Below are 1,133,081 nucleotides of genomic sequence, written 5' to 3' on the forward strand. Positions count from 1 at the left end.
AAATTTGAAAAGTTCACAAGGCTATATCCTTGCAATTTTTTAGTCAAAATTTGAAAAGTTCACAAGGCTATAGCCTTGCGACTTTTTTGACAAAATTTGAAAAGTTCACGCCAAAATTTGTAAAGTTCACAAGTGTCTTTGTCATCAAAATTTGAAAAGTTCACAAGGCTATAGCCTTGCGACTTTTTCGTTAAAATTTGAAAAGTTCACAAGGCTATAGCCTTGTGACTTTTTTGACAAAATTTGAAAAGATCACAAGGCTATAGCCTTGTGACTTTTGTGAAAAATTTGAAAAGTTCACAAGGCTTGTGTCTTTGTCGTCAAAATTTGAAAAGTTCACAAGGCTATGGCCTTGTGACTTTTGTGAAAAATTTGAAAAGTTCACAAGGCTATAGCCTTGTGTCTTTTTTGAAAAATTTGAAAAGTTCATAAGGCTGAAAAATTTGAAAAGTTCACAAGGCTATAGCCTTGTGACTTTTTCGACAAAATTTGAAAAGTTTACAAGGCTATAGCCTCGTAAAAATTTGAAAAGTTCACAAGGCTATAGCCTTGTGACTTTTGTGAAAAATTTGAAAAGTTCACAAGGCTATAGCCTTGTGTCTTTTGTGAACAATTTGAAAAGTTCACAAGGCGACTTTTTCGTGAAAATTTGAAAAGTTCACAAGGCTATAGCCTTGTGACTTTTTTGTAAATATTTGAAAAGTTCGCAAGGCTATAGCCTTGTGACTTTTGTGAAAAATTTGAAAAGTTCAAAAGGCTATAGCCTTATGACTTTTTCGTCAATATTTGAAAAGTTCACAAGGCTATAGCCTTGTGACTTTGTCGTCAAAATTTGAAAAGTTCACAAGGCTATAGCCTTGTGACTTTGTCGTCAAAATTTGAAAAGTTCACAAGGCTATATCCTTGTGATTTTTTAGTCAAAATTTGAAAAGTTCACAAGGCTATAGCCTTGCGACTTTTTCGTCAAAATTTGAAAAGTTCACAAGGCTATAGCCTTGCGACTTTTTCGTCAAAATTTGAAAAGTTCACAAGGCTATAGCCTTGCGACTTTTTCGTCAAAATTTGAAAAGTTCATAAGGCTATAGCCTTGTGACTTTTTCGTCAAAATTTGAAAAGTTCACAAGGCTATAGCCTTGTGACTTTTTTGTAAATATTTGAAAAGTTCACAAGGCTATAGCCTTGTGACTTTTGTGAAAAATTTGAAAAGTTCACAAGGCTATAGCCTTGTGACTTTTGTGAAAAATTTGAAAAGTTCACAAGGCTATAGCCTTGTGTCTTTTGTGAACAATTTGAAAAGTTCACAAGGCGACTTTTTCGTGAAAATTTGAAAAGTTCACAAGGCTATAGCCTTGTGACTTTTTTGTAAATATTTGAAAAGTTCGCAAGGCTATAGCCTTGTGACTTTTGTGAAAAATTTGAAAAGTTCAAAAGGCTATAGCCTTATGACTTTTTCGTCAATATTTGAAAAGTTCACAAGGCTATAGCCTTGTGACTTTGTCGTCAAAATTTGAAAAGTTCACAAGGCTATAGCCTTGTGACTTTGTCGTCAAAATTTGAAAAGTTCACAAGGCTATATCCTTGCAATTTTTTAGTCAAAATTTGAAAAGTTCACAAGGCTATACTTTTGCGACTTTTTTGACAAAATTTGAAAAGTTCACGCCAAAATTTGTAAAGTTCACAAGTGTCTTTGTCATCAAAATTTGAAAAGTTCACAAGGCTATAGCCTTGCGACTTTTTCGTTAAAATTTGAAAAGTTCACAAGGCTATAGCCTTGTGACTTTTTTGACAAAATTTGAAAAGATCACAAGGCTATAGCCTTGTGACTCTTGTGAAAAATTTGAAAAGTTCACAAGGCTTGTGTCTTTGTCGTCAAAATTTGAAAAGTTCACAAGGCTATGGCCTTGTGACTTTTGTGAAAAATTTGAAAAGTTCACAAGGCTATAGCCTTGTGTCTTTTTTGAAAAATTTGAAAAGTTCATAAGGCTGAAAAATTTGAAAAGTTCACAAGGCTATAGCCTTGTGACTTTTTCGACAAAATTTGAAAAGTTTACAAGGCTATAGCCTCGTAAAAATTTGAAAAGTTCACAAGGCTATAGCCTTGTGACTTTTGTGAAAAATTTGAAAAGTTCACAAGGCTATAGCCTTGTGTCTTTTGTGAACAATTTGAAAAGTTCACAAGGCGACTTTTTCGTGAAAATTTGAAAAGTTCACAAGGCTATAGCCTTATGACTTTTTCGTCAATATTTGAAAAGTTCACAAGGCTATAGCCTTGTGACTTTGTCGTCAAAATTTGAAAAGTTCACAAGGCTATAGCCTTGTGACTTTGTCGTCAAAATTTGAAAAGTTCACAAGGCTATATCCTTGTGATTTTTTAGTCAAAATTTGAAAAGTTCACAAGGCTATAGCCTTGCGACTTTTTTGACAAAATTTGAAAAGTTCACGTCAAAATTTGTAAAGTTCACAAGTGTCTTTGTCATCAAAATTTGAAAAGTTCACAAGGCTATAGCCTTGCGACTTTTTCGTTAAAATTTGAAAAGTTCACAAGGCTATAGCCTTGCGACTTTTTTGACAAAATTTGAAAAGTTCACGTCAAAATTTGTAAAGTTCACAAGTGTCTTTGTCATCAAAATTTGAAAAGTTCACAAGGCTATAGCCTTGCGACTTTTTCGTTAAAATTTGAAAAGTTCACAAGGCTATAGCCTTGTGACTTTTTTGACAAAATTTGAAAAGATCACAAGGCTATAGCCTTGTGACTTTTGTGAAAAATTTGAAAAGTTCACAAGGCTTGTGTCTTTGTCGTCAAAATTTGAAAAGTTCACAAGGCTATGGCCTTGTGACTTTTGTGAAAAATTTGAAAAGTTCACAAGGCTATAGCCTTGTGTCTTTTTTGAAAAATTTGAAAAGTTCACAAGGCTATAGCCTTGCGACTTTTTCGTCAAAATTTGAAAAGTTCACAAGGCTATAGCCTTGCGACTTTTTCGTCAAAATTTTAAAAGTTCATAAGGCTATAGCCTTGTGACTTTTTTGTAAATATTTGAAAAGTTCACAAGGCCTTGTGCCTTTTGTGAAAAATTTGAAAAGTTCACAAGGCTATATAGCCTTGTGACTTCACAAGGCTATATAGCCTTGTGACTTTTGTAAAAAATTTGAAAAGTCCACAAGGCTAGCCTTGTGTCTTTGTCGTCAAAATTTGAAAAGTTGAAGTATAGTTTTTGAGAAAGAAATAATTTCTCACTTAAATATTTGAATTTGATTATGAGACCTCAGAATTAGATATTGAGGTCATGAAATCAAGCATCTGAAAGCACACAATTTAGTGTGACAACGGTATTTTTTCTTCCATTATTATCTCGCAACTTCGACTCCCAATTAAGTTCAAATTCTTACAACTTTGTTACTTTGTGCGTATGTTGAGATACACAAAGTGAGAACACTGGTCTTTGACAGTTACCAAAGGTGTCCAGTGTGTTTAAACTGCTTATCCCGCTTACCTTACTAGGCAGACCTTCTGCAGTGACAATAAACAAATCAAGTACATTATAACAAATAATTGCAAGTTATGTCATCATAATTAATGAGAAATATTTTGACTATTGTAAGATTACATAATGTAATCCAGCAATGGTCAAATTATTTCCGAATTATCGTAAGATTACATGAATAATGTAATTTGACATTGGTTAAATTATTTCACACTAATTATGATTGCGTAACTTGCACAAATACATACAAAGGGGAGTGCAGCTCCAATATCTCAGGCAAGTCTTGGACACGTCTTGAAGGTTAAATCTGTTTGAGATAGAAGGCTCTCTGCAAAACAGTCAAACAAACAAACTTCAAAGTTAAACTTTGTCTAAACTTTCAAAATAAAAAATATCTTTGTGAACAATTAAGTTTGTTTGAAGAACTCAAGCACATCATATTTTGAAAATGAGAATGGTATCTTGGCAAAGGCAGTGAGTTGAAATCCAGTCTAAATATGGCTTTAAGAGTTTTTCTCACAGGTTTCAGGGAAAGCACAGAGTAAAGTTAACCCACCTTGTTGAGCTGTTAATGGGGAGTTCAGACAACTCGTCTGTCGGACAACTCGACCTTTCAGACAACTCGAAGGTTGAGACCGCTCAACTGTTCAGACAACTTGACAGATGTTTTTTTGTCAGACAACTCTACTTAGGACCTACTGTAGACAAGTCGACGGCCGGATGGCAGTGATGGGGGCCTTGGCACGGGCGCCTACAGGGCCGGGAAAGGTGGGGGGAATAGGGTAAGGGTTAGGGTTTATTTACATGAAAATTGAGTAAACATGTCAGTGACAAGTCGATCGTTCAACTGTCGACTTGTCTCGGCCATTTGTCGAGTTGTCTCAAAGTCGAGTTGTCTGAACCGCTGAGTTGTCCAAACGCTCGAGCTGTCTCAACCGTCGAGTTGTCCAATGGACGAGTTGTCCGACTTCTGTTAATGGCTCTCTTTTCTTCCATCAGTCTCATCACAGTCGCTGAGACCGATGTTAAAACTATAATAAAAGAGAGCCATTAACAGCTCAACTAAGTGGGCTAAGAGTATAGTATACAGTGCAAAAGCCATAATACACATTATTATTATTATTATTAAGAGCAAATCAAAATCTTACCATGCTAGAGCAGGTGGCTATAGTGACAGCTAAAGTATCTTATTTAATCATCATTTTTCCAAAACATACCACTAGCCTATACGTTGAAAAATGAACCCCATCCCCGCAGTTTGGACTGCGTGAGGGTGCTATCAATAATATTTGTATCACTTCCAGGAGTATAGGCGATTCGTGTGCACAGTTTTATCAATTTGGCACTTCTGTCACTTCTGTGCGCCGCAGTTTTACATTGAAAGAGGTTATATTTATAAAGGTTCCTTTAAAAAATTTATTGTCCATGGATATGATGCCTGGGGTGGTATCGTGTTCCTGTCTTCAATACATTTTGTTGTGTTGAATGAAATTACCCTGGAAGTGACAACGATATGTTTTGAGAGCGCCCTCACACAGTAAAAATTACAGGGCATTGAGCTGAACTCGCCATGATGTTCCTTGGACCGCCAATCCAAATGTGGGGCATACAACTACAAACTTAAGAAACCCAAAGAATCTTAACCCAGTGTTGCTGTTAATTCCCGCATTAAAAAGTATAATAATTTACTACTAGAGATTAAATTATATTGTTTTATCTGCAATTGCCTTTCAAACATATGTAAGGGATGGATATAAAGTACAAATCGAGGCAAGCCACCATATAACTAGCCCTGGTAGGACGCCCAGTCGGTGCCAAGGCATTGCATGCAACCATCGAACGAGAGTCCAACCTGAGCTATAGCGGATACACGTGTGTTCAAAATGACCGCCAGCCAACCTACAAAAACCCATAAATTGTTAATTTCGACTCTTTTAAATCATCACATTCACGAGAAGAGGTCTTCACCAGAAGGTATATGTATAAATGTCAACTCACCTTGTGTTTGAAGAGATCTTGGCCGATGAATTACACATAAAGTGTAAAAGAATTGCCGAGTAAACAAACATTTCCGGGGGTCAGCCATTTTCTTTCTTGAGGGCGCTCAAGTGATCACACTAGACTCGTTCCCAGTCCTTACGTAATTTATGAGCCTCGAAGTGTGACGTCAGAATATTCAGGCTAGATCACACACCTATGTATAATTTGCATATAGAAAAAGAACCGTCCTTGCAAAGAAAAAATGGTATTTTTTATTTCTCAAATGTTTTAAAAATGTAGGACTCAAACCCCTTGTGATTTCTTTCAGTAGGCCAATTTGACAAAAATTGATAAAATTGCTGGATTTATTTTGATTTTTAGGTTTTTTTTACCATTTTTTTGGATTAAAATGCAAGACTTACCAATTGTGATTTTTCATTTTTTTTTTAAATAAATTGTATTACAATTTTAGGCAAAGCATTCATCAAATTTGGGTAATATTTTTTTTTAAAGGGGGATAAGTCTAGCAATTTTTATCACTTATGCCAATTCTTTTGCACCTTTTAAAAAGTTCTCACTCCAAATGTGTTCCTTTTGCATGCAGTGAAGTTGGTTGCCTTTAAAGTGCCTGGGAAAAGAGTCTGGTGCGGCATTGCCCTATAAGAAAGACACATGAAAACAATTATGTAGTTTTGATTTGTGTTGTACAGATCGTGTATTAAAAACATACTTTCCTCTAAAAGACAAACAAGTAAATGACGATGAGTGTCTTCATTATCATTCACACAATTGTTACAAGTGCAGCATTTTCCAAAAATTGGCTGCGAGTGTTTACACGTATAAACCAAGTCTCTGTCAAAATACCTTAGAGATATTCAGCATATCTTTGTCTTGTCCCTGGTACCTAGAACCAATCTTGCATACTGAATATCAGTTTATCCAAAAGAGAGCCAGACTATTTTCCCACCCAGCCTCGGTTTAGCTACATTGGTTTAAATAGGACAGGACCAAGATGGCTGACACTGTTCAAAGTCTTTTACATTTAGAAGAACACTTTTTTGAGTCTGCTCCAGTCACTATCCACCAAGCCCACCATCCCCAACACTTTATAACAAGCTAGTTTGTTTCCATTTTTGTGGTATGACAGTCCTGGAATTTCATCTTTTAGAGGGCTATAAAGCCATTTTCATTTTGCAAAGGGCACATCTAGAGTCTCTTGGAAACTATTTAAGGGACACCAAGTCCAGGGCCACCATTGCCCCCATAACAATTGTGTAATTACAGGCTTGGTGTCATATCAAAACACATCAAGTCGAACTCCATACATAACAAATAACCAGATTAAAGTTACCTTTTATACAACCATTTGTAGTAGTACATGAAACGTGTCAATTGTACATCTTAAAAATTTTGTTTGGCCTGAAAAATATCAACCCCTTTTTACATACACATAAAATCATTTATTAAACACGTACAAGAATAACAATGATCACTTCATAAAGTGCATGTATCTGTTAAAAATTATGCTCCCGGTGCATAAAATACAAAAAACAAAATTGACATACAAAAATGATGGAAAAACAGAAGGCTTCTTAAAGTACTATTCAAAACATCACACTGCAGACAAATGCACAAAAATCTGTGTTTTTCTTCATTTGCAGACAACAAAAGCTATTAGCGTTGATTTGAAAGTAAATATAACTAATAAAACTGGATTTACATACAGATTATAAAACTGGGGTGAAATATGTAGTTTGTATCCTCTCTTTGAAGTTTGAAAGACCTTTCTTTATATTTACCTGTAAATATTTGATTAACACTTAAACAATCTGAATATTCACACTTCATACAGTTACATGTAAAGATATACACTCAATAACAGTAATCATTGTTGTCTGAATAGAACATGGCGATGGGTTTAGAGTAAGTTGTCTTCTTCAGATGTTGTCTGTCTTCTTCGATTGTTGCTAAAAAAATAACTTCTTAAAATAAGCGAGTTAAAGAAAGTCAAGGTATTAATAAATGATGTGCTGGTTATGAAATTATCAGATCTTAAATTTGATTCTCGTGAAAATACTGAAATACAAAACAAATTTGAAAATATGTAAAACCTTTTGTTACTTCCCTCACCACATGATTCGTTTTTTCTTTTAAATTCCTCGTCTCTGAGACGAGACGTTGCTATAAAATATTTCCATCTATCATTGGGCAGCGATTTTGAATTTTGTCCATATAAACCCATGCATCAAAAATCACAAAAAACAGGCTGGTCCCTTTTGGTGTATAACTATCAGCACTATTACTACATAACGTAATTCAGGGAACCGAACAGAGATACCTAAAGCATGGAGAAGAATTCACATTTCAGAATGTAGCCACGACCTACATATTAGATTAGAACTCAAATGAGGATTATATTATTGAGAATTGAATTGAAACACACTTCCATCTCAATAAACAGTGATATTATTTCACACTAAAATTGTGCACCTTTTTGAAATATCATTAAATAGAAAATCCACTGATTACTCACTTGAAATATATATATATATTTATAATCCTTTGGATTTGGGTATATTAGTGCATTCCATACACTGGAATACTTAGTTATATATACAACGACAACAGGTGGAAGGTAGCGTGGTACCAGCCCACCACAGATATAACAAATGAATAGTGGTTAGGAAGGATGATAAGTGAGTAAGACACCAGTGATAACATCAAGACTCAAGAAGCACCCCCATCCCCAAACACACCAACTTTCACTGTCTAAACTTTTTAGTAATTGATCCCAATCCTTAAAATATGTTACAAGGTTTGGCTTATTATAAAGTACATTGATTAAATTGAATTCAAATTCCTCTGAGGGGGCTACTTGGTGTGAAGTTGTACTTATAGTGACAGGTGCATATAATGGTAAAGAAAGTCACTCAAGGTGTTCGTCTTTAGTTAGGTCTTCAACTCTTATCTTCCACCCCACACCCAAAAAACCCATTACTGAATAAAAAAAAACATACTTCTATTTTTTCAATGATTAAACCATGCGGATATGTGGCAGAGTGATTCCTCCGTGTTCTTCCCCTCTGGTAACAGAAGTGTCCCCCACTGACATTCTCCAAAGATTTCCTTAGATTCTCGGCACACAATGAAACACAATGGGAGGAGGGCACACACCCTGTCACATATCAAACACCAAATGAACGACCCAGTCTTACAGTAAACCTTTGAGACCATAACCCACACGTTAATATATATAGTCTATAACCATAAAATACAAGTTCTATGAGCAATGCAATTTAAACATCTTTGTAATACTTTTCCAACACTTAGTGGCAAGAAGTGGCATCTCTAAGAAACGGACACAATAAGTGATTTTATGATCATGATCACACATATTGTAGTCAAAAGATGCTTTTGCATTGAAAAACACGTTTTAGAAAATTTACAGTTTTGGGCAAAGTATTTTATAGCATTGCCAATATGAGCTACTCAAAATCCAAATGAAAGAATTGGTGGATTGGAGAAACTTGCATTAAAACATAAAAAAAAATTGAGCTGCTATATACAACAGAAATGACTGCAATAAAAATATCTTTGATTGACAGACTAAATTTGCATTGCAAATAATTTGCACAAAATCGAGGGCCACCATGCAATGATGTGAGTGATTTTTTAAAATATAAAACAAAAAATATTATTTTACAAAATTTGGTGAACAGGGAAACTCAACTTGCATTGCACATACAAATAAAATAAATAATCAGTTGCATTAATAATAATTGAAATGTTTCACATAAATGGGCAAGATTATTTGTTTTAATAGAGGGCAAAGTTTTGTCTTCAATGATTTGTGTTTCGACACAATCAAGTTAATGTAAACGAAACACCAACTCCATTGTCAACTGGTACTTAAAACAAGGTTGATATTGTCAGTACAGTCAAATCAAATGGTAGAAGCGTTTAAATTTTGTATTGTCTGTTAAAAACTTTGAAGCTTAATTTGGCAAGAGATAGTCAAGTAACAATTACAAGGTGTTGCAGACCAGCAGAGACTGATGTCTGGCTAAAGAGAGGTTTCAAAGTGGTTTTGTGAAACCACTGGGGGTTCCTAACGCCTATGCTTCACACAAATCACATTGTACTTGTAATTCCGATTCAATTTGTTCTTAACTTGTGAAAAGTAGGGAGAACTTTAAACATGGCAAGTGTTATGACAAAAATTCTCCTCAAAGTAAAACAAATTCATTGCACTTTAAAAGAAAAAAAACCAAAACAAAAAACAGCTGCAGCTGGTAGCTAATTCTCTATCACAAATCAGCCTTTCTATATGTTTTTATGGCAGTACAGGGAAAGTTTTCTTCCAACTGTAAGATCGCTCTCATTTAAAATCATTTTGACTGGTCCAAAACCACGTAGATTTCTATACAAGACTTTCTTTAGTTTGTGCTTTACATGTGTTGTGCTTGATATTGTTTTTAAAAAATGAATTTAAAAAAAAATGAATTTTTTATAGGAAATCTCTTCCACAAGAGATATAGGTAATTGTGCCTCGTGAGGTAATAAACAAAAAATAGTGTTTTTTTTATGCATCTATGGTTTCCTACGTCTACTCTATCAAGGACCAGCCCTGTCCTAATACTAGTCGACACGTTATCATCATATCACAGTGCTTCAGCCATTGTTATTATTTATCATTATACACTTTGAGCAAGGTGCAGAAAGCGTGCAACAACCGACCAGTTCATCTCGAACATGGTTCTAACATTTTGACCCTCAGACTCGGTACTTCTTAGGTCTCAACATAACCAAAGTTATGTTCTCAGCACACGCTTCCAAGGGTTGTCCAATTTGTTGTTTATTTACTTGTATAAATAAGTTTTATAACTTAGTTACACCAGTGACAATTGGTGTACCAATTTTGTACACAAAGGATTTTAGCAGAGTTACATTTTCTGCCCCTCCTAACCAGATCAATGACCCTGTTGATCGAAACCCCCTCTAGGACATGTGGCATGGTCCAGCTTAGGGTATCACGGCATATGCGCTGACTAGTGTGTACAATGTGGTCAACACAATACAAATAATCAAACATGTCAGAAAGTACTGACCGTGGCCCTCGTTTGAGGATCTCGTTTTAGCTTTGGAACATTCCAGTTCTTGTCCCAGTGAATGTCAGCTACCTTCTTGTCCTTCTGACCATTTCAACATCATATCTATTTTACCTTACATGTGTGTAAAATCAACCAGATCCAAAACGCCAGCCTGTCTCGTTCTCCATCTTTATTCAACTTAATTCAAGTTGATTTCCCTGGAACATTTTTCTTTTGCCAGTAAATACAGTCCTACATAGTGAATAATAATTATCATTACTCAACCTTCTGATGTGTTGCCAACCGGAATTCTTTCAGCTACTAAACATTTCCATTTATTCTTCAATGGCAGTACCAAATCCCTTTTTTGACGACCTTTCCTCCTAATCACCCTAGAAAATCTCATCGTAGGCTCTCCGAGTCGAGTCTTCCTACAAAAGTTTCTTTAAGTTGATGGACCATTCGTCAGATCTTGGACATGATAAATTCGTCAAGATTTTATCACCTTGTCTGCAGCGACTTGCTTATAGCTTGGTGTCGACGTTGCTTCCCTGTGGTTCTACCCTAGGCTCAGCCTTCCTTGGCTTTCTTCGGCTGCTGAATTTACGGCGTGGTGGCATCGGGGACGGTGTCTTAGGACCTCCTGCAGGCTTGATGATGAAGCTGGGGTAGAATAAGAGGGGAATAATCAAACATTGCTCCATACTGACCCATTGCACATTTGTGGGTTGGTATACTGCTTTATAATCAATATATAGTTCATTCCTATTTCAAATTGTTTTTGACAATTTTTTAAAAGAATTTGAATGAAAATTTTGAAGAGAAAAAAAAATGTAAGGGGAAAAAAAAAAAAAAATAAATAAATAATAATAATACAAATTTTGATGTAAACAAGGGTTGGTCGGTCGCTCAGGAGAAAAAGGAAAACAATTTTTTCCCACCTTATCAATTCAGAGTAGTAGCTGCATGCAGAGTAGTAGCAGCCAGTTTACCCCCAGTGTTTCAAATCCCACTAAATCTTGTATTTCTACTTACATGATATCATCCATCTCTAGTTTGAGATCAAAGCTGGGGTTGATCAAGACGTAGGATAGTTTGTGTCTCTTATCGCTTACTTCACTGTCTGTATGGGGGAGCAGAATAAACAAAATGATTATTATAGATGTTAAATTTGCATGGGGATAAAAAATATTAAATTTGGTTTTTACCCATACACCGATGTGTGTTAGCACTGTATACTCATGATAAAATGATTATTTTAAATAAGAAAGCTCAGTCACAAACATCGCAGGGAGTTTATGTCATCTGATTAGTCCAAGAATGATACCAAGGTAATGCCAAGCAAACATCTTAAACAATCAACCAAAATTTTGGTGGTCTAATTTGCAAAGCGCATAGTCTGGTTCTTCAAAGTATGAACAAATTATGTGTAAGAATCTAAAACAAATATATACATAGGGGCCTATATTATATCTAATTTTTAGGGCCACACAGGCAAAACATCTGACCTAGCATCTTTAAATTAAGTAATTTTTTTGTGTTAAAGGAACACGTTGCCTTGGATCGGACGAGTTGGTCTATGAAAAGCGTTTGAAACCGTTTGTTATGAAATGCATATGGTTAGAAAGATGTTTTAAAAGTAGAATACAATGATCCACACAAGTAGCACTCAACATTGTACGGTTTTCATTTTACACCGCGGACTAACACGGTCGGCCATTTATGGGAGTCAAGTTTTTGACCCCCATAAATGGCCGACCGTGTTTGTCGACGAGGTAACACGAAAACCACGCAATTTTGAGGCATATTTGTGTAGATCATTGTATTCTACTTTTACAACATCTTTCTAACCATACCGATTTTATAACAAACGGTTATAGAACGCTTTTCAAAGACCAACTCGACCGATCCAAGGCAACGTGTTCCTTTAAATAACAAATATTCGTTCTTATTTATTTCTTACCATATTCTTCTGGGGGGAGGTCTATTTTCTTCATCTTCATTCTGATGATGCTGGCGATCTCTTTCCTCTCATCAGACTGACCCAAGGAAGAATTATCGTCATCTTCTATGGTCACAGACAACTATAGAAAACAACAAACCACAATAATAGTAAGCATTTCTATGGCGCTCTACCATTAACAAAGCAAGAAGAAAAGGAAAAGAAAAACAACTTTACTCCTTAAAGTTAAATAGCTCTGACTTCCAATGTGAGTGCACACTTAAAACACTACATTTCCCAACACTTATACAAATGTCAATGTTCCATACCTCTGACTTGTTATCGGCGTGGCTGTGTGTCCTGTAAACACCAATGGGTATTTCATGCGTGGTAGAGCAGAGTTTTTGGTAGAGGCGGCCGTAGGTTCGAATCCACATGTCCTCGGCTATTATTCTCAGCTCACAGAGGTACCCTGAGCCAGGAGCTTGGTCCAACCCCAGGAGCAGACGGGTGAAACTGATCATGTAACTCTTTACATATGACTGAATGACAGAAAAGATTAACAATTAATTCATATAATAATAACAATTCTGCATCTGTACTCAGCGATTATTCACAATATTTTTTGGAGCAATTTGATTTTTAATTTTTTTTTTTTAAGCTGGATTTATTCACAAATTGTTGTTATAAATGATAGGTAGGCAGATAGATAAAATGGCTCATAGTCAAAAGAAAAGGCTCAAGATTGAGTTTGGTAAAACAAACTAAAGAAAGATTGTGTCAAATGACCACTGCAGGTACCCTTTTACTCCTGGGTGATTAGTAGACTTACCTGATAGAGTAGTGTATCCAACATGCTTGCACTGAACACATTGCCAGCAGAGAAAGGCAATCTGAACATGTAGGCAATATTAGAACCCTTCTGTTTCTCAATCTGTAATCAGAAAATAACAATAATGTTAATCAACTCGTTACTTAAATGTTTTAACACAAACAACCGTTGCTAGTGACCAACTTGTTTGACCACTCTTAGTGTGAAGCACATATTCTTACACAACAGAACTTTTTGTTCAAAGGCCAATTTTGCACATTCTGTTTTCATGTTCGTTGACAGCAGAATAAAGGCTGGTTCATGCTTCACAGAAAAGCAAAAGCAAAGCGTTTTTTTGTGTCACGGTTCGCAAAAAAATCAAAAGTTCGCATTTGCTTTAAAAAAAAAAATTTGACCCAGGAGATTTTATAATGTGACTTTTTCCCTGTTTTCTTGTACAATTCTTGTTGGTATTAGGGCGTGAGACGAATCTAGTTTACCTTTTGTTTGTCGGCCATTTTGAGTGCGTAGGTGTCCTTTGCTCTAAACTGCATGAATCTCATGTTTGATGGATGTGTTAGCTCGGTGATGATGCTCACATGTGGGAACAACCTTGAAGAAAATCATCAGAAACTATTGCATCTTTTTCTACTGATATAAACACAATCGTGCTAAGTAATATTTGGACCTGATTTCGTAGAGCTGCTTAAGCACAAAAACAGCTAAGCACAACAAATTAATGCGTACCAGAATAAGGTTACCGGCCAAACTACCATGTCAGATGAGCCATCTATTACTGGAATCCTGCTCAAGTCTGCTCAGCAACATAATTTAGGCAACATTTTATGCTTTACGTATGAGTTTAGGCACAGCTTTATAGAACTGGGGTTGATTTTACGAAGCGCTAAGATTCATCTTAAGATAAGTTCTCAGTGTTACCGTAGTGATACGTATTGTGACATAACACTTTGAGACACCTAGGCCCAATTTCATAGCGCTGCTAAGCACAAAAATTTGCTAAGCATGACATCTCTTCCTTGATAAAAAAAACAGGATTACCAACCAAGTTTACATTTGTTGCATATTGCTTGTTACCGTTCTTAGCTGTTGTTTGCTTATCCTGAAAATCATGTGGAAATTTTGATGGTAATCTTGTTTATCAAGAAAGAAATTTCATGCTTAGCAGATTTTTGTGCTTAGCAGCGCTATGAAATTTGGCCCTGTGTATCTGTAGACAAATCTAAGTTCCTTGTGCAATTCACCTCTAGGTTGTCACTTACTTGAAGAGTGTTTGTACAGCAACAATTTGATTAGCGTCGGCCATGTAGTCTTCATCCGCTAGTTTGGAACTCTCCTTGTCAACAACGACCACTGTATCAGCTTGAAGGATACCAGCCCTCAAGACATCATCGTAACTATAGGCAACCAAATAAATAAATCAAATTATTCAATGTGTCCTTCTCTTCTAGCAGTCAGCTCAAAAATAATTGTTGATGGAAGTTTTTTATTGACTTACTTTTCAATTGTTCCAATCATGTAGTAGACCATGGGGAAGGATAAGATGCAGTCCAAGAATGAAGAATCTGGCCTGAAAGACAGGAAAGGTACACAATGATATTAACAATAATATCAAAGTTGAAATTGTATGTATGTTTATCAAATTAATATCAACTGAGTGTCATTACACGACTGACTGTAAATGTACAATCAAATTAACTCCATTTATTGTGATTTGGGATTGAACAAGGACAAATATAGGAAAGCGGGATTTGAACCAACGACCTCCAAATTAAAATGCCGGTGCTCTACCAACCAATAAGGCCTATAGAGTTGCAACGAAAAATTCACAAGGTAGAGGTTGATAGATTCTCTACATCATTTCAAATAGACATCTGAAGGATTGGTCACTTCAAGGGTTGAATCTATCTCTGTGATTGCAAGTTTGCCTCTTAAAGAAAGTCTAGAGATCAATGAAAAATCCAGAATCAGTAAAAATCCTAATTAATCACTTGCCTGCTTCAAAAAAAGATTTGTTTGGGCTACAATTATTTTTTCCCAGAGGCCGTTGCCACCAACTCCTAGGGCTGAATCAGGGTTACCCCTTTTACAGTTCATATGGATGTAGGCTTGGGTATCATCAATAGATTGTCAAAACATCACTAAGTAGGCCTTCTATCACAATATGTCTGCATGAAACGTCTAAACGAACGACCACAACCTCGGCAAAAACATTGCCCAAAATACGAGAAGATTGTTACCTCTTTTCTAGAAGTACAACAATTGGCTTGAGGGTGTGTTTGGGTCGCCAGTGAGCCCTCAATGGTACTACAAAGTTGATCATAGCTAATGCAGCATACTCCGCAGCGATGATAATGTTATTATTTGGCCAGTTATACTCCGCTGCATGTCGGTAGCTGCAGTGTTCACACGGCTGGAAAGATAAAACAATACAAAATAAAATTTAAAAGTGAAATATTGTCTGGCAAACAAACTTTTTAAGCTTAGATAAATTACTGGAGAAAGGGCATAAGCACTGATGTGCAAAATTGTGTTTCAAGACAACTCAGTGTGAAAGTTTGACCAGTTTGTTTGCAATTCATTTAAAACCGGTTCATACTTTCTGCAAATGCGAATGCCAAGCGAATTATGGACACAGAAAAATCGATACACGCTCAACTTCCTTTTGAGACTCAATGAAACTTCGCTCCGCTCGAAGTATTCGCAGGAAGTATGAACTGGGCTTACACGTAAGTCATCACAGGAAAGTTAAACTCTGCATGAAATTGGGAAAACATCTCTTCAGGGTAATTCTAGCAACAAAAATGTAACAGTAGTGCCACATGATTTTTTTGTCAAGAGCCATTTTATAGCAATATATCGATATATCATTCTGTTTTAGAACATTGCACTCCCATTTGACCGAGTAATAATAAATATTATTTTTGCGAAAACAAATAGTTTACCTGATCCAGCTCCAAGCAGCAGAACTGTTTAGGTTTGGTGAGCAGGTGGCAGAGGGCGGGGGTGTAACCGATGTAAGGTAAGAAGGGCGGAGTTCCTTTAGTCCACCTGAGTCAATAACGTCACATCCGTTTTAATTAAAATGTCAACAAGGTCGAATTCAAGAAATAAAAGCAAAGACAATATTAAGTTATGATAAAAAAAATGAATCAAGTTGTAACACTAGTGATGTATGTTTGATGTTTACGTATGAGTTGAAGTTTTGCATGGTATGACATGGTTTTAACGCGTCAATTAGAAATAATTTTGAAAGACAGATTAAATTAACTACCAGTGCACTACAGCATGGCATAAGCAATTTCTGACAATTTTATTTCTAGCCTAAATGTTAAGTCTTAAATACACCAACAAGAGCCATTAGAAATAAAACAAATACAAATTTTGAAAACAGACAAAATTTTGTTTCAGTGAAGACTGTGAATATATTTGATAAAACAAAATGTGCGCTCAATGTGAGAGAAGGTGAGTAAACAATAGGACGTGAAGATGTTTGGTGCATAGTGGAATAAAATGTGTGCGTCTTTATTTCAAATATTGAGCATGGATGACAATGAATCAGGAAACACTGTTATTAAAAATATGTTTAAATGACACTGATTTGACATCTTGGGTCAGAAATAACCTAAGTTGCAAGAATTTGCTCTTATTGCAGCCAACTTTGATTTCTTCAATTCAAATTGATGTAACCAGAGAGAGGCTGGGTGGCAAAATAGTCTGGTATCTTGTAATGTAATACTTGTTTTAGTCATTGTTGTTTACAGGAAACAACTCAAAGGTGGAACCGTCACATAAAAAGATCTTGCGGTCAAATTTCAGCACGGTTTGTGCTGGAGGAAGAATTTGGCAAAATGCATACATGCTACATGCATACTTCATGTTATTTAATTATTGCAAAAATTGTTCTATCTAATCCTGTTTTACCCAACAACCCAAAGGGAAGGTATATAAGGAAAGGGTTGTTAAAAAAGCCTGTAAAATAATGCAATGATACTTGACCAGACGCAAACATTAGCTAGATACATTTTAACAGTTATACAGTGTTCAGCATTAGTTATTCAACAAAATGAAAGTAACTGGGCTTATCATGAGCAGCATTAAAACAGTTGGAAAGGTTTGACTTTTGCTGAAAAATCATGGCTGCTGCCAACAGCAATAACTGACATTAACTTCAAGATATCAAAAAGGATGATCCAATAAGATCCAATACAACTCTGATCCCAATTACTTCAAGCGAGGAAAAGGTATTTTTTACCACATTGGAAGAGTAAAAGTGCCTCAATTTGCTCTCAAGTTATCTTGCACAAATGTTTAAGTGAATTTTGATAGGTTACCAGCCCAGTTACTGACATGTTTATCTGCTAAAGCAGTCTAGGTCCCATCCAGAATGTGCCAGCCATTGAAACATTAGTCACGTCTTGCATTCGAGACAAAGAACTAAATGGCAAATTTTGACCTTTAAAACAAATGCTTTTCAACTGTTTCTACAGTCAATCACCAATTTGAAAAACAAAATTTGGAAAACTTGCGGCTGGCACATTTCTTTAGGGTCAAGCTTACCAAAAATATGAATAAAAAACAAGTGACATTGCGATGATATTAACTCCTTACGCTTTTGCTTGGATCATGCTGGCATCCAGGGTTTGGCTGGAAATGGGTATGCATGGGAATGGGAAATGGAACAGCCAAGGGGAATATATGAATGTATGAATATTAATGAACACAGAGCAATCCAAAATGCAAAATGTCTGATTAGTAGTGTGTGCCTCAAGCAAAATGTTAAACCCTTACATTCTGACTCCACTCATGCTAGCTGCCAGCTGGTCGCTGATTAAGTATGCACAGAAAATGGAATAGCCCAGAAAATATGAATATTTAATTTAGCAGAAGTTTCTAAAATCCCAACTTTCTCATGCGGGTTTCGTGTTTATGAATTACACAAATCAACATAAAAAATCCACAAATTTTATTTCCCACAGAATCCATTCTGACAGTGGATGGAATCATGCTTTCTAAAATTTAGAAACTGCCACAAAATTAAAGGCAGTGGACACTATTGGTAATTACTCAAAATAATTATTGACATAAAACCTTTCTTGGTGACGAGTAATGGGGAGAGGTTGGAAGTATAAACATTGTGAGAAACGGCTCCCTCTGAAGTGCCATAGTTTTTCGAGAAAGAAGTAATTTTCCATGAATTTGATTTCTAGACCCCAGATTTAGAACTTGAGGTTTCGGAATCAACCATCTAAACGCACACAACTTCGTGTGACAAGGGTTATTTTTCTTTCATTACTATCTCGCAACTTCGATGACCGATTGAGCTCAAATTTTCACAGGTTTGTTATTTTATGCATAAGCTGAGATACATTAACTGTGAAGGCTAGTCTTTGACAATTACCAATAGTGTCCACTCCCTTTAAGAGGAAGTTTATTTTTTTCTCCCAAATGACAAGTGCCCAAATTCAATTTACACACCAAGTGATGATGCAGGACAAAACAATGTTCATCCGATGCAAAGTATTATGTGATCTTTAAGAGAATTATTTACATTAAGGTAATATAACACTAACAAAATATATTTGCATGAGTTTTTAAAGCATTAATAGTATTAACTGTGCAACAAAAATGTTTCAAATCAAAGAAAGCTATTTGTTGGTTAATGTCATACAATTTTTTAAAAAGCAAATTACTGAAAACACTCAACCAAAATTATTACCCAGTCAAGCAAATATAAAGCGGTGGAGACTGGAGAATAGTTGGTTGATTAGTGTGGAAATACAGTTATTAAAATGGACGGGTTTGTAAAGAAAATCAGGAAATGCTATCTCAAGAGAAATAAAACTGAAAATAGGTTGCAACCAGTGACTGATACTCTTAAATAAATATTGCGTTAAAAATGTATTGGTCTTTGTGGGTATGGGGAGGTGAAAGGGTCAGAGGTTAGGGTAACCTTGTTCATTATTAAATACGTACAATTTGATAACAATAAAAATAATTAAAAATGATCTCACTACAGAGTGCGAGAGGACCCGGAAGGGGGCACTGCAGGTAAATTAAAAACGCTTGCGCAAAAATAAATTCAAGGTTTATCAACTGGACTTTCCATGGGACAGGCCTTCGTGAAGAATATGACTGTTTCCAAATTGGTCGCTACAGCCTCTGATTAGCCACCAATTTGGTCACAACCTAACTATCCACAACATGAGCAACATTGCCTCTAAAGTGTCTCCAGAAATAAAACCTCCAATAATGGATCAGGAAATAAAAGTACTTACGGATCCTCCTCATCCCACAGTTGTACGTCTTCAGTGTCAACAAGATCAACTTGCTTCTGAGCATGAAGCAACTTCTCATCTCGTGGCTGCTCATCCTCTGGATCCGATGACATCATCTCCAACACTGGCATGATGGATGGCCGGCGCCCTCTGTTGGCAGCAGCGGGCATCAGGAAGCCGTTATCGCCGTCCTCGCCCGCTGGGGGCATGAGGTGGTTGCGATCCATGGAGGAGGTGCCTGCCATCATTTCCAGGGAGGTACCTGAGGGGGAATGGAGTGGAGAGGAACGAAGGAGATATGGGTACTCTAAAGGGAGGCGGAGGAAGATGTGATGTTTGAGACGGAGAGAAACAAATATAAAGACGTTTCACGAGGAAGGACAACTGGACTTACAAAGACTGTACACTACACTACGGTCCACTACACAAACTACTCTGAGCTGAAAACACGTTCACAAATAAGTAAGCCTTACACGGTGAAGGAAAATAACAAGCTATTTAATTTAGCAAGAAAGAACTAAGAATTTCAAACAACAAGAGATTTTGAAGCAACATTTTCACTGACCGGTTATTGTGACCGGTTATGCTATAGGGAAAGCTAGAAGATTTAAGTAAAAATCGTAACATGTCTATGCAGGGCGACTCATGGACTAAATTGTGAGGTTACGACGTCTGTCCTTGTCCACGATGGTTGGGTCAGGTGCATAAATTCTGAACCAATATATCCCCTCTCTTTGGACACAGCCATAAATAAGATGATTGATGTACGTTAACTACCACAAACCAAAATGACAGGTGTTTAGTAAACAGGTGTTAATTAATACCTGATGATTCTCTACCTTCAGGGGACATGTAACTCTCTCTTGCTTTGGCTGGACTGGTGGTAGCTGATGCTGCAGGAGATCCTGGTTTCCCACCGATGTGATGTAACTCCAGTGCCAATGTCCCTACGCTAGCGATGGCACTCTCAACCTTGGTCATCCCGCCGTTCTCAGGCGGCACATAATTCGTCGTCTTGCTGCTGTCTGTCTTCTCCTTTTGTTGATCCTCACGAGGATGGCGTAAGATGAAGGCGGAGTTCTCCTCCTTAGAAATGTTCATGTAGAAGCAGATGTCTGTACTGCGCATGATGTGACGGGGGCCGGGATTGAGCTGGATGGTGGCTCCCTCGTCAGTCTTCTGGATACCTATAAGGGCCACTCCGAATCTGAAACATGTACATAACAAACTTAGTGTGTGAGAAGCGCTTAAGTTATGATGGGCTGTGTGTGTGGGCAAGTTTAAGATAAGATTTCAGGCTATGTATGGTGGAAACAAACTAAATATTAAGTTAGGTTTGTAGTGACACTATGTAAAATCTACTTTGTGAGTAGTGGTGGCTCTGAGAAGAGCCGGTTTGTACTGCTTTAACAGACAAACTTGTTCTGGAGCACAACCAACTGGGTCTTTGCATAATGATGTACTTACTTTTTGTGAGCGTGGAATGATGCATAAGTAAAGCTCTTGCTCTCATACTCTCCAAAGAATCTACTGTCACCAAGCTTGATGTGGTACACCTCGTTGCCTGAACATCGTCCGTATGTACGCTGCCACTGTGAATTGGAATCACTGCCTTCCCTGGGTAGCAGAAAATCATAAAATTGTTATCTTCACAAATTTGTTTGTTATGAAATTAACAACTTCAATTTTGAGACTTCAAATATCAACAAGAGGATTAGATTGAATTATAGTAGCACAGGACACCCTGAAGCAAACTCAGGGGGTGAGATTTGCGTTCTTAAAGTTTAAACCAAAGATGTAGAGGGAGAGGAGCTTTTTATCTCGGTGAAATGTCAAAAACTGTACAGCTGGATGGGCCTTGGAACATTTTTCAGCAGATTGGTACATTTTTCTTCTTCTTCAACTCAGTGAATAAGGGACCTACATATAGTGTTGACATTTAGATGTTTAAAAACAATTATCTGATAACTATCTGAAGACTTCTAGTGGCAACAAATGAGATTAAAAGGCAGAATATCGTGGCTGTACTTACTGTCCCCTTGAAGTGTGTATGAGTAGGGTGACGAATGTTGAGGTGGCAGGACACAGACAGTTGTTGGCCAATAAAGCATACTTGAATTCATCCTCACACACCACATGGTCTGCAAAAAAAAAATTAAACAATAACACCTAATTAAGGTATATTTAAGGGCATATCAGAATTGGCAGCTACATCTATAAATACTGCTAAAGGTGGTTGCTAAGGTAGTCCTATAGACGATGTGACCTATGTTTACATTCAAATCGCCCTCTGTTGACAAAACACTATTATACGTCATGTTTCGCCGGGCAAAGAACTGCGTAGTCGAAGTAAGATTGCGTACACTTTCTCGCTGGCTGCCAAAACACAAAGGTTTTGCCCGGCGGTATGTGCGCGACCATCATGTTATGGTTTTCGTGTGACGTCAGAGGTCACATCAGCTATACTTCATAAATGATGGCATGGCAATGCATTCAGAGCCATAGCTGTAGTCACAAATTCCTACAGATAACAAAAGATAAGTGTTTCTAAAATTATTAAAATGTAAATGCGGAGTGAATTTACTAAGAGTTCAAAGTTACCTGCAAACTGCACATGGAATCTATTCTCAGGCTTGAGGATCTGGACATACAACGACACATTGGGGGCAAAATCCTTGACTGACCATGTTCTTAGAATTGTCTGCTGATCCTGCGAAAATAAAGAGCCAAGAAAGCTTATTCACCTCTTAACTTACAACTTCTCCGAACAAGATTTTAAAACATTGGTTTCTCTCCCTGACTTTCACCTCTGTTCAAATCCCAGCTCAAACTAGAGCTTTCCTTATGGCTTAAATCGGAGATGAATTTGGGAAAAGGAACATGAATTCTGCGTTTCTAATTTAAGAATAAGTTGAAAAGTGATTTGGAAATAACAGGGTGCTTCTTTGAAGGTTGCCTGTAAAAAGCTAAATTACTGCAATTGGAAATACTAAACAAAAGTTTTAATAGTTTTCCTACAAATTATACCAATCTGTAACAGTTACCTTCATATTGTGTGAGTAATTAAGGTTTAGTAGAAATGAAAATGAAATCAATCTGCATGCAGACCACAGTTCAACTTATAACACTGATTGTTTTAAACCCTATTTTAGAAGAAAGAGTTTATCAAGCCCTTCTAAAACACTCTTAAAAAAAATAACATGAATGCATTCAGTACAGTCCACGTTTAGATAGCAGACAGATAATCTTTTAGGTATTACGTACATGTACCGCAACTTTTATTCTACACGCATGCAAATCATCAGTGTTTCATTTCTGGATATATGTTTTCCAAAGTTTATTAAAAAAACGCCATAAATTTTCAGGATAAAAAGGAAAAAAAGGTTACAATGCATATGCCTGACACTAACTTGCTACTGAATAAGTTCAGAGTATAATGTTGAATGACTCAACAAGCAACATTTTAAAAATTAAAATGGGTGCAATTCATACAATTTTGCACTTTGAGTCAAAGAGTTAAAAACCCTTGTTGGTTAAGATTAGGTAAAAACAAAACCGAGAAAAAAAAATAAAAAAAATAAAATAAATAAACAGAAGATGCAGATAGAGAAACCATGCATGTAAAAATGAGCACGTTGCCTTAGATTGGTCAAGTTGGTCTTTGAAAAGCGTTTCTAACCATTTGTTAAAAAATGCATATGGTTAGAAAGATAATTTAAAAGTAGAATACAATGATCCACACAAATTTGCCTCGAAATTGTGTGGTTTTCCTTTTACTTTGCTAACTTACATGGTCGGCCATTTATGGGAGGCAAAAATTTGACTCCCCAAAATGGACGACAGTGTTAGTCGACGAGGTAAAAGGAAAACTACACAATTTTGAGTGATACTTGTGTGGATCATTATATTCTACTTTTAAAATATCTTTCTAACCATATGCATTTGATAACAAACGGTTACAAACGCTTTTCAAAGACCAACTCGATCGATCAGAGGCAACGTGTTCCTTTAACTTCAAAAGATATACTATTGTTTGAAACACATTTACAAATTATTCATTCAAATATTTCAGGATTTGGTGTAAGATGCACTTATTGAACAGTGAGGGTACTCAAAAGATTGTGTACTTTCAATGGCAAGCAGCTCAACTCTCAAAGCCAAATATTACTGTTAATTTTCGGCATATTCTTAAAAAAAACAACCAATTCAAAATGTGAACATTTTCATGGGGGAATATAAGCTGTAACTACTTGGTGAAGTGTACCATTGTATTAATCAATTATTGTCAAATCATAAACACCTTTAATTAGTTTCCCACTTTGCTACAAATTTGTCCCAAAACACCATTGCAAATTGTGCAGAAAAATTAATTGTTGTAAATGAAAAATATGTCATTTATGATAGTAAAAAACATTTGATCCGCTCTAACAAAATAGTTCCAAAGTCATCTTAAGTCGTATTGTGTCAGTAAGGGAGTTATGATTGTTTAAGAAGCCAGAACTAAGAAAGTATGAACTTTGGACCTTAAAAAGTGAGAGTGCATTGACTGATCACATTTCACCCGAGTGTACAAGTATTGTGATTGTATCAAATCAAACAAAAATAATAGAACAAAAATTAAAAGAAAAGATCTGAGATTCATCTTCCTCCTTGCTCTCTCCTGACCAGAGAAGGAATCAACCTTGAGCCTAGCAACCAAACTTAACACATGAAGAGAAAAGAGATTTTGGAAGGGGAGTCAGAATAAAGAGTGGATGAATACTATAACCAATGTCGCAGTCATGAAAAACACTACCAAAATTGAGTACCCCCCTAAGAATGCACACCAAGATAGAAAGAAAGACACAGGGGCCCATTTCATAGAGCTGCTAACGACAAGGAAGGATGGTTAAGCGACATAACCCAGGGGTTAACACAAGTGTCCATTTTACCTGGCAGATCTTAGCAAAGTTTTTGAAAGCAATGAATTGGGCAATGGTTAGACAGCTGTCCATGGCTCAATTTGTTATAAAGCTGTTCAGCAAAAAATTATGCTTTGTAGGGAACCAGTCACAAACAATGTACATAAGATATTTTGGCTGGTTACCTGTTTCTGCCCAACGGCATTTTTCCTGCTCAAAAACCACATATGAAATTGGGACCGGGGGTTATATGGATCAAGCAACCAAGTATTGCTATGAAGGGGAAATGCTAAGCAAACCCAAGGTACCAGTTGCTGGGAATAACAGGTAGTCTCGCACTGAAAGTAGGTAACTAGGGACCACCGTGTTTAATAAAACACCACAATCCAATTTCATATAGCTGTTTGAGCAGAGAACAATAGCCCAAGAGTAGTAAAATTTCCTCTTTTTTTACTAGTATAACTACTTCTAACCAGCTTTTGGAAATTGGACCTGTATGCGGCCAGGATGATCCCAAATCAGGTCAAGTTGACTTTACTGGTTAACTGAAACGCTTTAAGCAGGAATATTTGTCTTAGCAGCTCTATGCAATATGGCTCCAATCACAAGGCACACAGAGTGCTTACTATTCTGTCTCTGATCGTATTGGTAGTGGACGCGCCAAGACTTGGGTGTGGGGGTTTGCTAGGCTCCTGGTGGAAGAGAGAGAGCAGGGAACGAGAAAAATCAACACAGGACAGAGAGCATGCTTATAGTCAATCTTACAAATAGATTTGAAAAGTGTTTTAAATGCATGTTACTTGTGCAACTATGCCCCCCACTTGCCCCCCTGCTCCCGCACAAACGACTAGTTTGATACATTGATTATCCCAGAGTATATGTCTTTGCCCCCCGCTTGTCCGTTCCCCTCCCCAAAAGAAAATTTCTGCATGGTTACACCACTGAAATGCATTGTATGACACAAAACTATTTCACACATTAAAACACATGCATGTAAGTAATGCATCTACGGCTGTACTACTAAAATGACAATTCTACAGCTACATGACAATGTTGTCCTTTCTGAGTCCTGTGAAAAACTCCACAGGCATATCACTCAACATACATCTGTGATTTTGTTCCACAAGACTCACAAAAGCACCAGCCGTCGATTTCACAAAGAGTTGGGACTAGTCTTATCTCGAGTTAGGACGAGTCACCCTTCCTAACTTAAGGATTAATCTTAAGGTCTGCATGCTACAGTGCAGGGTTGGGACTCGTCCTAAGTCCTAAGATTAATCTTAAGTTAGGAAGAGTTTTGTGAAATCGACAGCAGGTATATAGTGCTTGATACAGGTAAAACACAAATATTATTCTTTATCCCCATGCAAATGTAATATGTATTAAAAGTATAAGTCACATCTCTTGGACCCCCTGCTAGACATGCTTACAACAGTTATCTCAACATTTAGCAGATGGTTGTTTAAATAATATGATGTGACCAGTATTCTCATATCATGCTTTCTCGCTTTAAATCTCTTAAATTAAGAATTAACAATAATTGAAAAACAACCAAACCCTCTAACTTCTCAAAACATTTTCATTACATGGTTTGCTGAAACATTTAACTTCAAAAATGTTTAAATTTTGAAAAATTAGGTCTACGTCAAGAAAGGGAAAAGGGCAATGGAGGGAAAAAGCCTAGGCCTAATTTTTTTTTTGAAATGAACAAGACAGGTGTGAATATAAATCCTGGAGTTTTACCCAAAAGGGGAAAATAATGTGAAATTAATTCCTCTCTGGGTAGAAAAGTGCACATCAACCCTAGGCCAGCACGTAGACCATAATGGACCATAAAAAAACATAAACCGAGAAAGAAAGAAAAATGTGAGGAGGAAAGGTGGGTAAGTAAATACCGATTTATCCACTCCACAGACTAACCAATTTTCTGTCGGAAGAACTCTTTGCAACAAGTGGGACATTTATTGGACATTTCCACCCCCGAAGGACGGATTGAAACAAATTAAGTCAAAGAAGAGTGGCAGTTCATATTGACTTCATAAGATGGACATAGCCCCCTCTTTCTACGTTCAAATTAAAGAGAAAGAGCTGTCTTTGATTTCAAATTGTCTAGTTTTTAAATTAGTTTTTTTTTTTTTTTTTTTTTTCAGTGACAACTTTTGGATGAAAATTGGATGAAATCACAAATTTGAGCATCAGAATCTATCTTAAGGGTTGATTTGTCACTCAATTACACCCTTTGATAACATACAACTCAAAAAACATCAAAGACACCCATCACCCCTGCCTACAGAAGGTAAGGGTGATATTTTCAAAAACAAACAGACACACCGTCAAACATTTTGGGTTGTAGCTTGGAGCTACTAATGAAGTTTCTTTTTTCACAGAATGAGGGCAGAATTGAAGCACAGCAAACATTGAGCAAAGTGCTGCCCCAGATTCACTCCCTTTTGTCTGTTAATTTCTCGTCCCAGATCTCGCAGGGTTGGGGTGCCTCAAGCACCAAACACGGAATTGATTGCGACGGCATCTCAAAGTCTACAATGAAGGCTGTGAAAACCTTCCCTGTGAATTCTGGATGGTCTTGCTCTTTCAGGACAAAAGTGACCACAATTGTTGTTTTGATCAAGATGACACTTTTCACCTAAAAATTGAACAATTTATGTCTGTCACCAACAGACCAAATTACATCTAAACACTCTCCTTTTGAGAGTCAAACTTTGAATGAAGATAACAAAAAACAAGCTGTGTTCAAAGGTTTTTGCTTCGCAAACAAATGTACAGTTTTAGTTGTTTTTTAAATATTTGGCATGGAATCCATACCATTTAAATCATGCTTATCATTGTTAGGAAAACAAAGATAGTGAATGAGGATCTACATGGTGATTGATCAGAAACTAAAAATACGATTGAAACTGTCAACTTACAGTCAGCTAAAGTGAACTATTGTAAGTTACAAACCGAATGAATTTTGAAAATAACAAGCCTCAAAGCCGGCTGCTTGAGTCCTCAAGATTCAGGCATTATTCATGAGCAATAGTTTCACAATGCTGAGGGCCGAGATGGTTCTTGAGATCGATTAAGCTTGATGCGCTACATATTTATACGCACAGGCTGTATAAACTCTCACTGGAGCTGAGATGGTTTAAGGAATGAAGTAAATGACCCAGTGACCAGGGGTGATAATGTCGGAGCGCCATAAGCCGTCACTGAGTGACAGATAAGAAGCAGCTAGTCCTGTCATTATTATCATGACTGCCTTTCATACCGAAAAATACTAATTATCTACGCTTAGCAGAAATATTTTAAGCAATTCTTTTTTGCAAAAAGCAGCTCTATGAAATTGGGCCCTGCTAATAAGCATGCAAAATTTCAAAAAGGTATCCAACAAAAATAGCATATGGAATATTCCCCTGCAACAAATTCTGCACTAAACCATTTTCTTAATTTCTTAGCACATAAAAGTTCTTCTAATTTTCTGCTCATTTGTAGCAATCTATCCAAGACTGAGTAAGTAGAAGTCTGTAAGTAGAAATTTGTAAGTTAAATTTAAAGGTATAAATGTTTACTTACTGCATCAGATCTATCCATGACATTCCGCGGTGACAAAATAAAACAAGCCTGAGCAACATTGATCCTGTGAAAATACAAAATTACCAAAATGCATGAAAGAAAGATCAACTTAAATACTTCAAAGATGGAGCAAATACCTGTAGATATTTGTTTTTATTAGGATTGGAGCAGGCAATCAGCAGGCTGCAAACAATCTTCACTGCAACCAAACTGAAATTGTTTTGTTTTGTTGTGTTTTCGTCTTTTGAAATTTGTCTTCCTTTTTCAGTATTGTTTTATATGAATATGTTTGTTGTGTTCAAGGCATTCCGTTTATAACATTTGGCTTCTTGTGTAATGCTTCCACTAAGTAGTTTTCTTAGAGGAAAACAATTGTTTTGTTTTTCTAAAGTAGGTTATTCATGTGGAAACAAACAGTTCTGAGAAGTGGAAAGGAAAACAAAAAAACCCATTCCAATCTCTCTCAGAACAAGCTGGCAACTGGTAAACACCCTAGCAGCATAAACACAAACCACACATGAAATTGCAGCCCACCCTCTCCCGAAACAGCCTTTTAGGAGAGTTCAAGATTTGAAATATAAAACAGGATTTTGAAAACGTTCGTCACCTGCATCTGATGAGGTCTTGATCTTTAAGGACCGATCCTTGGATGTAGACGACCCTCTGGGCCCAAAGAGGAACCTGGAGGAGGGCTCTAAGGGCATTGTCAAGCTCACATGGGGACACCAAGACGACTGAGTAACCCTGAAACACACAAAACACATTACAAAAGTCGTCATAGCGGATGAAAATAATGGTGCTCTTGATAATCCAGCATTAGAGTCAACCTTGATTTTAATTGTTCAAATTAAAAGTATTCTTTTAAATAATTTAAATTTTACCCAGTCAGTTTACCTTTAGGTTTAAGAATTCTCATAAGTCTTCCTGTAACAGCACAATGCATTTTTTATATTTTTTTTATCATCTATTTTTGTTGCGGGGTGGGGGGGGTACAGTCATCCCGATCTTCAGGTTTTAAATAAGTCACAATTCCGCCCAACCTGTGTCAATATTTTCAAGAAAAGCTGAAAACATGTTTTGATAATCAACAAGATTTCTTTGTAGGTCGCAGTAGTATAAACCTTTTGCCACTTTCTTATTGAAAAGCCATCATAAATTGGTTGATAGTAGCCTTATGAAAACATTTAATTGTATTATGTCTGACAGCACACATCCTCTACATTTATTGGCTGTATTATTAGTTTGCGTGGGCGAACTTGCTCCATTTTCAGTAAACAAAATTTGTACAAATTTAATCTGTAAAAGCGTTAATTTTTTTGTGATAGATCATTTAGCCGACACAAAAAGCCCACTTCCAATAACATGTTATTATCACAAAGAAATAAAATTCAATACAGAACGATAAAAAATAAAGGCAAATTGCAACAACCACATAAGTAATAAGTAGAAATTCAAAGGCTGCAGAAATAGTTCATTAAATAAACGCACACAAAAACCAGCCCCCTCGTAATTTGTCATCGTTTTCACAAAAGGGGCGAGTATGGTTTTTTAATGCCTGTCCCTTTGTATAAATTTTGACGAATTTAACCGTCATAAAAGTATTCATTGCCTTTTCCAAATTATTTCGAATATTTTCTAGGAGTAGTTAAAGGCAGTGGACACTATTGGTAATTACTCAAAATAATTATTGCCATAAAACCTTTTTTGATGACGGGTAATGGGGAGAGGTTGATGGTATAAAACATTGTGAGAAACGGCTCCCTCTGAAGTGCCATAGTTTTCAAGAAAGAAGTAATTTTCCACGAATTTGATTTCGAGACCTCAGATTCAGAACTTGAGGTCTCGAAATCAACCATCTAAACGCACACAACTTTGTGTGACAAGGGTTTGTTATTTTATGCATATGTTGAGATACACCAACTGTGAAGGCTAGTCTTTGACAATTACCAAGAGTGTCCACTGCCTTTAAGGAAAAATGATTACAAATTGATTTTCTTTGTATGGTTGACTTACATTCAGAAGGTTGTGTGCGTAGAACTCATTGAGGAAATCTGTTATGAGATCATACTGCAGGATTGTAGCACAGACTACAACGTGTTTCCCGGACTCTGCTCGATGCTGGCTGTATGTACCTCCTTGTTTCTGGCGCTCAACCAGTAAGAACCCAAACCTCTCCAGCTAGTCAAGGATAAATAACAAGTTTTAGAATAGGTTTGAATCGTGGGTTCGAATTCCACCCAAGAAATAAGCCTGTGATTTTTTTTTTTTCACAAAGCTCGGGAAAGTACCGAGTATACATGTACAGTGCTAAACACACATCAGTGTATATGGGTAAAACCAAAATTAGTATTAGTTTTAGAATGTTGCCTTTCAGCTTGGGCATTTTGGAGCATCATTTTAACATCATTTGTTCTAAAATGAACATGGGTTAGAAAAATCTTTTAGAGTTAGAATATTATCTGGTTCATATGAGGCATTGCTTTGTTCTTCAGTGTATAATTTAGCCTATATTATGAAACCATTCAAAATTAAAAAACTGAAATTTAAGGTGGGCAGGTGGGTAAACAAACATTGACTTTTCTTAATGGCCCTTGTGACGTCTTCTTTTTTAGTTTTAGAGATGATCAATCATTGTCAGCACCTGCATATAGAATCCTTGCTGGAACTGTTTACTTAATAAGTGTTCAGTCATTCTGTTTTTAGTGTACATCTCTTTTTAAAATTGTTCAAACATTGACTTTTCTAATTGGCCCCTGTGCTGTCTTAGAGGGGTATACAGCCTACACTCACAGGAACATGGTCAGGTTTTAAACTTTTTTTTCTTTTTTTTTCTTCTTTTTTTTTCCTGGAGGAGGAATGTTTTATTCAAGCTACTCTAATGTACAAAGCTACACAAACAACTGGTAAAACCAACTACTTTTAGAACGATACGTAAAGAGAATTGGCAAACGGCAAAAACAGGGAATTTTAAACTTACTTGAACTGGCAAGACAACCAGAGCAGCGGAGATCATGATCATAATATAAAGCTGTGACGGCCAAATATCAACTTGAATATCACCATAGCCCACCGTAGAGAATGTTACAAAAGTAAAGTACAACGCGTGGAATACTGACATTCCTTTTTCGGCTGCTCTCTCCAAATGTTGAATTCCCATCCAGCTGTGGGATTGTGATTTGAAAACATTTAACAATCAACTACAAGTCATGTTTAAGAGATTAGTAAATAAAATATAAATTATTGGTAACCAGTTAATCCGAAACATGGCTTCTATGCACTTCCCTGTAGCAAATGGCAATTGTTACAGCCCTGGGGTAGAGTCATTTTGTAAAACACTTTTCTTTTACATAACACAACAACCCAAAACACCCCTTCAAGAGCCCAAATTCATAGAGTTAAGCAGAAAATTTGGCTAAATAACCTTCTGCAAAGTAATAAATTAGCAGGATACCAGTCACAGGTGCATGTCAAACGATACATTGGCTGGTAACCTCATTCTGGAAAGGTAATTTTGCTCTATGAAATTTGGCTCTGATCTCTAACAAACTATTTACAATGTCCTATAACAAGAAAATCCACAAATTAACTTCCTGTGCAAAACCTGCAAAGACAAAACAGCTTTCACATGTTGTCAGAGATAGCACCTACCCCTTGTCACTTCATTATATAAATTTTTGTTTAAAGAAACTGTTTAGAGCACACGTAAAAATAATAAATTAGACGCAGCATCAATGGAGAGAATATAAGTGACAAGAAAGATGCTGTCACATAAGGCGCTTTAAAGAAAATAACTAAGTGTCTAATATTAACAGAATCGTCTGACTGATGAGGATGTAAGATTGTTTGTACAGGTGGACAGACAGTTTGAAGTTTCTTGATATTGTTATTTGAGATGGATTGGTTGAGGATGGAGATGAAATGTGAGAGGAGAACGTGTTGGCAAGCGGGATGGGTAGTTTGGAAAGAAAAGGAAAGTGTCTGCGCAACTTCAAGACATAAATGTCGATAGGCTGATTGGTATGCATGGTGCTTATTTTCATTCCACACATATTTAGAGGTGAGGACATACTTTGGTTATGACGGAAATAAAAGGTGTAATTTCTGAAACCATCCCAACTCCCTAGGAGTATGCAGCACCGGCAGCCAAATTGGCGACAGGTTGCTAATCATTGACATCAACAATCTCTACCCTAACAGGTACCTGATATATTATACTCTTGGGTGATGAGAGGCAATTAAAGTTATGTGTCTTGCCCACGAACACAAGTGTAACGGGCAGGGTTCAAACCCACATTCCGATAACTCAGCCATCAGAACATGAATTTGACGCTCTAGACTGCTTGGCCAACAAAACTCATTTCATTTAGAATTTCAAAACCTGCCCACAAACTGTGCCCCAGGTGGAATGTATGCTCCGTGTGTTATTGGCAACATCAATAAACAATTTCAAACAATGGAGGAAAGATGGGGAGATTTATCGAGCGTAATTAAAAAGCTGCAATCAAGCACAATCAAATGCCAGTTTGTGTGGACCACTGCTTCAGGAAATTAATGATTTATTGGTTACAGAAATTCAGTTCAGTTACTTTTCCAGAGTTTATGCATCACTCACTGACTACATGAAAATATTTTCAGAAGTTGAGGCTGAATAATTCAATAGAAGTTACATGTCGATATCTCTGCTGTAAAATTCAACAGAAATGATTGGGAAAAAAACTCAACATTATGTTTTTTTTAAACTGATTTCTAAAACACTACAAAACTACAAAAAGTATCTTAACAAGAGATCATCAACATAGATCTAACCATCCTTACTGTGTAGGTATGTGCAAATCTATAACATTAGTTCAAATTGATGCATGTTTATATTTCAATCTTCAAACATTGGGAGGGGGAGGGGGAGGGGTGTTCAGAATAAGGGAGAAGTGTGACAGACTCTTAGGAGATGAAATGAAGCTCTGCAAAAACAGTGCATGCCTGCTAGTGAATATACACCACGATACACCACAATCATTTGATAACCAGTGCTTTGATACAGAACATACAATGCATACAAACACAATACATCCACCACCAGAAGCAAACACTGAGCTCCACCAATACAGTACTATGTACATGCTCTCTAGCTATATAGTGTGCAGTAACATTGACTTCATGCTCATGAGAACCGTCTGCTGGAAAAAAGGAGAAAAATATACAAATCACAAGATTGGAAAAGCAATTCGAGACAGCAGCAACATAATTAAGTATTTCAGGGTTGTCATTGCTCTTCACTATACAGATTTTAGGGCCTTTGAAAGATCAAATGAATCCGACTGATTCTATTGTTCTTTGGACCTAGATCGTTCTGGTGGTATCTCAGAGTTGTAACAACGACGATGTGCATCTGTGAAGGTGTGGTTTCCATTTGTATAATAACCAAAGCCTCTTTTAGCTCTCTTATTATACCATTAACTTTTTGTTTAAAGTTAAACTCATATGAATTAAAATAAATCCATTGTCTGCCTTAAAAATATTATTTATCACATTTTTATTCTAAAGATTATTTTTAATAATTGGTGAATTATTTTTAATAATTGGTGAAGAGACTTTCGTCCTGCAATGGAGTGAAAGAGGCTAGACATGATGACATAATAATCTCAAAGGTTACAGCGAAGAAAAGGGGGCATTGACATCAAATGGGGCGCACATCCCCCCACCCCCACCCTTGTCCCCTTAATTAAGCCATATTGTAATTACTACTTGATTAGCCATGGGTAAAGTCATTCCATGAAACACTTTTTATTTATTAAAAAACCCACCATTGACTAACCTCCTTTTTGGGATGGGTTTTTCAGGATGTAACTTACAATCAAATCTAACAATTGAACTATATGCTTAATTAATTCTATTATATTGGCTCGCTGAATGCAATTAAAATGGTCCCGCTTCAGAATCTAGAATATTGTCCGAGCTCGTTATTGGGTTTAATTGAACATACCTGACACAATGTACAATGAGACAATATGCTTTTGTTAGAAGCAGACTTTGTAACAACAGCAACTCTTATTAACAATTAAATCATCCAATGACAGGTGGTTGGCCTGCATTTCATTATGGGACAATAGGTTGTTTGAGTTGTATCTGTCTTCGCTGAGCACCTCTAGGACCCCAGTTTGAATTACGCCATGGATTGGGTTCTCAAACCCTACCTGATTGCATGGGCTTTCATTGGAATAATCTGGGTCCCAAGGCAGCCAGTCACACTGGCCCATAACGACCCTGGAGCACACCTAGAGTTCAAAGGTGGTTTTTTTTTTGGGGGGGGGGGGGGAGGGAGGGAAAAACTGATCGGCCCAGAGAGAAATTATTTTTCTGGCAAAGGAGGCACAACCCTATTCACATATGGCCCTTAGGTGGATATCCCCTAGGCAGGAATCAAACCAGGGTAACATTGGTGAGCACATCTCTCACTAGCCACCCATGACACCCTTCACAACTGAAGAGAAACTTGTCATCAAAAGGAGAATTTAAGTTCTTGAAGGAGGGATATTAGCGCAAACCTCCCATTTTGGTAGCCTCTCATTTTGCGCTCAACTTGCTTGAGCACCTCTCTGTATAAAAAATATAACAAACAATTTTGCAAAGACGCTTTGTGACCGTTTTAAACTCGAGGATTGGAATGAATGCAAATGCAAGTGATAGCGAATCTTCCCTTCTTCAACCTCGGTGCCTGACTTACACAACCTCAGGGAAGATGTGTGATTGTCAAGAATAGAGGCACAGGGCAGATATATTGATTAGAAAGATGAATCAGTAATGCAGAACAACCCTGTGCACTTACAGCCAAACCACAATCAAAGCAAAGCTGGCACATCTACTAAAAAAAGCATCCTGTGTGTTTGCCTGCGGACCATGGATAGGGTCTTGCAGTTGGGCTATCTGGAACAGTGACCCACTTAAGTCACTGATAGCTGAATCACTACAACTCATCGGTCTTCTGGTCTTGTTTGAATAAAGGCAGAGACGACATGGCTATTACACTCATACACAATTCTGAATGAATGTTCACGACAAAATGGCACCAGGGTTTTGCCCATTTGTTGGTAAACACCCGTACACAATTCTGAATGAATGTGTACGGCAAAATGGTACCAGAAATTACCCATCTGGAGATTTTTTTTTTTTACAGTTGGCAAATCCTTAAAATGTAACCGAGTCCAAAACAATCAAATAATATGACATGTAAAACCAAGTAAAGTAACTTAATCACAAATAACAACTCAAAAGGATGATAAAAGTGGCTGAAACATAAAAACTTCACCGACAATCTAATTTTGGCCTGGATTGTAGATGTAGCTTACCTTGTGAATATGAGGCACAGGAGAGTACAGAGTAAGATCATTAACTGCTGTGATAAGGCTGAATGAGGCTTTTGCATCACTCGATGAAGGTCATTCTGGAAATAAAAAAACAATCACAGTTTGCCATTAAAGGCACTGGACACATTTGGTAATAATTGTCAAAGACCAGTAATCTCACCTGGAGTATTCCAACAAATGCATAAAATAACAAACCTGTGAACATTTAGGAACTCAATTGGTTGTCGAAGTTGCAAGAGAACAGTAAGATTTCAGAGTTTTGAGAATTTCTGAAGAAAATCTTAGATTTATCTACTATGTTATAAAGCTTGTAGTTTATGCTAATGCAGTAAGCTTCCAGAGTTTTGGGAATTTCTGAAGGAAAATCTACTAGATTATTAACATTGGAGTAAACAAGATACGGAAAGGCAGAATCAAACAAAAAAACTAAAATTATGCATAAATAAACATTGATTAAAAATATAATAAAAAGATTGTACTTACAAACAAATTTTCCAGGAGCATTTTGGCAAGCCAGCAGTTGAAAAAGACCGGGATGAAGAGGCGCCGTAAATCCTCTGAAAATATCTGCAAAAAAAATGATTGAACGGGTCAGTTATGGATTCCTAAAGTTTGTGCAGCTCTTTCGATCATGCCTTTTTAGTCATAGCTCCAACACTTTGGAACAAGCTACCCACCAACATTCAAGCAGCTCCTTCATTGGACATTTTTAAATCTCTACCTAAAACTCATCTGTTTTATCAATCTGTTTACAGCGCTTAGAATCGTCCGTAATTAGCTCTCAATAAATGTTGTAATTATTATTATTTTATTTATAGAAACACAGCAACAACAATTATGGTGGTATCTGTGGCTTGTGCGTAAAGCACTCACCTCTCACCACTGGGTTCGATTCCTGGCTAAGTCAACTGCGAGTAGAGAGATGTTTCATTGTCATTTGATTGGGTTGATAATTTAATTTTACTACAGTTCTAACAAGTTTTTTAAAAAGAATTCCCGACTTACTGTGATTAAAAACGGCACTGTGGTAATAAGTTCCAAGAAAAAGTAGATGTTTAGAATTTGTTGCAGAATGTTCCCCTGGAACAAAAAAGAGAAACAAAATGTGAGATAATTACATGCCAGAAATGGGGGAAGAAACAACACTTTACTCAATGCTAGGCACTTCCAGCTCAAACTAAAAACTGGGTATGTTTCTCATCAAATAGATGAGAATAACATATTGGAAGTATCATTTATTTAAAGCATTTAAAGTGTTTCTCTTGTTCATAACATATTGAAATAATGAGCCATGTTTTGGTTGTCTTCATTTCACTATTTCTAAAAAGATTCTGTTTTGGGGCATGGGGCGTCATACAAGATGTCAAAATCAACAATGTTTCAAAAGAATTCCAATGTATTAAACAGAAAAACAACAACATTTTCTTGTTGTTCTTGTTCTTTATTCCCTGGATCACAATAAGTTATTAAGTAAGTTTGTGGTGACACCTTTGCTAGTCAGTGGTGGCTCTGAGAAGAGCCGGTTTCTCCTCATTTATTTATTCTTCTCTGCATTCTGAGAAAACCAATCCACACAGGTCACTCAATGCAGTACCTGCAATACAGCTGAACCCGACGAACATAGGCATTCAACTTGCCAGCATAATTCAACCTTAGGTAATTCCAAACTAATTCCTGTCGCAGGGTTTACAGCGAGGACTGTCCATGAACGCAGTCAGTCAAAGACTAGGTGTCTAATTTCATTAAAGATGGAAGCAGAGAAGTTCCCCCGTCAGCAACCCGTAAGACCTGAACCGCAGCACTCAGTGAAATTCAATCTTGACTGTACAGCGGATAGTGCAGACTCCCTTTTAAATCGCTCAGGCTTTCTTTATTTCCTGTTACATTTTCAAGACGGGATTCCTAGTGTTTTGGAATATGTTGCAAACTGTGGACATACTTTCTTCAAGCAGGGCGGCATGATCAAACAGTAAGACTTGTATCATTGGAAACACTTTAGCTGAGAGGTATTCGAAATGAAGCAAAATGGAATCTCTTCAAGAAGGAAGAGTGTTTTTGAACAAAACAGCATCTTAGGATATAGGTCCCAGTTTAGATCCACAACGAGAAATCTGATTAAATTATTTTCATGGGGGGGATGAATAATGATATGATCTGTGCTCTATAATTTACAATAACAATACACTAATGTACTAAAACAGGTACTGCCCTTGACAAAACACAAAACTTGACCTATTTGCTCATGATACAGAAGAGATGAAGAGGTTTCAAAGTACACCCAATATAGGCTTGTAAGGTTAAGAACTTATCAACAAATACATGTAGAATGTTACAAACTAAATATCATAGATGCAGTTTTGGTTGTCTTCATTAACACAGAGTAATGCTTGAATTTTGCTGGGGGCTTCACATTAACAATTATAATTGTTTTTGGTTTTCTGCTTTTGCATGATATTTTCTAAAATTATTACAAATCGGAAATTAAAAGCTTACAAACGTTTTTGTAAAAATAAAAACAAGAACCCATAAGGGACATTAGAGTAGAGTGACCCTCACAAGCACACAGATGTACCCAAACCATCTTCGGTAAAAGCTGTCATTGACATCTCCATCACAGAGCGATGCGACGGCAGGGAGGGGGGGGGGGGGATGAGACTAAATTCGATAAATCTGACACTTCTTATCGGGATGCCCTCAGCAGGTGCATCCTTGGCTCCATACCACATGACCACATCTTAACCTTCTCCTTAATATTGATTGGATGTGACCCGATGCGGAGGCGTTCATTATACATGTACATCCATAGATAATGAACTCTCCCTGACTTCGAACCCATGCTTAGAATTGGTAGTGCAGTTAATATAACGTTCCTATAGCTTAAGTAGAAGTACCTGCCGATTTGTCTATGTTCTGCCAAGCTCGTAGTTAAAAAGCAGCATAGTTCATTTCAGAACTGAGAAGTCTCCAAAAAAATCTGAAAAATTTACTCCGCGGTAGTAGCATATAATCGCAAGACAGTTCTCTAAAGAAAAAAACTCTACCTGGCAAGTTGATACATACATGGTGTTTACCACAAACCAAATGTATAATCCTTGAACTTTTTATCAAAATCAAATTCCATGATGCACAGTGAACGATTTCCCTTGTGTAGAGCAGAGCAAAACACAATGCAAAATACATCAGTTGCTCCTCAAAAATCAGCATTTGCTTCTCAAAATCGGCATTCACTGTGCACAAAATCTGTTCAGTCGAATAGAGGAAATCGCTCCCTGGTGCATATAAATAGAGGAGAAAAGTCTACGATGCACATTGAGAGAAAAAATGTAAAGGCTAACAAGGTGCTGTACCAATGGGTCTCATAACTCAAACATAGCTCGGCATTCTAAAAATAACAGCGCCTTGATGCCCCTCAGGGCATCCAAGGCCCCATAAGACTGGCATAATCATTCTTATTATTAACATTTAGATGAGATGGTAAATCACAGCAGGAAGAGGTGAATGACATGAGAGATAAACTCATCTACTGGCAACATCTTTTACCTTTTAGTTTAAGGAGATGGTTTAGATTGATTTTAGGACAAGTCGAGTTTCGATCTTTCCGACTGCCTAGCTTTGATTTAAACCCATGAGATTCCAACATGCTTGGGTTGAAATTCCCATTGGACCACTGGCCAGAGGTAATTCATTTGTAGCATTTAGCCAGTTGTCTTATAACCAAACCAAACCTAGTGGTTTTAAATCATGCCTCAATAAGCCAGCATGCAGTGAACGTACAGGTACAAGCCTAGTTTGGCATTTCCCTGAAAAACTCATGATAATTGGCTCATGATAATTGGTTCTTGGAAAAAAAGTGGGAATTTTCATTTTGAGTACAAGGGCTTGGATACATAAATATGTGCATTACATGTTCATGTAAATATGGAAAAGCCTTTAATAGAATATGCTACTCGAATAACATTTTTCCAGACACTTCTGAGAGAAAAACAAATATAAAAAAATACTGGAAATCAGAAGATTAGTTTAGCAGCTATGAAAATAAAAAGAAATATTTTGAGTCTTGTAAAACTATTTCTAGTTTAGTGGATGTTTTGAGCTGCAAAGTCTGTGATCAAGTGGAGGTTTTCTTGAAATTTGAGCACTGGCAATCTTTTAAAATTGTGTCTTGAGAAAAGAAGTTGGATGTCCAGTGAAATTTTTTTAACTACAAGAACCGTGACCAAGTGGAGATGTTCTCTCATTTGGAGTCCCTCGATTAAAATTTGTTCTCTTATTTGCATCAAACTTTTCCAAAAGCCAATAGAAAACATGGTTTGCCTAACTTGAGGTCTAATTCTTATTTATTTTTACACGGTATTTCATGAAGGGCAAACCACTTGCGATCAACATTCTTTAAAAAAAATTGATAAACTATTCCTGAACGCAATCAGCATTTGCAGAGCTTTAGAAAGCAAACCTTGTGTTGTATTTGTCGTCCTTGCCACATCCAGGAATTTCTACATAATGCGCAATTTCTAGAGGATTAAATTTCAAGCTTCATTAAGGCTTGGGATTAGTTACAATGGATCGTTTTTCGCATGATGCTTCATATCCGAGACTTTGCGTCGCTTTGCATTGTGTTTCTCAAGGTTTCAAATTTTTCTTTAAAAAAAACCAACAACAAACGGTGATATTAAGCCACAAGTGAAGGAAGTATACATGAGTCTTCATGCAAACATTTGACAATTAAATGCAAAGCTCCATGAAGTTGTATTGTGTTGTTCTTAGTATTTGTCTGCAAAAAAAAAAAAAAAATGAATATTACTCATTATTTATTTTTAAGCCGTCCAAAACAATGAATCAAATACAAACAAAAGGTTCTAGCTACGGAAATTCCTCCAAGATTAAAAATGCATTGCCTGATTTTGTAAAAAATTGATGGTAAAACAAATATTGCAGAGATGTATCTTTCTGTAATCAAGGAAGTTAAAAACTTTAATTTGAGACAATGTACAACAAAAAACAGAACCTGTCGTTTATTAAAAGGAGCAATGAGTTTGTTGGCTGCACATAAGTTTGCATGTTGAAGGTATTTTGTGAAATGTGAACAGCAAACCCCAAACAGTTGTTGCTTTTTGCACATTATGTAGAAATTCCTTCTTGTGCCATTTACAACTAAAAACCCAAAGCCTGTGATATGCTGATTGGACTACGTACAGGAGCATCTTGTTGAAACTCGTTTGGGAAAAAAGAGCATATTTTCATCTCCAGATGCAAAATTAGGCCACACAATGGTTAATGCCTGCTCTTTTAATTTGCCCCTCTTTACAGCTTAGTTCTGATGGTTGCATTTGCAAAATATTAAAGAAATCAATAAAAAATATAAGAAAAAACTATCCAGAACACAGTATACAGCTTGCAATTACAGTCCCTTAAGCCACATTATAGAAATATTAGATGCAGTGGATAATCCCAGTAGATTGTTTTAACAAGACTTAAAATGTCCGCTCCTTTAATTTGTCCCTGTTTACAGCTTAGTTCTGATGGGTGCATTAGTAAAAATTATAAAAATTAAGAAAAACCCCAAAGCCATCAAGAACACAGTAATACATGTACAGTCCCTACTCCCTAATTAACAACAATTAGATGCACTAGTAATTCCCTTTGGTCAGACATAGTTAAATGCTTGCTTCTTTGATGGAGATTGGACAATGTCATAACTAATTGAGGAAAGGTTGATGTTGTAGTGCACATCCACAACTGTGGGTACATATATTTGTTATTTATTTATTTTAATTTTATTTTATTTATTCATTTTCCTTTTTTTTTTTTTTTTTTTTTTTTTGGGGGGGGGGGTAAATTTAATGGAAAAAAAAAACCAGTTTGAAGCATGTTACCACTGATGTAACAATGTTATTTATATGTCAGTTAACAATCGCTGTAACCAATTATGAACAACAAAAGTGAATGAGTTTACCCAATTCAAGATCTGCAAAAAGTAACTCAATATTTATAATATATGATTTGAGGAATTGCATAGCAATATATATTTGTATCTACTTGCCAGGTAGAAACTCTTAAGAAAAGAAGAAAAAAAACTCACAAGAACAAGCTCTACCTGGCAAGTAGATACACACATGGTGTTACCGCAAACCAAACATATACTAATATTTATAATAAGATTAACTATAAATACACATATGAATAGTAATCTTGCGGGTACAACCATGAGTAAAATCTCTTTTTTATAATGTTGTTCATTTGGTGTCTTTGCATCAAATGTGTAAAGAAAGTCTAAACATGCACACAGTTTTAAACCTCTGTGGCTGTGCACTTTAACTTTGGTTCTCACCTTGTACTGCAGGAAAAGGAGCAGCAGTGCCTGAATTAAAGAGATGACTGCTATAGTGAGTTGTATAACCCACAGAACAGGGCTCCTCTCTACCCAAAGCAAAGCTTCCCTGCAAATGCAAAAAAAACACACACAAAAATTGCCAATATTATTCGTCAGCATCATTCATTTCTGCACCGTCCCTGACTGGTGAGAAGCTTCCAAATAGACCAATCCTTAAACTAAACATGACCTAATTGAGCAACCCCGAAACAACAAAGACTGTTAAGCAGAACAAAAGAAACAGACAAGAGAGTAGGGGTGGATTTCACAAAGAGTTAAGACTAGTCTTATCTCCAGTAAGGATGAGTTACTCGTCCTAACTTATGACAAGCCTTAAGTTTTTACTATCTTCTAGGACTAGTCCTAAGTTAGGACTTAGTTAGGACTAAGTTAGGACGTGTCTTAAAGGAACACGTTGCCTTGGATCGGTCGAGTTGGTCTTTGGAAAGCGTTTGCAACCGTTTTTTATAAAATGCATATGGCTGGAAAGATCTTGTAAAAGTAGAATACAATGATCCACACAAACATGCCTCAAAATTGCGTGGTTTTCCCTTTACCTCGTCGACTAACACGTCGGCCATTTATGGGGGTCAAAATTTTGACTCCCATAAATGGCCGAACGTGTTAGTTCGCACAGTAGAAGGAAAACCACGCAATTTCGAGGCAAACTTGTGTAGATCATTGTATTCTACTTTTAAAACATCTTTCCAACCATATGCATTATATAAAAAACGGTTACAAACGCTTTTGTTTTGACCAACTCGTCCGATCCAAGGCAACGTGTTCCTTTAATCCTTTGTGAAATCGACCCCTGGAAATCGACCCTTGGATTTGAACCAATGTGATTAACCAATGTGATAAACTTGACTGGCTTCTGAATGCACAGTATTCCTCAGACAACTCATGGAGGAAGAAAATTGTCTTCCTCCATGGACAACTATGCACTTTATTACTGTCAAACAATAATAGATTCTGAGAGGGCAAAATAATACTTTTGGTCCTCTCAGGTATGGGGTCGGGTTGACTACAGAATGTCTTCCTTCATATGACAAATAATGACAGATACAATTTCCCTGTACCATGATGTGGCTGAATGGTCAAGAGCACTAGATTCTTGGTGTTTCTGATCAGCAGAGTGTGGGTTCGAGTCCCGGTCAGGGCAGTGTTGTCCTTCAAAAAGATACTTTACCATATTACTTGCGTTGTCCTTCGAGGTTTGGAAGTGCACGTTAAAGAACACATAACAATGATTCCGGAAGGGTAGGTGTCAAACCCTGTGTTTCTGATCACAAAGCAAGTACCCTTGTGTACAGGTTTCTTCACGCTTGCCAGCTACTTAAATTCACTTGTGAGCTTCCTTGGGTTATTTTAACGAAAATTCTCTGAAATCAGCTATTGTTGTTTATTGACCTTTAATCGATCGCGATGCGTGGGTTAATAAGAGAAAGAACCTGCGTGTCAGTACTCATTTGCTAACACAATGCAAGGCATCAAATCACATTACTAGCCATCCAATGAAGCAAGGGACCATGTTTGAGCAATTCGTTTGCCGAGTGAGGATTGGGGAGGAGGGTGTTGGATAAGTGTATTGTTGACTTAAGATGATGACATTTGACCAAGCACTACCCTCATCATGTCTCTGCTTTCAAGCATACCGTCTTGACGTGAAAGTAATCGCATGCAAATCAAGATCTTACAGTTTTCAAAAATTTGTTTTTAAAAGGCTTTATGACTTTTAGAAATAATTTTGGTCTCTAAGAAAATTCTACCAGGACTCTAACCCCACCCTCTGCTGATCAGAAACACCAGAGCGAATCCAGTATTTATCTTGAATGCAGTCCCATTTCTTGATTAACATTTTTAATGACAGGCAGAAAGGTTACTTACCATCTGATCGACGGCTCGGCGTTTTCTTTAGTACAGCTGGGAGGAAAAAACAAAATTGGTATCAGTTAATATATATTTAAAGTTATAATAAAAGACAGCACCAGTTTAGACAGCACTGGCTTTATATCAGAAGAATGACAATTAAGACACCCCTAAACTCAATTTTGGATAGAGCTCTGCTTAGGCAGAAAATATTGTTTTAAAATGTTCTGCTAAGCAGAAATGAGCAGGATACCAGTCACAAAATGTACGTAAGTGGCATTGGTAGTTTGGCTGGTAACCTTTGTAAGCGTAATTTTGTTATGCTTAGCTACTTTTTGTGCTTAGCAGCTCTAGGTAATTTGGCCCTGGATCTACCCATGTACATCGGACAGACCCTTTTACTTACCACTGTTTAGGCATAGGGGTTGCTGCCATTGTCGTGACACCAGTCCCTGAGCTGTAACTACCAGAACTATAACAAAAAACCAAATATTTTCATAAATTCGTTTTTGCAATGCTCCCCAAAACAGATGGTTGTTATAATATAACATTAACAGATTGTTGTTTGTACATTTGGTAGATCAAGTCTTGCGGTTCCTGACAAACCTTTTATAGATACAACAGCGGCCAAAAAAACAACTTGTGCCAAAATGGCAGCCAGAAATAGCAGCAACAAATAGCAGTCAGAAACAACAGCCAGGTTATGGCCGTCAAAAGCGGCAGCCAGAAACGGTTGCCAGAACTGGCAGCCAGAAGCGGCAGCAAGAAAATACACTCCGATATTTCACCTATTTCTATTACAAGAAACTTAATGCCCTGAACTGACAATTTCCAAGAAAAATGTATGACACCAGTTATTTGCAAGACATTTAACTAAAACAGGGTGTTCTCAAACCTGTAATAACTATGAGGGAGCCGTTCTGGTTGTGGAAACAAACCTCTAATGGTGATTGCTTTTGAAAGAGGAAACTATAAAAAGATTCATAAAGAACAAGAGACTTTCTCTCCATTTATTTACTAAGAACGATGGTTGTATTCTATGGGATTGCACAGTCTAGTTCCTGCACTCTCGACTGCATGACAATCCAAGCAGTGAAATCACTATGGAGACCTCTAGGTGTTATTGACTTTTGTAAAAAAGGTGCTGCTTAAAGTTATAGAGTCTTCGTTTGTTTCTATTAATCATCTTTAAGAACAACTAATTTTATTTCACTACAATGCAAACCTCTTACAATGCAAACTAATATTGCGTTGCATTTGTCAAGAAACAATTTTTTAATCAAGGTAAAATAATTACGCCTTCAGGTCATCCCATGTGCCATGTAAGGCAGAGAAGAATTCATGTAAAAATGATGATAAAATTCCTCTACCCAACAAAGTATTCTTGAAATGTCTCATTGTGAGTTTCTCTACTTTTGTATTTCTAAAAATAAGAAAAGAAGAAGACAATGTTAGGAACAGAGGTGTTTTATAAACGAATGATGTGCAATTCCGTTAATGCATTTTGCCGCTTGATGATAGAGTCAAGGTTATGAAATTGCATTAGGTCAGCATGGGTGATTACAATGGACATGATGGAGAGAACAGACAAGGGCATGCAATCCTCTGTAGTTCCAGGGTCATTATGCAGAACAGTTGAGTAGAATGTCGGTCTATTTCATCAGGAAACAGGTTAAAACAAGCTTCTTGAGATGTTCTCAAGGATTGGTTGAGGCAGAAGGATGATGCCTCTGTTTGGAAGAGGTACATGATTAACATCTGAGACAAAACATGGTTTTATAAAATACAAAAAAAATCAAATATCGTCGCCAAAAATTGATGTAGGAAATAAACTCATCAAGATAGCCTTCTCTAACTTCTAGTAGAAAATTGTTAGGACAATTGTCTGCTTAAGCAGCTCTATAAAATTGGGCTCATATCTACAAAATAAACAAGAAAGATTTGTAATCAAACAAATTCCCTATAGAGCAAATCTAAAATAATTTATGAATACACCGAGAAATAGCTATGCAATTTATCAAGAGATATCATGGCTTGAATTTTTGTTAACTCCTCAAGACCACAGGGCTTGTAGTTGACAATATTTACTGGACCAGGAATTGATTTTACAAGACCATAACCCAACTTTAAAAAAATAAATTCTACAAAGTTGTTAACATATAAACTGCTTTATTTGACCCAATACTGAGGGAAAATTTATCTTAGTCTTATAGGTGAGTGTACTTTGATACTCGGCAGAATCGAACGATTTTTAACAGACTCAAAGTCAACACTTGAACATCAGGGGAGGTTAATATTATTCAATAAAAGAGCACATGACAGTCCAACTTGTTCGATATTGAGTTTACTGGCCCAAAGGTAAAATCACGGGGCTCAGGTTCGCAGTCTCGTGTAACATTCAAGCGCTGGATAGTATGATTGAGTTTATTTCAACCGTGCACATCTTCTCATTTGTTGAAAGTGTTTACACTGAAATATTATTCTTAGGGCTTTCCAGGGATATTCCCCCTCAATCATTCTATTCATTGAAATGGAATTAGTTTAAGATATGAAAGCCTTGAAGAAATCAGGGACAGGTTTGCCATTGTATTCTTAAGATCAGCACCACGCTCTCCCTCGGCCTGACGGTAAAATCGTTTCAGACTCTACTAAGATTGAAAGCTTGTTATTGGCTCGGCTTGGCAAGATCGTGTTACGCACTACTCGGTTTAATACCCTACATGATCAGGAACTCGAGTAAAGTGGAACTTGGGAACATAATCGGAAGAGTTCACATCATCGTCAAGATGTTCTCATTTCTTATACATGTAGCTGATTATAGTTTATCTCCAGGACCTAGTTCACAAATATATTTCTTATAGAAATTTAAGTTCCAAACTGTAGAGTTGATCCTGTTTAAATTTAAAACGAGTACAGTAACTATTTGGAATTAATCAACCTTTGTAACTGCTTTTGCCGACTCATAGAGCATCTTGGATTTTGTCCACAGAACTTTGAAAAGCAACGAGTATACATGTACAGTGTTCATCACAGATTGGTGTAGTAATTAGTTGATCTCTGGACCAATTCCTTCTAGAAATTTATGCTCCAAATTAAAGTCACTTCTTGTCATATCCAACCCTCTTACAAAATCGCATCTGGGTCATTCACATTAGCTGCAGCTGAACTGTGGAATGGCATACCTATTAAGGAAACAGTCACAGTTGAGCAATTCAAAAATCGCTTTAAAACTCATCTTTTCACCATTTATCAGTAGTTGTTTCATCTGTTATTTATTTGTATCTTGTTGGGTTTTTTTTCCTTATAAAGAGCATAGAGACTTGATATGCACTAAACAAATGTGGTTGATTATTATAATAATTATTAACTATTATTCTAATGTTGAAGACATATGTTTTCAGATAATTAATATTTAAGTACTGGTTGTCGACGAAAATGAATTACTCTGTTGCAAATACTTGTTACAAACAGTCTCCTTGTTCATGTAGAATTATATGATAGAAGTGTAAAAACAAATATTGACAACACACATTACTGACTGGAAAAAAGTGAACCTATCCGATATCCTGTCCCGGTTATCCAGGGGCTTTCAATCCCTTGGACAGTTGGCTATACTGCGTGCGTAAAAAACAAAACAAAACAAAAACGCTTCAGAGGTCACCTTCCGATGGTCCACTTGTTGGAGTCAATATTTGTATAATATGCCTCTATGAATTATGTGTACATAATGCAAACCTGTGATTTTTTTAGCCTGGAGGTGCTTGGTGCTAGATAACACACACGCCGGCTTGTGCCAATATTATGAAAGTTGTGTAGCACTGAATTCAACATTGATTTTTCAAAATGTATTATAATTTATGGTAGTCAGAATTAATCTTGTGATTTAATGTGCATGTTCAAACGGTAAGGGATATTCAAGCACGACCGTTGCTGAAAACCTGAGAGCGCTGCAGCATCCTCGACTGTTTCAAGAGGCCTAAATGCAACAAGGATAAGAAGCTGATTAACCCCTTTATTGTCTATAGCGGCCACCAGCAGCTTGTACAAAAATGTCGCAAATGGCTGCAAGGCTTGATCTACTTCCATTCACATAAAGAGATCTAAAAGGTCATATCCAGATATGACATTTTTAAAATGAAGTATTTTAACTTTGTTTCACAATTTCTAAGCAAAAAACAAATTTTTACTGACAAAATTTGCTAAAAAGAAATGAACAATGAACAATGTCTGGGCTTTTTGTGATGATTATACAAAATTGAATGGCCTCTTAAAGGTTAAATCATTTCTCAGTAAAACCCCGACACAAATTCTTCGCGAAATATGTCACCAATATCATCTCATGAAACATACTTTCCAAACTGAATATCAATTTATTTCTTTGGAGATTGCTAAAGCCCAACCATGCCTTTAAACCTGCATGAATATAATATGCAGAGTGCCTAGTTGTCAATAGTCTTATTTATTACTGCTGCGTAGTAAGTGGTTGTCAACACTTGAGGCACGTTGTTAGGCAGGTGAACAAATTTGAAGATGTAAATGAGATCCTTGCGAGGGGAATTTATTATTTTCGGATAAGAATGAAGAAAATCTCCTGGGGTGAAAATCACCATTTAGATGTACTTGTTATTGGGACTGCAAAAGGGCAAATGGAGAGAATAAAATTTGTGTGCAAATCTTTTAAATTTGTATTGGTCTATCATCAATCCTTCAATTTTGCCCAACTGCATGTCCAAGTGAGATTTTGATATTGTGCAACAAAAATAAATAATAATTTTCCAAAAGCGTTTCAGAATTATTCTTTTTCTGTGATAATCTATAGAAATGCTGAACAGGGTGAAATGAACATTTTAAATTGAGATAAATTTGTTTTAACCTTTCATGGCTGTTGAATATGAGAAATTCAAAAGATAAATAAATGAAACAAAGCGAGCGGTAAACAATGCATTGATCAACAGCTGGAAACAAGCTGTGACATTCATCATAAAAAGGCTGATAATTGAAACTTCATTTCAATATCAATGCATAATTCATTTTTTTCAATCAGTCGAACCGGCCTTCACCCTCAGTCTATATTTATTTTTCCCCCATAAATAACGAGACTTAAATAAGATCAGGATTAACATACGGGTATAAAGAAAGCTTGGTGAAGAAGAACCTTTTAGGGATATGTTACGACTGATAATTGTCAAAGTGCATTTTAGATGAGTGATACATGATCTCTCTCTCTGCCTTATGAAATTATGAAAATTACATCGGTTCTTGCTTCCGTGCTCAAATTTAGTTTGATGTTTCATCCAAACTCTTCAATATTTCATTGAATTGTGAAATGTAATATACTATAAATGTAACACAAATCTGCATCTACTTGTAGAAGTTGACATCAGCCCCATATACATGGTGTTAACATAAATCATTTATGAATCTATGTAATAGTCAGAACTCGACATCTGCGATAAAATGCAACATGACACGATGGCTCAGGCTGTACATATATCATCAACATATCAAGTATTTTTGGACACAGCGCAGCCTGCACGCAGTTTCCTTGGCTCATATGACAAAAGAGGGGAACAACAGCAAGTACTGAAAGCTCAGGTTGTGTGTACCACCAGACACGCAACTAAAAAATATAAACATTTAAAATGAAAAAAGCAAAAGAGAGAAATGCCAGCCATGCTCACAAAACTGTGTTGTGTTTTCTAGTTTTCTATGACTCTAGTCGATTTAAAAAAAATTGAGTTTAGTCATAATTTGCGATGAGAATAACCAACAAACAATGTTTGAGGAATGCCCTTTTCAATAATTATTTAAAAAGAAAAAAAGAGTTCGGTGAGATGTTGAGGTCGAAAATAAATGTTGACGATATTTGTTCTTCCCACAGACTCACCTGATTTGCTCCTCTGCTCCCGGAAGGTCATTGTTGTCTAAAGAAACGCGAATGACGTAAAGAACACAGGATAAGAACTTGATCAAAAGATTGAAGAGCCGAATACGGACACCTGGTGTTTAGGAGACAAAAGAGAAACAATTGTTAAACCACTGTTAATGATTAAAAAAACAATACAGAGGCACAAGGTACAATCAAGTTGCATGGACCATTGGACAACAAGCCTTCATGTACTACCCCCATTTCCCCAAGCTACCCACCCTCCATCCCCAAGGTGTAATTGCCTCAGGTATTTCAGGGAAGTCTAATAGGGATATAAAATGCATTTTCATCTTGGATTGGACCAAACGGTCGCATGACACTTCTTAAGTCAATAAGTCGAATCCATTCCTCACCAAAATGGCCAATAAAAATAATTTTCTCCTGTACTTTCAGTCTGTTATCATTTATTGGACAATTGGTGTCCTGACCATCTCAAATAGTTGCCCAGAAATAAATCTGTCTGACAACTAGTGCTTAATTTGATTTTGGAGATGAAGAGAGGCAACATGTATAGCTCATACAACCTGCTTTCTGGTTGCAGAGCTCAAAGGAAATCTACCAGAAGTACGAACGTGTTTATACGCAGGATCCTGGAGATAACTCGTCTAGCTTTCAAACCCAAAGGGAGACTCTTTGGGGATTTCAAGTCTTACTCAAAATATTTGAGTTTATTCAATACTAAGAGTGTTTGCCTGTTTAGAATAAGGTCTGCAATTGGTGATTTCCTCTACTCATACAAACAAACAAGATTTAACAAGGAACAAAACAGCATTTGTGCATTATTTAAACAATTGACACATATGATTTTGGCCAGAGTAAATTGCATGATGTGCTAAGTCTATAATAAATTAAATTTGAATCGGTTCATCAGACCAAGGAAACACTGACTGCCTTTGATCACTTTAAATTCTACGCATTCTATAAACGGATGGGGTTAGTCAGGCTAGGTCTAGTAAAATAGGCACGTCTCAAGTGCATAAATACAGACTTCGCTAGGGAATCGATGCACTTACATAAACTGACTCGTAAGTCTGTTCGCTAAAGATTCATTGTGTAAGTCAAACAATATGAGTCGAGGGAACAGTGGCTTAAAAGCATCGTTGTCTCTAAAGTGGTTTTCATTGTTAGAATTTTATGAAAGACTTTCTGAGAAACTGATTTTCTATTTTTAAACAGGTTTTGAAATTGGTATGATAGGATTTTAAGACATGGTTTTAAATATTTCTTACTGAACCTCTGAAATATGCATATATAGAAGAGAGTTGATGTTACAGATAGTTCAAGCTTAAATTTGTCCATTTATGGTAGAGCTATGGCACGTTAATCCGGAGGTCACAAACCCCAAAAATCAAGAAATATCCAAACCACAGAAAGGGTTTGGATTCAACATTGATGAAATGATACCACCACTTTATCTCCTCTCCCCTGCACTTCATAAGCATCTACAAGATGCATCCTTTTTCACTACACATGAGCAAATAACAATCTTAAGCCAAGATGATTGACAATCAGAACACTGTGCTAGCATTCATAATTTCAACCAAGGAAATGTGCTCATAATTGCGGTAAACCATTCGCGCGACATGAACCAAATGATCAATGATAAACATCTGGAGACAGCATGGGTGGAGAGTGAAATAAATCAAAACAACAAACAGGCAATTGGAATCCAATTTCACTCCAAAACCCCAAGAGACAATTTATTTAATTGCAGTAGAAGGCAATAAGCATTTCCTTCCGTGTATTAGAACAACTAACGGTGATGACTCTAGGTGCATATTATAACAAGTTACAGGGCCAGTTGAGCAATGTGGATGATTGTTATCAAACGTTTGGTATTCATTGCTTTCAAAAGGCACTGCACACTTTTGATTATTGTCAAAGACCAGTCTTCTCACTTGGTGTATCTCAACATATGCATAAAATAACAAACCTCTGAAAATTTGAGCTCAATCAATCGTCAAAGTTGTGAGATGATAATAAAAGAAAAAACACCCTTGTCACACGAAGTTGTGTGCTTTTAGATGGTTGATTTCAAGACCTCAAATTCTAAACTTGAGGTCTCACAATCAAATTCGTAGAAAAACTAAGTCACTTCAGAGGGAGCCGTTTCTCACAATGTTTTATACCATCAACCTCTCCCCATTACTCATTACCAAGTAAGGTTTTATGTTTATTTGGAGTAATTACCAATAGTGTCCACTGCCTTTAGCAGGATTCATCCAAATGCAAGTGGGACTGCATGCTTTGAAAAAAATCAAGAAAACAAATTGTTTTTGCAGGTCGATGTTGTTGGCTCCATGACGAGCCCTGCAGGGCATACACATAATGCAAAGCTGTGGTTCGATGGCTCACATGTACATCTACAATGCGACTCGTCTGTTTCTACATTATTAATTGTGTTTTATTGACATGGCCAGTATATTCTGTGCTCATAGTGAAGGTCTTACACGGCGATGAAAATACGCTGACTGAGTATTTTGAACATCAGATATTTCTTGATTCTATCAAATCTTGAAGTTCGTTTGATAAATTTATTGCTATGTTGAATCGAAAGGGGGCTACATGTAGGTGCAAGATGGCAAGATGACATTTTGGTTTTTGTCATAAATTTTGTTGCTGAAACCTTTATTGATTGACATATTTTTACATTCTATTTTAGGTTAGTGTTTCTTTTGGTGTAGTTAGTTTAGTGTCTGACTAGGAGGTGACCATAGAATTTTTGCTAGGGGCCGCTGGTCATCTTCTTTAAGTTTTTCTATCAGATCCCTGAATCCAAGTTTAACAAAGAAACAAATTATTAAAAGAATAAAGTTTGTAAATCTATGAATGGTGACTTACTTGATCGTTTATTCTTGATGAAGTAAAGCTGTAGGCGCTCCTTGAAAGACTGCTCATCCACAAAGAATTCCACACGCACTCTGTGTCAACAAAAGGGTAAAATAAAAAGGAGAATTTAAGAAATGGTAACTAGTATCCATAGGACAGAAAGAAATTTCAAAATTGATAAATTATTAAGTTTTGTTTTTAAGATTGTGGTTAGCAGATTATCAAACGTGATTGCAACAATCAGTTAATGGCCTGACGTTTTCGAGAAAGGATCAGGCCATCGAGTATTTTTTGCATTTGTACAGAATGTCCTTTTGGTTGGAAGCAGTATGCAAAAGCTAATCGTATTTTCTCAACATTTTGAGAATTTTAAAAATTGTTCAGTGAAATATGCATGGAAACCAATCTTCTGACTGAAAACTCTGCAGATAAAGATTAATGAAATGGAGCATTCATTTTTGACTATTGAGCAGGGTATTACTAACTTGAATGAATATTTGTTGAATGGGAAATTTTTTTAAAGTTTATAATATGCCATGTAAGACTCAATGCCAATCCACGTGCCAAACCACGTACAAGTATTTAAAGTCACACTCTAGGTTGTACATAATTCATGTCGGCCTCAAAATCTTCATATTATCTTCTAAAGATAATTTATTTCAAAATTTGTAATGTTGTTGAATAAAACAAAACCATCAAAGCAGAAAGGTAAAGTCAACCTGTTATGTGCATTATAATTTTTCCATGAACACCATACACACACTCCCTGCATGTAATTGCTTCCACTGTACTCAAGATCTGTCATTTGAATGAGTCACTGCCAAGATCTTAACATTACATCCAAGCTTAAATTCATCAAGAGTTCATCTTTAAGTAGGCTCAGAATCACTCCTTAATTTTCAGCCAGACATGCTATACTTTAAATTTAAAATAAAAGGAAATGGCCAATCTTACTTAAAGGAACACATTGCCTTGGATCGGTCGAGTTGGTCTTTGAAAAGCGTTTGTAACCGTTTTTTATAAAATGCATATGGGTAGAAAGATGTTGTAAAAGTAGAATACAATGATCCACACAAACATGCCTCAAAATTGCGTGGTTTTCCTTTTACCTCGTCGACTAACACGTCGGCCATTTATGGGGGTCAAAATTTTGACTCCCATAAATGGCCGACCGTGTTAGTTCGCACAGTAGAAGGAAAACCACGCAATTTCGAGGCAAACTTGTGTGGACCATTGTATTCTACTTTTAAAACATCTTTCCAACCATATGCAGTATATAAAAAACGGTTACAAACGCTTTTGTTTTGACCAACTCGTCCGATCCAAGGCAACGTGTTCCTTTAACTGTTTTTTTTGGTTGTCTATGTCTCTGTAAATTAAAGTAAGGCAATCAGCTAATCAGCTGAAAAGATAAATGTCTGTGATACAGATTGCTGACAAAATTCCAATTGTACAAATAAAGGGAGTTTGTAAAGAGATAAACAAAGTATAACTCTGTTCATAAATGAAAACTAATCTGGCATGTTGTGGTTGAGTGGTCTAGAACACCACACTCAAGCTCTTGTGTTTCCAATCAAGGTATGGGTTTGAATCCCGGTCACAGTGATTATAGGTTTACTAATGAGGCATCCTATAGACAAAGCTGTAAGTGGAATGGCCTCCGATATTCTGGCAATTTTGTCATTTTTTCAGAGGGATCCAAGTTGCTGAGATGAATACATCAGCTTCTGTCTGAAAACTTGCGCATCAAAACAACTTCACTTCTCAGTGCTCAATGAAGCACGTAAATCTAGCTAACAATGTAGTAGTAATCAGTCTACGGTAATGGTTATATTCACCCTACTATATGCGGTAACGGGTATATTCACCCTATTACATGTGGACATCTAGTTTCAGCCTTCAGAGTTGCTCCCTGTTTTAGACGAGAACATTTTCCTCCTAAGAAATCAATAATTCCTGTATGAGCAGTCTTCATACGCAAACAAAGTCACCTTGTTTCTGTTTCATTAAGGAGAATGTCAATATTTGTCCGTAGCAAGTACCTTATATAGTGGCACAGCTTGGAACTGCAGGTTGAATCTGTTGGTTGACACTAAAGTTACATGCTTAGAGAGGAGGCGGGGAGTAAGAAAGTGAATGGGGATGGTGGGTTCTGATCCCACCTGTGTATGTAGCCAATGTCTAACCACTACAACATCGAGCTAACCCAGTGTCACATATAGAGCACCGTTTTTGCAGTTGACCTATGACCTGTGTGTCAGTGTTGTCAGTTTATTACATGGTGTCAGAAGTGGGATTTAACAGCAACGATTTAATAGATTTTGCATTCTTTATCCCCGATGCAAAAATAACATATTATGTGCGATGTTTCGGGTACAGCGGTTAGATCTAATCACTGCTGCTACTGAAACCTCAGTGTTGGTGTGTAGTAAATCACACATTCCTAACAGTTCATAAACTGCATGTGAGGTTTTGATTATTTTAGGTCAACATCTGCGAATGTCATTGAAGCGATTCTCTCATATCGCTGAAAAGAAGCTGCTGCTTTAAAGCCGAAGGTCATACATGTATGATCTATTTTATGTATTCCGAAGGCATCATTATCGTACATGTACAGCCTTTTGTATGAAATCACTAAAGATTTGTTTTATATATATTTCTTGAAAGGAGTTTTTTTACAACTTTTTTTCTTTAAAAACTCAAACGGAATTATCAACACACTGATGAAAAAAAATAAAATAAAACAATGTCCAAACTAAAAGAATTACTTCTTCAGGCAAACAAAACTTAACTACAGTAATTTAATTGTGGTTTCGTTTGCAAACATTTCTACATCAGAAGCTTTCAACTTACAGGCATATGGCTAGCAGATGTCATCATAAGATACTTTTGTCTACAGTCATATAAATAAAGACTTTCGAAGCTAGACCTCAAGGGGCAGACTATTTCTTAAAGTTCAATCACGGCAGAGTGGATACAAGAATTCTAACAGACTCCTTTCAAATCTTGAGAAATAAGTAGGTATTACGGAGACAGGTTTACCATTTCATCCCCTGTGGTTTGATCATGCATAAAATGACAGGTTCGCAAAGGGGTTTATCCGGATTATGCGCTGGCTGTAAAAACAATGTTTGTTCAGCTCCTGTCAACATGTGCCGAGTTCATCATGGGCAAGAAAAATAACAAAATCTGAACGGAAAGTACATCTCAAAGGCCATCAAGTTTAAAAAAGCAACAGGGCAAATTCCACCACTTTTTAGGGGGAAGGGGCATTGCCTTGCTGCTTCATTTATCATTGTCCGACTGGGATAATGGTCCTAAATGTTTTGACTCAGTGAACCACACATTTTGTTACCCATTTAAAGTGAGACAACGATAGACACTAAAACGCATAGTATGCAACAAGGTCTTTAGGTATCATTTACAATTTATTATCAATCCAACTGTTACAAGCTAAACAGCCAACAAATCAAAGCATCCCTACATACATAATTATCCTTTTATCTTCGGATTTCAGTAATCAATGGATCCTGAAAATGTCCACAACAACTCATTATACTACTCACCTAGATAACGTTGATGGTGCACGTTCTCTGCTCATTTTGCTGCCATTTACAAAAAACAACGATAACGAGGTAATTAAATTGCCTGTAAAATGCTGTAAGTTTCAGTCAATGCAATGGACAGCAGCTGCAGGTCGATAGACTGAAGAGAAATATTCCAATAATGTTTTCCTATGTGAAGTAAAGTAGGCCTACAGTGGCAGCATCAACCTATGGCTCTCAACATTTATGTGCGTCTCAATGTCAGTGAAGTCTGAAGTAAATATACTGGTACCATCCGTCTCTTTTGATGTCCACATTGTTTCTGTTACCGAACTGTATTTCCATTTTACAGTATGTCACATAATTCAGGACTAATCATTCGCTATTACCTTGCAGGCAGGCATGGTTGACTTTCCAATGAGGAGACTTCTCTGAATTTTAATGAGCCATAACTGCAAAGAAATTGCGTGACGACAACACCAGGGATTAAAGAAAGAGAAGTGCGACCGACCTCATTATTAAACCAGGTTTGATGATAGAAAGATCAGACAATGGTGGCTGCCGAGCGAGGTTTTAGGTTTCTGCCTCGTAGAATGCATCCTCCCAGCACACATCTTTGTTGGATTCCCTGTATCTACATTGATATTAAATAGTGCTAGATCTTGGTGTGTTGAAAAGGGTGGCAGACTAAATTTCCCTGGGGCCTCAATATGATAACAGTACTCCCTTGAATGGTAGAAACAAAACTTGATGTACCTGACCAAGAAATTTGCCTACTGTGTAATCTTGAGTGAAGATCTACCATGCCCTGAAGAAGAGGTCTTAAGAAATGTATAAATACGGGCTCTATAGCGTCAGCTTCGCTATGACTCTGAGGTAGCTATTGCTAAAACCTTACTCACTGAAACCAACTTTACATAATGTCACTTGTACATCTGCCAATCAGAAAACCAAGACATTTTCCCTTCCCTAATACAATTAACCTATAAACTTAACAAGATTACAAAGACAATTTCTGCATTGAAGAATTTTTCGAAGACACGTGTAAGGAAGAATCCTTGTACAACTATCAAGAAGAAGAATCAGAAAATGTTCTTAGATTCTTCGGATTATCATCAGCACTCTGTTCTTAGTATAGCGCTATATAATGGCTCCGTGTTTTTTATTATCACAGTTTCAAAACATTGTTTTTATCAGCAATTACATTGCAATTATAAATACTGCAACTGTAGTAGAAAGCTTTCATCATAACGCTCATTTCACACCTCTTAACCTCATCCCAAGGTGAACTGAATGAAAATACACCTGCCCACTTAGTAAATTAATCTTTTACTGTTAAGTTCTTACAGAGGCAAACCACCAAGGCTAGTCTCTGTATACATGTACATTAATTATCATATAACTGTTTTTGGAAGGCTGGATCCAGCCACACCCACAAAATTACCTATAACCGACATAGTATGAAATATAAGCAGCAGACGCTGTTAGTAAAAAAAACCTCTCCAACAACCCTCCTAAGTCCAAGTGGAAAGTACGCAAACAAGTAGGCTTGTTGGTAATTTCTACACCAATGAGCAAGAAAATCAACAATCACTAGCCTCCATACTGCAAGGTGCACAAAGCACTTGTCAACAACCTTAGCATGACACTGACAGGGCCAATCTATCATGAGATTTTGCTTCAGTACACTGAGCAGAGACAATCAATGCAAATTCCGACAGTCCACAAATTTCTCTGCATGAAACTGCCAGGCTTCACACTCGTCAGTCGCACTGAAATTCGTCAGCATTCTTCTCAGAACTTTTTCACTTGACTGAACATGCTCCAGCGAACAGAGGATCTGTGTTGTTACACTTCAGTGCATTAGACCAATCACATCATGCCGTCCACCCAAGCAGGATCTTGGAGAATTTCCAAACAACCAACCAGTCAAAGAAATAATAGAAATAACACCCGTGGTTCTTAGAAAGAAGTCAGTTCGTCCCGCCAAAAAATAATGAAAAATTTGTAAGGCAGTAGGAAATTACCCTGTAGATTATTACCGGTATTGCTCGAACCACGTCATAGCAACTGTCACTATATGTATAGTCTGAAGAATTCAAACTTGAGCGTGATTAAGCAAGTTACTATACCAGACATTATTAAAATCTAATGGCATATTCGTTGGTTCACAAGTTATTTGAATCATGGTTGAACGATGTATCAAATGAAAACTAAAGGATGGAAACGAAGTTCATTCTTTCCCAAAACTAATGATGTATAAAATGCTAAATCAACTCCAAATTTACAATTGCATTTTTACTGATCAAATTCATGGTTGATATAAAACAATAACACCATTTGTACACATCTCAATTATCTCAATTAAGTCGTATAAATTATGAAGATCACGTAATTTTTTTTCACACAATTGTTTTTATTTGAAGAAAGGGTCATATCACATCTCAAAACAAGTTTAGCTTTTACTTTAAAACTCTTGAGGGTAACATGGTCTAGGCCAGTGTGCCTCGTTTTTTTTTTTGAAAGGGCAATGGCACGGAGGCATTTTCTCCTTGGTAAAGGGCATGCTGAGGTAATTGTTGATTTCTACTGGAGCATTTCAAGGCACCAAAGTAAAGTCCAGGGGGCATGGATGCAATTGCCTTCATTGCCTCCGTGAAGTACCAGGCCTGGGGTCGATTTCACAAAGAACTTAGGACTATAGTCCTAACTTAGGACGAGTAACTCATCCTAACTCGAGATAAGACTAGTCTTAACTCTTTGTGGAATCCACCCCTGATGGTCTTAACGTTTAAGCCCATCCAATCTTGCAAGGACTCATCACATTAGTCACACGTTTGAAGAACGTCTTGACATTGACCACTTAAGTGCTTTGCAATGCCAGCTTCTCAGACAGCGGAATACATTAAGACAAGTTTGTCTCCCTACCTACACATCAGATCCTGGGTCACAGCTGGAGGTTGTCACGGTACTGAGAGCAGATCAAATCAAGGTGAACCCTAAATGCAGCCATCCAACTCCTTTGATTATTAAATATTTTATAACTTTTATCTCAGTTGAATTTGGGTTATTCACTCTTTTTGTGTGTGATTCTGATGAATTAAGCTTAAACTTTTTTTATTTCATGCACAAAATTTGATGCTCACTATTTAAAAAGAGAAAGCAATTTTGTGCATCCCTTCTTTGCCTGTTGTGAAAACTAGTTCTGGGCATGCATGTGAGCTATTGTACAGAGGTGACTTGCAAACAAAATGAACTAAACCATTCAGAAATGTTTCCTTTCCAAAATTAAAAAGGGTGGATACATTTAAATGTAGGCCTAGTTATTTAATTATGTTTGCATACATTTTTTAGAAAATAATTTTACAAATATAATACCATTCCTAGAAACACTCAGGAATCCACATAATGGATTGGTCACCCTCATAAAATATGGTTTTATATACATAAATATAAATAAATAAATAAATAAATAAATAAATATATCAGTTGCTTTTATAGACAAAAAGCTTTACTGGTTATGTGGATAGATTTTTAAATTATTTTCAAATATTTTTCCATGAAAAAGATCAAGAATGTAACTATGGAGTAAAGCAAAAGTAACATTAAGTAGCAGTACGAATGTAATAAATAAGAGTATGGTGCTGTTTTGATAAGCAGAAGCTTGTAAAAAAAAACAGCCAGACGGAAAACCCACAAAAAAAAACAAAAACAGACAGACATTGAAACTAAAGGACAGACGATGTATAAAGTCTACCCACAGCATCATAGTGTGAGCCTTGGAAACATAATCCCACAAGTCATGCCTGACAAACAACAAGGCTCACTGTAAACACATCGTTAATAGCTAAAAACAAAAGCCATGTCTGATGACCTGACCTGCAATAACCGATTAATAATTAGAATTCTGACTTACTCCTGCTCCGACTTCTGGCGGTTATAGTCAGCAGAGCCTTTATGCAGCGGAGATACTTCCTTCATCATCTTGGCGTACCTAGAATCTGTAGCCATTGTGTTGTTTTTGACGCTGTAGCTACCTGTTTATACGCTGTATCCTTGGTGATGGACAATAATATGCTAATGAGTCTCTACGTTTTTTTTTTCTTTTCAAAAAGCACTTCAGGCACACTTAATCACCTGACCTTCCAATGTTGCAGAAAATTTCCCGATGACAAATAGTGGTCGATGGTGGAGACTCCCTCTATCATAGCCATTTATTATTTCCTGTGCAAAGGTTTAATAATGTAGCGTTGAAGTCTTCATCCATAACCGTTTTCCTCTCACTTTGTCAATCCCCTGACACCTTTAATCACAAAGTCATGAATAAGAAATTCGGGTCAAGACTTTTCTCAACAGGCAATGACATTGTTTCTTGATAGCGTAATTGCTTTTAATGCAATCCCCCAATGGATGCCAAAAATGCATCTGACAAGATACCTACAAAATGAATGAAAATAATCTCGGACTGGCAAGACACGACAATGATCCAAAGGTTGAAGTATTTTCCAGAGCTATCTGATGATCATCTTGAATACGTAAAGAAGAAAAGTCCAATGCATAAGGAGTTTCAAAACTCTCTCCCAGTTGTTACATAACAGTTCTATCAAAATGGCTCCTCCTGTCCCTAAATATTCATTAATCAGCAAGAATCATGAAGAAGAACAAGTGTGACGGTACAGGTGCAGGCAACTTATCTTGCAAGTTCTTCGGACCGGCGTTTTACAAAACCTCATCGGTGCTACTTATTTATCATCCAGGTAGACATTCATTGTGAAAGCTCTTGTCAGTATCACCTGTGCCTTCACATCATCTCTCATCCCCGTTATCGATCATTAATGAGTGAATGCAAGCGTGTTTTCATGTGAACTGCCTCCTGCTCCAACAGACATAACGACACCTCTCCCTCCTTCAAACCTCTAACGGGGGAGAAATATTCTCGAATGGCACATCACAGCTGAAACCACATTGGTATATAAAGAAACTTTCTGCTGTGCTTACAACTAAGCTCTGTACATGTGTTCAAGTTTAGGGCAAGATGAGCTGTCAAAGTATCCAACCATAAGAAAAAAGGTTGTGAAAGCCAATTCAAAAAAGGTGTGCGTAGAATGATAACTGTTTTCCATGGAGATGTTATATTTCCATACTATGAGCGGTATGAATCACAGCGAAGCTAAGGGTCTCATGCCTTGAGACAGATCACCTGTAGTCCTTCTGCCTTAAGACGGTAGACTAGTTTACATCCAGATCACGCACACAGCCATCCACAAGTGAGTAATAGTGTTAAATGCAAATGTGTAAGCCCCATCTTCCCATTGTGTGTCTGTCAGTGCCCGTGAGGCACTGAGCGTCGTCACTGCAGCACCGTGGTTAGCTGCTGTTGTCAGGCTCAGAAATTGGCAGGAAATCAGAACACACCTCATTGCCAATTTTATCTTCCAGAGGTGAGGGGATAGCGAGAAAATAGCACGAGGCACTTGTAGAATTGTTCTCGGACAAGCCCTGTAGGGAGGCTACCATGAAGGGGGAAAATGTCCTTAAATTTGTTTGATGATGAGTATACTGACAGTCTAGCATTACTTACCCACTGGCAAAACAACTGTCTTTATGTCCCAGCAGTTATATTGATTGACAAATGCTAATCTATCATTCATTAACAAAAAATTATTCTGTTTTATTAGCAGTTTAAAATATTTATGCATTCAGTATATGGAAGGGCTGGTTTTCAACTTTTTTTTTATTGCATTGCATTTATTTTTTTATTTTTTTTTACTGGTACATAAAGCTTATAGACATTTTTTTATGGATGGTAAGTTAATATATAACAATATCGCGATGTGCAATAAATTATTCTAGGCAGTTAACCGACTGTTTGTTTTAGTAGGAGGTCGATAATACACTACAGAAAGTACAAATGGTGAACAAGTCAGCATGTAACCTTTAGGTGAAGAATACCTAAAATGACAATAAAATACTATTTTATAAAGAATACTTCTTTATAAAGAATACTACTCTTTAAAGATAAAGAATACTACTCTCTAAAGATAAATAATAATATTCTTTTTAAAGATAAAGCATAGGCCTACTACTACCTTTATAAAGATAAAGAATACTACTCTATAAAGATAAAGAATACTACACTATAAAGATAAAGAATACTACGTTATATAGATAAAGAATATTATTCTTTTTAAAGATAAAGCCTGCTACCTTTATAAAGATAAAGAATACTACTCTATAAAGATAAAGATTACTACACTATAAAGATAAAGAATACTACGTTATATAGATAAAGAATACTATTCTTTTTAAAGATAAAGCCTGCTACCTTTATAAAGATGAAGAATACTACACTATAAAGATAAAGAATACTACGTTATATAGATAAAGAATACTATTCTTTTTAAAGATAAAGCCTGCTACCTTTACAAAGATAAAGAATACTACTCTATAAAGATAAAGAATAATACTTAAGATAATGTGGGTTCCCCCCCCCCCCCAAAAAAAAAAAAAAAATCTAAGTGCATTTCGCACATCAATAATTTTACAATTTTATCATAATTTTATATTTTGTTTGATTCCATATTCAACATCACAATTAGCGCCACTGACAGGATGACAGAAAAGAAGAAGAAATGTTCAGATTTAGATGTGGGAGGAAAAACCCCAATGGGGAAAACCTGACTGAAAACCCAATGCACATGCAAGGCTTTAGTCTGAGGTGGGATTTGAACAGGGTCCATCCAGGTGAAAGGCAGGGATAAAGAGCAGTCACTGGCTGATGAACTGAGTGAACTTTCAAAAAACACATTCAAATTGTGAGTTCTGGGGTCGATTTCACATATAGAGAAGATATTAAAAATCTAAAGCAAGTCCTAAGTTAGGATGAGTAACCCGTCCTAACTCGAGATAAGACCAGTCTTTACTCTTTTTGAAATCACCCCTGGATGCATATAGCTTTCAAGGAAAAAAGTCATTTTAAAATATATATATATTTTTTTTTACTATCCTCCATGGCAAATCTTCACAGGTGGTGATATTAGCAAAAATAAATGGCAGGGAAATAAAAAAATACTGCTTCAAATAAAATCCTACAGCAGATGATGCAGATTGTGGGCGTCCTTGAGCAGTCTTTGTTTACAATATTAAGGATGTTACATCGATTTCTACCCAGTATGCCAACAACTACTCTCGTTGTTTGATGTCAATTATTTCAGTTCAGCGGAGCCTTGACAGATGCTGACTGTTTTATTGTCAGAATATTTGTATTGATTTATGATAATGATGAACATGTTTCCTGAAAATGACAGTCTCTAGTCTATAATTACATATTGTAGAACTAAACAAAAAGCATGTATTTATTTTTGAATTGGCATAAATCTCACCTTTAAGTTTTCAGGAAATACACCATTATACTGTAAACAACCTATGAGAATATATCATAAAATTTTATGGAAAATTTACAAGACAAACCATTTTATGTTTTGTCTGGGATATTGTGTATGATACAATCAGGCTTATGTTAACTGCAGCAACTGACAAGTTATGGTTACCATATACTTTTACCTAAATTTTAACAGTATCTTAGATACTATTTCTTTGAAGAATTGATACTGATATGAACATCTAGAGCTTTCAGATGAAGACATTTTTCAAATTCAGATTCTTGTGGCTCCTCATACAAACTAATCACAAATCAGTATGCCTTTCATTTCACAATTCATGGAAAATCTCATCAATATTTTTTTCTTTGTTTCATTCAGAGAACTTTTTTGTTGGATAAACTAATCATGTATCCTATTCCTGAGCTAAATGAATGAAAGAAGTTAGGCCTACTTGTTAACTGAACAGGGAAAAAACGAAGGCTCTTTTCAAGAATGTAGACAGGAATCTTCTAAGCCTTTTGTATTAATCAGCCATGGAAAAAAAGTCCTTTGAAACTGGAGATGACCAAGTCTTAATTCTGTCTCCCTTAATTAAATTACTGCAAGTTACCATGCGATGTGACAAGGTCTACCAATCAGCTACTTGGCAACAACGAGCTAAAAAAAGGTAAATTGACAAGTTGACCTGTACAAGGATTACCGGTTACAAATCTTTACAAATTGTCAAAGTGGTCAGTTTTTTGTTTATGAGCTTCAAACCTTTCCCCAAGGCCTCTTAAGTAATTTAACATTTGCCTCCTCTAGAAAATGGCGTGTCATGGCCAAGTGGTTAAGCACAAAAGACTCAATCTCTGGTGTTTATGATCAGATGCCTCCATGCCCCCTGGTCATTGCCTTGGTGCCCTTGAAATGCTACAGTAGAAATTTATAGTTTCCTCATAGGGTGCCCTTTACCAAAGAGAAAATACCTTGGTGCCCTTGCCCTTTCAAAACGAAGCATACAGGCCTGAATATGCTTTAGACACAAACCAACCTTATATATTTTGAAATGGGAAGCCTCGAACCCTCTATTTTTATAACTACCTTATTGGAAGATATGTGCTCTATTTAAGACTCCGGTTTTGTACATGAGATTAAACAAAACCTTGATTAATAATTACTTATCATTTAAACATTTTGCTCTCCACACATTTATAAGTAATTCAAAATGAGCAACCATAATAAAACATATGGCTCATGTTATGAAAAACTACATTAAGTAAAGAGATATCAGGTTCTCTCGATGCAATCTCCCAAGGTGTTGTAATCAAAGACACTCCATTAAGTATAATAAGGAGATGACGAATATCTCCGCCCCATCCAGCATAGTTTTAATTGACACCTGGTTCTCAGTGGTGTCCTTCAAGGAAGAGCGAGTAGGACGCTCAAACCACAAATGCACCCAAAGCTATTGATTTGTGGGAGCTAATTTAGTTACTACATTGTAGGTTTAGGGACAGGAGATTGCAAGGACGACGTACGAGCAATCTTCAAATTATAATTTATTTTGTTTGTAGCAGCTCTTAGATTTTGGATTAAAACAAACTTACTCAGCTGGAGGCCTGAGGCTGTATTTATGGACACATTTAAGTCAAAGAAACATCTCAGATGTGTAGATATTGTTTATTACTTTTGAAATTTTCCTTTAGCCATCTTCTTTCTGCAGCAAGATGGGCATGGAAAGCACAGCTGTAACCCAATCTTGTGAAACAATTTCATTAAGAGTGAGTCTTTTCAAGTAAAATGAAACCTGAATAGAAATTGTTGCATTAAAGGTAAGACGCATCATAACCGTCTATGTGACAGAAACCTTAAAGGTTCATGGATGATTTGGGCGTTGGCTCTTGCTCACGCAATCCACCTGTTTGAAGTAACGTATCGAAAGCCCCCCTTTTCAAAACATAAACAGACCCCAAGCCAATACCTGTGCAGAATCCGTTGTTTGGAAAACAGCCTTTGTTAGTTGCACACATTGTCAAACATGAAATTAGAACCAAGCATTTTGGAAAATTTTCTCACAATTTGAGGCAGTAATTTTAATGAGACAAGATTCTATCTCAGGACATTTTCAGTGCTAAAATTAGAAAAAGTAAGTTCTCGGGATTTAAACTTGTTAATTTGTTTTCTTTATCAATAGTAGAAGTCATGTATGCATGCCTTCAACCATAAAGCATTTTGAAGCTAGAGAAGTAAAAGGAAAAGAACCAACATCACAAATTACTTTCACGAGTCAGACATCCGAGGGCAAAGAATGAACCTAGAAAAATAAAAGTACGTTGTGCTTGTTCATTCAAGGCCAACAAACCAAAAAGAATGAAGTACAATGTGCACTTCATGAATTATTCTTCAGGGAAAACTATAAAAAATAATATTCCATGGAAAAGAACGATTCAGAGAAAAAATAAAGTACACAATAATGCTCTTCATAAATTATTCAAAAATTACAAAACAGATAATCCAGCCCTAGCAATGGCAGACAGTTGAATAACTCTGCCTTTGTATACATCCTGTTTTCCAACCGCACAAGGAATAATCTAAATTACAAATGACCTTATAATAATCCATCTAAAAACTCATATGGGAGACAAATAAAAGAAATACAGAAATGAATATGAATAATGCACTCAATCCCAAGACAGTCATACAACTATGCCCACTCAGAAAATATAAATAACAAAAAGAAACTCAAGTCGCATCTTGGTAATTTCAGACGTTGATGATTCTGAAGTTTGTTATATCATGTAACTTTATCCCTTGACAAGAGCATGGTCTGAGATCAAGCTTGTTCAAATTATTAATTATTAATTTGACAGTGATTTAGGAAAGCAGATGGGGATGTTATAGGTTAGTTCCCTAGAAAGATTGGTCAATGGCCGATGTGAATTTAACTGTGAATGTAAAATCAGCGACAATTACATCATTCCAAAATCTGAAGTTTGGTTAAGCTTCTTATAAGGAGATTTTGATTATTTTGGAAAGAAATTTTTCTTAAGGGACAAGGAGTATTTAGTCAAAAGATTTTCATTTCTTGAAAAGCTGAAAAGTAAAAAATATTGCTGAGAAAATCTTGTTGCTAAATAGATCATTATCACGCTGCTACTATCTTGGTCATGTACTCTGTATCCACTCAGTAATGAATGCTTTTGTATATTGAGTCGCCTACAACTCAGATAAGAATAGTAGGACTATCTTGAAGTACTTGTGTTAAAGCCATTGGACCCTTTCAGTACAGAAAAATCCCCAAAAGTTTTTACAAATAATTTACAGGGTTTGCAGAAGGTTGTGGTGAAAGACTTCCCTTGAAATATTATTCCATGAAATGCTTTACTTTTTGAGAAAACAGTAAAACAATATCAATTCTCGTTAGCGAGAATTACGGATTTATTTTAAACACATGTCATGACACGGCGAAACGCGCGGATACACAAGTGGGTTTTCCCATTATTTTCTCCAGACTCCGATGACCGATTGAGCCTAAATTTTCACAGGTTTGTTATTTGATATAGAAGTTGTGATACACGGAAGTGTGGGCCTTGGACAATAGTGTTTACCGAAAGGGTCCAATGGCTTTAAGAGCCTGAAATAACAGCTCAAAACAGCTCAAAATAACATGATCAGAAAAATTATTGACATTAAGGTATGAACACCACGACGTGAAATATATACCTTTTCTGAAAAAGCCATTACTAAGTCAGATACTTTAGCTCCCAGGTGTACATTAGCATTTTTGGAAGTTTTTCAAATCCAATCACAAATTTCATAATAAGATAACTGTTGCCCCTGAGGCAAGGTGTGGGCGAATGCTGGATCAAAAATCAAGAAACCAATTTCTGAGACAATTTCTGAGACATCCTGAGGGGCTGAGCGTCTTACAATGTGACTTGGACATGACGCTGGATGTTGACTCGTCTTGCATGTTGATGCACTTTCACAACAAGAGAGAACTGTGCCATGCATTACTTATAGCTTAAGGCATAGGTCAAACCATAGAGCTTGTTTGTTAACATTTGCAACTGTAAAATTGGAGCAGTAAAAATGCCAGTCAAGGAGTTTAGAATTAAATTTCTTTTGAGACTTTTCTACTTTCAGCCTTGTCTTGACTTGAAAGATTATGCCCACCATGCAAGAAACAACAGGGCAAACTCTTTCCCTAAAAGTGTAGGTTCTTTTAAATGCATCTTACACAACACATTGGACCTATGGATTTATGTTCCATCCAAGGTGTCTTGCTGTAAGGAGACAAGTGTCAAGACCCGGGCTCGAACCCACACCCAGTCTTTGAGAAAGACTGCATTTATACCGTCAGTCATTCTGATTGGTGAGGTTGTAAACAGCTGAATCCATTGTTTTCTATAAATTAGCTAAAGGCAAAGTACTATGTCTTTGACTAATCAATCACTTCCCCTGAAAGTGTACACTCCATTTCCCTTGACTGGTTCTAGAACCCAAAAATAATAAGAGCCAATTATATGATAAATTTTTTCTGTACAGCATGCTGTACCAATTATAAGAGGTAAACTACAATTATAATTGCAAATTTAAAAGTAACAGACGATTATAACGACTAGACAGTCAATAAAAAACCCATTAAATTATGAAATATAACATCATTGTCCTTTAACAACAGTGCAGGTAATTACATGTAACTGCTGCGAGAGCAGCGAGACGCTAATGTAACCAACAAGGTTCAATAAATGAATTATTTAGACTCTTCAAATGTCTATACATCCAAGCACATTATTTTTGGCTTCGTCGCGTCTTATTTGCGATGAGACGCATGTATGGATATTAAAGGAACACGTTGCCTTGGATCGGACGAGTTGGTCTATAAAAAGCGTTTATAACCGTTTGTTATAAAATGCATATGGCTGGAAAGATGTTTTAAAACTAGAATACAATGATCCACACAAGTTTGCCTCGAAATTGCGTGGTTGTCCTTATACTTTGCATACAAACACGGTCAGCCATTTATGGGAGTCAAACATTTGACCCCCAATAAATGGCCGGTCATGTTAGTCGATGAGGTAAAAAGAAAACCGTGCAACTTCGAGGCATGTTTGTGTGGATCATTGTATTCTACTTTTACAACATCTTTCTTACCATATGCATTTTATAACAAACGGTTACAAACGCTTTACAAAGACCAACTCGACCGATCCAAGGCAACGTGTTCCTTTAAAGCTGGAGTTGTTGCATGCATGTAACACTACAAGATGCAGTCACTCCAACATGAAAGTGCAGTGTGTGCGGTCAAGTAGGAGGGTTGACTGTATACTAAGTCGATGCATTCAACTCAGAACATCATATTGCAATCTAGCATATAGTTATTTATATTACAAAAGCTCAGTGGAGAATGGTCAGACAGTAGGAGGGTTAAGTGTGCACTGCATTGATGCATTCAACACATGATATATTGCAGGCTAGCTAAGGTTTGCAGTGACGCCATGTTAAGATCTCTTAAATAAGTAGTGGTGGCTCTGAGAAGAGGCGGTTTTATGTAATTTCAGCCAGGTACCCAATATCTTTCTACCTCAGATGAACTTCTTAATCCCGGGACTCCTTGAGATGCCAGCCATACAGTCATTCATAGTTTACTGTGAGACTCACACACACACACACTGAATAAATTATTTAATAACTGCCAAGGAAGGCAAGCCAATTATGTGACAGAAACAAATGAAAACAGAATTAATGACATGCCAAAACAGTAATGCAGTTCCAGACTGTACCCGAATACTACATTGATATTTAATGGTGCTACAATAATTAGGTTGTCAAAGACACAGGCGAGCTGTGCTCATTAGGAGCAGAAAAATAGACACTTTGGTTTTTACAGGTTGTTAAAAAAGCAAAAATGGCTCTCCCCATCATTAATTCAAGTATTGCATTCTGGAAAAACATGGATTTATAACAGTTGTGTTACCATGGTTATTGATTTTAACAACTTACAGAAGTAAGTCAAGAATGCTTGTTTGACCGACTGAAGAGAAGAAAACCTCTGGAAGGTTAGTAATCATATACAATTGAACATTGCATCAAACCCACCATCAAGTATAATCTTATGTTCAAAATGCTCAGAAGAAGAAACTCCCATTCCATTTTTACAAATTGAATCCTTGCAACAATTGATACATCTCTGCACATAGAGTGGGTAATTTGTGAATATCTCGCTGAAACTCTCTTCTGAAGGCCCCCCACTAGATGATTAAGACAGGTGTGTCTTCTATCATGGCTCTATGTCAACAGAAGTAGAGCTAGAACACATCTTATTATTCAGAATAAAGTGTATAGCTGTTTATGTTAATCTACAGTGAAGTTGCCGGGGTTACTTATTCTCTGTCAAGTACTATCTCCTGGGAAAGAGGTAGCCTGTTATTTGGTACCCTGGTAATGCAGTAGCCCCTGGCCCATAAAAGTATAAATTTTTATTATCTTGATACTTTATGCAGCTGAAACTCCTCTTCAAAATTGATATTCAACAAATATTTTGTGTGATAGAGAAACTTCTGTACAGCTTTTAATCTAGGCCTTTCTAGGCCCCTGACATACATGTACATCCAGCAAACGGCTGAAAGAAAATGGGTCAAGAAAGACGGTCAGAATTCACAAACGGGTCATTTCCGTGTACAGTCAACTTTCAAAGAACACTTGAAGACTTTCTATATGAATGCGTGCTCAAGATGTAAGGATATGGAGTAAAGAATTTTTGACAATTTAATTAAAGTGCAAGACCTACCGGTGTACCTGTCAAGTGAGTTAAAAGGATGAGGTTTAAGGTTGAGGGACTATATATCATCATGGGTTGGCTTTCTCGACCAATGCCTATAAAAGATCAATTAAAATGTCCAAGCTAAAGATGAGTTGTCATTCGTGATTTGTTGTGACATCACACTTTGCTAATAGCACTTAAGATTGATACACAGGATTGACAGTTAAGATAAGATCAATCTTAGCCGTTTGTGAAATCGACTGGGTTACAATTCTATCACAACTGTGTACAAGAATTGTAAGGAAAACTCTGACAGTTACATTATTACAGGAATACCTAGCCCCTATTGCTATTGGAAGAAAACTGTGCCGCCAACTGATGATGATGATTGATAAAGAATAATAACCTTAACACACCCAAATGAATCTCAGTGCTTTGAAAACCTCCATAATGAAATCCAGCCCTGTACTTTAAGTACAGATTTAATCCTGTTTTGAGTATTTTTTAATCCATCTAATTGGATTAAGAGTGGCTGTGGTTAGATTGGTACAGTTATATGCTAATCTCCTTGAGCACCAGGAGATTAACTTAATCTCTCTGTGCCCCAGTAGATTAACATAAAGCTGTACCAATCTAACCATGGAGCTACATGATGTACAATCCAGGTATATAAACCTTAGGCCAAATCTTATCAAAGCTGGATGATGAGTGGGGTAAAGATTAATCTCTTTACTCCAGGAAAACAAAACAAACATCTCCTGTGAAATGCATGTATTTCTCATCAGGTTGCTCTGAACTTAACCTCATACTAATATTCTTTGAGTTTGTTTTTTATATAGAGGACAAAATACAGAATAAGATTAGGAATAAACAAAAAGGAGACTACCAATTATTTTTATAAACATAACTAATGTAGACAATTAGAGTTAGCAAATCTTCTAATGAAATTAAAAATCTTCCTCCTTTGACCTTTTTTCAAAATCTTCATAATAAAAGTGGACATGAATGATTCAGTGTAACAACATAATAATATATCTTTGTCTTGAATAGCTAGAAGCAGAGTGTTCAAGTTAAAGACGCAACAATTATTATTAAGCTGGCCAACTTCTGTTGTTTGAGGGCGCTAGACAGAAAGTGTGAAGAAGCACATTGAAGGTTAACTCTTACTAACTAGCTAACACCATCAGGTGAGACCAGAGTACCCCCTCTATGACACACATCAGAGAAACAAGCCTCTTACAAGTACTCAAAGTGAGCCCTCTTGTGGAACAATGCCATCAGTCCACAAATTACCATCAGCTTAAAGGGCCCTTTTTGATCTGAAGATCTTGTATCATTGGTCTGCTAGGGATGGTTGATGTACAGTGAATGAGATGTTGATTTGATGCATTGCTGTATAATGCATTGATGATGCAGTTAATGCATAACCAATGACGTTGTTTATCGTTGGATGAACGAATTGTTATTTGTACAAGCCATCTCCGCATGCACTTATGTCTGTCTTATCAAACAATGATCATTTGTCATTGACTAGTGGGAAAGTACACCATAATGTTGCATGCGCAAAGTGAAGATAGTGTCTACTTGACCTTATTTTGGACTGTTTCCTTACAATGGTTACTTCTAACTTATTTTGACTGCATGTAAGTTGTTTTCTTGCGTCAATGGCCACATAAATAACAATAATAACAGTGACAACAATGAAACAAAAATGTTTGTTACACTTGTTCTACATCAAAAATGTTTCAAATTACCAATATCATCAATGGCAAAAATGGCTATAATGATAATAAATAGCGAATCATATTTTGAGAAAAATGCAAACAGAGGTAGAAAGAATTTGAAACAAAGATCTCAGATCTATAATAAAATTCCCTTTAAACAAAACGAAAAAGTTTTACTATAATTTAGTACAAATTTAGGACAAAAAAAATTACTAGTATTTCTATCTTATACCATTGCCAAACAAAGGGACATTGACAAAAAACCCATAGTTAACAGATGGCTTTCCACTCACTGTTCTTCAATGAACCAGTGGACACTATTGGTAATACTCAAAATAATTATTATCATAAAACCCTTCTTGATTACGAGTAATGGGGAGAGGTTGATAGTATAAAACATTGTGAGAAACAGCTCCCTCTGAAGTGACGTAGTTTTTGAGAAAGAAGTAATTTTCCACGAATTTGATTTTGAGACCTCAGATTTAGAATTTGAGGTCTCGAAATCACGCATCTGAAAGCACAAAACTTCATGTGAATATGGTGCAACAAGGGTGGTGTTTCTTTCAATACTATCTCGACAACCGATTGTAATCTATTGCCATCTTACCAGCACTTAAATTATTCCAAATAAAAAATTGAGGCCTAATTTTAGATTTAATCCTTAAAACAAATCAAGGCCTTATTTTATATTTATTCCTAAACAAAAGTCATGGCCTATTTGTTTTGCTTTCAAGACGCAGGAAAAAGATGTTGTCAGTCGGCAGCCCAGAGATTTACACCTTATAAATATAAATCAGAAATTCAACCTGCCAATAAACAACTTTTGTGATAAAAGAAATACCACATATCTATTTTGCCAGCTGCCAAAAAATGTGGGTTAAAAGAAACTCCAGGTGGAGGCGGATTCTTAATATTACGTGTCAGTCTACATTACATACTCCCCTTCCCCTATACAGTCTTGCAGGTGTCTGGCCTGCTATAATATCCAAGGCTGGAACAAATAAAGATTGAATCAAAAATGAGAAGTGACTAGCAGTTCTAGTTTTTGGAATAAAGAGGTATGGTCAACAAGAAAATAACAAAAATTCCATAATAGTACGAGGTTTTCAAAGCATCATCAAGCTTAAAGATCATTCATTTCTGTGTAATCATGACTTATTCCGAATGTTTGGGGTTTTTTTTTTTGGGGGGGGGGTTTGGAAAAAAAATCTTTAGAGTTTCTGGGAAATCAATATAAAGATGAAATTTTGTTAAAACGGGAAGCATTGGAAATTAAAATTCAAGTCGTGACATTTACTATGACCTTTTTGATAAATGGTTAATAAAATTAACAATGTCTATAGGGCCTACATGTATTATGTAAAGATCAGGAGAGTTGATTGACAAACTACTTTTTACTCAAATACAAAACTGTAATTAAAAAGTTTTCTAATTTTAATGCAGTCGCAAAGTCTTTGGAGAAATGTCCGGTATTTAGTAATTAAATTCACCAGACACTCTTACTGCTGCACTACTAGACATCTTCATAATGCTTTCATTAAAGCACACGATCCACCCAACACCTTACCTATGAATGTAGTTTAATGAAAAGACATTTGCAAAGTCATATTCAATCTGTATTATCCCATCCTCCAGGGTGACACCAAGTTATTAAATTCTGTTTTTATTAAATTCTTCCATGATTAGATTATAAAGAAGTTAAACCCATTAAAAGCAGAGTGTAATGATTATTCCAAACATCTCAGTGTCACTTCTTTCCAGATTGTTTCTGATGTAAACTTCACTTGTAACTTATCAAGGTTCTGTTACAGAAGTTTGACATGATACAGCACTTCTTAAAATAAAAACTGTTTACAGTTATTTTCACAAATTACCTTTACATGTATCTTTGGGAATTAGTCCAAAAAAGAATGACCATAAAAACTACTTGGTAAAGAGCACCGCAGAGCTGTTGATGTCAAAAACATTACTAGAATTTAAACCTTTTGAAGTAATGTAATTATACAGAAAGAGGTACTGCAACCCAAAGATTTCAATCTGAGAAAAGCTTCAGGCATGAAGCCTTTCTCAAGTATCTGAAAGCACATACAGCAGCAAGAGTGTGTTTTCCTTTCTTCTTTTCTGCAGCTTCGATGTCCAATTGAGCCAAAGAGTTTCACATGTTTGTTATTTTATGGACTTTGACAATTACCAAAAGTATACCATGCCTTTAAAGACAGAACGATCAGCCTTGAAAACATGGCCTAATTCCATAAATCAGTAAAATGACAAGCAAAATTCTATGGATAGTTCTTGATATGCCGTACCAGCAACTTGGGTTCTGGCTTGGGCGGGACCTGCATTAAGTGTTCTTGGTTCACCGACCAATCATGCCTCAAGGAATTTGATAAAATTCCCAGGTGCCTCTCGCAAGATTTACGCATAACGCACAGTTGTGCGCTCCAACATATGATTTATACTTGCCTGTAAAAAATAACAGAATAAACGGTGTCTAATACCAAGTGAGAACTATATCTGAAAAAAAAAAAAGTGCAAATATCATCAGAGAGGATACTGTTTTGCAAATCGTCTTTGAAAAAATGCTTCCAACTCGGTTAAGATCTATACAAGGTCTGGCAAAATAAATCCATGAAAAAGCTAATCACATCCTATATTAAACATGGTGGCGCTGTAGATGTCCAGGGGTCGATTTCACAAAGATAATTCTATAACTTAGTACGACTCGTTAGAAGTTATTAAAAACTTGAGGCTAGTCCTAAGTTAGGACGAGTAACTAGTTCTAAGACAAAACTAGTCTTAACTCTTTGTAAAAGCCACCCCTGTACTTGTTCAAACTTCATTGACAAGGTGGCTGGAAGAGTAATTTATCACTAGTTCTTTCATCACGCTGGCATTTGGTAGTTTTCTCAACATTACTGGTTGAAGATTCATGTGATTGTTTCAGCAATAAATTAGTGCATGGTGCATCTGATGGAATAATGCCCATGATTTGTACTTCAATTTGTCTCATTAGAGCTTTAGCTCTATGATTTTTTTTTGTATCTACACTAGTACTACCATCTCTCTGAATGTCTCACGTCTCATAAAATAAATCTTCCCTCCCCAAAGCATCGTTTATCACCATAAAATGGAAATGTTTCTATAAATGGACACTTCCGACAACTTGGCAAGACTTTCTGGTGCCATGGCAAACTTAAGGAACAACGAAGAAAATGAAAGTGCGATTCACAGGTCAACACTGCTAATCTCACTCGAAAAAAAAACACAAGGGACACGTTCTAATGTCTTGTGCGTGTACACACTTAACTGTCAAGTGGCAACGTGTGTGTAATCGCTAATAGTTTTCCTTTTCCTGCTTTGAAATAAAACAAAACAAGGTTTACTTAATTGGTTATTATCACCGTCTGTGTGGGGTGCTTTCAAATATAAATGGGAGCCATAATGTTAATCTAGTGTTTGGTGAAGAGTTTCATGCTACAATTTAAACAAAAAAGGTATGATAAGTGATTGGGAAAAAAACCTTAATACAGCTTGACCACAAGTTGTTTTTTGTTTACTGACAACAAAAGGTTATAAAGGAATGAAGTCTTTAACAACAACCCACCAGGTGATGATGATGTCACACCTTATCAGTGAGATGTTCATCAGTGACAGACACATTTAGCTCTACAATTCTTTCCTAACGGTACAACTGCGTCAATAAAGGCGGTGCTTTTGCATAGGGTTTTACATGCGGAAAAAGACAATCACCATACCCACAACTCTACTCAATCAAGCTAGTACAAATTGCATGATTTAATTGCACAATAAATGATTGAAGATGATCTAGTTCACTGTACAAAAAGTAGATAATATACTTTCGATCGCTGACATACTAAACTGTTGTCATACAATACGACTCTCTTAATATTTATGCATGACGTCATAATTCTTACCCAAAATGAGGCTATGGGCGCACGTCCCCCATCGCTTGCAGTGGCTGCGCCCATCGCCTCGTTTTGAGTTAGCATTGTGCCGTACCTCATGCATAAATATTAAGAGAGGTGTATGGCTGTCTATATCATGGGTGAGAGTCATTGCTGACAAAAAGGTCTAAAACTAGTATCAAAATTTTAGGATAAAATTTGAAATGATGGCATTTCCACCTTTAGATAACCCTGGAGTACAGATTTCACAGAGCGCTAAGGAACAGTATCCGATCATCACATGAAAGGTAGATCAAAGAGCAGGTTTTGTTCACAAGTGGACAACTAACAGCTGATTTTCTTGACTACAGGCTGATGACAGATGAAAGACTGATATTTTTCTTCCCTGCTATGTACAGTCTAAATTGATTCTCAGTACCTCCAGCCTCTTTTCTTGATCTGCCCAAGTCAAGACGTTTGGCTGTCAGGAGGAGGGTTACATTATCGCAACCAGACCTTTGGAGGATAATCCCCATCTGACACCATTCACTCATTAAAAAGGTAACCTTTAGATGCTTCAGGTACATTAGTTAGCTATGTCCGGTACATGACATATTCAAACAGCTGCCTCTTCTAGCCATCCATGATGGTACAACACATCAAAACAGGCTGCATGATAGTTGCTGACAGCACGCCATTAATATCCATGCACTTGCAATTTTACGCCGCTAATAATGCTTCATCACGATCCCAACGACCAAAGTGCATTCCCAACATGGCATCAACTCACTAATTTCCTGTCAAAATAATCATGGGTGAGCTTAACTGCCATTTTTGTTTGGGTCCTGAAATGTCACGAGACAGTTCAAAAAGAAAGGAGACAAATAGACAAATTAATGGGATTAATGAGCCATAGACAAATTAATGGGATCACTTCTTGGTATCTCAGAGACTAAAGCCCCTTTCACACGAGAGCGCTTTAGCAAGGATCCCTTGCTACATTGTAGCTTGGTTGTAAAATTTTACAAAATGTTCCTCGTGTCAAAGGACAACATTGTTTCTACTGTCCAAGTTCTCTTGTGAAACATTGCTACATTTTCAGCCATGCTCAAATAAAGCAAGGGACTCCGGATAAACTTCTGTCGTATGAATAGCACTCAAAACTCAATAGCAACTGTAATAATAATAATAACAATTTATTGAACTTGCGCTCTCTCCTGGACCAGCCTGTTCGAGAGCCCATAACAATTTAACACAATTCCAGTATAATAAAAAAAATTATGAAAAATTAATTAACTGTAGAGCAAACGCTGTAAGTAAATCCACAAGTTTACCGAGCGAGATCAAAAATTGACCTTTAATCATCAAGAGAATTGTGCAAAGATACAGTAAAAATACATCAACAATTTTTGGGGAAAAAAGAAAAAAGGAGGCAGATTTGAAAAAAAAATCATGAAGGTGGGACGATCAACTTGTTTTTTGCCTGGCCTTAAGAATATGAAGAAGATTGCTTTATGAGCTTTATGTCATTAATGCAAAAATGTGGTTTGATTGTGTAGTACTGTTGTATCCTACACAAGAGACTGAGGCTCTTTGATCCATTGGAAAACAACTGCTTGAGCAAACCCTGGATAAATCTACTTTATCGAGCTAGATCCAACATTGTTAAAGTTTCAAATCACGAATATCGTGTATTGCCGCTGTTTGGGTTAAACCAAATTTTCAATTGCACTTCAGTGCTTAGTAATTTGGTTATCCAATAAACCTCAGACTGATTGATGACAAGGAAGGTCTCCTCATTCTATGTATGCACACTCCATCTCAACTTAAAGGCACTGGACACGTTTGGTAATTGTCAAAGACCAGTTCTTTCACTTGATGTATCCAAACATATGCATATATATAACAAATCTGTAAAATGTTTGTTCAATTGGTCATCGAATTGCCAGACAATAATGAAAGAAAAACACTCTTGTTGCATTACTTTGTGTGATTTAAGATGCATTTATATAAAAGGCTTCAGCTGAAGTCTCTTGTTACTTGAGTGAGAAATTACATTTTTCTCAAATACTACGTTAGCCGTTTCTTACAATGTTTTATACTATCAGCAGCTCTCCATTGCTCCTTACTAAGTAAGCTTTTCTGTTCAAAATTATTTTGAGTGATTACCAATAGTGTCCAGCTCCTTTAAAGGTACAGTAACATAATGCCTTAGGTAATAAATTAGTTCACTGTTGACATCAGGTCAGTACAACAACAGACAATCAGAGCAATTCCATTTAGCAATTAAAACTAAGAGGACAGACAAAGTCACAATCTGGTTATGCAACACAAGGTTTCTCTAACAGTCTCCATAGCAGCAAACAATAGCTGACCCTGTTTGTATGAGGTCACTTTCCTGACCACTTTCAGGAAAGAATATTAAAATAACCTGCATTCAAATTCACTTGTTTGCCTCTAATCCAGTCAAACTAGGGCGTATCTTTAGATTTTATGCATTAATTCCGTTGTCGAGCTTGCATGATTTATCATTCTTCTCATTCAGGTTCATTTCAGTCCCTCTATTTCATTTATAGCCATTCACCAGTTCAAAAAGAAAACAAATGTTAAATACCATCAGTTATGTTTAACTTTATTTGCCCACCAAAATGTACAATTTTTGTGCCTGCCATTATTTCCAATCAATGGTCCTACAAAGATATCATGAGTCAGACCACCTTACGGGAAAAAAAAAAGAATTTAGTCAACACCTTATTTTTGAAATGGAAAATCTGACTGGACTGAAGTTGGAATGGAAAAGTCCACTTCTACTATCATTTTTTCCATGGTGGGCCGTTCTTAAGTATCCTACGCAGATTGCAGTTGAGTCATCCTGCTGTTGCCCCTAACAACAACCTGACAATTGTTCCCCAATGAGCAAATGTTATGCATGGGTTATGATGAAGAGATGGTAAGGTCCGATAGGCAGTAACACCTACAATGATGGAGTCTGGTTTGTCACTACGCCTACACTGGGTGGCTGATGGAAGCACCATGGAAACCACCATACACACAACCAGACTATTTGTTCTGCATTGATCTCTGCATGCACAGAGATCACTAGAATCTTCTGTGTAGAGAGGAGAAGGTGACATAAAAGTGCCATCTGGGTGATGAGACCTTACACCTCGGGATAGTGTATGAACCTTTTGTAGCTAAAAAATAAACCAAGGAAAATGACAGCAAAGATCCACAAAGGTTTTACTTAGCAAGAGACGTGTTTCTTTAAAAATCTCCCAAGAAATAATTTGGATTTTGTCAAATCATGCAAGATGTCAGTTGAAACAATTATAATTTTGTAACAGTGCGTAGGCAAATTACCACATGACCCTTTGTGTTTGCACCTTATAAAGCCCGGTTCATACTTCCTGCGAATGCGAATGCGAAGCGAATCTTGACATCACAAATTCGCAACGAACAATTCGCAGCAGTTGAACTTTGCTCTACTCCCTTGCGAATACTCTGCAAAAGGAGGGTGTGACGTCAAATTCACTTCGCATTCGCGTTCGCATGAAGTATGAACCAGGCTTTAATGTTATGTAATTATTTTTATTACATACACACACAAAATCAAGGCAATTGTTAACAATAACAGGATGATTGATAACCTAGAAACAGGCAATTACGCAGAGCAATCAATACAATGTACAGAGTGTACATGTGATGTACTGCAACCTAAGAAGGAGTCACTCATGGCACTCACCACCAAGAGCCAAACAGCCAGGACTTCCTGAAGCCACAATTTGTAGCAGCGCCCAAAGAAAGAAAACATAAAAACTTATTTTTTATTGAATTGGATCCCTTCCAAAAGCAAGCCTCTATAGACCATGTTACCTTTGTTTATAGAAAGAGCAAGTTTGTACATTCCAGGGCATCTCTGGTAGGCAAGATACTACACTGGTCAAGTGGGATTCTTAAATCTTGTGTAACAATTTCCAAATATTTTCAAGCACTACAAAAAAAACTGAACAAGTTCTGAGAGGTGCCCCTTTCTTCATATCGAAAGTTGATACATAAAATATAAGACTGATGTTTTCTTCCATTTTGGCTGTGTACAAATCATGCCTGCAGAAGTCCAGGCTCTGTAGTTCTTTTTTAAACATGTGATGACACAAGCTCCATCGTCAAAGGGTTGGTGTGAGACTTCCTTCCTGAGCACTTGAGCAATTTGATTCCCATTCCTTTCAACCCATCATCTCCTAATTTCTGTGAGGCCACGTGGAAATAAACGGAAAGGTTTTTCCCAATGAAACTATTAGCTATCACCACAAAAAAAATAACCCACTAATTTTTAAAGTAATTTTTTTTGGGTCGACTTAATTGCGAATTGCTGTCGATTATCAGGGACAATGCGTAGGCTTAAACTATCCTGTGTACATGAACAGGTAGATAATTTGAGCGATGGAATTTTTTAGAGATGCAATACGGGGGCGGGGGGTGGGAGGGGACCACTTCTCTTAAAATGTCAGCCTTGATAACCTTCCATAAACAAACCAGCCCTGGGATGCAGTTCCAGAATACAAATGAAAGTAGTTTTGTTAATACTTGAGGTTTGAGATGCATCTGCCTATGCGGCTGGGGAATACAGGACTTCAACCCACAATCATACATCATATACACCTGCAAGGTTAGAGCTGAAGTCACAAAATGGTACTCAAGTATCTGCCTTTTAAACAAGACAGGTCTTCATAAAATGTCATGTGAGAGAAAATGAATAAGTGCTATAAATCTACAAGGCATGGGGTTCACATTTTATTTAGATTCTTAGTTCTTCCAAGTACGGAGTGACTTTTATCTTTTATGAAAACTCATCATGGATGTCAATTATGCTCAAGTGCCTACTTGCTTATTGTCCCATGTGTCAGGATGTTTGCAGAAGTTTCTCCACCCCCCCCCCTCCCCCATCTCCAGAACAAATTGCCAATGTCTCCTGAAACACAACTTGACATTGCTTCCTTCCGATCACATCTCAAAACGTACGTTTTCAATCAGCAATAAAATCAACTCTACTGAGGTCTCAGCACAATGAAAAAAATCTGTAGATAACAGAGTTTTAAAAATCTTATTATGTGCTTCTTTGGACACTCCAAACAAAGATAATGACAAAATAGGGAAATCGCCATTATAGGGCTAGATAGTTCAGTTGATAGAGTGGGAGCTCATCAATGTGGAGGTCGTTGGTTCGAGTCTCACTCTAGTCAATTTTTTTTTGTTCAACCCAAAATCATTTTGAAAATATTCCAACATATTTCACCTTGTAGTGCAGCGTAACAGCATGTACTGATAGATGTATACTGTTTGTCGAAAGGACATGCAAACAAACTCCAGGAATCCCTCGGGAATACCAGAATCAAGAAATTTCCATATTTGCATTCCTTTGGGAGGGTCCTTCTGTCATACATTTACATGTATGCACGTCACATTGCATTTAGCATAATTCTCCCTGGTATGCCAGAGATTTGAAGGCATAGGCCGACTGACTACATGCACGTTTCTCATGTCAATATGTAAGATGTTGTTTCGAAATTCAAAGACTTTTGGACAATAAGACAGTTAAAACTGTTTGTTTTGGTTCATTTATTACCGCAGGGCACTTTTTAGGCCTGACATGCAAACTGATTTTTGCAAAATTATTTGTGCATACACGTACGTAAGAAGCCCGACAAAGGAAATACGACCAAAACTTTAGCACAAATATTTTAGCAAGAACAGTTTCACCTACATTTCAAGTTATGTTATTTATTCATCTGTTATAAACCGCATCTTCATTATCTGCTGGTAGGCCTTTATCAGGTATCTTTCTGTAATCATAAGTCTTACACACAACATTGCAGTGCGTGAAGAATCTATAAATATTTGATCTTCTTTAAGAATGTTCTTGAATCTGACTGGAGTATAAGTTAAGGTTCGTCTGAAGACATACAGATGGAAAGTACGTTTGAAATCCAATTACTTTGCTACACTCCATGAGGTAATAATTAATAATGGTCGGACTATGATTTTATCTTCATGTGCATTTTCCAATCACAGCAAGGTCATTGATGCAGCCATGCTCGTTATATACAAAACATATTGCGCATTGAAATAAGTAATGTTGTTTAAAGTATCAAGTAATGTATACATTTAAACATATTTTTTAGGTTGGGAGGGGAGGGTAGGGGGGATCAGTGAAGTGGGCCTACATGTTCATCAAATCCTCCCATTGTTGACCTTTCGGGACAGTTTGTTTATGAGTATTGAAGAATGCTACAAAATGAAGCTGATGACCTGCCATCATTTTACTTTCTTATACTTTCTCTCCTTTGCATGAGAAGTAACTAATTTGCAAATTTTGTTATAATTGTTTTAATTTAAATTGTAGCCTTGGAAAAAAGCTATGTGAGGGTTAAAATTGTGAGGTACTTCATAAATAGGAATTTTATTTATTTTTGTTCACAACAATGATTGCTCACATGACTCACAAGTACATGTACTTGATCTAAGACAATGCTTTTCTTGGAAAGACGCCTTCTAAGTTATCTTTCCCCTTCTCAAATATCAGATGAAGTAGAGCCATGTCACAGATGGCATCCATCCGTACAGGCATCACCCATGTATGAAATGACCAACATTTACCTATAAATTGTGGACCCAACTGTAATCACGGACCTTTGCTAGTTGTAAGTGCAGAGGCTGCCTGCTGCAGGATGTCTGCAGACTAACTAATGATCGACCTCATTGATTATTAGGGATACGGACATGTAGGATGGGCCTTATAATGCACTGAAGATGCATTCAAGACACGTACAAAAAATTATTGCTTTTTACATCTTGCTAGTAGTATGAAGGGTGATTCAATATTGAGATATTATTTTAAGGTAAAACATTGGGGGGAAAAAAATGATTACGTGTATAAAAAAAAAAAAAAACAAGGAAACAATGGTAGCTATCTAAAAATATTCTAGATTTGTTGTGGACTTACTAATGATTGACCTCAACCATCATTGGGCATAGTATGGGCCTCAGAATACATGTACTCTGAAGATGCATTCAAGACACGTACAAGCAGCACAAATCAATGCCTTTACATCTTGCTAATATTATGAAGGGCAATTCAAGATTGAGATATCATTTTAAAATAAAACATCGGACTTCAGAAGAAAAAAAAGGGATTTCTTTAAAAAAGAAAAGAAACAAGTACTGCTTGTTCTACATTTTTTGTGTAAAAATTGTGTACAAAATTATTTTTGACTTTTGTGATTTGCAAAATATTTCAATATCAATTTATCTGAATTTATCTGAAATGGGAGACTTTAAATTTTGAAATAATAATGTTCATTTTATAAGCAATCATTTATTTGATAACATTAATGTCAAAATAATAACTAATAACCAGATAACTATTTGGAAATGGATGTTGAAAAAAGCCCACAACGTATGCATTCCCATCACTTTCACTTTCAAACAAATTCAATGAAAATATCCCATTTTGCGATAGCTCACAGGTTGGAAATACCTCAGCGGAAGACATAATGCAATAAAACCACACGCAGCAAGTGTATTTCAAGTAAAACGATTTTGATGGAGGTGCGCTTAATCTAGAAAGACAAGGATCAAAGACAACTGCACTATGTCCATCCCCGCAGTCTGGTAGTATGCAAGACTTCCTCTCGATGCATCATATTATATGCAAACACCACCTCAGGGCATGAATCGACCACCAAGATGCGACGAGGAAGAACTAAGATGCAACTCAAGCATGAGCAAAATCGGATAACATCTTCACAGGCATTTTAGCAAGTTTATAAATGTACGTACAAAAATACACGCAAGTGAAAAGATGCGGATAAAACAAATCTTACAAATGAAATAAAGATGTATTTTTCAGCACTCTTCTAAATGCCATTTACTACTTTTGTACAAGATAAACCCAGGAGAGGTAAAACAAGTACTTTGTATGCGTGTAAACGTAAACTAAGTGTAAAAGCATTGAAATAATCACACAAAAAGGTCATAAAATGAAGAATATTTAAGTCACCTGGAACTATAATTTTTTTTCTTTCAAACATAAGAGTATATGCTTACGAACAATAAAACCATTGTTTGTCCCAAATTTATATATATGTTTAAAAAATATATAAAGTTGTTTGGGGGGCTGACTCCGCCTACCCCTTTTGTGACGTCAATCGAGGCAGACTTTGCCTGCAATGCGTATAGTAAACACACGTGCAAAGTACATGTACGTCCAAGTCGTGAGTTGGTACATTTCAAAAAGTGTTTTTCTGTGTTTAGCAGCAATACACCCGGTCGGCATTGCTGGAAAAAAAAAATTTTTTTTTTTTTTGAAACGTACAATATCACGATTTGGTCCGTACATGTACTTTGCAATTGTGTTTACTCTATGCATTAAACGCAAAGTCTGCCTCGATTGACGTCACAAACAGTGCCCTCTCGGGTCGGGGTCTACTCTTAAATTTGTAAATAACATAAGAACTGATTTTTTTAAACCTTAGTTAACTGTTTATTCACATTCCACTCATCAAAACACATATATTAGTGACAAAAGCTTTATTTTGAAAAAAATACCACTTCCAGGTGACTTTAAGTTCTGAGTATGACTGGGTATTGAGGCACAGACATCCCTTCCCTCATGTGATGCCCCTGGACAAGAAGAAGTCTGATGATGTACAATGGAGGCAACAACACTACCACTCAGCATGTAATATTATACCATAACAACAACTGCGGCTGTATTACTTAAGTGCATCTTAGGGCAGGCAGTCACTTCAAGAACATGGCAAAAAGAGTCTTAGTAATATTTGTGTACTGTATTACCCTGTGGTCCAAGATTGTAAAGGGCCTATCCAACTGATGTGTGTTAGCATTAGTTGAAATAAAACACTTGAAGAACTCTTACTGACAGAAACCTAATCTGATATACTACACTACGGGGTGGGCATCCTTCACAATCAAGTCAGGCGCACAAGTGTTTCCGTTTTATATTTCCAATTTCAGTCTCACGTGGTCGTTCCTTCGACACAGCAAACCAATGAACTTTCATCTCTTACCACTTCTGGGATAAGACAATTTTATACAATGCTATGATTTATGAATATGTGAAGCTGATGACAAGAGTATGTTACTGGATTTGTTTTGTTCCGGTAAGTGGAAAGTTAAGGAAATTTAGACCCTTGCTTTGTTATTGCCATCACATTTCACAATGCTCCTTGCAAGGAGGAAATTCCATGAATTATTCGGATGCACAAGCTAGAGTACATGTTTCTGGCAAATAGGCACAAATAAAGGCGCATTTATTTATTCATTTTTTAAATTAAAGATCAATATACAAAATTAAAATAATAAAACCATAATAATCAAGATTTCACAGTAGAGCAATATGGGTTATTTCAATAAGGGCGGTGAAATGGAATGTCCCAGATGATTTATCACAACATTTTACTCAAACTCGAACTCAGAGTCCCAATTTGTTTTACAGGTAAGCTTTAAGATTTTAAAAGTTACACAACTCAAAAAGATGACTTCAGAAACTAATATCTACCGCGTAAGACAAACACCACAGAAAAACTTCTCAAGTCAAACCTCGCACTATAATAGAAGTGTGATGTACAGGTACATGTAGATGTCAAAGATCATACTCGTATTTGTTAGACTAATGCATTTCCAACACACATGAACCCATTTACTATTCCCCAATGTGCCCAATAGTCTTTAAATATTCATAACATAACAATTTTATCAAGAGTACAACTGCCTCCCTGAACACAAATTAGTGAGAAACTACACACTAGAGAATGTCATTACAATAATTCATTCCCAGTAATTACCATATTTATAATTCTCCCGCTTCGTATTTGCGCCCCAAGAGGGTAATTAAGTCATTTATTTTGAAGACCACATGTACCTCTGACAAGAAAGGTAATCATAACAATCACATTACGCATGCAGCTATAGGTAAAGGTGTGGAGCAAGGCTCTTTGGTGTAGGGCCTAGGGCCTAGTCATAACAAGAGCAGAATAGTTGAAACATTGAGACCAATTATAGAACTCACTCCACATTGGCAGTGAAGATAATAACGAGAAGTTCAGTTGATCCACTAAGCGAAAGTACATTGTAGGTCCCGGCCAATTTCCTACTGTCCACCTTACACAGTTCTTTTCAGACTAAGAAGTCTCTTGAATTCTACTCCCCGGCAGAAAATGATTGGCAAGACAAGTTATGAAAGAACAAATCTACAACATTTCTCATAAATGTTTGATCTTGTGACTTTGATGCAGCCCGCCTGACATAGTCTCCAGCTCTCCCCTAGCTGAATCAAATGTCATAATCATTGAATTAATAGCCACTGAACTACAAGGTGCACTTCAGTTTCCTGGCCAGTTACGAATCCATGATCCTACAAAATATCGGAAGCACAAAAGTACAAGTGCAAAAGTCAAGTACAGCATCAGTACAGGGACATGCCAAGCTTATTTACAAAAGCCTCACAATCTTCCAAGAACATAATTTCGTTCTTTCCTTTCCTCGAATGAGATATAAAATGAAAAGTACGGTCCATAAAAGATGACCTCTTTGACTGCCACCATGGTGGACTTTTTATTGTATACCATAAAACACACGAGTGCTATGAAATAATTACACTGCATAGAGTGGTGCTGTAATAAATGCAGGGTAAAAGGGGTGTTGTCTGTTATGTTAAAATGTTTTCCATTAGTCTATAGCTTATTGGGGTCAGTAAAAAACCTAGTAAATTCCCCATGCTCTTCAAAAAATGAAATGCCTAGTTACTTAGCTTAATGGAGGTTGTATAAAGAGATCAATTCACTCTCATTAAAAGTTAGGAGATGGAAACTAAAATATTTATAATTAAGTCCAGCCTCTAACTACTTGTTTATTTGTTAATTACTCTTACATTTTTTAGTAGTATGCTTTTAACTTTTCCTGATGAAGTGGAAGAGGGTGGGTAAGAGAGGGACCTGGCTTCCGAAGGGAGGAAGATGTAGTGGCAATAGTAATGGCTGTACTTCGCAACAAACCCCAAAGGTCTTATAAATTAACCTAATAGAAAGATGAGGGACCAAAATATGCAAATTGAATCTTCAGGATGGGTGGTCATGCATGCAATCCAGGTACCAGTTGCAACCTCCTACGCCCCTGGCAAATGGTTACTTGGGATTCGCCCCACAAATTCTCAAATATTGCGTTTAACCACAAGGGAAAGTTTTCAATTATCTAGGGTTGAACAAAGAATAATTGACTGGGGCAGGATTTGAACCAACAACCTGCCAGCATTCTACCAACTATCTTATCTATAGCTCTATGTCGGTGGTCTCCCTATTTTGTCAAAACCTTTGTTCAGGGGTGCCAGTCAGAAGCCGGAGGTTTTTGGTTCAAATCCCACTCTAGTAAATTTTTCTTTGTTCACCCCCAAATTATGAAGAAAAAAATTCACCAGCACCTTTAAACTTTTCTAGATTGCAGGATTGCAGGTGTTGAGGGAGGAGACAAGGTCTTTGTACAGACTGGCCTTTACCCTTTAATTGAAAAGGATTTCAAATGATAAAACATCAAGGACTATTGCCTAGATTTATCCGTATAAGATTAAATAGATTAAGTGCACAAGTAAGTACGAGTGCTTGGTGACATTATTATAATAGACAGCCTATCGATTCAACCATCTTACCAGCACTCCAAACGCTCTAGATAATATTCACACAAACTCCTTTTGTACTCAAGAAAAAATTGGTACTGGCTCTTCAGGATTCCATATGAAGTCTGAAGGATCATGATAAAAAGATCGGTATTACGTGAGGCGTTAGTGGCTTGTCACTGTCATTTTCCCTTTTGTTTTAACAACCTGTTCAGGGCTTGAATTTAGGGGCAGAAATCAACAAGACGGGGGCTCGTTGTTTACAACTGTTACTAGACCAAGACCTGTTACAAAAACCAGAATCACAATCACAATACAAAATACACTATCACATTGATAGTGTCGCAATTAAGCTAATATAATTGTGATATACCCCAAGAAACAATTTATTTCACTTGGGTGATACTTTTTATGGGTAATACAGAACTATAAAAGATTATGCTCTACCTGATTCCGAAGACATTGTTTTGAAAAATTAAAAAATATTACTATTTTATTCCTTAACATACCGTTGCATAAGAGCTGTGCATGACATTCTGTCTAGTAAGGACTAAGGTCATTTATAAGTGTAATTTACATGATTTCATAAAAATGCTTATGTCATACTTTGTAATATGAAATTTCAACTAATGACCTTACAGAGCACTGAGCCGATGATTATTGGGTCACTTTATAAGATGTTTGCCTCCAGACATTATACATCCTTGGAAGGGTCAGTTACTAAGTGGACTGGAGAGGTTGAGATTAGCAAAGCTAAGTTGAGTCTCTGAAACACATAGCCCAAAATTGATTTATTATGTTGAATATCATGCACAAAGATGCACACTTAAGGCCATCATGTACATCACTTTAGGCTTTTATGCATCAAATAAATTCAATAACAGATTTACAGGAAGAACAGTGCCTCGCCCTCCCTGCCTGAGGGGGAGGGAGGTCTAGGTTTTCTCTCGCTCTGCATTTTTCCCATCTTTACCACCGTGGACGCCCCTTGACATGCTTGATCACTACGCCGCCACTGGGCTACAAGAAGGTACATGTATCCCTAGAGTAAGGTATCATGATCAGCAACCGATCAATATGTGTTACTCCAGCTGTTTAATTTGCGTGTTCAGACCTCTAGTTCTTGAACATCCTTGGTAGATTACATCCTGTTTGTTTAGTTTGTCTCGTCTGGATCTTAACTTGCCGCTTTAGATAAAGACAGGGAGTACTCAGACACAAATTTTGATGATGGAAACTTATTTCAACCGTCCTCTGTCTGGACTGCACGACCAGAAACATTTTGCTGATATAAATTAACACACCAAATCTTATTAGGAAACCGTTTGAAAAATATGTACTCACAACAAGATACAATATGTCATTGTGGTGAAGACCAAACGAAAATGTATTCTTAAGGAATTAGCTTGTCATTTTCCCCCAACATAGTGAACATTTTGTTCCGGTTGGCAGATTTGTCCAAACAATTTGATTGAGTTAGGTCTACATGTACATGTACATCCACTGAGGATGCCCATTTTCCACTGATGGAAGAAAATACTGACCTAGATCCTACTCAGAGACTACACCAACACCTCCTCCGATAAAATATTACCTCAAGAACCCAAAGATTTGTTACAAGGAGAAGCAAATATAAACATGAACAAACACCGTGTGGGAAGATTGACTCTGCATTATTATAAAACCCTGAGAGATGTGCATTTAAAAATTCAAGTCACTCGATATATATAGTGGGTATTAACATGGGAATAACAAGTTGATATACCCTTTTTTAAATATAGCTAGAATCAACAATCATCCTTGCCATGTTTCTAAAACAGATCTTATATTGGCCTGTCATGTAGGACTGACGTAAAAGGCAGGATACCTTAGGTGAATACTCAAAAGAGTTGACCATAAAAACTTACTTGGTAAAAAGCACTGGGGAGGTGTTATTATAACATTTTTACAACTCCCCTTAAAATTATGAAGCAATATATAGTTTTGGAGAAAGGAGTCATTTTCAATGACCAACAAATTCTGAGAACATGCATCTGAAAGCACACATGCTACAAGGGTGTAACAAGGGTGTGTTTTTTTTCCAGTTATTTTGTTGCATTTTCTATGACCAAGGGAGCCAAAAAATTTCACCGTTTAAAAAAATGTTTCATGCATGTATTAGGAGACTCCAAGTGATGATGCTGGGCTTCGAAAATGACCAACAGGATACCAGGCCTTAAAGGAAAACAACTTCATGTAAAAATCGTACAACAATATACTCATCCATGAAAATATTGAAACATGGGGAGGACTTGTGGCTGATACACAATCACCACAAACCCACCAAAGATAATTGCATTGATATCTGATCCAAGTTGAAAGCCAATTAGTAGACCAATGTTCAAGGCCTGTGTAATAAAATATACATAGTGCCCCAGATTCAAGAACCTAATGACTACAGGAGAAAGAGTTTGTGAGCAAGGAAAGATGACTAGAGGAGAAAGAGTTTGTGAGCAAGGAAAGATCTCACCATGAGTCCACCACAAGGGAATTAATATCCAGCATTTAGCCTGATTAGAATTCTGATCTTGTAGGAGATATGCACAATATATTTAATATGAGTATGATAATTATGGGCTACAGTGCTGTGGCAGTCCTGGAGGAATAAATTGATTTATTTTTACCTCATTAAAAAGAACAAGTTCTGAGAAAAGAATACTCCCATATGGAACATTGGCAGGGCTAGAAAAAGATTTTGAACACCTGGAAATTGATGTTGCTTAGTTCTATTTTATTCATTCATTCATTCATTCATTCATTCATTTATATTAAAAAATAAATAATTATTCTGCAAGTAGAGTGACCTGCACATGTTTATATTTTAGGGCTTTTCCTGGCAGGCATGCTTTATCCTGCTCATTTCTGCTTTAAAAAAAGCAAGTCTATAAAATTGGACCCAGATTATGCAAGTTTAAGTTACTAACTGTGTCAGTCAATAACTCTCAGTACACATGTACTGTAAAAAGTGGAGCATCCACATAATTACAGAAATATTGAGCCAAGAACATGATATTTTCTTCAGTTTCCTACAGTGAACTTTTTGCATGAAACAATCAACAGATATTTTACAAAATGAGAGGATTTTTTTTCAAAAACCTTGAATTACAAACATGAACCTATTTTAATGACAAACATTTTACAGCAAATATAAAACAACATGTACATGTAGGATGAAAAGAATGGATGCATTTAGCCATTAACACCAGATGTCATGGCTCAACACAGAGAGTCACCATCATCCATTTATTATACATGCACATGTTAAAAATATGCTGCTGTGTGTGAGTACAGCGCACTATTGCAATAGGTTCAGACAAATGCATTTTCAAACGAATCTCTCGACCTACCAATTAATCTACGATATTCGTTGATTATTACACACACAGAACATTGAAATTTGATTGGTACATAGAACACAATCAAGATCCTTTATTGTTGCCACGTATTGTATACTGCCACGGCGCTCAAAACAAATTAACATCAGAGTCAATAGATAATTACACATGTAGGTCAGTCTGAATTTCCAACAGCGTTGTTTCCAAAAATAAAAACTAGCCATTTCCCACACAGTTTTCATTATGAGGCAAGGTTGTGCCATGGTATAGTGCAGGTCTAGTGTCATTAAGTCCCTAATGTTGTTTAGAATTGGGGGGTTTTCAAAGTAGGCCCTTAGTCTTGGTTCCAAGACCATTGGTGTTGCGCGGTCACACACAATCAACGTTCCGATCTATGCACGGCAAAACCTGTACACGCATTGTAATGACCGAACGCTAGCGGGCGCTCTGTTTCTCTGATTTTTCGGATCACTCTCACCATGATCTCACCATGCCGAAAAACAATAAAAAAGTTAAGACCCGTCGTCGCAAATATTCTAGACCATGGTGAGATCATAATCAGAGAAACAGAGCGCCCGCTAGCGTTCGGTTATTACAAAGCGTGTACAGTTTTTGCCGTGCAGAGATCGGAATGTTGATCGTGTGTGACCGCGCAACACTAATGGTCTTGGAACAAGACTAGTAGGCCCTAGGCTATAGTGTGGATGATTTGTTGTCTTTTTGTGTTTATTGTGAGGAAAAAGGCAAGGTCTATATCAATGCAGTAGGGCGCCTATCATGTGTGAATTAAATAAACAAATATTTGATGCATTTTGTTTGTTAATTGTCACAGAATATGGTCACAATGTGTGGACACTGGCTTTACCGTTTTCACCAGGCGAGGCCAATACTCCACGTTGTGATTATATTCTGTGACTTGCACTCAAATACTTCCAAAATTTTGTAGTATTTCCTCTTCAATGCTGAAGTAGTAATCTCAAAGCTAGGCAGTCTCTTTTATAAATGCATTAAAATAAAACTCACATGTCCTGGGGTGACTGACTAGAATAAATGAAAATAGCAGTGGATAAAGAATGCATCCTCACACTAAATACAAATGATATATCAAGTGGACCTACAGGCAGATATTAAAAATGTTATTTGTCGCCAGGAACAAATGAGCCTTTATTAGTACAACAGACTCAATCATTACAGGCGCCTGGATCCTTCACACGTACACATCTGTCGCTTGACAGGCCATGGCAATATTTTACAGAATATTTCTTGGCGTTTGGGATGAATGCTTTTTTGAGGGGCAAGCCTGATGATGAATGTCTTTGTTTGAGCACCATTTTTTATTGCACACACAATGTCATGTCCCATTTGGACCATCTGTCAAGACAGGGCATCAAATCTAATTCCTCAAAATGATGGCATGACTTCAAATTCATGACCGAAGATGGGAAATTGTTTCATGGGATTGATTTTCACTGATATATTTCATGACAAGGTCATTTATCAGTAAGCTAAAACAGTTGCTGGTATTACATGTAACTTGCAACGACAGAAAAATGCAAAACATAACCTATAAAATAGTACCATTAAATGCTAGCACTGCATGTTTGCTGCATACATTCTATTCCTACACAAGAAAACCAAGATGTCTAAAGACATAATTTTAAGCAATTTATTTTTATATTTTTATAATGTTATTTTTCCAAAAGTAATTCTGTCTACGGGTAACCACGGAGGTGACGAGTACTGGGAGAGGTTGATGGTATAAAACACTGTGAGAAACGGCTCCCTCTGAAGTGCCATAGTTTTCGAGAAAGAAGTAATTTTCCACGAATTTGATTTCGTGACCTCAAGTTTAGAACTTGAGGTCTCAAAATCAACCATCTAAACGCACACAACTTCGTGTGACAAGGGTTATTTTTCTTTCATTATTATCTCCCAACTTCGTGACCGATTGAGCTCAAATTTTCACATGTTTGTAATGTTATATGTTGAGATACACCAACTGTGAAGGCTAATCTTTGACAATTAATCCATGGAGGTAGATGCATCTAATCATTCCATGGAGGTTCTACCTCCATGATTCTTCTATGCACATTTAAGAGAAACCACGGAGAAAGAACCTTCTACCTGAGGAAGGACGATACAACATTATTTGGGGAACTGGACTAGTGCAGTGCAGATCAGATTGGACCTGTTTGCCTCCATTTTTATTGTGTTTCTAGCCCTTTTGGTGTCATACGTACGTACCTCAACTCAGACTATGTACTAAATGTATGTATGTTAATCATTCTACGGAGGTTCTACCTCCATGAAAACATTCTATGCAAGTTTTTAGGGAAACCATGGAGGAAGATACTTCTACCTGAGGAAGGACGATACAACATTATTTGGGGAACTGGACTAGTGCAGTGCAGATCAGATTGACCTGTATGCCTCCATTTTTATTGTGTTTCAGAAAAGTTTCCGTATGGCGCCACCACTCTTTCATTCGATATGAAATAATATACTAGTATCTAATTTACCTCAATGAGAATGAGATAACACTTTTTGTAAAAATTAGTAAAAAAGTGGTGGCGCCTTACGGAAAGTTATCCAAAGAAGGTGTAAAGTAAATTTGTTTTCAGTTAAATATTACCAAAAATATTACCACAAACAGGCATAATTCTATACTATAGTATTAACTCATGCCATGCAACACGCAGCTTGCCTGCCTGCCGCAGGGTATCACGCGTTCACTGTATACGTTTTCAGAGCACAATTTTACAGTCGATACCAAAACTATAGATGACACAAGATGTAAACCCAAAATGTCACACAAAACTCGACAGAAATATCTTCTCAAATCTTACCTTCCGTCTTCTTCGCCATAATGTTCCCCAAGCACAAGGTCCCTGAAGCGATATCTTGGGGGTAGTGGGGGAACAATGTCGTATCCATCTGCCATTTCGGTCATTCGAAGTAAAGCCGTTCTACGGTATCACTGCCATGTTGAATTGAAAAAATTGACGTTTGGTTTGCACATAATCCAATATCTGTTGAGCTTATGGGATGTGTTTATCCATTGCGCGCATGCAAAGCAGTCTGATTGGACTTTAATTCATGTGAGAGGGCGCTATTACTCTTCATTCTTTGAGGAGACGTGTGAGCAGACGACAATTTATTTCGTCACCCCCTAAGTTGGTAAAAAAATATCTTGGGGGGGGGGGGTGGAAAATTCATAATTGCAAAAAAGGAGTTGATTTTTTAAGTGTTTTCCTGCCTACATTTTAATGGTTTAAAAAGGGCAGCAATTAAAATGTTAAGTACCAGTAGAAAAAAGCTCCATTTATGTTTTAACATGACTTTTTATTCAAATTAAACTCATAAGCCTTTTTGAGGTATGGTGGACACAATGCTACAACACTGTAAAGTTGTGGTAAATTTGTGCGTATTGACCATAGAAATAGAACGTTTGTTATTCAGTGAAGTGCGCATTTTTGGGCGACGCGGCGTTTACACGTAAACCTAATGACCACCAACATGGTGAGTGTGGCATCAGTCGCGACGTGTTATGCGTGCGTATCACGTCCGCCATACCTCAAAAAGGCTTATTCACTCCTCTATGTGATGTTTATTTCCAGGTACTATCAATTTATTTAATAGACCTTATTACCTCAAATAAATCTAAATAAGTCCTGTTCTGGAAATCGTAATTTATTTTTTATTACATTTTATTACAATTTTTGATACATTTTGTATTGTTCATATAAATTAATTATCTATTATGATGTATGAAAGTTTGAATGAAAGTAAAACAAAACAAACAAAAACAAACAAACATACAAACAAACAAACATAAAACAAACAAAAAAACAAAAAAACAAACAGACAGACAAACAGACAGACAGACAGACAGACAGACAGACAGACAGACAGACAGACAGACAGACAGACAGACAGACAGACAGACAGACAGACAGACAGACAGACAGACAGACAGACAGACAGACAGACAGACAGACAGACAGACAGACAGACAGACAGACAGACAGACAGACAGACAGACAGACAGACAGACAGACAGACAGACAGACAGACAGACAGACAGACAGACAGACAGACAGACAGACAGACAGACAGACAGACAAACAAACAAACAAACAACAGAAGAAAAAAAAACAAAAAACAAACAAACAATAACAAAAATACTACATGATTGATTTCCCCTATTGGTTGAAAGCAAATGTGGGAAGAGAAAAGAGAGTTCCCATTTTATTTCCTTCCTACACCAACCATGGCCTTTTGACCATCATTTGAAATCGACCAGTTGCAACAATAACAATACCAGTACATGTATTGTGACATGGAATGTAATAACAGAGAATCAAAATGAGGTAATAATTTTAGTGGCCAATTCATAATACATGATTGAAATATATTTAATTTATTTATCATAATTTGTCTTTTTAGTTCATTACTTCTAAAGCACAACACAAAAAGAAGGTTTTTGGTATACTGGTGATGGCAACATTTGGTAAAATATATTTTGATTGAAATCTCTTCTGCGTCCCGTATCCAACTCGGCTAAAGGCATAGTGGGATATGGGATATTTGGTATTCCACAAGCACGTGTAACAACAAATTTTCTCCTCCAGCAAACTTGATGGACAGCCTAAAATCATGCGTTATGCAGAGTTGGAACAGCGCATTACAAAGGTTACTGATAAGGGCTGGGCATTATGTGTAAACATCACACTCTTGTTGCTATGGATTGACCAATCATAATCGAGAATTAAGTTTGCCTGTTGAGTAATTTTTGCAATAAATCTTAATACTACCGTCTGAATAAATATTTTTTACTTGATAGAATCAAAAACCGACAGTAAAATTTTCCCAAAACAATGATAAAAAGCTTCACTACATTTAAACTATTCATCTTAATAAAGTACTATAGATATTTCTAAAAATAAAAAACATTATTCTCAAATAATCTCACAAAATTAAAAGGCACCAAAGAATGTCTAACAAAATAATGAAGGTGTCGGAAAAATCTCTGATAATAACTATGCAGTCAAAGGCAATTTGAATATTTAAAAAAAAATTGGTTGTCATTGTTTTAGGTTGATAAAAAAGGCCCATTCCAAACAGTTTCTTCAACATATTTCGTAGTTCCTACTTTTCTAAAACTTGTCATACAACTCTTAGGTAAACATATTTCATCCCAATTTTGAGAGTGCTTTGTTTTAACTTGTGTCCAAGTTTTTGTCCAAAACTATCACGTTTTTCTTCAAAACATTGGGGAAGAACCTTGATGCTTTTGGTTTTCATTGGAAGTCAGTTTAGATTTAACCACCACCCCCTGTAATGTACATCGACTGTTTGCACCATAAAACAGAATAATTTCAAAGTTGCATTCTCAAGATGTTCTTAACTTCTTGAAGAAACTCATCACAGAAACTTGATCTCTTCACAAACGAGAATTTGGGACTCGACGGAGGGCGGCTCTGATAATCCCATGAGGGTCGACTGTTGGCATCATGATCTACAGCAAGCATAAACATAATTGTAAGCGGCGCCACAAACTGACACAATAGTAAAAACTAGCAACCAAAGAAAACTAAAGCTTATTGCTTATTTTAAAACACCGCAATCCTTCAAAATGTCAGAGCATTTTCAACTACATGTAGTTTTCTACAGTGAACACTTGATAAATGCACTGTTTTTGAATGTTTTACATCCTAAATTTAAAGGAACACAATGACTTGGATCTGTCGAGTTGGTCTTTGAAAAGCGTTCTGTAACCGTTTATTATAAAATGCATATGGGTAGAAAGATACTGTAAAAGTAGAATACAATGATCTACACAAATATGCCTCGAAATTGCGTGGTTTTCTTTTTACCCTGTCGACTAACACGGTCGGCCATTTATGGGAGTCAAATTTTTGACTCCCATAAAATGGCCGACCGTGTTAGTTCGCGACGTAAAAGAAAAACCGTGCAGTTTTGAGTGATACTTGTGTGGATCATTATATTCTACTTTTAAAACATCTTTCTAACCATATGCATTTCATAACAAACTGTTTCAAACGATTTTTATAGACCAACTCGTCCGATCCAAGGCACTGTGTTCCTTTAAGAGAACTAAAGTAATAAAGTGTGTGCTATAAAGCATCAAAAATCTTATAAAAATGTTTTTATCTTTGAGTATGTAAGAAAGTAGACCCCTTACATATGACATCACACTTTCAAAAATCGCCCTCACTGAGGTCAAAAAGTACACTCACTGAGGCCGAAGGAGGCAAATCATTGGACGATAGCTGTTCGCTGTGCGTACAAACGTGCGCGGGAACTCAGTGTCCCAGTAGCAATACGCAATATGCAAGGGTCTCTAGATGGATTGCAATACGCATCATCGACTGCCACCTTTGATGTATTAACAAGGGAAAAATACACGCACAGCGAGTACACGCGTGCACTTGTGCCTTGTTAATACATCAAAGATGGCGGTCCATGATGCGTATTGCAATCCATCAATTGATCCAATGCTGTTCTTGGCACCTACCTCGTCATTATTCTCCATTCCAATCTTCTTGAGGTCCGCAAGGAAGTAATGAACATTCGGCATCTCAAGCTCCACTTGATCAATCTGAATAAAGAGAAAAAAATTTCATTTCATATATTTTGGGTGAAAAGCAAACTTAGTCACTGTACAAGTCAAGAACCTAACGGAGAGAAGACATGGACTGAAGGACGTTTCAGTTTTGGTTAAACAATTGGGCAAGATTTTCTTGAATGTTCTTTTAAACCTCAGTAAAAGATGTTAATTTTACCTGATTAATTTTGGCCATCATCTTCTGAGCCGACAGATACAGAGTTTGTTGAACAGATGGGGAGAAGACACCAGTGCGCGGGGGACCGGCAAAAACATCTAGGATCGTGTTCTTACATGTCTCCCTGAAAACACAACACAACAAGATTAATTAGGATTTGAGTTTGTGCGTGGTGGAAAGAGAGGTTTGCAGTAACACAATGTGAATATCTCTTTTAAGTTGGGTTGGTTTTGAAGAGAAAAGAACCCGTGGTTAACAATTTCATAACCAAAACTACTCAAAAGAGATATATTTCAGCTTTCTTACCAGGCCCGGTCAAAGTTAATCCCAGAGATGTCTTTGTAACACCACTTGCCAGAGACGATGGTTGAAAAGATTCGATCCCAAGACTCGGGTAAGCTTGTGAATTTGTCTCTCACAAATCCAGCAAAACCTGACTTGGTTGTTTTGAGGATCTTCATACCCTTCAGACCTGCCCAGACAGTTGGAAGTCCTGCACAAAACAAATAGGGGGAAAAGTAGCTTAAAATCAATTGCAAAGGTGATCAATGAAACCGTAATCATAAAGCTAGATGCCTCAGTTGGTAGAGAGCTGGCACAAACATTTGGAGGTCGCAGGTTCAAATCTCGTTCTTGTAAAAAATGTTTGTTTACAAAACTGTGTAATTAAACTACCACTTTCCCTTGCAATTTTTTCTTTTTTTCTTAAGACTTTCTTTGCAAAGATCTGTGAAACCCTGGCTGGTCTACTCATTTGCAAATATCTAACCATCATGAGTCAGATGTTCTATTATTATTGCATTTTTCTTACCGTGCCGCTCCTGCCTGACCACACAGTAACGTGTAGCCTCTTGAGTCTGGATGAATGCATGGGCGTGCTGTTCACCAGACTGATCCATCCTTCTCCATGGAGCTTGTTCTACGTATATCTCTGCCCTGACGACTTGGCTGTACGTCTTCAAGTAGTGCTGGCAAAGATCCATCGCAAACTGTTCTGGAGTTGTAATCTTGAGAGGAAAATTCAAACACATTTCACCAAAATGAGTTAACCACAAAATAATTAAATTTGATGAATGTTATTAGTTTTACATAAAATGAGTTTACAAATGTTTATAATATGTTATCAAGTATCACAAGCCTTAAACTGTTCTCTTGAATGAAGGGGCACAGCAATTTCCCTCTGGTAAGTGGCACTTCCAGAGGAAAATGTAAACTTGCCAATGCACAGGGCACCACAGCAAAAGCACAGGGCACCACGGCAATCGTTGTGGGTGCTAATAATAATAATAATTAACGAGGTCTTATAGAGCGCACAAATCCACAAAAGTGCTCAGGGCGCTATTACAGAGAAAATTCAAACAAAAATAAGAACAAATTAAATACAAAAGAATGGATCTATTGAAATGAGGTGTGTTTTGAGAGATGTTTTGAAAGAGTCCTGTGTGTTTTTTCGACGCCAGATATCCTTTAAAATAGTGAAAATTTGTTAAGTCTGAGACTTTGTTTAATTTCTTACCCCTTTCATCTTAGCCAGTGCATAGATAGTATTTTTCTGCGAGTCTGTAGCAATAGTATCACTGTTGTCACCATAAATAAAGCCCTTGTGTGTGGATAAGGACAAGTGTGAGTTAACAGAGAGCTCCTTAATCTCATGGGAATCACCAAGACGTCGGTGCTGCAACAGACGAACACAGTTCTTGCCGTAGTATGTGCCTTCAGAGACAAACTCCATTCTTGGTCCTCCACTTGCCATAATTTGTTTTTAATCTGAAATAAAAGTGCAAGTGGTTTGAATAAGAAAATCAGGAGTATCGACATGATGGCTGAACGACAGAAATAACACTTTTTGTTTTTACTTTGTTGCGTGATGGAATTATCGTTTGAGTCGCACTTGAAATTTTAAAACAGTTGCACGAAGGAAATCACGTCACACAAGAGAGACAACAGTCACAACCTAAAAAAAATTTATAAAATTACTAACTCCATCTCACATCTGGTTTAAAACTACTCATGCTTGTTTGGAAAGAATTGTTTGCAATAACCTAACCCTCCTCCCGACGGCCGCCAGGAGGAGGGTTGCGTTATCGCAACTAATGGACATGATGAATGAAGGAAGAACTAGCAATGTCATTTATTCAGTGTTATGTGTTTGTAAGCCCACCTGGAAAAGTTTCTGAATTGTTATGAAGTGTTTGTGCTTCAAGGGGGGGTCGGGTGTTTTACTTTCATGCCTTGCGATATCTCTGGATTCTATTATAGTAGCCACATGCCTTAGGACAAAAATGTATTTAAATTTGCTTATTTTTAGTAGTAATTGAATATTTTTGATTTATTTTGCACGCCATACTAGCTTCTGAATATTCAATAAAATACCAACCAAAAAAGCATTTTGATAAATTGAACTCCTGTGTTATTAAACAGGCTAAGTACTCCCTGGCTAAGCCGCTAACTGACATCTTTAATAAATCTATAACAGCTGGACCTTTTTCCAGATGGGTTAAAAAAGGCTCAGGTTATACCAATATATAAACTAGACAGCGAAGCTGCCATGGCGAGCTGCCGATCGCTCAGTTTGTGTCAACTGAACAGCCTATTGAACAGCCTATAAATCAACTGAACAGCCTATTACTTGCGGTGTACCTCAAGGCTCCGTTCTGGGTCCCTTATTATTTATCTTGTACATGAATGACATCTGCAATACATCAGAAAAAATTACATTTTGTTTGTTTGCAGATGACACAAGTTTGTTGTATTCAGATAAAAATGTAGACTTAGCTGTGCAGAACCTTAATATTGAGCTCAGGGTAATCACTTCTTGGCTTTTAGCAAATAAATTATGTATAAACGTTCTCAAATCAAATTATATTATATTTTGTGCTAGCCAGTTCAAGTACACTGAGTCTGTTCCTTTAATTCTAAATAATGCCAATCGTGAGCAGGTTAAGGGTACTAAATTTCTGGGAATTCATATTGATGAAAATTTAACTTGGAAGAAGCATATATTGGCACTATAAAAGTTAAAATATCAAGAAATATAGGTGTAATGAATCGGCTAAAAAAATTCCTTCCCTGTGGCATTTTTTAATGACCTTGTACAACTCTTTTATTTTACCTTATCTTTATTACGCAATTTTGACATGGGGAAGTCCAACTCCTAAATGTAATAAACTTCTCACTCTCCAGAAACGTGCAGTTCGGGTTATTTCCAAAGCTGGGCCTCTCTTTTTGTAATTTAAAACTGTTAAAATTTGTCGACCTTTATCATCTTAACTTAGGTCTTAGGAAAGTTTATGTATAAATATTTGAATAATCTTTTACCTGCTTGTTTCAACTCCAGTTTTACACTAACCTCAAACATCCACTCCTATTATACCCGAAGCGCTGCTATGGAAAATCTGTATGTTAACTATTCTTAGAACCTCGTTGTCTAAAAATGGTGTTGTCCAGCGTGTCACTTTATTTTGGAATAGTCTAGATGACTCTTTTAAATCATTGCGTACTCTCTCAACTTTTACCAAAAAACTTAAAAAACTCGTTTTCTTAATGAGTACTAAGATTCCGATGTTATTTTTGTATGTAGAAATTGTAACGGCTTTATTTTCTGTCTTACACCTGTCAGTATTGTCCTCCACGATGAAGTGCAAGTGGTGTACTGTTATTGTTAAAAAAAAATATAAAAAAAGGATAGATTATTTTTTTTTTATAACATTTAGTTTTTGATTGTGAACAATTTTCCTGTTATCCAACTGAAAACACATGGCACCAGGATACTTTAGATAAATTCATTAAAAATAATCACTCTGTTTAAATGATTGTTTCAGTTGTCTTACGTTCTTTTCGCTTCAAAATCCAATCACCTTCTTTGCAAACTACTCATCAACCTCCGTCGTCAGCAATGCAATGGTTCACAGTCACGTAAGCGCGACAACATTTTAACACGGGTACCATACCACAGTTGCCTATGAAATTTCTTTCGAAATAGTCGGGTGCCCCCACGTCTGTTCTGTTGTATATCTCCACCACACTGAAGTTTGGGTAACCGTGGGCGGGGCTATCAGGGGAGGGGCGGGGCTATCGAGGGGGAGGGGGAGGGGGTTGAAATTAACTTGTTTTAATTTCCTCCCAGAAGTTTTAATCAGAAATCATTTCAACATGCGAGGGAATACAGGCACCAATACTCATTCGTTACCCAACACAGTTCCATCACAACTGTGTTAATGACAGCAGTCACTTCTACATGTATGATATAGGAACTTCTGAAATCAATTCCAAAATGAGAAGCTCAACAAACTACCCATCACAACCAACAAACACAATAAGATGAGCAACCAACTCAAACGAAAACTTATTACTTATTTATTTATTTAAGTTAACCAAAAAAATACTCTTCTGAAAAATTAAACAAAAATGTACCAAACCTTTATTTCAAATTTTAAAGTTGAAAAAGTCCCACACTGCTACCACCCAAAGTGACCAACAAATTACAGAAATGTTTGATTTCCTGATGTTTCAACCCTAGGGGTATCACTCACACCTTTTAGAAAGAATCTACTAGGGTTGAAATGTGAGACAATTTTTAATTGTTGTATATATAATAGTAGTATAGTTTTTGAAACCATTTATAGTTTTCTATATTTTGATAAAACACAAAATGTACTTAGTTGAAAAGTACAGTTCCAACTGTTCAACCCAATAACCCCTCAAAACCAACTTAGCAGTAACACAGCTCTACTTTTTAGCTGTAAACACCTACCTTTTAAAATAGCAAATACAAATACAAATTCTGAAAATACTAATGACTGTAGCCCAAAGGCATACAGAAATTCAATTAAATTTGTTCATTCAAATTTTCACTAAAATTTGACTAAATCTGAAGAAAAATATGAGGTTTTTTTTAACAGGCAGGCAAAAAGATTTCAGAGTTCAGGGATTTAAAATTAAAGAATTCAGATTAAAGTCTGTAAAATTGATGCATCAATGAGAGTTGCCGTGACATTGTGGCAAAAGAGAAATGGTTGCACCACTTTGCAAACATTATTTAATCCAAGCCGTAATTCGGTCTTTTTCAAACTGCCGAGCGAGCTTCACAGACTCTGGATCAGCTGGGTTCGCTCCCCTTGGAAGAAAATAATCAAAAGACAAATTTGAATTAGACATCCAAGTACTCAAGTCTCTCTCACCAAATATGCAGTACAAAATCCACTCCGAATACATGGCGAATCCCCCCACCCCTTGCAAGAAATATTATTCGGAAGCTTTAAAGTCAGTCATGCAACACTTGAATGGTACTTTGTTCAAACATGCTTTTAATGTTGTGTATTGAAAATCTTTATATTTCTCTGTATCTGATGGGAAAAAATATTTTATTCTTACAGATTCTGCATACTATCAATAAAAAGTTTCAAGGAATGAATTTTCAAGTACCTGAGGTCTAAATGATGAGCACCATCTGCAATTAAATAAGCATCTAAGGATCCTCGTTTGGGACTTCGGAGTACCCCTCCATCTCGCCATGGATCCAAGGCACCGTTGCAGAAAACGATATTTGAAGCACTTTTTATATCTGTGAACATCAAGAACATCAAATCAAGAAAAGGGATTATTTGCTCATTGATTAGATGAGTGCAAGAGCTTTCAAATAACACCAATTATTTATTTCTCATGATACAGATTTTTTAAGACACCGCGTCACATTGATATACATTGATATAATTTGGAATTGAACAGAGTCTACAGTTTAACATGCCAGCGCTCAACAAACTGAGCTCTCTAGCCCTACGTTAATAGCAGTCTCCCATTTTGTAAATATCTTTGTTCAGGGGTGCCAGTTAGAAGTCATACAACCGTTAGCAGCCATATAGCTCAGATGGTAGAGTGCTGGCGCATTAAACTGGAGCTGGTTGGTTCAAACCACACTTCGGTCAATTTTTTTATCAACCCCAAATTATTTCAAATTTACCCAGACAATTTCCCTTGTGATGTTCATGAATAACTTCACATAGTTATTAGAGCAGTGCCTCAAAAGGGGTTGTCACATTTATCATGATCAAGATCAACACTGACTAACCTTCACCCCACATGATGACATTGAGCCATGTTGGTTTAGGTACAACGTTCCATTTTGCCTTGCAGTATGTCTCTCTCATCTCTAGTGTGAATGGTAACACGGGGAACATATCCGTCACATTGTTGGTGCCTCCAGGCAACGTAACCTCAGTGCAACCCTAAATGAACATAAACAATAAATGAAAGTTACACAAACAGCCTTGTTCCTCTTTATGTTATGTTTGTCTGCCCACAGGCATCCCAAAATAAGCCTCTGCTTCTAGAGGATTTTCATTCATTCATTCATTCATTCATTTTGATTAAAAAACCAACTGGCAACACGAAGCTGAATAATGTGGCATTACAAGATAACAATATTGATAAAAATTGCAGAGATAAAATACACAAAAATTGCACCACCACTTATATAAGAAGTCGACAATAAGTAAAAATAAAGGATGCCTCCATACTTAATTTATTCCAGCCAGTGTAACCAAATCCCTTTTTCATGGAATGAAAATAACACCAGCCAAAGCGTCTATGCCTACAGAGCACTGATTAATTCGATTAAAGATTAATGCACCCTACCTGCCAGTCCCATGCTTTAGCGCTGTTGCCCAGTCCACAACCAGTAGGATCAGTGCATTCAACATACTGGCTGTCCACATCCATGCACTTCAGGGACCCTTTCGTACCATTGTAGAATAACCCTGCACATGAGGCATTTTGGGAAAGATATTTGTTTCAAGGGACGTTAGGACAAGGTAGATTTTTAACATGCTATAGGGCATGTCAATGTGAAATCTGATCTTTTAACCCATGTATGTAGAAAGAGCATGAGACATGACAGAGGGCCACTAGTTTACTTTTCTACCCTCAAAGTTCAAAAGAATAGGAGACATACGCCTTTTGGCGACAGTTATTTTTTGAACTTTTATGCTCTCCTGGGCACCCCACTGTTGTTTTTCTTTGTTTTCTTAAATATTTTTAATGTATGTATATGTGCTTGTAAATGTGATTGCCCGAATAAATATTAAATATTATAAGAATATATTCAATATTCATTTCTTTGTGTTTGTTTTCTTTATTTTATTTTATTTGAAAAGCAGATTGAAGGGAAGCTTTGGCGTCCTCTCAATTCAGTACCGGTACGTGTCTGCAGTAAGGCCGGATGGCACTGCAAGATGATGGCTCAAGTTTAGCCATCAACCCAAATCAACTGCCACCAGGGGATGAAACAGGGTTACCTCCTTTAGTGTGTAAGGATGTAGGCATGGGTATCATCCACTAGAAGCCTAGCTGGTAGAGCAGAGAATACTCTACCTTCCCAATTGAAAATGACAGGCTTATAGGTTGCTTCAAAAAGCATGATGCAAGAAATGGACAAAGTCATCTATAAGCCATCTAACAAACTGGGGAAAGTCTGACGCTCAACTTACCAGCTCCTGCTGCCAAACCTTTCAGTGGATCTTTTGCACTTGTTATCAAATCACACGAAGCCTGGATGAGAAAAATTTAAAATCCATGTCAAAGGCCAACAGTCATGTTTTTTTAGCATTCATTTAGATAGATCTTCCTCAAAACAAAAAAGTAAGAGATAAATATTTTGGTGGTACTTTTCTTGTTTGTGTTCTTTCCTTTCCTTTTCAAAAGCTTGCCGTATGAAGTTACAATACCTTGTGAACTTGATGGTACAATGTGTAAACTCATTTGGGATGAGTCTTGGCTCTAAAAAGAGTCATTAGTGTGGTCTTGGCGGGTCGAACAGTGTACTCTTCTGCTCTTCAGAAGAATAACAAGCTTGGGTTTCAGCACACACTTGACTCATGTTCTCCACCCCACCCCACCTTCTACACATTTCATTTGTTTGTCCTTACCAAAGCAGGCCTAACTACATTTGTATACATAACTTATAAACTTGCATGTCAAGTAAAACTCTTTTGGGAGACATGTTGGCTCCAAAAGAATAGTTGCCAGCACTGTATTTACTCTGCTCATCTTCAGGAGACTGAAAATCTTGGCACTCTGCACATCCATGCTGGCTTAGCTTGCCACCCATACGCCTTTCTTCTCAACCACCCTTCCGCAATACATCTCTTGTTTTTTATCAACTGAAAAGAAAACATAGAATCTTACGCTGACAGGCCAAGCTGGTAGCTGCCCCATGAATGATGCAGGATATGGGTAATTCACCATTGCCATACTAGTAAAGGCATTCCGGACCCAGCCTTGTAGATGAGCTATTTGTGTCTTGTCTTGTAGAGGTTTGCAAAGTTTGAATGCTGATGAGACCTCATTGAGACCTGGAGTAACAAAAGAGTTAACCCTTTGTGAAGTCTTTGCGCTGAATGTCACATCAAATAATAATAATAGTTGCTTCTTGAAAAAGATTCAAGTTAATCAAGCAGTGAGGTTCATGGCACTCAAATTTACTTTCCCTTTCACTTGGCCATTCATTTTGTTCCTTGAACAATCTCAGCACCCTAGGGAGTATGGCCTGTGCTGCTAAGTATGTTGCACAATCAATCAGAAAAGTCACCTCAGCCTACCCAGGTACCCATAAACTCCTAGGTGAAGAGAAGCAATTGCATTTAAGTATAACCCACGCCCTGATGACTCAGTGCACTAGCCCACTCGGCTACAACACACCATTGTTTCAGAGAAGCTTTGAAACTATGGAAAGAATTGCAAAATTATGACAGAATCTCTTCACATTTTAATCTCTCTTCATCATCAACTCTTTACAGAACCAACACAAATTTTGTGAGTTCTGCATGATATTTCCATAGGCCTACCTTTTATTCCCTGATCAGCGAGCTCATTTAATGTGATGAATGCTTGTCTGATGGTAGAGACACAAGCTTTCCCAGTTGTGCCACTTCCGAATGACTGAAACAAATAAAAAATTACCTTGATTTTAATATCATTTCAACCTGTCAGATAGATGATATGCAGACATTTAAATAAGTTTGTCGCAGTAATTGCCAATAATGTCAATTGATCTTGTCATCGTTAACATCCAATAGAAAAGTTTTAACTTCCAGAACTTGGAGAGGTTTACAGTATTGCCATGTGAAAATCTCTTTTGACTAGTTTTGGTTCTGAATAACAACTCAACGTTTCGATCAGTATGCTCTGATTGTCTATAGCGAAGGTTCAAATCCTACTCTTGATAATAAACCCCATTTACCAGGAGCTCCAAATATGCAAATTAAGCAGTTTTACGAAATCCATACGAATGGCACCAAGTTTTCTCTTACTTTGGTGACATCTTCAAAGAAGTAACTCTGAGATCCTTGTCCAGCAACTGAATAAATGGGTGCACTGGACGCTATAGCACCATCAACAGTGTTAGGGTACTTGAATCGCATGTATGCACTCAACATGCCTCCATAACTGCAGTCAAAATTATACAAAACATTATGAGAGAGTTATCACCCATTAAGTGAAATGTTTCGGGGTTTGTAAAATATACACTAAACTTTGAAACCTACCATGGTTCATGATGAATAACTTTAAATTTTAGTGATCTTTTCTTTGATGCGTGGGTGTCTTAAAGCCATTGGACCCTTTCGGTAAACAGTATTGTCCAAGGCCCACACTTCGTTTATCACAACTTCTATATCAAATAAAAAACCTGTGAAAATTTGGGCTTAATCGGTCATCGGAGTCGGGATAAAATAACGGGAAAACCCACCTTTGTATCCGCGCGTTTCGCCGTGTCATGACATGTGTTTAAAATAAATCCGTAATTCTCGTTAACGAGAATTGATATTGTTTTACAGTTTTCTCAAAAAGTAAAGCATTTCATGCAATAATATTTCAAGAGAAGTATTTCACCACTACCTTCTGTAAACCCTGTAAGTTATTTGTAAATCTGTGAACTTTTTTTTTGTTTTCTGTACCGAAAGGGTCCAATGGCTTTAACGATCTTTTCTGTTCTGGTAAATTTTCAGATTTTACTTGAAAAGTAACCCTTTTTTAAGTTTTTAATATCTCCTAGGACTAGTCCAAAGTTAGTTAGGACTAGTCCTAACTCTTTGTGAAATCGACCCCAGTACTTTTAGCTGATAATAAAACCTTTCAGGTGAACAAAAGACAACTTAACTGTGTTTATACCTTCCTCCAAATGTGACTACTTTGCACTCTGGACACTTGAGCTCTTGTTTCAAGAATAAGATGAGTTCAGCATAATCTGCCAGTGCCTGCTCGATGGTTAGTAGACCAAGATTCTCAGGGATGAATGAATCATTACCAAAGGGTAGAGTCTCTCCGTAGAAACGCTGAATTGAGAGGCGAGGTACACAAGAAATAAAACGGATAGTGATGTTGTGATGATTTAGTTATGCATAAGGGGGGTTGTTAAAGCCTGGTTCATACTTCCTACGAATGCAAATTTTAATGTCACAAATTCGCAAGGGAATAATTTGGAAGAGTTGAGTTGTGTTTAACTGCTGGGAAATATTACGGAGCCGTGACATCAAAATTTGTGTTGCAAACACATTCACATGAAGTATGAACAAGGCTTTATGGCATGCTGCCGATTGGAACATGGCTAAAGCATTCAATTAGTGTCCCATACAGTACAGTATCTGACTCTGAGAATTCAGAGAATCTATTAAAAAAAGTTTGATTTTTGGGGTTGAACAAAGAATTGACTAGAGTGGGATTCGAACCAACGACCTCCGGATTAACGTGCCAGCGCTCTACCAGCTATCTAGCCCTATATTGGCGGTGTCCCTATTTTGTCAATATCTTTGTTCGGGGGTGCCAGTCAGAAGCCATACAACCGTTAACTGCCGTGTAGCCAGGGATCACACCCAAATTACGATACAACCTGGGAAGCGGCAGCTAGGGGATCACCTTAAGGGGATGCGACTTTTTGTTTCAGATATCAATATAAACCACAAGGGAAACTGACTGTGTAAATTTGTAAATGATTTTTGGTGTTGAACAAAGAGTTGACTAGAGTGGGTGTCGAACCAACGACCTCCGGATTAACGTTCAACAAATTTGTTTGACCGGCCTTACGACAACAAAATCAAGCAGGGAACTTTTAATTTCCCTTGTGACTCATTGATATTTTAAGTACATTCTAAAAAAGTATGATACTACTAGGGGCGGGTGGCGTTTAATAGTTTACTTACATGCTCAGCAAATACCAGGAGAGCCCTGAACTCCGGAGCAATGTCAAACATCAAACCTGTGTTTTCAAGAAAGCTTGTGATTGGCCCTTCATTACCAGTGTAGAAGAAAATTGGACCTTTGCCAATACTCCAGTGTTGATCTACACAAACAGAAGAAAACAGGTGGAAACATCAATATATAATTAAAAAGGTGTTGGAGGAAAAATAATATTTTATGATAAAGAAAATCCACCACGCAGTCAAACAAATCCACACGCAAGGGCTGTCCGGGAATCGACCGGGGTCCAACACAGCCATGACAGAGGTGAAATGCAGGAAGTACCACTATGAGCCATGGTTTAGATAGACATTTATTCCAATATTGGCAACAACAAACAATTTTTTAAATTTAAGCACAACATGTAAAGTGACAGACAGGACTTGGTTGACGATCGGAAAACAGAAATATATTATTATTATTATGAGACTCACCCGAAACCAAATATCGTTGTTTGAACGTGTTGTTGCCATGGCTTGCAAAGTTAAAGTGGTCGATTATCTGGTCAAAGTATTGTGTCTTATATGGATAAACTGCTGTACAAGAACTTAACAACGAAATAAGCAAACATGCCAGCAAAGAAACTGCAAAAAGACGAAACATTTTGGATCGTGCACTTCACTCGACTGCTGAGAGCGAGCTGCAAGATTTCAATGTCACATGATTTTGTCAGGTGATTGCGTGGAATATTTTTAAACGTACTACGGAAGTGGCCGACCCTGTTTTTTCTATTACAATCAAGGACTCAGTTCGACAGAGGGCGCAGAGAGGTGCGCCCTCTGTCGAACAATAATAATGGCACAGTGACCTGTCATAGGGTTCTAATCCAACCCAAGTAAATGCCAGTAATTTCTTCACAGAAGTCATGACAGTATAAGAGTGCTAATGTAATGTTATTTAGCCATATATGGTGTAAGGAAACAACCAAGTATTTATTAATATTCTTTATCCCCGATGCAAATTTAACATAATGGTAATAAAGACAAAATAATTATATTATACATGTGGTATTGTCAAAGACCTGTATTTTTATTCTCACTTGGTGTATCCAATGCCCATGCATAAAATAATGCCAATTTTATGCGATGGGGGTTTCGATTTGTTTTAGACATGAGGAATGATGCTCACAATTAAATCAATTAAATCAATAGTTTTCGAGCAGAATATTGTATAAAAATATCAAAGGGCATCACAGATCAATTATCTGTAATTTCACGCAATTCAAGTATCACTTTGTTTTTATAATAATTATTGAGCTACTGCACACATCTGTGACATATACCACTCGGTTAGACGCCATAGTACTGTGGGTCAACCGCGGTAAGGGACTCGATCATGGCGGTTTTCAGTATCCTCTTTTGGGGTAGGAGAGTTAACTGACACTATGTTCTAAGCCTTAGCCCAATTTCACAACGTTGTAGGCAGAAAATCCTGCTTGAAAAAATACTTTGTTAAGCAAACGTTGACTGGGGCACCAGTTGCAACAGTGTAAACGTTAATGATGTTTTGCTGGTGTCGGTTACTGCTTAGCAATGTTGTTCTGTGCTTATCACATATATTGCTTACAGGCTTTATGAAATTGGGCCAAAAAACTGGAACGATTGGCATGTCGGGTGCAATACAGCATCGGTTTTCATGTAAACGAATTTTGTACATTACATGTATATTGTTCATTTTGCATGTCGTTGCCGGGCAGCTTATTAGAGCAGGCCTCAGTTTCACAGAGAGTTAGGACTGGTCCTAACTTAGGACTAGTCCTAGGAGATATTAAAAATGTACGGCTAGTCCTAATAGGACGAGTAACTCGTCCTAACTTGAGATAAGACTAGTCTTAACTCTCTGTGAAATCCACCCGACTCAAGCTCTGTGTCTATACTTATCAACAGAGTATGGGTTCGAGTCCCGGTCATGACAATGTTACCCTTGAGCAAGATACTTTTTTAAAATTACCATTATTTTCTTTGTCCTTTATATGGACACCCATAGGGTTAATACACGAACATGAGCCTAGGACCCTAATTAGGAAGAGTAACCCCTGGTGTTTATGTGCACCAAGCAATCGCCCGCGTTTGCGGGTTGGTTTCCTAAGTTCACTTATGTTTTATAAGACATCATGTTTACCAGAAAGAAGAAAACAAATTTGAAACTGCACTTCCTGTTCCAATACATCATACTTATAAAACAGGATACCGATCGAAATGTTCTGTTCCACACTGGGTTTGGTCGCAATAAAGGAAACTCATTATTTGAAAAACAGTATACATGTAGATGGTTATGTTGCCACAATAAGATCTCTAAATGTAAATTATTAAACTTCTAGAAATGCCTATACCCAGCGGCGGTGCCGCCCACTGCACCGGGATCCACCCAAAAGACAAAACAAGATCCCTCAATAAAAAATAATATAAACTGATGTTAATTAATTTCATAGATCGAGTGTCCTCGGATTTTTAGCCGGTATAACCCACAGTTAAATATATTGCTTAAAATTCAGAAAGTAGACCGAAACTAATTAAGCGTGATACCGTCAATCAATTTTAGACCATTTTTTCTAATTTTTAATTAGTTTAATTTTCTAAGAAATAGGTTTCCTCACGTTGGCGTTCAATTCGAAGGTCAGGGTTCTCCAGTTTGTGATGATGTCCAGTCCTTAGCGGTGTTGAGAGCAACAACCATCTGGTGTTTGCGCCTCTGCCGACTGGTCCTTTTCATAGCGGTCACTGCCCCGTTAGAGGGATGGAGCCTCGTCATGATGAGGTATTGTTATAAAAGAGTTACCAAACGTGCGCTGATCAACAGATGTATGGATACGTTTCTCTGTTGTCATTCGTTGCATTTGGCTGTTCAGGAGAACTCTGTATTGCTTTTCACTCTGATCATCTTGGTACCTGCGTGATCTGTGCGCTATCACAGGTGAGTTTTGGTTTGGTTTGGATTATTAGAACTGCGTTATTTTATCCTGAAGACGATCAGAGCAAAGTGCTCGAAAAGTCTTGTAAAACATATAAGGTGCTACATAATTTTGGTCTCATAATTTTAAACATGAAAATGTACAAACCTCTCTTTGAATGTTTGTGTGTGTTCAAGCGCCTTGCGTATACGTTTTGGTTACTTACTTACGCTGCATCAATTATTTCCTATACAGTGTTTTTTTCTTCTATTGCCAAAGTTAAGAGAGAGTTTCATACGGTGTTATTGCAAACCTGACTAGATTGAGTAAGAACGATTCATCACTGAAATTTAAAGTAAATACATACGAATTTTTAAGTGTGAAGTTGGTATTAACCATCCTAGCAATAGGCCATAAAACAAAAATTAATATTCATTATCCCCGATGCAAATTTTAGCATTATGAGATGATACATGTTACGACGTTTTGCACGCCGATGGTCGAACTTGTTTGGTCTTGGCAAAACTTGAAAATGTTAAAAACTTTGGACGACAGAACATTGTCAGCAATTTAGATAATTAAGTTCAGTCCTTGGTGAAAGATGTCTCCTGATATAATAATAATGACGACAAGTGGCAGGCAACATTTCATAACACACTCAATCATATAATCAACAGCAGATGGTGTGAAGGGAGTTCGGTACTTCTCAACTCACTATTGTTTAAAAACAATAAAGTGAAGGTCTACATCATTTGGAATTGTTACAGTTTGATCAAAGACACTGGACACATTCGGTAATTGTCAAATAACAGTATTTCTCACTTGGTGTATCCCAACATATGCTCAAAACAATAAATCTGTAATTTTTTTTGACTCAATTGGTTATCGGAGTTGCAGAAAAAACATTTGTGTGTGTTTTTTTTGTGTGAAATTTCTTGACAGACCACCTTGTGCTTTTTTTCGACTCCGCTGATGCTCCGCTGGTAGTACAGGAGGCAAATTCATCATTACTTAAGAATTAAAACACATTGTGTATAGAGGTTGTTCTGTGCATGAATAAGGATGAAGGAGTAATTCCAAACAGCAAAGTGTTGATAGATTTGAAAGGAATTGTAAATATCAAAGAAAGTTAAATTTGCTGTACTGGATGAGTGTGTTTGGCAACTCTTGTGTATCATTGGTCGTACTTAATCTAAGCCGACCAAGGTGTGTCAAATTTAACATGTAATCCCTTAAACCCACACTGCAACCATTGGATACCAATTCACAGGAATGGAACGAAAATCTACAAAATTACCAAATGGCTCTTTTCCAAACCACGACTCTTGTTTTGACAACAATACTGCGCGTGCTTTGCGTAGGCCTACGTACTCTGATGACGAATCCAAAGCCGAAACCGTGGGTTCGGAAAGGGCATTACAATTAGCTGTTGGTTGTGACGTCATGAGGTCTTTACGTAAGGCAGACCATTGACATAAACAAAACAAAAATTCCATACGTTTTTTTTCAGAGTTGTAACATATTCGTCAAGCCTCCGCTACCAGCTTAGAATGGCCAACGGTCATTTTACAGATGTGGACTACGTCTTAGACGGGACTAACGTGGGCAAGACGCACGTTCGTCTACTCCAGCATCGACGTCTTGGTGCCCACAAACACGAGATTCAAGAACTGCTGGTCAACACAAGCTTATCTTGGGACACACACAAGGAGTTCGAGCACAGCGATAATTCTGACGTCATACCAACGGACTCACAGAAAAACACCGTGTATGCACAGGCCAAGATCATAGGGGTGGGTTTCCTTGGTGATTACTCAAAACTAATTAAGTATACAAACTAACTTCGAAGGGATTTTATTGAATTTTGGAGATAATTCCCTTTTAAGGAATGCAGTTTTTGAGAAGAGGATTTTTAAAAAATTTCAATAAAAAACGTTTCGTGCATGAAATTTTTCTCATTAATTACTGTGTTTTCCAATTACGATTTATCCGAACCATCATCACTCCATCAAAGAGATTTATCTACATGGAGTCACTGCAATGATATTTATTAGTATCCTTCTATCATGCAAACTTTGATGCCTTATATTGAACTTCATCAAAGTTAATTAATTTTAGATTTTACTTATTTTGATGAAATGTGTTTGAAACATTCTCCAAAGATTACATCTCCGGAACAGTTTGCGATGGCTCTCTGTGAGCACTTCTTGAAGACGTACAGCCAAGTCGTCAGGGCAGAGATATACGTAGAACAAGCTCCATGGAGAAGGATGGATCAGTCTGGTGAACAGCACGCCCATGCATTCATCCAGACTCAAGAGGCTACACGTTACTGTGTGGTCAGGCAGGAGAGAGACGGTAAGGGAGTGGGGATCGATGGTAGACATTGCACAATGAAGTTAAAGGAACACGTTGCCTTGGATCGGACGAGTTGGTCTATAAAAAGCGTTTATAACCGTTTGTTATGAAATGCATATGGTTAGAAAGATGTTTTAAAAGTAGAATATAATGATCCACACAAGTATCACTCAAAATTGCACGGTTTTCCTTTTACGTCGCGAACTATCACGGTCGGCCATTTATGGGAGTCAAATGTTGACTCCCATAAATGGCCGACCGTGTAAAATGGTCGACAGGGTAAAAGGAAAACCGTGCAATTTCGAGGCATGTTTGTGTGGATCATTGTATTCTACTTTTACAACATCTTTCTACCCATATGCATTTTATAATAAACGGTTGAAAACGCTTGTCAAAGACCAACTCGACCGGTCCAAGGCAACGTGTTCCTTTAATCAAATCGAAGTCATTAGAGACGTCGAGACTCACGACTTGGCATATACACTGCAAACACGTTATATAGTGTTATTGACATCATGGGTGTTGCCACATTGTAGATACCAACCATTTTCAGAAGGTTTCCTTAAGACCCTCTGAAAATTATTGGTATCAACAATTCCTGTCCAATCATCACAACAATCTCTCTTATTATTATCTTATATATTAATTTAGCTACCGGGCAACCTTGGTAGTCTAGTTGGTAAGACACTGCTCTAGAATTGCAAGGGTAATGGGTTCGAATCCCACCGAGTAACATGCCTGTGATATTCTTTTCACAGGACTTGGGAAAGTACTAAGTATACAGTGCTAACACACATCGGTGTATGGGTAAAAACCAAAATTGATGTTATTTTTGATTCCCTCTTCGGTGTACATGTATGTGACAATACTCAATGGTGTCAATTTTAACACATTATGCTTTGCACTGTACATATCGTTGGTGACTGGGTAAATAAACTAAACCTCACATTAATTCTTCCACAGAACTTCCCACAGTGTGGGGAGGTTTAAAGAACATGAAAATCATGAAAACCACACAGTCTGGCTTTGCTGGTTTTGTCCGAGATGAGTTTACAAGTCTACCAGACACAACTGATCGTATATTTTGCACGGATGTCTGGACAAAATGGCGATACTCGGTCAGCTCAGGAATCGACTTTGACGAAACTTGGTAAGGTTTATTTATTTATTTTTTGTTTTACCTCCTGCCCCCTTGATCCGCCTGAGAGTAACGCTTATCGGATTCAAAACTGTGTACATAAAAACTGATATCTTTTTCCGTAACTACAGTACTTCAAAGTGAAATGTTTTTCAAAATGCTTTTTTCTGTCGAAAGCTGCTGTATAGGCTTTTTTATCAAACAAAAATGTGCATTGTCTGTTTTAAAGCCATTGGACCCTTTCGGTAAAGGAAAAAAAAAAAAGTTCACAGATTTACGAATAACTTACAGGGTTTACAAAAGGTAGTGGTGAAATACTTCTCTTGAAATATTATTCCATGAAATGCTTTACTTTTCGAGAAAACAGTTAATTCTTAACGAGAATTACGGATTTATTTTAAACACATGTCATGACACGGCGAAACGCGCGGATACAAGGGTGGGTTTTCCCGTTATTTTCTCCCGACTCCGATGACCGATTAAGCCCAAATTTTCACAGGTTTGTTATTTGATATAGAAGTTGTGATACACGAAGTGTGGGCCTTGGACAATACTGTTTACCGAAAGGGTCCAATGGCTTTAAGAGTGATTACCAACGGCCCTCGAAGCTTCCATTGAAGTATGACTCTTGGAATCTGATTGAGGAGTATTTGCTTTGCTTTTGATTTGCAGGAAAACATGTAAGGAAAGTATTTTGAACGTCTTCGCTGGATCTCCAGACACTGGCGACTATTCTCCTTCGATCCAAAGAACCATGTATCTATCGGTGCATAAAATGCTAGAGATGGTATCCCAGGTATGTTGGTAGTGTCATGACACACTATCGGAACTTTTTTCGAAAATGGCGCTGCTTTTCGTAATTTTCTTTGAATGATTTGGTTATGAACTTTAAATACATGTGTCTCTTAATTGCAGATTGGCAAGGTAAGGCCGCTAGGCGTACATCTTTGGTTGGACTTTGGTAATGCCTTCTGGCTTCAGGCCGTCTTTGAATCCGTAAAAATATCGCATATTCTTGTTTTCACTTTTCATTTTTCCTCATCTAGATTGATGAAATTGAGCTGGAAATGCCGAATGTTCATTACTTTTTAGCCGACATCATGAAACTGGGAATGAAAAATGACGGAGAGGTAAGTTTATAGGCGGCAAATATATATATATAACAAGGGAAAAGTCTGCTGCCACCTAGCGTCAAAAAAGTCCCCTAATTAATGGTTTTGATTGTTTTTGTGTTTGTAGGTAATGATGCCAACAGGTTATCCACACGGGATGATCCGATTGGCTGTCCGTCGACCAACTGGTGACAAAGTGTGAGTGCCTCGATGGGGGTCTCAGACGACACCCCGACTTGGATTGCGCACCATTAGCCTTTTGAGGTGTGGAGGACACCACTGTGCCCAATTTTTTTAAAGCCTTGACAAATCTTGCTTAACAGCAACTTTACATTATTGCAATTGGTGCCACACTCATTTTTTGCCTAGCGAAGAAACTTGCTAAGCAGAAGATCTGCTTAACAGCTGTATGAAATTGAGTACACTGTTTGGTTTGGGTCTTAATACCCAAACCTATTAGTATTTTTATCTCAAAATGTATTTTATGGAATTTGTAAGAAGGGTGTTTGCGTGGCGTTGTAAGGAGCTTTCACGGTGTTTGCGTGGCGTTGTAAGGAGCTTTCACGGTGTTTGCGTGGCGTTGTAAGGAGCTTTCACAGTGTTTGCGTGGCGTTGTAAGGAGCTTTCACGGTGTTTGCGTGGCGTTGTAAGGAGCTTTCACGGTGTTTGCGTGGCGTTGTAAGGAGCTTTCACTGGATCAGGGGTTTCGAGTGTTGGGCAATTCTGGCTGAAATTTCATCTGAGATATTTCATTAAAACAAACTCATTTTGAAAGCCTTATGGACATGAAAATAAAATCAATTAGGCTCTGCACAGATTGTGAAGCACAACCTTCAAAACAACAGTTAATACATTGAAACAGAGGCCTTTTCTAAACCAAGGCGTGGGCTTGGGCCCCAGTCGTTGTTTGGATAATGTGCTATTATCGGAGCCCCAGTCTCAAGTGGTTTCGAAAAGACCCTATTTCGTCAGAAGGATGTCGGTGTACGAACTACTTAAATTAGTGGGCATGTCAAGTTCTTAATTATTAGATGTTATGCAAGTTAACCATTCTACATATCGTAGTCTTCAAAGACCTGTTTTATTAATTTAGAAATGAAACACCAATGAGATATTTTTCAGAACGTCGGTGTCAATTCATTTTATTTTACTTTAGTACATTAACATTCTTCAAATTAGCTGTAACATTTTAATGCATCAATCTTTCAGTCCAACTTTAAAAAAAGGTATAATTTGAGTTTACTCAGAAAACAATTTCACCTTTTAAATTCTGCTCTATTATATTTGTTTTCATAAAAACGTTCCTACTCCTAGTTTAGTTCAAGTTTTAGTTCAACAGAAGTTTCAATGTGGGAGCTAAGAATCCATTTCGAGAATGTTGTTTTCTTAAAGGCAGTGGACACTATTGGTAATTACTCAAAATAATTATTAGCATAAAACCTTTCTTGATTACGAGTAATGGGGAGAGGTTGATAGTATAAAACATTGTGAGAAACGGCTCCCTCTGAAATGACGTAGTTTTCGAGAAAGAAGTAATTTTCCACATATTTGATTTCGAGACCTCAAGTTTAGAAATTGAGGTCTCGAAATCAACCATCTAAACGCACACAACTTCGTGTGACAAGGGTGTTTTTTCTTTCATTAATATCTCGCAACTTCGACGACCAATTGAGTTCAAATTTTCACAGGTTTTTTTTATGCTTATGATAGGATACACCAACTGAGAAGACTGATCTTTGTCAATTACCAATAGTGCCCTCTGCCTTTAAATTAAATAATTTTTTCTCCAATGGTTCCGAGTAGGAGGGCTCACCAATGATAAAAAGAGCAATAATTTCCCACTTATTATCTCACTGATTTGATGATTACTTTGAATTTTCTTAAAGGCAGTGGACACTATTGGTAATTGTAAAAGACTAGCCTTCACAGTTGGTGTATCTCAATATATGCATAAAATAACAAACCTGTGAAAATTTGAGCTCAATCGGTCGTCGAAGTTGCGAGATAATAATGAAAGAAAAAACGCCCCCGTCACACGAAGTTGTGTGCTTTCAGATGCTTGATTTCGAGACCTCAAGTTCTAAATCTGAGGTCTCGAAATCAGATTCGTGGAAAATTACTTCTTCCTCGAAAACTATATCACTTCAGAGGGAGTCGTTTCTCACAATGTTTTATACCATCAACCTCTCCCCATTACTCGTCACCAAGAAAGGTTTTATGCTAATAATTATTTTGAGTAATAACCAACAGTGTCCACTGCCTTTAAAAAGTAATATCTGTATTTATAATGAAATGTTCAATGCAAACATAACCCATCATTTTACAATCTAGTACATATTGTACATACTAGTAGGAAGTCCAAAACTCTGAGTCAACCAGGCCTGGAATTACAAAGAGCGCCACTGACTCTGTTGCCCCTTGTATTGGCCTTGGTGCCCCTCCAAATATTTCTCTTAAACTTTCCTTTCAAGTATGAACTTTCCAGGCCTGACCCATGGGTAAATGTTATCCTAATAATTGGGTCTATGAATTCATCACTGCAAAAGCCTATATTTCTGAAAGTTTTGTATACTCAGCGCCTTGAGTCTAGATACATGCGCTATAATTATAAGACTTCGATAGTATCATCTCAGTACACAATGCTGAACCATATCTTTAACAATAATTATAATTTATTTACAATTTTTACATATGCGGAATGATAAAGCATTCTTAAACAAATTAAGGTTTCCATTTTCAGCTATCGTATTACCCAGGAAAAACAAGTAAAAAACTAAACAGAATAGTAGGCCTTTAACTGCATTATTGATTAGGCTTTTAAAGAAAAAAAGGGAGGAAAGAATAGTATCACCAATCAGATTAGAGTACAAAGATATCATAATTGACCCTAGGTGTGTAGCTTACCAAGTTTGAAACTTTTCTTTAAACATTTGTAACACCTGTTAGTTGGTCAATTCTGAAAGCATATTAAAGTGCGATTACAAAAAGAAATCCCACTTGCAACGGCAAGGAATTGTTGGCCTAATAACACACAGGGAAACCATGGCAGCTTACAGACCAGGCCCCAAATTAATTTAGAGCCGCATTTAAGCATTTAAGCAAGAAAAGTAACTAAGCACGACTCAAAATGTTCCAGGCCCATTTTCATAAAGGTTATTAGCAGATAATTCAGCTTGACAGCATTCTCTGCTAAGCAAAAGATGAGTGGGGCACCAGTCACAACATTGTAAATTTAATGGAATGTTGGCTGGTAACCTGTTTTTGCTTAGTAAGATTTCCCTGTGCTTAGCAGGTTTTTGTGTTTACAGACTTTGCTAAGCAGAACATTGCTTCCTGCTTACAGCAGCTGTATCAAAAACTTGGGTCTTGTCTAGGCCATGGTGCCAGATAACAGGTTTCTATAGGAAATCTGTTTTTTTTTAACATTTAAAAAAAACTGTTGATTCTTTACAAGTTACATTCCAGGATAGACATCATTTTTATCAAAAAGTAATTTTCTTAAGCAATTTCATGTAGATTTAATTAAAGATATTGCACCATACTATCTGTGTATTGGTTGTTGTGGCATTGTTATTGTCTTGAGTATAGTATTAAAGGCAGTGGACACTATTGGTAATTACTCAAAATAATTATTAGCATAAAACCTTTCTTGGTGACGAGTAATGGGGAGAGGTTGATGGTATAAAACATTGTGAGAAACGGCTCCCTCTGAAGTGCTATAATTTTCGAGAAAGAGGTAGTTTTCCACAAATTTGATTTCGAGACCTCGCATTTAGAACCTTGAGGTCTCGAAATCAACCATCTAAACGAACACAACTTCGTGTGACAAGGGTGTTTTTTTCTTTCATTATTATCTCGCAAGTTCGATAACCGATTAAGCTCAAATTTTCACAGGTTTGTTATTTTATGTATATGTTGAGATACACCAAGTGAGAAGACTGGTCTTTGACAATTACCAATAGTGTCCACTGCCTTTAAAGCAAGATGGGGGTAATAAGCCGACCTAGAAATCAAACCTGTGGTGTTATGATCTTGTTTGGCTCCATTTCATAGAGCTGCTTAAGTACAAACATGTTGCTAAGCACAAAACAATTATGCTTGCAATTATAAGTCTGCCTGCCGAAATACTATATAACATGTATCATCTGTGACTGGTATCCAGTCAATGGCACATATGAAATTGTATTTTGGTTGGTGACCCTATTTTAGGTAAGCATAATTTTACCCTGCTTAGCTATTTTATGTGCTTAAGCAGCTCTATGAAATCAAGCCATGAGGTGTTCTTGTCTTATCATAATCTACATACCAACTACCAAGTGTTGAGTTATTACACGTGTAGGCTGAAGGGTTTTGATATAGGTCAACTCCTAGCCCAAGTACATAGAAACTTTGAAGCAGATTTCAGCCAGTTTCTTTAAAAAAGAAATTATGCAAATCGCCAGTCACACAAGGCCTGAAGGCCACTTCAAGGTGTGGGCTACAATTATTTTATTCCAGAGGCCGTTGCAACCTACACCTAGGGCTGAAACAGGGTTACCCCTTTTACAGTCCATACAGATGTAGGCTTGGGTATCATCAGTCCAAAGCCTGGCCGGTAGACTTGTATGACAAATTAAAACACACCAGCAACTATTAGTTTTACGAGGAGCTCGAGGCAGGATCTGCGAACGAATGTGGTGATGTTGGTGTCACAGGAGTAGTAACAGCTTCTTTACTGGGTGGGTACAAATGGCTGAGGAGTTTCCCAGATTCTTTTCCAACACGTTGCTGGAGTTTACGTACTCTTTCCTGCAGATCAAAAGAAAGAAAAAAAAAACATTGAAAATATTTTGATTATAAAGACAATATTGTTTATAAACCTGTCACAAAAATAATAACAATGAAAAAAGAAACTTCCAACATTGCTTTTTTGCTTTATGCTTTTTAACAAAAAGTCTTATACGGCCGTTTAAAACCTTGCCGGGTCATGGGCATTGACCTCACTGGTTTCAAACAGCCATTCAAGACTCTGTAAGCCACTCTTTTCTTCCCTTTTCCATAGCTGCATGAATTGAGCAAACTAAGCCTCCAGATTGTAAAGCCAGGAACATGCATACTTTCAATTCTACACGACACGGACTGCAAAACAGCATGCAAATTACTGATACATGTACAAGAAAGCATGACATGGGATAACGGGTTTCATCAAGAGGTCTTAAACTACTCTCAAATAATTCTGGCCATTAGTACTTAATTAAAAGTTTTACTAAAAAAGTATTTTAAAAATTAACTCTTGTGTCTGTAATCTATCTACATGTGCACATATACTTCGTGCCTGTTTACCAACTACATATTGTTCACAATAATGTGAAACACAAATGCAAAAATCAAATACTAAATACTCAGATTATTCTTATAAAAAGTAGCATCCCCATTGTGCAGGTACAATGTACACACAAAGCATCACTGGGTTTAAGTGAGGTATTGGGTAAGGGCTTCTTGGTCTACCTAAAACAAATTACAAACAAATTTACAAAGCAAAGAGTGATGCACTGAAACTGATGACATATTGTTTAACACTGGAATTCTTCATATCATGAAAGTAAAAGAACAAAACTTCAGTCTAAAATTACGTGGAAACTGGAAACATCTACAGACATGCAGTGCTCAGCATTTAAATATGGTACATGCACTGATGCAGCTGTAGAATTCACACACAGTCTTTACAAAGCATGCCAAGCCAATATATTTCACAGACAGTTTTCCAAAACCATGCAGTGTTTGCTCACTGCTGCATGCTGCTTAAAGACAGTGGACATCATTGGTAATTGTCGAAGACCAGTCTTCTCACTTGGTGCATCCCAACATAAGCATAAAATAACAAACCTGTGAAAATTTGAACTCAATTGGTCGTCAAAGTTGCAAGATAATAATGAAAGAAAAAACACCCTTGTCACGCAAAGTTGTGTGCTTTCAGATGCTTGATTTTGAGACCTTAAATTCTAATTCTGAGGTCAAGAAATCAAATTCGTGGAAAATTACTTCTTATCTTTCTCAAAAACAACATCACTTCAGAGGGAGCCTTTTCTCACAATGTTTTAAACTATCAACCTCTCCCCATTACTCATTATCATATAAGGTTTTGTACTAATAATTAGTTTGAGTTATTACCAATAGTGTCCTCTGCCCTTATTAGGCATGATGGTCTTTAGAAATAAGTAGGAATGCTTTATTGAGTACATGGAGTCAAGGACTGACCATAATGGTGTAGGCTCCAGACTTTTTAATTACAATTTTTCTGATTTTTCTCAAGGGCAAAAACACACAGAATAAAGTAGGAAGAATATCATGCCTGCTCAATGAAACAAAACATGCGAAACAAACTTGGCATTTTACTTGCAATGAGCGTTGAGCAACACCCAAATAACATTCAGTTGTACCTACACAATGGGGTGAATATAGAAATGATTGAGAGAATGGGTTGTTCACAGAATGGAACCCCCAGGAAAGTCAACCAGGGACTTCCGTTTGGCGGATGTCTTGGCGATATGCAAATGAAGTCGGCTTAGCCGATCCTGCAATAATCAGAGAGATTACAGTTAAGGGTGGAGTACCTCATAAATTAATTACTCAGTCGCAACACAAATGGCTCTGTTTATTTACATCTTCACATCCAATATAAGATCTTGGTACCTTGTTTGCAATAAGCCTCATAACTTTTTTTAAATTTCGCCAAACTCACAAAACTACTACTACTACTTTAAATAACCAACACTGAATAAACTTCTGAAGAATTACCTTTTAAAATGAACAACAGGGCACCCATGCAATGGTAAATTCCTACTGGAGCATTTCAAGGGCATGGAGGCAATTGCCGTTTTTGCCTCGTGAAGCATCAGGCCTCTGCTTAGAGCAATAGATTGTACAAATCTTCACCTCTACTGAATCAGGGATGGGTTAGGAATTCCTTCAGTAGAATAAAAGGAATGCAAACCTACCTGAGCATTCTGGATGATATTACTTATAACAGCAATCTTTCGCTTGGAATTCATCAGCTTCTTGACGTAAGGGTCTAGCTCTATGGGTGGTTCCCGAGACTGACCTAGCTGTTTCAAAACTAAATTGGAATAAAAAGAAAAAAATAATAATAATAATAATAATTTATTTTTAATATAGCGTCTTATATAAAAAATTTCAAAACGCTGTACAGTGTTTTACAAACATTAAGCTAAAAAGAGTAAGCAAAATACAGCAAAATTACATTGTACAATAAGAACAACAAAAACAAACAATGACAAACACCAAAACGAGACAATCAACAAAATCTATGCAAATAAGAGGGCAATGGCACTGGATATGTATGGGGAAAAAAAGGTTCACAAATAAAATGTTAAAGTTCGTATTGTATTATTCTTAAATTAATCAAAAGTACCTTCATCAAGTTCTTCAATTTGATGTCTAAGTTCTAGTTGGCTTTCTCTGAAATAAAAAGTACAAAGTGGATTACAAATATCAATACAATTCCAACACAAGGTTCTTAATACTGGGCCCCCTAACACTTTATTTAAAAAAGAGTATGCACGGAGTGTTATTTACAAAGCCCCTTTTCCCATCCCACAGTGCATTTCGACCATTCAGCAAAATCAGTCAGGGGTAATTGCAATAAACCTTATGCCACTTTTTAGTGTCAGTCACTCAGTGTCAACACTCAACACTGTGGTTAGCGCAAAGCAAAATGAAATGGCTGATGGTAAGTACAAACTATTGTAAAAAATATTATGGGCATAATAATTAAAATAGTCGTGGTGCTTAACACTTCAAATTAAGATTCAAATCAAATTCAAAGGGTGTTTACAAAAATACAAGTTTTTAAACGCATACCCTGGAATTTGGAAAATAACTCAGGAAAACACACCAAAAACACCAGAAATTACTTGAAAACTACTTAAATACTTAGATTAGATCAAATATGGTACTGCTCCTGAGGACTGTCTAGAGAACAGTTACCGTGTCCGTATTGTTAGTTTGTCAATTAATTCTCAATACAATAATATTATTAGTCAATTCAACAAACAAGGTATTCATTTTCGTAAAATAAAAATTAGGGGAAAGTTGTGGCAGGAATCAGACATGTAATTATAGCAGAATACGTACCTCACAAGTCGCACCCTCTCGTCAACTTCTTGCACAGCTGGTTTGAAGAGTTCTAAGATTCCAGCTGCCATGGCTTCACGGTTTTCAGTCGGAGTTATTGCCGTATGCTTAGCATTTTCTCCTCCTCCTCCGGATCCTGCGATGGTGGCCGCCATCTTGAAAACATCTAATTTGCACGAGTAAAACAAGAGAGGGCGCTGTAGCGGTTATTAAGACTGGACGGTGTCGCATGCATAGGTTCAGTGCATGCACGCTCGCTTACGCGCGCACACGTTCATAAATGTACATGTCCACCGGTCTGTTTTTGCACAGCCCGGACACGATTGCATATGCAAAAGTGTCCGGAACAGACAGTATTGCATGGCGGACACAATTGCATCCGACAACGGAGCGCCCCGGGCGTGGGCCGCCGACCACTGCTGACCGATGCGCATGTTACAGATTAAAAAAAAAAAAAAAACATCTCCCCCCCCCCTTGGGGGATTCTGTTCTGTTATAATTTGAGGCATATACATATCAGAATAACTGTATGTTTTAAAAGCTTATGTACAGTGATTGAATGGAATGGGAATTCTTTTAGGCATCCTTCGTTTTTTCAGAAACATTTCTTGACGACGGAAGCAGAGCTGTTGACAAAGTTGTTTAATGTTTAGAGCTAGTGATTGGTTGGAAAGTTAAGTTTGGGCCGGCTTGCAAATTCCCTAGGTCAGGACTTTTCAGGTGAACTAAAACTACCGAAAGTGGGCCAAACGGAAAGACAAAGTCAAGCTTTACCCGGAGTGGGTTGTTTGGAAGGAAGCCTGAGCTTCTAAAGATAACACGATAAACATTGTCCTTGGCACACAATGCACGGACAATGGGATATACCTGGACAAGAATTCTCTGAGTAAACATAAGACCCTTGTTAACACAGAATATTGCTAAGTGCAAAGACAATTTTGCTAAGTGGTAACTGATTTTCCAGATCAATTGTCGTGCCATTTGTTCCACTTCTGGTAAGCAAAGTTGTTTCCTGATGGCGAGGGTTGTACCGTGCCCTTTCTACCTGGTACCATCCTGCCCTGGTCTTCCTGTACCGTCCATCCGCTATCCACCCACTCTAAGGAATTCTGGAATGTATAAAAGAGGCAAGAAGCTGCGTCCAGGGATTGTTTCGCTGGAGCCGATCGAAGGAGCGTCTCGAATTCAGGGTAAGTTTAGGCATAATAGGCCTACTTTTGCATTTTTCTTCACTGCTGGTTTTCACTCTCATTGGAATACTTCCTAGCAGTTAGGTGGATTTTTTACTTTGAATGTGCATAACTTTTCTATCCTTGTATGCCAATCGGAACTAAATTGATGCTTTGATGAACTAAACCATCCTAAATTGCAGGCATTGTTTTTTTCATCAGCGTTCCACGTCAATATAATTTTTTTTCGTAATTTACAGTATACTGTTAAACCTTCCTGTGTGTAGCTGAAAACTTGCTAAGGGCAAACTGTTTTGTCCCCTTATTCTTTTTTTTCTATCAGAGAGTGGACATTGTTATAGTGTACGAACCCAAGATGATGTTGGTCATGATGAGCTTGTGTCTGCTGGCGTTAGCCAGCAGTGTTCAAGCTAAAAGTTCAAACAAGGTCCAAAAAGGTGTTGGGCAGTGTATAGACAACGATGCATTGACGACTGAGACGTTTGCTGCCATTGAGAACGCCATCAAGGTAAGCTGACCCTATTTCACGATGCGGAATATTATTATTTTAAGATCAGGTTGGATCAGCGGTTATCTTCCCTGCTTTTCAACTTTGTGGACATCGGTTCGAATCCGACCTCAGACCCGAGCCTTGCATGTTGATAAGGAAAACATGGGAACAGGAATTACTAGTAAAAAACAAAACAATTTGAAATGTTACCAATAACCATGGAGTACAGGCATACCTAAATTAAAAGGCTTGCAATATCCAGGGTGGACACCTGTTTAGCACGCAGAAGAGCAAAGTCTAATATTTCCAGGAATACCAACAAGGAAACTTCACATACAGTTTTATTTTGATGGGGCAATCAATGTGCTTTTGCAATATTTTAAATTTGGAAGTTCTATAATTTGATTTAGGTCTCACAGTACGGTCAGCAGACGGAGAAGCTCAAAGCCCTGAACAGATTGGAGAAGCATGTTAGCAACATGAGACCTATAATCATGGCTGAAGAGAAACCGAAAGTGAAAACGTTTGCTGGTAAGCCCCGACCAACCTTTAGATTGATTGCACGTGACGTCATTGACCGCCATCTTTGATATAAAACAATAAAGAAGTGCACGTGTGTACGCGCTGCCAGCCATTGATTGGATACAAAAATACATCAGCATCACATTGGGTTGCTAATACATTTAAATTTATATCTTCCACGATGAAATATTGAATGTCACTACATTATTATAAATCTTTTCAGACTGCCTTGAACTGTTGGAGTCCGGAAGCACTCAATCCGGAGTGTACACCATAACCCCGAACGGTACGTCAGTAGCAGTGCAGGTGTATTGTGACATGATCACTGATGGAGGAGGATGGACAGTAAGTTATGGATCATGAGTCCATGTTTGTCTAGTATTGTACCATTGTCAAACTTGAGTAGAATGACAGCATTTTGAGTAGAGCGCCCTCAGATCGACGTTACAAGATTGGCTAGGGTTGCATCCCTCTAAATGAAGGGGTGCAGGTGCAAATTATTGTATTTTGCCGAATGCTCGTCCTTTATTCATTAGAGGACCGGCTCTCTTTCCCGTGTCTCTACACAAGTCCTTGAATATTTAGCATTTACACTATGTGAATACTTTGGGTGCACCCTTGGTTGATTTATAGCCCACCGCACCCGAGCGCCCTCTATCCTGTCTTTCCATTGTTTTGTTTTTAAATATCGCGTTACCTTAAAGTTGGCACCATGATGACGTCATTGCATAATATTTCAAAATGTCTCTTGCTTTTCTTAAAACTAAAACAGGTTTTCCAACGAAGACAAGACGGATCCGAAAACTTCGATCGCGACTTCATGGACTACAGCCAGGGTTTCGGTAACACGGACGGGGAGTTCTGGCTCGGCAACGATGCTCTACGGAACATGACCGCTAACGGAAACTACGAACTCCGCATCGATATGTGGGACTGGGAGAATTCTTATAAGTACGCTGCTTACGAAGGCTTTGCGGTCACTGGAGAAGATTATCAGTTGTCGTTCACTGAAGGGAGCTACGATGGAACTGCAGGTTAGAATAAGGGATTTTTTATTCAAATATTGAAAAGTCTTTAACAGACTTGCAGGTTTTTGGATGTTTTGTATCTAGCTTATTTGAAAATGAGTGGCCGTACTTTTCACAGTCACACAAGCTCCCTCTGCTTGAATCTGAAAAAGAAAAGTTAGTGTAATACCTCACCGTTTCACCACTGACCATAAATAAAAATGGCATTCAAAAGTGAGGATTCTTCTGCAAACCCGGTAAGTTTGGTAACGAGTTCCTGCACACTTTTTGTATTCGGTGAACGAGATAACAATTGGACTTAATGCATTGCATGGTGAGGTATCAATGTGTGTGTGGTTGGAGGTTGCACTATGTGTATATCTTGCTAGGTAGAACTATGTTCTTTTGAGAACTTGTCTTACTGTCATACCGCGGAGCAGATTGTCCCTTGAGTTCTAGGGCTACGGGACGTAGACCAACTCGATGAGTTATCGGCACAGAGGAAAATATATCTTTCTTTTGCCAGCTGTGATAAGATGGAATAAAAATTTGTTCTACCAAAGGTGACTCTTTGGCCTTCCACAATGGTTGGGGCTTTACGACTAAAGACCATGACGTCGATGGGGCTCTTGGTACTGGCAACTGTGCTGTGTGGCTGTACAGCGGGTGGTGGTTCAACTTCTGCCACCGGGCCAACCTTAACGGCCGCTACAAGAACCGATTAGATGCAGTTGGAGCTCAGCGGGACCAAGGAATCCAGTGGACTGACTGGAAGGGTTTCGAATATTCACTGAAGAAGGCAGAGATGAAGTTGAGACGTGCAATGACTACGGACACAGCTGGTAAGTTAAAAGACACAACTTTTCTTAAACTTGTATTACTTCTCAGTCAGCATTCCCAACATGAGCTTTTAAATGCATTACCTATATAAGTGTTTTCAGGGAAACGGTGATTTATTTATTTTTATTGGAGGAGGGACACATTTTTATTTATTTTTTGATAATAGAGGATAGTTTTGAAAAAAATAATAATATAACATTCAAATGATTTCATAGATTCTGCACTTAGGTAACAACGCATGCATATTGAGCTTGAGAAAGCCTGAACTCTGTGTTGATCTTCTTTTCAGTAACAGTGGTTGCTACAAACTGCGCTGAGGTAGAAGGTGTGACAAGTGGCGTGTACACCGTAAACCCTACTGGTATGGAGCCGATTGATGTCTACTGTGACATGGACACCAGCGACGGTGGATGGACAGTAAGTGACATTTCGGGGCCCATTATTTCACAGAGCTGCTTCAACACAAAGAAGCTAAGCATCACATAATTATGCTTACCAGAATACGGTTACCTGCAAAAATTAAGACGCTCGTGCTGTTCCCTTTAAGGTGTTCCAGAGACGTGAAAATGGCGCAACGGATTTCGAAAGAAACTTCAACGATTATGCAGAGGGATTCGGCGGGCTTGTTGAAGACTTCTGGCTCGGCAACAACGCCCTAAAGAGCATGACTGACCCCTCGGTTGGGTCATACAAGCTTCGTATTGATATGTGGGATTGGGCAGGGAACCATAGCTACGCGGAGTACTCGGACTTCTCCATCACTGGGGATAACTTCGTACTTGGGATCGGAGAATATAGTGGAGACGCTGGTATGTAGGATAAGTTAAAAATTACCCTGTCAAAACCACGCCTATGGCTCCAAATTCGGCCGGGCTAGCTTGGCCCCGCGGTTGTTTTGGCAATTGCGCGTGCTTTGCGTACGCGCACAGGGCTTCAGACGAGAGGACGGATGGCTGAAGTCAAATCCAAAGCCGAAGCTGGGGATTCGAAAATTGCATATGTGATACTGTGATACTATCCGACGTAGTATCACGACGTTTGATTTCATTTCTCTGGTATCGAACCCATGGATATTAAAGAAACACATTGCCTTGGATCGGTCGAGTTGGTCTTTGAAAAGCGTTTGTAACCGTTTGTTTTAAAGACCAGCTCGACTGATCCAAGGCAAAATGTTCCTTGAAATTGACAAAATAGGGATACCGCAAGCATTCGGGATAATTATGGTTGTTGGTAGATCGCCAGTCGCAGGTTCAGCAAGTGCCGCTCTAGTAAATTTGTCTTGTTCAACCCTCATATCAAATGATTAAAAACAAATGGTTTACACATTTTCTCCAAAAACATTTTGACAAATTTGATAAGCATGCGTTACTAATTCCCTCTTTATTTCCAGGTGATTCACTGACCTTCCATAATGGCATGGGTTTTACGACCATAGACCATGACGTGGACGAAGCTACCGGCGGTAATTGTGCAGAGTGGCTGCACGGTGGTTGGTGGTACAACTACTGCCACCGGGCCAACCTCAACGGTCGCTACCGTGAAATAGACGCAGTTGACGGGGAGAGGGACCAAGGTATCCAGTGGGTAGCTTGGAAGGGGTTTAACTACTCACTCAAGAAGGTTGAAATGAAATTCAAGCCTTTTTACAACGACTACTGATGAATAATAGATACAAATACTAGCCCTTGTATTATGAGACACGTAGCATACTTTTAAAAGGATATTCCCTTTTGTTTTAGCTTTGTATGGGCTTATACTGTTGTTTTGAGAAAGACTCGACTAGGATCGAAACGTCGAACCCCTAACAAATGTTTGCACCAATAAATAATACTAAGGGGAAGTCGAGGTACTTAATTTTTTCTCTAATGTATCAATTGAACGCAATTCTGATACACCATTTGATTCTTCATACGTAGAGTATAAGAACATTGCGTTTGTTGTCATTTTTGTCGGTTTCCCCTGCTTCACAATTCTCATCACGCTCTCTTGCATCCACCCCTGCTTCATTTTAATGGGAGACTTTGGAACGCTAGGTGGCAGCAGACTTACCGGGTAAATTTCACAGACTCTGTGTGCGTTCGTTTACCTTCCCCGGGTCGACCCCGATGTGGGCGTTTTTTTTTCCCAGGACGAACGTGTGCAGATAATTACCCACATTCGTCCTGGAAAAAAAACCGCCACACACCGGGGTCGACCCAGGGAAGCTAAACGAACGCACCCATAAAGAACCCACGTCTGTGGTAAATTTCCATTGTTTATGTTGCTCTGAGCATGCGGAAATGTCCAAGACCCATAGACCTTTTCGCAAATACCATTGCGCAAGCACAGACTGTTGAATGAGGTGCATTGTGGGATAGATATGGATCAAATTCGATCAAATTTGATCACCAGCTAGACCACAATGTACCTAATTCCAAGCTTTACGCGCGTGCCCCAGTAATAATTGCGAAAAGGTCTATGGACCGGATATACATGTTAAGTCTGCTGCCACCTCTTGTCACAAAAGTACCCCATTGTGCCAATGAGATGTAGGTGCCAAATGGTTCTATCTGAATAATTGCCAGACATGGGACTTAATTGTGTTATTACTTTGTTTTCGTATAATTACGTTTTGAACTGTGATATTTTGTCAAAAACATTTGGAACAATAATAAAGAACAGAAAATAAATAATATATAATAATGTTTGGTCTGATTCATCTTGTCAATTTTTTTTTTTAAGGCAAAGGTAAAAATAAATTACTTGTAATTGATTTATTCAATAGAGCTTAACAACACAAATAGTCAAATCTTCATAAATATGATAATAAGACCAGGGTTTATTAGGTATGCGGTGGGGGTCGGGGTGGGGGGTGTCAACGCGCATTATGTCAGCCCATCCCTTCGCCTTCGGATGACGGCCTTGGACCACGCAATGGAAATTGCCTGTCCGGGGTAAACGGTTGGGGGCGCCCTGCAGGGTAAATCATCAACATTTCTACTGATAACTCAAAACAAAACGGAGGCGAGATCGTAATAATATTTTGCTATCAAACCGATAAGGTTAGTTTACTGCCTCAAGTTTAAATTTTAAATCTTTAAGATTATGAAATTAATATCCGATTGCCGAAAAGAAGTAGTCACCAGTAGTCTTAAAACCACCATCTCCATAATGAACAACCACTGGAAACTGCCTTTTTGACATGAGATGCTGTTCTCCGGAGATTCTGGTCGCCCCCCCCCTATCCCCAACCCTTACGGCAAATAATGTGATACAAACCCTTTTCTGATAGCGCCCTCTTTTGAGTCCTCCTCCTTCAGCTCATGTTAATTTCCCATGTTAATCGGCTACACTCATTCTCAGTCAATGGAAAACAAACATTATTTTGTTTCAATTATCAATCATGTAAAATAATTGTTCACTTGAATTATTGAAATAATTTGCATGTGCTTAAATTGAGATGAATCCATCAAATACATCTTGTACTTATTGAAGAATCTCCGGCTCTCTGCGCAGTTTCATCTCTGTTCCCTTGAGGGAATACTGCCTTGGTTCCCTACCATGCCCGGTGTACGTAGTCCAGGACACCCCCTGGTCAGTCCCTGGTGTGAAGGCCCCGTAGGGTCCGCCTCGCTGGAGATATGGGCCGTTAGGGTTGGCTGTGTGGCAGTAGTTGAACCAGAAGCCACCCCTCATCCATTCAGCACAGTTACCGCCTGATGCCTCGTCGTTGTCCCGGTCGATAGTGGTGAAGTCCATGCCTGTTTGATATGCCAATCCATCCCCTATGTAAAATACAGATGGAAGATAATTTATAGTTACGGTCGGCCATTGAGTTCTTGTTTTCGATTGGCACCCTGAGTTCTTGCTGCATCGGCTGATAGACCATCGGCCACCAAGCTCCTAGCCCTTTTCGAAACCACGGCTTCAGCTTTGGATTCAACGCGCCAAGCCATCCTGAGCCGAATGTTGAGCCGAAATCGTGGTTTCGAAAAGGGCCTACATACTGAAAATAATTTACCTGCTGTCGATGACTCGTCAAAGTCCTCAGCGGTCAGAGTGTAAAGATTTCCAGTTACGGTGAATGTGTTATACTTTGAGAATGCTTTCAAATCAGCCCAGTCGGTGATTTCAGCCCGCAGCACAACGTTCCCGCCCATACTTTCAAGAGACTTCTTAGGCTTAGTAAGGATTCGCAGGTTGTTGTTACCCAGCCAGAACTCATTGCTTAGATTACCGAAGCCCTGGGCATACTCGTCCCATGTTTTCTCGAATGATTGAAGCCCATCCCGACGACGCTGAAAAACCTTGAGAAGAAAGCACAGAAATAAATACATTTCCCTTGTAAGAATAACATAGAAGACGAAACCATCATCAGTAGGGTAGATGTTTAGACACGGTTTTAAAAATGATCTAGAATAAGGACACTTCAAAAATTGTTGTCTTTTCACACAAGTCATATTATTGTAAACATTTTAACAAACTTGCTACAGTTTTAGCAAGCTTGTGGCCAGTGCTTTTAAATTGCTCTGGCGTGAGTAGGGGGCTTTGGTCTCAATATCTTACAACCATCTCTGCTGCTACATATTAAAGACTTTTTCTAACGGCGAGCCGTTCTTCTACTCTTTGAAAGTCCATAAAACAATGTTTCCCCTCTTCTAATTCGTAAAACAAAAAACCAGACCAGAACATTCTGAATATTGTAAACACTAGGTCACATTGACCCTGATTCGCTCACAGGGAAACTGAACCATTTCAAAGTCAGGCTGACCCCGGAAGTGGTTAAAAAAAAAACTCGGATTTTGCGTCAGTGTGACAAACTTCTGGGTCATATTGACACAGATTATGGGTTGTACTGACGCAGATGTCAGCTGAGCCTGACGGGACCCAGATCTGATCAGTATGACCTCTAAGTTTTTTTTTAAGGAGGTAGTTGATGGGGGGGGGGGGCAGTGAAGGGGGAGATGATGGGTAGATGTCTATACATACAATCCAGCCTCCACCATCTGTGACTTGGTCGCAGTACACCTTCATTGGTTCCATTACTTCGGGATATTCTGGGTAGATGTCGTACACGCCACTCTCTCTGAAGCCCTCGCTCAATAGAGATTGACAATCTGGGGGAAAACAGTTTCCATTTTGTAATAATCTGTCCGGGGATAAAGTATTTTACAATGTATTTTATTTGTAAATATTCATAAATTACTGTTAACATAACATGCATTTGTTATTATTGAAAGTAATGCAATTTGAACATATATTTATGAAACTTGCGCACAAAAAATTAACTTGTGCTCAACCCCTGCGAAACATTCACTGCGAGGGCAGGCCTGTGACGTCAATATTCGCGTCGTATCGCAATCGCATTCGCAAAAAGTATGAACCGGGCTTTAAGGAAACCAGAAACTGACCAAATCGGACACTTAACTTATCAAAACAAAACAATGACTGTAGAGATAATAAAATGTTGTATACTTTTGTAGTAAACGGTAGTTGCGGGTTCGGGTTCGGGTTCGAGTTCCTCTGATTCGGACCCGGACTCTGATTCCAGTAGCTCCACAATAGCCTCCAGTTTGACTTGCACGCGACTCAGTGCCTTCTGTCTCTCTTCAGCCTTGGTGTACTGGGCAACCTTCACGGCATTCTCAATCAGACTTAGCACTCCCTGTGATATCTTATTCTCCTTCAACTGATGCTCGTGGGAAGAGCCGCCCTTCTCTTGTTCATGTCCACCGTGAAGGCCGACGACGCATGCAAACAATACCAGCAGTGCGTACTTCATACTGTGTTCGTACACTTTGATTTGTTGAGAAAATCTGTAAACAAATCTGCAGTGGAGAAATAACCGATAAGTTATAAAACAATGGAAAGAAAGAAATATTTTGTAAAACTGAAATTAGGGAGGTTTAGCTGCACGTTCCGCGTCAAAAAATGTCGTTAAAATCTCGCATTTTTAGCATACGTGAAGTTACTATTAATTTTCACGTCAGGTACGGACGTGTGTGCGCGCGCAGACGTCATACGTGAGAGCATAAAGTAAGCCCAAAGTGGCGACGTCACGCGAAACAACATGACTTTTTGACGTTCACATCAAAGAGTTATATAACTCTATGTGTTCACGTTCACGTATTTGCTCGCGTGACGTCACGTTCAGCTACAACTCGCTTTTATATAAATTTTACACCGTGATTTCCACTGCGAAACGCAAACAGGTGCAGCAGGGTATTGCTGATAACAGGCACGGTGCCTACATGCTCTTTTAGAGTTTTGAAACATTCATTATAGATTTTCAAACTAAGGGAAGTGCAAAATGTTTGCAGAAAAAACCCTGTTGCGTCTTAAATTCATTTCAACTCGATTCACTTCAATTCAATTCAATTCAGACGCATATTTAAACAGTTCTATGACAAATAACGACAAGTGCGCATGTAATTATCTTCATTGTCCTATGTTTATTTTTACAAGACGAGAGCGAAGACCGTCAACTTACCTTGTCAGAGTACCTAACTGCGAATGTGGATTTCAGACTGTATCATGTTCCCATGATGAATATTCCTTATCTTTTAACAACGTGATCTCGAAAACACAGAGTCAATATTGTAAGAGTCAAAGTGTAATTGTTGCTGTTTTATCTTGTTTTTTGGCAAATAGCTCTTGATCCTTGAATCTGTACTTAATATAATTATATGTTATCTCCACCAAACGGGCTACCGCAAAAGACCTTGTTCTCTGCTGAAACTATGCACTAATACAAGCATTCACTTTAGCGCAGTGTTATCTAAAAATGCTGCAGATTGATCTTTGTAAGAGAAATGTATACGTTTATAATAGACATTGACATGCATCACTCTCCAACCAGCGACCTCATTTCCTTCATTTAAAAATGGACACTCAATAAGTGACCAAAGGCTGCATGCAAGATTTAAAGATCCACAGTTTAGTTAAAGCATGTCAATTGTTTCTGTTATTGTTTTCCTTGAATGTTTTAATCTTTAAATCAGCTCTAGACTAGTGCCCTTCTGGACTTTATCTCCAAAGCGACAGCCGCAAAAGACCCGTCCCTGATCCATTGTTTACATAGTAATGTTAGACAGAATGGTACAAACTCTCCATATTTCAGTGTGGTGTTGTCCCCTGGCTGGCATAGTTACCCCCCCCCCCCCCCAAAAAAAAAAAACACCCCGCCCGCCCCGCCCCTACCCTCGAAGAGCGCCCCCAAGCGGCAAAAAGTATGTGTAAATAATTCATTGGAAATCATGGCCGCTTCCCTTCGACGGTGTATTTTTGGTCCTCAGCTGTATAGATTGCACACTTACGGCGAAACCCAGGTGAGAAATAACAAGAAATCTGCAGCATTGTGATTAGATTTTATACGTTTGTATGTCTGTATTGAAAATCCGATGATCGGTGCAATGCGATCTCTCCCTCCCGCCCTTTTTTTACCATCACAAAAAGTCAACACAGGTAGACAGGGACAGTCACAAATGATGCCATTTATTTCATGATTTTGTTTGTTTGTTATTTGTTTAGATTATTTTCCGTCAATAAATACTTTATGAAATCAGTGGTGGGCAGGATTCGAACCTACAGCCTTGTGATTGCAAATCATGCAGTCTAACATCAGGACCATGATGGGCAATTGGGCTAACAATACATCAATTCAATACACAAAATAAATGATGAATGTTTATGTATTTTTGTATGGTTGATCAATTGCTTCCTCCGGCTCCGCCCATCGTAGAAACAGGTCCGAGTAACTGACAGTGAATAGACTTTTCTTATTCTGTTCCTTTGCAGGGTCATGAATACCAACCCAACATTTTGGAGCGGCAGGGCAACAATGTTGTCAGGATTGTAAGTACATTAGTTTTGGAGGTCTTGAGGCTGGCCTCAGCCTCGAGACTGACTTCTGGCACCCAAGGCCTCAGCCGTGTTGTGTAATGCCTCGGCCCTGGCCTAAGCACCCTCTGGACTCGAAGAATAAGCCGAGGCCCGTCTCAGGCCACCAGTTTTGCTCAATATTTTCCCACTATTTTTGCTTTAAAAACTGAAGTGAACACTGCAGTGTTGTTTACAAATCTATCGCCACTGGAACTGTTTATCATAATATTGTTGGACAATGACAACAGATCCCCCACAATCAATTAAGATGGTGTAACAAAACTATTGTTACATGCTGTTTAGAGATCATTATTTTATAATCAATTTATTGTTTTTTTTTCAACAGATAACATTCTGCTGGTCATTTTCATACTACAGCTCCCCGGTATTGCTGGCATATCTGTACCGAAGAAGTAAGTTCTCAAATTATCAGACCAATCAGTTGAAACCCCTTGCAATATTCACTACCGGGTAGACCTATCCGCAAAAAAAATATTACCTATTGGAAGTCGCCTAACCCATTCATCAATTGAGAGGGCAAGGCCATTTTCATTTGACAAAGACACTTCCATTGGAAAATCTTAAGGACTGTGGGAAACTTTTAAAGTGGGAACCAAGTCCAAGACAAGGGGCAACAGAAGCCATCTTATAATTCAAGGCCTGGAACATGATTTCTTATCCTGGGTTATAGACAGTTCAATATAAAACATTTGTTTGCAGATTATTTCACCTATGAGGGACTAACTGGTATCGGCAAGCTGATAGGATTCGCACTTCCTGCATTGGCTTTGGCCATGTGCATGCGAGGTAAGTCAGTTGGATTGTTTTCATTTTTTTTGCCAAACACACAAGACCTGAAAGCCCACTTCAAGGTGTGCGCTACAATATTTCCAGGGGCCGTTACCACCTACTCCTGGGGCTGAAACAGGGTTACCCCCTTTACAGTCCATATACGGATGTAGGCTTGGGTATCGTCCATCAGAAGCCTGTCTTTTAGAGCAGAAAGCATTACCTCCCCAACTTTATGAAGCAATCATGGTTAAGTGTCTTGCTCAAGGAAACAAGTGTCATGACTGGGACACAAACCCACACTCTACTGATCAAACATCAGAGCTTGAATCTGATGCTCTTAACCGCTAGGCCATAACAGGCCACGGATTACTGTATTAACTGTGTGTTCACCAATTCACCAATGTGTGTCACTCAGTTCTTTCCCCCGAGTCCTGCGAAACCATTTTACAGGCTTTTTACTTGGGTGGGATTCGAACCCATGAGCTTAGCCATTCTTGAGCATCAGGGCCCAATTTCATGCCTCTGCTTACCATGTAATTCTGAGCTTACACCCCATAGAATGATGTGCACTACAGAGCTCTGTCAGTACAGAATTCTATGCTAAGCAGAGCTAGAAATTGGACCAAGATGCTTTACCATTAGGCCTCCGAGTTTGCTTGTTAGCTTCAATCCAATTTAATTGATTTTCGTTATGTCTTATATTTTATAAGGATTTGGCAGATACACGAATAGTGAGTACTGCTCCTTCTTGGCGATACTTGAAGATGCTAAAGAAAAGAACAGCAATGAACTGAAGGTAGGTTTAAGAAGGCAATAAATGCTGAAATATTTACTTTTTCCTACTGTCTGACTATTTAGTATCACTCACTTCAGTTTTGAATGATATAAACTACGTCAGCCTCCAATATACATCTGTCTTGCACCTGTTGTTGAATGTATTTGTCGGATCTGCCACAATGCTCATCTGTTCTTCTTTTTTTAATCTCGGATATTTGTTTTGTAGAATAAGCTTCAGTACTATGACTTTGAGTTCAGTCACTGGCCACCAGATTTCAAATGGAGCGACGTCAACAGGTATTCATTCATTTCATTTCATTTTATTAGTATCGCATTTCGTGGCCCACAGGCCAAAGTGGACGAGATTTACATGTTTATAACCAAGCCTTGATTTCAACTTTGCGGTACTTACTGGTGCTCCACAAACAATGATTTGAGAAATTGGGAGACCGCCATCACAGGGCTTGAAATTGTTGTGTTAGTGCCAAAACGTGTTGCCCAAAGTAGTACCACATTACACGCAAGTTTGAAGTTCTCAAAACATTGTATCTCCCTTAAATTGATGGATGAACAGACAAAACTAGGCATACAACCTTTTTTTGCATGGAGACTTTTCTTGCAAAATTTAAAAAAATTGAAAAATGAGAGACAACTATTTTACACTGACCAACGTAATTTACCTTTAACTGTCTTATTGCCTTATTATATTTGTAGTGATTCAAGTAAAGTGAAACCATCGGTTGGTAGCTTCACCTCATCAAAAATCAATCGCCCTGTGGAGTATACTAGTCTCCTCTCAAGGCTAGCAGACTTGCCTCTTCAGTTCCTTAGTTATATGGTTGTACACACAGTGGGAAGGATGATCATCTACCCTGGACATACACCTGTGTTCAACACATTAGTATGTGAGTTAAGTACAAATAACTGCTTGAGATGAGGCTATGGCTAGACAGGGAAACTCATGGTGGTTATGCCAGCAGAGGGCGCTATTATATCATTTAGCACAGAGCTTACCATTTTCAAAAATGCATTTGCATGTACAGGTTGCCAGACTGGATTGCACATTGGGTTGTACTACATTTTGACCCAAAATGGCATCCAGGAACCACAAGACCAAAACTGGTCTTTCTTAGCCGCAGCTCGTCCTATACAAAACTCTCATTCAACCAATCAAAAAACAGTAAACAAAAAACCCAATGATGCCTCAAAACCTCGTAGCTTGGTACCTTCGGTAATGTGTGAGTGGAATGGACTAGAACCACGGATGTGAACCTGTAACCGTCTAAGATGATGGTTCTTTATAGATCTTCTTTGTCTTATTGCAGTCCTAATACAAAGTATCTCTGGTTAAGTTTTTAAGAAGAAAAGGAAATAAAAGGATACAAGTGTATATTAAATATTGAGCAGCAGAGATTGAGTATCAAGTTTGTGCATTGAATAAGACACTTTAATTGAGCTCCATAAGAGCTTTTATATATATACTCTTTTTTAACCCAAAGGGCCAGCACTAATTGAAGGAAGAGCCAAACTGTTTGAGAAAAACGGCGCTGTTCGCTCCAAGCTCATAGCAAGGGATGGCAATGAGATTGATGTAGTTGTCGTTGATAGAAGGAACAAGGTGGAGTCATCGCGCAACAACAAACTGGTATGTAACTCTTTACCAGCTCAGTTGGCCTGATTTTATGGTGTTTGTTACTTCGGAATTCTACGCTTACCACACATAAAATCAGTGCACTTTACAGGGTGGCATCAGCTTTATAGTTTTTTCCGCATTGCTTCTGCGCGCTGTGGTAGTTTCTCAACTTTGCTTTGGTTTGGATTTCACTCAGAATCCGTTGCGCGCCGATCATGCACATTGGAGATACCTATGGGTTATTAATTGGTCTTACCTTTGCTGTTGTAGGTAATATGCTGTGAAGGTAATGCAGGATTTTATGAAGTTGGCTGTCTGGTATCACCGTTGCAAGGTTAGTACACGTTTGCTCTTTCTTAATGTTTTTAAAGTGGTAGCAGAGTCATCTGAGTGTGACTGGAAGACCGGATTGAGAAACTTGTAAATAATTTGTTATGTGTTTCAAAACTGGCATTCTCAAAATGATTTTGTTATTACATTTCAGCGAGGTATTCGGTGTTGGGCTGGAATCATCCTGGGTTCGGAGGAAGTACTGTAAGTAATCTATCTAAATTAAAGACTTGACTAGTAATTATCCAAAATATCTGAAAGCTGACTGATTATCAATCCTCCATTGTCTTTCACAACTGCCTTATGTGGTATTACAGTGTGAGCGGCATGCAGTAAATCTTTGATGTTCCTTTAATGATTTGTCCTCATCATCTGAAAATCTAAGAGCTGATTGATTCTAAAATCAATGAAATAAAGCCAATATAAATGTGCACCCAAACCCTTTCTTCCCTTCCTTCTCTATGGCGAATCCTAAATTTTATTAGCAGTGTCTTCTGCAACAATTGCAATATTTTATTGTACTTTCAGGGTAAACCGTATCCAGAGAACGAAGCTAATGCTATAGACGTTGTTATCCAGTTCGCAATCCATCATCTAGGTTTTGAGCTTAAAGATATCGTGCTGTTTGCTTGGTCTATAGGAGGCTTTACAGCTAGTCTGGCTGCTGAGGAATACCCAGACATAGGAGCAGTAGTAAGTATTAACCCTCCTACTATGTGACCATTTAATATCATCCACTGTGGTCTTTAATATTGCATAATCTAGGCCAGCAAGCAATATCATATGATATGTAGTAAATGCATCTACATGGTACAAAGTCAACCCTCCTACCATCTGACCATTTAATGTCACCTACTGTGGTCTTGAATGAAAAATTAACTATGCCAGCCAGCAATATGATATCATGTAGTAAATGCATCTACATAGTACAAAGTCAACCCTCCTACCATCTGACCATTTAATGTCACCCACTGTGGTCTTGAATGAATCATTAACTATGCCAGCCAGCAATATGATATCATGTGGGAAATGCATCTACATAGTACAAAGTCAACCCTCCTACCATCTGACCATTTAATGTCACCCACTGTGGTCTTGAATGAAACATTAACTTTGCCAGCCAGCAATATGATGTCATGTGGGAAATGCATCTACATAGTACACAGTCAACCCTCCTACTCGCTGACCTTATAATGTTATATATAAATTGCTGTACTCGCATATTTTGACAGTTGCGTATAAAATTCCTTTTCCCCCTAGATATTAGATGCAACATTTGATGATCTACTACCTCTAGGCATAACCAAGATGCCTGAATTTATGGGTAGGTGTTGCTCTGAGTGGACAGTTTACGTGCTCTTTTGTTTCATCATAGTGTTTCATCTTGTAAGCATTTTGACATGAAGTTGTAATATTGCAGGTGATATCACAAACCCATGACGTATTTAACAATTTATTCTCTGCTCTCCATGGAGGAACTCAGTACAAATACAGAACAAGTAAAAAACATTACACCATCAAAACTGTTAGAGACGTAAGAAGGTGCCATCAAGATTTATTACGGGTGATGACGTCTTTTGGAGTGGATTAATAAGCTGATATTACTTTTGTGTTTCAGGAGGTTTAGTTGAGCGCTCAATACGTACATACATGAACCTGAATGTAGTGGAGCACCTTTGCAAGTAAGTGATTTATTTGACTAAAGATGAGTTTCAAAAGCTAGTTTTATAAACTGTTTTAGCAGAGCAGTTACCAAAGCATGATGTCAAGACATGAGTGCATCTAATAAGTATGAACAATTGTAAAATTAATGCAAAGTAAAAGATGGTGTGCATTTTTTTAATGTAACTGAAATCTGAAACTTTATCAGTAAGACTTTCACTATGTTTACATGCTTTGAACTTCACCCTTGAAGGGACCACGACAATTTCCCTATGGTAACGAGCACTTCTAAAAGGAAAATGGAAATTTGTATTTGAATTTTGCAGAGGGCACCTTGGCAATTACTGTGGGTGAAAGGGGTAAATCCTTTGCATGTGTCTTTTGATGTTGTACAATGGTGCTCTGTGGTTTATACATGCGCATCTAATCTTTATTTCTGTTTTTTTTAAATCTAGTTATCCTGGGCCTATTAGGTTAATACGTCGGTCTCGAGATGAGGTGATCACTACATCGTAAGTACAATGAATTGTTTATAAACCTTTATCGAGTAGAAGTTTAGCCTTATCTCCGAGGTGGATTTCACAAAGAGAATAGACTTGTCTTATCTTGAGTTAGGACGAGTTACTCGTTCTATAGGACTAGCCTTAAGTTTTTTTAATAAGCACATACAAATGAAATCATCCAAAAGGAATTCTGAGCGCTAATTTTACTTGTGACTGTTTTATTTTTATTTTCAGAGTAATACCTGACATAGCCACAAATAGAGCCAATGATCTGTTAGAGATCCTACTAAAGCATAGGTGAGTATTCAGAGCTCTGTTTTTCTGTACATTTGTATGGTTTGTGGGTTTGTTTTAAATGTGGTTTTTGAAAATCGTCGACGAGGTGACATGGCTACCATCAACAAATAAATTTATTTTTAGTTCTTATTATTTGGGGTTTTCTTCTCATTTTAAACCGAACAATTTATCATCATCCTCGTTGATAATCATATTGTTGATAATTGGTATAAAATAAATAGATGATATTTTGTTTCTTGTCAGGTATCCCAATCTGATGAATGAAGAAGCAGTAAAGGCCTTGAAGCAGTACCTGAGTCAAAGTAAGTTATAGCCATTGTTGTTATCTTGTGCTTTACACATTGACATCATCCCCCTACCTTGTCAGAGTTAAAGGGAAAGTATACCCATGGTTGTTGGAACAATTTGGAAGTTATGATCCTCAATCTAAAATCGATCGACCAGCGTTAAGTTCTTAAGAAATGTTTGTATCAGTGGCTCTGTCAAGAAAATCTCACTGAAGAAATTAATTTAATAATAATAATAGTAATAATAATAATAATAATAATAATAGTGGCTTCTTATATAGAGCTCAGGTTCGTCACGCAGTGACGCTCATGGCCCTTCAACATTATTACCCCTGGTCCCTGGGCCTTAAATCATTCCTTAAACCATCTCAGCTCCCTGGGGAGTATACAGCCTGTGCTGCCAAATATGTAGCGCAATCAAGGCCAATCTATCATAAGAACCAACTCTGCCCTCACAGGTATCCATGTACCCCTGGGTGGAGAGAAGCAATTATAGTTAAGTGTCTTGCTCAGGGACACACACTCCGCTGAACAGAATCACCAGAGCTTGAATTCGGTGCTCTTATCCGCTCGGCCATGACACCCCATCAAGGGAGTGCCAGCCTCCTCCGCCCCTTCCTCCTACCCTTTCTTAATGCTCCTTTTGGTAAACACTTTTTTGTTCTCTTTTTGTAATTTCAGTGTCAGTTTACTCTACCTTTGAGGTGGATGACGCTACTTGCCAACATGTCCTACAGAGCTATGTACTCAAGAACTCCAGTAAATTCCCTATCTTAATAGGTGAGTAAATCATCACATCTGCACAAGAACGTCATAACTCGGTTTAGTCTAAAGGTTGTATCTTGCACACTTGGAAGTACACAGTTTAGTCCATACAGCCAAGTTGTAATCTCACGCCTGTGGATTTGCATCCAAGAAGTTATAACAAAGATTCAATTTAATATCTCAATCACAACATAGTGTGTGTGTTCACATTGTTTGTGGGAATTGCTTGAATATGAGCAGATGCTACATTAACATAGGCAAGTGTTTTGAGTGTTTTTGTCTGGACTTTCTAAGAATGTTTGTTTGACAAACCATTAAGTGTCTGGATAAGTGGTTTATCAGAGATAATGGTTTTCCAGATAACATGATTTGGCCTTAAGGTTTAAACTGGACCCAATGTTGCAGAGCTGCTCAAGCAGCAAGTATCGCTCAATAATTTTCCTCTAAGCAAAATTGAGGAAGCTACCGCTCACAGACGGTACAGCATAAGTTTGAAATGGCCCAGCGAGATCATACGTCGCTGGGAGTGAGAGACATATCTCTATAAGGTCAAAAAACAAGGCCTGTGTTTGTATTTTGTTTTTACACTGCCTTGTCTTGAACTTTCTTTCGGTTAATACCTTATTGACATACTTACAACATGAACCAAATGGCTCAGTGAATATTATTGACTATTTACACTTGAATGGCTTGAGGGCATTAGCCATGTCAATCAGTGAAGCTGCCAAAAGTAACGTATTTTTTTGATTTGTTCATTTTTTTTTTTTAATCATGAAGTATTTGGCCTTTGCATGTTACCAGTGTTCTCCGAATATGCCTGAAGCAAAAAATGTTGTGTTGATATATTGAAAAATATAATCACATACATTAAAGAAGTCTCCACAAAAAAATTTCAAACAAATTTTAAAAAGAAGTTGTTTTGTTTTTAGCATTTGATTTAATAAATAGACAAACAATTTTGCTTATTCTAGCAAATTAAGTCTGAGCTCGGCAGTATAAATCCACAATGGAACCCTCCCCCATATCTTTGTCCAGACATTTTGAAGTTGAAATGCCCCATACAATCGCTTCCTAGAATCTGGTGGTCATGTAACTAACAAAACCTCTTTCTAGAGCCATTATCAATTACTCTCTCTCTCTATATGTAAACATTCCCAGCTTCTAAAGTAGTAAAACCCTGCAGTGAAAATAAACGGTAACCAACGCCACATCCTCATCTGCAAATTATTTCCCGCTATCACCATCGCATCCTGAGTACAGCCCCTAAAATATCAGCCTAGTAATTATGGCTTCTTGACCCCCAGGCAAGAAATTGGAGAATTTTTTTCCCCTCGTTCCCATGAAGCAGATAGCAGATATAGGTGTGAAAGTAGAGCACAAGGGGGTTAGACTGGCCAAGTCCATCCCTCTGGGGATGGCAGGGTTTTTGTCATAATGATTATTCTAATATGGGTGACAATGTGTCAGATGGCTTCAAGCAGTTCTACCAAGATCAATAAGGAAAGTGTCATCTAAGTACAGTGAAATATTGTCATATGTGTCCGGATTTCTATTTTTAGTCAAAGTATGGACGTGTACTTAATGAATTGTAGCGGTCAAAGTTATTGAGTACCATTCTACTATACATGATTGGTAATCTGAACAGAAAATGATAAGTCTCAATCTGAAAGCTAACTGAATATAAATTTCATATTATTAGTAATAATCCAGAAGATGTATATTTCTGCATAAAACACAGTATAAGTAAAACGAAAATGGGTGGGGTGGGGGGGCATTTGACCCCCAACCGAAAGCCATTCAACATTTAGGTGAATTTCCCTAGTTTTTCTTTCTTCTTTAATATTACGGGCACAGAATTACTAAGTGTGGTTGGTCATTTCCTCTTTTTATGCAATTATAGTTGCATGTCTCAAAATGTAAGTTCCCAATGAAAACAACCATTGACTTAAATTAAAATAGAGAAAGACGTCTCTGAAACACACCTATCAAGTCCCACTTAGCCCCCTACTGTCCCACTCTCCCAATTCTACACCCACCTCACAAGTAAACCCCTAGTTGCTCATCAATCGCGCCCATTGCCGTGATATCATGGGCATGACAGCCAATAGGTCCAAGCTATCAAGTCTGTACCTCCCAATTAACAACCTCTATTTCACTTCACACCTGACTAATGGACATAATTACATTCCCAATACTGCCCATCAATTAGCAACTTGTTTAATTAAGGGTTTAATTGGTTTGATTTATTTACACAGGCGAGGAGGACTTGGAGTTTGTGACCTCAGCACAGCTTGTCATCTTTCTGGTGAGTGTGATGAGTTTCAGTGTTTTTCATGTTAAAACTAAATGGGGATTGTGTGGTTAGTTGAGTATTGTGTGATTTCATATTCAATACTTTATGGTGACAAAGAACAAAACCGAAAAGTGAAAACAAAGGGTAATTTTTTCACAAAAGGAAAATTTTAAAGACTTGGATGCTCCACATTGAAATGTGTGCATAAAGTCTATGGGAAACCGTTAATTAGGGGACAAAGGATATAACATAATATGTCTCCACAGGAATGCAAAAATAGAATCTGTGTACTATACTAGTAAAATAAATGAAATTTCTTTAGTATTCTTTTTTCTTTTAGACAACAAAATCATCAGGATTCTCTTGACAAACCGCTTCCGTCTGCATTATTTTGTAGTTCTCATACAATAAACTAAAGTTGTGTCTTTGTGTGCGTAACTGTGACCCCCTTGTGTATACAATTACACATCAGTCATGTGGGTAACTTAGTAAATAAAATCAATAGAAATTGAGGCAATTGTTGTTGACAATGCGTCTTGGATTGATGTTAATTTACTAGAATTGTCTTTCATTTGACATTCCTTCACAATGCAACCTGGCTTCAAGGTGAGCTGGTTTTTATGAACCAGTTCTACTTTTATTAAAGGATGATCAGTCAAACTGTACAGATGTATTGGTGTACCTTAATTTTTAATTACTATATGACCTATTAATTGAGTTGTTGACTGGTAGGTTGTTTATATGTGGGTCAGTGTGAGCAGCTGTAGAGAAGACGGGGTTACTTAAGAAAAAATGGTTTGACAAACGTAAATGTTGTTTTTGAAGAGATTTTGTTTCAAGGTGTTACATAAACAAGTCGGAGATTTTGTTTTGAAGCAGCAAATTAGCCTTCCAGAAAGATACAAATAAAACAATCTTAATCTCTGTCTTGTCTTTATAATCACTACGTGTGTCCCATCACTAAGCCAAGTGTGCTTTCAAGACCATGCATTGTTTTTCCAAACATTCCAGGGCACTACTCATATGTGAAATCCAACTGTTGAAAAAATACATTGTACGGTTACATTTAGCCTACAGTTTAATAAAGTCCCTTCCAGGGCCTGCAAGCAGCTCTAGCTTGTAAAAAAAGAAGACTTCAATACTCAAAAACTGCCATCTGAACTTCTTACTGATCTTTGAAACCTTTTAAAACCTTGCACCTGTCCATTTTCTTATATTTCCTCAGACAAAATATAATGTATTACTGTTGAAGATAATTAATTGCCTGTGGGTGTTCATATGAAGGACTCTACTCAGTTGATTGGCAATTTGTCATCATGGTGTTTGGAATTGCCAATAATTTTATTGAGTCTGTGATCTGCCAACATAAGTCAGTTTATATGACATGTTGGAAATGACAGCTTGTTAAGAAGGTCCAATCTTCAAAACATTACCACTAAGCAGCCAATAGCCATAGTCTAAGACGCTTTAGTCAGACGCAGCTTTCGTACAGAGTGAAACATGAACAGCTATTGCAAAGGAATGATGGTTGAAAACTGTATAAATACTAAACTCAAGTGCTATCAAATAAAGTCATCAGGGTCTACAAGCTTTGTATTTTTTTTAATTATATCTCATTTACTTAATTCTCATCTCGATAATTTCATTTACATCTGTAATTTTGTGATTCACTTTTTTTGGTTTAATACTGGGGAATAATTACACCTGAAGCTGAATGTGAATGAGTTTTCAACTTGCATTCTCATTTGGGATGTTCTATGCACTTTAATGTTCAACTTGGTTAAGTTTTTACAAGGAATGACGTGCATTTCACACGACTTGATTTGTTGAGAAGTGTCATCAAGGTTTATCCCGCCGTAAAAATAATAACATTACTGAGTTTGAGGTAAACTGCCACATGATGTGAAGAATAAACACTGTTTTACAGTCAGATGAACTCCGCCATATGGAGCATCATGTGATTAAATACCTCACTCATGCAACCATAGAGTCATGCAACCATAGAGAAATGCAACACTATCCACGAACTGACCTTAGAAATTACAAGAGAAATTTGGTTCCCTCATACTCCATTTGGCTCTGGCTTAGTGTAAATTAAAAGTAGAGTGGAAATACAAGAATCAGTTCAATTGTCAAGCTGCACTTAACTTCCCTGGTGGTTTATTAGAGGTGACTTTTTTTTTACCGGGATAAAATGTACCAGTAGTGTTGAAGTGGTATGGAGTGTTACGAACGTTTGGACATTGTGGTGCCATGAGGCTATTCAATGATGCATCTAAGCATAGGTAACTTTGTTATACAGTAATGGATCCAGGGTATCCTAATGTCCATCCAGGTTATTTTTTTCTGATATGTCAGAAGCGAGTGTTAAGATTTCTCACATTCTGACACAAACTGGAAATGTATCTGGCAAGACCTTGATTTAAAAAAGCTGAGAATTGTTGTTGAATATGAGTTGTCCCATGCAAATGACATGATATTGTTAACTCATTTAAAAAGTTTCCGACTGCGAAGTAGAGCTTTTCAAACCACACATAAAAAACATTTTCAATTAATAGCGTGCTTTGTTGCCATGCAAATTGTGGGTTTTTCAGAAAGCCACACAGTATTTTTTAAAACCCTTGGGATTACCCGGCACTGATATATTCCTACCTCCCCTTTAACCATCTTAGAAGTGGCACTATACTTTGACATTTGATGTTGTGCTCATCATGACCTTCTATACACCCATGGCCCAGCTATCTTACGCCTTTAAGACGCAACACACGTACACAATAGAGCAGTAAACATTTATTCAATCCCTCTGGTGCAAAGGCCAAGCTCCCGGAATTCAGTTTTTGTCTTTTTAGTTTCCAGGCAGTTGAATTTGCAGACTCTTAACTCCAAGGGTCCCCAGTCGGGTCGACTATTCACCTCTTATATCTGCCTGGGATTGAATTTCTTACGGAGAAACATACATAGGGGAGAGGTTGTAAGACACAAATGCACGCACATCACCCCGAGGTGGTTTTAACTAACCTGGATTACCTTCTATAACGTGGCTAGTTTCTTTGGTAAGACGGTAGACCTAAGCTCTTGAAGATCAGTATGGAGAAGACTTATTAATACCCCACCCTCTAAGTCCCCTGTAGCGTATACCCGTAGGAGATGTTCCCTGTAATCTTTCTCATCGCGTCTCTTCCTCGCCCGTCGAGGGGGGCTAGGATTATGTGAGAAATAGGCATTGATCTGATGTTGGGTTCTAATGATTAAAGTAAGAGTATACTTTGAATCAAATAGGTAACCATCCCATATTAGAATGTAAAATAAAAATACTTTTAGATACCTACACAATGGGTGCATTTGCCTCAAATGGGTAACTATTTCATGATGTCTTTAAGACACACCTTCCGAGTCCTGTGAAAGAAAATCCACAGGTATATTTACTCGGATGGGATTTGAACCCTCGACAGAGCAGATGTCTAACCACTTGACCATCAAGATTGCCCTGCAGGGGGAGACTGTTCAAATCCTAATATTGTAGCTTCGTACCCGAACGATATAAATAGGTGTTTCACAGGACTAGGGGATCATGTACTGAGTATAGGTTGTCAGTGTATTGTAATTCACCCATGTGCGAGTATACTACAGAGGAGGTTTCTGCACAGTATAGGAAGATGAGTTGAGAAAGTTGAAAGATATAAGAAGTTGACAAGATTTTAAAGTCTTCAAGACGCTGTATAGCTTAGAGGCAGGCAGGTGGTTTTATCGCATTGAGGAACTCACTTCTGATCACTGCTCTAATTGGCTTTATCTTGTTATGACTGGAGGCTCCTACTTGGTTATACCTAGTATTACTGTTGAACTCGTCATCATTGTGTATTAGACGGTGGGATCAATATTGTAAATTTACCATAAAAATAGGAAACCAGTGGCTGATGTTTGAAGCTTGAGGCAGCTTGATTTGGAATTGCAATTTCTGATACCTGCTCATGTGAACTTCCAGGATTTGTCTCATCTTTGTGGTATTTTCTTCGTAATAATCCAGTATGGTGGCTCTCTTTTTTTAAAGGGTGGTGGGGAAGTCATGAATATTTAAATATTTTATGGAGTTATTCGTCGCTTTGATTTGTTCTTTCTCCAAAAGTGCATTTAACATTGATTCATAATAGACTGAAGATATGGGATAGATGATGATTCAAACATGTGCAATTTATGTCCAGGATATTCCAGCATTAAAACTGATCAGTGATGAGTAAGCTTTTTTTAGGCTACATGTACCATTCAATTCAATCTGTGCATTATTTGACCCTAGTGGAACACACGGTCTTCATGATTATGGTTTCATCAATACGGTGGTGACTTACCGTCAGACTCAACGTCAGAACAAATATAGCCAGAGAGAATTACTCTCAGAGATTACCACAAACAATCAAGCGGGCATTTAAGTGCTCTAAAAACGACAAATAGCTAGCTGTGGGCATGCACTGCCATCCGCTGCCTATTTGCCAGGCCACTTTAGTTCAAAACGATATAGGGTACCTACCTGTTTAGTCAAATCTTGAATAGGACTTGGAGATCTCTGTTTATGCAGTCTGGGCAAGGCCTTAAGGTTAGGGGACACTAGTATGGCCAGGAAATGTCAACCGGTCATTTTCAGTAGCTTTTATTTTGCTGTTTTTATTCCGATAATGGTGAGTGCAAAAGAATGGAATGCTGGGGGTTATTTGACTGTTTGAGTAGCAAAGAAAATAGACATAGGTCGAGGAACGGGAAATGATAATTGTTGATGTCAGTAAAGGAGTTGACTTCCTGCTTGTGTCTTGGGGCAGAAAGTGTGAAGTAATGTTATCTCTCTCATCTTAAGAAAGATTGTGTAGTGTTAGCTCTTTCAAGTGTTTTACCTGGAATTTAAGAAACAGGAAAAACAGTTCCTTGAAACAGTGCGATTGGGGTTTAATGGCCTTGATGTTCTTGAAGTGGGATTTGGGGTATTATCAAGTTTTTTTTAAACGATCCAAGCTGATTAGAATAAAACAGATCGGACATTGATAGTTTTATCTTATTGACCATTTGTGGAAAAAAAGAACACTAAGATTTCAATTTAAAGAGTCTTAAATTTTTTCAAATTGACTGGAAATCAACAGTGCGTTGAGTTTTGTAAGCCCGATGGTCTTCGAGGAATATTCAATTGTTTTTGCAAGGGCTTTGGTTTTTGATAAAAGTCCCTGGCATTTGACGTTGGTGCGGAAATCAATGCTCGGTCAATATCTCCTTCTGGAACTGACGGCTTGACAGAAACAAGACGGTCTTGACAGGGTTCATGACCCACTCAAGCCGAAAACTTGCCTCGCTGTAGAGTCAATGGGCTTCCTTTTATATAATAACGACGTCAATACACATACTCCGGATGTACATGTACGGCATGCCTCCGGTCATTTTCATGAAGTTGTTAGAGAAGTACTGTATATACTTAAGCACCCTTGTCATCCAACCTCCATCTGACAGGTTTTTGTAGTGTGGGCGGATCATTGGCTGATGCACTCTGTACTTTAAAATGAAATGAAATTGAGTTAATTCTTATTAGTTATGGATACCTTTAATATATTCGGAATGTGATTATATCATTGATTTTATTCATTAAGATATGCATTTATTGGCAGGTAGATCTGACTATCATATACATTTCAATCGTAAAGGGTCATGTACTTTTTAAAGAAGCTGTTGGCGATACCACCAGGGATTTGCATTTTGTGATAAATTCTGATCGAAATCATGCATAAATGATGTGAGTATTGCACTAGCAGCCCTTGTTGCAGCCATCACAATTTTATTTATTTTTTTTTTTTTTTGACAATATTTTTCTTTTTTTTAAAGCCATTGGCCCCTTTCGGTACAGAAAAAAAAAAAAAAGTTCACAGATTTACAAATAATTTACAGGGTTTACAGAAGGTAATGGTGAAAGACTTCTCTTGAAATATTAGTCCATGAAATGCTTTACTTTTTGAGAAAACAGTAAAACAATATAAATTCTCGTTAACGAGAATTACGGATTTGTTATAAACACATGTCATGACACGGCGAAACGCGCGAAAACAGGAGTGGGTTTTCCCGTTATTTTCTCCCGACTCCGATGTCCGATTGAGCCTAAATTTCCACAGGATTGTTATTTTATATATAAGTTGTGATACACGAAGTGTGGGACTTGGACAATACTGTTTACCGAAAGTGTATAATGGCTTTAAGCATGAAAGATAGTGTACACCTGAGATTTTCAATTAGGACACTAGACTTTATAATGGGGCAGCCATAGTGTGTGTTTCTTTTTAAATTGCTGTAACCAAAGTGAGGCTTGGAAGAGTTATTAGTCTGGCCCATTGTTGGTATAGAATTGAAATAGTGTGCATTGTTAATACTGCAACAGACAAAGATTGTTTTTAGCATGATAAAGGTCTAATACATGTAGATGTTAATTTTTAAAGTGTGCATCATGGATAAAGAATATAATTTGGTTGACGAAAATAAAAAAGACAGGAAAATAAGTTTTCACCAATGCATATCATATAGAGGATAGCAAGAGACAAATATTGTTTTTAAAGTTTGCAACATTCTGAATAGCAGAATTCAGAGCATGTAGTTCTATATTTCGTTTTCCAATTAAAAAAGAAAGAGTGTCCTCAGTAAAGGTTCACAATGTTCCACAAATTAGAGATATTTTTTCAACTTTGGCCTAATCAGCCCAAATTAGTGTTCAGTGTAGTCACTGTGCAAGGTATGTGAGATATTAATTGAAGTTCAATTGTACGGCATATAGATTGGAAACCACAAGGTTCTCAATTGGCAATCAGTGGACGGCGTAGTTCAGTTTCCAAATATAGAAACCAGAATTAGTTTCCTTCGAATTGCAATCATGTATTTCAGTCAACAGACCAAGTCGGTTATTATTTCCACATAGTTCTCATGTGGTACATTGTTTGACTTGTCAAGCAGTATGACACACTAAACTCTGCTAGTTGGTTGTTAAGACACTGCTCTGGAATTGTAGAGGTCGTGGGATCGAATCCCACCCAAGTAATATGCCTGTGATTTTGTTCACAGGACTCGGGAAAGTACTTAGTACACAGTGTATGTGGGTGAAACCAAAATGAATGTTAGTCCATTTGTGTTTGTGTTCGTCTGGGCATACCTACTACAAGCTTTGGCTTTTCTGGTTATGGCCTCATTTCAAACTCTCCTCTAATTGTTCTTTGTTATTGTTATTCTCTATTGGAGTGGACATAAATGTCTTGAAATGAAAACCAATTACAAAACCAACTTGTGTCCATCAACGAATGTCATTATGTCATATTGCACAAGAAATCCTGAGGCCAGAGTGGATCCTATATGAATTATTTAGCCTAGATTGGTTGAGTTGTCTCAGTACATCAAGTACAATCAAATCCATGCAAAGTCTTGTGTTTCACCACTGGCTTGTTATTACAGTTCTATTGAGCAGGATTGACATGAGCAACATGAACTGGAAAAAAAAGTCATTAATCTCAAATTTCTAAATTGATGCAATTAGATGAGGGAAGTAGGCAGCAATCGATCAGTAACAATACCTACATGTACAATGCCATTCATACATGAATCCAGCTTGAAAGCCAAGTTAGAGTCTGTTCAGCATCAATTCTAAGAGTCTTAAATATACCAGTAAAGTACTCAATTTGCATGAACATAGAGAAACATTTTAAGACGGGTTTTGAAATTGTTTAATAATGATACCTTTTTATGTAGCCAGTGTAAGGGTTTACAATGCGTTGCGATATCACTCTTCATCCACTGCCAGAAACACTGGGGTAAACTCTTCTCATAGCAGTAAGAACAAAGCTAGATAAAAAGACAAATGTCATTAGCAGAAATTTAAAACAAAAAGTAAAGGAAACCCCAAAACATTTGATTGAACCAGTTTATGGGTCAGCCGACCCTGACCTGGTTCACCCTGATCCTGGGTCAGGCCCTCTTATAAAACAATGTAGGATTCATGAGGGCTATTCAAAAGATCTTTGTAAATATTGTTTCTCATTAGGTTTAATTTTTCTTCACTTAAATACCACCAGCACACCTTGTATCTTGAAACACCTGCATTGTTTGAATGGTGCTTATACACTTGTTATTCTTAATCAATTTGTCATGTCAAGGTGCAAATATTTGAATGTTTGGTTGAAGCTTGATTTGAAGGAGCATCTTGTCGTGTTTGGAGTTGTTGAACTTCCCTTTGCAAAGAAAACTGGAACACGTTAAGTACCCTGAGGCAGGTCGGCGAAGCGGGTCTCTCAAACTTTCTCAAGACAGAAAGCCAGAGATATTTACTCACAGATAAAAAAACATCATGAAAATCTTCAAATTACATGCGTGTAATTTTCATCCCTTGAGGGCATTGTGCAAATCCATTTTTGTTCAGCAGACTCATCGACTGTACTTATTGCATTTTGAATCCATCATCAGGACCCAACACAGAACATGTGACAACTTCAAATCAAGAATACAGAAATTAGAAAATTCCGCTGCAGGTTAAAGCCTCCAATCCTTCGTTGAAGCACGGACCCTTCTAAATTGAAGATCCATCGTGGTGAAGTAAAATCAATGGCACAATTTAAACTAGGCTGTAGAAAATTCCCAAGACACCCGGAAGCAATGTCCTACAGACTGGTGGTCCGTATTTTGCAGAGGTTTGACCAATCAGCATGTATAGTAAACACTGGGCAACTCTTGTCAGTTTGCCATCGCCTAACAACAATCAGCAGAAACTGCTTTGTCTATTTTGCCATAGGGTCTACTAAAATAATCTGGCCCACATTTATTTGTAACTCTTCACATACCCCTTGGACAAACGAGACAATCCTGTGACAGTAATTTAATATTTTACAAATTCTGGCAAAAAATTCCTGACTCAAAATGTACATTTGTAAGTGACGGACCTGGAACATTTTTAAGGTTATAAAAAGATAAATATTGTAGGCCTGGAGTTTTTCATTGTCAAGGGCTGACGCAATAAAACAGCAAATTTTGTTTAAGTTTCGCAACAAACGGAGGATAGCTTCTTATATTTAAAAATACCATAGCCTTCTCTATAAAACAACACTCAATGTGCTTGGACAAAGGGAAACATTTTAAGACAGGTTCAAATTTTGTAAATTATGATACCTATTTATGTAGCACCTTACAAGGAGCTGCGGAACACTCAGCAGCCCCTGACAGAAACCAAGCGATCTTTTCATTTTGATTCAAGTAACCTTTGCTACTTCATCTGAAGTGCAGATTGTCCAACATGATTGGCAACTTCAATACAGTTGGCTCCCAGGTACTATTAGAAATTCCTGACAACAGGTGTAAAGTATTGTTTATTCATTTATGCCTGAGAGCAAACTTGATGTTCGAAGAAGCAGCTTATTGATTGGTTGTCTCCGTTTGCCAAGCATGGAGGAAGACTGCTGGAACATCAACAAATTCTTCCTTTTTGTGGAACGATGAGGTGGCTAACTCATCGTTTTTGTCATCTAGAAAACGATATGAACACAAAGCTCTCCTTAAACATGTACTGACAAACTTATGTATCATTGCTGAGCTTAATTTCATCTGATTGCCACTAAATTATCACTTAAAACATAATTTGAATGCCACCATTGAGGGGCACAATTTCATGCTTAAGTAGAAAAAGTAGCTTAGCACAACAAAATGATGTTTACCAGAATAAGGTTACCAGCCAAACTATCATTCCACATGTACAATCTGTGACTGATATCCTGCTCATTTCTGTGTTGCAGATAGTTGTTAAGCATTATTTTCTGGTTAAAGGCAACGGACACTATTGGTAATTACTCAAAATAATTATTTGCATAAAACCTTTCTTCGTGACGAGTAATGGGGAGAGGTTGATGCTATAAAACATGTGGGGAAACTGCACCCTCTGAAGTGCCATAGTTAGCGAGAAAGAAGTAATTTTCCATGAATTTGTATTTCGAGACCTCAGATTTAGAACTTGAGGTCTCGAAATCAACCATCTAAACACACACAACTTCGTGTGACAAGGGTGTTTTTTTCTTTCATTATTTCGCAAGTTCGATGACCGATTGAGCTCAAATTTTCACAGGTTCATTATTTTATTCATACATGTATGTTGAGATACACCCACTGTGAAGGCTAGTCTTTGACAATTACCAATAGTGTCCACTGCCTTTAAGCAGCTCTATGATATTGGGCCCTGGAGTTAATCCACTAGGCAATCCGTGAATGAACAAAGAGACACAGACTCCTTAGGTAAACAGGCGCGCCTAGACCTTCAAGCCTTATATTCTTGTCTCCTTTTACCATGCTTTTACCCAATCTGTCATATTGTTTTCCCACAGGATGCCAAAGGCTTTTTGACCCTGGTTTCCCTTTTTGTACAAGTGCGTCTCATAGCCTTTGTTTTCCTTTTTAGCTGGTAACTGTTCAATTCCTTCACAGTGATTAGAATTTTCTATTATCTTCAAGTTGCTTAGGCTGCAACATCATCTTCTTCTGCTGACAACTCTTCAATTCATCTCATATTTGTCCTGCCCCCATCTTCGCTGAGCTCTCGTTTATGTTTCTCCTTTCCTCCATCCCCTGGTAATCACAACCACCTTCAGAAGAAACAAGATGGAAATATTCTGAACACTTTAAGTTTAAGTCTAAGACTATTTCACCTTCCGATCGCCCTTTAAGTGCTAAAAAGCAAGGGGAGTGCAAATTTCCTATCTGCATTACAGGAATGATCGTTGGAGCATGGAGGATAAAGCAATTTATCCCCTGATTCACCAGGTACTCATGCAATCATAAGTACCTCTCCAGTAGGACTGTACAGAGTGCAAGTTCATATACCTTTTAAGTCTTCTATAAGTCGATGCAATCCTTCTCTGTCTTCCAACGGAGCAGACTGAAATGATAAGAGAATCATCAGATTAGCCTGAGTATTTGTCTGCCATCATTCAGCCATGCTTCAGCTGGTTACTCTCTGGCTGCTTTTGCTTTTCTTCGAGTCATGGAAGGTCTTGCTGTAGCTTTTCCTACAATCTGTTTTATTCAAAATGTTTGGCTCTTTTATTTGCCTAAGATAAATAGTCTTAACTAATTAAAGTGCTTGTGATGGTGTTGGAAAGTACTCTATGCCATTGTGTAACCGAAACAAATAGATTTAGATTTCAAAAATGTATTCTTCTGATCTTTGTTTCACCCAAATATAACATTATTGTCAAAAATAATTTCAATTACCTTGTGTGTAATGTAGAAGGTTCCTGCTTCATGGAACCATTTTCAGTGTCCTTGTCTTTTGTGGTTTTGAATTATTTATCTCATCTTTTCAAACTTGAAACAATTCCAGGGACATTTATGTCAGTAATTATTGTTTACAGTTGTTGTACAGATGTTGTGTACATTTGATGGGGGATTCGTTGATTTGTTTGCATTTGTGCATATGTTTCCACTCTTCCATCAGTAGTTACTGCCTTCCTACAAATGCACCAATTCTCAATCCTCAAGCGATTGATTTGCACATGTTATCTACAGCGAGTTCTCACCACATTGCTTTCTGCCACTCAGCACTAGCTACAAGCAGAGATGCCAATCTATTAAAGTAACTCATCTTGCGGCTGTTTAAGCTACACAATCTTATTAGACGTCTTGGCTTAAATATCAAATGGTGTAGGAAGTAATATGTGTTTTCTGTGTTCATATCGGACAAACTTGCCCCAGAGCTGTGCACACTATGTGAGAATACTGAATGCCAACCCAAATGCAGTTTGTGTCATTTAGAATATCGGATGTTGTTCTTAAAGAAAAGCTGTTTCTAAAAGGTGTTTCAGGCACTAAGGTGTCAACTAAAAGCTCCGAACAGAATGAGTGAAACTCTGAAAGGAATTTGGATTGCGCCCAAGTCATTATCTACCATGTCTACATGGGAATCCATGTTTCTTACACATAGCGTATAACAAAACCCATCATATACTCACTTCTCCCAAAAGGAACTGAATAGGGAAAAAAATTCCGTACGAAAAGTTAATCTGCGTATTCCAATACAACACAGGACCAGCAAAATGCATATCACTGACTATAGTGTGTTCATAAATGTTGCACATAAATGAAGTGAGCCAATAAATAGTGCCCATAAAAAGTGTGTCAATAAATATCACACATAGAGGGCCAGATGTCTATAATTTGCCAGAAGTCTTTCTCTCTTATCTTGTACCGGTCAATCTCCTGACAAACAGCTCAAATGTCTGGTTCACCTAGAAAACTCAATCAACTGCTTTAATCCAGTTACTAGTTGACAATTCTAAAAAAAGAAAAATTCTAGAAAAATTTGCTCAGCCCCCCCCCCCAAAAAATGTTAGAAGTATTTGTGGACTGGCAAAACAGTTGTCACAATTTTGTACTGGTTCGTAATCCATACAACATCACTACAAGATCACTACACACGTTAAGCACTTAACACATTTCATATAGGCCAAGAGATTTGACAATAATATATGAGCCACAACATAGAGAACATCATGCGGTTTGATCTGTTACTTATACATATTATTTCAGCTTTCTTGAGACATTTTTATCAGAAGTGCACCCCATGCCTTAAGCTGGAAAGGAAATCTTGACTTCTGACTGTTTACTGCTTGAATAACATGGGCTTACTGGTTTCCTTAAAACATCACAATAAGCCATGTTTTTCTGACCTTTGTTTTCTCTCTTTGTATGTATTTCTCCTTAATTAAATTACTTCAGATAGTCTTGCCCAGACTTCAAGTGTCATTTGAAATTGACAATTCGATTACAGGGATATCAAAGGACTGCAACATCCCATTTCTGAATTTACCTTTTTTCATTTCCCCTTTTTCAGCGAACTCTCCTTATAAATTCAGTTCTTTCCATTTCTGAATTTACCTTTTTTTCCATTTTCTTCACAGCCAGCTCTTTTTTTCTGTTTAGCATTTTCAATGTTGTTGTCACTTGTATTTACTCCAGCAATACATACCTATTACCAATAGGTTTTAAGGGCTTTAAAATCTTAAGAAAGGGCGCCCTGAGCGTTATCTTTTTGATGAATATTGATTGCTCAGAGTGGTAAAGTGTAAACCTCAATGCAACACTACCTTACCAAGTAGAAAGCACCCATATTTTCTTCAATAAATTAGTATATATATACTGCAATATTTTATGTTTGTCAACCTGCTTCCTTTATATTAAGCGCACCCTGCGGGAAATCTTCTTATGTTGATAAAATAGTCTGTGCTGGCACTGTAAGGGCCATGATTGGATTTCAGAACAGGTTCCTTCCGATCTAGTTTTCAAAAGGTTTTCAAACGGCAAATGTTTTCAGGACAGCTGCCTTTTTTTGTATTTGGATACCTTACTATGTGAGACACTAAAAGCATTATTACTAATACTGTTTTCATTATTCATTTACTTTGTTTGTAATTTCTTATTTTTTTACAATGTTAATCTTGAATCATGCACAGCTCTTGAAGGAATCATTTCTGCGTCTTGATTCTTAAGGTGGTTCCCTAATTCTTAGATACCTTACAATGTAATAGAGCCTTCTTTGGAACTTTGGCCTAATTCGCAAACATATCTTGTATCACTATGTTTAAATAATCACGTTAAAGAATGTGTAACTGGTTTGTCTGAAATATAAACCTGGAATCTTTTGTGTCCGGAGAGGAAAATTCAATTTGACCGACTTTCGTTTCATTTACGATGTTTTTTTTTTAGCAATGTTTGGTTTTTGTTGTATAGTGTTGTAAGCCTGGCCTCTGGGAAGCCAGGATGCATATGGTGTGAATATCGTATTGTTGGGCAATAATCGTCATCTGTATAAAAGTAAAGATGTATTTCATTTTTGCTGTTTTTGATGGTTATTTTGTGCAGATTGTAATGTTTGATCAGTGGAAATGGCATAACATAGCTGATGAAACGTGCATGTGTGAAAGACTGTCATTGGTTGAGATTTGTGCGCAGCATGACGCGCAAGCATTTTGCTATTGTTTGTCATAAAAAATGGTGGTCAATGACGTCATGTGCGGTCATCTATTGTGAAATATCATGCTGTGTAATAGCGATGGTTATAAAGAAATGCACCAACTATTAATATTGTTTTGTTCACCAAACAGTTTGACTTGATTCAGACAAAATTGTCCAAAATCAAATTAGCAGCAAATCTCAGCAGACATCGTGTTAAGACGATTTTGTGTGTGTTTGTTTCACACTATGTGATTCAAGTAACCATGGTAACTTGACAGAGTCAGCATGCAAATTGACAGTAAATTGCTGCAATTAATTGCTTTCTGAAGATGTATGTGCAGTAGATGTTACTTTTGGTTATTTTGCTATGTAATATTCTTGACAAACTAAATTTGATAAAAACCAAGCTACAAACCCACCTGTCATGAAATGTATCACTTATGATCACATTATCTTATGTCAGTGAATGTCACCATGTTTGTTTTTGTGTGTACTCCAATCCAGGCTGGCAAGTACATGATTGACTTTGATGCAACTCACTGCACTCCTCTACCTCCAATGCTTTTCATGATGCCCTGGTCAGTCGAGGACGATACCTTCAATGCTGGACTGGATTGAGTAAAGAGTAGACACACGCTAAGGATTGGGTTAAGGGTGACTGTCAAACGCACCAAAAAATAAATAAATACTTGCAAAAAACTTCAATGTCCTGTTACTATTGCTAACGTTGTCTAGGCACTGATCAACCTGTTTAAACCATTTAGCTGGAAAGATTGTGTAAGGTGTCGCAAATGTGCACATGAGTATCTGTGTACTGTTTACAGTCTGTAGGTGAATTCAGCGCAATGCTGCAGGCTGATATACAGTAGATTATCATTCAAAACCATAGTGGATGATAAGGAATGGTCAGACAGTAGGAGGGTTGACTGTGTACTGTGTAAATTTATTCACCACATGTTATCATACTGCAGGCTGGCATAGTTTACATAACCTTAGTGGATGATATTGAATGGTCATACAGTAGGAGGGTTGACTGTACGGTGTAGATCCATTTACCACATTATATATTGCTGGCTTGCATAGTTTATCTATCATTAAGAAACCACAGTGCATAACATCGGATGGCCCAATAGTAAAAGGGTTAATACTTGTTTGGATATAAGCAAAAAAGGTTGTGGTATGTAATAGATGTATCAGCTAAAAGCTTCCTGTATGTTTATGCTTTTGGTAATAACTGATGGTGTAAAAAAATATGGAAGCTAAAAAAAATGTCCAGCTGAATAGGGTATCATACATCACATTATATAAGATTTAAGGCATTGGGCCATAATTGTGATATATTTTTGTTTGTAAATATTCATGGTAAAACCAAAATAATAATTTTCTGGGAAGGTAGTGTAATGATCTTGTTTGATGTTAGAGGTTCAGTGTATATACTGTACGAGACTTAAAATAATGTGTTTAAATTCACAGATTGAGCATGCTTGTGATAATATGATTGTACATTACTGTTGACATTAGGGTATGTTGCCTCAGGATTGCACCAGTTTTCAAATATAATGTGAAAAGTGTTGTCTTCACAAAGAGTTAGGACTAGTCCTAGGAGATATTACAAACGTATGGATAGTCCTAAGTCCTAACTCAAGATAAGACTAGTCTTTACTCCTTGTGAAATCCACCCCAGGGTTTTAAGCAGTGTTTGCATGTGAGTTAAACACATACAGAAGGCTGAAGTTGGCTCAGTGCTTTCCCCACCTTTCACTTCTTTGGACCCCGGTTCGAATCCCTCATCAGACTGGAGCCTCGTGGATGTGTATTAGGCTTTTATTCACTCAACAAGGTGTACCAATCGGGTTGTTATTGATATACAAACCAATACGGGTAGAATCTCACTTGTTTTAATAAGCTATGACGACTTTGTTCGTCTGTATGACACTAATCTATTTCAAAATGATAACTATAAATAGCTGTATTTAGACCACCGTGTGAATGTGTCAGGTGATTCAAATCACAAAATGCGTAACTAATTTACAATTTAATTGCTTAAACTCCCATTGTCAAGAACAGAATGGCGGAGACTTATAATATCCACAGATGGTTGGGGTAGTTTTGCATAAGTTTTTGAGGATCATTCATCCGGATCACAATATGAACGTAAAAGTTAATTGATTCGCCCATAATTACTCTTTGGTGATCACTTTTCAATTTGAATGAAATTGTTAGCATAAATATTGGCTTAATAAGGTCCGATTGGTCTTTTCTGATTGTTAAACTTAAAATATACCATTTTTCGCAAATCATAATTACAGATCGCAACTTCAAATTAATCCCTTCAAAGAAACAATTGGCAATTAAATAAGTTGTATGCATGAATCACGCGGTGATACAAACTTACACATATTAAAATATTTGGGAAAAAGCAGTTTTTTTTCTGATAAATCCTAGATAATTCTGAATAAAAAGAAATAAGCCTTTTGAAAGAAGAAAACAAATTGCTATGGATGTGAATGTGAACCTTAGGGCAATCTCAGTGTTATTGTATTTCTCAAGCCTTATTGCTCATCTCAAAGATATTTGAAAGATAATATTGTGACATTTAAGAAAGTCGCACCTTTTGGCTTTACCAGCTTTGCATATTTCCTATTGTCATCATTATTTGGATTTTGTATCATTTTATGAACATGTTTCTTCATTCCTGGTTCCTAGAATTGTAATGAAAAAAAAGCAGATTTCGAAAGATTACAAGAAATAACATGGAGTGTTAGATTTCACAAACCTGTGGGGATGGCATGTAGTGATTGCTGTACCGAGTTGTTTTTAGGAACTAACTCTACAATTTTTAAAATTATAAAATAGGCATGATGTGCGTTAAAACTCATTTGGAAATAAATAAAGATCAAATTTCTGTCTCGTGGGAATTTGAGCACGTGGACTTGTTGCAGTCGGGCTTCATTTATTGAACAATTTCCCCTCTCATATTATGTCCTTCAAGCTATCAGTTAGCCATTCACAATGTTCTACTTCTGCTTATTGACTTCGCCAGAACGTGTTTAATATCACGAGATAATTCGGGGAAGACAATTTTCCAATAGACGTCGCAGACAACTTAAGACGGTTAGCTTTCCTCATACTACCGAAGGTGTTGAGTGGGGAGCATTAAGCGTTTAGCTTCAAAGATAAACCTCCCATTCGTGTTTCCGATAATGAGCCTCGCTATAAGAACAACAGCTGGCCGGTTGTATAATGCAGAGGCAATGGTACGGAAATATGTGCGCAAATCATGATGTTTTTCAAACAAGTAATTTTGTTTCATAGTTCCTGCCATGGCATTTATAATTTGAGTTTGAAATATTCTTTGAATGTATTACTGCTGTAAAATGAACACTTTAAGATGAAGAAACCCAAGCAAGTTACGTCTCGTTTGGTTTACAAAGAAAACATATAATGCCCGTAGCTCGACGATCATCTCATTCAAAAGATGTTTTGGAAGACGTCAGTTCCAGATGATAGGCCTCAATACCAAACTCATTAATCCGTCAGTGAGATGAGAGATGAGGCTAGAGGAAGATTCACCGTAAACCAACACAAGATCGGACTTCCGTCTGATTTATCTTAGACCGACTCGCCTCTTCAAGACCTACAGGCTACCCACGTCGGCTGCGCTAAATTAATCGTTTTAATTTCAAGTCAGTGCTTGCGGATGTTTTCATGCATTTTTCTCTCTTCTCCGATGTCACAAAATGATATTGACGATGAGACGAACAAAAAAATGCGGTTCCGTTTATTGTAATAAATTGAGGGTTATGTGACTGCGATAGCAAGCAATTAGCACGGTAGCAGTACCATTGGAATTCTCAACCAATCTCGGCTTGACTAGCTGTATACGTAAATCATAACCCTGCCATAAATGTCGCTCAACAACCCAATTATAGCGTGATAATGATCGCTGTAAAACAAAGTCCAGGATCAATGATTGGACAACTATTTGATAACACAACATCTCGCCTGCTGACAAATTAAACGCACGGAGGAACTGTTTGATGGATGGGAAGCATCTCCCGAAGTTGGACCAGACGGAGTAACATTTAACATTAATTTAAGTTCCGAGACATACTTCTTCCTAGGTTCACAACATATTGCGATGTGAATCCTTTGGTCACGTTGATATTCAGGCCAAAGATTCACAAAGGGCTGAGTACAGTTTGCACAAGATGTACCAAATTATTCAAATTAAAAGGATGATGTCATACCATTATTGCTCCATGGTCATACCTAGCTTGGGTTTGAAATTATTTCTTGTTATGAATGTTATGTTTTCTAAGGGTCTGTGAGGGGTTTATTGCTAATTGATATTTCCCACAGTTTGTTTGTTTGTGTAACAATATCTTAAATAACACTAAGAGACGCAACACAGACCCAATGTAGATCTTATGCACATGACGTCATTAAAGTAGGGCACCCTCGGCTGAAGGTCAAAAGAAGGTTGCTCATTGGTCCATGATGTGCGCTGTGCGTCTGTGCGGTTTCCATCGGCGTAAAGACGTCAATGCAAGGTCTACCCATCACTTTACATTGGGTTTTCCTCAGGGGTTGTACTTGGTCCATTGAGTTGGTTATGTCGAATGTGCATGCATTTTGGCATGGGTATCGTTGCAGTATAGCACTTCGTTTAATTGTGTAATGTGATTCTCGTGATGAACCGAATCGAGTAATGTAAGCCGATGCATTTACTGAGATGGGTTTACCGTTCGTCATAATCTATCCTTGGACAGTGTGGACCACCATTCGTAGAGATCAAATGCAGTCGTACAGATGAGACGCACATTCTCAAGCAACATTTTAGAAAATAAACATAATCAGAGAACATACACTCCAATGAATGCAATTTCGTGGTGTCCCACTCAACGTAGTTATTGAATTACCTCTAGTTGTTGCGTTACATCTTTCTGGGGCACAAAGAACTGCCGAAGCGGTGGTATTGACTGACCTTGCCCGTAATCAACTCGCTTCTTGTGCTGAGTGATGATTCGGCAACCTACGAGTTCTTTTTGGATGCATCCATGAGTTTTCCCGTACATTCCATTGAGAGAATTATTACATAGTTCTTACAACACAGTGCAAATTATTGCTCTGTTTGGACATCAGTTTATTGGAAAAACAGAACCTTCAAAGTTATGCTTACAAACAAGTGACAATAGCACACATAAACTAGTCCCAACTGCATGGGCTTTCCCAAGGGTTTTCCTTCACGTCTAAAACAAAAAGTTGGTGTGATGTTTCCACTAGGGTGCTTTACCGGCTGTAGATTTAATGAAGACTCTTCTGACGCCCCGTTGAGCGGTAACACAAGGCCATTTTTATGGTTTAATCATTTCACATATGCTTTTATTTCCCCCTGCGGATCTAATCAAATCAAACTGAATGATATTTTGTCATTTCTGTCGGCACTCCAAAACAAATAAAACCAAGTGATATTTCGCGGAACGTCCTCATATTTCTCTTGAATTGTCCATCTTAATAAATGCAAGCCCCTTTCCGCAGCGTGATTCGTGTGTTAATAATAACGGCAATGACCGACCGACATAACCATATCTGTCATCAATATCCGGGCATAAAACTACGGAAATAGTTCTGTCGTCCTAATGCTGTCCGTTTCTTGTCAGTTGTTGATGCTCCGTGGGGTAGCGGCCCCACGGCGTGCTGTGGTGTGGTCAGTCAGTCACCTTTGATTTGTCTTATCACTGAGTGTGAGATGGTCGAGTGGACTGGGTCAGCAACACGCGCCAATAATATTCCCAAGGTGTAGAAATCGATCTGGCTTCGACGTCTAGGTACAAGACAAGTCAATCCCATTGGACTTGTAATAGTTTTAATTTGCATAATTATTGAATTTGCAGCTAAGCTTTTAAGAAGGTGTGCTACTAAAATGAAGGAGATCGATAAGAGTCAATGGCGTAGCGTTCGGGACTACCCGAAGCTGCGTGCTTCTTGACCATAAACTATACGCAACATAAAACAAATGGTTTAACCGTTTATGGTCAACTAAAGTAATTCAATTATTCGACTCTGCAGGTGTTTTCTTGACCAAGTTATTAATACACTTGGGTTACTCTTTGAGGCTTAACAGATCCCCATGTGGGTGTATAATTCGAAGCTGGGTGCTTCTTGACAGCGGAATGTTCTTGGCTATGCACTATATACACAACGTGGAACACTTTAGTGTAAACTGCCTTAACCGTTTATTTTCAACTAAAATAATTCAAACTCCGATTATGCCCACGTGTTTTTCCTGATGGATTACTCTTTGAGCTTTAGCAGATCCCCAGGTGCGCGGGTATAATTCGATCTGCGTCCATCATTGATTCCCTCTCCAATCTGAAAGGCCTTCTACTACTCCTCGAGTACTACTAAACCTGCTCTTATTAAAACAATAGAAGCGACACAAAGTCAATAGCCAGGAGACCGTCATGCGTTTTCCTTCCCCTTTGTGACTCAGTTTGTGTGTTTAAGCTACTGAAGTAGGACAAGCACAACAATATTTAAAGGTTCCGATCGAAATCACAACCCATGATTGGGTATTGGAAGGAAATGGTCGCTGAAAAGAAAATTGACAGTACATTTCAATAATTGCATTAGGGCAACAGATAATTGGATGCCTTGCGATTACCCCAACAGCGTCCTATACCAGAACACACTATTTTTATTTCAACGGTTTTTAGTTATTATTGCTCACATAAATCTATGTATAGTATGCAAATTTTAATTTCAAGAGGTTATTTATTTTTTGCAACCATGGTTTTCCACATGACCTCATCTCAAACAAAATGCAAATTAATCAGGGCTATTTTTAAAGCATTTTATCACTAAGATATTTTAAGGGGGTGTCTATTTTGTTTCATGTGATAAACAAAGTTGACACCTGCACCTGCTATGTGAGTTCTCGGAAAATGAGACATAAATGTGCCTATATTCAAATAGACGAGTGATGTTTCGTTTATTTTTATGGACAAATCATGCCTCAGTCCAGACTGTGCCAACAATCGTGTTTGATTTCAGTTGCAGGATTCGTTTATACAAAGACAAACACACGAACTAGAAATAATTCAGTTGGTTTACATCAAGTGAGTATATTTAGCTTTCATTCAAGTCACGAGGATCGGTGAATAATGTTGATTGGAATCACTGTGTTAATTTGGCTCGCACGCTGAACAGGTGTTTAAAGTCAATTATCAGAATGCAGTGACCAGAAGACATCAGCATAAATAACTACTTTGGTAATTGCAAATTATAAAACTGATATATGGGGATTGAAAACGAAATGAAAAGCATAAACCATGGTTTCATTTTATATATATAAGCTGATTAAAAAATGCAAAACATGCCTATGTTTGAAATATTTCTGCTAAGCAAAACTAAACAGGATATCATCTATACCTTGTTTACATGTTAAATGATATTAAAGCTGCTAACCTTATTCTGGCAAGCATCGTTTTGTTGTGCTTAGCAACTCTTTGTGTTGAAGCAGCTCTATAAAATGAGGCCAAGTTATCGGGAAACACCATTATTTGTAGGAATGAACAAAGACACAGTGTGTATAAAACGTGTGAAATATTGTAGTGGCTAATAGCTGAGTATTGGGCAGTTACTACATGTACCTGGCCTGTAAAAATGGTAAAGACCACAGGAAATTTAGAGCCATGGGATACTGGCATTAACAGCTATACCGCCCTTTCGGCCACACATCACATCCGACGCAGCATCCAACGCCCGAAAGATTAAAGCCTCAAATCGACCTGTTCTGCTTCTTTCTTGTTTGTTATTTTTACAACCCGCACTGGGATCGGGTGATTTCTTATTATTGAGTTCTGAACGTGTACAATATTGTTTTTGTTTATACTCTACATGCGACCTGAAGGCATTCCGGAAGCATTTTTGGACAGTGAACCTATTTCCCTGAAGGAGCAAAATTTAGCATGTAGATATATGCACATAATAGTTATCATTGCAGGAGGCATTATTTCTTGATCGTCTCGTGGTTTGGACAACCCGACCTATATATCTGTCTAGCATAAGACCTATCATTTGGCAGACTTGGTTTGACTTACCAAGTACTTTTTGTGATGCATTCATCTATTTACCCATAGCACAACTCGCAAACCAATATAGAGTTACATCTCACCTATCCTGTTGGCCATTGTAAGCCAAAATGGCGCAAAGTATGATTGACTCCCCAAAAGTGGAAATCGCTGGCGCTAATGATTGTCCACACAACCACAACAAACAAAATAGTCAATACTTAAAGGCAGTGGACACTATTGGTAATTACTCAAAATATTTATTGGCATAAAACCTTTCTTGGGGACGAGTAATGGGGAAAGGTTGATGGTATAAAACATTGTGAGAAACGGCTCCCTCTGAAGTGCCATAGTTTTCGAGAAAGAAGTTATTTTCCACGAGTTTGATTTCGAGACCTCAGGTTTAAAACTTGACGTCTCGAAATCAACCATCTAAACGCACACATCGTGTGACAAGGGTGTTTTTTCCTCAAATTTTCACAGGTTTGTTATTTTATGCATATGTTGAGATACACCAAGTGAAGGCTAGTCTTTGACAATTACCAATAGTGTCCACTGTCTTTAAACCATGAAATTTGTAACAGTATTGAAGTACATGTTTGACTTGATGTGATGATAAACTATTTGATTCATTATTTATCTTTCATTCGTATTGTGCATGGAGTAGTATGCCCTATACGCCTATATATCATTTCATTTAATTTCATTTCAAAAGCAGAGTGAAGTGCTCTCTTTGGATGAAAGCATAATGCTCAAATTGATTCCACACCTTGAAAGCTAGCTGCGCCTCGCTTGGGTTGCACCACGAACTATAACGATCGATGTATAATTAAATAGGTAAGACTGTGTAAGTCTCGCGTGTGTTGAACGTCGAGCCGCGTTAAAGTGCGTGAGTTTGTTTCCTTCACACATTTAAGAAATGTAAGTGGGAACCCAAGATATCCAAAAATGTTGGACGTGCTATGATTTTATGGTCCATTTAACTTTTCTAGAATTACCAAGCTATGGTTTGAAACAGCGGTATGTGTTCAAGAAGTACCTATTGTAGCGATATCTTTGATCCGCACCGGCAATTAACTACGGCACCTGTCGGTTTTCCCTGCGAATTAGGCGAGGTGTGAAGTATTCACAGTGTACATCACTTGGCATTTTCAATTACGTCGCCTACAATTATTATGCTAGACACATTTCACAAACATTTTCTTCTTACCTTGCATTATGTATTGTGAGACAGTCAATAGTTTGGGTGTGTTTGATTTGTATTGCCAGTGTGTTCAAACAAGGTCTTTATTGTTTTAACTATTTATAAATGTTTGCGGTTCACAGACTGTCCATTTAGAAAATGATTTGCTACACCGAGCTAGCTCTCGAGTCCAAGGTGAAACGCATCCATACGGGGGCCTTGGATGGGTTCGAACATCCACGAACCCGACTGTGTCCTTGTTCCAAAGTATCTTGGTGCGCCAAACTCAGGAAGGGAGAGCCGGAAAAGTATAAACAAAGTCAAATTAATTTGCATAATTTACGATTATGAAATTCAGCGGCTACATGGTGCTATCACGTTAACATTTAAAATTCGAAAATAAATCCGCTGTGAAATATTAAAAAAATGTGGTACTCGTTTGTTGCAGTAAGTTTAATAACAAAGACATCATAAACAACAGCCGGCATTCAGTACTAATGGAAAACATACCTTCGGGCTGCTCAGTATGCACAGATTCTGAAGCAAACAATAATGAAATACAGTTACTATGTACAACTTGGTATAATGTGGTTCTGTTTTGCAATGCCCAGAAGTTCATCCATTCTGGCGAAAAATTAGCATTAGTTTAATACCATCCCTAGAATTAGGTGGCATAATGTGATTAACTAAAACAATTTCTTGTTTTATTGGATTACGCAGTGCTGGAGTACTGAGGGGTTTGCACGCAATAAAATGGAGTTCTTGCTGTTAATGGTCTGCCTTTATATTAATATTCTAAGCAAGTATTTATAACTTTATTTATTTATGTCTTAAAAACCGATGGTGAATCAAAAGTGCATGGCACTGTTACCCGCCGGCTTGAAGATGTAGGCTTAGGTATCTTAAAGAGAAGAGGACGAGGACAATGTTTAGCTGTGTGAGGAAACCAATAAGATGTGGTGAAGGAAAGGAAAGAAAACAAATTTACTTGCACCGTGGCACAACCAGAGGGAGCTTTAACTGAACATTCATAACAGCGATGTTTTGCAGCCAAAGGCATTACTTTAAAGGTAAGCTCATACATTGGTAACCTACTTTAATTTTTTTTACCAAAAACAAGTTGCTTTGGTAAAAAGCACTGCAGTTATTCCTCCATGATTGTATTAACTATTTTGTGAAATGATTCCATTTGAAGTAATATGGTTTTGATATTTTTGTCCCTAAACCATAATGGGTTTCGGGGGATTAATGTCCTTTCGTAAATGCCGCGACCAGATAGCCAGATATGCATACCACTTTGCTAATTGTGGAGGGATTCGATGTTCTTGTCAAAATTCCGTTCAGTCTGCTGTAGACAATGTATTCAGATGAAACTTTCACATGTTAATTTTATTGTATATTTTTATAAAATTGTATCTATAAAGCAGCATAACGCTGACAACAAAACTCATTCCCTTAAATTGATTTTCTTCTTCAAATGCCGTTGGGTTTAATTTGTGACATTCGCATCATCCCTGTCCGTCACTTGTACGAGTATTATTCCATGCGCGCACACCAATCCTTCAATAGGGACATGACCACTGCGTTCCCTAGTGGTGACGATTGCACATTGTGTGCGGTTTATCAGAGGCGGGCAGTCCTAGCAAGGAATGAACTCACCCATATCGGTGATCACTTCAGCGTCGGAAGGCAGGATGAGTGCTACGGGCAGAACAGATCATGAAGTATAGGAGACACGGTGGATGCTATACTGGTACCACTCAAGACTCTAACCCACAAGAATGCGAATAACTAATGCTGGTACATTTTGATTCCCTTTACTGTATTTTTTAAGGGGACCTAAATCTTTGGTTCGGATGAGTTTGGTTGGACTCAAGAATTGAGATGCTGATGTTGAAAGACAGGACCGGATAACAACTAGTACTTCTAACTTAAGCTTGATTTCGCGAATAACTACGAGTTGTACGAGTTAGCTGTGCTTCAAGCGTGCAGTTTAATAATAAATAAACCCAGTTTTTTAAGCTGTTGGAAGAAGTAGATCAGTTGACTTTACTGTTTGACTTTAACCATTGAAGTTTGTTGCAGCGGTGAGGCGTAACCTTTATTGGTAAGTGAACAAATGTTTTTAGCGAGTAAAAATGTCCATGTACAACGCAGAACTTTCATCCGAACGATTTTTCACCGGTGGTATAATTTCAAAACGGCAAAAAATACAACTAGAATGTTTCGCATAATGCAACGGACCGTAAACAAAATTACGATACAAACTGCAAAATCGTTGTTTGTATTATATTGTATCCCGACAATATCCCTTTTTTTTTGGGGGGGGGGGGGGGGGGTCATCACTAATCTGCATCAAGTGAATTTATTTTACCTTTCACAGGACATCCTCTCTTTATTTCCAGCGTAGCTTACTAATTAAAGGGAGCATAAAACAAATTCGTAAAACAGTGTCAGAAATCTTATACTTTCAATTGTTCAAGCAGTCAGTAAATGAGGTATTCGCAGATATCTGATGCAATAAAAATCTGAACAGATCTTAATCTGATGAACTTCTTAAATAGGAAAAATAGGAAAATGCACTTGTCTCTTTATCTCAAGAAAAACACAGCAGATTAAGCACGTTCCTAGAATAGCCTACATTAGTTTTACTCTTCTTCAAAGCACTTTGCTTTTTTTTTTAATCCCTTGGGAAAAGTTCTCCAGGAAAGTTCAGCGATAGCCTACATACAGGTTGGATGCGACCTTCCATAAGTACTTGCATTTAGCGGTTGTCTGATAGAGCAGATGTCTAAACCAGCAAGCCACTGTGCTTGTAGGGTGACGAGTTATCTTGCCCCAAATCCCCCGAAGCGGACGGTATAAATTGAACGGGGAAAAGTGCATTGGTAAATGGCAAACGAACCAAAAACCTCAATGTTTGATGCAAGAATTAAATAATCTAATAATCATTTTTCCAAGTAAGGAATATGACCGGTAATTCATAATTTGTGTGCTTGGCATATATTTGCAAGATAGGTAGACAGTAAAGATATAGTTTAGCGAAGGGAAGAAAACAGATGGAACACATCTTCAGGTTCAAGATCCAGTCTTGTTTAACTCGACGTTTCGCTGGGAAAACTTTAATCGTCTTCAGGAAATAAATACTGGCTAAAACATGATTATATCTCGTATTTATTTAGTGATGGGTACATACATTATTCTCAAAATAAGTTGCATTTACATACTTTCAACTGGTGTTAAAACCTTGTTATATCGTCAACAATGAAAGGAAATCGAGAAGTCTGCTTTGTACCAGATAAAAGAGTTGTAGCTCTTTACAAAAGGCTAAACTGCGTAAAGCAAACGAAACCACGAAAAATGTGCTCCAATATAATGGGGCCTTTTTGTCTCTACAGAGGGCTGAAGCTTTGCATTGATGTAAAACAGGATTCAATACCCTCTTCTTCTGTCCTGTATTGGATTCGTCTTAGATGATTCTCCCTTCATTATCATGTCTAAGATCATTTCGCTCAATCTACTCCAAGGCTACGTGAAGGGAACCCAATCGTATAAAGGGAAAGTCTTTTTAGCCTAAAGGATATCATATCCAATGAAAGTATATAGGTTGCACCATGTCTATGGACGGGGCTGAGCAAATACTTCAAGGAGGGAGCCAAGGAGGATGACTTTCAAGACCCAAGACACAAAATAAGACGCTATCAGCAGGCTGTACATCAATAACATTATATTGAAGCGTAATCATAATGAAAAACGGCAGGGGTTGCTGGTGTAATATAATATTTATATCAAGACATGGTTTTATTAACAAATAATTGTATCGTGAAGGAATATTATTATTTATTCTTTCCGTTTCCTTTTTAAATACATCAACCAACTAACCAACCAACATCTTTTTTAGGTTACATTTTAGAAAAGAACGTTATCAGTTAATGTTTGTAATTTGGGTATTTCTGTACTTCACATGCTCGTTTATAGCCAAGAAATAACTTGAACTTTTAATTTTGATTTCGTTTTCTCGAAACCATGCCGTGCTCTCGAATCGTTTCGTCCGCTCGAAATAAAAAGATTATGAGTTTGTGCACTCGAAATTATTTCGTGCGCTCGAAGAACATATTTTTACGAGCGCTTGGCTTGGAAATATTTTCAAGCGCTCGAAATAAATTCGTTTTTATTATTTTCAGTGCATGAAATGATTTCGTGTGTAAGAAACAATGAACTTAAATTATTTCTTGGAAAGTGATTTGGTTTTTATCTCTGTAGGGCTCCGTAGGGAACACCTTTCTCTCACATGGCAAATGTTTAAAGTGGTAGTAATCCCGTATAGTTGGTTCCTTAACTACCGATACCCTGTTTGTAAACAGAATAATAATCTGCTATAATAAGTTTATAAGTGTGGCGGTAAAAGAGAGCGGCCAGAAAGAATTCCAAGTTCAATAAGTCAACAGCATCTTGTGTTTTTAACACCGCCAGTGGATCCTTGTCCAGAGCAGTTTATTATCATGCATTTCTTAACGAAAGAACCGATATAATTAAAAAAAACCACTGCGTTATTAAACCCTATAAGCATATTGATTTTAATACTCATTGCGTTAATCCACAGTATAGGCGTAGGTAAGCCTTTTACAAGGTATCACAAATGAAATGGATATCTAATTTTTACATTGGATATTTTAATTATAGGCATGTTGGTCGATATAAACACATGGCCCTCTCCCAGACCGGGGGGGGGGGGCAGGTCCAGCACTCCTTAGCCGAATTCTGCCGGCATCGATCCGCACGATAGTGGCCTCTTTAACTCAAGAGTCTCCGGAAACAAAGTTATTCCAAGTCGACTGAAGGCAGGCTGCGATGGTTGAAGTATAGCGCATAATAAGGCATAGTGACTGATCCAAAACTAATTAAATAGTAAGGAGAGGGATGGATTGTCTCATACTTAAGGACAGGTGTTTACGGAAGACTCGTTCCAACATCAAAGAATCATTAGAAGATGGAAACGTAGAACTGTCGATCCAATATTGTGTGTTTATCGTAAAAGTGCAAAACGCAACACTCTCTTTTGTTTTGTACTCGGGTACTCTGGATATAATTTTTCTTTTGGTAATTTTTACATAGTGATTTCGCAATAAATAAATACAAAATTTAAAAAAATATTTGAAGTGCAGTCAACTCTTAAGAAACAAATACGTCCAGACTACTTACAAGACTTCACTATTTTCTGGGTTTATTTTGACTTGTATCCTTCAATCCTGTATTTTATTATATTCGACAAATAAATTGCCCCGTGTTGAAATCACATAATCCTTTCACTTTGAATTCTGCATACAAATGTGACGCTAAGCAACAAAAATGGAGGGTTCCGGTCACAAATGGTGACATGGTATTTTGTTGGTACCAATAATTATAATTCTGGTAAGCATAAATTGGGCTTAGCCAGCTACTTTTTGCTTTCAAGCAATTCTTTGAAATCGGGTCTCTGTCTCAGTTGCGTATAATATTTGGATGCATCTTATTCTTGTGTGGAATTTCATTCGGTAATAGAGCACCCGGATTGTCTGGCCACCGACACTTATAAAGGCTGTCAAGCGAAAACGAATCTTCTTGATACCATTCTTAACCCTAAATTCTGCCGTGTTATAAGAGTATATTCGAATGGTATTATGAGCTTCTCATAAAGGTACCTTGTCTTATCGAGTAGAGTGCATGAACAACCAAGGTAGTCAAGTACTCAACATTTCATTTTAAAGGCATTGACACCTTTGGTAATTGGAAAAGACCGGTAATCTTACTTGTTATATCCCAACATGTGCATAAAATAACAAACCTGTGAAAATTTGGACCCAATTGGTCATCGAAGTTGCAAGAGAAAATGAAGAAATAAAAAACATTGTTGCAAATTTGTGTGTGCTTTCAGATGCCTGAATATTTGAGTGAGAAAATAACTTCTAACTGCGTTACTTCAGAGGTAGCCGTTTCGCACAATGTTTTATACTATAAACAGTTTTCCATTGCTCGTTATACCAAGTAAGTTGTCATGCTAACAGTTGTATTTACCAATAGTGTCCAGTGCCTTTAAAACAACATAGTGTTCCTTTTCACAACTTCATTTTGCCGCGGGTCACCAAATGATTATTGCATCTTCTTGCGCTGTTAGGGATCGCAGTGAGAAAATTAATTTTCCGTTCACGTTCATTCATACACGAATGGGGTGACATACGTAGATATCGTTATACGAAAAAGGAAAAAAACGACATATGTTTTATAGTCTGCTATTTATATTTCTTTGTTTTATTTTATCATCCACTATGTTATAAACGCAATTATTCAACTAACATATGGTTCGGGCTGACTTTATTGTCCGTTGTACTCTAGCTGCTTGTCCGGTTTGAAAATCAGATGAGTGCAGTTTGAAAATCACATGGGAGGATTACCACCTATAGATTCCTTACCATAACAGTTGTAATGTGAGATTTATTTGATATATGTTTTATAAATACTTTTTTTTTCAAAGCATAAAAAAGAAATTATTAAGGCCCCTGCAGATCATTTGATGCCGTTAATCCAGGCTTGGATTGGCGCAAAGTCTCCAGATCAATTCAAAGGGTTAGACAGGGCTCAAGTATCTTTCTAAGGTATTCTGGTTAAACACTGAACATGATATTTCCTTGGAGGAATCGATAAATACATAATCTGAGGAAAAAAATTAGAGAAGGGATCTGATTAATACTTTCATCCAGGAAACATTTTGTGTCATCATCGAGATAAGATCAGAAAGAAATAGAACTGAGAAGTTTGAATGATTACGAAGATGCTTCTGGGGGCTGCAGATGATCGAATCCCGCATGAAATGATGACCAACAATGATCCCCATGTTCTGGTCGTTTAGGTCCAGTTGGATTAATATATTACATGATCTTGGTCATATCAATTAACCCCCACTTGTCAATTAATGTAGGTCTACTATAATTATAACGGCCCATTAATACTTTTGTTTTGTGATGTGACGTTCAACGCGCGCGCGTGTAGAACTTGGTGAGAGTTCATGGTTCCCGGTCCCATGTCTGGCAACAAGAAGCAGACCGTGATCTCAACGGCTGCACCCCTTTAAACCATGGGCTGCCTTCACACTCGAAGGTCTACTGTTAATTCTAGAGCAGTATAAATAACTGAACGGCAATCACATTGATTACACATCACATCACAGTAGCTCATCTTGCTATGGTAACGCGCACGTATCACTCATCCTCAATAGCTGATTAGTGCGCGACTTAAGGCATTTTACGTCGTTACAACTTTAACATAAACAAGATTCGTTTCATTTGTGAGATTTTGTAAACACCATTTTTCACTTTGGCGTTTTAATTGGGATCCCTGTGTGTAGCGTCCGTGACTAGTCTCCTCTCACCTCGTTTACTCACGCTTCAACTCTACACCACGATTAAAATATGTTGTCGTAGTCATACCATGTCGCCAGTGAGTCAATGATCAGAATAGATAAAGAAGTCTTTATTCAAGAGAAAGCAGACAACAACCGTCATTTATTGTCACTGACTTTTTCTCTCGTGCGTGTTGACAGGAAACGGAATGCCAGAACCTGTTTCAACAATCGCAGATATAGCTCAATTTTCCAGTTCTTTATTGTCAATGAAGATTTGTGTCGTGTTGTGGCCGAGCAGTCTAGTTCAAGTGACCGAAGCTCTGGGGTTGTTACTAGTAGGGTACTGGGTTCGATCGAAACCCGGACACTATTTGTGCCCCGAGCAAGGCACTTGTTTCGTAAAAAGTTGGGAAGGAGTACATGTTGTTCTACCATGAAATGCTCCTATATAGTGGATGATACCCATGCCTCCTTACGAACTGTAAAATGGGTAACCCTATATCAACTGAGCTAGGTAGCCTGTAGATGGTCTTTATTTCTCAATGTTCTTGTTTGGGATGCCAACCGGTCATGGATTTTGTCAACATTTCTTCACAAACAAGTATGGTGTCTGATGCACACTTAAAATCCTACAACAAAACAAAGGCTTCCGATTGCCCTTTGAGGTGATGAAACATTAGAAAAGCCCCCAGCATTGCAAAACTTACAACAGAAACTTGTCTCGGCAGAAACATCTCCCTTCATGGCCCTCTAAAGAAACTCAAACTTTCTACTCCATTTTCATCTTCTAAAAACAAAAAAGCAAACCTCAATAAGTGCACCGGGTTGCATCCGGACCCAAAACGTGAACGCGTGACAGAGACACGGTTTTAAAAGCACCGCTCCTCCCCTCTCTCTTTCCACAGGCTGTATCCCAACAACCGTGACCGTTATTAAGACACGGTTTATGTTTGACTATTCAATATTGATTATGGAGTGTAATGGGGCGTCGCAATGTGGATTCAATCGATATCAACACATCATTTCTGTCGCCGCATTTCACCGCAGTTAAGATTGCAGTCGAACCGGTAATTTGTCACGGCCAGACATTGTGATCTACTTGCATGTTGCTACTAATGTACCTTTGACGTGTATGCTGTGATGCTGTAAAGGAACACTTAAAGCTGACGGGGTCGAATTTTTGGGTACAAGGGTGAGACCTTCACACCAGACGATGGTAGTTCGAGTGAAATGTTTGATCTGTTTTAAAGGATCAGTTTAAATGACCTCTTTAAAATATAAAATAAAAACTACTTTATTAATGTATTTAAAGCGGTAGTAGAATATATAGCAAGACAGTTCTCTAAAGAAAAAAATCTCTCTGGCAAGTTGTTACGGCAAACCAATTATATATTTGTTGATAATTTCTCCTGAAATTATTTGGACAATGCTTCTCAAACGTGGTTTATACCGAGACCCACTGATTCCAGATGACCATTAAATTCCCTAAATAAAAATATCATTTTTATAATCGATAAGTAGATGATAACAAACCAGTTCACGTTTGGGCAGCTTCATACCCACATTCAACTCACAAAGTGAATGATAGGGTTTACTTATCTGCTTCCGCACTAACCCTTCACACCGAAGTCTTCAGTCGAAGTCTGGAATGCCTTAAGACGTCTTTAGACGAGCAGTCTCAGCACATATTATCTGGAAGCAACTTGAACATTGTCGACTTGCCAACTCAAAGGTTTTGTGGAGCGTTTCAGTAAACACATGGATGCATATTTCCAATCGCTGCTGGCTGAATTTAGAGTCTGTTCAGGACAAACACGAACTGAATGTTGGATGAAGAGCACATGTCTGGCTTCGTCATTTCATAGATCACAATATTGGTATCCTCCATGTGGTTTTTGTTATCATTTATCTGAGAGAATAAAAGCAACCACTCCCATAAAAAATTTAATAATAACTATTTCCGACTTACGATTACAAAATGCAAAATTGAGAGAGCCAACACTCCCCTAAAAAGGAGATTTACACATGGATGTGCCAGTAAGTTTACTATATATTTATTAGTTTCTTCATATTTATTCAAACCATGCAAATCTTCAAACAGTACTTAAAAATGCAGATTCATTATACAAGAAAAGCTAAGAGTGTACCGGTACGTGACCATTGACAATTATAGGAACCTGCTTAGCGGAGGCCAGTATAGGGGACACCCATTTAGGCACACTACAAAAACAAACATACATGATCAGGATAGCATGTGAACCTTGTCAATCCTTGGAGACGCTACATAAATTTGGTCTCATTATAGTTAAACAAAAAGGCATTATGTACAATGCATATCCTATTATGCATAAACCAATGAGCTAATAAAAATAACCATCGCCATTATATTAGTTGCATTATCGTTTTATGAAGAGTTGATTTTTTTTTTTGATTTTTTTTTCGACACGTTATCTCCCCCCTCTTTGCTACATACTGTTGTATTTATTTCAGAAGTGAAGTTTGAGTGTACATGTATACTGTGCACAGTTCATTGTATAGCAAAAGACTAACAATGATGCGGGGTATAAAAACTAATAATGAGAAAAAATAGCAAAAGGAATTATTAAGGCATTCTATATCTAGGTCGTGTCCATGGGGCAATTAAGGATTATATTGCCTCTGATCTGGGAATGGCGATCTTTCTATGTGATCTAGGTTTGGAGAAACTAAATACACAAACGATACCTGATCCACGTGGGTGTCGGCCTTAACACCACACTTGTGTAGCCTGTAGGCATTTTTCATTCGGTGAAAACAATACAAGTTTGATAAAAATGGTATCGCTCCGATATTTTGCTCTGAGGTTTAAGTCATTCGAGGAAATTAAACTCGCGTAATTTGTTTTTGTAGAGAAAATACGAGATAAGTACAAAGTTATTATTTATTTATTTGGTGGATTCATTTTGAAACCAAAATCTTAGCCTTTGTCGGGAAATGTGATTAAATTAAGTCTTGACCGACGCCAACTGGGTTACGGCATATGGGATCATCAGTTGTCTTGATGCCATTATGTCATAAGGTAACATGAGTAATCACATTGCTAGATTACCTGGTCTCATATGCACAGATGAAGATAATTGCTGAGTGGGAGACGTGAAGACGTTCTGGTGATCCCTAACTTCCTTCTTGACCGAATTCCAGACTCTTCAGCGATCTCTCTTGAGTCTGCACTCCAGGCGTTTCTTCATCTACCTTCCCTCATGTCTTCTCGTTTCTTCATCATGCATCTTCAAGTCGTGCTTGACGGATCTTACCTAATTACTAAGTCAGGTGGAAAATGGAAAAAAATACACCAAAAACACCTGCATGGGTTGCTCATGGTAGATAATATTTTAGTCTATAACAGCGATATGACTACAAGCATTTCAAACAAAATGTTCCGGTTACCTTAAGAGTGCGATGCATGCTCTTGCCTGGAGTTTATTAACTGACGGTACATCCCATAACGCGTAGATTATGTTACAACCCACTTTAGCTAACCAAAAATAGTCATTTTACTTCTGTGGTGGCTAAAAACCATGAACTGGGCCAAGGGCCAGGGCCCAGTTTTCATTTATCTGAATGGACTTTCCTGAGACTCTTATACCTCGAAGCTGAATACAATCGTCCAACTTAGCAGAGCGGATAAGTTTATCTTGAGAAGTGTATCCATAGAGCTTGACGAAACCAAAATAGTGGTCTTGGTCCAAACTTGCATTCAACTTATGTTTGTATTTATCTTCAAACCCTGGGAGAGAATCATTTTCAAGAACGTTTATTTGATAGCAACTATATAATCAATCTAGACGTCTCGATTGTCTTTGTGGGCTTGGAAGTTATGCTGGACTACCGCCGTCAGTTTATCGAATTTGTGCTAATTTAGCTCTTATACTTGGCGCCAATTTGTTGATGTGTTTTCTTCGCATTTTTACTTAGCGATATCAAGTTTCATGTTAATGAAGGTTTTTTCCCCGCCTTTGACAACTGTGGCCCGTTTTGAATCCACGGCTTTGGCTTTGGATTCGGCTCAGGCTAGCCAGGCCCCTCATTTGTTTTGACTTTATCGCGTGCTATGCGTTCAGGGAATCAGACCTGCCCAGAGAACGGAGCCTGAAGCCGACTCCAAAGCCAAAGCCGTGGATTCAAAAAGGCCCTGTGTTACAAAGGAGAAACATAATTGATCAATTCGAGACTGAAGGTGGTCCTGGAGCGTAAACAATTGGGTTTCACAGAGCGATTAATGTTTAATTACATCGTTGACCTGTTTCTAACTGCATGTTAATGATTCTAACGATTATGTTCGCCCAAATGTAATTGATTTGAAGCAAATTGTCTCAGACATCAATGTTGAGGCTTACACAATTAATTATGAGTACGTTGTCGCTGAATATAAACACGATGTGAAATTCTGAACTACTTATAATAAGTCAAGGTCGTCTAAACAGACACGGGAATTCGCCCATCTCATACTGGAAATCTGTCTTTTTTCAAACCCTTTCAACGTGGAGGAATCTGAGGAACCCTTGTCCGCGGTTACTACAAGACCTTGCCTTGTTTAGATAGGAACAACCAGATTTCACTGAGCCTGTTATTCTCATTTGCTGAATATTAAACAAATTAATAATATCAAATATAATATCAAATATTCGACCACAAGGCAAACTGACTGGGTAAATTTTTAATGGTTTTTGGGTTAAAAAGAAAATTAATTTCTTCAACACCAAGTCAAATTCAATGGTATTTGGATACCTGTGTAATCTGACTGTTTTAATGCCTAATGAATTGCCTTGCATCTGTCTGACAACAATATTATAATTCAAAATGCTTATGTTTTCCTGTGCAGCTTTTTCCAGAGACAGGGAGACGATGCGCAGTTCCGACTGGCACGTGACCAGACTCTCACTTCTTCATAATTCTTGAGAGAAGACTACACATTATCTTGACGCACGATGGATCGTTGGCTTTCGATGTCGTTTGGTATTAGGTATATGCTAATATGTCTGCTGGAGCTAACCTTCCTGCAGTCGGTCCTTACAGGTAATACTCTTTGACTATTGTTTAAACGTTTATCTTTAAAATAATGTGTATAATCTGAAGACCATATGTTTTTATTTTTTGTTATACTTTCTCTTTCAGAAAATGTTAACGAAATCACATGCAGTATTATAGATTGACATATTGAAACAAAAACTTTGACTTATTTCATCAGAAGTTTCAAGGAGCACTGCTAGCGCTTAAAAGGCTGTAATATAGCCAACACCAATTAATCAGTCAAATGTCAATTAAAGAGCGCAAAATCAAAAGTTTGCTGCAAGGGGCTGAAGCACAAGTGAATCAGTAAGTTAAGTATATGAGGTTGATTCCAAGTGGAGGGCTACAGTCCCAATCTTATAACTTTGTTTGAGGGTGGTAGACGTTCGCATCACTCTCAAGATTAAATCAAAGATTTCACTCACACCTGAGTACCACACACCGGTAATTTAAATCTGTACGCAACTTATAATGGAGACGCGGCTGTTGTTCGTGTAATTCTCCACGAAATCCTGCACCTAGAAATCCTTTCTAAAACCTTTTACGCTTGTATCAGGACCATCTAAATGTCGACATCAAAATAAACAGGTCTTGCAGTAATGTATCTATAGATAGGGTTTTCTACAGCGCCCTAAAAAGTTTCACACCGCATGTGGGGGAAGCTTCCTCGTGTAAATTGCCATTAGTATTTTAAGTTGGGAACTAAAAACGTGATCAAAATTCGGTAATAAAATAATCCATAACACCTCAAAAACACTGTATGTGCCTTCAGCAAGTGTACACAATCTTGTCGTCAAGCTGTGTTGTAAATTGGCAATAACGCAGGTAACAGGGGGCCTACTACTAAATGGATTGACCACACTTCACAATTTTCAATACGCTTTCAAACGGAATTTAATTTCTTGTTTTGCCAGAGAATCACATGTGAAATGGGGTGGGGTTGGACTGGGATGGTGTAGGACGAAAGAGTTGCTTACTATGTCACGTTTATAAAGTGCCGGAATTGTAAGTTCATCATCTTCGGCTGTTTGGTGTATAAGTCGAGCTTCCGTATAGCGGCGTAGTTTTATGAGGGCAATCCAAATTCTCACCTGAGCATAATAAAACTCGCCAATCTAAAGATAATCAAAACCCTGGATTCCCGTTAATGCCTGTTTGATCATAGTATAGCCAGTTGTGCCAACCGATTTCCAATACTTTCTCGTAATGATTGCGTATGAAGTTTCTTCAGGATGACTCTTGCCTCCGGGTCGCATTTTTTCTATGCACATGAGGTTTGCCATCATCAAAATATTTCCTGAATTTCTTTTTAAAGGATTCCCTTTTTTGAATCGATTTAGAAGAACAAAAATTCCCATTTGTGGAAAGCACTACGACAGTGGCAGTTCTAATGTGCAGGGGGAAAAATGCCTCCGGGTGGGTAGAAGAATCGCCTCTTGGACATGACAACTGTGACTGCACGTACCTGACGTCCGCTGTGGATCGATAACGGAACGGCGAAGACGTTGTATTTAAGATGCACATCACAGGGCGTCGCTAAGGGGAGACCCTTTTCAACACTGTATTTTTCTTTGATAATTATTTTAACAGAGTAAAGAGAAAATGTTGCTTTCATTGGATTTGCTAAAGAAGTTGCTTGAAATATTCCATGGAAAAGAAAGCGAAGCTTTTGCCAGATACTTTCCGAAGTAAAGCTATTGTATGACAATCTTAGAGGTGTCATACAGAATTGATAGAGCTAACAAAATGTCACAGACAGTGCTCATGTTTTGTGTAATCAATCTGAATGAAATAACAAACCTGTGGAAACTTTGACTAAATCCGACGCCAGAGTCAGGAGAAAATGGTTTCCAAAAACATGCATGATCCCTTCTTCTCTTGTACATTATTTTTTATGTTTGATTCTGTTTTATGAATAATGCGTCATGTTGTTTTATAACTGTGTATTTTAAACGAGCAGGGGTGTTTAAAAGAATAAAAATGCTATTTTCTCATCAATGATCACACTTCCCTCGTTTCAGTTTTACATGGTGGTCTGCTCGATGGTTTTGCACTTCCTCGCCCAATGTCAGGATGTTCAGGTAACTAACTCGATATGAAGACTTTTATCTCATGATCTGCCTATAGAAATTAAATATAACAACACAAAGGAGAAGAAACAGACAAACAAACACACCAACACCCCCAACAAACGAACGGGCAATAAAAACACAACACAAAACAAATTTATAAACAGCCTTCGAGAAAGACTCTGCTAGGGTCGACATGTCAGGCAATTAACTAATTTTTACATAAGCAGTTTGTAACAGCTAATTCTCTATGTTCTTTGAATTTAAAAAAAAAACACCCAACACCCAACACCACACTTCCCCAAACACCAATATACAAACTCATTTATTCCATATTCTTATGCGTCTTTCTTTTCACAATATTTTCAGAGCATTGGATGGACTTCACAGTGGGTCTTAAGTACTCAAACCTCACCCACAATACAAATATTTCAGAAGAGTTCAAACTCGGTCTTGAGGTCATCGATGACGACAGAGTGCTATTTGAATTCTGTGTACAAAATAAAAGCGCGATATCATCAGAAGGCTTGATATCAGAACCACTGTTGGACTGGCCTAAGGGACAATACTGTATTTACAGTGTAGGGAGAGCAGTGAGGAGGGACTCAGGGAAATATGCATGGTCTTATGGTGATTGTCCTTCCCGATTTAAATCTGGTGAGTATAGATGAATTGCACGTGACGTCGACCGCCATCTTTGATGGAAAACAATGGGGAAAGTGTACGCGTGTACGCGCTGCGCACGATTCTCAGCCAATGATAGCTCTTCATGATTCATCAACGACGGCAGCCATAGACCTTTTCGCAAATACTGGGGCGCGCGCGTAAAGCGTGGATTTAGATGCATTGTGGTCTAGCTGGTAGCAAAATTTGATTCATGTCTATCCCACAATGCAACTCATTCAACAGTCTGCGCTTGCGCATTGGTATTTGCGATAAGGTCTATTGCAAGGGGTTCTATCATGTGGATGGTTTTGGAATAGAATCCTTGCATATGACGTCACAAGACCAACCTAAAACAGTTACTTGATGATTTCCTAAACCTGAAACTGTTTGCATTTTCTTGTGAGATAAACCTACACACGGTTTTAACCTCATGGTTACACCCGTGGACACCATAGGAGTGCATTTTTGGTTTGGGTGTATACAGAAAATGTTACCCAGACACAAGGGGTCACATGGGGCAATTTTCAGGCAACCTGGGGCCAATTTCGTAGAGCTGCTTAAGCAAAAAATTTGCTTAAGCACGAAAATAGCTCGCTTATTTTACACAATGTTACTGGCCAAAATTTCATGCCATATACATTGCTTATGACTAGTATTTAGATGTTGTTTACTTAGCATAACAATTGAGTGGAGTCTTGGCCGGTAGTCTGATTTTACTAAGCAATGAATTTTTTGCTTAAGCAAAGATTAAGCAGCTCTATGAAATTGGGCCCTGTTCCAGGCAATCTCAAAGAAGAATCCATTCACATTTGAATGTTCATCATATATTTCTTTGGGATCGTAAACCATTGTTTGGAAAATGACTCTTATGTGCTACCAAAGTGTTCCTGTAGCATGCACTGCAGTTGGTTGCCTCCAAGTTGCCTGTAAACGTTGCCTCGTGTGACAAGGGCCTAATAGTACAAATGTCCACAATAATCTTTATTTTAACAAAAAAAGTAAACCAGCAACACTTATTTCTCAATGTTCTTGCTAATTTCAGGTGTAACAGCATTACCGTTCAAGCCTTTCGTTCGGGAGCGTCCAGTGGACCCATTTTCCCCCTTATCTCTCACCTATGAGAACATGACTGTATTTCACTACTGCTGCTCCACGGACGGTAACGTCAATACAACCATAGATCTTGGTATGGTTGGGCCATTTTTCCTCATGCCGTATGGTCAACCTCAGTGCCAGAAGGTCTTGAATATGGAGTCAAATTTGCAATATGTGGAGTGGCCGGTTGATGAGCAGCGTCGGAGTGGTTCACATCCCTACTCAGACACAGGGCGAAGATTTTATTACTGTTATTATCAACCAATGGGTGAGTTGTGACGAGAAATCAAATTTGTAAATTTGTTTCGTTCTAACTCTGCAGTTATTTCCCCCCTCGTGTGATGAATGAAGGGGTTGTGATGGCCGAGAGAGGTGGTTGAGTATTCATTTCTTTTGGATTTTTTAAGTCTAAGTGTCAATGTTCTCACGTAAAGAGCTATCATTGGCTGAGAGCCATTGTTGTACATCAAAGATGGTGGCCAATGACGTCATGGGCAACCCACCTATAGGAAAAGTAAGGGAACATCGCGCTTCGTTGTGGGTTGATGGTGGTGTGACGCAAAAGCGCTCGTGCATCCCTATGGCCTTTGCCAACCAAAACTAAGGTATCTTTAGGCATACGTGAATATAATTAGATATCCCATAGGGGCTAATTACTGTATACGTCAGATGTTGCCACTGTGGTAGGTGCTGGGTTTTTCCGTTTTGTATAAATGCAGTTTCTGTTCCCTGGAGAGATAATTAGGCTATGTAAAAATAAGTGGGTTGTTGGGCGGTGAAGACGAAAGAAGAAACGTAAAGCTGGTTGTTCTTTATTATGATGGCAAATTATACAAACTAGAATGCATTTCCATAATGAATCAATTGCTACTAGCTGTGTTCAATTTGTAGGCAAGGTTACCGTTTAACAAATTGTTGTATTTCCTATCAACACCACAGGTCTGGGAATGGAGCATGACATTGTCATAGCAACCTTTTGTGTAGCAGTAGGAACACCCACTGTTACAATGATAGTGATTTGCTTGTGCAAGCTGAGAGCTAAACTTACATCCAAAAGAAAACAGTTTAAAAGGTTAGAAAGGTCAGTATGTTGGCATTTAAAGAGTTGAAGAGTATACAGTTTATCTCAGTTGCGTCAACAATTTTACCAAGTCAACAAACAAGTTACTGTTTTTGTATAAAAAATGAAATCCCAATAACCATTTCCATATCTCTATACTCTTATATAGGAAAACCTTACTGCTGCTAAAAGTTGTTATAATGGTTTTCATTTTCAGGTTCCAATCAGTCATGTGACCAAGTTAACACCGTGACTGTTCTAGAATGTAAGTTTATTTCAAATCCAGTATTTTGATTTAACCGTAAATTGTATGTGAAAATTCTCATTCTTCTCATTCTGTCACAATACTTGTTTAGAATTGTTAAAATTTGTTCAAATAATTATGCTGATTTAGGTCTCAACAAAAATATGCAAGTTTCAAGTTAGTCAGAAGCGTTTACACACACAGCATTTCTTAAGGACACTGTTGCCATAACGACAGCATTAGCTGATCATGCTTATGTAATAAACTTCAACCTGCCTGTGCTTCATGTCTTGAATAGTTTATAATTAATTAAGTTGATACTTTACGTGAGGTATGCATACACGCTAATAGTAAAAACATAAGACCTAGGTTTTCAAGGTTTCTTTAAATGTCTTATAGATAAATGGTTGACTACATTAGGAGAAAATTCATAAAAGAAGATGCAGGAGAAAGTCACGTTTTGCAGACTAGTTTAAGTCTCCCTCTCTCACTGCTTCTCCGGGCAGAAATGTTAAATTTAACATGACATTAAAGTTAGTTTGATATTGGGTATATATTGGAATCCGCGGTTAAATCCCAGTTTTGTAACCAGTTTCCGTGTCAGACCTACCCATAATTGGTTCATGACCTCTGATTCCCGAGATGCGAGTCAACCCAGAATGAGGGTCAATCCTGACCCAGGAGCTTTGGAGTGCTTACCTACTATTACTCGTATGATGTCATCATTTGTTTCTTTTGGTGTTTTTCATACTCATATAGGAAACCACGATGACCATCTTCGAACCAGGTCATCTATAATAGCGGACGACACTATGGACTGAGAGTTACAAATCTTGCCGTCGATTTCACAAAACTCTTCCTATTTTAAGACTAATCTTAGGACTTAGGACGAGTCCCAACCTTGCACTGTAGCATGCAGACCTTAAGATTAATCCTAAGTTAGGGCGAGTTACTCGTCCTTACTCGAGATAAGACGAGTCCTAACTCTTTGTGAAATCGACGGCTGGGGCACTTTTCGAATCCACGGCTTCGGCTGAAGATTCTGATCAGGCTAGCTTGGCCCTGCGGTTGTTTTGACAATTACGCGTGCTTTGCGTACGCGCTCAGGGCTCCAGACGAGAGGACGAAGCCTGAAGCCGAATCCAAAGCCGAAACCGTGGTTATGAAAAGGGTCATCGTTCAGTGGTTGCTGTGCCGTGTATGTCCATTCGTGAATTAAAAACAGGCAAAATCTGTTAATTTCCTTCAATCATGAAAATTGTTATCTATTAAATCGTTGCGGTACCCGCTGGTAAACTATTGAATTCGAACTGCCTCTAGCTACCGGCCAATCTCGGTGGTCTAATTGGTATGATACTGCTCTAGAATTACAAAGGTGGTTCGAATTCAACCCGAGTAATTTGCCTGCGATTTTCATTTTCACAGAGCTCGGGAAAATACTGAGTATACAGTGCTAACACACATCGGTGTATATGGGTAAAACGAAAATGTATATTCCGTCAATCTCACTAAACCAACATATTATAAATAGGCACAAAATGTTAGTTTCCTCAAATCTCACTTACCAACAAATTATAGTAGGCACAAAATGTTAATTTCCTGCAGTCTCATTGACCAAATATAAACAGTTTAAACACGTTTATTTGTTGTCAATCCCACTTACTATCATCAAGTAAACGTTAACTTAAAAGGTGTTTGGTTTAAACGATTGCTTACAATAGTTATAGGCCTAGGTGAACGGAATCTTCCCGGTAGTTCTTTGAAACGAACTATCGGCTCTAAATTTAACGCTACATGTTTTATCTTGGAATTTTTAGGCTACACAACCTTAACATTGAATAATGTAAAAAGTACAATTTATTGTTTTAAGTAGAATAAAATCTCAAAATCACTGAGTCACCACAGTTTGTTTGTTATACCAATTTTAGCCTGTAACTATCTTACCTAAGCCTGATAAATCATCTTGGGCCTAAAGGCTTACAGAAGAAAGTACTGTTTTGTATTTATAAAAAAAGGCTTCAGAAGCTATTCATCAAAATCTTGAAATTTTAATGCTGGCGATTGAGGGTCCATTTACTTAACTTTTTTGTATGTGTATTGCAGTTTGAAAATCAAGACTAGATTTCGGTTTAAATTGTTTTTCTCTTCTCTAATTTTGTTTTGTTTTGTGAGGAACTTGAGATTTACTTGACCTGTAGTTTTTATATAAAATTAACTGTATCAAATACTATTTTTTAGAATAAAACATGGCGTGTCAATTAATATTGTATAAGGTTGCTATCGTTTCAAAAGGTGATACAATTCTGTAAAATACCCGAGTATACAGAACGACAAAGAGACTTTTCACACATCTATGGCGAACATATTTTGGTGTTCCATTCTTTTGAGGAGGAGTTTAGGAGACGGTGTGGATATTTAGGGCACACCCTCTGGAACATAATCGAGCAGAGAACATTTGGGAAACACCCTCTGGTATATACCCGTACAAGGACAATTTCGGGGGCACACCTCTGGCACATACTTTGGCATGTTTTTTTTGCTTTCTTTTGAGTGTAGCTCTAAGACTCCTTTTATTCATCATTAGTGAAAACAAAGTACAAACATCTTCAATGGAACACCAACGCATATACCGTTAGACCAATACATTAAGTACATTTAGAATAAAAGAGGGTAATTAAAAGACAATGAACAAAAGTGATATTACATATCAAACAACAAGAACATGGTTTACTGTTACATTAAAAGGTATCTCGGCCATGACCATAAAAGGGTATTAGTCCAATCACATGACGTCAACGTTACAATTATCTTGAGTGCGCCTTTTTTGAAGTAAGTGACCCGTGTGGTTTACAGCGCAGTGTGTACCAATGTTTTCTCAAATGTTCCAAATTGGTGATAACAGTCACCACGTGTGAATGGGTCAATACCTTTCAAGTACAATGATCTAAGAGTGGAGACCAAAATAGAGGAGTTTCGTGCATTTGTCAATGCTTTGAATGCAAATAAATGTAAATAGATATCTTTCTTATAGATACGTACAATGATAAACTATCTTAAATAATATATCTCCGTGTGATGCAATGCATTCTTGTAAATATGTAATATTATTATTTAACATAACTTACATAATAATGACACAAATCTGTTCATGATATATTATTATTATATAGCATTAAAATAATTACTCTATAAGTACTTGGTGATAATGTAAAACATTTGATTGAACGAATTTATTATACCGACTGGACCCTCTGTACAGGTTTAGTGTGTATTATGTTCCGACCCAACTTTGAATTTGTCCCAACTATGGTACCGAGCCCATCTTGAGTGTATACAACGCTTGACTGCTGGTCATTATCAAGTTCCCCTTGCTGCATTGAACCTTCATGGAACCCCGGTTCTATTCTTCCAATGGGCTAGTATTGTCAAACAAACCATTGTAAGAAGGCATCCCCGTGTTTTTGTCTGTTACTACGTTTTTGTTTCATTCAATTCTGAGGAAATAAATTTCATGAAGTAATCCCATAAGATTTTCATAAGGTTTCAGTCATTTTTTAGAATTAATGTAAGCTACAAGAAAAAACAATTGGTCAATGTATTTCATTTCTAGTGTTACGAGACCATATGGGAGGGCACAGCGTGAAATGACAACAAGTTCGAACTTGTATTAAGACAACAAAAATCACAGCTCTAATTATAACTAGTTCAAACGATTGACTAATCCGCAGTTTGCACAGTGAGTTATTAAACCGTTTGGTTCAAAAGGATTTGAATTGAAGTGAACTTTTGTATTCATTGTCCCTTCCCAGGCTTTGTGTTGTCTTTCTTTCTTTGTTCAACGGTGAGTCCATGCTCCATTTTAATCAGTAAATCGTGATAAAATAGCTTCAAGTTCAAGCTTCAATTGTAGAGTATTGTGCAAGCTGTTGACACTTTGTTAATTATTACTCAACAATGGCGTTCCCCTAAACGATAGCGGACGATGTTGAGAAAACTAACAGATCAAATGCCGTCATGTGTCTAAGTCTTGGATCAACTTTAAAGCCTAGTTTTATCCAGTCTTCTCAAAAAGGAGAAGCAACCGAACCCCAATGTTTGGCTAGATTGTCATATCGCTGCTGGGTTCACGGCTTCCATAAACGCCCTCTATCGGCGGAATAGTCACATGAACTTTGGGCCTGTTGTTCGTCACCAACTCATTAATAACGTCTCATGTACCAAGATCGGCTTCAATACATACGTTTAGTCAGAGAGGTAAAAGAAAACCCGTGTTAACCAAGAGACACACCTGAACCAGTCAATTGTCCAAAATTATTTTCGTCGAAGGTGACCTCTTTCAGTGTTTTAATTTGTCGACGTAAGCTTTGAACGGTAAGTTCTGACACTATTTGTGATACTAGGATGAAAATTCGTACCACTCTGAGCCTGGAAAAACTTGTTATTGTTTGTTCTGGGTTTTTTTGTGTGTCTAATCTTTTTTCCAAAAATTTTCATGCAAATACTTGCGCACCCAGCAATGCAAATTCAGATTTTACGTTCATTATAGAGGACGAAAAGTGACCATCTGAATATAGGTAGAATAGCAGAAAAGTAGACTTTTATTGCGTTTTTTGTATGAATTGTTCTATTTTTCTACTTTTCTGCTATATACCTGAAAATCAGATTGAACTTCTTGTGAAAATGCATTTTCTACTTTTGTACTTTTCTGTTACCAGCAAGGAGGGGGGGGGGGGGGGGGGGGGCAGGTTTTACTTTCTATATTATGTTCACTGAACCGAAAACGTTCACAGGCGGTCCTTTGAAATCAAAACAGCAAATGGCCGTTGTCGCATGCAATTATGTCCTCTATGCAATAGTATCCGGATGACATTATTGCATATGCAATAATGTCTGCCGGACATTTTTGCATATGCAGTTGTGTGCGCCCCGTGCAAAACCGTCCTTGCAGTAAATTAAACGCCCTTGGTCGACGGAACACGTTCGCCTTTTTTTACAAGCTAAGTGCACGTCATGAATGCCATGGAAAATGTTCGGAAATGTTCAGTCATGTACATGTCCACCGGACGGTTTTTGCATAGCCCCGGACACGATTGCATATGCAAAAGTGTCCGGAGCGCACAGAATGGCATTTGCCACTGACAATTAGGGTGATCTAGTCAGTGTCGTTTCATACTGTCGCTGCACACAAACAAATCTTCCCATAAACCTAACATGTGACCTTTATCTATCGTCTTTGTTACTGGGGTCCATGCCGTCACCCCCTTCACATTATCTGAAAAGCACTCAGGTCGGGGTCCAATCAACCACCTGAAAACGAACGATTTCAAAGTCCTCGTTTTAATGGGAGGCGGGGTTTCTTCATTATGAGAACCACATAAACCATGTGGAAATTTGCATTGTATTTTATTTATCTTCTAACCATTGTTGGCTGATACAATAATTTAAACGAAATAACATCAACAAACAAACAAACAAGTGGATAAGTTTACATCATTTGTATTTGAAGAGCCTTTTTCGTTATATATTATTTGGTTTGCGGTATCAATATGTGTATATTTACTTGCCAGGTAGAGTGTATTCTCTAGAGAACTGTCTTGCTATATATTCTATTACCGCGGAGTAGATTTCTAAAGAACAAACAAGTAGGCAAGTAGATATACTTACTCACCATGCAATGCCTACATTAATCAGTCTTCTTCGTGTTAAGCAAGAATAAACAAAACATATTGTAGGCAAGTACACTTCCCTCTCGTATCGATCAATCCGATTCACTGTCTGCGCTGGATGAGAGACACCATGATCATCAGATGACCCTCAAGACTGAGGGTCATGACCCACCTCCTTAAAAGGAGTTAATTATGCCTCACATGCTGTTGAGATTCAAAACATCAGCTTAAAATAACAACAATAACTTTTTTTAAATGACACGGCGAATAATTACTTTCCTATCGATTGAGGTAAAACTATTATTACGTTTTTGTCGTTTTTTTTGTTTTTGTTTTTTTCATTTTTGCATTCATTTGTTGTCTCTGTATGTTTGTTTTATTCTAATGTGTGATCAAGTGTCTCTACTTAGTAAGCCTGCGTGCTTGTTTGGGTATCCCTGTTGCCGCTGTTTTCTGATGATTGTGCAATATGATTACGGTAATGAACTAAACTTAACTATTTCCACAAGTTTGCTTACCATGAAATTTCTGCCTCGATAAACAGGATTTCCAACCAAATGTTCACGTGATTTTTAGGATATTAGCGAACAACAGATGAATACCAGTAACAAGCAAATGCAACAAGTGGAAATCTGTTTGGTAATCTTGTTTTCATCAAGGAAGAAAGTTCATGCTAAGCAAATTTTTGTGCTTAGCAGCTCTATGTAATTGGGCCCTAAAAGAACACCCTAAATATTCTCTCCATAGATTAAGATGTTATTTCTTTTATATCAGGAGACGGCTATAGCGATGTCTGATAACATAAATCGAATCTTTTTGTGGTCCGTACCTCGAACAGTCTCCACTGCGTTGGTTAAATGTCTCAGCTTTGTTGACGGCCTCCAGGTGGTTATGGAGCCGTATTCCAGTGCCTTCTATGCAGGACCAGAGAGTAAGGTGAAAGAACAGTATGTGAACTCGTTGGCCCCAACAGAGAGGGAAATGTTTGAAAAAGCTTGGAGAAACGGAGAGCAAGACATCCATGGTTACGATGAGTCAATCTGCACTTATGGCTACGTTAGAGACGAAATCTTACAAGTACCTTATGAAGATACCAAGTTCTTATTTTGTAAAGATATGGCTTTCCATCTGGTTGCAAAGTACCACATGCTTCCAATGGGCTTTAAATACAGCTTTCTGATACGGCATCCTGCCAAGGTTTTCGTATCATGGAAGAAATTACTTACCAAAGCTTTGGGGGAATCCTTTAATCAGCCAGGAGGCGACTTACTGTCCTTGCCTTCCTGCATGTTTCCTGCCGGGTATGGTTTCAAGGAGCTTTACGAGTTGACGAAGTACGTGGAGAAGGAGCTACATCAAGAGCCTGTCATTCTTGACATTGATGACCTCTTAGCTGACCCGCCCAGAATCTTGTCTGCCTACTGTCACAAGATCGGCATCCCATACAACCCAGAGCTTCTGTCTTGGGCAGAGGGGAGTGAAGTTACAAACAAATGGGTAATATCAAAGGCCTTAATGCATGCTAGCAATTATGCTGGTCCATTCGGAGAAGCCTTAAAGAGCACCGGGTTTCATAGCCCTGAACCTGCCCCTGACCTTGAGAGTCTACCTGCAGATGTCGAGGCTTGTGTGAAAGCGTCAATGGAATACTACGAGAAACTTTACGCAAAAAGAATCAAGCCTGTGACCGAGTCTGTGTCTCAGTAGACTTATTCAAGGGGCACGCGGAGGCGGCGACACACCCCAAAGTTTCGCACAAAAAAAAGACCAGCGCTGTGGCCTTTTTTCGTGCCACGTGGTCGTGCGTGAAAATCTGGAGGTGCCGCGTGTGCCTTGACTAAAGGCTACAGTAGACTTGGTTCCAAGTCTGTGATCATGGCTTTAAGTCATACCCGAAAGCCAATACAGTATTGCCTGAAATAGCACCCCTCTCAGACTTGAGATCAAGTCTAGGGTCTCAGATTAATTGTAGGCACGCTTTAAATGAATATGTTTGCTCGTTGTCGTATCGAAAATAGAATTTGTGTAATTATAGTGTAAGTTAATTTGTTTAATAATGTTCTTTTTGTATTAAATGTGTACCTTCTAAAGATTAATTCTCTATAATCACCGACCGAAAATGTTCCCAAAGTCAAGAACGGAAGGCGAGGTCCTTCGTCGCACAGCCACATGTGTATAACTCGGTTTAGTCATTTACTTAGGTTATCTCCATGTATATTATGAATTGATATTATTTGTTGTATGAGTGGACATAAACAAACAAAGAAACAAACGACCCCGTATAAATAAGGTAAAATGGTCGTTGAAGATATATAGCCACTATACTCCTTTAGTCCATTTGGTTAGAAACCGTCAAAATAAAGGAAACCTATGTCGATTTAGCTTGACCCCCCCCCCCCCCCCCGTTCACACCTGCTGCAATTGCATACACTATGCTTGCCATGCAGGATACACTTTACATACAGATAGATGTTTCCAAACAGAGAAGGGTGTTCCTTTACATCTCAAAGGTGACTGTAGTTACAAAACAGTGGCGTCACGGTGGGCAGGGGTTTCCCCTTGCTCCCTCTTGCCACATCTCCAAATGACGTCTCAAAAAGCACTTGAATGGTTCGATATGTATAGCTCCCAGAAAATTATGTTTTTTAACCCCGCTTATATATAGTTACCCCCCCCCCCCACAAAAAAAGGTGGAGGTATAGAATGAGGGCGCAAATCGACATTGCAGTCATTGAAACTCATCAATTATAATAGCTGTTGATACACTCATAAACTGGATTTATTCAGCATGTTCTTTCACTTTTGCAGTATAAAACTTTAATACATTTTTTAATTAAAGGCAGTGGACACAGTGGTAATTATCAAAGACTAGCCTTCGCAGTTGGTGTATCTCAACATATGCATCAAATAACAAACCTGCGAAAATTTGAGCTCAATCGGTCATCGAACTTGCGAGATAATAATGAAAGAAAAAAACACCCTTGTCACAGGAAGTTGTGTGCGTATGGATGGTTGATTTCGAGACCTCAAGTTCTAAATCTGAGGTCTCGAAATCAAATTCGTGGAAAGTTACTTCTGTCTCGAAAACTATGGCACTTCAGAGGGTGCCGTTTCTCACAATGTTTTATACCATCAACCTCTCTCCATTACTCGTCACCAAGAAAGGTTTTATGCTAATAATTATTTTGAGTAATTACCAATAGTGTCCACTGCCTTTAACTGTTTTTATCATGTACAATCAAGTGTCAAAAAATTCCCTAAAATACCGAACAGAATCAACTTCTAGAATATATAAATTCATCCGTATAAGACGTATCCGTCTACCTAACTATATAGCTCAAAGTGTTTGAAATAATTTTAATATTGATCTTTGTGGTTTATCTAATAACATCGTTATTTTTTACCTTGTTTTTACAACTAAGGTATACATGATAGTACTGTTTAACTGTCGCTTTGTCTTACTGTCTTTATTTGATATAGTCTGTGTAAACAATACATTTTGAATTGTTTTGATATGTCATGCATAAAACAACGGTGGTCCACTCTTAAGACCAGATTGTTCGCATTGTTATGGAATTTAAATTACACTTTGAAGTGATTAAAATCATTAGTTGATAATAGTTCAACCTGAAACCGCACGTTTTTACCTTATTTGACACCCAGTGAGGGCGCTTCTCAAGCGTGTGACGTCACATGCAGGGGGGGTATTGGGGATGTATTGAGGATGAAGGTCTACAGTGGTGTCTCGGTGTAGTCTACTTGCAGATTGAAGCTTTGGGTTCCCTTGAACGTCCCGATCTCCTTCCAGGTTCGGTTCCCCTTCTTCAACGTCGCAGTGAAAGGGACTTCGATCTTCCCTTCCTGCATGTTCACCTGAACTCTCAGCAAGGTTTTCGCCATGACCTTAGCCGGCAGATCAAAGCTCCACTCATCAGACTGGGTGTTGGAACTTCCCTTGTTTTCACCGACTGAGAAAGAGTTACTCACACTCATCTTGATTTCCCCATCGACGATAAATGGCACGCCCGTTGAGAATGTTGTGTCGACGCTTACAGCAGTTGTGTTCTTCCAGTGCCATTGGTAAGTCTTAGTTGTCGTGACTGTTCGCCTGGCTCTCCAAGATGCGTGTTGGTCCGCACTGGAGTCATTACGCTGAGACAGGTTGACAAGAGAGTAAGGGGTTGAAGCCATTGACCCCGCTGGGATGTCAAACTCCATGTTCAATATCTCGGTTGGGTAGAAAGGCTGAAGATTAGTAAAAAGAAAGGTTGAAGAAGTCAATTAGTTTAAAAGAACTGCATGACTGCCTTACAATAGGGAGCTAAAATATTATAATTCGATGACTTTACTTTGGGTCATTGCCGTGAGTACAGGGAAAGGTCATATCCTACAGAAGGGTCACCTGGAGGGAGTCCTCAGACAATGTGGGAGTGTACTTGATCTGAGAGCCATGGTGTGAAACAAATATCAATATCACTTACTTCCTTAACTGGTCGCAGTGATGAAACCTGGTCGTCTCTGCCCCTCCATTTCTCTGCATTTGAGTAAAAACCTTCAGTTACGATGAACTGCTTGCCTCGGTATTTAGGATATTGATACAAAATCCAGCTGTAGAGACATGTTAAAGGGAAGGTACCCATTTGGTAATTACTCAAAACAAATATTAACTTAAAAACTGACTTGGTAATGAACATTGGGGAGCTGTTGATAGAATAAAACATTGTGGGAAACGACTCCCTCTGAAGTAACGTAGTTTTTGAGAAAGAGGTAATTTCTCACTAAAATAATAAAAGATGTCTAGCTAGAAGTCTTTTATTCTTATCTGAAAGCACACAAATTCGTCAAACAAGGGTGTTTTTTCTGTCATCATTTTTTTTTGCAACTCCGATGACCAGTTGAGCTCAAATTTTCACAGGCTTGTTATTTTATGGATGATGGGATACACCAAGTGAGGACACTGTCTTTGACTATTACCATACGTGTACCTTCCCTTTAAGTATGTACATAGTGGAATATTATTGGCACAAAGTGGCACAGAAAGTCGCTGCACAGAATCGTTGCGACAACAATGCATTTCTGTTTGTATTCATGCACGTTTTGCTCTTTGGCAAGTAAGAGTGCAAATTGGCAAAGGGGGCGACTTCACGAAAATCTTAGGACTACCGAGGGGTTATTAACAACTTAAGGCCATAGTCCTAAGTTAGGACAAACTCGTCCTACAACTCAAGATAATAGTCCTAACTCTTTGTGACACCCACCTCAGGATCGGAGTTGGTGTCGTTCCGTTTGAACCTTCATTTCACAAACTAGAGAGTGTGATACAAACATCCCATGAAAAAAAAAACAAGAACAAGAAAGTGGTTGGTTTAAAGAAAAAGAGTTCTGAACTCACGTTCCACTTTTAACTCTCAGGGAGGAAGTCTTATTGTTGAAGTGGTAGTAGCTAAGGATCTCTATCCCATAGGTGAAGTTAACAGCATTGCCACCATAGTTGTCGTGTTCATACAGGGTGATCTGTGGGGTCTCGCCAATATCCTGTATTTTTATGAAAACGAAACAAAGAATTCGAGTGCCATTATTCGACAATCTGTGCCCAATTTCATAAAGCAGAATATACTGCTTAACAAATGTTTTTCTCTTAATTATAAGCAAAACTTTAGTCGTGCATCAGCCAGAACAATGAGAACTTAGTGTAATTTGGGCTGGTAACCTGTTTTTCTTTAGTAATACTATTCTGTGCTTAGCCATTTTGGGGCTTAGGTTTTAATAAATTGGGCCCTGACTAACATTGACCGACCTATAGTTTCTTGTGTAACAAAAACACGAATTCGTGTATACATATAATGAGTTTTACAGAACTGACTTACAATGTTCAGTTTCTTGAGTGAAGAAAGCTGATTATTTGATCCATCCCAGTCCCTCCTGTTAGCATAGTCACCTTCTTCTAAGATGTACTGTTTCCCTTGGTAGTCCTCGTGTTCATACCCGACCCACCTAGAGTAAAACAATGACAACAAAGTTTTAACTTTTAAAACTGCAAAAGGAGGAGGGTAGTAGCCTTTAATCAAGGCGCACGCGCTGGCGGCACACCCCAAGTGTAATGCATGAAAAAATAACAGCGCTCACGCTGCTCTTTTTTCGTGCGTGATATCTGGGGTTGTGCTTGACATGGGGGTGCCGCGTGAGCCTTCACTAAAGACTAGTGGGCTACTGCCCCTGATTATAATGACACTTTCTCTTGAAAAAGATTTTATTTTAAATAAGCTGTTTCTTTAATTCAAAACAGCGACGCCATCACCTTGGTATGTTTCCTGAAACTTCGAGTAATTACTCTTTCAATCGTCAAAGAAGCACCGTCCCTTTGTATCTGAAAACTACATAGATTTTGTATATACTCTTGAGTATGTTGGAATAAGATTCAAAACAAGTGTGAATACTTAATGACAAACGAGTATATGATCTAAGAAGCACCAACATCTGGAAACTAGATTATGCTAACCAATACGCATGTTGATACCCGATGACATTATTTATAAGTAAATTCAAACCCTATTTCTTTAGAAAATGCAGTTGTAGGAGCAGATTAAGTTTTACTTACACACTTCCAAGAACCTTAATGGACGATATCCTATCATTGAATCCAATTGAAGTAAGATTTGAAACGTTTTCAGTCACTTCACGGAAACGCCTCAAAGTTGTCGTCTTGATAGATGATTATCTAAGACAATTAAATGAAACATTTATTAAACTTCATTTATTATTTCACAAGGTACGCAGATAAAACAAAATACGCAGATTAATCAAATCATGTGAACCGAATCAAACTCGAGTGGATTTCCCAAAAAAGTAATTCAAACGAACAAATAAACGAAATGATTACAACAATTTGAACAATAAAACTTTAAATGTTTGAAAACATTTGGCCCTAACAGTTGTATCGAAATAAAAACTATGCAAATTAATCGGAAAAGGGAAAAACTGTTTCCAGAAAGAGTACGCACATTTAGTTTATTAATAAATATCTACTAAACGCCCAACGCCCATTAAGTATGTTTGAATTTTTTTTAAGAATTTCAACTACTATTAAATAATAACCTGAACTTCAAAGTATGTGATCAAAAAGTGAGAGTCACAAACAAACTATAGTTTGAGTTATTAAATAAATTTATATTTTTTATGCAGTTTTGTTTGACTCTATGGTTATACAGTCACAACAAACCAGTATTTCTTGTGTTCCGCGACTATTTATTCCAAGTATGAATTTTCGTGATAATTAAAAAACCATTCCGAAAGACGAAAGCTTACTTTTGCAGCCATCTTGAAGACGTCAACGTTTTAAAGCTGAGAGGAAAATAATAAGATGAAGGGATTTCAATTATATTTCAAAAAATATGAAAGCGATTGTATTACTTAAAACAAAAGACAGCAGGATTTGTGTGCAGGAAAAAGTAAAGAACAGATCCAGCACATATTTTTATTCATTTTCGAAGAAAATACTGCTCAGCAAGTTTCATTGCTAAGCAAAATCAAGAATGGGGCACCAGTCACACCAACAAAATAGTTTTGTCTGATAAACTATTTTCGAACAATAATGTTATTAATATAGCCTACTTACGATGCACGAGATGTAGAGAAGAACGGCTGAACTGGAGACCAGCAGCAGGTTATCGCTGTCTTGGAAGCAGAAAAGGATGTGAATAAAAAGAGCCCAGAGATGGTGTTTAAATAGAATCAGGCTAACTGGTTCCCTTTTTGCTATACGTCAAACGGGAAATGTAAAAGAAAACCACGGTACCAGTTAAGTCAAGGACAATTCTATAGCCCCGAGTATTTCCTGAACACCGAAGTCAACAACATGAAAGAGCTTAAAGTGATAGCGATTGACAAATTTGTACAATTTCAAATAAAACATGTAAACATTTCAAATCAATATACCATTTAAGTCTAGCGCGTGACAAACATTTTATTTTGGGACATTATTTTGGTTCCCATGTGAATGTTTTTACTTGTGAAGGGAACAGGTTTTCGTAACAAACTGACAGGAAACAAGTCCTAAGTTGTGACCACCCCTATCGGCAAACTAATAAGTACACAAAAACAAAACAAAATACTATCACGTTACTGGTGACCCATGTGGTTTATATTGATATCCTGGTGAAAAACTTATTATTTAGTCCACACTTGTGAAATTTACCCCAACCTGTGTTTTTCTAACTTTAGAATACAAACTTATCCCCTTTAAAAGATGTATTCAAATCGCTTGGAATTCCATTTTACCGCGAGGTGATAAAGTTCATGTTCGTTTGCGTATAGTACAAAGAAATCCGAAGCCATGGCAATGGTTTTGTTTACGGTGGCCGTGCAATACGTGAACAAGCAACACTGGTTCCTGGTGTGGTTTTCTCTGGTGTTCGTGCACATTGCACGTACACCTCTTGTTAGTTATTCGGCCTCCAGTTGAAACGAGTGTTTTTGTCCCTGCTTTTGGAGACTTTCTTCTAATTCTGGAACTCTTCTCTGCAGCTAAACTTATAAGATTGAAACTGAACTGAACCTTGGAAGTTGACAAACACTTGAACCTTGACATGAACAATGACGCGTGTGATGTTGTCAATAGATGTAGGATTTGTTTAAAAAGAAGCTAAGGCCTACTATCAAACTTCATTACTTCTGAACCACACTTTGGATGTGTACAATCTATAATGAGTTATCTGAAATATCAAAAGTCAAACACAAATTTTTTTAATTGGACCCAATCTTCCGGTTCAAATGGGAATTTAAAAACAACATTTCAACTGTTGGAGTACGACCGCGGAAAACACAAAACCACAAACCACTCTAAAACACCTCTAGGTCAGAATTGACCTGGATTCCAATTCGCGTTGAGCCTGGCCCAATTCCGGATTAAGTTGACCCGGAAACTGGCTAAAATAAAGTAGTAAGTGATTTTGCGTTATATTTGATTCTGTAAGTTTGAACTATTTTTTGGTAGTTTTGAAACAGTCTCCGGGTCAGACTGACAAAGAAAACATGCTTATAGAATATTATAGAAAAGGTACATCGGTGGCGCGTGCGTGACATTCTGTCCCCGGGTATTCTGTTGCCCCCCCCCCCCCCCCACCCATACGGCAAACTGTGTACAAAATTCGTTCTGCCTGCGCCCACTTTTGAGTCAACCTCCTTCAGCCCATATTTATTTCCAATGGTGGGGGGGGGGGGGGGGGGGGGGGGGGAGGGGCACAGAGTCTCCGGAGGACAAACTTCCCTATGACAGCGGCACTCTGCAAACTGAGTTATCTATGGCCCTGTGTTGGCGGTCTCCCTGTTAAAAAAAATTGTTCTCGGGGTTGCAGTCAGAAACCAAAAGCCTGTGAATTGCCGTATATATCCAGAGATCACAATCAATTTTACGTTGCAACCTTGGAAGCGGCAGCAAGGGGATCACACTCTTTTATTGGGGGGGGGGGGGTTGACTGGACTTTGGAGGTTTCCCAAAAGCTGCCAACTTACTTATGAGTTCACAACTATTGGTCTTATATCTGTGTTTACGGGATGCTAACCTCCAAATCATTGTTTGCTTCACATCAGCATATTGCGTCATTGATCACCACGTCCCGTGACGTTTACAAAATGATACAATTAAAATTCCTCAATTGCACTCAAAAACTAGATTTATTCAGCATTCTCTTTGAACTGTTTTGCAATATAAAACTTTACTACATTTTCGTCATTAACTGTTAATCATGTCAAATCAAGACGTGTTAAAGAATTAACACCAGGGCCCAATTTCATAAAGCCTGTAAGCACAACAATTTGCTTAGCGTTAAATTTCTTCCTTGATAAAAACAAGATTACCAAACCTTTTAATTTAATTGTAATTTTAATTTGTTGCATATTGCTGTTACTGGCATTCAGCTGTTGTTTGCTTATCCAGAAAATCAGGTGCAAATTTGGTTGGTAATCATGTTTTAATTAAGAAATAAGGACGAATATTCATGCTATTTATGATGTTTGTGCTTACAGGCTTAATGAAATTGGGCCCTGGTTTAGAAAGGTGCCCCAGAGTCACGCCGAACCAAATATGAGAAGCGGCTCTATGTCGACCCAAATAAGTGTTGTATTTAGACATGCTGACAACATAATCGGCTCATGACAAGATCGACGTCTGGATCCAAGACGCTCCAGAGTCGTTTCAAAGGACTGCAACAGTCGATCTTTTGACCTGAAGTGCTTCAAGTCGCCCCAACTTTTTCTGACGTCGAATTTCATGAACTTAACTTGGTTCGGCACGACGCAAAAGCGTCTGTCTAAACTTGGTCAGAATTCTGTTCTACTCCTACCCCCCCCCCCCTTTAACAAAGGTATACATGATGTTATTGTCTTTATTTACTGTCTTTATTTGATAGTCTTCAATGTTGTAAACATTTGGTTTCGAACAATTATGTTGCTTATTTGCGTAAAACAAAGAATTTTTACAAAAATAGTAAACTCTGGAGACGAAACTGTTCTCATTTTTATGAAATAAAAATTATACTTATTCATAAAAGTCGATAAAAGGACGTTTTTTAACGTTTATCTGTAATTGTAAACGTGTCTCATTGATGTGACATAATTCTTGCGGTCACTATTTTAACATTCTAAAGCGTACCAGCAGCGATACAAGTTATGCAAGGGACTCGACTTCAGTCAATTTCCTGCCATTTTGTGAGCTATGGTCTGCAGCAAGTTTGGAGCTATAATGTGTGCTGGCGCAAATTTAAAAGTAAAAACAAAAGTCGCCGAGGGCAAAGAGGGATCCGGACCGCTGGACCTACCCCCATGGATCCACGTCTTAAGCCCGGTTCATACTTCTTGCGAAATGCAAATGTGATGTTTGCAGCGAATGTTTCGCAGGAGTTGTCCACAAGTCAACTGACGTGAGTTATTCGTTGCGAATTTATGATGTCAAAATTCATATCGCATTCGCATTCGTAGGAAGAATTAACCGGGCTTTAGCCGTGAAGGTCTACAGTGGTGTCTCTGTGTAGTCTACTTGCAGATTGAAGCTTTGGGTTCCCTTGAATGTCCCGATCTCCTTCCAGGTTCGGTTCCCCTTCCTCAACATCGCAGTGAAAGGAACATCAATCTTCCCCTGCTGGATGTTCACCTGAACTCTCAGCATGGTTTGAGCTTTGACTGTAGCCGGCAGATTAAAGCTCCACTCATCAGATTGGGTGTTGGAACTTCCCTTGTTTTCACCGACTGAGAAAGAGTTACTCACACTCATTTTGATTTCCCCATCGGCAATGAACGGCACGCCCGTTGAGAAAGTCGTCTCGACGCTGACAGCAGTTGTGTTCTGCCAGTGCCACTCGTAAGTCTTAGTTGTCGTGACTGAGCGCTTTGCTCCCCAGATGCTTGTTGGTCCACACTGGAGTCATTACGCTGAGACAGGTTGACAAGAGAGTAAGGGGTTGCCGATATTAACCCAGCTGCAATGTCAAACTCCATGCTCAGTATCTCGGTCGGATGAAAAGGCTAAAGATGAGGTAAAAGAAAAGGTGAAGTCATTTAGTTTAAGAGAACTGCATGACAACATCATAATGGGAGCTAATTGTCATTCGATGACTAGGTCAAAAATGGAAACTTTTTTTATTAGTGAGGAAAGGTCAATGACCTCCGGTAGGGTCACCTGGGTAGAGTCACCAGACAAAGTGAGGAGTAGTTCTTGATCTGAGAGTCACTGACTTGTGAGAGTCACTGACTTGACTTGTGCGACAATTTGCGATTAGGAGCCATTTTGTTCCCCAAGAAACGAATGGGCGAACATGGGGTGCCAGACTAGTCTGCCCATTGGGTTGTGCTGCGTTTGGAGACGACACGGCGTCCAGCAACCACGTGATTAAAGAAAACCGGTCCCTCGATGTCGCCACTCTCTAAATACACCGCTCTGATTCACGTACTTCCACAGCGCCCTCATGATTCACTTACTTCCTTAATCGGCCTCAATGATGAGATTTGATCGTTGCCACCCCTCCAGTTCCCTGCACTTGGGTACCACCCTTCAGTTACGATGTTCTGCTTGCCTTTGTATCCATTATCTTGGTACAAAATCCAGCTGTAGAAAAATGCCAAGTTTAGTGAAATATTATTGGCACAGAACTGGTACTAAAAATCGTAAAACACAAAACCGTTCCGACCAGTTGCTGTGGGTATCAATGAGCCATAACTGTATTATCTTATCATTTTTTTGCACTCTTTCCCACGTGTTTAGAGTTCAAGTTAGGCCAGGGTTGGTGTCATTCCGTTTGAACTTATTCATTTAACCAGTTTTAAGAAGCATCACAATGCTGCGGGAAAAAAAACATGATAGTGATACCATTGTATACTCTGTATTTTCCCGAGTTCTGTGAAACAATTCACAGGCAAACTACTCGAGTGGATTTGAACCCACGACCGTTTTGCAATTCTAGAGCAAGTTTCATTAGACCACCGAGATTGCCCGGTAACTAGGGCTCGAGGCATGGAGTTCGAACCCTATGTTTTAGCAGCGGGTACTGCAAACGATTTACGATAGTAATATTGTTTATCAAAAAGAGGTCTGAACTTACATTCCATTTTTGACTTTCAGTGAGGAAGCTTCGTCGTTGAAGTGGTAGTAGCGAAGGTTATCAATCCCATAGGAGAAGTTGACAGCATTGCCACCATAGTTGTCGTGTTGATAAAGGGTGATCTGAGGGGTCTCTCCAATATCCTGTATTTCATTTTTTTAAATAAAAACGAAACAAAGAATGTTATTGTCTTTTTTCGGCCAACTGGGTCCATTTTTATAAAGCACGCATAACCACACAACATTGCTAAGCACAGAAGCACAGTCAAAATTACATTACGTTTACATTAAATGTGACTGGTGCCCTGCTCCATTTTAATAAGCAAAGAAATTTATAAAGCATAATTTCTGCTTAACAGGTTTACGAAATTGGGCCCAGGCTAACAACCACTGACCTTTAAAACAGCGATAAGAAAATCAAATATTTATGGAAATGTGTAAAACATCGATAATGTTTTTTACATTTTTGTTGTTGTAACTAATCAAGTTTCGTCAATTACGTCAGAAGGAAATTTAAGAGAAATAACTTACAGGATTCAGTTTCTTAAATGAAGAGAGCTGATCGTTTGATCCTTGCCATTCTCCAGCGTTAGCATAGTCACCTTCTTCTAAGATGTACTGTCTACCCTGATGATTTGCGTGTTCATATCCAATCCACCTAATGAAAATAATGACAAAGGAGCCCACAATTATTGTAAAAAAAATCTTTTCAAACCAACGATATGGCATCACTTTTTAACACGTTTCCGAAAACTAGAGACTGTACGAGTAATTATATATTGCTTTCAAACACTTAAAACTAGGAATACCTTACTCTTCTAAACATTTATGTTGTTTCGCCATGATTCAATACAATTGTGTATACTTGATGACACGATGATAAGTAAAATTCAAACCAAACTTATTTTTAAAAATGAAAGTATTTTTAGGAGCAGATTAAGTTTTACTTACACACTTCCAAGAACCTTAATGGATGATATCCTATCATTGAATCCAATGGAAGTAAGATCTGAAACGTCTCCAGTCACTTCTCGGGAAGCGCCTCCAAAGTTGTCGTCTTGGTAGATGATAATCTATAAGACAAGATGAATAAATTATCTCCTGTGAATGTATTTTTTGTAGTTAAATGATTTTACAAAACAACCAGTTTTAAAAGACTCGTTTGAAGCATAGATTCAATACAACTTGTGAAGTTCAAAATAGTCCAGATCATAATCAAAATGTTATGATTTTTCAAGACTGTTTATTCCAAGTTTTAATCTTAATGAAAATTTACAAAACATCGGAATGACACCAACTTACCTTTCCTGTCATCTTGAAGACGTAAAGGTTTAATAGGCTGAAAGAAAAATAACAAAACGAAGGAAGTTAGAAGGTATTTTTTCAATGATCTGTAAGCGATTGTATTACTTAAATCAGATCAGATCCATCATATTGTAATCGATATGTTCACTTTTTGATTGCTTGTTTTATGTTTTATATTTGATATATTTTCTTTAGATAGTGATTTGGTCCACTTTAGGGCAATCCCTAGGCAAATGTTTGTTCTTTTCATTTTGGTATGTCTCTATAATGTTTCGTATTTTTTAAATACATTTCAAGTATTTTGTTGCTGTGTGTTGTTTTTGATGTATTTCCAGAGTATAGGACAGTCGGTGAGTGTAAAAAAAAAAGCAAAAACCAAAACGCTTTAAATACTTACAATGTGCGAGATGTAAAGAACAACGGCTGAAATGGAGACCAGCAGCAGGTTATCGCTGTCTTGGAGCAGAACAGGGTGTGAATGAAAAGAGTCAAGAGATGGAGTTTAAATAGAATCAGCTTGACTGGTCCCCTTTTTGCTCAATACGTATATAAAAGGGGAAATGAAAGACGGGTACCAGTATATAAATACAAGGCCGATTCGAAAGTGTCAAGGTGTTTCCTGACTATTGAGGTCAACAAACATGTAAGCCTTGACTACTGAGTTCAACGAAATGCAAGAATTTAAAGTGACTATTAGTAAATATGCACAATTTCAAATAAATAGACCGTCCAAATCTTGCACGTAATCAACGTTTTGTTTTGAAACTTTCAAGGTAAAACGTGTTATTAAAGGTACATTACAAACTGACAGAAAACAAGTACACGGACACCCCAGTATTACAGTAAACAATAATCACACAATTAACATTTATTTTGTCCACTTAAATTTGCCCGCTGATGCTTTTTATTTTATTACAACAAATTAAAACAAAATTTGAAAGCTACCTGCACCCTCATTAAAGGCAGTGGACACTATTGGTAATTACTCAAAAAAAGTAATTTTCCACTAAAATATTTGAATTTGATTTCGAGACATGGGAATTAGATTTTGAGGTCCCGAAATCAAGTATCTGAAAGCACACAACTTCGTGTGACAATGGTGTTTTTTCTTCCATTATTATCTCACAACTTCGACGACCAATTGAGTTCATATTTTCACAGGATTGTTATTTTGTGCATTATGTTGAGATAAACCAAGTGAGAAGACTGGTCTTTGACAATTACCAAAGGTGTCCGGTACAAGGTGGTTCGTTTGTGTAAAGATAACAGCTGAAATATACATCCTTTTAAAATATGCCTACAAGGAAATCCGAACCTGTGATATTTTACATTTGTTTCAAGTACCCGAACGTATAGGCATTTAGACGTTGAACCCCATTTATGGTACCCTCTCGCGGAACATTGTGTATAATTTAGAGGAAAAATACCCTGAACCTTTTCAAGTTCCATTTTAAAGTTGTATAGAGAACTGGGCCCAAATTCATAGAGCTGCTTAAGCAGAAAATGTCGGTAAACGATTATCTGCTAAGCAGAAATGATCAGTTTACCATTCACTGTACGTCTGGCATGGTAGTTTGACTGGTAACCTTAATCTGAAATGCATAACTTTGGTGTGTGCTTAGCCTGCTACTTGTTGTGGTAAGGAGTTCTATGAACTTTGGCAACGATGTTAACGTGTTACAAATTAAATATTTAGAGAACATGAAATAAATTGTGTTTTAACATAAATCATCCTATATCAGGTGATTGTTTATGTTCAATTAATCGAGGTCCATCGGTCACGTTTTGATGTTATCTGTTTAAGAACATCTTTCCGGACTTTTTGTTTGAACCACAATGGTAGCCAATAGTCAAGGTGAGAGTCAGTATAACCTGTACCAAAGGGCCTTTCGGGTTCAGGATGTGGTTATACACTTTGCTCTGATGGATTGAACATTTTGTTTTTTACCTTCTGGAAAATGAAATTGACAGTTTAAAATTTATCCTGCAATGAATAGTGAAAGTAAAAGCCGTATATTTGATAGCCCGGACTATTAATTACTATCACCTGCAACCTATACATCTCAAAGTGGAAAGATTGCTTGCAGTATTGATCCAGATGTGTAAACAAAACAAAACAGACCAAACGGGTTTGCTCCATTATAGTAAACAAACACATGTATAGACTAGTGAGTTAGACCTAGCCTGTTAAAACGTGAAGCAACTTAACTGCATCGGAAAATGATCACGTGTAATGCACTGATCTGAGAATGTTGCTCATATAAACAGTAAGAAGGTGATTCGGGAGGAAATGGGTCAGCACAAAAAGTATTTCTCAGCTGTTCCTTTATTGACCTTCTTTCAGTTCAAAGGGGTGACAACTTATAAAGACATATGATTAATCTTCTTCGGTCGTATAGATGTTGTCACTACATAACCATGGTACATTAGGACAGCCGATTCAACACCTTACCGAGCGGCCATTCCCTCTAGGGACCAATTTCATTAAAGCAGTGGACACTATTGGTAATTGTCAAGAACTTGCCTTCACAGTCGGTGTATCTCAATATATGCATTAAAAAAATAAACCTGTGAGAATTTGAGCTCAATCGGTCATCGAAGTTGCGAGATAATAATGAAAGAAAAATTACCCTTGTCACACGAAGTTGTGTGCGTTTAGATGGTTGATTTCGAGACCTCAAGTTCTAAATCTAAGGTCTCGAAATCAAATTCGTGGAAAATTACTTGTTTCTCGAAAACTATGGCACTTCAGAGGGAGCCGTTTCTCACAATGTTTTATACCATCAACCTCTCCCCATTACTCGTCACCTAGAAAGGTTGTATGCCAATAATTATTTTGAGTAAGTACCAATAGCGTCCACTGCCTTTAAGCATGTGTCATCACAAAAGCTTGCTATAAGCACAAAAAACTATTCCTAACCAAAAATAGGTTATCAGCCTAAATACCGTACATGTACCAATGGTGTGACTGGTATCTCATTTTACTTGCCTATAGAAAATGCTTAGCAAATATTGCTAAGCAGAATTTGCTGCTAAACAGCTCTATGAAATTGGGTCCAGGCTGTGTATAAATGCTGAAAACGGGTTGAATCTCAGACTTCAAACTGCAGTTTGTCAACCCAGTGAGCCATGCACCCCGAAGTTTCTGGCTAAGAACCTTAGCCCTAGCCCCATCTCTGCCCATAAACCACCTCAAGAGATCGAACAAATCTCAAATGAATGGTTGTACAATAATATCACCCCTAAGTTGTGTCTTTTTGTATCTGATTCCCCCCCCCCCCCCTCACCAAATGTTTTCTTAGGCGCCAGGGGTCCATGCACCCCGATTCCAAGACCCCTCCCCTCCCAAGCAATCCATTTGCAATCATAATGTTGTTTTAAGATTAAAAATTAACCCAATAAAATGTTCAATTTCACGAGGTTTTTGGTAGTAATTTCAATGTTTTTAAAACTCTTTCTATTTACGTCAGGTTATCTTAACCCAACGCAAAAGAAAAATTTAATTTTAATTGGCAAGAGGTGTCCACTAGAAGAAAAAATTGCACCCGGGCACTTCCTTAAAAATTAATCTATTTTGCTAAAATCTATGTTTGTTAAAATAAAATAAAAATGTTTTTAAATACTAGTAAGCTTTTATACCTAGACAAGTACAAATGGGCTGTTGCATTGGTCACAGTTTAGAATTGTAAGTGCTGTTTACAAGAATATTTTGGTGCTAGTTTAAATCACCCAACTTAAAACAACATGAAAGCACTTCTGACCAATGCGCTATACGCTTCTCATGCTCCAAGTTTCACGGACAACATTGACGCGACCGTAGAACACTAAAATCCTTCCGCGCACCGGTGACAGTAGTGCGCCTTTGCTGTGTTAACATTGGGAAACGAAGGACAAACACAATTAAGTTTTCCCTAATTGTTTTATTTTGGTCACTTTTCAAGAAATTAATGTTCACTTTTATTTAAAATGTACTTTTGCTTACATTTTTCAACAAGTAAAAGCCTCGCGTAGAAATATAATCATGGTAAACGGTCCAGCAATGCAATTTTGTTGTTTTTTCACTTGGCGTAATTAACACATGTAAAACGGATGTAATTACCATGCGACTCCTTCGTATTTCGCTAACTAATTTACGGCAATTTTTCACAATTTTGCAAAATTTGGTCTAGCTATGGATTCAAGTGAACGCCTTAAATGGTATAGACCAAGTGAAAACTGTTTGAAGCTGGAACTGGACGAGTAAAAATGCTGAATTTTGGAAGTGAAAATGTTGCACCATCTCGCCCTTTCGCCCGTCATGCCCGTGTGCCGTCCGCCCGCGGCCGTGTAAAGGCACGGGGGCTAGCGCTTCTTGGAGACGGCGAGACCGTACAGCTGCGAGCAAAAGGACTCTGGGTGTTGCTTGACGGCGAGTGTTGTGTTGGAGCTTGAAACAAGAGAGACAGTTTTAATAACTCCTAGCAGAATGAGGAATATTGTCGCCCTGGTGTGTTTCGAGTTCAAGGACAAGGTCAAGCCTGACCAGGAGGGGGTGAGTCAATGAGTCAAGACAAAAAAAAAGGTTCTTTTTAGAACCACCATTCTGACCAGTATTTACTAGGGACTACAATACAACTCTCATGAATTTTAGAGATATTGTTTCAATGGTTTCTTACTGCAAATAAAGAGAACGAAATGTTCAAGCTCTGTGTTGAAAACGCCAGTTTATTATGTGAAAACACTTGCACGTGCAAAGTGAAGGTTAGGGTATAATTTGTGTTTATATGAATGTGTACCCACAGAGTCACAAGCAAATTCCTCTCAAACAGTAGTTTTTCTTCATGCTCAAGTTTCTGTGGGTAAAACGAACACATGAAGCAATTTGAACAAATACTGTGGACGATGCTTGTTTATCAATAAGATTAGAATTAAAGCAATACGTACTGCAAATAAAGAAGGATGTTTTAACAGATAAACAATAAACATGAATGGTAAACAGAGACTTGTTTTAAAAGGGTATATTGTTAAAAGAAAAAAAACGGTGTTGTGAAAATTGTGTTGATCTTTTAATACCATTACTACAATATATGATATTGTGCACAAATTTGTGTAGCCACATGCTAAAGACATGTAAGAATTACTTTAGTCGTGTCATAATTTTTAAAACACATGCTCATTGTAGATAATTCAAACACAAATTGTAGCTATATATAGCCTGAATTGGAATGTGGTGTCCCTACTCAGCTATTGTTGAACTCGCACTGCACACACCTGTTCACTCACGAACTGAACAATGAGACGGAAAGCTTCCAACAGACGCGACCACTTCGCTTGGAACTGATGTCATTCATTGCATCTTCAAAAGAAATAGTAATACAATTTTCAAAGGAGATGAGAAAAAAGAGGAAAATTATGCAACGCACCTAACAGGATTATAGGGTCTATTGAATTGCATAACTTTAAATGACTGTAGGATCTAGAAAGCTGACTTTTGAACATTTCGGTTTGTTTATGCGCAATGCGATGCTAAGGCAAAACTCAACACCAACATTACTGACCTAAACAATCCACCAAACGACACAGGTACACTAGAATTTAATACTACAAATATATGTCACTATAGGGGGAGTTTTACGAACTGACAAATTTAGTCTTTTTGAAAATTAAAATAACATTAGGAAGGAACAAGTTGGGTGCTTAGCCCAATTCGTATTTACTTTTATTTTTAAACTCAAGTTCCAAGAGAGTGAATGATTGAAATAATGGATGAATAAAGCCTCCTGGAGAGGGAATGAATGTTTGACAAAAGAGTGGATAGGCCTACAAAAATTATTTTGAAATAAACAACGAAATAGAAATCACTTGAGAAGAGTAGTTATTAAGTAATTTCTTTTTTAGGCTTACAGTTTTTAGTCTATTCACTAATAGTAATACCTTTTCTTTTTTCTCACCAGTATAATTTTTTCAATTTTTTACATTTCAAAGTCTTGCTTTGAAGCTCTTTTCCTTTATTTTGATGTCCTTACTCATGTTCATGCTGCCTTTTGTGGATTCATAAAAACCACTTTATCTTTCTTGGTTCTGAGATCATGAATGCACAGTATTTTCTTGCTGTGGTCTCTATCATGTCTCATGATCACTCACCAAAGGTAATCTGCGTGAATCAGGTATATTCACCTGTTTGCAATCAGGATGTGAGGTAATTAAGTGTTTTGTATTTGTCAATTGATGAAGTAGTGGTGGCAGACTGTATAAGGTGGTCTGCCATTGTTGTCTTGAGGCTCTGTAAGGAAAAACTATTCTTCTCTTCAGATGTGAGAATTTTCTATCTTTCAACGACATTCGTCTTGTCTTGATTCTTCCTTTAAGATTTCTTAATATGTGTATTTGACACCATCTACCATCTCCTGTTTAAAGAAACTTTAGTGGTCTGTCATTGATGTCTTGAGGTCATAAAGGCTCGGCTGACATTTCCTCTTTCTTAGCCCTTTGTCTTAATCAAGAAACATAACATTCATCTTGTGTTGGTTTTTACATTGAAATTTCTTAATGTAGTATTTGCCACAAAGTCTCTTGTTTTAAGAGAATGACTGATACCACCACCTATGTCAGTGCCCCCACCCATATATCTTATAAAGTCCACATTGAAGGGATTTAGATATAATTCTAAAAAAGGTGAGTAAACACTTGAATCTGGTTAAAATAAAAAGTAATTTACCATACGTCCTGCTTGTTGCATCTGTGAGGTTATATTTTTAGGAAATTGTGGTACAAGTTTTACAAGTAAAAAAAACCAATTGTTTATGATTGTAAATCAGAGCAATCTATTCAATTGTTTTTATTACTCTGTGACACTTCAAAAAGCTTTTTAGGGTTTTCTTTTTCAACTGGGAAATTCTTACCCACAGTCCCCCTCCAAAAACTTCTTCTTATTTCCCCATCTCAGAGAATATCTCTTTATGACCCTCAATCACTTCTTCTGAGACACACTCGATCCTCATCCCAGAACAATTGTTTTGACAAAAACAACTCTTGTTGACTTAAGGTAAGTGTCTGGTCTGTATGTATGGGTATATTTACAGTGTCAAAAATACTGACAACTTCGTATGTCTTTAGTATTTAATATGTTTGTAAGTAGTTAATAATGTACAATAGTAAGCATAAGCTAAGTTGGTATAGTCTTTGGTACAAAATATTAGGCCCTGTTTGTATTTATGTATTTATTTATTCATTTATTGTTGTTTTGAACATTCCAGTCTCATCCTACATGTCGACTCTAGTTGTATTTATGTGAGACAGTTTCTTTGGGGTGTCTTCACTCCTTGGTTTTCCTTACTTCTTATATAATTTCTCTTCTTTATCTCTGGAATTGAACCTTTTTCTATAGGCACTTTCATGACAATCTTTTTTGTCAGAATAAAACAGCTCAAGGTAAGATTCTGTACATTCATGGTTACAGTAAGTGTCAGAAATATTTACAACTTGTTATGTCTTACTGGAAATATCAAAAGTGTGTGTTCTGTGTTTAAGTTTAGTAGGTAATATTTTTGTAAGTAGAAGTAGAAGTAGATGTAGAAGTATATAATCAGTAAACATGGTAAATGAATAAGTGTAGACTATGATACAATTTTTTAATATTTTTGTTTATATCCCCTGGACTCTTTCCCCTCCTTTCTCATCCCATATGTATTCTGTCCTTAACCTATTGATGTGCAATAGTTACGAGACAGTTTCTTTGGGATGTCATCTCATCTTGGAAATTCTTTCTTTTGTCTTATCTTTTAAAAATTGTTCTTCTCTATCTATGGACTCGGTATTTCTTTTTCCAAGATGCGGTCCCCATCCCATGACATTTTGTTTTTGTCAGAGATAACCCAAAGGTAAGTTTATGTATGGTTGTCTCCTCACACTCTGGTCATATTGTATGTAGTGTATATTATACAGTACAAGTTCAATTCTTAATATTTTGTAAGGTAAATAATTGCGCGGTAATAATTGTAGTCTATGGTACAAGTGGTTTGTTTATTTATTTATTATTTTGCTTTGGGAAAATTCACTTGTTCGTCCATGTCCCTTGTCCCCAACGGTCGATGTGAGATACAACATGACAGTTTCTCTGTACTGTCATCTCACTGCATCCTCAGCGTAATATCCACCATCTATTTTCATAATTCCTGTTTGATGTCAACAAAAGTTTCTGCTCTTTTTGACTCCTACCATCCCTATAACTTCCATGACCTAGTACCCATTGGTATAGAAATAAGTACCTGACTCACAAAGGTAAGTGTGTGCACCTGTCAGTTGCCATTAGTAACGGTAACAATGACAGTGTTATTCACTCTGGTGATACTGTTAGGGTACATTGTGTAAAGGTCATTATGTAATAGTTATGTATGTACGTATGTATGTATGTAAAACGTTAGTAATTAGAAGAACTATGTACAGTGTCAAGATTACATTTGTTTATCTACCTCTAATTTCTCTGGTCATCTTTCAACCCAAGGTATCAGTGACCTTCCTTTCACTTCATAAGAAGTTTCCTTTGGGATGTCAAAAAGCACCCCCCCCCCCATGCTTGTAAAACCCATCTTGATGGATGAGAATTAAGAAAGAAAATAGATGGTGCACAATCTATTTTCATTCTCAATTTAGATTCCTTTTCTCTCCCTTTTTCTTCCAATCATTTCCGAATCCTTGGCATTGTCATGAATAAGGTGAGTGTGTGCGAAATATTTGAATAAAGGGTACCGTATACATTGGATGATAGGCTTTAGAAAAGACAACGGGGATAAAGTAAACATTTTTAAACATGCTCGGTCATCAAAGAGAAAAATGGTTGGATAAAACAATAATATTTTGTACGTGAGCCAGGGAGATACATGGAAACAGCATTGACAAAGGACGTGATAAACTCTGTCACTACAGGACCACTAATTTGGAAGAGACCTGCATTGCACTTTTTCCTTTCAAAAGTTAAATAGAGTCATACATTATGTATTGTAGGTATAACTAAATAAGATAGCAAGTAAATAACTAGTTGATTAATAGTTAGGTAATACATAAATGAGGAGTGAATTAAAGAGCGTGTGTATTAATGGATGTGAGATGGATGCATAGGTTGCAAATTATAAAATGGAACTTGAGTTAATTAATTTGCCTATAAATACTGAAATAAAATCTAGATAAATAAAAAAAAAAAGGCCACCAAACATAAAACTCAAAAACAAACATTCATGCAAGTTACAACAGCAAATGCATCGCATTGCTAATGCGCAGCTTTGGACAATATGAATCCTTGCATATTCAAATATGCAAAATGAGACGCGGTTATCATTTCTGAATGATGTAAACATTAAATGACTCAGACTACAATGTCAGAAATCTTCACGCTATGACACCACGCCCAACAAAGATATCTTCAATATCAGTGTGAATCGACCACGCCCATGTATGGGTTTTTCGTCACACCCACCGAAAAATCATCAATGTGAGTTCTTCTGTACCACGCTCATCAAAGACAGACAACACATCATCGAAGTGGACGCAACATTCGACCACGCCCATATACAAGTTAACCAAGGAATCATCAATGTGAATATGTCATTATCAACGCCCTGAAGTGATTGTGTGGATGCATCTTTAACCACACCCTGAAGGGATAGGACGATCAAAAAACATTATTGTGACTTTATCAATTGCTTATCCAAATTTTTAGTAAAGTAAAACAACCGAAACAAAAGTAATGTTGCTTGTATGTCAAAACTAGAGCAGACATACTGTTCGTGTACACTTTTTTTCACTCTGGTATTAAATTTTAGTTGGTGTTACATAAACTAGTATGCAATTTTGCAATAACGTAAGCTTCAACTTTCTGGTCACAACCAAGAAGTGAATAATTATTGTGCTATTGTTGCCAAAGGCCAAAAGAGGACATTATGTGTAATGTTTACAACTCTTCAGAGGCATCGAGCCACCACAATCACAATGTTTGTGAGATCCACAGAACGTAACGTCGAGGGCGCACTTGTCACATGGAAACAGCTGGATTTTCAAAGGAGAAAATATTTGTATGTGTACAAATAGTGAACAACTTTAGGAAATCAAAAGGAACGTTTTGAACAATGAGGGCAGCATAACTATCGTCGCGCTACGAAACTAATATCCAATCACAACACATCATACAATACCCAAAACCACTGACACGAATAAAACACTAAATTTATACAAATTCATTATTTTTGTTTAACTAAATTGATAACTAAATATTATTATGTATGAAGTGAAGGATGAGAATGAGGATGTGGCATTGTAATCAGTAAAACAGTAAAAAATAATCATTATTTTATAAACGAATAAATAAATACTTTGAGCTCATAAATAGTTCTTGGTAAGTAAAATTTGTACCGTAGGATAGTTAGAATAATGTAGTATTATTAACTGGGTTGGAATGGACTCTGTGGTGCCGAAACACAGGCTAAGGAAGAGATCTTCAAAAGCGTCTTTGCTTTTCAGTCTACCAGCCTGAGGAGAAGACGAGAAGGGGTGGTATCTATCGTCGTCTTCCACCTCATAGGACCCCTGTTCAAATCCCACTGTGGCACTACGTGGATGAGGTTATCAGTCCCTTCCTGACTGCTTGGGTATTCCGTCGATTCATTTTCTGGGGTTTTCCTCTCGCATAAAACTGAAACTTCCTTCCTCGTCTTTTTTCCATGGGTGATTAAGTTCACTTCTCTGAGAGGTCTTGAAAAGAAAATGAAAGTCTGGGGAATGGATGGAGATAACTTCAAGTGTTTCTTGTCTACTCAACTGTTTACATTGCGTGGTGTCTATCATTAAATATATATCTTTTTTTATGTAACAGTAAACAAGCAAAATAGGCCTATTAATCTCAAATCAGTTTCAAATAATAATTTACTTTTTAGAAACATTCATCAATGTTAAAAAAGGCAAAAATTACTTTAGGGAGAAGTGTGAAGTGTGAATGTTTGGTTGATGGGTGGGTAATATTTACTAATTCAATAAATTGTTTATTAATAATTATTTTAAATCAATACTAAGATCACTCAGTCAAACATAATTTCATGTAAACACAACTCATCGTCAACACGCGTGCCAAGCGATCATTACAGGGTGAAGGAACAATGAAGATCTATCAATAACTTTTTGTCTTACGGACCAATATTTGTCAATGAGGAGTTATTCGATGGATTTGAACTTCAAGAAAATCACCAAGATGCGCAAATGGAAAACCTGCAATTTGCTTCAGATTCAAGACAATGATACATTTGAATCGTACTGGATACTTCTGTGAACAACTCAATGGAATGGATATCTAACTGGTTAAATCTCACTGGAATAAAGGGCTCACCTTTGCAAGTACTGTAAGAAGCCAACAAGTCTTCGTTAAGAAGCAAATCATGACAAGACAATGTATTACGTAAAACATTACATATTTGAAAATGTAAAAAAAAAACTTATTTTAACTTGTGTATTTCTTATAGTTTGTTTAATTACTTCAAGGAAAGGCTGTTTCTGAACAAGAAACAAGTGAACCACTAGTTAGGACATTTTACATCAAAACTTGTGCCATTTTAAAGGAGGTAAAAACAGCAAGCAAATCTTCAAACGAGAAGCTGGAAGTGACAGTCACATGAGGACACTATTGAAGTGAACAGTTTTCTATGGATATTGATAGCAGTCGACAAGGACATTGTCAAGGGCAATAAACCTTTTTAATTGTCCACCCTTCGAACATTTTGAACTTTAGCTAGACGATCAAGCGCATTGCAAAGCATATACACTTTTAAATTTGAAACAGTCATGAAAACGCTAAGAAATACAAAATACAACATCTCAAATTGTAGTTGATTAATTTAATATAAATTTAATAAAAACGTATGCGAGACATTAGATGAGTGGAAAGAGGTGGGTTTCGTGTGTTAGTGGATACAAAACATTTAAATAAACTGACGTAGGTAATTAAAATAATGAGAAATGTAAACTTAAAATTCGTTCAAAGGAAACCATGTAATTGTTTGGAACCGCTCAAGGAGGAAGTTGTATGTCACATTCGCTCCTATTGCCAAAGATAATTTTACTCATCCTCAAGAATGGGTGGTCTGACTAATTTTTCATGCAGACAACTTTGTCCAGGAATGTCAACGTTCTATAAATCTTTTCTATCTTCTGATTCCTTTATACTTCAATGCTCCTCATCTTGAGAAAAAATCCCAAGAGGTAATTTCTATCTTAGGAATCTATCAAGCCTTTTTTTTCTTTCTCCTGTCATCTTTATCTCGAAAGGGAAGATACCTCGGCAAAAGTCGAGAAAAGGTAAGTGTGTAGAAGAGGGACACTCTTCGCGCGAACTGCGGGACTATAAACCGGTCATAACTTTATCATCTTACAATTTCCTTCGTTCCTGGCTTTGAAATCAAGCATTTTCTTTCATCTTTGAAAGTTGTTTAAGATTACACTTCCGCTTATCTAAAGGGTTTAAAGGTAGAGGACATCTTCGAGATGAACAGGGATGCGAGCTTACTTTTGGGATAACAGGGGAACTCATCTTATTGCACCATTTTGTCTAGCTTGGAAAAAATATCGACTTGAACATGGCTGATGACGATACAGGCCTCTGTAACAAAAAGGCAACAGAGGAACCAACTTGCAAAAGAAGGAGATCAACTTTGGTAGTGGCACAGAGCCTAGAGGATGATCCATACACTAACAAGGAGTACAAGGATACATTATTGACACGTCATGGCGGTATAAGAAGTATAAGTCTCGACATCAGCACCTGTAAATACCACTGTGAGCTAGGAGGAAACTTTTTTCTTTTTTTTTCTTCTTCTTTTTTCTTTTTTCTTTTTTATGTACATTTTTTCTAATAAGGCCTAGTTTTAACGTAACAAATCTGGGTGTGATATTTTTGGTACAAGTACGTGAGTGAGTGAGTGAGAGATGAAGCGATGGCTGAATCAACTGAACGAATGAAGTTTGATAAGTTCCAACACATTGGGGGGGGGGGGGGGTACTTACTACTTAATAAATTGAAACAATTAAAATAACAACAACCTTAACAAACAGCAAACATTACTCACTCAGTCAAACAGTTAACAAAGTCTAACGTTTACACGTGACGTCACTGAGCGTTTGTGCGAACGGGGATGAAAAAACATTACGTCATCGCGAGTGACTCAATGGATGCACCAATCAGGATCGCGATTGAGAGGATTCAGCGTCAACTCATGAATAACCATCACCTACTCTGGAAACTGGAATTAAAAATGCGTCATCGCTTGCCCCAAAGGATGCACCAATCAGGATCGCGATTGAGAGGGTTCAGTGTCAACTCATGAATACACGCTCTTGAAGTTAACAATGTCTGTGGATATTTATCAGGATTGAAAAAACCATGGAAGAAAAGACGAACTTTTTGTAGAGTTTTATAACTGCCCCAAACTGTAGGTAACAACTGTTAATTTCTTAAGAAAGTTATTATCTGTGCATGCAATGTGCACGAAAACTGGTCACCAATCAGTGAACACTGAGATATTGGTATCATTATTTTAAAGGTATTGATTGAATAGATGGAACTGTTTAGTTGATTTATAATAATGTGTGCTCATCAAAAGTCGACAATAAAGTCACTGACAAAAATAATGTTTTCTTCCTTCGATGGGTAGCTTTTTATGGATGCTCTTTGGAGCCAAATATTGGGTTACTTTTGTTTTGCTTTATTATGTTGTTTGTGAAAATTCGTGTCATCGAGTGACTCCGCATAATCTTTGAGTGACATTATAGTGTGAAAGTCATCAATAAATATTAAGTTTTTCTTTAGAAATTGTTTCACTTTGATTCACGGAAGTTGAAAAGAGACGAGGTGTCTACGAACAAGTTAGGAGTTCTGCAGCTGCCACGAGAACGAGCGATATCTCATAATATTCGCATAGCGTAGAGTTTGGACCGTGACGACGTCATTCATGCTGCCGAATAACGATGACGCAAAAATGGCAAACGCAAGTGCACGCGCGGGGCAGGATGGGCCCAAATGCCGATGGACGACCCTTCCTTTGATCTCTAGTCGATGGTGCCCTACTCGAATGACGTCATGCACACGAATGATCGGTGTCTTCATCGGAATTCAAGGTAATTAAGTCTACGTTTATTGAGTTATCATTATGTCTAATTTAAGTCTTTTAATTTTCCAAGCGTAGGCCTAGATTATTTCCAGAAGGCCTAGGCTACATGCTGTATTTTTATGTGTAGGAACATGGTGCCTAGCATAGGCTAATAATCGATTTAATGTTTTTTTCTCTTAAATAATCACAAATTTATTCACTTCAAAAAGGAAAGAATAATCGTTCAGGACATCACTGTTTCTGGTGAGGCACGGGCGGCTGTGTGGGGAAGGAGGAGGCCGTTTTACAAAAAAAAATCTCCAAATTATTTTTTTCTGTAGAAGCTCCAATCAGAAGTGTTTATTTTTGTGTTATTAATTCTTGAAAAGGGTTTTGGTAGCAATTGCAACCGAAAAGTTGTTGTTTGTTTACAATAGGGCTTTAAGTACACTTGCTGCTAATCAGCTGACGGTTTATTTTTCTCGTGATCCGTAATCATTTTTTATTTGTATAATGTAATGTCATTGACGTGTTGTTGGCGCTAGAGGGCGCACTCAACATCACAAAGATTATTTTGGCTTGGTATAGCACCCAAATCATGTAGGCCAATTTATGTGCAATTTTGTTATGCACCACCCTATGTTTATAATGTCAATGTCAAAGTTCGCAAACGTCCACTTGATCGTTTAGAATTCCAAAAATCTGCGGTTGCTGTTGTTAATGAATGGTCGAAAACAACAAAGGTTAGAGATTCTTTTCAAACAGGTATTTATCATAAGATATTTATTAATCTTAGATCTTTCATATAAAGACGAATAACAGTAACATTCAGATTTTGAAACGGGTTTAGTTTTACCATCACTGTCAACTCAATGTCAATGTATTGTAATTTGTATTGTAATTCTTGGCGGTTTATTTAATTGTTGTTGCGTCCACAGGCCTAATTTTAAGCACAATACTTCGTCTCGTTTTGTAAATATAACATTCTTCGACCTTGCATTTTCATTTAAGTATTTACTAGTCGTTCTACTTTTGAACTGAATCACAAAATACAACTAAATAGTTAAAATACAGTTTGTTGTACACGTACACTACATTACATTGTCCTTTCAAAATCAAATTATGTTGTTGTGTATGGTCATAATGATGACTAGAAAGAAAGGGGATACATTTTAATAATAAAATTAAAACAATATGAAAGTAACATACAATTTCTATGTTATTTTCTTCTTTCAAATTCAACTATTTCATTTATGAACTGAACTGAACTCTTGTCTACTTCTAGTCTGAACTGAAGTCTAGGTCTACATAGCTATTTTATTAAATAATTTTCAGCTCGATTGAAATTAAATACTTTTAAATCTGAAATTAAGATTTTAAACTAGGCCACATGCTTGCAATTGCATTTGTTTTAATCTAATGAGATTCAAATAGGCCTACATTGTGGATTGTTATGATCCATTGTTACTTCAGTTGATGATGTTATTGTAGTTTAGAATTTATTTATCTTATTTATAAGTTTATTTTATATATTTACATTGCCCCAAACCAACATTTTTTAACACTAAACTGATTATAATTTTTTTCAGTGGTTTGAAAATTTAATGTCCCAGCCGGTAAATTAATGAGGTAGGCCTACATTGTGGATGATACGATCCATTGTTACTTCTGTTGATGTGATGTTATTGTAGTTTAGAATTTATTTAAGGTTATTTTAAGGTTATTTTATGATACATTGCCCTGGACCAAAATATTTTGAATACTAATGGTGTTATCATTTTTTTTCAGTGGTTTGAACATATCCCAGCCGGTAGAATACGGCTCAAGACATCAACTCAACGTACAACTCAAAACAAATCATGGCACAGCCAATTCCAACTCTACCATTGTTCACCTCTACGCTAAAGAGACCGCTTGTGTCAGATTCATCTGAGCTGGTCATTGAACCAAGGATAAAAAGGCCAAGGGTCAAAGGTCATGAAGGGGGTCAAAACGATGAATCAATGAGATCTACAAGGAGGGTAGAGGAGATAGATTGGACAAGAAAAGTTACAAGAGGTAAATTCCCGAGCATCAATTGTTTGTCCATAAAAAAAACTGTCACAGTAATTTCAAACGCATTGAATCAGTCTATTTCTAGCAAAAACTGAGCAACAATTCATGCATGAAACATTTAGCCATGTACAAATGGGTGAAAAATGGGTGAAAAAAAAAACTAAAACCAATTAATTCAAAAGGAATCCTTTCTCTAAACAGTTTATTCTATCAACAGCTGCACAGTGCTTCTCACCAAGTAAGTGTTAATTAATGGTCATTAATTTTTGGTACTGTACCAATCTATGACATGACTGTACCAAGTTTACGCAAAAGATTAAAAAGTTGTTTTACAAATTTGAAGTCCATTGTATTTGTATTTATAGAGATACATGTACATGGGAAATGTTCCATGGGCAATGCAATTTCTAAAACCCAACCCCAAAACTTTCTTGACATAGGCCTGTAGTCCTGAAATAACAGCTAAGGTTTTCAGCGTTGTATCAGATTTTCCAAAAAATTCAAGCCAATCATTAAACCTGTTCTTTTTTTGTTGTTGAAGGTCTATTAAAACTTGCTGTATATTGGAGTCAGACACATCTCCTAGTTCATGGTAAGCTCATTTTATGTTCTTAGTTAATCGCTCCATTTTCCAATTAAGATCTCAATTGGCTGCCAATCCAGTGTGGCAGGAGATTCTGTACCCTCAGCGAGGGTACTGAAAACATCCTCTTTTGAAACATCCTCCTCCAGCGGACAGATTTTCCTGAGACAGGGAAATTTAACCCTGATTTTTTGGTGGTTTTTGATTATTAGTTTGTTATACTTCCTATTTCTGCGTCCAATGTATTAATTGTTTTATGATTTCTTCTCACTTGTAGTTTTTGGTGCAAGGAATTTGTCTGTAAGAAAGAGCCAAGATTACAGCTCGTACATCCAGGTGAGCACAACATTTTTAACCCCCTCCCCCCATCCCAAATTATGGTGGGTTTTTCTTAAATTAATCGTGTAATCTCTTGTAAAAAATAGCTTGTCACCTTCAAAGAATTCAAACTAGGTGTGCCGGGCTCCATTTCTAGAACCAAAATGTGTCATCTTGGAAGGAAATTTTGTTAGAATCTCATCGTTTTTCATTTGCCAGTTCTCTTGGCTCGCAAAACATGTCCAAAATATACAAAACTCAGATTTGTTATTACTTTTGTTTGTTTCAGGTCTCAATAATTTCCTCCAACGGAGTAGAATCCAACAAACAAAGAACAAGGAAGATTGCAAATGACCCAAAGCCAGACTTTAATGACACGCTGACATTGTAAGTTTTTAGATCAGATGTAAAACACTACGGTACTTTAATTAAAAGCCGTTGGTTTTGATGCATGCTTGATTTCACTACGGCCATGGCAGGCCTCGAACTACGCTCTCTTGATTATGGGGGAAATGTAAGTTTGTACATGGGAACCATGCAGAGGGCACTACGGCAAAAGCACAGGGCACCATAACAATTAATAATAATAATAATAATAATAATAATGGCTTCTTGTATCGCGCTCAGGTCCGTCACGCAGTGACGCTCATGGCGCTCCAACATTATTACCCCTGGTCACTGGGCCTTAAATCAATTTCCTTAAGCCATCTCAGCTCCCTGGGGAGTGTACAGCCTTGTGCAACAATAGCGCTACTCGGCTAAATCAATCACAAGAACCATCTCTGCCCTCACAGGTACCCATTTACCCCTGGGTGGAGAGAAGCAATTATAGTGAAGTGTCTTGCTCAGGGACACAATTGTCACGACCGGGATTCGAACCCACACTCTGCTGAACAGAATCACCAGATCTTGAATGCGGCGCTCTTATCTGCTCGGCCATGACACCCCAATTGCCTCAGTTCTTGTTCCTCATTCCCCCTTCAGAATATCCCAAAACCAGTAGATGTATGTTTTCATGAAACTGTCTTTTGCAAAATGAAAACAGCAGTTTGCTTCAGCCAAATCCTGTAAAGACAAGTAATCTCTGAATTTTCGCTCAGAAATCAGAAGATTTGATTGTCAATATTGATCCTAAATAATTTTTTTGATTTTGATTACAGTCACAAAGATGTCATGAGATCTATCAAGTCGCGCCTTTTTATTGTTGCAGTATTCCAGAAACCTGACAGGTATGTTTTGATAATTAAATCTGATTTGTTTTTGTACACAAAATGGGAAAATGGTTATTAAATAGCATATAAAGTATATAAAAAGCCTGTACACCTTAAAGACACAGGACACTATTGGTAAATGTCAAAACCAGTCTTCTCACGATAGTGTATCTCAACATATGCATAAAATAACAAACCTGTGAAAATTTGAGCTCAGCTGGTTGTCCAAGTTGCGAGATAATAATGAAAGAAAAAAACACACTCATCACAAGAAGTTGTGTGCTTTCACATGCTTGATTCTGAGGTCTCTAAATCAAATTCGTGGAAAATTATTTCTTCCTCGAAACCTACGAGACTTTAGAGGGAAGCCATTTCTCACAATATTTTATACTATCAGCTAAGTAATCATCTTTAATACAGGTCTTCTATCTTTAAAGATTTTGGTGAACATTAACTGTGATGTTCTTTTCCTCTTGTTTTTCAGAACTTGTGTCCTTGGTAGTATGTCTTTTGGGACTGCTAGCTTGCTCAATGGCAGTAAGGTAAGACAGAATTCTGTAATTTGTTGTCTATTTACATTCTCTTTTTTGATTAAAACTCCTTTTTCAGATTGCAATATTTTGTATTTATTTAAAAAAATCGTCCAATGTCCAAAATTAAGACCAAAAATGGCGTCCAGCACCACTGTGACTAAAGAAAACTGGTCTCTCTTTGTTGAACTCTCTCAATACAAAGCTCTCCTTTGCATATACAAATACCGCCCTCTATTGAGCAGCTGTTGTCAAGCTGAACTCCCTGGAAGTGTGTCATTACTCAATGAAGTTCATGAAGTTAATTTAGCAGAAATTACTAAGCAATATGGATTCAGACAGCCAGTCTATCAATTTAAACTGATACCCCGTTAAAAATAAATGTTAGCCAGATTAATCTGCTTATGATATGCCACCATGTCATTACACTTGGTACAGTTTCACTAATGACATTTAACTCAACTTACTTTAAAGAACAATTTGGTGAGCAGAACAGGTCAACAGCCAAAAAAGCCATTGAAATACATTGCTTATTACTGGTTCTCTGTCAAGTTTTTACAAAACCACTCACTAAACCATAAGACGACACAAGACCCAAACAGCGCCCTCACTGAGGTCAATGAAGACCTTTCATTGGTTGAGAATTGTGCGCGTTGTGTACACACATGCACGTTTCCATTGTTTGAACTCGGCGGTTAATGCAAGGGGTCCATTCAACACAAGAGATGGACTGTTGTGTCAAATTGATTCACCCACCCTACTTTAACTATGATTCATTCCAACAGTCACATGACAGGAACAAACCATGCAAAGAAAGTGTGACTCACATACCCTGACTATGCCCTGGTACTAAGCTACACCATGCACTATACAATAAGGTCTAGCTAAGTGTCAATCAACCACTCATGGAATATTACAGAATCAAATTATGAATTAGTCCGAAACGTGCCGGATTTATCACAAGCGACGCCTTTCGGATTGTCAAAACAAGTAGGTGGTTATGACAGACTCTTGAGGTGACGACTAATCATTTGTTTTGTGTTTTTCCGGTTGGGCAGGAGGTGAACGGTTGGTACTATCTTCTAGATGAAAAGCTCGGACAAGAGAAACACTTACATGTAGGGTTAAAGGTCAACAGGAAGGAGGGAACCCCTGGAGATAGCAGTATGGTCAGGCCGAATAGCATCCTCCCTTGGATTTCTCTGCATTCTGTGAGTCATTAATAATAATAATAATAACAGGTATTTAGAAAGACTCCCCATAGAAAACTATATCACAGCGCTTACAGAAACTGAAAAATAGAAGCACAATTAAACAATTACAAAAACTTATCGAAAAAGCTACATACACTATGTTTGAAAAGCATGAGAAAAAGAGAAAAGCCTAAACAGGGAAGAGATGTGTTTTCAGAAGTTTTTTGAATTCTTTAGGAAATCAAGGAAAGTTATAATCTTATGATAGTTTTGCAACCAGGATATATAACTTGTTTTCACGGATGTGTACTATCAGCCCTGTTTGCTCAGTACTTTCTGAATCCCACCCGAGTGATTTGCCTGTGGATTTTGTCTTCACAGAACTCTAGAAAGTTACACATCGTTGTAAGGGTTGAAACAAATTATAAACTTTATGATCTTAACAGATGTTAGTTTTGCACCGGGGATAAATAATATAAAGTGCTTCAAACACATTATAAGTTATGAAAATAAACAAATTACAAAAGTGGTAATGTTTTTAACTTTTCTGTTTAGCTGCATGATTATATCTCAGATTCTACTTGAAAACCATAAACAAATCTAGGATTTATTCTTGTTCTTTGTCTTGTAAATTTGTGTAATATTTATGCAAGCGCAATAACCTGTTTTATTATATTTTCAGATATCAAATCGCAGATTGTGTAAATTTATCTATTTGGTTTTGTCATATTGAGTGGATTTTTTACTCTGGCAGAAACATAAGTGGCAATATTTAGTCAATGTTTTGGGTTAATTATTTTCCACAGTTTGATATAAGGAAGGATTCCGATGATAAATATGGCTTCACGATCCTGGACACTTTACCGGTGAAGATAGGCACAGTCCACAAAGGTAGGTTCTGACAATGGACACAGTATTCTGTCCGAAACTTTGAGTTTATTTCGAAGCCACACATACGCAGAAGAGAGTTTTACGTGCATGGTGTCACCGCAAACTCTAATGTTATTTTTTTTAAGGATTATCTTAAAAGTCGGGGTACCTTCTAACTGCATTGATTCCTAGGGGCACAGGACCCTAATCCATTGGACTTTATTTTTATTTTTGTTTTCGGGAATTGTAGGATGACATTTGTCTTCTGTTTTTGAAATTGACAGGAAGTGTTGCTGAGATGTTGGGGCTGAAACCAGGAGATGTATTCCTTGAGGTCGGAGGTCATAGTGTGGCAGGTGTTCGGAGTATGGTCATAATTGATTTACTCAAGTAAGTTTCTTGAGGTGCAGACACAAAGTTAAATTAGACTTTTTGAGTTGTGACAACACCTGTTATTTTTAAGACTGACACAACTCAAAGGGGAACTTTTGGGTCTGGTGTCAGTGAAAACCTTTGTAGACATTTTAGAAGGTTGTACATGTGCAGCAGAAGTTATTTATAACACACACTCTTATAGTTATTTAAGGTAAATATTGGGTGCTTCAGCCCATCATCCAGACAATTCTGCACCTATGGCAGAAGCACTCAAAACCAGCAATGGTTTTCTTTTTGTACGCGTCGCTTGCTTGGTTTGTTTACTTTGTATACCCACTATGACTTGCGTGACTCTTGTCGCCGGTCGTTTCTATTAACTGACAAATTTCGTAAGTCTATCCAAAACTGAGTTTCTTTCTTTTATAGTATCTTCTGAGAGAGGTTTTGACAAGACGATGTGAATATCTCTTTGAGTAGGGGCGGTTCTGAACAGAACCAGTTGTTTCAGAACCAACACCCCTCAAAAGAGATATTCACATGGTGCTATCGCAAACCTCTCTGAGTTGTACTTCTACCATGCAAAGTTTCAAATCTTACTTAAGTACCTACTAATAATAACTTTTCTTGTTTAAAATGAAGGAAAGCGACCGGCTCCATGCGTGTTCTGCTTCAGCGTATGAACAACGTACATCAACTGCGCAACCCGCTCCTGCAGAAGTCGATGAATGGGAAGCCTCCTCTTGCTTCCAAGCAGAGTCCCAAACTGAAGAGGAAAGCTCCTCGTGTTGAAGCTTTAATGTATAAGTAAGTACTTTCTTTTTTTCTTTAAACGGTTGCGATATTGTAAACTTTATGGAATTTGGGGCTAGTAACCAGTTTCTGTTAAGCTAGATTTTTCTGTGCTTGCAATTGTATATGCTTACAGACTTTATGAAATAGGGCCTTGAACGGGGTAAGGATTTGGGGTTTAAAAATATCAAAAACAGACGGCTTCTTAAGATTATGCTTTGTCTTCTGTAGGAGTAAACCAATTGTTGATAGGAGACTTCAGAGGGAGCTCATAGCAAAAGTAGCAATGCGTAATAAAGCTCGTCAAACTGCAGCAAGTGGAGCACATTGTAGTTCCACCTACTCAAATGCATCCACCATAACCTTGGAGTCAAGAAGGTAAGTTTGGGCTTTTCGATGACAAGCAGTAGCCTATTTCACGAAACTTTACGCAACTGTGGAAGACCACTTGCGCAACAATTATGCTGCAAGTTTTGCGCCATTAACATTGCGCAAGTGGACTGGTTCTCATGTGTTTTACCTCGCATTTGGTCAGTGGGATTAGGCTGGAGATTGACATCTTGACAAGAATTATTTGTTTGAAACTTTGTGTCTTCAATATAAAACAGTAAGAACACTTTAGGCTTCAGTTGTACTGCCTCAAATGAATGAAAACAAGCATGTTATTCTTTCTGTTTAAGTCTGTTTTATGTTTTTGTTTATTTTAGTCCTGGAAAAAATCAGACAAATTGTGATTAAAATGCCTGAAAAGCCTATGTCAGCCCTTACCAAATATTATGCCTGTAGAAAACAAGGTGTCAACGAAAAATTGAATTTTGTGTATGTCAGTAAAATTAGTCGTTCTTTATATTTTAGGCATTCTGCAACTGGCAGGAGAAGAAGCGGGAATCCTACACGGAGAAGCAGCGAGTTCAGTAGCAACAGTCTAGATTGGAGGCCTCTCAGTCGAAATAGTCAAGAAATCATTGAGACTGACGTGGCTGAGGGCAGAGGTGATCAGGCTTATCGTCAATCAGCAGACGATCACATCTATGAGACCGTGCCGAGGGAATCATTTTTTGATAATCAAGATGATACAGTGATCTCTGAGATAAGGCTTGGAGAGGAAACAGTTGCCAATAGGAACAGCACCTCCTCATGGGAGTCGGATGTCATGGCAACTATCACTCTTGACGATCTTAACGCCTTGGAAAGTGTCTTAGATGACGACGCCTCAGCACCCAGTACTAATGAGGAGGTCTTTCCACCAGAAGCACCTGACCTTATTACATTTGACATCGTGACATCTGACCTCTTGTCTACGAGTCAGCCTGCAAATCATACTGCCACTAGCAAGGATGGTTTCTTCTGTGTACCTACTACAAGTCAAAGTGTTAAGTTCTCTCGACCAAGCAAAAAAGAGAACAGAACTGGAAAAGGAAAAAAATGCAGAGCCAAAAGTGTTCCAAGAAGGAGAAGGTTGCGGGAAACCCGTGACCTTGATCTAGATGGAAAGACTGCAGACACAATGGAACCACCTTCCACACACTTGAAGCAAACTGTTGTCTGGGCTCGGAGCTTGAAGGTAAATGTTCAGTTTTGATAAGTCTTAATTTCTGAAATCCCAATTTTTGAAATAGAACATAATGTGTACTTGAGAAATTAAACAAACATTTTGCCATGATCAACATTGTGTACAGGGGAAGTGTCCACCAATGAGCTAACAGGAACCAAACTCACAACCCTCAAAGCTTTTTAAGCCTTTCCTTACTAAAGTTGACTTTAGTTGACTGCACTCGTACCCCCTCTTCCTTACCATTGGTAACTTAAGTCGACCAAGTTAACAAACAAAATAAACAATTCTAAGCACAAAGACCATTTTTAATAAAGCTGTAGTTTCGTCCATGTTAACCCTTCATACCCTAGCTTACTCATTATTGGAAAGAGAAAGATTGGATCAAACCGATGATGGTAAAATGATGTCCACATTTTTTAGACAGTAGACAGAATGCTGGGGTGCGTTTTGGCGGTCGTAACCAATAACTGTTTCAGTCACTGGCCAGTGGTTAACCGATGGCAAGTTCAACCGAAACAGGAATTGGTTACAACCGCCAAAACGCACCTCTGCTTTCAACTAAAATTTAATAGCTCTATGGAGCACCTCTGCTTTCAACAAAAATTGAAAGCTCGACCTCTGCTTTCAACAAAAATTGATAGCTCTATAGAAGATCTGAATGTCACATACTATTTTCAATTGTAGCCTATTCCTTTGGATGATCCCTGGAGGAAGCTTATCTACACAGGACCTGTTTCAGTCCAGAATAAGACGAAGAAACTCAAGGATGTAAGTTGACTTTGTGTACATCTCTTAAAGGCTGTGGACACTATTGGTAATTACTCAAAATAATTATCATCATAAAACCTTTCTTGATTACGAGTAATGGGGAGAGGTTGATAGCATAAAACATTGTGAAAAACAGCTCCCTCTGAAGTGACGTAGTTTTCGAGACAGAAGTAATTTTCCACAAAGTTGATGTCAAGACCTCAAGTTAAGTTAAGAACTTGAGGTCTCGAAATCAAGCATCAGAAAGCACACAACTTTGTGTGAAAAGTGTCTTTTTTCTTTCATTATTATCTCTCAACTTCTACGACCAATTGAGCTCAAATTTTCACAGGTTTGTTATTTTATGCATATGTTGAGATACGTTAAGTGAGACAACTGGTCTTTGACATTTACCAATAGTGTCCAGTGTCTTTAAAGGTTGTGGGTTCGAGCCCCACCCGAGTAGTATACCTGTGATTTTTCACAGAAGTCGTAGAGTAATGAGTAACAATTAATTTCTATAATTTTTGGAGTCAAATCTTTTGTGTTGACTCCCAAAATGACAGGCAAGATAGTGCGTGTGAGTGCGCTGTGTGTGTTTGGGTCTAAACAAGATATATATCACTGCATTTAAATTTTACAATGTACCTTTTACATTTTTTTTTATTTCAGATGCTGTTACTTCTGTACAATGATGTATTAATTTTCGCCAAGGTGGTTGACAGATCTTACCTGAAAATAGTCTGTCGCCCTCTTGTGGTCAACAATATCAGCATCATAAACTTCAATTCCGAAGGTAAGTCACTTTGAAAAAGTCAATAAATCACTAGCCTGAACATCTGGCATTGCATCTGACGTCACACGAGGCTCAGAATAACTTCAGAGAGTGACCTCAAGACTAGGTCAATCCCTGTCCCTAATCACCTTTCACCTAGATTCATATGCAGACGACTGAAAGTACAGCTTCAAAACATCATCCTCGACCAAACAAGGCACATATGCAACGAAATAAGCCTTTTGCGCAAAAAAAAATGATATTTCCTTGGAAAAAAAAAGGAGTTTATTAATCTCTAAAGTAAGAACATGGTTATTATAATTCTGTTCTTGAGGTCGGGATTTAAAAGGTCGCAGTGAGTAATTGTATCCTACACATTTATTTATTTTTCCTCGTTGAATAATGGGAATATTTATGATGTAGAAAGTCAATGGACTTTACTGCATATTCAATGTGGACAAAAATTGTGTGTAGTCATGGTGTGTTGAGTAATTCTCTAAGGACAGTGATATATTTGTTTTTGACTCGCACCGACAAATCTTTTGTTTGTCCTCACCTGTTTACATAAAAAATGAATCCATAGACAGTGATATTGTAGGCTGATTAAACGTCAACATAGGCTGGGTGTTGAGTCTTGGAGAAATGTATTTGATAAGTTCATCTCGGGAGAGTTGAAGAACATTGTGCCGATATTGCAGACGGGAATATTTTTTTTATTTTATGAAATACAGATTCAAAATTTGTCATAATGGAGACAAAAAAAGAAAAAGGAAGCGGAAATTCCTTGTTTTATAAAGAAGGTTTGCACATCTTGAAGAAGGAGAGCTTTGCCATGATTTAAAAAACAAGTCTTCTCGATTATAATTCATGCCACCCGAATAACACTGAAACAAAAATAGTCTGATAGTGATACTCCTTTATTGTATTTCAGCATGCTCTCTGTTAATACTGCAGTTAAGGAACCTGCCCAAGATGGCCCCAACATAGTATGTGGATGCACCTGTTCATTTATATATCCCTCGATGGGTTAATTGATCCACTATAATTGAAGAAAAGGTATTCCAAATCGGGATAAAGTATACCTCAAACAGGGTATTGACATCAGCCCTATTATAAGCTTGCGTTGAAGAGTTTTAACTTTCACATGCCTCCGATATGTTACACTCTATTGAAATCAATCAAATGCCACTGGCTTGCAGAGCTGCTTGATTTACAAAAATACTTAGCAGATTGTGTCGGGTATCCATGTGAGCTTGAATTCAAAATAAATAGACTATGACTGTTTGTCTGTTTTATTAATGCTAAGTCGAATTCTGATAGGAACAGCTGTGTGGAATACTTTACCCCGGTCTCATGACTGACAATTTATTGCTTCGTCTTTAGGTCGTGAGTTTTCTATTACGTCTGTCTCCAGTACAGAACCACATCCTCTTGCCAACCATGGTCATACTGTCTCCCTCCGTGCTCCTACCTTCAAACTCAAGGCGACTTGGTGTAAGCTTCTTCAAGACAGGGTGATGGCTGTCAAGTGCGGCTTGGAAAGTACCAGGGTGAGTTACATAAATTTTTAAAATCTTAGATTTATTACTAGTCTGAAACCAATTTGCTCCCAGAGTAATGATGGCATTATGAAATCATAAATTCTTTTTTAATTCATTTTGGGTTGAACAAAGACAAATTGACTGGAGCGTGAATTGAACTTTTGACCTACAGATTTACAAATGCAAACTTGATTTCAGTCATTTTGAGTTCAAGGAATACGTCCACGGAAAGGAAGCATTCTGTAACACCAAGCAGAACAAAATAGCAATAGAACAATGGTTAATATCCGGTGCTAGTTACCCCTTGACAAAGCAATTAATTAGCTGGTGATTGAAATGATTACAGGTGCAGCAACCTGCACACCAGATTGAAACAAGTACTCAAACAAAGCACTTCCTGCTAAGACCGCTTTAATACTGGTGTCCATTCTGTAAGCGACACAAAGCCATAAGTTCTCAGTCAACTGGAACTCCACAAACCCTTAAAGACTCTGGACAACGAACATTTTGTAAATACCTTGGAAAATGACTTAAAATATCATTTATTCCGGAAGAATACCTACAGTAGCAATTGGTAAGCAGTTTTTATTTTGTTTCTACACTTGGACATGATTAAGGATTTGAGGTATTGTGTTCAGGAAGTCTTGTTGGGCATGTAATAAATGTAAAAAAAAGAAGACATCTCAAACAGAGATATAATACACTTACCAACATTTATTTTGAGAAGCACTGTACTGATTATACTACAAAATAATTTGAATTGCTGCTAAAATATAGGGTCGTACTGCCTCTTGCTGCCGGGCAAGCTAAGTGACTTAGTGGTAAGACTTCTGCTCTAGCGTGGCAAAGGTGGTGAGTTCGAATCTCACCCGAGTGATATGCCTAAGTTTGATATTTTGGTTCACAGCGCTTGGGGAAAAATACTGAGCAAACAGAGCTCAGTACACATCAACATGTGACCCAAAATTACAAAAATATTGGTAAATTAATGAATTTTAAAATAACAATTCTAAGAACGAGTTCATTGACTTGTCTTGTTATCCACCAAGACCCTTCTCAAAATATTTATGCTGCAGCTTTGTTTCCCTTCAGGCAGAAAATATCGCATATTAATTTATCTGCTTGAAAAACAGCAGGACATCAGTCTCAAACAATGTATGACATGATAAGTTGGCTCGTAACCTGTTTCTGCTAAGCACAGTCTTTCTACATTTAGCAAATTTGTAAATTAATTAACTCTATCATGTGGTTTTTGCTGACAGTGTCTTGCGGTAGTAGACCTTTAGGTGTACTCTAATTTCATTGCCCATGAAACAGGAAATTGTTTCAAGTGCATGTTTCCTCTAGTTCCCGTTCGTTTCAAAATGTTATCACAATAGACTCCTCACCCACTATGAAGATACTGAGCATTGTATTGAAGAAGCTGTTTCAAACTCGTTTATATAGGTTTCTGTTTTTTGCTGTTTCTTGCTGTTGGCTGCGGTTTTTGTTTTATTACTTTTTTCATTTTTTTCTATTTTTTTTTCTCGTGGACTCGTCATCAGATAGTCTTTGAACAGAAAAATTATATCAAGATTTATATTCTTTTTGTATGTCTCTTTGTAATACTTCGTACATAGGTACCATATTCTCCCAACATGTACGTCCGATTTCCAATTTGTTGTGCCTCAAAAAATCGGCAAAATATTTATGAAATAGCCTAAAAAGTCTACTAAAAACTTATGTACGTCTGTAAACTTTTCCAAGGACTCAAATATCATGTCTGATACAACATTGTTTTCACAGGAATAATTCATAGAGAGAATACATATAGTATGACCTTCTCACAAGGTCCAATTCCAAGAAATGTTCCCAGGGAATTATAATCCCAACTCCACCCCATGTTTTTATTAAATACTAGATGCATATTTCCTTGGAAAAAAAATAACACTTGATATGCTAACCTCAGGGTTGTCTGTCTCCCTTACCCTACTCCCAAAAGGAAGGGTAGATATTTCCCAGGAGTTAGTCAGGGGTAGCAATCCAAATGTAAAAAGGTCGACTAAATTTTCTTGGGAAATCTAGTGCGACAGCGTTGTAAGACTCAGAGGTTTTTATGATTGGGGAGGCTTTTAAGACTATGTGGTAACCGGATATGTTCCAGGAGCCTGGTGTTTTAGACCAAGAGGAAATCTAAGATGCTCAGAGGCCCTTATTTCCTGGGAAAATGGGAAATGGGAAAAGGGTTGTAAATGTAAGACTCAGAGGGTTTTTGTGATTAGGGTGACTTTTTAGATAACCTGAGAAGCAGAAACCTTAAAGAAGAAGAGGAAATCTAAGATGATCAGAGGCTGGTTTTTCCTGGGCAAATGAGAAACCCTGTAGGTTTGGGGTGCTTCACTCCAAGACGCTTCACTCTTTTTCCTCTTTCTTTGACTTGTCACGCCCGTTATTCAAATCAAACCCCTTCTTCATACATCAGGGCCCAATTTCGTGAAACAAAAAATATTGCTCAAGAAATTGCTATGCTTAGTAAAAGAAGTGGGGCACCAGTCATAATAGTGTCAACTTTATGAAATTTTTGCTGGTAACCAGCTTCTGCTAAGCAATTTTTGTTTATGCTTAGCAAATTATTGTGCAATACACATGCTTTATGAAATTGGGCCCAGGAATCAAGTAAATAAAGCATTACAAGTGGGCGTACATTATGGAGTAGTCCTCGAAAAAGGCAATCAGAATTGTGTGACCTCCTTGGCACCAATGTTACACCCCTCCTTTCTCTTTGTTCCACCCGACTCTGGGATCATATCCTGCCATGGGGGAGTGGGAAGGGGGCGGGTTATTCCTAGTGGATTCTCCCCTTATTGTTTATTCAGCCTCTAGATTAATGACATAGCTTCTAGCAAACAGATTCTGAAGCTAGATTCGTTAATTAAAACTGATATGCAGGTCTCACACTTTCCTGGCTGGATCTTTGCGTGGGTGGGGTTATATACCCTATGTACCTAGGTTTTTTCACTAAAGCCAAATTGTCAAATATTTATGTGTCGAGTTAACAAACACTACCTCAGGCTTGAGTCAGGCTTGAATGAGGTTTAATTTAATGTGTTTGCTGATGCAGCTCAGAACATTGTCTTCTTTGCTTCAAGCTTCCATTTGTTTGTGTTAGTTTTTTATGTTACTATAGTTTTTTTACATTTTGGAAGGGTTTATGTGAATTTAATAACCATTTTTCAGTTTAATGATTAAACAAGGAATTTTCTGCCGAACTGCTAAGGATGGCCAGGTTGCAGGTGTTTTTTTGCCTTACCTACCACCTTTAATTAATTTTTAAGAAAAAAAAGTAAGACTTGAACTTGAACGTTCCTTTAAAACCGTCAGGGTCGTGACCTGGCTCAGTTCTGTATCGCACAGACACGACCAGTGACCCTGCAAGGTTTTAAACAGATTAGCGCCAAGTGCAACCTTGTGTGTTTATATCGCACATTGCCACATGATGCTTCGCTCGACCAATCAGAATGGATAAACTGAGTATTAATGAATAATCCTTAAAAGATGTATGTTTTAGGGAGAATTTTTGTGACGGATGTAATCATTGACCATTGGAGAGAGAGAGGCCAGGAGAGAGCATGTCAGGTTTTTGATGAAACATTTTCAGTGAACAACATTGTACTTTCAACAGGTCCTCAAAACAATGGGTGCATTCGTTTAGCTTCCCTGGGTCGACCCCGGTGTGTGACATTTTTTTTTCCAGGACTAACGTGTGCAGATAATTACCCACGTTCGTCCTGGAAAAAAAAAACGCCACACACCGGGGTCGACCCAGGGAAGCTAAACGAACGCGCCCATTGTTTTGAGGACCTGTTGAAAGTACAATGTTGTTCATTGAAAATGTTTCATCAAAAACCTGACATGCTCTCTCCTGGCCTCTCTCTCTCCAATGGTCAATGATTACATCCGTCGCAAAAATTCTCCCTAAAACATACAACACATTCTCCCAATGTTATTATGCAGGCTACTGAATGATCGTATATTTTCTATGTACACACAAAATAAAGTGGGTATATGTACTCATGGGGTGGAGCTCGTTTACTTGCCCTGAGATATTGATATGAACAGAGTAATTAATATGACATGTCTCTGCATATTAATTGTAATGGTCGCAGGAAAACCATGGGCTTGTAAGATTGAAAGTTTAGGAGTAGCCACTGGATGCTTTTTTTTTTTTCAAAGGGGGGGGGGTACGATGGGATTGCTATGGTTTGAACATAAATAATTTTTTGAGAAAGGATGTTAAAAAAGAAAAAGGGTTATACCAGTGCATTACCAATCCTCAAGAGATGTATTTTCTGGCTGAACAAATTTATGTGATTCTCTATTGTCACCACTCCGCACCTGTCATGATTGCCCACAGTCAACTTACCATTATAATAAATGTTTTCAATTATAAACAATGACACCATTGTAGTCTGTCAACCCATCCAGCCTGGTACCCGTATCCTGCCTGGTATCCCAATAGATTCTTTAGGGAAACTCAAAAGAGTTTGTGGCATATGTCAATGAACTTACAATCAAATTACTTTAGAAGTCAGTTCCATAATGATTCCATTAACTAGTCCATGGATCACCTTGCATATATAATTGATTGATTTTTGTGGCCGGCACAACAGGTGGCGAGGGAGTAAAGTGCTGAACCTCTCACCACTGTGGCCTGGTTCAATTCCGAGCTAAGGCCATGTGAGTAGACTTGTGTGTTGTTTCGTTCCCTTGCCATGAGGGTTTTTCTCTGGGATCTGCGGTTTTCCTACCTCTGGAAAAATCAAACACTTTCGATCTCTGACAGTGCTCCTTGGTCATGGGTCGATGTGGCTGGCTGCCAAAGTCATCTTAGCAATGCGTGCCTGAAGCTTGACCATTTGTAAGTTGTAGCCACGTCCTTCAAATGTCCGATTCTCAGCTGCTGAGTAAGGATGATTAGCCCCCCAAATTGGAATCATTCTGCAAGGTGTTTTTTATCCGGAGGCCTACTTGTTGTAAAGATGGTCATGGTAGTAAGAATCCTGCGAAATTATTTTGTGCCACCGCGGATTAGAAACTAATTAAAGTATGTCACAAAATTAGAATTTCCAAAAATCACCTGCAGGCATATTTTGGAAATTTTCATGGTGTTCATTTGAATGATGCCCTCATTATGGCCAGAGATGATACCCGCTATAAAACTAGACAGAATCAACCTACTTGATGAAAAAGTTAGCATTGTGTATGCACTATAATTCAACTGAAACCTTCACAGGTGACTTATATGGTTTCTTTCTTGATAATCTTGCCCATAAATGAACAGTACTAGTAAGAAACTAGTTAAAATTTTCAAACAGCCATCTCTCTTTTTAAAGCATGTTTCACATTTGGATTCTTTTAGCTTGTATCTTTATGTTTTAAGACAAGCCAAATTTGCCTACAATTATTTTAATAATAGAAAATCCAGGGCTCAAAGTTAACTCTAAGGCCAAAGTTTTTATGCCTCAGGCCAGAAACTTAAGATCAGAAGTCTTGAAGTCTTGTATTTTTCAATTGAATAATTAAACATGTACCTCACTGTGTGATATCTTTAAAAACAAAAACTTATGTCTGTTGTGTTTTTCAATTGATTAACAACAACAAGTTCAAACCAAAAATAGTTATGCCCAGACCTTAACTTGTTCAAATGAAAACAGTTTATATGTTTAAAATTGTGTAGTTCACTTTTTGTCAATTAGATTCAGACGTTATAACCATCAGTCTTGTCCAGTAGAAATTTTGAAGGTACATGTACAAGTCCTGCACCCCTGTGGATTTCCCCATAAATTCCTGTCCTGAAATTGATGTTTAATAATAAAGACATCTTAATAAACCCATTTGTGTAAGTTTATGAAGTCACCAGAGTAAAGGAGAGGTTGCAAGGAGGTCAAGTCAAATGAAGATGCCCATTTGCTAATTCTGTGCACAGTGTTATAAATCTGCACGTTTCCATTTTATCATCATTTTGTTAAACTGTTGACGACGAGATGACGTCAATGGATGCAGTTTACTCGGTGCAAAACATGTTTATAAACTTGCTCAAGGTAGTGTCTACAGTGCGTGTTGTGTTCATAATACTTTTAGTTTATTCAAGATCCCTGTGAGAGGAGTCCTTCCTGTAATCACTTGGGACAAGATCCTTGGAATAAGAGATAACAAGTCTTGAGTTTTGTAAATTTATGTTTAGAAAAACCATACATAGAATGAAAAGCATATTACTAACAAAATATATGGCTTTGCTCTATTGGCAGTCATGTGTTGCATTACCAAAGGAAATAATTTTAAGCATTTGTTAAAAAGGCATGGAACAGGCGTGCGTCGGGATGTATTTTTCCTACTTTAATCAGATTTCTGAATTTTTTTGTTTTTGTCTTTAGAACAAAATAGCAAAATTGTTATTCGATAACTCTTCCAATGTGCCAGATATCATGTATTCGATAACTCTTCCAATGTGCCAGATATCATGCCTTTAAGAAAGTTATTGAAAAAAAAATCTATTTGATATCTCTGCTGAAATATTGAAAACAAGCAAAAAGCTGTAGCAGTAGAACAAGTGCGTAATGTGGAGCCTTGCATTGTGCATGCACCAAGTAGATACTGTATGTTGTTCATTGACGGAAGAATATTCATCATGACCTCATTACTAAATGAGAACATGCCGGGATAAGTATAGTATCCGCAGGTGTCTGTGTGGCTATTTTTGAAGGACAAAAACTTAATTTGTCTTGATCTCCCAGTTTGTCGATTTACCTTTTGAAACCAAGCAGTGTTAAAGGATATGAAAACGAGGAAAATATTTACACACAAAATTTTTTGGATACACGGAACAAACAAGTTACATTTGTTGTTATATAATTGTCAAGGGAGTGGCCAACATTGTGTAAAGTAATGATGTTTTGAGCGGTTTTGTTGGTCATGTGTTTGTTGCTCTGAATGGATAAAAGGAGTTAAGAAGAACAAATTAATATTTAATGTATGTGGATTCCCTTCTCTCTTCTGGAGTGTGTATAATAATTAGCGGTGAGAAAAATAAATCTCATTTTTGAAACACTGTATTGGATTTTTGAGACAAATGAAAACTTTCTGCGCAGCGGTTTTAATATTAATTTATTTTATCTGTGCGGAACCCCCTTCAGTCCATTAGAATCTTCCATTTCCACCTACACAGCAGCGGCAGCTTACACAACCGAGTCTCGGAGCAATATTTGATAAGTTAGTCCATCATAGAATCAGCAGAAAGAATCTGTTGCTGTGTTTGATTCACTGTTTGACGGCTCCCTGATGGGCACTGCAGTACACTGGCATTTATCACTGGCTCCCTGAGTCTTCACTCCCTACGGCTTGTCTTGCTTCGGTCGGTGTATGCTCCAATGCCGTTTAGCTTCCTAATGGCTTGACAGCATCAGGGCAATTACATACTTGACTCACTAGGCCGACAGCAGCATCGCCTACGATGTCTCCATAGCTAGATACTTTAGGGAACTCTCATCATTTGAAATGGGTCTCTCATGGATGAGGGAAAGTGGAATTTAAGACAAGTCTGGTGTTTTTCTTTTTTTTCTCAAGTTGGGAGAAAGGAGTAAATCTTCTGAGTGGATACCGCTGGACTTGAGGAGTTATTTCTTTTCGCTATTAAGTGGGACACTCACCTTAATGACTATCTTTAGATCAACTGTAGAGGGAGCTTTACTTTGATCATCGTTGCGTTGATGATTTTCGCGGTGACTCTTATCTTGATGAGTGAGTGATGTGAGGTTGACAGCATTTATTCAAAGTCATTGCGAGTGGGTTCTTCAAATCAATGTAGTCACTCCCTTTTGTCACACAATTCAAAGTAAAAATTATTAGAGAAAAATACAGTCATTCTTTTTCTTGGGTCAGATTTTGAGTTGTAGTGCAAACTTTCATCGATTACTTTGCTTCTTTATGTCTTAATTACATAATGAAGATGACCTTCTGAAGAATTGAAACCAAATTGCAAGAGGCATATCTTAGATCAATGGGGACAAACTGTCAGAACCGGAGGAATTTGTCAAATTTTGTTGTTGCTACTTTCTTAAAAGGAAATTGGAAATGGTTAGCAGATCCCAGAATTAGTTGTCTTTTATATGAAAGAGAGACGTACAGTTGAATTTGAATTGGGTAATGCATCGGTTGTGATGACTCAAGTTGCCCGGATAAACTCAAACCACATCCATCACCACAAATTTGAATGTTTTTCTCCACACCTTGACGGCTTCTCAACAATTAAATCAGCTGTTTAATTAACTTGTCTTAGTTTTGGCTATCTCTGTCTTCAACAACTCTCCTAAATGAGTATTTGTTGACATTTTTTCATCTGTTCTGCTTTAATGAGCAAGAGGCATCTGAAGCGGCCATTAAATTTCTTCAAGCAAAAAACATCCATGGATTCCAAGTGACGTCAAATAAACTAATGCGAGTTGTTTGGTGTAGAAGTTCAGATGCATATTTGGTGATTTTTCATCTCCATTCTTAAGGAGGACACTTCTTCAAGATGAATCAGGAGAGTGAAGCTTGTCTTTATTCAAGAGAACAGTGGGATGATTGGGATGATTTCCTTGAGGTGAGGTGTTTTTTTAAGATTCTGTGTTTTCTGAAACCACTCAAACATCTCCACAAAAGTTTTGAGAAATCTGACATACATGTAGGACCTAGCCAAGAAACAAGTCAAGTTGAAGAAGAATTTAGGCTCTGAGATCAATCTACGGGAAGCTTGTCATGACAACCATTCAAACAAATTATCAATTTGAACATTTGTTTTATGTAATAGAAAAATGATGTAAAGTTTTCTACTGTGCTGATACTTTCCTTGTTTTTTTCTTTTTCTTCTTTTCCCCCCTTTTAAAATATTTTTATCTCTGTTCCTTGCCTTTTTATATATGATAATTATATCATATTATGCGCATCATTGTATTACTGATTTACCTGATTGGTTGAAGGTGATAATTGGCAGCTGTCTATTGGTTAGAAGTGTGGGTGGCAGTCCTGGGGTGTATTTATATTCTCCTCATGGATGTCTTCACTCTTTGTTATCTATTACCTCCTTACAAACACATACAATGACAACTTGTGTACCGGTAGATAGCAACATTCCAGTTCTTAACCTCTGACTCTTCATGGAGGTAGAAGAGATCTACCGCCAGAGTCCTATTCACACTGCATCTCTCTCTTGATTAAAACCAACCTTGAATAATTACCTTGAGTTGTTCTCTGTGATTTGTTAGAATTATTTATAAAGACGCAAAGTTGTTGTTTAGTTTATGCACTTTTATGCATTTAATCTTTCAGTGCATGTTAAGCATGCCTGTCAAAATCAGGACTCTTTATGTTGTGTTTTTTTATGTACAAAAAAGTGCATGATCTTATTTTGTCCTGTTTTTTTTTTTGTAAAATAAACTCATTTAAATCCATACTTGTCCGAGAATATTTCAGAGGTTATAGATTTAATAAATAAGAGTGATTGATACAAAGGATAGCAACCTTAATACAGAGTTAGGCCCTGTCCGTAACGACAACTTCGGCTACAGCTACGGCTAGATCAGCGCGTCTGTCAGTGTTGAAGAATAGGCAGACGCGCGCGCCCTAGCCATAGCTGTAGCCGAAGTCGCCGTTTCGGACACGGCCTAAGCCTCAGTAGTCGTCAACAGTTTTCTGAAAGTCTCCGTGGTCGTACCTTTAATTCTTCATACATTCAATGTTTGCTGGGAGCCTATAACCGCCTCAAAGTGACAAGAGACCGATTTCGCTCTTATTAATGAAAGTAAACAATGCAATTTTGAATATCTTTGATAAATTGCATCTGACAACTATATTTCTCACATTTGAGGGATCATAAATAAACAGATCTTGACTTGCTGGGCTAGATTTGGGTCTTAATGGACTGAGGCGGTTGTCTTTAGAACCGACCAGTGTTGACTCTAGACTCATCTGCAGGCATGATGCGTCGAAATGAGTTGCTTATTAACGTGTTTTGGAGATTTAAGATGAATTTCTGTCAGATTGAAAAGGAAAATAATAAAAGCCTGAGTATGTACATGTAGGAAGACTAACCTCAGACTTGAGATGAAGCTGTGTTTAAGCATACAGTCACAATACTGTCATTGTGTTTCCTGTGAATTTGCTTGAAAACCTGAGAACCTGAGCCCAATTTCATAGAGCTGCTTTCATAAAGCACAAAAGTAGCTAAGCACAACAAAATTATGCTTACCAGAATAAGGTTACCAGCCAAAATACCATGTCACATAGTACAATTTGTGACTGGGTATCCTGCTCATTTCTGCTTAGCAGACAATTGTTTAAGTTTTATTTTCTGCTTTTGAAGCAGCTCTATGAAACTGTGCCCTGGGCCTAATTTCTGTGATCTGCTTACCGCCGGGTCGCTTACCTTCTACTTACCGGCCCTGGTCATTGCCTTGAACGATACCCATCATAGGGTTGACCTTTACTATAAGACAATTGCCTTGCCCTAATACAAGAGTGAAACACGTATAAGCCTGAAACCCTTTGCAGACTTTTTTCTGTGAAAAAAAAAATAAGACTTGATGTTGCCAACCCTTTGCAGACTTTTTTTTTTTTTTTTTTGCAAAAAAAGAAACAAACAAAATTGATGTTGCTTGGCAAACTTCAGGCAGCGTACTTCATGGAGATATGCCCCCTGGTCTTTGCCTTGTTGGGCCTTGAGCGGTACTATCATAAAGTTGACCTTTACTATAAGAAAATTGTCTTGCCCTTACAAGTGTGGAGTACTTATTGGCCTGAAACCCCGTGCAGGCCTTAAATAAGACTTGATGTTGCTGGGCAAACGGTTCGTACTAAAAACTACTCCTTGAAATCTCTCACTTAGTGATGTGTCTTGATTGGCCCAGGTTGGACTCCTCCGTTACAGGCTACAGTATGTCTTCATCATCTTATTAAGTTTTCCTTATCGAGTATTAAGGTGGCTTAGTTGACGATTGATTGGATATGATGTTGGCAACACTAGACAACAAAAGATATTTAAATATTTTTTGTTCACACACAATTTAATCATTAACGTCATCACTTCATTAGCACAAAATAATTACCAACGTTGTTACGTCAATTAACATGCGACACTAATTAAGTACAGGCTTGATGTCACATTCATTGTATGTGGAGTGGTTGCTCTTTAGTTGTGTTTGTTACAATGAAAATTGAGTGCTGTCTTAGTACATTTTTGTTTTGAAAAAAATAACAAAGTGCGTTTTATATCCTCTAACCAAATACCAGAGTCTCTGGCAAAATAAATAGTTTAGTCTTATCCCCCTTGAGAAGTAGCCACCCCTCAGCGTGTAGTGGAACATTCCAAATCACCCAGATAGGGGCTCCTGATTGTATTAACCTTGAGGTGTAGGGTTACTGCACTTCACCATGGGGGAAACCAACTGACCATAACTGAAGCTGTTGTGAAACTGAAACTTTGTAGTTAACGGGATCATGGAGGTAGAAATGGGATCAAACAATGTGTCCACTAGTCAAACAGCAACCTTGTTTCACTGTGTGAGCTTGAGACAGAATCTCAGAATCTTAAAGACTGTAAATCAGAGGCAATTTGATCCTCCTCAGGAGTCTTTAGGAGATGGTTGAGTTTGAGATGGTAAGAAACAGCTGTTTGTGTCTTGGGATGAATGCAAGGAGCGTGTCTTGGCTCATCCATGGAGGAAAGACCTGTCTCTTTTGAATTTCATTCCTCTAATTGATGACGTGTAGACTGACTGTGTGTTATTGAATTTCATTCTCGTCTTCAAGTAAGTACAGAACCTCTTTTAAGGAGATGGTCGGGATTATCTTTGGTAAGATGTGGCGTATTATTTTTTTCTTTTTCATTTTTAATAATTTATGTTTGTTGATGTTACAGAATTATAAGAAACTACAGAGACTCTTTTATGGATTGAAGTTCTCCCTTGATGTTTATCTCAGGTTGCATGTTTACATTGGAAAAGGATAGCAATACTTTGTACATGAGAAAATGCAAAATGAAGAGATAAAATAGACAAACAAATATGCAGACCATGCAGTGATTGCCATTCTGGAATATGATATTAAGACCAGGGCCCAATTTTATAGAACTGCTTAGCATAAAAATTATCTAAGCTCAACAAAATTATGCTTACCAGAATAAGGTTTCCAGCCAAAATAACATTCAGCGTACAGTTTCTGACTGGTATCCTGGGGCAATTCTGTTGGGTGACCCAAAAAAGGGAAATTGACCTACATGTAAATAGAAGAATCCCATTTATGTCTCGCAGAAATTTGTTACTGCTATAAAAAGCACTATAACATTGGGCCATTGTCATGGCTATGGCACTTGAAAATGCTGGCCACTATTTTAAAAACTTTTTGCAGCTGATTATAGCTAGGGTCTCTAGCTCTAGCTAGCTTGTGGATACAGCTATGGCTAGAAACCACAAGAGTTAAGCCACAAGCCACTCAGTGCAAATACAATTATCACAGAAGGCCAGACATTTCCCTGGAGGGGTTGATTGTTTGATAAGCTTGTTCCCATGTCACACACCTTGCTTGGAATCAAACACTTCCTGTTCAGGATCTTGGGGATACCACCCTCAGGTTCCTTGACCCTGATCCAAACCACTGGGACACTATGGGCTTTGTTTTAAAGCTGTTGTCTGCTCATTCCTCGAGTTGGATCATGGTCCTTTCGTTGATTGTCCTTGCTCTATGGTCTGACAATGGAGTAAGACAATTGGTTTGACTAGGTTTCTTTGAGGACTCTGACCTTTTGGCACATACTCTGCATGGACTCCATTTCTGTCTTAAAGCAAGTATTTGGAAGTAAGTGAATACATTTGATTGCTGTTAACTGTAAAGTGGAGGTTTAATTTTCTCAGCTGGCCAGTCTTTTTTGGTTCTGTTATGAAATCTAAACCTAAAACAGACTGCCATTTTGACAAGGACGTTGCCCTCTAATTGGACCAATCTTTTGCACAAAGTGTCCATTGTCCGATTAAAATGATCCTTTAAAACAATCCAGATCTTCTTTATCCTATCTTCTTTATCTCATTTCATTAACTCTTAATTTTTTCAAAACCAAACGCACGTTTTGAGTTTAAGGAGATTTTGAAGACATAAAAAAATCGAGTTTTATTCCTTCAGATTGATGATGATCAAATAATTTTTTCAACACTACATGAACATCTTTAAGAAGTGTAGCGAGATGGACAGAATTCCAAGCCTCAGAATATTCCAAGCCTTAGGATATTCATCTCAACTTAATTGTCAATTTATATTCATTGACAATATTATTATCTCGTCAAAACATGGAATATAATTTGGTCGACCGTTATACAAAATTTATTTGAACTTTACAATTTAAATGCTAACTCAGTTCGTGCACAGTCGGTACTTGCGCTGAAATCTTCCTTGTCTGTATTTTTTTCTCTCTTTCTGTTTCAAACAAAAGAAAGTCTGCGACAGGATGTTCTCTTGAACACAGATGGTTTTAATGAATTACTCATCAAAAAGCCAATTTAGTAAGAGACAGGCCAAGCTTCATGACACAATTCCAAGATGCAGCTCTAAAAAATTAAAAAATAAAGATCTATACAGTGAATGAATCAATCATATTAATTAATCATATACAGAGTTATTCAAGTAAGTCTTCAGAAGTTCTTAAGTAACTGCTTGAAGATTTTGCTTAAGGAAATTACTAAGGCAATCAATTTCTTTCCATCCAATTTCCCCATGCAGGGATCATCCTAATATTGTATTCTTAGAAAAGTCTTAACCTAAAGGTCACACTTCCTGTGGTTTATTTTCAATTTAAATTTACCACAACGCCAACCCTGCAAATTTTATTAACTTTTGTGGTCACTTTTTTAAATAGAAATAGTAAGAAACTGCTAAGGCTTTTTCAGGGATTCCTTGTAACCGTTAATCAGACTTTATTTCCGTTGTGGGGATCACTAGGAATAATTAGGGTCTTCAAATGGCAAATGCTACAATGTGTTTTTCAACTTGGACCGTGTTTCAGACTGAAACGTTTCTTTGGAAATTTTGTAGTGGGTTGATCTGCAAATGGAAAGCGATGGGCATGTTGTAGGATTTACAATTACCAATTCAGTATTTTTTTCTTGAACTGATATTAGTGAGCAAAAAAGCTGAAAAATTGTGTAAAGATGACGGATTTTCCCCAGGATTTGTCAAAACGGGGAGGATTCTGGAGTGAATTTTTTTCAAATTTTTCTGATTTGGCCGAACCACACTGAATTGTAACTAGGTCCTCGAATGATTTTCTTGTATGTTTGAGTTTAAAAGATCTGCTGTGCAATCTAGAGCATTTTTATAGTTTAATATGTATTTTAATGAATTTTGTGATTTTATCTTAAAATGTAAACAGAAAACATAACCAAATAATAAGCCTGCAGTTCGCTAGCTTGTACAACCCTATGCTATATCAACCTGTGCGTGTGTTAGAGGTACACCTTTATCCAAACGGGAACATTTTTGAATCAACATAAATCTTACAGCTGAAGAGAGTAGACTCAGTGGCTACTCCTTCTTTGGATAATTTGCTCTTTTTTCCTCTCACTGGAGTGAAAGCCTGCATTTTTCCATCAAAAATCTCTGCAAAAAGGGTGGTTCTTTGACTGCCTCATTCACAGATTGTTTGCCTCTTCCGAGGAGATCTATGGTAAAAATCAATTACAAGCACTTTGATTCTTGGCAATGTGTTGACTTCATGACTTTGCATTGGAATCGTACGGACACAGCTGTCTTCAGTGGTCTAGTCAGTGTGGATAGCGGGGAGAATTGATCGGCTGGCCTACCTACAGGCCAACTCAAATTGTCAACATTTTCACAGTGATCCAAAGAGTAGGCTGCCTCTGGGGGGATGGAGGTAGTTGGAGAAGATCTGTAAGGTTAAGAATGTGACACAAGATGTTAGACAGGGTGGAAAAACAACCTTGTGACACAAGATGTTAGACAGGGTTGAAAGATAACTTTCTTAGAACAATTAGAGGATCAACATTAGGTGTTTATTTTATGGATGGGGTTTGGGTGTTTGTTTTTTTAACTATGTGATTGTTTTGTTGGGTTTTCTTCTAACTTAACACTTGAAGTCACTGTTTGCCCTTTTAAGGGAAAAAAGTTTGCACTGTTAGAGAGGTTGACTCTGTGTCTGTTTTTAACACCTCCTCAAGACACTCTCGTTCCAAGATGCAGCATAGTTTCGAATTATTTTTCTTGTAAGTGCTCTCTATTATTATCATCAGGTTCTCTTTGCCAGACCAGTTCAGGTTGCTGTACTCTCTTCATCACAGTAGTTCATCACCTTGTAGACATACTATCACCTCCAGCTGTCTCAACAGTTCATATCACAAGATTAGTCCACTCCTACTGTACTGGTATCGGTGTAGAATTCCTCCTTCGGCTTCTTCTGGCGGCGGTTATCTTATTCATGATTGAGGGGTGGGGATACCCATATAGATGAAAGAAAGTTAATTTCTGACAAAAGATCTTGTAATTTTATCTGGCGTGGGTTGAAACTGAGTGAATTAAGCGGGGTTCATCAGTGCAATTTTTGTTTTCCAATCCAGGAAGCATCACCCACTGGGTAAGGACTGCACTTATGTTTTTGAGCCAATATAAAAATAAGTCACAGTTACCATGGCAACTCTTCATCCCTAATTCGTTGTTTATGCTGTTGTTGTAATTAAAAGAATAGAGGTGTTTTTGACACGGTGTACTCTAGGAGAAATATTGTTTTTTCCTTTTTGCGAGTTTACCCGAAGGGATTCTCGATCTATCAAAGTGATAGCTATCCGCTCCTCTGACGTCATTAATTATTCAAAATCGTATCACTTCCTGCTGCCATGATTTCAACCCGAAGAAACAGTCACTGGCAACATCAAAGGCTGTTCTCTCTGAGGGGTCTTTAAGCTGTAGAGGCAAGGATGAACGAGTCCCAGGGTGTTTTCGGACTTTATTCTATCCAGAACAAAAATAACCGTTGAATCTGTTCAAGCCTAAATTGCTGAATTATGGAGTCGGCCTGACATTCAAGAGTACAATCCTACTACTTTCATCTTGTCAGGTTTCCTGTTTTTATAATGAAAGTTGTAACTATTTTCCCTCCAGCCGCGGTTAAATTAACATTGGAAATAAAAACGATATGGAATAAACAAGGCCTTTTAAAATTGGGATTCAGTTGCCGCTATGCATTGCATTTTTTTAAAGCTGGAGTTTCAGCCATACTCGCTCAAATTAGATTTGTTTGTTGGGATATGGCTTAGGCTTAAACGCAGAAGTGTGTACATTTGGCCTGAGACGTACTCCAGAGACAAAAAGTAGTTAAAAAGCCGTAACGTAATATTAACAATAACGTACAGAAATGGTTTGAAAAAATGTTCAAAAGAACACAGAGTTTCACACTCTTTGGATAGACTATTGGTTATCTGAAGAAACATTTCTGTGAATGAAACTCATTCATGGCCTGAGACTCCACACTGGTTGATTAGCCAGAGCCAAAAAGTAGTTTAAAGCCAGACCCATAGATACAAAAAAAAATTGTTTTAGTTCAAAGGGACACAGTTGAAGAGTTTCACACTCTTGGGATAGGCCATTTGTAACCCGAAGAACCTTTGTGAATGAAACCCATGTGTGTAATACAATAACCTGATGATGTCTTTCCCTTGATGCCACCCACATATTCTTCAATCAGCTAAAAAGTTTATCGTTATCTTCATTTTAAAAATTAAAAGGCTATTCAGAATATTCAATGTTAACAAAAACAAATTATTCATTATTCGTTAAAACAAATTGTTGTGTATACCAATTAAGAAATAGAACCAGCTGTTGCAAACTACTTACCAAAACAATGGCCTGTTGTTTCAACCCATAGCAGAGTCTTTCTCGAAGGCTAGTATTTCTCAAAGATAGGCCAATAGGAATTACCGAAAGAAAAAGAGGAACTAGAATTTATTCCGATGTCTAAAAAAGTAGCCAGGATGAGAGTATCCTTACTCCTGTTTCTATATCCTGAATCATTATACAGTGCAGTAGCTGCTGTCATTGTGTATTGGAAGTCTACCTGACTGTACTGCTAGACATAGCTATCGGTCAACCAGGGTAATCTTTCGTCAGAATGTGCATGTTTACCCATCACAACAAAGTAATGAAACCCTACCATCGATACCCTCTCTACTAGGATTGCTTCTCCAGCTACTTGTAGGCTATAGTGTGTGTCTGCAGTCTATCCTGCATTACACTCTAGCCCAGATATGTCCAGAGTGGGTATCCTTTTTAGTTAGATTGCTTTGCCCTATATACATATGAAAGGCCTAAAGTACAGAATATGCATGTGCACACCCCCTACTATGCTGGAGCCTAGTTGTCTGGATTGGGTAGTTCTTCATACCCACTCTACTGGGATTGCTTTAGCCTAGATATCCCTGGGTATGTAATGCCTTGTCCTGCTGTAACCTAGAGTGGGCGTGTGTAGATATCCTGCTTTACCCTATGGATGCCTTTTAGAGAAGATGACAGCTGATATCCTCTGGGGTACCAATGGTGTTGCCATGGACTTCCATGGTGTAGCCTAGCCCTATAAAGGACTCTTCCTATGTACACAGATACAGAGTCCTAGCTATTAAGGCCTGTTTCTGGGGCGGAAAATTTGTAAAGCTTCATAACTCACAACAAGCCACTAATTTCAACAGATTCACATTCCATGGCGGCATACAATTTTCTGCGGTAGGTTTTGGTCGTCATATATTCTTCACATATGTAGCGGTACCCTAGCCTAGCCTAGCCATACCCAGTTTGTGCCTGGGTATACAGATACCCACAATGGGGATGTCTTGTCTTCCCTGCATAATAATATGAACATTAACATAAATATGAGGATCTACATGTACATGGATGTATGGTGAGGAGACTGGTCATAGTGTCTATGCTGCACACTTAAAGGCAAGGTGTACTTTTGGTACATACTCCACAAGTTAATGACCATAAAAAGTCACTTGTTAAAGAGCACTGGAGAGCTGTTGATAATATTATAAAACACTGTTAGATACAACCCTCTTTGAAGTAAAAGGGTTTTAGAGAGAAAGGTAATTTTTCACCCAAACAATTTTAATCTGAAAAAGGCTTCAGCTCAGACCTCTAAGCACACAATTCATTCTATATTTTATTTCAAATTTGATAACCAATTGAGCTCAAATCTTCATAGTTGTTATTTCATGCATAAAATGGAATACACCAATTGAGGATATCCCGCCTTTAACACCTGTCAACCTGTTGTGACATCAGACCAACCAACCAATTAATCTTCACCCAATTCACCTGACGTCATCATCACACCATCCCTGGTTGTGACATTTTGGGAGTCAATGTCTCTGTGTGTTGAGCGTATCAAAGGCAACTCCTTCACACGCTTACCATACTTTTACTTGGAATTTGACTTCCAGAGTGATAGAGTGTGGTGGACGACAGTAGCCACATGTGACAGTAGAGTTCAATTCTTCCTGTGAACTAATTATGTGCAAATGTGAGGATTGGAACAGAGATGACAGACTGTGGAAACAATACTAGTCTATTTTATTTATAAATTTGTTATTTTATACTGGGTGAAAATCTATAGAGATTTGAGTAGAAGAAAGTGCAACCAAGCAAACATACATAGAAAAAAAAGGTGTTTTCTTTTTTGTATATTTTATTTTTATTTAATTTTTTTTCTGTAATTTTTTTTTTTTTCACTTTTAATTTGTAACTGTAGGCTTTTCTGAATTTTCTGCTTTCATTTGCATGATAGTTTGCTTAAAATGATTGTTGGATGCAGATTTTCTTTTTCATTGGTCCAGCTGTTTTTTTTTTCTTGCTGTCCTGTAAATTTCTTACCGAACATTTGTTGTCATTCCCATTTCCTCCTCAAGTGTCTTGTAAATATACTCAACCTGACTAAGAAAGCCAGAAAGTGATCTTTTAAAGGGGTGCGCCCACTCTCAGTTGTAATCAAACTCTCTAAGAAGTCAAACCAGAACCTACCTCCTCTACCCACCTCATCTCCGTTTCTGCAGTCTAAGAATCTGGGGCTTTCTACAGCTTTATAACTGTGGTAGATTGTATTAAGTCCCTACCACCACAGCTCATTACTATGACCCGTTACAAACACAGTGATTACCAAACCTCCTCCATAGGCCAGCCTCACATCTGATGTGTCCTGGTTGTATAATCAAGCAGTGACAATCAATAAATTACACTTCGTGATCATTGGCCGAATGGTTGTGTGGATCGCTTGTTATGAACGAGCACTGAGATGATAGATCGGGTTGCCGCCGCCACAGCCGTCGTAGCGATGGCGTTTTTTTTTTCTCTTCTCAAAATGCTGCCGTTATGAATCGGAAGCTTGGTGGTGTATGCTTCAGTTGCAAATCGGGGAGTGAACGGATGAGGCAATGGTTTATTCAGAGCATGGAGGTAGAATTTTTTCAGAGCAAGAGCTGTAGTATACGGATTGAGGACTTTATTAATTGTGTTATGGTATGATTGGTCTGCTAGTAATCATGTTGTCTACTATTAGTGATATATGGCAGCCTATAGAAGAGGTAAGTCTGAAAATATTGTTGAAAAAGTATCTCTTAAACTTGTTTACACCATGTGCATAATGTGTATAACAGACATGTGGGAGACTTGGATCTCGGTTTTCCCTTAGGAAGCTTTTATAAATTTCTAGTAGGGATATTTTCATCCCAATTTTCACATTGTTTCACCTGATCAGGAATTACTTTAAAGGAGAAAGTAAATAGACAAATAGGATGTATTTATTATTCCTGTAATTCAGTTGTTGCTTGGTGTTGTATTGGGTCAAGGCAAGTTATTGTTGAATGACTTAGTCGGCCTCAAGGTGGAAAATTGACTCTGTACAAACATCACACGTTGTGCTCGGTATTCCTACAGTTGATGGAGGAAACTGATTGTCTTAATGAGGAATAACTATCCATCTGGGGTGTGTATTAATTGCAGGCCTTGAGCTTCGCACTTGAAGGGGCACAGCAATTTTCCTCTTGTAAGGGGATATCGGGAAAATGTAAGTTTGTGTTGGAACTTTGTAAAGGGCACCACAGCAAGAGCAAAGGGCACCTTGACAATTGCTGTGGGTGTTGTGGGTTATTTGAAGGTCTGACTTTGTATTTAGGAGAATGTCTACCTGTTGACAATAGTTTTGTCTTTTGAACAAAAACAAATTTACTAGAGTAGAATTTGAACCAACGACCTCCGGATTAATGTGTCAGCGCTCTTCAAACTGAGCTATCTAGCGCTATGATGGTGTCTCCCTAAGCCTTTTTGAGGTATGGCGGACCTGATAGGAGTGTATTGTGTGGTTTTCGGTGTATATACACAAATTTTCCCAAACCTTATAGTGTTGCAGCATTGTGTCTGCCATATCTCAAAAAGGCTTATGGGGACATTGCTAACGGAAACCAAATGCAAATAATGGAAAAACAAAGGGAATTCCTGTGTCATAAATTGGATGAAGTGATGTAAAGATATTTAATTACACATTAAAGCGTTTTTTTATTTATGCTTTATAATTGTTTATCTAGTTAAAATGTATGCATAATTATAACTATGTGATACAAAAAACTTTTTTTTTTAATAAAAGTAATTGTTCTTTTTTGAAAATAGGAAACCCTTACTTTCGTATATTTCTGGTACTCATTCATTACCAAGGAATAAGTTAATTTTGGATAACAAAGTCAAAAACACAGTTTGCATTTTTAACTTAAACATTAAAATTAGGACAACAATAGATCACTTGAAGAGAACAAACACTACAGGGTATTTTATTTACAGTACACTTCTCAAGCCTGTTATGTATGAGGAAGAAGGTCAGTCCAGATTTGTAAAGCTACTTGTATTAACATGATCCTTGTCAAATGGACATATTTTTGTCATCATAACGATTGTTGTAAATGGAAAGACTATGTTCAGAATGCATGGCCAATTATAAAAGGTTTGGTCGTTATTATTTGTAAATATAGCAATGTGGCCTTTGCAGTAGTGGAGACAGGTTAAGGCCTTTGGGTGGGAACAACCTTAGAATAGCCATACTGCATTGGTGGCTGCGGCTGCGGCTTCTGCTGCGGCTGCGACTGGATCACCATGGTGACATTAACATGCGTTAAAGCATAGATTCAAGAAGTTTTTGTATCAGTAAAAGACATTCTGTACATGAGCGATGAATTTGAACTTGCACCCCGATAAAAAATATACAATAAGTAGAAAGTAATCGATAAAGTACGATTATGGATAGGAACTTAAACAAAAAAAGAAGGAAACAAACCCATAAAACCTTGACCTAAAAGGATTAGGAAACTACTAATATTCCCACCCATTTAGAGCTAGGTCGATATCAATAAAATACAGTCAAAAACAATAAAGTCAAATTTGCAGTAAGCCTCTCATAAATGTTGGGTCTGTAGCCCCGACTTAAAATTACTGACAAAGTAGTCCATTTATCAAGTAAAGCTTTGAAGAACCCAGAAAATAAACGAGACACAAAACGACCATAAAACCCTAGAGCATCAACGGTTTAAGCGGTTTGAGTTACGTATCTTGAAATCGGATGAGTTTAGAGTATTGTAGTTGTCTGTGTGGCACCTCTTATCTGAAGTTGAATAGTTTCCTGTGAGGTATTACTTGATTAGATTAGATCTACATGGATTTGTTACAGAGGAAAATGTGTTTGCCTGCAATCAAGGCTTTTATTAGATTTAAAATTCAATGTATGCAGCAATGTGAGCTTATTTTTCCATCACGCACCTGTAATTGTAAACATTTATCACATCTGAAATGTAAATTGAAATATTTGCAAATCATGTTTACAGCTTGATGTATTTCTGTCCTGTTTGGATTGATGGATTCTTGGTAAATGCTATACAACATATATGCCTAGAGGGGAAGCTCAACATTTTATTTTACTTTCTACGTTCATCTTTTGTTGTGTTTAATTACACATTCGAAAGCACAATTAATGCCAATTACAGGATAAACAGGAAACATAAAGAATGTTTTCAGTTTTAAATCTGACAGGTGGAAAAAAACCACGCAATCAGTTAGCTACTGAAAACACAATCTACATGCAAGGCTCTGGTCTGATGAGGTGAGATTCACAGAAGTGAAAGGCAGGGAAAGAAACCACTGAGCCAACCTGATCCCCATTAACAACCTCATTATTTAAACTTTTTACAAACTTCTCAACAAAGAAGCAACTAAGTTATTTCTAAGGTCGCTGTCTTACTTTGTCTTGATATCAGTGCTCCTTATGGCCCTTTATCTCATGATCTTGTCTATCTCCAGAGGAATGTCAATTCCTATCTTCAGAGTATTTTCTGAGTCTTTTCAATTTGTTGCTTTCTTGTTTTACCTTGGGAGGTTTTTAGCCTTGTTCAGGGCAAATTTGTAATAAGAGAGTTTTTAAAAAGAAACATTTTCATTATTCTCCAAGGATAAAAGTCATCCTTTATGCTGTCCTTGCAATCTAAAAAGAAAACAGACTTCAATTGAAAATGATCAAATGTTTTCTTTAAAAAAAAATGTTCTTCATCTAAATGTACAAGTTTGTTTCTTATTGAAGAATGAAAAATGCCCAGCATCCTGCCATCATTAAAGATATGACGCCATAATGTCTATCTGACTTTATCCACTGTCGGAATTTCAGTCCCGTAAGAATAGCTGGCATTTCTGAGAATGATCGTCAAGATTGGACTCATATTTGGTCTTATGATGCCCGAGGGAGTATGTACACCACTATTAATATTCCATCTTTGTCAGAGTTTAGTCATCTCCACACCCTTCGATGTTAATAACCGCGATTCCCCCGGGGCCACGTGTGAAAGGATCAATTTCTAAACCTCACACTAAGGATTTAGAGGCACGCAAGCCACCATTTTAAACATGACCATAGCCACGTAGCACCAATGTTTAGTTTTTTAATGTGGTAGACAGTGCCGACATCACGCTATGGAGTTTCTATGATTGGATGGAATTGCCAGATTGTAATTCAATCAGTGATAATTCAGTGCATCAAATAAGAAAACCTTGTTCGAGTCCGGTAAAAAGAAATGGTAATAATACCAATATTTTTATTTCCCCGAATGTTGACCATTAAAGCATTTAAAGAGTAACCTAAAAGTGTACAAGAACATTTTGTAATGCACTTTTTGCTAAACAGAGCTTAGAGAAAAACCTGTTAAAAACAACATACTCATTATGGGTTTTAAAATTATTTTTGTTAACCTCTCAATTACATTCGCGGAAAAACGCTAAGTTTAAAAAAAATCATATTTTTGTCTGACATCAATAAGTAAAATTGTGTATCTGGAATAAGTGTGTAAGGCTCTACCCCCTTCTTTCAGGCGCACATAGTACTTTAAAATGGCTCACTGACAAAAATATGGCTTAACTGTTTCGTTTGTGTTGCTAGAATTACCCAAAAGACATGTTTTCCCATTCACATGCAGCACTCAAACTCCCTACAGTGGCTTATAATGGGCAGAAAACCGATCAAACATTCATGCTCAGTTTTCTTGAAACACAATTTTGGCAGTTAATTGCTTGCGCCCTTTCTCCGGTAGCCTTTCATTACGCCCTTCTTCCGGGCACGTGTCTACATAATGCCTGTGAACAATTTCCCTTGTATAGCAAAGCAAAATGTCTTGGTTGCTACTTGAAAGTCATCATTTACTACTCAATTATAACCATTCAATGTGTACAAAACATGTCAAGTCAAGATTTTTTGCTACGCACGCAAAATTGCCGGATGAAATCATTCCTTGAACGGGGTGTAGTAAAAATTAGCATCAACCAGTCGCAAAGTGTACATCTCTTTGTAGGGCGACCTGTTTCTGCCAAACTAGCCCTTTTGTGCTCATCAGAGTGTTGTGCCTTGAAGGTAAATTTTCAACATCACAACTGCAATATTGGTGGAATGGTCCACGGAATGAAGAGAACTAGTTTACCAGTGAGTTTAATAATTAGCAATTTTCTTCTAAATTTTTAAAGTGAGGTTATACTTTTGCTTTAATTGGTAAAAAAAAATCTCCCCAAAATCTCGCTAGGTAACGAGCACTACTGGAAGGCTGTTATTAAGAATCATCGTGTTGTACAGTGTTGGTTCATTCAGTGACTTTTTTTTTTTTGACTTTTTATTTTTTGAAACTGACACCTCAATCTCCCCAAAATCTCGCTAGGTAACGAGCACTACTGGAAAGCTGTTATTAAGAATCATCGTGTTGTACAGTGTTGGTTCATTCAGTGACTTTTTTTTTTTTGACTTTTTATTTTTTGAAACTGACACCTCAATCAAGATCAAATATGTTTAGATATTGATTATTCTGAATGGTTCCTACAAGCATGTAGCTGTAATGGCAACACAACGACTGAATTGCAACATTTTTAGATTTATTAACAGTAAAAACATCCGAACCAGCAGGCCCAAGATATTTGATCGAACAGATGAACAGACAAAAAAATAAACAATTTAATAAACACCCTCGCATTCCTGGTGGTGCCACGTTTTAAAAGGGCAAGGTTGCAAAGGTATTTTCTGATTGGTATAAAGGGCGACTGTATGGACAATTTTACATTTTTATTTCAATATATCAAGGGGCACTAAGGCAAATTACATGGGGCAGTTAAATCATTAATTGACAAAACATGATAGGCTCTGCATGGCATCACTATGTTGCAAAGGAAACTTCTGTTTTGCTTTAATTTCCGAGGTGTTTTAAGAATCTCTGTACAAAAAAAAAAAAAAAAAAAAAAAATGGTGCGTCACCCACTAGGTCAAGGCGTAACCCAGATTTGATACAATATTCAAGGCATTCTAGTTGCCTCTAATCACACCCCCATTAGCGTGGACGCAGTCTGAACTTGATCCATTTATTAACTGAGAGGTTTTCATCAAACCATTCTCATGTCGTGCATTAGCATCCATCTTTTCTGGCTGATGTAGACAATTAATGGACCCATCAGTTTGTTAATTAGCGGAGTGCATTTGCACACCAGTCATGCGTCATGAAAGTGAACAAGTGTAATGCTAAATTATGTGGAAGCTTCCTATATGAGTAGTTCGACAACACTAATGGATTCATGTCCATATCCTTGTCAGGTCTGTTTGTGATTGTTTTGATTGCCTGCCGTTATTTTCCAGTTGTACAAGTTAAGGCTTTACCATGGATTTATAGCGCTTTTAAAGTTCGTTTTAAAGAGAAACAGATGTGTTTATTTCCCTGGCGTTGTGTGATTATTATGCTTGGTGTTTGATACTCTCTGCTTGTGTTAGGTCCATAACCAAAGAACTACATTATATATATATATATATAATGTTGGCTGTTTTGTAACATTGTATTAGTTACAAAGAAGTATCTTTTGGGGCATAAAACTGTAAGTGTTTTACATTTGTTTAGACTGTTGTTGTTTGTTGAATGTTTAGTGAGAAGCAGATTGACTCAGAGTGTACATTGTAGCTCTTTGTGTTAATAAACACTACTCAAAACCTTCCATACAGCTACAAAAAAAGAATAATAATTTCGGTATTCTGCAAGGAATACATTTACAATTTTATCCTGGTAAAGTTGCCATGGTTATGCGCTGAGTGATACTACTGAATTCAGGATTGAAGACAGCTGGTGCATTCTCAGATTTTTTCAGGTTGCTGTTATTAGGGCTCTGAAATATTTTTACGACTTCAATTTTGAAACGGGTCTTTTATTCTCTCGTAAAGAGACCGCAAAGTGAACGTTTCATTTCTAAGATACCTGAAACCATCCCAGGTCTAAATCACATTCTGGCAGACGTCTTGCCCTGAGACTGTGTGACTCGGAACCGACCTTACATCTTCAATAATATGTTATTGGATAACGTCAAGGCCATCTGTCTTGAATCAAATTCAGGCCAATATTAATTTAATTAAACCAGAGGTCATTGAATCAAATCAAATCAATTAGGCTACATTTATATCTATAAAGTATCAATGGGTAATTTCTTGTAGCTCTAATGACAAGTTGGTGTCTAGCCTATTTACAGGTTATTAATTGATATGATTCTTTACAGAATGTAATGCATTATCTTGTGCTATTATTCCTTAGAAAACATTCCCATTAAAAAAGGAATGAGTTGAAAATTTCAGTTGTATAATGAGAGAACCTTTTTCAGTGAACTCACAAAGTTTGATATATGATCTTTGTAAAAAAAAAAAAAAAAAAAAACTTGAATAATAATTGGATTAATTTTGTACTCTTCAAAAACGAGCGATGTGCCATCCCTGTGTTTCAGAAACATTTGTGGCTTTTTACTTTATCTAAAAGAGTGGATGCAGCCACGCAATAAATCCTTGCACTCATAGATCATTTTCAACCGCTCTGTAATCATATTTTCTATTTATTTCCACTGTGCGATGACGCTGTTCAACATGTGGTAAAAGAAAAGAAATTGGGTGAGGGACATTTAGCCGCTGTTTTGTTGTATATTTATAGAACAAACGTAGCATTCAGAGGTTCAGCTTAGAAACTGGGTTATTCTTGGAGCATCCTCGTCCGGAAATGTCAGTGTCTCATTTTTTTTGTTATAAAAGGTTGTACATTGTTGTCCGTGATTGTTCGGTAACACTGTCTGGATGTTGTCTAATGTAATTTTCAGTAAATGAGTATGCCATACAAGGACGTATATAAATTGTCATACATCCCTGTCTTATTCCATTACTGGTAAGTGAAGATATGAGATTGTTATTCAGCGCATGCTTTTAAATGGTTCCTCCTTCTTGGCGACACAGGTTTTAGTTTTGAGCGTGAGACAAGAAAAGATTTTATTAAAAAGTATTTGTAACAGATGTGCTAAAGGCCATGCATACTTTTATATTATTTATTTATTTATTTATTTATTCATAGTTAATTTATTCATTTATTCCTTTTTGGGGACTAACACTTCATTTGAAAAATAAACAAATATTATTTTTATAACAAAACTTTGGCAAGTGTCAGAGGCAGGGGTAGTAAAATAAATAATCAACTAACTATAACAAACTCCTTTTGAATTTAGAATGAACTCATGTCTAGAAATGGTTTTTGTTCTTGTTTGGTTCATCTTATTTTTGTTTGTGGGTAGTGTTTTATTAGGTACATTTAATTCATTTGGAGAGTGTATGGGATGTTTTATTATTTGTTTTCATCCAATCTTTCCATTTAGTGGTTTGCAGATAAAAGGTTGGCTTGTTAAACTCTTGCATTGTGCTGATTTTCTTCTCTGATTCAGCCCAGTTTATCCTTCATGCGAAAGTGAAGTGATTTTCCTTCACCCTCTTGTTAAAGATCTTAATTTAGAACCGAGATAAAATTGAATGTGAAGTCTTAGTCCCATTAATCCAGTGTCTTCGCATGCAATCACTCACTGTCTGGCCTTGATCCACTTGCATTTATAATACAGACGCTAATAAATCTATAACTTTTATAGATCTTCTTTGAAGGTACCTCCCATTAGTGCTATCAGATATTCATTTTTAAAACCATGTCAATCGGCTTATGAATTAATATAGAACCTAATCCACTTAAGTTTCATCTGAACTGAAAAGTGCATATTCTCTCTCATGCCATGTCTCATGAATTCCTCACTCAAGCCCAAAGTGGATGTGATAAGTCAATGTGTAATTCACAACGCAGTTTCTGTTACCTACGGTAAGCGCAATTTAATTATTGTGCATATTGGCTGTGCTTTTCCCCCCATAGCGTGTGGAGGAAACTCTAGGGCGTGTAGCGTTGTTCAGCATTCCCTTCGTGTGTTTTATTCGCCACTATAACATTGTCTCAGTCGTGATGTAGCTAAATCTAAACCACGTGTGATGGGCGATGAAAGTACGTTCACATCTACCCAGCTTTTTGTAGCTGCTCTGGGGATATGAAAACAGCCGCGAGGTTTCCAGGGAGGGTTCCTCAGAATTCTGATCATTGACTTGGGAATCACAATATTTTCTTTACTGGTGATGCATAGTGCACCAGTCTTTGGAAGCAAGATACCTTTTGATGCGATAGGAGGATTAGTTTTAGTGCGATTCAGTCCATCTTATCTTGGGAAGGTGTTTTACTGGAGGCATTTTCTCACTTCCTCGTCGCCATGAAAATTTGTATGACACTTCTGCGAATTTGTCTTGCATACTTAATGAAGGCATTGCATATTCAATTATGAGGAAGACACAGTTGATAAAACACAGTAATCTCTGCTTAAAGATAGAAGTATTTTTTTATTTTTTTGTCTGCTGAGGAGCAATTTAAAGAGTTTTCTTGAATTACATGAATCATTTCACATGAAGTGTAGGCTTCAGTTGCATTTCATATTTTTCTTCTGAAGCGCAAGGCTGTGGCAAAACCTCATTACAGGACCTGACAACACAATTCCGTAGATTTAATCACAAATCCTTGCCTACAGCATTTTAAATTATGATTGATATTGTGTCAACGTGTCAAATCAACTTGGATAATACAGGGTCATTAAGTGCAGTACATAGTATATTGATTTTCGTAAGAAGTTCCTATATCAAGAATTCCGGCTTAGTCAAAATTAGTCAAAATAATTATTAGCATAAAACCTTACTTGGTAATGAGTAATATTTGGGAGAGTTTGAGAGTATAAAAAGGTGTGAGAATTGGCTCCCTCTGAAATGATGTAGTATTCGAGAAAGAAGTAATTTTCCCTGAATTTGATTTTGAGACCTCAGAATAAGAATTTGAGGTCAAGAAATCAAATATCTGAATGCACACAACTTCGTGTGACAAGGGTGCTTTTTCTTTCATTATTATCTCGCAACTTTAGACTACCAATTGATCTCAAATTTTCACAGGTTTGTTATTTTATGCATATGTTGAGATACACCAAGTGAAAAGACTGGTCTTTGACAATTACCAATAGTGTCCAGTGTCTTTAACCAAGGTATAAGCCACCTCTTGGACCCTGGTTCGAAGCCCACTAGGGGAACATGAGTGAATCAGGTTTCAGTCCCTACCTGAACGCGTGGGTTTCCCTGGAATACCTCACTGAGGTTTTTCCTCCCACATTTAAGACTGAAACTTCCTTCCTTGTCTTCTCTCCATGGAGTTCTTGTCTAGTAGTGTGAATCCTTGGCTCGATAACCAGAATTCATAAATAAATAAATAGCTCTAGAAAGATCTAGACTGTGCAAGTATCACACAAATATTATTCAAACTTGGGGACCTGTTAGATTTTGTCTCTCATGTGTATGTAAAACATTGTAGAGAAAACCCAATGTTCCTAAAAAAGAATTGTCTACTGTATGTCCCACCTTTTGGAAAACTTTGTGTCCTAAAATTATACATTCGGTCGATACTTATAAAATAACAGTTGTATCCAGATCTTCAATAAATTTTGTCCATTAAAGTTAGGTAACTTAAAGTTAGGTTTTATCTTATTTTCAACCAAAAATATTCAGAGGTGGTGTGTATTTTCTGTAAAAAAAAACCTACTCTATTAGCTTGACACCCCCAGTTTTTTTCTGCTGTTGGATGGGGTGGGCAGTTCACCTGATTGAAATTTACAAGTGACTCCTTGGTTTATTGGATCAGCACAAAAATTTGCTTAGCATAAATTTGTTGCTTTGATAAAAACAAGATTACCAACCAAATTTCCTTGTGATTTTCAGGATGAGTAAACAACAGCTTAATACCTGTAACAAGCAATATGCAACACATGGAAATATGGTTGGTAATCCTGTTTTTATCAAGGAAGAAATGTCATGCTAAGCAAATTGTCGTGCTTAGCAGCTCTTTGAAATTGGGCCCAGTTGGGAAAGGTTTATTCTATGTGTGGGTTGTTGTGGCAGGGTTTGTTTAGAGGTGAGTCGGTGTTTGTTAAGATGTACGCCCACGTTATGCTGCGGGTGTGGGGTAGTTTACATGATTTTCCTCTGAAGATACTTGTTGTTATCTTGGTGAAATATATCTGGATTATGTTATATATTGTTGGATTCATTTGTTGGTTAAAAAAACAGAGATCCAAGTAGTATTACCGACAAGATTTAGGAAATGAAGTTAAGAAAACACTCAATGTCTGTGTCTTGGTTTTTTTGTGATTTTTTTTTTCCATTGAAACATATAGCGAGTTCAAAGATTAAACTAGACAAGTCATATCCTATTTGACGCAACAGGTTTTCATCAATATCTACTAGACAAGTTGTTGTGACCAGGCTACCTCTAAGTACCAGCAAGGCAATCCAGACTGACCAGTCCCTTGGCAATACATTTGCATTGTGCTATTTACCATGCTGGGTCAAAATTCTGGTGCTTTATTAGTCTGGGAACAAGGCGTTGTTATTCACTATCACTCAACTATCGTGATCCATTGCCCCACTCGCCGCATATTATTACTGTCGAACGATAATGGGTGCTTTTGTAAAATTTTCCAGATTACCACCACAACATTACACTAGAGGGGGTCGCGGCTTTAAGAAATGCCCTCTATTGGTGGAATAGTCGTGACATGTGTAGCGTTCGTAGGGTCTATGGTTTTACCATAGAGGTTTTACCAACTCGACAAGAACGTCTTGCAACAAGACTAGTGCTTTATGTAGGTCGTACCTCCTTTCATACACAGCTGTGACTAGTCCATTATCTCAGCATGGTTACCAGGTAACACTGCCTAAACATCTCAATGACAACACTTGCTGGTACCCTCTCTAATGATCGCTAAAAAATGTAGATTATAAAATCTGTCCATCACCTGTGACATAAACTGACACCTCAATGATGAAACCAAATCACAGTTTACATTGCTGCAGGGCTGACCACACTGGTCTTACTGTCCTGACACTTGGGCCTGCTGTGGCTGACCATCAGGTGACTGGACAACAGGCTTTGATTAGAAACTTTGAATCTATGATGAGATATTTTGAATCTGTGATGAGAGACCATGGAGGAAAGTGGGGATGGTGTCAAATGTCATGAAAAGTAATCTTTTTTGGAGGACACTGCGCTTCTGGGTTCATCATAATGTTTGATTTGTGAGGATGTTGTATTGTGTTTCATAAGTGGAAATATTGTTGTACATGTAGCTGCAGTAGTTGGTGACTTCTTAATACACGTACTGTGTACATGTACATGTAGGTCAGTTGCCTTTCATCCGCATCCTTTAGTGTTTTTTTTGGGGTTGGAGCGGGTGGAGAGAGGGGCTTTGCTCAAGTTTCTTTTCAGATTTGGGGGTTTGGGTAAGTAATTTTTATAGATTTCTAGTCTTTATGCTTCAGTTTTGTGCAAATTCCTGCTTTTGTTCTTCATTTAAATTGCCCATCAACAAAATTATCGGGTGTTTAAACAACTTTTTTTTCTCTGAGTTTCTTTTGAAATGCTGCTTTAGCTCATCTCGGGTCTTACAAGTTTCTTACAAGCAATCATATGATTTCTTCAGCTGACCAGAGTATCAGATTTCTGTTTAAATTTTCAAAAGTCAAGATTGGCTTTGGTCAGATCAAAATTTAAGTTGTTCAACAACCCTGTCTCATACTCAGTGTAAGTCACACTTGGTCATTTGCATCTTAGAGCAGCATCTCACATCCTTCACTTCCCCAGCTTAAGGATTATCCCACTCAGAAGATCTTCTTTCTTTGTAGCCGAACCCTCTTGAGAAATTACCCATCTTTCCGGAAGAAGAATTGTTATTTCTGCTTGAATATTGAACCATACAGAGTGTCGGGTGGGCACACTCTCCTACAATAATTTGTGCAAGATTGGAAAAGTGTGAGTTCGGCATTTGGAAATGTTCCTTGTGGAGAACCTGTTATTATGATGGAGCAGCGAAATTCATTAATACCATCGGTCGTTCGCACTTGGGTTTCTAAGGTAGAAATGTTTTTGTTTACCTACACAAAATACAAGGAAAGCTTATATTTTATTAAACTTTTATTTAAGCTTCGCATCGGGATAAAAGATTTGTTTTTTACCCTTACTGAGTACATGTATATAGTGCTAAAAACACATATTGTGTAAGGGTAAAAACAGATTATAATTTTTTATTTAGTTTTTATGAATTCAGTAGGAAAAGACACTTCAAACGACTTGGAGAATGTAAAAATTACAATCATTGTTGATATGCATGTCAAACACAAACCGGGTAAGCAACTTTACTTGTATGCTGTGGCTGATAGGCTTCGAGATCATGAAAACAATGAAAGTGGAAATACGGCAAATATAGCGCGTCTGCGTCCCAGTGGAAATACGGCAAATATATCCCATATCCAACTCGCCATTCGGCCTCGTTGGATATGGGACGCAGAAGCGCTATATTTTTCCGTATTCCACTCGCGCTTGTGTGATAACTTATATTGGTGTTTATCTTTTTTAACATTACATCACAGATGGAGTCACTCTTCTGCCTCAAATGTCCTCAAGTAATTTAAAAAAAAAAAAAAAACCTGATTCATAAAAATCAAGGGGTGCAGTGACATATCAAGGGAGAGTTTAAAGGAATTATTATTCAGTCTAGAGTAGTCTGGAGGTCTCATATAATATGTAATATATCACTGGCCTCATTGCTTCTATTTTGACAGATTAATAATTTTTGTTTTGCACTTACAATTCCAGAACACCTGCTGTTTAGAATATGCAACATCAATAATGACTACACCTGTCACTCCAAGCTTTATTAATGATTAAGCTGTTATTAATAAAGACCTTGTACAAACGAATAGCATCTCTTATTAAAACCGCCTGTCTTAGGATCCTTCTTGTGTTTTATTAATTTGCAATTTGAGCCAATCAAAAAGATCCTGTGAATGAAAAGAAACCCCTTGCATATAAAAACATCACTTGCGAGATTCTTCCCATGCACAACCACAAGCTAGCATATCGGTCCGATACCGTTTGCGTTCCGATCACGATACATGCACATGCAACAATATTATTATTGTTATTATTCAAGAACACCGGTTGTTTTCAGGACTAACACTGTCTAACAAGCTTCCTCCAAATGGTGAAAGTTGTTTTGCGGAACAAACATCACAAAATATTGTTCACAATGAAGGATATTTCTTACTCCAATGATTGACTCTGCATGATGCTGCACATAGACCTAGTCTCTTTCTCCTAGTTCGACTCTTTCTCCTAGTCTGCATGCCAGAGAGCTCATCCCTGGTTCTTGTATGTCAAATAATTTCATCACGGTAGTGAAATTGGATCCAACAAGCAACAGTGAACGAACAGGCGAACAAACACATTCATGTGTCAATAAAGAGAAGTTATCATCAACGGAGATGATAAATGTTTATCCGTAGACAGACGCCCCCTAATGAAACTGGTCCAAGGCGCCCCAAGCTCAATCTTGTTTGTCAGATCAATTGTTGTTTCGTAGTGTGTGCAATCTTCACTGATTGAAGAGTATTTACAGCTGTAGGCCTGTGTCATTCCGAGAGTAGCCATCTTGGTGTGGGGATTTTGGTTAGTTTCTTTGTACCATTGAAAGCCAACCCATGGTCTATAACAATGGCTCTTGTTGTTACTAGGACGCTTCAGCAATAAGCCAATTCCATAAAGAACAGAAACTTGCTAAGCACAGTAAAATCTTGCTAAGTAGTAACAGCTTACCGGCGACCTAGACCCTAAAAAAGTTAACACTGTTGCAACTGGTGCCCTACTCATTGTTTTGCTTAGCAAAGAAATTTTCAGTATTTTCTACTAAATAAATTTGTGGTATTGGGTCCATGTCATATCCAAAGAAAGCTAAGTCAGCTAAAACTGCCTATGCAACTGAGGCTCGTAAGATAATAGGTCGGCTCCTTGACTGTGGATCTAAACATGTGATTAAACCACATGGTAGACAGGGAATATTTCGAACATGGTCACACTCTGATAAACACTATGCTATTCCACAGTTAGAATGACTTTGTAAAACTATCACATTGTGTTTTTATTACTGTTTAAGTGTTGTTTTTTGTGGTTTATTTTTAATTAATATATTTTTATTAAAGGATTTTTATGCAGTAACATTAAAAACTAAAATACAGGAAACCCAATAGAAACTTGTTTTTAATTTAATTGTAGTTCATCCCATCTGTAGTAATCTGTATGATCATATGCATGATACGCAGTAAAGATTCCTAGTGACACATTTACACATGGGTATGGAGTTTTCCTACACTGACACTGACAGTGTAGCAAATCCCAGCCCTAATACCTGAATTTTCTCAAGATTTACTGGTATCCTCAAACAGCATCTTGTGCTTCAGCTTGATCAATTTAAATTGGGCATACAATGAGCATTGAAACGTAGCTGGAAAATCCCTCTTTGTATACTTAGGATTAAACTTGAATTCTCAGCACTTTGAAATTTGTCTAGTGTAATGGTTTGCAAACTATGCATATTGGACCCTTAGGGGTATCGTAGTTGTGTACTACACCAACTGCCTGTTAATGTGAGTGAGATGGAAATGCGTCATAGCTGGGGTCTTATTACTGCTTGTTATGGCTCCCGCTGTGTCTTAGACGCTGCGGAGAGGGAGATAGCTGGTGGGCCTTGATGATGTCAACATTGACCTGGGCTCTACGGTTTCGAGGAGAGACTCCGTAAATAGACTTTTATTCACAGCGCATCTTTGCTGTGTTTGTCTGTATACAACATGTTGTGATCTCTATCTATTTATAGGAGAAGGAGATTGCTTGCTTGTTGAGTTCCCGTCGAATCTGTTTTTTTATTTTCTTACAGTTATTGGATTTTCTTTTTATAAACTTATTTTGGGTTTTGGAAGAGTATATGCAGGCAAGTTTATTCACTGACCTTGGTTTGTTTCATCAAAGAAGGTGTTTTTAGAGAGACAGTCTAAGGAGCTACAGATTTTGTCTTAATAAATGTTTGATACCCAACACCAAAATCAGGCACTTCTTGTAAATTGTGAAATGTTGTACACAACCATCAGCCATGAAATCAATGTTCTATGTGGAGAAAGACTTACTTCATATGCCTAGATCGGGTGGGATAACTTTCCGTTTGGCGCCACCACTTTTTCACTAATTTTTTACAAAAAGGGATATCTCATTGAGGTAAATTAGATTCTATATTTTTTCATATCGAATGAAAAAGTGGTGGCGCCATACGAAAACTTTGGGTGTTTGTTGTTTGTTAGAATAATCCCCTCGCAGCCATATTTGGGATTTTTTTTCTCATCTCTTTTTTTTTTTTTTTTTTTTTGGGGGGGGGGACTAGTCCAACCTACATGTATTACCCTTCTCTTCCAACTATTCTGAGTCCACAATTCCAGCCGATTCAGAGTTCTCTTTCTCTCACAGTCTCTTTGTCCTTGCTTCTTTGTCCCAGCACTTTACCTTACCTGTTTCACCAAGCACACTTCAGAACCCTTTATCATCTTTCTCAAAATAATAAAACATGAACACAAATAAGTAGGGACACTTCTTCCTTACTGTTCAGATCTTTAAGGACCTATTGACTTTTCATATGATATAAGAGAGGGTGGCATTCTGCCTCGTGACATTATGCCAGTGCGTTTCAGTTTGCTATCTTAGATGCTTCAGTAGTGCTTCATCATCGAAGGCTAGATCTTAGGGTTGAACGACCCCTTGTAGAATTTAAGAACTTGGATGATTAGTGTGGTGTAGAAATCACATTTACAAGGAAATGACTTGTCCTTTTCTTTTTTTATGTTTTATTTATGTTTGGTGTTTTTTTGTTTTTTGTTTTTAATGTAATTAATTTTATTTATGCATTGTGCATATACAACAGCATGAACCTGTCATAACTACTATGCTATGGTAACTAAATAATCCAACTCTCAAAGGAATCAAGATGATTTTGTCATATGGCAGAAAATTGTTTCTCTCAAACAGGAAGAAGGACGATTGTAAATATTCTTAACGGCATTGCTGTACTCCGCATTGACCATCACGGGTGTCGTAACCCTCATCCAAATGCAGATACAGGACTGCGATCGATTTGACATCTTGGCTGCAGGGTGCCGACTATTTAAGCATCTCTCCCTCAAACAATCTCAAATTACTGGCAACACGGCCATCGATAATGTATCTCGTAAACTATGCAGGACGGCAGCTTTGCGCTAGGATATGTAGGGAGATATACCTCATGGTGTCTATCATGAGAGCTGTTGTTGAGGTTGGATTTGTTAATCTGCAGCTAAACGTAAAGTGACACAGTAAAAGTATCCCACGTTCCAACGTGATGGATTTTTTTTATTGGAATTTGATCCTAAATGAGACTTAGGAGCAGCTTAAGATTTATGTCTTTAGAAATCTTTCTACAAAGTCATCATATTGTCTTCCTTGAAAGAGAGTTTCAGATTTCTTGTCTTCTCTCTTTATCGCTGATGAAAACACCAATAGCATTATTAAGAAGCTCAAAGGGGGGAGGGGGGGTATACCTTCAGTAATTACTCCAAAAAGATAGAAGCACTGCAGTTGTTGATAATGTATAACACTTTGAAAAACAATTCTCTACAAAGAAATATGGTTGTATGATGTTGTACAATATATATCTTGAAGAAAAAGACACTGCACCATTTACACAGACATTATAAGTTATCACACAAGCGCGAGTCCCACATCCAACGAGGCCGAAGGCCGAGTTGGATATGGGGACGCAGACGCGCTATATTTTCCGTATTTCCACGAGCGCGCGTGTGATAACGTATTTATCTTCAAGCAAACTTGGCGCGTGACATAGAACACACAATACGCATGGTAGTGATATTAGCCGTGCAATATAGGTTTTTATCACCACTCCATTCTGCGAATCTGATTGGAGGATTAGCGCGTACTTGAAGATAAGTGTTGTTATTGTCAATGTGGTCATTGGTCCAGTCAATCAAACCTATCCAGTTTTGCTTTTTGTAAATGTCATATAAGTTTTAAGTCTCCTAGAAGGATTGTGAATTTATCTTCATTGTAGTGACAGGTTGAAATTAAGAAATATTAAAAGGAATGGATTTGAAAGCTTTGGCCAACGCTCTTGAGTGCACTTCTTGTAATCAACTGTAGATGCATTAAAAGGGTTAATATTACATACGGCAAAAAATATATTATTGTTTTTGTTTTAGAGAATTTGATTCTTTACAAAAGAAGACTGATGCACTTAAGTGATTACAATCAACCCTTTTTCTTAATGTACGAGAGGCAACCAAAATCTCCTTGTACAGTTCCCCTACTTAGCATGTCGCTGACCCATTGATCATTTGCATCATTACTATCTCAAGATGATTTCTTATTTGGGCTAAGACAATTTGAAGCCATCTTACGAACCTAGAGTGCAATCAACTGCAGTTTTTCCAGACATGTCTCATTAAAGTTATGAAGAGAGAAAAGTGTCAGTGTTCGTCAAGAAGTTATTTGTATTACTTTAAACTTTGCTTGAAATTGTTCTCAGTGTGACTAATTGTAGGTGCATTAAGATTGTGAAAAGTTGGAAGTTTAAGATCTGAGTATCCAACTAGAATGATGTCTTAGCAATATCTAATGTCAAGGTTTTGTCTCGAAGTAAATTGGTGTTGTGAAAAGGTCTTTTATACAGCCTCAAGGCTTTCATCAGTTTAAAAATAAAACAAAAATAGGAAACAGTATTTCTTGGAACACTAAGTTCGCACTTGGACAATGTGTCAATTAGCAGTTGATTGATATACTCGTGCTCAAAAACATGTGTTGGTTACCAGGCAATCCTCCAGCCTACAGTCCTTGTATTTACTTGGCTTAAGCTGTCAGATTATAAATCAAACAAATATCAAATCAAAGTTGATTTATGATACAGCTATAATCTCCATGTGTATACTACAACTCTATGAAGTCAATCTACAGAATAAAATTAACAGCAGAGCGGCAAACTCTCTCTGATTCTGCAGAAATTTTCTTTAAAATAGACCAATTCTTCCATGTTCTGATGAACAAATTTGAAAATGTATGGAAACGTTGTTTCTATTACGTTGAGTGTAATTCTAAATATCTCCCTGATTTTTGTACAACATCTTTCCGATTGCAAGAGGCAAATATTGGCAGCTCTATAGTGTAACAGGTGTCATTTATGCTATCAATTAAGATAATATATTACAGGTGTCGCCATGAAAGTAGTAGATTCAATTTGTATCACAGACTATACAGGTACACAATGAGTGTCATAGCCATATACAGCACACCACAGCGTCAAAACATTACAATCATGGTACCTTATTACATTTTTCATGACCATGTCTCGTTCAGAGGAGTAGGCTAATGGTTACAGGGACATCCCGTAATGTAGTTTGGCCCTGAAAAGTTCAAAGGAGCACAATTAAACTTAAAGATACTGTAGTTTGTTGATTATTTGGAAAAAAAATTATGGTATTCAATCTTAATCTGTGCAAAGTTTGTATACTCACACCATCACACCAACTTTGATTTTAAGGGAGTTGTTGTATTTGGTTGTCTTGAGAGGTGAATTAAGAAAAAATAATACTTGAAGCCCCACCCCAAAATCAGGCACTTTGAAAAAGTGAAATGACATTTAAAAAATGGACGGCCACTTCAAGGTGAGGGCAACACTTTATTATTTGGTATGTTGACCAAACCAACTGTCTCCAGGCTAGGGGCACATTGCCACGCAGCTACTAATGGGGCTGAAACAGCAAGGGTTACCCCCTTTCACAGTCCTCAAGGATGTAGGCATGGGGGTATCAGCCTCTAGGAGCCTGGCTGGTTGAGCAGAAAGCACTTACTTCCAATCTTAAATTTTAGTTACTTAGCTCAAGAACACAAAATTCGCAAGCAATCTACTCCAATGAATGAAATGACCATTGGATATATCTTTATGGTATCTTCATTGAAAGTATTTTATTGGAATGAATAAAGGCACCATACTCTGCCTTTAAAAGTTTACAGAGTTGTTACTTTAGTGTCTGCACAAATGCCAGATGGTTAATGATTTTATAGGGTTCATATGTGTGAGAGCATGGTGCCTATATTAGCTCTTCATGCATGGAGGACGCTTTGTGTGAGTTTAGGCAAGTTTCAGTCCTGCTAAAGGTTGAGGTAAGGGGACCATTCAAGTGGTGGAGTAGTGGAAGGGAAAGCATGTTTCTTTGTCGCCTTATTCAAAGATTATTTTGGAGGAGAGTTGAATTTGATGATTCCGAGGTAAGACAATTGTTGCTGGGGAAGTCTTTAATTGTTGTGTTCAGTTCAAGGATGGATGTTTGTTGGTAAATGAGGGTTAGTGGGTGATCAAAGATGTGCTGTGAATCAGATGGCAATGTGGGACATAAATATTAAGTACAACTACTACTGGTTGTTCACAACCGGTATATTTAGGCTTATCGTGTAACACAAATCTTGAACCATTTAACTAACTCCTGACCATATTCATAAACTTCTGTGTAGGCATATTTTATTTTCACATAATAAACTCACCTGAATACAAATTACATATTTCCCTTTAAATTATTCCTTTAAGCTTATTTTAGCAAAACCTTTTTTTATGTGTCTTCCTTTGAAAAGTACACAGAGCAGTGCAAAATGCATTTGCCATACATGTACATGTACATGTACATGTACTACTACTCACGTGTCACCCACATGAGGATGGACAGTTGTTTAGGTGGGTGGGGCTTAGGGGGTGGTCTTGCAATGTTTTCCCAAGGCGACCCGACTTTAATGTGCATCATCAAATTGAATTGTTAGTATTGCCTTTAGGCCTTTGCCAATTACAGAGGTAAATATGTGGTTTTGTTTTGGTGAATATTATAACGATGATGAATTTATCTTTGTTTTTAGTCCTGTCTATTTTAAGAAAGCATGAATGTTGTGTTTGCAAATATTTTTGAGAAAATATAATTAGCTTTTGTAAACTGCTTACAAACCAGAATGATCTATGGTTTATATGCAACCAATATAGTAAATGGCCTGACGCTCCGGCTAGCAGAAAGGGTCTGTATATAAGTGTAACAGAAAAATATTTTCCTTACGGATTATTTTACCAAGGTTTTATTTAATACGGCCTTTCTCACGTAACCATTCTCAATATTAACGCAGCTGAGAGTCCAATTTCCTCCCGTCCACTGGTCTCTCCCCATGTGACTTCCGCTGACTTATCCTTCTCTTCAACCCAAAGTATCTCATGCAACTCTGAAGCCTTCAAAATCACCTGTTATTTGTTGTTAAAACCTGTCCCCAGGGATCAGTACCCTTAGAAACCTCCGTTTATCCGAGACTGATCCCCCCCACGCCTCCCCCCCCCCCCTCTTACCGTTTTACACCACAGTACACTAAGCATCTCACTGACTTGACATTTGGTGGAAATGTCATTTCAACCCCGGTCATCCCAGGCCGTTGGGCATCCTCTTTAAAATCGACTGATCTTCCATAGGTGTCTTCCGATGAACCCATCAACCTTTTCATCTCCTGTATCCATCTTCTCCGCTTCCGATTCTCTTTTTCGTCAACCCCTCTGAGACTGATGAAAGAGCAATTGCGAAAAGATTACACAATCATGATCAGTATCTGGTTTCATGTACAGCTGCTTGTGTAACGAAACTGCCGCTTAGTAAAAAATTATCTTAAAGTGTTTCAAAGCCTTGGAAAAAGCCCTGGAACTGTACGAGCTTTACAGGCTACTTCTAAAATCAAACCTGTAAAGTGTAAATGTTTGAAGTTATTTTGTCCACATTTGTCTACTTCTTGTAAAACAAAACGAAGACAATTCAACAATTTAGAGTGTACATAAGTTACTGTTTCTTGGCAACACTTTTTTTAAAGAATTACAAAAAAAATCATGAGACAAATTATTTTTCAGTATTTTAAAAATTGAAAATGATTTTGTATAATTTCTCCTTCAACCCATTGCAATCTCCTATCTTTTGTTCTCCTCAAACCTGCCTTTTTTATTTATTCATCATAAAAAGTGAGTGAAAATGAGTTTCCTTTGATGGCAAATTGCCGATAGCTGTTACAGAAAACCTACACATTCATCGTGACTCTTTGCAGTTTCCCACCACCCCTGATTCATCTCACTTGTCAAAAGTATCTTTAAGAGGATGAAATGATGGAGAAACATCTCCTCCTCCTACTCGATACTTTAAAGTTGTCTTATTAGATTGCTTAAAGAGGCCTAGTATGACTTATCCTCCTACAAACCACCTACATTGATTGATTGCTCCTTAAGCTTTCATCCAAGATTCTGGCCAAGACGTCATGGAGTGGGCTCCTTTCTCAAGCAGTGCCAAATGACGTCTGTTTTTCTAAGGCCTACTGCCAATTTCATAGACGTATACAATTTTTTTCTTGAGTAGGGATACATAGTTGTTTGAAGAATCTTGTAAAACTTATCAAAATACAAATAAAATATGAAGACTTGTTTATGTCTGTTAAGACAATGTTCACGCTTCAAGAGGTGTTTGCACCATCTTATTCAGTACTTCTTTATTGATGTGACTACTTATGTATGTCAGTAGACTGTATTGTTATTTACAAGGAATGATAGTACAAGTTCTGCACCAGTAATTTGATTTATTTGCAGAACATTCTATAAAAATTTGTACTTAACTGTCGGATTATTTTCCAATGATCAGAGAGATCTAAGTTTTTAGTCTTGTCTATGAAAACAATTGATTGTATTATGTGGGCATTGTTCTGAAAGGACTTTGCCATGACCTCAAAGATCCTTGTCCATCAATGCCTTCTTGCTTTTAATGACCAGTTCAAGGTGATGTGTTTCCAAGGAGGTTTTTTTTTAACATTTTAGAAGTACTCAATCGTAGCTTGGATATCATTGTCTTTAATGGGATTGCCTTGAACAAATTATCCAGTAAAGCGCAGCATCTTGCAAGCGGCATTCTTGTTGGGGTATCTAATTTATTCCTCCATGGTTGACTCTGTGGATTGCTTTTAATGCTTCATGTAACACTGATATGTTTAAGCGTTACGTACGAAGTGTGAACCTGAGAACAAATGAGGTCCACACAAGGCAAGGTTTTGAAACACTTTGTGGACTTGCATATGTCCACGCAGTGTTTTATACAGTGTTGAAGAATAGGTTTTATAAGTGCTAAGAAGATGTGTTGCACTTTGACAATGGTTAACACTCAATCATCTCGGTTATTCAAGACTTAGATCATGATCATCTTACAGATTAACATCTAACAATCCTCCAGATGTTTCGATAACCTCTATATCTCTTTGAGAGTTGAAGAAAGCATTCTATGAAGAAAGTATTTAGCCAGAAACAGTTAGAGCATGTCTTGACATTATCTTTCTCTAATTGAAAAAATCACGGCCGTGCAATCATCCCTTAATAGCAGGTGGTCTTACCTGACTGTCTCAGAAGGAGGAAGGAACCTGTCTATCACCAAGGTGGATACCTTCATGGGAGGAATCATCAGTCTGTAATAACCTTTCTGTCTCTCTTCAAATCAAATGAGGGAAGGAATTAAGACATCTGTCATGTCGTTCATTCACAGATTCTTGTAGTGTGTGAAAAAGACTTCCATGGATTGCTCATTTGAACTTTATGAGAGCACTGGGATGGAGAGCCTTTATTCCTTGGTACTGGTCTTAACGTTTGTTGGAGGGGGTGTAAAAAAGATTTTGTCATATTCCTACCTCCATAGTCGTACTCACTTTGCCAATTCAATGACCTGTTTTGTTTTATATCCATTTCAACTTTTATCAATATAAACCACAAGGGAAACTGACTGGATAAATTTTGAAATGATTTTTGGGGTTGAACAAAGAATTGACTAGAGTGGGATTCGAACCAATGACCTCCGGACTAACGTGCCGGCGCTCTACCAACTGAGCTATCTAGCCCTATATTGGCGGTGTCAATATAGGGCCAATATAGGGCTAGATAGCTCAGTTGGTAGAGCGCCGGCACGTTAATCCGGAGGTGTTGGTTCGAATCCCACTCTAGTCAATTCTTTGTTCAACCCCAAAAATCATTTCAACTTTTGTCACATTTTTTTATAATTTTTTTGTTTTTTGACAGATGAATTTAACTTAAAATTAAGTTAAGTTTATCACAGTGTTTTTTTACTATTTACATAATATCTACTGATTTTTAAAATTTAAATCCTCTTCTTTTTCTGAGCAAAATAAAATTCCCCTTTGTGTGCCCCCTGATCACTTCTGTTTACATTGATTCAGTAATCTTAGCGTTCAGCCGAGTCAAGAATTATTATTCCTATGAACCTCAGAACTAAAGAGATTTGTACACTGCACACTGACCTCCTTTTGTGGCTTTTTTTCTAGGGTACGTACAAGCTGATAATCTAAAAGCTTTTCTTCTAATAAGAAAAGAGACCCTATTTTTTCCATAGCCCAAAGGATAGCTTTAAGACAATTGTTTACACAAGAAGTAAATTCAATAGGGCCACATTGACAAACCCTCATTTTATTTAAGGCAATCAATTTTGTAACTAAACCATACCCATCTTAATTAATCATTTTTATTATAAGGGTTGACGTTTTTTTATTATGTAGGGTTTTTCCTGTGAGCTTTGCATAATAATTTTTTATTAAGCATCAAACAAAATTTTGATACGGGTTTACGAGGTTCCTGCATATATTAAAAAATAAGCATAATGTTGGGAAACACAGAGGCTGTGTCTGAATTGGCGGCTATGGCTGCGGCTGTTGCCAAGGCTGTTGCTGTGAGCCTCCTATTCTTCAATGCATGTTAAATTGCTGATCAAGCTGCAGCCATAGTTCAGCTATAATTTGGGCATGGCCTAAGTTCAGTTTGTATCTAGGTTGCACAACTCTTTGCTAACCCTCATAAGCTCTCGATAGTTCATCTCTCTTCGACCATCCACATCTTGACCTCCCGTCTCGCACATCCTCCACTGTTGTCATTTTGTAATTTCAGCAGAGTGCTCCCCCCTACACTAAGCATGGAATTAGATCCCATGTTGAACAACCGACTGTATGTTTTGAAATTTCACAAGCAGCCCTGGCACGGATAGTAGTGTACTTTCTTTGGGTAAATTATTTTTAAAGATGTGGCCTGAGTCGCTCTGATAACACAGGGGTTGGAACATTTTTATTCTAGAGACAGTTTTAGATTAGCCCAAATGGAAGTAGAGGTATATTATTTGTGAGGCAATTTTGAAGAAGTGCTTGGCAGTTTCTCATCTTGCAAGCTGGTCAGCCATCCATTGGGTGGCATGAGAATGATTTTGGACTGCTCTAGATGGCCTGTGGTCAATTCAGCAGGATGACCAAATGCCAGCCAAATGTCATCTGCCCAGCTAAATCTGGCCTCACATTCTGAATTCAAAGAGCCTGCCACTTTTACACAACAAAGAGAATAAATATTGGGTGAAAAAAAAAACGTTTAATGCTATTTTCGAGAGGGAGGGTTTGGAGGTTTTAGAGGACTTTCCCCTTAATCGTATGACATTAAAGGTTTTCTTGGTAGCAAAAATTAGCATGGCCACTTTTTCAATCTTATGTAAGGTAGATGAGCACCGGCAAATAGACCTTTAAGCATGGTGCAGCCATCTTGAACTTGTTTTCCATTGGTGTCAATGTAACCAAACCGAGGCTGGAAGAACAAAATAGTCTGGTTCCTATTTGCAAAATGGTTATTAGTATTCATTATTGTTGTTCGATACAAGGAATGTGACCAAGATGGAGACAGCATGATAAAGGTCTAAAACATTCTCAGACTTGAAATGTCAGGGTATGATATAATGGCTCATCGTGCTCACTTGAATTGTTTTACTTTGAATGGTCCATGGAGATTTTCCACCTCTATGATTGGTTGATATGCAGTCCTTGACAGACCAACACTCACAATGACATTTTGACACACACAAACTCCAAACAAGTCGGTCAGTTTTTTGTAAGTTTTTGCTTGTTGTTTCATTTCTTCTTCCCGCGGGATGTTTTTTTACATGTAAATTGATTCACTGTTGCAAACTACTTTAAAACCAAAAAGGACTTATTGCAGACCTATAGGCCTATGCAAAAAAATAGTTAATGGCCTGACATTTCAACTGACCTTTCCAGAGAAAGACTCTGCTAGGGTCGGAAACATTAGGCCATTAACTATATTTTGCATGTATATTGATTCATTAGACAATGGAGATCAATCATGCATGAGTTGAAAGTATGTGATTTTACTTATTTAAATGGTACAAACTGAGTTAATCTGGTCTCAAGTCTGACAGAAATGGATTGAAATGACTGAAACTGCAGGCAGAAATGAAGGGAGGAAATAAGGTGACAATTATCGCAGCTCTGTTCTAGGTATTTGACGTAATTCCACTCTAAGCCGCGCCTACTTTACAGAAAATGGATCAGCTGATTACCGGCTAAGCCCATAGGGACGATCTAGCTTACTCAGAAATAAGAAATGCCTTTGAGCGGTGAAATAGGTGATTTTTTTGAAAAATTACACACTCAAAAAGAAACGTTTCTCAGCTTTGGATCCAGAAGTACAAAAAAGATGTTTTGACTGTGCAGCTGATACGAATGCGTGTGGCACAATAAAGTATTAAAAGGACTAACATTACATAGTCTTGAGGGACTTGGACTTGGACCAAAGGAGTCAGACTTGAACTCGGACTGAATGCAATTCGGACTCAGTGGGAAGGACTCAGTTTGAACTCAGACTCAATGGACTTTGACATCAGGGACTTGACTACAGCACATCGAGAGACCGATACCATGATGTTTTTGTTTGTGCAATTGGTAACATGCTCCAAATTCAGTTAAAATATTTTTAAAAATCAGACACAAAGAACTGTTGGTAAGAATGAAATACAATCCACATCTTTGTCCTTTGTGAGGTCCGGGTATTACCATATTTGGAGATGTAGTGAGTCTTTAACATCTGGTATTCAATACGAACGGTTTGTCATCGAAATTTGATAAGTACATAACCACAACCACATGTTTTCACTAAAAACCTCTCTTTAACCTAATCCTGTCTGCTGTTGTGGTACTACGCAGTGATGATGTCATTAGGTATTCATGAGCTCATTGTAACTTCTTTCTCTTTTCCCTTTAATACTAGCTAATTTGATTCTTCTCATTAAATTTCAGTCCCTAGGCAGTCCAACAAATCCCTCAGCTAAAACAAAGTCTCTAAGAAAACAAATTGAAATTCAACGGTTCATGATTTTGACTGGATTTGTTAAAAAAACTGCGGTTTGAGATTGTTTACCAATAATTGTTCACTCTTGCCGTCATTTATTGAGTGTTCTTCAGATGGAGTCTCCACTGACGTCATTGCAACGTGAGTGTTTTTTGATGTCTGGCCCCCTAACTGTGGACTGACTTTTGTTTGCACAAAGCTACAATTTTTTTTGCCTTGCCAGGGTTTAGTAATTCAATGCTAGTTTGGAGACATGAGTTTCTAATTAATTGTAGGGTACACCTGTTGTTGTTTTGTAATTAGTCTAGAGTGATGAATATATAATTATATTATTGTCTCAGGTATCATTTATATTGGTACCAACTGGTGTCAATTACGTACCGATTTCTTTGAGATTAAAAATCAAACCTTTGTTTTCTGTTAAAACTCTTGGCTTTAAAATCTCATGTTTGTTTCCTTTTTATTTCATTTTTTGTTCACTACTGATCATTGAAAGATCTTTTAAAATCAAGAACTATGAATGCTTTGATTTGATTTTTTTTATTTATTAAATTATTAGTGTTACCATAAAAGGGATTTACTTTACACTTACAGTCATATTTTTGTCTGTAAACATATTCAGCCTATTTTTACCCGATGTTTTTTTTTTTATAGTTTGGGATCGTTGCTAGATCAAAGGTCATTATCAGAGAATTGAGTTATTCCGATCAAGTTCAGCCGTCCATATGGAAAAGCTATCTATCATTACACACTGCAATCACTTTGCTAGCTAGAGATGGCAAGTCATCCATTTCATATAGATGGATGGCTTTTGCCGCTTTCAGAGTTTGATATTATTTAACAATTGGATTATGCTAGCTGCTCGGTCATACAATCCAGAAATTCTGATCAGGAGAAAAGATGCTGTATGCGAGTACCATCTTTATTTTAATACCAATAAGATGTAAGATTGTGCGTTTCTTAAGTTGTGAAATCTGCCCAAACAGTGTAAAAAACACTAATGGAATGGAGTCCCAAAAAAAAGATATGTAACAAATTTATTTTCTACTCGTGTACTAAAGAGCATAACAATCCAGAAATGCTGATCAGGAAAAAGACTGCTGTGCAAGTACCGATGTGATTTCCAACCATCTTAATGATGATGCAAATAATAAATGTTTCTCAAGTTGTGAAATCTGCCCAAACACTCGAGGAAGAGAGTTTTAAAAACATCTGCTCAACAAATTTTGTCACTACTGGTGCTTGGATAGTGATGGGAAATTTTGTTTAACACTTGATTGAAATGTTTCTGTGCACTCGGATGAGACATGGAGTTCTTTAACCTTGTTTTTGAAATGAAAGGGGGAAGAAAAATGGTTGCAGGATTTTAAACCTTGTCTTTGTGAGTTAATAGAAAGATAACAGTGAGGCACGGAAAGGAAGGAGGAAGGGAAGACTGGGAAATCACTGAGGCAAGATGAGGACGATTTGATGGAGCATGTGTTGTCGGGTGGTGAGCACATCATCTATCATCATTTATTGCTGAGAAGAATATCGCAAGAGGAAGTGATCGTCCGTTTTAATGTTTTCATTTGCCACATGGCGGTGGACGGGGTAAGGAGCGTGCGGGTTGTAAGACGTTCAGTCTGTGGATGAGTGTCAGACGGTGAGCACCTTCGTTGGAGCTTTGTCTGTGATAAGTCCCCAGATGGACACTTTGTGGGTTAATAAGTGATTAGCTTTACTGGATTCTAGCGGTGGGATCTGAGGGGATCTGAAACTCTCAAGGCGGCTTGTGGAAACGTTTGTGAATGTCTGCGATGCATGGCACTGACGTTATGTTCATGGTAAGTCGCTTTGGGGTCCTTTAGGAGATGAAGTGTGACTGGATCTTGGCTTGTGGATGTTGAGGATAATATCAATTGTGTCGCACGCACGCAGGGTACTTTGAGTATGACAAAATCTGAACTGTAGACTAGGGGTGTTAGGTCTTCAATTTTTTTCCATTGTCTGTTTTGTAATGTTGTGGGTAGTGGGGATATTATCAATTTTGTCATAATGCAGGGTACATTGAATATTGCAAAATCTGAACTGTAAACTAGGGGTGTTTGGTCTATAATTTTTTCCATTGTTTAGTTGTATTATTGTAGATAGTGAGGGCGGAGGATAATATCAGTTGTGTCATCACCAAGGGTTCTTTGAGTATGACAAAATCTTAAGTGTAAACTAATGGTGTTAACTCTTCATTTTTTCTATTGTTTGTTGGTGTAATATATTGCTTCAATGCATTAGAGTAGAATGTTTACACTGTGGCGAGCTCTAAAACCTGAGAGGTATTACTCATCAGTCTATAGAGCCATTGGACTGTTTGTGCTATGTCCATCCCTGGTAAAGTTGTTTTCTTGAAATATTTTATAAAATGAGCAAGGGCTTCGTTGAAACAATAGCTTGTAAGTATGAGAGATGCTTGTTTTATAAACCCGATAAAGATAGTTACAAGTATATTTTATTTTTGTTGATCAGTTGGCACTGATTGTCTTTAAGGGAAGATTCTGTTTCTTTTTTTTTTTTTTTTTTTTTTTCTTCTTTTTTTTTCTCCCCCAAATTCAATTCTGAGATATTTCACTGGTTCACAATCAACATGGACGTAATGACAACACAGTTTTACCTTGATAAAGGGTATTAAAACATACCATAATGATGATTGAAACCTTGTCTAAATGTCACCAGGATAAGGTTCTCAGTTTGATTCCGTTCATAACATGACATTGAATCTGTAGCACATTGTAAGCGAACACCACCAGAACTGCGTTATGTTTTGTCAACACCGTAATGTCATCAAATTGAGCTTCTGAAGCATCGGTACTTAACACCTCTAACAAGGTTATCAACAGTATTTACCACTCAAACTTGTCAGGTAATGAAGGATAGTCGGACTGTTGAGGAATGGATTCCAACCCTGGCCTGCATGGGTCTGAAATTTCACTCCTGAAGGGGCTTGGACTTTGACTTATATTTGGCGGTTAACTTGACTCAACGACTGCTTCAAGTCAGAAGAATAGGTCTGCTCTGTTACATGAATCTATCCCTGGAACAAGAATAGATCTGCTCTGTTACATGAATCTATCCCTGGAACAAGAATAGATCTGCTCTGTTACATGAATCTATCACTGGAACAATTCAATCTTATTAGACTTTCTTGAAGACACATTTGTGTTTCCAGCTACATGTAAGTCTTTCTTCTATCTTGCTTGTTGGGTCGCTAGGGTTTGTAGTTTTCTTTCTTTCTTTTGTTTACAAACCGCATTGTTATTATTATTATTATTTATTTGATCTTGGCAAACCATACACAAATTAGAAAGAAACAAGCACATGAAGCTGAAATTAAAAATAATCCAGACAAGGAAATAAAATGGTAATCAATCAATTAAGTAAGTAATAATCATTTAGATCTACGCCTAAATCAACCTGATACCTCTGGTATTTGTATTTACTACAACCACTTCTCTAAAGTGAAAGAACCTATTATTAGAATATCAGACTTGGGTATCATTTTTTTTTTTTTTTTTTTTTAATAGTGGAGCTCTAAGACTCCGTTTATTCATCACCAGTGAAAACAAAGTACAAACATCTTCAATGGAACATTAACACATACTGTTAGATCAATACATTAAGGATACAAGGGGCTAGTTAAAAGACAATGACTTGGGTATCATTTACTCTAAGATCAAACCAGTTTATTCAATGCCATAGCCTCTGTGATAACCAGTTAAGGTTTTAGTTGGAATTTTCAAATAACGTGTTGTACTTTAAATTGCAAAACAAGATACCCTTAAAAATCTTTTCTTGGTTTCGGCTGATTTTGATGGATTTAGTGCTGCACAGCCTTTGAATGAGACAAAGTGCGAGTCTTTTTCATTCAAAGGTGTTTAGAATTACGCGTTGGGATTGGTTAAGTTTGGGTTTGATTTTAAAAGAAATAAAGTATAATATAATGCAGCAAGACTTGGTTTGCATAAGTTGCTTTGCACCTGTCTTAGGATTTGTCATGCCTTGGTAAATGCAGTGATTTTCTTTAATTGTCTACAAAAATTAACATCTCAAAGTGGAATATCATATCCCTTAAAGCCATATCAGGAAACGGTGCCTCATTAATAAACTAAATCCATAATCAGCATTCAAACGTTTTCTACATCCACTTAAAAATCATGAAAGAAACGGCCATGGGGATTGAGAAGTCATACTCAAGTCCCTCCTGTCTATTCCCTAGGGTGATAAAGACGAGAAGCACCAAGTGTTCTACATACCCTGTATGACGCCCGGCGTCTAAATACTTCAAATCATCTCAAGACATGGTCCTTAGTTCCTAATCCAGGGAGTTCTTGTGTTTGTTCACAGAATACCCTCTTTACATGACAAAACATTAGTTTAAGGCCTCGTTTCACTTCGTAGGCCAGGCATGGTATTCTTCCTATTTAATCTGATTTCTGGGGGGTTTTCTCTAGATAAAATCCAGATTATCAGGGAAATTATTATTAATGAGCCTGAAAAACATATACCCTGTGTAAATGTAGGTCAGCTCTTGTACATGTACTCAATAAAATGTCATTCTTCCAAGGGGTCAAAAGTTGTTTGTACTGGGATCTCGACAATAATACATAATTCGATTTTTATTTAAAAACTAATTATCATTGCCAGATTTTTTTCAGGCAATACCTTAACTGCAAACTTATGATTTCTCAAATCTATAAAAAAATACCTATCTAAAATTTAAATTCTAAATTTGGGGGTAAAAATTTCTCTGAAATTGCACCTAACATCATTACATTTTTGTTGGCCCTTTCACCAACAGCCAGGTACCTCAATGCTGACCGCTGTATCACCTCTAATTCTCATGGTTATGAAACAAAATTTTCCGGCCAAATATGCTACCATTGTACTTACCAACCCCAGGTTGTTACTTAGGGGCTCCTAGCTACCACTAATTGTTCTGACCCTGGGTTTTCTTAGACTTATGGCCATCCATTTCAATTGCTATGGTAACGTTTAGACCATGGGATACTGATTCCTTTATATGTAAAAAGCCAAGGTGAGAATTAAGATATTTTATTCTCCTTTCTCAATATACACTCAGGAAATTTGCAGAGCATGTTCCTAATACTTCTTCCTGATCCTTTTTGATTAGTGGATTACATTTCATTAAAAGCATTTCAGAAACCTCTTAAACAAGACTCTGAAAGTGTCAAACAGCAGGTGTTTCTGGCAGGTGCATACATCTTTGAATGTGTTTGGAGGAGGAGAAAATCATTGTACTTTATTTAAATACCTTTTGAGGTGTTAGATTGTGCAACCTTTAAATTTTGTATTATCAAGTTATAACCCAAAAGGGAAACTAACTGGGTAAATTTTTAGAAGATTTGGGTTTGAACAAAGAAACATTTACAAGGGAGGGAATTAAACTAACACCCTCTGGTTTGAGGTGCCGGCGATCTACCAACTGAGCTATCCAGCTCTAAAAGTAAAAATAGCTATTTTATTCGTATGGAAACTGACTGGGTACAAAATTAAAAGATTTGGGGTTGAACAGAAGTCATGAAATGCTTTAGGAAGTATTCAGAAGCAGTAGCTTTTTGTGGGTTGTTGGTTGGTCCCTGTTGGGTTGTGGGCTGGCCCTGAAGCTACCCCTTCACACCCACATGTTCACCCACTCCAACTTGGTGTTGACTTTGTCTAGATGATCCACTGCCCACTAAGGTGAACTGTGACAAACCATTTAACCGACCCTTTAAATAACAGGTGGAAAAACTACTGTTCTCTGTATTATGCGTGCTCATAATTTCAGATAAGAGAAAATTGCTCTCTGCTGGATTGTTCTCAAACCTATTACTCTTGTCTCTGTAAACAATGCTAGGCTTAACCAGGGTTTGTTAAGTCCCAGTGATGGGTTTTATGAATGATAAATTGCCATTTTGTTATGGCTTTTCTTCAGTGAAATTAATACATCCATTAAAATGCTCTGACCTTTTTAAAAATGTTTCAGCAGCGTATTGCTTGTGATGCTTAAACAAAAATTAAATGTCTAGGGGCCTATAGACAGTTGTTATGCAAAAGGGATAATTTAGGTTTTGGGGTTTTGTTTTGGGTTTTTGATATAGTGATGTTTGAAACTTTGCATGGTGTGGTAAGCAAGTTAAGTAATAATATTAAGTAAACTTGCGGGCACAACCATGTGCAAATCGCTTTTGGAGGGAGATGTGGCTCTGAAATAAACAAACAAACACACACAAGTATTGATGTATTGAAAATGAGTAAAAAAGTGACAAATCAGTCACAAAAAGTGCGGACTGGTCTTTGACAATACCAATGATGGCCACGTGCTTTAGGAATCGGGTTGACTTTTGTGGGCCCTCATGAGAAGCTACACCCAACAAAATGTGTTATGGTTTGAGGAATCCGAAAGGACAGCCTGCTCAATGAAAGGGTGTCCTCCACTTGAGTGAATAACACATCAACAACTTCACAACCAGCTACAGGAAACAGTTACAACAACATTAATGTACCCCATGGCTCCCTACCCCCTGCTACCTCCTGACACCACATCCTTGTAAGACGAGCCATCTGTCTTGACTTGAAAAGATTGAAAGTCTTCTCAATGATGAACGTTTCTTATTATCGAACCCCTTGTATGCCAGCCTTCCTTGTAATTGCTGTACGAGGCCGTCTCTAATGAAAATCCCTCCTGAGCTACACTGTTAGATTCATCAACTTTATCTCTTTCTGACGTTGTTATTTATTAAACTTGAAACCTATAATATTGTTAATGCATAGCATGGCTTCTGCCTGACACCCATGCTAAGGGGATAGTATATCAAAGGGATGAAATGGGGATTTAGAGGTTCACTTACTATCTGGTTGCACTTGTTATGAAGAACAAATTGGTGCCGCTAACCTTGACCTGGTCAGAGATGCTTGTAGGCAAAAAGTAGCTAAGCAAGAATTAGGATGACCAGAAAGGTTACCTGCCAAAATACTGTGTCACATGTTCTACTGTGACTGGTATCGTGTTTATCTTTGCTTAAATATTTTTTAAGCACTGGTGCTCGAATAAACACTCTATGAAATTGGGCCCGTTTGTGGCTTCAAGATGAAAAGCCAAAGCTATTGAATGCCTAGTCTTGGCTCAAGGCTGGTCAAGCCAGGTCTTGTTCTTGATGTGTAAATAAAAGACATGTACATGTTTCGATGAGCTTCTTGTAACGACTTGAGTCAAGTCTGGGAACAACATGCTAATGTATCAGATATGGGCATGTATGAATGTTTGAAGACCTGATTGTGGTTAGAAAAAGCGCAACCAGATAGCATCTTAAAACTTAAAAGCAACAATTACTTGAGGAAAAGAAAATGTGTTTGTGTAGGTCTCATCTTTGAGAAAATGTTGAGTTTACCCAATTGGATAAAAATCCTCTATTGTTTAAAAGAAATAGAATAATGGAGTTACCTTGTATGAAATGTTATTGGTACTTATTAATAAATTTTATACTCAGGTTATTCCATTTCCAATCAATGAACAGTATCTTGAAGTACGAAAGTGTTCTGAGCTTTCACAAATTAGACAGTTACTCCAAAGATTGTTTTTGTTGGTAGTTAATTGAGTGGTGTTGTGCAACAGGTGCGACTTCTCAGCAGTTGGGAAGGGCCCTATTTCATGGCGCTGCTTACTGAAGAATTCTGCCCTTACGGCGCTCTATAAAGTGCTTACTTCTATTGGCCATAGGGCTTTAGCGTAGAAATCCATGTTAAGCAGAGCCATCAAAAATGAAACCAAAAAACCCCATAGTTACTGGCAAAAGCAGTTTCCATGTTTTGGAAAAATGCAAATTGCAGGAAAAAATCTGGAGTCTGATTATAAGGAGAAATCCCTGTGGCCGATCTGTCATTCAATCGTTGAAGCTCATATTGTCCAATTAACCTTGGTTTATAGCAATAATTGCTCCCCTGCTGTTATGTTTAGTAAATTATCACAATTTTTGTTAAAGTTGTTTGTTTCGTTCTGTCTCTTTCCAGACTCTAGGGGTTGGCGAAAACTCAAGAGCAGTGACAACATCGTCATCATGCACTATGGAAAATAACAATGATGGTCGGATAAAAACAGTAAATCATATGATGACTGCAGATCGACCTAAGACCCTACGAATGCCAGACATGACTAAGGATTCAAACGATTGTCAAGCAGCAAACAGTTATTGTCCGGATGAAACGGGTGATCAAGAAGGGCAGAACTGGGAAGATGCTAAGACGTTTGACGAGGAGGACAATTCTCCGGAATCCCAAGACGGAAGTGAATCTGATGGTGCAAAAGACTGTCTTATCAAAAAGGAAAAGGAGAATGCAGGAAGAACGAATCAGAAAGAGGAGAGGGAACCAAGGGAACCAAGGTGCACCAGGGAAAAGAGCAAAGAGGCTGAAGACGTTGTCTTAACTTGTGATCGAGCGAGAGGCGGGTATTACTTAGAGGATGCTCCTTATCAAGGTCTTATCCGCTCTGCCTATGAGCAAGATGATGCTGGACGAGGTCAGACACATATGAAGAATAACTCCTCGAACACTAATTATAGCCAGAGTCATTTGGATTACTCAACCAGCTCTTGTAACTCCTCCCCTGGCTTTTTAAGACATCATTACAGCTACGACCATCTCAAGTCGTCAACCGCCTTCTCCGCCCCAAGTTCACCCTCCTCTAAGTACCCCCAGCGTATGTCTGAGAAGAAACTGCTCCACAGGGCAGAGCACTCGTCCCCTGACTTAGTGAACTCACCAGGGGGTAAGGGTCAGGGGAGGTTACGCAAAAGCCTTTTTAAGAGATTCTCAGGAAACAACAAGGATGACCTCTCGGGAGAGACCAGGGCGGGGTCGATGAGGGAGAAGAAGAATCCCAAGAAAGTTGTAGAATCCAAGAAGGTAAGGTCTCATATTATTGTTTTCAAAGAGGGCACTGTCATGTAGCATTTTGTGTCCGTTGTTTGTATTAGCTTGTATCATCTTTGTCAAATTTTAAGTGCGTTCAACTTTAGTTGAGGAGACTATTGCTTGGCAAATGACAAAGGCAGTAGCCTAAATTTGATAATTTGATTAACCGTGATAAAATGTACCATGCAATTAATGAAAGAAGTTTTCTACATTCACTCTGAAATGTTTTGAATGTATCACATAAAAGTACACTTTCACAAAGTAGTAGCTTATGTCATTAAAACACCACTGAGAAAAATCCATAGGGATTTATTTTAGGAGCAGTGCTGAGTGTACCTAGATTCTGCATCATGCATGTTAATGCTGCCCTCTGTTGGTGAAATACAGTAAATGGTTTATGGCTTGGAGAAATTTGTGTCTTTCACTTTTTTATTCTGTTTCTCTTGTTAGATTTACCTTGTTTTCAAATGTTGGTTTTTGTTTGTCAACGTTGTCTGAGCAGGTTAGAAATAATTGTTACTGTTCTCAGTAATTTCTCTTAAAAATTGGCATCATCAGCGATTATTGTGCAATTTGTGGGGTCTGATTGCCATGGTATTTGATGTCTGCTTCAACCAAAAGGCACTAAACCATGTCATATCGTTAGTGTAATTAGACCCCTTGGAAAGTGAAGTATTGGGTATCTGTGTGATGCGTGGGGTCCGTACGTGTTCCTTGAGTAGCAGCCAGCCCTTCGTGGTGTGTGGTGATTATCGGACTTCCATCGAACCGTTTCCCTGGTTTTCATCTCTCCCACACACTGACAGCCTATCTTCAGCTCAGCACCATCAACTTGGAAATTAACACTTGGCACTTACATATCACATCTTCGCTGCAAAATGTCAAACGTTCAAGGTGGAAGGACACTGGGCTGGGCATTCAATCTTCTATGACCAGATATCTCTCCTCCTGATGAGTTATCTACTGTGACGTTAATTGTTGGTGACTGGGGCCTCATTTTTATAAAACATGTTAGCAGAATTTGTTCTGCTTATGGGAAGCCCATATTTTGTGCTTTGTTTTGTATTGTGTGATTTTGTGTTCACTTGAGCACTATTCACACGACAGCAATTTAACTGGGGTCCCTTGCTTAATTTTAGCATGGTTGCAAAATGTAGCAATGTTTGATAAGATTTTGCAAGAGACAAAAAATGTTGTCCTTTCACACGAAACACATTTTGTAAAATTGAACAACCATGCTACAATCTAGCAAGGGACCTTTGCTAGATTGCTCTCGTGTGAAAGGAGCTTTATTACTGGGTTTCCATTTCATAGCCTGCTGACCTAAGCACACAAAAAGGTATGCTAACCTTCCGGTGCTTACTGTATGGAAATGAAGGAAATAACAATGCAAATCAATGGTAAGCGTGCAAGCTGGCTGCCTAATTTTCTTGCTAACCAGTGAAATAGTTAACAGAAGCAAATTTGTTTGCTAAAATTAGAAAGAAAATTTGCTTGTAATTAAGCCAGCGTTGTCTGCATAGCAGTTGTACAGGTCCACTGTTACTTCTAGAAGTATTTAGTAATGTAGGCGGTGAACTGGAATGCTATGTATCACTTTTTGTTTTATCATGTGGTTTAAAGATTAGGGAAATTGGAGTTGATTAATTGGTGTGGGTGTTATATTCACACCATGGAGCGTGCTCTATGTGCAATTCAATTCAGGTACAAAATGTTCACACAGATGGTGTTATGTTCACAGCTTGTCATGCTGTTCCTGTTGGATGAATAGCGCCCTCTTCTGGTCATGTTATGTTGTTGATTTTGTGTGAAGATTTTTTGTCACGATTGGTAATGGAATACACAAGAGTTTGTCTTTGTAATGAAAGTATGTGATCGGACAGAGTGCTGCTAACTCTCCCTGATTCTGCAGAAAGTTTCCTGAAAATAAACCAATTTACTCGTGTTCTGATGATCAAATTTGAAAATCTCACTGATTATCTGGAAACTTTTCGCCCCATTATGTATTCTAAACATCTTTCTGATTGTGGGATAAAATCTCCCTGATTACAGCATGCAAATGTTGGCGGCTCTGCGTACATATTTCTCAAACACATGAAAGTGTTTTGAATGATTTGAATGATTTGTAAAATATAGCAACGCCCAGGTTTCCCTCTGGTCAAGTTTTCACAGGTTTTATTCCAACCCTGATCCATGAGCCTCCCAAAAGTACAAGTCAGTTTCCCAATGTAGTATACAAATAATTTTCAACTCTTGTTTTTTCAGTGACATTCTGTCATTTCGAGTCGCCCACTCCCTTCTCTAAATATTGTTTAACGTAGCCAGAGCTGGTGGATGAACTGTTTTAAGAACTGATGAACCAACCTTGATACATTGTAGGGTGCATTGCATGCCAATCACTTAGTAAGAAGAGAATGTCATACAATATCACATGTTTGCAAACCCCTCATTCAATCTAATGTAGTTTACTGGTAGCACTTAAATCATTTTATGAGACGTCCCAATGGGCAGACAAAACATAGACAAAAAATGTAGCAAGGCGTTCGAGGAGAGTTGAATGCTCACAGTTGGCGAAGATTCGAAGGTGGTCTGTTGAAGGTTTGGACTTGGGGGAATCAGTGATGCTTAAATGATCTCATCCTTGTGAGTAGAGAAGCACCTCGTTGAATCCTGACTACATTTTTAAAATGAAGAAAAGAACATCTGCACCAATTATTGAGAGTCGTCTTTTAACCACTTTTAAAATTAACGACAAAAAAAGTTACTGGGTTACAATTACAGCAGCTTTCAATAGTATAAAACATATTGAGAATCATATAGAAGTGTAGATGTTTTGTCCATGTTGTCCCGCAGACTTTCTTATCTTATTATTATTCGATGTCAATGCACTCCACTCTCTTTATCAAATAAGAGGCAAATTAGTTTAATTGGGCAACCGCAGCAACATTGTTTGTAAGTCAACTGTACTGTTGTTTAGTTGTTTTGGGGGAGGAGTTTGTAACAAATAGTTTCTTTGAACATTCACTTTCATCTTAGTGAAATAAAAAAATTAAGGTAAGAATGTAATGAGCCAGTTTATGTAGACTGCCCTCTGTTGATTTAATTGTGATCATTTCTGTCAGTACCTTGGTAGTTCTGAGGTTGTAAAAAGGGCGTCTGTAGATGTCATGAATGCACTTAAGATGAGGCCATAGGCAAGTCGATGCATAAAAGGCTTCTTGCAAGGCTTCTGAAAATTAAACACACTTCACGTTTTAGCAAGAATGGGTACAGTCGACAGACTTGCAGGTTTTATAAATGTGGAATAAAATAATGAATAATTAATTTCAACACTTGAATAGAGGGTTGTTTATTTCAAGACTTTTCAAGACTTTTTTTTTTTTAATTGATTGGTTGGGGTTTAAAGCATTGATTCTCAGAATCTTCTACACCCAAGAGAAATTAAATAATGAAAATATAGCAGAACGTGCAACTGTTATTACAAAATATTGAATGAATATAAGAATGAATGTTTGTTTGCTGTAATGATTTTGTCTTAGGCCTACATCAATTACATTATTTTTTCAGTAGTTTATTTCTTTTGTTTTCCTGATGTTCCCTCTTCCTTCTGTTGATTTGTTTCTGTTTTCTTTGTTTCATGCGCTTTGAGCACCTTTTTAGGTGGATACATGCGCAATATAAATTGTCCTTATTACTATTATTATTGTTATCAACACTTCCTTTACAATGCTGTCATTCCATTCTAGAAGAAAATTAATTAAATTGTTACCATCTCTGGAATTCCTTTATATATTTTGGTTGATCTTAAATGACCTCAAATAGGCTGTGTTGACAAGAATGACACAATAAAAGAAGAATCGTGTTTAATGGGGAAGGGTAATTCTCAGAAGTGTTATTCATGCTTCATGGACTTGGAGTCAAATTATTGACCAGATTAAAAAAAAAAAAAATTGTTATTTGTTACAGAATACTATATAATGCTTGGGTGGACTTTTTTCTCTTTTTTTTTTTAAGATCATGTTTTAAAAAAATGTTTGTGGTTATTATGACACATTTTCATATGATTCTTTATACATAATAAGGCCGCACTGTGCTTTTTATTTCTGGATTTCTTTTGAGAAAGTGCATTTTAATCCTTCACCTTTTAGTTAAAGCTGCAAAAATAGATTCAAAGAGGGATTAATTTCTTTCCTTAAATTTATTTTGACTACTTACCTGTCTGTTTTATTAAGAAAAGTCTCTCGAGGGCGACCTACTTCTTTCTGAGACTTCAACTCCGTTCCATTCTTACCCATCATTTTGTTTTCCTTCTTCAATCTGACAATATTAAAAAAGAGGGAGTAGGAACCTCTGTCTAGCAGGAGACGGTTAGACGGGTTTCTTCTCGGGGAAGGGTTTTGATCCAGTAGGGAACTCATGCAGGGTAATCACATGTGGACGTGATGTCCAAAATGTCAAAGTCAATACCTTCACGGTAGGTTTTGCGATTTGCAGCGGATGCGATTTAAAGGTGGCTTGTATGCTTATGGTTCAAACTGGCTGCTACCATCTTGCTTGAGAAGCCTTATTCTTGCAAAGGATTAAGATTTGTTCCTTCACGAAAGTGTGAGAAAAGTTATAAGCATAATCTAGAAATAATGTTTTCAATTCACCATGAACAAATTTCACACAAAACTTGTGATGCAAAACAAGTAAACAAACATGTTGATTGTTTTCACTGTTGGAAATTATGTTTATGAGTTTTTGTCAATGACGCAAGAAATGTACATAAAGGAAATAAAAATAAGATAAAATTTTAATTGTGATGCAAGACATTCACTGACAGAAGTACCCTAATGCGGTCAAAATCATTGTCAATTTTTCTGAAGATTAAAGAAAAGGTGAACAAAAAATCCCATTCACACTTGAACTGCTATTGCTAACTCCGGCAAACTACCTGAAAATAGTTAATTACCTGAAAATAGTTAATTACCTTGAAATAACTACCCCTGCATGGGAGTAGAATTAAACCATTTTAGGTTGGTTCAATTCTTCTGCTTGTATGACATGAACATGGGGTGACAATGGGTTTTAAAATTATCCAGAAATTTCCTCAAATCATGAAGAAAGGGCCACGCTTGGATTAAATTTTCCGGGAAACTGGTGGGTAGTTTGAAAAGGGCTTCAGGGAATGGGAAAAGAATAAAGTAGTTACCGCTATCGTGTTTATGGTTCATTAGAGAAAATGTCGGGCAACAGTTATGCATGATTTGTTCTTATAGCTCTTTGGACTGGTCAGTAGTTTGTAACAAAGTGACATGTCTGAATTGCTGCAGCAACCGGAGGGTTTCTCAGTTTAAAGGGAAGGTACATGTTTGGTAATTACTCAAAACAAATATTAACTTAAAAACTGGCTCGGTAACGAGCATTGGAGAGCTGTCGATAGTATAAAACATTGTGGGAAACGACTCCATCTGAAGTAACATAGTTTTTGAGAAAGAGGTAATTTCTCACTAAAATAATAAAAGACTTCTTTTAATTCTGTCTGAAAGCACACAAATTCGTCCAACAAGGGTGTTGTTTCTTTTATCATTTTCTCGCAACTTCGATGACCGATTGAGCTCAAATTTTCACAGGCTTGTTATTTTATGCTTATGATGGAATACACCAAGTGAGAAAACTGGTCTTTGACAATTACCAATAGTGTCCAGTGCCTTTAAGGGAAGCTCAAATCCAGTCATTCATGTTATTTCTCCCTGAAATCGTTTCATGATGGGTTGTGGCTAAGCAGTTTTTCTTTTTTTATTAAACCCCAAATTATTTTTTAATTATGAGGACAACATACCTTTAAGTGCATATGCCCAAAGATGTTGTAAAGTCTGCTAGATCTTTTAAACACAGTGGAGACCCAGCGTTTGGAAAATTGTCAGGCATGTGACAATTTTTGATAAAAATACCTTCACCCACAAAACATCTAGTTCTCCCACTTTGGTTCTTATCGTTCAAATTAGTGGATGGGCAATCAAGCTGTAATGGGATACCGTGGTCTTATCTAAACAAAGAATTCAAGTGCAAAGTTGTGAAAGATAAATATTTTATGTTTATTTAGTGCAGCCCCTCTAATTTGAGTTTCTGGGACTTTCTCATCAATCACTTCAATGTACACGTTGGACTTTAGATTGTACTCTGTAAATAAGATAATTAAAGGTCCCTGTTTTATTTGTGGAATGTTCCTTGATTGGTATTGTGTTCACAGATTAATAGTTGAAACCATTTTGCCAAATAGGGGTATATGGATTGTAATCGTGTCTGGGTAGATTGTTTGATGAGGACGATAACAACATATTGGAATGTATTTAAGATCTTATCAAGAGAAAGTATGTCATTCACTGTTGTTATTAATAGCTTGTCTGACCTTTGACCCTGTTCAGTTGAATTGCACTCTTGATTACCATCAGCGACACTGCCAATGTATCAGTTGACGTGATACCGTTTCCTAATTCTAAAGTGCACACAACAGTGTAGCCAAGCTTGTCTTTAACCCTCTCATGCACCAATTATTTTAGTGATAAAGTGATCATTTAGACACATTAATTGCTTATTCATCTTTTGCAAACGCCCCTCCCCCCCAAAAAAAAAACAGGTCCCAGTAGCCTTCCCATTCTGAAAACTGTGCGGTCGTGCGATCTAAATGTTCCAGAATACAATTCTGAAGGGAATGAAACAAGTCGCTAGCAACCGGATGCACAGGAAAGAGTTAAGACAATTACACTCATTTTGGTTATCATGTGGGAATATATCACACACAAAATTTTTTTTATGAAATTAACCTTTAAAAATGTCATCACATTGGTTGGGCACAATTTTCAAACCATTTACAGTGGTAACAATAAAGGCAATTTTCACTTCTATGTTTATCATGTTCTCAAAGAAAAGTCAGTACAAAAGAGAAAGTGTTTTCAAATTTACTCTTGAAGCTTTCCTAGAAACACTCTTTGAAAAAAAAAAATGTAAATTCTCGTCAAATTAATTTATCCTCCGCCTCCTCACTTCCTACATCCTACTAATTCTAAGTTGTTTCCCTCGTTACCTGTCAGCCCATCCTTTTGGAGGGATCTTAGAAAAAAATATTTCCGCCATTTACAACGGAAAGGAAATAGATTGACATGCTTTTAACAGCTGACCCGAATGTGACATGGCAATATTGTAAATTTTCCTCGTAAAAATTTAATATTGTAAAAAGTGCACTGAGGCAAGTCAAACATTAATTTATACCATGGAGTGACTAGAAATTTTATTGCTGTTTTATTAAATTGAAATAAATAAATAACTTTGTATCCCTCAAAGATATAAATTAATTATGTCATTGGGTGATCACTATGTCAGCGTTCTTGCTGTTTTTATGCAGTGCCTTTGCAGATATCATCAATCAAGATCATAATGAATATTTTAATATTTCATATTTTATCTAGTTTCTCTTGATGTAGCACTGAACAAGAGTTAAAAACGAAATGTTCATTTTGGTTTTACCATTAATATACAACGATGTGTGTTAGCACTGTATACTCGGTACTTTCCCGAGTTTTGTGAAAACAAATCACCCAAACATTCTTTAACCCTGATGCAAATGTTCATCTATGGAATGATTCAGTTGTGTTTTGCAGTTGTGGATTTAGCGTGTATGTAATGCACACAATAATGTAATCAAAGCAAAAAATAACAAACATGATAATTTTATCTGAGCGAATGTTTTTCTAAATTCCAACGTCGATCAAGACGTGTAACAACACGTCTATCTAAAATATCCTCCACATGCCATAATGAAAACCAATGGTTGTGTAGCCCTACATGTATTCAAATCAAAGATCATAATAAGTATTATTTTAATATTTTGTACTTTAGCTAGCTTCTCTTCTTGTAACAATGTACAAACGTGAGAATTTTATCTGAACGACTGCCTCCTATGTCGATCAAGACATGTAACAACAAGTCGCCTCTGCCTAAAATATCCACATGCCATGATGAGAACCAAGGGTTGTGTAGCCCTACATGTATCCAATGCAGCGCCACTACAGCAACCTTTCTACTGCTGTGACTGTATGCCCCAGGGTGACGGCATTAATATATGAAACAGCAATGCAAACATACCTCCCATAGGGCTTCCAGCTGATCAATTTCTGATTGAATCTACTGGAGATCTATCATCATATGCATACCATCCTCGATGGCTCACTTGCATCCATGTATCATCGTTCTCCTCTTCCTTATATCTTAGACATACAGCCAGTCTTAAGGTGTGTGCGTGGTTACTTCAAGAAATTTATGTTTTTGTCCTCCCGTTTTCGTGGAATTCAGAGTGTGATGTTTGCTTGCAGCCTCAAATGGTTTGACGCCCCGTTTCGAATTAGTTTGGTTATTTTGGGTAGAATTCAATGCGACTGCAATTAGCTGCTACTTTACAGTTATTCACTGCCTGTATGAAGCAGGTTGTGGTTTTGTACCTACAACACCTAGTTCATCGAGCCACATTTCTTTAAATGCAGATCAAACTTAAACAAAATACACAACAAAAATGCAAAATAAAATTATGAATAGAGACTAAAATTTACAAATCTGAAAAGAAAAAAAAATACTTTTGTAATTAATAAGTGTTTTATTAAAATAATTACAATTAAAAAAAAAATTTATTTTATAAATTCCAGTCACATGAAACTAATTTGGAAATTTTTGGAAAGAGCAGATTGCCTCTCCTCAAGACAAATTAAAATAGTATAATATTATAATCAGATGATTTCACAAAATAATTGTGTCTAAATCACTTTTAAAAATATTATGATATTTCATGGCTTTGTGCATTTTTATTTGAAAAACATGTACAGAATATAATTCTGTCATTCATTTGTGTGAATAGTGGTCCAAAATGAATGACAAAACACATTACAGAAACTCCAAAGCTGATGAAACCAAATAACAGTGCAAATGTTTTTACAAGCGCATTGAGAAACGTCTTCCATTTACCAATGCCCAGAGTCCTTCTTCAATTTGTCTTGCGTAGGCAGTAACCTATACGTGTGTTACCCAAGGCAAGCATAAGGTTGCTTAGTACGACCGAAAGAAAAGAAACGCTCCTCTGTATCCAATATAAAGGCCGGGACTTTACAAGGGAAGGAGCGGGGCAGTGATTTCATCATGCAGATAGGCAAATCTTAATTGTCAGAGAAAAATGCTTCTCTTGACTGGAGGCAGTGAGGATGTTTTCGGAATAAATGATTCAAAAATGGATTGAGCAGAAAAAGGCAATAATGCTATATCTGTGAATTCAGAGGCTAATATCTAGAGTAGTATGGGGATTAAAGTGCAAGGAAAATGCTAGAGGTTACGATGCAAGTTTTAGGATAATTTGATTGAAGAGTCGGAGTGGCTAGCTTAAGCTTGCTCTATTCTAGCCCTATATAGGACTCTTTCTCTGTACACAGGAACAGAGTCCTAACTATTGAGGCCCGTTTCTGGGGCGGAAAAATTTCACAGCTTCATAACTTAAATCTTACCTGCAAGAAAGCACCAATTTCAACAGATTCACATTCCATGGCAAAATATGTTTTTCTGCGGTGGGTTTTGATCGTAAGTTATTCTTCACAAATCCGTCAATTTCATGAAATAATGCAGCTCCCAACGTTAAGGATTCCCATTTTTGTTCGTACTCCTCTCACAGTCTGCCGTGTGTACGCAAGATGCACGCACGACGCGCAAATTTTGAATTGTGTTGCGTCAAGATACGGTGACCGAGAACTCATGCTTCTAAGCTTGCATCATGCGTCTGGCACGCGAATGTATACGCGTACGCACGACAACAGACAACACTGTGAGAAAACGATCGAAACGGGAATTTTTTAACGTTGGAGCTGCATTATTTCATGAAAATGACAGATTTGTGAGGAATATATGAGGACCAAAACCCACCGCAGAAAAATGTATGCCGCCATAGAATGTGAATCTGTTGAAACTAGTGGTTTCTTGCAGGTAAGATTTGAGTTATGAAGCTGTGAAAATTTTCCGCCCCAGAAATATACCCTGATGTCCAGGACGTCACTGTAGTACAAAACGAATGTGTAAGGCCGCCAGGGCTAGCTCTATTCCGAGGGACGATTTGAAAACAGAACACCCCTGTATTCTTCAGAGTGTCCTATTGTTTCTGTACTAGTATGGATACTTCCATTAGTCATATAGGGTAGAACTTAATAAAGCACCTATGTTTTTGACGTGAAGTGTGTGATTGTGAAGCAAAGCACACATTTTTTCTGATCACTTTGATGGCATCCACTTAACATCAGCGGTAGCTATTACGAATGATTAACCTGCTTCGCCGAAAATATGGTTATTATATCTCACGAGGGAGTAGGGTTGTGTCAGATGAGAGAGAGACAGAACTCAACATCAACTCACACTCCAGTTGCTTACCAACCATGAACTAGTATGGACGCCCTCTAATAAATATTCTGATATGCCAATAATACCCAAGCTCATGAATTAATTCCCGGTGTATGGTTACCCTCTCAATATGATTGATTAGACTAGCCATATTAGTCTGCTGGTTTCTCCATGACATCCTAACAAATTGAGTCGATGGTCAAGGTACAGTCTCTCTGTGGATGGTTTGATGCAGTGTGCTGCATCGCTGTTCCCGTCTGACCGGTACATCTTCTGAGATGATATGAAACAAGGAAGTTAGTTCTTCATTGTGACAATCAGTGTGATTGGGTGAACGTAGATCTTGGGTTTCATCTCAAAGCCACCTTCACAGCCTCCAAGGGACTTTATCTTGAGTTTGCCATCACTATGCAGAAAGCATCTGCAAACAAGCATACAGCGTCATTCACACGGATTTAGTAATTGCTGTTTATAGGCAACTCTCGGTTCACGTTCAGGATATTGGGACTGGTTTATGGAAAGGTAAGGGGTTTTCTGTTTGCTTTTTGTTATTATCCCGCACAATCTCCGTCTGATAATCATTTAATTGATTCATCCTAGATGGATTTTTCATGACTTTTTCGCACTGTTGTTGCAGCTAATTCTTTGGAAAATTTGTTTGGGAAATTTTGTCAGTTTGCTTTGAGGTAATATATTTTGCCATGAATTTCACAATGTTAAACAATGACATAAGTAACATTTCCAAGTGTATGCTTTTAAACTCCAAGCTTGCACAATTCTTAAGATGAATTAATTTTAAACTCATTTATATTTTTCTCTTCTTCAAAATATTAGTTTTCTGCCAGGAAATTGATGAGTTGAGCAGTGAATAAAATCCTTTTAAATCCTGTAGCTATTAAGAGTTAATAAATCGTACACAGCAGAAATAAATTGATTGTTCCAGGACGATTTTTCATTATTCATGTGCCTCGACTCCACAAGGGAGTTGTACTCAACACATTTTTTCGTTCGGGAAAATGAGATTGGTTTTGCTGGTGATTTTTATTATTGATGCTTGCCTTAAAGGATTGGTTGGGCTTTGGTTATGGGAAGTTGAGCTTTCAATGGAACTGTCTCAATTTAAAAGAAATTGAATCGAGATTGTAGGCACATTTTCAGGAATCATGTTGCAATTTGCCTTAAATATGGGATTTGAGGCATTGCATGGTGAGGTATCAACATAAATTTGGTGTGCGGTAACACCATGTGTATATCTATTTGCCAGGTTGAGTTTGTTCTTAAGAGAACTGTCTTGCCACAGAGTAGATTTTTCAGATTTTTTTCAATTTGCCTAGTTTTACATTGCCATGTGTCACTTTTTGGGATATTACTTTAAAAACTCATTTCTTTACCTTGTTAATTTTGTTTTTAAATACAATTATCTCCATCTCCAAAACTACAGCATTTCAGAGTGAAATATTTATCAGAAAGATTGGTCATTTTGTTATACTTTGTAAGCTTTAAATTAAGATATGAAATAATTTTAAAACTGAGTGTCAGTTTAATTGATAGTCATGTATAAGGTTAAGAAAAATTGTCCCTACCCTTGCAACATTTACATCTATTAAATCAGATGCAGTTCCCATTGCTAATTTGTCAGGTGCCTGGAAGATCAGGCACCCAAATTACTTCTTTTTTTAATAAAATAGCTCCAGACAAAAAAAAACAATGTGGCATTACCATTTTTGTTGCTAGAATTGTCTAAAAGAGTCGATTCCCAATCCAATGCCGAAGTTCCTATGGTGACTATTGAATTGCAGAAAACCAATCAAGCTATCATTTCACACTCAGTTGTATTGAAACACAATTTTGCACATTTTTTGGTTACGCCCTTTCTCCAGTTACCTTTAATTGCGTCGTCCTTCCACGCACACAACAACTTGGAGTGTTCAACTTTGTCTCTAATCATCTTACACTCTCTAAATGTAAAAGAGTGAAAAACACCACTCTTTACATTTCGAGTTGTCCCTCATATTGCTCTTCAAAAAGAGTGGTGGTAATATCACTCTTTTAGAGGGGTTTCACTCCAGGACAGAGTGAAAAATCACTCAACAAGATGCAAACTTCAATCTAATAGAGTTTGAAGACCACTCAAAAAAGAGTTATCCGTCATATGGCTCTTCAAAGAGTGTTTCACTCTTTTGCATGATGGTTAAGCAGTACATTGTAAGACATTGGCTAGAATACAAGGGTTGTAGGTTCGAATCCCACCTGAGTATGTCTACGGATTTATTCCTGCAAAACTCAGAAAGCACTGACTAGCAATCATGAAATTAAAAAAAACAAGTAGCAAATTAATTCCTTGACATAGTTGAAGCCTGTGACATGTTTAGCATAACACATTTCTTTATCACAGGGCAAACATTCTCATCATCTGTGTTGTTTCATGTCAGAAACAAATAGTTTTTGTTTGCTCTCTGTTCAACTAAGTTCAGCTCATTGTTACATTTTAATGCATGCAATTTTTAAAACATGATTCATGTGTATACTATGCGTAATCAAAACCATCAACTTTTTAATGTAATATTGTGGTTTTCTTATATTGTCAGATATTTTTGAAATGCAAACTGTAAAAATGTGAAATAATTTTGAGGTTTTGGTTTTGGGTTTTTTAATTAGTTTTTTTTTGCAGATGGGAGATGAGGATTGAATTAAAATTTCAATTAGTTTTAATATCAGATTGTATCAGTATTGTTGAGGGATTTCAAAGCATTTGTAAAAACCATAATTTCAACATCCTCTGCATCGGAATTAGAAGCCAATGCGTAAGTTGAAATTAATACAAGTGACCAAGCGTCTCTCTTCTTCACCGCAGGCATTTCTCTCTCAAACTAATGAAATCGCTTCTGGTTTAGCTTGAGACATGAAAGCTAAGCGAGCGCGGAAGAAATTATAATAATGAAATGGCAATCCCCTTTAAGCTTTTCATTGAGGTATATAAAAATAAATGTGAACTTGGATTAGATTGAATTCACAGTGGGGCATATCATTCATAAAGATGATGTAAATGTCACTGGCCTTACTTCACAAATGTCACATTCATTAGAAGTAATACCGAACAGCAAGAGTGTTTTATTAATAATGCTCAATCGATGGGATTGTTATTTTCCATGCGAGGAAAATTGCAGATGGTATGGTCAACAAAGGATACACAGCGCAAACCAATGAATAATTAAAAAATTAAAATTAAATATTTATATACGGTCTGTCCCCTTGAACGCTTGTTGTCAAAATTGCAGGGGGGGGGGAGCTTCTAGGTATGGTGGAGAGAGAAAAACAACAGAGGCTAAATAATAATTGGCATGGCTTGTGGGACTATTGAATGTCAAGGAAAATGCTATTTCTTTGCAAGATTTTCTCAATTATTTAATTGTCAAATTGCAAACAGGTTGACTGATTCGAGTACATTGTACTGCATTTCAATTTATGAGGATTTACAATTGTGTATTCATTTCTGACATGTGAGCTGAAACCTCAAGGTTAACATTGTATCACATTTTAGTTGGGCACTACTTCTAAACTGCCTTCTGAAATGTCTTTCATCTTCTTGAGAAATTTGCTCAAAGACATGTATGTTTGTTTTACTGCCTTGCCATGAAATAAGAACTAAGCAATAAGTTAATGTGTGGGGGAAAAAGTATAACCTTTTCACCTTCATTCTTTTAAAAAACAAAGATTTGTTATATTTGCTCCTACAAGATAATACAATAAAATAGCTTAAGTAATTTTCATTATGTAAGTTGGGTCTCTGATGGTTATACTCAGAGTACAAAGTCTGCTGTCAATAACTGGCGTCAGTGTCTGTCCCCTAAAGACTTATCCAAAAGCAAATGTTGACCACAATTTCCTGTTACATCCAAGTAAATATGCTTAAGACTGGTAACATCTTCTTGGCCCTCATTTGTGCAAATGTCACACGTTCTCGTCTTTTCATATGCACCATGATGAGTGAGAGATGAAGTGTAACATTTTGAACACAATGCTGAATTCTTAAACAGTGTTTGTCAGGCGCGACTTTCATTATGCTCCTTTTTGTGCTTACTCTTGAAATTGATCAGAAAATTCTCAGTGCAGCATTTATCATAAAACTTAGACATGATGACATGATGATAAGTTAATAAAATAAGACTAAACACTGCGATCCCCCCCCCCTACTTATTTTTCAAAATTGATCTGAAAATTCTTAGTGCAGCATTTTATCAATCAAACTTGTACATGTATACTTTAGATGAAAAAGATACAAAACTGAGATACAATTAGAGTAGACATTGCTGAGAAATTGTTTTCTTGTTAGAGCAGATGTATGTTATTACCTCCCGGTGAGAAGGCAGTTATCGGCTAGAGATAGATGCTGCAATTATGGACGTAATTATTTCTCATTGGTCCCTCATCTTGTTCACAGCAAGATTTGATGGATGTATACCACATGTGGCAAATGTCATCACTGTTCTTATTTTGGTTTTGGTTCATAGAGAGGACATTCCAACCACAAGCCTGCTCTGTTTGATCAGGGTTTGATAGAGAGAGGCTGGGGAAATGAAATAAAATCCCCGAAGATGCAGTGTCAGACATCTTTAAGACGAGTTTCCTGGAATGACACCATCATGCATGTTAAAACCTGATCAGATTGTGGTCAGTTCGGCTGAGTCTAAATCATCTTAACACTTCTCTGGTTATTACTTGATAGGGACACTTCCGATGAGTCCATATTCCTTGAAGGAAAGCGTTTAGGTTATTGACTCGACATGCCGGACGCTAAGGGGTGTCATAATGGATAAATTGGAACTAGATGGTAAAATTGGGAATCGATTACCAAGATGTAATGTGAAGCAAGCAAAGCGACTCATCCTAAATTCATATCTTAATATCCTGAAGGTTTAAAGAGGTTTGGTTTATAAGAATTTTATTGAATAGTCCATTATGATTGGCTTTAAATGATGCAGAGATCATTCTTTTTCCTGGTATTTCGTCTATAATAAAGAACTGTTTGCTTCAAGTATTTCCTCTTCTTAAATTTAGTGGCAGTACAAGTTTGGTAACCAAGGTTGTTTCTCAGTTGTTAAAGGTTGTTTCTTGATACTAAGGAGCTTTATTTGTTGGCGCATCGTCTTCACAAACATCGTGCCACATCACTTTTCTCATCGGTTTGCGATTTGGGTCAAACTCGTTTTTGATTTGTTTTCTTACATTCTCTACTTCCATTATCCAAAGCGTGTCTTTGCCTGCTGGGAATGAACTCAATACAGCTGCTCAAAAAACACAATCTTCAAAAAAAGAAAAACCAACAATCCCTTTGAACGCCTTGTGACGTCAATTGCAAAAAGGTCATAGCGTCTATATAAACATCTAAGATGAGAATTATACATTGATTATGTGAGCCTATTTTTTTCAGGGTTGGTCTGTTTTTCTGGGCAGCAATTGCCAAGGGACATCTTCTTCGGATCGTGAATAAGAAAACAACTTAAGATGGATCAGTTTGAGTCTGTCAATAACTCCTCCAATGTTGTAATTTTGCCTAAACCTCATCACCTGTCCTCCTTATTGTGATGGTGCTATTTAAGATTTGGGATGAGTCACTGTTCAATTATCGCTTACATCATTTGCATCTAAGGAATGGCAATGCCGGTTAAGGGCGTCGGCTGTACATATATCGAAGAAACTATTGAAAATAAGTGGTGGGTAGTTGTGTGAGTCAAGTAGTTGCAAGCGAAAAAAAAAATTAGTACTGACTAAGTAATAAATAAATATCTGCATGAGCTTTCATCTGTCTAGAAACAGTCTAGCACAGTCTAAACAAAGGATTGTAAGTCAATGCTGTAGTGTGATGACCTTGGTTGAAGTTGTTTTTCTTTGTTGCATCTGATGAAGAAGTTGTTGCTTTGAAAGCTTTTGCGGATATTTATTTGTTACTAGTTAGTTATTAAAATGCTTTTTTTTTTTTCTTTTTTTCTCCCATTTGCGAAACTAATATATTTTTATATTTTTCTTTTATTTTGAAATTTCTAATGTGAAATATTTAAGTAGCTGGTTCCTTTTTTCTTGTTCTTTTCTTTGTCACATGCTGGTAACTTTAAAATATCATCAATATGGAAGTGTTTGAGTGCTGAACATGTGCAAATGTGTCTGAAATCGTCATGTATGTTGTGTATGCGTATAAATTGCGTAAATGCGCACATAGTGGGTGAAAAGCCAATAGGATTGGTCGGTTTTAATTGACAGCTGCAGGGTAGCCAATTAGAACTAGAAGAGCGTTATCTTTGAAGGTGCTCATCGGAGCTTAGCTTTGACGTCCTTTTCTGGGCGCCGAAGGGGATGCTCGACTCTTCCGTAATGGCTTCCTCAATCTAAAGACTATTGGTTAATGCATCCACGTGTATTCCATGAAAATATCGGCACCAGGTTCCAGCCTTGGTTTTGTTTACAGAAACAACTTCTTCCTACTGTGGATACATTTGTGACGGTCAGAGCAAAGTGAACCGTAGACTTCTTAGAATACAGTCTTGCCGGACCTGGATGAATCAAATCAGTGTTTTGGAGATTCTGTCCAGTCATTGTAACTTCAGCATTTTTGTTTTTAGTGTAAACATTGATTTTCCTTATTTACCGGAAACTCTTGTCCTAGAATTTTGCATGTATGACCTAGCTTCATTGCCATGGTCTTACTTGGTACATCCCTGATTACAAGTTGGCAATGGGGTTCTGAGTCTCAAATGGAAGTGGGTTTTCTTTGTATTGTAGAAAACATTACCAATCCTTTGCCACTTGGAGAGTGCTGTTGTTTCAAGTGATCAAATTCAGAGAATTCATTGCTGCTTTGTAAATGTGCCCATCAGTACTAAGAAAGTAGCCTACATGTACAGTATAATAATTGGCAATTGGTCTTTGTAATTTTTGTAGTTTAAATCTTGAGACACCTGTCCCTGTCTGTCTTCACCTGTCATACGAATTGAAACAGTAGTAAATGCTAAATCTATGGCATATCAAATTACTCCCTAGGCAAAACTATGCAAATTTAGCGATACTTAGATTTCCAGTAGATCATGTAGGATGTGCAAGTAAGATGTCATCATCAGTTACTTATGCTCATTCATCTTCAACCAAACTAATCCATTGGGGTGTGCTTTACCCCAATTAAATCCTAACGATATCAGTCCCAAGTAGAAATTGTCTTACCGATATTTATTTATTTATTTATTATTATTATTTTTTTTTTTCTCTCACAGAGTTAGGATGTTTTGACTGCACTTCCACAAAGTTTATTTGTTTATGAATATGTGTTGGGAATTCTTAACTAAAAACAGTCATGACAATGTGGTGGAGGCCAGCTGAGAAGGTTGGCTTTACTGAAACACTTAGCTCCAGTTCACTGACCGTTCTGTAAATGACCAAACTGGACAGAGACTTTCCCCATGGCTGTTATTGTCTAAATACACAGAACGAGCTGCTCAACATAAGCTCTAATGCTGTTTTAAAGGTCATTATTTAAATATTGACATTTTGTCAAGTGGTATATGTGTGGGGATACCGAAGGCTGTTGACGGCAAAGACACGTATGAAATTAAACAATCATGAAAAACGTGCAAAGTCTTCTCTCCTAGTATCAGTTTCATAAAGCAACTATAAGCACATACAACAAAATTGCTGAGCAGACATGTTATCACCCAAAACACCATGTAATGCATAGACCTAGTGTTCATGACTCTTAACTGCTAATTTCTGCTATAGCAGACAAATTTGGTGCATAATGAAACTTAATTGTGTGTTTTTTTATTAACTTTTGATACAAAGAAAGGGGGCTCATTTCGAAAAACTGTTTTACATTTCTTCCTTTGAAATATGTCCTTCATTAAAATTTCACTGACTAAATTTGATTAAATTTATCAGTCGTTCTTTTTAGGAAAATGGGAGAGAGCTATAAACTGCTCTCCTTAAATTATAGAGAGCTCTTTGCACTCCTCAAAACCGAACTTCACACATTAGTCTAAAAAGCGAGATGAAACACTTTTTTTTCTGTTCTTGACGATGTATAGTTCTAAAGGGTTGTACGTGTACATTACATTCTCTGATGATTCATAATAATATGGGCGTGTACCCATTTGCGGGATTGGATCCCGTTAATATATGAGTGTTTCATAATAAATCTAAGCTTCTCTTTGCGTTGCCACCTACACATAGCTGCAAACTCTCCAAGATTCTGCAGAAAGTTCCCTGAAAAAGCACCAATCCTTTCCTGTTCTGATGAACAAATTTGGAAAATCTCCTTGATTATGGAAACTTTTTTCCTATATTGTTGTCCAAAATATCCCTAATTGTAAGATGCAAATGTTGGCAGGTCTGCCTACAAACAGTTCAAATTATCACCACTAAATGTGGTTTGTAAACTTGAACCTCTTTGTCTTATTGATTGGTTTATAAGATGTCATGAAAACCACCTCATTTTGTAGACACGTCAAAGGAATGCGATGGATGATAGGCCAAGTAACACAGCCCCCACCCACACGTCCATAGATTCTCATGACTCCTACACACACACGCATACTCTTGCCGTAGCAACTGTCGGTCATGTCGACAAAGGGAACTCCAATTAATTAAATTTGCCCAGAGATAAGGCGACATTCTGGACAATGTCTGTATTTTCCCACTCTGACGTAATCTTTAAAACGAGCCAATTGAAGCATTATTGAGTTAGATGTTTATAGATTCTGTTCACATCACGTATGCACTGACATTCCCGTATGCACTGACAATTCCCAGTGCAATACCACACTTATAAATGCAGACTTCTTGTAATTTTGAGAAAGGGATAAGTGTGGCACCAGTTTAACCTGAAGTGACCAAAATGAATTTAATAGTTAACATGAATGTTGAACTGATGAGAATCAGAAATTGTTGTGCCTCTTTTGAGATTTGAGTGGTCGAGTGCGCTTTCAAGAATGAAAGACAAGTTGTGCATCAATCAAAGCACAACCTTAAATATATTTTGTTTCTGGAATTTTTGTTAAGTACAGATACCTTTACACAAATTTTTCTGAAAAACTGTGACAGAATTACATTTTTTTCTTCTTTTTCTTTATTGATTATGGAAACCTCATTTGGAGCTGAATCGTCCGTGCCTTGAGTTCAGGAGTACAAAATCTTTGAGCGATAACGGACCTGGGGGTACAACCGTTTGCTCACATAATTAACCTGTTTCTTGTTTTTCTGCTGGCGTACTGTTTCTAACATTAGTCTGTAGATGTGTGATTTTTAACTTGCGATGTAAATGCATATAGGGATGTGCATGCATTAAAGGTAAAATTTAAAGTTGTCGTATTTTTGGTTATCGTAATGATCTATAGACACATTTTTATCTTAATCAGTTTTACCCTACACAGATTTAGATTCTGATCTAATGCTCTCGAGTGATCAAGATTATACCTCATAAAAACTTCATCCTTAGAGAGCTTTTCAAGCTAGAAATTTAAAGATAATGTATATGTCTGGTCATCAGAACAGACAATCTTAATTTTTTCTCAAACATGTTAAATATCGTCTTACCCTAAGATGCAGGTCTATATTAAGATCTAGATTCCCTGACCATGGTTAAACTTCATATAGTCAGCAAGATTTTTCAGCTGGAATGTAAAAGGTAGCGTAAGATGGAATTTTTAAGAAATAGTACATTTCTAGTCTTCAGAATAGTGAATAGTCTTAGTTTTGTCTTCAACTTTTTATATATCAGTCTTACCATACACAGATCTATATTAAGATATAGATTCTCTAAAGCCCAAGTAAAACTTCACTTAGTTAGCAAGATTTTAGAAGCTGGAATTTTAAAGATATCTTTTGATGGAATTTTAACGATCTACATTTTTCGGTTGGCAGAATAATGAATAATCTTAGTTTTCTATTAAACTTGTTTTATATTAGTCTTACCTGGCACAGATCTATAGTAATTAGATTACTCTTGAGTATTGCCTCTGATTAAACCCATTACAAACCTTGCAAAGTTAACAAGATTTTGAAAGCTGGGTGTTAAAGATATCAAAAGATGGCATTTTAAACATATCGGTTACATTCCTGGTTCTGTCAGAACAATGATTAATTTTAGTTTTCTATTAAAATTGTTTTATATCAATCTTACCATACACAGATCTATATCTGAAGTACTGCCCCTGATTAAATACATAACACACTTCATATTATATTCATCAAGATTTTTAAATTAGGATTTTTAAAGACTTTGAAGGGTAGAATTTAAAGATACTTACATCTCTGGTTGTCAAAATAATGAATATTCATATTTTATCTTAAACTTTTTTAAACTATGCAGATCTATTGGTTATACCTAGTGGTATAAACTTTATAGTCCATGAACATTTAGATTAAACAACCGAACCCCTCCCCACCCCCAATAATTCTAGACAAGTACTTTGTCTTTTAACAAATACATTTGGGGTTGAGTTACTACAAAGATTTATAAGGCAGGACTCGATCGATTCAATGATCTTAAGATTCACAGTCCCTTTAATTGTCTTCAAGATGATCTGAAAGCCTGGGCTTGTACTTTCATATTGATTAATGCCGTCCAGGTCTTTTTTATCTTTATCTGAAGTCAAACGTCAATCTTTAGTAATATCATCGTCAGATTGAGATAAGAACCTTTGTATTAAAATGGTGTCAAGGAAATAAGAAGTGATATTCTTTAAGAAGTGCAGCATCCCCCTGTATGAGGTTGCAGTCCTTTACTTCAAGGAAAAGTGCAAGGTTTGGGCAGTAGTGATAGTTTATTTCTCATTGATCTACTCCTTATTAAGGTTGGGTTTAGGTCTAGTCACATTAGAATTAAATTCTAAAACAAAATATTGCAAGGAGTATTTAGCTGAGTTAACAACAAAACATTTTCAGAAAATATAACACAACCTAGATGAAGTTTTGAAGTTTTCTTTTATGATATTGTGACCCTGTCTTTAAGTTTATTTAAAAACATTTATAGACTGGATTCTAAAAATATCAAAAAACATATGTTTTTTTTACCTTTTTGTTTTTACTTAAAAGTTTTTTAAAGGTTTTTTACCCTGCCTTTAAGTTTTATGTAAAAAATATTTCTAGCCTGGCTTCTGTGGAGAACAATCCTGAAGGATGATGCATAAAATACATGTAGTTATTTCCATGATAAAGCACACCTGGCCGGATATTGCTGGATAAAGTCAGATTAAGATGGGGTGGTGAATACAGATTATTCAAGAATTTCTTTCAGAATATTTCTCAGTGGAATCTTTCATTAATATTTCAGTATTTGTCACACCAAATGTTGGTTGGTTCTGGCTGCACGGTCTGTGTGATATTTGGGGTGAACTAATATAAAAGAAAAATATCTAGATGTAGATATTTGAAGTTTATGACTGATCAATCAATCATTCAGAATTTTTTTTATATAGCATCAAAATCACCAGAAATTGTTCAAATGTGCTCAAGACAGTTACATGAAATTAGTTTTGTCTCCAGAAGACGTTCAGAGCATACTGATCGAAATGTTGAGTTGAAACCAACGGTTCTTTTCAGAACCACCCCAACTCATTTTTATTTGAACAGGGTTTTTTTGATATATGAATAGTCTGAACATCCTTGATGCTTTTTGGAAGAATGTTTCATTCTTTTGATCTTCAAAAAATGTTTGTTATCAATCTGATAAAAAGAGACTATTTTTGATATAGTAATTCCATTTAAATTCAACTTTAGATTTAATTTGCAGTCCAGTGCAAATGCAAATCAGAGACTTGATGAGAATTCATAAGGTCAGTCCGAGACTTCAGGGGAAATTTTTGTCATGAATACGTGCATTGCTAAACTATGTCAGAGAAGCATGTAGGAAAAGTAGGTCTATTTAATATAAAGGGCACCTTGTTCTACTCAATCAGTCAGTAGAAGGAGCATATATTATGCATTGATTTTATTTATTTATTTTTAAAAGAGAATGGCATAAATTGTATGCATTATAAATAATTAAAATCCCACTTGCCCACTGTGCCTCCCCTGACCCACTGAGCTCACTAGTCAACCCCAGATCTCATGTACTTTTACCCTTCGTTTTGTTTCTTTTTATCTTGCTGATGTGCTGTATCTTTTGTTTTTATTGGAGTTTTTTTAATGTAGTATTTTGATGTTAATTGTACTTCCCGTACATATTGTATTTTCATGTTTTATTGCTAGTCTTTTACTGGTCGTTTTACTCTATGCCTGCCCATTTTAAAATATACACCCTTAGTTTGTTAACCTTTTCGCTAGCAGTGTAAATTTCCATATATTTTAAATGTGGACAATAAAATGCTATTTATCTATTTTAAATCAAAACATTTTTAAATGAATCCAAACAAAATATCTTCCTTTACACCATCAAAAGCCAAAGCACTTGGGGAAACCTTGGGGGTTTTAGGGTTTTTGTTGTTGCACGCATCAGTAAAATAAGAATCTAGCTACCTCTTGCTGTCCGTAGAAACTGGCAGTTCCATTAAAAAACCTTCTCTGGTGCATGGGTTTTATTCATGCCCTAAAGGAAAATCAGGAGAAATGCATTCTAATTACTGGCTTTCATGGCCTTTCCATGTATGTATTTAGAATGGTTACCATGGGAACATGTCTAAAGGTACATGTTTATGTCTCAGATTTTATAGCAAGTTGGGAAGAAATCTGGTTTGATACAAATTTTCATAGAAATTTCATCCAATTTATCACGTGAGATTAAAGTGATAGTCATGGATTGCTTTGATTGTCAGGGTTAGGAGATCTTCCAAACCAAATACTGTTTATATGGGAAATTTTCATGGAAAATTTATCAGACTGTTTTTCCATTTGTATTTGGACCGTATCCCATGAGGGTTTTTTCCTTCAAGAAACTCATTTTCCTCACGTTGAAAGACAAAATAACTAGAGAAATATTCTTGAATCCATCCACCATGCGACTCTTTATAATAAATCCTCGTCCAATTTTGACCAAGTCTATTGAATGATATCTGTGAGTATTGTATTGTGCTTTGGGGACTCTGTTGCCATGTAGCTTGTGGCTACATAAAGGCCACAACGCCAGGGATACGTAGGCATTGAAGGAACTAGAAAATCCGCTCTTTCATTTTGGTCATCGTTGGCTTGGATGATAGTGTGAGATGTAGTCTTGGGGTTGTGTAGTGCTAGGTTATGGCTAACGGTACAGGTATGCTTCTTGATGTGAATCTGTTGGACCATCATCATCATCATCATCATCAAGAATATGCTGTGGTCATGTGCTGCTTTGCTGGGTTGAGCAAGACATCTAAGCAAGTAAATGTCTTGTTTGTTTGTCATCTTTAAGATGATTTCATCTGTTTGTTTGGTGTCTTGTTGACTTGAGATTAATTGGAAGTATGTTTGTGTTTCTTTGTGTGTTTAATTGAAGGGTGTATTGATGAATGGTAGCTTCATCAGCTGGGTTTTTATGACAATTTTAGTTATTTAAATGGTATTAATATTTTAGTAGTATGACACCACTGGCCACATTTGCCAATCTGTAGTGTGCCAGTTGTGCATCATTTGTATTGTACTTAGCGGGTGCATATATTGGACTTTAGCATTTTATTTCAACCTAATATCTGAGATATCACATTTTTAATATTTTCATAAGTCCACTAAGCTCAAATTGTAGCTTAGATTACGGCTATGTCTACAGGGCCAAATTTCATTACTCTGCTCATCGTTAAATTCTTCCCTTCCTGAATTTCTGCGCTAGCTGTTTAAGCGAAGAATATCTAGTAATATGGAGTATGCATGCACTTAAACAACAATTCTCAACAACACCCTTAGCAACAGTCGTTGAGGTAGTCACAACCGCTTACTCGGACATGGCCTTACTAGTGAATTTATTTGCTTTATAGTAAGTCAATAACGGAGCAGGGCCCAACTTCATTTCATAAAGGATGTATGCACAAAAACTTGCTTAGCACAGACAAAAACAATTGCTTAGCAGAAACAGAGTACCAGCCAACATTCCATAAAGTCAACATTGTTGCAACTGGTGCCCCATTCATTTTTTGCTTAGCAAAACAAATTGCCATGCAATATTTTGCTAAGTAAACAGTTTCTGCATAGAAAAATATTTCTCTGGTAAAACAAATTTCTTGTGCTCCTGACTAAATAACCAAGGGTTCAATCAATACAGAAACGCTTGTAAGGTTATGTACTTACCAAAGCAAAGATACCAGAGCTATTTCTAGAAGTTAAGGTGACTGGAGGTGGTTCTTACTTGAAGCAGCTGTATAAATATTGTCTTTATGATTCCATACAATAACATCTTTAACTGCAACAACATCAACTGGTCGTCACGGTTACATATGACGTCATAAAGAAAGTGGTAGTGATTTGTTTGGTGGGGGCCTAATGTGACTGAATGATTGTAGAAGGGACTTTTTGCTTTGGTTGTACCTGTCGAAAAAAACATCATGAAGCAAAAATAAGTGTGAGATATGTCTTATTAAGTTTTGACTTGTTATGCTGTAGTTAACTTCTGCAAAATGAAAAAAAATCGTCCATGCTTCGAAATGTTCGGATCAGGAAATATCCCTGTTGATTACAAATCATTAATAACATTTGTTTCTGAGAAAAGGTTCATACATGAATCATTTCTTAGGTTGTTGAGGGTTGCTGCCGTTATTTTTTCTGACACAGAGCTGACAACTATCTCTGATAAACCAATCTTTCAGTATTCTGATAAACAAATTTGAAAAACTCCCTGCTTTTTGTACAAAATCTCCCTGTTTGTGGAAACTTTTTCCTTATTATGTTGAATTTGTATCTAAATATCTCCCTGCTCTTTGTAAAAGAAATCTCCCCGATTGTTTATGCAAATGTTGGCAGCTCTGCTGACGCATTCAAGGAGGTAATGAGATCTCTACCAGACGGTGGGGGTTGCATTCCTTCTCACTCGGAGATCAAATTTAATATTTTAATTCAACCCAATCTAATAATCAAACGATTAAAACATATTTTTCACGTATTTTCTTCCCACATCATGTCGCATGTTCAGCAGCAAATGTAATTACGAGGAATTTTATTACGTGTGTGACGTGCTAGTCCTGTAGAACAAAGCGATGTTTTTGACAGCACCTGCCCTCCCGTTAGTGTAGAACGAGTTCCCAGTAGATACCAGAATGAAGGCTCTGTTGATGGCTGTTAGGAAGAGTGCCTAACACTTTTGGGAATGCATTGCAAGATAGTTCAGTTGGTTATTGGGCCCAATTAATGTGGCCGAGGAGTAGAAGAGGAAATAGGGTAAGATGATACCGGTGGCTGTTTTGTAAGATTGAGAGCCATCTCTACGAAGGAGGAGGGGGGTTTTGGGAAGAGGATTGTGTGGTTATTAGGAGTCATCTTACAGAGAAGAGGGAGCTTGGGAGATGTGAAGATGGTGGAGATTGAAATGCTAAAGGAAGATGAGTGCTTGCATCTGTCTGACCCAGGGATTTAAAATGAATTGTTTTGTCTGTCTTTAAAATAAATAAAAAAGGGTCATGGAGGAACAACCATGTGTAAATCTCTTTAGTTAGGAGTGTGGGCTCTGAAAAGAGTCGTTGTGGAATGTAAATATGGTAGGGTTAATAGGATATCATCTTATGAATTGTACCCACTTCTAATGAAGGTATCAAGGGTACTCAGTCTGCACAATCTGTCAGCGTGAAGACAAATTTGGGTCACACTGTGACCTTATGAGGCCCGTTACAGTCATCCAATCTGCTCTCCTTTTTCTACCTCCATGTTTTAACCAGGCATTGGTAGGGTTTAATTCAAACTATAATCATTTTTTTTAAGCCGTAGGCAAGTAGGTCTAGAAGATTGGTAGTGTGACCAAACGATGCAAATAAACATCCACCGCATATAGATTCAGTTCTACCATAACAGGATGATATACTGAAGTGCAAAGGCAACCACTTGCTATTTTCAACGTTGCTGAATGATGAGCAGTGCCACAAGGTGTTGCTTTCATTTTCGTGGATATCCCGATCGGGAACTTCTTATACCTTCAATAGGGGGTATGGTTCCAATTGGGATAGAGGGATATCATTATTTGAGTAGTAACTTCAGCCATATGGAGAGCTATTTTGAGACGCGGAAACGGTTCAGAAAAATCTAGTTTGCTGGATTTCCTTTAGTATATTGATTCTTCCCCGTGGCAGTACTACTTGTTTTTCATCGTCTGCGTTAGACGAAGGCTGTGTATATTGGACGGTACGAAAGGTAGGCAATCATTTTTTGTAAAAGAAATTGTTTGTGAAAAACATCAGCTGGGTTCATCACCTTTGTGAATAAACCTTCGGTAGATTGCTTGGCAAGACATCTTGAGATCGGATTTCCAACACGTGATCATTCCTTTAAGAAGTTGACCAAGGACTTGAAGGGTGCTTGCCTAAGCAGCAGCCGTTGAAGCGGTGGGCATCCTCCCACGTAATTTATGTCCAGTGAAGAAGCAGGAAGAAAATAAGATGGAGGGTTGAGAAGAGGAAGGAGATTTATTTGGTTTATGCGTGGGAAAGAATGTGACATCAGTGGAGCCTGCTTGCTTGACACACGACTTAAGAGTAGGACCACAGTCATAACGGAGACATTTATATCAGGCAACGGTTTAATAAACTGTTTGTGATGATTATGATGAGGGAAGACTCAGTGATTAGTGTTTTTTTGATTGACAGAAAGAAGAGAAGAAAGGGTTGACAAACTGACTGAGAGATGAAAGGCAGAGGGGAAAAAATGATAAGACACACATGAAAACCTTGTAAGAGTTATTTGACTCTGACAGACAATATACACACAAGCACTCTTTGCTTTGACGATTGGTTGGGATGCGGCAACATTGATCTTGGTTTTAGCGTGACACTCTAACCAGTGTGCTCTAGTCATCCTCTTAACTTGAAAGGGTAGATGCTTGTGTTGTCATGGTAACAGGAAATTCTTGAAAAACCGTCGTCAAGTCTGCTCGGACAAGTGGCTTAAATTAACGGTCGGTGATAAGAAGTCAGGAGTGTATTGGTAATCAAAATACTCACTGATTTAAATTTTAGTTTCATGGATTGTCTTTTTCAATATTTAATTACGGAAATTATGAGTCAATCATTCGCATATTGTGGGTCATAAATCCAGTATATTTAGTTCGGTTTTTAATCCGCACTATCAAAAGCGACACCACTTATTTTATAATACTCATTAGTCACCTGCTCATTAATTAATATTTACAAAATTAATTTTAATAAATCTCAAAGACTTATTTTGAAGGAAATCCTCACTTTTTGTACATGTGTATTGTGAAATGAAGTAAGAAAGCTAGTAGCAACAATTCTGCAGCTTTCAAAATGCAAAATTTGATGGATTCTTTAAAGAGACTATAATATTTAAACATAATTGATACATGAATGTATTTTCCTTTGCTCTAGTCTGAGTCTTGTTTACTTCTATTTATCTTGAAGTACATTAACTTGAAATGAGATGGTGACTACATTATTCCTTCATATCAAGTCTCCTGTCATTGTTTTTACAACTGCCTGCATGTCCCATCATGTCTTGCTTCATGTCTTGTTTCATGTCTCCGTCCGTGTCTGCAATAAGTTTGACTTATGCAAGCTGAGATTTTATGTGGGTGGACTACACATGAGAAGGAAGCGGATGCGGAGGACAAGAGAAAGAGATCAAAAACAGACATTAGAATTTGGTAGAGTTTTAGAGAGGGAAATTTAAGAGAGGGTAATGTACTTTTGAAGGACAGTGGTTTTTGGAGGATGTTCATGTAGACCAATATATATCTCAGATCTTGCTTGTCAAATTCCATTAGCCTTTTTTGAGGTATGGTGGACACCTCGGAGTGTACTGTTTGGTTTGGGTGTGTACAGACAAATTTACCCAAACCCAATACTGTCATGTGATCACCATATCTCAAAATTGCTTATTTTTAAGAAAATGTGCAGTTTTTTAACGGAATCTTTTTACGTCTTAAATGCTTTGGTTCTTTATTGCCTTCCCTGCACTGGATCTTCAGTGCTATGGGTTACATTTCCTGCCACTTGGTTTCACTGTAACCAGAAAGATTTGAACATAATTAAGTATAAAATGCTTTTTGTACTTCTTCCAAATGAGCTTAAATATTTGGTGTACCACTTGACAAAATATAAATCCTTTAAAATACACCTGTTATATTGGTACTCAGACTTTGAAGGATATACCAATTCAATCAATTACACATGCCCTATCTGCTTAAAAGCAGGTACATTGAAGGTAACCAATATCTTAGACTTTATTGCTGGCTCAAAAAAGAGACTGAACATTCCTGATTGATCCTCATATCAACATTTATTTTTTTCTGCTGTAATTTTTCCTCCTTTCAGAGGATAAGACAACCCCTCCCTGAAATCGAGGACAATTTCACTCTTAAATCTCTTCCATCATAAAGAAGGCAAGATGGACTCTAAATTGGATACCTTTCCTCTTTTGCGAAAGATAAGATGAACTCTTGATATCAAAAATGCCTTTTTATAATCCAATAATTTAATTCTCTTTTACGTGCGTCTTCCTTCTTGCAGACCTTTCTATATAAGATTCTTTCCCTTGCAATCTAGTGTTATTTCTTAATGCTCATAATGCAGAATGCAAGGAGAATCTTGTTATCACTTTTTGTTTAATCCAATACTTTTGTCTTCTTGTACTTCATATTGCTTGCAGAATTCATGGTGGACCCTTTTGTCACGTTTTGCTTAATCTAATATTTTGGTCTTTTGTACTTCATCTTTCTTGCAGAAGGCAAGACGGACCCTTTCCATGGGAGACGATCACCTCCTCTGTGTACCAGGGGAGCCCAATTCCATCGATGCAGTGAAGGAAGAGGATGAGCAGCCAAGTGACTTGCCGTCAGAGAACAACTCTGTCAACAACAGGCAAATGGGAGGCCGTAAACCCAGGAATATGTAAGTTGAGATTTTAGTCTTTCTGGGCTTGAAGACCTTCAGGGAAGGGAGTTTATCCGTTTAGTGATGGAATAAACCATTAGTGATTGTAGAAATTTGACATGATGAAGTGGTGATTATACCCACCTAATAAAACCTGCCTCAATATAGCGTCCATCTTTTTCATAGATTGTTTTCTCTAGAGACAGATATACTATATCAAATGCAATAAAACGCATAAGAGTCATGATCATTTATTGCAAGATATGATTTGCACAAATTGCTCTGAAATACGATCCTTTTCTGGAGGTGGCAGTTCCTTAGATTGATGGGTGTGGATCTTGATTGCCTTTTTGCATGCAGAACCTGTATTTATTCTGAATGTTTAGCCCTTTCAGATGTCATAAATATTTTTGTCTGTTTATGTGTGAAGTATGTGTGTTCACGTTTGGGGCGTATCCATTGCAAGAGTGAAGAGGGCGCATCATCAAAACTTATAGAGGGTGCATTTTTTCCTCCCCAGGGAATATTATTTTGCTAGCATCAATCAGTGAAAGTGCAAGGAACACTGGCGTGAAGCTGTGATACACTGTTTGTTATTCGAAGATGAATCTCTTTCTACTATTTGGATTACATCAATCATGAATTGTTATCATTTGCTACAAAAATAAAAATATAAGTATGAAATAGCCTATGGAATGAAATTGTAGATATTGCACACCCTCTCTCCTTCATTATTGCTGAGCCTTTGTCGAAAAAGAGCTGGATAAATGATTTGTTTGTAAAAAGGCTGTTACATCTTTGGGTTTTTATCTGCTTTAATCACATTGCTCTTGCCACATCAGCTGCTGATTTTGACGTTAACACAAATTTGTGCAACATGGCAGATTTTAGAATTTTGAAAAATTCATGAGAATTCATAAAGCCAAAGCGATGGAATCAAGAAATAAAAATCACTCGGCGAGATAGCAGGGAGGTTTTCTATTCAGCGAAATGAGTACGCCCTCGTCATTGTCTCTGCATCAGACCTCTCAATTCACCGACACAGTTCCGCCCTTTGAAGAAAACACTTGCTCATTCTAACCACTAGAGGGCTCTTTACAGGATAGCGTTTCATTACCAGCGGTGAAATTGTATATTCCTCATTCAGAAGGTTGACCTTTACAATGCATTGATCTCGATGACAAAAGTAGAAATAAACCCTTTGTCTTTGACTGAATGTACGTACAGGCAACCCCTTCTTCCTTAAAAACAGGGCACCTCGAGAAACTGATGCTATCTGATGTCATGAATTTATATATAGAAGAAGGTGTTCGTGAGAATCGTGTGTTGGTATTGGTGACTAATCGATAAGAATCATTCATGTCTGGTTTCCTGTGCGTGGCGATGATGATAATGCAGATTCTGAGAGAGGGTCCAGACTATAAAGACTGCAAGCCTCAGTTTGGTGTTAAGGATTGGGGTCAATATCAGGATGCTGAAATAATTTTTTATTTTTTCTTGTTTTAAGAATACCTCTTTTAGCACTGTGTGGTTCTATGGTACCTTGTTCATGTCAGGGCAAGGTGTATTTTCTATCGTAAATGGTGTCTTTAGGAAGGAAGGTTATTTCCTCTGGAACGTTTCAAGGGGCATCAATGCAATTATTGATGCCCTAGGCATGGAGTGGACGATTGCACACAGACTTCCCCCAATGTTCATACCATTTCTAACAAGCCCATTTATCAACCTTTTCAAGACATGATACCTTGTTCCTATATTAGGGCAAGGTGTTTTTTCTTTTGTAAAGGGTGTTAAAGTTATTTCCTCTGGAACATTTCAAGGGGCATCAATGCAATTATGGCCCGAGGCATGGAGGAGGTGATTGCCTCCATTGCCTCATTGATCAGGCCTCAATGAACATTACAACTACGGGGTCTGTGTGCAGTTTTTTACCTTTACCGTAATCTATGTACATGTGGGTGCAAATAGCTGGAAGGGGATTATGTATAGCACTTGTTGAACGACAATATGCAGCTGACTCCAATACCTAATAATCGCAAACGGAGAAATCGCCCGTTGGCAATGCATTATGGATCAAAACACATTTCTATTTTTTCTAACCTTGTATCATCTCCTTGAGGTTTTTAAAGAATAGTTCAAAAACAAATTGTTGTTTAAAAAACTACACTTTGGGATCGATTTTAGTCCTTCCTATACTGGAACTAAATAATGCCAATTTTTATAATTTTTTTTATAATTATCTACTTTGGGGTGAACACAAATTAGCAGAGATAAAACACAATTTATAAGGTTCAATTTGTAACTATAGCGAATTCAGCCAAGGGTGCTTGTCATGCCTTCGAGGTAATTTCCATCATGCATTTCTCTATAATATATGACAGGTAACTCACCGTCCTTGGATTTATTTCATAATTCAGAGCGTTAACAAGAAGTGACCGATAACGTAATTAGGAAAAGTGGAATTGTTTGGCGTTTTGCGGTGACACGTCTTTGGGGTCAGCACTGCACTTAGCAGCTGAGTGTATATATCACATCCAAATAGAGTTGAGGACTGCCATCAGGAAGTTGTTGGTTGGTTTCTTAGAGAGAACTCAGCGAGGCTAGGGTTAAGGGGGAAAATTCACAAGACTTGCAGCTCAAAATGTTTACTGGACATGAAATTATTTTACAAGACCTGAAACAAGAACAAAAATATAGATTGATGTAGTAATTTCACTGAAGTAAAACCATAAATGGCATTTTATCATCCATAAAAAACCATCACCCAGGGACTCTCAAACCCTCGTTGAGCCAAACTCCATCACCTTCTTGGAGTATCAATAGACCATTGCACAGGCAACTATTGCTGAGGTAAACCAATAGAAGCGTGCACGCATGTATGTGCCGCACAACTCTCAGCCAACGAGGGCGCTGAATAATCTTGTGACATATGCAAGACGGAAGACGGGAGAAAAGCTATGAGAGAAAAAAAGCAAAGCACACGAAGCAATGACATAACTGTAAAAGTAATTTGTTATTAGCTTAACCCTAATTAACCACCCCGTATTCTTCAAAACCTATAGTTGTGTTTGATTCCTTTAGACTGAGGACTGCACTAGTAAACTGATTATGCATAATACCCTAACCATAATCAGGTCAATTCAACAGTTTGCGTGTTGTGATACCATATGGTGTCAGGTTTTGTGTTTTTTCGAGTAAGAAAGGTTCCTAGAAATTCACTTTAGGGAGATAGATTTTTTAATACTTTTGATAAGTGCAAGTGCAGTACAACTGTAACATAATCTCTTATGTCAGGAAATTGGGTTATTTGACTGATATTCGGACAGCCATTTGATATATTTCAATATAAAATGTACTTTTCCCAAAACCAGGGTTTACAAAACATATTTAAGAAGTAACACCAAAGTAAAAAGTACAATACCTAGAACAGAAAGGTAGGGTCTAAATAAGACTTGATGGTTAGAAGAAAGGTAGAAAGACAATAAAATAAGTAATTTGCAGTGACACAGTGTAGATTTATCTCTTTTGTATCATCTTTAGTTCTGAGAAAGACTGAAATGTTTCAGACAGTGTACGCCTCTCTTAATATTTATGCATGACGTCATAATTCTTACCCAAAATGAGGCATGCACGTCCCCCACCACTTGTAGTGGCTGCGCCCATCGCCTCGATTTGGGTTAGCATTGTGACGTACCTCATGCATAAATTTAAAGAGAGGCGTATACTCTGTCTGTTGCCATTTCTCCTGACGATGATCAGAATATACTGGCTGAAACGTTTGTTCCTTGGTTCTTCTTAGAACCACATTACTCAAACAAATTAAGCAAGAGTACCAACCACCTTTTGATTTCTGATTGCTGAATCTTTCAGCCAGTGATTATTTTTCAAAAGCTGTCTTTGTGTTCATTGTTTTATATAAAAAAAAGTCTTTCGAGGAAAAAATTTGACCTAATTCTTACAACTACAGGAAGTACAAATGACATATGTAACCAGCATTATAAATAGAATTGATATAAATTAAATATTAGCAAGCACTAGCTGACGTAGTAAAAGTAGCCTATCAGTGAGCGGTTACTAAGGGGGAGGCATGGTAACCACCCTCTTCAACTATTTCTTCCTTGATTCCGGTGTATGTCTATCCTCTACAGCAAACTCAATCAAGGACCCATTTCCTCGCGACGTGTTTTTCATGTTTTCCTGTGAAATCATTTCCTGTGTTGGATATTGCAGAGGGATATTATCCTCATCAGTTGGCAACCTGTCTCTTTTAATGTGGTATGATTTGTGTTCAATCAGTGCTGATAGCTTTAGTTGAATGTAAATTATGCTCTTCACAACCACCTCGATTTGAGTTTTTAATGGGTTTTTCCTATTCTTTGAAGATAATGTGAAAAGAAAAGGCTGATATGTGCAATTTTAGGTGTTTTTGTTTTAACTTATTGCTGGTTTTTCATTGTGCATTCTCAAATTTTTATAAAGATTTTATTGAAAACTTACTTGCAATTCGGCTGATGCCAGGACTTGTAAATTTTGTAATAAACCATTCATTTATTCATTCATTGATGATTTATTCATGAAAAATGTTCCATGGCAGCCAAATGCTGAATTGCAGACACTTTGTACACCGAAATGAGTAGAGAAATGCTATAATCTTGGCGATGGGGATTTAAATATAGGTCACGCATGTTTATAACAAAAGTTTTATAAGGGTTATCAGAGTGCCTCGTTGTACATTCTGTACTGAAGTTTCTGACTAATAATAACAAAAGTATAAATTTATTATGAGCCAGCCGTCGATTTCACAAAGAGTTAGGACACGTCTTATCTGGAGTTAGGATGAGACTTACGTAGGATTAATCTTGCGGTCTGCATGCTATAGTGCATGGTTGGTACTCGTCCTAAGTCCTAAGATTAGTCTTAAGTTAGGAAGAGTTTTGTGAAATCGGCGGCTGGTCTTCATAAATGACACTCTTGGTGCTGAGTTTACAAATAAGGTGAAAGTTGTTAAGGATGATTTCACGGATGAGGCAACTTGGTGAGGTAGAACTTATTGTCTACGTTTTCACAAAGAGCCACATATCTTTAAATGACAAAATATTGTCTACAGGAGGAAGAGGTCTTTATCTCCTTGCAATTTGCATTTTACGTTTCACTAAGAGCCACAAGCCCCCAAAATGCTTTGCAAAACATAGCAACAGAAGAGCGCATATGTTAATACTTGCATTTTGCATTTTCAAGAAAAGCCACAGGGCCCTGAAATGAGTTGTCAAACATTGTAACAGAAGAGAGAAGAGCGTAGGCCTAAATAAAGGTCAATTTGTTTTTCAGGTCCTAGAAGACCGACTGATTTCAGTGTGCACGTGATCGCGTGACATGTGCGCCCCTTTCCCATGTAAAAACACATTTTTCAGTTGGGTATTTAAGTAGGTCATCTCACTTTTGAGGTTTCACAAAGAGATGCTTCTTTGACTAGTAATATGGCAATCAGCCAATTTATTCAAACAAATTAGTGAGTCAATGGAGAGGTTAAACTTATACAGAATCATATGAGAGGTCTTTAATTGTAAACTGTAGTTTTTAGATTGCAGATGTAGTTTTGATCCAATAGTTTGAACAATTGAACATAATTGTTTGAATTATTGTTATTCAAAAACACAAGCCTGCTGAACTCGTCCAGTCATAAGTTAATTGTCCAGACACTAAAATCACTAGTGTCAGGCTTGTGGTCCAGTTAAAATTTCTAGCCCTGATGAAGTCTGGTTTTCTTTGTATAAAGCTGGAGCAGTCAGGCCTGTATAATAGGCCTATTAAAAGGGAACCAAGACATTTTCCTGTTGGTAAAGGGCACCCTACGGTGTATAAGGAAATTGTAAATTTCTACTGAAGCATTTCAAGGGCACCAAGGCAGGAGGGCATGGAGGCAACGTGGAGTATTAGGCCTGAGCAGTTATGACATCATTGTCGTTTAGCAGCAATCTTGATGAAAATCTGGAACGAGATGGAGGGGAGGCGAGTTGTAATCATGATGGAAATCAACAATATCTGATGAACCATTCAGTGATTTGACTTTCATAGTTGACTTGGCATTTCTGTGACCCACTGATTAAATTTCATTTTGTGTATCTTAGTGAGGAGAATCCCAGCTAGCTTCTTGAAATTAAAAACGCAATAAGTGACTTTTCCTTTTTCTTTTCTTTTTTTCAGCGGTTTTATTCAGTGCACTCACCTATTGTATTATTTTGCTTTCTATTGCGTTGAATATACAGCTTCACTCATTCAGTATAGGCCTACTGAAGCAATTAAACAACATAATAATAACTGTGGATTTGAAAGCTACTTCTCAAATCTGCGCAATATGTTAAATCTGGACAAGCAAACAAAGATGGCCGAAGGGGTTGTCATTGTCTTTCAAGAAAAAATGAAATTATTTGGTTGTTGCTATAGCAACAGCGTAATATAGCCGCTACTAGTAAAGTAGATTCTCTAGCCAGTGGGTTCTACTATACATGGGGTCATCAAGTTTGAAAATTTTCCTTTTCAGAAAAAGATCACCAGCCTTAATTTCAGGTTTTGTTTTGGGTTTTCCCCTTTTTGTCAAGGAACTAAATTTTGAAAACAATATTTTATCTGCTTAAGTGGTTCAAATGAAGGATTTGTAAGCCAAACCCGTATTTTTATCCAAAACATGCTTGTTTAGTGGTTATATATATGTTGTTATTAAACCTTATATCACAAGGGACACTTAAAAGCACCTGAAGATGTTTAGAGAAGACAATTGAGAAAGGTTTTAGATGTGGGAGGAAAACCCACTCAATCCGGTTGGGACTACAAACCTAATCCACATGCTAGGCTCTGATCCGGGATTTCAAACTGGGAGTCTTAGAGGTGAAAGGGAAAGAAAGAAACCACTGAGCCAACCTGAAATTGAACGATTCAATTTAATACAGTATTGAAACAAACAAACTATCATTTATTGTTTTAGAGTTGGAAATATACAGCGCTCTTATTACATAAAAGTCTTTACAGGAGAGAATAAAAGGCCCAATATTACTCTTTACCAGTAATCACCTACGTCATTGTAGGCAGTTTAAATAAGGCATAAAATTCATAAACGAATAGAGTGGCTTATGAAACAGGTTTTTTTTTTTTTTTTTTTTTCAGTCTTGAAGATCCTGTAGAAAAGTTAATGCAGATTGCTTTAGTTATTTGCCCCTATACTGGTAATTGATCATTTATCTCTGCCCTGCTCAGATGACAGAAACCTTTTTTCATCATTTATAAAATAAAATAAAAATTGTGAAGACCCTTGGCAGAATACAATTTTCTGGAGTGAAAGACCTTTTTTACATAAGTAATAAATTCATAGCCTCTGGGGTAGTTCTGAGTCAGTTAAACCTGAACCATGGAGGAAGGTTTCTTCCTTCTTGCCTAAACGACTCTTTTCTTCTCATTGAGGATATCGGTGGCGCCTAACTGAGAAGCCTGTGACAATGATACCGTTTTTACTGTGTTGATATCCACAGGGATGTATTGACCATAACACCTTAATTGGGCTTAAGTTTTACCCAGATTGGAACCTGTTTCTCTTAATGAAGATGCCCAATTGGGAAATCCTTTCGATGAAATCTGCTTCATTATGAAGTTAATAGGAATGCACTACTTATAATAGCCCAATTGGGAAAGATTGACCTTTACCCAGATTGGGACACGTTTTTACCTTCACAGACTCTTTGAGTTTCCCAATTTGTATTTTCCAGAAATTCAATTCTATTTTTAAAGTAATGTCCTTAGAATCGGACAAACACCATCAAGTAGAAAAATGTCCGTCCCTTTCAAACGGGTCTTCCTGTAATAAGGTTTTTATTCACCAACCTTAATTAATTACTTAATCTTCATCCTCAATGACTCTTTTCTGTTATAGTTTTGTTTCTTCTGGTTTTGTAACCTTTTATTAATTGAGGGACAAAAATGCAGTAACTTCTAAACAACCACACATTTGTATTCAGAACCCAATTGTGTTGTCTACCTGAGATATTATGTTTAAGACTTTGTTTGTGCTTGTGGAGTAATCACTTTACTTTGAAGATACCATCGCCACAATGAAACCTTGACTTGACTAAGGAAAGATAACAAAAGTTCTCATAATGTTTTCTTGTGAGGAACTATGAGTAGGCAACTCAACGTGATTGGCAGAACCTCAGCAGTTAATCTGCCATGAATCTGGAAACACTGGTACTTGCACTTTACACTGTCCCTTATATTGAACCACATTTTTGTTTGCATTTTTTTTTTTTTTTTTTTTTTTTCCGCAAAAACAATTGTTGAAAGTGATTGAATACTCATAAAAATAAAATTCATAAAAGATCAATTGCTCTCATTCCAAGAAACAGAAAAAGATGTATTTGTGATACTAAAACATGAAAATTAACAACTCATTAAACACAAGTGAAGATGATTACGATTTAAATGAATTCAAGACGTTGTTAGACCACCGCCAAGCCCTGCCGTAGAGTTTCTAAATTGAGGCCATCCGGTCAAAAATACATTTTGGTTGTGTACCGGCAAAGTGCCATCTCATTACGTAAGGTAATGAAAGCGGAGTGGTGTATGGCGAGGGTCAGATGGACTCCTTATAAGGTTTTGTGTAAAGGGACCTGACAGACTTGGCTGATCTGAATTTCTCATCTCAAAGAGGCCACTCAGCAGAATACTAACGAGAGGAGCTCCTTAGTGTGTGGGGAGAAAATCAGTCCAATTGGGTCTTCATTCTCATAACTCTTGTAATGGGACCTCAGGACGGTCAAGAGATGCTGTACCGTCTTGATTTGAGAGGAGACGTAATCTAAGCTTTGCCAAGCAAAGCGTGACCAGACCTGATGTCCCTGGGGAAAATAAACTCTGAGCAAACTTAGACAGGGGGATACGACACCGTGAAAAAACCCTGGCCTAGATGTGGGAAAAACAGTATTTTCTGAAATCGGACGAGAGGGACTGGGGTGAGATTGTTTCTTCACCCGTTCCCCCCTTGGAATTACAACGGCATCATGATCAGGTGATATGCGATAACGTCTGCAGACACGGTTACAAATTAGCTTTTGTATTGTATTTGTTATTCAGAGTGAGAAGAATGTGGTGAAGAAAAAAAATCATGTCGGAGGAGGAGGGTGCGAAGTTTCAGGTGAATTCAAGAAAGGTGTGAAAAGGGTTGTGAAGGGAGAATAATGAGTGTTTTTTTATGTTGAGAGACGGCAGGATAAAGCGGACTGATGCCATTGATTTGCCCATCACATACAGACTATGGTTCAGTGGTGAGTCGTGTAACCTAATGGATTCACACGGCCCGGTGTAGCATAGCACGTGCCCTTCCTAGCATCGGTGACGTCTACTCATGGATTGATTATAAGGTGGTCCATAGTCTCGGGTTGCAGCATTTGAAACAAACATGCTGGGATGTGTGGGCATGTACAGTAGTGTCTCCTAGCAAAGTTGTGATTTCGCTAAACCTGCCTCCGAGAACCTCGGGTCACTCCCAAACTCTTTTCATTTTGACAAGAGAGGATGCTATTGATCAACCTGCTTTAAGACTTTTAAAGACAGTTTCTTTTTCTTTTTTGCATAAGTAGCTGTGCTTTATGTTTTGTCCTGCTTTGTTGTCCGACAGTGCCCGGGATTTAAAGGACAAGATGCGTTTCTTGAGGAGGCGTCATACAGACAGCTCGCTACGAGACACGGCGGATAAACTGGACTGCGAGAAATCATCCCTAGTACAAGATTCAACAGAGTCCGACGTCAGAAAATGGTCAGACTGTTTTGAAAATCTTCTCCATGATAAAAGTGAGTATCAGATATTTTTCTTTAATAAGTGCTTTTCAAATAACTTTAACTTAAATATTTGTCCGCGCTTATCTGGAACGCTTTGAGAAACATACAAATAGATGAGTTCATCTGAGGATTTTTTTTTTTTTTTTTAACACACAAAAAAAACAAAAATATTATCAAAAGGTACATACATCTGTGTAAAAGCATTACATTGAACAGTCAAGCTATCTAGGCACATGCAATGTTTTGTAACAGATTTTTTAAAACATGTTTGATGGAAATTACTACTCTTTTTCAAAATATCCTTTCAAGATATCTTTTCATAGGAACCAACAGTTGCTTGTTTTGTAGTTTTTTAATCATGCTTTTATCTCATGAGCCGTGACTGCAGCGTTAAAAGCAAACACAACTTTGTAAAAACAATAACACCAATTCCTTTTCTTTTTCTTTTCTTTTTGTCATTCAAAGGACTTTTATTTAGTACAAGTACAAACTTGATTCAAAGGAAACTTTAAGATTAGAAGATTTTTTCTTATTCATCATACAGGTCTTAAGTGACAGCCACGCCCTTTCTACTTTTTTTCTATCAAACGATACATTATTATTATGATAGAGAGCATATTTTTCATCTTTTTTTGTCCAAATGTTACCAAAATGTGGATGGGTTTAAGAATAATCCCCTGGCTTTGGTCAACTGGGAATTGATTTTTGTTATTTCTGTTGCATACAGCGTTCATGTGATGTAGACATTAAGCCTCTTATCTGCATGTCCATTGAGCTTGAGTGACATTCAGCCGATTGGATAATCTTGTGCTCACAAAGCTGGTTTTCTTCCAAAAATACATCCTTGCTAAAACTTCCCTTTCCGATACATCAAATCACTATTTTTTGTCGTGGTGAACAGTACAGTGCACTGACTTCAATCATATTGTGAGTTCTTTTGTCTGAGCTATGCAAAAGTGTCTTCAATTTTAAATGAATTTGGGTTGAATAAAGAAATGTGACTACAAACGGATTTGAACCAATGGTCTCTGGACCAACTAAGCGTTGTTACCCTATGTTGGCGGTCTCCCTATTTTGTTTGGGGTGGCAGTAAGAAGCTATACATGTACAACCTTTAGCAGACATGTAGCAAGAGGTCTCACCCAAGCATCAATACAACTTTAGGAAACAGCAGCCAGGGGAACACCTTCAGGGAACTTAACTTTTTTTGTTTGAGATATCAGATAATAAACCCCTCAAGGGAAACTGACTGGTTAATTTTGTCTTTTGAGGATTGTGGGATGAACAAAGAAAAAATTGACTAGAGCAGGATTTGAACCAAATACCTCTGGATTATTGTGTCGGCGGTCAACTAATTTTTCCTCTTTAACCCCAGATCAACATTGGTATTGCATTCGGGCACTGTGACAAAAACTATTCAAGGAAAGTCTTGACAACAACATCTTTCCAACCATAAAAACACCTCCCACCCTGAGATAATGTTTGTGTCAACTGAGTAAAAAAAAACATGTTTGTCTTAAAAATAAACATCTCAAAGTCATTGTCAGAATTTAAAGTATTTTCATAAAGTTGTTTTTCTTTTTACTTCTCGGTGTCATAAGGGAAGTGCAACGTCAGCGTTTAAGTCTCTTCTATAAAAAAAAAACTCTCACTCTGATTTGAAAAGGAGATAGCAACGTTAACAAAAAATATTTGTGTGCATAATTTCAGCCAAAACTGTCTTGAGTAATCATCCATGGATGAGAAAACAACAATTGAGGGGGAAGAAAATCTTTTTGCGAGTAAAAACTGAAGGAGTGAATTTTAATCTTCAAGTGCCTCGGGTGGATGAAATTTCAGTCAGACTTGGACATGAAAAGAGTTTTACCTGGTGAGGGAAGAGTCTTGATCGGGTATCATTGACTCAGCAGAAAGGTCTTTGTGCTGAATTATTTGATTTTATTTCTGCTGAAAAGAATTGGTTTAAATCTACTTGAAATAGGCAAGGAGAGGAAATAAGGTATTTCTGCAATTTTAGGTGTAGTCTTGACATTTGCAGTTACCTACATGTATTACCTCTTCTGTAAATGTTTTGTATGTAAGTTAATCGCAAAGAGAACAATAATTACTTTAAAATTACATATTTATGGCGATTTACAGGAAACAGTGTTCTGAGAAATGTTTTCTGTTATTAGTTATTGTGCCCTGTGGTCCTGAGGAAATAATTCAGTTTAATCGCTTTACTCATTATTTAGGCTTGGCTTCCTTTAAAAGAAAAAAAAGGAAAAAAGGAATTGGACTTGATAGGTTCAGTTGTGATATACAAATGTGGAGACGATCGATTGATAGTTCCGAATCAAACTAGCCAGACACAGGAAGAGAGTTTAGCGAGCCGTTACTTTATATCCTCAGAATTCTCAGCCAGAGAAAACCTTAGCTCGAGCCCCACACTGTCGCTCTTGTTGTATAGATGGTCACATGATCAAACGGAATTGAGTTAGGTATAAATCAATAAACCTAATTCTATTTAGGGAGGCTGTTCCGTCTGTTTTTAACGCATTTAGGTTTGTTTTCCCTTAAAACGAGAGGACAAAAGGAATTCGAAGGGCATATAAAACTCTCTTGGTGTTCAGAATATCTTGGGTTGGATAACTTAATAAACATACCGGAGTCACCATAACCTACAGTGGTAGATCACTGCCCACTTAATAAGTCGCACACAAGGAGCAGTCACTGTGTGGACATTACCATGTTCTGTACATTTAAGGAAAGTCCAATTCTTCAACACTGTAAATAACACTGTGTGGACGTAGGTAAGTCCACATAGTGTTTCAAGTCTCTTCATTCTGAAAAAATATGCATAATTTGAAGAAAAATAATATAAATCAAGAAATAAAGGTTTTACTTAGAATTTTTTTTTTTATCAAACAAATACTTTACATACCACTGTCGATCAACGAACTTGTTTAACCAGGAGCTTTTAAAAATGCAAAAAAAAAAAATAATTAAAAATAATGAAATACATACAAATTACATTATTATTGACCTTACAGTTCTGGGTCGAAGATTTCAGGGTTAGCAATTCAAGTGTGAATGCATGCACATGTAGTTCAACCACATATTCCCAGGGGTTTCCTTGGAAATTCCCAGGGATTTGCAAGGAATTTCCCAGGGATTTCCCAGGAAATTCTTCCAGTGTGAAAGGGGCTCATTATTGCCTATCGAAAGACAAGGTGTAATGAGATTATAAATAGATGCATTTACCTCTTAATGAGATTGAGAGAACAGACCCATGTGACTCCTAATTAAATTAACAGTATTCAGTAAGATACCATTGCTGGTGTATGGCTGCTCAGTTTAGCATGCTAAATATAAGCTGACCTTCTCCCAAATTGATTATGCTGTGTGTTCATAACCAAGAATTTTAACAGGAAAAATAGAAACCATCTGCTTGTCTCGTAGGATATTTTGTTTTCTTTTCTCTCGATGGGTTGAAGGGATGGATTCATGCGGAGAAGTAAATAATTGTTTTTAAAACATCCCGAAGGTCCAGATGTGATTTATGGTTTTGCCCTATCACCATGCCCTGCAATATTCCGTACACTTTAATCTTGGAGAGAGCATTCAAATCTCTATAAATATAAGAAAACACACAGACATTGCTGATTTTGTTCATTTCTTTAATCAATTTTTATCAGTAAAATGTCAACTGAAATGACATGAAATAGACAATTTAGTTTTGTGTTTAGAAATTGAGATCCTATGTTAACACACTACATTGGTAAATTTCATGGCTGGTATTTGGTACATTTCTATGCCTAACTAGTGCTTGTAGGGGTGAGATGGAATGAGCTCGGACAATTTTTAATTTCATCATCAACGGTTTAACTTGGCATCCTAAATGTTTTTCTGAGTTTAGCTGGGGAAAAACAAAGTCCAGACAATATTGAACTGACCCACATTTTTTACACAAGGAAGAACATGTTTTGAACATCAGGCTGAGCTTTTCCATATTTTTGAAAATAAAAATAATAATAATAATAAGACTTGTAATGCGCACGTAATCCACCCTGCTGGGTGTTCAAGGCGCAGTAAAACCTGATGGAGTACTAACCCAAGTAAAATGTATTTATTCATGGTGTTAGATCTGTCTGGAGAACATCCTTCTTCAGTTGTTGGTTTTGAATAAGATGAGGAATAATGTTTTTATATTGTCGTTTAGTTTGACATTAAAGGTAGAGTCATACTGTCTCCTGACGATGACTAGAGCAAGCTAGTCGAAACGTTGAGACCAATTTAAGAACTGACTCCGCGGTAGTGCAGTTAATTACAATCCTATAAGCTAAAGTAGTAGTCCCAGCCTATTTTCTATACCTTCTGCCCGGGTAGTAGTTAACCATCAGCAAGCTTTAGACATAAACAAAACTTACTATTTATTTCCTTTATACAGAGTAAATGTCTCTATTTCTAAGGTTGGTACAAGACAACTCTAAACAAACTTCTTAATTTCACTCTTCATGAAAATTCACGCAGCATATTGTGAGTTCATCTTTGTGGGTGTCTGTATCTGGATAGAACGGTGAGGGTTGAGAATGAGTCGTTTGAGTGTCAATCTGTTTGAGTTTTGAGTGTCATGCCGAGTTGCACATTTGTCTTAGTGAGTTCTTGAAGTTAGATTGACTTTAAATAGCGGAAGGTTTTCTTAGATTGAAATGACCCACTGTTTGAGTAGCACAGTTCATGTTTTGGGTTGCACATTTGAAGTGGTCACCATTGAGTTTTACAGAGTAGTTGACAAGGGACTTGTCCTTTCCCCACCCCCTTCTTTCAAAACAAGGTGTCTAGACATGTCGTGATGTTTGTCAAGGAGTTACACATTAGGTTTTAAGTGTGATGCCACATACAATGTCAGATGTACTATTGCAAAAAATGGTATAAACATTTTTTTAAATTTTTTATGGGGTTGAGGGGGGTTATAGATTGAGCTTTTCTTTTTTCCAACCCTTGGTCTCGTGTTAGGGTTTTGTTTTGTATCAGAAGTAGACTACTTGCCGATACTGTTTTTTTCCTCCAAGATGAAGTTGGAGCATTTGAAATTCAAAAAGAATTCCCTGAATGTCAGAATGAAGCCCGACTCGATGGTCAGAAGTTTCCTCCTAGTTTCCCAGATTCTAGTAGCGCGATTGTCCACTAGCGGTGTTGTCAATGCCACCAGGTGAATCTAAGCATCTTAAGTTATTCATGTGTCACTTGCTAGGTCGATTTTCTTCAAGATACACCCCCCCCCCTTCCCCCCAACCTAAGACTTAATTCAGGCCGACCTTGCTTGGAGTCAATATATCGGTCGAGCTAGATGTTAATGAATATTCACTGAAATTTTTTGCCGGCGGCTTAGGTAAACCGGAAACAACTCAACCTAAGAGTGTATAAGGTGTCGTGTATAATTATTAACGAGAGTCAAGGTTATACCGGAAATATTTTATCTGCTTGTAGAATTAAGTTAATTAGCTCAAATAAGTCACTTTGTACGATGGAGGCAAATGTAAAATTGGTAATTTAGTATACATGGTGTCTTGAAGGAGCGAGCAGCATCTCATAATAATCTAGCTTTATTCTGAAGACAGTAAGAACATACTAATTGAAAAGTATTTTAACATGAATCTGGGTTCTTTGTGAAATCGGCCTTGGGTCAGTGAAACTCAGCAACTTCACTATGGAGGTAGCTTTCGATCATGGTCATAGCCACTTCCACATCTTTCAAGATACATACTGGCTTTGTGAAAATTGTAAGAAGAAATTCTCTCCACGCTCGTCTTCAAGTCTCATTTTCATGAAGAGAAGGAGAGTTGGAGGTCAGGCTTTCCTAGTGCCCTAGCCAAGCCTCCCAGTGTGGCCGGCATCAACACAATAATCACTGAAGCATTTGATAATATTAAGGTGTCGCCATGTACTGAATTATTGATAGGCAATGGGGTGCAGGATATGACAAGCTACTAGTACAACACTTGTATTCAGCAGAGAGGCACAGAATGACGTGAGCAACGGTAATTAAGCGAAAAGCGTTAATTACGATGAGTGTCTACCTGTCATGTCTTTAGCGATTACTTGCGTGGCGGCGTCCCAGACGGACAATGCAGTAAGATGACATACAGAGTACTCAGTATTACTGTCTCTCGAGGCTTTCCTGATTGGGGATCATAAATATCTTCATTGGGAGAAAATATTCTGTTTAACCCGTTTGGGTTAGTTTCTTGTCACTCCAAGGTTCCCTGATGGGGACCAGGAATATCTTCATTAAGAGAAAATGTTCAGTTTATCCCGGTTCAGATAGTTTGTCAGAATTTACTGTCACTCCAAGGTTCCTTGATCGGGACCAGGAATAATCAGTTTATCCCAACCAGGATAAACTATTCCAGTAAATAATATAAGAGCTTGATTCTTGCATCACTAGATCTTCCTTAAGAAAAGAATCTGAGGGGCCCCTTCACCTTCCTCTTCAAACAAACTCTTTATTTTAAATTTATGGACATAAAGCTTCTAAATTTACTCCATTACTATAAGTCACAAGTGTTTATAAATGTCTACCATATTTCATTATTTTTGGAATAATTTTAGCGGTACCTTTCCAGTAGATGATCCTATGATTATTTACACAGGTCTTGAGATATTTTAAAAGAGTATAAGTCTTGGTTTAAATGATAAGCTTAGACACATAGCTATTTCTTATATGATCCATGCAGTCTACTTAGGGATGTTTTTATAACCTTTACGTGCCAGGTTTTGGTTTGAGACCGGAGAGAGATAGATGTATGAAGAGGTTGATTATGAAGTGAAGGGACTGTTTGTTTTTAGGCTACGGTATGGTAGCTTGAGACGTAGACTTTGTTTGTCTCTGAAAGATTGATTTGAGGTTCGGATAAGTGCTTCTTCTGGAGGAGTGTACGGTTAGGAATAGAATATGATTTGAATTAATGGTTAAAAAGTTCAGTTGACGTAGTTGTTTAGGAATAGAATATGATTTGAATTAATGGTTAAAAAGTTCAGTTGACGTAGTTGTTTTTGTTGGAATTTTAGATGGGGTCAAATTGAAATCAAATTAAACAAGAAAATAGAATTAGCTAACTAAAAGGACCTATGGTATAAATGCAAGAAATAATTAATTTAAGAGAAGAAGTCAAGTGGAAAAACGTTAATAGAGAGAGAGATGCAGAAAGTACACAGAAAAAACCCATAATAATAACAGAGAAGGGGTTTGGAGAGAAGGGGCTGTTTTGGCCACAATTAGTTGGAAACACAAAAGACATTTAATCAAAACTGCCAAAAAAATGAATGGCCTGACGTTTTGCCCTAGCAGAGTCTTTCTTGAAGGTAAAAAGATGTACAAAATATGTGAGTGTTTTGTGTTGCTGTGACGTAAGGACGTCTTCATACTCCCCTGTATTGTTATAGGGTTTCAATCTTCAATTGTAACATTTGACTCCTCTGGGAGGGAATCTTCACGCAGCTTTCTCGCAAGATAAGCCAGTCTTCAACCATGGTCAAATTAATCTAGACCCTGTGTCCCTGGACAGTGATTAGTGTTTGGGAAAAGATTAAACAGGAAGGTTTCAAGATTCATTAGTAGGGGCACTTTAATAATTATTTATTCTAAACCCAAATTACCTTTCCATGGCTATGTTAATAAAAGTAATTATTATGAAACTCATTAAGTGTATAATAGATGTTAATTTTGCATCGGGGATGCATAATGATAATTAAAATCCAATCGTTACCCGCTGCCAAAACATAGGATTCGAACTGCCTCTAGCTACCGGGCAACCTCGGTAGTCTAGTTGGTAAGACACTGCTCTAGGATTGCAAGGGTTGTGGGTTCGAATCCCACCCGAGTAACATGCCTATGATATTTTTTCACAGGACTCAGGAAAATACTGAGTATACAGTGCTAACACACAATGGTGTATCGTTAAGAACTAAAATTAATATTCTTTATCCCCGATGCAAATTTAACATCTATTATAAAAATAAAATCGTTGCGGTTGCTTACACATTGGAATCTAGCTGCCTCTAGCCACTGAGCCAGCTCGCTGGTCTAGTGGTGAGATATCTGCTCTAGCAATGCAAAGGTGATTAGTTCGAAGCCCTCCTGAGTGATTTGCCTGTGGATTTACTCACGGAAGTCGGGGAAAAAATAGCTCCTATTCTTCGCTGTACATTTTTTCTAAATTTTTCATTGATCTACTCATTTTAGCACCGAGAATAGTTCCCAAAAGCTCGTTGAAATCTACAGGGGTTTGAATATTTAAAAATTTCATTTCGTATCTACTTAAATTCGGTGCCTAGTTACGACGTTTCTGTCAGAATGCCTCTTACCCTCTCTTATTGGGGGTTGACTCGGATATATGAGGCGGCCATTGGCATTGATGATGATTAGCCGAGTGTTCTTCAGACTAATAGATAATGTCTTATTATAAAGATAATGAGAGTTCTTCGACGCCATCTCAAAAGGTGAAAGTACATAGGAGCAGGCAAGACGCATTGCTGGCTAATACATTTAGCCTTGCACTGTGCAACTGGAATAATTTTGAAATCAATGATGTGCGTAATGTTATCAATTAAGCCATGCATCTCAAAGATTAATTAACCTTAATTAGTTTCTGTTATCATTAGTAAAGGTCAATAACGTACAGGTGTACTCAGGGTCCTCCGCCAGGTTTTTTTGTCAAAACTGGGGGGCATTCTGGACCGGAAATCTTTGGATGTTTGGCCAAAGCACGCTGAATTGAAATAGTGTTGTCAAAATAATTTCTACTTGGTGTCTTCAAATGTTTTCTACTTTATTTTTTTGCCTGTGTCCGCATGCAATTTGTACATAGCAGCATTGATAGCAGCCAATGTGGAGAACCTTTGTGTTTATCATATTATTTTTGTTATCCTACATATCAATTGTGATGTGTAGCCTTCTTTGTTGGATATCCCGTATACTAGTATGTACATAGCACTGATAATCTTAAAAGAGACCAATCTATTTTCCCACAAACCACATTTTGGTGCCCTTTTCATAACCATGTATTCAGGTTGGGTTCAGGTTTACACTGGTTTGCCTCTTTGCAGCCAAGTACTCGATATTAAAATAAAGGTGCCTGAAGCTGAAGCTCAAGCCATGATTTTGAAAAAAGCTTTGGAGTACAATCAATTGGATCAATAGATACTGCCATGAGTATCTTGTTGAGGTTGTCCCTGAATGTGGGGGTGGAAAGAAAGCTTCAGGGATCAACAAGAGATGATAGATTGCCTTTTTAATGAGTGATTGTGCGAAATATTTCAATATTTCAATATACCAGTTATATAAATAATCTAGACAAATTTTTCAATGCCATTCAAACTGATAGACTCAAGTTTACAGAGTTAAGCACAAAAATGAGCAAAGCACCAAATGTACTCCTGGTAAGCACATTTTGTTTGCTTATCAGTAGTTTGTAACCTGCCAGGGTAAACACCAGGGCCCAATTTCATGGCTCTGCTTACTGCCAAATTCTGCGCTTACGCTCACGATTCAGGCTCCATCTGATGTTCAAACCACCATCGCATGCAAAATATACGCTGCTCTAAAAATTCACAAGCTTGAAGGCCAGTTCCACTGCATACCCAGCGCCTGGAGCCCAAGTCATTGACAGAGCCCAACTCACGTTTTGATTAAGGCCCTCTGGTCCTTGTTTAATGGTTAGTTTGAGCATGTCTACGCCATGACATAAATGTGGCGGCCATCATCACATGACCTGCTCTCAACCAATAACGACACAGGATCTATGCGCAACGTGTCATTTGACCATAGACTGATGGCGACTTCAAGTAGGTTAAAGTCGTCAGTATGACACAAGCTTCAGTCGTTGTTAATGACATGCATATATCTCCTGGGCTAACCGTTGATGAAGCCAGTTAGGCAAAGTCACGTCTACAGTGCCTACCATGCCTACCGGCAGACACGCTACTTCTTACAAAGCATCTATCCCTAGACGTAAGGTCCTAATTCATTCAGACCCAATAAATTCTACTCAATATCCTATTCCTTATTCAGCTCTTGTCATACCTCGGGGGAGGGGGGAGTTCTACTTCCCCCACCCCCTTCACTGAGATGGCTTGCTAATGAAGTCAAGTCTGGCAATCACTTTCTTATAAGAAGAATCATGTGCAGTTTACTGTATGTAGTATGAGAATGACGAGGTGAAGGAGAGGGGGCACTCATTTTTACTTTTTTTTTTCCTTTTTTTTCTCTTCGTCCTTCACCTTCCAAAGATTTTTTCAAGCCAGATGTCACGATCCACCTTGAATTACAATTTTTACCACAATTTTTACCACAATTTAAATATAGATTATAAGAATATGAGAGTGATGTGCTAATATTTCTCTTGGGAGCAGAATTAAGAGATGGAGAGGATCTTTTGTATCTTCCAGTCATTTTGTCTCCTTATCAAGTCTTAAATCAAGTCAGGTTACAGAGATGAATAACAAATTAACTAAAGGGAGGGTCCAACAGGAAGCATATTGATGGAGAAAGAAGGTTCTGAGATGCCCTAGTTTTTAAATGAATAAGGAGGGGAGAGAGTCTTGACAAAGCATCTAAGATGCAAACAAGTCAATATTTCCATGGCAATCCACTTAAGTCATCTTCAGTGGTGTTCTCATCTTCACTAAATCCTTGTTGTGACTTCTTTCATGAATGTATGATGAAGGAAATCATATAGTCATTATGATTCCTTCCATTAGACCAACTTTCATGAAAGTTTAATTATCATTGCAAAACACAAATGCACTGGTGAAGCTATTATCTATAAGTAGAACTTCATTACGCAATATTAATGAATACTTAGAACCTTCCATTCAGATCAAAATTACATCCGCAGCAACAAGCCTATAGTCATATCTCAAGCTGTTTCTAATTATAGTCATAAACTGAAAACCTGAAATATTCATTCCAGAGTTGTTTTTCAAGAGCCATATAAACCATTCTTAGTAATAGGAATAGTAATAAAGACTTATAATGCGCACATATCTTAGTTATTTTGGGATTTTTATGAGCAGAAATATCTGTTGAGTCTCTTCGCAAGCTTGCATATCATATCTTTGGAAGGGCAAATCCATTTTTGTTTTGCCAAGGCACTTCTGTTTCTTAAAGTTTCTGAAATCTTAAAGTTTATGGAGACATTTTGAAGAGGCACCAAGGAAGGCATGGGGCAACAGAGGTCATGGCCCCTGGCTGCCCTGTAATTTCAGGTCTGCCTCTCTGCAATGCTTCAAGTGAATAATTGTACTATAGCAAAGTAATCATGAACATTTATATAGCACTTCATACACAAGGTTTCTAAACGCTTCACAATTAATTACAAAAACAAAGTCTTAATGAACATCAAAGAAAGAGCAATCTTAAAGCAATCCGATCTCAAAATCCGAGCAATGTAGCCATTTCGAGTTTACATAAATTTCTCATTTTCAATGAACCATTTTTTTCTTTTGCTCTCTATATCTCTATAACCACCCCCATCTTCTCCTTCTCCTACCCCCACCCCTTCTACAGCTGGCTTAGAGGCATTCAGAAAGTTCCTACAGACAGAGTTCAGCGATGAAAACATAGAATTCTGGCTGGCTTGTGAGGAATACAAGACTTTGAACACTGAGGTGCTGACAAGTAGAGCTCAGAAAATATTTGAAGATTATGTGACAATACAGGCCCCTAGAGAGGTAGGTTGCTATGGTTACTCGGTTTGGGTTTTAAAGTTTGTATTATTTAGTGACCAGACCCCAACGCATGGCACTGCTAAGCACAGAATTCTACACTTACAGGGCACTGTGTAGCGTGTGATTCTATGAAGCGTAAGCGCAGAATTCTGTGGTAAGCAGTGTGATGATATTTGCCCCAGTGCGGCCCCAGTTTCCACTCCACCCCAGTTAATGTGTGATGGGGGTAGTCATATGGAATGAGGCACACTGCCCCAAACCTTGGCTGCACATTCAAGTAAAAAGGGACACAAGAAACAAAAAATAAACACTCCTTTGATAACATTTCCAAAAATAGTCAGTATCTCCCACTAAAATGAGTGGACTATAAAAGTGTTGTGTCCGTGGTTAAATACAAGTGCGCCCTCTAGTGTTAAGGGTTTTGGGGTTACGCCATCTTGGATGGTAGAGTTGTTTTACATGACATGAAGTGAACATGATAGCATACTGTTAACTGACTTCTCTGCGTCCTTGTGAATTCCTATCTGACTACACTACAAAAAGGAATGCAATTCTGTTTCCTTTTCAATTTATAATAATACACGCAACTGACAAGCACTATACAAGCCTATGTCAGGTCTTGAACTTCACTCTTGATGGGGCATGAACATTTCATAAAGAAAATGTTAATTTTTTATTGGAACTTTGCAGAGGGCCAACATTTAAAAGCACAGGACACCGCAGCAATTGCTGTGGATGCTGTGGGTTGTTTCGAGGCCTGTTAGGTAATGTATTTTATTTTTGATATTTTCAGGTAAACCTTGATTCTAGAACGCGGCTTGAAACAACGGCCAATGTGAACCATCCAGATGAAAACACCTTCGATCATGCCCAGAAACGGATAGAAGCTCTTATGGAAAAGGACTCTTACCCACGATTCTTGCGCTCGGAAATCTACCAAAAACTTCTAAAGGAGTTCCTCAAGAAATCCAAATGAAGCTTACTCGTCTTATTCTTCGTAGACTTTAAAATGTTAAACGGTGCAACTGGAATTATGTGCAACTACATTTCAACTATTGGTTTAGTAGGAGGGGTGATTTTACAACTGTCTGATGTCACCAGCAATTTAGCTGGAAAGTTTTATGGATCAAGGATGCACTACTCGAGAATCGTTGCAATCCAAGGACTGCATCTTCAGTCTTAAGGCTGACTTCTCCAAGTAATCTTAGAAGATAAAGGGGACAGTACTCGCTGTGTGCAAAGTTCCGAATGAAATCTTCTTGTCATTAATGCAACCCTGGATCGAAGGAGATATGAGAACTACCTCTAGCATCGCCAGATTGTCAGCAGTTGCCATGGTAATGACTATACATTCAAAGCCATGACAACTGAGAATTGTGATCTGAATAGAATAAGGATGGTGATATCGCTTACCCCTTTAGACAGCCCCCACCCCCCTTCCCTTGTAGAAACCTTGGTTGACAACAGTTGCACTGTCACTGAAAACAAGACTAAAGATTGAGTCGAGGAAGATGAGACCTCTACTCATCTGTGTTTTAGCATTCAGAATTGTCTGCTTCGGCGTGTATCCCCAGAACAACAAGTAACTAGATAATCGCAGCAGGCAGGTTGATAGGATAAACACAGTGGTTGTTATCATCAGAATGGATGAAGCGGAGAATTAAACGTAATACACAGACCTGAAATTTCATCTCTGAGAGAACATTCTGTTTTTTTTTCTTTCTTTTTCAAAGGGCACATTCATTGGAAAATATTAAAGTCTAGTGGGAACTCTTGTTAGGACACTAAGACCAAGGCAACAGAAGCAGTGTTGTCTTATTCAAGGCCTTGGAGTACAAAATTAAAGTTGCCTTCATGTCGACCACAAGAACCTCGTTAAGAGCTGGTAACCTTCAAGATGTCAGGCAAGGACGACTCCATCCTTTGACAAGATTGGGTTTATTCCAACCATTCTACTTAAATTAAAACAAGAATTAACTAGAAGACAGGTACCACTCTGAAGACAGGTACCACTCCAAATCAATTGATGTAATTCCAGGATGGCTTCAGATTTTCATTTGTAGTTTTGTCTTTGACATTCAGCAGTCAAAGGAATTGCATCAGTGAAAAACTTCAAGAAACATTAAATCTTAATTTCATTGTAAGAGAAATAAGCATGTACAGCACAGTGACAACACTCATACACAGTTTCCATACTGTGTTTCTTACCAATCTTATGAGTTATGAACATGCCGATAAGGCACCCCTTTAAGATAAAGCAATTCTCGCTGACTAAGTCGCCAAACGAACACCGAACAACTTGATAATCAGACAAATTCACTCAACACTCTGACTGGACCGGGAGGAGTGTCTTAAGATCCTCTCACCACCGCCAGGAGACTTCTTAAAGATTTTCCTCAGATTTACAGTCAATTTATGGACTTAAAACGACTGATTTCAGCTAAATCTGCCTTCATCCTTGTCTTAGAGCGGCTTTGTCTCCATCATCTTAAAGCCATCCTGAGCTAACTCTTGATGAGCACTTGTAAGCTTTAAATGAACAAATCTTAAAGATTTTTTTTAAAAGAGAAGTTAAAGTATGTTTTGCATGCGATAAACCTGTCATACCTCCAAGAAAAAATATTAAGATAGGCCTTCTTGGTCTGAAATATATTTAAAGTCTTTGGTAAAATAAGATACTGATTGTTTCAGGGTGTGAAATGGGTACATTTGCCAGCTATAAATCTGTTATAATGTGTGAAAAATAGAGGTTATTAGTTCCACAGGGAGCGTATTTGACAGACAGTGTAGTGCTCGAAATACTGCCCAGCACAAGTTGATAAGAGGGATTCGCTTAGCAAAAATTTATTCCAGCTAAACAGTTTTCGTTTTCAGTATAACAATTTTTAGCAGACGAGGAGGGAAAATAGTATCTGCCCTGTTTTAAAAAGCGTATGCAGCATCAATTGTTAAACCGCATCAGGAAGCTCTCTGACCTTTTCCATGGTCCTTCACCATGACTAGGATCCAGGCAAGTTGTTTGGGAAAGTCCCCCCCCCCTCCTCTGTAAAGCTCAGAATAAATCAACTTGGTAACCATAGTGATATGCTAATTGGAAGGCCTGCGTCATCTCAGAGAGGATTACTTGTTTATATTTCAATCAATGTTGTGTACTCCCTTGGATCTTTTTACCCAATACAACACTGTCTCATCAGAAGTCTGTCTATTTCTTTTGTAGGGGTAGGTGAGAAAAACGTTTTCAGTTGAATAATAGCTCGGCAGTGCGGTGTCACCTCTCTTAAATGGGGTATGAATATTAATAGATGTATAAACCTTAATATTGTGTTGATTTTCCAAGGGTACAAGCTGTGCTTGTATGACATCCTGCTGCGTTATTTTTGAAAAAGGGAACGTGTAACTTTGTTTTTTGTTGGAACCAGTCGATTGTTTTAACCCTTTGTAAAATCAGAATCAAAAACTAACCTGTGAAAATTGGTCCGTTTTTAAGATTACGATTTTTACAGAATCATTGGCCACTGTCATTTTTCAAAGAGCGCTTCACTGTTGAATGAGGTCTAACCATGGAGGGAGGAATGGTCTAACTAAGCAGTTACCTCTCAAGATATTTTAGGCAAGAGACTGTTTTTCTTTGAAATGAAACATATATTCAAACTTCCATAGGTTTGATTTGTGATCTTTGGTTAAATGTTTCTTTAAATCTTTTAAAATTCAATAGATCAAAAAAATAATAGTCATACTATTTTCAAAGAACAAATTATGCACCACTTTAAGAGACGGTTTTCTAAAACAACAAGATTAATACAAACTGTGTTCTCTTTTTTGAAATCCACCATTATGTCTTGACACTTTGTGGTTCTGCAGTTATGTGATCAATGGACACCAATTAATTAGCAGGTGACTTTAATGAATATGCGTTCGTAGAGAGCAGGTGATTCTTTTGCTGAGTGTCAGTAAACATCCACAAGAGACCTCGGTCCGCTCTGAATTTATCTGCTCTCAAATTTAAAAACATATTTTTTTCTTTATTAGCGAAGGATTTTGTTTCTGAAATTTTGAAAAGGTAATTTCAAATTCAGATTGTTTAATCTTTATCTCGCAATGTACTTGTTTTGTTTTGTTTTGAATGGTTTTTATTTATCTTCAGCCTACATGATTGCCAGTATTACGTAATAATTATTAACTTAACTCTTAATTTTATTTATTATTGCGATTTGGAAAGCTGGGATTTATAATAGTTGGTGCCATTTGATGACAGTAAAAGAAGTATCTACATAAAAGGGGGTAATTTTATTCCTCCACGCAAAAAAAAGTTATTCACGAAAATTCAAAATCTTAATTGCATTTTTGTCTGTACTTGACATCCAATTATGAGGTAATTAATAAAGATCAATTTCAAGAGCTTTGAACTCGGTAATTAAATTTAGTATTCTTATGTAATGAACCATGAACGGATGGTTGCAGCTGTAGTTGATATCTTATGAATAATTAGTGACACATTTAAGAGAGGGAGCGAATAAGGCTCCTTCTAAATTATTCAATTTTTTAAACAAGATTTTTAAATGTGTTGTTGCACCTGTGTTTTCTGCATGGTCAAATGCAGGCCAGGGTGTCATGCAGAACGGAAAGTATTTGCCCAAGCTTCAGTCGGGTTAAAGGTCAAGCTTTGGCTCATTTGGCTGCGGCTATCATTGTGGCTTTCTATACTTGAATTACCTAAAGATAGCCATTGGCCACAGCCATTTATCCAAGATAGAGCTTGGATACAAGTTAAAGACTGCTTTGTTGTTGTGGTGTGTTAGCATCAATGCAGGGTATCCATCTACCTTAAAGGCAGTGGACACTATTGGTAATTGTCAAAGACTAGCCTTCACAGTTGGTGTATCTCAACATATGCATAAAATAACAAACCTGTGAAAATTTGAGCTCAATCGGTCATCGAAGTTGCGAGATAATAATGAAAGAAAAATAACACTTGTCACACGAAGTTGTGTGCGTTTAGATGGTTGATTTCGAGACCTCAAGTTCTAAATCTGAGGTCTCGAAATCAAATTGGTGGAAAATTACTTCTTTCTCGAAAATTATGGCACTTCAGAGGGAGCCGTTTCTCACAATGTTTTATACCATCAACCTCGTCACCAAGAAAGGTTTTATGCCAATAATTATTTTGAGTAATTACCAATAGTGTCAACTGCCTTTAACTCACCGTTATATGTGTCGTCTTTTTTCTTTTGCAGTGAGAAAAGTTGTATAATAATTCCAGACAGTTGAGACACTTTTAACCTTAAAGTATTTTTAGATTTCCTTGTACCTGTATATAATGCGAATAGATAAAATATTATATGAAAGGGTAATAGTGTACAGAGATGATATTGACGTGAATGTTTTCACCTTTTTTATTTCTTGTTTGCAAAGTGTTTGCACCGTGTTCGTTGATTGATGGTTTTAGTGTGGTAAATCCAAGTATCTTTAAGAGATGATGTAATTTCAAACACAAACGATGTTATTCTTAAGAGTTATCAGCTGTTTCCTGAATATTGTTTTTTTCTCTCTCTTTCTCTTCCCGATCTTCCCTTCTTCAAAATCTTGTTGGTATCCCTGCCATAGTGCAGTGTTTCAGGAATTGGTTTTTCGTTGGTGACTTCTGTAAATGACGTCATATCCGCCATTTTGAATTAAGACACATTGTGCATGAAACATTTGTGGAGGAACCATCAAAACGATCGGATTAAATTGTGCTCCCCACCCCATTCCTACCACAGGAACTTCGTCTGCTGGAGGATGTTGATAATTGTGTCTGATAGCTGTTGTTGTTTGGGTTTTCTTTTTTGGTTATTCACCAATTCTGCTCTCCAAGTTAAATATTCAAAATTATCTTCACCGTTTCGCAACTTCAGTTCCTATTATACTATGCAGCTTAATTTAGACTTGCATATATTTTCTTAAATACTACACAATGGAAGAGAGTGTTCATCTTTAATAGAGTGACGGCCATTGTTGTTTTTCTGTCCAGTTGAAAATGGCACCAACAGAGGGCCAAATAGTTTTACACGTCTTCGATATTAGCAGTTGGCATACTGCTAATGGAGACAGGGGACACGACCAAGAATGTAGCAGTTTGTTTAAGAAGATCCTTTGAAACACTGCTTTAATGAGGTTTTTGTGTTAGATTTTAAACGTTCATGTTTTAAATGTGATTTACCCAAAAGTATCAGGAAAACCAAATATGAATCCATATCAGCTTAAACTTTGGGGTAGAACATTGACATGAATAAACATTGTATTCGTATGAAAAGAGAATTGTCATAACCCACAGTCAAAGTTGTGGTACAGTTTTGGTTATTGCCAGGAAAACAAAGCAACAGTTTTTATGCTGAAGTTACTTGTGACGACTTTCACAAACCGTTCGGAGAAAATAATGGTTCTCTCTGATCTGCTATCGGGACTTTTTGCTTCAATCCCGTACAAGACAAGATAGGTAAAAGCTCAAACAACTATTTTCCTGAAAACATGACTTTTAAAATGGAAGGAAGTTCAACAAAGTGTTCCACTTTCTACCGTCACATTAGCAGTTATACTTTAGATGTTACCTGAACGCTAAACAGTTTTAAAGAAAACGTTTCTCTTACAAATCAATGCTGTACCATATTGTTTACACTATAGTGTGTTTACTTGATGTGATCAGTTGAGACAATAGATTTTCAAATCAACTCAGTTAAGTATTCAAAAACTATTTAAAATTCTTAAATAAAAATTGTTTTATGCTCACATGTAACTGATAATTATTAGTATAAATAATATACATACAAAGAACAGGTGTAAATTCTATTTAATTAGATTGATAAACTAATTGCTATGTACGCAAACATTTGTTTTCCTTATTTTGTTTAAAATTAACACGCTTTTAAAAACTTTCCTACACAAAATCGGAAAGAGAACAAATTTATGGTAATTGCCTTTTGTTCAAATTCTCAAGCGACAAAAAGAATAAACAAGAGCTGTTTCGCTGCGCTGCGCTACGAAACAGCTAAAAACAAACAACTCTTCTGTATATTATTTCATGTATTCATTTAATTTAACTGTTTTAATTTTCAAAAGATATCCCAACCAATGTAAAACGCTATTTGCTTAAAACAAATTCATAAAATAATTCAAGACGCTGCATTCTAAGTCAAAACACCTGTTTAAGAAAAAGATGTTTTAGATGATTTCTGCAACCTTGTCATTGTAGATTATGTAATAATTTTTGTATATTTGTATGTGCATATTAATTTCCCTGTTCAATTCAGGTTTGTTCATAACATTATGTACAGTTATACATAAGGTCCATGCATTATTAAAACATACATGCAAGGACAAAGTTAGAATTGGAAATCATTTCTCATGAAGTTGTAATAAACCATTTCTCACATAAAACTTTTTGTGTGTGTTGGCAAGTTTTTTGATTTTATTGTTCTTGTGTATACTCTTCCGCAGTTTCCCATTATTAGGATAGGCGCCGTTTGCAGTTTGGCTTTGAGATCCGTGAAACGTTCTTTTATAGCTCCATGCTTCCATAAGTAGTTCACATTTTAATGTGGTGAAATCGTTGAAGTGGGAGGGGGAGGTGATGAAATTTACAACATTAACCCAAATGGTTTAAATTGAAGTTTGAATCAAAGCACCACGACTCGGATTTCGAGTCAAAACAGCTTAATGTATACGCGTAATTATTCACAACCACAAAAACACTCAGTGGGAGATGGAGGGTCGGTTTGGAAATTTACAACGTTAAAATGTTTTGAATTGCAATTAGAATCAGAAAACATCATACACTACTCTGATTTTGAGTCAACAAAACAACTTTATTTACAACAGAAACACATTAGACACAATGAGAATATTTTTGTTGAAAGAACATGCAGTGTAGTAGATGTTATGTTTATTTGTTAAGTGGATCACATCCATTGTACTCGGTTGTTATACAGAGGTAAACTTAGTGAGACATGGAAGCGGTTGCCCCCCCCCCCTCCCCCAACCATTCACAGAGGCATTTGACATTTCAAGCAATTGCACGTACACATTGTGGTCGCTTTGTCACTTGTAATTCTGGGAAATTTTTCACCGAGAATACAAGACGATAAAAACGTCTGAAAGTACTTCCCCTGTTTCTTTGTCACTGCAGTCTTGAAGTCTACCTCCTTGCGGTGACATAACCTTTCCCGGGTGTCTTAAAACAGCACTCTGATACATTTTGTGTTGTTTTCCTTGTTATTTTGTAACGGTACAAAACAGTAACGAGCCGAAAGCAACAACAGCAAAGCAACCTACTGTGATCTTAAGAACGGCTGCCTCACATTTTATTGTAAAACAAATAGAGTAAAAAAAATGTGTTTGAATTATTGTAAATGAAAATTTTAAAAAGTTAATAAATAAAAAATTTACTAAAAAAAATGTACTTCAAGGTTTTTACATTTTTAGATATGTTTAGGCCTATATGCGAGAACTGTTTCCCTTAAGGTAAATGTTTAAGTGCGTCATGGAAGATAAAACTTGGTTCATGTTGAACGGGGTGAACTATACGCATTGATTTTTACCTATGCGATGTATTAGGGTGAAAATAACATTACTCCACATTAATGTGAACTACTAAATTATCTTGGCTGGCGCCTTCCTGTAAAAGACTGTCGATTTATGACGTCGCGATATCTCAAATAACAGTTAGATTGTCTAATGAGTCTATAAATTCACGAAGAGAAGGATTCGTAAAGGGCAGGGTCAGTAAACCCGTCATTTAAAGGCAGTGGACACTATTGGTAAATGTCAAAGACCAGCCTTTACAGTTGGTGTATCTCAACATATGCATAAAATAACAAACCTGTGAAAATTTGAGCCAATCGGTCATCGAACTTGCGAGATAGTAATGAAAGAAAAAACACCCTTGTTACACGAATTGTGTGCGTTTAGATGGTTGATTTCGAGACCTCAAGTTCTAAATCTGAGGTCTCGAAATCAAATTCGTGGAAAATTACTTCTTTCTCGAAAACTATGGCACTTCAGAGGAAGCCGTTTCTCATGATGTTTTATACCATAAACCTCTCCCCATTACTCGTCACCAAGAAAGGTTTTGATGCTAATAAATATTTTGAGTAATTACCAATAGTGTCCACTGCCTTTAACATTACCAGGTAGGGAAATACTCTAGCCCTAGATAGGACTCTTCCTCTGTAGTACAATACGAAAGTGGAAGACCACCAGGGGCCAATTTCTTAGAGCACGAAAATAGTTCGCTTATTTTACACATGTTACTGGCAAAAATTTCATGCCATATACATTGCTTGTGACTGGTATTTAGCTGGTGTTTACTTAGCATAACAATTGAGTGGAGTCTTGGCCGGTAATCTGATTTTACTAAGCAAGGATTTTTTTGCTTAAGCAAAATTTTGTGCTTAAGCAGCTCTATGAAATTGGGCCCTGGGCTAGGCAATACTCTATTCGATTCAACTTGGAAGCAGTTCGGCGTAATCCGTTTTCGATTCATCATTTAAATGTTATGCTTGTAGCTAAATTAAGCAGGAAACTATAGTTCCAAACGGTGAGTGATATAGTATTTTGATTACTTTATTATGGTTAGCATATGTTTGAGTTTAAGAAAATGCTTGTGCTTTTATGCGTGAAATTTTGCCCTTCAGATCTATACGCACGATCCCAGAAGGTTAAGTGCATAGTTATATAAAACAAAGCCTCAGATAAATACATATAAGATGCTTTTTGTGTAGTAGTCGACCCATCACCCTCTGCTGATAAAATCCAATTTGGGACCGCTCTGTGAAAATGAGTCAGATGTAGGCAATTGCAGGACTTGAGTTATATGCATGGCTAGAAAGAACACATCACCAGCAGTAATTTGGTACGTGTCTAAGCTTTGGGGTGTATCGCGTTGCTGAGTTACTCCCGGTTGAAATTAGCCACTACACCATTTTTTGTGAAAAACGAATTACAAGTAAAATGATATTTTAAACTACCATTGTGTGCAAAAAAGATACAAATTAGACATAAGTATGATCACAAAATTGTTGTATTCATAGCTTTATTGCATAAAAGTAAGTGTTCTAAAGGTTAACCATGCAACTAAAGATCTTTTCTTTCTTTTTTACATTTTCCACATTAAACTGTCCATAACTTAATATTGCATTGGGCGACATGTGACTCATTTTCACAGAGTGGGTCACATTTTTCATCGACAAACTATTTGTGAAGTCTTCAATATCCTGAAAAACAACAATCCAATTTTGTGAGATGTAAATTAAAATGACATGTTTTTCCTGCAGACTATTGGGGCAGGCAGATCAAGATTGCCAGAGATCTATGGTCTGATCGTGAATTGAAAGCTTTGTATGAGAGGACATGTTCCTCAAAGCCAATATTAAAAACAACCCCGTGTGTCTATAAAAACACCCTCCAGTATTTTAGTAACGTAAACTTCAACGGTGGAAACCCTGTCACTATGGAGACAGTGATGTCACGAGTTACTGATCGAAAAACGAGAGGAAACCTTGTGCCCGAGTAGGAGCAATTCTTGCATTGCCTCCCCGCATCATCTGTAACCAGGCATGCTCCGCCGCACCGTAAAGGTTCCAATTGACACTCCCGGCTAAAATTAAACAATATTATGGCGTCTTGGAGTTACCAGATCGGAATAGTGAAAAGCAAACAACAACAACTCCAATGCTACACATCATAATTATTTGCATTCATTACGATTCGGATGCTTTTTAAAGACATCGATGACATCATCATTGCCATGGCAATACCGGGTAGTCATTCCATTGTTGATAAACCAATTAGCCATGACTTAGTTTTTTAGGTCGGTTGTTTTGGTGCAACCTTAAACAAACAACGAATCGCCGAAGGGCATGTTTGTCCCAATACAATGTCTATATTTGGAATGAAACTAACGGAAATATCTTATTTTCACCTCCTTAATGCTAGAACGTCTTCAGAGATAATGAAGATTAATGAGGTGGAACACAAACAGAAATCCCAAACTGAGCTTCTTAAATCAAGCATCTTGACATCGAGCTAGTATATACAGGGATAATGTTCAGAGAGCGTCTTTGGCAAAATGACAAGTTTAATTTCTGAAGATGAGATTCAGAATTATATACCGAGAATCATAGTTAAAAAGGAAGCATACACTTGAAGTTGAAGTATCTCATCACTTTGTTGGAGAACTGCAGGCCCTATATAAGGTAAATATTCACCGTGCATATTGTGAAAGGGGACACTATTTTTATCGAAGGCTCATATTGAGCCGTAGGTTCGGACTAAAACAAACTCTGTCTCATTTTTTTTTAAACAGAAAAATGGCACACAGAATGATGACGACTTTCTCAAAAAAGACGAATACAATTATCGTTTGAGTTATTTGTCGAGTTGGATGGTTCATTGGCTTGGCGACCAAACCGCAAAAAAACACCAAAAAACAGAACGCAGCTTTGTGTTAACTTTTTTGACTTTTTTACCATTAAACTAATTCTGAGAACACTCACGTTACGTATCAATAATGTTATAAAATCTATACATCCGGAAAGTAAACAAATGCAATTGAATTGATGTTTTCGTAATGTACCATTAAAACTAAAATTCGGAGAATACTTTTGTTTCCATCATGAACGCTTCCTCCGCAAGTGCATCTTGACGGACAACCAAAACAGAATTCGTAAAATGCCTTTCCCTGAAAAAATGCATTCACTTTATCATACCATTCAATCAATATTGAGAGAAAAATGATGTGTACACAAGCACTTTTGTGTAAATACTTCATAATATTTCCAAAAGGGCATGCACCAAAGTGTGACGGGCTCCCGGACTTTGAACAACTCCTGAGATGCAAATTGAAAAATGTCACATTTTTTGTTCACATTCCATTTTTCACCACTGCTTGTTTAGTTGACTCACAACAGGGTATGAACTGAACAACTACTTTTGCAATGTGACTTGAGGATAGATATTGTCGTCTAATTACTGAATCATAATTTCTTGATTTGTGCAATTCATAATCATAGGCGATAAACCAATGTGTGAATGGGAGAGATTTGCTGTTGCTATAGCTTGTCGTTAGTGGGAGTTTGCTGAATTCCCTTTACGGGAATTTAAACAAACAAACAAACAAACAAACAAACAAATAAACAAACAAACAAACAAACAAATAAACAAAAAAAGCCTCCGGAAATTTTAATCCACGTAGTAACTGAAATAAAACACAAATGTTGGCCATATTTCAAGTTTCAGGCTGAGACCCTGGCCAAAATTCCCAAGACAGCACTCTCTTCCTTGGAGCTACATCTTGTGTTTTCATAATGTTAGACATCTTGGGGTCGGTTATTTAAATGAAGTCTGTTATTTCTTTTGAAATAACACTCAATGAACGGACAGGAGGGGAAGGAAACTTTAGTGTGGTAAAAACATAGGTTTTCTCGGTCAAATTCAGAAAATGAGCAGCCAATTTCATTTTCATGCGTTCGAGTTAAAGCTGTTTTGCCTCTCCAGTTGTTACTGCGTTTCAAATTCAGAATTCGGCCATTCAATTTCGTTTTGAGTAGATTCAAATTCTTTAGCACTCTGTTCAATTTAGCGTATCGTCATTCTTGTTCAAGACACGCACGCCTCTAGAAGCGTCTGCGAATTTGAATGCTGCTTTGATGAATTGTTAAATTGAAATACTACTTTGATAAATTCGAATGACGTAACATTACATTTTTGACTAATCATAAAACGAAATCGAATGACCATTTTCAGCAGTATTCGATTTCGCGCGAAATAGAATAGCTTGGTGGTTAAATTGGCTGCTCATTTGCCGAAATTAACAGAGAAAACTTATAGTATATTACAGAAGTTAGTGCTTGAAATCATCTTGACTACAAAATATGCAGTCATGTTGGTTACTATTTTATTGTTTTTGTATAATTTTTATTGTATCGAATTATATTTATTCTATCGAATTTTATTCCCCCCCCCCCAAAAAAAAAAAAAAAAAAAAAAAACTTATGATAAAGAAGGAGAGGTAAGCAAAACAAAACATGAAATTACTTGTGCAAGTTTTGTTTCATGTATTCCCCCATTCACTTATATAATGTCAAGAATGCATCTGGCAGAAGACATTATAAAAAATACTAGAAATTTGTCGCCTAGTTACTGAATCACAATTGATTTGTGAACTTCATTATCATAGATTTAAACCAAGGTTTGTTCGAGAGTGATTGGCTGTCTTCAGCTTGGTGTTTATAATTATTATTCCCTTATGTGACCTTTGCCGCGAGTTCCCTTGTTGGAAATGTTCATCTAAACAACCGTTTAAAATATTGTTAGAGGTACCTTGTTGTGGATAGTGGATTGGGTAGAAGTTGCATTGCCACTTGATGGCGCTATGCAACCTGAACGGTTCGTTGGAGTGATCATCCTTAATCAGGAATACCTCCCTCTAGAGACGTGAACAAATTGTACATTCTTTTTTTCTGGTAAATCGGAATAGCGCCATCTTTGTTGATGCGGAAGTACACGAGTTTTCAACGAGACTCGCACTGTGTCGAGACTCTAATTTCACAATATTATTTCAAAGTTGTTTTCGTGAAAGTATGTGAAAATATCTCTTTCCTACTTGGTCGAGTGGTTTGTTTTTACTTATTTGCAAACTCAACACAGCACCCACAACCCACATTATGTTGTAATTATCAATAATTCATGGCAATAACTGAGACAGAGAACACTAATCATTTATATGCATTAGTTAACTTATTTATTTTAAAACACATTAAAACTTTACTTGAGAATTTTAGTCAATTCAAGACAAGGAGCCCACACACTCTTTGTCTTGAACTAAGAAGCTGTGACCATAAATGAAAAAATACATTTAATATACAAATTAATGTCATTGTGAAAAATACATTGATGACAAGCCCAAAATCTTATTATTCATTTTTAAACAATACCCTGCCAAAGTGTTAGACATTTTTACACACTCCCACATTTAAAAACTTTGCTAACGATAAGGGCAACTAGAGACCAAACATTTCTGCAAATTTTCTGTTAAATAATTCCCAACATTCTGATCGTAAAATAAACGACTTGGCCTTGGATCTAAAAGACAAGTTAATGATGCGGTCCCATTTTAAAAATAAATATGTTTCGCCCAACCTCACCACATTCAAATACATGTAGAAACAAAATACGGTGATTAAACAAATAAAATTTAATTTAAAGCCCCCAACAAAATCAGTGGAAATGTTTATTTCAAATCAATTTTGATTGTCGCCCAGTCAGAAAATTCTTACACTATTTCATTCCAATAAGAGTTTCCAAAACAATACGATAAGGAGTTGGGTTTTAAACGTGACCTACATCTCTTTTAAACTGTTGAGTTCATGTAAAACTTACTAAAAAGTGTTAAAACAAAAGATAAGAGACTGATTTTTTCTCCTTTTAACTTTGTACATGGAAGCAATAAGGGTCCACCTGTTTTAATTTGTGATGTGAAATGATAAATGAACCAGAAATAAACAAAGGTAACACTTTAAGGAGGTATGTTGAAATGATGAAATTGCATCATTTTTAAAAACGCTCCAGTAGAAAGCAATAGCTATATTTTAACCAGGCAGACTTTGACGCTAACTAGAGTCGGAACTCTGATTCAAGTCTTCAATTCTTTCATAGCTAACCATGTTTTTTCCACTCATTATGAGCGAGTATCTGTTATCAGAAACAGGACAATTTGTAAATGTACATGTACCAGGGGGAGATTGCGATTCATTAGTGGAGTGCTGAGTGTATATTTAGAAGGTGGATTCCCAATCGTCAAGTACTGTCGATCGCACGATTGCTTCAGTCACTCGGTATGGGTCACAGTTAGAAGATGGCCGACGATCTTCCAAGTATCCCATTCGTTCTTCACCAACCTGAATAAAACAAAATTAAAAAACCCCATTAACATCCAACTTCAACTTGTCTTGCATTATATTCTACTACCAAAGAGTGAATTTTTGCAACTCAGGAGACTTCTCAGTTCAACTTCTACCTGGCTTGAAGAATGGAAATCGGCCAGGATTACGTCAACTTCTCAGCAAGTAGATAGATAAACACATTGTGTAACTGCAAACCAAACAAAACTACATGAACGATGGCAACAAAAAACCTCCTTCTCATTGTCATAGGTCCATGGCTAAATAAACAGCACGAGCCTGGAACGTGAAAATAACCGACATTTCATTGCCATATCTAGATCTTTTGGAGTATATCAACCCTTGGAAAGACCGACAGCTTTGACCTTTGCCTTTTTCTTATCATCTTTCTTGTTTAATTTGTTGAATGTCTACATGCTTTATTTAGTCCATTGTTCTGTGAGTGCGTCACACACCAAAAGCATGCAAGAACATGGTTCCTTTATCATTTGAAGTGGATGTCGAAGTCAAACTCAAACTATGTTGGACTCGTTGACCTGATGAAATTTTTCTGAAGTTCAAGTCAATGAACTGTAGGCTATTTCTCAATTAAAGAATAGTTTGGTTCCATTATGGTATATTGTGAACTTGTGTCCATAAACCCATTCATAACTGACAATAAGTCAAGGTGACATACCTGGCGGGGTATTCTGATGCTGCAGCCACGGTTGGCCACACCAGAGGAGAAATCATGGATGCTTGATGTTTCATGTCTCCCAGTTAACCGACGAGCGTTGTCACTTCCATCTTTAGGGTCATACGCTCTAATGTGCTCGTCATGATGCTTGGCGAGAAGCTCGATGGCTTTCTGGATTGGGCTGAGGGAAAAAGAAATACAATAGACATCTTCAATGCACGATTGAACATCAAAATATTTGACATCTTCAAGCGTTAGTTCGAGTGTAGAAGTTCTCAAGACAGACAAATTTACTTTGCAAACAGATAATGTGTATTTTAGCACCTTTCAGAGTCAAAACTAAATTGTGTCCAACAAATATCAAACCACAAGGGAAACTGATTGAATGTTCAAGCGTCAAGTGAATTTTTTGTGCAAACAAATTTTACAACATTTATTTTTTTTCTTGCATTTTCAGAATTGATTGAAGGTTACTTACACAATGCCTTCTGGTTCTCTCATCTCTTTTGTGCTGTAGTTACAGTGGGCACCAGCTCCATTCCAATCTCCTTCCATTGGCTTAGGGTCTAGGGAGCATACTACGCCAAAGTCTTCACAGACACGGTGAAGGATGAAGCGAGCAATCCATAAATGGTCTCCCATTTTGATTCCTTCACAGGGCCCAACTTGGAACTCCCACTGGGCGGGCATCACTTCAGCGTTTGTTCCAGCGATTTCTACTCCGGCGTAGAGACAAGCTTTATAGTGAGCTTCAACGATGGCGCGACCAAAGACTTTGTTGGCTCCGACACCACAGTAATAAGGTCCTGCATACAAATAATTTTAAGACACAATTATTGAAGGCAGAGTGGGGAAACCACCAAGAGGTTTGAAACAAAATTTTGTTTATCAAGGTTAGTGCCCGTTACATTAACTTTTTATATAAATGCAGCCTCTTTAAACAAAACCAAAACTACCTCCGAGTCTTTTATGTATGGGAATCAACACATGCATGATATTTGGCTCTTGTGGGAAAAAAGTAGGACAACTTTAAAAGTTTAAGGTCTAACCTTCGGCTACTTAATAAGAATTCTGCCGATTTTTCCGAGGGCCACCAATAACGGAAAGCAGACGTAAGTAGGCAGAATATTGTGCTCGCTTTAACATTGGACACTCAAGAGAACTAAAAAATGATAGCAACACAATTTACCTTGTGGTCCAGGGAATCCCAGCTTGGGCCAGCCGAATGGATGACCATCCTGAGCTAGAAGTGTGTATTCTTGCTCAATGCCGAACCATGGTACTGATGCCTTCGCCTTCTCCATCACCTTGTTACATGAATATCTGTAGTTGGTCTCTGTAAATTAATGAAGGAAACACACTGGGTTCAACCCAAGGAACTCGAGAAACTTTTATTTCCCACATCTATGAAAATGACAAGTTGTGTAATGCACGTAAAAGAACCCAGTGCACTAATTGTAAAGTTAAAAACGGTTCACTTTGGTTTTCCTGGCTCGGCAGCATGTTGCGCTACAGCATGGTAAAGGAAAGGTAGTGTACTTTATAAAAAAGGGATACCTTCCAAGGACAAAATACTAAGCAATTGATACGCACCTAGGGGTGTGACAAAGAGCTATATAAGAACCTAGAACTATTACTATCTCTCTTCGAATGAAATTGTAGAAATGGGTTGCACAGATGCATCTCAGCAAATGATAACTTTGACTATTGACTATTGAATCATGTTTTGATAGCACTTTCACATTTTGGAGTTTTTTTGTTTTTTTTGGGGGGAGGGGGAATTCCATAAACAATTGGTAGAACTTACCGGCTGGTCTTTTGTCGTACTTCAACACCTCACACATAACAAGTTTGTTGTCTCCTCTACGGAAGGGATCTTTAAATAGCGCCCTCGGGACGATGTACATGTCGCTGTTAGATCCTTCCGATTGAGCTGTGCTGGACCCATCGTAGTTCCAAATGGGCAAATCTGAAGCAGAACAATATCGTTTTTAGAATATTTATATTTTATTTAACCAACTTGCTTCTACAGAAAGATAAGGTCTCTTTTGCTCCAGTAGTGGCATTTTAATAAGGAACTCAAAATAAGCCCAGTGCTTACTTCCTGCACGAATGCAAATCAAATTTTGACACATGGCTGTTTTCGCTCTGAATGTTTCACAGTTAAACATGTCTGAGTTTTTAAGACACCAATTTATTTCATAACAAATGAAAAATTGGTGGCAGTATTTTGAAATGTTCCCATTTTTAATTTGTTTTGTATACTAACCTTCAGGTCTTTCTGGTACTTTGGCGCAGGTTTTTGTCTTACACCGGACATTTTCTCCAGATCCATCAATCCATATATACATGCATTGTACTCTACCATCTGATGGCAGGTCCATATAGCTATCCAGGACTGTTCTGTCGAGGCCTGCTGAGTAGTCGGCCATTTTGTCTGCAAAGTAAGAAAAAAGTTGCTCAGAAAACAGTTTGAAGATTTTACCATGGTACGTTTATTAAACATTTTTGAGTTGCTGAACTACGAGACCTTATAAGTTTAGTTTATTTGTTTGTTACTTTTTTGGGGATGAGGTTCCCAAACCCCAATCGCAATAAATTATTTTACTGTTTTTAGATAGAACACACAGGAATGAGGATATAACATTAGCAAGTATTTTTCCTCAAGACAACCTTCCTTGGGAACAAAATAGTCATTTGTCGAGTGTATGATCATAAAATAAAACTTTCGTTTTTACAGTTTGTGTTTACTCCAGATGGAACAGCACTACATTTCCAACTCTTCATAAACTACACTACACAGCAGTTCACTTTCCATACATTATTGTCTTCAATTTCAACAAAAACAAGCAATTTAACTTAGTTTAGATCTTATTTATCTCTTTACTTTCAATCATGGGCAATACACCAATGCAACTGCGTTTGCTTTCTGTAGTAAAAAAAAAGTGGTTCCCCACCCATCATTCAGGGAAATTACTCATCCAAAACTGTATACAATTTACATTGAAGTAGTTTTCACTCGTTCATGCACGTATTTTTGTCAACCTTCCAAAACCCTTTGACTGCATGGTGATGACGTCAATGAATGCGATTGTAAACAATGACCAACTGAACACACACACCCAGCATACAGAGGGGGCGCCGTGGCGTAATCCATCCACATGGTCGCTCAAATGACCCGGCCTTGCCCTCGCTCTTCAATTACAGTTTTCACCCATCGCTTTAAATTGTCAGGAATCAATATCAAGTTAAATACACGGTTTTTACTGTTTCAAAAACCCTACGACTAAAATATTACTTCTAGATTTAATTGAAAAGATAATATTTAGCGTGCATGAACTCGTGGCGCGGTAGATTTCCAACAACAAAACAAAACTACACGATATAGACATCATTATTTCTTAACAAAATGTGTCTGAGAAAACAATCTTATCATAAAAACATACAAATATCAATGATAAATTTCATCAAATAGTTTTCCCTTACCTTTTGAGTTGAAGTTGGTGAATACACGGAGAAAAAAAGCAAGATTTTTTAGCAGTAACAGTGTAGGCGGCAGTACCAGTGTCAAAACACGTTCTGAATACCGCGAAACCTTGCCGCGAGAGTATACTAGAAATCCTGCTGAATGGGCTCGTCGTGATTGGTTGATCGTCTAAGTAGCACGCGAGTACCTCATTCTGATTGGCTATTACTACCAGTGAATAGTGGGACGTGAATGTTATTATTATGGTTGAACATGTGCTGTAAAGATGACGGGGCTTTGCAGACACGCACGCCGCGAATGCTTGCTGCGGTAATGTAATAGGAATTAACGTGGTAAAATTATTACAATGGCAATCCATCCACGTGCTTCTCCAAGTGTCCGAATTATTTCCGAAAAAAGACAAAGGAGAAATTCTTTCTTCTCATTAACATTAGCGCGTGTATTTTTAAGTGAGATTTCGCGCCATGCAGCATAGAGAGGTGGGTATGCAACGGTCACGACTGAGCACCATCCGGACAGTAAGGCCCTATTTCTACCTCCATCTATTTCTACTCCCTATGGTAGAGCTATATGTGTCATAAGAAGAAACTATAACTTAATAAATAGTAAACTTGCGGGTACAACCATGTGAAAGTTCATCATTTGGGGTCTATGACTTAAAATTGCAAACTAGTTCGTGTTGGCATTTTGATCACCAGTGTTCCCCTTGGCCCAAGATAATACTGTTCTATAATTATGTTGATGCCACTATAGGTCAGTGACCTTTCATGACCCTGAGTTTTCAGACTTCAAACACCCTATTCACCCGCAGTGCCCGTAACATGTGGGGCTTTTTCGCCATCTCAAAACTAATTTACATTTTTGTAACTTTCTGCAGATAATATTCAGGCGAGAAGCAGAACCTTATCATAAATGTATGATAGGGTCTGTCTTAAAAACAAAATCTATACAATGATGATAATTCATAGCAACTTCTTGCCCAGCTAATTTGTTCACAATTTGTTCATGTCATGTCAGTTCACTCTGAAGAGAGGCCCTTATATTCCCATCTTAGTTCTGCCACGAGCAGAGTTTGCTCTACGGTCGGCTTCTTTGCCTCCTTCCAGGCGCTTACCTCACATTTTGGTCCCAAATTGCTATGCTTTTAACACAATCAACAAATCACAGACGACGATCAATCTGAACATTATTCAATAAGGAAACAATGACGTCATATGATGAAAGACAACGTGAAGTGCACTGCCACCCTAGGGAGTTCGTGTATGTAGAGTATATTGAGTGACGTCACAACTTTATCACCGTCTCCTAAGAAAACAGCCTAATTAACGGGGATGAAGCTTTATAGCCGTGTGGTTGCCATGGGAATGATCCCATCATGGATCCCATGACTTGTGTTGACTAACAATAACACCCTTGCTTTTACAAATCCGAGATCGATCGGACAACGGGAGAATAGAAGATTGCCCCTATGCCGAATGCAGGAAGTAGGCCGACTATGCGGGGGCCTATTCATTTTATTCAATTCAATTCATGGACATATTTTGCTTTTAAGTAGAGCAGGGGCAACTAAAACTTAAACATTATAAGAACGCTCAACCAGTAGAAATTATTGTACCTCCAAGTTATAAAATATTTGATGTGGCAAACAATGGGGATATGTTCCAGATAACATGCACCGTGAATATTACGAATTGTTTTTTTTCTGTAACAAAAACAATTTTGACACTTTAGTACAACACAGACTACTAATAATATGGTCGTTCCAAGAGAGATTTTCATCAATAAGAATGCCAAGGAGTTTTGTGAATTTCACTTTGCTTAAAATAGTATTATTTAAAATAAGTGGAGCATCTTGATAATGTGTGCTGTTTTGCAGGACAAATAATATAATTGGTCTTATATCAAAGTAGTGACGTGTTGTTAATGAATTGACGACATCCACGGTGAATATAAGACCCAGATAAGCTTGTGTGTCCCTGGGGAGCTCATCAAGTAAAAGGAGTTGCGTGAAGTGAATCGATAGATTCCACACACTAATAACACTATAGATAGACCAGTGGATTATTGAACGTCTCATCCTTATTATTGCATGCGGGGATAGCTCAGGGGTGGCTGTCCCTTGTCTGTTATTCATGGTTGGACATGGCTTCTTTTCCCCTCATTTCATCCATGGATTGATTTCCTTCCATTTGATACAGTCTTGGTTTGTCTAGTCTCTAATCATGGAGGTATAGACATTTCGTATTTCTACTGCCTACTCTTTCGGAATGAAAAAACATATTTCGAAGCACACGGCCACCCACTTGAATGAACCAAGCATTTTTTAAATTGAGCCTATTATAATTTATAGAAACGATTGAATTGTTTAAAATTGGAGCAAGTGTTTTTCACATAACATTTCACAATAATTTCATACTTCACGAGTATCCAAAAATACGACCTCTTCCCAACAAAATAAGTTAAGCACGAACTCATAATCTGTTAAAATTATAAAGCCTACAAAAATAGGCCTCAATAATGTTATTCTCCTGTGAAATTGAACCTTGTTTGACTTGCAACATGCATCGCGCGAGTGGCTGTCACGGGACCCAAAACAATGAGTATAATTACCATAGAAACTACCAAAAGGTCCCTCATGGGGTGAACCGAGGACACCACCAGCCTGAATTACGAAATAAAAACAAAAAACTACGACATATTTATTGCAAAGTCGGTCAATTTTTGACTGTTCAAACTATCAAGGACTATATATCGTTAGGAAACGGCTGCAGAAAAAAACTTAACTCGCGAAAAATAATCAACCTTTGGGAAGCTGTACAATGAAAACATTTTGCTTATATCCTTTCGACCTTTCGCATTGTTTGATCCTCACATTGTTGCTGTGGATACCATATTTCCTCCATGCTCTGACGAACCCAAACATCTTAGCCTATAGGTGAATTTTCCCAGGTTTTTGGGGAACATTGTTCCAAATTTCATTATGTTTTTGTGACAAAAACAATAAAATAAGTAAAATACAAAACTGACATCAAAGTTTTAAAAGTTTAGTACCGAAAACGTTGTCCTGTTTTCGCATTGTCAATTTAATTGCATCAACAATCAATAATTAGTGAACAAACAATATACATTTTTACACAAAATTAGCATTGACGCATAATGTAGGCCAGTTTTACGTCACACGTCATGATCACGCCAGATGGCATCTCACCACAACAGACAGCGGGGTTTCTTACAGATCACGATTCTTACGGATCACGGTCAACCTTTCGATTGTTAATAACAAAAACACTTCAAGTTTGCCTAAAGGAAGTCCTTCTAAACTCCACATGAATAATGGCTATTGCTCAAGGACACACAGTTACACAACACAATCATGTGATATCACTCCATCTTCCGAGACAATGAAACGGGAAATTTGATTTGATACAATAATAAAGCAACTCCCATAACCTTTTAGGGAACAATCAAGTCTGTAAGGTCAAATTGTTTTGCTCATTACAATAGTTTACTCATGGTCAGATTTCAAAATGCACATACTATTTTCTACGTACATTATTCATATCTCTAAGCAGAAACTTACACAATGTATTTTATTTTTAATTGTGATGGCAAAAAAGTAATGTTTGTTTTGTGATAATAATTACTCCGAAATACAAATAAACAGTTTGTAACATGTCTCGCAGGGCCCAACTTCATAGAGCTGAAAAAGCAAAACAAATATTATTGCTAAACAATTATCTGTTTTAGCAGAAACTAGCAGGGTACCAGTCACAATTAGTACATCACACTTTGTAGTTTGACTGGTAACCTTTTTATGGAAGCATAATTTTGTTGTACTTAGCTCCTTGTGCTTTAAGCTGCTCCAAGAAACTGGGCCCCTGGTATTGAATTTATTCTGTAATTTTGAGCTATTTCATATTTCATTGCTTTTATTTTATTATATTATTTCCATTTGTTTCACTAAGCGTGGGAACTTTGGTAAAAGCTTCAATGTAATGATCAGAGATATAAAACTTGTCTATCAGGTGATGAATTAGGGTCAGGGACTATAAGCAGATCTGAAACAGCTGTTCACAATAACAACTGATTTCCAGGTCTAAGGAGAAATGTAAATATTAATATTGATTAATACCTGACCAGATGTCAGTGTATTACTAAACCTTGTGTTTGATTACAATATTTTAAAAATGGTGTACAAATATTGTTGTGCATTTTTAGACGTAAACTTGTCCACTTCTTTCAAAAAAGAAAATCCATACAGGACACAAATCAACTCTCCAAAAATTATGTAATTGTGCATAAATATTCTCAACAAATGTTTTTTAAACCCGTCTGTTTTGCAAAAAGTAATAGGCAATGACAAAACCAGAGCCTAATTAAATATTATACAGCTGCTGAAGCAAAAGATGTGCTTAACAAATTACTGCCAAGCAGAGTTGAGGATAACAGCACAATGGTACATGTGACATAGTGTATAAGAATATATGTTTTGGAGCTGAGCTACTTTTAGTGCTTAAAAGCAGCTCTGTATAAAATTGGGACCTGGGCAATAAGGTCTACATTACACACACACAGTGTAAGCAATTATTTATATAAATACTTAACTTTGTTTTGAGTAGACTTAGGCTGTCTCAAAGTTTTGTCCAAATAAACTCAAAGTGTTTTATCTATCGGCCTAAACAACTGGCCAGAAGAAATATTTCAAAACAAAAGGTATTTGTTAGGCAGAAATTAACAGGGAACCAACCCTAAAATTATATTTTACTTATATTTTGGTTGGTAACCTGTTTTGCTTCGCAATATTTTACTGTCATTTACATTGAAATTGGCCCCTGATGAAATTCTATATTTGTTTAAATGAGATCAATAACGTTGGCTGATAGGATAGGTTATAATGTTGATGTGGGTGGAAATACAGATGTGGGATACTGCTGATCAAGCTGGCGGAACTTAAGGGCACACTTGTTGCGTTCAGATGTATAACCCAATTCATTGTACAGATGAGCCTGGAAGATAATCAAGAGAAAAAAACCAAGAAGTTAATGTAGCCCTCTTTAAGTGTCAAGACAACCTGACATTTTTGGGGGAAATAAAATGGGAAAACAAGGTGCGAAATAGGTTCAAACAATTTAAAATTTACAATGCAGGCAATGTATTTCTCAGCAAACACAAATAGTGAAATCAATGGCAGGGTAAATAGTCATATTATTCACATATTAACAACCTGTCTTCCTCATTAACTTAATTGATTATGTAGGAAACAGTGATTACCACAAAGCTGTATCCTTGAGACAGAAAGACAGGTGTATCTAAATCATCAGACACCAAATTATTCTGAGAGACTCCATCAGCATCAACTAAGGGTAAAAAGATGCAACCCTGCATTATTGAAGTAACAAGTTTACAGAAATAAGCCCACATAAACATTTTGATACAAAGTCAACCCCTACCCTTCCCCCGACCCCTGAGAAAAGGAAGTGAGAGGGCAAGAAGGGGATACTTTACTTGAAGATAGATGACATCTTTGACTCGATACTCTGCCTCCATAGAGTGGTATCCATCCGCAGTGTCTTGAAGAAGTTGCACCACCGATAGTAAGACTGCATAAAAAAAAAGAAACATAAGAATTCATTTCCAACTTATAATGTCACCCATGTCACATTTTAGTGCAATGTATTTGTTACAGTTAAATGGTTGTTTAGAAATGGAATATAAGTTTTCAAAGTTTGCCTCTATCAATACACAGATTCTGAAATCTTCAGTTGTTTATTCTTTTCTTAGAGAACTTGACATTAAAAGGTTTTGTTTTGAGTATGCATGTGAAGACTGGACTCTCCTTCATGCAGACGAAATTCTACATTTTGCAATATATGTATCATTTGAAGTGGTAATAGGGTTTAAATTTTCCAAATAGAAAAGTTTTATATCTTGTTTTGACAGCACAATCACTGCAGGTTGTTGAGTTTTGATAAAATTGTTCCGATTCAGAAAGTTGAAAGGTTTAATTGAGTCAAGGTTGTGACTTGCCAGCCGTATACTATTAACAAAGCTTGGTATCCCAAGGCCATATCATCACCAATATTCTACGAGTACAACGACAAGTTCAATTCACAGAGTCTGTCTGTGGATAACTATTTTTTGATAAAGGATTGTACTTTGAAAGGACATATGAAAATATGATACAAGGGCACTTTAAAGCATATTGACTTAATGGTAAACAATTCATCCATTCCCATCTGTTGGGTAAAAACAGATGCATTTAATCAAATAAGGTTTTTAAGAGTTAAATAAAAATAGTTCAAAACTTGGTAAAGGATATTCTGCCTCTTCCCAAAATATCACAGGTTGACTGCCCGGCTTGATCCCAAAATACATATACAAAGAGTACAAGTAGTTCTTGTGTAAAATTCCTTCTAAACAGCATACCTGTAAACTAATACCTATTAATTTGGGTGGTTTTTTTCCTCGATTTGTTTATATTCCCGATGCAAATTTAACATCTCTTGTATCTTTGCGGTACCCGCTGCCAAAACATGGGATTTTAACTGCTTCTAGCTACCGGGCAACCTCGGTAGTCTAGTTGGTAAGACATTGCTCTAGAATTGCAAGGGTCGAGGGTTAGAATCCCACCCGAGTAACATGCCTGTGATATTTTTTCACAGAACTTGGGAAAGTACTGAGTATACAGTGCTAACACACATCTGTGTATGGGTAAAACAAAATGTTTAATAAATTAATACCTGTTTTTCTATTGCCAGCATCTGTGGAAGATGAAGAGCAGGCGACTTGGCATTTTGCATACAGGAACTTGACACAGCATTGGTCATATAAAGTACCTATCAAAGAATTAAAAGGACAAGCTATAACTTCTTATTTCATAGAAAAACCTGACACAATAATATTGTCTGATTCCATCGAAATCCAACACTGTGCCTGAGCTTATGAACACTGAGGAAATTGGCGTGGATGCTCATAAGCCACATTTTGTGGTGTGTCATGGCCGAGCGGTTAAGCCTTTGCAACTGTCTGGAAACACAACACAAGGGAGTTTGTCAATAAGGCTGGGTTTATAACATCAAATCCTAAAAAATGCAAAGTTGCAAAATAGTTGTGAAAAGGGGCATTTACAGGGCACTGGTGAAATGAAGAACTAGGTCTATGCTAAGTGTCAAAGTCAGCTTTCTGAACAGGACATAAGTGTTTACATGAATATAGACAATTCAGCCCAATATTCAGACAAATAATGTTATGGTTGCATCAGGGGGCGAAGGGGCGAAGGTAAGAAGGGGCGAGTACATAGGGTTAGGTACAAAGAGAGTCAACAATCCCTGCATTATCTAAAAGATACAAGCTCCTCACATACTATTATATGGTAATGTTGCTATACAAAACAAGTTAAACATTAAATGATGTGTTTGTTAGTTTCACACGCGTAGACAACATGTTCCGGGCTTCAACTGAACTCGATCTATATCCGTCTGTATCGTATTGACTCAATAGGTAATACACCTGTGCTGGAGACTAATGATGTTAACAGGTATAGGCCTAGCTGACTGGGGTTACAGAAGGGGCACAAGCCCCTCCCCTCTCCCGGAATAGATGTGTAATCTGTTTAGTAGTAACTACTCTTACGGATTGTTTATGTTTGTCTTTAGTACATTTCTGTATATTTGTCTCAGATCCTCTGAGTTTAACAATACAAAATATAAATATTGTAAGCTCAGTTGTGATTGTGTTTTTTTAGATAGAATAACCAATACCATAGCCAAAAAACGGTGCACCAAATGGCTTGAAATATGCCTTTGGCTGCAATGTTTTTTTTTTCCAATAAACCAATTTATAATAAGCAACGGGTAAAAAGTATTAATAGACATTAAATGTATATTTTTTGCTTCATCAGTGCCAACGAGTTAACAGTACAATAGACCATAATTATTGCATAGGCCTTCATATTCACACAGATGCAGGGGCATTTTGTATGTATTGGGCGTCCACTGAGGAAGTACTATTGTATTCCTGTGATGAGGTGGAAAATCAGGACTTCTATGCCATTTCTTTTCTTGCTTTAGAAAAAAAAAAAAAAAAAAAAAAAACTTGCCCACACAAATCCCATTTACTATTCTCTGTGGGTGGTTATAAGTCCGCAAATAACTGCACTGAGACAGGAAACATAAGGCATAGATAATTTTACAGCCAACTACTTTAATGCAGTACTTTGTGACCAAACCCATGATTCTGCAAACAAAATAACAAGACTTGTCTTGACTCTTGAGGCATTATTAATATTTTTTCTGATCTTTAACATGAAATTGAATTTTTGTCTGAGTTGCTTTAAGGGCACATATCCCCATGAAACCCTCTTCCTTTTTTTCTGAATGTAATTTATTTTCTATTGCAAAATGGAGGAGAGAATTGTTTTCCAAAATCATGTGGAAACCTTGGAATGTTTTATAACCATACCTATTGTTTTAATTATTTTTGGTTTTCATTATCCATATGAAGTAAGTAAAACCACAGCAGTAATATCAACTTCAGAATGAAGACAAATTTCATTGCATTGCAAAACCTGTTAAAAAATTGAGTAATCTAATAAGTTTCTGTTTTACAATTGGGTGAGGTAACTTCTCTAGTTATAAACAGGCAACCTAAAGGGAGTCAATGAATAATGTGGTTATCATAAAGATGTCAAACAATGGGATAATAATCACCCTGTATAAATAAGTATGTGTACTATAACCATTGGGTTACCCTGGTTAGTCAACACGTCCATTGTTCAACCCAAAGTCTAAACTTCTTTTATAATACTCCGAAGCTCAGGTTTTTGGTGTCTATTTTGAGCAGGAAAAGGTTGCCAACAAAATGACAATTTTTTTTCTTTCTAGTGTTCTGCAGGATTATACTTTACAAAAAAGGTGTTACTAATTATTCCCTGCCTAACCTCTCTTTGCAAGGTGAGCACAGGACAAAGTTAATTTTTTTTTGGTCAAGAAAACAAAACTTGAACAGGGGCAAGATTTGTTAGGTCTTACAGCAATGTGCCGGCCTGACGAGGCCAGTGATGTAAGCATCAGGCCAGTGATTTAAGCATCAGGCCAGTAAACTCATGAGCAGACAAGTCCAGTGTCTTTTGTTTTTCAATTGAACACTAATACCTCACCCTGTAATATCTTGAACAAAAACAAAATTGTTCAAATGTTGACTTTTGAGTCTTATAAATATCTTTCAATACTCAATGAGATAAATGTTCTCATTTATGCGCCTGTTCAAACAAAAACAGTTTTAAAGTTTAAAATGTATACAACAGGGTTTTTCTCCTTTTCTGAAAACAATTCTGGTTATGTAAAAAGTTTGAGCGACACACATGGATTTCAACACAAATTCAAGCCTTGGACACTAATCATACGATAATTAAAGTAACCTTTTATGGCATTCGATTGTGGTGACTGTGTCCACTTATGGTGCATAAAAGAGTTAAAGTTTGGAGAGTGACTAGATGTTGAAATGATAACAAGAATCAGCTGATCTTTGTTTACCCAAAGGCCAGTCTGGTAAACACTCAGCAGAAATCAAGATCAGGGTTTGACATAAGGGGTTAACAACCAGGGCTAAATTTAACGTTTTTTTTGTAATAATTTCATAGAGCTGCTTAGGCAGACAATTTCTCTTAACAATTTTCTGCTAATACAAATTAGCAAGATACCAGTCAATGATAATTCATATGACATGGTAACCTTATTGTGGTAAGCAGTTTTATTGTGCTTAGCTACTTTTTATGGGGTTGAGCACCTCTATGCAGTTAGGCCCAGTACCCATTTCTGAACATTTCACTTACAAATTTTCTGCAAATAAAAAAATTAGCCAGATACCACTCAAATGTGGTGCATCTGACATGGTATAAATTGGCTGGTAGTCTTGTTCTGGTAAGCAAACTTTTAATGTGCTTAGCTACTTTTCGTGACTAAGCAGCTCCATGAACTTTGGGCCCAGTTGCAAAGGTTATTAGTTCCTACCCACCAATGTCAGACTTTGGCTATTGGTCAGAACCTTTCCATACAATTAGGTCACGTTGATATGGAGCATATGAACTTTTTCTGAACTTTTTCTGAACTTTTTCTGACTTGCCAAATTAACCTACAAACGGCAGAACTTTTGTACATAATTTTTACTTGAATACTGTGTACGTATTTATGGTAAATTATAATAATGCCTACTTCTACTATTTACAAAAATAAATATCTTTTAGTGTGAATATGGTGGGATGGTGCAACGTTTGTATGTTTGGAAAAGTAGTTTAATTAAACTGTAATTTTTTCCAAACTAAAGGAGCTTAAGATGCTCCCCGAGGATAAGAAGCAGTTGATCAAAATAAAGACGGACTGATTGCAAATGTATGATGTTTCTAATACTACAGTGGCAGAACAAACACCATACAGTATAAATTTGAGCAATTAACATTATTTGCAAACATTTTCAGACAATCCCCAAACAATCTACTTAATCCTTTAATACTTTACGGGGTCATCCCTGAGGAAATTAGGCAAGTATGTCAACATTTTAAATACTGATTAGGGGGTGGTAACTCGGCAAAGTAAACAGAGCTGCCTCTTCAGAGCTGACGTAGGAAACACGTTATAGGAAACACGTTTTGAGTGACGAACAATGCTTTTATATTACTGCTTGATAATGTGGCCGTATATGTCAGAAAAAAATCAGTTTTAGTCCCATTTTGAGGATTTTACGGTATGCAGGTAAAATTCTACATAATTTTATTGTTTTTGGTCGCTCGAAGATGGGGGGTGCACTGAAGTTTTCTTGGTTATATTGAAATTGCTCTCGTACAAATCTTGTTTTTCTTGGGCCCCCAATTCCATTTTTTCTGTTCCGCTGCCTATGTATTGGTTCTTTACTTATTGGAGTGCTAGTGATTTGTTTTTTCTTTTTACGTTTGATGTTAATTTCTGTAACATATTTCAATGTTTTTAAACTTGTACAAAACATGAAATTCAGCCTACTGGCTATGAGAATGGTTTTTATTTTAATAAACCATTTCAAATCAAATCTAATCAAAATCCTTCTTGTGTGAAAGGAGTGAGTTCCAACAGATATTCAATGACCCTTGGGTCATAGCCTCAATCAGCTGTAGAATATCCAGCCATAACTAACAACAATACAACGTGTGAGCTTGGCTGATTGCCAGCCTTGTAGTTCACAACTTCACAGTGACGTACATTCTAAACAGTGCATTCAGATGAATTCTTGCATGAAATATAAATATTGGATCCTAAGAATAACAATTACCCAAACTACTCTTGTAAACGCTTGTCGTCAGTGAGTTCAAACCATTTGGCCCCATGTGGGTGTAGTGCCACCCACAACTAAACACACAATTGTCTATGCGTTATGCATATGTATTCACCATATGATATCATACTGCAGAATACTTTGGGCAGGCATAGCATAAGGGTGGCACCACAAGGCATGGTTTTGAAACACTATGTGGACTTAAGTCCACAGAGTATTTTTTTAACATTTGTTTTCTTCTAAAAAGTGCACAGAACAAAAACAGTCCCACAAAGGGTATGCAATACAGTGGTTTGTGTGTATCTATCACTAAAAGATCTGTATGACATTAAACGGTCACATAGTAGGAGGGTTAATGATAAACATTCCAGATTTTGACTCACCATTTGCAAGAACTTGGGGCATGATTCCATCCACTAGGCTCATAGCATGTTTGTGCATCTTCATCATTAGCTATAACAAAACATACAGGATTATCAAACTAAATTCTTTATTTAGGAATGCAATTCACAGAATAATTTTTACAAACTAGAATCCATGCCTTCTTTATAAACAAAAAACTTTTCATTTAAAACAAAATAAAATTGACAAGAAGATAATGTCCATTCTCCCCAGAGTTGACCTGTGTACAAATTATTAAATATTAATAATTGTTGCAACTGATATAATATAGACAAAGAATAAACTTTACCTGGACTTGTGCTAGACATGCCATTGCCTTGGTATACAGCGATGAGAGATGGTGAGTCTTACACAGTGCCAAGGCCTGCAACAGGTGCGGGATTGCTTGAGTGTGATTGGAGGTGGATGAATGCAGCTCTGATAACTCAATAAGAGTCCTAAAGAGAATAGAAAACAATGCTTAATCATTTACTTCTCAAATATTCCTCCCTACGTCAAATTTATACACTAGTCTTGAGCACTTTATGATTTGGGTCCACTTTAAACAATTTGTTTACAAATTTGCTTAGCATCAAACAAAGTCAAGCTTAGCAGAACTAGGTTACTAGACAAAATGTAATGTATGTTACTTGTTGGTATGGGAAGTCTGAGAGTAAGACGTCTGAAACTAACGAAATCTCAAGATCCTAGACTATGGCAATGTGTTGGCTGTGGCTATTGCTAAGGGTGTTGCTATGGGCAGCCTATACTTCAACGCATGTTACCATGGTGATCAAGCCATAGCCACTAATTTGGAAATGGCTTAAGTTTGAAGATATAAGACTGAGATGACTGTACCATACATGAAGCTCTGTGGTGTACCCGTCTATTTTGTCTCTGCATTCACCGAGGATGTCATTGATGATGTCAAAAGCAGCAGATGTCTGCCCTTGTTTCTTTAACAGAATTGCTCGTCTGAAACAAAAGGATTTAACCCTTAAAAGGTGCAACATAAATTGGTCTCATAACTTCACACATAAAAGTTATATATCAAAATTTATATCATAATTTGTTATTGATAATGGGAATAGAATTTAAGATAAAAGCTATCTTTCAAGAAAATGTATTGCCAAAACTTTCATTTTGTTAATTGAGCGCCAAGAACGTGAAACATTATTTCAGAAAAGAGGGAAAATAGTTTGGTCATGGTTGGTTAGGCCTACTTGGTGAAGTAGTAAACCTCCAAGAGTAAACATTTGCCACCACAAGAGGGCGCTAATTCATTAATCCAATAATGCCAAATGAAATCATCTCCAGAACTCACCTAAAGAGGGCGTCAGTCTCATTCAAAGGTGACAAGTTCAAAATGGCTTGTTCAGCTTGAGGCCATTTCCCTTGTAGTATGGCTTTGTCAAATAACAACTTCTGTTCACATTCCATCCATAACTGGGCAGACAAAAACAAACAAACAAACAAATCAAGGAGGATTATTTTTTTTTTTAAAACTCATAGAAACAAAAAAGAAAACAAATAGTAGAATCAGTTATAAAATAAATGAAACAAAATATGACAAATGAAGTAAAACATTTTATCTGAACACAGTTTATTTCCTTACCTTTGCATGTCTTGAGAGGAATGGAAATCTGTCTTTAGCCAGCTTCAGGATGTCTTGAGCGGCAGCATACATTCCTTGTTCAGCATGGAGACGAGCTTGGTTATACATAGCAAGACATATAACCTCGCTGTCTTTAGTGATCAAGCAGTTATTGGACGCTCCACCGGGGAGATCTTGATGACTGAGATGAAGAAGTAGCTGGTCACAGTGGGAGGACATTGTCCTTCGGAAAAGAAAAAAAGAACGACAAATGAGGAATGGTTAGTTACAGATCGAGAGATCTCTTAAAGAATGAATAGCTTTTAACCAAGAATCTGCCAGGCCTGATCTCACGGAGGCAACAAAGGCGATTGCCTCCATGCCCCCTGGTCATTGCCTCAGTGCCCTTCAAATGCTCCGGTAAAAAATTTAAACTTCCTCACAGGGTGCCCTTTTAATGAGGAGAAAATGCCTTGGTGCCCTTGCCCTTTCCAAAAACGTAGCATACAGGCGGCGGCCTGATTTGCTTTTAATGTTTTATTTGAACTTATTTTATAAGTATAACACATCCAACAGCATTAGCGCTAATAACAGGATCACTAGGAAACAAAAAGAAAAATGTTTAGTTTCAGATGTGGGAGGAAAGCCCAAAGTAGAAAACACAAGCATTCAGGTAGGGACTGAAAACCCAAACCCAAATGCAAGGCTCCAGTCTGAGGTAGGATTTTAACCGGGGTCCACAGAGGTGAAAGGCAAGGACATAAAACACTGAGCCAACCTGATCCTCTAGTTGATCTTTATTAGCAAGACACTTTATTTTCTCAAATGCAAAGCTTTTAATTAGCAGGAAAATTGTTGGACCGTAGTCAGATTCCTGGTTTATGATGACACAGGCCTGGGATTAGACAGCCTCTGTTGCCCCTTGTCTTGACCTTGGAGCTCGTTCAAAAGTTGTCCATATACTTCAACATTCTGCAACGAAACTGACCTTTGCAAACTAAAAATGGCCTTGCCCTCTCTAAGATGAAATTCCTGGTTTATGATGTCATGAGTGATCACTCACCTGTGTCCGTACATCTGCCAGAGGGCGCTTTGCTGGGCCAAACTGGTTTGAACCAGTTGTGGCTGGTTGTGTTTGCAGTTCAGGACATCACTTTTAGTCAGGTATTCAAAGACACTAAAAGGAAAGTAGGAGGATAACATTTTGATTATGAAGAGGTTTATCTTTACTTTGTGATGTTTGTAAACAAAGGAAAGGTGTCATTTCAAACAGGGTCCAATTACATGGCTCTGCAGAGTTCTGTGATTTAGGGCCCAACAAAATTTGATCAGGCAACTTGCACAAATGCTGAAAAAATCAGTCTGTGAAATACAATAGAAAGGTGTATTATTACATGCTTTTAGGGTGCCTAGAGTGTAGAATTCTGTGGCACCATGATTTAGGCTATGATTGATTTACTATTTAAATTACCTGGCAGGATCGACAGAGCTGAGACCTTTGTGTTGAGAAAAATGCTGAATACCCAGAGATGTCAGATACTGTTGGAAATACAAACAAATTGAGATCATTCGCAATGAATTCATTACTTAACACAAAAATATGTCTTGAGTTAGACTTGATTTCAAGTCTGAGATCACAGTTATTCCTCATCATCAGCCAGGCAAAACACAACACCAGATTAGCTATCACACACCCCAACTAGCAATAGGTAAATGGTAGAATTTAATCTAGTCATGAATTTACAGGTGCCAAGCTAAAGTCAGAGGCCCAGGACCTGCAGCCAAGTGTGATTTTTTCGAGCCTTACAAATCATCTCTCTTTTCCCCCTACTTACCGGCAGATTCAAAGCATCTGAACGTGTGATGGAGCGATCTAGAAGATGAGAAACATCATCCCCTTTCATCTTTTGAAGTCTGTATAACCAACTCTGCAAAGATAAGGCTTACATCATTAAGATTTACTCATTTACTCGTTTTTCTAAACAGACCTGTGCTTGCTAATTGAACAGAAACATATACAGGAAATGTACAGAGAAGACAAAAAAGAAACTTTCAGTTTTAGTTGTTTGAGGAAAACCCGAGAAATTATTGCAAAGAAAACCCACACAATCGCCTAAGCTTGGATGTAAGTACATGTACTTACCAGTGCATGTTGAAGGCAGATATTGTCGTTACTCTCATGTGCAATCCGGATTGCTTCTTTCAGCGCTAACAACGCTTCCTCCCTTTAAGAAGAAAAACAATCTCAACATTACCAAAACAAGTTTATGGAAATAACCAATCTTTCAAGATGACAACAGCTGAACCATTCGTATAATTGGACAATATTGAAAGTAAAATCAACTCTAGCCTAAACATCTGCTGTTACACTTTGAGGCTCATGAATAACGCCAGATAGCTTTCAAACAGATGCTGCCAGATGTTCCTTTGGCCTTGCATTCATTTCAAAAGGAGATTTGCAGTCAATTCAGTGAATTCACTTGTACATGTACATATATGCAAGCTGAAAAACTACATCACCTTGGACCAATCATAACACAGATATGGAAAGCTCACTGCCATTTCTGCAATGAAATCATTGTATCAAATGAAATCATTGGGCCTGTTAGACCAGTGCCTGTCACCAGACTAAATCCCTTCTTACCTATGACCAAAAGTGCAGTGTAGACCTGCCAGATTGAGGGCAGCATAGCGGAAGCTTCTACTTGTTCCTTCATCTCTGTTGCTGTTTGTATCATTGGTTTTGGGCAACAGATGATCAAAGTAGCTATGGAGACTGCGTGTAGCACCACAGAACTCACTCAACCGCAGAGAGTTTAAATAGGAGAGAAAATGCTGTGGATTTTGAAGAGAATTAAGCAGTAACTTAGTTTACACTTTTAAAAGAAGTACATTATAAGGTTCAGCTTTAAAAACAGGAAATGTGTAATGAATACATGTGTCTAGTGCAACAACAATAGAGAATGTGGTAGTGTCATTTCCATGATTACATTATCTTCAGAAACAAAACACAAAAACAAAAAGTTGAAATATAGCACTCAAAAACATAATATTATAACTAACTGTTTCCGGCAGATCAGGGTTGGTCTCTTTTAAAGCCGTTATCTCATATTGTAGCCTGCTTGGACTAAGAGCCCCTGGCTCTTCGTTTTGAAGTAGACGAGCCTGCTGTGCAATGAACACCTCTGCCTGCTGGTGTGTGAAGGTTTGTTCTGATGGCAGGTGCAATGTACCCTCCCTTGAAAAAGAGACATGAAAATAAGAGTTACATCTGTTAAGAATCTTTAGTCCTTCTTCTGGCCATTGTAAAGTTCCAATACAAATGTTTACTTTCCTCATACTTCTTCTTCTTCTTCTTCCTATACAAGTACAAGCCTCAAACCTCAAGGTATGCTAGACTATGTAAGTCTTACTGGTATTCAACAATTTGGAGATTAAAGTTTGTTTCCTTCAGATTTCCAGAGGTTCAATTATGTGCGAGTTGAAGGCAATGGACACTATTGGTAATTACTCAAAATAATTATTAGCATAAAACCTTTCTTGGTGACAAGTAATGGGGAGAGGTTGGTGGTATAAAACATTGTGAGAAACAGCTCCCTCTGAAGTGCCATAAATTTGGAGAAAGAAGTAATTTCCACGAATTTGATTTCGAGACCTCAAGTTTAGCATTTGAGGTCCCGAAATCAAGCATCTAAAAGCACACAACTTCGTTTGACAAGGGTGTTTTTTCTTTCATAGTTATCTCGCAACTCCGACGACCAATCGACCTCAAATTTTCACAGGTTTGTTATTTTATGCATTATGTTGAGATACAGCAAGTGAGAAGACTGGTCTTTGACAATTACCAATAGTGTCCATTGGCTTTCAGTCTTGCATAGTCTATTCTCAACATGTGTTATGAAGAAACTGAATACCTTTTTGTTTGTCGATTTGCAGGTCTGGTCCTTTCCAACTCCTCTGTAGTCATTGTTCCTCCATCGTCCACTACACTGATGTCCATCATAGCTTTGCTTCTCTCATCTTCGGTCAAGTGTCCATCAAGACCACTAAGGTATACCTTGAGACCTTTAAACAAACTGGACACCTGGTCAAAGGAGAGTTTGTCATAGGAGAGCACCATACGCCGAATGAAAATACCTGTCCAGAAAGCAGCAACATTTATTACATCATAAATCCTTACAATTTGTTAAATCAATGATGAAAGTGGAATCTTAGATGCATAACAAAACTTGCAGCAACAACTACTTATCATTAACAGTTGTTGGTACGAAAGTCATTGTCTTTTTGCCTTGTACACTGCCACACTGTGATTTGTTATTGTGTGCCTGTAAAGACGTGGTTACAGTGTTTAATTCTTATTCCTTGAATGGTTGTTGACATCTGTTTCTTTTATAGACGAACGCATAATTAACTTCTGATTGGAATCTGTTGGAACGATTAAACAGAAGTCACTTTTCCCGCCTAAATAACGGTTTAGGAAAGTAAATGTAAGTTATGCACAACTCTAATTTTATTATTGATCTCATAATCCTTGTGGACTATAACTACTCCTAGAACTATTTCGGTTACGTCCGGCTATCGTCTCCCATGGGAGAGTTCTAGGAGTAGCCTTTAACTAGATCTCATAATTATCCTTACCAAGCACACTGTGTCGATGGACAGGGGATTGACCATTATTACTATCAAGTAGTTTATCCAGAGATTGGATAAAATCAGCCAGTGCAGAAAGTCCTGAAGTGTTGATAGAACTCAACCTGGTAGAGTAAAAAATGTAAGATCAAGTTTTAAAATGTTGTTTCTTCACATACAAGCAAAATAGTGTGTTATTGATTTGGGGTTCAACTACTTCTATAAACTATACGGAGCCTTATAATATATAGTTTCTAGAAGTAGAGTTCAACAAAGAAATATTGACAAGAGTGGGATTTGAATGAGGATTTGAATGATTTATTTTGCTGTTTAACAAATGCAAACTTACATTTCTACCAAATCTTTGCTCAGTTCTTCATCGATTTCCTTCACTCCCATCAGCAGATCTTGAAATTCCATATCAGAGCTCTGAAGTAAAATCAATGAAATAAAGTGTAATTTAATAATAAACCTAATGTCGGTCAAAATTGTGAATCAAAACACTCAACTCAATCACATTCAAAAACAAATTTCAAAATGGAAGTAATGCCTATTAATAAAAGTAAGGGATAACTTTCCGTATGGCGCCACCACTTTTTCACTCATTTTTACAAAAAGGGATATATCAATCAGGTAAATAAGTTCCTAGATTATTTTATATCGAATGAAAAAGTGGTGGCGCCATACGGAAACTTTTCCAAAGTAAGATCCTGAAAATGAACAATATATAAAGTTTATATTATTATTAAAATAAAAGTAAACATGATAAAACATACCAATAATACCATGAATCATGATTAATTATTAAGACATAATTGTGAAGAGAGGCTTACCTGGATCCATTTTAACATCGAGAGTGCGAAATTTCGGCTGACCATAACACTCCAGCCTGTTGCAGCAGTTGCACCCGGTCTTACACTACTTGCACTGAGCTCACCTCCACCCTCAACCGGTGATTCCTTCGCATCCGACCCACCAGTTGAAGCTGCCGGCCACGGTGCAAACGACTCCTCGTCCGTACCCGTAATTTGGCCCGATCCGGTCACCAAGACCGGTGACATTGCAACAGGACATTTCTCGTTAAACTCCTTCTCAGCAAACACAGTAACTAAGACAGCAAGGGACACTTTATGAGGTGTGACCCATTCTTTCCCTGAGCCAACATGAGACGGATTCATCAGGGAAATTAAGGTGAATTTCACCTAAAGAAGTTCGCGCTGTTTCGTTTGTATTCCTTACATGCATATCATAGGGTGCAAAAATCAAGACTCTTACCGCATCAAACCAATAACTTATGGATAGGGAACCTGACTATACAATTGAAGGTCGACTCGTCCAACGAACGTGTGGCGCGTGCACCAATCCATCTCAGTTTGTTGTGAATATTTCACACAGGTCCCCCTCCCCCCCCCCAACCTCAATTTTCACCTGTCCTCTCATATAAATGGTCGAAAAGGACTTTTTATTGTTACACTATGAAACACCATTGTTTACAGAAGGGGTTGACAGGATAACACGGAGTGTGACACTCGTAAATTGTTTAGTTTGTATGAATTTTCGTTTATTATTGTTTTTTTTGTTTTTGTTTTTTTTACCGAAAATCATAAATCACGTTCACACATTGCCCCAAAATGCTTGTTAGTTTTTATCATTATACACACAAATTATGCCTTGATTGACAGATGGCGCCCCATATTGCCCCACACACCTGTGAATGTGATGTAAAATAGCACTTTATCAATAGTGATTTTTCTCTTCTTACAGTAAATTAAAATAAACTGACATTTCAGTATCCGGCAAAATAAAAAAAGGCACGAAAACATCACTCAATCATCACACCCACGTATTTTGTTTTTCTCCAATAATTTTATTTTAACGATGACGACATCATCATACGTCGACGACCTGTACTGTGTCTGGTCGAATTTACTCAGCTATATTACGCCCAAATGGGCTTATAACTGTACAGCTGTCATTACCCCTTTGATAAAGCGCACATTTATATGCTTTTGAGAGCCAATTGTTAACAAATAGCGCAATTTCTTCTGCAATGGAGTCCATACAGCAAGATGGCGGGCAGGGGTTCGAATGTCTCAACGAAAAGCTCTACCTCAAACGGGCAGCACAAACGTCCATTTCTAATTGGCGTCGCTGGAGGGACGGCATCCGGAAAGGTAAGAATATCAAAAGAGCTCTTGTGGACTTTCATCAAATATGTCTGCTTTTATATTGAGAAAAAAAGGGATTTTCGACTTGGTATTGTTTCGCGGTCATGACGTCGTGAACAAAGAATTACGGTTAACATGCGTTCCATATGCATGATGCAACGTGATGGCAACACGTGTTAGCTATATGTCTGGCTTCTGCCGCGCACACCACACACATTGGGTTTTTCAATAGGATTGACTGGAGAACGACCCAAACAACTTGTTTACAAAACAAAAAGTGACCCGTGGCCATCAATTTTTATTTTTAGCATATTTTCAAACAAGGGAAATGAGGCGCTTTCGCAACACAGTTTTTGGGGATTCCCTTGTAAATAATTACGCCTTACTTTACAAACTGATGACAATGACATTCCAATGGCCTTGCTCACAGTAAAATATTTTAATGTAGTCGAACAATGTCACTCTATACTCTATTACTAAAAAACTAATAAAGACCGTATTTTAAAAAGTGTTTCTACCTCTCCGTTTAGATTTCTTCCTCCACTAGAGAGGAGTGAAAACAATTCTTTCTTTTTTGTGGGGGGGGGGGGGGGGGGCTTTTTATAACTTTATTAAGGGGGTTCCCAGTCGAGTCGTCCCCATCAAAAACTGAGCTGAAGGTGTTGGGGGAGCTAAAGTTTTCTGTTTTTATAAAAATCCTAACTAAACCATCACCATGCATGTGTGCCAATTAGTTTTGATTTTATTTGAACCATTGAGAGATTCCTTCCTCAACATTTCTTATAAATATAAGTTATATTAGCAATGACAACATTTTAAATAGCTCTTTAAAATGTTAGTTTCATTGCCAATAAAAAAAACAGATTTTTGTTAAAATAAACCTAAGAATGTTTACCCCCCCCCCAAAAAAAAATAATAATAATAAAATGAATTACCATAACAATTTAATTTTAAGCTGTATCCTATATTAATTTTGCTAATAATTATTGAATAAGTGTACACATATTCCACTCCACCCAATTTTTTTTTTTTTTTAAAGTGTTTCTGTTCTTTTATTTTCGTTTAACAAACTATCCAACCAACCCAACAGCAACACAGTTTTTATATATATTTGTCAATGTCAGAGATTTGATGCATGCTCATGAACATTTTGGTACCTAAAAGTAGTTGGAATACAGCACTCGCAGTATGCTTCCAATGTTATTATGGCTAAGGGTTCGGGCTAGGGGGTTTGAGAGCTGTTGATGGCTAAGATCGTTGGATGGGGGTTTAAGGGGCTAAGAAATTATGCCGACTTTGACAGAATTTCATCAGAGTGCTATTTCATTTATGTAGCATGGAAAGATTTTACAAATCAGTATTTTGTTTACTTTGATAGCATCAAAAATGCATTACGAAAGGAACATTCCCCCCCCCATACTTAAACCATGGAGGTAGAAGGAAGACAGCTTGATTAAAACAATTGGTACAATATGATCACAGAGTAAGGGTATGAGGTGTTTTTAACTTGACTTTCTAGCGATTATAAGATGAGAGGGTTAATTAATTTGAACACTTCTCTTTCACAAGGTTGTGGGTTCAAATCCCCCAGCTAACCACCGATTTCACACTGACTCTAGAATAAATATTGTTATCTAGTTACTGAATTACAATTTCTTGATTTGTGTAATTCACAATCTAAACCAATGTTTGTATGAGAAAGATTGGCTGTTGCCAGCTTGGTATGTATATCCCTTTCTTATTCTTATTCTTATTCTTTATTTGGCCAATAAACAAATACAAATACAAGCAGACAGTATGTCAAATAGATAATTATAAGTACATGTTCAAAAGTAAATACAAAGCAAGAAAAACAATAAGGGCACAGGAAATTATAAAACAACCCTAATGTGATGGCCAGGATCAACAAAAGTATAATTAAACACTGTAGCTCGAAAGCCTGTTAATCCAGTCACATAGGGAAGCAAACACACTATATAAAATACTCTCTTTGGAAAATAATAATAAATAGAAATAAATATTAATATAAATATTCTGTTTACACAAAGTACAAATTAAAATAACAAAACCAAAACCAGAAATTAGACAAGCAAATAGCAAATAAATAAATAAACAAATAAATAGTTAATTAAAACAAATAAATAAAAAGTATTAACAAATGAATGAATAAATAATTAGAAAAGTACATGTAAAAAAGAGATTAAGCAACAAATAATTCAATGAAGGGATGGATTTAACAAAAAATAGGTCAATCAGTTCCCTTGATGGGAGATCATTCAAACAAACAAACAAACAAACAAACAAACAACTCATCAACATTACATCGAGTATGGCTAGGGCAATATAGGTCATGGCATTTGTGGCCTTGGTGTGGTAATCTTCTAGTCTAGGTTTAACGTTTAACCTTCTATTCTAGGCTAACTGTTCATTGTAACTTGTTATTGTTTGGATTTCTATAAACATACACTTTTATACATTGTTTATTTTAAAGTGGTTTTGAAAATAGTTATTCAACATTGCGCTTTAGTAATGTTTGTTGAAGGGACAGGATGTCGCAAAGGTAACGTTTGTTTTGTTTTGTAGGAACACTTGGTGCCCTTTTGTCACTTGATTGGAGCGTCTTCCTTCCTACACATATTCTGTTGCTGAATTTAGAATAAACTTGTTTCCTGCATGACCCCTTTTGGCAAGCGGCGACTAACGCCAAGGTCTCACTTTAAACCTTTTTCTTTTTGTTATTGTTTTTGTTTGTTTAGATGAAGCCCTGGCCTTGTTTACTTTTTTGTCTAGTAATATGTTAATAAATACCATGTTTTATTAAATGTCTGAAGAAAACACATTTTTCTAGGTGCTTAAACATTGTCCTATTGTCCAATTTGTTGTCTTTATTCTGTCATTTCTTGTTTGCGTTATAAATTTATCATTAAAAATTGGTCTTGTTTATATGTTTTATATGATGAGAATTGCTCAAACAAACAAATATTACAAAACACTTCTCTGAATATGTAAAAAAAAAAAAAAAAAAAAACTCTTATCAATATCTTTGTCTAATGTTCTTTTATTTAAGAAATATGTTTGTGTTGAGTGTTTATTCTCCCTTGTACTTTGTTCCCTTTTATCGGTTCAGCAAATGTAGGTGCCAAAAATAAGATTTCAATTCGCTGATGTGCAGCTCGGCACACCATCATGCACAATATCTCCAAGGAGCCTTCAACCTTTTATTGGCACAATAGATATGGAGCTTCAAGGGGTTCTATGGCAGACCTCAGAGACTTTACCGGATACTCAATCCATTTTCTAAAAGCTGTTTACTGAAATGAAATCGAAAAGTATCCAGTTGCATTTATTCAGTAATAAAGAAATCTATGTACATGTACATTATTTGTGCAAAGACTTTTTGTACCTCGTCATCTTTGTATGACCAGGAATATTTTGTTAGTTAATTTTGTTATTGTGAATTTCTGGCTTGTCATTTGTCAGATTATGCTAGATCTTAAACAAAAATTCTTGCTCAATGCAACAACTTGTTTGCATCAATTTTTTGTTAAGTTAAGTAGCCAAAGAAGGGATAAAGAACTGTCTCATTTTCTCTGCTACTTCAACATTCTCAAAGGAGTTTTATTTGCTATGAACAAGGTGAAGGGAAAGTCGAAAAATTCCTCTGAAAATGAAATAGACACCCAATGGGGACAAAAGGCTCCTTAAAGAATAGGCTGCATGAGCCATTTGGTCAAAACATACTTCTAGTTGGGGCATTAAGCCCCTTTAGATAAATGTCAAATTTGTTACATTTTAGATGCAAGAAAATATTTTACAACCATCATGACCATCAAGCAATGTTATATCAAAAGGGTGGTTTCACATCATCTGTATACACAAGACCACGATGGGTGCTTGACTAGTTAAGTGACTTTATCATCAGCAGCCGTCTTGTTTTTCTTCTATGAAAATGAAATGAAACTGCAGGATGTCCAACTTGGCAGCTTTGGCTGTGGCTGTTGCCAAGGGTGTTGATAAGGGCAACCTGTGCTGTGCTTAAATAGATGTAAAAAAGGCCAAGGCTATTTATAAGAAAGTAGTCTGGCCCTTTTATTGCATACAGAGTACAAGACCAGGACATTAATGAAGCAGCCTAATGAAGGTTTTGAAACCTCAATAAAGCTCCCTTAAGATTGAAATGAAACTCAACCTTTTTACTCAACCAATCAATTTTGGTTTGTCTTTTTAGTCATCAGTATGTAGCAAGATAGTTGAGCGTCTTGGTCAACGAAACCTGGACTGCAGGAAGCGACAGGTCACAGTCATTGGTCAGGACAGCTTCTATCGAGACTTAACTAATGGAGAACAGGCTCGAGCACTCAAGGGACAGTTTAACTTTGACCACCCAGGTACACATTTAACTCTTGATAATAACTCTAGACACAAAATAATTTTCCAAAATCCTTCCCCAACTTGTGTTCTTTTTTTCTTTCTCAAAACTTGTTTTCCTTTAAGTTGGTTCTGATTAATTTTTTTCTACAGACGCGTTTGATTTTGATCTGATCAAGCAAACGCTAGAAGACATAATGGAAGGAAAGGTTGTCAAGATCCCCATGTATGACTTCACAACAAATTCAAGGTGAATTGATCTTACTGTAAATCTTACCCAATTATACCTGAACTTCCTTAGCAATTCTGTTCTATATTTATTCCTAAGATGCCATTATTGCCTTTGTATGATTTCATGAACGTTTGAAGGTTGATGTATTTAACCTGAATTTTAAAAGTTAATCACTCCCCAGTTTCGGTTGAGCTGTTTACATTCAATATGCAGGCTTCTGTTTGTTTTCTTTTATTCTAAGGTTATGTATGCTCAATTTGCTTGTTATGTAACTATATATTTATGTATAATTAGTAATTTATGTGTGTTTCATAGTACTGTTAGTTCCTAGATTTGAATGATTGAGACTGATGGATTTTGAAGTATTTGCGATAACAGTTCTCAGAGGTTAAGGGTTAACCCTTGCCAACCACACCCCATCAAAATCCAACCGCAGGTTTTTTTTTTCATTCTGGCGGAATGAGGTAAACTAGTAAACTAGTAAACATGGGATCTGGCAAAACCACCATAATCAGAGCCCAGCTCGTTCTAGTAAAGGCAGGTCTGTGTGGGTGGTAGAGTAATAATTTTTCCTGGTTTTTGGCCTGGATAAGGGCACCTGTATGAGAGAAATTTAAATTTCTATAGGAACATTTCAAAGGACTAAGACGATGACAAAGGGCATGGAGGTGATTTCCTTTGTTGCCTCCATCAAGTTTCAGATGTGAGTAGGGAAGGATTCTAGTATACCACTCAAGGAAGTTCAATTTGTCAAAATGTTCTGCTTTCAGGAAAGTGGACGAGTACACAGAGGTGTATCCAGCCGACGTGGTGCTCTTTGAGGGAATCCTGGTGTTTTATATGAAAGAAGTCCGGGATATGTTTCACATGAAACTATTTGTTGACACTGATGCTGATACCAGACTATCCAGAAGAGGTAGGTGTAGTATTTTTAAGGATTATTTGTCAGTTTGCTAAGCATAGAAATAGTTTACTTAGTTGAAATAGCTTACAGGCTCCTACACTATGTTGGCTGTTTCAGGCCAATTGTCATATAACAGCTTATTATATAAAAATTGCCCAAAGATAAAAATCTTCTTAGCAAACTTTGAGTACCTGTCAAGTCGAGATCTCATGAAACATCAGTCATGGCCGAGTGCTACTGTTAAAATGTTCCACAGCTTAGCTTTAAAATATGTTTCTTGAGACGGCAATGGTTCTTCCCAAATCCAGATTGTTTGTCTTAATCATAATGAATGAACTTGGTTTGTTTATTTTCTTCAGTTGTTCGAGACACAAAAGATAGAGGACGTGAGTTGGAACAAGTCTTGGTTCAATATGTCAAGTTTGTCAAACCTGCCTTTGAAGAATTCTGTCTACCAACCAAGAAGTACGCTGATATCATCATTCCAAGAGGTTCTGAAAACACAGGTCAGTTGTGAGAAAGGATGCGGGTTCATCGATGCTTTTTATGAAGAGAGGAGAAAGGGAAATGTTTGTATATTTTGAAGATATTCAATATGAATGTTGATATGTACATTTGTAGTGAATATTGTACTTAACAAGTACAATGACTGACACAACTGGTATATTGTAGAAACAAGCTTTGTGTTCCTTGTTTATTTAACTGTGATGCAAGTTTTTCGTAAAATGTGTTTGTTCTTTGTTTCCATAGTTGCAATCGGTCTCATCGTCCAACACATCAAAGATATTCTCAATGGAGGTATTAAGAAACACTACACCAACGGCAATACATTTCCAGATGAGGGTCTTGGAGTTGTTGAGAAACCAACCAGACAACGAAACCCATCAGAGTCAGGTGCAGGTGGGAGACCTCATTGAAATAAGTGGCTCGTCAATTAGGACTTTAGTAGTAACAGGTGTTTCCAGATGGATCCCAGATTGATCTTAAGTTGGATTTATTTTAATGATTCAGAAAGGGTTGCTTTTTAGTTGCAGTTTTTACTTTAACTCTGGACTTTCTGAATCCATTAGAATGCACAGCAGATGTTGTAGTCCACACCATGGGTGGAATTGCATCAGATGTATTGGTCCCGTTGCCATGTTGTCTGAAGTGCACTTTACAGTCGGGTGATTTGTCACAATTTTTACTGATTGAAGGAATTTGTACAGTCTCCCTCTGCATTGTTAGACAATAAATGAATTAAGGGAAGAAAGATGATAATTAATGGGAAGAGAGATGTAGCCCTAATGTAGAAGACCTCCAGGATGTACATTTGTGGTGATAGAGAGTCCGTTATCGTCGCAAATGTGACACCCTGGGAGCTCAGGGATTTTATCCCAACAGACTAAATGGTACAACTTCCCATTTCAAGATTACAATACATAGTAGTTTTGAACAATCGCACTCCTGGCTTTATGACTTTCTTTCTTGAATATCAAGTCCATCAGATGCTGGTTTTTGATAGTTTAGGATGGTTAGCTTTATTGAAAACAACAACCAATCATAGCTGTTGTTCCAAAGATCCATAGGTTTTTCATGATTGACTGACCAATGATTGGAGGTGAGGCATCAGAGATTTAATGTTTGGGGGACCTCATTGGATAGTTCAACATTATTTAAATAAAATCCTTGAAGAATTGAAAATGCTTTCAGTTATAGATGGTATTCCTGTTTATGATTTTTTAATTATTTGTTTATTGAGAGTTGGTACATAAAACATTTATTGGACAAACCAAAAAATTTATTTTTGACAACTTCCATGTGTCAAGTTAATCGGAGTCTAGATTTTGACAGCAAATTCAGGTATCTCGAGGTGATAAAAAGATTGTTCTCCATTTCCTTTTTTTCCTTCTCTTTATTAAAAAGGTTTCTGGTGTGAGACTTTGCCCAGTCAAAGTTGACGATCCAATTTTGTTATTTATTACTTTTCGTTAAATAAAAAAAACATGGTGTGGGTTCATGTTGGTCTGACCTACATGTCAAAACAGCCTAACTTAAAAAAAAATGGTTCTTATATAAGATCATTTCTGAGTAAATTTTGAGATTTTTTTCAAATTTCAAAGCTTCAAATATTTACTACGTATGGATTTGAATGTAACATGTCCTATCTCGGGCTCTTTGTCGTGGAAGGGTCAAGTTGTCAAAAACATGTTTTTCATATTGTGTAATGAATTTGATTTATTTGTTGATTCTGTAACTTAACTATTCAGTGGCTTCGGTGAACAATGAAGCCCCGTCATTGGTGGCCTTTGACATTTGAAAGCGTGTTTTATAATTGCTGCTCAGGGACTTGTAGCGACGTATTGATTGTGTCACTAGGTAACAATTTCATTAGTTTGTGGCTTCCTGTCTTAAACGAAGGGCCACCAAATAAACGTCATTCTTTTTAGTGTAGCTTATCTTGTAAGTTCATTTCCAAATGTGAACTGTAGATTGAAGAGATCTTTTTTGTACAAACATTGGTGCTAAGATGTGAAAGAGTGGCTCGTGTTTGGTTTGAGATAGTGTCATGAAGTACATGTAGCGTAGAAAAAACAAAAATGTGTTTGTAATATAAACTCACTTTAAATTGGGGCTTCCAGGTATGGCTGATCTTAAATCCATACGGTTTATTCAAATGAATTTTATGACGGTGTAGGTAACGTTTTATGAGGGGACACAATTTTTTTTGAATGAGAATATCAATATTGGATTGTGCAAATTGTATCGTGAAAATGTTGTGTAAAAATTTAACACTTATTGTAACTTGACTTGAATTTACTCGGAATGAGTTTTCCGTTTTCATGAAGTAGTGTTTGATTACCACAACCATGTAGTTGAATGTTGTAGGTTCAATTCCTACATGAGTAATTTCTGCTTGATAATGAGAACAGCTGACTCATCAGTCCCAGATTAGCCTTTAGTCAAGGTGTACACAGCACCTTCAGATGTCAGGCGCGACCCATCACGCATGAAAAAAGACCAGCCACTTACTTATAAATGGCTTGAAGTTTGAACTGAGATGAAGCTCCATGGTGTATCCACCTATTTTGAAATGGTTTGAGGATTAAACATAAGACTGAGATGACTGTATCCAGTACACGAAGATCCTTGGTGTACACTTCTATTTTGTCTCTGCATTTTCTGATGATGTCATTGAAGATATCAAATACGGCAGTCGGCACCGGTCTTTTCTCGTGCATGATATCTGGGGTGCCGTGTGCACCGTGACTAAAGACTAGTCCCAGATAAGCTTGGGGTCACAGTGGCTTATTAAACAAGAGAACAGTGGTTTTACTTCTGTCCAATTCAATTGTGGAGTTTTGATGGTGAAGAGGGAAGTTAAATTTAATTATGTTTTTCAAAAGCTGACAGTAGAACAAAGTTGTGCCATGTTGAATTATGTAACAAAATAATAAAAAAACAACAAGTGAAACTGATGAGGGTAATTTTAAAATAATTTGTGGGTGAACAAAGAAATTTACGTTTATCTTATTTTCATGATACATTTTGGGTTTTTAGGATGTGCCAAACCATTTTTATGGATCGGAGTGTTTTATTTGTAAGATTGGCAAAACTGTCAACAGTGCAAACCATTTCCTGTTTGTAGATAATTTGTCAAATTTAGTTACTTTGTTTGCCACACATGTTTTTGTCCTTCCTAGGAGGCCTAGTAAAAAAAACTGATTTGTTTTACCTTGCCACAAGCATCAGTCTTTGTTAGAAAGCATGCGTCAAAGAAAGCAAAAGTTGCAATGAAGTTTGGTTTGTTGAGACAAGTTTATTTTTGTATGTTCATTACAACTATCCAATAACCGTTCTCAATTATTTTCTCAGTATACACAAAGTACTTGAATCAAGTTTTTTTTGTCTTATGGCCTAAAGAAAACTCAGCGTTGGCTTGGTAATTTGCTTAAATTCTTAGGGTAGAAAACCTCTAGACAGTCTGGCTTTGTTATTAAAAATACTGTTCTTTATTTGATTGACAATCTGTAAAAACCCGAGTATGCTAGAGGTACTCTTGTGTAAAGTAAGTTTTGTTAGTTGCGAAAAAGCTTCTAGTTTGCTTGTTTTTGTTAATTGTGATTTAAGCCTAAGGCGATGTTTAAGAAGTTGTGTCAGAATTTTATTCACAATATTTTGAGGATGTCTGTCAAAGTCTTGAGAGGAAAGTGTAAAATTACTTTTGTCTTGGTAATTAGTAAAATTCTTAAGAAATAAAAGTAAAAGCTCGGAAAGCTAGAGTATTTAAACATTTAGTAAAAAACACTTATTTAAACAGTACAAGCATGCTTGCATAAATTTATGTCATTCCATTTATTTCTTTTTAATGTTTATTTTATTTAAAACTTTTGTACATGTATTCAAATAATTACAGTAAACATTTTTCTTTGTTTTTCAAAGGAAAAAAATAAACTGCGTTCCTTTTTTTAGCACGGCAAGTAGCACTGTGACGAAAGTTACGAGTATAAGATTTACTTGTGTATAAGGGTATTATAATAAATATTATTTAAATACGGCAAGTCCCCAAAAACCTATAAGGATCACATTGAGGAGACGCAAGGCAGGGTTTCACTAAGACCCAAGATGTGAATCTTAAGATGTGAATCGATCTTGATTGCAAAGCAAAGTGATGTCACAATACAAATCACTATGGTAAAACTGACAACACATCCTAAAATGAGTGATCTTAGTGTTTTGTTAAATCAAGTCTAGGATCTCCTGATACACTAGGTAATGTTTTCATAAAGCCTGTAAGCAAACAAACATGCTAAGCACAGACGAATCTTGCCTAGCAGAAACTGGGATTTTAACAATTTTGATCTGTTCAAGATCTTGGGTAGCTTAACCGTCCACAATAATGAGCCATTGCTCAAATTAATTTGTATGATACATAGTCTACCGATGTAAAGACTATATTATATTTTCATCAATTTCTCTCAGCTATTCTGTGTCAAGGGTTCATAATCTACTTGAATAATAGCTTCTTGCTTTGCATTTTGCTGGTAAACTTCTGCAACACAAAAGGTGCTTGAAAATATGTATGTGCACTTCAAATCGCTTTTGTAAAAATCTCTTTTTAAATCATTTATTTACCTCACTGTTGTTTATGTTTTGTGTTTAGGAAAAACGCTTTGAATAGGCATTCTAAATAATCGCTTAAATTCCATTAGCAGTAGTTGTGTACTGGCTCTAAGCATTTCAACAAAAAACTTGTCACTGAACTATTCAGTTTTTGTAAAAAAAAATATTAAAAAAAATACAACTTTAAAAAAATCATAAACATAACATGCATTGTTGCCATGTAAATATTGAATAAAACAGTGTTAAAAAAGCCTTTGATGTAGTTATGAAGTCTTGTGGTATTTTATTGTAGATTCCACTTCTTACTGAATGGCAGGGCTATGTTGGAATGGCAGGGGGTCGTCATGTTTCAACCACACCAGGAAGAGTTTTGCATCTGTTGGATGCGATGTGTTCCTTAAGGTAGTCTCCTCCTTTCTCAAGATATTCCTCCCTCGTCACAAACCCATCATTGGCTGAAGGAGTGGTGGACCATTTCTTAGCTCCGTGCCACGCATCCAGAACTGGGTCTCCTATAAATGGGAATATATTCAATAGTTAACTTTATTTCCACTCAACAAATGCTTTATAGTAGACATAAGGTGCATGAGGCATACAAATCTTACCTGCTGGAATGACTTGGAATGTTGATTGGAACGGCCGCATTGCCATCAGTTCAGTCTCTATCCTATCCTTCATGTTAGGATACATCATGTTACCTCCAGTCAGAAAAACCCTCTGGATCAAACAAAATATAATACTCATTACACTTTAGAAGGTAACCGCTAGAAGCGACCTCACTGACCTCGTCAATGAGCATCAATATTGATACCTCACACCAAATGCTCACCTGTGCCAGTCTATCTTGCGTCTTACTGTCATAACTCCTTAAGACTTGATCCAAGGTTTCAGCCAGTCCAGCCTGATCATGACCAATGATGGACGGTTGGAACAAGACCTCTGGGATGCGAATTCTCTCTACTCCGAGTTGAAGCTGGTAGTATTCGGCAAGGTCAAAGGTCATCCTTGGAGTAGGTTGGGGACTGGTTTCTTTGCTGTTGTGAACAGGGAGAACGATTAGTTCAGAAACGGGACCCCTTTAATGTAGATAAGATGATCGAGGAAAGTTTTGGAGGAAACTTTACAAACGTAATAATCCACCTGTTAATTGGAACTCAAACAAGAATCAGAAGGGACTTAGAGACCATGGGCGTAACACTCAGGAAACATGTTGGAGACTTCAAACCTGACTGGACAGGCTTTGTACTTAAGATTTTTGTAAAGTAGCCCACCGGGATAATTTACCAGGAACCCAGACACAAATACTACACATGGAGTTTCCTTTTGGTGACCTATTCTGATCAGCAAAATTGTTTTGTGCTTTTTGTCATTTAAGAAGGCCTGTGGCTGTATGGAATTATGAACCCTGGCAAATTATGAAACCATTTGAATGTTTTTACCTGTCATAGTCCTGATCAACGTCTCTCAGAAGCAGATCAAGATCGCATAACTTCCCCTTCTCAGACTCGTTATCGCCTCCTTCACCGTCTGGGATCTGTGTGTAAAGTTACCGTGGTAATACATAAATGTACGTAACCTTCACAACAATAATTCAAAAAGCCTTCAGTATTTTCTCTAGAAAGATTGTACTTCAAATTACCAATACTTCTGTTCCACTCTGCACCCACCTTTGATCGAGTCTCTTGTGATAGGTCAATCTGGGAAAGCTCTTGCTGTGATTGGCTGCTCACCCCCGATATCTTGTCTTTGATCTTCTGAATGGTTGCTGTAAGCTTGTCAATCATAGACTGTAGCTCCGCCCCTGAAGAGTATCCCAGCTCCAGTAGAGCTCTCTGATGTCAAGACATTGAACAATTACAAGAATGATGAAAGTCATTTGAGATTTAAAAATGTGAAAATAGAATTAGCTGTTCTACAACAACTTACAAATCAAAAGGACCTATGGCATGAATGCAAAGAAAGAAACGGTAAATGGCCAGGCGTTTCGACCCTAGCAGAGTCTTTCTTAGATACACACTCACCTGATAACCTTCTTCATCTTCGTCTTCAAGGAGTTCTTGAACACTCTTCAATTGCTGCATCCTATCCTCTTCAGCAGCAAGCTACATCAACAAAAACAATAAAGCTCTCCTTTAAACTCAGTTTCATCAAATACAAGTTTCAAGCAATAAACCATAAGGGAAACTGACAGTTGATTTGGGTTTTTTGTAATTTGGGGTTGACAAAGACAAATTTATTTAGAGCAGGACAATTGAGCCTGCTGCAACCTCTAGATTAACATGCTGGCGCTCAAACAACTAAACCATATATACAGATCTAGCCCTAAAGTTGGCAGTCTCCCACATACTGATTTATCAATTTCTTCAATTCAAGTAATCACCCTTCATCCCGTATGATGAGTAGCAATTTTTTCACCTTTTTTTTCGAGCATCTGCAAAGTTTAACTCTTGGATGCATCATTGCTCTGTACTTTCTTCATTCTTTGTAAAAGTAAATAATTCACAAAAACTTAGACTTATGTTTCTTACTCTTTCTTCTCTCCTCTTAGCATTGATCTCCTGAAGGCGTTTTATCTGCTGTTGTTTCTTGTCTTGTTTCTTATCTTCGGAGGACCATCCAGGCAACTAAGAAAGAGAAGTAAAGTACGCTTGAAATCTCCTCCTTCAAGTTCTTCATGATACTCATTTCCTCTCAGATACAGATTGGTTTTTTTTGGTGAACATTATGAGCATGGAAACACTTCTAAAGACAACACATCATTGGCATTAACTAAACTACAACCTTATCAACAAGACATCTCTTGAGACAGTTTTTCTTTACAATTTATTTAAACTTACCGGTGTAAATGGTAGTTGTATTCTATGCATGTGTTTATCACAGTAGGGTATTGACTGCCAGTCATTCACCTCTGCATTGTAATCCACTGATACATATGTGTGCTCATTCACCAGCTCCTGAAACACAAATAAGTTTTAAAGACATGGACACCTTTGGTAATTGTCAAAGACCTGTCTTCTCACTTTGTGTTTCTCAACATATGCACAAAATAAAAACCTGTGAAAATTTTGAACTCAATTGGTTGTTGAAGTTGCGAGATAATAATGGAATACACACCCCTGTCAAACGAAGTTGTGTGCTTTCAGATGCTTGATTTTGGAACCTGAAAATCTAATTCAGAGGTCTCGAAAATAAAATTTGTGGAAAAACGCTTCTTTTCTCGTAAACTATTTTACTTCAGAGGGAGCCGTTTCTCACAATGCTTTATACTATCAACAGGTCTCCATTGCTTGTTACCAAGTAAGTTTTTATGCTAACAATTATTTTGAGTAATTACCAATAGTGTCCACTGCCTTTAAGGGTGTGAAGTTATTGTGAAATGTGCTATATAAGACTTAGTTATTATTATTTTTTTTATTTAGAAGCAATTCAATGACACGGCAATTTAAAAAATGCTAACCTTTTTCTGCTAAGCAAAATGTTCTGTGCTAAGCAGAATAAGTTCATGTTTGACAAACTTTCCTTACCTCGGCTCTACTCAAATTAATAGCAGCAAAATGTGCTGGATATTTCAGTTGCAGCAACTTATGCATGAATGTTGCTGAATGCAGACCACCGATGTTGACTCGTCGACTATGTGTGACGTCTATTTTGCCTTGAATCATGGGAAGAATATGGGTAGTCTGGTAACCAGAGGAGAGTACCAGACCATCAGAGGTTCCTGTAATCAAATGAGAGTTGTGGTAATAGTGGTCATCTTATTAAGCCTATAACTCTGTGACGCTTAACACACTCAACAATATAAAAAAGTGAAGAGCAGAAATACTAACTTTGTATAGTATAAAAAAGAGCAACACATAGTTATACTTTTTTTCAACATTACCTGAGTCCGGGGAGTTTTGATAAAAGCTGAATAGACTGGCCACACCAAAAGCCAGTTTAGGAACATGGTAGCACTCAAACAAAAGCTCCGACATCACTGAAAAGAAAATATTATCATAATTATGTCCTCACATGATTCAACATTTTCATTTTCTTTGGATACCTGCTAAGAATAACTGAACATGGAATGTTTTTTGTTTTTGGCTGGTAACCTGTTTTTACTAAGCAAGATGTTCATGTGCTTTACAAGTTTTTGTGCTTACAGGCTTTATGAAACTTGGCCCTGATTGACTTACACTGCCGGCAGTAACTCGGATTACAAACTGTCTCTGTCAGTACTAAAGGGTGTGTGACAGCGCCCTCTGTGTCCAGACCAAGATGCGTAAAGATGTGATCAAATACAAGCTCTTGTGAGTCGTAATTTGTGACCACATCACGGTCGAACTGTGTCTTCAGCAACCAGCGTATCGTCTCCACATTAGGAATGTCGTTTCCGATCTGAGACTCATAGTCTTTCTTGCCTCGTTGGCGAGCGATTAAGCTACGGAAGACAAGACGGGGGGAAGGATCACTGGCCCAGCCCACTCTGCAGTAACAAGATCCTTCGGGCAAATACAAAAAGAAGACCATAATTCAGTAATAAACAGCATACATAGGAAAACTTTAACTCTAATATTAAATATGGTGGTACGTAACAGCTTTATAAAATTGGGCCCAGCACAGTGAAAAGAAGACAGGGAGTCTAACTTTGGCTAAGCTGTGTACTGTTTGATTCAACAACCACGACAGCACCGCCTCCTCAGCAGTCAGAGCCTCCTGTCTCATAATCCTAGAATTATGAGGTTCCTTCCTCTATTGAGGTTGTTGTCAATTACTCCTAGAAGAATGGGGTACCTTCTTGGAGACGATAGCGAAACGAATCTCATAGCTCTAGGAGTAGCAGAACGAACGTCATAATTCTAGGATTTTGGAGGCGATAGCAGAGCGTACCTCATAGTTCTAGGAAGTACCTGTCTCATTAGTTGCGATAACGTAACCCTCCTCCAGAGGAGGGTTATGTTATCGCAACTACTGTTCATATAATTAAATACTTACCGTTATCAATAATGAGTGGAGTGTCACTCCCTCTAACAGCTTCCGGGTACTTATGATATTTATCAGGAGTGCGGTTAAGATGACCATCTCGGAACCTGAAGGTATCACTTGATTCTGCAACATGATTTATCAAAAATAAATAACTATATAAGAACAAAGGACTGGTTCGTTATTCGGAAAAGTTTCCCTATGGCGCCACCACTTTTTCATTCGATATAAATAATAATTATAATAGTATCTAATTTACCTCAATGAGATAGCCGTTTTTGTGAAAATGAGTGAAAAAGTGGTGGCGACATACAGAAAGTTATCCTACTTAAGTTGTTCTTCCACCCAGTACTATGAGGCAGCCGTACTATGATGATGACTAATTCAAGTTTTGGGATCTCGTTCCAAAATTGAGAAAACAGACTGGAAAGTGGAAGTTCTTTCGATTGATCTTCTTTGTTGCAAATTAAATTGTATTGTTATTTAGTTAGGCCATGGTTAGGCCATCGAGTGGAGGTAGTAGTAGACTTCCCTTCGTGGTTAGGCGGAATCAATAATATGCTAGGGCCATGCTTGGGCTGGCTGGAGACACCGGGGAGACACCGGGGGAGGAGGGGGGGGGGGGGCAGAATCTGAGATCTCCCGTGGTGGTCACACAACACAGGGTGACAAACAAAAGACAAGGTCGAAAAGGGGAAGGAGTTCTTCTCCAAGTCAATACCTGAATATTCTTCAGCTGCCATTCTGCATTCCTGTAGAGCTATAAGACTCTTGAAAAATGTAAAAACCTCCACCAAAGTCGCTTTCAATTATAAATTAAAAAAAAACTAAAGAAAAGAATCACTTTTGATTGAAGCAGTCGACATCAGAGGACGCTGACATATTGAAACAGCGCCACCTCGCGGCGAGATATTCGTATGACGCATGCGTAAAAAGGAAAATATTGCTAGACTTGATCTCAAGCATGTTGTAGAGAAACAAAATGGAACTTCTTCTGCGAAGCACTGCCTAATAAAAATGCACAAAATGTTGTAAATAAGGTGTGTCGTATAAGACAAGGTAAGAAGTTAACATAACAGCTTTATTAGCCAGTGTGTCGGATGAACATTAAGCAATTTTCAGTGTAGGTAGCAGTCAAACAATGCAGTTATTTCGAGCATTTTACAATAATTTAGCATGAATTTTATGTCATGTCAATATTAAGTGTTTCAATGTTAGTTCATTGAGTTGTTTAATGATGCGGTCTGTCAACAAAAAAGGTCCCAAGTCGTCCCATTATCAACGTTGACTGTCATTCATAATGACATTAACGTAAGTCCCACACTCCAGTATCACTGCCACACTTAATAAGCATAGTACTGCGTGGATAGCACTGAAATTGGGCCCCGATTGCATGATGTGAGACTGAGATTTAAAATAGAAAAAACGTGTAGTTTTCATCCCCATTTTTGACATGTCCCAACATTATTGCCTACTCGACCTGTGAATATGAGGTTCATTCCGCTACGCGCTAGCCAACATTACTCTTAGAACTATGATTCGTTACGCTATTGTCTCCATGAACCTTGAGACGATAGCGGAACGAACCTCTAGTTCTAGGAGTAAGCCAAGAATCAAGATGACCAGTGACTGAGTGAGTAAGTTTTTTGTTATTTCATTGGTCCATCAGCTTATTGTTTTGTACTTGTTTGTAATTAATAATATTAAATAAGGAAACCTTTTTTATAAACGCCAAACTAGCCAGCCGGGACCACTTGAAGTGATTTTTGGTCCTCTGATGTTTTTACTGGCATTTGGGCAGTGGACCGCACTGTTAAAGGGGTAACCCTGCTACTACACCCATCCCTAGTGTAGTTGCGATGATCGTAACCCTCCATCCCTCCGACTGTCGATCCCGTTTTTACACGTTGTGCGCGCACATTTATACTGCAATACATAACATTGGTTTATTTTCGTCAAATTTTGTACTTTATTAGTGTTTTGTTTTTCACTCTGGAATTGTGTTGAGTGTAAAAATCTCAAAGCTTTTGGAATTGGGTATGGTAAATATGGGGGAAAATCAGTTCAAAAATTCAGATTTTAAATTGTCTTCTCAATTTGTTTTTCCTTCCAGGATGTAACTGTTGCCTCTGCGGGATTGGTTAAAATTTGCCAATTACCTGCAAAGGGCTCACTCGGCACATTCTCCACCCCGTAAAAACAGGGGTAACTTCATTTTAACGACATCGCTATTTAAAGAGCATCCATGGAAGACAAGGTTAGTCGCAGTTCTGCTGACTCTTTGTCTGTCACAGAAGAGTTTGTAGTCGTCACGCCCAACTCGGAGAAAACACCAGAGCCTAGTCAGGACAATGTATCAACAACGTCAGCGGAGAGCACTGGACTGAAGATTGTTGGCAACGGAAATATGGAAGATCTTAAGCAACATCTGGATGAGGTCCTCGGAGGGGATCAACATGATGGTAAAGCGCCCTCGGATGGTCACGATGAAGGAGTAAGCGGTTGGGAGACACCGACTAATAACGATAAATCACGCTTTAGGAGTGTCAGCGAGCCAGTCTACTCTGCCAATAACCCATCTCACCGTGTTGGTGGTGATAGTCCAACTTCATTCCAGCAGATTTCATCACAAGATCTCGGTGAGCGAATTCTCTCGGGTCATGTGGAAAGTTGGAAGGTTAGGGATCAAGGGTCATCTAGGGATGAGGGTAGCCTTGACCCTTGGGAGCCGAGGTCAAGTCAAAATGATTTGGAAAGTAAGTAAATATTAAGTTTCTTGGGCACGGCATGTAGGAGAGGTTCCACTACTACCACTCTCACTCCTGCACAACGGTCATGGTATGGTAATCATTTTAATTCTTAATTCATACCCAAAGGTTTTAAACTGTTTTACTAAAAAAAACGTCATGTAGGAATACAAAGAGAATGATAACTCAAGTTTAATTCACTACTTCATGAACATTTCCAAATAATTCATAGCCAAAATATTACTTTTTATAAGAAATAACCATCAACTTCTGACTATCCCGAATACTCTTTTTTATCATTGATGTTTTTTGCAAACTTCAAAAACTTGTTTTGACTAGAATGAAAACAAAAATGTATTTCTAATAAAATTGTTTGTGCCTTCGGGGATCTGAGCCAGAAAATTCAAAATATAAAGAATTGGTTTTTCACTTTCAAAGTTAATGAGAAACTGACTGTTATGTTAAAACTATAGAGTATACTTAAAAATGAAAATTATAAATTTGTGTATTTAACAGTTGTTTGTCTGTTAATGTTGCATGTTGTAACTTAAATAAACGTTTGTAGATTTTTACACCACTTGGTATCATGAAAAGTATAACTTACTAAACTTTAATTTGTTTTAAACATTTTACCACATCTTCACATGGGTTTCATTAACTTCTAACACCACAAATCAATATTGAGAGTTTAGGAATGGTGTGCACTTAACAAAACTCTAACTTTCTTAATCCAAATCTTGTTTAAATGACTCATACTAAGTAATCAGTGCTATATGAGCAAATGTTGATAACGTTTAAAGAAACAATGCAATATCAGAGAAATCTGGAGTGATTTTTTACAGATTTTGCTGATGCTACTAGTTTCCATGGAGGTAGAAATAGCTCTTTCTACATCCATGCTACTATACACACACATGTCCAGTACACTGGATGTAGGCCTAATTTACCAAAATGTCCCATAGTTCACAAACGTCTGCACATTCCTATTGTTGAATCCCAGGCCATGTATTTCAAATTCTAAGGGAAATACCACATTCCTGGACTAAAGGGCAATTCAGTAAGAAAAACAACAACAATACAAGTACACTGAGGGGTCTGAGGCTACATGATATTCCTCCCATGGGACAGTGGAAGCTTGTCCCATGTGAACTCTAGGAATTTCAGGCCTGTGGTGTCTATTTTACAATATCCAGAATCAGAATTGAGCTGAAAATCATGTTAAAAGCAATTGCTTCCGTTTCCTTGCCTTTACCTTAGGCATGCCTGGAATTTCATCTTTGAACATAGCAAAGGGCACTTCCATTGGAAAATCTTATAAAATCAATGGGAGACTTGTGACGGGCACCAAGGCCAAGACAAGGGGCAACGAAGGCCATGCCCTTCATGGCCTGCATGTAATTCCTGCGTGGCATGCCATGGTGCCCTAAAAATTATCCCAAGTGGAGGTGTTGGAGTATGGTAAAGATCCATCCATTGGACTCCCATACACTGTGCTGCCCGGATGCTTTGTTTTTGAAAGAGCAAGGGCACCAAGGCGTTTTCTCTGCAAATTTCTGTTTGAACATTTTGAAGAGTCAATTGCCTCCATGAAATAGTAGGCCTCACTGCATGTTTGAAATTGCATATATACAAACTGCAAAGATTGGGACCTGACTATTTTTAATCCCATCTGCAGTTTGGTTTAGTACATCAATAAACATGATAACTGCATTCACACTGAAAACAAAACATGGTTTATAATACCTTGTTATCAAGCAAGTAAATGTGGTGTACCATGTAGCACTGAAGTGTCAGACAAAACAATCAAAAGTTGTACTTAATCATTGTGTAATATTGCGTCAGTCAAGAATGTCCCAGCCACAGCAGTCTGAATAATCTATTTATTGACATAAGTCATTTCCTTAAAAATTGTACTCAATGAACTCTGTTGGGCGCTTCATTGGTCACACACGGCTAATTTAGAATCAGTTTCATTGTATGAACAAACCAGTGTATAAGGGAAGGAATGAAACCATGCGTAGTCATAAACTGCCTATCATAAGTCATACTTCCACGTTCTAGCAAAAGACTGGATTCACTCCTCTACTCAACAACAAGAACAGTAGCCCCACTAAGTTTGGGCGTACACTCTTCATAGGTGCACAACCTACATGAAGGAGCTCTCCCTCATGACCTGACCTCATAAGAGTGTTATTGCTAGAAAGGAGCTGTTCAATTATTACATCAAGATCAAGTCAACAGTCCTTGATGGACAAATGTAGCTGCTCTGGCTATGGCTCAGGCTGTGACTGATGGTTATTGCTAAGGACATCCTACAGTACATCATGATGACGCTGCGATCCAGCCATAGCTGTAGTACTAGTACAACTAGTCATAGCCGCAAATTCGGTCACTGTCTTAAATTTGCACATTTTGTACAAGACTTTACAAAATTTAATGTTTTTTTGCGGAAGAGTACATGTACTCGCTCAACCTAGATCCAGATTCAGCGGGTGTCAAATAAATTTCAATATTTTAATTGAAATAAATAGTTGAGAAAACATTGTGTAAACTTTTTCAAAATCTTAAATGCTATATAATTATGGGGAAAAAATCTTGTAAAAGTTCCTTCAATATAGCCATCATCTGTAAGATCAGGCGCTTCAATGTGCGCTATTTTCTTACTCAACTATGTACCAAAAAACCTGTTAGAGTTTGGACTAATGAACATTAGTGATGATGTCTTAGTGTAAGACTTCATTCAACCAATTTTGTGTCTCATTAACAATAATTCTTTATCTTATAGATCGGCTGAGCCCATCTCGAGTCGGCATGGTCCCTTTGGATAAGATCTGTACCCTGTTCTCCCGCATCATCTATCTTGGAGCAGCTTCGGTCAATGCTCCTAAGAGCGAGATGGAGGCCACTAAGAAAATGACCATCTTGAAGCAACAACAATCTCAGAATGCTATTGAGATTGTTCTGTCAGTGCCGAGGACATCTGAAGGATCTGTGAGGTGAGTTTTACTTCTTTACCTCGTTTCGATCTTCTGGATTTGGTTCTTAAGGAATATGTGTTTTGTTTGTCGTTAATTGTCGTGATGTACACAGGCCTGATACTTCACGGAGGCAACGGAGGCAACGGAGGCAATCACCTCTGTTGCCCCTTGTCATTGCCTTGGTGCCCTTGAAATGCTCCAGTAGAAATTTGCAATTTCCTCATAGGGTGCCCTTTAGAAAATGCCTTGGTGCCCTTGCTCTTTCAAAAACGAAGCATACAGCCCTGTGTACATATCCTACGAAGGATGATAGTACATGGCTCGAACTTGGGGGAAAATCCACAGAACTGAAGGGGGTTGTACCATGAAGCTCTGAAATTTTGACTGGACCAGAAATTATTTTCCAAGACCAGAATCGAAATGAGTTGAGCAAGCACTCGGAGAAGGTCTACAGTACTTCATTTTGTGTTTACAAATGCCTTTAGTGTACTTCTTGAAAGAAAAATATCCCATTCACGGTCAACATTTTTTGACAAAGCTATTACACAATGAGGTGTTTGATTCAAACAAATAACACAAGACCACCGGGGATGTCCCAGTTTGAGTTTACTAGCCAGACACTAACATCACAGGCCCTGTTCTGCTCAAGTAACTTTAAATAAAAGACTTCAGTGATTTACAGGAAGTGTTTCTCAGTAATTATCCATGTATTTGTTATTTCCTCCCTTGGCACTGGAGTTGCTATGTCAAGGATAAAACCATGGAAACATTTTCATTGATGAGAGAGTAGAGTACTTTTTGTTTCTCCTGAAGAAAAGCAGAGTACACATAAACTGTTTAAAACATCAAGACCACCAAACGGACGATGTTAATATTTGGTTATTTCCTCCCGTGGCACTGAAGTTCCTTTGTCAAGTACAAATTCAAGGAAACATTTTCGTTGTTAAGAGAGTATGATACACTATATATACTTCTCCTGAAGACGAGCAGAGTACTGTTCGAAACATCAAGACCACATCGGAAAATGTTTATATTTTTTCACATCAGTCTGTCCTTCTCCACCATACAGGGACTTACGTTTTTTGTGGGTTTGTTAAACAATATTTCACAAATTATTTTCTATTTCGTGTGCATTCTCAATTTTGTTAAAAGAAATATTGGTAATATTTTAAAGTAATAGTACACTGGTAAGCAGTAGTGCATACATTGTACAAGTACTTGATCCACATAATACTTCAGGTAAACATTGTACATACCCAAGGTTGCTCTGTGTACTTAATCTCATCCATTACATTAAAGCAAGAGGAGTGCATACATGTAGATTGGAAACGCCAATGTTTCCCGAGGTCCTGAAATTTAATTCACAGGAAATTAGCAATATTGATGAACAAAAGCAATGTGTGCTTTCATTAGATGCAGAAGAATTCATAATGTTTTACAAGGATATACTGAACATACATTTACCAGAGTGGATATTATGGTGGCCCTACAGGGACATCTCATCTCATCTCAAATAATGTGCACATTGTACGCATGCGATGTTGTGAAATTATTCACGAACATGTTCGCACATGCACTCGTATATTTCCAGAGATGCCAAGTCCAGAGGCCAGCTATGCGTGAGATTTTTTAAAGCTTAACCCCCCCATTAGTCTCACGCCTAATGCGTGAGACTTGGTAGGTCTGTATTTCCAATATACACTATTGTATACTTTGTTTTCTACCTCCATGGTTTCATAATGTATCTTTGAGATAATGTCATACATGTAGTTGTGGGAAATTTGTTAGTGACCTTTTAGCAGGAAAGTAGTCAGGCCCCTGTAAGCATCACTATGCAATATATGTACCCAGGAACTTGGTACCAGGCTAAGTCTTCCCATTTGGAAGACCACCTCAACTTACTTGCCTCACAACATAACTACCACTAAAACTGCAACATTGGTGAGCAACATTTGCTACTTTTAAAAGCAGCTCTTAGAAACTATGTGCCTTGGGCCGAATTTCATAGAGCTGCTTTTAAAGCCATTGGACACTTTCGGTAAACGGTATCGTCCAAGTCCCACACTTCGTGTATCACAACTTAATATAAAACAACAAACCTGTGAAAATTTAGGCTTACTCGGTCATTGGAGTCGGGAGAAAATAACGGGAAACCCACCCTTGTTTCCGCACGTTTCGCCGTGTCATGACATGTGTTTAAAATAAATCCGTAATTCTCGCTATCGAGAATTTATATTGTTTTACTGTTTTCTCAAAAAGTCAAGCATTTCATGGAATAATATTTCAAGAGAAGTCTTTCACCATTACCTTCTATAAACCCTGTAAATTATTTGTAAATCTGTGAACTTTTTTTTTTTCTTTCTGTACCGAAAGTGTATTATGGCTTTAAAAACACAAGAAGTAGCTATAAGCACAAAATAATTTATGTACAAGATTAAGGTTACCAGCCAAACTACAATGTAACATGTACAATTTGCGGCTGGTATCCTGCTAATTTCTGCTACAATTTGTAATATTTTGTGCGGAAGCAGCTGTATGAAACTTGGCCTAGTGGTGTTCCCTGATGTTACTGTACTGTGCAAATTTATTATGCAGTCCAACTCATCATTCGATGAGTCATTTATCTACAATTTCATTGTCATGTTATTCCTATGACTATCAGCTTTCATTCTGACGACTCTTTCTTCCTCAAATTAATTGTTTGAAGGACAAAGTTGGAGTGGAATTATCTCTGAAAAAAATTATGTTTTATTTCTTTTTGAAATGGATTGGATTTTAAATACTGTATAATAATAATTATAATATTGTTTTGATTTATAAATTGCACCCATTCCATAAAATGTACACAAGCGCATAACAAAATAAATAGACAATGATTAAAAAGATAACTACTGGTAACAGCAAGAAAATACCACAATCCCTCAAAAATAAAAACACAAGACCCTTACAGTACTTCCCAAACAGTAAAAATGCATTAACATAAAGACTGTATGCAAGGATTATGCAAATATTTTCTTAATCTTTATTTAATCAGTTTAATCTATTGGAGATTATGGGATATTTCTGTCAGTTTTCAAATGCTTCTGTATGATTGCAGTTCACTGTAGATTGTTGGTATGAACAGTAATAAAAATAATTTATATCTAGGTCTATTTATTAAGACCCTCCTGCTGATCAAAATCAGTCACACTGCATGGGGTTTTTCCTTTAAATTTCCTCAATTAATCATAACAAAAATTGTTCAAAGGCACTCAAGACATTTATGTGAAATTAATTACAATACACTTTTTGAAAAAGTTGAGCAGTTTCTTAAAAGTAAGAATATTGTAAGCATCCTTTAATAGCGAGTTGCAAATGGCAGAGCATGTGTTCTTGGCACAGAAGATGTCCTCTCCCTGTCAGTTTCAAATTACCAGTTCACAGTATTAAACATTCATGCAGTTCGTCCTTTGAACGAAAACAAATGTCAGCATAATACAAAAAAGCAATATGTAACTTTCCATTTATAAACAACGGAGGGTTTAGCCAGTATTCCCTGTCTCAATATTTTGCCACTCTAAATATGTCACATTTTGTAAATAGCTGTGGGCGCTACACGCACTCGATCAGTATGAGCAAGACATGCCTCAGTGTCCCCCCTTCATTACCCCTTCCAGTCCTGCTCTAATCAGACTAGCTGTGAATCACGCTGTACAAATAATTACCTCACAATCACCGCGTCTCCAAGGGGGTGTAGATGTGACGTCATCGGTCCCCTCTGACGACACCACAATTGACCTCTGACCCCGGTGTCTTATTTCATATCAGCTGAGAGCTGTCGGCAGCATCTTCTCTTCTCTGCCTCTCTGAGTTCATTTCTTTGTGGATTCTTGTCTCAAGTGTCTATGGATGATGTCTTGGATGGGGAAAATTGTCTCGGAAGATGATCTGGATTGATGTTAAATATCTCAAACAGGACAAGATGTTTTGCCAATTTTACTGACCTCTGGAGGCATGGGATCGTAATTTCATCACTTGGTATTGAACTTCTTCATTGTTTTAAGTGATGTTTGCTTTCAAAAGCCTTTTTGTATGTATTTGATTTTGTCTCTTCTTTTTCAGTTTACTGTCATCTGAGAAGATTCTTGTAATGTTTTTGTGAGATATTTGTCATGATTATTGAATATTCCAAAGTATGAAGTACCACAGAACTGTACTGTGTCCGTCTGGCAAACGGACACCAGACCTAAGAAATCTGAGAAATGATTCACGCATTAAATTATTTCTTAGATTCTAATGTTTTGGGGTGAAGAGTTATTTAAACCATATAACTAATACTTCAGAATACTTTCTTAAAATAGTTTATACTATCAACAGCTGCAGTGCTTCTCACCAAGCTAGTTTTGTGGTAAATAATTTACCGATCTCTGACCTTATCTTAAAGTTGAACACTATCTTGCATAAAGTTGTTTTATTGCTCTTTATAAATATAGGGTATAAAGCACCACTCTACATAAAGTAGCTCATATAATTTTGGAAACACTTTTTGAATTGGTTTGTTGTCCATCATTGTGTTTGTAGTGCGTGTTTACATGTGGATGTCATTGGTGCTTTGTATTATCGAATATTATACATAATGTAAATATTTTATACTAGAGATTACATTTTGATAATTTAAACTGAAAGGTTCTGGCAAGGTTCGATGTTCAACCATAGTGAAACCACAAATCTTATTTTTAACACACAGTAGTATCATGGGGCTCCATGGAATTACTACAGAGAAATGTACCCTGTGTTTGTGTACAGAGAAATTGATAACTGGTCCTTTCGCTATGCAGGATACTTATCAATTTATTTAATATTGTATCATAAAGCTTGGTAGGTAAAAGGGAGTTACAAGGTTTGATGCTCTCTGACCATAGCTCTATGCTCTATCTATGCTCTCTAACCTCTTCAATATCAATCCTGGCTGTAGCTTGGTCCTTTTTATAGCTCCGTGGAAGTATCACTATGGATGTAACATGATACATTTACATGTATGTGTATACATTAGCTTTTCTTTAAAGGGATGAGAAACACCTGTATTACCAATTAATTACAACCTCATTAGTCTCTATCTAATATCCATCATTACACCTTAGATGTATTGACCTCTTTCACTGATGTCAAACATGTCTGCTGTCTGTCCACGATCGGCCATTTTGGCAGATATGGTGAGCAGGTTATTTTGCACATGATACAGTATTTCCCCCAACAAAATTCTGCAGTCAGGAACACTTGAGAAATTAAACTCCCTTAATGGTAACCCAGATTTATTGTGATGATTATGTCAGGTGAGGTGAACTTAGTGCCTTTTGCAAAATAAAAATCCCTTTTAAAGATGAAATTCTAGTCCGGAACGGGGATAATGGTTTCCTTTAAACCAAACCCCGGGGCTGAATTTCCTTCTTCACATTATCGGTACACCATGATACAGCAAGGATACATCCATGTTACTGTACATGCACATTGTTTTTCCCAACGTCTATATCTGCCTTCTTACCGTTCGACACTTGACATGTAAGTTGCGAAAAAAATCAATTCGGTCAAAATTCAATTCAGCTGAATGAAGGTTACGATAAGGTCAAATAATTTAAAGCTTGTGTCGTCAGTAAGTGATAACGGTGCTCATTTATGCCGTTATTGTTTCATGAGATTAACTCAATATTAGTTTAGTTTATTTCTTTTTGAATCCATCGGGGGTGCTACTTTTTGTTGTTGTCTCTCCTATGTGTAGATATGTTTTCTTTATCGTTCTTTTTTGTACAATTTGCTTTTTTTCTCTCTGTGTAATTAACAGATGAATAGATGAATTTGCAGTGCAGAGTGTACTTGTGAACACTCCAAAGATGGCATTATGGGTATCAAATGTGCATTATGCACACAATTTGAAATAGAATTTGTAACCTTTTGATCCAATCTCGAGACTCATCTGGAGTATGTAGACACAAGGCATGGATACAGAAATAGATTGCATCCATGGCGAGAGGAGACCCACTTGCCAATATGGGTCGCCATGATGAACCTTGTTTGTCAAAGGGGGTGTATGAAAATTACAATGCATCGACTGCACTCAAAATGTTGATTAACTTTAAAGCAAGTGTCACGTAGAGTGTGTTTGTTCATTAATGTGCATACTATAGACCGGTTTAATAACAGCCTGTTTAATTTTCTCAATCTATCGCACAGAAGTACTCATTGTACGCACAGTCCCGATGGATGGAGATAAACCATGGTTGGTTGGGCACTATGCATCCAGGGAAATATGTGTAACCAAAGCTGTTTGTCTAATTAAAATTCATGGGTGCGATATGATTGTATCTAACATGAACAAAACCTTTTGAATGGCTGATATATCGTAACACTAAGCATGTACATGTATGAGATAACCTTGTGGTTTAAAGGTAACGTACCATTGGTTTTTGAACTGGTTTAATTGTTTTAATCCTATACAATGAAACTAACCTACGAAAGTTCATTTCAAAAAGTCGAGACACGTGTTTTTGAGATATGTCCATGCAGGAAGAATAATTTGTAATTGAAGTGGAATACACACTCTGAGAAATGATTCATGCTTGAAATGTTTCTCAGAATGATTGTAAAATCTTTTAAGTCTTTAGGTAACTTTTGAAGAGACCTTACCAATCAAAGGAGTACCATGGCCAAGACCAGGGCAACACAGGTCATGGCCTCTTTGGCATCCATGTCATTTCATGTTGGGTCCAGGAATTTTGTTCCATCACACTCAGGAACCCAAGGTTCTTACAATATTGCAGGCCTGATATTTCTGTGCCCTATGGTCATCTTGGCCATAGGGAAAAAAATTCATTACTACGCTCGGCAGTGAAAATTTAAAATTTCCTCACAGGGTGCTCTTTACCAAGATGCCTTGGTGCCCTTGCTCTTCCATAAAACAAAACATACAGGCCTGATATTGAAGTAAATTTCAGAGTTAGACAGTCTATACATGTACGCTAACTCATTGTAATGCAGGTAGTGTGCTATAGTACAGCATACTGCCACCATCGTGTTGTCACTATAGAGTACATGTAGTGTGATTTATCTCACAGGCTCAATATAGAAACTGTTATCAGAATTGATTTTTCAGGAATTACTGAGTGTGAGCCTTTGTTCTTCTCTAGTCTTATGGAAACTGTCAGTTTGACTGTGTTGATTTTAACACCCTGCTGCCTGATGCCAGGGATTGCGCCAGTAACAAAATCTGTCACCTCATCAATCTTTTATGATTAATGGTTTGAAAGCAAATTATGTAAACAACTTCACAAGTATTTCTATAATAATTATCCAGTTATTTCTGATACCTCTGAAGTTTCATTTTATTTTGTCTAATTTCGTGGCCAACAGGCCAAATTGGATGTGATGCGTTTCAAGCAATAATTAGTCAAAACAAAAATCTAAATCAAAGTAAAATTGCGTTGATAATCCTAGAACAAAAAATGTAATTGAGTATGAAATATGAGTATGAGTATGAAATTGTTAAGACTTGTCTGATGGCAAATGGAATCTAAAGTCTAAGACTTCGCCTCCTTGGCCGTACCATCCTTCCTCCTTGGCCGTACATGTCCCGTCCCTCAAAGATTGACTCAACCAGGAAATTGGGATTACATAACGGTAATTTGGGAATCTTATTACTTTGTCAGGACTATCAGTCATAGGGAATTTAGTCTTGATGGGAAACGTTCATGTTGTAAAGCGTTGCCGATGTCGTAATGCGCATTACTGGAGGAGAGATTCTCATCAAACCATAGAGCAAAGAAACGTCAGGATCAATACCTGGTCCAGATTTACAGACATGCCCTCTGTACCTCTGTCCCATATCGGCTTATAAATTTTACTGCACCAGGCATCGAAATAACCCACGGCGCCCACATCAACTGCAGTGGTGCCCTGTGCTTTTGAGGTTGTACTACACGTACATGTACCATCTGCAAGGTTCCAATAAGAGGAACATTTCTGTGCCCCTTTAAGAGCGAAGTTCAAGACCTGCTGCATAATAAATCACAGGAGATTTTCCTGAGATTACAGAAATTTTTTCTCTCATTGTGACTTTTTTTCATTTTTTAGTCCACAAAACATTAATTGAATGCACCCTGCCTGGTACCTTACCCCAAGGTGTAATTACAATCCATGTACTGACTCAATGCTACTTAATTACTGTGTGTTATTGATTTTAAATACTGTTGATATTGATCATTCCAAATTGAAGTGGACCTTGACACTATCTATTTGCTGTGACCTCTGACACAGCTTGTTTACATCAATATTTTCATTGCTTGGAAAATAAACAAGTAATATTCTTTTTGATGTAAAAATTTAAAAAATGTACATCCATTAAATAGTTGTTAAGACGCTGCTAAACATAAAGGATTCCTACTGCCTCTAGCCACCGGGCAAACTCTGTGATCTAGTGCTCTACCATGGCAAATGTCAGGGTTTGATTCCCATCTGAGTGATTTGCTTAGATTGATTTTTTTACAGGACTCGGAAAAAGTACCACAGCTGGATTTTGAAGGGTCGGGATTGGGAGTTGAGGGACCCGTAGTTTCATCAAGAGTCTTAAAATAGATTCAAGCGTGATACTTCATTTTTGAAAAGGCAAGGGCACCAAGGCGCTTTCTCCTTGGTAAAGGGCACCTCCAAGCGGAAATTGTCGGTACATGTAGCAAGGCAATAACCAGGGGCAACAGAGACAATTGCCTCCTTGAAGTATCGGGCTTTTAGATTCAACTCCTCAGAAGAATCTTTTTGTTAAGTCAAGATGTGTAAGACACTCCACTCTGAAGGTTAAACCCCCTCTAGCTGTCACAGTCGTAAACTCATTGCGTAGAACTTGCTTCAGATTTAGTAATTAAGCGTCCCTAGTTTCCCAAGACTTAAGGTTTTTTGGTCTTGGCCTGAAGTGATGATTTGATGATAATTTGGATTCATCCATACCTGAAGGGCTCATTCGTTTCTAAAATTTTAAAAACTGCCGTTACACTTACAGCTTTGACATGTTGTGTTCGTTTATGGTTTACATGTGAAATTGTGTGCGTATAGACGCATGCAACCTTACAATACAGTTGTACAAGTTTGGTTTGCGGGGTCCTCTTATTGTTATATTATTCCTTTTTAAAGGAATTCTTCTGTGGATCCAAGTTGGAACAAGAAAGAATCTTGTGGAGGTCTTTAGTAAACCCCCTGCAGTGGTCGCCATCTCTAGTGAAACGTATGCAAAAGGCTTTCATTGGTTGTAAGTCATGCGCAGCGCGTACACAATTGCACCTTTCCATTGATGACCTCAGCGATGGTGTCATATACACAAAGGAGTCTAAATCCATAAGTTTTAATAAATAAATAAAAATTAAAATTTCAAGGGAAAAAATTCAGAAATAAATTTCTAATCATTGTGTCAAAATTTTGATTGATCCAAAACAGTAATTAGTGCAAAGACGTAATCGACCAATCATACCTCGTTTCCTGGTCTCTGCTGCGTTTTTTGTTGTACAAACATAATACACATTGTTACTTGTATGTATAATAACCACTGTTTGTTAGTCACTTAATTAGTGGACCAGACTGGCGGCACTGGAAGATTGTTTGCCAAGCAGGGCCTGATTACCTCCCCTGGAATTCTGTGCAAGCTCTGATTGTTGGGCTAGCGCTAAAGGCACATGCTCCTTGCTTTTCCTGTGAATAACGCTTTTATTAAGCATTGAATGTTTTTCTACCGTATAAGCACATCAAGCAGAACCATAAAGTTTGGCCTAAGTACCAGCAGATGATGTACAGTTTGATACATTTAGGCTGGTAACTATTTTGGGTTTTGTAATATGTGTACATTTTTAGTGGGAGAGAAGAGGTATAAAATTTGGGATTTTTTTGGTCAACAAATTGACCTCTTCACCAACTGATTAACTGTAGACGTGAAACAAAACACAACCATATCCCATCAAATACCAATTGTGCTGGATGTTAGTTCATGCTAAGCTATTTTCTTCCTGCTCGTCAACTTGTTGGCTCAGTTATCAGGATCATGATATCCAGCCCTAAGCTAAGGAAACTTGTGAGAGTAGGTAGAGGGCTTTAGGAAGCTAGATCCTGTAGTTAGTGCACTCAATCATGGGGCTCATTATTAGCACTTATCCAGACACCTGCAGCATCTATCCCCCTCTTGAGAAACCTAAAGTCTTCCATTCAATCCCTGCCTGATACATCAGCATCTTGACTCTACTGTTCTATTCAACATACTTAATTGAATCACACCGATTGCTTTCTCTTATCTTGCCAGATTACTGGAGCCTGATGGGAAATCAGAGATTTCGGCCTATCGGATTACGACCATTCTCTTCTGTTGCCGAGGCCGAGAGGGTACGGGTATCAGTGACTGCTTCGCATTCACCTGTGGCCATGGCAACCGTGACAGTCAGCTGTTCCAGTGTCACATCTTCAGATGTGAGGTTCCTGAAGCAGTAAGTTAAGATTCTTATTTTCAAATATGGTTGATTTTTAGCAAAAACAAGTTTTTATCTGAAAGGCCGTAAAATATTGTTTTAAAAGTTGTTGAAGCATAGTTTTCTATAAAGAGCTTAAGGGCCTTGTCACACAAGGTAACTTTTACAGGCAACTTGGAGGCAACCAACTAAAATGGTAAGTTTTTTGAATTCAGTATTCACTGTGCTATTTTCTATTACAGGTGCAGCGAATCTTAACGTGTTTTGGCCAGGCATTCCATCGTGTACCCCGTAGCCCTGGTCTAGTGGACAGCGTCCACGGTGCCATGCCAGCACCCAGGGAGACTCTAATGAGCTTCACCATCCCAGTCTTAGTTGACATCAGAGAGGAGGATGGTAAAGGAAACTTTGGAGCTGTGCCCAGAGATAAACGATGTTTCAAACTGAGACAAGGGGTAAAGAAAGAGGTGTTGGTGACGGTTCAACAAACTCACCATCAAGTACTCAATATTGAAAGGTTGGTGTGGCATGGTTCTCCTCATGCACAAGAGTAACGGGCCAGTACCAGCAAATTTAAAGACAAATGATATCTTTTTTTTACAAAACCACTGAGAATGCTGCATATTGCGTTTGGGTTTCTAGAGACTTCAGATAGAAATTATTCCGAAAATCTCATTTCACTTCAGTGTCCTTTGGTCAAAATTCAAATTTGGGTCCAGAATGGCACACAGTTTTGAAAACACCTGGGGAGAACCTTAGCTGGTGTTTTAAAGATGCTCTAAATAACTTTGGTAATAGTCAAAGACAGTATCCACATGTGTGTGACCCAACATATAAATCAAAAATTAAAAACTGTGAAAGTTGAAGTCGGGGTCGCAAGAAATTAGTTAAAATCACTATTTTTTATTTTTACCTTCAAACAAATTTTGGACTTTTGGGATAAAAACTAAGTATTTTATTAATTTTTGTTTAGGTGTTTTGGTCTTCTGATCAGCCCGGGAAGGGAGGTTCCAGACAGAGAGATGCACCTCTTAGATGTGGTAAGTCTTGTTTTACCTTTACGTTTTGGTATTGCTCATTGTGTCACATACATGCGTATCCGCTGCATGCCCAAAGTTTTCACTACTTTCAGCTCCAAAGATGGTCAACTTTACACTGAGTGACGTCAAATGCAAACAATCTAAACTTCATGGATGCGTCCTTGCAATATAGGCAGAGCAGAAGAGTCAGTATCCTCTTTGCTTGTCACCTACAAAAGAGGATTATATCGTCGCATTAGTGCAAAAAAAGTTTATCTTCATTTTGCAAAAACCCTGTATCTCGGCGCATTCTTGCTTTGCGTGTGCAACCGGGCTATTTTAAGCGAGGTGGGACATTGCGGCAATTGCAAACTTGTGTGTATGTGCTATGTTTGGAGATGCGACACTTTTGCTTTGACACAGCAATATTGCCCTTTAGTTTCAAAACTTACCTCTATGCTTTTAAGAATGATATCCTTTCAGTAGAATATTGTGATATTTTGTTTGCAGGTGAATCTTGAGACAAGCTCTGATTGTAAGAACTACACAGTCACTAGTATGTGGGATCCTAATAAGGCAGACCTTGAAGTACTCAACACTGAATCTCCTCCAGGATTAGGTAGGTCAACCACACCCACACCAACACATAAGCCCCTCTTCTCACAATGCCTACCTTTGATCTGTGTAATTGGTGACTTTTGTAAAAGGTCTGCTACATGGATTAAAACTAAATAAGAGATTCCTTACACCCAACAATGTCTAACCCAGAGAAAAGTTCAACCAGTTCCATACTAACACTGAAAATGGTGGTTTAACCCTGGGCAGGGTTAAATTTTACTCGGATTAAGCCAGTTTTGGGTTTGTTAATCGGGATAATTTTTAGCCCTGACAAATCTTGTGTGAGCACTCCACTTATTTCAGAGAATCGCTGGGTTAAACTTTTCCTGTGAAAGGGGCTATACAATTATTTCTTACGTTTCATGAGTTTTCACCCATTTAAAGCTTCTAAGATTTGATTCTTCATGTTTATGATTTTTGACCATGCCATTTTCAAATATTTACTTCTGGAAATTGTTTGTGTTAACAAACCTCTTGCATTATCACTTGCAATTATGGTGAAGTAGTTGGTGCTACAAAGAAAGCTCATGCAGTTTTGTATGTAATTAGTTAGTAACTGCTACTACTACCTACCTTGTTTCCGGCAATTATGTGTACGACTTACAAAATCTTCTCCAGTCCCAGTCAGCAATTGCATTCGCTAGTATAAAAGCAAACGCTGAAAGACAATGGAAGGACTTGCAACCAGTTTATTAAACTAAGTGCAAGCACCCAGTGATAACCGGTGCAAGCTGGATAGCGTAGTGAATTTCATTTGTTACTTTACCTTTGAGGCATCTTTACAAACACTGTCCCTTTCTTGGAAGGACGTTCTGTTCATGGAGTTTATGACCTGAAAGCTCATATTCTACAAAATTAGAACTGTTGGCAACATTTCAAAATCTGACCTAGAAGAAAAAAACGTGAACTTTTCTTTTTGGATCACTATTGGCAATCCAGTTCCGGCAGGATTTGACAGTAGCTTTACCTGTGTACATGGTAAGTGATTCACCGCACGATGATTTACTTGGTGAAAAGTACGTTGTCTGAAACATGAATGTTGGGAGCTGATCACACCCCCCTCCCCTGCATCCCCCGCTCTCCTGCTTTACCCTTCCTGTTCCCCAGGGCATGGTGCTGGGCCCTTCATTGTCAATCCTCCATCCTCCCACCCACACCTTCATTGCATCATTGTTCACATTTTCTTGTTCTCTTAAGCATGTTCAATATGTTTGGGATTAGGTATGCAGATCTGTTAATCCCTCAATTGTCTTTAAACCACCTCCAGTTATAATATTTCAGTAAATACTCAAATAATTCTCGTCTGGTTCCCTTCGCAGATAAAGGCATGTTTATGACCATAGCTGTGGATCTTGTCATCACTGGTATCCAGGAGCCAGTTCGTTTTGTGGTTGAGACCAAAGTGCGTATTTTCCCACCCACGGAGAAATTCTGGTATTTCAACAAGAAGCCTGTTCAGGAATTCTTCTATCTCATGCTGGAAGAGGTAGGTTGAGAAAGGAACGTTGTCGGCACTCATCAAGAAAATAAAAATTGACTAAAATGTGTCATTCCAGGCCTGAGAAGAGAACAATATCGTATTTCACTGTCACATATTCTGATTTGTTTTTAGCATTTAAGCATTCAAATAAATTGATTTCTAGCAAATATTGATTTCTATATTTTCTTGTTAACATTCTCCTGAAGACGATCAGAACATCCTGATCAAAACAGCGAGTCTTTAACCATCGGTTCTTGTCAGAACCAACACTACTTAAAAGAGATATTCACATGGTGTTACCGCAAACCTCTCTTAAACACCTTGTTTTTAAGCAGCTTCAAATCACAGTAAGACCAAACTAACAAATCACAAACATTTCACTCCAATGTGCGTTTATCTTGTACCAGATTGAGGCTGCTGTTGAGAATGAGCCAGCGTATGCCGTACTGACTCTAGAGAGTGAATCCCAACGAGAGAGGAGACGGATACCAACACGCTCACCAAGCACTAACCTTGTACAAACACCTGACAGTATGACATCAGTCGCAGAGGAAGAAAGTGGTAACTAATTTATTCATTAAATATTATTATCAGAATAAATAGTAAGTCTGGGCCCAATTTTATGGCTCTGCTTACCTCAGAATTCTGCACTTACAATCACTATTCGCTGCTTACCTGCAAGCGCCGAATTTCTGCGCTAGCCTTGTAAGCGTAGAATGCCTATAGTAACGTTTAGTACGCATGTGCAGAAGCCAAAATTCGCCGCTTACCCGTGAACTACGCTTGCCGTAAGCACAGAATTCCCTGCTTCCATAAGCGCCGATTCTGTGCTTACGGTAAGCAGAGCCATGAAACAGTACCCAGTTGTCTTTATTATAATAATACCAATATTCTTGCCAAAGTATTCCTTAACTCTTCTTTCACCAGAGGTTTTCTTTAACGATTTCCTTACAATACTGTTTCTCTTCCCTTACAAAAATTTGTCTTCAACTCTTCCCTTACCAAAGTTTCAATAACTCTCTAATTTGCAAGGTATTCCCTTTCTCTATCCTTATTTAAGTACTAATTACCTCTTTGTTGACCAAAGTTTATCCCAAATGCTGCCCTCACCAGACATTTTCTCTGGTAAGGGACTAAGGGGCACCTATATGAGGAATAATTCAATTTGCTTTGGAACTTTGCAAAGGGCACCAGAGTAAAATCACAGTACCACAGCAATTCTTGGGGTGCTATTTGTCATTTCCAGGCCTGGCTTTGTTCGTTGGGAATGTCTACCTGTAGACACTGAGGATTTTTACAAAATATTTTTGTCTTTTGAACAAAGAGAAGATGACCTGACATGCTAGAGCGGGATTTACGATTACTTTTGATTTTTTTACTCCAGATGATGATGAGCCTCTGCAGAGTGGATCCGGCAACGTTGACAAAGACTGTGAGGAAAGTATCCTATTGAATTGGGGAGACCTCCTGGCTAAATGGCGTTCCAATCTCAGTGTCCGCCCCAAACATCTCCGCTCGATGGTCCGCAAGGGTATTCCTGAAGCCCTACGGGGTGAGGTTTGGCAGCTCCTGGCTGGGGTTAAAGAGTGTGAGGACCTGATGGAAGAATACCGTGTTCTTATCACAAAGGTAAGTTCTTTCAAGTTATTTATGGACCCAATTTCGTAGAGTTGCTCAAGCACAAAAAGTTGCTCAACACAAGTAAGGTTTGCGGTGACACCTTGTAAAATCTGTCAGTGTGTTGTGGTGGCTCTGAGAGAATTATTCTTACCAGAATTAGGTTCCCAGCCAAAATACAATGTCTCATGTACAACTTGTGACTGGTATCCTGCTAAAGTTCTGCTAAGCAGAATATTTTTAGGCAGCATTTTCTGATTCAGTAGCTCTATGAAATTGGCCCAGGTCATGTTTAATTTCCCCACATCAATTTTGAAATTATATGCCATATGGTTCGTCAAAGTTATCTTTGCAATAGGTGACACAACACAGCAGGTGGAGTTGGCTTAAATTGACCCCTTCCCTGCACCCTATCCCTCTTGCTGTTCCTGTTCCCCTTCTGTCCTCCTACCCCACCCACCCATCATCTTGCCCCCTATACACTCCACTTCATCCCTTGTACAGATCAACAAGCAGACCATTCAACTTTGACTCTTAACAATTTTTCAAATAAGTTCACATAATATTAACGATCTACTTCTCAAAAATGTATAATTTCTAAAATTGAAATCCAAAGACTTTCTGTCTTTTTGACCTAGTAAGAACTGTGTCATGGTTAGCCTCCATTGAACAATTCAATGTGTTGTACAACTCAAGTAAAAAGAGCCCTCTATTGATCATTGGTTCAAGATTTAATGAGAAGTGACAGTTAATTGAGTGTGGCGCCCTCTGTTGAATGAGACTGTTGTGAGAATTTTCTATGGCTGTGTGTATTACTCTGAGGTTCTAGATTTTTGAACTCTGAATTGACAGTTTCAATACTGCATTTAAAATGTATGAACAGCGTTAGTGCAATGAAATACTTTCATTGAAGAAAGTCACCGTCACACAAAATTCTGATGAAAAGAAAATGTAGCAAACTTGAAGACAGATTCTTTGACCATCACATCCACAGACAATTCATAAATCAATTTGGATATTTGCCATGATAATTTATTTTTAAATAGACAGTGATTATGTACATTTATACATAATAATATAATTAAAAGTGTCCCACAAAATCTTAACAATTACTTTCGTTTTTAACAACATACTGTTTATGTAGTCATCAATTTAATATTAACAATCTTGGTTGCATATTATCAAACTCTCATCTTTGTAAAAACAAATTTAAGCTCACCAAAATACAATGTCATGCTTAGCACATATGTTTTTAGGCAAACTGTTACAGGTTTATTTTGCCAACAGTTCTATGCAATATGGCCCTGGATTTGGCTTGGGTTTTACAAGAAGAAAGTTGTGATTTGGGACTGTCTAATTCCTTTCAAACTTTTTACTATGTACTTTTTTTTTGAATAGGAATGTTTTTTAAATGTGTCAAGTGATAATTTACAAGCAACCAGGTTTGGGTCATCTCCAAGAAAAGAACAAATCCCATAGTGTCAAAACAAATTCCCATGGATAGTACGTCACTTTCAGATAATTTGCTTTTGCCATCCAAGTGAAACAAATTTGTGTACTACACACCTTTTATAGACCAAGTTACAGGATAAATAATGTCAAGTGTGACATGGCCCCAATAATACATTAATAACATTATATTCAGGTCAATAATCTCCAAGGTTTTTCTTCAATTCTCCCAATTCTCCATTTGCCTTAAAATTCCAGCACGTAAGAACTAAAGAAGCCATTAGGGAAAGCTGGGAGCTCTTGAAATATCTCGTGGCTGAGTCCAAGATTTTGTTTTCTATATTTGTGATGATTCAGAGAGTTTGATAACCATGGAAACGTAACCCACAAGATGATTGTGAACCTTTTCCCATAAGTCCATGAGACTAAAGGGACACCTGTGTCAAGTTTATTTACTTTGTTCAGTTTGCCTCTTTTTTGTACAAACAACATTAATCGTGCCAGATTTACTTGTAAACAAGGGCCAAAGTTTTTGTTAATTTTTTTTTTAAAGATTTGTTGTTTTATGTCTAACCACAAATATCAACAAAAAGTTCACAACACTTTTTCAAAAAATTGTTTTTTTTAAATTCTTTTGTGGTCAATGACACTTGATATGAAAAAAAAATCAGTTGTAATAAATGCAATCTGTCAATGCATTTTTCCTGCTAATTCCTTGATCATGTCTTTTTGCCATCAAAATCCATTTTGACTTAAAAAAATAAAAGAAAAATCTTATTTTGTGAAAAAAATACATCTTTCAATAAACATGCCTGTAGTACTTAGTAAAATATTTTATCTCAGTACTTAATAAATCCATCTCTGTTACAGTTTCATAACCAAGTTTGTTACATAAATTTGTTAAATTTCAAACCAAAAATACTTCAGAACTAGATCTCTTTTATTAGGTAGTCTAAGATTAACAGTTCGTCACAGAAAATTCCTGTAGCTGCATCACCTGACTTTGTGAACGTTCCCTGCTCTTAGAGAAGCAAAGATCCTTACATGTTTTACATACTGAGGTTATACCACGCCAACATGACCTGAGCATCAAGTAGAACCCCTCACGGAATGATCGATGTCCGATGATATAGATGATGCAGTTAAGAAAACTATTTAAGAATCCCAGCCATGCGGTCAAGAAGCTGACCACTGGATTCACCTGGACTTGACATGTGACTTCGATGATCTTCTGAATCACAAAGGGTATCCAGGAGAAGTAGAAAGCACTGATTACGATAAGGAACATCTTAGCTAGCATCCGCTCGTAGATTCTTGTGGTTGTATCTTGAGTGTCTGGCTCGTGAAACAGCGTCTCTAATCGCTCAATGTGTCTAGTTTGTGCCAGGCAAGCATGTAGGATGTGATAGTAGCAGAAAATAGATATAATGAGTGAAGGAATAATGAGGATGCAAATCACGCAAAATGACACTTGTAAACTTTTGTCGAAAGTTACCTTGCAGTCATTGCTTTGAGCGAATCCACCCCAACCAAACATGGCTGGTAGAAATATGAGTAAAACTAAAATCCATACAATCAAAGCGTAGATGCGAGCTCGGCGTTTAGTCACGATGGATTTATATTTCAGTGGTTTAATGATTGCGATGTAACGATCGATGCTTACACATGTTAAGCTCAATATAGATACAGCGACCATAACAGCTAGGAGGTACCCCATGAGCTTACATGACCACATCTCATGTGGCCAATCGGTAGCCCACTGGGATTGCGTCGCGATCAAGACACAAACACCAACCCCCAGATCGGCCACAGCTAACGAGCGAACAAATACACCCGTCATGTTCTCCAATGTCTTCATATATTGGAACACTATCAAGACAATGATGTTTGCTGATATAGTTAAGATGGAGGTGAGAAGTAATGTTACTCTAGCCAACTCAGCATTCAAACCAACACTGTCCGTGATTCTCGTTGCATTTGTAACATTATCATAGTACATGTAGGAGTACAGTGTCTCGGCCATTGTTACTAGTTTTTTAAATTTATTTTTAGGACAATTTCACTTGATTTTCCTTTCTGAGATATGCCGGTTCTCAGCTGTTATGTTGTGCTTCATTGATGTCAAAATGAGAATTAGTCGAGTTGTTTTCATGAGAGTGACCAAACCAGTATATTGTTGTGTATCCCTTACTATGTTCATCTCTAGCGGGACGTCAAACCCAAGATCTAAATGCTCATTTGTTTCATGTAGATTAAGTCCAACTGAGTGGTTCTATCAGAGTCAATACACTTGTCATCTCATCGATCGATAAATGACTAGAGTTATTTGAACGGATGCTCCCTGTAGGGAAGGCTGCTGTGATGTCAGCCTGCCACACTCATCCAGGATATGTAGTTCCACAGATCAAACAAAAATTAATTTAGTTTCTGAAAGATGCAAAGGGGAGGGAGTTTGTTCATTTAAAGAGGTTAGTGTGAATGAAGGCGTAATACGGTTCGCTGGTAATAATAGCTTGTGATGGATGACTTGTTTGCACTGACAAATTGCCTTCCATCTGTTTACATCAGAAACAATTTATAAAATTCTCTTCATTCTGGCTTGATCATTATTTGAAACAAACTTCTATAGTTTCAGAGGTTTTTTTATTATTTCAACATTCAATGGACGGCAAAAGATTTCCAGATCAGAGCTCAGAGCTTTAATTGACAAGTGAATTGCTCAGCGGTGATTTGATTGAACAATAATCACATTTGTTTGATGATTTTCATTTCAAGAGGTTCAAATGATAACAAGAAATTGTCAAAATGATTTCTGAGACACGGAATGGTTCAGGGTATCAAATATATTCCTTCTGTTCAAATACTGCTTCAAGTGTTGCTTATTTAACGTTATTCCACTGTGCTAGTCCACGCTCCTTATAATAGCATTTCAACCAATAATCACTTTTGTTTGGTGATTTTCATTTTAAAAAGTTCCAACAAGAAATCCTTGTAATGATTTCTGAGACACGAAGCTGTTCAGGATTTTCTTTCTGCCTCTACTGCTTCCACTGTTGCTTATTTAGAGATATATTTCATCCTATACAATCATGACTACATCAACAGAGCTGTTATGCGATCCGGAAAGGAGGTTTCCTCCAATAATTGCCCTATTATCTCCTCTGTATTTACATTCCTTGTTTTCTTTACCTTCTGCTGATTTCCTGAGTGTTTTTGTTGTTGGTAAATTAGATTACTGTACATCCAGAGATGAGGAGTTGAGTTATTACCCTTCGTCCTCCTCTCTCCTCCTCTTTGTGGTAAACAACACTCGTCCTACACTACTTTAATTCTAACTTTATATCTGTTTGTTCCCCGAGACGTGACTTTCTAACAAGAACTGCGCAATAATGATAGCATCTGCACATCTACCCGATGGTCATCTTTGACCTATCCTCAGGACCTGTAAGATAAAGTTTCACAGTGGTCAGCCTTTGGGTGAAAAACACAACAAGCTCCAAGGCTGTACTGTATTCCGCTGTTATTGAATTAAAGCTTCTGGACGGAGATGGTTGAAACAACATGGGCATCTTACTCATAGGGGTCGACTTGTTGTTCCATTTGTCCTATAGTGTTTGTCGTTTCTGATTGTTTCTAGTGGGCATGGCTCAACAGCTTTCCATTAGTGCTCCTTCTATTGGTTTACAGTGATTTCACCCACTTCCGTTGAAAGACTGAGTCTAAAAGTAGGAACAATGTTTGATCACTTAATTGTTTGTAACTCCAAGGCAAATCATTCACACCTCATTATGAAAGCTCAATTGTCACCTGATGGGCGTTGCTGAAGTCGGACATGCGGTGAGATCTTGTATCTACTGCAGTCAGTGTGGATTTCACACAGAAGTATTGACGTATTTCCTATTGTGCGGGTAACTTTACCTCAATTGAGTTTGTTATTCAGGTTTATTCTTTCAGGTAGCATCATTTAGGTCATGTTTGTCTAGTTGATTTGTTCTGTAACTGCTCTGTATGAAGAGGAATTTGGAATCCCATTTCGAGAGTCGTAGCTGATTATTCTGATAAAACAGCGACTTGCAAAAGTAGAAGTCTTTCAGATTTGCAGCATTTTTTCCCAAATTATTTATTGTTTCATGTGTAACATTCACTCTGTTTTTTTCTTCACCTATGTATATCGCTTCTTGTTGCCATTTAATATTTGGGTGAACAAGTCATCTTTCAATATGATAGAGTAGACTAGTAATCCTTTTGACATCCAGTTCCAAAAATTGTCGAAGAAATGAGGTTCTCTTCAAAAATGCTGCACATTTTCCTTTTAGCGGTTGAAATTTTCACACTTGTCCCAATTCTTATACGTCACAGTTGTTGCCGGCAATCTGATCGTTCAGATGGAAAAATAATCTACGTTCCACATGAGTGTTTGTTTTATTGCCGTGTCCGAGCTACTTTACAAGCAGTCGTCTGTCGCGCATAAATCAACCGAAAGTCAAAGCGTAGCAGGGCTGGTTTGTCCGATGATCCTCACGATTCTTGCAATTAGTACTCCCTCTCTCTTGTAATACTTAGCAATCACTCCGCAACGTGGTGTAACCATGGTAACTCATCAGGGAGTTCTTGGCAACGTAACAGTGCAATTTCTCCAATTGAAGTGTGGTGAGGCTGGTTCCCTGTGTTGTTGTGATAGATGCTGTGCTGTACATGTGATATTCAGTCTCATCAGGGATTGGCACCAGTCTGATCAGTCATCACTTCTGCATTATGGTAGAAATCAACAAAGATATGGAATAATTAGGGTTTCATGTCAAATGAATCAATATAACATTTGTAATGACTCAGACGGCTACTAGAATCAAAAGTTGTTGAAATCTTATTGACATATTGATTTTAAAACCACAGCCGAACTGCTTCTTTCCCCAAATGTCATGCATAATCTCTGTATTTCTAACTCAATTCAGCTTGTAGCTACGATGTTTGAATTTTTTTTTTTAAACAAAACCGATAATAATAATAATTAGTTCCAAATAAAGCGCTCAAACAGAAAGTCCTTGGCTAATCCGTACTTAAAAAAATAAATAATGGTGATTTATTTAGCAAGGTTAATGCATAGAATTATACTGGTCATAATAGTTTCTGGGGTTGACTTGAGAGCAACGATAATTCTTGAATTAATTTAAGCAATTTTTTTTATCAACGATTGACTTGCGAGCAACAATAATTCATGAATTAATTTAAACAATTTTTTTATCTTGGATCGACTCGCGAGCAACGATAATTCATGAATTAATTCAACACTATTATATTATGTATCATTTGACCAGCATAATGAAGTTTCTGCTTGCGGGATTACCCAAACAATTGTTTTCTGCTGTTGGAATAAGAATCTGAATAGTTTTGCTTAAACACAGTCAAATAAGCGTTTTAACCGCTAGAAAACAAGGAATGCACACTTTTAAATGAAAATATTTTTTTTTACATTTATTGTCCAAAAAGCTGTTGGATATTTTTATTTAGAAAAAAATACATTATTTGGTACTGCCACAGTATCACTTTAGGATAGACTCAACTTCAAATGTTGGCCTTATTACGTATTCACCTTGGATAATTTCCATGCCATTCGATACATCACTATATTCACGAACATTTCCATTTCCACTTACTTATAAATCCATCAATCAGAAACAAAAAGAACGACATGAATTCATAGAAAAACAAAATAACTGATCATGGCCGGAATCAAACATGCTTACTTTGCTTTTACTTAGAGCAGTGAAATAAAACCATTCAGTTCATGTTCACCTGTCATCTTTAATTGATAGTAATTCCACAAACCCCTTCAGTAAATGCTTTTGAAGCAGGTTGTTTATTTCCATAGCTTTTTCAGGTGGGGACAGAGATGCATTATAGATCCTGCTTGCTACATGTAAACTCTCTACTGATAATGAGTAGGGTAGATGGCCTTAGCTTTCGATCCAAACCGGACCTTCTTTATGTAAACCGCAGGGGAAACTGACTCCGTACATTTAATATTATTTGGGATGTAACCCTAAGTGATTGTATGATTAAATTTGAACAATTACACTTAAGGCAGTTCTTTATAATATAGCACATCGCCAAGAGGCCCCTATGCATTAGAGAAGAGAAATCAATGAACGAAAACTATAGTTTAAATATATATGTTTAGTTGGTCAGTAGTTTCAATTTCAGCCAGTTCAACTTGTGAAGGTTAGTCATTGCAGAACTTCATAACAGAACCTTGAAAGAACTCCCCTTGAAAAGAGCAAGACCCATTCAATGAAGTTGCCCTAAACAACTGATTCTACTACCAGTATTTATTTTTACACCTTATTAATTAACCATTTTATCATCATGATTTATTGAGCATAAATTTTCATCTGTCACGATCTCAGATGTTCTTTTGGTGACTTCTTCCGAAGTTATTTGCAACATCTTTGTTTGTGTTTCACAAGAGGCAGTTTACAATGCAATAAATATGTCATTGGTAATTGAATAAGGAAACAGATGCTCTGGTTTTCTTGTAAGTGGGTCCCTTGAGAACGGTTGGTTGAGAGACTCTTAAGAATTCCTAACTCAATATTATAATTGAGGATTTTCTGTGAAATTCTTGAATGGTCCTTCAGCCAAATATGACTGCTTATTATTTGCGATGAAAACAGATCAGTAGACTGAGCAAAAACAAGATTTAATTGAGAACCTCAGGATGGGATGGAGTCCCATTATCTGTGGGAATGCTGAAGATGAATTAGATTTGGGATAGGGAGAGTTTATCAAATTCTTGTTGTTACATTTTGAAGATTGATCTGAAAAGGAGCTCAACATTTACCTTAAGAGAATGGCCTGCGTGTGTCGTAGTTTTCATATTGATGGCTTTTTAAAGGATTTGGATACCTTTTGTAGATCAAGTTGTTGGCCATGACATGAATCCCTACTCACTGTGAATGAAGATATATGTAAATTACCACAAGTATGTTGTATATTTTTAGATTTCTATGAAATCCCTTTCGTCTGTTTTCTTTTCGAACAATATTTAACTTTTGTTTTTTTGAGAGCATTTCAAGTACAGTTTTGGTTTCAGGCACCATTTTATTTTTTATAAAGTTAGCTCAAGTGATGTGTTTTATATTTTACTCCAAAATCAGGTTGTTAAAAAAATGTCATTGTCTCAAATACTTTAATAATTAAATTACTACAGTAACCTGTTAGTAACATTTCACAGTTTTTAAATTAATTCAGCTATTCAAGAAAAGAGTACAAAATTAAGAACTTTAATTTTTGTTAATACCCCCTCCCTCCCCAAAAAAGGAAAAAAAATAATAAATACAAAATTTGTTAACTTAATCAGTTTTGTTATTTCACCATGGTCTTGGCAAGCAATTTATTTCAAAGTGAATTAAATTTCTATTCACCTGTGAAGGCAGTGTCGTTTAGTACTAGTGTGTCATAACTGTGAGTCATGGTCGCTCTAAATTAATTTGAAATAACGGTCGACAATGGGTGGCAGGAAACCCTGTTCACCAAGCTGTGTCCATAATTCATCTTAATTGTCAGTCCTTATTGTGGACTTGACTGCTTCTATTGAAGATCTTGAAGAAACAATTCCCTTCTGAGGTCATTTTATTTGATTGAATAAGAACATTTTACCAACTGAACATCTCCAGGTCTAGAAATAATGATCAGCATCTGGAGTTATGAGTATTATATCAATATTTTTATATGCACAATAATAATATATGCACAGTATACTATAAAACTGCCTTTTATGAGATACTTACCATGTACATTTGCATGTTATGTTTATGTAATTCAAAATCCAGCACAGTAATGCCAGCATGACTTTACGATTTTCCTAGAGATGCCTCAATCTTAGGCTGACCTGATCTTATCGGACGCAACGTGATTCAAAGAGATTTGAGCATCAATAAGACACTAAAGAGAAAGGCTGAACCATCTTAATTATCATCTTACTCAGACTGATTTTACTGTTGACCTTATCAGACGTACTTTTTGGAGGATTGTTAATGCAAGAAGTTTGTTGGGAGGTGCTGTAAAAATCTGTTTGTCCAGACCTCGAATTAACCCACAGCACCCACAGCAATTGCTGCCAAGGTGCCCTGTGCTTTTGATCCAGTGCCATCTTCAAAATTCTAACACAATTTAAATTTTCCTCATGGAAGGGTGCCTTGCCAGAGGAAAATCTACTTCAAGAGCAAACTCTAAGGCCTTATTGTGTTTTGTGTATAGACGGTGATGGTGACATCTTAGATGTTTTTCTCAGGATGACGTTATTGAAGTTTATAGAGTTGTCTGTTGGCTATAAACTATAACTTATATTCCCATGAGGTCATCAATAAGTCCCATGCGAAGGGAGTAATAAACGCCTTTCCTATCAACACACGGTTGTCTCACTTTAGTTGACACATGACTGCAAGCAATCATCATTGCATATGTTGTCATTTATCACTGCTTTTCACTTTGGAGTTCCTGTGATGGGAATTCACTTTGATTATTGCTCTATGAACCGTAGTGATCTGTTAATGCACAATTGTTGAGAGAAATCTTACTTGTCTGAAATAGGCGGTTTAAGATGCTGTTTCTGTGAGAGGTGTAAGTGATCTATTGAATTTTTTGTGTCTTACTTTCTTAATTCCTTCAAGGGCTCGATAACAATAAAATATACACATATCAACTCAGATATTCCAGATGAAATTGCCCAAGACTAAATTCCTAACAATTATTAAGGAATTTCAGTTATTAACATATTCGGACATCTTTGAAACAAAAATTGTTCAAAACAAAAATTGAAAAGAATAAATCTTGTAAGAAGTGTGGTTGATATTTGAAGTAGAGTTCAAGAATCCTCCAGGGTGTTATCCAGCTTGGTGGTAGTGTGAAGGGTTGTTTCAAGACGTCATCTCGGGAGCCTCCAATGGGTCGCTTTCCAGCTTTGAAAAATCTAGTCTGAAAAATAGTTCACCTCCTAGGGACAAACATCGGCCTAGTAGTGTCAGCTTGGAATGTCAGAGAATTATTGGTGCTTTTTTCTGACATGTTTCAGTAAACAGCTTTTTTCACTTAGTTGATTGGAAAGGTGATTATGATGGGGGGGGGGGGTCCCCCAAGCTACACTCAAGTAAATATAACAGTCTATTTTAGTTGTTCACAAAGTGAAAACTTTGCAGCATGAAAAAGAAGGATCAAGTTATTGTACTAATCAGATAGAAGAAATAAATCAGGTTTTTTTCCTGGAGCAGGATGTAAAAACTCACAAAAGTTGTCAAAGCCTGTTTGTCATGAAGTAAACTTTTTTAAATCTTAAAAAATCAGATTTCTTTATATTCCCTGTTTCATCTGTGAATATAACATCATATCTGTCCTTCCATCAACTGCATATCAAAAATGTTAACATATGTTAAGATTGTAGCCACTGTTATAGTTCACGATCCTAATCATCCGGTCGCAGTCTTTCATTTAAGTGTTTTCTGCCAGCTAACATTTTAACGAGGAGTCATTGGACGTTGCTTCGGTATGGACGGACGCTATGCTGATGTATAAAATGATTTATGTTGAGTCTGCTGCTGTTAGATAATTGGGAGGTGGCAGTGCCTGGCTTGTGGTAAAACCTTCCTAAGTTGCTATGCACAGTTTGTCAGGAAAGCAATCAAACCTAAGATTCTTTGTTTTTATCGTCCGAGAGTGTATGTGTAGGGACAATTACACCCAAAGAGAATGGGATAGACAGAAAACCACAGAATATCTACTAAAGATATGGAAAGGTTTCCGGTAACACCATGTACTAGTGTAACATCTTTTGGTCGTGCGGTCTTGATCATGGAACTCAAGGTTTAATGGTTTAGTCATTAGAGTGTTGGTTTGAATTGAATGCCTATCTTGACACTTCCGTTCTTGGGCAAAACACTTAACTATAATTACTTCCCATCGCCCAGGAGTACAAAATAATTTATCGGGTATCTGTGAGGGTAGAGATTGTTGACATGAATGATTAGCAACCTGTCACCATTTTGGTTGCTGGTGCTGCATACTCCTAAGGAGTTGGGATGGTTTCAGAAATGCTTAAGGCCCAACGAACAGTGAAAATAATAAATACAAAATTTAAAAGCACATAATAGACATTTTATATTTTTTCCACAAAATAATTGCTGAAGGCCTCACATTTTGAACATCAGAGTCTTTCTTATTTTTATGTAAGATTCTTTTCTCTGTGATAACCCAGATATTTTTTACCAAAATGCCTTTATAGACACCAGCCTCTACTTACACTTAATTTGGGTAGTGAGAAAAGGTTATTAAGAGTTGAAGATACCAATCTCTAGTTGTGTGCCTATAGAAACTGAGAAATGTGACTTGAAGCACAGTAGGGTAAGTAGGGTAAGGTCTGTATTTGAATGAAGAAACTGCTTGCATTAATCGTTCCTTAAGATCAGAGGCCAAGATATAATGGTTGTCTTAATCAGTGTAGCTGGAGGAAAACCCTAGTGACCTACATACATGAAATATCAAATATAATACTTCAACGTTAGGCAGAGTACAGAAAGCCAACAACTGCTCAGTGACAATCTGTGTGCCGCTTTTAATTATTAGCTGCACGTCATCGCTTAATGAGGAGGTAGAGGTGACAATACTACTGCAACTAACTGACAATCTTACTTTCCCTAAATCAGCATGGTTTCGTTTTCTCTGTGGTATGCAAATATCCTCTTTGAATCCAAATATGGTGAAGGTTGCATAATATTGTTTGCTGCTCCCAGTATTTTTGAGGCCTGGAATTTCATGTTTGAGAGGGCAAGGCCATTTTCATTTTGCAAAGGGCAGTTCCACTGACCAGGGCAACGGAGGCCTTTGCCTCCATGGCCTCTGTGTTGACTCACTTTGAATCAAGGTACTTGACTCACTTTGAATCAAGGTACTTGACTCACTTTGAATCGAGGTAAAGCATTGGTAATAGTAGCCTTGTCCAAACCTGCTTGTACGAGGTTGAAAAACCTCAAAAAACCATGCTTCGACCCCATGGTATCAAGTACTGTTATATACCGTGTGCAGTACATGACTGTATCTATGCAGTTCGTCTTCCCAACGCGCTATACAGGGTGAATTCAGAGTTGGCCGTGCTTTGCGTAAAGAGCCTTGGACAAGGCTATGGTAATAATATTGGTAGGTTTGAACACCAACCAGGCATGTTTACGATATGTTTTTACGATGTCCCCGTTATAAGTTCAACTACTCATGCAAGCATGCCATGTGCATTCATGTGTAAACACCAATCAACCTCTCATTGACTACCGCACATTATATTCATTATTTCAAGCAACCGTACCGTACTGAACAGGAAATTAAACAGTACCACAAACACACACGCACTGTAAATGCACCCTTGCCTTAAGCCAACATTTCCACACTACATACCAATATCGATCGATTCAACCATTGGTCTTATTTCAGAGGCGGAATTAAACCAGGTCAAGATTGCACATGAGTTTGTCGTGAATTCGGAAACTTTTAAAGCTCCTATTATTCCAATGTCTATTTGAAGGTTCTTAAAGTTGTCTGTAGTCTCTGATTGTTATGGCATGAAATATTGGCAGCTGACTCCACACCTCCAAGCGCCTACTATTTTAAACACAACTGGAAACATCCAGCCTTAAAGCCAGTGGACACTATTGGTAATTGTCAAAGACCAGTCTTCTCACTTGGTGTATCTCAACATATGCATAAAATAACAAACCTGTGAAAATTTGAGCTCGATTGGTCGTCGGAGTTGCGAGATAACTAAGAAAGAAAAAAACACCCTTGTCACACGAAGTTGTGTGCTTTCAGATGCTTGATTTCGAGACCTCAAATCCTAAACTTGAGGTATCGAAATCAAATTCGTGGAAAAAAAATTCTTTCTCGAAAACTACTCCACTTCAGAGGGAGCCGTTTCGCACAATGTTTTATACTACCAACCTCTCCCCATTACTCGTTACCAGATAAGGTTTTATGCTAATAATAATTAGTTTGAGTAATTACCAATAGTGTCCACTGCCTTTAACCAACCCGTAGAATTAAAACAACTTCAAAATAGCTGTTGCTCTGGAAAACACTTCTTCCTGAACCAACAACTGTCATTATTGATTCTGTTGGTTATTCATTGAAGTGGTGCGTGCTGTACTTGGACTTTAAAATATTGTAGCACATTGATCGTAGTGTGTTCCATTTTAATTTCATGTGTCACTCTGAAATTCTAGACGGCAACAGAATGCTAGGATGTTCGATTATAGAGTAATAATTAGTTTGGAAAGGTATCACTTTTCAAAAACTTGGGGAAAATTATTCGTGTACTGGCTTGTCGTATTGAAGTAAGACTTTTCCAGCCAGCAATATGATATCATGTGGTACATCTATACAGCACACATGTGCTAAGTGGTTAGACTGCAGGACTTGCATTCACAAAGTTGTGGGTTCGAATCTGACCAGGCTAACCGCTGATTTCACCATGACTATAATAAACATTGTTTCTCTCTGCTTTTCTCACATTGAACCCACATCGAAGTATGTTATATGTATTCACAACTTTTCCCCCAAAATTCTCCAGTAGTGTACAAACATAATTTCAACAACCCAGAGGAAATAAGTACAGTTATTTTGTAAGAAGGCCCAGAGGAAATTAGTACAGTTATTTTGTAAGAAATAAACTCTTTCAGTCAGAAAATGTTAAGAAATAAATTTATACTTTACCCTGTAAATGTTCACGTCTCATCAGATGTCTAACCAGTCAGAACAAATTTGTCCGCATATATTGTTGAGTATAAGCTTCCGATTAATGATGTGCAGCCGGTCAGAGCAATTTATATTTACAACAAACTGTCAGTTGAAATAAATAGAGTAGCTGTGCAGTAGAGACCTGTCTCTTGACTCAAAGGCTGCTCGCAAAATGTCAATATCGCTCTCGCCTCACAGCTGATAGTCCAGAATAGGAGAAATCCAGCCTCTAACTGCAAATGGAACAACCCGGCTGAAACTTATCAGTTAAACAGTGCCATATAGCAGATTGTTCCATTTCTAAATAGGGATATGTTGTCTGGAGGGGAATTTTGTAATGTCAGAAGTGGGTAAGCCAAATTCATACTTCCCGCTAAAGCAAATGCTAAGCAATATTTTTTATCGCAAACAATCAACTGCTAACCAACTGTGACATTAACCTATTATATTAACCCATATCCTTATAATCTGTTTGGATGTAAGACTCTGATTTTAAAATAGCAGTTAAATCCATCAAACTGTTTGTCTTAAACGAGTAAACATATTGACACAGTTGTTGAAAATGAAATTGAATTTGAAGTTTTACGTTAAAGGGAAGGTACACTTTGGTAATTACTCAAAACTGACCAGGAAACGAGCATTGGAGAGCTGTTGATAGTATAAAACATTGTGAGAAACGGCTCCCTCTGAAGTAACGTAGTTTTTGATAAAGAAGTAGTTTCTCACTAAAATATTAATAGACGTCTTTTATTCTTATCTGAAAGCACACAAATTCGTCCAACATGGGTGTTTTTACTTTCATAATTTTCTCGCAACTTCGATGACCAATTGAGCCCAAATTTTCACAGGCTCGTTATTTTATGCTTTAAATGTTGGGATACACCAAGTGAGAAGACTGGTCTTTGACAATTACCAAACATGTACCTTCCCTTTAAGTACACTGCACCTGGAGCGTTTTTTTTTTGTCTCTTTCGGACTATGTGTATTTGTTTTGATGTAAACATATTGGACTATTTACATTTGATTTTCCTTGCCTATGACGTTTATGTTAATCTGTCTACGGTCCACAATTGAGACCACATTAGCATTTTAATGGATTATTAATATATACATGTTTGGTACCTTATTTGATACCTGATTGTAAGAGGGTTGATACATTCCAATTATACACCTGTTTTGGGTTTCTTATATATTTATGAGAAAAAGTTTCTTTGTTAAATTAAAGTTCCCAGATCAAGTGTCTTCATTCTGAGTTAATAGAATCAATAATGAAGTCATAAAGGCCTACATGTTTAAGTCACATCCAAATCATCTTTAGCTTTGACATTGGCTGCAGCAATAACATTTCTAGAATCGGACTTTTCAATGTTCTGGCAACAGTCACTGCCATAGTAAGGCCTTTGTTACCTTAATTTCTGAATTCACTAAAATCAAAGTTCATAGTTACTGAAGGTGAACCCAAGTTTTGTTAAATTGTTAAGCACACATCTATGCTTGGCACAGGGGGAAAATCTGCTAAGAACAAAAAAACATTGAGCTGTTTATGATCAGTTTCCCAGAAAAGGTTGCAGGCAGATTTTCTTGGCAAAACAAAATTTGCTCAGCTGAGCGATCAGATAAAAACAATTTATAGGAAGTAAGCAGATTTGAATTGAGACTTGCTCAAGACCACTGGCTCCTAAGAACCATATTGATTGCTTGTGTTGACTGAGAGATATTCATTCTGGACTATATATAAATCAATTTTCCTTCTCTTGGCAGATAATTAAATTAAAATTGATTTAGTTTATACATGTTGGGATCAGCTGCTTCAAATAAATTAATTTACATATATTTGGAACTTTTGCTCCCATACATTTTTTTTTAAAAGGCTTAGATTCCTACGTGTTTTGCATAAATTTGCAAAGGAAACTAAATTGCCCACTTAAACAGATCGATACATTATTTCTTGTCTTCTCATCCAAGCATTTTCCTCGCATCTTAAAATGTTTAGAATCATATTAAGATATGTCTCAGGCCTGAAATTTCATCTTGAGGAGAGCAAGGCCATTTTCCTTTAGAAAATGGCACTTTCGATGGAAAATCGTAAAATCTATGGAAAAGTTTTGAAGGGGCACCAAAGCTAAGACCAGGGCAACGAAGGCTGTGTCCTCCATGAATTTCTGGGCCTGATGTCTTAGACTGGATGGAGAAATCCCTCAAGTTAACTTGGAGGATCTTCTCAATTCAACTTCCAATTTCCTAAATATGTTCTTCTATTTTGTTTTTGTTATTCAGATTTCACCTGCCGAGCAGGTAATTCTTGCCGACATAACGAGAACATTCACAGCTCATGAGAAGTTCCAGAATGAAAGCGAAGGAGGACAAGACGCAATGTACAAAATCAGCAAGGTAGGTTCAATATTGACTAAGTGACAAGGGTAAAATATTTGCACCTGTTTCACTCGACAGTTGATTAATCTGAACACCTTGGATTTACAGTTGCGTACTTGAGTTTTGGTATACAACATGGAAGGTAATGGTAGCACAAAGTACATGAAAACTGCATGACCTTTCGAAGCCACAAGTTATCAGATGCAATGAACAAGACAAGCCAAGTCCAAGTTATACAAATATTTTATGGGTGAAAAAATCACATAACAACGAATGGTGTGAAGGTGACTTCCTATTAGGTTTTTTAAGTTTTTCATTTTATTTTTATATGTAATTTGATTGCTGTCTCCAAATTGAAACTAATAAAAATAAATTCAAAATAATCTTTGAAATTTACAGAAAAATTGACTCTAGTTTGCATCTCAAATTTTCATTTTGTGAACTTGCCATGTCTCTTGCACGCTATTTTCATGATCCTTCAGCAATAACTGTCAAATCTGAAGCCAGTCAACACATAATTGTGAAGAAATTCCCCTGAAAATACACTGGGGATGTTGGTATAAAAGCTTATTATATTCGACCTTAAAGGGTCAAACAGATTTAAAAGCAGTTGTGGAAATAAACAACTTCAAAAGTTCAGCATTAATGAAATTTTTATTTATTGTTATGAATTTATGGTCGGTTTGTGAATGTCAGAGTTTTTAATCCAGAATTTCGCAGCCATTTTCTGTTTATTTTCCTCTGACATCTCTCTGAGCTGTACGGGTTCAAGGAACTTCAATTCCTATCCATTCCTATCCCAACTTCCCCAGAGTATTTCCAGTGAAATTTCCTCACCAATTATGAGTTGACCAGCTTCAGAACTGACAGTTATTGTCCAACAATCTTGAAAATCGCGTGCCCTAAGGCCTTAAAGAGTTGTCTGGAGAGAAAACTTCTTAAGCAAAGCGGAAATGTTTTACTGGTCGTGCAATGTCAAGTGCCCATATCCATAATTGTCTCTGCTGACCATCTCTAAATACTTACAGGTTGATGAAATACCAGGGCCCAATTTCATAGAGCTGCTAAGCACAAAAATTTGCTTAGCATGAAATTTCTTCTTTGTCAAAAACAGGATAACCAACCAAGTTTCCATTTGTTGCATATTGCTTGTATTAAGCTTTTGTTGGCTTTTTCTGAAAACCGTTTGGAAATTTGTTTGGTAATCTTCTTTTTATCAAGGAAGAAATTTCATGCTAAGCAAATTTTTGTGCTTAGCAGCTCTATGAAAATGGACCCTGGTCACTAGTAGGTCAGATTGATCCGTCATTTTGAAATATTGAAGTGTCATCACGTTTTAGTCACTTAAAAATAATGAAGAACATCTATCTAGAAATTGTTGAGATTCCCTATTTGTTTTCTTCTTCATTAAGGGCATACTTATGCAGGGAAATTTAGGAGAAGTCAAGCATGTCATACATGTATCAGAGAGAGAGTGGGAAATTCAAAGAGCCTTCTCGTTTCATTTGAAACTACTCATTTTGGATTCACATTCTAGCTGACATCATGTTTGAATACAAAGACAACGCTAGTATACCTTTATCATGCTGCCTCCATCTTGGTCATGTTCCTTTATCGAATAACAATAATGAATGCTAATAATCATTAAACAAATAGGAACCAGACTATTTTGTTCTTCCAGCCTCGGTTTGGTTACATTGTTACCGATGGAAAAAATGAAGATACTGCACCATGATAAAGGTCTAAAAAAGTACAGTTTTCAGACACCAGCATTACATCCAATCCTGTAGGACGACGCACTGAAGGTTAAGTATCTAAGACATAAGTGTCGAGACCAGGACTCGAACCCAGTCCCTACTGATCAGAATATTAAAGCTTGAGTATGGTGTCCGAGACATGCCATAAAGTAAACAGAACATGAACAAAAAATGTCTTTTAAAATTGTATTTTTGTTTGGTTGTTTTGTTTCTTGGCAGGCGTATTCAGTATATGACTCTGAGGTCGGCTACTGTCAGGGTCTATCGTTTCTTGCCGCCGTTCTTTGGTTACATGTAAGTAAACTTATCACTTTCAGTAAGAATAGATCCAGAATTGTAGAGGAGGACTAACTCCTTCAAGTTTTTCCTTCATTGTGGTACAATAAAAAACAGGACAGATATAAAGTGCCTTTTACCAGATGATGCAAAGTCCTGAAAAAGGAAAGAAGTGAAAAACAGAAAGGGGGGGGGGGCAGACAGGAGAAAACCAGAGAAAAGATGGGTCTTGGGGGCCTTTTTAAAATTATTGAGACCAGTTTAATTTCTAGCAGGAGTAGGAAGTTTATTGCATAGTGAAGGGTACAGAAAGAACCAAGTCACCAGCCAGTACTAATAACTTGAGCCTTTTCTCTTTAACTTCTTACATCCAGCATATTTTCTTGAAGATTTTGTTTGGGGAGGACCAGGAGGTTCAGGGAACTTTTAGGCCTTGGGGAGACTTAGCGAGGCTTCTCATCATCTAGGACCTCAAATAACATCTTTCATCTTTATGATTATACTCGACAGATGCCAGAAGAGCAGGCATTTGCCGTCTTAACAAAGATCATGTACGATTACCACCTCCGAGATCTCTTCATGAACAGCTTTATAGAATTACACGTCAAGTTCTATCAGCTTGAACGCCTCATGGAGGTGAGTAAAAAAGGCGCTTTATCCATGTTCTTGATTTTTTGTTTGGTGGAAAACTATCTGGGCCCAAAGTCATGGCTCTGCTTATCGTAAGCAAAGAATTAGCACTTCAGTAGCAGGGAATTCCGCAATTATTTCCCAGGTTAGCACTAGCAGGGAATTTTGTGTGTACTCAGCTTGCATTCTTCAAGTAAGAAATAAAGCACCGACACTTTCCCTTCAACCGAAAAACAATCTTCATTTGGTAATCAGTTTGCAACTGCTTATTCTATTTTCTCATTGAATCGTTTTAACAGGTGTTTTATCTTTTCATGTATTTTGATTTTTAGGACAACATTCCAGATTTGTTTTCTCACTTTGTGCATATTGGAATTGAAGCTCACATGTACGCCTCACAGTGGTTCCTGACTCTATACACAGCAAAGTTTCCTCTCTATACAGTATTTCACATCATGGATCTCTTTTTAATGGAGGTAAGATTAATTAAACTTCATTCTTACTTGGGCAAGGCTTCTTTTTCCCTATTGAACTGGATCACTTCAAGGGGCATCAAGGCAAACACCCACAACAAATTGAATGAAATCTGTGGTTTTATACTGCATTGGTTTAGCAAAATGGTATTGCGAAATAGTAAGAGGCAGTGTTCATGTTTGGCAAACAAACCTGTGAATATTTTGGCTTTATCCGTTTTGTGAGTCAGGAGAAAATACTGAAAAATTTGACACACCTTGTCCTTAATTTTGGTTGTAATATCCAAAATAAGCTGTTGCATTTTTATTTTAAAGAAACAACAAGACATCATCAAAAACATGTTTTTTGCTTTTTCGCATTGTACTGTTAATTTTAAAGTAGAAGCGTCCAAATTATGCAATAGTGTTTGTGATTAAAGGTTTTGTTTTCCATTTGAAGTAGCTTTCTGGGTGAGCTTTGAATCACAAACAGGCTTCCATACCATGGTTGCTAACCAAGGCATGTTGCTACCCTGAATCGTGACTTTAATTACCTCACCAACAAGGGCACTGTTTGCGTAATTTAATAGCAACTCAGCAACATATGGTATATGGCTTTCTGGCATGCCTTGATTCCTGTTCAATTAACCCTGTATTTGTTCTTCTTGACCAATGGGGTCAAGTTTATTGTTTGCCCAGAGTCTGAAGAATGAGACTCAAACTCAGTACTGTCAGAGGTCCACTGCACTTAAACAGTAATTAAATTTCTTGGAAACATTACACTGAATACTGTGCATTTAATTAATAATTGTTTTCATAACTGTTTTAGGTGCTTTTAATTATTAACTTCAGGCCTGATACTTCACGAAGGCAACATTGCCTCCGTGCCCCTTTGTCGTTGCCTTGGTTCCCTTGCAATGCTCCAGTAGAAATTTACAATTTCCTCATAGGGTGCCCTTTTAACTAAGAAGAAAATGCCTTGGTGCCCTTGTCCTTTCAAAAACGAAGCATACAGGCATGTAGCTGTACTCATAGCTGTTTTGGAATTTCTAAGGGTTCTTCGAAGTCGGTCCATTTGAAAGTGATGTTATATTTTGCTTCGATATGAAGAAGTTTGCCAGGCTGAAGTCCGCTAGGGTTCGTCCAAATCAAATCAGCATTATTGAATAGCGTCACTATGAGCAAGGGAAATTGTTTAACACAATTGAGTTAAAGAAAGCAAACCATCGTTGGAATTATTTGTTAAGTGAATTAGAAAGTGGAGAATGTTGTGGGTATCTTAGATGCTACCGAGAGTAGAAGCTGATAAGGAATGGTTGAATTGAGAGTGACGTTGACTGAAGGAAATGGGGGTAACTTTGTAAGTTTAACAAAGGCACTTTTCTAAAACTGACGAAAACTTGTCCCGAGTTTGTGAGTTTGAAGGGAATTTCCCGTGTTGAACGGGTCGCCGTGAAATGCGATGAGCAGATGCACGCTAGTTCTTCATATGCTTCCCAGTAATTGCGCAGATAAGTTTCAGCACTGACGTCAGACTGCCATACTATTGGGAATTTAATCCATTGTACTCGATTGCCTTCTACAGTACACACTAATTTAATCAAGTTATAAATATCTCTGATTATTTTTACAGGGTATGCCAATTGTGTTCAACATAGCTGTAGCACTGCTCAAAGTAAGTGAAGCCCATCATTCAATTATTACTGACTACTTGCTCGTTAAGTTTTCATTTCCTCTTTCATAAATTCACACTTTATTTCACATTTTGTGGAGACATTTCCTGTTGTGGCTGCAATGAGGTTGCTGAATATAGACAACGTAGATCATTTTCTCGGTAGTCCTAACCACAGAATTCTGCGCTTATGGCACCCTGTAAAGGACTTTTATTCTATTGGCCAGTGTTATGAGCAGAGTAGACTGTTCGAAACATTAAGACCAAACACTCCCACTAACGAGATCGACACATGGTTGTACACACAAGTTTGCTATTTATTTATAGTTAATTCTTGTTTTCACACACCATGCAAAGCTTCAAACACTATTTGTTGACTTGTCCTTTAATGGATAACTTACTCAGAGCTTAGTTTAATAGACAATGATAAAGGCAAAGGCATTCTTGGTCCTGTTACGTATTGAGCGTAACTTTCTACGAGCCCATTGTTTAGGAAATTTATCCCTTCCTGTTCTCCGTGAGTAAGACTCAAGTGATTCAAAGAATGAATCTTAAGACCCTGTGGTCCTGACAAGAAGACGTAAATCACTTTGTTTATGTCTGGGGCTTGTATGATACAGTTAGTAGGCTCAGTGTTAAGGTTGCTGTATCAAACTAGTCAATTACCTTGCTGTTGTGATTTTGTAGGAATCCTTTATGGTAAGTGTGCTGGTAGGAATAGACAGCGCAGGCCCAAATTTTATCAAGCTGCTTAGGAACAAATACTGCTTAACAAATGTCTTTGCTTAGCAAAAGATGTGTGGAACACCAGTTTAAACATTGTAATCTTAGTGTAGAATGTTGGCTGGTAACTTGTTTCTGATTAGCCATATTTATTTGTGCTTACTGGCTTTATGAAATTGAGCCCTTGGCCCAATGTCATTGTCATGCTTACCATGGAATTCTGCGCTTACCACCCATAGAATTATTGCTTTACAGAGCTTATATCAAACTTAAGTGTCAATGTACCGTGCGAGTCGTGTGTGAATTTGAACACTACGGGTAGCTATTCTCAGTAGAGGTCGAACCTGCTTTGATAATTCAACCTCAGAAGTAAAATCTCTTCAAACTTTTAAAACAATCGTTGTTGATTTTTCAGGCTGCCAAAAAGGAGTTACTTGGACAAGATTTCGAAGGTGTATTGAAGTACTTCCGGGTGACTTTACCGAAACGCTACCGGACTGAAGAAAGCGCTCAAGAGCTCATGCAGACTGCACTGAGTACAAAGGTTAGTAAGAGGGTTGTGATGGTAGATGGTTAGGGTGAAACCTATCCTTGTATAGACCTTATGCATTGACGTCATCCAGCCGCCATCTTAGAGGAAATACGGTGATGAAACAATCGAAACGCACAGATTTTACGCGCAGCGCACAGTATTGGCCAATGAACAACCTCCTTTTGACCTCTAGGTGAGGGCGCTCTACTGAAATGAGGTGCATAAGGTCTTTTGCAGACATCCAGTACAAAACTGCATTCTGTACAAAAATTTACAGACCCACTTATCTCAGAATGATGTCATTGTATGTTTTGGATGTCGAACAATTTTGCCCAAGAACGTTATCAATTTCGATGGCAATTTTAATACAGCATATTAATGTGAGGTTAGAGACTTGTAATTTTTTTTCACACTCACTTTCTCCTAAAAATGAATTTTATCTAGTAAACAAGGTTATTTCAGCCAGGGTTTGCCAACCTTGTAGTTGTTTTTAGTAATAAACCAGATTAATAATTAAAATGATTTCCTTTCTACCCTAGATCAGTAACCGTAAACTCAAGAAATACGAGAAGGAGTTTTATGCAATGAGGGAAGATGAAGACAGAGAAGACCCTCTGGAGAGAATTGAAGTAAGATTCAAAGTCTGTCGTTGTTGGTCCTCCATGACTGAAGGAAGTCTGTTTCCATCCCCCCTTCCCATAGACTCCCCAATCCTACACTTGAGAAGACAACACCGTGTCACCTCTCTCATTTTGTTTTTATGTCAGGGACGAGATTGTTCAGACTTTTGGCTGAATTCAGACTTTTTATGACAGCCTAGTCGAGAAAATCAGACAATATTTTTTTTCACAAATAAAGAAATCCTGCTCATTGGTCTTCTTACCTAGTGCTTGTGATACTGTTTCCAAAAGCTCCTTGGAATCTATAACCCGATGGGTTCCCAAACGGTAGAAATGCCATCATTCAACATACCTTTGAATTTCTATCCAGGTTTCAGACCTTTTCGTTAGTGATGACTCATATGTTATGTCATTTCCCACGATAGTTTTTAAATGCAGTGATTTTCTGATTGAGTTATTAATCTGACTTTATCTTCCACACACAGAGAGAGAATAAACAACTCATGCATGCCAACATTCGTCTGGAACAAGAGAATGACGAGTTAGCCAGAGAACTAATTGTCCATAGATTAGCCATGGAGAAACAATTAGATAAGGTAGGATACTAGACTTTTCAAAACGAGTGTCAGACTGGCCCCTTTTATTGGTTGAATTCTATAATCTTTGTTGAACACTGGGAATCTGACAAAAACATGGAACCATGATAATGGTCTGTGGCTGTTATTGGAACCACTACTCTGGTTTGGGCTCCCACCTTGGGCTTTCGGCTTGAGCTCCCGCCTTGAGCTTGTGGCTTGGGTTCCGGCTTGGGGTACGCTTTGGCTCCTTGCTTGGGTTTTGTCAGTTATTTTGAAAACGTGTTCTTTCAGTTTGGAGCGTCCAATCGGGTGGACGAGCTCAAACCATAGCCTGGTATTAAAAATGATCTATAGATTATAGTCATCTGCACAGGGGAGTGTTGTCTATGTTCAGTGTTGTTTGTTTGCTTTTAGCGGGCTTTGGGGTAGGGATATTACCAATAAGCAACTTTAATGCTTATTTTTGTCATGGGGATCTTATCCCACCTTTTTCCATATTTTCAAGACTAAATCGATCAGTCGCAGTTTAAGTTTTTCTATTCTTTATGAACCAACAGGAGAGAGATCGAGCTGATGAATTGGACAGAGACCTTAAGGCCATCAAACTCCAACTTCTAGATACTGAAGAAGAAAATAAACACCTGGAGTCGGAGACTTCACAGGTGGGTGGTTTGCTGCAGAAACTTGGCGTAATTTGAAATTATTTACTATTTATTTATTTCTTCTTATTTAACCAGGGTAGCCCCATCAGTTTTCAATGAACTGTTCTACCTGGGGGCCTCGTTGAATGTTATCAAAAATGTCATCGTCCACACAAAGTTTCTAACTATTTTTTATACCTTTTTTTATCAATCGGTTACAGATCAAGGAAATGTATCGGACCGGGATGGAAAAATCAGAGTCAGACTCAAAAAGGAATTCTACAATCATCGCGGATTATAAACAGATTTGTTCACAACTCAGTGAACGTCTTGAGAAGCAACAGACAGCAGCCCGGGAAGAAATGGCAAGACTCAGGGTAAAGAAATAAGACAAAGGCGTCATTTTCAATTCAAGTGTTTCACTTGTAGTACAGTCTGACAAAAATCTTTAAACAAAAAGTTTGGCATTATTCATAAGGAGCTGAAATTAATTTTGAGATGCGTCAGCTGATGAATCTAAAGCACAAAGGGGAAGAGTGATTTGAAAAAAAAATTAAAGATAAATTAAAGAAATCATGTTCTCTTGTTCTTGGGAATTTTGTCTTTCATTCTATCCTTGATGTATCTTTAAGATAACGGATTTTACTCTTGTGGTTATTTCTTCAGCGGAGGTTACAGTCTTGTGAGCAGTGTGCCAATCTGATTAATGAAGACGGTAAACTTAACCAGTCCTCTGATGTAATCAGAGCCTCAGAGGAAGAAGAACCAGAACCAGAATTAGTTGTTGCAGAACAACAGGTAAGAGCTGGAGGGACTTTGACCATGTCTATGGTTGTAAGCATTCTAAATCATGCACTTAATTACATACAGTGCGAGAATGAGAAATGACAGTGTTAAATAACAATGAAAGTGTTAATTCTCTTTTAAAATGCTGTGTCTTGCTTTCACTTTTTTCATATATATGTTGTAATGATAGGATGTATGATTTTGTGAAATATCGTCAATAAACCATTATCCACTGGGATAAAATAAAAAAAAAATAAAAATGACAGTCTATTTATCTTATGAAAGTCTTCACATCATGCATGTGACTATAGTCATATTAACTTAAACACTACTCATAACTCAGTCTGAGACATTCTAGGCTCAATCATATCATGTTATAAATCTTAACTCATTATACATAACCGTGGTTTGGAAAAGGGCCTTAAAAGGCCCTTTTCAAAACCACGGCTTCCGCTTTGGATTCGGCAGGAGAGCGCTTGTCAGTGAGCGATTCTTAAGACATTCTGAGATAATTTTAACTTTTTCTCTTTCATCAGATTCGTGAGCTTGAGCTAGAGTTAGCTCAGACCAAACTACAACTCGTTGAGTCACAATGTCAAGTTCAAGATCTTGAGCATAAACTCAACTCGGCAATGACAGACCTCCATTCCTCTAAGAATAACAGCTGGCTCCAGAAGACATTCTCCTCACTCAAAGATGCCACGGTTACCAAGAAAGAGTAATGGCAACTTCTTGAAGACAGTTTGTTGCTGCAAGTTTGGGTGAACGACTAGACTTGACCAGAAACTATGACATAGCTCTGGAATTGACCGTAGTCGACCATGCTCCAGTGCATGGTTCGATATAGTCAATCTCCCTGTGGTTCTATGATTTCTGGTTGGTCTAGTCTGTGTAGTCAAGTCTAGTCGCCACCCGAACTTGCTCAATACTAAAATAAACCATTTTGGCCACATATAAATAACAAAACAGGTTTTTATTGGCAATTGAACTACTATTTATCACAAGAGTCAGTAAAACAAACTTGCATTGCCATGGTGATCACAAAATTTCCTGAACGAATTCCAAATATTGTTCCGTATAAATTAAATAATTTGTGTGCAGAATCTTGTCAACAGCCAAAAGGCCAAGCGATCCAAGCCTAATTTCATATCATTGCTAAGCAAAAATGAGATGTTAAGCTGTTTTTTTTATATGCATTATTCTCTTGTGGTCTTGCATTTGTATAGCAGCTCTATGTGATATATTTGTAAATGGTAATAATGAAATGTAAACAAAGGAAACAGCAATAGCTCAATATAAAATCAGTTTTTGAGAAAAGTTTTTTGTTTCAACAAACTAGTCTTCTCTCAAAACTGTCTTTGCTGAAACCACTAGATATCGTCAGCATTTCAGTGACTTTTGTTAAGTATGACAGGCGGCCAAAGATTGTGTAGTGAACTAGTGAGCGTAGCTTTATTCTACACAGCAGGACCGAATGACATCAACTGCTTACGTATAAATTCTGCTCTTGAGCCCAGTTCCTGCATGGCAAAGCGAATTTTGGTCACACAATAATCAATTTCTTTTTTGTGACGGAAGAAATTCGCTTCGTACAAAGCAGTAGCAGTCGGGATGAACTGGGCTTTAGGCCGCTCTGTGAAGTGTGTTTTTCAAACAGCCATAAGTGTTTGTAAGAGCATGATTTTGGAGTAAGCAGCATTAGGAAATTGGCCATCGATCCATTGTATTATACACAATAGTAAAACTAATTTACAACGATTCGTTTATAATCTGTAAATAAGTAGGCCTAGTCTTATTTAATAAACCTCCAGAAATCTTTTGTAAATTAAAAAATGTGAGATAGTAAATCATGCGCATTTGTGGAAGCTATTGAAAGAATTAATAAAAGTGCTGAGAATATTTTATACTCTAGAGTCATTCATCAAGACAATGATCGAAATCTAACGGGAAAACAATTCATAAAGCTGCTCATGCTTAAAGCCACTGGACACCTTTGGTAATTGTCAATGACTAGTATTTTCACTTGGTGTATCCCAACATATGCATAAAATAACAAACCTTTGAAAATAAAACAGCCACAGTCAAGTCATCAAATGTATACAAAATTTAAACATTTGTCTAATAGCAAGAGCTTTTGCTGATGCTATTTGCTCACTGCTTCCACGTTTACTCCTTCATTTGAGAATCATAAATGGTTTATCCAATCATCGTTCACGATCATTGAATGAAAGGAAATAAGTTTTCCTTAATTTAGTTTTAAAGGGGAGTCTACAGAGACTGACTGATTTGTATATATTGTGTATATACACCGTGCTAGAGATGCTAAAATGTAAATGTAGAGTCTGGTTACCAGACCAAGATTCTTAGGTGGTTAGCACAAAGTGTTTGATAAGCATAAAGTAGGGAGGTACCAGTCACAATTGTAACTTGGCTGGTAACATGTTTTTTATAAAGCAAGTTGTGGCTTTTAGGAAACTCTTTGTTCAAGAATATAGTTTGTGCATTAATGTCATCAAGTTGCTATCTTACTGTCAAACCAATGATGAAACTGTTGAAATTAACAAACTTGTACTAATTTTGTAAACGCAACGCACGCGACGCACAGGATTGGCCAATGAACAACCTCCTGTTGGGCTCTAGGATCGGGGTGCCCTTCTCAAATGGCGCTGTGTGCGTAAGGTCTCTTCAATCTCAGCCCATCTAATGAAGTTGAGCAAGTCAATCCATAAAGCTGCGACACACATAACAACTGCTAAGCACAACAAAAATATTGCTTGCAGAATTTGTTTACCAGCCAAAGTACTGTTTAACATTACTCGTGACTGGTTCCAAATTGTTATTATCAACACTTTCTGCTCACTAGCTTGATGGCCAAGGTATACAATTTCCATACATGCTTACCAAAAACTTCTGTGAAATGTTTTGAGCTTAGCAGCTCAGTGGATGTTGTATAAAAATAAATTAATGTTTGATGGCGAACTAATGTTAAATAAAGCAAAAATGGACTCTCTGCCCAGATGATATTCACCTAAATAAATCTACTCCAGAATTGTAACTCAGTGGGTTAGTGCCAAATGTTGCTCAAGATATGCACGTCAATTGTGTAAAGTAGGTAGAATTAGTACTTAGGTTTGGACTTCAGGCTAGCTTGTGAAACTAACACCAGTTAGGTCAACTGTGATAACTAATAACATTCTTATGATCACTAAAAGTCACTCAATTCAAGGCATGTTACAAGACGATCTGGTGTTCCAATAGGGATGGGATGTGTTTATTTAAAACCTAGTACAATAATATTTGTATATTACTTGACAGAGGTGAAACCAGTACCGAATCAGGGAAATGAAAAAATGTTAAGCAAATAATTTGAGAATGTTTTACTAAACTTGATTTAGTTAATTTATTTGTTTGTTCGTTTGTTTGTTTGTTCACTTATTTGTTTATTTTTTCTTTATTTATTTAATATTATTCAGTGTTTATTGTTCTTTTTATTATTTGTTGGGGTCCCACTTTTTCTTCTTTAATCCATTGTATGAGCTCTTTGTGACACTTAGTGCAACTTAACATGATCCAACAAAGTTTGATTTCCAAAGAGAGCTTTATTAGGTGGAACTCAGTGGCCAAAGTTTAATTCTTTCCTAACAAATCCTCTGCTGTCCCCGCCCTGGATCAAGAAGAGCCTGATGAATTCAGTACTTCATATCTGTACAAAACATGCCGTACTAAAGTTTAGCATTGATTTTCCAGGGGACTCTTTGCAGAAGTAAATCATTTTATGTGAGCTCATATAGATGGATTCTGTACTTTGGGTTTTTCTGTCAGGTTTTGGTTATATTCATCATCACTTTGGAAGAGGGTATGGCTGTTCAACAGACTAGTATCTTAAGATGTTAAGACAATTATCTGCTTCTTCTCCCAAACTAAGAATGATAATTAAGATTTCTCTAGAAACAAGACTTATTAGTCATTATAGATGTTAAATTTGCGTCGGGGATAAAGATAGTTATTTGTTTTTTACCCTTACACCGATGTGTTTGAGCACCGTATACTCAGTGCTTTCTCAAGTTCTGTAAAAAAAATCACAGGCACATCACTTGGGTGGGATTCAAACCCATGACCTTTGTCAATCTAGAGCAGATGTCTTACCAACTAGACCACCGAGATTGCCTGGTAGCTAGAGGCAGTTCGAATCCAAGGTCAGAGGAATCCCACCCGAGTAATATGCCTGTGATTTTTTCACAGAATTTGGGAAAATACTGAGTACACAGTGCTTACACACATCGGTGTACGGGTAATATTTAAATCATATTTGTATTAGTAGTGTGTGGTGTCTCTTTTGAATTGTGTAGGTCAACATTGTATTGTTATAGCTCTTACAGTATTTATGTTTCTGTACATTTGTGTAATAAAATGTCAATGCAATAAAAAAAATCAAGCAACAAATGACGACCAGTTTGAATTGGCTTTTGGTTCATTTTTGTAAATTTAATTTAAATATCATTATCTTTATGGAAGCACTTTCTTTTTCAAGGACAATTTTAGTATTGTACAGTTTGCATATCTAAAATACAAACATAAACTATATCAAGTACATATTTAGGTATTATTTGTTTTGTAAGTGCGTAATTTAAGTCCTTTGCATGCTTTCCAGTCTTGGAATTATCTTGGTTCTTCAGTATTTTATAATAATACATCTGTTTTCTGTTCTTAATTCCCCTCCCCTTATTTTAATATTATAGTCTACTTTTTGCATTATTCATTAGACAGGTAACAGTTAACCAATCACAGTCTCACAAATTCCAAGAGTTATCTTCATTGACCAATCGAAACACTTTATCAAAATTTCCCCAAAATTTGCTTTCTTATTCAAATTTATCTGGCTGGTGTCTTGTGGGAGATTGTCCCTCAAGCAAAATGGTTTCCAGTCCAGTTTAATGACGGCCCTACTCTTCTGGCCTAAACAGCGCCCTTGTGGCTGACTTACAGACAACAATTTTAGCCAGATAACATTGATGACGATTGGAGGTGAGTTGGTTAAGTTTTTATGATCATTAATTCGTTTCAGAATGAACAAATTCGTGGGAAATTCTGATCAGCAGTGTTGAAGTTTTGACTTGGTTGACTGTACTGTGGACATGTTGGGTGGGGGCAGGTGCAGAGGTTTGGGGGTGTTTGTAGTTTAATAGGGTTTAGACTAGTCAAGGGTGTTATAATCAATACAATACTATTATAGTATTTTAAAAAGGTCTTCATCTATCAAACCTTAACATATTCTAATTCATATTTGTTTGCTTGATTAGATTGTCTCCCCAACCGGGGAACTCGGCAAAGCTCCCGCAACAACCATTATTTTCTCCCATATATAAAGTTTCATCTATGATTATGAATTGCACGCGACCAATCAGTAGTTTAGATTAAGTAACTAAACAACAATCGCTATTATTGTCATTATGAAATCAGTAGGGAGCTTGGTAGGATTGGAACCCTCAACCTTGAGATTGCATGTCCTGCAGTCAATCCGCTTGACCATGTCCACACGTTAGTAACATCTTATACAGTTGTCCTTTATTATTTGGACCAATGGAATGTTATTTATAAATTTCCAGTAAAGCGTACCTGACTGTGGCGTACATAAAGTGGGTTCGAGTCCTGGTCTTGTGTTCTTAGTAAGCAAGACACGTAACCACGATTGCTTTTGTCCTCCGGATGGCGGGGCTCGCGATGCCATAGGTTCTGTGTATTTATTATGACTATTGTACAATTCATCCATAGCAGCATCAAGATCCATGCGCTCTGTCTAACCATGGGAGGTTTACTTGGCAACCGTATGGTTGTCTTGGGTATGAGTCTGTTTGCTGCCCTCTATCTGCTTGCTGGGTCTATGATGGCCGTCGTTGGGATTGTTGCTATGCATCTTATTCCTCATCTGTTTACAACAGGATCAGTCATCTGGGTTGGAGTTTTGGTAAGTGACAAAATTGAAAAGGGTTCACTCTTTTTTAATGTGGTTACTAGGAATGAGATATTTCAGACTTTTATCTGAATTCGAACCCTCAACCTTGTGATTGCAAGCACGCCACTTTTTCTTCTACATATTGAAAGAGATAACGCTCTTTGATCTATGTCTTAACTCTGTGGCACTCTACATCTCTTAGATCCCCAACTTAATTGATGAGTTATTCCGCTCTGAGTCTGTGCTGATCTTCCGTCAACCACCACCCATCCCTCTTCAACCACTTGGATCTTTGATATTTGCTTTCTTTCCTCACTTGTGAACTTCTTCATCTTCTTTTCAATCTCTTGAATCAACCCTGTCTTAGTGAATGTCTTACTTTACCTGCAGGTGTTTGTTATTGGAGTGGTTCTCCTCCTACTCTCGGTCTGTACTCAGCATGTGTCCATCATACAGGTAATTTCTGAACATCATTTTGTCTTGGAAGAAACTACCCTTAAAACAATCTATAAAAACTATCCTGTAATTAAAGATTTCAATGACGGTGATGTTCGGGTCTCTTTTCTATCCTTCTAAGGGGTTAGATAGCAGCCTCGGGCAGAACCAGGGGTGGTTTACCAGGGGGTGGGGGTAGCAAACTCATAAGAAGCGGAGATGTTTTTGGTGTAGTGGTAAGGACTTCCCTGCTACTGTACCCCCGTGATCCAGAAGTGAATCTGCGTTAATAAAACATTACTTCTAGGCGACAAGGCCTGATGCTTCACCTTTGAAAGGACATGGGCACACAAGGCATTCTGACCTTGGTAAATGGCCAAGGGCAATGGAGGCAATTGCCTCTGTTGCCTTCTAATTGTATCAGGCCTAACGTTTTGCTGTTATCATTTGGCTGCTTTGAAATTATACAACTTACAGTTAAACTTGAGTTAAATTTGAACTATTTGCCCTCTCACAGTCATGACTTTAAGTTTATGTTCTGTGTTTTTCTTCCCAGAGTTACATAATGTTTCTACTGTGCGTTCTTGTTCTGATCTTCACCATCGTTAACATCGTCCTGATGGAGATAGTGGAATGGGATTATTTAGAAGTCAAAAAGGCGGCTGATGCTTCTGATGATGACTTGCGTAAATCTGAGAACAGTCTTATCTTCCTCAGTAAGTCCAGTCACAAGAGGGTTCTTCTATCACTTCATCAAAACTTGTTAAATTTTGATATTCATTTTATTGATTCAATTATTATCACGTAAATTAAATTTTCTTAATTTGTCCGGTTAAGTTGCAACCATCTCCTTCGTAAACAGAACTTAAATATTGTATATAAAGCAGAAAAACCGACAAAACCAAGTCCATGAAAATGTTCACAGCTAGGTTCAAGAATTGTTTATTTCATCTCTTTTTGTTTTAATGACTTCTATGCTACTGTTTTTGGACTTTTAGAAAGTGTTACTGGTTTTGCAATTGTATCATCACTTTTGGTAACAACTCTTTCTTACATTATAATGAATTATTTTGTATTTGTGTCTGTAGGTTATCTCCTTGGACTTCTAGGCAGTGTGATTGGTCTTGTGTCTTCATTTTTTGGGACAATTTATGTCTACTTTACTTTAACTTTACCACTTCTCAAAGCTGAAAAACAGAGCAAGCCACAGTATCGAGTGGAGATCAGGAAACAGAGTTATATCAAACACAAAAAGCAACCTCTACGCAAATTCAACTTCAAGGTAACTTTTTTCTTAATTCCATTACGGCTACCATTGGAACCCTGTCCTTTAGGCCCCAATCTTATTTTATAGCGTTACTCGCTCTTGAAATCTTTTACAAGTACTGCAAGTCATGTTTTTACAATGATGCAAATCAGATACTGCAAAAAGATGGAGACACTGTGAGCTCCAGCCAAACAGTTTTGCTTAGCAAGGCTGCTTAGCAGGACAGCTAAAGTTAGCTTCAGCACTGTGTTAAACAGTTTTTTTGACCTCAGCAGGTCAAAGTCATCATTAACCAATCAGTTGTCTACCCTTTTAAAAAGGAGACAAACCTTTTCTGGGTCGGTCTTAACAAGAATTGGCTAAAAGACGAGATGGTTGCCCAAGTATTAATACAACCTCCTTCTCTTGTCAACAGCTGACACCACCCCCAGAGGTCCAACTCACTGCCCCATCAACAACCTGGAGCTCTGGAGAGTCGGACCTTTACCATGTCAGTTGGGTTTATGAAGACCAAGCTGCTGGCCAGCAGAAGGACAAAGCTGATAACAACAACGATGAACCTAACGATAACAGGGTATGCCTTACAAAATGTATTTTCCCCTTGAATGAGCCCTGGTAATCTCATCGTCAACATTTGGCAAAGACTTGTTTGTGGTCGCCTGATCCTCAAATTGTAACGGGGGCACATCCCTTCATGAGCCCATCACCTGTTCTCTTTCAATCGCTGCTCTTACCTCAGAAATCTGACTTTCATGAAATGATTGACAGTTACTTTTCGATCTCTCTCAGTCTGTCTTCTGAAGATGTGATTAAAAAAACAAGATGATTAAGATTTTGCTCTTTGGAGGAAGATCCTCAGCTACTCGCTGTGCAAATGCCACACGTACCCCAGTGCCAGACTGCCATATGAACCCGCTCTTCATACTTAAGATTTGTTTTTAAATTTATGTACCAACTGAACAAGAAATGGCTTTCAAAATTAAACCACCATTATTAATCCAAAAACAAATTTGGGTTCATTTTAAAGAATTGTGTGTGTTTTCCCATCAACAGGCACTCATGAATGAGATCAAAGCGAGGGTTAGTTCTCGAAGACCACCCAGTCCAACCTCATATGATGTCACTGCACAGATGAACCTCTATCCCATTCTAGATGAAACCAGCAGTAACCAGTCAGAACCGGTTCGAGGCAGAATAGGCCAGTTGCCACCAAATGCTAGAAGTAGTTTCCAGAGAAAGTCTGTTGATCCTCTTACTGAGGAGTGTACAAAGCTGTAGTTTATTAATCGGCTATGAAGACAAATCTTATCAAGAAATTAGTAATGACCTGTTGAAACTGGTTCCAACCAGATTGGGCCAGTTTTCACCCAATCCTATAGTAGATAGGGGGCTCTTTAGTTTCTTGTTGTGGAATGTAATTGTAAGTGAGTTATTTTGATGATGAACTACAGACAGCTTTCTGGATATTAAGAATAAATGCCAGTCAGAAGTAGATGAAAAGTAGAATCCAGTTTTGACAATTAATTTATTTAGAAGTAGGGCCTATGTGTGCTCGGTCGTTATTTTGTGTAAAAAATTGTTATTTATTGAGCATGTTTTACAGGTCTTAATTTTTGAATTAATTTTTGACACTTTTTCTTATTACTTTTTTTTTGATCTGTATAAAACAATCAGCAAGAAAAATATTCCTGCTCAAAAACAAAATGTTGATATAACTAATCAAAGAAAGAACTTTGAAACTTAAGATTAAGATTAATTATTAAATTGAGGTAAAACAAAGATGAACAGATTGTTTGATATAAAATTGTACTTTTATGTAAATTATTTATTCCAAAGAAACATTATTTTTCAAGACATTAATTTGACCTACTTTCTGATACATTAATTTTGTTTATATCTAGTGGATAATAATAGTTTTCTCTGAAGTGTATTATGGCAAAACAAGGAATTCATCCACTAATAAAAACCACTTGTGGAAAGTGATCTTGTTCAAAGCTTGTCAAGATTGTGAACTTTAAGTAAAACAGTGTATGACTACCAACTTTATCCGCTTAAAATTATGAACTGAGAACGTTTTCGATAAGGAAACATGCTAGTTTTTTGTTTGTTTAATTTTTTTTTTTTTTTTTTTTTTGGGGGGGGGGGGGGGGTATTTGTTTTAATTACTTTATAGCAAGAATTATATTATATTATAGGTAAGACACTGCTCTAGAATTGCAAGGGTCGTGAGTTCGAATCCCACCCAAGTAATATGCCTGTGATTTTTTTTTCTCTCTGAGTTTACAGTGCAAAACACATTGGTGTATGGGTAGAAACCAAAATTAATATTCTTTATCCCCGATGCAAATTTAACATCTAAGAATTATACTTTTTGCAAAGTGCAGTACAAATTGTCATGCGCCCTCTCTAGTTCAATTTGAAGACGGTTAAATCTATCAAACATGGCGGGAGTCTTGAGTGATGTCTCTACCCACATGACTGTTGCATATATCCAGACGCGGGGCCACTTTCACTACCTAGACCATCCATGATGCTTCCTGCTTGGTCATCAAAGGCTAGAGCATTTGAAAGGTAAGATTCAGAGTGATTTGTATGTATGAAACAAGTAAATTTTGGGTGGGTTGTTCTTTTTCTTAATTCACACTGTCAACCGTGAAGTGCCAAAGAAAGTCGGGTACCGGGCCGGTTGTCACTTAACAGCAGATACACATAATATAGGAGTCGGGGTACTTGACGGGTTCTGATGCCGTGACGCGGTCATTCAAAATGGCTTCCAGTCATGCTTGATTTCGTATTGTTAACGCCGTGGATGAAATACAAACATTTGGTGTGATTTAAAGTATCTGCAGGTAAGCTTTATTGTGTAGTTTATGCAAGTTCAATATGTAGAATACGAATCATAGTTTGTGAGTCTTACATGGTAAAAACAAATAGTCAGAAAACGGTAAATTTGTTCTGGACAATATTGTCACTGAGTCGGACGTTGATGTTGGTCGCATTATTAATGTAACACACGGTCGTTGTTTGGTTTAACACACGGGTGAAAAACCAACACCAGTAGTTTTTTTCAAAGTATCCTACCAAAATTTTCTGAAGATAATTGAGTTTCTTTTTAAGACATTTGAAAAAACTTCCTCTCATTGATCAGTAGATTTAACAAGAAAATAACTTTGAACAAGTATTGTGTCTATAACCATGAATAGTGAAGGATTTTGCCTGTTTATCACTCGGTGTGCTTACATTTGACCTTTCTAGAAAATAATTGAATATTAATTAGCCCTAATAGCAAGGTATACTTCGATAGCTTTCAAAGCGTAGATCATGGATTGATTGAAATAACTCAATGCCTTTATAACATCCGACACAACTGCTGAAGAAACACACAACAAAATGACAGCCAAGCTTTAAATGTCACAATGTAATCTAACAGTATAATTTTATTCAGGTTAAGAATAAGTGAGGTTTATAATGGAAGACACCTTCAAAGGAGTTGAAGTTTATTTACAAAAGTTTGTGTCTACTGAGTATATAATTCGAAATTCTATCAGACATGTATTGTTAACAAATGTCTGCTCAGGCAGACATGGTAAACATTAGGCATTTGAGTAAATTTTCAGTACAGTTATTGACCTTTCGTCTCTGACCTCTGACCTCTGACCCATAACCGAACTGAGACTTGGAAGAGGAACATTAGCCTGGTCCCTTTTTGCGAAATGGGAATAAGACATGTCCTTGTTGATGTGTATACTGGAAAACTGGACAAAGGCGACAACATTTGGGTTCGAATCCCACCCCATATTACAGGACTCTGGGAAGTACTGAGCACTTTTACAGTAGGCTACTTTATATACACATCAGTGTGAGAGCAAAAACCAACAAGTTGTCTGTATCATCCCAAGGCAAAATTAAACAAAGCAGTGACGTCATATTCAAAACGGTCCATTGATGTCAACAGTTGATGACGTCAATGGAAGTGTCGTAAAATACTTTTTAATTTCTTTTTGTATACAATCCACTAAAGTTGCGTAGACCTGAGACTAAGATAGCATTTAAAACAATTTATGGAAACATTTGAAAAAACAATTGAACAAGTTTCTAAAATGTGTGAGATCATAAAAATTTTTAACAACATGAGAAGTCATGCACATTTTGCATCAGGATGTCATTAGATTGATCATATAAATTTCAAATTCCTAAACTGTCCAATTTTGTATACAAGAAATGAAGTAACAATATTTTACTCAACAAGGCAGCATGGAAGACACAATTGTATTTTCATCTGCAGGAGAATGACCGATCGAGAGTTTTGCTGGACCAGTCTCAAGTTTCCTGCTTTGCAAATTGTCCCCTTTTGTCTAGCTTCTGAAAGGCTTTATGACATTGGGTTGCATGTGTTAGAGAAGATAACAAGTACCCAATAAACCAGCACATAAGTAAAGGGTTTCAAGATAACTTTCACCGCAGGCTTCTGAGATGCTGTGATAAAAAAATGGCTTTGGAGGCACCCTTGGTTAAAAACAACCCCAGAGATATAAAATAGTTTTTACAGTAGAGTGATAATAATGTTAAGGCAATTCCAAATCAATCTGCAATCAATGCCTTGATAATGTAATAATTCCCAATTCATTATCAATACCGTGTATAACACTTGAAATTTATTTTGTTAAAACCATAGAAATTGTTAAAACATATACATACGCTCTGCTATCAACCAATATCCCTCTTTACACCACACTCTACTTTCGGAGCGCCATTTATGTTAACAGGTTACACCTTATAAGAAAAGAACAAGCTCCGGTAAAGCCTTCATACAAATATTATGCAATCTCACATCGATGAGTTAACAAAAATAAAACAATTTAATAATTACAATAAACTGATCCCCATTTAAAATCATATGCGGAACATATTGCTGCCTTCAAGCCAATAGGCAACACCTTCGCATGAGTCAGTATGATTAATATTCACTTATCAATTCGCTATGCACAATCTGAATCAATTAATTATATAAAAACAGGTGTTTTATAACGGATGAGTAAATAACAACAAAGGTAAAACAGAACATAATTAAAAACAATGAGCAGTTTTTAAAAAGCAATTTATGACACCCAAGGACCTCTTAAATCACTCCTTAACCTAAAAAAATACACAAAGCCAATGAAAATCAGTGCATCTTACATAATATCTAACTATGTGCATTTTATACTGTTCAGCAGGGTGAACAAAAATAATGCCCGTCAATGTACATGGTAGAGCATTACATACAAGCAAACGTAACTTTTAGGCCATTATTGAACCGACAGCTTCAGCAGTAACCATTGCTAAACAGTCCTACTCTTCACTGCATGCAGCCGAAGACCACAACAGTAGCTCAAGTTACTTGTTCATTACATTTTACACAAACAATAAGGATTTATGATGACAAAACTCAACAAGACCTCCCAAATATTGAAAACATCTGAACATCCTTACAGAGCTGCCATTATGTGTATCTTGCAATCATGGAATTTTGTACAACAATCGTGGAGAACAAAGTTTCAATATTGAATAATCAGTGAGATTTTAAAATTTATTCATCAGAACATGGAAAGGTTAGTTTATTTTCCCAGACTTCCTGCTGAATCAGGGAGAAATGGCAGCTCTGTCTCAACCATTTCTTAGCGTACAAAATATGTAGAGGTTAGTTGTGTTGTGTATAATTTATTTTGATTTCTACAGCTGGTTAAACTTGATAAAATCTTCAAATTTCTTAAAATGTTGTAAGACATCAAAAGTGTACATTATTTACCTGAACCTAAGAAAAAATGTCAAGGAGAATTGTATAAAAATAGAACAGCTTCCCAAATGTGAAAAACCACGATTTCAGACAAAATTGTATTTCATATAAATCTCTGGAGCAAACTTCAGAAAAGTTGAGAGACAGAATCTATATATGGGGACTTTCAGAATTAGCAATGCAATGTTTTTAAATGCCAATTTGTTACTATGAAATATACCAACACATATACAAGAAAAAATGGTGGGGGTTCAGAGAAAATAATTGAAAAAAAAAAAAAAAAATTAAACTGAAATTAGGCGCGAGTGGTTGAGTCAAACATTTCTAAAAAACCCTCCCCTTTTTAGACAAACATTGATAATTCAAAACTACCATAATTTGAGTTACCCAAAATCAGGGTTTAAGATTCAGTTAAAGATGATATGGGGTAACTGTATCTGAGGTATAGTACATTTTAAGACAGTTTGTAAGAAAAGTATCAAAGAAAGAAAATAATTAAAATGTACAAAACAAAGTTACATGTAGCATAACATAAAGGCAAACAAAGTAAGTGTCCAATTTCATTGGGACATTTGTAAGATTATTCAAATTTCACATCATTTACATTCAAATTATTTAAAGTGTTTTTGTCCTATCAAATTTTAAGGAAAGAACAAAATTCATACAAACACTCGTTAAAAAAGTACTATGAATGTGAAATTGAGTACTGAAATATGAAAAAAATGAAATAATTTGAAGGGAAAAAACCCAAGCATGAACATACAGTACTGGAAAAATGGAAAGTGGTGATTGTGTCGTTTTTAGCCAAGTTGACTGTGACATGTCAAAAGTTGTTTGCAGTTAGAGCTCGATGTCTTAATTATAAGTAATGGATAGAACGATAGATCACAACAATTTTAAGTTAGTAAACTTGCAGGTCCAACCATGTAGGGAGAAGTGTTGCTTCTGATAATAACTGGTGTGGTCTGGACATTTCGAACAGTTTACTCTGCTCTCCTAAATTCCGAAAAACTCTGTGGTAGTAGAATATATAGCAAGACAACTTCTCAAAAGAACATAATCTAATAATTATTATTATTTATCTACCCAGCAATTAACTGTACACGTGTGTTACCATAAACCAAATATACATACTCTGGTCGTCTTGGAGAAAAAAATGGATGTCTAAGATCAGACGTCTGTGTGGAATATGATGAGTTGTGTGTACTGACAGAGACACATGTCGTGATCAGAGTGAAGTGTTCTTTGCGCCCTCGGTAGCTTGCCTCGGATGAGCTTATGTACGTAAGATGGACTACACTGTAGAAGATATAGGTCACCTTCCTCCTAGAGAAACAAAGATGATAAAATATTATGAGATTTATAGTTTGTGGGCCAGGTGCAGCAATGTTGGATCCAAATAGATGGAAACTGGCTTCGGGGATAAAGAATATTAATTTTGGTTTTACCCATATACACCAATTTTCTGTTAGCACTGTATACTCAGTACTTTCCCGTAGACCTTGTTAGATCTTGTTTGTGCAAGAATGTCAAATGTCAAAACCATTCTTGAAAATGGTTCGTACAAAAACATCAAGTCTCTGCACCTATTACGTTGTGTGTGCATTAAGGTTATTTTAAGTGAAGATTTTACAACGGTTTGGCTAGAGGGGGAAGAAAAATAATTTGTTGGGGTTTATGCTTTACCAATTGATTGCAATGTACTTTATTGATATATATTTGGTTTGTGTTACCGCAAACCAAATATATATTGATACCCCACCATGCAATGCCTCAAATCCTATATACTTTATTGATGGAATCAACCACATAGTGTGTATTACGAAGCTGTAGGTCTAGAGTAGAAAATGTTAACTTTTGTGATTATGCACTGTGCCAAACCACAGCAACCACAAACAAGAAGTCTGGAGTTTCTGATTGTTTATTGACTTAATATGTTTAAAATAATTTGTATAATACGAACTGGAACAAATTCATTGAAACAGGCTGTTGTTTTGTTGTTTGTATTAATTACAAGGTCTGACCTTATGGTATAGGAATGCACGGCTTCCTGTTCAAGTTATTTTTGTTACTAACTGGTATTAGAAAAAAATCATAAATCAGATAGAAATAGTAAGAACACAGTGCTGGTTATTTTGATTTTTGGGGTTGAACAAAAATTGACTAGAGTGGGATTCGAATTAACGACCTCCAGAATAACGTGCTGGCGCTCTACCAACTGAGCTATTTAGCCCTATGTTTGCAGTGTCTGGTTATAATGACATAGTTGTTCTTCAAGACTCACTTGTACTGAGGATGGTTCAGTAGCTGCAGTTAATGTCTCAGGTGACATTACACGATGTCGAGTATCGATGGTCAGACGAGATGTATCATCAACATCTCCTTGCATATCAAAGCTGACTGTCACATCCTGTGTGTATTAAAGAGAGCGTTTGCATCAAGGGAGGGATTAGCACTGGAGTTTAAGGGGGATTAAGAATTCGCTAATTCTCTGGAATTTTAGATCAAAACTTTACCAGGTCACAATGAAACTACACCAAAACAACATCAAGGGGTGTTCAGCAGATGCCTGAACACCTTAGAAGAGAAATACTTTTCTCAAATGAGTATTCATTTTTGATATTTTGGGAATGGAATGAGGTGGTTTATAACCGTAAGTTACATACATTTCTCATTCTTTTAAGTTACATCACTTACTGATAACCCTGACACGCATCTATACAATAGTATAATTCTAAACCTTAAAACATTTAGTTTATCCTAATAAACATAAAACCACTTGATGGATCCCTGGACAAAAGATAAGATCTTTGGCCTTGAGCCGGCAGTCAAGGGGGTACTTCAGTTTTCCCAGGCCATGTGAAAAGACGCTGCAAATTGCATTTTGTTTTCTTGAGTGTCGATCTAAGTAGATTAAACGTCTTACCGTGTTCGTTCCTCTTTGTAGGTTTCTCTGCTCCGTTAGAAACTGGCTCATCCTCATCTGTAAGGACAGAGAGAAAAATCATGGTGAATAAAAATGCTTTACTCCTGTTTAGACCTTATTCATAGCGCAACCGTCATGCTTGTCTGATGTAAATACAATGTAGATGAATAAGCCTTTTTGAGGTATGGTGGACATGCATAGGAGTGCACTGTTTGGTTTGGGTGTTTACACACAAATTTACCCAAAACTTATACTGTTGTAGCATTGTGTCCGCCATATCTAAAAAAAGGCTTATAGAGGTTGGAAGGCGGCAATATTAAAGTCTGAGCCCCCTTTTGATATTCAAAGAAAACCAGTGTGTATTAATGCTAAGGCACTCAAGGTACATGACAAAGATTTGAATAGCATGATTTGTACATTTACTTAATTATCTATTTATTTATTGTCCACTTTCACAACAAAAATAAAATTGAAATTTACATGTCTAAAATTGATTTAAGCTCCAGAACAGGACAGTAAAAAAAAATAAAAAATAGACAACCTTGAAAAATAAATATTAAAAAACTTGTTAAAAAAGTGCAGTACAAATAAAGAGAATATTGGTAAGATTGAGACACCTCAGATCACAGCCCCCCCCCCCAAGAATCGTAAGGCTTAGCATGGTCACCTGCTTAGCATACTCAGTGTACATTTTTATTGGAAATCAGCTCTGTGCTGTGCAAAGGGCTGCAGTCAAATGATACGATGCCCTTACAAAACAGCTTAGCAAATTTGCATTTGAAAGCAGCAGTAAGCATGCTTAAAAGAGACTCAGTAATTTGAGTCATTAAAACTACCCTCAAGCAATACTAATTAGGAGGAAGTAAGTGAACATTCTATGAGGAACTGACTCCAACTGAATTATGAAAATGAAAGAAACTAAATTGAAAAGAACTTACCCTGCATTTCCGAAGGTCATAATAAATGAAATGCAACTGTGCATGAAGTCAAGGAAACATTAAGTTATTTTAATAATATTTCAAATTATTTATATGCTTTTATTACTATATGTTATATGACATGTTTTTAACGTGTTAGGTTTTACTTTCACACAAAAAATAAAATAAAAAATCTGTAGGCTATTTACCCAAAACCTCCGCATTCTAGATCAGATGTCTAAGCAATTAGACCATCGAGCGTGCCCAGTTATCACATGTATATTATGGGTTGTACACAAGATTGATGACCCTTTGGATCACGTAAATAACATTATACATGTACGACCTTAGCACAGAAAGAGTTAACAAACATGAGTTTTTTTTTATTAAATTGAAATTGAGTGGGTGTACTACAAAGTTATAAAATAACCGATATGTTTTATTTCATCTGGTCCTTGCTCTATCATTTCATTTAGCTTGTTTTATAGCTACCCTACCCGTTAGTTCAAGAACTATGAATTGAAAATTACAACCTGTAAAACGCCTTGAAAAATGCGAAAAGGATACAGTTGCTCTGTTCCAGCAGGCCGAGAAGCAATCCGTCATTCCAACCAGGGTGTTGTGTCTGGCTAGGGTAATATTAGCCTTGGCTAGGTGGTTCTCTATGTGGGTGTTTAACTGAAGAGAAAGAAATAAACATCAATAATAACAGCAATAATTACTTGATATTCAGCTTCTGTTGTTTACAAAAACAAGTTGTTTGTGAATGATGACAATAAATTATGATTGGATGAATTGGTGCAACGTTGTACGCTATCAATCTAATGTCTGGTTTCATTTTCAAGAGTTACATTTTTTCCAAAATAAAAACTTCAACTTCCGGTTTGAACTGGCTGTCGAGGTCAAATGGGTTCACACAATGTGTAGTGTTTGGTGACTTTTTGAAGACCTTTACAATGATGTATAAACTGTAATCAGTTGTTATGTTTAGCGCTTTATCTACGGACATCTCAAATTGCTTAAAAGTATGTTTTAAGTATGCGCAAGAGTTTCACAGTATTGTACTAGAGTTGAAACCATCAGTTCCAACTCAATTACAGATTATCATTACAAGGTGTTACCACACACCCAGAGAGTTATATATAAGAACTAGAGGGCACACTGGTGATGCTTCTTGCACAAACGCGACGGGACTGCAAGATGACATGCGCTTGGCATTCTGTGCGCGCGTTGAATATGAAGTACACGTTGGAGTTTGTGTTAATTGAACGCTATGCGATGAACGCTATGCGATGAACGCTACGCAATGCTGTTTTGCACAAACACACGCTGTGCGATGCCTGTTTTGTCAACTTAGAAAATGGCCGCATGCGCAGATGCCTGGTCGCATATATAGGCCAGTGCGCCCTCTAGTTCTTATATATAACTCTATGCCCAAACCCTACTAATGTATAGTTCTTGTACTTACCTTAACTGTTTCAAGATGGGTGATAACATGGACCAGTACAGTGATGATAATGGATAAGATGAGACCGATAAGGAAAGCCCAGCCAGCATGGATGGTAGCCTTCTCACTACCGAAGGCACTGAGGTTGCCCACCAGACCAACAATGATGAGTACAGAGAGTAAGATGCAGAGAGTGATGCTGAAGATGCGGTTATACCAAAGGGTGTGCCAACGCATCTTAGGACTCTCTAAGATGGTATTGATGCATGAGGTGTAGTCAGACTGAGGAACCTACAAAGAAAATGTGAAAGGTAAGTTTAAAAAATGGTATGAGAATGTTCTGAAATAGAATGTGTAACCTGGGCTCAATTTCACAAACCAATAAACCCCAAATGATACTTCTTAAAAAATGACTTGATGCTAAACATATTTTAGGGCCAGGTTAAAATGTCTTTCAGTGTAGCCTGGCCCAAATTTGGTCTAAAAGGAACCAGTTATCACTACTGCTTTAGCTCACAGGGAACAAGACAGAGATGGTAAACTTACAAACGTCTTGACTCTGTACTTACCATAACTCCTTTCCTTGCAAGTTCATCTGGACAGTAGATGGTATCAAACCTTGCCCTACAACAGCATTCTGTCATGGAGTAAACCTGACCCAATTCTACACCGTTGTACAAAGCTACAAAAACAAAAATTCAACCATGAACAAACAAGTCAGGTTTTATCTTAGGTTACAACACGCAGCACTGATATTCCATTCAGGGGCAGAGATTTTGCCCTAGTGAAGGGCACCTCTATGAGTGAAACAAACATTTCTATTGGGCCATTTTAAGGGGCACCAAGGCACTGGCCTCTATCGCCTCCATGGTCCCAATTCCTGAAGGATGGTCTATTTTTAGTGTTAACTTGTACATTGAACATTTCATGAGGCACCAAGGCAGTAACATGGGAAATGGATGAAGGCAATGGCCTCTGTTGCCTCTGTAGAGAAAAATCATGCTCCCACTTTCTAAAGGAAAGAGTAAAATTGTCAGGAACATTTCATGGGGGCAACATTACACAGAGGCCATGGACTTAATTGCCTCTTGGTCTTGGCCTTGGTGCCCCTTGAAAAGAAACCCATAGACCTTAAGACTTTCCAATGTAAGTGCACTTTGCAATAATAAAAATGGCCTCGCCCTCTCAAAGAAGAAATGTAATCAGCAGAAAGGCTTGAAAAAAGTTTGTCCCCTTTGTACTTACCGGGAACGTTGTACTGAGCTGAAGTTTCTAACGTTCCTCGGTAGGGATCTGTAGAGGAAAATGAAACAAACAAAAAACTACTCATCGTCTTAAAGTAACCAGGAAATTGTTTTCATGGTTAGTCATGTCAAGCAATATTTTGCGATACGTTGACAAAATGAAAATGCAAAACCTGTATAATCCACTTGGAATATATCTTCAAAACTGATGAGTGAATTAATGACAGGTAAAATCCAGATGAAAAATTATATTCTCAGACAGGTAAGATGTTTTCTAATTCCAAGTTTAGGATTGCTCAAAAGATTTTGCAGTGTTTCCTCTGATGCATCTCCTCATCAGCTCTAAGCATGGATCTAAACTTACCAAACTGGAGAGCAGCGATGAATTTCTGCCAGAAGTTCTTGGACATTCCATCCACATTTGGAATATCCTGCAGGAAGTCCGGTAAGTCAACCTCTGTCAACAGCACTGGGATCACCTTGTTAACATTTCTAAAATGATTCTTCAGAGCTTTTAAGTTTTCGTAGGTACACCACTGGCTCAAGACAAAATCAGGGGAGAGAACAAGGACGATTTTCCGCGCCGTGCAGAGTGAGTTTACAATTTTATCCATGCGTACATTTCCCGGGTCCAGTTCATTTTTGTGATTGCAACAGCTGAAGCCGTATGCTGGAGACTCTAGTTTCTGCATGACGTTAACAACCCATTCTTCGTCATCCTTGGAGTAGCAGAAGAAGGCGTGACAGGATTCCTCGCCGACGAGTGGAGGGGAGATCCCGCTCTCAGAGTGACCCCTGCTGGCGGCCTGGGTTGCTTCATCTTGGAATGTGGAGTTGTCTGATCGGCTGTCTCGGAAGTCATCTTCATCATCTTCTCGGACTCGGATGATGTGATCACCTTGATCCGCCTCCGCTTCCCAATCGTCTAGCGGGCTGGCGCTATGAGCGAGGTCATCTGTATACAGCAGCCCCTCTGATACAACAAATAAAAATAGAAATTTGATCAATCCAGCACTCATAAATTCATTTGTTTTGCAAAATTCTTCCTGGTAGAGCACCATCACCTTAATCCTTAGGTTGTTGTCCCTATTACTCTGGTCGTTCTTTTCTCCTTATAAGCGCCTTATAAGGTAATGATTATAGGTTAAAATCCTGCGCTTGGTAATTTTTTTTTGTTCGAACCAAAATAAAGTTTCTTCCTATAATGTTTAGTAGGATTTGAAACTTTCTAGTTTGCATGGAGGGAGTATCAGGTGAGGTTTGCGGTGACACCATGTGTAAAGTCTCTTTGAGTTGAAGTAGTTCTGAGAAGAAACTCAACATTTCGATCGATATGCTCTAATCGTCTTCAGGAGGAGGCTGGAATCTGTAGCTAGATGCTGCTTTATAAGCACTGCCAATAATGTTGGTTAAAATGGCGTTGAGACAAGGGGTTATTTGCAATCAATCTGAATTCAGACACACAAGCGATGTAATTTACATTGTTACACAAAATAAATAAATAATTGCGTTTGCTTATGACAGCCCATTTCAAACTTCACACTCATCCTTCATTAAATTTATTTCAAACGGTTCAACTTGACTGCATATTGACAGTTCCACTTTGCTTTCAACATTCCACCCCACTTAATTAAATCTGACATAGCCACTTAGTATCACACAGCAAAGATAAACCTACGATACATGACAGCAGAAGTTGCAAACAGCGATCCGGCCGTCCTGCTATCCCGCTTGATAAAACGCCCCTGGCATTTTCCGAGCAACACAAAGTCCACGGGTTTACAAATCGGCATTTAATTCCTTTCTAGCTACTGATAATTATAAATGGCTTTCAAAGATAGGTTACTGAACTTATCACTAATGATAAAATTACAACTTGGCATCTCACTGCATAATACCAAGTCATACTAAATAGACTGTTGTGGTTGTATTAGTACTGGCTAGCGTTAGCGAGCACTACCGTCCCCACCCACACACTGTATACAAACAACTAGTTCGCTCTTTAGCGATGTGGCATATGTAGGTTTACACTCAATTTGAACCAGGCTTTTATTTACATGTCTGCTTTTATCCAACAGGTGTGAGTGCATCAGGATTAGTGAGGGTATATTTAAAGAGACATCACAAATATTTGGTTGTGGTGTTTCAAAGGCCGTAATGCATGGCAGAAAAAAGTATCACAAATAGTGAGATTGGTCTTAAGTGCTTATCAATCTTAATTGCTTAGCAAAAGTGTGATGTCACAATAATACACTGGACTAAATTTCATTTAGCTGCTTGAGATGAGCAATATTTTTAACAACTTTCTGCTAACTGCTAAGCAAAATCAGCAGGATACCAGTCATAGATTAAAAATGTGTCATCATGTTTTGGCTGGTAATCTTAATTTTTGTTGTGCTTTTTTGCTATATAGCAACTCTGAAATTAGGCCCTAGTGTTAGCCATATGGATGTCTGTGTGTCAACATTGGATTTTATTCCCATGTAAAAAGTACTAGAAATTGAACCATTTAGAGAGAATGAAAACCGATTCTAAATTTTCAGTTATTTTTTCAAGAATTTATGACTGATAGTGATAGGCCTACTAGTAGTACACCCTACATAGAAAAGCCTTCCTAACAATTGTTAACCAGTGTCAGACTGCAGACCATGAAATATATAGCTAGTTTGAAGCATTTTCAAAACAACTTAAATGTAACATTTTCAAACTGGGACAAAATCTTGCCTTGAAATGTGTGATTTTATCAGCAACCTCCATTCACTGTTCATGGGTTACTTGTTCAATGCCACTACCACATTCTTTGTGTCTAGTGAACTATGGTAAATACTTCTTGTAAATGTTTAGGTTTGGCTTTCTCTTTTACCATTCCCACGAACCGTGTCAGGAGAACTGTTGTTATAACTCTGTGAATGCACTGTCCTCACGCTTCTGACTGCTACCTGTACAAATGTCCATTTGTGTCGCATAGTTGAACAGGTGACAAGGAAATTGTTGTGGATTTAAACAAGTACGTCTAGGTTTTATTAACATTGTTAGTAATTTGTAATTAGGGTATTTTGTTTAGGGTATTTTGTTTGGAAATCATGCTGGTATTAATTCTGATGAAGCATGGAGTTGTATTTTGAAGCTATGTATTTGTACCGTCAGTGCACTTGACTTTTTGTTGTTTTGGGTAAATCGCTTGTTAAGGTTCAGGGTGTTTTAAAACACCACTCGTTGTGGGGTTAAGACAAGTCAGTCCACTTGCACATTATAGAAATTATGAAGAAATTTACAATAAAAACATGAGTTATATTTACACTTAATTACCTTTATCTACATTAGAAAACAACTTTGATGCCATAATAATTGTTGATATAACCTTGTTCCAGAGACGAGGTGGTTTTTAATAAATCATCTTTTGAATAAAAAAATATCTTTTAACTTAATTCACAAAAAGGTGACATACGACCTTGCTGCATTGGCGCCATGATTATTTTGCTGTAATCTGCAACACATTGTTCATTACAAATTAGTAATAGTTAGTCAACTGTTGATAATGTGCCAATTCCTGCAATATCACATCTTAATTCTTAGTAACTCATTTAGCAGGCGCCTCAAATATTTCATAATTGGAATTTTATCCATGATACATTCAATGTGTTTATAAGCCCGCAACATTTATCTAACTTAAAAATGGAATTCAACATTAAAAATGAGTATTAAAATAATCCAAGAAATAAATGTTGGACTAAAATTTCAAAAGCGAAATTCAATGGCCACTAAATTTTGTTTGTAAACAGTTACTTCGGAACCAGGTGTTTTTGTACACAAGTTTATGAGGCATGTTACACTGACATCACACAAAAATATAAACACTAATTCGTCTACAAGCTTTTCTGAGGAATGATTTGAACTTGGGTTCACAGAGGTGAAAGGGAGAGCAAGATACCACTTAGCCAACCTGGGCCTTGTGATTTTACGTGACCTTTTATAATTTTAAACAAGTGGTGTTCCGGGCTTATTGCCTGAACACCTTATAAAACCCAAAGTTGCATAAAACAACTTGAATCCTAAACCATGACCAAAATGATTAAAGGCACTGGACACTCTTGGTAAATACTCAAAATAATGTTTAGCAAAATAAAACTGTTGAGAGTATAAAACATTGTGAGAAACGGCCCCCTCTTGAATGACCCAATTGAGTCAAAATTTTCACAGATTTGTTATATTATGCATGGGATATACACCAAATGAGAATACTGGTCTTTAACAATTACCAAAGGTGTCTGTCCATTGCCTTTCAACCCTACTTTTTAACACTCAACCTGTAGGGTAGGATCTATGCTTGGGTAGCCCGGTAGACCAGGTAGAAGAATGAAGACTGGTACCACAGACATCCCTCTTTATCCACCTTTTGTCATTTAAATTATATACTTAAGAGAGAATTCCAGGAATGTGGTATTATAGGAAGACTGGGTACTGAACACCTATAGTGAATGTGAAAGTTACCCACTCAACTAACACTTTCAATGGTGATATTTTCCAGTTCATACTTTCCTCACAACGCTTGCGTGATACTCGTACTGGTTGAGTAAGATTCATTCAACAGGAATCCTTTCAGAATGTTTAAGCATGGAACGAGACGTTTTGTTCGGTTTTCTGGTTGTTTGGTTTTCATCGCCTTTAGAGCTGGGTGAGGGGTGTGTGTGTGTAAAACATAATCTGTCCTCTTTATGACCGTAAGAAATACACAAACAAATCAAAGCCCACCTGAATCTGTGATTCTGCTGGAAAGCTGTAAATGTGTAAAATGAGACTCAATAATGTTTCAAAGCCCTCAGCCAAAGTTGTACTTGGCTGTTTAGCAATACCGTACATAACTCATATTAAGAAGTTTTTTCCTGACATAATAATTGTTATTTATAACATTAAAAAGCATACTAGCTTTTCATTTCACATTGTTTTTCCCCTTAAATTTTTTATGTTAACCTTTCTCCAGGTTAGACCACTGGAAAGCCTACCTAAATTGTAAAACATTTCTGAAAAAGGGTTGTTTAAATTTCTTAATATATTTGCGATACATAAGTTTATATTTTCAAACGAGACCAGATTTTTTAAGAGAAACAACACAAATTCCAAGATGGTCAAATTTCCAAGCAGGTTTTGTCAGTAATACCATTTCTTCCTCCATGGTAATAAACAGTGTCTTGATTCTCTGAAACTGTACACAACCAGCAGCTGCATTTGAAATTATTTCTACACCAATCAGTTTTCCTTTCTAAAAGGAAATAAAACTACACTAGCAATCAGTGATTTTAGACCATGGACCTATCTTCAAGTCCAGGTTTACAGATGTGATAAAAGATATATATGTCCCATGTAGAGCATCATAACACAGCAGGGCTCCCATATTACATGTCTGTCTAGACGTGGCAAAGTTCACATACAAAGGTGCAATGCCGTCAAACTCAAGCTATGGGGAAATGTTCCGACAATGGTTGGGTCTGTCCAATAGATTGTGAAGTGTTCCCAATTACACTTGGGAAAGTCATCAAGATCACATGAATGAGATGCATACATATTTCCATACTACAAAGTATAAAACCACAACTGGGTCTTTTTTGTCACAAAATTAAATCGTCCGGACAGATTTATTAACAAGAAATAAATTAGAATTCAAAACAGTTATTCATATCCAACCAATATTGCAACTAGATTTTGTGCTAATTTTGGCTTAGAAAAATGTTTAAGCTTTTAAAATGGATTCTTAAGTTGAGAAAATTTACATTTGCACTATTCATTGATGGTTTGTCACCAATTGAAATAGTCTCATAGTATCATGATGTCATTTTATTGATTGGTTGCAACTCGGTTTTATGCTTTGATGACAATTATGTAAATCTTATTTACATGTATTGTGAAACAAATCAATACATGTAAATAGTAAACTTGTACAACACTAGCTATTTCTATTTTGTTACAAAGTTAGCTTTTTCTACTTCAGAATGGATCTATTAACTTTTGAATGACAATGTAGTAGCCCAATAAAGCTAGTGCCATATTTTGGAGCCATGCTCTGTGCTCAGTGTCAAGACTTATTGATATAATTTTATCATTTATACTAACAGGACAAACTACCGTGAAATGAGTCCAGAGTAAAGTTAAAGCATACGTTATACAAAATAATTTAGACCCAGTAACTGGGGCGCTGTACTCAACACTCAAGTTGGGATGGAACAGTACGACTGATTACAGCGCCCCAGGTACTGGGTCTAGTTGCGATTATCGTTACCCTCAATCACTGTACCCTAAAACACTTCCTGCCTGGAACTTACTACCCGAGTCAATCCGCGGTGCACCAACTCTGGATAAATTCAAGGATCTCCTACTTAAAATTGAGTTGGCTGATCTATATAACAAAAATTAGTGTATACCGCCTCCTTGCATCGCGCGTTCTGTACGGGATAGCCACAACAGGCGTTTGTACAGTAACTGACAGATGCAGATGCAGATGCAGAATCAAGGGTTACGACTATCGCAACTAGATTAACACATCACAATGATCAGCACAACTTCCCTAAACACCAGCCCTCTTTACGTGCGACTGCATGCCATATCACACAAGATTCTCTTAAGTCTTAGACAGCGAAGAGAGTCAACAGATTCAGAAAGGTACACTGTAGAAACCTCAAAAGAACTACCCCAGTCATGCTAGTCCTATTTTATCTATTCATTTGAACATTTTTTGTTGTTCTTGTTTTTATATTACTAATTTTCCCTTTTACATTACCCACACAGAGACACATTTGATGTGATTCAAGTCAAGCACTACATCAAACCACAGAGGAAAAAAATAAGTAATTATTTAAAATAACTGAATACATTAATTATTGATTAACATTATATTTATTTTAACAGTCTTTTTAAATCATTTATTGATTAACATTATAATTAATTTAACAGTCTTTTTTATCATTTATTCAAAATACTCAAATGGAAAATATGGTATGGACAGTCAGTTCAGTCTGACTCAGACAAATTGTACAACAAGAAGTACAACAACGAACAACAACAGACAGATCATCAGTTTTGAGAACCACAAAATGCTTACCATCCTCCACAAAAAAATCATCATCATAGTCAGGTATACAGTCACCCATTTCCGCCTATTCAACTAATCACCGCACCAACCGGCGGCTAGCCACGGCTCGGCCAAATATGTACCCTGGTTTGCACCGTCTGACGGAGCGTTCCCCCGGCCCGACCTCTCTAAAGGTTCACACGCTACACGGGGATTATACCGAGGTCGACGCCAGATCAGCGATCAATTAAAATGGTGGAGACAACATCAGTCACCGATGCATCAGCGGCTTGCAAACACCTGGTGTTCGAGATCGATTGAAAAGTGTAATATTCACAAACTAAGGAACATTTTGATGGAAGAAATTATCACAAGTTGGGATTAGGAAAGTTGTGGTTTTGCCACAGAAGTTTTTGAGACCCCAGTTGATCATGTAACAACAAGGAGGAAGCTTGAAGCGGTATAAGAGCGCGATGTACTGTGTGTGTGATGGGTTTACTGGGCTCGATCGGAGTTTTGTTGTGTTGTGTTGTATTTGCTCAAAATTTGTCTTTGTGCGTACGACAAATTAATCAACCTCGTGTATGAGTAGACGGACCACAGTGTGTACAATTTACCCCTGGCAAATTATATTTACCAAGAGTTTTTCACTGCAATCGATCAAGAGCGGGCGCTCTTGTGATGGAAAGTCCGATCAGAAATATTATGGGTCGGGCGCAAAAAGGGGGTGGGGATTAAAAAAGAAGAAGTATGTTTTGCCCTTGACTTTATTAATATTAGACATGTGGACAATTGTAAGGCAGTGCTAAAAACATTCGAAATCATTTAAGTATGTTCGACTTCACTTGGAGAAGCACCATAACTCTTTTACAGGGGTGTATAATAAAATAAAAACTCACTCAGCAGAAAATATCGTCACAGCTATAGAAATATTTCAAAAATAATCTCAAAAGCCTGGAACATTTCTGGATCCGACTAGCACTTTTCAATCTCTTTTGAATGAATGAACAAATGACAATCTTTCGGAAAACCCTCCAAATGGGAGGTGGGCGTGGGGATCGGAGATCACATCTGTTGCGCGGCGGCCGCCATCAGCAGTAATAATCGGACTATAGATAAAAACATTATTTTCACGTTTAGTTTAAGATTCTTGTATCTAAATTTGTAATGGTTTTGTCTTTTTTTTTTGTAAGATTTCCGTGGAGATTGAAAAATAAAATTGGCATTAATGGGCCTCCGTAGGCATTGAAACTGTACGGAGAGGAGGCGTGTACAACGTCACGTGCTCGATGAGAAGTTTACATTGAGGTCAAAGGTAACTATAATAATAGACAACATGGCGGCCTACAGAGCGAGGTTTGTGTACATTTTATTTTTAGAAATTAAATTATACTGGCTGTTTAATGAATTGTTTTTCTCAGTTCGTGGACTGAGTTATAATACCTGACTAATTGTTCTTTTAATCTGCAGGGTTGCGGAGTTTGAAGATCTGCTGAAAGGCCCCGTAATTGATGTTAAAAAGTTGAATCAAATGTGTTCGAATGGTGGTAAGTGAAAACCGTTTTGTTGTGGATAATTGAAAACCCAAATTGACCGCGCCTGTTTTAATTTATTCCCTTTTTACTTTTTCACCAACAGTACGCTTCAGAATTGTAGCTAAACATTGTTGTTTCTTATCATACACATACAGTAACGTAAAGTTCAGTATAACTTATAAAATAATATAACTTACTTTTATGTAATGTAGTATTACTATTTACATCATTAGGAAAGAGAATTAAATTAATAATTTACTTAGCCTTAGTTTCTTAGCTGTGTTTTGCACACTCATCATGAGTTGCTTTTTCACTTCAGCCATGTCAGCCAACAAAGCCCAAAGGTATCGAACCTAGTGGGCTTCTTAACAAAAATCTTAAGCACAAGAAGGCTTGTAAAGATTCTTGATTTTTTCTTTCTTGTTTTCGCAGGGATTCCAGAATGTCCAGGCTTTAGAGCAACATGTTGGAAGGTAAGTATTAGATATGCATAGAAAATGATGACGACACATATCTTTATTATTTCTTGAGAAAAGTAAACCATGTAGGCTCTACCCAATTGGCGGCTGCAGCTATGTAATGGGGGGGGGGGGGGGTGGGCTTGGGCTATGGATTTTCTATACTAGCCTTATAATTATATGTAGCTACAAATTCAGGTATTGGCAATGCCTGATGACCATGTGTGAAATCATGTATTCATTATTTAATTTGCTAGTTTTGCAACGGTTGTTTATTGAAAATGAATAACAACCTATTAAAATAACTTTGGGTAATTTAAACACAAATAAATTGTTTTTCTTTGCAGCTTCTGTTGAATTATTTACCCGCCAAAGTCAACCAATGGCCAGAGGCTCACAAATCACAAAGGTAAGCTCCTTCAAATCTATTTTATTTTAAAAACTTTTAGAAAGGTAGTCCACCAAGATATCTGCTGCAGGTTGTTTAAACTTTGGTTTGATAAACACTTGAAAGGCTTAATTTTATTCAGTATTTTTTTTTAGTATAAAGGGGATTGATTTTCCTGTTTGTTTTCAGATCGTTGTACAGGCAGTTTCTCCAAGAGATGATCATCAAACCAGGACAGCAGCTTCAAGGCGTCACAAGAGCAGATGTGACATTTGAAGATCATGTAAGAAAATCCTTTTGATATGGTTATCAAGTAAACTCAGTACTCAAGATACTTTTCGAATTAGAAGTAAAACAAAACATGAGATCTGAATTTATTATTCAAATGAAAAAAAAATTGAACTGACAAGATAAATATATTTTTTGGAACAAGAATATATCGTTCATATCCCATTCATATGCCATACCTGATGAGTAGAATGCTTCTCACACTTTTGCTTCAGGGAATAAACTTTCTCTTTATTGCAACAAAAATGGCACAATATCAGCTCCAACATTAAGTTGTAAACTCATCTATATCTGTAATGTCATCTTTCAGTATTGTAAAACCATTGATGTTTTCCAAGACTTTGTTTTGTCCTTTTGGGTAGTACAACTTACAAGTGTCTTCTGTTATTGTGGCTATTATTATTCCATTGCTTTTCACAGCCTCTGAATCCCAACCCCAACAGTGAATGGTCGCAATTCTTCAAAGACAATGATATACTTCTTCAAATTGACAAAGACACAAGGTACATTAATTTTAATTGCGCTATTGTTTCTTACAGTTATATTCTCTTTTTGCCTTTGTCTTCTCTCTTTTCCCCACAGATAAGTGTGCCTTAATCGCCAATTAGTTGCTTTTTTCTCACTCTTCCCATCTGTCATTTTGTCCTTTAACTTTTTGTGGTCAAACAGGCCCCTTCCCTCCACCCCCTTTTGTCTCCTTATTTATTGTTAACCCCTTGCTTTTTGTGCGATGCACTATACATGAATGGCATTCTTCTTATTATTCTTAAATGCTTGCATACCTTTTTAGACCCTACTCATTAAGTTTAATTTTTTTTTCTAATTTTCACTATTCTTTTTCCAGGCGGCTGCAGCCAGACATAGGGTTCTTCCAGCAAGCGACAGAATTTCCCTGTGAGGAACTGGTAGATGCATCCAATAATATTGAAACACTACGGAAAAGGGTCGAGCACACTTTACTTTACTCGGAAGATGTGGCAAAAAATAAACTTGGAATAAGTGTAAGTTTTAACCGTATCTTTAGTTTCAATATTTCCTGATACTGCTTAACCCTCCTACTGTTGGAACTTTTAATATAAGCCACTCTGTTTTTAATTAGTGTGAGGCAGACAAGTTGGTTAAATCAAAACATGGGGAGCGCGCTATAGCGATTTACAACTGAGCGTAGTACACTATCCACGATCGACGTCTTGGGCCAAGACTAACTGCTAAGCTGATGCAATTCATAATCATACACATTAAACCAATGTTTTTATGAGAGAGACTGGCTGTTGCCAGCTTGGTGTTCGTTTGCTGGAAGTTGCCTTGACTAACACTAGAATTTTTCCAAATTTTGAGCTCATTTCATAACCATTCTCCCTGCAGACTACAACACAGAAGAAGAAGCCCAAGAGTTATGACTTTGGTCACGAGACGCTTCCAGAAGGTCAAGAAGCTCACTGGGAAGTAGTGGAGAGAATCTTATTTACCTACGCCAAGCTCAATCCTGGCCAGAGTTACGTCCAAGGAATGAATGAAATAATTGGGCCTGTCTACTATGTCTTTGCCTCAGACTCTCAAATTGAAAACAGAGGTAGGAACTTTTCGCTGTTGATTCCATAGTATATATTTGCTTTTCAACTAGGGTCAATTTCATATCCCTGCTGAACAAATTTTCGTACTAAGTAAAGCAGAAAAACTTATAAATGTAAGCGTATTTCACAGATTAGGCAGACAGAAAAATAGGCAGTTCATCATTGATTTGCATTGTAATGTCATTCATTTTCATTCAGTAAGCACCAGAAGGTTAGCATGCGTTTTTCTGTGCTATATGAGATAAGGACCAGGCTCTAAAAAAACAAAAAACAAACAAACAAACAAACAAACAAACAAACAAACAAACAAACACACAAACACACAACAACTAAAACTAGAAAATATACAGTGCTTCCTATTTTGAGTTTTGTTTGTTTGTTTATTGAGCGTCTATTTGAGGACCCTTTCATCTCCAATCTGAATTCCTCCACAGAGAACGCTGAAGCTGATACCTTCTTCTGCTTCACCAACCTCATGTCTCAAGTCCGAGATAACTTCATCAAGTCCCTGGATAACTCTCCAGATGGCATCAATGCTAAGATGCAGCATCTTATGGCCATGCTGAAACAGAGCGATCCCGCCGTCTATCAAATCTTCTCATCACAAGAACTCAAGCCAGAGTTCTTTGGTTTCCGTTGGCTAACATTGTTACTTTCACAAGAATTCCCATTGCCAGGTCGGTTCATTTTCTTTCATCTTTAAGCCAATAGACCGATCCACTAAGCTCCGCCCCATGGCGTATTGACCAATCACAACGCAACGGTCCGACAAATAAGGTCTGACATGCGTGTGCGTATCTTGGCGAGCGGGGTAAGATTTGTGCAGAAAAGCATTTGTCCTTGGAGCCCCTTCAAAATTTGCCAATAGGCTTTCAGATTTTCCAACGGAAGTGCCCTCTACAAAATGAAAATTTTCTTGCCCTCTCAAAGATGAAATTCTAGGCCTGGCTAATCATAACTTGTTAAGAAAAATACATTGATCAAGAATATAATGATGTTGTCAACCACCTGTTTTCGACCATCTATTATTTTCAAAACCAACACTACTCAAAAGAGATTTGATACATGATGCTACTACAAACCTCATCCAAATATACTCCCACCATGCAAAGTTTCAAATCCTAATTGTGGTTGAATATGATTTATATCCACTGTTGCTTTCAGATGTTATCAGGTTATGGGATTCATTGTTTGCCAACGAGAGGAGACTAGAGTTTCTTATTTGTGTGTGCTGTGCAATGATAGTGTAAGTATTGCTACAATTTTGGTCATGTTCCCATAATATAGAAGCAGTTATGATTACCTGTAGTATTTTCATAGCAAATACCAGGCTGTTTCCACTCCAGCCTCAATTTGGTTATGTTGTTTTAAACAGTTTTGAGTTTGAACAAAGACAAATTGACTGGAGCCAACAACCTCCAGATTAACTTACTGGCCCTCTTCCGAACTGAATGAAGCCTTTTTAAATTCCTTGGAAAATTTCCTTTAACTCTGTCAGTGCCTAGCCCATGGGACTTGTTAGATTGTTGTAACCCTTGGAAAAGGCGCTATATAAATGGGATTATTATTATTATTATTGTTATTATTATTAAGGATATCAGATTAATGTAGTGGTTTATTCCCTCGCCTTTCACCTCTAGGGACCCTGGTTTGAATCCAGCACGGGCACTATTGTGTTTCAGTCCCTGATTCTTTTTTCTTCCCACATCTATACTGAAACTTCCTTCTTTGTATTCATTCCGTAGGGTTCGTGCTTGGTAAATTGATTAAAGTTTACTTGAGAAACCTTGGCTCTTTGCAACCAGAACAACTAATAAACAAATTAATTAATTACAGAATTTATAGAAAGTTTTCCTTTTTTTAACAGACTACAGAGAAGTACAATTTTGAGCGGAGATTTTGCCTGCAACATCAAGCTTCTCCAGGTAACTTTACTCTATATCATGCCAAAATGTGGCAGAGGGAGACCCGACCCCCCCCCCCCCCCCCCCCCCAATGTTCTAACACTCTAACAAACGTTTCCCCTGAGCTTTCAAGCCCTATATGTTGGTGGTCCTCCTATTTTGTCAATAACTTGCCAGTCAGAAGCCATATAACCGTTGGCTGCCGTGTAGCCGGGATCACACCCAAGTTTACGGTACAACATGGGAAGCGGCAGCCGGGGGATCAAATTAAGGGGATGTGAATTTTGTAAAAATCAAATATCAAGTTATAAACCACAAAGGAAACTGACTTGTTAAAGAAATTGGAAGAGGTTAAAGAGGATCCCAAGAACATCTACTTCTTCCTCCTCTTTCAAACCATTCCACATCAAAATTTTGGTGTCTTGCGTATGGGAATACGATATGCATATTTTGATGTTACAAATTTGCAATGAGTAATTTGCAACAGTTGAGTTGTGCTCAACACCTGCGAAAAATATTCGCTGCGAAAATAGAGATGTGACGTCAATATTTGTTTCGCATTCGCCAAACTGAATTCTCTCAACCAACTGTTAATCATTGTTTCAATGTCTTTACATTTTAGAACTATCCAACTGTGGACATTAATGTCATCCTAAGGAAAGCTACGGAGTTATGCAAATATCTTTAGTAGAGAATCATCTGGGCCCAATTTCATAGAGCTGCTAAGCACAACAGTTTGCTTAGCACAAAATTTCTTCCTTGATAACAACTGGATTACTAACCAAATTTCCATTTGTTACATATTGCTTGTTACTGGTATTCAGCTGTTGCTTGCTTATCCTGAAAATCATGTGGAAATTTGGTTAGTAATCCTGTTTTTATCAATTTTTATGCTTAGCAGCTCTATGAAATTGGGCCCTGAGGTCTTGTGGATGTCCATGATACTACTATGGGCTTGTCATACTGGACACCTTTACAGGGACAATTGACGCAATCATGCTATGGGATTACCTCGGTGAAACAAGATACACTAAGATTGCATCCCAACAAAATTGTATGAGCTATTTTTCTTCTTGGAGTTTGAGATTGCATGGTAGCCTGGATGCCTGCCGTTGCTTTCACAAAAATCTTCCTAACTTAGGACGAGTTAAGTTCCGTAACCATATACGTTAGGACGCATTGAACCCATCCTAAATTGTCCTAATCCAAGCGTTTTGTGAAAACGGCTGCAGGTCACATGACATGGCCCTGTGACTAATGATGCTATAGATGGACTGCACTAAGCGTCATACGTCCGCCATATTTGATGAAATGTGCACACGTGCGAGGCTATCATTGGCTAAGAGCTGTGAGTAGCCTGTACATGTATGCCAGTTTGCATTGTTTATACATCAAGTGTGGCGGTTGATGACGCTTAGTGCAATCCATCTATTGATAGTACTGTTCTACAAATTAAGAATACCCTTGCCACTATGACGACTGACTTTGTCTATGCCATGACTCTGACTAAACAGACATGACACCAATACAGCGACTTGATAGTACAATATTTTGTCACATTAACGCACAGCCAGTGCAGTGAGATCAAAACCTTTTGTATAGAGGTGATTCTTAAACGTTTTATGTACAGATGCAACAAGGTGATATCTCACATCATTGCTTCTGTTTCCTACATCTGGGTATGTTTGAGAAAATTATACCCAGTTGCAACTACCAAAAAAAAAAAGTGTAAGTTTTTAAAGACACTTTTACTTCATGACAACCATTTGATGGCTATGTATGCATATTTGGTGCCTCATGTCATTATGCACTAAAAATACAAAACAGTCCAGGCCTAATTGGGTCTATCCTAAGTAGGCTTTGAAACTTGGAACTGGGTCTATCATTATTTACAGCATTTTTTTTTTATTTTATGGAAATGCAGTGTAGAATGTACTACTTCGTATGCTACTGTTTCTTTTCGTTGTTAATTTAAGAGTCACAACAATTTTTAAAAATCAAACTACATTCCTAGTTTGATTGAGTGAACAATTTTTTAAAATTAAATTCAAGAAACCTTTACTGTGCTGTCACCATCTTAGTTTTTGTTTTCCATGGACCAGTTTCATAGAGCTGCATCTTAACAATTGTCTGCTTAGCAGAAATGAGCAGGATACCAGTCAAAAATTGTACATGTGAAATGGTAGCTTGACTGGTAACCTTATTCTGGTAAGCAAAGTTTGATTTTGCTTGGCTACTTTTTGTGCTTGAGCAGCTCTTTGAAATTGGACCCTGTTCTTGATTAATATGATACTTTGTTATGTAAAACATACATGCTATTAAATGTTGTTTATTATCTTTTTTGTTTTGGTTACATATGATGTATAAACCACCAAAACAAATCTTCTAATGTTAGACTCCATCTGAAAATAATGAAATTACAACAAAAGTGTACTGTATTGTGATTTTGATTTATTTAAGTTTTTTCTTTTTATTAACTACAAATGTACTCTGAGGTCTTTAAGAATTTTTGTTTAAATAATCAGCTTTCATAAATGAGATTTCTTAATGGACTATCATGCACTCTAAGTCAATTAATAATTGCCAAAATAATTAATCTCTAAGCACTGTATAAAAAGCTCTCTGGAGCATTGTATAAATTATATAACTTGTCTATTAAAATAACACACATAGTTTTTATGTACACATGTTTATAAACACTACTGTATCAAAATGATGAAAGTATTTTCATGTCATTTTTATAGATTTTAGAATAAAAATTGCTTTGCTGCTCACTTGTTGGAGATTTCACGGGATGTCACATATTTCATATAAGTATTACTATTATTATTCTATTAAAAAAGTATTGCTATGATAGTATTATATCTACTATTATGATTTTGTTGTCCACTCTCTTGGTGAGAAATAAGGGGAGGATTGTGCCATCTGTATTTTTTCATATGACTCCCACCCACCTAATTTCTGATGTCTTGGTTAAGCTGATTCTGTTCGCTGCGTTTTGCGCTAAGCCATTTTGAGATATGGCGGACACAATACTACAACACTATGAGGTTTGGGTAAATTTGTCTCTATTATTATACACCTCAACCAAACAGTGCACTCCTATCACGTCCGCCATACCTTAAAAAGGCTAACAGCGAGATTGCTAAAGCTCAAAATGGTTTTGCGAAATTGTCCATGAAATTTAGCCCTGGACTTATAAACTCTATTTTGAACACTTTACGGGTTATCATGGCTGAGTGGAAAGTAATGGTTTCAGCAGTAGCTGTGGTTTTCTGATTTCTGAAAAGACCTTTGTTGTTACTGGACTGCTGCAGCCAATGGTCATAGCTGTTATCAGAGTAACTTCATTTGGACATGGTTTATCAATTTTGTGAAAGTAAATAAATTCACAGGGCTGTCTTGTCTTAGGAACCTCCAATTTCCAAATGCTTGAGATCTGTGTTACCTTCTCTGTTTACCTTTCTGAATTGTTCTGACTATGACATTCTGCAATACACATCGAATAGCATTATAAAAGTGGACTTAAATTTTACAATTATTTTATTGCGTCTTATTTTGGTTGGTATTCAATAAAATGCTAAGATTTAAAAATGTGTGATTGCCTTGTGTTGTTTGTTTTACCCCTGACATGTTGATTGTGATTGGTTTAGGACTGCTGAAAGACTTCTTTAACTGACACAAAAAGGTGTTTCGTAAAAAAACATGAACCTGCCGAAAAAGTTCAATATTATTAAATAAAATTGTAGGGCCGAGTGACAAACTAAAAGTTTCAAACTTATTAAAAACAATTGTGAAATCGTTTCAAGATTCTTAGTTTCTTCCCAGGGAAAGTCTTAACAGATTTGTAATATTATAAATCTGTTATTCGAGAAATTTCTAATTCTTGGGGAAATATAAATAAGAATGTTTATATCTGGATGATTGATTGAATACTGGAGCTTTGGAAATGATAAGTACCTCTTACTTTGTAAACAGTTTACTTTTCTCAAAAGTACAAACAACTGTTTGGGGGTAAAATAGTAGCTGAGAGATATTATAGGGTTGAGACAAAAATACTGTTTTTCATGAATATGGACAACTTGTTTTGTGTTAATAATAAATGCAAACATCCACATGACATGGATGATAAACAAAGTCAGATCGACGCGCATGCGCAATCACTCGCTGATAGGTGGGTGAGGAGTTTGGGTGGGAGTACAGACGCCGATCGTCTAGAAAGTCGAATTTTACCATTTCTCGACAGAATCAGTTCAAGTTGGTCCCATAACTGTTTCAGCAAAACAATAAAGTGCTCATACACACATAAATACAAGGAAATCTTCACGAAAAACACGTAAAACGGAATTTCATTACGAGGAGAGAGGTCACCTGACCATTATTAACCAATGAAATTTTCGCGGTCTTATGCTGACGTGACGCCATTGAAAATTGTCCGTCAGAGTTGAGATATTCAAGCCTTTTTCAGACGAACCTCTTCAGATGTCACCAAGTGTTATGTATGGCATCGTCAATTAATAGTCCATTATTAACATGGTTAAAGTTTTGGGATGATATTATTTGATATTTTGGTAGAAAATGGGGAAAAATTACATGCAAGGTCTGTTGTAATCCGTGAAGAATGTACCATGTGACATGTTTCAGCCAATAGGATTTGCGCATTTTCGTATAAAGAAACTGTAGTATGTGCTGGTCCGCCATTACTGCGACTCCAGAAAGCTCGATGGTGTAGCCTGAAATCCTGCTGACGGAATGGACACCAAGAGCCATCCGGCGATGCAGGGTTATCAGCAGTCAGTACTGAACACCGTGTAAGGGTACAGAACATTAATTTCAATAAAAAATGTATTTCTGACCAAAATATAAGACCCCAAAATGATCGTTCATTTCGTGTGGTTATGAACATTGTATAACGAGCGTCATTTTCTCGAAAAGCCTGATTATGTACACGCCTCGTACATCTTTGAGCGGTAAATGTATCTTTTTACTCTTTGTATTTTTTGGGGAAAAACATTTGACTAAATTCTATATGTGTTATAGCACAAAGTGGTTGCTGTTTTGTTACTGTTAATATAAAAATTTGTCTAAAAATATGACGATGAATTTTTGTGAAAGGTCGCCGGTATCCGCGGCAAAAATCTGACGCAAGGGCACGTGTCACACAATGCTAATGAAATGCGGGTATTCCATTGTACGCAGCTCATGTGTGTTACAGTCGTGTGAACCACATTGGTCAAAAATACATGATTTTTTTGGTATGTGATTTCGGGTAAGGATTAGTGATGTATTATTTTGATTAAATTAGTTGATTTATTGACTAACAATTAACTTGGAGCTGAGCATGCTGAGTAGAGAAACCAATTCAGTAAGTAATGCCATTATTATGATTTTGTCACTCAACATCCTCTTTTTTCGTTGGTTAGGCCTTCCTCGATGGTTATCTGACACTTTTTTCAGGTTGTTGTTTGATTTCTTATTGTATTAAAATCGGATGAAGAAATCATGCGATGCTGTTGTTTGACGAAAAACAAAAATTGGTTTTAGTTTTTACCTTCTTTTCAGGCAGTGGCAAGGAACAACATAAATATAAATATGTTTTTTCTGTTGGAGCTTTTTAAGAATGTGTACCAACTTTTGCCAACTTGATATTCAACGTTGCCAAAGTGATACGCAATGTTCTATTAAAATTAGTGCCAATACGCTGCGATTGCTCTGCTTTTATGGCCCTACGCCATGACGCCAGTACCAGCAAGAGTAAAAATGATTTTGTAATAAAAAAAGCACATTTTTGTTGCTGCGCTTATTCCCTAATCAGCTAATTATCGCTTACCATTTGATCAACCGTTTGAGAGCACATCGATTGAAATGAAAAATTGTGCAAGCTAATTTTGATGTAGTGTTTGAAAGCCTCCGAGCTGACAATTCGTAAAATCACTCGGTTAAACATTGTCTGTGCCATGATGTTAAGTGGTGCGCATGATCACAAGCGCTGATTCGATTCGCTGGAAAGAGCAGCACTTGGTATTAATTTCATTTTCAGTTACAGGCACAAATTTTGTTTTCAGAAATCGGCAATATGGAAAATAGGACACAGGATTTTGATGGAAATATTCCAGCCATAGGCGTAGACAGCAAGATCGTTTGCTCTTCTTTGTAGCAAATTAAATGTAGCCAGATGATACTTGTTGAACTGGTTAGCATTCATAGTGATGTAATACATGACGAGGAATACAATTCTAATTCTGGTAGTTGTACATATTACATTCGTCAGGCCTGATGCTTCATGCAACATAGGCAACTGCCTTAATGCCCCTGGTTGTTGCTGTGGTATTCCCTGAAATGTTCCAATAGAAACATGGGATTTCTTCACAGAGCTGCCCTTTCAAAAATGAAGCATCAAGCCTGCTTTTGTAGTAATGCAATCTGGATTAAAAAAATATGAATTAAAATAATTAAAGTTATAGTTTACACTGGTACTGACTGTACATTTAAGACGATGTTGAAACACTTTGTACTAAAAGAAAAAGCTCAAGAATCACACCTCAAAGGCATGGGCCTCTAGTCCCACTTGGGGCAATAAGAATGGCTCTAAATCACATGAGGTAATAGCAACCTACTAGTCTCTGTGTTAATCCCAACCTATCCTCTATATGGTGACGGTTGTTTCATGACGGAGATACACACCTATATATTGTCAATACAATGGAGATTAAAATTAATTATCAAAAAGCCAGGAATAGAACATGAAACTAATGCTCATCTCTACAAAACATACTATGAATTGTTTTTATTTGTGTACAATCGTTGTTGAGGAGTAAGCGGTCATTGCACTCCTATTGTCTCATGCCCTTTTACATTCTGTTATTAATGACATGATAAAGAATTGCTTTCCTTTGTATTCCTATGTCCAGATTGCCTTGCTACGTATAAAGTGCCGGAGATTAATACCTTAATTTCCCAGGCAAGTTAATTTGTAAAATGTTGCTTTATTTGTGCAGACAGAACGTCATGAGTTATGGCTGCCTGCTATTATGTGTTGTCTGGTTCTACGTTACTTTCATTGAATTGCCGCGGCGTTTTTTCATGTGTTGTGTGCGTTTTCTACTTGGCAAATAATGTGCCCCGCTGGTGAATAGCCTACTAGCAACGATGCGGACAAACAAATTAAACCTTGGTCTAAAAATGTATTTCTTTCAACTTGCTATTTTTATTCCTGCTTCAGTTTATTATAAATAATTATTAAATTTAATTTTTTTACATCCGTAAATTGCTTGTTGTAATATGGGTTTTTTTTTTGTCTTGAGGGATAAAACTACTATTTAGGGGAGATGTTTTACAATTTTAAGATTAAACAGGGATGGGTGTTCAGATAAAAGTTCAAAATTCAGGGGTTGAATTTGGGGTAAATTTCACGAGACTGGCCTTTGGACTTTTGTGCAGTATAAATTGAAGCCCTGACGCTGAATATTTTTCCTTAAATTTTATCAGCGGTTGGTACATATGTACATGTCATAGTATAATTAACCTGGAACATTTCAAACTCCATTTAGTTTCCTTTCGCCATCATATTTAAAAGTGCCAAAATTGTAAGAAAGTATTTATATTTAATAGCTTGTCTCTTTCCACACAGGCCAGCGATTCACCAAACGGCAGTGAATGTTTCGGGGGATGCTGAACACCTTGATCTCGACGAAGACGTGACACAGACTACAAATATATTACAACAGCCAACTCTAAATAACAAAGACATTACTGCTATGAAAGCAGACATGGTAGGTAGCAAGGCGGAAAAGGTTAGGTATGTTTTATCAAAGCATGCCATATGGCATTTTTGACTGAATAAACCCAACAGTTGAGCTCAGCTTAACTTTGGCGAATAATTCATTGCGATTTTGTGACGCAATATTCCCTTCGCATTTGCAGGAAGTATGAACCAGGCTTGTCCTCAAGGTGAAGTTGTAGCGACGGCCCCATATACTCAATTAATGAAAAGAATGGGTAACATGACTAAATTTATCTATTTAATTTCTCCAGCCTCAGGCCAACCCAACTGCAGCAGCTTCGCAACAACTAAAGCGACCATCAGGAAGGATGACCAACCAACTGCAGTACCTACAGAAGGTGGTCATGAAAGCCCTCTGGAAACACCAGTTTGCTTGGCCCTTCCATGTGCCTGTTGATCCTTCAAAGCTTAGCTTACCGGTAAGACTTGTCTCCCTTTCCTCTTCGTGGGATATTCCTAAGTAATTATTGTTCAGGTTAGTCCATGCCTGATACTTCACAGAGGCAACGAAGGCGATTGCCTCCGTACCCCATGGTCACTTTGGCAGCGAATAATTCACATGAGTTCAGCACAAGTCAACTGATGCAAATTATTTGTTGCAAATTTGTGACTTCAAAACCATACCATTCGCAGGACATCTCAACTGTTATATTTAAAATGAAATGCCACCAGAAGTACTTACTGTTGGGATTTTTTTATTAGAGATTCATTACTTGTTCCCAAATTGTTTGGACCTTGTGGGCATGGGTCTTAGTTCCTCCTTGGAACCAGGATAGAAACCCTTTTCACATGAGGTAAAATGAAGATCTAATCATCCACCTTTATACCACAACCATCTCTTCGTCAGTACTGTTGGTTGATTCAAAGGGTGGTTACATATTACAAAGTATTATTTTAATAACTAAGTATCTCTCAATCCCTCTGACTACTGTGCCAGTAACAGGGTCGGCATTTTCCATCAGAGCAACAAGACTTTAGAATCCACTTCCTGAAAACCTCGGACAAATTCCCTTTAAATCACATATTTTCTAATATAAAGCTATTGACTTTTTTGTGGGTTTTGTTTTGTGCAGGATTACTTTACAATCATCAAAAATCCGATGGATCTGGGCACAATTAAAAAGCGGTTGGAAAGTAACTACTACTTCAGTGCAAAGGACTGCATCTCAGACTTCAATCTTATGTTTACTAACTGTTATTTGTACAATAAACCCGGAGAGGTAAGTGAATGCTAATAGGGCTATGTCACACGAGGCAATTTACAAGCAACCAATGCCAGCAATCTCCACGAAGAGAATCCATTCGCATTTGAATGTTCACATAATTATTATGCTTTGGGATCGATATTGTTCGAAAAATTTCTCCTGTGCTACCAAAATTGTCTTGTAGCATGCACTGCAGTTAGTTTCTTTCAAGTAGGCTTGGAAAAGTTGCCTCGTGTGACAAGAATCTTATAATCGAAATAACTTGATTTTGGACCCAGAGTGCTTGATTTGGGTTTTTATGTTGAAACCCACGCTAATGCTTTTCAATGATGATATTAACCTTACCTACTCTGAAATGAGCTGATGCACAAATTAACAGAAAATCTGAGAAAAGCAAAAGTCTTGTAAATGTCCTGATACTTTCAAATCCATGAGGAAATCTTTGCTCCCTAGAATCTGTCTTTGTTAAACTAACCACATTGTTTCACTTCGCCATGACTTAGTATTTTAACTTTGGTTTACTTATAGTTTATTTTCAAGGTTTTTCTTGAGTGCACTGTTTGGTTTGGGTGTGTACAGACAAATTAACCCAAACCTCAAAGTAGTGTCATATGAATGTGTTCGCCATGTCTCAAAATTGCTTAATTTTTTTAGTGTCTAAGGATGTTTTCTTTATTGCATGTTTAGGATGTCGTGTTGATGGGTCAAGCCTTGGAAAAACTCTTCCTCACTAAAGTGGCTCAGATGCCTCAAGAGGAGCTCGAGTTACCACCACCCCCTAAGCAAGGACCTGGAGAAGACCCCTTGGCTGGAGCAAGGAAAGGCAAACGGGGGCGCGGAAGAGGTGCACCTCCAAGTAAGTCTTTATCCTCTTTAATACAAGGCTCAATTTCATAGAGCTGCTTGAGCATATAAAGTTGCTAAGCACAACAAAATTATGCTTACCAGATTGAGGTTACCAGGTAAAATACCACTGTACAAAATGTAACTGGCATCCTGCTTAGTTGTGCTTAGCAGAAAAGTGTGAGGCAATATTTTCTGCTTAAGCAGCTCTATGAGGTTGGACCCTGGATATCTTCTGATTATATATGCCTTGTCTAGAGTTGTTGACTGGCAGTGCAGAGTAATAATGCTCTAAAAAGAAACTAACTAAATATTTTATGATTTTGTCTGATACTTTGTTTTTAATATAGTCGTTCCTCTTTTTTTGTAGGAGCAGCTGCTGCTGCCGCTACAGCTGCAGTCGCCCCCTCCGCCCATCTTGCCGAGAATAACCACACATCGCCACCCACCACAAGAACTCCACCCCCATCTACAAGGCCGACGCCTCCCACAAGACCCACGCCTCCAAGACCAACGCCCCCCAACACAAGGCCTTCACCCACCACCAGGGTTCAGGCTTCAACGAGGTTGGTAGCTAATCAGAGGGCACCTGCAGTATCGCGGATCGTTCCTCCTGCGAGGGTAGCACCCTCGCCAAGGCCTACTCCTCCTGCAGCTCACCCACAGCCAGCAGCTCCCGTAGAGCCCATTTTATCACCTCCCCCTGTTCCTTCTACTGGTGGTAAGGGACAGATGTCGTCTCCTCCTCAAGGAGTATCTAAAGTAAGTTAGGATAAATATAAATTAACATGTGTAGCTTCCTGACTTTTAAATAAAAGGAAGGAAGGCCTCTTTTATTTTGTCCCCCTCTTTTTTTTTCCTTTTTTTCCCCTACTTTTTTCTCAAATAGCTGCCCGACAGATTTTTTAAGACAACCGGCTGGGCTTATTTTTTTTACCCATTTTTTTATTTCTTTTCTTCAAATTAATATGTTTGTATTGTTTTCGTCTGAGATCCTCAAAAGGATTTGAGCACATCTCAACTGTTATATTTAAAATGAAATGCCACCAGAAGTATTTACTGTTGGGATTTTTTTTATTAGAGATTCATTACTTGTTCTCAAATCGTTTGGACCTTGTGGGCATGGGTCTTAGTTCCTCCTTGGAACCAGGATAGAAACCCTTTTCACACGAGGTAAAATGAAGATCTAATCATCCACCTTTATACCACAACCATCTCTTTGTCAGTACTGTTGGTTGATTCAAAGGGTGGTTACATACTATTGAGAATAATTTTGATTACGGAAAATTTGTCCCTGTTGTGTTCAATATATTTTTAAATATCTCCCTAATTGTTATGCAAAATCTTACTGATTGCAAGATGCAAATGTTGCCAGCTCTAGAGACAATTAACTTTTACAACTCTCTGTCTTTTTCCAGGTTAGAAAAGGTGTGAAGCGGAAAGCAGACACGACAACGCCAAGCACCACACCTGCATCAGCAGTTGCCCTCCATAATTCCTTTGCTTTGTTGGATTCTCCCAAGCCAAATAAAATCACAACGCGGCGAGAGAGCGGTCGTCAAATCAAGCCTCCCAAACGAGAACTCCCTGACGAAGAGGCGCAACATCAAAAGGGCAAGAAATTAAAACTGTCCGTCCAGCTCAGGCACTGCTTCGCCATCTTGAAAGAAATGCTCTCAAAAAAGCATGCAGTATGTGCACAAGTATATTTCTCTTGTACTTTTATATTACTATCATCTTATTTTCTATTCAGTTGCTAAATGTTTCATTCACTGAAAATTATCAACTTTTCTTTTGATAATATCAGAATTTTGACTTTGAAACACTTATCATAGGATTATGAACCACACCTCAAAGGCATGGGCCTCTAGTCCCACTTGGGGCAATAAGAATGACTCTAAATCACATGAGGTAATAGCAACCTACTAGTCTCTGTGTTAATCCCAACTTATCCTCTATATGGTGACGGTTGTTTCATGACGGAGATACACACCTTTAAAGCCATCGGGCCCAATTTCATAAAGCTGTTAAGCAGAAAATACTGCTCAGCAAATGTCTGTGCTAAACAAAAAAATAGTAGAGAACCAGTTGCAACAGTGTCGACTTTATGGAGTGTTGCCTGGTAACCAGTTCCTGTTACGCAAGGTTTTTCTGTGAATTTTGTTTAATGAAATTGGTCCCTTGTGTTTGAATTTTATCAATTGCTTTGAGCTATCGATATTGAGGAAAAATATGTACACTTTTACAGTTTTGTTTTTACTAAATAATGGCTTCAAAGTATACTAAAGCTAGGAAGTCTAAGGAAACCTTTCTCCAGGAAGGGTTGCCACTTGAAGCAAAGTCCATCTTATACTCTTGTACTTGTCTCAGGCCTGATGCTTCATTTTTGAAGGGCAAGGTTACCAAGGCATTTTCTCTTTGGTAAAGGGCACTGTAAACTTCTATTGGAGCGCTTCAAGGGGCACCAAGGCAATTGCTTAAAAGCAATTGCCTCTGAAGTATCAGGCCTGTTGTCTTCTTTGCCCAAGACCACTTGCAATGCTACACGACTTGAACACTTGACCATGAAATTCTGTTATTTCTTATTTGATGTAGATGTATGCGTGGCCCTTCTTCAAACCAGTTGACGCTGACGTACTTGGACTACATGATTACCACGACATCATTAAACATCCAATGGACCTAGGAACAGTAAAGGTAAATAGTGAACTTTGGCTGTTGTAAATCTGCCTTTATTTTGGACCTTGTGGGCATGGGTCTTAGTTCCTCCTTGGAACCAGGATAGAAACCCTTTTCACATGAGGTAAAATGAAGATCTAATCATCCACCTTTATACCACAACCATCTCTTCATCAGTACTGTTGGTTGATTCAAAGGGTGGTTACATATTAAAAAGTATAATTTTGATTACCAAGTATCTCTCAATCCCTCTTACAATGGCCCTTTGAAACTTCGGCTTTGGATTCGGCTCAGGTTAGCTTGGCTTCACCGGTTGTTTTGACAGTTTGCGCATGCTTTGCATATACGCCCTCAGTGTTTCAAATGGAGCCTGAAGCGGAATCCAAAGCCGAAGCAATGGTTTCGAAAAGGGCCTATTACTGAACTTGCTGGGCCAGTGATGGGGACATCCAGCCGTCATCTTTACAGCTAAACCGATGATGACACAATGGAAATGCACATATTTGTGCGTGTGGATTTGCCAATGAACAACCTCCATTTGACCTGTAGGTGAGGGCGCTCTACTCAAATGACGTCATGTGCATAAGGACTATAGAAAAATCGTGAGTAGTTCAGCCCCACACTGGAGTATTGTTTGAGTGGATGACATAAATTCTTCAATTTCTCCTCGTTTAGGACAAACTAGAAAACAGAACATACAAGAATGCCAATGAATTTGCTGCTGACATGAGAATGATGTTTACAAATTGCTACAAGTATAACCCACCAGACCACGATGTCGTCAACATGGCAAGAAAGCTTCAGGTTAGTCAAGCAAAAAATTTTTTTTGAAATGTTGTTTTTTTGCTAGTCCTCATTAACTGAAACCTGTCAATTCCTGTAAATTTGTAACCTAGCTTTGTCTAATTTTGAGGGGCCCAATATGGGTGAGAGAGTCACTTTGGTGATTCAAATCATTTCTGTCTGTAGAGTGCGAGTGCGGACTTTAATTTTGATTAAAAAGTTTATGTGCACACCTCAAAGGCATGGGCCTCTAGTCCCACTTGGGGCAATAAGAATGGCTCTAAATCACATGAGGTAATAGCAACCTACTAGTCTCTGTGTTAATCCCAACCTATCCTCTATATGGTGACGGTTGTTTCATGACGGAGATACACTTTTTATCGTACTGTTAAAATCTTAAAGTTTTTGAATCTTTATAAACTCGAACAAGTAGTTTTCCGGGACTATCTTTACAAGCCCAGCAATTTTCCTCTGATAAAGGGCACTTCTATTAGGAAAATGTAAATTTTTAAAGGAACTTTGCAATGGGCACCACAGCAAAATCACCGGGCATCACGACAATTGCTGTAGGGGCCGTGGGTTATTTTAATAATAATAATAATCTAAGCATTGAGGTAGCATTCTTACACAGAAAAAGTACCACAACGCTTTACAACAATAATTTTGCGGCCAGCTTTCATGAAACTTATCTCTGCTTCTTCTCAGGATGTATTTGAAGTTCGGTTTGCCAAGATGCCAGATGAACCGTTGACGCCTGAAGACGACGACGATGATGATGATACTAAAGACAGTGATGCCAGCAGTCACCCGACAACACCCTCTGGATCAGAGTCAGACGACAGTGAAGTAGAACGAGAAGAACAGTTAACCAAGCTGCAGGCTCAGGTTAGTGCTACGATCCAAGGCCCTTTAATGGTTTCATCTATGAACTAGTTGGCATATCACTCAGGTTGGATTTGAACCCATCACCTTTGCCATGCTAGAGCAGGTTTTTTACCAATAGAGCACCGTGCAACTATGTGGTAGACCTCATTCCACAATGTAATAAAAGAAAGAAGTAAAGTCAGTCTAAGCCAGTATGGCTCATCAGGCCAGTGTTTATATCCGGTTTCATTGGCTTAAAAGGACTGAGACTATTTCTAATCCCCCTGGATGCCATTCCTTGGTGGAGAGAAGCAATCAAGGACACAAGTGTTGTGACTGACCAGCATTCGAACCCACATTCAGTGAATTACTGAACTTGAGTCTACCACCCTAGACTGCTCAGTCACGGCACCCCACAATGTCAACAAATCTCATTCTTTGTTTCTGGAGACGTTAAGTTTGAAATGATGATATCTTGCGTGTCAACTGAGTCGGTAACTTCAAACCAGTCTTGCAGAGAGCTATGTAGAATATTATAATTCACACTGCTGAACAAGACTGGGGAGAAACGCTAGCATATGACGTATGCTCAAATCTGATCTTACTCCAAAACAGGCCGTTTACGCCACAACCAATGCAGCATTTTTAGGTGGTAGTATTTTTGCTTAGCGTTAGTTAAACTAAGTTTAAGTATGATTAAATCTGATCTTATGTGACTCCAAACGGGTCATTAATTGCTCAACCAGCGCTACATTTTTAGGCGGTAACTTTTTGTTCAGAGTGAGGTTTACTAAGTTGTTACCAGTAAAGATTTCTGATTTGCGTGCCATGACTTTAATTATTGGACTCGGTATGTGAATCTCTTGCAGCTGAAATCAGTACACGAACAGCTGACGGCACTCTCCCAAGCATCCCAAAACCGCTCCAAGAAGAAGAAAGACCACAAGAAGAAGAGGAGAAAGGATAAAGATCCCGAGAACCACACCTCCTCAGAGAAAGAGAAAGACATGATGGAGGTAGATGAGAAGGTTGAGAAGCCAAAGGTGAAGGATGAGCCTGAACCCAAAGTCAAGGAGGAGGTGAATACGAAGACGGTCAAACCCAAGAAGCCCAGGGCTAAGCCCAATAAAGGGAAAGCTGGAGGAGACAAAGCAACCAAGGCAACCAAGACGAAAAAGAGCTCAGGAAGGTAGGTGTATCAATCTGTCAGAAAAAAATCCAGTCCTGGGCCCAATTTCATAGAGCTGCTTAAAGGGAAGGTACACGTTTGGTAATTGTCAAAGACCAGTCTTCTCACTTGGTGTATCCCATCATAACCATAAAATATCAAGCCTGTGAAAATGTGGGCTCAATAGGTCATTTCCCACAATGTTTTATACTATCAACCTCATCCCCAATGCTTGTTACCAAGTCAGTTTTTAAGTTAATATTTGTATTGAGTAACTACCAAACGTGTACCTTCCCTTTAAGTATTGCCTAGAATTTTCCGCGAAGAAGAAATGAGCAGAATACCAGTCACAAATTGTACATGTTACATGGTAGTTTGGCTGTTAACCTCATTCTGGTAAGCATGATTTTGTTGTGCTGAGCTACTTTTTGTGCTTCAGCACCCCTATGAAAATTCCGGCCATTCTGAAAAAAATGTCCCCATTAGGGTGTAAGTGAACTAATGTAAGATCCAGAGCCGTAACTGGTTAAAATTTGTGTTTTTAGTGGTATTTTAAAGTTACTTTTTTTTATCCTGCAGATCGAAGAAGTCTAAAGCCATTGTGCCGACATTTGATAGTGAGGACGAGGACATGGCCAAGCCAATGTCATATGATGAGAAGAGGCAGCTTAGCCTGGACATCAATAAATTACCAGGTAAATAAGCTCTTGCCGTCTTCTGCTGAAGATGATGAAAAGGTTACAGCCACAACTCAGTAGCTGCGAACCGACATAAGAAATAGAACTAGATTTAGGTTTTTGTGACATCACACAAACAAGGTGGTCGTGAATTATGTTTAAAAATAGTGTTGCCTTTCAGCATGGAATTATGAAGTGTTTTATCTGGAAGACAAAGTGATTTGAGTCGTTTCTGTGAGGTGTTTGTAAAGGTTTTGAAGACCTTTCCAGTGATGTATACATTTTGAAATTATGTGCTTCATGAATGATGATGTTTTTAAAGTTTTTTTTTTAGAAGTGTGGCATTTCAGTATTCACATTGAGTAATGAGCTGTGCTAGGTATTATAGAACACATAGGACTCTTGCCCTTTCTTTTTGAGGTTAAACAACTAAAAATGTTTGATACTCTAGGTGACAAGCTTGGAAGAGTTGTTCACATCATTCAATCGAGAGAACCTTCCTTGAAGGACTCCAACCCCGACGAGATTGAAATCGACTTTGAGACGCTGAAGCCATCGACGCTACGAGAACTGGAAAGATACGTTATGTCATGTCTCAGAAAAAAGCCTCGTAAACCATATGGTGAGTACTCATTGACCCATTTCTTTGTTTTTGATTTGTATCCTAGTAGAGGAACAAATAGGAGCCATGCAATAGTTTCAAATTGTGGGCATATCTATATTTATTTATTTATTTATTTATTTATTTATTTATTTATTTATTTATTCAGTTTTTTGGGGGGAGGGGATGGTACTAATCTGATTAACAGACAAAGAACACGCTTGGTTCTTACCATAACAGAGATGCAAACTTTCTTTTATTCTGAAAAAAGTTCCCTGAAAATAAAGTAATCTTTCTTAACATTGAACAGGGTATAATGAACAAAATTAAATGCCACCAGAAACTGGGGAAGTTGTCTTTATTAAAGATCCATATACTTGTTTTCAAATTGTTTGGACCTTGTGGGCATGGGTCTTAGTTCCTCCTTGGAACCAGGATAGAAACCCTTTTCACATGAGGTAAAATGAAGATCTAATCATCCACCTTTATACCACAACCATCTCTTCGTCAGTACTTTTGGTTGATTCAAAGGGTGGTTACAAATCAGTAAGAATAAGTTTTGATAACCATTCGGAATTGTAAAAACGTGTTCTTGAGTGACCTGATAACTTCAAAAAGAGTTAGTAATGCAAAGCAGCCAACTCCCCCTGATTCCGCAGAAAGTTTCCTTTAAAAAAAAACCAATCTGTTCCCACCTGTGGTATTATTTTTTAAAGATTTTTTGCAGGTTCTTGAGTTACCATTTCATTTGAAAATAATATTGCCACAATGAAAACTTGACTTGTTTGAGGTAAGATAAGAAAGGTTTTCATAAATGTGTCCAATAAAAAGACCTGGATAAAGAGTCATTCGGGCTTGAAGTGGCTTAAAAATACTAAGTTTTTATGAGAGTTCTCCAAAGTTGAAATCTCATTGTATTTTTTTTCTTTCTCAGCATCCAAAAAGACGCAGGGTAAATCCAAGGAGGAAGCCGTGAAGGAGAAGAAGCAAGAGTTGGAAAAGAGACTACAAGCAGTCAGTGGTCAGCTTGGTGGTCAGTTTACAAAGAAAGCAGCCAAGAAAGGTATGTTGGTTATTCACATTCATTCTGATTGAATCAAGTTAAAAATAAATTTGTTCAACCCAAATTTATTGGAAGATTACCCAGTCAGTTTCTATTGCAGTATATTACTTGAAAGTAATCTTAGGCTCTTTATAGTATATTTTGATACTTTTAAGATCAGTTTGAAAACCACCTTGTTTAATATGGCTTACATGTAACTGTTCTATGTCTGATTTTCCCTTACTTTGCGAGAATTCCCTCTCGTTTGCCTTGAGCACCTTAATTTGTTGGATTATTGGCACCTTACAAATATTCTATATTATTATTGTAAAGTACAAACATTTTCCATGTACATGAACCAAAACAAATTATGTCCAACTCTCAAAAAAAAAAAAAAAAAAACTGGGCATTCCCTTTACCACCTGGATTTTCCCAAATCAATTCCTGGGCCTTGGTTTCACAACATACTAAGGTCCATCTTAAGAAGAGTCGTCAGTAAAAATAAAATAAAGAGTTTGATCTTTTTGATGTTTGACCTTTGTCGAGGAAAGTGGATGTACAAAAGTACAGCACATGGATCTATCTACCTTGCAGAGTGTCGCACCCAAGTTAATTATCTGATTCCCCCTCCCCCATTACAGCCCAGCAAGATGCATTAGACTGTCTTGCTGAAGTTGGTGCTAACCGACTAACGAGTAGTAGCAGTTCATCTGGTAGTGACAGCAGCAGCAGCAGTAGTTCCAGCTCCAACTCATCCGATAGCAGTGACTCGGAGTCAGGTAGTTAGACTCAAATACTACAAATATACACAGTGAAAACTTGCACCAGCACAACTAAAACCACAGTCTTGACCATACCTGAGTGATGGCTTTTAACCTACTACCAATTTCAAAGAGCTGTTTATGGGTAAGCAAATTTTCTGCTTGTTTTAGCAGACAAATTTGCTTAAGCACATGTGTATTTCACCAGTTAGCAGAGACGGCCAGCTTGCGCGTTCACTATGGAGTTGCATAATTTATTTGCATATAGTGAGCAACTTGGAATGTTAGAGCATGTCCTTTCTTGCGCTTAGCAGTATTAAGAAACAGAAATCGCCTAGTAGGCACAAAATCGGCTGTTAAGCAGCTCTATGAAATTTGGCCCTCGACACGATTTTGTACAGATGGTAAAATATTGCACAACAATGCATCTTACTAGCTTCAAATAAGTGGGAGTTGTTCACTAACAATTTATCACAATATTTTTGTGGGTAACCTGTTTCCGATAAGCAAAATTTGTCTGATATGCTTAGCACGATTTAGACAATAATCCTGTTTGTCTGGAAACTGTTGGCAAAAAGCTGTGGTTTCACTGGCGTAGGATTCAATGTGGATCTGTAAATTGTGGACAATTTTTTATATATATATATCATTAACGCCATTTGGACACAATTTGATAGTAATGTGCAAGTTTTCACTGTGTAGATGTTTTATTAATATTATTAGCAACTACAGAGTATCTTTCAATGGGTAGTCAATCTTGACAAGGAGCAGTGTGGACTGTTAAAATTTATGGGGGCTATTCTTGAAGAAAACAATTCTTAATCAGTGGCAACAACAGCATGTTCAAGATGAATTAGAACTTACAGAAGAACTGTGCGATTTAAAGAAAGATTTTTTTGTCACTTGTATTTGAAAACTACTCAATTTATGATGCAACATGCTGCAACGCCATCCAAGTTGGATAAGCTTTTGCTGCATTTTGATAGTGTATAATCTATTAAAAACAAGTTTGTGTACAAAATACCTACCCTGCCAAAAGGTGCAGTAGCATGCTTAATTGACAACTAAATATATGTGGATGAATACGTTGCCAAACAAAAGGAGCTTTGCGGATACTTGCAAGAGTGTTTTTAAAAGCCTCAAATTTCTTAACTGTATGTCATCGCAATGAGTGATGTTCATTGATGGGTAGTTGGCCACTATCGGGGGTTTAGTAGTTTTTGTTTCAAAGTGATGTTGATTATTTTGTGTATGTTGTGAGAACTTTTTACAATCAGCTTAGAGTGCCATGTGTCTTAAGGAATGGCATGGAGATCGCTCAGTGCCAGCTTTACCGGCCAGACATCTAGGCCCTTAACAGGGGGACTTAACTGACCTAGTCTCGGCCTTACAAGACGCTACCTGCATTTTTGCATTTTTAATTTTTTTTTTCTTCTCGACATGACTGTTGTGTTGTTAGTCCACAATGATTGTGTGGTTGCTCGCTTGACAAAGTACTGTCAAGTTGGTAACATGAGAGTGTGAATGAAGGAGGTAATGAGTGAAACTGTGGTTTGTGGTTGATCAACGTTCCTGTAGGGTGAACGTATTGAATCGGTCAATGCAGCACCATCTCTTCGTAAAAAAATCCCCCCGCCCCCCACCCTAACAGTCCCCAAGGGTATGCCAACATTGGGTCCTCGCTCTTGTTTTCACTTGACAGTTTCATCTGGTAAAGACGCCAGCTTTTAATTGTAAACAAAATTGTTACTTATGATTTTTGAATCATGAACAAACTGTAGCCTGGCCAAGTTGGCCGATTAGCGGAAGCCGAAGCTGGCCTGAGTTGATAAGTCTGTGCCATTCTGAACACATGTACGCACTCTGCTGAAGACTAGCTTTGACACTATTCCTATACTAATGTTGTACTGCATTTTTTGTCGTTCTTTAAAGACAACCAACCAATCAGATTTACTGCAGCATGTTGATATTGTTACTTAACGTAGTAGTGTCTGCCCATGTTGTTAATTAATACAATCAGTCTGTGAGTTCCAATCTGGACTTTAAACAATTTATAATGTGATTATTCTGCTTTTTACAGACGGTAGAGAGTCCCTGAAATATGTTTATTTTTGTAGGCTAGTTCCTATGATGTTGAGAAACTCTGTTTCTAACTATGTGGCTAGACCACATTTTTTATATTCGTTAAGATCCCTAGTAATAAGTAATCTTCACATGTAAATATAAACAAACTATTCCTTGACTTGAAAGACATCTTTAAGAATTGTTGGCCAATTACTAGACGAATGCCCCCAAGTAATCAAAAAATGATCTGCGTTAAGTTTGGTGCTCACAGAAAGATTTTTTTTTTTTGCTTTTTTTTTATACCAAATCAAAACTTTTTGCAATTGTTGTCATAGTTGATCATTTGTTTCATGTTCCTTTTTTTTTTATGAATGTACTTTAACAGCACCTTTTAGTTTAAGGGATTATTTTGTACAAAACGAAAGAGCCGATTGTGTTGCAGGTAATGTTAATCGTTGCTGTGTGTGTAATTAAAACTACTGTCCTCTTTTAATCAAGTATTTAAAAAAAAAAAGCATTTGTGTTTTGTGCACTCAATGCTGTAGATGAGTCATTTGGTGGGCTAGATTCGTAGCTACAGAGTAACGAGTACATGTGCCTGTACATAAATACAATGGTCGGCTCTGTATGCTGATGTATTATCTCTTCAATAAAAATTAAAATAATAATAAAAAAAAACAGGTCAAACTTATATTTTCAAATTGTATTTCTTTTTTTGTCAGCGATTTGTCAAGTGAAATCGGTCGAAAACCCAATGTTGGCACCCACTTTTCCTCTTTGCCCCAAGTCGTTTTATCTTCGAAGCAAATTGTATGTAGATTAGGCGTTTATTAACAAGGTGAAACCATGTTTATTTATATTCTACATATATTTAGTTTCAAATTAATCTGCGTTGCACGGCGTGAAACATCTGTATTATTAACAAGGGAGCTTTGGACTGTTTATAGTCTATGCTAAGAACCTTTCTAACAAGTGGGTACCAACAATGGGTTTTGTGCCATCGTATTAACTTTATACAAAGTTGAGGTATGCCCCTGTCCATTTCCTTTCTTTTATTGCAAAATTCCTATAAATTCTCTCACTTTGAAGGGACCATTAGCTTCAATTATTCATATTCCACTTCAAAATTGTGGAATGGCAATTTTTTAAATGTTTGACATAAACGTCAACTCAAAGTGAGGTTTCAAATATTCTCTCTGGAGCTGGTTAGTTGTTGAAGCAGTCAGTCTTTTAAAAAAGTGATTTACCTGCTTTTGAAGTCAAGTTTGAAACGATGGTTGTCATTCATTTTTAAAGTTTGGATTACAAGCAAATATCCTGGCTTTGTTTCCTCGGTTCCCATACTCTGATTTCATTTTAATAACACAATTTTCTGTGGTCGGAGAGAGAATCATTCATGGGAAATATTATTAAACATAAGACATTGTTCCCTGACAATCCTCAGATAAAACAGTTCTTAATTACGCCACCCCTAGTCTTGATCGCTCCTGTCAAACAATCCCTCTGTAGAAGAGAACGCACACTTTCCTAAAAGCCTTTTTGATTACATCAATTTGAAAAGGAAAGAAACAAGATACTGCCGTGATGCGACTGTCTTGTTCCCTGTATACAATATCAATGCTCCCTTAGTATATAAGATAGTCGCCAGACAATTTGTCCACCGAGCCTCAGTTTGGTGACAGTGTTTTTGAATGGGAAGGATCTGTTGGATGACATGAAACAAGTGAAGGAGAGGAGAGTGATTGGTTTTTACCCTCGATCAGAGAGGGTATTTTAGTAGTGAATATTGAAACCTTGAATACATTATACTGTAGCTGCGGCAGCATCACCCAGGAAGAGACTGAGACCGAGCACAGTGTCACCTCCACCGAAGAAGACACCGGCCACAAGAAAACCGGTAAGACATATGGTATATCGGCCGCCTTGTAGTGACTTCCATATTGGGTAGATGTCATCTTGCCTTTGCAAGCTGCCGTGGTAACTGCTTTGATATGTGAAGCAACACACCAGGGGCCTTTTTCAAACCTCTGCCTTCAACCTGTATTTTGGAGCAGCGCGTATTGACTGACATCGGCACCTTCAGCCCAAGCCAAGGTTTGAGAACGGCCCCAGGGCTCGATTTCATTTTAAGATCAGATGTCGGTGTATTGTGACATCATACTTTACTTAAGATTGATACTCAGTTAAGATCAATCTTAACTCAATGTGAAATTGGTCCCAAGGCAAAATTTCACAGAGCAATCATATAATCCTCCTACTGTTTGACTATTCAATATTACATCCTAGTTAATGAAAGATAAACTTTATAAATTGAATTCATGTGGGGAATGCGTCTATGTAGCATATGTACACAATTCTGTACACAGTTCTGTGCAGTTGTGTTCCCATACACAACCTGTTCAAATATATTTGATATGATTGCTGGAATGTGATCAACAGTGGGAGGGTTAACATTCAAAATACTGTACCTGTGTTTGGGCTATTGGCCAGGGGCCAATTTCATAGAGCTGCTTAAGCAAAAAATTTGCTTAAGCACGAAAATAGCTCGCTTATTTTACACATGTTACTGGCCAAAATTTCATGCCATATACATTGCTTATGACTAGTATTTAGCTGTTGTTTACTTAGCATAACAATTGAGTGGAGTCTTGGCTGGTAATCTGATTTTACTAAGCAATGAATTTTGTGCTTAAGCAAAATTTTGTGCTTAATCAACTCTATGAAATTGGGCCCATGGCACAGGTGATGGCCATTTCTATACATCCATCATAAACAGTTGCATAGCTAGCTAGATGTATGAGACGGTGCCTCTTCACTGTCTTTTCCTTTGAAAACCTTGGACTAACAACTGCTCACAGACGCCTCCCTCCCCCAAGGTGTCGCCCACCTATGCCACTGGGCACAACATTAAAATATATTATGGGCTTTGCCAAATTCTATAATTATAGTCCCAAGTTGATCCCTGACCCTTGACCTTCTTGATACAGCCAACCCCTAGAGGTCCAAGGAAGCTAACTGCTAAGCAACAAGCAGCTGCTTCGATGAATATTAAGTTGACGACAGCGGCAGTCGCCCCAGCTGGTGAGGATGAGGGAATGGCTGTGCCACAGACATCCAAAACTGGTATGATTCACTAACTGGCTCCGTCCAAAGAAACAAGAGTTTCTCAGTCTTTTATATCAAGTTACGATGTTATGAACCCTTAGAACTTCGTAATTATGTTGATCTATGACTGTACCAGGGACAGGTGATCCAAGCTACTTTGATAAGTTCATGGCCCTCTCTTTCTTAACGATCAAACAATTTATTGGGTCACTGAGCTGAATTTTTATAACAGTTTTGATTATTCTCCAATCCACCTTTTTTTTTTTCCCAATTAGCACCATCGGCTGCAATCAAGGTAACGGGGAAATCGACAACAGCCAGCAAGTCGGCAGCAAGTAAAGCTGCAGCCGCTGCAGCTGCTGCGGCCGCAGCAGCTGCTGCCTCTGCAGCAGCAGACGCAGCAGCTGCCGCAACAGCATCAGTAGCAGCAGCAACAGCACCCATCAAGCCTGAGTCCCAGCCAGAGACGCCCCTCGATGAGCCCCCGAAGTCATCACTTCCAATCCCCAGTGCTCATACAACCCTCCCAGCTCAGCCGAGTCGGCCAAGTAGTAAAGCTGCACCTCTACCAGCCAAAGTGAAGCGATTAAGTCTCTCCTCGCCGCCACCATTAGCGAAGCAGGACACCAAACCATCGTTAACAACACCGCCTCCTTTGCAGTCTCCTCCTCCACTCCAGCCATTACTACAGACAACTGCAGCGAGTACAGCATCATTACAAACAGCACCTGTGTCTACAAACGCACATAAAGGTGAGTGGCAACTAAAGAGGACGTTTGAGATGTTATCCACCTGCTCTATTCAGAAGCAACACTACTCAATTTACGCATAGTGCTACCGCAAAACTCGCCTAGGACTTATCAAATATTTGACATCTTTGTTTGAAATCAATTGTTGATACAAGTCAAATTATTCATTGAGGTATTAATTGAAATATTTCTTTTCAGATGAGATCCCCAAGGTAGCACCACAGCCGCAACAACAGAGACGCAAATCTCCAATCCAGCACACCAAGCCACCAAGCCTTCCTACACCCCCATCTCTCACCCCACTCAAACCCCATGCTACTCCAGCCGCACCTGCAACAAAACCACCACCAAAAGACACCATCAACGATGCACCAGTCTTGCCACCTTCACAGCCAGCTCCACTCTCAGCAATACAACCGACTAGACATGACTCCACCACGGACCCCCAGACAGGGATAAACTCACACCCCAACAGGGGACCCGAGACAGACCCTGAAACCGACCCAAATCATCTTCCAGAATCTACATCCCAACCCTCCCCTCCGTTGCCTCTTGGGGGAAGGCACGAGTCCCCGGTGTACAGTCCTTCGATGCCGATGTTAGAGAAACCTGATTTGATTCCAATGAAGTTCATGATGGGTGATGATGAAGAGGATGATGAAGATATGGAGGGGGAGGAAGAGGAGGAGGAGGGTGAAGAAGGGAGCAATGGGACGTCAACGGACATCATCGTTGCATCTCAGCTGCCACCTAACTCACCGACGGTTAGCAAAGAGCCCAACGCTAAACAACGTGAGTAGACAATTAAAACTATAGATTTGTTCAATTTTTTTGTTTTACTCTTACACAGGCATGTTTTAATAAGCACTGTACTCTCAGTACTTTACGGAGTTCTGTGAAAAAAATCCACAGGCAAATCACTCGGGTGAGATTCGAACCCAAAACCTTTGCATTGCTAGAGCATTGCTGATATTTCTAGAAAAAAATATAATTTGTTGTTTACCAACCGAAAGGACAGAAAGCTATATATGCAAAAAAAAAGGTAATGGTTGATGTTATTTTTATTAAAGCCACTCAAGGTTGCCTGTCTAAAAGTCAATCGACCACTCGGTATTTATCAAAACATTTTTTAACTTTGCAGAACCGCAAGCCAAGCCCAGTGGTCCTCCATCCAATAAGAATGTAGAAAATGCTAAGAAGGTTGACCGAGGAACCCCAGGACCAATGAAGAAACCTGCTCAGGATGTGAAGATTCAAAACGTTGGATCGTGGTCTAACCTTGCCACGGCGCTCAATACGGCCAAGGTCAAGCAATCCACACCCATAGTGAGTCATTCTACCTTTGAGGTCTTCAAGAAAGCTGCTCAGGAAAAGAAGGAAAGGGTGAGTGAAATTTGACCTCTTTCTCTAGGAACCCCTGAATAAATTTATGACTTTTGAATCCTGCTTACACTATAAAGTTGCATTTTGTTGGACACGGCCCATTTTATAAAGCTGTAAAGCAGGAAAATGCTGCTAGACAATTTTTTTGCAAAGCAAAAATCTAAGGGGCCCCCAATGTAATTTGGGCTGGTAACCTGTTTTGTGTTAAGTAATACTTTTCTATGCTCAGCACGTTGTTGTGCTTACAAGCTTTGTGAAATTGGGCCCTGTTGGTTTCTTGTCAGATGTGTGGTGCTCTACAAAGCTGGTTGACGACATTGTCATTTACAGGAAAATCAGACAAATTAACCCAGATTTTAGCGGGGCAAATAAAGTAACAATTTTTGATACTCTTGCCTGTGATGATATATCATGGAATTTGGCGCATAGTCAGAGTATGTCATGAGTGAAGATAGTTGGCTTTAGGGCCAGTGCAGATTGGAATTTTGGGAAAACAAATATTACTAGAATAACAAGAAATTTTCAAAATGGCTTCTATTGCCGAGAACAAATCTATGCACTAAATTCCATGCTTGTATCATCAAAGGGAAAATCAAATCAAGTACCTGCTGTATTATTTGATTTTTCTCTGTGGTTTCCATTCAGGAAAAGGCCAAAAAGCAGCAAGAAGAGATGAGGAAGACGCAACGAGAGCAAGCTGAGAGAGAAAGACTAAGACAGGAAAGGGAAAGATTAAGGTATGAAGACGGTTTATGATAAAACATTTCAAAACAGAAATCCATTTAAAATCTTATTGGTAGATACAATAAAACCTGCAACCAGGATATTGTCGCACATCCCATGTAATTGGTTTCTTTAAGAAATGTTCTGAATTTTGTTAAAGTTGTGTTCTCTTTTACAATTTGTTTGGTTGTTTGTTTTATAAAAATGATCTTTCCCTCAAGGGAACTCGGCAAACTCCAACAGCAGGATATAAACACCAAGCTGGCAACAGCCAATCTCTCTCATACAAACATTGGTTTAACGTCTAAGATTACAATTACACAAATCAAGAAATTGTGGTTCGAATCACTGTTAAATCAGCTTTTAATTTGGTAGGATTCGAACCAACCACCTTGTGATTGCAAGTCCTGCAGTCTAAGCACTGGACCATTGATATCAAAGAAGTTAATTGTTTTTTACTTAAAGTCAGTTATTTAGACAGTTTTAGACTTTACTAATATCATTTTGGCAACAAACAAAACTAATTTTCTTACCCCCCATGCAAAATGATATTAATTTGATATCAGAAACATGGTAATCTTTTTCTAATAAAAAATAGTTATCTGTTGCAAACTCTTTAACCAACGAAAAGGACCTATGGTATGAATGCAAACAAATAGTTGGCCTGACACTTTGACCCTAGCAGAGACATTCTTGGAGGCTAACTTTGCTTTTCTGCAATTTTTTTTCCAGAGAGAAGGAAGAAGATGAGGCTCTTGAGAGAGCGAGAATGGCTCAGAAGGAAGATCAAAGTAAACAGAATTCACAGAAGGAGAGAGAACGATTACGAGAACAAGAACGACGAAAACGAGAGGCGGTAAGTCGAGTCTTAGAAAAATTTGTAAGATTGTCGTTTGTCTAATCTATTTTGAAATTCTTTGCTTGAATCTTGGCTAACAGAAAGTTCGCTGGCAGTGTTAAGCCTGGTTCATACTTCCTGTGAATGCGATGTGAATTTTGACGTCACAGCTCTGTTTTCACTGCGAATGTTTCACAGGAGTTCAGCACATCTCAACTCTTGCAAAATGTTCATTACCAGATCACTCAACTCCATTTTGACTAAATCTTTTTAATATTGTTGTCAATGTTGCAGATGGCCGGTGCAATCGACATGAATCAGCAGAGTGACATCATGGCACAGTTTGAAGAAATGCTTTGATGCCCCTCAACAATCATTATAGGTGCAGTATTTATAATATGAAGCATAATTTGGAAAAATTAACCCAGGTGTGGAATTTCTTAGGATGTTGTTGAAATCTCCTTGAGCTGTTAGCATTTGTTGAAAGAGGTGAGCAGTCATCCAAGAAAGAAAGGAATAGTTCACTTTGAGTCGAAACCTTTACTTTGTAGGCAAAGAGTCCGTCTGTAAGTTTCCTGAATTGTTAACACCTGCGAGGTTCCTTGGGGAACTAAATAGTTTTGTGTGAACTTGATTTATGGATGGAGGTTCCTAGGGGGAACTACGAGAGTTTTGTCTGAACTTGATTTAGGAATGGAATATTTCTGATACAAACAAGATGGGAGTGGTGTGTGTTATGATTTATTATTGTTGTACTTTTGAGAGATATTTTCGAAACAACAAAATGAAGAAATCATCTGTAATGAATTTGTTGCTCGTTAATAAGACCTTTTGAATCTTGAAGAGATTTGTAACATTTTGGCATACGGGCCAAGGTTTAGAGGAAAGGAAACCAGTTGTTTGAGGAGAGCTTGTTTTGATTAATATATCATTTGCTGGGCCCCATTAGTTTCATCCAAGACCATTGGGATGATCTGATGCATGCTTGGACTGATTGCGCTACTGATCAGCGCAATGGGTACAACCACAATACGTACTTATTTAATATGCTACTGCTGGCCCTCTTCTTTTTAAACCAAACTTACAAGAAGAATCAAACTATTTGGGTTCATTTTTAATGTTGTGTTCGAGCTAGCCCCATTTTCAGTCCAAGGCAAAGAATGACAACAAATAGTTTTGATGGATTCAAAAGTAAGTTTTAATGGATTTCTACAATAGAGAATAAAAGATGAATCTTTTGCAAGTAGGAAGAGGTGACCGGAGGTTATATATAGGTCTGTGGGAATGGTCCGTTGGCATGCGAATACGTCGGCCCATCCCAGCGCCTTTAGTTCAGGCATTGGGACCGAGCCAAAACATATCAGGTTTAAATCTAAAAGACTGATCTGTGTTGCCCCATTCCAATATTTATTCACCAACCTGTCACTGCCAATGAGCGACTTTCGACACTTGGTGGCAGCAGATACTGGCTAAATGGATCAGTTTATCAAAAATGTTGAGCGTTGTTTGTAAAATGTGAAAGATGTTTTTGGGGTTTTGTTTTTTTGAGAATCGGGAGCACTACATAAAACTGTACATTTTGTAAACCAACACTTTATTAATGAATGTTATGTGAGTGTCAAAGGTCGCCTTATTTATGTATAGACTGTCTGTTCCAGCTTTCTCTGAACTATTCAGCTGTTTGCTTCGTATCCAGCAATCAATTAAAGTGTTTTCATACCATACCCCTCAGTTTATTATAGACCTGCTTGAGACTGTTGGGGCTCACTCCCAGTGGTTACACAAACCTCAACTGAAGACACGTGTCTCCTTTGTAGTTCATTTCATCAGGGCCCAATTTCATAGAGCTGCTCAAGCAGAAAATTTTGCTCGACAATCTACTGCTCGGCAGAAATTAGCAGAATACCATTGTACATGCGACTTGGTATTTTGGCTGGTAACCTTAATCTGTGCTATGCTAAGCTACTTTTTGTGCTTAAAGGAACACGTTGCCTTGGATCGGACGAGTTGGTCAAAACAAAAGCGTTTGTAACCGTTTTTTATAAAATGCATATGGTTGGAAAGATGTTTTAAAAGTAGAATATAATGATCCACACAAGTTTGCCTCGAAACTGCGTGGTTTTCCTTCTACTGTGCGAACTAACATGGTCGGCCATTTATGGGAGTCAAAATGTTGACCCCCATAAATGGCCGACGTGTTAGTCGACAAGGTAAAAGGAAAACCACGCAATTTCGAGGCATGTTTGTGTGGATCATTGTATTCTACTTTTACAACATCTTTCTACCCATATGCATTTTATAAAAAACGGTTACAAACGCTTTTGTTTTGACCAACTCGACCGATCCAAGGCAACGTGTTCCTTTAAGCAGCTCTTTGGAATTGGGTTCTGGTTTTCTTTTGTGTTGCCAATTAATGCATGCAGACATTGCAAGCACAGAAGTCCGACTTCCAAAATGGGGTAAGCTGGGCAGCAGCAGGTGGCGGCTTAATAATTGAAAATTGTCTTTGTAATGTTTTATAGCGACCTTTGTAGAAACAAAAGTAAAATCTCTTGATATATGTCTTTTATGTGTTACTGATTGTACAAGAGATTAATTTTAAGAACCATCTTGTCTCAGTCTTTGTAAAACCTTTCAAGATTTCCGAAACCGCAATCGCACAAAAATGTGCATAAAAAAATCTCTCAAAAGTTTTATTTACAAAAATCTTTGGTAGTTTACTGATATTCCTGATTTCTTGCTTATTTTTGTGTCCTGCTAAAATAAAATGGGCCACGATGCATTTTATCTTTTGATGGCCTTATAATGTTCCAATTTAACACATTAAGGTATAAGAATGTGTGACTTTCTTAAGCATCGGCATACTTTATCCATATTTGTAAGAATTAGGTATAAACATTAAAGATCTTGTGCTGATGTGTTTACCGATAGTCTTTATCTGTCAGCTTCTAGAATCACCAAGTTTGGTGCGCACAGAAAATCTTACTAACCGGGATCCAATTTCATACAGCTGCTTAAGCACAAAAGGTAGCACCGCAAAACCAAATACATTTGTAAACCATAATAAGGTTACCACCCTAACCACCATGTCACATGTAGAAATTATGACAGGTATCCTGCTCATTTCTGCTAAGCAGACAATTGTGGAGCAATGTTTCTGCTCGGGCAGCTCTATAAACCAAATACATTTGTAAACCATAATAAGGTTACCACCCTAACCACCATGTCATATGTACAAATTATGACAGGTATCCTGCTCATTTCTGCTAAGCAGACAATTGTGGAGCAATGTTTCTGCTCGGGCAGCTCTATAAACCAAATACATTTGTAAACCATAATAAGGTTACCACCCTAACCACCATGTCATATGTACAAATTATGACAGGTATCCTGCTCATTTCTGCTAAGCAGACAATTGTGGAGCAATGTTTCTACTCGGGCAGCTCTATAAAATTGAGCCCAGTAATAGAGTACCGGTCAAAAATGCCATGAGGTGCAAGTTGTGTGTGACCGGTTCCCTGTTCACTCAGACTTGGCGAATTAATCTCATTTAAAAGCAAAAATTTCCTCTTAAACTCACGTTTGATTTATAGAGGGATCAAGACACATACAGTTTTTCTATGCATTTTAACGTGCTGTTACGAGTTTAGACTTCTATGACATAATATCATTAACACTGACTTATATCTACTCTGACATTAACTTACAGACAATTAGAAAAATATCTGCTATATTTGTATATAGTGCAGGTTGAGGATAAAGGCATTTGCATAATTTATAATAAAATTACGAGTATGATAATGGATGTTTGTAGAATTATGATGTAATGATACAGTTCAAATCAGCCAAGTATTGGGTTTTTAATTTTTATTTTGTTCTTTTCGTCAGTGTGAAAATGTTGTTTTAGACAGGCAATATGTGTATAAATATAAATAAAAAACTTTGATAAATTACATAATTCAATATCAGATGTAATTGAATATTAGACACCCTCTTCTGACATAAACAATGAAACCGTAAATCGTTGCTTAGTATTTCTCTAATAATTGTGCATGTGACCAAAACTGTAGAATGTAGATGTAGTTTACCCTTTTTTCTTTCTCTTTTTTGTTTGTGGAGGACTGATCTTTGTAAAGTCTTTGCAGAGTAGTTGGGCTGTTGGAGTAGATCGTTTGTCACAACAAATGTATCAGAACTGCAAAATGTTTTAATATAACAAGCAGCAAAGTTACTTTGCTAAATGTGAGCAGATGTTTTCGAATAGCGATAGTGTACTTCTTAGATAAGAATCATAACTTCCTGTCTGCTTTATAAACAAGTAGAAACACAAATAAACTTATTTATAAACAAACAAACAAGAGTGAGAGTGTAGGTGCAAATTTAAACTTTTAGTTAATTTTTTTTTTTAATAAGTTTTTTTTCTCTATTTTTTCTATAATCTATTCCATGAACCTCATTGTATTTTGTGTCTCATTATGTTCAGTTCTGGGGAGCCAGAGAATAGAATAAGCATTTTTTGAGCGTATGGTGAACACAATACTACAACACTGTTTGGGTCAATTTCTTAAAAAAATAATAATTTCTCTGTTAACACTCACAGCAAACAGTGCACTTCTATAGTGTCCACCATATCTCAACAAGGCTAATGTTTTTTTTGTGTTAATGCAAATTTAACAGGGAAAAAGACGTTTGTAAAGAAGTTTCTTTGAAAAAATCATCAAAATGTTAAGGCCTTTTTCTACTTCTGATTGTTTTTTTTGTCATTTTGCAAATTTATATGCCTCTCTTAATATTTATGCATGACATCATAATTCTTACCCAAAATGAGGCTATGGGCGCACATCCCCCATCACTTGCAGTGGTTGCGCCCATCGCCTCGTTTTGAATTAGCATTGTGACATACCTCATGCATAAATATTAAGAGAGGCGGATAATGTTAAACACTCTAGTTTTTCCCACAATTGATGCTTTTGAGGTTTTACTGACCTGACATTGTAAAATCTTTGTAAGAAACTTAGGGTCGGGGATTAATCTGGTCCTTTTCATGTATTAGTGCTATTATGTCCACAGTGAACAAGGGAACTAGACGTAGATGCTGGATATGGGTCAAATATTCTGGCCTGTTGGTCAGCAGTTATTCAAAGCATTATGAATTTATTTTATTATTTTTGGACATGTATACACATTATGATGATGTCCGATACTTTAAAAAGTAGTATTTATATTTTGTTATTAAATAATTTGTTAAGACATGACAATGGTTTTTTTTCTTCTTCAAGACATGTTGTCATTGTCATTCTTATGTGATGTTCACTGCATAAGCGAAATGTACATGTAATGCACATTTACTTTTCATGTAGGAAGTTTAAGTATGTATTACTTGATCACACACAAGTGTTAATTTCATATCACACTAGATAATTTACAGGCAACCAGCTCCATGCAATCTAGGACCTTGAGCCGATTTTTAGACACATCTCAGTAAATTTCCTGTCTATCAAAAGCAGGGAAGCTCTCTAGGTTAAGTTTTCACCATTATAACTGTATAATACATGTATAAAGAAAAAAGAAACGACACAGAAACATTCTCACCCTAATACAAACTTCAGTTTATAAACTTAAAACATGGAGTAATTTTTTTGTCTTATGGTGACTTTCTATCAGTACTGGAACCGGTGAATCAAACTTTTTTTTTTGGGGGGGGGGGGGCGGGATTAGGTTGCACTTATCATTATTTCTTTGGCTTCTCTTTTACTTAAAATCTGCAGTGGCATGTTACATTTATTGAGCATATGATCTGTAAGTTAAATTACTTTGATAACTTTCTTAAGGATGTTAAGATAAGTCCAGCCTTTCTGAGGAATTTGGAGAAGTATCAATGTTGAAAAGAAGAGGTTTGAGCCTTCTAGATATGGTCTGATTTAAGTAGTGGAGGTAGGTTATCGAGGGTGTTAATTTACTTAAAGAAAATTACTGATTCCAATATTTGTGTTTAGGTGTCTTGACGAGTTCTTTTTAAAAAAATAATCTGTGTATGCAAATTGTTATGTTCTTTTTTTATTTATTTGTCATTTTATGAAGATTAACCCTAGAGAATGGAGGGCAAGTTGACAATAAAGTATTTTGTACATCAGTTATTGTTTCTTGGTGGTTCCTATTTGGTCCTGTCACTCAAAGATCCCATCTTTTTTAACAATTCACATTGGAGTTCTGTGGATTAATTCTTTAAATGACAACCGTCTAGAGTTCTTCAGAGGGGGTGCAAACTTTAAGGACTGATTTTCAAGTTAAAATGTCCAATAATCCCAAAGTAACAAAAAAACGAGTGGACACAATTTATTTTGATCGTCAATATATGGATGAAATGTTGAACTGAGAGAGTAAACACAAGCATGCTGTATGAAGCTCAAATTGTGTTGGTCTGCCCCACCTCAGAAGAGGATACAGAATTTACCACCATTGTCTTGGGTTCTGCCATGGGTTGCACAGACACAAAAATAGCAGAACGTCTCTGCTTAGGGTCGAAACGTCAGGCCATTAATTATTGTTTGCATTTATATCATGTCCCTTTGGATGGTAAGTTGTTTGCAACAACAGCTATTCTATTTTCTCAAAAAAGAAACACCAAAGAAATCGCAACTAGTGGCAAACCTGTGAAAGAGAACTTCCAGTGAGCTATATTATTTGTAGGATAATAAAATAATAATAATAATAATAATAAGACTTGTAATGCGCACATATCCACCCTGCTGGGTGTTCAAGGCGCAGTAAAACCAAAAACAAAACAAAAACAAAACACAACACAAAGAAAAACAGACACAACAAAATTAGTCATTGAAAACCTGTGACATAAGATAAGTTTTGAGAAGAGACTTGAATTTTGCAGTACAATATACTTCTTGTCTTGAGAACTCTGTCATTGGATACAGGGTGGCTTGGTCATTGTTTGGCTTTAACGAAATCGATTTTGCATACATAAAACTAATCGATTGGTGACTGTATATAACTGCCGAATTTAGGATAGCTGTTGCTCATGTGGTGAAATGCTAAACCAAAATCATTTCTTGTTGAGCACATAACTTGAAGATCATAAATCGATTTAATGATCAGTATTTTTAAACATGTTACCATTCCAATGAAATATTGCAGATTTAAAGTGGAACCTCATACATTTCAAACACCCTCATTCTCAACAGACATGAAATGAAAACCAAGCTACTCCAGATTCAGTTTCATATTTCTGATATTATATTTCATCTTCTTCAACTGAAAACTTAACTGGTGATGACATTGGTGTTTCTCACTACAATCTTATGCACACAGACTCTAAATAAAAACTTTGAAGAAATCAAACAAGTTGGTGAAATTTGAATGTAGGATGTTTTATCAGTGATCAAAATTACTTGGTCTTTCTGTTCTACACTTTTGTTCACAATGGGAAAAAGAATGTTCAAACCACAGTGTCGAACAGCAGAAATGTCTATATAGCTACGAACTCGAGTCAATCTTTCTAAATTGAACGAAAAGAAAGCGAAAATTGCAAGCTGTGGTAAAATCAACATGTAATATTTACATATGGCTTGAATAGCTATTCAGGTTTGTCAACCCGAAAGGCCAATAGTGTAAAATGTGACGCTATAAATAAGAAATCTACGAAGTGTCCAGAGTGTTCTTGAACCGGCCTCCCGTCCGATGAGCCCGTTTTACGGCATGGGGCGAGCGATGGAAAGTGGCATCTTCTTGGCCGAGGTGAAGCGACGTTTTCTCTGTTGGACATGAGAAGCGACTCCCTCAGACAGACGGAGCAGCAAAGCTTTATCACTTCCTTGTGGCATCTTCACTCGCTTCTTAAGATGCGGTTTGAGGTTAGCCATCATCTCAATCATATCTTGCCCTCCTTCTGCCTGATCTTCCCCGTAATGCTCAACATGATTCTTGATCCCGCGATGTTCTTCGGTTGTTTCCTTGCGTTTCTCTGCTACGACCGAACTCATCCTAGCGGTCTTGGCAGCCGTCTTGAAAGAAGATTTGAGCTTCTTCAACTGGGTGTTTTTGACTTCTTCGGGTGCATTGGAGCCCTTGATCATTGCTACATCATGCATCAGGCGCTTCTTCATGATGGCCATGTGGGGGTTGGTTTTGTCATCTTGGACAGCCTGAGTAAAATAAGGGGGGAACAAAACTGGTTTATCTGGCAAAAAAAAAAGTGATGGCTACTTTTGTGCGCGGTACAAAAACTTTCAATTGCACTTTTACCATTATCTTTCGAGTAATACCTTGTTGTTGACCGATAATTTCGTTAAAGGTTGGTGCTAATAAAACAATTATTTTCAAAATGTCTTGATAAACTAGTAATTAATGTTTAGTTACTGCTTGAGAACTCAGGTTTAATAACACTTGCTGGACTGCTTGACACGAAAGCTATTGTGGGCATCAGCAGTAGCTGCGCTCACTGTCCTTTCCTTTTTGATGTTACAACAAACTTCGACCTATAAACCTGTATTCAAAACTTACCCTGGCCCGTCTTGAATCTGCGGCACAAGAAATAGCCAGAATGGCCCCAAACAAAACCAAGAAGAGAGCACAGCGCATCTTGATTTTTGAAGAATCTCCGAAGAAACTGCAACTCCAGACTATCTCCACTAGACTAACTCACAATACACTCTTGTGCATTATTTTTAAGATGCGCAATGAGTTGCAAGCTTACACTTATCCGCAGAAGAAAAAGAAATTGATTTTCTTTGGTGGTTCTTGGTGGTTCTTGGTGCTTCTTATTGATTAAGATCGATGGATCGCGAAGGACGAATTCTCATCGTCATGACTTCATCAAGTTGTTGGGGAGACAGTTACGTAACATTATGAAAAGAATTCAATATATTGGGAATGCTTTTAACTAAAAGGGTTACATGGTTTTCAGTGTACTAGTTTTGTTTCAGTCACGCTTAAAAGTGGTATAAAATTATAGAACTGAATATTCAGTTATTAATCAGACCTTATTTGCATACAGGTGTGGTGTGGTGTAAGTTTGACAGGAAACTGCCCCGCCCCTTCTTCCCTCACTGTTTTTGTAAACATTGTGTATTAACTAATTATTGTTGTAACAACATGTTATTATACCAATTGGCCGAATCCATTCAAGAATATGCTGAGCTAGTTTGCATTTTTCCTTCTTTTTGAATATAAAAAACGAATTTTTGAAAATTGCATGCCTGTGTTTTTACCGAGGAAGTATTTGATTCGAGATCCTGTAAAGATACAGCATTTCAAGATGCTGCCACAGTGTCTGGCGACCAGACTCAATGTAATTAACATTGTGAATTAAGAGTACGGGTACCAGTCTATAATTAGCACACTTCGGGATATTAGAAAGCTACGGTCGGTCGTCTGCTCGTTGAAAAAAGTGATCCGAGTTTTTGCGCCAAATCTCTTCTGTTAGAGCTGCCAAACTTGACCACTATGCACTACACGAACCAAAAGTAAGTACAGCCTTGAAATTATATTTGTAACTTAACAAGATTTCGTAAATTTTCTTACTAGAAGAAAAATTAGGCTGGAGTGGTGCCACACGCAAATGATCAGCTGGTGTCCCCAGCCCAGCAGTGCCAGTGGGGTACGTTTTGTGCATTCCACCATGCGGTCATGATGTTTTGACGGGCATCCTTCCCCTTACAAGACAAGATGAAAGTTTGATTGAAATCACATCATTTTATGCAAAGGGTCACAAATTGTAACGGCAAACGTCGGGTATGTATTTGACTCCAAACACCAAAGTTTATTTCATTGTTGTAGTTTTTTGTTATAAACAAGTACAGGATGCCGACGAATAAGATGCTCAGCTGGTTTTTTTTTTATTTAAAAAATAGTCTACAAATCTTGTTAAACTATAGTTTCACACAGTAAGATATGTACAACCTCAGTCAAGATATAATAAGACTTAAAGTATATTTGGTTAGGGCACAAATTGGCCATAAAATATTTCATAACCTTTAAATTTTTTTTCTACAACAGTAGTGAACAACCTAGACAAATTAATGATGTTGTTGAGTGCAAAGTAAACATTGCAAGGGCTGTGCGAAGTAAACCACCTGCAGCTTGCACATAGAGCAGGCCTGGAATTACACGGCATTGGCCTTCGTCTTCGACTTTCCAAGATTTTCCAATAAAAGTGCCCTCTGCCGAATGAAAATGGCCTTGCCTCTTCAAAGATGAAATTCCAGGCCTGGGGCAAGTCTGACATTGTTTAGACTTTGATCCACTTAACAGACTCAATGTCATCTTTTGTTTATCATTTAATTGAACCTTGAATAACAGAGTAAAGGCCTGGTAACACAGGCCCTGATAACGAAAACGAGAACGATAAAAATGCACGCCCTCAAATGGTTGAATAAGCGTGGGTGTATTCTGCGAGGAGCAATTCAACCAATCGAGGGCGTGCATTTTTATTGTTCTCGTTTCCAGTGTGACTGGGCCTTAATGGGCCACCTTTTGACATGTTTGTAAATCATCTTTACAGAGAGAACACTGAAGACATAAAAACAATTTTTTGTGGCGGGCCAAGGGAAGAAAGGGTTCAAGAAGGGCCTGAAGACTTTTACATATAATACGATACGAGCCCAAGGTATAATGAACATAATTACGATTGTCATTCACTTATACAAATTGAATACAGTGTGCATTAGCCAAACACTAACGATACATCTAGTTATTATATAATCCTACAGTTTCATGTGTTACATTTTTGAGTTTAGACTTGTTGAATAACATCAAAGTTTTTGACAAGTAACTGTGGAGGTTAGTATTAAGTGCATAGTTAAAATACTAGTTAACTAGTGAAACCCTTTACCTATCTGACACTACTGAGGTCATTCTCTACTGACCACTTAAGATGTTTGTACATGAGTGAGATTGGCTTTTGCCAGCTTGGTGTTTATATCCCCTTGTAGGAGTTTGCAGAGTTCCCTTTATTGGAAGACTCTTCTAAACAATATACAAAATCTACCATGATGAAGAATCAAGAAACTTTCTCACACAACATAAAAACCTACCCTAAACTGTGAATTTTTTTTTTACAAAGGTGTAACCTTTTCAGAAAATAAAATCTTGCACGAGAGTTTATTAATAACAAGGAACATGGATAACCTAACTTCATATAGGTGTTTTTAAAACATTTATATCATTTTGAAAACTCACACACATGTTTTACACATAAATGTACATTTATACAATGTCTTAAAAATCATTCTGAAACCACCTCACGTGAATAGTTTCTTTTTAGATTTAAGGACTTAAGGTTTAAAAAAAAAATATATATATATACTTATTTGTGCGATTTAAGCTTATTTTTTATTAAACACACACGTTTACGAGCAATTTGCAAGTTATCTGGATCGAGCTAGGTGTTTCCAGGAGATTTTTAAAGTCTTATTCTTAGTCTGATCAAGCGACTCTGGCTATGGCTTGTGACAATAGAGAAGAATTTGCCTTTTTAGTTATGAAACCATAGCTACTGCTGAAGCCATCAATTCAGACCCGACCTACATCATGTGTTTGCATTGACGTCATCAAACCTTCTGGGCTGATAAATGCATGGAGGGATATATCACCATCAGTTCCTAAAAAATCCAATGTTATTGCATTGGGAAAACTAGGCATTAAACATCAGTTTGCTTTTTCATTGTCTTTTAAAATATATTTACAAACCGTTAAAATTGCTCATTGTTTTGCACTGATGTCTAATCATTGTTTACTAGTCACCGATTAGTGTGACGTTGCGAAATGTATCGATAAAAAAACCTTTTGTTTCCAATGAAACAAACTCCACAGACTGAGAGACTTTTCTCCCTTCAAACATAACCCTTCAAATTCAGCCACTATTTCAAGTTATGGAAGACTCGACTTTCAAAGGAGTACGAAGAAAAATTAAGTGGAACATAATCGCAACTATTTCATCATGATCAGCAACGAAACACTGGTCTGCATCCATTTTACATCAGTTTTTACTTTTAAAAAGAAAATGAATCCATTGATATCGTGAAGTGTTAACGGAACAGAAATCTTATGTGACCCAGTTAAGCCAAGAGTTGAAATATATTTCTCCAGAGAAACACTGGTCCGTCTTGACTACTTGTCTGATATCTTGAAAGCATCTAAGACTTCAGTGAGGGCGTTGACATCATCTGCAGCATCTTTGAAGGAGAGCTGGAAGGAAATGAAAACAAAGAGTAATGAACAGGCATTTATAAATAGCAGTATTTACTGAGCAAAAACAAGGAGCCCGTCCTTGAGAATGTGTCACATTTATACAAATATAATTCCTTCACTGAAACAAAAAGTCAATACAAAAAAAAGGTTGCTTATAGTGTAATCTTTCCTCGCCTTTCACCTCAGATCCATGGTTCGAATCCCACTGGGGGGCTATGTGGATTGGGTTGTCAGTCCCTACCTGACTGCATGGTTTTTCCTTGAATGAATCTTTGTGGTTTTCACCATGTCTAAAAATGAAATTTCCTTTCTTGGGGTTCTTGGCTAGTACAGTGATTAAGTTGCTTTTCTGAGAGTCCTTGACTTCCAACCAGGCCTAATGACATTAAAATTCATTTCCTTCAAGACGTTATGTTCCTTTCACCTACCTCTTTCTTGACTGCTTTCTTCAATTTTTCAAAATGCTCAATAACAGAGGGTGCACTAGCCTCATAAGCATCTAACTTGGCATTACTGACATCCAAACTGTCATCAGATCGTCCACTTGTCTCTGCTCTCGATGTGACGTTGGTAATAAGCTCTTCACGCGTTCCTTCAAGGAATAGAGCGCCCTCAATGTATCCAAACTGTTTGGTCAAAATAGAACAACCTTTTAATACTTGCATACTTTGCACATAATAATGACTTTGGCATTTAGCTCTGTAATATTGGGACAGCTTGGTTTGCTCATGTGTTGCTATGGATGTTTTCAAATATTGACAAGCTGCAAAGACTAGCTCTTCATCATTACACCAACTGGGATTGGTTTCCAAAAGTGCTACACTTGATCTTAAAATGTGCATCAATCTTTAGGTTTATTTGTTTACAGCAATATATTTCAAAGAAATCTAGGTAAAGTTCTGGAGAACAATGTCTACCTACCTCGCTAACAAACGACTCAGCCTGCTCAACCGTCCTTGGAAACCCGTCGACTACAAACCCATCAGCCTCAGAGTTCTTCTGCACCTCGTCTTGCATCACTTTCAATATAACCTCTTGAGGCACCAGACTACCTGCCAGGATGAGCTTGGCAACATCTTTGCTCTCCTGGGCCTCGAGTTCGGAGAAGGATCTCAAGAGCTCACCAGCTGAGAGGTGTACAAGTTTGTATTGGGCAGCTATCTTCTTTGCTACTTCTTTCTTTCCAGAGCCAGGGCCACCTGTATGAAAAAAACAATCAATTAATAAATCACCCCATGACCTCAACACTCGCCGCTTCTACACCCTGTCTACAGTCAGACGGCAGTCAGTGAATGAAAATTCAAGTTAGTCTGCTTTGGTGATTGATAAACTATGCCAACCTGCAATATTATATCTTGTGGTGAATGCATAGTCAACCTTCTTACTGTCCGACCTTTCAATATCATCCACTGTGGTTTTGAATGATAGATAAATTATGCCTGCCTGCAAAAAGATACCATGCAGCACATGACACTACACAGCCAACCCTCCTACTATCTGTCCATTTAATATAATCCACTGTGGTTTCAAATGATAAGCTATGCCAGCCTGCAATTTGATGTGGTGAATACATCTACACAGTCAACCCTCCTACTGTCTGTCCATCTAATATCATCCCGACTACTCACCGACAACAAAAATAAATCGTTGTCGTTTCTCTTCTGTTTCCTTCTCCTTGGGTTCTGCCTCCTTCTGTGTGGGTTCTGCCTCTTTCCCTGTGGGTTCTGCCTCTTTCTCTATGGTTTTTGCCTCCACACCACGCTCCTGTAAGGCACTCTGCACTGCTGTGAATATACTGTCTGGATCACCCTCAGCTGAAACCTGCCAATGGTAAATAGTTGAAAAGAACCTCAAGTTGTGTGTGGTTTATTTTTTTCCCCGCATGATTTAGGTAAGCACACAGTGCTTAACCCACATTGGTGTCAGGATGAAACCATTTTTTTATATTTAATGCATTTATTACATCAATTCAGAGATACGTCAACGTTCATCATCAGAGTCCTGTTTTCCAGCACTCCTCATCTATTCTTGCTCTGTATTAATTCCTGGAAATGAATTGAGGGTTACACCTATTCTTCTTCCTCTGTCTACTTCTTTTGCTCAAAGTCATGACACTTTGGGAGGCTAATCATCCTTGCGTGCAACAGAGCCAAAGTGGGAAGGATGCAGCTTCAATGTGTTCGAGCCACAGCCATGAAAGGGCACATGGAGCCATGTATGATTCCATTGTAATGCCTTATACGTCCAACCTTCTCCACTATGAAGTTTGAACCAGGCTCTTATCGTCTATTTGACAAGTCTGAAATTCCATATTTTAAATGATGAGGGCCCTGTCAACTTTTACAGGCAACTTGGAGGCAACCAATTGCAATGCATGCTACAGGATCACTTTGGTAGCACACAAGTCATTATTCGTACATTGTCTTAGGTTCCACAAGAAATATAGGTGAAATGTGAATGGCTTTTCTTCTTGGAAGTTGCCTGGAACTGGTTGCCTGGAACTGGTTGTCTTTAAATTGCCTCTTGTGACATGACAACTAGTTGTCCTTGCCCCTTACCTTAATAATCTTGTTCTTTTCTTCGTAGTAATCGACAACAGGCTTTGTAGCATTGTGGAAAGTCGTCAATCTCTTCTTGATGGTCTCTTCATTGTCGTCTACTCGACCGCTTGTCTCAGCTCGTTTCAATAACCTTTGTGTCATTATCTCATCAGACAACTCAAAATACAAGGCACATGTGCACTCAGCAATCTGGAAACAAAATCAAAGTCACTTAAAATCTGCACAATTTACAAATTTAACATGTCAACTTGTTGCGAGGTAGTGTGATGTGAGGCAAGAGAAAATAAACTATTATTTCAAAGAAGACAATTTAGCTTTCTCCCTTAACAGTTAAGCTGCTAGTTAAAACACTCGAGGACCAGTTAAAGATTTCTTCAAGTGTTCAGTGTTGAACAACTACATCCCTATTTAATATGAAATACGGACCATTGCAAAAAGCTGACAGACTTGGCAGTTACACAACAAGCTAGATGTTCCTGCTGGTTAGTCACTGAAAACGTTCAAGAGCAAACTCTGTAAACACAGCAGGAAAAATTATTTTCAAGACGATTTCCACTTTCGACAAATGGTACCAAAGCTAGACCTCTTTTCTAAAATCGGTATTGATAATTGCTTCGAAATGACCCACAGTATACCACCACATCTCTAAAGTTCTGGTGAAAAGGAAGATGTTAAAGCTCTTCTACTTGTGTTTTTTAAGGAGGGCATCTTTCTTTACCTGTTTTTCAAATTCTACTCCTTGCTGGACCTCCCTAGGGTAGCCATCAATAAGGAACCCAGTTGAAGTCTCTGCTTTGGCTAACATGTTCTCCTTCAGCAACTCAAGAACAGTCTCCTGAGATGATAAACAAATAAGGATACAAAAAGATGGATCAATAATTATTAGCGTCCAGCATCAAGAGTCGTAGAACTCGTCAGACTGGCTGAAACTGAGAAGAGTGGAGCCACATCGTCAAGAATGCAGGGTTGCACCAACGGCCACAGACTATGGGACATGATGATTAAAAACAACCTTATTTATTAACGTACAGAAACAATCCAGCCCTTAAACTTTGTCTCAGGAAAAGGAAATGTCTTAAAGAATTTGATGTCAAATTTGAATTTGTTTACACAAGGATATCAATATTGAGCTACTTCAAAATTTATTGTTGGGTTACCTGTGGAACGAGGTCCCCATTTTCCATGATGGCTGTTAGCTTCTGACCTCTCTCCGACCCTGATTTGACCTCTGCTCTCAAAAGGTCACCAGATGACAAATGCGTAAAGCCGTAGGTTGCGACAAGTTTTTCACACTGTGTACCTTTGCCTGAGCCTGGTCCGCCGACAACAAAAATGATCTTGCACTGTTTGAGCTTGTCAGCTACAAATACAAAATAAACAAAATATTGTCTAGTTGATAATCTCACAGAATCACAATATGTTTACAAAAGTTTAAACCTTGTTGACTATAAAAATGAAATCATTCAAAATGAGGTACACCTAGTTAACAAAAAAGCATATTAAAAAAAATCAACTAATATTAAAAATTATAGTTCCTTTTCACCTGCAGTGTTGTTGAGTTGCACATTTTCTGCCGATTCTTTTTCTGGTTCAGCTGCATCTGAAACAAAAATTAACTTAGAATAGTGTCTTCAAAACAAACAACTTAGGAGCAGAAAATACTGCTTATTGAATTGGGCACCAGTAACTACAATATAATATAAGCTTTATGGATTTTTGGCTGGTAACCAGTTTATCTTGCTTATCTTAGCAAGTTATGTGTCATCGGCTGGAGTGGAGATTATACATATATTATAGAATATAATTCTTGATTTTAAGCAAGAATATGGGAATCATTACCTGCTGTTTCATCGGTTACTGGGACTCCCTTGTCACCCAAAACTTCAGATTCATCTTTGGTCACTGCCTCTTCAACAACTGCAACAAGAAAGTCAAACACCACTAAACTTTTATCATTCACTACAAAAACTGTAAAATTGCCTTGAACTTTTTACCCTCTAAGCTACGGACAAAGTTTCACTCAAACCTAAAAAACAAAAAAGCTTATGGATCTTCCCCCTTCCACAGAAGAGTTTGTGTGGGTAAGGGATGAGTCTTGAGGGTGAAATAAGCTTAAAACATTTAATAGGATACAAGAATGATTGTTAACATACCAGCTGGTTGGTCTAGTTCCAAATCTCGTCCTTTATCTCCACATACTTCTGCTTCCTCTTTCATGACTGGTTCTTCAACAACTGCAACCAAACGTGACATTTTCCTTTGAATTAAACTAGAAAACTATCAAGACAACTGTCCCCCCCCCCACACCGACCTCTCCTTCTGGTTTTCTTTTCTTTTCTTCCCAGAGCTTTGCATTATTTGGTCAAAGGCACCCTATAGGCCTAAATGTTGTGTTTATTGTTATTATCATTGAGAAGTTTTTACTAAATATTTCAATATTCATTTGCATTTCAAGCACTTTACCAAGGTGAAGCAACTTACATCATGTCACTTGTGTGATTAAATGCCCCCTTAACAAAACCAGGCACACAAGGTAGCTGCACTACCCGTTCATAAGGTGTAATTCTATTCTATACCTTCTGGTTTAACTTCTTCATCCTCCTTTGTGGCTGGTTGATCTTGGGAATCTACGTCTTCCTTTGGTGGTTCCTCTGTCTTGGCTTCTGAAACAAAACAATAAAGGAAAGCAATTTTATTTTCATGTTTAATTTTTTGATTTGTTGAAATTGATTTTTATGAGCTAAATTCAACATTGGTTCTCATGTGAGGTTTGTGGTAGCACCGTGTGTAAATCTTTTTGGAGTAGTGTTTGTTCTGAAAAGAACCAGTGGTTGGTTTACACTTCAATGTTTTGATCAGTGTGCTCTGATTGTCTTAGGAGAATGCTGCCGTCGATTTCACAAAGAGTTAGAACTCGTCTTATATCGAGTTAGGACGAGTAACTCATCCTAACTTAGGATTAATCTTAAACCGCATGCTACAGTGCAGGGTTGGGACTCGTCCTAAGTCCTAAGATTAGTCTTAAGTTAGGAAGAGTTTTGTGAAATCGACGGCTGGAGACTCTGGTGCTGGATGCTGCTTAAGCACTGACTTGGAGATTAACTGGTAGTTGGGCTCGGCTTAAAATAGATTAACACATGGTGCCACCGCAAACCTTACCTAATTATACTTCGACCATTCATGTTTACAACTATTGATTACAATTACTTATTATCTTTACCTTCTTCAGCCTTGTTCTGTTCATCCATCATCGCCAACGCCTCAGCACCAAGCGCTTCTTTCTGTAGATGAGAAGAAAGTTGGGATATGGAGTGAAGGTAAGAAGAAACTAGGTTTCTTAAGAGTTGTAGCATTTCTGAGCACTGACAAATATCACTTTGCAGAAACAGGTTACATTGTTGAGCCCCACCTATTTTTTGCTTAGCCAAGAAATTTGCTAAGCAGTCTTTTCTGCTTAACAGCTTTATAAAAATCATCAGATGCAACAACTACTTCATTATGAACAAACTACTCATCAAACTATCTAGGATGTCGTACATAAACATTAACTGTTAGACACTTATAATTTCATTTTAAAGAAGACTTCAGTTGCTTTACCTCTGCTTCTGTCTTATCCACAATGCTTGGCTCAGTATTTACGTCTGTCTGGATTGGTGGGAGTGGGCTTACTGATTTACCAATTATTCCAAGTTCAACACCTGGTGGAGAAAAACATTAAAAAGTTAGACCAAAAGTTAAGACTTAAAAAGCTTGTGTTTGGGAAGGACAATAAAGATAAGAAATTTGCGTTGACACTATGTAAGATCTCTTTAGAGTGATCGGTGGTTATGAGAAAAACCGATGAACTCATTGTTTCAGACAGTATACTCGTCCGGAGACTGTTGGCTTCCAACAAGGTCTATGGCTTATAAAGGAGAGAGTGGGGTATAGGCCATAGGTTCCATCGGTTCTTCTCAAAACCAGCGATCACTCTAAAGAGATCTAACTGGATGGTGTCATCGTAATTTGTTTATCTTTATTGTCCTTCCCAAATACAAACCTTTATTTAACAAAGAGTTTGTAGCATGTAGGAAAGTCATAACTGTATTTGGGAAACTTTAGAGGGATTTTTTTTTTTTACGGGGTAATCAATAACTTACTGTCTTTTGCAGCTTCAGGGTGTGGTGTGAAGAAACGTGAATCAATTAGTTTAGAGATGTCGTAGAAAACTTCATCAACATCACGATCACAGTTGACCTTGAGAAAAAATAAGACAATGTTTTACCTTACGATGTTATGATGAATTGTTGAAGGGGGGGAACTTACTTTTGTTGATGTGTTTACATCCAATAAAATTTGATAATAAACAAATCAGAGCATTAAAAACTCTGCAAACAATTTACTCTTTTCAGTGTCAAGGTCTGCTGGCCTAGGTAAATCTATTTATTTACTCAAAAGTGTAATAAATATTACATAAATGACCAATAAGATACATGTTATCACCTGAGCTGGGGGCATTATCATTTAAGAAATACTATTCACTTTGGGATGACTTAGGGCAACACCAATCAGCAAGAAAGAACAATTTTTGTCTGCAGAATTTTTAAAAAAGAAAAAAAAAAAAAAAAAAAAAAAAAACAACGCTGGGCATTTTATGTTCAAAACGAAAATTAACAGTGGGCAGTGATTTAGTAAAAAATCAAAATGTTAAGGTCCTACCGTTTCTAAAAGTCCCTTGTTCTCAAAGTGTTGAGCAACTGACGTTGCACCTTCCTTGAAATTGGACAACCTGTTAGAGATAGCAGCATCTGTGTCGTCAGCTCGGTCACTTTCTTTCATCCGTTTCTCAAGACGGTTCTTTAGTCTCATCTCATCACACATCAAGAACAAGGCAACATCTGCCGAACCAAACTATCAACAAAATTTGCAAAATAAAGAATATTGAAACAAACATACATGGTTTAAGCTGGGATTTGGTTAAAGGATGTCCAAATTTGCTGATTTTTTTTAAAGCAAATTGTGAGAAAGGGTCTTAGAAAAAAGTGCACCAAAACAAATCCTCCTGTACCCTGATGTACATGTATGATTGATGTGTAACCAAACCACAGTGGTGCCAAACCATGAATGTTTGACTTGAGACGAGGCAAACAACTTAAAGTTTCAATCTGTGGTTGTTGAGTTATCAGATAGGTTCAAGGTTAAATTTGAGTCAGGGCTCAAAATTTGTGGATACAATTCAGAGGACTGAAAGGGCTGGTGACCCATAGTCTAGAAATGTATTACAAGACTGGAATAAAAAATAAACACTTTAACATTTAATTTTTTTTATTAGAGATACTACAAAGTGAGGTATTTCTGTTCAATTGAAAAACCATGAGACCGACATGTACAGTTGTGAGTCTACTTGCTAAACACTAAAATCACTAGCCTCAGGCCAAATTTCATAGAGCTGCTAAGCACAAAAAATTGCTTAGCTGCTAAATTTCTTCCATGGTAAAACAGGATTACCAACCAAACTTCCATGTGACTTTCAGGATAACCCCTAACAACAGCTGAATACCAGTAACAAGCAATACGCAACAAATGGAAATTTGGTTGGTAATCTTGTTTTTATCAAGGTAGAAATTTCATGCTAAGCAAACTTTTGTGCTTAGGAGCTCTATGAAATTGAGCCCTGTTGTGCAGTGTTAATTTCTAGCTCTATTGACGATGTAGGGATAAAGTCAGACTTACTTGTTTCTCAAATGCTTGCACTTGTTCCACACTCCGGGGGAACCCCTCTATGATAAATCCCAGGATGTCTGGATGCTTGGCTGCTTTACTGTCGATCTTTTTCTGCACCAAGTCAAGCGCCGTTTCCTAGAATTAAAAAGTAATATTAATAACAAAGACATTTGTAAAGCGCCTAATGCAAAAGCCTCTAAGCGCATAAAGAGACCAGTCAAATATACAATGAGTGAAAGATACAATAACAAATAAGCAGAATACGAATAAGCAACTTCAAACAAATGAGTTTTTAAAAGAGACTTACAACAGTGTAAAGAACTATTCTGGCGAATATGCACAGGAAGACTATTCCAAAGAAATAGGGCGTCGAAAGAAAATGATCCGCAATACCTTTGTTCGACTTGATATTCCAAATAAATTGTCTGCACAAGAAATCAAATTTACGAAAGTATGAATGTCTTACATTGGGAATAAGCTGCCCACTGGACACAACATCAGCCAGCATCTTCCACTTATCATCTTGGGGGTACTTCCTAAACTTGCGTCGCAGTAAGTTACCAACAGAAATGTGTAGGTATCCCTTATACCTGTCGGCCAGTCTGTGACAGTGCTCCCTCTTACTGCTACCTGGGCCACCTGTCAGGTCAATTACATTCCAAATAATTAGTAGTGACAAATGATATATAGAAAGTTTGTAATAATACTACTACTAATAATAGTGGCTTCTTATATACAATGCATTCTGTCACTCAGTAACACTCAAGGCGCTTTATCAACATCATACAGTATTTTCCTGCAAGATAGGGGGACTACGTTTATTATGCACTCTTGAGTCTGATTGGTTGAAAACTAGTCACATGGGGTGCATTAACATGTGAAATAAAATCCAGCTCTGTGAACTTTTTATTAAATGGCCCCTAAACAAGCATACTGCTTTGTAAAAGTTCTGTATGCACACTTAACATGATGTGCACTGAACTATCAAATAAACTGGGTTTGTTTTGTGCGCAGGCTTAAATAAACTCATGGCACACACAGAATTTGCCGTGGTGCCCTGTATTTTGCTGTGGTGTCTTTTGCAAGGTTTTAATACAAGTTAAAATTTTCCTAACAGAAGTGCCCCTTACCGTGCCAGAGATAAATTGATTCAAGATGTTTTCATGTATTATAAATAAGTAGGTTGCAGAGTTTTTAGTAACCCACAGAGCAAGTTGACAAGTTGTGCGTACTAACCCATATCAGCGATATTTGTCAGTGCTTAGAATTTGCTCTTTTTTAAAACATTTTAAAACACTTACCAAGAACAAAGATGAACCTGATGTTAGGGAAAGGGAACTGTTTGACAGTGGTTACCGATGGTGACGTAGCAATTGGAGGCAGTGGACTGGAACGCTTCATTCCTAATGGTACCTCTGTAATAATAATGACAAGGGTTTAAATGAATTTGGCAGGATAAACCAATCAAAGAAAAAACAAACAATGAAAAATTGTCAAAATTATGTTTGTACTTCCTAGTAAAAAAAGAAAAAAAAAAAAAAAAAAGGCAAATTATTTGTGTTTGGAAACTCCTTCATTCCCCCTTTTGTTTGACTTAGAGTGAGGACACAACTTATTATTAACTTAAATTGGAAATAAGGATGGTTTTTTTGACACCCACTTCTAAAAGTTTTTTCAGAAAAGTTTTTTTTCAGAAAAAAAGTTTGATGATTTAGATAAAACATCAACTAGTGTTATCAATGCAATTTGATTTTGCTCCGTTTAGCTGCTGTTTATGCTTAAAAGCACATGATTTTTTTGTTTTTGTTAAATGGTGATAGTTTCTCGTTTATTAGGAAATCAAAGGCTTAAAGCATACCTGTAGTGAATGTAGGTTCACGTTCCAACGCTGGAGCAGCTGGGGTTGTATTAATGGGTGGCAAGGGAGCCTGACCTTTGACCTCATCAACAAATGTATTCCAGCGAACTCCATCACCTTGCTGTGTGCCTTTAATCTTGGTCAGGCATTCCAGCATATAATCCACATGGTCGCCTGGCTTATGGTACATCAATCCAGTCATAAGACTCTGAAATTAGAAGCATAATTTTATGGGTCAAAATTAGTGCCAAGTTTTAGGTTCCTTCCTCCTTGGTTTAGTGACTCCCTGATGAACAGACCTTAGTTTAAAAGAGTTATTAAAGTATGATTTCTTTATGAATCCTTCATGAGTTAATAATAACTTTTCAATTGAAAATATGAAAATATTATGTTTTAAACAAAACAAAAATATAATGCAAAATACTAAATAGGTAAAGATTAATAGTATATAACAAGCGAAGGGACACAAAAACTTAAAGTACATAACATTTATACAACACTGTGCCGTTAATAACTTAAGTGAGAAGAACAAATGGCTATTTTATTTTAAAGTAGGCTTTATCACGGTTAAGTCAGCACTAAAAATGGGTGGCCTTCAAATGATCAAAAAATGACAATTTTATATTTTCTAAAGGATTTCATTATCAATCATTTAATTTAATAATGCCTGATTTTCGGATCGTAATAAAACAAATATAAAGATAAACAAATTAATAAAATTGAAATTAACTCAATTCTAGCACAAATGCGGTTCACTGTTTATTGGAAGAAAACAAAACTGCATTTAATTAAATAGAAAAAAACCAACAAATATTGTTGTCCGGGAACTGGACACATGAAGTTATCCTTTCCCACCGTCCGACTGCCTTACCTCAAATAACTGCGGAATTTCCCGTTTTGACAAATACGTCTTGGTATCATCTCTGGATGCCATGTTGAGATTCTTTTCCTCTTCGATTTTGCTCTTAGTCGTTTTTTCAGGCCAGAACTCTGGCCCGTGATTTGTGATTTTAAGAGCAGGTGTTTCGGTGACTTTTGATTGTTATTGTGTGCAGTCGTCATGTACGTAGTTAGGCAAACATCAGTCAAAGCCGACTTATATCGCTGGCTCCCTGTGCCGCTTACACGCGTTCAAGTATCACAAGTGGCACTCAAACAACCAGCGAAAAGTCAGACTGCTGAACAATTAGCTACGGTGTCCTGAAAGGTACATGCACCTGATTATTAACTGCACATTGCTTGTGCAGACTTCGTGAAATGTGAACATCCACAAGTGAAATAAATGTAAGCCTGCATGGTGTGGACACAGGACACGGAGCCAAAGGCTCGCATGTTATGCAGTTTATTACGGATTTCGTGCATTGTTTCTTTTATTTTGGGGGTCGGCGGCGACTATCAGAGTCACAGAGACTAAACACTACAATGGCAGTTTAAATACAGCGGATTTATTTCAACTTTAACAAAAATATAAACACTTTTGACTGTCACTGTCACTATTATTCCTACTTATTTTCGACTAAACATATTGCAATATTTAATAGCCTTACATTAGCAAAGAAATCATAATCTTCCCGGGAGAAAAGTAAATGGCACTTTTAAACTTTTTAACATTCAAGGAACGTCTCAGTGAATCCAATTGTTAAGCATATTTTTATTGAGATTGCATGCACCATACAACCTTCCAACTTTTGATATAAGAAAGGGGCACATCTCTCAAAACGTAGTCTATCTGTTCTATTGAGTATAGTAGAAATGCCACCGTCAAAATCGTTTAAAATTTACAATTAGGGCAGGGGCCGGTAGCATCTTGTTGCCTGCCAGGAAAAACCCTGGAATGTACAATATTTTTGTACACAAAGTCTACAAACAAATGTTGAACACTTTGGAATGGCACACAAAAAACAACTTAGGCCTATACGACGCGCGGCGAATTTTGCGCATGAATACTTTCTACATGTATATAACTAGCGGCCATTTTTGGAGGCAACATTTAATTGGAAGGCACTAAAAACTAACCTCTACAGCGGTTCGGAACTTTTCGTGTGCTCTCGGAACATTCCGGCACGGTTCGCGACGATCCCCCACGCAGCAGGTTTGAGGAGTTGTTACATAAGAGTGCACTAACCACTAGGACCTGGTTGTTAATATTTTCATGTCTAAAAGATGCAAGCATATGCAAAATGACGTCATAAGGTCATTCTCGCTCGGGTATTCTCCGATGGGCCGAACCGCTGTGGAGTTTAGTATTTAGTGCCTTCCAAAGGAATTGACTTTCCAAAAATGGCAGAAATGGCTGACGCACATTTTGTGGAGCATGCACTCCGCGTGTACAAGGGGCCAAAGGGTCCATGTACGCGCACAATAGACGTGGAATGAGGTGCATGCTGGTCTAGCTAGCTATCAAATTTGATCACTAGCTAGACCAGCATGCACCTCATTCGACAGTTTGCGCTTGCGCAATGATATTTGCGATACGGTCCAATCCAACTATGGACAAGCAAGTTCAAATGCATAGCAAGATCACATAAATATTTCAGACAAAATCAATAGTGATAAACGCCCTTTCAAACTTTTTCAACACTGACAAACCATTGTTAAAAGCCAGTGCAATAACTGGTTGGCGGTTTGTGGCTTGAGCGTGAAAGCTATAATGCTTATACATTAAAATTTACATTATTCTAAATTTGTGGCTCTGATTATTTGGTTTTATAGAAATATCGTCAAAATATATAGGGGGCTATTAGCTCAATTTTTATCTCGTTATTTATTTGCAAACCGCTATATATTTATGGCAAAACAATTATTCAAAGGCGTTGGGACTGGGAAGAAAAGGAAAAAATACTGCTACAAATACCCGTACAAAGTATTGTTACGCAATTCAGAGCACAAATAACCTGATATTTACATGCACCAAAAAAAACACCCACCGCACTAAACCTGAGTGTATCCTATTAACTCACAAGCAAGCTGCTGAAGCAAAACTCAATGGGGATGCTTTACAAAAATCCATAGGTTATGTAGCTCGGATATAAATGCCAAATAATATAGTCCCAGAGTTTGGGAGCGGATACAGAAAATAGCCCATCATTGCAGGAACAGTTATAGAAAGTTTGTTTTTAAATCGAAGATTGTAACACTGTACTGTGAGACAAGTTCCTTGAGATACGGTGGTGCGCAATTCATAGCTTCCCACAAGCAATACACATTTGGTTAAATTAAGATTGAAAAAAAAAAAGGTTTAAGAGGCAGTTTCTTCCTCCCCTTTGCTGTCCACCTGTTCCTCCAATTCACCAGGCCACTCCCGCCCGGGCCCCTCGTGTTCCTCTTCTGCTAAAGCAATCCATTTACGCCCAGGCCAGAGCATCACAACAAACATAACAAGGGCGCTGAAAGTAGCCACACCCAACGCAAGACCATTGTATGATAGTCTGTAGTAGTCTCTGTCGTATAGCAAGCATGCTCCTACACCGTCGCAAGATTCCTGCCATACCACGCAGGATGAGTCTATCAAAGAGCCGAAAATCAACCCTGATGGTACGATTCCTGAAGAAGAAAAAAAAATACAAAGTTTAAAATCTCATTGTCCTGTGTGATAGAGGATAAAACGGGCGGCAAGCAGCATGTCAACCCTTAAGCGCCATATATTTTTATATCCCGACAGGTTTGTGATTTCTTCGAATAAATCTTCACAGTCCTATTCAAGGCCTGTTTTATTTGTATGGAGCAATAAGTTCGGGCGATTCACTATAGCAACAAAGTACGCCTTGTCAAACCATGGTCAAACCTACCTATTATCTGCGTCAAGTACGCCAAGCACAACGCCACCAGTCGATTGGCTGAAGATGTTGATCTAGAATGATTGGAAAAATTTATTTATCAACCATTATTTCTGAGCTGTAGTTGTGTTGATTTATTTGAATCATTCAACAGTTCATTTCCACTTTTAATTTATTCCACCTAATGTCATCTGTAAGGGACAACCGAATCCAAACACGGATAGTGTTTAAACATTTATTTATTTATTTATTTATTTGTTTATTATTTTTTTTGGGGGGGTGCTTGGATATCATTATTTGATTTTTAAAATTTACCGAACAATGATTGTCAGTCGTAGGAGATCACTGAATGTAGCCAACACAAACACACAGATCAGCACAATGAGGAATATAACCCCATTCCCACAGGGAGAGAAACAAGCGCCCTCTACAACTGAACTAGACATTTGAAGTTCGTCAGAGTCGTTAAAAGAGGCAGTCTCACATGCACAGTCAGTGAAACTTTTCTGTAAAGAAAGAAGTTTCCAACAAATTAAAGATTAATGTTATTTTTTTGGAGGGGGGGTTGGGTAAGGAGATGAATAGAGATTAAAGAATGTTGGTACTCTTTCTAAACATGCACCTCAGAAGTTTCATCAATTTGTTAACTGGACACTTGTCTTGTAAATCAATCAACAAGACTCTAAATTTGACGAATATTTCTGGACCAATTCTTGTACCTTTTGCTTCCACCTGCCTTAAAACATCAACAACTATTTTGAAAATAAAAAGATCCCTTGCATTGACCGAAATCCTTGATGCAATAAAACATGCACGCGTGTACAAGCGGCGCACGACTCTCAGCCAATGGTAGCTCTTCAATGAAAGGGGTCAATTTGTTTCAAAAGCTTACGTTAACACTTGATTGAGCGCATCCAGCGTGGCATGCGGAGAAATAAGTTACTCCGACTTCGTTGCAAACGGGAGCGTAGACAGACAGAGAACAAGAACAGTTGACATTACATGGTGCTTGTAGGTCGACTGGACTCTGCTTGCTGTGTTAAAAAAAGGGGGGATCAAAGCAATAATGATAGATGTTAAATTTGCATCGGGGATAAAGAATATTAATTTTGGTTTTTACCCATACACCGATGTGTGTTAGCACTGTATACTCAGTACTTTCCCGAGTCCTGTGAAAAAATATCACAGGCATGTTACTCGGGTGGGATTCGAACCCACGACCCTTGCAATTCTAGAGCAGTGTCTTACCAACTAGACTACCGAGGTTGCCTGGCAGCTAGAGGCAGTTCGAATAACCTGCCTGTGATATTTTTTCACAGGACTCGGGAAAGTACTGAGTATACAGTGGTAACACACATCGGTGTATGGGTAAAAACCAAAATTAATATTCTTTATCCCCGATGCAAATTTAACATCTATTATATCGTTGCGGTACCCGCTGCCAAAACATAGGATTCGAACTGCCTCTAGCTGCCGGGCAACCTCGGTAGTCTAGTTGGTAAGACACTGCTCTAGAATTGCAAGGGTCGTGGGTTCGAATCCCACCCGAGTAACATGCCTGTGATATTTTTTTCGCAGGACTCAGGAAAGTACTGAGTATACAGTGCTAACACACATCGGTGTGTGGGTAAAAACCAAAATTAATAAAGCAATAATGGTCAAGACAAATTTAAAACTCAAATGATGAAGTGCAAAAACTGTGTTTATACAAGATATGCAAAATTAAAACGTGGCTTTGCGAAGAAAAAAACGTTCAATTAAATGAAGCAAGTTTAGTTGTGGCAGATGTGCTGCGGAGGCCGGTATATGCACTCTTCTGTTGACGTTATGTTAACTGTTGGACTGCATTCGACCATTTCCATCCCAACTGCATTTTTGTGTTTGTTTGTTGCCATAATTTTTGAAGAGCTTTTAAATTGTTTCTTACCTTAATCCATCGTAGCTGGAGAAGACACCGGCAACATTGTCATTGTCGCATCCAACAAACATGAGCAAGAAAAGACCAAACACACACCCAGTCAGGACGCCGCATGTAAGACGTATTATTGCCCTCAGTTTCAAGTTGAGTTTCTTCACTAGGAAACCAGCAAGCAGTTCACCCACAGCATAGGCAGGAGCCAGTAAAACACCTCAAGAAAATGTAAAGGTTCGTACATGTTTTATTATTTTGTATTTCTCGTCGTAAACTCTTTCTTTTTAATTTGAGACTTTTGAACGCCAGGTGGCAGCAGACTTACCAGGTTAACTTCCAGTTCTGAACGTGCGCATATTATCGAGAACAATGGACGTCTACATGTTGCCACCTAGCGTCCCAAAAGTCTCACAGAGTGTGGCAAGATGCCTTGGATATTGACTATACTAATAACATGAGCAAGAACAAGATTATTGTTATATCACGACAGGAATTAATTAAGTAAATGCAAGTAGACTTAATGCTTACCTGTCAGTAGATCGGCGTCTTGTCTTCCATAACCAAACTCAACCTCGAGGTACTTGGGTATAAAGACACCATATCCAAAGAGAATGAAGTAGAAGCTGCTCTGTGATAAACACGTCACTGAGCAGTACGGATTCTTCAGAGTGTTCAACAAGGCCCGGAAAAACTCTGTGAAATTTGAGACAAAGGATAGAGTTTCTGAAAGCAAGTTATTATTTGGAGTTGTTAAAAAAATTGATTGAAAAAACAGTAAACAGTTTGCAACAGATAGTTTTATGTTCTTCTATAAACGACCTACCTTTTGCGGTCAGGTACCCTTCCTCGCTCGACACTTTGATATTCACTTCCTTCCCACTCACTATATCATACTCCCCATGACTCGATGATGGCATCTGCCGTGGAAAGAACAGAAACAACGTCGAGAAGATGAAGAAGACTATCCCGACCACCAAGTAACCAAGCCACCACGCCCCAATCCATTCCGAGTCCTCCGGGCTGAGAGCGAGTACGGAGCCGTGTTCCATGCCGTAAAAATCCACCCAGACACCGATGACAGCAGCAGCAAGCATGACTCCAGCAACGGGCCCGAGGCCCAAGACAGCATTGACAATGCCTGGCAATGAGTAAACATATCAACAAAACTTTCATTTTCTTTAGGGTGTTGGTTAGGTAGCCTACTAATAGCTCTAATTTGACCTCGCCCTGGGGTTCGTTCTTTATGTAATTGGGGAGTTGGAATGTGAAGGCGTGGTGTGCATAATAAGCATGGGGATGGCAGCTTTTTGAAACATTCAGTATTTCAGTTTTAAAAACAAATTGCGAAAAATAATTGTCATTTCATCAGACGTCAAGAAGCCATGAAAACTCGTAAGACAATTTTCTTTTTTTTCTTTTCTTTTTTCTCAAATCTTCGGCCACAGAAGATTATACGCCTAACACAAAGTATCTGTGGTGGTCAATTCCCTTGCTAATTTTTCTCTCTCTTCAAATATACTTTTTATCTGGACCAACTATGAGGCTTCTCGACAACCAGCTTACCGATATAAAGCGATGTGGTTCCTGGTGTAGTGCAGTCAGAGATGTAAGCGATCCCTATGGGGTACACGAGCATCACACACATGCCTTGCAATGCGGACCCTAAAACAAAGATGTAATAAGCCGCGCTAGTAGATGATATCCCGTGAGATACGCCATCACCACAATCCTGAGAATGTCCTGAACAAGTCAGCACCGCCGAGCTAAGAGTCCCATCTGTTTGGTTTTCCAACCCGGCATGACTTGGAGGTGTATACGGACCCTGAATAAATTGTGGCAGACTCTGAACTGCCATCGCCACACCGCTAATCATCCCACAGATCCCCATCAGTCTAGGGTGGTTGCTGCCAGATCGACTGCCAGCGTACATCGCAAAAAGCAGGCCCACGATTCCGCCAATGCAGTACCCGGTCTGCATGCTGCCGAGCTCCGTCAGGGTGAACTGGAAGCGGGCTTCGATTGAGGTGATCGAGCCGGTGATGATGCCGACATTTAGGCCGTCACAGGCAACGAAGAGGCACATGACCAGGAGGAACACACCTGGCCTTGCGAAGCGTTGGAGGCACGATGGCCTCCACCAGAAGTACCCGCATTTGGTATCTACATCTTTCTCTATGGTATATACAACCACTGATGGTGAACCAACATCTTTGATACCTCGGTCCTCATTAGAATGTGCAACATCCATTCTATCTGCAGCGACCTGATAAAAATATCCAAAGTTATTATTGTTGCGGTAACACCATGTGTGTCTACTTGCCAGGGTAGAGTTTGTTCTTTAGAGAATTGTCTTGCTAACCGCCGAGTAGATTTTTCTGATTTTTCAGGAGACTCAAATCCCATCGGGCTTTACATAAAATTAGGTGAATGTCCACGAAAAAGTGCCACACACAGCGACTGAAATGCCAATCGCTATAAGATTAAATCAAGGGTCACACGGGTCGGGGTAAAGCAATACTTCATTCAGGTCATGAGCACTCATGCCTAAGAAATAATAGAATCATACCTCGTGAATAGGTCCAAGGTTCTGATTTTAAACCCTAGACAATCATTGTAAGTTCTGCTTTAAAGTTGAGCACAAATGTAGGACGATAACAATTGCGCGAATAGTGAAGTGGTATACAATGGCTCACACTTTGTTCGCACTGTATCATACATCATACACACGACTGAACTTGAGATCATGTGGGTCACATTCCGGTTAAATGTAGTTGGTTGGTTAAAGGAATACGTTGCCTTGGATCGGACGAGTTGGTCTATAAAAAGCGTTTGTAACCGTTTTTTTTTTAATAAAATGCATATGGTTGGAAAGATGTTTTAAAAGTAGAATACAATGATTCACACAAGTTTGCCTCGAAATTGCGTGGTTTTCCTTATACTGTGCGAACTAACACGGTCGGCCATTTATGGCCCATAAATGGCCGACCGTGTTAGTCGACGAGGTAAGAGGAAAACCGTACAATTTCGAGGCATGTTTGTGTGGATCATTGTATTCTGCTTTTACAACATCTTTCTAATCATATGCATTTTATAAAAACCGGTTACACACGCTTTTCAAAGACCAACTCGACCGATCCAAGGCAACGTGTTCCTTTAAAGCATCTCTACCTCCATGGTTAAAGGCACTGGATAGCCTACTATCGGTAATTACTCAAAGTAATTGTTAGCATAAAATCTTACTTGGTAAAGAGCAATGGAGAGCTGTTGATAGTATAACACATTGTGAGAAACGGCTCACTCTGAAGTAACGTAGTTTTTTAGAAAGGGGTAATTTCTCACTCAAATAATAAAATGCTTCAGCTGAAGCCTCTTACTATGCAGCAAAGCACACAATGAAACAAGGGTGTTTTTTTCTTTTCAATTCAATTCAATTCAATGAACATTTATTTTCATGTCGACAATAACAGTTTAAGCATACGCTAGAAAACAAATATCGATGAATATAATAATGAAGGACGGATGCAATGTTTAGAATTTGAAGATAATAACTACAAAAATTAACGTCATAGTCAACATGCAGGGAAAAAGTTTAAGCTTAATGCTTTTGTATATTTCCCTGAGACAGACGAGGACTTGGACGACTAGGACAAAAAACACAAGCAAAACAGAACAAAGAAAAAAAACAACAACAATGACACAGACCATTCTAATCAATAAAAATAACTATCGACACCACAGTAAAAATAGTTATCGACACCACTTGTATCATTCTCTTGCAACTTCGACGACCAATTGAGCCCAAATTTTCACAGGTTTGGTATCAAGTGAGAATACTGGTCTTTGACAATTCTTAAACGTGTCCAGTGCCTTTAATCTACAGTAATCAACTCAGAATGTTATATTTTGTGTCCCATTTAAGTTTAACATCATGGTATGATGATTGGGAGTTAGTCCACTGCTGTCCGTCCAAGCATTAAACATCGCATAGGCGCTGATGTTATTAAACAACTCGTTGGAGTTTGAAAGTTGGTGTTGACTACTTGGCATTGTCATTTTAAAGCACTAATAGCAATGCATGTTCAGAGCAGAAAACCAAGCACTTGAAGATATAGCTAGCTGATATACAAATATTGACTGCTTCGAGTGTAGTGGTTAAAACTACAACTGGTAGAGGTATGGGTAGTTTTAACCACAGCACGAGTAAAAACAGTCAATAATGTGTTTTCCGACACCCCAAATATAATATACCAGTACGTCTAGGTACAAAGAAGCTAATGTTGCTATGGGGATAGTACACTGGTTGCTATTGGGATAGTACACTGGTTGCTATGGTTGAAATGGGTAAAGTAGTACATTGTTCATGTGAGTGTTTATATAGCGCGTCACAAGGCGCCTACAAATAAGACATGTGATGCAGTACTAACCAATCAAAAGGCAGAATCTTGTAAAGGGAAGTTATAAATTAAACTATCAACCATGCGTGGTCATCAATCAAATTATTATATCATTCAAGAAAACTCTTTCATAAACAAGTATGCTTGCAATAGAGATTTTTATTGACTTCATTTCAAACTATCTTACTTCTGTTACAACAAAGTCTTAAAAGCTGAAAATACATTTATAAATACCACAAAAAAGTAAAAACTATGTTAAGATGGAGAAATCTTTTCCCTTTTTATGTAGGGTAGGCAGTTGATAGTTGGGCCTACAGTCCCCAATCCCCCACTATGTTCCACTTTATGTTCATTCAACACCAAAAATGTTTGGAATTGGTTAAGATTGGTATGCCTAGCCCAGTGATAAGTGGCCCGTAAGTCCTCAATCCTCCGCAATGAGACATCTTCCAGAAGAGGATTTGGGAGGGGTCAGAGGTCACCAAAAGTTTGGTGTTATTCCTACTACAATATTATTTGTCAGGGTATAATTCATGTTTTGTTCTCATTCAGTACAAATTGGTTTCAATTCCTGATCAAGCCCCCCACATGATCAGTTCAATTGAAGATTGTTGGGGTCGTTGGGCTCTTGGCATTGTCCACAGTCTCACCCAGAAGTTTTGAAACTGTGGGCGATATATACACAGATCAACCCTCGCACTTGGTTGTTATAATGGTCCAAAATCATCTCTCTGTAGATTAAAAAAATAAGAAAGGAGATAACTTTTATAATTTCAAACAGCATTTTCATTTTCAGGAGTTGGCCCAGTATAAACAAATAACTAGTTAATATTTTGCAATAATGCATCAATGTACTTTACATTAGTGTCCTGATCATTTGGCCAATAACATTCCGTTAATCTTTCTCAGCACCTTGGGGAGCACACAGCCCTGGGCTACCGTGGCACTCCAGTTGCTTTCTCATACACAATATTAACATTCTCTAGACATTTCTTACCATCTCGTTGTACGTTGTAACATGTTGGCGAATCTTGGAAGTGTCTGTCCATGTCACAAAGTCCTCCAAATTCCTGTACGGCAGGTTAAAACAAAAAGCAAAACTTAGTTAGAATACTTTCAGCAAAATTATTAAAGATGGTGTCTTTCATAATTCTTTCACCGCTAACAGCTACAGATGACAGTATTGATTTACTCACTTGTTAACTAAGAACGCAGGATCTAACACAAGCTCTGGTCCAACTCGTATATCTGAATCAGGCAGTTAAAGACTCTTCAACGACACAGATGATTTTCAACTGAAGAGAAGTGAGTGTTACTTTTATACAAATAAAGCAAAAACATTTAATTACAAAAATGTGGCCCTTTGGGTTGATGGAAATTGAAGTCACATGGGAAAAAGTTTACAGTTTGTGTCTTTCCCATTGTGTTTATTTTTACACCGATTATGTCTTGTGTACCAAGGCTTTTAGTATTTTTTGTGTGTTTTGCCTTGAAACCTAAAACAAGGAATAATTCTCAAGAAAAATATCAGTGTTGAAGGGAGGGTACACCTCTGGTTATTACTAAAAAATTAATGACAATACTCGGTAAGAAGTTTGCAGCCGTTAATAACAGAATATCATAATGAATATGCATTTTGAGAAACAATTCCCGTCCCAGGAAAGTGGTTAAGATAGGATTTCAAACATATCAATCTGAGTTGTACTCCAATTACAAATTATTCACGCTTTATATTAATTTACCAAATTGTATACGACCCCTGGGGTCGATCTCACAAAGAGTCCTAACTTAGGACTAGTCCTAGGAGATATACAAATTGCATGGATAGTCCTAACTCGAGATGAGACTAGTCCTAACTCTTTGTGAAATCCACCCTGACCTGTATGCTTCGTTTTTGGAAGGGCAAGGGCACCAAGACATTTTCTCCTTGAGGGCACCCTATTGTAAATTTCTATGTAAGCATTTCAAGGGCACCAAGGCAATGACGAGAGGGCATTGAGGTAATTGCCTTCATTGCCTCTGTGAAGTATCAAAATGCATATGTCACAAGTATGTCACAAGTAAATACGATTTACTTAAAGGATACGTCCTTGCTCAATGAATCTAACAGCATTGGCCACAGACTCCGCCATATTGAGTCTCACCATGACAACAGGGAGTCTTCTTCTACAAAACGCTGATGCATTTACTTTGGAACAAAGCTCCAGACTTCGTTTTGTAGGGATCAGACCCATCATGTATCTGCAAGTAAAACAAGATCAATAATGAAAGATTGTATAAGATGCTGTAGTGCTAAAATTAATTTTTAAGCACATGAAAGGAAAATGTCACTTTAAACCATCATCTATAATGAAAGATACAGTAAATTAAAGATCAACATTCACTATTAGTCCTCACTTTTAAATCTTATTCAGGCTTGAGTAAGCACAAGACTCTTTGTATAAATAAAATATAAAAAATCAGATTCTTTCCTAAATCGTTCAATACCTCATTGGTGCGTAAGGATGACTTGGAAAAGAAAAGAGAGAAAAAACCTCCAAAATGAGAAAATATGTTTTATGACAAAATATTTTTCATTCTTGAACTTGTTTACTTTGAGTGTTGACTCTGTTTTGCAAAAGTTTTCTGAAGTACGTAAAATAAAAAAAACAAAATGTATGATTTAGCATTAATATTATGAACATTACTTACAGTTTTTCGATGAGCTGTGATGTGCATTGTGTTCGGAAAGGGTCCTTAGGGTCCAACTGCTTTATCTTATTTGCCAATGTCCGTACATGACGACTGAGTTTATTATACCTAGGTATAGATAAAAAGAAAAACAAAATTTGGGGAAAAGTCTGTCATGTTTCCGTTGGATTTCAATAAAAAACCATATCATACATGAGAGTTGAGACAGCATCAATGTCACACTCACACTCACAGAAACATGTGGAGTTTTTATTCATTCATAGATAAAAGATTTTGACAGCTTTATTTTGAATTGTTTTGTTGTCATGTTGTTGCCCAGCTGTACTGTTTAAATAATGTTCCTTATCCGCACAAATGTTATTGTAACTTTTTGACTTTGCTTTGTCTTTTTTTTTTTCATTAATATTCCTCCAGAGTCCATGCCATGGTTCATTCAATTCAAAAAGGGGAAACACTGACTGACACAAGTGACAGTGCTGGTGTGGTGGGAGACCTCAGTCACTAGTCATCGTTTGCCAACCGGTTACCCTCAAAAATCAAAATAAATAGGTACAGCTATATAGATGAAAACAATAATTAAACAAACACCTTAAACTGTAAAATTGAAACTGAAGTTCTTCAATGTGGTCCTACTTCCTTCGTCGTCAAAAATTCAACAAACTTTACTGGGCCCGTATACTACTATAGCCTCATTTGTGTGGCCAATGCTATCACAGTATCACTATCAGCTAGCCTTGCAAGTGGGGCAAGGCCCGTACTAAAAAAACATTCGACATCATAATTGTTGCTTACTTTGTGTAGTCTTCTCTTTTCTGAATATGGTATTTTCTCATCACTTTCACCTCGTGCAAGTTGTTGTCGACTTCCCATGATATAAAGTCGACTTTCTTCAACAATTTTTGTTCGTGAAACTTGAGTTTTCTCATGTTGATCTTGTTGCAGCATGCATTTCACGTGTAATAGCATTGAAAAAACTGTATCTCACCAGTTTTTCTGGTGGAATTGGCTTGAACACGTCTGGGACCCGTACCAAAACGCTCATTTCTATACAGCGCCCTCTCTTGCTGTTAATTATTCAACCCCAAAACCCTTGTGGTTTATGTTAATATTCAGTACAATTTTAATGCCATTTTTGCCTGCCGTCTCCAGCCCGGGTTGAAAATGCAGATATTATTATTTCGTCCTCACTCGCTGTCAACCGAGCTACTAAAAAAAAATCCGTATAAATATTGTTTAACATTGAAATGATGTGTAAAAATGTTCCTCCATGTATAGTGGTTGTCAAGGGCGTGGCGAGTTTGTGAGATCGGATGTTGGCCTACCTTCAAGAAATACTGCAAATCTTAATCATCCAATGTCAAGAATATGCATGAAGTAGACAAGTGCTAGAACGGCGGTCTGAAAATAGCAAAAAAAAAAAAAAAAAAAAAAAAAAGTTGTGTCGTCGGTGGGCCACATGCGCACATTGACTGCGCGATCTTCAGTGGGATCGAAATCACCACACCGTAGGCTCGTGTTCATTCAAATCACTCAATCCCAATCAGAAAAGAATTAAGAATGAGTCCTTGAGCAAAAGAAAAGGAAGTCACTTTTGTTAACGACCTATGAGCAGTAGAAACTTGAGGTTAATGAATCCAGGTTAAGTTTTGTTGCCGCTTTGGGTGATTTCGGCGTTGCTTCGTCACTCTGAACACACAACTTTTCGCTTTCTTAAAAGTGTTTTAATCCTGAAAAGCGCTGTAGGTATAACATTGGCATACAATATATGTCACGATTAGGGGCCTATTTGATTTGTTTGTAAACTTATAATTGTAAAAAATTGCAGTAAAGATATCGTCAGCATAATTATTTCAGATGGTTATCGCAAAGTGATGCAGTCTCGGTTTGGTCATTATATCAGAGTTTTTGATCTGCTCTCAAAGGTAGTGCAGTCGTTGAAGGAAAGTTGCCACAAGTTCACTTAGTTATCGATATTGCATTATAGGGCCTATGCCTATATTATTATAACCCCACTTAGCCGAATAAGTATATGGTTCATTGTGGCGCCACATAGTTCCGGATTAACAGCGTGTTTTTTGTAACCTTGGGTTAAGCTATGGAGCATTGTGACATACTTTTTTGTATTCCTAGGAAGCTGGAATGTTGGTGGTGGGTAGTGGGATAGTGTGTGTTTAACCCTTCTCTGGTTTTACTCAGGCTCAAAGAGTCCAGCCAAAATTATGACCGTGTACGTTGTAATGTGTGAGGTTCATTTTTAGAGACCTTCACAAATAAGTTTGACAGACAATCGACGTATTGACGTTATTGATAATTAGAACATAGGTATTGTAATTATGTTTTACCTTTACACATAAAAACAAATCTCGGTCAGAATTTGTGACCCGGATTATTGAGGGTTAGGTTTGGGGTGAGGGCCGACCCCCCCCCCCCCCACCCCCCCCCCCCCCCCCCCGTGTGAGGCTGACCCAGGAAGTAGTTAAAAGAAGAAATCTTAAAGGAACACGTTGCCTTGGATCGGTCGAGTTGGTCTTTGAAAAGCGTTTGTTATAAAATGTATATAGGTAGAAAGATGCTGTAAAAGTAGAATACAATGATCCACCAAACATGCCTCGAAATTGTACGGTTTTCCTTTTACCTCGTCGACTAACACGGTCGGCCATTTATGGAAGTCAATTTTTTGACTTAAAACAAAGCTTAAAACTTTAGCTTAAAACAAACCAAAAAATATAATTTTGTTCATCCGTTAATAGTTTATATCACTAAAATAAACGCCCCCCGTGGCAAGATTCTCTAGTCACCGTGTCCTTGGTAATCAACTAAAATCATAAGAAAACATTAAACAAAAACGACTTTAGAAATAGCCTTCGATAAACACATTCTGCTTAGGGTTGAAATTTCAGGCCAATTTCTATTTTTGTTTTCATTTATACCATTATTTGTCTGGTCCTTTTGGTTGATAAGCAGTTTTAAAACAGCTAACTCAAAATACAAAATATTGTTTTCATTTTAAGAACAAAATAAAAATTTACAACTTTGTGATTAATTTGTACTTGTCAAAAATAATTTCTTCAAGTGTGCGAGTAATCAGTAACAATTTATTTTTTATCAACTGAACTTTTGGTTGGTGTAATTCTTCAAAGATTACATAATGTTTATAGAGGTATCATGTATTTAGTTCTCTTCGTATGGTCAGTGTAAACTTTGCCAAAATCTAAGACATTCTTCTGAGTTCTCCATCCTCATTCTCGTAACCCCTGCAAGGGTCAAACATTAACAGGTTATTCAAGTCATGGCGAGTGATTTTGTAAGCATTGTCCGGAGTGGGGCGTACTATTCAGTGTAAACGGGCACACAATCACGCCGAAAGAACGGGGACATTCCACGGGTCCTGGCCCTGGCTTCATCACCCGGTAACAATGGGGTGAAAAGACAGGACCACTCGGCCGGAGGGAAGGCTCAATTCGCGCTTCCAAGTTAGATGTGTTCGGTGTTTTGTTTCTTTCCCAGAAATTCAAATTACTCAATCGATTTGAAACAATATCAAGGGCTTTTTGTTTTATAATCGGAAGTTAAATGATATTCATTTAAATGAACAATTTAATATACTCAATTTTGAAATAACATCAAGTGCTTTTTATTTTTACAACCAGGAGTTGAGAACGTATTTATATTAATGTTTAATTGTAGGCAGGGAGAAACAATTTTAAAAGCCATCTTTACACTTTAATTTCCTTGAAATAAAAATGCGGTGCCAAAAAATCGTCTTCGTAATTTCCACTATAATTGTCGGTCCTTGTATATTTATGGAGAAGTTAAGTTACTTTTCTCGACACTTTTTTTAAGAATAACCTATCGGTAATTTAGCCTCTGTATTCAAGTATTGTGTGCTGTGTCCATTAATCAGATTGCGATACTTTTTCTACACCAAATGTTTCCTTAAAGATGATAGGTTTGTTTGTAAAACTATATAACTTGATTTAATTAAATTGACTGATTCAATTTGCCCCTCCGAATCACTTTCTAATCCTAAAACCCCCTCTTCGCAAATGAGAAGAATAAGACGCCAACAAATTTAACTATGAAAGACTCTAGGGGTGCGCTTACGTAACTCACTTCAGAAGGGGATAAAAAGAGTATGAGCCGTTTGGGAGGGGCTTTAGTGAGAGTACCTAGATCTGGATATCACTTATCGGCAGAGTGAGTACAGTCTTCAGTTTGGTGCTAAGACGGTTTTTGCTGGTTCATCACCGTCTGTCCGCCGTCATGGAGTCCAGGTTACTCGGCGTTGCCTCCGTGGCTGTCTGCCTCTTATGTTTAGCAACACCGTACTTCGCCAAACCACTAACTCAGGTAAACAATCCTTTATATTCAGAGCCAGATTTGAAAAGTTCTTGATGATTTTCCTTTTTTTTTTTTTTTTTTTTTTTAATGTACAGCATGGATGTCGTTAATAATGGGGCGAGGTGGCGCTCTTAAACTAATTTGTTGCATAAATGGGACACCCATACATGTTATGTAAAGTCCACAAACTGCATTAGCAAGTTGTTCAATATTTCGAGATGTTTTTGGCCAATTTGCTACAATTTGTAAATAAGTTTGTGTTTTAGATCGCTTCATTTGGCGCTACCATGAGAAATTCCCATACGCTGACCACACCGGATTCACCACACCCCGTCCTAGATCGAAAATTAAATCGATGACGCCTAACCGCACTCTACTGTGATTGGCCAATTGGCTGCACGTGGCAGTTTATGAATGAACAAAAACGCCCTTCCAGATTTCTTGTTTTAAGAAGTTTGATTTTCAAAACTGACCGCATAATTGTTCTGCATTTTGTCCAATGCAAAATTACTTTGGTCGGCCTGTTTAAAAAAGCAATAACGATCATCTTTATTCTTGAGCAAAAACGTGTTATATTTTACAAACATTTTAAAGTTGGGTCTTAACTTTGTAAAAAATGAAACGCCCATTTCCATTTCGGCTAAAATAATGTTTACTTTTGCTAAAACGCCTGTGCACGTCGGATAACTTTCCGTATGGCGCCACCACTTTTTCACTCGATATGAAATAATGATATAGTATTTAATTTACCTCAATTAAATATCCCTTTTTGTGATATGAAATAATAATCAGTATTTAATTAACCTCAATAAATTATCCCTTTTTGTGAGTGAAAAAGTGGTTGCGCCATACAGAAAGTTATCCATAGGCTTTAATTTCTGTAGTGTAGATTCCAAGTAGGATTTGAAACTTTGAATGTGGTGGTAACAGAGAGAGGTTTCGGTAACACCATGATAATTATCTCTTCCCAAACGAGATAATCACACATTAGTGTTATTGCAAGCTTCTCTTAGCCCTATAGTTGTAGAGTTCAGGAATAGATTTTTCAAATTGTTGATTTCTTAGGAAATAATAATATCCGATCTGACTGCCACTATTTCTTTCAAGGCAAAAACAACGGAAAAGTTTGCGTATGGCGCCACCACTTTTTCATTCGATATGAAATAATATAGTATCTAATTTACCTCAATGAGATATCCCTTTTTGTAAAAAAAGGTTGGAAAAGTGGTGGCGCCATACGGAAAGTTATCCAAAACAACTTCTCAAATTGTGTAAACAAGTTGCAATTTTATTTCATATTGAAATCTGTCAACTTCTTATTCCTCTCTGTATACCTTTAAGTGCTGTAGTACATTGTCAATTTTAAATTTGTAACTTTTCACTCACTTTAATTTTGGGGTCCATTTCAAACTTATATAATCTTTCTGTTTGCTATTTATGAATAGCAACGTTAATGTATATACATTGCACATGTATATGCCTTGCATCGCTATGTATGGGCTCGTGAGCACTTTTGGATGAAGCATTGAGGAATGAAATTTCCTTCTCGGTTGAAGCAAGGGGAAGTTATTTGCTCCAAATGCAATTTTCTATCACTTTGTCATATAAGATGTTGTCATCCAGAAATGTAAACAAATCTAAACAGACACAACTTCTCATACACCACCCAAAACATGAAATGAGTCAGAGTATCTAACGTGGGCGTTGGCCGTCTGGCGTACCCTGGTTTCCCCAAAGTCCTCAGACCACCTTGGGGTCAGGGTGTCGGTTGTGTCCTACCTATCCCCCATATTAGCAAGTCAAAACCCTTCTAGAAATCCATGTTAACAATGCGCCATTTCAAGCGTTATGTAAGCCGCTCTTTGCAAAGGCATTGTTTGCTTGGTTTGTGCATAAAGCTTCTGAAATCTCGAAGTGAAGGGTGTTTGGACACCACTGGCCGTATGGTCAACTTTCCGGTTCTGACTGGTCGGATTCACTAAGAGCAAAGAATTTGATTAATTGAAACCAATTACCAAGAGCCGTCAACAAAATGAAATAGAAAGTTCATAATAAAGCGGTTTTGTAAATAGTAAAATCATACAACAATGTTAATAATTGAATGTTTCTATGAAATTTTAGAAACATTTTTAGAAACAAATCGGTAACCTGCCGCCTCTTTTTCATTCGTTATGAATTAAATAAGTGTCTCATTTACTCGAATGAGATATTCCTTCTGCTGATTAAGAATGAGTGCAAAATTGGTAGCAGGAAATGTTTTCCGGTTATTAAAGGAAGCTAGTTCACAATAAGAATTTGTTTTCTTTTACTTTTCTTTTGTGTCAAAAGTATAACTATTCGCGTCTGTCTGAATTTCCACTAAAACTTCCCAGTCAATGTGATTACAATCAAAATGAATTGTGGCGACAAATCAAATTAATTGGATACAATCTTCCCAGTAGAAGTCTACTCGAAGACGGAGGAATGAAAAACGTGGAACTTTAAAAAAAGTTCATCTTCACACAAAAAATACTCAAGGAAAATCTTCCTTATGGCTTTCTACGTAGAAAGTTTCAACAGGTCTTTAACAACTGGTGCTAGTTCATTGCAATGGTGGTCTAGCTCTATATGTAAAATAAGTAGGGATGGATATGTAATGACCATAGAGCAAGATGTAATGACCCAGTGAGGAGAATGCCTTGTGCAACGTGGAGAAATCTCGGGCTATATTCACATGCAAATTAACAAATAATCTGGTCAACTCTGGGTCAATTATTAACTCGATAACCTACAATCAATCCATATTAATTTGTTCTGCACCTGTGTGTCTTGTAAGTCTTATAGTGTTTAAGCATTGGTATCTTTAATTTGGTTATTATCATGGCACCTCAATAAAAGTGAAACTTTTTAGAAGGTGCTGAGTTGAATCATGAATCATGGTAGTGCATTTTACCATTAGTGTGTGGAAAGCTATACCCGTTCAACCAACATAGCCGGCCTGACTGCTAGCATGCTGGGTTCATTGTGATTGACTTTTTATGGCCCCATCTCACACTATACCATGCCGTGACAGTCTTCGGGTTCTATTGTTAGCCATCTACAAATACCTCCCTTATGTTAATCCCTGTTGTGTAAACGAATCACGCCAGCGGAAATTCCTTTGCCAAGGCAGCATTAGAAAGCAATCGAATTGTGACTGGAGGAAATCACTTAGCAGAAAAATTCAATAAACTGGGTTGATTTTTCTATATTTGATAAAGATTTCTTGTGCAAAAAGAAAGAATCAATTTAGTTCTTAGACTTTAATATAACGTTATAGTCGAAGGTTTATCATCATAAAGGATGCATTCTTGTGGTTATATAAAAAATTCAGAGCTGGGTTGATTTTCCTTTATATACTCAGTAGGCCAACTTTCCAGAGTAATGCGCACAAAACGCATGCAAATCACTCGGTTGGATTCGGACCCAGTCACCGTCCTTTGCATCTATTGTTCTGCACAACAAATATACTAATTGATATGTATTTTGATAAAACAAATTCCGTTTCTTTCCCACAGAATATCGAGCTGAGCTCGGAGGATCGTCTTTATTATTTCGGCCAAAAGGAAGGTAAAAGTCACAATATCATGTTACCTTAAATCCTCTCTACTAAAATATCACTTTTTATGACAATTTTGACATGACAATAATAAAATGCATTTATAGTTATTCAAATGAAACACCCGGTGTTCGATAATGTTTGATACATGTACAAGAATGGCGTTGATTTCCTTGAGTTCATAAGGGTTTATAAGGCCTCGATCTACAACAAAGATGCGACCTTGTCTTTTCTTGAACAAGAATTTCTAGTGTCCGTTATTTTATCCCTTTTGTACTGGTTACCTTGATGTATTGTAAGACTCGCCGCTTTCAAAAAACATCTTGCAGACGACTCATTTCAATTTTTCCTTTCTTCTCAGTGCAAGATTTCGAGCTGGTGTCACCGAGCCGATTGAGTCGAGCTGCCCCTGGCAAAGCCGCTCTACATCAAGCATCCTTTGAAGCCTTTGGTGAGGATTTCAACCTCGATCTCAATGGCAAGCGAGGTCTTATCGACGCTGCAACCGTCTTACATAAAGTTAGCCAAGATGGAAAAGTTAAATTGAGCCAAATCAGTAATAATTGCGATCTGTACGAGGGGACGTCTAAGAAACATGACAAATCTCACGTTTCAGCCAGCATTTGCGGCGATAAGGTAAGGGTTTCACCTCCAGATTTAATTTAAAAAATTTATTTTAATTTTAAACCAACTCTACAATATTGAAGAAAATATTTTGAAACCGATTTAGTCGACGTGCCAGTAGATGTGTAAGATTAAGTTTTGGTAATACAAACTAAATTATCACTGTTACTTTTGCTTCACTGTCTTGCAATTTTTGTGCAAGCGGAAGCAAACATTTACACTGCTTTTTGCAGCTTTCTCAAACTGTTAAAGTTCAAATAATTAAACTTAATATGTTAACTTATTATTTCACTTTAACTGTACTTTAGATCGAGGCATCAGTTAAGACTGATGTTTTTTAGTCAAATCATTGACCTAAAAAAAAACAAAAAAACAAATCCGGAATGGAAATTTGTAAAGTTATTCTTTCACTTTCTTTTGACTTGTTTAGATTGAGGCTACAGTCAAGACGAAGGGAGCCGTTTTCCACATCCAACCTCTCCTTCCAAAACACCAGGAGCTACTAGCCGCTGATGATAAAACAACAGTGGATGAACCGGTCACGAAAAACATGCATATGGTGCTTAGAAGAAGCGTGAACATCGAGGCGTGTGACATGCAAAGTAAGCTAAACTACTGCCAAATTTGTTTATCAAAACATTCTTGTTAAATGAAACTTTGTCGATAACGCCTAGCTAATGGCACATACAAATCAATTTTGGGTGAAACAAAATTGTGCGCGTTATTTTGTAGCGAATTAAGTTTCAATGTTTTATAATACCTCCATGCAACAGATGCTGGTAATACAGATTCTGAATTTCTTTTAAGACGAAAAATTGCATTTGAAGTGGAAACTTCCTCAGAAAAAAAAATCAACAGTGGTGGCAAATTTCACTGTCTGTGACAAAGGAGAATGAGTCTACCACCGAAACACACAAAAGCCATAACTTAAAAACAAAGCAGGCGATTTTTATAACCAAGACGAGCAGTTAATTGATGCATCTGTATTTACGAATACCATTTTCTTCCCTTTTCTTTTGCAGCTGAAAGAATAACTTCCAGCGAGAGGCAGAAAAGGTCCACAATTGAAGAGCCGATTTACGTTGAAGCTTCGGTGGTTGCAGACGACATGATGTTCAAAATTTATGGAACCAATACTGAAGAGTACATTCTCACCATCATGAACCAGGTATGTAACGATGTCTGTGATTGGTCAAAAAGTTTGGGGGCTTAAAACGATTCGTTTCATCTGTTTCCATGACGTTTCAACAAGTCAAACTAAAACACTGTTTAATCAACTTTGCTATGATTATAAACATTCTGTGCGAGTAGCAGGTTCAACAAATTATTGTTGCAATTTAAAATATTTGTTATTTTATTTTTGTGTATAGGTGGCAGGTATGCTGAAGGATTCTAGTCTCGGTGTCCAAGTCAATCTCCGCATCACAGACATCAAAATCATCGAGTCGCCTCAGGTAAATATAATTGCAGACAACTTTTTTCATGGCACTTTTAATACACCGTATATTTGCTTTAACTTGAATAGTTTGAAACACTTGAGGGCGCTGTTACAATAAGTAGCACCTGTGACTGAAAAACCATACCGGGGTTTTCGAACTCGGTTTTTCACATTATTTATACTGTAATATTTTTATCTTAATATTGTTTAGGATGACCTGCAACTATCTGAGAATCTGGATGAGACTCTGGACAGTTTCTGCTCTTGGCAAATGGACAGCAAATCTGACATTTCGATCCTAATTACAAGGTAAGATTATACTGGAGTGAGATGAGGCAACGACTTGCAAATAAAATAAATATATCCTTGTTCAATTACTTGTCCTGCATGACATTTTCCTCTTCTTATTAAGATAACCACCCTTCTTAAATCCTCTAAAAGATTTCCTGAGATTCCAAGCACACAATGAACACAATAGGGGGAGGGGGCGGGCTAGCGAGAGATTTTTTGAGAGGAAATAAAGTCTGAAATTGATTGTAATGATCTCTGATTCCCATCTCTTGAACATGTTGAATTGAATCATGGACTGGAGGTGAATGAGTGAATTGAAGGTCTTGTTGCTGTTTGTTGTTAGTCTGGAGTAAGGTGATCCCTTTGGGCTTTTTGGCTTTGCAGCAACAAATGTGGCTACTAGGGTGTTTGGAACCAACTATTTTTATTAATTAATTTTCACATGAATAATGATACTGCTCTTATTATACTTATTATAAAAAATAGCCTTCGAGAAAGACTTTGCTAGGGTAAAAATTAACTATTTGCTGCATTCATACCAACGGTCTATTTGGTTTGTAAGTTGATAGCAACAGCTAATTCTATTTTCTTGCTTTATTAATAAAGTTTTTCTCTTATTGTTTGACAGACGTGACTTGGTATCGGCTGGCAGTCATCAGGTCATGGGTAAAGCTAAGGATGTAGGTGGAGCATGTGACCCTAAGAGACGTTGTGTGATTGGACAAGATCATGGACCAAGTGGATTGATCTTTACTCTTACTCATGAGATTGGGCACAGGTAACTCGAGAATTAAAAATAATCCCTGAAATTGATGAATAAAACTGATTATTTTGTTTACACAAATAAAAGCCATTGTCATTGCTTTTGTTATGTTCAACTAACTTGCCATCATTGTTAGCTTTTTGAAAATGTACATCATTAAGTTTTAGTAAGGTTTTTTACAGATGGAGATGAAACAACTTCATCATTTCTTCACACACACTTGTAAGAAAGTGGTCAATTGTCTCGAGCAGTAGAAAAATTTAAATTATATTGAAGACAAATTACACCATTTACAATTATACAAAAGACAAAAAACAAAATATTTTCTGAAACTATAGTTTTCCAGGAAAAATTGGTTTTTTTTTTAAATACTTCTCTCAAAAGTTATATACTGTTCTCCTTGCTCTTGTTTAACAGTCTTGGTATGTATCATGATGGAGGCTTGAGTGATTGCGTTAACAAGAAGAATATCATGGCTACCGTACACTCTACTGGACCTGAGGCCTTCCAATGGTCTGAGTGTAGCCGAAATGATCTTCTCGACTTCTTGAGGTAAGTTGAAGCTTTACATGCTGTAAAGAAACTTTGCAAGACAAGGGTGGCAAACATATATGATAATCTTTACTTAGAAGAGGTTTGGAATGATCATGTTTTGATTGATGTTGCATGCTATTTGAAAAGGGGTGTATAGACTAGGCGAAGACAGAATAAATTTTTCATAAATTCTGGATACCAATAAATTTTTATTAGAGCCAAATGAGAAGAGAGAAGACAATGTAGAAGTTTCAGTTTTAGATGTGGGAGGAAAACCCCAGAGAATCATTCCAGGGAAAACCCACGCAGTCAGGTAGGGACGGAAACCCAATCCACATAGTGCCCCTGGTGGGATTCAAACCTGGGCCCCGGAGGTGGAAGGCAAGGAAAGACACTACTACACCAACCTGACCTTAAAGTTAAAGTTAGGATAGGCAGGTTTATAGTTCTGCTCCATTAATTAGAAATCTGACTGGAATTCGCAATTGAACTGAGTGTGATCTTTGTACTTCTACAGCCGTCCCGAGTCCAAGTGCTTGAAAAATACTCCTAAGTCTCTGAGGAAACACTCCGCATCTTCCGTCCCCATGCCTGGATTCCACTACAACGCTAGCCAGCAGTGTGCCATGACATTCAATAAGAACAGCCTGGTTGCGTCTGAAGTCCTGAATAAACCTGTAAGTTAACATTATCAAATAATAAACCATGTTGTTTATCCCTTGATATTTCAAACAATTGACCACTACGATATTGATAAAATAGGGAGACTAGATCATCTGGCTAGAATCTGTAGGTCGTTGGTTCAAATCCAGCTGTAGTCATTCTTCGTTCAACCCTATATCAAAATAAACTTTCACACATTTATGTAACAGTCAGGATCTGAAAATATTATTCTAATTTTTGTGTTTGGGAGATCAAGAAATTATTTTTGAAATGTTTTTGTATTGTCTATCTGTTTTGTATTTGTGTTTACAGGAGATCTGCAAAGCTCTTGTGTGTAAGACTGGAAAGGGAGAACCTGAATCAACCCTGAGTCCTCCACTCGATGGAACACGCTGTGGAACCAAAAGAGATGTAAGATTAAATTTATGATGGCTCACATTTAAGTAAATATTCTCTGCTTGATCAAAAGTCTTGAACCCTGGTATTTTTTAGTGGAAGTCAGATTTATTTTTCAAAAGACAGCAAGTATTGTTTATATCTGCTTTTGTGTGGTCGTCCCTTGCTGCACATTCAGATGGAGGTTTGAACTTTAAACGGCTGAAATAAATCTTTAAAAAACTGGCACAATGTCAACTGCACACAAACCTGCAGCTTGGTGGGTGTTACTAGCTTTGTTAGACGGGACGTTGATTAAAAGATTATGTCCCTAATAATCCAAGGCCTTAAGAATCAACTGCAATTGGCTCCGATGCCCTACCCTTGGCCTTGGTGCCCTTTTTACTGTCTCTTATAGATTTTAAGATTTTGCAGTGGTACCCTTTGTAAAATGAAAATGGCCTTGCCCTCTCTAAATGAAACTCCAAACCTTCAATCCACACTTTCAATTGTACTTTCTTTTTCTGTAGTGGAAGGGGTCCATATACGTCAAATTGATCCAATTTTTTTACCTTCTTCATTTATTGTAGATTTGTATCCAAGGTGAATGCATGAAAGTCTACAGTACCTTGGTCTGCGATGGCGGAGAATGCATTCCCTTGTAAGTATCTAGTTTTATTTTGTTATAGACCACAAGGAAAGCTGACTGACTGGCACCCCGAACAAAGATATTGACAAAATAAAGAGATCACCAACATGGGCGAGATGGCCAGCTAAGAGCTAGATAGCTCAGTTGGTATTAAATTTTACTTTGTTCAACCCCAAGTTACAGCCCATTTGTAATGGTTTATGTTCTCAAGGCACCATTATTATTTTCATTTTTTCCCATGATAAAACTTGTATATTCATTTTGTTCTGTTCTCGTTGTAAGTACATGCTTTATTATTCAAATGTATCCTAATTATCTCTTGACTCCAAACAATCATTGGTCACATTTGCTTCTAGAGAAGTTTGTTGGTCTCACTTTTACGATGTCCCTTTTGGTTTTGTATCTGAAAAACAAAGCTATGACATCCTGGCTCTGTAAAAAATTTAAAAAAATAAAAACTTGTTTGTACAAGCCTCCAGTTTCAACTGGTAGGAACCCCACCCCACACAGCTCTGTGTTGCAGACACTTTGTGGACATTACTGTGTTCTGTACACATAAGAAAAATTGTATTCTCCAACACTGTAAATAACAATGTGTGGACGTATGTAAGTCCACATAGTGTTTCAAGTCCCTACATTATGTTGACTTCTTTTTGTTTGCAGGTCCACATTTTGTATGTAGCATTAAAACAAACACGCATAAGGAGACTTCAATCCAGCTTTCGATGTCATTTTAATTAACAAATGAATTTGATTGCATTACAGCTGGTTGTCTGGTAGTTTTGTCTGTGATGCGTCAACCTGCATAGCAACCCGCTCGGTACTCTGCGTTGAACAGCACGATGACGGCACAACTATTCGAGTAACGGACCTTTCTCGCTGTCCCGCTGATGTTCCATCAACTACTCAGGCTTGTGAGGACAATGCATGCAGGTAAAATAAATAATGTAACGCCACTACAGGGTTGTGGTTTTGTCTGGATTGATCCTCATGAAAAAGCTGTATTACTTTGTATCAACTCAAATGGTTTGTGGTTTAAATACAACAAAAATGTTCCATAACTCTGTCACTCTTTGATGTTTGTCCACTCGTTGGCGATTGCTGATTTGTAGCATTGGCTGACCTTAATGACGTATATGGTGGGTTATGTAAAGTGCTTACACTGCCAGCAACTGTTTTGTTAGCAAAACCAATTCTATATCCGGATTGCATGTGTTTCTTGTCGACAGGTACTCCTTTGTGATAGTAGCAGTCGGTGCTTGCTCAGTCACATGTGGTGACGGTTTCCAAACGAGAACAATAATCTGTCAAGACGCCACCAACGGCAATTCCGTCTCTGAGTCGCTCTGTAACGCCAACACGAGGCCTGCATCTACCCAGAGCTGTGCAACTGGAGTGACTTGCCCTGTCACTGTCAGCTATTTCTTGGGAGAGTTTGGAGAGGTTAGTTGAAGTCCTAGTTGAAGTTGCCCTACTCCAATGTGTAACATTGAGACCCCTCGATCCACTAAAGCAAAAGTACTTTTCCGACCCTCACACCATTGTGTATTAAGCTTTGTATACTCGGTACCGTCCCGAGTTGTGTTAAAAAGTTTGATAAACTTTAACCTTCAGCACCTACCAAGGGGTGGCTACATGGCCCATGGTTTGACATATTTGGTTTTAATAATAATAATAACAACTGCTTTTATATCTTGCGCCTAACACCTCCAAAGAAAGTCTCTAATTTTGATTTAATTTCTGACTGATTTTCAAATGTAAAAGTTTGGGATGATATAAATCTTAATTGAGATTTGTTTTTCTTTATAGTGCTCAGTTACTTGTGGGTTAGGAGTACAGACCCGAAGTGTGACCTGCCGCAACAACCTTGGAGAAATCGTTAATGATATTGCCTGTACCAATGCTGGTCTAATAGCGCCTTCAGCCACCCAGGCATGCAGTGTTAACGTTGCCTGTCAAGAAAATATCCGCTACATCCCTGGACAACTCAGCACGGTGAGTAATAAACATGAATACAGTCTCCATTTTTAACTACTAACATTTTGTTACAGAGATGCAGCATGGATGAAAGTTTTCATTGTTATTAATTCTGTAATTTATTGATTCATTTCAGTGCTCTGTAACCTGTGGAACTGGTATCCAAACACGCCAAATCTTCTGCGTCAACGCGGAGAATCGTGTGGTCGCTAACTCAGTATGTGAAGCTGCCAATCTAGCTCCCTTGCCCACAGAGCTACCCTGTAACCAACCAGCGTGTCCAGTCAGTACTTACACAGCCGTTAGAGGGGACTATGGTGCCTGTTCAGTGAGCTGTGGTACTGGGGTGGAAACCCGGGTGGTTGTGTGCTTGAACCAGGATGGACAGCAGGTTGCCATGGATCTCTGCGTCAACTTTGGTATTGATGACTTGGCTACGGAGCGTGTGTGTACGCTGCCGGCGTGTGCACCTTTGTACCGCTACAGTATCGGAGCATATACTGATGTAAGAGATGATTGATTAAATATTATTATTTATTTCATTTTTTGTTATTTAGCACCCAACAGCGCGAGCGCTAATAGCAGGATGGATACAAATTTTCAACAACAAAAAAATCATAAAATGTTATAATTAATTATAAGAGATAATTAAGTACTCCCCTTTTAAACCTTGAAACTAACCAACAGAATTCGCTCCTAATTTCCCTGACAGTGTTCAGTAACCTGTGGTTCTGGAGTGAGAACACGTGACGTCCAGTGCGTGAACCAGAACGATGAGCCAGTTGATGTGCAGGCTTGCCTGGATCTGAACCTTATACCACCAGTCTCGACCATAGTCTGTCTTTTTGATGAATGCCCAACCTTCATCTATCAATTTGGAAACTTTGGAGAGGTAATGTTTCCATTTTCTCACAGACAATACTTGTCATTGCCAGGAGGGACAACTGTTTAGAAATTGAAGTTTGCAGTTATCCACGCTACTGCTGAAGTCATTGAATATTTTATAATTTTTTATAGACCTTTATTGCCACAGCTTGTTTCTCTCTCATCCGTATCAATGTTGCCACACTGAGGCAAGAAAGGTTCAGTAGTCTGGCCCATTCTTGGTGTGAAAAAAAATCAGTATTCATTATTGGCAGAGAAAACTAGACACATGACAAAAAATGGAGCTTTTTAATGGACGGTCCTTTTTCACAGTTTTTCTCGCCAGTAAGGCGCCAGTTGTGCGTGTGCTCAGACCTGAGCATGTGAGCTGCAAAAAAGGACCACTTTGTCTGCCGCCACCAGTGTCTCAAACGTCTCTCATTGATTGTTGAACGTGTTTTGATTACAGTGCAGTGAAACATGTGGTGACGGTCTGAGAATGCGTACCGTTATCTGTATCAACAATGACACTAGTGAGATTGTGAATGATGCGAACTGTCCTGGAGAGAGACCAGCCTCGACAGAGCCTTGCAATCTCCAGTCCTGTGATGTCATGTGAGTAGACCTCTAGTTCTTGGCCCAATTAACGCCGGTATGATCAGGCCTTAATGCCCAGCTTACACGCATGACTGCATAGCAGCCTTTGTTTCCCCACAGCTGTACTGGCCACAGACTGCATTCAACAGCATACCACATACACAGTCCACAGCATTTCGGAATAGATAAGCGGCCGTAGCTGCTGCCACCCTCAAAGGGTTAAGCACAAAAGTAGAAAGCCCAACAAAAATTAGCTTACCAGAATTAAGTTACCAGTCAAATTAACATTCAACATGCACAATTTGTGACTGGTATCCTGTTCATTTATGCTTAGCAAAAATTTGTTAAGCAATATTTGCTGCTAAAGCAGTTCTATGAAACTCTGTGTAATTTCATGACCAATAGGATGTTCCAGAGAACATTAAACACAAGCGTCTCAAGCCAACTTTAAATAACCTCCAATTTGTTTCCTTTCTTTAGCTATCAGTTTGTAAATGGACCGTTTGGCGCATGCAACTGCAGTGGAATTCAGACGCGCCTTGTGATTTGCATCTCGCGCTCTGGAAATGAACTTGTACGCGTCGACAACCAGGTTTGTCTGGATAATGGTATCGTGTTGCCAGATCTCACGAGAGCATGTGAAGCGCCCTCAAATTGCTTAAATCCTGTCTGGGAGACATCCGACTTCAATGGGGTAAGAATGTTTTATCTTTTGTCGTTAACTCAAAATTCTGTTGGAATTTGTTGTGTTTATTTTGTGAATCAACTAGGTTTGAAAATTCTACCTTCTGAAATGATATGGTTTACGGGTGCAATTTGTGCACCAGCATTGAAGATGATGAACCTAATCTTGACTTGTGTGTGTACATCTGTAAGCAGTTCTTCCAACATTACCAGTGCTGTACATTATCTTGACTCATAGAGATTGTTCAAATCTATAGCTGCTACTATTAGTTATGCTGTAACTTGTCAATAAGATGTAGAATGTTTTCCCCTTGATGATGTTTTACCTTATCTTGACTCAAAGTATGTAAGCATTTGTTTATTGTTGTTGATTTATTTGTTTTCAGTGCTCAGTGACCTGTGACGTTGGTGTGCAGAGCCGGCTGGTATACTGTGTTGAATTTCCAGGTTCTTCTGTATTAGTTGCTGATTCCCTATGTGTACCAGAGGACAGACCAACAGCCAGTCAGACATGCGATACTGGAGTGGAATGCCCAACAGAGTAAGCCAAAATTAGAAATATTATTATTATTCAAATCTATTCGTCGCAACTGTCGGGCAGAATTATAATTAAAAAATACAGTAGAAATATAAAAATGGTAACCATACCATGTGTGCAGCGCCCAATGTCATGACTCTGCTTACCATAAACAAGGGATCAGCGCTTGGAAAAGCAGGGCACTCTGCGCTTATTGCGCTTATGTCAAGCGTTTTTGTACGGGTTAGCATAATCTACATAACTAGGCATTCTTTGCTTACGCAGCTAGCGCATAAATTCGGGGCTTACCGTACAAGCGGAGAATGGTGATTGTTAGCGCAGAATTTGACGTTTAGCAGAGCCATGAGATTTGGCTCAGATTTGAACCAAATCCCCTCTTTAGAACTGCTTAGTAAGAATCTTTAAACCCTCGATCTGTTGCCAACCAAGACAAAACTCCCCTTTGTGCCAATCAAACATCTCTAAACAAACTTCTACTCTTAATAACACGTGATTTCCAACGTCTTAATTGTTAATCTCTGATTTCAGATACCTGTGGCTAGCGTACGGATGGGGAGCTTGCAGTGTCACATGTGGGGGTGGAATTGAAATGCGCGATGTCTTCTGCTTTAATTTGAACGAGAACTTCGCTCAGGTGAACGACTCGCTCTGCGCCATTGGGGACAGACCATTGACGGTCCGAAATTGCAATCTTGATCCATGCACAGCCTCCTGGACAACATCAGCATGGACTGAGGTAAAATATCGTGACTCTCTTTATTAATTTAATAATGATAATAGTAATAATTGGGGTTTTTTATAGCCCTTTACACACCTGAAGGGCATTTCAAAGCGCTTCTAACATTATTACCCCTGATCACTGGGCTATATTATATAATTCATTCCTTGAACCATCTTCCTGGGGAGTATACAGACTGTGCAACAAACAAACACTTCTATTAAAGCTAAATCAATTACAGGTACTCATTTACCCCCTGGTTGGAGAGAAGCAATTACAGTTAAGTGTCTTTTGAAGGGACGCAAGTGTCGCAACCGGAATTCGACCCCACACAGTCTTATCAGTTCCGCCACGACACCCTTCTGGTTCAACTCTAAGAGTAGCATTTGTTTAATTTTTGAATCCCTTTTTTATGTTTGGGCTGATGTTGTTTCTCCTTTGTAGTGTTCGGTAAGCTGTGGTGAAGGAGAAGAAACGCGTACTGTCGCCTGCCAGGCCAGCAAGGACCCTTCTAGCGCTGTTGTCGACGAGACGGAGTGCATCGCCCCTGAAAGACCAATAGAAACACGCATATGCTTTTTAGAGATCTGTCCATCTCCCTTCGGCTGCGACACGACCACCAGGCTCGAGGGAACTCTCCAGTATACTGAAAGCTCCCCTGGATTCGGCAACGATGAGAACTACCCTAATGATTTTGACTGTGACAAATCCTTAGCCGCCAACGTCGTTAGGAATCGAAATGTTGAAACCCCTGAAGAATACTATATTCAGTTGACATTTAATGCCTTTGACCTCGAAGCATCCGACAACTGCCAGTATGATTTCCTTGAGGTAAAGTGCTGGATTTTTAAATTTATTTTTCCTTGAAGGAGGAATTTGGAGGATGATTTTTATTCAATCTTCTATAATGTACAAAACTACACAAACTTTTTGTTAAACTAACTACTTTTAGGACAAGATTTAAAGAAAAAAAGCAAATCGCAAAATTGTTTATGAATGACATGATTTTAGTTTCTACAAAACATTAAAAGGGCTCCCATTATCCAAGTACTTATTCTTAACAAAGATTACTTTTTTCCATTACATAATAACAATTTACATATTTTTTAGTAAAAATTAACCAGGGTTTATAATACTTGTTCTTATACAGCGCACACATCTTAGTAGTAATTTAGTTGTGTTCGTTTTGTTTGCGAATGTTTTTTGTTTTACTGCACTTTGGGTTGATATGTGCACTCAAGTCTTCATTATTATTAATATTATCCCTTTTTCTGAATTTTTACTTTCATTTCACTGATGTGATCAATTCCATTATTCCCCTAGGTGAGAGATGTATTTGAAAACACAACTGAGTTGCTCTGTGGAAATTCCTACGATCTCCCACTAGTATGGAACTCCAAAGGTCCCTTGATTGACTTGTATTTCCACACCGATGCAACCACCACTGCCAAGGGATACTCTGTTGTTTACAATGCTGTATTGAAAGAGGCACCTCCCCGTGTTAATGTCACAGAATGGTCCGATGTAAGTAGAACTTATGGATTTTGGTATTCCTTTATTCTGGTGCGGCCTTCTTGATTTTCCCAGACCGATGCTAGATTGAATGAAGCCGTTTAGCAGAAAATACTGATACAAATCTATGAATGGGGCTTTAAATTTTCGACATTTTAAACATGGATCCTGAATTGTGACTATTGAACTTGTGTCTTCTTGCAGTGCTCCGTTTCCTGCGGAGAAGGAACCGAGGTTCGTTCTCTCATCTGTTACCGTGGTGAGGAGATTGTTGATGCTGCTGAATGCAGTGAGCTTCAGCTACCTCCATTGACGCGGCCTTGTCAACTCGACAGGTGCATTGAGCCAAATTGTAAGTAACAATAATAATACTAATAATAATAATATCAAAACTTATTATGCGCACATATCCACCGCTAGAGTGCCCAAGGTGCCACAATAATACAATAAAATAAATAAAATAAAAAAGTACAGATTGATACCAGGAAAATTATGATCATTATTATATCAATGAGTGATACCAAGACATCAAATGAGTTTTAAGCTGAGATTTAAATGGAAACGCCCTGTCAACCCCCAACTGCTTCTGAACTTGGCTAAAAAAGTTTAGTGGTTTAAAACGATCGCAGAGGACCAGGACGAGTGACAGAGGAAGAATGAATGAGGCAAGAAATGTAGCCAGGGGCTAAGCAGCCTTACATTTATGGCTTTTCAAAGTTTTCCAACCTTGGTTGGTAAAAACTTGGACTGTGATGTTGGGATAGATATGTTTACATAGCGCCAACTGAGGTCAATTTGGTTTATTTTTGGTGCTTACAAACTTTGAGCATTACCATTGGTTGACCTTGGCAGTGTGCAACGTTTCATAGTACAGGGATTTGATTTATCCCTTTTTAACCAGAATTTTTTTTTTTTTCTTTTTTTTTCTTCCTTAACCCCCATTTCAAAAATCTCGTATTTTAAGCTCCACATAACCTAACAGGAACATACTGAATGTTGAAGCACCTTGAACGCTACTGAGTGATGGCTATAGAAGACTCCATTATTTCTATTCATATTTATGTTTATAGTTAAACTTATTATTTTATTTTTAAAGCATTCTAACTTTATTACAATTTTGTTCCTTTATTTAAATTTTAGCATGCAACGGTGATCTGACCCGTACTGTAGATGGAAGCATTATTGAGTCACCAGATTTCCCTAGCTCCTACCCAAACAACGTGTCATGTTTCAACCGCATCCAAGCCCCAGAGGGCATGGTGGTCCAGTTGGAGATTGCGTTTTTCAACTTGCGTTCCTCATTGGATTGTGAGGTCGATTCACTTAAGGCAAGTTTAACTCGTGGAACAAATTGACAGCCACCGATTTCACCAAACTCTTCCTAACTTATTGAACCCACACTAAGTTGGGACGAGTTACTCGTCCTAACTCGAGATAGGATTAATCTTAGCGTTAATCCTGCTGCACTAGTAAAGTCATCTGTTTTGCTAAGAACCCAATTTTATAAATTCGTTAGACACATCTTTACAGTCAAGTATTTGAGTAAATGGTTTGATTTTTATTTACCCTTCGATGTTTTCTTGGATATAACATTGAATTGTATTTCTCTACCACATGTTCTGGATTTCTGTCATTAATATTATAATTATTGTTATTGTGAAACCTCTTTCCTTTTTACAGATCTCGGATTTCAATTCAGATGGTGAACCGTTGACGCTTTGCGGAGATCAAAGTCCGGGCATTGTCTTCACATCGACCTCAACTGAGGTCTTAGTTGCGTTCTCTTCCAATGAGACTGGTCTTCTCCCCACCAATGGATTTGGCTACCGCTTGGTTGCCTCATTCCTTGTTGATCCAGGTAAATGTTTTTGCCATTCACAGGACTCTATGCTTCGTTTTTGAAAAGGCAAGGGCACCGAGGCATTTACTCCTTGGTAAAGGGCACCCTATGAGGAAATTGTAAATTTATACAAGATTATTTCAACGGCACCCAGGCAATGACCAGGGGGAACGAAGGCAATCACCTTTGTTGCCTCCGTGAAGGTTTAAGCCCGCATTCGATTTTGATCCAGGTAAATGTTTTTGTAGGTTTTTTTTTTATTTCAGTCCAAATGTTTAGTTTTGAAAAAGTTATGTCTTGGGTTACCCCCATCATCAAGGCAACTACTGCTGAATGGAATTCCACCATTCTAGTGAGCAGCTATTGAGTCAATTGTTTTTAGGGGATCAATGCAATTACCCCAACATTCCCACCTTCAGGAGGTCCATGTAGTTGAGGGATCAGGACCTCAGGCCAGGAGTCAATTTTGCAAAGATGGTCCTAACTTGAGACTAGTCCTAGAACACGTTAGGAGTTACTAAAAACTAAAGTAAGGACGAGTAACTCATCTTAACTCGAGATGAGACTAGTCTTAACTCTTTGTAAAATCCACCCCTCGTCATGTAATTGGACTACTTCTCTCAACTGATCACTGTTTGTTTTTAAATATTTATCCCACCTTTAGGGAGGTCATGCATTAGTGAGATCTCAACCTCTGGCCAGGCTGTCTTTTCACCAAACTACCCTGCTGAGTACGGTCCAGATGAGAACTGCATCACTGTCATCCGTAACAGTGAAGGTTGTATCTCTCTGCAGTTCTTGGACTTCAATATCCACGCCAACCCCGACGGAACTTGCTCAGACTTCTTGCAGGTATCATCATTTTCTTCTGTCTTGTGAACTTTCGCTGGGCGCCTTAAAATAATTGGATCAAATTCTAGTATAATACCACCGAAGACATAAACGAACAGTTTCTTCATTTCAAACACTATAGGGTCTCTACAAAAACCTAGTGATTGATTGACTGATTTGTTGATTTGTTGATTGGTTGATTGACTATTTTTTTCAAAGTAAAAACATAGAATACTAAAAAGTTTGATCGATTGATCCGATCCTATCAATCGATGTATCGATTGATTGATTGATTTTGATTACCCTCTCTTCTGCTTGCAGCTGGTGGATCTGACCGAAGTGAGTCTAAACACTCCTCCCCTCTGTGGATCGGAGCTCCCTCTTCCATTCTACTCGGCTTCTGGACTGATAACGGTTCGTTTCGTCTCCAATGGCTCCATCGCCGATAGTGGCTACAGTGCCATCAGCAGATTTGTGGAGTGCACGGAGGGTCTGTGGATCGTAACCGAATTCGGAGAGGTAATATTTCAGCGCTTAGTTGATGTTACTTTCTTGTATTTTTTTTTTTGTATCTGTTCTGTATCATTGTATTTTTGTAACTTTGTAACTTGTAAAGCGCTCCGATCTTCGTGGGGCGCTATAGTCTTCGTGGGGCGCTATATAAATGCCTATTGTAATGTATTGAAAGGATTGTTTGGATGAGGGAACAGGTCTGACGGGGGACCGTCCAAACACATTAACAAGTGCATTGTGAGCATTAAAATTTAAAAATAAAAATGCTACCACAACTGATGAACAATAGTGAAATACATATACCCCATAATTGTTCTATTTTCTATAATTTAATGTTTTATCCATCCTGTTTTGGGGGCTTGCGCTGTTGGATGTGGCTGAAATAGAATAAAATATAGTTAGAAGAGTAAAAATGGTGATAGTAATTAAAAACAGCAAATACAAAGTGCATGGTATCTGACAAACTAAAAGACATTTTTTATTTTCATGTATATTTTTTTATTTCATGTAGCCTTCGTACATCCTCATTCACATTGAGTCAGCATTCATAACATGTATTAAAACCCATGAACTTATGTTTGGTTTAATACTCATTGTAACTTTTAGTGTTCAGCGACATGTGGTGAAGCAACCCAGTCCCGTATGGTCAGCTGCCAGAAACCTTCAGATGGTAGCCCAGTGGATCCTGCCTTGTGTCCACCAGATAGACCAGATGCTATCAGAGAGTGTGTCGTGCCTGACTGCCCAAGTAAGAATACTGCCCATCTAAGAATAATATAGTCATCTAAAGAGAAAATGAAGATATTGTTGTTGAATTCTTCAGTATCAATACATCATGTACAAAAAGTTGTTTCCAGGGTCCCATACTTAGAACCTTTATTGCTATTTGTCCTAAATCTAAAAGTGAACATTCTTTCATTACCTGTACTGTGTTTTCAGGTCTGTTTTTTTACTGAATGGAACCGACTACGAGTAGGTATAAGGGAAGCATCATCCATAGACTCATTCAAGACTAGGCTCAATAAAATCCAAATGACCACTTTCATAAGGGGAGCTTAAATTTTGTGGACTTACCACATCTGCAACTTAGATATCCCCTGAGGAGTTTGTTGCAGTAATCGACAGATACAGAAACTGAGCTGCCCAACTTGGATACTCTCTTAGTAGTTAGCAGCAAGATTTAGAAGTATGACTAAATATTCTTCTTTCTCGATAGGTTGCGACGTCGTTGTTGAGCAATCTGGTACACTCATTGAATCCATAAAGACGAATGGTGTTTATGCTAACAACCAACTGTGCACAACAACCATCAGTAATCCAGAAGGATGTCTCTCGATCGAGTTCTTGACATTTGAACTTCAGAACTCAATAGGCAACGAGTGCACCGCTGATTATCTAGAGGTACAAACCTGTCGCCTTAGTGCCCCCCTATCAAATGTTTCCTATAGTCTTGAAAAATTAAAATAGCCTTAAGGCCCGGTCACACAGGTCTCGATAACGAGAACAAAAACTACAATATTAACAATGCAGGTCCTTGATTGGGCGTGGGCGTATTCTACTGGAGCAATTCACGCAATAGAATGCGTTCTTTTTGCATTGTTAACATTATGCTTTTCGTTATCGCTGCAATGTGACTCTGCCTTTACCCCCTTGAAGATGGAAATCCAGGCTTCATTGCATTCCTGCAGGTGTTCAAATCAGGGGCAGCCTAGTATCAACTCTTTATTTTGATTTACCTAGGACTGGATTAAGATGTTGTGACGTCAGATTTTAAGTAGGATTTGAAACCTTGCATGGTGGTAAGAGAAAACTAAGAGAGGTTTGCAGGAACACCATGTGAACATCTCTTTTGAGTAATCTGGTTCTGAAAAGAACCGGTGGTTAATGCCTCAACGTTTCAATCAGTATGCTTTGATTGTCTTTACCTAGCAACTAAGATTAGTACACAGCTTTAAATCTGTCTAAGTCTTGGGTTTTTCCTTCATGTAATTTCTTGGTTTTACCCATATACACCAATGAGTGTTTAGCACTAGATACTCGGTACTAACCTGAGCTCTGTTAACAAAACCTCAGGCAGTTTCCTCAGGGTAATAATAATAATAATAATAATAAGACTTGTAATGCGCACATATCCACCCTGCTGGGTGTTCAAGGCGCAGTAAACCAAAACAAAACAAAACAAAAACACAACACAAAGAAAAACAGACACAACAAAATTAGTCATTGAAAACCTGTGACATAAGATAAATTTTGCGGTACAAAGACAAGATCGAAGATTAAGTGGTAGAGAGTTCCAGATGCGTGGTGCGGCTACAGAAAAAGACCTGTCACCCCATGAGTGTCGAGACTTGGGTTCAATGAGGAGAAGCATGGAACTTGATCGAAGATTCCTTGATGGAGTGTAAACTTGAAGCAGTTCAGAAATATAGTGGGGAGCCTTGCCATTTAGAGCTTTGTGGACAATGAGCATCAGCTTCGAACCCATGGTGTTTGCAGTTCCAGAGCAGTGTCTTACCAACTAGACTACTGAGATTGCTAGTGGCAGTATATAAAACCAAAATTTGTATTCTTTATCCAAATGCAAATCTATTAAACTTCATGTAATTTTTCATCACTCGATATTATCATGCTCTGCCCACGTTTTTCATTGTTTCGTAGATTATTGATTCTGGGAGAGACGCACCAATGAGGTTCTGTGGTCTGGACAGTCCTAGGAACTACTTATCACTCTCCGGTGACGTCTCTATTGTATTTAAGACTGACGAGACGGTCAACGCTGCTGGATACGTGGCTTACGTTAGGTTTGTGCCATGCCCCATCAACGCTTTCATTCCTGGAAATTGGAGTGAGGTAGGTACCCTATGCTTATGTGTTTCAAGCCCCCACGATTTCAACTTGAAGTCTGTGGCATCAGATGTCTTGAATCTCATACTTTGTGTTTCTCTATTTTGCTGTGCTCTTTTACTGACCTTTCTGTGATGAAGAGGTAATTTGGCCAGTCGCAGCGATCTTGTTATAACGAGAGTCGATTGTAATAATCTCCTCCTTAGATTGTCTTTAATGAGATCATGTTGCCATCCTACAGAAGAAAGACCAGAGGTGGATTTCACAAAGAGTTGATCCAAGTCTTATATTGAGTTAAGACGAGTTAACTTAGAAATAGCCTTAAGTTTTCAATATCTCCTAAAGAGTCCTAGGTCTAGTCCTAAGTTAGGATTATCTTTGTGAAACCGGCCCCTGGCTATTTGACACAACTTACCTTTTTAAACTCTCAAGTGTTTTCCCTCCGACATTTTTGTGTGTGACAGTGCTCGGTGACCTGTGGATCAGGGATGAGGACACGTGATGTTCAATGCATGGATCTACTGAATGACATCCCTGTGGACGAGTCCCTGTGTAGTGGAAGCCGTCCGATTAACATGGAGCCCTGCAATACAGAGGTGGAGTGTCCATGTAAGTCCACTTCTTTCCTCGTCTGACTCTCTTCATTAACAGGGATGTGATTTCTCTATGTTTAAACGGAATTCAGTTTGTTTTTGCCCCCTTAAGAAAAAAAAATTCCTTTTTATTTTTAAGATCAAATTTTAAAAGAAATGTGGATAATAAGCATATACACTATTGCCCCAGATTGCAGAGAAGGGCTTTTAAATCCAAAGATAAATGTTCAAATGGGCTTCGCAGTCGCAAGTTTTGTGCTTTGCACTCAGAGTTCCGATTATTTTCTCAACAGCCTATCACATCTCTGTAATATTAGTAATAATAATAACAGTATATAATGATAATAGTGTCTTCTTATATGTCACTCAGTGACACTAAAGGCACTTTAACATACGGTATTTCCTGCATGGTATGTGGGACTATCTTTACTTTGGAACAAAAGATCTCAAGTCTTACATTTAGAATATTTTAATCCCATTTGTTTCTTGTTCCATCCACCAGCATGCTACTTCTATGTCAATGAAACTGGTCAGTTTCTGACGAGTCCAGGATTTCCTAATGATGAGTACACCAACAATCTGAATTGTATTTATGAGTTTGAATCACCTGATGACTCGCAGTGTATACGAATCGTCTTCCTGGAAGCCTATCTCGATGGACCCGATGACGATGGAGCATGTACCAATGACAACATTACTGTAAGTCAGAAAATGCATGAGCTTTTACCTATGTTACCGCTAGTTTAGTTTAGTTTTGGCTAGACTGCTTGAGGGCGGCCAGGCAGCAGGAAAAGCGAGATAGATGCGAGCATCGCTGAATTTAAGCTGAAACAGAAAAGGTAGATTTGTTACAAAACAGAGATTTGTTTGTATAAAAGTTTGATTGGATTTAGAGAAGTGGACATCTAAGATCTTACGGACTGAATCTTTGGTGGAATTAGCTGCAAAAGAGCCACTTTGGTTTTGTATATTCTTGTGGAACCTTGTAAAAGTTGTTGTATTCCTGTTGAACTGTTGCACAGTGTTCAATATTATAAAGAGGTTTCAGGAGTAGATCTTGCCTCATCATGACGTGTGTCCTTGAGCAAGATGCTTTACTATAACTACTTCTCTTCACCTAGGGGGTGTACCTGCAAGGGTAGAGGTTGATATTGTATTTGAAAAAACTTTTTGTGCACCACGGCTGCTCAGCTGATCTTACCATTACTAATGTAAGAAAGAAGAAAATTAACTGCCTCTAGCTACCGGGCAATCTTGTACATGTAGGTCTAGTTGGTAAGACACAGCTCAAGAGTTGCAAAGGTCGTCGGTTCGAATCACTCCCAAGTATACGCGTGCGATTTTTGTCACAGAGCTCGGCAAAGTACTGAGTATACAGTGCTACCACAGATCAATGTATATCGGTAAAACCAAAATTAGTATTCTTCTTCCTCGATGCAAATTTCCATCTATGCATTTTTATTCATTTTGATGTCAGTACTTGATTTTGTTTTTCACCCTGTAGGTTGATGGTCGTGATGCACAACCTCAATTTGTATTCTGCCCGGAGTCTGCTCGTTCAGTAACATGGTTCTCCTCGACAAACACAGCCAAGTTGACTTTCACAACCGACGAGTCGGACACAGGGTTAGGATTTAACCTCTACAGCATCTTTGAGGAATGTCTCGAGTATGATTATGTAGCTGGAGATTATGGTCCGGTAAGTTGATGTCAATAAAGTAGGATTTGAAACTTTGCTCAGTGGAAGTACGATATGGTAAGGTTCGCGGTAACACCGTGTAATGATAATCTCTAATTAGAGTTGGAGTGGTTTTGAAAAGAAGCTTAGGTTTCAGAACCATCCTGACTCAATTAGAGATTATCATTGTTACCACATCGCAAACCTTACTATATTGATGTCAATTGTTATTCTAGATCTGAACTGGGGCATGGTTCAGTACATTGGACCCAATTTCAAAAAGCCTGTAAGCACAAAAATTTGCTTAGCATGAAATTTCTTCCTTGATAAAAACAGAATTCCCAACCAAATTGCCACGTGATTTTCAGGATAAGCAAAGAACAGCTGGATACCAGTATGAATCAACATGCAACAAATGGAAATTTGGTTGGTAATCCTATTTTTATCAAGGAGAAATTTCATGCTAAGCAAACTTTTGTGCTTACAGGCTTTATGAAATTGGGCCCTGATTAGAAACAAGTTTCAGCGACTCTGCTGTTTACTCTGTATCCTTCTCATTCAGCGCTTAATTCTCATTCCATTTATGTATTGCTTTGTTTTGACAGTGTTCTGCACGCTGTGGTGGCGGTACCCAAGTCCGAACAATCACTTGTGTTAGATTGTCCGATAACTCCGATGCAGATCTTGCTTTTTGTCGCAACCCTCTGCCAACAAGCTCTCGGGCTTGTAATACCGAACCATGTGAAGGTAAATACTACAGGACCATCGGCTTTGTCCCATCCGTAGAACAAAGCATCATGGTTAAGTGTCTTGCTTAATGTTTTCATAAATATTGTATCCTGTGTTCTAAAGAAGAAGTTGTCAAAGTTAAGGATAAACGATCCCTAGGCACAGACAAATCAAAATGGTTTTAATGGCCCAGTAACCGGGGTTGGATTTCACAAAGAGTTAAGACTAGTCTCATCTTGAGTTAGGACGAGTTACTTAGGATGAGCCATACATTTTTATATCCCCTAGGACATCCTAAGTTAGGACTAGTTCTAACTCTTTCTGAAATCGACCCCAGGGGTATTAATGTTGGAAGCACTTTGAGACGCCTTTCGGGAGTGAAATGCGCTATATAAAAACTGGTTATTATTATTATTATTATTATTATTATTAGAGCAGTTCAATAAAACCTTTTGTTGTTCTTGTCTGTAGACTGTGATGCCAGCTTTGGTCCCGGACAGAGCCTGCTTTCAAGCCCTGAATTCCCTGCTCCATATCAGACCATGCTGGACTGTAATTACAACATTACCAACCCTGATGGCTGCATCATTCTTCAGTTCTTGGATTTTAATTTGCAGAGCTGCTCTGAATGTGAATGTGACTCCCTCACTGTAAGTGTCTCAAGTCTGATCGATCTCAAACTTCTACACATTTGTCAGTTTAATTAATTAATTATTAATTATTAATCAATTACAGTGGATTAAATAAAGTGCTTACACTGCATGCAACTGTTTTGTTAGGAAAATTTAATTTTTGTTTTGTTCCTTTATAAAAACAGTTAATTTGTTTTACTTTAGTAACCTGTTCATGTTTGTTGTGTTGTCATTAAGCCTCCGAGAAAGGCTCTGCAAGGGTCGAAACGTCAGGCCTTTAACTATTTTTTTGCATTTTTATTTTGTTTGAAATAGATTTTTGAGGAGGGAGTTGCTGCTCTGCCACCCCTCTGTGGAGATGATCCACTCTCGATGTATCAGTCTACAACCGGTAACGTTCAGCTCGAGTTCATCAGTGATGCCTCAGTGATCAATAATGGGTTCAACATCTTTGTATCGTATGCAGATTGTCCCGATACCTTCTACTTCACTGGAGATTACTCGCAGGTAAGAAGACCAACACTAAAGCTTGGTTTACACTTGACAAATTCGCAGCAAATAATTCGCAGCAAATAATTCAAATCAGCCGACTTGTGCTCGACTCTTGGGAAACTTTCACTTCGAAAACACCTATGTGATGTCAAAATTCGCTTCGCATTTGCAGGAAGAATGAACCAAGCTATGGGTTACCGGAAGGTTTGTGTCAACTCGTGAGGCAAAATGTAATCAACGCGTTCTTGGAAGGCTCCCTCTCCCTCTGATAGAGAACCATCTGTTGTCCGTTAATCGGGCGGTATTTCAAGCCCCCTCGATTTAGCCTTCTATGTTTTTATCTTGACGGCTTCAATCCTGGATTTCTCTTCGTACCCAATACCTAGACCTTGTCTCCGAATGAGTGCAAGGAGTTAAATTTACCCCCAATAAACTAAACTGAAAATATACTTTTCTAATCAAAAACTCTCGCCCAGCTTGGTCTGCATCGTTTCATCATAGAGAGTGCAACTTTTGCTGGACTGTCTTTGCCTGAATGCTTCAGGCTTTACCTGGTCGTATTTACCCTCTTGTTTTTAAAAATTTCATTCCCATTGTTTTTTCTTGTCAGCATCTGAGCACTTTGCGAAAGTCTTTATTTAAATGGTGTTATTTAAAATGTGAATTTTGTATCCTCCATTCTGATGTTTTTAAACTGTTTATTTTCCCGGCAGTGTGACGTAAGCTGTGGCGGTGGTACACAAATGAGAGAAGTCTATTGTAAGAGTCGCTCTATGAATGTTCAGGTCGATAACGCAATGTGCTCTGGAGCAATACCGCCCTCAACGCAACCTTGTGGATTGGAGGATTGTCCATGTAAGTCTTGACGCATTCAAACATAGAATTTGTTTTTTTATTTCTGCAATCAAGTTTTTATTTAGATTTGTTTTAGGGTAACACCATGTGTGTGTCTTTTTGCCAGGTAGGTTTTGTTTTTAAGAGAACTGTCTTGCTATATATTCTACTACCACCCAGATTTTTCAGGAGACTTCTCAGTTATACATACTACCTGCAGGTACTGCAAAGATTATTAGATGTTAAATTTGCATCCTAATATGTTTTTCCTTGTTTCCTTGCAGTCTGTGATGTAGAAGTGACATCGCCAAGCTTCATCACAAGTCCCGATTTTCCTGCTGAATACCCTATCAGTATCAACTGCGAATATAATATCACTGCTCCAGAAGATATGTGTGTCAGTGTTCGTTTTATTACGTTTGATCTGGAAGAAGGCACCGGTGAACCTCCAATGTGCGATAACGACTTTGTACATGTAAGACAATCTAAGAAAATCTATCAACAGATTTTGATAAATTGAATTGAATTAAATTAAATTGTTTTATTGTGTCTTACTTTTTACCATTTAAAGGCGCTCTCAAACATATTTGTATCACTTCCATTTTGACAAGGTCTTGAGGTATTGAACCTTGACGTAAATCGTTTCCATCCTTTTTTATAGAACAATTAATTACTAATATAATTACCATCAAATTCATTTCTCTCTAATTACTTTCGGACACTGATAATGTTTGTGATTTTTGAAGTAGCAGCGCTTAAGGGTATAAATGAGAATTTATTGTTAAATAAGGGAGTAAAAGAGTAAATGGATGTTTAAAACCGGCAGGGTAATGGCTGTGTGTGGTGCGCATTGCGTTACGTGTAAGCAGAGGAATAACAGATGACGTGCTAATTCTAAAAGCTATATATTGCATTCCGTGTAACTAAATTGGCGTATATGAGCTTGCGCACCCAACACGCGAAGCCAGCCGGTTATAAACGGCTTCAGGTATGTCTTTATCAGCCGTTTAAACACCCCCACGTGACACGCTCTCCACCAATAATATGAACAACGAAACTGTATTTATGAATATATATATATATTTTTGTCATTTTCAGATTAAGGATCTATCAACAGTTTCCCTCGATAGGAGGTACTGTGGAAGCAGTACTGAAATCATTTGGTCATCTCGAGATAGAGAGGTCATTTTGGAGTTTTCTTCTGATGAGGAGAACACGGCTGCAGGTTTTAATGCCTACGTCAGCTTCATTACTTGCCCTGCATTTGGATACAGTGTCGGACCATTTAGCGAAGTAGGTTCAAACCACAGTCAACATTTTTGTATTTATTTCAAAACCAATTTATAAGAGTGGCAGCTGACGAGGCATTCTCAGTCTCAAGATTATGAATCTAAAGCTATTGTGGGGAAACGACACACTAATATATAAGATCTGTTCCTTTCCATCATGAAGAAATTTGTACTGTTTTTGATTTTTCTTGTATACCTTAAATAGGAATTTCCGCCGATTTTGATTTGACCTATGAATAACTTCAAAGTTCATTTATACTTGATATTTACACTTAATTGCGAGAATTTGTTTTTGATTTTTGATTAACATAATTCATGATTCACGCACATACCGCCGGGCAAAAACCTTTGCGTTTTGGCAGCCAGCTAGAAAGTGTATGCAATCTTACCATGACTACGTGTCTTTTTGCCCGGTGAAACATGACGTATACAGTGTTTATTCAACAGAGGGCGGTTTGAATGTAAACATAGGTCACATCGTCTATATCCACTAGGAGCCTGGCTGGTAAAGCAGAATGCATCAGCGTTTTACAAAGCATTTGGGCTCAAGTGCCTTGTTTCAGGGGCACACATGTCATGACCTGGATTCGAACCCACACTTTTTCGCTGATAACACCAGAGCTTGGGTCCGGTCATAGAGTTATATATAAGAACTAGAGGGCGCACTGGTGATGCTTCATTGCACAAACGCCAAGGGACAGCGAGAAATCACGCGCACAATTCTGCACGCGCCTTGAATATGAAGTACACGTTGGAGTTTGTATTTATTGAACGCTGACGCGATCCTGCTTTGTCAACTTACAAAATGGCCGCACAAACACACGCTGAGCAATGCCCGTTGGTTCAACTTAGAAAATGGCCGCCTGCGCACATGCCGGGGTGCGTATATAAGCCCTCTAGTTCTTATATATAACTCTATGGGTCCGGTTGAACAGTAATACTTGGACATGCCATGAACATTTTGTAGATCGCATGCTTTAGCTATTGAGTTGGTATCCTTAGACATTGTGATTAACAGAACACTTTTGTAATCTTTGTTTCTTGTTTAGTGTTCTCGTCCATGTGGAGGTGGCATCCAGGAACGCACCGTTGAATGCCTTGATTTATCAACCGATCTCGTAGTTGCAGATGAGATGTGCCAAGATATGAGACCGTTTGCCACTAGACCCTGCAATATAGAGGCATGCCCTGGTGAGTACTCGGCCCTTACTAGAAAGGCAAACTTTGTAATCAAAGAACCTCAGGGATGTGGTTTCTGTTTATAACCCGAATTCCAAGGGCAGGGATCTCGTTTTGGGCCCCCCCCAAAAAAAACAAAAAAAAAAAACAATGTAATAATTTTCAATTTTTAAAAAGAAAATTCATAAAAAATGAAAGTAGTGACCCAAATAGCAGAGTAGGGCTTTTAAGACCAAAGATAGATATTTCGTGTCACGATCGCAAGTTTTCAAGCTCGCATGCTTTTGCACTTAGTGCTCAGAGTTTAGGGTTTTTTCTCAATAGCCCATCACCTCTCTGGTACTTTAATTGTTGATATTTTAAACATCAGGGCAAAACCATGGATATTAACACTACTAGTCAAAGACCAGTGTTCTTACTGGGTGTATCCCAACATATGCATTAAATAAAAAATCTGTGAAAATTTGACTCAATTGGTCATCAAAGTTGCAAGAGAATAATGAAAGAAAAGGCCTAAAAAGGGCTTCAGGTCTGAAGTGTTTTAATATTTGATTGAGAAATTACCCTACTTCAGAGGGAGCCGTTTCTTACAATGTTTTATATTATAACACCCCTTACAAGTATTCTGCCTGCTCATTGGTTTAGAGCGTGTCACATGACATGTCTTAGTTTTGCTAGACAACGGGCGTTTGATAGTGCGTCGGTTTGCCGTGCGCTAATTCAAAGACTAGCGCACGGCGTGCAGTACCCAGATGTCCTTTGCGTATACGAGGATTATAAATTAATAGTCTGTAACCATTTCGGATTGCACGACACTACATGCAGCACAGTAAAAGTGTTTGCAATCTGTATTCGCGTCGTCCGTTGATTGTAGCATTCAGGTCTGTAACTTAATAATAATAGTACAGTATTTAGAAATGTTTGGGGTGTTATAAAACAAATATTGACTGCTTTTACTCGTACAATGGTTAGAACTATGACTCCCTCGGTGATCCCCGGAGTGTTCTATTTTCCCTCGGCTTCGCCTCGGGAAAATAGAATGCTCCGGGGATCACCTCGGGAGTCATAGTTTTAACCATAGCACTCGAAGCAGTCAATATTTGTATACTATCAACAGCTCTCCATTGCCCGTTACCTAGTGAGATTGTATGCTAACAATTATTGTGATTACTGACCAATTATCAAAGGTTGATTAAGAAAGTAACTTTCTTGAACACTGGTGTTGAGCTTTATCATTTCTTCTGTTATTTCCAGAATGCAATGAGGTGATATTCACTGAACGACAAACTGTTGCCAGTCTTAACTTTCCTCAGCCGTACTTCGAGTACAGCTGCAACTACTTATACACCAATCTAGGAGGCTGCGTGGAACTTCTCTTCATTCAGTTTGAGCTTCCAGAACCCAATCCTGATGGCATCTGCGATACGGACTACCTACTGGTAAAACATCCACATATTATTTGTGTTTTTTATATTTCAATTTTTCCCTGGATGTGCCATTTTAAAAGTGTTTGATTGCCGTGTCATCCAAAGGGTCAACAGCTCTCGATTGCTTGTTACCAAATAAATTTGTATGCCAACAATTATTTTGAGTAATTACCAATAGTGTCCTGTGATACGTGTTGTACGTCCACAGATTTACGTACACGGATTAAAGATAAAGAGGGTAGAAAGCTTCCCTTAAAAATTGGTGCTGTAGTTTGTCCCGGTAATTTTGTCTCCCTCGAAGCTACCCTTATATCTCATAATTATGCAGGGATTTCAATCACGTACAGGAAACCAAACCACATTCAAAGTTTCGTTTACTATTTTTGTGATATGACGGAACAATCTTGAATTTGACTTTTAAAGGTCGAGGACAACAGTAACCAGCCGTTTTCATACCGCATCTGTGGAAGGTCAATCCCGCAAGGTGTGGTCTCACGAGGACAGACGCTGAATGTAACGCTTATTACCGACGGAAACCCAGCGACACTCGGTGAAGGCTACCAGTTATACAACTTATTCACTGACGTGTGCCCCACCACTGGTTACGTAGCGTCTGAATGGCAGGACGTAAGTAGTTGACACGAGGGCCTGATTTCATAGAGCAGGGATTTCTTTGGGTGAAACTCATGAGAAAATGAAGAAGAAAAAAAACATATAATAATGCCTCAGATTGCAGAGTGGGGCTTTTAAAACCAAAGATAAATGTTAATATTTGGATTCATGATGACATGTTTTTGAGCTTGCATGCTTTTGCACTTTGCACTTCATTTTTTGTTTTCTCAACAGCCTATTACATCCCTGATAGAGTTGCTTAAGCACAAAGTTATGCTTAGCAGAATAAAGGTTACCAGCCAACTGCAATGTCACAAGTGCAATTCGTTAAATTGGTATCCTGCTCATTTCTACTAAGAAATTGTTCAGCAATATTTTCTGCTGACGTAGCTTTATGGAATTATTCCCAGGCAGAAATCTATTCAGTTATTAAGCAGAATAATTGTAAAAAAGTAAGAATGAGCGGAGTACCAGTCACAAGTTGCGTACATCAAATTAGCTTTGGATTGGTTTTTGCTCATCACAATTTCTGTGCTTAGCACATTTATTTGTCCTCACAGCTTCATGAAATTGTGCCAGATCTTGATATAGGGAACAGTGCAATACCTGGGATCCCCTGAATTTTTTGTATAAATGCCCCGTTTCAAAAAAATATGCATAGTCAAGATAACTATACATATTGGGGATGGAAAACATGTTCGATTGCTCTGTTAAGGGCTAGTTACTCTTATAAATGCAACTGTTTTAAGAATCTATTTTGACAGCAAACTTAAAAAGGGTAACCAGTGTAGCATGAACTCGTTTGTGAACTCATGCTGTATATAACTGTGTTGAGGTCAAGTGGGGTCACAGTTACTGGTCACCCAGTTAACGATCTTGGGCTTGGTAACCCGACTAACTCTGTTTTTGCATGAATTTAATGCAGTGTGATCGAGAATGTGGAGGAGGAACCAGACAGCGTGATGTTAGCTGTATTCATCTGGAGAGTGGTCTTGTCGTGGATGAGCAGCTCTGTACTGATAGGAAACCAGTCGATACGGAGCTCTGCAACAGTCAGCTTTGTCCATGTGAGTCATAAAGACACAATAACCATCAATGCGCTTTATACATGTACACTACGTGCCCTGATCATTAGGCCAATAACATTCATTTTAATGTCTTGACTCTCTAGGGAGACGGCGAGATGCCCAAGCTGGCTGCCTAACTTTCTTGCTCGCCTTTAAAATAGGCTTTTTATGCATACTAAGCTGATGGTTCTACTTAAGTAACATGCCAATTTGCAGCTCTATAAAGTTTTGCACCAAGAATGCTTAGACAGAACTGCCATGGCATCCACTTGATCCTTGACTTTGACCCTTTGACCTTTGACCTTTTGCAGCTTGTGATGGGACGATTGACTCCTTGCCATATCAGCTGTTGAGCCCCAACCATCCTGAGAGCTTCGATCCTCAGCGTACATGTAACTACAACATCACTTCTCCACGATGTGTTCGTATCACATTCTTGGATTTCAACCTTCCGACACCAGAAGGGGACAGGTGTGGCGACACCTACGTTCAGGTAAAATTATTTTTTTTTACATTTTATTATTTTAATTTTTGTTTTACTCAGCATTATGGAATTGCGCCATATAATTTGCGTCTTATAAATTTTAATTGTTATGTTATGTTATGTTATTCAAACAGCGCAAGCAGCAATAATAGGATGGATACAAATATTTAACATTATAAAGCGGTAAAATGTTACAATTAATTATAGGAAAAATATAAAATCACGCACATGGCAATATGACATGAAGTCATTGAGGTACTGGGGCGTCAAATGTTAACAAACTGTGCAATATATTTGACCTTTATGTAGGATTTGAAACTTTGCCTGGTAAGAGTAGAATTAGGTGAGGTATGCGGTAGGCCAATACACATGTGTAAATGTCTTTCTTCTGAAGACAAGCAGAGTGTACTGTTTGAAACGCTGAGACCACACCGGCTCTTTTCAAAGCCAACACTCCCACAAGTTTACTATTTATGAATCGTTTCATCCTATTCATCCACACCATTCAAAGCTTTACTCTCTTATTGTAAACCAAATTCCCTTTGTCTCAGACTTTTTATTTGGCACTGTATTTTTATTAAATTAAACCAATATTGAATTGAGTTGAAACATTGAGTAATTTTGTCAACCATACATTCTTTTCAGAACCAACACTACCGAAACATTTTCCGACACATTTGTTAATTTATTGATTATTTTATATATATTGTCAATAGATAAGGGATGTAGAAGCGGAGTTCTTGAACCAGAGGATCTGTGGAGATGGACCAATAAGACAGCCTGGAGATTTCTCACTTTACAACTGGGAGTCACGCTCTGGACAGGTATGTCTCCTCGTTCTTTCAGACTACAAAGACACAATTCTCCGACATGATTGTCTTTTGTTGGCAGAAGAAGTATTATTCATAAACTTTACTCCTGTTAAATCTGAATTTTTTTCACATGCACTTTTTTTGGTTCCTTCAGACTACAAAGAAACAATTATCATAATTTTTTATCTGACCTTTGACCTTTGACACTAGACCTTTGATTTACTTTTTATTGCCTAGGTCATGGTGACACTTAACAGTGGGGAGGATATCCCAGACAACACCAGGTTCCAACTTTACTTGACCGAAGTGGACTGCCCAGAGTTTGGATTCATCGCTGGAAACTTCAGTGAGGTAAGTGCCTTATGTAACTTGAAATCTGTCGTTAACGATTACATATCGTAGTAGCAATGCCAATATGCTTGGTTTGTGTACCACACTGGTGTACGATCCTTGTCGTTTGATTGGTGGAATATGTGTCAGGTGTGATACCTAAGTTTGTAATGCAGCTGTTTCGACACTCAAATTTAACATAGGAGTCCTATATTCACAAATCGTAGCAAACCTTAGCGCATACTCTTTAATTTTACATTGATTACTCATATGTATTGAATGCGAATTAAATTATTTGCATGTGCGTGGGCTTGCGCGGCAACACTGGTATGGCTTTCAGAACTATTATAAAAAAAATAAACGTGTTTTTGTTTGTACTTGTTCTTTGGATTTACAGTGCAGTGTCACATGTGGTGAAGGTATAAACACACGCCCGGTTGAATGTATGAGACTGGCTACAAATGAAGTTGTGCCCGATGATATGTGCACAGACCCCAAGCCAGCTGAAACAAGACCCTGTCCTCAACAGCCGGTTTGCCCATGTGAGTTACCAAGCTGTTTCTTCTTATGTCTGATTAATTTTCTCAGGAGTTTCTTGTGTTTTTGGCGAGGTCCCCCGGCATTACGTCCTGTCTTATGGAACCTACCTAGTATCATAGTAGAAGTAAAGGAAAAACCCAAGTTTAACTTGATCCTTTGCATTGTGTTTCAGCTTGTGATGCTGTATATCACCTAAGCAGTACTGTACCAGTGATCATGGCACCCCCTAGAGATGGCACATGGACCAGTGATGTGAACTGTGAATACACAATCACTGCCGACACCTCTTGTGTGCAAGTCAGTGCTCTGTCATTTGAACTGTCCGATCCGGATGAGAACGACACTTGCTCAACTAGCTTTCTTTCGGTAAGCAAATATTGAATAATAATCGTAATAATAATAAAAATAAGGTATGGTGGTGGTTATCGAAAGCAGTGGGGAAACATCTGGACGAAATAGGGACAAATGTAAGAATAGATCTGTTGCAGAAGGCGGCGCTATTGGGAACAGCAAGGATCCTAAGAAAGACCCTCGAGATCTAAGGCTACGGGATGCAGCCTGACTCGAGGAGTTACCGGCACAAATGAAAATATGATCCTTCTTTTTGCATGCTGTGATAAGATGGAATAATAATAATTGGTTTTATATAGCACTTGATACACCCGAAGGGCATCTCATAATGACCCCTGGTCACTTTGCCATTCAATTATTTCCTTAAACCATTTCAGCTCCCTGGGGAGTATACAGCCTGTGCAACGAATATGTGCTAATTGGCTAAATCAATCACAAGAACCATCTCTGCCCTCACAGGTACCCATTTCCCCATGGGTGGAGAGAAGCAATTGTAAATAAGTGCTTTGCTCAAATTTTGTTGCAGAATCGAGTTATGACTATTTTGCACTAGCACAAAAGTAATTTGAAAATGAATTCAAGTTTCAATTGAATAGAATGAAATGTTATTCTTTACAGTTTACCGATGGCGTGTACGACATGTACACTCAAGAGTATTGTGGATCTACAATTGCACCAACCTTCCTTTCGCTGACACAAAATGCAACTGTTGTCTTCTCATCTGATAACTACGAACAATCCACGGACACCTTTGCACTATTTGTCCGTACTGCTGCTTGTCCATCGTTCATGTATAGGGCAGGACAATTTTCACCGGTAAGAATAAGCATACTGCACCCTTATATTGATCTGAACTCATCAAGCTGGTCTTCGTTCAGCAAGTCAACATCTTCTGCTGGGAGACAGATCTTTTGGTACTGCTGCCAACAACCTTCCTCACAGTGTTGGCTCACATTGTTCTCTTAAAACCCACCTCATGTTAATTGCCTACAACTGCACAATTTTTATTCTGTTAATTGTGCCTTTTTGTCGCACCTCTAGAGCCTACTTGTTAGGTGGATATGTTGCGCTTTACAAGTATTATATTAATAATATCAGATAAAATTGAAAATTTGTTCATTATAGTGCTCCGTGTCTTGTGGAGGCGGCACACAAGTTCGAGATGTAACCTGTGAAAGAACCGACTTGAATGTAGAAGTACCTGAGATTCTTTGTACAGATGCTCGTCCAGATGAATCAAATGTCTGCAATGATTTGGAATGCCCTCAAGGTAATGAATGGATTCCTTTCTTAATATCCCATCACACCAAACTCGTTCTCACTATGTTCTGAAAAAAGTAGTCTTGTTGCAGGACACTAGTAATGTGCGCAGCTAGGAGGGATCGCGATGGTTGAGTGATAGTGCGAATAACAATGTCTTGCACCAAGACTACTCGCTCTGCTTCTTGGCCATATGTGTGTCAGTGTGGATTGGTTGTCAATAGATACCCTTGTATCTCCAGCTCAAACCATTTTGTAGACACATCCTTCGTAATTCAGCTTGCCAGCTGCGGGAAAGGGAGGATATCCCCCCCCCCCAAAAAAAAATAATAATAATAAACAAAAAACAATTATGACAAATGACATAATTATTATAATATGTTGGTAATTAATTGTCTGTTTGTTTGGTTTTCACACAGAGTGTGACCGAGTTCTGACGGAGAACAATCCCATCGTCCCACTGACTGCCCCTACTGCTGCTGAATACCAAGTCAATGCGACCTGCACCAATAACATTGTTGTCCGTGTTGACTCCTGCGCCACAATTGACATTTTGTCAATTGACATCGAGGAGTCGGCTCCGGGTGTTTGCGATGGTGACTATCTTGAAGTGAGTAACCCCCATCCCCCTCTGAGGCCATCACCATAATATAGACCTTAGCACACATAATGTCATACCAGTAGGGCGGACTCATGTGTGTTTCAGTTGTTTCATCATCGTTTTAACCCTAAGATGGCAGCTTGATTTTTGATTGTGCCATTTTGAGAATAATTGTTCCCATGTGTTATATAATCAATCATGGCACCCTTAGTTGGGATCCTTGGAAGCATTTTAAAATCTTCCCTGTTCTTTATGCCGTGAGCTTACTATATTGTGGTCTCTGGGCCAGCATCTCTCCTTACGACACTGACATAGCTCAAACACTATCTTCCCCTCAGCTTCACCCCATGAGTGTAGTTGCCCCTCTATAAAAACTTATTGTTTTTGTATTATCACAAATGTCAACTCTATAAAGTATTTTCTTATTTGAGCAGATCACATTCTTTTATCTGTTGATCCGAGTGTAGTTTGTTTATTATTTAGTTTGTTTTTTGTTTTGTTTTCAGTATTATGTAGCACTTTTGCTTTTCGTTCCTTTGAAAAGTACACTAAAAACTTTGTCCTATAAATTTAGGAAGTGATTTCATTATACATTCTAAACATCTATTTTTTTACTAGATAATTGATTCTAGTTATCCTGAGCTTAACTTGAAACTTTGTGGTCAAGTGGCTCCCACTGGAACCTGGAGATCTCGCTCAAGTATTGTAAGAGTCGTATCCACCACTGACGCCACGGACAACCAGCCTATCCTGTATGTCCTGAACTATTCATTCGATGACGCTTGCCCGACTGGATCATATGTAACTGCACCTTGGTCTGCGGTAAGATGACGTTTTGTATTCGCTTTTTAGTAATAATGGTAAAAATAATATAATAAAAATAATCATTTTTTTTTTAAAGCACGTTATACACCCAAAGGGCGTCTCAAAGCGCTTCAAACATTAGTACCCTTGGTCACTGGGCCATATTCATTACTTAAACCAGCTCAGCTCCCTGTGGAGTATACAGCCTGTGCTGCCAAATATGTATCACACTGTTATGCTAAATCAATCACATGAACCATTTCTGCCCTCACCCATCTGGGTGGAGAGAAGCAACTATAGTTAAGTGTCTTGCTCAGGGACTCAAGTGTCACGAACTAAACTCAAACCCTCAATCGATAATTATGAAAAATTCACAAGTATACAAATTACATTTAAATGGTAAACAAACCTGTTATAAACCAGATCAAATAGCATTCCTGTCAAAAACTAATTCGCTGAAGTACCTGTTTAAGGATTAAATGCAAATTTGTCTTATATTTAACACTTCCCCCACTCACGTTGCCTGTAAAAATTTAAAAGCACTTTATAGTCGTCATCATACGTTAGTGTTTAGTAAAAACCAAAGATATTATTAACTCTCTATGAAATTATGAAAGTGAAAATTTATGGTCATTCTTGAACAGTTTTTTTTTCATAGAGCAATTTTTTGTTTTTTTTGCTTACATCTGCATTGGTTTTTTGCGCTTTATACATTTTTCTTTTCTTATTTTATTATATTATTATTTATTACATCTGTGACCCTAAGTTGATAAGAATTGCTTTACACTTTTTCTAATAGTGCTCAGTATCATGCGGAAGTGGAACTAGGTCCAGATCCAGTCAGTGCGTTCTTCCGGATGGTTCAATGGGCCTGTTCTCAGATTGTCCTGGTATACCACCCACTGTCAGCGAAGCTTGCAACATGGGCGCGTGCCCAGAGTATTATTACAATACCGGAGAATTTTCTGTTGTGAGTAGTGACTTCCTTTTTTTCTTCTAGCAATGTTGTTATTCCAAGCTTTTGAAAACCAATAATGTGTAGTTTTTTCTGCAAGTATTCCTGCACCAACAGCTGAATAGCTTTCAGGTCGTTAATTATTTACATCAATGATCTCTCCCCTAACATTGACTTCTTTTCAAGGCACTGGAGACCTTTGGTAATTGTCAAAGACCAGTCTTCTCACTTGGTGTATATATGCATAAAATAACAAACCTGTAAAAATTTTGTGAGAGAGTAATGGAAGAAACAACACCCTTGTCGCACAAGTTGTGTGCTTTTAGATACTTTGAACTCGAGACCTCAACTGAGGTCTCTTATTCAATTCAAATATTTTTGTGTGAAATTACTTTTTTTTCTCAAAAACTGCGTTACTTCAGAGGGAGCTGTTTCTGACAATGTTTTATACTATCAACAGCTCTCCATTGCTCATTACCAAATAATTTTTCATGCTAACAATTATTTTGAGTTATTACCAATAGTGTCCAGTGCCTTTAACACACTTAAACCTGAAGGGCAAATAGTCTAAACAATCTTGATGATCAAATGGACCCTCCATTTATAATTGCCGTTGTATACAGATACGATTCAAAACTAGAGTCTGACGCTAAAGGGTAAACAGTAGCAGCAACATTGCAATTAATCTGGTCGATTAAATAATAACAATAGTTATAATAATCATGGTGTGTCTCCATGTGAGGACTAGCAGTGCTGAGGTCAAATGAGGTCACATCTACAAGACTCTTTTTAGGACTTATATTCTCCCTACCTTAGTCTGACTTCTGGTTGTATTTCTCCCTTGGAAAAATAAGAAAAGCTGCGATGAAAAGGCCTCAAAAGTTAGCCCTGGTGCAATTCCCCCTCCCCCCCCCCCCCCCCGACCAATAATCATGCCAGAGTCCATCTCCAAACAAAATAATGACTGATTGAATTTGTTGTTTCAGTGTTCAACAACGTGTGGCACTGGAATTAGCACCCGTGTTGTTGAGTGTCGTGCCGTGGCTGACGATACTATTGTGAGTAACAACCTTTGCTCTGACCTAACTGCACCAGAAACCACAATGGCTTGTAATCTTCAACCGTGTTCTGACTTTGGTATGTATACAAAATCTCCTGAAATAATAACAATAACACTTTGGGCCTAAATACGCTTTAAAGTGCATAAACCTTAAATTAAAAAAAGATGAAAAATAATAATAACTGTTATATAGCGCTTCATACTGGCATTTCTACGTGCAAAAACCTAAACGGAAAATTACTGAATTGGTTTTGTTAACAAAACAGTTGTTGTCAGTGTAAGCACATAATGTAATCCACCATATAAACCATATTACAAAGATGAACACCAATAACAATAACTGTTATATAGCGCCTCACAGAGCCTTTAAGTGCATAAACCTTAAAAAGAACATTACAGAATTGGTTTTTGAAAACAAAACTTTTGCTAGCAGTGTACACACTTTGTGTAATCCACCTTTGTGTAATTTTGGATTCACCCATATACACTGATCTGTGTTAGCACTGTATACTCAATACTTTCCTGAGCTCCGTGAACAAAAATCACAGGCATATTACTCAATTTGTGTTCTTTTTTCCCTTTCTTTTAATAGTCGTAAATGATCCATCAACCACAAGGGCTCTGGTATTGGGGGATACTGGAACCATTACGAGCCCAAACTACCCGAGCAATTATCCTGATAGTTTGAATGGGGAGCTTATACTGACCTATGAAGCAGGAACAATCCTCAAGATCACCATCAATCAATTGGCCCTCGTCTTTGATACTCCTTGTGCAAATGGCGACAGTATAAATGTAAGTCTTTCATATTCATCTTTCATATTCGTGTCGTGACCGGAGAAAAAGCTTTCGCATAAAGAGACCTAATTCATTTGAATCTGAACTGCTGAAGTGGCTTCACTTGATTTTGATTTTATCGAGGTCGATTTCAGAAAGAGTTAGGACTAGTCCTAGGAGATATTAAAAGCTTAAGGTTAGGTTGGGACAAGTAACTCATCCTAACTGGAGATAAGACAATTCTTAACTCTTTGTGAAATCCACCCTGGTTCATTTGTGTCCTTTGAAATGGTTGACCTGAGTAAGTCAGCCAATGGTCTACTAGCCTGGGTTAAAATAAATGACCTTGGGTTTAAATGATTGCATACTTGAATTAACTTATTGCAAAACCTGACCCAATGGAGTAGTAGTGTGTCATTCAGTGATTTCCCTGGCTTAAGCTTCGGCTATGGCCAGTTTTGGCTATGGCAAGCTTCGGCTATGGCCTGCTCTGCCTATGACTGTACTCAGCTGTGACAATGTGGAGGGAGGAATAGAACTTTTTAGCTATCGCTGAATCTGTTTAGTTTGGTCATGGCCTTTACACTAGAAAGTTACTCAGCTGTCCTTTTCAAATGCATCAAATCAGTGAGTAGCTTTTCTTCACTTTTGTATGAAAAGTGGAGATGAACAGGGGACTTGATTCTCATACCAGATGTCTCAAGTTTGTTGTAAACAGCACAATGTGGAGAAATACATTTATGAAGAAATCTCTCTCCAAAATATGACACTATTTTTTATTTTTTATTTTCTGTCAACAGATTTCTTCAGGCACCAGTACTTTGGCCATTTGCTCAGCACTTGTGACCCCTTCAGATTGGTTTAGTAGCCCTGGTGAACTGACAACAACAATCACTTTCACAACAAGTGCAACCAACTCTGATATGGGTTTCAGTGCCACATATGAGGTCCTACCCAATAACTAGAGTACAACAGGGCTGTGTGATGAGTTCCTACCTTTTTGCAAACATGATTTTTTTAAGTGTAACAAAGTCGTAACTTTGCTTTAAACTCCTTGATGTAAGCACAAAAACAACGGCAAACACAGATACAATAGTTTGACCTGGGTTTCGATTTCACAAACCAAGATAATTCATTGTAATATAACTATTCAATATTACTACAAGTATTGTGACATCACACTTTACTAAGCTATTGATTTGCAGTTTAGATCAATCTTGGCTCTTGATGAAATCGGCCCCAGAATGAGTTATGACCTTCTTGCACGATTAAGTTATTAAATATTTTGTACTCCAAGAGTTATCAGGAACACATTTGTCTGTCAACAAATGAAATTAAATCTGACGTTTAGAGTAGACATAGACAAAAACTTTTATCCAAATAATGTCCAATTAATCGTCAAAAATGTATATTTTGTCTGTTAATTATTGCGCTTGGTAGTCGTGGGAAACCCTTATCAAGGCTCCTGAATCCAACGCTCTCTAAAAGTTTTTTATAACTTCAAGCAAATAATTAAAAAGTAGATTAGATTCACCAGATTTATAAACTTCTAGTCTTATTTTTATTATACATCTTAACCCCAATCGATGTAAACATCTATATATATTTTGTGATTTGTACAATTAAAAAAAAATTAAATAAAGTCTGTTTTACTGTGTCTGTACATGCATATGGAAGATTTCCTGCACTGGAATTATAAATGCTGGTAAATTTTGTAGTATTTATTGAACCAAACATTCCTCAAGTGTTGGATTGTTAACAAATTAGATTCCAACAAGATATAATATGAAATTAAATACAAAGTTGTCCTTCCTCCAAACAAGATTGGTCTAGTCTTGAGTTTTTCTTAGTAAATAACTTCTAACTATAGTTTTTTTTCCAGAGGAAACATGGGTTGAGTTCACCGAGTAGAACAAAATAACAACTTTTATAGCTAGGCAAAGTGTACATTTGATTAGAACTGATTTTTGTCTTCATCTATTAGACATTGAATTATCGTAAACATTTACTCCATCATTTTTAAGTGTAGTGTACAATAGTTGTTTACTTGTGGTATTTTTTTATAACCGGCATATATTTTTGTGTGTACTTTGTAACCTTATAATAATAATAATAATAATCAGGCTTTGGTGTTCGAGACATTTTTAATAAAACAAAATAAACATCAACGTGGACTACAGTTATTTTATTTTTTTAAATTAATAACAGAAATAATAATAATAATAATAACAAAAACTAGTTTTTATATAGCGCTTTCAACATCATCATCCCTGGTAACTGGGCCATTTAATTCATTCCTTAAACCATCTCAGCTCCCTGGGAGTATACAACCTGTGCAACAAGTATGTGCTATTAAGCTAAATCAATCACAAGAATAATTTCTGCCCTTGCAGGTTCCCGTTTACCCCTTGGTGGAGAGAAGCAATTATAATCAAGTGTCTTGCTCAGGGACATAAGTGTCATGACCGAGACTCTGATTAACAGAAACACCAGAGCTTAAGTTCAGTGCTTTTATCCGCTTGGCCATGACACCCTTCAATGCAATAATTTTAACTTAAATGGTGTAGTTTCAAGAAAGGTCTTGTTTAAAAGAATTGGTTAACATTTCAAAATGAAAATAGCACAACAAATTTCAAAGAATCGGTAAATGTTGGTAGAATATTATTTAGTTCAAATTAATACTTGTTTACATCCCTTCCCTAATATGTGACAAGTGAATAGAAGAAAAAAATAAAATATTGAAAAGGCATCACTGGTTAATACAATTGTTTAAGTTTCCATTCCTTTTTCAAATTTTGTTTTTACATCCCTCCAAAAATTGATATCAAAAAGACCGAACCAGCCAACCCACAGCAAGCGTCTACTATAGTAAATCGGGAGTAGACGCACCTAGATAGTTTCTTAAATCGGTGACAGTGGATCGTATAATTTTACAAGGAATTGTTTGTAATTGAAGTCTTGTGTATGCCGCATAGCGATGACATCCCCCAAATGAGTAGTAGTAATCTCCGCCTTGTCTTCCAGTAATCCATAAAATATCAATAGGAGGGACTTGATCTCTTTTCTCTGGATCCTAAATTGGAAACATAACAGGACATTTCATATTTATAAGGCGCTATTCCGTCAAGATCACAGGACTTTAACTTCACTCTTTAAGGGGCACAACAACTTTCCTCCGGTGAGGGGCAGTCACTCTTTGAGGACAATTTAAATTTGTATTGGAACTTTGCAAAGTGCACCACAGCAAAAGCACAGGGCACCACAGCAATTGCTGTGGGTGCTGTGGGTTATTTTGAGGCCTTAGCTCCTTATTTTTTTAAATATTATTTTTGGTTATGCAAGTTGCCCAAAACAAGGCTAAAAGCCACTCTAGGTTAAGGGCAACAAGGAAGAAAACATAGACATGCAGAAACTCAGTGGAGCTGAAGGTAGGATATGACATTACTCTTCATAGCGCACTTGAAAGCAATTAACATGGAAAAAGGCGAGTCTTTAGAACTTTATGAAAAGTAGTTAGAGTAACAGATTCCCTAATGACAGTAGGGAGATTGTTCCAAAGCATTGGCCCAGCTACCCTTTTTTACCTAGAACTTTGTTTACTTGGGGAACATTTAAGTGATGTCAAGTGTGGAACAAGGAAATCGTGGAGGAGTGTAATATGACAGTATAGTGGAAATATATCAAGGAGTAGTTTTGTTCTATAAGCTTTAAAAACAAGAAGAGCAATCTTAAATGGATTCGTTCTCGAATCGGTAGCCAATGAAGTTCCATCAGTGATGGAAGAGAAAAAATGTAAAAAGGTTTAAAAGCACTGGACACATTTGGTAATTACTCAAAATGTATAAGCATAAAAATGTACTTGATAATGAGCAACAGAGAGCTGTTGATAAAAACATTGTGAGGAACTCCCTCTGAAGTAACGTAGTGTGAAAAGGAGGTAATTTCTCACTCAAATATTTGAATCTTAGGGCTTCAGACCTGAAGTCTTTCTCAGGCATCTGAATCACACAAATTTGTTCAACAAGGTGAGGGTGCTCTATGAAGTATTAGTATTTTCGTCAGCACAGTTTTTTCTCATCGGCGTTCTGTCACTTTTGATGGTGGATTAAAAAGGCTCCTTTAGAAGTCTTATTGAAGCAACAAAAAACGCAGATGATAAATCTGTGCAGACGATTGGCCTAATCCGTACTTTTTAGAGCGCCCTCACACGTTAAAAAATATGGCGGGTTGGGATTCCCATCAATGGGCAGAATGAAAGAGTCTGTCGCCATTTCTCAATACCTTTATTGTTTCCATGAGTGAAATGACTTTCGGTTCATCTAACTCTGATGGAAGGGGACGTATTAGATGCTTTATGGGGACATTATGTATCTCAGCAATATGTCCAGCGTGGATACTGGCGGTTCCCTTATCACTGCTTCCCTTCTCACTGGTTCCCGTCTCATCGGCCATCTCATTCAAACTTGCGGAAAGAAAGCCTGTAGTATAGGCACTGGACACACGCTGGAATTGAGAGAGAATAACATTCAAATTCAAGACTTGAGATGTTTTAATACGTACTAAAGCATGGTGTAACATAGACCAAGTAACTGGGGAGCTTTAATCCTTTTTTTTAAATTTTTCGTTACCGGTCGTACGCAATTTGTCATTATCGATCGCTAGTAAGACTAATAACAAATTTCACCAAAAAAAAGAACACAGTGCCCCAGTTACTAGGTCCAGGTGTACTAGACTTCACTGTTTGTATGCAACTGGAACTAATAGACACTTCCCATTAAGAATGTAAATTGTTACATTTTGGTTGGCAAAATAAGGGAACATCGCACTGTTTTGTACACGGCTAATGGGTGCGTGACGCAGACGCGATTGTGCGTCTGCTTAGTGCACAACTCTATGGCGTTTGCCAACCAACAGGGTCTGTACGCATGCGTGAATGTGATTAGCATATTTCACGGGAAGGGTCCATTGAGGTTCGCTCCGCTATCGCCTCCACGATAGCGGATCGAACCTCTTATACTTATAGTTCTTCGAAGTTCTAGGACTAGGAGTATTAAGTTGGGACGAGATCTATCAATATCATCTACTTCTAAGTTCTAGATAGATAGAATTAGATTTAAAAGGTTTTTTTTATTTATACAACAAAATTAATTAAGAAAACATGAAACTTATACACTAAATTGCAATAAATGTTGCAAAATATAAACCAAATTAAAGCATTTTTAATAAGCATTATTTTTTATATATAGGGATATATCTCTATAAAAATACTGCTTATAAGAAAAGAAAAAAACTAAAAGTGCCCCTTCCCCCTTAGCTTATAGCCCTGCTATATGATCGCAGACTCCCTACTAAACCGTCGGTAGGACCACTGCTGTGCCAATTATTTCTTTCATTTGATTTGTAGTACTAGTGTCGTCTACATACAACTTACCCAGACTTGTCCACACAGCAAAGTTAAACCAAAATATGTAAGGAATATTTTTGGAAGAAATTCAGATTTAAGAATCTTTGAAAAAAGTCCCCAAATTGACATATTTCGCTATTTTGTTCAACAACAAAATGCAGACGACATTGACTTGTCTTGCATCGTAGGAAGTTCTGTCGCTGTCAAGAATTGCGATTGATTTAGCTACAAAATATCCTACCTATACTGTAGAATATTCGCCGACCCGTTCCCACGACAAATCTTTGAGGAAAGTTTTCCGGGCCCTTTTTTCAAGTAAGTTTCTATTATATTCAATTATATGTGAAGAGGGGATGGCAATTACAAATAAACAAACAATCAAGGATGCTTTTTGTGTGTGAAAATTTGATGTAATATGCTGAAGTTAAACAAATATGGCACGATGAGGTCGATCACTTTTGAGCACGAGGTTGATTCATAATCGAACGTTAGATGCGGATACCCTTTCGAGAACTCCGTAGTTTCATTTTATAAAAAGTCAGTCGTTCTCGTTGATTTGGGTGCGACGGAGTGTGCAAAATGGCTTTACGGGTAACTCTAAATCATGCGTTAAAGGTAAGTTTTGATTGCTCTGTCTGTACAAATTGTGGTAATTTTAGTTTTAATGACAATGTTAAAATAAAGGATTGTGAAGTAAAACTATAATGTAAAACTACATGACAATTTACATTATTATGTAATGAAAATTCACACTCTGTGAGTGCATGGACTCGGAGGTGATTCTGTGACTGTGTCAACTCGACCTTTATGGTAGCCCACCTTGTTGAGCTGTTAATGGCTCCGCTTTTAACATCGGTCTCATCACTGTCACCGTAATGGTGACAGTGATGAGACTGATGTTAAAAGCGGAGCCATGAGACCGATGTTAAAAGCGGAGCCATTATTAACAGCTCAACAAGGTGGGCTACCTTTATGCCAGCTGTGCGTTTCTGAAACATTACATGGATGATGGTTTAACAAGTAAGCAAGGGGCGGTGCGGTATAAACCCCGTCCATGTTGCCATCCGGTAGACCGTCCATGGGACAAGTCGACCATTTTTATTATGTAACAAACCTGGACCTAAAACACTAAACAGTACTTGAATTTGAAAGTAAAACAGCTGAGTGTAATTTTGAAAATAAATTCAGAAGAAAATGTCTGAGCCAATGTTAACCTTTTTATATAAATAATGTTATTATTATTTAATGTAACTTTAAGTGTTCACAGTTCCTGTTAACTTTTTTAAATAGTTAAAAAAAATAAAAAGAACAAGTTATAATCATCTCCCTTTGTAGATTTTTTAAAATAACTTAACTAGTCCCTAGCCTAGCTAGCTAGAGTTGCGATAACGTAAGAGGAGGGTAATACGTTATCGCAACTAAGCTAGCTAGAGACTTGTTGTAGCATAGTCTAGAATTTGTTTCAGGGTAGTTGTAGTGGCGAAATCTTTCTCTATTTATTAACTTACATTTTTTTATGTTAACTTTTATACAGGCCCTTACCAAGTCCAACCAGGTTCCTCGTTCATCAAGGGTGTTTTCTCGAAGTCGTTCATCTGAACCAGATCCCGAGTCTGCAGTCCAAAGACCTGGTCTAGCATTTGGTACGACCAGAGTTCAATGTCATTAAAAGCTATTCAGAAGGAAATTATGCTCAGCTAACATATAGTATTAATGCGTTGTGACTTTGACCACGTGAGGGCGCTCTCTTTGGTATTTTCATCACTTCTGTGGGCATTGTGTCAAGTGTGTTGCTCCATAGTTTGAAGTTGCTTTAGTCTTGTTGTCCGTGAAGGCTACAATGTCTGTGGCTATGAATAAATATACCCCCTAGAAGTGATACAAGTAATTTTGAGAGCGCCCTCACACGGTCAAAAATACAATGCAGTAAATAAAGCAAAAAGTAGTTGGGAAGCAGCCATTGAGATGAATTGGCCCTTTGGGATTTGAAGAGACTACCTTAAGTACTTGTGTGTGAAATTGGGATTGATGTCAAACCTAAGGCTGTATCTGAATCGAGGCTTTAACTATGCACATGGCTATGGCTAGATTCTCACATCATCCTGCATTGAAGTATAGGATGGTCTTAGCAAAACCCTTAGCCACAGCTGCAGCCGCTAATTCATATACAGCCTAAATGACAATTTAACATAGCATTTTGATTAATTTTACATCTTCTTTGGATAGATTTTGCTATCAGTAAACACAATCTAGCCGATTATTTTTGGCCACTTATTATATAGTCGGGTGAATAATTAATTGGTTAATGGATTTATAATATTTCTTTCTTTCTTTTTGTTGGACTAGAATTAAGTGATGAGCAGAAAGAATACCAAGAGTTGGCTCGTAAGTTCACCAAGGAAGAAATCATTCCAAAGGCTGCTGAACATGACAAGACTGGAGAGGTAACTTAATTTATTAACTGATAGAGGAACTGTTTTAAACCTTTGTGTCTCTTGCCAATTTTTCATTCTTATGTTTCTTTTTTGCTGGTTAAGTTTATTATTTGCCTTTTTACTTATTCTGCGTCCCTGCTTTTTAATTATCTTTCTGTTTTTGTCTTAATGTTCTTAATGTCTTTATAGATTTATTGTAAATAATTATAGATTTTTAATATATGGCCAGGGATATTGGAATTGAAGGCCTTCGGGCTACAGTTTTTAGGTAAACTTGTTTAATTCCAGGCATATGTCCCTGGCTTTTGTTTTGTACTGTTTATGTTTGTACTTTGTTTGGGTGGGTTTGGGTTTGAACCCCGGTCATGAAACCTGCGTCCTTGAGCAAGATACTTTACTATGATTGCTTCTCATCACCCAGGGGGGTATATGTGGGTACCTGCGAGGGTATAGGATGATATTGTGAATGAAAAAACCACTGGAGCGCCATGGCATCCCTGTGCTGTATTCTCCCCAGGGAGCTAAGAAAGATTAAAGGAATGTTATTGGCCAGGGCACTCGTGTAAAGCGCATTGATACGGTTATTCTAAAATGGGCTATATAACAACTACTTGTTAATACAAAATGTCTATATCTAGTCACATCACCAACCAATAAAATCTCAATCAATCAAATCTAATCACATCAATTTTAAATGGATAGATGACTTGATTGATTTCTTTTCTGAGCAGTACCCAGTGGAGATCATCAAGAAGGCATTTGATCTCGGATTGATGAATTCACACATTCCGGCTTCAGTTGGTGAGTTCTGATAGTATAGTTACCAAGCAATCTATTTCAGGGCTCGAATTTGGGGGGGGGGAATCCAAAAGACCGCCAGGCTTGAATCATTAAACATATACCAGAATTTTGTGTACAAGACAAGAATTGAACAGAGTAAGAAAAAATATCTATACAGTTTAACAATTGAACTGTTTGAATTAAACAAAAAAATAAGACATGAAAGTTTGCTGCCATGGGGAGTTGCATTGTGTAAATACGCCCTTCAGACTACTGTACCAATATTGAAATCTGAAACTTTATCAGAGTCAAGAAATTGCAATTGGAAAAACCACATAGCGTTACCATTGCTTTATTTTGATTATCACAACGTAAATAATAGTAAAACAAACTTGCACAATTTCCTACAGAGACAAATCTGATTTTGATTATCTTCAGTAAAAAGAGGTCAACCTAGTTTCAGGCCTGGAATTTCATCTTTGAGAGGGCAAGGCCATTTTCTTTTTGCAAAAGGCACTTCCATTGGACATTCTTAAAGTCAATGGAGAACTTTTGAAGGGGAACCAAGGCCAACACCAGGGACAACGGAGGTAATGGCCTCTCTGACCCGCGTAGAATTCCAGATATTAAGTTTGCTGGAAATTGTTACAGGTATTGATTGATGTATTAAACTTTGATTGAACAATACAGGTGGACTTGGTCTGGGTATTCTAGACTCATGTATAATTGCTGAAGAGTTTGCCTATGGATGTACAGGGATCCAGACAGCCATAGAAGCCAACTCCTTAGGGGTGAGTACGGGGCTTAAGGTTACATAGATTGACCCTAAGTGCAAGACAGTCTTAATTGTAAAGCAAAGTGTGATGTCACACTCACTAGGCAGACATGATTGCCTTCATTAATATTCTTAATCCCGATGCAAATTTCCATCTACTTTAGTCTGATTTCTGACTTTCTTTTTTCCCTGTTGGAAAAAATCTGAAAATTTGTGATAAAAAAACCTGAAAGGCATATAAGAGTCTATTGCATGTGTACATGCAGGTCAGACATTGTACTGAATCAAATAATCCAACTTGTTTCCAAGGACCATATATCATCCCTGCACTAGGGTTGTCAGTATTATTTCTCAGATTGCGAAGCAAGCTTCGCACTCTCAAGCTTTGGGCTTGCAAGCTTTTTTGCTTTGCAGTCACAGTTCAGTTTTTTTTTCAACAACCTTTCACATCCTTTGCCATGGGAAGGAGTCCAGAACACCATGCTGCTGACATCAAGCTTGGGTGTCTGTCAGGCCTGATACTTCACGGAGGCAACAGGGGAAATTGCCTCCATGCCCCCTGGTCCATGCCTTGGTCCCCTTAAGTTGCTTTAGTAGAAATTTACAATTTCCTCATAGGATGACCATTACAAAGTAGGAAATGCCTTAGTGCCCTTGCACTTTCAAAAATAAAGCATACAGGCATGGTCTGTGACAGTGATCTGCAAATCTTTGGTCTGGTCTGCAAATCTTTGTCTCAAAAGCCGTAAGAAAATTGTTGATTTGAATCACTGATCAGATTGATTTAATTGATGTTTCAGCAAATGCCGGTAATCATTGGCGGAAATAAAGAACAACAGAAGAAGTACCTTGGTCGGATGGTGGAGGAACCTCTGATGTGTGTAAGTACTTTGATTTAGGAAAAAAAATAGTATGCTGTTGGAAATGTAAAAATTAATTAATGGCCTCCAGTTTTGACATTAGACTTTTATCATGCTGCGACCGTCTGGCTTAAGAAATGGTACATTCATTCAAGTCTTTAAGTATCATGTCTGTACAACGAACTAGGACATAACTCTTAAACTGGCTTTAATGTGTAATGTGAGTTTTAGAACGTCAAATGATTGATCTCGCTTAAAGGTACTTGACACCTTTGATAATGGTCAAAGACCAGTTTTCATCTAAGTTGTAAGAGAAAAATGAAAGAAAAACAACACAGAATCAAGTTGTGTGAAATAAACATTGACATGAATTGATTGATTTGAATCGAGTTACGACCTTGTTGCACTGACTCAACGATATTGTAAACTTTCCTGCAGAAATCATTCCACGACAGTGTGCAAAGAAAATGTGACCTTAATTTTTTTAATTTGTTAATTTTGTTAATTTGATTTGAAGGCCTACTGCGTGACAGAGCCAGGGGCAGGCTCTGACGTTGCTGGTCTGCGAACCCGCGCCGAGAAGAAGGGTGACGAATACATCCTGAATGGTGGCAAGATGTGGATCACCAATGGCGGGCATGCTAACTGGTACTTTGTCTTGGCTCGTACGGATCCCGATCCTAAAGCATCCACGGCTAAGGCCTTCACTGGATTCATTGTGGACAGAGACAGTCCTGGTGTGATTGTTGGCAGGAAGGTATGACTAAATAAACAGGGATGTGGTTTCTCCGCTTTTAACTTGAAATGGGGGGGGGGGCGTTTGAAGGGGGAAAAAATACAAACTTATAACTAAGATCAAATTCATGGGAACATGGGCCCATTTCAATAAATAATAAAGCTAAATAGAGCTGCTTAAGCAGAAAGTGTTGCTTAACAATTTTCTGTTAAGCAGAATTGAGCAGGATACCAGTCACAAATTGTGTATATGGCATGGTAGTTAAGTTGGTAACCATGTTCTGGTTTGCACAATTTTGCTTTTTTGTGCTTAAGAAGCTCTATGGAATTGGGGCCTGAAGATAAAACCATATGGAACACCCTAGAATGCAGAGTAGGGTTTAAACACAAGATAACTTAATGTAGGCAGGCGTCACACTCGCAAGCTTTCACGCTTTGCGCTCATAGGTCAGGGTGTTTCTTTCAATGGCCTCTTACATCCCTCCATTTGAAGGGTTCAGAGGTCACATTGAGTCACGTGATGCACTCATTTCTCATTAGGTAGAGTCCTCATAACTTCATAGTTGAATTACTTTTATTTTTCTGCTTTTTAAAGACTCCATTCAGTAATTTGTAGTTCAAATTTAAGAATGTTTTTATTTGCAAACTGTTTCCATCTTGAATATGTAGGCAGTTTTTGGGTGCTGTATAGATACTTAGTATTAGTGTTATTGTAACTATTAATAATACTTAAACCTCTTCACATCAAAAAAAAAAAAAAATCTGGGCCCACTTTAAATTACATTTGATTTATAAGTATCCTTTGGAAGAAGTTACTACGACGTTGTATTTGATTTTTCCTAGGAGTGGAACATGGGTCAAAGGGCGTCAGACACACGAGGCATTACATTTGAAGATGTGAGAGTACCAAAAGAGAATGTCTTAATTGGAGAAGGTATGGGTTTCAAGATCGCAATGGGAGCATTTGACAAGACCAGACCACCGGTAAGAAAGTTTCCCATTAAAGATCTACTTGAACAAAAGTGATCTTTGCTGAAATTCATTTAAGTTTTCCATTAGAGATATACTTGAACGAAAGTGATCTTTGCTGAAATTCATTTAGTATGTTTTCAATCATAAAGGAAGTAGAGTTTACTTGAGACCAAACAGATTTTAATTGTGTTAAAAAACAATTATTTTGAATACCCATCTCCGGTGCGTTTCAGAAAGATTTGTGAAACGCCCTATGTTGTCATCACTCATGTTATGTCATATATGGCTGTTTTGTTGCAGCATGAAGGTATAACAAAGCAAACTCCCACACATGATGTAAAAGTATTGTCGTTTTAACGCACGTCTATGTTTACCCCACCCCAACCCCAACCCCCTCCCATCTTCAGGTTGCTGCAGGAGCTACTGGTCTCGCACAGAGAGCCTTTGATGAAGCCACCAAGTACTCAATGGAAAGAAAGACGTTCGGAAAACACATCTGTGAGGTACACAATTTTTTCTTGTTTTCCTTTTTTTTTTTTCTCTTTATTTTTTTGAGAATTAGCACTATTAAGTTTCCATTTATTGCAAACACCACTGCAAACACACATTAAATGACAATAATAACATTAAGAAAACTGGAGCTAAACGAACCCAGTACAATTAGTTGTTTAATAAATTTCAGAACAATCATTTGGAAAATTGAAATTCTTACTCTTACGTGCCTGAGGCTGTGGGTGTTTTGGTACAAACTGCGTTCGTCTGTTAGGGTCTATAATATAAGAGTCAAGTTAAACAGGCAACTTGGTGGAAACTTAATGCACTGGAGACACTACAGTAGCACAAGAGAGAGTATCTAACAATGCCAAAGTGTCGCTGAAAAAAAATTTGGAAAACAAAGAGTTGTTTTTTTCCTCTTTTTAGAGATTGCCTGGAATTGTTTGCCTTTAAATTGCCACATGAAGTGGTTCGGTTGATTTTATATCATTAAAAGGACATAATAAGAATCTAATATATGTTGAGTTTTTGTTTGCTTTTTATCTCCCTTAGCACCAAGCTGTTGCCTTCATCTTAGCTGACATGGCAATCGGCATTGAGACGGCACGCCTGATGACTCATAGAGCAGCCTGGGAGACCGACCAGGGAAAACGCAACACGTATTACGCATCCATTGCTAAGGCATTAGCAGCTGATGTAGCTAACAAGTGCGCTACAGATGCTGTACAGGTGTTTGGCGGGAATGGCTTCAATACAGAGTATCCAGTCGAGAAACTGATGAGGGATGCTAAGATCTATCAGGTATGTTATCGGTCAGGCACTTGATGCGAAAAAAGATTGAAACGTAGGCAAGCGTCCACAATCCAGTGGATCACCAGAATGTTCTACTAGACTGCCACATTGTGACAAACTACTGGAATTTTCCTACAAAAGAGTTAGTATCTCGAACGCTCAAATGACACAGACCAGCCGATATATGCCCACTGGAACAGTGCACACTGATGATGCCAAAGCTTCTAAACCTCTTGAATCAAACATCGGGCCCAATTTCATAGAGCTGCTCATCCAAGCACAATAATAAGCTAAGCAAAATTGTGCTTACATGAATAAGTCCACCAGCCAAAACATCATGTCCCATGTACAATTTTTGGCCGGTAACCTGCTCATTATTACTAAGCAGGGATTTATTGAGCAGTATTTTCTGCCTAGGCAGCTCTATCAAATCGGCCCCTTGGAGGTACTGTGTCTAAAATAAGAGTGAACCCAAGCCCACTAGTGCCAGCTAATTTTCATAAATTTGAACTGATTTTTCTTTGCATTCAGATCTACGAGGGTACAGCCCAGATTCAGCGCGTCATTATTTCCAGAGAGGTGCTGACAAAGGCTAAACAGATGATGGGATAGATTGGTTGGCTGACCCACAACAGATGAGGTCTCTGTGCTACATTCTCTGCCCACTAACACGACTAAATGACCAAAACGACCATCCAGGAGTGTGAGAGAGAGATGCGGAATGAGCCATTAACAGGTTTTTTTTTAATGTTTAACCCCAACAGTCCCAATGCCTCATAATTCCTATCTAGGAAGTTGTCTGACTATGTAGGAATTCGTGCTGCAGGCCCAACTAACAATTTGTTGGCTCAGGACTATAAGTTCTTTAGTGTAGTTTGTAATGATTTCATAAAATTGCTTTTGCATATTTTGGAGCTCATGTAAACAGAGTTTATTAATCAAGAGTGGTCTACAAAGTAATTGTTGGCAAAAAGAAACATTCAGTTTCTAAGAAAAATATTGACTTGTATATTTTGATTTATTTTTTCAAACTTATACACATTTATTCACTTAGCGACCTTTAGATTATGAAATTACAATTAACGACCTTTAAGCTCTGAGCCAATGAATTGATGATCATTTGAACAGGCATACCAATCTCATCCGAGGCAAAACACAAGGTGTTGATTGTTGAGGTACCAAAGAGTAGAGGAGCTTTGAAGGGTTATGTGAGGGTCTTAGCCAATAGACATCAGTAGGAATAGTATCGAGATCCTTAAAAATCCCTTTCAGGAAGTTTTGTGACTTTGACTTTGAAGGAGCTAGACTGCAGTTCCATTTCAAAAGCAAGGGCCCAATTTCTTGGTACTGCTTGCTGTGGAACTTGGGGCTTAGAAAGACACATTTTACAGGGTGCCGTAAGCACAGAATTGTTATTTGTGACTGGTTGCCTGATGATGTTTTTTATACCAAATTTGTATCACACTGCAGAATCAATCAGGGATCCAATCATTATTGGTTTTCAGTACATCCCTACCAGGGGTTACTGGCAGAGGTATCGATACAGTGCACTGCCAATGGTAGCGAGGTTAAGATTGTCCAATTTTAAACACGTTTTTACTATTTAAACAAAAAGGCAAATGAGCAATGCAAGTTAAATGATTTTCCAGACACTGTGTGGTTATTAGAGGTTTGCACGACTTGGACGAAAACACTTAACTTATCTCTAAATTTATTTGGCTGCTTGATTTTGTTTGATTTATTTTATTTTATTTTATAACTAATTGAGGAATATTATTCAGTGTACTTTAAGCTTTCAGACTGTGTGATAACATTAATAATTTTGGGAATTTTCTTGAAGGGATTTTTTCAACAGTTTTTATTTTATTTTAAGTATAAAGTATTCATATTTGAAGTGGACAAAACTGTATCATACAAATGTTGCTGCCAACAACTTTGGTATTTGTTTTATTCACTTTAAATAAAAGCTGTGGAGCAGAAGGAATTTACACAAATTTGAATCGACAAGTTGTCCTCAATTTGTAAATAATTAACTGGACACTTTGTATTATGCTACTGCTGGTTTATTTCAGTGCAGGTTTTTAAATATCTCCCAAATCCAGCAAAAACAATAAAAATACTGTGAAGAAGCCGTAAGGTAATATGTCGAACTGAGGTAACATTTCAAAATAATTTGTAGAAAAAAAAAAGCAAAATTGTTGATGATAAATGGAGGTGTACAGGATTTTATTTTTTTTCATTTTAGTTATTTATTTCTTACCACACATTAGCTGTCACTTTGGAGTTTTTACCACAAAAGGGAATACAAGGGTTTGCAATACAATAATTATATTTTTGATTTGTGATAAGAGTATAGTTTTCACTCTAGGGTAAATTTAGAGCCTCTGTGTCCCATATCCAATGAGGCCAAAGGCCGAGTGGGATATGGAATGCAGATGCATTTTATTTTTTCCAAACTATTATACGGGATACATGATGTGTGTTCCTAGACTTTATGACTCGTAGTCACCTGTAATACATCAGTGCAGCGTACATTGCATCAAAGAGCAGCACAAGTAAATCTTGCAACATTCTTTAGTTTCTTAGCACCAGTACTGGAAGATGGAAGATATATAAATCAAGATGATCACAGAGAATTACAGTTCTAACCTTAAAATTGTTCCTGTTCACAACATATCTATTACACAGCAGTACTCTGTAAACAAAGACCTAATTTGCCTTTTGATCACCAAATTTGCCTGCATTGGTATAAAAGGCATCGCGATTTTAAACACATGTGTTTTATTAATTAAGAGCTAGATGTAAAGCTTAATTGGTGTAACTCTTGTTAACCGATGTAAACCACTTCACTCTTGATGTAGGGTCTGTTGTCCACAGCGGAAAATGTGGCATATCTCATATGGTAAGTTGATTGCCTTTTGTGTGGATGTGCACAGCAGATACAGACAACTGTCTGCTCTGCTCAGCATTCCCCTTGTTCTGTAAATCCTCGCATATGACACCACAAGTCCAAACAGTCCCCACCGAGGCCATAGAAAACCTATCATTGACCTTGGCGCTGGCGGCAAATGCAAGGGGTATTATGTTTATCCTAAAGCAATGCTGAAAACCAGAGCCCAATTTCATAGAGCTGTTTAATCACAAAAAATACCCAAGCACAATAAAATATTGGTTATCCGAACTACCATGTCACATGTACAATTTATGACTGGTATCCTGCTCATTTCTGCTTAGCAGACAATTGTTGAGTAATATTTTCTGCTTAACCAGCTCTATGAAATTGGGCCCAGGCTACATCCAGAAGCCTGGTCGCCCTGTACCCCCCACCCCCCTCATCCCACCCCAATGGTACCCCAATGAGCTGCCTTCTTTTTACCTCTAGTCGAGGGCGCCTACCCAAATACGTCATGCGCACAAGTTCTATTGAATAATAAACAACAATGTAGCTAAATTGTATCAAACACAACCACACATGACTTCTTTGTATCTGAAGTTACATGTCCGAGTTATCTGATTCCATACATGGTTTTCCTCTACCGTTTAGATTTCAAACAAACTTTCCGATGTTGAATGCAGCTAAAGTCAAGCAAGAACTGAGACCCAGTCCTGAAAGACTTTGATAATGACCTTCAGAGATGGATAAACTACTCCATATACAGCGAGAACAATCTACATGATGTATTAAGCAGGTAGGGTTTTTTATAGTTTGCTGGGGTTCGTCTTGTGTTGGACGAAGGCGAGAGGCTTGGATACCATACAGTCGGGCGACAAGGCGGGGTTGCGGACTACGCCCAACGCGATGCCAATACGTACAGCCAGGGATGGAGACCTCACCTTATCCGATGGGTTGGGCATAACCTGTCGATGTTGAAAGAGAAAAAACAAATTTAATAAAGTGTTTGATTTCACAATTGAAGATAATCTGATAAAATTTCACTGGAAATGTACCTTGTCAAGTTTATGTCGATGAATGAGACCGTCAGTACCAACATCAAAAGTAGAGAATGCATCAAAATATCTAAGAAAAGAGAAAAAAAATGATGTGAAATACATAAAGAGTCGAGTAGACTCCAGTTTTGACATTGGTGGTAACAATTGGAAAGAATTGAAGTTTATTTGTTGAAATGATCTTCCCGTTCGAGGGAACTCGGCAAAGTTCCACAAGGGGATAAAATGCCAAGCTAGCAACAGCTAATCTCTCTCTTAAAAACGATGGTTTAACGTCTACGATCAAGAAGTTGTGATTCAGTATTCCCTAGACAACAATCCTTATTCTAATCATTGTGAAATCAGTCGTTAGCTCGGTAGAGTTCGAACCCACAACCTTGTGATTGCAAATCCTGCAGTCTAACAACTGACCACTAAGTTCTCCATTATTGTCGGTTCACTTTTTCCTTCTTGGAATTCTGATAAATGGACTTCCGAGCGACTAACCTGTGAGGGTGATTTCGACGCCAAGGTCTGATGATGTAGCTATGAAGTGGTACTCCCTTGATCCTCCATCTTGCCTGGATCTGATCCTGATCTAGATCAGCGGTGATTCGTAACACCTCCATGCTTGATCCTGTCATGTAAGTGGTTCCGAGGCTCTTCATGGACTGGAGGCAAGCCTTGTAGGCCGGCAGCCCTCTGTGAGTTGGTGGGAAAAAAATGTTTAAAAGCTCTGACCCGCTACTCGTGTACATCCATTTTCATAAAGTAGGATTTGAAACTTTGCATGGCGGCAGTATAATTAAGAAAGGTTTGTGGCAGGCCTGTATGCTTTGTTTTTGAAAGGGCAAAGGCACCAAGGCATTTTCTCTCTGGTAAAGGGCACCCTAAGAGGAAATTGTAAATTTCTACTGGAGCATTTCAAGGGCACCAAAGCAATGACCAGGGCATGGAGGCAATTGTGGTTATACCATGTTAATATCTCTTTTGAGTAGTGTTGGTTCTAAAAACCACAATTTATTTTCCAGAACCAACACTATTGAAAGGAGATAAGTATTTGTTGATTCTATTTTGAAGGAACAACAAAACAAATCACCTTGTCTTGATTCTCAGAATTCTGTTGTCGAATTCTACAGTGTCTGCGTACATACTGAAGTCATGAGGTTCCTGTAGGAAGTTGGGCAGCTGAAAGAAACAGATGTAAGATCAAAAAGTGAATGTGTAAAGACACATCAAGAAAAGCAAATATTCAATCAAGCTTTAAGAAGCACAAAATTGTTTGGTCGAGAGATTACACGCCTCAAAATGTAAAGAGGAGTCACCCAGGGGCCCTGGGGTCAATTTCACCAAGATAGTCCTAAACTTAGTGCTAGTCTTAGGTTCATTTGAGGGGTTACCGGTTATTAAAAACTTAAGGCTAGTCCTAAGTTAAGACGAGTAAGACTAGTCTAACTCTTTGTGAAATCAACCCCCAGGAATACTAGAGAGGTATGGACACAAGAAGTTTGCCGTTTATTCCTTTCAGAAAGGGCAAAAGGGAATCTGTTTGTGGAGAAAAATCCTGAACATTGACAGGACGGACTTACTTCATTGGACAGCCTCTCATGCATGACTAGAATCTGTTCCTTGCTGGGTCTACGGTTATTCTGATCAGGTGGGGTTAGAATATCTCCATAATTGGAGGGATGAACACCAGCAGTGGAATCTGAACGATCATTCGCCGAGGATTGAAGGTTCGGCTCTGGTACAGAGGCCACCATTGGAACATGGTACACTTTACTGAAAAAAGACCAAATATGAACCCTGAATTACAGCCTTCTATCCTGGAACTTTATCTTTGAGAGGGCAAGGCCATTTTCATTTAGAAGAGGGCACTTCCATTTGGAAATCTTAGTCCATGGGGAATTTGTGAAAGGGCACCAAGGCAAAGATCAGTGCAACAGAGGCCATGACCTCCACGTAATTTCATGCCAGGCCTTCATCAAACAAAACATTTTACTGTGGTGAATATCAACTATTGTATAAATCAAAGTGTAAATGTTTTTTAATTTCAAGTCTATTTTCTGGGGTTTTTTTTCGGGATTTTTATTTATTAATTTATGTATTTTCATTAAGGGGAGGGGGATTGCTGACTACAGATGAATTTGAGATATCTGTCAATTTGTTTTTGTTTTTGTTTTTAACCCTTGGGGGGGGGAGATATGGATTGGCTCACTTGAAATACAAATGCGCCCTCGCTTGACGTCCTGTGGCTTCCGGTAAACTTTGAAGTTTGAGTTTTTCGACAGAAGGAGCGTCTGGTTTGATAAACCTTGAGTTATTAAGCCTTGGATTTAAGAAGTCCCTTTTGATATTATATCGATTTAGTTTGTGTAGAGCATCAGTTGGGGCAGTGTGGACGAAATTATCAGAGCTGTGATTTGTGATTGGCTGGTTTCGAATGATGATGTCATCACTGCATTCTTTGCGTGGTTTGGCCGCCGTCTCAAGGACGCTCTGGACGTGCATGGTTGCCGAGAGTCTGCGTAGCGTCGCTGTGATGTCCCTCAGGCTGTCGTGGACTGGCAGTGTGGACGTCAACATTGACAGGACATGATTGATGGTGCTACCTTCAACCCGGACTAACACAGGCAGCTCTGCTTCTTTAATGTCTTCTTTCAATCCCTCCTGGTTTGAGATTGCTGATCCTTCAGAGGATTCTTGCAAGCACATGAGAGACGTCTCCCTCTTGTCCCAGTGCAAAGAGCGAGATCGGTGTTGGTTAAACAAAGCTTCTTGACTCATTGTCTCTTTGCTGATCATGGTTGGCCTCAGCTTTGAGAAGTAGATGTGCAAGGTGGAGTTTTTACCCCCTCTATTAAACGAAGACGTTCCATTTGCCCGACTGCTTCCCAGCTGGGATGTGAAGCACAACCCTCTGGAGATACACTTTCCTGTGCTGTGATGATACCCAAACTCCTTGTTGAAAAACAAAACATACCAAACAGTTATCAAGACAAGTCAAGCCACACACCACCAGCTAAAAATCTTCAATTCCATCCAATTCCAATGAATGGGGGCCCCGCAATGTGTATTTTTTGTAATCTCAACTCAACATTTTGTAGCTTGTTTCAACTTACTTACTATTAAATACTAATAATATCAATATAAACCACACAAAAAAAATATAAAAAAAATCAATTACTTACTAATACTAACAGTTTAATTAAACATCAATGTGTATGAGGCATAATGAGGGGTAGGCTAAGCCTTAAGGCAAAAGATCACATCCTTCCGCCCCTCACAGTCCGCCCCGCCTTCTTTTGCAATTGGTTTATTTACTTTCTTCCATATTCGCCGACATGCAAAAGCAAGGAACGTGTAAAGTTTAATTTCATTCATCATTCCGGACACATTGACATGAAATTTGTGTAATCGCTGAATGTACTTACAGCTGATGAGCAAAATCGTCTGACAAATGCCATAGTTGCCAATATCTGAAAGCGTCTTGCAGAATAAAAGCAAACAAGCATTTTAGTTCACCAAGTTTTAGAATCACATCGCTAAATGATCCCGGCGGTGTTTATGCGCGATTCCACAAAATTCTACACGGGCAAGATGAATAGCGCCCTCAAGAGTTTCAGGGTATGGACGCGGGGCCGGGCGCGAGTATTCTCCCCCTGTACTGCATGTGTTCTAATTTTCTGAATATTGGTTGTCCTTTTAGAACTCAAGATGTGTGTGCTAACTTCATATGTTCATGCAGTTCAGTTCGGTAAAGTTTAATTTTGTTAGTTCATGAAATGAAAACTGAGGAGATGTGTGCTCTACCTGCATCGCCAGAGGTAAGTAAATGTGGTAAAAAAACACTCAATTTTGTGTAGTTCAGTTACGACATGTTTTACTACTAGATAATATAGGCCAATGTAATTTTTTTATGTTGTTTATTTTGCTGAGGATTTGGGGGTGGGGCCGAGAGGGGGGGTGGGGAAGGGGTAAGTTTTTTTATAGTATGGTTGGAGTTTGAGGCGCCGCTGCTGAAAGATTTCCGTACCCAGCCATCACCACTTATTCACACACTTTTCCTAAAGGAGTATCTCATTTTTTGAATGAATTTATTTCATAAAATAAAAATAACAAATGAAAAAGGTGGTTGCAGGATAACATTTAATAACATTTTTCCAAAATATTGAGATTTTACAATGAGGTTTCCTTTCTCAATTGGCATTAGGTTGATTTGGAAGTTGTGGTTCAAAATTTGATTGAATCATTAATATCTCTCCGCCAGCTAGCTGGGTAATCATCGTAGAAACTTAGGCTGTAATCTTGTTGAAGTAAAATCCGTGTTTAATGTTTTGTATAATTTCAGGAGCTGTTAATCTCAATCCGTAGCTTTGTCAAAGGAACCCATGCCCGGTCTGGTCACAAACTATCCAGCGAGGAACACGCCCGTTGTGCTCTACATTTACTGCGTACATTACCCGCTGCACGGACTGCTGTACTAGAACATCTATGCCATGTGTTTGACGAGAGTGTTAACTCATATCTGTTTGAGTTGGAAGGAGAAGGTGGGTATTGTCTCGTCATTTGAACTTCTTTTAACAGAAGGAGAAACAGGCTGTGAAAAATCACTTTCCACCCTAATGTGACTAATCTTTCTACTGTTTGTAAGCCTGCAAGATGGTGTGGTGAATTCATCTGCACAGTCACATAAAACATTGCACAGGTTTCTAGTTGAAAAGTTGACCTACATTTCAAGGGAACCATAAAGCTTTCCCTCTGTCAAACAAGATGGCAGGAGACCCAGATTTACTTGCCACTCTTAGAGTAAGTTACTGCCATGTTTCGATTTTGTGAATCTGAATTTACTTTACTCCATTTATTCTTTTGCAGCCAGCACCGGTCTTAACTTGGATGGTGTTATTCAAGACATCAATGAAGTGTTGTCAAATTTTATCGACACAAACGCAGAGGCTTGGGCGCCGTTTATCTCAGCTGTAAGTTTCTTAATTATTTATTTCTTTACTTACATTTTTATATAAATTGTTGTTAAATTTGAGTGAGTTTTTTATCTTATTGTTTTTTCCTTCTTTTCATAGTGGTCAATTGACCTTTTGGGTCAGATCAGTAGCACCTATGCTGGCCGTAGAGGAGTTCCACACCCCTCCAGTCTCAATGAACTGCTCCAGTTATGGATGACATGCAAAGGTAAAAGGAACTTTTCATTTTACTTTGGGGGAAATATACAGGCTTCTACTGCCCTTATCTTGGCCTTGTTGTCATTTTTCCATGTCTCCTTGATTCAATGAAAGTGGCTTCTTTCATAGATAGTAATAGTTGTGTTTTGTTTATTGTGATGGTTAAAGCTAGATAGCTCAGTTTATAGAGGTTTCAGGTTCAAATCCTGTTGGGATCAATGTCGTTTCTTCAAAATTGACTAAAAATAATCCCATTGAGATAACCTTGTGGTGTATTACTTGATATTTGATCCTTTGGCTGCCTCCCATTCCAGGTTGTATTATAACAAACATAGGTATGATCCCTGGTTACACGGCTGTTAAATTGAATTGTTTTTGACTGTGGCCTCCAAACAAAGATATTGAAGAAATAAGGAGACCACCAACATTATGACTAGAAAGCTCAGTTGGTAGAGCCGTTGCATGATAGTCGGGAAATCACAGATTAAAATCACATTCACCCTAACAGTCATATTTAATATACAACCTTTTTTTCTTTCTTTTTTTTCCCACGGAGGAATTTTTTTTATTCACACTAAAGACCACTCCTCATATTTACAAACACGCTGAAAATACGTAATATTAACAGCAAAGAGATAAACAATATACAAAATACGATGTTAACCTTATACAACTTTTATTTGTATTTTACTCTAACAGCAACAAGAACGTTGATGGACGTGGCATCCCAGTGCTTTGCAGCGATGGTTGGGACATGTCCAGATCTCTGTGTAGATGCTTTGTTAGATACATCTGTACAACACTCACCACACTTTGACTGGGTTGTGGCACACATTGGGTGAGAAACAACTCTAATAATATTTATCTTTCTTGTAAATGACTGAAGGCGTCAGTGTTTTCAGGAATCTGCTTGATATGGTGAAGGGTTTGATTCAATATATATTTGGTTTGTGGTAACATCATGTGTGTATTTACTTGCCAGGTAGAGTTTGTTCTTAAGAACTGTCTTTCTTTATTTTACTGCCCTGGAGTAGATTTATTGGATGTTCAGGAGACTTCTCAGTTCTTATAAGAACTTTCCTGCTTTTTAACTTCTACCCAGGCGGAAGGTATAGATAATCGACTTGGCGAATACTTAAGCTTAATATAGGATTGTATTTAACTGCACTACCACGGAGTCAGTTCTTAAATTGGTATCAACGTTTCGTTTAGCGTGCTCTTTTCATCGTCAGGAGACTATTGGATTCTAGTGTAAGGTTGTATCTGAATCTGGGTAAACATTCTCAATGCTCTATTTACAACCAAATGAGAGAAGAGAAGATGATGAAATGGCTTCAAATTCCTGTTCAACTCACTGGGGGAAAAATGTAAACAAAGTAGGAGGGTTAAATAATACTACTAGTTACCATGTAAACAAACATAGTATTCCTTATTTATTTACGTAGGTCATGTTTCCCAAACACCATCATAACACGTGTCCTCTCCTGTGGCCTGAAGGACTTCTGCAACAGCCAATCACAAGGCTTGGTGGCCTCGGATAAGAAGGTTCCCAAGATGGCTTCCGTGGTGGGAATTCTGGGTCACCTTGCGGCCCAACATTCACAAGACATCAGAAAAGCTTTACTCGAATTATTTCAGGTATATTAATATTATTAAGTCTACCCCAAATTGTTTTAAATTTACTCAGTCTGTTTTCGTTGTGGTTTATAACTTGATATTTGAGGTAAAAGAATGTTCATCCCCTGGCTGCCGCTTCCCAAATGGTAGCGCTGGGTATGATCCCTGGCTACATTGCAACTAACGGTTGTACACCAGTCCTACATAACTCTGTCCTAACAACTATTTGCTGATGCCAAATGTCCACTTTTTCAGCAGATTTTCTGGGGCCCAATTTCATGTCGGCTAAATAAAAGCCAAACCTAAGCGCCTACAGTAGCAGACAAACATATACTTGGACAAGTATATTTCACAGCTAAGCAAGGAATTTTTGCTCGTTTGTGAGTGTAATTCTTGTTACTAAGCATATTCTTTGCTTAATATGCAGATAGCAAAGAAATTTGGTGCTTACCCTATAAGCAGAGAATGATCACTAAATGCGAAATTCCTCAGTAAGCAGAAACTTGAAATTGGGCTCAGGTTGCCTCAATTTAAAGATACAAAGTTATTGCACATGGCTTTCAGTTCCCAAACCAGGAAGGTTTTATCATGTTAGTTCATTAATCTAGCCTGGAACCCTGACTTCATAGTATGATTTTCTTTGTAGGAGAGCCTGGAGAGTGATGAGGAACAGCACCTTTTCACTGTACCATTTCTTCTCCAGCTAGCCACCATGTCACCGATGCTACTCAGGGTTATAACTACAGACTTTGTTCAGGCATGTGAGTAAACAGTCATCATAGAGTTATGTATATGAACTAGAGTGCGCACTGGCCTATATACGCGGCCCGGCATGCGCACATACGGCCATTTTCTAAGTTGACAAAACAGCATCGCACACCGTGTGTTTCCGCAGCCATTTTGTAAGTTGACAAAACAGCATCGCGTAGCGTTCGATAAACAACGTGTATTTCAACGCAGGGAATAGGATTTTAAGCATTTCATGGTGGAAGTATAACTAAGAAAGGTTTGCAGTAACACCATGTGAATATCTCTTTTGAGTAGAGTTTATTCTGAAAATAACCCAAATGGATACTGACTCACAATTTTCTTCAGGAGACGATATTCACAACCTAGTTTTAGCGGCCAACCTAATTTTACATGTCGCAAGTCATCAATTTTAATTTGGCCGATTACCTCTGGTTATGATCAAGTTAGTTGCAATTATTACGTTTTGCGTTTTTTTTTCTTCTGGCAGTGACACCAGAAGTCTTGAACCGTTTGTCGGAGCAATTCTTCAAGTCCTCTGTCCTCCTTCAAGACAAAGACAGTCTGTTGACCCTGGTCATCCATCTCATCTGTCGATCGGGAAGCGGAGCCTTCAAGCTTCTTTGCTTCTTACTCGACCGAGCTTGCAATGGCGGAGAGAGCACAGAGGTCAACGAGCATGTGCAGAATACTTGCGCACTGATACTGGTAGGTTTTGATAGAGATTTAGTAAAACTCGTTGATCTACTTAACACTCATTATCATCCTCTATGGTTTTGAATGATAGATAAACTATAACCAAGTCTGCAATATGATACCATGTGGTGAATGCATCCACACAGTACACAGTCAACCCTCCTACTGTCTAACCACTCATTATCATCCGCTTTGGTTTTTGAATGATAGATAAACTATAACCAGGTCTGCAATATGATACCATGACGTGAATCCATACACACAGTACACAGACAACCCTCCTACTGTCTGACCACTCGTTATCATCCACTTTGGTTTTTGAATGATAGATAAACTATAACCAAGTCTGCAATATGATACCATGTGGTGAATGTACCCACACAGTACACAGTCAACCCTCCTACTGTCTGACCACTCATTATCATCCACTGTGGTTTTTGAATGATAGATAAACTATAACCAAGTCTGCAATATGATATCATGTGGTGAATGCATCCACACAGTACACAGTCAACCCTCCTACTGTCTAACCACTCATTATCATCCGCTTTGGTTTTTGAATGATAGATAAACTATAACCAGGTCTGCAATATGATACCATGACGTGAATCCATACACACAGTACACAGACAACCCTCCTACTGTCTGACCACTCGTTATCATCCACTTTGGTTTTTGAATGATAGATAAACTATAACCAAGTCTGCAATATGATACCATGTGGTGAATGTACCCACACAGTACACAGTCAACCCTCCTACTGTCTGACCACTCATTATCATCCACTGTGGTTTTTGAATGATAGATAAACTATAACCAAGTCTGCAATATGATATCATGTGGTGAATGCATCCACACAGTACACAGTCAACCCTCCTACTGTCTGACCACTCATTATCATCCACTGTAGTTTTGAGTGTTAGGTGAACAATAATTTAGAGGTCACAGGTTCAAATCTAACCACAGACATTTGTTGGTGATAGATATTCCTTGATGGATTTTCTTGGTTTGTTTGGATTTTTCGTGTAGGATCTCCTGGTGTTAGATTTACAGCGATCTGTGTACAGTCAGACGGGTAATTTATCCTTAGCTCAACAGACAGGTTCAACGATGCAAGAGGCCACCCAGATCCCATTCCTATCAGAGCTTCAGAAATACACCAATACACTGTGCGCTGGCATCCTAACGGCAAATGACTACAGGTAGCTATAACAATCAGAAATACACCAATACACTGTGCGCTGGCATCCTAACGGAAAATGACTACAGGTAGCTATAACAATCAGAAATACACCAATACACTGTGTGCTGGCATCCTAACGGCAAATGACTACAGGTAGCTATTACAATCAGAGCACATTACATCCACCACTCGCTCTCTTCATTGACCAATTCACCAACGTATCTGTATCAATGTTCTTCTGCTGTGTACAAAGTTGTTCTTCATTTGTCCCCGGGTAAACTGCCCGGGCTGCGGTGGCACTCCAAAGGCATCCTCACAGGTACCCAATTATACCCGTAGGTGAAAAGAAGCAATTATAGAAAAGCATCTTGCTCAAGGACACAAGTGTCATGACCAGGATTCAAACCAACAATCCGATGACTTAACCACCAGGGGCCAATTTCATAGAGCTGCTAAAGCAAAAAAATTGCTTAAGCACGAAAATAGCTCGCTTATTTTTTACATGTTACTGGCCAAAATTTCATGCAACATACTTTGCTTGTGACTGGTATTTAGCTGTTGTTTACTTAGCATACCAATTGAGTGGAGTCTTGGCCGGTAATCTGATTTTACTCAGCAAGGATTTTTTTTATGAAGCAAAATTTTGTGCTTAAGCAGCTCCATGAAATTGGGCCCAGAACTTGAATTCGATGCACCGAACCCCTCAGCCATGACACCCTATAGATGAAAGCATCTACACAGTACGCATTCAATGATATACAGTTAAACGGTTTCAACTAGTGAGGATAGGGGTATAAAAAATCTGTTTTGACCGTAAAACCTCATTTCTTTTTCTTTTGTTTACTCTGCGAATGTAGGTTACCATGGTTACAGAGACTCCTTGGTCTGATTGGTGTCCACTGCGGAGAGAGTTGCTCCACCGATATTTTGACGTATGTTCTCATCCGACAATCGTCAACCTCTAAGGTGGGTACAAATACACAGATACTGTGGTACCTGGGGAACATTGGATAATGTCAATTCAGGTCACGACCTTTACTCTGACCTTTTTCGTGGGTCAAATCTTGCAGCCATTAAGACGGAGCTGTAGGGCCAAGGGATGGTGGCCACAGGAAACTAACACCAAAGTAATCCTGAATTTTAATTCCTTTAATTCCTTTGTTATCCGTCAGGTTGGCCTGTTCACATCGCTGCAGGCCCAGATTGAAGCCACCTTCCCAAACGTTCTTGTAAAGACAGTCAACAAGACGATGAATCAATTACAGCGTATCGAAGAACCAGAGGTAAGATTTATGATAAGGACCTCAAGGTCTATTAGTCGTATCTATTACTGCCTTCCACCTCAAGGACCATGGTTCGACCCCAACTCATATTTGAGTGTGGCTTCACAGTTTTAAATGGTTTTAAGCTCACAAAGGTGTTTTCCTTTCATAGGTTTTTAGGTGATTCCAAAGAAAAGCACTCCAAGGTTGATGTAAAATCAACATTTGAGTTTTGTTATTAATTTCTTACACAAATCACCAGCATCTCGGGATCACCTCTACATTAAGAACAACTTTTCAATCACATTTGTTAACATTTCTCCACGGTAAACCCCCCCCCCCCCTCTCAGACCTACCAGCTTCTAGTCAACATCACACATCTTGTCAAATGGGAGACAGTTGGTGAAGGTCGCGACATCGCGAGGTCAAAGTTCACCAAAGCATTGACCCCTCATCTGCATTCGCTGTCGACCCAACTCCATCATTCGGATTTACTTATCGCAACGCAGACAATGGAACTCTTGTATCTGATTGGTCGACCGGAGCCAGTTACCATGGTAACTCTGGTCAGAGTTGCTCAGTCGGCGGCCGAGTTTTACTTTACTGCGATGCTTATCAAATCAAGTGAGTTTGTTTGTTTGTTTGGCATCTTGGAAAGGTTTTTTTGTGGTTACACAAGAAAAGTTTTTAGCTCAAGCACAAATTCCAGTATGAAAATTTACTTTACTGCGATGCCCATCAAATCAAGTCAATTTGTTCGTTTAGGAATCCAGGCAAGGTTCTGCGTGGTTTCACAACTGAGGCGTTGAATGCTCCACCATAAATTTCAGTATGAATTGCGATGGCATGCTTTGCCAAAATTGTGCACACTCTGAACAGCCATTGAGCACAAGAATTTGCTTAGAGAAACAACTGGCTGACAGAAATTGAGTTACCAGCTAAAATTGCATGCAATGTACTTTCCCTGTGACTGGTTCCCTGCTTATTTTTAATAGCTAGCATAAAATTTGTAAGCGCTAATATCTGCTAAGCGACTTTATGAAACTGGGTCCAGCAGGATGCTATGTAGAGATTTTAGTCTGAGAACTTCATCTTTTCAAGTCTAGTGTTCAGTTATGACTAGGGCCCAATTTCATAGAGCTGCTTTAGCACTACAAAATTATGCTTACTAGAATAAGGTTACCAGCCAATTTCCCATGTCACATAGTACAATTTGTGTCTGGTATCCTGCTTATTTTTGCTAAGCAAAAACTGTTTCAGGAATGTGTTCAGCTTTAAGCAGCTCTATGAAATTGGGCCCAGGCAAGTTGAGTGAACCAGGCACTGTGTAAATTTATCCCTTATATTCTAACGATTCTTACAGACACTTTGAACAGACGGTACATTCTGCGAAACTGTCAGAGCTACCTGTCTATGTGGTGTCGCATCCCAATGGGTCAGCAGTTGATATTAAGGACACTGATGGAGGGACTGACAAACAGGGTAGGTAGAAACACCAAAAATAAAGATTGATTTCTATGAGAGGTTTGCGGTAGCACTATGTGAATAAGAGTCGTTAACCATCAGTTCTTTTCAGAACCAACACTACTCAAAAGAGATATTCACATAGTGTTAACGCAAACCTTTCTTAGTTATACTTCCGCGATGCAAAGTTTCAAATCCTACTTAAAGATTGATTTGAAAGTTTTATTTATTATTCATGTGTTTTTCTTGTTTTCTTACAAATGAATATTCCAGCAAAACTGTGCCTTGTTTGGAGGGAAGCCGTGCGTTGATGGAGAAATAATTCCCCTGCGAGATAAACCGACATCTCTACTGAGGGACAACCAGAAGTTTGCCAATGCGTCCTTTACGTTACCCGCCAGTAATTCAGCCGTGTTTCATGCCGGAACGATCGGTAGAGGGCTGAAACCTCAGGACGTCAGACCAAAAACATCCAAGGTACAGCCGTCGATTTCACCAAACTCTTCCTAACTTAGGATTAATCTTAGGACGAGTTAAGTTCTGTAAACTATACTAGTTAGGACGCATGGAACCCATCCTAGGTTAGGACGAGTTACTTGTCCTAACTCGAGATAGGATTAATCCTAGCATTTTGTGAAATTGGCTGTAGGACCCCATCTTCAGGCTCAAAAAGCCATGACAGTAATTGCATTGCTTTTTCTCAAATTTGCAGGGCATCATGGCGATGCTGTTCATACAAAAAAGGGCACTGTGGCAGATTTGTTGAGTTTGCAGACTGCAAACTTTTTCTAAAACCTATGCAGATATCTACCATTCTTGCCTCATGATCTGCAATACTAAATGCTATTTCAAGTCACTCTGCAAAATAATTAAGAAATGACAGCATGAAGAAGAGGATGAAGTCTTCTGTGTGCAATGTAAAATAATGTGGTTTTTTCATCTAGGGTATTCACATTTTATAAATTTAGTAAAAATAAAGCCCATAACAGATTGCATTTTCATCTTATTCCTTGTGTTCCTTGATGCTAGAATATTTTCTTCCGATCGTGTCTATTGGTTATTCAGGACTTGTAGAGATGGTCCCTCATGTGGCTTCAGATATTGAACTAGTGTACAACACGTACAACATTTCAAGTTAAACACGATGCAGTTATTATTTTGTTAGGGGGAGGGGGGGGGGAGTTATAAAGTTATTATCTTGATTCAAGATTCAGTTGTATTTGAAATATTACAAATAAACCTCTCTATGTTAATAATAGTAATAATAATAATTGTTTACATAAACAAAATCTTACTATGTTTTCCTTGCAATGTTTTTTTATCTTAGGATGAGGTTCTTTGGAATTGCCAGTTTTTCCTGAACACCATCTACTCCTGTTGTGGCTTCCAAGACCAAACAACATTGAGACCCTCCCCTTCTCAGTCATCAGTCACTTCCAAGAAGGTTGAAGACAAAGCTGCTAAGATGCTTTCCACCATGTTGGTGGAGCTAGCTTGCCCTGATGTCACCCATGTGGGTCTCACATGGCCGGAGGAAGAACACATGAAGGTTACTGTCGAAAGGTTCGTTAAATTAATCAGTCAGTCAATCAATCAACAATAGATCGATCAATCAAACAATCAAACAATCAATCAATCAATCAAACAATCAATCAATCAGAAGACATTTATATCACACCAAATTCAACAAAAACATTTCAAAGGCGCTCAAGACAGTTTAAACCAAAAAAATATGCAAGCGACCAGACACACAAGGCCTGAAGGCCACTTCAAGGTGTGGGCTACAACCAACTATTTTTCCAGGGGCCGTTACCACCTACTCCTTGTTTGAATCTTGTGACATCTTAAGGATTGAGTTTTAACTGGAAATGTTGATTATATTTTTTTATATTTTTTTTCCTTCTTTTCTTTTTAACAGAGATTTGTGCGTCAGGAGACGGTTTGATGAGAATCCATTACTTTGGGACATCTTAGAAATGGTCAGCAGAGGTTAGTTCTTATTTAGAGAAACAAAAGACTGTTCAACGATCTTTTTTTTCCTGTATTTTTTAGGGTTTAACCACTTCACTGTGATAATAAACATACTTCACTGTGTCTCTGTGCAGAACTACTTCTTCTGGAATTTCTGGAAGATTTGTTTACACTGTGACAAAACAATGCAACGATAACAAAGGTTCTTATAGAAAGTATCAAGATTTACTGTTCTCTTTCGAAAAAATTTGAGATTCATTCAAGGTGAATAGTTCAACTTTGGCATTGGATCAAAGTTAATATGTAAATCTGTCTGTTCTAGTATCCCCAGTTGAATCAGTAGATCAGTTAGTTGGTGCGAAATCTGTCTGTTTCTAGTATCCCAAGTCATGTCATTAGATCACTAAGTTGGTCTGTAAATCTGTCTGTTTCTAGTATCCCCAGTCATATCATTAGATCATTAAGTTGGTCTGTAAATCTGTCTGTTTCTAGTATCCCCAGTCATATCATTAGATCATTAAGTTGGTATGTAAATCTGTCTGTTTCTAGTACCCCCTGCAATGTGTCAGTGCACAGTGATCTTATACAGTCTCCAAGCAACCTTGATATCATTCTGGATGAGTAGCCGTGAAGAGAAAGGCCGCAACGCACCAAGTCAACTCCAGGCATCTTGCAGATTGTTAGAATGCTTAAACCAGGTACATTGCTTTTAACGTCTTGTTTCTACAAATAGACAAACCCATTTTGGCATGTCGTGGCCAAGCGTTCCAGTTCGCTGGCTGAACCCAAGCTCTGGTGTTGTCAGCAGCAGGGTTCAAATCTCAGTCGACACTTGTACCCTCAAGCAAGGTGCTAGACCATTATTGCTTCGTAAAAAGTTTGGAAGGTAGTGCATCCTGCTCTACAAGCCAGGATCCTAGTGGATGATATCCATGCCTACATTCTTACGGACTGTGAAGGGGGTAATCCTGTTTCAGCCTAAGGAGTAGGTGGCAACGTGCCCCTGGTAACAGTTGATTTGATGGACAGCCCATTTCAGTCAAGTATAGCCCTCACCTTGAAGTGGGTATCCATGGCCTGGTGATGTTATGCGATAATTAAAAATTAAGCCCCAGCACCCACACCATCAACTGACCATTTACTACACAAATGGCTAGAGCATGAAACCATAACCCTAACCCCACCCCTTATCCACTCTACCTGAGTGCTGCTGTTAGGCAGTTGATTTGGCAGGCAGGACTGCGAGTAAGTGACTTATCATTTTAAGCTATTCGCGCTAATACCGACTAAGAAATTAAAGCTATTATGAACAATGTTGCTTCTCCCCAGTCTGGATTCCTGCCTCCCCCGCTGTGTTACTGCAGTCTGCTCTTTCCTAGTCTGGCACCGAGTGAGATCTACCTACTTCTGACAACTGTCTGGGCGTGTCTTAAGGTATGTCGTAAATAAATAGAGGGGGAGGGGGGTTCAAACTAATCACCCTTACAATTTAGAGCAGATGTTTTAACCCCTAAACCACTAAGTGGTTTGCGTGATGTGAAGCTAGTTCAGATACTGTAATTAGCAGAAGATACCTTTTATTGTATCAGGGATAAAAGAATTCAAGATATAATACTCAGGGTGGTCAGGTTGATGTAGTGGTGGTGTCTTGCCTCGCCTTCCACCTCTAGGACCCTGGTTCGAATCTCGCCAGGGGCACTATATGAACTGGGTTTTCAGTCCCTTCCTGACTGCGGGGGTTGTCCCTGGAATAATTCTCTGGGGTTTTCCTCCCACATTTAAAACTGAAAAACTTCTTTCTGTGTCTTCTCTCCATTGGGTTATTTGCTTGTACAGTGATTAGGTTCGCATTTCTGAGAGTCCTTGGCTCCACAACCAGAGTTAATAAATGAAAACAAAAGTGAAAATGAATTAATTCAGTTTGACCTTTGCACTCTCTAGTTTTCGATATATTAATGTTTTAAGACTTGGCATAAATTGTCATATTTGCAAAGCATTTACGTGGTTTGACTTTGAATGTAAATGTTTATTTCAGGAGAACCCACCAAGTGCCACTGCAGTGACTAAGAAAGACGTCAATGGCAGAAACAGCATGTCCTTTCCACCAGGTTAGTTCAAAACTTCTTAATCGGAAAATATGTTTTACAAATAAGAGGGGACTTTTCTGGTTTTTTTTTATGGAAATCTAACAAAAGAAGCAGAGTAGGCTCTGTGCACAGTTATACCACCAAACAAAGCCCTTGCAATTGAATGGTTTACATGATTGGTCAACTCCCTGGACATTGGACCGAGAGGAAATTTCCATACTTTTTGTTTTTGAATTTGGAATCTGAAGGAAATGATAGTTTTGTGAGTCTAATAGTTGTTAAATTTGCATCGGGATTAAGAGTATTATTTGGTTTTACTGTCCCTGTGATTTTTTTTCACAGAACTTTGGAAAGTAGGGAGTATACAGTGCTTACACACATGGGTATAAGGGTCAAATTAATATTTGTGAGACTGACTAATTAGTATGGAAAGGTCTGCGGTAACACCATGTAATGACTATCTCTAAATGAGTTGGGGTGGTTCTGAAAAGAACGGTTGGTTTTAACTCAACGTTTCGATCAGTATGCTCTGATCGTCTTCTGGAGAAAGCCTACTTCAAGACTAATTTGTGTTAATTCTCTTCAGGCGTGATAGAGAAGTACACTGAAGTGGTACATGCCGTTGTACACAAGAACATCAGTCAGTTCGGTGAGCTATACAGTCAGTTATTTCCAGCGATGTTGTCGACCATGGGGCAAAGTTTGACACCAGCAGTACAGAGCCTGACGCAGGCGGGTCAGGGGATGACAACAGGGGCAGCAGGCCAAGCTCCGCAACCAGAACCAACCCAGGGCGTTGTATCGTCGACCTGACACCCCTTAAGAATGCTATGGAGATGTGGACTGCAATACCAGGCATGGCAAGCTAAGAGTACTAACAAAAAGCACAGCACCATTAATACATAACCATCAACATGCAAGGGCCCAATTTTATAAAGCTGGTAAGCAGAAAAGCTGTTAAGCAGAAAAAATGAGTGGGGCACCAAGAATGTAAACTTAATATTAAGTTTCTGTGCTTACAGGCTTTATGAAATTGGGCCATGGAGTTTCATCTTTAAGAGGGCAAGGCCATTTTCATTTTGCGGAAGGGCACTTCCATTTGGAAATCTTAAAGTCTATGGGAAACTTTTAAAGTGGTACCAAGGCTAAGACTAGGGACAAATTTGAAAGAGCTGCTAAAGTAGAGAATGATGCTTAACAATGTTCTGATAAGCAAAAACAAGCAGGGTACCAGTTACATATTGTATATGTGACATAGTATTTAAGCATAATTCTTGTAAGCATAATTAATTTATCCAGCCCTGAACCAAAAAGCACCCTTGCTCTGAAATGATCCACCACAGCCTCTAAGAAACTCCACAATATTTCAATTCAGAAACGTTTTAAAAAGCAACCTCTTCACCCCTGATGATTCTTCTTGTATGTGTGTTGTATCCCTGGGCAGAAGCACTTAACCAGTCTCTTTTGTTATTATTATTTACTTTGTGAAGCCACTTCCGAGGCAAGTTTGCCAACAAACAATCTCCAACTGCGCTGTATTTGCCCAACATCGTTTATTGGTATTAGGAAGTGACCTTTGACCTTTGGAGTTAGCATTGGTTGATTCATGTGCTCTGACTAACTCTATTTGTTGAAAGAAAGCCGTTGTTTGCAGAACACTTGGTGTCATCATGTCTTGTTTTTTCTACTTCTGTGGTCTCACCGACTTGGCCATGTTACCATGGGGATAATTTAAGGACAAAAAACAATCTGTTCTTATAACAGGCCATGGATTATTGACGGCAGGCCTTGAAATAACCCACGACACCAAACAGCAATAGCTGTGGTGCCCTCTGCAAGGTTCCAATACAAACTTAGAAGTGCCCCTTGCCAGAGGGCAATTGCTGTGCCCCTTCAAGAGCAAAGATCAAGGATTGATAGGGGTAGTTTGGGTTTACCCAATGTTGAAAGTATCTTTAAAGCTTGGTGTTAATATCAAATTGTTGTGAAGCAAACTTATTTGGACTGTTTGTAAAATCTACAGAGGTATCTTCAGGACTGCAGGTCACAGTGGTAGTCGCTTTGGAGGGTCCCTTTGGCTAAAATCTCTTAATGCATAAAATGTTTTGTATTTGGGTAAACCACTGACATATGTAAATCTGGAATGATTAAAAAACATACAAACAAACCATTCTTGAGTTAATATTGCTTTATTACAAAACAATCTATATAGATTCATTATTAATATTTCAGTTAGTTTAGTTGACTATATAAACTATTTCATTAGTCCACCCTTATAGTAATGTACCCTTCTATCCTTTTTACTAAAAAGGTTTAAGGAAATTTACAATCCTAACTACCTGATTTACTTGGATCCTTCCTCGCTCAAGTCACTTTAACAAAATCCAACACCTACTCTTTGTTTCAACACACCTATATTCCAAAAACCCCTACAGCCGACTTCACGAAACGCTTGGATTAATCCGAAACGCTTGGATTAATCCGAAACGCTTGGATTAATCCGAAACGCTTGGATTAATCCTATCTGGAGTTTAGGACGACTTACATGATGGGTTCAATGTGTCCTATTGTCTCTGGTTACTGAACTGAACTCATCCTAAGTCCTACGTTAGGAAGAGATTGGTGAAATCGACGGCAGGTTCTGACAACCCTAGGTTCAGACAACCCTTGCGATGTACACATAAGGGTTAGGATAAGGTAAAAGGAAAAGCGTAACTCAACACCCAAACTTTTGGACACTGATTACAGTGGTTTGCCTGAGCCAATATTTTAAAGAGTGTTAGGTTTTACTTCTATGATGGAACATAATAAATTAAAAACACCAGTTTTAACAAAGGGTACACAAAATTATTAGCTGCAGAAAAAAATCACTTTCAAAATCCTTCTGAAACTAAAACAAAAACCTGTTCCTATGTAGTTGCAAATAATATTTACACACCATGCACATGTATAATTAAAACGTTAAACGTGCATCATCACCAACAACATAATGGTCCTTTTTAAAATGATGATTTGTGGTTTATTAATAAATTAAAATGTTAACTTCCATATATATATAAACAAGTGCATACCATATCTTGTGTTTTGCAAAAACATGTTAAAAATAAATATTATGGAAGTATTGCATTATTGTTATAATTATTTGCGAAAAAAGTATTTCTTTAAATTAAAAAAAGATGGAAGTGTTGTGAGGATGGAAAATTGTACCGAAAACTTGGAAGTTGTTTGGCTTGTTCCATTTCAAAAAAGGAAATACTACCTGACTTAAATGAACATGAAAAATATTAACAAATATTTGTTATCTGCCTTGTTTAATGTTACCCAGTGCCCAGAATGTTACCCAGTGCCCAGAATGTTACCCAGTGCCCAGAATGTTACCCAGTGCCCAGAATGTTACCCAGTGCCCAGGTTACCCAGTGCCCAGAATGTTACCCAGTGCTCAGGGCACCCAGTACCAAGGTCTACTAGAGATGGATTGAGACTTCTGACTCTACTCCAAGGTTACCCAGTACCAAGGCTTACTGTTTTGTCTCGGATTTGTACCTTGCCATCTTGCGTCCTATATTGCAAACTTGCTTAATAATTCCTTCACAGAAACTATTCCTCTGTGTTTCCACACTTCATTCCAATAATCATGATCTGTCTTTAATCATACACCTCTAGATAATTTGGACGGAGTTGATTTCTCATTTTCATTTTCATTGTCTCAGTCTTCAGTGGTCGGCCATCCTCCCGACACCTTGCGTCTCACCATCTCTGGCCTGCGTAGTCTCCTGGGGTGTGGCCTGGGTGTCGGCCTCGCCCCAGCCCTCTTGAGGTTGCACTCGCACACCTCAACGAGGGCGCTTACCTTCTCAAGGAGGGAGCTGCCACGGAATTTGCGTGTTGCGATTGAAAAGAAGCCCTCGAGGAATGCACCAAAGCACATGCCTGCTCCGATTCCTTCATGGCTGTCTAAAGTCCAGCGCCGTGTGATGTCGATATACATGATATCGATTGCTGCCATTGTGATGCCATTACTGCACAGCTTGCATTTCCTACAAAAAAAGTATAAATTTGTACACAATAGAAGCTTTGATAAATATAAACATATAAACATTTTACAGCTGTTTAATGTTTCTAAAAGAAGTTAAGAACAGTGCCTTTGGTTAGCAAAAATAACACATTTTTAATCTTTCTTCTTTTCTTTTTGTTTTTCTTTTTTTTGTTTTTTCTATTTTTTTTTGCAGTATGAAATATTAACAATACTGATATAAGTCAAGCTGAAGAATTTCCCGTCAGAAAATGTGTGGTCCACAAGAAAGTTGATTTGTTGCCAACGTGACATTACCTGCTAAACATTCTAAATCCTGTCGCTCCCATTCGATGTGCCCCTTTCACTCCCAGGAACTGATTGAACAACCCAGCAACGTGCTCCATCACTCTCAAGTGACTGTAGCGTTCTCCATACTTCCTGGGCCAGATTTCCTCCAAGCAGGACTCGTCTAAAGCCACGCCTTCCTTCCCAGCCTCATCATCGGAGGAGTTGGGCGTGGCTGAGTTGGGCGTGGCTGAGTTGGGCGTGGCTGATCGGACAGCTGCCTGAGAATGATGAGAGCCATCTGAGTTGGGCATTGTATGCCTGCAACAAAATAACATGTAATAAACTTTAATGTGTGCAGAAATTTTCAAGAACTGGTAGCCCTATAGTTCTGCCCGACGACTGTAGCACTAACCATGGTGCTCCAGTTCAAAAGTAAACTTGATAATGTCCTAACATCACAAGACATGAATGAGTGGTTGGCCACCAAAGTCCACTAAAACATGTTGATGTCAATGACTGCATTACACAATGCACATTGCAAGGGGCAAGACAGTCGTGTTGTGGTGCTTTTGTTCTGCAGTGTCATCTGGATTGCAAATGAGAAAATTGGTTAGCCTTGTCGATGTCTCTTTACTTGTGTGTACCACCTAGAATATCAGTGCAACCTCAAACCAGGCTAGCATGACACACTGTTTGTGTTGTACTGTATGCATTTTACTGTATATGGGGATTGTATTATTGGAGGCCTTTTATTGTGGGGAATCAACGAGGTTCTGTGACCTACCTTGATTTGAACTCCTTGGCATGTTTTCCTGGTTTGAGGAGTCTCAACGTGTCTTTAATGAGTGGGATTTTAATCTCCTCATCAACAGGGCTTGGTTTGGATTCAATGATGCCAGGCGATACTTCATGTTCAAAGTCAAGTCGCAGACTGGGGTTTGCATTGACCTCTAATAGAATCGGTTTCAGCTCATCCGTCACAAGAATATCAAAACCCAAAATCTGCAACAAAGAAAATTTAGAAAATTAAACTATAGTTTCAATTCTGGCGAGTTTCTACACATTTCACATCAGGAATAAATCTAAGTGCCACTTGACTTGAACATAACTGCTTCTATTCACCCAGGAGTAGAATGGTACCTCCATGGGCAAAGATTGTTGACTGATTAGCCACCTGTTGCCGATGCTGCTTAATCCTAAGGAGTTGAGATGGTTTCAGGAATGCCGTTAGCAAAAAACGGGGGAAGTTGAAGTGTCAAGGCTGTCTGAATGAAGTGGAACTCCAATCATTTACACACTTTACTGATTATAAGGTTGTGTACACTTGATCTAATAGTAAAGCTATGTAAGGGTTTAGGACAACTGCGGAAGGAGTTTTTGAATGTTCAAAATGGTCAGTTAGCAGAAGGGTTAACCAACGATTCTTAAGCTCTTTGATGACGGTTTATGTATTGCACTGAAACACCTTCTAAACTCTACAAAGGAGAGAATTTTCCTTCCCTACCTGGAAACAGGATGGAGCGGGTTTCTTTGCTGGTAACTCTGCCTGAAGCTCAACGGTCAAGTCCGGCAGCATGGCCGTTATCGTCTTGACGACAATCTCCTCAATAGCATCCCATAACCCGACGGCATCATGACCTCGAGAGGCTAGAGCTGTAAATGTACTCGTCAACGTTCGCTTGCTACCACGGTCCATAGAATCCGTGTGAATAAATGTGTCACTCTTCTTGTTGAGCGAGTAGTTAGTCAAATGCATGAAAACCTGATTAATATTACGATTGGTCGGTAGCTGATATTTCACCGTACAAAACCGTGCCATTCCTTCCCTACAGATGTAGATTTGCAGCGGGTCAATGGAAGCTAGTAGAACATACACCCTAAGGTCAAACTTGGTACGTTCCAGTAGCAGGGGCCTTGCAATGTATTCCTGCACAACGGCCCTCCGGACCAAACCAACTGACCCCATGTGATGGGGGTTTGTGATGAGGTAGATCCCGTCCCCCTGAGATCCCTCATCGGGCTTCACGATAAACACCGGTTTATCGTGCGGGTGTTTCTGCTGCATTTCAGCCACGTTTGCGCAGAAGTGGTGGTACTGCTCTGGTAGAAGCCACGTCCTTGGGTAAAAGTCAAACTCCTCGGGGAAGAGTTCATGCATCTGATGAAGAAGTTTACTGAGTTGTGCTTTGCGTACTAGCTCCAACAAACCTACATGAAATAAAACGATCACAAATTACACATGAGTGCTTTTATAAAAAAGATGATGAAAATAACCTATGGTACAAGTTTTGTGTTTATGATTGAAGTTTGGTTTTATGAGGTCCATTTAGTTATAGTCCAGTTCCGTAAAAATTGTAGGTTTCAAACAGACATATATCTGTTCCGTCTTAACTTGATAATCGTTTCAACTAAGTTGGGGCGTCCCAACTGTGGTTGGGATCTGTTATATAATAACAGTTTTGGTAGACTTGGAAGGCAATCGAATATAGAGCTCTGTGACTATTTGTCCTTATTCGCTGATGTTCAGCCACGGGATGGGCTGTAACCCAACTAAAGGCAACGCCCAGAAAGACAATCATTTGTGCTACTTCAACTACTTACAATCATGTTTATTCTTCAGTAATTTGTCAAATTTCCTTTTCATATACAAACCTGGAAACTTGTTGACCATCCCTGATTGGATTCCATCGTTGTCATAAAAAGAACATCCGTGCCAGTGGAGATCACAGGAGGTTTTACGAGGTCCACAAACCTGTTAATTAGAAAATGCAATGTACTGTCTTATGACAAGAGCATTGATATAATTCACATCTTCTCCAACCCAACCTCTGTTAGTCACAACTTTTCTATAGATTATTTAACTTACTGTATGTATGATAAATAAATACAATTAATCAAAAGACAAAGTGGGGAAAACATTCCAAAACATTCGTGCATCCTTATTTTAACCAACATATCCTTCCACTCATCCATGGCGTGAACAACAAAACCATACGCTTAAAAATGTTCATATATGACCTCTAAATTTTGTGTGCAATTACCCGCGGATGAAAGTTTCTATTTTTTGTTATATAAACAAACTTTTCTTAAGCAACTGGTAGTAAATTAATTAATTATTCACCTTTAACATCAACAAACAAATTAAGGTTATGAATATCTTTTCTTTCACCATGTGAATATTAACCAAAATATAACATAAACATTCTATTGAGAAATGAAACTGAAAGTCACAACACACACAAAAACACATTAAATAAAATCTGAGTAAATTATTTGTTTAATCAAAATTTGTAAAATGAAAAGGTGGCAGTTGATTCAGCATGGTTTCCCCTCAAATATTGATGATTAATTTTAATCACCTCTTTCCATCTCCAACCCAGCTCTTCAAAACTAATTCTTAAAACCTCGGCTCCTGACTTGGCCTTGGACATTTCCACCGTCAAACATGGCCTCATCCTCCGGTGTCGTACTTTCGCTTTGGACTTGGATTTCTTTTTGATGGCCGGTGAAGACAGATATGGGCTGCCTATAGATTTGGGCCGAGAAGGAGGTGGTGTTGTGTGGAGGTTTGCTGTGATCCACTCCGGAGATGGGTCAGCGTGGTGGTTGGCGACTGCGTCCCCCTGCTGCGGGGCGTTGTGCCCGGCGGTTGGCACAGCTCGACCAACGTCAACGTCGTAGAGTTCGTTTCGATCATTTTCAGGATTCCATATCACTCGTGAATCTGTCGTATCGATTGGACCTAACTTAAACATAGAGTTCTTTCTACTTTGAGGAATATTTACACTCATATTCATATCCTGTCATGTTATTTCTGTCAAAAGTAGGTCTTTTTAACCTACGTTAGGCAAACAATACATTCCTAAGTCAAAAATTCTGGTTGTCATATAAATTGTTTATTAGATTGGTTCCACAACCCCATTGTCGTGTGAAATTTCTAGTGCGAAGACAGGACATCGTACCGCTGAGTTTGTTGCAAAGAGGCTGCAGTGACCGCATGGTGGCGCTGTTTAAGTTGGTGCACAGGGGCGGGAGGGGGGGGGCGGGGCTAGGAGCAGTTGAATATAAATTCATTTTTGAATTGGAGCTCGACACTTTGCTCAAACTCTAAAGCATTATGGTAGTGAACTGCTTGAACTATGGTGTTCGGTCTTCTAATCATCTAGCAGAACGAACCTAAAAGTTCTAGGAATACTACCAGATGTACTTTCAGATGTTAATTGTTCCCACAACTCAATCAAAGCTCTTATTTTTAAAATAAATTGACAAAGATTGGTGATTATTGGTTTTATTGCTATCTTTTTTTAATATCACATTGCCATCAATAATGCATTCTTCCCAAGGTTTATGTAAGTTGTAAAAGTCTGCAACCATCTATTGTTCCGCGACATTCATAGTGGCCTCCTGAAAGCATAGGAATATTGTTCTATAAATTCATTACTTATTTCTGTATCTGTAAAATGTAGTGCACTTTTTCTCTTTTCTTTTGGCACCTTATCCACTGGACTGTTTGCATCACATTCGCACAACATCCAAGTTTAGCCTAAATTGGACTGCAATTGGATTGTACTACTAAGTACTACCAACTAAACCGCCTCTGGCCCTGCCAGTGTGTGTAAAGAAACTAGTATTGCCCAGCGCCACCACTGGTTTCATTTTAATGTAAGACTCAACTGTTGTCCTGTCCTTTGAAAAGTGCCTTGATAGGTCAAGGGTCGATTTCATCATCAAAGAGCTGAGATAGATCTTAACCCTGTATCAATCTTAATTGATAATCAAAGTGTAATGTCACAATACAAAACCACTCTGGCTATATTAAAGGATTAGCTAAAGATGTAGCTTTTAATAGTGAAATCGAGTTCTGTTTTTATAAAAATACTTTAACATAGAAAAGACTATTACAGTGATTGCCTTGTCCAAATTGATGGCTTCAGCAGCAGCTCTCATTAAACTACTACATCAAAGAGCTGAGATTGATCTTAACCCTGTATCAATCTTAATTGATAATCAAAGTGTAATGTCATAATACAAAACCACTCTGGCTGTATTGAAGGATTAGCTAAAGATGTAGCTTTTAATAGTGAAATCGAGTTCTGTTATACTTATAAAAATAACATCAACATAGAAATGACTTTTTCAGTGATTGCCTTGTCCAAATTGATGGCTTCAGCAGCAGCTCTCATTAAAACACTATACAACTTCATGTTGATGATCACTTTGAACTATTTGGCGTCGAATTGATTTATCCACTCTATTCTGATGAATTTGGAAAGCTGGGGTGACCCACGCACCACAAGAGCACTGAAGACCTGAAAAGATCAACACAAACTTCTTTAATTATTTTGCCAGATGTGAATGTAATCAATGTTATTAGGGTTGAATGTGAACTGGCCTCTGGTCCCAATTTCATAGAGCTGCCTAATAAGCAGATTGCTTGTTTTTCTGCTAAGCACAACTAAGCAGGATGTCAGTTTTACTTTGTACACATGTAAAATGGTATTTTAGCTGGTAACCTTATTTTGGTAAGCATAATTTCGTTGTACTTAGCCACTTTGTATGCTTGAGCAGCTCTTTGATATTGGGCCGTGGTCAGTGGATATCTTTGGTGGTCTCTGTTGTAGTCTGAACAGGTTGTGGGTTCGAATCCCCCCCACCAAGCTGCCTTTGGATTTGATTTCTGCAGAACTTTGGAAGTTGATCTGGCATGTTTTTGCTTGAGGGATTCTTGCTTTGAAGGTGACAATTGGGAGCTTACGGCTGTGAATATTTTGTTGATTGAAACGAAAATAATTATTGAGAGTATAATTTACCTGACCAGTTAAAAGATCCCAGGCGTGAAGAACACTTTGGGCAGCAGAGCTGAGAAACGGAAAAACGCACAATTCTGATTTTAAAAATATGTTTCAAATAACACCAATGGATTCTCAAGAATTTTCGCTTGATGGACTTCCACTCTACAGCCTGTGATAAAATATCATCACAGCCAGTCACTGCTTTCTTGGAAGGGCAATGTTATTTCAAAGTGCACCAAGGCAATAGCTTTGGGCATGGCCCTAATTGCCTTCATGAAGTATTGGGCCTGTCATAAGGAACAACAAATCTAATGTGGAATGTCATTAATTTGTGGTTTGAGAAATTGTCAGGAGACTTGAGGTGTTGTTTAGACAATCAACTTACCTTTCCTTCTAAACACCCCACTAATAATGGTTCCATCCACTTCACTGGTTCCACAAAAAGGGATGTGCATGATATGGATGAATCCATTGCGCTTGAAGGGGATGTTGTCACAGCAAGAGGATGCATTTGTTTGTGCCAGCTGAAGCTTGTTTGCCCTTTCCCAGTGATATGAGCAAGAACCATGGATTGAAAGAAAACTGCTCGCCTGTTCCATACAAAAACAAAGTTTCATTATAATTTATAAAGGTTTAATAACGGTCCGAGGACCTACTGTGAGGTAATGACCCGGCCCATTGTTATACAGCTGTAAAAAGAAGTTAAGCACAAAAAATTATGCTCACCAAAATAAGGTTACCAGCCAAAGTACCAGGTCATACCATTTATGACTGGTATACTGCACTTTTTTGCTTAGCAGAAAATGTTAAGCATCATTTTCTGTTCAAGCAGCTCTATTCTGTGCTCAATTTTATAGAGCTGCTTTGGTACAAAAAGTATCGATAATTAAGGTGCACATGGAGATTGTTTTTGATTATAGGAAGATGGCGGTTCACACTGACCTACACTTCCTGCACTTGTAGACGGTTTGTGCTTCAGTCGAGGCAGATTCCTGGGCAGGATCGGCTGCAATGAACTCTTCAGGTACCTGTGAACCAGCTGGTAGAAACATAAATCTTGATGGTCAGTTCATCAGTTTGGGAACATAAATCATAATTCTTGTACACTTGCAAACACCACTATATCTTTTTTTAGAAAGACGACCACAAAAACCCAGTTCAATACCAAAAACATCAGTTTACTGTTAATGTCGACTCATCCCTGCCATTACCAGCATGATGGGTTTTCTGTTTTGTTTTGCTAGAAAGAAGATAGAAAGAAATACTTAAACCAGAAACTATTTTCAGTACCTTGAATATCCGGAGCTATTTGTCCTAATCTATGTTGTCTGTACAGAGGGTGTGATGAAGAAAACTGACAGCCCATTGCCTCAAACAAACAGAGCATATCAACAAAGCCATCGTTAGGTCTGAAAATAGATCAACATGAGAAATATTAATAAGTATAACTCACTTCACACTTCCTTGTCTTAATGCTCCTGCATAAACTCTGTCCTTAATAGTGATAATAACTGTCAAGCTTCTCACTGTGTTTAATTTGTTCGCAAATAATCCCGCATACTTTTGATAGTTGTAGATTTGTGCAAAAACAAAGGGCGCTTTAAACAAAAACATTTTCCAGTTATACAACTTTCAAAAATTTGCTTAGCATGAAAATTCTTCCTTGATAAAACAGGATTAACAACCAAATTTTCATTTATTGCATATTGCTTGATACTGGTATTCAAATGTTGTTAGCTAAATCCTGAAAATCACATGGGAATTTGGTTGGTAATCCTGTTTTTTATCAAGGAAAAAAATTCATGCTCTAGACAAATTTTTGTGCTAAGCAGCTCTATGAAATTGGGCTCTGTTCAACAAACCGGCCGAGTTTAAGGAAAGTGGGTTGGCCCTATATAAACAAACAGCATACTTACTCTGTGCGTGGGTGCTTCTCCTTTACCAAATCAAATGCCTTCTGGAATGTTATCTTATCTCGATGCATCAAGTATGCAATTACTATAGTGGAACTCCTAGAAATCCCCATCATACTGTATGGATCAAGGACATCATTTTTATTAGCTTTTTGCAGGATGCTACTGATGGTGATTTGCTGGCTTAAAAAATGGCATTTATTTAGTGTAAAACATCATGTCCACTACTCCTAGAAATGAGATTTGTTATGCTATATTAGACCATAGTAATGAACATCTCATTCATAGCTTGTTGGCTACCTTTACCATTACAATATCCACTACTGTTTTAAATTTAACTATCTTTTTCAATTATCTTTCTTTGGACTTCGTTCAACCCAAAACTATTATAAGTAACCAGCTATACAAACCAATGAACAAGAATGTTCCCAGACGACGTCAGAGCCTCATCAATAAACGCTATGCATTCCTCAAAGTGGCTAAGAATATCTGCAGATGGCATATCATTAATATACACAAACTTATGGTCAAGATTCAACGCAGAGATGTCAGGTTTGGACCACTCGATTGACAAGACGTGGCTGATGGAGTGTTTCAGTAAATCACGTTGTCCCTTTAAGGTGAGGACTGCATCTCGGCTACCGAGAAAGAGACCCTTGCAGACCTCGTCCATGTGATATGGTTTGTTGTCGGGGCTTCCCTCTGCCATTTTCAGCTAAAGTTTTCTGATTAAAAAAGTGAAGATCATCAAACATTGAGAGTGATGTGGAAGCAAGATTGTGCAATGGTGTTTTCTGATTTGTTGTTTTGCATAGCGCCCTCCATTGGTAGGATAGTAATAATAATCTGTTTCTGGCTGTAGGGGCGTTGTTTCCAAAAATGGGGGGGGGGGGTATCTGCTCACTTTATAAAAAGGACATACCACATGCGAAATTATCAACTTACCATCATCAGGCAATGAAAATCAGAAAATGGTTTCTTATAGTTTTTCCTTTCTTGTTCATGTTTTTTTTTTCTTTTCTTTTTTTCGATATAGCTGAGAAAGTTGCCTGAACTTAATTTGTTGGTAACTTTTGCATTAAAAATTCCTTTGGCCTTTACTCTAGGCCAAGGTGGCACAAGGACAACATTTTGTTGAGTTCTGGGTGGATGAAACTCCCAAACATAATGTCAGACACCAAAGCAAATACAGCTTTTAGTCAGCAATGGTCCTTGTTGTGCGATGTCTCAAGAAACCATGAACTGAAAGACAACATCAATTGATTCGGAGGGCCAATCAATATAAGTGCAAGTAAAAGCTTTAAAAAACAAATGCTACGGACATGATGCCCTTTAAAGAAGAAGAAATATAACTTTGTAAAGAAAATAAAGCTCAAGTCAGCCCCCGATCCCCAATAAAAAAAAATAGAGAACAAGATGACCAGTTATTTTCCAACAGAGGGCGCTAGCTACGAAGACGGAAAAATAAAAAAATAATGCCAGACTGGTACCTTGTGTTGTTGCCGTTTTTCGTTGAAAGAGACATTGGAACCTGTCTAGTAACCGATTACTTCCGGTGAGTACGTGTAAATACATGGGATTTTCAGTTCAGCTAGCGGACGCAAGCAAACAACCCCCGTCGACAAGTAGAAAGTCATCGTTATTTCCGTCCATTCTTACGATTTCCTTGAGGATTCCGGATACGTGGTGATAAAATTCTTTTTATTTATGAAACATTGAATGTATGACTATTTCATTAACATGCAGACGTGCTTCTGTAAGCGAACATTTGAGAGGACTGTGCGAGAGTGATTGTTAACGGTGACAGCATTGCAAATTATATTTTGTCATGACTGCGTAAGTAAACAGTGTTTATTTAGATACACGTCGTCACATGCCATTGTAACTGTGTACAAACATGTAACTCTTACAAGAAAACCTACTTTGTAAGAAGAAGTATTAAAGGACTACCTTGGATGATATTTTGAGGTTTGAATTGATCAAGAAAGGAGTGTAAAGAGAAGACAACTTCCCTGGATGACGTTCATTATGAAGAAGAAGAAATACAAGTTCCAAGTAATTTTTGAGTTGGTGGAGCTTTCGTCGATCCCGCTTGTCAATGGAGTACTTTTCAGTAAAATACGACTGCTAGATGGTGGCGGATCTTTCTCGGAATTATCGACACGGTGAGTATTTGAGGGTCAACTCTTAAAATTGTTTAACCACATCAAGAAAAGTCTAACTGTATGTAATCTTGCTTCCAAACCAGAGTTTATTAAGTTTGGGTTTTGGTAAATACCAAAACACAGATGTGTGTGTTATTAATATTTAGCACTGTATTCAGTGCTTGGAACTTTCCCGAGATCTGTGATTGAAAAAAATCATAGGCATAGTACTCAGGTGGGATTCGAACCCACATCCTTTGCAACTCTAATTGCATTGCATACAAACTAACTAGACCACATAAATTTTGACCCAGCCAGATGTGAAACACTGATATTTCTTCAAATTACAGTTGCCACAAATGACAATGCTGAAGTATTGTAGTCCAGCATTATTCATCACATCTCATCTCAGAAAAACAACTGGCCTAAATTTGTAACGCTTTATTTTTAAGCATAATAATAACTATAATAATAATAATAATAATAATAATAATAATAATAATAATAATAATAATAATAATAATAATAATAATAATAATAATAATAATAATAATAATAATAATAATAATAATAATAATAATAATAATAATAATAATAATAATAATAATAATAATAATAATAATAATAATAATAATAATAATAATAATAATAATTGTGGCTTCTTCTATAGCGCACATGTCCGTCACCCAGTGACGCTCCTGGCGCTGTAACATGCAGTATTTCCTGCCAGATGTGGGACAACGCATAGTGCTGCAGAATGCATAAATCATTCAAGTTCACAGTTGATGAGTTGTTGAACAAAAATCCTTGGCACGACCCTGAATCATTTTCCAATTTTATGAATGATTGATGAGAAGTAATGAAACCATCGAAGCGCGCCATTTTTTATTTTGACCATGCAACCAACTGTCCGTGACCTCCTTTTTTTTGACAGTCCAGGAATTTCATCTTTTGAAATTGAAGAGAGGAAGCTGTAGCTTTTTGAACAAGGCATTGACCCCTTAAAAAGGCTTTCAAGGGGAATATTTTGAAGGGACATCAAGAATGAAATTAGTGAGGGGAAATAATGTCAATGAAATAGTAGCTGACTTGGTCTCAATGTTCCACATTAATCTCAATTATTAGTTCCATTATAGCAGGTAGTTAAATGCACTGGACACTATTGGTAAACTCAAAATAATTGAAAGCATTTATAAAAACTTACTTGGTAACAAGCAATGGAGAGCTGTTGATAAAAGATTTGAATTTGATTTCGAGACCTCAGATGACAAGGGTCTTTTCCCCAAAATGTTGGGAAAAGTACAAAAACATAAACCTAGTGGCTTTCCAAAGTACCCAATTTAGAGGTAACTCAACACCCTGTGTTTGGACTACATGTACTATCATAATGATAAGAGTGGAATGTTTCAATGATAAGCAGTTTCTAACATCCTGCTGTCCCCAATCCTTAAGAATAAATAGTTTGGAGGATTTAGGACTGTTAAAGGGTATTAAGTCACTGGACACCTTTGGTAATTGTCAAAGACCAGTATTCTCACTTGGTGTATCCCAACATCTTATAGGCATAAATGAACAAGTCTGTGAAAAAGTCGACTCAATTGGTCATCGAAGTTGCACAAATTTGTGTGCTTTTAGATGCCCAAAAATGTACTAAAAGAATACAGGCATGAAGCCTTTTATTTTTTGAGAAAGAAGTTACCTCTTTCTCAAAAAACTTTGTTACTTCAGAGGAACCCATTTCTCACAATGTTTTATACTCCCTGCCAACAGCTCTCCATTGCTCCTTACCAAGCTTAATTGTATGCTAACAGTTGATTTGAGGAATCACCATTAGTGTCCAGTGCCTTAAACTAAAGCATATTGATGTTATCAAAAACGAATTTATAGAGAAAGAATTTAACTCTTAAAAGTGATATTGTCAGTGGATCAATGAATCACAAAGGGTTGGCCTTGAAGAGTCACTGGTGTCCATTTTGCATGACTTGTGTGCAATCTGATCTTTTGTCCATACCTGACGATGAAGATCACCTTTGTATAAGGATATTGTGTCATGAGGCGTTGCCAACAAGCATGAGGAATTTGTGGGGGTGGTTAGGGGTGCCCTGTGACAGAGAAAGGCTGGCCTTGTGGTCATTATGTGTTTGTTTTAAATGGAGTAATTTTATTTACTGTAAAAAGGTCTCTGACATTTTGGTGGAGTTGATTTTCTTGTTGAAACAACAGCTATTTGTGTTATTTTGTGGGTGTTCATTTTGTTGAACAAGATGAAAGGACGTGGGATTGGATGCAGTCAAAGTGTGGGTTTCACTCTTTGTCTGGTAGAATTGTGAAATGAAGCAACAAAGTAAAGTTACATTTATGTGTTACACAACACCTGTAAACTTTACCATCCACTTTGTTATAGACAGACTACAAAATGATACTTTATCCACATGCTGTAAGTTTACCGGACATGCAGTGTCACGCATTGAGAATTTTTAATTTTTCAAGGGAATAAATTTGCCAATTTCAAACTTTTGCATCATATGTTTATTTTGGCAACAAAGCTAATGCTTGACTCACTGTTGATATGTTGACTTCTTTTAAAGGAAAAATGCTAAGATATATCTTAAAAGCATACATTTTTGGATATTATTCTTTCCAGCCAAAAGTTGGTGTTAAAGTTAGTTTTTGTTCCCGTAAATATTTCTTTTCCTTTGACACTGGGGAAGAAATCTACAAGACCTGTGAAGAATTAGAGCCATGTAAACCCCAATGTGCATGGAGCCATTCAGCAAATTGAGACCAACTGCCAGAGGGCAATTCCACAGAAACAGACCCCTACCCTCCCAAAAAATAAAACCCCAGGAATTAAACTTTGTAATTGAGATTCCCTCTTTCTGAGATGATCAAAGGAAACTCAAACTTGACTAGCTGTTAATGGTCAGATTGTAGATAAGCAGTTAGTGTAAAGAAATGCTGCACCATCAGCCTCGGAGGCAAATGAGATAAAAGTCAGGTTTCATTTCCTTTGATTCTCTGAGGTGTTCTCTTCTCTTGTCTTGAAGAATTTGATTCGCAGTAGTTTCTCAGGAGAAAGTTAAGCTTTGACTACAAGATCTTAGGTTTTGTATGAAACAGAAGGCAAGTGTATAAATTAGTTCAAGAAAGCATTTTGAAACAGTTGGAAGAGACTGCAATTGTTTGGAAGAATTAACAGCTTCAAACCATCTGCTTTTAAAGCTCAGATTTCCCATAGAACACACAGATGCTGTCAGGTTATATAACTATGGGAAAACAGATGAACAAGAAGTAAGTGTCTTTCTTTGTGTATACTCTCACTAATGAGATAGGGAACATGGCAAAATATATCAAATTGAAAAAAAAGATTATGATTGATGTGCTCTTTCCAATTCCATACTGTTGGGATATATATTGGTCTGCAAAGTGGTAAATAATGAATGAATATTTATTGCAGTTATTGAGTGAGTGGGCTTAAGAAGGAACAACTAGTGATCAGTCAGTCAGAAAGATTAAAGGATGGTCCCTAATCCCCTATCCCTAATTATCCCCAATGGAATGTGGTTTTCAAAAATCATAAATTAATCCACAGTGAAGCTTCGGAGTAAAGCTCATTGGTAACCAAGGGAGGGTCCAGCCCAATTCATTACTACGGCCTCCAGTAGGGTCAACAAACTTTGCCCAATTGGGTATTGAACTATTGATGTGCTCTAAACCCATCTAGTAGTGCTAGTCCAATGGTTCCTTTATCCTTGCTACACATATTGCCTTTATCCCCTCTCAATGCATGGGTCTTGTTGATTCTCTGTGTTTGTGTGAAGCATGGGGGGGGATTAATAACAATAGGCACACCCTGAAATGTTTCTTCAAATGTCATTTTAAAGTTTTCAGCTCATGGACCTTTGAGGTTCTGTCAACAAATTCCTTACAATGTACTTGATTATTGAGTCTACAGTATGTGCTTGTAGCTAATGAAGCCATATGTCTGGCATTTAAGCTCCATGTTTTGTAGTATGCAAATAATACTGTAGCTGGACAGGTCTTGGAAGAAAAAAATCTACGCAGCAAAGTAAATATTATTTTATAATTGATGTCGAAGTACACATGGTGATGCAGCACACCAAATTTTGAAACCTCACCCTGCATTGCCTCATGGAGGAATTCCCATACGTAACATCAAATGTTTGTTTTGTAATAGACTAGTAGTCTAGTCTTCAAATATCATGCACTGTAACTAAAGCCTAATGTAACTTAAGCCTACTTTTCAATGAACTTAACCTGGGAAAATTGTTTTTTAAATTCTGTTTGAATCGCTAACCCTGGCAAATACCCAGGGCTAGAGCCCACCCTTGAGAGCTCTGCCCCTGCTTGGGTGAAACAAGATAATGCATGACCAAGTATTCTCCATCTTGGCTCTGTAACTTTAAGTGTGGACAGGAATTTCAATTTAAGTGCACACATTTCAAAAACAAAGCAACCATTGTGTAGTCAAGGTTTCTTGTACTTGTTTTGACCATGGACACTTTCTCAATGTTTTGATCCTCCTGATTTGGTCTGACTCGTTGCTAAAAAACAATTTAAAGTGCAAATAGTTCCAATGCAAGCCATTTCCCTGGTTCTACAATGGAGGGAAAAAAATTCCTCTATGGTTCTACAGTGACTTTAAGTTTGTATCAAGGAGGACTATAGAAGGCAAGGATGTGTCCATATTACATAATATGTACAAAAGCCTTTATATGAAATATTGATTTTGATTTTTGGTTCTAAGAACACACCTTGCCCAGTCTGCCATTTTTGGTTGTGTTACACTCCACTAAACATTAGTTTTTGTAAACCGTTCAATACATGCAGATTCTGTGGGATTACTTGCTATTGTGTTGGGTGTGCTCACGCATCGTTAATGTTGTTGACACTGAAGTACAGGTAAATCTGTCAATTTAATTTATTGATCGGTCAAGCTGTGTGCGTCTTTGATAGCTGTTTGCAAACACACATTTTTTTTTTTACTTACAAGTTATCAACCATGAATGACACAGATGGTAGTTTTTATTATTTTATATTCCTGGTTTGATTGGCAGCATATTGCACCATAGCACCTTTGTAAACCATTACATGTACAACCATCTTGCTATTTAAAAGGAGTAAGTTTCATAATTCAAACGTAGCCCCACATACCTCACAGGCGTGTAGAAGTGCCTTGAGATCAATCAGTGACAGAAATGTGCGCTTCTATTATGCTATGGCCTTTGAGGGTTTTTTGAGAGCTCTCTAATGAAGACAGACAGAGCACACAGCTCGAAACTTTGAGATCTTAACCCTGGTTCATTCTTCTCAGGACCAATACTTCTCCCAATAGAGATTGTACTGGAATAACCTGAAGGTCATGCCCTCTGTTGCCCTGGTCTTAGCCTTGGTGCACCTTCATAAGTTTACTTGTGTCGTCACAGACCTAATTGAGCAGATTTTCTAATTGAGCAGATTACTGAGCTGTCTGTTTACACTTTTTTTAAAGTTCATCCGCTACGCAATAACCATTGACCTTTATTTTCACAGAGTAATAAGCGAAAACACAGCGTTCGATTAGCCTCATTTCATGGCTACCAGGAGTGTTAATAACCGGTACACGCATGGAAGCTAATCAAACGCAACCTATAAGTACACTGTGTTCTATATTACAAGAGAGAATGTTTTTGTGAGGAGAGGCTGGTAGTATCTAACAAAAAATTATTTGTATACAAACTTGTTTTGGGCATTGACATATTGTTATGGGCTTGTCTTTATCTCTGGGTTTACTGCAATAGCAAACAAATCCTGAGGACCTTATCTACATATTTAATGAAGGATATCAAAGGTGTCTCTCACTCCCTGTGACTCTGCACGAGATCACAGAGGCTCGTTCTCTGGAATTGTTGACCTTTGGTTTGTAGGGCTGTGTAGTTAAAGTGCCACTGGAGTATCATCATTAGGCATGATGGATTAATGTGCCCTATAATAGTTTTATGAGCAACTTATTTGTCATCATTCATGATGTTTGAGCCACTTTTGTCCAAAATTCTTGCAGGCCTGACACTTCACAAAGGCAACGAAGGCGACTGCCTCCATGCCCCCTGGTCGTTGCCTTGGTGCCCTTGAAATGCTCCAGTAGAAATTTACAATTTCCTCAATTTACAATTTCCTCATAGGGTGCCCTTTACCAAGGAGAAAACGCCTTGGTGCCCTTGCCCTTTCAAAAGCGAAGCATACAGGCCTGGGGCTGCAAGAATGAGGCCCACTGATTTTGCATCAGGCCAGCAAAATTATGACTGGACAAGTCCGGTGGTCTTGTGGTTTTTCAGACTTTGAGTTTGAGTTTGACAACAAACTTGTCTTTAAATTATGAAAGTTCATGTACAGTACTTGCCCCCAAAACAAGATAAATCTTTTCCAAGTTCTTGGTCAAATCAAAATAAAAGTTCATGTTCTAAAACTGTTTTTCTCATTTTAATGCTGGTCTTGTGTAAACAATTTTCTGGTCCAGTGCAAATGTTGAACTACAAGTCTTGGAGACCTCCCCCCCCACCCCGCATTAAAGCCCTGGAGCCCCTTTATTTCCATGTTGAAGTTGGCTTAAACGGCCAACAATTTATCAAGATTTATTGAAGATTAATCAGTTATAAACTACAGCTAAAACCGCTTCCTCTTTAGTACTTAATCCCAATACCAAGATTAAAATTTGGACAAGTGTTATCGCGGCGATGTTCCTAGCCTGGCGGCGGCCGCTAAAATAAATTATTGATTTGTCTGAATTAATAGGAAGGCAACCTTCAATTATGTAGCTGAGTGGATTCGTGTACATGTATCGTACAGAGCACCATGTAGTGTATATCTAATGGCAACGTTTTTGTGAACGTAATGAATGTATTTACATGTACTTCATTAGACTTTCAAATCAATAGTAGATTCGCTTAAAGAGTTGTAGACTCTTCCGTTAATTTGTCAATTTTGTTCAAAATGAAAACGTTGTAATTCAGTTGCCTGTTGTATTGTTTAGTTTCTTTTCACCTGAAGGAACAAATTAGAAGGGGTTTGTGTATTGAGTCTGTGAATTTTATGGCGCTGAAAACGTTTTCTTGCACTCCAGTGAAAATGCATGTTGGCAGCATTCCACTAAATCCTCGCTTCGATCAGTTGACTATTTGGATCAGTTTACTAAACTTAATTGGCTCTTGTTTTCATTTCTGTACATAATAATAATGAAATCTGGTAATGTATGGGTATTGGCCCTCGCTCATGATACAAATACAAACAACAAGTTCAAAAGCATCATGCCAGAACTTTCTTGAAAAGGTTATTGTTTGAGTTTACATTGGTTTGAATCAGAGAAGATAAACAACATGACTGTATAAATAAACACATCTCATCCTGGTCAATTTAGTCTAACATAACACTCCGATAATCAATCAGTTTAGTTGTAGATATTTCCCCCAAACAAAATGTCATTTCCAAGGCTTTTAATCATGGGTCCTAGCTTTATGTTTTAATTAAATCCCAGCCCAATCTAGCTAAAGCTCCACAGCTGGGGGAATGCACTAAATACATTCACAGAATCAGCCACTGATTAGAACTGTCCCATAAGGCCTAATTAAAAAAATACCAGTTGATTGTCTCCTCCCTCATCCTTTTTTGAGACTGCATCTTTTTCCCCCTTTTTTCACATTTTGTTTTCATAAAGACAAATTTTCTGCATATTTCTCATCAAACTTACTTATGTTTTAAGAACTTGTAATACAACTACATATTATATTTAGTAAGTGGTGACTTTAAACTGAAGAATGCTTGGCAGCCACCTTTTAAACAAAACAAAAAAGTAAAAATAATAAGGCCCTCATTCTCCTCTTTTTGACAAAACCTGGACGATCAACTGGTATTTTTGTTTACTTGGCGTAACCCTGGTCAGCAGGCCATAGTCGTGTTTTTGTTTCTTTCCAATTTATGGGATGAGTATGTTCAATCTTAATCACTCGGTTGACATAAATTCCCAGGGTGAGCGAATCAACTGTAGATGCTAGATCCGTAGAGCCAGGGTTCACACCTGATGATGCTTTCTCTAGCCCTTTTAAAGGACGGCTTGTAGATCAGTGTTTGTGGGATGAGTACGTTCAATCTTAATCACTCGGTTGACATAATTTCCCAGGGTGAGCGCATCGCCTGTAGATCCTAGATCCGTCCACCTGAAGATGCTCTCTCTCTAGCCTTTTTAAAGGAAGACTTGTAGATCAGTGTTTGTCAAGCTGATGTACAAGCAAAATTATCAAGACTACAGGCCTGATACTTCATGAAGGCAGCGAAGGCGATTGCCTCCGTACCCCCTGGTCATTGCCTTGGTGCTCTTGGAATGCTCCAGTGGAAATTTACAATTTCCTCATGGTGCACTTTACCAAGGGGAAAATGCCTTGGTGCCCCTTTCCTTTAAAAAATGATGAATACAGGCCTGAGAAAGATACACGTAGTATAAGTCACCTGTGAATGTTTCAGCCAAGTACAGTGTCTGCTAGTAGTTGAGAAAATAACAAAAAACATAATGAACAAATATGTGAACATTTGAAAAAAAGTGATGTTAAAATGTTTAGTTCCTTAACTTTTGTGGTGGTACATGAAGCTCTCTTGCATTTTGCTTGTGGCTGTAGTCCAGGAACATATTGCATTCAGTTACAAGATTTAACAATTACAGTAGTCTGTGTTTCCAAAATAACAAAAAACATAATGAACACCACAATGCATGTAATGTACGGCTCTCATTTTTTGAAGTTACGTTCAAATCTGTGAAAATTTGAAAAAAATTGATGTTAAAATGTTTAGTTCCTTAACTTTTGTGGTGGTACATGAAGCTCTCTTGCATTTTGCTTGTGGCTGTAGTCCAGGAACATATTGCATTCAGTTACAAGATTTAACAATTACAGTAGTCTGTGTTTCCAAAATAACAAAAAACATAATGAACACCACAATGCATGTAATGTACGGCTCTCATTTTTTGAAGTTACGTTCAAATCTGTGAACATTTGAAAAAAATTGATGTTAAAATGTTTAGTTCCTTAACTTTTGTGGTGGTACATGTAGCTCTCTTGCATTTTGCTTGTGGCTGTAGTCCAGGTACATATTGCCTTCAGTTACAAGATTTAACAATTACAGTAGTCTGTGTTTCCAAAATAACAAAAAACATAATGAACACCACAATGCATGTAATGTACGGCTCTCATTTTTTGAAGTTACGTTCAAATCTGTGAAAATTTGAAAAAAAGTGATGTTAAAATGTTTAGTTCCTTAACTTTTGTGGTGGTACATGTAGCTCTCTTGCATTTTGCTTGTGGCTGTAGTCCAGGAACATATTGCCTTCAGTTACAAGATTTAACAATTACAGTAGTCTGTGTATTCAAAGAGGCCATAGAAATGTTCCATTCAGCAACAAAATCCAACCCTCTCCACTTTTGTCACATTGTAAGATAACACCCCAGTTGCCATGGGGATTTTACCAGGTGAGGAAATATGAACTCCAGGAGTATGTTTTAGGAATTGGAATTGTTAAGGTCAGTTTATTGATCAGAGGAATGAATACCAGATAGAATGGAGGTAAATAAAAATAGCGCCTAGCTGTAGGAATGGAGAAGGGTTGTGATTATAGATCGAGAGGGGATAGCCATTTTTCATTTCATGGGAAAAGAAACGGGGATATCTCACTCTTTTGGTGTGTTTGAAAAATAGCCTCAAGATCTGTGATAAAACCATAAAAGGGAGAAATTCATGGTGGGATTAGCTTGATGAGGTGTTGATAATGGGGGTCGGATTTAAAGAAACTCCTGAGGCAAAAGCGCCTTATCACAAAACCAGCAAATTCCTTTAACGTTGGGGTAACTCAACACATACAACTTCCAGCCGATATGCCTTGCCATCGTCACTTAAAGATTCTCAAACATTAGCACTTCGTTACTAAATGGATTTAGAACGGTTTATTTAAAACGGTTTATTTAGAGCCGGTAACTGGGTATTGAGTGACTCCTCACTCTCATGTTTTGCTAAAGAAACTCGATGAAAATTTGTCCTGGCAGGAAATTTAAATAGCAATATCAGACCACATCTATTATAATGAAATTTCTAGAGGTTACAATTTGAAAGCTTCACCATGGGAATGAGTTTACTCCATTCCAAAAGCAATTAAGTGCCGCCACATGCATTGAATTCATGCTCTATTGTCTGCAACACTCAGTTAAACTTAGATCTGTTAAAAGGGGGGGGGGGTGTTGTTTTGTTTGTGCAGTTTTTTTGCCAGAGGGAGAAAGGTGTCTTATGTAAACAGTCACAGGGTGTGTGAAAACATTCATTTGCATTGATTGTGTTTTATGGTTTACACAGTGCTGTGCTGTAACAGGTTTTAGGTTTGAAGGTTCTTTGGATGTCTGAGTCAATAACAATCTCATTTTGCACAATCAGATTCGTTTCAACGGACAGGGTACAATTGTTGAAATGGGTTTAGAAATGTGTATAGTGCAAATATTAACTAGTAGGGGAGATTGGCGTAGCTTTCGATTGAGGCTGGACTTTCATCAGAGGCACAATATATTCAATGTTGCCTTTGGTTGAAAATGAGTGACCTTACATATACTTTCCAGGGCCTTTCTCGCAGGCAAGATTACTCTGGTCATGTGGGAAAATTTACATTTTGTGTAACGTTTTCCCGATAAATTCAAGAGTTATAAAAAATAAAAGTTGAACAAATTTGATTAAATGTGATAAAAATTGGACAGAGCAATCTTCATGAAAATTTAAGATTTTATTCATTCTTCGATTGGGCCATGTAAATATTTTGCTTGCAGGTTGTCCAGGCTCTGTGGCTCGTGATGTCACAGGTCACATAGTCTTTGTAGTTTCGTTAGAGGAAGTATCGCATTATGGTTTTTCGGAAGAGTTTCGATTAACAACAAAACACAAACTGAAAATCTCATCAGTAGGCGTGTGATATCTCAGGTTTTTACAGATGTTAGGATTTTCTCACAAACTCCTTGAGCCTTCAAATTTTCTTGAAATAAATAAAATTAAATTGCCCAAATAAAAGTTTAATATTTATCTCATGGCCGTGGTGCCCTTAACCGTGAGAAAATTTACCAAGCCCCTCTAAGCCTTCGAGAAAGAATCTGCTAGGGTTGAAACGTCAGGCCATTAACTATTTTTTGCAAGCCCCTCTAAGAACGGAGCATGGATGGATCCTGAGAGTGAGAGCACTGCGACTACAGCCGACTAGTATGATCCAATCAAAATTTCACTCTTATTACGGTCTGTGTACAGCGCAGCATTTCTTTTAAGGATTAACATCGGCCAGCCGCCATTGCAAATAATTTAAATCCTCATCCCTGAAAGGTCACACTTGAGTCGTCTAAATACACGACACCTCGCGGATTTCCCCTCATTAAAAGCTTTGCATTCAAAGTCCTCAGCGTACGGTAAATAACACCTAGCACTGCTTTGCCATTTTTTAAATCTCTTTAAAAATGAAAATGTCTGCTGCGATCAATGAACTCTAGCCATCTTGTCCATGTATTCCCAGTGATACTTGTACGTTTACCTGTAGTTGTTGTTGATGTTTTTGTTCCCTGGCCAGGGCTTGAAGCGATCAATATTTCCAGCATTCATAGGGGAAGTGTTGGAGACAGATAACAGCAATCGCTTTACTCTTTTGTTTTTCGATGTTGTTGTCCTCGTGGAGTATTGTCGACAGAGATTCAGGCGTGGGAATTGCAGGCTTGTGGATCGGAATTTGATTTGAATGTAGATCATGTCAGTGATAATGTTTCTTGTTTGTAGGTGTGAGCGAGAGACCATAGCAGATTGTTGAATCTTTTCATTCTTCTACAGTTCTACTTGTTTATAGATCTCCAGTTTTCTACAACATAGGCCCTATTATTTAGGTTACTATTTAGTGTTTTAATGTTGTTCATAAGTATCCTGATGTTTCATATGTACACGTACCTGAGGTTAAACTATCCAGTGGGTTACCCAGAATCCAGTCATGTGGCGGTTAAGAGCATCGGACTCAAGCTCTGGTGTTTCTGATCAGCCAAGTGTGGGTTGGCATTCTGGCTGTGGCACTTGTGTTTTTCGCAAGATACTTTTAAACCATAATTGCTTTGTCATTTGGATGGGGCATTAGGTCCCATGTACTAGGATTGATAGTGCATGTAAAACAACCCAGAACACTTATTTTGAAAGAGTAGGGGTTAACCCCAGTGATTTTGGTTCACAAGCACCATTGTTCATTTTTCTTGTTAATCTTTTCAAACAAGTTTATTTATAAGAGTCCCCACACTCTACATACTTTCGAATAAACAAAACACAACCAAACAACAAGTGTTTATATCCTACACAGCTGGTATATTTCCCATTTCCTCAATAGTCTTTAGAGACATGCCTTGTCATTGACAATCACCCCATGTCAAGCATTTTCAAATTCCTTGAGATCCCCAAATTTCAATTTTAAACAACTCAACACACCCTGCCTTGTGGCACTCTTGTCTGGTCCTTGCTCTCTAGCCCAATGCCCCCCCCCCTATTCTCAGTGAGCCAAATGTTACAATCCACTTAGGCAGGCAGGCATCCCCTCAGTGCTTTTCTGAAAGCTCTAATTCAAGGCCTGTATGCTTTGTTTTTACAAGGCCAAGAGCACCAAGGCATTTTCTCTTTGGTAAAGGCACACCCTATGAGGAAATTGTAAATTTCCACTGGAGCATTTCAAGGGCACCAAGGCATTGACCAGGGGAGAATGGAGGCAGTCGCCTTTGTTGCCTCCGTGAAGTATCTGGCCTGTGTAATTCCCCCCTTACACTGTTTAGGCACTGTATTACTCAGTACTTTCCAGAGTCCTGGGAAAAATATCCACAAGTGTAGCGCTCTGGTGGGGTTTGAACCCACAACCATTGCCCCGCTAGAGCAGAGCCCAATTTCATGGCTCAGCTTGCCGTAAACGAATAATCAGTGCTTACGGAAGCAGGGAATTCCGCCTTGTTTCACAGTTTAGCAGGGAATTTGCTTGTGTGCGTGCGTACTACTTGTTACTAGGCATTCTTTGCTTACCTAACAAAAATAAGTAACACAGAATTTATTGTTAAAGCAAGTGGATTTTTCAGTAATTTGCAAGTTTGTTTACAGAAAATAGAAACATACCCTTGGGCTTGACCTTGGCTCCACTCAAAACAAAATCCATCAGAATTTGTCTAAAATTCCAGGCCTGACCAGTGTTATTGTTTCCTGACCACAACTATACATTTAAGATGTGTATTACAACTTGTAAGTTTGTAGTTGGCTGTCAAATATGTCACAACAGTGAAGTGGTCCATGGACTGTGTGAGTGAGAACAGCTTTATCCTTGGCCCCTTGAGGGGGTTGTAGAGGTTGTGAGGTACAAGTTTACAAATACTGGAGTCACTGGAGGGTGGGTGAGGGTCTGATGTCTTAGCAGGTGGTCTGTTGGTGGGGGGATGGTTTGGGGTGGGGTCATGGTTTGGGGTGGGGTGATCTGTCGGCGGGGGGGGGGGGGGGGGGGGGATGGTTTGGTAGGGGGTCATGGTTTGGGGTGGGGTGATCTGTTGGTGGGGCGATGGTTTGGTGCTGGGGGATCTGTTTGGGAGGGTGTTAGGGTGAGGTGATGGTTTGGGGGTAGGATGGTGATGGGGTGGTGTTTGCCAATTCAGGGAAGATGTCGGGGCGGGGCGGGGGTGGTAAGGATATTTACTGTGGGTATGGGAATAGAGATGGGTAAGGTTCTCTTCTAAAGCAGGGAATAATTTTTGGCTGTAGACCCTTCCATGGGTTCTAGCCACTGATCATAGACTAAAAAAAGGAATCATGTTAAAGTATAGGGTCTCCTCAGATTATAAAAGTATACAGTGCACTGCAGTGTTTGGTTTTTACTGGGGGTGGGGGCTGGTTGAACCTAACCCCCTCCCCTGCCCCTGCCACTTTGAATACGATGACCAGTATGTCATTTGTTTCTTTCTCAATATAATTTACAGCATCATGACTGATTTTAAACAAACTGTTTCTTTTTTTTACTCAGAGAGGAGGTGTCTGATCATTCAGTGAAATGGGGAGCGACGATGAAGTTCTCATGCAGGATGACGGCCAACGCATCCACAGGGATCCTGGAGCCTTGCCACTGTCGAGTCTCTGTCAGAAAGGTACAGTAGAACATTTCAATCAGGTCCCTCCTACTAAGTCACTGCTTCCACAGCCTCTGTCAAGTTCCACCCCTAAGACTTTGTATTCGTCAAGATCTGGGCCCAATTTCATAAAGCCTGTAAGCACAAACATTTGCTTAGCAAGAAACTTTCGTCCTTGGTTAAAACAGGATTACCAACCAAATTTCCGTGTAATTTTCAGGATAAGCAAACAACAGCTGAATATCAGTAACCAGCAAAATGCCAAAAGTGGATATACCGTTGAAATACTGCTAACTGTTGAAATAGGTTTGATGTAAGCACAGTATCCCCTGATTCCGCAAGCTCGGATTCTTTTCTTATAGTAAGCAGAGCCATGAAGTTGGACCCTGGATTGTTGGTTAGCATGCCATGGGACTTACTCTCAGAGAAACAGCACATGAGGGACAGCATCCAACATGTACTTGTAATGCAATAACATGCCACATGTTATTTCTACCTCTAAGATCAGCCAAGCACAGTATCATTTCATGCTCCATTTGGCCACATGGACGTTGTTCCAATTGAACGGTGATATTTCCCCCGGCATCTGTAACAAAAATAATGACCAGTTCCAGGTCAGTGGTGGTCCCCTTGAGCCTCACATACGCGCTTCGGTACTCAACTCTTTCCTCACATAAAAACTGCCACAATTATTTAAAGGCATGGACACTATTGGTAATTACTAAAAATAATTGTTAGCAAAGAACGTTACCTGGTAACAAGCAATTGAGAGCTGTTGATAGTGAAAAACATTGTGAGAAACGGCTCCCTCTGAAGGAACTAACTTTTTGAGAAAGAGGTGTACATGTAATTTTTCACTCAAATATTTAAAGACTTCAGCTGAAGCCTTTTAGTATGCAACTGAAAGCACACTAATTTGTGCAACAATGGTTCTCATTATTTTCTTACAATGTCGATGACCGATTGATCTCATGGTTTGTTATTGTACACCATTTAGGATACAAAGTGCAGCAGAGTGTGGGTTCGAATCCCCAGCCGTGACACTTGTGTCCTTAAGCAAGATACTTAACCATTGCTTCGTCCTTCGGATGGGACATAAAGCCGTTGGTCCCATGTGTTGTGTAATGCATGTAAAAGAACCCAGTGCACTTTTCGAAAAGAGAAGGGGTACGCCCCGGTGTTCCTGGCTGTGGCTGCTGTATGCGCCATAGCACTTTGTTAACCCTTATAAGGTGCTAAATAATTGGGTCTCAAGATTCAACACTGCAATTACCGATATTTCTGAAAGTTTGTATATACTCAGCGCCATGAGTACCTTATTTGGGCTATACGTGTGCTATATAAGACTTCAACATTATTATATTGTAAAAAGTGGGAAAACTAGTCTTTGACAATTACAAAAAATGTTCAGTGCCTTTTTAAGCAACAAGATCGGTCATAGGTTTTCTTACTGTTGCATGTATATCTAATAAATACTTTACGTAAACCAGCAAACATCAACACCTAACCCGTCCAGTCAGATCCAGATATAATAACCACAGGATTGCAATTAATTCTTGCGAGGGTCGAGAAACGGCATTTCCTGTGATCTCTAAACTGATTAACATGTAGCAACATGTGCCAGGGATATCACCCTGCATAGATTATATGTTATTCTGACTCTTTCTGGCCCCTAGGCGAGCCTTAATCAACTATGGTTGATACCTCGGAGAAAGGTTGCAGCTCTCTCTGAATATTACAAGTCATAAATTAGCAAAAAAAATTGTGCGGGAAAAAAAAAAATATTAGTCCTAAATAATCTCTTGATGTAGAGTACATATGAAGAGCACCCTTAGAATTTATACAGACTTCAGACTAGTTTTTGTATAATTACTTTTAGTTAAACCTGTAATTTATAAGAGCACTTGTTGTCTTCATAGATTACTCAATCGCAAAATGTAATTTTCTTGTCCAAAACCCCCCTCCCCAAGAAGAAAAAGAAACCAAAGCACAAAGCAAAACACACAAAATTAATTAAAAAAAATAGATAACTGAATACTAATAATAAATCAAACAAACAAGAAACTGACAACCTTAAAAATAATTTTTAGGCAAGTCTTTCACAGGTAAATCTTGCCTACTGAGCTTTGCCATTCCTCAAAAGGAGACATTTGTAATTTAAAAAAAATAAAATAAAAAAAACTGCCACATTTTCAAAATAATGTAATCTAAATCCTTTTTAACGAGCCACTTGGCTCACAAAGTTGCTCAGTATATCCTAGAAGAAAACGGGTTACCAACAAAACTATCATGCAACATGTTGCCTGTAATGGTTTCTTAAAATAATATTCTGTGGCAAATCTATAGTTGTTTTGCGTTAGTAGGATCCATGACGTTGTGCCTCTAAGGGTGTATAGATCTCGGCATAATTAAAAAGCCAACATCATCTCTCCCTCAATCTTCGGCATCTATTTTATCCAAATAGCAACTGCCCCTTTAAGAGGTTTGGCATTTTACGGCCACGGTCGTTCAAATGCCAAGCACTCTCCTGCTCTCCCTGAGCATTTTATTCTCCTGTAGCTCTCGGAATGATGTCGCCATCGACACTACGCAGTGATGCTCAATACCCACCGTCCCACTGGTTAAAAGAAAACCCTGCCGATGGTGCACTTCAAACGCGGGTGGACGAGAGAGACAAAAATGAACCGGATATCACTTTAAGTCAGATGTGTTTATCTGGCCTTGCTTCTGATGAACACACTTGTTCTCTGCAATGCTGTAAATACATTAGGTCCATGTCATGTGGGTGTTCCATATGATTATGCACAGTGTACATGTACACTTGTCCAAATGTAAAGGGACCCAGTGTGTATGAAACATACAGGACTCGCGCTGTCAAAATGAGGGTCAACATGAAGCACTCAGGGAGGTAATGTTTCAAATCTGACTTGTTTTTTTACTCTGCCTGATAAAAGAAAAGCAGCAATTTTCTCCAGCTCTTTTCTGAAGACAGAGTATTGAAACATTGAGACCAAATCGGCTCTTTTCAAAGCCAACACTCCCTCAAGAAAGATTGACACATGGTGTACTCGCAAGTTTACTATAATTTATAGTTTATTCTTCATTTCCTTCGGAATATACCTAGGTGCTCTTTGGAGAGTCTCCAAAAGCTTTTTGGAATTCAAACTCTAAGGGGTTATTAGAAGGTGGAAATGCCATCATTTACTGGATCCACGTTTCAAATAGTTGGACTCTCACCTAGGTTTACAAAGAAAGGTTTTGAAATAGAATTACCTAGAATTTCTGGTTGAACTTTAACCTCATAGCTAGTGCCTCTTCACAACCACATTGTATCAATCTATGTCCGACCATACTCAAACAGCTTTGGTTGAAAATAACCCCTACGCCAATCTCTAAGGGCTGTTTTGATCAAAGGTGATTGATCAAATGTGGCAAGTTGTGATTAACGGAGATCTTTCTATAACTCTGTCCTGTCAATCCATGTGACATAACCTGAGAGAAGTCTACTTACAATAATAGTTCAGGCTGGATTTTGGTCAAGATATTTTCTCTGATTTTAGGGTTATTTAAAGAAATTATCCTGTGACTGCAGATTTCTTGAAGATATGAGTTGATGTGTTAAGCTCTGTAGTGCGGTTTTCCATTTGCACTGATGTAGAGAGTCTGTAAATCCATAACTGTGACACTGTTTCTATAGAGAAACTGTTTCTATAGAGAAGATCAAAGCCGGTTTTCTAGCTGTTTTGTTTGTGAAGTCATACCCCCCCACCCTCAAATCAGATTTTGGAAATTGATCCCACCCCCTAAAAAAAAATCTGCTGCTGTTTGTCAAAATCTTTAGACCAAATAGAGGCCTATCAAATGATCTTTACATCGCAGTAAAATCTTAGGACCGTGCGTGTACAAGTAGGTGTACATGTATGGACCCTCCTGTCGATGACTATGGAGAAGGCTTGTGGAAACGTTGAAACCAATTAAGAACTCACTCCGCTGCAGTGAAGTTAATAACAAGAAGTCCCCTCCATCCACTAAGCACGACAGTTCTTTTCAGAACTAATTAGTCTCCTGAATTCTGAAATCTTCTCCCCGGCAGTAGAATAATTAGTAAGACAAGTTGTCAAAGAAAATAATATTCACAGCATAGCATGTATTCTAAATAGGGACTGAATAGGGACTGATATACATTGATCCTTTTTTTTAAGTAAAAAAACCCTGACACATGCTTGTCCACTTAATGTGTTTGAGGTCTCACCTATATGTAGGTCCACACCTTGGCGGGAACTCCTGCAATGTACAATCTATTAACTCTCATCAGGGTCACATCACCCCCCCCCCCCCCACTTGGCTGTCCGCTTGAACTATCGACCCCGCCCCCCATCCAACCCCCCTCCAACACCATTATCGCTTTTGAGATACTACCCTGCAGGCCTGATTGCCTCGTTTTGTGGCCTTTTTCCTTGGTAAAGGGCACCCTTTGAGGACATTTGTAAATTTCTACTTGAGCATTTAAAGGGCACCAAGGCAATCCCTAGGGAGCAATCGCATTTCATTGCCTCCGTGAAGCAGCAGGCCTGCCTGATTCTAAACAGCTATAATAGATGGCACACTGCCCCATTACAGACAATTTTATTTCCCTGTGGATCTCTAGCCTGAAGACCGTTTAATAATAATAGAATTTAGAATCTTGTTGCAGCAATAATTGCAACTTGCATTAAATGGACGGCTAATAATATAACATCTAGGCTCAATTTTGTCCTCAAAACTTGCTTAGTGCAGCAAATTCTTGCTTGGCTTGAACAGGTTACCAGTGAAATGTCATGAAATGTTCTCTGTGCTGTGACCGTCACTCTCTGCCGTAACAGTTAATGCCACCATGTATTTTGACTATGGACTCCAGCTCTGGTGTTTCTGTTCAGCAGAGTGTGGGTTCAAGCCGCGGTCATATGCTCCAATTGTATTACTGATAGGTACTACTCATTAGTAATTAAAGTACTTTAACTTAGTATTTAAAAATATGAAGAATGATTCAACTTTGAAATCAAGTTGATTTTTTTGAATCGCATCTCATGTTTTGGCGGGAAAATTTTTCAAGGCATGGCAGAATTTTAATACTAAAAAAATTAGACAAGAAACTATCAATAGTGCTTTATTTTAGATTAACGCAATTGACAAATAATGGATAACATTGTCCTTCACACATTGAACTGTCTGCCATTTCCTCCTGCATTATGACAAATACAGATCATCAAATACTTCCTTCGTTTGTCATGAAAGCAGTTTCAAAACTCACGATCTTACTGATAAAGTTGCAGCTTTGTCATCCAAAAACGTCAAACAAGGTTATTTTGTTCGGTCATAATGTCAAACTTTTGAATGTTTGACCCCAATTCTCTTGAGTGATTCATGATTCACCTGGATCCTTCCTCACTCCAATAAAATCCAACACAATTATCGTTAACTCAACACCTAAACTGTTGGACTCTGATGTACCATGGAGGAAGAACCACATATGTCTGATTCAATGTAAAGCGTTAATCACTTAACCATAGCAGTAGTCAATCCAACAGAATCCGACAGAAAGTGCAGATGAATTTTAATGGAAGGCTGTGTCTTATAACCAGTCAAAGCATGTTGTTAGAGACAAATTGCAAACTTTCACTCAAAGTTTGATGACCACCAAATTTTGAAACTGGTTTCCGAATGACTTTTGTGGATAAAAAATGTGGACTTTGAAATCTAAAAAAAAAACCAAACAAACAAACAAACAAACCCACCTTTAAAATGACTTTAAAAACAACCGGATTTCTACATCTTGGTCCAAATACTCGTAAAATGATAACATGACAGAAAAAATGATGGCAAGATCGGTAAAAATAGCATGCAAAAGTGTTCACAAATAGTGCCAAATATAGTCCTTCGAGGGGGAGGGGAGTGAACGAAATTGAATACAGAAATGATTTACAAGATGTGAACGTATGGGGGAGATGTAAATATTTATCGCACCTTTGTATGCTCTAAAGGTAGTATCCCTCGGCAGGTGCATAAAGGTAGTATCCCTCGGCAGGTGCATTAATAATGTGTACTCAGGTCTCCTTTTGATTCCAACGTAGTGGGATTATAAGTTCTAATGCATTGCTGCGGCAGGGTTGGATACCGACAAAGTGCAGTAGAGCTTTGGTAATTACCGGAAAAGATATATAGCTTAGTTTAAATCTGAAAGCTGACTGGTAATGAAGTTCAATACAGGGAGACTTAAACATTGCTTCCTGCTTAGCAGAAATGAGCAGGATACCAGTCTTATAGGGTATGTGACATGGGGATTTGGGTTGGTATTTGTGGTAAGCATAAATTTGTTGTGCTTGGCTTATTTTTTGTATTTCAAAGTCATAAGCCATTAGGGAAATTGACCAGGTAAATTTTAGGTAATTTGTGGTTGAACAATGAAAAAGAAAAATTTACTATAGCTGGACTTGAACGGATGACCTCCTGTCTTTATCTCCACACAAAGATGGAACTTTTGTCTAATTTCCTTGATTTTTTTAGCTCTGAAATCTGATTGTTGCAATTAAAATCACATTGATAAGAACCTGCATTTAATCTCTGATAGAACTGAAACAATTTGTTCATCACTTTCACTGAAACCTGATAACCGAATTAGATGTAATTCTCACATGCTGGTTAATTTAGGTTTTCATTGAAAGCTACAAATAATGAAAGTGAAGCTACTGTTCAAACAATGATTTACTTTCATTTTTCTGAATAGTTTTTTTTGGCGTACCTTGAAGGTGTTAATGAAGGGAAACTAACTAGTTTTAGGTTAAAGGCAGTGGACACTTTTGGTAAATACTCAAAATAATTATTAGCATTAAACCTTTCTTATTGATGAGTAATGGGGAGAGGTTGATGGTATAAAACATTGTGAGAAACGGTTCCCTCTGACGTGCCATAGTTTTTGAGAAAGAAGTAATTTTCCACGAATTTGATTTTGAGACCTCAGATTTAGAACTTGAGGTCTCGAAATCAACCAACTTCGTGTGACAAGGGTGTTTTTTTTTTCATTATTGTCTCGCAAGTTCGGTGACCGATTGAGCTCAAATCTTCACAGGTTTGTTATTTTATGCATATGTTGAGATACACCAACTGTGAAGGCTAGTCTTTGACAATTACCAATAGTGTCCACTGCCTTTAAGAACAGTTCTTTTTAAGTTGGGTTATCTCTTTGGTAAAGAAACTAAAGATTTAAAAAAGTAAGTGCAGTGGAAGTGAATTTCAATAAAATTATCGTAGTATGGAATCAAGGTGCTTTCAAATCAAGTGTAAACTGCAAACAACACAGGAAAGATAGTTTTCTTCAAGGTTAATAATAATAATAGTAGGTATTTGTAATGCGCCAAATCAATCTTTACAGATGTTCAAGGCGCAGCAGAGACAATGTAAACACAACAGTACATGTACATATCCAGTGAATGCTAATCAAACAATAATAACACCATTTAAAAACAACAACAATGGGCAGAAATCAGAACCAGGAGGGAAACCACGACCAGACCTGGTTCACAAGGTTTTTATGTATTTTTTTAATGTAGTTTTCAAGTTAATTTTATGTTCAAGTTTTGGAGGAAGAAACTTTGGTTAGTTATGTTGTTTTCTCTCTATGCTTATGTCCTTGCATTGGTGCCCCTTCCAGTAGGAATGTTAAGCTTTCCTTATGATAGAGGTGCCCTTTGACAATGAAACTTCCTTGTACATGAATAATTATAGCACTCAAACAGATGATAAATGCACAGGTCAGTTTTTAGATTTCTCCAATGAATCAATTTGTTTATACACAATTTTAATTGCCCAACCAGTTTTCCCAGCCAACCCTTCTCCATTTTTCCGATGTTTTCCTCGTTGTTGTCAATGAGCTATATTTAAAAGATCTATTCATATCTAACAACTGATGGAATTCATTCACATAAACAGCTGATCAAACTGAACCACATGTTTCCTACAACCGTAAAAGTTCCGGGACAATCATATCCGATTCAACCATCAAGTCAGGGAATACTATTTCAAACGAAGTGTTTAAAAAGAACAGGCATTTTTGAACGAAGAACAGTACTGTCTAGACCTATGTATGCAACTCAGGGTTGATCCAGGTTGAGGACATGACCCCAACACTATCACAAGTTAATCTAATCCATAATTTATCTTTTAGCAATCTACATGTAGTATTTTATAGGAAGGCCATGCTGGCATAATGTATTATTCATAGTTGAAACTTTATATATAGGTCACTCGCCTGCCTGTACCACAACCCTGTTTCTGTAGGGAGTATTAATTGTTACAAGTTGATCGGTACAGTTGTGCTAAGGAATGCAAGACGTGGCAGAATAGCGCCACCGTCCTTGGAGGTGACTGCAGAGGCACAACATTAAAATGAACTTCTATCATGACCTCTTGGTTACCATGGAGGCCACTTATCACTAGTGGATTTTGGGGTTGAGTCTTTTTCAAGTTTAAATCTAGTTTTTTGATCAAATTTGAAAAATATTTGACCTAGTATCTTCGAGGTGTTTTTAAACACTCAGAGAATTTAAAACTAAAATAATTAAGTCTTTGTTACCATTTACATCTCAAATTAAAATAGACTAATCACTTTTTTCCTTTTATTTAACTTTTACAGGAAGTCAAAGGTGGTAAAACCTTCGTCAAATACGGTTTTGCCGATGTCAATTTAGCGGAGTACGCCGGGTCTGGTAAAATGACCAGACGATACCTCTTGGAGGGATACGACACAAAGAACCGACTCGACAACAGCATTCTAAAGGTAATGAGCGAAGACAAAAACTTGCTCAGCAGAAATGGGTTACCAGCCAAAATACCTTGTTATGTAAACTGCTTGTTACTGGTTCCCTGCAAAAGTTTTGCTTAGCAAGTAAAATTGTGATGTTTTCTGCTGAAAAGTTTGCCAACTTCAAGCTTTGAAGACTTCTTTCCAAGATGAAACTAGATGAAAGCAATATTTTTTGTTGCTTAGATTATCTTCCCATTAACAAGGGAACTCAGCAAACTCTCATAAGGGGATATAAACTCCAAAAAGCTGGCAACAGCCAATCTGTCACAAAAACATTGGTTCAATGTCTTTGATTATGAATTGCACAAATCAACAATCTGTGATTCAGTAACTAATCAGTGGTGAGCTTGGCAGGATTCGAACCCACAACCTTGTAATTGGAAGTCCTGCTGTTGAACCACTGCGACAAAAAACTGTTTGAATACCCATAAAACTTGAACCTTGTTTATAAGTGAATGGAGAAGGTGTTAATGTCTGGTTTGTTTGTTTGCTTTTTGCAGGTCAACATAGAAATGATGTTGATGTCCGGAGATCCATGCTTTAAAGCGTAAGTAATTAAACAGCCGTGCTGATTATATTTTTGTCCTTGTCTGTACCATGAGCCAGAGGTTTGGAATGAATCCAAAACTAATGATGTACCATCCTGTTAAGATGTGGTTTAAAACAAAAAATAGAGATTGGATTGAACGTACTCTTCTAAAATTCAATGATGTCTCATTCCTTTATGATATGGTTGTGGAAAACCTTGAGGATTTGAATTAACCCAGAACCATTGATGTAGGCCTACCATCTTTTTATGATATGTTTCTTGAAAACTAAACTGGATGATTGGAATGAATGTACTCTTCCCCAAACCAAATTATTCTAAACAGCGCTTGCCCTTAACAGTGGTCCGCTGGGCAAATGCCAGTTAAAACACCCCTAGACCAATCAAAATGTTGTCCAAGCTGTACCCGGCCAGTCACTTAAAATAATTTAGGGTAAACCCTGCTTAATGATGCTTCTTGGGAACTAAACCAGAGGAGTGGAATAATTGTACTTTTCCTAACATTTATGACTATCGCATGATGATATAATTCTAAGAAAACCAAACAGGAGGATTGTAATGATGTTCCCAAAGCATTGATGTATGATGTGCCATGTAGAATTTGTCAATGTACACACTACAGTTGACCTCACAACACAAACGGTTTTAAGTTGCCTAGAAATATTCCAAGTATATTTGTGGTCATTGAAAGCTTAGGATGGATTGATAGACTCTCCAAGAATTCGTTTTCCTCGTAACATTCCCCAAATGACAACATCTTTGTTGAGGATTTTGTTACCTCTTGTCATTTCTTATTAAGCATACTTGCACATAAGAACAATAAACGCAAAGGTGAGAAGTTGGTAAAAGATATAATAGTTCATAGACCCCCCTCCTTGAAGTGAGGTCCCAAGTCCAATCTGTGGAATCGTTGAGACGTGATACTAGCTCCAGTTGAGCCGTTATCGATTTAACCTTGGGACCCCTTTGCCTTGAACCAGGACCAGGGTTGACATTCCAAGTCTGTCTCTACATGTACCTAGAGCGGACCCACCAAGAAACATGTGCTGAATGCACATCTTAATACATGCTACACATACTGTGAGTAGTGAGAATTGCTACTTAATGTTGGCATTCAGTGTGCACAGCTAGCAATCGATGTTTTCTGTCTCTAACTGAGAAATTTCTACAAGGAAGTTCTAGTTAAAGTTTCTAGTTGGGTTTTTCAGGGGAAAAGCAAGAGGTGTTGATTTTCAAACCCAAACGTTTTCAGTCTCACATACTTGTGTCACACTTCGCAATGTGAAATACAAGACGCTTGCAGAAAAAGTTTTGATGGAACAGAAAGTTTGATATTTTAAACCTTCTTTGTGAATGTTACTGGAAAGTCCCCCAGTAATCCATTTTCTCTGCAACCAGGACATTATTAAACACATGCATCATACATTCTTGGAAAGTATATGTAACAAAACACTTCCCGATTCTGATTTGTAAAAGTTTCATTCTTCATGCTCTCTTTGAAAGTTAATTCTGCCTTGTATTTGTTGTTGTGTTTAAATTTGTTTCCTCAAAAAACTCTGAAATGATCCACTGGGTTCTCTAGACAATATTTAAATAACAGCACATTAGTGGTAAGAAGAGGAAGTTTAAACTTAATAAAAGGAGAAGTCTGAAAGATTGTGGTATGACTGGAACTAAAATAAACCTCTAACTTGTTCTACTCACTCCTATAAACCACACCGCACCAGGCTGTGTCTTTGTCTTGTTCCCAATGCTCATTGGCATCAACAAGTAGTGATAATCAGTATTACCCAAATGGTGCCTGACTGTTTTTAGTCCCTTAAGCCTCATTTTGGTTTCATTGATTTGAGTAAAACAAGATGGACCCCCCCCCCATTTCTAAAGAAACATCCTCTTAAGAAAGTAGTTTGATATGGTGAACACATGACGCAGATGTCAGGAAACAGGATTAAGCAATTTTATCCCACTTGATCTATATTTGGCAAATCCCTCTTCTCCTTAAGAGATTTGGCTGAGCCATGATCTCTCTGCTTACCCCCCCCCCTTCCCCCGGCCCCTGTCATCCCACTGGGGGTTGTTTGGGAAGTGTTGCTTCAATTCTTAACAGGGTCTGGCTCAACTGTAAATCCAAGTAATTAATTACTTCCAGTTGAGGCGTTTGTGGATCGCTCCATCTCTGGAACGTAGGGACCATGCCTTCCATTGCCAATTTTGATCAATGTACACACCAAATCAGAAACTAAAGGGGTGGGGTAGGTAGGGAAGGTAGGGGGGGGGGCAAACACAAGCCTGCAATTTTTGGTGGTAGTATCAGCAACAACAACCACACATACTGAAGACAACTGTTCATAACAATGACACATAATTGCAATTTCATGACGCAGCTATGCTTACTACAGGCCTGTACAGTGTATGCTACGTGTTTGAAAGGGCAAGGGCACCAAAGCATTTTCTCCTGGGTAAAGGGCACCCTATGAGGAAATTGTAAATTTATACTGGAGCATTTCAAGGGCACCAAGGCATTGACAGTCACCTCTGTTTTCATGAAGTATCAGGTCTGTTACGATCTTTGAACCAAGAAAAGTTACACAAGTAGTCATAGTGGTTGAATGACCTGACAGCATTTGCACAATCCAACCCTCCGGTTAGTTTTCAAGAAATATATCCTAAAGAGATGGTACATTAGGTTTTGGGAACAGTACATCGTTCAAATCATCTAGGTTTTCCAAAGCTATATATTGTAAAGTAATGATACATCAAAATGTTTCTCCTTCACTGTGGCAGAGGTCATGAAAGGATTAAATTGGAGATATAGACTGGCACAATTCCTTTGTAAGTTTTGTCTCATCACTTTCTTAAGTGGTCCAACGGAGAGGTTGAACATCAGGTTATGTGGTATTGGCATCCAATGAAGGATGACATGATTGGTCCGTTGTGTAGGAGTTGTTCATCTTCATCATGTCAGCTGAGTTAAATCGGCCAGGCAGGTGTCAAGTGTGGAGTAAATGCCACATACTTTAGCATTTAAGGCTCCACGTACAAGCTTGAAATGTCAGTATAGTACATAATACATAACTGTTGAGATAATTTGGTTTGCGGTAACACCATATGTGTATCTACCTATCAGGTAGAGTTTGTTCTTAGAGAACTGTCTTTCTTTATTCTAGAGACCAATCCAAGAACTGACTACGCAGTAGTGCAGTTAATTACGATCCTATAAGCTAAAGTAGTAGTCCTAGCCAATTTTCTATACTTTCCGCCAGGATAGTAGTTAAGAAGCAGGACAGTTCTTTTCAGAGCTGAGAAGAAGTCTCCTGAACATCCGATAAATCTACTCCGCGGTAGTAGAATAAAAGAAGACAGTTCTCTAAGAACAAACTCTACCTGGCAAGTAGATACACACAAGATGTTACCTCAAATCAAACAGATATTACCTCACCATGCAATGCCTCAAAAGCCCTCAAATCATATGTTGAGATAATGGCACTGACACAATCCAGTGCACTGCATTCCTACGATGACACTAGTAACGCCTCGTTATATAAATGAAACTTGGTTTTAAAGTGGACAGTCAATATTAGCTCCTTGGGAACTAGTTTGTCAACTTTTAATGCTGAAGATAGATGTTATCAACTGACTGTCCACGCGAAATAAATCATGTTTTATTTGTTCGACTTTATCTTATATTGTCTAAAGTAAAGTAAAGTCTGTCCCGAGTCAAAATGGCTCAACAGGCAAGTGTTATATCAGGTTTCCTTGACATTAAACAACTGAGAATATTTCTATTCCCCCTGGACAGGATGCCAGTCCATCGCAGGAACAAAACTGACCAGGCCAGGATTCGAACCCACTTTCTGTAAATTCTGGCAATCACCTTCAGTGCCTCCATGAAGTATCAGGCCTGTCATGGTGCTGTAGGCACCAAACCAAAATATATTTTTAGAAACATTTAGTATAGATATTTAAATTTTTGTTGTTGTTATACTTTCTTTCTTGTTCAGGCCGGACATGACGCATCACTTTCTCCCCGGGGAGGTCAAGAAAGACGACATGTTGAAGTCAAGTCTAAGAGGCAACGAGATCATGTCAGGTGGGAGTCTGGTCGGAGACAGCAGTGCAAGGAGTCGTCCAGGCAAACCAAGACCAAACATTCTCACATCAGGTATGATTCTAGTTTAGATCAGAAAAACAGAACCGCAGTGTTCCCTCTCAACACTTGTTCGCTGGCCAAATACCAGTTGAAACACCAGAGAACACAATTCAGGCCTGTATGCTTCGGACAAGGCACCAAGACATTTTCTCCTTGGTAAAGGGCACCCTATGAGGAAATTGTAAATTTCTACTGGAGAAATTCAAGGGCACCAAGGCAATAACCGGGGGGCATGGAGGCAATCGCCTGTGTTGCCTCCGTGAATCCTCAAGCCTGCACCGAGGACTAGTTACAATTCTCTCCGACTGGATCGTTAGTGTTGAAAAGTTTCCCTATTTCATTTGAAATATGGACCAGTGAAAGGACTAACAAGCTTACTGGTCCTACTGGCCAATATCCTTATAACTGAAATTCCTGGTTGGTGTGTTAAGTAGCTGCAGGAAGCCTTTTGAAAGTTACAAATTTATCTTTAACTGTATACCTTTTTGGTGCATGAAAGATGTTTGTTTTGGTGGTGGTGGTGGGGGGGGGGGGACACAGTAGAGGGGGGCTTACCAACAAATCATATGGTCCCCACCTGTCTCGTTCTACAACGTGTACTTCGCTTGAACGCTTGAAATAGCCTGTGGCAATAAATAATTGTCAAGAAATCCGATATCCACAGGTGTATTGGAAAGCTTGTGTTAGGGGTCGATAAACGACTGACAAATTTGAAATGTCAACAAAAGGACGTCTCTGTTATAGAAATTGCTTCATCAACACTTTGTGGGGGTGTCTGAGATGTGCAAGTATCAAAACGACTGGAGTTTCTTCAATGAAAGAATACTTAAAAATTGCCTTGTTAGTCTGATAGATGAAGTAGTTGTTGCTCCCAAAGCTCGTGCATTTTTTAAGTGCTACCCCTTCCTTTTTGTTTCTTTGAGAGGGCAAGGCAATTTTTATTTTGCATCTAGGGCACTTTCATTGGAAAGTCTATGGGAAACTTGCGAAAGGACAATTAGGTCAAGAGCGGGGCAATAGAGCCAATGGCCTCTGCGTTACTCAAGGCACATCTCATATTGATATGGGAGGTTGACTTAGCTTAACTTCAAATGCAGCTCTCCTTGTCCTTGGGTTTTCCTACCTCAGGAAAAAAATCAGACACTTTTGATCTCTGGCTGTGCTCCCTCATCAAATTTGGGTCGATATGTCTGGCTGCCAAAGGCGTCTTTGTATGCTTCAAGTTCAAACATTGTAGTTGCGTCCTTTGTGATACAGCTTTTCAGCTGCAAGTATGGTTGATTAGCTTCAAAAGTTATTATCTTTGGTTCTACCATATATACAAATCGCTACAATGGGGACTAGAAATGGATCTCTACCCTGCAGGTTTATATTCCTTGGAAAGTCCTCTTGGTGGATGGTGGCATATTGTTGTATGCCTTTAGTCTAGACCATAGCATTGGTGATGTCTGGGTCAAATCAGTACATTAAAAGTTTGTTGTCCCCTGATGGAAAGTTCACTTAAGCAAGGATAAGTTGACTCTCACTCTCCAGTGAGCTCAGAGACTGTTCTCTTTAATGCTCCTATGGAATCCAGAGGTACCCTGTCAAGCCCATATAAGCCTTTATTGCTATCCCTGTAAAACTGTTCACCCCCTTCTAAACCCATATATACCCTGTCTAGCCCACTTATGGTCTTTAATGCTCGCTAGCCTGTTATCCAATGATATTCATAGAAACCCTTTTTACCCTCCTTCTGAACTAGTTGTACCTAATTTTACAAGTGGATTGTTTCAATCTCCTCATCTGGCTCAATTATCGTTTGATTTATGAAAAAGGAATTTATTTGTTTATTTATTTTTAAAACCATACAGGTCTGGTATCACAAATTGAACCTACCGGTCCTGAGGATGAAATCTTTGAGCTTGGTCATTCCCGTAGCTCAAGTTACAACAGCCAGCATTCACGAGCTAGCGGCTACAGCAGTACTCATTCCCGATCCTCTAGCGCCACCGAGCACTTCTCAAGCGCGCAGAGCTTGACGGATCTACCAGAGCAGGAAGAACCCAAAGAGTCATGGAAGGGAACCAATGAAAGACGGAGGGTAAGGAGTAAAGCCCGGAGCATAACTTCCTGCGAATGCGAAACGAATTTTGACGTCACAAGCTTGCACGAACAGTTAAAAACAGTTGAAATGTGCTCAACTTCTGCGAAACATTTGCTGCGAAAACAGCTCTGTGATGTAAAATTGTGTATCGCATTCGCATTCAAGTATGAACCAGGTTTTAGGAAGAGGCAGTCACTAGGAAGGAGTTTTCTCTTTGGGGAGGCTAATGATTTGTTCCTCTACTGAGGTAGGCTGTTTGGGCAGATATAGAAGGATAGGGTTAGGGTGAGGGTTGAAAGTGCAGGTCGTGGTGGTGGTGGAGTGAATGGGGGAGGTTCCCCATTGGATTTTGATTAATGTAAAGTATGCTGTGCTTTTTAACATCATCTTTGAATGGAAAACTTTGCATTACTATTTTGTGTGTTACCCTATAACACTGATGTACACATTAATCAGCAGTATGTTCCTGTGACTGAGCATAGGGATCTCAGCTCAGAGGGACCTCAAGAAATATAATCAAGTAAAAACAAAATACTTGACAAAAAAAATTGACATCATCTGAGATGAGTCTTTTATGTGAATTATAAAGTCATCCCTAATTGAGACTATAACATCTATATTATCAACAAATTGACCAAATGTTTTTTATTATTTTTAAACTAAAGCTGTCATTTTTAATCAAGATCTATTAAGCGATGTCATCTATTTTTAAACCCCTGTATCTGATCTTAATTCAGCTGGGGGTAGCTGGCACGATGAATAATAAAAAGAAACTAATATTAAAGTTGTGTGGCCCGATTTTAGATGAACTAATTTTGACGGTGGGATTTGAAAAGTTCCATGATGCATGATTGATATTTGTGTAACACCATGTGAATATCTCATTTTGATTAGTGTTGGTTCTGAAAAGAATTGGTGGTTGCAGTCAATCAGTATGCTCTGAATCATCTTCAGTCTCTGACCAATGATCAAAGCATACTGATCGAAACGTTGAGTTGTCAACCACCAACTCTTCTCAGAAATAACACTACTTTCAAGAGATATAAACAAAAATATTTACACATGGTGCTACAGCAAACCTCACGTTGTTATATTGACAGAAAATGCTGTTTCAAAACAAAACAGAATTTCTAGCTCTAATTCTGTAAGACCCTTTGAGCAATAGTGACTAGAAAGTACCTTAATTTTTTTTATTTTATATTTATAATTTTTCGTAGTATTATTATTATTTTTTTTATAAACTTATTTTTATATTTCTGTAGAAACATGCAGAGGAGTCCCAACAGCAGAGAAGAGTTGACGACACAAGGGTCGATGCAGATGAAATCATTGATGACATCATCAGTAAACAAGATTTCCAGGCAGATGAGAGTGCTGGAGGTAAGTAGATAATTATGGATTTACAAAATCTGGTGCTAATCTTGTCAACTGAGACCTCTATCAGTGGTCTCAGTTCACCAGATTAGCACCAGATTTTTTGTGGTACGAGTCAACAATGATTGTTGTCAAAAATATTATCATCCTGATACATCTCTTCTTTTTGTCTTCTTGCCCTTCAGATGAGGGTCTTCAATTATTCATTGCTAAGGACGGCTCGACGGCACTTGGGAGTAATCAACTAAAAAACAGGTGAGAATAAACTTTGCCCGTTAGTTATATGCTGTTATTATATATCGCTTTATTACAACCGGTGGGTGCCTCAAAGCGTTTGTTATTTTTATGGCAGGTATGCAGAGCTATGTTAGTATGATGAGACTCTTTTATATATCAACTTGTGAAGGGTGATGCAGCCCTACAGCTTAGAGCTTTTATTTATGGAAATTTCTGTTCTTTTTTTACCACAGAATGTCAGCTGGTGTCTTTGAACAAGTTGTGGTCGACCAGAGGTAGTCCTTCCCCCCCTTTACTTCAAAGGTCAACCACGTTATGAAGTCAAATACCCTGTGAAAGATCAGGTCACAAGAGGGAGCCCTTCAGCTGCACATCTTGGTGGACTCCTTTGTTTGAGGTATTTCCTGTACATTTTGCAGTTTTATAAAGGTATCAGTGCAAACCAATGGTATTCCCATGGTATCGTCCATTGGTCGCAAGGAGCATTTCTTCTTTTCATCTTGGAAGGGATGGGCGAGATCTTGTTGCAAAAGTCATGAATCTCCACGAGCGCTTCACTTGTACTCTGCAGCATCTAATTTAAATGGAGCCTGACAACAGCAAAATGGGCAACCCAGCGAGTCATCAAGAAATGTCCTCTGGTACGGGGGTGTTATTGTTCGCCGCAGGAGTTAAGAGCTTCAAACATTTCTTGTATCCAGCAGAACCAATCTGAGAAACAGAGCAGAGATTTGAAACAAATTGTATTTGGAAAAATGGTAGGTTTTTTGTCTTCAAATAGCTCATTGCCTTTTTTCAGAGGACACTGTTCATTTCTAGACAAGATGTATATTTGGCAAAAAGGACAAACTTTTTTCACCTGTACAGTAAAAAGTTGTAAAAATTCATTGATAAAAGGTAAATTAAAAAAAGGCAGTAAACAGTTCTCTGTGTACATGTGCAAATAATTCTTAATGAGCAATTTTTGACTTTTATGTTGGACTTTATCATTTAGTATTGGTTTGTGTACATTGACCTTTGTTGTGCTGCGGCCATCTTGTTTTTTTTCTCCTATTCAAACCAGTGGTTCCAAATGGAGGCTGGGAAAAAAGAAAAGACTGGTGCCATTTGTAAAATTATGATGTCAACCAGGATCTGGAATTATAGTTGTATTAAGAAACTTGACAAGGGTGGTTGCAGCACGTCGAATTGTCCGTTAAGTTGAAATTGGAAGTGGTCACAATTTTACATTTTTGAGTACTCTATTCGCTACACAGCCAAAATTATTTTGTTTTCTAGTCATATTCTACAACAGTTCAACTGTATTTGTTGCAAACATAAGCATTTCAAAAAAGAAATTGAAAATAAAAAAAACAAACATTCTGGTGTGATTTTTCATGACCTGTATGACTTTTCAACAGACAAAAAAATCATTGTAAATAGTTGTATAATTCTAGCTATTTAAAATATCAGCAATTTACAGCCAAAGCTAAAAGTAGACTACAGAGCGGCCAAATTGGTATTTAGTTCCTTGTCAAATTTTTTAAACCGTGACTATGGACCCGACTTGGGTTCTGTCTGTAATTTTTCAAATGTTTGCTTTGGTACAGGGCTTCAGATAGGAAGACATAGCCTTAAAGGCACTGGACACATTTGGTAATTACCTTAAAATAATTGTTAGCCTAAAAAAATAACTTGGTAACAGGTAATGGAGAGAGCTGTTGATAGTATACAACATTGCGAGAAACGGCTCCCTCCGTTTTTGAGAAAGAGGTAATTTCTCACTCGAATAATAAAATACTTTTTGCCTGAAGTTTTTTGAGGCATCAGAAAGCACACAATTTTTTTATTTTTTTTTTCATTATTCTCAAAGCTACTTTAATAACAAAATTTTCACACCTATGCTAAGTTGGGATTCACCAACTGAGAATACCGGTCTTTGACAATTACCAAAGATGTCCAGTGCTTTAAGCGATAACTGAAGCCAAAGTCATGGTTTTGTAAGCCTTGGAGGAATATAGACTGGTCCCTGTTTTGGTGTTGTGAATCAGTATTGTGATTGTAGTTGAGCAAAAGGAAATCTGACCAAGATGAAGGTAGTTGTTTGTCCGTCTTTGACTACTAAATCAAAATTTATTTCCTAGACAATATCATCTCGATATTGTTTGTTTTAGATAAGCATCATACTCGATGCTTTTTAAGCAAGTTCTGTGATGTGGTGCATGAATTCACTTGCTATCTTACTTAAGTGGGATTCGAACCAACAGCCCAAATACATGTGGCAGATGTCTCACCACTAGACCACTGACAAATAGTCCTCTTGTGAACTCTAGTGCCGTTCAATTTAATCAGTTTTTCTGATGCCGCAGTATTCATTGAGTTCTAAAATCTGTGTCTGCCTGCTAAATAGGGATTGTAATTCTTACAACTTACGTGCAATTTGTTAACATTTATCAGCATTCTGATCGACAGGCTGTGTATAACCTTGTAATTACGCTTGTTCTTTTAAAACAGTCACGTTGTCAAGTTTGTTGCGCCTTAGTTGATTTATATCAACAATCTTCTATCATTGCTGGACATTAGACTTATTTTAACTGTAATTGATTCAGGCCATGTCCGAAACTGCAACTTCGGCTACAGCTACGGCTAGATCGCACGCATCAGCCCTTTCTTCAACACTGGCAGGTGCGCTGATTTAGGCGTAGCTGTAGCCAAAATCACTGTTTTGGATAAGGCCTTAGTAATGATGGCGTGAATTGCAATTATGTATGAAGTTCTTAAAACCATGACAACCATTTTTAAGTGAAGGAAGATCCAGTTATTGTGTTTAATAATCAAATTTTTGATAGCTTTGATTTCTGATAAATGCATTGTATAAGTTGAAACAGTATTCATAATATGTTCTGCTTTTGTTTTGAGGAGGAACTTTTTTTGTGTAGTTACTGTAAGAAAACTAGATATATGAATCAATCGATTCATTTGTTACAATATAATTGATGACTAATCAATTTGACTTCCCATTAAAATCTTGCTTTGTATATTCTGGCCTGTTTTTTCATTTACCAATTATCAAATCAATTCACCAGATACACTGCCATAATACGATTCATATTAATCCTTTTTTTCTAGCTCCAATATGTCAAGTGATTGTTTGATTAGTTGATCGATTACTATATTAATTGATCGATTGATTAATCACTAATCAATGGATCAATAAATTAGTCCATTTTTCAGAGAATCATGATTTATGAAAATCCTTATTAAATTCATGAAAAGTCAATAATGCATTGATTAATTGCAAATCACGATTTTACATGTTAGATTTTAAAGTAAGTACACAGTGTTCCCCATTCCAAAAACAAAAATGTCAATTTGTTTTTAATTGTGCCTGTTTGCAGTGTAGTGTTTTGTAGAGGTTTTTGTTATTTTGTTATTTCAATTTTTTTATACACTGCACATGGAATTTGATTTGTAAACCAGTACACAATTTTTTTAAGAATTGAGGGTTCGTTTGTTTTTCCAAAAAAGATGCAAATTGAAAAATGACAATTCCTGTCAGAAAGTTAAGTACTTTGTTACACCAAAAGATGGTTGACATTTTTGCCATGTTAAAATTAATTTTGAAATTGAATAGCCCTTCACTCCCATATAATTTGAACTGAATTGATTAAACAAAACATTTTGTGATTTGTTATGCCACCAGTTATGAGTCGGTGAATGATTTCACTTGTATAGCAGATAGCAGAACGAAATGCTCCACAAAATGTGTTAGTTGCTAGCCAAAAATCATTGATTGCTACTCCAATATTAGTATTCTGTGTGCGCTAAATCTGTTCAGTTGAAATTTGTGAATGAAATCGCTCTCTGCGAGTTGTGTTTCAACTATCCTGACCTTTCTAGATGTTGTTTATTTGATAAGCAAGTGTAAGCAATGAAGTAGGCAAATGTCATGTATTTAATTCTGATGATTTCTGTAAACTTGTGCTTGTGATGCAAGATGTAAAAGACGACCATTTCTGGTTATTAATCTGTGTGTTATAACCTGGAGATGTGAAACGCTATGTTACAGTTAGCCAGTCTCCAATGGGAAAACAATGTATCATTTGAATACAGTTGTGTATTTTCGTCTCACAAGTAGGCCTATGTATGGGTATGTGTTAAGCCTGGTTCATACTTCCTGCAAATGCGAATGCAAAGCAAATTTTGACGTTCCATGGGTGTTTTCGCAGCTATTGTTGCACAAGAGTTGAACACAGTTAAAGTGTTCTGAATTATTCATTGCTAATTTGTTGTGTCAAAATTTGTATCGCATTAGCAATCGCAGGAAGTATGAACCAGGATTTAAATTGAGACATTAACTTACAAATCCAGGTTGATTTCAAGGTTTACTTAGCAAAAGACTGCATTGCTTTGTACAGATTAGAACATGTGAGTTTGTTTCTTCCACTCGTTAAAGCAATGTTATTGAAAATCTAAGGTTGCCAAGAATATTCGACCAGATGAGGGACTGGCAGAGTTTTATAGTGGTTAGTTTTAAAGAAATGTTTTTGCCCAACTGTTGCATAACATGTAATTCTTATAATCCATTGATTGTTTAAGGCCTGGAATAACACGCAGGCCATGGTGTCCGTTGCCCCTGGCCTTGGCCTTGGTGCCCCTTGAATTTCCAATGGAAGTGCCCTATTCAACATGTTTAAAGATTAAAATCCAGGTCCGTTGTTATTGTATGATTAAAGGGGCTTTGTCGTCATGATCAAAGCATGCATGTTGGTGTACATAGACTTATGAACTAACACCTAGTTACTAAACGCATTTACCTTTCCTCTTTCATATCTTTTGTGAGTGCGCGCATGTGTTGTTTGACGTGAGTTTATACTTCAGTGTACAGCCACACAGCCGTTTGATCATGATGACACAGCCGCTTTAAGTGACTTAGTTTGACAAATTCTTGACTTAGGAAATGTTGGTTACTTATGGCTGATGTAGTAGCAACAATTATTTTTTGTTGTAAAAGATACTTTAATTTTTGTCCATCAGCTCCTTCCGTTTATTAATGTTATACTTTGTTTTTACCTAAGTTTATAAGATTAACTTGGATGTGCTTGTGAATAGCTTCCTATTATTGTACAACCTTGTAATATCATATTTTCTAATTATTTATCAAAATGGTTGTACAAATTTCTGTGAATGTACATGATAACAGGATCAAACTTTGATTATGAATAATTTGTATAATGATTACAACTGTCTTTTGTTTATAACAACTTTGATAAAACTGTTATACTTACCCTTGTGTATTTAAAACATTTTAGGGTAAAATTTGATACCCACAAAAGGCTATAATTATAGCCAAGATAGCTTTGTTCAACTTTGCCTGTGATAGCCTTGTGACTTTTTCCGTCAAAATGTGAAAAAGTCACAAGGCTATAGCCTTGTGAACTTTTCAAATTTTGACGAAAAAGTAACAAGGCTATAACCTTGTGAACTTTTCAAGTTTTGACGAACAAAGTTCAAATTTTGACGAAAAAAGTCACAAGGCTATAACCTTGTGAACTTTTAAAATTTTGACGAAAAAGTCACAAGGCTTTAACCTTGTGAACTTTTCAAATTTTGACGAAAAAAGTCACCTTGTGTTCTTTTCAAGTTTTGACGAAAAAGTTCAAATTTTGACGGAAAAAGTCACAAGGCTATAGCCTAAATTTTGACTAAAAAGTCACAAGGACATAGCCTTGTGAACTTTTCACATTTTGACGAAAAAAGTCACGAAAAAGTCACAAGGCTATAGCCTTGTGAACTTTTCACATTTTGACGAAAAAAGTCACGAAAAAGTCACAAGGCTATAGCCTTATGACTTTTTTCGTCAAAATGTGAAAAGTTCACAAGGCTATATAGCCTTGTGATTTTTTCGTCAAAATGTGAAAAGTTCACAAGGCTATAGCCTTATGACTTTTTTCGTCAAAATGTGAAAAGTTCACAAGGCTATAGCCTTATGACTTTTTTCGTCAAAATGTGAAAAGTTCACAAGGCTATAGCCTTGTGATTTTTTCGTCAAAATTTGTAAAGTTCACAAGGCTATAGCCTTATGACTTTTTTCGTCAAAATGTGAAAAGTTCACAAGGCTATAGCCTTGTGACTTTTTTCGTCAAAATGTGAAAAGTTCACAAGGCTATAGCCTTGACTTTTTTCGTCAAAATTTGTAAAGTTCACAAGGCTATAGCCTTATGACTTTTTTCGTCAAAATGTGAAAAGTTCACAAGGCTATATGACTTATGACTTTTTTCGTCAAAATTTGTAAAGTTCACAAGGCTATAGCCTTATGACTTTTTATTGCAAAATGTGAAAAGTTCACAAGGCTATAGCCTTATGACTTTTTTCGTCAAAATGTGAAAAGTTCACAAGGCTATAGCCTTGTGACTTTTTTCGTCAAAATGTGAAAAGTTCACAAGGCTATAGCCTTGTGACTTTTTTCGTCAAAATGTGAAAAGTTCACAAGGCTATAGCCTTGTGACTTTTTTCGTCAAAATGTGAAAAGTTCACAAGGCTATAGCCTTGTGACTTTTTTCGTCAAAATGTGAAAAGTTCACAAGGCTATAGCCTTGTGACTTTTTTCGTCAAAATGTGAAAAGTTCACAAGGCTATATAAAAAGTCATAGCCTTGTGATTTTTTCGTCAAAATGTGAAAAGTTCACAAGGCTATAGCCTTGTGATTTTGTCGTCAAAATGTGAAAAGTTCACAAGGCTATAGCCTTATGACTTTTTTCGTCAAAATGTGAAAAGTTCACAAGGCTATAGCCTTATGACTTTTTTCGTCAAAATGTGAAAAGTTCACAAGGCTATAGCCTTATGACTTTTTTCGTCAAAATGTGAAAAGTTCACAAGGCTATAGCCTTATGACTTTTTTCGTCAAAATGTGAAAAGTTCACAAGGCTATAGCCTTATGACTTTTTTCGTCAAAATGTGAAAAGTTCACAAGGCTATAGCCTTATGACTTTTTTCGTCAAAATGTGAAAAGTTCACAAGGCTATAGCCTTGTGATTTTTTCGTCAAAATTTGTAAAGTTCACAAGGCTATAGCCTTATGACTTTTTTCGTCAAAATGTGAAAAGTTCACAAGGCTATAGCCTTGTGACTTTTTTCGTCAAAATGTGAAAAGTTCACAAGGCTATAGCCTTGACTTTTTTCGTCAAAATTTGTAAAGTTCACAAGGCTATAGCCTTATGACTTTTTTCGTCAAAATGTGAAAAGTTCACAAGGCTATATGACTTATGACTTTTTTCGTCAAAATTTGTAAAGTTCACAAGGCTATAGCCTTATGACTTTTTATTGCAAAATGTGAAAAGTTCACAAGGCTATAGCCTTATGACTTTTTTCGTCAAAATGTGAAAAGTTCACAAGGCTATAGCCTTGTGTTTTTTTCGTCAAAATGTGAAAAGTTCACAAGGCTATAGCCTTATGACTTTTTTCGTCAAAATGTGAAAAGTTCACAAGGCTATAGCCTTATGACTTTTTTCGTCAAAATGTGAAAAGTTCACAAGGCTATAGCCTTGTGATTTTTTCGTCAAAATTTGTAAAGTTCACAAGGCTATAGCCTTATGACTTTTTTCGTCAAAATGTGAAAAGTTCACAAGGCTATAGCCTTGTGACTTTTTTCGTCAAAATGTGAAAAGTTCACAAGGCTATAGCCTTGACTTTTTTCGTCAAAATTTGTAAAGTTCACAAGGCTATAGCCTTATGACTTTTTTCGTCAAAATGTGAAAAGTTCACAAGGCTATATGACTTATGACTTTTTTCGTCAAAATTTGTAAAGTTCACAAGGCTATATATAGCCTTATGACTTTTTTCGTCAAAATGTGAAAAGTTCACAAGGCTATAGCCTTGTGATTTTTTCGTCAAAATGTGAAAAGTTCACAAGGCTATAGCCTTATGACTTTTTTCGTCAAAATGTGAAAAGTTCACAAGGCTATAGCCTTGTGATTTTTTCGTCAAAATGTGAAAAGTTCACAAGGCTATAGCCTTATGACTTTTTTCGTCAAAGTGTGAAAAGTTCACAAGGCTATAGCCTTGTGATTTTTTCGTCAAAATGTGAAAAGTTCACAAGGCTATAGCCTTATGACTTTTTTCGTCAAAATGTGAAAAGTTCACAAGGCTATAGCCTTATGACTTTTTTCGTCAAAATGTGAAAAGTTCACAAGGCTATAGCCTTGTGATTTTTTCGTCAAAATGTGAAAAGTTCACAAGGCTATAGCCTTATGACTTTTTTCGTCAAAATGTGAAAAGTTCACAAGGCTATAGCCTTGTGATTTTTTCGTCAAAATGTGAAAAGTTCACAAGGCTATAGCCTTATGACTTTTTTCGTCAAAATGTGAAAAGTTCACAAGGCTATAGCCTTATGACTTTTTTCGTCAAAATGTGAAAAGTTCACAAGGCTATAGCCTTATGACTTTTTTCGTCAAAATGTGAAAAGTTCACAAGGCTATAGCCTTATGACTTTTTTCGTCAAAATGTGAAAAGTTCACAAGGCTATAGCCTTATGACTTTTTTCGTCAAAATGTGAAAAGTTCACAAGCCTTGTGATTTTTTCGTCAAAATGTGAAAAGTTCACAAGGCTATAGCCTTATGACTTTTTTCGTCAAAATGTGAAAAGTTCACAAGGCTATAGCCTTATGACTTTTTTCGTCAAAATGTGAAAAGTTCACAAGGCTATAGCCTTATGACTTTTTTCGTCAAAATGTGAAAAGTTCACAAGGCTATAGCCTTATGACTTTTTTCGTCAAAATGTGAAAAGTTCACAAGGCTATAGCCTTGTGATTTTTTCGTCAAAATGTGAAAAGTTCACAAGGCTATAGCCTTGTGATTTTTTCGTCAAAATGTGAAAAGTTCACAAGGCTATAGCCTTGTGATTTTTTCGTCAAAATGTGAAAAGTTCACAAGGCTATAGCCTTATGACTTTTTTCGTCAAAATGTGAAAAGTTCACAAGGCTATAGCCTTGTGATTTTTTCGTCAAAATGTGAAAAGTTCACAAGGCTATAGCCTTATGACTTTTTTCGTCAAAATGTGAAAAGTTCACAAGGCTATAGCCTTGTGATTTTTTCGTCAAAATGTGAAAAGTTCACAAGGCTATAGCCTTATGACTTTTTTCGTCAAAATGTGAAAAGTTCACAAGGCTATAGCCTTATGACTTTTTTCGTCAAAATGTGAAAAGTTCACAAGGCTATAGCCTTGTGATTTTTTCGTCAAAATGTGAAAAGTTCACAAGGCTATAGCCTTGTGATTTTTTCGTCAAAATTTGTAAAGTTCACAAGGCCTTATGACTTTTTTCGTCAAAATGTGAAAAGTTCACAAGGCTATATAGCCTTATGACTTTTTTCGTCAAAATGTGAAAAGTTCACAAGGCTATAGCCTTATGACTTTTTTCGTCAAAATGTGAAAAGTTCACAAGGCTATAGCCTTATGACTTTTTTCGTCAAAATGTGAAAAGTTCACAAGGCTATAGCCTTATGACTTTTTTCGTCAAAATGTGAAAAGTTCACAAGGCTATAGCCTTATGACTTTTTTCGTCAAAATGTGAAAAGTTCACAAGGCTATAGCCTTATGACTTTTTTCGTCAAAATGTGAAAAGTTCACAAGGCTATAGCCTTATGACTTTTTTCGTCAAAATGTGAAAAGTTCACAAGGCTATAGCCTTGTGATTTTTTCGTCAAAATGTGAAAAGTTCACAAGGCTATAGCCTTATGACTTTTTTCGTCAAAATGTGAAAAGTTCACAAGGCTATAGCCTTATGACTTTTTTCGTCAAAATGTGAAAAGTTCACAAGGCTATAGCCTTGTGATTTTTTCGTCAAAATGTGAAAAGTTCACAAGGCTATAGCCTTGTGATTTTTTCGTCAAAATGTGAAAAGTTCACAAGGCTATAGCCTTGTGATTTTTTCGTCAAAATGTGAAAAGTTCACAAGGCCTTATGACTTTTTTCGTCAAAATGTGAAAAGTTCACAAGGCTATAGCCTTGTGATTTTTTCGTCAAAATGTGAAAAGTTCACAAGGCTATAGCCTTATGACTTTTTCGTCAAAATGTGAAAAGTTCACAAGGCTATAGCCTTGTGATTTTTTCGTCAAAATGTGAAAAGTTCACAAGGCTATAGCCTTATGACTTTTTTCGTCAAAATGTGAAAAGTTCACAAGGCTATAGCCTTATGACTTTTTTCGTCAAAATGTGAAAAGTTCACAAGGCTATAGCCTTGTGATTTTTTCGTCAAAATTTGTAAAGTTCACAAGGCTATAGCCTTATGACTTTTTTCGTCAAAATTTGTAAAGTTCACAAGGCTATAGCCTTATGACTTTTTTCGTCAAAATGTGAAAAGTTCACAAGGCTATATGACTTATGACTTTTTTCGTCAAAATTTGTAAAGTTCACAAGGCTATAGCCTTATGACATTTTATTGCAAAATGTGAAAAGTTCACAAGGCTATAGCCTTATGACTTTTTTCGTCAAAATGTGAAAAGTTCACAAGGCTATAGCCTTGTGTTTTTTTCGTCAAAATGTGAAAAGTTCACAAGGCTATATAGCCTTATGACTTTTTTCGTCAAAATGTGAAAAGTTCACAAGGCTATAGCCTTATGACTTTTTTCGTCAAAATTTGTAAAGTTCACAAGGCTATATATAGCCTTATGACTTTTTTCGTCAAAATGTGAAAAGTTCACAAGGCTATAGCCTTGTGATTTTTTCGTCAAAATTTGTAAAGTTCACAAGGCTATAGCCTTATGACTTTTTTCGTCAAAATGTGAAAAGTTCACAAGGCTATAGCCTTGTGACTTTTTTCGTCAAAATGTGAAAAGTTCACAAGGCTATAGCCTTATGACTTTTTTCGTCAAAATTTGTAAAGTTCACAAGGCTATAGCCTTATGACTTTTTTCGTCAAAATGTGAAAAGTTCACAAGGCTATATGACTTATGACTTTTTTCGTCAAAATTTGTAAAGTTCACAAGGCTATAGCCTTATGACATTTTATTGCAAAATGTGAAAAGTTCACAAGGCTATAGCCTTATGACTTTTTTCGTCAAAATGTGAAAAGTTCACAAGGCTATAGCCTTGTGTTTTTTTCGTCAAAATGTGAAAAGTTCACAAGGCTATATAGCCTTATGACTTTTTTCGTCAAAATGTGAAAAGTTCACAAGGCTATAGCCTTATGACTTTTTTCGTCAAAATTTGTAAAGTTCACAAGGCTATATATAGCCTTATGACTTTTTTCGTCAAAATGTGAAAAGTTCACAAGGCTATAGCCTTGTGATTTTTTCGTCAAAATGTGAAAAGTTCACAAGGCTATAGCCTTATGACTTTTTTCGTCAAAATGTGAAAAGTTCACAAGGCTATAGCCTTATGACTTTTTTTCGTCAAAATGTGAAAAGTTCACAAGGCTATATATAGCCTTGTGATTTTTTCGTCAAAATGTGAAAAGTTCACAAGGCTATAGCCTTATGACTTTTTTCGTCAAAGTGTGAAAAGTTCACAAGGCTATAGCCTTGTGATTTTTTCGTCAAAATGTGAAAAGTTCACAAGGCTATAGCCTTGTGTTTTTTTCGTCAAAATGTGAAAAGTTCACAAGGCTATAGCCTTATGACTTTTTTCGTCAAAATGTGAAAAGTTCACAAGGCTATAGCCTTGTGATTTTTTCGTCAAAATGTGAAAAGTTCACAAGGCTATAGCCTTATGACTTTTTTCGTCAAAATGTGAAAAGTTCACAAGGCTATAGCCTTATGACTTTTTTCGTCAAAATGTGAAAAGTTCACAAGGCTATAGCCTTATGACTTTTTTCGTCAAAATGTGAAAAGTTCACAAGGCTATAGCCTTATGACTTTTTTCGTCAAAATGTGAAAAGTTCACAAGGCTTATAGCCTTATGACTTTTTTCGTCAAAATGTGTAAAGTTCACAAGGCTATATAGCCTTATGACTTTTTTCGTCAAAATGTGAAAAGTTCACAAGGCTATAGCCTTATGACTTTTTTCGTAAAAATGTGAAAAGTTCACAAGGCTTATGACTTTTCGTCAAAATGTGAAAAGTTCACAAGGCTATAGCCTTATGACTTTTTTCGTCAAAATTTGTAAAGTTCACAAGGCTACAGCCTTATGACTTTTTTCGTCAAAATGTGAAAAGTTCACAAGGCTATATGACTTATGACTTTTTTCGTCAAAATTTGTAAAGTTCACAAGGCTATAGCCTTATGACTTTTTATTGCAAAATGTGAAAAGTTCACAAGGCTATAGCCTTATGACTTTTTTCGTCAAAATGTGAAAAGTTCACAAGGCTATAGCCTTGTGTTTTTTTCGTCAAAATGTGAAAAGTTCACAAGGCTTATGACTTTTTTCGTCAAAATGTGAAAAGTTCACAAGGCTATAGCCTTGTGATTTTTTCGTCAAAATGTGAAAAGTTCACAAGGCTATAGCCTTATGACTTTTTTCGTCAAAATGTGAAAAGTTCACAAGGCTATAGCCTTATGACTTTTTTCGTCAAAATGTGAAAAGTTCACAAGGCTATAGCCTTATGACTTTTTTCGTCAAAATGTGAAAAGTTCACAAGGCTATAGCCTTATGACTTTTTTCGTCAAAATGTGAAAAGTTCACAAGGCTATAGCCTTGTGATTTTTTCGTCAAAATGTGAAAAGTTCACAAGGCTTATAGCCTTATGACTTTTTTCGTCAAAATGTGAAAAGTTCACAAGGCTATAGCCTTATGATTTTTTTCGTCAAAATGTGAAAAGTTCACAAGGCTATAGCCTTATGACTTTTTTCGTCAAAATGTGAAAAGTTCACAAGGCTATAGCCTTATGACTTTTTTCGTCAAAATGTGTAAAGTTCACAAGGCTATAGCCTTATGACTTTTTTCGTCAAAATGTGAAAAGTTCACAAGGCTATAGCCTTATGACTTTTTTCGTCAAAATGTGAAAAGTTCACAAGGCTATAGCCTTGTGATTTTTTCGTCAAAATTTGTAAAGTTCACAAGGCTATAGCCTTATGACTTTTTTCGTCAAAATGTGTAAAGTTCACAAGGCTATAGCCTTATGACTTTTTTCGTCAAAATGTGAAAAGTTCACAAGGCTATAGCCTTATGACTTTTTTCGTCAAAATGTGAAAAGTTCACAAGGCTATAGCCTTGTGATTTTTTCGTCAAAATTTGTAAAGTTCACAAGGCTATAGCCTTATGACTTTTTTCGTCAAAATGTGAAAAGTTCACAAGGCTATAGCCTTATGACTTTTTTCGTCAAAATTTGTAAAGTTCACAAGGCTATAGCCTTATGACTTTTTTCGTCAAAATTTGTAAAGTTCACAAGGCTATGACTTTTTTCGTCAAAATGTGAAAAGTTCACAAGGCTATAGCCTTATGACTTTTTTCGTCAAAATGTGAAAAGTTCACAAGGCTATAGCCTTGTGTTTTTTTCGTCAAAATTTGTAAAGTTCACAAGGCCTTATGACTTTTTTCGTCAAAATTTGTAAAGTTCACAAGGCTATAGCCTTATGACTTTTTTCGTCAAAATGTGAAAAGTTCACAAGGCTATAGCCTTATGACTTTTTTCGTCAAAATGTGAAAAGTTCACAAGGCTATAGCCTTATGACTTTTTTCGTCAAAATGTGTAAAGTTCACAAGGCTATAGCCTTATGACTTTTTTCGTCAAAATGTGAAAAGTTCACAAGGCTATAGCCTTATGACTTTTTTCGTCAAAATGTGAAAAGTTCACAAGGCTATAGCCTTGTGATTTTTTCGTCAAAATTTGTAAAGTTCACAAGGCTATAGCCTTATGACTTTTTTCGTCAAAATGTGAAAAGTTCACAAGGCTATAGCCTTATGACTTTTTTCGTCAAAATTTGTAAAGTTCACAAGGCTATAGCCTTATGACTTTTTTCGTCAAAATTTGTAAAGTTCACAAGGCTATGACTTTTTTCGTCAAAATGTGAAAAGTTCACAAGGCTATAGCCTTATGACTTTTTTCGTCAAAATGTGAAAAGTTCACAAGGCTATAGCCTTGTGTTTTTTTCGTCAAAATTTGTAAAGTTCACAAGGCCTTATGACTTTTTTCGTCAAAATTTGTAAAGTTCACAAGGCTATAGCCTTATGACTTTTTTCGTCAAAATGTGAAAAGTTCACAAGGCTATAGCCTTATGACTTTTTTCGTCAAAATGTGAAAAGTTCACAAGGCTATAGCCTTATGACTTTTTTCGTCAAAATGTGAAAAGTTCACAAGGCTATAGCCTTATGACTTTTTTCGTCAAAATGTGAAAAGTTCACAAGGCTATAGCCTTGTGTTTTTTTCGTCAAAATTTGTAAAGTTCACAAGGCTATGACTTTTTTCGTCAAAATGTGAAAAGTTCACAAGGCTATAGCCTTATGACTTTTTTCGTCAAAATGTGAAAAGTTCACAAGGCTATATATAGCCTTATGACTTTTTTCGTCAAAATGTGAAAAGTTCACAAGGCTATAGCCTTATGACTTTTTTCGTCAAAATGTGAAAAGTTCACAAGGCTATAGCCTTGTGATTTTTTCGTCAAAATTTGTAAAGTTCACAAGGCCTTGTGACTTTTTTCGTCAAAGTGTGAAAAGTTCACAAGGCTATAGCCTTGTGTTTTTTTCGTCAAAATTTGTAAAGTTCACAAGGCCTTATGACTTTTTTCGTCAAAATTTGTAAAGTTCACAAGGCTATAGCCTTATGACTTTTTTCGTCAAAATGTGAAAAGTTCACAAGGCTATAGCCTCATGACTTTTTTCGGCAAAATGTGAAAAGTTCACAAGGCTATAGCCTTATGACTTTTTTCGTCAAAATGTGAAAAGTTCACAAGGCTATAGCCTTATGACTTTTTTCGTCAAAATGTGAAAAGTTCACAAGGCTTGTGATTTTTTCGTCAAAATTTGTAAAGTTCACAAGGCCTTGTGATTTTTTCGTCAAAATTTGTAAAGTTCACAAGGCTATAGCCTTATGACTTTTTTCGTCAAAATTTGTAAAGTTCACAAGGCTATAGCCTTATGACTTTTTTCGTCAAAATGTGAAAAGTTCACAAGGCTATATATAGCCTTATGACTTTTTTCGTGACTTTTTCGTCAAAATTTGTAAAGTTCACAAGGCTATATATAGCCTTATGACTTTTTTCGTCAAAATTTGTAAAGTTCACAAGGCTATAGCCTTATGACTTTTTTCGTCAAAATGTGAAAAGTTCACAAGGCTATAGCCTTATGACTTTTTTCGTCAAAATGTAAAAAGTTCACAAGGCCTTGTGACTTTTTTCGTCAAAGTGTGAAAAGTTCACAAGGCTATATATATAGCCTTGTGACTTTTTTCGTCAAAATGTGAAAAGTTCACAATATATATATAGCCTTGTGACTTTTTCGTCCAAATTTGTGTAAAGTTCACAAGGCTATAGCCTTGTGATTTTTTCGTGAAGCACCAGGCTTTATTTGTCGTAAAATGCGCAAGGCTGTATAGGTTTTTGTTCATCGAAATTCATGGTTATAGCTTTGGTCAAGTTGTATAAAGAGGCACCAGTAGAGACTACTGCATCGTTTTGCAGCACATAGTGTCATCTTAAAAATGTTTTTTTTTTATCTGAAAACACCAAAATGAAAATAAATCAATAATCAACTATACCTTTTTGGGGGGCAAAACTTCTACATCAAAGTTATTGTGGTAATTGTGGATAACAACATAATCTGCTTGACCTGAATTTGAGGTGAGGTGAGTTTTATCAAAATGTGACTCAACCTTGTAATAAAACATGACAAATATGACAAGTACAACATCGCAAGAATTTTATGGGCATCAGATTGTGTCTGATAATCATCCTGGTAGACTTAGTTTAACATTTAACAATCGGGGCCACCTCATGCAGGTGCCAGGATACCTGCCCACACGCTTTCCAGGATTCTCAGGTCCACCCCAAGGTTAACCCTGGGGCAGTCCTCTACATGTACAGACAGCAACATGATCCCATAGTCTTCACAGTCACAAAGACTAGCAACTACATGTACTTCCCTTGGCCAACCAACTGTGATAACACAGACAACGTCCTCCAGAGAGGAAGCCTGATGCACCTTTAAGATCAACCACCCAATGTCTCGCGCCGGAAGTAGGACCCCACATACCACGTGCAAGTGTCCAGGTCCCTTTAATTAGGGTTCGAATCTTGATGGTGAAGTGTCATTTGTATTTTAGAACTACAGACTTTGTTCTGTAATCAGTTAAGGGGAGGCACTTGAGTGAAATATTTTGAGCTTACAAGCATGTTTCAATTATTAGGACAAGGTAAAACCATTGTGAGTAAACAATTTGTGGTGTTTTTTCTTACTCTCATTTTTACTTTTTCAGTCGAGTTTAAAGGGAAGGTACATGTTTGGTAATTGTCAAACACCAGTCTTCTCCCAACATAAGCATTAAATAACAAACCTGTGGAAATTTTAGCTAAGCTGGTCATCGAAGTTGCGAGAAAATGATGAGAGAAAAAACACCCTTGTCCGACGAATTTGTGTGCTTTCAGATAGGAATAAAAGACTTCTGGCTAGAAGTCTTTTATTATTAAAGTGAGAAATTACCTCTTTCTCAAAATCTATGCTACTTCAGAGGGAGCAGTTTCTCACAAGGTTTTTACTATCAACAGCTCTCCAATGCTCGTTACCAAGTCAGTTTTTAAGTTAAATATTTGTTTTGAGTAATTACCAAACGTGTACCTTCCCTTTAAACTGCTTATCTTGCTTATAAAGCAACTAGTGTCTTTGAGTGGACTGGTTGACATTACCTTCTGCAGTGACAATAAATAACTCATTCAAGCACAATAATGTGTGTAATCTTACAATGGTTAAGTTATTTCTCACTAATTATGATTACCTAACTTTAAAAAGAAAATACATACAATGGGGACTGGAGTTCCAATATCTCAGGCAAGTCTTGGACATCTACTTGTTGAAGGGTAGATCTCTTGGAGATGAAAGGCTCTCTGCAAAACAATCAAACAAACTGCAAAATTGGCAAAGGCTTTGTCTAAACTTAATAAAAAAAAATTAAAAAAATACATTGAAATTGTAAACAGTATTGTTCAAAGAACTTATGCACATCAGAAATATTTTAATTGTTACATTGAAAACAAGAAGGATGTGTTGACGACAAACACAATGCCCTGCTGAGATTAATCTCATTTTAAATGCTTGGACAACATTTTGGTTGTCTTAGCCATATCACAATTTATGACATTTTGACCCAGGGCCCTGCAGGGGGTCTAAACACAATAGGCTTCTTGGGTATTTTGAGTTGATAAGACCATCCTTCTTGAATTTTAACTGCTCTGATATTTCATAGTTTTAGTCATAAGGACCTTGACATGTTGACCTTGGTGTTCTAAACAATAGGCTTTTGGGATATCTCAAGACCAATCCACAATCCAAGTTTGAAATCAAAGCTAAGCAGGTTTTAAGCCTCGATATGAAAATAGCATGTCTTAACTTTAATGTATTTATTTCCTAAAAACATCAAAAAATGAAGAAGACAAAAAGATTTATAAAAATTACTTCAAATATACAGAATGAGGGACATAAACAGTTAACACTTTAAGCTGTGATAAGGGGGTCCAGGGGTTATACACCTGAAATTTAAACCTGAAAAAGGACATAATACTTAAAAAAATACTTAATTCACAATAATAATAAAAAGGCTAGATTACCCCTGGTGTTTTTTATCTTCAACTTATGGCGGATTTTTTAATTCCCCAAATCTCCCTAAATACAGCTTATTGATTGGGTCAAGTTATTTAAAAAGGGATCAGAAGAGCCTACTGCATCATTTAAGAGCAACAAAAAATTCACCAAATTTTGTAAAAAAATAAATGATGGACTTGCCACTTGTGTTTATTCCAAATTTTTGCCTATTTTTCAAATCTTAGTATCTCCCTTATTAATATAGCTTATTTTATGGATTTAAGGTTTATATACAAAAAGGCACCAGAGAGCCAACTGCATCATTCAAGAGCGTAAATCACAACTTAAAAATTTACTAACTTTTGATAAAAATGCTGGATTTACCCCTTGTGGTTTTTTATCATTATTTTTGCCTATTTACCAATTATCTCATCTAAAATTTATTTAGTCAAGTTTTATAAAGGTATCACAAGAACCAACTGCATCATTTTATAGCATAAAATCACAACTTAAAACTAACAATTTGAAGGGGAAAAAAATGATTGAATGTAGCTTATTTATTGGGTAAAAAGGTGTCAGACATGGCAACTTCTTCAATTTAGAGCATAAAATCGCAACTTAATTAAAAATTGTTTTATAAAAATGCTGGACTATACTCCTTGAGTTTTTTCAGTTTTTTGCCTACTTTTTTCAAATATCAATATTACCCCAAATATAATAGTTCCCTTTTTGGGGTATATTTTCAAATACATTACCATTATGTACTTTGTTAGGTCAAGTTATTTAAAAGGGAACAATTATGAGCATTAAAATCGCTTTAAAAATGGATCAATCTTGATAAAAATTGTTGGACTTACCCCTTGTTTTTTGTGTGGTTTTTTTTTTGCCTATTTTTCAATTCAATTGTTGAACAAAGAAATTAGATTAAAATACTGATCTTACTCTCTTGATTGATTCTATAGTTGACCCAAACTTGCCCGGGTGAATTTTTCATTTTTGTAAACAAATCACTATTAAATTGCTAGACTTACCCGCTAAGCATTTTTATAAGTTTGACCCGAATTTAATAACAAAACTGGAAGTTATCTCTTGTGATTTTTCAATGTTGGAAATAATTTATAAACTGCTCACAAAAAGTAAGGAAACTTGTTTTAATCAAGTATATATTTTTTGTTAATTATTACTCTCTTTGTTTATGTTATAATCAATGCAAAGCTGAAGTGTTCTTCTTTAAAGACAGTGGACACTATTGATAATTGTCAAAGACTAGCCTTTACAGTTGGTGTATCTCAACATATGCATAAAATAACAAGCCTGTGAAAATTTGAGCTAAATCGGTTATCGAACTGCGAGATAATAATGAAAGAAAAAACACCGTTGTCTCACGAAGCTGTATGCCTTTAGATGGTTGATTTTGAGACCTCAACGTCTAAATCTGAGGTCTCGAAATCAAATTCGTGTAAAATTACTTCTTTCTCGAATACTACTCCACTTCAGAGGGAGCCGTTTCTCACATTGTTTTATACTATCAACCTCTCCCCATTACTCGTCACCAAGAAAGGTTTTATGCTAACAATTATTTTGAGTAATTACCAATAGTGTCCACTGCCTTTAATATGATACCTTATTTGCAATTATTTCATGTTGCTTAATTTGGCTAGCACACCACAACACAATTAACCCTCATCCCTTGAAAGACAAGTTTTGGGGTTATTTGGAACAATAGTTAATGAACTTCTTGTTTCAATAAAGTGGATTAAGATGAGTAAGTTGTCTTGCTTGCTTGAATTAAGGTGTCAATGTTTGTTCAAACGGTAACACAAAATTGCTAGTTTTGGCACACTTGATTTTTGACTTTGTCTCATTCTCATTAATTTGGCCAAGTCAAGCAACATGTCATCATTGAACATTTGGCATATTATTATTGTTTTAAAAAGAAGAACACTTCAGCTCTCTATTGATATACACTGTAATACAAGAGGGTAATAAAATAACAATAAAAACAGACGTGATACAAAAATGTTTCCATACTTCTTGTGAGAAGTTTTAAGTTAAAAATGGCTGGACTTGCCCCTGGGGATGAGGCTGTTACTATTAAATAATTCTGACAAATGTTTTTAGGCCCTACTTATGATTGCGTGTGCTACTGATGCCTTTATTAACTTGACCCGGGATCTAAAGCTATACTTGGCAATTAATTATCTGAAATTGGAATATGCAATAATGTTTGGTACGTTTTTATGCTGTGAATAAAGCCTCTAACTAAGTCTAAAATGATGCAGCAGTAAACAGAGCAAACATTTATTTGAAATTTAGAAAAGGCACAAATGTTCAGCATTTTCAAATTTGTGTAGGTTTTTAAATTGTGATTAAAGCCTCTAAGTCTAAATAGATGCAGAAGTATAGCAAATATTTATTTGGAATTGGAACAGGCAAAAATGTTAAGCATTTCTTTCATATTTCAGTACATTTTTATGCTGTGATTAAAGCCTCCAAGTCTAAATTGTTGCAGTAGAAGAACATAGCAAATATTTATTTGTTGAAAAAGGCAATTCAGCATTTCCTTTCAAATTTTGGTACATTTTTATGTTGTGATTATAGCCTCTATCTAAAATGATTCAGAAGGAAACCCTCAACCTATAATAGGAAAAATCTACGCAGTCAGTTAGAGACCAGGTTCAGACCGGCAATCGAGTCGGGGACCGGGGTAGAGGGGCTAGGTGGAAGACAGGGACATGAAAACCAAGGGCGGGGCAACAGAGGTCACCTTGAAACCCCAGCACTTTTGGCCTTAATTACTTGGCTAATTCAAGATGAAGAGCCAGGCCTGTGTCAATTAAATAACAATGATAAGAAGGAGAATATTGTTTACTGTACTTACATGATGAAGTCGATTTAGTGTAAGCATGGTGTACGACATTTCGAAGACGTCAAGAAATCTTTAGCATAAAAAATGTAGAAGATTTCCAACTCCGCGGGCTGGCCTGTAATGAACTAAAGAGGGCGCTAGACTGCAGTCACCTGACTATTTCTTCCGGATTGAAGAAGGCAGGGTTTGTTTTGATTTGAGTCATTAATATTTTCCAGAGTTTCACACATACAGAATTCCATCATCAATAAGTATTTCGTCTGATCTGTTAATTATTGTCCTGTTTTCCTCTACCGTCAGAAGAGTATGTAGTTCTTATTTAAAAGACACACGTCTACTAACTGTTCCAATATATTCGGGTTAGTCAAGACTCGAGTCAAGCAAGTTGTGCATTTTCGTTTCTTCTTCTTACACACACCACACACGCCCGTGGGGGAGAGCACCCTGGGAATCTAGGTAGTTGAGTGTTTGGATCCAAGTGTTTACCAATATCCCTGTCACTGACTCTGAGTGTAGTTTCACCTAAAACTAATCGATTTGAACATGGGTGAATATGGAGAAGGACCCAAGAAATCATCGAAGGACGACTCGACATCAAATAGCTTGACATCCACTGCAACTGTGGAAGATATGGAGCCAACAGAAGGTAACGAACATTTCAAATTTCACACTTATGTATTAACTTATAATTATATCCATGATTGGATTGCCAAAATCACCAGTCTGTGTTTGGCTACTGTAGTAGTTGTGATAACGTAACTCTCCTTCCGACGGCAGGAGGGTTACATTATCGCAACGTTGCAACTACTGCTCGCGCTCATGCTCTGGTGTTACGTTACTTTACCATTTTGTTTGGAACTAGTTTATAAAAAGACTGTAGAGTGATAATGGTAACCCTCCATCATCCTAATGGTCGAAGGGAGGATGGAGGATTTTAAACATCTTGAACTGCTACCAGGGCTAATACTGGCTAATAGGAGTACTGTGCTGTTTTTTAAAATTGTTATTTTGAAACTAGGTGTTATTGATGATAGGCTAGGGCTACTTCTATAGTTGCGATAACGTAATCCTCCTCGCCAACGAGAGGAGGGTTACGTTATCGCAACTACTGCTTCTAGAACTATGAGGTTCGTTGATAGCGGAACGAACCTCATAGTTCTAGGAGTAGGTTAGGGCTGGCTTTTGTCTTCCCAGTCGCAAGGTTTCCAAATATGTAAATTTTGATGGTTGATCTTTTCTTTCCTCAGAGTACACAGTCTTGGGGGAGACACTCGACCAGCTCGACTCTTGCCTGGATGACCTGGAGCAGAAGAACGATTCCTTGAATAATAAGCTCAAGGAACTTCTTGAATCAACTCAGCAGATTCATCAAGAGATGTCCGCAGAGAGGTTGAAGGAGGAGGGCTCAGACATGAACACAACCAACTCGTAACACCTCAGTGAAACATGGGTATCCAGAAACAGGTCTGATGCTTCACAGAGGGCCAAGACTCGGTCATTACCAGCCCGTAACACCATTGTGAAACGTGGAGAATATACCCCTAAACAGGCCTGGTAATTTACGAAGGCAACGCAGACAATTGCCTCCGTTACCTCTTGTCGATGCCTTGATACCCCTTGAAATGTTTCAACACTATTGGGAATTGTTTATTTCTATATAAGGCAACTTGTGTAGAGTGAGCATTTATTTAATTGAATGTGAAGAAGTTGACATACGATAAATATATCTGTACATAATTGGTAATCATAGTATATTTGTAGGTTTACATTGTTACTGACTGCCAATGGAGGCATTAATAGCAGTATGAACCATGAAGGGGCATTAATTTATGACTATAGATCTGGCTGCAAAGCCTGATACTATTGCTCAGCCGTTTGCAGACTTGATTTTTCACCAAATGCATGTGTTAAAATCATGGCAGTAATTCTGAAAAATTAGGAGACAAATGTGTGATCAAACAAGGGAAAGCCTGAAAAACACTGATATTTCTAATTAACATGCAGTTATGAAACATTGAAAGTTCTCGCATATCAAAACAAGGCTCAAAATTGGTTTTAAAATTGTGTAGGGACTTTACTGTTAATTTGGCTTCAACAGTTTGACGCTCAGTAGATCTTAGTCAACCTGGAATAAAGGGTTTGTGTTCTTATCTAAATCACCATCTTAAATCCATTTTGAGAATGAGTGTTGATCTGTAAAGGATTAAAACTCATCAAAGTCAAATATGATTTAGATTTTATTCAGTATCAAATAGGAACTAATTAATTACAAAGCTACGTGCTATTACTGATTCAAAACAACAAAAAATGCAAGTTAAAAACAAATAAAGATATTAGGATTGGTGTCCCATACCACGTGAAAAAGGTGACGGTAATTTCAGGAACTTGGAAGTCGAAGAAAAAAATCTTGGAAAAACATTCCCATTATTATACTTAGGTGTTTTTTTGTTCACATTAAAGACAGTGGACACTATTGGTAATTGTCAAAGACTAGTCTTCACAGTTGGTGTATCTCAACAATTACTTCATTCTCGAAAACTACGTCACTTCAGAGGGAGCCATTTCTTACAATGTTTTATACCATCAACCTCTCCCCATTACTCGCCACCAAGAAAGGTTTTTTGCCAATAATTATTTTGAGTAATTACCAATAGTGTCCACTGCCTTTAAGTTAACCGAACATTACTGTAACCGAACATTGATTGATTTGCAAAACACAAAGGAACCAAACTACAGCTTTTGAATGAAATTAATTTAAGCTACTTTTTTCTTGGAAAACTATTTTTGGGTCTCATTAAACATTCTATCAGTACCTTGAAATTGAATAGACTTGTTGACATGAAGAAACTTTTGTTGTTCTCAGTCTAGTAACTTACAAAACAGATTTTGTTGGGTCAATTTTGTTAAGGTTTGGGCGAATTTGCTCAGCACAGAAATGTTCTGCTTAGCAACAAACAAGATTTGAATCCCCATCAGTTGTGAATACTTCCCTGAAAACAACTTCCACAGAACTTTACAAATGATTGGTAGATGGCTTTCTATTCATACTACCAGATAACCAGCACATTAAACTTAATACTGCAATAACTACTAAAGCTAGGTTATAAGAACTAAGTTAATACTATAACTTATCACAATAACAAAACTCGGACATCGTGTTGATGACATGTCTACCTAACTACAGAATCATCAGCTGCTGGAGAAATCTCCCACAGATCTCTACGTTTTTAAGTCAAACATTTAAACGCCCCATTTTCAGATGATGAACAGCTAAATTAATCCCAAGCAATAACTTAATTTAGATGTTACATAATTTTGAACTTGTTTTAAGGCAACCCATCTTCGTTGGATTCCTGGTACCCAGCCTAAGACGGTGCACACATTAATGGCTTTGGAAGCTGCTATGGCCTGAACCAAAGCGCACATGTGTTCAATGTTGTCAATTGCATTGATACAATTTTCAAGTAAACTGCCATGAAGCACTTGAACGGTTGGCTGTGGTTATTATATTACCGTCACTTATACATCAGCACTGTCATAGCTACAGTGTAAGGCACTCCAAAACACCACCTTCAAATAAAACTCGTTGGTGACCCTTGGTGGCAGAAGACCCAAAAAAGATTGTGCAAGCTCAAGATGACATTATTAGTGGACAAGTCCCTGATATGTCTGATGCCAATCTGCCACTTGGCATCCCAAAGTCCCCCCCTCCCCTCTTTCTTTCAAACACAAACAAAAAACAAAACCACCACTAAACAATACGTTAATACATCTCTATAAAACAAGATAATTCATTTTAAGATAAAGTCTAAACAAGGGCCCAACTTCATGGCTCTGCTTACAACATAGTTTTGCGTTTACAGTGCCATGTAAAGTGATTCTATGAGCTGTAAGCACAGAATCCACGCTAAGCAGAACCATGAAATTGGGTCCAAAACTTAATAGCACCAATGAGCAGTTAGTTAATACAAGGACCTGATAACATTTCTTACAGGATCCTTAAGTTTTTAAAAAGGAAGGAATATCCCATAAAATATCCATTCATTAAAGCTAGAACATTACATTTCTCCTACTTAAATGTTTTTTTTACAAAAAGAGTTTTGAACAATAGTTGTTCTACATTATAAAAGCTTTTTCTTCTAACTACAAAACAAGAATGCCTTAATTTACAGCCAAGTATAAAATTCTAGTAATCAAATAAAATAAAAGCACCATCATTATATTAAAAGCCGAGTGTATTATGGTGTTAAACTTTGCCGTCAAATAATGTTTTTAGCTCTCTTTGAAATCAAACTAACTTTTAACCCACCAGTGAACGATGGTTCAAAAGGGTCAGAGTCTTCCAAAAATCAGTTATACGTACCCCTTGACTATGACATCACAAACCCAAAACAGTGCCCTCACTGAGGTCAATTAACACCCATCATTGGCTGCGAGTTGTACGTGGCACGTACACGAGTGCACGTTTCCATTGTTTGACCTCAGCAATGACAACCAATGCAATGGTTCTATTCCTAGAACAAGGCTAGAGCCAAACCTCATTCAACTTCTGACTTGGAAGTATTTCAACCTAACTTTATCTCTCATACCTCAACATTCTCTTTGCTCCCCTCCAATGTAATTTTGTTCCAAAATTAAACGGACCTTTTCCATCACTAACACCCATGACTGAAAGTTGCCTCTATGGAAAATATCCCCACCAAATGTCGAGGCAAATAAAGGTCATACAAATAATAAAATGGAAAAAAAAATATAAAAAAAATAGAAAACTGAATAGACATAAAAGAGGACAGAATTTATCTATACCTCGTCTTTTAGGCTTCTACTACCACTCTACAAAGTAAATCTACTTGTTCCTAAACTCGACCCAATTCCATATAGCTGCTCAAACAGAAGAAATTGCTGTATCAAGTAAACCTGTTTGCCAAACATGGCTAGCGCCCTATTTCTCGTTAGCAGAGTTGTTTTTAAGCAGTTCTGTGAAATTAGTTTTTTATTTAAATAAAGCCTTTATATGCAGCATGTTCTGACATGAGGTAGATAATACTGCAACAACCCACACATATTCCATCATGAAAAACCTGCTCCCTACCACTCTACCGTCCTTCACACAGCGTTGGTCAACAATTACCCTTACATTAATCTTTCTTTTTTAATCTTGGCAAACTAAACTGCTAATTTTTTTTCAAATAAACTTATAAAGTGCCAAACTACTGTTTTGTACAGGAATATCAGTTACAGTTTTTTAAAATACAAATATCACTTAATAATCATACCACTAAAACATGAAAAATACTTGTGATGTAAACATTTGATTCAAACCAACCACGAAGAAAAGAAAGTGGTTCAAAACTCAGAATTGTCCGATTTCATTAGAATGTCCTGTTGTGGGGAAAACATGGCAGCAGTAAAACAGGAATTGTGGATGGTCTGCTGTGGAGTGGCTGGTGTTACTCATCATTTTACCAGACATGAAACTTTTCAGCCAATTTCCTCCCCCCTTTAATATCAGTGAAAAAATGAAAACATTTCTAAATGGTTCCCTAGCTACAACCCAACAATGGTGTTAATTTGCTCTAGACTATACAATGAGTCTCTGATCCTACAACTGTGCGAAGAGGCACTTCAGCAAAAAGAACCAGTTTATCAGGAATTGTTCAATTGCTACAACTCCTTAAATGCTGACCCACAAAACTTTTGCGTAGAGTGTTTACAATCAATTCAAGTTAATTCAAAGCTAGATGGTACTCACCTGAACAATCGCTGTTCCCTCCGACTTTGGCTCAAAAAGCTCCCATGTTTTTAGAAACTCTTCGACATATCATGATCCCACCATCTTGGCCAGGTTCCCCATGCACACTTATGCAATTGTTAATACTGTTTTTCATCCAATAAAACGGAGACCAGACTGATGTCCTTTTGTTGCATGTGTTTGAATAGGAGGGGGCAAATCATGATTGAATTTTAAAAATGAGCTATAAAATACCAATTTACACAATAACGCTGTACGGTTAGTTTCATAAGGCAGTGTTAGGCAAGAATTCAGCATTATGGAACACTAACAAGCAAGCAAATGATGGCATATTAAAAATATCTAGTACATTGTAATAAACAGGTGAAGAAAAAACATTTCTTTTTACCGGTACGCAAAATGAAAGTCACTAGAAATAAAGTCCAGAGAAAAAGACAAAGAAAAAAAATAAGTAGGTTCTTGTGAGTGTAAGAGGTTGTCTGAGACTGATACCTCAATCAAAGCAAAGGTTACCGGCATCGATCTTGAAGTCCGAAACCCCGACCTCTGACCTATGAACCTCTGGGTTGATAATAATCTCAACGATGGGCAGCTGGTGTACATCGAGGGCCTGGAAGGAAAAGATGGTTTTCTTCCATCTCATCTCTGGATTCTGTGAAAGAAAATGAAGAAGAGAAAATTAGTGAGCAAACTGTTAAAAAGCTAAGACAATAGTTGGAATCTGAAAAGGGGCTAGGATAACAATATTTGATGTGAAAATAAAATTTGGTGCCAAATAATATTACTATAGACCTTTATCATGCTGCGTCCATCTCGGTCATGTTCCTCATATCGAATAACAATAATGCATGCTAATAATCATCTTGCATTTAGGAACCAGACTATTTTGTTCTTCCAGCCTCGGTTTGGTAACATTGATATCAATGGGAGAAATTCAAGATGGCTGCACCTTTATAAAGGTCTACAGGGCTAGAAAGCTCAGTCGGTCGAGCGCCGGCAGGTTAATCAAAAGGTCTATTCAAATCCATCTCCAGTCAATTTGTCTTTGTTCAACCTAAAATCATTTTAAATTTACCCAGTCAGTTTCCCTTGTGATTTATTATTTGAAAATAATATTTGGGGTGAACATTTTTTAGTCTATTCGAGGGTTTCATTTTAATAAAAAACTACCCATTTTTTTCCCAAAGACGATTATTGATAAATGTAATAAAATATGGGTTAGTCCCCACCTTGCATCCATCCTTAATGATATCTGGTTCTAGATCGCCACCGCGTTGGTAAACGACTCCGTTCCATCCCAAGAAGCTTAGGCTATAAGAAGGATCTCCGCTTGGTGTCTCCCAAACCGACATATTAAAACAATGAATGGTGATTTCTTGACTCGCCTCGGTACTCAGTAGATGGAGGAATTTGATCTGGGGTAAGGTTAGACCAAACAGTAGCTGCCAAAGAGAAATAGCATCGAGTTATAAATTGAGTTTGGGCAGAGTATTGAAAAGAAGGCAAAACAAAAACCCAAGTAAGGTGGACCAGTGATGGATTCCTGGGGAGCAGGGGGACACTGCCCCTACTTCACCCTAATTAAAGGCCTTCTACATTATTACTGGTTTAATATTCTTGTTCAATACTGAATTTGTTTTAATTTTGGTGCACCAATCATCTTAATTTTGCGCACCTCCGAGGAACAATTGCTAATCAAGTTGTTATCAATCTTAATTGCTAAGCAAATTGTGATGTCACAATACAAATCACTATGGTAATATTGACAACTCATCTTAAGATGAATCTTAGAACTTTGTGAAATCGAGCCCAGGTTATAAAACATATCCACTTACAACTAGGAAACTTTCAACGATTACATTGTCCAAGGTTATAAAACATATCCACTTACAACTAGGAAACTTTCAACGATTACATTGTCCAAGGTTATAAAAAACATATCCACTTACAACTAGGAAACTTTCAACGATTACATTGTCCAAGGTTATAAAACATATCTACTTACAACTAGGACACTTTCAACGATTACATTGTTCAAGTAGGATTTGAAACTTTATATGGTGGAAATATGATATAGTAAGGTTTGCGGTACACCATGTAATGATAATCTATAAATGAGTTTGGGTGGTTCTGAAAAGAACCATTGGTTGCAACTCAAAGTTTCGATCAGTATGCTCTGAACGTCTTCATTATCCAAATAGCTGTTGTTCTCTACTTACCACAGATGAATCTGGTGGGATAATGCATGACTTAGCTCCTAGTTGGGTGTATTCACAGTGGACTTCTAAGGCATCTGATGAACAACCCATGTCTGGATCTATCCAGAATAGACCTACAAGGAAAGCATGTTTGAAAGGTTTAGTGCATAGGACTGGTGTGGGGGGTTCGAATCCCAGCTAGAAAAATGTATTAAATAAAAGGTCCAGTACACAGGACTGGTGTGGGGGGTTCGAATCCCAGCATAGATCGATCCAGAATAGACCTACAAGGAAAACGTGTTTGAAAGATTTAGTGCATAGAACTGGTGTGGGGGTTCGAATCCCAGCATAGATCGATCCAGAATAGACCTACAAGGAAAACGTGTTTGAAAGATTTAGTGCATAGAACTGGTGTGGGGGTTCGAATCCCAGTTGAGGAGGTTTTTGGGGCCAGTCAAATTACCAATGACCCTGTTTTGGTTGAATATCATCAACTAAACATTCTTTGTACCAAAGTAATAAATTATAAACATAATAAGAAAATTTTTACAAAATCTCTTGCAAACTTTCATCACCACTTACGTACAATTAAATGATGAGTTCAGTCAGGTATTTTCATAAAGTGCTTACCTTCACTAATGTCTTTGTGGCAGCCAATAAGATCTCTACATGTCCGACATGGCATGTCCTTCGTACCCAGCGGATGTTTAATACCATCAATGTACTTTACAAGATATTTCATCATATAGAATACGTCAATATCCTGTAAGTATTAAGCAACAGCACTTGTTAGAAAGGAAGTTACAATTTAGGATTTTGCAAGAGTACCTCTCGCTTTCAAGAAAATTTGGACATAGCAGTAAGAGCACCGGACTCAAGCACTGGTGTTTTTGATTGGGGTGTGGGTTCGAGTCCCGTTTGAGTCCCTTGTGTCCGTGATTGCTTTTGCCTTCAGATAGGACACCGAGCTGGAGGTCCAATGCACTAGGATTTGTAGTGCACATGAAAGAACCCTGGCGTGGATTTCACTAAGAGTTGAGACTAGTCTTATCTCGAGTTGGGAAGAGTTACTCTCTTGGACAAGCGATAAGTTTTTAATATCTCCTAGGACTAGTCCTAAGTTAGGACTAGTCCTAACTCTCTGTGAAAACGACCCCAGAACACTTATTGTGAAAGAGTAGGGGTTAACCCCCATGTTTCTGGTTCACAAAATTTTTTCGACTTGACTTGGTGAAATTTGATACAATCCAGAACATGATTTGACATTCATCTCGTAAAATTTGGAGTTGGATAAAATGTTTTGAGAACTTACCCCGACTTCTTTTGGTCTTGGAATGCTAAAGAAGTGATGAATTAAGGTGTGGATGCTCTCCGCATCATTCATTGGAAACATTTTCTGAAGAAGGTTAAAATGAGAAATTTTGGTTTAACAGTAATGAGCTTTGTTTATGTTTCTTGAACAACTATATTCTTAAAGAAGAAGATACTCAAAACAACGAGAAAATAGCGAGTCTTTACTTAAGAAAACTGAAAAATACGTACTTGGATACCTGGCATCCCCTGGAGAAAAGGGAAAAGAGAGAGAGAGAAGAATTATTAAAAAATGACCAAATGATAAAATGAACAAATAAATTATTTAAATAATATTTTGATTGCAATTTTCTATAACTCTACTAATTGAATGAATGTTTTGTTCTTAATTGGCAACTTCGGAAAACATCATCTCACTGAAAGTTTATTTATTTCTTTATTTTATTTGGTTTGCTAATTTATTTATTTATTTATTTATTTAATATTATAATTATAATTATTTGGGGGTAAAAAAATAAAATATTTCCAACTTACCGGTGGACCTGTCTCTCCCTGTGAAAAAGATAATAAAGAAGAAAAATAAGAAATAAGACTACTGATTAAGATGTATGGTAGTGTCATAAATTGTTTAAGAAAATAAGTTTCAAATAAGGTTGAGTAATCCCAGCCTCATAGTTTCTTACCTGTGGTCCTTTTGGCCCAGACTCTCCTTTCGTTCCCTGAAATTCACAAAACAATACCAACGAGTGAGTTAGACTAGATAACACTTTACTGAAGACACAGAATCAATAAAACTGCGATCAAGTAAATAATAAATAATACTAATTAACCATTCTTATATAGCGCATAACACATAGTAATAAAACATGTCCCTAAACGCTCTTGAGAAAAACACAACAGAATACGAAGACAAGAATGGAGTCAATGTTTTTTTATTGTTCTGAAAGAATCTTCAGACAATAATATTTGTCTGGGCCTGTACTTACCCTGTCTCCAAGATCTCCTACAAGTCCAGCTAGACCTGGCCAGCCACCAGGACCAATGATACCAGAAATACCCTGTTCGTCAAATAAAACAGAAAACATACAAATAATTGTCAAAATATTTAATATCTCACTGACTCCCATAAAGAATCTTAAATTCAGGGCAAGCTGAAAAGTATCAGCGATGACTTTAACATTTTGGGAAAACATAAGAGGAAACGAAGACACATAAAAGTTTAGATAAGGGCTTCAATGTCAAACTCAGTTTTGTGATGCACCTAAAAATTGCAATTCTCTAAATCTTTAACCATACGTTAAATTATTGTAAAATAACATTTTAGCTAATACTTTTTCATAATGAAAAAGGGAAATGAGTGGATGACATGACTGATTGTCTTGGAGCCCCTGTTTAATCTAAAATCCATTCTTACCTCATCTCCTTGGAAACCAGTTGGACCTACTGGACCATCTTCACCACGATCTCCATGAGGTCCCTACATACAACAACAAATAAAAAATAATTTCATTCAAAACAAAAATGGTTTTATGTAAATAGGATTTGCAGGCATGTGAGTTACTACCCATGAAAAAAGAGGAAAAGAGAATACCAGGCAAGAAAAAAAGAGGAAAAGAGAATATTCCTATCCTTTTGTACACAGAAAGTGAAGCAAATAAGAGGAAAATCAAAACCCAAAAAGAGGAAATCAGCTGAAAAGAGGAAGTCTCACATGCCTGGATTTGAAACTTTTATGGGTTTTATGTAAAACAACATTTTAGTAAACAAATTGTTTACCTTATTTCCTTTGAATCCTGACAAGCCACGCACTCCAGTGACTCCCTTTTGTCCCTACAAAGTAAAAGGGACAAAGAATTTTTGTTTAACATTATCAACAATTTTTAAAAACAGTTCAGTTTTACACTTTTTTTATATACAAAGTTATGCCTATCATTTTGAATAGAGGCTTTGCAACTGTATCATGCATAATTGCTCTGTCTTTAATATATTTATTTTTTTATATTTAGTAATTTTAGTCAGGACTGTCTGAAAAGTGAACTTAATCACTGGACTAGCAAATAACCCAATGGAGAAATGACAAGAAGCGACATTTAAGTTTTAGATGTGGGAGCAAAACCCAGAGAAATATTCCAGGGGAAAATCCATGCAGTCAAGTAGGGACTTAAAACCCAATCCACATAGTGCCCCCTACAGGATTCGATCCCGGGTCCTAGAGGTGGAAGGTGAGGAAAGATACCACTACGCCAAACTGACTGCCCAATGTCTTTTGCGTGTTGCACAAGTGTAAGGGTATGGAGTCCAAACCAGTCTTTGATATTTTCTTTCCAATATATTTTGTTTAACTGCCACCATAAGTTGAAGAAACAAAACCAATGTTCTAAATCTCAAGTAGATTTTAAAAACAGTGTGTTTAAATTAAAACCAGGTGTGGATTTCACAAAGGTAGTCCTAACTTAGGACTAGTCCTAGGCAATGCTAAGAGATAGGACCAGTCCTAAGTTAGGATGAGTTACTGGTCCTAACTTAGGACCAGTCCTATCTCTTAGTCCTAGGCAATGCTAAGAGATAGGACCAGTCCTAAGTTAGGACTACCTTTGTGAAATCCACCCCAGGACATACAAAAGACAAGTTTCTTAGTAAAAAAATACAAATTTCTTAAATAAGTTGAGACACCATTTACTTACTCTTTCTCCATCGAGGCCAGGCATTCCCGGAGGCCCCTGTGGTCCTGACATTCCACGCTCCCCTGGCTTACCAGAGACTCCACCCTGTCCAATAATCCCACGTGGACCCTTCAAGAACAGATACAAAGTGTTCATATTAACCACATTATAACAGGATAACCTTCCTAAGGGGAAGGTATCATTTGGTAATCACTCTTAAAATTAACGGAAATAAAAACTTTTGATTAAAAGCCTACAGCAGTTTACGATAGTATAAAGCATTTTGAGAAACATTTTACTTCAAAGTAATGTGGTCATGTAAAAAGATATCAGTGTTTATGCCCCAAAATTTGTATTTGAGAAGCGTTACCGCGTAACTTTGTTTAGATTGTGTAATTGGGGATGATTCTTCCTGAATCAGAAGCCATTCAACTTGTAAAATGCAGTGTAGGCAGGGTTCACATCCAAGCTTACAATACAACCCAGTATGTGGCATCAGATGTATTAAACCAGTTGAGTTGAATTGACAAAACACAAGACAAAGAAAGACGTACCTTATCACCGGTTAAACCTCTATACCCTTGTGTTCCTTCTGGGCCGATAGGACCCTGAAATTTAAACAAATATAAATACATCAATTACTAACAATCTACAAATATTAAAAATCATTTCTATGCACAAATTCTACAAAAATCACCCATCCGCTTAATTTATCTATCTTAAATATTTATTTTTTTTGCCATGGAGAAAATTATGTTTGAACCTTAAAACAACTCACTTAAGAAAGATGCTGAAAATATAAAGCTGACCGACATAAAATACAGGTTTACCCTTGACACAAAAATTTGAAGGAGTCCCATTTTCTGTGGAATTTCAGCTCAAGTTACTAAGTAGAGTTGTTCAGAGCCTTTTAAAAATACAATCTCACCTGAAGTCCCCTATGTCCATGTTGTCCTGGCGACCCAGCAACACCTTCGTCTCCCTGGAAACACAAAAACAAAATGGAGAGCAAACAAACGGAGGATTAGTGAAACAAATACTATGTTACCTGATTGAGTCAGGGTACACAAAACCTCTGGGCCCATTTTCAAAGAGCTGCTTATAAGCATGAACAAGTAGCTAAGCACAATTTGCAAATTTCTGCTTAACAGCCAAAACACATCATCTCCGACTGGTGTTTTTTTCCCTTTTTGCCTTGAAGAAAATTGTTAAGACAAATGACCTGCTTGAAGCAGCTCTTTGAGATTGGATGGAGTAGTCTTACTTCTGAGTATATTTGTGACGGTAGGAACTTTTCCATTGAGAAATTGATAATACATATCTTAGAGTTATAACTATCGATGAACCAACCTTTTCACCTGGCGGTGCTGGTTTTCCATTCAGTCCAGGCAAACCAGTTGGCCCCTGTCAAGCAATTACAAACTTTCTGTTAAAAACATTTAACAAAAAATACAAATCCACATTTGTAAATAAACATCTGTCAACATAGGACCTTTGTGAGAATGAGAAGACATAGCAAAGATTTCTATAACAGGATGAATCCTATTTTTTCAGCCTTCGAGAAAGACTCTGCTACATGTAGGGGCGAACATCAGGCAACTAACTAGTTTTTACAAAGAGTTTTAATACAACCTACTTTGTAGAAATAATATTATAATAATCACAGCACTAACTAGATGTAAATTGATAAAACGTCTTACCTCTGGTCCCTCTCGTCCAGTTTTCCCCTGTATCCCCTGCGGTCCCGATGTGCCCTAAGAAAGAAATAACAACCTAAAAACCTAAATAAAAGATCTTTGTCTTTGTTTACAGTTTCAATTAGTTTCAATTCCACAAGATATTGACTGTCTATGAATTGGTACAAGACTGATTGAATATTTTCAGTCCTTCTGATTACAAAATCGCAGGCGTATGAACAAATGAGAAGGACTGATTTTACCATCTGGCCGTTTTCTCCATTTTGTCCTGGTTCTCCTGCAGTTCCTGATGATCCTTCAACTCCGGGTAATCCAACAGCTCCAGGAAAACCAGTTCCTCCAGGATGACCCTTCAGGAACAAAAAAACAAAAAAATTAAAACAAATTTTTTACACTATTTCACTATTATAAATTTCTGGTAATGAAATCAAAGATGCCTCATAAGAAAACTTGATTACTACATTCAAATACTTCAATTTAGCATCGAGAAAGAATATTATTTGGTTTTTACCCTTACACTGATGTGGTAAAGTCCCAAGTTCTGTGGGAAAAACCTCACATATCATCCAGTTGGGATTCAAACCCACAACTTGTGCACTGCTTGAGCAGACCTAGAGTCTTACCACTAGACCATCATGGTTATAGAGGCAGTTGCAATAATGTTTTAGCAGCAGGTAGGCCTATACTGCTAAATAGATTAATTTCAGTAATTTTTAAACCAAAGTGGAAATATCTAAAGATAATTTCTTGGGATTATTCTAGTTGGACATTAAATTAATCACACTCACCAGATCACCTTGTTCTCCATATGGTCCCATTAAACCTTGGTTACCATGGCCTCCCTATGAACACAAACAATGTATACATTAAAATCACCAAAGATTAACATTACGCCAACAAATAACTTACACTCAGTGCATCTTTGTTTATATCGAATCAGCTTTTTCAGATGTTCATGGACCAGGGCTGGATTTTACAAGGAGTTAAGACTTAGGTTACTCGTCCTAAGTTAAGACTATCTTTGTGAAATCAACCCCCGTTTTGTCAAAATAAAAATGGATTCTGATTCAGAACCTCCTCAAAACGAAGAGCGAAAGTAAGTTTGTTTCTGTAAGAAGATTTCTAGTTCGACTTACTTCTTGCCCGGTGTCGCCTGGCTCCCCTCTGTCTCCGGATGGCCCCGTTGGTCCCTGCAGAGGAAAATTAATCAAATTTTGTTTAAATCTAACTCTTTGGGGAATCAAAAGACAGTAAATAAAAACAAGTCAAAACCTGGGTTAATTTAAAAAAAAGTTAAAATACTTACAACCAATCCAAGGTCCCCACCACGACCTTCGTTTCCTTTGCCTCCAGAAAAACCCTGTTTCAAAAAAAAAGTGAAATATTACTATGAAAAATTCCATGCTCAAAGGTATAGCCAAGTACAAAACTCCAAACAAAAATTCTATGATAAAACTATAAAAACCATGAGGATTCGAAACTTGTGATAACCTCTTGATCAGGTTTAAATCCTACTCTTGTGAAATGTTTCTACCAAAATAAATGTCTTTAAAGGTTGATCTGGATTTGTGGCTATGGCTGTTGCTAGAAGGGCATTCTAGCAGTAGCCACAACCATAGCCGTTACACAGCCTAATGACCAATAGAATATGGGAAGTCAAACCTGATTTCCTGCAAAGCCTTTGGGGCCGTACGTCCCTCGTGATCCTTGAACACCCTGAAACAATCAAATAAAAACAAAAACAATCAGAAATCAATAAGTTATGTAACGAATACATTGAAAATCAACCCTGTTTTGAATTTCATAAAATTAGTTTTGCGTATTTTGAATTGGTTGATAAATTGAGTTAATTGGCAATAAACCTTCCCCAAATATTAAATTGTTTTGTGTGAAGATATGTATACATGAATTTTGTAGTATAAGGAAAACAATCATCACAGGTTGTGCTGCGGGTTCGAATCCTGCCAAGCAAACCACTGGTTTCACAAGGAATAGAGTTATTGAATCACAATTTCTTTATTTGTGCAATTCATAACCATAGACGTTAAAACAATGTTTGTTTGAGAGAGATTGGCTGTTGCCAGCTTTGTGTTTATATCCCCTTGTGGGTGTCTACCGAGTTCCCTTGACAGGAAAGATCATGTTGACAACCAACAGAGGGAGTAAACTTAATTGTTACAATCTATAATTTTCGCAAACATGAATCCATATATTTTGGATGATGAGATATTATTGACTGATGAATGATTTACCGTTGGACCTGCTGGGCCTTCTGGTCCATCACGACCTGATATTCCACTTGGTCCCTGAACAAAAAATAGAGCAATTCAACACAGGAAGAAATTATTATTTGTTCTAAACCAAAATGAAACCCCCAGAACTTGTCTGACGGTGAACAACCTAATGGCTCAATCACAATTTATGATTAATAATGATGTGACAATATTATAAGTTAGAAGACAGAATTAGCTGTTGCAAACAACTTATTAACCAAAGGACCAATGGTTAAAGGCAAAACATAGTTAATGACCTGACGTTCGACGTCAGGCCTTTAACTATATTTTGCAATAATAATCTACAATAACATTTTAAGGTATACGTTTTGTTAAACTATCACTCTCACAGTAAACTGAACTATTACTTAAGATTTGTTTGGTTTAACCAACAAATAATTAAGGTCATCTTACCTGAGGGCCTTTCTGACCCCTTTCTCCTTGGGATCCAGTGATTCCTTGCATACCTTGAGGTCCCCTCGGTCCCCTGGTACCAGTGAACCCTCGGACACCCTCTTCACCCTAATACATGACATTGGAAAAGAAGTGCAATATAACAGACCAAGTCTACACCTATATACTTTCTAAACGATGAGTTAAATTGATCAGTTTTTATGAAGCAATGTATAATGTATAGGACGTGTAGTTGGTTTATAATTACAACAGGGAGTATTCCGTCCTGTCCTTGATTTCATTCTATTGCATTGATTCTGTTTTTTTGACAGGTTGTGAAGCCATGGACTCTCAGAAAGATGAGCTTTTAGAACTTTTAAAACCACTGTACTAGCTAAGAACCCACTGGAGAGAAGACAAGGAAGGAAGTGTCAGTTTTAGATGTTGGAGGAAAACCACAGAGAAATATTCAATGAAAAACCCACACCGTCAGGTAAGGACTGAAAACCCAATCCACATAGTACCTCCGGTGGGATTCGAACCAGGGAAGGCAAGGAAATCTACCACCGAGCCAAACCCATGGGGACCCATTTTCAGTTTGCTCCTCTCCAATTTAATTTGCCCCCTGATTTGACTTGTACCTTCGGTCCATTAGCACCCTTGGTACCCTGCACACCTCTCTTTCCTGGACTGCCTGGAGTACCTTCTGAACCCTTAGGACCCTGGTTACCAGTTGCTCCTTGGCCGCCCTTATGGAAGAAAACCATAATCAAACCATGAAAAGTTACAAAACAGATTTCAAATGTTTCCTTATTAAATATTATAGACAAAATTGAAGTTTATTTAGGTTGATTCAATTTACAAACACAAGACTACATGTGCAGAATTGGGAGTACTTTGACACATGTTGCTTTTACACATACAATCGCCTTTCCTAATATTTATGCATGTACGTCACAATTCTAACCCAAAACGAGGCTATAAGGGCAGCCACTGCAAGTGGTGGCAGACGTGCGCCTATAGCCTCATTTTGGGTAAGAATTATGACGTCATGCATAAATATTAAGAGACGTACAGAAGCAAATACACATTTAATAATGGGTCCACGATGTTAGACTGATGTCCTTGAACCTACCTGGATTCCTGCATCACCCCTTTCTCCTGATAGACCTTGCTGTCCAGGCTCACCCTAAAGAACAAAACAAGAAAACTAAGTTCCAAACAACAAACTTTATCTGGTGTGATCATTGGAAAGCTAAATTGTTCCTCATATTTTCGGCATATCGTTCAAAAGTTTGGACCTAATTAAGGGCATGGAATGAATAAGTTCTGTCACATGAAAGGCATGGAATTAAACAAACAGTTTTGTCATATAATAGGGATATATTTTAACATCATTCTATGTACACAATAATACGTCAGACTACAGCATCAGTTGGCAGAACAGAGAACAGAGAATTCTTTCAAATCAAAATATTGGCTTGCTAATAAAGCCCTATAAGTGATCATTACAGCAATACAATATAAACTAGACTTCAAATAAGTCTATAACAGAGGTCAATTTTGTGGCGTTGGGAGTGGTTAAAGCAAAAATCACTAAAAAGGACAATTATTTAACAAACAATGCTACATGCAAGCAGTAAAACATTCACCTTCAATCCTTTGTGACCACTGCTACCTTCCAGTCCACGATGTCCAGGTTGACCCTAAACAGAGAAAATATATCAACTTAAATTTTGTCCATCAAGTAACGACCCCTTGCATTTCATGTTACAATACCCAAACAGCACCTTAAACAAGAGTCCATAATTATTGCAAATAATTTGTTTTTTTCTTGTTATACCTCACTCCCATCTCTTCCAGTTGGTCCTTCATCACCAGCCAAGCCAAGGTCCCCCTGGAAACAGTAAAATCAAAACAGTCAATTCATTCCATTTCATCATCGTTATCATGGATGATGGTCATTGATGACAAAAAAGTCTAAAACTGGGATCAAGATATTATTAAAATGATGACATTTCAACCTTTTGGCAACCTATGGAGTTATAGATTCTTAGGAGCTTTTGGAAACAGTTTCCTTAGTGCTAGAAAAGAGGATCAAAGCATGACTTATTTGATTTTGAGAAAAATACAGCAAGTTTTGTTCACCATGTAGACTTTAAAAACTCTGAATTCAGATAAAACTCTGAAATTTCTCATCCTGGAATCATTTGTCTGTTCACCCTGTTTGTTGAACCTTTGTCAAAACAAAATTATCAACAAAATGTTCAAGATGTGGCATCCACTTTAAGGGGTTTTGTTGTAACAGATTTTGTTTTCCTGATTGTCTAAATTTTCTCTATGGCCTAACGTTTCGACCCTAGCAGAGTCTTTCTCAAAGGCTAAAAGGAAAAATTATCAACAAAATGTTCAAGATTAACTTCTGGCATCCACTATATTATAAGGGGGTTTTGTTGTAACAGGTTTTGTTTTTGTGAATGACTAAACTTTTTCTTCTTTTATTAAAGCGTTGTAAAACACTCTTACCTTCAAACCTTTCTGGCCAAGAGGTCCAAGCTGTCCAAGAAGACCCTGGGGTCCCTGTTAAAACAGTTCAAATTAAATTTAATAAATCTTCAAAATTCAACTCAATAAATTACTTAATATGCAAAGTATTCGTTTTAAGGTATTATATGGGATTGATGGAGCTGGCTTTAAAGTCGCAACCAGTTTTCAAGTTTTATTTGATAAACTAAAAACATGCGATAACAAACTTGTGTGAAAAATTGGGCTTAATTCGTTGCGCGAGTCAGGAGTAAATAGTGAAAACTATGCACAATTTTCAATGTGTTAACACATTTTCTTTAATTTTGGTAACAACTGAAATCAACCATTCCTTTAAAAAAAAAGTTTTTTTATACTTTAAGGAAGGAGTAAGAACTTTAGATAAGAAAGGAAAAGAAAACAAAAGACTGAATACTTACAGTTGATCCTTGAGCGCCACTTGTTCCAGCAGGGCCAGGTGGTCCTTTGGCTCCCTTAAACAAACAAAACAAACATTGGATAAAAATCCAGTTATATTTCCCTGTTAGCCAATTCATTTGTTGAAGAATCTAAAAGCTGCTAAGCAGACAATAAAATTGCTAAGCGTATTGTGTTCTTACCAGTGTGCCCATCGGACCAGGTTCCCCTGCTACTCCTGGTATACCCGGGAAACCCTGAATTACAAAGAAAAGAAAAAACTTCATTAACATCAAACTTCTTTATGTTATGGACTCATACCAACAAGTTTCCTTTGTTTTCCAGAACTTTAGTTTTCTGGAAGAGTTTTCTTGACAATTTCTTAGACCTTGAGTAATTCACTGACTGTGAGGTTTTTTGGTTAAATAAAAAAAAAAATTGATAGATGTTAGTAGATAGATGTTAGTTTTGAATTTTTGGATAAAAGAATATAAAATCTGTTTTTAAACATAGAGTTCAAACTGCCTCTCGCCACCGGGCTAGCTCGGTGGTCTTGTGGTAAGACTTAGATTAGAAAACTGCTCTAGCTATGTAAGAGTTACAGGTTTCAATCCAACCCAAGTGATTTGCCTTTGAATTTGTTTTCACAGCACTCAGGAAATTACTAAGTATACAAAGCTAAATTACAAATTGGTGTAAGGATAAATTATAAAAACAAAATTACATCATCAAACACAAATTAAAAGCATGGACATTGTCTAAGTTCACCCGCAGCTCCCAAGAAAACAAACACCTTCTTAAAGCATCACAAAAAACAACAATTTATAAACAAATATACAATTGAAAAGGAAAGATTGCAAGGAATTAGAAAGATACTCACCGGTTGGCCCTGCTCACCGGGAGGTCCCTTGTCTCCACTTTGACCCTGAGTGATTCCACCAGTAAAATAAGTACAAGAAAACTTCAATAGAACTCACCATAAGACAAATCACAACAATTATCATTTGCATTTTTTTGTACTTTTCTTTTAATACGAGTTCGTCCTAAACAAGGCTAAAAGCCACTCTTGGTATGGGGGGACTACAAGAAGAGATTTAATGTGAAAAAGAACTCAGGGGAGCTGAAGGGAGGAATTGATATTCGTCTTAAGACAGACTAGATTGTAGGATGGAGGGAAACATGCACCAGGCATTTAATACAGATTGGGGCAAGGCAATGACAATTTCCTTCCAAAAAGAGTGCTTTCATAAAACAAAAGGTTGAATACTTTAAAAGTTTTTTTTGCAAGAGCGACTAAAACAAAATCTATGGGGAAAAGTTTTAGATGGCACCAGGACAAAAAACAAGAACAGCAATGCAGCTATTGAGATCTGGCACCCTCCACCAAAGATGTTGGAGAATTTTCATTTTCCCTGACGGATGGTTCTGCGACTGCAAGTAGTTTTTCAGCCAAACATTGTCGTTTTCAGCACAACATGGATTCATCCCAAGTACTGTAGTAGAAATTGAGGGCTGACCGTCCTCAATGCAAACGCATGCGCAGATGACGCCAAATGTCATCATTACCGACAAAGAACCATCTGTCATTGAAAACAAAAGCTCCCTTTTGACTTATATAAATAGAGAGACCCAGTTGGGAGAGCGCCAGTACATTTCTGGAGTTTGTTGGTTCAAGTAAATTTGTCTTTGTTCAAATTCAAAACAAGCTATTATTTGGAAACCATTTTTTGTTCTGAAACATTATGACAGGGTACCTACTGGACTGCCTCCTTCTCCAGCTGGTCCAGGTGGCCCAGGAAGACCCTGGAATGAAAAGAATCAAAGACGACAATAACAAGAAAGTTATGAGAAAGAGCTAATTTCTCACTCAAATATAAAGACTTCAGACCTGATCGAAGCCCTTTTTAGGCATCTGAAAGCACACAAACTTTTGCAATAAGGGCGTTTATTTTTTCATTGTTTTCTTACAGCTTTGATGACCAATTGAGTCCACATTTGCAAAGGTTTGTTATTTTATGCATATGTTGGGACAACTACCAAGCGTGTCCAGTGCCTTTAAGATGAGAGCTAATAATTAGCTCTTTGGGAGTCTTGTACAAAACAAGGTGAAACATTTTTGGGAATTTTCAAAAGTTTGAAATGAATAAGGTAGGTCATATACTTATGTCTTATCACAGAAATGGGCTATATAGGGAGGGTGCTTAAAATATGTTGCTTTAGAAAAAATTGACATAACTTGGGATAAAATGATGGAGGGTGTACTTACGTCTGGCCCAGGGTTACCAGTAGGTCCTATAGGTCCAGGTGCTCCTCGCGGACCCTGTCAGATAAAAAAGAAAATAACGATGACTAGAGCAAGCTTGTCGAAGCGTTGAGACCAATTAAGAACTCAACCTGCGGTTGTGACGTTAAAAACATGCAGTCCCCTTGATTCACTTAAGCAAAAGTAGTAGTCCCAGCCGATTTTTCTACCTTCCGCCCAGGTAGTAGTTAAAAAGCAGGACAGTTCTTTTAAGAACTGAGAAGTCTCCCAAATCTACTCCGGAGTAGTAGAGTATAAGACAAGGTCTCAAAAAGAACATAATCTACCCAGCAAGTAGTGTGACAAGTAGTGTGACAAGTAGTTATTTATAGCTGTTTATAGCTACCTCACCATGCATTGCCTCAAATCACAAGTAAATACAAACAAAAATTGGAACAGAGATCTATAAACATGTAAACAACAACAAAGTTGAGTGGAGTTTGTTTGTTTACTTACTGTTGATCCAGGAGGTCCCGGATGACCTTGTCTTCCGAACGGACCCTCAGGACCCTGAGGAAAGAAAGTAACAGTTATCCAATTTATCAAAATCCTACAAACCAATTAAATAATCATTTAAATATTCATTTATTCTTAAAACAATATTCAGAAATTCATATTTAATTAGAAACTCAAAAAAACAATCACCACAACTTGATGATCATTCCTATGAAAACGTGTCATAATCCAAAGGAACAAAATGTATGTACTAGCTGCAAAGTCAAGAAAATTAATCACTACAATTAAAAATCTCTTTAAATTTCTGAAACCCTGCGAGGAAGCAGTGACCAAAAATAGCTCTTATCAGTGACTTTCAACATGGAATCAAAAAAATATGATGACACCTTACCTCTAGTCCTGGGGGTCCGGGTGGTCCACGTACTCCCTGCAAGCCTGCAAAACCCTGTTTCATCAAAACAAGCAAGTCAATACAAACAGATCAGTTTATCAATCACAAAAACAGTATAAACTCTAAATGTTTTCATTCACTCTGATAAACCCTCCTCCACTGTTTTGTTTAGGGTGTTCGAGGGTGTGGGGGGCAAGAAGAACGCAGACCTTTGTATTTGTGCTTTCCGGATTGTGAAGATGAATAACTAATAAAGACCTTTATAGCTGTACATTTGTTAATGGGTTTTTTAAAAGTTTGTTTTGATGCAAGTTCGCCCAGGGCCAAACAAGGCTTAAAGCCACTCTAGGTAAGGGGCAACAAGAAAGAAAAAAAACAATTTGAAAACGAATTGACAACAACTTCAATATCCTCCATTAATCAAGCCATCACATCTCTTTCAAGAGTTGTTTCCTGTTTTCACCAATGCAGTTTTGTAAGTTTCTATTGGAACATTTCAAGAGTAACCACAAGGGGAGGCAATTGCCTCCATTGCTTTCATGAAGAGCCAGGCCTGGTGTTTCAAGGAATGGACAGGTCTTAATTGAGGAAAACTTATTAGGGCAACAGAAAACAAAAAACAAATGGAGGTTTGTTGTGACTAAATGTCATCACAACGTTGCACCTACAGCAAGAACACTATGGGACAACAGGAAGGGAGGTTTCATATCACAGATATAAAACAAATTGAAATCATTTTGAAAAGGTTAAAAATGTAATACTTACAGCAGCTCCCTTTACTCCTGACAGCCCTGGATTACCTGCAGCGCCAGGTTCACCCTAAAAAAAAAAAAGGTGTGTTATTATTATTTATATAATCAACCTCCCACAAGAACACAAAGTACCAAAAGCAAAAAATATAGGTCAAACTCTCGAAACATACAGAGCTGAAAGTACAAAATATTTAATGATGACGCCATGAGGGCAGTTAGAGAGAACAGTAGAGTTATTGTCATGGGAAAAATTATTTTAAAAAACTTAGGTCGTTCAGAATTTGAAAAATTACAAAAAATGGATGCACACATTTCCTTATTTCCTTAAAATACAAGAGTTTTGTATATCAAAATTAAATGAAAAGGTAATAGTTTTAATTATCTATTTCTTTTGAAATAACTTTCTTTTTTAATATGTAATTTGTTTCATAATCCTTTAGACTTCACAAAATTTAACACAGACTGAAGTTGGTTTACTGTTGAATAAATCTTACCATTACTCCCCGTGTGCCCAAGTCGCCCCTCAGTCCAGGCCCTCCTGGTGAACCCTACAAGAAAGATGATACAATTATGAAACTAAAAAAGTGAAACATTTTAAGAGGGGCTCCAAGTTCAAATGTGATCCACTCATTTAGATAAAAAGAAAGAGGTCTCATGAAAATGGAAAAAGTTTCAAGCATCTAACAACGGGTTAACTGCTGCAAAATGCCACTGCGTTTGATCACACCCTTCAAGAACAAGGTTTGTAAAAATCCAAAACGTTTGATGGCGTCACATTTCAAATGGTATGTACACCTTTTTATAGAGAATTTTCAGTGCAAGCAAAATGGCTTGAATTCTAACTTCAAAGAACCTGATTTAGTTTCCTTCAAAGATAAAAACTTAAGTTCTGCTGGAACCAAAAGTTCTGGAACCCAAGGTTCCAAAAAGGGTTTGACTATGAGGGAAACGTCCACAGTGGTATAATGAGACAATATTTATTTAAAAAACTCCTCCGTCATTCAGGCATTACCATTTTTGGAACAAGTTGGCAAAGACCGTCACTAAAATTCAATTTTGGCACCCTCAAACAAAAAAGAGTTGTCAAAATAGGGAGACCGCCAACATAGGGCTAGATGGCATTGGAATGTTTACGATGGACTTTGGTTCGAATCCCGCTCTAGTCAAAATTTCTTTGCCCCAAATCATAAAAAATAAATCAAAGGAAAATCTATGTGAACATACCCTCTCACCTGGTAGACCAGGAAGTCCTATGTTACCGACAGGACCCTGTTAAGAAAACAAAATATATCGTTTAAAGTATTAATCAAGATTGGTAAGAATAAAAACATCATTGTTTAAGTTTTGTCTGAAAGCTTACTTAAGAAATTATGGCATTTTTACTAAAACCATTTTCTCTGTGAAATACTCTGGAAAAAAAGACATGTTCGAGGAAACTGTATCTGAAACTAAAAAAAGTGCAACAGCTAAATTTGGTTCAAGAAAAACTAAGGACAATGTGTTTACAAGCTGAAAACTGCATGTTTTTTTCACCAAATGGGGAAATGAAAAATTACTCTAAGCTTTGTGCAGTGTGTTTTTCGATTTTCGCTGGCACTATTGTTAAAGAAAATGAGGAAACCATCTTTTCATCTGAAATATTCTGTGTCTGGCTATCTAAGACTTAATGTAATTTCATCCACAGATAGGTGTCTAAAGCCGTGTCTGAAACGACGACTTCGGCTACAGCTAGGTCTAGATCAGCGCGTTTACCAGTGTTGAAGAATAGGCAGACGCGCGCGATCTAGCCGTTTCGGACACGGCCTAAGTTAGTTATTTAAGAGGACTTTCAGAAGGTACTTACTTGAGGACCAGTTTTTCCATTTTTTCCAGGATTTCCGGGTTTACCCGTTCTACCCTAAAACAAAACAAAACAAAAAGTACCAGGATTTGTTATATATTATAATCAAAGTTTTCTTTTGTTTTAACCTGAAACCGATAAAATAGAACAAGAAAGTTACATTGACTAGGATTAGAAATTTGTTTATGACAAATAATTAGAGCTTACATGTTTGCCTCTTCTTCCAGTTGTCCCTGGTATGCCTTGGTCTCCCTGAAAGCAAAAAAAAAGAAAAAGAAATAGATCACCTCCAAATTTATTTCCACAACCACATTTAATGCAGTTGTGAATTTTGTTATCATTTTAAAAGTAACTTGTATTGATAAACTAACAGAATTGAAAATAGGTGGAGTTAAAAATATGTCCAAAGATGAAATAAACAATGTGAAGCTTTGAGATCATTCTGATATAATCGCTGAGTTGAAACTTACGGTTCTTTTCAGAACCACCCAACCTCATTTAGAGATTATCATAACACGGTGTTACAGCAAAACCTGACTAGGTCAGAATTCCACTATGCAAAGTTTCAAATCCTACTAATCAATTAGTTGTCTTACGGGATCAAACACTTCCGCAGAGCATTTTTTTTAAGGATAAATGTTTCCTTGATGTTTAAATCCAGGAAACCCAAGACAAGACACTCATGTCTCAAGTCCGGTCTCATGATACGATGGATAGAGTCTTAAGAGAGACACTTTCTTACCATAGAACCCTTTAAGCCTGGTTGTCCATCAGACCCTGTATCCCCTGGTAAGCCCTGATAGGAGAAGAAGAAGAAAATATTATTTCAATTATAGTGCATTCACTCCTTTGATCCATCAATGACAAGAATTGATTATGAGGACTGAAAAAACGGGGTCAGGTTATCCATCAACGTCAGAGTCATTAAGGTTGATTTACAAACCAGCTTACAACTTACTGTGGGGGGGGGGGAGGGGGTAGATATCAGGACAGGTTGTTCTCTCATGATGACCTGAGGCTTGGTGTTGCAGTGATCAAACTATTTGTAGTCACACCATGGAATCATTTTGAAATGTTAAATATGGAGGTGATGACAAAAAACTGACAATTTTATAGTGGAGTGGAAGGGTTTGCTGCGATGGTTGTCCCAGTCCCTGCAAGTTTACTAGTTATAGGTACTTCCTACTATACATACAATGCACAGCTTCAAACACCACATACTGTATATCATGTTAGTTAGAGCTTATACTTTGCACACTCAAATTTGTAAAGCAAATAATGGCATTTAAAATAGTAAGAAATACAACAGGATCTGAGGCTTGGTGTTGAAGGATCAAAGTATTTGTAGTCACACCATGGAACCATTTTGATTTTTTTTTTAATTGTTTTGTTTTTTTCATTCTGAAATGACAAAATGCTGACGATTCAAAAGCAGAGGGGAAGATTTGCTCAAATTCTTGTAAAATTAGACTGTGTAAGTCGTGTGCATTTTCAAAAACTTTGTCTAAACAGGAAAATATGGTTTTTGTTTTTTGATAGTTGTGAGACTTACACAGCCTATACAATTTGATAGTATCAATTAATATAGAATACATATAGAAAACTATATTGAAGACATATAGAAAACTAAAGCACAAGGGAAACTGACTGGGTTAACTTGATGTTAAACAACATCTTACGAGGAAGACAAAGTCACAACTCAATCTGAAGCTCCTTAGGTCTATATCACAAAAAGCTTAGTGCAGTGAACTGGGCTGAATCCCCCACTATTTATTTAAGCTGTCAAGTTGAATTTTTGTTGGGTGTGAAGCAGACATTATTGTGGTTAATTGCCAGACAAGAAGACCTTGACTTTGTCATGACTCATAAATAGTACTCAACACCTTAAAGCTAGTCATCATTATTAGTAACTACTTGTGTCTGTTAACCTAATCAAAACATAGATGATCAAAACTCATGTTAGATTTAGCTTTGATAATCACAGTGATAAGTAAATGACACTTTGGTTGATGTCTTTAACATTTTCAACCGGAGAACAGGGAAGCATTGGCAAGACAGTTTTTTTAATTCATTTTCTACCTGGCTGTGATATTGATTAGTGATGACAAAACAAACCTGACTTTGTTTATGATAAGAAATATATGATGGAAGTGGTTGCCCGGAAACTCTTATTATCTTCATCTATCTTGATGATGAGAAATTGACAATGATGTCATTTCCTTATGTGGAGAACCAAGGAATGAACAATGTCTGTCTATTCTTATAAGTTATTCTCTCGCTAAATCAGGATCTGTACAAGTACTGCAGAATAACTTTTGTCATTTCTGTTCTTAAAGAAGAATACATTTTAGGTGCGAGAAGATTTGGGTTTCTTTTAAGGGACAGGGACCCAAGTTCATAGAGTTGCTTTTAAAAGCACAACATAATGCAAACACATTTTGCTGCTAAGCAAAAATTAGCAGGATACCAGTCAGAGAAGGTAAAATGTCATTCCACATTGATGTGGAATGCCATTTTTGCTGGTAATCTTTGTCTAGTAAGCATAATTTCAAAAGACATTAAATCAAGCAAAATTAATTTGAGTTATTTGACGATCCAAAGTGGAATTACCTTAAGTCCGTAAGCTCCCTGGCGACCAATAATCCCCTGATCCCCTACTGCACCCTGAAAGAATCAAAATAAATTTGTTGATTTATTTAATGGTTTTAATTTTGATTGGTGATAAAAGAATTCATCATTGAAGAGGCTAAGAGTACTTACCCTCGATCCAATATCGCCAGGATTTCCAGCAAGTCCTTTATTGCCGATCAAACCCTGAAAAATAGAATGACGATACTTTAAAAAAGAGGATAATATTAAAGTTAGATCCAAGTTCTTGGCAAAGACACAAAGTACAACATAATAAGGTCTGAAACTTGTGTTTAAAAGAGTTAATTTAGGAGCACCATTAGGATTCAAATGAAAATCTTTAAGAAAATAGGATGAAATCCTTGCTCCAAGACACCAGTAAAGACACCAATGTACAAGAAGAAAACCTCACCTTAGGTCCATTTTCACCAGATTCTCCTTTTGCTCCTGATTCTCCATTAGTTCCCTGTTAGGTTGAGATAAAAACCGACATAACTATCTTAATTATATTATACCCGTATCAGCAAACAGATAACCCGGAATATTGTAATGCTTTTTCACTGTATAAAACCAATTCCCAGGTAAAGCCTTATAAATATTAACCCCAATACCTGCAAGTTTGTTTCTCACTTGCTGCAACTTTCCTGGAAAATTAATTCGTCCAAACAGCTAGGATCAAAATATCCACTGGACAACTGGACAGAGTACAACAGTTTTAGCTCTTGACCAGTAACCCCACAACCAAATATGTACAGCAGGCTGGTTTTATCAAATGCTTATATTGTAGATGTATTAATTACAGGTAATTAAGTTTTGTCAATAATAATCATACAGACTATTTCTGGTCTGATGAAAGTTCTGAGAACCATGAATTTTGGTTTTGTGAAGTTGTTCGTGAAGCATTTTTGGAAATCGCGACCTTACTCGGAAGCAGGGGATGATATTCACTGGGAACTCCATGATGGAAGAGGGTGGATTGCAATGATTTTTACTCATCCCCAAATGATTCTAAAACACAATTGTTTATCTCCGCAGCGTAATATTTACCTTTTCTCCAGGGTTGCCTTGGTCACCCTGGATGCCTCTGCTGCCACGACTACCCTGACAGATGGGATCAGAAAAACTTGACTTTTATTAGGCAACAATGGCAAGGAAGAAAGACATACCTACCTGGTATTATGCATTAACAACCAATAGAAGAAAAGTATGTGTTTTCTTTTGGACTTTAGTAGAAGGAAAAGAACAAGAACAAAAAGTGCATTATTTTACCTTTACCAAATCATCCACATAAAAAAGGATAATTTTATATTGTTTTTAAACAAGCATTGTATAATAACTAATAGTATTAACACTTGTGTGTTCTGTTTATATAAGAGAACAAGACATCGCCTCTTACTTTAAACAAATTAATTTAAAATGCTCAGCGGGATGTAGTTGTACAGAAACAAACAGACAAACAAACAGACAAGTCTTTGGTCTAGATACAAATACCAAGAATCGAGCCGAGTCTCTGACCTGGAGAATCAATCAAGTGACTTGGGATAAAAATCTCAGTGGGGTGGTCTGAGATTAGTTTGTTGGAACAGCAGACAAACTCAGACAAAGTATAGCATGATAAATCTTCAAGCAGTGCTAGAAAGCAATACAAATAAAGAAACATACAGTAAGATAATTGATGAAAGCATGTGTCACCTTTTCACCTTTTGGCCCGATAGATCCAATGTCACCAGGGAGACCCTGTGGAGAAATCCCATAGAGACCAAAAAGCAATTAACATTCCTCTTAAATACAGAACACACCTAATCTAACGAAGAAGTCACAGAGAACTTGCAGGTTAAAAAAAAACCCTGAAATAACATTTATTTTAAATCACAGTTCTAAGGGTTTTCAAAGGGATTAGAAAATGGATTAGACAGAACAGAGTACATTTCAAGTTGAATTTATAAATCTATGTTGAAGACATTGATGTCCTGGTTGTGAAGATGTGATTTCTCATAGAAATTACAGTTTGCTATTCTTGTACTGGAAGGTTTCTTGACTCTTGAAAAAGGTATTGATGGTTCTTTCAAAACAGAAATGTCTTTCAGATAGTTATAAATTGGTTACTAAATTGGTTTATTTATTTAAAAATGCCATCGCAGCATACCGCTGAATTGCGGCATAATTTACAATAATTAAAAATATTACATTAATTATTAAAAAGCTTTACAATAGAAAACACACAGTGAACATTTGATAAAAAAATAAAATAAAAACAAAGTTATTTCTTAATCTTTGTATGTATGTTTTAGCAACCATGTGCTTTCTAGAGTTATTTAATAATAAAAATGCTGTTAATTTTGTGAAGGAGATAAACAAAAATTGAGGAAAAATAAGAAGAAAAAGAGAAGAAAAAAAGTGTTGGTGGCCTTACCATATTTCCCAGTGGGCCTTGTGCACCTTTGATTCCATGTGGGCCAATACCTCCCTGTAAGACAAACAAAGTGTATTCATTAATTTGGGGTGAACAAAAAACAGAACTGACTAGAGCGTGATCTGAACCTGAAACCTCTGGATAAGCGTACTGGCGCTCTTTCAATTGAGCAATGTGCATTGAAATTGTTTTATGTTTTTGTGTGAAATAATGCAAATTTGCGAAGATTAAGGTACAAAGCTACATCAAGTGTGAAGACTAAAAAAAATTACGGGTTAAAATAAGCTAAAATAATAAAATGGTGGGAAACAAACATCAGGCAAAGAATTTCCAAAACAATGCATCGTGTAAAAATACAGTTTGAATAACCTTTTAAGTTCTACATCAAGGAACAGGCAAATTAGAAGTCAATTTCTTGCACCAGTGATCCTTAATAGAGAGAACTGGAAACTTTTATTCAAAAAAGGGAACAAAAAAGAACTTGCCATTTCTCCACCAGCACCCTGTCGGCCAGGTCTTCCATTCGTCCCCTGAAATCAAGAAATAAAATATCAAATCTAACAACAAACTACAACTTTGTTGCTCTTATCTAAGAAAAAACAACAGGGATATAAAATTGTTAAATGACATGAACTTGTATATTAGGTCAAAATGCTGTGTCCTTTTATGGCCACATTTTTTTTGAGGGGATGGGGGGCAAAGACATCATTTAAAACAAACATTTAAGTTTAAGTTTAATTTTCAATTCAGGGTTGGATTTTTTGCAAGGGGGGGGGCGTATTTAATGTATCAAACCATTCATTAGTGCGTTTTTTTCTCATATTTTTTTTTATATATTTTTTTATCTGACTAGGGTCTTGGGTAGGGGTGGTTGTGGTGGTTAGAGTTCTGAGCCAGGGGGCTCCAGCTCCTTCTCCCCCACTGCTAAGGCCACTACTAAGAAGCTCAACTACTAAGAAGCTCAACTCACCGGTGCTCCATCAGAGCCTGGTTGACCTGGATTACCACGGGTCCCTTGATAACCCTGTAAATATAATCAGAAAAACTTGTTCAAAGGATTTGGGTACTTTTTGTAACATAAAACACAAAGTCCACAGATTTACATTAAACTTGCACCGTTTGAAGATAGTGCTAGTACTAAGTAGAAAGCATACCTTAAAATATTAGTTGCTGAGGTGCTGTAGTTTTTAGGAAATGAGTAAAACATTTCCCAAAACTACAGCGACTCAGCAACTAATATTTTCAGGGAAGCTTTCAACCATAGTTATCTTCAAACTGTTTACATTTAATATAAATCCGTGGAAATGATGTTTTTTGTCCTACAAAAAGTACCCAGACCCTTTAAGGTAACAGCCAAAAACTGTCACAGTATTTTCAAAAGAACATAAAATCCATCCAAGTTTAGCGAGGTGACAGCGACTACCTACCCCATCTCTGGCTGCAGCATTTACAAATCGATACTAACCCTTAGAAAATCTGAGAAATAATTCATACATGAATTGATTCTCAGACTTCAATGTATGGATTTCTAATCAGACGGGACATTTCAGATGAAATTACCCATTCTATAACAAGGAGGTTTTCCGATAGAAATTACACTCTTGTTTTCCAGGGTCAGTTACAAAAGTTTGACCCTACCTCTGCGCAAGTGGAATCTAGGTAGAGCAGAGCAATAAATAACAATATATTAATAACTTTTTGATGTTGTTATTATGACACAAGTGCTCATGTGATTGATTAACTTGTTTATTCTGTCCGTCAGTAAAGTGGTTTGAGAGGTTGATTCATGATCTAGGAACCCCTGCTGGAAATCCTTTGTTCTAGATATGATCTATGACTCACAGTGTCTGTAATCAAGTCTTCCAAATAAAGACACTTTGTATAAAGAGCATTGATTAAAGGCACTGGACGTCTTCGATAAAGACCAGTCATCCCACTTTGTGTATCTCAACATTTGCAGAAAATAACAAACCTGTCAAAATTTTGACTCAATTGGTTGTCGAAAATGCGAGATAATAATGGAAGATAAAACACCCTTGTCGCACAAGTTGTGAGAAATTTTATGAATTTTGGCATCTTACCGGAAAACCACGCCTGCCTTGTCGACCTTGTTCACCATCAGGACCCTGTTATGAACAATCAAATATTTATGTTAGCTTCGCTGGTCAAAATTATAAAAACTATAAAAAATATCAAAAATAACAATGTACCACTGTTGGGTTTGGTTTACAGATAATGAAAAAAAAAAAAACACGAATAAAAATAATTTCTACCCCTTTTGGAAAAACGATTCTAGAATCATTAGTGCATTGGTATAAAGAACTTGAAAATTGAATCTTTCTTATACTACTTTGAATTTTTTTTACCGAAAATCTCCCAACTTTAACACAATCCGCCCCTGAGAAGAAACTCAAATGTATCTTACCACTGAGCCTTCCTCACCCGGTAGACCGAACGGACCTGGAATTCCCTTATCTCCCTGTAAAAATAAAAAATCTAGATATTAAAATGACAACATCCATAGTACAGTTGGGGCATAATTTTATTTTAGCAGCCCTGAGCATTATGCAAAATGACCAAGGTGGTCAGGTAGGAAACTTTTTGGTTGCATTCGAATCAACCAGGTCCCAATTTCATGGCCAAATTCACCATTTTCTGCCTACTGTGCAAGCGCCAAATTTCTGTGCTAGCCGGCAAGCGAAGAATGCCAAGATAACCTGTAGTAGCATGCGCACAAGCAAAAATCCTTGTTAACTGGTGAAATACGCTTGACATAAGGGCAGAATTCCCTGCTTCCGTAAGCACCGATTCTTTGCTTACAGTAAACAGAGCAATGAAAATGGGCGCAGTTGTGGGCATGGGTAAACCTGAATCAAGTTTCTGCTACACACAAATTTAGAGCTAAAATCCTGGCCTGTCTGAAAATACAACACACGTTCCTTGATTACTAAGAGCACTTATTATTTGTATTAATTATAATTAAAAAGTGTTTACTACATCTTTCTTTTTGCAATGAATCTCAACCTTACCTGATGGCCAGAATCGCCAGAAGCCCCCGACCTTCCAGGTGGTCCCTTTATTTTAAAACAAATAAAAAAATATATAATTGAAGCATGGTAATGTAAACAATCTTATATAAAAAGCAAACATAAGCTGTGACAAAGTGACAAGTGATGTATTGAATATACAGCGGTTGATGTTAACTCAATAAAACAGTGTACCATTTTGTATTCAAGTTACGGATTACTTTTCCTGCATGGACATAACCGTTCCAGAATTCCGGCGAGATCTCAAAAACGCTTCCACCTTATACAATTTCCCAGATTAGTTGCATAGATCAAATCGACCAATTCCAAAGACCAAGGGTTTACTTTAAATGGTCATTTATAATAAGTTTAAACAAAACCAAAATATTTACTCACTCTTGATCCTTCGAATCCTCTTTGGCCCTGGGGTCCATGGATTCCAACCATACCCTAAGAGAGAGAGACAGACAGACAGAGAAAAAAACACTTTTATCAAAATCTTTGACAATCAAGCTTTCAAACAAATCTGCTGAAATGATCTTATTTTGTGGTTAAATGGGTGTGCACAATATTGGTAAGATTAAAAGTATTAAAGTGTTCACATATTTAAACAAGGCCATGGTGGAATAGTTTCCTTAAAATATCTTTGCTTCAAATTACACGGTTTTTGAGAATGAGTAAAACAATTAGTTTTGATCTCTCGCAAATGGAACCTGATGTTTGTAAACAGTGGGAAAATACATATATTATATCAAGCATATTGATCACCTGCACGCGCTTCACACGCGGCGACTGTGCCACGCTCACCATTTTGGTGGGCACATAGGTTTACCTGTAAACGCCGTCTTGCCTAAATGCGCCCTGCACTGAATAACGCACAGTGACACCACCAATATGGTGCTCCAAGATGATTTTGATGATGACGTCCGGTGAAATGGGTCAATAATCAGTTTAAAGTGGCCGAAGTCCAATGAAATCAAAGTAAATACAGTTGGATTTTGAATGATTTGAATGAACGTGATGTAACTTACCATGTTTCCTTCCAGTCCAGGAATTCCTACTCCCCCTGTCTCCCCCTGTCAAGTAAACAATTGTTTCCAATGAATGAAAAATAAACAACAACAATGCGTTTATTCAGTGCTTTAAAACCAAGCACACACCCCTTATGGTGATAGTGTTTTATTTCACTTAAGTTGTTTCCCCTAGGAAACCCATTTTTTAATTTGCTCCTTGGTTTGTTGTCAAATTTTCATTTGTCATATTTTGATTTTTTTTATACGAAATGTATTTTTCTAAATGTGTTTTATCTGTATGTTTTGTGATATGTCTGAATAAAATATTATTATCATTACTAAGCATCAAAACAATCATAACAAATGGAGACAAAAAAAAACCGCCTCAAACCAAAACCACAAAACGTAAAGTACACTTACGCACCTTGGCCCCTTGTTGTCCCGCATCTCCCATTTCCCCAGGCAACCCGGTGTCCCCCTATCATAAAAAGAAAATAAAAAAACACAAAAATGAAAACACAAAAACATAAACCAGATGTCTCAAACAGTTACCCAAATTATTTGCTGGGTCCATACACTGTAACTATGCAACCAATTACAGGCCGTTGGTGAATACCTCATTTCCAGGCCGCGGGGCGTCGGCTGGATCCGAGCTCTGCCACAGCAGGGACTTTACACAAAAGTCAAGGTTTTTACTGCAGGTTTATTGAACTGCAAACACCAAAAGTTGTGATGGCCTAGAACGTTTTCCAGCTCGCAAAAACAACAATATACAAAGTTTGGAATTCCGGCAGGCTGGACTAGAGGGGAGCATAAGGAAGGGTGATGACCGTGTTTGTTTTACGAAAATATCAGAGAACACGCAGGTGGTGAAACATGTGTGTTTTAGAAAGAGCAAAATGGGAGGTCCAATTTGCGGCATCTATAAAAGGTTTAGCTCAGCGTATCAATTTGCATTCATGAATGGTTTTACTTTTCTTTTAGACCTTTTTGAAGGTTTTGTTCTATTTTTGAGTTTTCTTAGAACATCCCATACACCTCAGGGTCATCTGGCAGTGAAAGTGCAACAACTCTTCAATGGGGACTTCGTTTTACTGGGGTTGGTAGCAATGCATTGTGCCCAGGAAAACAAGGGAGCTAAATTTGTGAGAACTCATAACTACCTGGAATTCAAAGGTAGAGTGTCAAGATTGTTCCCAAGGGAGGCAGTTTGTTTTAAACAGAGATCTGTACACACACTGATATCTTTGTACATCAAATTATTGTGCAACAACAGTCATGAATTGAAAACAAATCAAAGAGTTATACCCATTTTGTTAAACAATTTTTTTTTTTTATGTCCTTTTTTTAAACTGACTGGGTAAATTTTTAAATAATTTTGGGTTGAACAAAGACAAATTGACTCAAGCAAGTGTTTTTTCCCCTGAACAAAATTTGTATCCAGTTTACCTATTTTTTTGAATAATCAATTGTAGTTTGTGGAAACAAACTACAATCAGTTACTAACTACATGTACATGTGTAATATTTAACTTGACTTTAGAAACCTTAGCCTGTGACTCACTTACAGGAAAAGTACATCACCCTAACCCTCTGCACCACACCATGACTGTAATGAACACCATGTCTGTAGAATTGGTACCGTTTTGGCAAATATGGCTCGATTTCATAGAGCAGAAAGTACTGACAAGGACTGTTCTGCTTTTCAACTACTACCTGGGCGGAAGGTTGAAAATCGGCTGGGACTTCTACTTTAGCTTATAGGATCGTTTTTAACTGCACTACCACGGAGTGTGTTCTTAATAGGAGACTTTCTGTGATGATAGGTGGCAGCAGACTTACCGGGTAAAGCTATTGTTCTCAGAATTACGCGCATGTTCAGAACTACGTAAACAATGGAAATTTACTCCGTAAGTCTGCTGCCACCTAGCGTTGAAAAGTCTCCCATTAGTCTCAACATTCCCACTAGCTTGCTCTAGTCATCGTCAGGAGTTTTGGCTGGTAACCAAGATATTACACAGTGAAGAATTATTATTCAATTGAAAAACACAAGACACCAGGCTTGTCTGGCCATGAGTTTACTGGCCTGATGCTTAAGTCACTGGCCACAGGCCAGCAGTCCAGTGTTAATTTCGAGCCCAGTAGATGATATCTTATCGAGCTACTGGCATACTCTAACTACTATTCCAAACCAAAGTGAATTACATTGACTGGTGAGACAGTAAGAGAATCGTAACTGTAACTGTAAAATGGCGAGAAAAGTGATAAAAGTGCAATAGGACATTCACCATAATGTCTTCTTCAATCTTAAACTCCATTGTTTTACTTCTGAGAAGGTTTTCGGAGCCAGTGAAAGGAACGGCGCAGCTGTGGCCCGCTAGGTGGGGTCAGAGGGTGAAGGGAAAGAGGTAGGTCGTTGTACAAGAAGTATGAAATCCTGGAGTGCATCTGCACAGCTACGATTTACAACCCAATGGGAAGCGACTATACTGCAGATCAGTTTAAAGGCACTGTACACTATTGGTAGTTACTCAAATTTAGTAATAGCATAAAAACTTACTTGGTAATGAGTAATGGAGAGCTTTTTATAGCATGAAAGATTTTTGAGAAACAGATCCATCTGGAGTAACATAGTTTTTGAGAAAGAGGTAATTTCTCACTTGAATTGTAAGATACTGCAGCTGAAGCCCTTTATTATGCATCTAATGTAACCAGAGTGTTTTTTCTTGTGTAATTCTCGTTGACCAATTGAGCCCAAATGTTGTCAGGTTTGTTATTTCATGCATATACAACAAGTGAGGAACGTGTACAGTACCTTTAACCATCACACTGAGCCACTGGCTCAGGCTGCACAAATATCCCCTTACAGGGAGTTCAGAACTACAATTTAATAAGCGCACGGGAGTGCTTTGTGGGGTTGGGAAGCAAAATTAACGAAGTGCTAGTTTCGATTTTACCTTGGGTCCTTGTCCGGGGTTGAAGCCATGCCGACCAGATTCACCCCGTAACCCCTGAAACAAAAGCAAATAATAACATTAGACTAATGGTTCTTATCCTGAAAATGGTAAACTCTGTTCATGTATCTTGTTTGCCTGCACTTTAATCTAATCCAGAGGTCATTGGTTTAAATCCCACTCTAGTATACTTTTCTTTGTTCAACCAAAAATCACTTGAAAACTGTTACAAAAACTTGATAGAGGAAAACAGTCTTAAAAGCAATATTTATGTGGGAGCTTAATTTGTTTGTATCCTCAAGTCATTAGGTGTGAAAGAGAGAAATACTGTGTGAAGTTCTGAAAGTAACAGCGCTGGAAAACTAGTCACTTCACATGCTTGAGATAAAAGTTGCCAGCTATAAATTCACCCAGACTTGTTTCCATGTTGGCATATCATGAGACACAGGGGAATTGTGTCTAAGAAGTTTAGACATGCATCTACTTCAACCCAAGGTGATGTTTTCTTGTTTTCTTTACGAAAAGCTCAGGTGACATTCCCATATTTCATGCAGGAAGTTTGGGATCATGTTTTCTTTTCGATCAGAATGAACTTGAGGTTGAGTAGCAGTTGTAAACATCTATCACAGATACATAAAACATGCACAGCTGTTATACACTATTCATGGGAATGCAATTTCACTCTTGGGAAAAGAATTTGTCTTTTGAACAACATGTCATATTTTGTTTATTTCATGTACACCACCATTCAATGAAAAATAATAGAATAAGTAATTATTTGGGAATAATAATTTGATTAACGGCTTTATTAGAATTGGCGGCTACAGCTATGGCTACAGCGATGACTGTTGTTAAGTATGAATTAGTAAGGACTTCAAAGCACAAAGAGGCATTGATCCAGACAGAGCCAACAATTTGGGACATGGCCTTCATTTCACTCTAAAAGCTCACTGATTATTTTTAAAGCTCAAAGCATTACCATCCTCCAGAGAATGTATCTGTCAAAGTCGAGAAAGCAGCAATCAAATAGGCCTACCTCCCCTACCCCTATTGTTCAGTTCGATTCCCCCCCCCCCCCAAAAAAAAAAAAAAAAAAAAAAAAAATGCAGCAATATACAAAAACCAGTAAACATGTACACATAATCTTCACTTAAGTAAACACCACAGTATTGGATGACGATTGGGTTTTTGGGTGTATGATAGCTCCTTTAACTTTAAACCTCACCTTTATTCCAATTGTTCCAGCAGTTCCCCATTTGCCTTGTGATCCTGGCTCACCCTGCAAGAAAATAAATCATTCCAGACTTAATCTGTCTTTTAAACAAAAATTAAAAAGGGATTTGTTTCCCCCATACAAAATTAAGACCAGCAAAGAAAACTTTGCAATGATCAAAGGGTAAGCAATGTGACTGAACCCCCTCCCCCTTAAAGACAACAAACATAATCGTCAATGTATACAGACCCCGAAATAATGAGGTCATCACATTTTACATCCCAAAAGGGACACATACCAAGCCAAACATTTCTAACCAAGGTTAGGCGTACTGACTATGCACAGATGTGATGGTTGATGTACTGTGTCAAGGCATGGACATAAACCACAACCACTAACTTCAGTTGCTGATGCTGGATATGTTATACTCTAATTGCATTACAATTCACTTGTAACCTAAATGTCTGAATCATACAGAGTTATTTATAACAAACTTTCAGCTGGGACTACAATTACAGATATCCCTGAAGTAGATTATTTATTGGCCAAGTGGAAATCAGTTACAAATCTGCTGCAAAAGACCTGTTTACAGTTCTACCATGCTAGATACTAATCGGGTAATACCCTTCCCCCAAAAAGTAAACAACAACAACAGAAGAAGCAATGGATACAAAGTTCTCTAATAACACAGTGTTTTTAGGAAGGCATGGTCTTTGAAAAAACATGTGCCTTGCAGAACTCACTTCTCCATCCTTTACAATCTCATAAATCTTAAAAAAACACAACGCTAGTGACCAGCACAGGCTACCAGCCAACGTGCCATGTAGGGGTAGTGTAGATTAGCGTGGATCACTTACTTGAAATCCGCGTGGCCCTGGTTTCCCCGATACTCCTTGCACACCTGATTGACCCTGTAAATTAGGATGTTTCGATGTTGATCAGTTCCTTGAAATAATATTGGACTCTTTGCTTCACACGCCAAAGGTTCTTGTTTTCTGCTTAACAAGATCCTCATCAGATAAGCAATTTGCTCTGCCGTTCAAATTGGGTTTTCAATAGTCTACCAATACTTGCTGCAAATTTACTCAACTATTGTTTACAAGCAAAACCATAATAATAAAAAGATGTGTGTATGTTCACTCGTAAGATACTCGCATGCTGCAAGCAGAAAAGTTGGGTTTGGTGTTACAATTTCTATATTACAACCAACTTTCTCATTATGAGGTATTTTTCCTACATTCAATAATAGCGAATGTGTGGGTAAAACCAAAAATAGTATTCATTATCCCTTTGCAATGTAAATTTCAATATATTTTATGTTGCCATTTATATAGCAGTAATATGAGTGGAAATTGTTAACAAGTTTAGAACAAAATTTAATGAATAAATTGCACTATTTTGAAATATGATCTTACCTGCTCCCCTGGTTCCCCCGTTCGTCCCCTCAGACCCCTCAGACCAGGTTTACCCTTTTTAAAATGGAACAATTATATATTAGAACCATATCATTTCACAGAAATCACAATGCAAACACAAACAATAGAGTAAAATTAAGTAAGACAACATTGGGAGGTATTCCTTAATACGGAAAACTACTTTCTGTGTAAAGATTTAATTTAGTGTTGATAGATTTTGTTGCATCAGGATAATACAGGCCTAGAATTACACCAAGGCCTTGGTCTCCCTTGCCCCTGATCTTGGCCTTGGTGCCCCTTCAAAAGTTTTCCATTGACTTCAAGATTTTAAAATGGAAAATGTACTTTACATGCCCTTTCAAAGATTAAATTCCAGGCCTTTACTGGGGCAGCATCTTTAAAAACACTGGATACTAATGGGTAAATTACTCAAAATAATTGTTAGCATAAAATCTTATTTGGTGATGAGCAATGGAGAGCTGTTGGTAGTATAAAATATTGTGAGAAACTGCTTCCTATGAAGTAACTTAGTTTTTGAGGAAAAGGTAATTTCTCACACAAATAGGTGCAACAAGGGTGTTTTTTCTTTAATTTTTCTCTTGCAACTTCAATGACCAATTGAGTCAATATTTTCACAGACTTTTTATTTTCTGCATATATGCTGGGATACATCAAGTTAGATTACTGGTCTTTGACAATTACCAAAGGTGTCCAGTGCCTTTAACTGATCATGTTCTGAAATAGACTGATCATATCACCTCTGTCCTTGCTCTATGATCAAATCCAGCTACTAAATGAACAAAGTCAATCTACAGTTTAAACCAAGGACGATTACCACTCCCTCTTAAGTTCAGCCTAGACCAAGGAATTTCCCTGGGGGTAGGAACCCCAGATTAGAACTGCACTAAACCCATACCCCACCTGGGACTAGGATAAATGTGCAAGGGGTAAAGGTTGTAACCTCTGAGTTAGTCAACTGTCACTCACCCTCAAACCTTGTCTGCCAGGGGGTCCAGGAGGGCCTGGGGGTCCTTTCAAACGCTGAAACAAGACAAATTTAAGGGTTGTTAGCTAAGGCAGTATCAAGCACAAAACTGGAAGCATAGTGCAGCTGGGAAAGGGTTAAGTCTCAGGTCACGATTGGTAAATTGCCCTTTCTAAAAAGCCAAGACTATCATCTGCAAGACACAAGTGCTTTTTCCTCAAGCAGGCCAATTTAAGAAACAGGTCACAGATTTGTCAGTGGATGTCTAAATTACCAACCCATGATCTGCAAATCACAGACAGTCATCAGATCACGTAGCACTTGTTGGTGCCACACTTGATGTTTAAACCGGTTGTCAGTTTGTGTACAGTCACAAATGTGTTAGTGGTTTCTACATTTACTTGATTTAGACACCATTGAAATATATGTTGAGCTAGCAACACTAATTTTGAAAACATACTACTGGTTGCAATGAACTGTAAAAACAAAAGCAGTCAAGTTTTTACCGACCTTTTTGTCTGCTTTAAGAGGGAGAAGGTTTTTAGTTTTAACATCATACAAGAACATCACAATCACAATTAAGATACAAATTTCAACATAGGGTTTCTCTTAAAGTCAACAATAGTATGAAACAATTTCAATCAAAACAAACGTAATCTTCTTTTCTACTTCTTTTTTTGAAGGAGGGGGGGTTGAGAAAAGAGGACGATCAAATTTGCTTAATAATGGTGTTTCACTCCAACTCCTATTTATCCAACTGATGGTAAGCACCTTTGGTCTGGTATGGGTCAAACCAGACCTCACAGAGAGAAACTGTCCAGTTTTATACTAAATGCCTCTAAGGAACCCTACAAGCAACGGTCACTTTCCGCCTCAGTGGGAAAAGACTTTGAACTTCTGCAGGTCAAAATGAAAACATAGTTGTTGCTTGCTGCGATGGACAGTGAAGTTTGTTTCTTAAAATTCAGTCACTCATCGATGAACTATCTCTCATGTCAATGAACTGAAAACAAAAACATCTGGGGTGGATTTCACAAAGAGTTATGTCTAGTCTTATCTCCAGTTGAAAGAGTTACTCATTCTAACTTAAGACATACATGTATATGCTTAAGTTTCTTTGCAACTATCTTTGTGAAATGACCCCTTATGTTACATTTAGCCTTAGAGGCACTGACTGTGAAAAGTTGGTTGTTGAAAAGAGAGCTTTTAATGGTGGCTTTACCGAGTTGATTACCGAGTTAGATTATTGAGTCAAAGTCAATGAGCAATTGGCTTGGGCATTGAGAGCCTTCTCAGTCGAGTTATTATTGTGCATTTTCAGTCTCCCTTGTTTTACTCATAATTAAAAGCTAACTCTTTATAATCAACAAGAATTTTCTTGTAATAAGACCCCGTATAATAAGACGTGTAAAACAATGAATTTCTTAAAGTTTTATAAGAACAGTAAATGACCCTTTTCTTGCATAACTGCTCCTTAAAAGACAAAAAGCCGGGAAAAAAAAATTCTAAAATTTCCATCATTTTCTATCTTTTCCCAAAAGAGTTGATTGTGGCGCCGCTACCCTTAAAACTGAGTCCAATCCGAGAGAACCAAATTCAATCGGTGTCCCTTCCAGTGTTCTTCAGTAATTTTGTCGGAAGACACTCCCATTTAGTTTCCATCTCTCTTCAGGTCAGAGTGAGGTGAGGTTTGGATCAATTGGTGGCTGTGAGCCTTGAAGTTTAAACCAATTCTAAAGGGAGTTAATAGGTATCAACACATCCACTTCTAAGTACAGAGATATCAACAACTCCAAAATTGGTACTGCCTGAAAGTTGTGGGCATTTAATATTGTAACAAAATACTATTCTTGAAGAAGAAAAAAAAGTGAACATTTTGTAGCTGGTCAAAGGTCACAGTGTAACACATGCCTGTGGCCAAGGAAACCATTTGGGAATAAGCCTGATAGTGTAATGACACAGGATATTTGTTTAAAACCCCCGTCAGATTTTTCTTCTCTCTGTCAACTTTTAACAAGTTGCTTGTAGCGGCGAAAGCGGTTTTGATTTCCAGCAAATCCTATGTTTAGTTTTTCCTGGGGGGCAGAGTAGAGGTTCATGAACTATGGGATATAAATCTGTGTAGAATTAACCTGTGGAAGAGGTAGGAGGGTTGAAGAATTAATGTAAAAACGCACAGCTGTTTCGGAATGGGGAGAGAGGTCTACCCAGGTGGGGGCAAAATTCATTTCCTGGGTATTGTGTTACCTCCAGATCATTCCAAATGTTTCAGATTTAAAACTGAAGTGAAACCTGTGTTCTATGTACTGGATTGAAAACATTCAATTTAAAACGTAACATGCAGTCTTGATTATGAGCACTTCGGAAGTGAAAAAGCACACCTGCATAAAGTGTGCAGCTGGTCATTCACACATTCTGTGACAAAATCTGCAGGTCCCTACGGTCACCTTTTCAACCCTTTAAAAAAATGTTATTTCAAAAATTTACATGATGTTGTCTACTTCAGAAAATCAACTTCTGTTTGCTACTACAACAGAGGCAGAAAAAGTCATAGAAAGTGATTTTTTTTTAGTATAGAGATTAAAGTTTTATTAACAGTTATTTGTTTCTTTTTGACCCCAAATTCCATTTTTAATCACTTCCCAGATCACCTTGACCTCGAATGACACAATTTCAAGTATTTATATGTGAATCATAAGCTTAGATTCAAGGGGATAAGAAGAATTTACTAAGCATTTTTTGCAAAGTTGGAAACCAGCCTCAAGCAACGTACACTACATGCACTAATAGCATTCCATAGAGTTATATATAAGAACTAGAGCGCGCACTGGCCTATATACGCGCCCCGGTATGCGGCCATTTTCTAAGTTGACAAAACAGCTATCTCACAGCGTGTGTTTGTGCGGCCATTTTGAAAGTTGAACAAACAGCATGGTGTGAGCGTTCAATAAAAAAAACCTCAAACGTGTGTTTCATATTCAACGCGCGTGCAGAATGACGCGCTTGTCATCTTGCGGTCCCGTGGCGTTTGTGCACGAAGCATCACTCGTGGGCTCTCTAGTTCTTATATATAACTCTATGTAGCATTCAGTGAAGCAACGTGCTTAGCAAATGTGTGCTTGATTTTTGGGGTTGAACAAAGAATTGACTAGAGTGGGATTCGAACCAACGACCTCCGGTTTAATGTGCCGGCGCTCTATAGCCAGCTATCTAGCCATATGTTGGCGGTGTCCCTATGTTGTCAATATCTTTGTTCAGGGGTGCCAGTCAGAAGCCATTCAACCGCTAACTTGTGCTTATAAGCAGCTCTTGGGATCTTATTCCAAACTATCGAATTTCCATACCAAAAATCCCCTAGACAATAAAACATGGTGACTTACCCATATTCTCACTGGTCCCGACTCCAGATTGATATAAGGAAAGGCACTGTACATTTTTAAAAATTCTCCTAGCTCTGTATTCATTACTTCTGCAGGTAGTTGGGCCCATGCTTGTTGAGCAATGGCCAGCAACTCAGTAAATTCTTCAGTCACAGTGAGTTGTGTGATCTCCGTTGTTAGGGGTGGGGGAGAACGGTGGAATATAAAATCAGGTCCTTCTCCTGAAGGTAAAAAGTCAGAATCCACTCCCTTTGATGAAAGGGTGCCGATGATTCTTAAAAGCTTATCTGTATTATTTACATCCTGAGATTTAGCCGTTGCCAGACTTGCAGTCGACATGTTCCTCAATCCTAAAGTGCCATTTTTTAAATCTGGTGCTGGAACAGGCTTTGGGTGTGGAGAACTTGTTGCCGTTCGGAAAATCAAGTGCTCAGTACTTTCTGAAGAAACTTTACGTCTCGCATAGGTACTGGTGTCCTCTTCTGACACCGTTTCTCTGTAGAGCCAGTCTTTTTTAAATAATTCCCCAATATCTGTAGTGCTGTATGAGCTTTGCGTACTTGATGAGGGTGCATTTGAGGCTTCTGTCCTTGCTGTGACATCTTCTTTGGGGTACGGTGCTAATGTCACCGATGTACTATTTTGGATTTTGTCTTGTGACTCAGATATTTTGGAGGTGGAATTAGTTCTCTCAGGAAGAGAGTGTTTTGAAGTTCTGTTCGAGAAAATGCCGACTGAATCAACATCTTTGGGTGATGAGGAGTTGGAGAGAAAAGAAGAATTTGTTTGCAATGATGCGATTTGTTTGTCTTGTAGAAGTTGTAGATTACCCGTAACCAAATCTGTTTGTTTTAACAGGAAAACAAAAGAAGAACTGAGTTAAGATGGAAGTGAAAACACCATCAATCATTCATGGTTATTCCCTTGGTACAAGTTTTCTGGGCAAGGGGTAGAAGAACAACCAAAATCAACAAATAATTTACAATTGATTGTTTTAGATTTCCTGCTTATGCTAGTATATTTAGCATGAAACAAAATTTTGCAATCCTGGATGCCTCAGCATTTTTTTATAATACCAGGTCCGATTTTGTTGATGATTTGACCTTTTAAATTTATTTTTAATTTTTTATTTTGCATTACATATTTTTTGCAGTGTCTGTGGCATGATGTGGAAGTTTGTGTATGTTTTGCAGTTTAAAACAGCACCATCTATCACACTTAGTTCAGAAAAAATCCTTAAAAATTTGTTTAACCGTTTTATGAGCTAGGTCTGGGAGGGCACATCTTTTTTGATAACAGTTTTTTGACCTTTGCCCTTCCCTGGATTCGGCATGTGCTTGTTTTAATTGTATTGTCCGAAGAATTAAAATAAATAAATAATAAATAAAACATTATATGGCTATGCAACTTTACAGGCTGAGAAGATAGCTTCCACAAGCGACCTTTTCTGTAATAAGGAATAGGTCTCATAAATCAAACTTAGTCCCAAATACCTTGCAGGAAACACTGTATGTTACAGCGCCAGGAGCGTCACTGAGAATGCCGAGTAACTGATCGCGCCATATAAGAAGCAAGATTTTGTGGAAATTACCTGAAAATGATGAAGAATTCTGAGGAGAGACAGTTGTTCGTATTGCAGCACAGAGTAGACAAATGTAGTGAAGAATGAGAAATACAACAAGCCATATACACCTGCATTTAAAACAAATTACAAAAAGCAGTTTAGAGAATTGTTAACCATGCAAAATAATTCTAGCAGAGGTGTGTTATTTCAAGAGCTGATTTCATTCAAGTACTTTGCAGATCCAGTTTCAAGGACTGCGGAGTACTAAGGTTCCCAAGTAGTACTTGAATCCAAGTACTTGGCCCATCAAGTACAAGTGGGCTTAGGCATGGGCCCTTCCAGGGTCCTATTGATTAATTCACTATGGAACAATGGACCCCACAAAGTTTAATGTTGTTAAACTTGGACCCCACAGAGGAATTCTTTAGAAAAAGGTTTTAAAAAAAAAGAACAAAGCAAACCCGATCCATAAGCCTGTATTTCCCAAGTATTCTGATATCCAAGAGGCCAAAATAAGTAGTTCTAACTTGAGAGGTCTTCTCCCCCCCCCCCAAAAAAAAAAAACCCAAACAAACAAACACACACACACACACTTCACAAGCGAGCATACGTTGCAGTTACCACAGCTATGAGCTGGTAACCCTATTGCTTATTGGTAAGTAAACACATTTAACAAGCCAGTATGTACAGCCACAGGCAACAGCTCAAATTATGTCAATTTGACTCAAATGTTCTTGCTATTTGATTTCTCAGTCAACTTTACATGATTGTTTGAGAGCTAGCTCAATCTTCCATTTGGTATTCAGTGTTGAAATGTGGCTGCAATCTTTGATGCCAAACGATGGAAGTGTGTATAAGCGCTGCCTTCAACTCACCCAAAACATCATACAACAAATCGTCACGCATGTCAGACTGACGCATGTGGGGATGTGCGGTTCATCAAAAATGGCGGTCAGTGCAAACTGCAAGCATTCTATACTATTCAAATGTTAATTATTACAAACCAAAAGCCTTGATAATCAAAACAAAGCAAGGTTTACGCTCCCAAGTTATTGCACAAACATCGACAACGTCATTAAAGCCCTACGGAAAACGTTAGTCACTTTTTAGGAGTTTACTGACTTTCGCCGAGTTACACGATCAACAACTAACCTTAGTACAATCTTCGCAGTTCACTAAACCCTGTACTCTAAAAGAAGTGTTTTTACATTTCAATAAAAAGTATCAAAACTCTCTTATGATGAATTCTTTTTTCCTAATTTTGAGCGACGTTTCCTTCCCAGTAGTAAGCTCGATCCGTCCACAAAAGAGCAGACGATTTCGAGTAATTGATACTGCTCCAAAAGTCACATAAACCTACACAGTCAGGTTCCCTGTGTAATAGACTACATGTCAAGCGTTAAAGTCGTCAGGGGGAATTTCCTCCACACCAAAAGAACAACGCGCACATTCAACAATTTGTGCGGCTTCCGCGCATGAAAAGTAATCCTGGTCATAAAGATATTTCTTACGTAACAATTCCCTTAATATCAATCCTCTTTTAATATTTCGAGGGATTTGTTAAATATTTGTTACATATTCTTTGGTCAATTCAAATCAATATATTGTTGCTGACTCGTTAACCTGGTAAACTATGAGGATGATATGTCTTCTTTGGGAACGCACTTGATGGATGAATATCATACCAAAGTGAACAAGTGCAACTATAAATATAAATATTAATAGTAAACTTGCGGGTACAACCATAAGTAAAAACTCTGTTGAAGGAGTGGTGGCTCTGAAAAAAGCCGGTTTGGTATCGACGTTTCGAACAGTATACTCTGCTCGTCTTCAGGAGAAACAAAGTGAACAAGTGACCTTGGTGTTGTTGTTGTTGTTGTCGTCATCATTGCTGATATTTTTTCTTTTAAAAATATATTAATATTTCAAAGTCCCATTTCTTGGCAACCTCTTTTGACAAACGTTACCATATTGTCCCCCTTTTCAGGAAAATTCCCCGCTGAATTGAAATCCTACATATAACCTCGGAGCCCTCATCGTATTACGACTCCATGAATGCTGAATGTTATCCTTCACTTTGGATTTATCTTTGATTATTTACTCGATGTTAATTGAAATCATTTCAAACCTGAAGTAATGTTTCTTGCACAAATACTGGGAGCCCCTTACCCTACACAAATGATGGACTCCTGAAATCGAATGTTTCAGTTCACAGCCCTGGACATTTGACCCCTTTATAGCAGACAATCAAATCAAATATGGAAGTGGAAAAAACAGCGGGGGAATGGGCCCTGCATGTCCCGTATATCACCCGTGATTTACAACCCCGGCCCACGTCTGTATGCTACAATTAGCCCCCCTCCTTCCCGGCACTTAAACCACGTAAAACTTTCAGTAAACGATTCGCAGACGACACAATTTCGTTTTGGCGCGTCCACGCCATGGCGTGCTGCAGAGAAGTGACTTCTACAACAGACACTTCAGCAAGATAATTAAAGATCAACGGGTTTTTTTCTGCAACCCTTGCAACTTTTGAATGACAGTAACGTGTGTCATGGAACTATGCCCTCTTGGTTTACACAAAACTTGATACCCAAAACTGTTCCCGCCAAGGACACGTGTGTGTTTTATGAAAAATGGCATTGTTTGTAACTAAACTATTACATCTCAGTGTGTTTAGACGTACGATGAGAACCTTGGGTAATAAAGGTTTACGTGTTTGGCATGCTTCCTGTGCATCATCTCTTATGGCATGATGTGTTTTCGTGTCGGGTCATTTGTGGTTGATTTGATCAACGCTATTTCGTCTTCTGAATTCTTGAGTTTAAACATGTAAACCTTTGTAAAAGAACCTGCGAAAATGTATGCATCCACACTATATTCGTGCCCTTGTATTTGCAATGAAGTTTAAAGAAATCAAGTTGGGACATACAGGTTTCCGTTGCACGTGGTTGCTGTACCCCATTTTCGGTACATTTTTATAAACCTTTTTAATGCAACGTCCCGAGTTTTTGCCAACCGAGGTTGGAGAACTATGGAAAGCCATAAATGCAAATAAAAACAGATGGCCACAGTTTGTAACAATGTCACACAAATATATCTGGGTATAAATGTTTTTATCATCATGCAAATATTTGTATTGGCCTCTTTATGAATGAACCCCACTACATCACATAATACCCCCCCCCCCCCCGGCTGCGAATTATTTTCCCCAAACGACATTGCAATATTTTGTTTTCCTTTCCGTCAAAATTTGCTCTTTCCGTCAAAATAACGTCATAATGAAATTGGCCTGCTCTTTTACCAAATCATTGCAATGTCGTTTGGGTGAAACAAAAATAGCCCCCTTCTAGAGACTGAAGTCTTACTAACATGAACCCCATATAAAGCACAATCAGACTCGCATGATTACGTATTACGTAGCCATTTTGTTTTAATATCGCACTTGCCCATTGGGCGCTGTAATGGGCGCTGTAATGGGCGCGTATATCACGTGTAATGTGTTTTAAAACGACGTTCTGCATAGCATCCTTCAAAAGTGTCCAAATTCGCTCAACTTTATCAGACGAATCGTTCTGACCAAAGCAAATGGTGGGTATCAGGCAATATTTTCCTCATTTTGAGCATCAGCGCTGGAGCTATTAGGCCAATCTTCCAATCATGGGTTGTAAACCAGGCAGGCGTAATGAAACGACATTCTGCACATTATCCTTCAAAAGTGTCAAAATTCGCTCAACTTTATCAGACGAATCGTTCTGACCAAAGCAAATGGTGGGTATCAGGCAATATTTTCCTCATTTTGAGCATAGAGCTGGAGCTCTTCTAGTAGGCCAACTTTCCAATCGTGGGTTGTAAACCAGGCAGGCGTATAGAGTTATAGCATAGAGTAATAGGAATACAATATACCTCAGCGTTCGTTTGCAGCGTCATCATTCTTTGCTTCAATATGGTATAAATACACATGCATACCTCTGAGGAGGTCTACCCATTCCTTCGATCACAGATTCCCTAAACACATAACCTTTATTCTTTATAGCATTAGAAGTAGATTGCTCACCAGATGTACACAGCTTAAAGGCAGCAGGCTCGAGTGTGGGGATATCACACGACATAGGACACCTTTCTAAGATGAAGTTGTTTGTTTGTTTGTTCGTTCGTTCGTTCGTTTGTTTGTTTGTTTGTTTAGATGATTTTTCTGTCAAGGGAATTCGGTAGACTCTAACAAGGAGGTATAAACACCAAACTTTCAACAGCCATTCTCTCTCAAACAAAAACATTGGCTTAACGCCCACGTTTTGACCTTACGGCCACAGTTTGTCTTTATAAAATGTAGCTCTACGGTAAACCATGACGCAAGATGTGCATCATTATTGAATGCTCATACAACATATATCAGGACGGTGCCTACAAATAAATAACTCCGAAATACTGAGGGTTTTCAAAGTGAAAACAAAATCACATTACAGTCACCAATTACTGCTGCTTATTTTGTTCACAGCCCGATATGAATCAACACAAAATCGCTCACACCCCCTTAAACTACTTGCATTATGACGCCACGCCCCTCATTGGTGTCAATGAAGAGCTCTCATTGGATCTAATTATATCCGTCATTATCATTAGAAATACCTTAGCTCCTTGTTATTCCACTTCCAGTCTAACAAGTGCACAACCAAGTTGCATTCACGACCGCATTAAGAAACAGACGGAGAAATACGAACCCAGTTTAATATGGTTTTTGTGGTTTATATAATAACATAATCTTCTCGAGTCCCACAGGAATTTTTCCCTCACAAGTTGAAACCGAGACGTAAACTATGAGAAGAGCCTACGACTATTATAGCACTCCGCGCCCTGGGGTTGACTTCAGCATGCATTCACTGAAGGTTACATGGAGGGCGAACCCCATGGGGCGCTGCTTTTATACCAGCCGATCTTTGCACTGTGGTTTCAGTTCAAATAAAATCACTACAATGTGTGATGGACCTTTCAATAATGTAAACTTGAATGAAGTTGAGTCATTAGGGGAAAACGGTTCATCGTGAGCAAGCTGGCATGTTGTCTTGATGCTGCTACCACATTTATAACTTCACTCCTATTCTTCAGACATACAAGTTTGCAATTGTAATTAAAAGGAGAGAAAAGACCAACACACACAACGTTGTATATTGTCTTTCTGTTGTACTAGTATTCCCATAGAAGGAATCAGTCAATCAGCTCAAAAGTTACATCCCTTTTTGAGAAGGAAGGAGACAATGTGTGCCTTGATTTCCATTAAAGCGGCACTACTGTGTTCTGAAAGGTTGCAAATTGTTCAGAGTAAATTAAAAAATGTTAGCCAATAAAATTACCAGGCTGAACTTCGTAGCTATATAGCACAAGCGCTAAAAGCACACAATGGAACCATGCTGATGAAAGTAGAATCAGATACCGAGACCGATACCAAGACAGAATTCCAGACCAGAATCTTGAGGGGGGATATTACGGGCAATCAGAGGACACCTCGGGGCCTCTGAAGAAACCATAAACGGGGGGGGGGGGGGGGGGGTACATGCAAAATGGTTTTAGAACCAGAAGCCGGTTTGAATCGAACCCGATGACAAACACATGTATTGCGCAAAGGTAAACAAAGCTCAATCAGTCAAAACAAAGTAAACGTGGAAACTAGAAAGCCGCTGACCCTAATAACCGCCTCAATCTACACCCGTGTGGCACCCCTGTGTTAACTTTTGGCCCTTGTCCGGTACGTCAAATCAAAACACAACAAGAGCATTCGAAATATAGTTGAAGCATTGATCTATGGTTGAAGAGTGTAGCAAATAAACATATCAATTCCATGCACACACTTGAAAAATGAATTTGAAGACAATGTGTCTGAGAGATTTACATTATGTGATTCTCAAAACCATTAATTACAATGTCACTGGAATAATGACATTGCTTGGCCAAGGCTCGAGCCTGCCTGGACCGGATACAGTCAAACCAGCTAGGCATTCCGAAACTGAAGGTATATCTTATACTCATTTTATGCTTAAAAACTCCAAGTTTTGGTATTATTATTATTGATCATAAAATCAAACTGTGAATGTTCATCAGTAAATATGAAAAGGTCTTGTACAAACACTTCTCAAATAACTGATACATGCTCGAATTCGCGGCCAATAAAGAAAACACAGCCAAATACGCGGGAAGATCGCGCCAACTTTTTACAGACCTGCAAAATATGAACACGTGTCCGAACAAGCCGCGTGGAGTTGGGACAAGATAATTATGATTTACTGCTGCGGCTGCCTCAAGTCGTCAAAAGTATTATTTGATTATCGCATATTATGTAACATACATATACTGATATCCTTACCATCTGCAGCATGGTCCGATGGTCCCAAGGTCTTTATGATGATCTTAAAACCATTTTACTGATCTCCAAGGTTTTTTGCTACAACTGTTTTAAAATGTTAGGCCCACAAAATGCCCCTCCGGTATTGGTGGACAGGTCTAGGCCCATATATGGATATAATACTTCACTGTTTTGAGTACCTTTATTAGAAATAAGTCCTTTAGTACCAATATGCCCCTCAACGCCCCACAAAAAAGACCCACAAAAATACAAGAAACTAACAAAACTCCCCCTAAATTAAACAAACAAATCCCAGCCCAACACCACCACCACCAACAACAACAACACCACCAGCAGCAGCATGCAGCAACATAATAAAAAAAAATTAAAAAAAACAGAACATCAACAACAACAACGGTTACACAACAGCAACACAAATTTAATGCTCTTATTTCAATACTCCAAATAGCGCATTTCCCTCACATCTGCATTATATTTTTTAAATTTCTCTTTCAAATAATTCTTTTCTTCAGATATAGGTCTTCATAAAACAAACTATGCCTGAATCCCCTACGATATATTATTTCCGCATCCAGTTTTCCCACCGTGTTAATACAATGAGACCATGGGGGAAGAAAACAGAGACACCATCAAAGTTGTGCATTCACGCTGAGTTCAGCCCACTCGAAGTACGCGACACCCGACATACTTCACGTATCATCATCGCCCAACAATTTTCATACAACCCAAAACCTCGTCCAATGTGATGAAAACCAACGAGAAAGCCCAGACCGAAGTGTCAACAGTATCAGTTTCTATAGACACCACAGGTCATTTTCACTGTTTATGATTATGATTATGATTTACAAGATGAAAGGGATTGCACAATATTTAAGGGGACAAGGTCAGGGGGGGGGGGGGGGGTTGCTGGCACCTAGCCACATGCTCGTAGACAAGTGAACCCAACGATACAACACGAGGTCTCATTCAGAACTGAGCAGGATGTAATGCACTTTTTAGGTCTATCAGTTGTTCACTCTCTAGAGAGAAGAAAAGGTTCTCGTTAAAGTGAGACTGAAATTTGTTTTATTTTTACAAAATCACAATGACCTCAACACGTATGCATTAATGAAAATATCTTCACAACTGGTGCATAATTTCCATCAAATGCAAAAGTTGAATCTCGTGTCACTGTGAAACTTGAAACAGGTCACATGTTCAAATTGCTGCTGCTTCTTTCCCACATTTTTGCTCGACAAAATCAGTTTATTGTTCTCTGCATCAGCTCTCGTTCACTCAGCAATTTAGCTGGTTAAGTTCTCGCTAAGCATCATTTATAAGTGCTCAGCAATTTTGAGAGCTTCATGAATTGGAGCTGCTTCAGCACATAGTCAGAGCATGGACAGCTAATCACAACAAACTTATGGCAAGCAAGTAGTGCCTTGAAATTGAGCACCGAACTATATACACGAGACTGAAGACAGTAATTGGACTTTACCCTTAGGCCATAATGAAATACCTCATTAAAGAGATTAAAGCAGCACTGAACGTAACACCTGTGTATTGATAGGACTATATACCGGTACCAGACTACCAGCTGTTACTGTGACCTTATATGAGGACGCTGGTCCTAGCATCCCCTCCCCCTTATTATCCCTGTTATAATCTCAGACGAATTTACCAATCGAGCCCAGCCATTTAGCCCATCGACATCACCATAATTAGTGTTTATTGGCGCAAACTGAAACCACCAATGTTGCCCTGTCAGTTCAGTTAATCTGAAAACGTACAAGTTTCACTGCTGTCTGATTTGTCTTTTTTCGGCGTGGACTCTGGTGTGGACCTAAACGGGAGCGAACTCCGGTAGGGGAAGAATGGTACGTGTTATCCAGCCAAGCACAGCTTGCTCCTATGTCGCCCAGGGGCCAGGTCTCAGCAAGTCCGATGACATGCGCCTCAGAGTCTCAAAGATCTCCAGAAGAACAGAAGTCAAGGGAGCTTTTCGCCAGTAGGCCTGTACGTACTTTTTTTTAATACTCTAGATGGCCCACGTCAACAGAAAACCAGGAGCAGTAAAAACAAGCCCCCACAACGGTGTTTTACGAGGGGTAGATGTCATGATGCAGTAAATCGCACTGCACAACATGGACTCTCTACCCTACCGGCACACGACAAAGTCGACTCTGTGTACAGCCGAGTCGCAAGACGCTCCCAGGGGCTTTATTTCCAGCAATTTTTGCTGATGCGAGCCTAAATTTCCACACGAAAGCCCTGCCACACATGCCTGCACTTACGGAGAACAACGAGGCAAAAACCAAAGTAATTACATTATGTTGTATTACGGTGACTAAAAATAGCTGGTAGGGTGACTGTATGGGAGTTGGGCTGAAGGAAACCCTTAATTAGTGTCAATGACTCCAGACAATAGTGTTTTAACACTTGATAATGGGGTAAATCCCTTGGCACATCAAGACTAGTCCTCGCACTTGACAAATGCATCCTTGTAAGTTGTAATATATGTGCACAGTAAACAGATATATTTTCACCCGTTAATTATGATTTGTGGTCAATCCAAACTGTGTTATTACTAAACAATATCACTCACTATAAAGGACGATCACTACACTAGAAACAATATACGATAAAAAGGATAGATAGTCAAGTTTTCCTTTTTGGTAAATTTTCAAAACAAGAACTCCAAACATGCAATGAATTGATAGACCATGGGGTAGACATAGAAAGTCTAGCTCAAGGGCCAGGTTTAACGATGTGACAGTAACTCGTAAATTAACCCGCTGACAACTCTCTGAACTTATCAACCACAAACAACCACAACAACCAATGCAGGACAGAATAAACCCAAAACACACGCCACTCACAAACTAACAAAAACACAATCTACACGTGTGAGATAATGAATAGGAAAAGGTGTACACGTTACCAACGTCCTCCCGTAGTCACGGATCTCATCCTGTCCAAAGCTCCCCCGCATACTATTTTTCGCCTTCACGGGAGATACACCTCTTCTCGGACGTTCTTTCGGTGTTTTTATTATTTAAAAATATGTCCTGTACGTGGAGTTTTCATCGAGTCAGAGGCAATTTTTAGGCGCCAACTTTCATAAAATCCCGTTCTCCAGTTCTGGCGGCAGCTTCGATTAAATTCCTCCCTTGTAGTTGAAGCGAGCATACGGCACCAGACTCAACCTCCACTGCGAATCATCATAATTCCATGTTATGCAATTCATTTAGGGGGAGACCAAGGCAAGTAAAAAACGAGGTGGGACAGAAGCTCTGTGGTGGATGGACACACGGCTACGTTGTCACGCACTCCGTGTAGTAAGAGCAGTCACCTACAACTAAACGGTACAGCAGAGGAACTCAAATTGAAGGTCCCCTTTCTGCACGGTGGTCAACGTGGCTGTGGAGTGAGTGTTGTGAATTTAGAAACAGTTGCCTCTCAGTTGGGTTCTTCCTGACTGAGTCTGGCGAGCTTTTCACCCATCTCGTAACCCTTTATCGCCCGATGACATTAGGTGAAGGTAACTAACTTGTGAGTTACTCCGAAGAGGTGTGCGCTTCGGAGTATGAAAATACTCGCCGAGTTGTTACTAAAGAGTTGTCTTTTTTTTTGAAGCAGACGGGACAAGCTGCTGCGATGCAAGAGGGCATTCTCCACCACCTCAAGTCAGTCCTGCGCTCGGGCCACACGTTGCAGACACATGGCACAGCAGCCGGTGTTTTTTCCTCTTTTTTAACTTTCCCTGGGTTTTTTTCTTCTCGTACTCCTCTCCCTTCCTGTAGCGTCCCGTCACCAGCGAAGTCAGCAGTCGCGACGTGGGGGTCAAAGGTCATCAAGAGCGAGTGTCTCACACAACAAGCAAGCGGCAGACACAATCAACCAATCAGAAGCGACGACGGACACTTTGCGTCATCATCATTCTCTATTACCCAACGGGTACAGCGGAAATGTTTAATAGCGTGGCTTTACCCGGGGGTTAAAACTCCGAATTAATATGTCATAGCAGCAATCCGGTTAGCCGGCTTGCAGGCATGGAAGTAGTTCTACATCCATGATCTAGGCAAGTATATTAGATCGCGAGCATACAATCAACAAAACAAACATAATACAAGACATTGTGCCACTTTTCATTGACATTGGGTAATAAAAACAACCAAGTAAATACGACATATAAAGCCATTCCAGGTCGCACATCATTTATCCTCTGGTAATGGGCACTGTGCTATTTGTATTGGAACTTTGGACGGGCAAGCGCCACAGCAAAAGCACAGGGCACCACTGCAAAAGCACAGGGCACCACTGCAAAAGCACAGGGCACCACGGCAATTGCTGTGGGTCCTGTGGGGTATTTCGAGGCCTGCCAATCCGGATTGAGTGTTTTCAAAAGGTTCCAAATTTAGTCCTTGTTCTGGTTTGTCAGCCGACACTCATCGTTGTTATATATCTCTTAATTGGTGACTGTCAACCAGAGTTCACTGTCCACACTACGGCAAGTCCAACATTTCTCCATGGTCCAACCTCGTATTCCGCTGCAAACAGAGTCCGGCCTCGGCATTCAGTGAAACAAAAAAGTTGCTATGATTTTGTGTCCAGAATTACCTTGGCATCGCAGCGATTTTGAGAAGGGCAGCGGGAAAATATCAATTGTTTCCTTGTTTTTGTGTTTTCGTTTGCTGAATCCACTTTAGATTATTGGTAGCCTTCGAGAAAGACTCTGCTAGAGTCGAAACGTCAGGCCGTTTCTTGCACTTACATGTACAGCTTTATGGTATATCATATGTCATTATGGTTGGTAATCAATTTGCAACAGTTAATTCTATTTTCTTATAAGGCCAAGAGAATTAATGCAAAAAGTACGCGTTAACAAGACGTGTTTTTATGGCATAAACACTGAATTGGATAAATCAAACATGAAGTACTGATCCTTAAAGACAGTGGACACTATTGGTAATTACTCCAAATAATTATTATCATAAAACTTTTCTTGATTATAAGCAACGGAGAGCTGTTGACAGTATAAAACATTGTGAGAAACAGCTCCCTCTGAAGTAACGTAGTTTTCGAGAAAGAAGTAATTTTCGACGAATTTGATTTCATGACCTCAACTCGAAATCAAGCATATGAAAGCACACAACTTTGACAACATTAATTTGTTATACTGATTTCGGAGACTCAACTTTTGAAACGCGTTGCAAAGTGCACCGTACCAAAGGCAGCAACGGTGGACAATAACTATATAGCAGCGTGACAGAAAATAGCCGAATGGATACGTAATCTAGTACAAAACAAATATTCACTTACTATATTTTGAAATTACAGAAGATAATGTAACAAGTAGGACATCTAAAAGTAGGTTTTCTATTTCAGACCATCAAAATAAATAAATTGAACTCCGTATGTCCAATGCATCCCTGGTGGACTATTTCAAATGAAACAGCCGCCATGTATGTAAACATTATTAAGTATTTTTAATAAAAATTCTGTATTGCAGAGAAAAAGAAGAACAAAATTGTAGCAATGCGGTATGAAGTATCGACGACGTACGCTGAGCAATGTCTGTCGACATCTCAACTCGACATCAAAGCCAGGGTGGGTTTGCGACGGTATGTATCATCTAGCGGCACGGTGAATAAAAACATATCCCTCGAGTCTTGTTACCCAAATTTGTTATTCCAAGATTTTATCGGCTGTTCTGTTCAAGCTGTAAAAACATATCATTGTTACATTTAGTCATGGACGTCTTTTACTTCTGATATTCAACAAGTTTCAAATGTTGGGGTCGTTGTAGCCGGTGATTGATGCGTACACTAAAGGTAGGCATTATATTATACAATCTAAAAACTCCTGGGTTATCCAGATTCCGGGTTCCATCAGGAGATCAAATACATCAGGAAACCTATACATGGGTCAATCTAACCCGTTTAACCCAAATCTGCGTCAGTTTGACCCATATCTGCATCAGTTTGACACAAATCTGAGTCAGTTTGACCCATTTCTTGATCAGTTACTTATTTATGAGTCAGTTGACACAGATTCTGGGATGCTGATCCACGAATGGGTCAGTCCACACGGGAAACAGAATACAGGTCAATTCTGACCAGGGAGTGTTCAGGATGTCAAACTACGATAGAATAAAGAAGGCTTTCATTTTCGCTCCCAACGTGAACTACTGTCTCCTGTGTAACAAGATGATTATAAGAGATCGCATGCACAAGTCAAAGGTCAATGACTCAGCTGCAACGTGTCTCAACCCAACCTACTTTTAATACTATTATTTAAAGGGGTGCCGTTGCATGGGATGTCGACCTGGCTTTGAGGTAACAAATTATATCACTGGGTTACAATGCTGGGAGCAATAAAACTCGTCAAAAAACAACAACTGTTTGAGCCAGCGAGGTCACGCTCACAAGGTCGCAAAGTTGTTACATTGCGGCGCTGGGCTTTGTATTTTATCCCACGTACAGTGGTAAAACCATAATGTTGTGCTACAATCCACGTTGTTGATTTTCAAGCAGTTGCAGTAATTGCTGAACTATGTTTGGAGTCCCGTCTCAGTTTAAATTGAAGTTAAATATCATTACAGTCTAAAAACTTCCGGGTCATATATTGATCCGAATCAGGATCCCTGACCCAACATCTAATTAAATCTAATCATTAAACCACATCTCAGCATAATAGGGACTATGGGAACTATCATTGGGTTTTTTGGGGTCGCTTTCGAGGAAGACACACCTGCCGTCGATTATAACATCTGTTAGGACTTAGAGGACCAGTTAAGTTCCGTATCCATAGACGTTCGTTAAAGGACGCACTGATCCTAAGTTACGGGACGAGCTACTCGTCCTAGTATGATCCTAGTAACCTGAAATTCGGCGTTTCGTGAAATCGGCTGCAGCAGGTTAAAGGCAGTGGACACTAATGGTAATTACTCAAAACAATTATTAGCAGAAAAAACCTCAATTGTTAACGAGTAATGGGGAGCTGTTGATGGTATAAAACATTGTGAGAAACGGCTCCCTGTGAAGTAATGTAGTTTTCGAGAAATAAGTAATTTTCCACGAATTTTGATTTCGCGATATCAGAATTAGATTTTGAGGTCTCGAAATCAAAGCACACAACTTCGTGTGACAAGGGTGCTTTTTCTTTCATTATTTTAACCGAGTTCAAATTTTCACAGGTTTGTTATTTTATGCATAATTATGTTGAGATACACCAAGTGAGAAGACTGGTCTTTGAAAATTACAAATAGAGTCCAGTGTCTTTTATAAAAACATTCTTATGAACAAACCAAGCACGTACGACCGCGAAATGTCACCGTGGGTAATTGTGGCCGCTTATTTACGTGACTTCCTTGCGATTTCAGGTTTATAGAAGGTGCGAAACGCAGTGGATGCCTAATTTCTGCGGTTGTTTTGAAATTCACGAGTCCGTGATTTCACGACTGAACTGACAACAAGCTGTAATGTATGTAACTGAAATAGTTTCGTCTGAAGGGAGGCCATATTCAAGAAAACTGCATCTGAAAACCTTACAACAAATATTAAAACCCACAACAGCTAAATTTGGTTGTTACAACAAAACAGGGCAATAGCCTAAGGCTACTGTTTACGTGCTTCAACTGCGCATGTTTTTCAGTATTTCCTCCCCGTCTCATCACACAACAGATTAAGTTTACAGGTTTGCTATTTCATGGTTGATCAAATGAAACTTAAACACTGTCCACGTCTATTTTTTTATAAAATCCTGTAGAATACATGTAAGCTTCATGGAAAATAATGTCATTGCGTTTTGTGGTCCTTTGCAAATGATAAATCTGTAGGAACAAAACTTGACCTGACCTGAAGGCGATCAAAACATACTGATCGAAACGTCGAGTTGTCAACCACCGTTTTTTCAGCACTACTCAAAAGAGATTTGCACATGGTGCTACCGCAAACCTCAACCAATAATACTTCCACCATGCAAAGTTTCAAATCCTTAATATTTAACTGACCCATACTCCGTCTATTTGTCACTGTACATGGGAATATTTGACTCCCAACTGAAACTGACCTCAAAATAACTCATATAGTACAGTTCGCTACGTTGACACACTCATAACTCATGCCCTTTTCTTTCTCTCCCAGTTGGCTGTACAGACGGTCATAATTCTTCAGACGATTAGTGCCACTAGCGGCTTAAATTTATTCCAAATAGTCAGTGACTAAAACATCAACATATTTTAGAAAATAATGACAATATACCAAGACTGCACCATGTATTTCAACAAATCAAGAAATGGCTCTTTTGCAAAACAAAATGGTGGTGCAGCATGACATGGCTGGCTGGTAACCGCCAGAGTAAAAACATTGAACAACGCCGTGTCAGTGGCAAAATGAGATTCTGTCCCCTCAAACGGCGAATTTGTGCGGAAACTTCGTCTGATAGCGCCCTCTGTTGAATAAACTTCTTTCGGCCACAGGAAGAGGGACATACAGACACACCTGGGACAAAATCCCCTCACACACCGGTAGTCAATACGCCCTTTTCGAAACCCTGCCTCAGGGCTTGGGCTACGGCTAAAACTCCTTCCACCTGTTTGAAGGCCCATACCGAAAGCACACATTTTCAAATTAACCGACGGAGCCCAAAGCCAGAGCCCAAATTCAAACCGTAGTCTCGAAAACGCCCATCACATTGTCCAACGTTTGTCACGTCCCCAGTATCACATAATATAAGAATTACATGAATACTGATTATCATCAGTTTGAGAGAGGGTCACCACCTATTTTGATCTTCCAACCATAAAGAAACCAATAGTTACAATCTCTTCCATGAAAAGAACAGAGTGGTCGAACCTTCATAACGTCCAAAAACAAAAACATACTTTGAGAACACCGATCTAAATAACTATTTATTTTATAATCAAATTTAATTCAACAATATACCACGCACGAGCTAACCCCCCTGATGCAAAACTGTAATTGCTTCGCCAGAAGTGTACTCACACAGCACAAACAAACTCAACACATAACACGCAAACAGTATACAATAAGTAACAATGGTCGAAATGGGAATACATTTTTTTCTTCAATTTCAATGGATTTATTCTACAGCTGTTGACAATTCTCATGGGTAACGCAGGGCTTACCACCCCAGCTTTGCACAAGGACCACTTTGCCAACTTAAAGTTCGCTTTCCTAAAAACAAACTTAGCGGCATGGCAGGAACGTTAATCATAAACCTCTACATGATTATTATTATACAAACACAGATGGGCAATTTCTACCATTTAATGGAGTTTCTTCTCAGTCGGTACTTTGTCAAGACTAATTATAAAACTGTAAATTCCTTGTAAACGTTGTGACTTGTTTTCACTTTTCTCACCTAATGTTATAATGATTTAATGTATGATTGGGGGAAATGTCGACAACAAACCATTGTCCACGGGATAACAAAATATAAAATAAAATAAAAGCATGTATACAAACACCGTGTTTTGTTTTAATCACAAAAGCATGCCGGAACACAACTTTTTTTGTTCACAAACAAGCTTAACAGCAAACTAGAAAAGCAGTTTGGGGAATTTCACTGTTTCGAAATGTACCAAAATGTACCCCCAGTAAAGAAAACCTCCATATTGTTCCAATTATAAAGTTACACATCCCATGATGTCTGTAGGCGGTAATAATTAGGGTTTCAAGTAGCCACTGATGAAATCAATTAAAATAGTTTATTAGGAACAGCAGCTGAAATATGACACCAAGTGAGGGAGCCCTACAAAACTGTGAAGTGGGATTTCATATTGGGAAACCATCTGGGCCCAATTTAATATCGCCTGGTAAAGCACAAAATTATCCTGCTAAGCAAAAACAGGTTAACAGCTGAGCAGCATTTTCTGCTAACCAGCTTTATGAAATTTGGCCCTGTATTCCACTAAAACAAAATATACGGTTTATTATACGATTTGGGGGTTGAACAAAGAATTGACTAGAGTGTGATGTAAAACAACGACCTCCGGAGTGCGGGCACTCTACCAACTGAGCTACCCAGCCCTACCCCCCTATGATGACAGTGTCCCTATTCTGTCAATATTTTTGTTTTGGGAGTTTAATATTAGAGTGAACATGAATAGCTATTTACTAACAAACATATAACGTATTTATCTTCAAGCAAACTTGGCACATGACCATTAAGAGGCAGTTAGTGATATTAGCCGTGCAATATAGGTTTTTATCACCACTCCATTCTGCGAATCTGATTGGAGGATTAGCGCGTACTTGAAGATAACATTTATTATAGCGCTTCATGTGTTATTAATAGATTGTTGATACAGTTATGGAGCTATGTGAAACCATGATGAAACTATTGGCAGTATGTAACCTTGGGGCAAATCTATTTCTAATCAACATAGTTAGAAAGTAATTTTATATCAATTGAGGGCGCTAGTTACTATTTTCAATGGCCCCTGGATTTCTTTGAACAGATAATTTTGTTTGCTTAAAAATAACCTTTTAAAAAAGCGGTTGTACCAGAGTTCCAGACATAGCATAACAACTGCACTGGTGGTGCCCTTGACTACCGATGAGGCGACCTTTCACAAAATGGGAAAAAAATGCCTTGCCTTAGAAATTCAAACCAAAGTTTGGTATTCCCATTTCCTTCCTCCATGGGTGTACCGCGCGCCATTGAGCTATGTTATGTACGTGTGTTTTTGTTCACTTAAAAACCAGAACACTGTCGGCTATAGATCTTCGAGAGGGCAATGCAAGGAATGCAAGGACTTTTTCTTTTTGCAAAGGGCACTTCCACTTGTAAACTTTTAAGTGGGCTCCAAGGCTATGACCGTGTAATTCCAGGCGTTGTGGTAGCGTTCCAAATTCTGAAAAGCAGTGTACATTCAGCCGACGAGGCAGTCACTTCATTTGTACCCAAGTTGACTTGTTGTATTGTGTTTTGTAGGGGTAGTTGAAGTGGAGTTGGCCAAACAGGTAATTAACAATTTTGTTCTTGAACAACTATGTGTGAACGAAGAAAGTACATGGACAATAAGTTAGATACCGTAACTTCATAAAGACACACATTCTGTGGAAACAAATAACCATGGAGACTCACCTCATTGCGTTGCACTGAAATGTCTTCTACCTGTCACTGGATTTTTGAAACACGTGCATTCGTTGAACTTTCCGGTCGCCTTCTAAAGCGCCCTCAGTTGACGGAGTAATATTCCTGTCAAAATTTGTTGATTGTTATAGCGCCCTCTGTTGAACCAGTAGCTAACTTAACACAATTTTTGCAAATTCAGCATGGCGGCTCCACTGTTGTCCGAAGATCACCAAGGCGGATTTGTTTTTGAAAACAGCAGAAGGTTTGTTACTATTTTGTGTTTTGAGTTGAGTTGATGGAGTGTGGTGTGTAATATAGTTACGATTTGCCAGTCTAGTTTTGGTTTGGGTAAATTTAATTTCGTAAATAAAATCTTGCTGTGGGCCTTTGGTTGGTTTGCAGCCTTGTCTGCGCGTTCCTTAGGAGTTGATTGGAGTTTTTCATTTTTCATTTCATCCAATTCCAACAAGCAAGGCAAAGCAGCTTTTTCTACCGAGTAGGCCTCCGTACAGCGCCCCAACAACTGTATCTACTATTTACTTTAGTTTCCCCAAACTGTAAACAAGGTGTGGTCTCATAGTATAATTTTATGGACAAATTTCCATTCGACTTTTACAAAACAAGTTTGTAAAAAGATTTGTTAATGGTATTGGTAATAAATTACGATGGATGGATTGGATGTTGAATTTTCTTTCATCATTTTAACAAATATATGAAATGAAGGTCAGGTTGAGGTAAATGTTGTATCACTAAGTACTAACTAACCATATCTTCTTCTACTACCTAGAGGCCAGTACAGCAGTCAGAATGAACAACTACCCGAGAAATCTCAACTTATTTTCTTTTCTCTCGCAGAAATGCCTTACTTGAAAGAAGTGGAATGAAACTACCCAAGGGGGTGAAGACTGGAACCACGATTGCTGGTCTCATCTTCAAGGTACAAAGAATAATCTCAATGTAGACTATTTATAGTAATAACCCCCCCCCACCCCCCCCCCTCCCATCACAGGCCTTGGTGCCCTGTCCTTTTGCTATGGAGCCCTTTGCAATGTTCCGATTGCTGGAATCCCAATTGATGTGCCCTTTCAAGAGAAAAGTTCAAGGCCTGCCCCCACCAAACCCCCCCCCCCCCAAACAACAAGTTCCCTTTGATTGATTGATTTTTCTGTTTACCAGGATGGAGTTATTCTCGGTGCTGACACAAGAGCTACCGAAGACACAATTGTTGCCGACAAGAACTGCTCAAAGATTCACTACTTGGCTCCAAATATCTAGTGAGTTTTCAAAATCAGCTATAAATACTTTTGCAGCCACTCGTGACTAAAAAATAATAATAATGAACTGTTTGCATTGATTGGTCAGTAAGATTGGGTTCAGTACGAGTTTTGAATGGATATTTCTTGCTTGGATTCTTTAGTTGTTGCGGAGCTGGTACAGCAGCAGACACCGAGGTCACGACCCAGGTCATCTCATCTAATCTAGAGCTTCATAGTCTATCAACGGGTCGGGAGGCACGCGTCATTACGGCCAATCGCATGCTCAAACAGAAGCTGTTCAGGTACTAGCCCTACATGTAAAGTTTTATTTTTCAACCAAACCTTCCCTCAATTATACGCCCTGCATTTGGCTAAGTTTTAATTGACGCTAGACTCTAAAGTGTCATTTGGTAGGGACCTTCCATAACCTCTAAAACACTCCACTCTGTATACATGCTGGCACTTCCCTTTGTGCAGCGAAGTGTACCTTGGCCCGGTTTTATAGAGCTGCTTAAAAAAAAAATGTACCTACCAGAACAAGGTTACCAGCCAAATACCATGTCACATGCACTATCTGTAAGTGGTATTCTGCTTTTATTTGCTTAATTGTTAATTGTTATTTGCTTAATTGTTAAGCAATTATTCTTTTGCCCCGATTTTACTTCATTTTTCATTTTATTTTATTTCACCTCAGATACCAGGGTCATATTGGAGCTGCTTTAGTCTTGGGTGGTGTGGATGTCAATGGCCCCCATCTTTACAACATCTACCCTCATGGCTCCTCCAATAAACTCCCCTTTGCTACGATGGGATCTGGCTCTCTGGCAGCCATGGCAATGTTTGAAGACAGATATAAACCCGATATGGAGGTAAGTTTTGAATGTTTGTTTGTGCGTACTCCACGTATAGGCATTTTTCGTGTACCCAGCTGGTGCAGAATCATGGCGCTTGACCTGTAAGCAGAGAATGGTGATCGCAAGCACAGAGTACTGAGCCATGAAATTGAGCCCTGTGGTTTTGCCAACATTACCAAGCACACCTTCATTCAAATCAGATAGAGTAATTACTCCAGTAGTAGGGCTGTGAACATCCCTATCTCATCTTGGTTTTAACAAGAGTATGCAAGTTAAAGTAGGATTTGAAACTTTGCATGGTTGAAATACAAATAGTAAGGTTTGCGGTAACACCATGCAATGATAATCTCTAAATGAGTTTAACACTCTGATAATTCTGCAGGAAGAGGAGGCTAAGACGTTGGTACGTGATGCCATAGCTGCTGGTATCTTCAATGATCTCGGCTCCGGTACCAACATCGACCTGTGTGTCATCAGAAAGGGCAAAGTGGATTATCTGCGGCCTTACGACGTAGCCAACATTAAGGGAGTCAGGTGAGGGCGCTTTTATATTTTATCAAGCAGCATCATTTAAAGAGAACGAACAAACTATTTTCCCAACAAATTCAAATTACAACTGACTAAAGAGTGTGCATTTTCTCAACTCTTGCAAAATGATCAAGTTGCAATTATATCGTACAGACAATACAGACAATAACATAATTTTTAATATCTTCTTTTCTAATTTTGCTTTCAGGCAAGGGGACTACCGCTACAAGCGTGGAACAACTGGTGTCCTAACCAAGACAGTAACACCCTTGATATTCGATGTAGTCGACACCAAAGTAGAGGAGATGGAAGTGTCATGATCGGATTATTTTGCATTCCGTAGCGGCGTTTATACACATTTAGATTAGATTAAATATGGATTTTGTTTTTCTTGTTAAGGTTTTCCAGTTAATTTTATTGCCTCAATTTGGTTTCACTTGAGGTAACGGCCGTCATCGCACAGTAAAACCTTGAGATGTATCTAATTGCTGTTGTTTCAGAGGTGCCCATAATGTCACACAGTAACCATTAGCAAGGTCAAAGGTTAGCCCTGGAGGCTAGGCACAGAGGAAGAGTCCTATATAGGGCTAGGCCAAAGGTGTGCTAATTATGCTAGCAGGCATCACCAACAAGTGAGCAATGCAAATATTCAATACACAATTGTCTTGATTATAAATTAAATACTGTTTTGTTCCAAGACAATTTTTTTCTGTCTGAGTGCATAGCACAAAGAATTCACTTTCTTGTGAACAGCTTCAGGAAATTGGTGATGATCAATAAATTGTTCAATAAGAAAGGTCTTAAAATTTCACTTGGTAAGTTTGCACTTACATTTCTTCTGGCTGCGAGCCTAGTTGCTTAGTAACATTAATTATTAACAGTTGATCATCACAAGAACATTTTGTTTTATAGATTATTGGCGGCTTACAAGGGGGAACATTTTGAGTTTGTAAAACAAGAATTCAATAAAATATACTCAAAGAAAAAAGAACTTGCGAGTGTTAATGTGTTGTTTATCACTAATATTTAATGTAAAAAGAAGTGCCCTTTCTCACAATTATAGGAGACCTGGATGTTTTATGGGAGTTCTAACATGCATTTACCCCCAGAAAATTGCCTATGATCTCAAAATGATTTGATAAGTCCTACCATCATGTCATACCCATCCAAATCCAACTGCATGTTTTCTTTGATACTGTTGGACTAAGGACTCTAGTAGTGAATTGATTATGCTTTGTCAACATCCAACAGTTTGGGTGCTGAGTTGACCATCGCGGCATTGGATTTCACTAGAGTGAGGTTATACAGTGTAGTGGCTATTGTAGGCAAAGCGAGTTTACATCAATTTACATTTATCATATTTAGCGACTCCATAAAGGTGAGCGATACAGACAGTAGTTGATTGTAGCGTTGGTTAGGGGTGAATAATGGGCAGACAATGGGTTTGGGGTAAAAACAAAATCAATGTATTGTCACGTCAGCGCAAAAAAAGTTGTACCACTTAAAATAGGACTAACATGCAAGTTTAAAATGAACGGAAAAAACTCTCAAATAAGCTTTTTTGCACTGACGCAACCGACGCCATATAATTAAACATTTTTAAAATACAAATTCTACTATGATGGACACCAACCACAGTTTCTAGTCACTAGTCTCATCACTTTCATCACTATCAGCATAACCTCCAAGAAGACTGAGTGCAACAGACTTAGCTTTAGGAAGTACTCCTCTGCTTCCCCCAGCATTCTGCCTCCTTCCTAGTCCCTCTTGGATGCTACTCAAGATCAGGTCTTCAGACACTTTGCCATCAGCATCTTGGTGTTCACTGTCCGTTATTTCTGAACTTTCACCTTCATGTTCGTTTCTCTGAGACGTTCCAGCTTGGTTGGTACCCACTGGTTGACTAGAGGGTGCAGTGGGTTCCTCATCTATTGAATGTCCACCAGTGGAATCATTCTTTAATGTCTTTATTTGGTTTGATTCGAGGCTTGGACTGACCGAAGGAGTTTCAGTCATTGTATTTGTCGGCTTGGCAACAGGATTCTTTAACTTGACAAGTCCTGCTAGAGCTGATCGGGAACTGATCTTTGCTGATTTTGATTCTGATGATTTGGCTTTCTTAGGTTGTGGTTCACCATCCTGTGATTGGAAACAAAGCAAATTTGGATTTGTAAAACATGCAAAATTCAGTTAATGGCTTGACATTTCGACCCTAGCAGAGTCTTTCTAGCAGAGTCTTTCTCGAGAAAGACTCTGCTAGGGTCAAGACGTCAGGCCATTAACTGTTTCTTTGCATTTTTTCCTTTCGGTTGTTAAGCAGTTTGCAACAGCTAATTCTATTTTCTGATTTGTGAATAATATGTTAAACAAACTCATGTTGTAGACAAGATCTAACAAACTTACATTTGTGAGGATGTCTGTAGGTCTTTTGAAAGCATGGGGCGTTGGAGGCGTCGCCGTTTCATTATCATCTTCTGGGTCATCTTCAAGTCTTTTCATCACACCTCCATCTGGCTTGCCAAATATCCGTCTGTTGACAGAAGAAAAATAGTACAAGGAAGTCAGTCTTTGCACTGTCCCACACAAAATGGATTTACATCTCATCCAATCGACGAAGCAACAATGGCGTCTTGCTCAAGGACACAAGTGTCAGGACCAGAACTCGAACACACAACTCTGCTGATCAGAAACACTAGAGCTTGAGTCAGAAACACTAGAGCTTGAGTCAGACTGCTTGGCACTGAAAGGTCACATAAATAAGCAGGAGGGAAGACACAAGGCTCTTCATACCTGGATCCATTACTGAGTTTAGGGATCAGGGCCCAATTTCAGATATACTGCTCAGAAAAGTTCTTTGCTAAGCAAACATTAAGTGAAGCACCAGTTAGATCAATAACAACCTTATGAAATTTTGACTGGTAACTATTTTTCTGTGCTTAGCAAGTTGTCTTGCTTTATACAGTCTTTATGAAATTGAGCCATTCAGAACACCAAATAAGCTAGGGTTGATGACTTGATGATTGATCTTAAAGGCACTGGACACTATTGGTAATAACTCAAAATAGTTGATAGCATAAAAACTTACTTGGTGAGCTGTTGACAGTATAAAATATTGTGAGAAACACGCTTTTTAGAAAAAGGTGGTTTTCAGTAAAAAATAATAAAATACTTCAAACTGAAGCCTTTTATTATGCATTTAAAAGCACAAAAAGTAATGCAACAAGGATATTTTTTCTTTCATTATTTTTCTGGCAAATTTGACGACCAATTGAGCCAAAATTGAGGTTTTTTATTTTATACATATGTTGGGATACACCAAGTGAGAATACTGGTCTTTGACAATTACCAAAGATGTCCAGTGTCTTTAAGAATCATCTGGCTCTGTCTTGACTTACTGAATTTCTGCCTCATCTTCAACCTCCTGCCTCCTCAGCCCTTCCTCCAAAGCCTCCGCCTTTCTCCGTAGGATCTCGGCGTAATCGATATCAACTTTCCTCGTGTTAATCTCCTTTAGCTCTTCCAGATTTTCCAGTATCTCCATTTCATGCTTGGAATCCTGAATAAAACACGAGGAAACATAAACGTGTTTTCTCTCCTCAGGCACCATGAGCGCTTTTTTTTAGGTGGATACAGGCGCTATAGACCGTATTGAATCACCCCTTTTTGCTATGAAAAGTCGCCATCTTGTGGGGAAAACCGTATTCGCGTCTAAACGCGTACATCATCGCAAAGCGAAGCGAAGCACGCAGCACGCAACATTCCCTGTTTGATTTCTACAGCACATGCACGCACATCACACGCACACGCACAGACGCCATCTTGTAGATCAGATATTTGAGCTGCGTGAAGTCATATTCAATACGGTCTATACTCGGTGTTCTTTATCATTATTATTATTATTATCACTCTACCTTTGTTCTATTTTCCAAGACCTTCATTGGATTGTTGGCTTCCTCCTCTTCTCGATCTAGCTTCTCTTTCTCTGTAGCTTTCCGAAACATCTTAGCCGCTTCAAACAGTCTGGTGGCTCCGTGCTCTAAGGCATAGTCTTCATTCTCAGGATCAGTCTACGCAAAAACAAATATTTTCAAAATAATGTTAACAGTCACTAAGTAGGATTTGAAACTTTGCATGTCTGATATACGATATGGAAAGGTTTGCGGTAACACCATGTAATGACTATCTCTAATGTGTTGGGGTGGTTCTGAAAAGAACCGTTTAGGTTTTTTTGAAGATTATTTTGAGTGCTTTTAGATAATATATTTCTTGTAAAGTGCTTTGATCCTTTGGAGAGGCGCTATAAAAAAGTTGAATAATAATAATACAATAACAATAATTTCATCTTATCACAGCTTGCAAAAGTGCTGGTAACTCCTCAAGTCAGGTTACGTCCCAAAGCTTTAGATCTCAAGGGTATTTCTCATGATTTCTCACTGTTTCCAAAAGCGCGCCTTCTGTAACAGATCTATCCTCACAGTTGGCCCTATTTCATCCAGGGGACATTTTTCATTATTATTAATATTATTAATATTAAACCAAGGCAGTTGAACCTAGGCGAGCCCAACTCAAACAAGCGACAACGAGACAGCTTGGGACGACCGAGTGAGTGAGTTGAATGGTGTCAATATGCCGGGAAATGTAGACCAAAAGGAAGAGGTTCAGAGATGTAAACTAACCTTAAAGCTGATTTCTGAGATACACTTTGGGCACTTGATGTAGAAGCGATAGATTCGTAGGCCGAGGTACTTCTCATCCTGTACATTCTCTGTCTTTGCATTAAACTTCTTACCCTGGTAAATGTAATCTCCACAGGTTTCACATCTTGGGGAAAAAAAAATCAATCAAAATCACTCAGACTTAGTAAACAGGTGAGGTTTGCGATGACACAATGTGTAAATCTCTAGGAGTAGTTTTGGTCCTGAAAAGAACCGGTGGTTTAATGAAAACAAATCTAATAAAAACAACACAAGGTACTAGAGCTTTGTTCACTCTCATCCCCCACCCCCTGACAACAAACAAATCCACAATGTCTTTTACACAGGCTACGGGTTGGTCCTTGGGAACAAAGTAGGATTCCTTCATTGAGTACCTACTTACATGGTACATGTATATGCTTTAATAGACTTCTCAGGATATTTAATCACAGTTTTTCAGATTTTTGCAAAGGCAAACAAACTAGGAAATCAGACTAAAGTAGGAAGAATATCCTGCCTGTTTACGCTAATACGATGTTAGAAGAACCCTTGTTGACATAACAATTAGTGTGGTGGTACTGCACTCACAAGTGCATCTTCATGTCAAGGTTTCCCATGCTCAAGTTGGGAATGTATCACTCATAACAAAATATATACCTCATATTAAAAGGTGCCATGATGCGGACAGTATACTGCCTCTCTCTCTGTAGACGAAGTTTGGGGATCTTCGCCGGATCAAAATCCGGGGGGTAGTATTTCTGTGGGAAGTAAAATAAACGCAAATTAATAATTAATTCTGAGTTGGCAGAGATGCCCTTAAGTCACGTCACAGCCAGAACTTGGACAGAAAATAATGTTCACAATTTGGCCTCGATGCTCCTTGAGTTGACCTAAGTTGGTGCTATTTTTCTCACTTATGGTCAAGGAAAAGAGAAAGAAGCATCTCCACCTGAAAAAAATCAAAATATTTTTGACGATATTTGTATTATAAGAAAGGAGCATCTTGGAAGGAAAATGATGACATAAAATACTTACATTAAGAACTTTTCTCTCGGACATCTTGTCTTGCTCTGTTTAATTCTCTGCTCTGTAATATAATAATCAAAAATGGATTTTATGTATTTGAAAATTTCCCTTCTGACCTCATATTAATACACTGTGTTAATGTTACCAAATAATTAGTGCAATGCACTGGACACTTGTAGTTATTGTCAAAGACCAGTATGAGTATGATTCTGACTTGGTGTATCCAGGCATATATGCTTCACGACGTATGAATCCCAATTCTGCGCTCATATGGTTGGGTTCCTCCAAGGTGAAAGGGGGAGGGGGAATGTTCATCTCCCTCACCCTACCCCACCCCTCATCAACAATGGTCAATGGTGAATCCTACCCCTAACCCCACCCCTAACCCTATTCCTAACCCTATCCCTGCCCTAAACCCACACCCCCAAATCCAGTGACCCTCACCGTCTCATGGTTGAAGCCACACAACCCATCATTGTAAATAATGTGCATGGTTGCGAAGCCACAACAACCACTCTCAATACATTCTTCGTGGTTGTGGCTTAAGCCACACAACTACGCCATTGTTTGTATAAATGTGCATGGTTATGGCATGGTATTGGGCTTTATACATGTATGTCGCTTTGTATATCTCAGTGTATCCCAACATCTACATAAAATAACAAACCTGTAAACAATTGGACTCAATCAGATGTAGAGGTACATGTACATGTTACATGCATGAAGTTAAAAGTCACTACAAATGTTCAGCAGTTCTGAGTTCAGTGCCGTTGAATTCTGAATTGAAGCTTTCCTTTGTACATAAAACCATGGAGGTAGAAATACTGCAGTGTCATTAAATTAACACATAATGTTTACAGTGAATAATGGTTTAATGAGCACAAATGAAAGGTATAACTTACATTTTGTTTAAATTCTCTCTCCGGTTTTTCTTCAGAAGGCTCAAAGATTTTTGGCTAAACTTGCAATACGTTTATGGAAGTCAACACACACGTACACTCTCCGGATCCGAAGAACTATGAGGGCCTCATGAGGGCGCTGTTTAAATTATTCCTAATGCTCGCGCCTTTTGAATGCGGGCGCTCATTGTGCACGTGGTAGTCGTAAAACCTTTAAAGTTTACTCGTGCATTGATTGTACACTCCTATTTGTTTGTTTTTCTTTTAATTAAAGTTTGTTTTCCCGGCCCATACAGTTTTATAGACATTTCAGAAATAATTTCAGGTCTATAAGTAAGCTCTAAAATAGCGAGACGAATTATTCGATGGTACCCATGTTCGTCAATTTTCCAGATACTTTTCTGGTCATGTTCTTTCCCCAACAACAACCATGGTATAATTCAGGGGATGCGCAAATCAAGTAGATGGGTTTTTGACCACTCACCATACTTCTCCAGCCCAATGTTATAATGCTACTTATATAGGCAGAAAAGTTTCCTCCCTCTAAGTCGAAAATAATTAGCACGTTGTAAAGTAGTAGAATGTTAATTTGGCTGACACGGTAACCTTTTGTGCCTAAAGTAGCTCCACGAAAAAAATGGGCCCAGCAGTCGATTTCACGAACGCTAAGATCAATTCTATCTCGAGTTAGGACGAGTAACCCGTCGTAACTTAGGATGAGTTCAATGCGTCCTATGTATTTTGATACGGAACTGAACCCGTCCTAAGTCCTAAAATTAATCCTAAGTTAGGAAGAGTTTGATGAAATCGACGGTTGGGATACTGAATAGATTCGTATAGAACCTTACATTTCAAATTTAAGTCACATCAACTCTCAACTCACAACAACTACCATCCCCAAACAACCCTACCCTCAGCTTACCTAAGACGCTTATCAAAATGTAATCTTTAGAGATGAGGGAGGCACAAAGACAAATACTCACCCAATACATCATTATGTGCTTAGTTTTTATCAGTTTTATTTAATTTCCAGTTTTAGTTCTTTCCACTAATAAACACACGGTTTTCTACAGTACGCACACCAAACCCCATACCCCCAAACCCCCATACCACGAGACCACAAAGGCTGCACTAAAACAACATGTACGCGCCGTACACAACTCTCAGCCAATGATAGGCACTCCTTTGAACTTACTGAGGGCGCTGTTTTAAATTCTCAAATAATATCAAATGGGTCTATTCTGCATACCCTTTATCGAGGGGAAACTGCTGCTTTGTGTTAACTAAAAACACAACCTAAACTACACAATATTATAGCTAACCATCCTTACTTTCTGGCCATTAATTTTCATCCTGTTGGTTTCAATGATGCATCAAAAAGCCTGCCTTATGTCATGTGGTGAACAAATAAACGAATCTGCATAATACACACACAATGTTTGTTGCACAGTTGTTCTACCATACACAGTATGGTTAATTATTGTTAAATTTAAAATGAGAAAACTGGTAACAAGTAGTAGTTGAGTTAGGTTCGGCGTCCTGCATAAAACTATCTACAAGGTAAAAAGCACCGTGCCTTTACATTTCAAAAAATAAACCCTTTACAATTAGTAATCACAGCATTCCTAACACCATCTCAAATTTGTTGTGAACTGCCGCACATTATTATACACATACCTAGTGACGTAACCAGGGAAGGGGGAGGGGAAGTGTCAGCCCCCTCTTAGAACCAACATCCCCCTCCCAAATAACAGACTGAATTATAAAAAACGATATGCACAAATGGTTCAATTTATGTCTTTGCTCCCACTTGGCACCCCCTCGACCCCTCCAAAATTGAATATCTTTTCCCACGACTCGCCTCATACTCTACCTCAAGTACACTCCTGGTTAAGGAGAAGCAATTATGATAAAGTGATTAACTCAATGCAACAAGTGTTATGACTGACTTCTGCCTAGGGAAGGGATGCAAACCCACAAAACCTTGACCCGTCCACCGAAATGAATGAGATACATTCTACTCTGTCATTATAAAACATACATACTACAAACCTTTTACTGACTAATTGAAAAATTACCCCTGACACAGGGGTTAAACAACCACCCGACGGTAAAGTCATGATTTTAGAAACCTGAGAAAGGAAAAGCAATCCACACAATCCGAGAATCTCTTTTATAATAATGACGTGTTTTTCTTTCCTTGTTGGAATATTTACATCTGTCAAGAAAGTTTGAAGGCAGAGGAAGATCTTTGACACCATTAATTTTTCTCTGGGAAAACCAAAAAGGGCCTTCAAATGTCACTTCAAGCGTCTGAAGGGTTTTAACGATAATTTTGGAGGATTTGAAATTTTACTCTAGGATCGATTCTTTCTATTTGATCCATTCTTCGGTTGGTTTTCTTGGGCATTGGGATCGAAGCACAAGGATTCGACATCGATGTCTCTGTCGTCTTTGGTTGTGAAGACCTCTCCAGTCTCCGTAGTGGAGGCACAGCAGTCACCACCATCCCAGTTGCAGTAAGCTCGATTGTTGACTCGCTGACATATACCGTTTGCAATGTGCGTCTACAGAAACAAAAACAAGTAAACACCAATGAAATTCAAAATAACATTCCTAAACAAGTGTGACATTCATGCTTCATTGTTTATGGTTTGACTTGGGTAATAACCAATGAAATTAAAAAACAAACCCCTCAAAGCAATTTGGACGTTATAATGTCATGCTTCATTGAAAATTATCTGACATAGTTTTGTGCGTGTACAGAAACAAAAACGAGTAAAAATAACAAATAAATTCAAATAAATCCCTTAAAAAAAGTGTGACAGGTCATGCTTCATTGAAAAAGGTCCGACTTGGGCAACAACTTTTACTTTGACGGAACTGTTGTATAAATTGCCCCAAAAACCTGGACAACTGTAAAAATTAGTCTTGTTTATTTCAACAAGTAACAGAGAGTTTCCTGGTATCCTCTCTTACCTCAATACATCCTTCTACACAAGTGATCCTTCTTGGATCTGGGAACCACTGGCGCTGAGCGGTGCATATGATCACATGATTTCTCTGCCAATCAGCGTTTCTCGCAAACGTGGTTGATGAGTTTGTGGCCAATAGAGCTGGTTCGTTGTCTGACAGACCGTAGAGGTCGGGACAAACAGCTGTGCAGTGTGAACCTGATGAATAGAAATTGGATTTTGATTTCATGTTCATATTTTATAAGAAAAGTTTTAAGCTGCATTGCATGGTTACACAAGGGAGTACTAGAAATTATGTTTGCTTTTATCGGATTGAAGGGAAGATACAGAAAATGGCCGTCTCTGTCACTCACCCACAGCGAGCCCATTATCACATCTAAGCTCAACGTTCTTGTTACTTTCTGGTTGGGGTGGATCACATGATCCTTGTAAGGACCTGCAAATGGTGAAGTTGCCGTCCCACACACCCCTGCTTGGATCACGAGTGTCTTGAATGCATCGAATGGTATTCACCACCTGCAGAGAGAGAGATGGGAACATTTACTACTTGCACAGAAAATGTTCATTCTAATTCATTTATTAACTTCTTCTTTAAAAGCCGTGGACAATCAGACAAGCAAATTCTATCACTAAACTAGCCAAGAACCCCCTGAAGAGAAGACAATGGGAGGAAAACCCCAGAGAATTATTCCTAGGAAAACCCACGCAGTCAAGTAGAGACTGAAAACCCAATCCACATAGTGCCCCTGGTGGGATTTGAACCAGGGTCCCAGAGGTGGAAGGCGAGGAAAGCTACCCCTACATACAGTTTGAGGTGCAAAATAAAATCTTATAAAGCAAAAACAAGTTACCAGCCAAAACGTAGTCACAGAATGTATATGGTTGAAAGTGGTATCTTTCATACTTTTGCTTTGCAAATTTGTTTAGCAAGTTCTAGCCAAGTGGTTTACTGAACAGGAGACCAAACTATGTATTATCATGGTAAGTGGCTTGTCTGGTACAGGATATGGCGCCGCAAAAATTTGTGAAATCGACACCAGGACGGAAGTTCACCTCTAATTCCAGGCCACTGTTGGAGTCATCACATCTCAGCCTGCACTCACTGTTGAAGTTAAGGCCATCCGTACACGTGTACATATTATTGAAGATGATTGGTGGACGTGGGCAGGTCACGGGGTCACACGTTGGCCCGGACCATGTTGCATCTTCCGTGCATCTGTACTTCAGGCGCTGGGCCCTCCGTCGGCTTCCGTAAGAAAAAGGAAAAAGGGAAGTAGTTTAGAGATTGTATTCTGTCATTTGGGAATATATATCTTATCTTCATTTATTTATTTTACAACACAAGACAACCACGAGTCACTATTTTGTATTGCATGGTCAGGTATCAATATTATTTGGTTTGCGATAACCCCATGTGTGTGTCTACTTGACAAGTAGATTTTCTTAATTAAAACCTGTCCTTTTTTTGTTCTTAAAAACCAGGACAGTTCTTTTCAGAACTGAGAAGCGATCTGACAATTTTAAAACTCGCACGGAACGGAAGTGCTTTTTTAGGCGATACAATTAACCTTTTGCACTGACACAAAACCATGTCGACTAAAATGCTTACAATTATCTTGATTGATTTTTACCCTTTACTTGACTGTGCAGCTACGTGGTATCCAGCATCACATCGATACTTGCAGATGGTGTCGATGGTGTGACTACCCATTTGGCACTGCTGACTAGCCAGCATAGCATATGGGATGATGGGAGGTGCGTCACACAACAGCTGACAAAAAGCTTCTGGTAATGAGTAGAGCCCGTCGGCCATGCAGGTAATTGTTTGGATGGTGCCTAGTAGAGAATAAACAAAATAATTGTAAAAACAATAATAATATTCCCATGCAGTGCTGTTCCCATGGGACGTATGAATCTGAATGGAAACATCACAGAAACTTTTTGTAGGGAAGAAAATGAAAAAAATTCAGATTCAGTAAACGTGGTAGGAAACCCTTATAGGGAAAACCTGGGCAGCCAGGTAGGGACTGAACAACCCACTCCACATGCAAGGCTTTGGTCCGGGCTTGAACCGGGGTCTACAGGGGCGAAAGGCATGGAGAGAAACCACTGAGCCAACCTAATTGCCCACATCATTTTAATCTTCCCCATAACCCATCACTCAATTTCAGACACAGGTTGCAGGGCATTGAGGCACTAAATAAACAAAAAAACTGTACATGTATGTCTGAGTAGGGAGAAACAGTGGTTAAGGCGCCTCAAGACAATACAACCCCATGGTCTGAACATCAAAGAAGAAAATGATTTGACAAAAATGTCTTTGACTTCTCCTTTTAGACTCGGTTCTTTTGGTTGCATCGAGCTTATCTACCCGTTTTTTAAACAAACTTTACCTTGCATCTTTGCAGGTGGTACACACTTGAGTTTACACTGCTTGCCGTAGGTTTTACCAAGAGGGCAAACGATCTCAGCGTATGGTAACGATGGCTCACCACAGTCAACTGCCTTACATATCATGTCTGGTCCCCTCCACTCACCATCGATGCAAATCATCTGCAGAATCAGAGAAGAAAGTAAACATGGTTTGTGCTAGGAATTTGATAAATTATGCTTTTTTTTTAGTTAAAGATTTTGGGTAAATTTGTAAGCCCACTTAAGAATTTGCAAAAAAGTTGGCAAGATTTTGAAGTGTGTCCAGGGAAATTTGGATTTCCAAAAGTGAGTCCTTTTATTGATATCTAAGATGGGGGATTTCAGACTAAGATCTTGCAGGATGCTGACAACAATTCTTACACCTTTATAACAAGTAAAATTTCGGATAAAATAATATACAATTTTTTCTCTGTCTTTACCAAAGTATGACAAAGTACTTAAGCCCTTGAACTTCGCTCTTGAAAAGGCACATCAATTAATTATTCTCTGGTAAGAAGCACTTATATGAGTAAAATGTTTGTATTGGAACTTTGCGGAGGGCACCACAGCTAACTCACAGGGCACCCTTGTAAGCTTTTTTGAGGCCTGCAGTTCATTTAAAGACACTGGACACTATTGGTATAAAGTAAATGTCAAAGACCAGTCTTCTCACTTGGTGTATCTCAACATATGCATTAAATAACAAACCTGTGAAAATTTGAGCTTAATTGGTCGCTGAAGTTGCGAGATAATAATGAAAGAAAAAACACCATTGTTACATGAAGTTGTGTGGTTTAAGATGCTTGATTTCGGGACCTCAAAATCAAATTCTGAGTTTCCGAAATCAAACTTCTTTCTCGAAAACTACGTTACTTCAGAGGGAGCCGTTTCTCACAACGTTTTGTACTATCAGCAGCTCCCCATTACTCGTTACTAAGTAAGGTTTTGTGCGAATAATTATTTTGAGTAATTACCAGTAGTGTCCACTGCCTTTAAGACTCTTAAACCTGAAACAAAAGTTCTTCCTTTGCCTCACCTCTGCCTCTGTCATGACTCCTCCAGTCCGATATCCTTCTTTACATCTCACCGTACATGTCTCACCATCTTGAAGACCAGAGCAGTTGACCACAGCATGAGGCACGGTCAGCATCTCACATTCCGTCCATGTACACATGTAGGACACACATTGACCAGTGGCTGGATTGAACAACTCACCGGAACGGCAGGATGACACGACTACCGGATCAAGAGTCTTACTGGATCGTAATCGGACGGCAGAAATGGCAATGACGTCAGTCATGCTTATCAACACCTATTCAGTGAACAGTAATAATATTTACAATATCTTTAGGAGCGATATTCTACAAGTTACAACTATATTCATTTAAAAAAATTTATACAAAGATTCAGAAATGAATCCCCATCATTAGCTGGGCTTCCTGATGGTATAAAACTTAAGAAGTAACTATAAATCAGTAAACTTGCGGGTACAACCATGTGTAAAATCTCTTTTCTGAGAAGAGCCGGTTTGGTCTCTGTGATTTGACCCTCCTTCTTTGTGTTTGTCTCTTTGAACAGCTCTGCGTAAAGAAATCCTGATTTGGGAGACTGGTGGGGAGCATTCGTAGCAATTAAAATGAATCCAAGTCGTTGTTTGACAACTATTGTTTACCTCTTTGGTGTGAAAGAATGGCAGGTTTAAATCATGAGTCATGACAAACTGCACTGGATTCTCATTGCATAGTGCTGCACGACTGACGAGAGGCTGGTCATGGATCTCTCCATTTGGTCCAATCAGCTTTATGGATATCATGGATGGGGAGTAGCCAGGGTAAGGATCTCCATCAGACGAGAGGTGAACAAACACAGAGGTAGCAACGACAGCTTTGGAAAACCTTGCCTGGCAATTAGAAGTTAAACAATTTGTCATTATAAAAGAAAGGTGGCAACATTAGATTTCAACATTGTTACAAAACCACGGCCAAGCATTTCAGGATTTAAAGGGTTTGATCTTTCTCTTTCCAATGGTTGCAAGCTTTGGTATGGAGGTTGAAAGAAGACAAAATTACAGCTTTAATAAACAAATGTCGCATGGGCTCAGGCGTGTCTTGTTCTGTGTGTGTTATCTGGAGCGACTTCATTGGAGCTCAAACAGGGTACAGTGCTCAGTCTGCTAAAGTCAACATTGGGCTCAAACAGGGTACAGCGCTCAGTGTCTGGGCTCAAACAGGGTACAGTGCTCAGTGTCTGGGCTCAAACAGGGTACAGTGCTCAGTGTCTGGGCTCAAACAGGGTACAGTGCTCAGTGTCTGGGCTCAAACAGGGTACAGTGCTCAGTGTCTGGGCTCAAACAGGGTACAGCCGGCAATGGGCTGAAATGGTTCAACTGGGAAGGTGGGTATATTTAAATACTTCAAACTTGTTGGTACCAAGGCAAGCAAACGGAAAGACGCTAAGACTTTTCTTACCTTAATCCAGTAATTTACATCATGAAAGTACATATCAATCGGGTACCATCCATGCCCGGTCTCAACCTCCTTCACACATGTTGAGGTGCTTGGGGGTCCAACGAGTGCCGAGACTGGGTTCTCTTTGGTCTGATGGTCAGGGTTTGCAACAGCACTCTCTGCCCATTGGTCGATGAAGTCGTCTGGCACTGGGTACTGATCATTGGTGTTATCAGTGGAGCCGGTGTTGCCCACAGAAACAGTATGACTGCAAAGACTTGATAATCCTGAGGGAAAAAGTCATGTCTATCACTGTCCACATTATACAACAAACATTGACTATCACTAACAGCTACAATTCTTGCTAAAAGTTTGACTCCCACCAACAAATGGTGGAAATAGTATACACACATTTTGTGGAGGTTCGTTGTGCAAAGGGACAATTGATAAAAAAATCTACTGATTGGACGGGACTCGAACCAAAGACCAGCCCAACATTCCAAAGAAGTTGAAGTTCAAAGAAGTAGCTGAGATATCCCAAGATATCTTACCCTTGCATGTGAAGGAGTTTTCGATCTGACATTCTTGGCTACATCCATCATCATCTAAGATATTACCATCATCGCATTCCTCGTTATTAGTGCTGTTCAGAAAATAATAAAATCAGTCAACATTTTTGTCACAAGTACATTATAATAATAAGATGAGGGGGAAACAAAAATAAAGCAAGAAAATGTTGTCTCAATACCTTTCTTTGAGACCATTGCCACAGAATTCTTGACCGAAACGACGCTGTAATGGCGATGTGAAATCCCCGTACTCATCACCCCGGAAAGCTTGCACCTTGTAGGAGTATATAACATCATCGCTGACGACACTTTAAACGAGACAAAAGACAACATTTTTGCAATTTATAATTAAATTTATGACAAAATGTTTCCCCGCAAAAAAAATAAAGAAATAAATACCCTACGATTAAAAATAAACAAAAATAAAATAAATACAAATAAATAAATAAAAACAAATAAATAACCACAAAGTATAAATAATAATTATGAAAAAAAACATCAAAAAACAAACACCTGTTTTCAACTTTTACATTCTTAGCCCCGCCCACCAGATCCGACCACTCCCATCTACGGCTCATCATTTAGTGAGGAGAGTGAGCCAACAACCTCCACAGTTATTGTTATAATTCTAAGAAACGTGTGTGTAAAGTTTCCTTCTATATAACTCAGTAAGGTACAGTATATACACCCCTGACCTTAAAGCAAGAAGCCTTTTCAGGAAAAAGTCTGTCAGTTTCACTTACTCATCATCAGTAAAAGTTGTGGTGCGAGAAACTCTGCTCTTTTCACCTCCAGAAAACGGTGGATCTCTAACCACCTTGTAGTTGAGGGGTTTACAGCTAACACAGGCAGACCAGTCAGCTATCGACACCAACTGCACGGCATCTAAATTAAAGTACTCCCCAGGGTACAGGCGGATAGCCTGGACTTTCTTGCCAATGTGAGTCAGGCGCATTGTGTACGGCATATCGCAGAAGATCTCGATTGGGCCCATGGATTCCAAGCTACCATCACGGTACTCAAGTTCCAGGTTGCGCACGCCCCCAGCGGTGTTGTAGTTTGCCCAGATGATGAGTTTACTGGGGGCGACGGCTGTTTTGAATTCTAGACGCAGGTAACACTCATCGCAGACAGTCTTCGTTCCACCTATCCAAGATTTGCGACTATATTCGCATTTAATTCCAGCATCTGGAGGACCTGTTAAAGTTTTTATCAAAAATTGAGTAAAATCTTGAATTTATTTCAAGCACATCATCATGGGTTTGCTCACTTAGGCTTGTTTCTCCATAGAGGTAGGATTCCATGGTTTATCTAATCACAGAAGCAGTAATATGGCGAAATGCTGTACACAGTCTTTGAATCTGAATCGTAATTAAATAGTCGGGAAAGCATCCCAATGGAAACATCACTCAAACTTATTGTAGAGACGACAATGAAGAAGTTTAGACGTGGGAGGACTGAAACCCGAGCAATTAGAAACTTTGGACTTAAAACCCCAATTAACATGCAAGGCTCCTGTCTGTGAATCGAACCGGGATCCACAGAGGTGAAAGGCAGGGACAGAAACCACTGAGCCAACCTGACTGCCAAAATTGTTTGATTTAGTGCTTTACTTCAAATGATTTATGGTGAATAGAGAGCTTGCTAAGCTAGTGGCAGGTTTTGACACAGCTGATTGTCAAAATTCGGCATTTTGTCCCCATATCTCGTCTGAGCATGCACCCTCCTTTATCTAGTCTCTTAATTCATTCAGTGTATGGGAGACACACACTATAAAGACCCATGCAACAGTTGGGCTACCTTAGAGCAATAAGCTTTTAATATCAACAAAACAAATCTATATCGAACAAAATGAGGTAAATTTGAAGAACTGCTTTGAGATACGGGCACATCAACCCCGATTATTTACAATGTTTCGACTAGAATGATGATCAAGCCGTCATAAGAACACTTCGAAACAACTTTTTCGTTTAAAGGCCTGTACACCCTCGGTGGTTGTCAAAGACCTGTATTAAGTTTTTACGCTAACAATTATTTTGAGTAATTACCAATAGTTACCAGAAAAACCAGCATGACAAGTATGGTTTAGCTAACCTGTTGCTTCGTCTAGGGACGGATACCTCGGTAGCATCTTAACCGACTCCGGGTAGAATTGAACCGAGCTGGCATACTGTGTTAACTGCCCCATCTCGGTACACTCCAGACATGTATTGTCCTCTTCGTCACCATGTCCGAACCTCGACATTGGAGGCAGCCATGAGAGGGTGACGGCTCGCCCGCGTTCAGACACCACTCGCGGGCCAAGTGGGATGCCGATTTTGGGTCGAGTTGGTGCGGATGGGTCCTGGTGGAGCCATGATTGGTAGACCAGGTCAATGTAGCAGTGCATACGGGTGCCTTGCTGGACCGTGAAGTGGTCCGTACATTCGGCATCTTGGGTATAGCAAAGGGGGGGGGGGAACAATCAAACAATATTTAACAACCCTAAAATGTAAACCAGTCAAGGTATTCTTCAAATACATTGCACTCGGCATATTTTTTAGGTATAGCAGAGGGGGGGGGGGGGGAGAGAACGGTCAAAACAAAATCCTAACATGTAAATCAGCCAAAGTATGTATTCAAACGGTAAAGAAAATAAATACACAAGATATTTCAGCTTTGGAGGAAAAACCCACGCCGTCAGGTAGAGACTAAAAAAAACCCAATCCACATGCAAGGCTCCGATCCGCTTGGCAACCTTAATGGTGTTATTGTTAAACAATTATTCAATTAATAAATGCATGGGCTTTTTGGATAGTGGCATTTCCTTGCTTTTACCAGTTGTTAGCTTTTTATTTTGTTATGCGCTTGTGTTTATGATGGACGCAATATACCTAAATAAATTACTATTATTATTATTATAAAAAATACGTTGTGTGAAATAAAACAAAATTGATATCCTCTATTCTGTTTCCGTGTTATAACTCACACTTCCTGTTACTAATTGGCAAGAGGGCCAGACACCCTATTCGTGTCAGGGACCAAGGAACAGCGGCCTCCTTGTCTATCACCAAAACACAAACCACTAAAATAGTTAGGTAAAGAACACTACAGTGGAATGAGTTTAGGAGTTTATCGATGAGACAGTTTAGAGGCGTCAGCGTGCCAGGATTCAGGGATATGTGTAATTGAGGCGTCACTTTTCATGTTCAGTTATGGATTCGTGTTTTGATTTCTGGTCTTCATGCATTGTGATTACTGTTCACAGGTTGCCTTTCTAACCATATTATGCATTTTATAACAAACGGTGACAAACGCTTTTCAAAGACCAACTCGTCCGATCCAAGGCGGCGTGTTCCTTTAACAATCTAAACATATTTCTCTCAAAGCATGCATGCTCACTGTTTTTTGATATGTTTTCCTGTTACATGTTTGTCTTGTCTCCATGTTTGTAGTTGGTCTGCTCTTCTACAAGCCTTGGCTTACATTAATATGAAAGCCTCACACTCTTTATATTAATTTGGCTTACATATAGATTAACTATTTTCCCTCCATTCTCTGTGCTTATTATTTTACTTATCTATGTAAATAAGTGTTGATGTTTAATTTTAGAAGAGTATTATAAAATAAATGCTGACTTTATGAATTGAATAATAAGGGTCTGAAAAGAAGCAACTGATAAGTGTCGTTTATGTACCTGTGTAGCTCATGAAGTTCCTGTATGGAGTGTCAGTAAACTCAGCCTCACCGAAACAGGCTGGAACCTCACATGTTGTTGGGTCTCTGAATAAGGAAACCAATAATAGGGTCATGTCACACGAGGCAATTTACAGGCAACCTCCAAGAATACAATTCATTCGAATTTGAAAGTTCACATTCTCTGTGAGTTCGTTATTAAGACATTGTTTGAAAAATGGCTCATGTGCTATCAAAGTGGTCCACTGCTGTAAGCATACACTGCAGTTTAACGCCTCCAAGTTGTCTGTAAAAGTTGCATTTTGTGACAGGGCCTTCGGAACAGTGTAATCTACGTGTTTGAAGCCCGGTTCATACTTCCCGCGAAAGCGATAGAAATTTTGACGTCACAAATTCGCAACGAAAAATTCGCATCAGTTGAAAATGTGCTCAACTCCTGTGAAACGTCGCAGCGAAAACAGGGGGTTGTGACAAGAAGTATGCGGGCTTGAGTTTGATGACATACTTCGTATTGGACTATAACTGACCTACAGAACGCATTTTCAGGTGTGGGGTTGGTATCAGCCACCAGGTCGCCCAGTACCCCGGACGCCCGATGCTCCCTGCAGTCATCAACGCACTCCATACCCTGGTGGACGTGCCAAAGCCCAAGGTTGTGACCGAGTTCGTGCACGATCGTCTCGGCCGATGTTTCGGTGAAACTGCAGGCGTCTGCTTGGAGGACAGTTCCCCCTGGACAGAATGGACACATTTTGGAACATAATCAAATTCAATTCGACTCCTTTTTAAACCTGAAATTTCCCGTATTAATGATTTCACAAAGAGCTAAGATTGATCTTAGCTGCAAATCAATCGTAGTTGCTTAGTAAAGTATGATGTTACAATACACATCGCTATGGTAATACTGACAATTTTGTCTTCCGGTGGATGAACTTTATTGCTTTGTGAAATAGGCCCCTGGACTATATTTAGTTTATAAACTGGACCTTAAATTCCGTTAATTGCTTGACTCACCGAAGAGCCCATGGACATCCATCTCCCAAGGCATCGTAGCAATTCCTTCAATATCAGGATCAGAAAAGTTGACGAAGTAGACATTAAGATGGGAATCTGACTCCATTGCTACTGTGCCCTTCAGCTCTCCCAATGTAAGATAGTTCCTATTAATATTTGATACAAAAATGACAAAAAGGGGTTGATACAAAGATGAAATTTTGCACATAGAGTCACGAGAAAGATACAAACATGATTTGTCCTTTTTAAGAAATAATACCGGTCCTATAAAAAGCAATTTCAAATCTGCGATGACCTTATGGCCAAACTGTTCTTTCTGTGACAGACCCCGAATGTACATATGAGCCATAATCAATGCTTCAAATGCACACTCCTTAATATCTGCCCCACTTAAAAGTATCGTTTATTACATCAGAGGTTCTGATATAAAGCCAGTGCAAGTAAAATTTCATAAAGATGTAAAGCGTTCCTTTAAAAATACCTTAATTAGTAGGTACTTTACCTATTGAGTGATCTTGGATCGAAGCACGTCTTTGTGACGTCAGTGATAGTGGGGTCACAACAGTCACCACCGTCATAATCTGTGTATGCTTTATTGCACTCGTTCTCACATACACCGTTTCCTAAAGAATCAAACAAAAACAATCGTTAGTTTATGTTTTATTCTATCTGGCTCACAATCTGTTCCTGCTGACATGGCTGGGACAGCTTCGTAAACAGCGGAGCGACTGGAACGGGAGACCAGTCGAGTAGAGAAACTTTGCCACTCGCGTATCGTGGTCTCCCGCTCCAGTCTCTTGGCGTCGCGGCTTTACGAAGCCGTCCAAGAAACAAAGGCCTTGAGAAAAGGCTATTGCTGCTGAACTTTCAGGGTTAAATATTTCCAAGCAATTCCTCCGTAAGGCCTTAGTTTCATTTTTGGAAGCTGGTTAAATTTAGAGAGAAAGACGTACCTATCTGCCTGTCCACACAAGAATAATCATAACTACAGTCCCCTGCATCGTCACCAGTGACGTCATATCGACACTCAGGGTCACATGAGTTATCCCCAATTTGGTAGAGATTACATAGGGCGAGCACAACTCGATTTCTCAGGGAGCTATTCCTGACTACAAACTCCGTCAGTTCCCAGGAGATATTATGAGGTATAAATGCCTCGTTGATGGTAGCGTGCTTCCGAAGTATAGTCGCCCGGTCTACGGAGTGATTTGCCCCATCGTCTTCAGCCATAGTGATCGCTCGATACCGTATAACCTTACGGACCCGGAGTTCTAGCTGGTCGATGTAGCTCTTAGCAATGACCGGGCTATCGCAGACAGTCACCCCGCAAGATGGTATCCTGGCGGTCAGACGTAGCAGCTCGCCGGGGATGTCAGACGGGATCGGTACGGGTTCGTTCTCAGCAGAGATCTTCCAGTTCACCCAGTCTGCCTCGAAGCCCTCTCGGACGACCAACCTGCTCCCTGCAATCATCCAAGGGTCGCTCGGGTTGGAATAACTTTCTCTGAGCTCTCGGTGGTTCAAGGTACCAGACCAGATGGCGATCTGATCGATGGCGCCTCGGAAGCCGTTTTCATCGTTGATGCTACCTCCGATGATTAGTTGCTTGCACTGGGTCAGGACTTCGCCAAACATCGGACCTGCAGTCCCCTTTCCGAAAGCCACCTATAAATAGTTAATAATTCACTATAAAATCAAACAAAAACAACAACAAGCAAAATAAACTGCAAGCAAGGAAAATGGTCAGAAAATTGAACAGAACAAGGCAATCGAGCAAAATCAACAAATTGGCCCAAGTATTAAAGCAAACGAAGAAGAAAGCAAATATAGTGCCTTTTGAAGAAAAGGGAAAATTGTGATACGTTCAGATGTAGGTACCATGACTACAGCGTTGTTTTACCTTTGCCCCGTTGACAAACAGAGTCAGCTCTCTGCCGTCGAAAGTCGCTGCCAGGTGGGTCCACGTCTCCGCTTCGTATCTACCGGTGGCTCGCACCATACTCGAGGCCCGAGACCGGTCGCTGGTGACGGAGAAGAAGTAGCGGGCATCGTGGTCTGGCTGATCCCGGTTTGTGTCTACACCCAGGGACCATGTCCAGTGATTCCGGCTACCTCTACAAGTATCATGTAAGCCTGGAAAAGAAGCGGGAAATAGTGGTTTTAAACACAGACAATAATGCATTAACAATTTACAACTTGGCCCTTTTCGAATCCACGGCTTCGAGTTCCAGTTTCTGCTCAAGCTAGCTTGGCCCCGTGGTTGTTTTGACAATGCGCGTGCTTTGCGTACGTTCTACTATAAGGGCTTCCAGACCAGAGGACGAAGGCTGAAGCCGAATCCAAAGCCAAAGCCGTGGATTCGAAAAGGGTCATTGATCAAACAATTTCTACCGTATTGCTGATCATACAATAGTGACAATATTATAGTATCAAACAAGTAATTAAAACAAAAACTATATCAATATAATAAACTAATAACCCTAATAACAATGTTAAACTAATAACACCCCAAAAAACAGACAACCAATAAAACAGACAAAAACACTGTTCCACGTATGCAAATTAACAACTCAAACACTTATTATACGCACACGAAAGGGCAAATTAGAGACACAAACTGACTCAAAGATGCCTCGCAATGCCCTTACGATTTTGTTGTTCTTTGATGATCACACAAAACAACATTAGGATAGATGAACGAATTCATGCAAACTAGAGACACAAAACGCCAGATATAGCTCACAATGACCTTAAAAACAACAAACAAACACAACAACACAACAATAAACAAACAAGGATAAGTTTAACGTATCACCTTCAAACATCAATCTTAACAACAAAACTCAGACGTGTGGAATCCTTCAACGAGACTTAAGCAACATGAGATAACACAATGAACATTGATTTTGTCTCATGAAGTTGGTAAAGTTAATTCATATAATTATTTATTTATCTATCCTGCTGGAATAAAACCTTGGGACCGTCAAAAGGCGTACTACAAGAACTGTGTATACAGGATGTTTAAGAAATGCCTTAGGATGAAAAAGAAAACACAGGCAATCAGCTGAAATCCAGCCCACAATGCAATGCTCTGGTCTTAGGTGGGATTCGAACCGGTGTCCTGGGAGCGAAAGGGCAGTGAAAAGAAACTACTGACAGTACCGAGTGTCGTTAAAATGTCTGTTTCGGTGACAGCGAAACTCTCCGGTAACTCTCGCGAGACTACTGCTTTGCGCGAGACGATACTGCTCTCACGACGATACAGTGATTATTAATCCCAACCCACCATATATAGTTATTCTCAATACCTCATAAACAACCAACCCGAGGCGAAAAGTGTGGTCCTTTTTTATAAAGTAAGAAATTAACCTAACATAGATACTCATGGGTAGTCGGGGAGATAGTGTTTTATCCCAACCATAGAGGGGGCGACATCGTCGGGGCCACTATGTTAGGGAAAGAGTTTGTGAATGCTGGTCATCTCGCCACCTGACAAGCTCGCCACCAACAAAGTCGCCCCCTGCAAAGTCGCCCCCTACCCGGCTCGCCCTGGGTTGAAACAAAGTCGCCCCTGGCAATGTCGCCCCCAAACAATGTCGCCCCCTAGCAAAGTCGCCCCCTGACAATGTCGCCCCCAGCCATTGTCGCCCCCTAGCAAAGTCGCCCCCAGATGTTGTTCGGAAAATAATTAAGGCTACAATAATTAAAAAAAAAAAAAAAAAAATATAGTTAAAACATTTTCAGAAAAAATTCTGCATGAAGTAATGTGCTTGTGGAAGGTCTTACCCTAACCCTAATCCTAACCCTAACCCTCACCCTACCCTAACCCTAACCCTATAACCCTAACCCTAACCCTAACCCTAACCCTAACCCTAACCCTTAACTATTTTCTGGGGGCGACTTTGCTAGGGGGCGACATTGGCTGGGGGCGACATTGTCAGGGGGCGACTTTGTCAGGGGGCGACTTTGCTGGGGGCGACATTGTTTGGGGGCGACATTGTCAGGGGGCGACTTTGTAACAACTTGGGGCGAGCCGGTTAGGGGGCGACTTTGCAGGGGGCGACTTTGTTGGTGGCGAGCTTGCTAGGTGGCGAGATGACCAGCCCCCAGAGTGTGTACATGAAGGGGGCGAGCTTGCTGGGGGCGACTCTGGTGGGAGCGAATTTTTTGGGGCGACATTGTCAGGGGGCGACTTTGTAACAACTTGGGGCGAGCCGGTTAGGGGGCGACTTTGCAGGGGGCGACTTTGTTGGTGGCGAGCTTGCTAGGTGGCGAGATGACCAGCCCCCAGAGTGTGTACATGAGGGGGCGAGCGTGCTGGGGCGACTTTGCAGGGGGCTACTTTGTGGGGGCGACTTTACCAGCGGGCGAGATGGCTGGTTACCTTCTCTACATGTTAAGTCAACACTCACTCCATTACCCATCAAAGCAAAGTCGATCAAAGTTGCTTTGTATTTACACCACGGTGACACTTCCCAAGAGTTTACGGAGCCTGTGAATCTGATGGCTCCTTCAAATCCCCCTTTCTTGAAAATCAAATCTGGAGATTATCCTCAGACGTGAAAACCTCAATCCATTGCATGCAGTTTGATCTTCAAAAAGATTATCCCTTTGTGAGAAAAGAGGATGACAAAACTTGCTTTGATAAACCACGCTGATGGATAAACAACGACAACAAAAAGAAACATCAATTATCCGATTAAAGATGTTTCGATGACCCAGAAGTTTTAAGGAAAGCCGAACTTAAGACTAGGTACTTGAAAGCAAGTATCCACTTGTTACTTATAATTCGAACCAAAAACCTTTAAATACTTTTAAAGAGATCGGTACATCCTGCCTCATTTGAGTGTCTTTGTCACCTCTGTGAATGAAAGAGGTGAAAGTGGAATGTCCGCCAGAAGGTTTCGGAAATGGGTTCTGTTTATTTTTGTAAACAGTATCTAGTACAGGTGTAAAACTCAAAGTGTGTATTTGGGATTTGAGGCATTGCATGGCGAGTTATCAATAGTGTTTAGCGGTAAATAACACCATGCGTGTATCTACTAATAACAAGTTATGTTCTTTTGATAACGTCTTGCTTTATTGCCTATGTTCTACTATCGCGGAGTAATTTTTTTTCGGAATTCGGAAGACTTCTTAATTCTGAAAAAAATGCCCTGCTTTTTAAAAGGGCGGAATGAAGGAAATCAACAGGGACTGCTACTTTTACTTTAATGGAATCGAGGGCCAGGAGACTTCTCTTGTAAATTTTTACAAAGTATAAGTTTACCCTGAATATGTTATCCCATGTATGCCTTGCTCACGCCCGGTATATATACGGCGCGCTGCTCACGGTAGCGAAGCTGTAGTTCCCCTCTTCATTGATAGCGCGGGCTGTATTTTTCTCTCTTCGTTTTTTTCACAAACTGTTTATTTGTTATGTATGGCGGATTCGCTACTAAAGAGACGTACAGAACAACATAATAAAATAAATAAAATCCACACAAAGCAGAGAATTAAGAAAATCCGCCGTGTTTTTTAATACATTTCTGGGGCTGTTATATTATGTAATGCAAAAAGATTATCTTTTGGTGTGGTTATAATAGCTCCTCGTTATCCTATAAAAAGGATGATCCCTTCTTGGGATTATTGCTTAATCGATCGGAAAATCTGCAGGTTAACTTTGCTGTTGGGATGATTTTTCTGCTACGATCCTTTCTTTTTGTGTGTGTTAGGGGTTTGTTGCTGTGTGGTTTTGTTGCCAAGGTTGCTGGTGTTGACTAATGACGTCAGTAAAAAAGTTTCTTTGTGTACATTGTGCACTGATGTCACCAAGCCACCATCTTCTTTTATGATCATGACGGTTGCGAAGTTGCGAAGTAATGAAAAACGTACGCGCAAGATGTGCCAGTGAGCTTTCTTCTATGGACCTCAGAGGGCGCCCTACTCAATTGACGTCACACGCGAACTGCCATCCTCTAATCAGTTGTGGGGGTGGGGTGGGGTGGGGGCAGCTACACAAAAAACACTGATACACTGCATGGCGGAGATTTTTACACAGGGAACAGAGAGCATGATGCAAACAAACATGGAAACTGTTTGCAGAACCACCAGTGACTAGCTCCTATGTATGGCCCGATTACGGTATCTAGAATGTTGCCAGCAATATCGTGACTCAGATTACAAAATCCTTCACAGATTATGGAAAATATATGTCATAATTCACCGCATAACTTCTTTATTCCGGCTTGTAGAAAGTACGTTCGAGTACCACCTAGGGTCAACGGCCGCTGGCAGATAAAATAACATTGACCTTGCATCAATGCTGAATGACTTAATCAATACACTGTTCCCTTCACTTAAGAAAAGTACACACGAAATGTCCTTGATTCGTATTATAGAGACATGACAGTCTTGATGACCCAAGGCCCGGCCGCGGTCAGAGCGTCAAAGCACGGGGACGTCAGGGTGGCGAGCCCTATTCAGCCACCCACTCGCACGGAGTCGGTCACGAATGTTCCTAGAAATGTTTACACTGAAGATCGAACCTGAAAAGGGGTCGTTTATGAAAAAGCTTGTTTTAGGTCGGAAACTTTGAAAACGGGTGTAGTTATTATTGTTTTTTTACCCAACTATACACATGTGATTGTGTGATGATGAGATACACAGTATTTTCCCGAGTTCTGTGACACATTACTCAGGTAGGATTCGAATCCACGAACTTTGCCATACAGGGCAGCTATCTTACCAACATAGGCCACTGAGATTACATGCATGGTAGCTAGAGGCAGTTCGATCACTATAGACGACTATTTGTTGGTATTATATCAAGGCAAGCTACCAACTCCAATTCGGGGTTGAGTAAATTTAGTTTATTTATTGATCAATATAATATTGATAAAACACGGCTCATTTCAATGCGTTAAAATTTATAGGTGGCTTGAACAGAAAATACTGTCTAACATTAAATTGTATGTTTCTGCTAAGCAAAAATGAGTAGTACGTGTGACAAGGCAATTTGGCTGATAACCGTGTTCTGTTAATTTTTTTATTATTTTTATTTGGCTTATTTTTTTCATACTCAAGCACTGCATGGTCTATGATATCTGCCCTGAAGTTCAAGAATAGTGCATGATTGAACCTTTTTGCCACGCAATGATGACGTCATCATGAGGGGAAAGAACCTTTACACTGACTCAATCTTCTGTTTTATATTTAGAACCTTAACGATCTTAAAAACAACTTTCAACCCCACCGATTACCAAGTTATGGCGCGACTTTACAAGAAAATAGAAAAAGGGCAGAATTATTCTAACCACGTGAGCTTTGGAGCCGGTCTAGCATAATCAGTGTTGTCTCTAAATACATGGAAATGAACACTTTCTAAATGTAGACACAAACCGGAAATTCGAGATGCCATCACGTCTTGCAGTCAAGGCCAACGGGCCGACCATGAGACTTTCCCCTTTTACTACGAATTATCAAAGAATTAAAGCTAATTGGCACACTGCCAGAAAGACGGCTTTGATCAGGTCTCGTTCGACACCAAGTTTACAGCAGATGTTTGCCAGCAGATTTACGGGTTATAACAAGTTTAAATATTATGGGTGAACTTGAACTAGGCCTACGTACAAAAAGGTGTCATCTTTAAAAAGTATTACAGGTACTTTATGCTTAGCTTAGGTGAACAGACTATCGAGTACAACAAATAAAAAAATAAACAAAAATAAACAAACAAACAAACAAACAAACGAACAAACAAACAAACAAATAAGTAAATGACAATTGTTTTTCTCATCTTCCTTGTAATTACATTATGCAAATATTATTATTACAATGGGGCAATAACACCCAAGTCTCCGCCGGTGAGTGATCTGGCTGACCAATAGTAACTGAGTGTTCGCCGAGGCCGGCCGGAGCGAAACCTTGTTCATGACAGCAAATCCAAAACTCAACATTATCTTTTTTTCTAAACATTTCACAGAAGGGTACGCCAAAGCTTTGAAATAAGATCATCTCGAATTGGCACTGATCACACTGTTACGTCTATGAAAACTTAAGTCCTTTCCACACAAGTTTTACGACGAAAATGATACAGACGTTTTTAATGTTCATTGTTATTGACCAATATTTTGGTTGCTACTTTTCTAAAAATAAAAAAAGTATCAATATAGAACAACGAAGGTGAACTCACCGATTATAACTGCCGGGCTCTTCTGACCTCCGGCGGGTTTTACCCAGAGGGCCACCGAAAATGCTTCCCTAGGGTAGCCGATCTCACCAGCAAGTCCGTCTGATGTAGTTGGGTTGTACCGCAGGGCATCGGAGCGAGCCGTAAAATACACGGCCGTGCCGGTAGAGACGTCCCGCTGTTCGCGGTGGCTGTCCGGTGTCCCGGAAACCACACTGTCCACATCCCGCAAAAAAGGGTTACTCTTGACCCGTCCAGTGGACGTGCCGCAGAACTTACGGCCGTCTTTCGCAGCGCTTTCGCCGTGTTGATGGCCTCGATCAATTGCCTCATATTTTAAATCTTCGTAAGTTACACTTCCTCCCCGTTTGTGAAGTCTAACCCCATGTGTTTGCCTTGCTAACGTAGGAACAAGAAAAACGCACAGAAGACATGTAGCAGAGAAGGCTGTTTTGAAAAAGCTCGCCATCTTAAAAGATAAACTTCAAAGGTGTACCACCGCTCTTTTTAAAGGGTCGAAAACGAAGTGCGTGTCTCAAAACAGTGACTGTGTTTTTATAAACATCGCTCTTCAATTGACACAAATTTTGCACATCATTTTAATTTGCATAATCCAATTACCCGACCAATAGGTGGACAGGAATGCACGTGACTCAAGAAAGTAATGAGTCGAGATTATTCAATAGGGAAACCAGTTTGGATAAAATTGTGATAAGTGTGCGGTTCTTTAAGTATACGTATGATGGGTTGGTTATTGCTAAATTTAAATTGCGTGCTAAGACTTTTTTGTTGCTGGCAATCTTTCACACATAGGAAGCAAGGAAAAATATAAATCTTATTAATAAAGATGCGTATCACTTAGTCCGAATGTCTTTAAGTGAAATTCTGTGTTCATTTCCTTTGAACCCACACAAAAAGAAATGTAGGCCAGTTACGTGTGCATTTAAACAACCGACACGGCGTGAACCAGCGATGACGTAAAAAAACGATGACCAGTTAGTATCCAGGGAAACGGGCTATCCGTTTTATAAAGTAAAATTAGCATTTTGAAATTATTTTACGTCAAATAGGGACTGTACTCAATAGTGAAACGCCTGCTGAGATTGCAAACCCAATCATTAAGCTTTTCAAATTTGGAATCGGCCCCATCTTCTTTAATTTTACAAATGGGTCAAACACGTCTTTCTGATAAGTGATCTTCAAAATATTATTGTACTGTGCCGTTTGGGGGTTGCATGTGCCACTTAGTTTAGCGTCCTAAACCTACACACAAGGGGCAAGGTATAGATAACAGTTATTAATATTATATCTACATGTATATAGGACTAAACAACCGACACAGCGAGTCCCTTCGTCGTCTGACGACGCAATGCGCCAGCACAGACACTGCTGGCGTGGTAAGCCCACCACATACCTAAACCCCGGTCATTTCAAAAAGCGTACATGTTGGTTCTTCCCATAGACTACTCATTCATTTGATTCAAAAAAATCGTAACATTCTTAAACTATTACTATTTGCTATTATATGCATTATGTAATGCTGTGTTTCTGAACGTATGCAAATAATATGAATTGAATTGAAGAAAAAATATTGAGTTGAAAGAATATTTTGGTCTTCACACGAGTTTCCAATTGTGAACAAAAAAATAATGATAAAGCTGTAATCTTTCATTGAAGCAACCACCCACACTGGTCAATTCATCAGCCCTGGAGGGAGCGAAACCATGGGGCTTTCCGGTACGTCCTCTTCAGCCCCGACGGGTCAAAGACCTGGATAAGCACTGGGATCCTTGACTATATCGAAGGTAAGAGTCTCCCCTGAGGGAGAACAGATCAACGGGGATAATCCCACTCTCGCACCCCACATTGGCAAACACGCCGTGGGATTAAACGATGCGTGGTTTTTACATGATCGTTTATAGTGATCTGTAAAACAAATAAGGTTTGGTCGACGCGTTCAGACGTGTCCTATGTAAGAAAAACAGTCTTTTGTTGCCAATTGCAGAATTTGTGCGGGTCCTTCTCTATGGTTTAATGATAACATGGACATCAGTTGGGCACAGTTCATAATTATTGTAAAACTAGAAACAGAGGCTAAGTCTCTCTGGATTTCTTTGTCGATTTGTTAAATTTATTTTACTTTCGTATCTCAATTCATTGGCTAAATTTTACTTTCCAAACAATAGTCATGAAAGAACTATAAATTAGACTAAAGTTGTTGGAAGGAGCAGAATCGTGCGTACGTTCAACTCATTAGTTGGAACCAACTGTGTTGGTTCTGAGAAGAAGTGGATGGTTCTTTTTGGTTCCTTTCAGAACCAGTTATTGTTGGGTTCTTCTCAGAATCAACACTTCTCCCAAATAAGTTGTAAAACAATACTTTTTCCCCCAAACATTTCATATGCCCTAATGAAACCATAAATCACGTCAAACTAAAGTAATTTTAGGAGACAGAATCGCATAAAACTCATAAAACCAACTTGGTCCGGGGAGTTTGAATATTGGCACGACTTGCCCAGTCTGTACTTGCGATGGAGTACACTGTGAACTTGAACTATTAACTGGGGTCAAGTCCCTCAAACATTATCCCCTATCAAGTGAGTAGTGATACTTAGGTCCCATTGGTTTTTGTAGGCCCCCTACACAGTTTCTGGAAAGGAAATGCAAGTTTTGCATTTTCCCTATGCGTTTAATAAAAACAAACCCGGCCATGTAGAGGATTGTCTTTAAAAGATGTTAACTTTGCACCGGTGATAAATCAACTTTACAAGTAGTAAATAAGTGACCACGAGATTCGGGACTGAGTGTTCCCGTAAACAAAATGTAAAAGTTCCGTGACGTTGCATTATCTAATCAACTAATGAATAATGAGACGATAGAGGGCGGTATTGACATCTCATTCGTCAATTTCAATGTAGTCGTTCTCCATCGGAATTTCATACGCGTTCTCCCTTCGAAAAGAAAATAAATAAACAACGAATAATTAATAATTAATCAGAATCCTAAGCATTACTTGGAAAAGAATCTTCGTATCACTAGACTTGTAAATTAGGCCACTGACTGCGTGAACTTGTTGATTTTAAACCATGGAGCAATATTGCTCCATCTTTCCTTTGTTCCTAAATTCACAAAACTGGAAGAAAAAAAAGGAAAACGTCCTCACTCTTTTTGTTTCTTCTGTGACTTTTTGCTTTTTCTGCCCGCTGGGGGAGATGGCGGATCCCGAAGTCTATGAATTTCAAGATCTTCTGAGCTAGAGGTCAAAATAATAAAGAGTTCATACTAAACTGTTTTAGTCATCTTCGGTTATCACATCAATGCTTCATATTTGGTATATATCTTGTATATTTGGAGTGCATTCTTTCCAATCGAAAAATACTTTTGACCGGGCGCTTCCATCAGGAAATGTCTTGCATCATAATGTTTATGTATACAGGTTTAATTGTTTATATCTTGCATTAATGACGAAACTCATAAACATAATAAAAATACTGTCAAAAATACGGCGAATTCGCAAAATAAATTGAAGATTTTTTAATTGTGGCGTTAATGTCGAAATTAGGCGGTTATAATCAATGTACGTATAATCAATAGAGGGCGCTGCTCAGAAGGAAATTACGGCTTGATTTCGAGTCTACACTAGTCGTCAATGTTTTCATTTTAGAAACTTACCCAGGTTGATTAAGCTCATCTGGATCAACGTAACCATCATCACTATCATCTCTGTCGTCAGCTTTCTTCTTAGATTTTCCCTTCTTCTCTTTTTTCTTCTTCTCTTTTTTCTCCTTCTTTGATTTTTCTTTTTTCCTGGAAGAAAAAAAATACAAAGGGGCATTAGTTAAAAATTACTGTACCGTTCGTGTCCTACTGCGCAATACGGTCCCAGGGCCGCCCATGTCAGAATTGAGCATAATTCTACATTCAGTGGGGCTTCATCCATTTCTTGGTCAGTATGACAAGAATAATGCACAAATTACCCAGAAATGGGACAAGATGAGGCAGAATAAAACTTCAAGTTAAATTCTTTGGTGCCATATTTCTGTCGTGGAAATCTGGCTAAGACCCCTGGGACCTGGATTTCGTAAAGCCCGTGGTCATAAACTTTGCTAAGCACAGACAAATTGCTTGCAGAAACTGGTTACCAGCCAAAATTCCATAAAGTTTACATTGTTAAGTAACTGGTGCCCCAGCACTCATTTTGTTTAGCAAAGAAATTTGTAATGCGGGTAGTTTCAGAGTTCCCACTGCCGAGAACGCCAGCTCGGACGACACAAGGGTCAGGTTTGAGGAAATTATTTTACAATTATAATTACCGACAATCGGTTTGAGCATAACTATTTCTACTTGTTACTTTTCTTTAGATGATCCGTCGACCTCTTCATAGATGTGTTCATCTTCATCGTCTTTCGCTTTGTCATGCCTTGGACTAAATCGTAAACAAAAGGTACTATATCAATTTGACTGCATGTATTTAAATTACCATGGAGAAATCAAGAATTGGTGTGTTATCGTGAGAATTGAGGTAAACCCCTCCCGGATCCCCGGTACGAGCAATGATTTAAAATTCGTGCTCAGTTCTGGCTAGCCTGAACATCTGACGTCACACATCACCTTTGACCTCGTATCACTACATACGGCGTTTGTGGTTCTGGAGATTATCAGTTAAATCCAACGTACATGTGTATTATTATACGTGTCCACACCTCTTGCGATTAAGGACAGGGGACGTCTATGAGTTGGCTAATTTAGCCAGACAACCCTCCAATTGAAGCAAGAAAGGGGGTGCGTGTTTTTTATTCCAACTATTCAATTCAATTAAGAAAATTAATAGCTCAACGCGAAAAACCTTTTCAATACAATCGTAAATATATCGTGTCTACTTACGGAGTCTTAGGTGGGCGTGAACTACTCTTTTCACTTTTCTCAGTCTTCGATGAATCTTTCCTGTGAAAACAAGAAAGGAAACTAATTCTGTTTAAAAACCACAGGTTTTTTTAATAAATAAAAACCCCAACACACTGTAGGGACAGAACTTTAAAATGGCTGGGTCACGGGATCGATCCCAGTGTGGGTCTTTGGGACGGAAGGTGGCAGCAGACTTACCGGGTAAGTAGTCCATTGTTTATGGTAGTTCGCGCGTTCTCAGAACTACGTAAACACTTGAAAATATTACCTGGTAAGTCTGCTGCCACCTATAGCGTAACTTTCTAAAGTCTCACAATCAATTTAATTGTTCATTATATAAAATAAATAGTTTGCTTTGTCGAGCATCTCATAATATTATACAACACAATTGAGGCTCTACCGATAGGAAATCTTATGTTGTGTAGTACAAACCAATAATTGGAGACAGTGAATGAGAATTGGACCAGAGAACGTGATATCGATAGCGCCCTCTAGGGTGTAGAGTATTACTTACCCGAAAGCAAACCTCTGTATGAAAACAACCACTCCACCCGTTACCAGTGTAATAGTTATACCAATTACGATTCCAATTATAGGTGACGATGATCCGCCTATGTATTTTGAAGAGAAAAACAACAACACCTTAACAAACTTTATGCACACAATACATAATTTTAAGTTGAGCTCCCGCTCCTCTCCTTGGCTGATCTTCAGCAGCTGTGCATCATAGTTTTAAGATGGCGGCTTGGTGACGTCACTGCATAACTTGGTGTATAGGGCTATGCTCGAGTGGCGTATTTTTATACGCAACAAACCAAACATATTATTGGTGGAGTACTTTTTTTGTTCTTTTATCTTTTCTGAAAAATTGTACTTAATGAACACAGAAAACCTTCTACACAAAAGTGAATGACAACCACCAGGGCTTTGGTAGCCATTCTGGATCTGGATCTTGATAGATATTCTCATAAGTCATACTCATAGCTCACATTATTAGAACAAAACAAGAAGTGTGTTCGGTGTGGTTTAGTTACTTGCTGAGGAAGGGTTAATGGTCTTATTGTCCGTGATGGATATGATGTCTGGTGGTGTGTTCCACTCTTTAACAACTGTTTAGGGTGAAGGATTATGAATGACTCTTTTTGAGTATTTGGAAGCATTGTTTCATTGCATTGTGTAGTGTAAAGACACTAGTAATGTATAAAGTTTCCATTATTGTAAAACTATTTTCTTAAGGACATAACTCTCACCTCTGCATGCAAGTTTAGCCTCTAGATAGTTGCGGCTCTTGCAGTCGATTCCAAGACATCGTTGCCATTCAGGTTCGTTCGACTCGCAAGCTGACGGGTCTTCACAATGCCGATTAAGCGTCTTGAATCCAATCCCGCATGAGACATTGCACTCACTCCAATCCTCGAATAAAACAGTATTGACGAGGCTATAATCACCCCCATCACCAAATAGCGAAGCAGGATCTAAACCACCATCCGCGTCTCGTTTCGATCTCACATTTTTCGGATGCTTCTTGATTCCATTTCCTTTGTGTCTGGCACTCTCAAGGAGAGCGAGCCTTTCCGTCAGACTGTGTAGTTTCTTAGGGTTTAAATCGCCCGTGTCTAGCGAAATACCTCCGCTGGCTGATAGGCCCTCCAATATTTCATCGACTGTCATGCGTTGATCATGATGCAGTTCGGAATCTCGCGTTTCTTTTTCTACAAAATGAAAGAAAATAATAAGATAAAGCCTAAGGCCCATATAAACACAAAAACGTGCTCAGCAAAGAAAAACATTGTTTGGCAAAAACTGGGTAGGCCTTCCAGTCATAATCCCATTAAGTTAACATTGTTGCAACTATAGGCACTCAATTTTTGCTTGTCAACAAAATGAATGTTGTCAAGTAGAACTTTCTGTTCAATAGCTTTATGAAGTTGAGCCCCGCGGATCTTTGAAATTTTAAACTATGTTGTACAAAACTTGACCTACTTTTTCTGTTTGATGGGCTGCCAGATGCAATTTCCATACAGCATACAACGACAAGGAGAATAGTCCAAGTTAACGGGGGATGGCCGTCTGTCTTCATTTGGTTCTCAGCTGACGAGATCACATTATTTGTACATGTTTGTCATCAAAAACGTAGATGAGTTTCTGGACTGGAAACTGTGTGGACATCAAACCTTCGTGCATCATTCACAAACCGCTTTTTTGTTGTCGAAAAAATTCGATATTTTTATGCGTGAAGCCTCTGCGTTGGACGCATTGCTGCGTGTGACGCGCTCAAACCGCAACATTTGTTGTAATATTATTCATTTTATTGGGCTCTGAGATAAATTGCAAAGAAAAAAGCTCAAAGATACAAGCAAGAAACAAAGTCGTGACTTGGCATATAGATGTTATACAGTCCAGCTACTTATAAGAGTGAACACGAATGTGCCGTTTAATGCCCAAATATATAAATAAAACTAAATATTTTTGATTCTGCAATGAGGATTGTGTTTACAAGAGGGTGTGCGTCTGCAAAATACGAGTTCAACGGTGCACGCGTGACGGTTGGTACGCACCACGCGTGGTTGGAAGTGGTTGGTTGTTTGTGGTTTTTTAAATTGTTGGTTGAAGGTTGGCCGGCTCTGGAGTGGGCAGGTTGGTTGATGTTTTGTGAATATTCTTTAACCCGGGTATTAAGACAAGACTGCTTCAAATAATATCAGAAACAGTGCAACACAAATAAAAAGGTTTTTTCTAAAACAGATACATCAGTTCAAACAACATGGCCATGTTTATTTATACATAAAACACTTGTCAATAAACGTATTTACTTGTTTAATGTTTGTTTTAACTAGAGCTGGATATTAACCTAAACGGTTTAAATCATTACATTGTATTTAACTCCTTGACTCGGTTTGTTTGGGTTTTGTTGGGTTTTTTAAAAACTACTTTACCAGTGGTCTCAAATTGAGGTTCTATAATGTGTACTTAATAATTATTATGATAACTAGTTGCATAATTGTATACATGTAAACCATGCAAAAAAGGCATAAATCACAAATTATTCCTCCTACTGTCTCACCATTTCCATTAAGTTCATCCACTGTGGTTTTGAGTGATAATAAAACACCAGCCTGGAATATGATATCATGTAGTGAATGCATATATACACGGGACAAAGTCAACCCTCCTACTGTGTGACCACTCATTATCATCAACTGTGATTTTAAATGATGCACTCTGCCAGCACAATGTACATGCTTGTTGAAGGTTATTGAATGCAAAATGCGTTCTTTATTACCATAAATAAAAAAGATTACCATCAAGTAAGACTTAACCATAAATGAACATTATTGTCTACTTTATTCAATAAGTTCGCTCTACTTTTTAAAGAATTAGCCATCCGTTTGTGAAACAACTTTGCCTCTCTTATTGTTTAAAAGTTAAACTGGTGTTTGAAGGAACACTGATGGCTCAGGGTTGTTTTCAAAATGGACCAAGATTCTTCCCTAAAAGTAACACTCATATGGACATCACCAGGTAAGGACAATCCAATGACTCGTTACAGACTTATCTCTAGACATTTTTACAAATTGATTCAAGAAATCCACATTATTATTAGCAATGCCTGGGTGTTATGAGACGATTGTTTAGAAATGAATGGTTTCTACAGGGTTAAGATGAAGAATGACGTCTACAAGATGAATGCCACTGATGATCAAGGCCAATGCCACACACCATGACATCCAAGCTGTTCCCTGGCAAGCTTACATTCAATAAATACTTCATTTTGATTTTTATGCAGTTCTTGCCACATTTCAAAATGACAACAACTTATCGACATTGTGTTTATATTTACAGTAAATATAAAAAGAGAATGATGAACTCATCTGGATCCAGCGTGACTCTTGACCGCTTTCTTTGTGCGTTGATACCAGGATCCGATATCCGTCTGATGAAGCATATCATTAAACGCATCCAGACCCTCTATTGAACTAAGTACACCATAAACAGCCTGTGAAAAAAAAAAAAAAAAGATTAATACCGAACATCTAAATTGGCTGCCAATTTACAGCAGGTCTCAATTAACAGCAGATCTCAAACCTCAGAACAGTCTATTCACCAGAAATATTTGCTATGAGACCAAACTGCTTACTACTTTTTTTTACTTACAGTTTTCTGAATTTGATAGATTAGAGCTACCTCTTGCCACCGGGCTAGCTCAGTGGTCAAGTGATGAAACATCAGGGATTCAAATCCCAAACGAGTAATATATCTACCGATTTGTTGTCACAGGACTTGAGAAAGTACAGAGCTTAATGCATATCCAGATAAGGGCAAAAACTAAATAATATTCTTTATCCTGGATGCAGAATTAACATCTAGGTTTGCTTTCCTTATAACTATGGCCACATTTTTTATATTGAGAAGACATATGATACTTGATAATATTATTATTAATAAACAATACTCAGTAGTCAAGATTCTAAACAAAGATATTTTACCAGATCAGCAAGGTTGGGTTTTTCTCCTCCCATGAATTTACGATCTCCGACAGCCACAGTCCAGTCTCTAGCCGCACCGTACAGACAAGACCTTACATCATCGTCCAGATTGTACCTAAATTACAACAAGAAAATGGCAACAATAAAAAAGACGACGACCAAATAACTAAAAGAGGAAATAACTCACTTTTGTTTTAAAAGAATCAAACACTTTCAATAGATTAGGGGGGATTTCTTTAAGAAGTTTTAAACCTAACCAAAAGTAACTTAAGATTTCTGTTGCTTAGCCCTGCAATCTTCTATATCCAACAAATGTTAAGAACTTGCTAGAAGGGATTTTGAGACTGTCCATTAAAGGAACACGTTGCCTTGGATCGGTCGAGTTGGTCTTTGAAAAGCGTTTTTTGACCGTTTATTATAAAACGCATATGGTTAGAAAGATGATGTAAAAGTAGAATACAATGATCTACACAAATATGCCTCGAAATTGCGTGGTTTTCTTTTTACCTCGTCCAAAAACACGGTCGGCCATTTATTGGAGTCAAAATTTTGACCCCCATAAATGGCCGACCGTGATAGTTCGCGACGTAAAAAGAAAACCGTGCAATTTTGAGAGATACTTGTGTGGTTCATTATATTCTACTTTTAAAACATCTTTCTAACCATATACATTTCATAACAAACGGTTTCAAACGCTTTTTATAGACCAACTCGTCCGATCCAAGGCAACGTGTTCCTTTAAGGATAAATTCTCCCCCCCCCCAAAAAAAACACCCAAAACTCACTTCTTCTTGAGTTTCTTGGCGACAAAGAACATCCCCATAGCACCGGCATACTTGATGACAAACTTCTCGATGGCGTTATATTTCCCGTGGCTGGATATGTAGGAGAATGCTTGAATAGATTCTGAAGGATTGCGGTAGATGTTCGGAGGAATGTAATGAACTAAGACATGATCCACCCATTCTCGCCATTGTTTCTCTTCCCTGAAACACAACCAATTTATACAAATTTAAGCCATTTTAGAGTTCAATATTCATAATATATTTGTAATATTTGTAATATCTTATATTGTATGTTACAACTCACAACTTCACAAGTAACAGAGAGGCAACTTTAAACAAATTGGCAAAAAACATGACACTTTTTTTCATTGTTTTTCAGTTTCTCCAGTTTAGGACAACAAACATTTTTAAAATAACTGATGGAGCCCGAGCTGCCATTTCGAATAGGCATCAGACACACCTTATGACCTTTGACCTCAACGTACTTACTTCTCGCTCTCAGACCGTCCAGGAGTGCCTGTCATAATCTCATATTTATTAGCAAACTCAGTCGACGCTTTCTTGTCTTGAGAATTGATCTGAGGGAAGAAGCTGATAATCCTCTGGAAGTCTTTTTCCTCGGTAGTCATGAAGGTTGTCAGGGCACTGATGATGACTGATGAATCATTCATTTGCTGCAAGCCAAAAACAAAATCAAGCAAAACCAATGAAGCATTCAATTTGTGTATATACATGGAGTTGGGTCGGGTTGGTGTAGTTAAAATGGTATCTTTCCTAGCCTTCCACCTTGAACCAACCAGTTTTAATACAGCCTATACATGTATATGGCACTATGTGTGGACTAGATTTTCAGTCCCTACCGTACCTGATTAATTGCATGGATTTGTCTTTGGCTAGCTAGTGAAGTGATGATTATAAGTTAACTTTTCCGAGAACCCTCGGCCTCACAATTAGGAACATCAAAAAATAAAAATGAAAATACACTAGCCCAATTCAATGGCATTTTGATCATGACAAGAACCCTGTAAAGCTCCTGCTTTAATCTTTTTGAACACTTTAACAGAATTTTTACTATAAATAGTAAGGTTTATTTGTCAACAAAAAGTACATATTTATTTTAAAAATCTTGAGCAACTTACTGATTTGTTGCCGTCTTGTCCTTCTTGCACCAGGATTGGTACTTTACGATATTCAGAGAACTTCACTTCCTTTCTTCGGATGGGATCCACTTCGACAATCTGATAAGGAAATCCGTAGAAATCCAGAAAAGCCCTCAGTTTGCAGCAAAATGGACACACTTGATACTGGTATAGAGTCAGCTTCAGACGAGAGGCATCTCCTTCTGAGAGCAAACGTTGACCCGTCTCATTCGCGGTAGACCGCACCAGAGTCTGGGCGCTCGCCGCCGAACAGAGCAAATATCTTCGGGGGTTCTGCTTCACCAGGACGGACGAAAACAACAGACCGGTCGCTATCCCGACTCCTGCGCATAGATTTTTCATGGATTTACCGGGCTTCAATTCTTGCCAAAAGAAACCAGATACTTGCCTAGCATTGTTGGCGCCTATCTGTGGTCTCAATAAAGCATTTTGGTTGAATTTGAGTAATGTATTTCGTCGATTTTTTAGGCTTCGGAAGATCGCACGGGAAGTTGTGTAAGTCGCCATTTTTGAAGTGCGCCACCTAGTGTGATTTTTACAGCTGATAAAGTTTGGGAAACGATGTGGCAGTATCATTGACTTGGAAAAAACAATGCTTCTTCTTATCTCAGGATTGGTTGATTTTTGAGACAGAATTGCACATTAATAGTTGGCCATGCCATGTAGATAGTTTTATGGAAAGTGGGAAAAAATCACAAGTCTATAAATATAATAGTGTCACTCAAGCCTACCATTTAAAAAAAAAAAAAAAAAAGTATTGTAAAATTTTTTGTTTTACACTTTCTTCAGAACGAAAATTAATTATGATTGAAACATGATAATGTCATGGAACTTTGTCAACAACAAATGACGGTTCATTATTCAATCAACTACTACCCGCCACAGGCTAACTAATGTCATTCTAATTTTTACAACCCGGGCGCCCGTCGGAAGACACATGGGCCACGCCTGCCTGCAAGTGATGAGACCATGGAGGAATGCATTTCCTCCATGATGAGACATAATGCAGTGATTTCAACTTGACGTTTCGACCAGTTTCGACCGATCATAATTATTCATCGTCTTGAACAACCCCAAATTATTTTATTGACGTGCGACCTAGTCAGTTTCCCTTGTGTGGTTTATAATTGGATTCGTAATCAAAAGTTGCATCCCAAATTCCTCCCTTGGCGTTCGATTCTTTATTAATTTTTATACGACAAGTAAAGCCTGAATGGCTTCTGACTTGCGCCTTCGGGGAAGATTATTGACAAAAATAGGGAGACCGCAAACATTTGGTCAAGATAGTTCAGTATGATCCAGTGGTCGCGGGTTCAAATCCCACTCTCACAAACCGCTTTGTTCAACACTTGTTTCCCCCAAAAAAAGAAAACCCTGCATGTAGTTGAATAAGTAAATTTCAACAGAGGGCGCGCTTGACAAGATGAATGAAAAATCTCCAGACTGGTACCCAGTGTTGTTAAGCAGATAATAACGACATGCTAAATCGGAACCCGAACATATGGCAGTTCATAACAAAATAATTGCACAGTAATCCTGCCACTGCGAGTCACTTTTGCCCTGTAAACTATGGACCCCTTAAACGTCAAAGTTGCTTACAAAATGAGTCATTTGATCTTATCTGAGTAGCCACGCAATAAACTGCATTTCGTCAGATTATCACATGCTATATTCTCCGTTCTTCGACATGTTGTGTTTGTTATAGGTAAGTTACGATTTCGATTTGATTTTGTTTATTTTTGTTATTAATTATATTCATTCGAAATTCAAAGTTACTCACTTCTGCCCTCACTTCATATAATTTATATTAAAATTATCACATGTTTTTGCAGGTTTTCCAAATATTGCTCTATTTTGAAAGGACAACATGCTGTACGTGTTTATGGTAAACACTGGGTCTATGCTGACACTGGACATGGCATTAACCATGGAAAGGTACATAAGTTAAACTGACTGCTAGCTAAGGCGGATAATTGTTCCTGACCATGCTGACACTTTTTAGTTAATGTCACGTCTGCTTTTTCTCGATTACACACTTGACTTGGTCACGTGTGTTTGTTTGTTTAGATGATCTTCCCGTCAAGGGAACTTGGCAAACTCCCACAGCACAGGGGGATATAAACGCCAAGCTGGCAACAACCAATCTCTTAACAACTCAGTCTATCATGTTTGTATACAGGTACAGCCTGTAGGGCTCAAATTTGACACTGGACCGCCAGATCGAGTCTAGTGATATGTCGGGCTGGTATGGTAAACACTAAAACAGTAAACTGAAGACAGGACAAGTCTGGTAATCTTGTGGATTTCCCCCTAAATTTGAGCCCTGTAAAGTGTAACGCATAAAGAGTGTTTTCACACGTGTGATACATGTAAGGAGTGTCCATAAAGAAGATAACATAGAGCTGTGTGTATGTACTGTTAAAATAAATGCTCTGTGTGGTTGCACTCACAACATTACGTATAGATGGGTTGCTATATGCGTCACTGACTGCCGTCTTTGATGTATTTTATGTGGAAAGTGCACAAGAGTCACGCGCAGCGCAGACGTGCGTGCACTTTTCACGTGTAAATACCTCAAAGATGGCGGATAATGACGCGTACTGCAATCCATCTAATGATCTATTGTAGGTTTGCATTTGTGTCTCAAATTAACTGTAGTGGATGTTGAATGTTGAGACAGTAGGAAAGCCAATGAGTTGATTTGACGATTTGTTTGTTTTCTTTCTTGATATGACAGTGTACAGAGGCTGCAGGAGACCTTGGCGTTGGAGTATCAACTCCCTGTGGACAAACAAGTCCTTCTGATTAGCGGAGGTCAGAGTCTTGACCCTCACATTAGAGTCTGTAGCTACAGTGCTGGAACGGTAAATTCATCTCAACTTGATCCTTAATCCTAAATAGGCCCAGGCCTGTATGCTGCATTTTTGAAAGGGCAAGGGCACCATGACATCCTTAGTAAAATGTCCTCGTTGAGGAAATTGTAAATTTCTATTGGAGCATTTCAAGGGCACAAAGGTAGAGTCCAGGGTGCAACAAGGCCATCGCCTTCATTGCCTCTGTCAATACCAGACCTGTAGGCCTAAATTCTCATTCAGGAGGTTGTGCAATATGAGAACATTTAGTAGTAGGCATGCTCTGTAGAAAATGATGGAATGCTTAGCGCTCTGACTTACCTCTCGTTGAGCTGAATATAATGACGAACAGTGGCAGCCTGCCCATTCTTGTATGCCATGTTTGTATACCACAGTACATGTAGGCCTGCCTCAAAACACTGGAAAGGCGGGGTGGGTAAAAACGTCAACGTCCATATGTCTGCAAAAAATAAAGGAAAATTTAAATTGTTCTAGCACTAAATATTTCCAAATTAAGTCTGTAAAAAAACATCTACAGATGTCATCAGATGTGAAGTGGTAAGGAAAAAGTTGTTTATTTTGACTAATTATGTACCATGTTTTTAAATCCCTTATAGGATACCAATCCCATCTTTTTGTTTAGTAAGGGCACCATTGAAGCAGCGATCCCACCTATAACATCCATCACACAACAGAGCAGTGAGGAGAAACTCAGATTACAAGTTGAAGGCTTGAAGAACCTTCCTCATAGCTATAGTGCTGTCGTGGCACGGACTCAACTAGCCCTGGTAAACATGTAGAGTCTGGCTAACACGGGACAATCACAAAATTGTTAACATTTCACAAGATTTGGCTTGAAATAGATTGATTAAAAGTCACTTGAGTGATTTCCAACACCATTCAGTTACCAGTAACTCAACACCAAACTGTTGGACTCTGATTATTGTGGTATGCCTAATGTCATGTATAAACCAAGTTTACTAGTTCAGTCCTCAGTCCAACCGAATAAAACAAACATGATTCTGATGGGTGGGGTGATTCGGGAATGCAATATCAACATTTTCTGTTTTTGTTTTTTTGCATGGGGTTTATTCATACAGTCTTATGAAAGGACAAAATATTCTAAGGCTGTTATGTCTTGTTACATGTGCTAAAACCACAGCTGAATAATACAGCTGTTATTTGAGTGAGCCTGAAACTTGTGTATGATATTTTGCTTCTTACTGACAGCAATTCCATGATCTTGCCAAGGAGAATCTCCGATTGTGCGAGGGTCTTGTACATGATCAACATCTACAACAACAAGGATGGATGGCAGTTGTGGCTAATCTCGAAGATATTACAAGGTACAAGTCTAAATTGCAGTAGTTTGTTTACTTTCTTGTTCGTCCGCTAAAGTGTATCGATCAGATTTTTTGTATTCAAAATTTTGTTTTATGCAAGTTTTGTCCTCAACGAGGCTTAATGCGCCATGTCTATCTAGAACACACGCCTTGCGGAGGAGAGATGCAAGCAAGTTGACCATGAGTTATTTACAAAGATGTTGCTCATTTCTTGCAGTGCTTTTGAGCAACGTGCTGTCGCATTCAAGCAGAGCATGAAAGAATTCCTTGAAGATCGACCTCAGCTTTTGCTCCAGCTGACGGAGTTTGAAGAAATACTGATTCTTCTAGAGAAGACACCACTACTGCCTTGCTTAGTAGAGGAGAGCTGTATTATCAATAAGGAGATATTACAAGACGGGAGCACTGTCTCATTAATGCAGTGGATTAGTAGTCAGGTATGGTGACAAGAAAGAAAGATTAGTCAAAGAAAGATTAACAGAATACCCTTAACCAACACACCCACCCCAACTGGGCTACACACTTGTTTACAAATTGAGTTCCAATCTTGTTTACAAACTGAGTTCCAATCTTGTTTACAAACTGAGTTCCAACCTTGTTTACAAACCGAGTTCCAACCTTGTTTACAAACCGAGTTCCAACCTTGTTTACAAACCGAGTTCCAACCTTGTTTACAAACTGAGTTCCAACCTTGTTTACAAACTGAGTTCCAACCTTGTTTACAAACTGAGTTCCAACCTTGTTTACAAACTGAGTTCCAACCTTGTTTACAAACTGAGTTCCAACCTTGTTTACAAACTGAGTTCCAACCTTGTTTACAAACTGAGTTCCAACCTTGTTTACAAACTGAGTTAGAATATTGTTTACAAACTGAGTTCCAACCTTGTTTACCAACTGAGTTCCAACCTTGTTTACAAACTGAGTTATAATCTTGTTTACAAACTGAGTTCCAACCTTGTTTACAAACTGAGTTCCAACCTTGTTTACAAACTGAGTTCCAACCTTGTTTACAAACTGAGTTCCAACCTTGTTTACAAACTGAGTTCCAACCTTGTTTACAAACTGAGTTCCAACCTTGTTTACAAACTGAGTTCCAACCTTGTTTACAAACTGAGTTCCAACCTTGTTTACAAACTGAGTTCCAACCTTGTTTACAAACTGAGTTCCAACCTTGTTTACAAACTGAGTTCCAACCTTGTTTACAAACTGAGTTCCAACCTTGTTTACAAACTGAGTTCCAACCTTGTTTACAAACTGAGTTCCAACCTTGTTTACAAACTGAGTTCCAACCTTGTTTACAAACTGAGTTATAATCTTGTTTACAAACTGAGTTCCAACCTTGTTTACAAACTGAGTTCCAACCTTTTATACAAACTGAGTTAGAATATTGTTCCAAGTCTGATTGACGACCTTGTTTAACTGAGTTACAACCTCTCCCAAACTTAAGTGGCAACCCTGTGCCGAACTAAGTTCTGACCTTGTTTACAAACTGAGTTACAACCTTGTCCCCAAACCTTGTTACACTAAGAAGATACGCCGATCACTCCCCCTACTTACTACAGGACCAACGAAGCACACTTGAGCAAATGGCACAGCAGTGTACAAAGAGCCTTGACCAGTTCAATCAACAGGTTCTTGATGCTATGTCAACAGAAATCAACAAAACTCTGGGTAAGTTTAGACAAATCTGTTAAAAATTATTTTTGCACCTTATGCAGAAATAGTGCTTAAACAACTTTCTGGTAAGCAGAATTTTTTTTTTATTAGAATGTCTTTGTTTTGTTGCTACTGTCAACAGGTGATGTAAACAATGGGAGCATGAAGGAGGTTAAAGGTCTGGGAGAGAGGTTGTTTGGTTTGGAGCAGCTCCTCACCAACGCCCAGAAGGTCTTACAAGAACAAGCTGAGATGGCACAGGTATAAGCTTGACTATCTGACATTACACCTCAAGGCCCAGGCCCTTCCAGATACTGACCTTTACAACCTGCAAGTTTTCTGCCAGATGTACCTTTGACCTTGCATGACCTACAGTGGGTGCGTTCGATTAGCTTCCCTGGGTTGACCCAGCGGTGCTCCTGGGTGAGCCCCTGACAAGAGCTAATCGAACGATCACTCACCCTCTCAGTGTGACGTCATGCACCTCGGGCCAGCCCCAAGTGACCCGTTCCCCAAGCAGGGCACTGGGGGCTGACCCGGGTGTGCCCCTGGAATGACGTCAGTCTTATTCGAATGTACCGGGGACAGACTGGGGTCGACTCGGGGAAGTTAATCGAGCCGCACCAAGTGTAGTTACTTACATAAAACACTTGCTCGTGTGTGTAATATCAGTCTGGTGTCTGTGGTTCTTTGCATGTCTATCCAATGAATCAAAGAACAGTACCTGTCTTTATCCTTTTGTATTGTTGATACAATTGTAGCGTTTTATCTACTTACATATAAGATAATTTACTGAGATAAATCCAGTAGTTTCATTTTGATTCTGCAGGGTTTTCTTTGAAGGTGGAACCAGGTAATGTTTTAGTTTGTATGCTTTCTAATCAGGGGATGGTACAGAATCAGACTCGAGCCAGTAACTTAAACGACACGTCCGTACTACCGGATCTTTGCAAGAGTCACCAGCAGCAACTGACTGTAATGTACAAGAAACACTGCCAACTTGTTGAGATAAGTCGACGTTGCCAGGCCGCGAAGGAGGAACTCTGTCATAACCTTCACGTCCGACTAAGGTAAAGGGCCAGAGAAACATGTAAAACATTAACAAGATCAACAGGGCCAAATTTCATGGCTCTGCTTATCGTGAGCAAAGAATCAACGCTTACGGAAGCAGGAAATTCTTTGCTTACCTCATGCGTATTTCACGGGTTATCCAGGTTACTAGGCAATCTACGCTTACACAGCTAGCGCAGAAATTGGGCACTTGCTGTGCAAGCGGAGAATGAGGATTGTAAGCGCAGAATTCGGCGGTAAGCAGAGCCTTGAAATTAAGCCCTGATGAGGAAGCTTATATTTGCCATAAAACTAAAATGAAACGACCTGCCTCCAAGTAAGTATACACTGATAACTACAAACACAGCATTCTCTGCTGCATGGAAGCTTTGACTCTGTGAAGCTTCCTTGGTGTATCGAAAACAATGTCTTGTTACAACAACAAAAAGTGAGAAAATAGAATTAGCTGTTGGAAACTGCTTACCAACCAAAAGGACCTATGGTATAAATGCAAAAGAATAGTTAATGGCCTGGCGTTTCAACCAGAGCAGAGTCTTTCTTGAAGGCTAAATTACAACACAACAAACATGAACAGGTAACAAACTGTAACATACAATGTAAACAGTGAAGTGGAAATACATGAATAGAGAGAGAGACTCAGAAAGCACGCAGTAAAAGCAACTAACAACAAAAAGTATTAGACTCGATATTTTAATGACTTGACCTGTCTGTTCATGCTGATTTTTGTGTGTGCCAAACTTGCTCTTCAGATGGATCATGTATGTAGAGCAGCAGATAAGTGCTGTCCATAGTAAAATGTTAGTCTATCATGAGAACCTTAAACGTCTTAGAAAGCGTCTTGAGATTGTTCGCCAAGTGTATGCTGCCCCCAAGCTGTACGCTTCTGCCATTGTAGAGGTGTATCGAAGGAGACTGTATTCTAGTCACTTCACTGCTGTAAGTTTCTTGCTATTTTATTTACAATACAACTTGTTGGGCTCTTCGTTAAATTGTTTAAACCTTTAAAACCTAAAATAAAATAGTTACAAGGTGACCCTTTTTTATGGAAGATATCTTCCCAAGAAATAAAAGCTATCTTAATATCTTTTGATTAATGTCCAGATTATTCTTTTACATTTGTCGACGTCTCAACTCTCAACTAAAAGAGAATGTGCTGAAATGTCATTCTGAAGTTCCATGGCCTTGGTTGAAAACCCTGACCCAGTTTCCACTCGGTCTTGGGGTCTCGGGCAATAAGTTGCTCTTATACGATACTCCCTTGATTCACCCTCGGTTAAACGCAGTGCCATTATTTATTCAATGTTCTATCAGTGGGCTGGACAAGTTTGCGATACGTCCTTAGCAAGCCACCAGTCAGAGATGGTCAAAAGGAGAAATTTTGCTTCAAGTATGGAACGCCACTTTCTCAATGTGCTCTTCCCAGGCCTGGTTGGGGAAGTCCCACCTACTTTTGCTGTAAGTAAAATTTCAGTTTGTGTTCATCACTTTCCTCCTCTCAATTGTTACCCGTACCCCTTTGATCTAAAACCCCTGTATACCTGTTTGACATCACTGTTTTCCCATATTTGTGGGGTGGCGTGGTCAAACACACCGAATTTAAGCTTAGGTGTCAATGATAAGCTGAGTATGGGTTTGAGTCACAGTTGTGACACTTCGATCCATAAACAAGACACTTGACCGTTATTGCATCAACCTTCAGATGGGAAGTAAAGCCCTTTGTTCTGTGTGTTGTGTAACGCAAGTACAAGAACCCAGTACATTTTTTGTTAAGAGAAAGGGTTCGCCCCTGTGTTTCTGGCAGTCGTTACTGAATGTGCGTCATTACCTTGTATGGTGCTACAAAAAATTAGTCTCAGAATTCCTAAAAACATCAAAACCTGTTTTAAAATTTGTTCTCTCTTTGCTCAGCGCCTTGAGTACCTTAATACTCCAATAACCTAACCATGTTATTACAAGTAGTGATTATCCACTTGAGACGTCAGTTTCTGTCTTGGCATTATGCAATGATGTCATGTGACAGTTGAGATGATGACACTACAGTGATGAAATAGTTACGATACTTGTTCACTCAAGGCTTAATGTGGGCAGATGACAACTCATCTTTTAACCTCAACAAAGCGGGCCCTTCCAAAGTCCAATGACATCATATTTATATTAAGGTCAATTTTTTCTTCTTCATTTTTTTCAGACTACACAACCAGAAGACTTTGACACCCAGCTTCCTGAGATCAAAGATGCTGATATCACCAGCATGAGAGAGAAACTTCCAGAATTAGCACACATCCTTAAGTAGGTTCTCTCTTGCATGTTAAACGGAAACTGCAATAAAATCAGTGATGTACTCTTTGACCATTCAGTATCAATTGGTGTGGTTTTGAATAGATTGCCGTATGACATCATGTGGTGAATGCATCTTCACAGTACACAGTTGACCCTCCTACTGTCTGACCATTCAATATAATCCACTAAGGTTTTGAAGGATAGATAAACTATGCCATCCTGCAGTATGATAACACGTGATGAATGCATCTTCATAGTACATAGTCAACCCTCCTACTGTCGTCCCATTCAATATCATCCACAAAGAATTTGAATGATAGATTAACTGTGCCAGTATGCATTATGGTATCATGTCATACAGTATACACAGTACAAATGTGTACACAGTTAGTTCTGTACATAGTTGTACTACCATACATAACCCATGTAGTTGAGTGGTTTGAAATGGTTGGCCAGCTCACCAGAAATAGTAATCGAGAGTAGGATTAAGTAAACAAATTATGCACTAATAGGGTCGAGTTAACCTTCATCAATTACATTCTAATTAGAAAGACAAAGAACAGCGAGTGACACATTTTGGACAAGAGTCTCTTCAAATATGGAGGTAGAGCAGTGAGATGTGAGGAGGTCTTGCCAGTTCATTTGCGCCAGGATTGTCATCATAAGCCTTTTAGAGGTACGGTGGCCACTACAGGAGTGCACTGTTTGGTTTGCGTGTATACAGACAAGTTTACCCAAATCAAAACGTGTTATAGTAATGTGTCCACCGTATCTCAAAATGGCTTGTTGACAGACGGTGTGCACTGGCAAGGTTCAATATTATTATTATTATTTGCTGATTTTCTAATTGTTTTATTCTTACAGGCTGCCAGCTGAGCAGACAGACTTGGGTTCTGAATGTGCCCTATCTAAGGCGTTATTACCAGCTCTCTCTGATGAACAAACACAGACCAGTTTAAACATACAAGAAATAGAAGAACTGAGATCCATCGAGACCGAAGGAACACAAAGTGATGATGCAAAGATCTCGACCACAGATCGTACAACTCCAGACGGCAACATGCTGAGACCAAACTCTCTCCCAGCAGGAGTAGAACTGTCATCCATAGATTCAAGTAGTAACAGAATCACCGTTCCAGAAACTTTTCAATCCTTGTCATTTCGCCATGTTGACAGTTTTGTTTCAGCGGCCACCACTCCAGACCTAGAACTGAGTCCTCTGGACATGTCTACCCAAGGGGAGACACCCTTTGCGTCGTTGCTGACGGCGCCTGAAGGGAATTTTTACTCGGCTGTAACGAGCCCCTTAGATGACATGGATTCACTATCTAAGCATCCTATTAAAGACAACTCAGTTTCAGAGTTTGTTGAGAAGGTCACAATACTTCAGGAAACTATTCAAGAAAGAGAAGCATCCTTAGAGGAGAGTCAACATAAAATTAAAGAGATTCAGGATCAGTTGGAGAAAGCGGAGTTAAAGTTAGCATCAATTAAAGATGAGAGGAGCTTGTATGCAGATCAGTTGAGGATTTCTCAGACAGGAATGAAGTCTATTATCCCCAAAATAGAAACCTCTGTCCACAAACTCAAATCAGATCTTACTGAAATGAGAACTGCTGTAAAGTTTGAACAGCGTGCATTCCATGAAACAATTCTCACAAGCGTTTCATCCGTTGAAAGTTTTTGCGGCAAGGTACAATCCCTCCTCAAAGAAAGAGAAGAGGCTGCAGTAAGCGAAGCAGTGGAACTTCTACAAGTGCAATCAGATGCTAAATGTAATGACTTAATACAAGACCTGGAGAGAACCCAGGAAGAGGTTGAATTGTGCAGACGAGAGCTTCATGATGCAAGGGAACAATTAACAGAGAAAGAAGCAGAGCTTTCCACACTGAAAGAAAGAAGCTGTCAGGAGTTGCAGGAGTTACAATCCCAACTAGAAGAGCAGCAGAAAGAAAAGTTGATCGTCGTCAAGAGTAAATCAGAAAAGGATATCCAGGAGCTCCAGAACACTGTCAAAGAAAATGAAGATGCTATACGGATGATGAGAGAAACTGCGGAGGAGGAAGTTACGATGCTTCAGAATCATCTGGCAGCAGAGAAAGAGCAAGCTCTAAATGCTTTGAGAACGGAGCTGAAGGAGAAACACAACCAAGAGCTGGATGTCAAGCAGCGTCATCTCCAAGACACACAGCTGGACGAGCTGGCTGAATTTAGAAAGACCACAGAACTCAAAATGGATGCTGCTTGTGAGGAGTTAACGCAATCCTTAAACAAAGCCAAGGAAGATGAACTGCATGATCTTAAGATGAGATTGGAATCCAATCATCGGGATAAAGTCCAACTGCTGTGCAGAGAACTTCAAAATAAGCTTTTACAAGTCAAGGAGATCCATGATGAAACTTCGGAGGATGTTAAACAAGAGTTACGCTCGGTCCGCATTCTCCATGAACAGCTCATTGAATCAAGTCATCTTAGAATGACGGAAATGGAAGAATCTTTCACCACGTGTACTCGCAGTGTCTCGGAAACATCTGAAGGGAAACTAGAAAGCGATGAGCAACTTGGAGATGTTGCACAAATGAGTAGCTCCGTTATGAAAACTTTAGACCGGGAGCAGGTTGGCATGGTGGCAGAGCGCCAGCAGGCATTTAATGAAGCGGTTTCTAGAGTGGCGGTCCAGAAGGATAAGACTATCGAAGAACTCAGGAGGAAAGTAGCCAAGCTATCAGAACATCAAAATCGAAACCAAGGTATGTTTTGGTAAACAGATACTGCGAGTCTGTGAGTGGATGGGATGGTATGTAAATACCTAGTCTCATTTTGCGTTGTGACGGTGCTTCGAAAAGTCAATAAGTCAAGTTGTCTTGGAAGATCATGTCCCCCAGTTTCATAAAAATGAGGCACTCGGTGTTTTCTTTAAATCTCACTCGGATCCTTTTTGTTAATCAGTTCTAATAATGAAAATAGTGGAATTCATATCCGCCACTCAGTGACACTTATGGTGCTCCAACATCATTACCCCTGGTCAGTGGGTCATTTATTTCATTCCTTAAACCATCTTAGCTCCCTTGGGAGTACTGTGCTTATCTTCAGCCATTTTTTACAAGCTAGGTCGTATTTTGTTACATCAAGTAAAAGGTCACTGTGTAGCGCCCTCATGTGTTTATATGTAGTCAGTCAGTTTGTTTTACCATTGTCGCGGTTAGTTTACGGATGTTAAATAATCCAAGTACAGACCCCGGTAAGATCTACCCATAGAAGGTTACCCATTTGTCTCTGTTAAATATTAATCCAATGCCAGCATGGGTTTACTTGACAGTTCTTGCACTCGGCATCTTGCCATGCAGATCCATGACCTTTAACTGCTTTTACATAATGACAGATACTATAGAGAAGCTTTTAACAGATAAAGGGGACATTGAATCCGAGCTGACCAAAGCCCTGCACCAAGCAAGACAATCTGAGAAGGAGCTTAAAGTTGATGTTTTCAAAAAGGAAGCCCAACTGACTGAGCTTCAGCAGAGATTGGATGCTGCTTCTGTTGCAGGCCCTGCCCAGTTACTTGTCTCCAGTGAATGGTGAGATATGTCGGAGCTTCAACTCTGGCCACAAGGAAGTTTTAGAAGTTTTAGAAGCCCAGATGTTGATCATATAATTATTGTCATACTTTATGATGTAGTGCTTTACGAGATAAGACTAGTCTTTGTGAAATCGACCCCAGTGCTCTCAACTGCTCTTTCAAGACATGCCACAAACTGATATTATTTGAAAATATTTTGGGTGTCTTTTCCAGTGATACAATGGTGACAAAATCGGCTACAGAGGGCAGGCTTCAAGCCTTACTGAGGTCAAAAGAACAGGAGTGCAGTGCTCTCAAACATCAAGTGGTAAATACAGTCTTGATATTGACTTAAACAATCTCTGACTGTCTGATCAGTCTCTACTCTCTGTGATGTGTATGTTAGTCTGAAATAAGATATCACGTGGCGGAGGTATCTATACAGTACACTGTCAACCCTCCTACTGTCTGACCCTTCAATATCATCCACTGTGGTTTTGAATAATATAACAGTTTTGCAAGACTGCAGTCTGATATCATTTGGTGAAAGTACACTGTCAACCCTCCTACTGTCTGACCATTCAATACAATCCACTGTGGTTTTGAGTGATAGATATTGACTATAGATTACAAGTTTATGGAGAATAATAAGAAGAGGAGGAGGGTCAACTCTTTGTGTGCATAATACTTTATGATAGTAAATGCTTGATCAGGGCCGAATTTTATAGAGCTGCTAAGCACAAAAAATTGCTTAGCATGAAATTTCTGCCTCGATAAACACAGGATTACCAACCAAGTTTCCACATGATTTTCAGGATGAGCAAACAACAGCTGAAAACCAGTAACAAGCAATATGCAACAAATGGAAATTTGGTTGGTAATCCTGTTTTTATCATTTTATTTTTATTTGATGTCCTTTTCTTTGTTTACTTCTACTTGATGTAATTTTTTTAACATATTATGATGTTGACATGTGCAATTCAGTTTTTTAACTGCGAGTCATGTTTTAATAAACCATTTTTGAATTGAATTGAATTGAATTGAATTGAATTGAAAGGAATATCATGCTAAGCAAATTTTTGTGCTTAGCAGCTCTATGAAATTGGGTCCTGATGATGAGGATGATGGACCATTCTTCTGACTGTCAGTTGTTCTCGATAAATACTCCCCGTTTGTTTTTAAGATAAGTGTATTTAAACAAGTGGTTTAATTTACAGTAGTGAAGATTGATTTTAATGAAGTGTTGTTTTTTGTTCATCAGATGCAGCTACGGGTTTCATCAAATTCTTCGACCAGGACAGAGAAAATATCCATTATTGAGTAAGTGTAAAAACCAGAAGATCTCTCCAAGAATAATTCAAATCCCAAGGCCAAGTAAAGTTTATGTTTCTCTCTATAACCAACACCCATCATTGAGTAAGTTTTGAAAACTTAATAAATTTTCTTGACTATCTAAAAAAGAAGACTTATGAAGACTTTTAAAGTCATGACCAGGTATGATGGTTCATTATTGTATCAGACCTACTACAAAGCCCACCATAGTGAGTGACTAGAGTGGGATGTGAACCTACCAACAAAACATATTGACAAATAATAGGGAGACCACCAACATTATGGTTACATAGCTCTGTTGATAGCACGTTAATCCGGCGATTGCAAGTCCCACCCTAGTCAAGTTTTCTTTGTTCAACCCATAAATCTTTCTTATTGTCTTACCTCTTAGCATCAGCGTTGGAGACTTGGTTCTCATCTTCTTTGAGGAACCTAGAGATAACTACGTAGTGTTCAGTATTGAACCGACTCTTTACTTCGTCCACTCCGAGTCACTGTCAGGTCTTGATTTGAAGCATCAAGCATCCGATGGTCCTAAGAGGTAAACTCTCTTCCATTGTCCAAGGAGTACACAACAACTGAAATGATAAAGCCACACTCTTCATGAGTGATCACATTGTACTGTATTTGACTCCAGTCATGAAACCCGTCGCTTAAATGCACTGTAGAGTAGAAACTTAAAAGACTAGAAAATAACTTGCTTTGCCTCTCTTGATTTTGAACATTTAGGGTTAGTCTTGAAATTGACTTTTATTTCCGTATGTACATGTTTGCAGGCAGTGGATTATCGGCAGAGTTACGGACAAAGAGTACTGTCAAGCCAAAAAGGTGAGCCCTTAATTTTAAACGCTGTTTTTAACCCTAGCTTTTACTTCTTGTCTCACATTAATTTAAAAAAAATAGAAATTTATCAGGACATAATTGTGAGCCTAATTGTATTATGCTAAGAGTTCTCTGGCAATAGTGAATGTAATTTTGGGTTGAATAAAGACAAAATTGACAAGAGTGGGATATGAACTCGACTGCAATCTCTCGATTCGAAAAGTACTCCTCAAATTCAGTAGATAAACAGCGGACAAGTTCATGTTGAACTCTGTAGTTTTTACAATTCCATAATTTCTCTGGGAACAATCTATACAGCAAAATACTGTGAATCGATCAAGCAATCAATCGTAACATGTCTATGGCGCCATATTCTATGGCGTGTGACTGCAAACCGATTGATAACGATCTTGGATTTATAATTGAATGGGTTTTTATTAGATTACTGACTGCTGCTTCTCTTTTTCAAACTTCTAGGCAAACAATCGCTTCAAGGTTGCCATAGGAACCAAGTTCTACCGTGTTAAAGCTAAGAGATACGATATTAAGCAAGATCCAAGCACTACCAATTAATCTGGAGAATTTGGTGCGGTAAAGCATAGGGCTGATGTGAGGGTTTTATTCACATACCCAATCTTTGTCCGGAACCTTGTCTACTTTAGCTGTAGCAATAGTACTTAAAAAATGGAACCAGACTATTTTTGTATCAGCCTCGGTTTGGGTACAAAAAGTTAAAGGGTAGAGATACAAGATGGTCGCGCTGTGACCTAGGTATTTCCATATCAACCTCACTTCAAAGTTATCAAAAATCGCCTTTTGTGCCAGACACAGAGTTAAAAGTATGACCAATGATAAACACTCAGAGTTTACCTGAAATATGTACCCAGTTTACCTCATTCGTGTACCCTGTTTATACCTTAAATGTGCATGTACTTTGTAGATAGTATACCCAGTATAAACCTTCATTATGTCAGATGATAACCCAAATACTGTACAATACAATGTAGACCCTTACACCATGTTTAGTGTGATAGTGTAAGACTGTAAGGATGTTCCATTGCAAATCTGAATGTCAGAAAGCTTGCTCAGCCTCTTTAGGCTGTTTGTTTAATATCTTTGCATGTAACTGCATAGCCCAGAATCGGTTATTGTCCTAGAAGCCGCAAAGTCAGAAGCTGTGAGCCTTAAGCCAGAAGCCATAAGCCAAAGGGTTTAATGGTAGTGTCTATTATAGTAGCTTTGATGGAATAAGGAAATCGGTGACACATAATGTATTCTTGTGATGCACTGCATACACAGTATCTTTTGTATTAGTCTTGTGAACCAAACCAAATAAATGAAATAAATGGGAATGAAACCCACTACCTTTCCACGCTCTTAAGCCGATTTCCTGTCCATGAGAAAACCCAGTTTTGGGAGAACACTAGGTGGCAGCAGACTGATCTTATTTTTTATAGTTCTGAGCATTAACATGTCTCCAAAAAACAATCGATATACTTTGTAAGTCTGCTGCCACCAAGCTTGAGTGATTTTATAACTGTACTCGGTTTCCAAGGATTCATTGGGGTATATGTAAAAGATGGCACTTGAGCATATGGGCTATATGAATTAATTGTAGGGTATTCCGATCATGCTCAAAGTAGATACCAAATCGAAAATGTCCGAGGGTCAATTTCACAAAGAGTTAGGACTATTCAATTAGGACTAGTCCTAGGAGATATTAAGAATTTAAGGCTAGTCCTAAGTTACGACGAGTAATTCATCCTAACTCGAGATAAGACTAGTCTTTACTCTTTGTGAAATCCACACCAGCACCTACAATATACAAATGTAGAAGACAACTATACTCAGGGCCTTGATGGCCACTGATCGCAGGACAAAGTAGACTTTCACTAAAAAAATAAAATAGCGCATCAGAAAGACTTACCTGCTATCAAACTGACAATAACCATCCAAAAATATTTTGAGAAAAAAACTTGTTTTCTTCCGAAAATAGAATTACAGGGATGAAGATGTGTGGTACAAAGTATTTGTGGATGCAGTTATTTGCATTTTGAGAGGATGCTGTTATGTGTTTTTATTGAGGCAGTAGTGATTTGAAGATTTGTTTTGAAATTGTTGTGCAATAAATGCACCGTTAATAGAATCAATATAAATGGTTTTGTTTCTTTCATTTAGTGGATCTGGTGTACTCCCCATCTCATTCTATTATCCCCACCCTGAAAATGGAAGAAGCTGAACGAGAGATGAAAACAACTGAGACACAGTTAACCCAAGGCTAACTTCTGTAGAGTATGGAGGTAGCCTCCGTGCATATAGAGCTTGCCCCAGACGCTTTATGTAACATCAATTAAATCAATTAAGAAGGCGACTTGTGCTTATAGATTGTTTATGGTCTACCACAGAGAAAGCAAACTGCACGGGGCTGAAGAGAGCAAAGCAACAATACATAATTCACCCTCCCATATCAATTCATTATTTAATTTAATATTTTTAATTAATTTGGGGTTGAACAAAGAAAATTTGACTAGAGCAGGACTTTTGAAATGACATTTTCAGTGTTGGGTACATTAGAATTAAAATCAAACGGTTCCAAACTTTTCCTTTAACAATAGGACCACGATGATTTGGAAGTCATGTCTTGTGTCTATAAAAAGCCCCTTTCACACAAATAGCACTTCGTGTGAATAGACAACAATGTTTGGACTAAGGTCTCTGTAGAAATTAGCCATCTTTTATGGACGGTAAACACAATATAGTCCATAACGAGGAGCATTTGGTAACATTTCATAGCTGTGCTAAGATTAAGCATGGGACCCGTGTTTAATTGCTCTCGTGTGAAAGGGCTTTATTGCATGATATAGGTCTTGTCCACTGATGCATCACTCTGCATCAATTATTTCACTGCAATAATAACATACTACTTCGACTGTTGACTGCTTCTGTCACGCGAAATAATTCATTATGCAGGGCTGAGGGCTTGCGAATAAGGAACTATGCCTGATTGCTTGTGAATAAGGAACTGTGTACACAACCATTCGTTGATGTATGCACTGTTTATTTGACTATGTAGACATAATGTGGGCGAGATTATTAGATGGTCGGGTGCTTGGTGGTAAATACTGATGATCAGGGCTGCAGAGAAATCTGGTTATCTTTTATTTAGTACATCTCATTAGAGTTAAATGCCACGTGTGCATTTTTTGTTTGGAGACCAAATAAATCTGATCTATAGGTTAAGGGGACTATTTCGAGGGTCGTATATGAGTGCGGGTCGCAGTGGATGGTTTTGTTCCAAGCATGGAGGAAGGAAATGCTGGAGTTAGTGTGGTTTATTTCACTGTCTCAATTTTTGGGACCCCGGTTCGATTCCCTACTTGAGCGACGGCTTATCTCGGATACCTTTAAAGGCAGTGGACACTATTGGTTATTGTCAAAGACTAGCCTTCACAGTTGGCGTATCTCAACATATGCATAAAATAACAAACCTGTGAAAATTTGAGCTCAATCGGTCATCAAAGTTACGAGATAATAATGAAAGAAGAAAACACCCTTGTCACACGAAGTTGTGTGCGTTTAGATGGTTGATTTCGAGACCTCAAGTTCTAAACTTGAAGTCTCGAAATCAAATTCGTGGAAAATTACTTCTTTCTCTAAAACTATGGCACTTCAGAGGGAGTTGTTTCTCACAATGTTTTATACCACCAACCTCTTGTCACCAAGAAAGGTTTTATGCTAATAATTATTTTGAATAATTACCAATAGTGTCCACTGCCTTTAACTCTAGCCCTGTGTACCGTGTCTGGTAAATCCTGCTACAAACACCATCTCAAAATTTGCCAAACTGCGCTTTGTCTGCTTCCTTTGCAGACGAAAGATTTTTTTTTTTTTAACTGATTATAATTTGACATTAAACAGGTCCTGGTTACTACCATTTACAAATCAGAAAGTAAGATAGTTCTCTACAAGAACAACTTTAACCTGGCAAGTAGAAATACACAGCCGCAAACCATGCATTAGACACTGAAATATTAAATATGGGCTATTAAAACGTCTTGGGCAAGTAAAACGTTTACGAGGCCAATTTATAACAAAGGTAATCTCAAGGCCTGCCGTGAGCCCAGTGCATTATAGTCCCCCTGCTGCTTATGTTCTCCCACGGAGGATGAACCTCCATGTTTCTCCGTTTAGGGTCTACCTCTAAAACTGACAATTCTTGCTTCGAATTATAGTGCTTCAAATTTGTGAAGGTGAGTCTGATTTTTGGATAGAAGACTCTTGACCCGCTGAGAGGCCCTTGATTCACTTAAGTGTTCCATAAAATCCTTGACCTTGTCTTCAATCTTGAAGGAAACTTTTAGACAGGGATTGATTTGATGTTTCCATAGTAATTCAAAATAAAAAACTCATGACTCAATAAATGTTTGAATCTGGACAATTTGAGACTGCTTGCTCATTTTCTCTTGTTCACATCGAGCACGTACATACAACCTTAAGAATATAGGTCGGTGAAATGGATAGCATCGCTTTGATCTAGCTGGCTGGGCTCACTAGAGCCGTAATATAATCATCTATGCAAAAATAATAAAATGGCATGTTAAAACATACATGGGGATCACGAGGAACGTTGTTATTCTGGACTAATAATGCAAACGACTAGTACTGCGAACAATATAGGCCTACATTATATTAATTATTCTATGGCCATATGGCATGCAAGACAATAATTTTCTGAAGTGGCTGAAACCGTATAGGTGCATGCTATAACATATGATAGTTCACTCTTGTTCGTATTCTATAAAAGACATCGGACTTGTGAGTGACGTGGTAACGATATACTGCAGTGCTGCAAGCCGGGCACTAGATCAAACCACGAACCGACCACGGCATTAAATTCAGTAAATTGACATAATAAGCCGGTATTTCAAAGATGCTCGTGGCTCTATCACAAGCACAGGAATGTATCAACATTATGTATCCGAGAGACTGTCCTAGCAGTGTGTGACGGACGAGAAGTGTGCGCAGTGAGTTCGGGTCAGTGATGCAAAAGTGTTGAAACTGGTTTCCCGCGTTTAACCTCATCGTGCGCGCGTAGGAGTGGAAACAAATCGACGTGTGGATGATGCATACAACTAGCACTGCCAGGTGGATATGATCGTAATGAGGCAGTACTTTACGGAGAGATGGCGAGGCTACCCATCTCTTATTATAATCACTACCTAGTATTCATGTTGACATACACAGTATGTGGCGTTGGAGAATTGTGAGAAACAATATATTTACGGACGTCACAAGTGTTGTTTCTCTGTGTATGTGCTCAGCATATCTTATGTTGGATTATTACGTTTAGAGTTACCGTTGGGGATGTGACAAGGAAAGCGCTGCATGGTGTTAATAGTCTATGTGTAATTGTACTCACTAATCGCTCTCTCATGGATGTCAACATAAATCCATCAATTCACTTTGAAAAGATGGTAATTATTTTCCAATGGAAAGAAGACATAACATCGAGGATGCCACTCTATCGTGGGGGATGATGTGTCAGGAGAATTGGACAAGAGTGCAACTCACAAACAGCACATTAATGCTCTTTAATTATTGCTTGTCTTAATAACATTGTTTTAGGAATGAAACTGGAGTGTTTGCAACAACACTGCGTTACATCACGCGTTAATAGCTTTCAAATTGATCAGGGGACTATCAAAAAGTCATCAACAAGCCATGGCTGGTGATCTAGTGACATGGTTGTGTGGAAGTGGAGGTATCAACCAAGTAAATGGTTCATCAATAAATGACACCATGATTGATGTTTTACTGAGCAATTCTACATCCACTACGACTACCACTGGCTATACAGGGGATCCAATGTTATACATCTTAGTTGTTCTACTATTCTACGCTACAAGCATCACTCTTTTCATGGTAAAGTACATCAAGAAACAGAGCGAGGAACAGCAATGTGACAATGACTATAACACATTTGTTAGGATGGAAGGTTTCGACCAAAAGTTAATGGAAGCAAAGAATGTTGCGGCGATGCGATTGAAGGAGCTGGCATGCGGGAGAAAGAAACCTGTAGCGGGTGGGCAGGAAAACGTAAAGGATAAAGTCCAATATAAAACGGAGCATAAAGTGACGGAGAAAGTGCTTACAAGTACGGTGTGATACATTGGTGAACGAAGAAGCTCCATGCATTCTTTAAAAAAAACAAAAAAACAAAAAAAACATGCCATGTGGAGCCGAGAGGATCACAAAGGTGTGACTGCTACAGTGGACACACACCAGGGGAGGATCCTGTATTTTCCAAACCGGGGGTAGGGGGGGGGGGGTCAGAATGAACGAGCGCGCCAGGCATATGAGGGGCCAAATTTAATGGCTCTACTTACCTAAGCAAATAATCGGCGCTTATGGAAGAAGTGAATTCCGCATTGACGTCAAGCTTATTTCACGAGTTAGCGGGGAATTTTATGCATAATTATGGCTGTGCACAACATTGGCACTCCTCGCTTACATAGCTATAATAAGCGCAGCCAACATGGTTTTGAGTCCATCCAAATATTATCATAACCATCATGTTAATGGGAGACATATTAAAGGTCAGTCATCGTATTTCGAGAAAAAAAGAAGAAAAAAAAACCAATATCTACAGCCTGTTATGTTTGGCGACGGGGGTTCGAGTAGGCCTACGGTTAGTCATAATAATGTGTTCTATTTAGCAAATGGTAACGGGAAGCTTTCATGGTGAACACTTCAGGTTGTTGCAATATTGAGAACATATCGAAACGGGAATATTATAAATTATTTAAGAGTTTTTCTCAGAGATGATGCATTTTGTAAAATAATTAAAATCGCTGTATATTATTTAGCATCCAAGAATACATTGTAAATAATAATAAAATATAATATCCACTTTTGTTTAAAAAAGGGGAATCCAATGTGAGATTAATTTTTGTGGGACATTTAGTTTTCCAATAGTCCTTATGAAAAGTGGAAAATTTACAGCTAAAGCGGAAAAATGTCATTGTATTTCACTCTTTTTTGTTGATATCAAAGTAAACGTTTTAGATTCTTCCTGAATATTGGTATTCGATTGAAACGGCATTGAAATTGAGCTTTTAAATGTCGCATTAGTTCCTCTTTGGAATGTAAAATCCCATTGTTAAAACCCATTGATATAGGTGTCTAATAATATTTTTTCAAATTGCGCTCGGGGAGACTAATTGTATAAAATGACATTATTTACAGCATTTTCTCCCACTTTTCTAATATAATGACTCTGATTGAAAGTTAATACATCACTGAGTGTATTTTTGAATTTGAGAATTGTTATCATAAAATCATGACCAAAAATATTACTATTTTGTAACCAAGCACCTTAAATTTTCAAATCCTGTTTTGAACTGCAGGTGTGACATTTTGGGGGTATATTTGAATGATGTGCCAATATCATTCGTAGGCTAATCTGAACAATCGTGTGTCTCAAAAAAACCACCTGTATACTTTGAAATGGCTGCCGAATAGAAAATATGTGATTCTTTGGGAAAAGGTTTAGATGTATATGGTTAGCTTATGGATTAAACTTTCATATGATACCAAAAAGTCCGAAAATAATCCATGCTTGGGTGAGCACCGCTCACGAAGAATAAGTAGCCGACATCTTGTAGTGAATTTTGTTAGCTCCAAAGGACTAACCTCTCGCAAACTAGAAGGCTAATTACTGTGCAACCTATTTGTCATATTATCCTTCACAAAAGTCAGCAGTGTTTTCGTAATCATTAATTATTTTCGGACTTGTTTGTGTCATATGAAAGTTGAGTCCATAAGCTATCCATACATCCAAACCTCTTTCCCCCAGAATCATAGTTTTTATTCGGCAGCCATTTTAAGTGTATAGGTTTTTTGAGACACCCTGTAGTTTGAATTTCCTATACTCTACATGTTCTGCATAGTTTTATTCTTATATTTTTCTTACTGCAACTGGTTCTAAAATGCCCTTGTAATGGGATGCAACTTTCTCAACGTTTGTTTATTTTTCTACACTGTTTGCTAATAATAGATACAGTGTAGGCTTGGTTGTCTATGTACTAAGATTCATAAAGTAAACGTCCATCGCCCTACCTGTATAAAAACCACCCAAGCTATACAACAAGACAAAAAGTGCAATGAGGAACTTGAAGTTAGCTGTTAGCATATCCCGAAATGTTTGTTTCTTTAAGAGAATCTGAATTGTTACAATATTAATCTAAAAGTTGTGCATCCCTTCTCAATAAAAAGCAACCTTCCTTGCGGACCATAAAAATAAATATCAAATTAATGATTGTCTTTTTATTTCAGGCCCTATACAAAGGAAACAAAATGGACCAACGAGGTACCAATTTGTCTTCATTTCATAGTCGGCCATTTCATGAGATACTATTATAAGGAGGGTGATTGATTTGGAGTAAAATTTGATAACAAAACTGAAACAACAGAAACATCTCTTCAATGATTTAAAATTTTACACCACAGCTATAATAATAGCAACAACCAAGTTGAGCTTATAGCTCCATTAGACTGACCGTATCCACCATCCGGTAGACGGGACGGGGGACGAGGTAGCAGCTTTAAACTGCAGGATCAATGGGCTCGAGATATTAAACAAAACTAAGACTGCACTTTCAGTTGATTGATCACTGACACACTGGTTTAAAGTAGTCCCAAAGGATCCCACTGACTGCATGCTATGTAGCGAATGCATATCCCGCCCGCCGCAGCTCGATTTACAAAGCATCCAATTTCCATGCAATTAATTTTATGGTAATTACTATCCGGCATGACGTTCATCACGAGGATGAACAGTCGTGCACAGCTAGCCTTTTGTCAAGTCATTCGTGGCGTAAACAGGGGAGCGACTGGAATGGAGACCACGCGCGCGAAGCATCGTCACTTGCGTACGTAGTCTCTCGTTCCGGTCGTTTGGGATCGCGGCGCTCCAGCAAGCCACGTAGGGCTTGACAAAAGACTAGTGCACAGTCAGATCCATGATTAATTATAATAAGTTATTAGTTGGTAGTCATTCTAGAGCCACTGCACACAGTTTTGCTTGACCTATCAACTTGCAATAAATAACAATACACACAAGGTTTTAAGGGACAATACTTTAATAAATAATGACATTTTTCTTTTGTCTAAATCTTGACCTCTATTCATACACACAACACAGCTAATCATACTTATAGTTTTGCCAATAACATTTCAGGATGTGGTAAAGTGTAAATCAACTACAAAAATAAACCTGATGAAATATTGAGTTTCACAATAAAACACACGATCAAGAGTTTGGCTTGGAGAGGGTATTTTCAAGTTAACAATTATAAGCACAAGGCATTCCTTTAACTTCCGTCGTTGCCGACAAAGTAGTGCATTTCAATTTGTCAAATTAATATTAATTAATTTTGTTTTATTTTAAATTTAACCCTTCTGAAGTGAAATCGCCCCCAACAAAATCTTTGTTTAAAGTTATTAAATAGAGGGTCTTTAAAGGCAGTGGACACTATTGGTAATTACTCAAAATAATTATTGGCATAAAACCTTACTTGGTAACAAGTAATGGGGAGATGTTGATAGTATAAAACATTGTGAGAAACGGCTTCCTCTGAAGTAACGTAGATTTTGAGAAAGAACTAATTTTCCACGAATTTGATTTTGAGACCTCAGATTCAGAATTTGAGGTCCTGCAATCAAGCACCTGTAAGCACACAACTTCGTTTGACGAGGGTGGGTTTTTTTTCATTATTATCTCGCAACCTCGACGACCAATTGAGCTCAAATTTTCACAGGTTTTTTGTTTTATGCATATGTTGAGATACACCAAGTGAGAAGACTGGTCTTTGACAATTACCAGTTATGTCCAGTGTCTTTAAAAGAAAAACAAGTTTCCCCTTTTTTTATTCATTAAGTACACAATTTCCCCCAGTGAACCATAACAATATCGCAATAGAAAACCCATTTAATTTTAGACAAACTATGGATCCAGAAAATGCCAGCCTAAACAACACATTGCTATCATCCCATTGGCCTAACACTAAATCATACCTACTTGCAAATTGAGTAGGCTGATGCATCTCTGCATGCATATCCCTTTTTGTGGACATTTTTTTTGCTGGATTATCTTTTATTGGATTTTGAGGGCCTTCATTCATCTTCTTAGAACATTTGAGAAGGGATGACGTTTATCAAAACAAGTATTGCACGCTACTGACACCAACTTAACAACTAAGTATGATGGTGTAACCCTGGTCTTGTGACTACGCCACCAACGGTAGAAACAGGTACCTCAATAAATAAGTAAACTGTCTTTGGATAAGTTACTTTTGGTGGCGCTCTTCACCATGGACTGCCAAAGATCCTAATACAACATTAATGAGATCTCACTTTCTAAAACAATAATGCACATACATTTTAATATACAACCGTGAATGAATACCTCTTAAAGGCAGGGTGTACTTTTGGTAAATACTTCACAAGTTAAAGACTAAAAAACATACTTTGGTAAAGAGCACCGGAGAGCTGTTGATATTACACAACATTGTCAGATACAACACCTGTGAAGTAATGTATTTGTTTGCAGAGAACGAAGTAACTTTACAACCAACCGTTTGAATCTGAGTAAGTTTATATTGTATGCCAATATTTGGATACACCAAGTGAAGATACTTTTCTTTGACAAAAATACCAAAAGTATACCCATAACCCTGCCTTTAAGAGAGAATGAGAAAAACACATTCTATATAAAGCTTATCCATACTGTTGGTCATCAACAGTTCTAAATAAGCCTTTCTAACATTTCTTAGAGCTTGTTGCAGACATGTTCTGCTCATCTCTTAAAACTCATTAAGTAAGCTTCACAAAACGCTTGCAAATTTCTTGCAGTTTTTTGTCAGCAAATAGTTTATGGCACAACAGACAACTCAGGAGGTCCATGCACAATGCCAAAGATCTTCATCACCCTGTCACCATCTTGGTCATGTCCCATGTCAGACACAACAATAACTGATTACAGATTGTAATTATACCAACAGGGTACCAGACTACTCTTCCATTCCAGCCTCAAATGAATGGGAGAAAAAACAAGATGGCTGCCATATGTGCAGCTACTTGGCTGAAGTATTTGTGTGTGAAATATGCAAATAGTCATAATAACATGGACCAAAAATGCTTCCCAGCCCAAACTCAATGATATTGGTAAAATTTCATAACTCTGAAAATATCAATTTTAGCTGGGGTCCATTTCTGCTTGTTTAAGGCCAGGTATGCAACTGTAACTTCACAAAAAAACAAAAGATTTCTTTTACAAAATAACAATGATTTAGTAAAAAAATTTTTGAATGGTAAAACTGAGATCAAAAACAGTGGAAATCAGCTGATCCAAGGAAAAGTTGCTACAAGTAAGGCGCTTAGTAATATTTTGTACTGAACAGCTTTAAAAACTTGGTACTAAGTCATAAATATGAAATACGAGCCATAATTCTGACTCTCTTTTGTCTCTCTATCATGTCACTTTAAAGCTTCCTTGCATACCTGCTCTGAATGAACTACATTGTCCATTGAAATTGACCTGGTAAGTCTGCTGCCCTCTAGTGGTCAAACATGTCTCATTAGAACCTGCTCACTACTGGTGTTTAAAAATAATGAGTAAACACAGGAACAGAACACAGTTTCATTATCGTAATAATTTTAGAGGGGAAGGGATGAACATTGTTCAAGGTGATAAAGTCTTTCTTATTTATCGTCTTCATCATCATCATCATCATCATCCAGATTCAATTTGCGCTTCTGTTGGATAAAGTTAAGAGAAAAAGAAGGGTGTCAAACCTCTTTCAATATCAATAAAAAAGGAGAAGCTTGATTGGTTAGGCCATGAGGTATTTATCTTGGCCCCTCTTGGCCAAGTGGTTAGGTGCACCAGACTTCAAGTTCAGGTGTTTCTGATCAGCAGAGAAAGGGTTCGAGTCCTGGTCTTGATTCTTGTGTCCTTAAGCAAAACGTTTACCACTAATGAACATTTAAAATAATCCACTTAGCCTGATCGTTAAGAGAAGGGGTTTGCCCTGGTGTTTTTTTGTTAGTGGCTGCTGAATGCGCCGCAGCATCTTGCAAACCATTAGAGGGTGTTAATAAATAATAAATGGGTCTCACACTTCAAAACATAGCTCTTCTTGTCCTGTTGAAAAGAAAATATTGAGCGCCTTTGTGTGCCCCTTGGGGTGTGACAAAGCACTATATAAGAAGCCATTATTGTTATTTAGTCTTCATACCTGATAGTTGGTGAAATGGCCCTGGCTACGGCAGTGACGCTCCGCCTCATTTTGCTGCCAGAATCGACGTCCGCACAAAAAACATTGGAAAGCGGTGACTTCATGGATATACTCCTCCCCTGCAATGCAAAACATACAAATTATTAATGTTTAGTGATAAACCACAAGGGAAACTGAGTGGGGTAGTTAATAACAGCGCAAACCAAGAAATTGTCGAGAGTGAGATTTAAACCTTTGACCTCTGGATTAACGTGCTGGTGTTCTATCACTTCAGAGTGAGATTTAAACCTTTGACCTCTGGATTAACGTGCTGGTGTTCTATCACTTCAGAGTGAGATTTAAACCTTTGACCTCTGGATTAACGTGCTGGTGTTCTATCACTTCAGTAATCTAACCCTAGAGTTCATACTCTCTATTTTGAGAAAAATAGAATTAGCTGTTGCAAACAACTTACCAACCAAATGGACCGAGAGTATAAATGCAAAAAATAGTTAATGGCCTAGACTCTGCTAGGGTTGAAACGTCAGGCCATTAACTATTTTTTGCACTCTCTATTTTCTTGATATCTTTATTCAGAAATGCCCTGTCAGACTTAGTCTGACTGAATCAATGAAAACAAAGATACTGACAAAAGAGGCAGAGTCAGAATCTAGATCTTGCTCTAGTCAGGATTTGGATAAATACAGACAAACTAAAAGTGACTTACCGTATTTTTTGGTGGCATCATATCCTTCTAGCCCTGTATTTGTTGGGTGTTCCTTGTTACTACTGTCAGGTGACTGACATGACACATCTTCAGCGAGAGTTGTTGGTCTATTTGGCTTGGCTTTGTGAACAATAAGAAATAAAGAGCATGGCATGAAAACACACTCTGGTTATGGACATTTTGGGCCCAACACTGGACTAACTTAGTTATGGACATTTAAAGACACTGGACACTATTGGTAATTGTGTATCTTAGTGTATCTCAATATATGCAAAAAGTAGCAAACTTGTGAAAATTTGAGCTCAATTGGTTGTCAAAGTTGCAAGATAACTATGAAAGAAAAAAACACCCTTGACACACGAAGTTGTGTGCTTTCAGATGCTTGATTTTGAGACCTCAAATTTTAAATCTGAGATTTCGAAATGACATTTGTGGAAAATTACTTCTTTCTCAAAAACTACATTACTTCAGAGGGAGCCGTTTTTTACAATGTTATATACTATCCACATCTCCCCATTACTCATTACTAAGTAAGGTTTTACGCTAAACATTAATTTGAGTAATAACCAATAGTTTCCACTGCCTTTAAATATGCGTGGGACTTGTAGTATTGACAGCAACTTTGGGAAACCATGTTTGAAAATGCCACTGTTTTTGCTTGTTTTTGAAACCTTTACATGTAGCTTACCATTTATGGCTGTATCCATTGTATCTTCCAGGACCTCCTTTTGCTCTCTGCTGCGCTCTGCCACCACCTCCTGATCACTCTTTGGATCTTTCTTGATCTTCTTCTCTCCATCATTACTTGCCTCATCTTCCTCGTCATCCTGAAAAACAACTACTTTATTATTTGAAGGAACTCTGTATGTTTGTTTGCTTGTTTGTTTGTTTTTTAAGTTCGTTGGACTAAGAGTGTGCAAGACACTGATAAAGTGAAAAACATGCTCTGTTGTATGGGATTTAAGGCAATGCATAGAGTGGTCAGTATTTGTGGTAACACAATGTGGGTATAATTGCATATTGATCTATTGTACTTTAGAGTATTGGTGCACTCTCCAGCCAAAATTACCCTTTAAACAAAATTCCACAGGACACTCTAAATACATGTATAAAGTCAATCAACTATGGAGTTCCCACACAATACACTTGTAACAACAATGCAACTATAAATTATATAAATAATAGACTTGCAGGTACAACCATGTGTAAAATCTCTTTGGAGGAAGTGTTGACTCTAAAAAGAGTCGGTTTGGTCTCAACGTTTCAAACAGTATACTCTACTCGTCTACACTTGTAGGCTGTACAAACAGAATCAACCCATGTACCCAGTAGTAACACTTTCTAGTAGTCTGTTGTACATGTGTAGTGTACTAAGAGTGGTTTGGGCACTGATTGACATACAGTAGATACAAATCTTATAAAGAAGCAATAACGGGTACCAACCAGCACGTCTTTTCGTTAAATCAAACTCACCTCAAATTTTGGCCTCACTGGTGACCTTGACCTTGACCTTGATGACCTTTCTGTTGTCGCTTTCAAACCTGCCTCAGTACTGTCTCTTTTCTGCTCCCCTTTTACTCCCCTGGAGTTGAAGTGTTCCCTACTGCTAGCAGCGTGCGTATCAGTTTGAGTCTGTTCTGTTTGCTTATCTCTGATCGTTGGAGGAACAGTAAACTGTCTTGGAGGTATGGTGGGAGCAGACTTAGCGAGAAGGGGTGACATCATGAGCTGTATTTGTTGTTGTACAAGACTTTCTACATTGGTGGGCATGTGTGCGCTGGCATTCCTAAAGCTTATGGATTCGGGGATACGTTTTGGAGGAGTGTGGCTCGGGTGTTCTGGGAGTGAGGAGCGAGTTTTGTTAGTGTTCGGACCACCACGTATATTTCGGTCATCTTCCCATCTGGCTTTGGGTGATTTACCACTGTGGGGGCTCCATCTTGATCGATCACTGTCTCTTATGTTTCTGTATCTATCAGTGTGATGGTCATCTTTGCGTATATCATGCTGCTGGCGATGATCGTCACGGTGAACATCGTGCTGACGAGAATGGCTGCCCCGATCATCCCTACTACTGAAATGACCCCTAGCAGAGCCAACGGTTGACTCATTTGTGGTTGGACCCACCCACCAGTCAAAGACATCTTCTGGGTTTGCTTTCAGTGTGTCCTGACCCTGTCCACTTGGAGTCCAGTGATCTATCCACTGCCTCCCGCCTCGGCTGAAGCTACCTCTGCCACGACCCCATCCCCTTCCACGTTCATTGCTCCGTCCCGATCCCCGCCAACTTGCAGAATATGATCCGCTACTCTGTTGCTGACTAGAGGAGCTAGATGAATAGTGTGTACCACCGCTGCTACCTGACTGCTGACAGTAACTCCCGCTGTTGAAGGACCCTGAACTCTGCCCCTGGGAGTAATTGCCGCAGGCAGTGTAGTACTTTTCCATTTGGGCATAAAAGTCTGCGTACTGGTTTGCCGGTGGTGCTGCCGGATTATTCCCTGATGTAGCAAGCATGGAGGACGACACACCACCTGTACCATAATACTGAGCAGCTGCAGCTGCTGAGTTGCTGCTTGTAGATGATGCTGCATTAGGAGGTTGGGTACTAGACTGGGATGTGGGCTGTTGGGTCTGGTTAGTATAAGCAGCAATTGCTTGACTGTAGGACTGCCACCATTCTATCAAAGAAAGGTAAGAAATTCACTATCAAGAATGCATCCAGAAGTAGTTGTTGTCAAATGACATGCTCTGAGTTTGATTACTATAAAATACTAGTCTTATTATACTCTAAATTTAATAGTTGCTGTAACATAACCCTCCTCCCGATGGAGGAGGGTTACAATATCGCAACTATCTTAATTATAGACGGCTGTTCCTAAGTAAGTAATACTACCATATGACTACCCAACGTCTGAGTTTTTTCTTCATCTGAAAAATAGGCTAGCTATAACTTCTGTTATAAAACATTCTTTTTAAGTTTACAAATTACACTTCACAACTACAGGGAACACAATTTCTTTTTCTTGTTTGTGACTCAAGGACTTTTGTTGTTAAACTTAAAACGATAGTTAATAAAAGGTAAGGAAATAAAATTCTGATATTCATACAGTCCCCACTTCTATAAATTAACAGTCACTGTGGGTGGTGCATGCTCAGTGCCAGCACAAACATGACAAATAATACAAAACGTGTACATCCTCATAAAAAATACAATAACATTCTAAGTTACTTGGCACAATGACCCTGACCAAAACTGACAATAATGAAAAGGACACTCTGACAATTTTAATGACATGCTGTCGACTGTGACATATTGAAATGAATGACAAAATAACAACAATAACATAACATTAAGCATGTTCTACACTACAGTTTTTTTAAAGTTCTATCTTACCTGCTAATTTCGTCAATTGTTGGTCCTGTTGTGACATCTGCGACGATAAAGACTGCATTTAGGCGGTCAGGATTACCATCTACAAAAACAACGAATTTTACGCGACGATTTTGCAGCAAAAATCGAGGGTTCAGCGTTAACTAAAATTCTACTTTCTTCTTGAAAATAAGGTATTCTTTTATACACTCTGCTAAGGTCATCCTCGTATTCAAGACTGGGCTGGGATATGGACTGGGCTGCTTATGAAGAGAACGAGATAATAACAAAAAGGTACAACATGAGGACGAAGTTGAATTTACTGTTTACGGAGCGCCCTCTACTGGTTGTAAGTAGCAGGCCTCCAACTTCAGTAAAAAGTGCACTTACAAATTCGGAAAAAAATTGAGATTTTGTCTCAAATTTTATGTAGTTTTTGCTAAACACATACTACGTATCAGAATGTGACATTTTTCGGTTGAACATTGTTTCAAGCGATGTAATTTTCTTGGGTCATCTTTGAAATTGAGTTGATTGCAAACTTTATATTTATGACTGATTTTACGATGACCTATAATATAAGAGTCGGGACTTAAAAGGGCACAAAAATCAAACAAGATAAGGGTTTGACTTTGATCTCAGGAGGTCATACAGATCCCCATTTAGTTACTGTTTGGTTGTAGTGGAGCTATATGGTTGTACGGTGTAGACGCCTCATTTGTTGTCGAAGTTCTGCCAAAATGTCGACCGATGATCAAGTTTCCTTATTATCATTCGAGAATGAGGTGTTTCGTCTGTATGCTTGGTATGCCACAGCAGTGACAGTGAAAATGATGCTCATGTCGATATACGTCTCTCAATATCGACTTAGAAGAAAGGTAGTTTTTGTTATATTGGTCTACTAATTAGCCTGTGCTATGTCCACACAGCAGCTGATTTGTAATTTTATTGCAGCCCCATAATCAACCAAATGATGTTGATCACTTCTTCCTTGCCAGTCGCCCAACGATCACCAACTCGCCCCCAGTGCATCCACAGTAAAAAATAAATGTCATTATTCTGAGAGTATAGAGGCAAATTAAAATTGCATCAGTTTTTCTAATCACCCCAAAGCCTTATAATCATATTTTCACCTAGTATCTAGTTGCCGGATCATGATATGGAACAGAGGCCAGCGCACTTTCGAAATAGTTATCCGGTCTCACGAATACGTGTTTTAAAAACCCAATTGCACCTTTTCCTCAAAAACATGGTCTAATCCCACTAGTCTTGTTTCGAGTCACTTATTCACATTTCCTTAAAAATTCCTTTGAAAACTAAATGTTCATTAAATAAGAAAAATTAAATGTCCTTAGAAGCACTGGACTCCCACTTAACTCTTAAAAGCCCATACACTAAACTCCCTGTCAATTAGATTCTGTGCAAATTTTTTACTAAGAATCGCCTTGATTATCAAGCCTAGAATCTCATCTTTGGGAGGGGGCAAGCCCATTGATTTCTAATTTTTACAGAAGGGCAATTCCATTTGGAAAATCTTTAAGTCTATGGGAAATTGTTGAAGGGGCGCAACATTCAGGACAAGGAGTAACATGGGTCATGGCCTCCGTGGCCTTCATACATTTAATTCAAAAAAATGTGTGTTTTACTCGAAATCTTAGATGTGTTGATTGTTTCTCGGGTAGGTAGCGCACACCCTAAAAACAGTGCCTCTCAAGTAAAACAAAAAAAGTAATTTAAACACATGGTACCAACACATGGTCAAAGGTAGGGTACAGATTGTATGCATGTAGGCCTCCTTAAAATTAGTAAATATTTCAATGAGTCAAAGTATCATGATAATCAATTATTATTAATTTGTTAGCAATCTCTCGAAATACAAACACAAGTTGTAAGGGTCTATCAAACAATGAGCTTCCATTGATTGTAAACAATATTTGGAAAGGCTAGCCGCGGTCAAGCGTATTTAGAAAGGATGTTTGCGTCGCATCCTCAATCATGACCTTGCACGGATCCTGAGATTGTTTTTAGCAGCGTTAATTTTCACGCCCCCCCCCCCTTGTCACACCTTTTTCAGGTTGTTCAAAACCCCGAAGATGTTCGTGGCGACAAAGTAAAAGCCTTCAGAAGAGATGAAGATATTGAACGTGGTAGAAGGTAAAACAATACTTTTAAATGAAAAAAATATATCAAACAAATCTACAGGTAATTATAATGTACTCACGGTAGGATTCGAACCCACAATCTTTGCTATGCCAGAGAAAATATCTCACCAATGTCGTATAGACTATTCGACTATTCGCACCCCTGTCTCGGGAGCATTAGAAAGGGAATAGATGGTGGATGCTGACACCCCCCCCCCCAAAAAAAAACAAAAAAAACAAAAAAAACAAAAAAACAAAAACAAAAAACAAACAAAAAACAAACAAACAAAACAAACAAAACAAAACATAGCACCTTCTGCTATCATTCTTAGGTTTGCTGTGATTTTCTAAGCTTGGCTATAATCATGCCTATAAACTTGAGATATAAAGGCTAGGCTATTGAACGTATATGCGTTGATGGGAATGCGTTGAAATTGTTCGTTTAGCTATTTTCATTTTGTTTAGTCAAGTAATAAAGGCCAACACCACAAGGGAAACTGACCGGGTAAATTCTGTTTGAATTCATGGATACTAACACAATTATAAATGAAATTCTTACCTATAGGTGTCACCGCAATGACATGGAGAATATCCCTCCGTTCTTGATCGTGGGTCTCCTGTACGTCCTGACAGGCCCAACTGTTTACAATGCGACTTGGTACTTCCGCGTCTTCGTTGGGTCTCGGTTCTTCCACACCGTGGCATATCTCCTTCCCCTACCTCAGCCATCCCGGGCACTAGGCTTCTTTGTTGGTTGGTGCACCATCGTCTCAATGGCCATAAACGTTCTCAAAACTGGTCAAATGTAACACACACACACTAGCCTAGCTTGGAGACTCATAGTTAATGTAGACAATGGCCCGAAAAGTTAATTTGGCACATGTGTGGGTCTTGTTGCTTTAGAGAGTGGTCTGTCAACAGAGTGGCCTAGTTTCAAAGACAGTTTAAATCCACTGTCATCCGCTGTGTTGATAAACTATCAGCAATCCTCGATTAAAAGAATGTTAGATATACTACCATACAATCACAGTAAAAACAATGGGAACTTCAAGACTGTCCTTTCGTCTGTTTTAAAAAAGATTGCACGCCCAACATTCTGTTACAATGTGTACTTTCAAAAAGGGCGCCATTTTGAACGTTGGTCATCCTCGCCCCAAAACTGCAGAGTCATGAAATGAAGTTTTTGAAAAAAGAATCAGGTCAAGGCCCTAGTTTCCTTTTTAAAATAAACAAAAGACAGTGAAATATTATTGTCTAGCTCTTTATGAATCCATAAGTATTAATTTGAGGTTTACAATAATTTTAATTAGGTGAGATTTTTTAGTTTTATGAACTGCCATTTTAGACGACGGCTGTTTCCGAATTGCCTGAGATTATGAGTTGAAGTACAAAACGCCTTTAGCAACAGCCGTCGCTGCGCCAGTGCAGTTCGCATGCGCCTTTTCTTTATGCTGTTGTTTTGGTGTTATATGGTATTAATTACAAAACGGAGTTTGTTCTAAAATGATTAATTGTTACCTTTCTTTCACGAATTTCATAGAGTCTGAATCAACAGCATGTACTCAAATCAAACTCGTAATTTAAATTTGATATTTTCCTTGAAAGTCAGTGTTTGTAAAGTTCCAATATGGATGTTAGTAGTCCGAGTTAAACTCCTTAAAAATGATAGTTCTTTTACAATCAAACAAAGACTATTGTCTCTCAGGTTGTTGAGAAAAATGTAAGAAATTTATTCTTTATTACTGTTAACTTAAACAACTGAAAGGTATTGTTAGTTAGTAAAATACAAATCATATCAAACACAACCACTTATACATTTGGAATGTAAATAAAATCTTAATTAAATTTGTAAACTGAATTTCAACAAATACAAAATATTTCATTGAATTAGTGTTCTGTATGGCATAAACAAAGTTGAAACTAAACTAATTTTAAATAAGTTTTTAAATGAATGTTAATACCCGAAACATAAAAAAAAAAAAGCAAATTACTTTAAGACATTGCAAAAATTGTATAAAAAAAATTAAGTTAACCTTAACAACCACGCTTCCCTGTATAACTCTTGCGGAGAATTTTGTTTATGGACGGTTGGTAGGCCAATAGACCTTCATCATGGAGCAGCCATTTTGTTTTTCTGCCTATCATTCTACACCAACATAGACCGTGTCTGAGACGGCAACTTGGCTACAGCTACGACAAACTCACCGATCTAGCCGTAGCTGTAGCCAAAGTCGGCGTTTGAGACACAGCGTAAGGCTGGATGGAACATAGTCTAGTCCCTTTAAATGGAATGAGATGAATTGTGATTATTATTGTGTGAGCAGGAAACCCAACAAAGATTGCCACACAATGAATCAAACTACAAATTGGTGGCTATGGTTATGGCTACAACTGGATTGTCCGTTATCAGACTTTGACGTATCGGACAGAGTCCATTAGTAACTGTCGTAGCTGTAGTAGCTACCAAATTGGATATGACCAGTCTACTAACGACTGACAAAAATTAGTGCAGAATCTTGTCCTAGTTTCAATGTCTAGATTCTTAGTTAGTCTTATAAGGAAAACAAATAAACTTGTTCATATTATTTTGTTCTTTTCAAGATGTCTTCACGTTACACAGGAGATATTTACAGGATATTTAATTTAACTACTTACTATAAAAGTAACAATAAGTTGTTCAAAAATGACTCTAAGCCTCTAACAGTGAGATAGTAAAAAATATACTCATCTTTTTGTGACTAAAATATACTCTAAGATACCCTTGCTGCCAGGTTGATGATAGAAATTTTTGTTCATTAATACAGAGAAAGAAGCTAATCATACTTCAACTAGGCCTACTTTGTTCTTTAAAAGGCACAACATATCACATGAAAATGGAAGTTTAGGTACAATTTACCAAGTGTTGTTTTACTATAAAAAACAACAAAAATACACAAAGTTTATTGTGTGCTGCATAATTATAAAACAAATTACTACAAAGGAAGGACCATTTTGGCATAATGTCATGGCTCTGCTTGCCGCAGAACTCTACGCTTACTGAACCCTGTATAGACAGTTCCCACATGACGTAAATCGGCCACCTGGACCACATGACGTAAATCGGCAATTTGGAACACACAGCCGTGCAGCACAGCGTGGCTGCCTTAATAAACCGAGCGCTTGACGCGCCTGCAAGCCAAAATGCAATTTGCCCGTAAAGATGGCGTCTATTGCAACTTATCTATAGCACATGAATCAATAGGCTAAAAGCGCACAGCCATGGAATGGGCGACCTTTGGCAACACTAGGTGGCAGCAGATTAAATCTTATGTTGTTGGAAGTCAAGCACGCTCAGAACTACCTATAAACAATGGAAACTGACCAGGGCCCAATTTCATTAAGCTGTCAATTAAGCAGAAAATGCTACTTAGAAAATTTATATCCTGAGAAAAAAATTGGTGGGGCACCAGTCACAACAAAGTAAAGTTCATGTTATTTTGGCTGGTAACCTGTTTCTGTTATTTTGGCTGGTAACCTGTTTCTGTTAAGCAATACTTTTCTTTGCTTAGCAAGTTTCTGTGCTTACAGGCTTAATTAAATTGGGCCCTTGTATACTGTACGGTCAACAAGTATCGCAAAGCCTCCTCCACTAGGCTTAGAGGTTGATTCCAAATAGAGATAAGATTAATCATACCAAGTTAATCTTAATTGCTAAGCAAATTGTGATGTCACAATACAAATCACTATGGTGATATTGACAACTCATCTTAAGATGAATCTTGAAGAGGTGGTCATTTTAATATATGGACGAATCAAAATAAAACTTCAAACCAAAATTTCAAACCTTTTCTCAAATCAGCACACAAGTTAATATTTTACAAATATTTGATATTGATTTTAATTATTGCATTATATATTTTTGAGTATAATTTCACATCAAGGCCACTCGGATAAATTCCTTTATTTACGTAAACATTTCTGCGTTTGTGATTTTTTTAGAGAAAGTCCGAGTTGGAAACATCAGCTCGTACGGTAGACAGCATTCTATGTGACGACCGATTTAGCTTGTCTGCAATCTTCAAAGCATCTTCAAGATCTATGGCTTCTTTCAAGCTGGAATTAAAGGCATGCTGCTGCGGAAAAAAGATCATTCATTCATGTCTTGGTTTTTAGACTGTCAAAAGTTCCTCTAGCGGGACAATAACATTTTGTTACCTATCTATCTACATCATAGAAGTCTGTAACAATTTTAGATGAATTTTCTTTAAAAAAGAGTTTGGGTACTTTTTGAAAGACAAGCACAAGCATCTACATCAGATTCACATTAAACTTTACACCCTTTAAAGATAATGTGGGTAGAAAGCTTCCCTTAAAGTATTGTTTGCTGAGGTGCTGTAAATTTTGAGAAATGAGTAAAACAATGTCACAAAACAACTTTCGTCTCAGTGAGACGAAAATTATTTTCGCATGTACTACGAATTTACCGACTCTCCTGAAAACAGTGCTCTGTGATTTTAATTTTTTCAATGAAGCTTAAACTTCTACAGGTTAAATATATTAGGGATCTAGTCATGGCCATAAATTTGATCTTCAAAAGGTGCCCTTTTGCAAAGGGACGGTAAACAAAAAAAGAAAAAAGAAAACTTATTTGTTTACCTTGGACTCCCTTGATTTCCTCTTAATAAATGATGAACCTTTGGAGCTACTTCCCCTTGGAGTCCTGTATAGAGAAAAGAGACCCCTCAAATTTGTGAATATTTGTGTCCATATCGTGACAAACTCTGGGATGCGTTTTGGCGGTCGTAAGCAATAAACTGTTTGGTCTGTGTAATATTGTCAGAGTGACCGTTTTTATCTTCAGAACCAATCAATCCTAGGGGTGTCATGGCCAAGCGGTTAAGAGCATCGAATTCAAGTGCTGGTATTTAAGTCATCGGAGTTTGGGTTCGAATCCCAGTCATGACACATGTGTCCTTTAGCAAGATACTGGGATCCAAGTTTTAGAAAGATATTGAAATGGTGGCATGTCCACCTTTTTGTAGCCCCTGGGGGTTTAGATTTCACAGAGATTTTAGGAACATATTTTCAGAACAAGAGAAGTAGATCAAAGAGTACGATTTCTTTACTTGTGGAAAAATTACAGCTGATTTTCTTCACCAGATTAGCTTTGAAAAGCTGAAATTTCTCACCCTGTATAATTGCTTCTCTCCACCCAGGAGTATAAGTGGGTAACTGCGAGGGTAGAGATTGTTATTTTGTTTGAAAAAGCCTTTGTAGCGCCACAGCAGCTCGGGGCTGTACACTCCCCAGGGAGCTGAGACGGATTAAAAAAGAATGTTATTGGCCCAATGATCAGGACACTAATGTAAAGCACAATAATACGTTTATTTTAAAATGCGCTGTATAAGAACTAGTTATTATTATTATTATGGAAGGTACCTTCTGAAGTAGTACTCTTCCTCCATTCCAGTACTACCTAGCTCGTCATCATCTAAGACATAGTACCTGCCTCGTCTCTTGGTGGGTGTGATGTATATGGTGGTGCCTCCTGCATCTTGAGGATCTCTGGGAAAATAATTCAGTTGAGCTCGTTTACTTGAATACAATTCTTGCAGTTTTCTAGTTGTTATTTTCGTTTTTTTATTCTGGGTTAGTATTTCTCGGCAGACATCTCCCAATATATCCAACTTTGTTTTCTTCTTCAACAATGCTGTCACTGGCCAACTTTCAACTCATGACTCGTTTCAAGTAAAAAACTACAAGGGAAACTGACTTGGGAAAACGATTTAATAATTGACCAGAGAAATTGACCAGAGTGGGATTCGAACCTGGAACCTCCAGATAAACTTGAAGGTGCTCTTTCATCTGAGCTATCTACACCGCTACATGTTGGCGGTCTCCCTATTTTGTCGATATCTTTGTGAGGGGGTGCTAGTCAGAAGCCATTCAGCCTGTAACTGCCATATAGCCAGGGAACACACCAAAGTTTACGATACAACCTGTGAAGTGGCAGCATGCAGAGGGACTGCCTTAATAATAAAGGGATCGCTTTTACTGTTAAAAAACTACAGATGCTGGATCTGTTTATAAAATAAACAAAATACGTACCTGGTGGGTTTCTGGGCAGACGTTTTTGTTTTCTTCTTTTCACTGGTGCTTTGTGATATTGTAGTTCCTGGTATACCAGCATAAACAGGAATGGTAACCAGTGGCACATTGCCCATTGGCGTGTAGACAGTGTGGACTTGAGAAGGGATTGGTGTGGATGCAGATTGCGCTGATGGAGCTTGGTGGGACTGAACTGAGGGTTGTTGGTTAGCCACCGATGGTTGCTGGTTAGCCAGTGGCTGTTGCTGGTTAGCCACAGATGGTTGTGGGTAAGCCAGTGGCTGTTGCTGGTTAGCCACCAATGGTTGTGGGTAAGCCACTGGCTGTTGCTGGTTAGCCACCGATGGTTGCGGGTAAGCCAGTGGCTGTTGCTGGTTAGCCACCGATGGTTGCTGGTAAGCCACTGGCTGTTGGTGGTTAGCCACCGATGGTTGCGGGTAAGCCACTGGCTGTTGCTGGTTAGCCACCGATGGTTGCTGGTAAGCCATTGGCTGTTGCTGGTTAGCCACCGATGGTTGCGGGTAAGCCACTGACTGTTGCTGGTTAGCCATCAATGGTTGCTGGCCAGCTGCTTGTTGACTTGGTTGGGTGGGATTTGACATTGGCTGAGGGATGAATACTGGCTGTGGATTCAGTACATATTGCTGATTGGGAAATGGTTGTTGATTATAAGGCGACTGCCTGGAGTGGGCCTGGTGAGGAGGATTGACAGAACTAGCCTGTAACTGCGGAGGGATATTGACGTTCTGGAATGCCCGGGCTGGAATTGAATTAACAACAGGTTGGGTTTGGAACTGGTTTGCCCCACTAGGATTCCTTTGTTCATATTGACCTAATCCTGAAGTTTGAGGAGGATCGGTCACTGAGGGTCCCACAAAATCACCTGGATAAGAATATTCCCCGTGAGTGTGCACGCCAGTCCCACTGCACATTGGGCATGGCTCTGACCTGGAAGCAGAATGTGACCCTGGGGAAACTCTCATTGATGGGGAAGCAAAATGAGATGGGTGAAGAGATGGACGAGCCCAAGATGGGGACTCAGGGTATGAAGAAGTTTCAGGAATGTAGGATGGACTGCTCCTATACGGTGTGCTCTCAAACTGCGGTGGTTGGTTCCGTAAGCGGGGTCGGTAGGGGGACCCTGTTGGTAGAGTAGATTGCGTTGGTGTCCTAGGCTCAGGAAAGCTTCTTGGAAGATATTGCTGCCTAAGAGTCTCTCTTAATATACTCCTTGGAGGTGGTAAAGAGTCGGTAACTATTCGGTCTTCAAAATCATCTTGACGAGATTCCTGACGAGGTTCCCGACGGGTCCTTCTCAAAGATTCCCTTGACAGAGGAGAATCATTGACCCCAAGGGGAGACTTATTCTGTTCATGAATCTGATCACGGAGGTGGGCAATCTCATTTTGCAATGCAGCAAGAATTTCTGACCGTCTTTCGCCAACATCGGAGCCGACAGAGTCTAACCTATCCTTCCTGACACTAGGCCGCCTAGGATATGTGTCTTTCACAAGAGGTCTTGTGGTCTTCTCAAGGGTGTTCATCTTTTCCATCTGACTCTTCATTCTTTCAATCTCCTCTTGAAGGTCCCTGATGGCTTCACTCTTTCCACTGCTTCTAGTGACATCAGACATCGAGTCGTAGACCCTGCGTGGTTGAAGGGGCACAGAGGGAATGTATGGCTGTCTTGAAATTGGTCTGCTCTTGATTGGATTAGAAACAGGATTCTCAAGTCTCAAGCGTGAGGTGCTTTGACTCTTTTTAGGTGATGCGTTTGAAGAAGGCTCTTGGTGTGACCCATCCTGATAGTGAGTCCAAGCAGGGTGAGGATTCCTGAGGCTTTTATGTGGGGTTTCTCGCCTATGTGAGGGTCTCTCCAGATGTGGCTGTCTGTCTCTGGAGTTCTGATGACCTGGTTGCTGCTTGCGTTGTTGGATACCTGATGAGTGAACTGGTGTGGGATTGGCTGCAGGACGTGGTTTTTGTTTCTCAGTTGATGACCTTCTGTTGGCCTGGGATGTACCTGTAGTTAATCAATTACACATTTGTAAAAACATTTACTCATCATTTTCTATAAAAAAAGAGCCAACATTTGTCTTGCCAAAGAGATCCCCACTAACCTCCCCTTCCCAAGTTTTTTTCGTAACTTCATAAAATTGCAGGCCAAGTTTGGTTTCAATGTCTGGAAATGTCACCAGTCCTGATACTTCAGGGAGGCAATGAAGGTGATTGCCTCCATGCCCCCTGGTCATTGCCTTGGTGCCCTTAAAGTGCTCCAGTAGAAATTTACAATTTCCTCAAAGAGTGCTCTTTACACGACCGATAATGTCAAAATTCGAAAAAAGGAGTACAGCGCCCCAGTTACTGGGTCTAGGTTCAGCAATGTTTCAGTTCACTTAGTGTAGCGCTAGCGGGTGCAAGGAGAAATGCTTTGTTGCCCTTGCCCTTTCAAAAACTAACAACAGGTCTGTGTCACCAAAAAAAGCTAATGCACACTTCATATCAAAAAGTATCATCACTTCTGGACTAAAACAAACGTGAGATTAACAATCTTAAGCAAGTGTTTCAACAGAAAACAAAACTAACTTCTTAAAAGAGGAGTCTTGTCCGTTGATTTCTTCACAGCTCTACTTGAACGGAGACTTTCCTCTTCTATTTCTTCATCCCTTTCACTGATGTCGTAGTCTGAGAACTGCGGACTCTCCCAGTCTCCACCTGGTAACCTCCGGATGACCTGTGGTGGTGACCTCTGACCCAGGGGTAACTTGCTTGACCTCAGACTTTGCCTGACACTGAAATGAAAACACATTAAGGTCATTTCATGGTTTGGTCTACATATTAAACTATAAATATTTTCTAATCTAAATTTTATGTTGACATCACGGTATCAATTTTAAAAGGTGACCTGCACAAAATGGCCTTCAAAACTATGTTTGATATTAAGTCTAGCTTTGAATATCTCGAGCCAGGACATTATAACATGTATAAAGTCACATTTTGAAGTGTTTTAGACTGTGTTTTCAAGAGTACCATGAATGAAGGAATATTGAGCGAGTTTCTCTCACCTTTCTCTGGGCTTTCTGAGCTGGTTCCTGCCATCGTATCCAGCACCACCATTCTGATTGGATTGTCGGCTGCTCTCCGACCCCATAAATCCACTGTCTGCTTCTGGTGACATGAAACCATTCTCTGGCAGTTTCTGTCTGGATCCATCTCCTCTAGTGGTGTGCTCAGACTGTCCAAGAGGGTAATGTTGGAAGTCCGAGGGTCCATGCTGCTCGTTCCTCAGGCTGGGCTTTCTGATGGTGATGGGGTCTTTACCAAAGTTCTTGTTGGTAGTGTTGGTGAGTGACTTTGGTCTTGGAAGTTGACTCTACGGAAGTGATAACACAAAAGAAGTTGCTTCAGAGGAAACAATAACGGGCAAAATACTTCTCCAATGGCGGTATTAAAAAACCGGCGTTTGAGTTTCTGTGCTTATTTGACTGTAGTGGTGTTAGCACACCACATGGGTCAAGCACTGTGGCGAATTGTGGGTTTCACTGAGTCCCTGTGGTAATGGTTTGGTAATTGGTCTGATTGCAAAAATACAACAAAAAACACCCCAATTATGATCCTCTGTCAATGAGATTTATAAGTCTAAAGTCTGTATTTAGGCGTTTCATTGACAAAACAATTTAAACTGGCTAAAAAAAACGGTGCTTTTTGAATGAAAATGAATGAAAATAATCCCACACAGGAAAGAATGTTTTATCCTGAGGCATACTGGATTTGCCTCTGCTGGAAAATGCATCAATCTTCCTATACCTGTTTTGAGTGCCTCTTTCCACCTGAAACATCTTCTGGCGTATTTCTTCTGGAATTTCTGTCATCTCCTGAAAAAAAAGAAATCGTCAAATTACTTTAGTACAAAGGATGGGGGCTTCTTCTGTTACAGTTCAATATTTAGCCAAAGAATCCATAATAAAGACTTGGCCATGAAATGTCCAAACTTGACCAACCTGTGGCGTGGGGTTGTCTGGTGGGTTGCGGTGGTGAAAACAGTGATGGGGCACCATGGTGACTATCCTGTGATGCTTGTGGTGAGTTGCTAGAATAACCACTGTGGTGAGATTGATCGGTCTCCTCACGTTCTACACCTGGGTATAATAAAAGGCAATCAATAAAATAAAAAAATTGCAAATTCTAACCAACTTCTTGAATTTTAAAAATTTTTACTCTGCAAAATGTCCGACCTAAACACCCTCCTTTTACAAGAATGTTTTGCTTGCTTAGATTCAGTGCATTGTCTTTGAATAACTTGTGTCTGTAAGTAAGACACTTAACCATGATTGCTTCATAAAGTTGGGGAGGTAGTGCTTTGTGCTCTGTTTCCATCTTATATTTCAAATACAGCTCCACAAACCTTGTGATAAAACAATGAGCGCATCGAGTGTGAGGAAGCACCCAAAAGGTGTTCTTGCCTCTTATGGCTTCCCGCCGGTTTGAGAGAAGCGATCTCGTTGCTTGTATTCAAAAGCCTCCTAAAGACATTTCTGTTCCCCAACCAATCCTAGTTCGTTTGTTTTTCTTTTTGTCATTTATAGCGCTATATAAATGCTTTGTATAATTATTATTATTAATAGCTAGACTGTAAAGTGAATTGTCTACTACCATCTTGTTGATCTTGATCTTGATCTTCATGACTGCTCCTCTCCTCAATGTGTCTGCAGGGAACAAATTAAAGCCAGGGAGAAACTTCATTCCTAATAACTTTCTTGGACCTTGTCTCCAAACCTTGTCCCTACCTTGGGATCAGAATGAACGCACGAGTTCATGTACCATGCCAACCTAAACATCTTAAACAAAATGAGAAGCATTCCCTTTTCTAAAACCTTCCCAATGCCCCCAAACGATAACATCAAAAAACAAATAATAAACAATTGTGAAAAAAAAAACCTATGCACTGCTAATAGCCCAACATGCATCTTGCTAGTAAAGTAGGATTTGAAACTTTGCACAGTGGGAGTATAATTAGGTGAGGTTTGCGATAATACCTTGTCAACCAACGGTTCTTTTCAGAAGCAACACTACTCAAAAGAGAGATGTTCACATAATGTTACCATAAACCCCACTTTATTGTGGTAGTTGTAAACAAAGTCTTAAAAGGGGAAACTGCATGGCACATAAACCTCTAAATAAAATGTTTATTCAGGTTTTTTTCATGGCACTAAAATTTAAGAAAAAAGACACAAGCAAAATCAGCCGGTCAACATATAGAAGTTGCATGCCGGTAAAAGTCTGAACTAAATTGATTCAAATTTGAGTCAGAACTGTCAATATTATTATAGAACTAATGTAGAACATTATTTCCTAAACATTGTTAATAAACATCTTGTAAAATTGGACATGTAATTTCAATCGCAAAAAATACATTAAAGCAAATTCACCATACTTCAAAAAAAGAACTAACCTGGAGTTCTTTTGGAACTGCCGCTCCAGTTCTCGCTCCAGTTCTTGGTGAAGTCGCTCCTCTAATTCTCTGCTTTCATTGCTTGATTCCTGAGATTGTTGTCGGTGGGGCGGGGAGATCGTTGGCAGCGGGTTATTACGTAGGTTATTCTATCAACAGCAAAAATCAAGAATTATTTTTAAAGGTCAAACTATTCTAGCACATTAGGGTTTTTTTTCATTTAATAGGCAATCACATTAAAATTTGAGGTGACATCATGACGACGTCATCATAGCCTCACTTGATGTCACCTTGAAGGTACAATCTCCATAAAATATAAGATTTTATGTTTTCTACCATTGAGCTGTGTTCAAATTGCGCATGCCAACATAGGGCTAAATAGCTAAGTTGGTAGAGCGCCTGCATGTTAATACAGAGGTTTCATATCCCACTCTTGTCAATTTTTTTTTAGTTCAAACCCAAAATCTTTTAACATTTTACCCAGTCAGTTGTTTTATGTGTGAATATAAATCAGCTATAAATTGAGCTCAAATTTTCACAGGTTCGTTTTTTGTGCATATGTTGAGATACACCAAGTGAGAAGACTGGTCTTTGACAATTACCAAAGGTGTCCAGTTTCTTTAAAGTACACAAGCTTGTTTTGTTGCATTGTAAAGGAACATTACAGAATTGGTTTTTGCTAACATAAATCTGTGGACATTGTGTTTTTGTCCTACAAAAGTACATAGACCCTTTAAGCATTTCAAAAATATTGTATATGACATCATAACTACATCAACGTGGAAGCGTACATTTCAATCAAGTTTGCCCTTCTGAAAAATATGAATCAGGAGATGTTTTTCAGGAATGCTTTGCCTTGGCGATGATGAGAAGGTTTTTGTTTTCAGTAAGAAAACAATAAGGCACTCTTAGGTCCATTCTAGATAAAAGCTCAAAATAAAATACTCAGCTTTTGCTCCTAATCCAAGTAAAACCAGTGGAAACAGGCAGTCAAATGTGGAATATATTACCAACTAAATATTGATTCCATAAAATGCTAGAAGGAACTCTTAAACTACACCTTGTAATTCTATTTTCTACTTTTACACACAAACTCACCTGAACTATTTCTGCAACATCCTCCAGTTTCATACCAAGTTGAAAGATTTCACCCTCTATGGCTCTGTCTGGGTCAAAGGTCATGTCCCCTCCTCCACTCAGCAGGCTGTTCCTACGACGGAAGGCGTTGTGTTCCTCCTTAGCATGCATGTATTCTGCTTCTAGCTTCCCCTGATCAGACTTGAGGCGGTCCAAGACGTTTTTCTGCTCAGAAGGTTCGATCTGATTGCCTTGGAGTAACATTCCAAAGGAGTCGACCTGTGATGCAAAGACATTCAAACAAATCCAGACAACGTGTTAATAAGAAGACAAGCTTTGAGAATTTAGATAATTAGAGCACAAGGGCTGACCTTACATGTAAACATGGTAAAGGCTTTCAGGCTATTTTTTTGTCCAAGGGAAAAACAATCAGGATTCAATTTCATAATAATAAACTTACGCTTACCAGAATAAGGTTACCAGTCGAACTACCATGTCACAAGTACAACTTGTGACTGGTATCCTGCACATTTCTGCTCAGCAGAAAGTTGTTAAGCAATATTCTCTGCCTAAACAGCTCTATGAAATTTGGGCCTGAAATCAGACTGAAGTAGTAACAATACCTGTTCTTGAAGGCCTTTTGCTTGGAAGGCTAGTGCCATAAGTACACCTTCCTCTGCTGGGAACCCAATCTCGCCTCTTTCTGCTTTCTCCAACGTACTGGTACCTGAAGGCCCTATGTTGTTGTTGTTTGTCTGGATACCCATGGTAGAGTGGCCAGTCTGGATGGTTTGTGGCCCTCCTAATGGGCCCCCTGAGGTGTGAGAACTGGAAGAGGAAATAATAAGGAAAGGAAGATAAATTAGTATCAGATGGTGACTTTTTTAAAAAGCAATTTTAAATTTTCTGTCTTCATAATTGTGCCTTATGTAATTTTACTGGTTTTCCTTTTTTATCTGCATTTAACTTTCCTTTAAATAATCTTTTTGACTTGATGTACAAAATGTCCGCAATTCAGCCTTTGGCTGCCATGATTATTTTTAATGAATAAGCCATCAATGAATGTATGAATGATTTTATGGTACAACTAATTGTGTGGCTCTACCGAGGGTTGCATAACCAATGCTTCAAGGTAGTATCCATGGTACATCTAACCAAAAATCAGAACCATTTATCCAAGTATTCAAAGTGACTTTTTACATGAATCTTAAGTTTGATACTTAGATGATAGGTTTTGGCTAGCAGTTTTTTAACTTGTCAAATGTCACAATATTTTGGTTTTGTAGTGTTTTTGCATATTATATATAGTGACAGGCTAATTATTATTTTGCGTAATTACCAATAGTGTCCACTGCCTTTAATGGGTCCAAATGACTTGCACAGTCTATATCCAGCATATATTCCCTACCCTAGACAGACATTATGAAGATAAATGATAAGGCATTTCAAGTACATGTACTAACCTGGAGGACATGATGTGGTGGACAGTAGCCTGCTGTGGTTGGTTGAAATTGACCATACCGGGCTTCTGAGCAGGTGAGAATGATCCTTGTAAGCTTTGTCCTGGTGCTGGACCATCCGAGTATAGACTGACTCTTGCTCCCAGCTTTAACTGATCTATTGTGTTCTCGGCCTGAGCATATTTACCAAGTAAATCATCGTAATTTTTCTGGAGCTGGCCAACAAGCTCATCTGCATGTCGTCGAGTTCTTGACTCCTCTTGCAACCTCAGGGACAGGTCAAACTTGGACGGATCGGAAGATAAACTAATGTTTACACTGCTGGCATCGGAGTCTCTGCGGAGATTAAGTCTCGGAACACCATTGGGTCTCTTACTGCTACTAGAGTTTCTTTGATTTCTACTATCAGTGCCATTTGAGTGTCGATGGCTCGAGCGATCAGTAAGGTCCTCCGATCTTTGGGAATACCTTGGAGACCTGTGGCTCCTTTGAGAACTGGTACCAGAGACACGTGGAGAGTTCCTGGTTGATGAGCGAGCTGATCTAGGAATACTCGCACTCAAAGACCCCTTAGGGGTTCCCTTGTGCTCCGATGCCTCATCTTCGTTGGTTTTAGGGGTGGATCGCTTGAGAGGCTTAGAGGCTGGTCTTGGTAGGCGGTTCCTATTGACTGCATTTGGGACAAACTGACCAAGACTCATGCTTGCAGAATCACTGTCTTTACCATCGGTGGGATCAACACTATAACTCTCTTCAGCTGCGCCTGCTTGGAGGTTTTCATGAAAGCCATTAGCAGTTACTACAGTCTTGTTAAGTTCCATAGATGTCCCCTCAGAGAGAATGTCTGATTCTAACGAGGACCTCCTATCATTTTCAAAACCACTTGCCATCCTCCTATGGTCAACATCTTCAAACTTCGTAAAAATTTCAGCTGCTTTTTCGTGTTGATCTGATTGCTCTAGAGGAGAACCCTCTAAGTAGTGCTCGTCGTTATTGTTTTTGTAAAAATGCTCAGGATGATTGAAAACGTCATCTGAGTACCCGAAAGATCCGTCGTTAAGTCCGTCTGATGCATAGTTAAGGTCCACTACAGAGGTATCGGCCCTTGGGGTGGCCTGCATGTACATCTGTAAAAGCCCAGTGGAAGACCCATTCCCAAGATGCTGCCCATCTTCAGAGAAGTCATCTTCGCTTGGTAAGTTGCTGCCGGAGTCATACTGCCCTCTATGGTTCAGTAATTCGCTATCGTTCAGAAGGCCACTTGTTTCATGCTCTCCGTCAAGCTGTAGGATTTCCCCAAGAGACTCATTAGTGAGATAGTCCCCAAGGAGGATGCTATGGTTCTCATCTTGGGAGAGCACACTCAGCTTGGGCGGCTGGAGCCCTGAGAAGGCATCCAAGGGAAGATCAGGATCATCTCCCTCAAAAGACTGGCTGCTCATCATGCCTTCCAGGTCCTCAAAGGAGGCTGTGTTACCAACATGGCTCCTAGCATCATCATCGTGGCCTTGACCATTCATAATACCAATACTGATCGTCCATTACGTTTCAATCAAATATAAAACAAATTTTTACATATAAAAGATTCCTTTAAGCTTTGTAACTTTTGTTCCTAATCGGCACTCTAATATAGTTCGGTGGTGAGTTTTGTTCGGCTGCTCCATGAAATGTTGTTCAATATGGCTGTTTTATTCTTGCATTTTCTTCAAGTTGTGGTGATCTGGCTCATCTCGTTATAAACTGAAGAAGAAGAAAAAAATGGCAACTTTCAAATTTACGCATAATTTACATTTTTATGTCAAAGTCACTTTTGGAAAATGGGCACCAATGTTGAAACTGAGTTTTGGGGACAAGTGCCGCATCTGGCTTTGCATTCTGCCAAACAAAACAAGGTTAGATCAAAGCAAGGTTTTATTTCATCCTGCTGTTTTGTGAGTGACATTTGGGCATGTTTCTGAGAAATTTTAGTTTAGTTTTTGTGCAAGACCATGTTAACAAAAACAACTGTACATGTGTCTCTTCGTATTATGATCGCTGATTCTAACTGCTTTTAAACACACTCACACAAATTAAACAAATTGTTTGGGGGTTTACAATTTAGAATTAAAAAATTTTAAGATCATAAACACAGGTTCAAAGTTTACTTGGGAAAATAATATAAGAAAAGTGTCTGGCTTTATGATAATTTTTTTATATTTTAAATTCAACAAGTTTTGAATATTATCAGTGCAATTAAATGATTTTAAAACTGAAACACTAGACCATTTGTATAAAGCCACCTCAATGTGTTTGCATATTATGCAAAATATGCTAATAGCTTTAAAGTTATGCTGTCTAGCACCCACTGGTAAATAACTCAAGTATCTGGCTGCCAGCATCGAATTTCCGAACAGATGGTGTTGCCAGAGCAGAGTTTTACGATCCTGGGGTTATCATTGCATGATACATGACATTTAGATGAGCTTGGATAGGAAAACAGGAAAAAACATTCAAACACTTCACATAGTCAATACTGCTTTCTGTTTTAAACATTTATGTAGAAGTTGTTAGCCTGTGTATGTACAATGTACATGAATTAAGATAGAGGGTGACTCAACACTAGTATTAATAGTTTGTTTCCATACAACCTTTGACAGCAGAATGATTTCTAACAACATCAAGCGAGATCGGACATGCTAATAATTTGACCTGTAAATGGGACCAGCGTTTGGTGATTTTGTTCACTGGTTAGTTAAAGGTAACTACTTTGTACAAGTCACATGTCACAGCTACTACTGACACAACAAGCTCATCTGCAAGGCTAAATCGGTATCAAGGCATGACCAGGCAGAAATTATTTCAGTGGGAGCAAATAGCTTGCAAAGAAGTGAACAATTGTAAAACTTGTACACAGCAGGAAACAGTAACATTACTGAGGAGATAACATTATACAAATCAGAACTGCTGTGTACTTTCAATCAAAAATACCCTCAGTGGCCCAGTACACCAATTTCAGTCTGGCACTACAGCAGCTTCAAAATCCATGAGCAATTTTTTTATTTTATTTTTTTGGAAAGTCACCCCTCCCTAACAATAACCCTATAAGGCCAAGCAAGGTGAGGGCTAAAGAACAGAGTGGGGAAGGGAAAATGAAGCAAAAAGCCAAGAAGTTTGTTTATTAAGAATTATGAGACTGGATTGGGAACAATTGAATATGTCGTCACAACATGCTACAAAGGTTTTTAACAATGGCTCATCCTGTAATATTTACCAAATAACATTTCTTTCTTGTCTCCATCTTCGTCTACATTCTTCTTGTCTTGTTAATCCTTGTTGTTCCTGCGGCACACGCCTTCATTGTCTCTAACTTGCTGCTTGCAATCCTCTGGTACTGTCAGTTCAGCTTGCCCTACGACGCACATCCATGACCCCCTTATTCACTTCCTTCCTGATTGCATGATTGGAGTGAACAGTGAATGTAATCTCCACAGTAGAGTCACAGTGTCAGACAACTTGGCATGGGAAGAAACCTCACTCAACGTCCCTCATGATCCATGGGATATTGACTGTTTGGGAACTGTTTGTATGTCTTGAGAAAAACGCTGTCTCCATGTGGCGATAAAACTTAAGGATGATCAACACATCACGACATGATGAAAAACTTCATTCCTGCAAAGAGAAAGAACTGCAAATTAACATTTCACACAAAGAGGTTTTGTGGTTGTTTTTTTTCTTGAAATGGAGATTTTAACTTTTTATTTAAAATACAACACAGCTGTTTTCCCCAAACAACTTCCTTTATGCGCAATTATTTTCAAGAGAATTAACCAAATGAAACAAAGTCAATGCAAGCTTAGAGACATTGAATGCAAATAATTTAGTTTAAACTAGCCCCATATAAAAAAAATGCTCACTCGTCAACATTTCTGTCCATAACATAATATAATAACAGTCAATGCCACACCAGGGCCCAATTTCATTAAAAGCAGAAAATATTACTTTTAATGCTACATGTATTAGCAGAAATGAGCAGGATACCAGTCGCAAAATTGCACATGTGACATGGTACTTTGGCTGGTAACAATATTCCAGTAAGCAAAATTTTCTTGTGCTTAGCTACTTCTTGTGTTTAAGCCACTCTATGGAATTAGACCCAGGTTGCAGTTGATAATCAAACTTGCTGACTTCCCCTTTCTAAAGACTGGGATATATCACACAGGCATTCCTATCTTTAGTGGACACATCCTATAAATAACCAGTGCTTCACCATTCATTGATACCCTGAGTACAGTGTATATTTAGTCTCAATACTTGAACCATTTTGACCTCTAAGCTCAACTGACCCATTCTCCTACCACTGAGGCAGTGAGGACTGCTGAGGTAATGTAATTTTGAACGAACAGCAAGATGTCAACATGGACTTTGGTTTCTACACCATATGGACAACACTGTATAAAGTGTAATACATTGGTTCCTAAAGATTGATTTCACAGGCAACAAATCTCATTATATTCCACTGGCTGAAAAAAAAATAATTAAATGGAACAGACAGGTCAGCAATTACAGGGAGCTGTAGTCTTGGTACAAGACTTTCTTGTTGAGTTGCTCAACCTCTACGCTGTAGTCTTGGTACAAGACTTTCTTGTTGAGTTGGTCAACCTCAACGCTGTAGTCTTGGTACAAGACTTTCTTGTTGAGTTGGTCAACCTCAACGCTGTAGTCTTGGTACAAGACTTTCTTATTGAGTTGGTCAACCTCTACCTGTACTAAGGTTGGTAGTACCATCATGGTAGTACAGTACCAAAGGCCCCATTCACTCAACGCTACAAATGTTGCGACTATTTCACCGATAGAGGGCGTTTCCCGCCATGTTGGGGTGGAGTTTTCCATCAGCGCCTGCTATCGTCCAATAGTAATTAGCGCAGCTAGGAGAAGTGGAGCGGGGATCTGGGCCCTAATTGCAGGGGTAGGAATTTTGTAGAACCTGCATTAGGAGGGTTGTAAAAGAAGGGGAATTACTCCCACAAACCAATTTGCACTGTCCCTTTAAAATGAAAAGCTTGAAAGAATGGTTGACATTCATTCCGCATGAGCTCAGATTGTCTCCAACACTAGGATAGTACAAACACATGTGTGCAGAGTAGACCATAACAAACACCTTACAATATATTATGACAAGTCTGGCACACAAGTCTGGCAAACCAAGCGGCACGCTATAACCGCTTTGACATCTGCTGCCTGACGGGATATTGGCAATTTTCTCCTCGTTGCAGCTCCTTCATAAAATACTATCAATGTTCAACTCATTGGTGTGGTGACTCCATGCTCACACCATAGAGCTGGGTCCTACATGTACACTCTATGCTCACACCATCTGTTCCATGCTTCCCACTCTACAGCACCAATACTGAGTGCTTTCTTTGATTCTATCCTACTGTACATATTAAGAACATCACATACAGTTCATAGTCTTTAATCGGACAGCAGACTAAGTATATGGGCGCGTTGATTTTTCGACCAGAGTTTTGGAATTCTAACTTATACAATGGATTGTATTTGAACAGTCCCTTTTATCTGCAATGATAATCTACAGAGCTGTCATGAAGTTGACAGTTGCTAGGGTTCTTAATGGTCTTTTCAGGGATGGCTTATTCAGACTAAAATCAAGTCAATCTACAAAATTGTAGATAATAAAAATATTACATGGAAGGATTTCGTTCAGCAATTTTGAGTAGCAAAAATAAATTTGTGCACACTGAATGACTACTAATAAATTTATTTTGTGTATTAAACACCACCATGAAAGATGATTACACAGAGTCCAAACAATGTAGGAATTACTACAAAGCGAACTAACGACTGGAGAAAGAACACCCATTTTCTGTCTTTGTGATAGTGACTAGAGCAGGACTTTCTACAAGCTTTGCTTCAGTCACTATTACAAACAATTTACCTGGAACCTTGTGCACTATCGTAAACAGATCAGCCCAAAATGACTCTATTTGGACTGGTGGTGTACCTTTCATTCACACTTTATAACTGCCATAATGACCTTCATAAAGCAGTGGGTTTGAATGAAGTAATTGGTTCTTTGACAATTTGATCTCAAGCTGAGAGAACTTGTCAAGGTTGAGGGTTGCTGTGTAGCTGTGCCTGACAACACTGTCATAAACTTGTCTGAGTCTGTCAAGTGTTTTGCATGACATTGGATCAACAACCATCATAAACCATAGAGGAAGAACTTCCTCCATGCATAAACCAAGGACCAAAACATTTAAATTTTTTCAAATTGCTCCAACCAATGGAACCATGAAAAGTCATTCCAGCTGAGTTATTTTTCTAAACACCACATAAATCTCAACAATTTGAATTCTTCTTTAGAACCAGTTAGGCCCTAAAGCCTATCAAGTTTTTGCAAGAACTTTATAAGCCTCAAAACTTTCGAAATGGGAATCATTCCAAGGCCTACATGTACCTCAGCAGCTTCAGAATAATTTCCAGGAAGAAACACATTGTAAACTTCCAAACCTCAAACCCTAACAACATGTCCTTGTCTAAACCACATATCTGGTTATTAAAACCACAACCCCGCTTGGGGCTGTGGAATAGTTTATCTCACTGCCATGGCAACCAGATTCCATAGACAATCTTTTTATGACCCCATGCATGAGTTGGTTTGCATGCTGGCACTCACGTATACACATGTGTAGGCCTACATAACTTCCACAACTAATCTTTCACTACATTTACACTGTATGAATCACACATACTTTTGTCAGGTAACCTGGGGCCAACTTCATGGCTCTTCTAATACCTAGACTGTACGGTTGAATTCTGCGCATGCAATAAGTCACCATACTTTGCTTATAACGCTACAGGACAAGCGCAGAAATACATAGCGCAACTCTTTTTTGGCGCAACTCCTTTTTAGTATAACTCCCTTGTACCATCTTATTATATAGGTTTATTTTAAAATGACATTTAAGAAACCTTTGAGCTTGCATTCTTTCCATCTGATACACACAATAAAATGCCCTGAATTAAAACCACTTTATGTACCACTATACTGCAATTGTCACTTTGTATACAGCACTCAGACACCTAAATATATTATTTGTTGCATTTCTGACAGATGATGCTGTTTCAAAACGAAAACAAAACCTTTCAAACATGTGTACACCATGGACGATTAAAAATGTGATGTGAAATGGTACACTGCTGAGGGACAGATCCTGAAAATACTTCAATTTAAGTTTTAAACAGACAATCATTGTCAGATTGTTTTCATGCAATACCTTTTAAAAATGAAAGCTTGCTACTTTCTCAAATCTATGAAAAACAAGAATTTCAAATTCAATTCAAGATATAGAGATCAATTGCCCAAAATTTGAGCTCCATACAATTTTGGTTTGATCAAAGATGTCCTGCGTTACAATATCCTTGAAGCATCAATGGACAATATTTGCCAATGATTGAATGGAGACCCCACAGTGAGAAAGCTTAGTACACTTGAGTAGGTATTAATAATGACTAGTAGAGTGTTTGGTCAATCAAAACTAAATCTCACTGCACTCAGCTCGCTGGTGAATGGCCCTTTTTGTTGCACACAACCAGATTTGATTTTGAATGCAGCCCGTTTTATATTAGCCAATTATGCAAAACAGGTCATGTCCAAAAAACAAACAGAAATCTTTTGGTCTCCAAGTTTGGGTATATTTCTTCTCTGCTACTTGAGAAGTGAATTTGTTTTCATCATTTAAAGCTCATATGTAACTTTGCATGTCAGTTAAATCTTGCTTGGTAATTTTTATGAATTCGTAGGCTTTATGTAGCCTGTTGTCATTACTTGTAGAATATTGTTATCATTACGATATTTACTACAATTATTTTATGTAGGCCTAGACCATTTTCTTCACAACTAGGCCTACATTCTTTGTAAATGTACCGTATGTAATGTAGGCAATTTGCTTTGAAAATACAATCTATGAAATCTAAGGCATTCTTTTTTTAATGTATGACCAGAGCCCGATTTCAAGAATGGCTTTAAGACAAATTTCTGCTAGGTGCAGAATGAGCAGGATTAGGCACAAATTTTACACGAAATGGAAGTTTGGTTGGTTACATTACTCTGATAAGCATAATTTTGTTGGGCTTAGTTATTTCTGTGCTTAAAAAAGGAGCTGTATGAAATTGTGCCCAGACTTGGTCTGCTTCATGGAGGCAACAAATGCAATAAACTACATGCTCTTGGTCATTGCCCCTTAAAATTTTCGAACAGAAATGTGCAATCTAATAGATGTTAAATTTGCATCAGGGATAAAGAATATTCATTTTGGCTTTTTATTCACACCGTGTGTTAGCACTGTACAGGCTACTTGGTAACTTTCCCAAGTTCTGTGGAAAAAAAGTACAATTTCCTCATAGAAGTGTCAGAAAGGAGAAAATGCCGAGGTGCCCTTGTACAGTAGTTGCCCAGAAATCAAAACACCAGAGCCTGTACTTAGCCAACTTTGTTGGGCTGTTATGGCTCTCTTTTAACATTGGTACTCATGATAAGACTAAGACTAAGAGAGCCAATAAAGGTGGGCTAGTCCTTTCTATATGTGTACACCAAACTACTCAAGATGCCTTGCTGGTTGCTCTATGGTTGAAGGCTCTTTCTATTTTGTGGTCATTTAAAAAAATTGTGTGGTAAATATGTGTAAATTTATACCTCCATGACTTAATCAACCCTATTTATATTTAACCCATTAAATCTTTTATAGCACAAATGAAAACGCAGAGTTAATCATCCTTGATTAATAGTAGGCAAGTCTATTGGCTTATTGACCAATCTAAACATAAACACAGCATGTCCTGAGTGAGTATTCTTACAACATCATTAGTGGGTTACGTAACAAAACAAAAGACTGGGGGACTGGGTGTATTGCATCAGGGATACAGCAATTTGGTTTTACCATTAATTCGTACCGATGTATGGTTAGATAGTTAGTTGGATCTGCCCTAGAATAGCAAAGGTTGGGGGTTCAAATAAAAAACAATTATTTTCCCCCACTGAAATCCCCCCCCCCGATTTTTTGTCACATTGCACATTGTGGAGAGCATGTTAAACAAAATCGATTTTGTGCAAGCTTGATTGGTGTAATTTTCTATTTTCAAAATCGAGTGATTGACAGCTCAAACATTTTTCATGAAGTTACACTGAACCAAAAAGAGCTTGTTCTCTCCTCAACTGTGCAAAGGTAAGTGAAAACTGGGCAGAAAAATCTCAGAAATAAAAATGTGTAAATGTATTTTTAAAAAATAAAAAATAAATGCCTGATGCTAATTGGCATCTGGGCCGGGAAGTGGAGGGAGTCCAGCGTATTGACAATGTGACTTCAAGGGTACGAAGTGACTTGGGTACGAAGTGTCTTGGACACGAAGTGATGTCATACATCGACCCAAAAGTCTAATTATTATTACACAACTTGTCCCAAATCCTTATCCTGGCTCTGGTGAAATACTGCACAATCTCCACATATCAGGATATGACACGTGCAGGTGACTGAGCAGTATTGTTCCTAAAGCACCACTGATTATCGATAGCAGAGCCATGAAATCGGGCCTGGCCCACGGTGTGATGTGAAGGATTCAAAAGGACTTGGAGCAGTAGGTAGGTACACAATGTAGGTCCAAATAACAATGACAGGGATCGAGGGTTGTAGTACACTCCTTGAGAACTACACGGTTTGCGTGGTGATAGTGAAACAAACCTTATATAGTTCTATTTTTCTACGAGTACTATAGGCTACATGTAGGTAGTCGATGGAGAGATTAATGTACTGGGCTGGGCCCAATTTCATACTCCACTTTGACCACTTACTAATTCTGAGCTTTAAAAGATCACTCTCCGCTTGCACGGCAAGCGCCAAGTTTCTGCTCTAGCCGAAATTCACCGCTAAATTTGTAAAATAGGCTTCCTGTTAATAGCAATTGCCTGATTCTGTAAAGCACTAATTCACATAAGCAGAACCATGAAATTGGGCCTGGCCCTTGGTGTGATGTGACTATACGATTAGATTAGACAATGTATGTGACATACGTGTGTACAGTATAGACCCAGTAACTGTACTCCTTTTTTCAAAATTTTGCCATAATATCGGTAAAAAAGGAATACAGCGGCCCAGTTCACCGATCCGATAATGATAACATTTTTTTAAAAGGAGTACAGCGCCCCTCCCCAGTTACTGGGTCTACTATAGTTGCAATAACTTAACCCTCCTGCCGACAGCGTAGCATGCAGGAGGGTTACGTTATCGCAACTAGGTCTACTAACTACAGTTTGTTCAGTAAAGTGCCTACAACAATCCGTACACAGCACATTCACATTCACACAAAAATAGCCCCGCTTTTGTGCCCAACTCTGAAATTTGCCACAAAAGTGGGGCTAGCCTTAGTCATCACCATCATGGTCATTCTCTATTTCACAACCAGCAATAGCATGCCAGTGAACAAGCCTCTACGATATTTGTTGGTATCGTTTGTTTTCCTATCTCCAATGCAATTATGTTGTCAGTCGTGTTCTATTCCAAGTTGGTAAACGATTAACTTGCCTACAAAAATAATCCGTGGGCCTAGCGACATCTCAAACTAGACTAAGGTCATGAAGGTACTACATGTAGGTAGGGATTGCGATAACGAACGTTACCCTCCTCCCGCCGTCTGGGAGGAGGGTAACGTTAATATCAATTTAGTAATAATATAGTAAGGTTCATGAATTTCATGTTTTCCTTGTTTTATACAAACAATACAACCAGGCAAACATACCTTCTATATCCGAGAGACTATTTACGTCCTCACCACAGTCTTGGGATGTAACTTGAAGTAGTTCATGCATCCATGTTTACAGTTTGTAATGTTTGTAGCAACTTCCATTTCATTCTAAACTTCGAACACCTCGCTCTGGTGTAGACAACAAAACACATTTTTTTAAAGTAAAGGATTTTACGCCCTCTGTTGTTCAAAATGAACGCTTGAATAACGCTGCACCTGCTGCTAGCTACATGAATATTCATGATTAGGCTGATAATGCAAAACCAAACAAGGTTTGATTGGATTAGAGTTGCGAGAGAAAGTGACAGCGGTGGTATATTATTCCTAATTCTGCTGAGACAAATTTCACATGTTGTTTATAATTTTACTGGTTTTCTGCATTTTTTTGTAGTCTACTCTAACTCTAAACGTTTTCGTTTTGATGCTTTAATCCACTCTCAATTAAGTCCATCCAATCAAAATCCGTATGTAAACACAGTCTGTTGCATATTGAAAGTAGTCTAGTGAACGTACTCTCTCCCTATGTGAGTCTATAATGTTTACACTCGTTATCAGACTATTTCGTTTGAATATTCATGAGGTACCTGTTTAACAAAGCATTACGTTCACCGTCATTGCACCTGTTGTGCATGTGTGAGCGTGAGTAAATTCCTAAGAAATAATAATGTGATAAATGGCTGCCTGGCTGCCGTAGCCAACGACGCGACGCCATCGTTTCTCAACACGAAGTTCAAGGAAAACAAGGATTTTCTTATCAGAAATGGACTCCACATGAATCCAGGATATACTAGTACTTTGATGGATTATGGATCGATAGATAGTGAAACTGGTTGGATTGTATAAATCGTCAAAATGTCTCTACATCGGTCCGTTGTTAGCGAGCCAGCCCACCGTCCACGGTCGCGCTCAGCACACAGTACAGGTGGCGGTGGTGGTGGTGGTGGTGGTGATCTGATGTCCGGGGGATCGCGAACAATGTCAGCCAATGTTCGCCGTCTCCACGAAGCTCTAAATACAACTCTCCCAGACCACGATCGGGCTTACTTCGTACATGCCTTAAATGAGTACAACTCCCGAAGGAACGTTTATACATTAGTGGCTAATTTGAAGTCACTCTTAGACACGCCTGAGAAGAAAGTTTTGTACCTACTCCTTGGGAAGGTTATCCCTGCACCTGACCAACCCCTCTTCTGGCAACATGCTGAGCCTTTTTACAATCAGAGGGAACGATCAGGCAGCATTGGGAGAACGAAAACAATTGCAAGTGTACAGAAACATCATTTTGATACAATGCCCTCGAGGACAAAGCCATCAGAATTATATCAGAATGATGAACCTCATGGTAAAACACATAGAAAAACTGCAGGGAGCAACTGGGAGGGGGATGCAAATAAAGATGTCCGAAGGATCGTTCTTAAGAAGTCCGATACCCCAGATGGAGAACTGGGGTTCAGCATCCGTGGGGGTTCCGAACACTCTGTGGGAATTTTTGTGTCGATGGTTGAGCAGAACACAATGGCCGAGAAAAAGGGACTGCAACCTGGAGATCAAATTATTCAAGTAAATGAGATCCCATTGGAAAAGATAACACATGGAGAAGCTGTCAAGGTGAGATGGATACGAGTGGATGCAGTTGTCATGGAAACGGGAGCCATTTCTAAAGGAGATGGTTTGGAGAATGTTGTGTATTGCCATGTTTTTTCCCAATGGTTTATTATCAACTTAAATTGTGATTTATCAGAAAATTATGGTTCGTGATCAAAGGTTTTAGATCATCACAAACAAATCTGGCGAAAATGGAGTTCTCGACTTCCATTTTTATCTTCCCAGGTCAAAATAGATCCTTACCCATCCCGAGAGAAGTACAGGATGTATCTGTACAGGCCGTTACAGAGAGGAATTGGACTTTGAACCGTACATAGTGTCAAAGTCTATATTTTGACAATCCCTAAAAATGTAATTTTAGTTCCTTTGGGCATTTGTGCACACTCAAGTTCCGGCCACTTGATGAATATCTGTTTTTTTTTTCTTCTTTGTACTAGAGTTTTAGCTATAAGAGTAGTGTATCAAGAGGTAAAATAAAGCACAACAACTATTAAAAATCAAATAAACTATTGAAAGTGGCAGGCAGATTGTCCCCCAAATCCAGTTATTTTATCATTCCAGGGGTGTCTGTCACAGATGTGGTCACAAACGAACCCAACATAACAAAACAATAACAAAATGTGGCAATCATGAAATTCTTGGGAAAACTTTCCGTATCTTGCCACCACTTTTTCATTCATTATGAAATAGATTAGAATCTAATCAATTACTTAAATTAGGTTATAGAAAAATTGAAAGAATTTTCCCCTAATTTTTGAAGTGGTGGCAGGATACGGAAATTTTGCCATCTCTTGTCTCAGAGATCAGTAACTGATCACAAATCCGATCCCAAAGATTGCAGAAACAAGGAGCTTACTTGTGAGGACTTTATAACGCTGGCTCTTTTACCATTGTGAACGTGTATCAAGGAACAATGCATAAATGGATGAAGTAATTATAATATTGTGGTTTTAAGTAGAAGCCTGGCCATGAACAAAGTTCTGCTTCTCTTGACCTGTTGAATAATTTCAAAGGTCAACACAAAATTATTCAAGGCTGCATTGCACTTAGCTGTCTTTTTGTCAGAATTTAAAAATAATTTGACAGAAATTTGCTTTAAAATCGTAAGCGCAACCAAATTACAAAAGTATTTTTTTGCTACACAAAAAATGAATTTGAAAACAAAATCAATTTCTAAAGGTAGAATAGGATTATGGGATTTGAACTCACAACCTTTGCATTTGTGTGCAAAGGTTACGGGTTCGAATCCCACCCAAGTTGTCTGTGGATTTGGTTTGACTGAACCCAGGAAAGTACTGAGTATACAGTTCTTTTAAATACCATGGGTGAAGGGTAAACAACAATTTGTATTCTTTATATCCGATTCAAAAATTACCATCGCATTGTTCATATGACAAATTTAAGGGGTGATTACTGTAACTTTTAACTCTGGATCCCAGCAATTTTTACCTCCCTTCCCATCTTCACTAGTTCCCCTGGCCACTCCACAACAATAACTGTTTAGCGTCAATGGCTTGTTGTAACAAATGATCACGCTTCTTTCTTAGGCCTACTGTGCTATTATTTAATTAAAGTAGCCTAATGAGAGACACAACTGTGCATGGTTCTGTGCCTTTTGTTATTCAAATATATCCTGATGCGTCTTGTAAACACTCATTGCTCACGTATAATTAATTGATTTCTTAATCAATTCGTCCCTTAAGTGGTTTGGACAATTCAGTAGGCACGGGATAATTGTGCGTTGTATCTGACTGATGGAAAATGGATGAGTGATGACAAAAGTCCACAGGTAAAATTATTAAAATGTCTCAAATACACTTCTATGGAAATGATACAATCAAATGGTGATTGACAAAGATATTCTTGCCCTTGTGATAATGATACACTTATGTGAAAGTATGAAATATTCTTGCCTTTGTCAACCATCATCAAAAATAGGTTTGAGTAAACAAAAATGGCATGCTTGAATGAAAATAAGGTGCAATGAAAATAAATTAACAATTTTGAAAAATTCCACAATATTTTTTAAACAGCATTTTGGAGAGCATACAAATTGACATGATTGTACATTAAAATAAGTGTAAACCTAGACAAGACAATTTTAGATTCGTTGCCCCAGGGGAGTCTGCCACAACAACTGTTTCTAAAAACTGTTTTTTTTATATATTATTTATAATTCTGCCATTGGCTTTTAAGATTGATGACCTCACAGATTGATGATCACAGGCTTAAAATGTCCATTAGATATATTCATACAAACGATTCATTCATTTGTTATTTTTCTTCCATGAATTTGTGCTTTTTGAACAAAATTAATGAAAAAAGTAAAAATTTGTAGAAAAACAACCTGCTAAAATTATTTTTTGTAATCAACAATACTGCAATCTGTTAACTGTGAAATAAAAACAACTTACTCTTTATTAATTTTTAATGACGTAAATTGAATATAAACCCTACTCAATTGACACTGCGTCATAGAAGTAGAAAAAAAATTTAAAATTATGCAAACTTTGAAATAAAACGAGGCCGGTTTATTTACCAATTTAATCCTCTTCACCAGTATGTATGTCATCCAAGGTTGGGAAATGCAATGTTTTCTTTTTTGATTCAGTATTACAAAGTGTTTTTAGTGAGGAGTTCCATCGATTAGCGACGGTGAAAGTCCTGTAGGCATATGCCGTTTGATTATTGATTGGTTACAGGTTGCATCACAGTGCTGTTCTTTTGTTGTGCTAAACAAACGTTAGGAGTCTCTGGGTGGTGGGATGTGAGCCTCTTGAATGTTTAAAACATTGTGTGTATTCTGTACATGATAAACCTCATCTACATTTGGGGATTGATTTTGGGGTTTTAACTTTCTAAATCCATGGAGTAATTGGAGAGAGAATTGTTTGCCTTGAATTGTATCCAGTGTTGAACAAAAACTAAAATAATTTTAAAGTCATGGTCACTATTGGTCAAAAATCAAAATAATGTTTGTGGTTTTTTGGGGGGCTTTGACGTATAATTTGAAGCAATTTAGATTCATTCATTGCATACTAATTAACTTGACATTCTCTGAAGGTGATCAAAATTCTATTCCAAGAGCTGAACTTAATTATTAATAACGTCAAATCGATCACTGAAAAACCTCAATAACAAATTACACACTGGAAACCTTCATTCCTCCCCCTCTGTATCTAATTGTAATTTCCCAGTTATTTTGAATCAAGAGTCAAAAGCTGGAATCGCCAATACAGACAATTATTTGTAGAGCACCACATGCCTGATGCTTCACAAGACAACAAAGGCGATTGCCTCCGTGCCCCCTGGTCATTGCCTTGGTGCCCTCGAAATGCTCCAGTAGAAGTTTACAGTTTCCTCATAGGGTGCCCTTTACCAAGGAGAAAATGCCCTGGTGCCCTTTCCCTTTCAAAAAGGAAGCATAGAGGCCTGGCATGCAGCACTATAGGCCTACCTGTGAGTTACAGGTTCGATTCCCATTCTTGTAAATGTTTTGTTGTTCCCCTAAACATAGACAAAATATTAAACAAAATTAAAATCTGTCCCCATTCCTGCTATCAGAAATTAGTAAAGCACCTGCACTTAAACCTAGGGGGTCACATGTTCAAATTTGTCTTTGTTCACCTCAACATAGACAAATATTTATTAAACATTTTTTGGTTGAAAAACATTTTGCATGTTTTGCGTTTTACCACACACCGATGTATTATAAGCATTTTACACTCAGTTGGATTCAAACCCGCAACCACTTCATTATAGAGCAGAGTTTTCTACCACTTAACTTGGTGTATCAATGAAATGAGTAGCTCCAGCTCTTTCTAGAGCTAACAATCCTCACAAAACAGATTTACACAATGGTTGTACTTTGTGAGTTTACTAACTAGAGTTACTTCTTATTTTCAATATCATGCAAGTTTTAAATATCACTTAAATATAGAATATGTCACTCAAGGGACTCAGAAGAAAGTCATCTCCTTTTACTGTGAACTTGTCATGGAAATTCATAGGTTTTTTGTATTGGGATGTAAATTTTTACAATTAACATCATGACCATGATGACTTGAAATGAATAGGAATTCATGTTATTATCAATGACTTTTTTTATAAACCTTAACCCACAATAGGTCAAGGAAAGGTAATTCTAGAAGCTTTGGTCGGCAGTAAGTCAGAGTTACAAGGCGACTTATCAAAAACCTATAAACCTGACTCCTAGAAAAACAAAACTCTTTGTTTATCACAAAGAAACCATTGGGGGCTTTTCTTGTTTTGTTTTTTTAGTTTAATAACTTCTCATTTGAAGTAAATCCAGTTCAATATTCTAAAACCATCCCAATGTCTAAAAATAGAAAAACATTAGTCACCCCAAGTACTCTTTTAGCCATGAGCCTGACCCTTTGAACCAGCACTAAACTGTAAGGTCACTTCTTTTCTGTTTCCCCCTTTTTTTTTGGGGGGGGGGGGGGGCACAAGTGGTTCACTATTTTCTAGGGGTGCACTCGTGGCCAAGTTGCCTGTTTCAGAAGCCTCTTTTAGCACAAGCCACTTTTAGCACTCTTGTTAAATGCTATTGTTTTTTAAATAGGTTTTTATTTTGCTATTTGTGAATGTAAAGACTAGCTTTAAAATAATTGAAATTATCACATTAATTCATTTCCCTCTTTGATAATTTTAAATCTCAGGATTTCAAAATGGAGGGTGGAGCATGGATATTTGAGAGGGGGGGGGGAGTACCCGCCTGTGTGAACTGTGTGAAGTATCAATTGTTATATAAATTGCTTTATTAACTGAACAGAGTGAAACTTCCCTTTGATGGTAATTTGTTTGCAAACTTTATGAACAACACAATTCTTTTTTATTGACAGTTTTTGACTATTTTGAATGGTAGTAAAACATTGAAACAACACAACAACACCAAACAAAACAGTACCAGTAGAAAACAAACGATTCAATATGGACTTAATATCTCACAGAACAGATGAGTCTAGGAATCACATGATTGTCACATGCTATTTTGTGATATTCTTAATCTACTTGAAGTTATGTGGAAATGAATTAGGAATGTTTTCAAAATGTACACATGTGGCACTAGCTATTATTGATTGAATGGACCTCTACTGGTTGCCATTAACCCATACTTACTTGCTACCCCTGCCTACATGTAGTACTCTCCAGGGAAAAGCCACCATGTATACAGTGGCTGCGTTACCATGGTGACCCAACGGTAACTCAATGAGTCAAATTTTACTGCAGTTCAGTTGGAACCACGCACTGCACTCCGTTTTTATCATAACACTTTAGTGCATAAATGATAATGAAGCAAAATAAGAAACAAATTTACTTCAAATTTGTGGAATTTTTGAAGATTATTGCTGTGGAAATTCACAATTGTTATTTAAGCAGAAATAGTATCATGAAATCCGCAATGTTTAGCTTTATTTTGGGAGATATTTTCAATCCTAGAAAAGAAAATTGGCAAAAGAAGGATTCAGTATTAGTTGATGAATTGGCTTACAACTTATTGAGTCAAATCATCTGTTGGTTGTCCCCACGCAATGTTGAAATTGGTCTGGTTATCAATTGGATGAATATAAGCCCTCGCTGATAAATCAATTGTCAAAATGTCAGATGTGAACAAATGTAGTCTGTAGATGCATTTGTACAGCTTGGTACAGTGTATCTGTGCTGTGGTCATCATGTAGCCAGTGATTAATCAGAGGTATTTTACTGTGAAAGCGAATAGCATCATGCATGTATGAGCACAAGTTTTTATGAGCTTGATATATATGCACTAATTGGTAAAGTTATTGTTATCCACAGCCGTAAACCATCCTGGTTAATAATTGAAGATCTTTTTGTCAAATTTTTCTGAGAATTCATAATATTTATGTACATGTAAATTGTAAAATACAAATGCAGATATCATCATAACAGCAATACATGTACATTAATTTTGAGCTCAACAATTTTTGTTTTACTGGAGCAGGATTTGAACCTGCGACCTCTGAAGAAATCATGTGCTGATGTTCTACCAACTGAGTAATTTCAATGTAATGTTGCCAGTGATTAAAACTGAGGAGATTGACTGAGTTACAAGTACTTGTGGTTCCCTTAGCACTAGTAGTGTATGTATCCTGGGCAAGGGGGCGGGGCATCGCAGGGAAAAGGGGAGGATCATCTCAGGGATAGGGGAAGACCTTTTTTTTACTAATAAAAAGGAATGGTAGTATATACACAAATTTTATGTTGATTTGTCATTTTCTTTGTGCAACTTAGGTGTCTTTCTTGACAGATACTGTACGTGAACATAGAGCCTAATTATGATTATTATTAATATTACTGTTATTATTCTTATTATTAATACAGGTGCTGAAATCAGTCAAGAAGCTTGTGCTTTATGTCAAGTCAGTTGGCCGAGTACCAGGTTCTTTTGTCTCCCACCAGACCTACACCTGGGTAGACCCCCAGGGGCGCAGTGTCTCGCCCCCTCCTGATGTTGACCTGATGGGCCGAAGGATGACGGAATCATTAGGGAGGAAAAGCGGGCTGAACCTCCTCAAAGATGGGGATGAAAAGAAGGTCAGTCCTGCACTGGTTATTAACAAAACCTATGACTGAAAACTCAAAGCACTGAAAAGTGAAAAATGGTGGGTTTTTTGGGGCGAGGGGAGGGGGTGCGGAGAGGTCTAACCTCTTTGCCTTTGCAGGTACAGATTTTCACCTTTAATAGGACTGTAATTTTCTTTTTGCAAGGGACACATCTACAAGCCTATGACAATCCTGAAGTCCATGGGAAACATTCATAGCGGCAATACCTGGGCAACAGAGGCCATGACCTGAATGGCTACTGCACAGTTCCAAAGTCTGCCGCTAGTTTTTTGTACCAAGAAAAGTGATGGATAATTATACAGTCCTGTATGCTCCGTCTTTGAAAGGGCAAGGGTACCAAAGCATTTTCTCCTGGGTAGAGGGCACCCTATGAGGAAATTGTAAATTTCTACTGGAGCATTTCAAGGGCACTTAGGCAATGACCAGGGGGCATGGAGGCGGTTACCCTTGTTGAATTACCTCTGTGAAGTATCAGGCCTGATAAACATATACCCCCATCAAAGTGCAATAACCAAGAATGATGTGCATGCCCAATAATCAGCATGTTTACAATTAGCTCCACTAGGACTCCTCAAGGTTAAAGGTATTCCAGGTGGTCTGTGTTTAATTATCATATTTGTTCCACTTCGCTGCTCTTCCATTTTCTCTCAGCGAGTATTATAATACGATTAAAGATGAGGTACATGTATTGTTGTTCTTGGTTAATTGTCCCATGGAATACTATCTGTCATGGCGCAGGAGGCAATTCATAAGCAGTAAGCTCCATCAGGCAATCTCAATAGGAAGTGAGTTACAGCTAGAGGATCCCTCTTGTACTGCCAAAGTTTTAATATTGCAAAGTTTAGGTGGTTGCCGTCACATTACCTGAAAACATTTGCCCTTGTGTGACATTGCCTTTTGCCCTTATAGTGAATACTGTGGCCAGAGTTGTAATTGGTACCCACTATCATCTTGTTAGTACATTCTCAATGAAAATAATACAAAAAGGTTTTTTTCGGAAACTGTAGTCAGGTGAAACTTTCCCAGGAGACATTTTTATTATTGTATCTTTATTGCAATTTGGCATATAAATCAGCATTCATTAATACCTTTAGACAGTTTCGCTATTCCTATTGGTGGAGAGCGCGTCACGTGGGGGTGTTTAAATGGTTGATAATGACCAGGTACCCTTTTATTCCCTTATTACAGTGATAACTAATCCATGCCTAAACCATTAAGGGAAAGATAGAATGCTAAAATTTATCATTTAGATTGTTTTTTTCTTTTTTTCTTGTGGATTTGATCAGGTGAACCTTGTAGTAGATGATGGTGAGAGTCTTGGGTTGATGATCAGAGGAGGTCGTGAATTCAGTCTGGGTATTTACATTACTGGAATCGACGCTTTCTCTGTAGCAGAACAAGCTGAGCTCAAGGTAGGAATTGCAATGATTGTAGATTGAAATTTTACTTCAAAACCCAATAAAGTCTCATTGTTTGAGTTAAAATTGTTTATTCATTTTGGTTTGACCCATACACACCGATGTGTATTAGTACTGTATACTCAGTACTTTCATGAGTTTGTGAAAAAAACAGGCATATTACTCTGGTGAGATTCGAACCCAGGACTGTTGCAAATCTAGAGCAGTGTCATACCAACAGGCCACAAAGATTGCCGTTAGCTTGAGGCAGTTTGAATCCCATGTCTAATAATATGTTTTACACTTACCTTGGTCAACAGGTTGGAGATCAGATCTTAGATGTCAACGGAGAAAACTTCCTGGACATCAACCACCAGGAGGCCGTCAACATCCTCAAGTCTTCCAAACTGATGATGATGACGATAAAAGATGTCGGCAAGCTCCCTTATGCAAGGACCACCATCGACAGGACGCAGTGGATAACGGGAGACGGGGTGTCAGACTTACCCAGTCAGGTGTCCCGACCAGGGAGTGTGGTGAATGGTGAGACGGTGCACAATGGAACTAATGGAAACCTGGTGAATGGTGATCAACACAATGGCTTTCCTGTAAGTTTGGAAAGGGGTGAAAAGTAAAGAGTTACTCCAAATGAATAAAGAAGATTGAGCCTAAACTGGGCCCAATTTCATAGAGCTGCTCAGCACAAAACATAGCAAAGCAAAACAATTACAACTTGTGGCTGGTATCCTGCTCATTTCTGCTTAGCAGAAAATTGTTAAGCAAAACTTCCTGCTTAAGCAGCTCTATGAAATTGGGTACAGAGCCTTCTATAAAGTACTGGAAGTGCATGCATAGAATTTCAATCATTATTCGCAAGGGAGTAGAGCAGAGGGCAACTGCTGCGAATTGTTCGTTGCGAATTTGTGATGTCAAGATTCGCTTCGCATTCGCAGGAAGTATGAAGCGGGCTTAATGAGTGGTTCATTTTCCTTAAAAAATATGAGCAATTGACTTGATTTGGAATCTGTGACCTCTGGACTAACTTGCCGTTGCTCTACCAACTTAGCTACTAGCCATTTAGTTGGCGCTCTCCCTATTTTGTCAATATCTTCATTCAAGCTTATAAATCATAATGTGAAACATTTAATTGACCTGCCTATGGTCAGATGTTTTATTTAAAGGGAACATTATTAAATGTGTAGATATATGGCAGAAATGTTTCCAGCAAGTTTTGATTTACTGACTGCTAACTAGGCAAAACTGGATCACTTATTATTTGCCCCAAAATGTCTCAACATGTTTGTTCTCTTTTCTTAACAGTCCAGTTTCAAAAGGGGTATAGCAGGCACCCAAGTCATGTACAACTCTACCCTCGGCACCGGTACCCAAGCGTGGGGTATGATCGAGGACCAGGCAAAACACCTGTTGAATGAGAACGAGAGAGGGACAATGATGTACTACCTTGGGGAGTACCAGAACGGGACCATCAACATCGATGCCTTAGTCATGGCGTTATTTGAGCTTCTCAACACACATGCTAAGGTGGGTTAAGCCTTGAAGGCATGTCAGAGATTGGGGTAACAAGTGTCTGAAAAATGCCTCAGGGAAAGCAAGTCAGTCGAGGGTAGGATTGGTCTTATTTATCATCAATGTTTGTGCTGGGAATAAATCTTAATTTCTTGATATGTCTCAATTAATCCTCAGTGATATTAGTTGGTTACCTTGACATTTTGAAAATACTTTAGGTACAGAGCTAGTATCAGCCAAGGAAAAGATACCTTTCACTTCAAAAGCTCACCAACCAGTAGGCCTACCAATCCTCACAAGTAATAATTCGTGAATGTTGCAAAGTCAAGGGAATGCTTGTTGAAGACCCCCAAAACCATAATCGATAAAGTCAAGGGAATGTTTGTTGAAGACCCCCAAAACCATAATCGATATGCTTATTTTGATTGTCATGACGGTACACAAAGACCTTGACAAAATATGAACAGGAGAATTGAAATTAATTAACAAGTTCAAACTGATGTTGTAATTATGAATTATACTTGTACAATTTGTTAAAAGTATTATTATTTCTTTTTTGGCAGTTTTCATTGTTCTCTGAGATCCGTAGTTTTGTGTTTCCGAGGGACATTGATCAGTTTGATTCACTGGTGCTAAAAAGAGAGGTTGAGTCAATGAAGGTAAGCATACAAAAGTTTTCATCATTTCTAGGCTTGTTGATTTGAAGCTTTTTAAAAGTTGCCTACTGTACTAGTAAACTGTGCAATTTACTTTGAAGTTTTGTAAACCCATACTGACAAAACGTTAGATTCAAGATAAAATGGTAACAACCAGTTAATTGGTGAAAATGAAATTACATACACTGACTGCAAAATGTATTCACATCTGAAAAGGAAGAATAAAAATAAAAATAATTGACCATTTCTAGTAGCCACCAGAGCAATCTGAGAAGTGGTGTTTACTAGTACGCAGTAGTTTTGAAGGATCAGTTCATAATATTCTCTAATATTAAACAAGGAAATTACTATGGTAGCATTTAAAGACTAATCACATAAAAAAAACCTACATGGGCTTTTGTAGCACCAACTACCGTTCATGTATAATACATTTACCTGGCTGCTGGTCCCTGTTCATTGAATCTGATGAAGAATAGTTGTTGCTATAAAAACTCATGCAGATTTTATGTAAGTAGTTATTCTTAAAGTGCTACCATTACCTTCCTTGTGTTATCAGACTAACACAGCTATTTTTTTAGTATTCTCTAGTATGATCAAAGTAAATACATACACAATTTTACCACTTCACTTTTTGGGAATAAACCAACACACTTTTATCGGAAATTAAACTTTGTAATCTAACTCCAAAGCCACACATAATTTATTTGTCTGCTTTCATCTGGTCCATTGTGTTTCAACCAAAGCAAACCTCTGCCATTTAACAAAACATCTGTGGATCATCCAGTGTAAATATCCTAACTTAGAAAAAATATCTCGCAGGTAAATAAGCTCTGAGCAAAAATAATCAGTGTGAGCCAGAGGGCAAATCATATGTTTATGCCAGCTGTTGCTAATTCTGTTGAGGACGTGATGGCCCAATGTCATTATGCTTACTGGACAATTTGTGATTACTCGGCGACGATTGTGAAATTCAAAGAGTGGTGTACTACTTTACATATGTGTAGACCAGAGTTCAATTAAAAGGAATAAAGTAAATATTGAAATGTTTATGAAGCAGATGATTCATTTTGGCCTTGGTGGTAATTTACCTGTGGAGGATTTTGACGAATATGGTTTCACTCTTTAAAACTGTGTAAAAAGTACAATTTGTGGAAATTATTTATTAAAAACCTGAAAAAAGTACACTTAAATCATAATTTCTGACATGTACCGTTTAAATATTTACACTCATCTGTTTATAAGATGTGAATGCACTCTGATAAATGAGAAGAAAAAACAATCTCCATATTGAAATGGTTGATAGTGTTCACAGTCATGGAGTCTGTACAACACTTGACAGTTTAGTCTGAAGATATTTGTTTATATTCAATTTAAAGTGCCACACTTCTCATATTTCAATGATTAGACTAGAAACACTGACCTTTCTAGTCCGACTTTGGTCTTGTTACATATCCAGAGCATCTAGCTCTACCGTATACATGTACAAGTTACTCTATCATTTATCCTAAATACATATTTCTTTCTTCGTACGAGAATCTTCAAAATAATTTTTATTGTGTTTAAGCTAGTGCATTTTGTTTTCACTTGTTCCACTAGTTGTGAATATAAAATGTATTCATATTACATTCATAAAAGAATATGAAGAAGGTCCGGTTTGAATCGAAAGCTAAGGCCATCTACCCTACTTATTGTATTCATAAAAGAATATATTTTCCCAACTTGGATTGAATCCATCAAAGTTCATTAATGGATAGTCACTCAACACATTCATAGAAACGTGGACAGAGTATTATAAGCCATGGGATGGATTTGTTGGTGAAAAGGCATCAAAGTCCCAAAGTTGAAATGTTTCAATGTTTTTAGTGTGTATTATATAAAAACTTCTGTGGTTATTTTTATTTCCTAAATATGGTATACACAGAATTTCAAAAGATTTGATTTCACTGAAAGATAAACTTGGGTAAGCCTATAGTCTTCGTTCAAGTTGTTTTCTCGTTCTTTATACACTCGGGATTTTCACAGTTTATACAAAATAATACTGTAGTTTTAAACGATTAATTTCTATGTTTTGTTTGCAGGCCAGACAAAGAGGCCACTTTATGAATGAAAGGGAAAGTTCGTTTGATACGTTCTCAACTAGCAGCCATTATTCGTCAAGTTCTATCGACTCTCGGCCGATCACACCACCTCATGTTCCTGCCCAGTTACCATCCTTCGTCAAGGTAAAATCTTCACCATTCATGTCATTCATTTTTTGACATTTATTTTGTAGCAATTTTTTTTTTAAATCACCTTTTCCCTCAAACATATTTGTTACTATTCCATGAATTTTCAGCTTTCCTCCAATATTTTCAGAAATTTCAAGCTTACTGAATGACAAATTAGTTATTGATAGCTGAAGGCTAGGAAACAACTTTCAAAAGTCATAGTTGGAATTTCAAATGTCATCACACATATTTGTATTTAAACTCATGACCCTTGGCTGACCTTTGCAGATGACCTCTGACAAGGATGAGTGGTATAATGGATTTGACCCCAGGCAGATCAATGATGATACAAATGGACTTCCAGATTTCTCCTTACCTGTAAGCTTGTTTTGTTAACATTAGGGCAAAAAAAAAAAGTTGAGCGTCCCTGCCCACTTCATTTTTGGAGGCCGCCTCCTTTTTTTCTTTAAAAAAATAAAAATAATTTTGTAACAAACTCAGACAAGGCAAAATAACCCAGCAGGTTGTCTTTAAAAATATGCATGAGGCCATTGATATATAAAAAAAACAAATAAAAAAAAACGCATCCTTCCTTTTTTCAAAAAGGCAGGCTGCTAAACATGTTTATTTTTATTTTGGCCAAAGGTGTATCATGGCCCTTACCTTGTCCAGTGTCAATCTTATAGAGCTTGCTAAAAGCTTTGTAAGCACAAAAGGTATCTAAGCACAAACTATCGAAGCACAAAAACACTGAAGTAATCCAAGCACAAATGTTTTAAGAACGATAGTTTGCAAAGCTCAAAATTTTTCAAAGCATAAACTATCTAAGCATAGAAGTTATCCAAGCACGACAGTTTTAGCGAGCAGTAGTTTTAAAAACACAAACGTCATCTAATCTAACCATAATAGGTTATCTAGGTGCCAGAGTTATCTTAGCACAAAACAATTTGGCTTACCAGCACTATACCGTTTGTGACTGGTTCACCACTTAATCAGTTCACCACTTTTTCAGTTCGGTAATGACACAATGGTATAGACTGAGACTGTTTAACACAGTTGTGATGAAACTTTAAGCCTATAATTTGATTAAAGGAACTTAAATATAACAAACAAAATTGTTACTTTTTCAGGACTTTGCAATAGATTCATCCCCTCCATCACTCATCAGACCAATAAGTAACCCAAAGTCCACAAGAATCACCCCTACAAAATCAATGCAACAGTCCAACCAGCGCACCATCACTGTGGACGTCCATCACCATGAGGAGCCTTCCACTAGTAGAGGGGGGAAAAATGGCCACGATGGGATGTACAGTGGATCAATGAAGAGCCCAAGTGAAGACAGTGGGGTAGATGTTAATGGTAGTAGAGTCAGTAGCAGAAACGCCAATCGGTAAAAATCATTCCATAGTTTTATACTTTGCCCATAATCCCGCTCCCCAAACAAATTAATAATGAAATAATCGACAACAATTAAATAAAAAAAGTGAATAAAAATAGAATTAAATAAAAATAAGCAAAATTTAAAGAGCTACAAAGCACTTGAGCAGTATTCAATACATGACACACTTTTTTAACAAAAGAGCTCAAATAAAGTTTGATAGAAATTAATCAAAGAATAAAAAACAAAAGAAGAAATGACCTCAAAGTTTTAATCATAATTGCTTTAATTCAGACAAAAGTCTGCTTCGTCTAACTTAAGTTTCTTTGTGAAACCATCATCTGGCTTGGTGAAGAGGTTTTTTCATCCTGTACATGAGATATACCCACTGTTACCCACCCTTACCTATTGTACCCACTACTGGAAATGTGACCCTTTGGTTTTGCCTGCTATGTTTCCATCCCCCACCCAAAGATATCCACTGCTACCCACCCCCACCCACTGCTAGAAACAGGACCCATTGGTTTCCCTGCTATGTTTCCATCCCCCACCAAAGATATCCACTGCTACCCACCGGTACCCACTGCTAGAAACAGGACCCATTGGTTTCCCTGCTATGTTTCCATCCCCCACCAAAGATATCCACTGCTACCCACCGGTACCCACTGCTAGAAACAGGACTCATTGGTTTCCCTGCTATGTTTCCATCCCCCACCAAAGATATCCACTGCTACCCACCGGTACCCACTGCTAGAAACAGGACCCATTGGTTTCCCTGCTATGTTTCCATCCCCCACCAAAGATATCCACTGCTACCCACCGGTACCCACTGCTAGAAACAGGACCCATTGGTTTCCCTGCTATGTTTCCATCCCCCACCAAAGATATCCACTGCTACCCACCGGTACCCACTGCTAGAAACAGGACCCATTGGTTTCCCTGCTATGTTTCCATCCTCCACCAAAGATACCCACTGCTACCCACCGGTACCCACTGCTAGAAACAGGACCCATTGGTTTCCCTGCTATGTTTCCATCCCCCACCAAAGATATCCACTGCTACCCACCGGTACCCACTGCTAGAAACAGGACCCATTGGTTTCCCTGCTATGTTTCCATCCCCCACCAAAGATATCCACTGCTACCCACCGGTACCCACTGCTAGAAACAGGACCCATTGGTTTCCCTGCTATGTTTCCATCCCCACCCAAAGATATCCACTGCTACCCACCGGTACCCACTGCTAGAAACAGGACCCATTGGTTTCCCTGCTATGTTTCCATCCCCCACCAAAGATACCCACTGCTACCCACCGGTACCCACTGCTAGAAACAGGACCCATTGGTTTCCACTGTAGTAATCAACAAGCCCCCACCTAATCCTTGCTTGCCTATAATGGTTGCACTAATCCCAATTTTGTTTTCCTCTCCCCTTGTTTCCACCCCCATGGCTGCTTTCACTGCATGATCCACGTTGAATCAACCTCCTTAATTAATGGTGCATTCCTTTAGCTACAAGAAAAGGTATTTACTAACATGGAATGGGTTGATACTAATGCTGTAAAGAGGGTTGTTTTGATGGGAGGGGGTATTGTTGCTATTTGTAATTATAATGTCATGAGAAAACAAAGTAAGAGTACCTGACAATCAATGGGCTTTTTTAGGGCTCAGGCTTTCGCCTGGGCTGCTTCCGTAGTTTTGAAAAAACCAAAGCCTAATTTGTGGTTTAGGAAAACTAAGCATGAGTATGTTTCCAAGGCCCAGTTTAAGCTGGTGAGCACAAAACTCAATTCACTTAGCACAAATGAATCACCATCCAAAATAATATGTTAATGTACTCTCATTGCCAGAGACTGGTTTCCTGATCGTTTTTGCTTAGCAAGTGAAATTGATAACCAATATTAATTTTCTTATGGTTCTTAAGAACAGGAAAGATTTAAAATACAACAATCTATGTGTTATTATTTGCTTTGACCCTTAAGCCTTTAAGCACTATATACCGAGTACTTCCCAAGTTCTGTGGAAAAAATGACAGGCATATTGTTGGGATTTGAACCCACAACCTTTACCAATAGTCTTAAGTATTCAGTGCTTACACACATCAGTGCAAGGGTAATTCAAATAATAATCTCTATCTCGCTGCAAATTGAATGCTAGTTAGATCTGTTTGTTGTTTTAAATGTTTGCAATTATAATAATAGAACATTACTAACCAATTGTTGTTTTCCTTCCTGACAGCGTTACAATATCTCCGATCCCCCCAGTCACTATCCACAGTCCTTGTAGTCTGAGTGACATGGAGAGTCCAACATCATCTCTAGGAAGTCCTCAGTCTGCAAGTAGCCCTGAGCCAGCCTCAACAAGACATGGCTCCTCCCATCGGCTACCAAGGAGTTTGAGTCTAGACAGTCTCTCAACAGAGGGCTCTTCTGTGGCTGCTGTGAGTTATTAGAAACAAAAATGAAAATCCATTTATTGAATATTTACTTTTAGCCAACAACGAAAAAAACCCAAATTGTTTGTAATCGTCTTATCCATTTTTAGTTGTTTTTATTGTTGAGTGTTGAAATGTAACAGTATTTTACGCTTTCTTCTCAAATCCTTCAAGATAAAAAAGTTTCAAATTTCACCTATCCTGAAATATTGAAATGATCCTCTTTTCAGTTGGCTGAATCACCAAGGAAAACCAGCTTTAGCAGTAGTGAGCACAGCATTCCCCGCAGGATCAGCGACCCTACACATGTAAGATACTAATTCTTTTCTTATCTTTCTGTTTTAGCTTATTTTTTGAAAATTGATGATAACAAATCATAGACATGGTTAAACTGATGGTGTGGATAGAGCCGTTACCAGTCAATTTTAAAGCTACGCCCGGTGGAAGGTCCAGAGACCTGCTTGGAGAATCTTGCCAGAGGAGGCTAGGCGGCTGCTAGCTAGTGTCCCATCTTAATGGGTTTATTCTAGTTTGGCTGGGATGCCTGTCACTTTCAGCATCTTCTATCCAATCCACTTCTGCTATCCGTTTGAAATTATGTTATCTTGACTTGTTTATATCACCTTACTTGTTTATATCACCTTACTTGTTGATGGTAAACATTAAGGTTTGTGGCCGTTTTCTTATCATTCCCAGCATGTTCCGCGAGAGCAGAGGAGGAATATTGAACAGAATAAAAAGGCGAGTGAAGCTTTACTAGCCCTCAAGAAGCAACCAAGGAGTAAAATCCACCTGGTCAAACCATCCAACCCTCCTCCTCCTCCTCCATCCTCAGTATCTCGCTCTAGTACTCCTCCTCCCCCTCCTCCAGTTCCTGCACCACCTCCACCTAGGAGCATCCCTGAGCAACCTTCTATGAGCCATGGAAGGGGATCAACACGACCCCCTCCTCCTCCAAGGCAAGGCTCTGTTATCACAACCAAGTCAATGCATTCACAGCAGTACAGCAGGGCCAATTATGAGACACCTGATCAACCCTTGACTCATGGTGGCAGCAAACGAGCATCACGCAGCAGCATTTATACAAACTCTAATGGAATGAACACACACGTGAGTAAATCTTCTACTTCTGAAATTAGAATTAGTCCAGTACAACTCATCTCTTGTCAGTCAAATAAAACATGGATGGGGAAACTCTGATCCCAGTTTTTGATTGGCTATCATAAACGCACCAAATTTTGATTGCCATGGGTTTTCAAAAAAAAATTTTTCGCCAAAACGCATGCCTAATACAAATGTACGAGGTTGGGTTTGATTTCCATGTCAAATAAAACAATGTCATTCTTCTATGACAGGTATCGGAGCGAGAGTCAACGGACACACTGAAGAAGGTTCAGTTCCCATTGGTCAACCTGAATGACGAATTCCCAGAAGGGATGGAACTAATCAGCGTTAGAAAGACAAGACCTAATCTGGGAATAGCAGTAGAGGGAGGGGCTGGAACCAGACAACCTGTTCCAAAGATTATTAAGATTCAGGTGAGTTGAGAGCAATTTCTGTGGAACCAGACTTTTTTTTTTGAAGTGTGAACAGGTCAACACTTTTTAAAAAATTTCTGCAAATTAGCTCGAGGCTGACACCACTCCATTGTTTGTATTTTACTGATGGAAGGAAAAATATGAACCAGTACGCCTCTGTTTATCAAATTCGACTGTAGGCTCACTTCTGCATCTCTCCTGCGCCAGAAGTGTCTATAAGACAGACATGGCGCATTATAACTGGCCTCTATTATTATTATTTTAAAATATCAGCAACTCCAGCTGGAGGCTGACACCACTCCGTTCTTCGTATTTCACTGATCTGTTTTTTTCTCTCTTTGTCATAGTATGAAGGATCAGCCTACCACAACAGCAACCTAAAAGTTGGTCATGTGATCCTAAAGGTAAACGGAAGGTCATTACGGGGTCTTTCGCATCAGCAAGCGACGCGTTGCATTGCACTGGCGTTTAAAAACAAAGCCAATGACAGCATCAACTTTCTTGTGATCGACTCTACCAAGTACGCGATACAGTACTAGAATCAAGATAAGGTACATTAATTGGTCAATTTAACTTTATAGTTCAATATACCTTTTTAATCCTCAGCGTGTTTGGCCATTTTATTATCAACCCACGTTATTTTTACTGAAATTATGATACTTTGTTGTGATGGGTAAAACACAATGCGAACCAGACACTTAGCAGAGGCACAGGAGGCAGTTGTCCCCCCATGCTTGTGTTCGCTTGAAGTTTTCCAGTGCAAATAAACATTTTGTTCACTGAAGTACCATTTATACAAATGAAGTATTCAGTATATAATTCTGTGTACAGTTGTGCTGCCATGCATAATGGGAGACTTTGGAACGCTAGGTGGCAGCAGACTTACCAGGTAGATTTACATTATTTTTTCATATTGAGCAAGCTCACAATTCCAAGAACAATGGTTTTACCTAGTAAGTCTGCTGCCCCCTAGAGTCCAAAAAAGTCTCCCATACTTGCACTTAAATGGTTTCAGCTCACTGTAAAATGTTCCTAAAATTAGAAGGCATTATAAGAAGAAGGTGACATGTAGAGTTTTCTAGGTTAACACCTTCTTGCAAAACAGGGTTTTTACAGTCGTAATAATACAAATAAAAGCATTATTTTTTGACAGCATTATTTTACTCTTGAAATTCGCTTTAATAATATTTTTAAAACTTTACCAACTGTGGCTTATTTCATCACCTTTAACATTGCCTCCTATTCAGATTCATTTTTATTTATTGTTAGTACTGGTTTTTTTTTTATATTCTCTGTCAACTAATAAATTAGCATTTTTTTCCCACAATTTTTTTTCATGGAATCAACAGGTCATACAATACATACAAGTAACAATTTTCTAAACTCCTGAAGAACACATGCCTTGAACATTTACATTTTTAATTAATTCATTTTATAAACTATGTAATTCAACTGTGCCGATAACTTCACAGGGTTATGTGAGATACTCTTTTCTTTAAAACTGCATAATTTGAAAATTTGCCAACATTAAATGTTAACAAGGTTAGCTGTCAGAAATGCAGCAAATAATTTTCAATCTTTTCTACTTATAACCCCAGTATCCTTTTCTACTTAAACATTTGAAATAATGTGCCTTTTTGTGAAGCTTTAATAGCAATAATTGTAGTGTCTAAGCAGTAGCTATTTTTTGTACTGAAATCCTTTGCCTTTTGTGAACTGTGCCTACAAAAATATTTTTACCCTGAACCGTAATATTCTGAGCAAATGTGGGGAGCGCTTGCAGGTTAACTAGATATGACCAATAAAAGTCACAGCCTAAAGCGAGTTTGACTAATCCTAATTACACTGTTGTCAAAGCTTAAATTATGCTGCCACAAAATAGCTGGTGTTTTTTATTTAATGGAAGTGTTCTAAGGTACTTATTCTGTGTGTGTGTTATGGTTAAGTGGCAAATAGTTTTGGCATTATTTTTGTTTCTGAAGGTAAAACCTTTTAAAATGATAAGTTTTTTAAACTTTCATTTGTTACTTTGCCTTGGACATTTGGTACAGTATCCAACTTAAAATAAAGCACTTGATAGTTTCAGTACTGTTTTTACCTCTTTGACTTTTCTATAAAACTATTTTTATACTTGTGAAGAAAATACATTGCCTTGTCATTACCTTTGTACATACAGAACATTCCATAAACAATGTAGATTAATGTTATAGAATGTCCTTTTTGTGTGTACGTTCATAAACTTGTTATCGTTGATTTTCGGCTTAAGCAGGGCTGTGTGTTTTAAACTTCTTAGGTTTTGTTGTACCTGAAGGTTTGGTTTAAGGTTCGCCCTCTGGATTACTGGAAGGGGTTGTGACGTCATGATCAAAGGGGTTGTGACGTCATGATCAAAGGGGTTGTGACGTTATGATCAAAGGGGTTGTGACGTCATGATCAAAGGGGTTGTGACGTCATGATCAAGTTAGGCCTGTTTACTAAACACTCGAGCACCCTTCTTTTAGATGGTACTGGTTACTGGGTGCGCGCAAGCGGTAACTGGGTGAGAATTCATGTACAGCCACGGTTAAGCTTTGATCATTATGGCACAGCACCTTTAATTAGTTTCATTAATTATTTCTTTTTTAGTATTTCAAATGGGGTGTTTAACACATTGTAAAAATGAATTGTTGTCAAAGAGGCTGATTTACAGACATTTACATAAAGAATTCCTCAAGGCATTATTTACAATTTCCTAAAAAATGTATTTTGAGAAGAACTGTTATTAAACAGTAATTCTGTTCTTTGATCTGAGGTGACAACCATTTTCACCTTGAATATTTTGTACAAATTTACCCAGTCTGAAAATTACACTTTTCTTGCAAGAAATATCAGCATTATATGGAAGCATTATTGAAAGAGAAAGAGAATTATTTATGACTTACACAAACACAAAACATCATGACTTATTGTGAGATTCAAGTCATTCTTATGACCAATTTTAATTAATAGTTATGAGATAAACTATCATAATGGTCTGAATCTTAATTATAAGATAATGTCTATATCATAATGACTTTCTTTTGGTTTCCTCAATGGTTATATAACACTTGGGTAGCATTGGGATTTTTGATTTAAACAAAATGCATTGTATTTATTTAAAAAACAATTTTTTTAAAAAGCTATATATACTTATTTATTTGTTGTGTTCAAAGGCTGCCTCATGTTTGCCAACTTGCTGACAAAACTTATTGTTGTGATGTCAAGAAATCTATGTTATAAAGTGCTGTACTCCATATTCCCGTTTTTGTGCATGATTCTTGTTTTCAAATCATCACACAAATTGTACGTAATATACTTGTACAACTTTTGTTTAGAATAATCAATGTTGTACAAAAATCAAATTTTCATTACAAAATTTAATATGGATTCTTCTTGATTTTTTGTAGTATATTGGAGTGGTTTGCTGCCACCTCGCGTCTCCAAAAGTCTACATTATTATTGATAGAGGTTGATTTTTTTTAAGGGAGGTGTGTCCAGTGGTTATTAGGTTCAATGGTCCAATGAGCATGTGGGTACGTCGGCCTAACCCATCACTGGGTTAGGAGTTTGGGCTGGAACAATGTGAGCCAATGTTACAAAGGAATACCAAAATAATTGTAAATATCCCCAAGCCAATTTTGTATTGAACTTGATTTCATGCAAAGCTTCACATCTACTTACTTAAACATTGTTTTTATTTCATAATTGAATCACGATAGCATTTACTCTACATCTTCCGATGTCTCAATTTTTGGGGTGTAATAGAAAACATAAAGATTTTCGGTACCTTTGTGTTCATAAAGTCATTGTTCATAAAGCCGAACATTAACAGTTACTCTCGATACAATTAATACATTCGGTTCTTTGAAACAAACCGCTAAGGAATGCGTTTGTGGACCAGTGCCTATAATAATTGTTAGAATTTATTTGAAAACTTATTTTGTTTTTGTTCCGTCCTCGAATTCGTAATTTTATTTGACTATATCTTGTGGCAATTTCTTTAATTCCATCCATTACTTTGAACCAACTGTGATTCGGTTGTGTAAATTCCAAATTATTATTAATTTATCTTATTTAATCAATGGTTAGTTTTTAATTCACGATTACGCCATAGTACATTCAGTTTAGTTTGCATGAAAGTATATTGATAAGGTTTTGTGTTTTGTGTATCATACACATATAATTGAGTGTTTATTATTTCATTTGTGTCATGTATATACAACTTGTGGAGTTGAAAACCATAGTTTGTTGATATTAAAGAGTGAAGAGGACTGAAACTTGTTTATGTTTTGATGTGTTTGCATTGTGGAAAAGAGTCGTCCAAAATATCAGAAAACAAAATAGCAAATTCCAGCTAATCATACTTGGGCCTTGTCTTGAGTTCAAGACCATCGTTTTACTGCGAGCAGACGTAGGTGCTTTGAGTTTTATAAATATCAGTTGTAAACGACTTGAATGGCGACCAAACACTGGCGGCTATTATGATCTTAAAATATGAATAGAAAGTCTAGATAAACAGAAAATAAGTTGAACAATTTCATTTTATTCAGGCCAGTAGCGATAAATTATTATCATCTTTTTACAAGTTTAAACAGTCTTGGCATACAGGCTTTTAGTCTTCAAAGGCATTGGACACTATTTTGTTAGCATAAACACCTACTTGGTGACGAACAATGGGGAGCTGTTGATAAAACAGCACAATGTGAGAAACAGCTCTATGAAGTAATATAGTTTTTGAGAAAGAGGTAATTTCTCACTAAAATAATAATTTATGTTATGCGTCTGAAACCACACAAAGTTTTGCAACAAGGGTGTTTTTTTCTTTCATTATTCTCTTGCAACTGTGATGACCAGTTGAGCCTAAATTTTCACAGATTTGTTATTTTATGCAAAACGTTCACCAATAGAGAATTGTTCCTTGACACTACCAAACGTGTGCAGTGCCTTAATAAATTATCACGTTAGTGCCGAAAACATCATTACTTAAGTATACGTTGTTTTAAATATTATTTTTACATAAAACACATCAGTAATTTATTTTACACAAAATATTAAACGTTAATGCCGGTTGCCGTGTATCATAATGAGAAAATAAATACACAGCGCCCTCTATTAGAAGGACTTCAAAACTTGATTATTATGTCTTGGACCTTCTTCTTTCATCTGATCTCTGTACCAAGATGAACATTTACATTGGTAGGTAGTGACTTCGAGCCACTTGGTAACCTCGTCGAGATCTCTGAGTCACTGCTCGCGCTTTTGGTGATCTGAGGTCAGGGCAGTCATGAATGATGTGGCAGTGATGGTGTATGGTCTGCCACACTGAAAGGCCTACACACAGACTTGGGCTGCTAGCCAATGCTGTGGAGGAAGGCGTTACGGTGTCCCACGGAAATCTGTCCTCCGGAGATTTTGTCCCCGGGAAATTAAAACATGGAATGGAGGAGACTGTTTCAAACGAAGGCGCTATTAGAAGAGGGTTTGACTTATGGTTTGCTGTACTGGGGGGGGGGGGGGCACTCATAATCTCCAGGGGACATAATCCTCTTTCTCAGTGGAAGTAAAACCAGTTTAAAGTCAGTTTTTAAGATCGAGTTGGAACCACTAGAAAGCGTAAACTCTGATCATGCGGCAAAGAGACTGCAATGATTTGGCTTTCATTAATGTTGCCAACTGCTATCAAAACAAGTCCACACTAGATCGAGGGAGATATTAACGCCGATATTTAAATCACTGATACATAAAATAATGATGTTTTAAATATTTATTTATAAGAAATCGAAAGTACCTCGATCATTCATACATTGTACCTCTCTTTCTCCTTGTGGGCGTAGTAGCGCGTGAATTTTACTAATTAACCTTTGCTTTGGAAGGCTGCATGTCCTTCCTTTGTCCTTCGTAACCCTCGTCAAGGAATAAACTAATTAATAAACTAATAAATAAAACAAATTGAATGAATAAATAACATTTAATTACTGCAGCATGGCCGAGCCTTTAATTTGGGTCAAATTGCATACAACTGCTTAAAAATAAGGAGTAGCTAAGCACAAAAATATGCTTACTAGAGTAAGGTTACCAGTCAAAAGTTAACACAATTTGATTTTGGGTTCAACAAAGAAAGAAATTGACTAGAGCGGGATTTGATCAACGACCTCTGGATTAACGTGCCGGCGCTCTATGAACAATCAAGCTCTATGTTGGCGGTCTCCCCATTCTATTTAGAGCTGCCAACATTTGCATCTTGCAATCAGTTTTTGTACAAACAATCAAGGAGATGTTTACAATTACATGCAACATAAGGATAAATTTCCATAACCAGGGCGATTTTCAAAGTTATTCATACAAATATGGAAATATATTGTTTACTTTCTGCAAAATAAGAGAGGGTTGGCAGATCTGCAATATTTATGTTCAGGTGCCGATTTTTGACTAGCATTCGGCTCCTTTTGCATAGCAGAACATTTTAAGCAACATTTTCTACTTTAAGCAGCTGTATGAAATTTGACCCTGATGACCTCTGACACGTCCCCATTCTTCAGCTAGACTTGAACATGTCGCACAGCAGTCGCTCGATTGGTACGCTTCCTATTGTCCGTCTAAAGAAGAGTTCCTCCACATACTTGGAGTTGATGTTCCGGATACAGGGCAAGGCTAGAAGAAGCTTCCCAAAACGCACCCTCTGGATTGGTTGACGTGCGCGTGTGACGTCATTAAGGACCAACTGGGACTCGTCCTGTAGCGCCTCTACTTTCTGGCATTCTCGGAGTCCTCTTGCTTCTGTTTAATTCAATAAAGGGAAATGATAAAGACTCTAATGTAAAACACAATCTTTTGAAAAGGAGTCCCCAATAGGGAGGTAACTTTGAAGAAACAGTGCCCCAAATTATTACTTTTTTTGTTTTCATTGGTTTATTTTGCGTTTTTTTTAACTCTTTGTAACTTGCATATTTTATCTCTTTTGTAATTTTGACTGCAATTCAGCCTTTGGCTGCGATGGTTTTTGTTGGTTTTTGTTCTTAATACACAATTTTAAATAAAGTAAAGTAAAATCAAAATTTGTGTCTACAAAAATAATAAAAACAAAACAATTAAAGTGGAAGTAACATGTGTCCTAGCCCCCATCAGATGTCACCTAATTACGTGTGCTTTGTTTTCAAAGAATAATCAAATAAATACAAATTTTCAACGTTAATAGATCTCACTGAAGTTAAAAAAGGTGGCAACATCTGTTTTCATACCTGGTTTAAAGAGAACCAACGCCTTTAGGCAAGCGTACTCCAAGGTGTCTGTCTGTAGCGCCCTTAAGCGGCTCACGACGTCTTGTAGCTGCCTGACGGTTGCTTTAAGTGCTGGCAGCCTGGTGTTTGAGTCTGTTGGATTCAACAAACAATCCGAGCTTAGCATGGTTTCTGAAAGAAGAAGAAAAAGAAGGAAAAATTAGCCTCCAAAAAGTTTGGCTCTGACGCAGTTGATTTTTCCCCTCAAAAGTCTGTCCCTCGGCACCGAAAGAGGAGGATTTAAAAGAGGGCATTATCAGAAGAAGTTGGTAGATTTTGTCTGGCGGGGGGGGGGGGCAGAGTCTCCTGCCACACTACTGGCCCTCACATTGATTGTTGAGTATTGTACTTCCAATAATGGCATTTAGTATGCTAGTGATGTCAAAAATGAAATAGAGACAGTGTGAAAAGTGACTACAACAACCACTACCCACCTATTTCAATGGGCACCGACCACTGGCACGCACTCAATACAAAGAGATCGCTCCACGCCTCCTCCAATAGGATCGCTTGATCCCTAAACGGAAGTGCGAGGAATGCCGGGATACCCCGTGCCCATTTGACTGTCATGAAGAGGAGGCGTGCTGCGCATTCGTACACGTTCTCTGCAATGTTGCTCTGACATAGATCGGGTTTGCAGTTGTGATGGATATCAGTAAAGCTTGATGACCGTGATGGAAGAGATTCTGGTATTTAAAAAAAGAGAGAAAAACAAAATTGTAGATTTGTTTGGGTTCGGGTCAGTTTTTCTTTTCTTTTCAATGATATTGATAATATGGATATTGTATTTGGGAACATAACATACTTTTTGCTTACTAAAATACTAATACAAATGTTATGAACACTTAAAAGAAAATAAATAGGAGAGAGAAGTATATAAAATATGTCGCAACACGAATGACCTCAGTCAGAAGATGGCATACAAACAATTTTTTATTGTTGTTGGCTCGTTGTGCAAGAACAAGTGAGGAATTATGCGATGAAATGATAACTAAAGAAGATTGTCCAATTTCCTACAAGATTAAGCACATCAGAGGCAATTAGGAATATGACGTCACAGAGGTTCACGACCTACCTGCCTCGACTTGACTCCCAAATCCACCTTGCTCAACCGTAGTAGCAGTGGTCAGCTGTCGAGGGTCAAAGGCACGGTCAGCTACCAGTAGGCTATTCAGGAATGGGTTCACCAGTACGTCCGTCCAACACGTCCGGGCTGACGGCATCGGTTGTTGTGGATGAAGTCTGCTGATATAGTCCGGGTGACCGGGCGTGACCGGAGTGAAGCTGGAAAGTCGTGGGTCGTGGTTGAACGAAATCCCCGGTGGGAATTGTATAGGGTCTTCCTTGAGTGGTGGGGAGGCCCCGGGCTTTTCTGGGCTGCTGTGTCGGCTGTATTGGTAACACCTCGGTGCCCGTTCGTGCTGTACAGCTATTCAATGTAAGAACAGAATCAGAGCTACTTTCATTTATAATGTCCTTCTTAAAAAAATATAGTTTCAGGTTTACTCACTCGATTGTATTAATACAATAAAGTTATGCCTTAATTGGCAAAATATTCTACATTTATCATTCTTCGCATTTCACTCTGGTTATATCCACGCGGAAAAAAATCCCCATTGAGAAACAAACCAACTAACTTACACCCCAACATAAACCAACACAAGAAACAAGAATATATTTGTTGTCAAACGGTGTGTTCCAACTGTTTGTGGTGGGAAGGGGTGGAGGGGAGGGTGAAACGGGCTTAACTCTAAGTTGCGCCGATGTCCCCGACAGTGCTTATAGCTTTTGAGCGCAACACCGTTTATGGGAAATGGACATGTGCACAAAGACTGAATGTTCGATGAGTGATTTTAATATAATTACAACTCCTTTTATATTGACCTAATTTACAAATCTATCAACACACAACCGTTCTACCAAACACCATTAATATACCAGGACAAAAATCCCTTTTTAATTTTCTTTTATGTTTTAATTTTTTTTATACTACCAACCGATAATCCAGCGCCACTACCAGCAGTCTCCTGACCGACCGAGACCGAGTCTAGACGCAGACAGCCGTGACTGGCTGTTGGCTCACAATCGAAGATTACAAAGAGCCTTAGGCACAAGATGGGGAACTTGGGCTGAAAATGAGCGCCTGCAGGGCCCATTTTCATAGAGCTGCTAAGCATACAAATTTGCTAAGCATGAAGTTTTGTTCTAAAAACAGGATAACCAACCAAATTTCCATAAGCAAACCACAGCTGAACACCAGTAACAAGCATAGGCAACAAATGACAGACGAAATTTTGTGTCTTTTAGCAGCTCTATGAAACTGGGCCCTGATGGCTTCGGCAGTGGATACGCTTGGATGGCCGAAAAGAATTAACTTCAGTGCTCATCCAGCGTAGCTTTTGCCATCAAGTTCAACATACAGTCTGTCAAAAACAGTATTAGTACAACCCTATTCTAAAGTACTTCCAGAACAATGAAGTTATTGTCACTCTGTAGAAAGTAGAGCTTAACAGCGAACGTTGATGTTGTTAGCTCACATGCCAATTATAACCCAACTCATCCCGATGCAACAAAAACCAGTCGGGGGGGACTGAATTGATCTGTCGATCGTCCTGACCTATTTATCCGTTAAGACAGATGATCTTGAACTCAACTGTAATTAATTTCAATGAAAAGCTGACGGCAGGGGGGGAAACAAAGGCTGTCTTTATTTGATGGCGTCAACCTCATCCATCCGACCTCGGAGGGTGGAAATACCACGCGTGCGTTCCGTGTCTTTATTGGTCTTGCGCCCACACGCCCCGGAACTGAAGGACGTCCTAACTACAATAGATTCTCTTGTCACTCCATATACACGAGTCGTCACTATACTATAGAAATATTATTTAGTATTTAGTATTGAATTTATTGTTGCGGTTCATAATTAATAACGACATCGTAAACATTGTTTTATGACTACTTGTTGAAACAGCAACACGCAGTGATAAAGTGCGTTCCCCTTTGATGACGCGGACAATATTTCCATGGTCTTTGACAATTACCAATAGTGTCCAGTGTCTTTAAGGACGAATTCCATAGATGTTTGGACACATTGAACACATCCCAAGTTTAGGACGAGCTACTCGTCCTAACCCGAGGTAGAATTAATCGTTTCATGAAATCGGCTGCTGGAGATGTATTTTTTTTTGTAAAAACACATGATGGGGTCAATCATATACACACGATTATGTATGACATCATTCAGTGGTGCTATCCTAGTATTTATGAAAGATAGATGTTATTCTTCTATCATTATAATTCATTGTAAAAAAATACCACTATACTGATGTACTGTGTTGAATCAATCTTTTAAATTCACATACACAATCCCCATTATTTTAGGGATTGTTCCGAATAACAATATAATGGATATGTGTTACTCTAACAAGGAAAATTAAGGGGAAATGGAGGGAAAATGTCTACAACCTCATGTTATAAAGGTGCTAAATGCTAGTGTTTGATGAAGTCACTTTTTTTTTGTTCCTGGAATTGATCGATCAAAAAAGCATTAACTTAACCTTCTGAATGGCGCAAACATTCATCTTTGAGAATTTTCAAACCAATTTATATTTTATATCCGATGATGTTTTTTTCTTTGAAAGTGTATCTCAAATAAAGTGACATTTGACACCATTTTAAACTGTGGTTATAAACCTTTTCCCTGATTTTCTTTAGGGCTCTGCAATTCGTGCATCATAAAAACAAATTTGATTTTTGGAGCATCTATTTGAAACCCTCAACACTGTTTCATAATAGAATTTACGCTATTGTGATAATTCCTTCGAGGTCCGAGACATTTCCTGAGCTGGAACAACTTGTACACGCAGTCCTAAAACTCTATCCTCCAACCACAGTCTAAGCTCGTGAAACTTACACCTAGATCTACAAATCGGGTCAGTAGTCACCATTTCACCCAATAATCATTTGTGTTGACTAACATCATCCGGGAAAAACTGATCCAACTTCATCTATTTTTGTTACTATCGACATTCGTTCAAGGTCCACAACACAAGAGCGACAGACATATTTCACGCACGGCTTAGCAGTATCTATGCACCCAGTTCAAACGACTGATCATAGTCTTGTTGTGCATGAGTTTTTATTATTTTACGATCAATTCTTCTCACAACTGCGGTCCCCCTGGTATTGGGAGGCGAAGTCACCGCTCGATCAAGCCTAGATCTATTGTGATACAACCCCAATGGTCGTAACACTAATTATTTATTGTATTTTTGTGTCCCATCTCCAGCCGGTGGTTCTCTCGACAAAAACCAAGGATAAAAGTATTATCCACGACGATTGGTGTAAAACAATATTTCAACATGAAGTTGAAAATCCTATTAGCCAGAGATAGAAGTGTTAATTAAATATTGATATAGACAAACTTCTTGAAAAAAAGTTTGAAAACCAATCGGCGAATCCCGTGCCCCTAAATAGGGGACTGACCAGAAAGGTAGTCAAAAAGGGGATTTTTTTAAAAATCATTTCTGCGTCGGTTTTTTCCACCCATTTCTGGATCCTTCCGAGACAAATTTCGGTCACATTGAAAATTTAATTGTTGTATTGTACAAAGAATAAGCAAGGTTAAGGGCCGCCTGAAGCCTGTTTCTGCTAAGCAAATGGGCGTGCTTAATAGCACCATGGAAAAATAAAGATGCTTTGTGTCAAGTAGGAAATATTACATAGTTTGTCATTTGTTTATAACAATTAGATCGTTGGTGGGGTTTTTTTTTTACGGAAGTTTGCCCCAAAAGGCTGAAGGCCTAATTTGCTTGAACGGCTACAGAAAACTTTTAAGTTCTTGGGTTTGAAGTATTTTGAAGTATTAAAATACGTCAAAACCAAATACTTAACAGTAATTGACACTCCTCTTAAAACAATATTTTATGGACTGTTTGCTTATTACGATATGACGACAACAAACATTGACAACAATTCTCCAAATCAAATATATAATATTTCTTCTTTTAGAGCTATCATATGAACCAGCAGACATTAGTCAATTTCTAACACTTAGAAGCCCCACAGAAATATTTCAGCAACCTTTATTTGACACCTCCTCCGACCAACTGATGAACAACATCTATATAAAGAGTTTCGGATTTTATTTGTTTTGTAATCTCAATAGGTTTTGATGTCAGATGGAGGTAGGTTAACACCTCTCACAAAGCAAACTCAGCGGTGGTCGATAAACACGGATAACATAAAAATAGCAGTTGGAGTCTGGCTTGAAGTTTTTTTTTTTTCAAAGGGAGAGTGTTTGACTGTTTCAACAGCCATGGCGTGCAGGAGGCACGCGCCAAATTGTGAATTGAAACCAAAAGTTCATGACTGCCACCAGTAAAGGTAAATACGTTTTTGGTTCAATTTGGTTATAAGGGAGGTTAAAGTCAAAAGAGGTTATCCCAAAACTGGGTTATCCGATTTCAATCGGATGTGGAGTGACAAAGGAAAGAGTGGGGGAGGAGAATGTTATCCCGATTATGTTTTACTCTTCAGTTCAAAACGCCATTCAATTTCACCGTCAGGCAGTCAAGATTTCATTATATTCAACTAAGCTGGGGTGTTTTTAGGCATCCGAAATCGGCGTTCATTTTAGCAGAGAGGGTGCATGGGCCTAGATAATTGTTTTTATGCGATAAGCTGTTGTAAACGTGAATACTGAATGCGGTAGTTTGTTACATTGAATGTTATCATTCTTTAAATTACAGGACGAAAAAGAACAAAATGAATTGCCCAAACCATCATTAAGTGAAATTAAATTACCGTTTTTTCAGCTCTCAATTTTGCACCAAAGGGTAACGCAAGGTTTAAATTGACCGCTCATATGCCGAAAAAAAGACCGTGAAACCGGGTATGAATCCCATCTCGGACCAGAGCTTTTCCCATCGGTACCTTAAAGCATCACATTATACCTCCCTTCCACGTTTCTTAAGATACAGGGAGAATTTAATGCTTCATAATAAAAAATAACTGTCAAGTTTAAGTTTCCTTATAAGCTATACTCGTCAAAGTAAAATAGGCTTGAAGACACCGCCGTAAACGGTGAAGAAATGTTTTTTTTTCTTCTCAAGTTGGATCAAACAGAGCTCCATGAAAGTCAAAGGCAGCCAAAGACACCAGGGCCAAATTTCATAGAGGCAGAAAATACTGCTTGAAAAGCTCTTTGCAAGGCAAAAATTGAATGAGCCATACAACAATGCAACTTAATGTACTTTTGGCTTGTAATTTGTTTCTGCTAAGCCTTTACCAGTCCCTGCTATGCAAGTTTTGTGTGCTTACATGCTTTATGAAATTGGGCCCAGTTAAACCTGATGACTAATGACTTACCATTTTTATTCATTCGGACTGCGAGACACTTTTTGAATCTGCATGCTTGACACTGGTTTCTCCGCGTCAGATCCACTACGCATTTCTCGTTCTCCTTGCACACGTAGGCGAGGTTGCGCCGTACACTACGCTTGAAGAACCCACGGCATCCATCGCAGCTGAACACCCCGTAATGTTTCCCGGAGCTCCGGTCCCCACAGACTTGGCAGAGAATGTCGGGTTTCTTGCCTGCTGGTGGCGGGGAAGAGCCGAGCGCCATACACGGGCCGTGGGGTGCTTCAAAGCAACAAAATAGACACAAATTAACTTTTGATCTCAACTGGAAATTATAGGAACAAACAAACTAATAGCGTGTGATTTAAGCTTTAGTAAAATAAACTTGTTTAAACTGAAGTAAGTACAGTGCATGCGTGATCAAAGTCTATATAGTGCTTACAAATGTTCTGCTAAAAAAGTTAAAACTGATAAACCTTTAACATCTATTGCAATCATTTAAGTAATTGTATACTAAGTGAAAGCAGGGTATGATCTTACAGATTAAGAGATGAATATCTTAATCGTATTACAGGGAGGATTAGTGAAGGGTTAAACCTGACCTAAATAGTGCTGAACAAGGAGTAAATGGTGCAACGTTTTTCAGAATGGAAAAGTTCGGTAGCGTGTTTCTTGCCAGCATAGTTAAAACGTTTTGTTAAATACAATTTGCGCCTGTAGGCCTATTATAGAGAAGTTGAGGTATGTGAAAGTGTCATCATAATACAGGTTTTAGAGCGAACGTTGTATTGATCAGGCAGTCAATGTTGGCATCAATTACATTCAAATATCACAGTCCCCTTTGATGAAGAAAAAGTTACGGCAAAGTACATGACATGTTTTTAGCTGAACTGGTATATTCAATTAACAACTGACTACCAATTAATCTTACCCACTAACTAACAAACCTACCTACCTACCTAACTTTAAAAAAACAAGTTAACTGACTCATTAACTAACTTACTGACTGACTGACTAACGAAATAAAACTGAACTAACTAACTAACTTACTAATCAACAAGAAATATAGCTGCCGGGCGCGTAAAGAGTAATGAACACAAATTTAATACGAACATAGTGTAGACCTATGTACAAACGTGATCAGTTTTTACTGGAGTCAAACTTACAACAATTTAAGCCTTCCATCAGACCCAGTGTTTGAAGTACCTCTCTTGATGACCTGCTTGAATAAAGTTGATTTTCCTCGAACAAGTACCGAACTACCAGCAACTAATGTTTGCGAGCGTGAAATCAAGCTCTGTAGTGACCGATCCCTGTTGATTTCCGACCGGTGGCTCCTTGCTTCAACGACTCGCTAACTCCGATATCGGCTGATCATTTGAACATCTGAGTCTACACGTATCTGTTTTTTTTTATTTTTTATTACCAATATTAATCTAGTTATCATAAAACAAAGGGGCAATGTGTGCGTGATCCTGGCAGGGCCGGCCGAATCTAGTCATTAAAAAAACACAAAGACTGTTTGATGAGTTGATTTATCTGAATAAGTTCCGCCGCCTTTACTTGACGCGGTATTGTGGAATGTGTGGTATATTATTTGTTTTTAACGGTTGCTGGTGAAATAAATAAAAAGGTAGAGCACAAGGAGATTATGTTTTGACAAATTTTGTATCTTTAAATTTTCAGAAAATTTACTCAAGTTTAATACGTTTTTATTTAAAAAAAAATAATAATACGAAATTGCGCAATTTTTCATAAATACAGAAACAAATTTTGAAGAATACGATTTCTTAAAAAACCTCCTCACCACCCAAAATAAAGTAAAATTATTTGAAGTACTAACAAAAACATAACAAAATACCAAGCAATGAATTTATTGAATCATAAAACAGTCGCCTGAAAAGTTACGGAGCCAGAAAAACAAGGATGATTATTGGCGAGGAATCTGTGAGAAAGTACCCAGATGTGACTTCGGTGTTTGACGAAACGCTCACCGCGTTCCGTGTTAAGACTGCGCGGTCCACACGGACTGTTCGACGGCACCTGATTATTACAGTCAAAGGGCATTCTCTGATGATATTCAACACATAGAAAACAAATGCTGCCCATTGTCTTGTAGTGTTTAATTATCAGTATGATCATGAATTGCACGTAAATAAAGGGTACTAGTTCAACTTTCGCAATCGTCTGGGCTTGTTGACTCTTCAGCGAAGCTACATCGTTATAGGATGAAAGCACTGCATAGTCTTTCAATATTGTGTTACAGATGTTCACGGCAACCAAACACTATCTTTTCAGTTAACCAAGCTCCCTTTATTAGGAGAGCCTATTGGACTCTGTCTTGAGATTTGGACAAAAAAACTATTCTTATCTATCATTCTAAAAAGTAAACAATTGATATTTTGTGTGTCAGTCAAACAATGCTTGATATAATTTGTTATCAATACTGAACAAGAAACAGACCGAATTAATTCAGCGTTTTTCTTTATTCATGTTTGTGTATAAACCAGTGTGATAATTAATGACACGTCCCCGGGGGTTAGAAAGGCTTCATCAGCCCCCGGCGATCCTCACGATATGTCAGTTTAATTGAGTTTAATTTTCTCGTTGCTAGAAAAATCAATAGAGGACAGCGCTGTCTCATCTCATGCAACAGGTCAGTTTTCCACCTGCCTCGTTAAAACGCCCTCATCGTTTCATTATGCATCGTGTACGTGTCTCTTGCAGATTCTGGGTGTACATGTCACTTCATTTTATTTGTTTCTGGTTGTAAAGCCAATAACTCTAACAAAGAACATAATCACTGTACTGTAGGTAATAACCAAATAGAGAGAAGAACAGTTTGGAAGGTTTAGCTTTATGTATGGGAGGAAAACCTCAGAGAGATATTCAAGGGAATAAAACAACGCAGTCGAAAGGGACAAGGTGTTCAGACGGGATTCGAACAGGGAACTGGAAAGTAATGAAAGATAGGCTCTACACCAACCTGATCATTCAAGACCATTACAAGACTAGTGAGACAAATCATGTGCCAAGCCTCATGAATGATTTACAAACCATAACGGTTTTTTTGTAGAATATTTGTAAGATCATGCAAGCCTATTTTACGGACTGTCGGGGAAATGTTTTATAATATTGTACCAGCTGCAGTTGACTCCTAACCTTGAGCGTTTCGGCTAGGCCCAAACCCTATTTTGCTCACGCATCTAGAATCCCTTTTCCAATGGCAAATCTGTTGACGTCGGAAACAACATTTTATAAATTAAACACAAAGGTGAATATCTGTGACCTAACAGGAAGCCGCAATATTGTGTATCTACAACAAGAAGTTTCACAACATTCAAAAGGCTCTTACATGGATTAATAACGTCCAGTTGCCTTCTGGACATTTAAACCATTTTTCTTTTAAAGTTATAATAAATTATCTTAATTTCAGTTAAACATGTTTTGAATTTTACATTAATTTGATTTGTATTCGACAACAGAGAAACAAGATGAGGCGACAGTAAAGTAGATCGACTCTCCAAATGGCAGATTCGCACTAATAATGTGTTAATTTGGACACTTCATAAGGGCAAGGATTCTAGACGAACGCGTGCCTTCATTATTATATTAATTAGTAACAAAACAGTCTGGAATATTTTGATCGGTGCATGCCATAGGTTTGCACTCAAAGGTCAGAAAGGTGTTAGTAATCAATTTATGATATTCAAGCTGAAATGTATATCATGGGTAATTAACAGCAGTGATGTCTAGCTGGTGTTTGGGAGTGTGAACGCAACGATTTCTGATGTTTGATGAATACAATGTGAAAATCATGGTATTGTAGCTTCGCTGGAGCTACTATTTTACTGTTTATTATAAACTATATTAAAATATCGACAGATAGTTAGTGTGAAACCCAAAAGAAAACTATTTCAATCTAATCCAGTGACGATTGTTAACACGTTATGGCAACTTATGTTCATACATGATGTACATTTTCTTACAAACAAAAGCTTCCTTTTCGGAGAAAAATGATACGTGAAGTTGCAAGTTATAAAGACGGAAGAGTCACCCGGTCCCATACAAAAAAAAGAGGGGAAACAGTGGGGACAATTCTGAAGAAGACAAATAACTCAGGAATGCGTTCTTTTTTTGAAAAACAGTTTCCTGGTCATCCTGATCCCGAAATGGGTCAAGTCCCCTCCGATCTGGAATCCACATCAATGCTGACTTAGGAGTGTCTGGCGTGTATGGTCAGAACCCAAAGCTAGGATTATATTTCTATTGTGATAATGCAATTGCATACCCCCACCACCACCCCCACCCCACCAAAAATAAATAAATAAATAACAATAATAAATAAATAAAAATTAATAAGGCGTGCTCTGTTAATATTTGTCTCTCGAACTGTACTTAATCATAAAATCGGCGCCACCGCTCATCTCTTTGCAAATTGGCCTTTAATGAATTTTACCCCTTATTTATGTTTGCCTGATGAGACTGAATTGCAATTTTCCAATGTTACCCTCATGTTACCCACATGTTAACATCTAGAACTGAAAAACAAAACCATGATATCTGTTTCTTTCACTAAATTTTCCCTGATACTAGTGATGCAAAAAATCAACAAGATTAGCAATGACTGCGCGTATGGCGATAGTGGGTACAGATATTAATCAAAGGAAACAACCTATCATAGCAGCTATATAGTCAACAGAGGGCCGGGGCTAGCATACAAAAGATGCAGCGGTCGGTGTGTTAATCACCCAATCTGGCGACAAAAAAAAACGGGCTAATTGAGCGTTTTCATTTCGTGAAGAGACCTCCATCTTTGCGAGTCAACACTCAATTAGCAGTACAACAACGGTCGTGTACTATGCAGCAGTAGAACAACCGACGTACACCACTGGCACACTATACATATACATGTCAAAATCATACGGTCATGACGGCCGAGAGCAGGGGCAGTAACACCATCAAAATGTCGACTATTCTGTCCATATAGTTTCTAGAGTTGCCCTTTTTCTCCCATTCTTACACGCTAATAATAGAGTCATGTGTGATAGCAATGGTAATCATGTAATGTGTATTTTTCGTGCAGGGTTGAAGTATTTGAAGCATTTGCAAGTTCGTATGATGATCAATAGCTTGCTGAATACATGGGCGTGTGCATTGTTACACGCCGTATACACATAAAGTATGTGAAGAATGCACTCGTTGCCCAATCCCGTTTTTCATCATTTTATGTTTGCGGAAAATAACACATAAATATCAAAATATAGGGGAACTTACCTCTCTTGTTATAACCAGAGTCCATCCTTCAAAGGTTGGAACACTTTTGAAGCTTTTCAGTAGGAGGGAATTTACATAAAAAAGTTGATAACTTGTGCAGACTTCGTGACACGGAATGTTCATTCTTGCGAGGAGAAACTGCATTTTCAACATACTTCAAGTTCCACCTGGATACGAGTGAACTTATGTACACAAATCCTATGTGCGAAGACAGGGTACCCGACTAATGGCCAAAACTTCCGTTTGCCGTTTTTTTTTCCTTATCGTCTGCTAAATTTCTTCTAGGTTAGATTTTCGTCTGAGAGAGGGATTTATTGAATAAATGAACGAGGGGTGTTGTCATATTAACTAAATAGAACAAAACTTCTTTGGTCTTCTGTGTTGGGGTGATGTTCAACAACCCAAAGGGGTTAATTTACCCCCCCCCCCCCAAATTCCCTCTGATTTTAACATGACAAAACAATGATTAAATGTTTACTGGTATATAACGTTTTTGGACTGGCTGTTAAATACAATACAACCGATGGTAGAAATGCTGAAAAGTACTGGATATGAAAAACATTTTCTTTTGTAATTTTCGCTCCTTTATAACGATGATCATCGTTGCCCTACCTACAGTGTTATAAAACTTCCTGAAAGAGCAATTCTGTATTTGTCATCTAGGCCTAACCTCGGTAAAATACGACACAATTTACCGCCGATACTGGTAATAATTTTCGGAACGGTCCTTGCCACCCCTTTTAGCAAAATGGAATCTTCATAATGCGGGACTAAGGAGGTTTTGAGGCATCCTTTGTGAACCAGATTTTGCTTAGCAATACGTTAGCGGGGTACCCGTTGCTATACCAATACGTATCATTTTAGATGGTAACCCATTTCTTCTAAAGGAGATTGTTATTCGTTTAGGTGTACTTACCACCCTTATGAAAATGGGCCACGATTTTGTTGGTCCCGTTTAGGCCTACGCGTTCGAAACAATACAGGTCCTTTTCGAAATCACGGCTTGGAATAATATTAGACCCAGGCTTGGGCCGGCTTCGTCAGTCATTTCGACAAGGCAGAGGCCCAAGCCTGAGCCCAATCTGAGGTTTCGAAAAGGCTATTAAAAACCACTGCCTTTGGAGTTTGGCACCAGCCTTGGCCCGGCATTTATTTTGAAATTCACTTTCGTCACATGGGGGCTTCAAATAAAACGAGAATAAACTAGGGCCCATTTTCATAGAGTTTCTTTTAAGCACAAAAATTAGATGCAAAATTCCACATAATGGTATCTGTGACTGACATCCTGCTAATTTTAGCTTCGCAGACAATGATTGCACAATATTTTCTGCTGAGGCAGCTGTATGAAATTGGGCCTTTAGCTCAAACAAAGCCGAAGTTTCGAGAATTTTTTTTTAATTTAAATTATAGCCTATAACTAGGCCTCATCAATTGGATTGGCCCTATGACTAATATGAATCTTTTTGTTTACAACAATTGAATGTCAAAATTGTGTATGTTGTCACCAGGTTGGCAAATGTATACCCTTTAAAATAAGCATTTTCTAAATATTTCTTTTGTATTGTTGACTTGTTGTTTTTAGTAGCACAACCAATGAGATGTGTAATTTATTGCAGTAAAGGTCGCCTGTACTTTTGTCAACCACTAAAGTGCAAAACTCGCAGCTGTGACGTTGCACAAGGAGTCTAGAGCAACCATCTCAGCACGCATGGATGGGCGTTACGTGATACTCTTTAACATCGCATCTTTGAAGGCATCGGACACTATTGGTAATGACTCCAAATAATTGTTAGCATAAATACTAACTTGGTAGCGGGTACAATGAATGCGGGTACAAAAACTTGTGAGAAACGGCCCCCTCTAAAGTAACATAGTTTTAATTTTGGAGAAAGAGGTAGTTTCTCACTCGAATAAAAGACTTCATCAGCTGAAGCCTATTATTATGCATCTGAAAGCACTCAAAGCTGTGCAACAAGGGTGTCTTTTCTTTCGTTATTCTCTTGCAACTTCGATGCCCAGATTTTCACAGGTTTGTTATTTGATGCATTTGTTGGGATACACCTAATGAGAATACTGGTCTTTGACAATTACCAAAGGTGTCCAGTGCATTTAAAGAAAAGGGATCCAGGAATGGTGACGTATCGAGGACGTCATCGTTTCGCTACCGTGTATAGAAGGTGAACCATGAGGATCTGCACACAATGTGTGAGCTTACGTGATGCAATTAAGGGGTCTTTTACAAAATGGAACAATGGACCCCACAAGGAAATTTTTGGTGCAACATAATAAGATAATTGTTTATAAAAGGGACAACAATCAGGATCCGTAGATGTTGGCTGGGTGTGAATGTGTGACTGGTCAATATTGAAACACACCTTAAACGTCTTTGTTAAAACCAAACCAAACCAGTACATCACCCTCTTCCACATTTTAAAATTATTCCAATATGTATGTATAACCAACGACACAGTCGACGATTAGGGTTGTTTCTAACTGTTATTGTAATCGTAAACAAAAGAAGTTATTCAAACATATACAAATTCCTGCCTTATCACCAACGGCTAAAGTGGGAACAAAGAATAAAAAATGATGAGGAGAATCAACCCAACACTTCAGTGCAGATAAATCTGAGCCATTTTCTATTTCTTGCAAGCTAAAAATATACGAAGCGGCGTATAAAATAATTCTAACAACAACAACAACAGCAAGGTAAATATATATGTTAAGTCACGGCTTACACAGTTGGAATACAGAGCAGAAAACAGGCCTTTTGATTTTATTAAACCCTGTATAGTACTGGACGGTTGGAAAAAATCACGTCACAGCGTCAAACAGGAATACAGCTCCATAGTTTATATACATAGACTGACAACAAGGCCCGAGTATGGATCCGTTTAGAACCAAGCTGTTAACAAGTCCTAACACTGTTGCTCTAGTTTTTTCTTCTTCCTTCTTATTCTTCCTCAAAAAATGACGCTAATCAACTATGTGAGATTTGTTTAAATAATTGTGTTTGTTTGCTGAATACTACACACCATGGTTCTGGCGACCATTTATTTTTTATAACAAGAGTTTAAAAGACTCTTAACAAACGGAGAGGTAGAAATAACAAAGATACGCCCAACAGTTTATTTTGGGATCGTTCGCCATTTTTTCTTCTTTTGAGATCGTTCGCCATTTTTTGATGATGAAATCATATGGATGTCTTTATCATGAAATAAACATCTTTACTCTATTTATATGGACAAATAGATAGTTCTTGCAATAGTCGTAGGCCTATACATACTGTACCAAAAAGTCAGCATTGTCTTGAATGGATAAGTTACCACGAAAAAAAGGCAATATTTACTGGCATATTCTTAGGGTGAATTGTGTAATGTAGTAACACTGAACAACTGTGAACATTGATGCCCGTGGAAAATACTGTAATCTACGCAACATAAGTTAAAATGGAGACGCTGTTTGTTTTTATAATACTCGAATTACATTTATGTACGATATGAAGTAGTCGACTATAGGACAAATCTTCTGTCCAATATGACTGCGGGAAAATATCTGTTCTTAATGTCACTTTCTGAAATATCATTTCAGTATACTTTATGCAGCTTTATAACACAATCGAGGTTCCTTTCCTGTTACGTTTAGTACGTTTTTGTTTGTGTAGCTTTTTCAGCTGGGAAAAAACTTTGCAATTCTCGCTTGCACTCAAAGATGACCCTTTAAGTACGCGATTCGTCATAACAATAACCCATATAAAAGATTCATGCTAGTTTATTGCGAGTGAGATTTGCAGAGTTTCCCCCTTCCTGGGTGGGTGAGTGAAGATGGGCTGTCGGAACCACACGAGGATTAACCTTCACAATGGGGTCTATAGTAATACAACATCTGTAAATTAAGAATTTATGTAAAACCAGCTCTAGGCTTTTAGTTTTCTGTTATCATACATCATTGACCTTTACTCTGCTGAGTGCGTCGAATTAAAATTGCTCATGCACATAATCTGGTAGCACCTCGGTGTGGAGCTGACGATGTATAACTACTGATTGGTCTTGGGTTAAGAGTAAATCGTTGAGATCCGAAAACAAAGCTACAGTATGGCGTACAACTATACACAAAACAATCAGTTAATGTAAACCGAAAAATAAAGTTATGGTTCGTTCTTAACAAAATACTTAAGGAAATAAAAATATAAAAAGGTATACATGCAATAAAAAATAAAAAACAGCCCTATTTGTAATTCGGGTTTACTGGAGCAAACTATAGGCAACTGCTGGGGAAAATCTAGTCTACAAAAAAGTCCAGTAAATGAAGCAAGTAATTCGTTAAAAAATAATATACAATTCAAATCTGTAGAAACCACATCCCAAAACAGAAAACACAATACTATAAAGAGGGACTCAACCGTTGAATATGACGTGTTTTACATCGTATGCAATTTTAGAAGGGTAGGCCTACGATGAATCAGTTACAATGATGATTGTGACGCAGAAATAACCCATATATAATTAATTCCCGTTAAACCCCACTTTGGTTTGAGCGTGGTTTTTTTACAAAAAAGGGAAAAAGGGAAAAAAGGAAACGATGTGTGCTTTGTGATAAAGATTTCATATTGTAATTTTTGCGGTTTTCTGAAGAAATACGAATGGCAGACCTACATTGGGGCTTGGATAAGGGATAAGGGCTTGAGCCCCGTCAGTTAATTAGAAAACATGTGATATCCTTATTTGGCTTCAAACTTGCGGGTTGAGCCCAAACGGTAGACTAAGCCAAATCCGTAATAGTGTTCGGAAACAATATTTGAAAAAAAATACTGATGTGTAGAATATAAAATAATTGTTACCTTTGTTCGTTTTACCCAGGGAATGATGCAAAGTTAACCAGTTGTCATTAGCTTATTTAGAGTGTTAATTAAAGGCAGCATGATCGAGGGAAAATTGTTCGTGATAATTTTCTCCAAAGTCTCGATATTCGTTAATTGGTACTTAAATTTAATGATCTCTTTTATAAAAAGCAGTTATTTTTTCTTCTTGTTTAACACACAATATAAAATTAATTATGTCTAAAACCTACTCTGCTTTCTATTAAACGTTGTTATTACTTACAAAAAAAACAAGAAATCAAGATAAAAATACCCAACTTCAATTTAATTTTACATAAAACTGGAAAAAAATGACAAGGCAAGTGGGTAAAGATATTTGTTTTTAAACCAAAAGAAAATGGCAAGAATGGTGGACTACAAATTGTATTCACAACTTCATCGACTGCTATTGTTAAGTTCTCTATTATTATTTGAACAAATGTACACATGCAGCAGCATTTTAATATTTTTATGCAGAAGTGCTACCGGATGCATTAAAGTTAAACATCTGTGTCTAATTTATACTAAGTTAAAATTAAGCAGAATCTCTACTAAAAAAAAAGAAAAAAATAACTTCTAGACGATGCCCTTCTACTGTAAACCTATTTTGTTTATAATTTTGTAGAGTAACTACGGTAACACCACAATGTATCACCTACAAGATACCCCTTTGTATTATTTTCATTAGTAAACTTATAAAAAAAATCACAAACACGAATAGCACCAATGTTGAGACAGCATCCCTTGGAGTCATCCGAGACAGACAACAGGTAGAGGGATGCTTCCGGAATACAGCTGCTGCCTGCGCTCTTAGTTAAAGCACACGGGACCCGCCTTGTAGCCAAATCTTTGAGACTTTGTTCCGAAGTCACGAGCTGCAAAGTCCATAATTGGAAGCTGTTGCAGCTTAGTGGTGGTGATTTGTAGGACAGTCTCTCCCTTACCAGGCTTGTCCTAGTATCAAAGAGAGAATGGCGACAGGTGAATTTATGAATGTCAATTGAACCGAAACGGTGAGGCAATTCATTCCAACTCAGGATATATTTAACCTTATTCTATGCCCCCCCCCCCCTTTCTGATCAGTGTAGAAAAAGTTCCCAAAAAGGGCATGGTCGTCGTCATCCAAACTATTTCAATTAGGTTTGCGTCTTCGCTGATGACTTCTGCTTGGCGGGTGCTCAGGGAGGACTGCTCAAGAGTTTAGTTGCCTCTTGACAAAATGATCCAGAAAATTGTTCGTATCCTGCCACTACTTTTTCACTCATTTTTTACCAAAATATCTCACTGAGTAATTAGTTGTGAATTTATTTCATAACGAATGAAACGGTGGTTACAGGTTACGGAAACGTTTTTTTCCTAAATGATCCTTCTACCATTGCACACAAGGTATAAGATCGGGTAGAAGTGTTTAAACAAAGTCACCAATAAAGACCCCTTACCTTGCAATTATCTAGAAGGACTTCAGGTTCCATGGTTGATCCATACGCGAACTCCTCTTCATTAGCTCCCTGTAGTTTGATGGCGTTATCAAACGAACCCAGTGACTTATCGAACCAACCAGCACTACGGCTGCACATGTAGGTGAAATTCTGTGTAGCTTGGGTGCTGAGGAGGCGTAGGAAGGTCAGCTGGACGGTGCTGATACTCTTGTAGGTCAACTACAGAAACAAATGTAAGAAAAGGAGTTATTATTTGTGGTTTTACAGCATTTACGTAGCTCTGACCTGTCAGTATACTCCCCTTTATCCAACCACTGGCTCTTGCCACAAAACTCTACGACTGTGGAGACTTATTAAACCCTTTCCATATACGAGAGCAATTTAGCAATGCTACCTTGCCAAACCTACTGTGTAAAAGGGACTTTTTGGGATAGGCTTGTTTGCTAAATGAACAATTTCACAAATACACAGGAAGTTCCCACTAACTTACATACATCGGTCCATCATGCATCCATCCCCTTCTCTTTAGCCATTTACACATGACATCAATTTAACATGGGTCCCTTGCTAACTTTGTCGTGTGAAAGAGCTTTAGTCGTCAGTACACAAACATGGAAGGTATGAAACTTTGTGGCAGTCAATGGTATTATATGAAGGCTAAATGCATCTTGCAGCTTACAAAAGTTCCCTCATTCAACAGAGGATTATTTGTATGATACATGTGGGGGGGGGGGGGTCTTAGGGGTCATGTTATCCTTTTTTATTTTTTTAAAATATGCATCTGAAGTTTCGTCAAGAGGGCAACTGGGGTACAAGAAAATTGATGGGGTGCATATGTGCTGGACCACGAATCTAGGTCGGGTAATATGTGTCATCTACCGGTTCTTAAATCACACTCACTGGGTCCACTTTAGTGTCACTGAACCATGCACCAGGTTGAGCCTTTCGGTAACCCCGCATCTAGAAAAGAGACATCACAAGTTAAATATAAAGCTATCATTAATCAATCAGATATCACTGACAGAATGTACACAGTAGACCGGATATTAATAATACAACATACAATAACATGGATGAATTGTTGATATAGTTCCTGATGCCTGCATGATTGTTAAACTCTACTAATCAATCAAAAATTGATTTAACTTTCAACTTTTTGAAAAGGTACTGATTACACTGCATAATGTATTCTTTTCAGATTGAAAGTTGCGTTTATTTTCTCATTTTTATCACAATATTATTGTAAGCGAAAAAATGGCGTGAACAAAACGTACGCCAGAATAATTGCTCCATCTGTGGCTGCTGTCAACAATGTATCACCATACTTTTTGAAAGCAGTTTTGGGCAAACAATGAACTCACCAGATGGCAAGACCTAATAGGGCTGACTTATTGTTTGATATATTACTGTTATGATAGTTATTATTTGGTACATCTTTTGATTTATGGGACCATTAAGGCTTAATTGGTGTCAACTGTATACATAATTATATAAGGGCTGCTGCAAATAGAAACATAAACAATTAAATAAATAAACGGGGAAAAGGAAAGGGACAAAAAAAATTCCCCATGAATGGACTTCTATCAAGTGAGCAATCATTTTTGTCTTAACATTCATTAAAAATAGTCAGTGCCCTTTGTTCGTTGAAATACATTGCTTAGTTATTGTAATATTGAACAAGGGAGACACAACAAATATTTTGGCAGCACTGCGAATTCTCAGGAATGGTGAAATTACAAAGATATGATTTTTGTGTAACTCAAAAGCTGTAGACTGCATATTTATCTTTAGTTGTCCAGAACCACCACAAAGAAGTCTGCAGAGAGCATTCCCTTGTAATGATTATTATGCCTACTTGTGTTTATTTGATTCAAAGCAAAGTTTGGAACCAAAATAAGTTTATCTTTATATATATATATATTTTTAAACTCTGTGTTTTTTATCATTTCTATCGGTAGCGTTGCTAACCGTAATCACAAGAAAATACATGCTAACTTTCCTGTGCTTACTATAAGCAAATAAATGACTAACAATGCAAATCCATGATTAGAGAAAGTGCACACTTGCTACTGTTTAACACCTGCTGCAGTAAGCAGAACAAAATTGCTTACCGTTAAGCAGCTCTATCAAATTGTGGCCCTGTTTCATAGAGCAGTGATACTAAGCGTTTTCTTTTATTGTAAAGAGGCATTGTTATTCCTCATTTAATTTTGACACTAGTGTAGAAACTCAGTCGATGGGTTGAACCCTTGGTCATGCATGGTAATGGGTTAGTGCTTTACACTTATACAGTAAAACCTATCAATTAGTGCCACCACCCCAATCAGCCCCCCCCCCCCCCCCCCACAGAAAGCAATTTTGTTTTCTGTACATCAAAATTGCCATCCTAAAAAATGTTCCTGATGTTCTTTTTAAAAATGATTTCCTCTTTTAAATCGATGGAGTAACAGGCAATTTGAATTCAAGCCATGTAGCTGGGACTGAGCGGGCTGGGTGCTTAATTTATAGGTGCATTATTTGTTCATATTAATACATTCATCATTCAAACACAATGCGATGCAATGGATCGTCTCTTGATCGTACTTTGATCGTGACAAGGGAAATAAATCTTGTTGATCATGGAAGAAAAAACAACAACAACAACAAATACAAGAGAAGTCTCAAATTTGTGTACCACGTCATCAAACGCTGCGATGAAATCCTCAGACTTGGGGGCACAGATGTAATATACAATGCACATAGGAGAGAAAAAAAGAGGAAAAGAAACAAGATTCCAAAAAACAGGTTAATATTAACACTCTTAGAATAATATTAAAAGCCAAGATGCTTATTAAGAAAGTTTGGGTGGGAAGAGAGGATATGCGAAGGGGTTAACTCATTGGAGAAATATACAACAAAGAAATGAACATAGACACGGAATGAGCACGGAGGAATTAAGGAGAAACATAGACTTTTGGATGAAAAGTAAAACAATGAAATGGGAATATTATAACAAATGGTTGGAACGTCAGGGAAATGGTCAACCATCAAGTTGCATCTATTGTAATTAAGTAGTAGAAATTTGAACTAAACAATGGGGGAAAATTATGCTTAAAATTAAAGTCTATACATGAAATACAATGATTGCAATGCATTTGAATGAAAATGAAATCATGTGCCCACAAAATGTGTTTTAAATGCAATAGCTTAAAAGGCAAAACTTATAAATGTGAAAGTGTTTTAATGAAACTAAAGCAGTCTTTGCTAAAAATTGATTGGGAAAATGCATGAAAGAAATGTCAAAAACAAGGATGGGTTTTTAGAGAACAGGACATTCGGACAATGCACTGAGGGGTAAAACTGGCGTAGGGAAAGAAAGAATAACACATCTATTTAACAAAAAATTAATATTAATATAATAAAATACAATCCATAAATGAAAAATCAAACAAGAGTTAATCAGCCTCGAATAATATCAGCTTATTCACTAATTGTTTTATCTGAACATGCATTCATCAGCCACTTGCAATAATCTAAACTTAAACTTCCTCAGAGTTGCTTTGGAATGTTTGCATCTCCAATTTGAAAGTCTTTTCCTTTTAGTTAGAACTTATAATTTGTTAGGAAATGGATTGCCCGACTGTGTTCTTCCGACAGGGAAAACAAACTTGTTTAAAATGTGATCTTAGATAGTTTGATTTCAGAATAACGGGTGTCATACCTCAGCCCGACTGATAAATAGAACCCTTGCATTTGAAGTCTAAACAGCGCCCTCTGAGGTCAATCAAGACCTATCATTGGCTGAGAGTTGTGCGCAGTGCGTATTGTTTGACCTCAGCAATATATGCAAAATAGAGTAGAGCTTGGTATTGGGAAATTCCCATTGGTATTGCAACTTATTTGGGTCAGCCAATTTCTGACCCATTATAGTAATTGCTGGGTGCTTTGTCAAGGAGACGATGCCGCAACAAACCAGGAGTACACAATAATGTTTTTGAAAAGGAGATGAAGATGATATTTTATTTTCAAATTCCTTCTTAACAGAGCCCCCAGTAGTACCTACATGTAGATGCAAACATGAATTTGATCCCCTTAGACGGTTACATCTTGAGATGATGAACACTTTCTGATATATCCAGGATGCATTTTGATTTCACAAAAAACTTCTTTGACATTTCCACAACCTTGTTGTTCTTTTGAAAAATAATATTTAAAAAAAGTATTCACAAACAGGAGCTGTTGTTTTTAGCGTAGCATTATGAGATTAAAGCAAAGCATGCCAGAGTTTTCGTACCTCGCTCTCATCCTGGTCAGGGTAGATACACGTCTCTCCTTCAGCCGTCATGTTACAGAAGACCTCCAAGGCGTCCTTAGTACATCCCTGATTGGGATCAATCCAGTAATGACCTAAAACACATCAAAAGAAAACACTTTCAAATCTTCTAGTTTACGGGAACAAAGGCACTGGATACTTTTGTTTATTACTCAAAATATATCTTAGCATAAAAACTTACTTTGTAATGAGCAATGGAGAGCTATTGATAGTATAAAACATTGTGTAGTTTTCAGAAGTACTAAAGGCACTGGATACATTAGGTAATTACTCAAACCAAGAATAAAAACTTACTTGGTAACGAGCAACAGAGAACTGTTGATTTTATAAAACATTATGAGAAATGTAGTTTTTTATAAAGAGGTATTTTTCACTAAATATTTGAATCTGAGAAAGACTTCAGACCTAAAAACGCTCTCTTGTGCATCTAAAAACACAAATTTGTGCAACAAGGGTGTTTTTATCTTCTTGTGGGAGTTTGCCGAGTTTCCTTGATAGAAAGATCATCTATCTTGTATAATATTTGTTGTTCTTTTTTAATAAAGCATACCATCCTTGAAGTCTTTGTGGCTAAGGTAAAGATCTTTGCATGTCCTGGCTGGGTTTTTGATGGTTCCGATTGGGTTCTTCATCTGTTCCATTTCTTCTTTTAAAGCACGCAGGGAGGTGAAAAGTTGAACCAAGGCTTCCATGTAGGCCTATTGAAAAATCAAACCAAAAACAAAAGTTTACAATTTTGTTTATAACCAACACTGTTGTGTGATAATTATTCACTATTTTTACTCAATGCCTTCCCGAGTCCTTGGGGAAAACAATCCACAGGCATATTACACAGGTGGGATTCGAACCCTGCATGACCCCATGCCAATTCAAGAAAAGGTGTCTTGCAACAAAACCACCAAACAGATCAGGGCCCAATTTCATAAAGCCTTCAATCATTATAAACTTGTTAAGCACAGACAAATCTGCTCAACAGAAACTGGTTACCACCCCAAATTCTATAAAGTGTACATTACTGCAGCTGGTGCCCCACTCATGTTTTGCTTATAGCACAGAAATCTGTTTTCTGCTAATCAGCTTTATGAAGCTGGGCACTGGTGATAAGGGGCTAGTTCCGATCCTGAGGAACTCAAGTTCCTTCCCATATATAAAACATTCCTTCACTTTTGTTCAAATTTTCTTTTTTTATGGAATTTATACAAAAAGCAGGTTGACCTACTTCTGGTAATTCTCCGTAATCAAAATAAAAGTAGTCCTCAGCATTTTCCGGAATTTGGTTGTCTTCAAAGTCAGTACCAGCAGCATTGGGATCATCACCAGCTTCTCGTCTTCTTCTCTTGACTTCGCCTGTGTAGCTGCTGCTACTATCCAGTCCCCCAGGTCCTCCACCTCCTCCCTCGTTAGGTGCAGCAGTGTAGGGTGCATAGGTACCTCCTGGGAGCTCATCAGGGTAGAAACCAGGGTACAGGTCTGGGCGGATGTTTAAGATGCCCTGGTCGAGTAGAGCTTGGAGGTACTAAAATTGAAATGGGTTAAATTGGTAGTTAATATAAAACCCTAAGTAGACCTCCACTGTTAAGTAACTTGTGTTTACAGTTTAAAAAAAAGGTGTTAAATCAGTTGTTCTAATAGCATAAAATAGTGTGGACCTTGACTTTTAGTATGACTGAAAACAAAAGTTTTTAAATAAATGATTGAGTTCTACTTTGAAAGTGATCAATGTGAATGACACTGAAATGATCTTGCGAGTAATCCTTTGTAGGTATATCTTTTGCAAGTGGCACTTGTAATTAAAAGTCAGTGCGATAATGGCCATGTTGTGGGTAGTTTTGTTGAATTAAGTAGACCCGCTTTTTGTTTGTAAAGCATGTTTTGGTTGGAATCAAAGTTTGAACACTCACCTCAGCACTTGCTTCTGGTCCCTAAAATAAAAAAGAGGAACAACTTGTTAAATTTGTTGTACATTTTGTTTAAAATGAAAAAACAGACAATAAAATTGTTTGGTTATTTCTTTGTGGTAAATTATCCTTGCTTTATTTATTCTATTTGATGAAAATGTAATTTTATACTCACTGGAGGTCCTGGAGGTCCCTGCAGGTCAATAAAAAATGGGAAGAAAAATTTGCATTAATTACGATCGTAATAATAATGATGATAAAAGGGATTCATGGTTGTTACACCAGGGGTGGATCTCACAAACAGTTTAGACTAGTCTTATCTCGAGTTAGGACGAGTTACTCGTCATAATAACTCGTCCTAACTTAGCCTCAGTCTTAATTTTTGAATAACTCCTAAAGAGTCCTAGGACTAGTCCTAAGTTAAGACTATCTTTGTGAAATAGTCCCCATGTTAGTAAGGTACAAATAGTACTCTGATTATTCTACAAAAAATATCAACTTTAGGTCAAGACAGAACAGAAATACATTGAACAAAAAGAAGAATTCAAGACAAATGATTTAAATGATGTTCTGAACTTACCGCGGGTCCTAGATCACCCTTTGGTCCATAGTCACCTCGGATACCAGATGGCCCAGGGGGGCCAGGGACACCCTGTTAGAACAATCAAACAAAAATATTATTAGTCTTGTATAATTATCTGCTTTTATTGATTTGATAGTGTACCCTAGTTTCTAAGTGGGGCAACAGATCTACGAATTATAGTATGTATTTGCTTTTGCATCTCAAGGTATTTTGTCTTGTATTTTGTTTTAAACTGTTATGGCATAATCATCGTATAATGCAGTCAGAACACTTATCATAATTTACAATACCATTCACCGCTTAAATTGTTGTGGTGCTGTTATTGAGAAAAGTGGAGCTACAATTTTTCTTTTTTAAACAAACCGTATAAAGCTCAGAATCCGCTTAAAAAATGCGGCCAAGGCGCTTCACACAAACATATTGGTAAGAAGTTTAAAATGCACAACTGAAGAAACAAACATTACTTCAAAAGTACAGTTATATGTCAAAAACATTATGTTAACAAGATCTTAGAGTTAACGAGATCTTAGAGTTAGTGAAATCTTACCCGAACACCAGGTGGTCCTTCGGGTCCCATAGGTCCTTGTGGTCCTTCAACACCCTAAGAAGGAAATCAACAAATAACTTCAGTTACAAAAAGGTGTATTGAAAAGATATACCTTAAGTGTGACAGCCTTAAGGTGTATTGAAAAGATATACCTTAAGTCTGACAGCCTTATGCACACCTCATGGCATACGTCATGGTGTATGGAAGACTTTAAAATGACCAGTAGAAAGAAAATACCATTGCAGTAAAAAGAAATACCATTCAAAGTGTATACAGAGTGAGTTCAACAACTAGTTATAACAAGATTTAGAAATTGTATACACTTGGCTTGAAAGCTAAGACAAAATTACAAAAAGCTTCAACATGGGTCATTTTGTAGATCATAGCAAATGAATTTTTAAAAACTGCTTATATAATAGTAATACCCTAATATAGTTTGCAGAAGCTGAGTTACACAAAACTATAGTGCAATGACTAGTTATAAAGAGACAAGCTAAACTTGGAATGAAGAGAAGGAAAATTAGTGATTTTGAAGATGAGGACAACAAAACTGATCCTGTGCAGATTGTTTACAGAACCAAAAGTTTCAAATATCATTTTAGGAAAAAGGAAAATATAAAAAGATAAAAAACAAGACATGACTTGAATTTATGTACTTGGTAAAGGCTAGGTCCAAAATAAACGGTAACGCTTTATGTTAAGTAACAAACCACTGAAAAATAGTGCTATATTGTTGGCTGTGGCTACAGCTACAACAGTTGCTAAGGGTGTTGCTAATGACATCTTATACAAAGCATGATAAAGCAGCAATAGGCCGAAGCCATAGCCGGCAACTATTGAATCATAAATCCAAACCTGTTCTCCTCGAGGTCCTCTTGGTCCAGATTCACCTTGTTCTCCCTTATCACCCTTCTCCCCAGGGTCTCCTATTTCTCCAGTCAATCCCATCAAACCAATATCACCCTAAAAAAACAAGATTATTCCCAATGAAGCACAAATTATCAGAGATTGAAATTAAATACATCATGTACGGAGGGCAGGCTGGTCTAAGATTTGAGATATTTTACAACCAGTCCCCTACTTCATAGAGCTGTTTAAGCATAAAAACAATTATGCTCACCAGATTTAGGTTACCAGCTAAAAAGCATGTCACGTGTACCATTTGTGACTGGTAACCTGCTCACTTTTGCTTAGCAGAAATTTGCTAAGCAAAATTGTGCCCTTCTTATTTTATGGAGTGATAGCAACCATTCAAAGTACCTGCCATTCCTACAGTGCCAGGCCCATGGGATGGTGTTTGGCACAAGACAGCGTTGGCACAAGATTGTGTTTGGCACAAGATGGTGTTTGGCACAAGACGGTGTTTGGCACAAGATGGTGTTTGGCACAAGACGGTGTTTGGCACAAGACGGTGTTTGGCACAAGACGGTATTTGGCACAAGACGGAATTTGGCACAAGACGGTATTTGGCACAAGACGGTGTTTGGCACAAGACGGTGTTTGGCACAAGACGGAATTTGGCACAAGACGGTGTTTGGCACAAGACGGTGTTTGGCACAAGACAGCGTCTCTACAGTCCAACCGAAACACCTAATGTTTTATCTTCCAGCTAACAGAATGACAGACTCACCTTTGGTCCAATTGGACCTGGATCACCTGTTAAGCCACGTGGACCCTCTGGACCCTGAGTAAAAGTAACAACAGTCAGTCATTTATTAATTTTGTTTAATTTTGTTCAATATATTTGCAATTGGTCAAAACTTTTGTTTGACGGCATTTCGGGCAGATAAAAAACTACTTCAATTAGATATGCCCATTATGCAGTTGTGAACATTTTATTTAGGTATTTTGCCTCTGAACTCCACTTTGATGAGTTGAAACTTACCATTGGTCCTTGTGGACCTCCTTGTCCTTGTGGTCCTTGCTCTCCTGGGTCACCCTATGGAATCAGACAGGGAAGTACATCTTATTAGTGTTTATACTATTATATTACTTTGAGAATTCAAGAAGAAAGGCTTGTGTGAAGACTCTTATACAACCACTTGTACTCATCTCGGATTATGAAAATATTCGGCAGAAATCCATCTGACCACTGGAAATAGATTTGATTTTCTCCTCATGGCATTTTGATTCACCAAAGCTTGGGCATATTGCAAGAAGAGAAGCAGTGCATATCTTGTTTTTCAGACAACCATGGGACGGTGGACAACCTAATGGACTTAAGAGAGAGAAAAGCTTGTATTTTTCTGAAGGAAGAAAGAGGAATGCCAGGAGGAAGTTACTGACTTACCTCAGGTCCTGAGAGACCTCTGATGCCCTGGGGTCCCTGTGGTCCTGGCTCACCCTTAATAAACAAACAGAAAATAGACAGATTATAAAAGTTAGCTGTTATCATGGTGGGTATTTTCCAAACCTCGGCTCCAGTTCCAGCTCTAGCTCTAGCTGTGTACATTCTGCACAGTGTTTCCAACATCAAAGAGAGCCTGGAGACAGAGATGGAGCCTAAGCCGATATTTGGAAAATACCCTATGTCAAAGTCCATTGACACCTTGTAATTATTATTATTGGTTTATTCACACCATATTGCAGCTTGAAGGCTGAATTGCACAGTGGTTAACGTACATGTAGGTAAAAAAAAGTAGGTCAATACACAGGAGGAAATTAAGAAATTTCATAGTCTATAAAACCTATAAAGCGTCAAGTTGTCTAAATACAAAAATAAAAATCAATAATTGAGATTGAACTCACGGGTATGCCAGGTGGTCCTGGATCTCCTCGGATACCTGGGGGTCCCATGTCTCCTGTGTCACCCTTAGGGCCTTGCTCACCAGGAGCTCCGTTTAGACCAGGTTTACCCTGTCAATAAAGATAAACAACCAATTAAAAGCATCCAAAGATGGCGTTAATGCAGCCATGAGTCTTCTATAGGATTGATTATTAAAGGCACAGAACACTTCTGGTAATTACTCAAAATACTTTTTAGCATAAAAAACTTACTTGGTATAATAAGCAATGGAGTGCTGTTGATAGTATAAAACATTGTGAGAAACGGCTCCCTCTGAAGTATCATAGTTTTTGAGAAAGAGGTAATTTCTAACTCAAATATTAAAATTGTTGCCACTTCGATGACCATTTGAGCTCAAATTTTCACAGGTTTCTTATTGTATGCATATGTTGATATACACCAAGAGTGAATAATGTTTCTTTGACAATTACCAATAGTGTCCAGTGCTTTTAAAGCAGCTTCTTTATCTTACTGATAAAAAGAGAAGCTGCATAACGTTTATGTTCTATTTGGATTAACCCAAGAAAAAAGGACAAAATAAATTCCAAACTTACCGGTTTCCCTCGAGGTCCAGTATGTCCAATATCTCCAGGTGGACCTTGAGGTCCCTTCAATCCAAAAACACAAATAATAATAATCAGGTCACAATATATATATTTTTTTTTATTTCAGTCTATTTATAAATACAAAAAGTAGTTATATTTTGTTTTTAGGTTTCGAGTAGGAGAACCATATGAATTGTTATCAAATGAAGTAAAGTAAACCACTCTTTTGTCTTGCTTCAAGTATCGTACCTCTAAGAAGCTCTGTAGTATTATTAGTTCTATTATTAAAACTATAGTCACAAAAGATTGATTTAAACAAATCCTATAAAAAGAGGGTGAGTAAAACCATGGGTAAAACTAGATTTGGTTTTCTGAATTCTAAACAATTAGAGCATAACAATAGGAACATTGAGTTGTCAACCAACGGTTCTTTTCAGGCCCAACACTACTCCAAAGTGATTTTCATCATGATGCTCTGTCAAACCTCTCATATAGTTACTGAATTTTAAAAGTTTTGTTTTTACTTACCGGGCGTCCTGGATCACCATCTTCTCCATCCTCCCCTGGGTCTCCTGGAACTCCCTTCAAGGAAAAAAAGAAAAAAACATAAAAACATATTCAGTCAAATGTCACCTACAACAGGCCTGCTACACTCAGTGACACTGAGGTCTTGGACTCAGTTGCCCCGCGTTTTTGCTTTGATGGCATCCCCATAATGTGGAAAGTTCACCTCCACTGCTACATGAACGTCTGGGGAGGAGCTAAAGTGTGGTATGATCTCTGTGTGGACCTAACAAAACGCAGTCGCTAGAAAATGTGTCTGTTTTTACATCCACAGAGTTTCTTAGAATAGGGGCTTGCATATGTTAACTCAAGTTTGAATTGGTTTTAAGTACTAAATGAAATGAAATGAAAGATGAGACTTACGGGTTGTCCTGGTGTGCCTGGGTCTCCTGGTTCACCTGGAAATCCAATTGGGCCCTGTGGAGAAAAATAAAACAATTCAAGCAAATTAATAACTATTTTCACAAATAAATCATTATTTCCACAAATTAATCATTTATTATAACCACCAACTCTCAACTAGCTCAACGGTTTACCCTCAAGTCCTTGAGGTCCTTCAGGTCCTGGAGGACCATTGGGTCTAGGGAATCCTGGCAAGAGAAAACGCCCTATCTACCCAATTCTAGGTGACTTACCGGGTTACCCTTGGGTCCTTGAGGTCCTTCAGGTCCTGGTGGACCATTGGGTCTAGGGAATCCTGGCAAGACAAAACGCCCTATCTACCCAATTCTAGGTGACTTACCGGGTTACCCTTGGGTCCTTGAGGTCCTTCAGGTCCTGGTGGACCATTTGGTCCGGGGAATCCTGGTGATCCTGGTTCTCCTTTGTTTCCTGCGTCTCCCTTAGCTCCCTGACAACACAAACACCAAAACAAACATTATCACATCATTTATGCTGCAAATTAAAATAATAATTTGATCATAACTACCTTCTTTATACTAGATGGAAATTTCCATCGGGGATCAAGAATATTAATTTTGGTTCTACCGATATACACTAGTGTGTGTTAGCACTGTATACTCAGTACATTCCAAGCGGTGAAAAACATCACAGGCATATTACTTGGGTGGGATTCGAACCCACAAACTTTATCTATTTGTTGTACACTCAAGTTAGGTTTTCCAACACTGTGTAATAAAACTAGTCCAAACATGTAGAGAAGCTCTTCAGTCCTAAATTTGTAAACTGATTAAGAGCTTGAACCAGGGAGGGAGAAACTCCAGTAAATGTTTATTTGTTCAACCCAAATCATTAAAATATTTTATCCCTGTAAGTTTCCCTTGTGGTTTATTATATAATTTTTTTTTTAACTGTCAGGTCACAAAACTCTGAGACCAAAACTGGAGCAAGAGACTCACACACAATACCCTCAAGTGACTGTACATGTCCACTGCATTTAATCTTGTCCCATCGGTCAAAAGAACTTGCCCTTTTTTGACACATAATGCTCAATGCAACACTAAACATTTGCAAGACAGGTACATGATCAATATGTATGCACCCTCACAGCAGTACTGCCTCACAGCAATCATCCTGGCTCGAGACACTTGTTGCAAACAAAACTCTGGGATTAACATGAGTTGAAAGATAATTGAAAATACAAACCTGTGGACCATCTCTTCCTGAACGGCCTGGTATCCCAACAGATCCCTTCTCACCCTAAAATTGCGTAAACAAACAACAACAATTATTATTGTGATTTCCTTTTTTTTTCAAAATCTCCATTCCTATCATAGGTTAGTATTTCAGAAGATGGGTCAAATTGAGTGGAAATCTAGAAGAATGCAGGATTGGCTAAAAATGTGCACTGGACCAGAAATGCTTTTACGAGACCAGAATTAAAATAAGTAAAGATCTTGTGGACATAGTTAAACTATTTTTAATTTAACAAGCATGAAGTCATGTCTTCTAAGATTGATCTTATTTATCTTCTTAGATACTAAGTAATCTTCAAGTGAGAGGTATTTATCAGATATTTGTTGTTAAAAGTATTACACTGTGAGGTATCGTCTAGTCATAAGTGTAGTGGCCCGATGCTTAAATCACTGGCCTCTGGCGTGTGATCCCATGTACAATTCGATCCCTGTCAAGTATTGTTTGAAAGGGAATTTTTTAAAAACATCTGGCAGCTTTATATTGATCAGATTTGTTTCATTGGAGTTTTGAAACTTTTTTTATGCTATTCAAAATCAATCGAGGCTAGATTTACCTTTTGTCCGGGAGATCCGTTGTCCCCTCTTGGTCCTGGTAAGCCTTGTCCGCCCTTCAAGGAAAGAACATTAAAAAAAAACCACTCAATCATCAAGTTCTTGCAATAAGAACAAATTTAATTGCTAACTGAGGTTTCCAACAATGGCAAGTAAAACACTACTAACGAGTTATCTTTTACAGACATTTAATTGATTGCAATATTTATATTTTTGTAAATTATTCAGCCAAGGTTAACAGTTATAATCTTAAGAAAAATAGAACAATTGTAAACCAAAATGCATAAGGGATGTATGAATTGAACAGTTCTACAGATCGAGGCTTAAGAAAATAGTTGCACTTTGTTAAGGTTAAAGGGCTCTCGGGGGGTAAAACCCTAATGACACAAATTTGTAAGGAATATTTATTCATACAAATACATGCAGCCAAACTGTGGGGTTATTTCAACAACCAGTTACAGATCAAGGAGTAAGAAAATAGTTCTAAAAAAGTCTTTATAAAATAGTTGTACAATATTAAGGTTTAACGACAGACAGGAACCCTAATGACACACATTTAAGGGGAGTATTTTATTCTTACAAATACATTTAAGAAAGCTTTGGGGTTGTTCCGACCCATTTAACTCACCTCTCCTCCTGGGGTTCCTCGTTTTCCAGGTAGTCCCATTCTACCAGGAGCACCCTTAAGTAAAATAATCAAGATTAGATTAGTAATTCTTGCATAAGTATTTCCTCCATCTTTTGTTTGATATCTTTACAATGTTTTCTGAGGGTGAGAGAAAGGGTTCTAAGAGAATGGAGGAAGGTAATTCCTATCACTATGATGAAAGCAAGCATTTGTATAATGTCAAAATGTCACATCAAAACCGAAGTGCTGAAGGGTGGGGGGGATTATAGGATTATAAAGAATATTATTTTTTTACCAGACATTATTGCTAGTGCACCAGGCAAAAACATGACCTGCTGGTTTAACAACGTGGACTTTATCAACATACAATTATTTGAAAGGCAAGCAAGCCCAAATGTATCACCAGTGTTGTGACACGCATTACCTTTCTTTTAGTGAAATAACGTGTGTTTTTCATTGCATTTAGTAGTTCTTTCTTTGCTTTCTGTAATTTTTTTTGTTCAACATCCTGGTTTTTCACTCTTGACTTTCCAAAACCGCTTTGAGACTTTGCTGTAATTTTGCGCTATATAAAAACTGTCCATTGGCACTTGGGCTTGTTGTTTGTTTGTAATTGTAACTTTCCAATATTTGCATGCATTTTTTTCCTTTTAACTTTGTACATTGAATCGATTGTGGCAGATTGATAATAAATATACCAGAAATATAATAAACAGAGACTTGATATTTCTTACAGTTGGACCAGGATCACCAGTATCTCCTTTAGGTCCACTAGCGCCAGGAAGACCCTGTAAGCCGATTGGTCCGGCTGTCCCTGGGGCTCCTGATGGTCCTTCTTCTCCCTGATCAGACAAATTAAACATCAAATAGGATTGTTTAATCTATGGTTGCAGATAAAGTTAACAGATTTAACCTCTGGGTGCAAACAAGAAATTTCAATCTTTTGTGGCAAACAACTGGAGAGAATATTTTATCTCTTGTTACAAACAAAAGAAGAAATTTTATCTCTTGTTGGAAACAAAATAAGACAATTTAATCTTTTGCTGCAAAACAAATTATACATTAAATCAAAATTATCAATAAGATCATAATAAGACAGTTTAATAACTGGTTGCAAATAAAAGAAGACATTTTAAATTTTTGCTGCAAACAAAATATAAAAAGTCTCTTGTTGAAAGCAAAAGAATAATGCCTAATCATGTTGTTGCTTTCATATGTTGATTGCAACAACTCAAAACGAGCAAGAGCGATTTGGGGAAATAAAACAAAAAAACTGTTTCCTCGACGTGAAGGTGTATTTCTCTGGAGGATTGGTACGATTTGGACTTTGCAGTCAGTGAGCATTTGGATTGATAATTATTAAATGTTTCGTTTTTGTTTTCGATTGCACTTCTGAAACATTTGTCTTATAGACCAGGAGAATTGGATGGACTTACCTTGGGGCCTCTAAGACCCATCTCACCTGGCACACCGGTATCACCATCCTCTCCCTGTGGAAATAAGATATACAAAATGTAACTCAATAGACAAAATTTTCAAACTAAAAACTTCGAACAGTAAACTTTTAAACTTCAAACAGTAAACACAATTCTATTCAGTTTTATTTTGGTCTGTATCGTTTTATAAATCACTAAAAAAAAGAATTCTATAAATTATGAGTGCATGTATCTAAAAGAGGCACATAAAATAAAGCAAAACAAAACACAGCATTAACCCATAATCTTAATAAATATAAACATAATCAGTAAAATTAAACAGACGTAAATTAAACCATGGTGTTTTTTATCCTGATCAATACTGTATAAAACCTTTCAACTCCAAACAAACAACATCCTGGAGGGATTTTTCCTCAGGTCTCATTAAAGATCCCACAAATAAGGGCAATTAAAAATTGATATTCCAGGCAAGAAATTAAATTTAACCAAATCGTTGGTTGATTACTCACTGGTAAGCCTGGGTCACCACGGGGCCCTCTCTCCCCAAGCAATCCCATTGGTCCCTGCAAGAAAGAAAGACACAAAATACATGAAATAACAGCAGGAATTAATGCAGTCTTTTGAGGCTGTGGCAAACTGTAAGAGAAAAAAAGAGATACATAATATATAAAATGAAATTTGCTCAATAATTTAGATCACTGGCTTGCCCAGTTAAAAATATTTTTGGGGGTAAAAATTTAAAGTTACACTATAAAATATATTATTTAGCCCGCATGTCCGTCACTCAGTGCGCTCCTGAAGCTTTAACATACAGTATTTCCTGCAAGGTATGTGGGTCTAGGTTTGAATTTCCCATGCTATGGTTTACAAGGTGCTTTGGCGCAATAAGCTGCCAATCAAACAAGGAACACTGAGACGACTTTTTCGATAAGTGCACAGGGTTCTTTTAAATGCGTTATACACAACACCTGAGACCAACAGCTTTAAGTCTCGTCCGAGTTTAGTTTCTTTTAAAGTAAATAAATAAAAGATGTCTGACCTCCATGCCTCGTTCTCCCTTGGATCCCTTAGTTCCAGCTAATCCGGTATCTCCTCTATCTCCATCTTCACCAGGTGATCCGGTTAATCCTATTGGTCCTGGTAGACCCTTCAGAACAAAACAACAACAGAAAGAAGATTAATAAGTGGAAGAACATGGGTACAATTAGAAATTTGGATTGAATATGGGGTTAAAATCTATAAGATTTTTACTCTACCAAACAATTTCTTGAAAAGAAAATATCAAAATTTAGTTTTTGTTTAAAATGTTTTTATCTGAACAGGCACTTAGTTAAGAGAAAGTTTAAATTGTTTTAAACCTCAAAACAGGAGTATGCAGAGTCAGATTTCATGTGTAAGTCAAATAAATTTAACTGGGGAGTTATTAAAGAAAAGGCTTAAGATTAGATAAAACCTATGTGGTTGGTGAGTGTTTCCCTTAAAAATAACAGGTTTATGCAGAGGAATAATAATATTATTATTGTTTATTTAACCTCAACAATACAAGAACAACAAGTACGATACAAGGCATGAAAAGGAACAAAGAAAGCAAAACAGAAATTGTGACTTACCCTTGGTCCTGGCATACCATCTCGACCAACAGGTCCGTTTGGTCCATCGTCTCCCTGAAACAACAGAAGACACTCTTCTTATAAAAGGAGAAGCTACTTCAAAACTTAGTTATAAAAGTAGAGAGTGAATTATGCACTTCAATCTTAAGTGATTCTCAAAAGAAAGTTCCTGTCTAGGAAATTCCAGGAGAAAAGATTTGTTATCAAAGTCAAGCAATTTTGTTGCCATTCTCAAAATCACTACTTAGGGTTTCCCTTTTTCTAATTTCCATTCTAACATTTTCTAAATGGCGGACAACAAAGCCAAAGCTTGAGTCTAAGCTGAAGATGTTGGTAAGAAAAAGGAGCCCCGTCATGAATCAAAGCTGAATGCTAGAATTTCCTGGCCATTTTCTAGTATATAAAATCGATGTTGATTATTACAATTTGACACAGACAGCTTGACAAAGATGTTGGCATTGTTATAGGTCTTTAAATATCAACTTGAATGAAATTAACATTATTGTCCTATTGTCAAGAAAGGTAAACAAGTGTGTAACTGAGTAACACTCAATCAAACAACAAACAATGCATTTTCTTTGTTTACAATACAAATATTCTGCAAACGAAAATCTGTTAAGAATGTAAATCTGCACACCAGGAAACAAAGGATCTGAACTTACCCTTTCACCCTTGATTCCTCTGGATCCTTCTGCTCCTCTTTCTCCAGGACGACCCTGCAAACAAAAAATATATTAAACCAAAGTTAATTAAAAATGCAAATAGATTAAATTTTCACCAAATTCATTGTTAACAGTTAACATAGTGAGAAAACTAACCCAGTGTTTCTAGGCTCTTTTTACAAAAACCAACAAAAGCTGCTTCACAATCTAGAAAAAGTGCACTTTATTAGGTTTGCAGTTTTCAAGGAGACACGGAGTGGTGTCCTTGTGTTTTCTGAGCACCTGACAAGAGCTTTATTGAGACAATTCAACTCCAAACTTAACAATAATCAATCCAACTAGGAGAGGCATCCCTTGGTACCAGGTTACCCAGTCACCCAGCAGGGGTAATCATTAACGGAAACTCCACAACAGCATGGTGCTAGCGCCCTCTACTGGCTGATTTACTTACCTGTAATCCTGGTGGTCCTGGAATACCGGAAGGCCCTTGAACGCCAGGGGCACCCTGAAAAACAAAAACAACATCAATTTAATTAATCAAAAATGTAATTGTCGTAGATCACATCTTTAAAAAAGTCCAAGGCTGCCAAAATGCTGCTCTTCACTACTTTCTCTACCATACTGACTCTCTAAAGGTAGGATCATTAATTAAATAATACTTCAAAATTAATCACCATATAAACTTACTTAGCTAGAAGCATAGAAGCTGTTTATAGCACAACTGTTTTGAGAAAGGATTTCTTCAAAGTAATATGGTTTGGCAAATGTTTCCCCAAAATCATTTATATTTAAGAGGTGATAGAAGCAAGATTGAGAAAGTTTGTGGTCATTTGCGCCACATCAAAAGGACAAAGCAATAATGGTCAAGTGCCTTGCTAAAGAGCACAAGTCACGACCAGGACTGGAATCCACACCCTGCTTATCAGAAACAGCAGAGCTTGAGTCTGCTTAGCCAGGGTATAGACTATGATTTAGTATGAGGTAATAAGAGACCAATGTACTTACTGGTGGTCCTTGTTGTCCTGGTGAACCATCCTCACCTGTGTCTCCTTCTGGTCCCTGCAAAAGTAAACAATTGTCAAAATTTAAACTTTTTGTTTTGTACAGCTATCGTTAATGGTCTCATATTTCAACCCGAGCCGACTCTTTCTATAAAGCTAACCATGATATATCACAGTTTCCCTTTACAATTGTATAATTCAACGGTCCTCCTTCTTGCAGGTTTCAAGGAGTAGAAGAAAGGAGAAAATTCTCAAATGGGGTCTTTAAATTGTAATTCCGAACAAAGCTTAATGAACATATGAACGATTATATCCAAAACTTAACAACCACAAATTAATAACAGGCAATAGGTTATGCAAAATCTGCTGACTTATTTATTGTATTTTATTTTTATTTGTTAAATCTGGTTGTGGAGCTAAGAAAAACTACTTTAATCGCTGTACTAGCCAAGGACCCCATGGAAAGAAGACGGGAATGAGGTTTCAGTTTAAGATGTGGGAGAAAAACCCCAGAGGAATATTCCATGGAATACCCAAGCAGTCAGGTAGGGACTTAAAACCCAATCCACAAAATGCCCCAGAAGTGTTTGTACCATGGTCCAAGAGGTTGAAGGCGAGGACTGACTGCCCTGATGAACTCACTCGATTTTCAACTTTCTTTTTCCCTGAAATAATCATCAGTTATGGATCGGACAATAAGTTTATTTGGTTGAGATCTTGAAAGGAAGTTGAATTACCTGAACACCAGGAAGACCTCTTTCTCCAGGGAAGCCTTGTACACCTGGAGGTCCTTCACCTCCCGCTATTCCAGGCTGGCCTGGGGTGCCCTGTCAGGGGGTAAACAATGAGTGTGGTTACAACATCTGCTTCTAAAAGTCATCAAGTAATGGGACAATTAAATGGGAATAATTATGTAAAAGATTTTATCTGTTGGGCAGAGTAACAATGAAGCATAGATCTGATAGGTTTAAAGTTTCACAACACTGGTTAATTTGTTCAAACCCTGCAATCTGAGCTATGTTTTAATCCCATCATACACACTAGTCAGCTCATATGCCAGACCATGCCACGTGTCCTAATTGGGTTGCAATCAAGAGGGATCAGTGACTTGGTTAGAAGGATTCAGCAGGACTAACTTGTGCCAGTGTGTTTCAAATTGGTATGTCAATTGTCAATGGTAGATGAAACCAACTTATAAAACTTAATTTAAAACCAAACAATTCAGCTTAAATTAACCCAGACAATGTAAACAATACAACCAAACAAAAACCTCACTGGAACAATACAAAACAAACCCTCTCAACTTATGGAAGAAACTTTTCGGCGTAGTTTATTTAGTTTTAGCCAGTCACTTTTCCGAAGGCATAAAACAAAGTTATCAGTAGAGTAGCCATTTGTTTGCAAAACAACCAAGAATTTTGGAGAGATGAGAAAAGTCAAAATAATTAGATTTTTTGATTTGCTTACCTGAATTCCTGTAGCACCAGATTCACCAGGTAGACCAGGCTCACCCGGCAGTCCAGGGCCTCCTGGGAACCCACTAGTACCTTCTGGACCCTTCTCTCCTGGTGGACCCTGTTTCATTCAAAGAAAAAAACAAACAATCAATCCAAGTTTGATGCTGAGAAAACCGGCAAAATGCGGGAGCAGTGTCCATAAAAGTGTTGCTACTTTGGGCTCCAAAGCTGTAATACAAAGTTACTTTACACCGCCTCGTCAACGCCACGTCACATTTTAGAGGACTCTACTATCTCTATAGATCAAACTTGATTTGTTTCAGTTTAAAAAACAGAAAACTCAAACTTACCTGTGGACCAATAACACCTGCAGGTCCTGGTGTTCCTGGTTTGCCCTCAAATCCCTGGTTATCAAAACAAACACAATCAAAAGGATTAATAAGAAATTCAAGTTTCTGAGAACTTAGTAATAATAATAATAATAATAATAATAATAATAATAATAATAATAATACGGACATTTGTAAAGCGCCTATTGCAAAAAGCCTCTAAGCGCATAAAGAAAACAATAAAATAAACAATGAGTGAACGATATAGTAACAAAAGAGGTCGTTTTGTTCATATGCAGATTTATTATGAAGATAGTTAGATAATGCAGAGTTACTACACTTACTGCCTCTCCACGTGGACCAGGGAAGCCTGGTATACCATCCTGACCGATTGGTCCTGGGGGTCCTTTAGCACCTGGGAACCCACGGCTTCCAGACACACCAGCGGGACCCTATAGGAAAATTGGAAAAAAGTTAATCATGGATCTATTTTTGGTTCTCTGTTTTATTTAGGAGAGGAGAGAGGTTTAATATTTTGATCATTTCATAAACGAAAGATTATCTACACTTATGTAAAACAGTCATATTTAATTCAATACAAAAATCATTTGTTTTGTTGTTTTCAGTCATTTTCAATCTCTAATTCAACACAGAGATCAGAAAAAGTACTTTGTTTTTTCTTGTTCTTTTTTTCCACATAAAAAATGTGAAGCAGAAATTTATCTGCTCCCTAATTCCAGACAGAGACTAAAATAAGTACACATTTTTCCCGTTTTTTTCTCATTTATATGAAACAGTATCTATCTGATCTCTAATTCAACTCAGGGATTAGTAAAATCAAAACAGATTTTGGTTTACTTACCCTTTCACCTTGAATTCCGACGGGTCCGTTGGGTCCTTCTTCACCCTGTTCAATAACAATACAAATTTTATTTTTATTTATCCATAAATGATAAATTGATTAATAAATTTTCCTGCAAATGTTAGCTTTGTGTTCATTGTTCTTCTTTACTAACAATGTTTTACTTGCATAATTTAAACCGATCTAATATCCTTGCATTAGCAATTGTGAAAAGATCAACCAAACTTTCTTTGGGATATTCACAGGAAATTTGTCTAGTGTGAAAAAGACTTTCAGCAAAGTTGTTGATATATATTTGGTTTGCTGTAAAACCGTGTGTGTGTCTACTTGCCGGGTTGATTTTCTTCTTTAGAGAATTGTCTTGCTAAATCTACTACCCTGGAGTAGATTTTAGGGAAAAGTTGTTGATGTTGTTTTTGTATTACCTTTGGTCCACGTGGTCCCTCGCTTCCAGAAACACCTCGTTCACCTCTTTGTCCTCTCGGTCCACGGTCCCCTACATTTCCTGGTACACCTGACGGTCCCTATATTCAACCACAAAGACATTTAATTATCACAGACAATGTTATATTTCATTGCACCCAATAAAAGCCGCAGTTTTCCAGTTATACAGGGTGCATTTTGCAGTCGTAAAAAGTAAGAGTTTTGTTTTGAATTTGCGAATGGTTAATCACTGGCCAATAACCAAAACAGTTATTGGTTACAGCCGGAGTATGCAAGATTTATTGTTAGTGATGACACTAGGTACATTGGGGTAAATATAAATGAAAACTGGTTTGAATTCATGGAAAGTGTACTAACCCTGGATCCTTTGTCTCCAATTTTTCCTGAATTTCCTTCTTTACCGATGTCTCCCTGTATAAAAAAATTGTAACCAAATGATGTTAGTCTAAACAATTGTAGGTCAATTCCACAAGGACATAAAATAAAGGAAAGCTATTTACTTAACAATGGTAACAAACACAGAACTTTAACAAAGTGAGTTTATTAAGACTGTTAGAAGTCCCCATTGTTTATAATAAAGAAGGTTTCTTTAAGAGTAAACTTTACCTTGTCCCCTGTTCTTCCAGGATAACCAGGCATTCCAGGTGCTCCAAGTTGACCCTGAATGGAAAAGGAAGAGAATTATTATTATTATTATTATTATTATTATTATTATTATTATTATTATTATTATTATTATTATTATTATTATTATTATTATTATTATTATTATTATTATTATTATTATTATTATTATTATTATTATTATTATTATTATTATTATTATTATTATTATTATTATTATTATTATTATTATTATTATTATTATTATTATTATTATTATTATTATTATTGTTATTATTATTATTATCATTATTATCATTATTATCTACTCAGCCAACATAATGAAACAAGTAAATACAAAAGTGCTTCCAGGTTTTCTTGGAGAATAAAAACAAAGTAATTATAGTGATCTGTAGACCTGCTGCGACCCACATCTAGTGAATGCAGAAATGACAGGCCACGCTCTCACCAGACCCTGGTCTGTGGTCTAGAGGTAAGACCTGCTGCGACCCACATCTAGTGAATGCAGAAATGACAGGCCACGCTCTCACCAGACCCTGGTCTGTGGTCTAGAGGTAAGACCTGCTGCGACCCACATCTAGTGAATGCAGAAATGACAGGCCACGCTCTCACCAGACCCTGGTCTGTGGTCTAGAGGTAAGACCTGCTGCGACCCACATCTAGTGAATGCAGAAATGACAGGCCACGCTCTCACCAGACCCTGGTCTGTGGTCTAGAGGTAAGACCTGCTGCGACCCACATCTAGTGAATGCAGAAATGACAGGCCACGCTCTTACCAGTCCCTGGTCTGTGGTCTAGAGGTAAGACCTGCTGCGATCCACATCTAGTGAATGCAGAAATGACAGGCCACGCTCTTACCAGACCCTGGTCTGTGGTCTAGAGGTAAGACCTGCTGCGACCCACATCTAGTGAATGCAGAAATGACAGGCCACGCTCTCACCAGACCCTGGTCTGTGGTCTAGAGGTAAGACCTGCTGCGACCCACATCTAGTGAATGCAGAAATGACAGGCCACGCTCTCACCAGACCCTGGTCTGTGGTCTAGAGGTAAGACCTGCTGCGATCCACATCTAGTGAATGCAGAAATGACAGGCTATGCTCTCACCAGACCCTGGTCTGTGGTCTAGAGGTAAGACCTGCTGCGATCCACATCTAGTGAATGCAGAAATGACAGGCCACGCTCTCACCAGACCCTGGTCTGTGGTCTAGAGGTAAGACCTGCTGCGATCCACATCTAGTGAATGCAGAAATGACAGGCTATGCTCTCACCAGACCCTGGTCTGTGGTCTAGAGGTAAGACCTGCTGCGATCCACATCTAGTGAATGCAGAAATGACAGGCCACGCTCTCACCAGACCCTGGTCTGTGGTCTAGAGGTAAGACCTGCTGCGACCCACATCTAGTGAATGCAGAAATGGCAGGCCACGCTCTTACAAGTCCCTGGTCTGTGGTCTAGAGGTAAGACCTGCTGCGATCCACATCTAGTGAATGCAGAAATGACAGGCCACGCTCTCACCAGACCCTGGTCTGTGGTCTAGAGGTAAGACCTGCTGCGACCCACATCTAGTGAATGCAGAAATGACAGGCCACGCTCTCACCAGACCCTGGTCTGTGGTCTAGAGGTAAGACCTGCTGCGATCCACATCTAGTGAATGCAGAAATGACAGGCCACGCTCTTACCAGACCCTGGTCTGTGGTCTAGAGGTAAGACCTGCTGCGATCCACATCTAGTGAATGCAGAAATGACAGGCCACGCTCTTACCAGACCCTGGTCTGTGGTCTAGAGGTAAGACCTGCTGCGACCCACATCTAGTGAATGCAGAAATGGCAGGCCACGCTCTCACCTGACCCTGGTCTGTGGTCTAGAGGTAAGACCTGCTGCGACCCACATCTAGTGAATGCAGAAATGACAGGCTATGCTCTCACCAGACCCTGGTCTGTGGTCTAGAGGTAAGACCTGCTGCGATCCACATCTAGTGAATGCAGAAATGACAGGCCACGCTCTCACCAGACCCTGGTCTGTGGTCTAGAGGTAAGACCTGCTGCGATCCACATCTAGTGAATGCAGAAATGACAGGCCACGCTCTTACCAGACCCTGGTCTGTGGTCTAGAGGTAAGACCTGCTGCGACCCACATCTAGTGAATGCAGAAATGGCAGGCCACGCTCTCACCTGACCCTGGTCTGTGGTCTAGAGGTAAGACCTGCTGCGACCCACATCTAGTGAATGCAGAAATGACAGGCCACGCTCTTACCAGTCCCTGGTCTGTGGTCTAGAGGTAAGACCTGCTGCGATCCACATCTAGTGAATGCAGAAATGACAGGCCACGCTCTTACCAGACCCTGGTCTGTGGTCTAGAGGTAAGACCTGCTGCGATCCACATCTAGTGAATGCAGAAATGACAGGCTATGCTCTCACCAGACCCTGGTCTGTGGTCTAGAGGTAAGACCTGCTGCGACCCACATCTAGTGAATGCAGAAATGACAGGCCACGCTCTTACCAGACCCTGGTCTGTGGTCTAGAGGTAAGACCTGCTGCGACCCACATCTAGTGAATGCAGAAATGACAGGCCACGCTCTCACCAGACCCTGGTCTGTGGTCTAGAGGTAAGACCTGCTGCGACCCACATCTAGTGAATGCAGAAATGACAGGCCACGCTCTCACCAGACCCTGGTCTGTGGTCTAGAGGTAAGACCTGCTGCGATCCACATCTAGTGAATGCAGAAATGACAGGCCACGCTCTCACCAGACCCTGGTCTGTGGTCTAGAGGTAAGACCTGCTGCGACCCACATCTAGTGAATGCAGAAATGACAGGCCACGCTCTTACCAGTCCCTGGTCTGTGGTCTAGAGGTAAGACCTGCTGCGACCCACATCTAGTGAATGCAGAAATGGCAGGCCACGCTCTCACCTGACCCTGGTCTGTGGTCTAGAGGTAAGACCTGCTGCGACCCACATCTAGTGAATGCAGAAATGACAGGCTATGCTCTCACCTGACCCTGGTCTGTGGTCTAGAGGTAAGACCTGCTGGGACCCACATCTAGTGAATGCAGAAATGACAGGCTATGCTCTCACCTGACCCTGGTCTGTGGTCTAGAGGTAAGACCTGCTGCGATCCACATCTAGTGAATGCAGAAATGGCAGGCCACGCTCTCACCTGTCCCTGGTCTGTGGTCTAGAGGTAAGACATCTGCTCTGGAATGGTGTGGGTCACGGGTTCGAATCCAACCAAAGTATTAGGTCTTTTGTTTTAAGCTTGTGCAAGTTTAAGCAACTGTTTGCCTACTGGAACTTGAGGACTGATTAAAAAAATTAGTTTATAACAAAAATAAACAATTACATAAAATGTGCTCCAAATGCTGGTTCTCAAACTCTTGTTCAAAACTGGACACCACCAAGAAGAAAGTATTTTCTTTAAGATTCTCAGAAAATGTTTTTCTTGACGAAAGAGCTTTTTTGTAGAAAACTAACCTTTTCACCACTAACACCGATTGGTCCTGGATCACCAATGATTCCCATTTCTCCCTGTAGAGATAGCAATAAGAAATTAATCAACAAATAATAACAACAGATGTTTACTCACATAATTAAACTTTTTATTTTTAACTTTATTATTGATTTATTAATATCTGCCTAACATTACAGATGAACAAGCAGTAAAAAAGTACATCCTAAAACTTACAAAAGGGTAAAAGGGCCTTGTTTAAAAACTTTTTATTAAAACAAATTTGTCTAAGTTTGTGCTTGAAGCAACTGTATGAAACTAAAAGCTTGTGTGTCTTTCCTATGAATATTGTCCTCAGCGCGACTTACCTTGGGTCCCATGATGCCCTCTGGACCTCTAGGACCTGATGGCCCTTGATTACCCTGAAAAGAAATCAAACAAAACAAAATTCAATCCTAGTTTGTGTTTTGTTGGTTATCTTATCCTCAACAGATAAACCACAATCTTCAAGCAAGTTGGTTATCGTTTCAGTTCATGTTTTACTTTTGTTAAAAATAATATTGCTAAATATTTCAATCATTTTTAGACTTTGTAATGTAGGTGCAAAGTTTTTTATTGTTTTGTTTTGCTTGTTTTTTATTTGCTTGTTTTTTGCATTAATTCTGGCTATTTTGAGCGAGTTTGACATTTTCAAACTTGTGTCTAACTGAAGAGCTATGTTAGAAGACTTTTTCACTGACGACACATCAAATTATTTCCTTTTCTCGTTAATTTTTTAGAAAGTTATTTTCAACTTACCCTGTCTCCTCTAAGACCCATATCTCCTTTCAATCCAGGTATACCATCCTCACCCTGAATTCACACAACAAATTAAAAAACATTCCTAAATGTTTTCCTTTCTTCTTATCTTTTTTTTATTGGACAATCCATAAAACAATTTTTAATCAAATATATTCCTGTTGTCATATATTTGTCTCTATTTCACTATACACAAAAATGCCATGTTTTTGATGCAATTTATTAACAATTAAATTTTCGCTTTGCATAAAGTCAGACTCTTTGGATTATTTCTACAATAACAACCCTGACTATAAGGTATCAACGTTATTTCAATCTTTCCATTTTGTTAAAAAAAAACATATATAAAAATTCTGTGTATTTAGTTTTAGGGTCGAAATGTCACGCCATTAACTATTTTTGTATTTTTGTCATTGGTCCTTTTTGTTGGCAGCAGTTTGCAATAATTAATACTATTATCTCTTTCTATACCAATAAACCATATTCAGTTACTTGATTTTTTTAAATACTGCTTATAGTATGTTTCTCGAGATTGAATTGTCAGTCAGTAGTAGCGGAACTCACCGAAGACCCCTTTGACCCTGGTAGACCTCTGATACCGGTTACACCCTTGACTCCTCTAGGACCTGCATACCCTTGAAGACCCTGTGGTCCACCAGGTCCCTACAAGCAAAACATTCAACAAACACAAAATATAAATCAATGTCGTTAATGGGATTTCAGGGGTGGGGTGGAGAGGTATCAATGGTTTGCAGTAACACCATGTATGTATCTACTATAGCTGGGTAGATTATGTTCTTTTGAGAACTTGTCTTTCTTTATAACCTACTACCGCGGAGTAGATTTTTCAGGAGACTTCTCAGTTCTGAAAAGAACTGTCCTGCTTATTTACTACTACCTGGGTGGAAGGTAAAAAATCGGCCGTGACTACTACTTTAACTTAGGTGACTCAAGGGGATTTCTCTTCACTATCGCTCAGTGAGTTCTTAATTGCTTTCAAGGTTTCAACTAGCTTGCTCTAGTCATCGTCAGGAGACCCCAAAATGTCAATAAGGACAAACTAAGGAGTGTAGCAGTTTCAATTACAGATTACAAACAAGTGTTTTCAGAGTCAAGTTTGGCTGAGTGGCTGAAATGACCGAGTGACCTTTAGAAGGGGAACCCCCCATCGGCATCACAGGTGGAAGTTTGACCCCTGACCCTTTATAATAAGCACTGCCTGGGGATCCTACTATTCTAACAGCGGGACGCTGTGCTGAAAACCCTGTTATTGACCATCACTTAAATTCTAAAATAGGGAAATATGTGTCTAAACTGGCTATAGATCCCAGCTTCAGCATTAGACATTCACAGACAACTTTACAAATGTTTGTTTTTTGGTTTCCTAATAATGTGAGTGACAACAACAGGTTCTTTCTTACTCTTAAGGTCAACATGAGTTTGACTTTAATTGTACGCCAAGCCTGCTGACCCACAAAAACTGTAAAAGGTTAAACACAAAGAAACGATGAGGAGTAAATTCTAGTATTTTCTTACATCGCTTCCTTTGGCTCCGGTTGGTCCCTCTTGGCCTGGGAAACCCTACAAAAGAATCAAAATGAAATGATAATAATAAGCCATAAATAAACATTGTAAATCAACAAATGTACATCATTTTGTAGTGTGCCAGTACAGAAGAAGAAAGACATAACAAAAGTTACTAGAGAAAGGTTGTAACAATATACAAATATTGAGTGGCTCAGAGTTGAATGGGAGGAATATTATCGCAAGGTAAAATTTGACAGTCCAAATTTTACCGAGCGATAATATTCCTTCCATTCCACGAATTAAAGCCACTCAAAATTTGTTTTATATAACTGACATATAGATCCTTTTAATTTGATGTATTTTAGAAGTATAACATTATGAAAAATCACACAAATTACTGACAACCAAACATCATATAGTGCCGCGTAGCGGCAACAATGCAAATCGGATCACAACCTTTTGCACAGGTGCTCCTTTGTTGCGCGGCGGCACTGTACTGCTCAAAAAATTGGGAACAAGGATGATCCTAATTGTTGAATGGGAAATACTATTCCCCATGGGCGAATAGGTCTTTTTGATCGCCGGTGCGGATGGGAGTAATAGTGAATGTCAAGTGAAGTAAGTTACACCAATCAAATGACAAGGATCTGTATGTCAGTTATAAAAATATAAAAGTTTAATCGGTAGTAAGAATAGAAAGGTTAAATTCTGCATGAAAATAAGAAAACATGTCCATAATTCTAGCAACAAAAGTGTTGGCAGAATTTGATTTTCACCAAGAGCCATATCATATGAGTGCCTGGTAGAAGGGCCTAGAGCCTTATGTCATTCTTCTGGGCAACTGTTGATTTGATGACTGGTTCTGGGACTAAGTTCAAATTGGCTGCACTAAGTTGGTACGCTGTACGTTTAAGGACTAAGTTCAACTAGGCTGTAATACTCACCGGCGGCCCATCAGTACCTGGTACTCCTGGAACACCAGGCTTACCCACTGGCCCTTGTACACCAGGGGCCCCCATGCTGCCTTGGGGTCCCATCGAGCCCTATTGAACAAAAACAAAAATATCAAGTGTATAAAATAGAAACAATTGTGAACATAAACCAACTGAAAGTTTCTTAAAACAATTGTTTTTTTATGACAAACACTGCTTTCTGTGATGTACTTCTGTTATTGAATATACCTTTTTGAATCGATTGTTAACAAATAATTAATGGTCTCCAATAAGTTAGTGAAAGCAAGTCATACACACAGCAGACACTGTTAGCTATTTTTCTACTTGAACTAGGGGGTCAAGTTAATACCTCCAGAGTCAAGCTGACCCAGAAATGACCCTTTTATTCTCTGGGTCAATTCTGACTCAGTACTAAAATGCAGAAATCAAACTACCACAACTAAAGTATTGTTAAATTCCATCTATCTATAAGAACAAGATACCAAATGCATTGAACAGATTGTTAAGTTTTTTTCGCATAGGGCTTGCTTTATTGAAGTAAATATTCTCTGCTTTTAAGTAAGGAAACCAAGTTTAATTTGACAAAGTTAATATTAACCACTCCTTCTTTGCTATATTGTAATTTTAAATTGTTGTAACCATTTCCCAGGGTATGGGACGTGTTCCAATTGTTGAATAAAATTAATACAAATTTATTGAAGTATACTTACAGGTGGTCCAGCCTTTCCGGGCATACCAGGGTTTCCTGGCATACCTGCAATACCCATTGCACCTTTAGGTCCCATTGGACCAGGATCACCAATACCGCCCTAAAATAGAAACAATATATCAAAGCTTTGTTCAATTTCATTGGGAGAAACTTTTGTTACTTTGTGTTGAATGTGTATGATTAAGGTATAACGGATGTGACACACTAAGCCCAGTCAGTTCCAGGTTTTGTTGACAATCTTATCAGATCATTAGTAACCTTGCCCCTAATCTCCAATTGAGTCTGTGGATCCACTTCTGATAAGTCTTGATGATATTATGAGCTTATGATATTATGATGATATCACACCACACAAAGATTACACACAACTGTGTTTTTGTTAATTATTGTATATTTCCCCAATGGATATTTTGCTTTGTCTTTTCACTAGATATGTACATGTATTGTTTTGTTTACATTGCCTTTGCGCCTTGAACATCTCTTAAGATTAATATGGCGCATTAAAAATGCCTTTTATTATATCAGACATGGTAGATGTGTCATTGTGTAGGATGAAGTGTGAGTTAAGAAGAGACTTTGTGACTCACAGGCATACCCATAGGGCCAGGCATTCCTCTAGGTCCAGTTTGACCGCTGATTCCTGGTGGTCCAGGCAAACCATATTCTCCTTGATCTCCATCATTTCCCTAGAAATAATTGGTTTAAGAATAAGATAATAATCAGTTTAACAACAACTATCAAGAGAAAAATTTCAAAAAGTAACAAATGAAGAGAGTGTCACTACATTGTTTAACAATTAGGTGATCTTCTATTGTAAATATCACCTTTTGCTCAGTTGTCCGTTAGTTTTTTGCAACCTCTGTGTACATAATGTATTGATCTATCAATATTTGCATTAATGTTCCATAGATGATGTTTGTACTTAGTAGTTACTGGAGTTATAATAATAATAACATTTATAAAGCGCTTAATACCATGCTAAGCGCTGAGTGTCTGATAACAAAAATTAAAAATCTGTTGACTACACAGTGTCTAAGAGCTCCTCTAAAAAAAAATCTAAACAAAAATCAGGATCAGAACAACAATCAACATTGACCTTGAAATAGAGTCAACTTGTCACATGAGAGAAAAAAAAGATGAAAACAAACACCATGTAAATAAATAAGAAGAAAAAACGCGTAATTTTTACGATCTGGGTCCACTTTCAAACTAGATGGTATTTTGGCTAGTAACTTGTTTCTGCTAAGCAATCATTTTCTGTGCATAGCAGCTTAACGACACTGTACCCACTTACCATTTCTCCCTTCTCCCCCTCCGGTCCTCTCGTGCCCTTGGGTCCCTGTCTTCCCTGGAAAATGAGACAACAACAAGAAACTTCTCAAACAATTTCAAAATGGAGGATTGTTGTATAATCAGTAGTAGAAATATAATAATAAACACAAAGAAAGTACTTGATTATTGTACATACTTAACGTAAAAATTATAAACATTTATTTTTTACAAGAAAACAACTGACATGCATTTAACTCGGCCCATGTCACATGAGGCAATTAACATGCAACCAGTTCCAGGCAATCTCCAAGAAGAAAAGCCATTCACGTTTGAATGTTCATATATATGTCTTGTGGATCGTAAGACATTGTTCAAAGAATGACTCCCGTGCTACCAGTGTAGTCCAGTAGCATGCACTGCAGTTGGTTGCCTTCAAGTTGCCTGCTAAAAGTTGTCTCGTGTGACAAGACCTTAATAGGGTGTGGTGACGGATTTTTTACAACATAAAGTGGAACTTAACTATTCTACCTTGACAGGAAAAAAATAATAATAATATAATAAAAAAAAATTAAAATGTCCTGGACTTATTTCTTACAAATGATCCTTTGACACCTGGAAGTCCTGGTAAACCATCGTATCCTCGATCACCCTGAAAAGAAATTATAATAAAATCATATTCAGAAAAATAAACTTTTGGTATGTCGTAGCAGAGCAGTCGGCACCGGACTCAAGCTCTGATGTTTCTGATAAGTAACACTGTGGGATTGAGGCCCAGTCTTTACACTTGTGTCCTAAAGCAAAACGCTTTACACGTCCATTAAATGTGCTGTGCAACAAATGAACAAGAACCCTGTATACTTTTGTTAAGAGAAGGGGTTCGCCCCCTTACCAGCACCTTGTGAATAGTTAAATGGTGCTTCATGTATGTTAATAAATACCTCTTGGAGTAAACTTTGAAAATAGCTCCGATACTTTGATGAAAGAATGATAGGTGAAGCTCTGTGATCTACAACCTATGACCTACAAGACCGACCTATGACCTACCTTGGTACCCGGTGGTCCACTAACTCCACGTGGTCCATCTTTTCCAAAGCGTCCCTGTCAAAAAACAAAGTTAACATGAATTAGCAGGAATTCGATTTATTTAAAGTGATGTTGGATAATTAGAATCAGAATCATTGAGAGAAACTTTTGTCAGAATCACCGATGAACCATTGTTGCTTCTTAACATTTTTGTTTGAGAAGTAGTTCTCTCATATTGAAACAAAACTTGTTGCGCCTTGAGCGCCTACTTGTTATTCCAATGATTTTGGAAGTTAAAAATAACAATAAATTGGTTGAGCATACCCTTTTACCGTCTCTGCCACGTTCTCCAGTCATACCAGGTAACCCACGAGGACCTACATCACCAAGGGATCCTGGATCTCCTTTAGGACCCTCTCGGCCTGATAGACCCTGATATCAAATAAAGGAAACAATTCATTAATAAAACCATTTCTAATTAGCCATTAGAGCTAACTGATTCAAAGCACTCAAGCTGGAGGAGTCAGGTAAGCTCATGTTGAAACCAAACATCTTTTGATGGAGTGTTTTCTCTGAAAAGAGAGGTTTGGTCTCAATTCCAATGCTGAATGTTTACCGCAGAATGCACTCAAATTAGGGCTCAAAGCACTTACCTGGCATTTGTATTGTCTCGCAAAAACTTCCATGAGCTACCAAAGACAGTTTCTCAAACTACCCTGTAGACTACTCAAAACTGTGCAACAAACTTGTTTAAAATTCCTTCTCAGGTATGAATACTGAATTGTTTAAAAGTGATCATTTATTTATGAGTGTGTGAATATAGGTTCATTTCACCATTAAACTGTTCTGATTGCTACCATAATACATCAGAGAGTTACAAGTTCAAAATCTGGGGTTACTGAAATGGCATAATGCTCTTTTTCCTTCGTGCAAATACTGACTATAGTACTGCTACCACAAAGGTATACATTTATTCCTGTTTTTTGTTTCCTTCTTTAAGAGTACGCTGTTTTAGCAATACTTACCATTGGTCCTGGTCTACCTTCAGGTCCTTCTGGGCCTCTCTCTCCCCTCATGGCAAACTGTAATCAGACAAATCTTACATTTTATTAACCAAACAATCAGAGAGCAGCCAAGAACAGCCATGGCTGATTCAATCGCTGCTTTTGTTGATATCCTAAGAAAAGTTCAGATTATGTCACCCTACTTACAAAAAGTGTGACCTTGTGCAATCCGGGGCTTTTCCTGGCAGGCAAGAAACAACACTGGCCACATGATGGGAAACGTTATATTTTGTCATACTTTTTATGTGAATTCAAGTGTTACAAAAGTAACAGCTGAACAAGTTTTTGGATGTGCCCCCTTTCGCCCTTCACCATCATGATAAAGTATACAATTGACAGCAACGAGCTGTGTACAGAATGTGCCTGCATGGAGTCCAGGCTCTGTGGCTCTTTCTTAGTTATGTGATGTCACTAGTCACATGGTCTACACAAAGTTATAGAATGAACCAAAATGAAACATTTATGTCAACCCAAACTATCCATAACTGTGAAACTAAGGTCAAACTTGCCAAGGCTGCAGATGTGGAGCTGCTCCTGTAATGTACACCTGCCCTCTACAAATTAGATTTGACTCTATTTACAACAGAGTGGGACCACCTAAAGATCTGGTTTCCATGCCGGATTTTCTCTCTGACCAATTTTACTTCAACCCTCTCCCACTATCAGTGATGTGTTGGACACCACTTATATTGTTAAGCTATTACCAAAAAGCCCACATTTTCTGAAATGTAATTGCACAAAACTCTGACCTCCAGTGTGTCCTTACTTGAAAGTTACGGCCATCGTTTAAATTTTGTTAATGTAATGTTGGTTTATACTTGTTGAGAAAACACTCACAAGAAATTATCACAGTTTATTTCATCACAAACATCCAATCCACATTAACTGAGGCCACAGCAGGTTCCACCACACCTCTTGAGGGCAGATTTGAAACAGACACCACAGATCTACAGAGAATCAAGTGTGTCGCCAGAACCAGACTCCTAAAATACTTAAAAGTAATTCCCAAAGAGGAAAATAGAAATAAACGCACCCTTTGTTCTTCTAGGACTGCCCGAATGGATGCCATATTAGCAGCTGCCGATGGTCCCTTCATGCCGTCAGAAGCAGATTCTGCTATCATTGCCATTAGTTGTTGCTGCAATCAAAAACAAAGTTCAACCAGAATGTTTTTAAAACTGCTGTTGCACAAACACTTACTGTTGCAGTGCTGTTTAGGCTTACCCTCTGGCAATTGGAGCTGTTTGTGCTTAGCCTCTTTGTGCTGTCTAGGCTTAACCTCTCAGTGATGTTTATGCTTAGCCTATTGGTTTTGGTTAGGCTTAGCCTCTTGCAATTGGAGATGTTTGCGCTTAGCCTCTGTGTGCTGTCTAGGCTTAACCTCTCAGTGATGTTTATGCTTAGCATATTGGTTTTGGTTAGGCTTATCCTCTTGCAATTGGAGATGTTTGCGCTTAGCCTCTGTGTGCTGTCTAGGCTTAACCTCTCAGTGATGTTTATGCTTAGCCTATTGGTTTTGGTTAGGCTTAGCCTCTTGCGATTGGAGCTGTTTGTGCTTAGCCTCTTTGTGCTGTCTAGGCTTAACCTCTCAGTGATGTTTATGCTTAGCCTATTGGTTTTGGTTAGGCTTAGCCTCTTGCAATTGGAGATGTTTGTGCTTAGCCTCTGTGTGCTGTCAAGGCCTTACCATTCCGTGCTGTTTTGCTTAGCCTATTGGGTGGGTCTCTTCCCCCGCAAAACTTCACAAATTGTTCCTTGATAGTGTTGTGGCTGACTGGATGAGCAGTAACACCTGGTTCTAATGTTGGTGGTGTCAGAGTGTGGGTTCAAGTCATGAAACTTGTCTCATTGAGTAAAATATAATCCTTTCAAATGGGATATAAGTTAGTTGAACCATTTATGGTCAACAGAGGGGTTTGTAAAGGGTTTATTACTGGCATGCCTTCACTGCAGGGCTACGAGGAGTTGCTAAATAGAATTGTTTGGAAGGTTTCCCTTGAAGATGTCTAACTTACCGGTATTAAAGCGCTAACTCCTGGAGGGCCACGGGCACCATTCATTCCTTTTGCTCCATCCCTACCCTGATCACCCTGAGAACAAAAAGAAAAAGAAATATATTAGTAATGAATTATAACCAGTTTCTACCATAGCAGAGTCTTTCTCAAAGGCCTAAAATTGGGTCGTATGAATAAAAAGTAGTATTTACTGACAAGTACTAGCAAAAAGTAAAAGCATAAACTTCCAAGTAGAAGCATTCAGTAAAAGCATCTTCTAAATTCCGTATGAATAAACCTATTTTTTTACTGCAAAGTATTCACTTAGTGCTTTGGAGTAAATACTTCCGATATACCATGGCTGAATGGCTCTTAACAAAAGGTTTCCTTTGTATTACAACTCCCATTCACGTCTACGTACGCTTTACCTTTTCTCCTTGGGGTCCTGGATCCCCTCTTGGTCCTTCAAATCCTGGAGGTCCTGGGTTTCCCTGAAAACAAAAATGCAAATAATATTAACTTTTAAAGTATCCCGATACAAGAGACATATTTGGAATGCCTATAAAGCCCCCTTAAAGGAACACGTTGCCTTGGATCGGACGAGTTGGTCAAAACAAAAGCGTTTGTAACCGTATTTTATAAAATGCATATGGTTGGAAAGATGTTTTAAAAGTAGAATACAATGATCCACACAAGTTTGCCTCGAAATTGCGTGGTTTTCCTTCTACTGTGCGAACTAACATGGTCGGCCATTTATGGGAGTCAAAATTTTGACCCCCATAAATGGCCGACGTGTTAGTCGACAAGGTAAAAGGAAAACCACGCAATTTCGAGGCATGTTTGTGTGGATCATTGTATTCTACTTTTACAACATCTTTCTACCCATATGCATTTTTTTAAAAAACGGTTACAAACGCTTTTCAAAGACCAACTCGACCGATCCAAGGCAACGTGTTCCTTTAATGGAGTATCAAGTAAGTTCAGTGGTTTCTTTCCCTGCATTTCATCTCAGGAGACCCAGGTTCAAATCCCGTGTCATACCAGAGAGCCCTTGTATGTGGATGAGGTTTTCATCAGTCCCCACCTAAGCGCGTGGGTTTTCCACATTTGTGATTTTCCTCTCCTATCTACAAAGGAAAAGGAATCAACTGAGCTCTGGTGTTTCTGATCAGAGTATGGATTCAAGTCCAGGTCTTGACACTTGTTTCCTTAGGCAAAACACTTGACCAGTATTGCTTCGTCCCTTCCAATGGGTTATACAGCCATCGTGTTATGCACCTATAAAAACCACTTACAGTTATTATGACAAGGGGTTTGCCGCAGTGTATTTTTAAGGTTGGCAGTTTCAGTGAGTAAGTATGAGCGAAACTGTGTCTTTCTTCTTTAATCTCCCTAACTTTATTCCAAAATAAAACAAACTACAAAACATTTGACAAGTGAGTTTATCCCCACTTTGATCTTCCGCCAACATTTTCTTCTGAGGGAATGGGAATGTTCAAATAGAGGAGTTTGGGAGTTTACATGTTGACAGAAACAATACTTACCCTGGGTCCTGCTGGTCCGACTGGTCCTGGTAAATATTCCTGGGGAAAAAAAAAGTTAAGTTAAAAAGATAAAATAGAAAACTGTGAAATTTGGTATTTGATTTCATCCATACTTTTTTGGTAGCACTATATTTATAAACAAAACAAAATCAGAGCAATATTTTAACTGCTTTAGTTATTTAAGTTGTTTTACCTTTTAGTAAAATTAATTGTTTTTTAGGTCAAATTCCGGACTTACAATTCTTGTTTCACCGCGCTCTCCTTTTGCACCAGTTGGACCTCGCTGTATAATAAGTTTTAAAATAAGAAACAGTATAAGGAGTTCAGCAGGAAATACCGACAAAAATCAACAACAAAAAACAAGGTTAAAAAAAAAATTAATTAATGTCATTAGTAAAAACGTTAATAAATGGATTATCTAGCAATAGTTAATTTGAAGGTCAAAACAATAACTTAAGTTTAAAATGCAATGGATGTATAAAAAAAAATATGAAATTCAGAGGAGCTGCTCAATTTAAAATACTTTTATGGTTCGTGAGGGTATATGGGGTCTTAAACAAAGATAGGATGATGTACTTTTATCTTAGTTTTGTGTTTAATAATCATAGTAATTCTTAAGATGAGAGTTTATACTTCAAACTATTTACAGACACTATTGTGTCGAATCTCACCAGAATAATATTGCCTGTGATTTTTTTCAAAGAGCTCGGGAAAGTATACAGTGCTAACACACATCGTTGTATGTAGGTAAAAACCAAAATGAATAATAGAGTGATTGTTTTTGAAATGAATAACAATACCAAGTAAGTTGGAGTTCCTCCTCCACCACCACCCCCACCCCCACGACTAGGGTTAGGATCCACCTGACTGTCATAGGAACTCAGTCCAGGTTGATTGTAGTTATAGGAATCTGATTGTGAGGATGCTGACGCTGCACTGTCATAAATAACACCGGGTGTTGGTCCAGCTTGCCCTCCATTTTTATCTGGAGATGGGGTCTAAATAAAGAAACAAATATTAGTGTTATTGTTTATTTGTCACCAGTGAACCAAATTGTACTATTGCAATTATGAAGTATACTTTTAATGACTTCGATCCCAGGCAATCGCTGTACTTTTAACTTTAATTTAGATGAGTAGACGCAACAGTAGATTCAAGCAAAAAGCTGCACAAAACAGCTAGCCTTCCCAAGATGAAATTATCCTTTTCCACCAATTTTTTTAATTTTTAATATTTTATTGAAGTCTTCAGATCATTTGAAGGAAAAATATAACTTCAAGAAGATGTGCAAATAATCATGTTTGGGAAAACAGTGTAGTTTGCTACTGTTAGCTACAGCACCCCTTTAGATATGTAGTGAAATTTGAGATCATTATCAACACACTCCTACAATAATATGTCTCATCAACTTCCTCTGTCTTTGTCCAACTTTCAACAAAATTTCTTCTTCAGTGACAGTCACTTTACAGCACCCCATCATAGACTGTAAAGGGGGTAACCCTGTTTCAGCCCCAGGAGTAGGTGGCAATGGCCCCTGGAAAAATATTGTAACGCACACCTTGAAGTGGCCTTCAGGTCTTGTGTGTCTGGCGACTTGCTTTAAAAAAAAACTTTAAAAAATACTTACAATGTGAAACTACATACAAGTTTATAAAATAATCTTAGAAGACACATTTCTAAGGAGTGGATTTGACAATACTTACCGGCTTGAGGGCCTTTTTAAAAATTGGCATAGGTTCATCACAGTTTGGCATGTAGTTCCTGCATTGATCATAAGCTGCAGTAGAGTCTGGTACAATAAGAAGTTGTTGAATATCACCCTAGTGAGCAGGAAACAAAGAATGGTGGAAGATAGTCAAGGGTGAGAAAGGATATTGACAGAAAATTCGTCTGGGTGTTAAGAAAAAAAAGAGTCAGTAGACAGCGTTTACAAAGCAATAGCACTTGCTAGCAGTCTAAAACTTCTCTGTCTACTTCAATATAGCTGGCAAAACTTTGGTATGTATTTCTTGATTAACTTCATTCTAAAAGTAAGTTGAGTAAATATGACATAAAACAGATAAATGATGTTAAATATACATAAACCTTAGGACTTCTTGACATTGTGAATTTGAAGAGCTACCAATACAATCTTGTCATACATAAGGACGTCTTGCCATTGTGAATTTGAAGAGTTACCATTATAATCATGTGAACATTAATTGTGTTCTCTTTTTTTAATCACTATTCGTGAATGCCCACCCTCATCACCACACAGCCTCAGTTTGGCTTCTTAAATTTCATATGACAAACAAAATGGCAGTACCATGGCAAAGAATGGATTAGAAGTTAAGACACACAAATAATGTTATTCTTCTTAATGGTATTGTACAGAATTGGTATACGGACAAAAACATTATTTAGTGTTAGTCTGAAGGCTTATACTAGTTATAAAGTTCATATACTAGAAACTTCTTTCTGTAAAATATTCCCTCTTAAATAAAGTCATATTTAAGTAAACTGTGTCCGAAAACCCCAAAATGCAACAGCTGATTTAACCCAAAATATTAGGGTCAATGTGTTTACATGGTGAAATTTGTGCTTGTTTTTCACTATTTTCTCTGACTCAACAAAACAGATTAAGCCCAGATTTTCACAGGTTTGTTATTTCCTTGGTCGTATCAAACACTGTCTGCGACTCCTATTTTGTCAACTCTACCAATCGAGTATGATACCTTTAAACAAAATCCACACCTTCGTGTGACAATCATCTTTCCACATTGAAAACGTCCACCTGCTGTGGGGAAGTTTCTTGAATAACATACCCAGGCTACGAGTGGGATTATGTTGTCACAAGCGCAAAGGGCAAGGCCCAAGAACTACTAATTGTTACTAGCTCCAACGGCGAGATAACCCTAAGTCACTACAGAAACAAAATAGTCCACTGAAATTCCTTATTTTTGAGTCATCAAGATTTGCTTACTGTAATAATAATAAAAAACTGCGATTTTGAAAAAATTGTTTTAATTAAAAGTCTGATTGAGCTTTTTCCAATTTCAAACTATAAGACTCAACATATTTTTACTAGCTAGTTCTTATAACTTCATGTTTTTACTTCAATATTTACTACAATCAGTAATCTTGTACTTTTGTTGTACAAATGAAAATAAAACAAACAAACATAATTTCAGACCCATTCTGTGCTAGATATGTGTGAAATGTAATTCCGAAAAAAAATGCCACCCAACTCACCTCAAAATAGGTGTCTCGTGAAGGCTTGAGTAAATCTCGGCCAAAAACAAATATTCCATCCGTTCTTATATTCGCTGGTGTTTTCCTCAGTAAGGTATCAGTTTCTGTCACTCCACAATCAGTTATAAGATTTGCAGTTTGTCCATTCACACTCAAAGCTATCCGATGCCATCTACAAGTCAGAGGGAATAAAATGCCTTAAAGTGAGGGTATACATTTGGTTATAATAAAATAAAATAAAAATTACCCTTATTAAAAATGTTCATTGGTAAGAAGAACTGCAGCTGTTATTGTATAACATTTTAAGAAACGATTCTCAATGAATATGGTTTAAGAGAAAGAGATGATAAACGTTTCAAATGGATCTCATTTGAGGGGGAAATGTGATCTTTTCTAATGCTACCACTTATGACAGCGATTACTTAGTTCAAAAAGCCAGGGACAAACTCAACCTATTAACACTAATGTGGTCTAACACCCTTGGGTAGCAGCACGTTCTGCCTCAGTGAAGCTAACAAGGCCGCTACCCTTAAACTGGAAATATTATCCCCTAGAAAGGAATACTGTTCTCTCAATGACAAGTCGGAAACCATTTAATGACAACGACACCTGTCACCATAGTTTGGCCCAGAGGGTCATTGTCATCCAACCTATATCCAAAGCAGATTTATAAGATTGGGGATTGGACCCGTCTTCCCTTCTACAATTTCCCCCGATCGGGAAGCCTTGGTTTAGGCCTGATTGTGAGGTCGTCAAACTTTGAGATGTAGCTGTCATAACTCTCTAGACCTTTCTTTTGCAACGTCACAGCTCGAGTTTTTGCCAACCAAATTTGGAAAACTATGGAAAGCCATAAAGGCAAAAATCAAAAATAGATCACTTCTGACACTGTTTGAACAATGTACACAAAATAATATTCCAACATTGTGTTGATTTTGTTGAAACACAAACATCTAATTATGGGAGGTATTTTATTTAATCGAAAGTTTACAGATAATGAGTTTGGTTAAAACACCTGTTAAAACGAAAGAGTGTTTTACTAACTTTCGGCCGAGCATGCCAACCAAGGCGGTTTGTTTATCAACAAAAGAAAGGTATATATAACCCCCTAACATTGGCCGCCATCTTTGCTGAAGTAAGCACGCGTGAGTTGTGCGCAGCGCGTACACGCGTGTTGTTTTTACATCAAAGATGGCGGTCAATGACGTCTGTGCAATCCATCTCAAAGTGTATTAAGGGATTTCAAAGGAGTATCATTGGTTATAAGGCCACTCTCCCCCATACTTAACATAAATTGTATGGTTTCGGACCGTACAGCAAGTAACCCTCGAGCTGGTCCAATATACACCAACGAAGAACCCAACACCGGGAAATATTTACATAACTGCAATCCCCAAGTTGTTGACTCTCGCTTAGCCCATCCCAGAGTGCAAATGACAAGGTGATGACCTAAATGTACAGTATGGGTTCGAAAGGGACTGGGTCATGTCAAGTAAACTCTCGAGAGATAACATAAGTTTTCATATGTTGAGTCCCGTGAGGATGTTCTGTTCAGTAATATGTATGAGGCAGTTTTGTATTAGGTATTTATTCACCCTTTTTTTCTCAAGTGGTATTGAGATATAATTGGGCTGTTGGATGAAGACTTTTGTCTTAATTTTCGTTTCGAGCACAAATACGATGTATCAGGATGCAATATACCAGAAGGCCTACATTTTTCAATTAACAAGGAAATACTTTTCCGAATTAATCTGAGATCAGAAACAACACAATGTCATAATTTAAACCGCAGTTTCCTCAAATTGACAACATATATAACAGAAATATTCTTAACATTTTAAAACGAATTTGTTCTTTTTCTTTATTTTACGGGTGGTTGACACAGTACTCTGGTATATAGGTCGCCCTTGGCACGTTTAACTGTTTTTTGTTTTGTTCTTTCCCTCTTGGTTTAAACACTAACAGAATACTCAGTATTGTCATCATGTCCGTAAATCTATGATTTAGGCAAAAGCAACAAGCTACTAAATAAACAGGGCGAATAAACCCAGGAGCAGTCGGCGCTATCTGACGGAGGCCCAAGGGAGGTCGAAACGAGCACACAGCGTGCATCGGTTTCCAAAGTGACGACAAGAAAGTCTGTATTTACTGTGAGTAGATCGCAAGTGATCGTTTGTAGGGTGTCCCTATAGGCTAGTCACTGACATTGCACACAAATCTTTTGTGCCATGGGATCAGCAACTTGTTGAACTCCGACCAGCTTGAAATCCACCATTTTTGACTGATATGAATCACATAATATACTTTTCAGTTTTGTTTTTTTGTGTGCATGAATAATTGGTTATACAGCAGTGGGTCGATTCTGTGTCCAATATGATCTGGCCTTCGAGCTCACCTCGAAACCGAGGGTTCGCTTCCAACACAAGCGTTATCTTCACTCTACGCGGTCTTGACGAACTCAATGCTTTATTCTGTTAGGAAATTAGATTTAACAAAATGACAGCTCGTGTCAAGATTTTCCTGATTTCGCGGATGGCTGTAGACAGGTTGATGCAAAGGCACTCTAAGGAACCATCGATCTTAGGGGACAAAGAAAAGTCGAAAACAGGAGTACCAACGGAAACGATCGATTGTTATTTTGTTGTTTTTAGAAATAGCCTAATAAATAGAGAACGATGTGGCTTGTCATCATAAAAGTTGGAAGGACGTCTCAATGTCTTTTATCAAATTGTTGAAGTTTATAATTGGTGCATTTTTTTTTTGGGGGGGGACGCTTTAGCGAAAAACTTGACCGGGTAAAAAAATAAACAAAACACAAGGTTAAAGCTTTATATAAAACCTCCTCTAAAACATGTTTGTAAATACACATAAATTACTGTTAATATCTCTTCCAAATGAACCAAGATATTTAAATCTTACAAGTAAGTTTTTTTTGTAGCTGCTATCGGCAAATGACTGCAGCACCTTTCCTTCACTTCGGGGGAAATAGGTCACTCTAAGTGTTGTCCGAAACGAGCTGGCCATAAGTTCCCCAGCCTATGTCATAATGTTAGCAACACTAAAGAGCCACAGCTTCTACCATTTTAACAAACACTGCAAGTTGGTGTAATCCTTTTTACAGGACTCAGTCGCCCCCTTTAAAACATCATAATTGATGATGTGTTTCCATTCATATTGACATTTATGAAGAAAAGCTGTTGCACTATCACAACAATTAGAGGAACAACTGACTTGACATTATTTCCCTGGATGCATGCACGACGATTGTGTATCAAAACAATTGTTGAATGTGGTACCAGTTATTTTGTTGCGTGACTTTTGTTACAATAATTTTTCCTTTTATAAACAGTAGGATTTGGGTAATTTGGTTGAGCAGACAACATCAATCGTAGCCAATACAAATTCTGTTTTCTGCTTATTTTGTAGAATCGGTACAAACAAGTTCAAACAAATGATACAAACATCTTGAATTCCAGACTGATACTCATAGATTAGTTAGAAACAAAGACTCATTTATAGATGAAACAATTCATACCACTTCTGAAATGTTCAGCTTATCTTATTTTCCACTATGTTTTTAAGTTATGATAATCCAAACTTAATTCACAAAGGTTGTTTAAACTTTTACAAACCAAGTTTACCAGAGACCGGAATCTCAATTGCTTAGGGGAGATTCAGTGTGGTATTTCAATGTGGACTTTGGGGCTTAGGGCGCGAAGGACGAAAGCCTAATTCCCCAATGAAGATTTTCCGGTGGAAAGGCAGGGAAGGGTCTAATATCTGCGAAAGAAAGTCTCTATGAGAGAAGGACTAGGTATGATTCTGAATTGTCTGAACTCTTAGGCATGTTTCCCAATATTCAAGGAGAAATAAGGACCCCCAGCTTGACGCCGCCATTTTCATGGCCATTCCCAAACACGTGGTTAACGAATATGAATTCGAGGGGGTTGTAAGCCTCAATTTGTAGTATTTAAGTTGGGTGTCAATAGATCAAACCACGCATTTCTTCAACTCACACTAGGGTCAGAAGAGGTATTGTAAACCAGAACATGGGTTACACACAAACAAAACTGACAGGCGACTCATGAAAGATTGTGGAAGTATTTCGTTAGAACTGCATCTCGTTTTCCACACCCCCATCAACTCTAATGAAATGCTCCATTCAGTGAAAATTGCTGAAGGAAGCACAATTGAGGAATCAGATGGGCTTGTATCCCCCCTCCACACCCACCCATGCGGCGTGCTGAAAGTTCAATGTACACTATAAATATAGATACATGAATGCATGAAACTCTTGAAGAATTTATAGGGAACGTCTGCGACTCTTTCCCCTAGCTTTGGCTCACGCAAGCCACGGTAATCCCCCGGAGAAATAGTCTCAGGTCACGGCTGCTGTGGTTGTTTGAATAGAGAGAATGGTTGAAGATAGTAGTGGGATAAACTGCTTGTGTCACATGCTAACCAGGTGATGACCTTAGAAGAAGGTCATGGGGCACACGGGCTGATCGTGGGTTCTCAACGGGGAGCTCCTAGTACACCTTGAGTACATGCTATAATGTTCCCTATCTGATATTCGCATAGTGGTAACACTGCTATGTTAGAGGTATTGATGTGTGTTTGACAATGCGAACATGTATTGTGCACAACAACTGACATATCAATAAAGTTTTGCACTCTAGGTATCTTCAAACTACCAAATCAAAGGTTTTCACAAACCATAACTCCTCCGTGTCTGGATGAAACCATACCAAAACCAGCCAAAAGACATAACTTCCTACAACAGCAATAACCATTCAAATAATAAGATGCAACGCTTTATAAAAGCATCCGCATGGCAACAACCTCACTTTCGTCTTAAAATTGTTCAAGTTGGGATCACTGTTACAATTTCTCTCTCGCAGTCGAAGTATATAAAGTAGTCATTACAACCCATCAGTCACTCGGTCAGGTGATGAAAACCACTCACAAACTTGGAAACTGTAGAGAATTCTGACGGTGTATCGTGTTGACTGTTGTCAAAATGCGCAGAAACAAAGGTAAAACACACCATGGTTCCCATTGCCATCAATGGCAGGTTTGAATTCGAAGGAAACACTGAGCAACATTACACTCTCCACCGAACCCCCCCCCCCAAAAAAAAAAAAAAAAAAAAAAAACTTGTTCTGAAATCGTCTTTTTTTATGATAATGTTTAAGTTCGTAAAGAGAAGTCGCATTGAATGGTAACAGAAGTGACAATGTTGTAAGAAAGTATAGCCTTGCGAGGCAGTTCAGCAAGAGTCTGAAAGCGTGACATTGTTGGTATCGTAATCTTGTGAAGAATGAGCTGGAACTAATATTCTCCCAATGTTGTAAGTTCAATGAGAGTGCCTCGTTTGCCTAGTTGGACTTGAAACGGCAATTGAGTGGGAGCCAAACTATAGAAGTTTGACAAAGTCCAGGCTGGCGACAGTCAAAGAGTGACAGTCTAAAGACCGGGTCATAATGCTCTCTTATGGTTCCAGTGTACTAGACAGCGGATGGAGCTAGTCCCTAGAATCCCCGCTGTACTCACAATAAAAAAAAATGACAAAACTTAAGAGCACAAAGTGCAGATAATTAGCGTCTGATTGGGGGCCCAGTACCTCTCGCTGGGGTTACGGTGTGGCCGAATTTCGGCAAGTAAGCTCCATGCGAAGTAGACTGGTCCCTGTCTATATCCTGTCTAGGGTATAGACGGGCACCGGGTGAACCATTATGATACCAGTATGGCTACCATCAGTGGAGTTCTAGGCTGGTGCGCACAATACAATATATAAGTCCAATCTCAAACGTGTAACCAGTGAACAATGTCAAAGTTGAATGTTCCTGAAAGTGAGAAGCCGATCTGTGACGTTTTCCTGTACGCGCTTTGTGGGCGTGAAGTCAATCTAAGGGTTACATGAGATGACGCTTGCGTTAACATGTGCTGTGCAAATGGAACTGGCGGCCACCGGGCTCCACTGTGCCGACGACATAAACAAGGCTGGGAGTCGATGGGGTTAATAAGAAGACTCCAGGAATTCTCATGTTGATCTTACATGCTGAACGATATACTGTGTTTGTATTTTGCGTTGCGTTGCTACTGTGTTAGACAAAATGTGGCAAAGGGCAAGTCAGGTCCCGGTAGGGCTGCGACGAATTGAATAAATTCCTTTCGCTATCTGGCCCCTTTTCTCTATTCAAACCAAGGTTCCAACGACACTGGGATGAAATGAAATGGCTGCATGGCAGAGCTTCAGGCACATATATATGCTTTAAAAGCTCTCAACTTACACGGTACCTTTCTAAGCGAACAGGTGAAGACAGGAGAGCTTTTAGTAAGGCCATAGGAAGGCACAGCTCAAAGTAAAAGGAAGCAATGAAAACTAAGACTTCCTTCAAACCGTGAAGGTGGCCCAAACTAAGAGAAATCCTGGTGCAAAGTGTTAATGATAGATATCAATTTAAAAAACACCTGTTTGATTAACGCGTGTTCCTCCTACAAAGACTGAAAACATTTTCAAGATTAAAGTCACACGATTCAGTAGTCCCTCTTTTCACTTTTCTGTCAATGCAGGTCTGAAAACAAATGTTCAGGGGCTTTAAAATCAGGATGGGGTGTTCATTTGGGTGAGCCTTGTTTTTTCGATCACTCAGGGCATATCGGCCCCTTCGGGCAGTTTTTTTTTATCAGCCATTTCATGTACAACTGTTTTGTAATTGCCCATTAAAACAAATTTTCTGATCGCCAGAGGCACTTTATATTACAAAATAAACTTCGCATGAATAGTTTTATGATGTTTCCTGACAGATTTAGGAGTGTATTAAAATAAAATTCTCCATCTGCTTCTTGTCAGAAGCAGCTTTGAGGACTCAAGACTGGAGCACCAGCCAGAAGCTTAATTTTGTATTCAATTCAACAAAGTTTTTACAAAGAGTCTTTCTTTTGTATAAATTATCGAAAGATGAAACTTTCACTATAGCTGGTGGTGGAATTTTACCCGGGGTCAATTTCACTAAAAAGCACGGAGTTTCATCCTATGATGAGTTTGTCAGTACTACTATAGCGATTTGTATTCTGACATCACACTTTGCTGAGCAGTCAAGATTGATTTAGTTAGGATCAAGAGATCTTTCTGACTCGGCCTTAGTAGTGCATTCATCTCGGTTTGCTTAGACCTACATGGGTGACAAAAACCCACATCAGTGTTCCAACAGATGGGTAGTTATCCTTAGCTATTTATGTAATTTCCAGTTCCAAAGGCAGAGTCCACATGCTCTATTGCTTAAAATGGGAAAAAATAGCTGGGTTGAATCCATTCGTCACAATGATTGCAGCTGTTCATATCGGCATGGTATTATTTTGAAGTTTGGTGATACAAGGTCACCTGGCATGACCCCCACATGCCGAGACGCTAGGCATCAAGAAATCTCTAACGGGTTTAGGTATTATTCTCTGTTTTAATTCAAGACTTTTTTTCTCGTTGCTACGCGGCCATAAAACTCCAGAAAGTTAATGGCAGATCCAGGGGAATTGTGATGCATGTGCCCCCTTTTCAGCTTTGAGGACGGAAATGCCCCCTGTGAATCTGGGGGTCCCCAATCAGCTAGTGGGTTTGATTGATAGGGCTCCACCCTACCCTATAGTAAGAGAGATGTCATTTAAGGTGGGGGGGGGGGTCGATCTGATGTTTGGGACTTCTAAAAGCTGCTTAGTATGCGAATTATTACGCTAAGCAATGAGTCTTCCTAAACTGAGTCATTCACCCTGCATGCCTTAGCTTTGTGAGTGGTCCTCAGTATGTTTGTTCTATAAAATAGCTTTTGACAAACTTTGGTTTGGAACTGCTTCGAACTGAAAACAGTGGAAGAATTATACGGTTTGGACTTAACTGATAATGTGTTATTTGTTGAGAAATCTGTGTAGAGTCAAAGTAAAGTAGGCTTCATGGTGTTTCCATTGGTTAGTTTCCAGGACAATATACTAGCGGAAAAAACGCTGTTATTTTCAATGAAACACTTTATGGTGAATGCTGATAACATAATCGCATTGTTTTATATGGAGTTATTAAACATAAAGGAGCGAAGGTGAGCTCACAATTTCCTGACTACTGAATGGAAACGTGTAGCAAGTGGTTAATATTGAACCTCGTTGGTGTCAAACATGAGCACTTACATGTACACCAGTTGAAGGAACTCAGAGGGTGGGTTTGTGGTTAGGGTGAGGGTTGTAAGTCTACCGGAACATTTCCCTCAGGTACCATCACAACTTAAAGAAGTGGTTTCAGTTATTTGATGAAATTTAAATTGCATTATTACCCACAAAGTAAAACATGGGCTCAATTTCACAAAGATTCATTTTAAGATGGGGGTGTCATCGCACTTTTCTTGGCAACTAAGATTGATTTGATCTTAGCTCTTTGTGAAATTGGTCTTTCGCTGTAAATAAAAGTCAAACCAAATTCCAGGATATCGACACATAAGGCCTTCATAGGGTTTCTACCACGTTGTATTTCCTATACATCCTAACTGTACATCATGAGAGGTTATAAGCAATGTCTCATTGAGGAACAAACCCACCAATGACCCTGAACGCATACCCCCATTTATCTTCCAAAACGTGACCCACAAATGACATCTACGAAAAAAATACACCGCCACCCCGGGCAAAAGTGCGTCTTAACATTTCAACACACTCAAACAATATGCCCTCAAATTTTTACCGACAATCACAAAGGTTGAGAATGTTAGAAACAAGAAAAAAATGTCTTCTTACTCGCCATCGGCAATGTTGAGCCTGAACCGGGGCCATTCCTTCTTGCCAGGACCATTGGCTTCGTCAGCATATTGTAAAACCGCTGGGTTGCCGATATCCAAGATGATTTTGGGCTCGCTGTTTATGTCATACAGCGAGAGTAGAATCATTTTCGACCGTTCTGGACCGCGTATTCTCACGGTTAAAAGTATCGAAAAATCCTCTGGAAAGAGTTCCCCTGTTGTTGTAAACAGAGAGATTATGAGTAAATGTGACCATGGCCCAATTTCATAGAGATGCTTAAGAAAAAAATGCTACTTTGCTAAGCAATATAAAATAAGCAGGATACCAGACACAAATTGACATGGTATTTTGGCTGGTAACATTATTCTGGTAATGGTAAGCATAATTTTGTTTTGCTTGGCTCATTTTTGTGCTTAAGAAGCTCTATGAAATTGGGCGCTTGTTAATTCATGCAACTCTATATAATAACTTCAGGGTCGGAAATGACCCAGATTCGGATCACGTGTGGCCTGATTCGGATCACGTGTGGCCTGATTCGAATCACGTGTGGCCTGATAAATTTCTGGGTCCGTATGACGAGGATCTGCGTCAAAAAGACCCAGAAACAGGTCAAAATGAGGCAAGTTCTTAGTTAAAATCCCTTTACAGTCATTTTCTGGATCAGCTTGACCTACAAATGGGTAGGGCACTCCTAGGACCCCGAATCGGAATCAGTTCTGACCCGAGCTTTTTTAGAGTGTGGTATTAATCAGACAACTCATTTGTCAATTTGTTTTATCTCATACTTTTTTTCGGGGTGGGGTGTGGCAAGTGCAATGGGGGTGGCATGGGTTCTGAGTGAAGGTTCCTGGTTACGACACTGTCCCAGTGATTTTTGTTTGTGTCTTACTAAGACGTAAGAGGGAATAGTAGGTTTGTTTGTTTGACGGGGTTAATCTTTGGTAAGGGTGTACAGGTAAAACTATGTCCCCTTCCCTTCACGATGAAACTGTGGACCCAGCCTATCAGCCTTTCTTCTCTTAAAGGTATAAAGGGTCACAAAAAGAGAAGTGCAAACCTGAAAACATCTTGGAAACCTCCAAGCTTGGACTGGCGTCTGTGTTGACGCTGAATGCCTCATCGGCCTGGGGGATAGCATCACCTACCCCTGGGCGGCGGTCACAGAATCCCTCCGCCCCACCTACTACTCCTCGTGAACCGGCAAAGTTAAGCTTTTCTAACACGTCTACTGTGCCTGTGGAATAATAGAAACAAAACGATTAATGGAATTCAAGCTTTTCAAAGAACTCGGACAGAGCAGAATGAAAAAAAAACTCTTAATATTGTTGCTTTAAAATGGAGAAAGGTTTCTTCACCTAGTTTTAATTGGAACACGGGTTGATTCGATGTCACTCCGTTCACGGTCTCACCCATGACATCAAGTTTACGTGGGAAAATCCCTGTCTAGCTCCTTCGTGAGACTCTAAGTCCCTGATAAGATCTGGTTTCAAGTTATAGTCCTACAAGGAATAGCTGAGAAACTGTCGACATTTAGTTTCCATACGCCTAACTTAGGAAACAATTATGATCAAACCATGGTCAAACAGTGGTGCAGATATCCTATGACAGAGATATCTTAAATTATAAAGAAGCTCAGAAACAGAGAGTGGGTTGTTTGGAGAAGAATGTTTTAATCGGGGTATCCAAGTATTTTCCACTTATGATAGTTAGTCTTGAGGCTTGAGTTGTTGTACTCTCCTAAAAGCATTGCTGCTGTCCTGGAGAGGGTGGGTTACAAATCCGTTGATTTTGCTTTATACTTATCAATATTGTGATTATCAGTTGTGGTATTGTCAGTTTGTCCTGGGAGAGATTGAAAGCTCCATCCCTCTATAGCTGGCAGTGCTTCTCTTTGGAACCCTTGCAGATTTGCTGCAATGACTGCAGACAAGGGTTAGGGTGGTTTCCATTGGAGAATATTGATATCTTGCTCTAGCACACAAGTGACTCAGCCGGGATTCTAACCCGCTCTTTACTGATCTGAAACACCAGAAACACTACGTATGACATTATAGCTTACAACTTCTCTCATCATTGACTCAATACTTAGAGTTGGATGAATTACATATTGAAACAATCTCTCGCCTGTAAGAAGGATTTCAAAGTGACACATTCCAAGACATTTTATATTCAAACGTTTGAGAAGATTAATGCAACAAGCCTCCCAAACGAAATTCCTCCTTGAACTCTGGTAAGGACAATCCAGTTTCCTCCTTCCAAACGAGTCTTAAAGGCCGAGGCGGTAAAATGGTCCTGCAATTTGGTTTTGATAAAATCAGCATTTGTTCTCGACATTGAAATACAATGGCCACGTCAAGTGATGGCAACCTGGCACAATACAAACTATAGAATGAGTTTAGTCAGAGCCAGTGGCTCCAGGATTGGTTCAAGTCCAAAACAGTTAAATATGGGGAAGCCTTGAACTCGACTATAAGCTGTAAACCAGAAACTATAGATGAGCAAAACACACATTTCAATTGGTTTTTCACTGGAAACCCATCACTTAAACATCCTTCTATTTTCGATGTCAGTTCTGATTGTGTTTCTTTGTTTGGTGAGGACACTCACCATCAGTAATACTCTTTATTTCGCCAAGGGAGACTCAAACAAAAGGTCGTATTTGGATTATAGTCACCTGACTCACTCTCATTATTTAAAATATGCCCCTGCACTTGAATGAAACGGAAGGAAGAGGCTCACAATCCTTCAACAGGGTATTCTTTAAGAAGTGTGAACATTTAGCAAGATCAACAGAACTTTCACTGTGGATATCATCGGGCAACGCCACACTAACTATGATGAGCAAACCATAACAGAAAGTTCGATTTCAACACAGTGTCTTTTTTATGCAGGAATATTATATTGGCATCAGTTTTACTCTCACAAACAAATTTCCTTGAGAATATATATTTGCTGCGAGTACCCACATACAAGCTGTCCTTCCTTTATCTTATCCTCAAATTGATGTTGGAGCAGAAACTTGTCCTCATTTCCCAAAGAAAGACCATAGATAAATCCAATCCCAACTTATACAGTCCCATATAACTTCATTCCACATAGTGCGATCCAGGACAATTATAATGTAACCGTCAACGTTTAGCAAAGGATACCACCGTTCATCTCACGGTCGGAACAGATTCATTCATCAACCACAGCGTGCTCCCTATTTGCCTGGGGTTGATAGGATGCCCAATATGATTTATAATGTCCCAATCGATTGGAATCTAGCCAAACTTCCTCAATATTTTTTAGAATGAAAATCGTGTTGTCCTCACGAGTAAAGTGAGTAAGGCATGGTGACCGGGTTGATGACTCACATACTTTGTCTTATTAACTGTCACTCTGCCAACACTTTGACACTTGTGGGAGGGAAAGGACAGTCATATGTGGAAATGCACAGTGTTTTGATGTGGGTTTACAGCGATATTGTGACATATAAAATCAAGGCCCACGTGGCTTTTACATATTGATTTGTTCCCCTCAGGCATGCTCCACGCTTGCCAGAAATCGAAAGTAAACAAACCACGACCGATCAACGAAACAACTTCATACATATAGTGCTATCTTATTTAACTCATATGGTATCTCCAGTTGGGTATCCCTTGAATCGATATCTTGTGATACCAAACCTTCCCATAGACAAACAACAGAACTTCCAAGGGCGTGAACGGATCAACCTCAAACAATTTATAGAGCGCATTATGCTTCACGCCCTTGACATACCACAGGTTCCCAGTGAAGAACTCGACCTAATCTCCAGGGGTTATTATTATGCGGGTTATTTTCACCACTAATCACATGGGAGGGTTTTTTTTTTTTATATCTTGGTTTTCATCATGATTAATTTGGGCCATAACCCGTGTATATTGTAACATCTAACACAACTTTAATAAAACTACCAGAGACAAAACAAAAAACTCGTGAACTTGGATCACCGTGTAGGTTTCTTGATTGTTCGTTGAAACGGAACCAATGACGGAAGCTTCTAAACTGACGATCTTGAACAACTTAGTTATTTTGGCAAGCAGAAGCAACGCCTTTCACGTTCCGACGAAGTTCATGACTTCAAGAAAATACTGTGCCCCTTCAACCTTGTCTTAAAAACATCAACACTACTAATTTGAACTTTTCTGAACTGTTCTGATGTCAACAAGCTATGATGGGAACGTTGTGTCAAAGTTGACAATAGGAACCAAAGCAGCAACAGATCTGATGGGACCATCCTAACACAATCTTACATCCATGTTTTGGCAACCGACTTCGTTCGTTTCATGAATCTTAAACTAAACTTCAGATGTTTGTACTCCTGGGAAAAACAGTGGTCGTAAATACTGCAGTTATTGTACACATTTAAAAAAGTTTGGGGACATCCAAGGCCATCTAAAGGGCCCCATGAAGGTCGACTAAATTACCCTGAGAAGAAAACAAAATATCGACAAGACCGAGTTAAGTGCAAACTTTGAAAACCGCATGCACGTATAGCCTGCTATACTTCTGCAAAAAAATGAAGGTCAGCTACAGTATTTGTGACGTCACTGTGACGATTTACTGAGAGGAACGATTAGTGAGGACGGTAAATAGTCGTAATCATTCGGAATTACTTTAATGCTGTATATTTTAAGCACAGTAAACAAAAACCAAGAATTGTTGTATGAAGGGATACATTATGTTAGGTTGTTTTGTATCAAAGTAAAATGTATATATCATGGTTATACGAGGGAGAGGGGAACTATGAATGGACCTTTATCTTGTTTCCATCATGGCCATGTGTCTTGTATCCAATACCAGCAAGGAATAATAACATTCATTGTACGAAGAGGAACCGGACTATTTCTCCTTACAGCCTCGTTTTTGGTTTCAATGATTTGAATGGGAGAAAATCAAGATGATCATTGGTATCAGTTCAATCTTCTAATACAATGAAAGGGAATTCTTTCTGGATTTTTTTTACAAGAAAACAGGAAAAGGTCAGGTGTGTCTTAACTCAAAGTTATGCTACAAATGACAATCTGTCATATTGGCATTTTATGAGACAGCCATTTAGAAACCACATCCCAACTAAACAGGTATCTCTGTTTTTTGAGGAGCATTGCATGTTAGTACATTGTATGCATTTTTGGCGAGCAAAAATTCCTTTATAAATCAACATTGAATCAACCGGTAACTGTCGTAAATTGGAGTCGTACATTAGTTTGAAAAGCAAACGAATAACCTTACGGGTACATCAATTCCTTCGAACATTACTTTCATTTTACAATTGAACAAATCATTCATTATTTGACATCTAACAGTTCATGACATTTAATATCTTGTTTAGGCCAGGTTCAATGAACTTAAATCCAATTGATAAAGACGTGAGAACCACTCCGAGTTATGTCCTTACTTATTAAGTTATAAGACCCAAATTAAAGTGGTTTTGGCTAGGAAATTGTTAATGTTCAAAAAAATGTATGGGGAAAACAAGAATACGCGCGGACAGTTTTGGAAAATGACGGTAAACCTTGGGTTACTGTCCATTATAAGATGTAATTATTACTGCATATTGCTGGCTCTCGTTACAGTCGGCCAAATTGGATTTTAGCCTTGGTTATAGCTAATTAAAAACAATAGGTGTTGCATCAAACACAACTTTACAACTTTGAAAGAGTTAATATACGAAATTTAAGTCACATGTATCAATGAATACATTGCAATAGGCTCTCGACGGGTTGTTTGTAAGTTGTATTGGGGTTTCTATTCACAATAACAGACTCCGAAGTAACAGATGTGAGAAGAATGACAAATCAATTTACTGTCAAAATTGAGTTAAATTGGAAAGACTGAAGGGACAACTATACCTACATTGCCCTGAAATGCTCTTTTTATTTCGATGCATTCAGTGGATAAACTCTTCTGGGAATTTCTCCAATTCAATGAACAGAATCACCTAAAAAAGAGGGGAAAACGCCGCAAAGAGAGAGTGAAATGCACTGATTGAATCGTTGAACTGTTCATGTAACATTACACTCATAATTACGAACTGCTGTTGTGGGTGCTGGCACCGTTGTTTCAACTCCCCTATATAATCTGGTCGCCAGCTGTTGGCGACAATTTACCGCTGTCGCGATTGTGAAGGCCGTCTATGAACGTGTCACAGTAAAAATAGGTGCCCACGTTGCAAAAAAAAAAAGACAATAAAAAATTCATATGGGAGCACAAAAGCCAACACCACTTGCCATGTTTTTTTTAATGAGTGTGTTGGATGGGTACTTTTTACTGTGAAACTGAAAACTATTTAAGGCCAATAAAACAATACTACAATTTATCATAAAAAAACAAGAATGTACTTTTAAATGGCTACCACTTTTGCCAACTATACCCTTCGATTCTTTATAAAGTATGTAGTGAAGTAAGAAATTCTACAGAAAAACAAGTAAAAATGACAATCTGTGGTTTCAGTAGCCTCCTGAAATAGAAACATGCTTCGTGATCGTTTTATTAATGCGTGGGCCTATATGGGGTCGACATGTCAGTTAAAATAAAACAACAAACTTTGTAAAGTAACTCAGTGAACTTTCAACGCATTTGTGCATGTGTTCATGTTTATGTTTTTTTCAATGGCGTAAGATCTTGTAACAACACAATAATGTGTACACAATAATTACGTATTCTTTATTGATAGTTCAGGAGGTATTTGAACTACACTTTAATTTGACAACCCAACTATGCTGACCATCAGATACCACGATAGGCCACAAAAAACATCACCAATAATTAGGCCCACTTTGTATCTGGTCCTCCAAAAAAACACAGGAGGCTCTATCCGTGACACCACTGTAAACAGTTTCTCGGGTTAGTGTTCATACCGCACAACAAGATTCTCACACGTTAATAATGTCCACCAATGTCGTGCTCTACAAACCTTTATTAACGATAATATCCTCATTCAAAAGACAAGTCGACCACGGTGAAAATTTCAGCACGTTAAAATTAACTGTTCAAATGACAAACCTAAAGGCTCTATGCAGTCAGTGCTTATTTACATTTTTAGGATGTACTTCTCCAGCCAAATGTTTGTTTGTGGGAAAAGTAATAGCTTTTTCATCAGTTCAACCATAATGCTTTATTTACAAAGTAAAGTAGATATACAGTTATTGTCCACAATTCATTACATCTCCAGAAATGATATTAAGACACACCCAGGAAACTTTATTTAACTCAATCTTGTGGCACTTCGACTGAAACATGACCTGAGCCCAATTTCCATCGAGCTTATTACCTAACAGTTCGCTTTTATAGCAAAATTAATGGGCAAGATACCAGACACAGATGGCACACGTTAAACCACGACTTAGGCTTCGGGTTTGGGCTGAGGCTAGCTTCATTATTTATCTTGGAAACAGTGCGCTTTCTTAACGGGGCTTTAGGCGACGTTGTGGAAGGCGACGTTGTGGAAGGCAAAGCCGAAGCCCATGAGCCATAGCCGTGTTTTCGAAAAGGGCTATAGACAACTTCCATACCAAGAAAATATTGTGCTATGTTTTTCTGCGCTTGATGTATTGTTCTTGTTTTGTTTTTCGAAGGGTTTAGTCTCCCTGAGCGAAAGATTCTAAGGGGTAGAGTCTCGATGGTATGGCCCCATTAAGCAGCAATTCTCGAGGACATAGTGGGGAGAGAGGATGCTGATTCAGCCACTCTATTGTAGAGGGCAACCCTAGTTTGCCTTCTTGGCTCTACAGCCGACAAGGTCACCGGTGATATATGCCGTAATTATGCATGTAAACTAATCTACTCCGAGAGAGTTACGACCTGAAGCTATCATCGACAACGGTTACTGCCTGGCTTGCAAACATAAACTTTCACTCAGTCGACGGAGGGAAAAAATAGAGCATGAATTCTCTTTTGTGTGTTTTGGTTTTTTGTTAAACGACATCTGCGGAAGGCCAAATTACGTATAACCTTGTCCGAGTTAAACTGAGGATACGTGGGTTACTATTAAAGCATTATAACAAATGTTCCCACTTTCAAATTAGATTGGGTTCACGTAGTGCCCTTTTGGTGTGTATACACATTGTATTGCTTTTTCAATCGAGTGAATAATATCACCTTATATGGAAAGTTATACCATCGGGGTTGGTGAGGGTAAACTAAACGAAGTGCACGTACATTAACAAAGACATATTCTTGCTCCCCCAAAATCTGTTCACTTTCATGGGAATTAACATTCGAAACCAGAAAGGGGAGAAGAAACCAAGAAAAGATGGTTTGGTTTTGTTGTATACCACACACACAGACAGATTGTGGACCTGCAAGTGTTCCAGTTATATACGTTATGACAATATTGCATTTTGAAGTGGGGGTAATTGCTGAGCTCAATAGGACTCATAACTACATAATAAGGAAAGTATGCGACCTTATCATGACCTCCTCTGCGTCTGAATTACAAGACTACCAGGGCTTGGGAACGAAATGTTCACAATAATTACGTGCGCGGGATCGTACGAGAACCATGCCAGACCATCTGGGCGGGAGGGCATTCGGGTTTCAACCTCATACTCAATGGTTATCGACCCCCGTTTCAAAGATACTCATTAAAATCTGTGTACGGCGATTCCGGGATATAAATAACGGGAATTAAAATGGTACATCGGTAACCAATCACAGGGCCGTACATTTCTCTATTCCACTGGGGTCCTGTCAGCGGAAATGAGCTACACCATGGGGACGAGGTTGCATAAAGCTGTCTTAAAACTGCCTGACTGGTTTGTAATAGGAGACAAATGAACGACCACAGGGAAGCTAACATGGTCGATTATTCCACACACAGGTAGAGCTCTCAAACAGCTGTCATGCATTAGAAAACTTTACAATATGATGAAAAATACTGATGAATGGAATTAAAATGTCTCTCAATTTCAGCATCCAATGATTGGTATGGTCATATAGTACATCCAATATTTGTATTGGTGGTCATATAACGAGGAAGGAATGCATGTGTGCTTCAAGTTTTACTGAACAATTTGGCGAAACACTAGAACTAAAGTCCTTTTGGTATTGTTTGATTAAGCTACATAATCTTCCATCTGGACTATTTATATAAAACCAAATAGATACCAAATAGGCCACGTAGACCCGAGGTCTTTCGGGATATTGTTTCTAGGGTTACCAACACAAATGTTACATAATATTGCCTCAAGGAAACTTGGTGGGTCAGCACAAATCAGCAGAGTGTTACCAGATTTGATCTTGTGTCTTTTTTGTAGTAGATAAATGCATTGTGCAATAAAATGACTTGTTGATTGCTTTGTGATGGAGACTGCACAGAAACATCCCATGGTCGAAATATAACCACTATAGTAGGTTTAAAAGAATTTCCTGCGCATTGATACTGAATAATCCATGTGGTTACTTCATCATGAGTAGTAGCCACTCGAAGTCTTGAACAAAGCATTGAACTGTATGTAGTGGCCTGACATGGTTTTAGACCAGTGAGATGGGTAATAGGAAATGACAGGTTGTCTGTTTTCTCAATCTTTACGTGTACCATTGTGGAACAATATATAAACACATGGCTCTGTAGTTCAGACCAGCAGAGTGGGTCTTTGGTTGGGGAAAACTTTTTGCCTCACTGGAGGCGCAACCTATTTAAAAGCAGAAATTATCACATGTTCTCTGTAAAATGTTGTTTTTGAAATAATCTCAAAGAGCAACATTCATGCCTGGAATAAAATGGAGGCCACGGATGCCATAGCATGTGGTGCCCCGGGGCTTGGCCTTGATGCCCCTTCTAAAGTTCCCCATAGACTTTAAGATTTTCAAATGGAAGTGTCTTGTACAAAATGAAATTCCAGGACATTTATATCAAGGAATTATTTTACACTATAAAGTATGTTCTGCATGGCGTCAACGTGGCAGTCAGGTCTCTGTCCCGCCCGGCATGATATGTCGCCTTCGGTCACCAGACTAGATTCCAGCTGCTGGGACCTTAACCCTACTCTTTAAGCATCATATTTGAGAAACTATGCCGGCACCAAATTTACTACTGGTGGTGGTATGTAGACCTAATGGAAAGCATTATCGTTGTGAAACTATGACTATAGAGATAAGTTAATCTTATGGTTCGGCTAGTGTGCCTACTTTTCAGACATGAACTTTGTTTTTGCTGATGTTTGGCACACATAAAATAAAATATGGCTGATAAATCCCCACTTCTCCGTTTATATTGAGCATAATGTATTGGGCTAATAAATCAATGCACAGTCTAAAACCATTGCAACATGAACAACAAGTAATATAGATTGTCCAAGAATTGTCTAACAGAGGTTCCCTATCATGCACTAGGTGTGTCCCCACAGATGGATATGGGTCCCCCAGTACTGATGGATTGAACGTGGGTCCCCCACTCAGTACAAAGGTTGTGGGTCCCCCAGTACGAAGGCTACGAGTCCCCCAGTACGAAGACTACGAGTCCCCATGGAGCTAAAGCCCTTGATGTATACATCTGCTACCAAAGGAGATTCCCTGAGAAAAAGAACCACATGCCAGACTACCAGTTCTTATCATCAGAAGATAATAGTGTTTGGGTGCAACCAGACAGTAAAGGCTAGGTTTAATGACCGGAATAAATCACCAAATGGGTGACAGACTACCACAAGTCACACTTGTTACGTAAACAATGTTGCTACGTCCTCATGAGGTCATGGAATGCGGTTGATCGTGGAAAGCTCATGTGGCACTCTGTGACATCATGGAGCTACGGTGACATGAGCCTCCACAACTTGATCCCAATTGAGAATGGTATCCAACCAATTAAAAATGGTATCCCAAGTAAGCAGTTTATTATAAATCAAAATGGCGAATGTGGTATGGTTACTTGCTATGCCTTTCACCTTTTGTAGATTCGAATTAGATTAAAGAATAAGTACAATTTGAACATCATATTATGATTTGTGTTGTCTGTTGTCGATCAACACAACCAATGTATCTAAGATTACGAGGCCCAACCGCGAAGATTTATATAGAGGCAGACGTTGATAAAATAAACAGTAGAGTTCATCTTTAAGTACACACAGTCAATAAGCGACGAGCCACGAGGCGAGGGCATTGTGGCGAGGGTGTCCCCTACTACAGAAGTACCCCCCCCCCCCTCTCTAAACACCTTAAGAATTCCTGAGATTCCGGGTGCACAATGAAGACATAATAAGAGGGGTACACCATGCCACATAATCAAGCACCGGGTGGAAGACAAGATGCATTTTTTACAACTTTTGAGTGAATCTACTCAACAACAAAACTGCAAAATCACATCGTAGTATAATGCATTATACATGTGCCACGCCCTCAATGAGCTCAATAGGCTTCAAGACAAAGCCAATTCGGAATTTCTTTTTCGTTTGAATGCTGCAATCTGAACTCCTTTGAAACCCACCTTTATTTAGGTCCATTGGCTGGAATTCGAATGTTCGTACTATGTTAACGTATAAACTTGTTTAGAAAAAAAAACCGACAATGAAAGTTTAGTTTATTCTGCGATTATGCTGTTTTTCTGATAGCTATAGATAGACTTCTCTGTGAAAACTAAACAAGTTCGATTTATGTATTCTTTCAAAAATCAGTGGTACAACATTCCTTTCTACGACACCATAAAAGAAAATCACATCTTTCCCACTCACTTTTAAGTTTTAAGGTGCATTTACGGAATTTTAAGTTCAACTACTGAAAACTGACTACATTTGACTCATATCAAACTATCGAGTGGCCACCATAGTGATAGTTATGATCAACAAAATAGAAAGTCCGAAGCACAAGCAATGAACTTGGCCGAGGTCCCAAATTGACATCTGCACTTCCGCTGTAATAAGAAATAACGCTTTGCACTAACTGTATTAATTTCACACATGACTTGACACAGTTTGGCCCGAATTTGGATGAAATTCATCATGGCGGCACCCACGCACCAAACCAAGCCCAACCAGGTTAACTTTTTGCAACGTAAACAAATACTCCAGTAGATTCAGTGTACAAACCAAGTATAGCCATGGCTAAAGTTTTGCTGTAAAGTTTGATCGGGTAAGGAAAGATGGAATGAATTTTGAAGATACAACTTACCTTGTGGTAGTGCAAAGACTCCTTGAGACGAAGCTGCATTTACTGATAAGAGAACTAGATAAACGCCAATTACCAGGCTGCCCATCCCAAGCGGGCATCGCACAAAAGTCCGATCCATCCCCTCAAAAAAAAAATAGAAAATCGCCGAATCTGTTACAAGCTCCAACTACGACATGGGTGCACAGACAGCCAAGCTTGACACTTCGAAGTGGTTTTCTAGTTTTTCTTTCTTTAAGATGTGATAAGGGTTTGTCTGCCAACTTTCTCTCTGACCAACAAAGAAAAGTTGTCAAAGTCCAGCCCAGCAGAGGTTGTCGCAACAGAGGCAGCCAGACGATTTTCACCGTACCCCACAACAGTATACAGTGCCGTCGCCCGGTTTTCCTTGCGGGTTGCAACAATTCACCTTCGGATAATACCGAGTCCTGTCCCGCGCCCTGGCCAGTCAAACACCTTGTCAGGAGGAGCAGTACACACCTCACGGACTTGTGATAGATTCGAGGTACCCAGACGGCTGAACTATAACTTTACCCAGCGAATCATAGCCCAGAGAAGTGGAGCGACCAAGGAAATCTCATTTTGCACGGGGGTAAGACAGGAACCCATCGGAGGGAACACAAACAAACAAAAACACTATCCCTAAGAAATGTTCCTTCGCTATGTCGGTTAATTTTCAGCATCCGACCCCAATGGAAAAATAGTTTATTAACAGATTGCTTTTCTCCCTTCGAGATAAGTTCCGAAAAGCAAATGAATCATCTGTGACAAACGCAAACAGATCATCCCATTACAGCACTTCCGAGACAACCCCTACATTCTTACAAGTTGCATGAGTCTTAACCTTTAATCCCGCCCCATGGTGCGCTCCACGCTTGTTCTTATAGCACAAGTTCATATTAGAACCACCAACTATAAGTAATGCAACCACTCAAGCAAACTGACCATACAAATTTTCTGATAACTTTCAATATTTTCCTTGTTGCTGTAAAACCATGTGAATATCTCTTTTGACGATAAGGCTGGTTCTGAAAAGATAACGTCTCAACGTTTTGATCAGTATGCACTGAACATCTTCAGGAGAATGATATTCTTTTCTTCTTTTCTTCTTTTCTTCTAAATATAATTGATATACACAAACTCACACTGGTGCTACTGATTGTACTGAACGATTGGTACCAGCTGTTATGGACAATTAAAGAGTAATGGGTGTTAGTGATTTTTAAAGATGGTCTTCATTGATGTTATGACTAATTTCGGTAGACAGGGAAGCATGATCTTCCCCTAGCTTATTTTACAGGATAAACCAACGTGTGTTTTACACAACACTAATTTATTCTATTTGCTCCATTGGCTCACCTGCCACAATCAAGTGATCAATGGTTGCATCATTGACTTAGGAGGTAAGCCTTACAAATTAAAAAATACTACACGCAACACAGAATGATTAAATGAATTAGCTTCTATAACGATTCAACACAAAATAGCAAACATTTGAAATGTGGTTTATAATAAAATCGTATCAAATTGTTGGAAAACACAATTTTAGCCATGTTTTATGAACGTACACTTAACAAATCAACATAAGCAGAAAAAAACTTGCTAAGCACAGGGAAATATTGCTTAGCAAAAACAGGTTACCAGCCAACATTCCATAAAGTTAACATCGTTGTGACTGGTGCCCCACTAATTGGTTGCTTAGCACATAAATTCTCTGCTAAACAGCTTTATGAAATTGGGCCCTGGCATCGAACAGTTCGAATTGAGGACAAGGTTCGAACTGTGAGACGCCTCTGGCGGTCGTTGAACAAGACTCCCGACTAACTCTTGGGGTCTAGCCCCTACTTATTAAGACTAACCAGCAGGTGTAATTACAATCTCAGCTGATATTATGCAACTGGTTTCGTTTAATGTAGTTCAATGGTTTGATATGAGTACATGGTGGCAATAACTGTGGTTTTCAGTGCTTAGTCCTGGGGTGAATGATAAATTCCAAAGGGTCACCTTGGGGTTATCAGTACAGCTTGACATTTCACAAGAGTTGTATATTAAGAACTTCTTCATTAAAAGTGCAAAGACCCTGTGTTAGAACCTCCTCAATCATTTGCGTTTACTTTGGTGATTATTTAGATGTAGGCAATTATTTATTTTTCCCCTCGATTATACCGATGTATTATAGGTGTGTGCACTTAAATAGTTCCTAACAGGATGGGTAGAACTGAGTCTTAGACAGTGTTCATTCTTTGTGTGATTCACCATAAACACGAATAAGTAAACCAAACACAAATAAATAAAACAGTGACAATTTTGATATTATCCGTTGTATGAGGTAAGATCGCAAAAAAAATGGAAAAAAACATGCACAATAATATTTGCATCATGGAGGTCTAAAAACAAAGTCCTTATCTTTAGTTTAAAAACAGAATTCAGCTGTTGTGTGTTTTTAAGTTTTCAGATAATTTTCTCAAAAATGATTTCATTTCAGATTGAACTATTTCAAAGAAAAAAATTGTCCTTGTTTGAACTGCATATTCACTAAGCTTCCAGACTAACTACTTTAAAAGGAAACAATCAATTAAGAGTCACTCGTCACAACGTACGGGACCCCATATTTGATTACTGCGGCTCACCAAGGGGCATTTATTTCCTTTTCATGGTAAGCAGCTCAATCTGGTTTTTAAACTACAAATTAATTGAAAACACCAACTTTTTACATGAACGACAGCTAAGTTGTCGTCTGCATGGACCTCGAACACTTGAACATCACCAAGCCATAACGCTGATTTTCAGGTGGTGTTTTAACTAATACCACATTAAATACCTCGTCTCGTACCCAACGGCGACTTCCTGTAACCCTGAACTTTTTACATAATTTTAGCAACGGGAGAAATTGTTTTAGCAAATACCCTGCAGGTTTGATTTGAGGGAATAAACCGTGACGTAATATAGGCCTACAGAACTTTGACAACTATTTTGGATGGTATCAAATTTCGTTTACAAAAAGCAACGAGTGTTGAGGCTCTACAAGTTACTGGTCGGACACCACCTTAACCTGGAGGCCACACCTCGCAAAAGAAACGAAACCATTTGAAGACGATCAACCAAGCTAACTAGTCTGAAACAACTCTCATACGAGAAGCGCATCTCACGCTTTAAATGCATGAAGAGAAAGAGCAGCCCTCATCCAAATACAAAATGATGAATCAACTCGACAAGAATAGATCCCGAAGACGGTTCAAAAAGGCTGTGAGCGCCCGAGCACAAGATGACACACTCACAGAAACTTGCAGAGAAGGTCCAGAATCGGCATCTATAAACACTTCTATACAGAGTGGTGGATAGATGGAAATCAACTACCTGAGAGTGCCGTCAAAGCCCCAACACTCATCTGCTTCAACTCAAGCACAATCTTATTAGTGTTTAATGGGCAGCAGACAAGACCCATTGCCATTACAAGACACATATTGAACAAACATAGACACTGGGGTATCGTGTGCGTTTTTAATATCTGTCCAGGCCTTTTGTACCAAAAAGTATATGCAATAAAAAATGTTGTTATTCACAAGAGTAGAGGACCTCCCCCAGTATTGCCCAACCATACTTTAAATACCTAAAGATCTTGCCGACAAGAATAGAATTAAATATTGGCCCAAGCCCTGGACTACGAACCCCCTCAGTTCCCACTTTGAATAAAAGTACACTGTTCCTCTCATACACTTCGAAGGTTTCCCCGAACAACACCTAAAAAAAACACCCAGGTAACACAAGATATCAAGAATAAGCACCCCCCCCCCACCCCGCCCGACCACCAGCACCCAAAAAGTCGCGTATGTCATATATTTGCCGACCTGTCATCTATGTGTAAAGAGGAAAAAAAATTATGTAAATACACGTGTCTGTGGATTGTTGATGTGCAAGATTTCCTAACAGTAATACACGATTCATAATCACTCATCTTGGTCAAGGCTGGGCTAACCACCTCATTACACCTCTAGGTTCTACATGGTTTTTTTTAGATAATTAATGGGTAGACAGAAACTTGTTGATAGGACGGTAATAATGCCAGTTGAGTTTGTGTGACATACGACAAACTGCGCCCTCTATCGATCAACGATGGGAGATTTTTTCCTTTTCTGTTAGTAACTTTTTTTCTTCTTTTTTGGTCGTTTGGGTACCATACCAATACATGTATTGGGGGAAAAAATAGAGAACCTATATATTGATATCCCTTGCCATGGCCCACCGTCAGCGAGTCATGTCACACCAATCAATTTGCAACACTCATAAAAGTGGCCTTCTAATTCTAATCTATATTAATATTATATAAGTTATTGAAATTATAACTAACAGATAGCCAAACAATTTAATCAAGTTGTCCTAAATTGAAGTGAAGCAGGTAGGCCTACATTCTGTTTTTTTTTATATTTTTTTTTTTATACTTCTTAAGACTTAATCATGTTAATAATTAGTGGTACTTAGATTATGTCTGCATACAGTCATCAACTCAACCAAACAATAAAATGGCGAAAAATGACAATGTGCATGGCCGTGGCGACTGTGGGCCAAGTTTTGGTGACTAAATTAAAATTAGTAATAAAAATTAAAAAGTTCATCTTCAAAATGCTTTCATTAAAATTAAAAAAGAGTTTAAAGGGTCTGTCCACACACAGCACTAGCATTGCTTACCTGGAGTTCCTATCCAAGAAATACATGAAAACAACCGTCCGTGGAATTATGGTCGTTTTGGAGCTTAAAAATGCTGATCCACGTTTCCGAGGGAGGGCACTCGCCGCCACCCACCAGCATGGAGATAAAATGAGGTGAACATGAGCCTGGCTGAAAGGGACAACAGACCACGTCGTCATCTTTCCATATGCATGAGCTGGATAAATTAAAGGAAGACAACAAATTCACTTGTACTAAACCTCGTTTTGCGGTTCAACATGATGCGAGTATCCAGAGGAGGTTTCTGCACAGAGGAAGATGAAGATGATTATTTTAACTGTCCCGCCGAAAAAGTTTGGGCAGACGATAATTTGTGTGTGCAAAATTAGATCGTCAGGTACCCAAAGTTCTTGAAACACTTTTGAGTTGTTGGTCGTTTGGGTACCATACCAATACATGGAGAATATTCGACGCATGGGGGCGTGGTTCAAAAATATAAGGTTAATTTCGTTTAATTGCTTGTCGTCTGCTTTGTCTTTGACTTGAGTGAACAGGCGAATATCATGATTTTATAAATACGGGGTTACATCTATTTACACAATGATATGAAATACATGTGGATATTGTTTTAAAGTCAAACTACACAGAGGAAGTGCAAAAAGCTTCAGCATAAACAGTAAAATTTATCATAAAAAAGGCTGAACTTTCTCAGAGCCGTATATAACTTTCTTTGTAAGTCAAAAGCGCCCTCTCTTGGCGTGACAATGTAATCAACAACACAATGTCAAAGTGCAAAGTTGTTGTGTTGCAGCCCCCGGATTGCTGACAATTTCAGCATTTCCACACATCCGTTTGTAGAAATTTGATGGCAAGTATGATAAGATTTCATTATTAATAGAATGCATACACTTTTTACGTGTTACTTAATGTGTTTTACAGCTTCTTGATTGATTGAAATTGAATACGATATGTGCCTTCACACTAGACCCAGTAACTGGGGCGCTGTACTCCTTTTCAACAATTTTTGACTTTATCTGTCGTACTAGCGCCCCAGGGAATGGCACAGAATTTTAACGAATACCCAGTTTTTCGCGACACCCAGCCACAAAAAATGCCTCAAAATGACAAAAAGACCAAACAAACTAGCTCAAAAATCGCCTACTCTATTCTCGATACGTCTAGGATGTAACATCAGGCATTTAATTGTACTCACGATCATTTTTTAAACTCCAAATCGATGATTTTTAACTCCGCATCGTGGAGCGATTGACAAGTCTGCGATTTTCGGATGTGTATGGTAACGAAACATGGCGTCGCGTTGTGGGTGGATGTCCATCAACGGCTGTTTAATGCTACACTTGTTACAGGCGTTGCAGCGAATGCTATACATTGTACACGGGGATGGGTACAGGCGCTGCAGCTAGCGAGTGCCCACGTGCGTTCAATCATGGGCAACGTAACTTATACGGTGCCGGGTTGTTGGAAAAATATCAGAAAGGGGGTGAAAGGTTCTCAGAAAGGGAATATTGTCTGAAAGAGGGGATTTTTCTGGTCATCGCCCCCCCCCCCCCCAAAAAAAAGGGGGAAAAATATGATAAATAAATAAAAACCGCTGTACTTCATCTAGGCCTACGATTTTTGTGCATGGTTAAATTGCTTCTTATAATGTTTAGTGCTGCCAGTGTCACTGTAGAATTTTTATTTATTTATTTATCATCTTTTTTCCCCCTTTTTTTTCCCCCTTTTTTTTGGGGGGGGGGGGGGGGGGGCGATGACCAGAAAAATCCAGACCAGCAGACTTCATCCAGAACCATCCAGCTTCATCCAGCAGACTTCAGACCAGAAAAATCCCCTCTTTCAGACAATATTCCCTTTCTGAGAACTTTTCACCCCCTTTCTGATAATTTTCCAACAACCCGGCACCGTGTAAGTTACGTTGACCATGATTGAACGCACGTGGGCACTCGCTAGCTGCAGCGCCTGTACCCATCCCCGTGTACAATAGCATTCGCTGCAACGCCTGTAACAAGTGTAGCATTAAACAGCCGTTGATGGACATCCACCCACAACGCGACGCCATGTTTCGTTACCATACACATCCGAAAATCGCAGACTTGTCAATCGCTTCCACGATGCGGAGTTAAAAATCATCGATTTGGAGTTTAAAAAATGATCGTGAGTACAATTAAATGCCTGATGTTACATCCTAGACGTATCGAGAATAGAGTAGGCGATTTTTGAGCTAGTTTGTTTGGTCTTTTTGTCATTTTGAGGCATTTTTTGTGGCTGGGTGTCGCGAAAAACTGGGTATTCGTTAAAATTCTGTGCCATTCCCTGGGGCGCTAGTACGACAGATAAAGTCAAAAATTGTTGAAAAGGAGTACAGCGCCCCAGTTACTGGGTCTACCTTCACACTACGTTAAGAAAGAGAATACAAATTAAAATAGAGCAGACGACAGCTCATTATTAATATTTAGTCAGTGCAGGGAGGTATGGTCAGTGTTAATTGTTATCTAAACATTTTTTATTACAGTTTAATTAGCCCACTTCCGTGGCTAAGCAAGGAGCAGGGATTCAGTTTGGCCATAAAACTGGGGCTAAAGAAACAATAATTTATTTTAATAACAAATTTATCGCCAATATAGCAAAATATCAAAAGAAGGTGCCGTTGAACCCACACAAAGATATAGGCGATGCGTGCGCGAGTCGTGCGCTACAACCATACATCGCATAGCAAACTGCCCCATATGTCTTCCCACAAAGCATCGCGGTTCTGAATCGCGATAAACCTTATCCTACCGTGTCCTACTACTGCACAGTCCTAGTGATGACAATTTTGTTCATGAATTTTTTGTGTAAAATGAATTTGACTCTTATATAATGATATAAAAAACATACCAATTCTTACAGCTGGCATTGTCTCTTCCTACGTAGATGAGCTCATGAGATAATAAAATGCTTCGCTACAAGGTAGTAACATTAGACATCCATAACACGCTGATGCGTGTTAACAAATCAACCGGTCAGCAGTACAGTAGAGCAGCACGACAGTATGGCATCAAGCTAGATCCACAGGTTCTAGACAAGGCTTTCTATACAGCCCTCAGAGAGCAAAGAGCAAAGCATCCAAATTATGGAGTGCACACAGGTAAGCACTGTAAACACCTCGCAACTTTTGTCTAATTTTCCATGGAGTCAGTTGATCAACCATTTGGGTGCGCAACTGTGCACAGCAGAGCTTATTGTGGTACTGTGTATGCATAATTACATAAATTGTATCATTTAAAACCATGCACAAAGTGGGTGATATTGAATAGACAGACAGTAGGAGGGTTGACTGTGTACTATGTAGACGCATTCATCACATGATGTCGTACTGCATGCTGGCATAGTTTATCTATCATTCAAAACCACAGTGGTTGATATTGAGTGGACAGACAGTAGGAGGGTTGACTGTACTGTGTGCATTCACCACATGATATCATATTGCAGACTGGCATAGTTTACCTATTATTCAAAACCACAGTGGATGAGGTTCTAGCATTAAAAGTGACTGATACTACATTGTATCTTGAAGAATTTGTATTACACCATGATAATTGCCCTTTGAAACCAAAAGAAAAGACAAACTGGAATTTGTTTTCATGATTTTTGCACTTTTTTGTGATTTCAGGTATGACGTCCAGTGCATGGTGGAGCGAAGTCATCAGAAGAACCTTCATGACGAGTGGACAAGTCGATAACCAGACGATAAGCAAAATCGCCTCCACACTGTTTGAAAACTTCAAGACACCCTCAATGTGGGACGTCTTCCCGGAAGTTAAGTCAACACTCTCCGCTCTAAACAACGAGGGGGTATGTCTAGGTGTGATCTCCAACTGTGATGAACGTTTGATGGACGTTCTAAGATCCGTTAATCTTGCCTCACATTTTGCTTTTATTTTACTCTCTGTCTACACCGGGCATCAGAAACCTGATGCTGAGATATTTCGCATGGCAATGGAGAGGTTAAAGGTCCAACCAGAGGAGTGCCTGCATGTTGGTGATAATGTGAGTCAAGATTACGAGGGAGCAAGGGCTGTTGGAATGTCAGCTGTGATTGTGGATAGGGACGGTTCGTTGGAGACGTCGAATCCTCATGTTGATTCAGGACACTTCATTCGGGATCTTTCAGAGCTGACATTGATTGTGAAGTCATGAAATGTGTGAGATAAAAACAATGATAGGTACTTCTTTGAAAGACTCAAACTCAAAGAGTTGTTCACAAATGTCAATAGTTTACAGAGAGTGCTGCCAAGAGAATGCTTGCACGGAATATCCATCAGCATCCATTATCAAAAAGAGGATGACTTTAAACATGCATAGATGAACTTCATTTAATTTCTTTGGTTGTGAAGCCAAGGACTCTCAGAAAAAGCAAACTTAATCACTCTACTAGCCAAGAATCCAATGAAGAGAAAAAAAGCAAGAAAATTTCAGTTTTCGATGTGGGAGAAAAACCCAGTGAATTATTCCAGGGAAAACCCTCAAAGTCAGGTAGGGACTGAAACCCAATCTACCTAGTGCCCCTGGCGTGATTCGAACCTGGGTCCACTACACCAACCCAACCCCCTAACATTGGACAACTCTTTAGCCAAAATTTACAGCGACGTCTATTTTTAAACATGTGTGCTTCACTTTTAGGAGCTGATCGATAATTGTTGTCAGTGCTTCCCTTCTAGGGATTAGTGATGAGAAGTATCGATGCGGCACACTGTCCATGGTAGGGAGGCTGTAGCATCATGCTGGTGTGAAACTAATTTATCTACACATGAAAATATCACTCACAAACAAGGCTCGTCAATTTTATGAGGGCCCGGGGGAAAAAAAAATTGCAAAATGTTTCCTGAAAACTTAAGGATTGGAATTGTTGGAGACTAACAAAAACAGAGAAGCAAGATTGATATTTCGACTGTCTCGTTTCTTTTATTCATTAATCACATCAAGAAACACAGGTGTCAAGATTTATAGTGTAATACAAACATTAAGAAAAAAACAAATAGTATTTGAAACATTCCTGTATGTGTCTTGTGGAAATAATATTTGTATTAACCTGTGAACAAAATATTGGTAAAAATAACAATTAATTAGTTAAGTTATCAACTAAAGATTTCCATGAACAAGGCATCCGAGTGTAAAATATTTGAAGAGTTAAATTCTTAATGTCTTAACAAGCACCAAGACCCAATTTCATAAAGCCTGTAAGCATAAAAACTTGCTTAGCACAGACAAATCTAAACAGAATCTGGTTACCAGCCAAGAGTCCATAACGTTTGGATTGTAGGACTGCTGCACCACTGATTTTAGCAAAGAAATTTGCTGAGCAGTATTTTCTGCTTTAAAGGGAAGGTACACGTTTGGTAATTACTCAAAACAAATATTAACTTAAAAACTGACTTGGTAATGAGCAATGGAGAGCTGTTGATAGTATAAAACATTGTGAGAAACGGCTCCCTCTGAAGTAGTATGGATTTTGAGAAAGAGGTAATTTCTCACCAAAATAATAAAAGACTTCTAGCCAGAAGTCTTATTCCTATCTGAAAGTACACAAATTCTGGTGTTTTTTTCTCTCATCATTTTCTCGCAACTTTGATGACCAATTTAGCTCAAATTTTTACAGGCTTGTTTTTTTTATGCTTATGTTGGGATACACCAAGTGTTATGAGAAGACAGGTCTTTGATAATTACCAAACGTGTACCTTCCTTTAACAGCTTTAAGAAAATGGTGGACCCTGTAGACCATACAAGTCCTGGGCATATTCCAACTTTGTGGTACCTTTTGGAACCTTCATTTACGCTATCACAGCTAGGAAACTATGAACGAGTAGTTGATACAAGCCTGAACAATAGCTTAGCATTAAACATTATTTTGGCTTGGGATACAATAGAGTGGACGGTTTGGAAGGAAACAGATAATATGGGATCAAAGCTATAGGGGTCGCCAAGGTCAAGTTTTGTCACGCACTCTTTGTTCAATAGAGAGTCTTGTACATCATTTTAAAGGGAGGGTATTTCTTTGGTGCTTACTCTAAAAAACAATGGCCTTACAAACTAACTTGGTCTGAATTACTGCAGCTGTTGATAATGTATACAATTTTTAAAAACGATACCCTTCGTAGGAACGTGGTTTTAGATAAATTGATACAAAAGCATTTCAATCTGAGAAATGTTTCATGCACTGGAAGGGTTTCAACTACAATGGCATTTTACACAATTTCTATCTTGAGGTAAGGGACTTCCAATTTTTTTCCCAATTTCAAAAAGACTTTCTCTGTTGGAAAATGATTGCATCACAAAACCTTGGAGACGGTCTATAAACAAAGAAGCTTCAAAAGTTATAGTCGCAGCTGAAAATGGTTTTCTTAAACTTTCTAAATGAAAGAACAGCAAGGTATTAATAGAAATACAATTTCTTATAATAAATATTTCTATATGTTACTTCAAGTATCACATATATTGCATCTGTATTTCTAAAAAGAATACTCTGTTAGGTAAGATAATAATTAAAACACTATGTTAATTTGTAACAAATAATACATCAATCTTAAATAAATAACAATTTATTGCAGTATTTTTTTAATTTGTTTGTGCGATTATCATACTTGAAACTGAGTCTTGAGTGGTTAAGGGTTCGAGTCCTGGCCTGGCTACATGTTTTTGTGACTAAGACACTTTGTGAAAGTTGTTTAAGTGTCCAACAACTACATATAACAGCAAAGTGATATGACTGATTGGTTACAGCTACATGTAATAAGACCTATTGCTGATGCTGCATACTCAGAGATCATGGTTTCAGGACTGAATTTTGCCTGATGGACTGCAGTAGTTACGTGTATTGAGATTTGATATGAGTTTATATGTATCGCAATCTTACCATGGCAGTTTGCTTTCTAAAATATTTGTTATTTCAATAATATATTTTTCATGATATTTTTTTTTCTAAAAAAATGAATAGTATGAACAACACTTTAAACATCACTTTAACATGCATCATCTGGTTTTATAGCTGTCAGTGTTAATAAATATGAACAAAAGAAGCATTTTAAGTCAATTTCAAAGGACACGATTGCACTAAAAACACGTAATATTGCACATCAGACAATAAACTATCTGTAAATATTTCTAAAGCTCACATCATAAGATGCCATCTCTAATATAACTGATTTTATATACATATATCTATTCATATAATCTAATAAACCACACAATATACATTGAAAAAAAAGCATTGTAAAATCGTTCAAAGTACAGCAATGAAAGCAGTTTTCAAAAAAAGGGAACTTAAAATGAGGGCAAAAGGGGGCAACCTGCCCTCAAAATTGTAAAATAGCTTGAAAATACTGAAAGTTTTGAACACAACACAGCTCGGTTTCTGATCTTGACCAGATCCATGGTAAAATAACTTATAATACTTACACAAAGAAATATGATAATTCCTTTACATAAATCTATATTGTTGTTGTCAAAATTAAAAGTTACAGTCATTCCATGGGAAAATACTTTTGCTGATGCCTGTCTCAACATTTTTAGATATACCTTGATGGGACATACTTTTAGTAAACAAATAATTACTTTGGATGTATTGAAAGCTCTGATTGTCATACCTTTATATAACATGGCGGGTACTTGAATACAAATTACGTACTTCTCAAGTCCTTTTCATATAAAAATGACAAATAAGATGACAAGAAAACATTGTATTATAAGTTGATGATCTTATTTTGCTTCTGAGAGAAGATGGGATGCAAAACCATCAATGGTATTGGACAATCAGCAAAATTGTAAAACAGATCATTGAAAAAATAAATGAAATAAAATTTCTCACAATTATTTGCAAAATGTAACAGATTTACAAAGTAATAATGTATACTGTAATTCTCGAACTGTAAGCCTCCCAGAATACAATCGGCAGCACCGGAAAATCATTGAAAAATTGTTCAGAGGGCAGTGTATAAGCTGCCTGGATTTATAAGCCCCATCAGAAAGTGCCCAGAGGGCTTCGCCATTTTATTGAAGTCAAAGATGCAGAAGCTTACTTTGCATATTGGTGTTTAAGGAGCTTGGCATATAAGCCAACCTCGCAGCATGCTGAAGGCCTATAGTTTATGGTCCGGAAGTTAGGGTTGATATCTTGACAAATACTGAGATTATGAAACAAATAAATAACATGATGAATACTACCCTGCTTTTGTTGTTCACTTTCTGTTGACCATAGAACTGGATTGGAAGAGAAATAATATAGTTACTGAAATGCATCATTTTTACAGGGAACAGCCTAAATCCAAATTCAAATTTATGTGTTGTACACAAAGGTTGCTAGCTGAAAAACAGTATCACATTTCGACATGTATCCTGTTCATTTCTGCTAAGCAGAAAAGTGTTTGGGAATATTTTCTGCTATAAAGCAGCCCTACTTTGTTCTATAAAGGCAGCATTTCAAAGGGCAAGTCTAACTGTTTCTACTGAAATGTTTTAAAGGGGCACCAAAGGCAATGGCCAGGGGCATGACGGCATTTGCCTCAATTGGGTCATGGCGCAGGTGTTTCAAATCTTGATCTACAGGATGTGTATTTTTTCAAGATTTTAAACATCACTGTTTAAAAAAAAAAACTGTAAATCCGCCAGTTTTAAGAAACAGAACAGTCAACTTCATAGCAAAAAATAAGGTCTTAAGAGATGGGGGGGGGGGGGGACACCGATTGTAACCTGTTTTGGATTTATTAATATTAACTTTGGTTTTACCCATATATTCCAATGTGTGCAAATCCAAGGGAAGTCCGTGGGATCCAGAAGGTGTTTTAGTCCTCAGTGTTTATACCTCTGAATTTTAAAGGTAAAACGTAATGGATGTTTTTCCCTTGGGGCAAAGTTTCAAATCCCAACAAAGAAAGAGCGATGAATGCGTGAAGACAAAACCTGATCACCAACAAAGAGAAAAAGGTGAAATAATCTGAGGCATTCCTCTTAGCTGCTTACCTTAACAAATCGATGGGCAGAGGGAAGATGATGGTTGAGTTCTTCTCAGCGGAGATGGTATTAAGTGTCTGAAGGTAGCGGAGCTGAAGAGCACTGGGTGATTCCGCAATGACGTCAGCAGCCTCCTTCAGAGCTCTTGAGGCATTTCGTTCCCCTTCGGCGGCGATGACCTGTCATGCAGAGAGAGACAGTCCAGACATTGATATCATAAAGTATTTCTCTGTTATCTAAAACATTATCAGTCTGACAATACTTCACGCTCAATTCAATCTGTAATTATTTAGTCCTGGAATTATTTTCAAAAAATGAGTAAAAGTAGTCAAACAAACAGAGTCCTTAATTGCAAGGACTCTTGATGTATTTTTTGTAAAGATTTGTGCCCAGAATTGTTTTCATTTTAATATTTACCCATAAAACAGAAACCTCATTTCTGTCTGAAAGTATTCATTTAGCGTTCTTTTTTTACAGAATAGACATTCATTTCACACCAACAAGTTTTCAAATATCACAAATTATAAGTGCCTACAGGTTTTTTCTGATCCCCCCCCCCGCCCCCCCCCCCCCCCACACACACACACAGAAAAAAATGAAGGGGTTCCTGTTTTATTTTATTTTATTTTTGTCAATCCTACAATAAAACCAACTTTTCTGTTACTATCCACTAAGATTTTACAGACAATTTTGATTTAGTTGATTAGGGCACTGACATACATAATAACATTTTAGACAAAACCATTTCAGCATTAATTTGTACAGTAACTAAACTCCATATGTTTGTTATAATCTTTCGTATACTCATCAATACTAACTGCCTGCCCAAGCCTAAAATAAACTAGCTTTTAGGTTCAAAATCCTCCAACTAACCAGCTGTATTCAGAAACTGATGTGGGTGTATTTTCATAAGTTCTAGCATCACTCATTGATGTATTGGATTGATATGGCTTAAATTACGGTTAGGCCAAAACCAAAAAAGATTGTGTTTCTCGTCTACAAAAACTTAGACATTAATCTCTGTATTACAAAACAGGGGGAAATCTACAAACGGGAACATCACACCTTGGAGACTATGACAAGTCTTTAATAAATGCATACCCTGTGAAAGTAACACCAGTCTAAAGACGCTTTAGTAGCATTTAATGAAGGCGTGAGTGTGTACGGCGCGAGCTTGCACGACGTGAGCTTGCACGGCGTGAGTGTGGTGTCAATCTCCTATTACATTACGCTCTTCCCTAGTCACTATCCCAAGGATGCACAGTTCTGACAGGCATCTTAATGGCATCTTAAAGCGTTTGCAGATATTTCTTTGAAAGATTAGATGTAAAACACGTTGCATTTGTATGGCAAGTTTTAAGGTCGTACAAATATGCCTAAACTTCCACAGCAGGGTGGCTACATTGTTTGTACCTTCAACAATTCTACCTCATTGCTTCAAGCATTTGTACCTTCAACAATTCTACCTCATTGCTTCAAGCATTTGTACCTTCAACAATTCTACCTCATTGCTTCAAGCATTTGTACCTTCAACAATTCTACCTCATTGCTTCAAGCATTTGTACCTTCAACAATTCTACCTCATTGCTTCAAGCATTTGTACCTTCAACAATTCTACCTCATTGCTTCAAGCATTTGTACCTTCAACAATTCTACCTCATTGCTTCAAGCATTTGTACCTTCAACAATTCTACCTCATTGCTTCAAGCATTTGTACCTTCAACAATTCTACCATATTGCTTCAAGCATTACATGCACGATGAAGCAGCGGTTTCCAAACGACTATATTATTTTATTCAATGTTCAAATTTATGTTTTCTCTTGGGCTGGATTGATGAAAAAGCTTATCTTCAGCACTGTGATTCAGACATGGTCGAACTGATTTTGGTTCTCAATATTTCATAATCAATGCTGGGGGCGGGGTTGACCTACGACCCGAACTGACCTTTGCCCTGGCTTCTCTGGCAGCTTCAGCCTCTGCTGCCATGGCTCGCTGGAGCTGAACAGGCAGACGAACATCCTTACTGGAGTAAAGAAGGAAAGGAAAACACACAAAAAGATCCATAAATCAATATTGTCATGGACATCATAAATGATTTGCATAATGGAGTCCTTTTATTATGAGGTAGGGAGCCGGTCTATTAATTAAGGTCTTGATGCATGTACACTCGCGGACTCAATTGAGAGAAATTATACGCATTCAATTCAAGTGTTGTCATAAATTAAAATGAATAAAACGCATTTTCTGATTTGTGCGCTGTGGCATACAGAAAGGGTAAAGGAAAAAAGAATCCAAGGGATCTACCAAGATTTGTAAAAATTTGGAAGTTGGAAGTTGGAAAAAGGGCCGGTAAAAGGACATCAACATATTGTGATCAGTTAAAAAGCAGGGAATAATAACTTTGGTAATTACTCCATCAATTGATGACCAAAACAAATGCTGGAAAAGAGCACTGGAGAGCTGTTGATACTATGAAACATTGTTAGAAACAACCCACTTTAAAGTTATTATGTAGTTTCAGAGAAAGAGGTAAATTGTCTAAGAAAAGCTTTTCTCAGGCATCTGAAAGCACACAATTCTACGCAATACAAGTATTTTTCTTTCATTATTTATTTGCAACTTTGATGACCAATTGAGCCCAGATTTCACATGTTTGTCATTTTATGTTCAAATGTTGGGATACACCAAGTGAGGATACTGGTCTTGAAAACTACCAATACCCTGCTTTCTAATGAATTTATAGCTGCTTATGATTTTGAGGAGCTAATTTTAACATCGTATTGGCGTGACTAACGCTCAATACTAGATTAAGAGCTGCAGGTACATTCACCATAGCAGGTGGCTCATCACTGGTAGCTGGCGCCGGCAACCTATGCATTACAGCTGGACAGATCTAGGATACTGATGTCATATTATTATCTAGTAAACCAACAAGACAGACAAGCCAGTTCACCCAGTTCATTGATCTCATTGATCCAAATCAGTCGCTGAAATATATACACACTCTGCCACGATGGACTGACTTAATTACAGTTCCACCAACTTGAAATTTCAACTATTGGTAGTCCCTGATAGCCTTCCTCCATGGTTTATCACAGTTCATTTCAATCCTAGGAGCCAGTCTTAAAGAAACGACAGCAAGGACTGGATTAAAGTGTTCTGTAGGCCCAAGACACCAGCGTATCGAAAGCCCTAGCTTCCTCAAGGCTAATTTCATGACATTGGATTTGATTACAATGTATAATATGTATTAAGGTATAGCTTGGTACAAGCTTATTCCCAAAGTCCAAAAAGACACTGTTAAAATTGAAAAGAAACATTGTGTGTCTGTTATATTCATTGTGCCATTCGATTTTTAGCATGTAACTTATAATAAAGGAATGGCATGCTTATTTGGGAAAAGAATGTTTTGATGTATTTCTTGCCTTTAGTATCTTACTCTTTTGGGGGGGAGGGGGGTTTTAAACGAGTTTTATTGTCTAAAAATGAATTTGTAAAGTCATTCCCGTCAATTATTTTCCTCCTTTTCAAATGTCTTGTCAATATTAGACTAAATATAAGTAACTGACACAAACACTGAAGAGCATACCTTCCCTAAAAACACAATCGGCATTACATCAAAATTCAGCATATTGGATTATTAGTTTTCAGAAAGAATAACTAACAGTTGTCATTGTCAGATTAGTGTTGGATCAGACCGAAATTTTCCCTTTGACGTCATTTTATTCCAAGAGCGATATTCTGCATAATTGTATTTTTATATCTTGTGTTTGGCCGAAGTTTTTTTTTTTTGAGAAAAAGTTTTTTTGCGAATCGCCTTGAGCGCCTTTTAGGCAGACTCTGGCCCTATATAAGATTACATTATTTATATTGTTATTATGCATTCAGTGAGGAAGAAAGTTCACGTTGGGAGAGGAGGTGCTCACAAACCCTCCTCACTGGCAAATGACCTACGTTCTGAATCAACCTCCAACACACCATTCCTCCAGAAGTTTTCATAAACCTATATTTAAAAGATTTTATCATAATTCTTTCCCAAACATTGCAAGCAAAAGCTTGTTCAAAATGTCAAATCCCCTTCCTCCAATTCTTCTTTGTTAATTGTAAATTTTAAATCATTACACCCTTTTTGTACAAACCAATTTGTTTTACTGTTTCTGACAAAAAGCAATACAATGGTTTTTACACAAGCTGTGACTACCAAAAGAATTACGAGTAAATTCTTTCGTCCATTAATAACTACGATCCTTTCAATAAATATAAATTGGCTAATAATGAAATCAAATAAACCATTACGAATATGTCATAGTAAGTGCTTTCTTTCTGGAGCCTGAGTGCATAATGATCCACATAGTTATGGACAGGACGCACATATATATCCATTAAGCAAAATGGTGGATGAAATGCTAGTACAACCTTAGAGGCATGGTTATACTTGGGTAATGAAAGTAAAACAAAAGATTTATGTCATTTCTTGCCGAAAGCCTCCTTGCTAAATAACTTACTATATTTACTGATAATAACTGATACTTAAGAAAACAATGGCATCATTTCCCTTTAAAACAAACAGTGTATGCACTGAACTAATGCAAACACACCAATCATTGGGTGTGACACACCATTCTGCAAACAACTATTCATTGACTCTGCATCACAACTTGTATGTGTTACCTTGGATATTATACTAAACAAACACATTGCAATTAGCTTGTTATAATGTGGTTCAAATGGTTTCTTAAGTGCATGGTACCTTCTCGGTAATTTTATTAGAAAGGCATCCGACACGTAGCTGAACTGCAATAGTTTTGCTTTACTCGTTTCTTTATTAATTCTGTTGTTATTTTGTTATTTCTTAGGGCGGAATAATTTGGGTTTTTGTTTTTACTTAATTTCTTAAATGTTTTTTATTCAAACTTTAAATTTTGTATTATTCCTTCAAATTGTTATTTTACTCTTCATTTTTTTTCATTTTAAAGTTTGGTCTTTTGTTGTAGTTTATTTTGACTAGATAACTTGTACTATTATTGTGTTTTGGGTTCGTTTGTGTTTAGCAGGTTTTTTAATAAACATGTTTGTGTGCCTGACTTTAACAAAATGAATCTGGTAAAATGACAGTGAGAACACTGACAGTCCAAAACCAGTGGGGATGTCGCTAAAACAAACAATCTTCCCAACCTGAATGACTCAAAGGCAATTTAGTTCAATTAATGTTCCACTTGATACCTGCTGTAGGTATAGTAAATGACAGTTTATTAATTTTATAAGCCATCAAATTTATGTGCTTTAGATGTAAAAGTAGAGATCTAGTGATGCAAAAATGCTGATTGCACAAAATTCATTATGCACTTAGGACCTCTAGTTTGGGTGCAACAGGACTGCATTTTTAGAGGTAGGCCTATCAAGAGATGGCATCTATGTCAGTCTGCAATGTATCCGTTACAGTGTTGCACAATCTGAAGAAAAAAACATGGTCGACTCTAATTGTATTTTGCTGACCTACTTTCTAACTAAATTACTAAACAATATTGTCGCACTTTATGATTTCTTGGAAACTGCGCACCCTTGCTTCAAACAGCTAGATTAAAAATTATGAAGGGAAGGCCACAGTTAAAACCTTATTTGAAATGCAAATGAAAAACACTAGAATTGCTCTCCGTCCCTTCCTCAGGTAAATAAACGACACTATTGTTTTCTTTCTTGTATGTTTCCTTTAAGCTTCCGTAGTGCTTAATGCATTTCTAAATGCATACGTTTCCAGTCATGTACATTGTGTATTCAGAGCCACCTGACATTAGTCGTCAACCCAGCAATGTTATTATCACCGCGCTCGCAAAGAGACGCCGAGTTACAGAGAAGAAACAGAAAGCCCCAGAATATGCCTAGCGGGCACTACGCGGTGTACGCTGATATTGCAATGTGATATACCATGGGCTTTCTTGATGTTAAGACATGATGGTCGATACATGCTACACTGATGCCTACACTCCGATAATGGTTTAATTAAAGTGTCGGGTAACCCATTGGGGTACTGGGTAATGATAGCACCCTCCAGTGGGTGGCTAGGCGTAAGAAGGGATACAGGGTTAAGTCATGGGTTTTTACCTGCAGGGGTACGGTTAATTTAGTGGTAACTGATGCAACTATATGCAGGACTGGGGGTGTTTTGGGTCGTGATAGCTTAGCTTACGTGTGACACACTGAGATTACATGTTGTTTTCAGTTTAGGTTTTTTTTTGTGGGGGTTGTTAAAGTATTTATCCAATATTTAAAAAAGGCAAATAAACGGGAATGACTCTCAGTTGAAGACGTTTGGTTCTCTGACGTTTTTGTATGAAAAGTGATGATCTTCAAGTGTTCTGGACTGAAGATTTCTTAATATTGAGGATTTGGAGTTACCTCTTTTTGCAAGACTGAGGGCATTTTGTGGATGTCGTTTCAAGATGAGGAATTGAACCCAATTGCTCACACTAACAAACTAGATTGAGTGAAAAGGATACCAGGCCCTGACATTCATCAGTTGGACAGTAAGATTATTCACCATGAAATTCAGAATAACTAGGAAACATTTCCCCCCACATACACACAATTACTTTTTTTTCTTTCTTGAAACCATTTTTAAGTCAGAATCTGATTGCAAGACAAACATCTTCTTCATATCCTTCTTTATTTCTTGGCTTAATTTTTAGGTAAATTGTTTCAAAGACTCCCAACTGTGACACGTAAGTACTAAAAACAACTCTAATTTTTTAAAAGCCTTGTTAAAGACTTCACGATATTATAAAAAGACTTTACTTCAGATAACTCTCCTGAGGCTTGAAATGGACCGACCCTTCCAGAACCAATGTTTTGTCGGCCAACAATAACTTCCTGTCACTCGCTGCCTCTAAGGGTTTATAATACAAACAAACATTGTTGCTGCATCTTTAAGTGTGCGTACTGAACGAACTAGCAACAAGATTTAGCTGAAGGAGGTTTAGCTAGCTAGTCTGTCACAACGTGGGTATTAAAAGAGAGAGGTGTAGCAGAAAGGGGGAAGGGGGGTTGGCAGAAAGGGGGAAGGGGAGGTGGCAGAAATGTTCTTATAGGGAACTCAAAATAGCTTAATTTGTGCATACTGAGACTCTGAGAACATTAGACAACACAAATGTAAACTATATCACTTTTCTTTGTGTGTGGTAAAAATAAAAGAAATGAAATGAAACGTTTGCTTATATGTTTCGTTATAAGTTGTTATTACAACGCCCTTTACAAATCTCAACATCCGAATGCTCTTCATGTTGAAATCATTATTACTTTAGAAAGAAAACATTTCAACATATCAATTCTGGGAATCGTCTTTCTGATACCCATACAGCGTGAATAACTCCATCCAATTGCCCCTATGTATTTCCCAGCAATAGTATTTGATGACGCGTGGTCACACGTAGGTTTGTAACGGTATACAGCATTAAGGTAGAGACCCTATAATGGTATTAGCGTCTCATACTGCCTCGGCTACAAAACAAGGTTCCCAGGGAACGATAAAAAAGCCAGCCTGTAAATGATCAGTCTTATATAGAGCAGCGGCTGGGGGTCAATATGATTAAGCGCATTATGGACTCTCGAAGAAGGAGAGCGTTTCAGCAGCAAGAAGATACTGCAGAGGAAAGAAGGATTGCAATTGAAGAAGAGACAGGGTAGTGAGATGGCCTAGAAAACAAGGCAAAGGCCTGGCATAGACAAATTAGCCTGCACCGAATTCCACTTAAAAAATTAGCTACCCCAGTCCTTGGCAATTAAAACGCACGAAGCTCGCTGTAATACTTTTATTTAATGGAAGTGTGTCCCTCTCCCCCGATTTAGGTATTAAGGCAACTAAAAGACAAAAGAGGTTGTCATTATACACTTAACTGTAGCAGTTCCCTGTACAAAATTATGTGTAATGCAATGCATTTTAAACTGAAATTACTACTTTTTTATGATAGAAAAATTCCAGAAACGTTCTGTCAGGGTATTACACAATTTCAAAGCTGCACTTCCCAAACGATTTATAAGAACTCAGTCTTAAGGAAAAATAAAAAATCAAAAACTGAATTTGATCTTCTTTGAGTAATAACTGTTTTGGGATTTATTTTTTTCCAGTTGTGAGGGGAAAACTTCCCGCCTTTTTTCCTTTTCTTATTCCTGACTACTTTCACTTACACTTGAAATAAGTCACTTTCAACGCACACAAACAAAAACAGTATAAAAACATTCAAAATGTCTTCACTAAAACATCTTACGTCTCATTTGATTTGATTTGTTTTTTCTTTTTCTGGGTTAACATCTTCATCTTCGGGTACACTCTCTCAACCTTCTAGAAACCCAATCGATGGTTTTCTGAGGCCATAAATTGATCAGCTCTGACAGCCTCTAATGTGGGCACATCAAACATGGCTTACACATCCCACCCCCCAGCATGAATAATGGTTCAATCCAGCATCACTACCAGTCTTCAATAACCAAGAATGCTGACAAAAATATAGAAAATGTTCACCAAGTTTAAAAGACGCACTTCTAAATCAAAACTAGGGAATGCCTGGGTTGAAAACGCCAGAGCAGTAACTTTTTTCTTGCATTTTTACCATGGGTCCTTTTGGTTGGTAAGCAGTTTACAACAGCTAGTTAAATTTCCTCCATCTATATAGATCCGTATACTTACATTTCCACTCGTTCAACTTTAATACCCCAAGGATCTGTTGCTTCGTCTAAACTTGACTGGAAAAAAAAAACAGAAATAGGAAATTTATCATTCTACCCGAGTGAGATTTACCTCTTTTATATCTTTCTCTTTTAATAAAAGTACAAACCTGGCTTTACACTGAGTTTAAATTAATAAATGAGTTTAATTTCTTTTGAGTATCTATGTATTAATAACCACAAGACAAAATGACATAAATTTATTGACATTAAATAAAATAACTAAAATCAATTTAGTTGTAGTTTGTGGCATTGTGTAGATGTTTCTCATTTTGATTGAGTTGTTGTAACAACTTCTCCCCTGGTCCAGTGAAAACTTAAGCTACAAGAGTCGGCCCCCCCCCCCCCATACAACAAGTCTGCACAATAAATTTCTCTTTAACCGAAAGGTTTTAATGGCTTGCACATTTTCTACAAAATAATATTTGGTACAAAATCTGTTTGTACAAAATGTCTTATTGTTGACCTGGGTTATTTTTCTTAACACCATCTGGATAGTGTTGGTTCACTGGTTAAAACTAGAGTCAATCAACACGGAATGTGCTACCCATTTGTCTGCCAATTATTACTGGTCAAATTTGGGTCATGTGCAAAGCGGGGTCCCTGGCCTACCATCACCCTAAGCCACGCTCCAAACAATTTGCTGACAGATTGCGCAGTGGGATAGATAGCCTGAGAAAGCATACACAGAGCATCTTCATCAAACATCAAGCATTGAGGATGACACTAGACCAGGCTAGAGTAAAAGTCAAGAGATCATGGTTGATTCCACCTGACAACGGCCTCGCTATTGATACGCTCTTAAGTGCAAATTTTTACGCCTTTATTTACAGGGACGGAGTTCTCTTACAGCTTGACACTGACGCAGAAGCTTACTGTTTCTTCTAAACCATACTGTGTATGTTTCTACCCTTAACTCTGGCAATTACTGATTTGACGGTGTATGGTTTTGATTTTATCGTGAAATTTTTGCACTGAGAAGTTTCTTCGGCCGAGTCACGCATCTGCTTGACTTAACATTTTGGAATTGAGAGGATTTTATACATTGTCAAATCTCGATATCATTTCATGAAGGCAACAAAGCATGCAAATTGTAAGAGCAGTTAGAGACAGTTGATGTGTTTTGTTATGGGTAGGCATGTTTGATAAGGAACAGAGCCTGGGTACATGTAGATCAATATGTAAAAAAAACGATGGGCATTTGAAAGGGCAAATATATTTCAATTCTACAGTTTTTGTATGATAGAACTATAAAATAATGTGTGAAACGTTCATGTAAAGTAAATGCTAAATTTTTCAAGTACGCAACTCTGGACTCTGGTCAGTTCTGGACTCTGGTCTTTTTGAAGAATAAAGAATGGGGAACAGTTTATAATAGTCAGCCTTTTTTTTTGATTTGCTGAGAGGTAGCTGTTTGAGTTTGCAAAACGCCACTGAGACAACTCAATCTTATTAAAAACATTCCAGGCATGAAGTTTATCCACCAAATAGTCGAGTAGTATTCTCATTATCTTCTGATTTATCAATAGTCAATGGCAGACCATTAATATCAAAAGATGGTTGTGGTTTAAAACAAATAACCCAAAACGACAAAGGCCCCTCCAGTTAGGCCGACGTCAGTGCTGAGCTGACACAACACTGACAACAATCTCACAGCATGATTGTATTTTAAAACAAATAATACATAACTACATAGGCCCCCCCCTTGGGTCATGCCGACGTTCCAAGGTAATCCAGCTGCCCTTCTTCCCCATCAGCGCCCTTCTGCCCTTCCGCCCTTCCTGCCTGAGTCGCCAACGGGCATGCCCTGACAGCAGACAATGTCACAGGATGGTTGCTCTATGCACACTTCCAACTAGCGGACAATTTAGAATCGATTGGAGAATGCAAAATGCTTCGTTTAAATTGCTTGAGCTGTGATGCAGCTTATCTGGGCAACTCTCAAGACAGAATCTAAATTATCTCACAGTGTTATTTAATCACATCTCGCACGCACATCTTAAAGAGAGAGAGAGAGTGCACATGTTTGTTCTTTGAGGAGTGAACTTATGTTCATCCTCTATCAGTAAATGCACCAAGAACCAACCTTTGAAAATTGGTCGGTCGTGTTGCAAAAACACGAAACACTTTTCAGTTTAATTATACATCAACCAAAATATTATAAAAATCCTCTGAATAAATCAGAATGTTCCAAGAGCACAATGTATCTTCCAATGTTACGTCCTCCAATTTAAATGAAATATTTTGTTTCTGGAGGATTGATAGAATCAAGAAAGTTTTAGAAGCTTTCATTTAGAGTAATGCACACACAAATCCATCAATGAATTAGCTGGTTGCTAATTAAAAACTGAAAATTAGTTATCGTCCGCATCAAGTTCTAAGCTACCATTTAAAGTAATGCACAAAAATTCACCAACGATAAGAAGAAGTTAATTGAAAACTTAAAATTTAATTATTGTTGGGATGCCAACATCATGTACAAAACGATTTTGTATGCCACTTTTTAGTGGACATTTTCAGTGGCTTATATGAGAAATGTTAATTTTTAACCATAACAATTATTTTATAATAAGATTTCTTTTGTCGAAAATCTTGCCATTTAAAAAAAAAAAAAAATTTTTTTTTTTTTTTTTTGGGGGGGGGGGGATTTTTTTTATTTTTACCTCAAGTGTGAACCAATATGTATTGGGGAAAAATTATCCAATAGTAGACTTGAACACTGGGGTAATCCAGAAACAACACCCAAATCATTCCTTTAAGTTTGGTGAAATAAAGTATTAAAGACTTAACATGTTTGTTCCGAAGGTTGGCGCGACGACACTTTGGCTGGACTTAAAGTATAATCTCTTACCGACCATGGGGGAAAAGGCCGCCAAAGCCAGGGGTCTCAGTAAGAAGTGAGGGGATAGATAGTTAATTTTTTGAAGGACTTTAACACTTTGTTATTTACGATGGTTTTCTGCCTCTGAATGCCCTTGTTGCAACCTCCACATAGTCCTTCATGTCAAACAGAAGTGTTGCATCATCAAGAAATTGTGTAGGTCAGGGAAAATAACACGTTGTTGGAGACTGCGTAAATATCATTCCGATAAACGGAAATATCATATAGATTATAGACGCTGGGAGTAGGAACACTTGGCGTATTGCATTTGTTCCACAACATTGAGGCAATCATCACATTGTCATGGACATCAACAAAAGCATGGAGCATTATTTTCTTAATAATAAGGGGTCACTCAGAATTAATTGTCCACTGTTTCATTTAGGGTGTTTGGTTCCTACCCCCTCCTCCCCAAAATCAACCCAGAATTTGCACTTTGCTTCTTAAATGTGACCCACTAGTTTGCTGAAACAAAGACTGCCCTCATGAAAGATACAGATTTTCCCTTTAAATCAAGTACGTGTAGCAAATTTGCAATAGCATTTTGTCAGCGCAAAATGTTTTGTCTTGAGCTTCAATACACATACAATACAGAATTACAATACATATAGTGGTGTGATATAATATAATATAAAATCATAACCATGCAGTGTGGCAGTGCTCTGCAAGACATGTATTATTGCATTAGTTCTCAATAAGTTTGTATTTATGTAGATATTGTGACAAGACGAGTGTGTGCCCTTTACAAGGGACGAGTGTGGATTATTCCATTGCATTTTTTATTTATGAAAATTGTGTATAAGCCTAGGTAACACATGCAATCAGAATGCTGGATGAACTACCCAATCAATGCTTAATATTGGGGTGGTGGGGGAGAGGGTGGGGGTAGGTACATGCCCAAGTCACCTGTCTATAAGCCACTCAGGGACGTGGGTTGATGCTAAGAGGGGGTGGGTTAAAGGACAAGAGACAGTTTAGCTGGTAACTCACCTGCATAAAGTGGCTAATGCCTTCTCGGTCTGATAAAATCTCTGCTAGGTTCTTGGTACCCAGCACGTTGCGCAGCGTGGTCTGGGCCAGGAGGCGTGTAGATGCGTTGGCGTTTTCAACGTTGGCAATAGAAATGGTTGCATTCTGGACACGGTAGTAGACCACTGCATCCACTGATACAGTTACACTGTCTCTCGTCAAGACCTTATGAGTATAAAATAAGCAGTCAACAGTCCTGATTTTGCTTCAAATGCAACAACTTTTTAAGTAATTTGATTAGTTTTGATCTCGAGGGTCTTAAACCTGAAGTTTGCAATAAGTGAAAACATAAACATTTTTTCCCCAATCTTGTCGTGTAACTCCGCTGAACCGAAACTTTCATTTTACATCCATGTATTTGTTTGGTTATATAACGTGAGGGTACAATTGATATTGACAATGACCAATCTTCCAATCTTAGCCAAATAGTTTTTTAAACTGAATTCTTTTTGGAGATACTAAATGGAGAACACACTGACTTGCCCTACCTCTTGTGGAGGAACATCGAAGGAGACTGTTCTTAGGTCAACCTTGGTGTAGCTTTCAATGCATGGGAGAATGAAGAATATACCTGCAAATATTCAACACCAAAATGTTAAAAGAAAACATCTATGCACCAGCTTCAAGATTATTCATAAAGATGTTATACCCCAACTTCTACCCACCCCTCCCCCAATGTACAAATTAAATTTTGGATTTGCACACACTTCAAAACAGAGGACTACCTAGCCAACTAAGCTCATCAAATTTGCATAAATAAAGATAACAAACAAATTTCATGGTTTATGGATTATATGGCCACACATAAACATGTCTCAATATCCCATCTGTATTTTTGTACAAAAAGAGGTATCCATTTTCAAGACCCAGAACTTTCTGCCCCCTCTTTAAAATGTAACCGTCCTATGCAGCAAGAGGCAACTTCTTTACATAAATGAACAACTCATTTTGCAGTTATAATGCATGAGATCCTTTGCTAGACTTATTTGCCTTGAATATTGACAGAGTGCCAGTCTCAAAAACAACAACAACTGTTAAGCTACTCAGCCAATTTTTGTTCTCTAAAGCATTCTCAAAAATAGCTAATGACCTGGCGTTTTGACTCAAGCAGAGTTTTTCTCAAAGGCTAAATAAAATTGATACAGCTAATTTTATTTTCTAACAAATATTTACACACTACGTCTATCCGCAGTCTCAACTCTCAACACAGTGCTAGTATTACTTTTATTCATAAATAATAAATAGAATAAAATTTGTCAACAACATCTGTTTTGAATATCTTGTCAGCCCCTCCTTCTTTATGTCTGTCGTGTCCCTGTCAAACATATTACACATAATTGCATATATCTGTCTCATTAAACTGAAATTGCTTGTGACTAGCATCTGGAAGTTAATGTTTGAAGGGGTGATACGATGTTAGACTGGTAGGTCTCTATGGTATAGTTAAGACATTCAGCTTGTAACTGAATATTCCTGGAGGGGAAGTGAACATTCTTCATCTAAAAGCTTCCTTAGTAAACAAATTGGAGCTGGTTTCAATCTTTAAAACACGATTGTTTGTTTGGAGCCATCAATCTTCTTTGTTGTCCCTTGTAAATAAAGAGCATTTTGCAACACTTTTTGTGTTCACAATCACACCCCTTTTGAATTTGTCGTGAACACTGTAGCTTGGCACTAGTTTTTTATTATTTTGTTTTCTATTTTATATACTTGGTATTCCTTGAATCGCTAGTGACTATATACGCTTCCTTTAAACAAGACTGCATCCAGAAAGACTTTAATTTGGCCTCCTGTGATGCAGGAGACTAGGATCTTAATTAAGAGACTGGTTTAAACTCATCTTCAGTTCTATAATAACTACAACTCCTTGGAGGGCTGGCTTTAAGGAGGATACACAAGGTCCAATTCATTCAAGTTTTGTGATGCACTCATTTTCCAATAGATAGAGTTATGATGAAAGCAGGGAAAAGTTACAAGTCTCTAACCTCACATCAAAATGTCACATGTCTTTGACACGTTTTCATAGTGATGGTCATAAACAAATAAATGGGTGTGCAATAATCCTTAGTCTGTATGTACAATAAAACACAGGGGAAGTTGTTGTGCTAGTCAAGGATAGATTCTTTTCGGAAGTATTTTGACAGTTTTTTGTTGTTTTCTCAGCAAGTAGACGCTGTATTCAGCTGCAACTTTCATAGGAGACTTTACAGTATTTTTATTCATGAATTCAGTCCTATAAATCAGATTGAGGTTGTCAAAACTATCTAATAACCCGCACCTTTAACTACATCTACTAGTACATTCATCATGGAGGTACATTACTCCCTGATGGATTCTACATTACTTCCATGGTGATTAGGTTTATATTACAAACGCTATCCTAGTGTTTTATTGGTTTCCCTGTCATTACTATTTTGACGGCACGGCATGGATCACTTTTCCTAGTAACAAGGTTTAGAGAAAGAGGTGTCCGTTACAAATTATGTGAGGGATTTCTTTTATTTCAGGATTGATTTGTGGAATATTTGACTTGTTACAGATCAGTAAACAGGGATGGCTATATTGGTCATGTCTGGCAACAATGTACGTTGTTTTGAAAAGTTCATGGTCTGATATTTGTACAAAGTTAGAGGAGGGAAGTAAGAAGCATAAAGTATGTCCTTTATGCAGGGCATAAATTTGGAGGAAAAATACAGAGGATTGTTGCTCAAACTTTTACTGGAGCAGATTTCTTTTTCTTCACAAGATCATAGAATTGAAATAAAATTTTATCGGACTCAAAAGTCAAGATTAAAACTGTATTGTCCTACAATTGGTCTTTCTTCAAAACAAGTGGTATTTGTCTAAACTGTTATTATCAGTGGAGCTCAATGCAATTACTTGATCTGGTCTGTCCACACAAATAGGGCCATATGGTGTTACAAAAATTGTCCAAAACGATGACATGCCAACCTCCCCCCCCGCCCCAAGCTAACGCTGCCTAGTAAAGACTGTGATTGTCAAAGTTGGTAACGCTTATCACAACATAAGAGCTTTGTACATAGACTTTACTAACAGCTAAAACCCAGTTTTATCATGCTTCTTCTTGCAGCGTTGAAACCATCGCCATAGGGTATACAACTCTGTATCTTGCTTTACCCATACACTAATAATACAAGTTGTACCCACAAGGGGGGCTGTAATGTGTGCAGGGAAGGGGAATGGAACTCATTTAGAGACAGAGTGAGGAAATAACGTAGAAATGGAAGATAAAATAAACTGGCATATATTTTCTTCAAGACATTTGAAAAATACTTTGTCTCCTTCCTTAGTATCCCACAAGGTGCTCGTTTATTGATAATTGAAAGCAGATCAATTCCCGTGATGATTATCACAGGTTTATTTAACAAGTCTACAAATTAAACTCATAGATTTATGAGAATTTGTGCTGACTTACCTGGGCCTTTTGCTCCACCCGGAAGGAGTCGTCCAAGGCGAAATATAACAGCACGCTCATACTCCTGGACAACCTACAATAGAGAACAGTTAGACAATCAAATAGTTAGGCCTGAAGAAACCTGTGTATGTACTGTATAGACCCCAGCACTGTGCCCTGTAAAGATGTCGATGTTTAGTTTAAGATGTGGAAAGAAAAACTCACGCAATCAGGTAGGGACTGAAAACCCAATCAGCATGCAAGGCTCTGGTCTGAAGTGGGATTCGAACCCGAGTCCAAAGAAGTGGAAGTCATGGAAAGAATCAACTGAGCTCCAATAGATAAGAACATATTGGTCTTGCCATTTGGCAATCAGTATTGGTGTCTAAGTCCTTTTAGACACCATAGTTCAAATTCACAGGAAACAAAATCACAGGATATTTCTTGGGAATTTAAACCTAAACAGCCAGCAGGCCTTTGATTACATTTTGCAGTTTACCATACATCCTTTTGGTTAGTAAGCAGCAGCTAATTCTATTTCTCAAAATTATAGCCATTAATTTTCAACGGCTTAATTTTGTATTTAACAGCTCATTAAGCTTTAGATTTCCCTCAAGATAAATGCTAATGATTTAACTAACAAGCCTCAGCAATAGGGGGAAATGCTTCTGGTCGCTTCTCTTCAATCAAACAAGAGTGTGTCATCTCAGTCCCTTCAAGATTAAACGTAAATTTAAATTAACCCCTCATCCACCTCCCCCAGCGAGCTGTGAGAGCGGCATCTTCAGGTTATTGATTTTAAAGTTTAGGGGAGCAGACTAACTATACAAACCTTTTTATTTTATCATTCTATCTCGCTCTCTCCTATTATTATTATTACGTCCCAGCACAACACTATTTTGTCCCTTCGAAATGCTACATATCATGCCTCATTATTTTTCATTACCTCAAAACTTTATTAATGAGGGAACCAATATCCCATATTTTAAATCACATCTCCTCTCCAGAAACCCCTGGGCTTTGAGCAGTCTTCAAGAATCAATTCCTTTAGAGTGATTTTCAGACCACTGACCACCATAACTTACTTTCAAATAAAAAATATTCTTCCGAAACCCAAGGTCAAAGAGCAGTCTTCAAGCATCAGTTCTTTAAGAGTTAATTTCAGACCACCATAACTGAACTTTAAATATTAAAGGTCCTTCATGAACCCATCATCGACCTTTCTCAACACATAACTCTATCCATCCTCCCTTCCAATTTATCTTTATCTGATCCAATTGTGTCGTTTACTCATACCCCGTTCCGCATCTTTTAACAGGACCTGATTTTCTGCTCCGTTGAACTTTGCTCAATTACGTTGCCCCAACTCCCCCCCCCCCCTCCCAACACCCTCCGGCTAAGGAGAAAATATATAAAAACTAATCTGCCGTTCTGAGTGTTCCATGGCTCATCATCTTATTCAATCAATACTGTTCTTGCTTTTCAGATCTAAACTATCCCCACCTGAAAGAGTTTTTACAGCACAGCTGCTAATATTAATAATATTATAGACTCCTTTGATGCTGCCTTTATGGTAAAGTAACGTGAAGTTTGTCAATTCTAATTCAGTGTGTGTGTACAAAAAACTAAACCTTGAATAAATTGATACATATTTACGTTGACAGAGAGTTTTTTTTTTTTTTTTTGCCCATGATGGACTTCTTTTTTCTTCTAAATTTTAATTTATTACTAACAATGCTCCAAATAAATACTGTCGTTCAAGACAGTTTTGCTTCTTAATGTTATGTGGACAATAATGAAACAAGTATTTGGGGGTTAAACAAAGAAGAAAACAAATTGAAATAACAAAGTATTCACATTCTCATTTTATTTAAAAGTAAATGAGGGAACTTTCTTCAATAAAAAACATGTTCACAAATTTCTTGCAATGTCTTGCAACCTACCATTTGAGTGAATGCACCCCTCCTCCAAATCAAATGAGATTTCCCTAATTTGTTTTCTAATTTGACCACCGACTGTGGACTCTGCGTGTTTCACTTCCACAGAGTTTACTCAATAGAGGGATAAATAAATGAAATTTGAACCAACCGCATAAATTATTGACGAGGAAATGGGAACCACACAAGTGTTGTGGCGGTAACCTAGAAATGTCAGATGTGCCTCGAGCTAACTTGAAAGACTCTGCCCGTCCAAAGTAAAATGTGAGATGTTTTTGTGAAATTGAGTGTAACTTAGTGGGTAGTAGATTGGGCAGACGATTGTGGGTTATTGTTAGATTCAGAAAGTGCCCCTAAACAAACAGGAACAGTAATTATCACAAAATATTTTAACTTTCCATTTCAATCTTAGACCTCACTTGTTTATAAAGATGGTCCTCCCGAAAAAAATACTTCCATTTAAAATACAAGCAAAGTCTAGAAAAACTATTGACTTATTTGCAGGTTTATTAGGCTTGGCCAGCCTTACCAGTATTATAACTGTATTATGCCTGGTGGCTATGAATCTAAAGAGTGCATAATAGTGAAAAATAAGGGCATGAATTCCGAAAAGATGTTTAAAAAAATATAAAACAGATCACCCATGTGCTTGTTTTAGTTTCTGCAATCAGACCTACCCAAATACACCAAAATGTCTGCTTAAATACAAACAATTTTCATTCTTTTCTATAAAAAAAAAAGACCTGTGAGGTGCGTTTTTGCCTGGGCATATTTTAAAAATGAAAACTATAGAATGGAAATCAATCCATAAATTATCTGCATATTAATTTTAAAAATACATTCTCTTTAAATTAAGTGTAATTAGAGAAGCTGCTACAGTATAAAAACTGGGGTTTTCTTGAAAATTTTGGTTTTCACAGGCTGTTCCTAGACAAGAAATAATCCCAAACCAATTTGGTACACACTGGCAGGTATAGAGTTACATTTTATTGATGTTGTTTTCTGCTAATGTCGGCCGGCTTGACATTTATTGGCATTGGCTTCTCCAGTTTAAATATACATTTCTGTTGCACACTGTCAAAACATTCTTCTGATTAACTCAATTAGGTTAAAAATTATTCAGTACTTCATTATTTTTGTTACGGTGGATCCAAACGTAGGAACTCAACATGCGGCTTATAATGCAGTTTATGCATATCAACCAGCAAACTGCTTCAAAATTATTAAAATGAGATTCAATTTCTCAATTTATATTTCGTTTCAGCAAAGGGAATTGAACATCAGTTGGATTCCTGATTAAACCTCGTCAACAATCCCATCAAATTATAACGGTGTAGAAAAATTTTACAAACAGTAAAAGAATAAAGGGGGGAAATCGCCCGAGGGACAGGACTTGGTTAGAACTGTCCGGGGTAGAATGATGGAGTGATTCAGCATGGCTTTTAGATACAACCAAAGCGTATTAAAAATCATCAATCAGTATTGAGGGATTTTATTTCCTCCCTTGAAAAAAGAAAATGGATGGAAGTATGAAACTTGAACAGTGACGATTTCACATTTTGTCAGCTTAGAGCTAAATAGGAAATATAGTTTTTTTGTGGATTAAACAAAACATATAGTTTCATAGCAACAAAATATTGTGGGTTAAAATCAGTTTAGCATGCAGACTTAAAAGTTGCCAGTTGACTTTATGCTTGAGTAAAAGGGTCTTTATACGTTTGGTAATGACTCTGAACATTTATGGCAATAAAAACTAGTTTGGATAGAAGTATCAAATTGGGAATCTTGTTCACTTTGAAGTACTGCAGTTATGGAAAAAGTCACCACTTTTTATTAATAATGCATGATTTATGAATCAGTTCTCAAATTTCTAAGTGTTTGCGTTTTGCATCATACTGTTCAAAAAAAGTGACTGTTTTATTTACATTATCTGAGTCTGCATAAATCCCATTAAAGTTTAGTCTTGAAAATGGTGGGAAGAGGAAGAAAAACATCTTAAAGGAAGTAGCGTTTCCCTCGACTAGAAATGAAAGGCAGGTAAAATTCAATTTAATAGACTACTAACGTTACCATGGTGATGTGAGTGACGTTATGGGATGAGCAGCTAATTGCAGAACGGGGAAGAATACAGAAAAGAGAAGAGTTGTTTGTAGAAGGAATACTAACAATACAGCGTAGACCTTACCTAAATGTATCAACAATTATTGCAGGTTGGCATAGGTTATAATATCATTCAAAACCATATTTGGATGATATTGAATGGTCAGACAGTAGGAGGGTTGACTGTGTAGTGTGTACTGTGTAGATGCATTCAACACAATTGCAGACTGGCATGGTTTATTATTCATATTATGAATTATATTGAATGGTCAGACAGTAGGAGGGTTGACTATGTACTGTGTAGATGCATTCACCACAATATTGCAGACTGGCATAGTTTATTATTTATATTATGAATGGTATTGAATGGTCAGACAGTAGGAGGGTTGACTTTGTACTGTGTAGTATGCATTCACCACAATTGCAGACTGGCATGGTTTATTATTCATATTATGAATGGTATTGAATGGTCAGACAGTAGGAGGGTTGACTATGTACTGTGTAGTATGCATTCGCCACAATTGCAGACTGGCATGGTTTATTATTCATATTTAATGAATGACAGTGAGTGGTCAGACAGTAGAAGGATTAAATCAGAAATTGAAATAGCTCTATATGAGAACATTGTCCCTGAGTTCATGTCAAGATATTTAAATGACACCTGAATAAACTCTTTCATTTGAACTGAATGAATATTTACTGACCTTGATGCAAACACACAGGGAGAATGGACATGTAAACAAGACGATAAGCATTGACAGACCGGTGAGGATCCATCCACAAATACCGATGCCCCCTTCAGGTTCACCAGCTAGGAGAGGAACAAAAGAATAAATGCTTTACTAAATCATTCAATTTGATATGAACGCTCTCATTGTTATCTGCCAGTTGTGGTACAACCTGTGCGTATAAAACTATATGTGTGCATTCGAAATATCACACCCTACCTATTACAGGTTGGCATATAGCCCAGGTTGGACTCCTCCATCAACACTGGAAAACGTCCTACCTGGGCTAGCTGACAGAGTGCATGGTTTTAATGGTCGGACAGTAGGAATGTTGGCTGTAGGATTTGAAACTTTGCATGGTAGAGATCAGATATAGAAGAGTTTGCGGTAACACCATGTAATAACAATCTCTAAATGAGTTGGGGTGGTTCTGAAAAGAACCGTTGGGTTAACTCGACGTTTCGATCAGTATGCTCTGATCGTTTTCTGGAGAAATGTTGGCTGTGTTATGCATAAACGTCATGATATTGCAGCCTGGCGTCATGATATTGCAGCCTGGCGTTGTTTATCTGTTATCCAAAACCACAGTAGGTGATATTAATTGGTCCAATAGTAGGAGGGTTGACTGAGTGCTGAGGTGATAAGTTTAATACTTCGCAGGATGGTCTAGTGCAGCTTTCAATCAATAGAAGGGTTGACATGAGGACCAATAGCTGAAGTGCTAATTGCTGGGCCCAGTTTGATAAGCACTTTAGAGCAGAACAACAGCCAATAATACTTCGAGTCCAACTATGAGGTTAGTTCTGCTATTCGTTCTGCTATCGTCTCAACAACAGCGGAACAAAGTTCGGATAACTGTCCATATGCCAGATGGGGCCACCACCTTTTCACTCATTTTTACGAGGGATATCTCATTGAGGTAAATTAGATACTATATCATTTCATATCGAATGAAAAAGTGGTGGCGCCATACGGAAACTTTTCCCAAAGTTCCCATAATTTTGCATTGTTTGTGACTGGTTCCCTGCTTCATTCCTGCTTTAAAACAGAATAATTCAAAACTTTATGAAACTGGAAGCTGCTGTCAGCCAAGTCAAAATATAGGCCTAGTACTAGTAGGCAGATTTCCCAAAGCACTACCACTACTAGACCCATGGAGGTAGAAATAGCTACACCTCACAAAAAGAAGATGGTCGAACTTTGCTAATAAGAATTTAAATCTTAGCTCTTTTGAGAAACTGAGCTTGTTGAACTGTTTGTAAAATATAACAGACTCTTATGACTATAGACCAAGCTGGCACATTGTTAAAATAGTAACCTTAATTTAATTGTCTATGACCCAGGCCGGGTAATGGCACCACAAACCAAAACTAAAATCAGGACACCAAAGTTTCAGACGAGCCTACCACGGTACCATTAAAATGAACGGCACCTCGTCATTCTTGCCATGCTCGCCAACCAAAACAGTAGGCCTACAATACATTACATACTGTACGTTGCTAATAATCTAGGCTCACTGTCGAAGAATCCCTCTCCATATACTCACCTCCGATCACATCTGCCCGATGGTCTGGGGCTGAAGAGTACCCAGTTGTATGCCCCGTTCGAGCTTTTCTATTATTAGAATCCATCAGCTCCACGTTCTCAGTGGGTTCTGGTGTAACGCGATTTGACATGGGAAACAGATTTCCCCGATCCGACCACCGACTCGCACGCCGTGAAATGAAGCACACACTCCCCACGGTTGTCTTTCTCCCCCTCGCTCGCGCTCGCAATGCCCGGGTGAGAAAAAACACCACAAATAATTAACAATGATAATTTATTACGATTTCATGTGCACAGTGTGGAAGCACAGAGGTCAAACGTTCCCTTGGGATGGAAGCGGTGCGATGGCGCTCTAAACTACCCCGCAGCGATCGTCATACCGTCGATACCTCGCCTCGCCGCAACAATAATTCCCGCGCTGCTGCCTCAAATTTCGATTAAAGTCTTTCAGTGAGCGCGCGTACGTGCAGAAAAAAATGAAACCCCCCGTTGACTAAAAGTCGGTTCTACAGTGTCCTTGATAAGCCATACAATTCGCTTCAAAGACTCACTATAGTAAAGTATCTGTTACAGTCTACTTTCAGCTTCGTTTTACAACTGTTCTTTTACAAATTTGTAGACTTACGAGGTGTCGTGAATTGTTTTTTAAATAATAATATTGTTCAAGTCCTCGTGCCGCCGACGCGCCGATCTTAGCAGAGGAGTTCAACAGCGCCATCTATTGACGAACATGATTGAGAACAGGCATTTCACAAAGGTAGTCCTAACTTAGGACCAGTCCTAGGCAATGCTAAGAGATAGAACCAGTCCTAAGTTAGGATGAGTTACTGGTCCTAACTAAGGACCAGTCCTATCTCTAAGCATTGCCTAGGACTAGTCCTAAGTTAGGACTACCTTTGTGAAATCAACCAGGTACACTAACCTCTGAGACCTGTAAGCCCCTAATTGAAGAAAAGAAAAAACTCTCATGCATAATAAAAAGGTTTTTTTGTGTTTTTTTTCAAATTTATTTTGTCTAACCATCCCCATGTCAAGAAACGGTCCTGGAGGTAAGTACATCAAAATAATATACTAACCTCAACCTCTGAGACCTGGTATTTGAAAACAATATCATCAGAGGGGGCCTATACAGGTTCTGTTACCAAGTCTCTTATTAGGGTATAAAATAATACATCCCCATGTCACAAGAAACGGGTGTCACATTTTTTTAGTAGGCCTACATCGAATGGAATAACCTCTAAGCCGGTAGATGCAAATAATGTTTTATCTCATAATGATTAAAAGACATTACCCCGAAGATACAATATCGATATCGTCCTATGGGCTGGCACATTACTTGTTTTACCGCCACTTTTTAAATAATGGAAAAGTGCACCTGTATATACGCGCGTTTTACCAGCACATGACTCGCGAATGGTCACGACTGCACGTTTCATCAACCGCATGGCGGTCATGCAAAAGTTTTGTAATACCTAGTGACTGACCCTAACTTCAGTTGTTGGTTTGTGAGTAAAGCGCTCGCCTCTCACCAAGGTGACCCCTGTTTGATTCCCGGCCAGGGCCATATTGAGTTGTTCTTTTGTTCCCTGCTGTGCCACGAGGGTTTTCCAGACCATCCGGTTTTCCTCCCTCGGGAAAAATCAAACACTATCGATCTTGGCTGTGCTCCGTGGTCATAATGGGTTGATGTGGCTGGCAGCCAGACAGAGGCGCAGAGGCGCCCTTGCATGGCTGCTTCTAGAACACGTTGTAGCCGCGTCCTTCGCAATATCAGCTCTTATTATAGCTGCTAGATAAGGATAATATTATTATCATATTATTTCTTTTACACATTAACTGAAAGAAATGCATGCACTTTACAGGAAGAAAGGTAAAGAGCAACACATTAACAAACAGTACTAAGCAAACAAAAGGATAAAACTGAACAACAGGCAATAGAAAACAAAATAATGAGATTTGAGCTGAGTTTTGGAGTGCATGTTAGGCCTATTATATGCTCTGTTGAAAGCGGATGTAGCTGGGCGGGAAGAGAGTTCCAAAGTTGGGGGCAGCACTCATGGAGAAAGTCCTTGAACTGAAAGATTTAGTTTGTACTGATGGCGAGGAGATGTTGATGAGGAACGGAGTGGACGGGCTGGTGGGTACATAATGAGGTCAACCAGGTACATCATTTACAGGCATTTTGTTTAGGGCCTCTAGTGAGCTGTGTTTACTACTATTCTAGAAACTAATATCTCACTAGCTGTAAGCTTGGTCGACTTAGCCGCCTTGAAGAACGCGATCAAGTTATACCATGATTTAAAACGAGGACGAGGACTTCCCAAAATGTTGCCGCCTGATAGAAATAAGCATCCGGCAAAAACCTGAACAAACCTTGAATACAATCTGAACACAACATGAATAATACCCGGATAAACCTGAATAATACCTGAATAATACCCAAATAAACCTGAATAAAAGCTGAAACCTGAATAAATCTGAATACAACCTGAATAATAGCTGAATAATACTTAAATAGGCATAATACCTGAATAAAATTCGAACAAAACCTGACCGTACTCGGTCGCTTTAATTTCAGAAGAATGCATCGGACTGATGAAAGACTCGTGTTTTTTCTAAGTATTGCTCTAATCGGTGGTTGCTTTTGGTCCTTGCCCACACCCCCCCCCCCCCTCCCCCACCCCGGAGATTCCGTCGCCTCATACGGCGAACTGTAATACGTTAACCTACTTCTGAAAGCCCACAGCCCGGCGGACCGATTTCCCTGGGACACCATCCACCCCCCCCCAACACACCCCTCCCCCTTTCCCCTTCCCCAGCGGTAATAATGTGATAGCGCCCTCATTCGTTAGAAGTGACACATCGACTGTAGAGTAGCAACAAAGGACGCCATTTTAACCGAATTGCGAAAAATGATTGACACAATGTTTTGAAAATAGAATTTGGACTCTGGAATACTTCTGTGTAAATACACAGAACGTCAGCCACAGTATGGAATTCTTGCAGTATAGAACGGGGACAAGTTTTCAGGGAAGTTCATCGGTCGGACAGACTGGTGATAATGGAGGAATGAGTGTTGAAGATCTGGTGTTATCGATGAGAAAAGATCTTTTCGATGACGATTCGTCTGCCGTTCCAAACTCAGTTAGTCCGGCAGCAGAGTACGGCATCAACCCGGCCAGGTCGGTCACTGGAGTTCACGTTCAACCCGGTGCAGTTTCTGTACGAGTAAACGGTATAGGAAATGACGCTGACCCTCAAAGAATCAGACATTTTGCTGAAAGAAGTAACGAAGTTGAGCAGTTTTATCAACATGATCAACAGGCTGTTAATTTCAGACAGAGTTCACAAGAAATGGTAAACAACAACAATTTTGTTAACTTTTTTTTATACTTCGTTTGTATACAGTCTCTTATTATCAGATCATCAGATTCAGAATGGATTATAAAAAGTCGGTGACAAGTGAAGTGAAAGGATTTTATTTGTGGTAAATTAAATGTTTAGTAGGCCTAATTAATTTATTTCATAACACATGAAAAAGTGGTGGCATGATGCAGAAATTGTTTCACATAGTGGACAGTACTCTAGTCGGACAGTGTAGAGGGATTAATGTGTGATTGATTGTAAAAGTGGAGTTTTGTCAATTTAATTGCCTTTTTCCTTCTCAACACAGGTTGAACACCAATCATACTCGGGAAATGGGAACCATGGTTTGCACATCCAGCCAAGCCATGTTGCAAGTGTAAGCAATAAACCGGTGAATGCCCCACAACAGAACTATGTCCCAAACGGAATCGTTAGACACGATCAAGCACAGCCTCAGCTAGCTTCGCAATTTTATCAGCAGTTGCGGATGAGTTGGGGCCCTTCTTCCCAACAAAGTGAAGAACGCCAGGTAGCAATGTCTCCAAGCGGTGAACATTACCATCAGTCATCAGAGTACCAGGGAATATCAATGGTACCCATAAGTAATGGAGCAGTGGATTTTGAACCGGACCTTAGTCCTCGTATGCTTCCCAAACCCCCTCAGGAACCACGCCGTGGGTCAAGGACGCGGAGTAGTTTACGTCGAGCTGCGAATCTCCTCCTTAATCGCAGTCGCCAGAGTCTTTCTGATGGCGAAACGACTCGCAAACCCACGCCACCAACCACCCCGAGGAGTGAAATGGAACAGCGCAAAGAGGCAAAAACACAAACAATCCTAGAGCGACTTCAGAAAAACAAAAACAAAATGGGTGAACTGCTGCGTTCACCGAATTTATCTGGCATGCGCCGGTCAAGTCAGGGGAACATCAGCACAGATAGCTCTCTCTCCCCTACAGATAGGCCGAGAAGTAAATCCAGCAGCAGAAAATACGCAAGTGCAGAGAATCTTCAGGTTAATGGGCATCATAGAAGTGTAGAGAACCTTAGCAGCAGACAGGGACCCCAGAGTGGATCTGATAGGAACTATGTTCAGACGTATGAAGGCAATTCCAGCAGGTCAGAGGATAATGATTACGACGTCGTTCATTCGAGGGGTCCATCACCGGGATATAAACTAAGAAGGCATGCCAGTGGTCCTGTGTATCAAGAATCGGATAAGATGACCAACAGCTATCATAGAGGTGAACATTGTGGCCCATAAAGTTATCCAAACTCACTTTGGTACTTGTAACAGTTATTTTAAAAATACACCTTACAAACATTGCTTATAATCTAGAAATAGATAAAGTAAAAAAAAAAAATCAAACTGTTAACACCCAATGAATTGATAAAAAGGTTGAATATTTGCTCAGAATACACCAACAGCTTCATCTTTTGGATGGGACGTAAAGCTGTACATGTAGGTCCAATGTGTTGTGTACTGCACATAAAAACACAGTTACAGTTATTGCTCTGAGAAGGGGTTTACCCTGGTGTTTCTGGCAGTGGCTGCTGAATGCACCACATCACCTTGTAAACCTTTGGAAGGTGCCACATAGTCCCATTAGTCTAAACACAGAAGAAGTCTAAAATGTTTCTGTTTGTTAAAGTGCCTGAAGATACCTTATTGGTAGATGTGTTTGTTGTAATAAGACTCTTGTTATTATTTTTGATTTGTAGGCTACCACACTGCAGACAGTGATACTGACTCGGGAGTTGGCAGAGTGAATGGCTACAGTACACAAACACATCCCAGGTATGGTTGTAACCCATTTGGGTAATATCAACACTGGCTAAGTATAGCCTGTCTTACAAATGCATCCCAGGTATGGTTGTAGCCCAGTTGAGTACATGTAGCATCGTCTCTGACTACTGATTTAGTATAGCCTGTCTTACAAATGCATCCCTGGTATGGTTGTAGCCCAATTGAGTAACATCTACTCTGGCTACTCACTGTATATAGCCAGTCTTTCTAAGTGCATCTGTAAGACGTTTTGATGCTTTTCTTCTTCTGGCACAACCACTGCACTTTTATCTTGAGACAAATCAAGCTCGTGGATGAATGAACTTACCGCTATAGTCCCTTAATACAATAAAAACACTCCCTGATGAGGTTTATTTGGTTGTACAGGATTTGCTTGTATATAATCTGAGCATGACCAGATTGTCTGAGAACAAGGCAGTCTGCTGCCATTAAAAGTTTCCCATTCAATTTACTAACAATACACATTGATTCTCTTGCAGAAGTGACGGTCACAAAGGCATGCCATCAACACGAGACACGCTTCGTGCAATACAGAAAAAGCGTGACGCTCCGGGTCCTTCGAGTAGACACATGAACAAGTCTGTGAGTGGACCCCTGAAAGCCGATCATAGTATCCAACCAGTACGCACAGCGGATGACAGGTAAGATACCAGACCTGTGTCATATCTCCATCATCATGGATTTCCACATTGTCCTAGCAGTACCAGAATGAGACTGAGATTGTTAATGGTCTGGTGCCCTTTTTCAAGTTAACAATCTCAACCTTGTGTCTTATATTCTTATGGTGTTGTTGGGTGCTACACCAATAAAGTTACAACTTAAAACAACTAGTGTTTTTGGAAATTGTGATTTTGTATTTTCAATCAATTTTACTTCCAAAACAGCAGGTCGCCAATGGACAGGTCGGGTATGTGGATAGAACAAGGAGCTCGACCCAAACGTTCCAGTTCAGTGGAATCCTTAGAGACAGAGGAAGTGAAGCATGAAATATTTCCAGACAGTCAGATTGGGGCGTGGTCACAACCATCTCACAACTACAGACCAGAGAAGCAGCCACGAAAACCCAGGTCATCTTCGCTAACAAGGTCAGACCAAACTGACAGAAGACCCTCCAGTCGTGGCCCTAGGCCGGCTTCACCAGCTCGCTCGGTGCATTTTGAAGACAGTGACTCACCGAGAGAAGAGAAAAAGAGACCTCAGTCAAGATCACAGTCAAGGACTAAAGTATCTCCACCTGAGAGTGGTTCTGCCAGTACGAGAAACTCAGAGGATGGTTATATTTACGCAAAACCAGACAAGAGTAAGAAACGTAATAGCTTCTCAGACATGGAGGATCCATATGCCACCATACCGGATCATCATTCAAGGGTTGTGGTTGACGTCGACAATCCATATGAGGAGATCGAGATCCCAGATCGACATGACATCAACAGGAATCAGATCACTACGTCATCTAGGAATGCTGTCAATCAATACAAGAGCTCTGATTGGGAGGACTCTATCGATGGACTCTCTGCAAAAGTTGAGAAGAAACGCCAAACAAGAAAACATGAGAAGAGGGGAGTAAACGGCACTACACAAAGACAGGAAGTTATCAATGATACAAAAGATGAGAAGAGGGGAGTAAATGGCACTACACAAAGACAGGAAGTTATCAACAATACAAAAGGTACGTTTGTCCAGAGAAAATTTCTAATCAAAGTTGGATCCAATTTCATAAAGCTGTGCAAGTCTCGAAACTCCTGTGGAGACAGGTCTTTTTCTTTAGCTGCGCCACGCTTCTGGAACTCTCTACCACTTAATCTTAGATCTTGTCTTTGTACCACATAATTCAAATCTCTTCTCAAAAGGTATCTTATGTCACAGGTTTCAAGGATTAATTTGTTGTGTCTGTTTTTTTTTCTTTTTTTCTTTTTTGGTTTTACTGCGCCTTGAACACCCAGCAGGGTGGAAATGTGCACATTACAAGTATTTATTATTATTAATATTAAGTAAATGGTTGTGCTTCCTGTGGTAGAACTTAATTTTTTTTTCTTCTCTGTTTGAATCACAGAAAATGACGAGCCGATTTATGCCAAGGTTGACAAGTCGAGTAAGAGACCACCATCAGGTGCAGCTCACAGGCCCAGGTCAAGACAACGCTCCAACTCGGACAGACCCAGTACTAGAAATCCGTGCATAGCTAGCGAGTTTGATGACAGTATATCACAGATGGGTTACAAGGCCAATAATGACACACCATTCAAGAGGTATGTGTTGTACAGAACTCCTCTGCAAGAGCTTTTTAAAAAATGCTTCAGACTTTTTATTAACTTTATAAAATCTAAGCGATAACCAAGATAGACTGGTACCTTGTTTGTATACACGGTAGCAAAAAACTGTCGATCAATGATAAGCCATGCCCGAATAGGTGGCTACAGCTATGGCTATGGCTAGATTTTCGCATCATTCGCAGACATATAGTCTGGTACCCTGTTTGTATACACCAATTACCATAGCAACTTCATGGTTATGAATGCCATTGCAGGCAGCAGGTCAGACAGTGCTTTGCTTGACCTCAGTCAAACTCATGATGCCGCAATAATTGTCTTTTGCTAAAAAAGGTTTTGTTCATTTTCATTGTGCAGCTCGATCCAGAACTTTCAGGAACAATAAAGGGATAATTATTCTCTATTAACTATCTCTTACAATTGAATCTTGATGCTTTCCTTAATAGCAACCTAGGGGATTATGCAGAGTTGAGCGGGTCTCGTACCTCCATCTCGTCTCGTGTCTCCATCTCAGACAAGATGCAGAGTATCGGTAAGGCAACCAAGAAGAAGCTAAGCTCCATGAGGAGAGCACTTAGTCTAGATCGCATCAACACCGCCGGGAATGAAAACACCGATGAGGAGCAGCCAAAGGTAACTTTACGTTTTCAATTTGTTGTATTATTTTATTTATTTCAAGGTTGATGTTTTTGATCTCAGTCTTTGTCCTTCCACAAACCTGCCCCCCTCACTCCCTCTGATTCCTAAAGGGCGTTGAGAGTCACTTTCATCCTCAGCATACTGGTCTATCGTTTCAAAGTTAGAACAATTCTTGAGCCTGCATATTTTGTTTTAATGCAAAAGCCCCCGAATAATCTTGAACCTTTCGTCGCTCTCATTTTTCACTTTTAGCTCAAACGCTCTCCATCGTTAAGGTCCCTCACTGGGCTTTTCAGCAAAAAGGAGAAAAAGCAAGACGATTCCACTAAACCTGGAAAATTAAATAAAAGGTAAGAAATAGTATAAAATAAATTACTTTTAATTTCAATTTAATCGTTGCTTAAGTTCCAAGTTTCTGTTTGTCTGAGGGAGAATGATAATTTTGAAAGTACAACTTGTGTTCATACTTGTAGGCGCTCTGCTAGTCTGAGTGGTCTGCCGATACGACTCCAGCGGTCATCTGAAGATACCGATGTCACGTCACCGAGTCACATGAGGAAAGTCGGCAAACTACTCCATCTGAACTCTGATGGGTCTCAAGTTGTTGAGCTTGTCAAACCACCGAGTGGACCGTTTGGTTTCTACATCGCTCGTGGAACTTCAAACTTTGGCTCTGGTAAGTATTCTCAAAGTTCTGTTTTTTTGTAAAATAACTTTATTAAAAGAGTGTGTTGGAATCCTTTTATGATTTGTGTCCAAATTTTGGAACTGCATTTCTACATCTTTTAGGAAGATGAAGAAAATTCAAATTCAATAGTTAACAATTTGTTTCAATCCATACTCTCATCTCCCTACTAAGCTTACTCCCTACTCTATTCACCTATATAGGTGTCTTTGTTACCCGGTTGGGCGATGGCCACCCAGCAAAGATCCTGGCAGGTCTCCTGGCAGTGGGTGATGAGATTCTTGAAATCAACGGAGTAGATGTCCGGAACCGGCCTCTAGATGACATATATGACATGATGATGGATAATAACAAGCTGACCTTGAGGCTGGTACCGATCACTTCACGTGGCACATGGACGGATAGATCATATGGAGTGGATGTGTGACCTTTCAACTTTGACATCTACTTTCAAGCAAGAAGACTCGTGGAAAGGTATGGGAAAATAAAAGATCTGCTTGGATCTGTTTTGTACAATTCAATGAAAATACACATCTGTAAAACAAGTCTTACCCAGAGCATGTGGAGTAACAGGTGAGGGTAAAGGTCACAATCATTTTGACCTTTCAGGTCATGACCTTTCGATTAGGGCAGTATAAACTGTGGAAAACAGGTTTAAGGATTGTGCTGTTTAAGTTTTGCAATAGAGTTTTATCAGAGAGCAGCCATCTTGTTTTACTTGCCTCCAAATCAATTCATAACGAGGCTAGGGGTGTATTGATAAATAGTCTGATCCCCTTTTGATACCTTGAGAATCAGGACTCATCATTGCTATTGGTTACAGGGAACATGGTCTAATATGGTGGCAGTGGGTGAATGGTATTCAAACAACCACTTTCAAGATTTTTGTAGAAATGATTTGTGCCTCTTTTTTGCATAAGTAGTCGAATTATTTTTAAACCTTGTACATAACTCCCATTCGTTGAAATCTTATAAATATTGCTTTTGTAATTGAATGATGTATGTTTTGATATGTTTTTGTAAAAACAGCATTGAGTATTGAAATCATAAAAGGGTAGATTATCAATTATCAATCAGCATTTGTTTAAATTAAAATCATCGAATAAATCTTGTAAATTCATTACTGGAATCGTCTTTCACCAATCAATTGGCCAAATTGATAAAAAGTTGCTGGCTGCAAATTACACTTTAAATGGAGGAGGGCCAAGACTTAGTCAACCAAATATTTGTATGCAGTCAAATCATTGTGTGCCTTGCTAACTGCTGCAGTATTCCATACGAAACGGAAGTATTTGTGCCTACTAAATAGTTTTATTTTTCATAGTTCACTGCGCTGACATTCCATTAGCTTTGCCTTGCTGTGCTTTTACAGAACTTTTCTATCGATAGAGATTTGTACTTATTTTTTAAATACGAATATTATTATTGGAGAAAAAAAGTATAATATTCAAACTATTATTATAATCAGGTAATCCTATCTTTAAACTGATTTAAGTTTGATAGTTTTTGTAGATCGTATTGCTTCACGCATTCATGTACAAAGCTTTGAGATTCGTTAATATTAATAACTTCAGATTTAATATCATATATTACATAATATAGAGGCTGACATAACTTGAATATTTCTCTGTTAATTGACAGATATTGATAAAAATGTATCATTTTGTAAATCAATTTTTTTTATAAAATAGATAGTTGTGTTTCGAAACACTCAGGTAGAACATTTAAGTTTATATGATTCATGACCATGCATTGATTTCATAGTATGTACATGAAGTTCAGCTCATGTGGCCTAACATTATGGAAAACTATTTTACGAACAGCAATGTCAAATAAGCAAATGGCAGTCAGAGCTCACCATTCTCTGTTTTAGTTCTTTTATACACTTAATTACCGTTGCTATTTATTTGTGTAAAATGCTTGATTTTTTTACAATTTTTTTAGTGATTGTTTTTTTAAGTTTTTTAATTTTTTTTTTGTGGGGGGGGGGGGAAGTTGTTAGAAAATTTAATAATATGATACGGAATAGCACTAGCCTGCCAAGAAAGACGCTGTGTAAGTTTTGAGATATGCATTAGTTTGCATAACACTGTGTGATTGTATCTACTCTACTGTTTAGGTTACAAACTTGTCCTGCTGTTATGCTACTACCGCTGAGTTAGTTTCAGAGTTTCTGAGGTAATAAGGTCTTGTACAGATTGTATGTATTATACCTTTGCCATTACTAGTTAACGTACTCTTATTCAGAGATATGACCCTATTTCTGACTATTACCATGTCCCGTCAGCGACACAATGACTCAATATGTAGTGGTCACTTACATGGGCCCATGGTAATCATTTGAACCTACTGTTGTTAGCCGCTGAGATAGAAGAGGCTTTTATCAGCAGACGAGGGCAGAAGTCCAATCTGTTAGTGACTTCAATTGCTAATTCGGCTTATCTGGTTTGAGGCTAAACTAAAAGATGAGTTTGTCAGCGCCATTTTTACAATTTTTAAAAATAGTTTGTTTATGATTTCCTCTCTTTTAACTGGGGCAACTTACTGAGTTAATAATAATGATACATGGGTTAAATATCTCCCCCCCCCAACCCAATATGAAATGTGTCAAGGGTAAAACAAACAAATCACAAGAGACTCTTTAAGCTGGAGTAATGACACACACCATTTTATATTTTTACGTGGCCTAATTTTAAGCCAATGAAACGTTATTATAATAATCATGATCGGCATTCCAAGCTTATTTTTATAATGAATATTTATAAGATTTGACAAGGCAAAATGGCATGTGTTAGTTAATATTCATTATTCAGTTATATGCGCTGTTGTGTCTTCCTGTACTTATAAATATTCATGAGAGCTTTCAATTGATTGATAATACCAAAGTTCAGTGACCTGTGTTCAGTTACACTTTAAAGCTTAATTAGAAACACACCTTGAAAAGTATGTTTTAACTTTGCATGCTTGATTTAATTATAATGGACACCATTTCTTTACCTAATCCGATAAGCAGAAAATTTGTGTACAACTAAGCAACCCATGTGAACTAGTAACCCATTTCTCCTCAGCAAAAGTGTTTATGAGCACTTGGACTTAATTGTATTTATTATTGTAGATCAATTGGTTTTGTATTTACAGCGAGGGCCAATTTCAAGCCACTATTTCTTACAAAAAGAAATTATTCTATGCCAGAATTATTCACACATTTCAACTGTGAAATGCTTGTCTGAAATTGTTCTCTGATAACTCCCCAAAACCATGTACCTAGATATAATAGGACCTATGAAACAGTTTAAAGTAACAAATTTACAGAAATGCCTAAAAAAGATTGCCACATTTTCTTGATATTAATTTATGAAAAAGAACAGTCTACAATTATTTATAACCCCGTCCAACTACACAGTGCAATGATGGGATAGACGTAAACTGGAGTTCAAATCTTATTTATATCAAATTTTAAGATTTTTTTGTCACTTCCGTCCGAAGTAAGTTAAGTATTCAATTAATCATGATTCAATTTTAAGTGTAAGAAAATCATGATGTAATAATTTAAAAGTATTCAGATGTTATTGATGTTAATAGTTTTATGAAATCATTTAATTATGAGGGTTCCTAAGTGGTCCAGTAATTGTAGAATAAGAATTATATATAAATTATGATACTATTCAGACTATGTAATTGTTGAAAGTTGTTAGAGTTTAACTTACTGTGTAACTCTAAACACAGATTGATAGAAGATTTAAGCAATAAGCAGTGTGTTAGTAGAGTAATGAATCATACAAATCATAAAGACCAATCATGGAACCTTGCGGAACCTCATCAAGTCACTTGGTCACATTCAAAACTTATGCACAGACCGTGATTTGTTCAAAGTGTAAAAGTCAATTTCCGCATAAAATAAGAGGAATAAGACGGTAGAAAAATTGCAGAAACGATTGGTTACCAGTCAAAGTACCTTGTTATGTGTTATTTGTGACTGGTTCCCTGCTAATTTTGGCTCAGCAAAGTGCACTCACTTTGTACTTGCTTGGTGTTGTCGAGACACCTCACAAATGACCCAACAAGTTTTTATTGTTTTGTATCATTCCTAGCTGTGTGTTTACAACGTAAATAAATAATACATATCTTTTGTAAATACACTATTTGTTGCAATTGGTCTGAGACTTGTGCCTTTGTACTTATTATGTAAGTATCAATATAAACCACAATACATTATTTAATCACAGGATTTTTAGAAGCATAAATGGTACAGTGGGCTGTGGTTCTTAAAATCAACACCATAAAAGTATGGTGTTCAACAATCTAGGGCAAATCCTTTCTAAATGCCATAATTTAAATGTCTGGTGTTCACATTTACTTTGATGGTATTAAATTTGCTACACCTTGTTACTCAACTTAATAGTTATGAAAGATTCTTTTCCAATGATTCAAGGTTTATTAAAATGTGGGATATTCCTAAGGCTGGGGTTATGTACATGGCACAATCAGTGATAAATACTCCTGGAAAGTACCTTCAATATTAAGTTTAGAAACCCTAATACTATAAAAAATGTGGCAAAAAGGACATTTTCTCATTATGGAAATAAATGTGTTGGTTTTGTCACAATTAAATTCCTTGTATTTATTGTATGTATATTTTTATTTGTTTGAACAATTTATTTTGCTTTGGTTATTATTGTTATTTTTAAAACTTCAGTTGTTACACTTTTCGCCCATTATTATGAGTGTATTAAAGTATTCCTGTACAATGTATATTACTACATTTATTTAGATCGTGAAACTAATGAAATATGCCATGTGTGTTGGCTGAATTATGATTAAAACAATAATTTTTATGGTAAAGTCATTTTTAGTTCTGTTTTCTTCATTTTTATTTTACATCAATTGTCTGTACCTTAATTGTTGTTATATTTGAACATGATTTTAGTGACAGTTAAAACTAAGGTAGCCTGACACTTTAGGCACCAATAATTTACTGTCAATCATTTTGTCAAAAAAAACCTAAGAATAAAATTGTATCTATACAATTAATATGACAACGAAAAATGCACTGATTTGGCAGTTACGTTTTGTATTACCGGTTTGCAGCATGTTATGACATAAACAGATAAATCGTACTTTATAGCCTTTTATTTGTGATTATGCTCAAGTTTTAATTAAAAAAGAATTACAAGACAAAGCGAAAAGTACACAAAGAAGGGTTGAAAGCTATTGAATATTAAAATATGCTAATGAAGTGGGCGGGACTTTACGCTATTTTATGGTCACACCCTTTTTTCCCTTTGTTGAAAGTGCGAATGCGCGGTGACCCAAAGAGGTCATTGTATCATCGCGCTGCGCACACATCACACACACTTCGAGGACGACAACGAGCCGGCAAACGAGAACGATATTTATTTGCTACAAAACTCCTTATTTTCCAGAAATTCTGCACATAATATGACAGTGTGACACAAACATTTACTTTGAACGATGCCTGGGGAAGATGTAAAGCCTACTTCTGGGTTGTCTTCAAGCCACCCGCATCTTTCTGCCGAGGATGAAGCTCACTATTCCAAGTTGTTCGATCAGCTGGACGTGAATGGCGATGGGCGAATTGATGTAGACGATTTGCAGGAAGGTTTTGAGCGACTTGGAGTTCATGTTGTACCCGGTCATGCTCAGGTGATTCCTGGTCATTCATTCATTTTGTTTTAATTAAAAAGGATACTTTATTACGGTTCGGTTTTAATGAAGTCTGTGGCATATTTTGATGTATTTGTTTGCCTGGTCGTCTGTACAAAATCACATGGCTTGGCAGAAATTTTCAAATGGTACTTCGTTCAATCATAGAGTAAGGACAGAGATACTCTATGGTTCAATCTAAAATAAAATGTAGGCCTAATAAATATTCATAATTGTTCATGACCACCATCACCGAATTTACAACTACTACTCCTAGCTGTACTAGAGACAGTAAAAACAGTACTTTATCTTTATGTTTGCGTTTGGCCTAAGCCCCCCCCCCCTCACCGGCATATGTTTATGAATATTGAATGTAGTTCTGTTGCGATAACGTAACCCTCCTCAGACAATGCCAGATGGCTCCTGACGGGAGGAGGGTTATGTTATTGCAACCTGACAACTAGTTGTAGTAAATTGTCCTAGTTGCGATAATCACCGTATAGCCTGCGACTGTTCTGGGAGGATGGAGGGTTACGAATACGATGATCAAACTCAATTGTAATCTATCACACTCAGTCCTCCATGGTCACAGTATCAAGAAGTAATTTTTTCTCAAAACAAGTCAAGTCTCAAGTCATTTTTGCCCAACCAAGTCAATTCACAAGTCACATATGTCATGAAAAGAGCACTTGAAAATATTGGGAGTTAATATCAAACTTTTCAGAAGTCTTGGGGACTCTTGGACTTGGGCACATTTTTGTCACTTTTTAGAAAAATCTTTATTCAAGATTTGGGAACAAAAGTATCTCACATTTTAACAAAAAACAAACCAAAAATGCTGGATTTGTCTTTTCATGAGTTTTCGGTCTATTGTGTTTGTGAATTTTGATCCCTGTGTAAAGCTTTCAGATGAAACATTTTGAATACATTTGTTTCCTTTTTTTTCTTTCCGCTCTGCAGAAATTTATGTCCAAGAGTGACCAGAACAAAGATGGTCATTTGGATTTTGTGGAGTTCGTGCAGTACGTGACGGAGCACGAGAAACAACTGAAATTAGTATTCAAGCACATTGACCACAACCAAGATGGTCACCTAGACGTCCATGAAATCTTGGCATCGTTAAGAAAACTAGGAGTTTCCGTCAGTGAAGAAGAAGCTGACAAGCTGATGAAGAGGTAAAGTACTGAGGTAGTAGGGTAGACTGACCCCAATCTCCCTCCTGGCTAACATAGTTATTGGAAAATTGTAGTAGTTCAAAGTTCACTCTTTATGTTCTTCTTCTCATTGCAGTGTGAGATTTTGAAAAACAAATTTAATAAAACACTCATTCACTTTTTAATGGCAGTTACACCCCTTTAATTTCACATGCCCTGCCCACCCTGCTTTCAGCTGTTAAGCTTCGGGTTCGGTTGGCTTCCCCATTATCTCATCATTCTCGCTGGAGTCTTTTCTTTAAACATTCTGTTTCACAGGCATGCCCTGGCCATAGATCAGAATTTTCGGTCAGCAAGTACAAAAGTTCATTTTGTTCTCTGCTGAAGTTGACAACAGTTGTCTCGCATTCAACCATCAAAAATGCATACATAATGTGCTCAACATGTGCAAACAGAGGTTTGTACCATACAGCACAAAGTATGGACAGTAATATTTACATACAGTGGCGGCGCTTTACTTCTGCCCCCCCCCCCCTCAACATTTTGCCAAAATGCTCTCCATGCTTTGATATAATTATGATTTCTTTTTTATCCCATTTGGCAATCAGTTTGTCTCCCCATCAAATTTCTTCCTTGCCCCACACTAGTTCCCAAAATTGTCTGGCGCCGCCACTTTTTACATACAAACAAAATTGTCAGCTCTTTTTTTGTTTAAGCCCAATGTTTTTTTTAAAAGAAAACCCGCCATGAAATCAACCATTTCAGATTAAAGGGCTGTAAAGGGTGTGCCGTACCAACCCATTTGGAGGACGATGTGGAGTGTGTATGCTAGTAAGTGGGAGTTTCAAGATTTTGCGTTTCGTTTGTTTGTTTAATACCAAAAGAAAATTGTTATACCTTGTTCATCAGGCACCCCCCCCCCCCCCACCACAGCCCTCTCCCTGGTTCAGCGATAGTTGGGAGCATGATAAGCTTGCACGTTATGTATTAATTTGCATCTTTAGTTGGTTTATGTTTATGATTTTGTTGATTTTATTGTTTTGCTCTATTCCTGATAACAAAGCATTTAAACGCTTGCATGTCATTAATTTAAATAACCTTTTGTTGCTAACTTTGTTGTTGCCGCCCTAATATATTTTGTTGTTAGAATAGTAATAAGTTTTCGTTCTGTAGTTCAATGTATGTTGTTTTTTTTTTTTTTTTGCATACAGCATGTGGCTAGTTGACATCCTAAGTTGGTATTGTTTGTTTCTTTGCACTGTTTTGTTTGTTTGCACTGTATTGCTTTTTGCAACTTTTCCGTTGTTGGTAGACTGTAGAAGTAGAGGCCTACAGTGTTTTGGGTGCACACTCCTTCATAAAGACATAGTCTGCCCAAATCTTTATGCAGATTTTTAAATGGGCACATTGCCTTCAAATCTATTAAGAAGTTTCTGCTTGTACAGGTATCTACTCAATTAGGCTATTCTTGTTTTTATTGTTGCCAATATTGTCACCTTGCTTTGGCAATATTTCAATAATTACTGGTCACACTTTTTCTGTGAGCGTTGCAATCTTGTCAGTTTGCAGGCTGCGTAAACTTAAATTAACTTTTAATTCCTGTTCAGGTCATGAGCCAGGGCAATTCATTGAGTTGAAATTATGTCAGGAGAACACAATTGAATGACACTATTGTTAGTGTCAGGGAGCATGTAACAAACCCATCATTGACTATTGTATGTAGTACACACTAAAATTAACTGCCTGGATCTTCATTTAGCGTAGACTTTATTCATGTATCAGGAGCTTTGATAAAGGCTGCATAATCTGCTGCACTGTATCTGTTTGAACTCTTGCCCTTAATTTGCCAGGATGGGTAGCAAAAGTAGGGTTTTATCTCATTTTATCACAGCAAACAAAAGAAAGATCATATTTTCATTACTGCTGGTAACTCCTTGAGTCAGGCTACATCCTATAACCTCAGATCTCAAGGGTTTTTCTCAGGATCTTTGCTGTTCCAAAAAGCGCCGCCTTCTGCAAACCAACAGATCTAACAATTATGCCTATTTCCCCAGTGCTTATTACAATGTATTATTACTATTAAAATGTATTTTTGGTAATGATACAAAGGACGTCTCATAAGTGCACTTTATACCACTGTAGCTTCAACTTCCTTGTTTCCTCAGGCTTGTGAGCGACAGTGATTAAGTTCACTTACAAGACATCCATGATTTCTTTACCAGATTATTATAATAATAATAATGAAGAATGTTGATGAGCTCTTGGAGTATTCGAGTCATCTTTCATTATGGAGTATTACATGAACATATGACATAGTCGTCATTAACGCTAAACACCCGCATGTACAGTTGGCTGTGGGATGCTGTATTTTTACAGATGGTGCACATTTGTCAGCGCCTTCCATCCTGCTACCAGCCTCGTCTCAAGTCTCTGATTGCCTCCTGAGTGCTCCTCCAAAGTCTCAGAGTGTAATTATATCTCTTTGATATTATGAGATGCATTCCTTATTTGCAACCTGAAGAGATAGTTCAGTGTCATTCCTTCCTCCATGGTGTCATCATAAAGGACATACTAAGAATTTCTGAAAGGCATTTCTTGTACACAAAGGTAGTCCTAGTTGTTGGTTGTGGAGTAAAGAGGAAGTTTGACATTTTAAAAAGTGAAAAATTTTGAAAGTGAAAGTTGTTTGTTGCTCATCCGTAGGGATTTGTGCGGACTTCCCCTTCTCTGTGTTTCATTCAGCTTGTGTGTTGGTGACAAGTGACAGCCTGCCTTATTTCCTTCCTAACTAGCCAGTGAGACTTGTACATAGATCTAAAATTACAAATTAACACCTTCCTAGAAATTTTGGAATTCCAGCTGTGTGGAGCTTACACGCTGGAAATTCAATTCCCTGGAGCAAGACAACAAATGCAATTTTACAATAAGATTCTGAATTTAATGTAACACTCTTCCAACTGAGCTATCTAGCCATATGTTGGTGGTCACCCTGTTTTATCAATATCTTTTATCGGGGTGCCAGTCAGAAGCCATTTAACCTGTACTGCCACATAGCCAGGGTTTATGAGAGGGATCACTGTATTAAAGGGGATGTGACTTTTTAATGTAAAAATACACAATGTATTTTGAAAGTACTTTGTTTTCAACTGAAGCAAATTTGGGAATTTCCCAAATACAAAACAAACTGCTTTCCTGGAATGAACTTTCACAGGGACGACTCCTAGAAAATCCCCATACTGAGTTGCTACAAGTCAGGCTTGTTATTCTTTATACATTATTGAATATTAAGCACACGAAAAGAGTTTAGCATTACAATAAAATGGGGGGGGGGGCAGTCACCCATGTTTGCCTTTACCATGGATACTTGAATTCCGCTTCAATCATTGTGCTGTTCAGTTCAGCAATTGTAGGAATCTAGAACCAAACAGAAAGGACCAGTACAGTAGTGTACAACTACATGGTATGTGACATACATGGGGACTTCCAATCATGGGACAGGCATTTGTTCCCATTGTGTTTCTTTGTTCTGCTGTCACACTCTGCTGACTGTACAGTAACATGGGTATTTAAATGGTATCCTTGTATTATGTGATGACTGCACCAAAACATGTACATTGTACAACACACATTGCACACACAAATGCTACAGGTAGTAGGGCCTACCCAATGGGCTGAAAAGTGGTGTTTCTGCCCTTATGCATAAGGCCAAGTTAAAAACCACACCAGTTGATCGTACTCGCCTTTATCCTTTTTTAAAAGCAGCACTCCCTTGTTTATTTCTGCCCCTAAAAGACTAAATCGTTGAGGTACCTAGCACCATTCTTTCAAACAATTTGATTTGATTTACTAATATTTTAGAGTTCGAAGTTCTTCTAAAAAGCCAGCAAATAGTTCGTCTTGCTCGTTCCTTTCTTTATAAAAACCCAAATAAAATTAATAGACCCATATACTTCTCTCTTTGAGATAAAAACCACTGGGACAATTAACAGGTGTGATTTTGTTTCTTTTGGCCGAAGACTCTGTGTGTTCCAGAGGCACACCAGTTGGGAAGGTCTTTTTAAATAGCTTCCTTGGGATCCTACGTACATCTGGCAGGGAAACTAGTGTAATTTCTTAATTAACAATTTATGAATGTACTTTTAAATTGTGATGAAATACGACAGTAATCAGTTCATGCTTGAACCAGTGCTCAGACTCGAGTGTTTTTGTGTGAAAAATTATCCAAGCTATGTAATGGTACTTTGATGGGAATCCTTTCTCATCAATCATCATTACAGTACAGCTGAAGTCCTACTAACCAAGTAAGTTTTTACGGTTATTATTTTTTGAGTATTTACCAAACTATGATGGCCCAACCTTTAAAACTTGTGATTGATTTGTTGTTGTTTTTCCGTTTTCTTTTCAGTATGGATAAAGATGGTTCACTTAAAGTAGACTGGAATGAATGGAGGAATTACCTTTTGTTACATCCTAGCTCAGATCTTAGAGACATTTATACTTACTGGAAACATGCATCAGTAAGAAGACACTCTTATCATTTTTCATTTTGATTTCTTTTACACTTCTTGAATTACTCACCCCCTTTGAGTGAGATGTGAAGATGTTGGCTCAGTGTGTTATGAAATTCACGCTTAGGCCGTGTCCGAAACGAACGACTTTGACTTACAGCTGCGGCTAGATCTCGCGTCTCTGCCTATTCTTCAACACTGGAAGACGCAATGATCTAGCCGTAGCCGAGGTCGCTGTTTCAGACACGGCCTTAGAGAATCCATTACACTTGTTGTAAAGAGAAGAGTCTTGTTGTGCTTCTGCTATGGTCTGGTACCACCTCACAATGTATCCCTTTCAATGTGTTGTATTATGGTTCATAAAATCATCTTTGCCTGATTTGATAATTCAGTGTCCTTAATGAATGACTTTTTCTTTAACTTTTTTTCTGTGTATTTTTCTTATGGTATTTTTTACTGGTATGCACCCTCAAACAGGCTGGTCCTGGAGAGAGCGCAATGTAAATCATAATTATTTATTTAAAAATGTACACTATTAACTATTTAAACACCATTTATTTCTGTGATGATTGATGATTTCTAACTAGAAGACTAACAGTGCATGGGTTTTTGTAATATTGGTCTGCTTTTAATATATTTTAGTTTATAGACATCGGTGAGACATTGTCTGTTCCTGATGAGTTTACTGAAGATGAGAAGCAGACTGGGAGATGGTGGCGTATTCTACTCGCTGGAGGTGCAGCAGGAGCTGTATCTAGGACAGTCACTGCACCCCTGGACAGACTGAAAGTTATATTCCAGGTCTGTCAATCCCACTAAAAAGACAAAGTTTCTTATAAATATTTCAATTTATTTAACAAAAATAGTTAGTGACCTGATGTTAAAAGGCTCAAAGGCTAAAAAAAAAAATATATATATTTTCAATTTATTTACATTTTTTCTTTTAGTTAAGATGCACATTTTTACTGATTTCTACCAACAGGTGATTGGATCGAAAAAGAACAATCTTGGAATAATCTCAGGTTTTCAGCACATGTACAGAGAGGGAGGTATCTTATCAATGTGGAGGGGGAATGGTATTAATGTCTTGAAGATTGCTCCAGAAACAGCACTCAAGTTCTACGCATATGAACATGTGAGTGCTCCATTGTATTGATTATATTCCAATAAGAATGATTATTGTTATTTTATTTGTCTTGTATTGAAAGCAAGGAACCCTTAAAAGTGACTTTGACCCTAGGGGCTGAAGATGCCTGTGCAGAGAAGATGATAAAGAAATGACAACCTAATACTTACATGTATCTACCATCATGCTTATTTTTGTTTTGTAACCTTTTTTTAAGCGCCTGAAACAACCCGAGAGTGTATAGCATTGTAGCTGCTGATATTTGAGTAGCAACTGATACACTTTATCTGGGATTTTGCTTTGCTATACTATTGAAATCGTTCACTGAAACAATTGTTTTGTTGATTTAGATCAAGAAACTTCTAAGGATCGAAGGGAAAGAGTTGAAGATTCATCACCGATTTGCGGCTGGTTCAATGGCTGGGGTCATATCACAATCTATCATCTATCCAATGGAGGTATGTGTTGGTACTGAAGACTATAGTCTGAATTCCTGCTAAGGAAACATTTAGCAAGATATCTCGGCCAATTTTCATCAAACTGCTAAGCAACAAAGTTTGCTAAGGCAAGCGCAGTTCAATTTTGCTAAGCAGGAATGGATCACCAGCCAAAATGTCTGACTGATTCCTGCCCTTCAGGAACATGTTTTAAAAGTAGGAATTTTTCTAGTCTTGCAAACTTTTGTGCATTTTCCCGTAGATTTGGATCTTCTTAGCATCATCATTATACTAAAGTCTTAAACAATTGGCAAATTGGTATGTTCTTGAGAGTCTTAACTCAGGTGCAGCATCATCCTGTAAAGTCAGTCACTGACTGTTTTACTCTTCCATCGCCCCACCTTTGAAGGTCTACCTAGCTTGTAAATATGTATATCTAATAAATAATGGTGATTATGTTTTGTGCTTGTAGGTACTGAAGACAAGGTTAGCAATAAGGAAGACTGGTCAGTACAAGGGCATCTTAGACTGTGCAATGAAAGTATACAGGACTGAAGGCCTACGGTGTTTCTACAAAGGATATATACCCAATGCACTAGGCATCATACCATACGCTGGCATTGATTTAGCTGTGTATGAGGTGAGTGTATATTCAATCTGTCATTCAATCTAGAAACCCTCAACTTTGACTCAATTCTTAATAATAAGATTTGTGTATTAATTTTGGTTTTACCATTACACCAAAATGTTATGTGTGCGTTTTGCGTACAAAGAGGAGATGTTGCTCTTATATTCAATAGTCTTGCTCTTTATCGGAGTTGAGGTGAATTTCCTTTGACTCCAAGTGACGCATATTTATGTGCTTTATTAAATTTTTACTCTGCATTTGCTTCTCTTTTTGTTTTACTGTTGTGTATTTGTAATCAAATTGCTATCGGTACTTCTGCTAATGTTTTTTTATTCCCTTATTATTTGACTGTACATCACATTGAAACGGTGTTAAAGCTTTTTATAAATGCAATTAAGTATTAGTTAAGTGTGTCAGCACTGACTGTATATTCAGTACTTTCCCGAGTTCTGAGAAAAATCACAGGCATATAACTCGGGTGGGATTCAAACCCACAACCTTTGCAATTCTAGAGCAGTGTCTTACCATTTACCAACTAGAGCTCTGAAATTGCCCGGTAGCTAGAGACAGTTCAAATCCTATATTTTAGAAGCAGTTACTGCAACAAGATTTTTGTATTTATCGTAAATATTTAAATTTTCTAATATTAGGGGATTAAGCTTGTTTAATACCAAGGAAACTCTTCTTCCATAGTAATACACCAGGTCTTTAAAAAAAATTGTACAGTTTCTGAAGTTTACTTCTGTATTTTTCATTAACATTAACTTGCTTCATAAACATTGCTTTATTTTGGGTAACTGTAAAGTTAACTCCATTTTTCATTTGTTATGTTTTTAAGTCAGTGACGCATTTATCAGCAGGTTTAGTGCTCCACTACGAAATGGTTTTACCTCCTCTGAATGCAACCCCATTTGTACTTAATTTATTATAAATATAGCTTTATTTGTTTACTTGTAATCATTGTTTCTTGTGCTTTAAAAAAAATATTGAAATATACAAACAAATAAACAAACACTCCATTGAGCTGAAATCACTCTCGTAGTTTGAATTTTGTTCCTAACAGACGGTGAAAAATCGATGGTTAAAGAACCACCACCAGTCTGGTGCCCCACCCACGTTAGTACTGCTGGCCTGTGGCACATTCTCAAGTACCTGTGGACAATTAGCGAGCTATCCATTGGCCTTGGTTAGGACAAGGTTGCAAGCACAAAGTAAGTATGACTTCTGAATTCCTCAAAATGTGATGTCACAACCAGTGGCAGACTGTGGAATGCTAGGTGGCAGACGACAATCAAGAAAATTAATGCTTTCGTAGTAATCTTGCGATAATTTACAAAATTATTGGTAATTCTCTGCCTCTTAGTGCCAATTCTCTTCTGTATGTTTTAGACAGGGTGAACAATATAACACAAGCTTGCCTTTTTGGAATCCTAACAAATGCGTCTCTTTTCTTGTCCTTTTCTATGCAGCTTCAAAAGAGAGTTCAATGATAGGATTGTTCCGTGCCATTTACACACAAGAGGGCGTGCGAGGTTTGTACCGGGGCATCGCGCCAAACTTCATGAAGGTCGCGCCTGCAGTCAGCATCGGCTATGTGGTGTACGAGAATGTTCGACAAGTCCTGGGCGTAAGAATGTAACCACGATATCATTGTACAGTCTCTCGTCTATATTTCTTGCTGTATATTTTGGTACTCCTAGATTGGTCATAGCTGCGACTGATTGGGAGGGAAGACAATGTGTTCTGGATTAATCTCATTTTGCACCGCGCTGATTTGGGGGCAAAATGGTTCTGTTTTTAAATTATTTTATTTGTTGAATAAACTGAACTGAAATGAATAATGTGTCGCCACCATGTTTGTCACGTACCCTGCTATATGCAATAACAGTTATGCATTCTGATGAGCAAGCACCAGACTATTTTCTTCTTCCTGTTTCAATTTGATGAGATTAATTTGAATTGTTGACAAAACATTTGTCAGATCTTCACCTTATTTGCGGAGTCAACCTGAGTGTAATAACACTGCACTGTATAACACAATGACTTTCAAAATGGCACTACCGAGGTGATTGAGACGATGACAATAGATTGAATTGGGTCAGAAGACAACATACAAGAATTGAAATCTGCACAGGTGATGAAGAGCGCTTTGATTTGCCTCCGAGATGGTGCATTGATGGGCATGGACATTGTTTGCAAGAGCTCTTTTAAACTTATGATCTGTCAAAGGTTTGTGCATGAAATTACTGTAAAAGTAGACGCAGCATGTAACCATCATTGGCGATGTGTGTACAACAGGTGCCCTCTGTGGTTAATATGTAGAGAGCTTTGAATTGCTTTTTATCTCTTAGATGTTTCTCTGTGACGTTTTCTGCTACTTGTTTTTCTTTCATTGTCTGAACTTTTTTGTGCCTTTGATCTTTTTCTTTTTGTACTCGAGATTCAAAAATTGTTGAGCTTAATGTAAGCTTGTCTGCCTTATGTAATAATAAAGAGATGTCGAAGGTGAGGATAGTTGGTTACTGATAGCATCATTGTTGTTTACTCTACCAATAGCTACGCCCTGTACGCTGACCACACCCATTTCTGACCTGGCTCATAAGTTCAGTTAAATAATCATATTTTGTGCTCGCTCACTATGTTTTCTGTTTCCAAAACTGCTACCATGCATTTAATACTAATAATTTTGGTGGACTATTCAAACCTTGATTGATAGTTAACTCTGTATTTCAAACTTGCATTTCCAACGAGAACTCAAATTTTGTTCTCGCCAGTCTAGTAAATGTGCTAACAATCCCGATAAATCTGTCTAAAAAATTGTATCTTTACTGGTGTTAATATAACATCAACCCGTGTCAAAGTTTAAATAAGTATTTATTTATTTTATTAGAAGTTTTTGGTGTTGGGGAATGTGATATAAAGTTGATAGATTTTTTATTGTTGCTCGGTAGGACATGTTATGAAAGGAGTTTAAGATTGTATATATCAAGAGTTGAAGCATATCACTAATAATCGTCTGCAGCTCCTACTTTGGGCCTGAAATAGCAGATAGATTTCTACATTAGGGTTCTCTGCTTACACAGCTAGCGCTGAAATAGCAGATAGATTTCTACATTTGGGTTCTCTGCTTACACAGCTAGCGCTGAAATAGCAGATAGATTTCTACAGTAGGGTTCTCTGCTTACACAGCTAGCGCTGAAATAGCAGATAGATTACTACAGTAGGGTTCTCTGCTTACACAGCTAGCGCTGAAATAGCAGATAGATTTCTACAGTAGGGTTCTCTGCTTACACAGCTAGCGCTGAAATAGCAGATAGATTTCTACAGTAGGGTTCTCTGCTTACACAGCTAGCGCTGAAATAGCAGATAGATTTCTAGAGTAGGGTTCTCTGCTTACACAGCTAGCGCTGAAATAGCAGATAGATTTCTACAGTAGGGTTCTCTGCTTACACAGCTAGCGCTGAAATAGCAGATAGATTACTACAGTAGGGTTCTCTGCTTACACAGCTAGTGCTGAAATAGCAGATAGATTTCTACAGTAGGGTTCTCTGCTTACACAGCTAGTGCTGAAATAGCAGATAGATTTCTACAGTAGGGTTCTCTGCTTACACAGCTAGCGCTGAAATAGCAGATAGATTTCTACAGTAGGGTTCTCTGCTTACACAGCTAGCGCTGAAATAGCAGATAGATTACTACAGTAGGGTTCTCTGCTTACACAGCTAGCGCTGATATAGCAGATAGATTTCTACAGTAGGGTTCTCTGCTTACACAGCTAGTGCTGAAATTCGGCGCCTGCACATAAGCGGAGAGTGGTTATCATTAGTGCAGATTTCGGCAGTAAGCAGAGCCATTAAAATGGCCCCTGCAGAGCAGACACCCCTTGGTTGAACCATTGCCATGGAGCAGACCATTTATTGTCGGGCATTTGGGAATGATGGGATGGTTGACTTGTGCCCAGTTTTATGGGTCTGCTTACTGCACATGTCCGCACTCTGTAAGCGCAGAATTATTTGGTAAGCACAACTATTATTTGTTATCCTGTCATCCTTCATATAAAGTCATTTTTCAAATTTTCCTGAAAGTTAATCTTTTCATGTTTAAAATTTGAACTTTTTATCAAGTTTTTATAGTCACTTTAACAAAGTCTCAATTTTGAGAAAGTCAAATGGTAAGAGTATCTCTTCTCTTCCTTGTTTATAATTATATTATGTATGTATTTAACCTTCTTATTTACCTTCTTAATTTGGTTTTCATATGACTTACTCTAATCATCTCAAATTCCTTAAGCAGTTTAAAGGTGTTGTGTTTATTGCAACTGTAAATAATTATAATTTATACCCATAACTAACTTATCCCCCCCCCCCGATGCGCTTACTTATACTACCTAAAATCCTAACCCAGACTCTACCCAAAACTAACCCCTATCCCAAACTCAACTCCTACATGAAATACAAACCCCTACCCCAAAACCCCTACCTCAACGCAAACGGAACCCCCCTACCTAAAGCCCAACCCTGAACTCGAACCCAACCATACCCTTACCTCAAACCCAGTCCGAGGAACCATAGGTATGCCTGACCCCTACCCCAAACCCTAACACCTACCCCTTTACCTGTCACCCCTAACACCCACCCCTAACACCCACTCAAAACCCTAAGCCAATCCCCTCTTGACTCTCAAACCCAAACTTGCAAGTGCAATTATACAATTCAGACCTTTATCCATTGGAACAGAGCAAGAAGATTGGTGTTGTCTCTGTAATTGCTTTGAGGCATTGTGTGTGCACTGCCATTAAATAGCTGTATGGCAAAACGTCAGCTTCCCACCAATGGTTGATCTGGCTCAATTTGCCCTGTTTTAGGCCTGTCACATGTAACAGTGTTGTAGGTCTCGGGACCGGTCTTGGTGGGGAGACTTTTTTGGTCTGGGACATGCTGGTCTGGGGTGTACTGGTCTTGACTATAACACTGTCATGGTATTGATACACTATGTTCACAGCTGTGGTGCGTTTTGGCGGATGTAACCAACAATTGTTTCGGTTGTTTTGGCCTAAGTTATACACTAGTAGCCAAACCAGTTATTGGTTGCGACCGCCAAAATGCACCCATTATGTTAAAGAGCAGTCACATCAGACACAGATGTGGATCGAGCGCAGTATTCTTCATGTTGGTAGCCAAGGTGCAGCCATGTTGCGTTTCCATTGTAACCAAATAGAGGTTGGGATAGCAAAATAGTCAGGTCCCCCTTGGTACAATGAAAAGCAGTATTGATTATTGCTATCACATAAAGGGAACACTACAAAGATGAATGCTACATGGCTTGGTTTCTAAATGTTTCACATTTTTTGACTTTAACTTTGAGATTAATTATTAACAAATTCACTCATTCCTGTCGAGTTGTATGAAGACATTTTTGTTGTTGAAGTTTTAAATTTGTTAATTTTTATATATTTTTTTATATGTCAGCTACTGATGTATTTATGAATGAAATAATTCAATTCAGAGTAATAAATATTAACAGCCACTGAGCCAAAGTTTAGTTATTTGTTGTCTGTTCGTCGTTTGTCGCCTCACTGGAAAATGTAGTTACAAAGATTAATAGGAGTTGTGAAGACAATGTTGGACTATGGGCCATAGCAGCGTTCTTGTCGAAGCCATCAATTCAGACTCCGCCTTCTTTAGGGAAAGTTAACTCAATTAAAAAACCAACCAAAAAAGGAGACGAGATGAAAAACATGGCTTACAATAAATGTTATTTGTATCTTTTCCACATAAATAATTGAACAAATCAGAACATTCAATAAAGAGCAGATTCAAATTTTGTGCAAAATATGTAAATGTGAAACAACTTATCGGACATTTATATAATGTAATGTACATTCATGTACAATTAATGTAGCCACAGCGGAGTTGACACAAAGGACAACATTTTTACTTGACATGACAAATTTACAAATAAATATAATTTGACTACTGCTGTAGCATGGCTGTTTCTAGCACGGTTAACTACAATAAACCATTGCATGGTGCTACATGTATATATACAGTTGACCCTCGTTATAAAGAGGTTCTGCTATAAAGAGGTTCTGCTTATAAAGAGTACATTCTGAAGTCCTGAATCTCATTTCTGTTTTATATTTCTGTCTTTCTGTCCCCTTATAACAATGTTCCTGTTAGAAAGAGGTAATATGCCTGGTCCCAGCAATCTTGTTCTTACATGTACATGTACAATGGATAATTCCAAACATAAAAATAGTTCTGCATGCCTTTAGACAAAGTAATGAACACTTTGTTATGAACTTTGTATTTATTATTCTTATGTTATTCTTATACTATTCTTATTATTAATCTTATTAGCACACTTGTATTACAAACTCCGCTCCATTTTTCACTCTGAACCTAAATCAACCTGGAGTTCTTGACACTTCTAGGCAGTATCCATAACATATGAGGGCGCTGTTTTATACTACCATACCAGGGAGGAAAACAAACAGACAATCATTTGGGCTCGAGTCATGGTCACCCCACATTGTCATAAAATCGGTTGTGTTATGATGAGGAGATAAGCCCATCCAAACTGCCAGAGATATGGCTCGGTTTTAAGTCGGTCGATCTTCCATGAAGTTTCTATGAAATTTGTCTTAATATTTCAATTTTGTAAAGAAACTAGTTCTTCAATCACAAACTATTTCAGAATGGCTGTTTATTTTGTTTTGAGAGAAGCCAAAAAATCATGAATTGTTTCAGGGTTAGAGTTTCATTTTCAAGTTGAATCGGTGAAACATGTTTGGTTAGAATGCATATGAGCCATGGTGCTAACACACCAGCTAGCAGGGTGCCTTGTGCCTTGACATTGCACTTATAGCTGTCATCTCTACCAATGAAATGCATTGACCCGGGTCTAATTTGCATATGACCCCTCTGTCGGGGACTGGATGGGTTTTTGTTGCCAACAGAGGGATCACTGAGCATATTACAAATGTCCGCTACAAACAAGACTTCACAACTTGTGTACAGTTTTGCAAACAACTAGAGCTGTTTTGGGTCGACCGGAAAGTTGGAGCATCTTTGGGTTTTTAAAGCCGAAATTCCAGGCAAAGTCTTTGATTGTTCGTGGTTGAGCTAGGTCATTGCGTTGGTTCTCATGCTGATGTGGATTGACTTGACTCTCTTTGTACTGCGTTGGTGGTCGACTTGTTGGAATTGTGCAACTTGGTCAGAGTTTCAGTAAAACCTGTCTCCGTTAACCTGTGCAAAGAGACACCAAAAACTAGTCAGACATTTGTATTTTGTCAACTGAAAGCTCCTGTGCACAAAATTGGCTAAGCACAGAATAATTCTGCTGAGCAGAAATTGGTTACCAACCAAAATACCTAGGAATGTACACTGTTTGTAACTGGTTTCCTGCTCATGAATTAGCAAGGCAGAGAGGCATCTTGCTAAGCAGATGCAAATTACCAGGGGGCATGTCTTCAGTCTGGTACTTTGCATCCTTCAATAGTGCCATACTGGTTACAAGTATAAGGGAACAAGACAATGATGTCTTCCGAGTATTCAATTGATACTTACACTTCATCCATTTCCATATCATCTTCATCATCACTAGGAAGCCGTAAATAAGGATTGTCAGACCCCGGGCGGAACTTATAAGCTGTGATGAAGAAGAAGATGTAGGTAGCAAGCTCAAAGAAGAATTCATCCAGCCACATGTAGCGAAACGGAACTGTAACCTGCAAAAACAGAATCATAACAAACATGGGGTCACCATGTGCTTTTTACAATTACTCCAGACATACTTGAACAATTTTTCAAACTTTCTTAACCCCCAATGTAAGCAAACAATTTCAGAAAACTACCCTACTGCATTCATGAAAGCTGGATCTCCCTTTGTATATTCCTTGACTGCCCCAAACTACGATAAAAGTAACTCTCTAGCAAAAACGTTTTTCTAACAGCACTGTTTTCTCTTTTAAGGATAAACCATACTTTTTAAATGAGCAGAATGAGGGAATATTCCCATTTAATCTTCCAATTTATCCACCCAGGTGAAGAGAAGCAAATTATGTGAAGAGAAGCAAAGTTTCTTGCTTTACTGACATAATCACTGTAGCCAGAATGGCTTTGATTCATCGAATTAAGATATTGATGATGAAGAAACAGGAACTTAAGCTTGGTTACAAAAAAGACCAGTTGGCCCAAAATATATTTGAAATCAATCTGAAACTTTACCTTCAAGAGATAGACGATGATGCGAGTGAAATATATGTAGCACACAACCTGTAATCAAACAAAACAATTATTGAATTTAGATCAACGTATCAAACACTGTCAACATCCTCTTCTCTTAGTAATATTTTCCAATGAAAACAAAACTGTGTGCATTGTAATTTACATACAAAAATTTATACTTAAAGATGGAAAGTTTTAATAAATTCTTACCAAAGTGTAAAAATGTCGGAAGAGTTTTAACTTGGATAGACTTATGGCAGCTGTAGAACACAAAAGAAAATATTGAATATTAGTGTAAATATCTATAGAAACCAATATAAAGAAGGAAGCCATGAGACCAAACTTAGTTGGATTAAAAGTTTATTTCTGGAAATTGTCTAGACTCGAATTCCCCCGAGTAATTTCAAGCATCCTTCCTCACTCTAAAAAGCCAACATAAAACACTGTATGATTACTTAATGTATGATTACTTGATGTATGATTAGATGATTTCAAGGTCATGTTTGGATGACCTCTACAATGATGGTTATCAGGCTTCCAGAGGGCTCGAGCAGATGGCTCATTTTAGCCGGAAAACATGACCAACCATAGATAAAAACAATTCTGAGATACAAACTTCAATTGTTACCTTTGCCGTCTGTAGTGGCAGCCTCTTGAAGATGTCTTATGGACCAGATGACTGGATACAAGATGGCACCACAGCATAAGATGTCTACTAAGACAAAGACTGCTTTCCATGTAGAGTATTGAGACTCACCCTCTTCGGACGTGTCTGTGATGATGTAAGCAACGTTGGCTAATATCTAAAGTTGTGGAAAATATCAAACAGTGGGAGTTCATCAATCTGGTAAGCACAAAAGAGTCTTGCTTAGCAACGTTAGCTAACACCTAGTATTGTGAAGTATATCAAACAATGCGAGTTCATCAATCTGGTAAGCACAGAAAAGTCTTGCTTAGCCGAAATGGTTTACCAACCAGAATACTGTGTAATGTACATAGCGCAAGTTCCCTGCTAGCTTTGGTTAACAAATAAATGCAATGCTTTCTGTCTAGAAGTTTCTTGACATCTCTGTGTTTTGGTATAACATCTCAATAGCTCCCACTTTGATTTATTGGAATGGTCTGTTACGAGATTTCTAAGTCAGAAATAGTTTTTATTAGAACTACCTGCAGTGGGATGACAGTGATGAAGAGTTTTTTGTCTTTCTCCGAGAGTATCGGCTTAACGAAGGCCCAGCCCGAGCCGATCAAGGCGATGTTCAGAAACAACAATGCTCCTTTAGTCCTAAGAAGAAGACAAAATTGATCTTAATATCAACATCCAATGGAAATGTAATCAAATAATAAAGATGACTTTGTGCGAAACTTACATCAACAAATTGGATTGAATCAGTTGAAATAACTCTAGCACACATTTTTGAAGCTGCTTAGCGGCTAAGGTCTGCTTAGAATGTAAGACTTACAAGTAGGTGATATAGAAGAGTATGGCAAATGCCTCCATTGGGGAACCATCAACTGCAATGAAGTGATAATCCATCTGCAAAGATATAGTAAAAATGACATTTATATTTTGTAATCAGGCATTAGCATATTTGACCTATGTAGGAGCGCACTGTATGGTTTGGTTTGGTGTATACAGACAAATTTACCCAAACCAAAACGTGTTATAGTAATGTGTCCACTGTATCTCAAAATGGCTTATTGTGGACTTTGCTCATCAGCTTCATGGACCTAGAGGTGTCTTCTTTGTGCTTCGGATTGATGATACCCGAGCCTATATCCATATGGACTGTAAAAGGGGTAACCCTGTTTCAGCCCTAGGAAAAGGTGGCAACGAGCTCTGGCAAAAAAAAAAATGTAGCACACACCTTGAAGTGGCCTTTAGGCCTTGTGTGTCTGGCAACTTGCATTACAAAATTAAAAAATAAATCTTAGAAAGGGTTAATTCTTACCGCATGGAACATGAGAGACAATGTCTTGAGAACAACCAGTAGGAACATGAGATAGTGAATCTTAAAGACGTCTTCTTTATGCTGACGGAGGTAGATAAACCAGTAACAAGCTGAGATGAAGTAGACGAAGGACATTGATAGGAAAAGGGTAGGGAGGGGGATGTCTCCTGCCGACAAATAATTGGGTCCATTATTCTCCTCTACAATTTCAACCTGGTGGGAGAAAAAATAAAAAATTCAACTCAGAACAGAAATGCTAGAGTGTCGTGTTGTGTGCTTAGATTAGCAGAAAGAAATGTGATTAAGCAAAAGTGTGTTTCACAAATGATCAAGGGGTTTCGACCACGTTGATCCAAAAAATACTCACAGTTAGATTTATTGGAGAGTTTTTGCAGTGATGGAAAAACAGATTGTAAAGTCCTTCTTCAGAGTCGTGTAGAGCATACACACGGAACTGAGAAACATAACAAACAAATCCAGAGATAAATGTTAATGCAGCTATTTATTTAGCGTTCTGGTTGAGCGCAGTCTTGTAGCGCTTTGTACACTCTAAAAAAGCATGTTATAAATATTATTATTTGGTATTATAAGATTATCCACTCACACTGGTGTAGTAGTAGTCCTTGCTCCGGTAAACTGGGACATGGTTGAGCAAGGGGCACTCTACCGATTTGGGGATCTCAGTCAGCGAAGGATCAGCTGTCACAAGAGATGCCTTGGTGGGGTCTACCTTAGACGGTACGTTGGAATCTGTGGTATTCGTTTGCTGAGGAGTCTTGAACGCTGGTAAGGCAGAGTCTGTTAGGATTAACGCAACTACAAATTAATCACTTCAGTGTCATCTTGAAGAATTTCGAGATCAATTAAGTTCACAAGACACCATCCCAAGACTCAAAATAAGGGGGCGGGGTTGTCGACATGATCATAGCCATAGTGACTAAATTATAAACTCTTACCCAGTTACTGCATGCACCAAGCGCACACTGGTCAACACATCATTATAAACTCTTACCCAGTTACTGCATGCACCAAGCGCACACTGGTCAACACATCACAATACAATAATGAGGCTGCCGATTGTGATGTGACGGTCAGTGCTTGCATGCAGCAACTGCAGTTCATATTTCGATTTATTACAACCCAGGCCTGCGATGATAACTAAAGAGACATCTCTTACCATCTCCAGCTTGAACATCTCGCCTGCTCTTCTCCACTGTTCCACCCTTCTCTCTCATTACAGACTGAAGGAGGCAATCTGGAAGCTCCTTAGTCATTGGGAAGATGTGGAGATGACGTACGCTGTGTCCTCTTCGGTTGATGTTCAATCTGCTTAGGATAAACCCCAGATTTAAAAGGTAAGAAAATGTCATTATCAGTCTATATTCAACAAAAATATGATTAGTTTTTAACCTAAAATAACTTGACAGAATACAAAGTTCACACAAAGGTACCAATTCTTTGGAGGAATAATTTTGTCTGGAATGCAGCTTAAGTCGAGAGAACTGCATTTGAAAACAGCCACACCCACCCTTGTTTCTATTTCGAATGCAGCAATTAAAACAAGCTCAACAAAATCACAGACTACACACAAACCATTTTTGTAGTGTTTTAAAAGCCGTTTGTTTTTTAAAGCTATGACCAACAATAAAAACCCAATCTTACATTGATCAGTGACTTACGTGAGATTTGTGAAGTTAAATGTGAAGAAGACTACAGCAACAGAATCGTTCTCGGCGACTCCACTGTTGTTCTCTAAGATGCAGCGTGGATCTGCATGGTCCTCCTGTACAATCACACAAAGAGAAAAATTACAACAGAGCCTTGTGTTCATTGAAACTGATAACATTTTGAGATTCAAGAATCATTCATGGTATTTTGGCTGGTAACTTGTCTCTGCTAAATTAAATGTTGTTTTTTTGTGCTGTGCAATTTGTGGCTAACAGCTTTATAAAATTGGGTCCTGGTCTAGGGATCCTTGAGGTCTCATTTATTTTGTCTGAATGTCCAACCCACTCATACCAGGTATGGTCTAGGGATCCTTGAGGTCTGATTTATTTTGTCTGAATGTCCAACCCACTCATACCAGGTACGATGCACTCCCATCGCTGATTGACTTATCAAGAGTCAATCCAACGCTTTTCTGCTCAAGCTTAGCGTTCGGAATGACTAGTGTTGATATGTTGATGGAGAGCTGGCCATGCTTGAAGAAACCAAACGTGCTGACGTCAACAAGATTTCTTGCATCATCCTGAAAAAATTATGAACATTAAAAAACTAAATAAATGAATGAAGAAAAAGTCTAGAAAAACCTTTCTGTTACTGCGATTACACAATGAGAGCATCTACGACGAATTGCCTCTAAAAAGAATTTCATTGACTTTTTTGTGGACAAAATCTGATTCATTCAGGGAATCAGAAAAACACCAGTTAACACACCGTGACAATGGATGAATTGATGAGATTATTTTTGTGTCAAAAGTTGTGAAAAGTCAACAACAATTGAATTAGTTATATTATAAAATATAATGCTTTCCCTAGTGTTCGGTGACCATGTTTAATCTGATCGAGAAACGTGCTAAGAATTCGCTATGGGATAGTCAATGCGTACAACGCCAAGTAAAGACTCAACTGTGTGCACGGTGTGTTCGTAGTAGCCGGCGGCGAACCGTAGCGTTTTATAACGGTATTAATATGACAATGGAAAAATTGTAATAAAAAAATTACAACTTGACTGTTCAGATCATCTTCGATTTCATTAGTTTTTGCCAACATTGATATCTGCTATGTGTACACATAAAATGAACCCTTACCTTTAGTTTCAACTTATGTTTTCGGGTCTCACAAATACTCGCGATCGTCAGAATTACGATAAAATAACGAAATAATCGACACAGATTGTTCGCTTCCATGTTGTCAGTCAGAGGATAATAATAACAAGAGAGGGCGCTTTCCAAAAAGAGCAAAAACTGGTCCATTATCAAATTTACCTAAACTTTACCTAGTCGTATGAATGTCTTTTTATGTGATGCAAGCTCGGTACAGTAGTGCGTACCTGTACTGTGCGTCCACTCTCTGTGTTTTTTTTCTGCGGAGGACTAGAAACAAGTTGAGTGCCCGCGAAATCTTCAGACCTATTCTAGTAAGCGGTGGTCTGAATTTGTTATGGTAAGAAATATAACCATAAATGACCTCGAAATACCGTTGAAAAGCCGTTGAAAAGCCATTCAAAGAACAAGTAAGTTGTATTTTAAAGACTAATTCTGTGTGCGTTGGAACGGGTTGAATCTACAATAGTGCAATGTTGAAAATAAATAGTTGTTGGAATGTCATTTTTTTTATAAAAACAAAAAGTTCTAGCCCACTTGTCATGCTTGGGGGGGGGGGGGCGAGGGCGAGGGCGAGGGCGGGGGATAACTTTGTAGGGGGGGGGGGGACTCTGTCAGGGTGCGTCTTTGTGCAAGTTTTAGTGGGTGACTTTGTTAGTATTAATTATTGTAGTGGGCGACTTTGCTGGGGGGGGGGGGGGGGGGAGGGCGGGGCCTCATTGAACAGTGCTCCAGACCAGACCACAGGGTACGGTGTGAGGTGAGGGTGGGCAGCTCGATGATGTCTTGAGGAAGCTCATCAGAGTCGTTCATGTTCTTAGTCTTGTAAATTTCTTGTAATCTCTTCATAAATTCCACTTTCAGAAAGACAGTTTTGTATATAAAGCACTCTTTTTTTCAAATCAAATTTTCTTTTGATCTGTTCCAGATTCAAGATGGAAAAGCACAGAGAAATTCTCCAGCGGTTGTGTAGACTCTGCGGGGAGCGATCCATATCATCAGCCGACTCCAAGAAGGGAAAAGTTGCAAAGCTCTGCTCTAACTACATCGAGAAAATCGCTGACTCATTCCAAGTCGACATCTCGCATGACGATACAAACATTCACCCCCCACATATGTGCCACACATGTTATACTCGCCTTTATCTCCGTGCCAAGAAAACCGCCCCAACCTGGGGTTCCCATACGATAACAGGCGTCTGCCCTGTGTGCACTTATTCAATCCAACATCTAAGTTCTGGTCGTAAAAAGAGAAAGAAACATCCAGGGATTGGTCGACCTAGGATAACCCCTACAGAGTTCTTTAACAGTCTACCCCAGTCCCCAACAGTCTCAAGAGAGAAGATGCTTAACTTCGAACCACTGTCTTATACTTCCCCTATACTATGTCAAATTTGCAACAGGTCGCTTAACAACGCATTGGAAACAAGCTGCATGCATTTATTCTGTTGTGAATGCTTGACAGAGCGCTATGAAACTTCTGGAGAGCGCATTCTCCCATGCCCAACATGTCAAAAACCAGTAGACTTCAAACACGTAGTGGCCCCCCCGTCTGTATTTTGCCTCGTTATTTTTAAGTACAATAATGACATGTAAGGCATGCAAAGTGGGTGTCCCTTTGGGTGATATCTCTTCTCATGGTTGTGATCCAAAAGTCAGTAGTGGTCCTTCTGGTAATCCCAACTTGATGTTTTTCATCGTCAAACCACCCGAGAAACAAGTTAGTGAAGTTGTGGAGATGATGCATCGTCCATTGACTGCACCTCTAACTCCCCAAATGGAAGAACTTGGCTCACATTTTCTCAAATCCAAGCTGGCACAATCTTCAGATGGATTTAGCACTCGGTACAAGACAGCTGGCTTGGTAAGCTTTAGTCAACCTTCACTTCACTAAAGAACAAAAGGTTTGAACAAGTGAAGAATACCTTGTTGAAAGATTTTATTTTATTTTTCCCCTCCCCCTCTCCCTTCTACAAAGCCTCTGACAACAGTGTGTATTCCTAGTCCACGAAAAAGCAGTGAGGTTGCCTCTAGTAAAACTCTGCGACGACGCTCTGAGATTTTAAACAAGACACGCAATCTTCTTTCCATGGGTACTTCTAGGCGGCAGCACCTTGATGAGCTGAAGTTAAGCAGTTTGAGAGACAACCTTCAGGAGACGTTGAAGGAACTCAAGTTAGACTCTATCAGGCTTCCTAGCATGCAGCTTCTTGCAGCAAAGGCACGTTTTGGAATCTCCTGGAAACGCATCAGGGAAATGAAACGATGGCTGAAGAGTTACAACATACTAACAGAAGGGGAGAATGCAATGCGTCAACAACAGAAAGACATCGTTGCAAGTAACATCATCGCAGAGAATCTTCCGTTTTCATTCCCAGATGAAGTCAACGGAGGAGTCACCATCAAGCCCGCCGCTTGTGTAGGTGTGAAGTCACTCGTTGCTAAAGTCACCCAACAGTTTGAGGAATACCATAAGTAAGTAAAACTCAATTTATCTTGTTTTTGAAACAGCGTTGAAATCTTCAAAGAAATAATCCACTCATTTGTCTTGTTCTTTTTTCTTCAGGGCTGGACAGCTCACATGGCACGAGGGCAACATTCCAGCTGATGAGGTCTGGATTAAAATAGGCGGTGACAAAGGAGGCGGAACCTTTAAACAGATGTTCCAAATTGCCAATATCGATTGCCCCAACTGCCTTCGACATACTGTTGTCGCTTGTGCGTTTGCAGCGGGGGATAAATACGACAATCTCAAGACTGGTCTGTTACGCTTCCGTCAGCAAGTCGTTGATCTGCAGTCCTGTACTTTGAAGAGTCATAAAATCAGACTCTTTATGTTTGGAGATTACGAGTATCTCACCCGAGTGTATGGACTATCAGGTGCTTCAGGTAATTGATATGCTTCAGGCTTTGAAAATGATACATAAACTTTGGGCCTACATGTAACTGTCATTTTTACGTGGAGCCACAACTGTCAAACGGCTTGATAAAGATTTACACTATATACTGTGCTTAGCTTAATACTGAAAATCTGCTGTAATACTAAAGCCATACTTTGCAGTATAGGACATCTCATATAGATGATTCTGTAAATTAACCTCCCCACTGACTTTTAAAATATTAGAATGTAATTGGTCAAAGATCTGTCTCTTTGTGAAACCTAAAGAGAGATGTTTGCTTTTTTTGTGTACACAGGGCGACACTGCTGTCTCTACTGTGAGGTCTCTAAAGATGACATGAGCTTACCCCAGGAGGAAAGGCCAGCAACTAGGCAGAGAACTCTGGACACCCTGAACAACGACCTGGCCAGATTTGTTGCTGATGGCAGTAAACTCTCCCATGCAAAACACTTCAACAATGTGATTAGTCCGCCAATGTTCCAGCTTCCACTTACACAGGTCAGCATGTTTTCCTCACTCGACATCTGTAACAGACCATGCTTAGCACCCACCATGTTTAGTACCCATCATGCTTAGCATCCACCATGCTTTCATAGCACCCACCATGCGTAGCACCCGCCATGCTTAGATCCCATCATGCTTAGCACCCACCATGCTTAGCACCCAACATGCTTAGCACCCACCATGCTTAGCACCCAACATGCTTAGCACCCACCATGCGTAGCACCCACCATGCTTAGATCCCATCATGCTTAGCACCCACCATGCTTAGCACCCAACATGCTTAGCACCCACCATGTGCTTCGATCCCACCATGCTTAGCACCCACCATGCTTATTAGCACGCACCTGTCTCCAGATCATTCAACTCTGGGCATCAAATTTTTTATGGTAAAAGTGGTTTCATGTAACGCTCATGAGGACACTCCAACACAATTACCATTAAGTTATTAAGTGTAGAAACAAATCAATTTGTTCTCTCTTTATAATCTTGTTATTTCAAAAGGTCTGCCCACCCGGACTTCACATTAGTCTGGGGTTATATCTCAAACATTTCAACAGCTTCGAGAGGGCATGTCACGATCTTGACATGGAAGTGGCAGCTGTGTTAGCCGTGCAAAAAGGACAGCAATCTGAGGCAGACAATCCAGCTCTTGGCTCCACGTTCAAGAATGTTGTCTCAGTATTGAAGAAGGCTAGGCAGTTAGAGTTGCAGGCAGAGGGCTTAGATGAGGAGATCCAGATCAAAGAAGAGGAACTCATGGACATCATTATGACATCTGAGGAAGAGGAGGAAAGTGGCGATATTGGGAATTACATCGCTGGGACGACATTATTACGAGAGCAAAAAGAACGTCTGGTAAGGCATCTTCAATTTTAAATTAAAGAAGTGTGTCGTTAAGGAGGATTAAGAACTTTGCATTATGTGAAGTTTGTGTAGACACCATATACAGTACTAAAAACTATCGCTATGAGTTGTGGTGGTTATGAAGATAACTGATGGTTTACAACTAGATATTTTCATCATTATACTCTGAATACCTTCAGGAGAATGCTGGATGCTGCTACTGGATGCTGCTTAAGAACTGCCAAAAAAGTTTTACGAACAGGTACGCTTAGCTCAATGAGATGTACTTGAGCAGCATACAGCAACAGCATTCTGATCGAAATGTCTTTAAACCACTGGTTCTTTTTAGAAATATCCAAACTCCGAGTGTCTCCACAAACTTTGCTAGAAATGTGTGTTTGTAACAGCGACAATTGGACTCACATGACTATTAAATTTATCATTGTGAATTATTTATTTCCCCCGTCAGTTGGCAGAAGTGAAGGCCCTTCGTGAGAAAGCAGCTCTGAAACCAGGCCAAGGTCCCCTAGTTGGTTTACTCGACATTGTACTCCAGGAGTTCCGAGTTCAGCGACAAGCTTTCGGTTTTGTTGGCAACCATGTCCACAAATGCTGCAAGGTAAGCAGTGTCATAATTCTTTTAAAACTTCAAACTTTTAAAGAAAACTGCACGAGTAAATATTTGATCTTCATAAAAATCCCTTCTGACAAAACAGTTATCAAAAGCAAGTCGTATGGTTCCCGCTCTTCCAGAGGTTGTTAATAGAATGAAACACCAAATCAAAACCTGGGTGAACACATCTGTTTACTTTGTTCAACTGTTGATTTCCCCTTTACAGCATTTCGGAACCTCACAGTGATATGCGCTATAAAAAAATGATTTATTTATTTATTTGAAAACATCTTCTTTTATTGCAGGAAGAAAATATCAAGCGTCTGACTGATGCGGTGGTCAGTAAAACTCGAGAACTTTGTCCTTCACTGGAGGGGGAAGCTAGAGAAATCTCTACGAAGTATTCCAAACTATTCAACCTGTTTGGAACTTGTCATAGGAAGTACAATGTAGCATTCGTCCTCAATGACCAAGCTATAGAAACATTAAACCAAGACATACGCAACTACCTGGCGTTTTTCCGTTCCTCTTTTCCAAGTGAGACCACAACTCCGAAGATGCATCTCCTTGAGGAACATGTCATCCCGTGGTTGCGGCGGTGGCGCTTTGGTTTAGGTTTCCATGGGGAGCACGGTGGGGAGTCTGTCCATGCCCATTTCAACACCCTCCGGCGTGATGTCCGAGGAATGAGCACAGATGTAGACATACTACGGTCTGTAATGCAGACTCATTGGGTCACTACAAGCCCTGCCTATACTGTTTCTAGATAATTGTTTAATATCTGTTAAAACACATCTCCGTCTTTTTATGCTAAATATTTTACTAACTTCAATTTATACAAATTCACAGATGAGGTTTAAATATTTCTATTTGACATGACAATGATTATTTGACATGTTTAAAACTCTTTGGGTCATGTCAGTCCAAGCATGCTTATGTACTAAATTAGTACATAAGTTGTCAGTAGAGGGCGGTACATAAGATGAGTGGGATACTCCCAACGTCTCTTTTCTTTTATAAGTCAAATAATTTAGAAGCTGCTGTATGTTTTGGTAAGCTTTTTTTGGCCTAGAATGCTAAAATACTGGACTGGGTGCAGAACTCTTGTGAATATTTTTAGCCGTGGGCTCTATCTAATTCACAAAGCAATAGTGACTGGCACCTTAAACAAAGATATTGACTAAGGAGATTGCCGTTTAGGGTTAGAGCTTAGTTGGTACATTAACCTGGACTGCAGGTTCAAGTATCGCTCGAGTAAATAGAGTAAGACTGCTTAAATATGATTAATGTGTCACTGGAGTCGATTAGATTATTGACATAAAACTTGTGACTTAAACAGCAAACGATACACAAACTTCTGAAGAGAAAATACTTCTATGAAGATCTTTTGTAGCAGTGTGGATTTGACCTTGAGAGTCAGGTAATTCAATAAGTTGCGAGTTGGTTATGAGCGACAAAATTTCATCTTAGGAATTCTGTAAAATGATTGTTTATAATAATATTCAGAAAATCTTGCTACGCAGATACAGGTTACCAGCTGCCATGCCACAGAGGTTGAATTATTGGTGGCTAACTCATTTTCTGCTTAGCAATAAAATTGGTTGAACTTATGCGAAATTTGTTTTTATTTTAATTCATGATAATTAACTATTTTGATTTTTAAATACTGTACTGTTGACTTTGTGCACAAGATCCAAATTTGGCTACTGGTTGCAATGTCACCATTTTGTGGGTGTCAGTTATCGCATGAAAAAAGTGTTGAGACTCAGTATAAATGTAAATGCCGTGTCTCCTAAGTTGAGCACTACACTCTCCGGGCATTGACTCCCAAAATGATGCAACAAAAATGATAGTAATGATGATGTCATATGAACTGGCTCTATAGATGATTTTTGAATCGCCAACACTAATAATTTATCTCAACATATTCAGTATTCTTCTTCTTATTAACAGTATTTACCAGTAGTTGTGGGGGTTTCCTCTATTCTGGATGTAATCCTACATTGTTTCTAAAGTCTTTGTTTACCTTTTTTATGTAGTTTCTTTACTTATGAGTTTGTTTACCTTTTTTAGTTCCTTTACTTATCATTCATTATTTGTATTAGAATCAAGCCCATATGTACTGTATAAATAAACTGCTAATAAAATTGTTCCAAAATTATTTTTTAAGTGCAACTCTCTATTTTCTCCCTACATCACAACCTCAACTTTGCCTCTATAATTTTATTTATGCACTTCAATTAAATTTCAATTACATTTTAGTGGACTTTCCTCCTCAACTTTATTTACCATAAAACTTTATGAACAACGTCACATTTTTGTGTTGAATATTCATAACCTAAATAACCAAGTATCAGCTGTTAGTCAGCTGTCCATTTAATACAGGCATTCGCTCAATCTTCAAATTGCGCTGCTAATTTGAGGTTGTTAGCACGTTGCGTTTATTTCGCAGGTTGCGCGCTGGACAACTTGAAGGTACAACAAACCATAGTGGAAGGACAGAGACTAACAGATGGGGGCGGGGGGGGGGGTTTACAAGGGGGAAGGCCAGGACACTTGGAAGGGGAATAAGCTTTTAAATGTTGGCCCACATAGCGCCATATATAATCATGTGTAAAATTATATACAGAAAAAGTACAAAAGAGGCTCAAGTTTGAATCAAAGAAGCTGAGACAATGAACTTGAAGGCGGTGGTCAATTTATGCGGTTTGGGATGATGGGGTTTTCGTGCAGGAGCTGCCAACTGAGGGCGCTAGACATAGACAAGATGATGCACTTGTCACAGAGGAATATAAATCCCCCATGATCCATTGTACTTTTAGTGTATCCTTGTTTATTTTCCTGGGTGCTGCCTGCGCCCCCCGTGGGGGAGCTTGGGGGGTGGGGGTTCGACATTTCCTAGACAAATAAAATAAAATAATATTATATTTAGTTTCTGAATGTTATTTCCAAAAACTTAGAGTGAACTTTTAAACTTGAGCAGCATCGTTTTCTGCTCAACTCAAATTTGCTGAATTGAGCGCTCAATATGCAGAATGATCAAAATCGCGCCCAATCTTCAGATTGAGCAAATTACTAAAAGGCACATTGACTTGTGTGGTCCCCGCACACACACACACACAACAACATGCACAAACGACAAACGTCAAGGTAGGGAAGTAGACGTGTGTTGTCAAACAAGAAAATTATGTCCAAGTTTTAACTTTAAAATGGTTTAAGATCTGATCAATTGAAGCCAAGACGCCGGATTCTATGCAACACAAAGGTAGGTTACAATCATATTATAATAAACTCAGGTAAATACTTTTGTAAATAGTGAAAATTTGATCGAGTTTTCTTCTTCTCAACCTCAATCTTGTCAAAAAAACAAACAAAAAACCAGAGCAAACATTTCAACTGAGAGTGAGTACACACACGTATCCTCTGCTTACCAGTTATCACGCTATTATGCCTTTTTCTTTGAATTGGGAAAAAAATAATGATGCCTTATATCAACCGATGCCCTAATTATCTTCATTTGTTAATACGAAGTATGCAAACATGTATTAAAACTTGATGGACATTGAAATGTTCACACCACACACCGATCTTGGATGACTTCAACTGGCCCCATTTGTTTTGAGTTTTTCCTGTTTTCACGGCAAACGAGAAAGTATGGTTTCCCGGTGAAGCCGTACATGGAAGAAACATTTGCAGTGACTACAAGTGTTCTTTGAGACTCTGTGTATGACTGTATAGCCAGCAGTTGCCTTCATTTTATTCAAAATATTTTTTTATTAAATTTTTTAAATTACCATGGTAACTTGCACAAAATAAAAAAAAATAAAAAAAATATAAAAAGTGTGAATAATTACTGGCTTCAAAATCTGATTTCTATTTATTTTTGTTCTATTTTTTTTCTTAATATTTATAATAAAGTATATACATAAACAGTGATAATTGAATCAACAAGCTGATGTTTAAATTTTGATATAAATAATAGTATTGATACGAGGGTTACAAAATAAAAATCTCCAAAAATATTAGAAAATGATATAAGGCACATGGGTTCTTTAAGCCTCGGTATTTTTTTTCAAGAATGCTCAGCAAAACATTCTGTCACATGATTTTGATCATCATGAATTGTGAATTGAAATAGCGTTTGATGAAACTTTTTCGGTGGGCAAATATTTTTATATGGCCTCAACATTATGACATATTTTTGTACCTTGTAGAAATGCCTAAAATACCAAACTTTTTGCATTTACATGTGCAAATGACCAGTGGAGCCTTACATGTTTCTAAGTTTTTGTCAAAGAAGAGGAGACTCTTTGCTTGGCATATAAAACCACACAATTTTTATCTTGGGACTGTTTACATCGCGCACAGAGAGGTAAAAGATTTGCAACGATAATAGGGACACCGCGAAAACAGGACCTCCTACGATACCACAGTCAGTCAGTCGTTGAGGCGGCTTTGATGAGACTAGACATTCACAACCAACAAACATCTCCATGATAATAACATTGGATGACAACATCATGGATGATAACATCGACAAACCATGGAGGTAGACAAACGAAATAAATAATTGAATTGAATTGAATTGAAGTGGGCTGTCCTGTGTGTGTCACACTCACCATGCTCACAGTCACAGTGTGACTGTGAGTGTGACAATTAAACAGCAGACAGTTGTCTACGACTTGATCATGTTGACATGGATGATGGTTGACTTCTCCTTTATCAATTCATGATATTGAGATTCAGCCTGCTTTTTCCATGGAGAGTTTCCGGGCACCCCAATTTGACAATCTACCCGGCCCCCCCCCCCCCCCCAGCCCGTAAATAGTGCCCCAAAAACTAGACCCAGTAACTGGGGCACTGTACACTTTTTTCGAAATTTTGTGACATTCTCAGTCGTACAGTAAGACCGAGAATGTCAAAATTTCGAAAAACAGGAGTACAGCACCCCAGTTACTAGGTCTACCCCCAAACAAACATTTTATTAACCCCAAAACCGTTCTCATAATTCATAAAACATCATGGACAATTTGTTGTACTTGTCGTCATGGTTGTAGACGTAGGTCTTCATATATATATAAACCCTAAAGACAAGTGATGAGGGTATCCGCTTTATTTAGTTAGTGGAGTATAATTATTCAGATCCAGATAAATCTACGTGATGACATGAGTCATGATTGTTGACATTAATTTAATATAATTTTAAACAAGTAAGACTACAATTGAATTATTCCACTTACAGCAATGGCAGCTACCATAGTCATTTGTCTATTTTTTACTTCCATTTTTGTCCTTCAGGTTGTCATCAGTGAAAGTAAAAGTGTGTGAATATGCAATGCCTAGTCTCGAACAACGTTAAACAGTTATGCTGAGTAGTTTTAGGATACGCATATAAAGAGCTGGATTTCGGCAGCACTGTCTGAGGCAGATCAACATCATGAAGTTCTTTCATCAGCTACAAGTTCTTCTGTGGAAGAACTTCGTGTTGAAGAAGAGAAGTCCTGTAAGTTAACGCATTCTGTTGTTTCCCCACGCTCTTGTTTGTGAAGTATTATATTTGGCTGGATAGGCTTTCTCCGGCAAAGACCTAATATCCACTTCCTTAGGCCCCCTATGCCTTTTTATTTTTATTCTCTGTAAGATTCTAAAACAAAGAACTTGGCTCGATTTATTTCACAAGCACTGTAACACAGTTCATTTTAAGATGAGTTGTGGTATTGCCATACTACTGGTAGTGATTTGTATTGTGACACGTCACACTTTGCTTTGCAGTTAAGATTGATTCACACTTAACATGAAATTAGCTCTTTGTGAAATTACCTTTGCTGGACCAAAATGCACAGCGCTGATTATTGCCTGTTTTCATGGAATTTCTGTTTCAATCATAGGGCTGCAAAATGTTAAGAAAAGGCACAAGAATTGTTCGAATTGGTGTTATACGACTAGGGCTGCTGGATGGCCTTGTAATCAGGCATTTGTAGCCATATAGGTGTAGTCCCCAATTCAGATAGGGCCTAACTCATAGATTTTGCGACCATGTTGGCTTGAGTTTTACCCAAATAATCAAAATACCCATAACATGTACACTTCTGATATTTATTCCAGGTGACAACGATATTTGAAACCCTGATCCCGTTGGTGCTGTTTGTTATACTCCTCTTCATTAGAAGGAAGCAGCCATCAAAACCTGTGGGTCAAAGTAAGTCATGACCTTTGACACCAAATCCCTGACCCACATTATAAATGGTAACAATGTCCAGGAACTACATGGCTAGTATTAAGGGGGAGCCCTAGGTTATGTTTTAAATGTACGCATCCCCTTTAAAAGGTGATCTCTTTCCTGCTGCTTCCAAGGTTGTATTTTAAACTTGGGTGTGATCCCTGGCTACACGGGCCCGGGAGCTAACGGTTCTGCCTGGCACCCCCTTTCCAAGATATTGGCAGTGTAGGGAAACCACCGACAGTAGGGTTAGATGGCTCAATTACTGGTAGAGTGCCGGTTATTAAATTCAGAGGTTGTGGGCTTAAATCCTGCCAAGTTTTCCTTGTTGAATCTAAGCTTTATTTGAGCTTTTCTGTGACATTTTCCCCTGTTGTTGTTGGTTTGTTGTTGTTGTTATTTTTCCCACTGTGCAATGAGATTTTTGCTTTCAGGTATCAATCTGATTTTGTATTCTCCCCCCTCCCTCCAGCCTACTTCTCAGCGATGCCACTACCATCCTCTGGAATCATTCCTGTTCTACAGACGTTCTGTCCGTCGTATGAAAGGGACCCATTTGGATTCCCTAACCATCCAAACTCTGGGTAAGAACCTCCACTTTCTATCAAAAAACAATCTCTACAAGTAGTGACCCCTAAATTTGCCTTTTACAAATCAAAATGGAGGGTTAACAAAATGTTAATTATGCATAGCCTTGACTAGCGTTAATTCATCAGTATAATATTTTGGTTTGGTTTCATTCCACTCCTTAACTTGCAGATTCAAATTTGTCTGTTTAGTTTAGTTGTGACCAAATGGTCCAAGTAGTTCATTGACCCTTACAGTCACAATTTCTTCTATTCAATTGTCATGAAGTGAAGGATTTAGAAGGACTGGGGCTTGTAGGCCCATTATGGAGTGAAGGATTTAGAAGGACTGTGGCTTGTAGGCCCATTATGGAGTGAAGGATTTAGAAGGACTGGGGCTTGTAGGCCCATTATGGAGTGAAGGATTTAGAAGGACTGGGGCTTGTAGGCCCATTAATCAAATCCACAGGGTCAGAATTCCATAGATTTGCTTCATGTATAAGCACACAAGTCAAATAGTAGTGGAGCACAGAACACTTTTGCTGTTTAATAAAGGTTAAGTTTGCATTGGTTTTTGCTCTGAAACTGATCTATATTAAAGCAGACTCAGTACTTTTCTGAGGTTTGTGATCTTTTGTTATAGTCAAACTAGCATACTGTGACTGTGTTTTTTGTTATTAAGCAGAACATGTTTCAGAATTTTTTTTCTGCCCATGATGTTTTCAACTTTAACCCACACATGAGGGTTTATTGAGGCAAGAAAGATGTCTGACAGAGCCTAGAACACCATTAAAAGGATCTATTGATGTGTCTTATCTTATCATGTTGACCTTGTAGCTTCAATATTCAGAGGTCAAGTTTCATTGTTCTGTCAGAAATGTCCGCGATTACATTTCATGGTATGTGTTGTTTTTGGTCTGAAAGCCTAACAATCAGACAACAATGAATATCCTTCAAGACCTTCTTGGTTTCATGTTTTCTACAACTATGAAGGGGACTGAAAATACAATGCATTCAAACTGTCAAAGTGTTCAAAAGTAGGAGAAGAAAATCTCACAAACCACATGTAGCTTTTGAAATATTTAACTGCTCACTCTTTCAAGAAAATAGAATAAATATACACATCTGTACATTATTTTGTGTCAAATAGAAATAAATTAAAATCAATACTGTCAGACAACTCTGCAAAATCTAGAGCCAGCGAAACATGATGTTATACTCCCTCCCATACATATTGTGTTGGTTTTGTTTCTGTCTTGGGGGGGGGGGAGTGGCTTCCTTCTCAATTCCCTAAAACAGGCTCTCAAGGTGAATGCCATTATAACAATGAGAAAAGAGGTTGGTCAGAGAAAGAAAATAATCATAACAAAAGTTTCAGAGTGGAGCGTAATTTAAATTAGGTCCTAGTTAAACTCATTTTCCTCAGACATTTTCTGCTTAGTAAAAACCTCACAGATGATGTGTGTGGAATGGTTACATGTTTAATGTAGGCAGACCCGCTGTTATTTACCTCCTTGTCAAATTATGTTGGCAGCTCTGGTATAGCAAAAAGTACAACGATAACTACACTTGTTTCAACAGCCATGTTGAATTCCATTCATGACAGTGTCCTTAAAAATAAATACATTCCACACTGCAGTTAAACAATTCTGTTTCCATAATGATTCTATCAACATCTCTTGGACAGCTGGAACCCCCCCCCCACCCAACCCCAAACTGCAAAACATGTCCCATATGCCTCTTTTAAATGTCATGTGTCAATCCAGGAAAATTTATTGTGCATATTGAGAGAGAGAGAGCTACATTTGTAGACCATACATTGCATATTGATAGTACACAAGTCAGATGCATACACACAAGGCCAAGTACCAATGTGGTTGTTATTTTGGACCTACATGTACAGTTACTGTGCAAATAATCTGTAGGTCTCTGCTTACAAACTGTGTACGTATGTAAACATGCCTGAAACTCTGCAATAATGTGCGTTGTAGGCTGTAGTAGATGCATTACATTTGCCATTACATGCCCTACAGTTCCTTCAGAGAAGATGCATTACATTTGCTAGCCATAGCATACATTGTACAATACAAGATGGTAACATGAATACATACTATGCAGTCAGGGCTCAAAATTTACACTGGTCCCCAAGCCTGAGGCCAGTGGTTTTAGCATTGGACCAGTTTTAACTCATAGACTTTACAAGTCCAGCAGTTAAGTATTTTTGTTCAACTGCTGACTTTAAATCTGATAAATTCTGTTCAATTCTGTTGGGTATTGAAGAATACTTACCCACAACACAACTAAGATTAATCTTGTTACTGCTTGCATTCAAGTTTAAAAAGTTTAATTGTTTTAACTAAAAAAGTGTAGTCTAGACCTATGGATTAGGGGTATTCTCAGGGGACTAAGAACAGTTTGTTTGTTGCTGAGTGTGTCCCTTCAGTCATACCTACATGTAGCTCTCCCACAGTTTCAACCAATCTAAGGGGTCAAAACCTCAACCTCCATGCATGATTAGGAAGAAATTCATCTCTGGGAAACAAACTCTATAATCCATGTTAAAGGTAGCATCATAGAATGGTTTTTTTCTTCAGTTTATTATGCTGATTTATAGGCAAAATTCTCAAGAAAAGTACAGTCAAAGTCACATGTGAAAGTTTCTGCTCCATTTAGTGCCACTTATGAAAAAACCTCTAGTCAAGCTAAGAACACAGTTATTGCAAATGAACTATTTTCATTTGTCATAAAGTGCACCTGGATTCTCAACAGAATATTATCAGACTCAAATACAACATTTTAACATAATTTTGTAAATTAATATAAAGATATTGAATTGAAGAACACAACATTGCTACATGTCTGGCCGTGAGTTCACTTGCCTTGTGCTAAAATCACTGGCCTCACCCTCAAACCTACACTCCTGTCTAAATTTCAAGCCCTGTTTAAAAAAGTCTGCAAATCTTCAGCAAGCTTGTGAGTTGTGAATATTGCTGGCAATCACAGAGCGATCCGACTGTCTAGCTTCATTGGAGTAGCCTTGAATATTAAGCATTGGAGCTTGAAATAGACATCAAGTGTAATGGTTGACTGAATACAGTGAATAAATAAACACATGTTGAAATGATGATGAAAACCTTATTTTGGCTTCTTTTCACTGTAGTGTCATTGTCATCATACTAACATGTCTTTATTTGTCTGAATGTTTAATTTGGGCAAGATTCTTTGTTAATGACTATCCAGACAAGACATTTAATATAGTAATTTTTATTGAAAGCCTAAGGTATGGTAATATGGTAGTAAGTATCCTACAGAGTTATTTTGTCTGATGTGCCCCTTTCAATTAGAAATCAGAAAAAAATATGTCAATAAATTTGTCTCCAAATATTGTTCCTCTAAGTCCCTAATGCACCTTTTTTAGGACTAGAAAAAAAAGAGATGGGAAAATTAGGGGATCGGAAAATACAGCAAGCTTCACATAAAAATACTGACAAAACTAAAATGAACTCATAAACTGTAGACAGATGAGTTAGTATGCGATACTTGAATCAATCAACCATGACTGCCCCCTTAGCAACCTTAGATGCTTTTCCACATTTCAGCTGCAGCTACATGGAATGAACAAGCTCTCTGGGCTGTCAGAATATGTAATGTAGTGGAAATAATGAGAAGAGAATTTCATTTTGAATGTCATATTCTTGAAAGAATAACATGTAATCTTCCACATGAAAACATTCTCTTGCAATACATGTAATGTCTGAAATAAAAAAACACCAGGGGTCGATTTCACAAAGAGTTAGGACTCGTCTTATCTCGAGTTAGGACAAGTAACTCGTCGTAACTTAGGATTAATCTTAAGGTCTGCATGCTACAGTGCAGGGTTGGGACTCTTCCTAAGTCTTAAGTTAGGAACAGTTTTGTGAAATCGACGACAGATTAGTTTATGTTGCGCATTATTTCCCTCAGTCATTGTCAATTGCTAGTTTGCTACTGAAAAATTGTGACAAAAATCATTAAAATTAGCCACATCTGGTTGTTTTGTAAACAGACTTTTTAATTTTGGTTTTGATTAACAGTGCAACAACAGTTGGTCGTACAAATTCAAATTGGTCTCGAATTTTCACCAAATGCGTATGTAACTGCACCATGATTGCGTGCACACACAGAATCCATTTACCGGTAAAGAGAATTTAAAGAGAAACTATGTCATTATTTGTTTAGTCTGGAGTAAATTTACTGCTATCCTCTTGTTTGCTAGACACACACATGTAGGGTTTGAACTTTATACACTGGGATGCAGGCTTTAGGCCAGTCATTTCAGCGTTGGCGATAAGTCACAATGCGACAAGTCCAGCAGTCTTGTATTTTTCAATTGAATAATACATCCTCAACAATGCAATATCTTCAATAATTAATACAAAATCATGTTGACTTTTTAAAACAATCTGATAAAAATCTTGTTGTTAAGTGAAAAAATGCAGATGGTCACATATTATTTAAAAAAATATCAACAATATTAGTAATAAGACACAGTTATTAATGTTGATAGCCCTTCTATCACACTTGAGGGTTCTCAAAGTTCATGCAGACCTGTCTGTTTATGTTGATACAATAGAAGGATATTCTGTAAACAAAAATAACTATTAGTTATTAGCCAATTTGGTAATATATCTTTCTATAAGATAGAAGGGCTGTTCTTTTAAGTTTAAACACCCCAGGTTTTATCTGTCGTTGAGACATAAAATGTATTGTAAGTGGACAATTTTAACACCCAGTTTTTTATTTTAATAATAATCATAATAATAATAGCCACCATTTATAAAGCGCATAAGCATCAGCATCAATGCGCATGTAAAAAAATATATATATTTATACTTAAGCTACATATAAAAAGACAATTTAAACATACCTTAAATGCAACACACATTAAAATGTATACAAAAATGAAGGAATAATAAAAGTAAAAAAAAAAATAACTGTTGACACTGTCAAACATTAAACACCAAAATACTAAAATCACCGAATATTAAATCAAAAAGGGTAAAGAAAATTTGAATACCCTTTTACCAAATCGTTTTTTTTTTACCAAATCCTGGCTATAGTCTGTCTGCCACTCTATGTATTTATCCATTGGCTTTGCAGTACAAATGGATATTTATTCAAATTTAAGAATCACTCATGGGATTCAATGGGAACAGTCAAATCCAGACCTTGTTTACGGAATGTGTGATTGACACTTTTACTGCCTTTATTAATGCATCAGACATTTAAGCTAGATGGAGACTAGAGTGGTTTTATTTCATTTTCATTTTGTGGATTTTTTGACATGGGTTTAACAGTAGACTCTGTCCCTGCGTTTTGGATAATTATGTTTCCATGACTACAGCTGTGCACAGCAACTTAAAGGGATTGTTGTTTTTTGGAGGATTTAATACAGATTGGGATATTCTTTCTGTAGTTAAGTCTTGTTTCCAATTTGTTTTTGCCCTTGTGATTTTAAATAACATGGAAAGTCGACCAGGTCAGCCCTTGTTTTCAATAAATTGTTCCCTCTTTTTTTGTCCAAGGACCAAATAACATGTCTGATAATAATATTGATAATAGTACAACAGTATCTGCTAGATCACAAAGACCTATAAATGCAGTTTACAATTTAAATAAAGTTACATTATACCAAGATACAAGAGAGACAATAAAAATCAGACCAGCTATAAACAATAGTTACAAATTATTAAATACCAATATATAACGAGGTAAAACGTCGGCTTTATCTGCCAATTTGTTCATTCTTCCTTCTGTGCCTTTATTTTCCCCTTGTTGGTTGATCATGTAAAAGTAATGTCAGTGTATGTGAGTGTTATGTCAACTTTACCAATCCAGTATATACCTTGAAATGGTTGTGAATTATTTTGAATGAAAAATGCAAAATAATGTTTTTATGTTTTTCTTTTTCGTCAGGGTTGAAGATTTCCTAAACCAACTTGACAAAGTAGTGAAAGAGAATAACCTCTTCAATGACGAGTTCTCATTGGAGCACATAGCTGTAGAACTGGACGCCTTCCATCAACTCATAGGAGATGATAGGTCCATAGAGCAACACTTTGTAGATGCCCAAGGTTTGTTCAATCTAGTGGATTCTAGGCGTTGATTCTATTCTATATGCTAGAACAAGAAGAACAGGTTACATAGTTGGCTAATAATAAATCCTTCACAAACAAATGTAAGTGTGATTCATTAACTTCTGCATCGGACTGGAGTACTAGGGTGTTGTTGTTAGAGTATAGATTCAGGTTTTGGTCATGGCGTTTGTATACTCAGCGAGACATGATATTTTGGTTTGTGTTTCAGTTGGGACTGTAAAGGTTGTACGTCTCTTGTGTTGTGAAATTGACCTACAAGGAACCAAGTTCTTGTTACAGATTTATATTTTTAAATATATGAATTGTTCAAATTAAATTCAAAGTTTTAAAAATCAACATGTATTTCCATATTGGTGAAAAAGGAGAATTATTCACAAATTCAGAACAAAGACAACCAAGCCAAATTTAAGCCAAAGACAACCAATAACTGGTTGATATTTTTTTTAATAAAACAAAGATAAATAATGAAAGGCCAATCCCATTATAATTGACAATTGAGAGGGCAACCTGATAGTCATCTATGTACAGTTGACTTTAAAGTAGAGCCAACATTGTAGGTATAGGAGAAACACCACTCTATTCATTGTGTATTGTATCATGCCTGAATACAGTACGCCCTATTATTGTCCGGAGAAAAAAAAATTACCATGTGTAAATTTGTTTTTTTCTAAGCTTTTGATTTTCATATTTCAGTTTGATAAATTCATATTTTTGTTGGTTTATTTGTTGTTTTGCAGACTTTAGTTTGGGTGATATTCTGAAGAATGCAAGCGATCTGGAATCCTACTTTGTCCGTAATCTCAGTATACCAAGATCAGATGCTCGACAAATTCTGGACAAAAATCTCAATGTGACGGAGGTAAATCCAAAGTTGCAGTTTCAAATCCCTTCTCTACTCAATTGTTTTTTAACAGGTCTTGAACTTCTCTCTTGAAGGGGCACAGACATATGTCTCCAGTTAGGGGCGCCTCTATGAGGAAAATGTTAATTTGTATTGGAACTTTGTAAAGGGCACCACAGCAAAAGCACAGGGCACCTTGGTAATTGCTGTGGGTGTCGTAAGTTAGTTCAAGGGTTAGTGCTGGGTAGGCCCGCCTGACATGCCCATTGGGCTACAACACTGATGGTCATACATGTATTACTACTTTGTGATTTCCTTTTCTGTTATATCCTTTCTGGCTTTTAAGCCATTGCCTTCAAAGCGGCTTGTTGTTTACGGCCCTATGCCTGGCAACTTCTCAAAGAAAATACATGAAAATCTTACAAAATGTAGATTAGCCCCAGAGAAATAATTTGTCTTTGTTGCAAACTAAAACCCTTAGCTCTTCAACTTGCTGTATGGCTACCACCCTGAGGATACACCAACTCCCCTCAATGCCACCTTGATGTCTTACAACATCACTGACTTTAAGACATTCCTTAACCATCGACTGAAGAGCCAGTGTTGTGGGGCAGTCTTCAAACGACTGCCGAATGATAAGCTGTATAGCTTTGATGGATTGCTGGGTTTACTGACTCTGCAACCAGTGGGTCTCCTCACCAAGCTGCAGCAGGATCCAGGTTTTGGTCCGTCACTTAACGGCACAAATCCTGATGTTGCCATGCAGCTAACTAAACAGTACAAGGTATAGTTTATGTTTTCTTCAAGTTCCAGATTACTTATCTTTTACATACATGGTGAAAAATGTTACAGGCAAATTTATTGATGATTCTCGTTACATTGACCAAACTGTTTTTTTTCCAAGGATATGAGTAACTTAAAATGTTGGAATTTGTTAGGCTGAACAAGTCTGATTAGCAGAATGTTTGTCTCTAGTCCAAGCTTTTTTGTCTTGGACAGCTCCATAGAGCCGCAATCTGAAGCGACTGGAAGGGGAGACCATGCACCAAGTGCCAAAGCCACAAGGGTCTTTTACAATTTTTTTTTTTTTTTTTATATGTTTTTCTTTATAAATCTCAAATGTTGCTACCCTTGCACAGTCTTATACCTTGACTTCTCTATTGCAGAGGGTATTGCTTGGTCCTGCAGAGCTACAGGACGTCATGTGCAATAAAGACACAATCACAGCACTCTATGACACAGATACTGGACAATTAAACAACTCAGTAAGTCAAAAACAACTAGGTGTGTTTTTATTTATATTAAACTAAAAACTCTTAATTGTTTGTATGCCACCATTTACTTAATGCTACTTTCATTATCTACTTGCATTAGAGAGATAATCTGGCCTCAAAAAATAAATGCTTTTAACTTCGCTTCCTAAAACAAGAGTTAATGTGCTTACATAGAATAAAGATCTTCAGTGCCCCTTTAAATGGTTTTCTTCTCTTTTTCAGGGCCACGTCATGAACGATCTGTGTAACAGGCAAGATGCTCCCATTGTGTTTGAGCAGTTATCAGAGGTCTTAAAGGAGCAGTTGGACTCTGATGCCCTGCTGGAAAAGGTACATCAGTCGTGTCAATAGCAAAATGACCAGGGTCATATTTTCTTTACCAAGATGTGTTGAACAATTGTTGCTATGCACAGAAAAATGAAATAAAACAAAAGCCAGAGAGTTTCAAGGGATTTATATAAGAGTCAATAGACTTTATTGATGTTTCTTACCGCAGTAATTCAAAATAAAAATGTTTTTTTTAATAGCTCAAAGCGCTTAATCCAAAGGTAACAATCCCCTTTAATATGAGTGGGAGTTGAGATAGGAAGTTTGACTCAACAGTTCATATGTTAAACAGATCAACATGTATTGCTTCATTTAATTACAGCTAAATATAACGAGTGATGACCTTTTCGAGACTAGAGTTAAAGCACTAGCTGTTATAACAGAGGTAAGATATTGTTAATGAAGGTTAAAGGGGTTGTATCCACAAACAAACACACACGCCTGATTTTGAAATTGGAGTCCAGTATGGATCATTATTGGACAATTGACAATTCTTGGCCTCTTTGTCCAATAAGGCATGTGTCTACATCTCTGTTGTTTAAAAGTATTCTTATAGAATTTTCGGAGTGTGGGATGGACAAGTTTCATTGTTTTTTTTTAGTTTACGATGAACAAATATCAAGTGACAAAATCGAAATTTAACTATTATTATTGTATACATTTGTCTTCTTGTAGCTTCATAAGTTTGCAAAATTCCAAGAAACGTTGAAGGATCTTTATAACTTTGCGCTGGACCTGCCTGGAGATAGCTGTCCTGAGGACTCCCTCCCAACCACGATAGAAACCCCACCCGCATCAACAACCGATTACACTTCAGCCATGAAATCATCCACCTCTACTCAGACAACCCATGACAATGATTGGGTGAGTTAACTCATTAATATTCATGACCGCACTGATTGGGCGAGTAAACTCATAAATATTCATGATCCTACTGAATAATAATTGGATTTTAATAAAGTCAAAAGTATTTATGACTCAATTGAATAATGATAGGCTGAGTTAAGTCAGAAATTTGTATGAGTTTCTTTACCAGCCAACCTTCAACAGCCAAAACAAATAATCATTTTGAAGGACAATTTCACCTTTGTGTTTTTTGTAAAAACAACGAAAATACCATTTTGTTGTCAGGATTTTGTTAACTTATGTGTTGGTTTTATTTTGATTCTGACAAACGAAAAAAGAAACAAGAGTTGTAGCTGCATCTTGCATTACACAGAAGGATTTCTCTGGAGGATTGGTACTGGTATGGGCTCTTTCAGATTGATGCTAATAATAAAACAAAATAATTATTCCCCATCCAGGATGCTGACACAAACTCTTCTGGCTTGTTCGATGATGATATGTACAATTCAACAACACCTAGAATGAGTTCATCAACATTCAAACCTGAACCATGGATTGATCTTGAAGATTCGGAGGAAAGAAAACCAGGTTAGTAACAGTCCAAGTTGCCCAACTTTCTATGAAAGTGGGCCCATGAGTCAGTAGGGACAATTGAAGTCAAGTCCAAGTTGCCAAACTTTCTATGAGAGTGGGCCCATGAGTCAGTAGGGACAATTGAAGCCAAGTCCAAGTTGCCCAACTTTCTATGAAAGTGGGCCCATGAGTCAGTAGGGACAATTGAAGCCAAGTCCAAGTTGCCCAACTTTCTATGAGAGTGGGCCCATGAGTCAGTAGGGACAATTGAAGTCAAGTCCAAGTTGCCCAACTTTCTATGAGAGTGGGCCCATGAGTCAGTAGGGACAATTGAAGCCAAGTCCAAGTTGCCCAACTTTCTATGAGAGTGGGCCCATGAGTCAGTAGGGACAATTGAAGCCAAGTCCAAGTTGCCCAACGTTCTATGAAAGTTATATGATACAGAAGTTTTTTAAGCGCTGTTTTGTTACTTAAAATATTGTTTCAAAGAGAATAAGCGTTGTGGTAACATTTGTTTTTTAAATAAAGCCTTTAGCAGAAGCTGTTTTAAAACAGGGTCATTAGCATAGCAGTCATTAGCATAGCAGTCATTAGAATAGCAGTCTTTAGCATAGCAGTCATTAGCGTAGCAGTCATTAGCATAGCAGTCATTAGAATAGCAGTTCAAACATCAAGCTGTAACTTTTATTGATGCAAAGAGGGTAACAACTGATATATGATATTATACCAACATTATAGATGATGTGCATATTCTTTTCAGTTTAAATAATTAAATCAAGCCAATGTAATCATAAAAGAAACATTTCCGTATTCAACGATTTACAGAAAACCCCACAGATGAGAAATCCCAGAAACTTGGGCAGCTTTACAAGCTATGGGCTAAGATGCAGTATGGTCTGTGTGGGGAAAGGTTAAAGGTCAACGATGAAGCCCTCGCTAAGGGAGATTTTAAAGCTATGCATCTCAACAACCATCAGAAGAAGAGTCTTGGTCTTCTACTTCATGTCCTCTTCAGTCATCCTAAGATCTTCTATGCCCCTAACACAACCGATGTCAATGACTTGATTGATAAGGTGAGCCTAAAGTCACCCCTCGGGTTGACCTGCGCTTTGCTAGTCTGCAACAGAACCCTAAGGATCGAGCAGAAAAACTTATGCTCAGGAGCCAATATCATATCAGCAGAAAATTCTGCTTAGCAAATTTCTTTGCTCAATAAAAAGTGAGTGGAGCACCAGGTGCAACAACGGATACTTTATGGAATGTTGGCTGGTAACCTGTTTTTGCTAAGCAAGATTTTCCTGTGCTTAGCATTTTGTTGTGCTTACAGGCTTTATGATATTGGGTCCTGGTCCCTATCAATGAGATATCGTGAGAATGTCGTGGAACAATTGAGTCACTGCAGTTTTGAGAAACTCTGGGGATAACCCTGATATCGTGTGAATGTCGTGGAACAATTGAGTCACTGCAGTTTGAGATATCGTGTGAATGTCGTGGAACAATTGAGTCACTGCAGTTCGAGATATCGTGAGAATGTTGTGGAACAATTGAGTCACTGCAGTTTGAGAAACTCTGGGGATAACCCTGATAAAGTTTATCTTTAAGGTCAGACAATGGAAACATGCGTGACACAAGTAACTCTCTGCCAATTGACCCAATGAGGTTGCTGTTTAAGCGTATAACATTTTATGCAAGGGGTCTACAGAAATGAATATCCGATTGCCTCTTAAGAGAAAACATCAGTTGACAGATTCTTGTTATTATACCAGGCGAGTGACATGATCCACATGATGCAGAATATCACAAACTATGCACGACTCTGGAGGAACATCTCTAGGGAGATACGAACCTACATGCACATGGACTCCACCCAGCTCGCACTCAACTGGCTTGGACAAGTAAGTACATTTGCAGAGCTCTTCAATACATTAAAATTTTTAAATTACCACTGAGCATGACGCCCTGGGTCCAGTATTATACTAAAAAGAGCCAACTCGCCTCCTCAAGAGATTTAACAAATGCTTTTACCCGCAAGTTTACTATTTGTAGTTGATTCTTATGTTAAAATTTTTTATTTGCTAAGCAAAAGCAAGCAAAATAAATCTGTGCCAAGCCAAATTTAGTGCTTCACAAAATCACAGTGGAATTGAAGTCATGTTTGCACCTTTCAAAACGGATGTTCTGAATTTGACAGGAAAAGAGATTGTTAGTGATTGTTGATCAGTATGGATTCGAACCTACGATTCGACATTGGATTAATACGTCAAGCAGTGCAGTGTATTCAACATTTTCAATTGAGCATTGGCCCGGTAGGAATTTGTAATATCCTATTTGTGAATATCCAGTGTGTTTAAACGATCAGCAGTTCATACCCATAGGTGGGATTCGAACCTCAAACCGATAAACACGTGTAGGTGTGACAAAAACATAATGTGTATAATGACATTGACTGTTTGTACCCATGTATACATTGTACAGGTAAAGCGTATGAATGGTTCCCATCAGGTGAAGTTATTGTCTATTTTTGTTTACTCAGTTCTTGAAATGCTATTTCTATGATGTCTCCTCTAATGATATATAATAATGGTTTTTCACCTTTACCTTTTTTTATCCTCTGATTGCTCAATCTCTCTCTTATCTATGATTGTATGTGTGCAGAACACATTGTTTCCCCTTCAGTGGTGAAATGTTATGCAAACATGAGAAATTGGCTGTGAAACTTTTGTGCAAATGAAATATGGAAGAAGCTAGTGACAAAGTTGCTTCAGTACAGAACCATACTAGTTCTCTAAACACTCTCTGGACCACTGGCCAGTCTAGTTATTTAGGCATTGAGCCAGTTACATCACAACTGAACAAGTCCTGCAGTCCAGTGTTTTTCCAAACTCATACTTTGAAGGCAAACTAATCTATACTTTTTCTTTCAAGTCAAAACTTTCTTTTATGAGTTCAGCACAATATGAAAAAGATAATTTTTTTTACTTGGTCCTGTTAAAAGTATTTGTTGTCCGGTAAAAGTGTTTTAACTACAAGACATGCATAAGGTTTGGAAATTTAACCGTTTAACCATTTATCTGTCGTTTAACATCTGTTTAACCGTTTAATCATTAACTGAAATGCTGAAATGCATTTACAAATTGTTGAAGCAGAGAGTTAAATGCTAAACGGTAGACACAAGTTCCATTTAACCGTTTAAATAAATAAACGTAACACAACCCTATACCTGCCTTCTTGAGAAAATTATCATCAAGTTCCCTGCTGTTGTTTCCTCCGTGGTATTTTAACTTTACGGCAGTGTTATGTGGAAAGCATGTCAGTGCAACTTAATTTTGTAGAATGCAAATTGTATATTTTCAAATTATTCACTTTGGTCTCAATTAAGCAACGCATGACAGCAAGTGTTCTTGCAGCCTATGGCATGTTTTATTTGCAGCATCAAGCATCAAGCATAAAGGATGGGTGTAACTTTACACTTACTCTTAGGAAAATTGAAGGAATCAGTGACTGTCAAAAATGTATGTGCACTTTGGCTAGCTACATCTAGCAACTACCACCATTTAAGAAATCAGTGACATCAGATATGTGTGCACTTTGGCTATCTAGCATCTACCACATTTTCCATTTGTTTCAAAGTTTTCTTCAGGATGGCTAATATTCCATCTTCTTTAAAATAAAAAGTGGGCAGATAGGTTCATTAATATATATATATATATATATATATATTTTTTTTTTTAGTCTCCAAGAAAGCCACTGCTACGCATCCTATCACATCCTGTAGTTTTATTAGTCAAATGTTGTTTGATAAAATGGATATTGGTTTCATATTCTCCAGATGGAGCAAGATTTCTCCAGTCATCCCATGCTCCTTCAGAACATCACCATGGTAACCTCATCTGACCTAGCAGAGCTCCTGATCAATGATTCCTACATTAACGTTACAAGTATAGAGCAGCATCTTGACGTCATTGATAACGCTGCGTGTGGATGGCTGAATCTAGCTGGCTCGGTTGACTTCAATATCTATCAGGCGTTCGCTGATGAAGAGTCGTTGATAGAGTACATCTTGAACGATGCACTGGAAGAAAATGTAACTGTCTTTGCTAGTAAGTACTCATTGTCTTTGCTTGTTAACATTCCTTTCTTATTGTATAAAATAATGTCTTGTTTCTTATTTCGTTTGGCGATAGTAAGGACGCAGTTGCTAAAAACATTGAGATAAATACCTTTGTAGAGCCTCGGTCTCTTTCATACTTCCAAGGAAGGGGTTCTATTTTGCCGAAAACATTTTTGTAAAGTTTACAGTAAAGTGTTGAGATTTTTCATACTTGGAAATTAAATTGTTTCCTCTTTTCAAAGGTCTTGTGTTTGAAGTGGATGATGAGGGTAAGTTACCTCCCCACATTGTCTACAAGATCCGCCAGAACGCCTCATTCACTGATCGTAGCGATCTGATTCGTCGACGATTCTGGGCTCCCGGCTCGAATCATAGATCAACGTTGGGGTACTACACATTTGGCTTTGTGTGGATACAAGATATCATTGAGAGGGCCATTGTGAATAAATGGGTCGGACGTAGAGTGGTGGAACCAGGCAACTATGTCCAGGAGTTTCCATACCCGTGTTATATCAGAGACAAGTGAGTACAACTTTCTCTCTTTTTTATTCAGTTAGGCAACCAACATTTTTAAACTTGACAGTTCTTACTAAAAAACACAGAAAACATAGGAGAAAAGAGAGACCCCAGAAACCCCCATCTTGAGCCTTGAGTTGTTGTACTCTCCTAAAAGCATTGCTGTTGTCCTGAAGAGGGTGGGTTGCAAAATCCATTTATTTTGCTTTATACTTATGCTGTCAATATTGTGCTAATCAGTTGTGTTATTGCAGTTTGTCCTTGGAGAGATTGGAAGCTCAATCGCTCTTTTAGCTGACAGTGCTTCTCTCATGCAGTGACTGCAGCCACTGGTAGCCCATAAAACTCTTGTAGTTAAGTCACTGTATGACACACACAAACATTGGCGTAACTTGCTTAACGAAGCAAGAGCCACAAGTGGGACTTGAACCCACACTCTGCTGATTAGAAACACCAGAGCTTGAAATTGATGCTCTTAGCCACTCGGCCCGGACATGCCACAGTTGTGTTTGATTATTTATCTAGGATTGTTTTTTATTTGTTGATTGATGTGGATTGATTTTCTTGACAGTTTTATGTTTATTATTGAGCACATAATGCCGATGATGTTAATCGTATCCTGGGTGTACTACGTAGCTATGTTTACTCAGAGTATCGTCTACGAGAAGGAGGCCAGACTTAAAGAGGTACGTGAAGTTATTTATTTTATTTATTTATTTATTTATTTACATATCCAACAGCTAATGCACCAATAATACTGTGATATGAAACAAAAAGAAATGCTCAGTTTAAGATGTGGCTGGAAAACCCCAAATGGGGAAAATCCATGGTAGTCAGGTAGGGACTGAAACACGAGCAACAGCCACCGGCCCAACTTTTATTTGGATTGTGCCATCTTTTGTTTGTCTATCATTAAACTCAATGGAACCCAGAGTGAGGCAGGAAAGGAAAGTAGTCTGAGCCCCTTGATATAAGTTAGACTCTTATATGCATTGTAAATACAGGGAACTTGACTTTGAGTTTGTCTTGGATCTTAATAGGTGATGAAGATGATGGGTCTTAGCAATGCTGTCCACTGGGTAGCTTGGTTCATCGTTGGCTTCACTCAGATGTCTGTTACCATCGGTGGTCTCGTCTGCATCTTACACATCAGTAATATCCTCGTTCATAGCAACCCATTCATCATCTGGCTAACAATGACTGTCTTTGCCATGGCAACCATTTGCTTCTGGTACGTATAAATTGGATCAGAATCTACCAAATAGAAGTTTACTCCATCAGCAACATACATGACATAGGATTTAACTGGTTCAGATCGAATCCTCAAGTAAATTTCTTATTCATAAACAAGTTGGAACATTGAAAACAATAACGGTGACTTGGTCTCAAACGGCCATTTACAAACTTGCAGGGTCGATACAGGGCTGGCAAGATCATTTTTTATTTCTTAAAGGGCAGTTGCACTGAAAAAATCTTAAAGTCTATGGGAAACATTTAAAATGGCAACAAAGCTGAGACCAGGCCTCGTGAGACCATGTCTACCGTGGTCATGTCCTCCAGGCTTGATGTGGATATATGAACCTAAACAAGATTGTCCTCTTCTTCTCTCTACCGTGGTCATGTCCTCCAGGCTTGATGTGGATATATTAACCTAAACAAGATTGTTCTCTTATTCTCTCTACCGTGGTCATGTCCTCCAGGCTTGATGTGGATATATTAACCTAAACAAGATTGTTCTCTTCTTCTCTCTACCGTGGTCATGTCCTCCAGGCTTGATGTGGATGTATGAACCTAAACAAGATTGTCCTCTTATTCTCTCTACCGTGGTCATGTCCTCCAGGCTTGATGTGGATGTATGAACCTAAACAAGATTGTTCTCTTCTTCTCTCTACCGTGGTCATGTCCTCCAGGCTTGATGTGGATGTATGAACCTAAACAAGATTGTTCTCTTATTCTCTCCATTGTGCAGTTTCCTTGTGAGTGTATTGTTCTCTAAAGCCAAGCTAGCTGCAGCTTGTGCAGGTATCATCTACTTCACTAGCTATGTACCCTGTCTATATATCGCTATTAGAGAGGAGAGCTTGGCGTACGTTGATATATCCAGCACCCTCAAGACCTGTGTGGTGAGTTGGGATTAATATTGAACAAGTTTCATGTCGCTGTTTACAGTTTGTGTGAAAAAGAACATTTTTAATATGCCGCATTTTCTTAATTTGGTGTTTTGTTTTAAATGATATCATTATTATATTATTTGCGTTGCTCAAACACCCTTACGGATTCTGTATGTTGGGTCCTGCTAATGTTCTGAAGAAATTCTCAGTGGGATAGCACTAGAACAAAGACAAACTTGTGGGTAGCATTGTTCCATCGTTAAAAGTACTCTGTATTAAGTTGGTGTGTGTATAAGGGCACACATTTGTTGAACCAGTAAATAGAGGACTTTTCTATGTTCTCCCATTGTTTGGAGTTCATTCATTCTGGTAAGCATAAGATTGTCGACGGTAACTTCTTTTTGTGCTTATAGGCAGCTCAATGTAAAATTGATCCCATGGCCCAAGTGCATACAGTTTTTAAGCACAAAATTCTGCTTTACAAATCTCTTTGCTAAGCGAAAATTGAGTTGGGGCACCTGTCACAACAATGCAAACTTAATGTATTTTGACTCGTACCAGGTTTTTTGCTCAGCGTGCTTAGCACATTTTTGTGCTTACAGGCTTTATGAAATTGATTCCTGATAACAGTAATATCTCCAGCCAAATTATTAAAGGATATTTTTTCCATACAGTCTCTACTGTCTACCACTGCCTTTGGTCTTGGTGCCCGTTACTTTGCTCTGTATGAAGAGAATGGTGAGGGAGTCCAATGGAATAACATCGACAGGAGCCCAGTGGAACATGATTCATTCAATCTGCTACAAGTTATTATTATGATGCTAGTGGATATAGTGATTTACTGCTTACTGGCATGGTATATTGAAGGTGTACATCCAGGTAGGTACACAGGGGACTAGACTTTCAGTAACGGTGCAGCTATCTTATCTTTCTTAGAGGCTTGCCGAAAGAACAAAAATATTTCTGCATATATTCCTGCCCAGGTAATATTAACAGGAAACCAGTCACAAATTGGACATGGGACATACCGTTTTTGGCTGGTAACCTTTTTCTGGCAAGAAAAATTGTTTTGTGCTGTGCTAACTTTTTAAACAGTTATTTGAAGCTGTGCCCATAGCCCTATCACTTTAGCAAACTGATTCATAAACTGCTATACATGTAGTATACGGGGCTCACAACTCTGAAGAGAAAAACACATGAAAATATTCATGATTTTGAATGATTTACCCATGACTTTTATTTCTTCAGGATCATACGGTCTACCCCGACCATGGTACTTTCCACTTCAGCATTCCTATTGGTTCGGCCATCGTCATGGAGACCAGGAACACACATGTTGTTTTGACTGTTTGATCAACTGCTGGAAAGGTCGACCTGCCCCGCTGTCTGTAATGGAAGAACGTCAAGCCAGCACCATGGAGAATATGCCTAATGGTAAGCATTTCTGGTTCATGGTGAAGCACCCTTGTCTATAAGGTTTCTTCAGGCTGCTCAAGTATAATGTTGTTCTCTTTATAGAATCATCATCGTACACTCAGGCGTATCTGATAAAGACTTTGACATTATTTGAGTAGGGTGTGCTCAATTACAGGTTCAAAGACGGTAGCCAATCCTGTGCTGTGCATTTTCCATTGTTACGTCACAATTTTACCTCTAAGATGGGGGCTTCATGATGTCAATGCGTCTATTGTCAAATCTCTACTTTTTAGGCCCAATTACTGTTTCAGTACAACTTGCTGGAAAAATAATAATAGGAAACAGAAATTTGGTTTTCTTTTTGAATTGATGTCAATGGTTTGGCTTTTCTGGTTGAGTGGAAATGCAGCCATTAGTGGCCTATTTATAAACAAGCCACCTGTGGCTGCTTTGGTGATGTATGTACAAGCCGCTTGTGCCCACTGTGGTATCTAAATGATTTAGTGTACTTTAACATTGTGCTTGGTTCATGTTGAGGAGTTCTAAGGAATCATGATTGGTTTTTATGGTTTGTTTGTTCTAGGTTCGTACATGGAGGCAGATCCTACACATCTACCCCTTGGTGTGAAAATTGAACATCTTAGCAAGGTAAGAGTAAAAGATCAACTTTTAAAATGGGTCAAGAATTGCCATTGTTGAGGAATTTCCATTGTGATTATCTTGGTTAATTTCCATTGTGATTATCTTGGTTAATGTCCATTGTGATTATCTTGGTTAATTTCCATTGTGATTATCTTGGTTAATTTCCATTGTGATTATCTTGGTTAATTTCCATTGTGATTATCTTGGTTAATTTCCATTGCAGGTTTACAAGAAGGGAGGCAAAAGAGCCGTCAATAAATTGAGTTTGAACTTCTATGAGGGTCAGATTACGTCTTTCCTGGGTCACAACGGAGCTGGGAAAACCACCACAATGTAAGTTGCCGCATCCCTGGGCAATTTTATAGAGCTGCTTAAAGAAAAACATGTGCAAAGTCTGAACAATTGTGCTTACCAGAAAACAATCACCCAAGGGAAGTTTGCTTGAAATTATTTGTGTTGTTATCAGATTGTTCTCCAGATTGTTCACATCTTAATAACTCATCTCTTTGTTTGACGCAGTTCCATTTTAACTGGACTGTTCCCACCCACCTCCGGCACGGCACACATCTACGGATCTGACATACGCACCGATATGACAACAATACGCAAAAGCCTCGGCATGTGCCCTCAACACAACGCCCTCTTTGATAAGTAAGTGCAAGTTTAAAATCTTAGTCAGTTACTTTGAAAATGTACACTTTGATTTAGCACGTTTTTTATGAGGTCCCAGCCAGATTCACGTACTGCTCTAGTCAATTTTCCCAGTCAGTTTCCCTCGTGGTTTATAAATTTATATCAATTATTTTATTAAACTCAAACGTTTTCTTTCAGACTTACTGTGGAGGAACACATATGGTTTTACTGCCTGCTGAAAGGCATGGCAAACTCTAGCATTAAGTCTGAGATCACTAGGTAAGTTTGAAATCTAGTCATTTGATTATTACATTTATAGGAACCTACCAGAAATGACCAAATGTTTGTCAATTCCTCTGTATTTTCCCTTAGTCTGCACTGCAAATAAGATGCACATATTTCTCAATGGATTCCAAGTTTAGCACACAAAGTGGTCAGTAAAAATGTGTTTGTTATCATCTTTTACAAAAAGGATTATCACTGACATTGGACTATTGAAGAAGCGTCACCAAGTAGTGAACAATCTCTCTGGTGGTATGCAACGTAAACTCTCAGTAGCTATAGCGTTTGTTGGAGGTTCTCGTACTGTGATATTGGATGAGCCTACAGCAGGCATTGATCCTTGTGCACGCCGTGCCATCTGGGATCTTCTCATCAAATATAAGCAAGGTAGGAACTGATTGTATTGACTATGTTGAACAGCGCCCTCTAGGGAAGTCTGATAGTATGGTGATGGTGCGTTGTCTCGGAGACACCCTATCCAGTGTAAAAAGATTTTGCATAAATAAATTTGACCAAACTTGCTACAGTATCATCAGAAACTAGGTTGTTTCCCCCATGAGCATTTTACAGTAACTGCTTGCAGACAAATTTATACAATGCAAAAATTGTAAAACCAAAATGTTTTTGTATTTAGAGAAATGTGTGGTGTCCTGCCCAAGTAGTCTGGTGGAGTGGACTCAAATTCTGGTGGCTAAGTCAGCAGTGTGGGTTTGAATCAAGTGCAAACATTTATCTTAAATGTACAAACAAATGAGATTTGAAATATAATGATTAACTACCTGTACACCTTCTATAGTTTTGCCGGTGCTGCATACTCCTAAGGAGTTGAGCATCTCAGGTTTTGTGCTTAATGCTTTATGCTCAATGAATGAGGAAAGTGGAATCTTTGCAGCCTGTTGAAGTTTGGTTTTGAGATCTTGAGTCTAATTCTTAAACTCTGATTTTCTCCAGGCCGTACTATCATCCTTTCAACTCATCACATGGACGAGGCGGACATTCTCGGAGATCGCATCGCCATCTTGTCTCATGGACAAATCAAGTGCGTCGGATCCTCGATGTTCTTAAAGACTACCTTTGGGGATGGGTACCAGTTGACCTTAATCAAGAAGCCACTTGGACTTAACGAGAACATTAACCGGTCGACTTCAACAGACACACAGCAGAGAAACGATTCCTTTGTTTCTAACTGCTCTGAGGAAGATGTAGGGAGGTTCATCCGACTACACGTCCCTGGAGCAACGCTGTCTGCAGAAACCCTTCGAGAGCTGACATACATGCTTCCTCTGGAGGCAGAAGAGGAAGGGACTCTAACAACGTTACTGGAGGAGCTTTCTGATGAGAGACTGGAAGGTCTTAGTCTGTCTGGGTATGGCTTGATGGATTCCTCACTAGAGAAGGTGTTCTTGAAGGTAGCTGACAAGTACGGAGTGAATAGATCAGGTAAGAACCTTAGAAGCCTGTAGCGACAGACCTGGGCCTAATTACATAGAGCTGCTTAAGCAGAAAAGTAGCTAAGCGCAACAATATTTTGCTTACCAGAACAAGGTTACCAATGTCACAGGTATCATCTGTTACTGGTATCTCGCTCATTTTTGCTTAGTAGACACTTATAAAACAATACCATCTGCTTAAGCAGTTCTATGAAATATTACCCAGTTTGGTTGCGAGATCCCTGTAGTACGCTGTAAGCACGTGCTGCAAAGTTTGTTTCCATAGTTGAAGCGGGTTTGTTTCAGTAAGCAATATTGTGATTGTTTTGGTCAACAGACGGAGATTCCGATGGCCAGACATCTTTATCGTCGGATTACTCAACAACAGACCATCCCCTCCTGGCACAGTCATCAAATGCTACAGCCACACCCCATGGAGAAGTGGAACTGTCCAGTGTTGGTGGAATGCATCATAGTGACAGTGCATCAGAGGACCTCTTCATTGGGGAATTCCATTCTCAGACTAGGGATGGTTATAGTCAGTTGCCACAGGAGGAATCACAAAATGGTAAGTCCTGGTCACAGGTTGTGATTGGATGATAAAACAACTTTTTTCCTTGTAAATGCTCTTTTACATTTAATTAAAACTGCATGGTAAGCAAAAACAACTACAAGACAACCCAAGGTAAAACAATTTCCAATAACCCATTTCTGTTAAGCAAGACTATTTTCTGTGGTAAGCAACTGTATGTGCTTAACAGCTTTGAAAGTAAAGGCCCTCTGCCCATGAAAACTTCTGCTTATCAAATTTCTTGGCTAAGCAAGGAATGACCGAGGTACAATTCACAGCAATGGTAACTGTATGGTATTCTGGCCAGTAACCCACATTAAGTAAAAGTTGTTTGTGCTAAGTGAGTTTTTGTGCTCTCGGGTCTTATGAAATTGGTGCCTGTTTCCATTTGACTCCACAGCGACTCATGGATATCTTGAAGATACCAGTTCCTACCTCCTGACTGGACTCTTCCTCCAGTGCAGCCAGTTCCGAGCCCTCATGGTTAAACGCTTTCACTACACAAGACGCAACTGTAAGAGTCTATTCACCCAGCTCATCCTGCCAGCGTTCTTCGTCAGCATCGCTATGAGCGTTGCACTCTCTGCCCCCCAAGTTGGCAACTTCCCTCCTCTAGTGTTGACACCATCGCAGTATCACCCTTTGACCTATCCTGATGATACATATTCATTGTATGCAAATGAGGCTTTGAATAGGAGGCGGACCTATCATATTTATCGGTCGGTTGATGGAGATGCAGATCCGACACAGCTGACAGCAACCTTCAGGTAAAGGCAAGAATGTGTTGTATCTTTCGTTGAGAAGTCATTTGTTAATTATTATGTATTGTCATTTACTTTTTGTATTGAAAACAAGGATGCCTCATAAGTGAACTTATTGACAATAGCTTGCAAGCCTGAGGGAACCTGTAAACAAGGGTGTTTTCTAAGTTAACCAGAAACACCAGGGTTAACCCCTACTCTGCCACGATAAGTGTTCTGGGTTCTTACTCGGACTACCAATATTATAACACCCCTTGCAAGTATTCTGCCTGCTCATTGGTTTAGAGCGCGTCACATGACATGTCTTAGTTTTGCTAGACGACGGCCGTGTGATAGTGCCTCGGTTTGCCATGCGCTAGTCCGAAGACTAGCACACGGCGTGCAGTACCCAGAAGTCCGTTGCGTGTACGAGGATGATAAATTAATAGTCTAACCATTTCGGATTGCACGACACTACATGCAGCACAGTAAAAGTGTTTGCAATCTGTATTCGCGTCGTCCGTGGAATGTAGCATTCAGGTCTGTAACTTAATAATAATAGTACAGTATTTAGAAATGTTTGGGGTGTTATAAAACAAATATTGACTGCTTTTACTCGTACAATGGTTAAAAACTATGACTCCCTCGGTGTTCCCCGTAGCGTTCTATTTTCCCTCGGCTTCGCCTCGAAGCAGTAAATATTTGTATACTAGTGCACAAGACTTACTGTTGAATGTCCCATCCGAAGGACAAAGCAATTCAACTATCTTGCTCAAGGACACCAATGCCTTGACTGGTGTTGTAGGCAATTTTGTGTTTTTGACTGTACTAATAATACTGCTGTTTGGCGCAGCAATGATGGGGTGATTGCCTAAGTCTTTTAATGTTTGTCTGGCGGATGGGTATTTTAAGCAAAAGTGATGAGTGGAATAAAATCTGCAAAGACATTCTTAGGAATATTTTATTCAATTATTTCAGATTTCCAGCTGGGATCGGAGGGAGCTGTGTCATAAAGACTCCATGGAACGGCACTTTAGATAGACTTGTCCAGTCCAACAACTACTCTTCTAGCGTCAACCTCCGTGGGAAGTACTTTGATAGAATGTGTGAGGAGTCCTTTAAGAAAGGGGAGCCGCTGTCTAACTACGTCCCTAAGCCACCGCAACCACTGCCCCCACCGGAGGAGTCTGAGTTTGATGGTAAGTGGGAGGACTAGTTCCTGGACTCCATGGTAATGATAAATGGGTATAGTTTGGGGGTACCAGGGTAGTCTTTACATACAAGCCTCATTATGAGTCTCATTAACTTGTGTTTCGAAAAAAACAAAAAATGCCGGATTTGTTTTAATTGACCAGTTGGATAGTCCAGTTTATTGGTCGTGGTATAAATGTCTACATTTCATTATTCATTCATTTATTATTTTTCTTTAGGATATAAAAACAAGAAACTTACAAGAATTAGTCTAAAAAGTACATGACATAAAAAACACTTGGAAGTTCAAGCAAAGTGATAGAGCAATATCTTGATCCACGTACTGATACTGCAAGGTTCAAATTTTAAAAAGCTGTTAGGGAGTTGGGGAAATGATAAATTTTATTTTGGGAGGAAAAATAAACTGAATATGCTAAACCTGATGTTTTAGCTAAAACTCTACTCACAAAGCAGGGATAGCCATTTTCCAGGAATTTGCTGGGGCCAGCAACTCGAGTGTGAGAAGTTTGAGCGTAATTTTGTGGGGACTTTTGCAGGACCTTTGTTTAGTGTGAAAGAGCTTGAGTATTTTATAGTCTAACTTTTAAAGAGCCTTAGTAACTTTTAAATAGCCGTAGTAGTCCGAGCATGCTCATTCTTTAACACCATTGTTATTCTACTGCATGGCATCAGAGACACAATCCTGCTTGACTGGTGATTAAACCAACTTCCTTAATTGTGTTTTTATTTGTTTTTTTGCTGTTGCTTTCTCTCCTTGTGTGTATGTATGGACATTGTTGTAGAAGGTGATCAGTCATTGAAGCGTAAGTACTTGTTTGCATTCCGGTAAAAGAATAGCAACATTGTTTTACCTGCAAGGGGAAGTTTAATCCTCCATCTGTGCATTTGAAATGGTACAGAGGCCATTATTTTGTCTTGTATTTGCAACTGCAATCAATGCATTTTAAAGAGACTTGAATGATATTTAAAGCATAATTGTAGGTTCTTCATTGCAAGCTCCTTCCTTTTCCACTTTTTGGTTTTGTTTAAACGCTTGTTTTTATTTGCAGGGATTTTATGTTTTGCCACCTGCTTTTTGCTGTATGTTGTTTTAGAATTATGTTCTTGCTTGTGCTTTGTGTGATTTTGCTTGCGACAAAGATATGCATTGTACTAATTATAACACTATTTTGTTACATGCAGGGTTAGTGATGTACCTTTGCCTCTGGGCATTCCTTGAAATCCCCTTTGCTAGTGGGTGTCCCATGAGGTTTCACTCTGGTGTCATTCCATTTTGTGTTGCAGTGATGTGTAATGCACAGGAAACCAACCCACAACTGCACACTAGTCAGAATAGTGGTGTGATTATAGCGTTATATGTAGAACTAGAGTGCCAACAAAACCATTACACGGCCCGACATGAGGCATTTATTTTCCATTGAGAAATTGACACTGACCCATCGTAGAACACAGGTCAAGCACCAGTTCACGCAACATTTTGTAAGGGCAAACTTTTATATTACTCTACGGGGATTGTAACCCATGGTGGGCCAGCGTGGAAAAGGAAAATTCTGAAATATCACAAAACAAAATTCCCCCATCTGCAACCCTGCCTCAACATCTTCCTCGAATCCACCTATCAATCTGCACTCCTATGCAATAGCCATCCTTAAGTGATTATTTATCTGTAGGGTGTCGTGGCCGAGTGGATTAGAGCATTGAACTCTGCTCTGGTGTTTCTGTTCAGCAGAGTTTGGGTTTGAATCCTGGTCATGACACTTATGTCCCTGAGCAAGACACTTGACTATAATTGCTTCTCTCCACCCAGGAGTAAATGGGTACCTTTGGGTACCTTTGGGTACCTTTGGGTACCTTTGGGTACCTGTGAGGGCAGAGATGGTTCTTGTGATTGATTGAGCCGAGTAGCGCATATGATTGTTGCACAGGCTGCATACTCCCCGTCAGGGAGCTGAAATGGCATGGTATTAAGGAGTGAATTAAGGCCCAGTGTTTAGGGGTAATAACGTGAAGCGCTTTGGGACACCCTCCAGGTGTGAAAAGCGCTGTATAAAAACGGGTTATTATTTTTATTATTATTATGAAACTTGAGAAAGGGTCTGAGAAATCTGAGAAGGGATCTATATGGTAGCAGTAGGGTTTCAAAAGGCTGTTGTGACACTTCTGTTTGTGCCATTGTAGTGTAGAGTTTGGGGTTTAATCTTCCTCCATGGTCTAATGAGGTTGATATTTTGCTCAACAACTAGTGCCCCCCCCCCCCACACATACATATACATGTAAAAACTTACTTTAATGGCAGCCAATTTGTGTGATTCCCTGACGTTACAACCTGTCATTTTTGAGGTTTTCACCTAAAAGGTTTTTCCTAAACCCTCATTTCAGTAAAATTTCCCTGAAAACCCCCATAAATTAAAAAAGTTGCTTAATGATGAATTGATTGCATGTGGTTGTCTTAGAACCTGAGGGGATGTCGTACATCAAGGAGAAAACATGTCAGTGTGCTGAGGATGGCAATGGGTTTGTCTGTCCACCAAATGTTGGCGAGCCGGTGCCAGACAAGAAGAAGGTTATAACGAGTGACATTCTATTGGATGTAAGCGGAAGAAACATGTCTGAATATATCATCTACACTACTAATAAATTCAGACTCAGAAGGTGAGCACATAATTCCAGTTGCCAAAAGAAAAAAACAAATTCTATGAACTTATTTGGATAGATAATGTTTCCAAATGAAAAATATACCAAACACTTTGTGTCATATGCCAAGGACAATGCACAAAATCCATTTTACTTGCAAAAGTGTTTGCACATGACCAATGGACTTGAGATATGTCAGGATCTTGACAATAAAGTCATTCTTAGTTTCAAGTAAAAACCACTTATTGTGGTGGTTTGTGTGTGATATACTTTAAATGAAAGGTTATTCTTTCTTGAATCTATATTTCAAAATACTAATCTAAATGGTTTGGGCTTAAATTTGCTGAAAAACAGACAGATTCCAGTGACTTGTCCATTAAGAATGTTTGCACCCAAGAAAAAAAAACTCCCCTCCTTTTTTGAGAACTGAATTTGATTTTTATTGTTTCTTCTAGATATGGAGGTATTTCATTTGGTAATGTACGAACGTTTGTCCCATCAAAGTATGGAAACATCGTTCCTGATACATACCGCAGTATTGCAGTACGAAATGCTGCCATTGTAAGTAGGACAAACATCGTGTTGATTTTTACAAATTTATTTCTGTATTGAGATATTTATTTAACTAAAGGAGCATTGCATTTTAGTGAAAACCAACCCATTGTCTCTTTCTGTTTTCCTTTATTAGGCTTGGTACAGTCACAAAGGATATCATTCCCTACCCATCTACCTCAACGTACTCAATAATGCCATCTTACGAGCAAACCTTGACCCTAGTATCCATGGTAACCCATCTGCATATGGCATCACTGTCATCAATCATCCGGTGAATAAGACAGGATGGCAGCTTGAGGAAGAATTTGTGTGAGTCTACAACTTTGTGGTTTATGAAATGTTGAACTTTTGTATTATTTGTTTTTGCCTCTGCAATATAGCTAAGATGACGCCACATTTCTCTGGACTTTATTTTTGCAGTAACCGAGAGTCCACCAATGTACTGATTGCCATCTTCATCATCGTTGCTATGTCCTTCGTACCGGCTGGCTTCGTTGTCTTCCTTGTGATTGAACGCTCCACTAAGGCTAAGCATCTACAATATGTCAGTGGCACCAGACCACTCGTTTATTGGGTCTCCAACTTCATATGGGATATGGTGAGAGATGTTTACTCCTAGGATTTGTTGTTGTTGTTGTTTGTATTTATCTGCTTGGGTTGTTGTGGTCAAGCTATCTAGCACACTGGACTCAAGCTCTGGAGTTTCTGATCAGCAGAGTGTGGGTTCAGATCCTAGTCTTGACATGGTGTGTTGTGGTTGAGTGGTTTAGCACACTGGACTCAAGCTCTGGAGTTTCTGATCAGCAGGGTGTGGGTTCAGATCCTAGTCTTGACAATTGTCCTTGACCCTATCAGGACTGGGGTAAGGGGCAGGTTTGCCAGTGACTTGTTACTGCTGCTTCAAATCACCACCAAATAGTTGGACCTTTAATAATAACAATAATTATAACGGCATTTATAAAGTCATTTATCCAAAAGATTTGCTCAAAGGCGCTGTACATAAAAAGGCAAAAATACTCAATACCTTTTCCAATGTTTATCTAGGGTCATCTTAGTAGATAGCTGTTAGTGTTAAACGGTGATTTTATTGTTTTTTTCTACAGATGACGTATCTCCTGCCAGCCACGTGTTGTATCCTCATATTGATATTGTTTGACCTGCCAGCTTACACATCCTCAACCAACCTGCCTGGGGTCATTGTACTCTTTCTACTCTATGGGTAAGATTGTAGGATGTCATGTCCCCCTGTCCAATCTCCCCTAACCCCAACAACTTCCTCTTTCTCATTACACCACACTAATTCATCAGGCACATCACGCACCTTGCCAAATCAGGCAGTTCTTGCCCAAACTAAAAACTGAGTTTATTCAGGATTCAAATAGATAAGAAGAAGACACCTTATTCAGTCTTACATAATCCTTAACATGTAGAATGTTTAAGAGGTCACATCATATTGACATCAAGGCTGATGTTCCAGTTGTCTTCACTTTGATTGTCATCTCATGATTTTCAAGAATATAATGGCATGGGGCAAAAAGTATTTAATGGCCTGACGTAACGACTTCAGCAGTGGCTTTCTCTAAGGCAAAAGAAAAATAAGTTCTGGGCATCACAATTATGACTTTTGTGTTTTTGCAGGTTTTCCATGACTCCCATCATGTATCCGGCATCCTTCTTATTCACTGAGTCTAGCTCAGCCTTCGTTACCCTCATTGTCTTAAATCTCTTCACTGGTGTCACTACTCTCATCACTACATTCATCTTAGAAATCTTCAACACAGATTCGGTAAGTTCTTTTGAGTCGTGAGTCATCTGGGAAAATACTTTGTCTGAAATGGCTGTTTGAAACTGGCAGGGTCATGACTGTGTGACGCTCATCCACGACCCTGCAAGGTTTAATTAAGACAGCTGTTTTAGACAGAGTCACTACTCATTTCATCTCAACTCTTCTATATCATTTTATCCCGTTTATAAAATGCCTCTTTGTTGAGAAGCAAAATAATGTTGGAAAATCTGTAAAACTTTTCTGTAAATTTTTAATGCTTGTCCAAATTGCGGGCACCAGATGGTAGTCAAAGTTTATGCATTGCTCTATAGTTGAGTATCGGTATATATTAATTGTTTTCCGCATAATTAGTGCTGTGTAAGCTTGCGCTCCATGTGAATGTTTTAAGACTCCTAACTGTGTTTATGTCACTCATTAAAATATGACCATGTGATCTCCTCTCGACCAATCACCATGGATGAACTGTCCGGGGTATTTTTGAATGTAAGATCAATGAATATGAAAGCTAGAGTGGATTGAAATGATGTGACGTCTTATTTCTTTGTTCAGAATCTGGAGAATATTTACTCGAGTCTGGATGAATTATTCCTGATGTTTCCCAACTACTGCCTCGGCAAAGCGCTCATGGATCTGTCGTTTAATGAGTACATGAACGAGTATTACTACATGATTGGTGAGTCACATTTGAGAACCTCGTCCCGTTGAAGCACTTGCATTTTTCAAAAACTCATCTGACATCAAAACACTCATCTCTATCAAAACAACCGAATCGTTTTAAACACTGTGGTTTAAAGTTACTGGACAAGTTTAGTAATTGTCAAAGACCAGGTTTCTCACTTGGTTTATCCAAACATATGCATAATAAAACAAATTGGTCATTGAAGTTGCAAGAAAATAATGAAAGAAAAATTACCCTTGTTGCACAAATGTGTTTGCTTTCAGATGCCTGAGAAAGGCTTTGGGCCTGAAGTCTTTCTCAGATTCAAATATTTGAGTGAGAAATTACCTCTTTCTCTAAAACTACGTTTCGTTAGAGGGAGTCGTTTCTCACAGTTCTCCGTCGCTCGTTAGCAAGTAAATGTTTATGCTAAGATATATATTTTCAAGTTTTTACCAAATGTGTCCAGTGCCTTAAATACTTACTTTATGCTGTACGAAACAATTTAAATTTAAAGGCATTCAACATTCTAATTGATGCACCATGTTTGTCTACTTGAAGGAATGAACAAAGAAATGAAGAGTCCATATCGATGGGAGTTGTTATATCGAACCTTTGTCATCATGGCCACTGAGGGCATCCTTGCATTTCTATTCACACTGCTCTGTGAATATCGTTTCTTCATCAAACCAAGGTAGGTCATCAGGGCTCTGTTTCATAAAGCTGACTAAGCAGAAAATATTGCTGGAAGTTTTGTCTTTGATGCAAAACAAATCAGGATACCAGTCACACATATCACATGAGACAATGTATTTTGGCCGGTAACCTTATTCTGGTATAGCATCATTTTCTCTACGGTTGAAGGAGCTTTTTGAAATTGGGCCCTGGTCACACTTTCAAAAAGCTTAGGGCAATTTTGAAAAGCCTGTAAGCCCCAAAACAATTTTCCAACACAGGAAATAACTTTTCTAAGCAGTAATTTGTGCTTATAACAGCTTCATGAAATTATACCATGCAAGTTGGAATTTGATGGTTACCATAAATGATTTTCTAAGTAAAAATAAGCGGGTCACCAGTGATATGTAATATACATTGCATGGTGTTTAGCTGGTACACAAATTTCTAAGCAAGAGTTGTGTAATTGGATGTCCTGATAACTTGGCACCATTAGTCCAATATACAGGTTTTCACTGTCAATGTTGGAATAAATGTTTTTGTGGTTTTTTTTTACATAAAGGCGCAAGAAATCCTCCAAGAAATTATCCAATGATGAGACTGAAGAAGATAAAGACGTCTTGGATGAGAAGGAAAGAGTCTTGAGTGGGCAGGCAAGGAATGATGTATTGTGCATCAAAAATCTCTCCAAGGTAAACAAAAACAAGCGCCTTGCTTAAACAGTGTTCTTCAAAGTCAAAGGTCTTCTATAACAAAATATTTGTGAACGATTTAAGAAATGACCCAATTTTCATTAAAGACAGTGGACACTATTGGCAATTGTCAAAGACTAGCCTTCACAGTTGGTACATCTCAGCATATGCATAAAATAACAAACCTGTGAAAATTTGAGCTCAGTCGGTCATCGAACTTGCGAGATAATAATGAAAGAAAAAACACCCTTGTCACACGAAGTTGTGTGCGTTTAGATGGTTGATTTTGAGACCTCAAGTTCTAAATCTGAGGTCTCAAAATCAAATTCGTGGAAAATTACTTCTTTCTCGAATACTATGGCACTTCAGAGGGAGACGTTTCTCACGTTTCTCACGTATGTTTTATACCATCAACCTCTCCCCATTACTCATCACCAAGAAAGGTTCTATGCTAACAATTATTTTTGAGTAATTACCAATAGTGTCCACTGCCTTTAACTTACAAACAAACATGTGCCAGCTATGGAGCCAGACTTTAGCAACAACAACAAAACTAGAATGCAACAAAGGTGCTTTGTCTTGCGTTTCCAACCCCAAATAATTCAACAGAAACATTTTTATTTATTTACTGACTTAATTGTTTCTTTTCTTTGATCTCACCAAACAGATGTACAAGACAAAACGATTTGGATCTCATCTTGCTGTAGACAAACTCTGTCTGGGAGTTCCACAAGGCGAGGTAATGACATTCATAGCATGACTTGAGCCCCAAAGTTAACTCAAAATTATAAATCTCATAATATGAGGAAGGAATTGATAGGGTCAACATATGCCAACCCTTATGTCCCTGAACGATGGCAAGGCAATGCTAATTGTTTGGGCAAACTGTTACAAGATCTTGTTTCTCTCCTACAGTGTTTTGGATTACTTGGTGTGAATGGAGCAGGGAAGACTACAACCTTCAAGATGCTAACTGGGGATGTATCCATCTCAGAAGGGGATGCCTTTCTCAGAAGTCACAGGTAACGTTAAGAAAACTTTGTCTCTTTCTTCTAGGGAAGGGTGAATAATTAATACCTAACCCCTTTATCTTTATGATGAGGGAGCTGGGTTCTTTGATAAAAAAAACACTTTGACATCTTTTTAAACCCTTTTCCCTGGTGCTCTGTTCTTTACAGTGTATACCATGACATGCTGAAGGTGCAATGTTTGATCGGTTACTGGGTTGTTTTATGTGCATTACACAACACTTTGACATCTTTTTAAACCCTTTTCCCTGGTGCTCTGTTCCTTCCAGTGTATACAAGGACATGCTGAAGGTGCAACGTTTGATTGGTTACTGCCCTCAGTTTGATGCACTCTTTGATGAGTTAACTGCTCGGGAACACCTGAGACTCTACGCTAGACTCAAAGGCATCCCAGCTCGGCAACAGAAGCAGGTATAGAAAACTAGGGCTACGGCTAGCCTAGACTCTGCAGCCAACAGACACAGCCACTTGTCAGACATTGCACAATGCTGTATGCAGCCATGGCTGTGGCTAGCCTTGCCTCTGAAGTCAACTGACACAGCCAAAGCCAATTGCTGTATTTAGTAGCCACTTTTAACAAAAGCCATTGTTTCAAATATTTGTAGACCTATACGGGTTGCACCCAAGACAACAATGTCTTCTTTACTAAGCCAATTCTGTACACTATAGTTATAACTTTTATCTGTACACAGTTACATGCATTTATTTGTTCTAGGTTGTTGATTGGGCGATACAACGAGTAGCTCTAACTCAGTACGCAAATAAGCCAGCAGGCACATACAGTGGAGGAAATAAACGCAAACTATCAACAGCTATTGCGCTGCTTGGCCATCCTCCGGTAATTTACATGGTAAGTGTTCAATGAGCACCTAGGGCCTGGGTTCACACTCCATCAAGGTGCTGGGTCCACACTCCATCAAGGTGCTGGATCCACACTCCATCAAGGTGCTGGGTCCACACTCCATCAAGGTGCTGGATCCACACTCCATCAAGGTGCTGGATCCACACTCCATCAAGGTGCTGGATCCACACTCCATCAAGGTGCTGGGTCCACACTCCATCAAGGTGCTGGATCCACACTCCATCAAGGTGCTGGGTCCACACTCCATCAAGGTGCTGGATCCACACTCCATCAAGGTGCTGGGTCCACACTCCATCAAGGTGCTGGGTCCACACTCCATCAAGGTGCTGGGTCCACACTCCATCAAGTTGCTGGGTTCACACTCCATCAAGGTGCTGGATCCACACTCCATCAAGGTGCTGGATCCACACTCCATCAAGGTGCTGGGTCCACACTCCATCAAGGTGCTGGATCCACACTCCATCAAGGTGCTGGATCCACACTCCATCAAGGTGCTGGGTCCACACTCCATCAAGGTGCTGGATCCACAGTCCATCAAGGTGCTGGATCCACACTCCATCAAGGTGCTGGATCCACACTCCATCAAGGTGCTGGGTCCACACTCCATCAAGGTGCTGGGTTCACACTCCATCAAGGTGCTGGGTTCACACTCCATCAAGGTGCTGGGTTCACACTCCATCAAGGTGCTGAGCAGATAAAAATTGCTTACTGAATTTCCTTTGCAAAGATGTTGGTAATGTCAACTCAATAGCATTTTGGACGGTAAGCTGTTTCTGCTTAGCTGATGACAGCCAATCCAAATGGTATTGGATTTGATCTATTGACTGGCACATAAATTTTTCTTTGGATTGTACAGACCTATTTGTTTTTTTTAATTCGATTTTATTTTGACTTTTATCTATTGGAATCTATACATTGAAAAATGAGTGCATCAGAAAACTGAATTAAAGCAAAGTTTTGTGCTTCACAGCTATTTTGGTGAGGGGGCGGGGGCAGTATGTGAAGTGTTTGTACTGTATGTTTGTTTTGATTAGTCATTATAATTTTCCCTTTTAAACGTTTAGGATGAACCAACAACGGGAATGGATCCACACTCTCGGAGATTCCTTTGGGATTTAATTCACTCCATCGTCAGAGAAGGAAGATCTGTCATACTCACATCACACAGGTAAAAGGAGGGTTGAGATTGTATAGCAACCTGTGGGCTCATTTGGCTGCTGGTGCTGCATGTTCCAAAGGAGCTGAGATGGTTTCATTAATATCTCCCTTCCAATAACTGGGGGTAGTATTAACAGTGCAATGTGCATTGATAATAAGCTCCTAATAAGTGCCTATTATAAAATAATAGTGGATTCTTATATAGCGTGCATACCCATCACTCAGTGACGCTCAAGACACTTCAACATTCAGTATTTCCTGCAAGGGGGACTGCGTTTGAGTTATGTTTGAATTATTACTTTTAGTAAAACTTGAACCAAAATGATAATTTTGACTTTTTTCCCAACTCCTTCTCCAGTATGGAGGAATGTGAGGTACTCTGTACCCGTCTTGCCATCATGGTAAACGGAGAGCTAAGATGCCTTGGCAGCGCCCAGCATCTTAGGAACAAGTTTGGAGATGGGTATTCCATAACCATCAGGGTCAAAGGTCACAAACCTGACCTCCGACATGTGATAAGATTTATCGGCCGGATGTTCCCACATGCAGTCCTGAAGGTACGTGAAGGTTTTAGAAAATTAAGAAAATATTTGATTATAGTGGCTCTGTGAGGGGCAGTGACACCATAACTAGAGGAGGCTGGTAGCCCCCTTCAAGAACTCTTGGCTTTCAACTAGAGTCCCCCAAATGAAATTGAAGAAAAAATAAATGCAACTTGTTTGCAAATTCTGTAAACTTAACTTAACCTGTATCTTAATAGGAGTAGCCAAAGACGTCTTGAAAAAAAACTTATTTCTTCTATTGTTTTGTTGCTGTAGGAAGAGCATCACAGCATCTTACAGTACGAGATTCCACTTGAGAATGTCTCACTACCAGAGTTATTCAGTAAGCTTCAAGATGCTCAAGACATGCTGCAGATTGAGGACTTCTCTATCAGCCAAACCACACTAGATAATGTAGGTAGTTTCCAACGTTTCTTAATAGTTTTGTTATATATTTTTATTTTATTTTTTCTCGCAAACAAAGGTTTTCCACATGGCTAACATATTGTTTGATTGACAAAGCCTGTCATTCAAAATATGTTACTTTGTTGCTAAAATTGTGCTTTTGTTCTCCATTTATTTTATTTTATTATAATTTTTGCCTGCTCTCAAGAACTGGGCATCTTAAAGAAATTGTCTCAAACTACAACATTAATTTTCCCTTCTATTTGTTTTGTTGTTATTGCGGTAGGTGTTCGTAAACTTTGCCAAACAGCAACTAGAAAAGCAGGATGTGATTGACTCAAACAAGCTACGCCGCAGACGTAAACAGCGTCAGATGAAGAAGATGAACAAGACCGAGATGGAACCTCTTCTACTAGACGACGAGTTCCTACTCCAAGATGACAACGAGGATGCCCCTTCCCAAAACTCAAGACGGTCGCTATCACGACAGCTGAAGAAGAAATTCTGTCGACCATGGAGGATGCTGAGAAGGAACTGTAGCGTGACGCAAGAACCGGTTTCTTTTGAAGATGAGGAGTTCTACGGGCAGGAATCGGACGATGATCTCTTACTAGATATAAGCAGCTGCGGAAGCAATAGCGGACTAAGAGACAGAAACAATGACGAGGATGACGATGATGAAATACTACAACTTGATGAGTCTCATTTGATTCCGAAGAAAAGGGACCTGACAAGATCCAAACAACCAAGAATCAGTACAAATAGATTGGGACGTTCTGCAGATAATGCCTGCTCACAATTTGATGTTGATGTAGATAGAGAGCACCTACTGACAGACCATGATGATGATGATCCTATGCTGCCATTAAATGAAACAACAGTAAGTTCTGCTTCTGGTTTTGAATCATGTGGAAACTCATTGGGTTAATTTGAACAAAGTAAAACTAAACGCAGTGGGACTTGCACCTGCGACCTCTGGATTAATTTATCCATTTGGGGAGTCAAAAATACCCAAAGCGGGAGAACAGAAATGGAAAAATCCAGAATGCATTTGTTGGTGGATAATGATTTTCTTTCTTTGATTTCAAAACTGTTTTTTGTTTGTTTACAGGTTAGGTTATCCTTGATGGACATGGAGGCATGATGAAGCATAAGGGATGTGTTCTATTCCAAATCAGCCTCTGATGATTAAGATGTAGACTGCCATTTGTAGATAAGATCACATCAACTACAAGTACCAGCTGCAACCTGGGTTGATGTAGAGTATAATCAGTATTTTTAGAGCTATTTTTACAATGAGACATAGCAATATGTTGGCTCAGTAGTGTGGATAGGGCTATAGTGGTCATCAAACAACATGAGATGGGCACAGTCAAGTGTTCTCTTGTGAGAGATGCTCCAACGGCGTACAATGTGCGCAGTAGAATTTCAGTCACAAAGCGAAGATACACCGCTCTAGATAGCTTGAATTTTAAACTTAAAGGGTGTGTCGTGGTGGTAAGGTTTAAAAATAATAATGTTTACTATTTTCACGCAACTTAAATGGTACAATGTTGGACATGGTGGAAAACTTCCTTTGAAATATTTTTGTCTGAAATGCTAGAGTTTTTGAGAAAAAAGTAAACAATAAGTTGAAATCAGTGAAATTGGATAGTTGAAATCAGTGAAATCGGATAGTTGAAATCAGTGAAATCGGATAGTTGAAATCAGTGAACAAATCTTCTGTGTGACTCATTGAGCTTATCTTATTACAAGTTTTGGTAGGTGTATTGAATCTCACATGTAGTGGTTGCACCCATAGTGAAGATTTGCATATTGCAAAAGTATATTGACCAATGACCAGTTGAGTTACATTTTCCTCATGAATATGCAGTAGTCATAACTTTCACTAACTAGAAATATTGACCATGAATATGCATAAGATGCCCCTCACCTATTCAGAATTGACCAATGAAACATGTTTATATGCTCATGAATATGTATGATGTGTTGAGTGATTTTATGCATGTTCTAAAACAATGCACCTTGACTGTTTTTACAATGACATAAAACTAAAGTAATGTAATCAAGTGAAAAATTATGTTGTACTCAAAAGTTTTAAGTGAAGAAAAAGTATGATTGTTCATACTTTACAGTGTTGAAATATAACATTAGACAGGTACTTTTGTTGGTACCGGTCTAAACTTCAAAGAAAACTGAAAGATACCCTCGGGGGTACATGGATATTTGTTTAATATAGATTAGGAAAAAAAGTCATGCTTTAGATTAGATTACTTCAAAAATTTAAGAAAATCTTTCCCTGCAGCTTTAATTTACTACAAACTTTTTGTTGCATTTTTCTCCGCCCCCTGACCTATCATTGCAACCCCCCTACTGTCGTGGGGTTGAATTTATAGAAGTATTTAATACAAATGGAGTCCTTAATAACTCAAACTTTTTCCTTGACAATGTTTATTTATTATTTATTGAAAGATCAAAATACTAGCTGCTCTTTTTAGTCTTTGCTGAACTTTTAGAAAGTATGTGTGTGGGAAAACACTATACTGCTGACTTGGGACGTGATGGCTGTACCTCTTGCATTAAGCGGTCAACCAAGCATAAATCTCGGTCATTGACACTTTGAGTCTATGGATGTTGCTTAGGATGTTGCTATGGAAGTCCTATGCTTCAATGCATGATGACTTGTTGAGCCAGCCATAGCCATATAGGGTGTTGCTATGGAAGTCCTTTGCTTCAATGCATGATGACTTGTTGAGCCAGCCATAGCCATATAGGGTGTTGCTATGGAAGTCCTATGCTTCAATGCATGATGACTTGTTGAGCCAGCCATAGCCATATAGGGTGTTGCTATGGAAGTCCTATGCTTCAATGCATGATGACTTGTTGAGCCAGCCATAGCCATATAGGGTGTTGCTATGGAAGTCCTTTGCTTCAATGCATGATGACTTGTTGAGCCAGCCATAGCCATATAGGGTGTTGCTATGGAAGTCCTTTGCTTCAATGCATGATGACTTGTTGAGCCAGACATAGCCATATAGGGTGTTGCTATGGAAGTCCTTTGCTTCAATGCATGATGACTTGTTGAGCCAGCCATAGCCATATAGGGTGTTGCTGGGGAAGTCCTATGCTTCAATGCATGATGACTTGTTGAGCCAGCCATAGCCATATAGGGTGTTGCTATGGAAATCGTATGCTTCAATGCATGATGACTTGTTGAGCCAGCCATAGCCATATAGGGTGTTGCTATGGAAGTCCTTTGCTTCAATGCATGATGACTTGTTGAGCCAGCCATAGCCATATAGGGTGTTGCTGGGGAAGTCCTATGCTTCAATGCATGATGACTTGTTGAGCCAGCCATAGCCATATAGGGTGTTGCTATGGAAGTCCTATGCTTCAATGCATGATGACTTGTTGAGCCAGCCATAGCCATATAGGGTGTTGCTGGGGAAGTCCTATGCTTCAATGCATGATGACTTGTTGAGCCAGCCATAGCCATATAGGGTGTTGCTATGGAAGTCCTATGCTTCAATGCATGATGACTTGTTGAGCCAGCCATAGCCATATAGGGTGTTGCTATGGAAGTCCTTTGCTTCAATGCATGATGACTTGTTGAGCCAGCCATAGCCATATAGGGTGTTGCTATGGAAGTCCTTTGCTTCAATGCATGATGACTTGTTGAGCCAGACATAGCCATATAGGGTGTTGCTATGGAAGTCCTTTGCTTCAATGCATGATGACTTGTTGAGCCAGACATAGCCATATAGGGTGTTGCTATGGAAGTCCTATGCTTCAATGCATGATGACTTGTTGAGCCAGCCATAGCCATATAGGGTGTTGCTATGGAAGTCCTTTGCTTCAATGCATGATGACTTGTTGAGCCAGCCATAGCCATATAGGGTGTTGCTATGGAAGTCCTTTGCTTCAATGCATGATGACTTGTTGAGCCAGACATAGCCATATAGGGTGTTGCTATGGAAGTCCTTTGCTTCAATGCATGATGACTTGTTGAGCCAGCCATAGCCATATAGGGTGTTGCTATGGAAGTCCTATGCTTCAATGCATGATGACTTGTTGAGCCAGCCATAGCCATATAGGGTGTTGCTATGGAAGTCCTTTGCTTCAATGCATGATGACTTGTTGAGCCAGACATAGCCATAGTCAGAGCTGGCAGTTGAGACAGGGCCTATTCCAGATACCAAGAATGGTCAGTGTGTCTGTGTGCTTTTTAAGAGCTATTTATAATGGTACTAAGTAAAGTATTTATTATATCTTGGTGAGCTTGTTTCAATTGCAATGTTCTAAACACCAGTATTATGTATGCTTCTAATAGTAGAATAACACTAGTATAAAATATTTATGAGCCAAACCCGTAGGTGTTTAAACTATTAAATTGTGTTCAACCTGTGCTAAATTGATCTTTAATAATGGGTTTTGTATTTTATAGAAACAGATTCTTGACAACTGAATATTTTTTTATTTGAAATGTAGGCTTTGCGTGCTGCATAAGTACTATTAATAGATAGTCAGTTGCTAGGGAGATGAGTTTGGTCACATTGTTTCAGTGTATGCCTATTTCAGGACAAGAACAAAAACAAAATCGCTTAGAATTTTTCAGTTTTTTTTTTTACTGATCCTACCAATGATTTTGACCAACTAGGCTTTAATTGATTAATTAATTGGTTTGATTAAAATAAGTGCACATGCCGCAGGTGCTCAATTGAGCATCTCAATTAATTATTGTGAAATAAAAATTCTATTTCTTTTGAGAACATTTTTTTCAAGTCAGTGAGTTATTTTGAATATTTTGCTTTCTTTCTGTTATTTCTGGGGTGTTTGTTTGTTAGGGTGTTTTTTTGTTAGTTTGGTAGTTTGTTTTTTGTTTGTTTGTTTGTTTGGGTTTTTTTGTTTGTTTTTCTGTCTGTCTGTTTGTCTGTCTGTCTGTCTGTCTGTCTGTCTGTCTGTCTGTCTGTCTGTCTGTCTGTCTGTTGGTTTGTTGCTTAGCTTGGGTTTGGGGATATCTTTTTACTGTTAATCTTATTTGCTTTGAAGTAGTTTTTACAGTGTCTGCATATTATATTATTGAATGCATTCATTTCTAGACGAGCTCTTTACTGGTTTTTTTTGCTAGCTTTCGCCATTCTGGTTGAACGATACCCGCCATTCACAACAACAACGCGGCACCACGTGGGCACTAATTCAAAAAGTGCATCACATGGAAACAAGAAACGTTAGCCGTCAGGCCAAGTCACACAGGGTCCATTTTCTCAACAATTAGGCATATACACGTGTGTTCCCTCAATTAGTACAACCCTCATTTCTATAGGGCCACAACGACCCCTGTTTTATGTTTATTGTCAAAAACAAACAATAGTGTTGAATTTTATTCATTGTGTCCTATTCTTTTTTATCCAGGATTTATTAATAGTTGCAATCGCTCTGTTAGTTTTCTTCTTGGTCAGGTTGTTTTTCTCAATCTTCAAACTATTGCATTTTTTTAATTTTTTTTTTAGCCTCATATATAAGTAAAATGAATAATTTAACAAAATAATAATCGTTTTTTCCCCCACATGCAACCATACGCGGTTTAGCCGCAAATCTATATGTTGCTTTGGTCTTGGTGCAAGACGTTCTTACGTTGTTGTTAGTAAAACCATGCCGCTGAAAGCGCGGCGCTTACGGCGCGGGAATAGCAAACCGTTGCAACGGTCTAGTGAGAAAGAACAACAAGGTCTTGAGCAAAGACTAGCCTTGCATATGCCTCGCTGTGACACGTGCTATCCCCGGACGAGACGGCCCGCAACCAGACTGAATTCGCATGGTTTCTTATCCAAACAGCTGTCTTTGTTAAGGGCGAGGACTAGACTTTAGCCATCGACCATGCTGTCCTGTAGATTCACCGAACATCCGACAACAATCACTAATTTTCTTCAAAATATATATTTTAACGAACCCCAAACATTGTAAAATCAGTGGAAGGTTTACCAGTCAGATGTCGGCTTTCAAGCTAGGCATTGTCCGGCTTGGACGGGCAGCAGGAAAGGTGAGATTTTAGGACCTACGCCCAGCTCGAACTAGCCTTGTTGTCTTGTCATGCATTACCTTTAAAGGGCATGCCTGTCATTTTGTCAATGTTGTTGTTTGGTTGACAAACTCAAACTGTTGATTTGTGAAACGAGGGAACTTCAGTACATTGTTACCTTTAATAACTACGTTTTAACTAGTTCCGTTACATTTAAAAGTTGAGCTCAGGATTTAATAACCTGATGCTTGTAATGTGTATTTTATTCATTCAATCAAACAAATGCATTTGTTTGTATTTGTAATTCTATTAACATGATTAATTTAATTTTAAATTCATTATTCCACTTATGTGTCAAGATTGTGAAAACAAATAGTTTTCCTCGCATTCAAAATCAAATTATTATAATGATGGAGGATGTGTTCTTGTTCTTCCATGTTATAATTAATTGGATCATCTCGGTAGAACAAATTCTCAGTCATGAGTAGCCCCACTTTTGTGTGGCCAAGGATAGCTGAATCCTTAAGACCTTAGCCACACGTCCACACCATTTCCTCATGCAGCTAAGAAATAAAAAAGAAAAGTTTCCGTATGGCGCCACCACTTTTTCATTCGATATGAAATAATATAGTATCTAATTTACCTCAATGAGATATCCCTTTTTGTAAAAAATGAGGGGAAAAGTGGTGGCGCCATACGGATATTTATCCAATAAAAAAATTCTGGCGCCTTATCTACGAACCAGCCGGCAGTATAAACCGGCTGAATGTGGACACCTAACTCTTAGTCTTAGCTTGCTTTGTGTGTATTGAAAAGTGAAACAAATAAAATTTTAAAAATAAATTTTTAACGATAACTTTGCACAGCCATTTTGAAATATGCGAATCAGCATGATGTTTTTGGCCTGCCGAGCTGTGGGCCCGTGAGGGCGCGAATACAAATCAACGGCTGTTTAATGTGAATTTAGCTTGTGTACTTTATTCGCGCACGTGCTACGTAGTTCATGAAAAAGAATGGAACTGGGTGCTGACTTAAAACCTAAAAAAAAATTTTGGAAGCTTGACAAAGTTTTTATATTTGATAGATTTTAGGTTAGAGAGGGTGCAAATAGTCAGAGAAATTACTTTAGTGTTAGGCCAGAAGTACATTAATGACAGACAATAATATTTGCTTTGTTTTTCTGTCAATGTTATGATCTCTTCTGTCATCTTATACTTTCTGTGTGTGGTGTTTTGTTGATTTTTTGATTTTTTGAAATGTTTATTTGAAAGTACATCAGTTGGGCCTCACCATAGAAAAGAATGAATGTTACTTGTGCTTTACTTACGTTCTATCTTTAAATTAAATATAAACATAGAGGTACGTGTAGATGACCACTGGCAGCGCTGATACTACACGACGGCCGTTGTTGACCACTGGCAGCCCTGATACTACACGACGGCCGTTGTTGACCCTAATGATTGCAGCAATGTCCTTTAAAAGTATCAGGGCTGCACACAGGTTTCAGTGCTGGACACTCTACTTATTTTTAAATGACCACAGCTAGATGAAAACTAGCGGAACTTTCCTTTCATGAACATTTTGGTAAAAAAAAAAAAGAGATACAATTATTTAAAATATCTTATAAGGTCAAATATTTTGTTTGTTTTGAAAAATGACATTTGAGGTTGTAAATAGTGGGTTGGCTTGGGATCTTATGCTGGGCATCGGTTTCACATGACTGATCTCAGCGATTCTAAACAGTGATGCCATATTTAGAGGCCTTGATCCTGGTTATTTATATTGCACTTTCATGTTAATTTCATTGGATGGATCAAATTCACACGATGCAAATTTGTGATTTTATTACACCATTGCGATTTTGTAGGAAACTATGATCGATTTGAGATTTTGTGTGAAACTGGCTATTGTAGCATTGTATTCATAGTGACTTTGAAGGTCTTGTTGAGGCTGTGTTTTAAGTGATTTGCTATTTTTTCCCACTCGTAACCATTCAAATTTGCCTTAATGATAAAAAAGACAAAATAGATAGAAAATTGTGACTACAATGTAGCTTCTCAAGTAATTTCAAAGATGTACGCATGATCATCTTCTGATATGTTGTAGGACAAATATCTTGTAATGGAATACGTTGGTAGCCCAAACTGACCTCCATTAGAGCTCATTCACAAATTGCAAGGTTCAGCATGGTTGCTCTATTGAATATTGTTGAATATTGAATATTGTTGATGGAATTTTATTGATTATTGATGTCTCCTGTCACTGTTTGTATTTGTTTATTATTTTTCAGATGAAATACTCCTTGTTGGATGAGCAAGATATATCACTAGTCGAGCGTTATGCATTCGAGGTAAGCCGAAATGAAAGTATTTTGCTTGTGACCCATTCACTTGTCAGTGCCCTCTAAATATATAACATCTTGGTTATGCCGTTTTAGGAGTCAATGTCTCTGTGTGTTACACGCTTACGGTAATTGTTGCCTGCAATTTAACTCCCAAAATGGCCATGTTGGTAGTCAGTAGGCCCGGTTTGATGTTGGTGCTAGAGTCAATTCACAAACTACATAAGATGAAAGGGCCCTTCTACCCCAAGGAGGGATCATTCTTCAAGATTCAACCCAAGATATTGGCTAGTTGGCAGCAGCACTGTTCCAGGCTTGTTGGTCCATCATGGGCCAAGTTCACCCTATACATGGAGTTTGACCAAGTTAGTAGGAACTCCGTCTAGATTGGACTTCGTAATAATCAACTATTCAGAACTGGCCTAACGAGTCTGGTCACATCGCTCATCACAACACTGTCAAACTGCACTTTAAACCCAAATACATATTCTCATTTCAAAACAAGTTGAAAAACAGCTAAACTCAAAAGACAACACCTAAACTGTTAGACTCAGTGAGTCCAAATCATGGACCAACAAACTAAGTTGATAATTATGAGCTGTTGAATTTTGCTGGGGTTTAGTTTGCCAGGTACATATAGATTCCCATTCTGAAGGAAGAAGAGACTAGAGTCTTAGACAATTAAGGCGCTGGTTTACTATTTTGTTTACATTTTTTATTCCAGGCCCGTGTGGATGTTTGCAAAGATGGAAATGGTGCCAATGTTTTCGCTTACACATACGACGTTCAGAAGGGACGCAATTCTGGATGCTACCTCCAAGACCTGCTATGGGAGAGGCATCATGGGACAGTACCGGCAGGGTGTAGGGTCAAACACAAGAACGGGGTAACAGTAGGTAAGTTATTGCAGGGTGTAGGTATTGTGCCCTTACTTAACCTTCATGCTTTTTGTGACCCTGTAAAATAGTTTCTGAATTGCATTTTGTACAGACTTTAATTCTAGACCTTCTTGACACACAGACCTAAAAACCGGCTGTACCTGGAAGTCTGTGCAGCCTCCTCAGCGCCCCCCCCCCCATGGTCATCTCACCGCCTACCCCATCCTTTGACCACGCCCTATGCGCTTTAACCACCCCGTGCTTTATTCCTACTGAACCTTTGTTTCCTTTTGTGCCATTACAGATAATCGTTTAGACAATCTTCAACTCGCTGCTATTAGTCCGCCATCAGCGTCACCCACTGTAGAGCTGCCAAACAGGGTCCTTAGGGGAGCGGAGCTCCAAGAACACAGTCTGTACTGGATTGCAATACAACAACTACCAACAGATTCATTTGAAGAGGTAGATGAAAGTTCAAACTCTCAAGGATTAGGAATTTCAGACATTTTTTTATCTGAATGCAGAATGATGTATGTTGCATAACGGTCTAGGGACAATGGACTCAACTTTTGTAGTTTACCTTTGTCATAATTGCTTCTCTACACCTAGGGTTACATATGGGTATCAATGAGAGCTGGAGAGTAACCTGAGATAGACTGGCGTCATGTCCAGGGGAATATAAATATTCTCTGTGGTTTATTTCCAAGGAAACTGGGTATAAACATCAGCCTAATGCGCCCTATATACGTAGACCCTTTGCAAGACGTGAATAGGATGCTAAGGTCATGCGCATGTTTTCACTTTTCAAGGACAGCTGTCTTCCAATGAATTGCTTCATTTGACCCTAGTGAGGGCGCTTGTTGAGCTTGTTATTCATATGTATAGGGTCTATTGGCTCAAGACAGACTTGTCTTTACTGAATTGTTTGCTTTTCTTGTTGCATCAGGTGCCAGCAACAGTCCATCATTATTTCAACGCCAATGGTGAGATTATCGAAGGGGAAGATGACAGCTCATCCTATTATGAATGCCATTATCCACCATGCACAAAGATTGAAACAGAGGTTAGTTCATGATGGATGGTTAGCCTAAGTCGCTACAAGTTTGGCTATGGATGGTTAGCCTAAGCCGCTACAGGTTTGGCTATGGATGGTTAGCCTAAGCCACTATAGGTTTGACTATGGCTGTTTTCATGCGTCATCATCCTATTGAAGTACAGGATACTCTTAGCAACAGTCTCAGCAACAGTCGTAGCCATAGCTGGAGTTGTAGCCGCCAATTCAGATACGGTCGTCATTTTGTTTTTTTGCGTTGGAGTTAATGACAATTTTGTTAAGCTAAATTGAGGAACTGTTGGTCAACAAAAGTTAGCGCTTTCAGAGCAGAAGACGATCAGAGCATACTGATTGAAATGTTAAGTTGAAACCAACGGCTCTTTTCAGAACCATCCCAACTCATTTAGAGATAGTCATTACATGATGTTACTGCAAACGTTTCCATATCGTGTTTCCACCATGCATCTTTTCAAATCCTACTTTCAGAGCAGTTACAGCTTATGTTCCGACACCCGTATGTTCCGTCACCCCTATGCTCCGTCAGCCCTATGTTCCGATGCCCCTGTGTTTTTACAACACCCCTATGTTTCCACACCCTTATGTTTCCACACCCCTATGTTTCCACACCTTTATGTTTTGTCACCCCTATGTTCCGGCACCCCTATCTGTTCCGGCACCCCAAATGTATTTTCCTTGACAGCCCTATGTTCCGATGCCCCTATGTTTTTACAACACCCTTATGTTTCCACACCCCTATGTTTCCACACCCCTATGTTTTGTCACCCCTATGTTCCGACACCCCTATCTGTTGCGACACCCCAAATGTATTTTCGTTACCAAAACCCTAACCCTAGCATGTAAATCCTCAGGTGTTACTGAACAGAATATAGAGTAGTGATCTTCAGGGCATATTCATGCCGCATCAAGTTTGAGAAACAATCTTGAGAGTTATCTGATTTTTCTTTTGTTAATTGTTTTCTCTTTGACTAGTTGCGAGAATTCAGCATCTGTGGTCGATGTCAAGAGGTTAGATATTGCGGCACAACCTGCCAACAGAGAGACTGGTCCCTACACAAGAAACGTTGCCGAGAGCGCAAGAAAGCTAAGCCATACGAGCGTCCACCAGATCGCTGAGTCTCATCTACCCACAACCAGAATAATTGTTTGTATTCTTTTGATAATCACATTGCCACTTTATTGCTCTGAACTATCCCAACATACATGTTATAGATTTATTACCCATACACTTACATGTATGTGTAAAATACCTAAAAATTATATTCTTTATCTGAGATGCAATCGTTACATAACTTAAAGTAAACATGTATTTTTGAGTCTTTCTCCAAGAGGTCTTTGAAAGTCTAAGAAATATCTTTAAATATTGGATTCTGACCACAAAAACTCCCTATAGGAAAGAGGTTTGTGCATATTTGTTTTAGGCTTTGCCCCTTACGATGGGCTTCTTTTCCCCCTTTTTTTTGGGGGGGGTCTCTTGTTTGTATCTCAATCACATTGTACCAGAGAATATATAGTTAAAAACTGAGAGATTGAAAACTAGACCCTGATTTCCTTCAAATTTGCAAAACCTTTTTACTTAAAGGACGAGATATTGTTACCCATAATATTTGAGTTGTATATACATTTATGCATATTTTGTATTATAAAGGTATTTTATTTCTTATTTTCAAGGTTAAGATCAGGAAACAAAGGGCTAGGTCAAGGATGCACGGGCCAGTGATGTAAGGGGTGAGGGTATGGCTGAACTTAGTCATAAATAAATTGTGCCATTAATGTTAGCACACCTTCTCATTCACAAAGTAGCTGCACATTTTGGGGGTCAAAATTAATGTTCCATTACTGTTGAGGACAACACTTTGGTTTTGGCTAATTTGGCAAATGTAGCCAGGCATGCAGCTTTCAGCTTACGATCAGTATAGTGCCAAAACAAATTTTAAAATTAGTGTTAAATAATTAGTGTGGATGGCATTTTTGACTTGTTTTGCTTTCATTTACAAAGCTTCAGATCTGGTGAAGTATGATGTGCTGACCTTTCATCTTTGACCTCTTTGGTGAGTTACCTTTGACCTTTTGGTTGGTGTCACACTGTGCAATTGAATGTTTAGGTGTTGTATACATCAGTACCAGCTACCTCAGGTCAATGTACTTACAACGTAAACTCACCATGCAATCTGGTTTACTAATACCTTTCATGAAGATTTAATAGTAGGAACCAGTGTGATGCACTTTGGACCCGCAAAATGGTGCATAGAGAAATTAAGTTGAAATATCGATTGACACTAGTATTTGTAAGGAATTTTGGAAATGCCATCCGTCTTTACCAGATCGTGAGATAGTTGTTTTGGAAAAACTAGATCTTGAAAGCATGATGTTGACATTTTTGACTTAAAATGATGTGTTTGAAAAGAATGTTGTCTAAAATCATTCATATATTAAGGATGACGACATCTTGAAACAAGCCTTACAGATGATTGTCTCTTGGGTAAGTCATCATTACATTAAAGGTCGTCGTCCTTGATATCGTTTTCAAGCGATGATCATTTTTAGATGGCACTTCCAAAACTCTGTTCATTTGACATGTAATTAGAAATCTATTATGCTAAGGTGCAAACTTACGAGCTCTGACTATTGAGCAGATTTTTATCTGAAGAGCTTAAAATTTGAGAAGAATTAGGGGAAAACATAACCTGGGGCCATTGTTGATAACATTTTAACAACACTGTATTTCTCTATGACTAAGGAATGGATACAAAAGAGGGAAATATTGTGTCAAGGCCGAGCCCTTGTTTATATAATTTTAATTGGTATTCCTTGAATTATGAAAGAATAAAAATATCAGAATTTTTAACATTGGATTTTATGGGTTACATTTATTTTTACCTAGCCATGTGATTTTTCAACTAAACTTAATAAACATGCTGGACTAACCCCCTTGTGACGTTTTCGTCAAAATTTGAAAACTAGCCTTGTGAACTTTTCAGATTTTGACGAAAAAGTCACAAGGCCATCAAGGTCATAAGGCTACAGCCTAATGACTTTTTCGTCAAAATTTGAAAAGTTCACAAGGCTATAGCCTAATGATTTTTTTGTCAAAATTTGAAAAGTTCACAAGGATGACCTTTTCGTCAAAATTTGAAAAGTTCACAAGGCTATAGCCTTATGATTTTTTCGTCAAAATTTGAAAAGTTCACAAGGCTATAGCCTTATGATTTTTTTGTCAAAAGTTGAAAAGTTCACAAGGCTATAGCCTTATGATTTTTTTGTCAAAATTTGAAAAGTTCACAAGGATGATTTTTTCGTCAAAATTTGAAAAGTTCACAAGGCTATAGCCTTACGACTTTTTCGTCAAAATTTGATAAGTTCACAAGGCTATAGCCTTATGACTTTTTCGTCAAAATTTGAAAAGTTCACAAGGCTATAGCCTTATGACTTTTTCGTCAAAATTTGAAAAGTTCACAAGGCTATAGCCTTGTAACTTTTTCGTCCAAATTTGAAAAGTTCACAAGGCTATAGCCTTATGATTTTTTTGTCAAAATTTGAAAAGTTCACAAGGATGATTTTTTCGTCAAAATTTGAAAAGTTCACAAGGCTATAGCCTTACGACTTTTTCGTCAAAATTTGAAAAGTTCACAAGGCTATAGCCTTATGACTTTTTCGTCAAAATTTGAAAAGTTCACAAGGCTATAGCCTTATGATTTTTTTGTCAAAATTTGAAAAGTTCACAAGGATGATTTTTTCGTCAAAATTTGAAAAGTTCACAAGGCTATAGCCTTATGATTTTTTCGTCAAAATTTGAAAAGTTCACAAGGCTATAGCCTTACGACTTTTTCGTCAAAATTTGAAAAGTTCACAAGGATGATTTTTTCGTCAAAATTTGAAAAGTTCACAAGGCTATAGCCTTGTAACTTTTTCCTCAAAATTTGAAAAGTTCACAAGGCTATAGCCTTGTAACTTTTTCGTCAAAATTTGAAAAGTTCACAAGGCTATAGCCTTATGATTTTTTTGTCAAAATTTGAAAAGTTCACAAGGATGATTTTTTCGTCAAAATTTGAAAAGTTCACAAGGCTATAGCCTTACGACTTTTTCGTCAAAATTTGAAAAGTTCACAAGGCTATAGCCTTATGACTTTTTCGTCAAAATTTGAAAAGTTTACAAGGATGATTTTTTCGTCAAAATTTGAAAAGTTCACAAGGCTATAGCCTTACGACTTTTTCCTCAAAATTTGAAAAGTTCACAAGGCTATAGCCTTACGACTTTTTCGTCAAAATTTGAAAAGTTCACAAGGCTATAGCCTTATGACTTTTTCGTCAAAATTTGAAAAGTTCACAAGGCTATAGCCTTATGGTTTTTCTGTCAAAATTTGAAAAGTTCACAAGGATGATTTTTTCGTCAAAATTTGAAAAGTTCACAAGGCTATAGCCTTGTAACTTTTTCGTCAAAATTTGAAAAGTTCACAAGGCTATAGCCTTATGATTTTTTTGTCAAAATTTGAAAAGTTCACAAGGATGATTTTTTCGTCAAAATTTGAAAAGTTCACAAGGCTATAGCCTTACGACTTTTTCGTCAAAATTTGAAAAGTTCACAAGGCTATAGCCTTATGACTTTTTCGTCAAAATTTGAAAAGTTCACAAGGCTATAGCCTTATGATTTTTTGGTCAAAATTTGAAAAGTTCACAAGGCTATAGCCTTATGATTTTTTTGTCAAAATTTGAAAAGTTCACAAGGCTATAGCCTTATGATTTTTTCGTCAAAATTTGAAAAGTTCACAAGGCTATAGCCTTATGACTTTTTCGTCAAAATTTGAAAAGTTCACAAGGATGATTTTTTCGTCAAAATTTGAAAAGTTCACAAGGCTATAGCCTTGTGACTTTTTCGTCAAAATTTGAAAAGTTCACAAGGCTATAGCCTTACGACTATTTCGGCAAAATTTGAAAAGTTCACAAGGCTTATGATTTTTTTGTCAAAATTTGAAAAGTTCACAAGGATGATTTTTTCGTCAAAATTTGAAAAGTTCACAAGGCTATAGCCTTACGACTTTTTCGTCAAAATTTGAAAAGTTCACAAGGCTATAGCCTTATGAATTTTGCGTCAAAATTTGAAAAGTTCACAAGGCTATAGCCTTATGATTTTTTGGTCAAAATTTGAAAAGTTCACAAGGCTATAGCCTTATGATTTTTTTGTCAAAATTTGAAAAGTTCACAAGGCTATAGCCTTATGATTTTTTCGTCAAAATTTGAAAAGTTCACAAGGCTATAGCCTTATGACTTTTTCGTCAAAATTTGAAAAGTTCACAAGGATGATTTTTTCGTCAAAATTTGAAAAGTTCACAAGGCTATAGCCTTGTGACTTTTTCGTCAAAATTTGAAAAGTTCACAAGGATGATTTTTTCGTCAAAATTTGAAAAGTTCACAAGGCTATAGCCTTATGATTTTTTCGTCAAAATTTGAAAAGTTCACAAGGATGATTTTTTCGTCAAAATTTGAAAAGTTCACAAGGCTATAGCCTTATGACTTTTTCGTCAAAATTTGAAAAGTTCACAAGGCTATAGCCTTATGATTTTTTGGTCAAAATTTGAAAAGTTCACAAGGATGATTTTTTCGTCAAAATTTGAAAAGTTCACAAGGCTATAGCCTTATGATTTTTTTGTCAAAATTTGAAAAGTTCACAAGGATGATTTTTTCGTCAAAATTTGAAAAGTTCACAAGGCTATAGCCTTATGATTTTTTCGTCAAAATTTGAAAAGTTCACAAGGCTATAGCCTTACGACTTTTTCGTCAAAATTTGAAAAGTTCACAAGGCTATATAGCCTTACGACTTTTTCGTCAAAATTTGAAAAGTTCACAAGGATGATTTTTTCGTCAAAATTTGAAAAGTTCACAAGGCTATAGCCTTGTAACTTTTTCCTCAAAATTTGAAAAGTTCACAAGGCTATAGCTTTGTAACTTTTTCGTCAAAATTTGAAAAGTTCACAAGGCTATAGCCTTATGATTTTTTTGTCAAAATTTGAAAAGTTCACAAGGATGATTTTTTCGTCAAAATTTGAAAAGTTCACAAGGCTATAGCCTTACGACTTTTTCGTCAAAATTTGAAAAGTTCACAAGGCTATAGCCTTATGACTTTTTCGTCAAAATTTGAAAAGTTTACAAGGCTATAGCCTTATGATTTTTTGGTCAAAATTTGAAAAGTTCACAAGGATGATTTTTTCGTCAAAATTTGAAAAGTTCACAAGGCTATAGCCTTACGACTTTTTCCTCAAAATTTGAAAAGTTCACAAGGCTATAGCCTTACGACTTTTTCGTCAAAATTTGAAAAGTTCACAAGGCTATAGCCTTATGACTTTTTCGTCAAAATTTGAAAAGTTCACAAGGCTATAGCCTTATGGTTTTTCTGTCAAAATTTGAAAAGTTCACAAGGATGATTTTTTCGTCAAAATTTGAAAAGTTCACAAGGCTATAGCCTTGTAACTTTTTCGTCAAAATTTGAAAAGTTCACAAGGCTATAGCCTTATGATTTTTTTGTCAAAATTTGAAAAGTTCACAAGGATGATTTTTTCGTCAAAATTTGAAAAGTTCACAAGGCTATAGCCTTACGACTTTTTCGTCAAAATTTGAAAAGTTCACAAGGCTATAGCCTTATGACTTTTTCGTCAAAATTTGAAAAGTTCACAAGGCTATAGCCTTATGATTTTTTGGTCAAAATTTGAAAAGTTCACAAGGCTATAGCCTTATGATTTTTTTGTCAAAATTTGAAAAGTTCACAAGGCTATAGCCTTATGATTTTTTCGTCAAAATTTGAAAAGTTCACAAGGCTATAGCCTTATGACTTTTTCGTCAAAATTTGAAAAGTTCACAAGGATGATTTTTTCGTCAAAATTTGAAAAGTTCACAAGGCTATAGCCTTGTGACTTTTTCGTCAAAATTTGAAAAGTTCACAAGCCTTACGACTATTTCGGCAAAATTTGAAAAGTTCACAAGGCTATAGCCTTATGATTTTTTTGTCAAAATTTGAAAAGTTCACAAGGATGATTTTTTCGTCAAAATTTGAAAAGTTCACAAGGCTATAGCCTTATGATTTTTTCGTCAAAATTTGAAAAGTTTGACGAAAAAATCATAAGGCTATAGCCTTGTGAACTTTTCAAATTTTGACGAAAAAATCATCCTTGTGAACTTTTCAAATTTGGACGAAAAAGTTACAAGGCTATAAGCCTTTGAAAAGTTCACAAGGATGATTTTTTCGTCAAAATTTGAAAAGTTCACAAGGCTATAGCCTTATGATTTTTTGTCAAAATTTGAAAAGTTTGACGAAAAAATCATAAGGCTATACTTGTGAACTTTTCAAATTTTGACGAAAAAGTCATAAGGCTATAGCCTTGTGAACTTATCAAATTTTGACGAAAAAGTCGTAAGGCTATAGCCTTGTGAACTTTTCAAATTTTGACGAAAAAGTGATAAGGCTATAGCCTTGTGAACTTTTCAAATTTTGACAAAAAAATCATAAGGCTATAGCCTTGTGAACTTTTCAAATTTGGACGAAAAAGTTACAAGGCTATAAGCCTTGTGAACTTTTCAAATTTTGACGAAAAAGTCATAAGGCTATAGCCTTGTGAACTTTTCAAATTTTGACAAAAAAATCATAAGGCTATAGCCTTGTGAACTTTTCAAATTTTGACGAAAAAGTCATAAGGCTATAGCCTTGTGAACTTATCAAATTTTGACGAAAAAGTCGTAAGGCTATAGCCTTGTGAACTTTTCAAATTTTGACGAAAAAGTCATAAGGCTATAGCCTTGTGAACTTTTCAAATTTTGACAAAAAAATCATAAGGCTATAGCCTTGTGAACTTATCAAATTTTGACGAAAAAGTCGTAAGGCTATAGCCTTGTGAACTTTTCAAATTTTGACGAAAAAGTCTTAAGGCTATAGCCTTGTGACTTTTTCGTCAAAATTTGAAAAGTTTACAAGGATGATTTTTTCGTCAAAATTTGAAAAGTTCACAAGGCTATAGCCTTATGATTTTTTCGTCAAAATTTGAAAAGTTCACAAGGATGATTTTTTCGTCAAAATTTGAAAAGTTCACAAGGCTATAGCCTTACGACTTTTTCGTCAAAATTTGAAAAGTTCACAAGGCTATAGCCTTATGACTTTTTCGTCAAAATTTAAAAAAATCATAAGGCTATAGCCTTATGATTTTTTTGTCAAAATTTGAAAAGTTCACAAGGATGATTTTTTCGTCAAAATTTGAAAGTTCACAAGGCCTTATGACTTTTTCGTCAAAATTTGAAAAGTTCACAAGGCTTTAGCCTTATGATTTTTAGGTCAAAATTTGAAAAGTTCACAAGGCTATAGCCTTATGACTTTTTCGTCAAAATTTGAAAAGTTCACAAGGCTTTAGCCTTATGATTTTTAGGTCAAAATTTGAAAAGTTCACAAGGCTATAGCCTTATGACTTTTTCGTCAAAATTTGAAAAGTTCACAAGGCTTTAGCCTTATGATATTTTTGTCAAAATTTGAAAAGTTCACAAGGATGATTTTTTCGTCAAAATTTGAAAAGTTCACAAGGCTATAGCCTTATGACTTTTTCGTCAAAATTTGAAAAGTTCACAAGGCTTTAGCCTTATGATTTTTAGGTCAAAATTTGAAAAGTTCACAAGGCTATAGCCTTATGACTTTTTCGTCAAAATTTGAAAAGTTCACAAGGCTTTAGCCTTATGACTTTTTCGTCAAAATTTGAAAAGTTCACAAGGCTATAGCCTTATGACTTTTTCGTCAAAATATGATTTTTTTGTCAAAATTTGAAAAGTTCACAAGGCTATAGCCTTATGACTTTTTCGTCAAAATTTGAAAAGTTCACAAGGATGACTTTTTCGTCAAAATTTGAAAAGTTCACAAGGATGACTTTTTCGTCAAAATTTGAAAAGTTCACAAGGATGACTTTTTCGTCAAAATTTGAAAAGTTCACAAGTTCTTATGATTTTTTTGTCAAAATTTGAAAATTTCACAAGGCTATAGCCTTATGGACGTTTCACTTGAAATAGTTCTTTTGTCTGTAAACTGTTTGAAAAAATGGTGGACTTACCCCTCGTGATTTTGTTCAATTTTTGAAAAATAAATTCTCAAAATGCTGGACGTAAGCCTGTAAGGTAAGTATTTCTCAACATAAAATACATTAAAGACATCAAATTATTGTGAAACTACAAAAGTACACATTGTAAACACTTTTAAGGTCTAAGCTTTCCCCATTCCAAGTAATAATACAATCCACATTACAAGCACCTTGGGCTGAACCTTAGGCAATGTACACCAGAGTTCCTAAACCGCTTTGGTTTTGTAAGGAGCTGGGTTAAGATCCCAATAAAGCAATAATGGTTTTTGTAGTATTGTAGAATAATGTTAACAAACTTGATGTTATTTTACACTCTTAAAATAATCATAATTTTCTTCAGGGAATAATATACAATTTGAAAAACAACACATCTAGAAAACCTATTAGGACCACCATTGCACACCCTTAGCAACAGTCATAGCCATAGCAATTAATAGAACCATCAGAGCAACAGTCATAGCCATAGCAACGATAGAACCACCAAAACAACATCCTTGGTAACAGTCATACCCATAGCGATGATAGGACAACCATAGCAACATCCTTAGCAACAGTCATAGCCATAGCGATGATAGGACAACTATAGCAAGCAGCATCCTTAGCAACAGTCATAGCCATAGCAATAATATGACCACCATAGCAACATCCTAAGCAACAGTCAAAGCCATAGCGATGACAGGGCAACCATAGCAACATCCTTAGCAACAGTCATAGCCATAGCGATTAATAGAACCATCATAGCAACAGTCATAGCCATAGTGATGATAGGACGACCATAGCAGCATCTTTAGCAACAATCATAGCCAATGACTAAACTGGGTTTTTATCATGACATTCATGACAGTTGTTGAAATGACCTCAACTCTCTGCAGAGGCGCATGCAATATTTTTGAAAACTATTTTTAATATGATACAAATGATGAATTCAGCTCTACTCATAGTTTAGCCTGCGGTGGGACTTTGCTTAAGACATACTGCATGTCCAGGAGACTCTCTGCCAGCTTTTGTCCAAATTTCTGCGAGTCCGTCTCATGGGCCGTGTTAAATGCCGTCACACCGAAGTTTATGTGATCTTCTTGTGGATTGTAGCAGATACCGTAGCCGTCTGGGACAACTGGGCCAAAAAGCATCGTCACATCATGCTTAGCAGGTACCTAAAGAAAGTAGGGAAAACAAACATTGATTGAAGCATCATAGTGACAAGAGTGTTATGTTGGGAATCCTGAATAATGGAAACGATGTTATATTTCGGAGAAGATAAATTATTCTCTACAAAACATGGTCAAGAAGATGACTCTTCCAGATCTATTTGGTGCTACACTGTTAAGGATCAATGCAAATAAAGGACTAAAGTACATGTAGGTCTTGGTGCAAGCCTGGTTCATACTTCATACAAATGAGAAACAAATCTTTGACATCACAGGGTTGATTTCGCAGCAAATGCTTCGAAGGTGTTTTAGCACAAGTCGACTACCTTGAATCATTTGTTGCGAATTCGCATTGGCAGGAAGTATAAACATTGCTTTAGTTTCCTCTTGCTCTATTGATCTAACTCGCGAGAAGTTGTTACTACATTATCTTGGCTGCACCATTTTGACCGTCAATATGTGCATTTAGGCTGTATTGTGGTAATACACACAATCTTTTATAAAAGCAAATACAATTGAGAAGCGTTGCAAACCGCAGCGGTATGTGACATGAACTTCAAGGGGCCAATGTAACTACTCCAAACCCTTTTAAAAAGAAACCTTACACACAAAACTCATTTATCAAGAAAATCATATTGAATCCGAGGACTGACTGGCGTACCTGACTTGTTGAAAGACGGAAGTGCACACTTGTCTGATAAGATGTATCCATGAAAATATCTGGCACATTAGTGCCCTGCTCAATGGCAACCAGCTTCAACCCCAACAGATGCCTATCAATAGCATCGCCATTAATCGCCTAGAAAACAACCATCCAAACTCATTACAATCAACAATAACAATTATTGTAAGAATGTTTACATATTAAGTGCTCCTTTAAGCCAAGTACGGGTCTCAAAGCACTTATTAGTAGTATGCAGCACCAGTAACCACGTTGGAACACAGGTTAATAATCATTCACATCAACAATGTCTACCCTTCCCAAAGACCCGTTTACTCCTTGGTGAAGAGAAAGAATTATAGTTAAGTGTGCTGCTCGAGGACACAAGTGTCTTAACTAGGAACTAAACCAACAGTCCGACAACACCAGGTCTTGAACCCAGTGCACTAGACGGTTCTTCTCTGACACTCGCCGAGTAAAATTTAAATTTTAAAGCAAGATTCTTATGCACTCAACATAATTCCAACCTAAGCCCCTTTATGAAGTTGGTTCCAAGACCAGTGTATAATTATAAGACATCCGAACAGTCCATAACAGGAAGAAACTCTAAAATATAGTTAACTTACAGGTACAACCATGTGTAAATTTCCTGAAGACGAGCAGAGTATACTGTTTGAAACATCAAGACCAAACCAGCTCTTCTAAGAGCCAACACTCACACAAAAGAGATTTACACATGGTTGTACCCGCAAGTTGACTTTTTCTTTTTTAGTTTCTTCTTATTTATCCACACCATGTAAAGCTTCACACAGTACTTAACTACACCACGACAGATTTGAGTTCAAACCCTCAACGCTGATGGATGAGTGATTTGTCTGACCTTTAATCTTGATAAACTGACTATACTTACAGCATTTGTGTATTCTCTATGTGCTTGAATGGCTTTCCTCATCTGATGCGCTTTTTCACTTGGCTACATACAAAAAGACACAACAAATACAAATTTTATTCTACTGAACACTTTAACAAAACAAATGTCTTCAAAGCAAAATGATACAAACCTTTGCTTTTTGGGGTTATTTTTCCTCAGTCCTCCAACATCCTCCTCTCTCATGTCACTCCACAACAAATTGTTTGGACTTCGTTAAGATTTTGAATTCCTAAAGGTCCGACCCGGTGATTAGCAATTGTTGTTTGAGCCTGAAGCCCCCAGACCTTATGAATCCTTCATTTCAGCATAGAGGATATAGACAGATTTGTAAAGGTTAAGGCCAATACCAAAGTACTTTCAACACCTCACCTTTTTTGTTTGATCCATCATGATCCTGACAAAGCTATCCGACTCAATAGTAGCAGACCTGATGGTGTCCGTCCGACCAAACTTATATTTTCTTAAAGATGCACTTTCATATGTTGCAGTAGAATGACCATAAATCCTACAAAAAAGAAGAAAAAGCATTTGTCATTAAGGACTTACTGAAATTGCTAACTGCAGAATTCTATGCTTATAGAAGGTTGTACAGCGCATAATAATAATGACCTGCACGCAATCAACTCTGCTGTTAAGAAGCAGCACTATGATTCATGGATCATCAAGGAACCTTACTCTGTTACTTTGCCTGTTAAAAACAAGACATTCTTAAGAAATAATTCAACTCCTTAGGAGTATGCAGCACCAGAAGCCAAAGTGGGGAATGTCTACTGTTGTAGGTGCTCACTAACTAGAACTTAACGATCCTCTGAAGGGGCTGTCAGTGTGGGCAATGATCAAGAGAGAGAGACACACACACGGTGGGTGAATCCATGGGTTCAGAGAAATAACACAAACAGTCAACTTGGAACGGTCAATCAGAATTAACAACAAGGATCAATGGAACACAGATAATAACAGTGAAATTCCATTTAATCTCACAGTGACTTACTTAAAGAAAGCAAGTTGAATTGCCAGCTGTATGAAGGCATCAGGGCTGATCCTCTGAGATTTGGGAAGGTCCTTGCCAAACGGCTCAAAAGAAAAACAGCAAATCTGGACATCGTTACCAAGGCTGTGGAATACATCAATTGTGCAACATTTAGATACTGATGGTTAAAGTTAAGACACTGGACACTATTGGTAATTGCCAAAGACCAGTCTTCTCACTTGGTGAATCTCAACATATGCATAAAATAACCAACCTGTGAAAATTTGAGCTTGATTGGTCGTCCGAGTTGCGAGATAACTATGAAAGAAAAAAACACCCTTGTCACACGAAGTTGTGTGCTTTCAGATGCTTGATTTCGAGACCTCAAATTCTAAAACTGAGGTCTAGAAATAAAATTTGAGGAAAATTATTTCTTTCTCGAAAACTGTGTCACCTCAGAAGGAGCCGTTTCTCACAATAATTTATACTATCAACCTGTCCCCATTACTCTTTACCAAGTGAGGTTTTATGCTGACAATTATTTTGAGTGATTACCAATGGTGTCCACTGCCTTTAATACATTAAAGATTATAATGGCTTCATATAATCATGAGCAAATCCTAAGATTATTTTTTTTAATACAGGTCCTGATAGATTTATTATCGTCGGATGTAACTTGGCAAACTTACAACAAAACCCTTCCAGTTAACTTTCTCAACCGCCCTGGGGAGCTGTTCAAGAGTTTACAAATTTATACACCTAGGTGAAGAGAAGCAAGTTATGGCCTTTTGTCATTGTTACTGTACCTGTCAATGTTACATTTAGCATCTTCGATGACTTCTAACGTAGCTCTATCTAAGTTGAACTCTAGTCTCTTGGGCGCTGCTCTCTCAATAGACAATGTTTGCCTCGAATCCAGTGGAGTATTGTGGCTAGAATAAGGAAATATAACCAGTTTGAGATATGAATTAAGTGAAAAGGAAAATGTTTAGAACATGCAAGCCTTACACTATGTTTCCGGAAATATATGATGAGCCCTTAGACAAAGGTATGGCTACACAATCGTTAATTACTTTGGGTGGTTTTTTAAGGAGAAAATTCACTCTTCCCTGACAAGACTGTACTGCCTCTGAACTTTATGAAAGACTTAGCATTCTTACCAAAAGAGATCTAACCAGGAAAATGCTAAGCGCATCACAATCTGCAAGACTCGGTTGCGAGATCATTATTGTCACATGTAGCCATTTTATTTTAATTTTTGTTTGTACATGTGTATGGCAATATGAAATCATGTGGGTAATTCAGTGTAAAGGCAAACACAACACAGATCAACCAAAAAGAATTGCGCTTTCTCCAGAAGATGATCAGAACATACTGATCGAAACGTCAAGTTAAAACAAACGGTTATTTTCAGAACCACCTCAACTCATTTAGAGATAGTCATCACATGGGTGGGGTTAGGGTTCAATGATCCTTACGCATAATGTAGACTATGATCAAACACGGCTGTTATGGTGGGGTTAGGGGTTATAGGTGGGGTTAGGGATTATGGGTGGGGTCAGGGTTCAATGATCCTTAAGCTTAGTGTAGGCAAGGATCAATCAGGGCTGTAATGGGTGGGGTTAGGGATTATGGGTGGGGTTAGGGTTCAATGATCCTTAAGCATAGTGTAGGCTAGGATCAATCAGGGCTGTTATGGGTGGGGTTAGGGGTTATGGGTAGGGTTAGGGGTTAGGGGTTATGGGTAGGGTTGGGGGTTATGGGTGGGGTCAGGGTTCATCCTTACGCATAGTGTAGACTATGGTCAATCAGGGCTGTTATGGGTGGGGTTAGGGATTATGGGTGGGGTCAGGGTTCAATGATCCTTACGCATAGTGTAAACTATGATCAATCAGGGCTGTTACGGGTGGGGTTAGGGGTTAAGGGTGGGGTTAGGGGTTATGGGTGGGGTCAGGGTTCATCCTTACGCATAGTGTAGACTATGATCAATCAGGGCTGTTATGGGTGGTCCTTCAGCGGTGCAGTGTTCATATTGAAGACCAATGTCGCCATCAGCACCGACGATAAACTACATAGAAAATAAAATAATAACTTGGTTAATGGTTAGACTACTTGGGTTCCATTCAGAAAGGTGTGGGTGCCAATCCCTTACTCCCCAAGTACTAAACTGATTCATAATGAGTGTAATGGTCAGAAGGCATGTCATTAGGAACTGCATGTTAATAGAACCAACACCTTTTGTACAGTTATAAGGTACTTTAATAGAAACACAACATAAGAAACTTCATCGATCGACAGAATGGACAAACAACTAACATGTAGTGTTTGGTCAAACCATTTAGAAAGGGTTAGGTTCCAATCCCATGTCTCCAAAGTACTAAACTGATTCATTATGATGTGTTATGGTCAAACTACTTGGCTTCCATTTAGTCAGGTATAGGTTCCAATCCTTTGTCTCCAAAGTACTAAACTGATGCATTATGATGTGTAATGGTCAAACTACTTGGCTTCCATTCCGAAAGGTGTACAACACTGTAGGTTTGAATCCCTTCTCTAAACCTACCTGTAGTGTCTTGTCAAACCACCTATTGCAGCTATTGGCCGTACTGCCACCTCCATACAGGGCCTGCTTAGCACAGTGATGAGCAAAGTTCTCAATGTGATCTGTTTCTTCTGAATACACCGATTTATCCAAACAGACCATAAAGATGCTTCGCTTGATCTCCTCAAAGGAAGCTCGGTTGATCTTGTCTGTCACAAAATAGAAATCACTCAATCTAAGTCCGTATGTCAAACTCAGATATGGGTTTATAAAGGTATTACACAGATTATACAGGATTGGTCATGATAAAAATCATCTTTGTTCTTAATTTCAGTCTGAAAGCCTACTGATATGATATGAAGTTCTTCATGAACCATTCTGTCTGTAAAATATTTCCCTCTAACATGAAATCATATTCCTGAAAACTGTATCTGAAAACAGCTGTTTTTGAAACCAAATTAGGAAAAATGTGTTTACATGCTGAAAATGGTGCATTGTTTTGCACTATTTTCTCTTGACTGACACAAATGATTAAGCAAAATTTGTTGTAGGTTTTTAATCATTTGTATGGTTGATCAGACAAAACATGCTTATTGTCTGCGACTGTCTTGTAAGCTCAAACAACCCAGTAAAACACCTTTAAATTCAGGCAAACCGTGACAAACAATGAATTCTAAATTTACTCATCAGTACATGTGATTGTTCTATTGAAGAACAGTGGATTTCCATTTACCTTTAGACATCTTTTTGTAGATCTTTCCCCAAACATTACGATGTTCGGAAGTTAGAATATTGATTGGTATAGCAGGGAATGGTGACTCAGACACAATCCTCTTGAGCTGTGAGTGGAGCTCTGTGAGTGGTAGAGGTTTCCGGTTGGAATCATAAACATCCAATGAGAACAGCTATTACAAACAAAATCAACAACAAGGAGTTACTGGATTAGATACTGCATTATTAAGATTCTAAGCTCCTATAAGACATTAACTGTTGTTTTTTAAACATTTGAAAGCAAGTGCTTTACAAACATCAGTGTTAAGGTAAAACACAAACAAACAAAAATCTTTTCCATATGCAAATTTAACATTGTTGATGTACCTCCATGTACTGCTGAAATACTGAATTCAAACTACTTTAAGCTACTACTGGGTAATTAGTCTAGTCAATCTGTTGTTTGACCTAGACAAAATTGCAACAGATATGTTGGTGGTCTAGTGGTAAGACATCTGCTCTAGAATAGCAAAGGTTATGGGTTTGAACCCCGCCCAAGTATTACACATGCGGATTTTTGTTGCATTACTTTTTACAGGACTTGGGAAAGTACTGAGTAACATCATTGTATGGGTAACACATAATAATCTCATTTATCTCGATGCAAGTTTCACATCTTTTAAAAATGTTTCAGTATAAATTTGGTAAGAATCATCAAACAAAGCACAAGTAATGACTCACATGATTGTTGTAAGCAACTATGATATGCCGAGGTGCGTCAGGTTTATTGGGTGGGTATAACACCACTGAGTCTTTCTTCACACCAGGAACACGGCAAGATGATAGGATCTTGTAGTATTGGTCCATACACAACGGCTGCCCAGACATATAGTCAACTGGTAACGAGTTACTGTCATGACAAAGCAAGAACTTGGTAGTGGTAGAATTTAAAGACTTACAAATTAAATACAAAACTGTATCAGCACTAGCACGCTATTCAAAATTAAGTTTTCAATTTAAAAAATTGAGGACAATAAATTAAGAGGATAACAAATTGATGGAAAAATTAAAATACTGAGGCGACCTCTCGATTGGCTGCAAAGTCTGTGCTCATCCATTGTGATTGGTCAGTGTTGTTTTAAAAGTCGACATATTCATGATGGGGAAATAGCAGGGATGGTTCTAAAAAAAGTTGCATGCTGGAATCCAGGAAAAGACATTGAAAACTCCTGAGCTGGGAGAGCATTTGTTCAAAAACATCTGCTTCGATTGAAATTATTTTTTTCCAGGGGAAAAGGGAAAATTAAATAGTCAGTGGGTAGAATAGTAAGTTGGTGGGTAAAAGATAAAGAAGAGGGATTTTGAGACCTTTTTGTTGTACAATTTTAATACACACTGGTCATTACATGACCTTAACTTGGCTGCATGTACCAAATCTACACCAACAAGTTATCTTGCAGATAAATATTACATAACTGAGTAAAGCAAGTATTATCTTATATAAATTGGTTTTTATGATTAGAATCTAAAAATAGTCACACCACATGACCAGTCACAACAAAAATGTGAGAGGAATTTTTTTTTTAAATAACTGTTTTGCTCATTTCTACAGGATATTCCACTTTGACCATCTTATACCTAAGGAATCAAATCTGTGAACATAAATTTAAAATTTCAATGAAAAAATTAAAAATTAAAGAAAAAATTAAAAATTTAAGATTTTGATGGTCAAACCATTTTTATTTCAACGAGCACTACGAGAAGATTTATCTAACTTTCTTAACTATAATTTGTTGATTAAAACTTATTAAACAGTGAGGTAGTATTTTCAATTCAACAACACAAGACCATCAGACGTTGCTGTCTACTTGACCGATGCTTAAGTCACTGGCCTTTGTTGGGCCAAGGCAAGTTTCAATCCCTGCATGATGGATCTACAATGACCGCCTTGAAATGATTGAGACAAGAAGAATCTCTTTTACCTGTCTATGAGTTGTTTGAAATCAACTACGCCTGCAATGAGCCTAGAAGCAAAGTCCAGCTGACCCTCTACACCTCTGTAGTTCTCACGAGGGAATACCACACCAGGACTAACGTGCATGACGACTGGAGACCGGAATTCCAAGTAGGCTTTATCCAACCACCAATCTGAGAGCTGTAACAAAAATACAAGGCTCGTCATTTCCTGTGGACTTTTATCAAGGAAACTGTTTCCCAAACATCTAAGTTTAAAAACACTCTTACTCTTCAAACTTCTTACCCAGTTCTCCATCTTCTGTGATCTTAAGATGAGTCCCATTTGTAGTTTTTCTCCGTAGCCACCCGGTTTTCCAAATTCTGATACAATCTGAGAAATGAAAACTTCAATGAAATTAAGATGGATCAATTGCCTTATGTCTTGTTCAAACATTTATGTTTTCCTCAATTTCTCAAGTTACAATAGGAAAAATGCATGTAATGGTTTCATGTAGTTAAAAGTTTTAGCATTTTGCTTCAGACATATACCCTGTGCTGTGCTTTTCTAATTTGAAATCAAAAACAGCACTTGCTGATATCAATTGCTAGTAAAAAAAAAAAGGTAAAATAAGAGTTAGGTCATGCATACCGCTTGTGTTGCCTCATAATCTTCAGTACTAAGAATTGGTTTGAGGGCCAGCAGATATTTGTAGAGGGTTTGTTGTAAAGGAGGTACAGGCAGATTAGCTAAGGAGTTCTGATGAGCAAACATTCTTCCTGGTTGGGCTTGCCGTCTGCCAAGCATCGCGGCTGTCTTCTCAGCAGCCTTCATAATGGGGCTGATGTTGGCCGATTGTCGCATCTGTATTTTGAAAACAGGAGGGAAATACTGAATCTAAGTAGTAGGCACCTTACTAACATGTGCCATCTTGTTCAAGGGTAGGCTTACTTATTTCAAACATTTGTTGCTATCTGCAAATCAGGGCTCAATTTTTACATGCACCTTGGATTGAAAGGTGCCTTCATTTTAAGCGTCAAGTTATACTAGAAAATAGTATTCAATGCGAAATCATTCAACAAATAAGTATACAAATCTGCCCTCAACCATGTATGTCAACTCAATCTATGATTCAAAATCAAGATGAGTATTATGATTTATAATACATAATTTCCATAAAAAGAGGTAAAAACCTCCATTGTATCAAGCATACACATACTAAAACAAAACAAAAAACTAACAACTATATATTAGGCCTATGCCTAAAATAAATAAAATACACGATATAAAAACAAAAACAAACACAAGTTTGGCTAGGACAAAATTTGCAGTTTACTGGCATCCGACCCGGCGAGAAGCACTATGGCAGAGTGCAGGCAGTAAAAAAACTACACCAGAATGCAATGATATTGCAGAAAAGGGAAAAGATACTACAATCAAAAGATAACAATACTCACAAAGTGTCTCGTTACAACTGACAACATTGTAAACTGTATTCTCGGCACACAACTGCCGTAATATCTGGAAAGTAAATACGACGACAGGGCAATAACCCAGCACAGAGCTTGCACAGTAATGGACCAAGACCAAAGTTCAACACAAAAAATCAACAAGGATTCAGGAAATGATGACCTGACAAGATCATCAACAGAGGGCGCTATGCCACCACATGTGAGGGGTCAACAATAATACACACCGCGCACTACATCATGCACCACAGTGACTGACAGTTCACAAAACAGTATCAATGTTTTGAGTCTTTTGAGACAATATCAAGGCAGTTCCATTGATGTGAATTAGTTCCAGTTTGGACACATGCATGTAAGTAATAGCCCCCTGGGATAACATTCCGTATGGCGCCACCACTTGTTCACTCATTTTTACAAAAAGGGATATATCAATTAGGTAAATTAGATACTATATTATTTTATTTCGAATGAAAAAGTGGTGGCGCCATACGGAAACTTTTCCGCACCCTGTTGTCTACTTGAGTGATTGTAGCTTGAATTACTTGCTGACGGTACACACTCGAGTTGTACACTCTCAGTCTCAATGAGAGTGTACAACTCGAGTGTGTCTCACGATTTATTTACTTTTAATACCTAGAAAATTGATTTATTACTGATTTTGCTACTTACGGTACTACGGTGTAACTGTTAAATGGGTAAATTATTTAGGCATAGGGTAGCCTTGGTGAGATGATGTACACTACTTATTATATAAGTTGATAAAGTGCTGTTTTTGTTTTAGTTGTGAGCTCTCGTTCTCTGTTTTTACTTCTATTTATTAGGGGGTAGTGACAGTAGTGACTCCACTTAGTACACTACACAAAAGTAGTTCATTATTTAGGAACAAACAAACATCTATTCACAAAAACCCTCTTGGGTATTGTTAATTTCCATTCCATTGTAATTTATTTATTTATGTATTGATCGGTTTGTTGCACAAATAAAAAGCCTCACAGCCTTATAAGAAGGCTGAATTGAGTTTTATTTTTACGACATTATGTAAAGTTAAGCATTTAAACACTAAAATGTGTCCAAGATTCTGATATAACTCATTTTGTTTTTGCATTTTTCTTAGTTTCTGCCCAAACTATGTCATCGAGTGAACCAGAGGCCGCAGCCCCAATAGCACAATCAGGACACGATGACCATGGATATGTCATCCCATGTAAGAAGATTAAAAATCCCATGGCGCTGGGTGCGTGGGAGAAGTCTCAGGTAAGTTTGGCTCTGGCCATTATGTATCATCCACGGTCATGCTGTGATTTCGAATGTCATATAAGTTAGATTATAACACTTAGGCTTAGCACCGTTAGCTCTACATGTCATCATACCTGTGTAGTTTAATGGTTTCAAAACAGTTGATCAACTGGAAAATGTTATGGGTTATGGTATTAAATTGTTTGTTTATATTTAAGTCTTTTAAACTCATCTCAATATTTTTCATGATGTTCTAATATTTTGTACCCTTCATCCACTGCAGACATACAGCGACTTCTTGGGCTTCATTCATACATTGAATGAATCAGTCAAAGGCATCAAGATCAGTGAGGCTGGTGAACCCTCTGAGGTTAGTTGATCTTCAGCTGAGTTTCTTCCAGAATCCAACCCCAAAATAAACGTAGAGGTCATGGTCTCTGTAACAGTCGAACTATGACCATGAGCAATAAGTGCTTAAATTGGTACCCAAAGAAAAATATATGCGTTGAAACAACAAATTTATGCTTAGCAGACTAAGATTACAGGCCCAAACACCATGTGACATCACAGGTACAACAGTACCTGCTATACTGCACATTTTGGCTTGGCTGAAATTGTTAAGCAATATTTTCCCCTTAAGCAGCTACAAGCTTTTTCCTGTTTTGTTGTGTATCTTTGATTCTCAGTGAACTTTAGTTGTCAAAATGTTCACCTCAGAGTTTCATTCAGAATCATTTTTAAAAGTTCATCATTTTAAGAAGTAATTCCACATCAAACAGAGTGGCAACAAACAAACCAAAGATGTTTAAAATAAATACTACCATGATGAATAAGAAGGAAATAATGTATTTTTTTCCCCAGACTTGTGCAAAATTGCTGTCATTGTTGGAGACATTAAACCATTGGATTGATGAGATACCACCGACGGATCAACCGCAAAGATTCGGTAATAAAGCCTTCAGAGACTGGCATAAACGACTATCAGATGTAAGTATTGCCTTCAAGTTGATGGTGGCCAAGCAAGAACTTTGTAAGTTTCATTCATTAATCAGTATGAACAAATCCAGTCTTGAGAGAGTGTGCAAAGTCTTTGAGAGTGTTGCAATTCCAGCCAGTTCCATCTTGTGGAACCAATTCCCAAGAGCTATAAGAATGGTCAAGCAGTTTGGAATGTGGAAAAAAGGTCTTGGGTTCGAGTACCTCTGAATGCTCCTGTGAATTGGCTTCAGCAGGATTCAGAAAGCACACAGAGTATAAAGTGGTAAACTAAATAATATTGTTTCGCATAACCATAAAATCATTTGACATATTTTTTTTTCTGTCTACAGAATTCAGAGTCCATAATCTTAACAGTAATGCCTGTAGAGCATCACAAGGCGGTCATAGAACTCAAGGCCTACTTGGAAGATTCTTTCGGCAACTCTGTTAGGATCGACTATGGATCTGGACATGAGATGAACTTTGCAGCCTTCCTCTGTTGTCTCTACAAGCTGAGGGTCTTAACAGATACCGACTCTAAGGTTGTGGCATTAAACATTTTTAACAGGTACAAACATTATGAGTATTTGTTTCCCATGAATCCCTTGGACAGTCAGCTAAGGCTCAGGTTTGATAACAGTGGAGATGACTGCCCCATTGCATCTGATCCCCATGAAATCGAGAGGTCCCTTACCAAAGTATCGAGCCTGGAAGTTCAGAGAGAGAGATTCTAGTCTAACTAATTCAATGCACCAGTTTTATTCTGGCCTTTTGAACAGGAAATGCGACTATCTTAGATACAGTTGTTGTCAAGATGCTATTTTGGGGATCAAAACAAATATGTGTTGATCAGAAGATCTTGATACGCATCTTTCTTGAGATCATTGATTGCTTATTTGCTTTGGTTCCAGGTATCTAGAGCTAGTCAGGCGATTACAGACTACATATCGTATGGAGCCAGCAGGAAGCCATGGAGTATGGGGTCTAGATGACTTCCAGTTTATACCATACATCTGGGGCAGTGCACAACTAATTGGTAAGACATGGAAAGCTTGCTTGGTTGGTGGTGGTATCATCCTTAGAGTTCCTTGTGATTCTCAATTTGAATTCTACTACAAACAAAGAAAAGCCTGACTGGTTAAGACTCCAATCTGATTATGAGAGTTTCCCATCAGGGCTGATTGGAAGGGTTTATGGGGACACTATTTGTGGCTGCAGACTTACCAGGTAATCCATTGTTCTCCCATGCTTAGAGTTTATGCAAACAATGGGAAAACTATCCAGGATATCTGCCGCCCCCTAGTGTCCCAAACTTTACCAAGTAAAACAAATTGTTAAAAAGAAAATGCAGCTTCGGAGCGCAGAAGCGGTTGCAATCAGTGTATATCACATAGCATTTTGGCTGGTAACCCGTTTCATCTAAGCTAGATTGTATGACTTAATGAGTTAACTTTCTCTCTTAACAGATCACCCCAGTATACAACCGAAGGATTTCCACGACTGTGGAGTCGCACAATCTAACGCCAAGGAGTACATGTACATGAGATGTATAGAATATATTCATCAGGTATGGAGCTTGCTTTTACTGCCTTGTTGGTTTCTTAATTCTAGTTGTCTAACTACTGCTTAAATTGGTGCTAAGGGGATTTATACCCAGCACATTACTCTCTTAGCACTTTCAGGTTCTCATTTGTTCACCTGTGTAAAGAGCAATTATGATTAAGTGCCTTGCTCACAGACACTATGGTCATGACCAGGAATCAAACCCACACTATGATGATTCAGAACTTGGGTCTGATGGAGTAGAATGCTCGGCTGAAATATACCACTCATAAAAAAGACTTCACAGGTTTTGATACATTCAGTAAAATTCACAGTAAAAAAGCTGAAGGAATAAGGCTGAAAGTGAGTAACCAGATCCCAAGTTTGTTCTCCCTGTTTAACCAACAGTGTAAGAATGGTCCGTTCTTTGAGCACTCACCAACTCTATGGGGAATGACCAGCGTTCAACACTGGCAGAAAATCAACACAGGTCTGATGAAGATGTACAAAGCAGAGGTAACTGGTTTTTATTTTGTATGGTCCACGTTGGTTTTTGTTTACTAGGTCAGAGGTAACTAGTTTTTACTTTGTATGGTCCACGTTGGTTTTCATTCACTAGGTCAGAGGTAACTAGTTTTTATTTTGTATGGTCCACGTTGGTTTTCATTCACTTGGTAAGAGGTAACTAGTTTTTACTTTGTATAGTCCACATTGGTTTTCATTCACTAGGTCAGAGGTAACTAGGTTTTATTTTGTATAGTCCACATTGGTTTTCCTTCACTAGGTCAGAGGTAACTAGTTTTTACTTTGTTTAGTCCACGTTGGTTTTCCTTCATTAGGCCTGGGATTTATTTCATTTATAGATGTGGAATAACAAAGGCAACCCCTACAATGAGGATGTTACTGGCTGTTCCTACTCGTGTTTAAATGAAATGATTGAAGCTGGTGTTTTTGTTAAACACATTATAAATGAGGCTGGAGTAGCCAGTGGCCAAATAACAGCAAATTATTTTCGTACTCACCATATGTTGCCCCTTTTTCTTTTATTTTTCAAGGTATTGATCAAATTTCCCATAGTGCAGCACTTTCTCTTTGGTACCATCTTGACCCTTGACCCAGCGACATGAAGACCTGCTCGCTATTGGATAACCCAGGACGATGTTCTTGTATTTCTATCATCCAAGATGGCAGCTCATTGGAGTCAAGTCTAGTTGAAATAGAAAAGAAACTAAATTTAACACATATTATATGAACTCTAGCAGAATCAGCACAGTGCCTGTAAATTAATGAATGGAATGAGTTGTATTTATAATATGTTAATTGGGTGTGACCTTTATGCAAATTTAGAACATAACCTGTCTCCATGGAGGGGATCACATTACCCTATATTTAGATTGCGGAAAGCATTTGGCATTGCTTATTAATTTTGATGCTTATAGAAAGTAAGAGTCATACTTCCTAATTAATTGTTTTTGAGGGAAGGGACACTTAACAGCCTGGGGAGGAGGTTGAGTGACGACAAAGCCTAGGCCTAACTATTCAATAAGTATTTCCAATGTTTATCTAATATTCAAGAATATTGAATGGTTCTTGCAGGCTTCTTACACTTACACTTCCCACTGGAAAATTCATTGTAGTATATAGGGAGCATATGAAGGGGCACCAAGGCCAAAACCCTGGCCGCATTGGCTTCTGATTAATTGTAGGATTGTTTTTTCTGATGTAAAGTGTGGTTTGATATCAGTGTGACAAACCACAAGAGGGATAGGGGATTCACTACACAGGAAAAACGTACACATTGGACTGTATGTAAAACAGAAGTTGTTACAATACTTAACACAAATTGTAAGCCTAAAGTTGTTGTGAAAGTTTAAGTTGGAGTTGGTTCAATGGTGCGATTAAGTGTTTGAAAGGCAACATATAAAAAATATGTACATAAAAGTACACAAAGGACTGGGTTTTTTTATCTGATGAGGGTGGGGTTTAAAGTACTGTTTCTTTCCCTATTGAGCTTTATGGCCTTTTAAATATCATGACACCTTTGTCAATGTGTTTTGTTTTATGTGTTCTCAGAACATGTACTGGAAATAAGTTTAATGGTGTTGATGACACAACATGTCCTCTACTTTGTTTCAGTTCTCAGATAAATGGGATTCTGTTCAAACACGGTTTAGATTTGATACAATTAAATAATTTGAAGTTGAAATTTCTGAGGTGTGAGTTGTAGTTTGTATTTGAGATTATTTTAATATGCATGTAATGATTTAGAAAACGGACACATGAAATCTTGATAAAAGTTTGTCCCCCTTTTTTAAGATGAAGGGGAGGCTTTTATTCAAGGTGCACTTTCTCCTACTGTGAGCAAATAAATGGTTATAATTTATGTGGGAAATAATGCACAAGTCAGAAAGAAGAAACCCTCTCTAAATTATTATTTAGCAAAAGTTTTCTTTTTAATACTTTTAAAAAGTTTGTTTTTGAGGACCCGTTGCTCTTTAAACATGCGTCAATCTCTTGATCATACACTACTTGTCTTCTGAGGACACGATAAATTATTCACCTGTGTAAATTATTCACCTGTGTAAATTATTTTAAGTGTTTAACTAACAATAACTTCTCCATTCGGTTAGTATTATTCTGAGTGGTCCACGTCCACGTTGTGGCGCCCCCTAGCGCCCAACCTTGCCAGAGGGCGTGGCAACACACATTGGCCAATCAATGTTTTGGGAAGGGCAGACATGATGACTAACTTTATTGTTTGACACTAAACTGATATAAAACTGAAAGTAACAGGAAGTTAAATAAATCAAAGAAAAGCAGGATTTCCCGTCGTACATGAGGAAATATAATTGATTAAAAGATGGGGTTGGCTGAGAATTTATAATTTAGTTCCGCAAGTTCCAGATATAAATAGTTTAACTCTAAATGCACTCGTCTATGTAAATTTCACAATTTTTGAAACTACTAAAAACAGAGTGGCCTAGGTTACCTCAGGCTTCTTCCAAACATCGGCTTGGCTCCGTCGAGCGGGCCAACACAGAGCCCAACGGTATTACGTACACCAATATATAAACACCAGCACATTATTATACCCTTCTATTGTGAGGGGGGGGGGGGGGTTCACAGTGAAGGGATTTCCCCTTACCAGTTGAACAAGGAAACATAACTTTATGTTCCAGGTATCGTGGATTGTCTCCCAGGGCCCTCTGAATAACTGTTTTTGTTGTTTGATTGTCAGTTACCCGGACAGTGAGTGGATTGTTTTATCACTGTACATCACTTCCTTGTTTACAAACCTGTTCTTTTATAATATCCATTGAGATATTATACTAAACTATATTGGACTTGTGTGCTGCGATTAGGTTTGGTAAGGTGTGGGTGATTCGGCGGGAATTCCCCGGTTCCCCCCTGACCGTGAGTGGAGTATTATGCTGTTGAACCATGGTTGAACTTGATATCAACTTCTGTCTGACTGGGCTATGTATAATATAACAAACAATATTACGATACTTAGTGTAGGCCTACCCCGTGTAGGCTTAGGCCTACACATGGGACTTCACTTTCCACGTTTAGTTTTCTCGAAACACAAATAACTTCGCTTACTGCTTACGACAATTGTTTATCTTACACCAGCCTTGTCTACCACCACTACTATAGGAGTTTCCTTCAAATCGAAAACAGTACATCAAAGTTACACAATATAACGTCACATGATTTATTCTACTAAATCATCGCTGGCAGACTTTCACTTTCTAGTTTTAAGTTTATGCTACAACAAAAATACACCTGAATTTTCACTTTCCGTGTTGTTGGACATTTCCTTTCCGGTAATGCAGGTTTAGGGCCATATCAACTTACAACGTTTAGCTTTGGCTGAATCTCATCCGTTTCGCTCGATTTATTTTTGTCTGATAGAGAGATCTCTGAGCCCAAATAAGGAGTTGTTTTGGTGTTTCATTTATTTCCCCTTAAATTAATGAATTTTGGATGTGATAGGATCATGTGGTAATCTTTCGGTGGAATGACTCAGGAGATCTACTCATATATTATTATTAGTATCATGTGGTTTTATTTATAATCGAAATAATAAACATCCTCTTGCATTTAATGTGGAATTTTTAATTACTGATTGTGATAGATGGCTGGCGAAATCTGTGAACTCATAAGCATTTAACTTGTGGTTATCGGTTACAAAAAAACACGATTTATCAGATTTTATCTTTTGAAGATAAGGCCCACAGGGAACGAAAAGGAGACATTCGTTTTTTCAAATTAATCTAATTGTCAGAGATATAATAATTACTTGTTGAAACACGCTTCGAATGCTTAGCACTATTTTTGATTGAAGGACAAACTTCACAATCCCCAATTACCTAAATATGGCTGGTAAACCTGTTCTTACTAAGCAAGATTTCTTTGTCTTACGACTATTTCAGCAGATGTTCAAAACTCTGCAACGTGAATCTAATGATGTTGTGAACAATAATATTATTGCACAAGTTTGAAATGCCCGGGTACTATTCACAGGTATACGATAGGGCAGCCTGGCTGGTTACCTGTTCTGCTCAGCACAGATTTACTGCGCTAAGCAGTTTTATGAAAGTTCGGTCCATCCACATCAATCAAGACTCGATGCCATCTGCAATGAGAATCCAAAGCAGCACAGACAAAGTAATTAAAGACCTGAACTACAGGGACTTGTAGATAATGAAATTATAAATACTTGGCTTGTTTCCTAATAACAAGCAAGGGCATCTCAACAGAGCTTCTAAATCGGCGATTTCCTTGTGTTCGACAGTTAAGTCCTTCCTCTGTCCCCTATTTGGGGCATGTCAACGAGTGGGTATGGGTGGCAATGGGTGACATCTACCACCCCGTGGGGAATGGTGATCAGAATTACCAGACAAAGTTTGGGTAACACGGAGGCAGAACTTAATCATCCACGGAAGGAATCAGACAGACCGTCTGTAAAAAACAGTTGTAATTTCTGGGGTTGAAGCAGCTTTCTGAGTTAAAGTACCTGTCCATGAAATAAAAGGTTAAATAATAAGATCGCAATGACAACATGCTATATTTACAACGAGGAAGTTAGGACACCCGTTAATACAGCATTGTAGACCAATGAAAAGAATGTACATTTCCGAAAACCAATGCTGTACCATCCCCTTTCTGCTAGTGTTATAAAGAATCTTCATTAAAATTCCTGGGGATGAGTGTAACTTTCGTCCACTGCAAAAAAGTAGAATTTATAAGTGTTCTACATCTTTATTTGTAAGACCTTCACTTTGACGACATCAACTGCTAAAATCTATGGTAAAACAAGCTAAATGTATTGTGAAACTCTTTTTAGGGCTTGTGGAGTCATCCACCATGGGGAAGTGGTTCATCTTGTAGAACACAGACGTGTCAAAAGGGGAGAATTCCCGCCGGGACATATTTTCCAGTTTTCCATGGAACAAATACAGCAAGAAAAGGGGCAAATTTACTGACTAGTTGAATGTCTGTAAGAAGCGAGCGAGCATGGTTTTAATTACCTCAATAAAAGATGTTGTGAAATGATTATGTCCCAATTATGTTATCTTCACTTACAATCAGTAGGTCAAGCAAAGAGGTTGTCATGACTCACTGCTTGGGGGGGGGGGGGTGCGGGTCAAATAGAGTGGCATCGTTATCTAAAATGGAATATGACGTCATGTCTGATTCGCTGGATGTTATAATTTATTCTAATTCGTGGCATCTGGTCGGTCGTGACCCTTGGACTTAACTGATTTCCTGATGAGAGATGATAGACCTACTATAGAGCTGAGGGATGAGGACTATATGGGTATAGACCGACTGAGGGGATGTACAAATAGAACGATAGACTCTAGTGCACCCAGGAGGGCATGAGACTGCTCCTACAAATGGCAACATCTTTATGGTCTCTGGTCACTGACAACAAAGTTACAGAAGAAAACTCCTAAACGAAACATCAATTCAACCTCGCAATATTCAACTATTGTTACGTTGAATAGAAGACAGATTCACTTCTGAAACTAGGCTTGGGTCCTAATTAAAGGAGTTTTAAGGTGTGGAGACGTCTGAAGGTACATGGGATAAAAGGCTAATCCATTCAGGGACTCATTGCAGATACGAGGGTGAAACTGACTGACCTCGATCCCAAGGGTTGTAAGGGGTGGGTGTGATTGGTACATCACCTGGCCCCTATTACATGTTAAGGAGAAAATAGTGCTTGAACAATTTCTTTACTAAGCAAAAATCGAGTCGAGCACCAGCTACAACAATGCAAACTTAATGTAATTTGGGTTGGTAGCCTGGTTCTATGCTAAGACACCCGTTCTGTGTTTAGCGAGTTTGTGTGCATACATCAGGCTTTATGAAACTAAGATCCTCTTCTTAAGGTAAGTTATTGTGTCATAGATTGGTGAACACCGTTACTTGGTACAAATATGAGGAAGGACCACAGACCCTTTTCTACGGTGTATACGCAGCACATGATATAGTAAGAGAACATTATTCCCCCTAAAGTAGTAGTAGGCCCCTATGGTGAGGATAATTTGTCACCTAAAAAACATTTGAATCTGAGAGCAGATTCATTCAAGAATCGTTTCTTAGATTTCTGAGTGTTGGTGTGCTGCGGCCAAAGATGCGATTATTTTACTCGTTTCACAGAAACTCTTCGGGCAAACCCGATTCAAAGGAGGGTTTCCACCACGACCATCTTCAGCCTACTTCAAGATGCAAGATATTGTGTGCATTGCTGTGCTCGTTTATATTTTCAATCGTTGTGCTATCGTCACACCATTTTATGAAAAGTGTACGTCATAAAGTAAGGGATATTTGTTTTCTAAATTCGTAAACTTCGATCGTGAGACGTGATAATAAATTCCTAGAACAGAAATACGGAAAGGTTACCGAGGACATTGTCTAGTTCAGGGAATTATTGATGATGCACTTTGCCACCTATATTTGTTTTTTCTGGGAAGAGTCGCCTCGAGTTGTTCATTAAATCAATAGCCAGGATGCGCTCCCCACAACCTCACATCAACTCATGCGAATAAGACGCTTGAATGCTGGCGGTGTTCCACATAAGGCCTTCTCTCGGAATTCTAGTTGGCTGGGCGACAGTGTATTGCTCAATTATTATTAAAGGAGAAGGTAAGATGAGGCGGTATTGTTGGTTGAGGCGTAAAATATTCCCCTTAAAAACAATTCTCTGGAAAATAGGAAGTGGTCAATGAGTCCATAAAATTGACGTGAAACGTGAGTTGCAAATCTTACTGCGCACCATGATGTGACTGTAATCTCAAGTCAGAAATAAACTTATGATTAAAAAATATTTCCCCTTTATCATCACCAACAAAAGTATACCAATCCTTTTCGAACCACTGAGCTTTCGAAAAAACATAAAGACGCAAAGTTTACTAATGAAATGAAAACGTCATAAATTACGCTCATTTATTTATATATTTTTTTTGACAAGTTGATCGAAAATGAAAGAAACCTGCATTAGAATCACTCGATTCTCAAATTGGATAGAGTTACATTTTTCGGTTTCTTTATTTGGATTATTTTAAAGCAGGATTTGCGTCAAGAAACGGCCACAGTATTGTCACATCATACCACTAGTACCTTTCCTGAACAGCACAAACCATGGCCAACTATCCCTGCAGTTGCTGTATCACTTCATGCATTTCCATTAGAAAGAAGAGAACCACATAACCTGCGCGTCAATAAAGGTTGTTTTTAACTGCACTTCCAGTAAATAAGGGGCCTAATTGGAACATGTTTCGGTCAAAATCCACCGGTTGTCAAAACTGTGACCGATAGATTTTAGGAGGATGTGCTGTAATAATGTACGATTGATCTTTTGGCGAAGTTCGGATATTATTTCCTTGGGAGCAAGTCACTGACAGTGATGGCAAAGGTTTGTAGTATAGGCATCTGTTGTTTCCATAAGCTAAACTGAGGCTAAAGGTTAACGAAGTCTGATCTCTCTATTTTAATTTAGGCAATTCAAAAAAAGAAGAAGTCAATGAGATAAACGGTGACTGACTGAGGTCCTGCATGCCCATTCGGGAATAACGGTCTAATATGACTGCATCTACTTAATTTGGACATAGTCTTGTCCTCGATCGGGCAAGGGCGCCAAATTTAAAAAATAGACCGGGTACTTTTTAATAAAACAAGAGTGACCCGTCCTACTTTGTTGGCCTTTAACAACCCCCTGCAGGGAACGTGACCAAGAGGGTAAACTTCCTGCTACTGATCCCCATTAACCTTGGCATGAAGATCATGACGACAGAGTTTCCTGGTGTATAGGAGAGGATGGCCGCAACTGGAGGGTTGGGGTGAATGATGTTGCTCCCCTCACAGATAACATTTTGGGGTAAACGCACCGCGGTCACCCGGTCTGTTTTCGAGTCCACGGAGACGATTATTTATGGATACCTCCAACTACAAAACGGTTAAGAATGAACTCGACAGACAGTGACACTTGTTAATTAGAACAAATGGGGAATTGATCTTGTTTCGTTTCGATAAGTTTCGAACAAACGGGGAATTGATCTTGTTTCGTTTCGAAGAACAGAGTGTAGATAGCAGAAAAACGGATGACCCTTATTTAAAATTACGCATAGAACCAAGAAATCATTGTTTTCCCATTAAAAACACGATAGTGAAATCGAGGTGTCAAGACAAATAGTCTGGTCCCATTTATGCCTTATCAGTACGATCATACTGTCAAACACTAGGACCTAACGAAATGCATGCTAAACTTTCTTAGAATGACGAGAATCATTGTTATCTCATCTGTGGTAGGCAACTTTCCATTTCAACATGCATTTATGTTATAACTGAGAGTAATTCTCAAAAAACATGTATGGGTTTGTTGTCAAATCACAAGAATAACCTCCTATAACCTTTTCGCAATTGCTGTTCATAAGAAGGTTTCCTCTGTTTAGTTTTGTTCAATCGAAGAAACTATTTAAAAGACCTTAAAAATAAAAGAGCGCCACCAAGCAACGGCGACAACAATTAGGCCAACTGTCAAACCGACCGGTAACGGCTGTTGACTCTCACATTGACTGAAAATAACAAATCTGTGCTTCTGAAGACATCCGCCGACAAAAGTCTAAATGGATTTTCCATAAGGGTATTTTCCTGATTAAAATGTTATTGACTAATAAGCTTAAAGTCAGGGTTGCTAGCCCGGTCAAATATTGCGGGAAGTCAGTGTTTATGTGACATTATCCATTCCATTAAAATTAGTAGTGTCTTTAATATCGCCGGCCTATAATGTGTCAACTGATGGTGGATTTATAAAAACACATTGTAAGTTGTGAATGTTTTTTATATGTGTGTCTTTCAAATTGTCGAGTCTAAGTCACAAACAAGTCCGAATGCAGGAGTCCGATATCTTAAGTCCGAGTCTGGTTTAGAGAGAGGAGAATCTGAGAAATCATAGAGCAAACCAAACTTCGGTGCGATGTGGACATTTACTCGGGCTGTACCGGATGGAGGTGGAGTGAGCAAAGATGGGTTTGAGGTGTTGTCAGGTACCCTGTATACAAGGTGACATTGACAGTGATATCACCATGACGCTGGAGGGGACAGACTAACTTTCTTCCAAGTCACAGTTTGACCAAATCGGAGAAAAGCAAAATGTCCGCAAGATGTATAAAGCTAGGGCGGTGTGAAGGTCTTGAATAAACTCAAGCTCCAAACAATTCTGGCAATAGATTAGTCTCTCTCGCGTATAATGAACAGTTTAAGAACGTTGGGTAAATGTTCACATCAATTTCTTTGAAGTGCTTAATTTAATATTATTGTAACGTGCGGGCGACTCTTACAAGTCTTTTTCTGTTTATGGGTGGGAAAATATTAAAATGCAAGTAGTGAGCCTTGTACCCTTCACCCACAACCCCAATAGCGGTCACGACCAGTCATAGAGCAGTCCTTGCTCTGTAGACCAACCAACCCTCATCACAAACACCTGACCTTTAGTCAAAGTTTTCATTGACTCAATGAGTGGCAGGCATCAAAGCCACTGTACAAGGTCACATTCTTTATGATTAATATTAGTATTAAATTCAACTGGTATTTAAAAGTGGCACTAGACTGTGACCATTTGACCTAGGTGACTTTGTTACACGAGAGAGAGAGAGAGATCGCCTCAAGGCACCCTATAGAGTACAGTCGTTTTACTGTAAGGTTGTTCCAAGACCTACAATAGCCTGGTGCTGAGTTAACATGTGGGTTAAAATCCTGACGGAAGAGATTATCCTAATATTTCATTCACGATGGCCGATTTACTTTCGTCATAATGTACAGAGTTGGTTTTGACGGGGCGACGGTCGGTATCTTTGTTTTGGGACCTACTATTAATGACATAAAGCCTTACATCGGTGTCAATATACAGGGTGGGGGAGGGGGGGGCGCTCGTAATGGTGCAATATTTGTTGCTTTTTAAGAGGAGAGAACAACTAGTCAATAAAAAACACAAAACGTAAATGTAAAACGTGGTCAATCTACCGGGGAGGATGGCATTATTTAACGGCTAAATTTACAGACTAAAAACAGATGATCAGATCAAAACCATAACATTATGGTGTAAAACTACTTTACTGGTCCTCGGTCTCCACAAGGGTAGCGATTGTGAACACTTACACACAATTTTCTGGATAAACACATGACTTTTAAATTAAACTCACATCATGGGTGTTTGTTTCTTTATTTTGTAAATGGACATAGGGGCTATTTGAGCTTCTGCTATATTAATATAGTCCACCACTTGGGTCAGGACTTAACAAAACAACAATTTTTTCTATCGCGTTCCAAAAAGTTCCCACGACTGTCACGCGTTTTGTGAGATTTCAACAATCGGTCAAGAACCAGCATAAAGTACCCGCCCCTCTAAACAAAACGGGTCTGCAGGTTGGAACGTGCACAATGGGCTCAATGGGTGACAGAAGTTAGCTGGGTACTAAGAGGCCTTTGGGCAGGTTGCCGTTTTATTGGGCCAGTTCGTTTGGTGGCTTTGACATTTCATATGAATAGCTGATTGCGTGTTGATGTAATTATGGCAATCCGCTCGTTAATGACTTGTGCAAGCTCTTTGCGAGTGAAGTGCATGAGCCGTGATGAGACGATGCGACAAAGAGCTCAACAGGCCGCTTCTGAACCTATAAAAGGACCAAAGATCAAACCCTGAGGCACTCAATGTAGGAAGCTAAAACAATACACATAGTAGACATGGGTTTTGCTTACCTCCATGTTAAAATCCTATTACAGAACTTAGAGACAAGTAATAATAAAAGCCCTGGGAAAAAAAATTCTTTAAACTTCTGCAATTTTTAGAATACCAAGTAAAACCCCCAGACATTAGGTGTATTGTGAAAAATAACCGAACCAAATCATAGAACGATACGTAAAATGGCCTTGTCGTAATAAATTATGTCGACAACAAAGAACATTCTCCTTCCAAGCGACAAAGGAAGCTCTATACACGTACTGTTCAATGAATATTGCATCACACACGGACTTGTACAAGTCTATGAGTCTAGCGAGACTGACGTGACCTCAAACTGACCTAGCTCAGACCCAACGCTTAGGGGTTACATTGTTGGCATAGTCTGACCCCTGAGGGCGCGGATGTGTGACCCTATCGGGGTCACATTAAGGAGAGAAAAAAGTGGCTGGAACACAAACCTCAAATATGTCTCATGCCAAAGACATGTCTTTCTTTTTTGCGGCCCGGCCACCCAAGGCCTGTCGATCGTGAGTTGAGAGAAACCAAACTCATGAACTCTGCATGAACTGCGGGGAACGGGAAATACATTCACTTCGAAGTGAAAGAAAAACTCGTCAGGAATTTCAGTCGGCTTGCTGCTGTAGTTTAATTTATGGCATATCTAAACTCTTTGCCAATTGGGGTTTATGGATCTATACAGACAAGTTCCATACCCTTGTTTTATGCATAGTAACACCGGTCAAGTTATTTTTCTACTATGTATTGTCTAATCTTTACAACTATCATTGTCAGTTCAAACGGACATTTTTTATCAGGGTGCAGACATTTGCTTTCCTACTGTCTCAAACCAATGCTACCAGACTGAGGTTAAGAGGGAAATATAGGAACTACGCGATTTAAACTAATGGGTTCTGAAAGAGTCGGTGTGACAAGTTATTCTGTCATCGAAAAACTCGTCAGTGTTGTGAAACTCATCAAGTGTCATTATAAGGAAAGAAATGTAAGTACATGATTCCCATAAATCATGATGTTAATTATTCAAACTGAACAACCGCGACACCACAACAATCTGACCTAAATGTGAATCACGAAACCCGCAGTTTCTTTGTTCCATGACAAAACTATAACTTGTCCACCACCAGAGTCCATCGTGTTAAAGTGGCATGCATGCGTCACAGCTGTCATAAAACAAAATTAACCAAGTACAGAGCCAGAATCCTAAGATTTTAAACAATGATCTCGGGTAATTATAGTTTGAAGGGGGAGTGGGATATATTTATGTTGTTGCTTGGAGCTGTGTGTCATCGTCAACTGCCTCTTTGCACGGCCACGTTTCCCATGACACGTGCGTTTCATTTTGACAACACATCGTAACGCACGTGACCGTAGCTTTTAAACCAAGGCCATCATAACGATTTCTCGTAGAAAAGTAACATGGAACGGCGGGGTACTTGGTTAGAGTCTGAGGGTCGCGCGTCAGGCCCAGGGCATAGAGGGAATTTAGATTTAACACTCAATAACCATAGAGAAATAAACAAGGACCCTAATTTAACCAGCCCTCGTTTTTGTTCTTTTTCTGTCAGTAAGTGCGTGAAGGTTGTTGTTCAACACAATTAGGGATTTCGCCCTGTGCTTAAAAATGCGAGGCATTATATGACATTAAGGGCTTTTGGAGGGGGCGGGTGGGGGGGTGGAAAGTTCTGTATGTGTCCAACCCACGTATCCATGATTTTTTCTACTATACCGTTTTATTAAAGGCTGTTGTGAACCTTTGAAAATGGACACTGTTAGTCAATTCTAAGTGGGGCCTAAATGATGATACGAATTAAGAGATTCAAAATATCCGTGTAGTTATTTGTGTTCGAATTCAGGGAAATGCTTTGTAATGCCATGGTCTATATTTAGCTATAGTGTTTCCGCCAACTTATAGGAAGTCGAGTCGATGACGATTTAGTAGGTAAACTGTCCCACAAATGAAAGCAACTTTGTAGGACATTGCGGTATAGGAAACTTCGATAATAGATTCTGATTCCATTATGCAAATTAAGCCACGATTGAAAAAATGGATAATGTCTAAGGCAAGACTTGGACAAATATAATGCAACCAAAGGCATCTCAGCGTCAAGGACAGATTTCGTAAAAAAAACTGTTCCCTTCTAATATGCCAAACCAAATGCAAAAAAATGCGCATCACACTGTGCCAAAATTAAATATGACTTCTTTTCAAATAACAAATAATAAAACACGAGGGCCTTCGAAAGAACGGTCAGGCTTATAGGCTCCTAAAGGCCAAGCCAATTGCAGCCTGCACGGAAAGCGTACGTTTTCCAAACTCCAGACGAAGCCAAAGCCGTAGCTCGAAAAGTGCAAGAAAGTGCGTCAGAGGAGAGCATAAGTGTCCAGACTGAGGTCTCTTTATAGCTGTCGACGATGACGAATCAAGCATCTGCTGGGACATTCTATCAACGTTAAGTGGTTTCCTAAGGCAACATCATGAGTCATCGTGGAATACCCCCCAATTCCCCCAATTATAGGATGCGTTCAGTCTTTGGTTCCATTCCAGACCATTGCTTTCATTACGACCCACAGGAGAGTAAATTAAGTCTAGTTCAAGGCTATATGGACCTTCATATCAAAACAAAGAACGTTAATAATGCATGGCGTTTTCAAGCCGTCACATTAACACAAAGAACGGTGCAGTAATAAAGCACACCCCTTTGAAGAAAGAACCACATCATCATAACAAAGGAACTCACTAAACCATAGAGCAAGGAAGAAAAACTCTTCCTTGTCTTTACAGTTTACAAGATAATAGAGTAGTTACCGCATCGAGAACAAAACACATGACGTAAACAAAACAAGAGACGTAAGGGGTCTAAAGTTAAAGCTGAGTCAAACTCGATCCTAATTTCATCCCAAATTCTTACCCTCTACTCAGCACAGGCATACATGAATGAAAACAGGCTGGAAATCCATTAAAGGTATTTTTAAATGTCATTTACAACGGCCTATAGTTTCGTTTTTCTAATTTCCGTTTCTGAAAATGTGTGGTTCTCTGAAATGGGCGTGTTGTCGTATATCCTGTGCGGGGGAGTGAATGGTACAAACAAAATACAAAAACATTGAGAACAGTTTATTCACAGGAAATTAGTTGGCCTTTGCATATATACTTATAAATACTTCCTTACACAGTGACACGACTTAGTGCATCAAACTGGGGTGTTAAATTGACTAAATGGGTGTTGTCGCAAAGATCACCTAAAGAATACAATTTTACACCATAAGGTCTGTACTGCTAAATATTTATAATAAACCATGTTTTATGCAAATCTGTGTACAAGAAAGGTTTAATTATCAACCACAAAGCGTGAATAATGCTCCGCTACCACCACCACACCACGCGTACCACACCAGCATCAAAGATGAAATAATTATTATAAATAGACTTGTTGATAAAAACATAAAGCACAATACGCAAAGGCAGAACAGTGTGAGTCACGGCGTGACTCATTGTACACGTTGATCATTCCAATTAATTATTATCTGTCGATACATCCTTTGTTGTATCTCGTCTCCTCTCAGAATTAATAACTAAATACTAATTTGAATTTTCAATTTGAATTTTGCCCCTTCAGCCTCAAATTTAAGGAAGTATTTTAGTTACGAAGTTGTCTCCATCATTGAACTTCCCCTGCTGTGAAATTGATTTTGTTTTCTCAGAAGAATGCCATAATATTGCAGCTTCTGTATATGATGCAAGAATGTCTCATAGATCTCTATCAAGTTGTCAATATCGGAACATGTACCCTGTGTTCAATAATAATAACGAGTGCTGATTTCTGCAATACCGAGAAGGTATCAGACTATTTCACCAAGCCTCGTGTTGGCTCCAGTTGATTTCAATTAGGACAAGAAGAAAAATCAAAATGGCTAATGGATAAATATGGATCTTTCCGCGAAACTAAAATTATCGCTGCCTGCATTGTTTTTAGAAAGATATTCAATATACCCTGAAGGGACAACAATGAGACTTTGTTACTGTAGGTACAGAAGACTAATTTTGCCATATTATTTGTTTACCATTGTTTGTTAATTTCCGCCCATCTCTAAAGTTTGTTCCATAATCATGTTTGAATCTTAAACAGTCTCTGTGTTCTATATTTACACAACCGAAACAAGACTCAGGGTCTTATGACATATTCTATAGCACCTACTTCCCTTTCTTAATGCTCTTTCCAAGTCACTGGCAAGCATTCCGGACTGAAGATGCCCATACAATAAGACCCCTGCTTGGTTTAAATAACGAGTAGAACCATCAAGGACTTTACAATAATTAAAATTTGCAAGTCATGAGTCCAGGGTTTTAGATATTACAAGAGAAATCTTCTGTCTCGCCGCGAAGGACAAAAATAGACAATGATGAAACAAGAACGGTCATCGTCGGCTTATCTAATCTACGAGGGTTTAAGAATTAAAACCATATCATGGTGCAGACATCTTGTTGGCCTTTCAAGACACATGAAAATGAGGCTTAGATATGAAAGGAGTCTGGTGCCATTTTCTTGTTTAAATGAAGACGGCTGTTTATTGTTTTTTTGATACAGGAAACGCGACTTGGTTGCATACATCACAAGTCAGCTAACCGATGTTTTGGGACCAATATACACCAATCATAGCAACAAAGAAGTTTTGTTCTCATGTAATCAAACTGGGAGGACAAAGCTACCCCCTATAGTTGAATGGCAGGTATCATAACTGACTGTAAGTTAATCTTCTAAACGCTGTTAAAACGCTAAAAACAGACGACGTTAAGCGGTCACTGTTGTTTACAAAGGCTGCAAATCAGACTAAATCTAGTGATACGTTCATTGCACTGAAGTTCCCAACGCCTTCGAGGTGAACAAAATGAACAGCCATATAACAGAAAATAATATCAGAGAAAACAACAACCATTGCTGACGTCGTACAGGAACTCGTTAAGCCACTGTTTGTCGCAGGAAGTAAAGCCACATTTTATTTTTGGAGTAATGAAGGGAAGTAGGTACACCCACGATCAATGTTTTTTTTTTCAAATTTACATTTTTAAAACAATTTTGTGTATACACTCAAAGTTAATTTACATATTGATGCCAATATTCCGACTTGAATCGCAATATTATCCTCATGCAAATGATTGAAAACATCAGATAAGGTAAAAAATAAACATTGTTGGGAAACCAAATATTATGACTTGGAACAGGAAAACTACATAAATAGCAAAACGTATAAAGTCATTACCAAGTTATTTACGAACAAGTAAACAATAATTATAGTAACCAATAATTACAAGTAAACAACGATAATTGCTGATAATAATATAAAGAACGAGAAAACGTAACTGACGCAACCACATTACAAACTTGTATAAACAAGACCTTCTTGGGACGCAGGACACTCAAGACCTTCTTGGGACGCAGGACACACAAGACCTTCTTGGGACGCAGGACAGGGAGTGACATGGTATTTTGGCTGGTAGTCCTAATCTGGTAATCACGTGCTTCTGTTGTGCTTTTAAAAGCAGTTCTAGTGAAATTGAGACCTGGCGAGCTTGCAAAGACTTCAAGATTCTAGTCCGATGTCAGGCCGATTTTAACCAAAAATCCTAGCTTTTGATAGATTTTGGAAGAACAGTAGCTTTAAGTGCACGAACAAAATTTATCAATGATGAGCTGTAATTAGTAAAATTTGAATAACAAATATTGATGGTATTCCATAAAGCGCATAGCATAAGAGAAAGGGACGTACACGGTCAAACAACTAAATGCATTCGAAAGAATAGACAAACAATCCACTATTACAGCCAATCAACAAAAGGACGAACCGAGCAAGTGCCCAAATCTCCACCACAAAACGTAATGTCATACACAGATATGAAAACATCCAAAGATCAACAAAGACTAGTAACAACAAATGAGGTATGAGAAATTGATAAACCAACGGACGATGAAAGTGGACAAGCTTTCAAACCATATATACCAAACCCCTAATCAAGTTTCAGTATTATTCCTATATACGTACAACTAACGAACAGAATCCTTATTTTTTTTGAAGCGATATAATTTTGAATTCCCCAAACCAATCATCTATGTAATCCGATTGTATAATTATGACTGTGGTAGAGATACCCGCCTATGGCAGCCATTAAGTTTGTTTCCGGTCATAACGCTGTCATTCCATTTCCGTTGAGTATTTCCGGACTCCGGATTCACAAAAACCATTAAAAAACACAATGCATTTTGTTATTAGTGCGGTGGGTCTAGTCTGTCCATTTTGTGAATTCGATTTGCATTTTATGCGCTCATGACGGTTCGAGGCTTACATTTGCAGCGACAACAGACTCAATTGTAGACGATTACGCAAAGCGTGACGTTTCGTTATCCTACTGACGTCACAATGTTTACAAACAGTGCAATCTACATGAAATGTCAGATTTGATATTTTCTTTCATTTTTGTGCACAATATTGCCTGCATGAATTCTGGGTTTTGTTTGAACCATGTTGATGTCACAGCCCCCTACAGTAGTCTATATCAATGTGCCTATGTTTGACACACCTTTTTCTTATCACGTTTCGAAAAAGGCAAAACACCGACTATATCGGGACTATACTTGGTCTTTTCGCATAAGGAGCTCTATTGAAAATATAATAGCAACTTACTAGAGCAGGGAAAAGATCAAGAGGTAGACCAAAGATGGAGGGATGATATAGCTAAGATCACTGGGAAGACCTGAACCAGAGAACCGACTATGGTAAGAACATCATTGAAGAGACTGACATCCTATACGATTGGCAACGCCTAGGTTCAATTACAGAACAATAAATATCATTCAATAATAATATATGATATTTTCCTTAAAGCAATCGCTCGATTATACCACCAGCTCTGCTCCATCCGGATCCGTTATTTGACAATTGCTCTTCTTAATAATAATAATAAAAATATATCGTTTGAACATCAAATTTCAGCTCAAAACAAACTACACATCCGGCCAGAAATGACGTCAGCAAAGCTCTTTAAATATACAACGCGTTATAGACACCGAAGACACGGAGGAGGAAGATGCTACACAAAAGCATTATCACCATGGTAACATAGAGAACCTCTTGGGTGACTAAGCTATTAGCAGACGATCATCAAGAGTGGAAGAGTGGAAGCGCGGGAAAGTGACACGACCAAAATATGACCGGTCATGTGGTGACGTAGACGAGATAAATGCGTCACTACTGACTCCGTTGATCACATTGAATACAATAGGATGCAATGTATTTTGTTGCTCTCCACAAACGCCCACCTTCAAATCATATTGGTAGTGATTTCGCCGCCAGGCACGAGGACTATTTGAGAGCATATCTGAAGACGAAACAATATGGCAACATTTATCAATTCCCTGTACAGTAAATACAATCCAATTGGGTATTCTTTGAAATAAATTGTGCAATATTTAAAAATCTTGGACGTGTTTACTAATTTCTTTCTCTAAGATGCATCGATCAATACCTCTGTTTACTAAAGAGTTACCTTGTAAAGTCCACGTCATTTCGCCGTCAGCAGCCGATACACACTAATCACGTTTTGTTATAATTTCCTAATTAATTCAAATATAAGAGTAACAGCCGAGTATGTGCCCCTTCTTTAATATCAAAAGGATAATAATCTGACAGCACAACATCCATACAAATTGTGCCTTCAGGAAACCCAGGCTCTGTGACTCTGTAAATACGTGACGTCAAACAGATTGCACGATGTGGCCAAATGATTTGACAGTAACATCGCAAACAAACTTTGCAATGTTGGTTTCTTTTAATTCTTGAACACAAAAAGCACCTCAAGTTGAAACGAATTGACGGGTGTGTACTTGTAGTTTGCACCCATTTAAAACATGTTCTATTTCCGAACCTTGAACTGAAAACAACGTAGGCCTCGTTTTAGTTGATCTCTCATGATACTGCGTGATTCACCGAGTCGGAACGTTTTGGGCGGTATCAGTCCATTGACTGGGAATAAATTGAAATAATATCCATTATTAGCAAGGTGAACTTTCCTACTGCAATGGGTATGTGACAAATAAAATTGACTAGTGTTTATAAGTCTACCAGCATCCGTACACTTAAGTCACGGGATCGCGATTACTTTCAGATCACGAGATGTTGATCAATCAATAAGCAACAACCCAGCCAGACAAAGGTTTACGATTTACATTAATTTAGTGATGGCAATATTTGAGGTCAACCAGCGTTTTCTTGCTCTGTTTGAGTCTTTATCAACTTGCATACACACTCTCAAATCTCACAGGGCCACGAATTGACGTGGATACCGGGTCAGGATTAACCTGGACCGACCCATTTCCGGGCCAGGCTGACCCGAAAATTTGTTAACAATAATAAAGCGATTTAATTGGTATTATGCGTCATTGTGAATAATCGTAAATCTAATAAAATATATAAAATAAAATTCTGATCACTCCCCAATTGGAAGTTTACCAACGTCAGCGTGATGCACCAATGTCTTGTTGCATGCCAGCTGAATTTGATATGTTTTCTTATGTATGGTATCCCGACCTAAACAAGTGAAGACGTCAAATAAATATTTGTGCCGTCGTCAGCTTTTATGTATTTTATTGAAAGTGTGGTTTCCCCTTCAGGGTTTCAACGACAGTTAAAACTGTAGAAATGATACAGTTACTAATCACAATCGGGATCCTCTCAAAACCAACACTTCTCTCAAACAGTTTTTATTCACATTTAACCAGTAAACCTAATCGGTCGTTATCAATGTTGTCAACAGGCTCAATTCCTTTTTCTAAACAGCACAACATTTTGCCTGCCGATAAATGACCAACCTTCTAAAATGTTTGTAAACATTTGTTCGCTTTGAGCATGGCGCCCTAAACGTTCATAACCCCTTACGTACGTCATTCCAGTAAAATTCTAATTATATTACTCAATTTCCAATATAAATCTAGCGTAGCAATAATACTACGTGTATATCCAAGAATACACTGGCCGTACTCTCTCACAATGCTCACACAAACAGCTGGACATATTAGTCATACAAAACGACCTTTAACCTCTTTGTTCGTAAATGGATGTACTGTGTTTGTGTTGAGTCATCCTGCCCAGTGATATTATTATTAAAATATGCGCCAGAATGGAATTTACATTATGTGGGCACCATAACTTGACCACCATATAAGACTTGATATCGTTCGATACCGACCCTAACCTCTGATGAGACTCAATTTAGATTGTCAGTTTAGAATTAGTCACAGTTAAAACCATGTATTGTTATTCTACATAAAAACACTAGTGATGAGGTATTTGAAATATTGATATGCGGTCTGAAACATTGTGAAACTGGTACATTTTATTTAACGGGATTTTAAGGTATTAGGCCCACGTTTTGCATAAGCGTTAGTTGAAATGATTAAATTGCTTCAACGAAGTGTAGAATTGCGTTTTCTTGGAAATACATTCAAGTGAAATGGATAGAAATTTGATACTGTAGGAAACAATGCAATGCTCGTTTCTATCAGTAAATATAGAAATATTTTGAGAAAAGAAAAAAAATGCCCCTTTATACGGCCTAATATTTTTAAGATTTGGAATCGATGAACAGTTGTTGAAATGATTTAAATGACAAAAGATGAATCATAAGCGCTTTGTTGTGACATCTGTGGGAATACGTGGTGAATGGTGAGTGTCTATACGTGGTGAATGGTGAGTGACTACACGTGGTGAATGGTGATGAGGATTGTGGTGGTGTCATATAAAGGGAGTTTTTTTAAGAATGAATGACGCAAAGCGGATTTGCTGCTATTTACTATTTTGCCCAACATAAAATTTAAATCCTTCACTAATTTACATTTCCTTAAGAATATGCATTTGTGCAGCTTCAAAGGGGAAACTCTGTCCCGGGTGTTTTGTTTCTATTTCTCATGATATTGATATTTATAAGGGGAAGTTTTTTTTTTATTGTTCATATTTTGTTTAATCCCAACAAAGCTACAAGTAATAATTTATTTAATCGTAACCCGGGATTACTCCATTGTTTAAGGTAAAGAATATTGTTCCTTTCATGATGGACCTTTGTTTATGTTAATTTGAAATTAAAAATTATGTTGTAAGTGATCACTTGTTGAAACAATAAATACAAGGGATTGATTTCTGAACAAGATATTATCTGTGTCCAGTTGCAAACCGCTTACACTTTGTGCTATATGAAATCATAAATGGGGATTGTATGAAGTGAAACTCAGTTTAAGACTGGTCAAACGAAACGTAAATAACATGACATTTAGATCGTGAACCTTTTTTGAGTATTTCAGACGAGTAAACAAGTGCCTTGTTGTTTTGCAATACTGTTGTATAATCCAGTGTGAATTTACATCCCACACGCCACAGCAAAATGATGGGGGGGGGGGGGGGGGCGCACCCAGACTAAGGGTATTGATCGGATGGTTAGTTTATTGAATATTTACAATGGTTGGTGCATTTACGTAACTGTTTGTTCGATACGAGTGGGTGATTCCAGGAAAAGGTTCATTCATCGAGGATAAAACCAGATCTGGACCATTCTACACCACACAGTTGTTTCAGTTTAGAGTGAAATTAGAAATCCAAAACAGGATGTCTCAGTTTTGAACGCGACCTGCATTTGAAACTATTGCATTTTTTAAACCCTAAAGCATCAGAGCGTCCATGGAAATGTGGACTGTTCACATTATTGTTGACTATTCCGCAACAATAATGCTTAAAAGAGTCTTGACGTTTCAACCAGTGTGATCTAGTTGTCTTAACTGGGTGTAATTATAACGAGGTTTGTTGATGAATTTGAGGCCCGTCTCAATCAATATATCAACACAATATACAATCCCAGTACCCATAACAAACATGTTCAAAGACACTTTGGCGAAACAATACAGAAAATAAATTATATAGAAAGTACTTTACAGTACAAGTTTTGGATCTCTTCTTGAAAATGTTCACATTTAGGGAGGTTTGGATGTCTATAGAGAGAACGTTCCATACCATCAATGTGCCGAACTGAAAACACAACCATAGTTTTCATAACCATAGATGTACGAACAAGATAGTTTTATTTGAAGCCTGTGGATACAAGTTGCGAGTAAAAGGGTAAAAGTAAAAAGATTGTGCTTTCTTCATTTAGGCCTGTTTTTTTCTTTCTATATTCCACAATGAATAGCCCACACGGAGAAGCCGAAGTGTTACAAGAGAGACCGTGTGAGCAGGAAGGACACCGCCAGGGTCGCTAGGATTGAAACCAGCCGGGTATAAAAGGTGCTTAAACACGGTCCATGAATTAAACACCCCGGAAGGCTGTTCCGCTAATATTGTGTAGGTCATCATACTAATTAGTGACCGCCATGAACGAGATGACGGGAAGGAAGGTTGTAGACCTCAATTATTGTTTACTCCGAAAATGGGTTTTAAATTCCCGTAGACGAGCAATTATGGAGGACAGAGTTTTCCATAAGAAAAAACAACAACAATGGATTTGAAGTTCTTGAGGTCACGTAGTCACTATAAACTTACTTTAACCTTGCTAGAGTTTGCATGCGTACACCATTATACAGCATCCCAAATCCGGTCAAAATATAGTTAAAATCCGGGTCCATGAAAAAAAGTTGGGTTAGATTAAGGTCAGTCTGGAATTTAACAAAAAGGCAAAAGAACGGGTAAAAAAAAGAACGAACAAAAAATCACTTCTCAATAAAGATTACAAAAATATGTATTATTTTCAGAATTGATGATGCAAGATTGGTAATTTGTGTCGTGGGTTCTAATAAATGCAGTTTATGGACAAAAACAAGTCAGCAAAGGCCAAAAAGCACCCTGTTGTAGATAAGGCTGTATTTGATTTGGCAAGGGTTCAAGAAACAACATCGCGTTTGCTTGGCAGATAAGAAGGAAACGAAACAACACAGCAGCATTAACAAACTCTTTTGCATTATTACTTAATTGTATTCTGGATCTGTCTTTTGGTCACATTAATCTCATAATCTCAAATTAAGGTAGTGATGACATTCTGTGCCTGGTTTTACTATACTTGTCTCCTGATTCACACTACAGATTAGCCCAAATATTCACAGATTTGTTATTTGGTTGTGAGACAAATCATTAAAACTGTTTGTAACTATTTCTTCAATCATGTATGTCTATAACACCTTATAGGGGTTTACATATCTTTAGTCTGTCCGAGTCATTACTTCACTTGAGGTTTTAAACATGACGAGGAAATTTAAATTTGACATTTAATGAAGGGATGAATGAGTCTTTTACCCAAATATTGCAAGAGTATTGAACTATTTCCCATCTTTCCTTCTCTCTCTCTCTTGATTGTATTTAGTGGTTGGATGCAATGCACGTAACCTAGCAACGGATGTCTTGCTTGATGCCCATTGTCAAAGCACAAGGTCATCCTTGACGCAAATTGACGTTAATTATGGCCAGGATCAGACATAATTATATTTAGAGGCTGAGAAGGAGAGTGGAATGTTTGGAAATCCTGTCTGTAAGGAAGGGAGGCTGATTGAAACTAATGACTTATTATATTTACCATGCACCTATAACCAATTAAATCAAAACTAAAAATCAATCCAAGTGATAACAAAATCACTATAATATGTCAAGCCCGCCCGCTCATTCTATTAATTTTATGGAACTAAATCTATTTCAAATTCAAACCAAATAAATTAGCATCACAATGTTTAAAGATTTGATATTTAAAAAAAATACGAAAACTTGTTTAATACCGATAATTAGGTAAACATGCAAAAGTTGTATAGAGCAATCGATACATTTAGCTAAAACAATCAGTTAAAATAAAGGGGCAACCTGTGACAGATCAGGTCACACTCACTGAAGAGGACGTCACGGGGAAAACCCCTATTTTATTTAACAATCATAGCTATGATGGATAAACCAATAAGAGGAAACTGTAAAGCCTTGGAACAAGGCTTTATTCCAAGGCTTTTACAAACCAGGGTACAAACAATTACACCATTGGGAAAAACCCCAAACTGAAAACAATCTTATAATCTTTAATCTCACAAGTTGGCAGACAATACTCCGATAAATATACATTATTAATCCTAGCGCTCCGTGTGGTCATGGCAAATCCGGAAGGACCTGCCCCTTGCGCACTTCCGCGTTGCTACAATATTGGTCAACCGCCCCCCCCCCCCCCCTACACACAGTGCCCCCATGCAAAGACCACATTTTTATTTGATGAATAATCTCCTTTGTAATTCAGATGAAAACTGATGATCATTTGCGTTTTGCGGCTGTGTGGTAAACCAAATGACCAGCAAATCAAGAATTGATATCGTAAATGTATTTCCTGTACTCCCATATTAAGCAGTCGCAAAACTTGTTTGTGACCTCAAGTGGTAAACACACATCATTGATGAACTTACACCTCTTCTTTGCGCCATGTAATTATTTATGTGGGAAGGGGATGGGGCGTCACATGTTTACCAATTTATAACTTTTCACGGGCATTTGTATTTGGATGGTTCACTTTGCCAAGGGCACTCCATGTCTCCGATACCCGGGAGCAAAACGCGTATTGTTCGGTCCCTGCCTTGTAATAAACACAAAGTCACAGGGGACATTATTCGATGTATCTTCTGAGCAGGTATGCATCTTAACCATCTTACAGACATCTGTGGCAGTGCATCATGAAGGAAGACTTTCTTACTAAATGAAAGGATATCATTATTGTCTTCCTCTGACCATGGAGGTGCAATGCTCTGACCATGCGGCTCGACACTAAACAATGACCTACTTATGTGAACCATGGAGGAATTTTCTTCCTCCATGCGTGAACTTAAACCCACCACCATCCACTCATCTTAACGAAATAAACCTTCATCAAACATGCTCATCCGTCCTTACAACTACCACCACACCTTACCTCCATCCGCTTATCTCTTTGTCAAACAAAAAACACGTGTACAAAAGTTAACAGTCAACCGCTCCTCTTTTGGACATTGATATGCAAACTCTATGACTTTGTGACTCAGACAACAGATAAAGGCTACATATAATAATAAATATATATAAATAATATCCCATTTTGCCGACCATACGTTACAAGTGCCACAATTAATGTAAGACACTTACGAATAATTTCCGTCAAAACGTATTTTAACCATACAAACAAAAGTTATAAACCACAAGGGAACAGAAACAGATAATTCTTATTCCTTGTTTTTTAATGTCAGTGAACAACAGATTTCCTGCCGTTGCCCCTAATATTTTAATAATAACGGTACAGCAGGAAGTGGTTCGTACTCTACGGGGTGTTTGAATGCTGCCCACAGAGGCCACTTTGCCCTGTGGGGTACAATATCAATATCAATTTTGTCAATTTTAGAAGAAGAAAAAAATAGACTAGTTTTCAATTCAGCCGTATTAGTTAACGAAAGGTGTGGAAATTAACATAAATATGCCAATGATATGATTTTGCTCTTGGTAATAACAATAGGACGATAAAATCGTGAATATACAATTGACAATTATTGAATCCTGGAATGTTTAAGAGAAACTTTGCCTGTCATAAGACACTCTTGAATTGTTGCCAACATTCCTTGAAGGTGTTTATTTCTTGGAACATTCAAATCCTCTTATACAAATCTAACCTCGCTAGAGTTGATGGTTCCAAGTAAAGAGTCAAAGCCTCGACGTGTTTAAACCGCAGGCTTCAACGGTTCAATGCGTACATGTAGATTAACTTACACCTCAGAGTACAGCGATTTCTCTGAAGTGAGAGCTGTGGACAAAACATCATCCCCGAGGAACTCTTGCACTTAAGTTTCTTGATTCCACTTAATAGGTCATGTATCACCAAAGACCACCCAAATCACAACTATAATATCACCTTTTCTTTCGTTCAAACCAATGTATCCTAAACATGCCTGAACCATGGAGGTTTCTTCCTCCATGCCTGAACCAAGGCTTGACAGAAAAACTGTTCTGGTGCCGTTCTAGTACACTGTCAATCACGCTGATTGAACATGGTCATTCTATTTTAATGTACATGTCAAGATGACTAAATAGTTTCCGAGAATTAAATATAGCTCTTTCCGATTCAGGATTATTTGAATACCATATTTATCATTCGCAGCGAAGGTATTCCATGTAAACGCTTTCTGAGAAATCTTAGACGTCTTTTCATTGTCAAAGAACAAAGTGGAACAGTGACAAGTTTGTTAAGAATCAATCTCCAACTGATGAATTTATTACAAAGGAAACTACAGTTCAAAACCACATCCCCCAAAACTTGTTGGTCAGTTTCAAAACCTGAGCTGTGCGCAAAAACTGGTTATACGTTCACATTATCCATGAATTCATAGCAATATGTGTGTGTCAACCTTTCTATACCTCAACTTTGGACGGATGACCGACAGAAGTGAAATTAATGTGGGTGTGTGAAAAAGCATAGATGTAAAAAGGATGAATATACTACTTGCCAAGGCTTGTCAAACATGGCTCCTGAACAAATCATCAACTTTCACGTTGGAGAGAAAACAATTGTGTAACCTTTGGTATATGTAAAAGAACCATGGGTGTTAAAACCATGTGTAAACAATAGGCAGGTTTTGGTGTCGTACCTACATGTACTTATACAAAGGGGAAACAAGATACATGACTCATCTGTTTATGACGTACTTGTAACACCTCCGGCCAACATGCTACTACCTATTGTTGCTCCCTTTAAAACCTTTCTATGTGCTTTTACCACTTCTTTAATATTCAAGACAGGAATTAAAGCTCAGATGCATTACAATATCCACGCGACAAGTCACCATCGAAACTGGCAAGAGGGCTGATTAAATCGTAAGATTTGGGACTAACAACTAACTTTTCATAGAACATGAAAATACAGCCGGCTGAAGAAAAATCTGACATGGGGTCGATTACAATCAATGACATTTTCAATTTTCACCGATATATATCGGCCCTGTCGACGCGTCAATGGGGAGTGGGAAGTGGGGTGGGGGGGGGTGGGGGGGGGGGGGGGTTAGTGTCTCTGCAATGGTACTGATATCAACATCGTCAATCTAAAACAATAAGGGAAACCACAATGACCGTTATTAGCATCGTATCCGGTAACGTTACGTAACACTTATGACTAATTAAAGGATGATATTAACCATTAGCTGTGAGTAATTGGGTGATAACTTAATGAGGAGAGTTTGTGGTTGATGGACTGTACGAAGTTCCAATTGCACAGCCAAGTATTGTTTTTTACTGAATGCATTAGTTTCAAACCGTATCAATCACAGCACGCATAAAGCAGAGGGTATATTCAATATGTAGGCTACACCAAGATATACCAATTGAAACAACGTATATAAAAGTGTTGATTTTGGATGTCCTCCTAATTTAGCAAAACAGAGACATGAAGAATAAAATTTTTACAATAGGCCTACACAGAACTTCTCCTACAACTGATGCTTCGCCACGTAACTAGATTGGAATTTTTGCTCGTAAACCTTCAACCTTTAAACCACCCACTAAAAACCAAATACATGTACGCATCATTTGTTTGCATTTTGAGGACTTCTGGCAAACAGAACCACTCCCGTGTTTCCTACGTGGGCGGCTAAGTAGTATGTACATGTAGTGTGTTCATGCATTAGAGAATTATGGAGGAAGGAAAACCAGAAATCAACTTAGGAAGATGGTTGAAATTAATCGCCATCCACGCTTACTTTCCTTCTCACATCCATACAAACACACATCTCATTCAAACACAGACCACTTAAATTCATTAATGGTTGCATTGTTATGATTTGAAGATACTGTACACTGTGTGTACAATGTACATGTGTACATGTACATATTTGGATCTCTATCTACACTAATGATCAGGGCCCAATTTCATAGAGCTGCTTAAGCAAAAATTTTTGCTTAAGCAAAAAATTCATTGCTTAGTAAAATCAGATTACCGGCCAAGACTCCACTCAATTGTTATGCTAAGTAAACAACAGCTAAATACTAGTCATAAGCAATGTATATGGCATGACATTTTGGCCAGTAACATGTGTAATATAAGCGATCTATTTTCGTGCTTAAGCATATTTTTTGCTTAAGCAGCTCTATGAAATTGGCCCCAGATCATGTTATTGCTGTCCAATTCGGTGTACACTTCATTTTTGCAATAAGAATGTGTTCAACATATTTTGGACTATTCAATTTCCGTGTCTTGCCTTATAAACCATCTGGTTTATAAAGAATAACAACTGCTCCTTTAATTCGTGATAATTAATGTATCCATGGAGGATAGTAATGGGTGCTTTTTCCCAGGTTTTATTTTTCGGGAAATATCGTACACATAACTACATGAATCTTTTATCTTCTTCTGGGAATCGTTGATAAAAACTGCCCGTCTGTGATTCACATTGTAAACTGGACATCTGCTAAAAATAGCTGACTGCTTCCATGTGGTATACTATGTACACGTATAGTACAGACTTCAGCATTACATCAGGTCGACTAGCTCTATTGCTTGACGAATGGGGGTTTGTGTATCTATACGAGGTTGACTGAAGTTCAAATATGACCATAATGTAGGTCTACATGTACAGAGATAATGACTAACAACTTAGATGAGATTCAGCCCACACAAGTCTGCCTTGGCTGCAATGCTTCCTTTCAAAAGATAACAACTTATTTTCTGTAAAAGGGAACGTCCATGGAAATGTTTTCTTTCGAGGAAATGGTTTATTTCAAGGGTGTGAAATTAAAAGTAAAGATTGCAGATTATAGAATTGAAATGTCGATATGTCTCAATTACGTGAAATGAGAGAATGGTGTAGACTCAATAGTGATGTGTGTTTTTATCAGTCAATATGAATAATTATTACTCATTGACAAATCACCTACCCAGAAAGTAGACGATATTCTATTAGAATTATATAGTAATTAGATGAAGTTGGAAATCCCAAAATGAAATGAAAATCTGATCAAAAGGTTGCTAGGCGACTTCTGGTTTCAAGTCACTTTGGATGTTTTACAATTGACGTCCCATCTTGCTGCATGTTCCCTTGTCTGAACAATAATTGATGTAGATTCCAACCTACTAAAAGGGTCCGACTATTACGACCACCAAGCCTCGCTTTGGTTTACACTGGTTGGAATATAAGACAACCCACAATGTATTTACGGTAAGACAGGCCTCAAACTGGCAACATAACACGAAAAGAGAAGAATCAAACACACTGAACAGTAGGTATTTTTTTGTTTTCGACCACACAAGCAGTCATTGTATTTAGATTCAAAAATATATACAATCTCAAATGGATGTTTAATGTTATAATAATGTCCACCACAGCATATTGATGTTGCTTGACTAGAGACACAAGTGGACGGCGAGCAATATTAATAACAAACAAATTAATTTACTAATTAAGACAAATACAGTTTCAGCTGTAAGGATCAATTATTTTGGAACAATTCTTCATTACTGTAAATAAATGCCCCGCTATTAAAATGAGTTGGTCCATTTCACATGTAATGACATTTAAAAAAAAGGAAATTCGTGTTACGACTCGTTTGGCAACCAGAATGATGCAATTTATTATTTAGATAATATTTATGGCAAACAGCCAGAGAGTATCTTGCCACGCAATGGATCGTACCACACAATCATGCAACCTTTGGAATCTCGGTGAACTATTCACCAGTAAGTCACATGTGGTTAAATCAAACACAATTGCAACAGTCAGGGGCGGTGTATGGAAAATTACTGCTTGATTAATCATAGCTTGGTAGGATACAAAGTCAAAATAGGGCAAGTACGAGTCACATATGACATTTCAATCAAGAAACTACACCCAAGTCTTGAAATTTGTCACTAAATTACACTACGTGGATATTTCGCAAGTTTTTGGCTCTCTTTCTGTTGGTTTTGAGAGTGTTTTTTTCCCTGTCCGTAGAAACCGGACATGAGGCATAGCCTGATCTTAAACTGTACATCCGTCATGATTACGTGGAATGTCAATGGTTAATTCGAATATCCACATTGTAGCTGTACTTGACTGTATATAGTAAGGTCTCCCAAGGGGAAGCACTGACACATGCTTAAGGAAGTTGACACAAAATAGCTATGTCCTGTCTAGCGGGAAGGGTTTTCGACAGATAACATTTTCCCAGTCGCAAATAAAACTTGGCATCAGGTGATTTTTTCCCCTAAAATTTAACAAGCTAGTCTGTAAGTTAAAACAAACAAAAACCTGTTACAATATTAAAACAGGTGAAATTTGGCATCTATCTAATGACCGGAAATTGCAACAGCAAGACACAAAGAAACCGGAAACCCCTGATGATAACTTGACCCCAATAACATTGGTAAACCTCAGTCAAGAAAAAAAACGGTACATTCTCTGATTTTTTCTTTTTCACAGGGCAAGTGTTATGTCACCACATGACCTCGATTTCCCCGCGAAAATAAATTCTTTGCATTCAGCCATTCAATGTGCACGCCAGCCGTGCTTTTGTGTGGCATGCTGTGGCATTGTGTTATAGTCAAGACACGCCCGGGCGTTGTGAATTCGCTTCCCGTATGCAACAAAGGATGCGTGTTTCCCAAAGCAAATACTGGCCCTTTTGTGAGATCACCCTTTTGTGGGTGGCTAGGTTTTTTGCCACGTTGACTGTGAATAGAAAACCCCTAAAATGATAGCACCAATTCACTGAGTTCAAACTGGCAAAGCATATTAGATACAGAATGTTGTTTGAAAGCGAAATAAACAACTGGGACGAACGTACTTTCCTGTATAAGACATAGACGTGTCGTGTTTGAAAAATTTACGAGTTTGAAAAGCAAAATCAGAAAATGCCCATAATTTACCAAGAACACAAAGTAGCCACTGTGTTACAACATAATACAATAATAAATAAAAACAACATACATTCTTTTGACCAATAGGTAATAATTGCTCGCATCCAAAGGCACAGGATTGAAAAACACCAATTCATAATAAATCAATCAAATCAACATGTTATAGGTGACAATACAACAAGTTCACATAATGTTTGTTAGTCCAATCCGTAGGTTAACAGGCAGCAATTGGCATCTGAAGTTGTTCAAATGGTCTTGGCATTGAAGATGTATACGATGACTGTTGCAAGTGATTACTTCCACTGGACGACGAGGAAACAATGTTCGATTGAGGGTTCGATTCTCCCGATAGTCCATGAAAACCAGACTTGAAAATGGTGACAAGACTCGTGATAGATCCCTGTTCAGGGTTCACTTTCTCGCCCTGGCTTTCTGAGTCTGTTTTAGGTCGTTTAGGCAGGATGGATTCGCAAGCCTCTCGTAGTTCTTCACTTGAGTCCGATCTCTTTCGTTTGCATGCATTGCAGCCGGACTTGGACGGTGGGGAATTTGTGTTCTTTTGTCCCAGCACCATTCGTTCTTTGTCTGGTGATGGGGTGGAGTCGGGGCTCTGCTCCGTAGTAGGCTTACTACTAGCCGGTTCAGGTTTCTCCTCCAGTCTAGCCTGCACCGCCGGCGAGATCTCGGCGACAACAGGATGGCAGTTTTCTTTGTCCTCCGTTGGTCGTTGGGTAGCATTCTCTTCCGAACTGTCCGTACGTTGACAAGACGTAGGTTCAGGGGTGGTAGTTACCGAGTCCTCTTCATCACCCCAGTCTGGAGCTTCAGTACAATCCTCTTCATCCTCAACGGATTCCCTGTCCATGGAATGCAACTCGGCTGTTCTAGACATTCTATTGCACATTTCCTCGTAGTACATCGCCCGTGCGGAATGAAGCACCGAAGCGACGAGTAGATTTTTCCTGAGGTTTACACCGCCACGTTGGCCACGCGACCCGGTGATCTTATTGATAGACATGGTGATTATTTGTTGGGCTTCCATGTTTTCTGCTTTCAAATACCCCTTCGTAAATTCAGCAACTATATCTTGTTATGATCCACGAAGTTGCCAGACTACACTGGTTAACACCTCGGTCTGCTGTGAACGTTTACAAATCGTCAAGTTGAAATAAATAATGGTAGTATTTGGGCGACGTGGATGTGTACCCAAACGCTCCAGATGTATGAATGAAGAATGACGGTTACTCACTGGCAAGTCTTTATCCGGGCCAAAGGCGTCACGTCCGCTGACGTCACTAAATCAATCGTGCATCCAATCACAGGCCGGCCAACCAAAAATAGATATGAGGTATCCCACGTGACCATACAATGAATGGGAGTCGGCCCAATCATCGATCGTGATAAATAAGTACGTCATCTGTCCTTCATGAAAGGAATTTCCACATGGCACGTCAACACCTTGCCCGTAGCGCCAAAACAACGTTGCCAAGGAAGGTTGCAACCATGAATAAAATACGAGTAGTTGGCGTTGAATCGAGTCTTATAAACAATCGCTCTCTAAAATCACAAGGATATACATTTTCGTTCTTAAGATAAAAACAAAACCATTTGATTTCCTAAACATAGAATACTTTTGTTCCTTTCTCAGAACAAATCAGTAAATGAGTAATTTTCTTCTTAACACGAAATGTATGTCAAAGGGGCTGTCCCGAATTACACAATGCGACGTGCTGCAACAAAGGGAGTTTTGTGGAATGCCAATGTATGGAGTTCCGAGTACAACCCGCCAAATAAGGCAAGTAGTCAAGGTTATGATATGGCGCACTCTGGTTTCAATGCTTGTAAACACACGTTTCTACACCATGTGACAAGACCGCCAAATTTAGACTGGAGAAAAAAATATTCCCCAAAAGCATATAGTATTTGGCCAGATCGTTCCAACTATATTGCGTGTATCCGTCATTTTGTATAGTTTGTGTGGTTTTGAAAATATCAATATTGAAAACAACCAACCAATTTTTTTATAATACAAAGCCGGACAATATTGCACGATTGTTAAATGTTTGTATGCTGTTGCATGGAGGTAGAATATGGTTGTTGGTAGTTGCATGTGTTTTCTGTTTAGTATAATATAATTTTTTTCGACAAATAGTTCAATCACGTGTTCCTTTTGCTTGACCCTCTACCTCGGGAAATCATACACAATTCATAAACCGCCGATAAAATTACATGGGCATAATATTATATTTCGTACAAGACTAACCTACATTGTGTTTTATAAAGCATGTGTGTCACCTTTGTCCAATTCCGAAACCATTCGAATTTAAAGGACTAAAGGGAAATTAAATAACACATATTTTCCTAAAAAATTAGTCATCTCAAAAAATGACATGTGATTTGCCAACAAATAGTTTGTATCAGTAATGATGTGAAAACCCCTACAAGGTATGAGTAAAGGGGGTTTACTTAATTAATGTGCATCATACAGACATCTCATTTCAGCTGAGTCACCAAATGAAGCAAGCCACAACCTGTCTTGCTTGAACCAATGAGGCGTGCCACAACGCGCCTCCGGCCGAGGCACATGATCCATTGTCACTTTGTTGTCATCTTAGTCTGGTTCCCTTAGTGCAAAAGCAATTTTGAATACTAAATCTCATCATACTAAAGTGCCCAGACTTTATACATCGCTTGGATGA

General features: G+C 38.0%; 59 protein-coding genes, 3 long non-coding RNA genes and 1 pseudogene across 99 annotated transcripts; 28 read left to right on the forward strand and 35 right to left on the reverse strand.

Moving 5' to 3' along the window:
* Positions 1-6,001: 6,001 nt before the first annotated feature.
* On the reverse strand, positions 6,002-93,841 carry LOC139948016 (potassium channel subfamily T member 2-like). 10 transcript variants are annotated; one of them, XM_071945977.1, is made up of 30 exons: positions 93,644-93,841; positions 52,446-52,525; positions 49,563-49,674; positions 44,082-44,147; positions 43,694-43,729; positions 41,765-41,873; positions 36,442-36,516; positions 35,920-36,003; positions 35,419-35,513; positions 31,053-31,236; positions 30,089-30,253; positions 28,683-28,819; positions 28,076-28,139; positions 25,129-25,194; positions 22,203-22,311; positions 21,634-21,742; positions 21,069-21,218; positions 20,426-20,808; positions 19,602-19,863; positions 18,115-18,150; positions 16,269-16,374; positions 15,564-15,736; positions 14,822-14,893; positions 14,586-14,720; positions 13,806-13,917; positions 13,327-13,428; positions 12,824-13,036; positions 12,516-12,636; positions 11,588-11,675; positions 6,002-11,215 (listed from the first exon to the last, which is right to left on the reverse strand). In XM_071945977.1, the coding sequence occupies exons 1-30, from the start codon at positions 93,745-93,747 to the stop codon at positions 11,077-11,079; spliced, it is 3,687 nt and encodes a 1,228-aa protein (XP_071802078.1). In that variant the 5' UTR covers positions 93,748-93,841; the 3' UTR covers positions 6,002-11,076. The 10 variants fall into 10 exon arrangements, with proteins under 10 accessions (XP_071802078.1, XP_071802075.1, XP_071802074.1 ...); XM_071945974.1 differs by lacking the exon at positions 18,115-18,150 and adding an exon at positions 17,935-17,970 and having other exon boundaries at positions 19,602-19,908; XM_071945973.1 differs by having other exon boundaries at positions 19,602-19,908.
* A 615-nt stretch (positions 93,842-94,456) lies between these two features.
* On the reverse strand, positions 94,457-101,544 carry LOC139948427 (uricase-like). Its single transcript, XM_071946573.1, has 7 exons — positions 101,434-101,544; positions 99,120-99,370; positions 98,415-98,610; positions 97,910-98,096; positions 97,604-97,727; positions 97,336-97,419; positions 94,457-96,315 (listed from the first exon to the last, which is right to left on the reverse strand). Exons 2-7 carry the CDS (start codon positions 99,354-99,356, stop codon positions 96,241-96,243), a joined length of 903 nt encoding a protein of 300 aa, XP_071802674.1. The 5' UTR covers positions 99,357-99,370; positions 101,434-101,544; the 3' UTR covers positions 94,457-96,240.
* Positions 101,545-101,984: 440 nt separating this feature from the next.
* On the reverse strand, positions 101,985-109,550 carry LOC139948056 (dipeptidyl peptidase 2-like). Its single transcript, XM_071946061.1, has 11 exons — positions 109,267-109,550; positions 108,796-108,935; positions 107,768-107,931; positions 106,909-107,044; positions 106,444-106,537; positions 105,785-105,951; positions 105,088-105,148; positions 104,237-104,358; positions 103,671-103,827; positions 103,028-103,166; positions 101,985-102,719 (listed from the first exon to the last, which is right to left on the reverse strand). The coding sequence occupies exons 1-11, from the start codon at positions 109,433-109,435 to the stop codon at positions 102,638-102,640; spliced, it is 1,431 nt and encodes a 476-aa protein (XP_071802162.1). The 5' UTR covers positions 109,436-109,550; the 3' UTR covers positions 101,985-102,637.
* Positions 109,551-111,641: 2,091 nt separating this feature from the next.
* On the forward strand, positions 111,642-116,825 carry LOC139948308 (uricase-like). The gene is made up of 7 exons (XM_071946422.1): positions 111,642-111,745; positions 113,233-113,515; positions 113,885-114,080; positions 115,044-115,230; positions 115,891-116,014; positions 116,265-116,348; positions 116,458-116,825. The coding sequence occupies exons 2-7, from the start codon at positions 113,273-113,275 to the stop codon at positions 116,530-116,532; spliced, it is 909 nt and encodes a 302-aa protein (XP_071802523.1). The 5' UTR covers positions 111,642-111,745; positions 113,233-113,272; the 3' UTR covers positions 116,533-116,825.
* A 206-nt stretch (positions 116,826-117,031) lies between these two features.
* On the reverse strand, positions 117,032-124,627 carry LOC139948317 (SNARE-associated protein Snapin-like). 2 transcript variants are annotated; one of them, XM_071946431.1, is made up of 5 exons: positions 124,464-124,627; positions 123,742-123,788; positions 123,308-123,426; positions 122,754-122,884; positions 120,978-121,118 (listed from the first exon to the last, which is right to left on the reverse strand). In XM_071946431.1, the coding sequence occupies exons 1-4, from the start codon at positions 124,616-124,618 to the stop codon at positions 122,795-122,797; spliced, it is 411 nt and encodes a 136-aa protein (XP_071802532.1). In that variant the 5' UTR covers positions 124,619-124,627; the 3' UTR covers positions 120,978-121,118; positions 122,754-122,794. The 2 variants fall into 2 exon arrangements, with proteins under 2 accessions (XP_071802531.1, XP_071802532.1); XM_071946430.1 differs by lacking the exon at positions 122,754-122,884 and having other exon boundaries at positions 117,032-121,118.
* Positions 124,628-125,568: 941 nt separating this feature from the next.
* LOC139948276 (fibrinogen C domain-containing protein 1-B-like) lies at positions 125,569-131,198 on the forward strand. Of its 2 annotated transcripts, none has more exons than XM_071946377.1 (9): positions 125,569-125,653; positions 125,976-126,161; positions 126,554-126,674; positions 126,889-127,010; positions 127,438-127,699; positions 128,236-128,514; positions 128,802-128,929; positions 129,060-129,321; positions 129,903-131,198. In XM_071946377.1, exons 2-9 carry the CDS (start codon positions 126,009-126,011, stop codon positions 130,169-130,171), a joined length of 1,596 nt encoding a protein of 531 aa, XP_071802478.1. In that variant the 5' UTR covers positions 125,569-125,653; positions 125,976-126,008; the 3' UTR covers positions 130,172-131,198. The 2 variants fall into 2 exon arrangements, with proteins under 2 accessions (XP_071802478.1, XP_071802479.1); XM_071946378.1 differs by having other exon boundaries at positions 128,808-128,929.
* Positions 130,264-135,056, reverse strand: LOC139948277 (microfibril-associated glycoprotein 4-like). Its single transcript, XM_071946379.1, has 5 exons — positions 134,982-135,056; positions 133,967-134,319; positions 133,481-133,608; positions 132,513-132,798; positions 130,264-132,276 (listed from the first exon to the last, which is right to left on the reverse strand). Exons 2-5 carry the CDS (start codon positions 134,271-134,273, stop codon positions 131,978-131,980), a joined length of 1,020 nt encoding a protein of 339 aa, XP_071802480.1. The 5' UTR covers positions 134,274-134,319; positions 134,982-135,056; the 3' UTR covers positions 130,264-131,977.
* Positions 135,057-135,734: 678 nt separating this feature from the next.
* LOC139948335 (phosphatidylserine lipase ABHD16A-like) lies at positions 135,735-162,635 on the forward strand. Its single transcript, XM_071946471.1, has 19 exons — positions 135,735-135,819; positions 136,289-136,345; positions 136,719-136,785; positions 137,093-137,179; positions 137,875-137,960; positions 138,168-138,238; positions 138,656-138,846; positions 139,441-139,586; positions 139,845-139,908; positions 140,059-140,108; positions 140,433-140,597; positions 141,165-141,228; positions 141,523-141,586; positions 142,022-142,078; positions 142,304-142,366; positions 142,610-142,668; positions 143,335-143,433; positions 145,674-145,723; positions 160,208-162,635. The coding sequence occupies exons 1-19, from the start codon at positions 135,748-135,750 to the stop codon at positions 160,319-160,321; spliced, it is 1,626 nt and encodes a 541-aa protein (XP_071802572.1). The 5' UTR covers positions 135,735-135,747; the 3' UTR covers positions 160,322-162,635.
* A 7,884-nt stretch (positions 162,636-170,519) lies between these two features.
* LOC139948098 (uncharacterized) lies at positions 170,520-190,251 on the forward strand. 2 transcript variants are annotated; one of them, XM_071946128.1, is made up of 8 exons: positions 170,520-171,068; positions 181,201-181,394; positions 183,410-183,469; positions 183,827-184,114; positions 185,166-185,486; positions 186,158-186,299; positions 186,496-186,543; positions 187,282-190,251. In XM_071946128.1, the coding sequence occupies exons 2-7, from the start codon at positions 181,307-181,309 to the stop codon at positions 186,512-186,514; spliced, it is 918 nt and encodes a 305-aa protein (XP_071802229.1). In that variant the 5' UTR covers positions 170,520-171,068; positions 181,201-181,306; the 3' UTR covers positions 186,515-186,543; positions 187,282-190,251. The 2 variants fall into 2 exon arrangements, with proteins under 2 accessions (XP_071802229.1, XP_071802230.1); XM_071946129.1 differs by having other exon boundaries at positions 186,158-186,290.
* A 444-nt stretch (positions 190,252-190,695) lies between these two features.
* On the forward strand, positions 190,696-193,903 carry LOC139948481 (uncharacterized). Its single transcript, XM_071946637.1, has 2 exons — positions 190,696-190,893; positions 192,963-193,903. The coding sequence occupies exon 2, from the start codon at positions 192,978-192,980 to the stop codon at positions 193,893-193,895; it is 918 nt and encodes a 305-aa protein (XP_071802738.1). The 5' UTR covers positions 190,696-190,893; positions 192,963-192,977; the 3' UTR covers positions 193,896-193,903.
* Positions 193,904-193,945: 42 nt separating this feature from the next.
* Positions 193,946-199,858, reverse strand: LOC139948480 (gamma-crystallin N-like). The gene is given in 8 exon segments (XM_071946636.1): positions 193,946-196,433; positions 196,670-196,796; positions 197,581-197,723; positions 198,056-198,182; positions 198,787-198,873; positions 198,875-198,906; positions 199,494-199,529; positions 199,804-199,858. Coding segments are annotated over 7 exon segments (1,041 nt in total). The 5' UTR covers positions 199,506-199,529; positions 199,804-199,858; the 3' UTR covers positions 193,946-195,920.
* Positions 199,859-202,061: 2,203 nt separating this feature from the next.
* Positions 202,062-206,598, reverse strand: LOC139948488 (gamma-crystallin N-like). Its single transcript, XM_071946645.1, is given in 8 exon segments — positions 202,062-203,582; positions 203,585-203,705; positions 204,159-204,285; positions 204,779-204,921; positions 205,309-205,435; positions 205,729-205,850; positions 206,080-206,116; positions 206,480-206,598. Coding segments are annotated over 7 exon segments (1,041 nt in total). The 5' UTR covers positions 206,092-206,116; positions 206,480-206,598; the 3' UTR covers positions 202,062-203,193.
* A 14,248-nt stretch (positions 206,599-220,846) lies between these two features.
* LOC139948080 (uncharacterized) lies at positions 220,847-344,289 on the forward strand. 2 transcript variants are annotated; one of them, XM_071946108.1, is made up of 21 exons: positions 220,847-220,949; positions 221,973-222,242; positions 222,781-222,831; positions 223,100-223,158; positions 223,430-223,527; positions 224,301-224,369; positions 224,836-224,893; positions 225,940-226,092; positions 226,881-226,965; positions 227,229-227,334; positions 227,959-228,123; positions 228,340-228,486; positions 228,964-229,672; positions 230,348-230,431; positions 231,083-231,206; positions 232,569-232,735; positions 286,940-287,833; positions 317,075-317,241; positions 326,885-327,057; positions 338,597-338,760; positions 339,551-344,289. In XM_071946108.1, exons 2-21 carry the CDS (start codon positions 222,044-222,046, stop codon positions 339,731-339,733), a joined length of 3,855 nt encoding a protein of 1,284 aa, XP_071802209.1. In that variant the 5' UTR covers positions 220,847-220,949; positions 221,973-222,043; the 3' UTR covers positions 339,734-344,289. The 2 variants fall into 2 exon arrangements, with proteins under 2 accessions (XP_071802209.1, XP_071802210.1); XM_071946109.1 differs by having other exon boundaries at positions 220,857-220,927.
* An 8,219-nt stretch (positions 344,290-352,508) lies between these two features.
* Positions 352,509-357,998, reverse strand: LOC139948304 (glutamine synthetase-like). Its single transcript, XM_071946418.1, has 7 exons — positions 357,853-357,998; positions 356,636-356,803; positions 356,174-356,335; positions 355,556-355,702; positions 354,845-355,172; positions 354,367-354,547; positions 352,509-353,687 (listed from the first exon to the last, which is right to left on the reverse strand). Exons 2-7 carry the CDS (start codon positions 356,796-356,798, stop codon positions 353,565-353,567), a joined length of 1,104 nt encoding a protein of 367 aa, XP_071802519.1. The 5' UTR covers positions 356,799-356,803; positions 357,853-357,998; the 3' UTR covers positions 352,509-353,564.
* A 4,062-nt stretch (positions 357,999-362,060) lies between these two features.
* Positions 362,061-377,062, reverse strand: LOC139948386 (anaphase-promoting complex subunit 5-like). The gene is made up of 18 exons (XM_071946528.1): positions 376,592-377,062; positions 376,108-376,187; positions 375,768-375,883; positions 375,044-375,266; positions 374,193-374,367; positions 373,774-373,964; positions 373,273-373,354; positions 372,965-373,057; positions 372,601-372,668; positions 372,193-372,306; positions 371,151-371,373; positions 370,860-370,981; positions 370,394-370,510; positions 369,846-369,993; positions 369,538-369,607; positions 364,594-364,689; positions 363,359-363,453; positions 362,061-362,859 (listed from the first exon to the last, which is right to left on the reverse strand). The coding sequence occupies exons 1-18, from the start codon at positions 376,934-376,936 to the stop codon at positions 362,743-362,745; spliced, it is 2,475 nt and encodes an 824-aa protein (XP_071802629.1). The 5' UTR covers positions 376,937-377,062; the 3' UTR covers positions 362,061-362,742.
* Positions 377,063-377,816: 754 nt separating this feature from the next.
* Positions 377,817-388,782, forward strand: LOC139948048 (uridine-cytidine kinase 2-like). Its single transcript, XM_071946048.1, has 6 exons — positions 377,817-377,932; positions 382,155-382,314; positions 382,448-382,544; positions 383,297-383,442; positions 383,790-383,936; positions 384,181-388,782. The coding sequence occupies exons 1-6, from the start codon at positions 377,828-377,830 to the stop codon at positions 384,345-384,347; spliced, it is 822 nt and encodes a 273-aa protein (XP_071802149.1). The 5' UTR covers positions 377,817-377,827; the 3' UTR covers positions 384,348-388,782.
* Positions 388,519-394,382, reverse strand: LOC139948047 (actin-related protein 5-like). Its single transcript, XM_071946047.1, has 13 exons — positions 394,217-394,382; positions 393,508-393,621; positions 392,709-393,014; positions 392,414-392,509; positions 392,058-392,251; positions 391,371-391,487; positions 391,062-391,157; positions 390,555-390,635; positions 390,201-390,365; positions 389,973-390,067; positions 389,363-389,567; positions 389,139-389,250; positions 388,519-389,045 (listed from the first exon to the last, which is right to left on the reverse strand). The coding sequence occupies exons 1-13, from the start codon at positions 394,236-394,238 to the stop codon at positions 388,876-388,878; spliced, it is 1,773 nt and encodes a 590-aa protein (XP_071802148.1). The 5' UTR covers positions 394,239-394,382; the 3' UTR covers positions 388,519-388,875.
* Positions 394,383-394,470: 88 nt separating this feature from the next.
* LOC139948031 (rab GTPase-activating protein 1-like) lies at positions 394,471-444,126 on the forward strand. Of its 5 annotated transcripts, none has more exons than XM_071946015.1 (23): positions 394,471-394,554; positions 395,609-396,251; positions 399,028-399,238; positions 409,530-409,710; positions 409,935-410,209; positions 410,666-410,732; positions 411,222-411,330; positions 412,269-412,307; positions 412,649-412,815; positions 413,217-413,370; positions 414,194-414,438; positions 430,924-431,037; positions 432,996-433,070; positions 433,563-433,688; positions 434,015-434,158; positions 435,768-435,809; positions 436,945-437,073; positions 437,601-437,690; positions 438,167-438,277; positions 438,817-438,921; positions 439,122-439,277; positions 439,567-439,698; positions 440,223-444,126. In XM_071946015.1, the coding sequence occupies exons 2-23, from the start codon at positions 395,741-395,743 to the stop codon at positions 440,406-440,408; spliced, it is 3,369 nt and encodes a 1,122-aa protein (XP_071802116.1). In that variant the 5' UTR covers positions 394,471-394,554; positions 395,609-395,740; the 3' UTR covers positions 440,409-444,126. The 5 variants fall into 5 exon arrangements, with proteins under 5 accessions (XP_071802116.1, XP_071802120.1, XP_071802119.1 ...); XM_071946019.1 differs by having other exon boundaries at positions 395,609-396,134; XM_071946016.1 differs by lacking the exon at positions 394,471-394,554 and adding an exon at positions 395,057-395,128.
* LOC139948353 (G-protein coupled receptor 52-like) lies at positions 416,661-417,898 on the reverse strand. The gene has a single exon (XM_071946495.1). The coding sequence runs from the start codon at positions 417,896-417,898 to the stop codon at positions 416,834-416,836; it is 1,065 nt and encodes a 354-aa protein (XP_071802596.1). The 3' UTR covers positions 416,661-416,833.
* Positions 444,127-444,589: 463 nt separating the features above from the next.
* LOC139948115 (uncharacterized) lies at positions 444,590-449,315 on the forward strand. Of its 2 annotated transcripts, none has more exons than XM_071946149.1 (7): positions 444,590-444,711; positions 445,462-445,651; positions 446,030-446,095; positions 446,631-446,790; positions 447,163-447,356; positions 447,757-447,915; positions 448,395-449,315. In XM_071946149.1, the coding sequence occupies exons 2-7, from the start codon at positions 445,490-445,492 to the stop codon at positions 448,617-448,619; spliced, it is 966 nt and encodes a 321-aa protein (XP_071802250.1). In that variant the 5' UTR covers positions 444,590-444,711; positions 445,462-445,489; the 3' UTR covers positions 448,620-449,315. The 2 variants fall into 2 exon arrangements, with proteins under 2 accessions (XP_071802250.1, XP_071802248.1); XM_071946147.1 differs by having other exon boundaries at positions 444,596-444,711; positions 445,459-445,651.
* Positions 449,316-450,762: 1,447 nt separating this feature from the next.
* LOC139948114 (transmembrane protein 268-like) lies at positions 450,763-467,197 on the reverse strand. Its single transcript, XM_071946146.1, has 10 exons — positions 466,745-467,197; positions 460,016-460,624; positions 459,653-459,700; positions 458,977-459,089; positions 458,429-458,698; positions 457,528-457,638; positions 456,982-457,017; positions 456,044-456,100; positions 455,402-455,527; positions 450,763-454,443 (listed from the first exon to the last, which is right to left on the reverse strand). The coding sequence occupies exons 1-10, from the start codon at positions 466,791-466,793 to the stop codon at positions 454,288-454,290; spliced, it is 1,575 nt and encodes a 524-aa protein (XP_071802247.1). The 5' UTR covers positions 466,794-467,197; the 3' UTR covers positions 450,763-454,287.
* An 825-nt stretch (positions 467,198-468,022) lies between these two features.
* LOC139948322 (TBC1 domain family member 13-like) lies at positions 468,023-476,409 on the forward strand. The gene is made up of 12 exons (XM_071946437.1): positions 468,023-468,070; positions 468,185-468,261; positions 468,682-468,722; positions 469,055-469,116; positions 469,285-469,378; positions 469,804-469,886; positions 470,228-470,384; positions 470,749-470,956; positions 471,392-471,634; positions 472,122-472,203; positions 472,825-472,882; positions 473,484-476,409. The coding sequence occupies exons 1-12, from the start codon at positions 468,051-468,053 to the stop codon at positions 473,547-473,549; spliced, it is 1,191 nt and encodes a 396-aa protein (XP_071802538.1). The 5' UTR covers positions 468,023-468,050; the 3' UTR covers positions 473,550-476,409.
* A 640-nt stretch (positions 476,410-477,049) lies between these two features.
* LOC139947933 (homeotic protein female sterile-like) lies at positions 477,050-502,184 on the forward strand. Of its 5 annotated transcripts, none has more exons than XM_071945808.1 (24): positions 477,050-477,678; positions 479,773-479,822; positions 480,492-480,633; positions 480,896-481,063; positions 481,718-481,864; positions 482,537-482,705; positions 483,063-483,454; positions 484,111-484,395; positions 485,288-485,389; positions 486,047-486,175; positions 486,860-487,039; positions 487,888-488,207; positions 488,766-488,881; positions 489,315-489,485; positions 490,399-490,527; positions 491,148-491,285; positions 495,146-495,228; positions 496,319-496,454; positions 496,712-497,188; positions 497,384-497,977; positions 498,327-498,568; positions 499,214-499,305; positions 500,024-500,147; positions 500,424-502,184. In XM_071945808.1, exons 3-24 carry the CDS (start codon positions 480,619-480,621, stop codon positions 500,487-500,489), a joined length of 4,275 nt encoding a protein of 1,424 aa, XP_071801909.1. In that variant the 5' UTR covers positions 477,050-477,678; positions 479,773-479,822; positions 480,492-480,618; the 3' UTR covers positions 500,490-502,184. The 5 variants fall into 5 exon arrangements, with proteins under 5 accessions (XP_071801909.1, XP_071801908.1, XP_071801910.1 ...); XM_071945807.1 differs by having other exon boundaries at positions 477,050-477,672; XM_071945809.1 differs by lacking the exon at positions 479,773-479,822.
* A 5,170-nt stretch (positions 502,185-507,354) lies between these two features.
* Positions 507,355-508,819, reverse strand: LOC139947934 (uncharacterized). Its single transcript, XM_071945811.1, has 2 exons — positions 508,644-508,819; positions 507,355-508,285 (listed from the first exon to the last, which is right to left on the reverse strand). The coding sequence occupies exons 1-2, from the start codon at positions 508,719-508,721 to the stop codon at positions 507,833-507,835; spliced, it is 531 nt and encodes a 176-aa protein (XP_071801912.1). The 5' UTR covers positions 508,722-508,819; the 3' UTR covers positions 507,355-507,832.
* Positions 508,820-509,878: 1,059 nt separating this feature from the next.
* Positions 509,879-523,524, reverse strand: LOC139947935 (adenylate kinase isoenzyme 5-like). Its single transcript, XM_071945812.1, has 20 exons — positions 523,324-523,524; positions 522,453-522,660; positions 521,896-522,009; positions 521,061-521,233; positions 520,604-520,729; positions 519,590-519,781; positions 519,031-519,127; positions 518,489-518,589; positions 518,112-518,172; positions 517,468-517,554; positions 517,045-517,125; positions 516,731-516,808; positions 516,435-516,491; positions 516,049-516,251; positions 515,610-515,726; positions 514,889-515,080; positions 513,959-514,151; positions 513,252-513,529; positions 512,759-512,956; positions 509,879-512,327 (listed from the first exon to the last, which is right to left on the reverse strand). Exons 1-20 carry the CDS (start codon positions 523,384-523,386, stop codon positions 512,250-512,252), a joined length of 2,697 nt encoding a protein of 898 aa, XP_071801913.1. The 5' UTR covers positions 523,387-523,524; the 3' UTR covers positions 509,879-512,249.
* LOC139947938 (uncharacterized) lies at positions 518,156-535,999 on the forward strand. The gene is made up of 4 exons (XR_011787392.1): positions 518,156-518,208; positions 528,171-528,374; positions 533,703-533,839; positions 535,640-535,999. It is a non-coding gene; the product is annotated as an uncharacterized lncRNA (long non-coding RNA).
* LOC139947936 (solute carrier organic anion transporter family member 2A1-like) lies at positions 523,948-530,388 on the reverse strand. Its single transcript, XM_071945813.1, has 8 exons — positions 529,704-530,388; positions 528,964-529,278; positions 528,669-528,833; positions 528,156-528,357; positions 527,121-527,262; positions 526,544-526,734; positions 526,241-526,302; positions 523,948-525,995 (listed from the first exon to the last, which is right to left on the reverse strand). Exons 1-8 carry the CDS (start codon positions 530,386-530,388, stop codon positions 525,691-525,693), a joined length of 2,067 nt encoding a protein of 688 aa, XP_071801914.1. The 3' UTR covers positions 523,948-525,690.
* Positions 532,674-536,200, reverse strand: LOC139947937 (U3 small nucleolar ribonucleoprotein protein IMP3-like). The gene is made up of 6 exons (XM_071945814.1): positions 536,018-536,200; positions 535,226-535,333; positions 534,621-534,775; positions 533,731-533,782; positions 533,532-533,604; positions 532,674-533,265 (listed from the first exon to the last, which is right to left on the reverse strand). Exons 1-6 carry the CDS (start codon positions 536,149-536,151, stop codon positions 533,242-533,244), a joined length of 546 nt encoding a protein of 181 aa, XP_071801915.1. The 5' UTR covers positions 536,152-536,200; the 3' UTR covers positions 532,674-533,241.
* Positions 536,201-539,381: 3,181 nt separating this feature from the next.
* Positions 539,382-582,653, forward strand: LOC139948318 (uncharacterized). Its single transcript, XM_071946432.1, has 57 exons — positions 539,382-539,575; positions 543,103-543,154; positions 543,505-543,779; positions 544,198-544,369; positions 544,790-544,935; positions 545,138-545,221; positions 545,417-545,514; positions 546,125-546,274; positions 546,677-546,811; positions 547,311-547,470; positions 547,769-547,867; positions 548,422-548,492; positions 549,246-549,413; positions 549,710-549,923; positions 550,290-550,475; positions 550,594-550,962; positions 551,170-551,349; positions 551,791-551,936; positions 552,399-552,612; positions 552,989-553,143; positions 553,669-553,876; positions 554,303-554,689; positions 555,182-555,382; positions 555,575-555,722; positions 556,511-556,698; positions 557,051-557,228; positions 557,875-558,062; positions 558,363-558,560; positions 559,161-559,302; positions 559,771-559,955; positions 561,213-561,404; positions 561,863-562,007; positions 562,494-562,690; positions 563,496-563,690; positions 564,275-564,416; positions 564,870-565,048; positions 565,346-565,537; positions 566,236-566,377; positions 566,641-566,831; positions 567,455-567,649; positions 568,695-568,836; positions 570,079-570,263; positions 570,675-570,878; positions 571,789-571,930; positions 572,242-572,423; positions 573,131-573,238; positions 573,464-573,577; positions 573,954-574,098; positions 574,269-574,462; positions 575,066-575,263; positions 575,573-575,717; positions 576,127-576,317; positions 576,927-577,130; positions 577,912-578,082; positions 579,054-579,204; positions 579,720-579,922; positions 580,705-582,653. The coding sequence occupies exons 1-57, from the start codon at positions 539,489-539,491 to the stop codon at positions 580,867-580,869; spliced, it is 9,798 nt and encodes a 3,265-aa protein (XP_071802533.1). The 5' UTR covers positions 539,382-539,488; the 3' UTR covers positions 580,870-582,653.
* A 103-nt stretch (positions 582,654-582,756) lies between these two features.
* On the reverse strand, positions 582,757-585,486 carry LOC139948319 (sulfiredoxin-1-like). The gene is made up of 3 exons (XM_071946434.1): positions 585,336-585,486; positions 584,186-584,407; positions 582,757-582,977 (listed from the first exon to the last, which is right to left on the reverse strand). The coding sequence occupies exons 1-3, from the start codon at positions 585,435-585,437 to the stop codon at positions 582,768-582,770; spliced, it is 534 nt and encodes a 177-aa protein (XP_071802535.1). The 5' UTR covers positions 585,438-585,486; the 3' UTR covers positions 582,757-582,767.
* Positions 585,487-585,823: 337 nt separating this feature from the next.
* Positions 585,824-594,754, forward strand: LOC139948321 (medium-chain specific acyl-CoA dehydrogenase, mitochondrial-like). The gene is made up of 11 exons (XM_071946436.1): positions 585,824-585,923; positions 586,843-586,951; positions 587,655-587,752; positions 588,475-588,544; positions 589,214-589,314; positions 590,099-590,179; positions 590,676-590,915; positions 591,737-591,877; positions 592,273-592,368; positions 592,913-593,161; positions 593,684-594,754. The coding sequence occupies exons 1-11, from the start codon at positions 585,888-585,890 to the stop codon at positions 593,762-593,764; spliced, it is 1,302 nt and encodes a 433-aa protein (XP_071802537.1). The 5' UTR covers positions 585,824-585,887; the 3' UTR covers positions 593,765-594,754.
* A 755-nt stretch (positions 594,755-595,509) lies between these two features.
* LOC139948320 (uncharacterized) lies at positions 595,510-600,661 on the reverse strand. Its single transcript, XM_071946435.1, has 7 exons — positions 600,514-600,661; positions 599,298-600,040; positions 598,669-598,861; positions 598,179-598,267; positions 597,587-597,781; positions 597,101-597,170; positions 595,510-597,010 (listed from the first exon to the last, which is right to left on the reverse strand). Exons 1-7 carry the CDS (start codon positions 600,592-600,594, stop codon positions 596,852-596,854), a joined length of 1,530 nt encoding a protein of 509 aa, XP_071802536.1. The 5' UTR covers positions 600,595-600,661; the 3' UTR covers positions 595,510-596,851.
* A 112-nt stretch (positions 600,662-600,773) lies between these two features.
* Positions 600,774-615,432, forward strand: LOC139948453 (integrator complex subunit 5-like). The gene is made up of 20 exons (XM_071946600.1): positions 600,774-600,906; positions 601,431-601,629; positions 601,955-602,058; positions 602,161-602,269; positions 602,959-603,097; positions 603,705-603,897; positions 604,523-604,637; positions 605,114-605,331; positions 606,349-606,521; positions 607,360-607,468; positions 607,675-607,785; positions 608,115-608,388; positions 609,128-609,246; positions 609,502-609,705; positions 610,556-610,791; positions 611,147-611,217; positions 611,749-611,897; positions 612,529-612,633; positions 613,235-613,307; positions 613,873-615,432. Exons 1-20 carry the CDS (start codon positions 600,865-600,867, stop codon positions 614,097-614,099), a joined length of 2,970 nt encoding a protein of 989 aa, XP_071802701.1. The 5' UTR covers positions 600,774-600,864; the 3' UTR covers positions 614,100-615,432.
* Positions 615,433-616,987: 1,555 nt separating this feature from the next.
* LOC139948454 (tubulin polyglutamylase TTLL11-like) lies at positions 616,988-621,563 on the reverse strand. Its single transcript, XM_071946601.1, has 6 exons — positions 620,949-621,563; positions 620,242-620,341; positions 619,094-619,797; positions 618,374-618,591; positions 617,617-617,907; positions 616,988-617,323 (listed from the first exon to the last, which is right to left on the reverse strand). The coding sequence occupies exons 1-6, from the start codon at positions 621,384-621,386 to the stop codon at positions 616,993-616,995; spliced, it is 2,082 nt and encodes a 693-aa protein (XP_071802702.1). The 5' UTR covers positions 621,387-621,563; the 3' UTR covers positions 616,988-616,992.
* A 309-nt stretch (positions 621,564-621,872) lies between these two features.
* Positions 621,873-626,084, reverse strand: LOC139948100 (dual specificity protein phosphatase 12-like). Its single transcript, XM_071946131.1, has 7 exons — positions 625,705-626,084; positions 625,298-625,411; positions 624,672-624,790; positions 624,324-624,420; positions 623,767-623,971; positions 623,400-623,448; positions 621,873-622,898 (listed from the first exon to the last, which is right to left on the reverse strand). Exons 1-7 carry the CDS (start codon positions 626,001-626,003, stop codon positions 622,780-622,782), a joined length of 1,002 nt encoding a protein of 333 aa, XP_071802232.1. The 5' UTR covers positions 626,004-626,084; the 3' UTR covers positions 621,873-622,779.
* A 795-nt stretch (positions 626,085-626,879) lies between these two features.
* LOC139948102 (early estrogen-induced gene 1 protein-like) lies at positions 626,880-664,196 on the forward strand. The gene is made up of 9 exons (XM_071946133.1): positions 626,880-627,459; positions 641,519-641,639; positions 650,290-650,433; positions 650,961-651,007; positions 655,009-655,169; positions 657,011-657,240; positions 658,506-658,623; positions 658,803-658,872; positions 659,088-664,196. The coding sequence occupies exons 1-9, from the start codon at positions 627,311-627,313 to the stop codon at positions 659,131-659,133; spliced, it is 1,086 nt and encodes a 361-aa protein (XP_071802234.1). The 5' UTR covers positions 626,880-627,310; the 3' UTR covers positions 659,134-664,196.
* On the reverse strand, positions 659,432-679,471 carry LOC139948103 (uncharacterized). The gene is made up of 3 exons (XR_011787411.1): positions 679,376-679,471; positions 675,717-675,800; positions 659,432-659,565 (listed from the first exon to the last, which is right to left on the reverse strand). It is a non-coding gene; the product is annotated as an uncharacterized lncRNA (long non-coding RNA).
* A 39-nt stretch (positions 679,472-679,510) lies between these two features.
* LOC139948455 (bublin coiled-coil protein-like) lies at positions 679,511-682,183 on the forward strand. Its single transcript, XM_071946602.1, has 2 exons — positions 679,511-680,009; positions 680,611-682,183. The coding sequence occupies exons 1-2, from the start codon at positions 679,907-679,909 to the stop codon at positions 680,793-680,795; spliced, it is 288 nt and encodes a 95-aa protein (XP_071802703.1). The 5' UTR covers positions 679,511-679,906; the 3' UTR covers positions 680,796-682,183.
* LOC139948452 (uncharacterized) lies at positions 681,966-742,437 on the reverse strand. Of its 2 annotated transcripts, none has more exons than XM_071946599.1 (63): positions 742,374-742,437; positions 724,949-725,049; positions 723,358-724,199; positions 719,980-720,033; positions 718,993-719,046; positions 718,435-718,488; positions 717,590-717,643; positions 716,368-716,421; positions 713,836-713,889; positions 713,430-713,474; positions 712,795-712,848; positions 712,402-712,446; positions 711,798-711,851; positions 711,454-711,498; positions 710,343-710,396; positions 709,858-709,902; positions 709,373-709,426; positions 708,652-708,696; positions 708,007-708,060; positions 707,372-707,425; positions 707,092-707,145; positions 706,942-706,995; positions 705,074-705,127; positions 704,539-704,583; positions 704,335-704,388; positions 703,716-703,760; positions 702,986-703,039; positions 702,505-702,558; positions 701,740-701,793; positions 701,349-701,402; positions 700,857-700,910; positions 700,349-700,393; positions 699,471-699,515; positions 698,794-698,847; positions 698,614-698,667; positions 698,177-698,230; positions 697,494-697,547; positions 697,303-697,356; positions 696,786-696,839; positions 696,292-696,399; positions 695,672-695,779; positions 695,237-695,290; positions 694,647-694,700; positions 694,291-694,344; positions 694,121-694,174; positions 693,773-693,826; positions 693,227-693,334; positions 692,988-693,041; positions 692,638-692,691; positions 692,216-692,269; positions 691,842-691,895; positions 691,309-691,416; positions 690,401-690,454; positions 690,039-690,101; positions 689,611-689,682; positions 689,308-689,343; positions 689,159-689,176; positions 688,856-688,873; positions 688,626-688,709; positions 687,944-688,076; positions 687,335-687,447; positions 686,345-686,557; positions 681,966-685,767 (listed from the first exon to the last, which is right to left on the reverse strand). In XM_071946599.1, the coding sequence occupies exons 1-63, from the start codon at positions 742,376-742,378 to the stop codon at positions 685,609-685,611; spliced, it is 4,692 nt and encodes a 1,563-aa protein (XP_071802700.1). In that variant the 5' UTR covers positions 742,379-742,437; the 3' UTR covers positions 681,966-685,608. The 2 variants fall into 2 exon arrangements, with proteins under 2 accessions (XP_071802700.1, XP_071802699.1); XM_071946598.1 differs by lacking the exon at positions 742,374-742,437 and adding an exon at positions 734,200-734,993.
* A 91-nt stretch (positions 742,438-742,528) lies between these two features.
* LOC139948337 (proteasome subunit beta type-7-like) lies at positions 742,529-745,672 on the forward strand. The gene is made up of 7 exons (XM_071946473.1): positions 742,529-742,626; positions 743,220-743,301; positions 743,541-743,638; positions 743,782-743,922; positions 744,315-744,489; positions 744,857-745,008; positions 745,211-745,672. The coding sequence occupies exons 1-7, from the start codon at positions 742,565-742,567 to the stop codon at positions 745,320-745,322; spliced, it is 822 nt and encodes a 273-aa protein (XP_071802574.1). The 5' UTR covers positions 742,529-742,564; the 3' UTR covers positions 745,323-745,672.
* Positions 745,673-746,058: 386 nt separating this feature from the next.
* LOC139948336 (splicing factor YJU2-like) lies at positions 746,059-751,743 on the reverse strand. Its single transcript, XM_071946472.1, has 8 exons — positions 751,625-751,743; positions 750,732-750,783; positions 750,354-750,454; positions 749,679-749,823; positions 748,914-749,069; positions 748,398-748,558; positions 747,406-747,532; positions 746,059-747,141 (listed from the first exon to the last, which is right to left on the reverse strand). Exons 2-8 carry the CDS (start codon positions 750,753-750,755, stop codon positions 746,644-746,646), a joined length of 1,212 nt encoding a protein of 403 aa, XP_071802573.1. The 5' UTR covers positions 750,756-750,783; positions 751,625-751,743; the 3' UTR covers positions 746,059-746,643.
* Positions 751,744-752,623: 880 nt separating this feature from the next.
* Positions 752,624-773,370, reverse strand: LOC139948468 (pappalysin-1-like). The gene is made up of 20 exons (XM_071946618.1): positions 772,887-773,370; positions 766,614-766,846; positions 765,667-766,378; positions 765,216-765,336; positions 764,714-764,859; positions 764,227-764,431; positions 763,701-763,786; positions 762,119-762,457; positions 760,768-761,221; positions 760,204-760,332; positions 760,007-760,098; positions 759,477-759,742; positions 758,681-758,908; positions 758,045-758,320; positions 756,990-757,149; positions 756,228-756,432; positions 755,650-755,842; positions 754,950-755,112; positions 754,601-754,794; positions 752,624-754,188 (listed from the first exon to the last, which is right to left on the reverse strand). The coding sequence occupies exons 1-20, from the start codon at positions 773,350-773,352 to the stop codon at positions 753,979-753,981; spliced, it is 4,878 nt and encodes a 1,625-aa protein (XP_071802719.1). The 5' UTR covers positions 773,353-773,370; the 3' UTR covers positions 752,624-753,978.
* A 1,622-nt stretch (positions 773,371-774,992) lies between these two features.
* LOC139948194 (uncharacterized) lies at positions 774,993-779,905 on the reverse strand. The gene is made up of 8 exons (XM_071946259.1): positions 779,772-779,905; positions 779,039-779,500; positions 778,303-778,399; positions 777,768-777,827; positions 777,235-777,309; positions 776,556-776,690; positions 776,047-776,136; positions 774,993-775,834 (listed from the first exon to the last, which is right to left on the reverse strand). The coding sequence occupies exons 1-8, from the start codon at positions 779,866-779,868 to the stop codon at positions 775,780-775,782; spliced, it is 1,071 nt and encodes a 356-aa protein (XP_071802360.1). The 5' UTR covers positions 779,869-779,905; the 3' UTR covers positions 774,993-775,779.
* On the reverse strand, positions 779,772-784,744 carry LOC139948193 (prostaglandin E synthase 2-like). Its single transcript, XM_071946258.1, has 5 exons — positions 784,200-784,744; positions 783,550-783,734; positions 783,061-783,261; positions 782,276-782,390; positions 779,772-781,785 (listed from the first exon to the last, which is right to left on the reverse strand). Exons 1-5 carry the CDS (start codon positions 784,725-784,727, stop codon positions 781,657-781,659), a joined length of 1,158 nt encoding a protein of 385 aa, XP_071802359.1. The 5' UTR covers positions 784,728-784,744; the 3' UTR covers positions 779,772-781,656.
* An 853-nt stretch (positions 784,745-785,597) lies between these two features.
* On the forward strand, positions 785,598-801,269 carry LOC139948499 (RB1-inducible coiled-coil protein 1-like). Its single transcript, XM_071946665.1, has 19 exons — positions 785,598-785,925; positions 786,053-786,155; positions 786,958-787,084; positions 787,690-787,860; positions 788,303-788,418; positions 788,633-788,852; positions 789,978-790,086; positions 790,214-790,332; positions 790,957-791,141; positions 791,892-792,078; positions 792,454-792,597; positions 793,331-793,431; positions 794,287-796,172; positions 796,805-797,000; positions 797,216-797,309; positions 798,243-798,301; positions 798,705-798,854; positions 799,090-799,141; positions 799,613-801,269. The coding sequence occupies exons 2-19, from the start codon at positions 786,088-786,090 to the stop codon at positions 799,706-799,708; spliced, it is 4,080 nt and encodes a 1,359-aa protein (XP_071802766.1). The 5' UTR covers positions 785,598-785,925; positions 786,053-786,087; the 3' UTR covers positions 799,709-801,269.
* Positions 787,406-818,313, reverse strand: LOC139948501 (uncharacterized). Its single transcript, XR_011787451.1, has 3 exons — positions 818,211-818,313; positions 798,698-798,891; positions 787,406-787,532 (listed from the first exon to the last, which is right to left on the reverse strand). It is a non-coding gene; the product is annotated as an uncharacterized lncRNA (long non-coding RNA).
* Positions 808,279-815,705, reverse strand: LOC139948364 (uncharacterized). The gene is made up of 6 exons (XM_071946505.1): positions 815,535-815,705; positions 813,611-814,818; positions 812,826-812,964; positions 812,138-812,257; positions 811,432-811,550; positions 808,279-810,949 (listed from the first exon to the last, which is right to left on the reverse strand). The coding sequence occupies exons 1-6, from the start codon at positions 815,590-815,592 to the stop codon at positions 810,896-810,898; spliced, it is 1,698 nt and encodes a 565-aa protein (XP_071802606.1). The 5' UTR covers positions 815,593-815,705; the 3' UTR covers positions 808,279-810,895.
* On the forward strand, positions 816,199-819,427 carry LOC139948500 (microsomal glutathione S-transferase 1-like). Its single transcript, XM_071946666.1, has 3 exons — positions 816,199-816,388; positions 817,585-817,664; positions 818,217-819,427. The coding sequence occupies exons 1-3, from the start codon at positions 816,203-816,205 to the stop codon at positions 818,458-818,460; spliced, it is 510 nt and encodes a 169-aa protein (XP_071802767.1). The 5' UTR covers positions 816,199-816,202; the 3' UTR covers positions 818,461-819,427.
* Positions 819,428-819,558: 131 nt separating this feature from the next.
* On the reverse strand, positions 819,559-842,658 carry LOC139948498 (uncharacterized). Of its 6 annotated transcripts, none has more exons than XM_071946664.1 (15): positions 842,516-842,658; positions 834,978-835,375; positions 831,731-833,234; positions 830,891-831,095; positions 830,289-830,546; positions 829,191-829,339; positions 828,392-828,444; positions 827,740-827,877; positions 827,546-827,613; positions 826,804-827,111; positions 826,325-826,530; positions 823,739-825,761; positions 823,070-823,195; positions 822,287-822,350; positions 819,559-821,763 (listed from the first exon to the last, which is right to left on the reverse strand). In XM_071946664.1, exons 2-15 carry the CDS (start codon positions 834,985-834,987, stop codon positions 821,626-821,628), a joined length of 5,250 nt encoding a protein of 1,749 aa, XP_071802765.1. In that variant the 5' UTR covers positions 834,988-835,375; positions 842,516-842,658; the 3' UTR covers positions 819,559-821,625. The 6 variants fall into 6 exon arrangements, with proteins under 6 accessions (XP_071802765.1, XP_071802763.1, XP_071802762.1 ...); XM_071946662.1 differs by having other exon boundaries at positions 831,731-833,257; XM_071946661.1 differs by having other exon boundaries at positions 831,731-833,447.
* A 497-nt stretch (positions 842,659-843,155) lies between these two features.
* Positions 843,156-866,157, forward strand: LOC139948147 (whirlin-like). 2 transcript variants are annotated; one of them, XM_071946196.1, is made up of 14 exons: positions 843,156-844,129; positions 850,493-850,705; positions 852,022-852,147; positions 852,453-852,740; positions 853,453-853,674; positions 854,223-854,318; positions 856,394-856,537; positions 856,811-856,900; positions 857,653-857,915; positions 860,140-860,341; positions 860,566-860,643; positions 861,032-861,445; positions 861,691-861,873; positions 862,221-866,157. In XM_071946196.1, exons 1-14 carry the CDS (start codon positions 843,374-843,376, stop codon positions 862,410-862,412), a joined length of 3,267 nt encoding a protein of 1,088 aa, XP_071802297.1. In that variant the 5' UTR covers positions 843,156-843,373; the 3' UTR covers positions 862,413-866,157. The 2 variants fall into 2 exon arrangements, with proteins under 2 accessions (XP_071802297.1, XP_071802298.1); XM_071946197.1 differs by lacking the exon at positions 856,811-856,900.
* A 148-nt stretch (positions 866,158-866,305) lies between these two features.
* Positions 866,306-876,909, reverse strand: LOC139948125 (photoreceptor-specific nuclear receptor-like). The gene is made up of 6 exons (XM_071946163.1): positions 876,698-876,909; positions 875,538-875,813; positions 870,244-870,597; positions 869,603-869,854; positions 869,130-869,300; positions 866,306-868,668 (listed from the first exon to the last, which is right to left on the reverse strand). Exons 1-6 carry the CDS (start codon positions 876,714-876,716, stop codon positions 868,427-868,429), a joined length of 1,314 nt encoding a protein of 437 aa, XP_071802264.1. The 5' UTR covers positions 876,717-876,909; the 3' UTR covers positions 866,306-868,426.
* A 5,977-nt stretch (positions 876,910-882,886) lies between these two features.
* On the reverse strand, positions 882,887-948,529 carry LOC139948049 (uncharacterized). 2 transcript variants are annotated; one of them, XM_071946049.1, is made up of 63 exons: positions 948,061-948,529; positions 936,992-937,168; positions 935,932-936,148; positions 927,157-927,328; positions 925,629-925,745; positions 924,726-924,923; positions 924,164-924,208; positions 923,926-923,964; positions 922,810-922,872; positions 922,403-922,477; positions 921,421-921,525; positions 920,349-920,405; positions 919,648-919,755; positions 919,345-919,398; positions 918,896-918,949; positions 918,323-918,376; positions 917,616-917,714; positions 917,030-917,128; positions 916,311-916,409; positions 915,376-915,420; positions 914,404-914,502; positions 913,840-913,893; positions 913,410-913,463; positions 913,068-913,121; positions 909,582-909,635; positions 909,333-909,386; positions 908,957-909,055; positions 908,532-908,576; positions 908,014-908,121; positions 907,691-907,744; positions 907,351-907,458; positions 906,621-906,710; positions 905,888-905,941; positions 905,334-905,387; positions 904,883-904,936; positions 904,221-904,274; positions 903,650-903,757; positions 903,120-903,173; positions 902,611-902,664; positions 901,909-902,016; positions 901,175-901,228; positions 900,549-900,602; positions 899,945-899,998; positions 899,082-899,189; positions 898,703-898,756; positions 898,304-898,357; positions 897,785-897,838; positions 897,194-897,301; positions 896,736-896,789; positions 896,331-896,384; positions 896,076-896,129; positions 895,301-895,408; positions 894,446-894,499; positions 893,896-893,967; positions 893,491-893,508; positions 893,319-893,339; positions 892,637-892,933; positions 891,968-892,115; positions 891,379-891,491; positions 889,780-889,812; positions 888,006-888,065; positions 887,106-887,324; positions 882,887-886,620 (listed from the first exon to the last, which is right to left on the reverse strand). In XM_071946049.1, the coding sequence occupies exons 1-63, from the start codon at positions 948,176-948,178 to the stop codon at positions 886,477-886,479; spliced, it is 5,397 nt and encodes a 1,798-aa protein (XP_071802150.1). In that variant the 5' UTR covers positions 948,179-948,529; the 3' UTR covers positions 882,887-886,476. The 2 variants fall into 2 exon arrangements, with proteins under 2 accessions (XP_071802150.1, XP_071802151.1); XM_071946050.1 differs by lacking the exon at positions 889,780-889,812.
* A 4,945-nt stretch (positions 948,530-953,474) lies between these two features.
* LOC139948217 (haloacid dehalogenase-like hydrolase domain-containing protein 3) lies at positions 953,475-957,510 on the forward strand. Of its 4 annotated transcripts, none has more exons than XM_071946298.1 (3): positions 953,475-953,590; positions 955,657-955,870; positions 956,396-957,510. In XM_071946298.1, the coding sequence occupies exons 2-3, from the start codon at positions 955,678-955,680 to the stop codon at positions 956,920-956,922; spliced, it is 720 nt and encodes a 239-aa protein (XP_071802399.1). In that variant the 5' UTR covers positions 953,475-953,590; positions 955,657-955,677; the 3' UTR covers positions 956,923-957,510. The 4 variants fall into 4 exon arrangements, with proteins under 4 accessions (XP_071802399.1, XP_071802401.1, XP_071802400.1 ...); XM_071946300.1 differs by having other exon boundaries at positions 953,502-953,590; positions 955,633-955,870; XM_071946299.1 differs by having other exon boundaries at positions 953,508-953,594.
* On the forward strand, positions 954,815-1,068,692 carry LOC139948215 (ATP-binding cassette sub-family A member 2-like). 3 transcript variants are annotated; one of them, XM_071946294.1, is made up of 49 exons: positions 954,815-954,897; positions 1,029,526-1,029,730; positions 1,030,333-1,030,426; positions 1,030,920-1,031,031; positions 1,036,969-1,037,126; positions 1,037,888-1,038,009; positions 1,038,473-1,038,775; positions 1,039,158-1,039,256; positions 1,039,488-1,039,595; positions 1,039,915-1,039,977; positions 1,040,268-1,040,456; positions 1,040,897-1,041,026; positions 1,041,837-1,042,084; positions 1,042,778-1,042,906; positions 1,044,841-1,045,111; positions 1,045,365-1,045,644; positions 1,046,210-1,046,324; positions 1,046,679-1,046,869; positions 1,047,608-1,047,761; positions 1,048,424-1,048,628; positions 1,048,998-1,049,183; positions 1,049,749-1,049,813; positions 1,050,031-1,050,140; positions 1,050,327-1,050,458; positions 1,050,639-1,050,719; positions 1,050,913-1,051,109; positions 1,051,674-1,052,162; positions 1,052,490-1,052,720; positions 1,053,124-1,053,490; positions 1,054,442-1,054,662; positions 1,055,458-1,055,478; positions 1,057,129-1,057,327; positions 1,057,765-1,057,870; positions 1,057,998-1,058,173; positions 1,058,285-1,058,462; positions 1,058,968-1,059,083; positions 1,059,503-1,059,650; positions 1,060,200-1,060,323; positions 1,060,870-1,061,002; positions 1,061,546-1,061,675; positions 1,062,343-1,062,414; positions 1,062,591-1,062,697; positions 1,062,973-1,063,114; positions 1,063,419-1,063,553; positions 1,064,630-1,064,733; positions 1,065,082-1,065,280; positions 1,065,542-1,065,679; positions 1,065,957-1,066,550; positions 1,066,782-1,068,692. In XM_071946294.1, the coding sequence occupies exons 2-49, from the start codon at positions 1,029,665-1,029,667 to the stop codon at positions 1,066,812-1,066,814; spliced, it is 7,971 nt and encodes a 2,656-aa protein (XP_071802395.1). In that variant the 5' UTR covers positions 954,815-954,897; positions 1,029,526-1,029,664; the 3' UTR covers positions 1,066,815-1,068,692. The 3 variants fall into 3 exon arrangements, with proteins under 3 accessions (XP_071802395.1, XP_071802394.1, XP_071802396.1); XM_071946293.1 differs by lacking the exon at positions 954,815-954,897 and adding an exon at positions 1,027,093-1,027,492; XM_071946295.1 differs by lacking the exons at positions 954,815-954,897; positions 1,055,458-1,055,478 and adding an exon at positions 1,027,094-1,027,492 and having other exon boundaries at positions 1,066,782-1,068,689.
* On the reverse strand, positions 957,662-984,484 carry LOC139948216 (band 7 protein AGAP004871-like). The gene is made up of 9 exons (XM_071946297.1): positions 984,084-984,484; positions 982,514-982,620; positions 977,794-977,866; positions 974,846-974,928; positions 974,319-974,522; positions 970,410-970,465; positions 963,674-963,752; positions 961,738-961,907; positions 957,662-960,978 (listed from the first exon to the last, which is right to left on the reverse strand). Exons 1-9 carry the CDS (start codon positions 984,211-984,213, stop codon positions 960,957-960,959), a joined length of 924 nt encoding a protein of 307 aa, XP_071802398.1. The 5' UTR covers positions 984,214-984,484; the 3' UTR covers positions 957,662-960,956.
* LOC139948202 (uncharacterized) lies at positions 986,966-997,840 on the forward strand. The gene is made up of 10 exons (XM_071946274.1): positions 986,966-987,439; positions 987,756-988,689; positions 989,168-989,243; positions 989,732-989,893; positions 990,137-990,921; positions 991,306-991,501; positions 991,969-992,155; positions 992,414-992,511; positions 992,635-992,837; positions 993,050-997,840. Exons 1-10 carry the CDS (start codon positions 987,074-987,076, stop codon positions 993,271-993,273), a joined length of 3,231 nt encoding a protein of 1,076 aa, XP_071802375.1. The 5' UTR covers positions 986,966-987,073; the 3' UTR covers positions 993,274-997,840.
* LOC139948517 (mitochondrial adenyl nucleotide antiporter SLC25A24-B-like) lies at positions 998,190-1,008,618 on the forward strand. Of its 2 annotated transcripts, XM_071946688.1 has the most exons (10): positions 998,190-998,510; positions 999,471-999,685; positions 1,000,430-1,000,495; positions 1,004,070-1,004,181; positions 1,004,815-1,004,973; positions 1,005,155-1,005,307; positions 1,005,649-1,005,756; positions 1,006,208-1,006,375; positions 1,007,427-1,007,574; positions 1,007,833-1,008,618. In XM_071946688.1, the coding sequence occupies exons 1-10, from the start codon at positions 998,319-998,321 to the stop codon at positions 1,008,000-1,008,002; spliced, it is 1,491 nt and encodes a 496-aa protein (XP_071802789.1). In that variant the 5' UTR covers positions 998,190-998,318; the 3' UTR covers positions 1,008,003-1,008,618. The 2 variants fall into 2 exon arrangements, with proteins under 2 accessions (XP_071802789.1, XP_071802790.1); XM_071946689.1 differs by lacking the exon at positions 1,000,430-1,000,495.
* LOC139948516 (protein GPR107-like) lies at positions 1,008,774-1,019,465 on the reverse strand. Its single transcript, XM_071946687.1, has 14 exons — positions 1,019,354-1,019,465; positions 1,018,627-1,018,791; positions 1,018,223-1,018,326; positions 1,017,721-1,017,869; positions 1,017,148-1,017,341; positions 1,016,911-1,016,997; positions 1,016,544-1,016,756; positions 1,016,055-1,016,128; positions 1,015,759-1,015,876; positions 1,015,220-1,015,394; positions 1,014,802-1,014,851; positions 1,014,592-1,014,639; positions 1,013,932-1,014,092; positions 1,008,774-1,013,610 (listed from the first exon to the last, which is right to left on the reverse strand). Exons 1-14 carry the CDS (start codon positions 1,019,450-1,019,452, stop codon positions 1,013,505-1,013,507), a joined length of 1,743 nt encoding a protein of 580 aa, XP_071802788.1. The 5' UTR covers positions 1,019,453-1,019,465; the 3' UTR covers positions 1,008,774-1,013,504.
* Positions 1,019,706-1,026,435, forward strand: LOC139948515 (uncharacterized; annotated as a pseudogene).
* Positions 1,068,693-1,071,543: 2,851 nt separating the features above from the next.
* LOC139948310 (zinc finger MYND domain-containing protein 19-like) lies at positions 1,071,544-1,078,828 on the forward strand. Its single transcript, XM_071946423.1, has 6 exons — positions 1,071,544-1,071,710; positions 1,073,980-1,074,039; positions 1,074,755-1,074,926; positions 1,075,213-1,075,370; positions 1,075,855-1,075,971; positions 1,076,953-1,078,828. Exons 1-6 carry the CDS (start codon positions 1,071,660-1,071,662, stop codon positions 1,077,094-1,077,096), a joined length of 702 nt encoding a protein of 233 aa, XP_071802524.1. The 5' UTR covers positions 1,071,544-1,071,659; the 3' UTR covers positions 1,077,097-1,078,828.
* Positions 1,078,829-1,084,444: 5,616 nt separating this feature from the next.
* On the reverse strand, positions 1,084,445-1,100,380 carry LOC139948169 (carnitine O-acetyltransferase-like). Of its 2 annotated transcripts, none has more exons than XM_071946228.1 (14): positions 1,100,245-1,100,380; positions 1,094,649-1,094,861; positions 1,094,304-1,094,390; positions 1,094,026-1,094,198; positions 1,092,785-1,092,953; positions 1,092,066-1,092,237; positions 1,091,354-1,091,541; positions 1,090,758-1,090,858; positions 1,089,597-1,089,722; positions 1,088,812-1,088,934; positions 1,088,190-1,088,325; positions 1,087,800-1,087,862; positions 1,086,890-1,087,027; positions 1,084,445-1,086,234 (listed from the first exon to the last, which is right to left on the reverse strand). In XM_071946228.1, the coding sequence occupies exons 1-14, from the start codon at positions 1,100,245-1,100,247 to the stop codon at positions 1,086,016-1,086,018; spliced, it is 1,911 nt and encodes a 636-aa protein (XP_071802329.1). In that variant the 5' UTR covers positions 1,100,248-1,100,380; the 3' UTR covers positions 1,084,445-1,086,015. The 2 variants fall into 2 exon arrangements, with proteins under 2 accessions (XP_071802329.1, XP_071802328.1); XM_071946227.1 differs by lacking the exon at positions 1,100,245-1,100,380 and adding an exon at positions 1,095,455-1,095,600 and having other exon boundaries at positions 1,084,448-1,086,234.
* On the forward strand, positions 1,095,682-1,100,415 carry LOC139948172 (serine/threonine-protein phosphatase 2A activator-like). Its single transcript, XM_071946229.1, has 9 exons — positions 1,095,682-1,095,818; positions 1,096,581-1,096,720; positions 1,096,986-1,097,072; positions 1,097,564-1,097,689; positions 1,098,031-1,098,248; positions 1,098,592-1,098,716; positions 1,099,147-1,099,247; positions 1,099,631-1,099,738; positions 1,100,278-1,100,415. Exons 2-9 carry the CDS (start codon positions 1,096,595-1,096,597, stop codon positions 1,100,347-1,100,349), a joined length of 963 nt encoding a protein of 320 aa, XP_071802330.1. The 5' UTR covers positions 1,095,682-1,095,818; positions 1,096,581-1,096,594; the 3' UTR covers positions 1,100,350-1,100,415.
* A 29,954-nt stretch (positions 1,100,416-1,130,369) lies between these two features.
* Positions 1,130,370-1,131,618, reverse strand: LOC139948316 (uncharacterized). The gene has a single exon (XM_071946429.1). It carries the CDS (start codon positions 1,131,422-1,131,424, stop codon positions 1,130,597-1,130,599), a length of 828 nt encoding a protein of 275 aa, XP_071802530.1. The 5' UTR covers positions 1,131,425-1,131,618; the 3' UTR covers positions 1,130,370-1,130,596.
* Between the last annotated feature and the right edge of the window lie 1,463 nt (positions 1,131,619-1,133,081).

The sequence above is a fragment of the Asterias amurensis genome, chromosome 15, assembly GCF_032118995.1.
Source record: "Asterias amurensis chromosome 15, ASM3211899v1".
Classification (NCBI taxonomy): domain Eukaryota; kingdom Metazoa; phylum Echinodermata; class Asteroidea; order Forcipulatida; family Asteriidae; genus Asterias; species Asterias amurensis.

Bases quoted from the DNA above. Each gene is read 5' to 3' on its own strand.
- LOC139948016 (XM_071945974.1), bottom strand. From the start codon at position 93,747: ATGACCGAAATGGCAGATGGATACGACATTGTTCCCCCACTACCCCCA. The intron at 21,743-22,202 runs GTAACTTTGAAC...TTTTTTTTGCAG, and splicing joins ATTCCATGTGCAGTTTGCAG to ACCATGTGGTGTGTGAGGAT. The intron at 16,375-17,934 runs GTAAGGAGTTAA...TTATTGACTCAG, and splicing joins AGCATGATCCAAGCAAAAGC to GTGGACTAAAGGAACTCCGC.
- LOC139948427 (XM_071946573.1), bottom strand. From the start codon at position 99,356: ATGGCAAGTGGAGGACCAAGAATGGAGTTTGTCTCTGAAGGCACATAC. The intron at 98,611-99,119 runs GTAAGAAATTAA...TTTCCTCTCAAG, and splicing joins CACTGGCTAAGATGAAAGGG to ATTACAACTCCAGAACAGTT. The intron at 98,097-98,414 runs GTAAGAAAAATG...TGTTTTGTGCAG, and splicing joins GGTCAGGCAGGAGCGGCACG to GACTTCCAACTGTCTGGGCA.
- LOC139948056 (XM_071946061.1), bottom strand. From the start codon at position 109,435: ATGTTTCGTCTTTTTGCAGTTTCTTTGCTGGCATGTTTGCTTATTTCG. The intron at 108,936-109,266 runs GTGAGTCTCATA...CTGTTTGTGTAG, and splicing joins ACAACGATATTTGGTTTCGG to ATCAACACTGGAGTATTGGC. The intron at 105,952-106,443 runs GTAGGCCTATGG...TTGTTACTCCAG, and splicing joins CGCTGATCAGGGAATAAAAG to GTCTCAATGAGGTCTCATCA.
- LOC139948308 (XM_071946422.1), top strand. From the start codon at position 113,273: ATGGCCAACGGTCATTTTACAGATGTGGACTACGTCTTAGACGGGACT. The intron at 114,081-115,043 runs GTAAGGGAGTGG...ATTCTTCCACAG, and splicing joins GGTCAGGCAGGAGAGAGACG to AACTTCCCACAGTGTGGGGA. The intron at 116,015-116,264 runs GTATGTTGGTAG...TTCCTCATCTAG, and splicing joins TGCTAGAGATGGTATCCCAG to ATTGATGAAATTGAGCTGGA.
- LOC139948317 (XM_071946430.1), bottom strand. From the start codon at position 124,618: ATGGCGGCCACCATCGCAGGATCCGGAGGAGGAGGAGAAAATGCTAAG. The intron at 123,789-124,463 runs GTACGTATTCTG...TTTTTATTTCAG, and splicing joins GAGAGGGTGCGACTTGTGAG to AGAAAGCCAACTAGAACTTA. The intron at 121,119-123,307 runs GTAGGTTTGCAT...TTTGATCTGCAG, and splicing joins ATATCATCCAGAATGCTCAG to GAAAGAGTACGTAAACTCCA.
- LOC139948276 (XM_071946377.1), top strand. From the start codon at position 126,009: ATGATGTTGGTCATGATGAGCTTGTGTCTGCTGGCGTTAGCCAGCAGT. The intron at 126,675-126,888 runs GTAAGCCCCGAC...AAATCTTTTCAG, and splicing joins GAAAGTGAAAACGTTTGCTG to ACTGCCTTGAACTGTTGGAG. The intron at 127,700-128,235 runs GTTAGAATAAGG...GTTCTACCAAAG, and splicing joins GAGCTACGATGGAACTGCAG to GTGACTCTTTGGCCTTCCAC.
- LOC139948277 (XM_071946379.1), bottom strand. From the start codon at position 134,273: ATGAAGTACGCACTGCTGGTATTGTTTGCATGCGTCGTCGGCCTTCAC. The intron at 133,609-133,966 runs GTATACAACATT...GTTTTCCCCCAG, and splicing joins AACTACCGTTTACTACAAAA to ATTGTCAATCTCTATTGAGC. The intron at 132,277-132,512 runs GTAAATTATTTT...TATTTTACATAG, and splicing joins TGACGAGTCATCGACAGCAG to GGGATGGATTGGCATATCAA.
- LOC139948335 (XM_071946471.1), top strand. From the start codon at position 135,748: ATGGCCGCTTCCCTTCGACGGTGTATTTTTGGTCCTCAGCTGTATAGA. The intron at 135,820-136,288 runs GTGAGAAATAAC...GTTCCTTTGCAG, and splicing joins ACACTTACGGCGAAACCCAG to GGTCATGAATACCAACCCAA. The intron at 136,786-137,092 runs GTAAGTTCTCAA...ATTTGTTTGCAG, and splicing joins GGCATATCTGTACCGAAGAA to ATTATTTCACCTATGAGGGA.
- LOC139948098 (XM_071946128.1), top strand. From the start codon at position 181,307: ATGGATCGTTGGCTTTCGATGTCGTTTGGTATTAGGTATATGCTAATA. The intron at 184,115-185,165 runs GTGAGTATAGAT...TGCTAATTTCAG, and splicing joins TCCTTCCCGATTTAAATCTG to GTGTAACAGCATTACCGTTC. The intron at 185,487-186,157 runs GTGAGTTGTGAC...TCAACACCACAG, and splicing joins CTGTTATTATCAACCAATGG to GTCTGGGAATGGAGCATGAC.
- LOC139948481 (XM_071946637.1), top strand. From the start codon at position 192,978: ATGTCTGATAACATAAATCGAATCTTTTTGTGGTCCGTACCTCGAACA.
- LOC139948080 (XM_071946108.1), top strand. From the start codon at position 222,044: ATGGCACAGCCAATTCCAACTCTACCATTGTTCACCTCTACGCTAAAG. The intron at 223,528-224,300 runs GTAAGTTTTTAG...TTTTGATTACAG, and splicing joins TTTAATGACACGCTGACATT to TCACAAAGATGTCATGAGAT. The intron at 228,487-228,963 runs GTAAGTTTGGGC...TTTATATTTTAG, and splicing joins ATAACCTTGGAGTCAAGAAG to GCATTCTGCAACTGGCAGGA.
- LOC139948304 (XM_071946418.1), bottom strand. From the start codon at position 356,798: ATGGCCGACTACTCAGCAGGCCTCGACAGAACAGTCCTGGATAGCTAT. The intron at 356,336-356,635 runs GTTAGTATACAA...GTTCTGCTTCAG, and splicing joins AGTACCAGAAAGACCTGAAG to ATTTGCCCATTTGGAACTAC. The intron at 354,548-354,844 runs GTAAGTAACCTT...TTTTTCCCTCAG, and splicing joins AGAGAACCAGAAGGCATTGT to CCCAATCCAGAAAGCCATCG.
- LOC139948386 (XM_071946528.1), bottom strand. From the start codon at position 376,936: ATGAATCCGTCTCATGTTGGCTCAGGGAAAGAATGGGTCACACCTCAT. The intron at 373,965-374,192 runs GTTAGTTATAAT...CAAAATCCACAG, and splicing joins ACCCTGATCTGCCGGAAACA to CATTTTCTCTCCTATTTAAA. The intron at 362,860-363,358 runs GTAAAGTATCCC...ATTATCTTCCAG, and splicing joins AAGATGTCATCTATCTTCAA to GCTCATCTGTACAATGAATT.
- LOC139948048 (XM_071946048.1), top strand. From the start codon at position 377,828: ATGGCGGGCAGGGGTTCGAATGTCTCAACGAAAAGCTCTACCTCAAAC. The intron at 382,315-382,447 runs GTACACATTTAA...TTTTTTCTACAG, and splicing joins GTTTAACTTTGACCACCCAG to ACGCGTTTGATTTTGATCTG. The intron at 382,545-383,296 runs GTGAATTGATCT...TTCTGCTTTCAG, and splicing joins GACTTCACAACAAATTCAAG to GAAAGTGGACGAGTACACAG.
- LOC139948047 (XM_071946047.1), bottom strand. From the start codon at position 394,238: ATGGCAGCTGAAGAATATTCAG. The intron at 393,622-394,216 runs GTATTGACTTGG...ATCATGTTGCAG, and splicing joins GGCAGCTGAAGAATATTCAG to AATCAAGTGATACCTTCAGG. The intron at 391,158-391,370 runs GTAAGTTTAAAT...TCTCTTTCTTAG, and splicing joins TACAACTACCATTTACACCG to TTGCCTGGATGGTCCTCCGA.
- LOC139948031 (XM_071946015.1), top strand. From the start codon at position 395,741: ATGGAAGACAAGGTTAGTCGCAGTTCTGCTGACTCTTTGTCTGTCACA. The intron at 396,252-399,027 runs GTAAGTAAATAT...TTTATCTTATAG, and splicing joins AAGTCAAAATGATTTGGAAA to ATCGGCTGAGCCCATCTCGA. The intron at 433,071-433,562 runs GTAAGTAAACTT...TATACTCGACAG, and splicing joins CCGCCGTTCTTTGGTTACAT to ATGCCAGAAGAGCAGGCATT.
- LOC139948353 (XM_071946495.1), bottom strand. From the start codon at position 417,898: ATGGCCGAGACACTGTACTCCTACATGTACTATGATAATGTTACAAAT.
- LOC139948115 (XM_071946149.1), top strand. From the start codon at position 445,490: ATGGGAGGTTTACTTGGCAACCGTATGGTTGTCTTGGGTATGAGTCTG. The intron at 445,652-446,029 runs GTAAGTGACAAA...CTTTACCTGCAG, and splicing joins TCATCTGGGTTGGAGTTTTG to GTGTTTGTTATTGGAGTGGT. The intron at 447,357-447,756 runs GTAACTTTTTTC...TCTTGTCAACAG, and splicing joins TACGCAAATTCAACTTCAAG to CTGACACCACCCCCAGAGGT.
- LOC139948114 (XM_071946146.1), bottom strand. From the start codon at position 466,793: ATGGGTGACTGTATACCTGACTATGATGATGATTTTTTTGTGGAGGAT. The intron at 457,639-458,428 runs GTAAGTACAAGA...CTTTCTCTTCAG, and splicing joins CCCATCTTGAAACAGTTAAG to TTAAACACCCACATAGAGAA. The intron at 456,101-456,981 runs GTAAGTTCTTTT...CTGTCCTTACAG, and splicing joins ATGACCTTCGGAAATGCAGG to ATGAGGATGAGCCAGTTTCT.
- LOC139948322 (XM_071946437.1), top strand. From the start codon at position 468,051: ATGGCGGCCTACAGAGCGAG. The intron at 468,262-468,681 runs GTAAGTGAAAAC...TTGTTTTCGCAG, and splicing joins TCAAATGTGTTCGAATGGTG to GGATTCCAGAATGTCCAGGC. The intron at 472,883-473,483 runs GTAACTTTACTC...TTTACATTTTAG, and splicing joins GCAACATCAAGCTTCTCCAG to AACTATCCAACTGTGGACAT.
- LOC139947933 (XM_071945805.1), top strand. From the start codon at position 477,614: ATGGACACCAAGAGCCATCCGGCGATGCAGGGTTATCAGCAGTCAGTA. The intron at 483,455-484,110 runs GTAAGTTAGGAT...GTCTTTTTCCAG, and splicing joins CTCCTCAAGGAGTATCTAAA to GTTAGAAAAGGTGTGAAGCG. The intron at 499,306-500,023 runs GTATGAAGACGG...TTTTTTTTCCAG, and splicing joins CAGGAAAGGGAAAGATTAAG to AGAGAAGGAAGAAGATGAGG.
- LOC139947934 (XM_071945811.1), bottom strand. From the start codon at position 508,721: ATGCGCTGTGCTCTCTTCTTGGTTTTGTTTGGGGCCATTCTGGCTATT. The intron at 508,286-508,643 runs GTAAGTTTTGAA...TATTTTACTCAG, and splicing joins CAGATTCAAGACGGGCCAGG to GCTGTCCAAGATGACAAAAC.
- LOC139947935 (XM_071945812.1), bottom strand. From the start codon at position 523,386: ATGGCATCCAGAGATGATACCAAGACGTATTTGTCAAAACGGGAAATT. The intron at 515,081-515,609 runs GTAAAGAAAGAT...TTTTGTTTCCAG, and splicing joins GAGTAGAATTTGAAAAACAG to ATTGCTGAGTGCACATGTGC. The intron at 514,152-514,888 runs GTAAGGGGCAAG...TACCATTGGCAG, and splicing joins AAAAGAACAAGATTATTAAG to GTTTCAGCTGAGGGTGATCC.
- LOC139947936 (XM_071945813.1), bottom strand. From the start codon at position 530,388: ATGGATGTTGCACATTCTAATGAGGACCGAGGTATCAAAGATGTTGGT. The intron at 528,358-528,668 runs GTAAGCATTAAG...CATTTTCTTGAG, and splicing joins AGACGCCGATCTACTGACAG to GTGTTTTACTGGCTCCTGCC. The intron at 526,303-526,543 runs GTAAATTTTAAA...CAATCATTCTAG, and splicing joins CGACTGACAATCATTGTTCG to ATCAACATCTTCAGCCAATC.
- LOC139947937 (XM_071945814.1), bottom strand. From the start codon at position 536,151: ATGAGAAAACTCAAGTTTCACGAACAAAAATTGTTGAAGAAAGTCGAC. The intron at 535,334-536,017 runs GTAAGCAACAAT...ATCTATACCTAG, and splicing joins AAAAGAGAAGACTACACAAA to GTATAATAAACTCAGTCGTC. The intron at 533,266-533,531 runs GTAAGAAATGTC...TTTAATCTACAG, and splicing joins TTACAACGTACAACGAGATG to AGAGATGATTTTGGACCATT.
- LOC139948318 (XM_071946432.1), top strand. From the start codon at position 539,489: ATGGAGTCCAGGTTACTCGGCGTTGCCTCCGTGGCTGTCTGCCTCTTA. The intron at 545,222-545,416 runs GTAAATATAATT...AATATTGTTTAG, and splicing joins AAATCATCGAGTCGCCTCAG to GATGACCTGCAACTATCTGA. The intron at 579,923-580,704 runs GTAAGTCTTTCA...TTCTGTCAACAG, and splicing joins CAAATGGCGACAGTATAAAT to ATTTCTTCAGGCACCAGTAC.
- LOC139948319 (XM_071946434.1), bottom strand. From the start codon at position 585,437: ATGTCAATTTGGGGACTTTTTTCAAAGATTCTTAAATCTGAATTTCTT. The intron at 584,408-585,335 runs GTAAGTTGTATG...TCTCAATTCCAG, and splicing joins TGCTGTGTGGACAAGTCTGG to CGTGTGTCCAGTGCCTATAC. The intron at 582,978-584,185 runs GTATTGAGAAAT...TTTCCAATTTAG, and splicing joins CACTCATGGAAACAATAAAG to GATCCAGAGAAAAGAGATCA.
- LOC139948321 (XM_071946436.1), top strand. From the start codon at position 585,888: ATGGCTTTACGGGTAACTCTAAATCATGCGTTAAAG. The intron at 587,753-588,474 runs GTAACTTAATTT...TTTTCTGAGCAG, and splicing joins AACATGACAAGACTGGAGAG to TACCCAGTGGAGATCATCAA. The intron at 593,162-593,683 runs GTATGTTATCGG...CTTTGCATTCAG, and splicing joins GGGATGCTAAGATCTATCAG to ATCTACGAGGGTACAGCCCA.
- LOC139948320 (XM_071946435.1), bottom strand. From the start codon at position 600,594: ATGCTTGTTTGCTTTTATTCTGCAAGACGCTTTCAGATATTGGCAACT. The intron at 600,041-600,513 runs GTAAGTACATTC...TTTTTCAACAAG, and splicing joins GACGATTTTGCTCATCAGCT to GAGTTTGGGTATCATCACAG. The intron at 598,862-599,297 runs GTGAGCCAATCC...GTCTTTTTTCAG, and splicing joins AGGGCGCATTTGTATTTCAA to TAAAGTGTACCATGTTCCAA.
- LOC139948453 (XM_071946600.1), top strand. From the start codon at position 600,865: ATGAAAACTGAGGAGATGTGTGCTCTACCTGCATCGCCAGAG. The intron at 600,907-601,430 runs GTAAGTAAATGT...GTATAATTTCAG, and splicing joins CTCTACCTGCATCGCCAGAG to GAGCTGTTAATCTCAATCCG. The intron at 609,706-610,555 runs GTACAGCCGTCG...TTTTTATCTTAG, and splicing joins TCAGACCAAAAACATCCAAG to GATGAGGTTCTTTGGAATTG.
- LOC139948454 (XM_071946601.1), bottom strand. From the start codon at position 621,386: ATGAATATGAGTGTAAATATTCCTCAAAGTAGAAAGAACTCTATGTTT. The intron at 618,592-619,093 runs GTAGGGAAGGAA...TCTTTGTTGCAG, and splicing joins CCGCTCCATCCTGTTTCCAG to ATTTTGGGTTTTGATATTCT. The intron at 617,908-618,373 runs GTAGGTCACAGA...ATTTTGTTGCAG, and splicing joins GCCAAGGAGTTCAAATCAAG to GCATACAATGCCCAACTCAG.
- LOC139948100 (XM_071946131.1), bottom strand. From the start codon at position 626,003: ATGGCAGAGGGAAGCCCCGACAACAAACCATATCACATGGACGAGGTC. The intron at 625,412-625,704 runs GTTTGTATAGCT...TGATCCATACAG, and splicing joins GGGAACATTCTTGTTCATTG to TATGATGGGGATTTCTAGGA. The intron at 622,899-623,399 runs GTAAATTATACT...TGATCTTTTCAG, and splicing joins GGGATCTTTTAACTGGTCAG to GTCTTCAGTGCTCTTGTGGT.
- LOC139948102 (XM_071946133.1), top strand. From the start codon at position 627,311: ATGACGTTCATTATGAAGAAGAAGAAATACAAGTTCCAAGTAATTTTT. The intron at 655,170-657,010 runs GTATGATTCTAG...AAAACCATACAG, and splicing joins ACCAAACATTCTCACATCAG to GTCTGGTATCACAAATTGAA. The intron at 657,241-658,505 runs GTAAGGAGTAAA...ATATTTCTGTAG, and splicing joins GAACCAATGAAAGACGGAGG to AAACATGCAGAGGAGTCCCA.
- LOC139948455 (XM_071946602.1), top strand. From the start codon at position 679,907: ATGGGTGAATATGGAGAAGGACCCAAGAAATCATCGAAGGACGACTCG. The intron at 680,010-680,610 runs GTAACGAACATT...TTCTTTCCTCAG, and splicing joins AGATATGGAGCCAACAGAAG to AGTACACAGTCTTGGGGGAG.
- LOC139948452 (XM_071946598.1), bottom strand. From the start codon at position 734,228: ATGAGATCCGTGACTACGGGAGGACGTTG. The intron at 704,584-705,073 runs GTAAGAAAGTGT...TTTTGCTTTCAG, and splicing joins CAGGCTTAAAGGGTTCTATG to GGAGACCAAGGCATACCAGG. The intron at 696,400-696,785 runs GTAGGTTCAAGG...TTCTTCCATAAG, and splicing joins GGGGTGATGCAGGAATCCAG to GGCGGCCAAGGAGCAACTGG.
- LOC139948337 (XM_071946473.1), top strand. From the start codon at position 742,565: ATGGCGGCTCCACTGTTGTCCGAAGATCACCAAGGCGGATTTGTTTTT. The intron at 743,639-743,781 runs GTGAGTTTTCAA...TGGATTCTTTAG, and splicing joins TACTTGGCTCCAAATATCTA to TTGTTGCGGAGCTGGTACAG. The intron at 744,490-744,856 runs GTAAGTTTTGAA...ATAATTCTGCAG, and splicing joins GATATAAACCCGATATGGAG to GAAGAGGAGGCTAAGACGTT.
- LOC139948336 (XM_071946472.1), bottom strand. From the start codon at position 750,755: ATGTCCGAGAGAAAAGTTCTTAAT. The intron at 749,070-749,678 runs GTTAGTTTACAT...GTTTTTGCGTAG, and splicing joins TCTCAGAAATCAGCTTTAAG to ACTGATCCTGAGAATGAAGA. The intron at 747,142-747,405 runs GTAAGTTTGTTA...TTCCAATCACAG, and splicing joins CTACAGACATCCTCACAAAT to GATGGTGAACCACAACCTAA.
- LOC139948468 (XM_071946618.1), bottom strand. From the start codon at position 773,352: ATGGCGAGCTTTTTCAAAACAGCCTTCTCTGCTACATGTCTTCTGTGC. The intron at 762,458-763,700 runs GTACATAAACGA...GCTATACCCAAG, and splicing joins GAACTTCATGAGCTACACAG to ATGCCGAATGTACGGACCAC. The intron at 760,099-760,203 runs GTATTGAGACAA...TTTTCTGAACAG, and splicing joins GGCAATGGTCTCAAAGAAAG to CACTAATAACGAGGAATGCG.
- LOC139948194 (XM_071946259.1), bottom strand. From the start codon at position 779,868: ATGAAGACAGACGGCCATCCCCCGTTAACTTGGACTATTCTCCTTGTC. The intron at 776,691-777,234 runs GTAACAAGTAGA...TTTTTCTTCCAG, and splicing joins GACGGATCATCTAAAGAAAA to GAAAAAAGAAAAATCAAAGA. The intron at 776,137-776,555 runs GTAAGTTTCTAA...TTTGACCTCTAG, and splicing joins GATGAGCTTAATCAACCTGG to CTCAGAAGATCTTGAAATTC.
- LOC139948193 (XM_071946258.1), bottom strand. From the start codon at position 784,727: ATGGCGACTTACACAACTTCCCGTGCGATCTTCCGAAGCCTAAAAAAT. The intron at 783,735-784,199 runs GTAAGTTGCTCA...TTTGGCTTGCAG, and splicing joins GACAAGACGGCAACAAATCA to CAAATGAATGATTCATCAGT. The intron at 783,262-783,549 runs GTAAGTACGTTG...GTTGTGTTTCAG, and splicing joins GGACGGTCTGAGAGCGAGAA to GGAAGAGAAACAATGGCGAG.
- LOC139948499 (XM_071946665.1), top strand. From the start codon at position 786,088: ATGCTGTACGTGTTTATGGTAAACACTGGGTCTATGCTGACACTGGAC. The intron at 788,419-788,632 runs GTACAAGTCTAA...CATTTCTTGCAG, and splicing joins AATCTCGAAGATATTACAAG to TGCTTTTGAGCAACGTGCTG. The intron at 797,310-798,242 runs GTAAATACAGTC...TTTGTTCATCAG, and splicing joins GTGCTCTCAAACATCAAGTG to ATGCAGCTACGGGTTTCATC.
- LOC139948364 (XM_071946505.1), bottom strand. From the start codon at position 815,592: ATGCAGTCTTTATCGTCGCAGATGTCACAACAGGACCAACAATTGACG. The intron at 812,965-813,610 runs GTGAGTTTGATT...GTTGTTTTTCAG, and splicing joins CAGTGAGGCCAAAATTTGAG to GATGACGAGGAAGATGAGGC. The intron at 812,258-812,825 runs GTAAGCTACATG...TTGTTCACAAAG, and splicing joins AATGGATACAGCCATAAATG to CCAAGCCAAATAGACCAACA.
- LOC139948500 (XM_071946666.1), top strand. From the start codon at position 816,203: ATGGTTGTACGGTGTAGACGCCTCATTTGTTGTCGAAGTTCTGCCAAA. The intron at 816,389-817,584 runs GTAGTTTTTGTT...CACCTTTTTCAG, and splicing joins AATATCGACTTAGAAGAAAG to GTTGTTCAAAACCCCGAAGA. The intron at 817,665-818,216 runs GTAAAACAATAC...TCTTACCTATAG, and splicing joins GATATTGAACGTGGTAGAAG to GTGTCACCGCAATGACATGG.
- LOC139948498 (XM_071946662.1), bottom strand. From the start codon at position 833,247: ATGAATGGTCAAGGCCACGATGATGATGCTAGGAGCCATGTTGGTAAC. The intron at 828,445-829,190 runs GTTAGTTCTTTT...TGTTCCCTGCAG, and splicing joins CAGTTCCAAAAGAACTCCAG to ACACATTGAGGAGAGGAGCA. The intron at 823,196-823,738 runs GTACGTATTTTG...TTATTTTCCCAG, and splicing joins TCTGCCCAGAAACCCACCAG to AGATCCTCAAGATGCAGGAG.
- LOC139948147 (XM_071946196.1), top strand. From the start codon at position 843,374: ATGTCTCTACATCGGTCCGTTGTTAGCGAGCCAGCCCACCGTCCACGG. The intron at 853,675-854,222 runs GTGGGTTAAGCC...CTTTTTTGGCAG, and splicing joins TTCTCAACACACATGCTAAG to TTTTCATTGTTCTCTGAGAT. The intron at 861,874-862,220 runs GTGAGTTGAGAG...TCTTTGTCATAG, and splicing joins CAAAGATTATTAAGATTCAG to TATGAAGGATCAGCCTACCA.
- LOC139948125 (XM_071946163.1), bottom strand. The intron at 869,855-870,243 runs GTAGGTCGTGAA...TTTAAATACCAG, and splicing joins TGGGAGTCAAGTCGAGGCAG to AATCTCTTCCATCACGGTCA. The intron at 869,301-869,602 runs GTGGGTAGTGGT...TTCTTCTTTCAG, and splicing joins GTCGGTGCCCATTGAAATAG to AAACCATGCTAAGCTCGGAT.
- LOC139948049 (XM_071946049.1), bottom strand. From the start codon at position 948,178: ATGGATCGGACTTTTGTGCGATGCCCGCTTGGGATGGGCAGCCTGGTA. The intron at 927,329-935,931 runs GTAAGAAGACAT...TCTGACTTGTAG, and splicing joins CTCAACATTGCCGATGGCGA to ATGGCATCGGATAGCTTTGA. The intron at 907,745-908,013 runs GTAAGTGTAGTA...TTTGATAACCAG, and splicing joins CTGGTCCACGTGGAGAGGCA to GGATTTGAGGGCAAACCAGG.
- LOC139948217 (XM_071946298.1), top strand. From the start codon at position 955,678: ATGCTTCGCTACAAGGTAGTAACATTAGACATCCATAACACGCTGATG. The intron at 955,871-956,395 runs GTAAGCACTGTA...TTGTGATTTCAG, and splicing joins AAATTATGGAGTGCACACAG to GTATGACGTCCAGTGCATGG.
- LOC139948216 (XM_071946297.1), bottom strand. From the start codon at position 984,213: ATGTCAAATCGCGTTACACCAGAACCCACTGAGAACGTGGAGCTGATG. The intron at 982,621-984,083 runs GTGAGTATATGG...TTCCTCTCCTAG, and splicing joins TCGGGCAGATGTGATCGGAG to CTGGTGAACCTGAAGGGGGC. The intron at 961,908-963,673 runs GTCAGTTCGGGT...TCTGCATGACAG, and splicing joins CCAGAGAAGCCAGGGCAAAG to GTCATCGCCGCCGAAGGGGA.
- LOC139948202 (XM_071946274.1), top strand. From the start codon at position 987,074: ATGGAATTCTTGCAGTATAGAACGGGGACAAGTTTTCAGGGAAGTTCA. The intron at 987,440-987,755 runs GTAAACAACAAC...TTCTCAACACAG, and splicing joins GACAGAGTTCACAAGAAATG to GTTGAACACCAATCATACTC. The intron at 989,894-990,136 runs GTAAGATACCAG...CTTCCAAAACAG, and splicing joins GTACGCACAGCGGATGACAG to CAGGTCGCCAATGGACAGGT.
- LOC139948517 (XM_071946688.1), top strand. From the start codon at position 998,319: ATGCCTGGGGAAGATGTAAAGCCTACTTCTGGGTTGTCTTCAAGCCAC. The intron at 1,004,974-1,005,154 runs GTCTGTCAATCC...TTCTACCAACAG, and splicing joins GACTGAAAGTTATATTCCAG to GTGATTGGATCGAAAAAGAA. The intron at 1,007,575-1,007,832 runs GTAAGTATGACT...TTTTCTATGCAG, and splicing joins GACAAGGTTGCAAGCACAAA to CTTCAAAAGAGAGTTCAATG.
- LOC139948516 (XM_071946687.1), bottom strand. From the start codon at position 1,019,452: ATGGAAGCGAACAATCTGTGTCGATTATTTCGTTATTTTATCGTAATT. The intron at 1,016,129-1,016,543 runs GTAAGAATTAAC...ATATCTTTGCAG, and splicing joins TGTCTCTCATGTTCCATGCG to ATGGATTATCACTTCATTGC. The intron at 1,014,852-1,015,219 runs GTAACAATTGAA...TGTGTTCTACAG, and splicing joins TGCCACTACAGACGGCAAAG to CTGCCATAAGTCTATCCAAG.
- LOC139948215 (XM_071946294.1), top strand. From the start codon at position 1,029,665: ATGAAGTTCTTTCATCAGCTACAAGTTCTTCTGTGGAAGAACTTCGTG. The intron at 1,039,596-1,039,914 runs GTACATCAGTCG...ATTTAATTACAG, and splicing joins CTGATGCCCTGCTGGAAAAG to CTAAATATAACGAGTGATGA. The intron at 1,062,415-1,062,590 runs GTAATGACATTC...TCTCTCCTACAG, and splicing joins TGGGAGTTCCACAAGGCGAG to TGTTTTGGATTACTTGGTGT.
- LOC139948310 (XM_071946423.1), top strand. From the start codon at position 1,071,660: ATGTCGGCTTTCAAGCTAGGCATTGTCCGGCTTGGACGGGCAGCAGGA. The intron at 1,074,927-1,075,212 runs GTAAGTTATTGC...GTGCCATTACAG, and splicing joins CAAGAACGGGGTAACAGTAG to ATAATCGTTTAGACAATCTT. The intron at 1,075,371-1,075,854 runs GTAGATGAAAGT...TTGTTGCATCAG, and splicing joins CAACAGATTCATTTGAAGAG to GTGCCAGCAACAGTCCATCA.
- LOC139948169 (XM_071946227.1), bottom strand. From the start codon at position 1,095,481: ATGTTGTCAGTTGTAACGAGACACTTT. The intron at 1,094,199-1,094,303 runs GTAAGAAGTTTG...TTTTTGTTACAG, and splicing joins CACAGAAGATGGAGAACTGG to CTCTCAGATTGGTGGTTGGA. The intron at 1,090,859-1,091,353 runs GTAGGTTTAGAG...TTTTCTATGTAG, and splicing joins GGTTTGACAAGACACTACAG to TTTATCGTCGGTGCTGATGG.
- LOC139948172 (XM_071946229.1), top strand. From the start codon at position 1,096,595: ATGTCATCGAGTGAACCAGAGGCCGCAGCCCCAATAGCACAATCAGGA. The intron at 1,096,721-1,096,985 runs GTAAGTTTGGCT...CATCCACTGCAG, and splicing joins GTGCGTGGGAGAAGTCTCAG to ACATACAGCGACTTCTTGGG. The intron at 1,099,739-1,100,277 runs GTAACTGGTTTT...TTATTTTTCAAG, and splicing joins TGAAGATGTACAAAGCAGAG to GTATTGATCAAATTTCCCAT.
- LOC139948316 (XM_071946429.1), bottom strand. From the start codon at position 1,131,424: ATGGAAGCCCAACAAATAATCACCATGTCTATCAATAAGATCACCGGG.